Source organism: Bubalus kerabau, chromosome 2 (genome assembly GCF_029407905.1).
Source record: "Bubalus kerabau isolate K-KA32 ecotype Philippines breed swamp buffalo chromosome 2, PCC_UOA_SB_1v2, whole genome shotgun sequence".
Classification (NCBI taxonomy): domain Eukaryota; kingdom Metazoa; phylum Chordata; class Mammalia; order Artiodactyla; family Bovidae; genus Bubalus; species Bubalus kerabau.
In genome coordinates, this window is record NC_073625.1 from 31,685,013 (window position 1) to 32,838,445 (window position 1,153,433).

A 1,153,433-nucleotide genomic window follows, 5' to 3' on the forward strand; every position below is an offset into this window, starting at 1 on the left:
ACAATGTTTGGAGACATGCGAAAGTTACATGAAATTCACATTTCAGTGCCCACAAATAAAGTTTTATTGGGATATAGCCACTCCCATTTGTTTGTCTATCATCCTTGACCTTGTTCACACTGTAACTGCAGAGTTCAGTGGATACACAGATGTGACAGAGGCCAGGTGGCCCTCAGAGCCTGAAATATTTACTCACTGGTCCTTTCTAGGAAAAGTTTGTCAACCTCTACCTTATCTCTGGAAAAAAGAAAAATCCAGACAGTGATTCCTCCATCAGAGGATTCTTCGTGAGGATTAAACAAAGTGCTAGTGGTAAAGAATCCACCTGCCAATGCAGGAGACACAGGAGACATGGGTTTGATCCTTGGGTTGGGAAGATCCCCTGGAGGAGGAAATGCAATACGCTCCAGTATTCTTGCCTGGAATATTCCACGGGCAGAGGAACCTGGCAGGCTACAGTCCATGGGGTCGCAAAGAGTCAGACACGACTGAGCAACTGAACATACACACAGAGATAAAATATAGGACTGTGCTTGGAATATACAGGTGCTGAAAAATGATTTTTTTTTTCAGCCAAGCCTGACGCCTAAGCTCATCACATTCCCTAAAACAGTGACTTATGCTTACGAAGCACAGCACAATGACTTACGCTTATGAAGCAGAGCAGAGAGCATTGGCACAGTCAGATAAATGGACAAGCTCAATGTACTTTGTATTCTGTTTCGACATACCTTTCACTAATGAGCCCCCTCCAAGTGCTTCCCCCCATGAATTTGATAAGCCTGTAGCACACAGTATAGAAATTACACTGCTGTGCGTAATGATTTATCAGTGTTTTACAGGTAGCGACACAGTCGTTGGAAATGGCAAGTTTGCTCATAAAAGGTTCCCACAGACCCAGGATAGAGGAGCCTGGTGGGCTACAGTCCATGGGGTCGCTAAGAGTTGGATGGGACTGAGCGACTAACACTCCAGACCCAGGAGATGCAGACTGCATTAGACAGCATCTCTACCTTGCTGGTCCCAAGACCTCTCCCTAGTTCTCAATCATCCCCCGAAGTGCTTTCCAAGTGTCAGATAATTTTCTGTTCCTCTGGCCACTAGAGAGCACTTGGAGACTAGCAAACCTGGGTCTAAGCGCCCAGGCCTCCGTTTGAACCCTGCTCGCCTGCGATCGCGGGGTGTGTGGTTGGTCACCGCGCCATCTAGCTACCAGCGGCGACTTCCAAATGGCTATCCAGGCTGATGGATGCGTTGTGTGAAGTTTAGTGACCTGTGGTAGTGATAATGAAGTATTCTGAAGTCCAGATCACATTTGATTCTGTCACTATGGTTTTCTGCTTCTGGTGACATCACCTCATTTGAACTGCTTTACAGCGTATTTTCTAAGGCGAGCATTTTAGCCAGGGCCCCGGTTTCCTTATGGCTCCTTCTCTTTTCTGTCGGGTTGAATTTCTCTCAAAGAGAAAATACCTTTGGATATTGATTCCAGTGCACGAGATAATTTCGGGTTCTCACTCTGCAGTTCATCGAGAAGCCCTGCTTAAAATATCGAAGAGGTTTTTCCAAAGCTAAGAGGTGCAGTTCAAAAGAACAGTTCTTAAATGGGTTTAAAAGACCCTTGGCTACATTTTCTGATGTTTCATCAGCAGTTTGCACTGATACAGTTTCTATTGTTATTACAACTGAACCATATCACAGGGAGTTGTACCAGCAAGACCATCAAGTTTTCTCAAAAGCTTTAAAGCTTTGATGTTTTCTGGCCTATTTCTTACTGTGCTCTTAAAAATGTTTAGCTTCTGCTGAGCCAAATGTGCACCTCTAAAGGCAGACGCGGTGAAAAAACTCTTCAAGCGTCTCGGTTACTGCTGCAATCTCTGTATATACAGCAGGAGGATGCGATTCTGTTTGGGTGAAGCAAGCGGGGGAAGTGCTTTGTAGTCCGCATTGTGAATGAATAATGCCAACCATCAACTGGGCTTCAGCACATCAGCGCGGGGGTCTGGCTGTTAACATAGAAGAATGCACTTTCCTGACCACTGCTTATGAGCATTTCCCAAAGCCATTCCATCCTGTATTATGGTTTGCATCAAAGAGAAATCAAAGCCATCGGCTCTGGCCCCAGTTGCTAAACTGATCGAGGCGTTTATGGGGACTGTTTGCAGGGGATTCCTTTGATGTTTTCAGAAATCCCAAATAATTTCTCTGTCTTTTGAAGGACACTTGACTTTCAAGTAGAGAATTATGTCTGCATGTGAAATGTTGGTTCTGGCTAGTACTAACCGGCTTAATGTGCCACTAAAATCAGTGATAGAATTTGCCCCCATTTTTAGAAAATGAAGTTCTTTCCTCTGTCCCAGAGCCTGGCGTACTGCATCTGGCTGGAACAGTGGCAGGCTGTTACAAACAAAATGAATTGCTCCATAGTGAAATTACACTCTAAAACATAAACTTGCTATCTTACCTTTTGCCAGCACATAGCATTTGTGATATTGCATGAGAATAGCAAGGGAGTGAATAGGCTATTTACAAAGACTTTCAAGAAAGGGAATTCCTCTGGGTCTCACAGGGAGCCATGCATACGAAAACATAAAGGAGTGGAAGGCAAAGATAAGGAGTTTACATGGGGGTCTCTGCATTATTGTGGAGATATTGTTGGTTTCCAGCAGCCAGACTTAGTTTTTTAAGCTATCAGCCTCCAAGCCAGATCCAGGCATCTTCTCCAATCCGCGAGGGTGTGCTCCCTGCCTGCTCTTATTTATGTATTTCATACGATGCTTTTTATATAGGTGCAAAGATAGTGGGACTCTATCTAAAAAAGTAATGTTATCCCTGGGATTTCAACAAGGCTTGAATTAAATAGAACAAAGCGGAAAGGCCTTGTATATGTGTGTTGTATACTTATTTGTCTGAAAGTCCATGGTTCCGGAGGGAGGGGGCTGTGAATATGTTAGGGACATAGTAACATTTAATATTCAGTGAATACATACGAGGGCATGCAGGCTTCCTTGTCTGGGCTTAAGCACAGGTCTAGTGGCTCAGACTGGAAAGAATCTGCCTGCAATGCTGGAGAGCCGGGTTTGATTCCTGGGTCTGGACGATCCCCTGGAGAAGGGAGTGGCAACGCACTCCAGTATTCTTGCCTGGAGAATCCCATGGACAGAGGAGCCTGGCTGTCTGCAGTCCATAGGGTCACACAGAGTCCGACACAACTGAGCAACTCACACAGAAACATAAGACAATTCCCTGAAGTCAAGAAACACCTGGAGTAACAGGCAAATTTGGCCTTGGAATACGGAATGAAGCAGGGCAAAGACTAATAGAGTTTTGCCAAGAAAATGCACTGGTCATAACAAACACCCTCTTCCAACAACACAAGAGAAGACTCTATACATGGACATCACCAGATGGTCAACACCGAAATCAGATTGATTATATTCTTTGCAGCCAAAGATGGAGAAGCTCTATACAGTCAGCAAAAACAAGACCAGGAGCTGACTGTGGCTCAGACCATGAACTCCTTATTGCCAAATTCAGACTGAAATTGAAGAAAGTAGGGAAAACCACTAGACCATTCAGGTAGGACCTAAATCAAATCCCTTATACAGTGGAAGTGAGAAATAGATTTAAGGGCCTAGATCTGATAGAGTGCCTGAGGAACTATGGAATGAGGTTCGTGACATTGTACAGGAGACAGGGATCAAGACCATCCCCATGGAAAAGAAATGCAAAAAAGCAAAATGGCTGTCTGGGGAGGCCTTACAAATAGCTGTGAAAAGAAAAGAAGCGAAAAGCAAAGGAGAAAAGGAAAGATATAAACACCTGAATGCAGAGTTCCAAAGAATAGCAAGAAGAGATAAGAAAGCCTTCTTCAGCAATCAATGCAAAGAAATAGAGGAAAACAACAGAATGGAAAAGACTAGAGATCTCTTCAAGAAAATCAGAGATACCAAGGGAACATTTCATGCAAAGATGGGCTCAATAAAGGACCGAAATGGTATGGACCTAACAGAAGCAGAAGATATTAAGAAGAGGTGGCAAGAATACACAGAAGAACTGTACAAAAAAGATCTTCATGACCCAGATAATCACGATGGTGTGATCCCTGACCTAGAGCCAGACATCCTGGAATGTGAAGTCAAGTGGGCCTTAGGAAGCATCACTACGAACAAAGGTAGTGGAGATGATGGGATTCCAGTGGAGCTATTTCAAATCCTGAAAGATGATGCTGTGAAAGTGCTGCACTCAATATGCCAGCAAATATGGAAAACTCAGCAGTGGCCACAGGACTGGAAAAGGTCAGTTTCATTTCAATCCCAAAGAAAGGCAATGCCAAAGAATGCTCAAACTACCACACAATTGCACTCATCTCACACGCTAGTAAAGTAATGCTCAAAATTCTCCAAGCCAGGCTTCAGCAATATGTGAACCGTGAACTTCCAGATGTTCAAGCTGGTTTTAGAAAAGGCAGAGGAACCAGAGATCAAATTGCCAACATCTGCTGGATCATGGGAAAAGCAAGAGAGTTCCAGAAAAACATCTATTTCTGCTTTATTGCCTATGCCAAAGCCTTTGACTGTGTGCATCACAATAAACTGTGGAAAATTCTGCAAGAGATGGGAATCCCAGACCACCTGATCTGCCTCTTGAGAAATCTGTATGCAGGTCAGGAAGCAACAGTTAGAACTGGACATGGAACAACAGACTGGTTCCAAATAGGAAAAGGAGTACGTCAAGGCTGTATATTGTCACCCTGTTTATTTAACCTATATGCAGAGTACATCATGAGAAACAATGGACTGGAAGAAACACAAGCTGGAATCAAGATTGCCGGGAGAAATATCAATAACCTCAGATATGCAGATGACACCACGCTTATGGCAGAAAGTGAAGAGGAACTCAAGAGCCTCTTGATGAAAGTGAAAGTGGAGAGTGAAAAAGTTGGCTTAAAGCTCAACATTCAGAAAATGAAGATCATCGCATCTGGTCTGATTACTTCATGGGAAATAGATGGGGAAACAGTGGAAACAGTGTCAGACTTTATTTTTCTGGGCTCCAAAATCACTGCAGATGGTGACTGCAGCCATGAAATTAAAAGACGCTTACTCCTTGGAAGGAATGTTATGACCAACTTAGATAGCATATTGAAAAGCAGAGACATTACTTTGCCAACAAAGGTCCGTCTAGTCAAGGCTATGGTTTTTCCTGTGGTCATGTATGGATGTGAGAGTTGGACTGTGAAGGAAGCTGAGCGCCGAAGAATTGATGCTTTTGAACTGTGGTGTTGGAGAAGACTCTTGAGAGTCCCTTGGCCTGCAAGGAGATCCCACCAGTCCATTCTGAAGGAGATCAGCCCTGGGATTTCTTTGGAAGGAATGATGCTAAAGCTGACACTCCAGTACTTTGGCCACCTCATGCGAAGAGTTGACTCATTGGAAAAGACTCTGATGCTGGGAGGGATTGGGGACAGGAGGAGAAGGGGACGACAAAGGATGAGATGGGTAGATGGCATCACTGACTCGATGGACGTGAGTCTGAGTGAACTCCGGGAGTTGGTGATGGACAGGGAGGCCTGGCGTGCTTGGATTCATGGGGCTGCAGAGTCGGACACGACTGAGTGACTGATCTGATCTAAGATGGGATCTTGTCCCCAGGTTGTGAATGGCTACAATTAGGGCAACTTCTGGTACTGATGGTTGAGATGCGTGTGATCCTTATGTCTTGTGCAGGCTCTCGTCCTTTGCGTCTTGTGTATTTTGCACTTCTTCTGTAAAAGGAACTAGGTTATAAACAGAATATTGTATCTACTGGCAGTGATCACAAAGAGAGCAGGGGTAACTCTATGTCTATAAACGACTTTCTGGGTGGGCAGAAAAGGCTATTTTTCTGTAGAAGACATATACAACACATCATTTTCTACTCTGAACAGCTCATTCAAACTGTTTTTTTTTTTTTTTTTTCCCCTCTAGCCATGCTGTGCGGAATGTGGGATCTTAGTTTCCCTGACCAGGGATCAAATCTGTGCCTCCTGAATTAGGATGTGTAGCCGTAACCACTGGACCGCTGGGGAAGTCCCCTGGACACCTTTTTTATCGTCACCTTACATTGCAACCTAACCATCAAACATTGTCATGTGGTTTTACCTGTCATGTGGTTTTACCTTCTCTCAGGCGCAGAGTTGGGAGAAACTGATTCCGCTTTCTTTATGCTCCTGGAAGGCTGAACAGAGTGCCTTCCTTCGAGGCTCTAAATGAAGAGCTGTGTGCTTTTGTTCATAGGCTCTAACACTGGGGACGAGCCTTGTGATGCCTGGAGGAAATCTCACCAGGTCAGCTGGGAGAATGGGAGCAAGCCAAGTCATCTTTCTGGGCCACTATTTCCTCATCTGTAAAGAGAAGGGGCTGGACTCGGTGATTGTTGAGGTCACTTCCAGCTTTGTAAATTCTGTGCTTTTCAAAAAAAAAAAAAAAAAAAAAAACTTGGATCCTGAAAGAAGAGCATCTTCTTGAATTTGCGGACAAAAGAGCCCAGGTTGTATTTGTGCTTGACCTCCCTGCACATCCTGACTTCCTGCTCTAATGAATCCGAGTTTCTTCTTCAGTGACAGGGCTCGGCTCCAGGACCCCTTGGTGTGATTCTAACACTGCGGAGATATTGATTTTTCTAGCAGGCTAGTGGTTACTGTAACCACCAAACTATTAAATCTCTCCTGTTCTCGTAAGGATGATTTCACGAGGATCCTTCCACTCCTTTCGGTGGATTTTTAACTCAACCCAGGGCTAATTCGAAGATAGCATGACTAGCAGAGTGTCTCAGAATGCTCCATGGCTGGCACCGGGCATCATCTCTGGGCTGTCAGTCACACCCTGCAGCGGACAGAGGTTGATCCCAAAGGGGCGTGGACAGACTTTGGCCTTGTCATTGCCACGTTGTTCTCCATCAGCTCCTGTATCCAAGCTTAGAATTTCTTCCTGTGAACAGTGTCAGTAGTGACTCAGACAGGATAGGCTTCCTGCTTTCTTTTGCTTGTTCATGCCTGTAGAAGCTGACTTTTCACTTCATGGCCTTGACTGTTGATGTCATTAGCAAGACCACAGATGTTACCCTCACTGTACACATACAGAGGGAGCTGCAATGGGCTGCCCTGGTGGCTTAGAGGTAAACAATCCCCCTGCCAATGCGGGAGACTCAAGTTCGATCCCCGGGTGGGGAAGATCCTCTGGAGAAGGAAATGGCAACCCACTCCAGTATTCTTGCCTGGGAAATCCCATGGACAGAGGAGCCTGGTGGGCTACAGTCCTTGGGATGCCAAAAAGTGAGACATGAATTAGTGACTGAAGAACGACTACAGGTGAACTGCAGTACTAAAACATTAATTTGATTCTTGCTTTTTCATTTTAGGTGTTTATCCCTAGTGAGCGCTCTGGTGAGCTGATGGAAGGCACAACACTCCAAGCAGATTGTGATAGCCATTAACTTGCCAGTACAGTTTAACAGGGCTTCTCATTTATGCTGATTCTTGGGCACTCACCTTGTTACATCAGTTAAAAACACACTACAAAATGAGTGGTGACTTTGATGTCAGTAAAGATTTCTGTATCCAGAACTGTAATACCTTTTGCTTACCTTTCCATGGTGACCCCAGAGCAGAGAGGATCATTTAATGAGGTCATTAACATTTCTCCCAAACCAGCAATCTGCTAAATTCTCTTTTGGTAGGCAGGCATGTCTGCAGAACTAACATAAGTGACTGTTCCCCACGAAGCATTATCTTTTCTTGTACAACACTGAAAGCCTGTGTGCTGCTTGACAAATTTGAATTTTAAAAAGTAAGAATGATTGGCACTTGGTAACTTACACAGAAATATAAAGTGGTACAAGAAAATTGCCCATTTCTTTTAGATCTACATTTTCTATATATTTTTTTTTCTTTTAAGAAGTGATAAGACATGTAATTTGCATCAACTTCAACCAGTTATGTGTGAAAGAGGCTGCAAGTGCAGGTCTGTGAAGGAAAAGCAAGTTGTGGGGAGAACTGATATGCTACAGCCGGCCTCCCAGCTGCCTGCGGCTCTGGCCCTGGAGATGGCTGGTTACTTACAGGCCAAGACTCAGATTCTAAGACTGCTGCTGCTAAGTCGCTTCAGTCGTGTCCGACTCTGTGCGACCCCATAGACGGCAGGCCACCAGGCTCCCCCGTCCCTGGGATTCTCCAGGCAAGAACACTGGAGTGGGTTGCCATTTCCTTCTCCAATGCATGAAAGTGAAAAGTGAAAGTGAAGTCGCTCAGTCGTGTCCGACTCTTTGCAACCCCATGGACTGCAGTCTAGCAGGCTCCTCCGTCCATGGGATTTTCCAGGCAAAAGTACCTGAGTGGGGTGCCATGCCTTCTCCGAGATTCTAAGACTAAGATACTACAAATCTTGAAAACAACTCAACTCCCCCTTGGCTCCTCAGCCACTCGCTCCAGTGTCTTACTTATTAATGTTTTTCCAGGTCCATCAAGCACAAGGAGAAAAAGGAAGCAGATAGAGGCATATAATACAGTTTACAAAGGAAGACTTCCCCTTCTTTTTTTAAGCTACTAAACCTTCCTGTGCTCCCAGGGTTGCACCAAAACCCTTGTCATTTTCTTTCTTTCCTTTTAAAATATTTATTTATGTAGGCTGCACCGGGTCTTAGTTGCAACACGTGGGATCTTTAGTTGCAGCATGCGAATTCTGACTCGAGGCATGTGGGATCCAGTTCCCTGATCCGCAATCGAACTTGGGACCCCTGCATTGAGATCTTGGAGTCTTAGTCGCTGGACCTCCAGGGTAGTCTCAAGGAATACTTCTCTTGACACGTGGGATGGATGCTCCAAAAAATTTGGCATAAAGCAATTATTGCCTATTAATTCCTTTATTTAGGCTTCCCTAGTGGCTCAGTGGGCTTTCCTGGTAGCTCAGCTGGCAAAGAACCAGCCTGCAAAGCAGGAGACCCTGGTTCGATTCCTGGGTTGGGAAGATCTGCTGGAGAAGGGAAGGGATAGGCTACCCACTCCAGTATTCTTGGGCTTCCCTGGTGGCTCAGGTGGTAAAGAATCCACCTGCAATGTGGGAGACCTGGGTTTGATCCCTGGGTTGGGAAGATTCCCTGGAGAAGGGAACAGCTACCCACTCCGGCTCAGTGGCAAAGAATCTGCCTGCCAATGCAGGAGATGTGGGTTCGATCCCTGGGTGGGGAAGATCCCCTGGAGAATGAAATGGCAACCCACTCCAGTATTCTTGCCTGGAGAATCCCATGGACAGAGGAGCCTGACTACAGTCCAGGGGGTCGCAAAGAGTCGGACATGACTAAGTGACTAAACAAAAAACAAAATTCCTTTATTTAGTCCACAAACATTTAGTGATACACAAGAGCAAAGCACCCAGCTTTGTGCACATGACAAGTTAACACTTCTTCACTGATCTTTGTTATCATTTTGAAGCTCTGTCATGATAAAAATAATTGGGGACCTCAACTCATAAACCCACATCTTGTTTAGGAATCTTGAAGTCAATCTGCAGTCTGTCTGCCTTTCATTAACCATGAACAACCGACTTCCTGCTCTAACACATGTATACAAATGTATATATTGACAAGAGCATATAATTAATTTTAATTTCCTGTAATTTACATTGACTTCTCTTCTGGTCCACGCATCCCCTTACTTAAGGTTTAAACATCTCTCTCTAGTGGTCCTTTGTGTCTAAGGGTTGTGGTTGAGCTATGGAAAGAAGTTTTTGGTCCTGACAATGACTGGATAAAGAACAAAGATATTCCAATGGGCGTGTTACCTAATAATAGCATTTGTTGCATTAACTGAGCCAGCAATGAGGGTCATTTATTTAGTATTTATTTGGGGTGGGGGTAAGCTCTGTGAAGGCAAGAATGGGTTTATCTTGTTTGTCACTGAGATTCACAGCACTTAATGCACGGGCTTCCCTGATGGCTCAGCTGGTAAAGAATCTGCCTGCAATGCAGGAGACCCTGGTTTGATTCCTGGGTCGGGAAGATCCCCCAGAGAAGGGATAGGCTACCCACTCCAGTATTCTTGGGCTTTCCTGGTGGCTCAGCTGGTAAAGAATCTGCCTGCAGTGCGGGTGACCTGGGTTTGATCCCTGGGTTGGAAAAGTCCCCTGGAGAAGGGGAACAGCCACCCACTCCAGCACTCTGGGGAGAATTCCATGGACTGCATAGTCCAGGGGGTTGCAAAGAGTTGGACACGACTGAGTGATTTTCACTTCACCTAATGCATAGAGAATTACTTAAAAATGATCAAATGCATGAATGTTGTTGATTTTACAGATGAGGAAACAAAAGATTTTTGAAGATCACATGGTAAGAAGTGGAATTGGAGGTCACAGTCTCGTTAGACGCCAAGGCAGGTACCCTTTTCCCATGACAAACTTAATGCCCCTAGATCGGTGACTTTCCTCACTTCCTGCCTCTGTTTCTGGGTTGCGAATCACGTCCTTTTCTGGGTAGCTGAGAAGTGGTGAGCAGTGTCTTGATAGAGCCGACATCTATGAATGCCATCAAAGCCCCATCTGAGGCTGCCTTTTAACCTGGATCCGCCACCTTCAAGGTACTGAAATATATTCCAGGTTGTGCTACAGATCAGACATAGATAACCCGCAGGCCTGTAAATAGAGGCACCAAGCCAAAGCCCGTGACCATAATCCTTCAAACAGCTGATTGTGTTCACCCCATGTGAAACCTCACACTTGATGTGGCTGAAAATAGTGAGCCCCTGTGTCTGGGGTGGGTGGAGGAAGATCTTCAATTATAAACCAAAATGCGAGGTATTAACAGGAGAGCTTTAACACCTACAGTCACACTTGGAGTTACAGGGTGTTAATGAGCAAGATAATCAAGGAAGGCATTTTTTTCCTCCTGGGCTGCCTGGGTTCACTGTGTATATAGAATAATTGAAACCTCAGGTTGTGAAACCATGAATCAGGAGGGTTTCCTGTATTATGAATGATGTCATCTAATAAGATGAGAGACTTTCAGTGAAATGCGGGAACACTGAGGGTAATGTGTTTGCAGCAAGCAGGATCCTGAATTTATTGCAGAGGGGAGTGTGAGAGTTGACCAAAATGGAGAATGATGAGAAGTAACTAAATTATGTATGACAGTCTTTACAGAGCAGAGGAAGGAAGAAAGCTTAATGATGTTGTGGTTGAAAGACCAGCAGCAATGGGTGATGTATAGGTTGGAGGTTGGTAAGAAGAGAAATGGATCTATGAAGACGCAAAGACTATAGATGAGGGTGACACGGACCAAGCAGTGGATTTGGGAGAGGGGAGGGGAACCAGGAGCTCAGCATATAATATATTTTAGTGGCAACAAGACAGCCGAGTAAAGTTAACTTGACATTAAAAATCATCATCTTAATCTATGTAGCTCTTTCCAGCCTGAGTCTTATAAAAAAAAAAAATCTATAGTTAACGATGAAGTATTTTCCCCCTTTGCTTTCCCGGCATTCACTGAACGCAGTACATAATTTAATTATTGAATCTACAGGCTGGACCATGGAGATGAAGAATGATGTGTCTGCTGTAGTGAGAAATTAGATAGAACCAACTGTTTATTCTCATCATTCTTCCTCTGTGAGGCTAAATTAATATAGTTAACACGCTTTTGTTTGGATTAGAGGCTCAGATCTGGGAGGTGCTGATCAGAACTCATGATTAGTACACTAGCTGTTATTTATGGAGTTGACAGTGTCCTCAAGCCCCATATGTGAGACAGAAAGGGCTTCTTTTGTCATTCTCTGTGGTGGAACCAGTGTTCCACCAGACTTAGGGGCTGGATGTCTGAACAGAATACCAAAGTTAAAATCAGATTTAGTTCCTTGGAGCCTATGACTTCAGAAATGTCACCCAAGGGCTTTCCTATTGACCTGTACTGTGTGTTGCTGACCTTTTTAACAATTGTAACAGATTATGCACAATTTTATAGCCAGCAAACCTTTCATGGGGAATACCAGGAGGGGGTGTGCACAGGCCTGGGGGCCGGAAATGGGTAGCAGGCTAGTTCAGCACACGTGTCAGGCCCTTCCACAGAATTTGAGTAGGAACTGGAAGCTGGCCAAGCAAAGCACCTATGCAAATACAGCTTCGAGGCATTTGTGCCTCGAGGCAGAGCTTCTGTGCGCTGCCTCCGACGAACCCTTCCTGCCAGAAACCGAAGCTGCTACGGCGACACAGGAGGCCCGCTCCAGAGGCCAAAACCAGTTCTTCCTTCCTGCCCCTCTCGGTTTGATTGCTATAGACTCTTTCGGGTCTCTTACGCTCATAGTTTCTATCTATCACATTGCTTTATAGCGAGAGCTTTAAGTAGCTGACGGTAGATCCAAGCGGTGGTGGTGGTGGGGAAACACCCCAAACCTGCACCATCAACAACAAAAACTACCCTCAGATCCAGAGTTCCGAAAAAAAAGCAGCGGTTGTCTTGAAGTCGGAGCCCGCGGGGGGGGAGCGGCTGCCGGTGGTCCCTCGGGAGGACCCAGGGAGGCGGGGCGACCGCGCAGGTCGCAGCCACCGGATCAAAGTCACGGCGAACCCCAAACCACACCCCCCACAACAAAGTGGGGACATGGGCCCCGGGAGGGGTCGTTCCCGCGCCGGGCCCAGAGGCCGCGGCCGGACTTTCGGGTGGGCTGGCCGGGCTCCCAGCGTGCCGGGACGCGGAGGCGCCCGCGACCCCACCCGGGACCCCTCCCCGGCCGCGCGCCCGCCCAGGCCTCCGCCGCCTTCCGGCCGCGCGGCGGGCCCGCCCCCTCGGCCGACTTCCTCCCCGGGCGCGCGGCGGGACGGCGGCGGCGGCGGTGGCGGCGGGACGGCGGGGACGGGCGCTGGCCTGCAGGTCGCCGGCCGGGGCCGGAGGGGGCAGGAGGGGGCGCGGGGGCGGCGGTGCGGGCCACGTGGTGCGGCCGGGGCGCGCTGAGCCCCGGGGACGCCCCCTCCCGGTTACACCTGCTGCCGGGGGAACGCGTGCGGGGTCGGCGGCGCTCGGTGCTTTTCGCGGCGGGCCCCGCGGCCTCCGAGACGCCTTCTCCCTGCCGCGGGAGCCGAGGGCGCGCGCCGGGGAAATCTGGAAGTCACTTCCAGCGGCCACGTGTGCAGCGGGGCGGCGGGCTCCTGCCTGGAATTGGGGCGGGAGGAGGGCGGGTTGTGACCCTGCCGGTTGACCAGCGGCATCACCCCGGACCTGTGGTCCTCTTGTGCTTCTGCACCGGCGGCGAACGGTAGACCAAATCGGGGTATTAAGTTACCCTCTCCTTCACGTCTTCGTCTTCTTGTTTGGCAAGCACTCATCCCGGGGCCCCCGCAGCAAGTTTGGGTGCTAACCCTTAAACTTTGAATGAACCAGTTTGGGGACGTCCCCGGTGGCTCAGTGGTAAGGGGACGTCCCCGGTGGCTCAGTGGTAAGGAGTCCGCCTGCCAATGCAGGAGACACGGGTTCGATCCCTAGGTGGGGAAGGATCCCCTGGAGAAGGAAATGGCAAGCCGCTCCAGTATTCTTGCCTGGGAAATCCCATGGACAGAGGAGCCTGGAGCCCAGGAGCCCACGAGCCCACGAGGTTGCAAAGAGTCGGAGGTGACTGAGCGACTGGCGACTAAACAAATCGGATGGTTCCCAGTGGATGGTACCCAGTTGTAGGCACCCTCTGGCGCTGGTCCTAGCTGTAACGTCACAGCTGGATCCCGAAGCCGAGCTGCCGGGAAATGCTCACCTTTCTTAAGCCCAGATGCCTAGGCTTTCTCCAGACTCACTGAAGTCGGTTCCTGTGTTGCTCTGCTTCTTTGCTCTTGTTTTCTTCTCCCTTGAAAGGGCCCCTCCCCCTTACTGGCAGTTTTTGCTCACTTGAGGGGCTCTGTCCCCGTTGTAGAGACAGTTCCTTCCCCTGAGTGTAGTCCAGTGTTACTGAAATCTTGCCATAATCATAGCAAGAGTCTAAATAGTTTCTCTTCGTTTGAGTCACTGCTCTGGGTGGATAATTTCTGTCCCATCTGGGGAAACTAAGGGAAGGGAAAGGCGAGGGATACAGGAATATCACAGCTAGGACGGAGTCATGTGGAATCCTTCTGGCGTGGATAGTAATCCCACCTGATTTAGGGCAAGTTACATAAGTTCTTTGAGTCTCTGTTAGAGGGGTGTGAGTTACCTTAACTCAGAAGAAGCCTTCATTGAGTTGATGTGTACAACCTTTAAGAGTATCTGAAATAGATTAGGGTAGATCGGTCTTCCTGGGTGGCCCTATTGGTAAGAAATGCGCCTGCCAATGCAGGAGAGATAAGAGACATGGGTTCGATCCCTGAGTTGGGAAGATCCCCTGGAGAAGGAAATGATAACCCACTCCAGTGTTCTTGCCTAGAGAATCCCCATGGTCAGAGGAGCCTGGCGGGTTACAGTCCATAGTCACAAAGAGTTGGACACAACTGGAGTGACTTAGTGTGCAGGCAGGGTAGATTAGATGGTCAAAAAATGTTCTCTCTTCCCCTGCCCTCTTGTGCTGACATCATTTGATAAGGGAGAGAGGTGAAAGATGAGAATGATTTGTAGTTTAGGCATGTGTAGTAACTTCCAAAAAAAAAAAAAAACCTATGAGAAAGTAGTAAATAGATATAATATTTGGGAAGATGCAGCTGCACAGGCAAACTTTTGAAATAGTTAACTTAATTTTTTTTTTTCTTAAGACCACAGAATGTCCAGGGTTAATGTGCTCTGATGTCTGATTGATAAATGTCAATAGAAATTGTTTTAAGTTTGGAGAGCCAAAGCTGATGTGTGCTTGGGTCGAATTGGAAAGCAGATTGACCAAAATGTGTTTGTCGACTGCTGTTTTGTTGTGTGTTTGCCTTCTAGACCCAGCATGAGCGAAGTTCCCTGCAGAAAACGTGATGACTATCTTGAATGGCCTGAGTATTTCATGGCGGTGGCCTTCTTATCAGCACAGAGGAGCAAAGATCCAAATTCCCAGGTAAGCGATTTCTGCAGGAGAATGTTTGGACACTGGCAGACAGACACGGAGATGCCCACGAGTGAGCAAATTACAAAAGCAAGAGGCTCCGTGGACCCCTGCCAACTTAGAAAAGCAGGGTCAATCTACTGTCTTTTGCACAGCATTCCTGCCTGCTCACATTCTCCTGTGAGAGAGTAAATTGTCACACACCCCTGTTTACTGCCTCTCGTACCCCAAGGAGACAGAGCTCTCGGCCCCTCCAGAGGCCCCTGCCCATTCTGGAGCTCCGCAGGCCTCTGGTCTCATTTGCTGCCTCTGCAGTGGCAGACCGGCCCCTCGAAGTCATCAAGCCTTTGGGCCTGTTTCCCTGCAGGTCGGTGCCTGCATCGTGAATGCAGAAAACAAAATCGTGGGCATCGGATACAACGGGATGCCAAATGGGTGCAGTGATGACCTCTTGCCTTGGAGGAGGACAGCAGAGAACATCCTGGATACCAAGTACCCTTACGGTAGGGCACGTTGTGTGTTCTGTCCTGCTCGTGGCATGGCCTCGGTGAGGGCTTACCAGGGATGGTCAGAAAGCATCATCTTCCTTTCCAGTTAAGAAAACAAATCCTATTGAACTAGCCCAGCTTCCCACCCCCTTCCCTTAAATTCCAAAGGGAACCAAGGAGTGGAGGCGTGGCGGTGGCTAGGCTGGGCAGCGTTGCAGGTGGCGGGCGTCTCTGCAGAGTGCCGCAGCCCTGGGGGCGGCGACTGTGAAGTGGGCACGGTGGCCCCTGCCTTTTGTGTCTTGGCGACTCATGAACGGAGCCAGTTAACCAAGTACCAGCCTGGGCTTCGTTCTGATGAGGAGCAGCATGTATTTCTACCTACCGAGGACCTGTGGCTCAGGTTCACCTCTGGGAGGCAGGACACAAGCTGTGAGCTGGGCATTGGGCGAGGGAGGACGCGGTCACCTCCTCCTGTTCTCTGGGGCGCTGCGCTGCCAGGGTGGATGGGGGGTCAGACCACAAGCCAGATGCATGGAGCCGACCCTGGGCCTGGCCGTTTCTGGTTTTTATCGTTAAATTAGGGAAGGATGCTTGTGGCCCATCTGGGCCCCAGGGAGACTCCCTTCAGAGAGATAAGCTGGGAGGGCCCAGCAAAGCATCGTTTTCTTCCTTGAATTCCCTGGAGAATATGCAGCTAATGCTGGGAAGAGGTGCCTTGGGCTTCATATGCTGCTGAATTTCTTTTAAGGCGTGGACCTGTGTTTATGAACAGACCGCCTCTGCTGGGAGTAACGTAGATGGGGACCACCCGGATGGGAAAGATGTGCTTGCGGGAAACGAGTGCAGGCAGGCAGTGAGTTCAGGTGTGATGTGAGCCCTTTCTGTTAAAGTTGGCTCTTGCCTGTGAGGTTTTCCTCTGGAGTTTTTCCTCATGAAGAGCTCCAAGTCTCCGTTTAGCCGAATTTACGTATTTTTTACTAATGTTCCTGGACCTTAATCATGTTAAATACGCCCCATAATTTTCGTCTAAGCTGCTTCAGGGCAAGAAGAAAAACGTACCCGGAGGTGGAGAAGGAATTGAGGAATGAGACTGGGGAGAACTACGGAACACTCTGGGTTCTCAGGGAATCAGACACAGTTTGGTGCTGCAGGGGGTTTCATAGTCGGGTTAGTTCATTTCACTCCCACCCCCCTGGAGGAATAGAAAGGGCAGGGTCCCAGGGAAAAGAGGGTAAAACTGCCTTCTCTGCCTCAGCTGAGAGGAGTGAAGCGTGGGAAAGATGGGCCTACGTGTTTTAGAAACTTTTGGTCTTCTTGCTTGTCATTCTGTGTCTTTCAATAAGAAAGAAGGGAAATGGTTCGTTGTTTGTAGGCGCATGCAAAGGTGATTTCTCATGGGACAGTCCAAGGTCCCATATAAAGATCACAGAAATGAGTCAGTGAATTCAGAGTCCGTGCTGAAGGGTGTGAGTACCCCAGCCCTTATTCACTGAGTCGGGACAGTGCTGAATTCCCGATAGAGGGATTCTTGGGAGGTGTCTCTGGTGCTGAGGCTGGTTACACAAAGAGATGCTAGTGGTCGCATGGGAGTAGAGGGGTCCTCATGGGTTACTGAGCTCAGTTACTCATGAGCTCAGCTTACTCATAATAAGCTCAGTTACTTCCTAAAATGCAGATTCTTTTTTTCCATTTTATAACTTAAAAAAATTAATGACAAAGTAAGTGACCGTGTCTGGAATTGTGTGGGCTTGACCTGGTGGACAGACTGCTATTTCACGGAGGGTAGACAATGTGTTCATCCCTAAAAAGGAGCTGTAGAGATGATCTAGATTCTAGACCACTGATTTCCTACTTCTTCTGATTATGTAGTGAAGGACAGAGGAGCCTGGCATGCTGCAGTCCATGGGGTCACAAAGAGTCAGACACGACTCAGCAACTGAAGGACAACAACTGATTATATGGGACCCTCTTTTAAATGTCAAAAAAACTTCCAAGACCCCTTTATAATGCTAGTTACACTATGACTAACCTCATGGGTTACTCCCAGTGCGACCTGTGCCTCTTTCAATCACCGGGAGCCCCAGGCACATTTCTGGCAGTGACCTAGAAAGCCCAAGGCTTTGCAACACACTTACTGCCCCCTGCCCCCGACTCCCCACTTCCAGAACCTCTCCAGTAGCTGATTGTGTTTGTTCTGAGACACTTGCCTTTTGTCCAAGTTCAGAGCTCCTTTCCAGAAGGAATTGGAAAGAAAGAACCCATACAGGCATTTGTCCAGCTTCTCTGATTGCTTTTTATTGAATGCTTGCTGAGTTTCAGAGCACTGGTTGTCTGTCTGCATTATTTTTTACTATTCATGTGATACCTCTAGGTTTTCGAAGCTCTTTGCCCCTTACTTATCAATTATTCATTTGTACATGGAGCTGTGTTAGAATGTAGACCGTTTTCTTTCAGGAGAGTGAGCTTGTAATTCGATGTACCATAAAAGTCGGAGAAGGTATTAAATGGTTTTTAAGAGGCATTTAGTATTACTACCATCATAATACAGGCGGAGATGGACTTTAAGTCTAAATAACTATGGCTGGAAACCATACACTCAGTTCCCATCTTTTTAAGGGTTTTTGGGCCACAGAAAAGTAAATGTTTAGGTAGCCTTGGATGTAATAGAAATGCTTGGTGATAATTGACTAAACTGCAGATTCTTTTTTTGCATTTTATGACTGAAAAAAATTAATGACAAAATAAATGACAGTGTCTGAAATTGTGTGGGATTAACCTCGTAGACTGCTATTTCAGGAACGATAGACAATGTGTCCATCCCTGTAAAGGAGCTGTAGAGATGATCTAGATTCTAGACCACTGATTTCCTAGTTCTTCTGATTATGTAGTGAAGGACAGAGGAGCCTGGCATGCTGCAGTCCATGGGGTCACAAAGAGTCAGACACGACTCAGCAACTGAAGGACAACAACTGATTATATGGGACCCTCTTTTAAATGTCAAAAAAAAAAAAAAAAAAAAACCCCTTCCAAGACCCCTGTATAATGCTAGTTAAACTATTAGTATCTTTTTTAAAAAGTTGAGGTGTAATTGACATACACACTTACATTAGTGGCAGGTATATGACATGATGATTCATACATACCGATATTTGATAATGTTTACAGAAAACTGTTTTTTCATATGAGGACTTATAAGATCTCTTAGCAACTTTCAAGTGTGCAGTACAGTGGTATTAACTGCAGTCACCATGCTGTACACCACAGCCTCAGGACTTATTTTATAACTGAAAGTTTGTACCTTTGACCCCCTTTGCCTGTTTCTCTGCCCCACCTCCCGCCTCTGGCAACCATCCATCTGTGTACCTGTGACCTTGTTTTTATTTTTTCGATTCCACGTATAAGTGAGGTCATGCTTTTTGGTAGTATCTTTTGAGTCAGAAAATCCATGATGACAAAGAGTTGTTTATCAGTAATACTTTGCATTAATCTGAACGTTACTGCACAGCATTTGCACATGTTTGGGAAAAGTATACGTAAGTGCTGGATGCCTGTTTGCCAGTCTGTGGTCCTGTACCCCTGGAAGAACCTCACTGGTGCCTGGGGTTCATGCCCACAGGGTCTTAGCTGCCCACATCATTCATGGTTAGGAATCTGCAGGCCCAGAAACGTCAGGTAACTAATACAACGCCACACAGGTGGGTGACATCATCTAACGCTGGGGCTGGTGCTCTGTGTTCCCTGCAGGGAGGCACCGGAGTTCAGCTTTGCCGAAATGGGTGGATCGAGGCACGGCAGACCTCCCATTTTTGTCTTCTCTCTATGCACTTGAACAAACAGAGATTTCCATGAAACGACCTGCCAGAGGTGGAATGCTCAGGTGGTTGGTGGCCTGTGCCTAGGACGGGGTAGGAAGCCATATACACCTGGCCTGCCTTCACATTGCTGCAAAGGGGAGCTTGGGAATTGTGTGAGTTTAAGCTTACCAGTAAATTATACAACTTAGTAATTCTCCTTATTAATGCTGTAAATTTGGAAGTCACTAGTCTTGATTGCGGAGAAGGCAGTGGCACCCCACTCTAGTACTCTTGCCTGGAAAATCCCATGGATGGAGGAGCCTGGAAGGCTGCAGTCCATGGGGTCGCTGAGGGTCGGACATGACTGAGCGACTTCACTTTCACTTTTCACTTTCATGCATTGGAGAAGGAAATGGCAGCCCACTCCAGTGTTCTTGCCTGGAGAATCCCAGGGACGGGGGAGCCTGGTGGGCTGCCGTCTATGGGGTCGCACAGAGTCGGACATGACTGAAGTGACTTAGCAGTAGCAGCAGTCTTGATTGACACTTTGTGGACAGGAGGTAAGCACAGAATACATGTGTCAGAATAGGAAGACTGGGCTTCCTCTGGGCCAGGTCTCTGGAGAGGCATTTTTAAAGGGTGTTTCTGTTCTTCCAGGCTTAGGATCAAAACTTCAGGAAATGATTTGACGATAATGTAGTATTAATACGGAAAATGAAAATTCCCCCTGCCAAGGAAACTGCATTTTATCTCATCTCTTTCCCGAAAAATCCAAAAGATAGTATGATGTCAGTTAACTGTGTCAGGAAGAAATCAGCATTATTATAGTGACAACTTTTCACATGAATGACAATGGAAAAAAAACAAAAAAAACCCAGGAAGGAGCAGATTTATCTAATTTACCAGGTAAAAACCTTTGGAAGGCTTTGATTTTCATGAGGGGGTGGTTGCTAACCCCAGGATGAAGAATTCAGCTGACATTTTCCATTCGTTTCTCTTTGTGGAATTCATCAGAGTGAAGCACATTTAATCAAAATACCAATTTTATAAAATGGAGGTGAAATACTTGTGGTAATGCAGAGATCGCTCTTTCTGTGGGTTTTCATAAGCGATTTTGATGACATGGTTTACAGACCGAGTGTTGGCGTGAAATCAGCTTCTTTCTTTCTCAGGAGCTGTTGTTAAACTTCATGTTTGTAAAGGAGCTCCCCATGCACATCAAGCTTGCCTGGATTTTCCTGCCATGCTGGTTCCCATGGGAGAAGGGATTCATGGGGAAGCACATGCCTTTGCTTGGCCTCCTCTTCCCATCCCGGTCAGTCACGAAGCCAGGATTGCTTTGCCTGTTGCTTTGCCCTTTCATCATGGAAGGGACCATAGTCTTGATGTCCCAAGAGGGTGGGTAGCCTTGTTCTCTGATGCATCAGCTAAACATGGCGATGTGGGGCTTTTTCCAGAGTCAGTTCGTATTTCTGCAGAAAAACTCTAAAAAGGGTATAATGCTGGGAAGGAAAGTACTGGAATTAATTAAGGCAAGAGTTGAACATGGCAGCTTGAAACAGTTTTGCCAGTATGTGGCAGTTCTTTCAATTTTATATTTAAATGTAATCTTTATTTTTCAGATTTAGCATATTGTTAAGCATGCATAGATGTCATTTTCGTGATTTCCTTAGCCATTTACCTTACCCCCTTGAACACTGACATTTTCCTGACTGCCACGCATGTGATATATTTCTTTGACATCCAAAAGGTTAGTCTTGAGAAACTAATTTATCAAGAACTTAGGAGGCTGATCCTCCTTAAGCTGTGGCTTCCTCACAACTTGTAGGAGCTTCTTAGTAATTAAGATCAAATTTGTTCCCTCAGCTGGTTGAAACTGAATGCCCTCTGGTTCTGTTAGGCAGATCCATGGATTTGATGACTTGCTGTTTCTTTTCCTGCAGAATTCTAATTTCACTGGTGGCAGCCCCCAACCCCCTCTCCCCTGCCCTGGCCATCCGGCACTTGTATCCTGACAGTGGGTCTAATTAGGGACTTTATACAAAATAACTAGTGTAATCAATGGAAAACCTTGGAGCAAGTTTACAGTAAAGAAATAAAGGAGATCGTTTTTATGAAAAGAGAGGCAAACTTGGGTTTCAACCATGTACTGTCTTAGACAAACAGGGAAACACAACGGCTTATGTATGAGGCTCTCCCTGAAATTCAACCAGCTTAACATAAGTGTATTTCATTTTCAGGTATAAATGTTTATAAACATTTATAAACAGTCCTTAGGAAAGAACAAATCATGATTTTATTCATTTATTTGACTTTTATCTGTACACTTTTTAAAAGTTTTTTGATGTGGACCATTTTTAAAGTCTTTATTGAATTTGTTGCATACAATTTGTTACAATAGTGCTTCTGTTTTTATGTTTTTTTGTGAGATCTTAGCTTCTCAACTAGGGGTTGAACCTGCACTCCCTGCAGTGATAGGCTAAGTCTAAACCACAGGACTGCCAGGGAAGTCTCATTACCTATACATTTTAATCTATAGATTCAGAGCTAATTATTTTCAAAGAGCAGGAGATTACTATTTCACCATGAGTATCTAGAAAGGATGTGTAGTAACAATGCATACGAATACCTGGCTCTGTGGAGGCAATGTAGGAACAGCTCAAATGCTCATCTATGGGATCAAACCTACCCATGAAAATACACTTACTGGCCTTCGCTTATAAAGAGTCTGTTTACTTCATGGAAGTTTATAATAAAACTTAAAACAACTCAAGGTTAGTGATTTCCAAATTGATGACCAGGAAGCAGGCTAAAGTTTGTACTGTCTCTAAATAAAAGGTTTGCTGAGAGATTAATAGCCTCTGTAAAACTTCAGGGCCATGTTCAGCCTCGTTTAGGTTGTGTCAAGTGTGTCAGCCCATTAATTATCTGAATGATAAATATAACTTCTTTAATGCTACATTGATAAGCTTTTGCTTAGAAACTCTGTGTGACCAGGCAGTGTGCTGACAGAGAGCAGCTGACTCCGATGACCCTTGGGGTCTTTATCCATCTATTCTGTGTCAGTTATGCTGATTTCGTTTCCTCTGTTCTGAAACTGGCTTGAATTGTTAAGGTTTTGTTTTGAGTTTTTTTTCCATCCAGAGTCCATCTTTTGTAAGCTGTGTTAATGCTGTCACTGATACATATCTTCTCCCAGAAATACACACCAAAATTTGGTTCCTAGAGATTTTTGCAAATATTTATATTGTTTTTTGGCTTCTGCTTCTTAAGGGACTATGGTTTTATATTTGGATAGGACTGTGCAAACCTTGAATATGCATACTGGCTAAGAAAAGCTGCGCATGCTGAAGATGACAGTTATCAGGTTCACACGAGAGAATCCTCCTAGACTGACCGTCCAGAGCCTGGGCTCCGGGTGTGGTGTGTGTAAACCCCAGGGATTGTGGGGCTGTCAGATACACAACTTGACTTTCACATCCCAATATCTCTATGAAATAAGTGATTACTGAGGACTCCGCCAGTTCTAGACTTCTCCAGAAAAATTAAACAATATAGCTTTGATTGTGTTCAATCAGGGTACAGTTTCTCTGCTTAGGGTTTTTTTTTTTTTTTTTTTTTAAGGCATTCTGGAAGCATCTGGGGTGAGAGCTACTGCAAACGGCTGCCGATGGCAGCAACACAGAAGGAATATGCATCTGTGCGTGTGGACAAATTAATATAGAACAGGCTTTATACCTTCCCCTCCTTCCAGCGATTCAAATCTGCTCCAGTTCTGAGATGTATGAACCAGATGGAGATGGTACACACAGGCAGGAGGGGACAGTTGAAGAGTGTTTCATCCACAAACAGATGAGAAAAAGGTTGGCGGACAGCAATGAAGAAGACCCCACGTGGGCGTGCATGCTTGAGTTGCTCAGTCGTGTCCAGCTCTTTGTGACCCCATGGACAGTAGCCTGCCAGGCTCCTCTGTCCATGGAATTCTCCAGGCATGAACACTGGAGTGGGTTGCCCTTTCCTCCTCCAGCCCATCTGTAAGTACAAGGAAATATATGAAGAGAGGAGACATGCTTAGTCAAGAGGTGATTCTAAGACCAAACAGAAAGAAAGGACTGGGGAGTCCTCTGTGAGTCAGTCCATCTGGTGGTGTTTATTGAAACACGGATGCTGGCCCGGCTTCAGGAAATCCCATGATAAATGGAGAATTTGGGGATTAGAACGTGCCCGTCTTCTCCCTGCTCTGACCATCTGATGCACAGGTCCTGGCCAGTTAGTGGAGGTGTAAATTTCATCTCTGTGCTTCTTTCAAATGATAGATGCCATAGTAACTTTAAAATATTGAATAAGATAACCGAGCATGAATTTTTAAATTCTGCAATTAAAAGACTTTGTTCAAAATGCCATTAATTTTGAGTTTAGGTGGGAAAGAGAAGCAGAATTCCTCTGAGTCCTTTTTCCTTCTGCAAGTGAATTATAACTTTTTAGAAAGTGAAATAAATACTAATGAGCCCTGTATTCTTGTATCACTTTGGTCTGTTGCTGAGTTCTTGAGGCTTCTTGCTTCCTTTTTTAAAAATTGTAACTGTATTTTATAGTACATGATGTCTTCCCGGGTATGTTCACCTGTAGCTGTTCATTTACTCAGCAAATACTTACGGGAGATCTATGATACGTATTCTATGCTAGGCACTCAACAGCAGTAAATAATGACCATGGCCTCTGTGTTCAAGCAGCTTGCAGACTAGTAGTAGAGCAGGTAGCTTGGACTGGGATAAACAGATGTTGCTGAATGTTCTTTTTGAGGAAGTGAGTATTACCTGGAGATCTGAAGGATTCATTAGACCCCATCAGGTAAGGATGGGCGGGTGCTGGGGGATGGGAAGAGCTCTGGTCCCATGACCTAGGTCTGGGGTCAGAGCCAGGGAAATCTGGAGCGGTGAGGTTGGAGGCATCTGTGGGAGCTCCCACGGAGGGTGTGAGGTCTGTAGGCTGGGTATGAGAGCAGAGGGTGATGTCTGCGTGGCCTGTTGGCCTGGGGTGACTTCATGGGGATGGGTGAGGTGATGCAGGGAGAGCACGCAGAGGCCGGACCCTGGCCGCGTCCCCTGAGCGCCACGGGTGCAGAGGCTGATGGAAGCGGAAGGGGCTGCAGGGAAGGACTGTGACGTGAGGGAGCACGCGGAACAGTGTTTCCAGAAGGAGCAAGGGGTGGCCATGCCAAAGGCTGCCGAGAGGTCCAGGGAGGTGGGAAAATGCCCATTCGGTTCAGCACTGCGGGGTCATGCCCCCACTGCAGAGAGCAGCTCCAGGCAGCAGGGAGGGTTGAAGGTACACTGGAGGCAGGTGGAGGGCGCACAGCAGGTGAGGCAGTGGGCAGAGCGGATGGAGATTCTGGGAAGAGAGCAGGATGATGGCCATCTGTGGGACTGGGGCGCGGCAAGGGAGAGGTTTATGTTGTCCGACCAAGGGGAAGGTCTGGTGTCTGTCTGTCTGCTTTTGCAGCACATAGTTGCTTACAGATGGGAATACTCCAGGAGAGAGAGAGAGATTGATGAGGGATGTGAGAGGGCTGGTCCCCAAGCTCATCGCTTAGTCATGGGGGAGGATGTTGTGTGGGGACAGAGCCCATGACAGCCGACCTTCGGTTCCTGGAGTTACAGGTAGGGACTTAATTTTCTTGGGCTCCAAAATCACTGTGGACAGTAACTGCAGCCATGAAATTAAAAGATGCTTGCTCTTTGGAAGAAAACCTATGACTAACCTAGACAGTGTTAGAGACATCACTCTGCCAACAAAGGTCCATATAGTCCAGGCTATATTGTTTTTCCAGCAGCCATGTATGGATGTGAGAGTTGGACTATAAAGAGGGCTGAGTGCTGAAGAATTGATGCTTTTGAATTGTGGTGTTGGAAAAGACTCTTGAGAGTCCCTTGGACTGCAAGGAGATCAAACCAGTCCATCCTAAAGGAAATCAATCCTGAATATTCACTGGAAGGACTGATGTTGAAGCTGAAGCTTCAATCCTTTGGCCATCTTTGATGTGAAGAGCTGAGTCACTGGAAAAGACCCCAATTCTGGGAAAGACTGAAGGTGGGAGGAGAAGGGGAAGGAAGAGGATGAGATGGTTGGATGGCATCGCTGATTCAGTGACCATGAGTTTGCGTAAGCTCCAGGAGATAGTGAAGGACAGGGAAGTCTGGCTTGCTGCAGTCCATGGGGTCACAAAGAGTCGGACACGACTGAGCGACTGAACAACAACAGCAATGTGATCAATTGCCTATTTCGGTGAAGGATGGGGGAGGTCACAGCGGAAAGGGGAGGGAGGAGGCGCAGGAGTGGCATGGACACTGGGGAGGAGGAAGAGGCGTGGTTGTGTCGGGAGGGGGCTGAGAGCTGCCCGGGAAGTGTAGGGCAGGGACAGGAGCTTGGGTCTCACCCGGGAATCTCGAATTATCAGTTCAGCCCCCTTTCCTCCGGCCGAGTTGGGATCAGCATGTCGCCCGAGGAGGCATGCCTGATGGAGCTGGGGTCAGGTAGAACCCATGTCCTGACTCCCGGTCCAGTGCCCACTGGTCAGTCCCAGTTCACCCTTAAAAGCCGTTAACCCTGGAGGGGAGCGGGGGAGCTTGACTGTTCGCATCACGATGCTGTCCAATGGTGGTGCGCCTCCCCCTTTCAGCATCAGACGAGTCTGCGTCGCACGTGCACGGTGAGAAGGGAGCTGGGCACGGCTCACCCCGCGGTGAAGTGCAGTGTTTCCAGCTCCTCCTCCCTCTGACCTGATTGTGTGCCCTTAGCACACAGGGAGGCAGCGTAATTAGAGTTCCGGGGGCTGTGTTATCAGTAATGGAAACACCACAGTCAGAAGTCTCCTTAGCCCTAAGCACTACCATGGGGGCTAAGTGGCTCCCCTGGGTGCCTGAGCTGCTCGCCAGCAGCCTCAGCAAGAGGGTGGGGGCAGGGGACGGGGACCAGGGCAGGGGACGGAGGGGGAAGAGATGTTTCCCTTCCTGCCCACCCCGCTGAGCAGCTGGGGGCCGCAGGGTCTCAGGTGGGCAGCGACGGGTCTCGGGAGGGGTCAGCAGGCGCCGACGTTTACCAAGTCCACCTTTGGGGCTGCACACATTGCGTGCATGGCGGGTCTCAGAGGCAGGTCCCTTTCTTTCAGTTTCATAGGCCAGGAGGCTGAGCTTCACAGGATGCAGAGGGTCATAGAACTCGCAGGTTGTGGTGGGGGGAAGGGTCCCTGAGAAGGGGGCTCAGACGGTAAAGAATCTGCCTGTAGTGCAGGAGACCTGGGTTCGATGCCTGGATCGGGAAGATCCCCCTGGAGGAGGAAATGGCAACCCACTCCAATATTCTTGCCTGGAGAGTTCCATGGATAGAGGAGCCTGGGGGCTCCTATATTTCATGAGATCGTAGAGTTGGACACAACTGAGCGATCAACACTTTCTTATAAAGAAGTGATGTAACTGTGGGTTTCTAAGTTGGTTCTCCCTTTCCCCTATCCACCTTAACCTCCAGTCCATTAAAACTCTGATAACGAATCCAGTTGCTACTTCGCAGATGTGGGAACTTCTCGGACGGGAGATGAGACACAAGAGTGATGAGGAGTGATGTTGTTGAGAGCCAAATTGTAGCTATGTTTGCTGTGGATTTGGGGGATAATGGACAGTTTATAACCTTTGTGGGGGTGCCGGGGGTGGTCAGGCAGAGAGGGATTCACTTTTTGTTTTTGTTTTTTACTTTTTCTTTTGTATTGGAGTATAGCCGATTAACAATGTTGTAATGGTCTCAGGTGGACCGTGGCGGGCCTCAGCCTTGCATACACATGTATCCATTCTCCCCTAAACTCCCCTCCCATCCAGGCTGGCACATCGCATTGAGCAGAGTTCCCTGTGCTGTCCAGTAGGTCCTTGTTGGTGCCCCGTTTTAAATACAGCAGTGTGAACCTGTCCAAGGGAGGGCTTCACCTTGCAGGCTCCCCTACTGTTCAATTACTGACTTGAAGGACGGGTCCTTTGGAGGCTGGTGGTGATGGATGAAGCCCTGTCAGGATATCCTTCAATAATTAAGAAACAGGTAGTGGAAATTCCGTCTTAACTCCTGAAGCAGGGAAGCGGCCCCTGCATGGATCTGTTGGAGAAGTGGACACATGCCAACCCCTCAGCGGAAGCCCCCCGTCAGGTGTCCAAGGGGGTCAGCGGGTGCTTCTGCTCCAAGAGACGGACCCGGGTGAACCCCTCGCTTCCCTCTATGACTCCAGCAGTGAAAACACAGACCCTGCTTTCCAGAAGGAATGCCAAAAAAGCTCTGCCATCAGAAGAGAAGTGGAGTATCATGAAAGAATTAACACTGAGTTGTTTTTTTTTTTTAATACATGGATCAACCTTGAACTCCGGCACCCTGTTTTGTGTCAGTTATTAATTGCAGGGTGAAGCTTCCCACCTATTTCCGGCCCCGAGTGCACCCTTCTTGGCTCCGAGTCCTGACCCTCTGTCTCGGCAGCGAGACAGACTGTCCCTACTTTGATCCTGGGTGGCCTCACCACCCCCAAGAAATGTCACGGCCATCAGTCAGGGGCCCAGGAGTGTCCCCGGAGACGCCGAGACCTGTCCAATACAGCCTGGGGAGCGCTGGCAGAAGGTGGGGCGGGCCAGGCTGAGTTCAACAGGTGCCCTGCGTCTGGACTGTTCACTCGCCCGGACACTGCTTGCTCACCAGCCTGTCCCGCTTTCTAGGTCAGCCTCAGCAGAATAGCCCTCAGGCCCTCAAAAGTCATTTTCTTCAAGTAAAATCCTGTACTACTAACGAGAAGGAATCTTAAATAACCTGGAGAGTTTAACCAGAATAGAAACTTCATTTTCCTGACCCCAAATTATATCAGGCCCTGGTAGCTCCCCTCACGTCCTAGCAGCCACGTGATGATCAGTTTGGGCTAGAATCACATTATTAAATTATTTGTGCGGCAATTAGCAGTTGTTTAGCCTTTATTCTGAGGCTTCTTCTTTTTTTTTAAAAAACCTATTTAAGTAAACCTTAATAATGCTACTGTCTAAAATAGATATTGTATTAGTCTTACATCAAACGAGATGAAAGTTAAATCTAGAAAATGTTGAGTCTCTTAAATCTAACGAAGGATGGAATATATCCTGTTAATTTGTCAAACTTCCAGAGAAACGCCTACATGAGACAGTAAGGATTAATCAAGCCCTAGTAAGAGGGAATTTGAAAAATACAGTTTTCTAATTATACAGTCTCTTCTCAGTGGGCCAAGGTTAATGCGTTCTGAATTCTGACAGTCAGTAATATAAAAGAAAAAAGACCAAAGCATATGAATTGTCTTATAATTACCTGAAACAGAGGTTCTCCTTCTAGCAATCAAGAACTTTTGGAAGCATCAGTCTGTTATTTTCAGCATTGGATTCTTTTCCTTTTTAACAGTGTTGAGAATCAGTGAAGGTTTCTGTGTCACTGTTTGTGGTTAACAAATATACATATAGTATTTGGAGACTTCTTTTGCTTATTGCTCAGCCATAGGTGAGTAATTCTAGGTAAACAGAAAATGAGTCTTCTTGTGTGTAACAATTTAACTGTCTTCTGAATACTTCCTAGACATTGTGTCTCTTTGGAATACTTGGTCCTGATTCCCACAGTGAATGTGGAAACCAGGCTCCTCTTGAGATGAGTAACAGAACCATCCTCCTTGCTTGGTTTTTGTGCTCAGGCCTGTTTGTAGTTCCAGCTGAAGCTCTTCCTAAGCTACATCACAGAAACACTAACACTCAAAAAGATAAAGGCACCCTTTAACTTGGTGTCATCAGATACCTGCAGAGTGCTTATCATAGTGGACTCTGCCCCCCCACCCCCAAAGAAGAAGCCTGCGGAGAATATGGGAAATTGGGGTTAGAAATGTAGATTTCAGGGTTTTACAAATAGATCTGCTCTCTGAGAATCTATGAATGGATGAATTCTCAAAGTCGACCATTGTGGGAAGAAACCCAAAGAGCAGGATTGCATCCTTGGGAAATGCCCAGAAACCTGAGAGCAGGGCAGAGACCCACAGAGATAGGGTCTGGTGATGCTGAGAGGGCTGCTGGCGGGAGAGGGGTCGAGAATCAGGGGCCAGGAGAGCAGGGAACCCAGAGGTTGAAGCCAGAAAGGGACTGGATTCAGGTAAGGAGGAGGCTGCCTGGCGGGGTGTGGGCGCAGCCTCTTCTATGCATCTCTCCGCAATGATAATCACTTTGGGAGCTTGGAATTGGCCCCCAGGGAGTATTTCTAGCACAGAAATTGGCAGATTGAAGTTTCAGCTTCAGCGTCAGTCCTTCCAAAGAATATTCAGGACTGATTTCCTTTAGGATTGACTGGTTTGATCTCTTTGCAGTCCAAGGGACATGTATATAACCCTAGGGCTTAGCTTTTTTTTTTTTAATAGTTGGTTATATACATGTCCCTTGGACTGCAAAGAGATCAAACCAGTCAATCCTAAAGGAAATCAGTCCTGAATATTCTTTGGAAGGACTGACGCTGAAGCTGAAACTCCAATCACTTTGGCCACCTGATGCAAAGAACTGACTCATTTGAAAAGACCCTGATGCTGGGAAAGATTGAAGGCAGCAGGGAGAAGGGGACGACAGAGGATGAGTTGGTTGGATGGCATCACTGACTCAATGGACGTGAGTTTGAGCAAGCTCTGGGAGTTGGTGATGGACAGGGAAGCCTGGCGTGCTGCAGTCCATGGGCTGCAAAGAGTCGGACACAACTGAGCAACTGAACTGAACTGTATACATGCAGTGGCATGTTACAGAGGTCAACAGGTTTCCATGAACTAGTATTTCTTAAACTTTGTACATGGCGACCCAGCAAATAAAGGTTATACCCAGAACAGTTTTTAGGAGCTTACTTAACTTTGCCAGGGCAGTTTTGGAGGGGAAGTGAGGGTCAGGGCCACTGAGACTGGAGGCGGCAGAGCTAAGAGGTCAGCCAGGCTAGGGAGACTTTCAGACCCGGGGACCCAGGCTGATAGCACAGGGGGGCTGAGTGTCAGGCGCTTCCAGGGGCGGGGATGGGGGGCTTCTCCCCTCAACCTTCAGAGGCAGGCTTGAGACGCAGGTGTTAGAGTTCAGTGGCTGGGGCAGGTGTTGGATGCATCTGCAATTGGAGGGGTGCACGGGTTAGCAAGGGCAGCGAAGCGTGGGTGGGTTTCGCTTTTGTCTTGTCTGGTTTTGAACATGCAGGATGGTGGATTGTGACTTGTTCCTTTACTCACGTGTGCCCAGCGCTCAGCCGCTTAAATGCCTGGGAGACCTCTTGTTTCTCTAACAAGAAGCTCTGTATTCTCCATTCTGTGATTTTTGTAGTTAGGAGACAGGAAGTCTGTTTTATAGTCCTGTGTATTACTTCTATAAACTACCCTTGATACAGGGATGTCGGATGCCACCCAAGAGAATCTGTTTCATGTGATAATTTTCGTTAATGAGTCCAGACATAATGTTAAATTTTGCCCCAAACTGCCTCCAGTGAATTAGAGGAAGATAGTTTCAATGTGACTGTTTTTAAGAAAGGCAAAATAAGACTATATCCTAGTGTTTCCTAACAGATTCAGAAACTGCAGTTCTGAATATTAATACCAGCACCATCAAAAACCAGTCATTAGAGGGGAAAGCATATTTTTGATATTTGAATTTAAGAGGACCTTCTGTATTTTCCCCAATGTCCCCATCAATAATTGGAATCTGAATTCCCTCCTTTATTCATTCAGTAAATATTTAACACCCGTTATGTTCATGGCATAACACTGGGCTCTGGGGGAGTTACGGAGAACCTGAAAGGCTGGGCTCTGCCCTCAAGGGGGAAGTAAAAGAAACAATTACATCTAATTGTTTTTAACACTGAGCAGTGTTAATACCAGCTAGGGAACATCTTGGTCACCCAGGAGGGAAATGAGGCTAACGGGGCCCCTCCCAGGCCAGTGCCCTGAGAGCCCTGAGCGTCCCCCCACCCCGGGGTTTACAGCACAGAGCCTCGGGGAGCCAGGCTCCAGTCCCTCTGCAGTCAGCGAGGATTGTTCTCTGACTGGCTGTGATCTGATGAAACACAGCTTTTTTTTTCCCCTTTAGAATTTCTTAACAATGCCAGAGACTGTTCATTTCCACATGCGGCTAAATCGTGGTTATTCATAGGCTAAAATGAGGGCCCCTCAACATCTCCCGAGAGGCCCTTGGTCAGCTTTCTGCCTGCAGCCTGAGAGGCCCTTGGTCAGCTTTCTGCCCGCAGCATGGCAGAGCTGCTGCGGGGTTTGCAGGGACACAGCACGTCCCCCGAAAACTGGAGACCTGGGGAGGAAGTGGAGCAGGGTCTGTATCTTGTCTGAGCCAGAGTAAAAGTGCATTGATTAAAAAAAAAGTGCATTGACCAAGCGAGCATGCCCTGGCTCGAATACATGAGAGCCATGAGTTCAGGCCTCTCTTGTTTTAAGGCCTTGTAGACCGAGAGAAAAACAGAGATCATAAGAGCTCTTATTCAGAACTTATTCAGGGTCTTACTGAGGACTGTAGCCCAGGATTCAGCCTCTCAGGTCGGTCAGAGGAGCAGCTCAGAAGAGATAGTTAGGGAAGTCTGTGTATACATGATTTGCCTAAGGAGTTTGTGCCATCAATATAAGCCAGTCGCGAGAAACAGGTATCTCAGTTAATGAGTTTAGTGCTTTCCTAAGTCCTGAATATTTATTGGAAGGACTGATGCTGAAGCTGGAACTCCAATACTTTGGCCACTGAAAACGAAGAACCGACTCACTGGAAAAGACCCTGATGCTGGGAAAGATTGAAGGCAGGGGGAGAAGGGGATGACAGAGGATGAGATGGTTGGATGGCATCACCAATTCAATGGACATGAGTTTGAGTAAACTCCAGGAGTTGGTGATGGACAGGGAGGCCTGGCTGTGCTGCAGTCCATGGGGTTGCAAAGAGACGGACATGACTGAGTGACTGAACTGAACTGAACTGAAGATTCATGAATCCGGGTTCATCAAAATATTTTCTTGGAATCGGTACCTGATTTTTTCCTGAAAGATATCTCTAACTGTCTAAGGGCCTGTTCTGCCTGCTTTCCCAGAGCCCAGAGTGCCTGCGCCTGTGCTGTGTCCTGAATTCCTTTCAGGGTGCACAGCAGGTCAGGGACTGCAGTGGCTGCTGACCTGATCTTGTAGAACTGGTTGGTAAGCAGCATTTTTAGTTTTACAGCCTCAATGCTCCTGGAAGAAGGTGCTCAGGGTAGAAGGTGGATGAGTTGGAAACGGAGGGGGAGATCTTGGAAGGCCCTATATTAAGAATTAGGACTTTTGTATGATTTGGACCAGGGCCAGATGGTAATTCATTCAATAAACATTTATCTAGCACTGGTGTGCCTGGAATGTGTTAGCCCCCCCTGCAGATACGAGAGGATTCTATAAGGCAGTGTTTCCTCAATGTGTCTGCAGAGAGAATCTCAAAAATTCCAAAGCCCTGACCATACCCCAGCCCATCACAGTGTCCAGGTGTGGGACACAGACGTGGGTGTGTCCTCCCTGGGGGATTCCAACGGGGCAGACAAGTCTGCAAATCACAACCACAAGAACAATTTTAGATAATGCAGCCAGAGACTTAAGTGATGTTATTAGAAAGCAATACAGCAGCCTGACAAAACAGGTCTAGGACTCTGGCGTAGAGCCCAGTGGGGAAGGATTCTAGCTCCTTCCCAGGACTGCCCTGTGGGTTAGGTGATGGGAACAGCTCGCCAAGTAGCTGGGAAGATGGGTGGGCTGCAACAGGTGCAGGACAGGAAGGAGGGGGCCTCCTTAACCCTGGACTCAGTCAAGCCTGGGGATGCCCTTAGATCACCGACTGGGGTCACTGACCTGTATAGCAAGAACTCGACTTTCCATGGTCGTTAAGCGGATGGATGTTTTTCTCTCTGGTAACAAACTGCTGGTTATCCGCTGATCTTTTTCTTGGGGGTGTGTGAACTGAGAACCATATGGTGCAGCAGATCCCCGGGGACAGAAATGCTTAGCTTCACTTCCTGATTCTCTTGCTCTTAAAATTGCTCTCTGCCCTTTTAATGGCTAGGGCAAATATCCCCGCGTGTGCTTATCAACACACAAATGGTGCGCAGTTCCATCCCCAGGGTCTCGTGGAGCCGTGAGCTCTTGCTCTGTGTGGGGTGGGCGAAGACACTTGACCTTGGCCCCTCCTGGCTGCTCTAGGTGCCAACAGGCCCAGGGCTGCTGCAGTCAACAGTTTCGCTGCTCATCACCAACCCATCAGTCCAGGCAGCGCTTGTTTTTCAGTAGTTTCCATCTCTAATCAATTTTTGAAAAATCGAGTCTATCGTCTTCGTGATTTCAGAGGGGCAAGCGGAATGCCTCAACACTATCAGCAAATTCTTCACGAGCTTGCAGTCTTAAGGTTTTCTTTCTCCTTCAAATCTGCAGTGTGCCATGCCGAGCTGAATGCCATTATGAACAAAAACTCAGCAGACGTGAAAGGCTGTACCATGTACGTCGCCTTGTTCCCGTGTAATGAATGTGCTAAGCTCATCATCCAGGCAGGTAGGACCCGGGCCGTCCCATTTGTTGCGTTTGCATCTCTGCCTGCTCAATGCAGATGTGTTTGATCTTAAATCGCTATTGTTTAGATCTAAATTAATTGCACTATCAACTTTGCAAGGTATTTTCTGTGTTTTATTTTTGAACAGTGCCAGGTATTCTAAGACTAATTGCATCCTCTGTGATTCTTAGCATGTTTTTAATTTAGTTTGCAACTTCTTAAACTGCAAGCTGCCAAAAAAAACAACACAGGCGTTGCATATAATTACTGTCAAGTTACCATTTTCTGACATATTGTGCATAGATTAGAGGGGAGGGAGAGAAGTGAACTTCTGTCAGAAATAAGGTCAGCTGGGAGTCTCTATATGAAATTTTAATTTGTCTCTAATATATGGTAGATACTTGGGACATAAACATCTTTCTACATATAAACGTCGTTAAGGCTCAAATGGTCCAACTTCAGGTTTTTCTCACGTTACGGTTACCATAAATCTGCACCATTGTGTGCTGAATATTTCACCTTTTTCAAACTGTCACATCTCAGATTCAGCTACACTTTATCTCCATAAAGCTCTCGGCTTGAGATTTAAAGACTTACAATGTTAGCCAGATATGTGCTTTAACGGGGCTGTTTATCACAAGCCCATGGATCTCTGAGCAGAAGGGGTCTGGGGGGTTCAGGATCGAGAGTCTCCGTTAAGGAACGTCGTGGGCTTCCTCATTGGCGGCACACCATCCTCTGCGAGTTTTCCTCGCCATCCTCAAGCACAGAGGTGACGGCGGGTGTGTGGAAGAGCAGCTTCCGAGGCTGGTGGAGGAGTGGGTGACGTGTCACATGCCCTCCAGACTCTTGGCCCTCATGCTTGAACCGCCCAGTGAGACAGGGAAGGAAACCAGATGGGCCCTTTGTCTTGGACCGGTCTGCTGGCTTGAACTGGTCTGCAGAGTTTTTACTTGGCAGCACGCTGGCCCACGTCTTTGATGGTGCCAGCCTTCTCTACCACCCCCACTAGCTTCTTGAGTTAAGGAGTCATTGCCTTGTGAAAAAAAGAAGATTTGATTGCCTGCAGTAAAGAAAATTTGTTAATCGGATCAAGGCTTGACTATTTGACATGTTTCCACTTTGCATTTATTAAAAAAAAAATCCATAAAGACTGGAGGGCAGATGACATATCATCCGTCCGCTGCTGTGTTTGACAGCAGCAGACACAGGTGTCAGTAACTGGACGGCGTGTGCTGGTCCACTCAGGAAGCGCGACTCGTCAGACTCGCCCGGGGCTCCTGTCCGCATGCCTGTTGCAGAGTCTCTGCGTGCCCATAATGAGATTTCTTCCATCGTCGCCTTTTAAGGTATAAAAGAAGTTATCTTCATGTCTGATAAATACCACGACAGCAATGAGACAACAGCTGCGAGGCTCCTGTTTGAAATGGCCGGGGTCTCCTTCAGGTGAGTGGGAACCACTGGGGGAGAAGGCCTTGGGAAAAGCCTGATGAAGACTGCACGTTTGACCTTGTCTGCTGTTTGATTTCTGCCTGGGAGGCCTGACTGCCACACTTGGGAGCCTCTTTTATTTTTTTAATTGAAGCGTAGTTGACTTACAATGCTGTGCTAATTTCTGCTGTACAGCAAAGTGATTCAGTTATACATATATATATATATATACACACACACTTTTTTTTTTTAATATTCCTTTATGGTTTATCATAGGATACTCACTATGGTTCTCTGTGCTACACAGTAGGACCTTGTTGTTTATTCATTCCATACATGAAAGCTTACATCTGTGAACCCCAACCTCCCACTCCGTCTCTCCCCCAGCGCCATCGCCCTTGGCAACCACAAGACTGTGCTATATGTTTGTGAATCTGTTTCTCTTTCATAGATATCTGTGTCATATTTTAGGTTGCACATAGAAGTGATACCATATGGTATTTGTCTTTCTCTTTTCTGACTTCTGGCACATAGTTTGATCGTCTCTGGTTGCATCCGTGTGGCATCATTTCATTCTTTTCTATGGCCGAGTAGTACTCCACTGTGTATGTCTACCCCATCTTCTCTATTCGTTCACCTGTTGATGGACATTTAGGCTGCTTCCATGTGCTGCCTGCTGTGAATAGTCCTGCTGTGAACATAGGGGTATGTGTATCTTTTGGGGGTTAGAGTTTTGTCCAGATACAGGAAGCACCTTTCTAAATATGATGAGTTTCGGCTCTAAAGATTATCCTCAGGGTCGATTTTAATGGGTGGTGACAGAAGTATTGGAAGATGGTGTAATGATTACACTTTAATATTAATGGCTTCCCAGGGCTTGAACTAATTATTCTGGTAGTGACAAATTTTAAAATTCACACGTTTTATTATATTAACATTAAATCTTTCTAAATTTTGCAGATGTAACGTAACAACTCTGGCATAAAAAAAATTTAAGGTGCAAGTAACCTGCTAGGTTGGAACGCTGGGACTTCTTTTTACAGGAATAGTTTAAGTTGGGATTTAAAGTTGTTGATATTTGTATGCTTTTCTTTGCTATGCACATATTGGGAGGTACATGTTACTTGCAAGTCAGTCCAACCACCTTTGGTTTCTGGTAGAAACTTCTTTTAGACTGAAAACTCTTGAAGATGTTCCTTTATAGTATCTGTGGTCCACAACTGGGGTCCTTATAATTGGTAACATGGCTAACTTTTTGGATTCTTTAGGGATGTAGGTTATGTAATGAATCTCTTGGACTATTGTGCCTTATGAGAAACAAATTATTTACAAGTAGTAAAGAGTCTGTCTGGGTTGGGAAGATCCCCTGGAGGAGGGCATGGCAGCCCACTCCAGTATCTTGCCTGGAGAATGCCATGGACAGAGGAACCTGGCAGGCTATAATCCATGGGGTCGCACTGTAGGACATGGCTGAAGCACCTAAATAAGCAGCAGCAGCAGCAGCAGCAAAGAATCTGTCTGCCAATGCGGGAGACACAGGTTTGATCCCTAGGTTGAGAACATCCCCTGGAGAAGAAAATGGCAACCCTCTTCAGTATTCTTGCCTGGAGAATTCCTTGGACAGAGGAGCCTGGCCAGCTATAGTCCATGGGGTTGCAAAAGAATCAGATACGACTTAGCTACTAAACAACAATAATTAGATATTTACTGTTTACTGATGTTTTAAAGAATATGTTTAGTCCTCAAGTATGTTCTTTTTACCTTTTTGAGAAGATACATTAATGAGTAAAAAAAAAAAATCTTGAGTTTATTTTACTTCTGCATTTATAGAACATGATTTTTAAAATGACTCTTCATTAGAGCTGGCTGGCTTTGGCTATGCACAAGAGCAAAAGAAAATGTACTCTTTTTTTTTTTTTTTTTTTTTTGCTTTAGAGCAATTGCAGCTTGGCTGCAGAAATTTCCTAAGCAATAAGATAAATCTGGTGGGGAAACTAGTCATTGGATATCATGCCGTGCAGCTAAGTTGTTAGAAATCCTCTGATTCCCCAGTAATTCATGAACTCAGCCAGTTGACGAACACACAAACCAAGCCACCCCATGCCTCTTTTTTTGTCTTTAGTCTTTTCCTGTCCGTGTTTCTCTCGGTATGGTGCACTCTAATTGGCTCCTATAGAGACAAAATATCAAGTGAATCCCAAGGAATTTTTTTTTTCCCTCCCTGCAGAAAATGTAGGTTAAGCCAAAGTAAACAAATGGCTCTAACTCCTCACTGGATAATGTCTTTCTATGTTTTGTTTCTTAACTTTAGGAAATTCACACCAAAGTGCAGCCAGATTGTCATTGACTTTGATTCAATTAACAGCAGACCAAGTCAGAAGCTGCAGTGAGGGCCATCTCATTAAATCTCCCGAAGATTGGGATTATCCTCTTTTAAGAAGCTGCTAATGGTTCTCATCTTGAAGTTACACATAACTTTTTAATAGCCTGGACGGCCAAAGTCGACATCTAAAGAGTATAAACCTCAAGTCTTCCCGACTCCCTCTCCAGTCTCATGGAATCTGCATCTGTTGAAACTCTTGATTTAGGGTTTAAAGTAAAGGCGTCGCCCCCTCCGGTCTCCGGTCTCCGGTCTCCGGTCTCCGGTCTCCTCCGGTCTCTGGTCTCCTCCAGTCTCCGGTCTCCTCGGTCTCCGGTCTCCTGGTTCACCGGTGGCTCTGCAGAAGGGGGTCAGCCGTGTGTCATCCACTGTTTTACAGCCACTCTTCAACACCACGTGTGCTGGCAACAAACATAATTGTGGTTGTGTTCCTTCCGGGATGAGCAGACACCCTGAACTGAACATCTGGCCTCGGGGAGAAGAGAGAGACCCATAGGACAGTAGCATTTAGGCATTTGCTCTGGAGAGTTGAGGGACGCCCCCACCCACCCAGAAATCCTGCAGGGGGTGCACCTCCATCCTGACGGGTGATGAGCGTCACTGAGGCAGGGGGTTCTTTCTCCACTTCCGAGGTCCTGCCACCCCCGGGGTGGTGGCACCCTGTCCCTCTAGGGGCTGGGGACCCCTGTTGTTCCAGCTTCTCACTCTTGGTTTGTGGGGGATCCGGAGCTCTTACTTTAGCATCTCGGAGTAACGAGTTGCTCCCGGAGGAGGCAGCGTCTCCCTGCCTCGCCCCAGGTCCACACCCTGCTGGATGGTGGGTTGTATGGGTGGAAGGGTGGGCATGCACCTGCCGCCCCGCGTGCCACCAGGGTCCATTTCCAAGGCTGCCCTCTTCTTGCCTATCGGTGAAATGGGAGCAGGTTTCCGTTTCGTCCAGGTCTGTGGGTGACGCGAGCTCCCATGTGCGCCTGGCGCCCTGCCTTCATCATCGACATGAATCTCACCTTCCTAATCACCGCCGTTTGGGGAATGGGTCACAGTGCACCTTGTCTTTAATCTCATTTAATTATTATTAAGTGCGCTCAGTACCTTTGTTGAGAAAATGGTTTCTTTATCCTAAAGATTATGACCGTTTTAAAAGACTCTCCTCTTTTTATGAGTTTTTATTTTGTCTCTGAGGTTCTGCACTCCAGATTCTGGGGCATTTGTAATTTGGCTCCTTGCCAACATTATTAAAATCATATTAGAATCCACCACGCTGAGGTATGTTCATTTTTATATTATAATGATGTGATCGACTCTGTTTCTATCGTCTCCGGGTTGTCTGTGAAGCACACTGCATGTATTTTATTTTATTTATTTTTTTTTTTTCCATCTAGCATAACCTGGCAGACAACATAAAAACCTGACCATAATGCATTATCTGAACCCCAGGAAACTCTTGGGAGAAAACTCCCACAGGAGGTGGTGGTGGTGGTTTAGTCTCTAAGTCATGTCCAACTCTTGTGACCCCATGGACAGAGAAGCCTGCTTCTCTGTCCCTGGGATTCTCCAGGCAAGAATACTGGAGTGGGTTGCCATTTCCTTTTTCAGAGACACTGCATGTATTTTAATGCTCAGAGAACAGATTGAGGCACCGATGCTGTGTGCCTTCCCCGGGACTGATGGGTGATGCGTCTCCATGGACCAGAAACGAGATACGCAGGAAGGCTCTCTTCCCCCTCTGTCTCCCCAGCACGTCCTGCTCCCGTCTCAGGTGTGGCTGTCCGACAGGTCATCTCAGCAACCTGACCAGTCCCAGGCCCTCCTCCCTCCCAGAATCCTCCAGTCTCCAGTCTGGCTTTTCCTGCTGTTCTCCTATCGCATTCTTTCTCTAAACCTCCTTTACTCTCCTCAGTTTTTTTTCTCTATTATCTCCTCCAAACCCCCTACCCTCTGCTGTAAAATGCACAGAACAAAAAGTAGGTAGACAAAAAAAAATCAGTACAGATAGTTAAAGATGGACAATATAGGTTAAGATTTTTATGTTGCTGTAAATGAGTTGTGAGCCCTTTTGGCAAGGATGGCGCCAGTGGTAAAGAACCCGCCTGTCAATGCAAGGAGATGTAAGAGATGCGGGTTCGATCCCTGGGTTGGGAGGATCCCCTGGAGGAGGGCATGGCAACGCACTCCAGTATTCTTGCCTGGAGAATCTCATGGACAGAGGAGCCTGGCGGGCTACAGTCCATAGAGTCAGAGAGTCGGGCACGAGTGAAGCAACAGCACAGACATGTCATTGTTACGTCACATCTGTGAATACGCCTAGGGGTTAGTATCCTGTGCAGTCAGCCCTCGGTGATCACGGATTCCACATATGCAGGTTTAACCAATCTCAGATCAAAAATATTCGAGGAAAAAAAAATCCAGAAAGTTCTTAAAAGCAAAACTTGAATTTACCATGTCCATTTATTTCCAGGCAGATCTCTATTTACCGTGTTCTGCAGATACTGCGTTTCTTACATATGGAAGGTTTGTGGCAACCCTTGTTGGAGCAAGTCTATCAGCACCATTTTTTCAATGGCATCTGTTCACTTCATATTTCTGTGTCACATTTTGCTAATTCTCACAATATATTAAGCTTCTTTATTAATGTTTATTATGGGGATCTGTGATCTTTGAAGTTACTGTTGCAAAAAGAATATAACACTGAAGATTCTGATGATGGTTAGCATTTTTAGCAGTTAAGTATTCTTTGATTAAGGTATGTGCATTTTTTGACATAATGCTGTTGCACACTTAATAGACTGTAGTGTAGTGTAAACATAACTTTTGTATGCATATAGAAACCAAAAAATGCACATGACTTGATTTATTGTGATACTTGCTTTATTGCAGTGGTGTGGGACAAACCCTAAATACCTCTGAGGTCTTGCCTATCTGTAGGTTTATATTGTATTTACAACTATTTACTTAGGTATGATAAGTGATCTAGAGAGGACTTAAACTATACAGAGGATATTCATGGGTTATATGCAAATACTATGCCATTTTATTTAAGGGACTTGAGCACCCATGGATTTGGGTATCCACGGGGGTCCTGAGACCAATCCCCTAGGATACCAAGGAATGACTGTAGTGCATCTAATTTACTTAATTTTGATACTGTCATATTTTGTCCCATTTTATTTTTAGTGAAAATAATTTTCTTTTTTCATTGCCTTCCTGGGAGGAGGTTAACAGGAGGATCCTTGCTAGAAAGGAAGCACGTCTTTGATAGTCTGATGGGTTGTGTTTGTGGTGGTGATTGCCCATGGGTGGGCATATAAAGTGTCCACGTATAGACCACGTTGCTGAACTTCCTGGTGACTGGAGTGCACGTAATTCCCGTGTTAGTTTCCCGTATCACTGTAGGAGCAGTGGAATCTTCTGTCCAGAGAACTTGGTAGATATCAGCGTTCCAGTTAATAGAGGTTTGCTTTGAACTGTTGCCTTTGGGAACGGAGCTCCAGAAGGAAGGCGTTCTGGCGAGCCTTCTCTTGCCTTGCAGGCTAGGCTGGATAATTGTGAATGGAGGCTGATTCGGAGGCAGTGTTGCTGCCTGTCATGGGTAATAAATGACAATAGGAAAACCATCTTTCACGGAACCGTTGGTAGGAGAACTCCATTTAAAAGGCAAAATTTCTCAGGGAAATGATAGGAACTCCATTTCCCTGACACATTTTGTGCTCTCTCTTCCTTTTTCAAAGAGTCTGTCCTTAGAGACTTATGAAGTCCAACAAGATCCAGCAATGGAAGTGATCAGAGAGATTAGCCATTTCCTCCTTAATTAAAAATGAAGCAAAATAAGGAAACAAGCATAAAAAGAAAGGTTGAGAAGAGCTTGAATAAAAATGTAGGCTTGTATGACCGGTATCTACATTTCCTCTGTGCCTCTAGAGGAAGCAGGGGTTTGGGGGGTTTTTGTGGGGGGTTTTGAATATGCTTATTTCTTGCATTTAATTTTTTTTTTTTTGCCAAGCCATGCAGCGTGCAGGATCTTAGTTCCCCGACCAGGAATCAAACCTGCACCCTTTACAGTGGAAGCAGGGAGTCTTAACCACTGGACCACCAGGGAAGTCCCGAGGAGAAGTTTTGATCTACTATCCATATCCACCTGAGGATTAAAAATATTTAGATTGGAGAATTGACTGTTGTAATAGGAGAGCCCGAGAGTGCAGGCAGGTAGTTTTCCTCTTGGTGATGCTGGTGAGACGTTTTCACACTCATAGTTCACTTGTTGTTGTTGTTTTAAACTAAGGTTACTCTGAAAGTGGTAGATTCTGCGAGTCATCAGTCAGGAGGGTGGCCTTTAAGCTCTGTGGGAGGACCAGGCTCTCAATGAGAAGGTCTGTGCTCTGCTCAGTTCCGGGAACCATAGTGATGAGAGCTTAGCATTGGCAGAAGCTGGCAAAGCAACTCTGGGCCACAGTTCTTTTGGAGTTGGGATCACATTTATCCCATGAAGGGTGCCCAAGAGTTCTGGAAAGACTTGGAGCTGGTTCCATTTTTCAGAATTGTTCAGTCACTCAGTCATGTCCGACTCTTTGCGACCCCATGAACCTCAGCACGCCAGGCCTTCCTGTCCATCTCCAACTCCTGGAATCCACCCAAACCCATGTCCATCGAGTTGGTGATGCCATCCAACCATCTCATCCTCTGTCATCCCCTTCTCCTCCTGCCCTCAATCTTACCCAGCATCAGGGTCTTTTCCAATGAGTCAGCTCTTCACATCAGGTGGCTAAAGCATTGGAATTTCAGCTTCAGCATCAGTCCTTCCAATGAACACCCAGGACTGATCTCCTTTAGGATGGACTGATTGGATCTTCTTGCAGTCCAAGGGACTCTCAAGAGTCTTCAACACCACAGTTCAAAAACATCAATTCTTAGACACTCAGCTTTCTTCCCAGTCCAACTCTCACATTCATACATGATCACTGGAAAAACCATAGCCTTGACTAGACGGACCTTTTTTGGCAAAGTAATGTCTCTGCTTTTGAACATGCTATCTAGGTTGGTCATAACTTTCCTTCCAAGGAGTAAGCGTCTTTTAATTTCATGGCAATGAAATTAATTTAATTTTAATTTCATGCAATCACAATCTGCAGAATTTTTGGAGGGGGCTAAAAGCCATTGATTTGTGAGACTAGATCAATCTCCAAATCGTTATTGAGTGCCTAACCAAATATCAGGGCTTACCAGCTAGCTCAATTGTAAAGAATGCAGGAGACTCCTCAATGCAGGAGACTCAGGTTCAATCCCTGGGTCAGGAAGATCCCCTGGAGAAGTGCATGGCTACCCACTCCAGTATTCTTGCCTGGGAAATCCCATGGGCAGAGGAGACTGGCGGGCTGCAGTCCACGGGGTCTCAAAAGAGTTGATGTAACTGAGCCGGCAACCAAGTGCTCAGTGGGTTCTCCAGTGCTTCCTCTTTTAGAGTCAGAGAAGGTATAGACCTGTTAGAGGAAGCCCAGCTCTGCCGAGCTCAGGCTAAAGAACACTCCACCTGCCAGAGCCATGCGAACGCGACCTGCAGTTTATTTTTTCCGGATCAAACTGTCTGAAGTGTCCACATCCATGTGAGTAAGGCCAGTGGGGAGACGGCCGGGGTCACAAGTGTCTGCAGGTTCCTGGCTCGAACTGCACTTCCAAAGTCAGATATTTTAAAAGATTTTTAAGGTCCTTCATTAATTTAAATTGCGTTCAGTATTTCCAAAGAAAATTGGAGCAGAGTTCTGTACACCACCTGCTCCCTCTCAGCAAGGGGATTACTAGGTGGAAACCACAGCTCCAGGCCTGGACCCTGAAAAAGATGCTGCTCTTATTTTTGGAGGCCAGGAGCCAAGTAAATTCTTCCTACCTGCCCTGTACTCCCTCCTGAAGCCCAGGCTATATCATTACCTGCCAGCTGCTAGTCTTTTCCTTTTTAAAATACATTTTACAACGTAAAATATACATAACATAAAATTGACCATCTTAACCATTTTCAAGCATACAGTTCAGTGATAACTAAAAACATTCACATTTTTTAAGCGCCCTCACCACTATCCAGCCCCAGAAGCCTTTTTATTTACAAAACAGAAACTCGGGACTTCCCTGGTGGTCCAGTGGCTACGACTCTGCACTCCCAATGCAGGGGACCCGGGATCGATCCCTGGTCAAGGAACTAGATCCCACACGTTGCAGAGAAGATGGAAGATCCCTGGTGCTGCAATTAAGACCCGGTGCAGCCAAATAAAATATAGGTAATAAAAAAATCTGAAACTCCTGTGTCCACTGAATACTAACTCCCCATTCCCCTCTCTTCTCAGCCTCTGGCAACCAGGTAACCTCCTAGAAGTGGGATCATACAGAATTTCTTCCTTGTGACTGGCTTATTTTACTGAGTGTAGTATCCAAGGTTTATCCATACTGCAGAATGTGGCAGAACTTCCTTCCTCTTGAAAGCTGAATAATATACTCCATCGCACACTGCACTGTGTTTCTCTGTGTCTGTTGATGGACTCTTAGATTGTTCCCACCTTTTCTGCCATCTTCTTTTGAACGTCTAATGTTCCTCTACAACCTGGCATTGTCCACATGGGTCCTGGACTGCCTCCCTTCCTACACAGGTCGCCCAGATGTCCTGGAATATTCCTCATATATATATATCTATATAGATATATAGATATATATATATATATATTTTTTTTCCTATAGGCCAGCTTTTTTTTTTTTTTTTTTTGGCCACGTTGTGAGGCATGCTGGATCTTAATTCCGTGACCAGGGATCGAACCTGAGGCTCTCTGCAGTGGAAGCTCTTAAGTTTTAACCACAGTTCAGTTCAGTCGCTCAGTGGTGTCCGACTCTTTGCGACCCCATGAATCACAGCACGCCAGGCCTCCCTGTCCATCACCAACTCCTGGAGTTCACCCAGACTCACATCCATTGAGTCGGTGATGCCATCCAGTCATCTCACTCTCTGTCATCCCCTTCTCCTGCTGTCCCCAATCCCTCCCAGCATCACAGTCTTTTCCAGTGAGTCAACTCTGCATGAGGTGGCCAAAGTATTGGAGTTTCAGCCTCAGCATCAGTCCTTCCAATGAACACCCAGGACTGATCTCTTTTAGAATGGACTGGTTGGATCTCCTTGCAGTCCAAGGGACTCTCAAGAGTCTTCTCCAACACCACAGTTCAAAAGCATCAATTCTTCAGCGCTCAGCTTTCTTCACAGCCCAACTCTCACATCCATACATGACTACTGGAAAAACCATAGCCTTGATTAGATGGACCTTTGTTGGCAAAATAATGTCTCTGCTTTTGAATATGCTGTCTAGGTTGGTCATAACTTTCCTTCCAAGGAGTAAGGGTCTTTTAATTTCATGGCTGCAGTCACCATCTGCAGTGATTTTGGAGCCCCCAAAAATAAAGTCTGACACTGTTTCCACTGTTTCCCCATCTATTTGCCATGAAGTGATGGGACCGGACGCCATGATCTTAGTTTTCTGAATGTTGAGCTTTAAGTCAACTTTTTCACTCTCCTCTTTCACTTTCATCAAGAGGCTCTTGAGTTCCTCTCCACTTTCTGCCATAAGGGTGGTATCATCTGTATATCTGAGGTTATTGATATTTCTCCCAGCAATCTTGATTCCAGCTTGTGTTTCTTCCAGTCCAGCGTTTCTCATGATGTACTCTGCATGTAAGTTAAATAAACAGGGTGATAATATACAGCCTTGACGTACTCCTTTTCCTATTTGGAACCAGTCTGTTGTTCCATGTCCAGTTCTAACTGTTGCTTCCTGACCTGCATACAGATTTCTCAAGAGGCAGGTCAGGTGGTCTGGGATTCCCATCTTTTTCAGAATTTCCCACAGTTTATTGTGATCCACAATATACTGTTTATTAACATATAAAGATTATTTTAATAAATAAAGTTTATTGTGTCAAAGGCTTTGGCATAGTCAGTAAAGCAGAAGTAGATGTTTTTCTGGAATTCTCTTGCTTTTTCGATGATCTAGAGGATGTTGGCAATTTGATCTCTGGTTCCTCTGCCTTTTCTGTTTTAACCACCGGACCACCCTAAGCCAGCCTTTCTAAGAGGCTCTTATTGTGCATCCTCTGCCCACACACAACTTTCTATGTCTCTTTCAAGATGCACAGGAATCCTGCTCTGTCTGTAAAGTCTCCCCTGGCCTTCCCCAGCTGGGAGCGATCTGTGTCTTCTTTGCAATCCTACAGCACTTATTGTCAGCAACAATCTGGCAGTGAATCGTGCACTGTTTTATGACATCTCTTCTACTGTCTAGAACTGTTATTGAGACATTTCATTTAACTTTTCACAGTGATCTCTTCCTGTTCTAACTAGATGATTAACTCCACCGGAGCATGTCTTGTTTCTTTGTGTCCACTGCCTCCCGTCCCACCCACATTGTTGCATCGTACCTGACACTGCTATTTAATACACGTTTAACATTTCCATTTAAAAGTTACGACCCTGGTTGCACTTTAATTCAGTGAAGAAGCTGATCAGAAGCCAACTTCCTAAATTAGTTTTGCCATGCTGATTTCCTCATGAACATCTTGAAAAAATATGATCACACAGAATGCAAGAGAAAGAAATCTTCCTGTTAGCGTCCAGGGTTAATGGGCACATTTGTCTTTGAGAGAGAAGGGAGATAACAATTTAAATGTCTTATTTTTAACTTCTGTGTTTCAGTTAAAGCATTCTTATATATGGTTTTGGATTAGGAAGCTGGCAGTAATGTATGCTTTTGGCAGGACCTCAGAGATGATGTTTACATGTAAACCCATCTGATTAAAGGATGCCTTGACCTTATTGGGTCTTAAATCACTATAGGATCCTTACTGTTGAGGGATGCTTTATTTTACCTTTTGTTGATGAAGACTGTTACATCTTTGGTATTGTTAAAAATGCCATTTGGTCCAGGTTTTAGATGGGTGTTTTGGTATTGAATGGCTTCCTCTGCACACTGATGCATGGCATGCAGCCTTTTGTGTTTATTCTCCTGGTTTTCTCTCATTTTTCCTGAATAAGCAGGCATCAGTAATATACCAAGCTATAAGGGACAGACACCCGACTCTCAATGGCTTAAACAAATAATTTATTTTTCTCACGTAATAACTGTATCTGCTGGAGTGGATTCAGCTGCTCAAAGATCTGGGCTTTCTTCTTTATTTTTTACTTGGCTAACTTTAGCATTATGTCTTAGAGCTTGTTTTGTCAAGCTCCAAGCATCCCCATTAAGTACAAAATGAGAAGATGGGAGGGGGAGTGAACAAGAGACTTCTCCCCTCTTGCCTATCCTTTTTATCAGGAAAGCAGAAACTTCCCCTGAAGCTCCCAGCAGATACTCCCTTCTGTCTCACCGGCCACAAGTATGACTCAGGGCTCCCTTAGCACCAAGGGAGGCTGTCTGGGTACTTCCATTCCTGTTTTGTTATTGCCATTGATCCTTAAGAAATATAATGATACCACATTAAAAATTAAAACAAATTTAAAAAAAAATGTTTTAATTCATTTAAAATAAAGGGAGTCTGTCTGGGTCTTTCCACTCCTGTTTTGTTATTACCGTTGATCCTTTAGAAATATAATGATACCACATCAGAAATTAAAACAAATTTTAAGAATGTTTTAATTCATTTAAAATAACAACGATCTCTTTACATGCTAACATAAATAACATACTTTTGTGAAAATAACTCTTTTCCAGAACAACAAAAAGTATTTTGTGAAAAGACTTAACATGGTCTTACATTTTTGCAACTCTTTTAAAAAATATATTTTTGCAACTCTTTTAAATATCTGGCTTGATAGGAAACGGATTGTCAGTTCTGTGAGTGCTCTTTATTTGCTGTGATACTTTACTTTGGCGGAAATGTATGCAGGAAATCAGGCTACATGCAGGTAGTTAGTTAGAAAAGGGCAGGCAGACTTCCCTGGTGGTCCAGGGGTTAAGACTGTGCACTTCCAAAGCAGGGAGCATGGGTTTGATCCCTGGTTAGGGAACTAAGATCCCACTTGTTGCACAGTGAGGCCAAGTTTTTTTTTTTTTTTTTTTTTTTATTAAAAAAAGAAAAAGGAAGACTCTTTTAGTAGCCTTTTAAAAAAAAACTACCAGGGAGGAGCTAAGATGGTGGAGGAGTAGGACAGGGAGAACACTTTCTCCCCCACAAATTCATCAAAAGAACATTTAAACGCCAAGTAAATTCCACAAAACAACTTCTGAATGCCGGCAGAGGACATCAGGCACCCAGAAAAGCAACCCAAGTCTTCGAAAGGAGGTAGGAAAAAATATAAAAGACAAAAAAAGAGACAAAAGAGGGAGGGACGGAGTTCCGTCCTGGGAAGGGAGTCTTAAAAAGAGAGAAGTTGCCAAACACCAGGAAACCTTCTCACTGCCGAATCTGTGCGGAGCCTTGGAAGCACAGAGGGCAACATAACAGGGAGGAAAAATAAACAATTAAAACCCGCACATGGCGAGCCCTACGGTAACTCCCCCAGTGGAGAAGCAGCGCAGACGCCTGCATCTGCCATTAGCAAGCGGGGGCTGGGCAGGGAGGCGTAGCGCGGGCTGCATCGCAAGGATCTGGCCTGAAAACCCCGAGTGCTATCTGAGTGAAATAATTTGGGCTAGCAAACCAGACTGTAGGATATCTACCACGCGAAAAGCCAGCCCTAACCTAAGACACCGCCAGGCCCGCGCACGGAACAAAGGACTGAACAGAGATAGCCGGTTGCAGACCTTACCCCTCCGGTGACAGGCAGCCAGAGCCGGAAGGGGACAATTGCAGCCCCAGAGAGACATTATCTATAAAACTGTGAGCAGGCTTCTTTGCTAACTAAATCTTCTTGGGGGTCTGGACGGTCAACATCTGCCTGAGAAGGTGTGCCGGTGCACACCTAGGTAACCGAGTGGTGGGGAGGCAATAAGTCGCAGCATTGGCGCCCGCCAAACACCTCATCACCTGAGCTGCTCGGATCTGGGAAGGGCACAAAACGCAGGCCCAACCAAGAGTCTGCGCCTCTGAGGGCTGCCCGAGTGCCTGAACCTGAGTGGCTTGGACCTGGGAGGTCAGCCCAGGGCTGGCCACGGATGGTTCCCTGCGGAGCAACCTAGAGCCTGAGCAGCGTGGGCAGGGAGGCTACACGCACCGTGAACGGGGGGCAGACCCAGTGTGGCTGAGGCACTGCGAGCACACGCCAGTGTTATTTGTTTGCAGCATCCCTCCCTACCTCCCCTCAGTGAGACTGAACAAGTGAGCCTAAAAAAAAAAAAAGTGTCCTCCACCGTCCCCTTTGTGTCAGGGCAGAAACCAGACACTGAAGAGACCAGCAAACAGAAGAAGCTATAACAGAGGGAACCGCCTTGGAAGCTACAGGCAATAGATTAAAACCCTGTGGTTAGTACCAACTACATAGGAAGGGGCCTATAGATCTTGAGAAATATAAGTCGGACCAAGGAACTAGCCAAAAATGAACTGAATCTGCAATACTCACAACAAAACTGGAGAAAGTCCTAGATATATTTTTACTATTTTTACGATCATTCTTTCTTTCTTTTTTTTATTTAAAAAAAATTTTTTAAGTCCTCTATTATTCCTTTAATTTTCACTTTTACAACCAATTACTTTGCAAAAAAAAAAGACCCCATTTTTTTTTAAAGCAAACTTCATATATATATATTTTTTATAATTTTTTTGACCTTGTTTTTTTTTTTTTTTTTCCCCTTCTTTTCTTTAACATTGTATTTTTGAAATTCCAAACTCTACTCTAGATTGTTAATTTTAGCTTTTTGGTATTTGTTATCAATTTTGTACCTATAGTTTTTTTTTTATAATTTCTGTGACCCTTTTTTATTTTTAACTTTCTTTTTCTCTGTTTCTTTCTCTTCTTCTTTTAAATAACATTGTATATCTGAAATTACAAACTCTACTCTAGATTTTTAATTCATGCTTTTTGGTATTTGTTATCAATTTTGTACCTATAGTTTTTTTTTATATAATTTCTGTGACCCTTTTTTATTTTTAACTTTCTTTTTCTCTGTTTCTTTCTCTTCTTCTTTTAAATAACATTGTATATCTGAAATTCCAAACTCTACTCTAGATTTTTAATTTATGCTTTTTGGTATTTGTTATCAATTTTGTACCTGTATTTTCTTTATAATTTATGTGACTTTGTTTGTTCTTGTTTGTTTTTTTTTCTCTCTCTTTCTTTTTCTTCTTCTTTTTTTAACATTGTATTTTTGAAATTCCAAACTCTACTCTAGATTTTTAACTTTTGCTTTTTGGTATTAGTTATCAATTTTGTACCTATATTTTCTTTATAATTTTCACGACCTTGTTTGTTTTTGTTTGTTCTTTTTTTCTCTCTTTCTTTTCCTTCTTCTTTTCTTTAACATCATATTTTTGAAATTCCAAACTCTACTCTAGGTTTTTAATTTTTGCTTTTATGTATTTGTTACCAATTTTGTACCTTTAAGAACCCAATCTTCAGTACCCATTTTTCACTAGGGAGCGAGATTACTGGCTTGACTGCTCTCTCTCCCTTTGGATTCTCCTTTTTTTCCACCAGGTCGCCTGTGTCTCCTCCCTAACCCCTCTCTACTCTACCCAACTCTGTGAATTTCTGTGTGTTCCAGATGGTGGAGAACACTTTAGGGAACTGATTACTGGCTGGGTCTGTATCACTCCTTTTCATTCCCCCCTTTTATCCTCCTGGCCACCTCTGTCACCTTCCTCCTTCTTCTCTTCTCTGTATAACTCCGTGAACAACTCTGAGCAGTCCAGTTGTGGAGTGCACATAAGGAAGAGATTATTGGATAGCCCACGCTCTCCTCTATTGATTCCACCTCATCTCATTCGGGTCACCTCTAACTCCCTCCTCCCTCTTCTCTTCTCCATATAACGCTGTGAACCTCTCTGGGTGACCCTCACGATAGAGAAACTTTTCATCTTTAACGTAGATGTTTTATCAATGGTGCTGTATAGAAGGAGAAGCTCTGAAACTACTGTAAAAATAAGACCGATAACTGGAAGCAGGAGGCTTAAGTCCAAACCCTGACTCCAGGGAGCTCCTGACTCCAAGGAACATTAATTGACAGGAGCTCATCAAATGCCTCCATACCTGCACTGAAACCAAGCACCACACAAGGGCCAAGAAGTTTCAGGGCAAGACATACCAAGCAAATTCTCCAGCAATAAGGAACACAGCCCTGAGCTCCAAGACACAGGCAGCCCAAAGTCACCCCAAAACCATAGACATCTCATAACTCACTACTGGACATTTCATTGCACTCTAGAGAGAAGAAATACAGCTCCACCCACCAGAACACCGACACAAGCTTCCCTAACCAAGAAATCTTGACAACCCACCTGTGCAAACCCACACAGAGCAAGGAAACGCCACAATAAAGAGAACTCCACAAACTGCCAGAATACAGAAAGGACACCCCAAACTCAGCAATTTAAACAAGATGAAGAGACAGAGGAATACCCAGCAGATAAAGGAACAGGATAAATGCCCACCAAACCAAACAAAAGAGGAAGAGATAGGGAATCTACCTGATAAAGAATTCCAAATAATGATAGTGAAATTGATCCAAAATCTTGAAATCAAAATGGACTCACTGATAAATAGCCTGGAGACAAAGATTGAGAAGATGCAAGCAAGGTTTAACAAGGACCTCGAAGAAATAAAAGAGAGTCAATATATAATGAATAATGCAATAAATGAAATTAAAAACACTCTGGAGGCAACAAATAGTAGAATAACAGAGGCAGAAGATAGGATTAGTGAATTAGAAGATAGAATGGTAGAAATAAATGAATCAGAGAGGATAAAAGAAAAACGAATTAAAAGAAATGAGGACAATCTCAGAGACCTCCAGGACAATATTAAACGCTACAACATTCGAATCATAGGGGTCCCAGAAGAAGAAGACAAAAAGAAAGACCATGAGAAAATACTTGAGGAGATAATAGTTGAAAATTTCCCTAAAATGGGGAAGGAAATAATCACCCAAGTCCAAGAAACCCAGAGAGTCCCAAACAGGATCACCCCAAGGTGAAACACCCCAAGACACATATTAATCAAATTAACAAAGATCAAACACAAAGAACAAATATTAAAAGCAGCAAGGGAAAAACAACAAATAACACACAAGGGAATACCTATAAGGATAACAGCTGATCTTTCAATAGAAACTCTTCAAGCCAGGAGGGAATGGCAAGACATACTTAAAGTGATGAAAAAAAATAACCTACAGCCCAGATTATTGTACCCAGCAAGGATCTCATTCAAATATGAAGGAGAAATCAAAAGCTTTTCAGACAAGCAAAAGCTGAGAGAATTCAGCACCATCAAACCAGCTCTCCAACAAATACTAAAGGATATTCTCTAGACAGGAAACACAAAAATGGTGTATAAATTCGAACCCAAAACAATAAAGTAAATGGCAATGGGATCATACTTATCAGTAATTACCTTAAACGTAAATGGGTTGAATGCCCCAACCAAAAGACAAAGACTGGCTGAATGGATACAAAAACAAGACCCCTACATATGTTGTCTACAAGAGACCCACCTCAAAACAGGGGACACATACAGACTGAAAGTGAAGGGCTGGAAAAAGATTTTCCATGCAAATAGGGACCAAAAGAAAGCAGGAGTAGCAATACTCATATCAGATAAAATAGACTTTAAAACAAAGGCTGTGAAAAGAGACAAAGAAGGTCACTACATAATGATCAAAGGATCAATCCAAGAAGAAGATATAACAATTATAAATATATATGCACCCAACACGGGAGCACAGCAGTATGTAAGACAAATGCTAACAAGTATGAAAGGAGAAATTAACAATAACACAATAATAGTGGGAGACTTTAATATCCCACTCACACCTATAGATAGACCAACTAAACAGAAAATTAACAAGGAAACACAAACTTTAAACGATACAATAGACCAGTTAGACCTAATTGATATCTATAGGACATTTCATGCCAAAACAATGAATTTCACCTTTTTCTCAAGTGCACATGGAACCTTCTCCAGGATAGATCACATCCTGGGCCATAAAGCTAGCCTTGGTAAATTCAAAAAAATAGAAATCATTCCAAGCATCTTTTCTGACCACAATGCAGTAAGATTAGATCTCAATTACAGGAGAAAAACTATTAAAAATTCCAACATATGGAGGCTGAACAACACGCTGCTGAATAACCAACAAATCACAGAAGAAATCAAAAAAGAAATCAAAATTTGCATAGAAACGAATGAAAATGAAAACACAACAACCCAAAACCTATGGGACACTTTAAAAGCAGTCCTAAGGGGAAAGTTCATAGCAATACAGGCATACCTCAAGAAACAAGAAAAAAGTCAAATAAATAACCTAACCCTACACCTAAAGCAACTAGAAAAAGAAGAAATGAAGAACCCCAGGGTTAGTAGAAGGAAAGAAATCTTAAAAATTAGGGCAGAAATAAATGCAAAAGAAACAAAAGAGACCATAGCAAAAATCAACAAAGCCAAAAGCTGGTTTTTTGAAAGGATAAATAAAATTGACAAACCATTAGCCAGACTCATCAAGAAACAAAGGGAGAAAAATCAAATTAATAAAATTAGAAATGAAAATGGAGAGATCACAACAGACAACACAGAAATACAAAGGACCATAAGAGACTACTATCAACAATTATATGCCAATAAAATGGACAACGTGGAAGAAATGGACAAATCCTTAGAAAAGTACAACTTTCCAAAACTCGACCAGGAAGAAATAGAAAATCTTAACAGACCCATCACAAGCACGGAAATTGAAACCGTAAATCAAAAATCTTCCAGCAAACAAAAGCCCAGGTCCAGACGGCTTCACAGCTGAATTCTACCAAAAATTTAGAGAAGAGCTAACACCTATCCTGCTCAAATTCTTCTGGAAAATTGCAGAGGAAGGTAAACTTCCAAACTCATTCTATGAGGCCACCATCACCCTAATACCAAAACCTGACAAAGATCCCACAAAAAAAAAAAAAACAAAAACTACAGGCCAATATCACTGATGAACATAGATGCAAAAATCCTTAACAAAATTCTAGCAATCAGAATCCAACAACACATTAAAAAGATCATACACCATGACCAAGTGGGCTTTATGCCAGGGATGCAAGGATTCTTCAATATTCGCAAATCAATCAATGTAATACACCACATTAACAAATTGAAAAATAAAAACCATATGATTATCTCAATAGATGCAGAGAAAGCCTTTGACAAAATTCAACATCCATTTATGATCAAAACTCTCCAGAAAGCAGGAATAGAAGGAACATACCTCAACATAATCAAAGCTATATATGACAAACCCACAGCAAACATTATCCTCAATGGTGAAAAATTGAAAGCATTTCCTCTAAAGTCAGGAACAAGACAAGGGTGCCCACTTTCACCATTACTATTCAACATAGTTTTGGAAGTTTTGGCCACAGCAATCAGAGCAGAAAAAGAAATAAAAGGAATCCAAACTGGAAAAGAAGAAGTAAAACTCTCACTATTTGCAGATGACATGTTCCTCTACATAGAAAACCCTAAATACTCCACCAGAAAATTACTAGAACTAATCAATGATTATAGTAAAGTTGCAGGATATAAAATCAACACACAGAAATACCTTGCATTCCTATACACTAATAATGAGAAAACAGAAAGAGAAATTAAGGAAACAATTCCATTCACCATTGCAACAGAAAGAATAAAATACTTAGGAATATATCTACCTAAAGAAACTAAGACCTATATATAGAAAACTATAAAACACTGGTGAAAGAAATCAAAGAGGACACTAACAGATGGAGAAATATACCATGTTCATGGATTGGAAGAATCAATATAGTGAAAATGAGTATACTACCCAAAGCAATTTATAGATTCAATGCAATCCCCATCAAGCTACCAACGGTATTCTTCACAGAGCTAGAACAAATAATTTCACAATTTGTATGGAAATACAAAAAATCTCAAATAGCCAAAGCTATCTTGAGACAGAAGAAGGGAACTGGAGGAATCAACCAACCTGACTTCAGGCTCTACTACAAAGCCACAGTTATGAAGACAGTATGGTACTGGCACAAAGACAGAAATATTGATCAATGGAACAAAATAGAAAGCCCAGAGATAAATCCACGCACATATGGACACCTTATCTTTGACAAAGGAGGCAACAATATACAATGGATTAAAGACAATCTCTTTAACAAGTGGTGCTGGGAAAACTGGTCAACCACTTGTAAAAGAATGAAACTAGAACACTTTCTAACACCATACACAAAAATAAACTCAAAATGGATTAAAGATCTAACCGTAAGACCAGAAACTATAAAACTCCTAGAGGAGAACATAGGCAAAACACTCTCTGACATACATCACAGCAGGATCCTCTATGACCCACCTCCCAGAATATTGGAAATAAAAGCAAAAATAAACAAATGGGACCTAATTAAAAGCTTCTGCACATCAAAGGAAACTATTAGCAAGGTGAAAAGGCAGCCTTCAGAATGGGAGAAAATAATAGCAAATGAAGCAACTGACAAACAACTAATCTCAAAAATATACAAGCAACTCCTACAGCTCAACTCCAGAAAAATAAATGACCCAATCAAAAAATGGGCCAAAGAACTAAGACATTTCTCCAAAGAAGACATACAGATGGCTAACAAACACATGAAAAGATACTCAACATCACTCATTATCAGAGAAATGCAAATCAAAACCACTATGAGGTACCATTTCACACCAGTCAGAATGGCTGTGATCCAAAAGTCTACAAGCAATAAATGCTGGAGAGGGTGTGGAGAAAAGGGAACCTTCTTACACTGTTGGTGGGAATGCAAACTAGTACAGCCACTATGGAGAACAGTGTGGAGATTCCTTAAAAAACTGGAAATAGAACTGCCTTATGATCCAGCAATCCCACTGCTGGGCATACACACTGAGGAAACCAGAAGGGAAAGAGACACGTGTACCCCAATGTTCATCGCAGCACTGTTTATAATAGCCAGGACATGGAAGCAACCTAGATGCCCATCAGCAGATGAATGGATAAGAAAGCAGTGGTACATATACACAATGGAGTATTACTCAGCCATTAAAAAGAATACATTTGAATCAGTTCTAATGAGGTGGATGAAAGTGGAGCCTATTATACAGAGTGAAGTAAGCCAGAAAGAAAAACACCAATACAGTATACTAACGCATATATATGGAATTTAGAAAGATGGTAACAATAACCCTGTGTACGAGACAGCAAAAGAGACACTGATGTATAGATCAGTCTTATGGACTCTGTGGGAGAGGGAGAGGGTGGGGAGATTTGGGAGAATGGCATTGAAACATGTATAATATCATGTATGAAACGAGTCACCAGTCCAGGTTCGATGCACAATACTGGATGCTTGGGGCCGGTGCACTGGGACGACCCAGAGGGAGGGTATGGGGAGGGAGGAGGGAGGAGGGTTCAGGATGGGGAGCACGGGTATACCTGTGGTGGATTCATTTCGATGTTTGGCAAAACTAATACAATATTGTAAAGTTTAAAAATAAAATTAAAAAAAATAAAATTGAGAACAAAACAAAAAAAAAATTAAAAAATTAAAAAAACTACCAATACTCTTCTTTGATACTACACAACTTGATGAGTGATAGTTTCTTAAAGCATAGATTCTGTGTAAAATATGAAATCATAACAGTGACCATTTCCTGTCATCTTACATTGAAATCCATGGGTCTGTCTGGTACTTTGAATTGATGTTTTACTCATGTGTGCTGTTATAACATGCCTTGGTCACTGGGAAAACGCTGGTTCACTGAGTTATGAAGGTCTTCCACGTGTTGTCTCTATGATACAGTATCCAGAATCAAGTTTGTAAATATTACAACTGATCTCATAAGAAAGATCCTCTAAGTATTGGGAAGTTGTCAGACTCACAATGCCAGATAACAAGTTTTTGTTGTGTTCAGTGGCTCAGTCATGTCCAACTCTTTCCAACTCTTTGCGACCCCGTGGACTGCAGCACGCCAGGCTTCTCTATCCTTCCCCAACTCCTGGAGTTTGCTCAAACTCATGTGCATCAGGTTGGTGATGCCATCCAACCATCTCATCCTCTGTCGTCCCCTTCTCCTCCTGCCTTCAATCTTTCCCAGCATTAGGGTCTTTTCTAACGAGTCGCCTCTTTGAATCAGGTGGCCAAAGTATTGGAGCTTCAGCTTCAGCGTCAGTCCTTCCAATGAATATTCAGGGTTGATCTCCTTTAGGATGGACTGGATGGATCTTCTTGCAGTCCAAGGGACTCTCAAGAGGCTTCTCCAGCATCACAGTTCAAAAGCATCAGTTCTTCGGCTGAAACTTTTATCTTTTCATTTTCCTTGATGCCCTGAGTTCTAGTGACGACTGGAACCACCTTCTGGAAGCTTGTTTCTCACTTCCTTTTCACTGAGTGAGGACACGTGGTTCTGTCTAACCCCTGATCAGGCTGGCTGGCCATCTTCTTGGTGGAGCTGGTGCTTTTATTACCTGCAGCAGCCCTTGAGGAGGGGATCAGTGACAGGGCATCACCTCTTGAATAGCACATGTTGGCCGGCACTGACAGTCACGGCTGGTTAGAGCCAGGACTAATGAGGCCAAGGTCATGGACTCGGTCCTGAGGCCCAGGTAGCCGCGCCACCTCCAAACTGCCCCCCTCGGCCGGTCAGCTGCCTTGCAGATGCTCCCCGCCTTTTGGGTCGGGGCCAGGGAGGCGCCAGCCAGCAGCCAGCAAGGGCTCCTTTTGTTTAAAACCAAGCAAAATAAAAGCAGGGTCTCTAATGTACCACCCCCTGTGATCCCTCTCTAGGAATATCAGACTTAATTATTTACATTTAATTTGTTAGCCATTGGGTGGTTAATTTTTTAAAAACCCAATGATTTATTAGCATTCTGATAATAAGCAGCATTTAATATCTATTAATGAGAGTTCATATGGATCAGTGATTTAATTTTCTTAATAAAATGAATCAGGAAAGTATTGTTTAGGAGATACTCCATACTGTGAGCAGGCTCTCTGCGTGTGTTGTGACCTGGATTTGTTTTGTGAGCCAGAAATGGAGGGGAAGATGAAGCCGATTGCAGTACCTTTACCAGTTGGCTTCTAAGATTGAAGCCTGGTGGGGCGAGAGGACAGTTTTCACGTGGCTCACAAATATCACAGACTAATGCCATGGAAGCTTGCTGTGTCCCCTCACCTCTCTTTTCCACTCTATCCGGGGTGATGCTCAGGCTGACCCCACATCACACCAAGGACAAACAGGAGGAAGTTGCAAACTGGCTTCAGAAACATGCTCGACAAAAATGCACCCATAAATTAACACAGGGCTCGCCGGGTGGCTCAGTGATAAAGCATCAGCCTGCAAATGCTGGGTCGGGAAGATCCCTTGGAGAAGGAAATGGCTACCCATTCCACTATTCTTGCCTGGGGAATTTCATGGACAGCGGAGCCCAGTGGGCGACAGTCTGTGGGGTCGCAAAAGAGTCAGACACGACTGAGGGACTAAACAACAACAACAGACACGACCTTGTAAAGCAATTATTCTCCAATTAAAAGAAAAATCAGCACCTGTAAATAAATCCAGCACTTCCCTGCCAAATATAAGCGTCAGTCTTTACTGCATGCTTAGATTAAGCAGCTATCTGGAGGGAAAGTTCCACAATGCAGATCCAGCTTGTGAAATTCAGAGGTGTAGAGCAGCACTGTGACATGTGCCTGCCCCCCTACCACACTCCCCAAAAACCCAGGGAGCTCTTTACCCAACAGCAACAGTGCCCTGATTTAAAATCATCATCGCGTGTTCTCACTGAGTAATAGGTGCCTGGCACGATTAGGGTTCCACCGGGTGCGTCTCTCCCACCAGGAAACCTTTGGGTTTTGGTCTGTTGGGTCGTAGGCGGGGAGGAGCCACGGACGTGGAGGCCAGGGCATGAGCTCCGGTCTCTGTAGCCTGGACGCTGTATCAGGACAGTAGTCAGTCCCCGACCCCTCCATGCTGCCTGGGGAACCTACTTTAGTTGAGTCAAGTATTGGTTGACTCAGTCTCCCGCGGTGATGCGGGTAAACTTGGTGCTTCTGAATAGTGGACGTGCTTTGGCCCAATTAGGATGCCAGCCGGAGTCTCGTGCGCAGGCAGCTCTGGTCCGCGCCTTCTGGTGCTTTTCCAACTTGCTTCCGCGCGATCACACCGCTGAGCCGGGATGATGTTTCAATTTAGACTCCCGCTCAGTCAGGAACCCTTGTGAGCCTCATTGTTTGGGAGCGGGCGCCCTGCCTGCCCCTGCTCTCTCGTCCAGCCTGTCCTCTCTTGGACACGGCCGCGACATTGCTCACGGGCCAAGTGAGTTGTTAAGTGTCCTCGGGCTGCGGTTGGCACCCTTCCACTCTAGCAGGAGCCTCAGCGGCTTTCCAAAGGAAGAGCTCAGACTCTTGAAACGCCAGCGCGGTGCCCGTGTGCTTGGATCCCCAGGGCGCCCTGTGAATCTGCCTCCTGTGGGTTAGCAGCCTCCTACAGTTGTTGCTAAAGAACATTAGTGTTTACAGTCATCTGTTCTCCAACCGTCCACCTACCCGGGCTTCTGCAGCTTTAGAGGTAGACACCCGGGATGAGAATGCTGCTGCTGCTGCTGCTGCTAAGTCGCTTCAGTCGTGTCCGACTCTGTGCGACCCCATAGACGGCAGCCCACCAGGCTCCCCCGTCCCTGGGATTCTCCAGGCAAGAACACTGGAGTGGGTTGCCATTTCCTTCTCCAATGCATGAAAGTGAAAAGTGAAAGTGAAGTCGCTCAGTCGTGTCTGACTCCCAGCAACCCCATGGACTGCAGCCTACCAGGCTCCTCTGTCCATGGGATTTTCCAGGCAAGAGTACTGGAGTGGGTTGCCATTGCCTTCTCCGGATGAGAATGCAGGCTTCCCAAATGTAAAAACTGTAGACATTAATTCATAATCATTTATCAATATTGGATTATCATTTATAGCGAATGTCACACTAATGCATGATAATAGCTGAGTTGTGTGTGTGTGTGTGTGTGTGTGTGTGTGTGTATGTGTATGTTGTAAGGGGAGAGAATTTAACTATCCAGGGTAGTTAAAATAGAGACAGAAAATAGAATGGTGGTTGGAGGCTCAGATGGTAAAGAATCTGTCTGCAATGTGCGAGACCTGGGTTCGATCCCTGGGTTGGGAAGGTTCCCCTGGAGAAGGGCATGGCAACCCACTCCAGTATTCTTGCCTGGAGAATCCCCATGGACAGAGGAACCTATCTGGTGGGCTGCAGTCCATGGGATATGACTGAGTTGGTACACGACTGAGCGACTAAGCACATATATACTCAGGGGCTGAAGGCCTGGAGTGCAGGGAGGTTGTTCAGTGGACACAGAGTCTCGGTTTTGCAAGATGAAAAAGTTCTGGAGCACGCGGGCTGCATACCCGTGTGAACATACTTCACACTACTGAACTGTGCACTTAGCCAGATCAAGATGGTTAGTTTTATGGTACTCGTGTTTTACCATGATGAAAAATAAAAGCAAAACAGCTGCCACATCCCCGGAGTGCTCACCAGGGCCACATCGTGAATGTGCTCATCATTTGGGGTGAACTTCTGAGGTGCCTCCCGCCACCCACCACCTTGCGTCTCTCAGCAGGCACTTGGTGCCCAGCCATCCTTACTCTCAACTCAAGAATCCAAGGAAGCACATACTCAGCTTCCCGTTTTACATCTGGATTTCTCCGCCTGAGGGTCTCAGACTCTCTCAGGAGGACAATCCCGCTTCACCCAGCTCCCTAGGACCCTGCAACACAGAGCACCATCCCCGGGAACAACCCTTTCACTCCAGGCTCGGGCAGACTTCTCGCCCGTGTGACATAAATGCGATTTTAACACAACTGTGTGGGGGAACCTGGGCTTGCTCTGGACCACGTGTTCTCGAGAATTCGAGGCAGAGCCGAATTTCTATTATCACTCAGTAATTGGAGTTTCGCAGGCTCGGGATTACTGCTAATGGAAAGCAAATGGGCTAAGAATCAAGAAATAAGCACTTGAACAGCCAGTGCCACTCAGTATAAGCGAAGAGGCTATTATGGCACTTTATGTGGATAGAAATCGTCATTTGTAGCAAGATTTGCAAAACCCCTCACCACCCCAGAGACACGAAGCCCCACTAGGCAGTCCAGCGGCCCTCCCCTGCCCGCCAGGAGCAGCTGAGTGGCCGCCCAGGTGGGAAGCCCTCGTCTCCAGGGTGGCTGGCTGTCCAGGGCCAGGAGCGCCTCCTGGGAAGAGGAGAGATTTAATTTTGTCTTTGCTCTTTGTCTGGTACCCAAGCCAATGGGCTTCCCTTGTGGCTCAGCTGGTAAAGAATCTGCCTGCAGTGTGGGAGACCTGGGTTCGATCCCTGGGTTGGGAAGACCCCCTGGAGAAGGGAAAGGTTACCCAGTATTCTGGCCTGGAGAATTCCATGGAGGGTTGCAAAGAGTAGGACACAACGGAGCGGCTTTCCATCACTTGCTCTCTGTCTGGTACCCAAACCTCAGAGAAGCCCCAGGGCCCAGAGCCCTTGCGTGTGCCCTTCCCCAGGGTCCCTCAGCCTTGTTGCCCCTGCGGCCCAGAGAACAGGCAGTGACAGGCCTGGGATGGGGGTCCCGCGGCGAGGAGCCCTGAACGGTGGCTCTTGACCCCAGGAGAGGGAAATGGCTGTATGGAGTGACATTTCCCAGGGTGTGCTGACCCCTGGTCTCCGGGCTCGTCTTGCCCTTTCTCCTCCAGGGAGGAGTGTCAGCCCCGGCATCCATTGACACGAGGAGTCACTTCTCCGCAGATCACGGCCACCCTCTTCCCAGTTGCTAAAAGGCAATTTAATATGCAGAAGCTCTGCTAGAACGGCATTAGGTTGTGACATGAGGAGATGGAAAAAAAAAAAAAGCAACCTAAGCCCACACTCTGCCCTTCAGTCGTCCTCCTGAGCCCGCCCGGCCGTTGCCCAAGGACAGAGCGGCTGTGCCGGGGCTCCGCCAGCAGGAGGGACACAGGCCAGCTCAGCGGTCGGCCGAAGGCTGTCAGGGCTCGAGGGAGTTCTCAAGTCAAGTTGGTCCCAGGGCTTCAGGGGCCCAGGTTATCGCTCCCTGGAGCTGGCAGACACTGGGGCATTTCCAGACCACCTCTCGGAGGTTGTCCGTCAGCACCTCCACTCAGCGGTGACTTCCTCTCACTCAGCCATTAAATGTAATGGCAGCCCATTCTCACCAGGGACAGAATCTACATCTCACTGTTTAAAAAAAAAAAAAAAGGTGATGAAATGAAAGAAGTTGTGAAATGACATTTTTTTTTTCCAGCAGGTTTGTCATATCTCCTGCATGGAGGGAAATTGCTTTCTGTAAATCTTGGTCCAACAGAACAAAAACACCTATTTCTTTCCAGTTGGGGAGACAGCCATTCTCATTGGCATAATGAAGGTATTGTAAGCTGTGACTTTTACAAAATCTGGGGGAAACCAATCTGAAATCTTGACAGATATGATCTTTCCAGGATGCACCGTTCGTTGATGGACCACGAGAGACCTCAATTAATTTATGAGTGAGGACAGCAGGGTGCGACCCCTTGTGCGTCGTCTCGAGCTGTCCCTGTCTGCATTTATGTTCTGGTAATTTAAAAAGATTTATATTAAGCTTTTCTTTCATTTTGAGAGTAGATTAAAATTCTAATGGAAACCATTTGTATGCATTTGTTGAATTGAATAGTATTTATGGCTGTGTTAAAAAAAAAAAAACGCTGCAAAATTCTGCCGATAATAAAGTCAGTGAAGCAGGAATAAGTGTAAAAACAGGAAGGGAAGGCTGAATAGAAACCATACTGTATTATACAAGTATAATGAGGGAGGCAAGCCGGGCAGAACGGGCCAGAATTAGGCCCCCGAATGGGATAGGTTTCCTTATTTAGCGTAAGGTTTTTATAGCCCTTTTATGACTTAAAAGCAAATTTACATTTCGAAATGGGCCAAATCGGGTCCTCCCGGACCCCATGGCCACGTCGCCCTTTCCTATCGTTCTTGAACCCCTACGGTGTCCAGGACACACGGGCAGGAAGGAAAATCTAAGCAGTGACTCGGAGAAAAGATGCTGATTTAGGGAAAGAGGACACAGCGCGTGGGAGGCCTGAGGTTGGAGAGTAAGGGGGAAAATCTGAGTTCAAGAGCATCAGGCAGGTTGAAATAGCGCCCCCTCTCCCCAGCCCCTTCTGGGCAGGACCAGGGACGGGCCGGGGCGCGGACCTGTCCACGTGTGCCCCTGGCGTCCACGTTCGTCACTTTGGCCGCTTGACCCGGACGCGGAGCCGCTGCCGTCTCCTCCGCAGGGAAGAGCAGGGAGCACTCGGTGGCCGGAGAACCAGCGCCAGTGACGTGGGGCTCCGTGAGCACCCGCGTCCACTGAGGCTTTCTCGCGGGCACCTTCCCCAGAGGGCGGAAGAAGGGGCCTCCCGCCTGGCTGGGAGGGCAGAGAAAGTAGGCAGCCACCCTGTCAACATCCACCTCAGGGCCGAGAGTTCGTTTCAGAAACGGCATCTTCGAGCCAGGGAAACGCCAAGCGTGATGGTTAACGATTCTAAGCGAGGAGATAATGAAAATTTCCCGAGAGCACACACGGCTCTGTTCCTGGGCTGCTGTTGTTGTCTCCTCCTAGCTGTAAGCGTCTTCTTTAACAGAGCTGCACGGATGTCATCAAATGCCTTACAAAAGCATCAGAGTGGAGTTGTGCATTAGCGAATTTCACAGATGAGAAGCTGTGTTGCTGTCAACAGAAGCCTGCATGGAAAATCAGGGGCATCTTAAGAAAGGACTGTCTTCTTTCAAAATCATACCAAAGCCGAAAGGCAGACGTTCTGGGGCTAGGTGTTTTCTGAGGCAAAGAACATCCCCAAACCACCCGAAACACAGCCCTGTTCCAGCCCTGTGGGTCTCACTAGCCTCAGAGTCTGATCACTTCTTCTCTATTTAGTTCATGTGGCCTCTGTGAAGCTACAACATGGGTCTCTCTGGTCAACTGTGTACCCCTGGCATCCGGCACTGTTCCTCACACATAGAAGATGCTCGGTGCATCCTTGATGAGCTAAACATATATGTTCTAGGCCCTGTGAAAGATGCAACATTTGTGAGACAAGACTCCTGTTCCTCACGGGCTGGAAACCTCAGCCAGGGTAGGTGGTGACTACCCCCAGTAGACACCCAACTCACGTCCTCGGCTTCAGTTTCAGTGACTAGGGTCTTATCTGGGGGTCCAGTGGTTAAGACTCCATGCTCCCAATGCAGGGGGCCCGGGTTCCATCCCTGGTCAGGGAACTAGATCCTGCATGCTGCAACTAAAGATCCCACGTGCCGTAACTAAGACCTCGCATAGCCTGATAAATAAATATTTTAAAAAATATGATAGCAGAATTTCCTTTAAAAAAGTTTGTGACTCGTGACAAGTTTTCAACCTTTCAGTCAGTTCAGTTCAGTCATTCAGTCGTGTCCGACTCTTTGCGACCCCATGAATCTCAGCACGCCAGTCCTCCCTGTCTATCACCAACTCCTGGAGTTTACCCAAACTCATGTGCATTGAGTCAGTGATGCCATCCAGCCATCTCATCCTCTGTCGTCCCCTTCTCCCCCTGCCCCCAATCCCTCCCAGCATCAGGGTCTTTTCCAATGAGTCAACTCTTCGCATGAGGTGGCCAAAGTACTGGAGTTTCAGCTTTAGCATCAGTGCTTCCAATGAACACCCAGTACTGATCTCCTTTAGGATGGACTGGTTGGACCTCCTTGCAGTCCAAGGGACTCTCAAGAGTCTTCTCCAACACCACAGTTCAAAAGCATCAATTCTTCAGTGCTCAGCTTTCTTCACAGTCCAACTCTCACATCCATACATGACCATACATGACCAAATGGTTTTTCTATTAACTGCCCTTCACCCTCAGTATCAGAACACAACTTTATATAATTTAATAAAAACCCTTCAGCCAGTTGCTAGAAGCTGTTACATACTTTTGTCCTCCTTGGATTCCCAAGTTACTCCTGGGAAGCAGCTGATATCATCACCATCATCTCATTCACAAATGAGAAAATAGCCATGGGGAGATTTAAAAACTTGCCTGTTGTCATGTAACTGCCATGCAGGAGAGGGATTTGAGTTCACATTGGATTCCAAGCCCAGTGAGCAAGTATTGCCCGGACATTTGTGCCACGACCGTGCTGAGGAGGGTTGGGGGGAGGTCACAATACATTGCCTCTGCCCTCTAGAAGCTCATAAACTATTAGGCAAAGCCCACTGTAAGCAAAAAACAAAACAAAAAAAAGACTGAATAGGATTTTTTTCCCTATGGTATGAGATATACAGAAAGTCGCTTGGCCAGGGGAGGTGGTGGATAGACTTTCTAAGGTTTTCCAGAGGAGGATAATTTGACCTCGTTCTTGGAAAAAGAAATCTTTTTGCCAGGACAGCCACAGGAATGCCAAGGCAGGTCTAAGGTCTCTGCTCAAACATCACCTGACTCCCTCACATTGTTTTTCTGACTCCCCCATATTAAGAGCAAACTCACTCCCATTCATTCAGAGCAGCCTCGACCTGTTTTATTTCTTTTCCCACAGCACTCCATACACACAACACACCACATGCCATCAGGCTGAATACTGGTCCCCCTCAAATACCCACATTCTCATCCTCGGAAGCTGTGACTATCTTAGCTTACACGGCAAAAGGGTAGATATGATTATGTTAAAGATCCTGAGATAGGGGAGATTATCCTGCATTATCCAGTGGGACCTGATGGAATCACAAGTCTTTCTAAGAGGAGGGTGGGAGGTCGGAGGAGAGAAGATACTCCTCACCTCACCTTGAAGATGGAGGAAGCTTCTAGATCGTGGGAAGCCACAAATCACAATTAGATGCTGAAAAAGGCAACAACGTGAATTCTCCCCGGAGCCTCCGAGAGGAGCCAGTCTTGTTGACACCTCGGTTTTAGTCCTGAAGGTCTCATTCTGGATTTCTGACCTGCAGAACTGCAGGAGAATACATTGAATATATTTGTGCTGGTTCAACCCACTCAGTGTGTAGGAATTTGTTACAGCAGCAATAAATGGCAACCCACTCCAGAGTTCTTGCCTGGAGAATCCCAGGGACGGGGGAGCCTGGTGGGCTGTTGTCTATGGGGTCGCACAGAGTCAGACACGACTGAAGCAACTTAGCAGCAGCAGCAGCAGCAGCAGCAGCAGCAATAGGAAGCTAATACAGCACCTGGGTGTACTGGGTGTATGTTAATCACCTGCCTTCCTCCACTAGAAGATGAACTCCATGAGTCCCAGGGACTTTCTCTACCGTCTTCACTCTTGTATCCTTGCTGGCACAGAAGTTTTGTTGAATGGCCCCATAAGTATTTGTTGAATTAACCAAGACGGAGAGAGTCAGCACAGGAAGAGGGACAGCTGGTGGAGAGGGGTCTTAGGGAATGAAAGATCACGGTGTTCTCTAGAACAGCAGTTTGGTGCGGTTGATGAACTACAGGATGTGGGGAGGGGCAGGGTTTGGAGAGGCTGGAGGGAACTGATGCTGGAGCATTTGTTCTGTGAGTGAGGAAGATCTCTTGATGGGTTTTATGTAGAATGGAGGCATGATCATATTTGCTTATTGCTTTTTAAGTAATTTTAAAAAAATTTAAATAATTGTTAAGTAACCATTTCCCTGGTTTATTGTTAAAAATTGAGAATATATACAAACATGAGCTAAAACAACAAAAATCACTCATAATCTCATTTCCTAGAGACAGCCACTGTCACCATTTTAGTGGGAGTGTGTGTATTTCTCCTTGCAAAATTGGGGTTATACTTTATGTACTGCTTCGAAACTGGCTTTTCCCCCTTAATGTGGATTTCTCCATGTTGTTAACCATTCTTCTAAAACTGTGGTATTTAATGACTACATAGTATTCTATCATATTAATTACATAACTAAATTTACTTAACTAACCCTTCTAACCTGACAATTATTTTATCCCCTCAATACTTCATTTTCAAAAAGTAATAATAGCACTGCCAGGATGGGGCAGCCTGGTGGGCTGCCGTCTATGGGGTCGCACAGAGTCGGACACGACTGAAGCGACTCAGCAGCAGCAGCAGCAGCATATAGTAAGCATCAAGATTTGTGGAATAAGTAAATGAGTGAGTGATTCAGAGAACATTCCATGCATAAATCTTTCTGTGTATCTCTGATTGCTTCCTTAGGAAAATGATTCTTGTAAGTCACAGTGTTGGGTCAAAGGCTGTATTTTTTTTTAATGACTCTCAACACATATGGCCAAATTGCCTTTCAAAAAGATTGTAAAAATTATAACCCCACCAGCAATATGTGAGTGCATAATTTCACTGCATCAATGGTGGCACTGTAATTTTTTAAAACCCCTATTTGCATTTTAGAAAAGTTTCCATGGGGACTGGAAGGTAGGTGGTAAGGGGTCGTGTGAAGTTCAGGCAAACAATGGTAGGAACCTGAACTATAGCCACCGAGGCTAAATCAGAAAGAAAACAGATCTGAGCTATGTATGCAGGACAGAGAGGCTGTACAACTTGAATGCAGAGGTTAGAAGATCTGTTAGAACTGTTTCTGCGTTGGGTATTCATTAGGAGTCTTTGTTGCAAATGCCATAAGAAATAAGTCTGACTTGTTTAAGCAGGGCTTTGTTGTGAGGATACAGAGCAAATCAGAGTCAAAGTAGAGGGATCCCAGAACCACTCAGGAATCCAAGAGGCAGAAAGGAATTGAGGAGACTTCCCTAATGGTCCAGTGGTTAAGACTTCGCTTTCCAAAGCAGAGGACGTGGGTTCGATCTTGGGTCAGGAAGCTAAGATCCCACATGCCTCGAGGCCAAAAAGCAAAAACATAAAACAGAAACAATGCTGTAACAAATTCAATAAAGACTTAAAAAATGATCCACATTTTTAAAAAAAATCTTAAAAAAAAAAAAGGAATAGACATCACTTACTCCTGCTTCCTTTGATACCTGTATGCAGGTCAAGACGCAACAGTTAGAACCAGACATGGAACAATGGACTGGTTGAAAATTGGGAAAGGAGTATGTCAAGGCTGTATATTGTCATCCTGGTTACCTAACTTCTATGCAGAGTACATCATGTGAAATGCTGGGCTGGACGAAGCACAAGCTACAATCAAGATTGCTGGGAGAAATATCAATAACCTCAGATATGCAGATGACACCACCTTATGGCAGAAAGCAAAGAGGAACTCAAGAGCCTCTTGATGAAAGTTAAAGAGGAGGGTGGAAAAGTTGGCTTAAAACTCAACATTCAGAAAACTAAGATCATGGCATCTGGTCCCATCACTTCATGGCAAATAGATGGGGAAACAATGGAAACAGAGAGAGACTTGATTTTCTTGGGTTCCAAAATCACTGCAGGTGGCGACTGCAGCCACGAAATTAAACGACGCTTGCTCTTTGGAAGAAAAGCTATAACCAACCTTTGCTGCTGCGTCGCTTCAGTCATGTCCGACTCTGTGCGACCCCATAGACAGCAACCCACCAGGGTCCCATGTCCCTGGGATTCTCCAGGCAAGAACACTGGAGTGGGTTGCCATTTCCTTCTCCAATGCATGAAAGTGAAAAGTGAAAGTGAAGTCGCTCAGTCGTGTCCGACTGTTCACGACCCCATGGACTGCAGCCCACCAGGCTCCTCCGTCCATGGGATTTTCCAGGCAAGAGTACTGGAGTGGGGTGCCATTGCCTTCTCCGATAAACCAACCTAGACAGTGTATTAAAAAGCAGAGACATTACTTTGCCAACAAAGGTCAGTATAGTCAAAGCTATGGTTTTTCCAGTAGTCATGTGTCGATGTGAGAGTTGGACCAAAAAGAAGGCTGAGTGCCTAAGAATTGATGCTTTTGAACTGTGGTGTTGGAGAAGACTCTTGAGAGTCCCTTGGACTACAAGGGAATCCAACCAATCCATCCTAAAGGAAATCAATCCTGACTATTCATTAGAAGTGCTGATGCTGAAGCTGAAGTTACAATACTTTGGTCACTTGATGTGAAGAACCAAGTCATTAGAAAAGACTCTGATGCTGGGAAAGATTGAAGGCAGGAGGAGAAGGGGAAGACAGGATGACATGTTTGGATGGCATCACCGACTCAATGGACATGAGTTGAGCAAACTCCAGGAGATGGTGAAGGACAGAGAAGCCTGGCGTGCTGCAGTCCAGGGGTCGCAACAACCACCTGCTCAGGACCCCAGCCTCAGGGTCTGAGGCTCTGAAAAGGATTAATATGGTCTACTTTGGGTCAACAGTCCTTGCTGTTGCCAGAGGCAGTGGGAAGCCATTCGTGGGCAGTCCTATCAAGAAGAGTGAGGGGGGATTTCCCTGGCGGTCCAGCAGTTGAGACGGTACTTCCACTGCAGGGGAAGCAGTTTTCATCCCTGATCAGGGAACTAAGATCCTGCATGCTTCTCAGTGTGGTCAAAAAATAATTTTTTAACAAAAGAAGAGCGAGGGGGTTATACTGTTCCCTTCAGAAGACCTGGTGGTTTTCCTGGTGGCTCAGACAGTAAAGCGTCTGCCTACAATGCAGGAGACCCAGGTTCAATCCCTGGGTCAGGAAGATCCCCTGGAGAAGGAAATGGCAACCCATTCCAGTATTCTTGCCTGGAAAATCCCATGGATGGAGGAGCCTGGTAGGCTGCAGTCCCTGTGATCGCAAAGAGTTGGACATGACTGAGCAACTTCACCTCACTTCACGTCAGAAGACCACTTAAATTAATGCCAGGTGTGCAAGAACCAATGCCTGGCTTCTCCATGTGGGTAATTTAAAACATACCATTATTTGCCAGTAGAGACCAAAAGCTAATCAGATTGTGATAATTTCGAGGGGGGACTCTTCTAGTCCCCAGTCAATGAATCTCAGACCTCTTAACCCCCACTGTAAGAGCTCTGAGATCCTCTATACTCCCTGCTGCAAATCCTGGGCAGTCCTGGGGGACCCTGGACTCTGAAGCCCAGCGCAGACCCCCTGTGGAACAGATGTTCTGCTTGGTGGTGTGAGCAAGTCTTAGGTGCTCACCAAGGTCTGTGTGACCAATTCTGGACCAAAAACCTGGAAGGTTTCTGATAGAATAAAGAGGCATGCAGCACTGACAGGGAATTTCAAGTTTGTTGAAATACAAAATGGACTTTGCTGCTAACAAGCATGTGTATGTCATGTGTTAGTTGCTTAGGCATGTCCAGCTCTTTGCGACCCTATGGACTGCAGTCCGCCAGGCTCCTCCCATCCGTGGGATTTCCCAGGAGAGAGGACTGGAGTGGGTTACCAGTTCCTTCTCCAGGGTATCTTCCTGACCCAGGGATAGAACCTGGGTCTCCCACATTGCAGGCAGGGTCTTTACCATCTTAGTCCCCAGGGAAGCCCACGCTAATAAGCATCTGATTTTATTAGTTCTGTGGTCTGTTCTCTTGAGACAACACCTCCTGCTGCTTTCCTGGGGAAGGATTCCTCTATTTTATCATGAAGGAAGGGAAGAGCACTTTTCCATGGTGAACTTTTCCATCCTGCTACCTCTGGTGGGTCAGCAGCATTTTATAGACGGGGAGAATGGGGTGTGGAAAGGTTTATTAACTCTCCCTGGGCCGGAATTCAAACCCAGCCCTGACCTTCAAGTTCATGGTCTTTCCATCACTTCCCACGACCTTCAGAGAAAAACGACTTCCCCTTTTCCCCCTTGTCCAAGAAAAATGAGCTTCCCTTGTTTCCTCTGGGGGGAAATAGTGGGAATAAAATTACTCTGTGTTCATAGGTAATTCATGCTGCTGGCTGTACAGAATGATTTTGATAGGTCCAGGCTTTCTGACTTCCGGAGGCTCTTATTTATGGTTTATTTTCTGGCGCAAGTGAAGAGTGAAGTGTGTGTGCTTTGTTCCTGATTATCTCAGAGGTTGAACCTGGCAAAAGCTGAAGCGAGGCTGTGGAATGGGACTGGCTGGGTTAGAACACAGTGTAGTTGTGTGTGGTTGAGATTTTCATGAGAAATGTGGGGGGCTGGGATTCCAGGACCCCAGCCTATGTTGGAACATGGTGGGGCTGTGGCTTAGTCGCCAGCTTTGAGGCTGGTCTGTTCTGTAACTGCTGGAGGCTGCTCCTTCACTAAGGCCCAGAGGCTGGTCAGCAAGTCTGGGGGTGTCCTCAGCCTGACCCTGTTCCATTTCTCCAGTGTGGCCACTGCAACATGCTGTCACCAGAAACATGTGGGAAGTTTTAATGAAGGGGTTCTTAAACTTTTGGGGGCCAAGGACCCCTTTGGCCATCTATGGGTCCCTTTTCAGAGCAATATTTTTTAGTGCATAAAATAAGATACTGAGTTACCTAAGATACTAGTTACCATGGAAACTAGTTATATTGATATACAGTTATCAAAATATTTTTTAAAACTTGTGATAGAGAAAAATACATGCTTTTTAAATTAATGATTTACATAATGAGATCTAGCTGGGATTTAATAACCAGCATAATTTTGAGGTAGTGATAAGGGTAAATAATATTTCAAGATATTTGCAGCCCCTAGCACTGAGATATGAAAATATCTGTGATTTCTATTGGGAACAAACCATAGGAACTGTTAATACTGCCGTGGTTCAGTGCCCGCATTTTTATAATGAAAGGAAATGCTAAATTTCAGCTAGAGGTTAGTGAAAATGAAGATGTAATTGTTTTCTTATGCAACTTGAGGATCCCCTGAATTCACTGAACTCCTGGAAAAAAGCCTAGGTTTCTTCCCTCAAGACTTTTTAGAGAAATAACTAGTTTATTATTGTTGTTTCCCCCCCCCTCCTTTTTTTAAAATTCTTTTAATTTCCCAGTGTCTTGATTATTCTTGTTCATCCTCCCTGCATGCTCAGAATCCTTTCCTTGGTCTTTTGAACACCTTTACTTTCTTTTAAAAAAATCCTTATGTAAAGTTTAAAAATAAAATAAAATTAAAAATAAAAAAATAAAAAAAAAATAAAAAAAATCCTTTTATGATTCCCTCTCTGTCCTCTGAAGTCTGAGGTCCTCCCATCTCTGGAATCTGCGGTCCACCCTCCTCTAGATTTGAGGGTTTTCCCTCTCTGGAATCTGGGGTCCTCTTGCCCTCTTGTGCCCCTTACCTGTGAATCAGGCAGTGGCCTCAACCTTTTTGCCTGTATAGCCCCCTCAAAGAATTTTGAAACCCTGTGTATCCATTTTTAGGTAAACGGCTCAAAATTTTAATTATATGTTTAAATCATTTTAAAAGATTTATTTTCCTGCATATTTTGTATTGCCCACCTTCTTCAAACATATATTGTATTAAAATCTTGGAGCTGCAGATTTTAGCTTATCCAGTTCATGTGATGGAAATGACAAAACCAGTCTTTGCTCTCACATCAGTCAGTGAAATTAGACCTCTTTTGGTAGAAGATGTATCAGTTCCCAGGAGAAGGCAATGGCAACCCACTCCATTACTCTTGCCTAGAGAATCCCACGGATGGAGGAACCTGGTAGGCTGTGGTCCATGGGGTCTCAAAGAGTCGGACACCACTGAGCGACTTCACTTTCACTTTTCACTTTCACGCACTGGAGAAGGAAATGGCAACCCACTCCAGTGTTCTTGCCTGGAGAATCCCAGGGATGGTGGAGCCTGGTGGACTGCCGTCTATGGGGTCGCACAGAGTCGGACACGACTGAAGCGACTTAGCAGCAGCAGCAGTATCAGTTACCAGGTTGACCACCTCAGTTCTGAACCTGCATCCTGACATGGGCCTGGACGTGGCCTCAGCAGGAGACAGGTAGCTGGTGGGCACAGAGGTGGGTGGAAGGATGAGCTGATGCCTGGGTTCCTTGTCCAGATCAACTGCTCCCATCAAAGTCTGTCTGAAGCTCTCCATGCCTCATTCTCAGGGCCTCCTCAGCAACAATGCTTCCTGGAATTATCCCTTTTTTGGTGTCCTAGAGATGGAGGTGGCTCAGAGGGTAAAGAGTCTGCCTGTAATGCAGGCGACCTGGGTTTGATCCCTGGTTCGGGAAGATCCCCTGGAAGAGGAAATGGCAACCCACTCCTGTATTCTTGTCTGGAAAATCCCATGGATGGAGGAGCCTGGAGGGCCATTACAGTCCATGGGATCGCAGAGTCAGACACGACTGAGTCACTAACACTTTCAGAGATGGTCACACTCCAGAGCGACTCAGGATGAGTGACAGACAGTAAGGTCTTCCTTTTTCCTTCCTCCAGTTTCATTGAAATATAATTGACATCACAGCACTGTATACATTTAAGTTGTAGAGTGTAATGATTTGACTTGCATACATCATGAAATGATGACCACAATAAGGTTAGTGGACAGCCGTCCTCTCATACAGATACAGTATAAGGAAGGTCTTACTGAAAAGACAATTGCAGAAGAGGATGCAGTGGAGGATAAGCACCGCACAATGCTGGCATGTTTTTGGACCCATCAACTTTAGGCAGTTGAGAACCTGGAAATGGATTCCTGGAAAGCTACCCTGGTCGACTGAAAAGCCTGTGTGGGCTTTGGTTTCTTTGGAGACTCATGAAATAAAGGAAGTGGTTTATCATTTGCAGCAACATGGATGAAACATAGAGATTGTTATACTGAGTGAAGTAAGTCAGAGATGGAGAAATGTCGTATAACATCCCTTATACAACTAAGTGTGTGAGCATGCTCAGTTGTGTCCAACTCTTTGTGACCCCATGGACTGTAGCCCACCAGGCTCCTCCGTCCATGGGATCTCCCAGGCAAGAATACTGGAGTGGGTTGCCATTTCCTTCTCCAGGGGCTCTTCCCGACCCAGGGATCGAACCGGGGTTTCCTGCATTGCAGGCAGATTTTTTTACAACTAGTGCCACATGGGAAGGACAAGGCTTCCCTTTTAAATACACCCTGCCTTTTTTTTTTTTTTTCTTTTTACAGAGATAAGTGGAAATCCCACAGGTGGGACTGATCCTCTCCAGAAAGATAGGAGGGCCGGAATCTTGCCAAAGAGGTAGGGAGAGAGCTGACCAGGTAGCCAGTCACCGCCAGGGAGGTCCCTTAGGCCGTCGGTCAAGGACACAGGTACGTGGGGATGGCTGTGGGTCAGCTGGGTGGGGGTGGGGGGCGGGGGAGGTGTTGAGGATGCCTGGAAAGCTGTGTATTTGAATGGAAGGTCTCAGGGCACAAGCAGGGGCCATGGCTTTTGCCATTTTGTCTCATAAAGGCTGTCAGCTGGCACACAGCAGGCATCCTCTTTAACTTTGGGGTTGCTGCAACAGCTGCCTTTTGGATGAGGTGGAGGCTGAAAACTCGCCCGCTCCTGGTGGCCGAGCTCATCTGCCTGTGGCAGTCAGGGCTATGCTCTGCCAGAATGTGGTGCTTGCTCAGGGGCCTGGTGAGAGGCATCCTTTTACTGAAAGAGGCATTTGTTCTTCCTGTGGATCCGAGTTGCAGCGGAGCAGGCTGACCTCTGGGCGGCAGCCTGGCAGAGGTGGGCCACCTGCAATGTGTCAGCGAGGCCCCAGCACAGAGCTGGGGCAGGAGTGAGCCTGGCTGGGGAAGAGGGGTGGGCGGGGGCTCCTCCGCCTCTTGTCTGCCCTTGGTTGGTCCCTGGGGTGTGCCAGCATCTGGCGCTTTACCCAGGGCCCCAGGAGACAGGCAGGTCCTGAAATGAAACACTACCATGAAGCTCCCTTTGGCGCCACTCTCTTTGCTAATTTTTAAGGCTTAGACTAAACATCTCACCCCACACAGTGAAGAGTAGGTGCTCAATAATTCCTTGCTTGGGTTAGCAAATTGAAATAAATGACAATGTAGTATCAGTATGCTGGCCTTGGAGTCAGTGTCCCAGAAAATAAGGGCCATGGCTTTCTCATAGGCTCTGTGAGCCCCTGGCTTCCTGTAGTAGGGATCTGCTAGTACTTTTGATGGTGATTATTAATACTGTATCTGTGTTCTCTGATCTAAAAAATAATGGAGCTTGACAAGTTAGAATCATGTGTGTTTATAAGGAAAATTAGGACAGATAATTTGACATCAGGAGTACCCTGGAAAATATTGTTGTTGAGTTGTGTCCGACTCTTTTGTGACTCCATCGGCTGTCCATGGAATTTCCCAGGCAAGAATACTGGAATGAGTTGCTGTGCTGGGGCTCCACAGCATCTTTCCGACCCAGGGATCGAACCCTGAGTCTCTTATGTCTCGTGCATTGGCAGGCAGGTTCTTTACCACTAGAGCCACCTGGGAAGCCCTTCCAGGCATTTATTTGCTGTCAATTAATTAAGCCTCTAAATATGCATCAGTGCAAAGTGGAATAACCTGTGGTTGAGAGAGGGGGCAAATTGGTCCAACAAAACTCTCCATTCTGCCTCAGATTGGCTGCAGCCTGGTGTCGGGGACCTGGGATTTCTGCTTCTCCATGGTGACTATGGGCACACCTCTCTGCTCCCCTCTTGGGTCCTAATAGAGTCCCCAGGTGCGGTTCTGGGAGGAAGATGGGCCCGGTCCTGTCCTGCCAGCCACCTGCCCATCATAGGGCAGCCCCAGCCCAGAGCTTTTGTCCCTGCCTTGGCTTTTCCTTGCAGAACTTGGCACAGCAAAGCCAGTCCCGGAGGAGAACACTTTCCCAAGAGGAGGTTAAGCTTTTTTGTGTGCCATGCAACTTGTTTCACTCTTTGCAACCCCATTGACTGTAGCCCGCCAGGCTCCTCTGTCCATGGGGATTCTCTAGGCAAGAATACTGGAGTGGGTCGCCGTGCCTTCCTCCAGGGGATCTTCCACCTGGGAAGGCCAAGGCTTTTGTTTTAAATATGTCCTGCTTTACTTTTTTTTTCTTTTCACAGAGATAAGTGGAAATCCTACAGGTGGGACTCATCTTCTCCAGAAGGATAGGAGGGCCCAGACCTTGCCAAGGAGGCAGGGAGAGCTGACTAGGTAGCCAGTCACTGCCAGGGAGGTCCCCCGGGCCGTCGGTCAAGGACACAGGTACGTGGGGACGGCTGTGGGTCGGCTGGGTGGGGGGCGGGGGAGGTGCTGAGGACGCCTGGAAAGCTGTGTATTTGAACGGAAGGTCTCAGGACACAAGCAGGGGCCATAGCTTTTGCCATTTTGTCTCGTAAAGGCTGTCAGCTGGCACACAGCAGGCATCCTCTTTAACTTTGGGGTTGCTGCAACAGCTGCCTTTTGGATGAGGCGGAGGCTGAAAACTCGCCCGCTCCTGGTGGCCGAGCTCGTCTGCCTGTGGCAGTCAGGGCTATGCTCTGCCAGAATGCGGTGCTTGCCCCGGGGGCCTGGTGAGAGGCATCCTTTTACTGAAAGAAGCATTTGTTCTTCCTGTGGATCCGAGTTGCAGCGGAGCAGGCTGACCTCTGGGCGGCAGCCTGGCAGAGGTGGGCCACCTGCAATGTGTCAGCGAGGCCCCAGCACAGAGCTGGGGCAGGAGTGAGCCTGGCTGGGGAAGAGGGGTGGGCGGGGGCTCCTCCGCCTCTTGCCTGCCCTTGGTTGGTCCCTGGGGTGTGCTAGCATCTGGCGCTTTACCCAGGGCCCCAGGAGACAGGTCCTGAAATGAAACACTACCATGAAGCTCCCTTTGGCGCCACTCTCTTCGCTAATTTTTAAGGCTTGGACTAAACATCTCACTCCACACAGTAAAGAATGGGTGCTCAATAATTCCTTGCTTGGGTTAGCAAACTGAAATAAATGACAGCGTAGTATCAGTATGCTGGCCTTGGAGTCAGTGTCCCGGAAAAAAAGGGCCATGGCTTTCTCATAGGCTCTGTGAGCCCCTGGCTTCCTGCAGTAGGGATCTGCTAGTGCTTTTGATGGTGATTATTAATACTGTATCTGTGTTCTCTGATCTAAAAAATACTGGAGCTTGCAAAGTCTGAATCATGTGTATTTTTCAGGAAAATTGCAACAGAAAATTTGAAATTAGAGTATCCTAGAAAATGTTGTTGTTGCGTCCTTAAGTCATGTCTGACTCTTTTGTGACCCCATGGGCTGTCCATGGAATTTCCCAGGCAAGAATACTGGAGTGGGTTGCCAGTTACTTCTCCAGGGGTTCTTCCAGACTCAGAAATCAAACCTGTGGCTCCTGCCGCATCTTCTGCATTGCAGGTAGGTTCTTTACCACTGAGCCACTGCAGAAGTCCAATATACAAGCTCAATCTCATAGATCTTTCAACCTGAAGAGCCCCTATATGACATAGGATGTTTCTTTCTCACCCCCAGTTTATTTCTTTATAGCAAAAAAAAAAAGCTAGTCGGAATATCTGTTATTTTCCTAGGCTGCCATCATAGAATGCCACAGGTGGGGTGGGATGAGAGTGCAGTGGTTAAACAGCATGAATATATAAGCTCACAGGTGTCAGAAGTTTGAGTTTCTCGTTCCCCTGACCTCCAGTGGTTTGCTGGCCGTGGTGTTTCTTGGCTCGTAGAAGGTGTCAGCCAGGCTCTTCACGTGGCGTCCTCCCTCACACACATGGCGTGTGTGAGTCTGTGTTTCAATGTCTCCCTTTAAAAAACAATGCATTCTTGATTTTTGGCTGCGCTGGGCCTTCGTGGCTGCACACGGGCTTTCTCTAGCTGTGGTGCTCAGGCTTCTTGTTGCAGCGGCTTTGCTGGTCGTACTTCGGTAGTTGTGGCACACAGGCTCAGCTGCCCCATGGCATGTGGGAATCTTCCTGAACCAGGATTGAACCCACGTGCCCTGTATTGGCAGGCGGACTCTTAACCACTGGACCACGAGGGAAGTCCTAGATTTCTCTCTTTTATAAGAACAGCAGTCAGATTGGGCCAGCCCCACCACCCCCTCCCACGACCACCCAATATGACCATATATCAGCTGAACTCTTTCTGAGGATCTTATTTCCAAATGAGATCACATTCTGAGGTCCTGGGGGTTAGGACTTCATATAAACCTGGAGTTTATAACATATAAACATATAAACCCGGGAGTGGGGAATGGGGCACAATTCAGCTTACAAGAGAGCTTTTCCAGCCTCGAGAAAGGAAGAGAGAAACATCCAAGGGGCAACTGCCTGTGAAGAGGTGGGGAGGGAGGGAGGTGGGGAGGTGGGAAAGGAAGGGACGGCTGTGCAGAGCAGCAGCGTCAGAGTGGGCCCGCCTCCGCGTACTCTTTCATTCCTGAGACTCTGCTGTTGGCTGAGTGACATCCTAGATGGTAGCACGAATCCATTTTCTTCTACTTCACCTCGCGTATGTGGCTACTGAAATTAAATAAAATGGAAAAATTCAGTTCACCAGTCTCACTAGTTGGATCTCAAGGGTGGCCTGTGGTTATACCCCTTTTGAATATCGAGGCTACAGAACATTTCTAGCATCACAGAGAGTTCTGTTGGACAGAACCAGTCCAGAGGGTTGCACCAGAAAAATGTGGTTGATGAAGACAGAAATGGGGACTGGGAGACAGATGGAAATGGGTTGAAAGGAGGTGCAAGGGCCAAAGGTAGCCTTGAATTCCAGCGGTGTTCAAGCGGCATGTAGGGTTCAGAGATCTAGGAGGAAACCAAGGAGGCCTCAGAATGCTTGAGGTGGGCTGTACCCGCCAGGCTAAAGTGCTAGGTGGCAGACCAGGTGACCCTGGAGCTTATGTTCATCTCACAGCCCACTTCTGAGAAGCCGTTCACTCATCATGATGGGTGGTGCTTTGGAAATGTCCCCACATCTTCAGTTTGGGAAACACTGGCCCAGAGCAGAACGGTGGGGTGGGGTGGAGAGGAATGGCTCTGGCTGCTTATTGCTTCCTGGAGGCCCAGAAGAGCTGCTGTGAAGGGCCCTGGGTGAGGCTGGAGGAGCCGGGGATGCCCCCAGGCCCCTTCCTCATGCTCCTGCAAATGCCTCCAAATTGGCGAAGCTCAGAAGACAGAAGAGGAGTCCCCGCAATCTAGTTAAGTTTGATCTAGACAGACGTTTGATGAATAATAAGGTGTGTTTGAGTAATAACATGGATAACATGCTTCTAAGGGCTGAATACAAGGTATTTTATGCATATCCAGGTGGGAGTCAGCATAGCTGACAAAACCTCAGGGTTTACTGGGTCTCAGAGGCAGAAAGCAACGGCCAGCACCGCGCCAGTATTGACAGAGGGGCCGGGAGGGGCAGGGGGCAACCCAGTGTCACTGAGCAGACACAGCGGAGGTCAGGCGCGGTGACAGGCCTTCGCGCTGGGCTCTGCTCTCTGAATTTTAAAAGCAATAAAGTATAAAACTGCAGCAAATCAACAGCAGCGATAAGCAAAGGTTACAGAGGGGCTAGAAGCTGTTCCACTTGTAAAAAGAGAAATGTTAGGCACGCACAATACAGTCTTATTCTCAGGCACCCAAAGGAGCTGTGACAAGGACACTGGATCTCCTCCTGTAACAGGCCGGGGTGAGCTTTGTTCTTGCTGGAGCGGGCCTGTGTGCCGAAGGGCGCTGCCGATGGCTAATGTTTTCACTGATAAGTATTTCCTGGGGGGCGTTGATGCGGTAGACTCCCCAGGGGCAGGGGCCCCGGCAACAAATCTTTGAGCCCACACGTGATTGGATGCTCTCCACTTCTCTCACCAATACCTCACTCTCACCTTCCATCGCCTCTCACCTGGGTTGGCAGGACGCGTCTCCTCTGCAACTGATGTGTCCTTCCTTTTTGAGGAAGCTTGGTCCCCATAATCTCCTGGCCTCTCTCCACCTTTGACCCCCCTGGACCGCAGCACTGGTTGGCAGCTCTGGAAAGCTTGGACTGGGCGTGTTTGCTCAGCTTCGTCCTCTTCCTTTTGGGAGTACTACCGGCAAGGATGCTGATGCTACGAGGGCTACCAGCTCTTCTCTTCATGGGGTGCGGCAGTGGCCCACGGTCGGGGTAGGGGGGAGGAGTGTCAACATCAGGAAGCCCTCTGGGCTCTTATACCTAGTTTTCTCAACATTAAGGGCTTCCCTGGTGGTGCTAGTGGTAAAGAATCCACCTGCAAACGCAGGTGACTTGAGTTCCATCCCTGGATCAGGAAGATCCCCTGGAGGAGGAAATGACAACCCGCTATAGTAGTCTTGCTTCAGAAATCTCATGGACAGAGGAGACTGGCAGGATACAGTCTATGGGGCTGCAAAGAGTTGGACATGATTTAACTTTGAATAATGGTGTGTACTTGTTGACTCTCCTTTTGTTGACTCTCATTTATCCACTTTCTCCAACAGGGAGGTGCAGAGCCTTCCTTGTAGAGCAAGGATAGGGTTCTTCCCCTTTTGCTTCCTACCCTCAGTACCTGGGGGAGTAGTCACTCCATAAGTAATGTGAGCACTGAATGTAGGAGGGACGGGGCGTTGAGAAGCAGTGACACCCACAGGACCACCGTGCCAGGAGCCAAGAGAAACGGGGCTTCATGCCCGGCTCACCACTAGCAACTGTGTGCTTGCCACTTACCTCTGATTTTCCCCCTTCCTTCATCTCTCTAAAACAAGGAGGGTTCACTCTCTGCATTGGGAGCCTCTTGCAAAGGCCTGACATCCTTTTGGAGGAGTCTCTTGCTTCTTAGGAAATGCGTGTTTTCCTGGCCCCGGGGCTGTTACTATCTTTCCCCCTCCCTGCTCCTTTTAGTACTTAATGGCAGCCGCTGAATTATTTAACTGCGTGAGTGTTCGGGGGACCGCGTTTGAAGGGCAAATAAGATAACAAATGAAGCAACGCTGTGGCATCATTCTTTCTGCTGCCGGGGATTCGGGAGATTTTATTTTTCTTGAGCATCTTGACTTTCCCAACAGAGAGAGTAAAACAAATCACATACACAAATCACCACCCGCCCTCCCCGCCTGCCCCCCCAAGCCCTGCCGGAGCCGCTGCGGCCAAACGGGAGCGATTTTAAATGAGAAGATTATAGTCGCGGCTAATGGAGCAGGAGCGAGAAACACTTGTCCTGGGCTGGCGGCACCAAATACCGCTTATCACCTCGGAGAGCGTTATTATTTTAATGGTAAACGCGGTAGATTGCAAACTAGTCAAGTCACAGTCAGACCCCTCTGGTTGCCCGGTGACAGGCGTTTGCATTAATACGCTCGCCTTATTGTGAGGTTTCTCATCTGTCCGAGTCCTGTTCACAGCCTTTATCTCGTTTGGTACCTACCTTCCGTGGAACTATGCAATGAAGTCTCCCTTTTTAAAGTAAATGTGTTTCCCCCAACCCTATTCTTCCCGGGCTTTTATGACTCACAATTGACAAAGGCCTCACTAATGGAAATGCAAATTTCCTACCTGTCAAAGACTGAGAATGCCTTCCAAAACAGTGGCTGGTGGGGCAGAAAGTATATTAGCATCAGCACTTGCGGGTTGGGTGAGGGTGAGGGGGCAGGGAGAAGCCACTTCCCAGGAATTTGTGGGATAAAAGTGTTTGTTTGATGCTGGGATATAAATAAAACAGCTGTGGTCAGAGCTCCTGTGCATGCAGGACAATTCGGGAATTTCAAACTTTTGTATTCCTCTGGTTTCAGTCCATGTATTATTCAGATTCAAATCACCCCATACTGCTATTATGAAGTCTTTGATTTAGGGACCAGAAAGTTTGGGGGCCTTGATATCTCTTCCTGTTTTCCTGAGGAAGTCCCCTGATGTGAGGCTGTCTTGGGACCCTACACATCTGAAGCATTGTTCCTGCCCCTTCTCCTCATCTTCTTCTTTGTTATTATTTAACTGTGTGTGAGTGCATGCGCGCACATGCATGAACAAGAACAGTGATTGAAATATGGTCTTTGCCTGAAATTTTAGCGGAGAGCAGGGCTGACTTCCTGTATGAGCCTGCCAGGGCTTGTTGACTAGGGAAAAAAAAAAAAGCATAACCTAAAAGTTGAGAATTATGTTTTGTTCGGCAGACAAACTGAGGCCTGAAGCCTGGGGGTATGAACTAAAAGAAATACACAAGTTGAGAGAGGCGAGTTAAGTTTTGTTTGAGGCAAAATGAGGACTGCAGCCCGGGAGACAGCACCCGAGAGAGATCTGGGAGACTGCTCCAAAGAGGCAGCAGGTAGGGTCAATATATAAACTTTTGGTGAAGGGGGAGCTCAATACAATTAAGCACTCATTTTGCAAAAGAATTTTTGCTAGTTGAGCGGATCTGATGTCATCATGAAGGGATTTAGTGCGTTTCTAGACATGAGGAGGTGCAAGGATTGGGATCATAAAATCTGTTTTTTGGGGGAAAAAAAATCAACTATCTAATGACCTGGCCTACCAGATTCCCTGGAGCACAGAGTGCCTCACTCCACCCTGGACTTTGTGCAGGTGTTGAAGGTCAACAGCTGCAGCTGCACAGGGTTCAGTCTCCATAGAGGCAGGTGGCAAATGCCCTTGTTCAGTCCTTGACAATGCTCTTGGCAAGTGCCAATCTGTAGTTGACAGGGCTCCCTTGTGGTCATAAATTCAACCATAGTTGGGGAGCCTTTTCATGACCATTCTGTCCCGTGTTGCTAGGAAGACTCACTCCCAGTTCTGAAGGTTTTTTTTTTGCTGGTAGACCACTCAGTGTGCTATTACTGCACTGGGACTTGATAGTCAAAGATCTCTGGATACCGGTCTTGTAGTTATGGTTCAGGAAAATATTCCCTCTCATTGCATCTTCCCATATCTAGAGTTACACTATTACAATCATTGATCACATACATTTGATCAATAGCTTCAAGTCTAGTTATCATTGTTTTCTGCACATTCCGGGGAGAAGCTCATTTCATTGCAGGCTCAGTCATACACTTGGTAATAAAAGAGACAATAATCTTGTAAAACAGGCAATATGCAAATAATATAGCTAGTAACATGAGTGGAATTATAAGTTAATATTTCAGCCATGAGCCTCCCATACCATACCAGTTTTTTTGTTTTTGTTTTTGATAAAGATTGTCTAGACTATGGAATGGGTCACTTCAGGCAGAAATCTAATTTTTCATGTGGTCCATCAAATGTGTTATATTAGAGGATTCATCACGTATGAGGAAACATTCAGTGTGAATTATGGTGCAGCTGCTTCCCTGAGATGCTTTAAGGATGTCAAGGGCCGGGCAGTTTTGTAGCACCACCTTCCTCATCATAGAGACCTCAGAGTTCAGTAGACTAATAGCCTGGTTACTCTCATTTAAAGCTTATTGAGTGAAAGTTCTTAAGGCTTCAATATGACCAGTTACATGCTCCCATCCTATTGAAAGCACACACACACAAACATAGGTGCTAAATGGTCATACCAGTAGAATACAGATCTCTTGACTCATTGAGCTCACATCAACGTTAGATTGGCTCAAATTGCCTCTAATTTATTACGTATATGACCTTGAGTTCATGGGAATCCCAGGTTGCACCTTCCTATTCATCTTGCTAGAAGCTGAGCCATAAATTAGTACCATAAATCAGCTGAGTTTCATACCAATCACTCTCTAAGGGTAATAGTAAGCATAGTTCATAAGGCACCCAGCCTAGTTTTATAATATTACTAGGTTGATCATTTGGGCTCAGATCCACCTGCAATGTGGGAGACCTGAGTTCGATCTCTGGGTCGGGAAGATCCCCTGGAGGAGGGCATGGTAACCCACTCCAGTATTCTTGGCTGGAGAACCTCCATGGACAAAGGAACCTGGTGGGCCACAGTCCATGGGGTCACAAAGAGTTGGACATGACTGAGCGACTAAGCACATAGGTTGATTATTTTAGTATGATTTAATTGTTCCCAACATAGAGGAACTTTTAAACTTAAAAGACCATAACCTGATATTAACCATGGACTATAGATCCATCCCATAATTGTGAGAGTTTTCCTTTTAGTAGACAAGAGGTTACAGTTTTTGATTGAAACTTAGTTCATCACTCTGAGTTTGAGTGACCCTAAGAGTAAACTTAAATCTATTGCCAGGGTCAGAGCAGGTATTATTAATTATCCCATCTAGCAATATCATGAATAGACAGAAGAGGACTGAACTCTCTTATAAAATAAGCTTCCTGTGTTAGTTGCTCAATCACGTTCAACTCTTTTTGACCCCATGGTCTGTCCATGGAATTCTCTAGGCAAGAATACTGGAGTGGGAAAGTGCCATTCCCTTCTCCAAGGGGATCTTTCTGAACCAGGGATCGAACCCAGGTCTCCTGCATTGCAGGCAGATTCTTTACCATCTGAGCTACGAGGTAAGCCTTAATAAACTTCCTAAGGGGTATGCTGTCAGAGCCCTGAGGGGAGAAATCCACCAAGGTAACCCAGAAGTACTAGACATAGGTAATTGGCCACAAACCCAACAATTGGACTGAGTCTTAAACTAGCATAGGATCATGTCCATGATAGAAAACATTTGGTTAATGTGCAAAGGTCCAGGAAGTCAAGAAAGCATTATAAATGATCATATGAATCAGGTCTGGCATCTTGGGCAAGCTGTCTACTTCTGATATTGTCTGCTTCTCATCTTAGTGTAGTACAGTTTCCTCAGTTTGAACATTGTTTTAAGGTGAGTTTGAGGTCAGCAGTCGTCTCTATAGGCCAGTCTGGTATACAGGCCTATGGGAGTGGGAATTAATCCGAGAGTCTACTTCCCTGCAAATTCACTGTGCATGAGCTAGTAGTTAAGAGTACCTGATAAAAAGATCCTTCCATCTAGAATGGAGACAGTTCCTTAAATTACGTCTTTTTTCAGTCTTGGTTGCAGGTCATGAGGCATCTGATCTTTTTCCAAAGATAGATTACTGAGATAAGCTTCAGAAAGAAACTTTGAATGTCTTTTAATAATTCAATTAAATTTTACATTAACATAACAGCAAAGAACTATCCAGGAAATGAGTCTTAGTAGATACAGATCAGATCAGATCAGTCGCTCTGTCGTGTCCGACTCTTTGCGACCCCATGAATCGCAGCACGCCAGGCCTCCCTGTCCATCACCAACTCCCGGAGTTCACTCAGACTCAAGTCCATCCAATCAGTGATGCCATCCAGCCATCTCATACTCTGTCGTCCCCTTCTCCTCCTGCCCCCAATCCCTCCCAGCATCAGAATCTTTTCCAATGAGTCAACTCTTTGCATGAGGTGGCCAGAGTACTGGAGTTTCAGCTTTAGCATCATTCCTTCCAAAGAAATCCCAGGGCTGACCTCCTTCAGGATGGACTGGTTGGATCTCCTTGCAGTCCAAGGGACTCTCAAGAGTCTTCTCCAACACCACAGTTCAAAAGCATCAATTCTTCGGCGCTCAGCCTTCTTTACAGTCCAACTCTCACATCCATACATGACCACAGGAAAAACCATAGCCTTGACTAGACAGACGTCTATTAACAAACTGGGATTTAACATTCATTGAAACATCTTTTTCTCTCTAAAACTACCCTTGTTTTTACCAAATATAACCAAATTGAGACTGGTTTGTTTGTGAAATATTTCTAGTCTCAATAAACTTGGCATGATGATTTATTTAATCATAATTGATCATAGACTTTTTTGCTTTGCTGAAACTTTTATAGGGTCTCAGACTGAACTTTTAAAATAAAATCTTTCAGGGCGAGGAAAGTCATGCAAAAGGCTTACCACAGATTTTGCCTAACAGATCTAGGTGAATTCCTCCCTTCTCAAGGTCTCCAAAATTTCTTGCAATTTTTCTATCTGTTAGTGAGATAATGTTTCTAACTTACCTGATAAAGTTCCTGGAAATCTAAGAGTTTCCAATCTCTCGGGGGGTCAGAGAGAAAAGATAAATATTTCAGTTTGTTTGTAAAGTATATTCACCAAATTACTATCATAATTAGTTTGAGGGGAAGGTTTTCCTTACATCTGGAAAACACTGATTCAAACCAGTAATTTTTCAGTTAGAAACCATAAAAGTTGAAAGCATATTTGCCAGTTCATTCAGTCCTTTTGTTAACTTTTGTGAAGTAATCAGGTTTCCCATTAGAATTCTTTAATTTCTTCCAGTTCAGAAACTGGTATTTATCCCAAAGTCCTCTCTATAAATCTTCTCTCTCTCTCTCTTATTATTATTTTTTGGATTTATTTATTTTTAGTGGAAGGATAGAGCATTGCACTGGTTTCTGAAGTGAAGTGTTAGTCGCTCAGTGTCTGATTCTCTGTGACCCCGTGGACCGGGGCTCGCCAGGCTTTTCTGTCCATGGGATTCTCTAGGCAAGAATACTGGAGTGGGTTGCCATTTCCGTCTCCAGGAGATCTTACTGACCCAGGGATTGAGCCTGGCTCTCCTGCATTGAAGGCTGTCTCTTTACCGTTGGAGCCACCAGGGACGCTCTCTGGGAAACATCGGTTTCTATCAGTGGTCAGTAGGTTTACCATGCCTCCTTCCATTTGAACATCCCTCCCACTGCCTCCCCATCCAGCAAATTCCCATTGGCTATCTAGTTAAAAGTAAACTTAATTAAATTAGTTTTTAAACTTGGTCCTAACCATGTACAAAACTTTCCTCAGGGTTCACTTTCCACACACCTTCTAATCACTTTCTGTACCTGTTACTTTGTTCTCCCAACCTGGAACAGTCACCTGTAAGACCTTCTTCCTTTTCCCTTCATAAAATGTAATTCCTTTCCTCATATCTTCTTTATCACAAACACACATCCTGCTTTCCTTAAGCAACCAAGAGCTGACCTTTACATTAGCATTCTATAGACTGGTGAGCATAAAAACCAGTAATAATTCTGAACAAACTTTTTAAATAGAAAACATGTCAGGATGGCACCAAACATTATTCATTAATAGTCCAAAATCTCTGTAGTTTTTTTGTAAGAAGAAATTTGTTTTCAGTAGTCAGTGTTTCAGAATCTTATTTTATTTGGAAATGATCTAGCTGTTCTTAAACTTTCATCACTGAGTTTAGCATAACCCTAGAAATTCAGGCTACCAAAATCGGGAGAGAGTATTTTAGGCAGACATTCCTAAAGCATAATTACTCTTAATAGAATTTATCTAAAATCTCATATTTCATTTACATTTTTTTGGAAGTTTCTTAACTCGAGGAACTTTCCTTGCTGACAAACTTGTAAAAGATATAACAATATTTAATTTATGTTAAACCTAGGAACAATGAAAATATTCTGCTTAATATTAATGACTCTTGCTGCTAAGTCACTTCAGTCGTGTCCGACTCTGTGCGACCCCATAGACGGCAGCCCACCAGGCTCCCCCGTCCATGGGATTCTCTAGGCAAGAACACTGGAGTGGGTTGCCATTTCCTTCTCCAATGCATGAAAGTGAAAAAATAAAGTGAAGTCGCTCAGTCGTATCTGACTCCTAGTGACCCCATGGACTGCAGCCCACCAGGTCCCTCCGTCCATGGGATTTTCCAGGCAATGACTCTTAGACAAGTCTATATTTGTTAGATCAACAAACACACACTAATACCAGGTACTTAATATTGAATATTTCCCAGGTCAAGTGAACCTGAAATTCATTTAGGTTTATTCTCTTGTATTTAGAATTGTTTGATTTATAAGTACTTACTTTTCTTTGTGTTACTGTTGTTCAGTCCGTAAGTTGTGTCCGACTCTTTGGGATGCCATGGGCTTCCCTGTTCTTTACCATTTTCCAGAATTTGATTAAACTCATGTCCATTGAGTCAGTGATGCCATCCAACCATCTCACCCTCTGTTACCCCCTTCTCCTCCTGCCTTCAATCTTTCCCAGCATCAGGGTCTTTTCAAAGGAGTCAGTTCTTCGCATCAGGTGGACAAAGTATTGGAGCTTCAGCATCTGTCCTTACAATGAAATATTTAGGGTTGATTTCCTTTAGTATTGACTGGTTTAATCTCCTTGCAGTCCAAGGGATGTTCAAGAGTCTTCTGCAGTACCAGAAGCTTCAGTTCTTTGGTGCTCAGCCTTCTTTATACCAACTCTCACATCCATACATGACTACTAGAAAAACCATAGGTTGAACTAGACAGACCCTTTGTCCACAAAGTGATGTCTCTGCTTTTTAATACACTGTTTAGTTTTGTCTTAACTTTCCTTCCAAGGAGCAAGCATCTTTTAATTTTGTGGCTGCAGTCACTGTCCACAGTGATTTTGGAGCCCAAGAAAATAGTCTGTCACTGTTTCCACTTTTTCCCCATCTATTTGCCATGAAGTGATGGGACCAGATGACATAATCTTAGTTTTTTGAATGTTGAGTTTTAAGCCAGCTTTTTCACTCTCCTCTTTCACCTTCATAAAGAGATTCTTTAGTTCCTCTTCACTTTCTGCCATTAAAGTGGTATCATCTGCATGTCTGAAGTTGTTATTTCTCTCGGCAATCTTGATTCTAGCTTGTGAGTCATCCAGCCCAGAATTTTGTATGATGTCCTCTGCATAGGAATTAAATAAGCAGGTGACAATATACAGCCTTGATGTACTCCTTTCCCATTTTGGAACCAGTCCGTTGTCCATGTCCGGTTCTAACTGTTGCTTCTTGTCCTGCATACAGGTTTCTCAGGAGGCTGGTAACGTGGCCTGGTATTGCCATCTCTTTATTCCACAGTTTGTTATGATCCAAACAGCAAAGACTTTAGCATAGTCAATGAAGCAGAAGTAGATGTTTTTCTGGAATTCTCTTGCTTTTCCTATGGTCCAGCAGATGTTGTCAATTTGATCTCTGGTTCCTCTGTCTTTTTTAAATCCAGTTTGGACATCGGAAGTTCTCAGTTCACATACTGTTGAAGCCTTGCTTGAAGGATTTTGAGCATAATATTGCTAGGATGTGAAATGCGTGCAAGTTTATGGTAATTTGAACATTCTTTGGCATTGCCTTTCTTTGGGATTGGAATGAAAACTGACCTTTTCCAGTCCTGTGGCCACTGCTGAATTTTCCAAATTTGCTGGCACAATGAATGCAGCATTTAAACAGCATCATCTTTTAGGATTTGAAATAAAACAGCTAGAAACCCATCACCTCCACTAGCTTTGTTTATAGTAATGCTTCCTAAGGCCCACTTGACTTCACACTCCAGGACGTCTGGCTCTAGGTGAGTGACTACACCATCGTGGTTATTGGAGTCATTAAGGGTTTTTTTGGTCCAGTTCTTCTGTGTATTCTTGCTATCTCTTCTTAATCTCCTCTGCTTCTCTTAGGTCCTTTCCATTTTTGTCCTTTATTGTACCTATATTTGCATGAAGTGTTCCCTTGGTATCTCCAATTTTCTTAAAGAGATCTTTCCCACTTGATTGTTTTCCTCTATTTCTTTGCATTGGTCAGTTAAGAATGCTTTCTTATCTCTCCTTGCTATTCTCTGGAACTCTGCATTCAGATAGGTATCTATTTCCCTTTCTCCTTTGCCTTTCACTTCTCTTCTTAGCTATTTGTAAGGACTCCTCAGACAACCACTTTGCCTACTTGCATTTCTTTTTCATGGGGATGGTTTTGGTCACCACCTCCTGTACAGTGTTATGAATCTCTGTCCATAGTTTTTTGTGCACTCTGTCTACCAGATCTAGTCCTTTGAATCTATTAATCACCTCCCATAATCATATGGGATTTGATTTGGGTCATATCTGAATGGTCTAGTGGCTTTCCAAACTTTCTTCAATTTGAGCCTGAATTTTGTAATAAGGAGCTGATGATCTGAGCCACAGTCAGCTCCTGGTCTTATTTTTGCTGACTGTATAGAGTTTCTCCATCTTTGGCAGCAAAGAATATAATCAATTTGATTTTGGAATTGACTGTCTGGTGATGTCCATGTGTAGAGTCATCTCTTGTGTTGTTGGAAGAGGTTGTTTGCTATGACCAGTATATTCTCTTGGCAAAACTCTATTAGCCTTTTCCCTGCTTCATTTTGTACTCCAAGGCCAACAGGTATCTCTTGACTTCCTACTTTTGCATTCCAGTCCCCTATGGTGAAAAGGACATCTTTTTTTGTTGTTAGTTCTAGAAGGTCTTTATAGAAATGTTTAACTTCAACTTCTTCGGCATTAGTGGTTGGGGCATAGACTTGAATTACTGTGATATTGAATGGAAATGAACCAAGATCGTTCTGTCATTTTTGAGATCGCACCCAAGTACTGCATTTTGGACACTTTTAGAGCTCATTTACAAACCAGTCTCAGCAATCAGCAATATTATCCAAAGACACATACTGAGACATACATATATCTAAATAGACACACCAAGAGATCTCATAGCTTTGGTTTTCCAAACTTAGTTATGAATCAGATATCACAATACGAAAAACATCTACTTCTGCTTCATTGACTATGCTAAAGACTTTAACTGTATGGATTACAACAAACTGGAAAAGTCTTAAAGAGTGGGAATACCTGACCACCTTACCTGCTTCCTGTGAAACCTGTACGCAGGTCAAGAAGCAACAGAACTGGACATGGAACAATGGGCTGGTTCAAAATTGAGAAACATTTTGTGAACTGAGTAGAGGAAGCAAGAGTTTGTACAATGCAGATCAGAGTTGTCTGTCCATTCTGTAGATAAGGGAAATAGGCAAATAGAAAAGCTAAGGCAATGGACTACTTCATAGTAGCACCAGTCAGGGTCATATTTAAATCACCCAGTGTAAGCAGAGTTCAGTGAATTCCAAGAGCAAGGATGAGAGCAAAGAAGACAATAGTTATCTACATTTACCAGATCATTACTCTGTGGGCTTTCCTGGTGGCTCAGATGGTAAAGGATCTGCCTGCAATGGGGAAGACCTGGGATCGATCCCTGGGTTGGAAAGATCCCCTGGAGGAGGGTATGGCAATCTGCTCCAGTATTCTTGACTGGAGAATCCCCATGGACAGAGGTGCCTGGTGGGCTACAGTCCATGGGGTCATAAACAGTCGGACACGACTGAGCGACTATGCACAGAACAGCACAATATTACTCTGAGTGGATTGATTGCTGGGAAGCATAAAGAAGATAGTTGCTATGGGTACTTAGCTTAGGGTTTAAGAAGATTTTTGGCCTTTCTGAATAGCAGCTTCAGGTCTTCTGGAGGCTCACTCATCCACCTGGGATTTTCAGGCTGTCCTGGGTCCTCTGAGTCCTGTGGAGACCTGGAGGAGGGGGTGGATTCATAGGGATGGCCGGAAGGTGGGCCCTCAGGTTCCTGTGACTTATCAGTGGGGACAACTTTAAACCTGGATAGATGAACCCAGCTGGCGACCCCCTGGAGTTTGACTGCCCTCGGGGTGCTCAGAACTTGGTAAGAACCATTTGGGGAGCAGCTGGTTGCTGGGGGACTCATTCCTCCCGGCCTTTAAAAGTACCCAGTGTCCAGGTTTTGCTGCAGGATAAGGGGGACTGGCATCTGGAGAGGGCTGCACTCTGTTGCCATATTCTTGTATAGCTTTCTGGAACTGCCCCAGATTTATAATGTACACAAGACGAGCCTGGATTTCTGGGTTAGTTAGCATGTCCAGAGTAGTGAGGAATGGCCTTCCATATGTCATTTTGAAAGGGCTTAACTCAGTGGTTGTTTTAGGAGCTGCCCTGACCCTTAAGAGGGCTATTGGCGGCAGGCGATACCACGACTCTGATGTTTCCTGATAGAGTTTGCCCAAGGTTTTCTTTAGTGTATAATTAGCCTGTTCCACTTTCCCCAAGGACTGAGGTCTTCAGGATGAATAGAGATGGTATTTAATTCCTAAAGCCTGCGAACGTTGTCATGTGACACCTTTGCTACAAATGAAGGTCCATTGTTACTCTGAAGGTGGCAAGGCAATCTGAATCAAGGAGTGCCTCAGTACTTCAACTGGCTTCTCTGCTCTAGTAGGGAAGGCTTCTATTCATCCAGTAAAGGTATCTATAAAGACTAATAAATGGATCTATAAAGACTAATAACTGTTTGAAGCCCTGGAAGGGCATCTGAGTGAAATCTCTTTGCCAGTCCTCTCCTGGGTGAGTCCCTTGACGCTGGGCTGAGCGATCGAGAAGGGGAGGCTTGATGTTGCCTCCTGGGTTATGGGTGGTGCAAAGGGCACAGGCTCAAGTGACTCTTTTAATAGTGTCCGGGAGCCCTTTCCCTTGTAAAAAGTTGGAAAACTCTCATAGACCTTGCAGCTCTCTGCACATGCAGAGAATCAGGTAGCCCTTTAATAATGTTCCAGTGATCACAGAGAGGTATGAGCAATTTCTGATCTATGTGCCACCAGCCATCTGCTCCCTTCATTCCCCCTCTATCTCATGCCCAGTTCTCTTCGGAAGTTGAGTGCCTGGTAGTAAAAGGTTAGAAGGGGTAAGGGATGGGATTAGAGCCATTTCATTTCTGGCCATCTGGGCTGCTTTCTTAGCTTTCTGATCTGCTCTGTCATCTCTCTGGATAACTTGGGAAATTCCCTTTTGGTGTCCATGGCAGTGGATGACTGCTACCTCCTTTGGTTTTAGGAACACTTCTATGAGGTGTACAATTTCAGTCCCACACTTTATAGGAGAGGTTTGTTGGTTTTTTTTTGCATTTATAAGTCCTCTCTCCAAGGACTTCCCTGGTGGCTCAGATGATAAAGAATCTGCCTGTAATGTGGGAGACCTGGGTTCAATCCCTGGGTTGGGAAGATCCCCTGGAGAAGGGAATGGCAACCCACTCCAGTATTCTTGCCTGGAGAATTCCATGGACAGAGGAGCCTGGAGCCTGGTGGGCTACAATCCATGGGTCGCAAAGCATTGAACACGACTGAGCCATTAACATACACATGCGCTCTCTCTCCAGATAGCTGCGAGGGCAAGTAGAACAAGGAAGGCATATTTTGAGTCTGTGTATGAATTGGCAACCTTTCCTTCTCCTAGGATTAAGGCTCAGGTTAGAGCTAGCAGTTCAGCCTTTTGGGCTGAGGTGTTAGGTGGCAACGGTTTTGCTTCTCTGATGCCACGTGTGCTCACAATAGCCTACCCTGCCCTTCTGACTCTATATCTGACAAAACTACTTCCATCAGTAAACCATTACTCCTCAGGCTTTTCTATGGCTTGATTTGTTAGATCCGACCTACAGGAATAGACTTGGTCCAAGGTTTCAAGGCATGAATGTATTAGCTCTGGTTCCTCAGCAGGCGTCAATGTAGCTGGGTTCAGGGTGTGACAAGTTTTGAGAGTCCCTTCTGGAGAATCAAGAAGTAAAGCCTCATGTTTAGTAAGACAGCCTCCTGTTAGCCAGTGATGGCCTTTCATCTCTAGGATCCCTTGTACTTGATGAGGGGTCTCGACTTGAAGTGATGGCCCAAAGGTAAGCTTGTTAGCTTCTTTGACCAATTAAATGATGGCAGCTACTGGAGGCAGCCAGGCCGGCCTTGGCCATGGAGTCTAGTTGCTTGGAGAAGTAGCCTATGGGCTGGGGAACTTCCCCTAGCTTTTGTCCTAACCGCCAGGGCCATCCCTTGTTTTTCAGCTACTTACAAGAAGAAGGGCTTGTTTAAGTTGGCAAGACCCAGAGCAGGGGCTCCGGTTAGGGCCTGCTTGTTATTGCAAAAAGCCTTTTCCTGCTCCCCATTCCAGAGTAAAGGCTCTGTATCTGGGTCTTTGATGGCTTCATACAGGGGTTTGGGCACTAGTCCAAATCCAGGATTCTGTAGAATCCTGCCATGCCTAGAAAGGTACAGATGTTTCTTAGTCTTTGAGGGGTACATAGGCCCAATGTAGCTATTTTTCTCTCTGGAGATAGCTGTATACTCCCCAGGTTTATAATTTATCCCAGGTATTTAACCTGTTGCTTTGGAATCTGTGCCTTTTTCTGAGAGACTCTGTAAGCATGGGTTCCAAGGAAATTAAAGACTCCATGGGTATTTTGATCTGAGGCCTCCCTTGTGGGGCAACATATTAAGATATCATCCACATATTGTATAATAGCACCTTTTCTTAAGTATTTCCCTTAGCTCCTTTCCTAGGGCCTGGGCGAACAAGTGCAGGGTGTCCCAATATCCCCGAGGCAATACCATCCAGGTATGTCTGAGTCAGGGTCAGTCCACTCAAGTGCAAATAGATACTGTGATAAAGGATGAACTGGGGCATCCTTGGGATTGAAAACAGTAAACCCTTTAGCGTTTTCAGGGACCTGGGCAAGTATCTTGTAAGGATTGGCCACAAGGGGATGTGTAGGGATCACAGCCTTGTTTATCGCCCTAAGGTCTTGAGTCATCCTATATTCCCCATTTGGCTTAACAACTGGCAGGATAGGAGTTTTGTATGGAGACTGGCAGGACACCAAGAGGCCATGCCTTAGGAATTTATCCACGAGGGGTTGCAAACCCTTCTTGTGCTTCCAACTTTATAGGATAGTTTTTCTTTTTAGGATAAGAGGTTTCTAGTCTAAGGCTAATTCTCACTGGTTGGGCATTTATGGGCTTCCAGGGATTCCCTTGTCCCATGCTGAAGGGTCTACTGCTTGTAGAATATGGCTAAGCATTGAATCTTGCTCTTCTGGCTTGTCTGTCTTAGAGTTAAAATACGGGGCTCCCTGGGGCCTCCTAACTGGAGTATGGCCCCAAGGGAGCTCAAAAGGCCCCTCCCAGGGACAGAGGTAAGACACTGAGGCACAATTGGAAAGGCATGCGAAATCAACTGCCGCTCAAATTGGCCAGTGAAAGGCCCAGGGAAACAATGGACTTGAGATTTCCATTGACATCAGTCACAGTACAGCTTTTGGAAAAGTGAAGTCCCGCATGACAAATTAAGACCGAACAAATGGCTCTTATATCAGTTAAGAAATTGATTTTTTTGACCTGCCATGTCAAGGACTACCTGAAGTGCCTCGATGGAGATAGGCATCTTGTTGCAGGGAGCCACCAGAATCCCCTGGCCACCTGTCATCCAGCATGATGGCCATCTCGGGAACAGGAGCCCACCTCTTCCCCTTCAGGACTGAGGGCAGTCCCTCTTCCACTGACTTGTTTGTTTGCAGGCAAGACATGGCCTGGGGGACTCTTTCTGGTAATCTGGGGCCCAGTAGCCAGTTGACTTGCATTTGTAGCATTGCCCTTTGCTGGTCTTACCTCCAGACGGATAGCTGGATTTTCTTGGCCCCCTTGGGTTGTCCTGAGATCGCAAGGCATGGCTGACAGCAACGATTATCAGGTGTGCATGAGCCCTGGACTGCCTTTTCTCAGGCTGGGCTCTCTTTTCCTCCTGAGTTTGGTCTTGGTTATTAAAACACAAAGGCCACACCTAGGAGGTGGGCCATAGGCGTCTATGGGCCAAATTGTAACTTTTGGAGTTTCTGACTAATAGGGGGTGGATTGGCTAATAAAGTACTGTCCCAGCAGGGACTGATCTTCGGACACGGAGGGATCTATATTGGTATACTTCCTAAATACCTCCACAAGCTGCCTGTGAAAGAGGGCTGGATTGTCCTTTTCTTCCTGGGTCACTCTCTTAACCTTTTAATAGTTAACTGGCTTCTTGAGGCACTTTTTCATCCCTTCTAATACACATTGGACCATGTGCTTCCTGGCTCCCGTTCCCTCCTGGGTATTATAATTCCAAAAGAGTTCCTGCTTTGGGACTGCATCTCGGGGCTTCCCTGATGGGTTCAGATGATAAAGAGTCTGCCTGCAATGCAGAAGACCTAGGTTTGATCCCTGGGTCAAGAAGATACCCTGAAGAAGGAAATAGCAACCCACTCCAATATTCTTGTCTGGAAAATTGCGTGGACGGAGGAGCCTGGTGGGCTACAGTCCATGGGGTTGCAAAGAGTCAGACACAACTAAGTGACTTCACTCTCACTCGGTAGCTCAGCTGGTAAAGAATCTGCCTGCAATACAGGAGAACCTGGTTCAATTCCTGGGTCAGGAAGATCCTCTGGAGAAGGGATAGGCTACCCACTCCAGTATTCTTGAGCTTCCCTGGTGGCTCAGATGGTAAAACATCTACCTGCAATGTGAGAGACCTGGTTTCAATCCCTGGGTTGGGAAGATCCCCTGGAGGAGGGCATGGCAACCCACTCCAGTATTCTTGCCTGGAGAATCCCCATGGACAGAGGAGCCTGGTGGGCTACAGTCCATGGGGTCACAAAGAGTCGGACACGACTGAGTGACTAAGCACAGCTCCACCCATAGCATGATGTTTAGGTTGCTCAGCATGCCCCAGGCCACTAGATTCTCTGTTTTTCCTCAGAATTGCAGCAGGTAGATAGAACTATTTGCACATCCTTCCAAGTTAGATCAGAGACCAGAGTGAGGGCATGAACCCCTTCAAGAAACTTACTAGAGTCTTCAGAACGTTGGCCCAGTTTCTGTCTACAGTGGGCCAAGTCAGTTAAAGAGAAGGGCACTCGATGGTCCCTTCTCCATTTGCCACCTCCCTAAGAGGACATAACCTCTCTGGTTCTGAGTGATAGGAAGCTCCTACTGTGAGTTACCCCAGAGGGACTAGTCTCTGTTTCTTGGGATAACGGGAGCTCATGGAGGGGGATAGGAGGTGAAGTTTGGGATGGAGGAGAGAGACCGGGAGAAAGAGATGATTTGGGAGAAGTGGGTGACTCAGGAGAAGGTGGCTCGGGAATAGTAGGAATACTATCCAGAGCAGGGAGAGCTTAGTTTCCCCTCTGAGAGACGACAGAGCTTAGGAGGGGATCATCCAAAATGTCAGAAGAGTTTTCTGGTTTTCCAGGTTTTAAATTATGAGAGTCATATAGGGTGGGATTTTGGTAAAGGACCATGAAAGCCTCAAGATAGGGAATCTCCTTCCTCTTTTCTATTCTGCGGCAATAAAGATCCAATTGCAAAATGGTGTTATAATTTAGAGACCCGTTCTCAGGCCATTTTTCTCCATTTCCCAACTTATACAAAGGTCAGGCACTGCTGCAATATGACTTCAAGTTTTCTCCTTTTCTAACCCTTCGATTTTAAATAATTTCCAGTTCTTAAGTGTTTCTTCAGGCCTGGAAGGAGATCCTCCTACATTGAGTAACCTTCACTGCTGGATTTTGGCACTGGATGACTTCGGGCACACGCAGCAGTAAGCGGCAGCTGGAAGCAGGGTCTTAGTTTCCTGGACCGGGAGTCCTAACCACTGGACCACAGGAGCCAGCAGGTGGGGCTGAGGTCCCTAGTCTTGCCTGCCTAGTCAAGAATGAATTCAGGCAAGGAGGCAGAAGGTAAAGAGTAAAGTCAAAAGTTTATTGAAAGGAAAAGTACATGTGGAAAGGTGCATGGGTGAGCTCAGAGAGAGTCTCACCTTTGAGAAGTGTAAATCCTTTGTAAGGGGGCAGCTCTCTGGGTCTTTGTCTTCCCTCAGGCCAATGGCCTTGCTTTGCTCCCCCCTGGTTAATTTGTCTCGGTACCTTCCCCTGGGGTGTGGACACACACCTTAGCCACGATGGATCTCACAGTGAAGGCTTTGGGAGGAGCAAGACTCATTATGGCCTGGAATTATCCTCTGAATTTTGACTCCTTCCTGTTCATGCGTAGTGTCTCCCTTATCTTTTACTTGGACAGGGCTTTTTCTTCTCTTTGTCCTTGCCGTGATTATTCCCTTGAGGTGTTAACAAGCGACAAAGACTAGCTAGTTACTGTGTTTTTGTTGTTACTTCCAAATGTAAATGCAAATGGGGGGCTGGTTATAAAATCTTCAACTGGAGCCCACCTATTTCTTATCTCAGGAAATGCAAAGAAGAGGCTGGCTGATTGTAAATGTCCAACTTGGATAACAGAACCTTTTAGTTCTGATATTGTTTCAAGCTAAAAAAGGCTGCTATCACTGACTCTTCCAGGGTGCAGGTCTAGTGGAACTAGGAAGCCATGTTTGGTGACTTCCACATAGTTTGAAGAAATTTCTTGAAATTTGGTTTCCTGCAAAGGAGTTATTCTATTGTTTCCTCTAGAAGCTTCTAGATACCAATTAAAGTAAGCACGGCTTTCTAAAGGTGGGTGCAAAAATATCAATTTTGGAAAAGCAAAAGAGCCCCAATTTGGCTATTTTTGGTTGAGACCTCTTTTAGTATAACTTCCCCAATTCACTAGGTACTTGCAAGTATGAGTTCTGTACGTATTATATGGCTGGAGTGAGACATAGACAGAGGCTGGCTTTATGAAACCCCTCTGTTTCTATTTTTGAGATTCTGTTTCTCACTTTAAGTTGAATTTCACGGATAAAAATCACTAGTGAAATTGTGTGGTGGGCCTGTGTGCTGTTGTGAGCTGACCTCCTCCAGGAGTCACCCCAGAGTTTTTCAGCTTCTCTTACATGCCTTGGATTTTCCCTCCAGTAGTCTAAGACCAGCGTGGGTGCTCAGTGTGGGTGATTTTTTTCTCAACTGAGCCTCCTCCATTCCCAGCTGAATGGCCAGTTCTTATGTGCAACCCCTGGGCAAGCATTTATTTTAATTAATAAGTGAGTTTCCCCTATGGGGCCACTTCATGGCATGAAGACTAGGCCTCCACCACTTTCTTAAATTTCTCAGTCACATGAGAAAACTATACCTGGCCGGGAGGAGTCTTGTCCCTATTCTTTGGAGCAAAGCTCTCATATATTCTCCTCACTTTTATCTCAACAAAGTCTATAAAGGCAGTCGAACTGAGGAAAAGTATCAGATCAACCTCTTACCTAACCATTCCGCCAAGACCACTAAGTCCCCTACAACAGAGCGACCTCAGCATCTTTCAGTCGTCAGCATATTTCAGCCCCCAGTATTCCTCGATTTTTTTTCAATTGAGCCCCCTCCATTCCCAGTACATCTCCACTGGGTGGTATTCCATTGTAGCCCCTGAGCCAGTATCTTTCAACTAGGTGGGAATTTCTCTGTATCTTTCAACCGAGCCCCACTCAGTGTCTAGACCACGAGTAGGTGTGCCCTGTATATTTCACCTGGACACCACCCAGTATCTCTCCAACTGGGAAGGGGCAGATAACTTGCTCCACCACCAAATAAAACTCACAATCTCAGACGTTATGGGAGATGCGAGGGCCAGGAGAGACTCGCCCCAATTCCCCTGCATTCCCCACGGTGTCAGATGGGTGCAAGCGGCCACTGCTGGTACCAAAGTTCTGGTTCCTCGTGGAGTTCAGGTGAAGGAAGGAAGTGCACTCTGGTTTGCTTTGTTGGTTGCCGTAACTCTGGACTAAAAAAGATGCACAACTTGAGAGTTGAAAGTTAAGTTTTATTTGGGGGAAAATGAGGACTGCAGCCCGGGAGGAATCACCTCAGATAGCTCTGGGAGACTGCTCCAAAGAGGTAGTTGGAGAAGGTCAATATATAAGATTTTGGTGAAGGGGGAGTTCAATACAATTAAATCCTCATTTTACAAATGGTTTTCTGCTAGTCAAGAGGATCTGATGTCATTATGAAGATTTAGTGTTTTGCTAGATATGAGGAGATGCAAGGATTTGTTGTTGTTGTTAAGTTGCTCAATTGTGTCCAGCTCTTGCAACCCCATGGGCTGCAGCATGCCGGGCTTCCCTGTCCTTCACAATCTCTTGGAGTTTACTCAAATTCATGTCCAGTGAGTCAGTGATGCCATCTAACCATCTCATCCTCTGTCGTCCGCTTCTCCTTCTGCCCTCAAATTTCCCATAACCAGGGTCTTTTCCAACGAGTCACCTTTTGGCTTCAAGTAGCCAAAGTATTGGAGCTTACCTTTCAGTCAATATTAAGGATTTATTTTCTTTAGGATTGACTGGGTTGATTTCCTTACTGTCCAGGGAGTCTCGAGTCCTCTACAGTACCACTGTTCAAAAGCCTCAACACATGGATGCTCAGCCTTCTTTATGGTCCAATTCTCACATCCGTACATGACTACTGGAAAAATCATAGCTTGGACTAGATGGACCTTTGTCAGCAAAGTGATGTCTCTGCTTTTTAATATGCTGTCTAGGTTTGTCATAGCTTTTTTTTCCCCAAGGAGCAAGCATCTTTTAATTTCATGGCTGCAGTCACCATCTGCAATGATTTTGGAGCCCAAGAAAATAAAGGTCTGTCATTGTTTCTATTTTTCTCTCATCTATTTTCCATGAAGTGATGTGACCAGATCCATGATCTTAGTTTTTTGAATGCTGAGTTTTAAGCCAGCAATTCCACTCTCTTTCATCTTCATTAAGAAGCCCTTTAGTTCCTCTTTACTTTCTGCCATTAGGGTGGTGTCATCTGCATATCTGAGGTTGTTGATATATCTCCCAGCAATCTTGATTCTAGCTTGAGCTTCATTCAGCCCAGCATTTCACATGATGTACACTGCCTAGAAATTAAATAAGCAGGGTGACAATATACAGCCTTCAGGTACTCCTTTCCCAATTTGGGACCAGTCCATTGTTCCATGTCAGGTTCTAAATGTTGCTTCTTGATCTGCATACAGGTTTCTTAGGAGGCAGGTAAGGTGGTCTATAATTCCTATCTCTTTAATATTTTCCAGTTTATTGTGATTCACACAGTCAAAGGCTTTAGCCTAGTCAATGAAGCAGAAGTAGAATTTTTTTGTATTCCGTTGTTTTTCTATGATCCAACGGATGTTGGCAATTTGATCTCTGGTTCTTCTGTCTTTTCTAAATCCAGTTTGTATGTCTTGAAGTTCTTGGTTCGCGTACTGTTAAAGCCTACCCTGAAGGACTTCGAGAATGATCTTACTAGCATGTGAAATGAGTCAGTTAGCAGTAGTTTGAACATTCTTTGGCATTGCCCTTCTTTGGGATTGGAATGAAACCTGACCTTTTCCAGTCCTGTGGTCACTGTTGATGTTTTCAATATTGCTTTCATATTGAGTGTAGCACTTTAACAGTATCAACTTTTAGGATTTGAAATAAATCAGATGGAATTTCATCACCTCCACTAGCTTTGTTTGTAGTGATACTTCCTAAGGCCACTTGACTTTGCACTCCAAGATTTCTGGCTCTAGGTGAGTGATCACAGCATTGTGGTTATCCAGGTCATTAAGATCTTTTTTATAGTTCTTCTGTGTATTCTTGCCACCTCTTTTTAATATCTTCTGCTTCTGTTAGGTCCATACCATTTCTGTTCTTTATTGCTCTCTTTGCATGAAATGTTCCCTTGGTATCTCTAATTTTCTTGCAGAAATCTCTAGTCTTTCCTATTCTGTTGTTTTCCTCTATTTCTTTGCATTGTTCACTTATATAGTTTCAAGCAATTTATTGTTATTGATTTCCTGCACAGAAGTGACTATCGTTTTCTCTTTTAGAAGCTTCTAGATAACAATCAAAGTAAGCACGGCCGACCTTTTCTAAAGGTGGGCATAAAAGTATCAATTTGGGAATATCAGAAGAGCCCTAATTTGGTCATTTTTGGTTGAGCTATCTTTTAGTATAATTTCCGCAGTTCACTAGGTACTTGCAAGTATGATCTCTGAATGTATTGTACATGAATCTGGCTGGAGTGTTAGTCAGAAGTCGGCTTTCTGAAACTCCTGTTTCTGTTTTTGAGATTCTGTTTCTCACTTTAATTCCACTTGAATTTCTCAGGGATAAAAATCACTAGTGAAATTGTGTGGTGGGCCTATGTGCTGTTGTGAGCTGAACTCCTCCGGGAGTCACCCCAGAGTTGTTTCAGCTCCTCTTCATGCCTTGGGTTCTCCCTCCAGCAGCCTAAGACCACTGTGTGTGCTCAGGTCGCTGAAGGGCCAGTTCTTAGATGTGGCCTCAGAGGAGCAAGTCTTTTAATTACTGAGCGGGTTTCCCTATGGGACCGCTGCACAGCATGAGGACCAGGCCTCCACCACTCCTGAAATTGTCTCAGTCGCCTGAGAAAACCGTAACTGACTGGGTGGAGTCTTGTCCCTTCTCCTTGGAGCAAAGCTCTCATCGACTCTCCTCACGTTTATCTCGACAAATTCTATAAAGGCAGTCGAATTGAGGAAAAGTGTAGGATCGGCCTGTTACCTAACCACTCAGCCAAGACCACTCAGTCCCCTACGACAGAGCAACCTCAGCATCTTTCAGCCGAGATACCAGTATTTCTGGATTTTTTCAATATAACCCCCCCCCTCCCCAGTATCTTTCCACTGGGTGGGTATTCTCTGGCATCTTTCAGACAGCCCTCCACCCAGTATCTTTCACCTGGGTGGGAATTTCTTGGTATCTTTTAACTGAGGCCCACTCAGTGTCTAGACCATGAGTGGGTCTGTCCCTGATATTTCACCTGCCCACCCCCCCTCCCCAGTATCTTTCCACCTGGGAGGGGGCTGGTAACCTGCTCCACTTCTAAATCAAACTCAGACTCTCGACCAGTATTGGAGATTCGAGAGCCAGGAGAGACTTACCCAAACTCATCTGCACTCCCGGAGGAGGTGAGTGGCCGCTGCTGGTACCAAAGCTCTGGCTCCTTGTGGCGTTCAGGAGAAGGAAGGAAGTCCACTCTGGGCTGCTTTCTCGGTCATCATAACTCTGGGCTAAAAAAGATACACAACTTGAAAGTGTTGAGTTAACTTTCATTTGGGGTAAAATGAGGAGAGCAGCCTGGGAGAAGCACCTCAGACAGCTCTGAGAGACTGCTCCAGAGGCAGTGGGACAAGGTCAATATATAAGAGTTTGATGAAGAGGGAGTTCAGTAAAATTTAGCACTTATTTTACAAAAGTTTTTCTGCTAGTCAGGAGGATCTGATGTCATCTTAAAGGGGTTAGTAGATATGAGGAAATGCAAGGATTTGTTGTTGTTGTTCAGTCACTCAGTCAGAGTGACTGAGAGTGACAAAGAATCAGTCAGGTCTGACTCTTTTCAATCCCTAGACTGCAGCACGCCAGGATTCCCTGTCCATCACTGTCTCCTGGAGTTTGCTCAAACTCATGTCCATCGAGTCAGTGATGCCATCCAACCATCTCATCCTCTGTCCCCTTCTCCTCCTGCCCTCAATCCTTCCCAGATCAGGATCTTTTCCAAGGAGTCGGCTCTTTGAATCAGGTGGCCAAAGTATTGGAGCTTCAGCTTCAGCATCAGTCCTTCCAGTGAACATTCAGAGCTGATTTCCTTAAGTATTGACTGATTTGATCTCCTTGCAGTTCAAGGGACTCTCAGGAGTATTCTCTAGTACAATAGTTTGAAAACCTCAATTCTTGGCACTCAGCCTTCTTTATGATCCAAATCTCACATCCATACATGACCACTGGAAAAACAATAACTTGGACTATTTGGACCTTCGTTGGCAAAGTAATGTCTCTGCTTCTAATATGCTGTCTAGGTTTGTCATAGCTTTTCTTCCACGGAGCAAACGTCTTTTAATCTCATGACTGCAGCCACCATCTGCAGTGATTTTGGAGACCAATAAAATAATGTCTGTCATTGTTTTCACATATTTCCCATCTGTTTGCCATGAAGTGATGGGACTGGATGCCATGAGCTTAGTTTTTTGAATGTTCAGTTTTAACCCAGATTTTTCACTCTCCTCTTTCACACTCGTCAAGAGGCTCTTTAGTTTCTCTTCACTTTCTGCCATAATGGTGGTGTTATCTGCATATCTGAGGTTATTGATATTTCTCCCAGCCATCTTGATTCCAGCTTGAGCTTCATCCAGCCCAGCATTTCACATGATGTACTCTGCATAGAAGTTAAATAAGCAGGGTGACAATATCCAGCCTTGATGTTATCCTTTCCCAATTTTGAATCTGTGCATTGTTCTATGTCAGGTTCTAACTGTTGTTTCTTGACCTGCATACAGGTTTCTCAGGAGGCAGGTAAGATGGTCTGGTGTTCCCATCTCTTTAAGAAATTTTCAGTTTGTTTTGACCCACACAGTCAAAGGCTTTTGCGTAATTAATGAAGCAGAAGTAGATGTTTTTCTGGAATCCTTTTGTTTTTTCTATGATCTAACAGATGGTGGTAATTTGACCTCTGATCCTTTTGCCTTTTCTGTATCCAGCTTGTACATCTGGAATTTCTCGGTTCATGTACTGTCAAAGCCTAGCTTGAAGGATTTTGAGCATAATCTTGATAGCATGTGAAATGAGTGCAATTGTGTGGTAGTTTGAATATTTTGTGACATTGCCCTTCCTTGGGATTTGACTGAAAATGACCTTTTCCAGTCCTGTATCCACTGCTGAACTTTCCAAATTCACTGCCCTATTGAGTTCAGCACTTTGACAGCATCATCTTTTAGGATTGGAAATAGCTCAACTGGAATTCCATCTCCTCCACTAGCTTTGTTTGTAGTAATGCTTCCTAAGACCCACTTGACTTCACACTCCAGGATGTCTGACTCTAGGTGAGTGATCATACCATCCTGGTTGTGCAGGTCAGTAAGATATTTTTTGTATAGTTCTTCTCTGTATTCTTGTTCCTTTTCTTTAGCTCTTCTATTTCTGTTAGGTTCATACTGTTTCTGTCCTTTAATGTCAACAAAGGTTCGTCTAGTCAAGGCTATGGTTTTTCCTGTGGTCATGTATGGATGTGAGAGTTGGACTGTGAAGAAGGCTGAGCACCGAAGAATTGATGCTTTTGAACTGTGGTGTTGGAGAAGACTCTTGAGAGTCCCTTGGACTGCAAGGAGATCCAACCAGTCCATTCTGAAGGAGATCAGCCCTGGGATTTCTTTGGAAGGAATGATGCTGAGGCTGAAACTCCAGTACTTTGGCCACCTCAGGAGAAGAGTTGACTCATTGGAAAAGACTCTGATGCTGGGAGGGATTGGGGGCAAGAGGAGAAGGAGACAACGGAGGATGAGATGGCTGGATGGCATCACTGACTTGATGGATGTGAGTCTGGGTGAACTCCGGGGGTTGATGATGGACAGGAAGGCCTGGTGTGCTGTGATTCATGGGGTCACAAAGAGTCGGACACGACTGAGCTACTGAACTGAACTGAACTGAATGTCCCCATCTCTGCATGAAATATTCCCTTGGTATCTCTAGTTTTCTTGAAGAGATCTCTAGTCTTTCCCATTCTATCGTTTTCCTCTATTTCTTTGCATTGTTCACATTAGAACGGTTTCTTATCTCTCCTTGCTATTCTTTGGAACTCTGCATTTAGAAAGGTATATCTCTCTTTTTCTCCTTTGCCTTTCACTTCTTTTCTCAGCTATTTGTAACGCCTACTCTGCAAACCACTTGGCATTTCTTTCCCGGGGATGGTTTGGATCACTGCCTCTTGTACAATATCACGAACCTCTGTCCATAGTTCTTCAGGCATTCTATCAGATCTAATCTCTTGAATCTATTTGTCACTTCCACTGTTTAATCATAAGGGATTTGATATAGGTTATACCTGAATGGTCTAGTGGTTTTCCCTACTTTCTTCAATTTAAGTCTGAATTTTGCAATGAGGAGTTCATGATCTGAGCCACAGTCAGCTCCTGGTCTTATTTTTGCTGCCTGTATACAAAGCTTCTCCATCTTTGGCTGCAAAGAAATATAATCAATCTGATGTTAGTATTGACCATCTTGTGATGTCCACGTGTATAGTTATTTCTTGTGTTTTTGGAAGAGGGTGTTTGCTATGACCAGTGCATTCTCTTGGTAAAATTCTGGCCTTTGCCCTGCTTCATTTTGTACTCCAGGGCCAAACTTGCCTGTTACTCCAGGTACCTCTTTACTTCTTACTTTTGCCTTTCAGTCCTCTGTGATGAAAATGACATCCTTTTTGGTGTTAGTTCTAGAAGGTGTTGTAGATTTTCATAGAACAGTTCAACTTCAGCATCTTTGGCATGAGTGGTTGGGGCATAAAGTCAATTGCTGTAATGTTGAATGGTTGGTTTGCCTTAGAAACGAACAGAGACCATTCTGTCATTTTTGAGATTGTACCAAGTACTGCATTTTGGACTCTTCTGTTGACTGTGATGACTGTTCCATTTCTTCTAAGGGATTCTTGTCCATAATAGTAGATATAATTAATGGTCATCTGAATTAAATTCACCCATTCCTGTCCATTTTAGCTCAAGCAGTTTGTACCAGATATCCTCACACTCAAACCAAGTCAACAAAATGAAACCAAACCAGAACCTCATCAACTTGGAGTCAAGTTCCAGTTCAAACAAAAGGCAAAGTGATGCCCGGAAATCAAAATCCAAGTGGTGCCCCCAAAAGATGGCAAAGTGATGCCCAGAAAGTAAAAGCAAAATGGAACAAATGCCAAACGTGAATTCCCAGTCCCACTAGAACTGCTACCTGGTAGAATCAGTGCTAGCAGAATTTTTTAGTCCTGATATAGTTTCAGGCAATTTCTTGTTGGTTTCCTGCAAAAAAGTTACTTTATTGTTTCCTCTTTTAGAAGTTTCTAGATACCAATCAAAGTAAGCATGGCTGGCCTTTTCTAATCGTGCAAAAGTATCAATTTTGGACTATCAAAAGAGCCCCAATTTGGCCATTTTCATTTGAGATCTCTTTTAGTATAATTTCCACAGTTCACTGGGTACTTGCAAGTGTGAGCTCCATATGTATGGCACTTGAACCTGCCTGGAGTATTGTCAGAGTTTGGCTTCCTGATACCCCACTGTTTCTGTTTTTGAGATTCCATTTCCCACTTTAAGATGAATTCATCAGGGATAAAAATCACTCCTCCAGGAGTCACCCCAGATTCGTTTCATCTCCTATTCTGTGCCTCGGATTTTCCATCCGACAGTCTAAGGTTACCTTGGGTGCTCTGGTTGCTGAATGGCCAGTTCTTCTGTGTGACCCCTGGAGGAGCAAGGATTTTAAAATAATAAGTGGGTTTCCCTATGGGACCACTGCATGGTATAGGGACTAGGCCTCAACCACGTCCGTATATTTCTCAATCATATGAGACAATGGTAACTAGCCAGGAGGAGTCTTGTCCCTTTCCTTTGGAGCTAAGCTCTCATATATTCTCCACACTTTTATCCTGACAAATTCTGTAAAGGCAGTTGAACTGAGGAAAAGTGTCAGATCAGCCTCTTCAGTAACCACTCAGCCAAAGCCACTTAGACCCCTACATTGAACATTGAGGTGACCTTGGCATCTTTCACTGAGCCCTGGGTATTCCTCCATTGTTTTCAATTGAGCCCCCCACCCCACCCCCCATATCTTTTCATTGTGTGGGTATTCCCGGGCATCTTTCAGACATCCTCCCACCCAGTATCTTTTGACTGGGTAGGAATTTCTTGGTATCTTTCAACCGAGCCCCACTCAGTGTCTAGACCATGAGTAGGTGTGCCCTGGATATTTCATCTGTGCTGCCCGCCCTGTATGTTTTCAAGTGGGAGGGGGCAGGTAACCTGCTCCACTGCCAAATGAAACTCAGAATCTCAAGCAATACAGGAGATTTTGGGAACCAGGAGAGACTTACCCAAATTTGTCTGAACTCCCCGAAGAGGCGGAGGGCCGCTGCTGGTACCAAAGCTGTACTTCCTCGTGGAGTTCAACCAAAGGAGGGAAGTCCACTCTGGGTCACTTCATCTGTCACCGTAACTGTCAACTAAAAGAGAAGCACAGCTTGAGAGTGGCAAGTTAACATTTATTTGGAGCAAAAAGAGGACTTCAGCCTGGGAGATAGCACCTCAGATAGCTCTAAGAGACTGCTCCAAAAAGGCAGTCGGGAAGATCAATATGTAAGATTTTGGTGAAGGGGGATTTCAATACAATTAAGCACTCATTTTACAAAAGGCTTCTGCTAGTCAAGATGATCTGATGTCATCATCAGATCAGATCAGATCAGTTGCTCAGTTGTGTCCGACTCTTTGCGACCCCATGAATCGCAGCACGCCAGGCCTCCCTGTCCATCACCAACTCCCGGAGTTCACCGAGACTCATGTCCATCGAGTCAGTGATGCCATCCAGCCATCTCATCCTCTGTCATCCCCTTCTCCTCTTGCCCCCAATCCCTCCCAGCATCAGAGTCTTTTCCAATGAGTCAACTCTTCGCATGAGGTGGCCAAACTACTGGAGTTTCAGCTTTAGCATCATTCCTTCCAAAGAAATCCCAGGGCTGATCTCCTTCAGAATGGACTGGTTGGATCTCCTTGCAGTCCAAGGGACTCTCAAGAGTCTTCTCCAACACCACAGTTCAAAAGCATCAATTCTCCGGCGCTCAGCCTTCTTCACAGTCCAACTCTCACATCCATACATGACCACAGGAAAAACCATAGCCTTGACTAGACGAACCTTTGTTGGCAAAGTAATGTCTCTGCTTTTCAATATGCTACCTAGGTTGGTCATAACTTTCCTTCCAAGGAGTAAGCGTCTTTTAATTTCATGGCTGCAGTCACCATCTGCAGTGATTTTGGAGCCCAGAAAAATAAAGGCTGACACTGTTTCCACTGTTTCCCCATCTATTTCCCATGAAGTGATGGGACCGGATGCCATGATCTTCGTTTTCTGAATGTTGAGCTTTAAGCCAACTTTTTCACTCTCCACTTTCACTTTCATCAAGAGGCTTTTGAGTTCCTCTTCACTTTCTGCCATAAGGGTGGTGTCATCTGCATATCTGAGGTTATTGATATTTCTCCCGGCAATCTTGATTCCAGCTTGTGTTTCTTCCAGTCCAGCGTTTCTCATGATGTACCCTGCATAGAAGTTAAATAAGCAGGGTGACAATATACAGCCTTGACGTACTCTTTTTCCTATTTGGAACCAGTCTGTTGTTCCATGTCCAGTTCTAACTGTTGCTTCCTGACCTGCATACAGGTTTCTCAAGAGGCAGATCAGGTGGTCTGGTATTCCCATCTCTTTCAGAATTTTCCACAGTTTATTGTGCTCCACACAGTCAAAGGCTTTGGCATAGTCAATAAAGGAGAAATAGATGTTTTTCTGGAACTCTCTTGCTTTTTCCATGATCCAGCGGATGTTGGCAATTTGATCTCTGGTTCCTCCTCCTTTTCTAAAACCAGCTTGAACATCTGGAAGTTCACGGTTCACATATTGCTGAAGCCTGGCTTGGAGAATTTTGAGCATTACTTTATTAGTATGTGAGATGAGTGCAATTGTGCAGTAGTTTGAGCATTCTCTGGCATTGCCTTTCTTTGGGATTGGAATGAAAACTGACCTTTTCCAGTCCTGATGTCTTCATAAAGGGATTTAATGCTTTTCTAGATATGAGGAGGTGCAAGGATTGGGATCATAAAATCTGTTCCTGGAAATATCCAACTATCTAAAGACCTGTCCCACCAGATTCCCTGGAGCACCTCACTCCACCCTGAATATGCTATCTAGGATTGTTATAGCTTTCCTTCCAAACAGCAAGCATCTTTTAATTTCATGGCTGTGGTCACCATCCTCAGTGATTTTGGAGTCCAAGAAAATAAAGTCTGTCACTGATTCCATTTTTTCCCTATCTATTTACCATGATGTGATGGGACTAGATTCCATGACCTTAATTTTTTGAATATTGAGTTTTAAGCTAGCTTTTCCACTCTCCTCTTTCACCTTCATCAAGAGTCTCTTTATTTCCTCTTCACTTTCTGCCATAAGGGTGGTGTCATCTGCATATCTGAGGTTATTGATATTTCTCCCGGCAATCTTGATTCCAGCTTGTGCTTCATCCAGCCCGGCATTTCACATGATGTACTCTCCATATAAGTTAAATAAGTAGGGTGACAGAATACAGCTTTGATGTACTCCTTTCCCAGTTTGGAACCTATCTGTTTTTCCATGTCAGGTTCTAACTGTTGCTTCTTGACCTGCATAAAGCTTTCTCAGGAGGCAGGTAAGATGGTCAGGTATTCCCATCTCTTTAAGAATTTTTCATAGCTTGTTGAAATCCACACAGGAGTCACCCCAGAGTCCTTTCAGCTCTGACTCTCTCTCCAGTGGTCTAAGACTACCATGAACGCTCAGGTCTTGAATGGTCACTTCTATGTGTGACCCCTGAAAGTTCAAATATTTTAATTAATGAGTGGGTTTCTTTATGAGACCACTGCACAGTATGAGGACCAGGCCTCTACCACTGCTGTAAATTCCTGTCACCTGGCAAAACCATAACCAGCCAGGATGCGTCTTGTCCCTTTCCTTTGGAGCAAATCTCTCAGATATTCTCCCCACTTTCACCCTGACAAATTCTATAGAGGCAGTCGAATTGAGGAAAAGTGTCAGATCAGCCGCTTGCCTAACCACTCATCCAAGACCACTCAGATCACTGAGTTCCATACGTTGGAGTGACCGCAGAATTTTTCAGCTGAACCCCTGGTAATCATCGATTTTTTTCAATTGGGCCACCCCCCGCCAGTACCTTTACACTGGGTGGGTATTCCCTGGCATCTTTCAGGCAGCCCCCCACCCAGTTGTCTTTCACCTAGGTGGGAATTTCTTGGTATCTTTCAACCGAGCCCCACTGTCTAGACCATGAGTGGGTGTGCCCCGGGTATTTCACACAGGCCCCACCCCCAGTTTCTTTCCAACCGGGAGTGGGCAGGAACCTGCTCACCACCAAATGGAATCAAAATCTCAACCAATACGGGATATTCGAAAACCAGAAGAGACTTACCCAAATTTGTCTGCACTCCCTGAGGAGGCCACTGCTGGTACCAAAGCTCTGGTTCCTCGTGGAGTTCATGAGAAGGAGGTTAAGTCCACTGTGGGTCACTTCATTGGGTACCATGCTGCTGCTGCTGCTAAGTAGCTTCAGTCGTGTCCGACTCCTAGAGACCCCATGGACTGCAGCCTACCAGGCTCCTCTGTCCATGGGATTTGCCAGGCAAGAGTACTGGAGTGGGTTGCCATTGCCTTCTCCATTGGGCACCATAACTGTCTACTAAAAAGATGCACAACTTGAGAGTGGCAAGTTAAGTTTTATTTGGGGGCAAAATGAGGACTGTAGCCCTGGAGGCAGCACCTCAGATAGCTCTGGGAGACTGCTCCGAAGAGGCAGTGGGGGAAGGTCAATATATAAGATTTTGGTGAAGGGGGAGTTCAGTACCATTAAGCACTCATTTTACAAAACGTTTCCTTCTAGTCAAGAGGACCTGATGTCATCATGAAGAGAGGTATTGATTCTCTAGACATGAGAGATGCAAGGATTTGGAGTTTTTGTTCAGTCCTTCAGTCATGTCAACTCTTTGGGACCCCATGGACTGCAGCACAAGAGCTTCCCTGTCCTTCACTATCTCCTAGAGTTTGCGCAAATGAATGTCCATTGAATTGGTGATGTCATCCAACCATCTCATCCTCTGTCGACCCCTTCTCCTCCCACCCTCAATCTTTCCCAGCATCAGGATCTTTTCTATTTAGTTGGCTCTCTGCATTTGCAGGTACTCAAAGTATTGGAGCTTCAGCTTCATCATCAGTCCTTCCAATGAATATTCAGGGTTGATTTCATCTAATATTGACTAGTTTGATCTCCTTACTGTCCAAGGGACTCTCAAGAATCTCCTTCAGCACCACAGTTGGAAAGCACCAATTCTTCAGCCTTCAACCTTCTTTATGGTCCGGCTCTCACATCTGTACATGACTACTGGAAAAACCATAGCTTGAACTATACAGACCTTTGTAGGCTAAGTGACGTCTCTTTTAAAATATGCTGTCTAGGTTTGTCATAGCTTTCTTCCAAGGAGCAAGCATCTTTTAATTTCATGGCTGCAGTTACCATTCTCAGTGATTTTGGAGCCCTCAGAAATAAAGTCTGTCACTATTTTCTTTTTTTCCCATCTATTTGCCATAAAGGAATGGGACTGGATGCTATGATCATATTTTTTTTATACTGAGTTTTAAGCCAACTCTTTGACTCTCTTCTTTCATCTTCATCAAGAGGCTCTTTAGTTCCTCTTCACTTTCTGCCATTAGGGTGGTTTCCTGTGCATATCAGAGGTTATTGATATTTTCCTGGTAATCTTGATTTCAGCTTGAGCTTCATCCAGGCTGACATTTCACATATACATTTCGGATGTACTCTGCATATAAATTAAATAAGCAGGGTGACAATATACTTGACATACTGCTTTATCAGTTAGAGAGCAGTCTATTGCCTTCTCTCCGGTACAAAGTGTTGCTTCTTGACCTGCATACAGGTTTCTCAGGAGGCAGGTTAGGTGGTCTGGTATTCCCATCTCTTGAAGAATTTTCCAGTTTGTTGTAATCCACACAGTCAAAGAATTAGTGTAGTCAATGAAGCAGAAGTAGATGTTTTCCTGAAATCCTCTTGCTTTTTCTATGATCCAATGGATGTTGACATTTTGATCTCTGTTTCCTCTGCCTTTTCAAAATTCAACTTGTACATCTAAAAGTTCTTGGTTCACGTACTGTTGAAGCCTCGCTTGAAGGATTTTGAGCATTACCTTTCTAGCATGTGAGATGAGTGCAAGTGTGCTGTAGTTTGAGCATTCTTTGGCATTGCCTTTCTTTGGGATTGGAATGAAAACTGACCTCTTCCATTTCTGTGGCCACTGCTGAGTTTTCCAAATTTGCTGGCATATTGAGTACAGCAGTTTAATGGCATCATCTTAGGATTTGAAATACCTCAGCTGGAATTCCATCACCGCCACTAGCTTTGTTCATAGGAATTCTTCTTAAGGTCCACTTGACTTCACACTTCAGGATGTCTGGATCTAGGTGAGTGACCACACCATGTTGGTTATCTGGGTCATTAAGACATTTTTTTTTATAGTTCTGTTGTGCAAGGATTGGGATCATAAAATCTGTTCATGAAAATACCCAACTCTGCAAAGACCTGTCCCACCAGATTCCCTGGAGCCCGAGTGCCTCACTCCACCCTGAACTCCCTCCGGGGGTGTTGACGGTCAACAGCTGCAGAAGCACAGGGTCAATCTCCACAGAGGCAGGTGGCAAACGTCCTGTTGTTCAGTTGTTGGCAATGCTCTTGGCATGTGCCAATTTGTAGTTGGAGGACACAGCTCTCAGCTCTGAGGGACTATTCTGAAAAGTAAGGGGGCAGAAAGGATATATAGGAGTTTTGGCAAAACAAACAAACAAACAAACACCATAAATAAAAACTCCGATGGCCCCCCTTCCCCGCCATCCAAAACAAAACAAAACAAAAACCCAGGTAGAGGTAATATCAAAAGATTACTACTGATTAATGAAAACCAGATATCCCGAGTTAATGAATTTAGTGCGCTTCTATTTATGGGAAGATACAAGCATCTGGTCTTATTGGAGTTATCCTTTGATCTGCATCTTGACTATCAAGGACCAATATCATGTTTTTCTGCATCCTGAATCCCTCAGGGTGAACCCAGTGGAGGCGTGTGTGTGTGTTTGTGTGTGTGTGTGTGTGTCTGTCTGTCTGCAGTGGTTCATGGTTTAATGGCCACAACATCCTTTGTTTACTGAAATGGCAGGGGACGTTCCTTGTATACAGGCTGCTATAATAAACTACCCAGACTGGGTAGCTTAAACAACATATATTCATTGCCTCACAGTTTTAGAGGCTGGAAGTGAAAAACTCAAGGTACAGGGAGTGTTGATTCTTCCTGAGGGCTGAGTGGAAAAGATCTGCTCCTGACTTTTCTCTTTTAGCTGGCAAATGACCATCTTTTCCCTGTGTCTCTTCCCATCTATAAAGACACAGTCCTATTGGACTAAAGTCCACCCTTATGACTTCATTGTAACTTGATTGCCTCTGTGAACACCCTCTCTCCTAATCGGGTCACTTTCTAATTCTTGGGGGTTAGGACTTCAATATACAATTCTGAGGCCATAGGCAGAACACCATTTAGGCCAGTAACAGCTGTTGTTGTTGTTATTCAGTCACTCAGTTGTGTCCGACTCTTTGAGACCCCATGGACTTCCACATGCCAGGTTTCCATGTTCCTCACCATCTTCTGGAGTTTGCTCACACTCATGTCCGTTGAATCTATGAAGACATCCAACCATCTCATCCTTTGTTGTCCACTTAGCCTCCAGCCTTCAATCTTTCCCAGCAACTGGGCCTTTTCCAGTGAGTCAGCTCCTCACCTGAGGTGGCCAAAATATTGGAGTTTCAGTTTCAGCATCAGCATTTCAGTTTCAACATTAAGTTTCAGTTCTTACAATGTATATTCAGGATTGGTTTCCTTTAGGATTGACTACTTTAATCGCCTTGCTGTCCAAGGGACTGCCAAGCGTCTTCTCCAGCACCACAGTTCGAAAGCCTCGATTCTTTGGCTCTCAGCCTTCTTCATGGTCCAACTCTCACATCCATACATGACTACTGGTAAAACCATAGCTTGGACTATATGGATCTTTGTCAGCCAAGTGATGTTTTGCTTTTTAATACGCTGTCTAGGTTTGTCGTAGGTTTTCTTCCAAGGAGCAAGCGCCTTTTAATTTCATGGCTGCAGTCATCACAGTCCGCAGTGATTTTGGTGACCAAGGAAATAAAGTCTGTCACTGTCTCCATTTTTTCCCCATGTATTTGCCATGAAATGTTGGGACTGGAAGCCCTCATCTTAGTTTTTTCAATGTTGAGTTTTAAACCAGTCATTTTACTCTCTCACCTTCATCAGGAGTCTCTTTAGTTCCTCTTCCCTTCCTGCCATTAGGGTGGTGTCATCTGCATATCTGAGGTTATTGATATTCTCCTGGAAATCTTGATTCCAGCTTGAGCTTCATCCAGCCTGGCATTTTGCATGATGTATTCTGCATATAAGTTAAATAAGTAGGATAACAATATACAGCCTTGATGTACTCCTTTCCCAATTTGCAACCAGTTCGTTGTTCCGTGTGTGATTCTAACTGTTGCTTCTTGACCTGCATACATGTTTCTCAGGAGGCAGGTAACATGGTCTGGTAGTCCCATTTCTTTAAGAATTTTCCACAGTGATCCACACAGCCAAAGGCTTTAGTGTAGTCAATGAAGCAGAAGTAGATATTTATCTGGAATTCCTTTGCTTTTTCTATGATCCATTAGATGTTGGCAATTTGATCTCTGGTTCCTCCGCCTTTTCTAAATCCACCTTGTACATCTGGAAGTTCTCAGTTCATGTACTGTTGAAGCCTCACTTGAAGGATTTTGAGTATTACCTTTCTAGCATGTGAAATGAATGCAACTGTGCTGTAGTTTGAACATTCTTGGGCATTGCCCTTTTTTGGGGGGATTGGAATGAAAACTGACCTTTCCCAGTCCTGTGGCCACTGCTGAGTTTTCTAAATTTGCTGGCATATTGAGTGCAGCACTTTAACAGCATCATCTTTTAGGATTTGAAATAGCTCAACTGGAATTCCATCACCTCTACTAGCTTTATTCATAGTAATGCTTCCTAAGGCCCACTTGACTTCACTCTCTAGGATGTCTGGCTCTAGGTGAGTGCTCACACTATTGTGATTGTCCTGGTCATTAAGGCCTTTTTGTATAGTTCTTCTGTGTATTTTTGCCACCTCTTCTTAATGTTTCCTCCTTCTGTTAGGTCCATACCATTTCTGTACTTTATTGAGCCCATCTTTGCATGAAATGTTCCCTTGGTACATCCTTTTTTTCTTTAAGTGATCTCTTGTCTTTTCCATTCTGTTGTTTTCCTCAATTTCTTTACTCTGTTCCCCTCAGATGGCTTTCTTATCTCTCCTTTCTATTATAACTCTGCATTCAGATGGAATCATCTTTCCCTTTCTCCTTTGCCTTTCACTTCTTTTCTTCTCTCAGCTATTTGTTAGGCCTCCTCAGACAACCATTTGGCCTTTGTACTTTTTTTTCTCAGAGATGATTTTGAGCAACCCTTCCTGTTCAATGTTAGGAACCTCTGTCCATGGTTCTTCTGGTACTCTGTCTATCAGTTCTCATCCCTTGAATCTACTTGTCACTTCCACTGTATACTCATAAGGGATTTGGTTTAGGTCATACCGAATGGCCTAGTGGTTTTCCCTAATTTCTTCCATTTAGGTCTGAATTTTGCAATAATAAGTTCATAATCTGAGTCACAGTCAGCTGCCAGTCTTGTTTTTGCTGACTGTATAGAGCTTCTCCATCTTTGGCTACAATGAATGTAATCAGTCTGATTTCACTATTGACCATCTGGTGGTGTCCATGTGTGGAGTGTCTCCTGTGTTGTTGGAAGAGGGTGTTTTGCTATGACCAGTGCGTTCTCTTGGAAACACTCTGTTAGCCTTTGCCCTGCTTCATGTTGTTCTCCAAGGCCAAATTTGCCTGTTACTCCAGGTATCTCCTGACTTCCTTCTTTTGCATTCCAGTCCCCTATTATGAAGATGACATCTTTTTTTTTTTTTTTTTTGGTGTTGTTTCTAGAAGGTCTTGTGGGTCTTTATATGACTGTTGTATTTCTGTTGTTTCAGCATTGGTAGTCGGGGCTTTGGCTTGAGTTACTGTGACAATGAATGATTTGCCTTGGAAAGGATCCAAGGTCCTTCTGTCATTTTTGAGGTTACACCAAGTACGGCATTTCAGTCCTATGAGGGCTACTCCATTTCTTCTAAGGGATTCTTGCCCACAGTAGTAGATATAATGGTCATCTGAATTAAATTCTCCCATTCCTGTCCATTTTAGTTCACTGATTTCTACAATGTCAATGTTCAGTCTTGTCAGCTCCTGTTTGACCACTTCCAATTTACCTTGATTCCGGACCTAACATTCCAGGTTCCTATGCAATATTGTTCTTTACCATATGGGACTTGAATTTCACTACCAGATATATCCACAGCTGGGTGTCGTTTCTGCTTTGCTCAGCCTGTTGATTCCCTCTGGAGCTATCTCTCCGTTCTTCTCCAGTAGCATCTTGGACACCTACTGACCTGGGGGGTTCATCTTTCAGTGTCATATCTTTTTTCCTTCATACTGTTCATGGGGTTCTCAAAGCATGAGACATACTAAAACATACATATGTGAAAAAATGCACAGTAAGAGATCTCATAGCATTGTTTCCCAAACTTAGTTATGAATCAGATATCACAATATAAAACTCACCAATTGTAAATAACAGTTGGAATACGAAAATTTTAAAAAGGCTTTGTTCTCCCACACACACTTGTTTTCTTTTGGTTTCAGGAATTAGAGGTTGTCTAGATAATGTAAGTGATCCAGAGGCTGTGGTCTCAAGTCATTGGACGAGGAGTTATTTCCTCAGGGCAAGAATTCTGAAGAGATCTTTTTTTTTTTTTCCTTCCAACTTTCTCTGGAGTCTAAAGAATATTCTGACCACATTGTCAAAAATCATCTTTATTTTTCTGTGGTCATAGTTTTATAGCCATAATTTAGACCAGATAGTGCTCAAATTGGCTCTGATAACAAGGTCAGATTTGTCACAGCAGGGACTGTCCCTCTAGGGAAGTGGGGCCTTAGTTTGATCATCCCCAGGCTATTGATTAACAGGAGAAAGTCCTGGACATAAAGGAACTTCAGTCAATTTTCCTATTCTGTGTCAATATAAGATCTGATATTTTTAGGCCATTTTTCTTTTTGTTGGATCATAGCTATAGGCTGACCAGTCATTTAAAAAAATTTTTGAAGGGGTTCCCACCTGGGGTGTGGAACCTTAGAGGAAGGGCTTCCCACTTTAGCTCGAGCAGTATACCAGATGTCTGTGCGCTCAAACCGTGCCAACCAAACCAGAACCTCACCTGTGGGGAGCCACACTCCAAATCAAACAAAAGGCCAAGAGATGCCCAGAAGTCAAAAGGCAAGTGGCATAAACGCCAGACGTGACTTCCCAGTCCCACTAGACCTGCCGCCCGGCAGAGTCGGTGCTCGCAGCCTTTTTTAGTTCTGGTACATTTTCAAGCAATTTCTTGTTGATTTCCTGCAAAGAAGTTACTCTGTTGTTTTCTTTTTTGGAAGCTTCTAGATACCAATCATAGTAAGCATGCCCAGCCTTTTCTGGGAGCAAAAATACCAACTTTGGAATGTCAAAAGAGCTCCAACTTAGCCATATTAGGTTGAGATCTCTTAGTATAATTTCCCCAATGGACTAGGTACTTGCAGATATGAGCTCTGTACATAGTAGACATAAATCTAGCTGGAGTTGAGTCAGACGTTGGTGCTCTAATGCTCCTCTGTTTCTGAGATTCCATTTCCCACTTCCAGCTGAATTTCAGGGACAATAACCGCTAGTGAAATTGTGTGGTGGGCCTGTGTGCTGATTGTGAGCTGAACTCCTCCAGCAGTCACCCCAGAGTCATTCGGGCCCAGCTTACATGCCTTGGATTCTCCCTCTGGTGGTCTAAGACGACTGGGGGTGCTCAGGTTGCCAGTTGTTATGCGTGACCCCTGGATGAGCAAATATTTTAACTAATGAATGATTTTCCCTATGGGACTGTTCGCGGAAGACTGAGGGGGTCCAGCTGCTCGCTGCTCAAAAGCCAATAAACAGGCCAAGGTGGTGGAAAGGAAAATTTGCTTTATTTCAGATCTTGGCAACTGGGGGTGTGGATGGGAGGGTGATAGACATGTATCCAAAGGCCAACTCCCCCCGCCTTGACCACAAGCAGGAGTGAGAGCTTTTATAGATGGTGGGGGAGCTGCATGCAGAAACAGCACAACCATCTCTAACAATCAGCTTCAAACTGATCATCAGTGGTTTGATCACCATCATCTTGGTTAGGTACAGTTAATCTTCAGTTCCAGGGTCCATTTGATCCTGTATCTTTGTGGTCAATTCTCAGAATTGTGGCAGCTCATGTCCAGGATACAGTCTGGTCATCATGTAGGTAACTTCTCCCACCTGAGGTTTCAGTATCTCTAAGACAGCTCACAGGCTGTGATGCAGAATATTACTGTAGACCTTGAGAAGAAACTAAAGGTCCTTGACTATGCTTAAGGGCTACATTATTATTATTTGGTCTTCTTTGACTGTTTTCCTTTGTTATCACATGTTCTCATTTTTCTGATTATACATATTCTTTGTCTAAAGTTTTCCACAGACAAAAGGCGGGCACAGGTCATGGTGGGGGGCAGCGAGGACCAGAGTCTGCACCATTTCAGGACACTGCCCATGTGAGAACAAGACCTCCAGCACTCGTAAATGTCTCAGTCACCTGAGAAATCCATAACCTCCTTGGAGGGGTCTCTGTCCCTTTATTCGCAGCAAAGCTCTCATATATTCTCCTCACTTTTCTCTCAACAAATTCTATAAAGGCAGTCTAATTGAGAAAAAGTGTCAGATCAACCTCTTACCTAACCACTCAGCGAAGACCACTCAGTCCCCAACAACGGAGGAACTGCAGCATCTTTCAGCCAAGCCCTGGATATTCCTCCAGGTTTTCAGTTGAGCTCCACTGCCCAACCCCCCCATACCTTTCTATTGGGTGGGTATTCCCTGGCATCTTTCAGGCAGCCCCCGACCCAGTATCTTTCACCTGGGGGGGAATTTCTCAGTATCTTTCAATTAAGCCCCACTCAGTCTCTAGACCATGACTGGATATGCCCTGGATATTTCACGCCCCACCCCCAGCATCTTTCCAGTTGGGAAGGCGCAGGTAAATTGCATCACTGCCACATAAAACTCAGAATCACAATCAATATGGAGATTTGTGAACCAGGAGAGACTTTCTCAAATTCATCTGCACTCCCCAAGGAGGAAGACAGGTGCAAAGGCCGCTGCTGGTCCCAAAGCTCCGGGTCCTCCTGGTGTTCAGACGAAGGAAGAAAGTCCACTCTGGGTCGCTTCATCGATTGCCATCACGGTGGAGTAAAAAAGACGCACAACTTGAGAGAGGCGAGTTAAGTTTTATTTGGGGGCAAAATGAGGACTGCAGCCCAGGAGGCAGCACCTCAGATAGCTCTGGGACACTGCTCCAAAGAGGGAGTGGGGGAAGGTCAATATATAAGATTTTGGTGAAGGGGGAGTTCAGTACAATTAAGTACTCATTTTACAGAAGGTTTTCTGCTACTCCAGAGGACCCGATGTCACCATGAAGGGATGTAGTGCTGTTAGATATGAGGAGAAGCAAGGATTTGTTTTCATTGTTCAGTTGCTCAGTCATGTCTGACTCTTTGGGACCCCATGGACTGCAGCACAATAGGCCTTCCTGTCCATCACTGTCCTCTGGAGTTTGCTCAAACTCGTTTCCACTGAATCGGTGCTGCCATCCAACCAACTCATCCTCTGTTGTTCCCTTCTTCTCCTGCCTTCAGTCTTTCCCAGCGTCATCCTCTTTTCCAATGAGTCAGCTCTTCACATCAGGCAGCCAAAGTTTTGGAGCTTCAGCATCAGTCCTTCCAATGTATATTCAGGGCTGATTTCCTTTAGGATTGACTGGTTTGATCTCTTTGCTGTCTAAGGGACTCTCAAGAATCTTCTCCAGCATCACAGTTCAAAAACCTCAATTCTTTGGCGCTCAGCCTTCTTTATAGTACAACTCTCACATCCATAAGTGACTACTGGAAATACCATAGCTTGGAGTATACAGACTTTTCTTGGCAAAGTGACGTCTCTGCTTTTGAATATGCTCTCTAGGTTTGTCAGAGCTTTTCTTCCAAGGAGCAAGCGTCTTTTAATTTCATACCTCCAGTCACCATCCACAGTGATTTTGGAGCCGAAGAAAATGAAGTCTGTCATTGTTTTCATTTCCCTCCCTGTATTTTCCATGAAGTGATGGGACTGGATGCCAGTATATTAGTTTTCTGATTGTTCAGTTTTAAGCCAGCATTTCTATGCTTGTCTTTTACCTTCATCAGGACGCTCTTTAGTTCCTCTTCATTTTCTGCCATAAGGGTGGTGTCATCTGCATATCTGAGGTTATTGATATTTCTCCCGGCAATCTTGATTCCAGTTCGAGCTTCATCCAGCCAGGCAGTTCACATGATGTACTCTGCATAGAGGTTACATAAACAAGGTGACAATATACAGCCTTGACATACTCCTTTTCCAATTTGGAACCAGTTCCACACCATTTGCAACGGTTGCTTCTTGACTTGCACACCGGTTTCTCACGAGGCAGGCAAGACAGTCTGGTATTCCCATCTCTTTAAGAATTTTCCACAGTTTTTTGTGATCTACACAGTCAATGGCTTTAGCATAGTTAATGAAGCAGAAGTAGATGTTTTTCTGTATTCCCTTGCTTTTTCTATGATCCAGCAGATGTTGGCAATTTGTTCTCTTGTTCCTCTGCCTTTTCTAAATCCAGCTTGTACACCTGGAAGTTCTCAGTTCACATATTGTTGAAGCCTGGCTTGAAGAATTTTGAGCATTACCTTGCTAGCATGTGAAATGAATGTGGTAGTTTGAACATTCCTTGGCATATCCCTTTTTGGGATTGGAATGAAAACTGACTTTTTCCAGTCCTGTGGTCACTGCTGATTTTTTCACTGTGGCTGGCATGCTGAGTGCAGCGCTGTAACAGCATCATCTTTTAGGATTTGAAAGAGCTCAGCTGGAATTCTATCACCTCCACTAGCTTTGTTTATAGTAATGCTTCCTAATCCTGCTTGATGTCACACTCCAGGATATCTGCAGTCACCATTTGCAGTGATTTTGGAGCCTAAGAAAATAAAGTCTCTCACAGTTTCCATTGTTTCCCCATCTATTTGCCATCAAGATGGGACTGGATACCATGATCTTAATTTTTTGAATACTGAGTTTTAAGCCAGCTTTTCCAGTCTCCTTTCCTCCTTCATCAAAAGGCTCTTTAGTTCCTCTTCACTTTCTGCCATTAGGTGGTGTCATCTGCATATCTGAGGTTATTGATATTTCTCCTGGCAATCTTCATTCCAGCTTGATCTTCAGAAGCCTGGAATTTTGCATGATGTACTTTGCATATAAGTTAAATAGCAGGTGACAATATACAGCCTTGATGTACTCCTTTCCCAGTGTGGAACCAGTCTGTTGTTCCATGTCCATTTCCAGGTATTGCTTCTTGACCTGCATACAGATTTCTCAGGAGTCAGGTAATCTGGTCTGGTATTTCTGTCTCTTTAATAACTTTTCAAAGTTTGTTGTAATCCACACAGTCAAAGGCTTTAGCACAGTCAATGAAGCAGAAGGAGATGTTTTCCTGGAATTCTCTTCCTTTTTCTATGATACAACAGATGTTGGCAATTTGATCTCTGGTTTCTCTGCCTTTTCTAAATCCAGCTTGTACATCTTGAAGTTCTCAGTTCACATACTGTTGAAGCCTCACTTGAAGGATTTTGAGCATTACCTTGCTAGCTTGTGAATTGAGGGAAATTGTGCAGTAGTTTAAACATTCTTTGGCATATCCCTTTTTGGGATTGGAATGAAAACTGACTTTTTCCAGTCCTGTGGTCACTGCTGATTTTTTCAATGTTGCTGGCATACTGAGTGCAGCACTTTAACAGCATCATCTTTTAGGATTTGAAGTAGCTCAGCTGGAATTCCATCACCTCCACTAGCTTTGTTCGTAGTAATGCTTCCTAAGGCCCACTTAACTTCACACTCCAGGATGTCTGGCTCTAGGTCAGTGAGCACACCATTGTGGTTATCCAGGTCATTAAGACCTTATTTGTATAGTTCCTCTGTGTATTCTTGCCACCTCTTCTTAATATCTTCTGCTTCTGTTAGGTCCATACCATTTCTGTCCTTTATTATACCCATCTTTGCATGAAATGTTCCCTTGGTATCTTTAATTTTCTTGAAGAGATCTCTAGTCTTTCCCATTCTATTGTTTTCCTCTCTTTCTTTGCATTGTTCAAACTAATACAGTTATGTAAAGTTTAAAAATAAAATAAAATAAAATAAAATAAAAAAAAAAGAAAGCTTTCTTATCTTTCCTTGTTTTTCTCTGGAAGTCTGCATTCAGATGGGTATATCTTTCCTTTTCTCCTTTGCGTTTCACTTCTTTCCTCAGCTATTTGTAAGGCCTCCTCAGACAACTATTTTGCCTTTTTGCACTTCTTTTTCTTGGGGATGGTTTTGATCATCATCTCCTGTCCAATGTTATGAACCTCTGTCCATAGTTCTTCTGGCACCTGTCTGTCAGATCTAATCCCTTGAATCTATTTGTCACTTCACTATATAATTGTAGCTGATTTGATTTAGGTCATACCTGAATGGTCTAGTGGTTTCCCCTACTTTCTTCAATTTAAGTCTAAATTTTGCAATAAGGAGCTTATGATCTGAGCCACTGTCAACTCCTGGTCTTGTTTTGCTGACTGTATATTGCTTCTCCTTTGGCTGCAAAGAATATGATCTCTGATTTAGCTATTGACCATCTGGTGATGTCCTTATGTAGAGTCTTCTTTTGTGTTGTTGGAAGAGGGTGTTTGCTATGACCAATGCATTCTCTTGGCAACACTCTTTTAGCCTTTACCCTGCTTCATTTTGTATTCCAAGCCCAAACTTCCCTGTTACTCCCCGTCTCTTTTGACTTCCTTCTTTTGCATTCAGTTCCCTATGATGCAAACTACATCTTTTTTGGTGTTTGTTCTAGAAGGTCTTTAGGCCTTCATCAGATCAGATCAGATCAGAACAGTTGCTCAGTTGTGTCCGACTCTTTGCGACCCCATGAATCGCAGCACGCCAGGCCTCCCTGTAAATCACCAACTCCTGGAGTTCACTCAGACTCACGTCCATCGAGTCAGTGATGCCATCCAGCCATCTCATCCTCTGTAGTCCCCTTCTCCTCCTGCCCCCAATCCCTCCCAGAATCAGAGTCTTTTCCAATGAGTCAACTCTTCGCATGAGGTGGCCAAAGTACTGGAGTTTCAGCCTCAGCATCATTCCTTCCAAAGAAATCCCAGGGCTGATCTCCTTCAGAATGGACTGGTTGGATCTCCTTGCAGTCCAAGGGACTCTCAAGAGTCTTCTCCAACACCACAGTTCAAAAGTTCATCAATTCTTCAGCGCTCAGCCTTCTTCACAGTCCAACTCTCACATCCATACATGACCACAGGAAAAACCATAGCCTTGACTAGATGAACCTTTGTTGGCAAAGTAATGTCTCTGCTTTTCAACATGCTACCTTGGTTGGTCATAACTTTCCTTCCAAGGAGTAAGCGTCTTTTAATTTCATGGCTGCAGTCACCATCTATAGTGATTTTGGAGCCCAGAAAAATAAAGTCTGACACTGTTTCCACTGTTTCATTACCTATTTCCCATGAAGTGATGGGACCGGATGCCATGATCTTAGTTTTCTGAATGTTGAGCTTTAAGCCAACTTTTTCACTCTCGACTTTCACTTTCATCAAGAGGCTTTTGAGTTCCTCTGCACTTTCTGCCATAAGGGTGGTGTCATCTGCATATATGAGGTTATTGATATTTCTCCCGGCAATCTTGATTCCAGCTTGTGTTTCTTCCAGTCCAGCGTTTCTCATGATGTACTCTGCATATAAGTTAAATAAGCTGGGTGACAATATACAGCCTTGACGAACTCCTTTTCCTATTTGGAACCAGTCTGTTGTTCCATGTCCAGTTCTAACTGTTGCTTCCTGACCTGCATACAGATTTCTCAAGAGGCAGGTCAGGTGGTCTGGTATTCCCATCTCTTTCAGAATTTTCCACAGTTTATTGTGCTCCACACAGTCAAAGGCTTTGGCATAGTCAATAAAGCAGAAATAGATGTTTTTCTGGAACTCTCTTGCTTTTTCCATGATCCAGCGGATGTTGGCAATTTGATCTCTGGTTCCTCTGCCTTTTCTAAAACCGGCTTGAACATCAGGAAGTTCACGGTTCACATATTGCTGAAGCCTGGCTTGGAGAATTTTGAGTATTACTTTACTAGCATGTGAGATGAGTGCAATTGTGCAGTAGTTTGAGCATTCTTTGGCATTGCCTTTCTTTAGGATTGGAATGAAAACTGACCTTTTCCAGTCCTGTGGCCACTGCTGAGTTTTCCAAATTTGCTGGCATACTGAGTGCAGCACTTTCACAGCATCATCTTTCAGGATTTGGAATAGCTCAACTGGAATTCCATTACCTCCGCTAGCTTTGTTTGTAGTGATGCTTTCTAAGGCCCACTTGACTTCACATTCCAGGATGTCTGGCTCTAGGTCAGTGATCACACCATCGTGATTATCTGGGTCATGAAGATCTTTTTTGTACAGTTCTTCCGTGTATTCTTGCCACCTCTTCTTAATATCTTCTGCTTCTGTTAGGTCCATACTACTTCTGTCCTTTATCAAGCTCATCTTTGCATGAAATGTTCCTTTGGTATCTCTGATTTTCTTGACGAGATCCCTAGTCTTTCCCATTCTGTTGTTTTCCTCTATTTCTTTGCATTGATCGCTGAAGACGACTTTCTTATCTCTTCTCGCTATTCTTTGGAACTCTGCATTCAGATGTTTATATCTTCCCTTTTCTCCTTTGCTTTTTGCTTCTCTTCTTTTCACAGCTATTTGTAAGGCCTCCCCAGACAGCCATTTTGCTTTTTTGCATTTCTTTTCCATGGGAATGGTCTTGATCCCTGTCTCCTGTACAATGTCATGAACCTCATTCCATAGTTCATCAGGCACTCTATCTATCAGATCTAGGCCCTTAAATCTATTTCTCGCTTCCACTGTAAAATCATAAGGGATTTGATTTAGGTCATACCTGAATGGTCTAGTGGTTTTCCCTACTTTCTTCAATTTCAGTCTGAATTTGGCAATAAGGAGTTCATGGTCTGAGCCACAGTCAGCTCCTGGTCTTGTTTTTGCTGACTGTATAGAGCTTCTCCATCTTTGGCTGCAAAGAATATAATCAATCTGATTTTGGTGTTGACCATCTGGTGATGTCCATGTGTAGAGTCTTCTCTTGTGTTGTTGGAAGAGGGTGTTTGTTATGACCAGTGCATTTTCTTGGCAAAACTCTATTAGTCTTTGCCCTGCTTCATTCTGTATTCCAAGGCCAAATCTGCCTGTTACTCCAGGTGTTTCTTGACTTCCTACTTTTGCATTCCAGTCTCCTATAAGGAAAAGGACATCTTTTTTGGGTGTTAGTTCTAAAAGGTCTTGCAGGTCTTCATAGAACTGTTCAACTTCAGCTTCTTCAGCATTACTGGTTGGGGCGTAGACTTGGATTACTGTGATATTTAATGGTTTGCCTTGGAAACAGAGATCATTCTGTCGTTTTTGAGATTGCATCCAAGTACTGCATTTTGGACTCTTTTGTTGACCATGATGGCTACTCCATTTCTTCTGAGGGATTCCTGCCTGAATTGTTCAACTTCAACTTCTTCGGTATGAGTAGTTGGGGCATAGACTTCGATTATTGTGATACTGAATGGTTTGCCTTAGATACGAACCGAGATCATTCTGTTGTTTTTGAGATTGTACCCAAGTATTGCATTTCAGACTCTTGTTGACTATGAGGGCTACCCCATTTCTTCTAAGGCATTTTTGCCAAAGGTAGTAGATGTAATGGTTATCTGAATTAAATTTGCCCATTCCCATCCTTTTTAGTTCAGTGATTCCTAAAATGTCGATGTTCATTCTTGCTATCTCCTGTTTTCACCATTTCCAATTTACATTGATTTATGGACCTAACATTCCAGGTTACTACCCAACATTGTTCTTTACAGCATTGGGCTTTGCTCACCACCAGAGACATCCACTCGTGGGTAGTCAGTTCTGCTTTGGCTCAGCCTCCTCATTGCTTTTGGAGCAATTTCTCTGCTCTTCCCCAGTAGCATATTGAACATGTACTGACCTGGGGGTCTCTTTCACTGTCATACCCTTTTGCCTTTTCATCCTGTTCATGGGGTTCTCAAGGCAAGAATGCTGAAATGGTTTGCCATTCCCTTCTCCAGTGGACCACGTTTTGTGAGAACTCTCCCACCATGATCCATCCATCTTGGGTGGCCCTTCATGGCATGGCTCACACAAAGCTGTGATCCATTTGATCATTTTGGCTAAATCATTTGATCATTTGATCCATTTGATCATTTGTAGCAAAGATGGTGGAGTAGAAGGACGCACACTCATCTTTTCCTGTGAGGGTTTGGGAGTCTCTGGTGGAGGTGCCCATCGACAGTGGCCTGTCGTGGGGTCAGAGACCCTGATGGCAGCTGTCCTGGGAGGCGCAGCCTGCCGGCGTGAGTCCTTTTGGAGGAGGTTGCCATGACCCAAGTAAGAGTGATCGCCTGGAAAGGTGTGTGGTGCGCTGATCAGCAGAGCTCCTCTTCCGTAGAGAGTGGGTAGAGATGAGCAACTTGTGGGGCATCCCTGCCTTTGGGGGCCCGCTTTCTATCACTGAAGCTGCCACTAAGTGACTGAAGCTTTCCAAGGATTCATTTATGGCTTCTCCTGGGTGGACAGGCAGAAGTCCTAACGTTCACCACAACAGTTCAGCTACTTTTAAAATGTGCTCTAATCACGTAGACACAGTGCGGAGAGTCTGACCAGGTGACTTTCCCTGTGGAGGGCGTTCTCCTTGGAATTGGACTTTTCTCGGGGGAAGAGAGAGGGGGACCAAGCCGAAATGAGGACAAGAGATCTTCAGCCTCCTGGGGACAGCAGCGCATTTTGGATTTCTTCTCTTTGGCTTAAAGGTGGCAAAACAGTGGGACATGGCTCGAAGAGACGGGCTGGCTTTGGCCCAGGGCAGGCCCTGGCGTGCGACCCCAGGCCCTGTAGCATCCTGTGAGGCCGAGTGATTCATCAGAAATTTAGAGCAATGGAATAACTAGACGTTAAAAAGGAACTGTGTCTCATTCACTCAGCTGTTGCCTTACAAGTGGGAAAGCCACATCATCTCCTTCGCTCAGTTCTAGAGTTTCCCTGGGAAGGGTTATCAGATGTTGTTATTGTTATTATTGGCTTAAAAAAATGGAAATTGTCTCACGGTTCTGCAGTCTGGAAGTCTGAAATCAAGGTGTGGATAGGCCACGCTCCCTCCGAAACCTGTGGTGGCATCCTCTCTGGCCTCTTCCTAGTTTGGGGGGGGGTTGCCAGTCGTCTCTGGTGTTCCTTGCGTTGTAAATCCGATCCTTCTGTTGTTCTAAGCCGTCCACTACGTGATACTTTGTCTCTGCAGCCCTAGGAAGCCGGTATACCCCCCGAGGGCAGTGGGAAGCGAGGAAAGGACGTTCAGAAGCGGAGGGACTGGTTCTCTGATCTGGAAATTGTTAAAGAGCTACCAGGTGTGACTTAATACATCTACAGATTGCAGTATGATTACGACCTAGCACTAGTGAATGCCTCCATCGTGTCGGGAAGATCCCCTGGAGGAGGGCATCACAACGCATTTCAGTATTCTTGCCTGGGGAACCTTCCCATGGACAGAGGAGCCTGGCGGGCTACAGTCCTGGGGTCACACAGAGTAGGATGAGACTGAGCACTAAAGAGCAACAACAACAGCGCTGAAGTTTATCACACAATGTTGTCTGTCATCTTTCCACCCTGCATCCGATTTCTGGGTCTTCCTTATCTACTGGTTCCAAGTTTGTGCTCCCTAAACCATGTCTCCCCAGTTACCACCCTCCCCAGCCCCTGGTAACCACCATTCTACTCTCTGTTATTATAAGTTTGTTTTTAAGATTCCACATATAAATGAAATCATACAATACTTTGGCCACCTGATGCGAAGAGCTGACTCTTTGGAAAAGACCCTGATGCTGGGAAAGATTGAAGGCAGGAGGAGAAGGGGACGACAGAGGACAAGATGGTTGGATGGCATCAGTGACTCAATGGACATGGGTTTGGGTGGACTCCGGGAGTTGGTGATGGACAGGGAGGCCTGGTGTGCTGCGGTTCATGGGGTCGCAAAGAGTCGGACACGACTGAGTGACTGAACTGATACAGTATTTGTCTTTCTCTGTCTGATTTAGCTCACATTAGCATCATCCCTTCAATGGCCATCCATGTTGTGGCAAATGGTAGGATATTCTCCTTTCTCTTGAGCAAACCATATGCCATTGTATGTACATATCACATGCTCCTTATCCATTTAACCTGTCTGACTCTGATTTTCCTGGGACAAAAATTCTCCTTGATCTTACTAAGAAGAGAAGTTTCTGCATTTTCCAACTCCTAAAATGAAATCTCTTACCTTCCTCTCCTCTGAATCCCCTTGCTCACTCTTCCCGTGGTTGCCTTTAGTTTTGCTGTCCTGCCTTCTTTTCCTTAACTGTTAGTGCTTACTCAGTTAAAAGACTAAAGAATTGGATGGAGTTGGTCCCTGACCCTGGTCCGGTGCAGCCTTGCAAGAGAGGAGGGGCTGGAGATGAGACAGGAAGGATCAGGGCATTGCCATGACCGCTGGAGCCATCTGAATCTCCAGGGTCCCTGCTTGTGTAGCTATCGATTTCAGGTTATAACTGTCACTTAGGACGAATGCGGCTCTGGTGATGAACATGTTTTGAAGGGGAAACAAACAGGGGATGATTGACTTGCTACTGAAAAATAAAACTAGATTCCAGCAGAGAAGAAGAGAAAGATGTCAGAATAATTTAGCAGGGTGGTGAAGGAAAATCACAAGACACACGACTTAGCAGCATCTCTGGTCATCATCAGAAAGGAGAATCAACAGGTCCTTGTTCGGAATTTTCAGACAGAGCTGACTCGGGCTTCCGGACTCTCCTGGGTTCCTGAGATCCTCCTGAAAAGATCTGCCAGGATCAGATTTACCTCCTTCACTGGTGGCAGGGGTGGGTGGGGGGATAATGTTCCCTACCTTTTCCAAAATTAAAAGAAAAAACAAAACAACATGATTCCTCTGTGGCAACCCCCCCCCCCCCCCACCTGACATATTAGTGGAGGTTATTCTGCCCACTTCTCTACCCCGTAACAAAGTCTTTCCGAGGAAGAGCTGAAATGCAAAGTCATCTGAAACAAGATAAACATTTCTAATTTGGACTTGTCCTCTAGAGGTGATCTTTCAGAAGGCTCCAGGGCCTTTGATAAATTAGCTCTCTGGTTCTAATTCCAGGACTGATTGGAAGGGAGATTGAGAAAAAGTATTGAGAGAAGAGGAATTTGGAGAAATCTTCCTTTGTTAAGGCCAAGACTGCCAACCTTTCTGAGTGAGGGGCTGGCTTGCTCAGCCTGACCTCTGGGGGTGTATCCCAGGTGGAGGCCAAGGGGGCAGGGGCCCCTCCTTGGAAAGCTTGGAGTGTTCAAGTCCCATGGCCCTGGGGTCATTTCCACTTGACCCCTTCTGTGATATCCACCCTCTGGCATCTGACTTCACCTCTAAACCTTAGCTACTGCTTTATAAAATGGGAGTAATCATAGCATCCACTTCCCTAGTGGCTCGGTGGTAAAAAACCAGCCTGAAAATGCAGGAGATGTGAGCTCGATTCCTGGGCTGGGAAGATCCCCTGGAGAAGGAAATGGCAACCCACTCCAGTATTCTTGTCAGGGAAACCTCATGGACAGAGGAACCTGGCAGGCTACAGTCCATAGGGTCATAGAAGGGTCAGATAGGACTGAGCAATTAAACAACAACACAACAATTGTAGCGTGTACTTCACAGGCTTATAAATACTTTAAAAGAAATTTCACAGAATGCATTTGGCTCAGTGCATGGACAGAGGAGCCAGGTGGACAGAGGACAGTCCATAGCGTAGCAAAGAGGCTGATAGGACTGAACACACATGCACAGAGCCTGAAAGGTATAAAGTTTTAGTGAAGAGCATCCAGTGTGGTTTAATGAGGCCCCTTGCAGAGGCCCCGGGACCCACAGAGTCTTACGGGGTCTTAGGTGACCCTCAGCCCAGACTGCTGGCCATCCAAGGTGTGCCAGCCCCAGCAACTCTGCGTCTGCCCTCTCCTTGGAGGAGCCCACGGTGGCCGTGACTGTAGGTGGGTGGAGCCCTGGGAAGGAGCGTGTGTCTCCCTTAGCCGTGGATGGGACCTGAGTCTGGCTTTGCGGTTCCTCTGTTGCTGGACATTTTGGCCTCGGCGAGTAGCTCAGCTCATCCCCGTGAGCACAGTGGTGACAGAGCTCCGGAGACCCCCTTTTTTTTGCAGGCCCACAAAGGGGATGCTCCCTGCCTGGAGGCTGAGGCGCTGCAGGGCCTGCTCGATGCGCTGGGGGCCGCCCCCATCCCCCGCAATGTTAATCAGGCCGCCCGGGCTTCTCCCCCAGCGCGCTATATCTGTCTTCACTGAAGCATGCTCTCGGTAATTTCATTGTGGGGTTTTCCATTAAAAAGTTTGATTAATTCCATAAATATTAAAATAAGACAGATAATTAGAATCCAGGTACTCACTGTTACACGAAAACGGTCAAGTCGGCACTAAATTATTATTATTAATAATAAGCGCTCGCGCAGCCCTGATAATAAGTGCCGAGGAAAAGAAGGGCCCACAACCGCCGTTATTAACACCATTCCCGCAGGACGGTCTGAAGCACCGTCTCTGCGGCCGCAGGGAGCGATGCTCGTGGGGAGGAGGAGGCTGGGGGGCGCGGGGCGTCGGTAGGGGTGGGCTGTCCTTCAGCTGCGGGGCGGAGGACTCATCTTCTCACCGTTCTAGTAGTTTCCAGGTCTTCTGTCCCCGGAGACAGGGTCTCTCCCTCTCTCCTGACCCGATCCCTTGATACCCGGGCTGTTAGCGCTCCCTCCGCTCCTGAACTCAAGGGATGCTGGCGGTGATGCAGCAAGAGGCGCAGGACCTGCTTGAGCACCGAAGCTAAAGAATAGGTGTGTCTGAGCTTCAGTGTCAATCCCGTGGACAAGTTTGAGCTATGAGTCATTAAGGTAGAAGGAGAGGGTGGGTACATCTGATGATACCCAACCAAGCAGGGGCCTGGCACACTTTGGTCCAGGCCGGCCTTAGGTTCCAGTCGTCATTGTCTGAGTCAGATTTGATGGGGTGAATTCCCCTGGTGGCGACCTTACAGAATGAAAAAAAAAAAAAAAAAAAAGCTTGTTCTTGTTTTTAATCAGAGGAACAAGTCAACAAGTCAAGCATCCAGAACCTCTTTTCCCTTTTTTTTTTTTAAAGGCTTCTTGGCAGCTGATTGAGGAAATGGCCTGGTCTTTCCCTATCAGGCTTCAACACCTGGGTCTCAGGTGGGACTCTCTCACTCCCTGCTGGATGGGGCATCTTAGAACACACTCTGAGCATGGTCTTCAGTGCCAAGCAGATGTAACCACACTGAAGTGCCAGGCCCAAGTTTAACAAAGATTTGTGACCTTTTTTAGAGGGCAAGGGACCCTGCAGAGTAGCTGGATGAGGAACAGGAGAAGGGCAGAAACTTGATGAAGTTGGTGGGCAGTGCAGGGGGTAGTGGGCAGCCAGGATAACCCAGCCACTTATGGAAGGAGGGGGAGCGTTTAGACTTAATTCCTCAAGGACCCAGGAAGCCGAGTGAGGACCAGAGGTTAGACATCACAAGTATTGGGACTTCCCTGGTGGTCTACTGGTCGGGACACTGAGCTTCCAGGGCAGGGGGCCTGGATTTAATCTCTGGTTAGGGAACTAAGATCCCACATGGTGCATGGTGTGCCCCCAAAACGTAAATAAATAAAACAAATTTTAATAAAAATAGGAGTTACAAATATTTGGGGGGCCAATACAAGCCAGTTGTTCCTATCCAGTGGAACTGCCCAGCAGTGGACTAAGAGACCTCATGGGGTGGCGAGTTCCTTGTCACTGGGGCATCCAAGCAGGTACCTCACTGGGATGAGGAGAGGGGATCTCTGCATCTAAGGAGGTCTCTTGCAGTAGAATGCAGCTGGAATCCCATCAGCTGGCCCTGTCTTCAGAGGAGGTCTCCTTGAACCTTGGACCAAGAGTACCGGTTTCTGATTGCAGGCACAGGGGAGACATTCTGTGTTTCTCTTTCCTGGTAAACCAGGTAAGTCAGACAAGGAAACAGAAGATGATCAGAAATCTCACCTCTCTTTCTCCCTTCACATTCCCTTCTCTTCCCTCCTCCTTCCTTCATTTTATTTGCTTCTTATGTCAATGAACAAACTGTTCTAAAAGAACAGATATCTGACTCTGAAAAGGGAGGCTCTTTTACACATGGGTTTACATCTCTCCAATGAGAGAACTTTTGAGATTGAACATTCTGAGAATTTGGCTTTGGAGAAAGAGGGCGGGGCAATTTGGGGGTCTGAGCTGAGCTAACAGATTTGTAAGGAGGAAAATGAAGTTCTCTTTCATGTCAGGGGCTAAGGATTTAAAAACCCACAGCTTTGGAACTCAGATCTGGCACTTGGAGCAGGAGAGCCCGGCCAGGCTGAGTGTGCAGTAGTGCCTCTTCTTTGCCATCAACCCTGAAGGATTCAGGTGCTTTGAGAGCTGCAGGTGTGGCTCTAAAGTCATTGTCTAGCACAGAACCCTGGGCCATGAGCATGTTATTTCCCCCAAGTCAGAAAATCTGGGTGTCCTTGGTGTTTTTCTTGTTGTTCAGTTCCTCAGGCATGTCTGACTCTGCAACCGCATGAACTGAAGCATGCCAGGCTTCAATGTCCTTCACCATCTCCCAGAGACTACTCAAACTCATGTCCATTGAACTGGTGATGCCATCCAGCCATCTCATCCTCTGTCACCCCCTTCTCCTCCCGCCCTCAATCTTTCCAAGCACAAGGGTCTTTTCCAGTGAGTCGGCTCTTCCCATTAGGTGGGCAAAGTATTGGAGTGTCAGCATCAGCCCTTCTAATGAATATACAGAGTTGATTTCCTTTAGGATTGACTGGCAGAGAAGGAAAAGGCAACCCACTCCAGTATTCTTGCCTGGAGAATCCTGTGGACAGAGGAACCTGGTGGGCTGCTGTCCATGGGGTCGCTCAGAGTCGGACATGACTGCAGCAACTTAGCAGCAGCAGCAGGATTGACTGGTTTGATCTCCCTACTGTCCAAGGGACTCTCAAGAGTCTTCTCTAGCACCAAAGTTTGAAAGCATCAATTCTTCAGTGCTCAATCTTCTTTATGATCCAACTCTCACATCTGTATATGACTACTGGAAAAACCATAGCTTTGACTTGGTCAGCAAAGTGATGTCTGGGCTTTTTAATATACTGTCTAGGTTTGTCATAGCTCTCATGGCTGCAGTCACCATTCTCAGTGATTTTGCGCCCCCCCCCCCAAATTATTTATCATTGTTTTCACATTTCTTTCATCTATTTGCATGAAGTGATGGGACCGGATGCCATGATCTTAGTTTTTTGAATGTTAAGTTTTAAGCCAGCTTCTCCTTCACCTTCATCAAGAGGCTCTTTAGTTCCTCTTCTCTTTCTGCCATAAAGGTGGTGTCATCTGCATATCTGAGGTTATGAATTTCTCCCGGCAATCTTGATTCCAGATTGAGCTTCACCCAGCCCAGCATTTTGCAAGATGTACTTTGATTATAAGTTAAATAAGCAGGGTGACAATATACAGCCTTGATGTACTCCTTTCCCAATTTGGAACCAGTCTGTTGTTCCATATCTGGATCTAAGAGTTGCTTCTTGACCTGCATACAGGTTTCTCAGAAGGCAAGTAAGGTCATCTCGTATTCTTATCTCTAAGAATTTTCCACAGTTTGTTGTGATTCACTCAGTCAAAGGCTTTAGTGTAGTCAATGAAGCAGAAGTAGATGTTTTTCTGGAATTCTCTTGCTTTTTCTATGATCCAACGGATGTTGGCAATTTGATTTCTGGCTCCTCTGCCTTTTCTAAATCCAGCTTGTACATCTGCAAGTTCTCAGTTCATACTGTTGAAGCCTAGCTTGAAAGATTTTGAGCATTACCTTTTTAGCATGTGCAATGAGTACAGTTGTGTGGTAGTTTGAACATTCTTTGCCATTGCTCTTTGTTGGGATTGGAATGAAAACTGACCTTTTCCAGTCCTGTGGCCACGGCTGAGTTTTCCAAATTGGCTGGCATGTTCAGTGCAGCACTTTAACAGTATCACCTCTTAGAATTTGAAATAGTTCAGCTGGAATTCCATCACCTCCACTAGCTTTGTTTGTTTGTTGTAATGGTTCTTGGGGCCCACTTGACTTCACACTCCAGGATGTCTGCTTCTAGACAAGCACACTATCATGGTTATCAAGGTCATTAAGATGTTTTCTGTACAGTTCTTCTGTGTATTCCTGCCACCTCTTCTTAATATCCTCTGCTTCTGTTAGATCCATACCGTTTCTGTCCTTTATTGAGCCCATCTTTGCATGAAATGTTCCCTTGGTATCTCTGATTTTCTTGAAGAGATCTCTATTCTTGCCCATTCTGTTGTTTTCCTTTATTTCTTTTCATTGTTCACTCAAGCAGGCTTTCTTATCTGTCCCTGCTATTCTTTGGAACTCTGCATTTAGATGGGTGTATCTTTCCTTTTTTCCTTTGCCTTGCACTTCTCTTCTTTTCTCAGCTATTTGGAAGGCCTCCTCAGACAACTCTCTTTAATTTTTGCTTTTGTGGTTCTTGGGGATGGTCTTGATCACTGCCTCCTGTCCAATGTTACGAACCTCCATCCATAGCTCTTCTGGCACTCTATCGGATCTGCTCCCTTGAATCTATTTGTTACTTCCACTGTTTTGTCAGAAGGGATTTGATTTAGGTCATACCTGAATGGCCCAAATCCCTACTTTCTTCCATCGAAGTCTGAATTTTGCAATAAGGAGTTCGTGATCTGAGACACAGTCAGCTCCCAGTCTTGTTTTTGCCGACTAAGACCTTGGTGTGTACCCAGACTATGTATCCTCACCTGTAAATCGGAACTTATAAGAATACATCCCTTATAGGGCTGTTATGAGCATTAAGCAAGGAAGGGAGAATACAGTGCTTTAATACATCATGCGTCCCAGAAATAAGCTCAGAGGACTTCATATTGACTGTGAGCTTGTCGCCAGGGAGGTCATTTTAGGAGTTCTGTTAACCGCCACTAGGGGGAGTGCTGGCCCAGTTTCTGCCTCGCGGTCCTGGGGGTGTAGGGGTGGGGGGGGTAGGCACATTGTCCTCCCACAGAATGAATGACAATGAAGAGGAGCTTCAGGAGGAGAGGGTGGTGGTGGTGGATGCGATGCCCTGCGGATCCTGGACACTTGCAGACCCAGCTGGCAGCGACTGAGGGACTCATCTTGCAGGCATGTGGAGGGACAGCAGCCTCGCAGAGGAAGCCTCTTCTCTGGAGATGGGATTCCTCTGGGGTTTCTAAGCCTCTTCTGACCTGTTTCTCACACTTGAATGAGTAGGGTGCTCACAGTGGACACTAGAGATCGCAGGATGTTGCAGTGACCTCAGTCTACAGGTTTGATTTGAAATGCGGGTTTCCTATGATATATCTTTTTGGGTGAGGGCGTTTTGCAAGCCTTTGGCAGGAAGTACTCTGTTCTCTGGTGCATGATGCCAGACATCAGAATTTGAAGCTGTTGTCAACGCAGTGAATGCTCCAGGCATTTACCTCTGCCACCCTGAAGCCCAGCTTCCTGCTCTCAGCTCTGTGATGCTGGGGCTGGGACTTGGCAAGGGCCATTTCTCCTCTGCAGGCTGACTCCTGTTGTTTCAGCCCACAGGGTCAAGTCGGAGCAGGAGAGGGGACGGAGCTGAGAGAGGGACTTCCTGTTCCGTGGTTGTCTACTGTTCCTGTCATTGCAGCCCCCCTGGCCTGGTGGCAGCTGCTGGCTTCTGCCTCCATGCCCAGAACCAGCCTCATAGCGCTTTCTTGGAGGTACCAGCCTGCAGCATCAGAGGGCAGCTCGGAGGGCTGTGTCCCAGCATTGTGGGGGAAGGCCCTCTTTGGAGGTTCTAGCTTTGAATGCACCCGGCCCTTCCCATTGTCCTCCTTGCACTGGGAGTAGTATCTGTTTTCTGTTGTAATCATTTTTTGTATGTTGATGTCCCGTGCTTTCTTGCTAAGTTGCTTCAGTTGTGTCTGACTCTCTGCGACCCCATGGACAGTAGCCCCCCAGGCTCCTCTGTCCATGGGATTCTCCAGGCAAGAACTCTGGAGTGGGTTGCCATGCTCTCTTCCAGGGAATCTTCCTGATCCAGGGATAGAACCCACTTCTCTTAAGTCTCCTGCATTGGCAGGCGGATGCTTTATCACAAGTGCCCTGGGAAGTACCCTCTCACCCCGTTTGTTTTCTCTTTCAGCGTTCCATTCCCTATGTGACCAGCTCCCTCTGTTGGAATGACTGTTCCACGGGAGCTGCTGTGGCTTTGACTCTTGTACAGGGAAGCAGTTGATACCAGGGCTCCTGTCTGAAGGTTAGGAGGAGGTGTCAGGCATGTGGAGGATTGCAAAAGTGATGAGTGGACAGACCAGAGGAGCTTCTGTAGGGAGTGAAGTGCCACAGACAGGCTCTGTTTAGTTTTGTAATTCTGTCCAGAGGTAGAGAGTGAGTAAGTGGTGCAAATGCCCTAATTGGGATGCCAGGACCAATTTTAAAGATGGCACAACTCTATTTCCCAAAAATGATCATTATTTTCACATGAAGAAAAAGATGAAAATAAGTAAAAGAAAGAAGAGGAAGAGATGGAGATGTATAACATCAGTATCAATTCAGTTGCTCAGTCATGTCCAACTCTTTTCGACCCCATGGACTGTAGCATGCCAGGCTTCCCTGTCTATCACCAACTGCCAGAGCTTACTCAGACTTAGGTCCATTAAGCTGGTGATGCCATCCAACCATCTCATCCTCTGTCATCCCCTTCTCCTCCTGCCTTCAATCTTTCCCAGCATCAGGGTCTTTTCTAATGAGCCAATTCTTCACATCAGGTGGCCAAAGTATTGGAGTTTGAGCTTCAGCATCAGTCCTTCCAATGAATATTCAGGACTGATTTCCTTTAGAATGGACTGGTTGGATTTCCTTGCAGTCCAAGAGACTCTCAAGACTCTTCTCCAACATCACAGTTCAAAAGCATCAATTCTTCGGCACTCAGCTTTCTTTATAGTCCAACTCTCACATCCATACATGACTACTGGGAAAAGCATAGCTTTGACTAAATGGACCTTTGTTGGCAAAGTGATGTCTCTGCTTTTTAATATGCTGCTTAGATTTGTCATAGCTCTTCTTCCAAGGAGCAAGCGTCTTTTAATTTCAAGGCTGCAGTCGCCATCTGCAGTGATTTTGGAGCCCCCCAAAATAAAGTCTGTCACTGTTTCCCCATCTATTTTCCATGAAGTGATGGGACAAGCAAAGTCAAATTTTGGGATATGTCCTGGCTCAGGATCACCTTTAAGAGAAAGAGAGTTTTAAGAAAGGGAGAGAGGGACTTCCCCTGTAGTCCAGGGGTTAAGAATCTGCCTTCAGTGCAGGGAATGTGGGTTGAATCCCTGGTCTGGGAACAAAGCCCTTGAAAGGCAACTACGAAGCCCTTGCGCCTTAACAGAAAGTCTTGTGTGCCACAGCTAAGACCCAATGCAACCAAATATATAATAGACAAATTTTTTTTAAAAAGGGAGAGAAAGAAAAAGTAATTAGGGGTCATAGGCTCCGTGCAGGAGGCAGGTGGATGCTCGGGAGGGGAGTGGAAGCAGAGGGCAACACAGAGGCTCTGAATTCCTGAGAGGCAGAAGAAGGAGAAGGGCAAAGTTGGAGGAGGTCTGGATGTTGGGGAGGAAGACACCAAGAAAAACTTGACTTTGAAATTTTGCTAGGGTGTTACACTCTCCTTCTGGATCTAATAGATCTTTTTTTTTTTTTTTTAAATAAAGTTTTTAAGAAGTCCAGATGTAAACTAATTTCCACCATACATTTCCTGCTGTGCCCCATCAGTATTCCTCCATGACCACATGGCACCAGGGAAGGAGGGATGGCGCCTGCCTGCAGCCTTTCTGGGCTCTGCCCTGGGTGCTGGGCAGGCCATCTGCCTGAACAGCCCCGCTGAGGACAGTGGACTGGCTCTGGCTGGTGCACAGATGGCCTTCCCTTAAATGACACTTACTCGCTTCCTGTTCAGGGACATCCCGAAAGGGAAGCCAAGAAAGGAGAGCTAGTGGCTTTTCGTGTTAGTTTCGGGGGACCCTGTGCTCAGGAGCGGGGAGGTCAGGGCCTCGTGGGTCTACATCTTCTGGACTGAGTGCCCTTCTGCAGAGCCCAGAAATGCTCCATGTGTCGTGGAAAAGCCAAGCTAATTGCAGTCATTTGGGCAAATTGATTACCACTTAGGCCTAAGTGCCAACTGCACAGTCATGATTCTGCCGATCATTACACATGTGTCAGGTGAAGTTGGCTGCAAGGCTTTATTTGATGACAACAATAAATTCTCCTCTATCTCAGGCTTTGTAAACAGCCTTCAGTCACATGTTGCTCACATGGCTTGTCCTAGACGCCCGGAGAGGACCCGTGCAGAGGCTCGCTGAGAGACAGACCCAGAGCCGTCCCTCCCCCTCGCTCTCCCTCTCCTGTTTGCCTTCTTTCTGGGCACCTGTGATTTGGCATCTCCTTGACATCAGGCAATGCCATAGCTTCTCAGGTGGTGCTAGTGGTAAAGAACCTGCCTGCCAATGCAGGAGACATAAAAGACTCAGGTTCAATCCCTGGGTTGGGAAGATCCCTTGGAGAAGGAAATGGAAACCCACTCCAGTATTCTTGCCTGGAGATTCCCATGGACAGAGGAGCCTGTGGGGTCCTGGCAGAGTTCACGGGGTCGCAGAGAGTCAGACACGACTGAAGTGACTTAGCATGACATCAGACTATGCTAGCCCCCTTTGTGACATTGCTTCTCTTGGCCTGAGGATGGGGAACTTGGGAGTCTCAAGAGTGCTTCCGTTTCTTTTTGTAAACTATTATTTTATTTATTTTTGTCTGTGCTGGGTCTTCATTGCTGCACAGACTTTTTCATTAGTTGGAGAGAGTGGAGAATACTCTCTAGTCATGGTGTGCGGGCTTCTCATCTTGGTGGCTTCTCTTGTTGCTGAGCACAGGTTCTACATGGCCCGTGGGCTCAGCAGGTGTGGTTCCAGGGCTCTCGAGCATAGACTCTATAGTTGTGGCACACGGGCTCAGTTGCTCCGTGGCTTGTGGGATCTTCCCGGACCAGGGATCAAACGCGTGTTTCCTGCATTGGCAGGTGAATTCTTTACCACTGAGCCAGCTGGGAAGCCCAAGAATACTTCCATTTCTTTCTAGCAGACCCCCAAAGTTGCTTCTGTCCTTTGCCGGGGTCTATGTGTATATGTGTTGTGTTGTGTTGAGTTGCCCAGTCATGTCCAAGTCTTTGCGAACCCATGGACTGCAACACGCCAGGCCCCTCGGTCCATCGCCAACTCCCGGAGCATGCTCAAACTCAAGTCCATTGAGTTGGTGATGCCATACAACCATCTCATCCTCTGTCGTCCCTTCTCCTTCTGTCTTCAATCTTTCCCAGCATCAGGGTCTTTTCTAATGAGTCAGCTCTTCACATCAGGTGGCCAAAGTATTGGAGTTTCAGCTTCAACATCAGTCCTTCCAATGAATATTCACGACTGATTTCCTTTAGGATGGCTGGTTGGATCTCCTTGCAGTCCAAGGGATTCTCAAGAGTCCTCCCCAACACTGCAGTTCAAAAGCATCAGTTCTTCACTGCTTAGCTCTCTTTATGGTACAACTCTCACATCCATACATGACCACTGGAAAAACCATAGCTTGGAGTATATGGACCTTTGTCAGCATAGTGATGTCTTGCTTTTTAACATGCTATCTAGGTTGGTCATAGCTTTTCTTCCAAGGAGTAAGCGTCTTTTAATTTCATGGCTGCAGTCACTGTCCACAGTGATTTTGGAGCCCAAGAAAATAAAGTCTGTCACTGTTTCCATTGTTTCTCCATTTATTTTCTATGAAGATGAGACTGGATGCCATTATCTTCATTTTTTGAATGTTGAGTTTTAAGCCAGCTTTTTCACTCTCCTCTTTCACCTTCATCAAGAGGCTCTTTAGTTCCTCTTCACTTTCTGCCATAAGGGTGGTGTCATCTGCATATCTGAGGTTATTGATATTTCTCCCGGCAATTTTGATTCCAGCTTGTGCTTCTTCCAGCCCAGCATTTCTCATGATATTCTCTGTGTATAAGTTAAATAAGCAGGGTGACAATGTACAGCTGTGACGAATATACTCCTTTCCTTATTTTGAACCAGTCTATTGTTCCATGTCTGGTTCTAAAAGTTGCTTCTTGACCTGCATACAAGTTTCTCAGGAGGCAGGTAAGCTGGTCTGGTATTCCCATATCTTGAAGAATTTTTCACAGTTTGTTCTGATCCACACAGTCAAAGGCTATAGTGTAGTCAATGAAGCAGAAGTAGATGTTTTTCTGGAATTCCCTTGCTTTTTCTATGATCCAACAGATGTTGGTAATTTGATCTCTGGTTTCTCTGCCTTTTCTAACTCCAGTTTGTACATCCAGACATTCTCGGTTCGCATACTATTGAAGCCTAGCTTGGAGGATTTTGAGCATTACCTTGCTATTATGTGAAATGAGTGCAATTGTGTGGTTGTTTGAACATTTGTTGGGACTGGAATGAAAACTGACCTTTTCCAGTTTGTGGCCACTGCTGAGTTTTCCAAATTTGCTGGCCTATTGAGTTCAGCACTTTAACAGCATCGTCTTTTAGGATTTGAAATAGCTTAACTGGCATTCCATCACCTCCACTAGCTTTGTTTGTAGTGTGGCTTCCTAAGGTCCACTTGACTTCACATTCCAGGATGTCTGGCTCTAGGTGAATGATCACACCATTGTGGTTATCCAGGTCATTAAGACCTTATTTGTATAGTTCTGTGTATTCTTGCCACCTCTTCTTAATAACTTCTGCTTCTGTTAGGTCCATACCATTTTGTTCTTTATTGAGCCCATCTTTGCATGAAATGTTCCCTTGGTATCTCTAACTTTCTTGAAGAGATCTCTAGTCTTTCCCATTCTATTGTTTTCCTCTATTTCTTTGCATTGTTCACATAAGAAGGCTCTCTTATCTCTCCCTGCTATTCTTTGGAACTCTGCATTCAGATGGGTATATCTTTCCTTTTCTCCTTAGCCTTTCACTTCTCTTCTTTTCTCAGCTATTTGTAAGGTCTCCTGAGACAACCATTTTGCCTTTCATTTTCTTGGGGATGGTTTTGATCACTGCCTCCTGTACAGTGTTACAAACCTCCGTCCATAGTTCTTCTGGCATTCTATCAAGATTCTATCCCTTGAATCTATTTGTCACTTCCTCTGTATAATTGTAAGGGATTTGATTTAGTTCATACCAGAATGGCCTAGTGGTTTTCCCTGCTTACTTCCATTTAAAGTCTGAATTTTGCAATAAGGAGTTTATGATCTTAGCCACAGTCAGCTCCAAGTCTTGTTTTTGCTGACTGTATAAAGCTTCTCCATCTTCAGCTGCAAAGAATATAATCAATCTGATTTCACTACTGACCATCTGGTGATGTCTATGTGTAGAGTCGTCTCTTGTGTGGTTGGAAGAGGGTGTTTGCTACGACCAGTGCATTCTCTTGGCAACACTCTGTTAGCCTTTGCCCTGCTTCATTTTGTTCTCCAAGGCCAAACTTGCCTGTTACTAAAGTTATCTCTTGATTTCCTACTTTTGCATCCAGTCCCCTATGATGCAAAGGACATCTTTTCTTTTCTTTTTCTTTTTTTTTTGGTGTCAGTTAGGAGGTCAAGCCTAACAGAGTGTCGCCAAGAGAGCACATTGGTCATGGCAATATTGTTCTTGACTGCACGGGACTTTCCTTTCTCTACCAGACACATCCAGAACTGGGTGTCATTTCTGCTTTGGCTCAGCCTCTTCATTCCTTCTGGAGCTATTTCTCTGTTCTTCTCCAGTGGCATATCAGACACCTACTGACCTGGAGGGGTTCATCTTTCAGTGTCGTAACTTTTTGCCTTTTCATGCTGTTCATGTGGTTCTCAAGCCTAGAACGCTGAAGTGGTTTGCCTTTCTCTTTTCCAATGGACCATGTTCTGTCAGAACTCTCCACCATGACCCGTCCGTCTTGGTGGCCCCACATGGCATGGCTCATAGTTTCAGTGAGTTAGACAAGGCTGTAGTCCATGTGATCAGTTTGGTTAGTTTTCTGTAATTGTGGTTTACATTCTGCCTGCCCTCTGATGGATGAGGATCAGATGCTTGTGAAGCTTCCTGATCGGAGGGACTGGCTGTGGGAAAACCTGGATCTTCTTGCTCTGGTGGGCAAGGTATGTTGTATGTGTGTGTATATATGTGTGTGTGTGTCGGGGGGGGGGGTAGTTTTAATGCAACAAGTCAGAGACCACTCTGCACTCCGTCACGGTTTATCCTGGCCACCCAGACAATGGCCTCCTTCAGTATTAGGTGTCTGAAGTGAGGCCTTCATGCAGAAAGTCTCCACATAACGAGTGAAGCGTCTGTCAGCTCTGCAGACTGTGGATTTCCACTGCGCGGTCCAGGCCGGAACCCCAGGGCCAGAGCGGCCCTCGTGGAGGGCTGGGCACCCGGAGTGTGAGGAGGGCTCTCCCTTGGGTTCCCTCCCCTCCTGGGGAGATTCTGGGAGGCTCCTGGCAGCTCCATGGGGCTGGACCCCTTCTTCCTGGCAGGAGGGGCGTCTGCTCTGAGCCCGGCCCCGGGCTCTCAGGACGCACACCTTTCCCAGCCAGGGGGGGATCTTCCACCCCCCAAGGTGGTCCCGCCTCCTCTGCGGGTCTCAGCCTTTCCCAGGATCCGGCTCGCAGCTCCACCTGGGGCCCAGCACAGAATCCCCAACTCCGGGTTTCCTGGCAGCTGACAGGGTCGCTTTCGGCCTGTTTCTGGGGTCTGGTTGGGCACCCTTTCTGATTGGTTCTTTGCAGGAAGAGAGGGTAGGCAGCTTTGGCTCGAGGTAGCCCCTGTTGTGGGCTCAGTGAGCATGGACGTTTCCGGTCAGTGTCCCAGGTGGTTGGGATCTGAGAGTTTTCAGAGTTTCAGCACCGTGGGTGTGGCTGAAAGCAGAGTGGTGTCCCCGAAGTCATTTCCACCAGGGCTTCAGAGTGGGACCTTATTTGGCAAATAGAGTTCTTTGCAGAAATGATTGGATTAAGATGAGACTGTACTAGAGTTGGGAGGGGCTGGCCCTCCGATGACTGGTGTTCTTATAAGCAGAGGAGAGAGAGGCCAGAGACCCGCAGGGTAAACTCAGTGTGACGCTGAGGCAGAGGAGGGACAAGGGCCCCCAAGGACCCCAAGGTGGCTGGCAGCCCCCAGGAGCTGGAGGAAGCAGGGGTCCTGCCCGGGGGCCTTCAGAGGGCACGGCTCTGCCAACACCTTGAATTGGATTTCTAGCTTCCAGAATGTGATAAATGCCCATTGTTTCAGCCACCCTGTCCACCATACTATGTTCCTGCAGTCTTAGGATCCAATACACCCTCCACCCCACGCCCTGCCCCATGCCTATGTCCCCGCCCTGTGCTGAGGCATAAACACCATCAGACTTTCCCGTAGGTCAAGGTGGCCAGGTTTAGCACAAACAAAACCGAACAGGATGCCCACTTAAATTTGAATTTCAGATCAGCAACTGCTGCTGTCTGCCAAGTCGCTTCAGTCGTGTCCGACTCTGTGCGACCCCATGGACTGCAGCCTACCAGGCTTCCCCGTCCATGGGATTCTCCAGACAAGAACACTGGAGTGGGTTGCCATCGCCTTCTCCCAGATCAGCAACAAATACACCTTTTTAATATATGTTCCTAATATTAAATGGGACATAACATATTGACAAATGATTGACTGCTAAACTGAAGTTCAGTCTTAACTGGGAGTCCTGCCCCTTATCTGACATTCCTAGCCCCCAGCCCTTGACTCCCAGAGGGCCTGCTCTGACCCGTGTGTGGGGCCGGTCAGGGGGGCGGCCAGTAAGCCCGGCAGGGCAGCTCTAAGCCCCTCGTGCTCCCCCCCTCAGGGTTTCCTGAGCCCTGCCAGCAGCCTGCAGTCTGAACATCCTCTCCACCAGCTGGGTGAGAGTCTGGGAGGCTTGGAAGAGACAGGAGGAGGCTCAGAGGGGAGCCTGCTGCCTGCCTGGGGGTGGATGTTTGTGGGGAGGAGGAGGGCCCCTCGTGGTTCCTGCTGTGCACCCATCTCTGCACTTTGATTTGTTCTATTTTAAGCTGTCTGCAGTTTCTCTCCTGGGAAGGGAGAAGATAATGGGGAGGGGACTGGGGTGGGGTGTGTGGAGTGAATCAGGGGGACTCAGGAGCAGATAGGAGGCCAGTTGGCGGGGCTGTGCAGGATTCGAAGGCAAAGGCGAGGGAGAGAGCAAGCTGGCAGGCAACCTGGCCAGAGTGCAGGGCACCTGAACGGAGTTCCCTTTCCAGAATGCCACGCCGGGACGCTGGCTGTGGGCAGTATTCCAAAGGTGGTGGTAGTGTTCAGTTGTCAAGTCGTGTCTGACTCTTTGTGATCCCAGGACTGCAGCATGCCAGGCCTCCCTGTCCCTAACCATCTCCTAGAGTTTGCCCAAGTTGATGTCCATTGAACTGGTGATGCCATCCAACCATGTGTATTCCGTATTATTCAGTATTTTTCTGTATGTGATCACACATATTAACACTGACTAATTTCCATCACCTTAGGGTGAACGAGAGCCTGGGTGGAAAGGGGCTTCATTCTCAGCTCCTTCCTGAAGGTAAAGGGTTGGACCTCAGCAAAGGTGGCAGCCCCCTCCCCTCTGGGAAGGGAGCCCCCCCCCCTTTCCCTTTGGAGGTCCCTCCTAATGCAGCCTGGACAGAGAGATGTTGGAGGTTGTGTCTGGGTGAAAGTGTGAGTCACTCAGTTGTGTCTGACTCTTTGCGGATCCTATGGACTGTATACCCCACGAGGCTCCTCTGTCCATGGGATTTCCTAGGCAGGAACACTGGAGTGGGTTGCTGTGCCCTTCTGCAGGGGATCTTTCCAACCCAGAGATTGAACCCAGGTCCCCTGCGTTTCAGGCAGATTCTTTACCGTCTGAGCCAGTTGAAAGATGTCTGGGTAATAACCTTAAAATCACCGTGCTATGCTTGGTTGCTCAGTCGTGTCCAACTCTTTGAGATGTTATGGACTGCAGTCCACCAGGCTCCTCTGTCCTTGGGGATTCTCTAGGCAAGAATACTGGAGTGGGTTGCCGTGCCCTCCTCCAGGGGATCTTCCCAACCCAAGGATTAAACCCAGGTCTCCTGCATTGCAGTGGATTCTTTACTGACTGAGCCACGAGGGAACCCATAGGCTTTTACCCAAAGTAAAAAAAAAATTTACTTTTGCTTCGTCTCTGTCACACAGGCGTGTACACAGACACACACACACAGAGACACACACCCCTTTTGGGCAGGGGAGCCTGAGAAGGATCTGCTCAGGGGCAGAAGGCTGGGCCCATTTTAAGGATGGAGAAACTGAGGCACAGACACAGCAGGAGGTCAGGCAACTTGGGACTATCTGGTTCTTGTCTACTGCTCCAGGGCTCCCCCCAGCTCTGCTGCCCCCATCTGCCCCCACCCCAGCCAGGGCCTCGCTGAGTCTGAAGACCGAGAGCACTGACTGGCGAGGCTTCAGAAAGAGCCTGAGTTGCGGCGAGGCCTGCATCCTGATGCTGTTAAGAGCATCTTAACAAGCCACAGAGGACTGGGGAGGGGCCGCCATCCCAGAGTCCAGAGCTCTGGCTCTGACCTGTTCACTCCTGCAGGGTGGTGAGGGTTTGGGGTTGGGGAGCAGATGTATGAAACAGACTGGTCTCATCTGGATGGCTGGCAGTCTGCTGACGAGGTGAAGACTTGGGTTTTAGGACTCGTTTTTGAAGCAGCCACCAAAAATCCCCACGGGTGTCAGAGCAGGAAGGGGGTGCTTGATAAAGGCCCAGAGGGGTGAAGCCCTGTGGCTGGGGGCCATGCGGCTGCCTGCTTGGTTCCTGTGTGTGAGTGTTTGTGTGAGTGTATGCATGTGTGTGAGTGGGATCTCATGCCTGGTGGGCACTAGTGGGGAGACCGGGGCCTCATTGCCCCCCACCCTCATGGCGGGGGCCGCCCTGGGTCAGTACCAGCAGCCGAGTGCGGGTCTTCTTTCTCTACCTAGTTTCCGCATCCGTCTGGCTTTTCACGTGAAACTACATCCTCCGTCTTGGTCTTTATCTAAGGTGATCCTGTGGTTTTCACATGCCAGCTTTAATCGTCTTTCTCATTTCTGCCAGCACTGGGGTAGGGAAAAGAAAGTGTTGCTTATGCATTGGGTCCCCACAGGCCTCCAGGAATGACAATGGGCTCCAGCCGAGGACTGTTTCTGAAGCCAGGACACCAGTCCAGCCTGCTCTGTAAAAGCAGAATCCATCAGCTCCTCTGGGGGGGACAATGTGGGACAAGAAGGTTGAACCCTGGGTCCTCCCCCCCAGCGCTCACTGTGGGGCCGGCAGGTGGGGGAGGTGGATGGTCCACCCTGGGGGCGTCCAAGAGCACCGGGTGGGCCCAGCTCAGGCCACCCTTCCAGGCTGTCATTCCATGAGAGCCTGGCTCCCTCGGAAATAAAAACGCCACTCTGCATTTAAAGCATCTGTCCTTCTGGGAAATTCTTCAGAGCGACAGGACTGCTCGAACATGAAAAGTAAAAAGGAAACGATGTGATAGTTCAGAAACCACTGTTTTCGGGGGGCTGCAAAACTCAAACAGCCTGCGGACAATTCCTGGGAGGAAGGACCTTATTTTGATCTGCGAAGCGAGAGGAACATTGTTTGACAAAGTTTCTGCTTGACGGGAAGGGAAATCGTACGGGAGCGATTTTTTGCGAGGACCGGGCCTCAGTGAGGTGGTGCGTGAAGCAGAAGTAATCGTTTTATGTGTGAAACTCCGTGCGTACAGCAAAGATGGAAAAATAGAGGCTAATTGGAACTGGCCTCACCCTGGAGAGGGATCGGGCTGGTGGTTTTTGGTCCCCGCGACGCGCGCGGGCGTCCCTCCCGGTCCTCGTCTGAGATGCCCATCACTAGGGGGCGCTAGAAACCTTCTCCGAAAGTACCTGGGAGGAAGCCATCACCTGGAGGGTGGTCCGGGAAGAGCACTGGGGTCCCCAAGTCCTCCCTAACCTGGTCCTTCCTTGGGGTTTCAGGAGGAGGAGGAAGGGTCCTTGCTGAAGGGTCCTTGCCCATATGTTGGGGTGGCTTTCCATTCCTGCAGGACCAGAGCCCTGGTTTTGAAGGGAAGGCAAGAGGGCAAGGGAAGGGTGCCACATCCCTGTGAGCTGGGCCACCTGGACCAGCCTCTCCTCTTGCGTCATCTCCGCCTCTGCTCTCTGTTCTGCAGTGGTGCGTGTCCACGCTTGTCCCCAGAGCATACCCCCCCGGCCCCCCCCGCCCACCACCCCGGGCCTCCTGCTCTTTCTTTCTTTTTGCTGTAGGGCCGAGACTAGAAATCATGCCGTAGCTGAAGTGAGCAGATTTAAAAATCTGCTTGTTTATAACCTTTTGTAAGTAAGCTGGGGACAAAGAACTCTACTTTCCTGTGTGATATCCTGGGTTATTATTTAAAGTCCATCAGGTCTACTAAGGGAGACATATGGGTTTTCCTTCTAAGCCTTCTTTAGCCGTGTGGCTCAGATGGTAAAGAATCTGCCTTCAATGCAGGAGAGAGACCCAGGTTCAACCCCTGGGTTGGGAAGATCCCCCTGGAGAAGGGAATGGCAACGCACTTCAGTATTTTGCCTGGAGAATCCCATGGACAGAGGAGCCTGGTGGGCTACAGTCCATGGAGTCCCCCAGTTGGACATGAGTGAGCGACTAACACTTACTAAGCGTTAGAAAGATATCTCGTTAGATATAGCCTAAGTGGTTGCAGCTTAGACAGGTTCTACCAGGAGGTAAAGGGTAAATCCAGTGAATAAGAGAGAGACAGAGAAATGATGGGGAGAGGAAAAAAGAAGGGGAGGGGGAGGGGAGGAGGAGGAGAGAGAGAGAGATATTGCCTTCCCTGGAAGAGCATCATGGATGAGGCCCGGGGACGGTTTTCCTGGTGTTCTGTGGAGCAGCTATTCTAAAATCTCCCTCACATTCACTGTGGAGGAAAATTTGGGTAGGACTGTTTTTTCACCTCTGTGGTCATTAATCACTTCTGTGATAGAACTCCAGGTCCACCAGAGCCTTTGGTGTGTTCCTTATATTCGCCACTGTTCCATTTTCAGCCTTTCAGTCACATCAGAGAATGAGTCATTTTAACTCCTTGGGTATTTCTGCTCCCCTCACGGCTCACTGATAAAGTTAACATGTGAAAATTTTACAGAATTCACTGTGACCCTGTGGACGGTTCGTCAATCCTGTCAGTTCTAGGCAGCAAGTTAGGCTGGACAGAAAGAGCCATTGTGGATGGAATTCAGGAATTCTCTGCACACGTGTAAAAAGAAGGCAATTTCCCTTCCCAGTGCAGGCTGAACGCTGTGGTTAGGGCTCAGCTCACGATTCACCTTAGGAGCAGGAAGGCTAAAATGTTCCTCCACCGCCTTGCCCCAGAAATCACAATTTATGCTTCTAATTTTTAATTTTCCTTAGCTTAGGTCCCAGAAGGATTTATTAAATTCGCTTTGTGGAACCCATTAACTCTAAACTGAATAATGACGTTACTCTAGGCTTACGATCCGTTTATAGCAAATTTGCTACATACAAGACTCTAAGAATCTTCTATTCCTCCATGACGGAGTTTTAAGTCTGTGCATACATGAAAAGATTTACTCACTTTACTTAAAAGTGATTCGTAATTAACTGACATCAAGAGACCATGCTTGCAGAAGTGGTGAATAGCAAATGAGAACTCTGGAGAGAGAGGATGTTCATCACGTGGCTTAAATTACAAGGCAGGAAACTTGAATGGCTTATCACCGTGTCTTTGGGACTCTGGCTTAACTCTGTACTTCAAGTGGGTAATAGTGACTTATAACTAATTTTTAATTTTTCATTGCCTTGGTAGGATGACCAAAGCTGAATTTATAAATCACTTAGGGAAAACTTAGATAAATATTTAACGTGTGTGTGTATGCAAATCTATGGTCTTTCTTTTATAAATCTTTTTAGAAGTGAGGAAGTCATTAACACATTGCATGGCAGACTTTCTCATCGAAGGTGAGGCAGGCTGAGGAGCTGGAAATATTGGCAGGTGGTGGGGAACTCAAGACATGTGCCCTGTCGGAGGGTCTAGGGCATCTTTATATATTGAAAAATGCTTGTCAGGACTCTGAATTATGGCAGCTTTGGAAAGACTCATGCCCCGAGGGACTGGTGGTGGCAAGGCATGTCCCTTGCATTTCCTGGGTGGTATTACTGGGAGGGGGCTTCCAGGTGGCGCCAGTGGTAAATATGCGCCTGCCGATGCAGGAGACATGACACGGGTTTGATCCCTGAGTTGAGAAGATCCCTGGGAGGAGGGCGTGGCAACCCACTCCAGTATTCTTGCCTGGAGAATCCCGGGGGCAGAGGAGCCTGGAGGGTTATGGTCCACAGGGTTGCAAAGAGTCGGACACACCTGAAGCGACTGAGCACACACGTTACTGGGAGTCTGTGGGCTACAGTGGGGGGTACTAGCTGACAGGGCATCTCTGTTCACCTTGGTTTGAGCCACTTCTGTGAACCTGGGCAACTCGCTAACACGTCTCTAAGTGCCTTCCGGCTCCCACTTCTAGAATTTGATGCATTTCACAGGGTGCTGGAGTCAGCTCCCCTCTTGGAAGGAAAGTGGGGTGGAATCTGGGTACCAGAGGACTGGGAAGAGCTCTGTGGCCCTTCAAGGCTGTCCCTGGGTGGGCCGACTCCACTCCGCAGGAGTGCAGATAGCAACCCAGGCAGGCAGGGGGGCAGATTCTGGCCCAAGGGGACCTCCTTCTCCTTTGAACTCGGGCAAGCCTGCTGCTGTGGGTGCTGCCCAGGTGGCTTTGGCTGCAGACAGGGCGCGATGCAGACCAGCGCCCTCCCGCTGCCTCTTTTGGAGTCCTCCATTTCTAGAGCATCTCGCATAACAGATTTCCTGCTCAGCGGGTGAGAGAAGCAGCTTCATTTGGGAGCAGGCCAAGACAGAAGGAGAAGGAAACGGTGGCCCACAGAGAGGGTGGTGGGCTTGGTTAGGACGGCATCAAAGACAGAAACCTCCCATCATCTTTAAAGTGCTTGGGGACTGGTGTTTAGAGCAGGCATCATACATACTATGTGCGGGTCCGTCACTTAAAACCACATCCAGTGATTATGTCACGTGTGCAGCACGTTAACATCTGGAGGCGCATCTTACAGGAGGCGCAGCTGCGTATTCCGTGCCCAGACAATTCTGCTCCAAAGAAACAATTTTCACCTACATTTTCCTTTGCATTCGTTCAGACATGACCTCTGGGGAAAAGAGGTGTGGAAAATGAAAGTAGCAATTCGCATGTGTTTTTCTGCACCCCCCCACCCCCCATTTGAGGGTTAATCTCTAATAAGAGGAGAAAAAAGAAATAGACCCTTTGGCTGAGTGGAGTGACCTGATTCTTCCTGGATCAACATGTTATCAGGTTGAGGTTGTCACTACAAAGCAAGGATGATGAAGCCTGCCTTTTCAGACTAAAATCAAAGCCTTGGCCGGCCAGGCTGAAACTGCTGACCTAAGCATCCCCTAATCAGGCGGTCTATATGTAGATTTAGACAGCTCCAGGAGGCTAGGAGACTATCAGGCCCAAACTGATTATTCTAATCAAGTGTTTTAATTAAGCACTTACTGCCAGGATCACAGGAACGGGGCCTGCTCTCAAGGAGTAATGGGAAGCATCTTTTTCCTCCTTCTTCACGGTGATGAGGTTTGGCTTTGTAAAGGTACATTTAACATTTTTTCTAAAGTAGGCCATGGAAAGAGTTTTCTGTGAATGGCACAACGATGAACAGGCTGTCTGGCCAGCAGACACCACAATTAGAAAAGAAAAAAGAAAAGGTATGATCAACTGGGTTGCATACGAATCAATACCCCAACAACCGCATCTATTTGCATCTTCCACCCCCAAAACACAAAAGGAATCCTGGCTGGCCCAAGATATTTTTAAAAAATATATATAAAACACACACACATTGGGTTGGCTTTTATTGGAATGCCTAGATGCAATCTATAGTCATCAAGTTATGGAAAATTCAGGTCACATATAAAGTTAAGAAGGCAAATGAAAAGAACAATACAAATCAGACAAAATTTACATCTCAAAATATCATGAAAGCATTTTGACTGGCTTTGCCTAAAATACTTTGAATATCAATTTCTTTTTTGTAAGCTAATTCTTTTCATTATACAGCCCCCTTCCCACCCTCCCAACTCTTAGAAAAAGGTCTTTTGTTTACATATTCCCCAAGGTCACTATTTCTTGTAAAAGCATGTCCAGATCACAAGTCTTTTTAGAAAGAAATAGGCTCATTATACCCACTAACAAGACACTAATTGGGTTGATTTGACTTCACCTAAAATAAGCACCAGAAGACTCCAAATCTGTTATTTACTGGTGCCAGTGTGAAGGACCAGTCCACGTCAAGAGGAGGAGAAGGTTATGATTTTACTTCCGTCATGTGGTACAAGCTTTTTTCATGGTCAATACATCTGAAATATTTCTGAGAATGTAGACTCAGCCTATTTCAACCAAAAGTACTTACAGCATGCTAAATACAGCCCTGCAGAAATGCCATGGAACAGAACTGCAAACACCTAACAGTTAGAAAATCAAATGTAAAACAGAGCCATGTTTATGTGGTTTGAAATCTCAAGAGTTGTCTAAACTGGGGCTTCATAATACTCGCCAGAGGATTTCCAGGATAAAAAATATTACTGCTAATCTGTGCTTTCATTCTAATAAAATATCAGCATTCATTAGAAGATTAATTACTTCGGTATGCTCTACCAAATACACAAAGACAGTAATAGCACTGATACTGTAAATTCAGTAGCTATTTTGAAACTTTCCCAGCCCATCTGTTTAATAAACACGCCTACTGTGCAATTTAGAGTATGTGATACATACAAAGCAGTTAGAAAATTAATTTTCAATACATCACTTGAACCTTTATATTTACGACATGTTCACTTGCTATGTTTTATCACCATTATACATAGAGGAAAACAGTGTATACTATAGCTCAATGAACTGAGAAAGGTTTTCTAAAAATATTTTTGTGGCTGAATTTAGTGCTCACGAAAGAGACGTGCCAGAGTGGCTGAGCCGCAAGGAAGCGCAGATGCGTGGCGCGCCGGCACGCGGGCGGCAGGAGGGCACGGCTCTCAGTTCACTTCCAGCGGATCCGCCACCCCCAGCTTCCCCGAGACACAGCAGAGGCTGCCATTCAAACCAGCTCCGAGCTGGCTGGGTCGTTTGGGCTTACGGGAGCTTTTGATCTCCCCTTTATGTCCCTCTTTGTGACCTGAGGGTCCAAACTCGAGACTAGCTGAGTGAACCTGACCTTCCCTGTCTGGGTGTCTCACCGCTGCTCGGTTTCTGCTAGCTTGCCGAGATCTTAAGACATGTTTAAGGTGATGACTAACTACATTAGCTCCTTTCCCGCTCACAAAGCATCTGATGGGGGTCTTGCGCCTCCGTCATGAAAAGAGGCTTCAAGGAAGGTAACAGTAAAACCCTGGGATTAACGGTATCAACAACTCCCCCATAGACTTTTTTAGGAGCGGAGAGAGGGACAATGCCTCCTGCGCTGTTTTATGTATTTTGGGGTTTGTGTTTCGTGGCTTCCGTTACATTCCACCAGCCTTAGTTTTCTACCGTGCCTCTTAGCTGACAATGGTTGAGGACACTGGCCTGATGAAAAAGAGAAGGAAGAGAAAGGAGGTCTCTCTCTGATTAGCCACCCATGGAGGATCGCACAGTCTATCCATCTAGTGATAGAAAGTTGCACGTTTTTTTTTTGTTTGTTTTGTTTTGTTTTTCAACCTAATACAAAAATATTAACACTTCTGGACATTATAGGCATAAGTCGTTATATCTCTACAATATAATAATTTATACTGTACAGCTATAACAGATAGCAAAAGGTGCAATCCTTTTAAAAAAATCACACAGTTCACATGTTTTTATCGTTTTATTTTTTAAGTATAAACTTTTTAAACACTTTACATAAATTAACTCCTCTGAGACTAATATCTGATGTACAGTAAATTGTAATTCATATAAAAATCCATAAACAACTTGTCTCACATAATTTACAAAAAAAAATCAGGGTTTCCTTTGCTTATCAGTGACAAGGATTCTATTTGCCAGTTTTCTTCCCCCCAAGGCAAACCACATGAGCATTGTAAAATTCCTTAGAAATCCCCGCCCTGGCAGCAGAAGTCACGTGTGCCAATGTCCTTTTACAAACCAGCACAGGGAAAGCAGTTGGGTTGTCTAGAAACAGTAACTTTGCCCCACATTTTAAAATTAACAGATATATATCACATCCTATGCAGAGAGACTACTTCTTGTAAGCAAAGGTCGACAACGGTAATACCTGGAAACACTGTATGCCTTTCTACCTTCGTCAGATACAGTGCCTCAGAGAACAAGATGGCCCAGAAGCAAAAGGTTTGGGCCGCTTTCTTTAATGATCCGTTTTTCCTTGGAATACTTTCAGTCCAACTGAGTGCAGCGATATGCATATGTAAACATATTCTTTAAAGCCGATCACCTTTTAAGGTCATTCAGAAGGAAGTCTTTTCTTTCTTTTTTTTTTTTTTTTTTGTGTGGATTTTTTAAAATAGCAGTCTGGTTCTCCCGGAAGGCTCTTCGGTGCCGGAGAGTCCCCCTAGGATTGTGCTACAGACAGATCTGAGCAGGGGGGGGTGCTGGGGCTGGAGGGGCAAGCGGCACCCCACCGGCTCGGGTCCCCGCAGGGGTGGTGGCGGCGGTGCGCGCCTCCCTGCCGCCGGCCCGGGGGTTACCTCTTGCCGATCTCGCTCTGGCGGAGGAACTGGATGTTGTTGGCACTGTCGGCCAGCTCGGGGTACTGCTCCACCGAGAGTACGTAGTACCCGTCGTAGCCCTGCACCTTGCCGGCGCTCAGCAGCTGCCGCTTCTCGCCCTCCGTCCAGAGGCGCGCGCCCTCCTCGCCGTCGCGCACGCGCTGCTGCTCGCGCGCCCAGGCCCGGGCGAGCGCGCGCTGCCGCGCCTGCTCCAGGATGCGCGCCTTCTCCTCGTCCAGGGTCATGCCGTAGCGCACGTGCAGCGCCAGCGCGCCGAACTGCATCTCCACGTCGGCGAACCTGCGAGTCCTGCCGTTGACCACAGTGGTGGACTGCGACACGGTCACGTTGATGCCATTCTCCAGCGCCTTGCGGCCGCTGGTCAGCCGCAGAGTGCCCAGGTCGCTCTCCGGCGTGCTGGTCTTGATGAAGTAGTGCGTGTCCTTGCCCTCGATGGTGAAGTGCAGGTTTTCCAGGTAGAAGGCGTTGTTGAGCACGGCCGCCACCTTGATGCAGTCCTCGTTGGCGATGTTCAGCACATTGGTCTGCACGCGGCCCTGGCTCACGGCCAGCATGACGCCCTTGCCGATCAGTGACTTGACCGTGGCGAACCACAGCCACGACGGCGCGCCGCTGCCTTTGCGCCTGCTCACCTGCACCTCGGCCATCTTCCCCAGGGACAGGAAGGCCTTGGCCTGCCTCGCCACTTGCTGCTGGACTCCAAAAATGGGCTGCAGAGAGAAACAGACCCGCAGGATGGGTTAGAGAACAGTCGGGCTCTTCTGGCCCCAGGGAGCCAGGCTTCCGGGCGGTGCTCTGGTTCTGGGCATGAAATGCGGGGGAGTGGGGCGGGGGCGGGGGATTGCTGATTAAAACCTCAGTAATTTCTTTAGAAACGAAAAGGCTAAAAAACCCTGGGGGGAGGAATGCACTCAAGACCCCGCTCCCCTCAAGTTGATCCCAATACGTTTTGAAAGGTAAAAAGAGGTAACTCCATCATGTATTGTATGTGTTAAGAGCTTTATAGTTTCTAATGTGGGTGATGCTGGGAGGGATTGGGGGCAGGAGGAGAAGGGGATGACAGAGGATGAGATGGCTGAATGGCATCACTGACTCGATGGACGTGAGTCTGAGTGAACTCTGGGAGTTGGTGATGGACAGGGAGGCCTGGCCTGCTGCGATTCACGGGTTCGCAAAGAGTCGGACATGACTGAGCAACTGAACTGAACTGAATGTGGGTGAAATGGGCTTCCCTGGTGGCTCGGTGGTAAGGAATTCGCATGCAATGCAGGATTTGCAGGAGACTTGGGTTCAGTGTCAGACTTTATTTTTTGGGCTCCAAAATCACTGCAGATGGTGATTGCAGCCATGCAATTAAAAGACGCTTACTCCTTGGAAGGAAAGTTATGACCAACCTAGATAGCATATTCAAAAGCAGAGACATTACTTTGCCAACAAAGGTCCGTCTAGTCAAGGCTATGGTTTTTCCAGTAGTCATGTATGGATGTGCGAGTTGGGCTGTGAAGAAAGCTGAGCATCGAAGAATTGATGCTTTTGAACTGTGGTGTTGGAGAAGACTCTTGAGAGTCCCTTGGACTGCAAGGAGATCCAACCAGTCCATTCTGACGGAGATCAGTCCTGGGTGTTCTTTGGAAGGAATGATGTTGAAGCTGAAACTCCAGTACTTTGGCCACCTCATGCGAAGAGTGGACTCATTGGAAAAGACTCTGATGCTGGGAGGGATTGGGGGCAGGAGGAAGGGGACGACAGAGGATGAGATGGCTGGATGGCATCACCGACTCTATGGATGTGAGTTTGAGTGAACTCCGGGAGTTGGTGATGATGGACAGGGAGGCCTGGTGTGCTGCAATTCATGGGGTCGCAAAGAGTCAGACACAACTGAGCGACTGAACTGAACTGGGTTCAGATCCGTGTGCCAGGAAGATCCCCTGAAGGAGGGCATGGCAACCCACTCCAGTGTTCTTGCCTGGAGAATCCCATGGACAGAGGAACCTGGTGGGCTATAGTCCAAAAGGTCACAAAGCAGCCTTACAAGACTGAAGCGACTTAGTCCGTACACACGAAGGTAGGCGAAATATTCAGGTTTTTGCCTTTTCTCTTTCCGTATCTAGATATCCTTTTCCCAGGCTCACCCCATTTGGGGAACCAGCTTACCAGATGGTCCATCCCAACAGCTTTCTCCATGGGAGGCTGGTGAGAAAGCGCCAAAATGCAGAGGAAGGTTGGAAAGCCTGGGGGTGCTCCAGTTGGATCACCCAGTCCCACTTTAAGCTAAAGTCCCACTTTAAAGCACATGCCTTTAATTTACTTACAGGCGTGTGCTTTAATTTAGGTAAACTCTGTACTGTATCCTGGTGAACAGAGCTTTCAGCTGAATTTGACTGTAAAACTGACAGACTGAAATGGGCCAGGATGAGCGCACAGTGGGGACAGCTGTCAACGAGTGTTTATCACTTTAGGAAAACATTTATTTTTCGCAGACTGAGGGACAGTGGGCCTTCTGCATTCACAAGGGTTTTTAATTGGGAGCATCTTAACTCAGGCATCTCTTAGACTACCAGATGTTCGTCTGGCCAGCATTTTCCCCAATTGGAAGCATGTGTTTCGTTTGCAGCGGTGAAAGACACATTTGTTTTTCTGTTCTCCAGGCATCCTTGATGTCTTTGCTGGTGATTCCCTAAGCTGTCCTCATGGTGCACTTCTCATGACAGAGAACTGGAACTGTATGGAAAAGGCTGCCTAGGAAAAAAGTTGGCAAGTCCATTTGTACAGTATGACTTAAGTGTTTTCAGACATGTTGGAAAGTCATCTGCAATTATTATGTGCTCAAAGGCATTAGCAAACTTAGGGATGTCTTCATGGCACTTGATTAGTGCAGGTATATTTGCAATTAGAAATGTTAAAATGGCTCCCAGATCCTGTAAACTGAATGGGTTTTGCCTTTTAAATGAGAAGGCGACATCTGAGAAAGGAATTGCTTTTAAGTATGAAACATGTACCAGAAAGCAGAGGTATTGGCATTGTGTGTGTGTGTTTTAGCCAGGCTTGCCTTTTCTTTTTGAGTTCATTGAGATTATAGGAAATTGCTCAAGGGGGGGGAAATTAATCTTCCTAAGAAACACTGTGCTCTCTTCTTATCATTATGGGGTAACCCAGTTTCTTGATCTTTAATTATTTTTGCTTTAAGCTAGAAATTCTGATATTTTGTTGTTGCGTTCCTTTCTGATCTCTGAATGGTGGGAATTAAAAAGTGTCATTTTGTGAAATGGCAGCTTTGATTTCACAATTTTCCATTCTTTCTCCTTTTATTTCTCAGAACGGTTCCAGGCCTCCTGGTCTGTTAGTTTCAGGAAAATTCCATAAACACCTGGTGGTAGGTGGAGCTTTACCAGAGGCCGTTTTATTTTTAATCTTTTTCCCTTGAAAACATGGCTAACATTTTAAAGAAGTGGAACTTTGTGGCATTGTTTGTGAGCTGCTAATTTGTAACATGAATTCCCTGCCCTCCTGTTTATTGTATCTTTGCCTTAAGGTCCCAAATCTTATAAATGTGCATTCTTGGGGTTCTCTGTAGAAACCCTGCACTCAACAATGAGCTTTCATATTTTATTACTGTTTGATAATGTCTTTCTGTTTTTATTAGCATCACTAAAAGCAGACTGAAGCCTGTTTCACAGGCCCCTGGTCTGCCGAACAGAAATGCAAGAGAAGTGGTGCTTTCTTTCCTGAGTCAAAAAAAAAAAAAGGCCTTTGGTACCCAGGGAGTCTGATTAAACGGGACGGTAAGGCACAAGCAAGCCCTTCGTCACCTTTCACAGTTTTGCTTTTTGTCTCTTACCGGTGTATCATCCCACTGCTGACTCTTCACGAGTTCATAAGAAGGCTCCGTTAAATCAAATTTGGGGACAGGGAATCCAGGAATAGCATTGTGCAGATGGAAGCCAAAGGTCACCAGCCAGCTGTTAACATCTAGGAAAAGAAGGTCCAAAATGAAAGACTTCCGAGTTCACTTTGTGCTTTCCGACACTGAGAGCCTTACCTGAAAACCCCACCTTCACAAACGATAACCTGAGAAAGAGCTCCTGTTTGCCTCTGCCCTACAATTAAAAACACTATTTTCAGACACGGTAAAAATAACTTCAGTAGCAGAAGGAAGTGAGGCAAGGGCTACAGACAGTGTGGATAATAGAGACTCACTTAGATAGATGGGTACCCAGTCCCACCTGGGAAGTTGCAACCCGTGCTGGTAATAGTGTTTTAAAAAAAAAGTTGAATAACAATGCCTAGCAGCGTGAAAGAGACATGGTTGTTGAACACAAATGACATCTGTAGTTAGTGAAGGCTGGTCTTAACTAGAAGTCCTGTGTTATTAGCTTTCCAAAGTGGCTGCCCAAGGATATGCAAGTTTCCACCACCCATTTTCTATTAATAAAAACCCCACTTCGAGTGTATGAAAATCAACAGTCAACTCTTAATCAAAGACGGATGCCAAAAGCTGGCCAAGCTGGCCAGGGGCACGAAGTTCTGATTCCCATCAGTTCCGACTTCAAAGGCTCACTGCGCACAGGTGGAGACAAACTTTTGAGGGAGAGAAGCTGGAAACCTTTAAGATGGTATTTTAAAATATTGCCATGTGACTCCAAAAGCCATTACACTGAGAATAAAGCTTTTATTCTATTTTGGAGGTTATACTGTTACAGAACTACTCAGCAGGCTTGCAGCTTTATGAGTACAGTTGGGTGTAGATTATTTTATATATTACGCACATTGCTGGAAAATTTGAAATTGCATTTCACCTAATATATTTTATGCTGTTCCATCTCTCTTTTGATGTTTTGCAAAAAACGCTGCTGTGGCATTCCCTGGCGTCCATGTTGCCAGGAGAGGATGGATTCAGAAGCAGTGGGTTGCCGGCCTCTCGGGCAGCCACTGTCAACACCTCTTAAATAAGTGGGGGCCTGCTTATCGGAATGATGGAGGCCACTTGCTCTCCGATTCCTTCTCCAGGGCACCAACTCACACCTGTCAGGCTGGCAGGTCCCTTTCTGCAGGCATCATATAGGCTATAAACTTAGTGGTATGCTCCCTCTTTTTTTTTTTTTAATTAAAAAAAATATTTATTTGGCCAAGTCGGGTCCTAGTTGTGGCCCTCAAGATCCTTCACTGTGGCCTGAGCTGTCTAGTTATGGCAAGAGGACTTAGTTGTGCCATGGCATGTGGGATCCTGGTTCCCCGACCAGGGATCGAACCAGAGTCGCCTGCACTGCGAGGCAAATTCTAAACCGCTGAACCACTAGGGAAGTCCCATCCCTATTTTAAATGGAGGGCTGGTGGTGGTGGTGGAGGAGAGAGAAAAACCCCAAGTTCATTGCATAGGAGAGAAGTGATATATATGTGTGTGCACGCACGCACGTGCATAAGATTGGGGGGCGTGGTTTATGTTTTAGAGAAAATTTTTGAATGGGGGCAGAGGTACTCCTACTATGAACGATGTTGGTGAAGCAGTGAAAAATCAGAGGCTCTTAACATGTTGAAGATTACCGCCCAGATACTGGGACATGAATGCAGACGTGTCCTGGGGAACCCTGGAGGAGAATGCCCATTTGGGTGTTGCTGAGTCAGGACGCTGACAGCAGGGACTTGGAGCGGGTTTGTGTGGGAAGAAGCTGGGCGAAGCTGGAACAGTCTGCGGAAGCGGGAAGCAGATGTGAAATGAACAGGGGCAGTATTTTGAGAGCTGTACTGAGCGCTGAGAAGACAGAACATCCTGGCATGCTTCAAATATTGAACAAGGAGACAGACAGCCAGACGGAGCATCTAACACAAGGCAAAACAAAACAGAAAACCCCAAACCAAACACAGAAAAAGAAAACAGGGAATAACCTTCCTCTAGGAAGCATAAACAAGGGGGTTAATTATGGCAGTGTAACTCAGGAACAAAGTGGAAACAGAAGGGCTCAGCGTCCCTGGGGCCGAGGATGAGTGGAGATCTCTGCTCGCTAAAGGGAAGCTCCGTGGACTGTGGGTGGGAGCGTAAACTTGTGCGGCCACCAAGGAAAGCAGGATGGAGGCTCCTCACAAAGCTAAGAACAGAATTCCCATGTGATCCAGCAGTCTCTCTTCTGGCTAGTTATCCCCCAAATGCAAAAACACTAATTTGAAAAGATATATGCAACCCTGTGTTCACTGCAGCATTCTTACAATAGTCAAGGAAACGCCCTAAGTGCTTATCCACAGATGAATGGATAAGGAAGAATCAGTGTATATCTATACATACGTACACACACAATGGAATGTTAGTTGCAAAAAAATAAAATCTTGCCATTTGTAACAACATGGATGGATCTTGAGGATATTATGCAAAGTGAAGTCAGTCAGATGGAGAAAGACCAATACTGCATGATTTCACTCGTATAACAATTTTTTTTTGGCTGCATCACATGGTGGGTGGGATCTTAGTTTCCCGACCAAGGATTGAACCCCCGGGCCCCCAGCAGCGAAAGTGTAGCGTCTTCACCATTGGACCCCCAGGGTATTTCCCTAACTCCTCTGAAACAAATGATCAAACCAAGAATGCAGTAGAGACCAGAGGAGCAGTGGCTACCCGGGGGAAGGAGATGGGGGGAGGGACAAAGTGGATTAAGGGCATCAGCTCTCTGGTGACAGATGTTGACTAAGTTTTGGATGGTACACTGTAGTGTATACAGAAGTAGAAACATAATGTTGTACACATGAAACATACAATGTTATCAAGCAGTGTTACCTCAATAAAGAGTAATGAAGGTTATTACAGAGAACTACGGTTTTGCTTGGGCTTCCCTGGTGGCTCAGATGGTAAAGAATCTACCTGCAGTGCAGAAGACCTGGGTTTGATCCCTGGGTAGGGCAGATTCCCTGGAGAAGGGAATGGCTACCCACTCCAGTATTCTTGCCTGGAGAATCCCATAGACAGAGGACCCTGGTGGGCTACAGTCCATGGCGGTCCAAAGAGTCGGGCACCGTTGAGTGACTAACACTTTCACTTTTTCCCCACTGCTAATTAAAGCAGAATTGCATGTTATTGTATTTTATACCACAAAGTAGGATTGCTGTCCCCATTTTATTGTTACGGAAATACTCATAAAGTCATGTGACTTGTCTATAAAGCCACATGACCTGTTGTTGGAGAGGCATTCAGATTGGAACTCCGATTTGCGGGCTTCAAGTTCATGTTTTCTGCAACCCCCCGTGTCCCTTCCCTTCAAATGGCATGCCTAGATTCCATGTCATTTCAGAAAAACTGTGGTCTTGGGCACTGGCCGGCAGAATAGGAAGTAACAAACTATGCCCCAGTGTCCCTCTGTTGGTTTCTCCTTGGTTTCATTGAAAACATTAGACATTTGATTTTATTTTTTAAAGACATTTGATTTTGCAGGAGGAAGGCATCAAGTTAAACCCCCAACAGTTATTTTATGGATTCAATGATTAACTCAGTACTTGGAAAGGAGAAACAATTCTGCTTACCTGTGATGTAGTCTTTCACATCGTGGATTTTGCTTGCTGGGTTGTTATTCCTAAACATATACAGGTTAAAGGGAGCTGGGTCCTTCCCAATTCTTTTCCAGATTTCTATGTCAGGTGTTGTCCACCGTCCTGCCAAAATGTCATAATCCCTTTCTCCAAAATGGATTAATTTTGTGAGTGGGTCATACAAGCCACCGTGAAATCCAATTACCAGCTGGAAGTCAATATTGGAGTCAAAATAGATCTCACCATAGGCGGTGTACTGAATCTGCTTGAGCATAAGCCCGTTGCTACTGAAAACAGCCAGTGGTGTCCCTGTGTTGTCCGACGCAATGTAGAATTCATCCCCGCTGCTGATTTCCATGGCAAAGAGATGTCCTTGGAGATCGTAATAGAGGGAGGTGATCTCCGAACTCGAGTGGTTGTAGACGTGAGTAATTCTGGTGGGGTAAGTGAGGTCCGCATAGAAAAACTGCAGGTGCTGTCCCAGACTGGTCTTGCTGGACACGCGCCTCCCCAGGCCATCGTAACGATAGATCACCGTCCAGCCGCTGCCTTTACTGTAGACTCGGGTCAGAAGCCCCTTGGAGCTGTACTCGAAGATCTCGGTGCCTCTCTGGCGCAGGAAACCATCCTCATCCAACCGGTACTGGACGTCACCCAGCCGGGTGATCCTGTCTCGCAGGTCGTAGCGGAGCGGGGTCAGCCGCGCGCTGCTACTCGGGTTCAGTAAATGGAGATTCCCATTCAGGTCGTAGTTGTAACGCCACATGATTTTTTCATTCAGGTAGACCGTCTGGAGCTGTCCGTCGACGTCATACTCGTAAGCATACTTGGTGGTGTTGGCAAAGGGCCCTATTTTAATTTCTCTCTTGGTTACCCGACCCATGTTGTCATACTGAATTGTAATCCAGTACATGAGCGACCTGAATATCTCATACTGAATCTCCTTGATGCGGCCGTGGGCATCAAAGTGCTTCGTGTAAGTCATGACAGCTGTGGAAATGATCTGGTTAATATCGTAATAGATGACGCCAAATTTTCCAAACTGCTCCACTTTGCCCGAAATGTCATCGAACTGATAGAGGTCAATGGGCAGGGGAGTTTCATTGATGACACCCTGCATGCTGGTCACTCGAAAACTGTTGTCATAGCTGTAGTCGAATCTCGCGTTTACCATCCCATCTTCGCTAAAGCGGAAGATCTGCCTGTCAATCAGGGGGCCGATCTGCCTGTATCTAATGGTGCAAATGAAACCATCGCTCTGGAGGTTTACCGTTTTGAGGACTCCCGCCGTCTCATCGTAGGTGAAACTGACCCGTGTACTGTCGTATAAGATCTCTGAGAGCCTGGTCTGCCTTCGATACTTGAATAAGACCCTCCTGCTGGTCCCCAGGAAAGCCGTCTGCAGAAGCAGCCCCTCCTCGTTGTAGTCGGTGATGACCGAGGCGTTGCTCTCCGGGGGGTTGTATATGTTGCGGTAGTAGCCGATGGAGCGGATGGTCTGCATGGTGTGGCGAGCCACGCTGGGCATGGTGATGGCAGAGAGCTGGTCCCACATATCATATTCAAAGATGTACTGCCGCTGGCTATGGAGCAGAAGCACCATGGACTGTAAAGAGGGAGCATGCCATTAGCCGATATTTGCGAATGGGGTTGGGACGGGGGGAGTAAAAGTAGATGTAGTGACCACAAAGATGCAAAAATAGTCCGCCTGAGAAAATGATTTTCGTTTTAATTGAGTTCTCCTTGACCTTCCCTGTCCTTAACGATTTCCTGCCTAATTTGCCTGGATGCTTAATTGCCAGCGGTTTCTCACTGAGTGCCTCAACTCTCATAATGGGTTTCTTGTCAGGATCAGACTTTCTTTTTTTGTATCACAGGCATTCACAGCCAAGCAGCAGATTGTCAATGGATCTGGATAAGTCATAATACAAGCATGAACAAAGCTGCTTCAAAGACAATATTTCATGGGGAAAACAGCATATGGGAAGTGCAGTCCTGTCCATAATTAGCAATTATTTAGTAAGGTGGCTTTTCCCCAAACATTTCATGGAAGAGCCACTCAAATCATGCTTGAATTTCCAGTGCACTTGGAGGATGAGCAAAGCATTCAAAATATTTATTTTATAAAGAAGAGACATAAATTAGCCCCTAAAGGGATTGTGTGTACATAAAGCATCATCAGCAACACTGCTTGGTTAATTGCTTGGTGAATAAGAACTGTCAATGCTCTTATTAGGAATATGGATCCAGAGACGGTTTTTTGTTTGCAAATTCTTTACATGACGTCTGAAATGACAATGAAATCTTTTCGTAAGAACCAAATCTGATTGATTGTCCCTTAGGTGCAGTAAGGATGGTTTCTGGGCTATACACTGCTTGGGTGCTAAATTATGAGGTGAATAAATATATGACTCAAAGTAAGCTTGGCTTATTCTTCAAGTGATTTCAGAATGACAAAAGACAGTTTATTAGGCCAAGGGAGAGAAGGTCAACCTGGAGGCTGGTTTGGTAGCTCTGCAGTGGTACGGAATGCGGGCGGCTCTTTCCTCTGGGAGGCTCCCTCTAAACCCTGTTAGACCAAATGGAGTGATGGCCGAACTGGGTGGATGGTCAGATTAGGAGCTGATCCCCCCCGACCCCCCCCACTGGGATGTACTCTTTGCTTTTGACATAAGAGCGCATAACCCCTTGTCTAGGCTCACTGCTTCTATCGTCCGCTGTTTTACAAATGCAGTTTGTCTGACTCAGGCTTCTGCAGGATCTCCTCCATGGGCACATCTAGGGGCAATTTTTGTGTGCAGGTTGTGTGACCAGTGTCTTGAGACTTGTTGCTAATGGTCTGCGTTCTTCCAAGGAAGGCCTGGACTGTTGCTGAATTCACAGGGCCGTGCTTGCAGTCACTTAGAATCACGTATGGAGAATGCAATGGCACCCCACTCCAGTACTCTCGCCTGGAAAATCCCATGGATGGAGGAGCCTGGTAGGCTGCAGTCCATGGGGTCGCTAAGAGTTGGATACAACTGAGAGACTTCACTTTCACTTTTCACTTTCATGCACTGGAGAAGGAAATGGCAACCCACTCTAGTGTTCTTGCCCGGAGAATCCCAGGGCCAGGGGAGCCTGGTGGGCTGCTGTCTATGGGGTCGCACAGAGTTGGAACCAACTGAAGCGACTTAGCAGAATCATGTAGGTAGTAAAATATTACTTGCTTTGCCATGAATACACGTTGGCTTAGGGTGCCTGTCCTAGCGAGGAAATGGAAATAGTTTGGGTGGGTTTTAGGGATTTGGGAGAGATGCCGAGAATGTGCTCGTTGGCTTTTCTGACCCCTGTTGATACGTTAAGGTGATTTCTGTTACGGCTGGGTCATTTTGACAGCGGCCCTTATCGGTGGTATGCCCCTTGGCTCCCTTTAAAGACTTTTCAGTCACATTACACTCACTACTTTCAATGTTGGGGGTCTGGGAGTTTATTTTATTAAAATTTATTTTTGGCCAAGAGATCCTAGTTCCCTGACCAGGTCTTTAGGAAGAGGAGTCCATGTACAGTCCATCTAGAATTATCTGAGCTGACTTACATGCACGAGGCTGGTCCAGAGCACCTCTGGGGGGGAGAGCAAGATGGGGTGTGTGAGGGGGACAGCAATGCAGACGTGAGCGTGTGGAGGACAGAGGTCACTCCAAACAGTCAAGGAAGGGCAGACTGAGCTCACGAGCGGCACTTGTGCCTCAGCAACCCTGGGGCTGCTGGCGGAGAGGATCGTTGGGAGGCACCGAACTCAAAACCAGGGTGAACCTTCATCTCAAAGGGGAATGAAATGCCTCATGAAGATGCTCTCTGCAGGATTCTGTCTCTTTCAGAAAAGAATTACAAGGAGGTGGCCCTCCCCGTTCCTCTTGGTTTCATTCCCTTTTAACCCTGGTCACTACCTGAAACCTGGCGCTCTGCACACTTGTAACTGTATCTTTCTTGGTGGCATGTTATCTGTCTAAAGCATGGGTTCCCTTTCAGTGCAGACGAAAGGAGAGAGGGCCCGGAGGCCCGGAAATGTGGCTTGCTTAAAAAACGGCTTCTTTTGGTTACTGATGCGTAAATAGGATCTATGGGCTTTTTACCGTTATGTCGAAGCGCTGCCAGGAACGACACACACCTGACAGCTTTAACTGTGCGAACGTGTAAGGCGCTGTCTGAAACGAAAAAGCTCGCGCTGAGATGATTTACAAATGACTTACAAGCTCAGGGTCTAATGTGTGAATGTTGTCGACGGATGAGCTTGGCAGGTGGGCGGTGGTGGTGTTTGTTTACAGCATAAGTCATGTAAAAGGGTCTCAGAGAGCCGAACTTCACTAAGGAGAAACACCGTGGCTGATGCGCAGATTCCTCCGTGCTCTATGGCCGGGACTTACATATGGATGCTCGGAATAGTAAATGGAACTCAGTCAAGTACCGGTGGCCCCGCCCCCTGCCCCGCCCATCCCCACAGTGCGCCTGGGCAATTTGCACGCTTTCTGGCTGCAGCGTACCTTTTCCAAGTACGTGTAACTCCAGGTTTTACCGTCAGCAAAAACCCGGGACACAATCCTCCCCTGTCCGTCATAATCGACTTTCTCGCTGGTGGTTCCTCGCTGGATGCTGGCAATTTGACCCGTGGACGAATAGGTGACATTGACGGCCATCAGCTTGCTACTCGGCAGCCAGAGAGTTGGATGCCCTGACGTGTCATAGGCGATCCTCAGGAGAAATTTACGGTGGTCATCATAGATCTTCTCTGTCTTTGTTGTTCGATCAAAGTCAACTGAAAGGAGGTTTCTGCCATTAACCTGGTACAACACAAACAAGATGATAAAATAAATCACGCTGTTCCAATACCAGCCCCTTATTACTCTTCAGGGTCCCCGCTATTGTTTAAACACCATTTATGATGATTGATTCTCTTTGTCAGTAAATTAATTTAGCAACTTCTTGGGTACAAGTGCAAGGCAGTAGATTAACTGCTCTTTTAAAAGGTTTCATTAAGCAGAGAGACAGCCTGGCGTTTGTTCAAAACCCTTTCAATTAAATTTTGTAAACTTAAGCAACTGATAAGAAAAATGCCGAGATGTATTTGCTTTCAAGTTTGCTCAGAAGATAGGAAGGTGGTAAGCCTGACAGCGCTGCAAATTACTCAAAGCCCCGCCCTCCCAGAAGACACTGGGAAACAACTGTTCACTAGATTAATCATGGCTACATTAAATAAAACGGTGGTAAATGTGATTCTAGCCCTTTGAAGAACAGTTAAGTAGAAGCTGGAGTCCACATTACTGTAAATTATTAATCAGTTTAAATAGCAGGAGGTTACAAACATGATCCTCGCTTTGGGCTGAGTGCTGAAATGTCACAATTTTTTGGAATGCCTTTTTCTTTGATAACATCTGGTTAACTGGCAAGAACTTCAGATCCTTCACTCCCACATCTACACAGTCTGACCACCGTGCTTACTTTACAAATCGAGCCCCATGTTGTCCTAGGAACTCCGTGGGGCTCTGTGCCATGCCCAGAATCCACAACTACATCTGGTTGTTCCTGTCTGTGATCCAAGGTGCACACCAGCCGGCATTTGTTGCTATGGTGGACACGTGGCCTTGGTTAAATTCGGCTTTATAGACGGTCTACAGTGTTTGCAGAAGGCCAGGGCCAGTCCATTCTTTGATTTTCTTTTTTTTTTTTAATTTTATTTTTAAACTTTACATAATTGTATTAGTTTTGCCAAATATCAAAATGAATCCGCCACAGGTATACATGTGTTCCCCATCCTGAACCCTCCTCCCTCCCCATTCCATCCCTCTGGGTCGTCCCAGTGCAGCAGCCCCAAGCATCCAGTATCGTGCATCGAACCTGGACTGGCAACTCGTTTCATACATGATATTTTTACATGTTTCAATGCCATTCTCCCAAATCTTCCCACCCTCTCCCTCTCCCACAGAGTCCATAAGACTGTTCTATACATCAGTGTCTCTTTCGCTGTCTCGTACACAGGGTTATTGTTACCATCTTTCTAAATTCCATATATATGCGTTAGTATACTGTATTGGTGTTTTTCTTTCTGGCTTACTTCACTCTGTATAATAGGCTCCAGTTTCATCCACCTCATTAGAACTGATTCAAATGTATGAATGGATAAGAAAGCTATGGTACATATACACAATGGAGTATTACTCATTCTTTGATTTTCTACTGCCCCTTTGTGATAATGGTAGCTTCTCCTTAACAAAATGCTCCTCAACTGCTCAGACTGTTACAAGTTAAATGAGAAAATCTTAACCTTAATTGACCATGTCCTGGCTAGAACCTTCAAAATGGACAACTCCAGGTGATCACTTATACACACACACACACCCCATAGAGGGAAATGACAACCCACACCAATATTCTTACCTGGGAAATCCCATGGACAGAGGAGCCTGGTGGGCTACAGTCCATGGGGTCAAAAAGTTCACAACAAAGCAAATGAACAACACCACATACACACACCACACCAATACATGTAAATACATATTTATGTACCTATAAAATATACATGTATATTTATGTAAATCTGGGATAAACATTTGTGTCTTCTATCATGGCCATTAAACAAGACCCATGAAAAAACACTCCCTAAGCTTTTATTTGAACTCTTCCAATTAGCTCTTCAAGGGGAGTATTGTGAAGTCCACAGAGAGGTAAAGATACCAGCTGAAAAGAAGTTTATGCCTAAAGGCAAAGTTATTTTGGGAGGAAAATACCCAGAGAGATGATCCACAGCATATGAGAAAGCGGAGTCCGGATGAAGTTAGGAGATCTTAATTTTTCAGTTCTGTCATTGTAGATCCCTAGGTCAGGAAGATCCCCTGGAGGAGGGCATAGCGACTCCAGTATTCTGGAGAATCCCTTGGACAGAGGAGCCTGGTGGGCTACAGTCCCTAGGGTCACAGAGTCGGACACGATTGAAGCCACTTAGCACGCATGCATGATGTAGGAAAAAGAAAACAACTCTGGACCACAGAGCAACTGGTACGCGTTGGTGTGGGCATGTGTGTGCGTTGGAGGAGGAACCCAAGAATCTGAAAGCCCCATTTCCACACCCACAGGAGCTGCACAACTCTGGGCTCGTGGCCCTCAGAGTCTATTTCATCTCTCTGTAAATAAAGAGGTCGGAATGGAGTGTCAACTATAAATTAGTACTTGCCATGTGTATGTGTTAGTTGCTTGGTCACATCCAACTCATTGCAACCCCATGGACTGTAGCCCACCAGGCTCCTCTGTCCATGGGATTCTCCAGGCAAGAATACTGCAACAGCTTGCCATGCCCTTCTCCAGGGGATCTTCCCAGTCCAGAGATTGAACCTGGGTCTCCCACATTGCAGGCATACCCTTTATGGTCTGAGTCCCCAGGGAAACCCTGGGCATTTGCTATCTACCTCTTACAAGGATTGAATCATATGCTACTTCAGCTTCTGACCTTCAACATCTCCTGAAAGGAGTTCAGGGTGGAGAGCAGAAATGAGACACTGTGCTCTGGAAAATCTGGCAGGACAGGTCTTCAGAAAGATACTCTCAGGGGCTGATTTTATGAACCCAATTCTTGCATCTTCTCATATCTAGAAAAGCACTAAATTCCTTCATGGTGACTCCTGCTCCTTGTGACTAACAGAAACCTTCTGGAAAAATATGTGCTTGACTGCAGGTAATGTATTCCCCCTTCTCCAAAGTCACATATATACTGACCCTTCCCTTCTCTTTGGAACAGTTTCTCAGAGCTATCATTTTATATGATTCTGACCCACCAGCTGAAGGCTTTCTGGGCTTCCGTTTTCCCAAGTGGAAGTGTCTGCAGATTTAGTAGCTCAGCCCTCTGTGAATTCTCTGAGACTTTACAACTTTGTCTTGGAAAAAGCCGGATGAAGGCACCGCTTCCCGAATGCTTTGTGTACCCTGGAAGGAAGCTACTGGCTAATGTTGCAAAGATACATTTTGAAGTCTACAAATTTACAGATTTGATTTGATATCAGATTAGCTCAATACTGGACTGGCAGAATTCAGTTTTTATTTGCACACTTATGATGCCTGAGCTTCCCTCGTGGCTCAGATGGTAAAGAGTCTGCCTGCAATGCAGGAGGCTGGGAAGATCCCCTGGAGGAGGGCATGGCAACCCACTGCAGTATTCTTGCCTGGGAAATCCCCATGGACAGAGGAGCCTGGCAGGCTGCAGTCTATAGGATCATAAAGGGTCGGACGCGACTGAGCGACTGAGCACACAAGTGATGCCGGAAGAAGCGGCTTCACACAATTTAAACGGTTTCTGAGGGCTCTTGTGTTCCTCACATTGTGACTTGAGAGGGAAACATAAGCCCCAGAGCATTTAGGCTTGCCCTCCTTTGCCCTTCCTCGGGGTTATTCCAGGCTGCGAACAGCCGAGCAAGACCGCCCGTGTAGTGGGTGTCTGTGGACGGTGCGGCCCACAGCCTTGCCCCACCTTTTTGTGATTTCCTTGCATTCATCTTAATTTGTATCTCGGATCTTTTTCGCCTTCCTGATTCCTCCTTGTCTCCACAGTGTTCCCTCTGGATAGAGCATAACAGAACATCTGCCCTGCAGATCTGGTAGGACCGCTGGACTAGAAGGGCCTTTTGGTAGAAGGGCCTAAAGACAGGTCTGGGACCCATTCTTTGCAGGCCTGCACCCCGCTACGGGGCTTCTGATTCGTCTCCTTGGTTTGGGACTATGACTACACCACACTGAAGCATCTAGAATGTCTAACACGGCCATCCTGTGAGCCGCCACACCAAGCACATCACATACGGAAACACCTTGAAACACCACGAGACCAAACGTCTGGAAAGCACTTAACATTTTCCTCTTATCCTGACCAATGCCTTTCTTGGGTCCTCCAACTGAAGAAATGAGGAAAGAATTAGAATGTGGCTGTTTTTCTCCACACTCTGACACAAGCCAAGGTTTTCACTGTTCTTACTATTTCCAGACACCAACCACTGTTATTCAATATGTAACGTTTCAGAAGATACTAACAACAAACAAAGGATTAACTTCGAAAATATACAAACAGCTTATGGAGCTCAATATCAAAAAAGCAAACAACCCAATCAAAAAATGGGTGGAAGACCTAAATAGACATGTCTCTCCAAAGAAGACACACGGTCAAGAGGCGCATGAAAGATGCTCAACATCACTAATTATTAGAGAAATACGGGTCTCCGCCCCCTCCCCCAAGGCCTGAACGTTCTCCTTTGGCAGTTGCAGACACAGGGCGACACAATCCCACTTAACTACACCTGTATGAACCATGGCAATTCTGCAAACTTGTTTTGACAGTAATAAAGGGCTAGCATTGTTCCAGACCCCAGAGGCCTTTAATAAATAACATTAAAATACATCGTTACATCGTATACTTACACCTAAGATGAAAAGCCTATGTAGTTGTTTGAATACCTTCAGCTACATGAAAGTGAATCCAAATGTTGTGAATAGGTAAGAGGCCACCATGAATTCCTTTGTGATGTACAGCATTTCTTTGAGCTAAGCATAGAAAAATCTCCATTTTCAAAGATCAGGTCCAGCGTGGTGGCAGTTAATCACAATGTCCCTTTGATGTCAGGAGGGAGGGAGTTATGTTCCCTCCGGAAGGCTTGAAAAACTGAGGCTCAAACACGTGAAACAGTGTCTGTCTATCTGACAACACAGAGCACGATCAGACCATATGCGGGTACCTGCCATGTGGGTGACAGTATCTCGCCTCCCTGGGGTCCTTGTTAGAACGTCAACTGTCTGCAGATGGTTTTGTGTCCCCTCCACAGGTCAGAAGTGCCAACTTCTCTGCATGGCCCCCTCCAGGCCCCGCCACTCAGATTATACAGTGAGACACAAGGATGTCACACACACGTGACGGCACAGTAAGAGTTACATCACGGTCTTTGGAGCGATCACGTCTAGGCTTTCAAGTTTTGAGAATTTCTTTTTCAAACAATTCACTAAATGTTTTCCTTTAAGGATAAGAATTCTGGGGAAGTTTAGGTTCCTTTTTTTTTTTTGACATGGACCCTTTTTAAGGTCTACTGAATTTGTTACAACATTGTTTCTGCTTTATGTTTTGGTTTTCTGGCCATGAGGCATGTAGGATCTTACCTCCCAGACCAGGGATTGAACTAACAGCCCCTGCATTGAAAGGTGAAGTCTTAACCACTGGACCACCAGGGAAACCCCCTAGAAGGTGACTTTTCATTAATCAGATGCCATTATAATTTGGGGGAATTGATCAAAGGCTGATTCCAAGTTCAACCACTGACAAAAATCAGGACTATTAAAAACAAGCAACTATTATGCAGGTCTTTCTAAAAAAACAAATACGTAGGTACAAACAAGTGAGCTAAGGAATTGTCAAATCTTTGTTCTGTTTTCCATGATTTCCTCCGCTGGTTATTCCTATATCTCCAACCCCTTTTCCTCTTAATACAGTTTCACAGAAAATGCTTTTCACGTTGCTCATTTCTGTTATAATTTTTCCTTTTCTCCTCTTTGCCTTCTTTTTTTTTTTAAGCCACTGCATCCAGTGTTCTATCTATTATACCCATGTAATCTGTTCGATCTAGAGATAGGTTTGCTTCCTGCAGTCAGACGTTGGCAAGGAGGTGCTATTCCTACAGCTTCTCTCTCAGAAAGACCTAAAGGTGATAACATAATCCATATTTTAAGCCTGGCTCTTTCTCATTCTTTCATTTATTGAATAAATATTTGACTGCCACCCATGGGTCAGGCCCATAACTTCAAAACAAAAAGCACTTTCTGCTAGAAGATAAGGAAAGGTAAGAGAGGAGACGCCCTCCCGAGCGGCCCAAGTGGTAAAGAACCCACTTGCGCAGACTCCAGGTCAGGTCCTCCAATCAGATTTTCAGAGCATCTCTTTCTCCCTGGAATTCCTCTCTTAGGATCTACAGAGGGGTGGAATGACCAGGCATGGCTGGCACATCCAAGCTTATCTTGAAAATAAGAAACCTTCCCTTGTGATCTTGGTGCCGTCGCCACGTGAGCCATCACCCGGATCAGCTGGAAGTCTTTCAGTGTGACTGGACAGGCCGTTCTTAAATACTGGATTTTCTGAAATGGCCTGCCGAGGCACTGTCGTTCAGCTATTTAGAAAGAAACTAACACCCGTGCCTGTGTGCACTGGTCTCTTCCTTCCCAAAGGAAGATTCACTTGGAATCAGACTGAGAACCAGAGACTTATGATCAGATTTTTTCCTCTGCTCTTCTTATTTCTTTTTCTTAAAGGGAATTAAAAGGATGCACTTAGGCTAGCTTGTCTCAAAGAACAGTGGGCCATGTGTTATGTGGTCACTTTCAGGGCAAAGCATTTCCCTGGTTTTCCCTCTTTTGCAGCTGTGTCTTCCTCACAGCTCTTTGCTGTGCATCTGTCGTGTGGGTCTACATGCCCACTATTGTTGCCTGCGGCTCAGATTCCCTGGGTTAGGGTCACAGAATATGTAATCATGCCTTTTGTTTTCAAAGGACGTGCACATCATCTCACTTGATTCTGTAGCAATTGTGTGAGACTGTGGCAGGGTAAGGCAGTCAGTTATATTTATCCATAATACAGATCGTCTATACCATGTCTATGGGCTTCCCAGGTGGAGCAGTGGTAAAGAATCCACCTGCCAATGCAGGACATGCAAGAGACACGGGTTTCATCTCCAGGGTCAGGAAGATCCCTGGAGGAGGAAATGGCAACCCACTCCGGTATTCTTGCCTGGGAAATCCCAGGACAGAAGAGCCAGGTGGGCTACAGTCCGTGGGGTCACAAAGAGTTGGACACAACTGAATATATACACACCATGTCTACATCATCATGTTAGAATATCTGCATATTATAGTATTGCTATCATGATACAGATATTATCATATAGATAAAATGATGTTAGGTCTGTTAGATATCTGTTAGAATTTTCCTGTATAGTTTAGTAAGAAGTGGAGCCTAATCTAGAACTCATACTTTTTGAGCACAAATGTGAGCAGGACCTTTATGTCTTTCGATGAAGTAAGTCCTGTGTCTGAGTACAGGTGTGCCTCCGTTTGTGTGTGTGTGTGTGCGTGTGTGTATACAGGCACACCACGCCTGGCTTAGGGATGGCCAAATAAGACAAAGCCTGGGAACTAGCTTCCAGTGTGCAGCGGCCCAGGGAAGCAGGGGCTGGGGCAGTGGTCAGCGGCAGCATTAGACAGACACGCCGGCAGCTCGAGGCCTTGCTTCAGCGGAAAAAAATGCTGAAGCTGAAGCTGGCTCCGGCCACTGACCAAGGCCCTCTGCAAGTGACCCTGAAATGAGCCTGGGGCTGGTTTTCTTGCCCATCACGTTGTTGTTGCTGTTGAGTCACTAAGTCCTGCCCAAGTCTTCCACCCCATGGACGGCAGCACACCGGGCTCCTCTCCTCCACTGTCTCCCGGGGTTTGTTTGCTCAAACTCATGTCCAGTGAGTCAGTGATGCCATCTAACCATCTCATCCTCTGCACCCGCCTTCTCCTTTTGCCTTCAGTCACGTTACCCGCCTGCTAATCTTGTTCTTCTTTCTGATGTTCTGTTTTTTCTTCTTGCCTCTCTCTCAGGATAACCCTCGAGCCTCCCCAGCTTCTGTGCACCAGAGCTCTGGGTCTAGGGCCCTGGAGCTGGGGCATCCTGGGGGATGGTAAGATGGGACCACAGCTTTGGTTCTAGAAGATTATATATTTAGAGTCCCAAACTCCTGCCTTGCAATGGAAGTGGAACTGGAATATATAACCTGTGAGCTGAATAGCCTGTATCTGATCACTGATTCTTTTTTTACTTTATTCTATTTCTTGGAAATGGCCAATATGCATCAGCTGTTTCTTAACTGTGAGGTATTGGCCTGGTGAATAATGTTAGCCTGTTATACTAATAACTTAACCATTTTTTGGTGCCATTAATAGAACATGAATGGTACACTCCATGTTTTCTTCTCTCTCCTTGATTTTGAGTAACTTTTTTTTTTAAGGCAAGGGAAATAATTTCAGGAATGGTTATCTGCATTTATCTGATAAACAAAAATCTGTTCACTAACAGAAAAAATGAAGCAGGTTCAGTTTACAGTGGCCTGACGGGGGTTCCTTGTAACCTGTGTTTTAGTCCTTAGTCTATATTGTCTTTACTGAACAACTGCCATAAATCACAGCTTGCTTTCTATTTGTATCTGGCCCACAGCATGGAAAGGACGAATAAAAACACCTAACAAGGCAACACAGAGAACATTCTGCAAAGATCAATTTACCTTAGCAATCAGCGATGTCATCATGTGTCTCGTAGAAAAAAGATAATTCTGGGACTTCCCTGGTGGCTGTGTGGTTAAGAATGCGCTTGCCAGTGCAGGGGACATGGGTTCGATCCCTAATCCGGGAAGATCCTACATGTCACAGAGCAACTCAACCTGTGTACCACAGCTACTGAGCCTGTGCTCTTAGAGACTGCAAAGCACAACTGCTGAGCCCATACGCTGCCACTGCTAAAGCCTGAAGGCCTGTGCTCCGCAACAAGAAAAGCCCCCACAGTGGAAGTCTGTGCACTTTGACTAGAGAAAAGCCTGCACAGCAACAATGCTCCAGCACAGTCAAAAAGAAATAAATTTAAAAAAAAAAGGTAAGTTTGGGTTTTTCATCAATAGCGAGGAGGTAGGTTCTGACACTGGTTATCTCCTGTGTGCCCACATTACCCTTTTTTTTTTTTTTGATGTGGACCATTTTTAAAGTCTGTTGAATTTTTGTTACAATGTTGCCTCTGTTTTTATGTTTCGGTTTTTTGGCTGCAGGCATGTGGGATTTTAGCCTTCTGACCAGGGAAAGAACCCACATCGCCTGCATTGGAAGGCAAATTCCCAACAGCTCTACCACTAGAGAAGTCTCAAGCCCACATTGTACTTTAAAAATATTGTGAGTGCAAAGGCAGACTCCATCTTCCAAAGGCCAGCCCCTGTCTTTCAATATACATATTTAGGGTTTGGAATACTTGCAATGTTTCAGCCAATGCTTACTCATCCCTATGTCATTACGAAGTCACCTCTCCTGAGTGGGTGAAGGAAAAGCATAAGATTATTAAGGTAATATTAGTAAAACAAGAATCAGTTGTTATCCAGGCTATCTGGGACTGTCCTACATGAAAAATCTTCCCTGGTAGCTCAGATGGTAAAGAATCTGCCTGCAATGCAGGAGACTGGGGTTCAATCCCTGGGTCGGGAAGATCCCCTGGAGAAGGAAATGATGACCCACTCCAGTATCCTTGCTAGAGAATCTTGTGGACAGGGAGCCTGGAGGGCTATGGTTCATCGGGTCACAAAGAGTTGGACACGACTGAGTGACTCACACAATTTACATGCAAAATCCTAGTTTCCTAGGAAAGAACTGATTTTTAATCAAAGCTATATTGAGAGAACCCTTTTCTCAAATAGTTGGCTTTTACTATGAGCAATCTGATGGCTTGAGGGCTGGCTGTAAGGTAAGGTGTCCCCCTGAGCACTAGCAGGTGAGCCCCAGGCACGCCCTCGTGGACCAGCCATTGAATGATGCAGAGGACTGGCTGGGCATCACCACCCTCTGACACTGACTTACCCTGAGCTTTCGACCGAAGACATTGACTTTGCCTTGAGCCTGCTCCTTCCGGAATCTCCACTCCACCAAATTCTGACCATTTTCACCAGGCAGAGTCATGTTTCTTTTGGCAACTGTTGGGTTAGCAGTGCCGGCCAGAACGTGGGGCTCGGTCTGGTAATGCGAGTCCAGACCACTGGCATAGATGATACGAAGGGAGCCGTCATAACCAATTTGGTAGCTGTTCCTTAACTGATCTGGAAGAAAAAAAATTGCAGAAAACATGAACTATAGGTGTGGACTGAACACTTGGTTGGTTGTGGGGTTATATGCATGTCTAAAACACTGATGGGACTCCATTTATAAGGAATAAAAAGTACTTAATGATATTCTTGTAGAAAATAACAAACAACTTTGATTTCTGGCATCTCATGCTATAGTGCAGGGGTTCCCCAACCTCCAGGACCTAATGCCTGATGATCTGAGGTGGAGCTGATATAATAATAATAGGAATCAAGTGTACAATAAATGTAGTGCTCTTGAATCATCCCCAAACCATCCCTGGCCCCCAGTCTGGGGGAAAAAACTGTCTTCCATGAAACTTGTCCCTGATGCCAAAAAACCTGGGAACTCCTGATGTAACAGGTTTGGCTGAATATTAAAGGTAACCTTTAGGGGAAAATGTAAAATCCTTCTCCACTTTAACAGATTTCTTTTTCTCATGTGCCTGACAAAAAACAGATGATGGTTCAGCCTCTATGGAACGTGCAGTAAATGTTTTGCAAAGAACTGAATAATATGGGTTCTTTTATGAGTCTGTGTCTCACCTTCAGGGTCTTAAGAGACACCCCTTCCTACACCCATCTTTATATCCATCCTTTGTTAAAGACATTTTGAAAAGATTTAATATCTATACTTTCCACACCAAAAATATATAAGGAGCTATTTCCCCCGAAACTGACTTTAAAAAAGGCAGTCACCTTATATTTTGTATAAAACACCCTCTCATATTGTAGGTTATAGACTTAACTAAAGAATTTTAATACTATAGGACCATTTGGGGAAGCAATAAGTTCAAGCAACAGTAATTTTAGATGACTGTGGAGATTACCTGACAGAACTGGTTAAAAAAAATGAGTCAAAGAAGTTTAACTCAAACTCCCTGGTGGCCCAGTGGTTAGGACACTCTGTTTCCATTGCAAGGGGCTTGGGTTTGATCCCTGGTGGAGGAAGTAAGATCCTACAAGCCAGGAGGTGTGGCTAAAGAAAAAAACAGCAACAACACAAATCTATAAAATATTGTGTAAGTGTGTTAGTCGCTCAGTCATGTCCAAGTCTTTGTGACCCCCATGGACTGCAGCCCCCAGGCTCCTCTGTCCATGAGATTTTTCCAGGCAAGGATACTGGAGTGGGTTGCCATTTCCTTCTCCAGGGGAATCTTCCCAAGCTGGAAATAAATCTAGCCATAATCTGAAGTGTAACTCAGATTCAACAATTAGTTTTAGAGCAATGACTTCACAGTTGCAGTGGTCATTGTAAATGGGGTTCCTGAAGATTACATCAAAAAGGAATATGGTGGGAGGCTCTATCATGGAGATACTGGATGTTTATGCCTATATGAAAGTCATAAGTGTTAGTCACTCAGTTGTGTCTGACTCTGTGACCCCATGGACTGGAGCCCGCCAGGCTCCTCTGTCCATGGGATTCTCCAGGCAAGAATACTGGAGTGACTGGAGTGAGTTGCCATTCCCTTCTCCAGGGGATCCTCCTGACCCAGGGATTGAACTTGTGTCTCCTGCACTGAAGGCAGATTCTTTACCATCTGAGCCCCCAGGGAAGTCCATATACTGAATGAAAAAATGGAAAGCCCAGATATCACACAAATACTTGGAATTTGGTATAAATTTCCAGTGATGGCATGAGAAGTGGATTCAAAGACTGCATCACACATGGATTCAGAAAGTGCTTGGCCTTACGCTGCTGTCCTTCTATGGCCAGTGACACTGAAGTAAAAAGGGATTGATGAGAGAAGTAGAGAATGAGAATGAACTTATGAAGTGGGAAAGAAACAAGACTATTTCTAGGTCAACAGAAATATTTAGATATTATGTGATTTTAAATATGTATATATGTGCTCAATTGCGTCTGAATCTTTTAAATTAGATTTCTTAGTATGCTCCATGGACTCCTTGCAACCCTGTGGACTGACTGTAGCATATTGGGCACCTACTGACCTGGGGAGTTCATCTTTCAGTGTCCTATCTTTTTGCCTTTTCATACTGTTCATGGGGTTCTCAAGGCAAGAATACTGAAGTGGTTTGCCATTGCCTTCTCCAGTGGACCACATTCTGTCAGACCTCTCCACCATGACCCATCCATCTTGGCCCTACACGACATGGCTTAGTTTCATTGAGTTACAGAAGGCTGCGGATGGAGCCAAAGCAAAACCACCACCCAGCTGTAGATGTGACTGGTGATAGAAGAAAAGTCCGATGCTGTAAAGAGTAATATTGCATAGGAACCTGGAATGTTAGGTCCATGAATCAAAGCAAATTGGAAGTAGTCAAACAGGAGATGGCAAGAGTGAACATCAACATTCTAGGAATCAGCGAACTAAAATGGACTGGAATGGGTGAATTTAACTCAGATGACCATTATATCTACTACTGTGGGCAAGAATCCCTCAGAAGAAATGGAGTAGCCATCATGGTCAACAAAAGAGTCCAAAATGCAGTACTTGGATGCAATCTCAAAAATGACAGAATGATCTCTGTTCATTTCCAAGGCAAACCATTCAATATCACGGTAATCCAAGTCTATGCCCCAACCAGTAATGCTGAAGAAGCTGAAGTTGAAAGGTTCTATGAAGACCTGCAAGACCTTTTAGAACTAACACCCCCAAAAGATGTCTTTTTCATTATAGGGGACTGGAATGCAAAGTAGGAAGTCAAGAAACACCTGGAGTAACAGGCAAATTTGGCCTTGGAGTACAAAATGAAGCAGGGCAAATGCTAATAGAGTTTTGCCAAGAAAATGCACTGGTCATAGCAAACACCCTCTTCCAACAACACAAGAAAAGACTCTACACATGGACATCACCAGATGGCCAACACTGAAATCATATTGATTATATTCTTTGCAGCCAAAGATGGAGAAGCTATATACAGTCAGCAAAAACAAGACCAGGAGCTGACTGTGGCTCAGATCATGAACTCCTTATTGCCAAATTCAGACTGAAATTGAAGAAAGTAGGGAAAACCACTAGACCATTCAGGTATGAGCTAAATCAAATCCCTTATGATTACACAGTGTAAGTGAGAAATAGATTTAAGGGACTAGATCTGACAGACAGAATGCCTGATGAACTATGGACAGAGGTTCGTGACATTGTACAGGAGACAGGGAGCAAGACCATCCCCAAGAAAAAGAAATGCAAAAGAGCAAAATGGCTGTCTGAGTAGGCCTTACAAATAGCTGTGAAAAGAAGAGGTTCCAAAGAATAGCAAGGGGAGATAAGAAAGCCTTCTTCAGTGATCAGTGCAAAGAAATAGAGGAAAACAACAGAATAGGAAAGACTAGAGATCTCTTCAAGAAAATCAGAGATACCAAGGGAACATTTCATGCAAAGATGGGCTCAATAAAGTATGGAAATGATGGTATGGGCCTAACAGAAGCAGAAGATATTAAGAAGAGGTGGCAAGAATACACAGAAGAACTGTACAAAAAAGATCTTCATGACCCAGATAATCACGATGGTGTGATCACTGACCTAGAGCCAGACATCCTGGAATGTGAAGTCAAGTGGGCCTTAGGAAGCATCACTACAAACAAAACTAGTGGAGGTGATGGAATTCCAGTTGAGCTATTTCAAATCCTGAAAGATGATGCTGTGAAAGTGCTGCACTCAATATACCAGCAAATTTGGAAAACTCAGCAGTGGCCCTGGGACTGGACAAGGTCAGTTTTCATTCCAATCCTAAAGAAAGGCAATGGCAAAGAATGCTCAAACTACCGCACAATTGCACTCATCTCACACACTAGCAAAATAATGCTCAAAATTCTCTAAGCCAGGCTTCAGCAATATGTCAACTGTGAATCTCCAGATGTTCAAACTGGTTTTAGAAAAGACAGAGGAACCAGAGATCAAATTGCCAACATCCGCTGGATCATGGAAAAAGCAAGAGAGTTCCAGAAAAACATCTATTTCTGCTTTATTGACTATGCCAAAGCCCTTTACTGTGTGGATCACAGTAAACTGTGGAAAATTCTGAAAGAGAGGGGAATACCAGACCACCGGACCTGCCTCTTGAGAAACCTATATGCAGGTCAGGAAGCAACAGTTAGAACTGGGCATGGAACAACAGACTGGTTCCAAATAGGAAAAGGAGTACGTCAAGGCTGTATACTGTCACCCTGCTTATTTAACTTATATGCAGCGTACATCATGAGAAATGCTGGGCTGGAAGAAGCACAAGCTGGAATGAAGATTGCCGGGAGAAATATCAATAACCTCAGATATGCAGATGACACCACCCTTATGGCAGAAAGTGAAGAGGAACTAAAAGAGCCTCTTGATGAAAGTGAAAGAGGAGAGTGAAAAAGTTGGCTTAAAGCTCAACATTCAGAAAACGAAGATCATGGCATCTGGTCCCATCACTTCCTGGCAAATAGACAGGAAATGGTGTAAACAGTGGCTGACTTTATATTTTTGGCCTCCAAAATCACTATAGATGGTGACCGCAGCCATGAAATTAAAAGATGCTTACTCCTTGGAAGGAAAGTTATGACCAACCTAGATAGCATATTGAAAAGCAGAGACATTACTTTGCCAAAAAAGGGCCATCTAGTCAAGGCTATGGTTTTTCCAGCGGTCATGTATGGATGTGAGAATGGGACTATGAAGAAAGCTGAGCACCGAAGAATTGATGCTTTTGAACTGTGGTGTTGGAGAAGACTCTTGAGAGTCTCTTGGACTGCAAGGAGGTCCAACTAGTTCATCCTAAAGAAGATTAGTCCTGGGTGTTCATTGGAAGGACTGATTTGAAGCTGAAACTCCAATACTTTGGCCACCTGATGCGATGAGTTGACTCATTTGAAAAGACCCTGATGCTGGGAAAGATTGGGGGTAGGAGGAGAAGGGGACGACAGAGGAGGAGATGGTTGGATGGCATCACTGACTCAATGGACATGGGTTTGGGTGGACTCCAGTAGTTGGTGATGGTCAGGGAGGCCTGGTGTGCTGCGGTTCATGGGGTTGCAAAGAGTCGGACACAGCTGAGTAACTGAACTTGACTGACTGTAGCCCACCAGGCTCCGCTGTCCATGGGTTTTTCCAGGCAAGAATACTAGAGTGGGTTGCATTTCCTTCTCCAGGGGATCTTCCCAACCCAGGGATCGAACCTGGGTCTCTTGCATCCCTGCATTGGCAGGTGGGTTCTTTACCATCGCTCCATCTGGGAAGCCCTTATGTTGCTAAATAAACATTACATGTAGATATGAGGCTTCTCATCCTTATCTCTAGAGGTTTACATTTCCACCTTCCCTTCCTTAAGTTCATCTTAGAAACAGCGCGGGGAGGGAGGGGGATGGCCACATGCTACTTCCGTGCCAGTGGTGTTTTAAACAGGGCCGTTGAAAGCTGTGCTTTCATGCTTACCTTGAACCATGGTGTAGAACGAGTCAATGGAGGACAGATTTGAAGTGATGCTGACATCTTCTTCTCGGCTGGACGACTCAATGTCCACTGTGATCGCCTTGTCCATGTCTCCATGAAGGTTGGTGACCACGCCGGTTGGAAATGTCACGTTGGTCAGACGCCCTTCGCTGTCATAGCTGAATGAGAGAGGAATGAACTGGGTGGTAAACAGGCAGCTGCAGATTCTTCCTACCTACACGAGAGTTGGCGGCGGTATTAGCCGCACGCGTTTGGAAGCATATTTGTCTTTGTGCAGGAGCTGTGCTGAGTGAGGACTTCAAACATGCTTTGAAGTCATCAGAAGCCTGTTTAACATAGAAAAGCCATGCCGGTGAGAGGCAGAGTAAACAGCTCTCCACCTCAGCGCATTTTTCTTTGAAGTGTGACCAAAATCCTCCTGCACATCTAATTTGCTGTTTCAAAGGGAACATGTTTGGTGATATTAAATTTCTTAGTATTCCTCCATATTTTCTACAAAGTAGATTGAATTCGCTGTTATATCTTGTTTGAAGGTTTTACTAACTTACGCCCTCTATGGCAGTGCAATATGAAAAAATTATATCTATAACTTTGTAAAGCAGTATATATACATTCATGTTATATATTTGCATATGTAAAGATAGCCCTTCAGTATCTTGAGACATCTTCAACAAATTAGTATAATAAAGACTTTTAAAAAGACTTTATTTCTCAGTGATTGACATACTTCATAATGGTACACTGGGACTTAAATGTTGGCGGGGGTGGTGATAATGTAGTCTAGACTGACATTACAGGAATGGTGGTGTTTTGGATGATGATTTATTATGTTTACTGAAATGAGATGTAATACTTCCTGACATTTAATGACTATTTATTATACACGAACTCTGTCTTAGCATATATATAAGGAGGAACTTATAATTTAAATGTTAGGATGTACCTTAAAAAGCTATCCTTTAATCATAACTATGCATTAGAGATATAACATTTTACTAACATATTGGTTTTGGGAGGTGACTTTTGCACTGGTGGCAGCACCAGAGAAAATTTAAAAAAATGACAAAATGTGCTTTAAAGAAGCGGGGGGCGGGGGGGGGGAGTAGCGGATATTGAATGAGAAATCAGGGACTTCCCTGGGACAAAAATGCACTTAAGATAGGATTTCATATTTACACTAAAGTTGCTTCATTGACAAAAGATCTAAGAAATGGAGTGCTGAACCATGTCCTACCGAAAATAAGTCCGGATGCAGAAGTAGGAGATGAAAGAATCTTAATAGGGAAAGACAGAAGTCACCAGGAAAGGGGAAAAGTGAAGGTATAATAGTAAAAGGTGAAAACACGGGGCAACAAAGAGATGGGGGTAGAATAAAAAGTACTAGATGTTATTTTGGAATAAAAGGATAGCGGGCTTTGATAGTATCACTTAGAGAAATGTACTTGGGAATTAGGAGCAGCATCTAGGCATTTGAGGGAGAGAATTCCGCAAGGACAATGTCACGGTGGAGACAGGAAGGTGGAAAGTTGGGAGGAGAGAGAGGGATGTCCGTTCAGGCCCCATTAATTCAGTGGGGACAGTATCAGTTAGATCAGGGGTCTGACTGACTTGATCTGACAATCTGCCTTGCTGCTTCGCCAGCGGCAGGAACGGGCACTCAGGAGAGGAGGCGGGCCATGGAGAGACAGAAAGAAAATGCACCATTAAGTGTAATCATTGTTTGGACCCACAAAAGGCAGAGCTGAAAAAAAAAAGGAGAGTCCTTCTCTTCCCCAGCAACCCAAATGCCCCTGGCAGATTAAGGCATCAGTGAAAGAAACTCAACAGGCCTTATTGCTGTCGTCACTTATTTTTTTGAAGACATTATTACTTTTGAAGAAACAAACAAGCCTAGGTTTATAGAATTACTGACCATACCAGCCTAAAGTGCAGTGTTAACCAGGACATAATTCTTGCATTGCTTTATATTTCTCACAGGATAAGAGAGAGAAAAAGTTACTGTGTTTTTACAGAAATTAACACCCTAAGGTAAATAAGTACCAGGGATGCAACATACAACCAGATAAATACAATTAACACTGTTGTTTAGTTGCTAAGTCACGTCTGACTCTTTCGTGACACCATGGACTGTAGCCTGCCAGGCTCCTCTGTCTATGCAATTTCCTAAGCAAGAATACTGGAGTGGGTTGTCATTTCCTTCTCCAATAATTAAACTGCTGTATGTTATATATATAAAAGTTGTTAAGAGAGTACATCCCAAGAGTTCTCATCATAAGCAAAAATTTTCTATTTCTTTACTGTTTTATCTATAAGAGATACTGCTGTTGCTGCTAAGTCGCTTCAGTCGTGTCCGACTCTGTGCGACCCCATAGGGAGCCTACCAGGCTCCCCCATCCCTGGGATTCCCCAAGCAAGAACACTGGAGTGGGTTGCCATTTCCTTCTCCAATGCATGAAAGGGAAAAGTGAAAGTGAAAGTCGCTCAGTCGTGTCCGACTCTTTGCGACCCCCATGGACTGTAGCCTACCAGCCTCCTCCCTCCATGGGATTCTCCAGGCAAGAACACTGGAGTGGGTTGCCATTTCCTTCTCCAATGCATGAAAGGGAAAAGTGAAAGTGAAAGTCACTCAGTCGTGTCCGACTCTTAGCGACCCCATGGACTGCAGCCAACCAGGCTCCTCCGTCCATGGGATTTTCCAGGCAAGAGTACTGGAGTGGGGTGCCATTGCCTTCTTCAAGAGATGATGAATGTTCACCAAACTGTGATACTCATTTCATGACTTACCTAAGTCAAATCACTGTGCTGTACACCTTAAACAGTGCTGTCTGTCCATTATGTGTCAATAAAATGGGAAGAAAAAAGCCACAGAAAAATTTTAAAGAGAAATTGACATCCTTTTGCATCCTCCTATATAACAGGCAATTCAGTACTTCATCAACCCTTGCCTCCCTTCCCATTTTATAGACGGACAAATGAAAATCTGATGTGGTTAGGTGATTTGATCAGGCTCTCTCTCTGCATCTCACGATGGGCCCATGCCTGGAGATTCCAAGCACTGGACCCAGGTCCCCGAGCCCGTCTGTAAATCAAAGCACTTGACTTAGAGTGGAGAACGATAGCTTCATATAGATGATGCCACTTGCCAGCGCTCCACTGATGCATTCCCGCGGCTGTCACTCACCTGCCCTTTTCTGTCCCCTTTGCTGGTTTATGTTTTCTAGCTCCATTCAGTCTACAGCAGGCCCATCACCTTTCTCCCATGGAACGCATTTCTTCCATCCTTGCCACTGCTCTTTCACTGGCCAACCCCGCGGTTCCCGTCCTGCTGGGCAGGCATTTCCTATCACAGGATGCCGAGTGCGCCGCCTTCGAGCACGGGGCACTGAGTATTCAGACACTCACCTGTTTGCTTCCGGTTCTTTGGGAAATACAGCCACAAGTAGCTTTTGTAGGCAGTGCAGTTAGTATGACAGAGGCTTAAGCTGGCATCTTAGTGGCCCAGCTCCACAGTGTAGCCCCAGAAGTCCTGAGTTTGTGCTTTCAGACGAGGGGCTGCACGTAAAAAGTAAGGCACTCAGAGGGCTGAAGTGCTCACACAGGGCTGGCCAGGAAAGCTGCTATTTTCCAAAGGACCCTTAGGGCATCTACCCCGCTGGTCACCTACCAGTTTCTGAATAAGCTTGTAGGCAAGTTACAGCACGAGGGAACTGTAGGTACGAAGAGCATCGGAAGCCCGGTGGTCAAGAGCCCGCCGAGTGCAGGTGATGGTGTGAGGTCCTGCTGGGGTGGCAGGCAAGTGCCATGTCAAGGTGGGGACCTATGCTGGGCCTTGAAATAGATAAATATTTAGATGGGAAGATAAGGAAGGCACGGGACACAGACCAGTCAAGAAAACAGGCAGGGAGAGGGTGTGGAGGCATGAGGAAAGACAGGCTCTTAAGTCAAGGCGTAGAAGAGCCTGCTGAAGCAGAGGGTCCAGGTAGGGGCCGCTAGATGATGGAGGGAGGCCCTGGACAGGGGTCACCACTGGGGACTGTGATAGTTTTTAGGAGAAGCAAGGCTTTAATCAAGCTTAAAGGAGCCCAGGGGTGGGGTGACAGGTCACGCAGGGACTCCTTCCCAGACTCGCCGATTTCACAAACCAAGACAAAAAATAAGATTGGGAACCAACAGAGAGTTTTGAAAATTCTTCACCTGTTACCAGCATCCTTTCATAAAAAGAGGCCATTTAGCCATGCTGCAGGCAAAAAAGGACCTAACTTCAGGGGGCAGACCATTCTTGACAAGGAAAAAGTAAAGCTTTATGAACACATTCTCTCCATCATTATATATTTTTATTTTTTCCATTTCACTGTGGATCCATGAGAACTTTTGCACAGATTCACAGCTAGGACAACAGAAGTGAAACAAGATGGATGGCAGACATTAGAATTACCAGGGGACCCTGGATGAGGGAGGGAGGGAGAATGAGATGCCTGTCAGACAGGGCAGGTGATCCCATCTTTAGCAAAAGCAGAAAACCAATGCAACAGCCGATGTCCGGCCGTCCTCCGAAAAGCTTTGATCCCGGGTTCTAACGGGGCCTTCTCATCAAATACACACCTCTGGACACAGTCTCTGCCCCTGTGCAGCCTTGTGGCGCTCCGGAACGCTGCCTGGCCCTGCTTGTGAGAGCTAGCCTGCCTAGCTTGTAGATTTGAGACATGGTTTTCTTTTATGAGCTTTTGAATTCACAATGCTACAGGCTCCAGGGAATCTGACTGGAACATCACTTTCATGCCCCGCACCCCTTCCACTCATTTGGCCTCAACCTCGTAGCTTCAGATTCATCACACAGCACATTCCTTTTTGCTCCTGGTTGACCCCTCTTGACAACAGCCCCTCGCTGGAAAAGACAAACTCCCTCAGGCTCTCCATGACCTTCTGCTCCTTCACTGATGGGCTGCCCCGTGTTGAGGTTTCTCTATTTGTTCATCTTTAATTTTGATTGCGTTTTTGCCTAGACTTGCTGTTTTAGCCTTTGTGGTATATTTTAAAATCTCCTTTTAAGTTTCCTTAACAGCAGGATTCTCGACAAATGCCCTGGAAAGCCAGAGGCTCAGACCATCTCAGTTGAAAATGCTGATTTCCATCCTGATGTGAAATCCTCTCTCTCATACCCCCTTATAGACAAGAAGTTCCCGACACTCTCCTTTGCCTTCATAATGTCTCACATGTATCTTTCCACTCCCACAGCCGCCCTAGATTGCAAAGTTGGTTTGGCTGCCTCGCCCCACATCCACGGCTACCAAATCAATCTTCTAAGCCACGCCATGCCCCTACTCCCGAGGGTAACACTTCTCTGCTCAAACATCCCTAGCAGTTCCTCAGCTGAGACAGACATTGACTAAGACTGTCACCAACTAAGACCCATAGACTGTTAACACTGCATATACATTCAGGTGGAAACAAAGTTCTCAAAAACTTAAAAAAAAAAAAGAATTCAACAGCAAAAAACACAAAGAGGTGTGTGCGTGTGGAGGGGGAGGCAACTTCCTGGGTAATCCAGCTGTTAAGACTCTGTGCTTTGAATGCAAGGGTCAAGGGTTCAATCCCTGGTCAGGGAACTAAAATCTTGCATGCCCATGGCATGAAGCCCCATGAGAGCATGCTAGGTCGCCTCAGTTGTGTCCAACTGTTTGCAACCCTGTGGACTGTAGCCTGTCAGGCTCTTCTGTCCATGGGATTCTCCAGACAAGAATACTGCAGTGGGTAGCCATGCCCTCCTCCAGGGGATCTTCCTGACCCAGGGATCAAACCTGCATCTCCTGCATTGCAGGCGGATTCTTTGCCACTTGCTCAAAATTCTGAGCCACCAGTCACAGTAAGTACTCCCAAGAAAGATTTAATCAACCTGTCTTTTCCACTGTCCCCATGACACAGAGGGAGAATTTTTTCCTCCCATCTATCAGAGTTCCTTTGGTTTCAATTTCCTTTCATCATTTAACAGCCAGTAAAAAAAACAAAAAATCCCCCCAGTCTTGCCATCTGTATGGCAATTCTTTTCTCACAATGCTAATCTGTAATAACTTCTCTGTCACTGCAGTAAAGGAGAACACAGTTACCAACCGTATCATAACAAAAGCATATATACAAATCATTCCTGGATCTGCATTTCTGATGAAGGACATGGGCAAACAGCAAAACCAGAACCTGATTTAAACTGCTCACGGTGGACTGAATCCTAACAGCCATCGTGCGATTTATAACTTGCACATCCTGAAGAATTCATATTTCAGTATTCTGGGAATGAACCTGAGGTTTATATATCTTACCAATGATCTCACAGGCAAATGATAATTTCTTTGAATTCAAGAGCAAATGTTGTCGGTGAGCAATCCTCAAAAAATCAGATTTTGAAGAGAAGATGCAAAACGCTTCCATCATCACAGGAAGCAGAACAACCAACTAGTTTCTAAATCATGTGTTCGTCTGGTACTCAGTTGTCTACCTACCTATACGCATATTGCCAGAAATTACAGGGAAGATGCAAGATAAGAAAAAACACCAAAAGATATTCTTTCACATGAATTTTGTCTCAAGTGCTAACAGGATCATGTCTATAAATTCATATATATTCACACTTTTTCCTCCCTAACCAGATCTTCCCAGTGGGATTTCATTCACACTCGTGGCTCCATTTTCCCCACAGCTCCCATGCCCACATCTCTAGAACTGACTCACCCGGAGTTCCTTTTCTTTCTTTTTTATTTAGTTGGCTGCACTGGGTCTCAATTGAGCATGCAGGATCTAATTCCCTGCCCTGGGATCAAACCCGGGCCCCCTGTGTTGGGAGCGCAGAGTCCCAAGCCACTGGACCACCAGGGAAGTCCCTCACCCTGAGTTCTCACTAGCCATTTTTGACCACATGCAGGGTTGGACTATGGTCCCTCAAATCATAATGTCCAAATCAGAGCTCATCTTTCTCTACCATCCTGCATCTTCCCTGTATTTCCTACCCACTTGGTCACTAGGTTAGTGGATTCTCTTTTCCCTCCCCTCGTGCATTAAGTCCTCAAGCTGTATTTCATTTCCTGATGACTAGCCTACCTCTTTCTCTGAAATTTCCATGCCCAACTGTGGGTCAGACCTTCACTACTCAACTAGATTTACGGTCTCCTAACTCCCCTCTCCCCCTTTTCTCGCCTCCTACTTTTCTACATTCAGTCCATCCTTATGTTGTTGCCAGATGGAACACTGTGCTTCCCTGGGGAAAACTCCGTTATGGGAGCCCTGTCTAATTGCGATCGGCAGGTGGTTAGTATAAGCCCCGCCGCATCAGAACTATGATCTCCCTCTACTCATCTTCCTGCTTCCACACATACTCTATGCTCCTGTTATTCTGAGCTGCATGTTCTTTCTAAAGCCTGCCATGCTCTGCCTCCCGAGTAAATGTTTGACTCTGGCCTGGAACACCCCACCTTGGCTTGCTCACCTTGCTTCGTACCTCTGAAGGTCTCACTTTAAGTCGATGCCATGATCGGCTCCATGGACATGAGTTTGAGCAAACTCTGGGAGAGACTGAAGGACAGGGAAGCCTGGTGAGCTATAGTCCACGGGGTTGCAAAGAGTCAGACACAACTGAGCAACTGAACAACAACAACAACAACAACAACTTTAAGAACCACTAGACTGGCTGAATTTTGGGATGAACTGAGGTCTAGGAAATCTGTTTGGAAGTATGTGTGTTTTTAAGAGAGGGGTGATAAGAGGAGTCAGAGATGATGAAATCCTCAGTCATCTTATCTCCTTCCTAGGTCTCCCCCAACCCTGGGGCAGAGGACAGAAGAGAACAGTGACCATATTAGCTTGCTTTGAGGCCTCAAGACATTCTGAAACCAGGATCCTGGAACTCAGGCAAGGAGCCTCCTCTGGGAGGCTGAGAAGTGAGGGTAGCCAGGAGGGAGGGAGGCTGAAGTTGCTTTTATTTTGATATCCTCTGGATGAGTCAGAGACGAGATGCCAGACAGTCTCTGAAAAACACCAACTGCCCATCTTCAGTTCTGGGATTATAAAATAATAAACTTTCCTTTCACTGGTTGTCACTGCGTAGATTTCTTGCCCTGTTATCAAACAACCCTTTAAAATGGCTGGAGTATGTAACTTGGTCTCAGAGTAAATCACCTGAAGATCACCCTATAAGGGAAGTTGCTGACACACCCAGATAGGATGCTCTTGGATCATCCGGTTTAGACAGCTATGTAATTAGTTTAAGGAAGGAATTCGACACTTTGAGAAGCTGCATTTACCTGAACCATTATGGAGCAACTGAACATTAATTGCCTAGATAAAACACACCAAAAGAGTTGATGTAGGCTTGCCACTATTGACACACTGCAAATTATAGTGAGAAAATATGCAACATTTTCTATTATTATATATATTGTGAGATAGGCTGAAAATAATCTGACAGATTAATCTGTTTTTTAATTTTTCTGGGATTTTCTCAACCTGAATAACACACAATTTCTCCATTTCCCTTTCTGCTTTGAAACCTGGACAGAATGCATGATTTCTTAAAACTAGACTGCAGAAGACTAATACTAAATCAAGTATTAGTAAAAAGTACTGCCTTAGCAATAGTAGCATTTGGGTTAATGTTTGAAATGTACAAAGATTTAAAGGGTTAATGTTTGAAATGTACAAAAATGTACAAGTATTCAATTGTCTACACATTTTCTTTTTCCTTTTTTTACTGATGTCCCTGGGACTAACCATACTGGTTAAAAATTTAATGTAAAATTATTAAACAATTAAAATAGCAAAACAATGGAAATCAACCATAACATTTCCCCATGAATTTAAGTAATCTGCTGATTAAATCTCTTAAAATCACACTTAATGCAGTAAGTGCTTTTTTCCATGAGGAAAGTAAGAAAAAGGAAAATAAAGAAAAGGAATTGGGTAACATTTTTAGAGATGTGTTTGTAAAGTGGGCAGCTTGGTTGTTAATGCAGTTTTGGGCAGAAAGAGCAATGAAATGTGGTTTCAGTGTTTGAGTTTTCAGGGTTGGATGTCAGATGCCTACCAAGGGAAAGGTTATTCTCTCCATTTGTACAGACTGACACAGATGTCTGGCTATTTAGATGTGATTCACAGTCAATACTGGAGAAATATCAATAACCTCAGATACGCAGAGGACACCTCCCTTACGGCAGAAAGCAAAGGACTAAAGAGCCTCTCGATGAAAGTGAAAGAGGAGAGTCAAAGAACTGGCTTAAAACTCAACATTCAAAAATCCAGATCATGGCATCTGGTCCCATTGCTTCATGGCAAATAGATGGGGAAACAATGGAAACAGTTTACAGACTTTATTTTCTTGGGCTCCAAAATCCCTGTGGACAGTGACTGCAGCCATGAAATTAAGACGCTTGCTCCTTGGAAGAAAAGCTATGACCAACCTAGACAGCCTATTTAAAAGCAGAGACATTACTCTGCTGACAAAGGTTTGTCTAGTCAAAGCTGTAGTTTTTCCCATAGTTATGTATGGAGGCGAGAGTTGGACCATAAAGAAGGCTGAGCATCAAAGAATTGATGCTTTTGAATTATGGTGTTGGAGAAGACTCTTGAGAATCCCTTGGACTTCAAGGAGATCAAACCAGTCAATCCTAAAGGAAATCAGTCCTGAATATTCACTGGAAGGACCGATGCTGAAGCTGAAGCTCCAATACTTTGGCCACCTGATGTGAAGAGCCGACTCACTGGAAGAGACCCTGATGCTGGGAAAGACTGAAGGCAGGAGGAGAAGGGGACAAAAGAGGATGAGATGGTTGGATGGCATCACTGACTCAATGGAGATGAGTTTGAGCAAGCTCTGGGAGATGCTGCAGTCCATGGGGTCGCAAAGAGTCATACACAACTGAGTGACTGAACAACAACACTGTCAATGAGACTGGATTCATCTTTTCTGATCTGGAATAATCACCAGCAAGTTTTCCTAGGTTATCTGTGCTGTCTGCACACTATTTTGAACATGAAGTCCAGGTATTATTTACACTGCCCCTCTCTCCTCTGAGATTCCCTTTTCCATCTTCTCTGGGATGATCAGAACTGATGTCAGTGGCAGCTGTGGGTCTGCATGGGCACAGAGTTACGTTCATTATAAAGAAATGAACTGAGAAGCTCATTCTGAAATTGCTAAGCTTGAAAGGAGAACAATAAAGCAGAGACCCATATATACCTACATAAACGTGTAAGAATGGAAACTCATTTATTTGCTCCTTGAATCTGAATAGAACTCATGACAGACCACAGAGTCAACCCCTCATATATAAAGCTCCAAATATTCAAAGTCCCAAGACAGAAAACTGCCACCAACTCAGCAGTGTGCATGTACATATCAGCCAGAACTCAAGAGTTTTTTCCCCACATTGTCTTCTCTAACCTGACAGAGTGCCTCCAGATACACCCACCGGCTTTGTATTTTATGGGGTAAGCAAGCAGAGAGCTGTGAAATGCCATTAGCTATTAAATAATTTATTCTATTGCCCAACTCAATACACTGGGTCTGTTTTTGTGTGCATTCGAGTGTAAGAAGTGAGGTCTAGCTCTGGCTATGAACTTTTTAAATAATACATTTCCAGTAGGTAAGATCTTTTGGGTCTCCCTGGAATTACTCCAGCTAAGGAAATATAACATGGGATAATTGTTTTAAAATCATATGAAGAACAGCATAGAAGAATCCCGATTACTAAGTGAAGGGGGTAACCAGGCTTATCACAGGGTCATCAGACAAGGGGACCCCAAAGCTAGATGGACAGCAAGTCAACAGAAGAGGTGGTCTGAGGAAAGAGGGTTTATTCATCAGCAATGAAGAAGTCTTCTGTTCATGACATGTATTAGTCTAATTCAGGGATCTCAGAGCTGGATTATCAACGACCTGACACCTGCTGTTGTCTTCCTACCAGACCATCTGCGGTGTGTCTAAGAATGCTGGCCACTTCTTAAGGAATCACGGGAGGGATACAAAAAGAACAAATAACATGGAGAGAAACTGCTGCCCAGAAGAAGGTGGTGCCTCCAGTTTCTGAAATGAAAGTTCTTTTGCTTTGGAAATTCCCTGTGAACCCTAAAAAGTCACTCTGTTATACGGGTGAAGAATTTCAAGTTTAGAATTGGGTTTTGTTTTCCTGGAGCCATTCTTCCTGCTATCAGGGGCAGCAATATACTTTAACAGTATTTGGATGGGAAACGTTTTCTGTTTTCAACTCTTCACCCCCAACATTTCAGAAGAAAGTGCTATCAATATGGAGTCTTAATTTTTTGTTAATTATTTAATAACGAGGTCAACTGAGGAAGTCCTTATTTTATAAAACAAAAGACAGTAAACATGTAATAATAGGTAAGTACATTCTTAAAAAATTAACAACAAAAGCGAGAAGTGTTAATATTTTCAGCATTAACTATTGGTATGGAAAGGTCTGAACTGTTTCAGAAAGCAAATATTTACACGATAGTCTTCCAATGGGGGGCTTCCCAGTAGCATTAGTGGTAAAGAACCTGCCGCCAATGCGGGCGACTTAAGATGCAGGTTCCATCCCTGGGTCAGTAAGATTCCCTGGAAGAGGGCAGAGCAAACTACTCCAGTACTTTTGCCTGGAAAATCCCATGGACAGAGGAGTCCATGGGGTTGCAAAGAGTTGGACACCACTGAAGCAACTTAGCACGCATGCATGCACTTCCAATGGAGCCAGCTATAGGTTTTACCAGACTCTTCTCTATAAATAAGTGTTCACCAACCACATCTTTAACCACAGTTAGAACTGGACATGGAACAATGAACTATTTCCAAATTGGGAAAGGAGTACGTCAAGGTTGTATATTGTCACCCTGCTTATTTAAATTCTATGCAGAGTGCACCACATGAAATGCCGGGCTGGATGAAGCTCAAGCTGGAATCAAGGCTGCCGGGAGAAATATCAATAACCTCAGATATGGAGATGATACCACCCTTGTGGCAGAAAGTGAAGAGGAACTCAAGAGCCTCTTGATGAAGGTGAAAGATGAGAGTGGAAAAACTGGCTTAAAACTCAACATTCAAAAACCAAGATCATGCCATCTGGTCCCATCACTTCATGGTAAATAGATGGAGAAAAAAATGGAAACAATGACATTTGTTTTTTTTATTTTCTTGGACTCCAAAATCACTGTGGACAGTGACTGCAGCCATGAAATTAAAAGACGCTTGCTCCTTGGAAGAAAAACTATGACAAACCAAGTGTATTAAAAAGCACAGACATCACTTTGCTGACAAAAGTCTATATAGTCAAAGCCATGTTTTTTCCAGTAGTCATATATGGATGTGAGAGTTGGACCATAATGAAGGCTGAGAACCAAAGAACAGATGCTCTTGAACTGTGGTGCTGAAGAAGATTCTTGAGAATCCCTTCGACTGCAAGGAGATAAAACCAGTCAGTCCTAAAGGAAATCAACCCTGAATACTGATTGGGAGGACTGATGCTGAAGCTGAAGCTCCAAGATTTTAGCCATCTGATGTGAAGAGCTGACTCACTGGAAAAGACCCTGATGCTGGGCAAGACTGGGGGAAGGAGAAGAAGAGGGCAACAGAGGATGAAATGGTTGGATGGCATCACTGACCCAATGGACAGGAATTTAAGCAAGCTCCGGGAGATGGTGAAGGACAGAAAAGCCTGGTGTGTGCATGGGGTTGTAAAGAGTCAGACATGACTTAGCTACTGGACAACCACAACCCTTATAAGGTCTAAATTAGACTTGCGGTACTATCAGAATACGAGGGGAAGTATTACAGACATGAACTAGGATTCTGGGATCTGCCAGCTCACTATAATGACAAATACCAAGGAATCCTCCAAAATATTGGAGAAATGTGTTTTACAGTTTCTCTTACAGTTACACTTCAAAGGGTGGGCCCTTCCTCATTCACAGCTAAATTATAAGAGTATATCATTATGCTATGATTATATTATTATAATTATATATATTATAAGAAAAAGTCCTTTGTCATTCTGATATAATGGTTCTGAATTATTTAGGTTAAGTGCTCTGTTTTTTCTCCTGTCTTGTATGGTAATCCACTGTTTCGCAGAGTGCATAAATATTTCTTGAAAATGTTTTAATCATGTCTTTGCTGTAAACATCTAGAGGAAAATTAATAGAAACACTGCTTTTGATTTATTTTTTGGGATGCTGGTTTCCTGACCGGTGATCGAACCTACACACCCCCTACATTGGAAGTCTGAAGTCTGAACCACCGGACTTCCAAGGAAGTCCCTCCACATCTGTTTATCCTATCCCACATCAGCTCCACAAATGGAGTATACCCATTTCTCATCCTAGGTCATTAGTGAGCCCGTACATGTGTTGCAGAAGTTCAATCAGTAGTAACCCATGTGATGAACTTCTGTGCATTGTCAATTCCCAGGAACAAATAAGAACACATTCAAAAATGGCCCACAGAGCAGAGGTTGAGCCTTAGACTGTACTAAAAACTTATTTCTCTATTTTCCCCCTGCTTTTAACTAAACCGAAACCCTACCAATGCCACCATCATTTCCTGAAGATCTTATCATCAGAGCAGCTCTCCCGCCCAGTCTCATCAGATGGGGGCACTTTTACTGTACTCGTCTGTCGTCTCTTTGGCAATACAGCCTGCTATCACTTTGAAAACAGTGCAAAGGAAGTGCTTGCCATTAACTTCCAATTTATTCCTTTCCTATTGCGCTCCCAAAATGAGCAAAAGGAATGTTAAGAACAGAATTTTAATGTAATTCAATTGAAAAGGTTTGTTCCTCTGACAAAATCAGGCTGCTGGGGAACATTCATTTTATTAAAAGGGAATCTGTCAAAAAAGAAAAGCGATCCAAGCTACAGGAGAACTAAGCCTAATGTGCAGGTTCTATTCCAGAAAAGTTGCATGGAAAATATTTGTATATTGGGTCATTTTTTTCTACTGACTTTTATTATAATTTTAGAGGTGTGTTCCTACTGAAAGTACATTTGCTCCAGCATTTCATTGTAGAAGTCATACTAAGGATCTCGATATTCATTTCTAGGACTATTTTGCATTTGTCAACATGCCATCTCTGCACGTCTAATTTCCCCTTATGCTTTGTGCAATGTCAGTGGAATGAGCAAGTAATGGAAAGTGATTTTACACAGTCCATGAAATGTGTTCTTAGAGCACACTGGCTGGGCCTTTCTTCCACAAATTTAGTAGAATAGCCTGGCTGGATGCTCCTTTTACTTTTTCATATGCTTCCAGAATGACCAGCTATTTCTGATTTGCATTTAGTGGTAAGGTTCTTTTAAGTGGAGTTTAGATTCTCCAATAACCAATTATAAGAAGTTCAGCCTGTCTCAGTCTGAATGGAAGGGGTGTTTGGGGGAGAATGGATACATGTATATGTATAGCTGAATCCCTCTGCTGTTCACCAGATACTATCACAACAATGTTAATTGGCTATACCTCAATACAAAATAAAAAATTTAAAAAAAAGTTAAGCCTTTCTTTATGTGGTACTGATGGAATCAGCCAAGTTCATTGTAAATGTTTTTAATGTTTCCCTTCAAGGGAGTTTGGGAAGGTCATGTACACACTGCTACATTTAAAATGGATAACCAACAAGGACCTACTGTATAAGCACATGGAACTCTGCTCAATGTTATGCGCCAGCTTGGATGGGAGGGCAGTTTGGGGGAGAATGGATGAGCCTGGCGGGCTACAATCCATAGGGTCACGGAGTCAGACACAACTGAAGCGACTTAGCATGAATGCATGGATACATGTATATGTATGGCTGAGTCCCTTTGCTGTTCACTTGAAACTCCCATAACATTGTTAACGGCTATGAGGGAGTGAAAGTTGCTCAGTTGTGTCAGGCTCTTTGTGACTGCATGGACTACAGTCAATGGAATGCTCCAGGCCAGAATACTGGAGTGGGCAGCCTTTCCCTTCTCTAGGGGATCTTCCCAGCCCAGGGATCGAACCCAGGTCTCCTGCATTGCAGGCAGATTCTTCACTAGCTGAGCCACAAGGGAAGCCCAAGAATACCGAAGTGGGGAGCCTATCCCTGCTCTAGCAGATCTTCCCGGCCCAGGAATTGAACTGGGAATCTCCTGCATTGCAACTGAGCTATCAAGGAAGCCCTTACTCAACACAAAATGAAAAGTTAAAAGTTTGAAAAAAAAAAAAAAAAAAAAAGTTCTCCTTCAGTGACAGCTAACATAGCCAGCTTTAGCACATGGGTAAATATAAACCCCAAAAGTTTATGCCTAAAACCAAGACTGCAGTATGTTTCCATGAAAGTTTGCTGTTAATATAATATTAGGTCTATATGAAGCAAAATATTAATCTTTAAGCAGAGTTAGACTGACCTTGATGGTCATGAAATTTAAGCTTCAGGGCTCCCCACTTGCCTGGGTCCCTTCCAAGGCCCTGACCCTAATTTTGTCTTCTTTCTCCAGAAAAAGTGATACCCAACTTATAGAAGTTTCAGGTTCCCCCAAAAGCTGGATCTCACTTGCCCTTAAGATTATACTATTATTATACATACTACTATATATAAAACAGATAAACAGGGACCTACTGTATAGCACATGGAACTATATTTAGTATCTTGGAGTAACCTATAATGGAAAAGAATCTGAAAAGGAATATATGTGTGTATAATATATATATACAACTGAATCACTTTGCTCTGAAACACACGTTGTAAACCAACTATACTTCAATAAAAACCAAAAAAAAAAAGAGGCAGAAAAAGGATCATACTGTTATTATCTTATATTACATTATTATATCACAATATTTTATAATCAGAGTAGAATTTTGATATACTTACTCAAAAAATGTTGTCCATCCGGTTTCATCGCTTTTAGTGGCCAAAAGGCCACTGTTGCCATGGTAAGTAAACAAAACTAGTTCTAGTCCTTGAGCGGTCATGCTTTTCAAACATCCGTTTGTCCCTATGGTCAACCATATGACTTGGTTATCTGGGGACACCACTCGGACTGGCATGCGATTCGGGTCCCGTCTAATCCTAAGGGTGTTGCCGTTACTGTCGGTCACGGCGGTGATATCATTGTCGTTGCTGTAGCTAAAGTTGTACAGGTAATCACCAGTGACTAAGCTGACGGTGTACTGGTGGGTGCCATTGATGTCAAAGATGTAGAGTTCTTGATCAGTTGGAGAGGCAACTTCGTAGAAGTTCATCGAGTTAAGTAAAGGCTTGTTCTTTGACACCGCCCGGATCCGAATGTTCCCCAGGTCTGCGATGTACAGGGTGCCATCCGGGGAGGCGGCAAGGGAGGACGGAGCGCTCAGCTTGGCATCTTTGGCGTAGCCATCTCCGCTCTGGTAGCAGTCACAGTTGGCATCGTTTTTGCAGTCACACTCTGACGGTATCCCGGCGACCAGGGAGATCTCCCCATCGGTGGTGACTTGCCGAATCCGGTTGATTTTCTTTTCGTCGGTTTCGGTGATGTACAGGACCCCGCTGTAGGACACAGCGATGGCAGTGGCGGACTCCAGGGTCGTCTGCACTGCATGCTTGCCCGCGGAGTACTCCACCCCTGGCACCTGGCAATGCATGGGCCGCCCAGCGGCGATGCGCACCTGCCTGTTCTCAGTGATCTGTAAAACGACATTATTATCCAGCACGTAAATGGAGTTGTCCATTGGGTTAATGGCTAGGTCAGTGGGCCATTCCAGGCGTACCTGAGTTAAAAAAAAAACAGAAATGGTCTGGTTAGTCAGCTGCTGAGCTGCGGGTCATTTGCCAGAAGAGTAAATTAGACTGTTTAGGGAAATGACCGTTAATTTGATAAACCATTTTAAAATTTTTTTAAAACATATACAATGAAATAAATGTAAACGTTTGGAGTGGAGACAAATGGAAGAAATAAATTTTATTTAAAAATGCAGCTCACTGAAAGATTTTGCAGATTATAGCTAAGTAGCAAATGGACCTCTAAGTAGTGAGTTAATAGATATCAGTGAGATATGAACACAATTCCTTTCAGCGGCAACAATCACCAAATGCTGGGGCTTTCTAGGTTATGAATACATTAGAGTTCTCTTGTGTTTTCAATCAGGCCAATAGTAAAGTTTCTAATTCTAAACAGAAGTCCCTGAGGACTAATCTTACATGGGTTCTCTCTCCTACTTAAGGACCTCACGCAATCACAAGCTTAGAGATTTAAGCAGTTTTGTTCTTCTTGGAATATCTGCAGGCTGCTGCTTTAATGGTATTTTATTACAAATGATTAGCATTTCTTAGTGATAATTGTCCTGTATTTCATTGAATTCTTCAAATGCAGAACTGGAGAAGAAAATAACTCTGTATTAGCTCTGGAGACACATGTCAATGGAGGAACTTTATCACAAGGACGGCTGCCATGACACACGTGGTTTAAGATGGTGAGTTTACGGACACTGTAAATAAGTCACGCAGAAGAAAAACAGACACTTGGGGGCAGTGTTTTCGCTACCTGGCTGATGTGCATGCTACTGTCACAGGTTAAAGGTCTGGCTGAGGTCAGATCATTAGAGCCCAGGACAGTTGATATGATTCCATTCTGATCAACTTTTCGGATCATTGTTCCATCAACAAAGTAGATTAATCCATTTTTATCAATTGCCATTCCTGTATCCAAGAGAGTCCCTGTTAGTAACCTTTCAAAAATGATTTAATGAAATGCTCACAGCCATCGTTAAACTCAACATTTAACATCAATAACATGGGCAGTAGACAAGATTGCAGATTGCCAACACATTAGAAAGAAATCCAACACAGGCATTTTTTTTTTAACATTACAAATCAATGTAAAATGTAATAAAGAACCCACATTTGTAAGAATCTGTACTTAGCATGTGGATCATATGGGGAGTACGTGTGTGTAAAATATAAACACCGCATAGTGTTGCTGTCTATAAATTATAGAAACAGGTCAAATTCTGTTATGCTGAACTTAGAGTAACTCTATTCTAACAAAAATAGATCTAAGCCAAGGTTAGTGTTTTGTTGACCTTGTTACACTGAAATCTGCTAGGATGAATAATTCAGCACAACAAATACTTTTTTCCAGTCCGTGTTCACATAACAGTCTCTTGCTATAATGAAAAAAAAAAAAAAGGCTCAAATCGAAAAACACTGTAATGAATGGCATAATACATGAAGAAGGAGTCAGTTCCGACTGGTTTAAAAGCTAGAGGCCTCCGTCACATAGAATTTTTAGCCCCTGTTACCTCCAGAAATTCATTACAGCAAGCATTTTTTTCCCATGGCATAGAAACAAAAGTTTAGTAGCTCCAAACTGGGTGAGGGCTAATAGGGTCACTTAGTGATGGTTCTTAGGGAGGCCTGGGACTCATTCACGACAAAGAAATTCCAGGACAATGAAAGAATGTGGGCACGTCCCTGAAGCTGAAAAGGATGTGACCTGAATGATACTGAGTATTTGCTTGATTCCTTGAAAAGTTGAAAAAAAAATGGTATGATAATAAAAAATGCCAAGCACGTAAAATCAACCTACAGTTGATTTTACTGTAAAATCAACGTTAGGATTTTAGCCGTTTCACACTAAATGGCTTTTCAAAACACTAGATGTGAAACGGCTTTCCAGAACCCAGTTGAGAAGAAAATGTTAACTCAGCATTAAACACAATCAGGCACTAACTAGATTTTCCACCTTTTAATTTTTTAATGAAAAGAAATCCTCCAATTGGTAAATGCCGGTTGGTACCTTTGGGACTCATGAGTGTTGCTTCCACAGCCTTTCCGCCATCCCCACATCTGGCTTCATCGAAAGGAAGGCACTGCTCCCCTGTTCCTGCCACCACTTCAGCATTCTTAGTCAAGTCTTTTGCACCCGTAAGTGACTTTGGGCGATAAATCCTGCGGGTGTTAGTGTCAGAAACATACAAATCTCCCGTGACTGGATCAGTTGCAAGGTAGTACCTGTGAGCTGGGTTGCTGCTGTAAGAAAAGATCATACAGAAACATCACAAAAAAAGTTACTCCTAAAACACAGAAATTAAAAGCAAAATAAAACAGATGATGAGAAACTAATTACGAACTGAGACTCCTCATCAATGACTAGAAAATGAACAGCACTGCAAACAATGATTTAAAAGAACTGGTGCCAATCTCTGACATGACTCTTTTCCTTGTCTGTTGTTGAGGATGTAACAATTTATTAAACAGCCATCTTAAAAGTAATTACCTTTAGAAGGCGATATGCTTCCAACCTAAACGAAGAAGCAAGCTCTTGAAATATTTTTGGTTCAATGCAAAGCCATTAATACACACCCCTTGAGTGATCGGCTTAAGGATTATTCCAGGGAAAGGGGTCTCTAACAAACTCTCCAGTGAAGTGTAACATTCTAGTGATTCTACTTGCATCTCATTGTAGGGAAATCTCTGGTTTACTCTTGCAATCAAACCAAAAACACCTGGCTTCAAAAATGGAAAAAAAAAAAATTTTTTTTTTTTTCTTTTTTGTGGCATGTGGGATCCTAGTTCCTCAACCAGGGATCAAACCATTGCCCACTGCTTTGGGAGCTCAGAGTCTTAACCACCTCCAGAGAAGTCCTGATGCCTGAAATCTTAAATGCACTAAGACATACTGTGTTCCTTATTGTGGTAGTTTATTACTTTGTACTGAGGTGAAAAGTTACATATCATTATAATATTCAGAAAAATTTTGCAGAGGTTTTTTATTCCCTCCAATAATCAGTCTGGTATTGGCAGAGTCGCTCTTCCAGATATATATACACAGCTGTGACACAGTCGTAACTCAATCAAGCTGGGTCTATTTTGGAAGGCATGACATGGGAAAGATTCTCTAGTCTTTCCTATCTCCCTGATTATACACTAATTATGATACAGTTGGTTGTAAACATGTACACACACATTTTATCTTCCTGCCAGCTGTATATATATATGAGCATAACCTCTGGACCACGTTGCCCGTGTTTGAACATCAGCTTCATCACTAAACTGTGTGACCTTGAGCAAGCCAGCTAACTTTGCCTCAGCTTCCTTATCTGTAGACGTGATAATAATGCAGATCTCATAGGCTGTTGAGAGGGTTACATGAACTTGTGCAAGTAAAATCCTGACAACAGCGCTGATCACACAGTACGTACTCAATAAGCATTAGCTATTCTTAATACTGACTTGGGTCCTGTCTCCTCTTACACTGCACTGTCTTTGGCCTTGTGACTCAAGCCCGTGTAGAAGTGTAATAATTATTGTTAACTAAACTATAACTTGCCTTGTGAACATGTAAATCAGGAAAAAAGAATTCTCTAAACTTGAATAGGTTCAATTTGCTTCTTTAGTCCTGCTATTATTCTGTAATGTCAAAACTACCAAAACAATGCAGATCCTTCTTAAAATATCCAGTCTGAATTGTTTCTAATTGAATGATGCTAAAGGTAAATGAAGAATGCATACTTTTTCATGATGCCACTCATTTTGAGGAGAAAACAACAGATTTCTGAGATGCCTGCTTGAATAGCAGCGGTATACTCTTTAGCTATAGGGCATGAGTTTTCTTGGCCCAAAAATAATAGACATTCAGGTCATAAGCTTTGCATCTGTTGGCATCACTTTTATTTCAGTGGAATGGTAAAAAGACAAGGTCCAAAGTGATGCTTTATATTTTCTGTCCTGAAGCATCTCCTTCCTTGAAGACACAGAAATTTCTAAATCAAGCACTATCTGCCAATGGCTTTAAAAATGTCCATCAAGTGAAGGCTCTAATTTTGCACGGAAGTCTATTGTCCAGAAGAACAAATGTGGAGGCGTATGCAGCCCTGGAGAGGAGCATTCGCCTCTGGAAATATTCCCCGCAGAACAGCAGGAAATGAGAGCAAGCTCCTTTCCCTACAGTGCAGCCTGCCATGGCAAATTAGAGCTGCTTCTTGGGACCCAGTTTCCCTTAAATGAAAAAAAAAAAAAAAAAAAAAGGGATCTGTACTGAAACCCTCAAAGAACAAAAAAGTGAGTGTGGAAATTTTCAGTTGATAGACTGGTGGCAAGAAGCTCTGAGTAGCCTGTGTGATGTGTTTTGGATTCAAGGACACCTGATTTAAGCAAAGAGTTTTCTGAAGGGGGTGTTGGTTCTTGCCCTTCCAAGTTCCTGCAAAGCCAAAGCACTGGAGAGGCTGGGGTGGTGGTACAAATGGGTGATGGGCTTTTATATCAGTGATGTATCTCCTGTGAAAATGTGAGGCTATGATGACTGCCAACTGTCAGATGCTGGTAACTAGGGTGCAGGAAATTTACCAAGTGCACAGTTTGGGGGAATCTCTGTTCAGCAGAATTATATACAATAGCCTTCTTGGCTGACCAACTGATTTTTAGTTCAGAAAGGTTTATGATAACATTGAGACTTCGACCAATAGCATCAAAACCAAAGAAGCTGAGATCAAGTTAAGAACCTATGCTATACTATCCTGTGCCTGAACTCTTAACTCACCCTGAATTGTCTAGATCCAAGCTGTCTTCTCTAAGTCTTACTCAATTAGATTATAGATCTAGACAGATCCAGTGGTAAATGCAGACTAGGTTTCCTCATTTATTTTATCATAATTCAGCCTTCTTAGACTAGAGAAATATTTGCAAAGGACAAGCTGCATGTAGAATGTTAGTCTCTCAGTCGTGTCCAACTCTTTTGCAACCTCCATGGGCCTGCCAGGTTCCTCTGTCCATGGGATTCTCCAGCCAACAATACTAGTGTGGATAGCCATTCCCTTCTCCAGGAGATCTTCCTGACCCAAGGATCGAACCTGGGTCTCCTGCATTGCAGGCAGATTCTTTACCATTTGAGCCACCAGGGAAGCCCAAGCTATAGAATAGATATTATTAACACTTATAAAACTTTTCAGTTGGAAACTGTACCACAGCCCTTGGAATACAGAGTTTTTCTGAAGGTGTATAAATTATATTAATGCATAAAACTATGATTTTCTGGCTAACAAAAGACTGTTTATATTATTGCAAGCAAGGCTTTGGGTTTGGGATGTGATATTTTTGTGCTTGCTTAATTTTTAACTATGAAGTCAATGACAAGCGCTGAATCAAATTTTTAGAGTCTTCTACCTAAACTTTAATCTGTTCAATTTCACAGACCTGTGACTGACATTTCTTAGATCTTTTAATTGGTAATATGAAATTCACAAAGTTGATTTTTAGAATTACATGCTTAAATGCCCCTTGGCTGGTATTAGTTAATGAATTTAGTTTCCTTTGTTTCGGAATTTTAAAGAACTGGATCAGCAATGAGCTAACATTTACTACCTACAAAAGGGGTTTGTTAGCAAACATACTAGGAACATCATAGGGGGAAATGTTGAACATATATAAAAAAAACTTACTTTCTAAGCATTTTGGAAGCTCTCATTTATGTAAAAATTTAATATGTTGGGTAGTATTTATATCAATTAATTAAAGTATAGCTAGACAATTTGATTTGATACAATACCCTGACAAATACTTAAAACATTTGGTATGACAGAATACTCTGAATTTTAAAATATTAGGAATGCTTTTATATTTATTTTATTATTCAATATATTTATTATTTCCCCCATCAGTCCAATTAATGAGACTGTTGATATGCTATGAAGCATAGGAAGAGGAGAAGAAACATTCATTTTTCTTCTTTACTTCATCATTAACAACTAACTTCCCTGGTCATTTTTATATATTTAGACATATTTTTCTTTTTCTTTCTACCACCTTTCCTAAGTCTTTCATGACTTTTGTGCTAGCCAGGAAAGTGGGACTAAGGAGAAAGCCGGGTAGGATCCTTTTGTTGTTGTTCAGTCGCTTAGTCATGTCTGACTCTCTGCGACTCCAGGGACTGCAGCCTGCCAGGCTCCTCTGTCTGTGGGATTCTCCAGGCAAGAATACTGGAATGAGCTGCCATTTCCTTCTCTAGGGGGTCTTCCTGACCCAGGGATTGAACTCACGTCTCCTGCATGGACAGGTGGATTCTTTACTGCTGGGTCACCAGGGAAGCCCAGGTAGGATTCTATCATCTGATACAAGAACATGATACTGGAGGGTAAATAGGAAGAAGCATCTGTAAAGAATTTTCATTTTTTAAGCTAAATGAAGAAGCTCTAATGAGCTGAAATACCTTGGTTTTGTTAAATCAATTTTGATAAATTAGTTACTAAGCAAATGAATCCCTAATTTTTGTCAATGATTATTATCATCTGTTTGATGATGTGGACTTAAAAGCCTTATTTTTTTATTTTTCCTACATCTTTCTCTTTCTCATCACTCACACACTGTGTCCATTCTCTGCCTTCCTTTACCTCATCAGCTGATTCCTTCATGACTCCTAAGACTATTTCAGGTACCTAGCATCTCATGGTTTCACATAACAGCTTCCTAACTGATCTTCATGTCATTGTGGACACTGACACCAGATTCATCTTCCTAAAAGGCCACTCTGAGATGCTGCTATCTCGTTCAACATCAGACCACGGTTCCCCACTGTCTGCTACTCTGCAGGACCGGAGAGTAATTCCTTAGAGCCATCAAGGCCCTGAGCTCTCTGACCTTAACCTGCCTTCCTACTGATCTCTCATTACTACCAACACGGTCATTTTGATGTTATCATAATTTTGAACTGGATTGGGTTTCTCTTAGAACATGTCCCACTCATCTCTTCTGAGCAAGTAACTTGACTTGTTCTATATTCTTTCTTCATGACTGCTCTCCTTTCTCCTGGTTGTTCTGTGTCAGCAGATTTCATTTTAGACCTGTGTCAAATCAACATTCCAGGAAACTTTCCTTAAACACACTCCCATTTCCCCGTAATCTCTCCCTTCACAGAAAGTGAAAAAGTGTTAGTCGCTCAGTTGTATCTGACTCATTGAGACACTATGGACTGCCAGGCTCCTCTGTCCATGGGATTCTCTAGGCCAGAACACTGGATTGGCTTGCCATTCCCTTCTCCAGGGTATCTTCCTGACCCAGGGATCAAACCTGGGTCTCCCACATTGCAGGCAGATTCTTTACCATGTGAGCCACCAGAGAAGCTTCCACACATTTACTCTCGAAATACAAGCCATGTGATTAGGTGTTCAAGAGTGATATTGATGATGTTATTTAGTCTATTACATGTACATCTTGTTCTCCCTACCGGATTGTGAGTTCTGAGAGCATGGACTTTGTCTCAATACTACAATCTGTCCAAGAACCCAGCACATGGTAAGTGATCAGTCAACACAGATTTAATAAAGATGGATATCAGTTTAAAACCTAAACCATTGTATTTTACATGGATGGCACATAAAGCAAATGCAAGAGTCCATGTTTAGCAGGGATAATGTACAGAGAAGGATCATGAGAGAGGGATTACAATGAGCATCACTGCCAAATATCATGTGCTAATACAGAATGAGTTCATTGTACAAAGTATTGTTAATAATGTAGCTCTAATCTCACAGACTTTTTTCTAGAGAGATGACAGCTCTACGTAATTTATCAAATGATTGTGAAATAAATCTAGCTTTTTATAAATCCAGGGAATTAGCCTATAGAAACCTGGCCGCTTGGACAGATGAAAACTGACTATATGGTATAGTATAAATAAATTAAAAGACGCTTACTCCTTGGAAGGACAGTTATGACCAACCTAGACAGCATAGTAAAAAGCAGAGACATTACTTTGTCAACAAAGGTCCGTATAGTCAAGGCTATGGTTTTTCCAGTAGTCACGTATGGATGTGAGAGTTGGATTCTCAAGAAAGCTGAGCGCCGAAGAATTGATGCTTTTGAACTGTGGTGTTGGAGAAGACTCTTGAGAGTCTCTTGGACTGCAAGGAGATCCAACCAGTCCATCCTAAAGGAGATCAGTCCTGGGTGTTCATTGGAAGGACTGATGTTGAAGCTGACACTCCAATACTCTGGCCACCTGATGTGTTGAACTGACTCATTGGAAAAGACCCTGTTGCTGGGAAAGATTGAAGGTGGGAGGAGAAGGGGACGACAGAGGATGAGATGGTTGGATGGCATCACTGATTCAATGGACATGAGTTTGAGTAAACTCCCGGAGTTGGTGATGGACAGGGAGGCCTGGCGTGCTGCAGTCCATGGGGTTGCAAAGAGTAGGACATGACTGAGCAGCTGAACTGAACTGAACTGATGTGGTATAGTGTAAATAACACGCTTTTCAGACTGGTTCAAATCTCTGTTCCCTATTTGTTAGTTACGTATCTTGGGGGAAGAGGCATAACCTCCTTGAGCCTCTCTTAGTTCCTGTGTAACCTTGAAGGGCTGCTGTGTGGGTGTGCAACACTGTGCATCTGGCACTGTGCCTGGCCTGGAACAGCCCAGCCTGTTAAAAAGGTGGCTGTTTTGATCATTTTTTCTGTATCGTCTCTAGCGTTTCTGCATTTAGTTGGTGTACACACCAGCTTGTCTTCTCTTCTCCACAGTTACTAAAAAGACCAGGCCAGAACAATTTTGATATTCAGCTGTGGTTTCTAACAGCAGAGCTTTTCATGCTCAGAAGTCTGGAGAAATTCTGTGCTAGTTTCTGCACGTGGCTGGGCTATTAGCTGATAGCGTAAGATCAACAGGGGAGCTTTAGGTGAAGGTCTTGGGGCTGTGGATACAGGTCGTATGGGTATGTGGCAGCTACACATCTTTCAGCTGACATGTGCTTTTTATTTCCTAGCTGTCAATCTCTGCACAAAGGTTTAATTGAGACACATGCATTTATTCATCTCAAGGACTTCACGTTAACTATCACTAACTTTTCTATCCAATATCATTGTATTAGTTATTTTAATGGCCAAACTAGATTGAGCATGTCCAATATACCTTGCCTTTTTTTCTTTTTGCTAGCTTTCCTTTCAAACATATTCCGTCCCCCCCCCCTTTTTTTTTGCTGTCCTGAGGAAACCTTCTCAGTTAAAAGTGCCCATACAATTATACAAGCTTGTCCTGTACCTTCTCAGCTAAGTGTACAGAGCAAATAGAATCTGGAAAACTTTGGAGCCTATATATTTGCTTCAACGATATTCATTCTGAGCCCTGAAGAAAGTCTTTTCCTTCATAATAATGTCAGTGGAAACACTTCTTCTTAAAACTCAAATCTATTAATTCTCTCAACTTAGGGAAATATACAGTTTAAATGGGGTTTAAAGCCAGCAAATTTGGAAAACTCAGCAGTGGCCACAGGACTCAAAAGGGTCAGTTTTCATTCTAATCCCAAAGAAAGGCAATGCCAAAGAATGCTCAAACTACCATACAATTGCACTCATCTCACATGCTAGTAAAGTAATGTTCAAAATTCTGAAAGCCAGGCTTTAGCAATATGTGAACCGTGAACTTCCAGATGTTCAAGCTGGTTTTAGAAAAGGCAGAGGAACCAGAGATCAAATTACCAACATCCGCTGGATCGTCAAAAAAGCAAGAGAGTTTCAGGAAAACATCTATTTCTGCTTTATTGACTATACCAAAGCCTTTGACTGTGTGGATCACAATAAACTGTGCAAAATTCTTCAAGAGATGGGAATACCAGACCACCTGACCTGCCTCTTGAGAAACCTATATGCAGGTCAGGAAGCAACAGTTAGAACTGGACATGGACAACAGACTGGTTCCAAATAGGAAAAGGAGTACGTCAAGGCTGTATATTGTCACCCCGCTTATTATACTTATTTGCAGAGTACATCATGAGAAACACTGGGCTGGAAGAAGCACAAGCTGGAATCAAGATTGCCGGGAGAAATATCAATAACCTCAGAAATGCAGTTGACACCACCCTTATGGCAGAAAGTGAGGAGGAACTCAAAAGCCTCTTGATGAAAGTGAAACAGAAGAGAGAAAAAGTTGGCTTAAAGCTCAACTTTTAGAAAACGAAGATCATGGCATCTGGTCCCATCACTTCATGGGAAATAGATGGGGAAACATTGGAAACAGTGTCAGACTTTAGTTTGGGGGCTCCAAAATCACTGCAGATGGTGATTGCAGCCATGAAATTAAAAGACGCTTACTCCTTGGAAGGAAAGTTATGACCAACCTAGATAGCATATTCAAAAGCAGAGATATTACTTTGCCAACAAAGGTCGGTCTAGTCAAGGCTAGACTTTTCCAGTGGTCATGTATGGATGTGAGAGTTGGACTGTGAAGAAAGCTGAGCGCCAAAGAATTGATGCTTTTGAACTGTGGTGTTGGAGAAGACTCTTGAGAGTCCCTTGGACTGCAAGGAGATCCAACCCATCCATCCTAAAGGAGATCAGTCCTGGGTGTTCATTGGAAGGACTGATGCTGAAGCTGAAACTCCAATACTTTGGCCACCTCAGGCGAAGACTTGACTCATTGGAAAAGACTCTGATGCTGGGAGGGATTGGGGGCAGGAGGAAAAGGGGATGACAGAGGATGCGATGGCTGGATGGCATCACTGACTCGATGGATGTGAGTCTGAGTGAACTCTGGGAGTTGGTGATGGACAGGAAGGCCTGGCATGCTGTGATTCATGGGGTTGCAAAGAGTCAGACACGACTGAGTGACTGAACTGAAATACACAGTTTAAACTACAGCAGCAATGAATTTACCAGGAAGGCAGTAAAGCTTGACCTTTAGGGCTCCTCCACTTGTTCGAGTTCCTTCCAAGTCCAAGGGCCCCTGGCAGCATGTTCACGGGACCTTATGTTTTAAAAAATTCACCAAAGTAAACTATCTTTAGGTTCTTTTTCTTTAACCTAGGCCCCCTAATTGAATAAGCTTTGGGCCCCATAGAGCAGATCTGCCCTGGCTATTGGTCAAACTGAACGCTCCTCAAACTCTCCCAAGTGTGCTTCAAATGTTGTTCTGTTCAATATGGCTTACAGTCAGTACCTGAAATTTACAGGTTTATTTTTTGTTACACAGAGATGCTCATTATGATGGTTTTCTGTGACAAAATTTAATCTGTTAGCCAACTCAAAAATATTTTCAAATTATATTGCACAATATAGGCTTTGCAATATGCTGTATCATAATAGTTCATTTGTGCAGTTTTCATTCCTTAGAAGTTCTCTGCTGCTGAATTTCCTCTCTCGTGATAAAATGTTCTTAGAAAACAATGTCAGAGAGACAAGTTGACACATACAAAGGACATTCAAAAATACACAATAACCTTTAAGCAAGATGCTTACCTATGTCTAAAATCTTTATTTCTTGGTGGAAGCAGATAAAAAAGGTGGAGAAAAAAAGCATAGTTAGAAAAGGTTTCTATATAATGAACTGAATACTGAGATTTTAATTATTTTATGGAAAATTGCTAACTTAAGCAGAACTAACACTGGAATGAATTTTGTAGGTCAAGGCTTATCAAACAATTTATAGAACAGAATGATTTTGATAAACATGCTTAAATGAACAAAGCAAAAACAGCAATTTGTTACTTTAACTACTGGCATTATGGTTAATGAGTTAACCCAACTTGAAGATTTGATATTCCAGTTGAAAGTTATAGGCTTAGTTTGTTTACTGTTATGTCCTAATATTGTAGGAAAATATTTTATGCTTTAATTTCAACTAATGTGAAATAAAAGTGTAACAACTTATATCACAAGGTTTTTCTAAAGATAACTATAGAAATTTAAAACCCATAGTTCTAGCTTATTGGAGTATAGAAAATTCACTGGAATCGGTGAGATTTTTATATCCTAAGTTATTTTATACTCTTTCATACATTTATGGCACAATATACACGTGTTGGGCTTTTCCAAATTTGAACCAAGAATTTCACTGCTTTCTAAGGAGAATTTTAAACACTAGAAAGGTATGTTTAAGTAAATAAATTAGTACACCATATGCAACATTATTTTAAAATAAAAGCATGTTTCACTATGATCAAAACCCCCAAATAAGGAGAGACATACCTTAGTTCTAAAACACTTGTTACGTTTCCAGAAGGGAATATCCGCCGAACATAGTTGAAATCCCCCACGTACAGACTGCCGTCGATCCCACACGCCAAAGCCACTGGGGCCAAGAGTTTATTACCATCGGCTTGACCGTTGCAGCTCGGGCACGAGATGCTGCGCCTTCTTCCATTGCCCATGATACTGCTCACCACAGGGGGCTGCTGGGAGATAAACTGATTCTCCCCGTTTCCCTTGTACAGGATACCTGGACAAGATAAAATGCATTTTTCTTACGATAAAAGGAGTAAAGTTTAAAAGTTACCAGGTTCAGTACAGAAGCCACAGTTTGGTGCCTTTTCGATTTGGACTTGGAAAACTTTTATCTAAAGCTCTATCAGAAAAAGCTCCATTCAATGACCCACTGTAAAATATTATATAATAAGATATATGCTGCTGCTGCTGCTAAGTCGCTTCAGTCGTGTCCAACTCTGTGCGACCCCATAGATGGTAGCTCACCAGGCTCCCCCGTCCCTGGGATTCTCCAGGCAAGAACACTGGAGTGGGTTGCCATTTCCTTCTTCAACGCATGAAAGTGAGAAGTGAAAGTGAAGTCACTCAGTCGTGTCCAACTCTTAGCGACCCCATGGACTGCAGCCTACCAGGCTCCTCCGTCCATGGGATTTTCCAGGCAAGAGTACTGGAGTGGGGTGCCATTGCCTTCTCCGAATAAGATATATAGGAGAGAGCAAAAAATGCTATCCATTATGGGTTTAAAGAATGTCAGGTGAAAGAAACAAAGGCCTAACAAGAAAAATTAGAAACTGAGTTCTCGACACCAGTGATTCTCAAACTTGGCTACACGTTGGAACTGACAGGGAAGTTGTATAAATTACTCATGCTGGGATCTCACCCCGAGGGATTCTGATGTAATTGATCTGGGGTGCAGCCTTGGCATTGAGATTTTTAAAAACTCTCCAGATGATCTTAATGTGCACGCAGCCAAATTTGACAACCATTTCTACACAATGTTCTTTGAAAGTGAGAGTTGCTCAGTCCTGTCCGACTCTCTGTGACTCCATGGACTATACAGTCCATGGAATTCTCCAGGCCATAATACTGGAGTGGGTAGCCTTTTTCTTCTCCAGGGGATCTTCCCAACCCAGGGATTGAACCCAGGTCTCCCGCAATGTTCTTTAGGGTGCAGCAAGTTTGCCTAATTGTTAAATGATGTTGAAAACATTCCATATGAACCCAACTAATAAAAATATGTACCAACAATATGACTTTCTTCTTTAGGAGTTTATCACTGAGTTGTAAAAAATATTAAATACACTTTACAGAAAACAAAGCTAGAAAATATATATCAAACCTCTAACATATTACTATACCATGAAAGAGTATTTTTCTTGTTTATACTTCAACTTGATATGAAAATGCATGCACATGTAATTATTCAAAATTTCAGACATTACAAAATTGGGAAGGGCAGTTTATCATTTAAAGTGAATTTTGCTTTTAGACGTGAAAATACCAATAATTTTAAGGCAAGATGCCAGTCTGCTCCATTTTGGTCTTCAACAAAAAGCTGAGAAAAAAAATCCTAAATAAATATTTAGAAAGTGAGAAACTAGATGTGAGTGGAGATTCTGATTTTACTCATTTACCATTATTAAACATAGTTCACTGGTTGCATTTTGCTATGATGTAACTGGATGGTCAGCTGTTATTGTTCCACACGTTCAAGACACTTCGGTTATTACAGAATATAGATATGTTATAATACATAATACAGATATGTTATTATCTGTAAACCACCTGCTGTTTATACTTTTTTTTTAAACAGATATACTGTTAAAAGAATCAATCCCAAGAAAGTACCAACAGGAAGCTTGAGAAAGTGTTTTTTCTTCCCACTTGGGGATAATTTTATTTTATTTTTATTTATTTTATTTATTTTTTTACTTGGGGATAATTTTAAAGTGAAGAAGAAAGCAGAATAATGGTGTTCCTCTTAGAGCTCAGCACTTTTTAGGTGAATTCTGCCGTTACTTTTCTAATGCTCTGCCACATGGGTGATGTAATAATCATGGCGAATTTACATAAAGAAATCAGGACTGAAAAAACAAGTTTATTCAAATTTAGGGAAAATCATCTAAATAAGGCTTGATCATAAAAACAGACAAAAGGCATTTTGCCTTGAATATTCAAAGAATACATTAATGATCCCTAAGATCTTTCTGTGATTGCGTTATTCGACAGTGATGGAACTATAATTTCCTAGAACAGCCAGTTCTGTAATTTTCATCAGAAAATCCTACAAGTCAGCCTATGGCTCGCCTGCATCTGATTCATTCAGACATTACTTAGAATGATAGGTCTTTCATGATTCTCCTCTATTATGACAGAATAGAAAGATGAACATTAGAATATTTATTTCCATGTTCCAGGGTGCCTGCGCAAACACCTGTCACTGTCTATGTTTTTGCCTTCTCGTCTTCCTTACTGTATTTCCCTTGCTCGTCCACCTTGTCACGATTACAAATCACTTTGTTTATTCGATTAGACACACATCACTTTGAAAAGCCACGCTTGTCAAACTGCTCTGGGATAACATTTGAAATCACATTCAGTTCACTCTGTGAAGTAGGTTACCTCGCATTTTAAAATAATATATATTTTATCATTTAAAACTTTTTGGGGAGGATGGAATTTGGGGTCAGTTTTTACATCTGATCTGTTATTTTAATAAAATTTAACCATCTATTATTCTCTGGAAGAACGTGTGTGTGTATTTTTATTAAATGTATACATGCACAGAATATTTATGAGTTTCTTATTCTTCCTCAATATTACACTGAGTACTGAATATCATACATACGGGTTTTCCTGAAGCTCTTGGCTTGTAGTCTTTTTACTGGTTCATAATTTTGGGGTGAAATCCTGTGGCTAACTGGTTATGAACTTTACTCTAAAATCCTATAATAATGAAAACACGTGGTTTTTCTCTGGGTTTGTTTACAAAGAACTTCAGGAACCTTCCCTGGTGGCTCAGGTGGTGAAGAATCTGTCCTGCAATGCAGGAGACCTGGGTTCAATCCCTGGGTTGGGAAGGTCCCCTGGAGAAGGGAATGGGTACCCACTCCAGCAACCTTGTGTAGAGAATCCCATCGACAGGAGCCTGGTGGGCTACAGTCCATGGAGTTGCAAAGAATCAGACATGACTGAGCGACTTTCACAGCAACAGGAGGAATACAGCAATATGTCAAACCATGTGAAATATAATCGGAGAGACTATCAAAATGTATCCTTTATTTATTTCAATTTTTTGGCCATGCCACGTGGCATGTGGGATCTTAGTTCCCTGACAGGGACTGAACCCACATTCTCTGCATTGGCAGCACAGTCTTAACTGCTGGGCCACCAGGGAAGCCACAACTGTAGAGAATTTAATCACGAGTGGCCACTGGCATGGCTGGCACAAGGCTTTGCATTTTAAAAGACTGAGGTTAAGCCTTGTGTGGCTAACATCAGAGGTGGAAACCACCACTGCTTTGGACACTGCTAATGATCAGACAGGACATGTGGGACAATCTTTTTCTTACTATTGATTAACTCATTCAATTCTCTTCTGGAGAAGAGAATGTTCAAGTCCTGGATTTAGAAGTTTAAAATGTATCCTCTTCCAACTCCAACGAACATTTTTTTTAAAAACAAAAAGAACCAGTATCAAAGCAACATTAATTAGAAAAAGTAGCCATCAATCATAGTTAAATATTTATTTAGTTGTATTGGATGCTTGACTCAACATTCTGTACCTCTGAAAACTTCTGCTAAGACAAAAGCTAATTTTGATAAAACCGTGAAATCTTCTTTGGCTATTTGTAAGAGAAGAGCAGAGAGTTACTAGCACGGTAAGACTTAATTTCAGTTCAGCTCAGTTGCTCAGTCATATCTTACTCTTTGCGACCTCATGGACTGCAGCATATGCCAGACTTCCCTGTCCATCACCAACTCTGGGAGCTGGTTCAAACTCATGTCCATCAAGTCCATAATGCCATCCAGCCATCTCATTCTCTGTCATCCCCTTCTCCTCTTGCCTTCAATCTTTCCCAGCATCAGGGTCTTTTCCAATGAGTCAGTTCTTCGCATCAGATGGCCAAATATTGGAGCTTCAGCTTCAGCATCAGTCTTCCAATGAATATTCAGGATTGATTTCCATCAGGATTAACTGGTTTGATCTCCTTGCGGTCCAAGGAACTCTCAAGAGTCTTCTCCAACACCACGGTTCAAAAGCATCAGTTTTTTGATGCTTAGCTTTCTTTATGGTTCAACTCTCACATCCATACATGACTACTGGAAAAACCACAGCTTTGACTATACGGACCTTTGTTGGCAAAGTGCTGTCTCTGCTTTTTAATATGCTGACTAGGTTGGTCTTAGCTTTTCTTCCAAGAAGCAAGTGTCTTTTAATTTCATGGCTGCACTCACCATCTGCAGTGATTTTGGAACCCAAGAAAATAAAGTCTGTCACTGTTTCCATTGTTTCCCCATCTATTTGCCATCAAGATGGGACCAGATGCCATGATCTTTGGTTTTTGAATGTTGAATTTTAAGCCAGCTTTTTCACTCTCCTCTTTCACTTTCATCAAGAGGCTCTTTAGTTCTTCGCTTTCTGCCATAAGAGTGGTGTCATCTGCATATCTGAGGTTACTGGTATTTCTCCTGACAATCTTGATTCCAGCTTGTGCTTCACTCAGCCCAGCATTTCTCATGATGTACTGTGCATACATCCGACTCAATGGATATGAGTCTGAGTAAACTCCAGGAGTTGGTGATGGACAGGGAAGCCTGGCGTGCTGCAGTCCATGGGGTCGCAAACAGTTGGCCATGACTCAGTGACTGAACTGAACTGAGCATTTAAGTTAAATAAGCAGGGTTACAATAGACAGCCTTGACGTACTCCTTTCCTAATTTGGAACCAGTCTACTGTTCCATGTCTGGATCTAACTGTTTTGACCTGCATACAGATTTCTCAGGAGGCAGGTCAGGTGGTCTGGTATTCCCATCGCTAAGCATTTTCCACAATTTGTTGTGATCTATACAGTCAAAGGTTTTGGCATAGTCAATGAAGCAGAAATAGATGTTTTTCTGGAACTCTCTTGCTTTTTCTATGATCCAATGGATGTTGGCAATTTGATCTCTGGTTCCTCTTTTCTAAATCCAGCTTGAACATCTGGAAGTTCTCGGTTCACATTCTGTTGAAGCCTGGCTTGGAGAATTTTGAGCGTTACTTTGTTTGCATGAGATGAGTGCAATTGTGTAGTAGTTTGAACATTCTTTGGCATTGCCTTTCTTTTGGACTGGAATGAAAACTGACCTTTTCCATGTCTCGTGGCCACTGCTGAATTTTCCAAATTTGCTGGCATATTGAGGGCAGCACTTTCACAGCATCATCTTTTAGGATTTGAAACAGCTCAACTGGAATTCCATCACCTCCACTAGCATTGTTTGTAGTGATGCTTCCTAAAGCCCACTTGACTTCCCATTCCAGGATGTATGGCTCTAGGTGAGTGATCACACCATCATGGTTATCTAGGTCATTAAGATCTTTTTTGTATGGTCATTAAGTTCTTCTGTGTATTCACGCCATCTCTTCTTAATGTCTTCTGCTTCTGTTAGGTCCATATCATTTCTGTCCTTTATTGTGCCCATCTTTGGATGAAATGTTCCCTTGGTATCTCTTATTTTAGAGTAAGTTACCTTAGGGTTCTGCCTTTCTAGCAAAGTTGTTGAGTCGCTAAGTTGTATGTGACTTTGCAAACCTGTGGACTGTAGCCCACCAGGCTCCTCTCTCTATGGGAATGTATATTATCTGAGATGTAGCCAAAGAAAGTAAAAGTGATAGTTGCTCAGTTGTGTCTGACTCTGCAACCCCATGGACTATGCTGTCTATGGAATTCTTCAGGTCAGAATACTGGAGTGGGTAGCCTTTCCCTTCTCCAGGGGATCTTCCCAACCCAGGGGTCAACCCAGGTCTCCTGCGTTACAGGTGGATTCTTTACCAGCTGAGCTACCAGGGGAGCTAGCCAGGATGTGGGCAAATGTTAGAAATACAGCAAAGACAACATAATTTGTTTAATGTAATTAATGTTCTTTATGACATGAAGTTGGTCACATTTTGCAAGTAATTTATATCTCTTGGTTTATGAGATCTGACATGTGTTTCTCCAAGCATATTTATCTATCAGATCTACAACAATTAATACTCTTTGATTCTTGCTTTCCTTTTTCCAGAGTATTTTTTCCTAATATTTGTAAAGTCGAAAAACAGTATATGTAACCCAGTTTGAGTGGGAGAAGTTTTTCTTTCCCTCAAATGCAATCTAAGAAGAACTGAAAAAATTCTAGATAGTGAGAACAGGCTACTTTTTTAAAGATTAAGATCTATTAGAGCAATGGCATCCCACTCCAGTACTCTTGCCTGGAAAATCCCATGGATGGAGGAGTCTTGTGGGCTGCAGTCCATGGGGTCGCTAAAAGTCGAATATGACTTCACTTTTACGCATTGGAGAAGGAAATGGCAACCCACTCCAGTGTTCTTGCCTGGAGAATCTCAGGGACGGGGGAGCCTGGTGGGCTGCCGTCTAAGGGGTCACACAGAGTTGGATACGACTGAAGCGACTTGGCGGCAGCAGCAGCAGAAATATTTTTGTAAAGCCACTTGGAATTTTAGTTTTTTATTTACTTAAAAAATCCCCCTCCCTCCATTTTTCATAAACCTACCTAAAGCACTCTGGATCAACTCAACTACTTTCTAGGAAAACTATGTTGGTGATGAGACTATGAACACTGTGAAGCTTATTACATAGTTTCCATTTTAAGCTTTTATAGTCTTTATCTATTTATTATTTTGGTCATACAATGTGGCATGTGGGAACTTTGTTTCCCAACCAAGGATCAAACCCATGTCCCCTGCAGTGGAAGCATGGAATCTAGACCTCTGGGCCACCAGGGAATTCCCTGAAGTCTTTAAAAATATACTTTTTGTCCCCCTGCTAATTCTGATCCTATAGCATGCATGGGATAAAATGTTGCTCCAATTTAACTGGTTTGAAAATGAATGATATTAACTATCTGTGGACAAGCTCTTACCATTCTGAACATCCAACACATGATGCTTATTTAATGTCCAACCGCCCATATTGGAAGCATCCAGTTCGTAGCCTTGCAAAATGGCAGTCCTCTTCTCCCACAGAGTCAGGTCCAAACACGACTCATATTCATATCCCACTGACACTGGAATCAGAATAAATCATGGTTCATCTTCCCAGCCACAGGCAGAAATGCAATTTATTTTATTATCTTGATAAAACTGCTTTTTTCACAGATGTGCTCTGGAGACCATATTTCCACTTATTTGTGAACAGAGTCTATTTTTTATATGAGAAGATTTGATCATATAAAAGGTGGTTTTTGAAAAAAAAAATGATCTCCAAATATTATTTTTGTATTGACTTAATAGAAAACTAGTATTTTTCCCTACACCACTTTTTCACAAAGGGTCCATAGTACAAAATGAAGCTCAGGCTGAGCAACTGGGGAAGTCATTAGTTAGATCGATAAATCAGCCCCAAATGGTGATCAGACAATAACAACAAAAAGCACTATTTACTATCTGAATAATCAGAGATGCTTAGTCTCCAAGAGTATTAAGCTATGGAAAATATTTATGCTAAGTAAGATTTAATAGAGCAAACAAAGATAGCCAGGTTACAACATTATATTCAAATGCTCTTATCAGGAATAAACAATAAAATTAGCAGCCGATTAATAGGAACAAGTCTCAAAAGGAAAACTTCAGAGTTCACAATGAAGCATGGATTTTATTTATTTATTTTTTTTCAGTGTCTGGGGTTTTTATTTATTTTATTTTTTATTTTTATTTTTTTTTTTAATTTTATTTTTAAACTTTACATAATTGTATTAGTTTTGCCAAACATCAAAATGAATCCGCCACAGGTATACATGTGTTCCCCACCCTGAACCCTCCTCCCTCCTCCCTCCCCATACCATCCCTCTGGGTCCTCCCAGTGCACCAGCCCCAAGCATCCAGTTTTGTGCATCGAACCTGGACTGGCAACTCGTTTCATACATGATATTTTACATGTTTCAATGCCATTCTCCCAAATCTTCCCACCCTCTCCCTCTCCCACAGAGTCCATAAGACTGTTCTATACATCAGTGTCTCTTTTGCTGTCTCGTACACAGGGTTATTGTTACCATCTTTCTAAATTCCATATATATGCGTTAGTATACTGTATTGGTGTTTTTCTTTCTGGCTTACTTCACTCTGTATAATAGGCTCCAGTTTCATCCACCTCATTAGAACTGATTCAAATGAATTTAGAACAAAGCGAAGGAAGAAGAGGCAATTATCTGATCTGAACAAATTCCAGTCCAAATTACATATTAATTTCAAGATAAAATGCCTACTGTATTTTCAGGTAACATGTTTTCCTTTAGTTTTTGGTATTCTGAGCCTGAGCCTGGAGCCACAGTATGCATATCTCAACAGATCAAACTCTGATTGCATTGTCCCCTCAAGCGGTGAAACAATTGGTTTGACAGTTCATGAATATCATCCTGCTGAAGTGACTGGTCCTTCCAGTCAGAAGAGTTGAAATAATTTTTGGACACAAATGTTGTCTGATGTCATGTTAAAATATCATTATGACTTGAAACTACATGTTGTTAGATACTGAAAATGTAAAAAGGGTTAATGAAAATTGAGATAAAATTACAAAGGAAAGAAGAAAATGAAAAAAGGAAGGGACATGATGAGGAAGAAAAACATGAAAAAAAGGATATGAAAACCTGAAGTTTCACATTCCCTTTCATCATATGGAATACACTTCTTTTTCCTATGGTAAACCAACCATTTCCAACCTTTCTAGGCAACCTTACTGGCATCCTCTCTGCTTATCCACGGATTTCCTTGGATTGTAATGAATTTCATGTTAATTCTGAGTTCAAGACAGTATATTTTGGTAAATATAATACATTTACAAGGGACTTACCAACAGCTTCAGACAGACCATAGACCTTTTGATTATATGCATCTGTTTTATCCCATATAAACGTATAGGCCAAGTTCGGTGATGCAGGAAACCACTTTTGAAAGAGTCTTCCTACGACAGCCACCATCAGATGCACCTTCATTAAATTAAATGGGATAACAGACTGGGTCATGGTGATCTTAAGTACTGACTTATACCCGGCAGCCCTGGAACTCAGGTAGGAAAGTTTCAAGTCTGTTCCCGGAATTGTGGTTTCTTCGTGGAGGACCTAGGTTTAAAAAGAAAGCAGAAGTTGCAAACGGGGATCATGTATGACTATTAGGTAAAATACATTGAAAAGAATGCAGCAAAGCAATTAACAATAAGATAAGATCCTAAAGAGTCACTGTCCACAGAGACACATTTGAGACGTTATCTTATTCAATAATTAAAAATAACGCTGCTGCCAGCTCAATTTTTCTCCTCCTAAAAGCTTCCTGTCATTTATCTTGAATTAATCACAGTTCAGGTGTTACTTCTAATACAGGAAATTTTGTGACTGCTCCATCAGGCTGACATGCACTGACTTGTTAGTTTATAGTCACCGTGGATTCTCACTAACCCGTCTTTCACCCCCGTTGCCCTGGAGAATTAGAGCAGACGTTTGTAAGATGGTTCACTCAGCACAGAAATATGGCCCAGGCCAAAGATCTGGCCCACGCCAGCTGGCTCATTTCGGGGTTAAACCTACGTCTACAGCCTCATCAGCTGACTGGTCACAGCCCAGAAAGACAGGAATGGTAACAAAACAGACCAATTCACTTGGGATAAACTGTAGCAAACTCCATATTCATGTTGGAAGGTAATATAACAACAGCACACTCCCATAATTAGTTAAACATTGAGCTTGGACTCATCGCTGATTTTTGATATAATGGTACATGAACTAATATTTTCAAGTTGCATAAATTTCCCCCCAGAGAACAATTAACGTATGTTGAATGTCTGCAAAAGACGCTCGATATACACTGCTTGAATTGAAATGAGTGTAAAGAGTTAATATAATTACCTGCATAAAAATTATCTGTTACAAATTTTAAAAATCATATTCCTAACCCCACAATGTACCCATCAGTGTGACTTGCTCAATGAATGCCAATAAATGTATCCTGACATATGCAAAAATACATTATGCGGAAACAGGATTTCAATATTTTGAAAAAAATCTGTTATGTTGTATATAAAATAAGTCCAAATAATTCAGATTCTACTTGCTAATAGTGCTCCTATTAGTTTGGTTAATAATAATAGCTCTTCTTAGGGTCAGGCTTCCCTGGTGGCTCAGATGGTAAAGAATCCACCTATAATGCAGGAGACCTGGGTTTGATTCCTGTGTCAGGAAGATCCCCTGGAGAAGGGAATGGCTATCCACTCCAGCATTCTTGCCTAGAAAATCCCATGGACAGAGGAGCCTGGTGGGATACAGTTCACAGGGTCGCAAAGAGTCGGACATGACTGAGAGACTAACGCTTTCACTTTCACTTGGGCTTACTACCTCTTGTGTAATGCACAAGGCTATCTACGCTTAAGAATACATTCCAGGAGCTTATCACCTTCTCTACTAAGAATTAAATAGCATTCTCAAAGGTTTCCTCAGATTGCCCTAGGAATATTCATTGCTGCTGCTGCAGCTGCTAAGTCGCTTCAGTCGCGTCCGACTCTGTGCGACCCCATAGACAGCCCACCAGGGTCCCCCGTCCCTGGGATTCTCCAGGCAAGAACACTGGAGTGGGTTACCATTTCCTTCTCCAAGGAATATCCACTACTCAGACTTAAAGGACTACCTTTTTGTGTTGGAAAAGTCTTAAAATAGCGATTCAGTGTTCAGTCGTGTTTCTCTTCCTCCCAACTCCTCTCACATGAAACAGGAATGATGTATGTCTGTCATACAAATGTTAATAACTTAAGTAGGACCCTTTGGTTCAGGGTGAATCATCTTAACAGAACTCACTGTTCTGTATCATTGGGGGTGCAACACTGGTGCCTTAGTTTGAAAAACAGATTCTGTGACTTGGATGGCCCTGAAAATGTAAGTGATTATAACTTAAAGCATATCATTTATTTCCTCTTAATTTATTTTCAAAATAATTTCACATAAATTTGATAGGTTTCCTATAGATACCTTCATGAATATATACTGTGATCTCCCAGGAGTTAATATCTCTATTTCAAAATATCATGTTATTCCTAATTTTAATAACTGATTTCTGTCTTTGTCATCATTAGCTTACTTCACTGGAACAAATAATCTGTAATTTAACTCATTAAAACGTGTTTATCCGAGGTAATTTAATTTGACCAACTATTTTGCACTAGTGGAAAAGCTAATCAAGCCAGAGTGGAAAAACCAACCATTAAGCTGATGGTATGGTTCTTACCGCTTCTTACCCCCAGTCACCTTTATCCAAGACACCATCATTTCTCCTACTACTGAGACTGCCTTCTGACTGGTCTCTTGGTTTCAACCCTTGCCCTAAATAGAATATTCTCAGCACAGCAACTGCAATGATCTTTTAAAGAAGCAAATAAGAAACTGTACTTGGTCTGCCTAAAATCCTCTCACAGCTTCTAATTACTCAGTGATCACAGGAAAAGTCCGCATCCTTGCCATGGTCTTCAGTGATCTGAGACATCATCTCCTTCATTTGAGCTGCACCTGCCAGCTTCTCTGCCGTTCTGTGAACAGGCCCAGTTCTTGTTCTTCCCCTTCTGTTTGTTCAGTTGCTAAGCTGTATCTGACTCTTTCTGGACCCCATGGACTACAAAGCCCGCTAGGCTACTCTGTCCATGGGATTTCCCAGGCAAGAACACTGAAGTGGGTTGGCATTTCCTCGAATATTGAATCTTCCCAGCCCAGGGATCAAACCCATGTCTCCTGCACTGCAGGCGGATTCTTTACACTGAGGCACCAGGGAAGCCTGTTCTTCCCTTGGAGCTTTTGAACTTGCTCTTTGCTCTGCTTGGAATGACCTTCTATTTTCCAGGTTTATTCTTTCTCTTCTCAAAGTTTCTGCTGAAATGTAATCTTATCAAAGAGATCTTCTGGGACCATGCTATATAAAACTGCAATTCCATCCCCTTTACCCTGCTTTATTATTTTAATTAAGTCTTATTCACAACTTGACATATATTTATTTGTTTTCAGTCTCTCTGTGTAGATTGGCAGACTTCTTGGAAGCAGGTACTTCATCTGATTGGTATACTGCTTTGTTTCTTTATAAGAGCGCCTGGTGCAGAACAGGTATTTCAGTAAATATTTGAAGAATAAACGCGGCCAAGCTGTTCAGTGCTGTTGTATTTTAAAGTGTTTTTACTCAGCTGTTTACACGTGAAGTCCATTATTGCTGTACTTAATGTCCTGCCTTTAAGATCTGAAAGTTATTTCTAATTGGAAACACACAGGAAGGAAAACAATCCCCCGATATTTCAGCAGACAAAAATGAATAGTGCAAACATGGTTTAAAACTTATATAATTTTTTCCCTGTGAAAAATATGGCTTTATGAACTACATCATTAACCCTATATTATTAGGGTTTAAGACATGATACCGTGTTTTAAAAATATTGTGAGAAAATCAATGAACATTTTTTATGGAGATTCATCTGTTCTAACGTATCTTCTGCTTACAATAATAATTAAACAGTAAAACATTGAGAATAATGACCACGTACAGTAGCACTTGGTATAATGTCAGTTAGGAGGTCAGATACATGGCAGGCACTAAAAGTCTTTTCCAATGAATGAATCAATGAGCAAAGACATTACTAGTTGTTGCACTTAAAGCTGTTTTCCCATCTGGCTACAGCTAATAAATAGACACAGATGAATCTTGAAGAAGAAGTATTTTGAACAGATCTTTAAGAAACAGATATCCTAATATAATAACTCTTATTTACTACACACACACATACACACCCCACATTCTACATGTCATTCCAGAGAATTACTTAGGCTAGCACTGAAATTCTGTAATCCTTTAAAAAAAATTCTTTGGAAACCACGTGATCTGAAAATGGTTTACTGCAAAGCACTGCCGGCTAGAATAGTCTACCTGTGTCTCGGGAATAATGGGACTGTCTTCAGGAGATGATCTAAAAAAGGTGGATAAAGGCGAGGACACGATGATAGGATTGGGCCTCACAAAGCCACTCAGATCACAGCTGGGAATGTCGTTTTCTTCTTTCTTCATGACGAGGGTATCCATCACATAAAAGACATTCCATGGGATCCACACAGTGTGATACTGGGTGAGGAACGGGGATCGTTCAAACACCAACGTCAGAGAAGCTCCGCCATTTGCCACCAAGTCAAACCTAGGAAAACACAAGACATATTTAGTGAATTACCTGGATCTTGTGTAACTCGCAACACTCGCCTCCTTAAATCAATATGCTTTATAAGAAAGACCTTTTTCTCTCAACTTTTACATGAAATAGTTTAAAATCTATGAGAATATTAAAAGAATTATACAATGACCATCCATATATCCTTCAGTTCAGTTCAGTCACTCAGTCGTGCCCAACTCTTTGTGACCCCATGGACTGCAGCATGCCAGGCTTCCCTGTCCATCACCAATTCTTGGAGTTTACTGCAACTCACGCATATATCCTTAACCTAGATTAACTAACTTATTAACATTTGTACAAGCTTGCTTTATCTATCCACTCCTTTTCTAGAACCATCTGAACTTAGGTTGTAGATATTACAAAGTCTCACTCTCAAATATTTCAACATGGGGGCTTCCCTGGCAGTCCAGTGGTTAAGACTCTGCCTTCCAAAGCAGGGGGGCACTTGTTCAATCTCTGGTCTGGGAACAAAGGTCCTATGTGCTGTGGGGTGTGACCAAAAATTAAAAAAAATTTTTTTCAAAATGAATCTTCTGAGACAAAGAAAGAACATTCTCCTATAAAACCATAATACTTTTATTATGCCTTAGAAAATGAGATCAACTTTTAAAACCTATATGAATATATAACTTTAAATTTTTGCCACCATGTACTGTCACAGATCTCTGGTCTAAAAATTTTCAAACTAAAAGGGACATTAAGGCATTATGCCTGGTAATTAAAAAAAAAAAAGCCTAGTCTTTATACTCTTTATACTTAAAATACTTCGAAGAAATATAGGGTGCTGGAACTAACTTACATTCCGTCCTGGCGGGTAATAGTATATCCGTACTCTGGGTAATGGAAAAATGAGACATTCACTCCAATAAGTGGAGTTCCATCAGCAGTCAGCACTTGGCCTCTGATGACGGACGCTAGGCTGTGAGAAAAGTAGAAGAATTAGACTGAACATTTATCTCCTCAGACAAACATTATCATGATGTAGAGATAATTCAACCTAAGGATAAAATAACAGTATCATAAGGCACTTGTATTCATAAAAACCAGACTGGAAACACTCCCAAGACGGTGTTCCTTATAATTCACTGCAATCCACATTCTTGAAATACCTGGTGTTTACCCTGGGTTTTAATTCACTGCAATCTGGGTTTTGGAGAGTTATCAAGACCAATAATTTAGAGATGAATTTTTTAAATTATAAACTGTGCATTTTTTCGTAAGTCATATATCTGGTGCTTGCATGAAGGAAAGTATACTTTCCAATTAATTCCAAGGCAATCCGGAAACCCGCAGGGACCGAGAAGTACAAGATTTAAGGGGGCAATGAGGAACATTTGTGCAACAACTTTTAATCAACTGCTGGGTCTAACTGCATTAATGCTGTTAAATTGCTGCAGACCCAGGAGTTCTGGTGTAAATCATCTTCTTTTGCTCAGTGAGACACAAGACACCTGCTTTCACTTACTGGTTTATTTTCAAGTCATTACTGCTCTGCAAAGCACCAGGCCAACAGCTCATGCAATCTTACTGCCATGCTGTTAGCAGTTCCATTACATTAATTCATAATTTATATTATTTAGTGAGCTCAGCTTAAAAAAAGGTGCACTCCTGTTTTGCCTTTTGGGGTCTTTTCATTGCTTCTTTTGAAACACTTCCAACTGTGCTAAGAAAATCAACCAGTTAAATGAGGATTTATTGACTCCTTAATGGGATGTCCTGTTATGCTTCCGGTACTGAAATTGACAAAGTATGTGAACTGTGTCAAAAATGCTTGAAACATGAAGTTTGGTGAAGGATGTGCCGAACGATGAAAAACTACATTTTAAAAAAGGCACTTTGCTCAAATTTGCAGTCATCAGCATTTTATATTAAGGGCTTATAACTGTTGATAATATCATTACGAATCTATGTAAGGAAAAGTGTATTAACCTCTTATTGAAAGGACTTTCTCCAGGTATGACATGGGTGCTATCAGATCCTATGAGAAAACTGATGCGGTCGTAGAAGGATTTGGCAGCTTGCTGAGATGGTGACTGTAAGCTTTGGCTAATGATATCTTGGGGGTCGGGCAGTCCCCGACAGTAAGGCTGATTTTGGCAGGAACTCTGTAAACAGCAATCAGGATCCATGCAGTCAATGAGTCCATCTGTAGAGAGAGAGGAGTAAACCGGTTAGAAAATTCCTCTTTTTCGGCCATGATGCAGAATAAGTTTTGTTTGTTGACTGGCTATTTTTTTTCACATCCAACCATTTGTTCCTCCTATCTAACAGTAATTTCTGGCATCCTTTTTGAAATCAAATACAATAGCTACAGTTGCTTTCATAGACAGTAAATGTTTGCATTGGAGATGACTGAAAAGAATTATCTAATGTTGGTTCTGAATAAAAAATAAAAAATGACTGTTTAGAACAATGTATTACAGGCAGATCTCATTTTATTGCCCTTTGCAGATGTTGAGTTTTTTCTTTTTTAACAAATCAGAGGTTTGTGGCAACACTGCATGGAGCAAGTCTATGGTGCCATTTTTTCAAACAGCATCTGCTCACTTTGTGTCTCTGTTACATTCTGGTAATTCTTGTGATTTTCCACTTTTGCATTATTATTGTATTTGTGATGGTGATCAGTGAACTCTGGTGTTACTGTTGTAATTGTTTTAAGGTGCCACGAACTGCGCCAGAATACGCCGCACTTGGAAAACTACTGTGTGTGTAGACCGCTCCACTGGCTGACAACTACGTGTGTGTGCAAACCATTCCATCGACTGATAATACTGTGTGTGTGCAAACCATGCCACTGACTGATAATACTGTGTGTGTGCAGACCGCTCCACTGGCTGTTCTCCCACCTAAAATTTGGGAAAAGGTCCGAAAATGGAAGTCTGTGAAATACTAATACAAATTAACATATAATAGATGAGATGAGCCAGTCACCTTTCAAGGAAATCATTTTCCCAAGGGTGGTAAACATTAGTTGCTCAGTTGTACCCTACTCTTGGTGACCCCATGGACTGTATCCTGCCAGACTCTTCTGTCCATGGGGATTCTCGAGGCAAGAATTACTGGAGTGGTAGCCATTTCCTTTTCCAGGGGATCTTCCTGACCCAGGGATCGAACCTGGGTCTCTTGCATTGCAGGTAGATTCTTTACTGTCTGAGCCACCATGGAAGCCCAAGGATGGTAAAGTATATTTCAATATAATTAAGTCATTTCTCAAAATTTAAACTGCAACCTGAGGTCTATTAATATGCCTCCTCTAAAATGAAGATGTTAATAAAAATATGGGTAATGTAAATAAGCTATAATATTGAAAATGATAAGAAATGTATCACTCAAAATTGATCTACAGGTGTTGGTGACATAAAAAGAATAAAGGTTAGAATCTTCCCGAGCGTTCTCCAGGAACATCAAAAGGAAACTATATTCAATGGGCCATGTAAGAATTTTGTTTGAAACATATAAACCATCCCATTAGCAGATAAGAGTGTTAGGATAATGGTTTCATGACATTATTCTTTAAGGTCATTTTTCAGTGACCAGTTGATATGTGAATTTTGATCCATTTGGCTGCTACATTTCTCAGTACAGATTAATAAAAACAGTTTCTGCAGACTTTAATCACCATTGGGAGAATGGACAAAATAATTGCTGCTGCTGCTGCTAAGTCGCTTCAGTTGTGTCCGACTCTGTGAGACCCCATAGACGGCAGCCCACCAGGCTCCCCTGTCCCTGGGATTCTCTAGGCAAGAACACTGGAGTGGGTTGCCATTTCCTTCTTCAATGCATGGAAGTGAAAAGTGAAAGTGAAGTCGCTCAGTCGTGTCCGACTCTTAGCGACCCCATGGACTGCAGCCCACCAGGCTTCTCCGTCCATGGGATTTTCCGGGCAAGAGTACTGGAGTGGGGTGCCATTGTCTTCTCTGGGACAAAATCATTAGAAAATCTTAAAACCTAAGTTTCAGGTCTCAGCATGACCTTATTATGGCAAACTCAGCTGAAAATATCTGGTTGACCAATGTTTTATTTACACAGGTGTTTTGAAAACATTTATTAAAAAAAAAATACACTAGTTTGTTTTTCTTTTTTGCTTTAGGCTACTCTTATTAATAGAACATATGCTTGCCCATTCATTATCTGAAAGCAAACTGAGACAAAATAAAACAGACTAAGTTGAATCATGCTGCCCAGTCTATAAGTAGGTCAACAACAACACAGATAAGGTAAGAAACAGATGAGTGGCCTGGCTCAGTGTCCTTCAGTCATTTTGCCCACCTGAAAAAGAATGCTGTGAACACCTGTGGTTTCTCCTAACACTCATTCTCCTTTCTTTGGAGCTACTCTGAATTTTCATTTGGATAGCCAGTCCTCCTCAACTTTCGGTCTATGTGCTTATCTCCCTTTGTGTTTGGTTCAGAAATGGACATGGGACCTAATCTGTCAAACTGGACTGAACTTCAGGAACTATCTAAAAAGCCATCCCTCCCCACCCCCATCCCTCCAGGCTTGGAGCTGTCAGGCTGTGAGGTTGGGGTTATCCCATCTCCCCGGCTGCCACTACATTAGAACCTGTCTCGGAAAGGAGCCTTCCCAGAAGAGTCAAGGTGAAGAGCTGGAGAGAAAAAACTAAAATGTCACAGTGACATCTTTGGGGCTTTTGCAATAAGCTGCATCTGACCTGGGCTTCATGGGGTCGGATACGACTGAGCAACTGAACTGAACTGACTTGACCTGACCTGACCTGACCTGGGCTTTTCAGTTCTAGAAGTCAAAGTGCTGCCTTCTTTCTTAAGCCTGTTTGGGCTGGCTTTTCTGTCACTTAAAACTGAAAGAGATGTAGCTTATCCAGAGACATTAACTAAAAATTTCACTATTTCCCATATAGTTGAAAAAAAGAGCTTAATAAGTATTAGAATTAAATGTATGATGCTGAACTCTTTTGCATGACTATTTTAACTTTTTGACACCGTAATTTTTATACACATGAAAATGTATGAGTCTGAATTTCTGATAAGCAGATCTTATAGTTTCTTTATTATAGCTACATTTTCATGTGTATGTCTGTTACAGTTCTAAAAAATGGATTGTTAATTATTTGAAAGCACATATCTATTCTGTGACAAAAATTCAAAATCATGTTTTAAGAAAATCAAATGAAACTGAGCTTTGAAATTTCAGAGAAATTTATCAAAATATTGCTTTTTTAACCAAAAGGCCACAAAGATGAAAAATGTCTAAATATTTCTCAATATTTCTAGTGGAAGAAAGATGAAACTATGCTAGAGGCTTATTTTTCATGAGGATATGTTATAACATGCAATATACTGCATTTTTTCTCCATCTGTCTCAAAGCGTAAGTTATTAAGACTCAGATTTTTAAAGTAGCAGATGATTGACCTATTGCACCCAAATAATTTTAGCTTCAAAAGAACAATTAAAAAATTCTTTTAGTAACAATTCATGATTTATAATCTCAACCTCATGAAGGTTGAGACTTCATGAGGAATCTTTAGTATGTTTTATAATTTAAGCTTCCCTGGTGGCTCAGCTAGTAAAGAAACCATTTGCCAATGAAGGAGACACAAGAGACATGGGTTCAGGCACCGAGTTGGGAAGATCCCTTGGAGAAGGAAATGCAAACCCACTCCAGTATTCTTGCCCGGAAAATTCCACGGACAGAGGAACCTGGTGGTCTACAGTGCATGGGGTCGCAAAGAGTTGGACACGACTGAGCACGCACACACACGTGTATATGTGTATATATATGTATATGTATATATATATACACACGTGTGTGTGTGTGTGTGTGTGTGTGTGTGTATTTAAGAGTTCTTACTCCATGGATTTAGAATGAGTATGCTTGGGAGAGTAATTCCATATAAATATTTGATATTCTTGCAAGTTTTTCCCTTACATTCATTTTTTAAGCATAACTAGAAAGTGAAACCTCCAAAGGTTACATTTTATCTCCATTAACCTGGTAAATTAAGGGTTAAATTCCCCCCTCCTTCGGTCCCCCGTAATACTCCCTGAATGCCTTCCTTTAGGCACTATATGGTACAGTTGCCAAACAGGAATGCTCAAATCTCATCATTCATCTTTGTTAGTTTATAAAAACCAAATGTGCATCTGGCATGTGGTCTGCAGGTCATAAAACTGCATGAGATTGACACCTTCTGAACTAATCAGTTGGAAATGCATTTTTACAAGCCTCTCTGCTAACATCAATCAGAGACAGAATCTCATTTTCAACAGCCAAGATGCAGGGACGCATGGTTTGTTATTTTTCTGCAGAGTTTATCAGTAACTTGCCCAAGCAAGTGACGGATGCTTATGAATCTGGCTTCCTATAACTTGAGAAAACATTTTTCATTCTTTGCCTATATTCACATAGCTAGGGCTATCTAGTACCACTAAAGTTGATTATCCACTTGCCCAAATGTCTATTGTAGCAAAATTGACTTCGTAGATGAGCTTCTTAAAATCATCGACATTCCATTTTAGTCTCAGGAATATGAGGTTGGCTTAAATTGGTATTGGCGTAGAAGCCGTATCTAATAGAATTAATCATAAAAAAGACCTAAAGAAACTCAGTAATGTTCAAAACCCACTGAATAACAACTTCAATGATCAGTTAAGAGCCTTTTGTTCTCCAGGTTAGGCTTTGCAATATAAGTGGTATTTTGATATAAAGTAGACAATATACTTTATGCTTCCTTCCACTTAATCCTCAGTATTATTGCTCTAGTTATTTAAAAATATGCTCTCATCTTTCCTAGGACTTTCATTGGTTTGTAACAGTGGTTGGCAAACTTACTTTGTAAAGGACCAGATAAAAAATATTTCAGGTTTTATGGGCCATATAATCCCTGCTACAAGTATTTAACTCTGCCTTGATGAACTGACAGCTCTAAAGCAGCCAGAGACAATATGTAAATTAGTGGGTGTGACTATGTCTCAATAAAACTTTATTTACAAAAACAAGCTTTGGCCCAGAGGTCATAATTTGTCAACCTTTAGTCTTGCTTTTAAGTTTCTACCCTGCCCTGTTTCCTTTGTCTTTAAATCATTTTTTTTTTCTGGTAAAGTTAAACAATGCACATTTTACTAGATTATTAAAACGTCTGACTCCATCATTTCCTAATTTACACTCTGTGCTGACTTTGACCTGCTTGTCAAAACTCTCACTTTTGTCTTTTAAGCAGCTATGGATAGTTTAACATTTTTTTCAAAACCTTGATATACTAACTGGATAAAAAGTCATGAATTTCCTTTGAATGAATTTTCATCTTCATTCTAAAGGTAATTAAAGCTCTTACCTACAGTATTTAGAAGTCTTTCTCCCTCATTCCAAGCTGGAGGTAGAGGTAGAAATTTTTTTAAAAATTAAAAAAAATATATATTTAATTTTATTTTATTTTTAAAAAGTGTCACGGCTGCTCGGCTGTCAGACTTTTTGTGATCCCATGCACTGCTGCCTACCAGGCTCCTCTGTCCATGGAATTTTTCAGGCAAGAATACTGGAGTGGTTGCCATTTCCTTCTCCGGGGGATCCCTTCTTCCGGACCCAGAGATCAAACCCGCATCTCCTGTGTTTCCAGCACTGGCGGGTGGACTCTTTACCACAGGCACTACCTGGGAAGCGCTCCCCCTCCCCCAAATATATCTTTACGTTTCTTCTTGGCTGCACAGCGTGGTTTGTGGGATCTTAGTTCCCTGAACAGGTATGGAACCTCAGCCCCCTGCAGTGGAAGCACAGTCCTGGACCACCAGGGAACTCCCAAGGTAGGATACCTGATGCAGTATTTTATCTGTGGATTTTAGAATCTTCAAAGGGCACGGGTATACTTTTTGTTTCTCTTTTGGGTCACCATTCTGTAACATACATGAAATTCATTTGCTTATTCCTGAATCTGGATCATGTTTGGTTTTGCGTATCTTCCTGGTTTGTCTGATTAACAGACTTTTCCTCCTGGTTTGCATCATTTCAATCGTAATGACCCCAGGCTGTTTATTCTCCTGAATTCCCAATCCACAACCTGCCTTCTAGATATTTCCACTTGGATATTACACAGGCATCGAAAACTTAACATGTGGAAAAGGCAACATACACGATCTTCTCTGAAAAGACCACTTTCTCTGCATTTCTTACTTCAATGAACGTCTCCGCTATCCACTCACCCAGGTTCTCAAAGTAGAAACCTGAGCGTTGTCCTTCACTCCTCTCCTCCCTTTTTCTCTGCACCTAATCAATGGCCAGCTCCTCCTTTTCCATACCCCAAACATGTCCTAAGTCAGCTTTCTTTTTATTTCACTGAAAAGACCCTTCAGGCCACCATGGTCACCTCTTGACAAGATCTCAACAAGAGCTTGGTTTCCCAGGCTCCAGTCTTGTCCCAGCTATTCATTCTCGACACTTCTGTCAGAGTACTCTTGGCAGAAATCAAATGTGATTATTTCACTTCTCTAGGTAAAATGCTTCCTTTAATTGGTCCCTGCTGCTTTCTGAGTAGTTAGAAGTCCTTAACATGGCTTATGAGACCTTTGTGATTATTATTTCCTCTGCTGGAGACCTCTCACTGCTCTTATCCCGGCTCCCTCCCCAGTTCCTTTAGCAATCAGCTCAGACACTGGTCTCACCAAGTTCCTTGAGGGCCAATCTAGTCCACTGTTGTAGCTCTCAGAATTTAGGACATATTCTTTTTGGCACTAAGCACGCATACAAAAATTTTGCTGAACAAAGTGAAGAATAAATTCAGTTCCTAGAGATTATGAGATTGAAACAGGCCAAATTTGTCTTAAAAGCACAGCAGATTTTTAGGTGTGTGTGTGTTTTTTTTTTTTTTTTTTTTCTTTCAGGAACCACCATACTGTCCTCCTCCATTGTGGCTGGGCCAATCTACAATCCCTTCAGTGTAGGAGGGTTCCCTTCTCTCCACACCCTCTCCAGCATCTATTGCTTGGAGATTTTTTGATGATGGCCATTCTTTACAACAGATAACCAACAAGGACCCACTGTATAGCACAGGAAACTCTGCTCCGTGTTATGTGGCAGCCTGGGAGTTTGGGGGTGAATGAACAGACGTATATGTATGGCTGGGTCGCTTTGTTATACATCTGAAACTATAACAACATTGTTCATCGGCTATACTCTAACATAAAATAAAAAGTTGAAAAAACTTTTTCTACAACAGAGACACACACTGCTTTCTTTCATCACCATTTTCCTGTCCTCAGATACCATGCTAATCCTTGAATTCCTTTTTCTTTTTTACTCTAATAGGTGCTTTTACATGTTCTTGATAAGTTGGACATTAGGCAATCCATACAATTGTAAAAAGTATTAAAAGAAATTATATGAAATACTACATATAATCTAAAAAGCGCAAGGCTTTATGTACTCATAAAGACAGATAATCCCAAATTCAGGAAGGAAAAGTTAAACCTTATAAACATTTGCCTTGTAAAAGCTTATCATCTGAAAACTTCTGCATGATGAAAGATGCCATAAACAAGGTTAAAAGATAATGAAAACTTGAGGTAAATTATCTACAACACACTTCATAAACAGCTGATAAGTAGAATATATTAAAAAAAAATCCTTAAAATTAAAAAGGAAAAGTCAAAAAACTCCATAGAAAAAAAATGGTCAAGAGAAATAAATAAGCAACCAGCAAAAGAAGAAACACAGTCAAGGAACATATACAAAGATCATCAATCTAACTCGTAATTAGGGAAATGCAAATGAAAACAATAAAAATGGAATCATTTCCACCCAGCAGACAAAATTCATATTTTTCATTTTGTTGGACAATTTTGTTTATGTACAATGGTTATGTACAGACTATGAACATGGGGAAAATAAACACGCTCCTACCCATGACGTGTACAGTGGTGAAACTTAGTGTGAGGCAATTTGGCAGTAGCTACCGGAATTAAATTTAAAGCACCCTGTGACCCAGCAATTTCATTTCTACAAATCTGTTCCAAAGAAATATGTGTACATTTACACAAAGATTTATATGCAGATAAACACACATACACCCACACACAGATTCCCTACAGATCTGCCTTTATACCAAGAGCAAAAAAAAAAGAAACAACTAAATGATTATTAATGGAGTAGTGGTAGAATTAATCAGGACATCTGTGCTTCTGTTATAAAGTAGGAGACAGACCTACACGTACTGACATGAAAAAATCTCTTTGGCAGAATCAAATTTAGAACAGTACCTATCCTGTTCTCGTTTAAAGACATAAGTGCGTGTCTAAGCTCACTGAGGAGGCGTAGAGACATGCACTCTGAGTTGTTGACAGTGGTGATCTTGACAATTTGTTGTTGTTCAGCTGCTAAGTGACGCCCGACTCTTGTGACCCCAAGGTCTGTCTGCAGCACACCAGGCTTTCCTGTCTTCACCATCTGCTGGAGCTTGCTCAAACTCATGTCCATTGAGTCAGTGATGTTATCCAACCGTCTTGTCCTCTGTCACCCCTTTCTCCTCCTGTCCTCAATCTTTCCCAGCACTGTGCATGGCTGCTAGTAATAATCCTGCCCAAGAATGCAGAGGTTCTTAACCTGGAGAAAGGGGACACTGTCTAAAGAGGTTCTGGGCAATGCCCTTTGTTGTTCTAAAGCTTGCAGTGGCAGCGAATGGTAAAGGGTATAAAATATAGGGAAGACTGTTAGTTTCAGCCTGTGTGAATATTTTTCCTCTCCGAAAACTCATTCAAAAACAGTGGTCAAACCCCATGCTTCTGAAAGCAAAGGTGGACTTCTCTTTTCTAGAATGGGATGCTCCTGGGATCTAAAACTTCTGTGAATAATAAAAGGGTTCAGTTCAGTTCAGTTGCTCAGTCGTGTCCAACTCTTTGCGACCCCATGAATCGCAGCACGCCAGGCCTTCCTGTCCATCACCATCTCCCGGAGTTCACTCAAACTCATGTCCATTGAATCAGTGATGCCATCCAGCCATCTCATCCTCTGTCATCCCCTTTTCCTCCCCCAATCCCTCCCAGCATCAGAATCTTTTCCAATGAGTCAACTCTCCGCATGAGGTGGCCAAAGTACTGGAGTTTCAGCTTTAGCATCATTCCTTCCAAAGAAATCCCAGGGCTGATCTTCAGAATGGACTGATTGGATCTCCTTGCAGCCCAAGGGACTCACAAGAGTCTTCTCCAACACCACAGTTCAAAAGCATCAATTCTTTGGCGCTCAGGGTTCAGAGTAACCTAAATCTCTCCCCTGAATGTATGCTAACTCGCTTCAGTCGTGTCTGACTCTTTACGACCCTATGGACTAGTCCTCCAGGCTCCTCTGCCCATGTGATTCTTCAGGCAAGAATACTGGAATGGATTGCCATGCCCTCCTCCAGGGGATCTTCCTGACCCAGGGATCGAACCCGTGTCTCCTGCACTGCAGGGGAATTCTTTACTGCTGAGCCACCTGGGAAGCCCCTCTCCTCTGCAGTAGGATCTCACGGAGTCTTTCAAAAAAAAAGTAATTTCTCCCCAAATCATCTGCCAGGATAATATATTTCAAGGCTCTGATACTGAGTGCCACTCTTCATTCTGACATCTGGATTCTTTTTAAGAAGTACCCAGGAACTCTTATGGGCTTACCTTGTGGCTCAGCTGGTAAACAATCTGACTGCAATGAGGGAGACCTGGGTTCGATCCCTGGGTTGGGAAGATCCCCTGGAAAAGGGAAAGGCTACCCACTCTAGTATTCTGGCCTGGAGAATTCCATTTGACTGTATAGTCCATGTGGTCACAAAGAGTCAGATACGACTGAGCGAGTTTCACTTTCAGAACTCATAATTTCCTTCCTTCTCTTCCTCCTTCCTTCCCTCTCTTCCTTCCTTTTTTTGTTCTTTTTTAAACCATTCCCCTTCTGATTTTTTTTCTATTTTATTTAACTTTTTTTTTTAATATATTCTGGAGAACACAACCATCTCATCCTCCTGCTAGAACTTTTTATAAATGTATTTTCAAATGTTTCCTTATTTTCATTTGGGAATCTCCAAACTTAGACTGCCTCTGTCCATTCATCACATTCATTCTGATGCTTACGTTAAAATATCATTCATCATTTCCCTCTTCTTTGTCATTTCTAGCACACACACCTGCTTGCTTCTGCAGTTTGAATCTTCTATTTGTATTCTTCTTCCTCCCTCTCTCAGTACTGTTTTTTAATTTCTAAATAACCTCAGTTGAATTGTGCTTCTTTTTTCTACTATGATCAGACTCTGCTGCTGCTGCTGCTAAGTCGCTTCAGTCGTGTCCGACTCTGTGTGACCCCAGAGACGGCAGCCCACCAGGCTCCCCTGTCCCTGGGATTCTCCAGGCAAGAACACTGCAGTGGGCTGCCATTTCCTTCTCCAATGCATGAAAGTAAAAAGTGAAAGTGAAGTCGCTCAGTTGTGACCCCATAGACTGCAGCCTACCAGGCTCCTCTGTCCATGGGATTTTCCAGGCTCTAAAGGTATTAAAAAAAACCTGTTTGAGGTATATCTTCCTGGCATATCCCCACAAAGTAATATTAATAACTCTGAAGGACAAAGAATAACTCCATGTACTTAAAAGTAAGAGGCATCATTCCTGGCAGGATTTATATTCTGACATTCTACCATCTTGCACAGAATTTAGGAAGAGGTTTAAGTCATTCTTGGGCCTTTCACCATCCAATCTGCAGAAGAAGACTTGCCTCTTATGCCTCAGGTATCCACAGGGGAGCTGTCTATTTGAGGACCGGACAGGAAAGCAAGATGTCAAAGGGAGCTCTGACCACATGTCTCTAATGAGAAGAACGATAGGAACATGGCAGCCACTGCCACAGATTACGTATTTTGGAGAAATCAGCTCATTCATGAGTATCTACCTTGAGTTTCTATAAAGGTAAGAGTTGTCTCTGGCAAGCTGTTGCATTTTGATGCTCGCACTGTGGGACCACCATATGGGGAGCTATTGAAAGTCAAGACACTCCCTATCCAATGCGAGTCTTAGCAGCGTGACCAGGCGAAAGCAATGGTGCTTTCTGAAGTGTTGGGGGGACTGGAGAGCTGCCTTGTCAGGCTGGGGCGTGGAAAGCAGGCCAGAGACTCCAGCACTGACTTTCCTGTCCTCAAGTAAGAGAGGAGCAAGCTCCTGGAGGCAGAAAAGGTGGGCTACAGTCCATGGGGTCGCAGAGAGTTGAACACAAGTTAGCGGCTGAACAACAACAAAGTAAGAGGGCTGGAATTTGGAGGGAAGGAAGGAGAGAGAATAGAAGATTCCCCGGGAAAGTAACAGAACTCTACTAGCCATATGAAATGGTTATAGTAAAACGAAATGCTATTGATGGCTATTCATATTCTGATAGAATAATCTGTTTTTCTGCCCACCCACCATCCTTGAAAAAAAAAAAAAGTGAAAGTAAAAGTGTTAGTCACTCAGTTGTGTTCAATTCTTTGCGATCTGTCCAGACCCTCCAGGCTCCTCTGTCCATGGAATTCTCCAGGCCAGAACACTGGAGTGGGTAGCCATTTCCTTCTTCAGGGGATCTTCCCTACCTGGGCATCAAACCTGGGTCTCCTGCATTGCAGGCAGATTCTTTACCATCTGAGAGACCACGGAAGCTTCTATCATTCTTACCCGGAGATAGAACTTTTCTGCCACTAGTAAGCAACTTTCTCTCTCTCTCTCTCTCTCTTTCTCTCTCTTTGTGTGCATGTGTTGTCTGTAAAGTTCTTTGAGTTGTGCTCTACAAATTTGCTCAGACTAGACGATGATGCATTTAACTTTTCATTCAAATCAAATCAACCTCTTCATCTTCTCCTTTTTTAGTTGTTTAATGTGTTAAACACAGCTTATTTAACTTATATGCAGAGTACATCATGAGAAATGCTGGGCTGGAAGAAGCACAAGCTGGAATCAAGATTTCCAGGAGAAATATCAATAACCTCAGATATGCAGATGACACCACCTTTATGGCAGAAAATGAAGAGGAACTAAAAAGCCTCTTGATGAAGTGAAAGAGGAGAGTGAAAAAGTTGGCTTAAAGCTCAACATTCAGAAAACGAAGATCATGGCATCTGGTCCCATCACTTCATGGGAAATAGATGGGGAAACAGTGGAAACAGTGTCAGACTTTATTTTTGGGGGCTCCAAAATCACTGCAGATGGTGACTGCAGCCATGAAATTAAAAGACGCTTACTCCTTGGAAGGAAGGTTATGACCAACCTAGATAGCATATTCAAAAGCAGAGACATTACTTTGCCAACAAAGATCCGTCTAGTCAAGGCTATGGTTTTTCCAGTGGTCATGTATGGATGTGAGAGTTGGACTGTGAAGAAAGCTGAGCACCGAAGAATTGATGCTTTTGAACTGTGGTGTTGGAGAAGACTCTTGAGAGTCCCTTGAACTGCAAGGAGATCCAGCCAGTCCATTTTGAAGGAGATCAGCCCTGGGATTTCTTTGGAAGGAATGATGCTAAAGCTGAAACTCCAGTACTTTGGCCACCTCATGCGAAGAGTTGACTCATTGGAAAAGACTCTGATGCTGGGAGGGATTGGGGGCAGGAGGAGAAGGGGACGACAGAGGATGAGATGGCTGGATGGCATCGCTGACTCGATGGACGTGAGTCTGAGTGAACTCCGGGAGTTGGTGATGGACAGGAAGGCCTGGCGTGCTGGGATTCATGGGGTCTCAAAGAGTTGGACATGACTGAGGGACTGAACTGAACTGAACTGAATGTGTTAAATGAAACTACTTAGCAACTTTCTGGCTAATTCACCATTTTTGTCACCAAATGTAGACAATGTATCTATTATGGCACAGCTCCCACATGTCATAGAATTTCAACTATAGTCCTTATTTTAAATGTTCTGTTTTACTGTCCTCATCTAATGGTAATGGTAATAATATCCTTAATCACCAGATTGTGTGTCTTAAGTTGGTGTTTAGTGTGAAAAATATTGTCTGTATACATATAACCCATGCTTAAGTTCAAGGAATCCTCTAGCTTGGGTTATAAGGCACCCAGGTTACAATCTTAGGGTGTAACAAAGCTGGTACTGAGGTTCCTTCTCAGAAGATGAGAAAAATTAGGTTAGGGACAAGGAATACAAATTATATAAGATAAGCAGAGAAGCCACAGGAGGTCTTCTATCAGGTCCAGTTTCCCCTTGGAGAGGGAAGTCTAGAGATAGCAGAGCTTCATGCTAATAAGAATAAACAAAGCGGGAACGAGGCCAATTCACAGCTGATAAATTTTGAGGAAAGAGAGAAACCGCCTTAGCCGATAAGGACACTAAAGAGTCGATCAGCCCCTAAATTACTCTGCAGGCTCTGCAGACTGGGCCCTGCAGTTTGCTTCTCTCTGCCAGAGGTGTAACCTCCTCAGTGTAATCTCTTAGAACACGAGGGTGAAACATCTGATCTAGGAGGAAGGCAAGCTAGCCTTCTTCCCAGGGGCAGGGGCTTCCTGGGAGGGAGGGGAAACCTGCTGTATGGGTGTGCAGAGGACTGATGCTACGGTTTCTACAACAGCACCCGGGGCACAGGGAGGCGAGAGAGGCAACTGTGTATTATCAGGCAGAAAAAGCTTCGAGGGCCGAGGACCAAACACCTACACCCATCAGGACAGACAGCAGAGTGCAGAATTTGTGGCTAAAGTTTCTTGACAGTCCACGTTAAAGGAGCACAGGGAAAAGAGTAAACAGTTAGGCAGGAACGAAAGAGTGGACAGATAGCTGGGAATGAACGGGGAGAACTGCAACTCGTAGTCAGGAAGATGAGAAACAAGTAACATTTGGTTTGAGAATGACTCTGTGTGTTGTTGTTGTTGTTGTTGTGTGTGTGTGTGTGTGTGTGTGTGTGTGTGTGTGTGTGTTGGGGGCAAGGAGGAGAGCTGAGACTTGGTTCTGACCACCCCGCTTCCTAGAGAACAGTACAGGGCAGGCCTTGTTTTACTGTGCTTCCCTTTACTGTGGGGAAGATGTTGCATTTTTCACAATTCCAAGATGTGTGGCAACTCGAAGTGGAGCAAGCCCAACGTGCCATTTTCCCAACACCACTTGCTTACCATGTGTCTCTGTCTCATGTTTTAGTAATTCTTGCAATATTTCAAGGGTTTTCATTATTATTATATTTCTGATGGTGCTCTGTGACCTTTCATGTTACTACTACAACTTGCTTAAGGTGCAGATGACGGTTAACATTTTTTAGCAATAAAGTATTTTTATATTAAGGTATATATGTTGTTTTTAGACACAATGCTACCACACACTTTAACAGGCTACCGTATAGGGTAATTTAACAGTATCCAATAGGCATAACTTTTATATGCACTGGGAACCCACACCCCCCACATTCACATGACTTGCTTTTTCATGACATTTGCTTTACTGTGGGCATCTGTCTGATGTTATGTCTGCTCTATTTGGAAAGGAAAGGGCCAATTCAACCTTCTCTGACAACCTTTTATGAAGTCCACCTAGTTAAGGTGAGCACTTTGAAAGCGAAAGAAGGAAAACTGGATAATGAGAGCTGCTCCTTACAATGTAACATAGCCCTGGCAATTCACAAACATTCTTTCAATGCTTCCACAAACTCCTTTATGCCTATTTTACATGTGAAACACGTCAAGTTTAACACAGTCAGGATCTTGTCTACGGTCATATCAGCACTACGAGGTGGAGTCATGCATGTGTGCTCAGTACTACGTCATGCCTGACTCTTTGCGACCCCATGGACTGTAGTCCACCAGGCTCCTGTGTCCATGGGATTTTCCAGACAAGAATACTGGAGTGTGTTGCCATTTCCTGGTGGAGTGAAGACCTGACTCCAAACCTGCACTCGTAACCATCACCAAACTGCCTACGTGGACACTCCCAGAAGGGCAGGCTCAATGAAGGTGGAGGAAGGGAAACACACACAGGGCAGGTCACACGTGGAGCAGGTGACCAGAGAGGTCTAGACAGAAACTACAATAATTCCTTCTGAAAAACTCAGTCCAGTGAACAGCTCCATCGCTGGAGACGCAGACACTCACTTTCACTCTCTATTCTCTGAGATCAAAACATACCAGCACAGAGGATGGGCACAACGGGAAAAAAATAATTATTTCTTCACTCTGGGCTTACATGGGGTGGAATATCATAATCCTTTTCACAGGCTGTAAAGTTAAGGATAAAAAGACCCTGGAAGTACAGCTTCAAGGGGATTGCTTTCTCTTCCTGGCCTTTCAACAGAAGAGCTTGGGAACTACCTTGCATCTTTTGGACTGTTCCATTATTAACATACTGCTCTTGAGCTCCCAGTTCACAGGGCCCTAAAAACTGCATCAAGGAGAATCATCACCTGGAGATTAGGACAAGAAATGGAGAATAATGTACATTATACAGTAGCTTGGTTACCTTGCCTTTTCCCTGAATGATAATAATCTTGCATTTGTTTCAGGGAAAACAGGGAGCAAAATCATGCCATCAGCACTCATACATTTTTCAATCAATCTAACCTGTGGGGATCAAATTTTTTTTTTGGCAACAGATAACCATGGATCCACGGGAACTTATAAACTGCGTTCTGGCACAGGCTCGCTTTCCGCTCCGCATCTCTTACCTCCCTCATTGTCCTTGCTGTCAGTACAGAGGGTCTCCATGGCTACGTCGCATCCTGCTCCTCGCCACCCAGGCTGGCAAACACAGTGCCAGCCGTTTTGGTCCAGCGTGCACCTTCCATTGCTGTTGCACAGACCGGGGCATCCCTCTGTCAAAAGAGACAAAGAAGGACAACACAAGTGATTTGAGTATTTAATGTTTTTGCACTTCAAATAAACAGATGAGGGACACTTAGTGGGAACAGGCCTTTCGAAACAGCACAAATACTGTAATTGCACATGGATAGAAAGAGCAACGTAATCTAAGGAATCTGATTCTTATCCAAGTGGCATCTTTGATTGGCCTGACCCTTGAGACACCACTTACCTGTGCAGGACAGAAATGTTTGCAATGACCCACTAAAATTGCTGCAGGCCAGACAAAATTAACTTAAATTTTTTTTCCTTTACCAAAGCAACAAGGTTGATCATTAAAGTGTGAAAAAAGCGTCACAGCGAGATCATTTCAGAAGCCCTAGAATAGATTTTTAGTCTGCTGTAAACATTACTGGTCATTGGTTAGGACACGTCTTCTTAAAAGTGCCTTGTTGCTTTCAAAAATTCCCTCTAAATTTAAAAGCATGAACGCGTGGGTACGTGGCTATGAAGGACGTTCAAAAGAGAACGTTAATTTCATCTGGCCTCAGAGTTGCCATATATTCATGTGAAATTACAGTGCATTAAATAATTGCACAAAGTATAGGCCAGTGTCAATGACTATACTTTATGCCGAGAGTACATTCCTTTTCACAGAATAAGCAAAGCCCAGGAAATAGTGAAGCAGCTTAGCATCTATTCTAACAAACATTAGGATTCAGGCTGCATACGGATGGGACGGGACTGACAGGATTTCCAACTAAATGTAATAGCTGTGCATATCTGATTACTCAGGACGGACGAAATGAAATACCATAAGGACCACAGTAAAACATCGAGAGACTGAACAAAAACACGGTAGTGACGTGCTTCAAGACAGAGCGCAAAAGAGTGATAGTTTGTGACAATCTCCCTAGAGCTTTTATGCTGTTACCTTTATATCCTATCTTGTCTGCTTTTATGGGCAAGGAGGGAAAATTTGGGAAACAATGAAAATAATTTAATATATCCGAAATCTATAATTGTTTCAGTCTAACATGACATTAAAAAAAAAAAAAAAAAAAACAAATTCTGCCACTTCCTACGGATGGTAACTGGCATGCAGCCAACATGATCTGTTTATGAGCATGACACTAGGGTAGGTTCTGGTGCTCTTCTCTATGAGTGTGACATGGCACTGACAGAAACGAGGGTATAAACGCTCTAAGATGGCAAGGATAATGGGCTCTTAACCAGATCTCTTTGGAAAGAATTGATTTATAATTTGGTATAAAGTATATATGTATATTAGTTAACGTCTGCTCTAGCAGTTGGGGGTTTGTTCTAGCTTCTTATAACTAGAATGCTTGTTTCGGTGACCAAATTTAAGGGAACCATCTCTTTAAGGATGTTTCTTTTAGGTCTGTATTAAAAGAATTATTCATATAACTGGCTTTCCCTCCTTCACTGTGGAACTTGAAAAGATCTCAAAGAGACTTTCTGTCTCTTCAGATTAGAGTTAACAGAAAGAAGACTGTTTTGACAGTCCCTTGCGGCAGGGTATGATGAAATTAGACTTACGGACGCCATCAAGTCAGGAGAATATTAATTTTGCTGCTTCTTTTCTTTCAGACAATTACCGTCTGTTTTTATGGATTATTCAATGCCTAAAAGGTAAATTTTCCTTATGGATGTCTCTGTTTTGTTTTTAATCAAAAAAAAAAAAAAAAGGTTTAATTGCCCCAGTGACCAAGGGGCGCAGCAGTTGACTGTGTGCACACAGGAAGTTATTACATGAAAGCCTGGGTACTGCCATGAATAATTTCATATTCCAATGAAAAGCACAAACAAGGAATTAAAAAAGGTAATCTGAGGAGCGAGGGAAAGGGACTCTTTTCTGAAAGATATGGTTTTCACTTATTTCTATGATAACTGAAGACAAAGAATCTGCTGTTTTCTGCTGAGCAGAGTTATCATTTTTGTTCTCTAGAATGCATAGTATTTTGTAGTTTTTTTTTTTTTTAAAGAAAATCACAAAACATAAATTATGAGATCACATATATTTTGAAACACTGAGATAAAGCCAAAGAAGTTTCCATATGAGGATAAATGAGATTTCTCTCAACATATGTTAACCAGAATCTTCTTTAGATTGACAATTTCTTATTCTGTGATAAGAGTGAGCGTTCGTGATTCTTTGATTTAGAATTTAAAGCTCATGAGCTGAATTGCCAACAATGAAGATCTTAAAACCAAAAAAAAAAAAAAAAAAGAAACCCAAAAAAACTCCATAAACAAAAAACAGCAAATATACTGTTATCTTCAGTTTTTGGTTCCAGTGAAGACTAATGCTTTTACATAGGAATGAAATCTGTGATAACCCAAAATTATAAAAATGAGACACAGACACTGAAGTCTCAATACTTTAAATCCAAAGGATTTCACATAATGTAGGCCTGATTTATCATTTACAAAAATATGCAGGAAAACAATCTATTTTCATACCTACTACAAGCTAAACATGGTTATATAGAGATATATATGGAGATATGTCAACAAAGAGCAAGTATACAGTACCTTTAACTATCTTATCCAAATAGTGAGCTTGAGAAATTAAAAAGGAAAAAAGAACAGACAGACATTTCAGAAGTGTCACATGGGACAAGGAAATTTTCAGAATTTACATGCAAATTGAGCAGCTGCAGCTGACATCAGACATCACACGACAGAGATGCACTTCATATCTTCTACAAATGCAGTATATTCCCATTTTAGCAAATGTAGTCACGATTCCAGGAAATATTCAGCACTTTAAGGGAAAGTGTGCAGGTAAACTAACACTTCCTTTTGCAGATAATTTGGGACGGACCCACTCTGATTCTTCCTAACATTATACCTTCATAACTAAGTAGAACGAATGGAATCAATTTTTGTCATTAGAGAAATTTTGGAAATTTATAAAACCATGAGATTTACAAATATCAAACTTTTGGAGGGGGTGAGAAAGTAATTGTCTTTCAGTTTGTTTTGAACAAAGTAGTTTCATAAGGGTTAAATGGTGGAAGGGCAGAAAGAACACACAGCAGCCCTGGGGGAACCCTGATACATTTTCAGATGCTTTCTTTAATCTGTGACATACACCCGCAGAAATTCTACTTCATTCACCTTGTCTCGAGTCGTTTGCATATTTACAAAAGATCAAACTTTAATTGTTAATAATAAAACAAAAAAGCAAATGTAATATAGTATTATGAAAAAGGCATGCATTAAATTCTATATGATTTACCCAGCAGCCCTTGACTACTTGTCGGATGGACAATGATGTAACCCGTATGTAGCCCATTAGGAAATACAGACTGTTCTAAGATCTTGTTTCCTTTCAGGATTCATACAGGAATAGGCTCTGTTTCTCACAAAAGCTTTGCAGGAAGAGTCAGGATGAAGACTGAAGTCTCTTACTGTACCTGTCCATTTAATCTTTCATGAGGTTACAATTAGCCTACACCTTTCCTCTTGAACAGAAGCATAAAAATCCCTCTCTCTTCACTCAACAGAGAGACCTAATATATTCTTAATAAGCCTCAGATCTTCTTGCTTTGTCAAAATTCATGCATCTTTAATGATCTAAAATTGCTTTTCAAAGACGCTTATGTTGATTATTTTTCATTACTGACATATGCAAGTGGTCGCGGAACTCTTAACAGAATGATTTAAACTATAACTTTCAGTTGAGCGACTAAAGCCTGGCAGTTCTGTCACGTGCATAAACAAAACCATAAATGGTTCAGACCCATCTGCACCGTTTATATGAAAGGATGCTTCGCTTTGCCACAGGATTCCATTAGAGGCTTCTGAACTGCATTTAAAAATAAGCATGTTTATAGCTAATTGACAATATATTGTGGGGGAAGTGAAGGTGGGGTTCGGGAAACAGTGTCAGGCACTAACCTGCAATTATAATTTCATAAAATAATTGTTTTTCAAGCATTAAAATAAAACTGTATTACTGTATAACATCATTCATATAATTTCTTAATAATTCCTTCCAAGCATTATATAATCCAGTAGAGTCCCATGAGTGCTCATTTGATATGGAGGATACACAAAGTGCCTTAAAACATTCTGGAGTTTCTGGTTCAGCCAGGTTCTAGGGAATTATTAGTATCACTTATCAGAGTTGGAGAATAAGCTTTTGGCTTTTACATCAGGTCCACTTCAATTAACACACACCAATAAGGAATTAATCCTGATCTGGATTAGAAGTTCTAAAGGAAGAATAAATCAGAATCCAGCCAATCCTATTACTTTCACAAACAATCAATTATGCAAAACAAGGAATTACAGGTAAAGGAAGGTTTGTTATTGGACCAAGAGAATGTCAAAAGTGGAGCTGAAATTAGAAAACAGATTTAAAGTACACAGCAGGTCAAATTTTACATGAAGACTTAAATATTAAAAATGTTTAAGACACATTTTACAAACCGACCATAAGAAAAGTATCTGCACTGAGGAAAAAATACCAAGATTTGTCATTTGCATTTTATATCATAGGGAATAGTTGTTAGGCTGATAGCTTAAAACTAAGAGAGGAAGGAGGTAAAAAAATAACAACCACTTTCTACATTTTGGCCTTGAAGAGTAAAATTTCCAACAGTACCACAAGAGCCTGGCTCTAAATAATGAAGTTAAAAGAAGATGTCCATATATGAGGTTCAAAGAATTATTAAAAGTAATAATTGCAACAATGAAAACATCATTATATAAGTCAATACAGGAAATTATCAGAAAAATGCAGGCATGTTGTAAAAAGCCATTAGGAACAATAATCATAAAAAATAATACAGTATATTTAAAAATTAATACACCTAATAATTGCTGAACTGCACATTAAGTTGCAAAAAAAAAAATCACTTTGAAAATGAGTAAGTATATTCTGACACTGAAGGAAAGTTGTTCCTGTTAGATCTACTAAGAAGTTTTAAATTTGTTTTATAGAAGAAAACTCTATTTATAAATATGAGTGCTTGACATATAAAATGGAGCCCTTGGAAAAAAACTGTTCCCTGGTAAAATGTTGTATTCATAAAACACTTTCCCTCGAGTTTTGATTATTTATCTTTTTTTTTTTTTAACATTTCACATCATTTATTAATGCAGGACACATTAGATCCAAAATCTGCATTTTCTAAGCATACTGTGTTTGGATCTTTTGGATTCTTCTGCAGGTTTAGGTTATTTATATTTATCTTTTAAGAAGACCAAATGGGGCATAAGTGGATGAGTATTACCATATTTTCCATAAGACAGTGGTTTTTAATCTTTTCACGGTCTCAGTTCTCTGAGAAAAGTGCTGGGAGTTACGGATTCTCCATAATCTCTGGTTTCTCTCCCTGCCCCCTGAAAAAATGCACAAGTGCTCACAAAGTGCTGCTTATGACTTGAGCATTTCTGGAGCCCTGGTCTCATAACTGGCAAATTATGAATACCTGGCTGATGTATTAATGATGCCCGAATTTCTAGCTCTAAGCACTTCATCATTCTCTCATTCAATCTCCACCACAACCCTAGGATGTAAATACAGCTGATACAGTAAATACAGATGAAGAAAGGAAGAGTGAGCAGTCTGTGTGAGGTCACAGGCTAGCCGGCCAGGTTGCCTGGCTCTGCAAGGTGCTCTTAACCACTGTCTCAATGCCTCTTCTTAGACATTTCAGTTCAGTCACTCAGTCGTGTCTGACTCTTTGCGACCTCATGGACCTCAGCACATCAGGCCTCCCTGTCCATCACCAACTCCCGGAGTTTACTCAAACTCATGTCCATTGAGTCCGTAATGCCATCCAGCCATCTCATCCTCTGTCATCCCCTTTTCCTCCCGGCTTCAATCTTTCCTAGCATCAGAGTCTTTTCTAATGAGTTGGCTCTTTGCATCAGGTGGCCAAAGTATTAGAGCTTCAGCTTCAGCATCAGTCCTTCCAATGAATATTCAGGATTGATTTCCTTTAGGATTGACTGGTTTGATCTCCCTGCAGTCTTAGACATTTATAAACTAACAAAAATTTTTTCTTCAGTAGAAGAAATGGATGAAAGAAGCTCAGAAGTACTGTGCAATCTTTCCGGACCTCACGTGAATCTCAGCAGATAATTGTTTCCCAAAGTCACAGGGTGGTACTCCCATGTTTTTGACATCTATGTGGCTTACTTGGCAAAGTGCACAAAACAGGTGAAAGTGAAAGTGTTAGTTGCTTAGTCGTGTCCGACTCTTTGTGACCCCATGGACTGTAGCCTGCCAGGATCCTCTGTCCATGGACTTCTCCAGGCAAAAATACTGGAATGGGTAGCTATTCCCTTCTCCTGACCCAGGGATCAAACTCAGGTCTCCTGCATCGCATTGCAGGCAGAGTCTTTACCATCTGAGCCACCAGGGAAGAATGCAGGTGAGTGCTGGACATTTAAAAATGGAGCCCTTGATCTCCAGATGCCTTGGCTCATCATGGTCTAAACTGTCTCTCTTTCAAAATCCATTCAGATACACAGTCATCCCAGAATATAACAAATGAAACCACCGCTCTGGTTTCAAACCCATGCATGGGTAGTCCTTGTCTACTTACTGGTACAGGTGGGCAAGGGCTCAGTGAAATCTGAGACTTTGGAGAAAGGTGTGCTCAGCAAAAGAATTGTTATTATACGATTAGCTCATAAACCTCCAGCATCACCAAATCAAATGATTAGCACACTCCCCTTGAGGCGCTTCTTTTTAAAAAGAATGCTTTCTCTTTTCAAGGTCCCTGTTTACCATATTTCTCCCTTTACTTTTGGGGAGGTGGGGTGGGGTTGAACACAAAATGATTTGCTCTTGTCTGTACCACTTAGCAAAGGACATGGATTCCACAGACCCCTGGGAAGAAGCCTGCTCTCAGTCTTGTACCATTTTGCATTCCCAACATGGAGAGTAAGGGAGAACAGCACCTTTTAAGAAATTCTGCCTACATGTTGTTGCCCCATTTGCTTATCTGTCAAAATTATGTGGACTTCCCTGGTAGTCCAGTGGTTAAGACTCTGTGCTTCCCATGAGGGAGCGTGGGTTCGATCCTTGGTTGGGGAACTAAGATCTTACACGCTGCATGGTGTGGCCCCTCGCAAAAATATAAAAAATCATGGGCAGACCTCCTCCCTCCATTTCCTCTAGCTAACTGATTGTTCTTATCTCCCCTTCGAATATGTCTCATGGATGAAGTCTAGGAGTACAAACAGCAGGCTAAATGTAAAAGGAGAAGAGAAAATATCCAGAGATCAATTCATGTCAGTTCAGACAGTCCAGGAAATCATAAGGCTTTAATGATACATAGACATATGCGAACTGATCTGTAAACCTTTCCCATTAGAAATACAAACTCTATGGCCATGCTAATCACTGTACTCCCATTGCTCATAAGGGATTCTTAATATCCGCTGAGTAAAATGATTAAATGTCCTTATTATGGTATTCCTACTCTGTCCTACATGTGTCTGCAGCTTTTGAAGAAATTCTCTGAATAATACAAAGACTACCTTTTGTGAAAGAAGCATATGTGAACAATATCTCATTTTACATCCTTCCCCTCTCCTTCATCCATCTGCTCCTCTCCCCTTGCCCAATCCATCCATCCTAATTGTGTACAGCACTATTAACAATCACTAGCCTTGGCTGACTGTTCCTATGTGCTGAAAACTATGCTAAGCATTTAACACGAATTGGCTCATTTAATTTTCACCACCTCTTTATTATCTTCCCTATTTCTCAAATGAGGAAACTGAGACACGGGAAATTAAATAACTTCCTCCAGGTCAAAATGCTAGCAAGTGGCCAAAATTTCCAAGTCCATAACACTTAACAAAGAAGCTCTATGTAGAACTCGGCATACGGAGAACCGTGTACCTGGGTAAGGCAGACCATAAGCACATCTGTTTTTGGATTATCAGTGAACTCACTTGAATGAACAAATAAGATGAAAAAAATGTGGAAATCCTCAATTCAACATCGACAATCAAAAGGAGAAATGGGCAAGTTAGATTAAAATCCAAACAACTTGAAATGTTCATTTGTGAACATAGTCTCATACGTGAGGGTACTTTATGTAGTTAAGACACCTTTATAATGAGAACTGTTATAACCTGTTCTAAAAATCCCAAGTTTGGGCAACCGACTGGCAGGTTATTAAAACTGAGAGATAAACCAGGGAAAATGAAAACAAATGAGTTTGAAAAATTAAAGAACAGAAGCAGTTCGGTGGATGCCTGCTGTATAAAAAAAAAGCAGCTGAGTGATAGCTGCAAAGAAGACTGCTCTTTTAAAAAAGACGTCAGCGGAGTGTACGTGCCTGTTTGTGGGGGAACTGGGATATCTGGAGGTCTTCCTGGAATAAGATTGATTCCAACTTTGTTTTCCCCTCACCATCAAACTGATTCTTCAAAACACAGGGAAGAAACAAAGGGAAACCAAGTTGCTGATATATCTCTATTAGGCAGTTCACAAGGGAAAAATACACAGAGTGTGTGTATTTGTATTTGTTGCTGATGTGTGTAGTTATGATCCATTCAGTGTTTCTGCTGTCAACCATGTGCCCAGTTGGAGCATATTAAACAAGACAGTATTTTCACTGGGCTATTGAATTCACTCCTGTGGATAGCCTAGGTATAGGGAAAGAACACAGAATCTAGAATGCTGGAACTATTTCTCAGCTTAATTACAACACTAAAGGCTTAGAAGCCCATCTCTGAAAGAGGGTAATTCAATCAATGAATCCATAATAAAACACAGACATATCCTTTACTATGGTGAATACTGCAAAGGCCTCGGAGTCAAGGACAGATGTTTATCTAGCATTGTGTGTTTTGCAATACTTAAAAAATAGTCTTAAACAGTAATTCACATTAGTATGTCATTAAAAGTTGTACGTAGGTATCATTCTTTTAGATTACTCATATACCAGTTTCTGTAGGATGCCAGAAAAGCTACAGTTTGCAAATAAGTACATATTAAATCCATTTATTCCAATCAGCAACTGTTTAAATCAGCGTGCAACCTGCATACCCATTGATTTGATGTTCCTTAATTGGTACCCACCGCACTCTTTTATTACTGATTACCCCGTCATAAAGAATTACAACACTGACATAATTTTAAACACTGCAAAACAATTTACTCAGGCTCCTTAAAAACACGTGTTCCCTCACCATTGAACTCTCATTCTAAGATTGCGATAAAACATTGCAAATACTTTATTCTATTTAGGAGCATCAATTAGTTTGAATTTTAACAACTAGCAAAGTGAGTTTCAACAACTAGGTTGTGCCAGTAGAGAAAAACAGTTTGTGCGTGTGTGAGCACATACATGTGAGCACACACACACGTGCACGTGTTCTTGAAAGAGCTTTTGCTCCTCTAAAATTGGCTGCATATTTCTGAAAACCTGCTTTAAGTAAATTGTCTTTGAAAGTTTGCATATTTCATTCTTTTTATAGATTGGAAACTTGGTGAAACAATTACCTGTACAATACAGTGCTTCTTGCACGCACCTACCTAAGCAAAACACCGTTCTTCAGTTAGGAACACTATTTATGCCAAGACATTCCAAGAAAGTGAAATGATATTTTTCCTGATTTAAGTCTGCCCAGGAAAAAAAAAAATCTAGATTCTATGGAAAAGGTGCTTTGAGATAAACCAAAATTTTCAAGTCAGCACTGCTGAAAAAGTGCCAAGACAAGCTGCAGAATTTTGTACAGACAACTGGGAGAATACTATTTGGTATCTTCCTTCAGTTTAGAGCTTCATGTCTTACCGTAGAGTACATCTACACAACGGAAGTCACAGAGAAGCAGGCACAGCACAGACAGCGCCGCTCATGCTGGCACCGCACCGACTACGAGAGACATGACTGCTGCTTGGCGTGTGATTCGGGATTTCTGGTGCAGTCTTTACACACGGCATGATTTCATCTACTGGACCACATACATAAACATGGAGTAACACATGTCTCCTTCAGATTTTTACTCCTTGTTTGACTTCAGTGAATGAAATAAGCAAACCCACATTTCCTTATGATTTCCTAGATTTAAAAAAATCAGGTATATTTTAGTACCTTGATTTGGAAACTAAGCTATGCAGAAAGGTTCTTCATGTTAATATATGAAAATTAGAATACAAATGTATTGTACACTAAATAAATATTTGGATCTCTAACATCCTGTCACAATTAACTTGGTTATTGCAATTACCAGGTGTTAGTCACTCTGTGCCTCTTTGTTACCCCATGGGCTGTAGCCCACCAGGCTCCTCTGTCCATGGGATCCTCCAGGCAAGAATACTGGAGTGGGTTGCCATTTCCTTCTCCAGGGGATCTTACCAACCCAGGGATCAAACTTGGGTCTCCTGCATTGCAGGTAGATTCTTTTTTTTTTTTAATTTAAATTTATTTATTTTAATTGGAGGCTAATTACTTTACAATATTGTATTGGTTTTGCCATATATCAAGATGCATCCGCCACGGGTGTACACGTGTTCCCCATCCTGAACCCCCCTCCCACCTCCCTCCCTATACCATCCCTCTGGGTCATCCCAGTGCACCAGCCCCAAGCATCCTGTATCCTGCATCGAACCTGGACTGGCGATTCACTTCTTATATGATATTATACATGCTTCAATGCCATTCTCCCAAATCATCCCCCGCTCCCTCTCCCATAGAGTCCAAAAGACTGTTCTATACATCTGTGTCTCTTTTGCTGTTCTTTACCATCTCAGCCACCAGGGAAGCTCTTACTGTAATTACCAAAGTGATGTCTTGCTGGTAGTTCCAAGTCTTGTGGCAGGAAAACCAAGAAAATCATCTACTGATTTGGTCAATATCAATGAGTTTTAATTTCTTATCTACCATTATTACTTTTGCCTACTATAAAATTTAATATTTAAGAAAATTTATAAAGTGTAAATGAGTATGTAAAATAACTAGGTCTTTCTCTTGTCAATTTTTAAAACTATGTCAGGAAAAAAACAAAGCTGGATAATCCGTTTAATTTGCTGAAGATAAACAAACTTATTTGGAGAAAACTGTGGATAAATGGCTCTTTTCAAATGTGATTTACAGGGAGCGTATTTTTTCTTCATCTGTAGCTGTGACAGAGTGTGCACAGATTTTACCACTTGTACTTTGGGTATTAAACTTTTCTGAGACCTTTTTCATGAGCTGATACTGGTTACACAAGTCATCTATTCACTCTGTATGAGTGTTTTTCAGTGGTCAAAGTCTATACATAGTATTCAGTCTACTGAAAAATAGGAAATAAATTTAACTTTTAAAAGGAAGTGTGTAGAGGGAGTTCCCTGGTGGTCCTCTGGTTGAGACTGCCTTCCAATGAAGGGGCCTCGCTCCCCAGTCAGGGAGCTACTCCAAAACATAAAACAGACGCAATACTGTAACAAATTCAATACAGACTTAAAAATACTAAAACCTTAAAAAAAGGAAGAGTGCTGTGTTTTCAGTAAATAGTTTACAACTTTCTTAAATCCTCTACAGTATAAATTGATTTTACCTAAAGTGTTTTTTTTTGTTGCAGGGATTGTTATTTTTATTTTGGCAAGCTATGGATCCTATTACCAGTTATAATTTTCTGAATAGAAAGTGACATTTTATTATTAACACATTACTGACATTGTTATCACTGCATCTGTTTCTATGACAATTCAATCTTATGTGATAGGTACATAGATAATAATGTATCTTTATCACAAAAAAAAGTTCACTTTCACCTATTCTGCTATATAACATACAAGGTAAAACAAACAGTAATTTAGGAGACAGCATAGTCTAGTGCTTAAGAGGATGGGCTTGGGAATGCTTCGTGTGGATTTGGGTTCTGGTTCTATTACTTACTAGCTGCGCATCCACAGAAAAGTTTTAGAACCTCTCTGAGCCTGGGTTTTGTCCATGGAGATTTGAATAGCTTCTACTTAATAAGATAAGATAATGTACACTGAGAACTTTACACTGTGCCTTATTGCTGCTGCTACTGCTAAGTTGCTTCAGTCGCGTCCAACTCTGTGCGACCCCATAGATGGCAGCCCACCAGGCTCCCCCGTCCCTGGGATTCTCCAGGCAAGAACACTGGAGTGGGTTGCCATTTCCTTCTCCAATGCATGAAGGTGAAAAGCGAAAGTGAGGTCGCTCAGTCGTGTCCGACTCTTAGCGACCCCATGGACTGCAGCCCTCCAGGCTCCTCCGTCCGTGGGATTTTCCAGGCAACAGTACTGGAGTTCGGGGTGCCATTGCCTTCTCCGACACTGTGCCTTAGCACACAGTAAACACTTGATACGTAATAGGTACTATTAGTCAATCTTTTAACTAAAGAATATAAAAAGGACAAAATTATGAAGTGACTGGTATCTTTTAAGAGACACCAGAAAGAAAGGAACCTGACTTTAAGCAAAGCACCTCAGGACCGCCAATGATCTATTTTCATAAACCAGGAAGTCTACTCTGCCCCAATAATGTCAGGATCGGATCGGCTGCTGCATGTTCCACCTCCTCATGACATACTCCCTTTAATGGGACCATCCTCCATATGAACAGGCTAGATCCCAAAGTGCAGACAACCCTACTTTTATATTAACAAGTTTTCTTACTGTCTCACATAACCCTCAGATGGTACAGATGCACAGTTCCTAACCAAATTCCAAATCAGCTTTTTGGAATAAAGAACACATCACCACTTGTCCTTATATATTTTGTGTTCCCTCATTAGTGACTTGAGCAACGTACATTAATATTTTCTACAGGGCTATAAATCTTCGTATAATCTGCTCATAAATTCGGAAATGCAAGTCACTTTTACGGTAACTATTTGGGAAGTAAGACATCTAGATATTCTATTTTACATGCATATCACAATCCCCAGACTACAATTTTGCTGAAAAATTTTCATTCTGTTCTTCATTATGGGATGTACTGAGCAGGCCTGACAGACTATACCTGGCTAACTTTTGAAACAGAATGATCTGAGTTTGTGTATCACCATTCCTACAAACAGGAGGAAATTCACTGTCACTTGGCTGAGAAAAGCGTTCCCAATAGCTTGTGGTAGTTATCATGGGCGCTATGCTGGTACACCCAATTGAAATGGCCCGTCTAGACTTTTACTATGTGGCTTGAACCTACACTGGTCACAGATCAGAGAATAAAGCTTTTGGCGGCATGAAAGAGTTAGGGTATGTGCAGTAACCACATGGAGAGTTTTCTCTTTGCTTTTTATGATTTTTTTTTTTTTTATGTATGGTGAGTTTTTTCCCCTGCATATGCCAATGTATTTGGAGTGGGTTTCTCGCATGCATAATAATCACTACTGGGGACTCATCTTAAAAGCCAAGAGCGGAAGTGTATGTGAAAAGCATTATTTTACACTTCATTGTTCATGTGGGGACTAATTAATGAATACCTAACGCCATTAATTCACAATTAGATCACTTATGTTTTACCGCATGCTTTTCTGTGCATATATATATAAATATTAATTTTGGATAGAACGATAATCATTCAGCTTCATAACAATTAAACAGCTGTAACCTGTCTCGTGTGTTAAGTCATGGAGCTACAGGCAAGCTCCAGAAGCAGATGGTCTTACCCACCCATGCTTAATGTTACAGACTTTTTAAAAAAAGAGGTGTTGACAAATCAGAACAAGGAGGCATAGTTTTAATGCAAATCGGCCCATTTGCAATGGAGATTACCCTAAAAACTAATTTGGTGTATAGGAAAAAAATTAAGCTCTGTTTTAAAGGAAGACATTATATTCCATTTGGATATAACAGATTCCCCACCAACATAATTATTTACTAATTTCATTCAACCAACAGCGTTTAATGGAAAAGCAGCTGGCAAAGTATTCATATTTATGGACCTCCTCTGACTGCTCCTTAATTTATCCAAGGCACATGTCTGTTAAACCCCAGAAATAATAGCCATATTTCAGGCAGCTGTTTTCCAGCACCACTAAAGAGTACTCAAAGAAGAGAGGGTCAATGAACCCATCATGAAGAAGAGCAATAGAAAAAAACTGGCTCGAGTCACACGGTAATCTGTGAAAATAATACGTTAAATATGAAAAGGGAGAAAGGCCATGGCTTTTGCACCGACTAACACCGTAACTGAACTTGTATTTGAAAACCAGGTAGGTGGAAAAGGAATGGTTTCAAGACAAAAAGAGGCTATTTTCAATTTGTCACATTCAAGAAACGACAGAGAGAAATTCCATCATTCAAAGGACACTGAGGTATCATTGCAGGAAGAAATAATCACGTCCCTTAAAATTGTGGGCTTAATGTTTCCACCCTTACATGACACTAAATGCAAAGTTCTGATTTTTTGTTTACTCCATTAAGGCAATAGAATTTTTGTAGATAACGAGAATTACTTAAAATTTACACGAACACTTCATTAGGTGACTGGTAGTCTATGGTTATCTGTCTTCAGTTTACTGAAGATGGTGACATGTTCATAATCTGGCTCTACTGTAATCTTTCTCTTCCTCGCGAATACTATGAAAATATCAACTGATAACATATTATTTTGCACTTGGTTTCACTCCCAAATGCCTTGGAACTAAACTTCTCAATAAAAGCTTCTGATGAAGAATTTAAAGGAGCATCTTTCGTCTTTATTTCTGGTTAAAGGGTATATCCAGTCAATGGTGCTTTCAAGCTTCCTCTACTCTAGATGTGGTGGGAATTAAGGTATTAGATGATTTTTAAAAGATGCAAATTGACACAGTGTTCCAAACCAAAAAAGATGCTTTAGTATATTAGTGAAGGAACACAATGGCATAATAAAACATTATGATATACATTTGATGTGCTACTTAAGTGGTTTTTATCCTGATATCCTATCTCTTCATAAACTTTTAAAACTATAGCATACAACATTTTAATTCAAATGGACAGATTAAACATCTTCTTTGCGATAAAAATTATAATTTATAAATTGTTTCCCTAAGACACAGAGCACTTACACAATAACTTATTTTGAGAGACCTAAAAAAAGTAGCTGGAAAAACCTCTAAGTTCATAGTGGGAATAAACACAAAATGGTAAGAAAGGAGGGAACTGGTTTGTCAAGGTGTATTTCATGGTCTGTCAGGTTATTTCAATGACACCTAAGTGATCATAATACAGTACAAATAATCACTATTTTCTTCTACTGCTCTTATTAGAGAAAAAGAGCAATGGATTTAACCCTCCATTTTTTTTTCCCCCGAACACACACTATCTCTAAAGCCTGAGGGCCTCACAGTAAGCTGAGTAGGAGTAAGGTTAATTTACAGCAGCTCTTGGGACTCAAGCTACACCACAGGAAACAGACTGGAGGAAAATTTGTGTACAAATAACCACCACAGAACAGAATTCTTTATCATACAGTCGACTCTAAAGGATGTCAAGCATATTTCTTCTAAAGAACTCAAAACTCTCATCCTTAAAGGCTACGTGTAAATCATCTAAATGGAAAGATCTATGTTAAATCCAGATACACTCAACCACAATTATCTACATTCAGAGTTGACTTTTAGAAGTCCTAAAAATGCCCCTTTTCTAAAGTGTAGAAATACATGCAACATTTCCCAAAACGATGCTGCTGTCACTGGGATTTACATCTGAGCAGCACGGCTGCCGTGTGAGTAGAGTCTCAGCTTCAGGCTGCTGCCTCTGAGGGTAAACACAGCAAGAAGGACCCGACAGAGGAGCCTGTGCTCAGTTGCTCAGTCAAGTCTAACTCTTTGTGACCTCATGGACTGCAGCCCGCCAGGCTCCTCTGTCCATGAGATTCTCCAGGCAAGAATACTGCAGTGGGTTGCCATTTCCTTCTCCAGGGGATCTTCTCGAACCAGGGATTGAACCTGCATCTCCTACATCTCCTGCATTGGCAGGCAGACCATTTACAGCTGAGCCACCTGGGAAGCCCCAGACAGAGAACAGTGGAACTCAGATATCTGAGGTTCATAGCAAAGGGTGTGAAGGGTGTGAAGTTAAGTGGGCCTCAGGAAGCATCACTATGAACAAAGCTAGTGGAGGTGATGGAATTCCAGATGTGCTATTTCAAATCCTAAAAGACGATGCTGTGAAAGTGCTACACTCCATATGCCAGCAAATTTGGAAAACTCAGCAGTGGCCACAGGACTGGAAAAGGTCGGTTTTTATTCTAATCCCAAAGAAGAGCAATGCCAAAGAATGCTCAAACTACTGCACAATTGCACTCATTTCATATGCTAGAAAGATAATGCTCAAAATCCTTCAATCTAGGCTTCAACAGTACATAAACCGAGAACTTCCAGATGTACAAGCTGGATTTAGAAAAGGCAGAGGAACCAGAGATCAAATTGCCAACATCTATTGGATCATAGAAAAAGCAAAGAATTCCAGAAAAACATCTACTTCTGTTTCACTGACTATGTTAAAGCCTCTGTGTGTGTTACCATAACAAACTGTGGAAAATTCTTCAAGAGATAGGAATACCAGACCACCTTACCCTCCTCCTGAGAAACTTGGATGCAGGTCAAGAAGTAACAGTTAGAACCAGACATGGAACAGTAGACTGGTTCCAAATTGGAAAAGGAGTACAACAAAGCTATATATTGTCACCCTGCTTATTTAACTTATATGCAGAGTACATCATAAGAAATGCAGGGCTGGATGAAGCTCAAGCTGGAATTAAAATTGCGGGAGAAATATCAATAACCTCAGATATGCAGATGACACCACCATAATGGCAGAAAGTGATGGGGGACTAAAGAGCTTCATGATAAAAGTGAAAGAGGAGAGTGAAAAAGCTGGCTTAAAGCTCAACATTCAAAAAACTCAGATCATGGCATCGGTCCCATCATTTCATGGCAAATAGATGAGGAAAAAATGGAAACAGTGACAGACTTTATTTTCCTGGGTTCCAAAATCACCACGGATGGTGGCTGCAGCCATGAAATTCAAAAACACTTGCTCTTTGGAAGAAAAGTTTTGATGAGTCTAGACAGTGTATTAAAAAGCAAAGACACTACTTCACCGATAAAGGTCCATTTAGTCAAAGCTGTGGTTTTTCCAGTAGTCATGCACAGATGTGAGAGCTGGACCATAAAGAAAGCTGAGTGCTGAAGAACTGATGCTTTCAAACTGTGGTTTTGGAGAAGACTCTTGAGAGTCCCTTGGGCAGCAAGATCAACCCAGTCAACCCTAAAGGAAATCAGTCCTGAATATTCACTGGACGGACTGATGCTGAAGCTGAAGGTGTACTACTTTAGCCACTGATGTGAAGAGCTGACTCATTGGAAAAGACCCTGATGCTGGGAAAGACTGAAGACAGGAGAAGAAGGGGACGACAGAGGCTGAGATGGTTGGATAACATCACTGACTCAATGGACATGAGCTTGGGTAAACTCTGGGAGATAGTGAAGGACAGGGAAGCCTGGCATGCTGCAGTCCATGGGATCACAAAGACTCTGACACGACTGAGTGAGTGACTGAGCAACATAGCAAAGGGTGGTTAGGTACACTGACTCCTATTCTTAGGGGTAAATAAACTGATGCTGGGGGAAATAAATTGTCACAACAATGAATGAACATTTATCATGATGGCTCTGGGGACTGTGGATTTTACTGATGGTCACCCAGCAAATCAGGAGCAAAGTTATATGAAGATTCTAATCCAGACTTTCCCCAGCATTTGTCTGATTTGAGGGTGTAATTCTCCTGATGGTCTTGAGACCTGATATTACTTGTGCAGGCAGGTTGACAAGTTAAGGGAGTTAACAAATTAAGGAGTTGAGGTTAACATGTTAAGGATGCTCAAAGTTAAGGTTGCAAGGCAGTTCCCAGAAAGAAGAGTCAACACTGAAAACCACTCTGAAGCTTTAGAAGATACAGATTGTCAAAGTTGTTAGAGATTCAGAGTGATCAAAAAATCTAGACATACCACCTTATGCCTAATATATGATGGAAGCACAGGGCTTCCCAGGTGGTTCGGTGGGTAAAGAATCTGCCCACAGTGCAGGAGATGTGGGTTCAATCCATGGGTCGGGAAGATCCCTGGAGGAGGGCCTGGCAATCCTCTCCAGTATTCCTGCCTGGGGAATACCATGGACAGAGGAGCCTGGTGGGCTACAGTCCACTGGGTTGCAAAGAGTTGGACACGACTGAAGTGACTGAGCGTGCATGCACACACACACAACAGAAACACAGACTTAACTAAAGCTTCAAATTTAAGACAGTGAACTTTTTTTTGTTGGTTAATTCCTCTCTTCCTCAAAGGTTACTGAACAGTGAATGAGATGACTAATTTAGCTTTAAGTACAGATCTGCCACATTGCTGGCCATGCTGGCTTCAGTTAAATGGAACCCTGGCTTCATTCACGTCCTTTGAGGCTGAAATTGGTACAAATAAAGAAAAACAGACCGATAGAAAAGAACAACTTACACAGTGAAGAGAAAAAGCACTTAAAGGAGAGTTGAATTAAAACTTCAGAATGGATAGCGAGTGACCATTATCTTCAATAACGTCTCTGATTATCCAAGCATTTCTTCACAAAAAATGAAAATAAGTGGAATACGGTGACACTGACTAGTGAGACAAACACGATCTCTGTGATGGTTTAAAAATACTGAAACTATGTAGAGAGAGGGCTGACAACCTAGCAAAATGGGACCTCCATTATTCAGAAAGGTCCGAGAAACTAGTTTTGCATTTTTCAGAAGAGAGGAGATTAAGCGACCTCATTAAAAATAAAAAAAAACCAATTCTGAGGGGATTACAGAGGATCAAGCACTGTATATAAAACTGTTAACTGAATAAATCAGACTCAGAGAAAGAAAATAATAGCGAGAGGCCCCCGATGGATGCGACTGTTATCTCAAAGGAAGAAACAGACATCGAAAAAACCAGCCTGGTTTTCAGGACATGGGTGATTCTCAGTGAGTTGTGAAGCAGGCTTTCCAGGGTTCTCTTAGGAATTGCCAGGCTCTCGGTCACACGAAATTACTTACGAGTCACTGAGACTGCAGGGCAGGAAGAAACTTAAGGTCTCCTTTTCTGCACATTCCATAGGACACTTTTTAACCTGTCTGGATTTTTACTGCCAACCAAGGGGAATCTCCTCCCCTCAACTCCACACCTGGTATGTCCCGATGGTCCACCTCCACCCTACACGACAGATCACCAAGCATCTCTGCCCACACCACCAGTGCGCTGCAAACTGCAGGGGAGAGGTCGTTCTTGGAACCAGCATGCTATAGGTTCATGCTTTAAAAATACAAGCATCCTGATCAATTCCTCAAAAAAGAAATAATCATCGGGGACTCTCTCGGCAGTCCAGTGGTTGGAATACCATGCTTCCACTGCAGGAGGTACAGGTTGGGAACTAAGATCCGGAATGCTGCACAGCGAAAACAAAACAAAAAAACAAAAAACAACCATTGAAAGTGAAAATTAGGGCAAGTTTATAACTGTGTAAGTTCCACCATCAAACATGTTGCTGACAAGAGAAAATGTCTGTTTCGATTGGGCGTTTTGTAACTTATCTGATGACAGGAAGGATTTTTTTTTTATAGATGAGCTTTGGTTTCCATACATTTCAAACCTTATTTCTGCTCTACTACTTACTTCCCTGGGCTTCCCAGGTGGCTCAGTGGTAAAGAATCCTCCTTCCAGTGCAGGAGACCAGGCCTCAATCCTTGGGTCAGGAAGACCCCCTGCAGAAGGAAATGGCTACCCACCCCAGTGTTCTTGTCTGGGAAATCCCATGGACAGAGGAGCCTGGTGGGCTACATTCCATGGGGTCGCAAAGAGTCAGACACAACTGAGTGACTAAACAACCACCACCACCACCACCTATTTTTGGGGCCGTAGTTCGGGGTCCACGGGACAGATTTGTTTCTTCCTTTAACCTTTGACTGTGTTACTCTGATGTCCCTAGGCGAGTCAGTGGGTGGGAGGAATATTCCCAATGGCTAGCACTAAGAATCACAGATGGAGATGACTTCATGTCTCAGGAGAATATCCAATTAAATGGAAACTAGGCTCAAATTCTCCTTAGCTGAATCCTCAAAGTGCCCACAGCCACTCCAATGCAACGGAAAAGTGTGATGGAGAAGTTGGGAGTGGAAAGAGACCAAGGTCCTAACTGATCTGCAACATGTGACCATATAAATCCACGGTCCCCTTGTAAGATCCTAGAAGGGGCCCATGCACGTGAGGGGTCCTGATGCTTGAGCTTCACCAGCTTCACAGCAAGGATGTCTGGCCCCATCAGAGACCCCTTTCTTTTTTTTTTTTTTAAATTTTATTTTATTTTTAAACTTTACATAACTGTATTAGTTTTTCCAAATATCAAAATGAATCCGCCACAGGTATACATGTGTTCCCCATCCTGAACCCTCCTCCCTCCTCCCTCCCCATTCCATCCCTCTGGGTCGTCCCAGTGCACCAGCCCCAAGCATCCAGTATCGTGCATCGAACCTGGACTGGCAACTCATTTCATACATGATATTTTACATGTTTCAATGCCATTCTCCCAAATCTTCCCACCCTCTCCCTCTCCCACAGAGTCCATAAGACTGTTCTATACATCAGTGTCTCTTTTGCTGTCTCCCTTTCTTAACATGATGCTGGTAGATGTGAAGCCTGGTCTCAGAGCAATCATTTGCTGGTGTAATGTGGTCCTTACAACCACTTGTTAAGGGAGAAATCATAGTTTAAAATATGAAAAGATAGTTTTAGAATTTCCATATTTCATGCCATTATGAACGTGATTCTCAATTTGGGAGAGTTCACAAAAGCCACAGAGAATATTGGTCTTGTCATCTCAGTGAAGTATCTATCAGCGAGGTAATTTTGTTTTCAAATCTGTCACCTAAATGTTCTAATTTAACAACTAGAACACTATTCTTTCACCGTTATCCTGAGATGAGAATTAGAGTACCAAGCCTAAGCCACGCCCATACATGGTACAGTTCCGCTCTTTCCTTTACCCCCATACTGTTTCACAGATAACTCCCCAGCTGTGTATATTTCATTTTCAATTTCTAATCTCCAGCACCCCTAAGCCCAGAGCACTGGGGTATTTATTAGAGGTGTGCTGAGTACTCTACAACTAAGTTTTGCCTGAACAAACAAAGCATGTCTTTGTGATGGTTAATGATCTTGTTTCCCAAAGTGCTAAAGAATTAGAATAAAAACAAATAGCCAGTCTTTTGTAGTTTAAAGGAATTAGGATTTCCCCTAGGCTAAATTTCCATTTGAATTGCCTGAAAGTACATGAAAATCAATGTAGCTCAATAAACAGCTCTGTGTTTGAGACATAACTAGAAGAAAAATAACACATTAGACTCGGTCTTTCATCACTGTGATTTAAAAAAAGCAACACCTCCCTAACTCCCATCACAAACTTATTAACTTCTTAAGCCATATCCAGTTTGAGACTAGGTCACACTTTATAACAATGAAATGGAAATTGTATTAACTCATTAGAGCAAATTTGCTGGATAGCCATTTGTTTTATCTTTTAAAACAATTTTAGCACTCAAAATGTTGTCTGCATTATACTTTGACTCATTTATACTTAACAGTGAAATAAAAAACTCTAGTTTGGTAAACATTGCTAGGCACTTTAATAAGTGATTTACATTCTGGTATTTCATATGATTCAACGACCCTATGAGATAAATAAAATTCATGGTGAAAACATACTCAGAGAAGTTATATGATTTGCCCAAAGTCACAGAGCAAGCAAATGATGTAGCAAAGATTCAAATTCCAAAAGCTCTTAAACATCAGACACTCTGCTTCAAAATCTCATATAATAGGACCATTATAGCCACTTCACATTTGCAAAAAAAAACCCAAAACCCAATGGAGGCTAAGAACAGTTAAGTCAGTGAATAAATCACAGGATTGGTTGGGAAACATCATTTTTAAAATTTCAAAGCCCATGCCTTTTCTTATTATATTACACTGACTTTCATTAAGAAATAGTATTCAATTATCACAGATGAGCTGATCGATAATTGCTTAATGGATAAAAATGCATAAATTAACAAATGAAATGTAATTGAGGCACACAAATGCCACAAGAAAAATGAAAATGGAAGTTAAATGAAATTGAGAATAAAAAGGGAACCGTGTGCTTAAAACTAGCAATTTTTCAAATTAAGCAGAAATTATCAATACATTCCCGAATATCAAGAGCCCCCAATGGGATACTGTTCAAGAGACTACAAAGAAATTAAAAAACACTTTTCTAAAACACTCCTCTATCTAACAAACAGATGAAAACCAAAATGTCCAAAGTTTCACACCTAAATAATTATGGTATTGTTAATGCTTATTGGAATGGAGATTCAGAAATTTGCTTGGAATCTTGTTCCAGGATTTAAATAAGTTTCCAACCTTCATTAAGTCTAATCACTTTTTAAGCAATTTAAGCCCATTTTCTCCATTTGTGTCTGTGGAGAAATCAGCATCCAGTAGGGGATCTGCCATGGACAGACAGAGATCTGAGCCTTCCTCACCTTCATAACAACCTTCCGCTGGATAACTATCAGTTGCATCATTCAATCTCCCTCCTCCTCACCCTTCAGGTCACAGTCTCATCTACAGCCTCCAATGCTCTCAGATATAAATGAATGGCTCTAGGGGCAAATTTCTTGCAGCCATTGCTGAAAAGAATATTTCTTGGGGGAAAGCACAGGTTAATAATACTTAAAATTCAGTACTTAGGATTTATCATTGACCAAGATAGTTAGCTAGTGTTGACACTTTTATGGATTCCGCCTCCAAACGTCTGTTCAGTAGAGGCTGTAGTGGTATTTGTGCTGCTTCTACGCCCCCTTCACTCCAACCATAGGCCAATCGGGTAACTAGCCTCTTTCCTAAGCAAGAAGAAAAGAGAGAGCCAACCAAGCTGCTTCTGCATAGTTACAGATTCTGGTTCCAATTAAACACATTACAAATACTGAGCCTACCGAGTTAGGCCAAGTATCTTCCAGTTCACAGATCTCACACTACAGAACTGTTTTAAGTTTTGTCATATAGAAATAGTTATAATAATATTCTAATTCTGTCAACTATTACTTACAGACCACGTAGTTATATTTAATATTTTTAGATTAATTTCTGTATCCTCTAGTTATCTTTCCAATCTTATGAAAAACAAAGATAGAAACATGAGTATGATAATCTTTTGACCAATTATGGAATGTTTGCTTACAAAGGAAGACATGATGGTAGCCGAATCTCTACCAGTGCTATGAGTAGTAAACTATGCCAGTAATCATTGCTGGTGCTTCTTTGATGTGATTCAGTCATATAACTCTTAATTTATGAAAGGGTCCAACAATCTTAAATGGTTTTGAGGGGAGGAAGGGAGATATATTCATTTTAATCATAGTATTTCTAAAAGTAGATATCTGTTTCATTTTTTTTTAATCTGGATACATCACTAATCAAAGTCTAACCCAAGAAAGGAGAAGGACTTGGGACAACAAACCTGAGGATGACTTTGCTGAATACATGATTCATAATGAGAGCAAAGTGTGAACACACTAATAAAAATATCAGAATGCAATCAATCCCTTCAGGTAGTTGGGTGTTCTGCGAATACTCTAAATTCATAACCTATTTTACTCTCAAAATGCCTATGGTTTTATGGAAGCATGAAGAGTTTATGAAGACAGTAAGATGACTAATGAAGAATATTCTTTGCTTTCTATTGGGAACTTTTGTTTGCTTCTAACTGTTTAATTTCTCCTCCATCTCTCTTTCAATTAACCTCCCTGTTTGTATTCAGTGAGATGGCACATAATATGGAGAAAGGAAAAAAAATCTCGCTGATTTATGAGTCTTCTTTCATAAAGTGAAAGCTCCTTTCAGCCAGACGCCTAAGTGTTGAAATCGAGAGGAAATGAACAGAACAGTAACTCTTCTGAATGAGAAAACATACTGTAGTTTCCTGGGCTGTTTAATCAGTGGCTCACAAAGGCCTCCTTTTAAAGGACCCCTGAGACTTCACTTTGGGCATATACACAAGGTAGGAAGTAGACAGGGAAAAGCAATTGGATCTTTGTATGCAAAACTTTGGAATAACTACTTCTGAGAGTATAAAAGAGTAAAACAATGAATTAAAGGTTCTCTACATCTTTAAAAAGGTTCATTTCAAAGATTTATTTTTAAATGAATCAGATCCTTTCCTTCTACACTGTCACTCATACAGAGTATAAAAGCAACAAAACAAAATGAAACAATAGAAAGTGGAATTGTTAACCACTGCAGGACACATTAAATTATAATAAAAAGACCTGCTACTAACAAAAATCCCCTTTCTTCCCAGACATGGAGAAAGTTGTTCAAGAACAGGTCCTCTGTGGGAAACTAACCATATAATATTACCAAGGTCAGTAAGGATACCCAGAGAATGATTTGTTTGGTGGCTGTTGGTTGACAAGTTAAAATTGCCCGTGGATAACTTTACAGCACAGTTCCTCATAGTCCAAGCTATATATACATGTGTTGGTTGCACTTCCCAGGATACAAATAGTCCAGTATATAACATTTTCCTTCAGCTAGATTCAACTCACTTACGATGGGGGTGGTGGGGTCAAAAAATACAATGGAGCAGGATCAGAAGCACACTCTTCCTGCCCTGCTTCTAGTGTGCACCCATTCTGGGACTGGGGCATGGAGCTGCCTGATCACAGGGATACTACACTGTCTCTTGTACATCCTCAGAAAAGATGCAAATCATGGTTGTCAACTATTTTCTGCCTTGCTGTAGCTCTCAAGTGGGGCTCGCGTGAGCAACAGGCAGCCCCTTCCCTGTGGAGCCTCCCTTAAAGCGTACAGGAGGGCAGAGCCTCATGAGGGAAGGATGTTAGGGGTGAGCTCTCTGCAAGGGTCCTGCACGTGCACGTTGGCAGTTTACCCCAGTAAGACTACAGGCTCCCCAGTTGTTGGCAGGAGCTCACCTTTAACAGGTGACCCTGTAAGGCCTGATCTTCAGACAAACACCATTTCTCAAATTACAAAATTTTTGTAGGATCATGCCATTTATAATTAATATTGTACACTTTCACTGAAGTGAGGCAGAAATGTATTACTTAACTTCTGTTGCATTTTCTTTAAATAAATGTTTTACTTTCAGTGATTAAAACAGTAAAGGCAAAGGCACTTAACACCCTGAAAATCTAGAACCAGTATATGTATTCTGGGTACTTTTGTATCCAGGCTAAATAGCACTTACATACCAACATTTTGATCTTAAACACCTATTTGATTGTCTTATTTAACCAACACATGTGCCAGAACCTCATCATATTTTAAGAAGTGTGAAGCATATAAATATAAGAAAAACTAGAATTGTGCATTTTACTCTACTTTCTCACAGTACTACAATATAAAGTCATAAAAACTCAAATTTCTTTTTTAGAGACTCAAATAGATGGACAAGTGCTAAGATGTGAGATTCTGGACTCTATGGGAGTCCAAAAGGCTATATACTGGGAATCTTTTTTTCAAGTAAAAAATACTGCTTTTCCACAGTGGCAATATGTAACAGACAAAGGAATATTCAATAAGAGTTGGTTTATAAGAAATTAAATCCTCCTTCTGAGTCAATTTTGGTGGCCATCCCCCAAAACAATGAATAAAATATGCTTATACTTCACACTTGATACAGCGGTTTTAAAAAGAACTGGATTATAACAAATTCATTTCTCTGTACAGCAGAAACTGACAGAACACTGTAAAGCAATTATATTCCAGTAAGAACTTTAAAACATTAGAAAAATAAAAACAACTGGATTGCAATTGGAAAATGAGGACCTTATTTTAAAATGAAGTTATTCCTTTGGAAGAAAGAGGAGGACAAATTATCAATAATTAGAAGAGTTTTTCCAAGGTGAAACGCAGCACCTTGTGAGCTGTTAGGGTACTCGGGGCAGGGGGCGGGGCCGGGGCAGGGGGCGGGCCTACCGATGGTGCAGTGCTCTCCGTTCCAGCCCTGGCTGCATTCACACTTGCCATCCTTGCACGTCCCATGCTCGGCGCAACGCGGGTGGCAGGCTCTCTGATTGCAGGCTGGGCCCGTCCAGCCTTCTTCACAGCGACAGGACCCCCCCATGCAAACACCGTGTGAGCCACAGTCCACGGAACAGATTTCTAGATGTAAAACAGAGGAAGCAGGTCAAGAGAGAAGAGTAGAGGGGAGTGAGAAGGGGAGTTAATAAGCAGTGCTTCGTCTTCAGCTCTAACCTGTGACAGTGAAAAGCAAAATCCATGAACATAAGCACGAAAGTATTTACCTACTAAGTCATTTTACCTACTAAGTAAATTTCAGTATCGGCGGCTAAGAATGATAAACGTAGTTTTACTTTTTTAAATTTTACATTCTGCCATATCGGGGATAAAATGCACATAATAATTATGCTATAAACAATTTCCTATATTTATATATGTGTGTACACACACATTACTAACAAAACAGAACATATGATTCATAATGAGAAGAAAATATGTGCACACACACTTATATGTTTCTCAGAGGAAGTTTTTGGCAGCTAGGAACACATGTACATATACATCAAATTGATATAAAATTTATGAAATAAATTTGTATGTGTCTATGTATGTCAGGTATTTAACAGGAGTTGGGTTTCACCAGGGTAGCAAAAATTGAAAAGGAGTTATTTTTAATCTTATAGTTCACATTTTTAAAATATTTAGAAACTTTCATTAGAAAGAATGTTATTAAAAAAAGTAAAAAAAAAAAAAGAATCTATTATAGTATGCATATTAGCTTGGGTCCGACACACAAACAAACTGCTTAAATAAAATAAACTGTTGTTTTTTTTCTAGACAGTGTATTTGTACTGCTGACAGAAGTTGCTGAGCAAAACAATAATAGAAAACCAGTTTAATAATATATATAACCATGAACTCTAACATTTGAAAAGCAAGGTTTTCCAATTACTACAATTACTGAAAAGAGCACAAGTCACCAAAGGACTTTTAAAACGGTAACAAGAAGTTAGGTCATTAAAACAGAATTCAGGCATCTGACCTAAGTTTTTTCTTAAAAAGTTTTCTTAAAAGTTTTTTTTTTGACGAGATCCAGTTAAGAGAGACAGACAGACAGACAGAACTCTGAGGGTATTTTATTTTTTACTTTTTACATATAAAGTTAAATAAAATGAACTATTTTTTTTCTTAAGATTGGAAGACTATTGTTTAGTTTTGTTTTTTTTTCCCAACAATAAACATAATGAATAAAAACCTAAGATCATTTCTAACAAACAGGAAATGGACTAGATGAATTTTAAAATAAAAAATAGCCAGTCCCTGTTTAGGTAGTCACATGCATGATCCCAGAGTTCCCCAGTCATTGGCCAGATAATATTTCTCAGACAGTGGACTTCACAGGGCTGCAGAATTTTTAAAAACTTGATCCAGACTCTGTGACCGTGGTGAACATTCCTTATAAACAACAGTCAGGGATATGAGCTGGAGGAGAGTGGCATGTGGTTTTTCACGCCACATTTTCTAACTCCTTTGAATTAAATTTTTGATTAAAGGATCCAAGATGTTTTGATTAACTTCAGAGGAACAGAATGCCACCTGAGCTTCAGAAGAGCGAGGTTTCTTTCTGAGGTTCCCTTTTTTATTCAATCTAATCAATTTTTCATTAGGGTGAAGGTGTTTATCAGCGTTCAGCACACTTGCTTTGAGCAAGGTGCGTCAATCTTTGTAATGAACTTATTAATTAGAGTTAATTTAATTGAAGTGGAATTGAAGGGCTAATTAATGGACAAACTGCTGCTGGAGAGAGAGGAGAGCTCTGTTGCTTTCAAACCTATAAACTTTCTGATGGAAATAATTCATTTCTTCTCTTTTAGCAGCTTAACCAAATGTTTCTTCAGGTGTAAAACCTACTCTCATATTGAATTTAGATCTCTGAAGGTCATTTCCACAACAACAATAGAGGCAGCTGGTAGTGTTTTGCTTTAGAATTCAATAGGTTAGAAATGCAAAATGCTACTGCTTTTAAATCACGAATGTAGATTAACAAAGATGTTTTCCTAAACTTTCAATGAGAACTGTGCGATATGCAGACTAATTGGAGGCACATGAATCCAGATGTTTTCACAGGATAGCCCTATGTGTGTTTGAGATCTTTACTAACAATTCTAAGTAAGTTTTCTGTCTTTCGGCAGCTAATAGTAAAGTTTAATAAAGTTTTGTTCTGTGCTTAACTACTTTTTCCCAAAGAAGTATATTGCGTTTATTAGTCAACTCTCTATATTGAGAATTTAATAAGTGTGCATTTTGCATTGAGGATTTAAAGATGAACAGGATGAAGACCTTCACTCATTATGTCTAAACAGTCAGATATACAAGTAAAATTAGATTTTAAGCTAGCAAAATAGTAACAGCAGTATGAAAAAAATCAGTCTAAATATGTAAAATAATGATACGTAATTTTGGCAGTCAGTTTAATTTTTTAACTAACACTGATATCTTTTTGGCTATTCATAACAATACCATTTTTACCATTTTATGAAGAAGATCAAATTACTTTTTGAGCTATTTAATATCAATTACAAACCATCCTTTATAAAATAATCCTGGTAATGTATTAAATAAGTTTACATGAAACAAAAATGGAGCCATTGTTTTGTTCTTTTCCAACTTGGAAAACTGTGGGAAACAAATTAGAATGACAATATTTCAAATAAATATTATTTTATAACTAGTATTATTATGCCTATTTCACCAATGGAGGCAGAGAGGCCTGAATCAAGTAGCTTTATACAAGTAATTTTATCTATAAACTTTAATTGGATTTTTACATTTTTTAGTATAGAAGCTGAAAATGTAAATAAAAACCCTAAAGAAAGAGCTAAATGCCTATATTGCTCTTGTAATTATATTTTTTTAAAGTGGAGGACAAAATGAGCTAACATGTTTTTGAAAATAATGCCATGCATCCATGCTTTGATAAACCTTGGTTGGTGATGATTTTTTAAAACTCATTACTGAGACATTCAAGGTCCTCTGCAAGTCAGCCCCCAATTTAGGTTTTTTCACTCTTATTTATCCTATACACCTTGCCCGCTCTGACAGTCATGAATCTTCTAACCAAATTCTTTGGCTCACCAAGCTCTCTGAATCAACTCGCGTGTCTATGAGGCAGTGACGGGCATATTATAGACACTGTCTGTCTTCACAAGACTAGGGAAGCAGAGGACAAGGAGGGAAGGAAGACTGAAGGAAGGAAAGGAGAGGGGAAGGGAAAGGGGAAGAAAAGAAAGAAGGAAAAAGAAAGAGAGAGCAAGAAAGAAAATTCCTAAGTTGCTCCTTTAACTAGGATATCTACTTATGAGTTCAACAGAAGTTTTCCATCAATACCACAAATTAACCTATATAAGACTTTCTCTAGTTTGGGCTTCTGATAGTCAATTTGTAACAGGTGAAGAGTGGTCGGTGAATCTTTCATGCCAATATTGACTCCTAGGGCAGCAGACACGTTACCCAAGTTCCTCAAAAATGCCAGGAAAGAGAGAGTTCAGAGCTCATGCTCTTAAGTACTTTCTACTACTGTTCCCCTAGTCAAAAAATATTCCCTCAACCTCCACACTAACTGCAATCTTGAAAATAAGGAAAGAAATATTAAAAATCTTGTAAACTTTCAATATGCATCAAAAGTGAAAGTGAAGTCACTCAGTTGTGTCTGACTCTTCGCGACCCCATGGACTGCAGCCCACCAGGGCCCTCCTAATATGCATCAAGGCAGGATCTAAATATTGACTGAATTTAGTGCATTAGTCCATGTAACACTCAATAGAATATTAAACTGGAGCGTATTGGTTTCTAAGTATTTCATGTGTGTTTATCTTATCTCCCCAATGAAACTATAATCTTCATTCCAGTATTCTTGCCTGGAAAATTCCCTGGACGGAGAAGCTGGGTGGGCTACGGTCCATGGGATTGCAGAGAGTCAGACAGTACTGAGGGACTGAGCACACAGATTAGAATAGCTTCTATCCATACTGTGTGACTAGCGAATGGTCACAGAATTAATTCATGGGTTGCAAACGGCAATAAAAAAGAACAGACTTGAGAGAAAGTATCACTATACATCACTTTGTAAAGCTCTCATTTCAGTGATGTGAGTAAATGCACACAAAGGTATATGAGCTCACAATGTAAAAATACATTTAAGACCACAGGTCATTTAGGTCATGGTCAAAACCTTGAAAGCCACTATTCTAGAGGGCAGGAATGATTGATTATTCTTTAATCCCTTTGAGGCCTGTCTCAAAGCCATGCACAGAGTTGGTGCATAAAAACATGACTGACTGAATAAAATTACTACTTGCCATTTCTATTATAATCATACAGTGGCAATTAAAAACTCAGTGTTGAACTATTATGTACACCATAATATCTATATGTGTATACTCTTTATTGTGATCATATTAAAAGTCTTCTGTTGTCACATAATTTTTTAATTGAGGTTTTTCTGTTTATGAGATAATGTACGTTAATCTCCAAGTTGTACATAGGCCTTCAGAGTTGAGAAGAAAGAGGGCTTTATTGAACTGAAATATTTCTTCTTTACAATAATACTAAAGGAGAACTTTTTTTAATACTAAAGGAGAAATTTTAATGACAAATGATGAAGCCTCTTTCTTTCCATATTAAAAGAGAACAAATCTCATTACTTTTAACATTTCTTTCTATAAATGGTCACTTTAATAAAATCTATATTAAGAGTAATAAGAGTGTTTTAAAAATTATTGGGCTGGTCAAAAAGTTACTTTGGGTTTTTCTGTAAGACACTATGGAAAAATCCCAATGTACTTTTCGGCCAACCTAATAAAATATGGTAACCTTTGTGTGTGTGTGCTCAGTCATGTCTGACTCTTTGCAACTCCATGGACCAGCCTCCTCTGTTCCTGGGATTTTTCAGGCAAGCAAGTGGAGTGGGTTGCCATTTCCTCCTCCAGGGGATCTTCCCAACTAAGGGATCGAACTCTTGTCTCTTGGGTCCCCTGCATCGGCAGGCGGATTCTCTAACACTGCATCACCTGGGAAGCCATGGTAAACGTTAGCTAAACAATACTAAGCGCTCAAATGCATGAGCCTCACCGTTGGAGCAGTCTGGGCCAGTCCAATTACGGTCACAAGTACAGGAGCCACTTTCTTGAAGATACGTTCCATGGCCAGAGCACTGGTCTGGACACATGGTCTTGAGAATTTCACAGTTGTTACCACCCCATCCAGGATTGCAGTGACATTCCCCATGGATACACACACCGTGATTAGAACATCCAGGGTCTAGACAGTCAGCTAGTGGAAAGAAAAGAGAACCAATTTACCATTAAATCTAGAACATATACCCAGTACATACAGAACAAAGAATTAAATCCCAATTTACCTGAACATTTTGGCTACTCAGATATTTACCTACCATTTGTAAGAACTTGTTTCTGAAAATGCAGAGAATTTATGCAATAAAGCCTTAAGAGACATGCCATTTAGGTAATGGAGACTCTCACAAAGATTTGTAATTCTCACTTCTGCTTTTGAGACGACTGCTTTCCATTCTGCCCAATCAGAAAGTAATAAGTATTGGCTTCACTATAACAAAATCTGAATCAGCTGGCCTAATCCATAACCACTGAATACGGACAGCTGTGTGGGACCCTCACATGTTTGAGAAATAAATGAGTTGCATACCCTCTATCCTTCTTAATTCACTTTAATGTGCTTTAGATGACGAGATTTAATTTAGCAATTTGACTCAATAAAACTTTACACTTGTAGGGTCAATGGCCTGAAAATTTAATTTCAGAGATTTAATTGCATTACTTTGTGTGTGCAGATCAATAAAATCAATTTGATTGAAGAACGGAAATGGTGCTTTTCTGCTTTTTGAAAAAACTAGCTCAAATGCACTTTATAGTATAGTATCTTAACTATCATCATTATATACAGTTATGGAGCAAACCCATGATGTATCTTTTCCCATCAGTCTATTATATTCAATATTCATCTTTCTAGAGATACCAAATGCTAACAAATTTAGGGGCTGGCATCAAGGTGAAAAATGTCAAAAAATAAATAAACAGTCTACTGTTGGTTCCAAGACACAAGTTTTCTCTTATTTTCTCAGAGTGAAAAAAAAAAATTATTCACAACAATTGAGAAAGAGCAAAGGGACTCCTTGGTATTTTTTCTTTTTATTAGGTAAAATGTTCATGAAGCAACGCCTCCATGAATATGGAAATCAAAATTACCTTCAGAAGGAGGCATATAAAAAGATTCATTGCTAAACTAAAGGTTACACATATCACCTGTTTTTTCTTTATGAATAGCTAAGAACAGACTTCGGCAAATATTGACATGTTTACCTTCTTCGCAATTTTCTCCTTTGTATCCGGAGTTGCAAGCACAAGAGCCCATGATGCAAATCCCACGGCCCCCGCACTGCGGGTCGATGCATTGCGTCGTGGGCACATCGCATTCTGTGCCCTTCCAGCCGCTGAAACACAGGCAACGGCCCTTGGAGTACTGGCCGTTGCCGCTACACAGCACCGGACAGGCTGCTGCGAAATAAAACAGGGCAGGGGAATCATCAGCCGCGTTTCCCATCGAGATTCGCTCAAAGCAGCAGCATGTCGTTAGAACAAGCAGTATGCCATTTCTCCACCCCTCCACCCCCCACCTTCTTTCCTGTCTTGGGAGTTTCCTGAATGACTCGTGTTTCTACAGCTTATTTATCTTGGCTTAAGAAAAGAATCTATGTCGCATACCTCTTGAACAATCCGGACCCAGAAATCCTGGAAAACAATGGCAGGTTCCAGAAACGCACTCTCCATTTCCATGGCAATTTCTGGGACATTCCACCACAGACTCTGAAGAAAAGAAATAGAAGTGATCCTTGCTGTGCACCCTGCCTCCTGTGCAAGGCAAACGGTGTCACTTTGATCATTTTAGCTACATCTTGAAGGAAGTATGGATGGCTGGCTCCATAACCCCAGAAAGGATTCATTTATACCAGACTGTGTATGTGCTAGGTCGCTTCAGTCGTGTCTGACTCTTTGTGACCCCATGGACTGTAGCCTGCCAGGCTCCTCTGTCCATGGGATTCTCTAGGCAAGAGGACTGGAGTGGGTTGCTGTGGGGAAAGAGCACGTAGCCAAGATGGCGAAAGTCGAGCTCTCAGGCCCTCTCGCCCCGCATCCTGTAAAGAATGACTTTGTATGGTTATGTAATAGCTGAGATCACTTATAGCACTGAGCATGCATATCACATTGCACCTGCTTGGCCATGGGCCACTTTGGTTCTATAAATGTATACAAGCCCCACCTGAGAAACCCCTTTTGCTGCTGCATCATTCTGGAGAGAATAAACATGTCTGCAGTTCCTACAGCTCCTGGAGTTTTCTTCCAGCTTCTCTGCTTTGTGCCTTACCTACCCTGGGTTCAGCAAACAGTGTGGGAAGTGAGACAGTTGCCATTTCCTACTCCAGGGGATCTTCCTGACCCAGGGACTGAACCTGTGTCTCCTCCACTGGTAGGCACATTCTTGACAACTAAGCCACCTGCGTCTCTGATGTCTCCTTCAGTGGCAGGCAAGTTATCACCAGCGCCACGTGGGAAGCCCCTAATACCAGATTATTCGAACAGTAAAGCAAAACACTGCTAATTTCAAACACAGGTGTTTTTAACTGTTTTTGTGATACACTCTCCTCCTCCAAGCTACTTTTGAATAACACTCTTTCAGTGCTTCATGGTTTGTCATATATTCATAAACAAACAATTTAAAAAATAACTTCTCATAATTACTTCAGGCTCTAACATCCCAGGACTCACTCAGGACTGGTGAAGGTAATTTAGTTTCTATTTAACACAGCGTTGAGGCCGGACGCCTGGAAGTGATACCTGGAAGATGGTCCTTACCTATCACTATGGTGTTGAAGGACACCTGCTCTGCATTCTTCCCATCATTATAAAAAGCCAGATGCCAGATTCCGGAATCCAAGTACTGGATAAAGCCGGCCTCGTGGAGACTGACGGACCTTGCCTGCCGCCCAGCTCTTTCGGACTCCAGCAGGTTCCGCTGCTCTCTTGCGATCAACCTGCTGCCATCTAGGAGCTCCACAAAGTCATACTGAGGACGAGGACAAGGAAGACTGTTTAGCAGTTGGAAATACTGCAATGGCAGGAAAACATTCCTGATGGACAGGTCTTATAGGTATCGTATTTACAGGGGTGATGGAGATTACCGCCTGCATACGGTTGTTCTATTTAACATCACGGACCATTTCTTCCCTTAATTCTATTTAATTCTTCCGACTGCTGAAAAGTTTGTGAGTGTAAGCTATAGAGAACAGACCTGGGGTTTGCCAAGGGGCAGGGTAGGGGAGGGATGGAGTGGGCGTTTGGGACTGCCGGGTGCAAACCATTGTATGTAGGATGGATAAATAAGGTTTTACTGTATAGCACAGGGAAATAATACTCACCATCCCACAATAACATGGAAAAGAATGTATGTATAACTGAATCCTTTTGCTGTACAGCAGAAATTAATACAGTGTTGTTTAATCAACTATACTTCAATAAACTATAAATTTTTTTTTTTTTTTTACAAAATTTGTGAGTCTAGGCAATTTGGGGCTACAACCATAAACCTCCATCATTTTTACTTAGACATAAGATGATCTCTTAAGGTTTTCTCCTTATTAATACTTAAGTAGTAACCACTGCTACTGAATACTTATTCTGTGCCAGGATTATTTTTGATCATCATTAACAACATTTCTAGGAAGACGTTATTGTTTACACTTTAAAGATGAGGGAAACTGAAACCCGAGAAGCCTGAGCAGGGTCAGATAGCTGGTCCGTGGTCCAGGTGGTTTGTGAACTGCAATGAGCTTTGCTCCAAAGCTTGGGCTGTTTCTACTACCTGACTCCACACCTCTCTGTGACCCTGATATGACCACTGCAAGCACCATGGACAAAGCCAGCGTGGAGTTTTACTTAGTTGCAGTTAGATTAAAAACATATAATAAGATGCCTTTACATCTTTGATGGGCTCTTCTGTCCATGGAATTTTCCTGGCAAGAATACTGGAGTGGGTTGCCACTTCCTTTTCCAGAGGGGTTCTGAAAGGATGAGCCAATTATTATCATGAAGTCAATCATCATTAAACAATATTTATTCTAGTAAGATTAATCATGAACACTGGGCAGCTGGAAGAATTTAACCAGAGAATTCAAAGGTAATTTTTAAAAAATGTGATGTGGCTGGTAATAGTGGGATAATATTTTGTAGTCAGAGATAATTCAGCGAATTTGGAAGACACTGCGAAGACTTTTCCAACACAGTTTTAATAAACTTGTTCAACAATAGTTTCTTAAAAGTAATTATTCAGTGTCTATAGACTTTTACCCAGTTTCACTTTATTCCTGAGGTATGTATTGATGGTGAAAAGTACACTGCAGCACTATCTTTAATCATTAATGTCAGGGCACTGCACGTGTGAATCATTAATATTCTACTTTCTGATAGATTTCTTAAATGGAATTTCATCAGAGGTCTATTTAAGGAAAACTTATTTATAATGAATCCCTTAATACAATCAAATTGGAAAAAAAAATCAGTTGTTGGGATTCAGAGAATCACAGTTTAATGTGTTGCCACTGTACGTCGACCTTTTCCTGTTACTACTGGACAGAATTTAGAATATCTAATTCAGCTTCCAACATACTAAATATTAAATTTAAGTATAAAAGCATTTTTTTGTTATTTTTTTGTGCAGTCGAACTATACTATAACATCATTCAGCTGTGAGGAATGTAGAAAAAGCAATAATGTGATTAGCATTCAAACTTTTTTTTTTTTTGTCTTACAAGAATGAAGATAATGACTGGTGTGGACACTTGAACTACAAAATTTCACTGGAATTATATTCCAAAATTATCAGAGGAAATTAACTCAGCAGTTCTGAATGGTGCCTCTGTCTCAAATAAACCATTCATTTTCTTATCAGTTTTAAATAGTTGCATGAGCATGGCAAAAAGGCCAGAAAAAGTTTCTTTTGATGGTCCCACTGCATATAAACATTTTTCTCCCCTAGCATAAACACAGTCCCTGAAAAAGTGAAAAGGAGGAAATTTTGAATTTTAGTAGGTCTTTCAAGCCCTGTGAAGTGTCACCTTTCATCACAGAAATCATTTTGCATCACACTTTGAACAGTAAACTAAGGCTGGAGTGGTAAGCATGATGCTTGTGCTGAGGAGTAGCTGATAGTTGTGGAGTAAGTATCTACCCAGCTCTAGGCTCTTTCCTGGGGACGTTTCACACACAACTTCAGGAGGATATTCAAATACCTAAAGATAGGTTCCCTATTTAATACTACAGTCATTGCTACAAAAAAGAAGCAAGTTATATGGAATAGAAATTTAGTAACCTTTGTTCTTTGGGTGTACTGTAATGACTTAAGGGCAAACCTGAGTTTTGTTCTGTAATACCTATTCATAAGATTCTTATGGATTTTTTGTGCAGCAAGTCTTAGAATCCTGTTATTTTTAGGACAAAATTCAGTCTCACCACATTGGGGGAGCGATCATGAGACAAAGCTTATACTGAAGGTATTTTGATGGTTCATTTCTGAACAGATTATCCTTATTCTTAACACAGTTCAGCTACTAAAATCATGAGAACTCAGAATCTATGAATACCTAACTGTGCTCTCAACTTTTTGATGGTGCTTTAGTCTCACTGTAAACACAGAGGAGGAAGCGATTTTAGAGATCACCTGATTCAACTCATTCATTTTACAGACAGACAGTGAGTCACCAGGAAGTTAGATCTGTTCAAGATCACAAGGTCAAAAAGTGGCGACCCAGGTTTCTGACTCCCATTCTAAAACAGCTTCATGCAAATGCACTCAAAGGATACAGTATGCTATTAACTGTATAAAGCGTTAAATTGCTTCCTTAGGCTTCTAACTGTCCAGGAGAATGAATCGGGCATCAGGGGGAAGAAAGTCAATTGATTCCTTGGCAACAGTCACATGGACAGTTTTATAACGGGTCACAAAGACTTTCAAAACTCAAGTGATTATTCTGAATGGTTGGCCAATTTTAATTATTTCGGGCTGATTTATTTAACGTTCCCCAGAAACAGAGAAATGTTCAATTTGGGCTGCTTTATAGCATATTTCATGTTTAAACACTGAACTCAGAAACAGCTGTTTGCTCTGCTGATCCTGAATAAACCGGAGGAAGGAACTCTAATAACTGTGGAGCTTAAGAAAATGCATAACCTACTTAAACACATACATTGTGGTAGAAAAGAAAAGTGAATATCACGTATATTGTGTTTAAATACCAGAAGAATTATGAGAAAACCTGAACTACACCTTTTATTCCCTAGTCTTTTATGGTATATATAACTTGCAAAAAGTCAATTCTAAATCTTTAAATAAACCTTTAAAGTGCTCAATGCATTAATTTTTTCCTTGAAATTAATCTTTGGAATTTACAGGTTACAAGCTTGCTATTGTACTTAGAGGTATGTTTCTTGAGTTACAAAAATAATTTAATCACACGTGATTCCAATGGAAAAAAGTTTTTTTTTTTTTTTTCTATTTCACTGGAATATTGTTTACTAAATGTAATCTATCTGCTATAACTGAAGTCATGGAGAGCCACTTCTACTTAAGAAAAGGTTGTCATTACATCCTAGTTAGTATCACCTGTAACATGAACTATAGTCAGATGTAACTATAATCTAAAATTTATAATTGGACCCTACCTAGTACATAATAAGAGGTATTTCGATATGAGAGCATTAAAGGCATTAGTTTAACAATGTAGATATGAAAAATGTTAACTCAGAAAAATGAATACACCAAAGTATGGCATTCAAAAAATTCAGTTGTATGAATTATATATGTATATGAAACTTTTTTAATCCAGGACATTAGAGAAAGCATGTTGAAATTTTTCTTACTCATCTTTTTTTAAAAACTGTTTTTATTAGTATATGGATCAATTTTTCTTATAGTTTATATTCTGAGATTATAGAAAAAGCATTTCTCACAAATTTACATAATATAAAGCATCTGGTCTTCATTTAATACATCAAATTAGTCAGCATGAAATTCCATGGGCAAATAACTGATTTTCAGGCATAGCTTTAAGTTCATCTAATTGCCCATTTTAATTAACCATCTATCACATTTTTGGAATTCCTGTTTTTGGAAAAAGTCTAGGCTCCAGTTTTGTGGTAGGTAATTTACATAATTTCTGAGACGTAATGGAATATCTTTAAACCACAATTTCCAATTTACATTCCATGAGTCAGTACTGGATCATGAAAAGGTCTACAGGATTATTAATCTGCGATAGTTGTGAAATGATTTTCATGAAAGCAAACTGACTTTAAAGTTCTTTGCACCTATGATATAGGAGTATTTGAGTTGTTTTAAATAATGTGATCATCCTTGATGATCTATGAAAGCCCTTTTGCCTCTGTATTTTAGTGTTTATCATATATAGATGAGGAATTGTGGCTTAGTTGATAAAAGTTCATATTATATAACTGTTTATGGTCCCATAATTTCTTTACAAAGAGTAAATCTGACAAAGTAAAAACTATGTATTTTCAACAGAATGAACACATGTTTGGGATGAAAATGTCATGTATTTATTACATGAAAGTTGTGTGATCTTTGGAAATGATCACAGAATTGTTCTAAAACACTTGGAAAATCCATGATGTTTTACTACCTAGATGATGTTCAGTATTCATCAGGTTACTCACAAATTCTGTACATTTTAATCAATCAATAGTGATTAAAGCGAATCAGAAAGAAAGAGCTGTTCTTCATACTAATTCAAAAGTCTCAAGGTAAGTGTCACCTACAGTCAAAACTCTTTGCTGTAACACATCAATACAAAAGTGGTCAAAGAGTTAAACAGGTGCCCTTAAGAAATGGAATGGCTTTAAAAATGCAAACTAGCGGTTTTCAATTTATTGGTAATAGAACCTACCTGAGTGTGGGAGGGTGGTAAGCCTTTTCGGCCATATACTCCAATCAAGGCATCTTTCTGAAGAGAGATGTTGAATTTAAGAAACTGTGGCTGATCTATAAAGAGTTGTGATCTCCAGAAGATACCAGGAGGAACCTCTTGAATTGCTCTTCGGCCAATATCAAGTTCTCCAGAATCTATGGTATTATTTTCCTGTGTAAATCCACCTAATTTTCCTGAATGTAAGAGATTCATTGAAAAAGAAGGGAAAATTAAAAAGAAACAGAACCAAAACTAAAACAGCCTTCTGACTTTCCAAAAATTTTTTTCACTGAAATGCTCAGAAATTTCATTTCCTTCTGATAAATGAAATGCTCTTCTTTATTTCTAATTTTCCCTTGAAAAGGTTTTTCTCTGTTAAGATATTCTTCAGGTAATCCTGATTTAGCATGTTCTTTAAGATATTTAAGTCAAAATCCTTTTACTTTCCCCCAAGGTACACCTATTACTGCAACTGTTTTCGCACTTACAGTCTTTTTTGATCATTTGAAACGTAATTATCTTACAAATTATATGTGGTGTTGTTTCTTGGGAGAGATTAAGTCTGGTACTTATCAGTCATTCTAAACATACCATAACCCTGCAAAGTGTAAATTAAGGCAGAATGGATTATGAAGATTTCCAAATCAATCAAATTCAAAATTCAGATAACTGCAAGTAGTCGTAAATTATTTTAATGACAGAAGAGAGTCTTCTATCTACAAAGAACTCTTAATTTAACATTGAGTTCATTTTGGAGCATTTACTAGGGACACAGAATTGCAGGTATTAAGAAGAAACATAAACTAGAAAACAGATTCTTAGAGATTATGGACTTTGGCTTTGATGGCTTCTGTCATCAAGCAAGTAATTACCTGGTTGGAAAGACGACACCTACAAACTAATGCATGACTATCTTAAGCAACGCATGGTTAAGGGTCAGAGCAAAGTGATATCACGGAAGGCTGGAGCTGGAAAGATGCCACAGAGGGGCGGGCACTGAGCTCGACTTCGTAGGACAAGTAGGATAAGGTTTCTGAGTAGAGGTAAACTTTGTAATTAAAAACATGCAATGGAACTGAACATGTGTTAGGACAATGGTAAGCAGAGCGATCCATTTGGCTAGAAAAGAAGCCTAGAAAACTGGTCCTGGAGTCAGACAAACTGGAGTCTGAACCCTGACTCTACTGGCCAACTAGCTGTGTGACCTGAAGGTGTATACTAAGCTTCTGATACTAAATCTCATCTGTAAAAGTAACCATGCAATCACAGGACTCCTCTAAGCTGTACATGAGGTATTCTATATAAAGCACTTGGCTCTCAGAAGATATCAAATGAATGGAAGACATCAATGGATTTGTCATGGGAGAAATAGAAAATAAAACTGGAAAAGCAAAAATGGTATCAGATGGTGGAGGCCCCTGAATGCCAGGTTAAAGAATTTGGTCTTCTCATATTCATGGATTTTTTATTTTCAGTTCTATCAAATGGCATTATTATATCCCTTTTTCAGAAGTAGATATATATGTGTTGTGTGTGTGTGTGTGTGTGTGTGCAAGGAGATCAAATCAGTCAATCCTGAATATTCATTGGAAGGACTGGTGCTGAAAATGAAGCTCCAATACTTTGGCCACATGATGCGAAGAGCTGACTCATTAGAGAAGGCTCTGATTCTGGGAAAGATCTGAAGGCAGGAGGAGGAGGGGACAGAGGGCGAGATGGTTGGATGGCATCACTGACTCAATGGACATGAGTTTGAGCAAGCTCTGGGAGATGGTGAGGAACAGGGAAGCCTGGTGTGCTGCAGTCCATGTGGTTGCAAAGAGTCAGACATGAGGGAGCGACTGAACAACAACAATGTGTGTGTGTGTATATATATATAAAGCATAATTCATGGTACATTTTAAAAATAGACACTGGTAGAGCACAGGGAACTCTGCTCAATGTTATGTAGCAGCCTGGATGAAGGGGAGTTTGGGGGAGAATGGATATATACATATCCAAAAAAAAAAAGTATACATATAAAAAAAAGTCAGTATTTTCATGTCAAAAAATTTCAAAAAAACCCAGATACTTGAAATCAGAGAAGGCAATGTCACCCCACTCCAGTACTCTTGCCTGAAGAATCCCATGGACGGGGGAGCCTGGTAGGCTGCAGTCCATGGGGTCACTAAGAGTCAGACACGACTGAGCAACTTGGAGAAGGAAATGGCAATCCACTCCAGTGTTCTTGCCTGGAGAATCCCAGGGGTGGGGGAGCCTGGTGGGCTGCCGTCTATGGGGTCACACAGAGTCGGACAGGACTGAAGTGACTTAGCAGCAGCAGCAGCAGCATGTACTTGAAATAGATTTAATATGGGTAAATTACACTTCCATGACACAAAGGCAGATTTTTGTTCCTATGTTTTGTGTATGTGTGTGTGTGTGTGCGTGTGCGCGTATGAGACCAGGAGAAACTGAATTCAAGATTAGTCATGAAGGCACCTTTCTACCACAAAAGTTTTAGGTAGATATCTAGATCATGGCCATTAGGGTCTAGAGTAACAACAAATTACACTTATGGACGAGCATGAAGTCTGAGGGAAAGTGTGTTACTAGTAAGTGCTGGGATTCTTTTCTACCTAGACTACTGCATCCTACAATGACACATGACCGTCAGGTCAAAGGACAGCTACAGCTAAACAGAGATCCATGGGAGGTTCTGAAAAGGTGAAAGGTGACACGAAGTCATTATCTCAAGGCATTAAAGCGCAGTCGTGTGGGAAGCCTAGAAGTGGAGAAATGATGAGAATACAGTTGTAATAACCCAGGTAGGTTGCAGGAGGGGGCTGTACAAGAAAGCTTTACAAAAAGTCATTATTAACAGTCTCACTTCCCCTCTTTTTTTTCCCTGATGTCCATACTCATGGCAATTAACAGTCCTTCACCTGCCAGGTCTATTTTTGTTGAACTAATTTACCAATATAAAATGCTCTTGAAAATAAAAGTTCAAAATTGGGTTACAGTAATCACTGTAATTTTTCATGTATCAACTCACAGACTATCAACTGTGCATCACTTACTGAATTTTAAAATATTTATCTTATGCTATTAATATTCATTTTAGCAAAACTAGAATATATAGATAAAAGGATAAAAAATATAGCCCTACACCCAGTGATTATTTTTGCTTGCTAGCAAACCAAACATCCTTATTTATAGAAATTTTTAAATACCTGAGATCAATGTCTGCTTTTCATTTTGGAAGCTTTTGCACAAGAATCTACCTTTGTCATAAAGTAGTTTTTACTGAAAAGATTAAGGAGGGGGGAAGAGGGAATTAACCTTTAGTGAGAATCTACAACATGCTAGGTGGTTTCATCTATATCATGTGTTTTAAATTTCAAAACAACTCTGTGAGATTGATACTATTTTGAGATGAGGAATTTAAGGCTCAGAGAAGTAAATTATAACCCAAAGGGAGGGTTGAGTCAAGTTTCAAATAGAAGTCTGCATAATTCCTAAACTATGTGTCTTATAGAATCACCTATATAACCCATGCTTTTTATTAAAAACAAATACTTATTTCAAGTTATTAGGTTTTAAATTTATCTGTCTATTCCATATAAAATCAGGTATGTTAGCCCACTAAAAGACACCAGAGAAACTGCTTAGCTTTCAGTTTTAGGACATAAAATTGTACTTATTTTTATTGGGAGGGAATGATAGGCTTTGTGTGCCATGGTTACTATGACCTAATATTCTTCATATAATATGTGTTAGTTGCTCAGTCATGTCTAACTCTTTGCGACCCTATGGACTGTAGCCTGCCAGGCTCCTCTGTCCTCTGTAAGTTTTCCAAAAATTAAGACAGTAATCCTTTTGAATATCTAGTATTAATGATAATACTACAATCTATTAAGTCCTTAAAGGGAAACATCACATACACCCACACACAGAGAATAAAAATTTATGACTTTTTATCAACCTGCACACACATATTCACTTTTAATTTAGTCAACTTTTCTTCACTTCTAACATGTTAAATACAACTTATTGTATACTTATTACATGCCAGACACTGTTCTAAGTTTTTGACATCTACTCTTTTATTCACTGTTGATAAAGTGAAAGTGAAGTCGCTCAGTCGTGTCCGACTCTTTGTGACCCCGTGGACTGTAGCCCACCAGGCTCCTCTGTCCATGGGATTTTCCAGGCAGGAATACTGGAGTGGGTTGCCACTCCCTTCTCCGGGGAATCTTCCAGACCTAGGGATTGAACCTGGGTCTCCTGCATTGGAGGAGGCATATTCTTTACCGCCTGAACCACCAGGGAAAATTCTTTGTATTATAATTTATTATAAATTGCTAATAAGTTTTGGTTGATTTCTACATATACTATTTTTTAAAATATTGAGTAGAGTAGTAGTCCTTTATCCCACTAAGATCTGTTAGTACACATATTTATACATGAGATCATTCATATTTAGACTCATTCATTATGTTCATAGATTTCTAACTCTATTATTATACATTATTGCCATTAACAAGTTCTATTGTTACTATCTGAAGCTTATGTGATTTAATCTGTTCTCTGGTCTCGATCCTATCTACTGCTGCTAGAAATGGCTTGTAGATGTTTTAACAGTGTACCCATGCTTTGAGAGTTGGTCAGCATTAGCTGGTGCTAATCCCAGAACTGTTTTCCAAAACATCATCTTTGCCCAAGGGCATTAGCTTTGGAAACAGTAACCAAGTTTTGATTTCTAGGGTTTCAGGTTTTGCTTTATTGCTTTCTCTATATCCTGATTTTGAGGTGTTAAAATCTTTCTCACTGCAATGATATGTGTACCCACTTCTGGGTCGAGAAGTGTATCTACTTATACAGTTAGCCCCATAGTTAATTTAACAGGTGGCTCTTTTTCAGAACGAAGGTTATTTTTAATTGTAATACAAAAGAACCAAGGTTGAGTGGATGTGCTTGAATGGGGGCAACAGTAGCTCTGATCACTGTTTCTTTTTTGTCTACCCGTAATGGAAAATCTTCCTAGAATCTCAGAGTTTCAGTGCCCTTGGAGGTTATTTGGTCCAGGATTCTTCAAACAAGAGTAGTTCATACCCCTATGGAACACGAGGAGTTTTCAATGTAGGAAAAAGGGGTACATTATTTTGTGGTAATTAATTTCTAAAACCTTAACAATTCCCATATTTAGACTGCCATTACAACAGACAGGCATACTTCTCACATATCCAGAATCTTTCTTTGATACACTCTCTTAGAACATAAAGTTTCCAGTGTGTCAAACAGACAAAATAGAAAGTATTTTTGTTGATAAACATTCTTTAACCAAGACAGCATAAACCCAAGGAAGGGCTCTTTTGTTTTTCCTGCCATACATATATTTCTAGCAAAGGCAAAATGCAATGAAGTTAAGAAATGGACTATTTAAGACTGCTGGCAAGTTTTAAAATCTGATGCATCAAGAGGGAGAGAGAAATCTTCGTTTTGCGCCCCTGTCACCCACTCACCCACTGTCTATGAATGCTTTTCATCTGCAGAAGAGTTTCATGATTGCAAAGAGAACTTCAATAAAGTAAGAAGTATTCAAGGCAATGATGCCTTATTTAATCCAATTGTCAAACTCCTGGCAAGGCTCTGGGTTTTATCCATCTCTCTACTGCCTGACTAGCATAGGAATTCTGAGCTGAGATGGTTGTGACAAAATTTATATTAATTTATTTGAACTGAAAAAAACAAGCCAGACTTTTTATGGAAGAAAGTTAAGTTTGATTTTATTGAAAACTAGCTCTACCAGTAAATTAAATAGTGAGTATTTTCCATATATTTGATTAGCTCATATTTGATGAGCTAATTAGAGATACTGATAGTATATGATAAAAGCATTCAAAAGAAATTATAACAAAGGTAAATGGAAATGAACAATGGTTCCATTTTCCACTCCATTCTGTATATATCAGATAAAATAAAGTGCCACTAAGTAAAAGAATAAGAGATATAATTAGTGGTAAGCCTTGGTGAAGCCTTCTCTGGTGTACTCCAAGAAAATTGAGAAACTGGATTGATTTGGAAAACTGCATAAAGAATCTTTTTGAAATTAGGTAGCTGCCAATTCTTTGCTTTCAATAAAACCGAAGAAGAAATGCGGTGGAATTGACACTTGTAGACCACTAAATCTGAGAAGGCGATGGCACCCCACTCCAGTACTCTTGCCTGGGAAATCCCATGGATGGAGGAGCCTGGTAGGCTGCAGGCCATGGGGTCGCTAAGGGTCGGACATGACTGAGTGACTTCCCTTTCACTTTTCACTTTCATGCATTGGAGAAGGAAATGGCAACCCACTCCTGTGTTCTTGCCTGGAGAATCCCAGGGACGGGGGAGCCTGGTGGGCTGCTGTCTATGGGGTCGTACAGAGTCGGACATGACTGAAGTGACTTGGCAGCTTAGCAGCAGACCACTAAATATACTCTTTGGAAATAGATCACTATGTGATTTTTAACAAAGGACTAACAAGGGCTTTGAATAATTGAATGAGACATCTTCCTAAAACTATTCTTCCATTTCCATCTGCTTATTTTGTAGGGAGAGTTCTTATGTTTATACTTATAAAAAAGGAAAAACAGGAATAGAATTGATATTGAAACTTGCTTTGCTCTTGTAATAAGTAATATTCATCAGTGAATACATAAACTGTCTGAAAAGTTTCCATCTCATTCAGAGAGGTATTTTCTAATACATTTTCACTTTTTATATTTAATAATTATCAAAATGCTTAACATTATGTATATAATAATTAGGTTAATTTCAGCCAAATGTGTACAATGGATAAATGGAAACAAAATTCAGTATAGAATGAAACAGATTTTTAAAAAAACACTCAAGAGTACTATAGTTGCAGGAAATACAACTCAAATTAGTGTACATATTTTAGACGTATAGAACAAAATAGTTTTAAGATCACTGATCTAGCTTATCCTATGAAATGTGTTCATTTTTAAGTGCCTATCCATGTCTATCTGCTTTAAATTATTACACTATTTAGAATCTAGGATTTATTTTGAATTGAGATCTCAAAATGTCTCTTTCCTAAAAGGTAGATGACGACCTGACCCTCTCACTATAATCAGTGATGCACAGAGAAAAGGACATCACAGATTTCTCTCTGCTTAAATCCATGGAACTGGCCGCTAATATTAGTACAACATTCCTGCTAAAAAGCCTCTATCTGAATATCAGGAGACTAGAGTTTTGTGAAGGTGCTTTGTCTTTTTAAATTCTGCACTGTTGCTTTTCAAGTCATGGCCCTCCTCTCATTCGGCCAGGTCAAGCATGGTCATTGCTGCTAACATTTTCAAATGCTCTTTATTGATTGTAAACACACCTGGAAGTCAGCGTGCCATTGACACCGTTTGATAAACTGGTAAATACTTGGACAACCTTTTCCTCTGAAGCTCGTCAGTCCTCCCAGATAAAAGCCTGGAAACAGATGTCTTTCATCATGTCCTGAATTCCAGAAAACTTTGGCTTCAGAGGAAATGAAAGGAGGGCTGGTTTTAGTGCTCACCATCCTCCCTTACTGAGATCACTCCATCCTTAAGCCCCCAGAGTCTGAACCTGGGAACGATCACAGGAAATACTAAGGCGGTCTGTAGGTTTTACCAAGAGAAAAAGGAGGAAAGATGGAGGAAAAAAAACAGACAGGGCAACAGACTGCCCTGTAGTTCTTCTAAACTCAAAGCGTGTGGGTTAGGAATCAAACCAATTAAAGCCTTCACAGTTAGAGTGAGATGTACCACATCTTCAAACACAATAAAGTATCATCTTGAAGGTTTTCCCCCCCATCCTGTCCTGTTGTGCCTCAATGTGGGAGCCACTAGCTGTCTTTTCACCTGCTAACTGCGATTTTTCCTTTCATCAGAAAGTGTGTGTCCCAACAGTTTTAATGTCTTAAAATACGGTTGTCAGAGTGTGAAAACATAAAGAGGCTGAGTGCACATAGCTATTGTTATTCCTCTCCTTCTTATGTGATTCCCAGTTTACATAGAAACACATCAGTAAAGTGGCATTTCTCAGATAACTCCATTAAATAAAGGACTTTGTACTCTGAGATATTTTATGAATAATAGCTTATATCCCCCAGATATCATAAGGACAAAACAGAGTAGTACTTAAAAATCCTATCGGTAATTTAGGGGGTTTGGTATCTGTTTGAGAATTTACTCTATGACATCAGAAAACCACTCAGAGTTAAAAAATACTACTCTTTGGGGTCATAGATATCATGAGCTTGCTGCCTGCACATCATGTGAGTGAACTGGCCTATACTGATTAAAATGAAAAGCAGAAAATACATCCAACTCTGAAGGTCTAACAATTGTCAAGGAAGGTAAATGATAATAAATATCATCTTAGGTCCCACAGAGGCACTAATAATTAAGGCATCAGGAAGCAAGGTTGGGCATTTATAGACAATCAATAGCCCACCCTCCAATTCTATGACCTAACCTTGGATTTATACTCTGACTTTGAGATCTCTGAGAGAAAATATCTTTTTATAAACAACCACATGCCATAACTTAACATTATGTATACAGAGTGTTACATCACAAGCTAAGTGAATTAAAACTTTACCTTGCAAATGTAGTTTAATGGACAAAATCAATGTAGCATCTAATTAAGGAGCTATTACACAATGCAACAACATAAATACTATATGCAATATTGAATAAAACTCAATACTCTTGAAGCACTGTTAGCCCCATTTCTTCAATTCATAGGCAATTTTTAACTTGCTCTAAAATCTAATTCTCTGAAATTGGCTTGTATTTGAGAAAATTCATACATGACGAACAATAATGTAAAATTTGAAAGCAACCTGAACCTTTTTTTGTTTAAAGAGGATGAATCACATAGTTTTTCGATTTGTCCTCATACAAAAGGGGTTTTTAATTATTTGCTGACATATAATTGACATGCAACATTATATTAGTTTCTGATGTATAACGACTTGATAACTATATATATTGTAAAACAATTGCCACAATATGTCTAACATAGATAGTCACAATTTTTTCTGTATTTAAGATCTACTTTTTCACAACTTTCAAATATATGAGACAAGTGGAGGAAGGGAAGGTAGCCACCCATCTGGGGATTGACCCCAGAGTCTCACTTCCCCCAGAGGTTAGGGGGTAATGCCTGGGCACAGCCTCCCATGTGCCCCTCTGTGCCTGCTTGTGTGAATATACACACTATGCCTCCATTGCTGAGTCGGTCAGTTCCTGGCAGGGCCCCTACTCAACAGCACCGTGCGGGATGGGGCAGGAGGGCTGGGCTAAGGAGACCCTGAGAAGGAAGCCCCAGCTATGGGACTGCAGGAAGGAAAGAGTGGGGGCCCCCCACCTCATCCTCATGGTGACTAACTAAAGTCACCATGTTGTATATATATCCCATGACTTATTTATTTTAAAACTGGAAGTTTCTATAAAAGAGTTTCTTTTACTTGGAGAAGTCATTTGCCAGAGCTACACTAACCAAAACTGATGGCCTTCATTTTGTCTTATATTAATGTGCTGTGCTCAGACACTCGGTCATGTCCGACTCTGTGTGACCCCATGGACTGTAGCCCGCCAGGCTCCTCTGTCCATGGGATTCTCCAGGCAAGAATACTGGAGTGGGTTGCCATTTCCTTCTCCAGGGGATCTTCCTGATCCAAGGATCAAATTTGCATCTCCTGCTTTGGCAGGCAGATTCTTTACTGCCAAGCCATTGGGGGAAGCCCAATAAAATGTTAGGATGTATAAACAAATAAACAAAATGTATACAATAAGCATTTTTCTTATTCTTACATTTCTTATGTAGGGTCTGTAAAAAGTACCCTACATGTGTGGTTAACAAGTGCTATTTGATCATTCACAGGAACCATCCACTTTAAGAGACAGTCTAAATTTCAATCTATATAAACCCAAAATAAATACTTTTAATTTCTGTATAGTTACTGGATCTGTTCATATGTGTGTTATCAGTGCATTAAAGATTAAACAGTTGTTTAAAGTAATTATATTTCACTTAATTGAAACTTCCCACCAACAGTTTTAATTAGGCCAGCTTTTCTTCACTCCTCTTTAATCCACTGTGTGCTAATTTCCACTCTCACTGTCATCAACCACTAGATTATAGTTTATTTGAAACATATAGCTCTTGGTATCAAACGCTCTGCACAGGGGCAGCGGTGGTGGTATTATTATTACTGTGAAAATCGAACATTTAGAAACGTCTTCTAAAATCCCTCAGCCTCCCTAAGAAAGAAGAGGGGTGAATATACAGCACTTGGTATTAAACACTCTATACAGGGGCAGGAGTGGTGGTATTTATTATTACTGTGAAAATCTAACATCTTCTAAAATCCATCAGCCTTCCTAAGAAAGAAGAGGGGTGTCATGAAGTATCATTATTAAAACAGAAGATGGAAAAGCAAAGAACAAAAAAATATGGTAAAAGCACTAGTCACAGCCAGTGGGTACATGTAAAGTAGCAGCATATATAAAATACAAATAAATATACTATATAGATATATAATAGCTTCTTTTCAGTTTTGCAAAGAAATCAGCCACAGGAGGATGAAAATAACTGATGCCAAAGCAGAAGAAAAATATTCTAGATTAGAAACAAAGAGGAAGGAGAGCCAGGGAAATGCTGAAAGGCAAAGAGCCTGTTTCTCTTGTGATGGAAAAAGGTGTCTTTATCCAGTTGCTTTGAGATATAAAGTACTATGACATTTTGCAAAAAGTCAGAGAATGCCAAATGCCAAACATAAATACAAGCATGTACACACACATAATAAAAATAGGTGCATAATATACATATACTTACATGTGTACATATTTTGCTGGGTGTTTATATTGAAAAAAATGAAATACAGCATTCTCTAACCTCTTAAATACCCATTTTAAAACTCGGAACCAATTGATTTGAAAGCCTGTTAGCTTAAAGTGTAAACTTTTGAAAGTTTAGAGAAAGGGCAAGCTGAGGAAAGGTCAATAAACGATAATCCTTTAATGTGTTTTGTATGTAAAAGCTTCTAAAACAAAATGAAGATAGTATTCCAACTTCCCATACTAGCTGAATGAAGAAAGCTCAATAAACCCAAGGTGATATAAGAGATGATACACTGAATTAGAAGCTATTTACAGACTAAAAATAAAACAAAATGCACACTTTTGAAGGAAAGGCAGAAAACCCTAGCCATTGACTGAGAAGGCAGAACACGGTATTATTCCTATAATAAAAATGTGAATGTTCAATGCTTCAAGTAACTGAATGAAAGCCACTCATTCAAATATTTGTAATTCTAGAACCTCCTCCTTCTCCCATACACAACTGGCTCTAACATGGGTAAAAATAAATTTATGGAAAAGAAAAGTTAAAAGAAAAACACAGGACACGTGACTCTCTCTTACCATTGTCGCCAGAAGGTAACGATACAGTGTGTGTTGGCATGGTATCAGAATTCACTTTTCCATTCTCAAATGTGTCATTTTCGGTCTGCTGTAACTGCCAATTGAGGCCAAAGAGATGCATTGCTGGGGGTAAAAAACACACGGTGTTTAAAGGTCTGCTGCTTCCAGCTACAACAGCAAATGGTACATCTGTTCATAACAAGAGTCACATGTAAAGTTAGAATTACCACGTTCTGAATAGCAAGAGTCACATGTAAAGTTAGACTGTCCATACTCTGAGTAACAAGAATCACATGTAAAGTGAAAATTTCCATGTTCTGAAATGCCAAGGATTAATCGCCTAATAAAAATAAGAAAACAGTTCCTCACGCAACGGCAATTCAGGCAGCAGTGCTAGGCAACCCGGCAGCACTTTAATAAAGATTTGATATTACTCGGCTAATGAGCACCGGGAAACTCTTAGAATGAACCACTGTGTGCTCGCTCTGCTTTGTTCCAATTCTACCACTCACCATCATCTGAGTGAGTGGCAGGACAGGACCACAGCCCCCTTGCACACGTGCAATACTTGGTTGTAACGTTTATAGGTTCTTAAGAGTTGGCGATGGACGGGGAGGCCTGGTGCGCTGCAGTCCACGGGGTGGCAAAGAGTTGGACATGACTGAGCGAATGAACTGAACTGAATTGAAGAGACACGGCGCTCTTCACTTGGACTAAGGTTAACAAGTGGTCTCACAGATCAATATGGTACATGAAATGGTCAACATGGATTCAGATGTATAACATAACAGTAATATTTGAATATTCTTAATTTAAGATGAATAATCTTCAAATCTTTGACTTACAATTCAGCACTAGCACAGATCAAGCAACATGCATATATGTCAGATTCAGTTCAATTCAGTTCAGTCACTCAATCTTGTCTGACTCTTTGCAATCCCATGGACTGCAGCACGCCAGGCCTCCCTGTCCATCACCAACTCTCAGAGTTTACTCAAACTCATGTCCATCGAGTCGGTGATGCCATCCAACCATCTCATCCTCTGTTGTCCCCTTCTCCTCCTGCCTCCAATCTTTCCCAGCATCAGGGTCTTTTCCAAAGTGTTAGGTAACTTCACATAAAGTTTTTGATGTAGGATTGATAATCTTATAAATTTATGTATAAATTCATACATAAATTTTATATGTTTACTAATTTTCTTTATGTAAAAATCTTAGCAAATAGCTAACTAGAAGACCAAGTAATTAGAAAGAGAAAGGTAATATAATTTATTATTTTACATATTTTTATTTTATTCTTTAAAAATATTTAGAATAATACTCACTGTCACATTAACCATTAACAATGAATGTTCATTTGTGCTCCATAAAATAGAGTTTAGGAATTAATCCTGAAGGCTAAATATCCATGGGGAAATCTGGTGACTGTCATATTACTATGTCATGAAGGAGAATTTTTCAACATTATTTGACAGTATATATTCATTATACATATTGGAATTTACCAAAGAGAGATGTAGAAAGTACTGTTAGAGACAGTGTGATAATGACTACTGTTAAAAAGCCCTTATTAAATATCGAATATATATGAACAAAACTACGCTGTTACAGTGCAAAGAGCAATTAGTTAGACGTGGGTTCAATTTCAGTCTAGACTTTGTTGTTGTTGTTTAGTCACTAAGTTGTGTCTGACTCTTTTGCGACCCCATGGGCTATATAGCCCATCAGGTGCCTCTGTCCATGGGATTTCCCAGCAAGAATACTGGAGTGGGTTGCCATTTCCTTCTCCAAGGGATCTTTCTGACCCAGGGATCCAACCTGTGTCTCTTGTGTCTCCTGTATTGGCAGGCAGACTTTTTAGCACCAGGGAAGCCCAATCTAGAATTTAAGTTTGGACAAATGATGTAATATTAAACATTAGGTTTACTTACAAATGAGGCTGGTTAAACCAACCTTAAATGATGTGAATTTTCTAGACCATGTATATGAAGAATGAGTGTGTGTTAGTCACTCAGTCGTGTCCAACTCTTGTGACCCCATGGACTGTAGCCCTCCAGGCTCCTCTGTCCATGGGATTCTCCAGGTAAGAATACTGGAGTGGGTTGCCATGCCCTTCTCCAGGAATTTTCTAGACCATATATATGAAGGATAGCTGGCACCTACTGGGACAGCCCATAGTATGTAGCTCTTTCATTTACTTATTCTGTACTCCAGGATATTGAACCATTTGTAGTCACCTGACCAGACCATAGAGTCTCAATAAACATCCCCCTCAGCCCCCACATCTGCAGTGCTCTCTACCCACTGCAAAATACCTATTCTTCCCTCCGATGGTTGGTGTCAGCTTCTTGGGGAGACCTCCCTGACTGAGGGAAGTATCTCCCAAGATTGTCTTAGATCATTCACGTATCTCACTTGCCTCATACACTGTCTGCTACTGACCACATCACAGTAAGCATCTGTCAAAGAAATAAACTCTATTTTCTGAAGTTTTAAAATCTCAGACAACACTTTTGTGGACACAAGTATAGCAATTTAATGCAAAATTAATAAATACCAAATAAAAATATAAATGGCTAAGAATGGAGTGTTACATTATTAATGATGAATTAATGATTGGTCTTAGCATAATGCTATAGGAAAACTATAATAGCTGAATGAAAGTCCATTAGCACTGTATATAATTGATCAATTTTTTAAAAAAGATCCAACAGTTTGGGGACATTCTATTACCAGTCTCGCATTGTTTTGTTAACAATTTCTTATATAAAAATCATCCTTTAGTAAAGAAAAACACCAAACATAGACAGGAACATAGCCGCATCCACCCTGGACAATTTGTAACAAACATATAGGCTCATACTCCCTGTTTAAATGATAGTTTTTCAGCAATTTCCTTTAAAGACTAATTTTTTCAAGGATTAAGATACAGGTTTACAATTCTCCAATATATAAACTGTCAAGTCATAAAGAAGCATAATTTCATATCATTTTGCATTAAAGTATGTAGTTTTTGTGGCAAAATATCAGAAGCTTTCTCAACATTTATCACTTCATACATTTTTCAAGGTTTCAGATAGTTCCACAATGTGTGAATAAAATGCTGTAGTTCTGAGTACAGTAAAAGTTTTGACAGACATACTCTGGCTTAGCAATAATATTCCAAAAGAGCCATAGTTTCTACACAAAATAATGTATCATCATTGTGAGCTTTTATGTAACATAAAAAGCCTTCTTGAATGATAGATTTGCTTATATTACTGGTTTTAACAGACTCTGAAGAGGAGGAACAGTCCCTGGGTCATGCACAGATATCAAATGTTAAAAAGCAGTGTTATATTTGTGTTTGGAGAACTATTTTACTTTTTGCCAGATGGGCCACAGCTTTATTACATATATTTTTTATTATAGAAAATCTCGGTAAAATGGGATTTTGGTTCTACTTAAGATGTCATATAATGAGAAACATACCAAATGGTACTGTATCTTGTTAAACTCTGCTTTGAAAACAGACACCAAACAGTTGTTTGATCTTAGGACGTTACATACTTTGAAAATGTTGGTGTTTGGTATTGAGTGAAGTTCTCGACACTGATGTGTAACGAAAGAGTTTTATGCAAATATAGAGACTGATTCCAAAGTTAATGAGAGACAGAGACACACAGAGAGAGGGACAGAGAGAGAGAGATACAAAGAGAGAGTGAGAAAAAGGAGGCAACAAACTCAAAGTCAGAATGCTACTGAAATTACTGAGCACTGGTGTAAGGAGCTATCTTGGCAGACAAATAAAGGGAGAATTAGAGAAATAAAATACATCTATAAAGAAAGGAGAATGATCCTAATTCTTTAATGCCCAGGCTGGAAAGCAGAGTTGATCCCATGAGAAGGCAATTGCTGCCACTCTTCATGATGTTGTGATGGGTCCTGGTTTGCCCGGGACCTGACGGAGGGCATGGGAAGGGTGCCAGAGAAGAGATTGGCAGCTCTGTGCTCCGCGGGGCCCTTGACCCCTGGGTGGACAGCTTAGCTAATGAGAACGGCTTAGGCGAGGTGGCACAGACTGGCAGCAGCACCAGGCATTCTCTCAGCTGCAGACAGGGTCCTCTGCGTTGGTGTGGGAACATGGGGATGCAATATTTTTAAAAAATAAAATGTTCACCGAACACTTAACTATGTGTCAAGTGTTGTGCTTGTGCTTCAGCTTATCATCTCATTTAATCTTTCCAAAGACTCCATTAGGTAGGTACTGTTTTTGTTTTTTTTTTTTTTTTTACCTGTAAATCTGTGAAAATGAAGACTTTCTGAGTATAAGGTTCCAAACAAGTAAGTTGTGGACCGTGACCTCAGACGCAGCCCTTCTGATGATAAAGGGCACACACACCACCTATAACCTACCCGAGGGCGGCGGAGTGTGAAAATCCGCACAGAAGGGAGCTGAGTGTAACTTCTGTGAGGGTTGTAGGCTACAGACATGATTCTGCACTACATCTAGGAAACTGAAGGCAGAGACAGAGTTTGGAGGGGAGGGAAGGGAAAAACAGTAACCGGTAACACTTGTGCACTCTAGGCACCGTCCTGCCACACAAATACTTTTCCATCGCAGTATATTGTTGCAAAAGGAAAGCTCTACAGTAATGTTATGACGGTGATTAAATTAATAACAGGCTGTTTTAACTCCAAGAGTCTTAAAAACAATTTAAAAAATATGCAAGTAAACAGCGGTGTGTGTTTTAAAGTCGTATATAGATATAATCAGTTCAGTGTGGTTTTTTTTGCATTTTAAAATACTTTGATATCTATCATCTCCTAATAAATGCAGTGTGTGACAGGATCGTTACCCCTGATGTAGGAGGATGTGACACGGGCAGAGAGGGGGTCAGTGATTTACCCAGTCAGTGCATGAAGAGAACTCATGATGTGTATCTCTGTGTGTATCTGTGTGTGTGTGTCTCTCTGTCTCTCTGTAACTTTGGGCTCAGTCTCTGTATTTGCATAGAGATCTTAAGTTACACATATTAAGTGTCAAGAGCTTCACTCAACACCAAACACCATTTTCAAAGTCCATAACAGACCTCCTGATGCTACTTCAGGATTCCTTTTTCTGCACTGTGCTGTTTTCCTACTTATCTGAATCAAAACTGAGCATTCACCTCAAAGGAATTATAAAAAGTCTAACACAAATTGTTAATTCATCTCTCTTTTGAGTAGCAGACATACTCAGAAGTTGCCATTTCTTAAAATTGAGTTGTAAATACAAGATGTTTACCAACTATAAATAGTTGTATTTTTGCAAGATCATTTAAAGGTTGCTTGTTGGGAATTAGAATATATTTTCTCCTTATTAAAAAATCTTAGATACAGTGGGTAAGTCCCCATAGATGTACAAAATTCTGCCTGCATATCCAATAGAAACATGTATCCACACAGCACCAAAAGGCATGAACAAGAATGTTTACGGAAATATTTGTTATAGCCCCAAACTGGAAAGAACTCAGATGTCTGCCTGCAGCAGGATGGATAAACAAATTATAGGATTGTCATACAATGGAATTCCACACAGCAATGTGAATGAGTGAGCCACCTCCAGATGCCACAATATGGAAAACCTTCACAAATACAATACCGAGCAAGGGAACCCATTCACAAAAGACGTGAATTCTGTCTTAAGTCCATGTGCATAACATTCAAAGCAGGTGAAAGTCCCCAGAATGACTCTCTGCAGGGAGAAGCGGGGAGGTGATGACTGGGAAAGCCCATGGGGGCTTCTGGAGAGCGGGTAATATTCTATTTTTCTGCCTGGGAAGTGGTTCCACTGGGTCGTTCACTTAGTTCTGTATACTTTTCTAACTACATACTAAACTTAACTACTTTATTTAAAGTAGTGCATCTGACACAGAGCATAGCTAAAGAATGTCTGTTTTACCTTCCCTGAACCTTTGCTGCAGGTGCTTTTCTCTGCAAAGCTCCCAGGCCTTCCTGCCCATAAGGCTGCGGGTGAGACAATGAGGACAGCCTGTTATAGCAACACCACCCCGACCTCCGGCCCCGCTGAGATAAATAGAATAAATGCACACACAGGGCAAAGACCCAGGGTAGAAGGATGGTAAGTGACTCCATCCAGTAAGAGGAAAAGGGAAGAGTGAGACAACAGTCAAGACACAGAAGAAACCCACATGTCCACTGATGAATGGATAAAGAAAATGCCATATACATATGTTGTTGTTTAGTTGCTAAGTCATATCTGACTCTTAGTGACCCCATGGACTGTAGCTTTCCAGGCTCCTCTGTCCATGAGATTTCCCAGGCAAGAATACTGGAGTGGGTTGCCAATCCAGGGATTAAACTTGTATCTCCTGCATTGGCAGGTAGGTTATTTATACTACTGAGCCACAAGAGAAGCCCGTTATATAAATACACAGGACAAATACTGCTTGATTCACTTATATGGGCATCTAAAATAGACCCAAAGAAGCGAACAGTTGAATGGTGGTAAGGGCTGGAATGGGGGGATATAGGGAGTTGTTTAGTGAATAGAGAGTTTCTATTTTGCAAGATGAGAAAGTTCTAGAGCTCTGTTGTATAACAAGGTGAATACAACACAGACCCCATGAGCTGGCCAGATTTGCCTGTCTACCATAGTGCCCTTAATTATTCTGCTTCCATGAAATTGTTCCTTATAATTTCTAGTTTCTGGGGTGCCTTCCCCAAACTCTGCCTGATGAAATCTCACCAACACCCTAACATCTAGTCCACATAACATTTCTTCATGAAGTCTTCCTAGAATTAATTTGTACTCTATACTGCCATCAGTTCAGTTCAGTTCAGTTGCTCAGTCGTGTCCGACTCTTTGCGACCCCATGAATCGCAGCATGCCAGACCTCCCTGTCCATCACCAACTCCCGGAGCCTACCCAAACTCATGTCCATTGAGTCAGTGATGCCATCGAGCCATCTCATCCTCTGTCGTCCCCTTCTCCTCCTGCCCCCAGTCCCTCCCAGCATCAGGGTCTTTTCCAATGAGTCAACTCTTCGCATGAGGTGGCCAAAGTTTTGGAGTTTCAGCTTTAGCATCAGTCCTTCCAATGAACACCCAGGACTGACCTCCTTTAGAATGGACTGGTTGGATCTCCCTGCAGTTCAAGGGACTCTTAAGAGTCTTCTCCAACACCACAGTTCAAAAGCATCAATTCTTCGGCGCTCAGCTTTCTTCACAGTCCAATATCACAGTCAGTGATGCCATCCAGCCATCTCATCCTCTGTCGTTCCCTTCTCCTCCTGCCCCCAATCCCTCCCAGCATCAGAGTCTTTTCCAATGAGTCAGTTCTTCTCATGGGTGGCCAAAGTACTGGAGTTTCAGTTTTAGCATCATTCCTTCCAAAGAAATCCCAGGGCTGATCTCCTTCAGAATGGACTGTTTAGATCTCCTTGCAGTCCAAGGGACTCTCAAGAGTCTTCTCCAACACCACACTTCAAAAGCATCAATTCTTCCGCACTCAGCTTTCTTCACAGTCCAACTGTCACATCCATACATGACCACAGGAAAAACCATAGCCTTGACTAGACGGACCTTTGTTGGCAAAGTAATGTCTCTGCTTTTGAATATGCTATCTTGGTTGGTCATAACTTTCCTTCTAAGGTTTAAGCGTCTTTTAATTTCCTTGCTGCAATCACCATCTGCAGTGATTTTGGAGTCCAAAAAAATAGTCTGACACTGTTTCCACTGTTTCCCCATCTATTTGCCATGAATTGATGGGACCGGATGCCATGATCTTCGTTTTGTGAATGTTGAGCTTTAAGCCAACTTTTTCATTCTCATCAAGAGGCTTTTTAGTTCCTCTTCACTTTCTGCCATAAGGGTGGTGTCATCTGCATATATAAGGTTATTGATATTTCTCCCAGCAATCTTGATTCCAGCTTGTGCTTCCTCCAGCCCAGTGTTTCTCATGCTGCATTCTGCATATAAGTTAAATAAGCAGGGTGACAATATACAGCCTTGACGTACTCCTTTTCCTATTTGGAACCAGTCTGTTGTTCCATGTCCATATACTGCCATAGCAATTTATATTATTTTATCTTGAACAGCCCACCTTATATTTGAATACATTTTTAACTGTCTCTTGTGTGAGAAGTAGGGGGGTTCATAGGAGAATCACAAATGGATCTTTGCAGATAGGGGGTTAAAAATAGGTACTCTGATGGAAAATGATGAGTTTGGGGTGGGGTAAGGGAATAATGTATAGGATGTTAGCTATGGAAAAATGGGAGAGGATAGTTACAGGAAAAATTTAATATGTAATTCAGTTTTTTCAATATTTTGCTTAGAGTTGATCTTAGAGGGCTTGCTCTCCATAGCTTGGTTCCTGAGAAATAAGGATGATAATACAGAATCTGAGGCTGGTAACAGTCAGAAGCAGTCTTAACATATTATCGATTGGAGATGCATAAACACCACAGATGTTAGTTTCTGCAAAAATGCCCCAGTCAATAATGTGTTAGAAAGTACCTAGTATAATTCCTGTTTTTGCACAGCGGGAGAATACAGATTTTCAAGATGATTCCCAGTCAGAACTCTTTTAAATTAGTTGTAGTATCTGACATTTGTCATTTACAAAATTAATGAGCATACTTTTTATACAACCACCCAAGTCAGTGATAAAAAAATTACAAAGATATCAACTCTAGAAATAACTCAGTGCTAAACTGTCAATCACTTTTGCAATCTATGTTACTTATAGCCCAATAGTCTACCCTAAACTACATTTTAAGGGTTTTGCCTGGTATTCTTAGATTGTAGCCGAATTCAAGATGCTTAAATTAAAATATTTCTTGTGTCACTCAAGAAATATTCTATAATTTCTTAATTTTTTTCTTTCTAGAAATGCCAAGAAAAAAAATCTCATTAACTGAGAGTATTTTGAGACAATATGCTGGTGAAAATCTACCAGTGAAATTTTATGAAGAAATTTTCAGGCTCTGAAATACCACTGAAGTGAGAGAAATTATAGCATCCGCTCCCTTTATTTTTCAAGGCTGATGGAGATGAATGGAATGTGTGGTATTATATTTATTTCACCTCCTCCCCATAAAAAAATGGGCATGCCATTGTTTTTAACCGATATATGCTGGTTTGATATTTAAAAGCCAGCATGTAGAAGACTTGAAACCAAAATGTGTCATTAAGGAAAATTATATGCCACCGAGGAGCAAATGCAGTGCCATTTTTAGTTCCATGTTGAGAGAAATGGTGCCAAATTTTGATCTTGTCTCTGGGGAACATGCCACCGAAGTTGTTATCACAGCTACTATTATTTCTACTGGCGTGCCTGTGTTCTCAGATACTGCCAAACAGGGACGGGAAGGAGGGGTGGCGACAGCTGGTGACATGGTCCAGCAATCTGCCAGAACCTTAGAGTAAATTACAGGCGATGTTGTGAAGCGAACACAGAAGCGAGCACCCTTGCCATCAGAAACCTGAACCCAGCTTATGTCACCAGAACCCTGAAGAGTACGCTCTGAGGTTCTGGCAACTTAAAATCTAGTTCTTCGCATGCCTGGCATTATTGGCTAAATGCTGTTTAATATTACAAGATCAAGCATGCATTCTCACAAAGACAAAAAAAGTATGAGATAATATGAGAACCAGATTCTGGTAAAAACAAACAAAGACAAAAAAAGTATGAGGTAATATGAGAACCAGATTCTGGTAAAACAAACAAACAAACAAAAAACTAAGCTAAAAGATATCCTGAAGGTATTTGCAATTCAGTTGGATTTAGCCTCCAAAACTTTCCAAGTTCATCTCAGCAAGCTAAGGTTGAATGCTTTCCTATATTGAAATTCACCTCACATCCACATATGTTTTCCCCCAAAATAATCTTTCTGAGAAAGAATCATTAAGAACATGTTATCAGAAGTTGCAGGAAAAGCAAATCAGAATCTGATCATTTATAGGTATGAATGCAGTTTTCAGCACAGGCTGTGTGGCATCTCGTGGAGCCCTCAGTTTACATTTAAAGAGACCTGGGTCCAAGTCTCAATTCTGGCTCTATCGAGTTCTGGAACCTTGGCAAGTCCCTGGGCCTCTCTGAGGCTTAGATATCTTATTTATGTAAAAATCTGAAGAACTGCACTCACTGATCTTTAAGGTTTCTTCCAGATTTATATTCTATGGTATGTCAATATAATGTTTTAAAATATAAATATTTAGGCTAAATCATTGAGCCTAAGGGAAAAAAAAACATCTGGCATCAATAAAATATCAACATATTAGAATACCAGTGTTGTGGTTCCTTTGTCTTCATTTTAAAATAAAGTAAAATTGCATGGGCTCAAACTATCATTTTATGCATACTATTCCTTGGGTATCTTGGGTTTTGAAAGCAAAATTTCTTCATTTTGTGTTTAAATTTCATGAATACATAAATATACATGATGCACATGTGCAATGATTAGATTTTACAGAGGAAATGAGAAGAATACTCTTAAATATAGGGCAATGATTTGATTTGATTCATGTTTCCAGAATGCAACCAAGTTTTCAATGCAAAATGAAAGTATCTCATGTAAAGATTGCAGTTTGTAACTTGGACCCCTACTGGTCTAAACTGTCATTAGGAATACATAGTTTTCCATAAATTAGCTTTTGTTTTGGATTTCCTGCTGTGTTCATATACATGTTGACGGAATGTGTTGGGCAATATTTTGGCATTCAAATCCATTATTATTTGTTATTAACTTTTAAGGCTAACGTTATTTCAAAAGTTTATACCTTGCTGACCCAAATATGGTTATTTGAAAATCAGTATTTCTTTTGAAAGCTTAAATATTAGCATGTGCTCAAATTGCCATTAAAAAGATATTTTGATATTCAAAGGAATTAACACTTGATGTAGCAAAGTTCTCTGAGCATTATAATCTACTGGAAATTACAAGCTTTACCAACAAATAGTTTTGAAGGGGAGAAGGGGAGGGAAGTAAGGAACGACTGCTGATATTTTATATTTCTATACATGTATTTTTCCTTTCTATCCTTTCTTGGCCTGTGTCATTAATGGGCATGTAAAACTATGGCTATGATTCAGCTCTGTAGGTTTGTTTCTGCCAGAATATTAGACACCTGTTCTTTTAGAAATAATATTAAAAATTCTACTTTTAAATTTCTTTTTTTCTTTCTCCAGTATGGAGATTCAGTATACTACGTTGGAGGATACTGCTTAGTAAAATAGCAATTTCAACTGCCCACTGACAGCCAGGGCTGAAGCTGACAGAGGCGTATGAAAATCAAGCTGTTGTTTCTGCCACCAAGAGAATTAAGTTGGGATTTCTACAACAGATTGTTTTCCTAGTGTTTCATTAGTTTTTCTCTTGTTTCCAGGTTCTGTTCTAGAAATGAAAGCAGCATTCCTTCTCCAACCAAATAGAAAGACTGAAAGTGTTCACCCTCATGATTGACTGCCCAGAGGGGCCAGTCATTATCAATAAGCCAGAGAATCTTTGAAGTAACACTTGTCAGCGTTAAAGAATATGGTATGAGGACCCATTCCAAGAACATTCAAAACACAGAACGAAATCATTTACATGATTTATAGACTATGCCTTGCTTGCCAAAATACTGAGTTTGCTGTTATCATGAAATGTTTGTGACAGAGGATTCATTGCTAACAGTTATTAGTAGCCTCACCATTGAAATCCCATGGATCTACTCATTATTCAAAGGCTTACTGTACTGATTCAATTTTAGAAATAATAATATTAAAAGGAATCTGGATTCCTTTCTCCTCAAAACATTATTTAAGACGTACATCCTACTTTTATGCAAATAAATGTGTATAGATGTTAGTGACCTACTTAAGCACATAATATTTCCTTGGCTTGTTTTAGCTTTTTGGAAGAAGAGTGCAATAGACCTGAAAATGATAATTCTTTGAAATTTTAAGACACTTTAATCATCATTATTACAAGATCTAACTATTAGGGATATGGAGATTCTTAGAGGAAGGTTGGTAGATTAAAATATGGCAAAATCCAACAGGTACATGTATGGCTGAGGTCCCATCACTATTCACAAGACACTAAAACAATATTGTTAATTGGCTATACCCCAATACAAAATAAAAAGTTAAAAAAAAACCACAACCCTCTGTATAGGCCAAACTATTTATCTGGTGGTGTCAGTGTGAAATACTTAAATGAGTATATTTTTAAGACCTTTCCAGTTTAAAAATTTAGGTTTCTACTGTTCATTTTAAAATGCCAACTTAGGAATACTGTGATGTAGGACATACTTATTGCATACATTGGAAAGAACATCTCTTACTGTACTATTGTTCCAGGAACACATAAAAGTATTCTTTGTCTTCCTTTAGGCGGCTTGTTTCTCCAACACTTCATTTGCTTTTAGAAAGATCTACATTTCTGCTCCAATGAATCAATAAAGAATAGTTAATGTGAAAAAATTTAAAAAGGTAAAATCCAGAAAAATATCCCCTTCAAAATGTCCCTTTCATAATACTAATTATGAAATAATGAGTCCACTTCTTCCCTGAGAAGTTACATTTGAGAGAAAGAACATGATTTGTGAGTGTGTGTGTGTGGATGTCAAGTGATAAATTCTATTAATAACAAAATCAAAGACCCTTCAGGAACACAGGCACAAGCAGCTCAAGTAGTTTGTTGTTTGGGATTCATTTGTCAACAAAGATTTAGTCAGTGTCTCCCTCACCAAGTTCTGTCGCCTATTAAAGCTGGATGACGCAGAGACCACGTCACCACTTCAGGCACCTCGTAGGTAACTGTAAATTCAACACATCCCATCAGTCTGCCTTGACCTCTCACGTCACCTCATCAAGCAGGGCTGAAAAACAGCGTGGGAAGCCAGTTTTCCAGCTGTTCCCCATTCATTTGGGCTCACGTGGAGAGCAGCTTTCCTCAGTTATGAACTTAACTCTAATTAATGATATTTATGAAGCTTTTGTGGGAATTTTTTTTCAAAGCAAAACACCGAGGAAGTCGTCTTTGATACCCTGGAGATGGCTCTCGCTGTCCACCTGCTTCTGTATTCGGTGGTCTCAGGCTCCTTTCCTAAAAATAAATGACCCACTTTTCCACTTTCAACATGCAGCGCTTCTCTCTATGTGATTCTCTTCTGAGATCATAAGGAATATCTTTGAAGAAGTAAAATGCATCTAAAAACAGCTTTAGTCTTAAAATAGAAAATAATGGTAAAATCTGTGATGACTTGAAATGACTGAAACAATATGGTTAGGTTTTATGTATAAATTCTGTGTAACTCAGTGTCTCAGGAACTACATCATGAAGCTAGCTTGTAAAAACGACAAGTGGAGATAAGGAACAGATGAAGCATCCAGAACAAAATTAAAAGATCCCATGGGAAAGAGCCACAGCATTTTCGGTCCCCTCAGCCGTGGTCCCTGTACGTTTCTTTAATATGCTCTTCACCTTTATCATATAATTGTGGACCTTCTATGGTATTGTTATTTTATATATATTTTTATATTTAATTCAGTTTTTCCTTGCCATTACTGGCAAAATTTTAAACACATTTTTAATTTGTTTTATAACAAATTGCAATTTTTAAGTAAATTCTTAAGTCTTAGGAGAAACAATGCCCTCTGATATAGTGGAATAAAGTTCTGGACTCAAAATAAGACGACCTAGATAATGCACTTATCATGCTCATTCCCTAAGTCATGTCTGACTCTTTGAGACCTCACGGTCTCAAAGCAGACTATAGCCTGCCTGGGTCTTCTCTTCCATGGGATTTCCCTTGAAACAATACTGGAGAGGGTTGCCACTTAAACACTGACTGGCTTTAATGCTGGACAAGTCACTGATTCTCTGGGCCAAAGATTTTTCTTTCTAAAAAATTGTGGATACTGATATTTTATTCACTAGGTTGTGAAATAATAGCAGCTAAAATTAATTCAGCACTTACATTTTATAGGCACGGTGATTATTATTTTTCTTTTTATCATTAAAATTGAAATATAATTAATTTACAGCATTGCATTAGTTTCGATTGTAAAGGAAAGGGATTCAGTTAAACACATATGCATATCTATTCTTGTTTAGATTATTTTCTACTATAAAAAATAACCTATTTTTCTATAGGTTATTACAAGATATTAAACATAGTTCCCTGTGCAATATAGTAGGTCTTTTAATAATTATTTTATGAAATATTCCAAAGATCTCTACTATTACTAATCCTGTTTACAATGACGAGGAAACCCAGGTTTATGGAGGTTAACTGCCCTGCTCAAGATGACATAGCTGATAAGTGACAGAGGTGGGATTACAAATTCAAATTTTACTGCTTTGAGGCTCTGTGCTTATAAACAGCATTCTAAAAATACACTGTAATGTGGTATTCAAAATTGACACATTTTCCCACATAAGATCACTGTTGTAAAGGTTATGCCTTACTGTGAACTCAGTGGTTAGGAAGGATATTCAATACTTGGTAAATTTAAGGGGATTAAATTGGTTGTGATCTTGGAAATAATTAAAAGGAAATGCCTGGGAAAAACAAATAAACATGTCCAAGATGAAGAAGTACTGTATCATTTTTTTTTTTCCCTCAGAGGAAAGGGCCTCATATCCTAGCTTCGCATACAGTAACATGTTAGGTAGCCTTGAGTGTCCTTCTACAACCATGGAAAACCACAGGAAATGTAGGATGATATGCAGAAGGCTTCCTCTCTCTTAGGGGCAGAGCAATAAAGGGGAGAAAGAGCTCACTAGTGGAGGAGACTGAAAGGGTCAGGCTGTGGCCATAATATTAGGGAGAAAAGACAATTCTAGCAGAGTCCACCAACACCAAGTCAGGATGGCTGATGGGAAAAGCTACAAGGATGATCCTCTTGTTTTTTGAGGTTTTTTTGGATGTAGGCCATTTTATTTTTTTATTTATTTTTTATTTTTTTAAATTTTATTTTATTTTTAAATTTTACATAATTGTATTAGTTTTGCCAAATAAAGTCTTTACTGAATATGGTTCTATTTTGCTTCTGTTTCATGGGTGGGGGGAAGGGGAATTTGTTTTGTTTTTTGGCTGCGAGGCATGTGGGATCCTACCTCCCCAAACAGGGATCAAACCTACGCCCTGGGCACTGCCTCTGGAAGGTGAAGTCTTAATTATTAAACAGCCAGGGCGGTCCCAAGATGAGCCTCTCTGGAAGCCTGGATAAGTCACCAGTGATGAAACGCAACAGTTCAAGAAGAGACTGGAAGTTCTTATCTTCAAAAATGCTGAGTATTTTCTCCCCAAACAAGTTAGTACTACACAAAATTGGCTCTAGCTAAAAAAATGTAATTGTTCTTTGATTCAGTGTATATGTGCTTAAAATGCACCATGGAAGAGTCTCAAGGTAATGTTCTTTCCCCTTCTAGGCCCAACTCAAGAATGGAAATTGGACAGGTCGATCTCTTTGGTTCTCAAATGCAGAACAATGATCTCTATCTCCAAACAACTTTTGAAATACAGGAAACACATGTTTTAGAAATATCTTCAAAATAGGTTAATATAGAACTCATGAATGCTTGCAAAAGAATGCAGAAATATGATTTAACAGCTTTTAAAACTATTTTCTGGGTATACTCGATAAAGAAAATTCTTAAAGCATAAAAGTGTGTTATCTAAAATTAAAGGAAAGAAACAAGCAGAAACAGACTATAAATTCTCATGGAAATTTTAAATCTAGTTACCCCAAATCTCCAAACAAAGATTTCTTTTGACTTCTAGATATTAACTACAAAGAGGATTCTAGCTAAACTAACTCAACAAAGAAAATAAAAAATATCATAACTTTTTCCCCCTCAGACACTTCCAAATTTATTTTTATTATATCAGAATGCATTGGTTTTAATATTCCTGAGAATCGATTTTTGGGGCCACATTTAGGTTTATGTGGTAACGCTTAAAATTTGTCCTTATTTCAGCATTTGTCAAAACACATACTACTACTTATTATTCTGGTTTTAGCAGGAAAACCTTTCTCTAATGCTCAGATTCGGTAAACACTGCATTTTATGCACTGCTCTAGTCTTCCACATTTTATTTCTCCTTTTAAAATAGACATCCTGATTAAAACTAGCCGCTCAGTGTTCACCGTCTCTAGGACATAATCTCTAAGAGGGCAAGGACTGTGTAAGGTTGCTCACTGCACTATCTGTGATAATGTCTCAATAAATAAATGTCCAAAGAATGATAGATGGATGGACGAATGAGCGGTCACTTCCTTTTCTGATGTTATTTTATTAGGCCACTAAAGAAACGGTGGTATCGTATTGCTAAGGAAGGACAAGATGTGTGTAGTCTGAAGACATTCTAAGACGACACAGGAACAATAAACTAAGAAGAGTCGCTACACATGTGCATTTTCTTTGATCTGTTTTATTTAAGTGTGAAATCTTTGTTGGAACATAGATTCAATGGAAATAGAGGTTTTCTGCTGAATTCATTCCTAAGATTCCTAGCAATCCATCAAGCTCTTTTTTTTAACCTCATATATGCCAGTTACTTTTCCTTTCACTCCTCTCTATGTAGATATTTCTCTCGGTACACACGGCTCTCAGTAGCACTAACGTTAAAGCAAATGACATATGCAACACCGATTAAATATTTATGCAATGCAGCACTGAAATGGTAAATATTGTATTATGCTTTCCACTTGTCATTAGTCAGGAGTTGTTGCTACATTCTGCAAAAATGATAGCCTAAAACAAAGAAGACAGCCCTGTATTTCACAGGCAAAATATTTATCTATAGCGCAAACTGGAGTTTAGATGACTTTAAAGGTATTTCTTATTGCTGTTGTCCTTGGACATTTTTCAAGTCAGGGAGAGTCTTATATTTGAATGGTAAAAACAGTCTGCTTATACTATTTCCCATATATTATTTACTTTGAAAAGTTAAAGTGTTAGTCACTCAGTTGTGCCTGACTCTTCGCGATCCCATGGGCTGTAGCCCGCCAGGCTCTTCTGTCCATGGGATTCTCCAGGCAAGAATGATGGAGTAGATAGCCATTCGCTTCTCCGGGGGATCTTCCTGACCCAGGGATCGAACCTGCATCTCCTGCTTTGTAGGCAGGTTCTTTGCCATCTAAGCCACAAGGGAAGCCCACCAAACTAAGAGTAAATAAATACTTTTTGGTGAGGAGAGGAAGAACATACTTTCTGCATATGTATTTCTGCATTTCTGTACCTGATTTTGGTAGTAACCTCTTTTTTCTTTAGAGTGATACCAGAATCAACCTAAAACTAAACACTTTTATGTTTTGCTAATAAATAGCAACAAAAAATCCGTAACATCAAAAAACTCTAAGTGTACAATATATTGATTTTTCCCCACTATAGATTCAATTCAGAAGTCACTGAAATGATTATACAGAGGTGGCTAGAGAAAGAACTGAATTTTAAGTGATCTCTCGATCTTTTCTAGGTTTCTAAATGATATGCTAGATCATGTAGAAGATAAATGAGATAAAATACTGATCTATTGATTTAAAATTTTCAGTTTACAATTTTCAACCCACTAAAATATGAGCAATACAATTTTTTAATTTTTTTTGAAAACCCTTTACTTTGCTTTATTTTTTTTCCCCCTAAGAAACTAGATTTTTTTTTTAATTTTATTTTATTTAACTTTACAATATTGTATTGGTTTTGCCATATATCAAAATGAATCTGCCACAGGTATACATGTGTTCCCCATCCTGAACCCTCCTCCCTCCCCATACCATCCCTCTGGGTCGTCCCAGTGCACCAGCCCCACGCATCCAGTATCGTGCATGGAACCTGGACTGGTGACTCGTTTCATATATGATATTATACATATTTCAATGCCATTCTCCCAAATTACAATTTTTTTTCTTATATTGTGGTGACACCACATTAGTATTAAAAATGCCACCATTCCATCTCAGACAAAATGCATTTTACTGAGTGTAATACAACTAAGAGCTAAGGGAAGAAGCCATTGTGAAAAACGGTATATAATTCATCATTCAGCTGTGTTCAAGAACCTAATAAAACAGCACTTTTATGACAAGGACACGTCGAAGAAGAAAAAAAGAATGTCACAACACATTTTATTTTGCCATCTATATTTAAGTGGTTGATTTTTTCACAAAGCCTAAAGGGCTGGCTTATTTTTCCTCCTGATCCTGAGTTGCATATATATAGCTAGTACCGTAATCAATTTCAAGGTACACAGAGAGGTAAAGATATTCATAAAATGCAAATAGACCCAGAAGTAGGACAGATAACTGCTAAGGAATCATCACTACCATGAACCTGGATCCGACAGGTTATGTTTTGCTTGATCTAGGGAATGCTTATGTTGTTAAACAGCCTTTTTAGCAGATGTATGACAACATCTATTTTAGGAATCAGTTGGTAGCAGCTGTTCAAAGGAAATAAATAACTACATAGTATTTTTTCCTAAATGAAAAGGAATATTGAAAATGTGAGTAGTTCTTTGGTTAGCAGCCTATGTCAGAAGTTCATGAGAAAAACAATGTTGAGTTATTTGTCGTTGGAAACGAGTCCATAAACCAGCCCCTTACAAATTCAGAGTTTCATGGGGAAAAAAAAGATTACTGAATGTTTGGAAGGCAACAGGAAGTATCTATTTAGGGATACAGGGCTGTTTTTTTGTGTGGGTGATAGAAGTACTCTAGAATTGGTTGTGGTGACGACCGCTGTATGAATATACGAATCCCCACTGAAGTGTGCGCTTTAAGTGGGTGAACTATATGGTATTTGAATTATATCTTAACAAACTGTTATAATGGACTTCCCAGGTGGCGCTAGTTGCAAAGAATCCACCTGCCAATGCAGGAGACACAAGGGATATCAGTGCGATCCCCGGGTGGGGAAGATCCCCTGAAGTAGGAAACGGCAACCCACTCCAGTATTCTTATCTGGAAAATCCCACGGACAGAGGAGCCTGGTGGGCTACAGACCATGAGATCGCAAACACTCGGACACAACTGAGCACAAAGTCAATACTTCTAAGCTGTTATAAAAAAAATTAGTTATGGGGATTAGTGGGTTGTGATAAACTTGGCCTAAAGGGCCAAAAATTGAGAAACTATGCTAACATATGTAGTTTTTTGAAAATAATTTTTGATGTAGACCATTTTTAAAGCATTAATGGAATCTGTTATAATATTACCTCTGTTTTATGGTTTGGTTTTTTTGTCCACAAGCCATGTGGAGTCTTAGCTCCCGATCAAGGACTGAACCCACACCCTCTGACTGAAAGGTGGAGTCTTAACCACTGGACAACTAGGGAAGTCCCAAGCATAATGTATTTTTGATAAGATTTTTGTTTTCTCGAGTTTCCCTTAAGTTTAAATTATATGTGCAAACTCTTTTGGTGCTACTCTACATGGAATTTCCCATGATAATTCTGTGAATTTTCAGACTCTGCCTAGCAGTATATGGTCACGTTAATGAGGTTGTGTCCATAATGGTGCTATTTGAAGTTTGGCTTGATTTGTTGCAGTTTTCACTGGTGTTAACATAGTAATTTCAACATATTTTGACCAGTGTTTCCTAACGTTTCAATGATGTTTACACTTTATGGTAAGATTTGTGGGCATATTTCAATGTGTAGAAAGTCAAAATTTCAGGGTATCTCCCACCTAGGAAAAAGAGCCTTCTGTGAGTAAAGAACAATAATCAAGATGCCTACTCATCCCATAACTGTGAGCAGAAGCAGAAGCAATAGTAACCAAAAGACTATCTCCTTTCTATTCATTCTCTGGTGAACAACTGCTGACTACTGCCCATCTTCATAATTTTCAGATTTTAGAAAAACAGTTCAGTTCAGTTCAGCTGCTCAGTTGCATCTGACTCTTTGCGACCCCATGGACTAGCACGTCAGGATCCCCTGTCCATCACCAACTCCTGGAGTTTGCTCAAACTCATGTCCACCGAGTCAGTGATGCCATCCAACCATCTCATCCTCTGTTATCCCTGTCTCCTTCTGCCTTTAATCTTTGCCAGTATCGGAGTCTTTTCCAGTGAGTCAGTTCTTTGCATCAGGTGGTCAAAGTATTGGCGTTTCAGCTTCAGCCATCAGTCCTTCCAATGAATATTCAGGGTTGATTTCCTTTAGGATGGACTGGTTTGATCTCCTTGCAGTCCAAGGGACTCTCAAGAGTCTTCTCCAACACCACAGTTCAAAAGCATCAGTTCTTCAGCACTCAGCTTTCTTTACTGTCCAATATCCATACATGACTACTGGAAAAACCATAGCTTTGACTAGACGGAACTTTGTTGGCAAAGTAATGTCACTACAAAATGGAGTAAATTAGGGCCCAGAAAAAGTGGGACAGCTATTTTTTTTGGATAGGGCTGTATCACTAACCACTATCATTGAACCTAAAGTTTATGTTTAGTAATCAGGAGAATTTTCACTGTGGAAAAAAAAACAACTTAAAGATAATGCATCAGAGAAGGATCTTAAAAGGGAGCTCAGTGATCTAAAGAAAACCACATGTGACTCTGTTGAAAAGAGGTCTGCCATATGTATAGACCTGGACATTTGATTTTCAAGAACTGGGATATGATAAATCATGGCCCATCTCTTCTATTGTGAATCAGCTTCATCATAGTTTTTCAGTTCTTCATGGTTTCTCAATTCTGCTCCCTTCTCTGTCACAACATGGCTTCATGATCTCCCACTTAGACTAGTTTTCTAACAGCGTTGTCTACCTTTGTACCGTCCAAACGGCAGCCACCAGTCAAACATGTAGCTGTTTGAGTTCAGATTATTTGAGTGCATGAGTGTGTGCTCAGTCACTTAGCTGTGTCTGACTCTTTGCGACCTCCTGAACTGTAGCTTGCCAGGCTCTTCTGTCCATGGGATTTTCTAGGATAGCAGACTGGAGTGGGTTGCCATTTCCTACTCCAGAGGATCTTTCCCACCCAGGGATCAAACCTGCATCTCTTGTGTCTCTTGCACTGGCAGGCAGATTCTTTACCATTGTGCCACTTAGGAAGCCCCTCATATTAATTAACAATAATAAAATCTAAACTCCAGGCTCTTAGTTACACCAGCCACTTTTCAAGGGCTCTCTAGTCATGTGCGTCTAGTGGCTATGAACTGGACACTGTAGAAATGTTTCCTTCATCAAGTACCACATCTGACTGTGCTGCAGTGGACCACAATGTCACCAGGGAGCCTGTCTGAAACACAGACTCAGTTCTCACACTGGATCTGCTGAATCAGAATGTGCATGTTAACAAGATCCCCAGGTGATTCCTAGGAGCTGTTAAGTCTGAAAAGCCCAAGTTCGGACTTTCTGTCTTAGAATTGCATATTTTGGAATGCCGCGAGAGCAATTTTTCAAAACATAAATGTGATGCTTTTTCATTACAATGCTTCCATTTCTTCAGTTTCTTCCCTCTTACCAGTTCTTCAAAAACCTTATGGGAGGCCCGTAGATAGTGTTCTGGGATCCTTGGCGGTTTCCAGTCCAGCTTCCATCATTTACTGGCCCGTGTGACTTTAAGGTGAAGTGCCTTTCTAAGACTATCCTATTTGTTAAACAGAGAGAACTCACGGGGCTGCTGGGAAAATGAAGGGAGGAAATTCGTACGCAGCTTCGAACACAGCAGTGCCGCATCGTGAGCCTCTACAGGCACCGTTCTGGATAGCTCTTGCTTCTTCCTTCCCCGCCTCAGACAACCTTGTCTCATGGTGATCTCCCACCAACTATTCTGACGTCAAGCCCAGAGAAATGAACTCCTCTGCATCTCTCAAACATCACCTGCTATTCCTACATCAAGTCTTTCCCCAACATCTTCAGCCAGGGGCAGGCGTTTCCTTCTTTCCTTTTCCTTCTCTCTCTCTCTCTCTTTTTCTCATTTGGAAAAAGTTGTTATGAAAGCATGTTCTGTTAAAAGTGTACAGTATACATACATTTGCACACATCTTTATCACTTGACTGGGAGCTTCTAGAAGTAAGGGCTAATTTGAACCTCTAATGCAGAGTGGAGTGATGAGAAAAATGCTGAGCTAAAAATGGTTACTAAAAAGCCATAGAAGTACCAGAAGAAAATTTTTAAGTGACTTTAAAAAAATAATACTTGGAGTAAATAAGAATTTTATAGGTATAACATGAACACTAGAAATGACAAGAAAAAATTGATAACTTTGATTACTTAAAAAATTCCATATAGTATATGGCAAGATAACCAAAAACAAAGTTCAGAATAAATTGGAAGAATATATAACATATGACAAATGATTCATATCCTTAATCAACATGTACAATTGCCCCCTAAAAAAAGAATAAAAACCCCAAAAGAAAAATGGAGGAATCTAGGCTATTAAAACACGTACAGGAAAATTACAAATGGTCAATAAGCATTTGAAAAGATATTCAGCCCTACTAGTAAAAAATGAAAATGACAATAAAATATTTTTACCTAAGAGATTGCTAAGAATTAAAAATATTGATTATATGTAGCACTGATAGCTGTATGAACTGAGGGTAACTTGGACCTGGCTTGATAATTTTAAGACATGCCTATGCTTTGGCACAGAAAATTTCTTTCAAAGAATTTATTCTGATCAAAAATTTCATCAACGGAAGACACCCTGCAAACACAAACACACACACAAATGCATAAAAAAATGGTCATGCATTTTTGGAAATTGTTTAATTAAAAATAGGTGCTAAATGATAGTTTGTGTGTGTGTGTGTTAGTCACTCAGACATGTCTGACTCTTTGCGACCTTACGGATTGTAGTCCACTAGGCTCCTCTGTCCATGGAATTGTCCAGGCAAGAATACTGGAGTGGGTTGCCATTCCCTTCTCCAAAATGATATGTTAGTGAATGAGAAAAATCTGGTACAAAATGCATTAAAAATATGGACTTCTAGGTGTATATGTGTATGTTAGTTGCTCAGCCGTGTCTGACTCTTTGCGACGCCATGGACTGTAACCCGCCAGGCTCCTCTGTCCATGGGATTTTCCAGGCAAGAATACTGGAGTAGGTTGCTATTTCCTTCTCCAGGGGATCTTCCTGACCCAGAGATTGAACTTGGGTCTCCTGCATTGCAGGCAGATTCTTTACCATCTGAACTACCAGGGAAGCCTAGGTGTACACGTGCATGGACAAATATCTGAAACGGTGGACACCAGAAAGTTAACAGCAGTTACCTATGCAAAGATATTTCTTTGCATTGATCACTGAGGAAGGCTTTCTTATCTCTTCTTGCTATTCTTTGGAACTCTGCATTCAGATGCTTATAGTTTTCCTTTTCTCCTTTGCTTTTCGCTTCTCTTCTTTTCACAGCTATTTGTAAGGCCTCCCCAGACAGCCATTTTGCTTTTCTGCATTTCTTTTCCATGGGGATGGTCTTGATCCCTGTCTCCAGTACAATGTCACGAACCTCAGTCCATAGTTTTATCAGGCACTCTATCTATCAGATCGCTTCAAGAAAATTAGAGATACCAAGGGAATATTTCATGCAAAGATGGGCTGGATAAAGAACAGATATGGTATGGACCTAACAGAAGCAGAAGATATTAAGAAGAGGTGGCAAGAATACACAGAAGAACTGTACAAAAAAGATCTTCATGACCCAGATAATCACGATGGTGTGACCACTGACCTAGAGCCAGACATCCTGGAATGTGAAGTCAAGTGGGCCTTAGAAAGCATCACTACAAACAAAGCTAGTGGAGGTGATATAATTCCAGTTGAGCTATTTCAAATCCTGAAAGATGATGCTGTGAAAGTGTTGCACTCAATATGCCAGAAAATTTGGAAAACTCAGCAGTGGCTACAGGACTGGAAAAGGTCAGTTTTCATTCCAATCCCAAAGAAAGGCAAGGCCAAAGAATGCTCAAACTACCACACAATGGCACTCATCTCACACACTAGTAAAGCAATGCTCAAAATTCTCCAAGCCAGGCTTCAGCAATACGTGAACCGTGAACTTCCTGATGTTCAAGCTGGTTTTAGAAAAGGCAGAGGAACCAGAGATCAAATTGCCAACATCCGCTGGATCATAGAAAAAACAAGAGAGTTCCAGAAAAACATCTATTTCTGCTTTATTGACTATGCCAAAGCCTTTGACTGTGTGGATCACAATAAGCTGTGGAAAAATATGAAAGAGATGGGAATACCAGACCACTTGATCTGCCTCTTAAGAAATCTGTATGCAGGTCAGGAAGCAACAGTTAGAACTGGACATGGAACAACAGACTGGTTCCAAATAGGAAAAGGAGTTCGTCAAGGCTGTATATTGTCACCCTGCTTATTTAACTTCTATGCAGAGTACATCATGAGAAACCCTGGACTGGAAGAAACACAAACTGGAATCAAGATTGCCGGGAGAAATATCAATAACCTCAGATATGCAGATGACACCACCCTTATGGCAGAAAGTGAAGAGGAACTCAAAAGCCTCTTGATGAAAGTGAAAGTCGAGAGTGAAAAAGTTGGCTTAAAGCTCAACATTCAGAAAACTAAGATCATGGCATCTGGTCCCATCACTTCATGGGAAATAGATGGGGAAACAGTGGAAACAGTGTCAGCCTTTATTTTTCTGGGCTCCAAAATCACTGCAGATGGTGACTGCTGCCATGAAATTAAAAGACGTTTACTCCTTGGAAGGAAAGTTATGACCAACCTAGATAGCATGTTCAAAAGCAGAGACATTACTTTGCCAACAGAGGTCCAGCTAATCAAGGCTATGGTTTTTCCTGTGGTCATGTATGGATGTGAGAGTTGGATTGTGAAGAAGGCTGAGCGCTGAAGAATTGATACTTTTGAACTGTGGTGTTGGAGAAGACTCTTGAGAGTCCCTTGGACTGCAAGGAGATCCAACCAGTCCATTCTGAAGGAGATCAGCCCTGGGATTTCTTTGGAGGGAATGATGCTGAAGCTGAAACTCCAGTACTTTAGCCACCTCATGCGAAGAGTTGACTCATTGGAAAAGACTCTGATGCTGGGAGGGATTGGGGGCAGGAGGAGAAGGGGACGACAGAGGATGAGATGGCTGGATGGCATCACTGACTCGATGGACGTGAGTCTGGGTGAACTCCGGGAGTTGGTGATGGACAGGGAGGCCTGGCGTGCTACGATTCATGGGGTCGCAAAGAGTCGGACATGACTGAGTGACTGAACTGAACTGAACTGATGCAAAGATATTGGAGAAGGCAATGGCACCCCACTCCAGTACTCTTCCCTGGAAAATCCCATGGATGGAGGAGCCTGGTAGGCTGCAGTCCATGAGGTTGTTAAGAGTTAGACACGACTGAGCAACTTCACTTTCACTTTTCACTTTCATGCATTGGAGAAGGAAATGGCAACCCACTCCAGTGTTCTTGCCTGGAGAATCCCAGGGACATTGGAGGCTGGTGGGCTGCTGTCTATGGGGTCGCACAGAGTCGGACACAACTGAAGCGACTTAGCAGCAGCAGCAGCATGCAAAGATATAACACTGACCTATGGGGATTAATTTTCACTTTCTTTTCGGCTTCTGTCTCTGAAATTTTGGTTAGGAATAGGAATCTGAATGTAACGCAGGAAACCCGGATCTGATCCCTGGGTTAGGAAGATCCCCTGGAGAAGGAAATAGGAACCCACTCCAGTTTCTTGCCTGGGAAATCCCATGGACAGAGGAGCCTGGCAAGCTACAGTCCATAGAGTCATAATGAGTTGGACATGAGTGATTGACTTTCACTTTTTCCCTGAGATAGGAAAAACCACCAAACACAAAGCCTGTCTCCTCTCTCCCCTCCTTTCTGACTGTTCTGAGATAATTCTACCTTAGAGAAGAGACTGGTAAATGCTATATTCTCATAACTTCTCTTGACCTTACTGGAAGGTGAGAAAATTCTAGGAGACAAATAATCCCTCAGGCCCTTTATTTCTTTAAGGCTTTGACTTTATATTGACAGTCAATACGAGGGAAGGGGACCTCGAAGGGAATGGAAACAATTTAAGGATGGCTGCGCCTTTGTGAAAGGCGGTAAGGTCAACCTGATGATGACATTGGTCTCCCCATTGATTCTAGGGTTTATCAGGCTGATCTGCCTGGACAAATCTCCCTCCCGGCTCTACACCACTCAATAGAAAAGGACCCCCTCCCGGAGAGCCAAGTGTCCTCCTCTGTTTTTCAAGGGTAAAGGCAGTATCTTCACTCTCAAGAAGATTTATCATGCTAACTGATGAAGAAGTGAAATTCTTTACCTGACCTAAACAACAGCAAAGAAATCACTGTGTTAAGAATGTGAGTTATTTAAGCACAGAAAGACCAGTGAAAATTCCAAGTATATTTGTGTGCCTAAGTAAAGCAATAAAAGGATGGCTTAATTCTTTGATGATAAAAGTAATTTTTCTAGATTCCATATATATGGTGCTGATGATCCTTTTGCAGGGCAGGGATAGAGACGCAGACATAGAGAATGGATTTGTGGACACGGAGGTTGGAAGGAGAGGGTGGGACGAATTGGGGGAGGAGCACTGATAAACATACACTACTATGTATAAAACAGATAGCTAGAGGGAACCTGCCGTCTAGCACAGGGAGCTCAGACTGGTGCTCTGTGATAGTCTAGGTGGGTGGGATGGGGGTGGGGAGGGAGGGAGGCTCAAGAGGGAGGGAATATATGCACATATATACATACATGTGTATATATATACACAGCTGATTCGCTTCATTGTACAGCAGAAACTAATACAACACTGTAAAGCAATTATACTCCAAGGGAAAAAAAAAAAGTAATTTTGTCAGATAACACTTGGATTGTATCACCTTAATTTCCAGCACAGTAACTAAATCACAACAAATGTTCAACAAATTATCTGTTGAACTGACAAGAGTACGTGAATATTTTTAAAATATTCCATGCAGATAAAGATAAAATCAAAGGGAGATGTTTAAAGTAGGATGCTAACCATGAAACAGTAAAAACTGGTAATTTGAAAAAAAGGAACATTTGAGTTTTTATTTAGGAGTCTGATATTCAATTATATTCATTGACGGATCCTTAAAAGGAGGAAAGGCTCACAAATAATAGTGAGTGATCTGATCTCACATTAAAATGCTATTTTTCTTCCTAATCACACAGTGTAAATAAAATTAAATGGTAGCAGAGCTGATATTCAAAACATTTAACAACCTATTAAATAAATATTTAATAGGACACAGGCACTTAAGATCAGAAACGATGTCCAACAACACATCAACAATACAGACACTGAACTCCAACCCTGTGTAGTACTTATTTGTCAGTTTAGCATGTACTGCAGTTAAAAAAAAAAAAATCCCCTACTAATATGCTTAATTTACTACATCCCAATTATGACTGTTACATTTGAGAAACCCTTTAAAATTATCTAGCAGCACATTGTTGACGTACACAAATAACGAACAAATAGTTAACCAGAAGAGACGCTCTTCAAGGCTGGGTATTTTCTAGCTAAACACTAGGAATCTGTTTGCTTGTTGTGACATTCCTGTGTACCACGAGTGTTACAAAACAGCACAGCGATGTATCATTGGTGTGATCTCAGAGCGCGACAACTCTTTCAGTACCTGGTTTGACCACCTTCACAAGGAGCGAGTTAACTTAGACGATTGAAAAATGACAGAAAGGCCTCATCTTGTTTTCACCTCCGATGGACAGTGGCCTGTGAGGAGGATGATCAGGCTGTGTGCAGGTTTAGTGGGAAGGGCGCCAGGCTCATGAATGACGTTGCCATGGTCACAGAATCGGAAGTCACAGTGGGTAACGTGCCACCGCATTACTCCCCCCAACTCAACTATCTCTCAAGTTCCTTCAGGCTCTAAAATTCTACTTTGCTCTTCAATGACGTGGCTCAAGATGGTCACTTCACTTCCTAAGGACATAATTCATAGTTAAGGAGTATTATAGCTAAAGACAGAAACCGGTTTACCACAAAAGGCTCCTACTATTCCACAGACAGCCCCGTGACACTTAATTCACTTATGGAATTTCACCAGGCATCACCAATAGCTCTGCAAACCTGAGGAGGCTTCACTGGCTGTTCTTGGCGAAACACATAACCTGTGATTTATCTCAGTGAACATGATTTGCTTTTCGATGACGTATGCCTTTCTGTACACACTTAGATCAAGATTGGATATGGTCATTTCTGACATTTGAATAAGCCATTTGCCAATAGCTTGAATGCTCATCTATGTTCTGAAATAGTTAAAGAAAAGACACATTTGCAACTTCTCTTAGCAGCTCCAATCAGTCAGGTGACAAAAAACCACGATCAATATTCCATCCAAAAAGGTGGAAAACCCACAGAGAGGGACGTGTACATCATCCAGCCCTTGTTTTATGGATGCACAGCTCTCTGGAGAGAAGTTCCTGAGTGCACAAGCATGGCTCTGAGTGATGGGTTTTACATTTAGACCACAGGCTTGGCTGAAAGACGGGCAACATCACGAGGACAAGCAGAGAGCTCCCTATTGACGCCGCACTGAAGGGGATTCCTACACAGGGCCCATTCCTGCAAGCGCATGAATTACTTCCTGGACATGAAATGTCACAGAAGTGAACACACTCACGAGGGACAAACGCAACACAGATGGATGCTCTAGTGAGTGTCCAAGGCAGACCTCGCACTTCATGCAAACACAGCTTCTCCATTCATCTACATAATGAGAATGACCATTTATCATATATCAGGACCAACTTCTCGCCCATGATGTATAATCTCTGAATACAAGCCCTGTCCAAATAAACACATAAAACCAACTGAACAATCAGGCAACGTCCCAATGTATAGACAAAAGAGTTCTAGAAACGGGCTCTTACCTATAAAATACGACAGCAGTATTGCCAGGAGCACTGAGACCCCTACAGCGCACAGGGCGGTACATTTCCAGCTACAGTACTTTGAAGACTTCTTGAATTTAAAAGCACTTCTTGATAGGGTGTTTCTAGGTAGTGGCCGAGTAGGTGGCGAGTAAACAGAGCCAGAGGCCATCGTGTATCCTGGGGTGGCAGTGCTGAACAGTGGCGTGGTCCCTGTTCCTGTTTTGAATAGGAAATGCCTGCAGGACAGAAGAAAATCATTGTAAGATACAAATACACTGTGATCGGAGAGACAGAGACAGCGAGGCATGAGCTCACCTCTCGTTCTGTCTCTCTCTGGCTTTAAAATCGTTTACTACATAGAATTAAAAAAAAATGAGACATTAAGAAAATATTTTAACCTAAAAACCCAACTCGGAAACATATGACTTTGAAGAGACTGACTTATAATGAACAGAGGAGGAGGAGTTACACACACAAATGACTCCTGTCCCTTCCAGTAGGTGTCTGGAGAAACTGGAGAGGAGTTCTAGTCACACCATTTTCCTGCACAAAACCATTCTGGAAGTTCCTGTTATGAACTGCCTTCAGAACACCTTCACATTTCATGGAAGGAAAGCAATGACATGACTTTACAGCTGCGTGTGGCTTTGCTCCATGTGAGGATATGTACGCCTACATACACAAGCACGCACGATCACGTAGAACAGGCTGCTTTCTTTCCTGGACGTGCTTGGAAAATCCTCACCTGTCCCCCACCTCCCACCACCCATATTGAGTACTGCCAAGCTTGGCCACAGGTGGCTGGCTAGTTGTCAAGGGAGGCAAACTAATTTTAATCTTTTGCTTATGTCAAACATAACCAGCAAAGTGAGTCTAGTGGGGTGAGGGATGGAGAAAGGGAAGGAAACACAGAACACTTTCTAAAACCAGCCTCAATGAATGAAGAGGCTAGTGAAGCAAGTTTTTAGATCAGCTTCCCAGGTGGTGTAATGGTAAAGAATCTGCCTGCCAATGCAGGGGATGCAAGAGATTCAGGTTCGATCCCTGGAGTAGGAAATGGCAACCCACTCCAGTATTCTTGTCTGAAAAAATCCCATGGGCAAAGGAGCCTGGAGGGCTAGAGTCCACACAGTTGCAAAGAGACACGACTGAGCGGTTGAGGACACACAGGCACACACACGAAGAGATTCCCTAATGGTTTGAGCTGAACAACAGTGGCACAAACTGCCTCTGAAAGTTCTCTGCTCTCTTGAAAATGTCTAAGCAGAAATTGAGTGATCACACGAAAGGAGTGACAGGTAATTCTTTCTAAAAGACGACTAGTTTTAAGATTCCTATGAACATTAAATGTCCTCAAATTGAGACAAAAGCATCATGTTTTTCACGTTTGAAATTTCATAGCATGTGAGTATGTTACTGTGTTTTTACTTTGTGTCCTAACCTTTTCTATTATTTTCCCTAATAACATGTTGAGTGAGGTCAACAGACTCTGCTCTCTTTCCTATGCAGGAGACTATAGGAAATAATCTAGAGTGTTCCATCATGGTACAAAACAGTCTGCATGCAAGATGATTTTAGATGGGATACAGCTGGATATTTTAAATTGTAATACAAAGGAATTTGTTTTAATGGCTATTAGAAAATAGACTGAGTATATCAAACAAGTTAAGGGGGTTAAAGGGGCTTCCCAGGTGGTACTAAAGTGGTAAAGAACCTGCTTGCCAAGGCCGGAGACAAAAGAGACAGAGGTTCAATCCCTGGGTCAGGAACATCCCCTGGGGGAGGCATGGCAACCCACTCCAGTATTCCGGCCTGGAGAATCCCATGGATGGAGGAGCCAGGTGCATACAGAGTCGGACATGACTGAAGCGACTCAGCATGAACAAGGGGTTAAAGGACAGAACCTAGAAGGCCGATTGCTGAGGTTCAAATCCTGGTTTACTACACTAGGTATGTGTCCTTGGGGAAGGTATTTACCCCCTCTCTGTGTTTTGGTTTCTCAACATGGAAAACAAGAATAGTATCTATCTGTCAGAGTTGTTATTAGGCTTAAATGAGTTAATGTTCTTACTGTAAAGTACCTGGAATACAGTGAGCACAATGTGGGGCTTCCCAGGTGCCCCAGTGGTAAAGAATCCACCTGCCAATGCAGGAGACGTGGGTTGTATCCCTGGGTCAGGAAGAGCCCCTGGAGAAGGAAATGACGACCCACTCAAGTATTCTTGCCTAGGAAATCCCATGGACAGAGGAGCCTGGTGGGCAATAGTCCATGGGGTGCAAAAGAGTTAGCCAGGGCTTAGTGACTAAACAACAACCACCACCAGCAAAAGTAAGTGTTGAGAAATGAAAGAAGAAAACAAGCTTATGATTTAACAACATATTATTGCTTAGGCAAGGCTAACCAGGGATTTAAGTTACAAAGAACCCATTTCCAGAAAAATTATTAAGCGGATAAATGTGTAGCTGATGTACAGATATGGTAAAAGTCATGAAAATTTGCCTCACGGGTATAGTGGAAAGAATTCTAGCTTAGAAATCAGAAGATTTAGGTTTAAGTTCCTGATCTAACATTTCCTAAATTTAGGGTCCTGTTTTCATGTGTAAAATGAAGCTAATGACTTACTTACCTTACAAAGCTGTAAAGAAGTTAATGCATCTAAAAAGGCTTTGTCAACCACAAAATTAGAACACATGCAGATGACAAGTAACTACTTCTATAAATTATGCTAATGACCATATTATGAGGTCCATTTCCCCCCAGAGAACTACTTTACAAAGCAAACTTTAAAGTTTATAACCTGAATTAAACAGTATGTTGGAAGCAGTGTTTTGGCACCTGCTGCCATATTGATATTCAGCCTAATTATTAAGAATGTGGGCTCTGGAGCCAGACTGAAGGTGAACATGTTAGCTCAGTTGTGTCTGGCTCTCTGAGACCCCATGGACTGTAGACTGCCAGGCTCCTCTGTCCATGGGATTTCCTAAGCAAGAATACTGGAGTGGGTTGCCATTCCCTTCTCCAGGGGATCTTCCTGACCCAGGGATCGAACCCAGGTCTCCTGCACTGTAGGCAGATTCTTTACTATCTGAACCACCAGGGAAGCCCATGCCTGGGTTCAAATCCAGACTTCACCTATAATTAGCTGGATCATGTTTCTAAATTACTCAAATTTTCTGTGTGTTGGTTTTATCACCTATAAAATGGCAATAAAACATTACCTATTATGAAGGCATGTTATGAGGATTAAATGAGTAATGTATATGACATGTTCACAACCAGCACCAGGTTAAGTGTTCAATACACACTGAAGAGACCCTCCTGAGAGTCCTGCAGCTCAGCGCAGTTTGTGGGAAGCAGAATGACTTCTGTGGCTTCTCGGGCAGCAGAAAAAAGAGAGGGTGTGTTGCTGTCACTGCAAAGAGGCCGTGCAGACAGGGATGCAGGCCGCCACAGCAGTGACACTGGGACTGATGCTGAGGGGACAGACAGAAGACCAGCATCTGGGTGAACACTCCAAGCATGAGGGGCAGCTTGCTGTGCTCACAGCATGTCAGGGGTCAGGGGTGGGGGAAAGACCCAAATTACCCAGGTGAAGTTCCTAGGGTTGAGTTTCAAATAAAATATAGACAGAAATATTTTTAAAAAAGGTCATTTTTCTGGCATATGAATGTGGATGGATACACATGGTATATCCATGGCGTAAGTCTGCAGTCTGTCTTCTCTGGTTAGAATGTAAACTCCGCAAAGTCTCATTCGCCTCTGTCTTTTCAGGACTTACAGAGTTCCTGGCACAGACTTGTTGCTCCACAAATATTGTGAAATAAAGAAAACGGTGACTACTGTGCCAATGTGGAAAGTGAGTCTCATAGAAAAAAGTACCTGGGACAAAGACTCATGGCTAATAAACAAATGACAAAAAGTAAATAAAAGTTGGAAATTATCACAAACCTCAACCTGGAAAATGTGTTAAAGGTTTATTCAAAGTGGTTGGGTCATTTCTGAATAGGAAATGGGATTTGACTCTGAGCCTTTAACACTGAAAACATGGATCAAGACAAGGAGTTAGACACATGCTGACTTCAAATTAGACACCTCTGTTTCAGCTTCTGAAGTTTGTGGTATCAGTACATGATGTCTACCTGCTCTGCTGATCCTGGAAAAGAATTCTTTCAAGATCCAGGCTTGAGCCACTATGAAATTATTATTTTTCTTAGAGTAAAATGTAACTTTGAGACATTGTTGAAAACAAAAATATATTACTCAAAAATATATTGTTTATCAATGTGAGTGGAACTGAAGACTCTTAACTTTCAAAGAGTTTCTAAGTTATTTAATACATAAGTTTACTTTTGTTTCTGCAAGAGAAAATAGAATTTTTATGTATTTATTGCCACTGTCTTTAAACCTCAGAAGTGCATTCCCTCTTCCTCTGTGTAAATGACTTTCTATGTCAGGGGGTCCTCAAATTAGTACGTTAGAGATTTGCATAGTAAATAAAGAAACATTATAAAAACATTGAAAGAGAAATCAAATCACCCATGAATTTTATTCTAGAATCACTGGTCTTCAATAGTTTTGGATGGCTTGTTAGTATGTAAGTACACAAAGAATTCGTAAAGACTGCTTAAACGGATGCATTTTGAAAGCATTTACAAATGGTATTGTTCATGCGAGGATGATTCCTTTAGGAATCTTTAAGGCTTCAAAACAGGTTAAAACACACATGCAAAAACCTCTTAGACATTAACTAGACTAGTAGAAAAGTTCTGTGTCGACATACTTTCTATAGAGAACATTTGGTTTCAGATTTGGTAGGAATCTGTCCACTTTTAGGCTCAGACAGGATGCCGTCTCTCCCAAGTCAGCAGTGTCCTTTCCACTGCAATACAGAAAACACGGAAGACCGACGAGTGGATTGTGCGACTTTAAGCCCAGGACTTTTAACAAAACTGTTTCAAGGTCGAACACAATGCTTAGTTTATGTCTGGAGCTCCACAAATACCTAAGAAATGAACTACATGAAAAGTACACAAGGAGTTTCCAGAAAATTCTTTCATCACCTAATTCTAAGGCACCTACTCCTGTGTATGTCATGACAGTCTTTCCCACCCTGTGACACTTTGCCAGGTCATACAGCCTTGGGAACATGCTTCTCATATATCAAAAATTCTGCAAAAATTACTATCAAAAGCATATGCTTCGGATCCGGCATCCACACAAGGTTTGGAGAATAAAGGGAGAGATGCTGTTTCCTTCTCAGACGGTATTTGGGAATGAAACCAGCGGATCTGGGGAGAATGTTCCCCCATTGTATTCGGCAATAAAATAGAAGCAGCAGCAGCAGCCTCTTTGTAACACAGAGCACACCAGAGCCGGCTGATTTTTTTCTGATGTTTCTAATGATGCCCGGCGTGGTGCCTGCCTCCAGCTCCTCTGCTATTTGTGCCACCGTTTTCACTCTGGTGATGAACTAGAGATGCACACTTGAAGAGAGACTATCAGAGACTGGGATGAGGAAAATCAATTTCAAAGCCCCAAAGACAGCCGGTACAGAAGGTCACCGAACATTTTACGTTGCTTTGTGGCTTTGGAATCTTGAGGGGGATTCTATTAACAACAACAAACAGCCTCATGGAACTGCGAGGCATCATTAACTGTAAGGCCGCGGAGCAGCGAAAACACACGTGGGGAGGGTCACCTGGTATTAAGCACAATTAATAGCTGCTCGTTTTTTTTTTCTGAAGTTCAAAAATCTGTTTCTTTGTTGATCTGCCTTCAGACCAACCTTTTCATTTCAGCTTTCTGCCTTTGGTTCTAGCTTCTAATTTCTGATTCTGTGATGGGGCTTTCCCTGGGACATGTCACAAATTAAAAATTACTATCTAAAAAAGGATACAAACAAACTTATTGACAAAACAGGAAAAGACTCACAGACTTAGAAAACAAACTTAGGGTTACCAAAGGGGAAAGGTGGGGCAGGGAGGGATAAATCAGGAGGTTGGGATTAATGCACACTCAGAACTATATATACAATAGACCATCAATAAGGACCTACTGTATAGCACAGGGAACTCTGCTCAGTTCTCTGTAATAACTTTTCTGGGAAAAGAATATGAAAAAGAATAGATATAGGTATATGTATAATTGAATCACTTTACTGCATACCTGAAATGAACACAATATTGTCCATTAACTATACTCCAGTATAAAATAAAAACTGAGAAAATTAATCAGGACAGAGGCTGAATCTCTTGTTTTTTGTTGCTGCCCCCATTCCCACCTTTTCGTCACTGTTGGTACCTCTGTCCTTAACGCCTAACTGACAGACGGAGAGCTCATTTTCAATTACTCTTTTCTGCCTGCCCCCTCCTCTCACTAGTATTCAACTGTCAGAGAATCTTGTACTCTTTCCTTCACCGCATTTCTCCCTTGCTTTTGTTCTCCGTTTCATTCATTTTGCTTCATTGCCAGGGTGGAGCAGCTCTTCTGAGTTCTTGCAGCTCAACGTCCTCATTTTAATTTGGCTAAAGCCAAGAACGGGCACAAGTAACATTTTCATTTCAAATTTTCTTCTACTCTCGAGTGAAATGCCATGTTTTTAATACTGAACCCTCACAATACATCTACAGTGGTTACTACAATCACCTCCGTATGCCCACTCATTATGTCCATCTACCCTTACCTCAGGCCACTTACAGCTGCTTCCAATCATTTATTTCACTCTTTTACTCAATCTCTCAGCAGGTATGTTTTGTTCCTTGCTAACTCTTCACTTTTGATGGAGTTAGTCTTTCAAAGTAATTACTTTGACTTTTGATGGAGTTAGTCTTTCAAAGTAATTACTTTGAAAAAACTTGACTATCATTAAAATTTTTAGTGAAGAAATAATAGGGCTTTTTGAGTTATTTTAAATATGCCTTTCTATATTATATGTAATATCAACTCATTCAGCGCTCATTTTATAAGATCCTAACATCACGTACAAAACTGAACAAGTTATAAGATATAATTAAACTGTAATTGTACAAGCGTCACCAGGAAATAAACAGGTTAAGACCAGTCTTTTGTTCAGGAGGTTAATATAATCGTGATGTTCCTCTAAAATCAAAGAACATGGCTTAGTAAATCGGAAATTATAGGGACCAGACGGGGAGAAGCACCCCAGAAAACTGTGTTACAGTATCATTTAAAGCTGTGTGAGTGATTTCCTCAGGGGGCCACTGGGATGGAAGATAAAAGTCAACAAGAAAGTGTAACCACTGAATGAAATTTTAATAGATTAACTTCATAATTGGTTATCTTCACAGAAAAATAGTTTTTCCCCCCTTTCAATGCTTTATACAGTGTTAAAAACCTTTTGAGAGATGAGCAAACAAAGCAAATGATTAGAATGAAAAACAGAATAATAGCCAGTGTTCAGTTTCAATCCCTAAGGCACAGCTGAAACCTTCACTGGTGAGATACAGGCATCTGGAGAAACATTTCTATTGTCCACAGCCTGTTCCATCTAACTGGGAGAAAGGCTCTATTGCGTAGGAATTATTGATACTTTCTTCCTCTTCTTGCAGTCTCTGTTGAACAGAGAGAGTAATTTACATCAAGCTAAATGTGAACTGTTTAAATGTCTTGATGCCTTGCTTTTTATGTTTCTAGGCAAATCAATAAAAAAAAAAACTTACCCAGAATATAGATTGCTTGCTTCAAATTGGATGCTCTGATTTCAAAGACAATGCGCTGGTAAGAAGAAAGATTGGCTCTATTTGGCCAAATTTACAGCCTTTTCAGAATCCAAAGTTCTCACTTAAGAGCTCAAGAAATTTGAAGGTATAGGTTCTTTTTCCTTCTGGCAAAATATAACTTTCTAGATTTAAGAGGCTTATTAAAGGTCTCATAAGATTCCCTCAACTTCAAACGACTCTTCTGAAATGACATTTTCAGATTTAAAGCAAATGAATCCCATACTTGTGGATTAAATTTACGTGGTAATATAAGAAAGCTAAAATTAACTACTGAGTTCAGATAGTTTTAGTCACTTGATAATGCCGAAACAATGGATGGTTTCCCTGGAATTCATCTTAAGACAAAATATTAAAAAAAAATTTTTTTTAATATAAAAAATTTAATTACTGTATGTTGTCTTCCATATTGCCAATTACCCCTGACTTAATTACTTGTGGTCTATCATGGAGAGTATATATATTAAACATCGCACGAGTTAAAATAGCCCCAAATATTTGCCAGTATGTAAGAAATGATAAAACTGAAAGATGATATGAACTATTACCTAAGAACTTTGAACCTTAAAACCTGTGCTTCATTATTGAGCATTTTCACTATCAAATTCTGATTTTTCAATCTCAAGGCCAATTGGATTATCTGCTAAATATATTTTTAGCAATGTGTTTGTGACTGATTAAAAGACCTAAAAAAGCCGTTTATTGAAGTGATGGGCTTCAGGATAATGATCCAAGCAAATATAAATTTTGGGGGCCGCTATTAAACAGAAATCTAAAGAAAGCAAGTCCATTTAGAAAATTAGCTATCTCTATTCAAGGCTGGGTTCCTGTTAGTTTTCCTTACCTTTCAGGGACTGATGCTCAATAGATACCCAGAGATACCTGGGGAATTACTTACTGTTCTTAAATACCTAACTGTTTGGAAAGAATATCCATCAGTTGAGGATGAGGGCACTCAGGAGTTCTGTGAAGATTCCAGAACTAAGAGATTGTAGACGCTGCTATGAATTTTCATGGAGTAGCCCACCCACACTAACATCTGCATAAGACTGCATAGAGTATTCTGCAGTCACCCATCTTTCTCATGGAGCCTTCCATCAGATTGATTTTGGACTCACAGGTTTTGGTAGAACCTTGAGAATTTACATAGTCAAGGCTTAGGCCACCAACAGGTGCAGAAATGTGCTTTGAGACTATTACATACATCAAAGCAGTGGTTCTCAAACTTCAGCTTGCACCAGAATCCCTTGGAAGGCTTGTTAAGACATAGAAGGTCTGGGGTGGAACCCCAGCAGCTCATGCTTCTGGGTCCAGGGACCATACTTTTGAGAACCACTGCAGTAAAGGAACTGGTGTGTTAGTTTCTTAGCTTTGGTTTAGCTTCAAGACTCCCATCCAGGTTGTATAACAAAACAGAAAATCAACACAAAGACTCTTGCTTAAACAGTCACTGCTGCTAGCTCTCTTCAAGTAGTTTAGAGCAAATGGAATGTGTAGGACATGAGGCCTGATCCATCCGACCTCAGGATCCAAAGGCCTAACCATTTTTCACCGTATTATGTCATCTCACTCTTTATTTTTTACTTGCAACAACCTTTCCTTTACTGTTCTTCCCCTTCGATTTGACCTGTTTGTTAAGAAACTGGTTCCTGCGTCCTTTCTAATTTCATTGCCACTTTTAAATGCCTACCACGTTTATTGACTCTTACTTATCTCTAAATGAGACACTGGGGTCCATTCTACCCTGGTTCTTCTTTGTTACCCAGAGTATCTATATTATGTGCTTATCAGACATTCACCAACAAACCACCTTATTCCATTAGGACCTCTTTTTTAGAGAGTTCTTTCCTTTTTTCATTGAACTTAGTACTTGGATTTGTCAGTCATGTAGAAGGCTACCTGATAATCCATCTTGGGTATCTACAACTTCCCAAAAGGTTTCACTACTTTTGTTCATACAGATAATGCTATTTCTCCACTCGTAACCTTTCTGTCTTTATATATTCTCCTTTTTCCTCTAAATATTTTGCTTCCATGTTATTACCTGAATTAAAAGAAAGAGTTATCTCTACTCATTCTCTATTAGGAAATACTTCTGGAAAAATCAATTCTAAACATTTTAAAAGCACTGGATACACACACACACATACACACACACAAATCTAATCTCCTTACCTCCTTACACATCTGTCACTATGAGGCAAAAGAAACAAATGAGTATTTTCCTGTAGAACATTAGTTCTCCCTGACTTTTCCCCTTTGAAGCAGCTTAGGACCAAGCAGTGACAATCGGGGTGACTTTCCCAGCACTGACCATGGTGTGTGCACTACCACACATATCCTGACAAAGGTTGCAGAACTAGGAGCTTCTGAACCACGAAAACTACACAGTGAAAAAAAAATTCTCTCACTGAGGTTCAGAGGGAGCAGAATTCTAGTATATTTGAAAAAAAATCCTACATTGAATCCTCATTATTACAGTTGAAGATTTTTCTTTCATCCTTTAGATATTATTTTAGAACATGTTTTCAATGGTGAGTAAGAGAACCAGTGAAGAGTTATTTAACTGGTAGGAGGAAAGTAAAAAGTATTTGGAGAACTAGTTTTTAATTAACTTCTTCAACAACCACTGTGCTGAAGCAGCACTTGCCAAAAGGTAAAACAAAGAATAAAAAATTATCAAATGGGATATTAAAACTGAATAGGCTTGTCTCAAGGATTGATGAAAAGGTGAAACAGTTGAGAAAAAACAAAATTTGCCTACAGTGAATCAACGACAAACCTCAATATTTTTCACTTTGCATTTTGATAATTTAATTTTTGCTAATTTTGGGGACTTCTGGAGGTCCAGTGGCTAAGACTTTATGCTTCCGATACAGGGGGCCCGGGTTTGATGCCTGGTCAGGGAACCAGATCCCACATGCTGCAAATGAGAGTCTGCAAGCCACAACCAAAGAACCCAGTGCAGCGAAATGAATTAAAAGAATTGATTTCTGCTCATTTCTAAACAGAAGGAGTCTAGAAAAGGTGATGTGTGTTGGGTGTGTGGATAAATTTTCTAAGAACTGGTCAGGGCTTGTTCAAAATAGATGAATTATTTTGCTTCCGATGTAAAGGTATTATCACTATAAACAACTGAAAATATTTTATATTAAGTAATATATTGTGCAAAAAAGGAAATATTTTAAACTCCTACTAATTAAAATGCCTGTTCTTGTATTACCTTTAAATTAATTGTGGTATGCATTTAAAAAATATTTTAAATAAGAAAATTAAACCTCCTCCACGGGAGTAATCAGCATTAGAATGTAAATTACATATTTTGACATGAAAACAAAAGAACAAATGTGTCACGAGTCTAGCTGTGACACAGTGAGATAGTGAGACTGATAAACTACTTCATGCTGATAGCATGTTGTGGCCTCAAATCTATTACACTTTTGAATTGATGTGCTATTATCTTTGGACAGCTTTCACACTAGGAGGTGTTCCCAACAAGAAAAATGTCTTAAATGAAAAGTTTATAAACAAGATATATTTCGCTGCTATTACCTGAATTAATATGCACCATTAGCGGTTGACAAAAAGAGGATTGAGAGAAAAAATTGTTTTATGATATTTTACCAAAAAATTGCAATATGAATGTATTGATAACTGTACATTTTGGCAACTGCCCTTGTATCATCTGTAGTCATACTGAGTACACAAACATGTACTTGGTAAATACAGCATCATGTGTTAATTGATCTTTGAAAACCGGGAGGCAAAATTCTGGACAGTATGAAGGTGATTTGCGGGAAATGTACTTTAGTAACCTTTTTACTGTCTTACATTTACTTTTCAGTTTTAAATAAGGAGAGACATACAATGTAAACTTTAAGTATAATCACATTTGTAAAAAATACATAAGGCTATAATGGGAAGAAAAATATTTTTACTATGACTTGTTTTAACTTAAACATGTCTATAATCAAGTAACAAATCATCCTGCAGAGTTTGCTTGGGAGCACTAAGAACTGAACAACTAGATTAAATATGCACAATTTTTAAAACTATTATCAAAATGGCTAAAATAGCTTCTTAGTCTTTGATACATTTTAGCTGTTTTAATTGTGTAGCCATGATATCAAAGACCCAAACCTACATTAGATAGTTTCCTACATGTTTTAAGATATCAATTATACTACTGTTGGGAGTTATTACATACTAAATATATTAAAATTAAAATAGAAACAAAAAAGGAGATCTTAAAATTCCTATGTGCTATTTGAACAAGATTTAATCTATTTTATTAATTCATTTAATTATTGATGCCTTAAAATTGTTCAGCAAAGCTCTTTCTATAAATTTGAGAAGGAAGCGTGATCTATGAAAACAATAATTTCAGGTGTTGATGTAAGCTGATGAAGAATAAAAACGTTCCAGGGTTTTAAGAGATGTGGAAGGTATCCTCGTCAATCAAATGTGTGATGGAGAGCAAGAAGTATTTAATAAAACAGAACGGAAAGCGATCAGCCCAAAGAGTGGTGAGTGTTCTAAGGAAAGCTTATTGAGGCCCTATTGAAAGTGTGTAGGGTAAACATTATGTTATTTAAACTTCATAAAGTCCCCACTCCGTGTGTATTGTAAAATCTACTCTTTTTTTTGAGGCTGCATTGTGCAACCTGTGGGATCTTAGTTCCCCAAACAGGGATTGAACCCATGCCCCTGTGTTGGGAGTATGGAGTTTTAACCACTGGACTGCCAGGGAATTCCTAGGTAGTAGTATTTTAAGTGGCTCGGAATATGAGGTGAGATACTAAGAACTCATAAAGAGGGTCACAGCAGAATCAGAGGGGCTACCAAATAGAATGTATTAAACTTATTTGGCTAACTGTATGTTCAAGATTTTAATCTTACGGGCTAAAAAGAAAGCATTCTGAGAATGGGGTAACAGGACAACAGACTCAGGCTTGAAACGAGAGGAGAAGGAAATAAAATAGGCAAAAGTCAGTCAAGCCAAAATGAAGAAACACAGGAAAAGAAAAGCAATTGTCTTTGACAGGGCATTGTTCATTGGTGATGAAACCAGAGGATGAAACTTTAGAGAGAAAAAATCGTTTTAATTTTGGACAATGTATTCTAGAAAAAGATAAAATCAACATGAAGTGATGATGCTAAGTAGAGATAACACACACAGGTACATACTCTCGCAATCAAGGAAAGAGGACTGAAACATGTTTTCACAGACAATCTCAGTGAAGAGTAAAAGAATCTTTTAAAAAAAACTTCCAAAAACAGTTGCTGAGGAAGAAGAGAGGCACCTTACAATGAATAGGTCAAATACAGAAAAAAGGTAATGCCAAAATCACAGTCATTAGCTGTGACCAGAGTAACCGCACAGGTGACCTTTTACTTTGATCATGCTCAGAGAAGCGACTAGAAATGTGTTAGGAGTAATTAAGAATTCATTTCCCTAGGTATCGTGGAAATTAAGGTTATCATATATGAATATTTTATACAGATTGCTGGTTATCCAAAACCAGACATTATCAGAGTACACAGTATTTGCAATTGGAGGGAATTATGCTTTCAAAAAGTCATTTAAAGCCTTTAGCAAATGATTAATGCATACGTTCTTGGTATCTTAATTGCTATTAAAAAAAACTGGTTCACCTCAATTAAACAAAATAACACTCCTACTCTATTGTACAGTAACTTCATCATACTCAAAAGATACCTAAAGCTTTAAAAGCCTTAAAACACAACTGGGGTCTCGCTTCTGACTGATGTGAAGACAATGCATCTATCAAGGTTTTTATGGATTCATTCCAAACATTTATTACTTTAGTTAATTAAACGTTTCAGGGATATGAATAGTTGCCTTTCATTATAATTTGAAGATTTCTTTTTTCTTCTCAAGAACAAAATGAACAGACTTGGGGTTCCTATCTGCATAAATTTACCTTCTTTTTGCTGAATGACAGGAATAGTGAAAAACACAAGAGATTTTATTCTGGTAAAACTATGGTTTAGGCTTAGACTACCTCACACATAAAGATAAATTAGACATAAATACTCCAGTTAAAACATACGTTTCTCGTTTTTGGAGAGAAGAGAGCTACTTAATGATAAAAGATATCTGCTCAACTCTTAACCAATTAGGTTATCTTATCCTATGCAATGGTTGTTATTATCTGGTCAAATTAAAAAACATTTATGAAGCACCTATTATGTTCTAGAGGCTTTGCTTACATTATTTCATTTAATACAACATTTTTGAGGTGATATTATTATTGCATCGGAAACTGACCTCAGATTTAAATAATTTGTAGATTATTATATAGCTAGTTTAAATGATGGATCTAGGATTAAAAATCAGGTCTAACTGCAAAGCTTGTGTTTGTCTCATGATGCTAAACTGTGTTTTTATATATCTACTAGATCTTAAGGAATATATATCAATACGGCCTCCTGAGAGTCAAAATTTTAGAGTATGATTAGTCCACAGCCTACTTTCTCATTTTAATTATTGGCATGATGCCTGTTAAACAACCTAGTTGGGGCTATAGCATTACAACTGGTTAGTAGTAATTTCACATTTAAAAATTATGCTTTCACTTTCACTTATCTTAGTAATCATCTGTGAATCTTTATCTCATATTTTAGAATGAGGTCTCCTTTAATATAACAGAATGGTTTCAGAAACCAAATTATAATGCTACTGGAGAGACACAGAGGCCCATTGTTTGAGTAAATTCAGGATCAAATTTTCTCTTCAATATTTTTAGTTAATATGATTTACCTCTAACATCTGACATTTAAGAAATTAAATTTGAACTTTTTGGATAAAAAAGCCATTCAATACACCGATTTAATACGTGCCCCCTCTTGTTCTCTGGATATTGCAAGAAGAAAAGAAAGATGACTATTTTACATGTCATTCTAGGAATTACATATTTTGGAGGCCAACGGCAGTTTTTTTCTGGGAAGGGTTAAATATTTGCTACAAATTGGCAATAAAAACTAGAAAATCTCAAAGTAGGAATCACACATGTATTCAACTAATGGCTGCCTTCCTACTGCCTCTTTTACTTCCTCTCTGTGTTATTATTTACCTTATGTGTAAAATAATTTGAACTTAAAAAGGAACTTTACTCTTGGGAATAAAACTTCGTTGGGGTACCTATGCCTCTTTGCCAAGAACAGCCTCAGTTTATGCCTGTAGTTCCTGTGTCTCCTGTCGCTCTCACGCTGTCCTGGTTGGACGATAAATTATATGGTTATGATAGAACACAGGCATTGAGCTAAGAGTATAGCAGCTTCTGGAATTATCCTCCTCTCACTGAGATACATTTTTAAGCTACAAATGGATGAAATGTCCCAGGTCCTCAGCCTGCCTTTGTCTGTGGAAAAACTTTAGCCAAAGAATAAATTTAATCAGAGAAGTGAGAACATGCAGAAACAAAGGAAAACAGCCAAAGGAGACCAAATAATAACAGTTTAGTCATTAAACATAGTCAAGGACCTTTAGTTCCTCCTCGAGGGCTATAGATTATATGCGGAGCCATATCCTGTGAGCTGTCTTACAGATGCTGAAACCCTAACCATATGGAGAAGGTAATTACATGATGACCAGGCAGTAACCATGACATAAGCTGCCACAATTCTGAGAACTGGCTTCAAGGAAATGGAAACAAACCGCCCATGGAACTGAAGACTAACTGTACCTAAAATAATCAAGATGACGCTGACCAGCCCACTGATGACCAGCATCCAGATGCCTTTCAGAGATGACTCTGCTATTTCTGCATGCAGCCCCTCCCTCAGCCTGTAAAAGCTCTTGCCCATTGATGGTCAGGAGGAGGGGGACTTTGGACAGGAGACTGCCCTCCCCTCGGTGGCTGGCATCCAAAATAAAGCAAACTTTCCTTTCCACTAACCTGGCCTCTTCAATGGCTTTTGAATTGTGAGCAGCCAGACCCCACTTCTGGTTACATCGAGACAAGTCTTAAATACAAACACCTCCTAGCAAGCCTTCTTGTATCACACCTCGGTCCTCCCCTGTCTTTCTATGACTCTTACAACTGGACACACATATCCCTCTATGGGCCTTTTAGCAAATAACAAAAGTTATTAAAGACAAAGTATCTCAAGAGATCTTGGAATCCCTTTGATTTTGACTATTCACTAACATGCAATTTTAGATGAGTTTACAGGGTGTTTGTAAAAACAAACAAAACAAAAGAAAAATGGAGACAGTGAGACTCTCAAAAAATTTCTTAGCTGAGGCCCACATCCGATTTTGAAGTTTATGTTCTGGAACCTGAGCTTTTTCATTGTTACTTCTTGTTACCATATTTTGTGGTTTCCTCTTTTCCCACAGGTGTTCTTGGGTTTCCTCAAAATATATTGAACAGTTATACTCCAATAAAATATAGGATTAGAAAGGAAACAAAAAACTGCAATTAAAAAAAGGATATGGCATCAATTAGTAAAGTAAGTCAGTGGATCACCTTTCCAGTGAAATTTCACTTAAAGCTGTGTCTTTAATGAAGCAGGATCTTACTACTTACTACCTTGCTAAAGGTAGCTGGTTATCAGCTTGTAGGTGGAAGTACAATTTTTCAACTGGGAAGGCTTTCCCCTGGCACTGAACAGCCAGTACGTGTGTTGCTGCCTAGATTTCTAATAGCCAAGGCCAACTCAGACCTGGTTGTCTTTCCTTTTCCTTAGAACCATTTAAAGTAAAGACAAAAGGGGGGGGGGAAGGAAAATATCTTACTTTAGTACATCATACATCTGTTTACATATTTTTTAAAAAAGATATACCCATTGATTTCCCATTAAAGCAGCCTAAGATATCTCAATATTTAAATTAAAATTGCAGTAATAAAAAGGTAACTGAATATGCGTTTTCATACATTAATAATTAGCAAAACATTACTGAGCTACAAAGTAAAAAGCTATGGGAACATAACTAACGAGCTATCCATGCCAAAGTAGACTTCATAATAAAACAAGACTTTAATAAATCTTTTATTAAATAGCTACCTATGAGCCACTTGGTTAACATCTAATAGGTAACTACTAAGCTACTTAATTCACATATATAAATGAGGAACTTGCAGGCAATTAACTTTACAATTGCTGAGGGTCAGGCTTCTCAGGGAGTGTCTCTGTACCGCACCTTTAAGTACCACTGCTATCCGGAGTCCAGTGCAAGCTTTTCTTCAGCTGCTCTATATTCTGGTAGCAGCTATTATTATGTACTGAGGCAGCTGAAGTACAAAATAAACAAAGGATGAGCTACAGGCTATCAGATGCCCTAAAAATGAATTATATAAAAGACAAGAAATACTGAGCTCCAAGGAAAAGAGTCGTCAGAAAAATTCTAAGCAAGTATTGGTGTTCTATCCACGCCCAGATTGTTATTTCTAGGTGATGATAACATAAGAAGAATATACTCATAAATGGCAAATAATTGTTTGCATCTTGATATGACTCTATATCTGAAAACTCACTGGAGATGGGAGACCAGAGCTATTCTGTTTATTGGGTAGAAATGTACAGGACCCAATACTATTGATTGTCCCCAGCAGCAGCAAATGTTAAATTCATTAGCAAAAGGAAAGAAACACTTTTACAGAAGCAAGAATCTGCTGGTGGGAAAAAATACTTTTTAATAAATCAACATGAAAGCTATACTGAAACAGACAGGACATATCTTTTATGTCTTCTGTATCAAGTTTAGATGTGAATTACTGAGATTTTAATGGATTATTACATGCCACTTGTTGCCAACTATTATCACGATATGCTGAAAGGAGAAAAGGGGAAGAGACAAAGAGAAAAAAATAGAGGTTCTTAATCTACACAGAACTGAATTTTAATCTTTATAGCTAATATCTTTTAAATGACAGTTTCAGGAAAATGACAATCAGTAAGATAAGTCTTACTTATCATAAGTAGCAATAATTGCCAAAGATGAAACTCTACACTAGATTTTAAAATAGTTAAAGGCAGACACAAGTCTGGATGAAGTTGTTAATATAGTTGAAACTGAGAATCATACTCAATAGGGAACCTTAACTAAAAAAGGAAAAATCAATGATAAATAAGCCTGGTTCTTCACCTCAAGAGTTCCAACCAAGTGAGACTATTAAAGAAACCACAGTGGCACTGTGGCAGCATGGTGTGAAATTTCCTCACCACTGCTTAGGCTGATTCACCGAGTGCCTGCAAGTGGAAATGCCATTTCTTTTGATCAGTAATATTATAAGGTGTGAACATTGGAAAAGGAGAAAGGAGAAACGAACAAAACTCTACCACAGATTAAAATAGTTTAGCATGATGTACAGTGTCTAGATTCATTATACTTTCTATATATATGTGTGAGAATATCAACTAGCAGATTTTCTTCCTTTGTCAATTCATAAAACTATAAAATGTAATTCCGTTGATGGTTCATGAGTAGTACTGCTTTGAAATGGAATTTCAAATGGCACAGCTTTGAAATTGCTCTGAGAGTGATTTCTTATATGGTCTGAATTTGGAGAAATCAGTTACAATTTCACATATAGTCACCATGGGTTCTCTTCTAAAGAGCCACTTTCTTTGCTCACTCACCAACAACAAATATTCATTAGCACAATATGAGGAATAACAAGAACACGCCGTACATTTCCCTCCAATGATCCCAAATATCTGCACTTCAAATTAAGCCTTCAGGACTTCCCTGGAGGTCAGGGATTAAGAGCCTGTCTGCCAATGCAAGGGACATGGGTTCAGTCCCTCATCCAGGGAGATCTCACATGCCACACAGCAACTAAGCCCGCGCGTTGCAACTGCTGAGCCGGTGCTCTCGAGCCCAGGAGCTGCAATGACTGAGGCTCATGCTCCAGAGGCTGTGCTCTGCAACAAGAGAAGCCACAGCAACTGAGACGCTCACGCACTACAACTGGAAAAAGCCCGAGCACAGCAACCAAGTACAGCGTAGCCAAAAATAAACTAATTAACTGAAAAAAAAAAAAAAAAGGATATGGCTTCAAGGAATACCATCTTTCCTATCACCAGTTTTTGAGGCTTTTGTGCTAACTACCACATCCCCCCCAATTAAATGCATTTCTGATGACCTAACTTGGCACATTTCATAAATATTTGTCAAGACACTTATTGTCAACTACATTGCAATTATCCATATTCAATTTGATGTCTCAGCTGGAAAATTACTTTTTTCCTAATACATTTTTTTTTCCAAATGACAACATTGATTAGTTGTTTAGTGTGTGCTAATTAATGACACTGGGTAAATTTAAATGACACTGTGCTAATAAACTCAGGAAGAAAAAAATCTGTGCACATGACTCTTTGTCTTTAAGTGAAGAAATCTGCTGCTTGCCTACTTCTTCTGTACTCTCTCTTCCTAATTGCTCCAAGAACAGTGCTCAATAATACAAAATAAATAATAAAACCCAGTTACTCTTGGCTGACACTATAGACAAAAAGGGTTCTTCTTAACCTGTTCTTAGTTCAAGAGTAAAAAGAAAAAAAAACCAGAAAGATTTGTATTGTTGACAACTACCTGTGAGCACCTCCTGCTTACTCATCCTCAGGGTAGAACTGCTTTAGGTCACACAATTAATGGCAAAAAACAGCAGTTTATTCACTGAGACCCACTTTTTCATTCAGGACCTAATGTAAATGCTGACTTTTAGCACTTCCCTGGTAGTCCAGTGGCTAAGAATCTGCATGCCAACGCAGGGGACACAGGTTCATCCCCGCTCCGGGAAGATCCCACATGCCTCGGAGCAACTGAGCCTGAGAGACACGACTATTGAGCATCGACTATTGAGCTGATGCTCGAGAGCCCAGGAGCCACAGCTATTTAACCCACATGCAGCAACTCCTGAAGCCCACACGCCCTGGAGCCAGTGTTCTGCAACAAGAGATGCCACTGCGATGAGGAGCCCGGGCACCACAACTAGAGAAAGCCCTGGGACAACAACCAGTTTCCAGTGTGAACAAATAAATAAGTAAATAACTATTTGTTTGTTTTTTAAAGCTGACTTTAGCCAGGGTCTCCACAGGGCAGGGCACTTAGGGGAACATTCTCCCAGGAGGTTCAGCATCCTCTGGTTTCTGGCTTTATGTGGAGATGAATCTTTTTCTCTGAAGCTACGAGAAGCTTCAGGGAAGGCAGGGAAGAAATAAACACTAGCAGGAGTTTTAGGGGAACGGTGCTGCAAAGCCGCCAGTAGGAGACCCATGAGGTAGGACACCACAGCCTTGCTTTGCGATACATAGCTCTAAGGAGATGCTGGCTGTTGAGGTCCAGACCAAAGGAAGAAGATAAGGTTTTCTGTATTTGGAGATATTTAAAAATGAAATGGATTAGCTCAAAATAGCTCTGGCTGGTCTATATTCTTGTGTGAGCAGGTTGCTAACTGCGGGCCAAGCTGTGCTAGAACTCGTAATTGTTAAGAACCTCAGGGAAACATCAGCATGTGCTAGAGAAAAAGCACCAAGCTGGCGAAGCTTCTGGAAGGGGAGACTGAGAGGGGCCCCCGGGCCATGGTGTAGAGATGGGGCAAAACGGCTTTGTGGAATTACACATTCCCAACTGCACGATGACTACCAGAGGAAGGGAGTTTCAGGAACAGAAGTTCAGTTCATCATAAGGAAGCTTTTCCTAATAGCATGGTCTAGGCATGAATCGGAGAAGGCAATGGCACCCCACTCCAGTACTCTTGCCTGGAAAATCCCATGGATGGAGGAGCCTAGTAGGCTGCAGTCCATGGGGTCGCTAACAGTCAGACACGACTGAGCAACTTCACTTTCACTTTTCACTTTCATGCATTGGAGAAGGAAATGGCAACCCACTCCAGTGTTCTTGTCTGGAGAATCCCAGGGACGGGGGAGCCTGGTGGGCTTCCATCTATGGGGTCGCACAGAGTCGGACACGACTGAAGCGACTTAGCAGCAGCAGCAGCAGGCATGAATGGAAATAAAGCTGGAAGGAACTTGAAACCTCCCTCACATTGCAAAAAACTAAAATATCCGTAGCAAATGGTCATCTGACTTATGCTGAATTATCATCTGTGAGAGTCCACGATGATTTTAGGATGCAATAGACAAAATGGAGCCTGTGAGAATCAGAGGCATCTAGATCCCAGCAGATGCACAATATAATCACTGCATTCTGGGACTGAGAATAATCACCCTTATATCTCTATCCCTTTTTTCCCATATGCCTGAGAATCTGAAGATAAGAAAATTAATGGTAGCAAGGAGAAGTTTCACTGAAGCCCTTTTTACTTATCTCTCATAGACTACAAAGTGTGAAAAGGATGGCCAAGTGTATTGCCCCACCAACCAAAAGAGCACCAATAATGTGGCCCTGTTTCTAAGAGAAGACCAACAGTGTGGAGAAAAGGAAACCCTCCTACACTGTTGGTAAACTGGTATAGCCACTATGGAAAACCAGTATGGAGGCTCCTTAACAAACTAAATATAGAACTACCATATGATCCAGCAATCCCACTACGGGGCATATACCCTGAGAAGACCATAACTCTGTAATGATGCACGCTGGTGTTCACTGCAGTGCTATTTATAATAGCCACCTAAATGTCCACTGACAGATGAATGGATAAAGAAGATGTGGTACATACATAAAAAGGAATATTACTCAGCCATAGAAAGGAATGCAATTGGGTATTTGTAGTGATGTAGCTGGACCTAGAGTATGTCATACAGAGTGAAGTCTGAAAGAGAAAAGCAAATATCGTATATTAACTCATATATGCAGAATCTAGAAAAATGGTACAGATGATCCTACCCACAGAGCAGGTACAGAGAGGCGGACACAGAGAATGGATATGGACGTAATGGGGGAAGACAAGGGAGGGATGAATTGGGACATCAGGACTGACATATATACACTACCGTGTGTAAACCAGACAGCAAGTGGGAACCTGCTCTGTAGCACAGGGAGCTCAGCTTGGTGCTCCGTGGTGGCCTAGCGGGCTGGGTGGGGGTGGGCAGCAGGAAGGCTCAACAGGGAGGGGATATATACATACACACATACATATGCCTGAGGTACTTCACTCAGCAGAAGCTAACACAACAGTGTAAAGCAACTGTACCCCAATTTTTTTAAAAAAGTAAATCTCTCTTACTGAGGAAAGGGTTGGACCAGCGTATCTTTCCATTTCAAATGCTAAAAAAAATACAGTTTGTTGACTGCTGTCAAACATGCGTTCTCCACGAAGGTACACTGTGTGGTCCTAACAGTCAAATCCTCCACAAGCCTCCCCTTCAGGACTCACCTGCTTTCCAGTGGTACATTACTGCCAAGGACCCAGCTGTCCTGCAGCTGGACGGACTCGGGTGTGGTTTGCAGCTCGGCGGGCAAAGCAGCCGGCGGGGCCGGGCTCTGGTTCCTTCTATTGGTCAGGGAGTTCCTATTGAGAGAAGTGATGGATGGATGATGCTGTGCGGAGTGCTGCTTATGGGAAGGTGGCAAAGGCTGTAGGGTGGACTGGCCTTGGTTGTTTGCAGGTTGCTCTGAAAAAAAGAAAAGGAAACTCATTATATATAAGTGTATGTGTACATACACATTTATACACACTACCAATTTCTTGGGGATCCACCACAGATCCATTAGCATTAAAAACGGCATAGAAATCCATTACCTAATATATTTGCATATTATTCTATTAGGCGGGTGTTCAGTGACATTCTCTAAGAGCAAGTTTACCCTTGATACGCAAAGTTCTAATTAATCTACAACAGATGGTAAAATTGCTTTTGGTTTTAATTTGTTTCAGATTTTTTTTTCATCTGGTTTTATTAACACCTACAGAAAACAGCATCTGACAGCTCCCCTAATGCGCCTTTACATTTAAGCTTTTTTTTTTTTTTTAACAAACCAACCCTGAAATGAAATGGGTAATTTCAGTAGAACACAAAGGTTTTGGAAATGCATATAATCCCTATAATTATTTAATGGAGTTTTTTTAAGCTTTATTTAACTGCAATAAATTATTACAAGCTCGTTGCTAAACAGTAGTCGACTACTGTAGTTTAGTGCATTTCAAATAAGGCAGATCTGCACTGTGATCTACTAATAGACGCTAAGTATTCTTTAGCAGAAGGTCACTCTGTGAAGCAGATGTTGTTTCATGGATATTTAACAGACTGAATCACAGCTGATTACAACGTCAGAAGACTCATATACTTAATGACCGTTACATCCATTAGAACACACACAGAACAGATTTTCCAATTTCACAGTGTGCAGTAGAAGTACATTTTGGAGTAAGTCATAGGTGACCACAGTGACTCATGTCACTATGTCAGGGGTACGAATATTTTGTTTCGAACCAGAATCCTAGTGGATCCAGAGGCTTAAGTCCCTCAAGCTAATAAGCCATAAGTTAAAATGCACAAATGAATGCAACATCTGAGACCCATGTCTCAATCTCATTACCTAGCTTTGGACATGCCAGAATTCACAAACACTACATTTCAGCCAACAGACAGATGACTCCTTAATTTAATGCTAAACTTATTATGGTTCCGCGCACACAAGATGTCAATTTTTGACTAAATGCAGTTCAAAGTGCAATATAATTTTGAAGTGATGTATTAAATCATGCTATTAATATAAATGCATGTATTAAAAGAGAATAGGAAACGCAGGGACTATCTTTCATCTACAATGTGAACTCCAGCAGTGATTGCTAAGCCAAATAACACAGTCAAACATTATAATTCTGGTTGCATGGAATGAATACATGACATGTTAATAGTGTGAATATATATTATCAAACCTCTTTACAGGGTATGCAATTAAAATAACTCCTCCCATAGTATATAATATTAGTAATCACTGCATGTTTCCAGTGGTCCCTAATAATCATACCCCAATATCATACCATTTAACAACTAATAATTTCTTACTCTTGAAATGAAGGACAGAAATCACACCTAAATCCATGAAACAGAGCTGCTTCCTCGCAGTCTTCTTGAAGATTCCCACACTAGCAACTACAGAAATCTTACTTGGCCCATTGGTGTGCTGCTCATGAAAAACTATGGGTGTTCAAATATCAGTTAAAGTGAATCAGCCTTTGAAGGAATGGCAGGGTTACAATACAAATATGGTTGTAATCAGGTGAGAAAAAGAAACGGACATTTTAAAATTCATGACGATTTACCATTCAGGTAGGTGGTGCTAGTGGTAAGGAACCCGCCTGCCAATGCGGGAGATGTAAAAGAGACCTGGGTTTGATCCCTGGGTCAGGAAGATCCCCTGGAGCAGGGTACAGCAACCCACTGCAGTCTTCTTGCCTGAAGAATCCCATGGATAGAGGAGCCTGGCGGGCTACGGTCCATGGGGTCACAGAGAGTTGGACATGACTGAAGGGACTTAGCATGCCCGTAAGCAGTCATTTAATTAATTAGCTTTGCTGTTACTAGATAGGTGTGTATGATCAGAATGGCTACAGAGGTCTTCAAGGAACATTTCAAGAAAATGCTTATAGGATGATATAATAAGCTACAGTTATGAGGGCCTAAACTAGGTTGGCCTCGTAATGAAAAGAGAAAAAAGAAACATCTTGAAAAGAAAAATATTAAGATTGTGCCTAAAAAGAAGTAGAGGAATGAGGCAAATGACTCCATGTTTTTAAGTACAGCTTCACGAAAGAATGGAATTATATTATAGATGGGTTACACAGAATAAATGATACATCAGCTATTATACTATGCTGAGAAAGAGCTATGTAGTAGAGGTCAGGATAACAAAGTGACTTCCTAACTCTGTCAGGTGTCGTGATAGTGAGTCTCCGTCTCCTCATCTGTATTGTGGGAAATAATACTGCCCCACCTCAGATATGCAGATGACACCACTCGTACGGAAGAAAGTGAAGAGGAACTAAAAAGCCTCTTGATGAAAGTGAAAGTGGAGAGTGAAAAAGTTGGCTTAAAGCTCAACATTCAGAAAACGAAGATCATGGCATCTGGTTCCATCACTTCATGGGAAGTAGATGGGGAAACAGTGGAAACAGTGGCAGATTTTATTTTTGGGGGTTCCAAAATCACTGCAGATGGTGACTGTAGCCATGAAATTAAAGGATGTTTACTCCTTGGGAGGAAAGTTATGACCAACCTAGATAGCATATTCAAAAGCAGAGACATTACTTTGCCAACAAAGGTCCATCTAGTCAAGGCTATGGTTTTTCCAGTGGTCATGTATGGATGTGAGAGTTGGACTGTGAAGAAAGCTGAGGGCTGAAGAATTGATGCTTTTGAACTGTGGTGTTGGAGAAGACTCTTGAGAGTCCCTTGGACTGCAAGGAGGTCCAACCAGTTCATCCTAAAGGAGATCAGCCCTGGGATTTCTTTGGAAGGACTGACGCTAAAGTTGAAACTCCAGTACTTTGCCATCTCATGCGAAGAGTTGACTTATTGGAAAAGACCCTGATGCTGGGAGGGATTGGGGGCAGGAGGAGAAGGGGATGACAGAGGATGAGATGGCTGGATGGCATCACCGACTCAATGGACGTGAGTTTGAGTGAACTCCGGGAGTTGGTGATGGACAGGGAGGCCTGGCGTGCTGCAATTTGTGGGGTCGCAAAGAGTCAGACACGACTGAGCGACTGAACTGAACTGAACTGAACCGAGGTATTAGTACCATCTAAGAATTCAGTTAAATGCACGTATTCGTCCACTTATGCACACACTTAGTCATTCATCCCACAGACATTTATCAAGCTTTTATATTTCAAGGATCTGCTAAACCAGTAACAGGTAAAAGCACTGTGTGAATGGTAAATTATCATAAATATTGTTATTGAAACATGAAAAGATTTAAGATCTATTATCATCATATATTTCAATATGTTGAATTTAACATTCTTATTCTTTTTTAATTTGAAAAGAATTTTAAATTTTTCATAGAAGTATTGTTGAGTTACAATATTATGTTAGTTTCTAGAGGCTTAATATACTTAAAAAATATACTTAATATACTTAAATAAAATATATTTAGTATGCTTAATATACTTAAATAAAAATACAAACAGTGGGTGCTCACTAGGCTCCTCTGTCCATGGAGTTCTCAAGGCAAGGATACTAGAGTGGATTGCCATTTCCTTTCCTAGGGGATCTTCCCAACACAGGGATTGAACCCACGTCTCCTGCACTGGCAGGCGGATTCTTAACCACTGAGCCACCACGGAATCCTCACTACCAGTGAAGCAAACCCAGATAATGAAAGCTAGGTTCAACTTAAAATCTGATGGAACAGAGTAAGTGCACAGTCTAAGCGAGATGGAATGGATGGCCAGACATTTAAATTCTGCAGCAGATCACAAACAGAAGCAAAATCTGAGGATGCAACTGGAGGTCAATGCTAGTTCTAAAGATTCCAGCTTACAGGACGTGAGAAGTAGCTGGAGCACGTATTTATCTATGCCAACTTCTTTTAGATCGATTATGTTTATAAAGCATAACAGGATAAAAGAAAATTTAACACTGTCAGAGAAGACAACAGAATAAAGGAAAACTGAAAATAGGCAAGATAAAGCCAAATACGAGATGAGTGGATGAATTCCTTCTCTATGGTTTTACACAGTTTTTTTTTTTTTAGTTTTTAAAAGGATCTTTCTTTTCTTTTCTTTTTAAAAGTATTTATTTATTTGGCTGTGCCAGGTCTTCATGTGGCATGCAGGATCTTCTGCTGGGTGTGTCGGCTTTTCTCTGGGTGTGGCACGTGGGCTCAGTTGCCCCACTGCGTGTGGGATCTTACTGCCCGGATCAAGGACTGAACTCTTGTCCCTGCAATGGAAGGCAGATTCTGAACCACTGGACCATCAGGGAAGTCCCTACACATTTTTAAAGCAGGGTATAAATCTGGCTCTAAATTACCTTGTTGCAAGCACAAAGAGGGAAACATGATCAATTACATGATTTGGGGTGTTTTTAAGCTCAAAAAACTTGCTTAAGAAAAGTATTGAGTTCAGAGAGAACATTCTCATTTACCCTCATAGGAAGACATATGAACATCCAGGGCAAAGTTTTATAACCAAGGTTTGAAGTGGGCACAAGGGTTTAGACTTGGAGATCAACAATAAGAATCTAAGTGGGCAGGTCCACACGAGAACAGCCAAAACATCTACTATAGACTTTGCTTTAAGCTAATCCACTGATACAGGCTTTACATAGACGTGAGAAAAAGTTTTAGATGGGACCTCACAGAGTCACTAAGTTCAATGTTCCTGAAACATAGCTCTGAACACATCATTTTATTTCTGGAAAACCCAAATGGCTTCCAAGGGCCTATAAAACTTATAATGAACTCTAAAGGTCAATGTGATCCTTGTCCACGATAGTCCCCCAGATATTTCTGAAATGTTTCTTTCATGAATTCTCTTGATGTATCCTTGTCCTAGTCAAGCTTGCTGTACCCAGTACACCCCCCACACCTTTTGATTTCTGTACAGTGGCTTCTATCTGAAAGACATTTTCCTCCACCTTTCTGTATCCAAACCCTGTGTATTTCTAGCTCTAAGGATGATGACATGACCCTACTTCAGTATTCTTCAAACAGAAATCAGTTATTTCTTCCCTGAATCTTCTTAGGTTTTTTAATCTCTCTTTCCCATGGCCCTTCTCCTTTTCCTCTCTGTATTACAACTAATTTTGGAGGTCTCATGTTCCCCGTTAGATTCTCTACGTGGAGAATCCCTAAGGACCACACGATGATAAATACTCAATGGATACTTGTTGAATGAATGATTATTCATGAAGAAGTCAATGAAGGGTGAGTTGAAGTAAAAGTGGAGGCTTCTCACATTGCCTTCTGTTTTCATTACTGCAGTATAGTTGATATCAGTGCTATGTTAGTCTCAGGCGTACAGCACAATAATTCAGTTATACATCTTGTATTGCCTTTAATTGTAAGGCAATTTGCAAACATGTCTTGTTTCCCCAACTAAATTCTTAGATCCTGAAAGGCAGGACTCCAACTTAAAGTCCTCTGGCTTTATCAGTACCTTTACTAAGCCTTCCCTGGTGGCTCAGATGGTCAAGTGTCTGCCTATAATGCGGGAGACCTGGGTTCAATCCCTGGGTCGGAAAGATCTCCTGGAGAAAGAAATGGCAACCCACTCCAATATTCTTGCCTGGAAAATCCCATGGATGGAGGAGCCTGGTGGGCTACAGTCCAAAGGGTTGCAAAGAGTCGGACACGACTGAGCGACTTCACTTCACTTACTAAGCCTTATTCAAAGACTCCTAAAAACATGTTGGATGGTTGGTGATACTTACGCATTAAAAGGACCTTGGCAGGTGGTAGGGGGTGGGGGTTGGGGGTTGTGATCTCATCCAAGCAGGGTAGCATGCAACTCGCTCCAAAAATTGGATTTCTGGAATATTTTTTTTGAAACATGGCAGATATTCCAATATTTAAAATCTACCTTTTAAGATGTACAAATAATGGAACAATTACATAAAATATATAAGAATATATGATATGAGCAATACATAAAATATATATTATAGCTTGCCAAATATAATGTTTTCCTTACATTTTAAAGTTTATGATTAGAAATGCTCCAAATTAGATATTTTAGAAAAGATGTAGGTTAATTTTTCTAAACAGTCTTCCCTACTTTTTTTAAAAAATAAAATTTTTGGCACTGTGCTTCTAGAAATTATATACTATACCTAACTAGTGTTGCTTCTTTCAGCCCATCTTTCTTTGTCCAAGTTCATACAGGTCATATATCTTTCATGGTAGCCTAACGGCTTCTGATTTTTATTTGATAAACTGAACACAGATGATAGCCAATATCTGTTCAAATTCACATGAATAAATATTAGATAGACTTCGCTAATTTTGCTCAGCTCCTTGCCACCAGAGAAGTCAGGTCTTTGACAGAGGATTGAAGGCTGTCCCATTAAATCTATCAGCCTGGGGTAAGACACACAGAAAGGTGGAAGATCCAGTAAGGCAGTAAGGCGTGCAGACTATTAGACCACAAAAAGCTATTTGACAGTGGAGTAGATTCCAGTTTAATCAACCTCTAAAACCCAATTCCAAGCAAATGTAAGGCATAGTCCCTGAGCTCCAGAGGAGGAAGAAAAGAAACTTGCCAACTTTTCTGAACAGCAACTCTGCTTCATGAACCATTGAGGTGGAAGGGCCATGGCACATGGGAGAGACACAAGATAATTTACTTTTCATGGGATATTTTCTTGAATAAGTTATATTTCTTCATTTATTTTATAGTGCCTATTTGAGGGAACCTAAAAGATACAGTGCCTGACATACACAGGAAGAGCTAAAAGGCAACTTATTAATGGAAGAAATATCCAGCTTCAGGGCAGAACATCTTGAGGGAAAACAAAGGAACGCAACAGCCTTGCCGGCAGCTAATACTATTATCACAAGAAGGAAGAACGTGCTATCCAATATCTCTGAAGAGGAAACGCTTTTCCTTTCACAGCAACAAAGCAAGACTCAGAAATGTCACAGGAGGAATCAAAAATAAACTACAGCCTCGGCGGTTCCCAGAGAAGAGGGAATCTGATCTCTTACTCGTGAAGTGCGGCAGCGTTTCTTTTTCCCATCTACTATGACCAGACCATCGTGTCAAGAATTATAAAAAAAAAGAACATTTTTTTTTTTTAGCCTATTTGGGCATATTTGCTATTTGTTTTTTGTTTGTTTGTTTTTTTAATTAAAAGCCACTGCAGACAACTTCCAGACAGTAAAGTGCAGTTCAGTCTAGCTCGCTCTGGTTCACAGCCTTGGGCTGTGGTCTCCGCGGACCCGAGTGGAAATGGACTTTCAAACAGGAAAGTGGGGAGAGAAAAGACTAGCTCCTGGGAGACAGAAATACCTCTGTGTGGCTGTCTGTCCACAGGTGTGCCCTGCCCAGGTGGGAGAGGCAGAAAGGCGGGGTTGATGGGAGAGGTGAGGAGAAAGACCTTGCTTTGACCGGCTGCCCCTAGGGCTGGGCCCCACTGTGTTCCTTCCCTATTCTGTCCTCTTCTTCCTCCCCAGCAACTCGGAGTAGCGTGCTCGCTGCAAGGACCTCCAGGGAAGAAACCCTCTATCTTCGAAGAGACTTAGAAGCTAGGGGTTGATAGCCATGCTGCTTTCAAATAACTTTGCAGTCTGAGTGGAGTCTGTTAACAAAGGACAGATGGGGTGATGAGGATGAAGGAATGAAGAGGGGGAGGTGGAGGGGGAAGGAAGCAGAGCAATGAACGGGAGGGGTTAAGGCTGGGGCAAGGGGACAGAAACGTGGAACACTACTGGAGAACCAGAGAAGCAGCCTTCTTCTATGGCTTGAGACCTCTCAAAGACAGCAACTTGAATATATGAATAAACTCTGCTTCTACCCCGCTCCTATTTCCCAGAGTTTACAAAAAGATATACTGACCATGCTGACCTGGACACGCATTTAGGAGGGCCCATGTCCATTTACTGGGGGTTAGCACTGGTGAGGTTAAAGCCTTTGTTTCTTTACCTCAAAATTCGTTCATTCTCACTTTCTGCCAGCTGTCTCAAACAAAACTGAAGTTTTCTGCAAAACTGACCTCTTTCTTAAAACAGATCACCAAAGCACACAAAATACTTTGATATTATATATCTTATTATCCAATTAATTTTTGATTATAGTTGATTTACAATATTGCATTAGTTCAGGTATACAGAACAATGATTCAGGTTTTTTTTTTCCACATAGTATTACAAGTTATTACAAGATATTGGGTACAATAAAACCTTGTTTCATATCTATTTTATGTGTAGTAGCTTATATCTTAATTTGTCTCTTCTTTCTTCCCCCTCCCCTTTGGTAACTGTAAGTTTGTTTTCTATGTTTGCAACTGTTTCTATTTTGTATTCAGATTCATTCATTGGGAAAGACTGAAGGCAACAGGAGAACTGGGTGGAAGAGGATGAGGTCAGATAGCATCACTGACTCAATGGACATGAATTTGAGCAAACTCTGGGAGACAGTTATGACCAACCTAGATAGCATATTCAAAAGCAGAGACATTACTTTGCCAACAAAGGTCCGTCTAGTCAAGGCTATGGTTTTTCCTGTGGTCATGTATGGATGTGAGAGTTGGACTGTGAAGAAAGCTGAGGGCCGAAGAATTGACGCTTTTGAACTGTGGTGCTGGAGAAGACTTGTGAGAGTCCCTTGGACTGCAAGGAGATCCAACCAGTCCATTCTGAAGGAGATCAGCCCTGGGATTTCTTTGGAAGGAATGATGCTAAAGCTGAAACTCCAATACTTTGGCCACCTCATGCAAAGAGTTGACTCATTGGAAAAGACTCTGATGCTGGGAGGGATTGGGGGCAGGAGGAGAAGGGGACGACAGAGGATGAGATGGCTGGATGGCATCACCGACTCGATGGGCGTGAGTTTGAGTGAACTCTGGGAGTTGGTGATGGACAGGGAGGCCTGGTGTGCTGTGATTCATGGGGTCACAAAGAGTCAGACACGACTGAGAGACTGAACTGAACTGAACTGGGAGACAGTGGAGGACAGAAGAGTCTGGCGTGCTACAGTCCATGGGGGTCACAAAGAGTTGGACACAACTTAGGGACTGAACAACAGCAACAATATAGATTCATTTGCATGAATTATTTTTAGACTTTCCACATAGAAATGATATCATATAGTATTCATCTTTCTTTGTGACACAGTTCACTAAACGTAAAATTCTCTAGATCCATCCATGTTGCTGCAGATGGCAATAGTTCATTCTTTTTGAAGGCTGAGTAATATTCCACTGTCAATATATATCACATATTCTTAAACCAATCAGCTGTCAGTGAACACTTAGGTTGTTTCGAGGCCTTGGCTACTGTAAATAGGGCTGCTAGTGACCAGAGTTTGGAGTGGATGATCTAAGTGTATGGATTGAATCACAATTAGCTTTTGTGTTTGAAATTCTAATGCAATTCTTGGATTTAGCTTAATCTTTTGTTGCATCGTCAACTAGCTCAGTGGCCTTATGGAAGTTGCTTTTCCTTGATTTTCTAATGGTAAGCTTAGGAAACAATACCTCCCTCATCTGACTACATTTCAGGACCTATTGGCAAAGGTATATTACAAAGTATTTTATGACCCTAAAAATAATAAATCATATTTAAAAATATCTCCGTTGCTTAGAAAATATCATACATATTGTAGACATTTAATTGACATTACTTCCCTATGAAGATAAAAATTAAGTAGCAAGAATTTTCCTTATAAATGGGAAAAATTTGAGTCAATAAAATATGTGTTCTTAGACACACCACAATTCAATGGAGTCCAAATTAAACAAAAATATTTACACATTCAAAGTGCTTTCTTCTCCTCTCCTTTCCCACCCTGCAGATAATACCCTACTTTTAATGAATTTACAGTCTAAAATTACTTAACATAAGTGAAAACAATTTACCTTGGATCAAATTCTATAAACAAAAAGCAAGAATTTTTCTCCCCCAAACTTCAGATAATGCAGCCATTAGATAAAGTGACAAGCATGTTTAGAATGTTTACAGATTTAAAAGGAATTAAGAACATATGAATAAGACATCATGAAAAAAGAAGAGGTGTTATAAAAAAAAGTTATATAAAAAATGGTACAATGGGTATGCAGACACTGAAGTTAGAAACTCATTGGGCAGTTCAAACAATATATTAGGTAACTGTAGAGAGTACCAGTGAGTTGGAAAAGAGATCTGGGAAAATCACCCAGATGCATCAGAAAGACAGACTGTCTAAGTATAAAAGAGTAATTCACAGACAAAAAACAGAACGAAAGAAAGATCAATATACATTCAGTGAGAGTTCCAGAAAGCGGGAATAGAGTTTTATTTGGAGATACATAAACTGCTTTCTATACAGTTCCTAATACCATACTCATCAATCAGTTCGGTTGCTCAGTCATGTTTGACTCTTTGCGACCCCATGGACTGCAGCACACCAGGCTTCCCTGTCCATCACCAATTCTCAGAGCTTGCTCAAATTCATGTCCATCGAGTCAGTGATGCCATCCAACCATCTCATCCTCTGTCGTCCCCTTCTCCTCTTGCCTTCAATCTTTCCCAGCATCAAGGTCTTTTTCAGTGAGTCAGTTCTTCACATCAGGTGGCCAAAGGATTAGAGCTTCAGCTTCAGCATCAGTCCCTTCAATGAATATTCAGGACTGATTTCCTTTAGGATGGACTGGTTTGATCTCCTTGCAGTCCAAGGGACTCTCAAGAGTCTTCTCCAACACCACAGTTCAAAAGCATCAGTGTTTTGGCATTAGGCTTTCTTTACTGTCCAATATCCATACATGACTACTGGAAAAACCATAGCTTTGACTAGATGGGACCTGGTTGGCAAGTAATGTCTATGCTTTTTAATATGCTGTCTAGGTTTCTCATAGCTTTTCTTCCAAGGAGTAAGCGACATAGCTGTCAAATTATACAGAATTTAAACTTCTTCATCTCCTGTTAATTTTGTATGAATTATCTCTACTATTCTCTTTTTTGTTATTGGAAAGCAGCCTTTGGGGGTGCTGTTTCATTTTAAAGGTAAGTTCTCTTGAATGGCAAAAACTTCTCTTTGAAGATATTCTGGCTTCTATGCTGCTCAAAAGTGTGTACTGAATTTAAAATGTCAAGCACTCTATCTCAGTACTTGGAAACAATACCTTCCACTTGTTAAAGTAGTTCCTCTTTCAATATACGTAATAGTAGGGCTTCCCTCATAACTCAGTCGACAAAGAATCTGCCTACAATGCAGGAGACCTGGGTTTGATCCCTGGGTCGGGAACATCCCCTGGAGAAGGAAATGGCAACCCACTCTAGTATTCTTGTCCATGGGAGAATCCCATGGACAGAGGAGTCTGGCAGGCTGTTACAGTCCACGGGGTTTACAAGAGTTGGACACGACTTAGCAACTAAACCACCAATAATGCCACCAACACATTATCCTCTACAGAATTCTTTGTTTTCCATAATCATTGTTTACAGGAAAGTACTTAAAACTTACACATGAGTAGAAAAATGGATCTAAGTATCTTGTAAATGTCTCAGTATACATTTCAGGATATTCTTCTGCCCATTTAAAAATAATTTACCTGAGACAGCAAGCAAAAAAGGAAGAACCTGTCCCAATTGTGACAAGGAAGAACTGCTGACATACAATCAATAATCGCTTTTCTCTCCTCTCTGATTTCCTAATGGGCATTTGATTTTAGTGCAGTTAAATTTTATTGACCTTAAATGGAATATATGATATGATATAAATAAAGCACATATTTGTAATATGGATAAGAACAGGCTGGAAGGCAACTAAAAGCTATAACTATGTGATAAGTGGCTTATAAAGAATAAAAAAAGCAAATTGAATATTCCAAATAACACAGAACTTATTATGCTTTTCAGACAACATATTCTCTATCTCAAAGAAAGTGTCTGGTATAGAAGAAAAAGTACTAGAAGAGGAAACAGGAAATATACAGTTGAGTACTTACTTTACTTAACTAAATATAATCACACATAAACCAACTAACTTCTGGGCCTCAGGTTTTTCTCCTCTGTCAAAGAATAGTTGTGGTTGCGGGGTATAGTGGGGTCATACAATAAATTCTAAAGTGTTTTAGCTTTAAAATTCTCCTTATTTCATGTACTTTACAATATTTTCTTGAAATATATTGGTGTATGTTACAGTCGTGTCTGACTGTTTGCAATCCTATGGACTGTAGCTCTCCAGGCTCCTCCATCCATGGGATTTTCCAGCCAAGAATACTGGAGTGGGTTGCCATTTCTTTCACCAGGGAATCTTCCAGACTCAGGGATCAAACTGTCCTCTCTTGCGTCTCCTGCATTGCAGGTGGAATCTTTACCTCTGAGCCATCGGCTTCCCTTATTAAGAACTTAAGGTAATTTAAAAATCTTATCCTAGTATCTCAAGTTATACCTATAAATGTTTATGGGACATATAGTTTTAAAAAAACTACTTCAAATATAAATATTATGAAAGTGCTACTAAATTAATTCATATAAAAAATTAATTCATATCATAACTACTCTACCACACATCTTATGCTATAAATATTAAAAACAGTATTTATTTTCTAAATAAACCACTCTATGTTGCCTAATGTTGTAACTAGTGACATCTTAAGGTACATGCGGTAAAAATTGTGTGTGTTCAGTCACTCAGTCGTGAGCCCATGGACTGTAGCCCACCAGACTCCTCTGTCCATGGGATTTCCCAGGCAAGAATACTGGAGTGGGAATTCCCTTCTCCAGGGGATCTTCCCAACCCAGGGATCGAACTCAGGTCTCCCATATTGCAGGCTGATTCTTTACCAGCTGAGCCACAGATGCAGAGCCCTCTTCCAAAAGCTGCCTTATGATGAGAAAGTGAAAATCGATTCAGTCATGTCCGACTGTTTGCAATCCCATGGACTGTAACCTGCCAGGCTCCTCTGTCCATGGGATTTCCCAGGCAAGAATACTGGAGTGGGTTGCCATTTCCTTCTCCAGGGGATCTTCTCAACTCAGGGATCAAACCCACATCTCCTGTGGCTCCTGCACTGGCAGGTGGATTCTTGACCACTGAGCCACCTGGGAAGCCCACTAGTAAACAAACATGATGTCATATAATATGCTAAGGAAAAAGATCAATGGCAGAGTTAATATTTGGAGAGAACCAGATGAGCAGGGTGGGTGTATACTTTCTATGTATTCTCTAATCACCTATTTTTTTCTACCATTCTTGAAATTTTTTAAAAGATGGAAATTAGAAAAAGGTTCAGATAAAATAGGCTGGGTGTCTTTTCCCTAAAATTGATTAACTAGCTGTAATTTTTTGAATGCGCTATAACTGTCTTCCTAACTTTTAAAAAACAGGTCAGTTTTATTTAAGTTTGAAAGTTCTTTTCTGGCTTTTATGTAGCTGTTTTCACGAGCAAGTTTACCTACTGAAATCGGAAGTAAATTTAAATTTGATATAAAGTTATTTTATATGAACATATTATTTGATACCATACTTGTTATCTGCAGCTTGAGTCTGCATTGTCTGCCAATGTTTTACATTAAAATAGAATCAAATTTTTAGTTTCCTTCCAATCACATCATGGCCTCTAAACAGAGACGGTGTCATCACAAACATTAAGTATCACACAGATGCAACACAGACTCCATCGAGCCCACTGTCCCCATCCCATTCTTGGCATTTGCAATGAGGGTGATCTGTTACGTGGAAACCAAGTTATGATGTTCTTTGATTAAAAAGGAAATAGAGTCACAGTTTACGCTGACACATGCATGTTTGCTGGACTCCCTTCTCTGTCATTATTAATTAGAGTATAATGTGTGTGTGTGTGTATGTCAACACTAAATGCCTCTTTCCAACATATGTTTTTCTGTTGCCTCAATGCCTGAACACCAATGAAGAGCAGGACGATACAGTGAAAAGAACACTAAATATGGAAGATATTATGAAGACCAGTATCAAAATAAGATCATGCATAGGAAAGTATTTCATAAACTGTAAAGTACTATAGAAAAGTGAGGTGCTGTTACCATTTGGGAGATTAATGATAGGTATCTTCTGAGTCTTGGCTGCGCCTTTTAAAATGGTTAGCATGATTTGCTGAGGCTGGAAGCCTGCATCTTTTCACAGGATGCTAATTGCCTTTAGAAGCCTTCCTCTCAAAATAGAGGTTCAAAAAGAAGCCGGTGACTGAGGTATTCTCGCCCAGATTGTCTAAACTTTTATTTCAGGAATCTAAAAATATTTTAATGCCAGTTGATTAAAATTTTCCATAGAAGAGGGAAATAAACACTAGATTTATGGCAGAGAAGAAAAAGGAAGACCTGGAATATTAGTTTTGCTCCAGCTGCTGTATGAAAAACTACACATGAGTTGATCTAAGTAACAAGAAATAACCTTCAGTCAGGCAGAGTCAGTTTCCAGCACGGGTTCTCCACCCGGGCTGAGGTAGCTATCTTCTCCCTGAGTCCTTGCAGGGCCCAGTAGAGTTCTCTGGGGTCTCTCCAGATCTGAACACTAATCCTATCAGACAAGGCCTCACACTTATGATTTCATTTAACCTTAATTACCTTCATTAGAGGTCCTAGCTCCAAATATAGTCATGTGAGGATTTAGGGTTCGGGAAATACGAATCTGGGGTTCAAGCTCCCTGTCTGAAATCTAGTAACTGTGGAACTTCAAGCAAATCAACGTCATATTCTAAATTCTCTGAATAATCCTCATCTGTAAAATGTGGGTAAAATGTGAGGATTAAAAGAGATAATGTGTAAATCAGGATTTTTGTAAACTATGATGTGCTATTTTAATATGAGGTCTTAATTTTTAGACTTTTCCCATTTACTCAAATCAATAATTTGCAGGGGTCGGGGGTGACTAGAGAAGATGTTCGGTTTGAGTATGCCCATAAGGTAATTTCTTTCTACAGGTATGTCTTTGAAAACATTTCTCTTCTCATATCTAAATTTATAAAGGCAAATATACATCTAATTATTTTTCAAAAGTGTCTCTTACTATCATTTAATTAAACTGTTTACCTAGGATAATATATCAGTAGCATAAAAGACAGATAGAAATGTACATTATTAGAGAAATAATTCCCTGAGTTTACAGGGTGGCTGGTTAAAATGCATTTCAATCCTCCAGACTGAATTCACACTTTAAGTACTGAATTGTATTCTTTGCATTTAGGGCAACACACTAGGAAATGATGTTCCCACCGAAACATGTGAAAATGTAAAGATGAATGGAACAACTTTATGTTTTATGGCATTTACTTTGAAAATCTGATTAAGATGGATGTCTTTAGCTCATAATTCTTCAATGTCACGTTGTCATAGTTCCCATCAGCAAGATGTTTTAAAGGGTTTCGATTAATATTGCATGCCAGAACTGAAATTACATCCTTTGTCGTTTAGTTCTTAATGGTGCAAGTGATATCTATCAAGTAGTGTTATATGAAGCATTTGTGATTTTTATTGCAGGCTGTTTTCACAAATCTTTTTCAGGTTTCACAAAGACTGCTTTGGGTTTACCATAAATATGTCCTTCTGTTGAAAATCTGAATGATTCTTAAAAGTGAGGTTAAACGTAGATGATTAAAATTTACTTGTAGGTACAAGAAACTTCTACTTGAATCTGGTGTATTGCCGTTTGCACCTAATCTTGAATATATTTTCTTTCACACAAGTCTTTTAGTAAATCATTGTTATAACATATGCAAAATATATGCCAAATACACATAGCTCACAAAACCTTCATCAGTAAGCAAATACATTATCTGCCTAATAAGGAAAACATGGTTGTAGGTACTAAAGAGCTATAGTATACAATAATTACTGAATGTTGACTGAGTTTGTGCTGCAAAAGTGTGTGTTTTATTTTTTTAAATATAATTACTGATTACTGACTCTCAGTTCAGCTGAGTCGCTCAGTCGTGTCCGACTCTTTGCAACCCCATGAATCGCAGCACGCCAGGCCTCCCTGTCCATCACCAACTCCCAGAGTTCACTCAGATTACTGACTCTAGTGTCCTGAAAAATAATTTAAAACTTCTGAAATTCAAGCACATCAAAGACAAGTCAATTTCATTTATTAAATACCCAGACTCATGATAGAATCTTACTTATATGTAGATTATAAGGATATAGATAAAAATCTTCTATCATATATATATATATATATATGTATATGAATAGTGTATGTGGTGTGTACATATACACACAGAGTTGCTAAAGTCTTGATGCTGTTATACTTTACCACTTGGAGTTTTACAAAATACAGATCTACTCAAGATAAAACAACTCATCTAAAACATTACAAAGGACAATAGTGAGGGGCTTATTCTGGGATGTGTCTTCCTCGGGCAGTTGGTGTAAGAATGAGCTGGCTACATCTCTCCCGAGTGAGCTGCGGTCTTTAGGGATCTCACAGACATGGCTTTTGCCAACTATATGTCTTTACAAAGGAGAATGGAAACATTCCTGTTAAGATGGGCATTCTTATCCAGCAGCGCCCAGCACATTCATCTCGTTTGGATACTGTGCATCTAAAGTTAGTCTCCTTATCTGGTTCCAGACATGAGGGGAAAATGCTCATGCGGAAAAGTGTTTTCAAATTCTGATTCCCCATGGAAGACCACTGCACCTCTCATTAATTCTGTAAGGAAGAGCTCGCCTCTTCTACAATGTTTACTTGAATTTTTTCTGCTGTATGTGGTTGACTGAAGGAATGGAAACAGCCCACTTTGAAAATATTCCCTCCATTAGCTAGGATCGATTTTTTAAAGCATTCCAACACATCCATATATACCCTATAACAATTCCTTTACAGCTGATACTCAAAAATCCTGTGTGCTCAAAAGATAATGCTCTCCATGTTAAGAAAAGAAACTATTTTTTTTTTTTTGCTAGCTACAAGTAAATTAGGTTTACCCAATAATTCCAAGAAGGAGTTACTAAAATTCTAGGTTCAAATTTGGCAAAACTAATACAATTATGTAAAGTTTAAAAATAAAATAAAATTAAAAAAAAAATGCTAACACCTTTAAAAAAAAAAGTAAATTTATAGATCTTAAATGCAAAAGAGGGGTTGTACACTGAAGAGGAAAATCCACAAAGGAAATTTACACTCAGTAAAGCTTATTAAAACCCATTATGCTATGAGTTCAATAGAAATTATTTCCTTTAATCTCATAGCCACCTTAAACTGTCAGTAGGTATTAATATTTCACAAGATGGGGGGAAAAAGTTTTGAGAAACTGAGAACTCTGGCAACGGTCACAGAGTATGATTCCAAAGCTTTCCACCCTAATTTACATGGGAATAATCATTTTTGTCAGTTTTGTTTCAGGCATGTTGTCAGGAGGAAAATGAAGAATGAAGAGGAAACATGAGCTTTAAGAGAGGCCTGTAGAAATTCAACTTTAGATGGAAGAAACATTTGCTTTGAGTGTGGGGTTGGAATGCCATCTAGTAAAGGCCAGCGTGGAGATCAAAACCTAGCAGCAAAAAGAGAAGCATTTTTTTCTCTCTTTTTTTTTTTTGGCCGCACCGTGCGTGGCATGGCAACTTCCCCGACCACGGATCAAACCGCGCCCCTGCAGTGGAAGCTCAGAGCCTCAACTGCTGGATTGCCAGGGAAGCCCAGAAGCATTCTTTTTAAATAAGAAAACGATGCTGCATAACATTTTGTAGTAGGCAGGCAATGTTTTGTCTCATTTTTAAACTTTCTGAAGCCAGTTTCTTTCTTTCTCATGCTAAGAAAGAAAAATATATTAGGTTTAAAAACATCTCTAAAAGAAGTGATTTAAACACATACAAGATCCTAGATACCACTTCCCCCCCTCCCCATCCTTATACTATATCTTGGGATTGCCAGGTTATTTTTACAATCTCACAATAGTTGCTAATGTAAGCATAAACTATTTTTTTCTAATGTTCTTAAGGGATTATTAGAATTATCAAATCAAACAGAACTACAAAGCACAATCCCATAAGCTTGTCTTTGATTATCACCACAATTTACAGACAAATATTTGAGACAGCATTATTAAAAGTTAATGGCTCTCTTGTTTTTAAAGAAATGTTAACTCTTTAATTCCTTACTTTGATCATATACTTCCATGTCTATATTTTTGCGAGGGCATTAGAGTAGGGTCAAACAGCTTCCAATGTTATCCTCAAAACAAAATAATATCTGCTTCCATTAAAACTTCCTACTTCTTCCCTGTTACTTTAAAATAATGGATAATTTCAATTTTTTTCACAGAAGGCATTCTATATAAACCGAGTATTAGACTAGAATAAAAGTATAATTTACATGAACACGCTTAGTAAGCAGCTTTTCGCATGTCAATGCAATTAAGGTAGCATGCTCAAAATACGTAATTTGACTTCATAAGCACCCACCAAAATCAAGTGAGACAGATACAATTAAATGATGACTCGAGCAAAGAAGCAGGTATTCTGGCAAAGAATACTAATTAACTTTCAAACAATGAGTAGTGTGAAATTCCAGCTTTACATTGCATGGTACTGCACATGTAAGAATGGAAAGTGACTTCAGAGTCACTCTTTAAGTTCAAAAATGTACCACCCATAATTAGCCATCAAAGCAGAATCATCAGGTTTGGTGACAAACATTTTGCCCCGGCGCTGGGTTGAGGCAGGAGAGTTGGTGGAAGAGACTATGGTGTCTGCCATGCCTCCCTTCATGCTTGCTGCTCACTGAAAACAAGCAGAAGGAAAACACTTTCTGATTTCAAGGCAAGTCAGAAATATGAAGATTTATAAGTGGGCAGCTCTAATGGAGCTGTCAAAAAGGGAAGTTACACTCACAATGAGAGGCTCACATCATGATCTAGTTTTCATCCTAATCGGGGGGAAAAAAAAAGTTCTTTGTGAAGAAGCCTGCAAATGTTGTTGTGAAAAGAGGCTCACGAAAAAGGGGAAGAAAAAAAAAAAAGAGAGCTTGGGAGGGTTATTTCTTCAAAGAATTATAGCTGAGGTCCCAGATAATATGGTGCACGAGGAGACCGTGAACTTAGGATAGCACCTTCCTGTAAGGGCTTTATTCCTCTTTCATTGAGAAGAGAGAAAAGAGTCAGAGCAAGACAAAAGACAAGGAAAGAACCAAACTTCCAAAATAGCATTACACTACATTATTAATAGTGTCACACGAAGAGAAATGACAGTTCTCAAAAGAGTACTTTTGTCTCTGCTTACTTTAATTAAACTCCCTAAGCCTTAAAGTGAAGTGGGATCTCTAGTTTTTTTAAACAGAAAAATACATCCAGGCTGATTAAGATTTGATTTCTGTCCTCTAATGGCCTTCAAGCATAGTTAGGTCCTATTGAAAGCAATAGAAACAGTCACAGCAAAAACAAACCTCAACAGCATGCAATTTTCTCAAAAGAACCAAGATTTCATCCTCTGCCCCTGTCTTTTCACAGGTAAATTATCTCCCAGTGTGTCTCTTCCTTTGCAGCAGGCACTGATTCATTAAATTTGAAATGAGAGTTACAACAAAATTATACTAGTATGAATGTTTCAATTATCTTTCTTTATAGCAGAGTTCCATAACAACCTTGCTTTTATAAACTAATGTGATTTTAAAAGACCAGTGTGAAGTACGATCTTTGAAAATTAGTCTCGATGTCACATTTGTATTGCGAGAAAAAGTTCTCAAATCAAAAATCCATTGTAACCAATGTAACGTCATTACTCTTATTCCAAAACATCTTAAAGGGAAACCTATTTCTTTAATTTTTAAACTTTTTATTTTATAATGGAGTATTGTTGATTAACAATGCTGTGTTAGCTTCAGGTGTACAGCAAAGTGATTCAGGGGTACATAGACACCTATCTATTCTTCAAATTCTTGGGATAGACATGTACACACTGCTATATTTTAAATGGATAACCTGGACCTCCCTGGTGGGCCAATGGTTAAGACTTTGCCTTCCAATGCAGTGCAGGCGGGGCAGGTTTGACGAACAAAGGTCTCACATGCCTCCTGGCCAAAATACCAAAACATGAAACCGAAACAATACTGCCACGAATTCAATAAAGACTTTAAAAATGGTTCACATAAAAAAAAAAATCTCATTAAAAAACTTTACAACAGATAACCAACAAGGATCTATTGTATAGCACAGGGAACTCTGCTCAGTGTTATATAACAACCTAAATAGGAAAAGAATTTGAATTTGGAAAACCTATTTCTTGCCTTCTCAATATGCATTGTCATCTGTGCAAAACTAAGTTCATCCTTCTACATACCTTGCCCAACCCAAATCCTCATTCTCAACCTTTTCATTCTTCCACTGAAATCACCATTTTCTCCTTAAAAATGTGGTGATATTTTTGACTCTTACTTTATACTTAATCGTCAAGTTGGTCGTTAGTTCATTCAAAATGTACCTTGGTTTTGTATTTTTCCCGGAAATGCCACTGTATCACTCTGCTGCTGCTGCTGCTAAGTCACTTCAGTCGTGTCCGACTCTGTGCGACCCCATAGACGGCAGCCCACCAGGCCCTGCCGTCCCTGGGATTCTCCAGGCAAGAACACTGGAGCGGGTTGCCATTTCCTCCTCCAATGCATGAAAGTGAAAAGTCAAAGTGAAGTCGCTCAGTCGTGTCCTACTCTTAGCGACCCCATGTACTGCAGCCTACCAGGCTCCTCCGTCCATGGGATTTTCCAGGCAAGAGTACTGGAGTGGGGTGCCATTGCCTTCTCCGCTGTATCACCCTACCTAGACCATTACTACCGTTCCTTCTTACCTCTCAATTATTCAATAACAATCCTTGCCTATAGACTAGGTATAGGCCCTTGAAAAGCTATGTGCTGACATCTTTGCATATTGACTCTCTACTCCAATCCCTTCTACATACAACTGACAGCTTCATTTTTATACATTCATTTTCCTTCTTGAACCAAGACTGCTTTGCTGTTGCCAAGTTACAAGCCCACATTTTATTTCCCCAATAATGTTTGAGAACTGTGGAGATACAGAAGGAGAAGACAAGTTTATTGGCCTAAAGGAGGTTGAGGCATCTTTTTGGAGCTGAAACTTGCATACCAGATGCAGCAAGAACACAAATCTCAGACAAGTGCAAAAAAAAGAAACAAACAAACACATTCAAATTATGAGGAAAGGGAAGAAGAAAACAATTGCTTCCTACAGGAGTTAGTTTTGAAGGCTTCATGTGAAGGCTCAGCTTTAGCTAAACTTGAAGGGAGAAGCAAACATTTAGGAAAGTCAAGGCGGAGATCACGTGGGGCCAAGTGATGACTTTAAACTCTAAGTGGGAGAATTTGTACTTGATTTGGGAGGCCATGCAGAGGTCCCTAGGAAGGGATTTATTATGAGAAAACAGGTTGGAGGAAGAGTAACCTGGATGTTCTTATAAGGTACAAGGACCTTGTCGCAGCATAGTGCCTGTGAAGTAATGGCCCTCTTTTTATGTCTGGAGCTGACTATACTCATGGTAATGCTCCATTCATTCATGCCACACATATTATTGAGCACCTCCCACTGCATGAGGGATATATCAGTTAAAATATAATGAATTAGGTTTTAGCCATGTTGATAATGGTTTAGAGACATTTACAGGTTAGAATATTTTGGTGAGATATCTTGCAGATTGTTGAGGAACTGAAAAAAATAAGTGCTATTATTTATGTGCATGATAATCATATCTATTGAAGTTGATGCAAAATATTAATCCCCAAGAAGGGAAAGGCTATCCATTTCAGTATTCTGGCCTGGAAAATTCCATGGACTGTATAGTCCATGGCGTTGCAAAGAGTCGGACATGACTGAGAGAATTTCACTTTCAAGTTTATATATTCTCTTCCAAATTCACTAAATTTTCTATGTTTTTAACATAATAGAGGGCTTCCCAGGTGGCGCCAGTGGTAAAGAATCCACTTGCCAATGCAGGAGATCACTGGGTTTGATCCCTGGGTCAGGCGATCCCCTGGAGAAGGAAATGGCAACCAGCTCCTGTATTCTTGTCTGGGAGAATCTCATGGACAGAGGAGCCTGGTGGACTATAATTCATGGGGTCACAAGAGAGTTGGACACGACTGAGTGACTGAACACACACACACAACATAACAGATCCACTTGACAATGACTCCACTGTTATTTCTGAAATTAACTCCTATCGTTTCCTATGTAACTCAGTGAATGGTTAAGAATTCCCTTTAGATAGTCATTCCTTCAATTCAGCAACACTCCAGCAGGGGTTTACACCCTTAATATCTTTAGAAATGTGTCTTGGACTATTTTCTCACCCAGTTTCAAACAGTACGACATAGTCACCTCCTTCCTTCTCTCCTTCCCTCTCTCTTTCCCTACTTTTACACATATACAATAAACAAGTCTTGCAACATTTCAGGTACCTCCCTGGTACTAGGAATTCAATGATGCGTTAAGTACTTTTCAGTCCTTTTGAAGCTTCCACTGTGTCTGATTCCAACGTTTTCTTTCCTACTACCTTGTACTGCCCTCCAACTCTTAAGTACACAAACATTCAAAGAGATCAAATGTCATCTGGTAAATAAGAGATGAAATACACTCAATTCTGACAGGGTCACACAATGCTTTTCTGATAACATGCTTGAGTTGTCCTGAGAAATGCAAATTTCAGGCAAAGAAGCATAAAAGAAAACTGGGAAAGATGCAAATGCATGGAGGTGAGAAGAAGCAAAAGGTAGTATTCCTTCAGACTGGCTAGAGCATCAAGGGTGTGAGTGGATGCTGGGATCAAGCTGGAGAACGGCAAATGAGACAGAAAATGAAGTGGGAAAGTAGGGAGGAAAAAGGTTTTGATGGGCTTTGCCTTCTATACTGACTTCAGAAATTTGCATATTGTTGTATTAGAAATAGGGAGCTGCTGAACGGTTTTAAGCAAATGAATGACAAGGACAGAGATGAATTTATGAAGATTACTCTGGCAGCAGCTTGGAGGGAAGATGTGATAGTGTGTGTGTGTGTGTGTGTGTGGTGTGTTGGATGAGTGACAGGAGATGAGAGTTAGCAGGGATCTGCAGTAAATATTTGTATGGAGTACATAAATGAAACCCCTGGAAATACGGATAAAGATGCTGGGTCAGACTCAAGAGATAATTAAGAGGTGAATAAATTGATTACCTTCAGTAACACATTAAATGAACGGCAAGATAAACAAGAGGGATGTGCATAACATTTTTAGAATATTTTGAGCGATATCTTTCATCTTTTAAAATTGCTTAAAAATCACAAGATCTCATCATATTAACCGTATTTGGTTCTAACCACTCTAATCGTTCTGGAAATCTACACAGGAGTGGCTTATGTTTCTGTTAAACTGTGGTTACGGAAACATTTCTTTTCTACACACCAGGGCAGGGTAGTGCTTGTGTTAATATTATTGTCTGTCTCTGAAACACTCCACAGCGCTGAGTGAAACTTAATACACCTGTCTTTCTAAAGCCGATTCTTTTTTTTTTTTTTAATCCCACATTCAAAGTATTTTTTTTTTCACACAAGCTACCCACATTAAAAACAGATGAAGAGGCAGAAGGAAAAAGAAACAGACTGGGAGAAAGAAATTTGGTATGTGGGGAAACTGAACCTGAATGCGTAAAACTACACTCAGGATATGACCTGACCGGGAGAAAGCAAAGCTAACCCAAAACCCTACTGAGCAAATACATCTACTGAACAAATACCCCGCACAGTGGATTTTCTTAACAGTGTCTGAAACATGAGCCTGAGAGGACTCTTAATTCCACTTACAGTAACACCTTATCACACGCTGAAAGGGAGGGTAATCAGACACAGCCCAAACTCTTCCAGAGGAAGTTCAACTCTTGGCCACAAGGGATAAACACAAGAGAAAGTCAAGAAAATGACGATTTTTCAGCTTAAGAATTTTACTCTTTTAACTGATTACTATTCATGGTTAGAGGTAAGGATTTCAGGGGGAAAACTCTCAGTTTTTCCTTTCTTATAGCGCTTGGTCTAAGAAGAATTTCTTACTTTCTTATTTTGTTTTCCCAATATTGAGAAACATGAAACCAAAGCCATGCTTGTAGGATATTTAAAATAAATGAAAGTGTATATGTATACTTTACAGATACATACTTGCACAATTAAAGAAAATTACAAAGAGATTAGCTGCAAATTACAGCATTATAAAAAAGAAACTCACAGACAGAGAAAACAGACTAGTGGTTACCAGTGGGGAGAGTGAAGACACAGGTACTAGATTAAGAGGTACCACTACTGTGTATAAAATAAATAGGCAACAAGGATATATTGTACAACACAGGGAAATACAGCCATTATTTTGTTATAACTTTAAACAGAGTACAATCTATAAAAATACTCAATCACTATGATGTACGCATACTAATTTGCAAAGAAACTAGACTTCAATAAAAGAAAAGTAATAATTAATAAATATATAATTAGCATTTGTTACCATTTTTTCCCTGGAAGGGAGTAGCGGATAAAATATTAAAAGCAAAAGCTAATGTCTCTTTAAACCAGAGATCAGTAAATAGCAAGTCTGCAGAGTCTGCTTCTATAAATAGTTTCAAAGGAACACAGCCATACCCATTCCTTTGTATTCAATGGCTTTTTTACTATAACAACGGATCTCAGCAGCTGCCACCTCCAGTCCCCCTAAAGGCCTAAAATATTTGCCAAGCCCCCTTTAAAAAAAGTTTTTCAACCAGTTTTTTGTTTTTTTGGTAAGTGAAAATTTTACTGAGACAATTACAGATTCTCATGCAGTTTCAAGAAATAGTACAGAGAGGATCCAAGTACCCTTTACTCAGTTTCCCCCAATGACGACATCTCGATAAACTAATACATCCACCTTTCTTTTTCAGACTTGCCAGGTTTTACCTTTTATTTCTGGTTTTGTGTATGTGAGTGTATGTGTATTTGTTCAGTATGATTTTAGCAAATGTCTATGTTGATTAGTTTTAAACATAAACTCGTTAATTATTTCCTTAATAACGAGGGCTTTTTCTTCTCATTTGTTTAGAAGGTAAAAATTGCAGTTCTAAAACCAAATATCATAAAGTTCACATTAACTTCAAGTTCAGCAGAAGTTGGGGAGATTACCTGGGGTAAAGACAGCCAGATTTAGGGCCTATCTGTAAAGTCATTTTTAAAAAGGAACCATATGCTTTATGTCTGTGAAAAGAATAAACAGTTTTACCATCTGCAATTGCATTGTGAAGATTTTTCTTTTTGAAATAAGATTTATTGAAAAGTTTACTTTCTTACGACCAAATGTTGTGGAAAGGGAGGGTTATCAGGGCAATAAGAGGGGGGAGAAAGAGAAAAAGGAACAAAAATGCAACCAAATTTAGGTGGATCAACAGTTATTTGTCACAAAACTCTATCTGTATGAGTCATTTGAAATTAGTATCAGAAAGGCAAAATATATATATATATATATTTTTTTTTTACTGTGTGTTTGAGTTAAAATAAAGAAGAGATAGCACCTATAAATGGCTCAATGAAATGGTTTAGCATTTTAAATAATTCTTTATAGAGTGGCTTGGGAGAATTCACTCTTTTAAAGATGCTTCCTTCATTTCTAAAGCAAGGAACTAACTAAATAAACTAAACTAATAAAACAAAAGTTTCATAAATACAATTTAGTAGAGAAAGCAATAAATAAATGCATGAAGTAATGCATATCAAATGAAAACAATCCTTAAGTAAACCCTTCCTGTGAGTATCCTTTCTGGAATAAAGTGGAGAATAAATTAATAAATAAATAATAAATAATAAAGCTGTGGCAAATGGCAATTCTGATAAGAGTAGAAATCTACATGTTACGGGAATCAATTTGACATGACGAGTCACTTTGAAAGATTGATAAAAGGCATATAAAAGAATGTAAATTTCTAACCTAAGATAACCAAACTGAACTGTCAAGTTTGTTGTAATAAAAAATATGAGACTTTGGATAAATTGTGAGAAAGTATTTCAAGCCATGCATAGAGAAGGATGTTCAAGAAGTCTTTTTGTAAATTAAAATATTTTTATGTGCTTGAAATAAAATGGAAAATACATTGACTTAAAAGTCCTTAAGGAGAATTCATTTTAGTTGTTGATATTTTATTATAGCTAGTCTATTTTTATTCCCGAAAAACAAGATGCTTTCAGCTCTAAAAAATAAGGAGTAATAAGTAATGACAAATGTGAAAAGAATTACTGCTTAAGTACAATCATTGCAATGATGTGTGAAATATGAATCTCAAAATTTTTCCTTATTAATAAATAAAACATTATAACATTTGGGACTATCTGGAAATAAGTTATAAATAAACTTTCTTTTAAATATTAAATCACACAAACAATTCAACTCAGCACTCTTTTTTCCTATAGCTGTTTCTCTAGTTTCCATCTCAAATCCTTTAGAAAAATCTTCAGAAATTTTAACAAATCTACTGGGTTGAAGTCATATTTATGGCATTCATTCGATACAGGAAACTAGGCTAAAACACACATTTACTGGATTTTCACTATCTCTTTTCTCTTTTATTATATCTCTGTTTCTTTTTATAAGCAATTGTTTCCAACGGTGTCAAACAAAATTTCATGATTGTTTATTGTGATTTTCTCCTAAAAATATGATCAACTTGATTCCCACATCAAGAAAACCTACTTAAATGTTTATTTGAAGGCATACAGTTGAAAACTTGTCAAAACACTTACAAGAAATGTCTTCAAAACTAGTATTTCAAATTGATTCGATACAATTTTGTTGTAAATATCAGAACTAAGTATTTAGTTCTCGTTGGTATAACACACATTATTGGCTATCCAGCTGACTCTTGAACAACAGGGCTTTGGACTGTGTGGTCCATTTATTCGCATATACTTTTCAGTAGTCAATACTACAGTACTGCGTGGTCAGTGGCTGCTGACTCCCCGGATGGGGAGGAACCTCGGATACACTGGGCCAACTATAAATCATAATCATACTCGAATGAACCCTTACCTTGTTCAAAAGGAAAGGAAAGTGAAGTTGCTCGGTCGTGTCTGACTCTGCAACCTCACAGACTATAGCCTACCAGGCTCCTCCATCCATGGAATTTTCCAGGCAAGAATACTGGAGTGGGTTGCTATTACCTTCTCCAGGGGATCTTCCCAACCCAGGGATTGAACCTGGATCTCCTGCACTGCACTCACTTTACCATCTGATCTACAAGGGTCAACTGTATTCCAACATGTCTCATTATTCAAGTGAGTCTTCCTACTCAATACTAAGATACAAAAACTAAGCAATGTCTTTGGAGTCTAGTCAAGTTGGATTTGAATCTCTGAGTCTCATTTTTCTAACGGAGAAAATGTGGATAATAGTTACTACCTCTGGAGTTTCAAGAAGAATGAAATTCAATGAAATAATACCTGGCACAATCTGTAATTGATAGTTGCTTTTTTTTTTTGCCTTTTTTTTTTTTTTCTAATGACTGACTTAGGAAGAATCAGCAAAGCCATGCCTTAGAACAGAGATGGACTATACGCATCCCTCAATACTTTCCTTCTTATCCCCTTATGCCTACCCTATGTCTATGATCTTAACAGCTATTATTAATGTATACAGCACTCTTGGCCACCAATAAGGTCCTACAAATTTCTGAAATCCCTGAATCAGGCAGTTACCAACAATGCATTTAAGTTAGTACATGAATATAAGCCTCTGGATCAAACCTGCTGCTGCTGCTGCTGCTGCTGCTGCTGCTGCTGCTAAGTCGCTTCAGTCGTGTCCGACTCTGTGTGACCCCACAGACGGCAGCCCACCAGGCTCCCCTGTCCCTGGGATTCTCCAGGCAAGAACACTGGAGTGGTTGCCATTTCCTTCTCCAACGCATGAAAGTGAAAAGTGAAAGTGAAGTCGCTCAGTCGTGTCCAACTCTTAGTGACCCCATGGACTGCAGCCCACAAGGCTCCTCCGTCCATGGGATTTTCCAGGCAAGAGAATTGGAGTGGGGTGCCATTGCCTTCTCCCTGGATCAAACCTAGGGGCAACTATTTCTACCATCTTATAAGTCACTGAGAGAAGTTCCTTTAAACTGAGTACTTCTAATTTTGTTTTTTCTACTTAACTCTAAATAGAAGTGACAGAAATATGAGTTTAATGAAATTTAGGAGGAGACAGGTCACTGCAAATAGATACACTCATCTGCAAATAAGTAGGGTTTCTCAACAATGATAGTGTCACTAAGGTCAGTTCTACTGTTGGATTTATTCATGGCATTGTGATTCTGAAGATACTATGAATTTACTAATTGAATATAGACCTGTGCCTAAGATTACCTATAGAGGGCTGTGATAAGTGACTTAGTACACATTCTATTGTTATCTTTCACATTTAAAATATATGTTCCTCTAGACTGAGCTACTCATGTGTGTCTGAAAAGGCCAATTTGATAGATAAGCAAACTGTCTTTACAACAAAGTTCTCCTTTTAAGACTACCCTTTGGTTTGTGGCTGTTTATAAAATGTGCTGCTGTGTGCAAATCTGACGCTCACTTCAGAGTCAGTTAAGTCTTTGTTTTAAAACAGGTCATATCATTTCTAGTTGCTGTGTGCCAGAGGCCTCTTTGGTTTTTGATTCATAGCAATTTATAATGATATCATACTGTTTGAAATTTTGCAGTCTTGTGTGTTAATTACACACACAGGAAGAAAAGACTTAATTCTTAAAATGTTCATACCAATGATTTCTTACATAGTTACTTTTCAATGGAAATTTATATTGTCGGAAACATAGATCATATTATCAAAATGTATTATCAGGAAAATCCAACCTGAATAAGTAGAATTCTCAGTTAACTGGAACTTTCCCCTATCCTTCAAATTTTAAAAGAGAAGACAATAAAAAGAAAAAGTGCGATTTATAAATATTAAAAAAAATCATAGGGCTTATCCTTGTTATAACACTTATAACATTTAACACTTATTATAACCCTTATAATATTTACCCTCACAGTCTTTATACCTCTCAGACGAGAAACAAAACAAGAGTTATTACTTACTGAGTGTTTACAAGAGGCACTGCCATTTACACATACTTATTTGGAACTGTTGGTACAAAGTGGTCCATATTTTGTGATCATACACTTAAGAATCATTACTCACCCCTCTCAAAATGAGTCCTGCCATTTCTGATTATTGTATTCCTGGCTGGTCCGTCAGTTCTTATAGCACACTATAATTATATATACAGCATTCTTGACATGTGACTGAGAGCAAGCGCTCCCGTCACTACTTACAGAACCCAAACTATCATTTGCTCACTGGCCCTTCCCAAAGTTTTAAATCATTTCAAACCATCACTGGTGTAGGTTTAAATTCTAGTTCTAATATTTTGTAGCTGACTGCCCCTTGATCAAGTTAATAACCCCTCTGGGTCTTAATTTCTTATACGTTTGCAGACATTAAAATCAAGTGCCCAAAACTCAAGATGTGGTAGTACCCTCTTTTTTTCCTAAACCCCTTACAAATCTGTTTCTTTTTTCCTGTGTTTTTCTCTAAGGAAGTATTACTATCAATACATGGTATCCAATCTCAACCCATATTATCCAAGTTAGAAATCTTAGAACATTCTCTGATGTGGCTCACTCCATAATCCTTGCCCTGCCAAATATAACACTCCACCAGGCCAGTCAACTGTGTTCTAAGAAACAGCTCTTGAATTTTAATGCTCCTTTTCTTTCCTGCCACTGTGCTAGTCCAGGCCTTCATTATTTTTTGCTTCAGTTATGGCAATTAGTTTAACTCCTCTTCACGCTTTAAGGCCAGCACTGTCCAAAGAAATATAATGTGAGCTATAGAGAATTAAAAGTTTTCTAGTAATCAAATTCAAGAAAGTGAAAAGAAACAAGTGGAGTTAATTCCAATAGTACATTCTGTTCAACCCAATATATTCTACCTGCACTTTCTCTGTCTACTAAATTCCCAATTTACCCTTTGAGGCAAAGTTCAAACCTCACCTCTCCTGAGAAGACTGTCAGAAAGACGCAAATACCCTAGGCTCCAATTTTCTCCCTGACTTCCTAACTGGCAGTTATCAAATGTATTCTCCCTTCATCATAAAATCATGTTGACTGCTTCCACGGTGGCATGGTCACACTGTCTGCTGCAGCCTGGCCCTCTCTCTTGCGCACTCAGACTTTTGTTTTATCTTTTCATTTCCCGTCACATTCCTTAACGTAGCTGCTCTAAGCTCCTTCTAATCTTCCACTCAAATCACTCATGCATCAAGCTCAGGAAATGACTGAAGTGTTTTACTTTTCTAAGGTTTGAGTCAATGCGTTTGAGTTCTTGCATTTTCCTTCCTGTTTATCTCAAGAGTCTCATAATATATGCTCAGACATCGTTATTAGGTATGTTTTAATTGAGGCATAGTTAATATATAATAAAGTACATAGGTCTTAAGTGTTCCGTTTGATGAATTTGGCGATCAATCGTATACACCCATCTAAACAGGACCCAAAATAAGATACATATTTTTAAGTGTGTGATTTTTTTTTTTTTTTGGTGGGGAGTAAACAACAGAACTTTATTTCTTCATAGTTAAAGAGGCTAGATGGAGAAGGGAATGGCTACTCACTCTACTACTCTTGCCTGGAGAATTCCATGGACAGAGGAGCCTGGTGGGTTACAGTCCATGGATAGCAAAGAGCAGGACATGACTGAGTGACTCACACACACACACACACACACAGGCTAGAAGAAGTCCAAGATCAAGGTGTCCGAGGACTGATTTCTTCTGAGGGCCATTCTCCTTGGCTTGGCTTATAGTTGGCCATCTTTTTCTCAGTGCAAAATAAGATATTAGGCATTTGGGTTACCTCTGTGAACAAAACCGAGTAAATCTCTGTCTTTTTGAGGATTCCAGTCTTTTGGCGGAAAACAGTAAATAATGTAATTACAAAGGAAAGCATATGGTAACTCAACAGGCAATACATGCTTTAGGGAAATAAAGGAGGGTAGGGTAGAGATGCTGGGGTGAGCCTCTTTGAGCAAAGACTGAATGAAGGAGACGAGAGCATCCAACAGGGAGAAGTCTGGTTGTAGAGTGTTTCAGGGAAGGTCAGACTAGCACAAAGGCACACCTGGTATCCTCCAGGAACAGGAAGGGGGTCAAGGTGCTTGGAGGGATACAACCACGGGGGAAGGGGAACAGGGGAGGAGGTCAGCGATAGCAGGAGCCAGACCACATGAGACCTCGTAAGCCACGATCTAGACAAGACTTTACCTGGAGTGGACTGGGGAGCCGGTAGAACGTTCTGAGGAGCTAAGTGACCTAACCCAAGTTATATTTTAATAGAAGCACACAGGCTACTATGTTGATTACTGATAGGGAGCACGTGTCAAGGGTGAAAGCAGACGGCACAGACAGGAATCTTCTGCAGAATCCAGGCTGTGGTGACCCAAGGACGAAAGAGCAGATAAAACCAAGGAGGGTCTTGGAATTTTTAGGAACAGAAAGACCAGACCCTTATCGTCCTTCCCTCCTCCATGTTGTAACTATTAATGGAACAGTACAACCTGTCTCCCCTCTGACCCCAGAGGGAGAAGGTGCTTTCCCTACTCTTCCCTCATCCAGTTTATGTGCCTCATCCAATCAGCAAATGACCCGTAAGACCCCTATCCTACTCCTTGCACCCTGGCTATAAAACTGGACTAAGGACCCCCGGTCAACATTAGTTCTCCCTTGAGCCGGCCTGCTGTTCTAACAGTGTCTCCCACTCTAATAAACTTTATTTCCCTTTCATTCTGTCTCATGTCTAGAAATTCTTTTCCAACCTGCGCCCAGACCACGACACAGGTAAGAGATGGTGGTGGCTAACACATCAGCAGCAGAGCTGATAGGAGATTACTGGATTCTCATCCTGTTTTGACCATAGAGACAATCTACTCAAAATTTTAATTTACAAGTCATTCCATCACACAAAAAGGGACAAAAAGAATCTTTAAAAGAAACCTCCACTTGGAGCTCTACTACCCAGTATTAGATTTGAATGGTATAGACTAGATTGTGTCTCTTATATTTACCTCTTTATTTAACAGTCATTTTTTATTTCTCTTCCTACAAACTCTTTGTGGTATGGAGTAATTTATGCTTCATTTCTTTTATACCTCTTTAGAGGGAAAAAAGAAAAAAAACCTTTCATCACAGTAAAGAATATGGTCTTTTTAAGTCTTAAAACATGTCACTGTATATACCAATAAATTTAATCTTGAAAGTAGCAAAATACGATAGAAAACAACAGTGTCCAGGTAAGCAGTTTATTGTGCATCTGATATAAAGAAAGTTTAAAAAATTTTTGACATTCACTATTTCAGAAAAACAGCTTTAGATCCAAAATCTGATAGCTGTGCAGACATGAGAACATATTCCAGACAGAATATGTCATCCTTGTCAATCTACATTTACAGTCAATGGACAAGCCACCTACAAATGGAGAGCACCCACTTGGCAAAATTCAAGAGCTCACGGGCTCCCTAAAATTGGAAAATAGTCTGCCAATTTGATACAGTCCATTCTGGTCTAGGGGAAATAAACAATATACACAACGGCAGCATGGTAATTTAGTGTTGTGATCTACTTGGAAGTAGTCAAGATTTGACTTTCATCCTCAATCATTCATACAATGTTTCCTGTGGAAGGGCCAATGTTCCCTGCGTTGGCTTCGTTTGGTTCATTTCCTGAGCTGGGTGTTATGCAAGGTTAAGCCTTTATTCCATGGTTACAAAAAGCCAGGAAGCACAACAACAATGGGAAAACCTTCCACATAATTAAAGCCTTTGATTGGGAGGCACAACTCGGAGCAAATCATGTTTCAGACAGAGAAAATCAGTTTGCTTCTCTGAATTTGTTTTCCACTGACTCCAGATATCGTATGGACACTGAAACGTCTTTGACTCAGCAATGTAAGTGACAAAAGCAGATACGTACTAAGACCAATGGAAAGAGGCCCTGGGGGAATCTTAGCACCCACCCCAGTAACACATAATTGGCAGCAGAGGTTATTCTCAGAAGCATGATGAAATCAGAGAAAGACCCCATCTGACCTCTCACAGAACATTTCAGAAGCACAACAATCAAATGAGGAATGCTTTCAATAACAATGGTGTACAAAGTGAAGGAGTTCCTTTGATCAGAGTGGTGGAAACTAGGTAACTGAATCCTCCACAAGCGACTGAAAATATGCAATAATTAAGGGGCCCTTCAAGTTTACTTCAACAGCTGGTCTTAAGTTGAAAAAGAAGACAGAATTCAATCCCACATACTAGTGATTATTTAACAGATGTGAAAATCCCTCTATTCTCTCTCTTCCTTCCTTCTTAAATAACACCAAGAAGAATTTTCTTTAAGCAGAATACTCTAGATGTTTAATCCATTTTCATCTGCAAGCAGGAAATGTGTTTTCTCAGTGTTTTATTTGAGAGAGTCATCTTGGATGCCCAAAAGGGCATTATAAAACTGGACACTGATTTAAGACAGAAAGCATGAAAACAAACTAATAATGACAATTGGTATGAGGGAAACTGATATCAAAGGTGTATAATAATTTAAAACACTTTTCTCAGACATTTGACTTTTTTTTTCTTTTAAAAATCCTGTTGTTGAATAACCAACATAGTTGCCAGACTCCATGAAGTATTTACGGAGAATCTGAAATGGCTGCCTCTGAACTGTAATTGTAAGAAATTCAATGGCACAAAATTCTTCATTGTTTGCAATAACTGGGTGTGGATAGGAATTAAAGTCACATATAATTGATAGTTTGTAGCTTTAATCTTCACAGCCAATACACCTTTTACAGGGAAGAAATTAACTGACATTACTTTCTCAGCTTTTTTTTTTTTTTTGGTTTTATCATCCCAGAGGTTAAAAAACAGTCTAGACAGTAGGATAAACAAATAAAAGTAGGTAGTAATCAAGACTGATTTCATCAGGAATGTCTCTTTTAATTCTAGTCTACTCCTTTAGCATGCGCACTTACTTTATAAATTGTGTAATTGAGTATCCTTACTAATGCTATAACTGAACATATTAATAAAGCCTTATTGCTTCATCTTAGTGATGGACTAGTTATATCTGAACACTAATGAATACCGTAACTTTTCGCACACTGTGGGGAAAAACAAACTGAACGGAAAATGTTTACAGCACAGGAGATAAGTAAGATGGCACATATTCATTGAAGACATTTATACTGTAACGCTGGAGTGTGCTGCTCAAAAACAACAGATACAAAAGCAAAGAGAGGGAATAAGCTTATAGAGTTAAAAATTACCCTGGCAGAGGCTTATTTGACATTTCTGTGAAGCTAAAAGAGGAGAGAAACAGATGTTTCATCATTGCAGGAGTTACTACAGATCACCTACCAGATGGAGGGTATGTATTGATGCCTTCCTTTACAGATTATGAAACTGGAACCAAAGCAATACTGTAACGATGGGGCATTTTAACCATTCGTTAACTCAGGACACAAAGAGGTGTCGGCTGCTTACTGTGTGTCAAGAACTGCCATCATCTCAGGGACAAAGGAACAGATAAAACCAGGAAGGAACTGGGGACGACCAGCCTGGTGAAGAGGAGGATTGAGGCGGGAAGACAGACGTTCTTATTTTTGTGTTAAGACTGTCATTTAAAAGAAGGAATGGACTCATTAACGGAAGTTAAAGGCAGGCATTCAGTAAAGCAATAAGGAACTTTTCAGCACTTTCAGGGAAAGTGTTAGTCCTGTCTGACTCTTTGCAACCCCATGTTCTGTAGTCCCCCAGGCTTCTCTCTCCATGGAATTCTCCAAGAATTCTCCTCTCTCCAAGAATTCTCCAATTCTCCAAGAATATTGGAGTGGGTAGTCATTCCCTTCTCCAGGGGATCTTCTAGACCCAGGGATCAAACCTAGGTCTCCTGCATTGCAGGCAGATTCTTTACCATCTGAGCCACGAGGAAGCCCTTTACAGCATTTTATGCTTGCCAAAAATAAGACAAGCTGCTTTGTGAAGTAGTTAATCCCTTATCCTACAGTTCAAGGAAAGGTTGGAAAATCATATGCCAGAGATCCCTCAGAAGAGATTCCTGAGCTCTGAGCAGCTCTTGCAATTCTAAGGCCCTTATGATTATATGATCTAAGCAATGTTTTACTAAAATTAATTGGTGTTAAGAATGTACTGTAGCAGGAATGAAGAGCAGCTGGGAAGGACAAGGTAGTCATTGAAATATGAAGCCATGAAGACCAGAATGAAGGAGAGACCTCTAGAAAGCAAAGGATGGACTCAAGATTTTCAGTGGGAAAGTCCTTCAAAAAGTAAGCCTGGCAATGCTTAATTAATAAGGGTTTAGAGCAACACTAGGCATTATTGCAACGTTTTGATAGTTTCCTCTCCAGCATATGCCTTACATGCTGAAGATGCTCATTACATGCTTGTCTCCCATTTTTCTTACTTGTCCAAGATCAAAGATACTTTTCATTTGTGTGAATGACTTCATTTCTTTATCTATTAAAACGGGCAAACAGTAACTACCTTGGCTTCATCATGGTACTAAACTGAAGATCATTTGGCATGAAACTGATGGAAGTGGTTAATATTTTTATTTAGAAGGGATCATTATTATTTTTTAAAATTATAAAATTAAATAAAGCTATTGCTTTCTCTTCTCTAATACTAGCTTCCCTGGTGGCTCAGAGGTTAAAGCATCTGCCTGGAATGCAGGAGACCCGGGTTTGATCCCTGGGTCGGGAAGATCCCCTGGAGAAGGAAATGGCAACCCACTCCAGTACTCTTGCCTGGAGAATCCCATGGAGGGAGGAGGCTGGTAGGCTACAGTCCATGGGGTCACGAAGAGTCGGACACAACTGAGTGACTTCATGACACGGCTTCATCATGGTACTAAACTGAAGGTCATTTGGAATGAAACTGATGGAAGTGGTTAATATTTTTATTTAAAAGGGATTATTATTATTTTTTAAAATTATAGAATTAAAGAAAGCTATTCCTTTCTCTTCTCTAATACTAAATTCTGAAGATAACCAGTTGTATACCAGAGTCATATTTTGAAATATTAATCAAGGCTTCTAACCATTACCCCCATTGTCTTTTCTCTTGTATCTTTTTCCATATTCTATTAGTTCACAGTACCTTGGGAAAAAGCTGCTAACACAGAAGTAAAGCATAAACAAATAAACGCTCAATCTTTGAGTTTCAACAGCTTAAACTTATACAAGAAGCAGAAAGGTTCCAGAAGAATTCCTGAGTATTCAGAGCAGTTTTTCTAGCACCCTCCCCGCGCACCCACCATGGCACTGCCAACTGATGACTCATTGGAGGAGAAGAAAATCCAGGCAAAGACTTGCTTGTGTGAGAAGACACTTTGCTCAATGCTGCCCCCTACCAACTGGATTGCTGTTTGGTTGCTAGGTTTTGTAACCCCATGGACTGTAGCCTGCCAGGCTCCTCTGTCCATGGGATTTTCCAGGCAAATATACTGGAGTGGGTTGCCATTTCCTTCTCCAGGGGATCACCCTGACCCAGAGACTGAACCAAAGTCTCCCGCTTCGCATGCAGATTCCTTCGCACTGAGCCACCAGGGAAGCCCACTGACTGGATACAAGAACAGAAAAAGTGAACCCAAAAGCAGCAAAATTTTACCCTTTTCCCAGCATGGTGAAGTAGGATAAGACTAAGGATGCATGGGGGGAGGGTGTTTAGGCAGATGGGACTGATACCCCTTTGAAGAAGCAACAGATTCAGATCTCCAATCCCCATAGCACCCAGGGTGTCTTACGTGGCAGCCATACGCTCTCAGTAAATCAAAGGGTCACAAAAATCACTGAAAGAGGACTAGAATTTTAAAGGTCTGTGGTTAGTACGGACTTATGAGGCCACAGTGATTGTAACAAACTCATAAATAAAGATACTCATAGGTTTCCAGGGGCAAAGCAAGAAAGAAGACCAGATGTTTTTTGTATTGGTCAACTCAGACTGTTGTAACAAAATATCACAGACTGGGTTAGCTTAAACATTTAATAGACATTTGTTTCAGTTCTAGAGGCTGGAAGTCCAAGGCGAAGGTGCCAGTCAATTTGGTTCCTGATGAAGTCCTTCTTCCTGGCTTAGAGGCGATCACCTTCTCTCTGTGTTCCTACATGGTGGAAAAGGTGTCCAAGTTTTGATTGTTTTTTGCCCAATAATTCATTTCTCAATTCATCACCCTCTTTCCTCTGAGTACTGAGAAAAAACCCAGCTGATACTTCAACACTTTGCTTAGAAGTCTCCTTAGTTAGATATCCAGCTTTATCATTCAGAAGATCTACCTTCCACAAAACACGAGAATACAGTTCTGCCCAGCCTCTGCCACTCCGTAACAAGGATCACCTCCCCCCAGTTGCCACAGACACGTTTCTCACTTCCACGTGAGACCGTCCTACGATTGACTTCAGCATTCATATTTCTGGCATGAAACTCAAAACTCTGCCAGCTTCTACCCAACACTCATGCCAAAGCTGCTTCCTCACGTTTAGATGTTTGTTACAACCTGCACCCTATCTCTTGAGACCAAAATGTCTACTGGGTTGTTACAACAAAACACCATAGATTGGGTGGCTGAATGACAGAGGGTTGTTTCTCATGGTTCTGGAGGCCAGGAAGTCCAAGATCAAAGTGCCAGCTGCCTGGGATTTTGGTGAGGACCCTCCTCCTGGCCTGTCTTGCAGACAGCTGTGTCTCCACAATGGCAGACGGAGTTCTAGTGTTTCTCTTTCTCCTTATTCTTATAAGGGCACTGATATGATCAAGAGAGTGCTACCCTCACAAGCCTGTCTAACCTAATATCTCTCCAAAGCTTCATCTCCAAATGCCATCGCACTGGGATGTATTGGTCTCCAATACATGGGATTTTGAGGGAGTAATTCAATCCATAGCACTCACACATAATATGCTATTAATATAATCATATTCCTAGAATGAGATTAGGAAATTGATAGAAGACCCTGATTTGACTAAATCCATCTGAAGACTTTCTACTGCCTGGTGAAATGGGGGCTCCAAATGAAAAGAATAAAGACAGTTATAAATGTATATATGTTTGCACAGACACGCACACATACATTTTTAGCGAATGAAATCAATCTTCCTATATAGTTTGGCAAAGTACTTTTTTATCCACTTCACAACAGAGCATAGGTGTCTTTTCAAGCTAGTGTGTATGTATCTATATACATGTGCGTGTCCACACACATACATATACACTCTTGTTTATATACATATATACACAATATACCTTAGGTATACTTTTAAAGTAATAACTGAATGGTACTGTCACATAGTATAAATTCCCTTCTGATGGGCATTTACTTTGCTTCTAATGTCCACTGATACTTTAAGTATCAGTACTTCCAAAGTACTGATACTTTCAGTCACTTATATAACTTTCTACAGAAGCCATCCAGAAAAATGAGATACTGAGTCACAGCTCATCCACATAAGCAATTTTGAAACATACTAACCAAAACTTTTATCATGAAAAATTTTAATTCTTTCATCATAAAAATGCATGTAACTGTATAAAAGTTGAGAAAAACAGAACTGCAGAAAAAATAAAGAAAACTAGAAAAAAGAGAAAACCCAAACTATTCATAATTCATATACCCAGGGGAATTTTGGTTTCTTTCTTTCCTGGCTTTTTTTTTTTAATACAAATCTAGTCACACTTTAGATCATACTGTATTGCCTTATTTTGCTATTTTTCATGTATTATCATGTCATGAACATTCTCCTATGTCATTAGATACCTGGAAGAAATTTTTTAAACTGTAAAGAACTAGGAAGATACTAGCTATATTTTAAATACCCTTATTTAGGTATCTTATAAAGTTTATCATTTTGAAATCTGGATTCATATATTCAACAATTTTTTAGGAAATCTACAGAATTTTACATCTATCAGCCAATCCAGTGTTAGAACACTTACATTAATGCCATATCAAATGGAGAGAGTTTAGGTGTGATATTCTATACTGCTTAAAAAAATATATATGTACATGCACGCACACAGACACACACACACACACATCTCAATACTCAGATTTTATTCCAAATGGAGAGACAAGTTGCATCTTTGCCCATTTCTTTTTCCTCTGCAATGCTGTTTTTCATATGGAGGTAATGGGATATTTTCTTTTCCCCTCTCCCTCGAACAGGCTATGTTCGTTTATGAGGCCCTACCGCCTGGTCTCCTCGTGGTACCATGAGAACTGCCGCTATATATGTGCTGTGAGCCCTGGGGAACTGGGGAAGCAGCAGGAAACAGATGTGATACTTGTCAGTTTGATTCCTGCTGCTCCAGAGAAGCAACTCCTTTGTTCAAGAACAGAGCAGGCATGACCACCCACTGATGGCATTAACCGGTAGGAAAGAACAAGCGAAACTACCCCGGCTTGCCTCGAACATCTCTCTTCCCCAGCAGAAGGACAGCATTAGCCTCACTCTGCTGCTTCTCCTGGAATTGCTAGGAGATCATCCTCTGCAGGAGAAGCAGCAAAGGGAGGAGCTCTAGGGAACAACCAAAGTTTTGAAATTATTAAATAGTTGAATCACCCTCACCGGGTATCCATTTTCAACTGAAGGTTAAAAGAAAAAAATCTAACAAAAAATTGTGTCATATGTATTATTACTCCAATTACCCTTTCTGTTTTTCTTTTTTTTAACTGTTTCTCTTTTGGTTTTTAATGAATAGAAGTGTGTGTCTATAATTGCGAGTGTTTGCATTACAATACTTTGGAAATTTTAATTCTAATAACTTACTGTTGTGCACTGCAATGTTGCCAGAATAATGCTGTGTGTGTGTGTGTGTGTGTTTCTACAGTACAATACATTGTACTGTACTGCATTGTGGGGATAGTTTCTCTTGATAGAAGGTACAAGCATTCCCAATCTTACCTCTTACAAATTAAATTTCAGTGAAAGCATGGGCTTTCAAGTCATTCTGAATAAAATCAAGCTTACAGTGACCAGTGTGGAGTGAGAAAAAAAATGTATGAAATGAATATGGCAAAGCTGGGACATTAAAAAAAAAATCAATAGAAAATCTTTAAGTTTTATTATAGGCTTCTCGCATACAGAACACATTTTTCTTCTCAATTCAGGCTATCGTGTTGCCAGTTTCTGGCTTTGCTATTACAAAGTAATCCTAGAAAGGCAGGTAAATCTGTTCAAGAGAACAAAAGTTTGAATTCTAAATAGAACAAAGGATCTTTTGATTAGTGGTTACTATTTTATTGTAATTAAACAAAAGTAGCGAGATCTGAGTGAGGACCAGAGAACAAGGAACTCCTCATTTCTATGGCAACAAGGAAAATTACTCCTTTCAGAGGTTTTAGGGAACTCTTTGCATTATACCACTTTTGACAAATTTAGTTCAAATAATTCAATTCTGTGTACTGTATTATTCTCAGGATTAATTGATATATGGAAACTGCTTTAGGATATTATTAAATGTAAGTACCACAAAATCATTTTACAGGATTGACATAAGGAGGGGTAAAGATTTTCAAAAAACAAAAATAAGATATGAAGGGAAGGAGAGAGAAAAGAAAGAGAATAAATTAGAAAATGCCAAGAATAATGTTAAATAAAGAATAATCTAACTTGATTGGAGACTCAGTGGTCACAGCTGACACTGTGGAGAATTACAACGCCAACTGAATTGCCTTAAGTTCCAAGCCTTGTTGATTATGCCTTCAGTAACCATAATGATGGATCAGCATTGGACACGTGGATTATTCTTATTATAATTTTGGATATGATTTTCTCTAGCGAAACCATCAACTTTACCCTCCTCAGAATTAGAACGTCTCAAAAAAGGAAATATTAGGTTTTAAAACTTCCCCGGAAGAAGCATGAACACTGATTTACATGTAAAAAATCCAGACAAGGGGTCTGAGAGTTCATGCTACAGAAACACAGAGCTATTGTTTACTTTAGGGAAATACTTCAATTTCAGTGTGCCATTCTGCACTGCACTACAATCAGATTAAAACTGTTCACTTAGGCGTTTTGTGTGCACTGATGAGATTCACATCAACGGTCTTAACTGAAGAACTAACAAGGCTACAGTGGCTTTTCAAGCATTTCCATCTGCAATCCACTTCCGCTTTCTCAACTGATGTACAGTATCTGTTAAGAAACAACATCTTTCAGCTATGCCATTTTTATCACCTTCATCTCGGGTGCCTGCTGGCAAGTCAGCAGCGTGTCAGAAACGGGTGAGGAACATGAAGATATACAAGTGTGAATTGCACGAGGCCGGATGCTCCTTCCATGTCATATATTTTTGGCCAGTAAAACACTGTAAGTACTTAGCTTCAACACCCCCTATTGCGCGTCTCATCCCAGGAGCAATCACAGTTAGAGTCCAGCTGTAAAAACCTGATGGAGTTGCTGTGCAGATTCAAAGAAGCACAGGCACACTTCATTAGCAGTGTTCCCCTTGTTTCCTGTGTTTTTGCTATGGGCATGCACTGACCCGGTAGGCCACTGCCACTCCTCTCTCGTCTGCGTGCCACTGAGGCCAAACTACTGAAAAGTAACCCAGAAACTCAAGACTGCCTCATGTGCCTTCTAATCTCCCTTAATAAATCAGATCCCTCCTCAATACGTTAAGCTATGAGGGCTTCCCTGAGAGCTCAGTTGGTAAAGAATCCGTCTACAATGCAGAAGATCCCAGTTCAATTCCTGGATCGGAAAGATCTGCTGGAGAAGGGATAGGCTACCCGTTCCAGTATTCTTGGGCTTCCCTGGGGGCTCCGCTGGTAAAGAATCTGCCTGCAATGAGGGAGACCTGGGTTTGATCCCTGGGTTGGGAAGATCCCTTGGAGAAGGGAAAGGCTACCCACTCCAGTGTTCTGGCCTGGAGAATTCCACGGACTGTATAGTCCATGGGGTCGCAAAGAGTCAGACACGATCGAACGACTTGCACTTCACTAATACGTTAAAGCGAAGTCAGACTGTGGCCATGGATGAAAGCGGGGCGAGGTAAAGAGGATACACCTAGGAAACCCATTGGTAAGTTCCCTCTCTTTCTAGTTATTTACTCTGAAGAAATGGAATCGGTCCCAGGGCAAGAAGGAATCCAGGACTGCAACTGAGCAACTGGCAGGTAACTCTACCAGAAACTTTGATAGTTACCTATGTTTATCCAGAAAGAAATGAGGGAAGCTATGTACGAATGGTACAGCACCTGGGTAAAAGGGTTTCTGATGTCCATGGAGCCTGTTTGTGCCCCAGCACATGTGAGGGACACCATTAGTTCAGAAGTGACTTCACTTCTCAGCAGGGTGGTAAGCATGGTGATGGTGTACCAGCTGGAGGCTGGTAGGGAGAATAGAGGTGGGCGCAGAGGCGGGAAAGAGTGAGTTTGCATCTCTCTGCCCCTGGGTGTGATCAGAATCTGCTGCTAAGTCGCTTCAGTCGTGTCCGACTCTGTGTGACGCCATAGACGGCAGCCCACCACACTCCCCCATCCCTGGGATTCTCCAGGCAAAAACACTGGAGTGGGCTGCCATTTCCTCCTCCAATGCATGAAAGTGAAAAGTCAAACTGAAGTCACTCAGTCGTGTCTGCCTCTTTGCGACGCCATGGACTGCAGCCTACCAGGCTCCTCCTTCCATGGGATTTTCCAGGCAAGAGAAAATCTAGAGGGTAGGAAATGGGAGACTGCAGTTTGAACTACAAGTCTCATAACACTGTGTCCAATGGCTTCTCTTCGAGTATCACTGGCCGGAGACTGCAAGGAGATTAAATAGAGCAGGGGGCCAATCCATCAGTGAGGAAGACTGTTAACACACGGACTAATAAATTAAGCCCCTCGCTTCAGATTCACTGTGAATGAAGGCTCATTTGTTAGCTTAAATAAGACGCCAGTCCTTTATTAAAAGAAATGAGTATTTGAAAACGTTGGTTAAGAGCTGATCCCTGACTTACATAACGGAAATGTGAAAAATAGACAGACACGCAGAATTCAAATACATATTATAATTTACTCATAGACAATAATTTTAATGAAGCTCAGAGTGCCAAGGACACAAAAACAAGAGACCAGAGTTGGCAAGTGAACAGTAAATAGACTCCCCATTAATAAGTGTGGTAGTCATTGTGTACAGTTTTGATAGGATCTGACTAATACAGGCTGCTGCTGCTGCTGCTGCTAAGTCGCTTCAGTCGTGTGTGACCCCGTAGATGGCAGCCCACCAGGCTCCCCCGTCCCTGGGATTCTCCAGGCAAGAACACTGGAGTGGGTTGCTATTTCCTTCTCCAATGCATGAAAGTGAAAAGTGAAAGTGAAGTCGCTCAGTTGTGTCCGACCCTTAGCGACCCCATGGACTGCAGCCCACCAGGCTCCTCTGTCCATGGGATTTTCCAGGCTCGACCTAATACAATCGATTTATAAACAGATAATTAGAATGTTGAGTGGAAATGAGAAAAGTCATTTCACTTTACGTTTTAGGCGAAATGTTATAATTTTAAGATTCTCCCCCTAAAACCCACAGAAAAAGATACAGACCTAGGAATCCTGTAAAAAGGAGATAATGTCTGGTAATCATATGCAGTAACTCATTCTTAGCATATATTACATGTGGGATAAAATCTGGCTATAGGAATGAATGAATTATTGATTCATTGATTCATTCATACAGTTTCCAGGTTGAGGTAACAGTCAGCCCTCTAGTCTTTGCCTACTTCCAGGGACTCTGATGAAGTAAAGAAACACAATTTTACTTAGCTCAGCATGAGTCAGGATAACTAAACGTTTTTGTCTGTCTCCCAGTTACATCATACTCTGCCTGTATAATAACAAGGGGCTGCAGTGACCACCACTTCAACCTGGAGCAGCGCTTCATCCTCGCTTCAGTGTTTGCCTGTGATGCAATATGCATGCTTATGATTCTCCAAACTAATTCAGTGAAGGCTAGAGGGAGTGAGAAGGGAAAAGAGATATATTTGTAAATGGAGGACCTTGAACCTCAGTACTTGAGTATGGAAAAACTTTTAGAGGTACACTGTCGCTCTCTAAATAGAAAGTGATTCTTTGGAAAAGAAAAACTCTCCTTTTTAAATAGGACAATTCAAGCTTATGAATTCTAATGACCGAATGATTTCACTAATTACTTTGCTGCATTCAATTTGGAATAGTTTGCATAGTTGAGTTTGTAATGCAATAAACTATGCCTGAATGGTCTGTTTACTCCGCTGCACGTTACAAGGAACACTCTTTTTCCTTAAAGGATTTGTCTCTTTGAAATGCACAAAATGGCAAGAAGCCAGGGGAAGCTGGTGCTTAAGCAACCAAGACTGAGCAGTGCCTGTGTGCATTTCAATCTCAGCCAACCGAAGTAAATGTTATTGGAGCTTTTGTGCTGTAAAATTGCTGCTTTCATGCCCACTGCATCCAACAATAGGAATCCTTGGTCTACTAGGAAGGAGGGAGGCTGCTGTGCCTTCTAGCCAGATTTTTACATTGCTAAGAAGAGGGTGAAGTGGGGTAAAGCTGCTGCTGCTCCTAATGGACTGGGGACAAGGACACTCGAGTTGGTGGTGGGTGCCTCTGGCTGGAGAAAGAGACTCAACAGAAAAAACCCACATTGCTATTATTTTTGGCATGAAGCACTCGGACCTGGAAAGTTATTCTGAACAACTTTTCAGCATTTGTAAAAAAAAAAAAAAATTTAACTTGGGAGAGTACTGGACTTATGAATTACATTTTAAAATTTAGTTTTCAGAAAATTATAAAATATTATTCTTCATATGTCCTAAAATCAAGACCAATAAATATGTTCTTGAATTTTGCAGGGTAACAATTTAAAATTCATGTAATGCATGTAAGCTAGTGTCCGCATTTGTGCTTTTTTGAGACACTGAATTTTCCTTGACATGTTCTCTATTTGCATGCCTGTTGAGTTTATATCAAGTTTATTTATTAGGACATTCATTCAAGGCTCATTTTTTGAGCACCTAGTATGAATCAGCCATGGAATTGCATTTCTAATGCTGCCCTTTGAAGTGCATTTTAAGTCCCAAATCTATGTTTAGGCTCCAAGTCATACAGAAAATTCTTTCCTTAAAATGACTGAAAATAGTTTTTAAAAAGCTTCTATTGCTACTATTGCTGCTACCAGGAAACTAAATTCTTCTTTTCAGAATTATACTAACGACAGGTCTACTACACAAGCATGACATTTTAAACGAGTACTATGCTCTGTGGTGACCTAAACGGAAGGAAATCCAAAAATGAAGGGACATATGTGTATGTATAGCTGATTCACTCTGCTGTACAGCAGAAACTAACGTAACATCATATACTATACTAACGTAACGTCGTATACTATATTAACGTAACGTCGTATACTATACTAACATAACATCATATACTATACTAACATAACGTCGTATAACTATACCCCACGAAAAATTAAACAACAACAGAAAACAGCATTACAAGTTAATGGGGGGAACAAGAGTCAAGCTATATTTCTTGATTAAAAAAACTTTATGATAGGTTGTCGGTGGTTACAACACACAGTTAAGCTTACATATGACATCAAAAAAGAACTGTAGTCAAAAAATGAATTGCAGTGAATAATACACAATGCTTTGGTATTCCTTGCCTCATTTAGACAGAAACTATTTCTGTTAGGATAGTTTATTAAGTTACTCACACGCTTACTTCATATTAACTATACATTTTCAGCATGCATTCACGTGGTCATTATAGTGAACTAAGTAAGTAACTACGTTCGCTGCTTTTTTGGAAAGACTGGGGATATTACAGCATCCATCATATGCTTGAGGCATAAAAATAAAGAGACCACAACAGTTCCGCCTCTCTATTCTCTCTGTTCCTTAACCTTTTAAAGCTGTTCACTGCTTTGGCTTTCAAAAAAAATGAAGAGAACGAGAAATGGAAATCAAGAGAGAGGGAAAAGGAAGCTTACAAGGAAAAGCAGACAAGAGGAAACAGAATTCAGGCTACAAAAAAAGGCAAATTAGATCCCATTCTGTCCCCCAAGTACTCATGATAAGATGAACAGGGCTTTGTTTCAAAATTCTTTTGATGACTTTTTTCTCCATGGCTTTTAGATAGATCTGCATTTTAACTTCCACTTAATAATCCTATGACCTTGGGCAAGTTTTTAACTTCAGATTCTTCATCTGTAAAACAGGGTTAATGATACCAGCTCCTCAGGGCTGTGAACATTAAATTAAAAACATACACACACATACACATAAATTATCTGGCATCCTGGCTTTCTCATAGCAGGTACCCAATAAATGTTAAAGACATCTATACACACAGGCACACATATAAAATAGCAAGTGTTCCATTTCTCAAGTCAATAATGTTTTTTTAAATAATCTTATTTGAAAGACTCAAGAAACATGTTTTCGGGTTAGATGAAAAATTAAGCTGGTCTTCCTGATGATCTCTCTAATACTGGAGGTTTCTGAATTATACTTTTCCTGCATGTGATTTTTTAAACTGCACATTTCAGAATAGCATAAATAAAACATGACTGGGCAAGAACAGTACAGATAGATATGCATTTAACTTCAACTGTCCATGTAAAGCTATCTGAGGCCAAGTTACTAGATACTAACCCAGTTTCCTGGTGGTTCAGTGGTAAAGAATTTGCCTGCCAATGCAGGAGATGCAGCTTTAATACCTGAGTTGGAAAGATGCTCTGGAGATGGAAATAGCAACCCAGTATTCTCGCCTGGAAAATCCCATAGCCAGAGGAGCCTGGTGGGCTACAGTGCATGGGGTTGCAAAGAGTCAGACACAACTGAGCATGAGACAATGAAAGAGAATCTAGTTTATATGCAGAGACCGTTTTGTCCTTTGGTTTAAAGTGTTGCTTTTTGGAATTTTGAGTGGACATCATGTCTACTATAGAATCAATGATGGCCTTTCCAGATTCTGTTGGATCTCACATTTTCTTATCCTAGGTCATTGGGACTATTGTTCAGTTGCTAAGTCACGCCCGACTCTGCAACCCCATGGACTGGAACACACCAGGCTTCTCTGTCCTTCACTATCTCCTGGAGTTTGCTCAAACTCATGCACATTCAATCAGTGATGCCATCCAACAATCTCATCTTCTGTTGCCCACTTCTTCTCCTGCCCTCAGTCTTTCCCAGCAACAGGGAACTCTTTTCCAATGAGTCAGTTCTTCGCATCAGGTGGCCAAAGTATTGGAGCTTCAGCTTCAGCATCAGTCCTTCCAATGAATATTCAGGGTTGACTTTCTTTAGGATTGACTGGTTTGATCTCCTTGCAGTCCAAGGGACTCTCAAAAGTCTTCTCCAACACCATAGTTCAAAAGCATCAATTCTTCAGCACTCAGCCCTCTTTATAGTGCAACTCTCACATCCGTACATGACTACTGGAAAAACCATAGCTTTGACTAGATGGATCTTTGTCAGCAGAGCGATGTCTCTGCTTCTGAATATGCTGTCTAGGTTTGGCATAGCTTTTCTTCCAAGGAACAAGGGTCTTTTAATTTTGTGGCTGCAGTCACCATCTGCAGTGATTTTGGAGCCCAAGAAAATAAAATCTGTCACTGTTTCCTGTCTATAGCATGTTATACTTTCTGCGGTTGGCCCATTCTGGGAGAAAGTCTCCCTGTGGAAGGAATCATTTGTCTTTCCAAACCTCTTGATCTGTGAGTAGGCTGAAACCATTTTTTTTAAATGAAAGATATGCAGTTAATGTTAAAGATGTAGAGGATATTTTTCCCTGAAAGTGGAGAAGCCCACATTCAGAGGGGACATAACTGGTCCTGTCTCAATCATTAAGAAAAAAAAAAAAAACTAGAAAACGATAATTCTTGGAAGAAATGTGAATAACAAGAATAAGGTGGTTCAACTAATTGTGCCACTATGCCATAAAAATGGTCAATGGTTAGATGTGGTGAGTACAGTAATTACCTTTTGGCAAAAACAGGAATACTTAAAGTGAGCAAAAGTAAATTTTTTTGCATGTTAGAAGAATAGTACAAGTGGCTTTGGCATTGCAACTAAGGAATAAAAATACAAAAGGTTAATTAAATCAGAGATCAAGTGCGTAAAATAAATGGCCAGTCACCAGAAAACCTTTGTTATGTTTAAAATGTTTCCCTGCTCACCCAAAGCATGAAGGAAAAAAAATGAATAGTTTTTGACTTAAGGGATATTCACTTTCCCAGGCTAATCTTTTGGTTGGGCACACAGAGGCACATATACATATACTCATGCCTAAGACTGGCTGCAAGTAACATGATACAGATGGTTTTCACCGGGACAAAACAGAAATACCTTCCTAATCATATTACTGAATACTAGACTTCAGGGCCTGTATGGTAAGACAGCTGACATGAAACTGTTGTTTGGCAAAGAGAAAAGATTGAGTTAAGGGGTCTTGTGCTTTGAGATACCTGAAATGAAGGGATTTAAAAATCAGAGACTTTGAAACAAAACAGGGACTTCCCTGGTGGTTCAGTGGTTTAAGACACCATGCTTCCAAAGCCAGGGGTGCAGGTTTGATCTCTGGTGGGGAACTAAGATCCCACATGTCTCACAGCACAGCCAAAAAGTAAAATAAATAAATAAACTAACAGTAAGAATAATAAAATGATTTCAAAAATAAAAAAAATTAAAGAGCAATCATTAAAAGGATCAATATTCTACCCTTAAGTTTAGTCACAGTAAAAAGAATTTCAGTTTTCTAAATGATTTGTTAAGATAATAAAAATGAATCACGATAGACTTCTTATTAAGGGCTGCCCTTGCTGGGAACATTTGTTTTTTGTTGATTCAATGTCATGTACATCCTGCGATCAGGTGCTGGCTTTCTCTCAAGTCCTACAAGTTTCTGAAATATGATGGAGAATGTTGAACCTTCTTCTGTAGTTTTCTAAATGATTTGTTAAGATACTTTAAAATTTGTCTGGATTATGTTCATTAATAGGATCCATATTAAAATAATTTGCACGAGTGAGCTCAGTCGAGAAGTCGTGTCCTATTCTTTTGCAATCCCATGGGCTGTAGCCCACCAGGCTCCTCTGTCCATGGGATTTCCCAGGCAAGAATACTGGAGTGGGTTGCCATTTCCTTCTCTAGGGGATCTTCCTGACCCAAGGATGGAACCTGAGTCTCCTGCATTGGCAGGCATGTTCTTCACGACTGAGCCATCTGGGAAACCCCCATTAAAATAACCCACTTGGTCTTAAACCTTCAAGTCTAACCTAAATACTATCTCATTCTATAGTTTAATCCACTTCTTTTCTCCCATTTTTGGCTAACACTAGAACCAGATGGTCACCATCCATTACATCGTCAAAACAATTAATACATCTCCCTTTAGCTTTCTCTCCTCTCTGCTAAATAATTCAATTCTTGAGTTTTTTTGTTTCACAAGAGTCTCATTTTCTATGCTTCTAATTAGCATGGTGGCTCTCAGAACACTCTTCAAGTTTCAGAATGGTGCAGAAAATCTGAATTTTGGTAAAGATCCAAAACAATGCAAAAATCAAATAGTTCAAATATCACATAGCTAGTCTGAGCAATCCCTCGTACATCTTTGTAGTATTTGAAACATACTAGGTATTCAAAAATTGATGAATTAATGGATCAGCAATCATGAGAACTCAGAATGTGTCACCCACTACTGAAAAATGAATCAAGAGTTATCTTTTTGTTGTTATTTTTGCAAAATGGTGGGGGAAAGGAAAAATGCTAATGCTGGAAAACTTTCTGCCAAGACGCAAGCAGATGAACAGTCTTGTCCCTCCCAAATGTCATATATTGTTTAACTTTAAACACAGTCAAGGATGCAACCTTAGAATAACGCTGTGCTTTTACCAAATTTTACTAGTCTGCATAAAGAACAGGGGGGTCACATCAAGTCAGATACAAGAGTGACGTTATTTTGAATGAGTCATTAAATTATATTTATATTATTAATTTTACCCTTACAGTAGGAATATTATTCCCTTCCTTCCGTATACTTTATAATGAGTTCAATGCACTCTATCAGTACCATTTCTAATCACTGGAGTTTGAAAAGTTATTTCTTCATGAAAACTCACTTAAGGACTTCCCTGGAGGGCCAGTGGTTAAGACTCCATGCTCCCAACGTGGGGGGTGCAGGTTCGATCCCTGGTCAGGGAACTAAGATCCCACAAGCCACACAGCAGGGCCAAAAAAAAAAAATCACTTAGCTGAGTTTATATCTGTATAGTTCATGGAGTTACCCTGTAACCTTTACTCTTACATTTTTATACAAATGATTCTTCAAATGAACAGCTTACCATCTTTGTCTTACAGAGAGGGAGGGAGGTACAATTATATATAAAGATTTTTTTTTTAACAGAAACTCCTTTAATCAATTCCCCCAACTGGCTTACTCTCTGAAATACTGCTCAATCCCTGCAGTAAATGTTGAAATAAACATCTCTCCTTCCCAGTCGCAGGCCCTCAGGACATTTTCAGCCCACAAACACTTTACTCAGTAACTACTCTATGGTAAGCCCTGTATTAGGTATTGGAGCTACACAAAATAGACACAATTTATCTTAACTTCTAATGGTTCACAAGAAGGGAGGGAGGGTTTATAGAAATATAAGAGCCACCATCTACTCTAGTGTTGCTGCTGCTGCTGCTGCTAAGTCGCTTCAGTCGTGTCCGACTCTGTGCGACCCCATAGACGGCAGCCCACCAGGCTCCGCCCTCCCTGGGATTCTCCAGGCAAGAACACTGGAGTGGGTTGCCATTTCCTTCTCCAATGCATGAAAGTGAAAAGTGAAAGTGAAGTCGTTCAGTCGTGTCCGACTCTTCAGGACCCCATGGACTGCAGCCTACCAGGCTCCTCCGTCCATGGGATTTTCCAGGCAAGAGTACTGGAGTGGGGTGCCATTGCCATAGTGTTAGGGGGTATTAATAACTTACTTCCAGTGATGAAAATCCAGGGACTCTAAACATTTTAAGCAAGCAAGCAAGCCTTCAGAGGCAAGCAATTAAAGCTAGAATAAGGTTTCACAGAGCAAAATAAAAAACAAATCTGCCAGATGTTGAAATTATTAGCATCTGCAAAAGATCCTCCCATCAGAGAGAAACGACACAGATTAATTAGTGCAGGAGAGATTAAGAAACTCGAAATTATTTCAGGGACTGTGACCCCACTGTTTTAGCTTCAGCAAATAATGAAGCTATTGTTTAGCAATATATAATTCTGGGGATTAGTTGTCAATACACAGGCCTGGAGATACAGCTACTTTTTGTTTATTTATGGATCAAAGTATACTCAAATTCTCAAACTCTCTTTAAATTTTATAAACCCATTTTCATACATACATACATAGGACCACTTGAGCTGTTCTAGGCATTCCTATTTTCTGCTATAAATCCCACGTTTACAGCTTATGTCAACTTCGTTTAAAATTAAAATCTCTAAATCATTTTATGGTCTTCTTGGATAATTTTCAAGTTATTCTTTGTAAACTAATAAGTGTTGGATTTGAGTAGAATTTTTATAAGATCTTTAATTGTTTTCATATACAAGTCAGACTTCAATACACAATTACAGCCCCAAAGAAGGATTCCCACTATTTCCCACCATATCTATAAAAAAAGAAATTGCAATTCCTAAATGCACCCCACATTTCTTATTTTCTCCACCTAGGTAGATTTCACTACAGTCAGACTAAATTAAAAGGAAGAGGAAAGCAGACTTTTAATTAGACCACAAAGCTGCTTCTTTTTCAACCCTCATTCTATCTGTTCTTAATGCCCTAAGGTTTTCAGCCATACTTGACAGATTACAAGTATCCCATGTTTCTTTATAGTCTCTGAAAGACTAATTCTCCTCAAGAAGAATGCATGATATTTTAAAAAGAAAATACTTCTGAAAGGACCTCAAAGGTGAAAATGAAGCAAAGAAAACACTTCAAAAGCTCACTAGTCAGTGAAAAGTGCTGAGTTCTGGAAGCGTGACTCAAACTATGATGGGGCTGCTTCTGTGCTTCTGAGATGCTGACAAGCCTAACATTTGCCTTCCAATTCTCTGCAAGAGCTCACCTAACACATACCTCTAATCCGAAAGACACTAGAAGCTAAGCACTTAAAGAGTCCTGAAATCCCACAAGATGAGCTGGAAAACTCAAACAACACACTCTTCCTTATCCAAAGGGATTTTTATGCTATTGCAGACTTCATCTTAGAATGGTAACTATGATACTCCATCCATCTTTTATTGGAAAAGAACGAAAGGAAAAGGCTTTATTTTTTAAATGCCAGTTTCCAATTCATGAACCTGCCTTTGAGCAGAATAAATTCTTCAAAGTGACTTTTTTTTGGTCTACAATTATTATGCTGATATTTTAATTGATTATGACTTACACACACATATACAGTTCCCATTTTTTCTCTCTCTCACACACACAAACACAAACAAGCATACACACTTACATACATATGCACACACACAAACCAGGATAATACATAGTTCTGGGAGAATTAAAATTTTCTGCAATTAGAATTGCACACTAGATGCATTCGAACTGTATCTGGGGCAGATTTATTAAACTTCCACCTGACCTTTACCTACTCTGCTGCTCATTTAGGTAAGTGATTGCTGGGTTAACATGTAAAAAAGGGGGGGGGAAATCACATCATCTCTGTCTTTCATTTTGTAAAAGCAGATGACAGGTCCCTTAGAAAATACCATAAAGCCATCATGAAAATAGGAGTCTAGTTGTCATGGTGGGGACGGACAATGGTGGTGTGAAAAGAGGAGACAGAAGAATAACTTAGAAGGATTTCAGGGACTCCTGATGCTTCCTTTTTAAAATAAGGTTGGCAACTGCCGTGTTAAGAAAAATTCCAAGCCCGCCTAGGGAAGACTACCATGATCTGTGACTGGTATATGCTAAAAGCATTAGAGGTTGGGAGTGTTAACAATCATGCCACACATCTTCCACCTCTGGAGGAGAACCAGGATCAAGAGGCCACCTGCTGAGGGCTTGAGTGTCCCTCCTCCAGGAGAGAGACAGAAGCCTAGAAGTCCCTGTGCTTCATGTTCTCCACTCCAAAGTACCAGCGACCTGCGCTAGAGTTGTGAAGAGTCTGTTATACATATGGACATTCTTTTTATTTTTTTATGAGGAAAAGAAAGTACTGTAATGGCATGCTAAACAAGTTAAATTATTGATACAAATAATAATCCAGTGAAGATCTTTTTACAATGGGCAATATGGCAATAATTATTAATCTGCACTAAATTTTATCAAATATTCATCTAAAATTGGATTATAGTAGGTAATATTTGAGAACACAGCATCTTGACAGTCATCTATTTTAGTGACACCCATGAAAATTTAAACATGCATAATTCAAGTTGTACTAAGCCCTGCAGTTTTCTTATGCACAGTAATTGTTCATTAATAGTTTCAAGGCTTAGTAGATAAAACAGAAATAATTGGGGAATAATTCTACTTTTCCAGTATACCAACTTTTGTATACATATGGACATTCTTTACTTTCCTAAAACTCATGTGTCTACTGTGAATATTTTACAACTGAAAGCATCTCATATTTTCCTAAAACAAGAAGAAAATCTGGGTTTGGCATAGAGGAATTCTAGATGCTGAGTCAACATTGGTATGTTTTTCTATTTCAATCAGATACAGGAAGGAAACTTTTTTTTGGAAGGAGATGGCAAATGACTTAGATGTTCTACTCCAGAGACGGGTTAAAAAAACCTGCTTCTGTGGCTCCTATCAGGCATTTATTTCTTCTCAGACCCTTAACATCTGTAACTACAAAATATATCTAGGAAATTGGATATAAAGAGATATCAAGTAACACTTTAAAATAAGATTTTGGTTCCTTACATGATGTGAAAAACACAGAATTGAGTGAAACTATCAACAAGCTGTCATCTTCTTCCATGGAGTGGAATTCCAATGCAAGCCATGCCAGTCCACGTTAGATAGGGGTGGTCATGTACTCAGTATTGGCATCAAAACGGCCTGGATAAAACCAGCACTTAGCAACCACCTCTGGTTGTCATGGAGATTGGATACTGGAGGAGGGGAATGTATATGGTTAATAACTGATGGGCCAGATAAAGAAGATGACATGTAAGGAACTAGGTGAAAAGAAAAACGAAAACACTAAAATAGGGGCTAGGAGACTGCATCAGGGAAAGTGTGCAGCTCACCATGTTATTCTGAAGGAATGTTACTCATTAACAATAAAGAGTAACAGAATCACATTTGTAGGAACATAGAAACAAGTTATTAAACAGTTAAAGAGCACAAGGAGAAAAAGTAACTATAACATAGCTTAGAAATAAATCTGCAACACTGTACTTCACTTTCTATCAATGGCAAACCCAAGAAAACCTAAAATTAAGAAGGAAATTCAAAACAGAGGGGATGCACATATAGGTACAGCTGATTCACGCTGCTGTGCAGCAGAAACTCACACCACACTGTAGAGCAGTTATACTCCCATCATTTGTTTTTTTAATGGATGAAATGTTAGTTCACAAGTTAAAAAAAAAATCCCTTATCATTTTCCCAAAACAAGCAGATTCTGGACCAAGGAATAAGAGGTGTCTGCAAAGCAAACGCAAATACCTGCCCCCTCCCTCTGCTTTCCTATCATTCTCTGCTCTGTTAAACAAATAGGCAGATAAAAGTAGCTACCGGTCAAGATCTCTGCTTGCTCATGAGAATTAATCACATTACATAGACCAGGGAATGGAAAAGATGTTTGTTTTATAAAACCACGCACAGTCAAGATCTGGAAAACTCACACACAGGATTAATTCAGCAGAGATCATACAGACCAGATTTTACAAATGTAAACATGCTGCACATTTACAAAGACTTTAAATCATAAAATCACATGTATTCAGATACGTATTTAGTCATACGCACTCAGATTCCAATATGAATACCTTTTGAGGTGATCACTGCTAAGTAGGGGGAAAGGCATGTATAGAACCTTCTCAAAAACAGACACCTCTTGGACATTCTTTTGATTGTCGGTCAGTAAGGCATCCGTTCTCTGGATGATGCGTGGACAAATTACGTCTCTAGTAGGCTTCCCTATTTCTTTGTACATTTCCACACCCTCTATTTCAGCTGCCTGGGTGGTGTAGGTTTTCAGAGATTAAAAACTTAAGTAACTGAAGCAAAATGCAAACAGGAAGGTCAGTGTTTGATTTGTTCAAGGATTCAACAAATACTTGTAAGGCATCCACTGTGTTCCCGACATGGTACCCAGTGTTTAGTGTACAGTAGTGAATGAAACAGATGTGGCCTCTGCTAGCAGAAGCTTTCAATTTTTATAGAAAGAAAAACAAATGAAAAAAAAAATTAATGTAATTGTTACAAAAAGAAACAACCCTGACAAAGAAGAGGACTGAAGGAGGGATAGGGTGGTGAGGGAGGGTTACTCTGTGGAGCTGAGATCCATACAGAGGATAAGACTTAATGGCAAGCCAGAGGGCAGTCTTCCAGGGAGAGGGAGCCAACTGTGCAACAGAGCCTGGGAAGCTTTAAAATCAAAGGGAGAGCAGAGGGTGGGGGCAGAAGCAGAACAAGACAAGACAGGAAGGCAGGCAGAGGCCAGCTCATGCAGGGCCTGGTAGACCATGGGAGCTTCTGAGCAATAGAGAACCAGGAAGTAACTTCGGATTTTAAACATACCTTGTGCTCTAGAAACCAAGCCAGGAGGCAACTGCAGCGGTACAGACAAGGAGACAGCGAGAGGCTCAGATCTGCGTGGGGCTGAAGACGATCTGGTAGCTCTGAGATGTGCTACCAGAGATGCTAGCAGTGCATTGTTGAGGTCTTACCTTCAAAAAATATGCGTCTAGGCTGGACAAGGAACAACAGACTGGTTCCAAATAGGAAAAGAAGTACGTCAAGGCTGTACATTGTCACCCTGCTTATTTAACTTATATGCAGAGTACATCATGAGAAACACTGGGCTGGAAGAAGCACAAGCTGGAATCAAGATTACCGGGAAAAATATCAATAACCTCAGATATGTAGATGACACCGCCCTTATGGCAGAAAGTGAAGAGGAACTAAAAAGCCTCTTGATGAAAGTGAAAGAGGAGAGTGAAAAAGTTGGCTTAAAGCTCAACATTCAGAAAACGAAGATCATGGCATCTGGTCCCATCACTTCATGGCAAATAGATAGGGAAGCAGTGGAAACAGTGTCAGACTTTATTTTGGGGGGCTCCCAAATCACTGCAGATGGTGACTGCAGCCAGGAAATTAAAAGACGCTTACTCCTTGGAAAGAAAGGTATGACCAACCTAGATAGCATGTTAAAAAGCAGAGACATTACTTTGTCAACTAAGGTCTGTCTAGTCAAGGCTATGGTTTTTCCAGTGGTCATGTATGGATGTGAGAGTTGGACTGTGAAGAAAGCTGAACACCGAAGAATTGATGCTTTTGAACTGTGGTGTTGGAGAAAGTCCCTTGGACTGCAAGGAGATCCAACCAGTCCATTCTAAAGGAGATTAGTCCTGGGTGTTCTTTGGAAGGAATGATGCTAAAGCTGAAACTCCAGTACTTTGGCCACCTCATGCGAAGAGTTGACTCATTGGAAAAGACTCTGATGCTGGGAGGGATTGGGGGCAGGAGGAGAAGGGGACGACAGAGGATGAGATGGCTGGATGGCATCACCGACTCAATGGATGTGAGTTTGAGTGAATTCTGGGAGTTGGTGATGGACAGGGAGGCCTGGCGTGCTGTGATTCATGGGGTCGCAAATAGTCGTACATGACTGAGCGACTGAACTGAACTGAGGCTTCCCTGGTGGTCCAGTGAACTAAAATCTGCCTTACAATGCAGAGGGCAAAGGTTTGACCCCTGGTCAGGGAAGATCGCACATGCCACAAAACAACTAAGCCCATGCATCATGACTACAGAGCCTGTGCTCTAGAGCCCATACACTGGACTACTGCAGCCCACGAACCCCAGAGCCTGTATCCTGCAACAAGAGAAGCTATTGCAGTGAGAAGCCTGTACATCACCACTAGGAGTAGTCTGTGCTCTCTACAACTAAAGAAAGACCGTGTGCAGCAACAAAGACCCAGTGTAGCAAAAAACCACTTTTTAAAAAAAATATGCATCTATTAATGAATTGAGGGCTTCCCTGGTAGCTCAGTGGTAAAGAATCTGTCTGCAATGCAGGAGACACAGGAGACTTGGGTTCTATCCCTGGGTCAGGAAGATCCCCTGGAGGAGGGCATGGCAACCCACTCCAGTATTCGTGCCTGGAGAATCCCATGGACAGAGGAGCCTGGGGGGCTACAGTCCATAGGGTGGCAAAGAGTCAGACACGACTGAAGTGACTGAGCACAGCACATTAATAAATTACCACAAACCCCAATGGGGTATTTCCATGCAAACCACAGGCACATAAAATAACTAAACTGATATTTTTGGTTGCTGTTGTATTCATGTGATTTTCTCAATTTTGAATCATATGATAGAATCACAGCTCAGTAAGTGTAAAACCCAACTGGATGGCATCTTAGATATCATCTTGGCTAAAAACCACACCTATTTTATGAGAAGCAACAACTTTCCATTACTTTTTATTTCTTCAGAGATTGCGAAGCAAGTATGAATCTTTGAGGGGAACTCAGTCAAAAGAACGCTGGAGGGTTACGTTTTCAGCATCTCCTGTCAGAGGCTGATGTCCTTGTTCAGGGTTCATGATCTACTCTAACTCTTGTTCAAGTAAGAAAATTGATGCCAAGATGTTTAGAGATTTGCTGACAACTACCCAGAGAAGAACTAATCATATGCTAATCAAAAGCAATCTCATCTGTGCCCACAGTGTCACTGACCATCTACATAACAATCACTTTAAAACTTGTATCTATACCCCTGACATTCTTCTTGAGCTACTCAGTGATGCATCTAACTGCTCACTTGATATCTCTGCTCGGATACTGCTGCTGCTGCTGCTGCTAAGTCACTTCAGTCGTGTCGAACTCTGTGCGACCCCATAGATGGGAGCCCACCAGGCCCCGCCGTCCCTGGGATTCTCCAGGCAAGAACACTGGAGTGGGTTGCCATTTCCTTCACCAATGCATGAAAGTGAAAAGTGAAAGTGAAGTCGCCCAGTCATGTCTGACTCTTCGCGACCCCATGGACCGCAGCCCACCAGGCCCCTCTGTCCATGGGATTTTCCAGGCAAGAGTACTGGAGTGGGGTGCCATTGCCTTCTCCGTCAGATACTGCAAACCTCCTCAAACTTGGGATGTTCCCAACAAAACTCATGACCTTCCCGCACCCCCATATATCATGCTCTCCTAGCGTACTCCATGTCAGGAGATACCACCGCCACCCATCCTTCCATGTTAATCATTAATGTAGGCATCATCCTGCAAACCTCCTGTCCCTCAGTATGTTCAATCTGCGCTGATATAGTCTCATCAATATCTTCCAAACTCCACCTACTTTCTTCATCTCCACTACTACCTCCGGGCAGTCTCCAATTTGTTCTTCTACATGAGAGTTAGATTAATATATTGTGCTCATAAGAAGTCGTTTCAGTCTTGTCTGACTCTTTGCGACCCCATGGGCTGTAGTCCGCCAGGCTCCTCTGTCCATGAGATTCTCTAGGCAAGAAAATTGGAGTGGGTTGCCATTTCCTTCTCCAGGTTATCTTCCCAACCCAGGGATGGAACCCAGGTCTCCTGTGGCTTCTGCACTGAAGGCAGATTCTTTACCCACTGAGCCACCAGGAAAGCCCAAAGTAACATATAATAACTGTCAAAAAGATGCCCATATGGTCATATCCTTCTGAGTCTGAGCAGGCTTTTTGCTCTTTAGCTACAAGAGCAAGTCCTTACACCCAGCTCACCATTGCCTTACACTCTTTGCTGTGTTGCAGTCACAACGATTGCTTCTCAGTCCCTCAAATATGTCATATTCCCCCCTTTTACCATCACATTTGCTCTATGCCAGTGGTCTCCAACTTTTTTGGCACCAGAGACCAGTTTTCTGGAAGACAACTTTTTCCACGGACCGGGGGAGAGATGGTTTCAGAGAGATTCAAGTGCATTCTGTGTATTGCGCACTTTATTCTTATTATATCAGTTCTACCTTGGCTTCCTGGGTGGCACAGTGGTAAAGAACCTACCTGCCAGTGCAGGAGACATGGACTTGATTCCTGGATCAGGAAGATCCCCTGGAGGAGGGCACGGCAACCCACTCCAGTATTCTTTGCCAGGATAATCCCATGGACAGGCGACAGCCCATGGCATCCCAAAGAGTAGGACACAACTCAGCATGCATACACACATGCCCACACAGCTCTACCTTGGAGCATCAGGCATGACATCCCGGAGGCTGGGGACCCCTGTTCTACTCCTTACTTGTAATCGCCTTCTTTCTCCCCCTCCTCCATCCCCATCTGTATGCCACCCGCCCTTCAAATCTCAGTGTGGGTAAGGGTTCCTGGGTGAGCTTGATCTCAGTGGGTACATTATTTGTGTGACCATCTCACCGGCATGCTCTGTTAGACTGGAAGCTCCTCATGGCATGAGACCCCTGTTTAGATTAGCTAAGTTCTGTCTTCTCAGCACTTAGAAATATGCTTCATGCTTCTAGACACTCAAGAAAACACTTATTAATAAAATGGTTTCATCAAACTCTTCCTGAGTCAATCTTTGGCCAAACAGCAGTATTCTTGCCCCTTCCTGCCCACTGCTCCAACCTGCCTAGTGATAAATATACACCTGCCTGTCTGTCAAGTGAATTAAAAAAAATATTATCGAGAAATTTATATTGAACCAATTAGTTTTATATTGCCTTGGAGATATTGTGAGTTTGGTTCCAGAGCCCCTCAATAAAGCGCATACTGCAATAAAAATTAAAATAAATAAAAAATATTAAAAAGCCAACCCACAGTGCATAGGTAAGCCACTGGGAAGATGGCAAAGACGGCTGTTTTTTTCCCAAAACCAGTGGTCGATGAGCAGCAAGATGAGTCCTCCCTTCCACCACAAATATGTCGGGTTGCATCTGCTCACATTCAAACTCTGCCAGATACCAGGAGACTGAAGATAAGAGTCAGCAAACAGCCCAGCAGAGAGAGGTATACAGTGAGACATACAGATGCCACACAACATCAACGTTAAGGAACAAAGTCTAGTGATACAATTAAACACAAGTGGGAAGCTTAGAATGGATGGAGGCAATGGGCTTACGCAGACACAGCCTCATAGGGAAGAAAAGTTTTGAACAAAGGCAAAAAAGTGGTCTCACGCTGAGAAGAAGGGAAGGCATTCAGCCTGTGAGTGGAAAGGGCTGGCGAGTGCAAGGCCAAGAGAGAGGAGAAAGCCAAGTGCCTGAGTAGGAAATGGCAATAAATGGTTGACTTGCCCAAAGCTGAGACTCTGGCTTGGAGCAGGAAAGGACCATGAAAGCAGAAAGATACGGTGGCTGGTGCAAGAATGGGTGAAAGGCTTCAACGTGAGTATTAGAAGATGAAGCTAGAGGAGAGAGAGTCTTACACAGAAGAGACAGAAGCCAGGGATGTTTACACGGTGAGAACTCACATCTCGCAATTACAGGTGTTGGCTCACAGTGAAGTGCATGGATGGTCCTTTTGAAAACTGATGTAAGAAACCACCTCTGACACGCTGCGCTTTACGTACGAGTTCCACATGATGCTGAGAGAATGAAGGATGAGACGGAGAAGGTCCAGAAATAAATCAGGGCACTTTAAAAGAAGTGGCGGCTAGGGATCGGAGCTTCTGTATCAGTTTATCCACGCTGTGCTGTCTCATAATCCTATTTCTTTTCTTTTCCTTTTTTTGGCTGAGCAGCATGGCATGTGGGATCTTAGCTTCCCGACCAGGGACTGACCCTATGCCCTGTCCCCCTGCAGTGAAAGCTCAGAGTCTTAAACCCTGGACTGCAGGAGAAGCCCCTCATAATTCTGCTTCTTTCCAATCAAAACACCCTGTTAACTATATTTATATCTTTCATTTTCCTGAACACTCCTTCACAGTATCCAGCACACTGAAACCTTGCCAAATCTCAGGCTTTCAGTGAATAATCATTGAATGCATAAAAAGTAAACAAGCAGGGAAAAAAAGAGGGTCCCTGACAGTGAAAACATAGTTAAGACATCCCACCGAACAAGCAAAAGAAATAGCTAATAGTTACAAGAGCTAAACTTCAGCGTTCTGAGACCAGGGCAGGTAACAGTGAAATTTTCAAACACCTGCGATAAGAAGCGGTGGCTGTACAGAAACTTTCCACTGTGAGCTCACAGAGCTGAGAGGGGCTCTGCGCTAAGGGACAATGCTTAACATTACAGGAAAAAAGCTTATGTGCACAGAAGGGTCTTCGAAGTCAGATGACTTGCAGAAGAGCAGTTATTTCCGCTTATTTCTTCAGCAAGTGGTTGTTGTTTTCTTTCCTCGGCAGAAGGAAAGAATATAAAAGCGTATGCTTGCCCCGGCAGCCAAGATTTGATCCTCTGACCCACTTGTGAGCTGCCATCAGCCACTAGGAAACCATGCCCGATTTCTAGTTGGAATTTCACTGACGCTGAAAAAGCATGGCGTGCGTATTGGCAGCTCTTTTGTTCAGCTGCCCAGTTGAGGCCTTAGCTGTGACGGTGCTCTTCACTGGCCTCGGCCGTCTGCCTAGCAGGGCCAGAGGGCCAGAAGAAAGACTCGAGAAGCTATTGGGATGTTAATTTTGTAAGAATGGCTTGTAAACCTCAACCAATTTTTCCCTGGACAGTGCCACTTGACACTATTGCCCCAGCATAATTACAAGTTACAAATTTGATCTGGCCAGCAGAAAAGCTTGGTGTCAATAAGAAATGTTGGTAGAAATACTAATGATAGAAACAACAGCTGACACATGCAAATCTAATGTCAACAAAAATACGCTGTGTGTGTGCAGCATTTATCTACATATTGGACAGAATATCTCATTGCTGTGAAGTCTACCTGCTGTTTTGGAAAAAATGATAAAATAATAAATACTTGTATAGCGCGGTGGTTGGTACAGCCACTATTTCAAGTGTTTCACACACAGTAACCTATTTTAACTCATTTAATTCTCACATTAGTTCTGACAGGTAGGTACTATTATTAACATATAATAATATGTAACATAATTAATTGTGGATCAAATACCACCAGAAAAGAAGTTCTTGTTAAAAAAAATGTCTTATTAAAAAAAAAGATTTGTAAGCATTAATCTTTGGCCTTATATATTTGAAGAATATCTCCTAAAATAAAATAGAAACAATGACAAATGGCAGTAACTTGAGAGAATGTTGAAATGGGATACGTTTCTTCCTGCTGTCCCAATTCTAGCCTTAGAAGTATTCTCTCTTTGCTATAGAGTCTATGAGAAGAATATAATAATCATAATATTATTATAATAAGAAGCTTGCACACCCTTGTCCTTCTCCAACTCCCAGTTTTACTCTGAGTTTTTACTGTTCCTTCCTGCCTTCCACATAAGTGGAACTCATGTTCAATCCCGCCTTGTGCAAGGAATAAATATCTGGAATAGTTGCTCAACCACTTACTTGGTATTCCTGCACAAATTATTCAGTCTCTCTGCGTATTTGTGTTCTGGCATCTTGTAGAATTGAATTCTATCTCCCTTGCTTATTTTCTCTGCATCCTTGGGTAATTTACTTAATATTTCTAAGCAATAGGTATTTCATCTATAAAATGGCAGGAAATAACAGCAGCTCCCTCATGGGTTTTGAGGGGGGGAGAATGTATAATGAACTGCAGTAACCAACCGTCAATCACGTGGAATACTACCTACAGCACGTGCATACAGTAGCTTCCTCTCTCTAATTAGGTTTAAAACCTCAGCAAATTTAAACCATAGTCTATCACTGATCTCCCTATTTTCAGCCTTCCTTGTTTCTTTCCATGTGACATTCAGCAAAACAAATCACTGCAGTACCACCAGCCCTCTGCCCCTCATCACTTCCCTTTCCCTCAACTTCGTGCCCTTATACTGTTCTCTCTGGGGGAAAAGCTCATTGCTCTTAGATGACTCCTGTTCAAGCTGTAAGATTCTGCCTTCATCTTCTGCAGGTAATTTTCCCAGATTCCTTCCAAGCTGGGTTAGGTCCCGCTCACTGACCTCCTTGAGTAGCTGGGTATACTGCTGTTACTGCAATTTTATGGGTGCAATAGTATTTGAATACAATGTTATCGTTAATCATATCCTCAACCCAACTTCAAGTTCTTTGTTGCTTTTTCTTCGTCTTTGTATTCTTAGAGTACAAAGCACACAGCTGGCTCAGTGAGTATCTATTGAATAAATGGCTGAGTGAGCCAGTCATACGGTACTTTCGTATCACTCAAAGCACTTAACATAATGTTACACGTACAGTGACGACCCAGTAAATACTTAGCGGCTCATGGATTACAGACTGCAACACATCAGTGAGAAGACAGCCTGTTATGTGAAAAAACTAGTACTTCAGGAGGCAAGTAATTTTTCCAAGTGAGTGGTAATGATTTTTCCAGTCTATCTGGAAAAATATTTGAGTTAGAGATGCAATTTTAGGGAACTGATTGCAGGTGCCTGTTCATCAGAAAGCAAGGGTGACTCCTGAATAATTAAACGCTGTATCAGAATGAATGGTAAAAACGCATCCACAGGGGACAGATAATGTATACATTATAGAAAGGCAGGATTCCTGCCCATGCAAAAGCTTACCTGCTACAGTACAATACTACGAGGCAGAATTCTCTTCAGGGCTCACACCCTTAGGGAGACACATTAATATGACTGCCTGGTACTCAGATCATAATCAGGGAGTCGCTGGTGCCCCTGGAAAATGATGCTCTTCTCGTGCACTAAGATGTATTTATTATCCCCACCAGATTTATTTTCTATATTATATAGTGAACACCAATACCTTAATCCCCCTTAGAAAGCTTAGTGAACTCACTCTACTTTTCATTAAGCTTATATACCGCCTATTAAAAATAACTAACTCTATCTAATATTTTATTTTTAAAGAAAATGACAATTATAGGAAGGGAAACATTTAATACAATGGGACAGATCTGACAGTCAGAAGGCGGTAAACCGCTCAGTCTGTCGATGCATTATTAACTCTTTCTGGTCACTTGGGTAACATTTTGGGCACCATGCTAAAAGAGGTAATTTACTAAATGGTACCCGAATGGCCAGAAAGAGTTAATGTGGTAATCAAAAATGAGCAATTTACTTCTCATCAACTAATCAAGCTCACTAAAATTTTTATTAAAATGCCTCTGATACTGTTCAACTGAAATTTTAATTGAAAAACTGAAAGCCATTTAGCTGAAAATACGGTAGGGTGGATATTACAATCGATTAATCCAAGAAAAGTAATGGCACATCTAACCACCAAAAGACAATAATAAAGCAACAGCTATTACTGCAATTATTAACACCAATGCCAATGCCACCCCCTATTTTTGAATGTCTCATGTGCCAGTCACTATTCCAGAAGTTGTATTATATATATTTCATGGAATCTTTGAAATGGTAGGTTTTATGACCAGAAACGGAGGTTTTCAGAGGAAATAAGTAGCTGAGTCTTGACCAAAAGCCAGGTTTTTCAGATCTCACAGTCTATGATTATTTTATTATATGCTAGACTGCCTCCCAATACACAGAGACAACATTTTTAGCTTACTAGCTAGCCAAATGACCTGGAATATGTTGGAAAGAGTTTATTAATCAAATAGCCATTCCAGAGAAACTCTAACTAGTCTCAGTGCCAACAACACTTTCATTTTTCCTGGGCATTGGCCTGTGTACAAAAAAAGAGTTAACACAGCAGGCCTGAGAGGGCTCTCCTTAGAAAGGCATGCTGGCAGGACTGGCCTTTGGCTGGCATTTGGGAGCTCAGATTTTGGGCGAGTTCCCATCATTCCCCAAACTGATAAAAGTGGTTCACCACGCTCACAGTCTTTCATATCAATTGTGTACACTTTCCGTCTGTGAGTCTGGAGTTTTGGCACATGCAAGGCAGAGAACGATTTCATAATCAGCCTGCAGGTGAAAAACTCTGCATGCTGAGTCTCTCATGAATTTCCCCGTTAGACAGTACTTCACATGTGTGGTCATCACTCATTCCCAGGACTTTAGGTTGGCCCTGCGTGACTCCACTAGCTGGGGAGTCTAGGGGAGTCTGCCTTCTCCCCAGCTGATCTTGCTTTGGGTCCTTTCACTGAAAGAAATCTTAGTAAGACTATATACTGAGTCCTGCGAGTCCTCGCAGCAGCTCCTCTAACCCAGGGGTGGTCTTGAGGACCCTGATATGGTCCATTTTACTTTGTGGTCACTGTGAATATAAATAACTAATACCACCTTTCATAAAGGGTGTTAGCATGTTTAGCACGTTGGCATTTTAACATCGTTTCATATCCATTTTATGTCTCTGCTACTTACTTTTTATTTGCTTTGGGGCCTAATTTTTGGGTAACTAAAAATGATTTGTTATTTATAATAATAAAATAATGGTCAAGAATCTGCCTGCCAATGCAGGAGAGGCAGGCTAGATCCTTGGGTTGGGAAAATCCCCTGGAGGAGGAAACGGCAACTCACTCCAGTATTCTTGCCTGGAGGATCCCATGGACAGAGGAGCCTGGCGGGCTACGGTTCATGGGGCCGCAAAGAGTCAGACATGACTTAGTGACTGAACAACAATAATAAAATAATTGCTAGCATTTTGTACTGAGTATCTCAGAAGCCTTTGACTCTAGTACATATTCCTCCGTATACTTTCCTCCCTGGGTTTCCCTGACACCACAGACCCCTGGTTTTCTTCTCGCCCCATCTCCTTCACCCATCAGCCCTCCTCTGACCACTCAGAGCTTGACTGCGAGATCACCGTTTCCTCCTCTATCTACACTTTCTCCATGGTGTTCTCATATAGTCCATCTTTATATACCTGGAAGTGCATCCCATTCATGCATAACATACAAAATACGCCATGAGATAGTCTTTTTAAGACCAAGTGATATTGAGACTTGGGTTCCCTTCTAGAACAGCAACCTTCCCGGTGCTTACTTCCATCTCTCCCGACCCCTTTCAAGTTCAGTTACTTTACTGACCCCAATACGTCAAATGCTTCTTCCCCCTTCCACATGATGATACCAGAAGCTAGAATCTACCCTGAAATTGCTTCAGAATTACAGGAATAGAAATCGGCAAGCTCAGGAGCCAAGGTGAGTTTTAGTTACAAGCACAGCAATCACAAAAATTTGTCACTGAAGCTAAACACGGATGCCGTTGAACAGCGCATGACCAGGCACAGAGGGTACTTAGGGTACAGAGTGAAGGTCAGTGCTGACTGCTATGACCAAGGTAGAAGACTGGAAGCGATCAGAACTCACCATCTGAGTCATTCATAGCGCTATAAAATTGGTTGGCTTTAGAACACACCAATTCTTTTAAGCTTTTTACTGTACATTGGAGCACAGGTGGTTAACAACGTGGTGAGAGTTCCAGCCATCCAGCAGCGTGACTTGGCCATACATACACGTGTGTCCCTTCTCCCCCCAGCTCCCCTCCCATCCAGGCTGCCACCTAACACATAATTTAACATAATAAACCACTACTGTAATAAAAGAAACATTTTGGTCTGAATACATGGAGCCCCGATTTGTTCTTAGCCTCTGGGTAATGGTCTTTGCTGATAAATAGTTCTTTTTTCCCTAGATACAAAAAAGGACCAGAGAAAAAGTCTTATTTTCTTCAGAATTTTGTGATTTCTTGAAAAGACTACCATTTCTGTAATTTCCTTTATTGAAACAATTTCAGGAGATGGCACTGGAGAAATCCTTGCAGGCTACAAATAACGTGACATTAGAAGAGTACTAGGAGTTTTAGATCTTGCTAAGCTGACACCTCCCTTATGGCAGAAACTGAAGAGGAACTAAAAAGCCTCTTAATGAAAGTGAAAGTGAAAAAGTTGGCTTAAAGCTCAACATTCAGAAAACGAAGATCATGGCATCTGGTCCCATCACGTCATGGGAAATAGATGGGGAAACAGTAGAAACAGTGACAGACTTTTATTTTTTGGGGCTCCAAAATCACTGCAGATGGTGACTGCAGCCATGAAATTAAAAGATGCTTACTCCTTAGAAGAAAAGTTATGACCAACCTAGACAGCATATTCAAAAGCAGAGACATTACTTTGCCAACTAAGGTCCGTCTAGTCAAGGCTATGGTTTTTCCTGTGGTCATATATGGATGTGAGAGTTGGCCTGTGAAGAAAGCTGAGTGCAGAAGAATTGATGCTTTTGAACTGTGGTGTTGGAGAAGACTCTTGAGAGTCCCTTGGACTGCAAGGAGATCCAACCAGTCCATTCTGAAGGAGATCAGCCCTGGGATTTCTTTGGAAGGACTGATGCTAAAGCTGAAACTCCAGTACTTTGGCCACCTCATGAGAAGAACTGACTCATTGGAAAAGACTCTGATGCTGGGAGGGATTGGGGGCAGGAGGAGAAGGGGATGACAGAGGATGAGATGGCTGGATGGCATCACTGACTCGATGGACGTGAGTCTGAGTGAACTCCGGGAGTGATGGACAGGGAGGCCTGGCGTGCTGCGATTCATGGGGTCGCAAAGAGAGGTGAAGATAAAAACGGTGAAGTTGAAGATAAACTTAGAGAAGTTAAATGATCTATCCAAATTCACACAGCAACTATATTTCCTCTTATGTATGATATCGTGGATTTTAACATCAACCTTCCATTTTAATTACTTCCTGTATGGGGTAAAAATTGATGTTAAATGTTCACAATTTCTTGTTGTTGCTTGCTTGTTTTAATACCAACAGGTATTAATTCTCCTTGATCCATACAATTATATAGATTTTTTTTTTTTTTTTTTTTGCATTGGTAACAAGGTCACAAACCTCATTTGAAGTCTAATGAATCGCTTTTGATCATTCGTAATTAGGCAGAGCATCATGGTGACAACCATATTACCATTTACTTCTCCATCCAACAGGAAGCAGGTTTCTTTTGACACCAATTAAAAAATACATTCAAATTTCAGAAAGTTAAAACAGAAGTATGTTTCAAGATTGAAGGAAAAAATGTAGGTAATGAAAAAACATATGGCCAGAGCCCATTTCTTGACTTTCTATTCCACTGGATCACCTCTTTTGACTGTTGGCTACGTTTGATGCTTTTAATTGAAAGCCTTGGTTTCAAATCTAACACTACAAACAACACACGCTATCTCTAAAGAAAAACAATATAATTATCCAAATTTCATTTGTCAGAATGTATTATACACACCAGGAAATTTCAGATATTATTAACTTCCCTGGTGGTTCAGACGGTAAAGCGTCTACCTACAATGCGGGAGACCCGGCTTCAATCCCTGGGTTGGGAAGATCTCCTGGAGAAGGGAATGAGTATTAGGAGCTCAGAAAAAGTCCAAGAACTTAAGGAGGGAGAGGTGCTAATAATTAGTGTCAAAAAACTACAAGACAGACGAGTGACCACTTTAACATCACACACAGTTGTAATGATCAAGTTAGGATGCTCATCAGATCGATTCACAGTCTGAAGGTGAATTAAACGTAGTTGGAGTCAGCACAAGAATGGTAACTACTTCGTATGTAATAAAGATGTGCTGCCCTGGTGAAGGTTTGACAGTAAAATGGCTAAGACAGCTACCGGAGCTTCCAAGCAAATGAGTGCCATTCATGTATTATTTCATTCATTCGTGTTCACTGTTTGAGGCTCTGGGGATAGAGAGTGAATGAGACCGTGAGAGTTCTGCCTTCACAGAGTTAATATCCTAGAGAGGATGCAGACACAAAACAAATGATAACCATTCTTCCCGCTATTTCCTTTACCTTATTTCCTATAACCTGAATGCATTAACAACCATGCCAGCTATGTAGCTCTACTCAAGGAAGAAGAGTTATGTTTTGATTTGGGCAAAAAGAAAGTGGAAAGAGAAGGGAGAATGCCCAAAAACTAAATTAAAAGTAGTGAGCTGCTGGGAGGATTCTAAACACAGAGGAAGAGGCAGGGGTAGTTCATGCTGAAAGGGATAGTCAGAGATTCCCTCTGCCTAGGGTAGAGATGGCCCAGAAGGAAGGAAATATGCTAGAAAAAGCAGTGTCAGGCACCAAAAATAGTAAAAAGTAAACCAAATCAATTGTGATCAATTAGTGGTTTTCCTCATTATGTCCCCTTCCTTGGTTCTTATCAAAATGATTTTCGTTTATCTGGAAATCTTCCTGGCTTCATTTTGAACATGGCATGCCAGCCAAGCAAACAATTAACACTGCTAACTGACCAAGAGTTGAGTGCTTTTAGACCTTTGCACTTTGTTATTAATTTTTATTGGAGTATAGCTGCTTTACAATGTTGAGTTAGTCTCTACTGTACAGCGACATGAGTCAGCTATCCTTACACATCTATCCTGTCATCTGGATTTCCTTCCCAAATAGGTCGCCACCGAGCACGGAGCAGAGTTTCCTGTGCTACACAGAAGGCTCTCAGTAGTTATTTTATACATGGGGTGGTTTAGTCACTAAGTGTGACTGACTCTTGCAACCCCATGGACTGTAGCCTGCCAGGCTCCTCTGTCCATGGGATTTCCAACTCAAGAATGCTGGAGTGGGTTGCCACTTCCGTTTTTAGGGGTCTTTGTGACCCAGGCATCAAACCTGCGTCTCCTGCATTGTAGGATTGATTCCTGACTGGATTTTTGACAGTGGATTCTTGACTGCTGAACCACCAGAGAAGTAGAAGTCCCCATTCTACACACAGTAGCGTATACATGTCCATCCCAATCTCCCAATCCATCTTACTGTCCCTTCCCCACTGTGGATCCATACGTTGTTCTCTACATCTGTGTCTCTACTTCTGCTTTGCAAATAAGATCATTTGCACCATTTTTCTAGATTCCACATATAAGCAATATTATACAATATTTTTTTTTCTCTTCTGACTTACTGTACTGTGTGGGAGTTTCTAGGGCCATCTACCATCTATGTCTCTGAATAGCACAATTTTGTTCCTTCCTATTACACCTATACACTTTTGAAGGATGACGTGAAGGACAGTGAATTATAAGCACGGAGGCGTAGGAGACTCAGATGAAGTGGAACTCTTATGGGTAACAGAAATTCCTTAATATAACTCTGATACAAGGTGGACATACGTGGGATGGGTGGACACAGATACAGTTCAAGAATATTAATACTCTATAGCAGCATTCATTCTTATTCAAACAGATATGTTTTACTTCATAAGAAATTGATTTTGCGTTCAAAGTATAAAGTACAAAGGAGAGAAAGCATAGTGTAATGGAAAGCGATTGGTGTTTGAAGTCAGACCAGCTGTGACTTCTACGTTTTGGCAGCTATTATTATCTGACCTTGAACAAATCATCTAACTAACCTCTCCAAGTCTCCATATTTTAATTTGTAACACTGGACATAACAATGAATACCCAACAGCATGGTTGTAAAGATTAACTTTGTGTCTGAAACTAGTTTCTATTTTTGTTTTCAATTTGAAAATTACATCTTCAATATACTCTACGGGAGGCTGCTTTGTAAAGCAACCCTGTGGTCAGGTTTTTGGTAAATTTTCACAACCATTATATTTTTCTTTACTCAAAATTCAGAAGCAGAGTAGAGCAGCGGAAGGCAGGGTCAGGATCCAAAAGCTAGGATCCAAAACTCATGGCCACTAATACCTAACTACTATATGGTTATGTAAACTATAGAACCTCTCCTAGTCCTTGTTTTGTTTTGTTTGCATATAATTTGATTCCCTCTCATTTAAAAAAAGCAATGACTCTAAGTCTGGATTCACAAAGCTGGTCAAGTTTTAAGAGTTTCACTAATATGGAGGTACATTAAGTCAATTATTCTGAGTGAGCTGACAGATGTTATTTTGGTTCTCAATGCAAGATTTTGAACATGTCACCTTTTGAAATGACAACACATTCAAGTATTTGGCAAAGTAATAAATTTCATAATGTTTTGTGTCCCTGCTGTGAACATATTTTCTTTCTTCTTGTTCAAATAAACCTAACTATTGCCTCTTAGTCAACTGGATTTGTAAATGTAAGAAGTTGAAAGCTTCATCCCAGTTATAGGAAAGTGATGGATAGCAAAAGTAGGAGAAGGAAAGGATATGGAATGAACTGTAGGCAAGCCCTTTTATTTCCATGGCAAATCCTTTCCTCTAACCTGGATACTTGCCTTTGTAGTATGGTATCATACATATGAGCTAAGTAAATACCCTACAGAATACATGTAGGATATCATAAAGTAGAGTAATAAAGTAGAATGCTTTGTTTCTATTGTCTCCATTATTCAACTTGTCTCTCACTCTTAAAAATTATTTTTAAATGAAAAAGGAGAGTGGGTTGGCCCATATCCAACCCTTTCTAATCCAAATGGGCTGTATATAACTTTTGACTGAAAACCAAAGCCAATCATTAGAGACATCAGAAGACATGCTCTTAATAAACACAAACATTTTCAGACGGTCCCAAACTTCCTCTTGGGGAATAACATTTGCCATAATTCGAAATACTTTAGTTAAGAAACAGTAGATTATGTTAAGTTCAAGTTACACTATGGCACGGCAATTATGTTCCCTTCTCAGTACCTGCTAATTTACTATGAAAACAGGGCATGGAAGGCTGTCCCACCCACATTATTGTGCGTAAAGAAACCCTACCTGTTCCAAAAAGGTTATAGTTGGTTCAGATAACTGAAGACAAAGCAGAAGTAATTACCTGGATGACATGGTGAAAGCAGAAAGGGAAAATAGTGAGCCCTGATCAGAATTACAACCTTGAGGCTAGAGCATTCTTTCTGTGATCCAAGTGTGCGTGGTCTGGATTAAGGCTGGAAATTGCAATTATGTCTTACTCAAAATGCACGTTAAAGCGGGACAAAAAAGGGTCCATGAATAAATAATACAGAATTATTTCAACTTCATTTTCCACCTTTATGTATAAAATATTCCTAGCTGCTGGTTCTTGATAGTTAGAACTTCATAAGAGACTCTCTTCTGAGTCATTTTCCTAGACAATAAGTAAAACAATCCTTCGCTTTGTTATAAGCCACTTTGCAAGAAAAATTCTTTTCTGAACACAGAAGGACAATCCTGATTCAAATCTATTAGAGAAATGACAGGAAAAGATGAACTACTGGATCAGAGCTTTCATGTTTAAGACTTCACACTATCCAGTTGAGAAAACAAACCATGTGTTGAAATTTTTTTTTTTTTAAGTTCCTTGAAATTATGCAATTTGCAGAGATGTGGCTGGATCTAGAGACTGTTATACAAGTGAAGCAAGTCATAAAGACAAAAACAAATATCATATAATATCGCTTATATGTGGAATCAAGAAAAATGATACAGAGGAACCTACTTGCAAAGCAGAAATAGAGACACAGATGTACAGAACAGATGTATTTATACCAAGAGGGGAAGGCAGGGTGGGATGGGCTTGGAGGCTGGGATTGACATACATGTACTAGTATGTACGAAATAGATCACTAATGAGAACCCACTGCACAGCACAGGGAGCTCTACTCAGTGCTCTGTGGGGACCTGAATGGGAGACAAATCCAAAACAAGGGATACACATATACATATAGTGGATTCACTTCACTATACATATACAGCAAAAGCTAACACAACATTGCAAGGCAACTCTACTCCAATAAAAATGAATAAAATTTGTTTTGAAAATGAAAAAAAAAGAAGTGCCTACTGGGGCAGGAATGTTCATAGTCCTTTAAGAGGCATTAAAAGGAATAAGAAATGATTAAAAAATAAGTGAATGCATTTAAAATATTTTTATATTATTCATTCAATTAGAAAGAAGTGACTGTTATGCCTTTAATTATAGCCTAATTTCATGTTTCCGACCCCCCATTTGCTACCCAACCTGCTAGACTTGGCAGCAGCGTTTCTCTCGCTGCTGGAGTCTGTAGCCTTCTGCAGCCAACCTGTGGTGACAGTTATCTCTTAATTAAAACTCTCCATGCAAATATAGCGGTATTAAAAAGTGCCGTGGCAAAAGCACACACAAAGCATGGTAATTTATAACCAGACAATCCTTTTCATCTAATGTTTTAATACCGACGACAAGTACTCGAGTCAGTGGGAAACTTTCCCCAAGGAAAAGTCTGCAAAGCCTCTCCTTTACACATATATTAAAGGGTAAGGCTGTATAGATCTTTCTATTGGCATGTCACTTCTCTAAAGAAGGATGGTGACTTGTGTTTCCCCGCAAGAGATAACACTTTGAAATATGTGAAACATTCTACACAGGGCGTGATCCTTCTTTTCATAACTGATGATGACCCACTTAACCTTGAATTGTGAAATATATTTTTGAAGTTTTAGATACTTCAAGTGCTAATGAACTGTCATTACTTTTTTGATGCAAATCTGAAATAAAAAATGAAAGCCACCTTTAACAGGCCCCTCTCCAGTTATTATTTATGTAGAGAAGAAGTACATCACTTTGACATATATTTGAACTTGGGAGATTTTCTATTATTCCCAAGAAAGCTAAGAGAAAAAAAAATTCTATAAAGCTGTAACAGCAAGGGAATTCACCTGGTTATCAATTACCATTAGAAAAAATAATTAGAACTATGGCCCAGGAGAGAAGGCAAGAGCTGATGTATGAATTCATGGTACAATAATTATTTTTCTTTTAAGCCATTTTGTTACAAAATAATAAATCACATACTCTCTAGAAGATATAAGCCTTTACACTAACTTGTTCAAAACTGATTCATAAAGAAAGAAATTCACTCCTAGGGAAAAAACTGTGTTTATTTTTGAAATGCCAACATCTGTTGGGCAATAAAAAGCAGCAGCAAACTCTCCTACCGGCTCATACATTGAGCAGGAATAATTTAATGTGTAACTTTTTCATGTTTGCTTTTTGAAAAAGCTAGGATGTGAAATAAGCAACTCTCAGCTAAATTCAGAAATGAATGCTCAAACTTAGCAGTATATATTCTGGAATTAAAACAACATGAAATGTTTCCATTTAAGGGGAAAATATCCCAAATACACACCTCTGGTATTATTCACATACCAAAGAACTGTATCTACCTGTGGTGAAAATACCCTGCTGGTCCACAGGCTGGATTTACTACTACGACTGACTGTCTTCTTAATTTCATTTTCAGATTGTTTGTTGCCAGACTATGGAAATACAATCGATTTTTGTATATTAGTCTTGTGTCTTGCTCAATTCTTATTCTAGAAATCTTTTTTTAAGATATTCCTTAAGATTTTCTATACATAAGATCATATACTCTGCTAAGTTTTAATTTCTTTCCTTCTTGTGTGTCTATCATTTCTTTTTCTTGTGCACGTCATTTAAAAAGAACCCTCTCTAAAGCAGTTTATTTCAGTTCAGTTCAGTCGTATCTGACTCTTTGTGACCCCATGGACTGCAGCACGCCAGGCTTCCCTGTCCATCACCAACTCCAGGAGCTTACTCAAACCCATGTCCATCGAGTTGGTGATGCCATCCAACCATCTCATCCTCTGTCATCCCCTTCTCCTCCCACCTTCGATCTTCCCCAGTTTATTTACTCAATTCTATACACACCTAGTAATAGATGTTACCATTAGTAGCTGAAAACAACTGCACCCACCATCCTCTGCCCATCTATATCTCTTGAATATGCTCAGTTGCTCAGTTGTGTCCAACTCTGCGACCCCATGGATTATAGCCCACCAGGCTCCTCTGTCCAGGGGATTTCCCAGGCAAGGATACTGGAATGGGTTGCCATTTCCTCCTCCACGGGATCTTCCCGACCCAGGGAATGAACCTGCATCTCCTGTGGCTCCTGCATTGTCAGGCAGATTATTCTTTATCACTAGTGCTACCTGGGAAATCCATACCTCTTGAATATATTCTAGAAAAAAAATTTACCACCAACCCTGTAAACATTTTGGTAACTACTTAGAAATTACAAAAAAAACAAAAACAAAAACTTCCATAATAATGTAAAATTTCAGGCCTTGCTGAGTTTTCTTTCTGTGTTTAATACTTTCTGTAATACAATACTGAGTCATCTTTTTTTTCTGTAAAGATTTTTCAGGAGAGGTATTGTGGTATGTGTAGAAGAATGTAGGTTTTAGAGGACGATTTGGAGCCAGAAAGACATGGGGTCAGCTCGTTCACATAACAAATGTGACATCTCAGGTAAACACTTTAAGCTCATTGGGCTGTCTTTCTCTTGCCCTGTAATTGTTTCTTGATATCATGGAATAAACAGCGGAGGGAAAGAAAAATTTATGGCTTAAAAATAACAGAAAGGAAGTACATAAAAAAACAAACAACGGTAATTTCTGGGTAGTGGAATGGAATTTTTTTATTCTTTCTTATCTTTCAACTTCTCCTCCGTCCAAAGACACATGTGAGCCTCATATATAATTTTAATGTTTTAGTAATCACATTTAAAAAAGGAAAAAGAAACAGGTTGAATGTACTTAACAATAGTTAATTCAGTATAATGTAGCCATGAAAATAAAAGATGTTTACTCCTTGGAAGGAAAGTTATGAACAACCTAGATAGCATATTCAAAAGCAGAGACATTACTTTGCCAACAAAGGTCCATCTAGTCAAGGCTATGGTTTTTCCAGTGGTCATGTATGGTTTTGAGTTAGACTGTGAAGAAAGCTGAGCGTCAAAGAATTGATGCCTTTGAACTGTGGTGTTGGAGAAGACTCTTGAGAGTCCCTTGAATTGCAAGGAGATCCAACCAGTCCATTCCAAAGGAGATCAGTCCTGGGTGTTCATTGGAAGGACTGATGCTGAAGCTGAAACTCCAGTACTTTGGCCACCTCATGCGAAGAGTTGACTCATTGGAAAAGACCCTGATGCTGGGAGGGATTGGGGGCAGGAGGAGAAGGGGACGACAGAGGATGAGATGGATGGATGGCATCACCGACTCGATGGACATGAGTTTGGGTAAACTCCAGGAGTTGGTGATGGACAGGGAGGCCTGGTGTGCTGCGATTCATGGGGTCGCAAAGAGTAGGACACGACCGAGCGACTGAACTGAACTGATCCAAAAAATATCATATCATCATGGAATCGATATATAAATCATAGATTTTATGTTCTTTTCTTTTGGCACTACAGCTTTAGAATCCACTGTTTATTCACAGTGCAGTTTATGTCGGTTCAGCCCAGCCACATTGCAAGTGCTCTGCTAACAAACATGATGCATGGACACCACACTGGGCAGGGAGTGCTTCTCTGAATCGGTATGGGATGCCCGTGCAGTCTTTGATTTTCCTGTGTTCCTACATTAGTTTTCTGTTGCTGAGTAATACTTTTCCTGTTAATCTAAGCTGTTTACAACAACAAATTTATTATGTCACAGTTTCTATGGATCAGGAAGGTCTGGGCTCATGTTAACTGGGTTCTCTGCTCAGGATCTCATCAGGTTGAAATCTAGGTGTCAGCCAAGCAGCTGCTTTCATCAGGAGCTCAATCGAGGTGTCTATTCCAACTCATCTAGGTTGGTGGCATGACTTAGCTCCCTGCAGTTACAGGCCCCAGGTGAACTTCCCTGGTGGCTCAGTCAGTAAAGAGTCCGCCTGCAATGCAGAAGACGTGGGTTCAATCCCCGGGTTGGGAGGATCCCCTGGAGAAATGGCAACCCACTCCAGTATTCTTGCCTAGGAAATTCCATGGACAGAAGAGCCTGGTGGGCTACAGTCCCTGGGGTTGCAAAGAGTCAGACACGACTGAGTGACTAAGCACAACACAATACACGACTAATTGGTGGTGGTATAGTCACTAAGTTGTATCTGATTCTTGTGACCCTATGGACTCAAGACCGCCAGGCTCCTTTGTCCATGGGATTTCTAAATTAGGAACCTTAGCTACATCTGCAAAATCCCTTTTGATCTTCAAAATTCCCATCCCTTGGTGTACACGCATAAGCTCTGTATCAACTCCTCCCGAGTGTGCATGAGATCTGTGATTAGAATGGATTAGCATTCCTGTGATATCCTACATTATAAGGAAATTTCCAGGTTGCAAAGAGCAGGAGACGAATGAGCAACCAATACACACAGAGAACAGCATCGTGTTAATTTTTGCGTCCACAAGCTTTACTTCTTGAGTCAACAACAATCAACATTTTGGTCCTGCAGGACCACGGTGAGCCTCTGAATTGGAGACTAACACAGTGTGCAAGAGTGATCACTACAGAACTGCTTCTTAAAACTGTGTGTGGAATCATGAATTTTTTTTAATGAGGACAAATTTATTTAGCAGCTTCTAGTGAAAACTTTTTAACCAATATTAGATTGGACTTTTACTGGAACACAGATAAGATCACAAACTCACAGAATTGTAAACCAGTAGTAATTTACCATTTCTTCTAGGTGAATCATCCAAAATATGTATTAATAACATGTGTTTCAGAAAATGGACCTAATCTCCATTAAACCTCATTCCTAGGCTTAACAAAGCTTATATGCATTAATTCTCTCCAAACCAATTTACATTTAAGAAATTACATATATATTATTAATAAAATATATACATGTGTATATTTGTGTATGCATGTATATTCAAGTACATATTAATTTAACCAGATTATTTTTCATCTTTCTTAACCCGGGGCCCTATTTATTAGATGATTCTTGCTATTAGTTTCTAGGCTGTCCATTTCCAAGTGAAAAAATTCAGTGGTTGTAATTTTAATTGTTTCTATTATTTTTCCACTTATTGGTCACTTTCACCTATTTCCTCTTAACTCTTTAAATTCTCTTTTCAAAAAAAGTCAGCAAACATTGATTCGGTCTTTAACATGTATCCTTAGCAAACACAACAGCCTGTTTCAAGGAATTTGCTTGAATGCTTTTTCTACCCCTCCTAGTTACTGTCATTTAGAAAGACAGACATCTTTACATCTTTTCTTCTTTAAAGAACTCTCTGAAAAATAAGTAGAATGTTCTTTGCTTCTCTTCATTTACCTTCCATTCATTTTTCCAGCCACTGCAGCCTACTCATCTACCTTCTTACCTACTCTTCATTTACCACCCATGACAGCTTCGATTATGAATCCAGTCTTGTTACTCTTCCTATTATTTGATATCATCAGTATCTGTGATTACTGCCCACCTGTAAAGTCTTCCCTTCTTGGTTTCTCATCATTGGTGATTCTACCACTAAGATTTACTATTCTTTCCCAGCAAAAGCTGACTCCCCTTCCTCGATCCACTTTAACATTTTTAAATGTGTGGTATTCTACAGAGTTATAATCTGGGAAATGTTGTTACTCTCCACCCTTGTCCTTAGAAAACGTCCCACAGCTTCAGCTAATATCAGTATATTTAAGATGTTAAAATCTTTTCAGTCTGTTTTTTTTTATGGCCCAGACCAGAGTTTTCCAAAGGATGGCCTGTAACTCTGTAGCAGTTCATGAATTCAATTGAGTGGATTACAACTCACATTTAAAAATGAAACACAATGGATAGCAGAGACAGAAACTCTCAGGGAGCATCACAAAAGAGAGGGGTATTGTTCTGTGAAATAAACTGTATTCATCTCAGCAGATGTAGAGAAGGGACTTGTGTGTGGGGGAGAGAGGAGTGAGACGAATGGAGAAAGTGGCATCAGCATACGTACACTATTGTGTGTAAAGTGGACAGCTGGTGAGAAGCTGCTGTATGACACAGGGAGCCCAGTCTGGTGCTCTGTGATGACCAAGAGTGGTGGGATGGGGAGAAGGGAGGAAGGCCTAAGGGGGAGGGGATAGATGTATAATTATAACTGATTCGTGCTGTTGTATGGCAGACATCAATACAACACTGTAAAAATTAAAAGAACAAAATAATAAAAGAACAAATAAACTGTAACATTACAGAAAAGAAAATTTCTGTATAGGGTGTATAGGGTCATGTATAGGGTCAAATGTAAAATATATATGATACTGTGGGTCATGGTGATAAAAGATACAAAACCACTATTCAGGACACATCTTTATTACTGCCTCCTAGATATTTCTATGTGGATGTCCTTCAGGACCCTAAACTCTACCAAAAAAAAGGAGAGACATTATTTTACCAACAAAGGTTCATTAGTCAAAGCTATGGTTTTTCCAGTAGTCATGTATGGATGTGCGAGTTGGACTTAAAGAAAGCTGAGTGCTGGAGAATTGATGCTTTTGAACTGTGGTGTTGGAGAAGACTCAAGAGTCCCTTGAACTGCAAAGAGATCCAACCAGTCAATCCTAAGGGAAATCAGTCCTGAATATTCATTGGAAGAACTGATACTGAAGCTCCCATACTTTGGCCACCTGATGCAGAGAGCTGATTCATTTGAAAAAACCCTGATGCTGGGAAAGATTGAAGGCAGGAGGAGAAGGGGACGATAGAGGATGAGATGGTTGGATGGCATCACCGACTTGATGGACATGAGTTTGAGTAAGCTCCAGAAGTTGGTGATGGACAGGGAGGCCTGGTATGCTGCAGTCCATGGGGTCACAAAAAGTTGGACACGACTGAGTGACTGAACTGAACTTGACTGAAACCCTACAAGCTCCAAACCAGAGATGCTTCTTTCCCCTCAAAGCCTCTTCTAGTTTATCACTTTCCACAGCATCATTACGCTAGAGATCTGTCAGTAATCACCTGCTCCCCACATCCGTTTATCCCCACATAATGTCACCATCAAAACCTGTAACTCTGCCCCACAAATAGTTCATCAGTACCACCTTTCTAGATTCCACGACTATGCATTAATATATGATACTTCTATTTCTGACTTACTTCACTCTGTATGATTGACTTAAGGTTCATCCATATCACTGCAAACCTATTTGTGGGGCAGAAGTAGACACACGGACATGGAGAATGGACTTGTGGACACGGGGGCAAGGAGAGGGTGAGACGGAGAGAGGAGCACTACCATGTGTAACACAGCTAGACAGCGAGTGGGAAGCACTAGAGTCCAGTTCCGGGCTCTGTGATGATCTAGCGGGGTGAGACTGGGGGAGCAGGAGGCAGGCTCAAGAGGGAGGGGATATATACACACACACACGTAGCTGATTCACCTGCTGTACATCAGAAACTAACACAACCTTGTAAAGCAATTATACTCCAATTAAAAATAAATAATATTTTTAAAAAGCCCTGTCATTCTGACACCTAAACATCGCTCCATCTTTTTCTTTGTCCTCACTTTCACTGCTTTCATTTAGGTCCACAACTTCTTGTTCTAAAATACAGAATACTAACAGAAAAGCTGACTTATGGTAAGGCCAACAGATCCCAGTTCCCAGGAGGAGGGGGCGGCCGCGCCATGCAGGGCCCCCTCCTCATCCCCCCAAGGAAGCATCGGGTGGGTCAGGAGGCAGGAGAGCTGTGAGTGAGGGCCTCTCCTGTGGTTTCTGCAGGAGGGAGGGGGCGAAGCAGGCAAACAGACTTCTGACTGTCTAGTTTGAATAACTGCGGTAGGCTCCTGGTACAGGGCTTGTCCCTAGTTGTATGGGGTCTGGCCTGGGGGTGATTAGGGCTTGTGGATAATGACCCAGAGAGGCTCTGGATTGGTTGGTTTGCTTCTGAAAGAACATCCTCCTGAAAGTGAAAGTGAAGTTGCTCAGTCGTGTCTGACTCTTTGCAACCCCATGGACTGTAGCCTACCATGCTCCTCCATCCATGAGATTTTCCAGGCAAGAGTACTGCAGTCAGTTGCCATTTCCTTCTCCAGAGGATCTTCCCAAGCCAGGGATCAAACCTGGGCCTCCCACATTGTAGACAGATGCTTTACCATCTGAGCCACCAGGGAAGTCCTCCTGAGCCAGTTATTTCTAATCTCCAGAAACTGGCCAACCCTGGGAGGAGCCATCTCTCTGGGGTAAGCAAGGACCCAGATGTGAAAGCATCAGAAAAGAGAAAGACACGGTTAATTCACATTTGCCCGACCATCACCTGAACTGTTGCAGAAACTGTATGACCCATCTCCCGATTACCACATTCTCCCACCACAAATCATCTTTCTAAAAACTAGATTCAATCATAGATCTGTATAATAATGTGACATGATGCATACCCACCTGGTACCCACAGAATGAAATACAAAGGTGCTTTTTTCCATTCAACAGCCTTAAATAGCTAGTCCCATACATTCTTTTCTAGACTCCTCTCCCATCTCACCATGTAAATCAATTGAAAAGGAAAAAAAGTTATTCTATGGTTCTATCACTAACGTAGCAAAAACGTTTTGCACTTCCTGTGCATGTTCCCTTCTAAGGCTTTTCTAAGTGGAAATTTCATTTTTCAATAATTTTCATATAGTTTCATTTCTGTTTCCGTTAGTTATCTAGCATAAACTTGCATGATATTAATGTGGTTTACGCTACCTTTTATTTATGTATGTACTTATTAATTGTGCATTAATTGTGGTATAATTGACATAATGCTAATGCTAGTTTCAAGGGCACAATGTAATTATTTGATGTTTATGTACATTGCAGAATGATCACTACCATTATTCCAGTTACATCCACCATCAAACATAGTCACAACTATTTTTTCTCTCCGAACTACTTTCTAATACACAATACAGTACTATTAACTATAGTCACCAGGAGTTATTTACCTTTTAAAAGCAGGAAAACTGCACCACACTTCACCAAGTCACTCAGTTACAGCTGGACACACAGACTATCTTCAAAGACTGAAATACGGCTTCTGCAACCCTATCCAATCTCATCTCTTCTTTTACTTGGATTATTCATAAATAATGCCGCATGTTAATACTGGGCCAACTAGAATAGATACATTTATGGCTTTTGACTCAAAGTGCTTTCTAAAAGGATATCATGTTCTCTTCCATCAGAAATTCATTCAATATATATTGACACACCCTATGTGCTACAACAGGGCTAATATAGACACACAGATAAACTGGACACTATTTCTGTCCTCGAGGACTGCATACGGTCAGTAAAGAAATGTGAGAGTAACCCTAAAGGGGTTGGACTGTTTCATTTTACTGACTAGGGAACTGGGGTTCATAGAAATTCAATTACTTGCCCAATTAATATTTATTTTTATTTGTTTGACTGTACCAGGTCTTAGCTGCAGCATGTGGGATCTAGTTCCCTGACCAGGGACTGAACCCAGGCCCCCTGCACTGGGAGCATGGAGCTGTAGCCACTCGACCCCCAGGGAAGTCCCCTACTTGCCCAGTTAAAAAAAGCAGTTCACTCACCAGGTGATAACCAACTATTACACCACACCACTCCTAACATATTCGTATTTTCAGAGCTTTTTCTTTTTATAAGGGTAACATTAATAACAATATCTGCTCTTTCACATTTGCAAGGTAATAATAAAATATTTTAGAAGCCCACCTCCCAAAAAATGCCATCATGGTTTAATCAAATATTTAAACATATTTGAGTGCTCTTAAAGGTGATATACTACCGCACAATTGCACTCATCTCACGCGCTCAAAATTCTCCAAGCCAGGCTTCAGCAATACGTAAACTGTTAACTTTCAGATGTTCAAGCTGGCTTTAGCAAGGCAGAGGAACCGGAGATCAAATTGCCAACATCCGCTGGATCATAGAAAAAGCAAGAGACTTCCAGAAAATCATCTATTTCTGCTTTATTGACTATGCCAAAGCCTTTGACTGTGTGGATCACAATAAACTGGAAAATTCTGAAAGAGATGGTACTCCCAGACCACCTGAACTGCCTCTTGTGAAACCTATATGCAGGTCAGGAAGCAACAGTTCGAACTGGACATGCAACAACAGACTGGTTCCAAATAGGAAAAGGAGTACGTCAAGGCCGTATATTGTCACCCTACTTATTTAACTTATATGCAGAGTATATCATGAGAAACGCTGGGCTGGAAGAAGCACAAGCTGGAATCAAGATTGCCGGGAGAAATATCAATAACCTCAGATATGCAGATGACACCACCCTTATGGCAGAAAGTGAAGAGGAACTCAAAAGCCTCTTGATGAAAGTGAAAGTGGAGAGTGAAAAAGTTGGCTTAAAGCTCAACATTCAGAAAACGAAGATCATGGCATCTGGTCCCATCACGTCATGGGAAATAGATGGGGAAACAGTAGAAACAGTGTCAGACTTTTATTTTGGGGGGCTCCCAAATCACTGCAGATGGTGACTGCAGCCATGAAATTAAAAGATGCTTACTCCTTAGAAGAAAAGTTATGACCAACCTAGACAGCATATTCAAAAGCAGAGGCATTACTTTGCCAACTAAGGTCCGTCTAGTCAAGGCTATGGTTTTTCTAGTGGTCATGTATGGATGTGAGAGTTGGCCTGTGAAGAAAGCTGAGTGCGGAAGAATTGATGTTTTTGAATTGTGGTGTTGGAGAAGACTCTTGAGAGTCCCTTGGACTGCAAGGAGGTCCAATCAGTTCATCCTAAAGAACATCAGTCCTGAGTGTTCTTTGGAAGGACTGATGCTGAAGCTGAAACTCCAGTACTTTGGCCACCTCATGCGAAGAGTTGACTCATTGGAAAAGACCCTGATGCTGGGAGGGATTGGGGGCAGGAGGACCAGGGGACGACAGAGGATGAGATGGCTGGATGGCATCACTGACTCGATGGACATGAGTTTGAGTGAACTCTGGGAGTTGGTGATGGACAGGGAGGCCTGGCGTGCTGTGATTCATGGGGTCACAAAGAGTCGGACATGACTGAGCAACTGAACTGAACTGAACTGAAAGGTGATATTCTGGTCATTTCCACCCAAATTACTAAGGTAATGGGAGCTGCTGTAGTAAGATAAACTTGAAATATTAGTGCTGTCACATAATAAAAGCTTTTCTTTTTCGTTCTAGTATCAGCCCACTGCTGGTGCTCAGAGGGGTGTCTTCTGCATGATGTCTCATATACCTGGACTCCTTCCACTCCTTGCTATGATCCTTGAAGTCCTTTGCTTTTAGCAAGTAGATGGAGAGAGATCCTGCAGGAGGCACACTTGTGGCTGGTCTATCATCTCTGCTCACATTCCACTGTAGAGAGAGAACTACCCATGGGTTCATGCCTAGATGCAAGGGGGTGGAGGAGGGCTGGGAAATGTAGTCTTCTTCCCTGGAGGATGGAAAATAGGTTCTGGTGGGCACACGGCCATCTCTCCGTATCTTCCTTTAACTATCCCTGGACACGCGAGTTCATGGATAAGTGCCTTTGGTGTAAATGGCTCACCCGTCTGGGTAGGAGTCATGTTTTGCCAGGCACTTGGGCTGATTCCCTAATGTTACTTAGTCTCCTTTTCTAATAGTCTAGTTTCTCCCTCAATAATACTTAACTCTTAGATAATTGGGAGATTTAATGATATAATGCGTGTAAAGCAGTTTCAAAGGACCTGACACTTGCTAACTGATCAATAAATATTAACTTTTTTCTACCCAAATACTTCAGCGGTCATATGTCATTGATTCCTAAGCTCATAATTTCCTTTTATCTCTTAAGGCTGGAGTTAAAAAAAAAAACTCTAACAATTTAGAAACATATGTTACTGCTTCTGGTCCACACAGAGGTGCTGCGTTCTCAACAAGAATAAAAATTAAAGGAAGGAAAAAAGAAGAAAGAGGATAAAATGAGGCAGAGCACAGAGCTGAGGTAGACAGCTAAATAAAACTGCTAATTCTATACAGAAGTGCTCTTCAGAAACCTCCCCACAGGAAAGCTGAAGTGAAACGTATTCTCTACTCATTTTTTTAGTTGAAGCAGAAAAGTCAAGCCATTTTAATAGCTTGAGGATTCTCAATATAATTCTACGAAACAACCAACTGAATCATTGTTAACGGCTGCCATGATTTTATGAAAGGTAAGTTCTCCCAAGCATAGTTGGTATATTTACTTACATCTAATTACACGATCAGCATGTTTATAGGACAGTGCTAAGCACAGTGGGTTGGTCTTAAAGCCTCAAAACACATCCTTTATATGAATGGATGGAACAGTTTCTACGAAGCATGGTTTGGTCTAGGATTTTGTTTTATGTGGATGAGTACCTCGTAAGTTAGCTTGTTGCTGTCAAGAGCACTGGTAAAGACATGAGACTCCCGGGTCAGAGGCAAAATACTTCACGGCTTACAGCTCAGCAAGCAGCATGCGCGTTGGTATATGTGCTGGTTCCCTAGGCCCCCAAGTCCCAGGGGCCTGGATGGACGCGGGGTACACAGTGGGTGAGCATCACCACTGAGGAACACTGAGCTGCGGAAGCCACTGGTCTCAGTAACCCGTGAGCAAGCCTGCTCCTGCTTGACATTTCATCCCTCAAGGTTTCTTGCCATAAACACAAGCCTGAGAAATGTTCTGGGTGAAGAGCAGTCAGGACTAGGCAAGGCTGCTTAGCGCCCGCGGAAGATAACCTCTTCCCACAAGGCTTTGGAGAAGGAAACGGCAACTCACTCCAGTATTTCTGCCTGGAAAATCTCATGGACAGAGAGGAGCCTCGTGGGTTGCAAAAGCATGAGGCTGCAAAAGAATCAGACACGACTTAGCCACTAAACAACAAGGGTTTACAATGGCTTACAAGAAGACAGACTATATAAGAAGATTAAAAAATGAGAAGAAAGCATTTCAAAAGAGAAGGAGCAGAGTGAAGAGAATGCTGTAGGAAAGTTAGTATGCAGGAATGGATAACAAAGATTCTCCGCAACAACTAAAGATCAGCCAGTAATCCAGCCCCGAGCTGCCTAGTGGTAAGAACAAATAAGGAAATGCCATTGACGGTAAGACACATTATTCATAAGTTAAATTAAATACAATAATTAAATGCTAAATGGATGCAACGTGTGCGAGAGAACTTAAGAGGATAGGATTAGCAACGAGAGTTGGAATAATCAGAAAAGCAATCGGTCCTCAATGCTGATCTTTAAAGTATAAGGAGCATTTCAAAATTGAGGATTATGGCAAAATCTGATCATCTTTTAGGCAAGTGGGATGTGACATAACCATACTGGGAACAGGGTGAGCTGACTCAAAGGAGTTTGTCTTCAGAGTAAAGAAAACAAGGTTGGAGAGCAGGAGAGGAGCTGCTGAATCAAGAAAATTTTGGACTGACGGAATTGTTTAGTAATGATGGTGAAGAAGAGGCCACTTTGGTGATTTTCTGTGACAGTGAATGATAAAGCAATATTTAGTCTAGATTAATGTGAACTCTTTACTAGCAAACATTAAAAATAAGCCAATGAAAGAGACTGGACTTTGGAGATGGCAGTGACCTAGAGATTAAAAGATGGCTGGGAGAGATAATTCCAAGAAAATTTAACAGGGTTTGGCAAAAACACAACCAAGACTTTACTGGCCTACTTGTGTTTTTGTATCAAATGTTTATGGTTTCTGATTCAGGTGCAGAAATGATCTTAGATCTGAAGTACAGCCTATATTTCTGTACCTAAGTATTTTCCACCTACTCATTGATTTAATTGTATCCTTCTTGTTTTTAGGCATGGTATTCATTCAACAAAGACACTCAATTTTTCTGATAGTAATTACTGAAAGGAATTATATATGTGAAAATAAAATTCTATGTAACATTCTCCTCAAGGTATCTTAGAAAAAGGGTATAATTATTTACAAGTGTGGTCTGCCTCTTATCACCAGAGCATGAAATAATGCGCAAAAAGAAAGCTAATGAAGAAATATCCATGAAACAAAGCAAGTAGTATATAGTAGTTATTGTATTATTCTCTGAGATGAAACAGAAGCAGGCCTTGGACCTCCCACAAGAATCTATAACTAGAAAGTACAAGCTCCCCCCAAAAGGTGGAAACATGGAAATGGAGTTTAACACATCTGAGAATATAGTGATGATTCCTTGAACTGAATGCCTGGCTTGCTGTGAATCAAGGTAATTTTCATTAAATTCAGTGAGCAATACATTTGTACCGGACTGCAGGATGGATACCCACATGCTTCAATGGAACACAAAGGATCCCTGCTAGAATATCAATCACTTTCATCCACGTGCACGAGAGTGCATATGTTAAATAACTGATAATTCTGTCCAATTTAGTCACATCACAATTTACATGCACATTAGAAGCCAACATTAGGGAATTAACAATAAATAATTATTGACTCTTATTTCACACTGCCACTTTTTTTACAAGCAAAAAGAAAATTTACTAGACGTTGATGTCTCATTATAGCTGGCATGTAATTTATTTCTCTGTTGGAGTTGAGTTTATCAACTGTTTCTGTCCATGCAGAGAAAATGTTCCTACCTAAGAAACCAATACAAGAACACAGGTAGGAAGCTGGAGAGCTTAATTGAAAGTCTAAGTTAGGTTGTCACTTTGATTCCAAGAAGAAAGGAAATAATCCTGGTTCATCATTTCTTATTTACCTGCACAAAACTGGACGGCTGATTGTACACTGATTAGTACACAGTATATCAGAATATACTAATGTGCAATATATTAGAAGAAAAGGATCTCATTTATTATTATTTCTCTGTGATATCTTGAGCTTCCCAGGTGGCGCTAGTAGTAAATAATCTTGTCTGCCAACGCAGGAGACCAGGTTCAATCCCTGGGTTGGAAAGATATCCTGGAGAAGGAAGTGGCAACCCACTCCAGTATTCTTGCCTGCAGAATCTCATGGACAGAGGAGCCTGACAGGCTACAGTGCATGGCGTTGCAAAAGAGTCAGACATGACTGAGCATCTGAGCTCACACACTCTGTGATATCTATAACTACAGTGATTAGCTATAGAAAAGATTCAAAATTTCATGAAGTTCGAATAATAATGATAGTGCTAATTTTTACAAAATATTCTTTCAGCAGCTGCTGACAGCATGTCAGAGTTCAGGTAGCTATGATTACTCTCTGACTAGCATATTTAGTGCTTAATTGCCAAACGAGATTTCTATCACCAAAATCACACTGAAGAAAACTCTTAGAGGAATTTTTTTTTTCCAAAATGCTATTTATTTACTGAAGTATAGCTGATTTACACAGTGTTGTGCCAATCTCTGCTGTACAGCAAAGTGACTCAGTTATACACATATAGACATTTTTATTCATTTTTATTATTTTTTCTTGGCCACACTCAGGGCATGCAGAACTTCCCCAACCAGGAATCGAACTCATGCCCCTGCAGTGGAAGCGTGGTCTTAACTACTGGACCACTAGGGAAATCTTATATTCCTCTCTAAAATATTCTTTTCCATTATGGTTTATCGAGGAATTGCTATTTTAATGAAATCTATATACTAGTTTGAAAATCCCTAAATCAAAGAAACCATTCCTTGTAAATATCTGAAACCAAGGTCTATGGTTCCTACCCTACAAAATATTTATAACCTAGAAAATGCAAACTAGTCCTTCAAAGGCCACCCACAATAACCACCTCAGTGATTTATTGCTGCCATTTATTGCACATTTACTGTGAGCTAGCCAATGGCACCCCACTCCAGTACTCTTGCCTGGCAAATCCCATGGACGGAGGAGCCTGGTAGGCTGCAGTCCAGAATCAGGATTCTAGAGCCTGAATATTACCACTCTGTGGAAAGGAACCACCTGGTCTAGGACACAGGAAAGCACAAGTGTCTGTGACCGATCTGGAATTTAAGACCCAAATTATATTCACAATTTAAGTATATGAAGCAACCCATGGACAACATATAAGAAGATAACATAAATATATTAATACTAAAGCTTTATGCTTCCAAGAAAAATTTCTCATATTTCTATTTGCCATCATCAGCCAAAGAAAAAGACAATAACTATCCAGAAAATATTTAAACAAATAGGTTTGCAGGTACTATATTTCTGAGAAAATTTCTCAGGTACTTGTTTAAATGTTTTGTAAAGAATCTCCTTCTCAAAACTGAAAATTTATTAACCTTTGTTTCCAAACTTCTCCCATAAAAAGAGTACCTATTGGTAATTCACTCTGTTCTTCTTATGGAAAAATATTCTCTTGTCACGCTTTGGTAGCTTTCTGGACAAGACTGAATTAAGAAAACCCACTGCTTACACATTGATTTATAGAAAAAGCTGATGCAACTACCTATGAAAGAATGACCTCTGAAAAATCAAACCAAAGAGTTGATTCTGTTCTGAAATATTTAAGTCCACAGTAACTGACTTTTAAAGATCCTTACTTGGCAATGAGTTTCTGGAACAGAGAAAAGGCCCAACTTCCAGGACTCAGAAGAAACAACAGCATGGCAAAGCGGACCAGCTCTCAGAGCTCTGAGGGTTGCTACCCAGATTAACTGCAATTTTTAGACATAATGATAGAAGGGAGAAAAGACAAAAGAAAACTTTTTAGCGTAAATTCTTCAGTTCTTTACATTTTGAATGAGTCAGTTTTCCTTTATTTCATCTAATTTTAGTATGATTTTTTTTCTTAGTGGTAACCTAAAAACTTAATACAGATGGAGAATAGCTTTTCAATTTCAGATGTTGATTCCAGTGTGTCTCTTAGGACTGTGACCTAGTTTCGAGCTCTACTTTTTGCAATATGCAACCTTCAAAAGGGGTTTTATGGAACCTGAATGTGACAGATAAAGATGTTCCATAGCATTTGCCTACGAAGATTAAACACACATAACCTTAACCAGGCCATGGTCTCTACTATCAGGATAAAAACGGCCAGCCATCTTTAAGGGGCAAAGAACCATCCAACTGACTGATTAAATACTGTCAAACGCAGTTGAGGAAATTCAAAAATATGTCTTGGGGCTCTTCTGGGGAAGCTCTGGAATGAAGCTTCTAACTTACTTCCCTCCATACTTCCTAAAAACTGCAATCATTTTTTACTTTAATCTTTTATGTACAAAGGTATCAGTTCATTTAATAAAATCTACTTTGTAAACGCACTTGGAGTACCTGCACTTATTTTATGGTCCAACCAGAATTTAAAATATTTGAGACCAGAAATTTAGCTTTTGATTATTTTTCATTTTAATGCAGCATATAAGACAGAGATGTGCAGAACACACATACGCTCACACACACACAATCAGACAAACCTTATTAAATAATAAAGAAGGCAGAGAGGAAACAGCCTAACATTTTTAAGCACTCACCATGTGTCAAACCAGTGCTTAAATCTTTTGAATCTTTACATGCATTGTTTCTACTTGTCACTATTTATCTCTGTTATTACTAAATCCATTCTACAGATGGGGAAATTTAGCCTAAAGTGAAGACAAGATTATACTCCAGGTTTTCTGACTCCCAAACATGCATTCTTTCAACCCCACTGTCTGACCTCTAAACACTGAAAGCATTTCAGATGTAGCAGGTACCTAAATGCAAAACAACTGAAGGCCTTAGAGGTGATCAACACAGTTTCAGGATCATATGCCTGTACTTCAGGCTGAAGTCAAGCAAATGCTAACTATCAAGTGATGTGGTAAGAAAACTCAATCAGGAATTTTCCGCGTCTCTGTCCTCCAGAGGCCTCCAGCAGTTCCTGCCCCTTCCTAGACCAGAGAGCTATGCCATTATCATCAGCAACCATTTCAAGTTCCTTTCGTTTGTAAAACCCTGGGCTTTTACAATGGGAGACATCATCTTTCTGGTTCATTTCATACTCAACATGTACCTCTTCCAAGAGAAACGTGATGCTTTGGTTTAAGAAGAAACCCGAAAGCTGCCTTCTTCTGCCGTGTTAGGTAGGCATGTTTCAGTAAGCACGGGGTGACAGGCCGACAAAGGAATGATTTATGTAGAGTCAGAGATGATGTCATGAGGAACTGGAGTATAAAAATGAAGCACAAGAAGCAGTAAGAGGTACAGCCATAAGGTAAAGAGATTTTCTGGAAAAGGCTCACCTTATAATAATTTAGATATTTAAACAATTATTTTCCTTCCAAAGTAAATGCTCTGGAATGCTATCAGGGATATATGAGATCTGCATCGTATGATTTTAGACGTGATATAGATTTTCATTTTTGCAGCATGGATTCTCTTTTTGGAAATAAACACACTATTTGGAGTTACAAAAATGCTACAGAACGCAGGTGTTCATACTGAGTTGAACATCGACTCGTTAGAGATAAGAGGCTAGAAGATAATAGCAAGACTTAAAATATGGCCTTTAAGCTAACTCTAAAGGTAATGCTATGGGAGGAGTTGCAAAATGTTTTACCCTATATTGATGATATTGATGTAAGTTTATGGTTCCCGTGACAGTCAACAAATGAGTATTATGATGTTACCAAAAGAGCTGAAAAAAGTTTCATCAATCTCACCTATGAGTAACAGGAAAAAGATCACCGTCACACTATCACTATGCTAGACTGGAAAAGAATATACACCAGCACAAAACCCAAATATCTGTTGTACTCTGACCCAGGCTGGGGAGATTACAAGCAGGGAGGGCGGAAAACAGTGCAGGAGCCATTCACTGAAACAGAGTCAGAAGCAACGATGGGTAACGGATGGGGAGTACTGCAGCCGACAGACGGGCTGGCCGTCCGCTGCTGGCGCTGGAGCTGCTTTTTGCCTTTAGAAGGTTAGAAGGCATGCCAAAAACAGCAAACAGGTCCTCTGAATACAAATTCCCAATGTCATATGCACTGAGTGTAAAAACGCTCACGATCAGACACAGGCCTCTTCATTCACACCTGTGCAAGAACAAATCTACTTTCAAGTAGGCTGACTATCCTATCGTGTTATTATTTTTTTTAAATGAAGAACAAATAAGATTAAAGCTGTTATTAAAGTCTGGCATCAAAAACCAAACCAGACCTTGTCATAGTTATTTTGTTAAGCAATTTACTTACGATAGCATTTAGAGAGGACATCACTTTGTGTGACTTTCACTTAAAAAAAATCCCCAAACTATCAAATAAATATGAATGCAGAGAGGACATGTTTAGGTATGTAAGGATTCAGAAAATTTGCTTTCCTGTCCTGAGTCTTAGGACCATAAGAACCTGCTCTAGTGAAGGAAAAAAAAAATAGAGCGCTGTACAGGAGAATATAATTCTATTACAATCTATGGTCCCACAGTTAACAGTATATACTTGTATGTATGACCTGTATATGTATGAATGCATTTAAAAAAGTCATATAACTATATTGGAAGAATGGAGGAAAAAATAAGTAGACAAACTGCAATAAAGATGGATCCTCACGTTGTAAGACATCAGTAGATAACATCTAAAATTAAGAAAAAAAGGTATATTCTTTAGTAACATGGACTTAACCACAAAAAAACACCTCAAAGCATCAAGAGTAGCTACGTCCCCAGGAATTTTCCTGGTGGTCCAGTGGTTAAGACTCTGTACTTCCACTGTGGGGGCATAGGTTCAATCCCTGGTTGGGGAACTAAAACCCCACATGCCATGGGGTACAAGCAAAAAAAAAGAAAAGAGTAGCTGCTTCTGGATATGGAAATGGGGTGGAGTGAGATGAGGGACTGCCATTATTCATGATGGCTCAATACTGTTGAATTTTTAACTATGTACCTAAATTAGTTAAAAAATAATTTATGAAAGAACAAATACTCTAATATACAACTCAAATCCCTCTTGCAAATGTCCCATTAATAATATTAATATTACCTACTGGATATTTATAAAGTTTGGGTAAATCACCCTGCTAATGTGCCTAAGATACCACATAATTAGATAAACTGCAAAGATTAATTATATATGACGTTCAATAGCAATTCTTTACCTGTAGATGTAGTTTTAAATTCAATTTTTTTAAATCTCAGTATCACTTTCAAACTGAAATTTCTCTCCTCATTTTCCTTTTCCTTCAGTCTATTTATTGACTGATTTAATGCTGATTATCAGCGTGGCTGTGCTAGGCATTTTACTAACTGTAGCAGGTAACACTCTTGAACTAAAGAAGTCTGTTACTTGGCTCTTGTTACCCAAGCAAGAAAATATTTGCTTGGCATAATTTTTTTGAGATGATAAGAATGGATTAAATCATTTTTAGGTCAGTGCCTCATGGCTTTCTCTTTACTTTTTTGCATATAAAACAGTGATGTTCATCATTCCAAAGAAGTTAGAACAGTCAAGGAAATGAAAAGACAAAATGAATATATATAAAATCTTTCCAACTCTCTCCACCCAGAAATATATATGACTATCATTTAGGGTATACTATTTCAGGCTTTTCTCATTCACATATACACTGTATATATACATTAAAGAGCAACATATTATTTGTGCTCTTCTATAAACTATTTTTTCCTCCCTAATACAGCATAAATTCTTTCAATAATCATTAGAGGTAATCTAGTTCTAAATCCAAATACTTTCGAAGGCTATGAGATGTTAAACTGTACTTTAAGCAATTCCCTGTTTTTGGCCATTGAGGGTTTTTTCTTTTTTGACACTGCAAACAAGGCTGATAAATCTTCTTACACACACACACATGCTTTTCTAAATTATTCACTTAGATTTTCAAATATAAATGATATTTACTTTCAAAAATTTTAATAAAAATTGCTAACTGTGCTCCTTAAACAGTTCACCAGGAAACACTCCCACCAGAAGTCTGCGACAGTGACATGAGTAAGCTTTTAAAATTTTACCAATGTGAGAAATGAGACATGATGTCTCAGTGCTGCTTTATTTCGACTTCAATGATCATTAATAATGTTGAATATTTTCTACAGTTCTTAGCTATCCATATGTCACCTTGTATAAATTTCCCATTTTTCTATTGTCTCTTTTACAAATTGATTTGTAAAAGCTCTTTGTATGTTAAGATTATCAACCCTCTGTCATATTTATAAATCATTAACTCATTTATTTGCATCTTTCTATGCACTGGAGAAGGAAATGGCAACCCACTCCAGTGTTCTTGCCTGGAGAATCCCAGGGACAGGGGAGCCTGGTGGGCTGCCGTCTGTGGGGTCGCACGGAGTCGGACACGACTGAAGCGACAGCAGCAGCAGCAGAGCTTCTTTTCACATTCAGTCTCTGGATGGGCAGTGGGTGACGAAAATTGAATGCCTTCTTGTCAGTACACAAAGCTATTCTGAATAGTGTAAAGTTAGGTACTATTGACTGGTGCCTTTGATGATTAGCAAGTGAAACATACAACTGAGCATGGCTGTTATATAACGGAGGTCTGCTGATGTGTCTGTATTAAGGTGCCAGGAAGACATCAGTCAGTTACAATCAGTTCTCTGCCATTGGATGCCCATTTTTCCCTAGTTGACAAACATATTTGGCCCAAGATTTTCAGCATAAATCATAAAATTAGGGATCAGAAGGGGAAAATGAAAAAAAGAAGTAAACACTCAATCTAGCTTGAGGAGTAAAAATGAAAAATAATAGTCAGGACTGACACAATAAGAATTATTTAAGCTTGTACTAACTTACTCCTTGGCATCCAGGTTAAAAAAAAAAGGTACAGATGTAATTGAGGGGAAGGAGAGATGGATCATAAGAAAGGAAGGGTCAAAATAATGCATGCCACATTTATAGTATAAATAAGATGAAAATAAGTTATAATCACATAAAAATCTCCTTTAACATTTAATACAATTGGTTTTATATATATATGTATGTATATCTAAGATGGGCTTTGGAATATGTTACCTAATAATTATTTGTAATAATTCAAGAATTCATTGATAAACTCCAGACACTTACTTGGGTTCACTTTATTAATGTTCAGTTCCTTGAGTATTTACTTCCTGAATTCCAAGCTTCAGACATAGACCAGAACTATTTCTGACACTTAGGAACAATATTTTGATGGTTATGTAAACCAGAAGTCACATAACTACCTTATTTAAAAATTACTTTTCACTCTTTTGGAATCTGGCCCTGTTGTTATTTCAGAGGTACGTGGTGGAAAGACCTTTTCTCACACTCCCTTTTAAAAACACATAGATACTTTACAATGACATTTGTCACCCAAGGTTTATGTATCCTGCACTATTATAGTCGGTAAAAGTTTTAAAGAAGAAAATAATATACCTTGGGAGAAGGGAGGCAGAGATTTTTAGTAGTTGGGAGTCTGGCCTATGGTTGGGTTTATACAATTCTCAGTTATTAAGTCCTATTAAATTATATATCCTGCCATCACAAGCTTATTTCTTTGGTACCTAGGCAGTATGATCAATAAGAGTTCTAGAACTTCGTAACAGTGGAGGCTTAAGGGGTTGTCTTGAAAATGCATCTGCATTGCAAACCTATTTTTTCTTTCCTTGCTGCTGCTGCTGCTGCTAAGTCACTTCAGTCGTGTCCGACTCTGTGCAACCCCAGAGACGGCAGCCCACCAGGCTCCCCCGTCCCTGGGATTCTCCAGGCAAGAACACTGGAGTGGGTTGCCATTTCCTTCTCCAATGCATGAAAGTGAAAAGTGAAAGTGAAGTCGCTCAGTCGTGTCTGACTCTTAGCGACCCCATGGACTGCAGCCCACCAGGCTCCTCTGTCCATGGGATTTTCCAGGTAAGTGTACTGGAGTGGGGTGCCATTGCTTTCTCCTTAGGCTTATTTATTAGTCATTAATTGGGGATAGGTAAGAAAGATTACGGGAGAAGAATATGGCGATGAGCTGTGATGAGAGGATCAACAAAAAGGAAACAGAAGGAGAGAGAGGAGGGGCAGGGTTCTCTTTCTCAGTATTCTTTGTGTTCATACTGACAACCCAGGCTATGGGCCACAGCCTACGGTAGGCAGCTTTTCACTGAAAGACCTTGGAGTGACATACATCTGAGTTCAAATACCAGTCTCTTAATTAGTTCTGTAATGTTGGGAAAATTGTTTAACCTCTGTGAGACTCAGTTATACCATCTGAAAAGTGGGATCAACATCTCAGAGGCTAGTTGTGAAAACTGCCTACCACGGTCTCTTTTTCAGCTGAGGCTCTAATGCATGTTCTTCTTTATTACATGTTAGCAGTGAGCTCTTTAAGCTCCAACTTTCAGTGGCACTCTTCAGATCATCTTTGTTTAAGTAAACGCAGTTGTCTGTACACTTCTTCGTCACCAGATGAATGATTTTAGTTTCAGGTCAAGTCATTTCAGATACTTGGCACTGTTTATGTACCCTGAGTGACCACGGACTCTGAACTTCCATTGTCAAGCTTCTATAAGAACTATACCATTCAATACAAAGCACCTACACATTCTGGTAAATGTTTAATGTTACCTAAGGCAAAACCACTTAGTTCTTTGAGGAAACTTGCCTATGGCAAAGTTTATATTTGTTGTTGTTGAGTCACTAAGCTGTGTCGGACTTTTTGCGATCCCATGGGCTATAGACTGCCGGGTTCCTCTGTCCGTGTGATTTCCCAGGCAAGAATACTGGAGTGGATTGCCATTTCCTTCTTCAGGGGAACTTCCTGACCTGGGGATTGAACCCATGTCTCCTGCATTGGCAGGTGGGTTCTTTACTACGGAGACACCAGGGAAGCCCAACGTTTATATACATACTGCTTGATAACCCATCCTATGTATTTTTAAAATTTTTTAGAATTAAAAAAAAGTCTTTTAATAAAGTCCCAGAATGATTTTTAATAGAACATGAGAAAGCATATGAAGCTACTGAAAAAGCTAATGGGAGAGAAGTTTCAGTGAGATTTTGCCCAATTTGATGCCATCTCAGTGAAACACAATTAGAGTGCTCAGAGGAACCATGACACTGTGAACGGAGCATGAAGAACGGCATGAATATTCCACAATGTATAAGAATTTCCCAAGAAGTGGGGATAAATGATGGAGAGCAGCATTCTTAACAGCCCTTAATTTCTGAGCTAAATTTAATGTGTTGATTATTATTATCAACGTCAAAGACACTTACATCTGGCACTTTTCTAGATATTGCAGAAAGAGACTCCATGAGTGAGCATCTTCCTTAAGAAGCTGATGTATTAAGATATATTTGGTCCCATGAACTCTGGACTGAGAACCTCAATTTTTATGACTATAATATGTCATGTTCTAATGAGGACAAAACATACCAACAGCCACCTAAACCTCTATTTAACTTTGAACAGGAAAAGCATTATATGACTCAAGCCTAAAATGGCTTCAAACCATCCCTTCTTTTCTTTACGTGATACTGAGTTTTTGTGACTCAACTATTGTTATACACTGTCATTACCACGATTCTTCTTCTGGAAAAGTTTCAGCTGTATGGCCCTTTGAAATTTCTGCCTTATCTGTACACAAATATGCTTAAATGTCTACCTCTGTTTTTTAGGAAGAAGAATAAAACTTGACTGCTAATGGACTGATAGAACTGGTAACTGTGTCTAATTGTAGCAGAAGCATAAAATTGCTGCCTGTTTTTTTAAAGTTAGGTTGCCTATGGTTAGTCCTCTAATATTAGAAATGTAATTCCAGAGTTCAGTATCTGTTTGAATTGATTAGGAAAATTGCCACTTGTACGAACATTCAATTTCATACCTTAAACTACTAAACTGCTCTGTGAGACTCCATATTTACCCTATTTTTAAGATATTAGCTTTAAAAACATATTAAAAGATACACCTAAATTCAAAGTATTTTCACTGCATTATTTAGTATCCCACCAATAATTTCTAGAATTTAGTATGGTAGAAAATACTTAAAACAGCTGTAAATACACTACTCCTGGTATACTTCCATATAACATGGAGTTACTTTTGGGAAATCCACAGCACTTGCTAATTCTTTACTGTCACTAAGTCTTTTTTTTTTTTCTTGATTCTGTTGTATTCGACAATACATCTCATCAGAAAATCCAGAACACATTCAGGACATGTTTTGGTCATTACCTATTAATGATCTTAGCTACTTGTTTGCATAACAAAAATCTCTTCTAGTTATCCCAGGAGTGGCTTCAGATGCCGACACACACAGTCCCAATTGTTGTATCTTACAAGCTTTTACGATAAATCATAAAGCACGCTCAGCAGGAACTGTTCTGTGAAAATAGTCAGGTTTACATTTTTAAGGGTTTCAACTATAATAGTCAGATTTTTAATGAAGCCATGATTGAGAAAGAAAATAAAGTAAATAAAAGCAAGTCGCTACGCATGCACTAAAATTTACAATAACAAGCAGAAATCAATCAGATCTCTCGCTAGAACAATCTCTGTTTTCTTACAAAGCACAGAAATCACTTGAGCTGAACAGACAACAAATACTGAATACACACGTAGCAACTAATTAAAGGCTGATTTTCCACAACAGGAAAAAACAATTCCTGTTTATAGGTGTCTAAAGGCATCTTTTCCCCTCTGAGAAAAACACCCTTTCTGTGGCTTGAACAAATTCTTGTGCATCATTTGTATAAAAGGGGGGAAGGGGGAAGCAGACAAAAAGAGTATTCCTGGTCCCTAAATAAATTAGCTCTGTTTAAAAGGGCAAGACTAATTCATTGCATTTATGGTGGCTTCCATTAAGCTGGAATAATAATGTTAAAACCACTTCAAACTACTGGCAGAATAGGAGTAAACCAAGAACAATGTGACTGGCCCCTTAAAAAAAGGGGTCTGGACATACACACAAACTTTAATTCCATCATGCAGTAAGAAAATGTTGAATAAATTAACTTTTTCAAAGAGTCATTATACCTTAGTTCCTCATTACAGATCTCATTACAGACTGTCTTTATAATGCTCACCTGACAATATCATGTAAAATGCTTAGCTTTTAAGGTCAGCCTAAATAAGAGAACAATTCTCCTACTTATAGCAAAGGATGAACTTTTCTCATTTAGATGTTTAAGCAGCTAACCCCGGAGTTTAATGTAATTAGGGAAGGGATATTCAATTTACAGTATCCACAAGTAATGATAATTAAATTGATCCAAAAAAGCTGTTGGTAAGCATAAGATACCTTTGTAATTACATCCTGTTTTCAAAATGACTTTACTACTGTGAACTTCAAGCATTCCCGCAAATGAAGGCCAATACACATAAAACGAAACCTACAGTAGCTTATGAGCTCTGCTGTTTAACATAATGAGCAGGACGACCAGAGGGAAATCGCGGGAACGTTCTATAACTCACCACGACAGCCTATGCTTTCTCCTTTCCTCTCACAAACATCCATTAAAAATATGCAAGATTGTCTTCATTTTTCACCAGATTCTTCATTAACAGTCAAATTTTTTTTTTTTTTCACTTTTAAAGGAAACTAAAGAACCCGTTCTCCTATTTTTTTCTCTTATTTAAAGTGGCTGGTCATCAGCTCCGGTTCTGTGCTTATTTGAGAGCCCAGATGAAGAGCTATGAATATGAAACCATTCTCCCCGTGAGTCCTCAAGATTAGCTGGGTCAGCATTCCACCAGGACCAAGGTGAAAAATAAACAAATAACCACGTTCGCGGCAGCTGCAGCGATCACTCTTTGGAAAATTATTCAGGCATTATGAGAAAGACGATATTAAACGCTGCCACTTGCAGCTTCACGGCTCTCTGAATATTCACATCAGAGAAGGGCTGAGCACTTAAGGGGTATCATCCGAGAGCTTGCCCATCTGAGCATCTTCCATTAAGTTTCTGTCTTAAAGGAAGAAGGCGGGTACCTCTGCCTGACAGGCAAAAGGCTTGTCATAATCCATTAATATCCTAGCTTTGCTCAGGTTTCCTTCAATGAGCCAGGCAAGAAGCCTACGAAAAAGTGCTGAGCACACAACTTTGCCGAACGAGCTGCTGCAATGGACTTGGTACCACTTGGTCCTCCCGCGCTAGAGGCTAAAGACCTTCCACAGTACCTCCCAGGAGAAAGGAGATTACAGAAACACCATCCCAGGACTGCACAAGCCAATCATTTCTAGATCAAATTTCAAAAGCAAAGGGGAAAGAAATATTTCAAATATCCTCAAAGCAGGAAAGTTTAAAAGTTCCCAGTAGTACTGCAGTTTCCTTTTAGTAAAACATAAATGTATGAAGTTAAGGAAAAGATTACTGGTCTTAAAAAACAAGAAATTGGAAAGAACAGAAATTCTCCATTTTGCCTTGTCTCTTGACTGAACTGTTTCAACGGACTGTAAAGAAATATCAACCCTACATCATTTCCATTAAATGAACAATTTAAGGTAAAATGACTTTATAACAAAACCATGTAGTATTATCCATCTGTGTTTCTAGAACTGAGTACCAAATATCAGTGTCTTTTCATTTTCCTTCTACATTTTGCCACTTAACACACTGAAGAACCACATCTGGCTAAGTATTTACTCTTTGTTTTCATTTACACAGCAGAAAGGAGGAAATTTGAAAATGGAAGAGCAATAGACATATTTGTAAATCAGTAGACAGTAGTAAAACTAGTTATAAAAATGACAGTAGTAAAAGAAGAATATTATTAAGACCCCCATTCTAGTTTTATTAATTTTATTTTATTAATTTACAAATGAATGAAAAGTTATCTGTTTATACTATTTAGCAAATAATACACTGAAGATGGACGGTTATAAATTTTTAAATATCATTTTTATAATTCTAGTAGACATGATCTTGGATAGTGAACGAATTATGGTATTTCTTTCTCATTACTATTATTATTTTAATTTTATTTTAAGCTCTAACTTTAAATATGATAATATCTATTAGTTAAAGTACATGAAATGAAGACATAGCATTAATATATATAATGATCATAAAAGGAAGGTACAATCTGACTGACTGAACAGAAATCAATAATGGAATTTAATGACTTCATGAGGAAAATAAATGACCCTCGCACCCTTAATGGATTAATGTCAGTTATGAGCAACACAACATCGCATAATGCTGACACAGTCTCACTCAAAGTGGGATCACTTTTCATGTGAGTGCCTTAAAGCCTTATCAAAGGAAATTGTGTTTTAATGCTATTTCGGATGTCATTTTTTGAGAGGATTTTTACAATCCCATTTCAGAAAGCATAAAGCATGCTCTGAATTGTTACAAGGAGCTTTTGTCATTGGCACATGTACTAGGTCACCCTCTGAGCTTTTCAACGTGCTACCCTAAAATGAAAAGGATAACAACTTACAGTGCTACTCAAACAACTAGTTTATTGTAGCGTGTCTTATTTGAGTACTTATTCCTCCAATGTTACTCTAGAAAGTTCTCTTTTTCTCCCTAGACAAGGAAAGAAGACTATGCTACATATATGCACTGCAGCCGATTCCACAACATAAAACACACAGCCTCACCTACACGTACAAACAGCTTGATGATCAAAGCATGCACAAAAGAAGGCTCACCCAAAACTTGACATGCAGCTGTTCATTCGTAAAGTCTTTACATTTTCTAGGAAGTTTATACAAAGATTGATTTTCTTTTCTCCGATCATGTCCTGCTTATGAAGGAAGGATGTCACAGCTCTTCTCATTATGACATAAAATTACAGGAAAATATAAACCACTTCTTGTCACCTCTTTACAAGATGCTAAAACAGTCTTATAATATCATTTGCAGAGAGTTTGGCTTTTGCTTGTTAAAAAATGCTGACCACTCTGAAACAAAGATGTAATAAACATGTAACATTCTGGATTTTTATTTTCTCCTGAGTACTTGAAACCACTAGCAGTAGGAATAACCAACAGCAACAGGACTTTTATTTTCTATTGCGTATTTGAAACCCAGAGCCATCAGAATATCTTGATGCTGTAACTCGGGTTATTATTATCTTTTCCAGGATAATTTAAAATTCATTTTTGGCTGATTCAGCAGTCACCGAGCAAAATTTCCAGTAGCCTCTCTGAAGATTCGGCACTGATAAGAAGTTGAGAATAGGAACAAAGGAGCAATGATGTACAGCAGCTACTACAGTTATTTCTAAAAATAGTGGTTTCAGGCTTTCAATGGCTGAGGTTTCTCACGACACGAAACGAAACTGAAAAATTCTCAAGATAGAAGCAGGAAGCTGCAGCTAGAGATTCCTGACTGACATGAATCTTACTTCCTTCATCCCAAAGGATATAATAACTTCTCAAGCAAATGTAGCATCATAATTAGTTATAATTGACTTTGTCTTTTAATTTTTAAGGCAATCTATAAAGTATGGATTGTTGTGTCAACTGGAAGACAGTTCTTGACACCATACCGTATATCTCATTATTGTCATCCAAACCAAGTTCCTTATCAGGATAACTTCCCCGTCTGCTAGATTTTAAAATCATTTCAGTAAATGCCAGCTTTATATTACTGAACCGTACTGCACAATGTTAACATATGCTGTCATAATTCTAATGTGGTTTTCAATCTACAAAAATTCCCAGTAACATTAGGAATTACGGGAGGATGATTAGAAATACAGCTTTTGAGGCGATGTCCCACACATCATGTCATTCACTTCGACAACCACGCTAGCTGGGCTGCCTCTTTTCACCTGCATGCGGTTTTCCCGATTCATCGTCTTGCTTCAGCCCATCACACCTGCGGGGAGGATGCAGTCTGCTGGCACGCCTCTGAGACTAATGGGATGCTAGCGTGTACCTGTTCCCAGCCACTCAGCAGGCACACTTTACCTGGAACATTGGCAACCAGTGAAGCAACTGAAAGGGGAGGATTTATTCCTCTCTTTCTAATTACTGTTCTGCATCCCAATCCCTTCCTTCTTACTTTTCACCAATGTCCATGGCAGCACCTGCTGACAGGGTAATGCAATAGTACTGAAAACTTCCCCTCGTCAAAAGCGGATTCTGTAGGTGTCCTGTGTTAACATCTATGGTAAACGACTCCAGCCTACTCAAAGTACTCCCCCGAGATTTCTTATAATCAACTAAATATAATTCACTTAAAAAAAAAAAAAAGATTGGGGAGGGGGGGAGATAACACAGTTTTCCCTAGCATGTTTCACAAATTTCAGTGGAATCCTTGAACAATTTGAAAACACTAACTACCACTTTAACATGAACAGAATACACTGATGCGAAATATATATAAATAATCTACATACCAAAACCTAACAGAGTATCATGTTGTATGAATTAATTTTAAAAGAAATGCAAATTTCAGATTAGATTAGAGGCATGTACCAGGGTGTGAAAAAGAATCAAACTAAGAGAGAAAAATATCAGGTCAAGGGCTTACAGTTATATCAAGTGCTTACAGTTATATATGAAATAATTTTTCATATATATATGGAATATACATATATATATAAATTGCTCTGCAAATTTTTAATGCTATGAAATGAGGCAGATAGTGTTCTTTAACTATATTTGGTGACACACACATAGTGAAATTCATTCACTCATCTGACAAACATCCTATGTGTCCCAAACTGAACTATGATAAAGAAATATCTCCCAGGGACTGCCCAGTGGTTAAGCCTTCACTTTCCAATGCAGGGGGTATGGATTTGATTCCAGGTGGGGGAATTAAGATCCCACATGCCTTGCAGCCAGAAGTCCGAAACATAAAACAGAAGCAATGCGGTAACAAATTCATTAAAGACTTAAAAAAAAAATGGCCCACATTAAAAAAAAAATCTTAAAAAGAAGAATGAAGAAATACTCCCAAAGCTGACATCCAAATAGTTGATCTGTAATTATTTTTGAAGGTAGTTCTCTGCCTTAGAGTGTACTTCATTAGAGGCTTCCCTGATGGCTCAATGGGTAAAGAATCTGCCTGCAATGCAGGATACAGAGGAGACGCAGCTTCAGTCCCTGGGTCAGGAGGATCCCCTTGAGAAGGAAATGACAACCCACTCCTTTACTCTTGCCTGGAAAATTCCAAGGACAGAGGAGCTTGGCGGGCTGCAGTCCATAGTGTTGCAGAGTCGAACACGACTAAGCATGAGCTTAGCATGGTTACTTCATTAATTTAAAAACCATACTGACCACATCTCATTCAAAGAAAATCCTCATTATAAGTCTTTCTTCGTGCAACAGTAAAAACCCAGAGCAGGCTTCCTAGTCTCACAGGTGAGGTCAGGAGAATGAAAAGTTCTTGTGGATTCACCAGAGTGTTTTGAAATAGTAAATACAAAGTTCCCTATATGTCTGTATATGTTAAATTCTGTCTCTTTTTTTCTTCAGAATTGTTGAAGTGTCTCTTTTGTGCACTGTATCTCCAGGAAAGGTGAGAAAAAGACAAGTAGGAATAAAGCTGAGACCATAGTGGGTGGAAAAGGTTCAGGAAAATATACGATAAAGTTCAGCAATTTTCAGTGTTGCTGCTGCAAGGTTAATGGCTAGCAAGTTCAAGCTTAATGGGAGGCCCAGGACAACACCAGAGCTGCCAAGGAGTCCTTCCATTTGGTACTAAATGTGCCTTGGAACAATCTCAGACACCCCATCATTCACAAAATCACTTTCAATGTACTTTTTGAGCAACTCTTTGGTATAACTAAAATATATAATAGAGATGTTTAACCCCATAGAATGTTCTCAGACCAACCATCCATCCCATTTACCTTTCCATGAAATCAAAAAGTATAACCCCTTAGAGTACAACAGTTTTCCCTGTAATCTGACATCTTTAGACACCAACTACAGTATGACTTATCGTTTGGGGAGCTCTTTTTTTAGTTGTTACTTTTTGGGTTTCACCAAAAAACCAATGAGTCGTGTAGGATCTTAGTTCCCTGACCAGGGATCAAACCCATGTCCCCTGCTGCACGGGAAGTGTGGAGTCCTAACCTCTGGACTGCCAGGGAAGTTCCTGGGGGGCTCTTGACTCACAAAGCTCAGGAGAGGACAGTACAGAGGATGCTGTTATTCAGCACCATCCCTCCCCAGTGCAAAAAAAAGATAAGAGGACAGCATTTGAAAGATAATACAAGGCACCTTATAGGGGTAAAGATGCAGAAATGAACCAGAGTATCTGAAGCAACTCTTATCAATATCAGGTGGTAATCAGGGTTATTTAAACATGACAAAAATCAAGATACATTTTTAATGAATGCGTGTATTAATGAAATATTTGAATATTTATAACTATTCAAAAGGTCAACTATTTTATATAACATTATAATAAAGACCCCTAGATATTAACAGTGTATAATAACTGCTCTGTGAATCTGATGGTCAGAAATTTCTAATGGGATAGAATGAGAATTAAAGGAATGTATGGGAGATGGTGGCTTCAGTTCACTTGTAAGAACAGAAGTTGACAAATGGTTTACCTGTTTCTAGGTGAAACAGGAGAGGGTGATGGTGAGTAACCTCCAAATAGAATGAGAACCAAAAGCAAAACCAAACAACCCCAGAACATTACATTCTGACACGAGTACTTGGGTTAATGAGCATCTTATATAGATCCTCCTAGGTAATATAAATAGGGAAAAAAAGAGAAATGTTATAGTAGAGGAAAATTATTGTGTCCAATATCGTGTACTCTGTAGTGAGAAAAAAAAAAAACATTTGGACTTTCTGCCCAGGTAGCATCATAGATTTTTTGTCCAACAAATAAGGACATAAAAACTTGGGGGAAAAGGCAATAAAGATACTCATCTGCTAATGCTGTCTGCAGACTGTCTACATAAACTAACTTCTTAAATTAATGAATGAATTTAAAGGCCTTGTACCTTAAAAATATTCCTGGTATTTACTGCATTAAAAATCATAGGGTTTTTAAAATAATGGGGAAGTTTGAAAGCAGCTAATTAACTTTCATATTTCATGGATGTTAAAGACAAAGCAAACCAAGACCCAAGGCAACAGAGCTCGTCAGTGGCAAAGTTAGCTGACCATCACCTCTACCCCTACCTAGTATGTTTTATACATATCTAGTCACAGCTACGGTTTTTCCAGTGGTCATGTATGGATGTGAGAGTTGGACCATAGAGAAAGCTGAGAGCTGAAGAATTGATGCTTTTAAACTGTGGTGTTGGAGAAGACTCTTGAGAGTCCTAGGACTGCAAGGAGATCAAAACACTCAATCCTAAAAGAAATCAGTTCTGAATATTCATTGGAAGGACTGATGCTGAAGCTGAAGCTTTGGCCACCTGATGGAAAGAACTAACTCATTAGAAAAGACACTGATGCTGGCAAAGATTGAAGGCGGGAAGAGAAGGGGACGACAGAGGATGAGATGGTTGGATGGCATCACTGACTCAATGGACATGAGTTTGAGCAAGCTCTGGGAGTTGGTGATGGACAGGGAAGCCTGATGTGCTGCAGTGCATGGGGTCGCAGAGAGTTGGACATGACTGAGCAACCGAACTGAACTGATCCCAAACTAACTAGATGTACTGCCACAATTTAATTTCTTCAATGGCATCATGCTAACAAGAAAGTGCAAATTCTTGATTCTGAGTTCAAGATCCTCTACGATCTGGTCCCAAAGTCACTTTCCACTAAGTCCAAGTCCAATGGAGCTACTCACTAGCTCCCTGACAATATCTCATTTTTGGAATAGCCTTCTCCTTTTCTTGACTTCCTAGTAGCTCAGATGATAAAGAATCTACCTACAATGCAGGAGACCTGGGTTCGATCCCTGGGTTGGGAAGATCCCCTGGAGAAGGAAATAGCAACCCACTCCTGTACTGTTGCCTTGAAAATCCCATGGATGGAGGAGCCTGGTAGGCTACAGTCCATGGGGTCACAAAGAGTCAAACATGACTGAGTGACTTCACTTTCTTTCTCCTTTTCTTGAGGTCCATATCATTCAACCGTTGAAGCATGTCTCCTCTGAAATCTTTCCTGACCTTCCTAGCTAAGCCTGCTGCTGTCTCAAACAGCATTTGGTCTTTACCTCTCAGAGAATTTACCATTTTCTACATTGTATTATATTACATACATGTTTTGTGCTTCCTTATTACTATTCTGTTAAGGTAATATCTATTTAATCTCAACCCATCAGTCAGGGTGATCTTTTATATATATATACACATATATATATATACATATATATATATATATATATATATATATATAGTCTCATACCTTATCATTCCCTGTTTAAACCCAAAGCGTTTACAAAAGTTTCACAGCCCACGTGATCTTCTGAGTTTCCTACCTGGCTCCACCCCATCCTCTGCCTCTCTCACTACTCTGCAGCCTCACTGGCCTCCTCGCCCATCTTTCTGACTCTAGACTTTCCTGCATGTTTCTCCCTCCTGCTCTGAACGCCCTTCCCCAGGTATCGATATGGCTGGTCTAAGCTCACCTCTCAGGTGTCACATCCTCACAGAGGCATTCCCCGACCGCCCCATCCTGAGATGACTCTTTCGGTTTTTCTATGGCATCATTTGGTCAATGTCTTCATTGTCTCGTGCCTCCATGGAGTATTACTTCTATGATATCTAACTGTAGAACTGCAATACCAGTTCCATTACGGCAGGAATTTACCCTGTCTGGTTCAACGATAACTCACCATAACCAGTACAGGCACTCAGAGAGTGTGTGCTGAATCAGTGAATTAATGAATTTTTCTCATCATCTCTCACCACTCTTAGTGCTGTGTTTCATATATATCAGTGCCCAAAATATTTGTAAAAGGATAGAAGGGAGGAAGACAAAGGAAGAAGTGAGTCAATCGCTCTAGTTTACTAACCTTCTATTACAGTCAATTTTCTATTGTGTAGTCTCTTTTCTAACAAAATGCTTAATCACTGAAAATATTTATCAAATTGTATTTAAACTTTTTTTTTATTTAAAGAATACAAAATTAAAAAAAATATTGAACTCCAAAAGCAGAAGGAAAGGAAGGAAGGGTGAATTGGGTGAGGCAGTGTTTTCCCTTAGGGAGCATAAACTCTTATCTTTACTGCAAAAGAATTGTGGATAATTTGTAAGTGGTAAGCAAAGGTTTCGTGGAATTATGTTAGTCCCTTTCATGTGACAAGAAAACCATCAATCATTTCAACAGCGTAGTGTTCTTACTCACACTTAACTCAATAAAGTTTGGTTTTTCTTTCTATTAAAGTCAAAATTTTTTACACATGCCTACTATGAGACTTGGCATGTTCTTCCCACACAGTGAATCCATACAAATCCTGAAAGCTCGGTTTACTACTAAAATAACCAAAGGCGATTTCATAGCTCAGAAAAGACACAATATGGATTTGGAAATTTCTATTTCACACCACTTTAAGTCGTAATACATATCTGGTAAAAATAATCCTGAAACTATAGCTTTGGAGATCATGGAAGCACAAACAGAGAATGGATTAAATTATTCTATAAGGATACATTCTCCCTCTATGTTTTAGAACACATTATAAAATGCACTAACTTTGGTTAAGCCTGCACTCTTTCAAAATAAAATTGCAGCTCCAAAATATGTTTTGGAGTCTTTTTTAACTTAAAGGTGGAATTCTTTCCATTATACAAAACAGATGTGTGTATCTGAAACTGGGAACTACTAATAATTGAATCATCATTACCCACATGTGTGGATCATCCACAGATCTGTTTATCATCACAGGGAATGGACTGGTCATTATTATTTTTATGCCCTTCCTTTTCCATTTTATCCCCCAAACTCGCACCTCCTCCGCATCTGTACAAATCTCTACCTCTACTCCCCTCAAGACCCAGGTTTACTCAGTTCTCTGTAATGAGCTCTATGGGAACAGAACCTAAAAAAGAGTGGATATATGTATATGTATGACTAATTCACCTTGCTGTACACCTAAAGCTAACACAACCCTGTAAATCAACTACACTCCAATAAAAAATTATTTTAAAAATGACCTAGCTTCAAAGTCATCACTACCATATATAATTTCCTATTTCAATCTATTATATTCTAGAATTCCTGTTCTATTTTGTCCAACAAATTTCAAGGCGCTGCTTGCTACAATAAATTACACCACTGCACTTAATAAATATTATGGAACCTGCTATATGTATCTACTATTACCTGAGAACAAATATTTGAATAATTCCCTGAATTTTATTTAGGTCTCAGATAAAAAAAGTACCTCGAGCCTTTCCTATGTGAGTATGTTACCTATATTAACAACTTGAGGCCATAGGAAATGGTATTTCACATTTTGTAAAAACATATGTCCAGCCAGCTTAAATATGATTTCCTCCAGCGAGGCTTGATCGAGCCCTATGAAGCCCACCTTCTGCATTCCCAAGGATCTTGTATTGAACAGTGTCATAACTCATGTCACTTTCTGAAAAGTCCCTGTTTACCTGACCATATTTAAGAACAGGTGTGAAGACCCTGAGAGCAGGAATTCTGTCTTCTTCAGCAATATACCCAGTGGCTCACACAGCACCTCCCACCAGTGGTTACTCAATAAATATTTAATATGCTAAAATACTGTTAGTTAAGTTTATTTCCAGAAAATAACACATCAAACTGTATCTCACTGTTTGGCCTCTTATGTTCACTGTTTACCTCTAGAGCCAATGATCAAATATTGAAAACTTTGGTAAGATTCCAGTGCAATCTTTATTTGTAGTTAATTTGGTTAAATTCATTGAGTGCTTGGTTAGGACTGAAATTGGGTATGATTGCATATGCTATTGGACAGATTTTCTGGATTTATGCATGCTAATTTTTGGTTGTTTCAAAGTATTGAAGAAAAACAATTTCTTTGAAGTTGACTGAAATGTTCATTTCCAAAGAGGTGCCAATAAGGCATAAGGACCTCTATCACTCTCATTTTAAAAATTAACCAGTGAATACTATTGAGGATACAAATGAAGCATGAAGAAATACCTCTTACAAGTTCAATATTAGTAGCTTTGGTGATATATCTGTAATTAAGGAAAAGCAGTATTAAAAAGTAGAGACATCACTTTGCCAACAAGGCTTTGTAGAGTCAAAGCTACAGTTTTTCCAATAGTCATGTACATATGTGAGATTTGAACCATAAAGAAGGCTGAGCGCTGAAGAACTGATGCTTTCAAACTGTGATGCTCGAGAAGACCCTTGAGAGTCCCTTGGACTACAAGGAGATCAAACCAGTGAATCCCAGAGGAAATCAACCCTGGATATTCATTGGAAGGACTGATGTTAAAGCTGAAGCTCCAACACTTTGGCCACCTGGTGCGAAGAGCTGACACATTGGAAAAGTTCTCAATGCTGGGAAAGATTGAAGGCAGGAGGAGAAAGGGGCAACAGAGCATGAGACGGTTGGATGGCATCATCGACTCAATGGACATGAGTTTGAGCAAGCTCTGGAAGACGGCAAAGGACAGGGAAGCCTGGAATGCTGCAGTTCACAGGGTCTCAAAGAGTCAGACACAACTTAGATTCTGAACAACCACAATGGTATTTATACTTATGTTGCTCCTAAAAAGTAAGTGTGAACAGTGCTGTGAAAGCTATTTGCATATCCATTACCAGAAAATACTGATCACCATTTCAACATTTGTTTTGAGCTTGAAAGGAAAATAGTTACACTTTTATTTATAACACATGTAAAATAAAATACATTCTTGCAAGTATATGAATTACTAGTATAGAGCACTAAGAAAAAGCAGAGTATTTAAAATAAAGGTATTACTTATCTAAGTTAAAATGAAACATAACTTCTAATTTATGTCTAAAAATGGGCTATCTGTGGCAGTTAGATAACTTTATCACTACATATTATTAAATGACAATAACTGGACCAGTATCAATTGTACTGAAGAAAAAGTCAATTCTGTCTTGTAATTTCTTAAAATAAGTATTTCAAAAATAATACAAACTCTAGTAGCTTTCAATATCATTAACACTAGATAGCACAATTACCTATAACTCTACTAAGAAATTTGCAAATTTTTAAATACATTGTTAAATGACTAACATACCCCAAAATAATACATGATAATTTTAATTTATCATCATTTCCTTTTAAAAATTGGTATTTTCTAAATCTTCATGATCTAAAACATTTTTAACAAACATTTTCATACATAGGTACACAATCAGTTAAATTAAATTCTATTCAAACATTAACTTATACCAACGAATTTCTAAAATGTTTATTCTCTATGCGTGAAAAATAATCATGTAAAAAAATAAGGTAAAATATTATATCATCAGTCGTGTGAAAGGAAAAACAAGCAAACAAAGCCTTTAAGTGTAAGGCATAAGGAAAGACGTGAGAGCAGAAGCCCTTCCTTAAACCACACTGCCTGGGTTCCAGTTCCAGCTCCACGACTGACTGGCGGTGTGGCTTTACACCAGTTACTTAATCTCTTTGTACCTTAGTTTCCTATCAAATAGGTGATGAAAATAATACCTTTACAGAGTTGATGTAAAGATTAAACATATTCATCTTTGGAGAGTACTTAGAACTGGCACATAATATATTTCCCATTATCACCCTTATTTTCTACTATATCTCAGGCATTGTGCTAAATGCTAGAAATAAATTGCAAGCAATTGCAACCCTCTCTAAGTTCTCAACAGGCACACGAATGGGTACATGGCCATCTTTCTTACGGTGCTGCGCTGTTCTAGGCAGATGGGAGGTGACTGAGAAGGGCATATGACACACTGCTCCCTTGGTTACTAGTAATTCAATCTTTAATTCTAGAAACAATGGTCCTCTCACCTCTGTGAGTAATAAGGGGTCCAAACAACCTTAATATCAAAGAAGCTGAGTTGCTCGATCCCTCAGACTTCTTACATTATATATTTGGCTATAAACTGGCCTCAAGTGGCTGGTTTGCAATTGCTTTCAGTATGGAATAAAGTGCTGGTATTTAATAAGAGCTCTGAAAAGTCACACTGTTTTACACACGCACACACTGCAGTCTACTTCTACTATTCATTCCTACCATGTGTTTCTACTGCCAAGACATACCTCTAATGCTTCATGGACACCACCACAATACTGTTACTCCACTTAAAAATGTCACTGCTCCATAACACAAGTAAACAATTTCATAGTTTGGGGAATTCATATATAAAACATTCATTTATGAGTCTTGCTTTGAAGCCTGAATATGAAATTATGGTGAGGTATACATATTCCCAGGTGGCTCAGTGGTAAAGAATCCACCTGCAATGTAGGAGATGTGGGTTAGATCCCTGGGTTGGGAAGATTCCCTGGAGAAGGAAATGGCAACCCACTCCAGTATTCTTGCCTGGGAAATCCCTTGGACAAAGGAGCCTGGTGGGCTACAGTCAGTCCATGGAGTCACAAACAAGTGGGACATGACTTAACAATTAAAAACAACAAAAACAACAATACTCAATCATAAAGAAAAATTATCTGAAGGACAAATAAGTACCTTTTCTTCTGCATGTATTCTTAATTATGAATTTGGATATTATTAGCTTCAATGAACACTTAAAGTATATGACAACGTGAAAGTATTAGTCACTTAGTCATGTCCAACTCTTTGTGACCCCATGGACTGTAGCCAGCCAGGCTCCTCTGTCTACGGAACTCTTCGGGCAAGAATACTGGAGTGGGTTGCCATGCCCTTCTCTGGGGATGTTCCTGACCCAGGAATCAAACCTGAGTTTCTCGCATTGCAGGCAGATTCTTTACCATCTGAGCCACCAGGAAGCTAAGCATATGATAAGTAGGAAGCTAAAACAAATGTAAAATCTCGACTTTAGAGGTGACTCTTGAATCCCAATATAATTCATCTGTTGAAAGTCTGCACTATCTGCTTCCTCGGATCCTTTTTATTTCAATATAATGACCTCTTTTAAGTACATTGTAATATGTTACAAAGAAGGTATCCTATGGGAGAAGATCTATAAAAATAGATCATATTCCTGTGTAATAACTACTTGTGGTTTCTGAAAGGAACTGACATGAACATGCACTTCTCAAATAATGCAAATCTCTCTGAGGCAATGCTATCTTGCCACGTACCAGATAATGGCCTATATGTAGGTATTTTCACAGGTTAGCAATGAAAATCATACTAAAATTGCAAAAGGTTAAGAAAGAAAGAAGCTTTATTTTCTCTTTTGTAATCTAAAATGCAGTGAAGAGTCTATTCTGCCATGCCAACATTTAATCATACTAATATATTCAACAGTCATAGCTGCAGGATTAGATCTAAGGGTAATATTTGTTAAAATTATAGTTAGTGATGCAACTTTCACAGTATATTCTGTTCATGCCACTGGAAGGAAAATAAAATCAATCTGTATTATTAGGGTCATAGGAATATAGAATAAATCCACAATATGGATTTAAGCCTATTAATAATTACTTTATCATTATTTTGAAAGAAAAGAAACTATAAACTCAAAGGCATCAGTGTAACAAAAAATGTGCCTTTATCTTAAAACAAAAATTGTCCTCCTAATGTATTTTTCAATGAATGTTCAAGAAAATTTGCTTCTTTGGCATCCTGTGTTTTGCTTCTCATCAAAATAACCAGGGAGGAAAGACAATGAACCACAAAAGCAAATATTACCTCTTAAATTTTGCTATAAAATTATAAAAAATGACTGAATGATTGTTAGAAGTAAATTATACTTACATTTAAAAACAGAATGAACTGTCATTTTAAAATATTCAACATAAGTACAAAGATGAGGATTTACAAAGTATAATGAACCATTAGCTCAATCTTTAATGAATCTTTAGCTCAATCAATCTTTAATAAGAAAAGGAAATTTTCTAACTACTTGTGCCTTTCAAAATCAACAAAATGGCTCAGCATACATCTCTAAATTACTCTATATTCAGTTCTCCCCTCTCTGAAATAATTACATAAAAAAAAGATGTCAGCTGAGATTTGACATATTAAAACCATAGTTTAGTCACTGATTAAAAATTCATTTTGCATCTAGAAATCAACCACACAAACCTAGAGTTAAGATAAGATGCATAAGAAAACTTCACAAAATATGCATGTCCCTTTTTTTTAATTTGAAAGAAAAATTAAAATGACACAATTCATTGTTCATTATTCTATAAATGTTTTTCAAAATTACAAATTTCCAAATACAATTAGAATCCACATTTTAACTTTTCATCGGTACTAACACAGCCTTTTAAATTAAGAAATAATTTCAAAGTTAATTCATTACTATATTAGTTAAATTTTTTTAAGATCTGCAAATAAACTCCAAGACTGCATTGCAAAAATGCTTCTCTCACACTTTGACAGAAGGGAATTTGCAATTTTGAAAAATACCATTAGGAAAGTAGCCTGCTATACTTTCAGGAAATTTCAGCAAACAATTAACTGTGCCAACAGCCTCCTATAACTTCCTTGGTGAAAAGCTTCATTTTAAGAGACTGGGAGAGTGAAACTTAGGATGATGGTTAAATTACTGTAAAACTCAGGAATCCACTTAAGATTTGTGAAATTAAATTCTTATTGGGTTTTGTTTTATTTTTAGTACCAATTTCACAAACAAGTTTAGCGTGACCAAAACAAGTGAATTTTCTACACAGCTTAGAGAGAATAAAAATGTGATGGCTTGAAAAAAAATTCTGCAGTAAAAATTCTGCAGTAATACTTAGCATAATTTCTCAAAGCAATATATTGTTGACACAAAATCTGAAATTATACTGAAATATTTCCTGTTACTGTAAATCACATACAAAGAAGAGTGCAATATAGATTCCATTAAACAAATCACTATTCCTCTTCTTTTATCTTCTGTCTTTATTTTGTAAACATGTATGTAAAACTTCAGGGGAAAAGACTTCTTTATAATTCAATCTACTTATTCATCCGTAAACAATGGATATCAATGCCATCATAAAACAGTTCTTCATGTATTGGAAATCCTAAATCAATATATTGATATTTCCATCAGAGGAAAGTGATACCCCATTTAGAGATCAAAAACATCTACTTCTCATTTTGAAGTTATACAGAATTCTCCATAGAATGAAAAATGACAGAAAGCAATTTATCAGCAGACACATAAAGTAAACCTATTTCTTTCAGGCACTAACTTCTGTTTATTTATACAGAATGAGGGTACTGTAAAAATAATATTTTCAACACCACAAATGAGGATTATTATCTCAATTTCTAAGGAAATGCCTCCCTCAATGCTTTTCTCAAACATTCAAATCCCAGCTTAATAAAAACAAATGGCATTCCTCATTTCTTCAAAATTGCACATTCAATATTATAAGCTTTGCTTTTTCAACAAGACACTAACGCTCTCCAAGTCAGTAATTAAGTATTCATAAGCCTGAGTTTAGGCTGAAGGGTTCTGGGGGTGATGGGCTGACTATGATAAATATATTTATAACTTTCAAACTAATGAATTTAGATACACAAAATAAATGAGAAGGTAAGTCAAAATAATATAAAAGCATAGGCTGACTAACCCTTAAAAGTGGTCTTTGGCATTTCATCACGGGACTAAATAAATCATAAATGTGTGCAGTGCCACTGGAGAACTTTAACATTTATTTCACTCAGTAATTCTATCTACTTCTAAACTAGGAAAGCAGTAACAGTCAAAATTACAGAGACATTAAGCTTCTCAAGCTAAAAGAGTACATTTTCGTGTCTAACAAGAAACTAAACTGGACACTTACTGTATTAAGTTATTGAAAAATGTGGGTATGTACTGAGCTCCAAATGATTTTACATATGAAACCTTTTACTTTCTACTTCCAATTTCCAATAAAATTGGAAAACACCTTATTAGACAAATATTCCCTGGAGGAAAATATGCTGGTAAATAAAATGTGTCAAATAAAAATCTATCCAATAAAATTTAGTCAACAGCCATCAATCACAAAGATTTTTCAATCCCAAGAATAAACCTCAACATTAATAAAACAAAAGAGCATTTTAATCCATAAATTCCTCAGACTCTACATGATTAAATAACATTTTATCTAGATTCATAACTAATTTATTACCACTGACAAAAAAGGGAAGATTTTAAATTACAATCTATGAAGATATGAAGGTAAGTTCTTTTTCAGATTGGTGCACTTCTTTTCTGGCTTAAAAGCAGACATCTAGATAACTTCTGGGGGTTGATAATCTAGAACAGTGGTACAAAAGCTTAAAAAAATGCTACAATGACGTTTATTAACATCAATTTTTTTACTGCCCTCTAGTGGCCAAGAGTCACGTCACTATATGAAAGATTGCATGATGGGGGTTACAAAAACATCCTGAAAAACAGAACTAAAATTTTATGCCATATGTCATACTTTTTCCAGGAGATTAAATTCTTAAACAAAAGAAAACTCTATATGCGAAAGTCATATTTTATTTGCTAAACAAAATTAGAATTATAGGAGCTGCACGAACAATACATCAACCATTAAATAGAGTCAGTGTTTAAATGGCACTAAAATAGCAGTTTAAAAAACTTTTAGTCAGTAAATTTCTTCCACATGACATTATAGACAATTTTTGGCTAATTTCTTAATTTTACTGGATTTGTTCCTTTCAGAAAGAGGCAAGTTCACAAAAGTTATTTTTAATGTTCTCTAAAATTATAAACTTTCAACAAATAAAAATGTACTTAAATTTCACAAAACGAAGTAAGCTAAGTTAACATTCAGATATGTTCATTAAAGACATTTTGCAACAGCAAATTTTTAGAAACAGCTCTTATGTATACTGGCATAATATAAAATATAATATATAATAAATACTGGATTAATACAAGAGTTAAGTGTGTGGATGTGCGTGCTTAGTTGCTCAGTCGTGTCTGACTCTTTGCGACCTCTGTGATTGCAGCTTTCCAGGCTCCTCTGTGCATGGAATTCTCCAGGCAAGAATACTGGAGTGGGTTGCCATTCCCTTTTCCAGGGGATCTTTCCAATCCAGGGACTGAACCTGGGTTTCCAGCATTGCAGGCAGATTCTTTACCATCTGAGCCACCAGGGAAGCCCAGTATAAATATATATATAATGTCAAAGTAAATTAATTTTTCATCCTTTTTCTTTTTACTAAACTAGATCTTTCCAAGTATTTTCCAGAGCATCTCCATAATTTTATTCATTATTTTGCTTCAATTTTCAATATTCATTTCCTTTACCAGAAATAATAATTTTAGGAGGATATAAAACACTTCATTTATGATCATTAAAAATAAGTAATGAAAAATAAAGTGGATGAACTCTGATCTTTTGTATCTAAGGTATAAAATTTACTAAACAGCTTTGCTGTATTTAGGAAATGTACATAGATTACTCACATAACTCGTCTTAAAGGAAAATCATAGAATGCAACAGAGGAATTACTCAATAAAGGGAAAAAATTCTAAACCTTGATAAAAGGCAACTCAGTCATGTCCGACTCTGCGACCCCGTGGACCATAGCCCGCCAGGCTCCTCTGTCCATGGGATTCTCCAGGCAAGAATACTGGAGTGGGTTGCCATTTCCTTCTCCAGGGAGATCACTCACATAACTCGTCTTAAAGGAAAATCATAGAATGCAACAGAGGAATTACTCAATAAAGGGAAAAAATTCTAAACCTTGATAAAAGGCAACTATAGGAGAGAGATGAGGCAGGCAGGAAAGACCCTATGCAATGCCGCCTTCTTCTCAGTTGCTAACTTTTAGGAACCCTGTGACCACGGGAAATAAATTACAGGCTTGGTCATTTTTATTTGCTTTCCAGGGTGTAATCAGCACCTGCAAACCATGGCCACCACACACTTCTTTCTAGGGAACTCAATACCTGTGGAGGACTGATTATGTCAAAAGGCAGAAGGAAACTATGGGTCCAAACACATAAAGTCAGCTAGGATGTTCTCTAAGCTCTTTCTACCCACAAGATGGCCCAGTCCTTACACAGCTAGTAATTTCAGAAGTTCAAGAGTATTTAAAGGTTTTCATCAAATGGAAGATTCTGAATGAGAAAGAACATTCTGAAAGCCCTGCCCTTAGCAATGCCACTGATAAACACAAGCAGATAAGGACAATACTAAAATTTTGTAAAGAATATTAACTATATGGCACGATCCTTGCAATAGATATAAAAAATATCTCACAGAAATTTTTTTGTCTCATCTCCATGTCGCATTTATGCTCTGGTGTAGGGAACTTTCTGAAAGCTTAATACAGAATCATCCCGTTTAGACACATGGTTAGAGATGGAACAAAACTGTTTCCAAAAAAACAGATTATTCTCTGGTTGCCAAGGTCTCTAAGAAGTTTGCCAGAATTAAGAAATGACAGTTCTACAGCAACTGAGTTATTTACAATTTGTCTTTGAGAAGAAACATCAGAAATGGTTGTTAATCAAATCCAGACAGCAAAGAAAGCAAAGAAAGGGCGGATGGCATCATCAACTCGACGGACGTTGAGTCTGAGCAAGCTCCAGGAGCTGGTGATGGACAGAGAAGCCTGGCGTGCTGCAGTCCATGGGGTCACAAAGAGTTGGACATGACTGACCGACTGAACTGAACTGAACTGAAAGAAAGACTAATGACAAAAAAAAAAAAAAGAAATTAAGAATAAGTATCTGAAAGAACAAAGACACATCAATGACAATTTTGCTCTCTTTACATAAATTGTGGCAAAATAATATAACTTCAACCCTTAAGGTCTCTTTCTAAGACGAGTCTATATCAAATTTTAAAAGAATTTAAGAGTGAGGAAGAAAAGTGAGTGTTCAAACTATCACGGAGATGGGTTAATTGGCCTAAGAGGCCTTCAGTGGGCCTCAGAATCAGAAACTAAAAAAATTGTATAAATTTATATATAAATTTTGCTTATATATTTCCCCCTAAATCTTACACTAATTAAATGCATGAACTCATAGATGTGATATTTGAAGAAACGTGGCTTGAAAGAGTGTCTATCTGGGAGCTTAAACTTTAAGAAGGGGATGTCAGTAACCTTTCTGAAGACTCAAGCAAGCGGCAGGACCAGCGTCATTTGTGCCCTCCTGGGAGCAGAGCTGGTATTCTGTAGCTTCTCCTTTCAACAGGACATTCTTATAACATTTAAAACATCTGATCTTCAAGTCCACGCACTCCATCCTGGGAAGTGTCAGGCCTGAAAGTTCACTTCTGCGGTTGTGATAGAGGAATTACTTAAAGCATGAGTAACTCTGGAGTTTTAAATCAGAACAGTGAACACTTAAGAAATTAATTCGAAATACACACATACGTGCCATGTGTGTAGTTTAAAAATCTTGAAGGAATACAACGAGCTGCTAAAATTTTATGCCCTGATCAACGTACCATTCTTCACCTGAAAAATCAACATTTTCTAGCTTAAAAAGATTTATTCCGAAAAACATACACTCTTCCAGCATCAAAGAAATCAGCAAGCCACTCTTAAAGACTTTATTTCTTCACCCTCTTTTCCTCCTCACGAGGCCCAAATAAACTTAAAAGCATACCCACGAACCACCACCACATCATTTATTTTGTTTTTACTGAAAGATCGAAAGAAGAAATAAACCTATTTTCTAAATTGGAAAATAGGGAGAAAGTAAAGGTTTGGTAAAGACTAAAATGGCTTTAGATAAAAATATTCATTTTAAACACCCACTGAAAATCTCTGAGGAGTTCCAGTTATTAGATGACACTTTACTTATCAAGAACAGGTCACTTTGAAATGAGTCAAGTGATACCACCAGGGACTTTTTCTGGAATGGTAAATGCCATTTTTAGAAAGCAAAGAGGTTACACTTAGGGCTTCCCCACAAGATCTAAGTAACTTAAAGAAAAAAGAATTGCCATGAATTGCACTTACGCTGGAATCTATTCAAATACAGAAGAGACAGGAACATAGAGTGCAAATGTTGAACGGGACAGTGCCTACAGATCTTGAATCCTCTTTTGGAATCCAATTATCATAGTCACTTGAGGGATGATGAATTATTATTTACCCAGGAAAGATGGAGATGGACACATCTGAGTGACTCAATAGAGACAGATATGAAAACCATCTGTGACTACAGAACAAAAGGTAAAACGTCTGATGAATTAACTCGTGAAGATGAAATCCCAGAGTGTGGGCTTGCTACCACCTGTCATTTACACAAGTTGAATTTATGAACAGAATGAATAAGTATGGAGAAGAGAGGTAAGGGTTTCTAACAATTTAAGGCACTAAAGTATCAATTTTTTAAGAACCGCAAAATAGTTTCTAAATTTCCTCTTAAGGCATTTCTGTCTAATGTTAAACATATTCTCCATCATAAATGCCATTTGTTCTCTAACACTTCGGTTGTGTCATTTCATTGAATATTGAAACTTTCTTCTTTTTTTTTAGATTTAAAAGCATTTAATGACATCGCATATATTTAACAGATAGGGCAAAAGTTGAGAGAGGTACAGGTCATACGACTGAGCACCGGGCCTGAGTGACCAACCTCCCTGTCAGGCCCAGCCTCTGGAGTTCATTCCTGTCAATGCCATTGTGATTGTGCAGTAAGGTGAAAATTTGTCATTATAATCGTTACAGTGACAGAGAAATGCACACTATGTATCAAAGAGCAAGGTAATGAAGCAAATTATAACACAGTGTGGTAACGCACAAGCAAGTAACCATTACAGTAACATGACTTTATCCAGTAAAAGTCTCGGTTCCACTTGTACACTTACCAATGATTTAAAGGGTTTCTTATACATCTAGTTTTATTATACTTTGTACTAGAATTATCTGAAAAAAAATTGAAATTACACATTATTTAAAACAGTATCAGTTTTCAATTCCTTTTTGTATCCCGACTTTCTTAACTGCTGTCCAGGTTGATGCAGAAAAGCTGCATGTCGTGTGTTAGTAAGCGATGCCAGGTACAAGTGGCTTGGTGTGTAGAGTTAACAGTGGGGCTGCACTGTGGCTGCAGCGAGATCATCACACACAATCTGTTTAATCCAGGTTAGACCCATCATGGGCGCTTCTAATAGTCAAACCACTGGGAGTAAATGGGAGAGAATGGTGTCGGGACATCGGTACGTTTCATCTGTGGTGCGCACGGGACATATTGTTTAAGCACCGCAGCCTTGCATACCAACAGCACTAGAGGCGGGTTATTTCCAACACAGCCTCACAACATTGAGGAACAGTTTAAATACTGAGATCTAATCTATATAATTTCATTAAAAAAAAAAATCTGGTCTTCCCTCTGCACCTCAAACTTTTGTTAACTTTCCTAGTGAAGTGAAAGTCGTGCAGTCGTGTCTGACTCTGTGACCCCATGGACTATACAGCCCATGGATTTCTCCAGGCCAGAATACTGGAGTGGGTAGCCTTTCCCTTCTCCAGGAGATCTTCCCAACTCAGGGATTGAACTCAGGTCTCCCACACTGCAGGCAGATTCTTTACCAGCTGAAGCACCAGGGAAACCCAGAGCAAAACTGAGCTAGTTTTTAAAACGCAATATACATAAATAGTAGATAAATATATTCTCAGTCCCGTGAGCCAGGATTTTGTAGTTACACAATTTGAAAATCACCGATACAGTTTTCAAAAGAATATAATCTGTAAGTTAACTCTGGAATAAAATGGTAACTTAAGCATAGGTATCTGCCTCTCCCTCTCCTAACAAGAACTGAAGTGATCAAAGGATGTCAAACCAGGAGATAACACGGCTGGTTATAAGGAACCCATCCCATTATAAAAGGAGCCCATCCCATTCTAAAGGCACAGTAGGAATTCCAGCTGGCTCCAGGTAACTGTGACCGGAAAAGGGAGAAACTTACAAGGAAATTTCACTGGCCATCTTGAGATTTCTACAAAATCACAGGACTTATTTATGGAAATCGTCATGAAACATGGCTTACATCAACTTTTGTGAAGAGCTGAGGTGTGTAGATGGGGGTAGTAGGTTTAGGAGAAACGAGACAACGTGACTTGCAACCCACTATGTACAGGGTGATCAACAGTATCAGGAAGCAGATCCAATGGAAAGATTAAATGTAAAGCTACAGGTACAGATAAACTGGGAAAGTTTGACTGGAAAGCAAGTAGGGGACACAATATTAATATGAGAAAAGGTAGTATTTATGATACAAAAAGGTTACCCTCATGGCTCAGTTAGTTAAGAATCCATCTGCAATGCAGGAGACATGGGCCCAATCCCTGGATTGGGAAGGTCTCCTGGAGAAGGAAATGGTGACCCCCTCCAGTATTCATGACTGGGAAATCCCATGAACAGAGGAACCTGGTGGGCCACAGTTCCGTGGGGTAGCAAGAGTCAGACATGACTTAGCAACTAAACTACCTCCATGAAATAAAAGTGCATCAATGTGGATGAAAATTGGTCTATTAAGACTGCAGTCTACAATGAAGATACAGGAGGCAGGAACTCTTATCATATTTAAAAAATGGTAAGAAACTTATTTAAAAAAAGAATAGAAACAATAGAAGTCTTTAAAATTTAACAGGTCCTTAAAATACATGAAAAAGCCAAGAGGCTTAGAAAGGATAGCGGAGATTTCAATCAGTGATCCTCAATCAGGGACAAACCTAACTTGCCTGAGAACATCTGGAAACGGGGTACAGAGAGAGAAGGTGTTTGAGTTTTCACCAAGTCTGTTGACTAAGGACAAGAGTCAGGAATACTAGGTATTCCAAAACACAGGTCCCTGCCCTAGATGAATTATACTCAGTCATCTATAAAAAATCAATAACTTTGAATTTGGGTTAATATATACAGAGCAAATGCTGATATTGACAAAATATTCTTTTAAAGAAATACTCATGATCATAAAAATGTGTCATGTGCTCAACAAGTGGTCTCCAAGTTGTGGTATGTGTCATTCTGGGAAAAAGAAAAAAAATATCTCCAAAGGATATGCATGCCTGAATATTTGCAAAGGAATCAATTTTATGCCTTGAAAATGACTTGCCTGAGGAAGTATCTGCAGAGAAGATTTTCCTTTCTGACTTCTGATCTAAAAAAGAAAGAGAACTATCCGTGGGGCACCATCCCAACACAAACAATGTAGGGCGGCAAACCAAAGAGCTGTGAACAAATTCTTCCTCAATAAGAGACGACAAGCACTACCCCACTGCATTTCACTAAGATATGTGTTTCCAATGGAATTTTATTTTTTATGGTCAATAACTTTTTAATTAGAATGTACATATTTAGTTTTGGATCAAGTGTGTACTGATTTTTATAACTTTATTAAAAACTCAAAGCAGAAATTTTGTTAATAGCTCTAAGAATCTTGCAGCCATAGAAAATGTTTTTAATTAAATTTTTTATTTATATATGACTGAATAAAAGGACTTTCAAGAAGAAAGGTAAATGGCATGAAAATGAAATACTCTTGGGAAAGCGAAATGAAAATACAAGTCTCAGGGAACAGGAAATAAGGCAAAATATTCAATCGTGAGAAAGTTTTAAATTTGTAAATAAATGATTTTAAGTATAAAATTGTCTATTCTGAAGGAAAGATCTTTGGGGAGCATATTAGATATGTTAAGGTCAGAAGAGCAATGGCCCCTCAAATGGCTCACAATTAAACAAACTGGCAGCCAGAATCTCTTTACAAAGGAGAGGAACACTTGGATAATCAACATGTCCTGGGGGGTCCCTTGGATCAAGGCGTCCAATTCTAATTTCCACTACAGGAGCCCCAGAGAAAGAAATGACAAACTACTCCAGTATTCCTGCCTGAAGAATTTCATGGACAGAGGCATCTGGCAGGCTAAGGTCCATGGGATCGCAAAAGAGTCGTACACAACTGAATGACTAACACTTACAAGCATAAAATTACTCAGACATCTACCATTTATTGTTATTAACAGATATTTAAATAACTGTGATTCAACAGTTTTATTCAAAATGTCAATATTTGTTATACACGGGAAATGAATCCTCTGCAACTATTTTTACTTGTGATGAAAAATTAAGATTTCAACTAAAAAATGTGTGAGGGAATACCATTATCAAAATTCTTTTAACGGGAATGTAAGCAAAGAGTTTAAAGACCACTAAAAAAGGCAAAGAAAATCCCAATAAATCCTTGAAAAGCTAATATTCTTCAGGTTAAAAAATTATATATTAATGGATTAAACCTAGAAACATAAATTCTGCAGCCAAAAACTGTACACAAAAGAATATTAAGGAAAGAATACCCACATATGGAATGGGGACAAAGCTGTAATCAGCAGCATATTAATAGTCATGATTATGTCCAGGAATGACAAGCAAAGGGGCGTTAATTAGAATAGAGACTGCTAATCAGAAGAGAGAGTAAAGAAAAAAAAATGAGGTAAGGTTTGAAAAGACACATAACACAGAGACTTATTGCTAGTTTAATCAAGGAAAAAAAAAGACAACACAAATATAGAAACTTGAGGATAAGAAAAAGGCAGTTATAGCTACTTTTAGGCAGAATAATATAAAGAGTTCAAGGTGCTAGACAGAATGGAGAACTTGGTAATAGCTTCCACTCTATAATTTAGTACACAGCAAAAATAAATAAATAAATAAAATGTACCTTGAAATTCCTAAAATTAGAAAGTCTACTCAAGAAATCCACTCCTCACTCCCATCTTGGAGATCTTTAGTAATTAAAATGAAGCATTCTTTTAACTGTTAGAAAAAGTTTAATTGAAAATAGTGATAGTCCCCCTTGGTAACCATAAGTTTGTTTTCTATGTCTGTGAGTCTAAGATCATGGCATCTGGTCCCATCACTTCATGGGAAATAGATGGGGAAACAGTGGCAACAGTGGCAGACTTTATTTTTCTGGGCTCCAAAATCACTGAAGATGGTGACTGCAGCCAGGAAATTAAAAGATGCTTACTCCTTGGAAGGAAAGTTATGACCAACCTAGACAGCATATTCAAAAGCAGAGACATTACTTTGCCAACAAAGGTCCATCTAGTCAAGGCTATGGTTTTTCCAGTAACCATGTATAGATGTGAGAGATGGACTGTGAAGAAGGCTGAGCGCCGAAGAATTGATGCTTTTGAACTGTGGAGTTGGAGAAGATTCTTGAGAATCCCCTGGACTGCAAGGAGATCCAACCAGTCCATTCTGACGATCAGCCCTGGGTGTTCTTTGGAAGGAATGATGCTAAAGCTGAAACTCCAGTACTTTGGCCACCTCATGCGAAGAGTTGACTCACTGGAAAAGACTCTGATTCTGGGAGGGATTGGGGGCAGGAGGAGAAGGGGCCGACAGAGGATGAGATGGCTGGATGGCATCACCGATTCGATGGACGTGAGTTTGAGTGAACTCCGGGAGTTGGTGATGGACAGGGAGGCCTGGCATGCTGTGATTCATGGGGTCACAAAGAGTCGGACACAAATGAGCAACTGAACTGAGCTGAACTGAGTCTATTTCTAATTTGTAAATAAGTTCATCGTATAAGTGATACTCGTTCTGCTTAAATATCTATTCATGTGACTATTTCAATTATGAATACATTTTTACTTCTTGTATGTGTGCTCTGTCATGTCTGACTCTGCAAACCCCATGGACTATAGCCCTCCAGGCTCCTCTGTCCATGGGATTTCCCAGACAAGAATACCAGTACCAGAGTTGGTAACCATTTCCTTCTCCAGGGGATTGTCCTGACCTAGGAATTGAACTCGCATCTTCTGTGTTGCAGACAGATTCTTTACCATCGAACCACCAAGGGAGCCCTAGATAATATTATAATATACTCACTTTCATGTATATGAGAAAGATCATCATATAGATATAATATATATTAATAGCAGCACATTTACTCTCCTAACAGTGGAAGGCCACTTTAAAATGTTTTTAGATAATATGAATGTTCTTGCATTATCCCTATTAGTGTTAAGTTTTTATTAGACTGAGGATAATTAAGCATGTTTAGATTACCTTTATTTTCTTCCCCCTGGCCGTCCAGCTTTTGGTCATTTCACTGCTCATTAAAATTTCCACAAGAAAATCGTCAGGGAAACAAATGCAAATAAAACTCAAGGCAAGTATAATTTTATTCTTATTGACAGATATGATAAGTTCTGTTACTGGAGGATTTCTGTACTAGAAAAACAATGCCAATTTTCACTATAATTCCTTAAAATAGTGTTCCAAATCTAATTTATTTAAAACCCTGTAATTGTTTTGTTTGAATGGAAAAATGCTATACAACGTGTTGCAATTTAGCTGGGGATCATAGGAAATATTGCTTTTTTCTCATGACCTGCAAGCTTCACAAAGTCTCAGAACTGACCCATTTCAGTGGACAATACATGCTGTATAATGGATAACACACACCTGAGCAAACCTCTAACCTCTGGGAAACACCAGCCTGGTGTTTGCAGAAGCTCCAAAGCATGGTAGTCCTGACCAATGTATTTTATTTTCACTTCTGGCAAAGAGTAACTGAGGATCAATTTCCTAAGTTTCTTTTCCCTCCTCTCAGCAGCCAGTAAGGTTTACTGTTCCCTTTCCTTTTCCCATTTTGAAATCATCTATACACATTATTCCATAAGCTTCCCTGGTGGCTCAGATGGTAAAGAATCTGCCTGCAATGCGGGAGGCCTGGGTTCAATCCCTGGGTTGGGAAGATATCCTGGGGGAGGGCATGACAATCCTCTCCAGTATTCTTGCCTGGAGAATTCCATGGACAGAGGAGCCTGGGGGCCTACAGTCTATGGGGTCACAAAGAGTCGGACAAGACTGAGCTAGGAGCACATACATACACGTTATCCTATAGTAGTGTAGGAAGTGGTAAGATTGGAGTCCAGAAACTTAACCAAAGAGCTGTCTTCCTGGTGTTCAGAACTGAGAATGAGTGTTATGAGTATCATTCTTCTTATGCTAAACTGAATTCAACAAAATTGTGTGGATTACCTCGGGAAACTAAGCCAAGGTGAGGAAATGCTTTTTGAGTTTCAAGCAGACTCTTAAAATACAGATTTACATAAATGCGAGGGGCCTTTATCTGTTTCCTTAAAATAATTTTTGATCACCAAATTTATAACACAGCTTTTACATATTATTCTCAGTAGTTAATAAAAACCTCACTTAAGATGGTATAGTCATATAAATGACTTCAGGGATCCAGCACAAAGCTAGTTCCAACAGCCTATGAACAACTTCCATACTTTTTAACGATGACCTTACCCAAGAGGTAAGTTAGTATCCGCGGCCACTCGAGACGCTTTCCAGCTCTATGATTTTATTATTCACTTCTGAAAGTGGCCCAGTCCCAGGTGGATATTTTGTAATTAAAAAATTTAAATTTATAGGAACTCTCCCAAATGTTCTGGAATATGTGACATAACAGAAGAAAAAAACACTAAAGTCATTTCCTTATATTTATGTCCTAAAGCAGCATTTTGCATATATATTACACAGACTAAAAAGATAGCTGTTTTATTTTCTCCACAGCAGATGTCATTATTTTAACAAAATATTAGTATAATGGAGAGGATACTGGGTAGGAATTCAGCACTGGCTTCTAGCTCTCTTTCTATCAATACTTACATACGAACACAGTCAAATTGCTTAAATTCTTGGGGTCTTGCTTTCCTCGTGATCTCTCAAGGCCTTTACTCTCTAAAGTTATAAAATTCTTTTGAACTTTACCATATGAAATGTGAATTAGGTGAGCTGAAAATAAGGCAAGTAAGGCTTTAGCTTTATTTTACTACTGTAAAATTATGAAACTGGGGCATATGGTAGTTGAGCTTAATACTACACAAAAGAGAGATACGAAATGTCAGCTTGTTTCTTTATTCTGGTTTTGACAATCCATTTATGCAGACACTCAGATGCTTATCAACAATATTCAAGAATAAAAATTACTTATTAGAAACAGTGCTCCCATTAGAAATCTGTAAAGATAAACATAAACTGTTAAAAATCAGTTGATGGCTCTTTTAGCTATGTCAAAGATAACTAAAATCTTCTCATCATCATTGATAGAGTGATCTTTGTTTTAAATCACTTACTGGAGAGATCCATATTGATATTACCTTTTTTAACCTCAAAATAATTGGCCAATAGTTTTAAACAGAGATAAATTAGTGACTACTATTACTGGAAACAAAGAAGACAAAAATGTTAACAGGCTAAATAAAACGCACGCACACACTTGATTTTTTTTTCCAGTTTACCTTTCCCAGGTGGTACTAGTGGTAAAGAGCCCGCTTGCCAGTGCAAGAGACAGAAGAGACGCAGGTTCGATCCCTGGGTTGGAAAGATCCCCTGGAGAAGGAAGTGGCAGAATACTGAAACCCACTCCAGTATTCTTGCATGGAGAATCCTATGGACAGAGGAGCCTGGCAGGCTACACAGTCCATGGGGTCGCAAAGAGTCGGACATGACTGAAGTGACTTAGCATGCAAAGGCCCTGGGATGTAATTAAAGAACTTGAGGGTACAGAGCTTAATAAAGTATTGGAAGGGGGATCTACTAAAAATAATATGCCAAGTTGGGTTATTTAGTCATAAATCAAGATAACTAAAAAAAGCTGGTCATAAAAAAGGAATGTTCGTTTTATCAGGAAAATTTCCATGTAGGTAGAGACAGAGAACACAGTTCTGGTCAATGATGATGTACACTTGAAAAGACACGTTATGTGTCAGTTTAAAAAAAAATATATGATGGAGGAATTTCAGAGAATTTCAAGTCTTTGGCGTCATTATCAGGACTTTATTACCCAACTCAAGTCAGGTGGTTGGCAGCATATCAAAGAGTAGCACCCACATCTCTGACACCCAAAGCAGTAAATAGGCTGTGTGTCATCATGCTCCACGGCCCCAGATAAAGCAGAAATCTGACTACTGTCAAATACACTGGGGACCTAAATTCTGTAGGAAAACAAGTGAACAAAGTAACTGGTGTTTTCGAAACAAGTATGAGAAACTAGGTATTTAATAAACAGATGACCATGAAACATCTGTACGCCTTGTATCTGTTGCATCTGAGCTTAAAATATTTTATTTATTTTTATTTTAGTTTGATTTATTTGACTGCTCCAGGTTGTAGTTGGGGCAAGCAGGATCTTTAGTTGCATGGTCTAGTTCTCTGACCAGGGATCAAACTCAAGTCCCCTGCACTAGAAGAAAGGAGTCTTAACTATTGGACCATCAGGGAAGTCCCTTAAAATACTTTAAAACTAGCAAACATTTTTAAAAATAAATTTAATGATTATGAATGGTATTAGGAATTTAAACCCATCTTCTTTCTCCTGGGTGATCTGAGGAATTCCAGAGCTAAGACTTGGGTCTCCCTGTTGTCCTTAGAAAGCAGCATACTTCAAGTTCATTTCAAGTGAAAATGGTATAAATTCACAGAACAGAGGAAGCAAACCGGGGGCAGAGGTGAGAAAGGAGCAACCAACCCAAATTCTCCCAGGCTGGTCATTTTTAGAATATTTTGCATGGAAAAATATTCTGTGATAAGATTCAGAAAAACTTTCATATAATAAAATATACTCTTTTTGGAAGATCTAGCAGATATTTGTTCAAAATGCATATTTTTAATTGAAATCCATTATAATTGTGAATGGCATGTAAACAAGAAGGAAAATGTTTGTAATTTAAAATATATCCCTCTCCTCTAACGAGGCCCTGGACTGAAATTGTGGATAAATGACATGTGGGAGAACACATACTCAGAAGGGTGGTGGGTGAGACGCCTGCTTTCTTCATGTGGCAAAAATATCCCACCAGTTGAAGAGATGCCTGGATGATGATCCAAAAGTATAAGTGGATATTCTCTTATGTCTGACTGAGAAATCTGAGTAAGAATAACTGAAAGTCACTTAGTCATGTCTGACTCTTTGTGACTCCATGGACTACAGCCCGCCAGGCTCCTCTGTCCGGGGGATTTCCCAGGCAATACTACTAGAGTGGGTTACCATTTCCTTCTCCGTGTGATCTTCCTGACCCAGGGATAGAACCCGAGTCTTCTGCATTGCAGGCAGATTGTTTTACCATCTGAGCCACCAGGGCAGCCCCTGAGGAGGAGACCCCCACCTATAAACCCTGTAAAATATATAACTGGTAGAAAGTCCCAGATTTAGAACCCCTTCCCATGTGAGAGATGGTCCATAAAGAAGGCTGAGCACCCAGGAATGGATGCTTTTGAACTGTGGTGTTGGAGAAGACTCTTGAGAGTCCCCTGGACTGCCAGGAGATAAAACCAGTCATCCCTGAAGGAAATCAACCCTCAACAGTCATTGGAAGGACCGATGCTGAAGCTGAAGCTCCAATACCTTGGCCACCTGGCATGAAGAGCCAACTCATTGGAAAACACCCTGATTCTGGGAAAGACTGAGGGCCGAAGAAGAGGGCAGCAGAGGATGTGATGGTTGGATGGGATCACCAACTCAATGGTCATGAATCTCAGTAAACTCGGGAAGATACTGAAGGACAGGGAAGCCTTGTGTGCTGCAGTCCATGGGGTCATAAAGCATCAGACACAACTGAGCAACTGAATAACAACAAACCATTCTCTAGCCCCTAAACCCAAAAGGGCACAAATTGTCCTCACACTCTAATCGTAAGATTAAATATTTACAAGGTGGATGCTCAGGAGACAGGTTTACACTGTTTCGTAGTATTCTATTCCACATAGAAAATCTCTTCCTGCAGTGTTGACCCAGAGCAGAATGAAGAGTCAGTACTGTCTGAGCACTGAGCTTTCTCCCTTGTCTGCAGCCTACCTGCACTGCCCAGAAAAGACCGTTCCCACATCTAATTAACCAATAGCTGCTCTCAGGAAAGGATCTCATCCATCACTCCCTGGGAATTTAATACTTTATACTTCAGTGCATCATTTATTGTCTTGAAAGATGAAGACAAACCTCTAGAAATTCCTGACCTAGATATCCATTCATTCTCACAGAATGGTATTTCACGTGTTTATTAAAAAAATAGTTGACTTTTAGAAACTATTTTCTGGTATGTATGGATATTTCAATTTGGCAACTTAAATAGAAAGTCAAGGGTAATTTTTAAAATAAATTACAAATAAGCTTTTTGAGAATCACACAGTTCATTTATCAAATTGCTTCTTTTCTCATTAAAAAATAGCTTCTAAGTTTTAAATGTATAGGGAAATTGAGAGCCAACAGACCATACCCACGTAAAGCTTATCAACCAATGACTACAGGATCTTGTAAGACATTTAATTTACAAGTATAACGTTTGTAACGATATCCCCAGAGTGCTATACCTATAGTATGGCAGTCACAATCATTTTCTTGTTGCTGTTTCTTTCTAGTTTTTAAAATTCTGAAAATAAAAACAGAAATATAAAAACTAAATTTTGATTTCCCCTCATGCAGCTGCTGCTGCTAAGTCGCTTCAGTCGCGTCCGACTCCATGCGACATCATAGACGGCAGCCCACCAGGCCCTGCCGTCCCTGGGATTCTCCAGGCAAGAACACTGGAGTGGGTTGCCATTTCCTTTTCCAATGCATGAAAGTGAAAAGTGAAAGTGAAGTCGCTCAGTCATGTCCGACTCTTAGCGACCCCATGGACTGCAGCCTACCAGGCTCCTCCATCCACGGGATTCCCCTTATGACTGACTAGCAAACATTCAAAATTCCAGGGCTCTCTCACTGGCATTTACAGTAATGTAAGACTCAGTAGAAAAGAAGTATCAGTCAGTTTTGGGAGAGAAGATATCTTCAAAGGAATCAGAGTGTGAAGGTATGAGCACTCCATTCTAACTTACCCAAACCCATGAAGGAATGGGAAAGCAAAAAGCTAAGGACAGCGAAGAAAATCATTTTTTACCTCCTTCTTCTATGCTCCTCTCCTTTTCCTCTATAGTGGGTTAAATAGAGTCTGCAAAATTCATGTTTACCTGCAACCTCAGAATGTGACCTTATTTGGAAATTAGGTCTTTGCAGATAAAATTAGTTAATATGAGGTCATACTGGATTAGGGTGGGCCTAAATTCAATGATTGATGCCCTTATATAAGAACCATAAATAATAAGATGAGGAAACGATATGCAGGGATATCGAGGAAAGACTGCCAGATGAAGATGACAGGGATCGGGTACCAGCCAAAGGATGCCTGGGCCATCGGAAGCTGGGAGAGACACAGAAGCACCTGTCATCGGTGCCTACAGATGAAGTACGGCTCGCCCACATTTTGATTTAGGACTTCTAGCCTCCAAAATTATGAGACAATATATTTCTGTTGTTTTCAGTCACTCAGTCTGCAATAACTTTTCTTAGTAGCCCTAGGAAATTAATTCATCCTCAAATGCCTAAAAACACAGCTAATGAAGAATTACTTCTTTCTTGGGCTAGTGCTTTGTTTTCTTCTCTTCTTTGGTGATTTACATTAAAATATGAACTAAGCCATCAGCCCAGCAGCCTAATACCACTATTCAAAGATAGTATTATATTTTGGATCCAACCTTCAACAATGATTTAGCTTTGTCTCTGTTTAGTAAAGTTTAATACAGATTGAGACCTGGATCTAACTTTGGCCTCTAATATGAGAAACAGAAAATTTAAAACAAACAAAAAAATTGTTTTAAAATGAACAATTTTAAAAGGAACAATATTTTAAAAGGTCAATATTTATTGAAGTGTTATAAGCACTAAAGTGTTACAAGAACTATTTACTGTTTTATTTATTTTCTTTCCATCCTGCATATTTATTATTAGTGAGCTTTTGGCATTTTATATTAATAAGTCACTGATGTCCAACACAGTTTTTACTAAATACATATGTATTTACTAAATATACATTTAGTAAACTAAGCTAAATACTCTAGCAGGGTACTGTTACAATTAAAAAGCTAGAAGAGCAATGTCCCATTCTCTAAGATTTCAGCAAATATTTATTTGCTCCCAAAACATTTCAGTGCCTTACTTTAGTAATTTGTATAAAACCACTGCGAACGTTTATTTCACTCTGCTCAAGCTCTTTCCTTAAGAAAGACTTAATTATTATAAAATAACTTTAATGGCTTATGTAGATCATTTTACTCAACTCTCCTAAGACTTATGAATCAATACGCCCTTCCCCTGCCCCAACCCCCAAAAAAACCTCAGTGACATTATCTCAGAAAGTCTGTCTCTAAAATCTGTCAAAGGACTTTCAAAGACTAACCCCTAGTTAATTCAGAGAGTAAAAAAAAATTCAGAGAGTAATTCAGAGAATAAACACATCCAGGCAGGTAATATTGAGCATTGAGAGGAGGAGAAGGATATTCAAAAAGCGACATCAACAAACAAAAATACAAATATATTAATCTTATTTACATGCAAAATAACATGAAGTGGTTACAAGGTAATAAGATTATAAGATAACAACTAATAAATACCATATAGACTTACAGTTCTCTCAGAAAACCTATCTCAAAGCACACATTTCCCCTAAAATCATCTTTCAGTAGCATAAAAAGCCTGAGTGTTTTCACTCTGGAATTTTTCAACTTTAAAAATTCTAAATTAATACATTGTAGAACTACATATTACTGCCATATTCAGTATAAGCCTGTTCATATTTTAGTAGTTTTAATTCGTTTTTGAAATGAATTGTGAAATATTCTCCAGAAAGTTTTAAATCTGGAAAGTTACATAATTTCAGGATAACTTTGAATCATAATGAATACTCCACATTTTGGAGAAACTCACATTTCACGAGTACAGTATTCCTACCTTCTTTCCTCTCAACTGTGAGGGAAACATCTCTATATCTAAAGGTTAATGATTCACTGACAATTATATATGTTTATAAAAGTGCGGCAATTTCTTGGTCTATTTAAGAACATTTATCCCTTAACATTTTATTAATCATAGTAAGAGCCTCTATTACACTTAATGAGTAACACTTTTTTTCAGGGAAAGACATTATAGCAAAGTACTTACACAAGTAAGAGATACTTAGACTAAAGTACTCCACCAATTATACTATTCTCCTAAAATAAAGCAATACACTGACTACAGAGAAAATGACTTTTCAATATTACTGAGTAAAAGTCAGGCAGTAATAGTGGGCCTTCTCATTAGTCTTTACAAAGCTTTCATACAATACTTCTCTTTTTGTGGCATCTTATTTCAAGGTGGTCTCACAGAATCAGACAGTGAATTTTTTCAAGTTGCAAAATGATAAACTAGTTATTTAAATTCACAAGACTATGGCTTTGAGTGGAGAGCAAGAAAATCCTTAAAAATTTCACTTCACTACTTGCTTCAACTATTAACAAAACATCCAGCAAATTTTAAGTGGCCCTTTTCCAATATGACAAAAATAATTTCAACTGTATGCTTGTAACTTCTCAATAACTTGCACTAAAAGACAGATGTGAAGGTTGGTTAGTCAGTCATCAAGCTTCCAAGATCAGAAAAAGGTGTTCTGAGTACAAGTGTTCTGGGAGAGGAGGGCTGCTGGAAAATACAACAAGGAAACAAATAAAACCCTGCAAGGAAGACATGGGTCTCTTACCTTGAGTTTACCATCCAAAATAAAAAAGCAGTAGAATAAACAATTTAACCAATTATATCTGATGAAAGTAACATATTAGAGCTCTGTGAAGGCTGTAATGGGTATGTAAGAGATGAGATACCCTGCAACCATTTGCTGGAATAAAGGAGTAGACAAGGAAGAAAGAAGGTATGCTGGTGGAAATGACCTGTAGGACACCCTCACATCTCACAGTCATAGGAACACCAGTCTGGAAATCAGCTGCAATTTTCAATTCTGGGTCTGTCACGATTGATTATCTGTGTAAATGCAAACAAGTCACTTAATCTTTTTGGATCCTGGTGTTCTCGTTTATTCAAACCGACAAGTATTCGCTGAGCACTGCCAAGTGCCAGGCACTGTTCTCACTTGAGGATACCAACTTCAACAGAAGCTCCTGCCTTTGTGAAGCTTATATTGAGTAAAATTTAAGAGGCAGTCAAGAATTAAAAACAGCAACAAGAAAAGTTCATGGTTGGTTTCTTTCTTCCTACTACCTCCCTTTTACAATTTATCCACCAGAGGGATCTCCCAAATATACTGCACAGGTGTTCTATGCCAAATTCCCAACAGATCCCAAATGAACATTGAAATAAACCCTTTCCTCTAAGATTCAAGGTCCTCCATATCCTGGCTTCATCCAACTTCTCTAGCCTTATCTTCCAAATGTCTCTTTCATGAACTTCATGCTCCAAGTAGGTTATTATTTTATCAAATATACGTCCAACTTTTACAGCTCTGCCCACCTGCCTCCTTCAGCCTGCAATGTCTTCTCTCTGACATTCCTTCCATCAGGCTCAAATATTTTCTCGATACAACACTGTGATTTTCTGAGTGGGAGAGAAATAAGATCAAGTTGATCCCCAAGAAAGATGATTTGCTTTGGGGGGACTGAAGAGGAAAGTTAACAGTCAGGGAGGCTAGTGAGAAGTATACTATCAAATACGATTGAGTGCAATCATATTTGCATGCATGCATGCTAAGTCTCTTCAGTTATGTCCGACTCTGTGCTACCTCATAGACGGCAGCCCACCAGGCTCCTCTGTCCCTGGGATTCTCCAGGCAAGAATACAGGAGTGGGTTGCCATTTCCTTCTCCAATGCATGCACGCATGCTAAGTTGCTTCAGTCGTGTCCGACTCCATGCAACCCTATGGACAGTAGCCCACCAGGCTCCTCTGTCCACAGGATTCTCTAGGCAAGAATAGTGGAGTGGGTTGCCATTTCCTTCTCTAGGGGATCTTCCCAACCCAGGAATTGAACCCAGGTCTCCTGCATTGCAGGTGGATTCTTTACCAACTGAGCTATGAGGGAAATGTGACCGAGGTGGCTGTAAACCCCTCAAGCTCTCCTCCCATCCTTCTCCTCCCTCTCCCTTCCTCCGGCCCCTAAGCAACCACTGATGTGTATGTGATACACGTCCTTCTCAGGCACAGAACTTCAGTGTTTTCCTGTGTATTTCAGCTTGCCACCTCAAATAGTTTGGCCAGGCAATGGCAACCCACTCCAGTACTCTTGCCTGGAAAATCCCATGGATGGAGGAGCCTGGTAGGCTACAGTCCATGGGGTCGCTAAGAGTCAGACACGACTGAGTGACTTCACTTTCACTTTTCACTTTCATGCATTGGAGGAGGAAATGGCAACCCACTCCAGTGTTCTTGCCTGGAGAATCCCAGGTACGGCAGGGCCTGGTGGGCTGCCGTCTATGGGGTTGCACAGAGTCGGACATGACTGAAGCAACTTAGCAGCAGCAGCAGCAGCAAAGTTAAAGCAGGCTGATTTTCATGGTTGACATATATTTTGACAATGTGCATCTGACTCTCAGATACTGTCTTTAATTGGCTTATGAGTTACCAAACTGTCAAAAAATACATGTAACAGAAGAATTTTCCTAAATGGAACAGCTTAATATATACAGAATTTTACTCTTGGTGAATATAAGAACAGAGAAATAATTTTGTCTCAAATTTAACTTTACTCAGTTTTAAGGTTCTCTGTACTAGGGTCACGGTGGTTTTATCAGACCTTAGAACTAGGTATCTCTGTTTCAGAGTGTTTCCATTTCCACACTACAGAGATTAATAAAATCTTCAAGTGGTCTCCTTCCATTGAGGCATCTCATTAAGAGTCTAAACTAGACCCCAGGCACTTACAGGTAGATATCTTGTTATTGTTAACTGAGATATTCTCAGAAATAGGGGCTGGAGATGCATTTTATAAAATACATACAAGTAGATGCTTTTTATATGCAAAGATACTACCAACTTACTTTCTCCATAGATACACTGTAAAAATGTTTAGTATTAACTTTATCCATGTTCTGCCTTCACTGAGGTGGAAAGATACTGTACATTTACAATTCTAATGCCTAGTCTTGAGAAACTGAGGCATATTGAAATAAATAAATATTATAAATCAGCATTTAAATAAACCAGGTGTTTTTATATTGATATCTGAGCATGAAAGTAAATAATCTTTTTTCAGTTTATGAAAGACCTGGCACCTTGAGTCCCCATTTCTAACTGGAAGCATAAAAGTAAAGATTGAGTTTAGCTTTCTGTATGAGAAGTAATATGCATGAAATTTAAATATACTTTAAAGAAATCAAACTTATTATCACATATTTATAGGCCTTAGTAGTTTAAAAAAGTCTAAGAACTGTTTAAAATAAACAGTTATACATTAGAAACAACTATAAAGTTTTAGTTTCTCAATTTCTATATTTAATTGTTCTGCCCATTAAAGGTTCAGTTCTTTATCTTGAATGCAATGCCACTCAAATCTTAAAAAATACTAGAATTTATCCACATGAAAATCATTGCCTTATACAGGCCACCTCAGGCTTTACCACCTTTTTCAGCGAGTGCAATCATATCTCAATATAACGTTGATATTCCTCCTTTGAAAAGGGCTCATGGAATATATTTATCTCTAGTAAATACTCTTTCTGAGATCTAATATTATGAAATAGCCAAACTTTGGTTTGTCAAGCCCGTGAAGAAAGGTAAACAGTGAAACTAGCTAAGTTGATATTTGGTCAAAATGAGACATGCCTGTATAACAAGAACTATTTTTGTCTGTGCCTTGCAAATAAACTCAATTTCAAGAATAGCTCCAAAAAAGTTTTGGTCACGGTACTATGATGAAACTTGAGAACAGTAATTATCTATTCATAATGAGCACAACCACCTTCATTTTCAGAATCTCTATCACCACCAAAGATAGGTGTAGCAGGCATACATGCTCCACAGCACAAGCCCCGTTTCCCTGGAAGCTGGTGAGAAAGGATCCTCCTTTCTCAGATTAGCTCTGCAGGGGACGTCTTTTCTTCCTATTCCTTAGGCAAGTCAAATTAACAAAAAAGCCAGCATAAAGCCCCAACTTCCCTCACCAAAGACACCCTCACAGAAATCCAAATATTCGCATAGAAGCAGGACAAATATATGAAAATAAGCTAACTCATGAGCACACAATGCAAATATTTATTGTATATTTTACTGTACATGATGTGTTTTATTACCATTTGTCTGATTTTCTTTTTTTTAAAGAATGTTGAATCAACTGAAGAAATTCTACAGGACTTTGGCAACAATCCACACCGCTTGAAGCCCCTGATCTGGTTTATTTCCCTCTTTTCACAACTTTTCCAAGGTCATACCACCAGATAATGGTTTCAATGCTAATTTATCTGACTTCCTAAGCAGAAGTTCTTAGCAGATCAAAACTTAAAAAAAAAAGAAAGAAAGAAAAGAAAAAAAAAACCCACCAGCGTATCCTTGGGCACAAATAAATCAACACAAACATAATTTATCATTTTGCCAGGTTCAATAATTACCATTTTGATGTGTTAATAGCCTTTAAGAGTAAAGGCATTAGTCATCAATTAAATAAACCATTAAATGGGGAGTAGAATTGTCAATAAAGTCATTATCTACTAATTTTCTAATCAATGATGCTAATCATTGCTGGATATTAACCAAGGTGTGAACATTACCTATATCACAGATGATCATCTATGATCATGGTTCACTAAAAAAAAAACTAAGGAAGATTAAAAATAGTACAACACTAAACACATACTCTTTCAATACGTACTTGCTGATAAATTACATGATTTGCCTTGAACAGATATGGAAATAGTAACATTCAATGGTGACCATATTTAGGAACCATTGTACAGTGGCAAAATTCTATTCTATAACAGTGAAAGAAGCTACATATAAAGCAAAGTTAGGATCAAAGTCATAACAAAATCTAATTTGACATTTAAAGTGAAGGCAGAATTCAGTAATAAAGGATGATATAAAATTTGAGATTAGGAGCAACCTGCTGTTATTCTTCAGTAGCTGAATAACCTTATGCAAATCACTTAATCTCTTTAAGCCTCAATTTTCTCATCTATAAAATAGGGAGTAAGAATATTTATTGGGGCTTTCCTGGTGGCTCAGTGATAAAGAATCTGCCTGCCAATGCAGGAGATGTGGGTTCAAATCCTGGGTCAGGAAAAGCCCCTGGAGAAGGAAATGGCATCCTACTCCAGTATTCTTGCCTGGAAAACCCCATGGACAGAGGAGCCTGGTGGGCTACAGTCTACAGGGTCTCAAGAGTCAGACATGACTGAGGGACTGAGCATGCAAGAATATTAATACTTCATAAGCCATCTTCTATATTTCAGGTGTTCTGAGGTGTTATAACAATTTGTCTTAATGCCAGAGTGGACTGAAAGGATTCTGGGTTCCACTTCCTTCCAATGGAGGGATGGGGCAATCATCCTCAAGGGGGAGCAGGAGCTCCTAGTAGGCACATGCACCACGTCTAACTGTCGTTGTCGTTCAGTTGCTATGTTGTGTCCGACTCTTTGTGACCCCATGGACCGCAGCACACCAGGCTTCCCTGTCCTCCAGTCTCCTGAAGTTTGCTCAAGTTCATGTCCACTGAGTTGGTGATGCTATCTAACCGTTTCATCCTCTGCCGCCCTCTTCTCCTTTCACCTGTAATCTTTCCCAGCATCAAGGGCTAGCAATGTACATAACTCCTCTAGGCCTCAAGTTTCCCCTCTTTGAAATGGAGCTTGTAAGAGCGTTTAACTCTCATTCTGAAGGTGAGATAAAAAGAACATCCACAGAAAAGGTTTAGCACAGAGATGAGGACAAAGTACACAAGAAATCAAATATTAGACTTGCTTCTCCACTTATAAAATATGTAGTCCAGATTAGGTAATCTTGAAGATTCTCTTCAGTTCCCAAAATTTCTAATTCTGTTCAATTTCACAGGAGGAGTTAGTAAAAAAAAATTTTTTTAATTCTATGAGGGTTTTTTTGTTGTTGTTATTCTTAAGGTCAATTAAGATGGGGTGAAAGAGTAGAAATATGGAGTCTCTTTTTGGTCCTTCTGGCATGCCTTACCTGTTAACTTTTTGGTAACAAAAACATTAAAGTGTGTACTAGCTATTGCTCCAAATATATATTCCAAAGGATATATCTTCCTTGCTTTACCCATCCAAAAGAGAGTGCCACCAGATATGTTTACCAGTTTAAAAAATCAGAATCACAAATATTTTATCAGTGAGTTTAAGTTCCACATGTATCCATGCATGAAATGTTAGCAAAATTTTTTCCTTACTTTAATTCAGTGTACTGGCTTTCTTAAAAGTCCTTAACTATGGAAATTAATATTCTGCTTCACTCAAACACCTAATACCTAATTGGAATTTAGCTACCCCAAATTCTCATCTGACCAGAAATGCAGAGAAATGGAGGCATTAGACCAAAAAGGCTTCTGAAAGGCCAAAACTCATAAAGCTAATAAAATTAGCTCTGAGAATAGTCTTGGCTCAGAACCTTTCCATTGCTATTTTATGCAAAAATTATAACAACAGAATAACTTTGGCCGTTTCTTGACAGAGTAAAAGTCAAAGTCACTCAGTTGTGTCCGACTCTTTGCGACCCCATTGACTATACAGTCCATGGGATTCTCCAGGCCAGGATACTGGAGTGGGTAGCTGTTCTCTTCTCCAGGGGATCTTCCTAACCCGGGGATCGAACCCAGGTCTCCTGCACTGAAGGCAAATTCTTTACCAGCTGAGCCACAAGAAACAAAAGCTGACCGCATGACAAGGGAAGAAAATGAAAAACCTATCTAAAAACTTATACTTGAACGACACAGGTCATTAAAAATTCTCAGCAGTGTAATATCTAGACTAGGTCTGCAATCACAGAGCTCACACAGTCCTACGTTCAGATCTCTGTTTTTGTTTCACCATTTTTGACCTGTGTAATGCTGAATTTATTTAACTTTTCTATGTAAGAATCTGCCCATCAGTACAATGCAGAAATCCCTTCGAAGAGGGATTTTGTGAGAATGAAATGATATGTATAAAGCATCTTGCATAGATTAAGGACTCAAAAATGATAGCTAAAAGTAATAGCAAACACTGTCCAAGTGGGGCTTTAGACTATGGATACTTAACCCTCACCAACTTCAGACAAAACCATTACGCTTACAGAGAACAAGATAATTGATGTGCATAATGATGACCTTCCATTACCAAGAAGTGAAGTTGTATTTAAAATACTCGTTCAATAAGCATTCAACAACATTTATTGGATGACTACTATTTTCTCAGCTTCCAGCTGCAGGCGGGTATCGATGAGTGAGACACAGTTGTGACCTGAAAGAACAAGTCCCCCTAGTGGAGGAGACAGAGCTGTAAACAATTACAGCATAATGTGTATGTAGTAACAGAAACCTGTCCCGGGTGCGCGGAAATCTACAAGCAGCAGCCAGCTCTACCTGGGGCAAAGAGCAGAGGCTTCAGAGAAGACATGCCCAGCAAGTAGGATCTTGAAAGATCCATGAGAAGGCAGGAAAAGGTGTAAGTGGCACTGACCAAGTGAAACTGTTGAAGCATGGATGGAAAGGTACAAGTGGAAAAGGCAGAGGGAGGGATGACGAGAAAGGCCTGATTAAATATACTAAGGAAATTTGGATCCAACCCGAAGGGCATAACAAAGATTTTTAGGCAGGGATGTGCCAGGCTTGGAAGTATGACTCAAACTGACAACTCTGATCATAGTGTGGAGGTTGGATTAAGAGAGAGAAGGCAGGGAAACCAGGTTAGAAGGCTGATGAAAAAGTCTACACATGAGAGGAAAAGAGCCTGAATTCAGGTCCTGACTGTGAGATCAAAGTAAAGAGAAGTGTGCGGTGGGGGGGTTCATTTTAAACATATTTCAATTCAGCATGTTCGTTTTCAAAATTTAAAAAATCCTTAAAGACATAATCCTTTGCGATCAAGAAAATGTGACTTGCCTGATGGTACTATTTTTGGTGATTTTTAGTGTTACATAATTTATAGCATGATGGTAGGGTGATACCTCTAACCAAGTTTGAAATAGTATTCTAGGAATTTTGCTAATGGGCCCACCTTTTTCTTTTTTATGATAAGATTTATACTTAGTTCTGATTAACTTAATAAACAGCAAAAAGTAAAGCATGAACTCCAATCGGTATGTTTGAGGGCTTTGCTTAGGAAAACAATCTTCTGTGCTGCACTTAATTGCTTTAACTGGCATTTCCAGAAATGTTAGATCTTGTACTGCATTTAATAAAACTCTTCTATTAGTGAACAATACTTGTTCAAATATTGATGCTAGAATTCCATTTTAATGGAGTTGACATAAAAGACATCACAAGGAAAATCTTCGCCATAAAGTGAACAAATCTAAACTATAAATCTTCCGGTTTGGTCTTGCCTTTTTTAAGGGAAGTGATGAGTCTAGAACAGCAGCAACAGAACTATTAAAACCTGAAGACGGATCAAGTCAACATACTTAGGCACTTGTTAAAACAAACATGATTCCCACTGCTAAAATTGAGGTTGGCAAGTCTCTCCTTTTAATAGCTGAGAAACAGTTTTAAAGTCGCAGAATGGCAGCTTCTTTGCAAAGAGACTAATCATCACCATTAAAAGATCCTTAAAAGCAAATACAGAACGGTCAGTCAGCTCGATCACCTTAATTTTTAATGAAGGAATATCTCCATACCTATCAACAGATGAGATGAACATACGAAGGAAAATCTACTATCAATAAAAAAGAAGTGAATCTTTAATAGTCCCCTTCCCTTGGACTGCCCATGATGAGAGGAAACACTATTTGAAAAAACAAAGAAGGAAAAGGAAAAGTGGGATGTGACGACGTGTCAGTGATAAACCAAGCAGAGGCGGCAGTCATAAAAAAGCCAATGGCTTTTTCTCCCTCCATCAAGGTCACTCTACTGATGGTGGGCTCAATAAGATGATAATGCATTTAACCGCTTTCCTTGCATCTGACTTCGAGCTCACAAATCCAAATGGCCTTGTTTAACTACCCTGGCCTTTCAGCATTTCCCTGAACAAAGATAATTAAGGAGATGGTACTACCCCCTACTACTACAAGAACTGAAAGACAAACTTTTAAGAACACTGCCAGGTGTCGACTTCACTAATGTACAATTTTTAAGCGGGAGGTAAAATGAAATAATGGTTAAATAATTAGAAAAGGTTAACAGTGATAAGTTTGTTATGTACAGAAGTTTTGCTTTATTTCACATAAAAAGCTTAAAAAGAGTTCCAGGCTCTATCTTACAGGTCTCAAGAAGCGGATTCCCTCTCTCCCCTCCGGAAAGTTTAAGATTATGGAAAAAAGGAGCTGTGCTCCTTTTTCCATGACAAAGTGTCATGGAAACATCCACACATTATTTTAATTTTTTAAAATTTCAGATCAAGATGTCTGAATAGAAAAAATGCAAACACTGCTCTATATCAGCTTTTGTTAGTCATTTTGGAATACTCTGTAATACATCCTGGCTTCTAAATGTACAAAACAAGACTTTTATGTGAAACTATTTAAGAGAGGGGAATAATAACATTTAATAGGGAAACTTTTTAAAATAGCATAGCATCTGGTTTCCCAAACTCAACTATTATTTAAACGTGATGAGCCCTCAAATATTTGTGTACACTTTTCAATTATTATTCTTCCCTTGGGAAATAAATTTCCCATCAGTAATATCCATGCATAAATGGTTTCTGTGATACCAAAGATGTCGCTGTTTCCATCCTTTTGTAGTAAAAAGTAAGAGTAGATAATTCAAAACTTACATATACAGGATTGGTAACTAAGCAGCTAGGTTTCTAACTAAATCAACATATAAACACTAATTTTCAAACAAGTGGTTTCTTCTAAATCTTAACATATGTATAATTTCAAGGTTTACTAAAAATATACATAACCTAATCATTTCAACACATCAAAATGTTGATCTCTACAGGGGAAAACCAATTTTGACATGTCAAAAAACAAATACCACCTACCAAATACCTAAACTGAGATTTCATGTTGAAAGGCCTGAAACATAAATATTTTAATAAATTTTCATTTTAGAGAAAACTACAACAAAAGTCATACAAATCTCATCTATTTTATATTATATATTACTACAGAAATCTGTAATGCCAAGCAAGTTGATAAAACTAAATTATCATGAGTATTTACTATAAAACACCTCTTTTAGAAAACAGAATCAAGTGTCATTTTGGCTTTAAAATATTCAGTATTTGAGGATATGGAATCATTTTATATATAATCACTTAAGATGGATAACAATGTCTATGTTTATATGCTTTGAAAGAAAGAAAGAAAAGAAAGATAGTGAAGTCGCTCAGTCGTATCTGACTCTTTGCGACCCCGTGGACTGTAGCCCACCAGGGTCCTCTGCCCACGGATTCTCCAGGCAAGAATACTGGAGTGGGTTGCCATTGCCTTCTCCAGGGGATCTTCCTGATCAGGGATTGAACCCAGGTCTCCCGCATTGCGGGCAGACACTTTAACCTCTGAGCCACCAGGGAAGTCCATGGATTTGTCCAAATCAATGTGAGAGCAAAAAACTTGCTGATAACCCTAATCTAAGCCTTTGGGAACCCCTGGCTCATCTCTCCCATTCCTCTAACAGCCCTTATCCATCAAATCCTTTTGGAGAAGTTCCTCAACTTGTATTTATGATTGCTATTGGAATCAGCTAAGAACCAGGTCACTGGAAGACCTAACTCATTAAACACTCCAATAGTTGTGGCTTAGCTCTAACTGTGTAGAAGCTGTGGGCTAACCGAGAAGGGTACAGCTAACATTATGCTTAGAAAAAAAAATCCTACCGCCCTTGATTTACTTACTTACGTTCTCACTTCGACATATCACTCTGTCTCCTTCATAGTACCAAATGCACAATATCTAAATATTTTATTTCTCAAGTGTTTGGTGCGAAAGCACTCATATCTAGGATAAGATCAAATAATTCCACTTATACTTTAAACTACACAGGTACGTACTCATGTGTGTGTGCATATACATATTTGCCCAAAGAGTAAGAAATCCAGAGTAAAGCAGTAGTATACCATACGAGCGTAAAATATAAACTTTTATAAAAAGAGGGAAAAGTTAATAAAAACTACTGTTAGACAAAAATTTAAAAGAAATATACTGCTCTACATTTAGCATTTAGGTTTAGATTGTCCAAAAGGTGGTTTGTTAAAAATAAAGACCACATATGGATAAAGATTTTTATCCATAATTGTTTAAAGTTTAGAAGATAGAATAAATGATAAAGGGGCTGATGCTCCAAAGCCCAATCTCTTAATTGCTGATCAGAACTGAAAATAGATCTTTTTTCCTCCACTAATTGAATGAGTCTGGTTAAACCTTTTGAAATACACTTTAGAAAATGCAAGAATACAGCTTAGAACAGGTTTTTTAATTTGGGTCATTTTCTGTTACTTGCAATAGTGATGGGTGCTTAGCAACGCTGTTCTGGTGGCCCTTTTAAGGAAATGAATACCTGGAATACAGCATCTTAATCTATTTTATGGCATTAATTATCAAGATCACTGCATGTAGACAAGCCTCCTTTGCCACTTCCCTACATTATGAAAGAAAGGAATCCTGTGATAAATTGAATATGTTATTTCAGATGACAGAAGATCCTGTGCACATCCCTTAGCAAGTAAAAATACATAAGGACATAAAAACTAACAGTAAAGAGAAGTCACAGAAAGGGTGAGTTGAAATGTTTAGACAAGGATCCTACACTGAAAATCAGTGTTCAGACATCTGCAAAGGTCCATATAAAGTTGAGTTCCTCTTTCTCGATCTTTGAGGAAAATTAAATTCTATTATGCCACACACTAGGCCACTGAAATGTGATGCGACACAACGGAAATGTAGCTAAGATTTTATTTGATAGAGATTTGCTGAGTCTTTTAAATACTGATTTTATAAAAAGAGGACTCTAACATGAGACATGTTCACAAAGAACATCATTTAAATCATGACCAAGTTATTCACATCCTATTTATTTTAACATGCTCAAAGGATTAACAATCGAGAAGACAAGGAAATCAGATAAAATCCAGACTTACCAAGTATTTTTAAGAAATCAAACTGCCAGGTTACGCTCTGTAAATACGCCCATTCACATCTTATTAACAATCACCAAAATAGGTTTAAGAAGGTAGTAATTAAAAACACTTGGAATACGATTTTCTACTTTTTTTTTTCCCAGATCTCAATTATCATTGTTAAAAGTACAACTCTTCTAACTTTTTCCTCATAATTACACAATTCATTTCAGATTTCTTATCCTAAAGAAGGAAGGTATCAATATTATATACCACCATCCTGTTCAATCGTTACAGCTAGTAAGACAGCAAGTGACTCTCTCTTTGTCTACAATGTATCCTAATTTCAGTCTTCAGTAGTCAATTTTTAAAAGCTTTTAACACTTAGCCTCCAAAGCTGAGAAAGGAACCTGTTTAATAACCTGTGATCATATTTTGTAAGTTTCATTCTAACCGTTAATCAGCTTCCTTTCAAATGAAACATACTTCACACGTGATTTCAAATTTATCATCCAACTGTGTAAACCCACAGCATATAATGGGATAACACCAACTTTCTCAAGTTTTTTTAACCTCTTAAAACTGCCAGACTCTTACTTGGGGTTTGGGGGTTTTGAACAGTGCAGTTGCCTCTTAACGCCTGGGAACCCGCAGAAAGAAGAAAATGTGTGGCACAATATAGGCTGCACTAAAATAGTCTCCTACCAGGAGGGAGGCTCAGTAAGTGAGCTGTATTTCTCAATTGCCTTCTCTGGATAATTTCAATCCGTTTCTTAAGGGCTACTTTAACAATTAGCACACAGAGGTCTTTGGATGGCTTTCTGAAACACTGAAAAACCAGAGAACAAAAGGTTTATTTTAAAAATGAAAACCTTGGCTTGTACAACTCCAGACGTGAATCTGCTTTCAATTACTGAAAGTATTTCCACTTCAGTGGAAGGGGATCAAATCTTCAACTACACCATCTTAAGGCACTGAATTTGATTACACTAGGCTTTCATAAGACAGAATGAGTTTGTGACCCAGGCACACATTTCTGTACATATCCTTTAGGAGATATCCCAGAGGGGGCAAAGATACCAGCACAGGGCAAGGCTGGAAATCCGACTTATCATTCTGAAAGCTGCCACAGATCTTTGTTTTATTCCAGTAAAACACATACATAAATGGGGCAATGAATTTTACTTCAACAGATAGTGCGCAAGCTTTCTCCCCCGCCCCCTACCCCACCAGAAATCATTCCCCACTAATTCTTCCACGGGAGTAACCTGCACTGAAGCACGACGGTAAAGTTGGATTTGTTTTAAAGGCTGCCCTGCAAAAACCCTCTCGTGGCAAAATTCACACGCTATTTCGCAGAAGAAAAACTGCTCTTTTCATTACTAGCCGGATGATTTTGTGCCTTTCCACCCCTCCCATGAAACCACTGGCATGATGGATTTTAGTTCAGGAAACCAAAGGACTGACTGATTTCGGCTCAATGCAGATTTAAAAACCCAACAGACATAAATTATCCAAAACCACTCGAGCTCAAGATGCGCGCCCCCACGAATTCAACACCGCACACCGCAAAAGTCACCGAAGGCAGGAAAAACGCCAGCTTCCCCTCCCGGGTGAGCGCGGGATACTACTCATAAAACAGCCACCTAATTAAAAATCCCCGGGAACAAAAGACTCCATGCTCCCCGCGGCTATACCTGCAACCGCTCCGAGTGCTCAGGAGTCCGGGAGAAAGTTCAGCCTCCACCTCCTCTCGCCACCCCCCCAAAAGGTGGCCCCTCAGGGGTTAAAATGCCACCTCATTTCTGATGCTAATGTGGCCTCGGCCCCGATTCCCACCCTCGCGGAGAGCCTCCTCCCCTCTCGACCCCACCGCGGAGGAGACCGCGGCCGCCTCTACGGCCGCCGCCGCCGCCGCGGTCTCCGGGCGCTAACAAGCGATCGAGCCGAGCCGAGCGATCCAGCCGCGCGAGGAGCCGCCCAGGCCGCCGGGCCGCCTGGCCGCCGCTCACCCACCTTGCCGCGGCGCGCCCTCGCTGTGGCCGTGCGGAGCCGAGCCCAGCGTTGCCAAGTTGCCTCGGTCTGGAGCGTATCATGTTACAGCGCCGGGCTCGGGGCTCCGGCTGCGAGCGGCAGCCAGACATGATAGGCTGAGGCTCCTCTGTTTACACCCGGCCGCCGAGGGGGCGGCGGCGGCGCTTAACCCCTTCGCGCCGGGCCGGGCCAGGCCGGGCCGCCGCCGCCGCCCCGCTGGCCCCGCGCCCCGCCGCCAGCGTTCCCGGTTGCCGCCCCCTGACCCTCCCCTTCTACACACACACAGACACACGCATGCACGCATGCATGCATGCACGCGGCCCGGGCCATCTCCACGGCCATGCCCCACGCCGTGTGAAAACTGCATCCCAAACTGGTTCCGGGCATGCTCTTAAGACCCCGATTGGAGGTATTCCACACACATACACGCGCGCGCGCGCGTACACACACACACACACACACACACACACACACACACACACACGGACACGCAGACTCTCAAACATCAATATTCCCTCCTGGGCTTTTGCAGGTTGCAGTAGATTTTTTTCCAAATCGGATTTTCTCCAGAAGCGCGACTTTGCTGTGCTTACAAAAGAACCTCTTTCCCCAGCACAGGAATGAATCTCGACCCCCCTGAGTAGCCACCCGGTAAACCTCACACGGCGGCAGCGTGGACTTCATCCGGATGCGAGCGGTGGCCACGTGCCCCCCTCGTCGCGGCCAAACTAAGTCCTGGAGCTGGCGGGACGCGCTGCTCGGGGAAGGTGGGCGGCGGGGGTCCAGGTGGCGGGAGGGGTCGCCAGCAGGGCCCGGAGTCCAGCGGCGGCGGCGGGCGCGGCTTGTGTGTGCATGTGTGTGTCGCTTGGGAACTGCAGCGGGGACCGACTCGGCCCGGATCGCCCCTCGGCCTGGGCTGCTGGCGCTTGGCCACTCAGGTCGGCCCTGGGGCCCCCGGGAGGGCGGCAGGGCTGCTGCGCGAGCCTATGGTGCTCTCCAGGGCCTCGGACCCCATCCACGCCAGCCAGGGGGCCCCGGGGAGGGGAGGAGGTCCCCGGGGTTGGAAGCTGTGCTCAAGTGGCCTGAGCTAACTCTGAATGATGCACCAGGGCTGGACAACCCGTATCTGGAATACCTAATGTGGCTTCCTTTACTTTTAAATGCAAAACACTTGATACTGCAAGATCTTACATTTTAATTTTTTTTAATTGCCTTTTTCTCCCTTTAGAGCCACTTTTATCATGATTTTTGCATTGCCTCTGGGACAGCGTCCCTCGTCCCTTTAATTTCTCTTTCTTCTAGAACATTCCATCCCCTTCAGCCTCTTCCTCAATTTAACCAAGAAGGGGATGACTGAATGTCCAGAGATTCACCCGTGTTTTCTTCCAGTCCCTCCAAATCCCTCAAGTATTATTATGGATAAAGAAACAACACAAGCAGTATTTACAATACCAGGATCAATCAACATAACCGTTACCTCATTAGCTGTCATTCCACATTTTAGCTCTCATCTAAAAATAGTACATCAAAAAAAGGACTACTTAAGAAAGCATCTGTGTTTTTCCTTCATTTGTGAATAAGACCCAAGAAAGATTATATTCTTTCCTCATCTCCATGATCCAACAACTGTAATTTCTTTTCCCTCTTTAGGTTTTCTTTACCTTAACTCTGGTCGCTTTTTAAAGGTAAAGCTACAGCCATGTGACTACAGCTCACCTACCTCTTACTGGACGCCTTTCCTGTCCAGGTTTCGTTACCATCTAACGTCGTCCATTGTCACTCATGGAAATGCCTGATGTTTCTCAGTGTCAAGCAAGGTCTCTGCACCTCAGTGTTCTTCTCTTTCAGTAACAATGACTCTTCTCTAATCGCAGCTCACAAACACATTGTATTATGCGATTATTGCAAGTGTACTGCTTATTCTTTCCTGAGTGATCAATATCTCCACTCTTTAACGAGGACATCATTAAGATATCAGAGAAAGTATTTTAACATTCCTTTGGCACAGTCTAAATTTCAAACTTATTTCAAGGTTTTGAAATTCTCCTTAGTAAAATTGGGTCAAAAAATAGAACAATAGGTATTTTGTGGGGCACTGAAAGACTTCTAAGTTCTTAAGCAAATATCTTCCTAAGTCATAATATTTTGAAAAGGATCCTTACACGAATGACTGTACTGTGTGTGATTCTTGGTGGCAGGGGGGTGGGGATTGCCTCAAGTAATTGCAAATAAATACTGTAGAACAGTTATAGGTCCTGTAATATGAAGAAAACGCATTCAATTGGAATCTAAGAAGAATTAAATAGGTACAACATTGCACCTTTAGAATTTCCCCAGACCCCTGGGCTTGTGAATGCTTCAGATATATACCCCCTGTGTTTTTGATGCCACCAATGATCAGATCTGGATTTGAACTAGAACATTAGGAGACAGGAAGATAAACACTCTAACTGAGGAATGAAAGGTTTTCAAATCTTAAATCACCGCTTGGGTCAAGATGAATCTCAAGAAGACTGATATTTGGCATGCTCATTTCCCTAGATAAATGCTATGTAAATTGGTCACTGATGGATAGCATTTATTAAAATTCCAATTTAACATGCTAATTAAGCCATGCCCATCTACAAATATCAGATACAGGTTAGGTAAATTTTTATATAGGACTACATTGGAATCTTCTACATGTATATCTAATTCTACCTTTTCTGAATACAAAACTAATTATTTTCAAATTGGACCAAGACATTATCCCCTGAGAATGATCAAGGGCTGACTTGGAACACAGCTGAGCAGCAGCAGCAGCCCATGGGGAAGGAAAGGGAGAGATGGGATTTTAAACAGTTTCTATTGCTAAAAAGTGAAGGACTGTTTCCATATATATCTTCCCAAGAAAAGATACAAGGTTTTCTGGCCACACCCATGCCTGCATTAAATCACTGCCATCTTTTCAATATTGGGCTCCACTGAAGAAGCACATACCCAGACACATAATAAGGCACACATTAAACGTGAATTTTCATTTCCTATTGTTTGCCATATTGCTGCTGTCAGGAATAATTAGCCTTATGGATATTGCCTTCTATAACTTAAGCATTTCTTGTCTGAGATCTGCAGAATTCCCCGCAGTTCCATGAGCAGACACTATCAAATATGTTGAATTATGTGGCTATTTTATGTTGTAAATAAATAACCACATGGAATGATACTTGTGCTGTTAAACGAATTTTACTTATAACTGAATTTAGTTCTTTAGGCATAAAAGCCTAATGACTGCACACCACGAAAAAGATTTTTAAAAATGCATGAACCAAATCAAATCAAAGCAAATTGTGTTTTAGGAAAAAAAATCCACGCGTGAGCTGTTACTTCAAATTGGCACCAACTTAGCTTTAATATTAAGAGTTCTTCTGACCTTTTGCTACATAGGCCCAAAGCCTTGAAGAAAAAGTAGAGCTTAACCAAAACTGGGATGATTATCTTCTTGCTAATGGTTAAGCACCAAATCCATATTTTCAGAGATGCTCATAAAAAATCATAGTCAAACACTTTTAGCTGTGTTATATATGTGACTGTGATAAAAACTAACATTGAGCACTTTGTGTGACTGTCACTAGACTGAACATTTGACATATACCATTTTTATTAATTTTCTTAAGCCCCAGTGAGAAAGTAATATTATTATCCCATTTTATAAATGAGGAAATCTGAGCTCAAAGAGCCCACATGGAGTGTCAGAGACTAAACCCAGCCCCAGGTCCTCAACTTAACTCATTTCACTAAACACTTAGTATCGACTCATTAGTAAAAACTGGCATTAGGAGTGTAGTTCACTTTCAAAATAAGATTCGTCAGGATAATCCACACCAAAGAGTTGAAAACATGATAGTCAATTTTAAAAACTGATCATTTGTGGATTTGGGAAGGGGAAAAAAGAAGAGGCACCACATCTGATTTCTCCTATGTTTTGAAGCTGCTTTTGGCGTTAAGGGAACAAGTAATATGGGCTTCCCTGGTGGCTCAGTGGCTCTCCTGTCTGTCAATGCAGGAGACGCAGGTTCAGTCCCTGGGGTGGGAAGATACCCTGGAAAAGGAACTGGCAACCCACTTCAGTATTCTTGGAAAATTCCATGAACAGAGGAGACTGGCAGGCTATAGTCCATGGAGTCGCAAAGAGCTGGACATGACTGAGCAACTAAACAACAACAATAGGTAAATGAGTATCTGTCAATCTAAAATTTAGTTTCTTTAAGCAGGCTTGGTTAAAAATTATACAATTGATTATGAAACTAAACTCAGCGTTGTATTCTGTTAGTAATGCATATATGAAATGTGATATTTCATTTTTTGTCTCTGCTGTAAATAAATATTTTCAACAATTGTTCTGAAAAACTTGTCAGGTTACTTCCACTTTTACTGATATTTCTGTTAATATAGACTTCCCAGGTGGCACAGTGGTAAGGAATCCGCCTGCAATGCAGGAGATTTTGGAGGCGTGGGTTTGATCCCTGGGTTGGGAAGATCCCCTGGAGGAGGAAATGGCAACCCACTCCAGTATTTTTGCCTGGAAAATCCCATGGACAGAGGAGCCTGGCGGGCTACAGTCCATGGGTTCTCAAAGCCTCAGACACAACTTGGTGACTGAGCATGCACGCATACACTTACATGTAATTGTTCCTTTTAAAATAACCAATATATCAAAGAAACTGTTTATGTCACCGAAATTACAGAGCACTGGCACCAATTGGTACATAATAATTGTACAATTACTTTAGTTACATGCTGTAAATAAAATTTTAGACTTTATCTTCTGTTTTGTAAAGTGTTATTTTGTCAGGAGCACAAAAATCCCGAACAGCTGTGTGGACTCTGTTATAAGCTGACATAAACTTTATTTTAAAATCATATTTCCGGGTCCTTTTTCCAGTAAAGTTCACTTATCATTTACACTGGAACAGAAATAAAGGTTTGAAAAAAAAAGACATAATAAAGGCCAATTCATAATTTTTCACAGATGTCTACAGTAAATCTAAAAGGCTAGTATACTATGTAGGTGATCCTTTGATCCAAACTACAGAAAATCTACCCACAATATAGCTCTTTATTTCACAACTGTTTGAAATGACCCACATCCAAATTCATTTCTAAAAGATAAGTTTTCTTCTTTATTTTTAGAAGCCTTATGTTATTTCACCAAAAACACAAGTAGCTTCTGAAATCTGACCCATGATGAAGACTTATGACACTTCATCTCCAATCAGTCACATGTATGGTGTGTCCAAAGCACTGGGTCTGATTTCTGTCTTAAGGCAGATGACCTTGGGTGGAGGATGACCTTGGGCAGGAGCATGCTGGGTCCTCCACAGCCCAGTCAGGCAGAGAGGAGGGGAATAGGATGTGGTGTGTGGAATGAGGTCTGGACGCCTTGCAGGGGGGCAATCAAGCAATACACTATCCAGAAGGCTTAGCAGGCTTCAGTCCTGTGCCAGCAGATACCCAAGTGGGAGGGACGTGGGTAAGGAAGAGAGATCATTCCTCTCTATGGGTGAGAGCAGGACCGGCCCAGGAGCACAGAGCTTTGACAGAAATCCAGACAGCCAGCAAGAGGTCGGATGACGATGGCCCACACCCTTGTCTGTGGAGTGTGTTTCTCTCTGAATAAATCCACGTCTTACCTATCACTTTGTCTCTCACTGAATTCTTTCTGCAATGAGATATCAAGAACCTGAGCTTCATTAGGTCCTCTAACCAGAAGCGATTCAATCATGCAGGGCAGGACATGGTGATCTGAGACTCAGAGATGCTGCCATGTCCAGTGGAGAGAGACTCAGAACACTGGAGATTCATGAACAATACTGAAACCCCAGCAAATGGAAGAAGCTAGCGTTCTTCATTCCAGAGAAGATCACAATGTGATAATCTCAAGAAGCTCATCAAGAGACCACTTGAGGCCAGATTAAAAAGTGCAGGCCCTGCACACACCCTGATCCTTGCTCTAAACTCCTCACCAAATCCCACTGGCTTGGGACACAATTGTGAGGTCATTAGCCCCACTGTGTATGACAAAGCAATAAAACTATTCTTTTCTATCACTCCATACCCCGCTCCCCCAAAAAAAGAGTCAGATGTGGGTAGGGATGCCAGGAACTGGGTACATAGCAAGAGCTGAGGGCCCAATCAAGCCACCAAATGTCCTAAGGCAATGTTACAAGTGCGTGCGTAGCAGTGTGTGGAACCCTAGTTCTATGTGAGTCAACCTCCACATGGAGGTGCACAGGAGTGGCCAAGAAAGAGGGAGTGCCACTCATCCTTGGCAGGTTGGACACAAGGTCCCAAAACAGCAAGACGAATTCCCAGGCTCACCCGGGGATGGCAGTGTTTGTCCATGCTGGCAACTTATTGAGGTTCAACTTATTTGTAGGTTTTGACAATAAGAACACATTGGGGGAGGTGCTTTGAAAGTACATGGGTATGTGATAAATAAAAATGATTGAACTGTTTTAAATTCTTCAATCTGGACTATTTGTTTCCAGCCATCATTCCACTCACTTAACTCCAAAGCATATTTTTGTGTTAGTTCTCAAAAACTGACAACTAACTCAGATGTCCAAAAGCTAGGCCATAGATCTTTGAAATTAAATATACATAAACAATTTGTTTTCTTTGTTCAGATGCTAAAATTTAGTCATTCATTGATGGCTAGTGATGAAATGATGTGGTCAGGTGGGTAGTTGTCTATAAAGGCACTAGCTACCTGCAGGTCAAATCCCTCTTGCAGTGGAGAGAAGACAGAAATCACACAAACTCCTCGTGCTCAGTCACTCAGTCCCTTTGCGACCCCATGGACTGTAGCCTGCCAGGCTCCTCTGTTCATGGGATTTCCCAGGCAAAAATACTGGAGTGGGTTGCCATTTCCTCCTCCAGGGGATCTTCACAATCCAGGGATCAAACCCACATCTTTTGCATCTCCTGCATTGGCAGGTGGGTTCTTTCCCACTGTGCCATCTGGGAAGCCCTACTGGTTAAACTTCTAGAGTCACTCTTCAAAATTTATAATATCAAAAAAATTTACAAAGAACCCATAGGTATTAAGATCATTTTTTGCAAATAGGTATTAAGGTCTTTATTGACAAACAAATCTGGATAATCATTAATTTTAAAAAGTTTTAATTAAAAATTTTTTTGTAAATTTTTTGCTCAGGAAAGTAGATTTTTTTTCCCCTGCTAGTTACAAGGATAATTAAATTTCACCCTCACCAGAGGGGCGGGACAGTTCTGTCTTTGGCTGTAAAGGTGGCAGGGATTCTAATTTACTATTGACAGTGCTTCTTTCACTTTGATAGATGTGAATTCAACTTCATTTATTGAATGCCTATTATGTGCCTGAAACACCTTAGATACTTTGGCTTGAAATGCCATTTTTAAACCTCACAGGGCAAGACTAGTTTAAAATTAATGTAGAAAATTTCCATTGTTTAAAGTACTCTGTAGGGGAAAATGCACTGTAGGCAAATTTCTACCTGGTATCTGTCTTGGTTCATTAAAAACAAACAAACAAACAAGTGTGCTTAGGGTCCTGCTGGGGGCAAGGTAGGAGTTTACAGGGAACCATACAAAGGTACACCTTAGGTACCACATGAGAAGAAATGAATTCTCTAGAAATGGGGAGGTGAGGGAGAGTAAAGAGAAAAACAGGTAGAGACAGAGGCTGACAGGTGAGGAAAACTCCAGTGACTGTATATCTAGTCCTGTTGGCTTTCAGTTTCTGGGTGACAGCAAGCTTCAGGGGCTCTTTCTTCTAGACTTGGCACAAAGGGAATTAGGTCTTTCAAAAGATGAGAGGAATTGAAAGGCAAAGTAAGGGCATCTATTTATTTGATGCAAACCAAGGTGACTTTAACCCCCCAAGGCCGTCCCACCGCAGTCTGAAGATCCTGACCCATTAAGGCAAGTGTCCAGGTGAAGAGTTTGACTCAAGACTGCACAGGTGTTTCGTCTACCTTCCTTGATGGCACTTTGACTCCAAAATAGAAACCACTGTGAAAATATGTAGAACTCTGTGTTATTTTTGGCCAAAGGCCTTTGCAAGATCTTCCAAAAAAGATTTGCACAATGTGGTTTCCTTCACATGAATTTTAAAGATTAGGGCAGAACAAGTTAGAGTATTTTTGAATTATTTTCATAATATTACTCATTAGATCAATATATCACAGTGTCACTTTAACTACAGAGTCCAATATAGCTTTCAACCAGATAATATAGGTGTCTAGAATTAGTAGAAAGGCTCTAATATTTAGGTGCAAGTCTAGGTTGAATAACTGTGCCCTTCTTGTTTGTGTTGTAGAATCGATGTTGGGTAAATTTCCCGTCAAGAAATGTCTGGTAGTGTTTCAGAAGGATAGTTATAATGAGGACTTTTCTAACTGGAAAAAAAGTAGTTAGATTAGTTGTGATTAACAACAATTTATGATTAGTGAGCAAGGTCCTAAATTATAGCAACATATTCACTCCATAAAAAGCTTATTCCATTGCTTGCTGATTTTTTCTAGCAATTTTAATTTAAAAAAATGTAGTGTCATAATCAGCAATAGGAAAATCCGTGGCTGTGATTCAGATAAGCAGGCATCTTTTTGCCCACGCCTTAGGTGATGTGAAGAGACACCACTGAAATGGATGATAAAATGGGCTCAGTGCAAAAGAAAAGAACCTATACAGAACAAAGCAGCTTTGATAGTTTGCAGACTGAAACCAGTGAAAACACATCACAGTCCACCCTTCAGGGATTTCTCCACTTGTCTACAATTTCTCTGAGAATTGGGAAATTCAGGTTCTGGACATAGCTCTTCTGATGGGCTGTGTAATCTTGCTAAATCTTAGTTTATCTGGGCTTCAATTTTTCCCTCTAAAAAGGGGAATATCTCTCGGGCCTTCTGAATCCCTTAAATGGCTGTGCAAGAGTTTCTTCCTACTCCTTTAATGTTCTAGGATAAGAGTTTTCAGTTCATAGGTATTTCTATTCATTTCTCATTTTCTTCATGTTTTTCTTTTATCCATCCTGACTTTCCACTGGCCTGATTGTTTGTTTGTCTGTCCCTCCACTCACAGTATAAAGATCAAATTTTATTTTGAAGAATGAGTAAAGAGTAAAGAAAGAGTAAAAGGGGTCAGTCATTTCCATATGTTGACATTTTAAGGCAGATGTGATTTAGAAAACAGCTGTTCTCAGCTTTATTCCACTCCATATTTTAACCTTCCATGTGTTGCGATACCAGCCTCAATCTATTGTCTGTAAGAGGTGAGAGGTTCTCCATTTCATAAGGACAGCACTGATGATTAATGAAGCCAAGAGAAGCAGTAAGGTATGCATGAGCCCTATTATTATGTGTTGTTATCATATTGTTATCACATGGTTTGTTATTATATCGTTGGTGGCAATCACATCTATTTATTCTTCTCAGCTAAGACTTACATCTCTTGCAAGGAAGGTCTCTTGTCTTTCATTGCCTGTGTATCCTATCAACAACTTCAAGTAAGGTGGGCCACAAAGAGGAGGCTCTGGGTGTAAGTATAGTTTAGAGCAGGGGTCCCCTACCTCTGGGATCTAATGCTTGATGATCTGAGGTGGAGCTGATATAATAAAAATAATCCTAGAGATAAAGTACACAATTAAAGACCCTGATGCTGGGAAAGATTGAGGGCAGGAGAGAAAGGGGGCAAGCGAGGATGACATGGTTGGATGGCATCACCTACAATGGACATGAGTTTGAGCAAACTCTGGGAGATAGTGCAGGACAGGGAAGCCTGGTGTGCTGCAGTCCAGGGGGGTCACAAAGAGACAGATACCACTGAACAACTGAACAGCAACAATAAAAGTACACAATAAAAGTAACGTGGCTGAATCATCCCGAAACCGTGCTCCACCCCAGTCAGTGAAAAAATTATCCTCCGTGAAAACGGTCCGTGGTGCCAAAAAGGTTGGGGACCACCGATTGAAAGCACACCACTGGTTTCCTGCCTTCAAGAGATCACAGAGTATCACCACACGTTAGGACCCGAAAGAAACTTACAGCTCCTTGTGGAGCCCTCTTGCCTTCTTACAGCGAAGCCAGTGAGTATGACCCCAAAGACAAACATCTCCTCTATTTACTAGTGATTCTAAATATCCCTAACATGACCGCCTCCTCATATTTCCTTAAGCAAAAAAGTAGAGAGAGGCGTTATAATTTGCCTAAAGGCATCTATCAAACCGAAAGAACCGCTGTCAATAGAAAATTAGAATGCCCTCAACCTTCACAGTCAAACACTACTGCCCCGCCCCCTCTGATGAATGTGAAATTTAATTAATTATCATTGTAACTAGCAGGAAAAAAACAATCTACTTTTCCTGAGCCTATAATCAGAACGTTTATAATTTTCTATTTCCTTTTTTTTCTATTTCAAAAGGGTTGAGAAGATTTGTCAAAGAGTTAAATATATATCCATATCCAATTTCCCTCCAATTATGAAGAAATAAACCAACTTCAGGGCTTTCTAATACCTGTTCGATTGTGACTTTTGGTGCCTTTCGGGTCCAAAGGCAGAAAGTATGAGAGACTATGTAAAGATGACCTTTCTCTGCTGAGACAGTATCTACTCATGCCTAAAAAGATTTGAAAATTCTTAAATACTCTCTTCTGCCTTTTTCCCTATCCTATTTCAAATCAATTTCCTATTTTTTTCACATTCCTCCCGGCTGGCAGCTGCCCCTTCTGGGCCTTTATCTGGCAGGAGGAAGACAGGCAGGCAAGCAGTTGCCTGTTCACTTGATGTCGGTCCTGTTCCCGGGCTGGAGACAGAATGTCTGATCTCCATATTGTTAGCAGCTTCCAATTGCCTCATCTTCAAAAGCAGTTTAATACTTGGGTCCACAGGCTGGGGTCCCCTGTCTTTCTTTTCAGTGGGAATTAAAACCTTTCTGTTCTTTGAAAGAAGACTTCTGGAAAAAAGAGAAACAGTCATAATAACCAACCCATAAGTCAGGTCACTAAAGGAAAAAAAAAAATTCACCTGCAGTGTAAACACAGAGGATGGAAGAAGTCACGTAATAAACACTGTATTTGTCGACTGTCCGAAGCAATACAGTTGAAGAGAAATAGCTTTCAGTCTTGCAGGGACTCTCCCAAACAAGACCAGAACTTCCATAAAACCACGGAACTGATGAGGACCACCGGCAAAAACCATGAAAAGACCTCCCCTCGCTCCCCAGCACAGACAGCTACTTGAGCGAAAATGGCATTTAGCCTTCTTGATGTGTTTGACTTTGCATCAGATGCTTCTTGGTATATAGCCAGAATTATATTTTTATAGACTTCAGAGATGCCAACGAAAGAACAACTTGTGTCCCAGAGCTTCCCATAGAAACGCCCCACATCTTTCCTCTATCCATTGTTGTACTGACTCCTGAGGAACTGATGTGCTCAGACCTTCTGTTCAGCTCCTGTGGCTGCTCTCACCACCCCCTTCTTCCCCTGCCCCACAGTGGTCCAGCCCAGCTAGGACGAAGGACTGTCACTCTTGGTAAGGATTACTGAGTTCTCTCATTTGACTTTCTTTCCAAATGGATTTCTAAGTCCTTTTTATTTTTTCTTGTAGTGCACAGGAAAAGAAAAATATCATCTGGTCTAATCTCTGGAATAGAGTCTTATAAGCTCCAGGAAAACAGGGGAAAAAGGCAAGCTTAAAAATAAAATATACGGATACCCTATTCTTCTATTTTTAATTCTAAGAAGTATGATCATTAAGTTCTAAATAACATACAAGATACACATTTCTGGAAACCAGATCCCTCTTCTGATTTCTCTCTCTCTCTCTTTTTTTTTTAAACTCCAAGTTGTTACCATTTGAATAGTCATCTCCTGTCCCTGGGTCAGAAGTAGTGGGAAGACTTCTGTTTTCAGAAGTACCTCCTGCATCCATGCTTTTTCTTTAAATTTCCAAAAAATCCTACCCAATTTCTCAATCTCTTCACATCTACCCTAGATGCATCGACAGCCTGCGCCACGGTCCTTGCATCCCTACTCCAGTCCACATTTGGGTCAGACCTTCCAATGACTTATTAGCAAATGCTCCTCCCACGCTCAAAGCCTCACTGGTTCCCTATTGACTACAGAATAAACCCCATCACCAACCATTATCCAGGAGAACCATCTTAGTCTTATCTTGCACTTGACATAGGCTTTTTGTCACATACACCTCTCCCCCTTTCCTGTCACTTTATCACATCACTCCCTCTGCCTAGATGATCTTCTTCGGTCGCTCCCCACCACTTACTCCATTCTTCCTTTCTCTCTCTCTCTGTACCCCCAACCTGCCTTTTATTTCTCTCTGATTTCCATAACCACTGCCACCTCGCAAGGCCTGATTGACCAGTAATGAAAGTGCCAGTCGCTCAGTCATGTCTGACTCTTGGCGACCCCATGGACTGTAGCCCACCAGGCTCCTCCACTTGTGGGATTTTCCAAGCAAGAATATTGGATGCTGTTCCTTTAATTCCAATTGCCTACCAGGCTCATAGCCAATCACTCAATGGCTTCAATAGGATGTCTACGGGCATCTAAAATGCAACATGTTCAAAGCTAATACAATCATCTTTGGGGAATTTCCTGGTGGTCCAGTGGTTAGGACTCCACACTTTTACTGCTGAGGGCCCAGGTTCAAGACCTGGTCAGGGAACTAAGATCCTGCAAGCTGCCCAATGCAGCCAAAAAAATAAAATAATATAAAAATAAAGACCTCATCATAGTTGAACCAAAACCCTGACTTTGAGTAGTTCTCCTTTAAAAAAAATGAAATGAAATAAAATAAAATAATCATCTGCCACAAGCTTCCATCTCTTCCTGGGTTCCTGGAGTCAGTGAACAAAAAAATCTGTGTCCATCCAAATGCTCAAGAAACTTGGAAGCTGTTTCTTTTATTGGCACCGCCTTCCCCATTCCCTACATTGAATCAACCCATAGGCCCTCCACCATTTTCACAATTTTCATCTCTACCATGTCTACCTCTGTTGATGCAACCATCATTTTTCACTTGGATGTAATATCATACCTGCCTCTATTCTTACCTTCCTCTCACAGTCTTCATACTCCATTCAGAAAAATCTTTCAAAAAGACGCAAATCATCATACCAATTTCCTGACAGAAAAATTTTGAATGACTCCCCACTGCCATTGTGATAAATATCCCAATTCCTAAGTAGACCTGATGAGACACTCTGTGACTTCACATCTCCTTGAACTTTCAATCACAGTGACAATTTCTGGCACCGTGCATAGGATATGCCTAATCTTTGGACTAGCATCCATCTTCTCTTAGCTAAGTCCTATTTTTCCTTCAGTCTCATCTTAGATGTCTCCTCTTCCTGACCTGAAAGCTTTCCTGTCCCCTGGTGGCTGCTGCTGCTGCTAAGTCACTTCAGTCATGTCCGACTCTGTGCGACCCCATAGATGGCAGCCCACCAGGCCCCGCCATCCCTGGGATTCTCCAGGCAAGAACACTGGAGTGGGTTGCCATTTCCTTCTCCAATGCATGAAAGTGAAAAGTCAAAGTGAAGTCGCTCAGTCGTGTCCGACTCTTAGAGACCCCATGGACTGCAGCCTAGATGTCAGTAATCGATCAATAATATGCTTGATTATTGCATAGTCATCAAATTAAGAAAACATAAAAATCACACTTATTGCATTCTACATATTGCCTTAAAACTAGAGAATTGGAGAAGAACACAGAAACAGAGGCAGCATTATTATTTCTGACAGGCACTGGTGGCATGTTAATTTGCAAAAATTCTTGTGAGTCTGGAAGATGCAAAGATTATCCTCCCGTTTGTGGAATATGAACAGTCATAAAGTCCTCAAGTACATTCATACCTGAGTTCAAATTCCGTCTCCTGGGACTTCCCTGGGGGTCCAGTGGTTGAGATTTTGTGCTCCCAGTGCAGAGGGCAGGGGTTTGATCCCTGGTTGGGGAGCTAAGATCTTGCAAGCCACACATTGAGGAAAAAAAAAATCCTGCCTCTTCCACTTACTAGGTGTGTGATCTTGAGTAAACCACTTGCCATTTTTGAGCCTTGTGTATGTATGTAAATTAAAAATAATATAATACCTGTGTCACTGGATTTTTGTTAAAATTAAATGAGATAATCTATGAAACATATTTATCATAGGACTTAAATATACTAGAAATTCAAAAGCAGGGTTCATATTTCATTCAACATTCAATCTCTCACAGTATTAACTATGTGTAGACACTGAATAAAGTTGGTCTACCTGAACTGAATTTGAACTATTGGATTAATTACCAACTGTAGCTGTTAGATAATTACTTGATCCTACAGTAATAAAGGTTTATAAATTTGCAAAATGTCAAGGGCAATCATTTGAATTTGATCTGTATTGGTAAGGCAAAACAGTTCTACTCCTTGGCACTAACAGAAATGTTAATTCAATTAATCACTGTAGGCAATAAATTATTTAAAAAACTAATACTGGATCTAAAGAATTTAAACTGTAGGTGTGATATAAGTTAAAACAAGTATTTAAGCATTTCTATTTTTATCATACTCATTTATATCACATGAAGAAATTGCTTATGCAATTTATATATGTAGCACTCAATCACTGAGTTAAAAGCTAAAATTAAACAATTTTCATGGACACAAATAAAAATTAGAGTAGGTTATTAATGTCCAACAATGCCAAGCAATGCTTAACAGTCCTATGATATTATGGAATTGGAGTAGAATTTAGAAACAGAGGCAGTGTTATTGTTTCTGAGATGCATTTGGTTGTATGTTAACTGGCAAAAACTCTGAGTCTGGAAGATGCAAAGATTAGCCTCCTGTTTCTGGAATATCAACAGTCACAAAATCCCCAAATATATTTCACCAAAAAAAAAAAAATGGAGTTGGTTAGAGTCTTTGGAAGAAGTTGTCTCAGGATCTATTGGGTCAAAAGATAGAATATATTTCCTAGCACTGGGAAATATTAGACTTTACTCCCTGTGTGCCAGACATATTTGCACCCAGACTAAACAGTATTTATCCACTGTGCTTACTGGAACAGGGAAGCACTTATATCAGTCCAATGCCCTTCATAAGAATTAGTTTCCATCAGAGTCAGGAAAACTAATGATACAAATCATTCCCCTTATTATTTTCTTTAGTATTATGTACTTCCTCTTGGAGAAATTAAAATATTCTGCTTGGAAAATTTAGCAGAGTAAAATACTTTTTAAAGGCATCATATATTAAAAAAAATCTTTGTTATTTTAATGTATGCATTTATGATAAAATATATGGGCTGCACAAGTCACACAAAGCTTTCCAAAGATCCCTGTTTTTGGCTTCATGGCATCATTCCTGGAACTCTGTCTGCAAGTGATTGATGGAATTAAAAGCTGACCCAAAGAAAACCAACTATTGGCAGGGCCAGCATCCAGTAAATGTCTGTCAGGATTGCTCTGACCAACAGGGGCTGCACTCTGTACTAGATGGAGACTAGAATCCATTGATCAGATCCTGTTTTGGAGAAGCTGGGTCTGCAGATAAAATGGGGGAACATCAACCAGCAGTGGTGTGAGAAGCAGAAGCAGAGAACACGTAACCTAACCAGATAACCATACTGGGTAGCGATGGGTATTTCTCAGTGCTCCCTCCACTCCCATAAAACCTTGCTCAACCGTTGCTCATGTGTCATGATTGACATTTGTTTCTTCCAGGCCTATGGACACGGGTTTCTGTGTTTTTCTTTCTTTGCCAAGTTTCTTGATCATACTTCCTTACCGCCTAGGTAACCTGAGTACCTCTAAATCTTTATATTCCAAAAGCACCCACTGCAGTATCCACCAGCATTCTCTCTCCAGGCTGGTTTTCTCCATAACAATGGTTAGTTAATATTTACTCACAAAAACTGAGCTCGTAAGAAATGTCTCTTTAAAAATGTGTTGTATTTAGAGCAAATACATTAGCATGCTTTTTTTTTTATTGCCAAAATGTTTTGAATAATCATCTGTCAATCACATTTCCCTTTTGTGGGAAGAGAAAGGTCAGCAAGTTGGCAAAAAAAAAAAAAGTGACGGCTCTGGATAGGGTTTTGGTAGGTGGGGATAAAAGTCACTTCTCATGTACACAGCTGCGTGTAATGAATGCAACATGTTTGAGGCCTATTCTTGGATCAGTTCCCCTACATTTTAAACTCAACTTTTCTTGGCAAGATTTCTGGGGCCATACTGTGTATGTGTCTGAATTCCTTCAGCCAAAATCTCTTAATATGAAAATTCAGCAGTATTGCAGTCTGTGTAGATGTCATGACTCAAAATCCAGTCTGTTTTATGTACCCTGTGACTCCGGACTGACCTCTTTATTACTATGGGCTTATTTTTAGCACAAAGTGATATTTATCTATGTCATTTTCTAAGGCCATATATAAAGATGGGTATATATATTATCCTGTAGACTTATAGTTTACAAGGAATATGTATGGAAGGAAAGCATTTTTTAAGTGAATTAACAGAAAACACATATAACCCAAACCACAGCCTGGCTTTTACCTTAATGAGTAACAATTCCATTGCTGAAAAGGGAGCCAAGCAAGTTCCATCCTGGGGAACCCGGCTTCCTTTCTCTCCCAAAGGAGAAGTTCCTCTCAAAATATGGCCACCCCTCCCTCAAAGCAAACGGAAACTCCCTTTTGCATGTTTAAGGTTTCACTTCTATATTCTGGAATTAAGGCTATATTTAAAAAAAATAATTTTTCAGAAATGTGATCTCCATCACAAATACATCTGAATGTGCAAACGTCAAAACAAAACAAAAGTTATAACACAGATTCTGTTCAACGAGTATAAGTAAAAAGTGGAATATTCTCCCAGGTGAAAAAAACCCACGATGATGTTTTTAAAAATTTATGAATCTGAAAAGTCTTATTGACTGGGTCCCTAGAAGTCATTCAGCACATAAAGAATTTAAATATCAAATCTGAACAGTAACACAAAAAGATTTTGAAAATAAGCTAGAAATCATGAACAGATGCCTCAGCATGAAAGAAATTAGAAATACAAATATGCAAAACTGAAAGGCAAATATTTTGGAAACATGTTTGGAAATTCAATATTTTTCAACAGATAATGAACATGGGGGTATTTTATTTTCTGTTTAGAAGATTGTGAATTATTCTATAAATTTAACAATTAATCTTAATATTTTAAATTATATTTGTCAAAGTATTAAGCCTAGGTTCAAAATCACATAAAGTTTTAAAATACTTGTCGGATCAAGTAATGAGATAATAACAGGTTTTTGTTTCATATTAAAGAAAGTGATCTGGGCCCAAAAGATATTAAGATATTGAAATAAGGTCTAAATATTCTGAAATACAATTAGTTTACCACAAAGGACATTAATGACTAAATTAATCTCTATTTTATTTTAACTTCTGGTAAAAGTAGGGTTCTAGTTGTACAAAGGAAATTGACAACACAATGAAAATGATGAAAAAAGCATCCACTCATGTTTTTCTTCATATTTCTGAAAAGAGATTTACCTAAGTGTCAATGGTGGTGTGACAGTCCTTCATCATTACCTTGGTAGTTGTATTAACTATCTTCAGGTCACTTCTTTGATTTAAAAATTTTTCTAGGGCAGTGTATCTGCTTTCATTAGTTTTTTTTAAGTCAAAGATTAAAAACTAGATAAAATACTGCATTCTCTGTGGTTCTCCAATATTGGAATGTGGAAGGAGCTAAGCTACCCATGCAACCAATTACTTTCTCCGGTAAATCCATTATTTGTCAGAATACTGCAAAACATCCATGAGAACTGAACTGATGGTCCATATATAAATACTGGCACTGCTTAAAGTAAAAGAGACATTTACTCCCAAACCAAATTACATTTGGAACATTTTGGAAAGAAATGCATAATAAACCATTGCAGAAATCCTAACACGTTCAATTTCCACTTTGAGTGTTTTTGATTCAACTCTTTTGTGGCCAACTCAGTTGAGTTCATTCAGCAAAAGAAAGCAATATATTTTGATAGAAAGAATGGAAGCAAGAGGTTTCAGAGATTAACCAGGGATCAATCTGGTCTTGACTAACCATCCTTGTGGGCACTTTGAAACATCTGTGTTTCATCAGACACTCCTGAAAATGCAGGGCATACCACCATGGAAAAATTTCCTCCAAACTCTCTGCCTTTCTAATGGAATGTTTTACCAAGATTTGTTTTATATGTTTGACAGAAAATAAATTACTAAGATATAGGAGATTGTCTGAAGATTTGTGATCCTTACAGAGTAGGTTAATATGAGTTAGACAAGATCAGCCTTTAGGATATGTAAGAAATACAAATGTTTTCAGTAGTTGTCTTAGGCAAGCGGAATAATATGGATTGCTTGATCCTTTTTTTTTTAAAGAAATTTAAAACAATAAAAAACAATTCCTTGATCACTCCAGAGACTGTAATTCAGTTCACATAATCGCCTAAATTATATAAAATTTATTTTCTGAAGCCATTACTTAAAAGTACAATGGCTAGTCTGGAAAGAAAAATAAAGAGTTAATGAGTCAAGTGTTTATTTCCTTAGATGATTATCTTCATTATTAAAAGCAAAATAATGTAGCAAGTGGATACTCTCAAAAAAGTCTAAAAATAAGGATCAATGTACAAGCACTCAATTTTGATATAACATCTCAGATATCTTTCCTATCTATGTTATGCCATATCATCAAAATGATATAGTTTTTACATAATGTATTTTTCTTAACACAGTATACCTTATTTTACTGTTCTGTTGATTGTTTCAAGTTAAGAAAATGATGGATAAAATGTTAATAATACAGATTAAAGTAAAAACTCTATTGTGCCAGTAACCATTACCTTGTGAATAACATACAATTCTTGAGTAAATAAATTTCCAGTATTTTTATTTTTAAAACTTTTTATTTTCTATTGGGGTCATTAGTCATTCAGTCATGTCCAACTCTTTGCAACCCCATGGACTGTATCCTGCCAGGCTTCTCTGTCTATAGGATTCTCCAGGCAAGAATACTGGAGTGGATTGCCATTCCCTTCTCCAGATATCGGGGTATAGTTGATTAACAATGTTGTATTGGTTTCAGGTGTACAGCGAAGTGATTAGTTATGCATGTATCTGCTCTTTCATTTAAGTCATTACTGGTGAGGTTAGATATAATTTTAGGAGATAATGTCAGCAAAACTTTAACTCATAAAAATGGCACTCTTCTCTATATTATTATTCTTTCCTTTTAAATTCCTCTTAACCTTGATTGTTAAAAAAAACCAACAAACAAAAAAAAGCAAGTCTGTGGTTGGAGAGAGGAGAATATTGATAGCTGATGCTGCCCCTAGCAAATGTACTCACTTCTCTATGGAACTAAATTAAAAACAGGTCAATTTAGCTCATTTTAAGCAGATTATATTAATTTTATCCATTTATTATTTCTTTTAAGGGTAGTAACATGGCAAAATTTGTGCAAAATCCTCAAATTAAACACTTATTTTGAACATTCTTATATTGAAAATTTTGGGTCATGTACATTTTTAAAAATTCAGCCTAAATCAGAGACAACAGCAATTAAACAGTCAAAATGAACAAAATTGTGTAAAAAATATAAACCAACAGGGAAAATAAAGTGCTAGAGAAAAAGACTTTAACTGAAAGCTTCAAATCTGAGAAATGAAAATGCAAATTGCCATTAAAGATTTATTAAGATATTTTTACACTGAAATTTATAAGAAATATTCCATTTACATTTTTGCTTTTTGTACTTTTTCAGAAAGTGCTGCTAGTTAAATTGCCACTTTTAATGTTTCCAGAAATTTTTAACTTTTTCTATTTAGCTGTAGACTATTACCAATTGCAAACAAAAAAAGTAGGAAAAATTGGACCAGTTGACAATTTAAAATATAACTGAATGACAATTCTTAGCTTATTTACTGTAGGGTTTCTTTTTCATACACTTCATTTTAATTCTCATATACTTTTACAAGTAAAAATGCTTTTTCAAGAATATATTTGTGGAACACTGATAATCCTGCCTTAATTTTCCTTGAGTAACACAACACAGTAAGATAAAGTAATAGAACTGCTAAGTATCTTTTTTCCACTAACTATAATATGGGTAAAGAATGACTAAAGTTAATGTAAAGTATAGGTTTAATAGTCACTGAATTTAAGTGAAAGTCAAGAAACATCTAAATGTTCTTCTTCATGCCTTATAAGTAGCTCATTAGAATATATTAAAACTATTTTAATCTTAAAGTATGGCTTATTAGCAACTGCCAAAAACATTCTCTCAAAATTAAACATCTTATTGTTATGGTTGATGATAAACAGGTGTTTCTTATTTTAAAAATAAATTGGCCATCTTGGAATTTGAAGTATTAACATATGAAGCTTTGCATACATTTTAGAAAACATGAGTGCTTTGTAGTGGTATTGTTCCCTTGCTCACTGCTGATTTTTAACTTTCAGTTTATTTCACTGAACTTCATTAACTCCATTTTTAAAGCCTTTGGAGTGAGCAGTTTTTCAGAACACTGTCTCCTTAACACTGGACATTGCCAAGCAGTCTGAAAGAATAATGCAGCCATATTGACCACAGCTGTGAAAACTTTCACATTATGGATTTCATATTCAGAGCTATTTGGGACTAAACTTTAACTTCTGCAAATAAAAGGTGATCTGGAAGAAAGGGTTTTAAGGATGTGAAGAAATAACTAATATCTTCTTTATAACCCTCTCCCCACCTCTTCTTCTGTAAATACTTCATACAACCCGACCAGAACTCTGAAAATAAAATGACAGTAAAGAAAAATTTTAAATTCATATGCACATGAACAAAGGGAAGAGGAAATGCAATGACAGCAGAAAAGGATGCTGACAAATTTTGGAAGATGGAAAACAAACAAAATGGTGATAATGGTGAAGCAGAGGGAAGGGGTTAAAGCCCAAGGGCCATCAGAAATGAAAACCCACCAAGCGCAAGCTGATTCTTTCCTTCAGACCTTAGAAAGTCTTGGGAAACGGATGACTGGTGTTCCTGAAGTCTGATGTGTGGAAAATTAATCTTTAAAGTAATCTTATTCAGCACACCTTAGAAACTATTTACTGCCTACTTTGTACATTTAATAAAGGAGAGTTCAGGAACTGAGGAGAAGGCAATGGCACCCCACTCCAGTACTCTTGCCTGGAAAATCCCATGGACGGAGGAGCCTGGTAGGCTGCAGTCCATGAGGTCGCTAAGAGTGGGACACGACTGAGCAACTTCTTCCACTTTTCACTTTTCACTTTCATGCATTGGAGAAGGAAATGGCAACCCACTCCAGTATTCTTGCCTGGAGAATCCCAGGGACGGGGGAGCCTGGTGGACTGCCGTCTATGGGGTTGCACAGAGTCGGACACAACTTAGCAGCAGCAGTAGCAGCAGGAACTGAGCCAAATTGTTAAGGCAGCATAATTTTGAAACTGGGAGCAAGGACTATGGAGCAAGACTGTCTGACACTAGCTCTATGACCTCCGCATCTTTTACTTTCTGAGCCTCAGTTGCATCATCTGTAAAATGGGGCACCAATGCCACCTACCTCATAGAGGTGCTGTTAAGTATTAAATGAGTTAGTATGTACGTGGCTTGCTGAGAATTGTGCTTGGCAGTTGTAAGTGATTATTTTTTCAATAAGGAATTGTACTATGAGAGGCAAAATTAAAAAATTTGTTCGCATACATTTAGCACATTTTTTCCCCAAGAAAGTTCAGCCCAATACACAGTGAACCTGAATGGCAAGTCGATTCTAAGATTCTAATTTCAAGTGATTCCTCCAGAAGGGATGATTTCCAGGTCTCCACCAAATCCAGAGAGAATTCTTAAATTGGTTCCTTGGGATCTTTCTTGCTCAGTGATGCCCTAATTTACACTTCATAATTTGCAGCCTGCACGTGAGGCATTGTTGAACAGTCTGAACTGAAAAGAAATTCTTATCATAATTAATTTTTAAGGCAGCAGGGACTTGATTATGAGGTTACCCGAAGCCAACAACAGAAGCGGCGATGTCGATGTGACAATAGGTCAAAGTAACGCAGGGCCGCCTTCCAGGCCACCACAGAATTCATGTGTTTTGGTTTCAAAAGATGCAACTTCACTTCATGATGCCATTGCAAAGAACTACAGCCCACTGCTTACTTGGCCTTAGCAGCTTCTAATGTTACAGCTTACACTCCTGTAAAAGGGATTTTTAAAAAAGTATAGCTACCCATTGATAAATAGGCACCTTTACTGCATTTAAAGAATTTTGCATGGCTTCAGAAGTGTTTTATGACAGAGGGCTGCATTTGCATTACAAATAGTTTTTATATAGATAAAAAAAGAGAAGACTGAGCTTGGAGATGAGGGATATTTTACCAGGATGTATTTAGGAAGTTATCTTAAGACAGTTTCCTCTTAACCGCAGTGGGATTCATCTCCCAGGGCAATTGCCTAAGAAGAAAATTGCAAAGCTGGCATTTAAATCCGACCTTCAACCAATGGTAATCCAGGATGACGAACTTCAGCGGGAACCTGGGAATTCTGAAGGGCCATTACAGCCTCTGAAGTCATGGTCGGGAGGACCTTGGCTAGCTGATTCAGATCTCCATAAGCTCCAAATCAAGAATATGAATATTCCCTGCTGATTAGAAACAGCTTTGAGTGTTTCTTTTCTTCATAGCTCATTTCATTTTATTTTCTTTTGTTTTAAAAGAATCCTAATAAGCATAAATATAGAACAGATCCATATGAATGCGAGAGCAGACATCTCAGTTCTCTTTGATTCTCACATTTCGCTTTCTTGCTCATCCTTACTGCTCTGAATCTGAAGATAGTTATGGCCAGAGGTTAAACAATGACTAACAGAAGTTCTCTCTTCTGGAGTCTTTTGGGAATTCTCAGGAGAGCACCCAGCAACAAATGGGAATTAAGACAATACACCTCCTATTTATTTTATCTTTCAAAGTCATACATACAGTATGTAATAAGGGGAGAAACTCTGATCTAGAAGGATGAGTGTATTGTGCCAGGGCTTAAGTTTATTCCTCGCTTGGCCACTGGCTTAGGGAAGTGACACTGCATAATCATTAGTGTCTCTAAGCTGTCACTTACTTTGGGGATGGTATCTTTTCTATCGCCTTTTTCTCAGCGTGACTGGCAGTGAGAGGACCAGAAGATAACAAAGGATGATGATAATAGACGTGAAGATGAAGATGGGTAAGGGTGATGAAGATATATATACAAGGGCCCACAGAAATTTGGGTTTCAACTAGTCTAATAGGGAAAGTTTATTTTTCCTCCCCAAATTGGAGTATAGTTGATTTACAATGTTATGTTAGTTTCTATGACACAAATGAACTTATCTACAAAACAGAAACAGACTAACAGGGAAGGTTTTATTCCAAAATGTCACTTCTCGGATGACACTCCACGCATTTCAGAATTACCTTCCCAAGCTGTTCTGCAAGCTGTCCAGTGATGAAACCTCGCTAGTCCCTGGAAGAACTAGATTTATTTCTATGGCACTCAACTTTTTTCCCTTGCACTTATGTCAACTCCTGGTCATCCAGACAATGTATATGCTAGAAGCAAGTGGCTTCCAAAATGGAGAAGTACATAGGACATAAGAAAACTTGCCTCTCCACTTTGAGATGTGACTTCTAAGGGAGTTAAATAAAACCCAGAATGCCAAACTGTTGATTTATTATTGGTTTGCTATCATGGCTCCAACCTAGAATATCTTCATAACAACCATTACTTTAGACATACCTATAGTTTGGTATATATCCATTTACCAATCCTAATATGAATGTTCATGATATACAATCATATTCAAAAGGTTTCACTGCCAAAGAGACCATAGTTAAACTTAAATTTTCCTTTAATTTCTATGAAAAACTGTACCTATGCTCCACTTTTAAATTTTATAAGGGCTCTAGAAACTTCCAGACAAACCTCATCATTTCACAGAAGAATCCCAGGGGCCATACCTCTCAAATTATCAGCCATACGTGGGAATAATAAATACTCACCAGGATAGTACAGTATGTGCGTGTGTGTGTGTGTGTGTGTGTGTGTGTGTGTGTGTGTGTTTGAGAGAGAGACAAAAAGCGAGAGATGCACAATAGATTATTCTCTATGGGTGACTGGGACCAATCATGTAGTAATCTAAGTGACAGTGCTTGAGCCAAGTCAGCTGTTCAGCATTAATTCATTTCGTAACTACAAATAGATTAATTTAAAGCAAGACTTCATCCACCTTAGAACTGCACAATATTTGCCTCCTGAAACACATCTATATTTGTGAGAGTCAGAAATTCATTCAAAATATAAGGTTGCCTGCAAATTGGGCAACATTATAAAAATCAGAGAGATTTGCTCAAATCCCACTTCTACCACTTACTGGATTCAATCAGACACATTTCTTAACTTTTCTTAACCTCAGTTTCCTCATCTGAAAAGTGGGGATAATAATACGATTTACTTTATAGGGTTTATATAAAAAGTTAAATAAGATCATGAGTAACATACGTTTAGCAAAGAGGCAGCACAATATGCTCAGGAAGCACTTGTTATGGTGATTAATAATTAAAATCTTTAAATGAATAAATAAATAGAAGATCCTGGCAACTCACAATTGTCAGCATTGATCTGAAGATTAATTCTCCAAAACTATTTTAAAAATCACCTTCTATATATAATCTCCTTGTGACTTCTATGTCTTCTACATATAATCTCCTGTGACTCTCATGCATAACCCCAAAGGCAGAATGTGAATCAGGAGACAGGGACTGGCCACATCACTCTAAGGGCTTTCATCTCTTACGTTCTTGGTTCCTGTCTCCCCCACAGGTCCCAGTTCTGTATCCGTGAACCCCTAGTAGACCCAGAAACCCTCTTTCCACGTAAGTAAAGCACATTATGAATTCTGCAGGTAAACACACGTTGCTCCTGAAGAACCTGCTGGATATGTTCTTTGTCTCTGACTTGTTTCCTTGACTTGTTATCTGAAAATAAAAGTGAAGTCGTACCTAACAGGACTGTCCAGCTTCTCCAGCAGCATCGCTGTCTACCGCAGTCTGACACACTATACCTTTCAGTTGAAATATTCTACTTTTCTGGACTGATTTTCTTTGTTCACCAATATTTTCAAAAATATTTGTTCCCAAGGCAAATCATAGAGCATCTACATATATAAATACTTTGGAAATAATAATATAATAATCCATTTTATATTTTAATTTAAGGCCAAATTAGAGTTTTTTTTTTCAAAATTAGGGATATTAAAAAACCAAATACCTGTAACATGTCTTTATGTATAAATTCAAATTTTGAAATGTAAATCTTCCTTTTGGAGAGATGTGTAGATATCAAACATTTAGTTAAAACATGAAAAATGTCCTTTATCATCTATATTTTCAATGAGTATGTTAGAAACATAAATCATCAAAATGATGGACTCTTCTTGGCTTTTTTTCTTTTTTGTTTTTGGCTCTGTCCTAAGAACATGGATTTTTAACTCTTTGCCAAATTTACATGAAATATAACTATCATTTAGAAAAATATAAATCTCTTCTTTGTCCTGATACCTATTTTTGTCTTTACTTCTTGACACTTGAATTTGGCAATGTAATACTTATTTTTCCCCCTCAAAGTGATTTTTAAGCTTTTATTGGATAATAAGTCATTTCTGGCATTGGCTATTTTTAGCTTTAGGAGACTATATTTTATGAATACTTTTTCTGTCATTGTTTTATACATTGATGTTAGCAACCAATAAAACATGAATGCAAGCAAAATGTAAAAGAATATGCAAGATAGGGGTATACTGTGCACAAAGTAAAAAGGTTGGATAATTTTTTGCATTGGTGATAATGATTTTTATATTTGATTATTGAGAAACTAATAAACATTAAAATCTTACATAGCACAGATCAATGAGAAACAAAATTGAAGATTTATTCCCTATTATTGTTTTCCATTTTGCATATTAGATTGGAAATGGAATTCACTACCTTAGAATTAAGTATTTTGTCATTCATATTTACTCACAATATACTGAATGACCCAATTGTGATGAAGACACAGAAAGGAAGCAGACAGTAATGCAGACATTACTGTAAGAATTCGTAAAGCTGCTGTAAAGACCCTGTAAGATACCATAAAACCCTGCATTGCAGGCTTAGTTTTTTTTTTTTTTTGATCAGTAAGATCATTTCCATGTTATTAATAGGGAAGACCACTTATTAGAGTATGGGCTGTATAACTGTATAGACAGATTTTTTATCTCACAACAAATTCTATCTAGGAATAATATTATTACAGTTACTTTGGGAAATCAGTTGTAACCCTAAGAAAAGTCACATGCATATGACCTGATTTAACTCATGAGTTATTAACCTCAGCTGAACTCAGGAATAAAATCTCATAAATACCTTGAAAAAATGTAGTGTATCAGAAGAAATGTTAAACTGAAATAAAAACAATCAGGAGACAGCCAGATCATGAAAAATTGCTTGATTTGAAGAACTTTTAAAGGTTAGAGCTCTGTAAGAGGTTTAAAAGACAGAAAGCAATATGAGAGGGAAAATACAAGGAAGGAAAAGATTAATATGCTCCCTGCCTACTTTTTGTTTTATGATGCTCATTTTTTTTTTTCTAAGAAGTTACCATTTTTGCAGCTGGTCAGAAATATCACATTCCTTGATGTCTCAAAAGGTTTTATATGACTAAGCTTCACCATACTTTAACTTATATAACATATTAAGCAGCTGTTGAAAATAAAAAGGCATTATAGATATTTGAAAAAAGACACCAATGAGAAAAAAGCAACTCCTCCTGGGGTGTGCATTAAGACTACTTATTTCCTATAATATTCAAATTTTCACCAGTATTATAGCAACTAACCTTAGGGATTCTAAAATATAGGCTCCAGGTGCTTTTTACTTGAGACGATTTCTTGGTGCTTTTACAAGTACAGTTAAAAGTTTTATTTTTAATTAATTAAACATATGGTATGTTGGGGAGGTGGGGATTGGATTTATTATAAAGTGTCTCAGGATGATATGCATGCCAAACAACTCCTTTTAAATGACTATAAGTAGCATAGTATAAATGCACTTTATGATGTGAAGAAGAAAAAAAAAGCATATCAGATCACGACTAAAAAAATCTATATTTAAATTAGGTCAATTTTCACTTCGAGATCATTGTTTAAAATTTTAATAAGCATTTATTTTATGTTGATGTATTTTAAGTTTTCCTGTTTTTAGATTGGCAACTTCGGATAATTAAAATACTTGCACACAGTTGTTTATTCACTGTCATATATGCAAGAGGGTAAATGATACCTCTCTGCTAATGAACCTTACTTTATATTAACTTAACATTTCTATATGCAACTTTTTTGCTTCCATCTTGCCTGTTTCTCTTTTCATGCCAAGTGAATAAATGAATATATGAAAGTTGATTTCTAGTAAAGAGAAATGTTCAAACCTGGCTCCCAGTCAAAGGGCCCATGTATAACATAATAGATGTATATTAGTTCTTTCCAATTTCAGAGCAAAATAATTTCAGAGTACTAATTTTGGTTATAACATTATATATTTCTTAAAGACACGAAAGTTAAACTGACTTCTTTTCTGCTGCCAAAAAATCTATAGCACATTTCCGACATTTGAAATGCTACATTCTCTTTTGGAATCAAAGACAACAGTGACAGAATGATGAGACCATTCAAATATGTCATGAGGCTTGAAAATCTTTGTGGTCAGAAAACACAGTTACAGAAGCAAGGAAAAGTTGGCCTGCCTTCTCTCTCCTGTGAGGATTCCAGCTGAAATCCATAGGCTCATGGAAAAAACGGACTTAACAGACATTTAAATATTTTGAAATGGTATGTCGATGAATAGTGTGCCACCAATTAGTATTCAAAACAAGAAAATTATCTACTGGTTTAGCCAACATCATAGGTTGAGATCTAGTGAAGTGGCACAAATGAAATTACTGGAAAGCCGAAAATTGTTTTACTCTTTCAGTTACAGTAATAGTAGATTTTTAAAAAATAAATGCAAACCTGACATCTATTTTGTCTAAGTGATTTTGGTCTCTATCTATGTGTGCTCTGAACAATTATTTCATATATGATGTAAACAGCAAAGTTTTTTTTTAAATCTCTTTATCTCACTGCACAGCATGTGGGATCTTATCTCCTCAACTAGGGATAGAATCCGTGCCCCCTGAATGTGCAGTCTTAACTACTGGATTGCCAGGGAAGTCTCAACAGGAAAGCTTTTACACAGTCCCATAATAATAATTCTCTGGGAAATTTTATAAGGATTTATTTTGCACATTTCTTCAGGTTAGTTCAGTATTATACATGTTCTGAGTGAACCACATTTCTAGGCAAGTGCAGAATCAGAATTCCTATTTTAAAGAGTTACTTCGAACCCAAAGGGCCAAGGTAGATTTTGGAAATGTAGTTGATGCTTTTAAAAAAGAAAGTTCATTTGTCTTTTTTCATGCAGACACATCATAAAATAACTAGATTGGTAAAAAACTAATTTTTCTTAAACCATAGTATTTTGTCATATTGGTTATAAAAATGGTTGATTTCACTTAACTCTTCTTTTAAAAGAAATTAATGTCAGTATACATTTCTGAATAGTTTTCAAGTACTTTACAAAATTAAGTAACATCCACAATAGGGATAAATTTTGACAGAACAACCAGGAGCAGAGATCATGAACTATTAGGGAAATAAACCCTGGTTTGGTCTGATCTGATATCAAAAAAAGTCCAACCACCACAAATAGGCACAAAACTTGACTGTAGTTTCTTAGCAACTATAACAAAAATGAAAATGTTAAGTTACATAGTTTCCACTTGCTGAAAGAAGAAATCAAATCTATTTGCAAAAAAAAATTTTTCCAGGAACTAAACTCAGGAAGGAATATAGTATATAAGACAACGAACAAAATCTTCAACTATGATCTTACAACTTCTATAACTGTCTCACTGTGCCAATATATTCCAACCTTAGGACAATTTCGTGCTACTGGATTAAGTTATGTTCTCGTTGATATTATGTCCTCTTGATTTAAGAGATTTACTATAATTAGTGTTGACAGGATTGAGTTCTCATGTTGGTTGAAAGCTCCTCCAAGGGCAGAAACTGTCTTAGATCTACACTTGAAAGTGTTTATTAAATGAGTGATTATTTACCTCCTTCCATTAGGAACTTGAATGAAATACTCTGAATGACAGTTTAGTTGGAAATAGAAATCACTTATTTTTCCTCTGCACATCAAAAGCATTTTGAAAAAAATCTTTTGTTTTCTGTTTATACTCTTAGAAGACTTCTGTTTGAAAGGTGATTCCCTGGAGGTAAACTCTCTGTTCTCTCAGGTTACTTTAGCATTTTTCTCTCTATTCTTAACATTTCAAATTTTCTTATCAAAAGTATCTTTTTCCCTGCTCTGCACATGTCATCCTTCAGTTCTGGAAAATCCTTAGTTCTAATCTCTTTGAATGCTGCTTTTCTCTATTTCTTTCTTTCTCTTTCTGATATTCTCCAAACTTGTAAGTTGTAGGCGATTAATTTATTCTCCATATTTCTTATTTGTTCATCCATATTTTTTTTCAATCTCTATTTCTTTATGCTCTCTTTGAATTTCTTAAACCTAACTTCCAGTTCACTATTTTTCTCCAACTACGTTGAATCTAGAGATTATATTATGTTTTTTCGGGCCATATTTTTCAGAATTTTTAACAGCACTTTTTCACATACTTTGCTTTCCTCTGTTGAATTTGTTTTCATAGTTTCTTATTCTTTACAAATGCTCTCCCTTCCCTTGTCGCTTTGAGGATAACTAACATGCTTATTTAAAACTAATTATTTTTACTTCATATGCAGTAAATTCATCTCCCAAACACTGTTTTTACTGAGTTGCTTAGCATTAATGTTACTTATCTATCTTGGGATTTTGATTTGCATATTCATTTTGAATAGTAGTCCATATATATTCTCTCTTTCTTCATTCATATCTCCCTGTTTTGAAGCATTTTGCTGCCTTCACCCAGCCCCCTGCAACCCGAGTCCAGAACCAGATCAGTAGCTTGGAGCTCTTGTTCTGTCACAGAGCTGGCAATATTACACATCCAAATTCCAAGTCAGGGAGTATGTGGGCTCAGGTCTTGGCTAGGAGGCTGAGTCTGCTTCATCCGACCACCTCCCATACTCAGTTTTCTAGGGAGACCTTTTTTCCCAGCTTCCTTTTGCTACTCTGCAGTCCCTGGTTTCAAGCTCAGAGACTGGCTCAGGTCCAAGCCTTTGATGGATCACTGTTCGCCCTGGGCATCCAGCCGGAGACAGATTCCTGCCTGCTCCTGACTGCTTTCCTACCAAACTTCAGTAGGTCCTCACTTCCGGTTCACTTAACTGGTTTATTTCTGTTTCATTTTTCAGCCACAGAGATATTTATCTTGCTTCTTTTCTATTACTTTAATATCTTATCAGCTTTGGTATTTAGAGCCAAGGAGGTAGGAAGGGGGTGTCTGTGTGTGGACAGGGTGGAGGTGAAGGTGTAAGCACACGATGCCATGTTCACAGGGAATCTTCACTGTTTTCTCAACTACATTGCCAGCCTATGAACATAACACACCCAAGGGATGACATCTTCTCTCAGAACCTGAATTTAGGAGAAGAGACAGCTCTGTGGTACTTCCGCTACCCCAGCAGCTAAACCAAGCACCCCAGAGTACTTGAATTAGACTCATCTGAAACCCTCATTTAAAATGCACATTCTTGGGCCTCTCTCCAGATTTACCATGTGGGAATATCTGAGGTTGGGAGCCCAGGAGTTTGCATTTTTGACTGCACTTGAGCCCGTTTTCTGCAACAAGTCTAAAGAATCAGCGCCTCCCCTCCTAGTTGTCAGATCCTGCTTCTGAGACTCTCCCAGGTTCTCTCTCCTGTGATCCCAGGAGGAACAGTGAAGGCTTTGAACATAACCAGCAACTTCAGACACTCTACAGGAAACACTTGTCGTCCAAAGCCCTCCAGGAAGTATCTGAAAAGCAAGAAAGCATGCAAAAAGCATCTTGCTAGTTACCACCAAGAGACAAGTTCAAGCCATCTCAAAGCTCAGAAGTGAAGAAAGCAATGAGGGACAGGCTTTAGATAACTGCCCTTGACCACTGGGCAAGGCTTACGGATAAGTCCACGTATCGAACCATCACAGCTGATGGGGCATCACAGCAGGGTAATGTCTGGTTTGAACTCTCTCCTAGACCCCCCTTCAAGCAGACTGAAGCAATGACAAGGGAAGAAACGTGAGTCAAATAACAAAAAATGATAACAAATGCTTCTCCCACGCACATTAATGGACAAGGAGAATGCATCTTAAGGGGAAAAAAAGGAGAAAATATTCAAAATATACTTTAGTTCAAATAGAGCGAATGAAAAAAAAATGCTTTCATCTCTCCCATTAGCAATGCAAAATGGTAAATCAAAACTAAAGGGCGACGCTTCTGCCCAAATATTTCCATAACCTGGGAAAACTTTTCTTCTTTTCTTTTTGTTCATGTGCTCACCGTTTGTAGTCCTTAGTTTGAAGACAATTTCTCATCTTTGTCCTTGCTTTGCTGTTTAGCCCTGCCTCACCGCTTCTTAATTTCCATGTGGCACTGAGGCTTCTTGAGCATCCAAGTAGAAAGCAAGTCCCATTAATTATAGCTATGTGTTGTAACTGCAGAGTCGCAAAATTATTTTACATGGGGAAAAAAAAAAACACCATTAAAAAATATTAGCTGAGAGTGAATCATTAGCAAGGCCCAGCAAAAGGAATTACTGTGCTTCTCTAAAGACAGAGGGGACGCTGACTCTTGCATCTTAAGGTTCCGTGGCCTTCTCTCCCACCTACTATGACATCCAGATATGAGCACTGTCGAGACCACACACACTGCTGGGTTAAAAGTCCTTCTGAGTGTGCTACACCATTTCCAGAACAAGAAAATCAGAATGTCGCCTGATGAATGATTATACACATGACTACATCATCATAATCGTCTTCTTTATTACTGACATTTCCCCAGCGTATCTGACTTTCATGTTCTGGATTACACACTGTTGTTGTTTTGTTAGGATTTTAAATAGAAGGACATGATTCTTGTGAACTTAAAATTATAAAATGTAATCCAGTAATCATGGGCCTCCCAGGTGGTGCTAGGGGTAAAGAACCTGCCTGCCAATGCAGGAGATGTTAGAGACACAGGTTTGATCCCTGGATTGGGAAGATCCCCTGGAGGAAAGCATGGCAACCCACTCCGATATTCTTGCCTGGAGAATCCCATGGACAGAGGAGCCTAGTGGGCTGTAGTCCATGGGGTTGCAGAGTCCGACTCAACTGAAGCAACTTAGCATATCATTGCAATATGGTAATCATACAGATTTTTTTAAGACCTGCCAATACCCAAAGGGGAGAAGGCAATGGCACCCCACTCCTGTCCTCTTATCCCATGGAAAGAGGAGCCTGGTAGGCTGCAGTCCATGGGGTCCCTAAGAGTCGGACATGACTGAGTGACTTCACTTTCACTTTTCCTTTCATGCATTGGAGAAGGAAATGGCAACCCACTCCAGTGTTCTTGCCTGGAGAGTCCCAGGGTCGGCGGAGCCTGGTGGGCTGCCGTCTGTGGGGTCGGACAGAGTCGGACACGACTGAAGCGACTTAGCAGCAGCAGCACTAGCAGCAATACCCAAAGAAAATGTCTTTTTGTGTGTGTGCTCATATCACTAAGGTATGGTCCTCAGGATGGATTTAAGTATATTATATAAGACAAACAAGCACTCTGCAGGTTAACGTCTATTGGACAAATAACCCACGTGAGTGGACGTAAGCTGTAGAGTCCTTATCACCCAGTTCTGAAGGACTAGAAGTGGAGGGAGCAGGGTTGGGGGAGAGCCCACAGCCGTGCACCTGTGGGAAGGTGCCATTTCTGTGTTGGGGAACACCCAGCTCCAGCTCTGGGTCTGTGCCCAGAAGGGAAAACAGTGCATCAGAGCGCATGGGGCTGGTTCACTTAATATGAGACCAAGGGGCCTTTGCTCAGGCTGCTGGGATGAAAGGAGACATGCGCCTTGTAACTCAAACAGGAATAGGAACTGTATTTCTCATAGAAATTGCGATATAACAGAGCTATGGCATTTTATCTTCCTAGGACCCTGCTGCCAGAGAGATGCCGGCTGCCCCAATCAGATAAACGCCTGCTTTGTGGCTGGGAGGCAAGACCAAAAATGTCCACTGGGGCAATCTGGCGCGGCCCTTCCCTGGTTAGAAAGGGTCTCTAGAAACCTCCCTGCAATGCTGAAAGGGCATGTTGCTAGGAGTCGCATGTATTTGCCCTGACTCTTCAGTTACTCTTTCTCTCATCTGGGGTGTTTACCTCATTTGTCAGAGTGTCATGGCACAGACAAAGCAAGTAATTTGAAACCTCTGCCCGCCATGTTTATCTGAATCCTTGACTGGCCTCAGTTATCTGGGAAAACAAGCCTGAGGTTTCCCATCTTTAAATAATGCCCATTCCGCTAACTTAACAGGAGAGAGGTTGCTGAAAGATCCGCAGACTACCTCAAGCGATCCTCTGGTGAATATTTCATCATGAATAACACTGGGCAGAAGTCCTGGTTTCTTGAGGAACAATGCTTCCTGAATGGATGCATAAATTCTATTTCATCCACATTGAATCCACTGAACTTTAATGGGAAAAAAGTGCAATATAAAAGATGACTTTTTATTTTAGACTTTTCAACTAGGCAAGTTCAATTTGATTTTTAAAAAAGGGCCATAGTGTTCAGTGATGTTAACCAACCATAGCTGGTGGCCTTATCTCTAATTCCTTGCTGTCCCACCTCCGTAGCACACTCAAGTCAAGAATTCTTTTTGTTTTCTCCTTTTCAAGATCGGGGCCCTTTTAGTCCACAGAGGGCTTCCCTGGTAGCTAAGTTGTTAAAGAATCTACCTGCAATGCCGGAGACACGGGTTTGGGTCTGGGTCCAGAAGGTCCTCTGCAGGAGGAAATGGCAACCCACTCTGGTATTCCTGCCTGGAAAATCCCATGGACAGAGGAGCCTGGTGGGCAACAGTCCACGGGGTCACAAACAGTTGGACACAACTGAATGACTAACCAGGCTAGTCCACAGAAGATAAATATTTGCAATTGATCCTAAGGTTTTCTCTGGAAGAACATGATCTTTCCAACCCTTACCCCATTTTCCAGGAATCCAATTTATATTTCTTCCTGCATTTTATTTAGCTTTTATTGTTACAGAAGGAAATGTCTATTAAAGGAATTTGGATGCAAGAACCTCAGAGAGGAATGGTTGATAAATTGGTGTCTTTTTTTTTTTTTTGTGGAATCTGGGAGAAAAGGTTTAAATACAACTAAGTTAATACTTATCTCTATTCTTAATGATTTACCAACAAGAGGATCTGAAAAAAGAAACTCTCGGGTCAATCGTATCTCTCCCAGTGCACACTGGGGTGTTAGCTTACTGCCCTGATGTTTTTTCCTGTGGTGAGTTATGATCATACGTCTAGATGACTCTTACAGAGATAGAGAGCCAAGATTCAAGGTGAGCTCATCTCTGAAGCAAGAAATGAAAGGGACATTTGTACTCAGTAGTTCAGGTTTATAAAAATGGGCAGGAGTGTGCTATAAATGCTTGAAAAAAATATCAAGGTTACTTGTAACAATTTTGTGTACATCAATTCTGAAAGAGATTTTTAATGCTTTGGCATTCCAGTGCTTGCTAATAATTTTTTAAATTAATTTTTAATTGGAGTGTAGTTGCTTGACCATGTTGTGTTAGTTTTGCTGTACCAGCAAAGTGAATCAGCTGTATGTTTACATAAATCCCCTCTTTTTTGGATTTCCTTCCCATTTAGGTTACCACAGAGCACTGAGTAGAGTTCCTGGTGCTATACAGTAGGTTCTTATTAGTGATCTATGTTATACATAGTATTATTAGTGTATAAAAGGAAGATCTGGGGCTGAACACTGAATTCCTTAAGACAGCATAAAGCAGCAAAGGTATTAAGGGAAACCCAGTCATTGGCTAACGATCTAACAGGATGTCTTTTTTAAATGATGCAATATATTTTGAACAAATGTCAATTTCATTATTGAGACTTTTAAAATTCAGAGTCATTCTTTATAGCTTTAATATGTTCAGCCCCAGGTTTTTCTTCTTATTGAAGGTCAGTATATAACAACATTCACTCCCTCATTCACTCAGCAAATGCGTAAGGTCCCAGGTCCCAACACCCATGTCATTCAGGTTACGATGTTATAAAAAGTAACAAACAGTGTGACATTTCCTTTCCTGTTGGAATGACATTATTTAAAAGATCGGAACTACTTACTACTAGCTTTTCTTCATAGAGGTTTTGAGGGTCACTCTTACCTATAATACGTTATTTTGACATATTTTGATAAATTTAGCTGCTGTGAAATGAGGGAGCTGACCCTGAGGATCTCTATTTATCTTTAAATGAGTAGATCTTGGCTGTATTAAAATTCAACCTAAATGGCTAAGATCCCACCTAGAAGTAAAAACATTAGTTTTCTAAATTGATAAGCAAAAGTTTATTCCTTCTTACATTATTGAACTTATTTCATGTGAGATTGGTTTTTATGTTTGAACTCTGCCCACCAGAACTAGATTGAAATATTCAGGGAATGAGTATAAAGCAATAAAACTGACTTCCAGACGCCACACATCAAAAACCAATCCTCTTATTTCAGTTACACCATGGACACAAAGTTCTTCAAATCACCTCTTTATAATTCTAATCAGTACACATGGAAAGAAAGCAAACAGCATTCTTGATGTAAAGGTGATTGTTCTTTTGCTTCGCTCTGTATATCTAAGTTTGTTTCATCGCCTTCCTTGTGCTAAAATTTTAACGACGGCAAATCTTCTTGTCACGTACAGAATGGAAATTAAAGGTTTGAAATGTAATTAATCAAACATCACTTCAGTCTATTTTTGTTAGTGGAAATGGAGGCAAAAATTAAAACGTGCTTTTGCAAATTTACTTTTTAACATTGAAACACCATCTGACATTCTTGCCTCCACAGGCTCTTAAGGAAGTTACAGAGCATCTGATATTCAGAAAACAAGAGCAAGTAACCATGAAAGCATCACTTTAAGAGTAAGAGTGGCCCTTATTAAAGATTTGAAAATGTTTACAGGTGAAGAAACTGAGGAACGATAATCACGACCTAGGACAGCTTCCACCGCTGGTGTGTGTCAAGTTCCTTGTGTGTGTGGGGATGGGGGAGAGGTGCTGTTTTCCTTTGCCATCACATTAAGTGTCCAGCATGGTACCATGAACTCAACGTGCTTTCACTATATCCCTGCTAATCACACGACTTCCAGATACATCAGGATCCAAGGGGAGGGTGAGGAGGGAGGTGAGGATGCTGGGTCTGCTCCTGTCACCTTAGCTATCCAACATCAAGTCTGAGCATAAAAGGAGACATTCCGGGGAACCAAGTGGAGTGTAGGGGGAGCACGGGGGAATGCGCCATGAGGGAGACTTATGGGGGGGTCAGGTGACGTCAGCAGGGAATGCAGGTAGAGGGAATCTTTGGGTGGGAAGTAGTGGGGAATATGCCTACCACCTTTTTAGGGCTGGGTGCTGGGTTTGACTCTTCATTGCTGTTGTTTAGTCACTAAGCCATGTCCGACTCTTTGTGACCCCTTTAACTTAACCTGATAGGCTCCTCTGTCCATGGGATTCTTCAGGCAAGAATACTGGAGTGGGTTGCCATTTACTTCTCCAAGGGATCTTCCTGATTCAGGGATCAAACCTGCATCTCCTGCACTGGCAGGCTGATTCTTTACCACTGAGCCTCTTGGGAAGCCCCTTGATTCCTCAAACATCTACCAAAAAGCCAGGCCGGAAGTTCGTGACCAGAGTGGCACCTTAAAGCATGTCAGCTGCCTTCCTGATGGCCCCTATGCATTTAGGAAGAGACCTGCCTTCCATGGGAAAGGGTGAGTCCTGGTGTTGGAGAGTGTTCAAGGACAGTCAGCGACGAGGCACCTCACCTTGGCCTTGTCCTCAGCTCACGGCACGAGGTTATGTTTCTCAGGCTCCCTTGATGGGGGCTTTATACCCACAATAGGCTTATACTGATGGGATTTCCTAAGTGTCATCCTGTTATAGAACACAGTAATTAATAAGCATGCTTTATTGACACGCTGCGGCTTGGGGTCTCTAGAACTCAGAATTCTTTAGGAGAGGCACGCGCCTCACGCGAGCACAGACTTGACATTTTTAATCAGCCCAACTGCACTGCCTGAGCACACGAGGTGTCAACACGAGAGAGTGAAAATACTGTCTCGGCAGCTTCCAGTTCTCCGCGCTCTGATTAGGCATACACTGTCAGCTCCATTTGTACTTGATCCATAAAAAGAGTTGCATCGTGATATTCTCTTCAAATTCTGGCAAGCTTTATTGATGGCTTACATGTCTGAGTTCATTTGGCTTCTATTAAAAACTCAAATTTATTTTTCTGAAAGTGATGAATGACTTCACTTTGCAGGTGTAGTTTTTCATATTCCAAAATAATATTTCTAACCTTGGGAAAGATGTAGATTGAATATTCTTTGCTCACCATCCATCGATTTTCACTTTTAGGTTACACACTGAAAAACTATTAAGAACTTTAATAGGCCTTATGACATCTTACTGCACAGAATAATGTAAGGGTTCTGGTTATTCATATTTTACTGAAGTAGGCGGGGAAGCAAAATTTTAGGATTTTAAAAACATCAGACTGTACTGATGGTGACTGCAAAAATGAATCAGTAACTTCTGATGCACAATGATAAGCCGAAGTTTTTATTACCATTGAGGAAAATAATCACGATGCAGAAAGAACCTGCTACTAAACTGCATCCTGCTTTGCAAAGGTATCCTATGGTCCCATGGGGGTCAGAATATGCCTGTCTTGGCAAAGACCTAGTACCACGTCTAGAGAAGTAGATGAAAACTAATCTTCTCTGAAGAACAGATACTATTTAAACTTAACTTAATCAGATGTCCCAACCCTCTTTTACTCTCCCAGTCATCAGACAGTATGCCTGTAACTGCCTAAAATCCTTCAAGACAACATGTAATCTGGGGTATATATTATTCTTGTATTTATACTCAAAGTTAAGGGCATCATGCCTGCAGCAAGTTACAAGAGACATCAGAAGTCTTCTAAAACAGATGCACAGTCTTTTACTTATTACAGACCTTTTTATTGTTACAGCTGTACCATCATTATATTTCAAAACAATTACTTATGCTCTGTTTGTTTGAACAATGAAAGGATAGTCACTGTGGCCTTGTAATAGTATCTTACTGGAGAAATCTTATTCTTGATCAACCTTAGGACTTTAAGTACATTTCACTTGACTGAACTGCCATCTTTGCCAAACTCTATCTGAATGATAGGAATATTGAACAGCCTAGCTTTGGAAATGCTTGGGCTGACACTTCAGTCCTATTTTAGACACAAAATATGTAAGTGACCAAAGAAAGAATCTAAAAATATTTTGAAATAATTAAACTGTGAACAAAGATATCTAAGAGAAAAAAACCCAGCTCTGGTACCTAAACACATTTCCATCATAGTTTTATCTTTCCTTTTATTCTCCAGTTGACTTTGTCAGAGAAAAGACTAAAAAAAATCCTTCCACTGAAGAAGAAGTTATATCTTAAATAAGTTTTATTCTTTGAAACGATCGATATTCAAGTATTATATAGAGTATGTGCTCAGCCGTGTCCGACTCTATGCGACCCCGTGGATACCAGGCTCCTCCGTCCATGGGATTTTCTAGGCAAGAATACTGGAGTGGGTTGCCATTTCCTTCTCCAGGGAATCTTCCCGACTCAGGGATCGAACCCAGGTCTCCCGCATTGTAGACAGACGCTTTACCGTCTGAGCCACCAAGGAAGTCAAGTATTATATAGTTTACAACATTTGAGCTGTCTGATGAAACACTCACTCGGCCTACCAAAACTTATCGATGTGATTTCTCTGCTACTTCTTTCTTCACATCATAATTATGGGATAAGAAAATCCTAGCAAACAGCAAGTTTTACCCACATAAAAATTCCGATGAAAACCAAAACCAAACCCTCATGCCCCGCACCCCCTCTCCACCCGAAGAGGTGAAGTATATTAAATTTTCTTCTAAGCTCACTGGAAAATTTCCATTATGTCCACTGTGATTTATTTTGGGCCATGGATGTGCACATGTTTGTTTTTATGGCTGGTTATGTCTATGTTGGCCCAGAAAGCAGACTACTGAACTAACGTCAGTGTGGAAGCACAGTGCTTTGAAGAGCTGCTCCAACTCTGATTTTACTGGAAGAGCAGCCAGTTATAAGGCTAGGAGGCATGTGGAGCAGCTGCAAGGAAACACTGTATGCTGACAGGGCACACATTTCTGTAAGATGGTATTTTGCCCAGTAACAATGAAAATAAAGATCTTTCCCCCTATAGTTTTTAATGAAATGTTCAAGAATAGCAAAGGAAAGGATTCCTGTGTTTTTTTATTTCAATAAAATGAGTGAAGGGAGCAGCTACTAAGTTCAGAGCTAGAGACTGGCCCATCACCTGAACCAAGGGCAGTCCTGGAACTGCCCTTGACGGAAGGTAGGAAATGCTAACAGGTATATTGAGAACCAGGCTTCCACACCATTACATGGTTCCGGCACCTCTTTTGTTTATGACCTCTGACATTTGTCTTTGTTAATCAATGTCTGTAAACCTTGTTTAGCACAGATAAGAAGAGCTTTAGTGTAAATCAAAAGGATATATAGACCCCTAGGTTCTTAGCAGCACTATTCACAAAAATCAAGATATGGTAACAACCTAATGTCCATTGACTGATGAATGGATAAAGAAGATGTAACATGTATATACAGTGGAATACTACTCAGCCATAAAAAGAATGAAACAATGCCACTGCAACTTGGATGGACCTAGAGATGATCATACTAAGTGAAGTAAGTCAGAAAGAGAACGACAAACACCATATGATATCACTTAATATGTGGAATCTAAAATAGGACACAAATGAACTTACCTTGAAACAGACTCACAGACTGGGGATAGGATGGACTATGAGTCTGGGGTTAGCAGATACATGCTATTATATAGAGAACAGATAAACAGAAAGGTTCTGCTGTATAGCACAGGGTACTACACTCAATATCCTGTGATAAACCATAATGGAAAAGAATATGAAAAAGAACATATATATATATACATATATATATATATGCATAACTGAACCATTTTGCTATATAGCAGAAATCAACACAAGACTGTCGGAGAAGGTGATGGCACCCTACTCCAGTACTCTCGCCTGCAAAATCCCATGGACGGAGGAACCTGGTAGGCTGCAGCTCATGAGGTTGCGAAGAGTCGGACACAACTGAGTGACTTCCCTTTCACTTTTCACTTTCATGCACTGGAGAAGGAAATGGCAGCCCACTCCAGTGTTCTTGCCTGGAGAATCCCAGGGATGGTGGAGCCTGGTGGGCTGCCGTCTATGGGGTCACACAGAGTCGGACACGACTGAAGCGACTTAGCAGCAGCAGCAGCAGCAACACAACACTGTAACTCAACTATACTTCAAGAAAAGAAAGGAAAATAGGAAGAGGTATAGTGAAGTTGTTGGTAAATAGATAAAGGAACGTCTCTAAGTGGGAAGAGTGGAAATGGAGCATGCCATCCAGTTTCCATTCACTCCCTCATCTCTTCCTTAATATATTTTCATCTCCATTTGGAACTATAAAAGATCAGGAAACGGATAAAGAATAAAGAACATTAAGAAAAGGTTAATCCCCAAATATCAGAGAAACCAACTCTGCTATGCTCGTCAATGAAGGAGGTCTTGAGGTCTGTGGTCATTTATAAAAGACAAGTGCAAGAGAAATTCATATTATATAGTAAAAAAGTGTGTGACTCAGTGTCTCACTTAATATTCTTACTCATCTGTGGTCCTGAAAAGAAATGGAAAACCATTTTGATAAAACAGATGTTAAATGGTCTCAGTGGAAAATGATTGAAGGCTTGTACCATGTAATTATTATAAAATACCACACATCTGGTACAAAGTTTGGCCTTAAATCAAAAGTCATTTAGGACAAAATGAGCAAGGAGACTTCCGGCCTCTTGAAAAGTCTGAGCTTGGTGTTTATAGGATGATTTCAATTTAAAATTCTCTTTACTGAATATTATTTATTTCTTGACTGTACAGCAAGTTTCTCCAAACCACCAACCAAATAATTAGGACATTAAAAGTGAACTATGAGCTACTATTTCAAAGAAAATACAGTAATGTAAAATTACACAAAGCAGTCTGGTTCCATGGGTGGGGGGGGAATGAAAGAATGTAGAGCATTTACAAATGACCTTTTCATTCATGAAAAGCTAAGGTCTCAAAGGAATGTTGGAATAACTCGCATATGAGTTTATCACTAATCCATCATCAGGGAAAAAACTCTAAGCTGAGAGAGGACCCCGCTAATGTATTCTGAGTCCACTGGAGCAGAAGCAGGAATGTTCTGGCTGTAATTTTTCTCTCCATCGCTACAGCCATCTGCCCGTCATGGGTCACATTCACTACATACCATCAGCAGAGAGCTGCTCCGCATTTATATTTATCAAAAGTCAAATCTTGAAGCTGGCAATGCCTTGCTTTCTGTCTACCTTGAAAGTGCAATGTGAGTCCTAAATTAATCTGATAAATAGAAATAACAGGATATTATCGTATAACCCCTTCTAAGTCAACAACTCTCAGAGGGAGCTGTGACTTTATGGAAGAAAAAGGAAAAACTTTCAGTAATGAAATAATGCTAGGAAGAATGAATCTGAAGATGCTTGGAGCTCCCTTAATTAGAAAAACAGGTCCCTTAAAAAATGTTTGTATTGTGAATTTTTCCAAGATTCATTTCAAATACATGATTTTGCTATTTATTATACTTTGTTAGACTGCTAAATTGTTACAAGTTTATCCATCTTCTGAATTTTATTTTTCTCATCCACAAAGATGTTATATTTTAAAAATAACTTTAATGTTATATGTAATATGCTAGCTTTACAATCAACAGTACTTGGAAATAAATGAAATGTGCCTTATTTAGCCAACATACAGTGTTTTATCGATATACAAACAGAAAAATGTCATGTAATGAGATGATTAAGAAAAACATGAGCTTTGTGTCTTAAAGGTTATCCATTTTAGGTTACAGTAATTGATCCCAGTCACTTCAAATGTTTAAAACATTCCAAACCCTCAGCCAAATGTTGAAGAAATAACTCTGCCAGAATTTCAGTAGAGAAAATTTTAGAAGGCTGTTCAAATCCAAAGAAAAGGAAAAATATATATTATTGCTGAAAGTTGTACGTGTGTTCTGCTTTCCAATGAAAACCATAGCCAAATAAGCTTTCATTAAATTGGAACAAGATGACAAATACGAAAACTGAAATGCATACAGTAAATTGAAACATTAAACATTACATAAGGTCTCTAATGTGTAACAAAAAAAATTTCGAGACAGAAAATAAAAGAAAATATTTTCAATATCTTAACAGCTGTCTCCTCTTTCCCCCAAGACACACAAGTAAAATAGGTAATGCCCTTTGAAATCAAACTTCGGTTTTTAAAACAGCAAAGAAGGAACGCTGGTTAATTCAGACATTTTGCTACCAAGATGTTACTCATGGAGGAATATTTACAGTAGCTGCAAACACAGACTATCTGCAGACCCTTTTACCGCAGTCAGGTGAAGTGACAGACTGTCAGAGACTCACTCGCCATAAACTTCACCTTCATGACAATAACACGTTGTATATAAAACTGCAAACTGGCAGGCGAGCCATGATCTTATTGCAGAGCAGTTTGGGGTGCATTTTCCATCTTCTATGAAGGTTATAACAAAAACTGAACAAGTAGTGCGTTTTACAGCTCAAATGGACCATGGTGTAATACAGAGATTGTGGGGGAAAAACTTGTTTTGTCATAGTCTGTAGGAGCAAGCAGATCTGCCAATTTTTCTTCTGACCAGGTAGTTGAAATATCACCAATCGCTGATGCCAAGAAAATGCATAGCTAATTTTCACATGCAAAAATATATCCTTGTGAGCAAATTGTACCACTTATGGGAGCACCCCGCTGACTGTCACAGGAAAATGCTAATTCAAAGGGAACCACTGCTAACAGCTTCTGCCCTGTTGCTTTCATGCTCAGGAAATGCTTAATGTGTTGAGAATTCAGTTAGGAGGTTCTCCAAGGAAACAAAGTCCTGACTAATTTAAAGACAGAAAAAAACAAAACAAAAAAAACCCACCAGCTTAAGTATTCTGAAATGGTGTCTCTACCCTTTCCCATTCAAAATATTTTACCCAAAACATTTATTCATATAACTCGCATTTTAACCAGGGTGTGACTTTGGTGTTTTAGGTCTACTCATTCCTTTTAGGTAGGCTTCCCTGGTGGCTCAGCTGGTAAAGAATCCGCCTGCAATGCGGGAGACCTAGGTTTGATCCCTGGGTTGGGAAGATGCCCTGGAGAAGGCACTCCAGTATTCTGGCCTGGAGAATCCCAAGGACTGTATAATCCTTGGGGTCGCAAACAGTCAGACATGAGTGAGCGACTTTCACTAGCTATTACAGGTTGAACGCAATGTTTTATAAACTTATTAGTCAACTCATGCGAACTCTGAGATGGTCTTCCTAAAGCACGCCAGCCTGCAAGGGCCTGTTTTTTCCTATCAGAAACCAAGTCCAAGGCTGTGCATGGTGTAAACATAAGTGCATGCATGCTCAGTCGTGTCCAGCTCTCTGTGACCCCATGGACTGTAGCCTGCCAGGCTCCTCTGTCCATAGGGTTCTCCAGACAAGAATACTGAAGTGGAGGGGGTTGCCATTCAGATTCTTAACCACTGAGCCACCTCAGAAGCCCCCGTAAACATAAGTAGGCAATCAATAAATGCTGGATGATGCTAAGGGAACTGAACTGAAGTGTGGGCAACTCTCCATTTTAACTCCCAAACGAGAAACCAAGTCTTTGGACTTTGTATAAGACCCAAGGTGTTGCCATGTCCTGAGAAGAACTTCCTGATGCTAATGTAATGATGTCTTCCTACCCTAAAGAAAGCAAGCCAGCTCTCCCCATAGATGTATCAGTTATTAGCTAAATACAAACTGAAAATGTAACATTTTACCTTTGCTCCAACTTTCCATGGCTTTGATAACCACATTTCAGGTCCCCACCAACCGAGTATGCGGACTTTATTAACTCCTCTTTGCATGTGCTTCACTACCAGGAGTTTAGGACAGTGAGACGTAACTGTGTATAAGACAAATTTCACTTTCCTTCGCTCCTTCCCCTCTCACAGTCAGTCAAGTTTAAGTCACCTAATACTAACTGGGTAGGTAGTCAACAACCACTAAATTTCTATTATGCCCGGTATATATGATAGCACCACTGAGAGAGAGGAATACAAAGGTCACGTCAGGTCACGTCAATAACCCAGGAAAGGTGTGTGTGTGAGACTCCTTACTCTGCCTTCCTCCTCTCCAGAACAATGAGCATCTGACCCAGAGCCTATTACCTGCCCAAGATTTAGAATCAATCTCACTGTTAGCAAAAAAGAGAAACCAACACCCCCCCACCAACCTCAATGTACTCTAGTCTCATACCTAGAGGATTCAGGGACAAGTGACCCCACTGCCACGCCAACCTTGTGTTTCATTTTATGGCACAGGTGGATCTTGTTTTATTGCACTTCACTTTATTGCATTTTTCATAAATGGAAGGTTTGTGGCAACCCTGCATGAAGCAACTCTTTTGGTGCCATTTTTCCGACAGCATTAGCTTACTGCATCTCTCTGTCACATTGTGATAATTCTCGCAATGTTTCAAACTTTTTCATTATTACATTTGTTATGGTGATCTGTGATCAGTGACCTTTGATGTTACAATTGTCGTAGTTTGGGCATTTTCAGTAATACTGTATTTTTAAATTAAGGTATGTACATTTTTTTTAGACATAAAGCTATATACTGCACACTTAATAGACTACAGTGCAGTAGAAACGTAACTTTTATAAGCAGGGCACCCAAAGCTGGTGCTCTGGGACAACCTGGAGGGGTGGGGTGGGGAGGGAGGTTGGAAGGAGGTTCAGGATGGAGGGGACACATGCATACCTATGGCCGATTCGTACTGATGTATGGCAAAACCCATCACAATATTTTATAGTAATTATCCTCCAATTAAAATAAATAAAATCTTCATATAAGTACTGTGAAAAAAAAATTCGGCTGACTTGCTTCATTGCCATACTCATTTTATGTAGTGGTCTTGGAACTGAACCCATAATATCTTCGAGGTCTGCCTGTAAATGGGCTTGCACCTTGTTCCTGAGACAAAGGTCCTTGCAATCGGAATCACTATAGATACAGAAATAGAAATCAGATTTCTGTTTTCACAGACTGTCCATTGCTTTAGCTTTTTAGTTTCTCCAGGACTAAAAGTCCTCCTCCATTATTGAATCTCACGCTTCCTAAAGCCTGGACACATGGGTAACCAGACATAAGCACCTAAATGAAATCCCAGGTGGGCCTGGTGTGCAGTTCCACCTGATAATTACTAACCTGCAGAGGAAGTCGAGTACAAGCCTGCAACAATGGTTCTCAAAGAGTGGTTCTCAGGGGAGCAGCAGCCAGTGCTCCAGCCCCAGCTTAGACCTACTGAATTGAGGCTGGGCAGCGAGGGTTGGGGTGCACACAGCCTTAACATCCCTCCAGGGGCTTCACAGGCTCACTGAAGTTTGAGAACATTGTTTAGGGAAAGATTTTGCCAGTGTTTGATCTCTAGCCTCAACACTTGCTACTATATTACCTTGGGCAAGCACTCTTCTAAAATCTTTCTGTAGCCTTGGGTAAGTCATCTAAGAAGAGGAGATAAAATATACATCTTAGGGTTAGAACAAGTGCTTCATGTGGTCCCCGGGACACAGTGGGCGCTCAACTGTGCCGTCCACTCCTAGACTCTCTGCTCATTAACTTATTCTGCTCGCCCCTCATCACCTCTTCTTTAAAATTTTTAATGTCAAAACGACTTGCTGTCTGTCTTCACAGTCTGCTCATGTTTTTCTCTCAGATTGAGTCAGGGTCTCAGTGGGGTCCCGCTTTCAGTCCAGATCCATCTAGGTTTTCCTGTTCCTTACATAGTTAACTGTCTTTAATTCCTAAAACACAATGAATGATGTGTACAGTTGTATCTGACTTTACATGTGATTTCAGGATTTTTTTATTATTCATCTCATGGTTTTTCATTTCTATATTGACTTGAAGGATTTACTTCATTTATAAAATCCAACTTAAAGTAGGTTGGATCCAAAAGAAGTCATCGTTGTTTAGTTGCTAAGTCGTGTCCGACTCTTTGCAACCCTGTGGACTATGGCCCACCAGGCTCCTCTGTCCATGGGATTTCCCAGGCAGGAATACTGGAGTGGGTTGCCATTTCCTCCTCCAGGGGATCTTCCTGACCCAAGTATTGAATCTGCATCTCCTGCCTTCGCAGGAGGGTTCTTTACTGCTGAGACATAGACAAATATAAAATCTTTCTGTTAAAAAATCTAAATGAAGGATTTTTGTAGCAAATCCATAATCAATCTGAAACTATTTATGTTAACTAAAAACTGCATAGTAATTATGGTGATCCCTAATTTTGCTGGCTTACCTGGTGCCAGCCACTGTTATTTTATTTAAGAATCACAGCTAACCTGTGAAATAGATATTGTTAGTCCCATTTAAGGGGTAAAGAAACAGAGGCACAGAGGATATTAATAAGCAGATGCAAGTCTCATAGCCATAAGTGGCAGAGATAGAATTCAAACTCAGGGTTGTCTGACTCTAAAGACTATATACTTTTACTGCTTCTAAAAGAAGGCCTAATCAGAACAGTGAAATTTCACTTCGACCCTCATGCTCCACAAAGATGTGGATAAATTGGATGGGAGCCAGAGATAAATCCAGGTGATGAAAGGCATAGAATGAATGAGTTATGAGAAAATGAGAAAAATTCCAAATGTGCTTAGGTTGAAGAAAAAAGTGAAATATGACATAACTGTTTATGGAGCAATATGGAATTATTATAATGGCTTAAAATAGCATAATCCAAGGAGAGAGAAATGAGCTAGTTCTATGGAAAGAAAATTTTAGGCAAAATCTTTCCTAACCACTCCAAAACAATTTTACCCTGAAGAACTTCTGGGTTTTAGTAACTTCAGAAAGGAATGAAAAATTATCACCTGGGGGCATTTCAGACAATCTGGACAAATGTGAAATAAAATAATTCTGCACAGGCAGAGAGAAAGTGAATGACCTCTTGGTTTTTGTCAAACTTTAATTTTTATGTTTTATAAATAAAACATTTTATTTTTAAAATGTATATGCATTTATTCTTTAAGCCTTTTGGGTCTCCCGGCTAAGCAACACATTTGGAAACTTTACTATTTTTATTTCCCTTTTAAATGGGTTTAGTAAGTAAGCAATGCCTGTAATGCATAAAGAAAACAACAAACTAAATATCTAAGCATACTATTTCAGACTAAACAGAGGTTTGACTATTCTTGGTCTAATTAGACTTATTAGACAGTGCATTGATTTAGTACTTCTATTCTGCATATTTAGCCATGAGGGCGATTTTTATTTTTTAATCCTCTTTAATTAATACTCCCCCCACAGGATTATGAATCTTTTAAATTTTACTTTTCTTTTTGTGGTAACGAACATTGGTTGTTATAATGGGTTGCAAGTTTCTAGCCAAATCTGCTAATGGGTTAATTTTCTGAAAGAAAACCAGACTGTATAGGAAGCTCAGTGTTATTCTTAAGATGCTTAGGATATCTATTTGTTTCAGAAATGTCATATCAGGGACAAATCAATGTGTTAAAAGTGTCTGATAATATTGTTGAGGGATTAATCTCACAGACTAGATCATCAGCACGATTATCTTTGGCATTCTGTGTGCACCCAGTTCCATTTTAAGCATGACAAACCTTCTAATGCCAAACTATGAGAGCCTGTGTATTGAATGATCTGCCACCATTCAATATTTAATCCTGCAATTGAAGCCACTAAAGGGATATAGAAAAGTAACAAGATGAATGAATCGTGACCTCAAACTTGCAAAAAGACAACCCAAACAATTTATCTTTCTGGCCTGTATGGCATTTTTTTTTTAATCCAATATTCCTATCACTTCTCCTCAGTCTGGGAATTGTAGATTGATCAATGCCACATTAGCAAATACTTGAAATGAGAGCTGGGAATTTAGGCAATCTGTTGTTTATGCTTTAAGAATATTCTGGTTCAATTTAGTTTATCTGAAGTCTAAAATCAAGAACTTGTGATTACAAATCAATTTAATTCTCTAGACTACATTTTCAAGCAACTGTGGGAAGGATGACAGAAAATAATCCAGTGTCTATGAAAAATGAAAGAGATAAACGATGAAAACAGAAAACGTAGAACTTCACGCCTCAGAGCTCACATAGAATTCTTTGAAATTATACAGCTCTCAAATGCAATAAAACTGGACTTCAGTTATTAAGAGAATAAATTCCACCCCAATTCATTGGTTCATTGATCACTACCACATCACTTTGGCATGTGATCTTATGTTTTCCCCAAGCTAAGTGGAGTCAACTTGATGTATATGTGGTTAGGGCTCAAGTTTTCCCTGGTGGCTCAGTGGTAAAGAATCTGCCTGTTAAGAGATGTAGGACTCATGGGTTCTATCCGTGGGTTGGGAAGATTCCCTGAAGAAGGAATTGGCAACCCACTCCAGTATTCTTGCCTGGAAGACCCCATGGAAAGAGGAGCCCGGTCTACAGTCCATGGGGTCGCAGAGTCAGATAGGACTTAGTGATTGAACAACAATTTCTTCTATACATACATACGTTTCAATTGTACAAGAATAATTTTGTTTTTATACTCAAGTGGTGGAAGGAAGTAGAGACAGGATAGATAAATGTACTCTTCTCTGCTGCTAATAAAGTTCAGTTCAGTTCAGTCACTCAGTTGTGTCTGCCTCTTTGCAACCTCATGGACTGCAGCACGCCAGGCTCCCTGTCCATCACCAACTCAGAGCTTGCTCAAACTCATGTTCATCCAGTTGGTGATGCCATCCAACCATCCTATCCTCTGTTGTCCCCTTCTCCTCCTGCTAATAAAACCTCCCTGTAATAAAAAAGCATACTCATGGGGTGGGAGGTGGGAGCAAGGTTCAAGAGGGAGGGGACATATACATACTTATGGCTGATTCATGTTAATGTCTGGCAGAAACCAACACAATATTGGAAAGCAAGTATCTTCCAATTGAAAATAGATTAATTAATTTAAAAAAGCATACTCAGATTTCTTTATCAGAGAAACAAATATAAACTAGACAGCAGGAGAAACCAATGAGTTGTTTCATAAGAAGTTACAGGTCAAGCATGGCTCTTGGAGACATCCTGGGTGTCCTGGTGACTTTCCCAAGTAACTACACTGCAGGTTTTCAAATAGCCCAAGGGTGGCATTTATTTTATTCTACTAGCTAAATTTTGTTTTGAATCACCATGTGCTATCTACAAAAGGTTCTCCCCTGGGTTTGCAGCAAAAAAAACCTGTAAATATTCTCTGCCCTACCGTGTGGTTTCTGGTCAGTGAATAAGAATTCTAAATGACTGTTGTGTCATAGTATCAAGCTGGCTACCTTTCAGTTGGTATCTATTAAAGCCAATGGTTTTGAGATATGGAAGGAAATTGTTAATGCATATGAGAAGTATCATTATTATTATGAACATGCCAGCGATCCTCTGTGATAAAGTGCCATTGACTTCCTGCCAACTCTCATGGATTGGTGACATTTTGTTAACCAGTCTACTGAAAAAAATCTATAGCAGGATATTAGATGGTATTTAAAAATAATATTAAGCAAGGGCTCAAGTGAAAGGAATCCTGTATCTTAAAAAATGATAACTGTAAAGTCCATTAGCTATGTTTATCAATGTCTACACTGTATAATTTAATTATTGTGTTTATTATGAAATTGTGAAATAAGATAAAAAAGTATCTTCTGGGCAGTGTACATATGTTAAATAAATTAGACTTGTAAGATGATCGTGTCTATATTTTGAATATATAATATTTGCATACATTCCTAACCACCTCATTTTCTTTAACTCCAGTTTTCTATGCTATTATTTTCTTGTATTATTTTCTTGTTTTTCATTTTACTTTTATGTATGTCTAAAGATGCTTATATTTATGGCTTGTGAATACAGGCAGGACCATTCATAGCATTTTGCTTCTTTGTTTTTAAAATAGTATTAATCCATCAAGTTTTTCCTGAAGCACTAGAACTCTTTTAGATGACAGGTAATATTGAAGTAAACACTCTCTTTCCTAATGACTTGTCAACAAGTGCAGGAAAATAAGTAGCAACGGGATTCAGATGTAAGGACTTAAGTATAGTAACGTGTCGCTTAAAAAGACATTTCCTGTTAGTTATTTTTAATGATGAGCTGTGTAGAGATGGTGATGGAAATGGATCTCATTAAGAGGAAAAATACTCTGATGGTATCTTTTATCCCACAAAGACAAACTGCCATTTATTATTCTTTACTGTCTCTTTCCCCATTGGATCTTTAACTTCAGGTTACACAGACACAAATCTCATCAATCCCTAAAATAAATACCCATCCTTATTTAGTTCCTCTCCTTTCGATTTTGTACCCCTAGATAGCTCTTCTCATTTACTATTAAACTTCATTTAAAAATAGCCAAGACAGCTTGTTCTGGCTTCTCACTGCTTCCTTGCTTACCTCCTGCATTTGGAAGGCCCACTTCCTCAAGAAATTAACGTCTCCCTTAATTGGTGTAATGACATGCTCTCTCTAGTCTGTCCCCTTTTCTCTGCTCTTCCTCACTTGTCTTGTCTGTTTCCACTCCCATCTCCACATGTAGGTCTCGCTCTAGAGTTGATGGCTTTCTCCTCCGTCTCCTTCTCTAGCCTCGTTGTACTCCCCACAGATCGATAACTCATGGCTTCATGTCTTCATCCACCCCCCCAGGTCTGCATTTCCCATCCCCACCTCTGTGCTAAGCACCAGCTCTTCTTTCCCCCCAGAAATGCTGGTTATGGATGAGTGGCTTGACCATGTAGCCAAACACATATTTCCAGAGACATGTAATTAAATCTATGAAAGTTACACTAGGGTGTGAGCATACCATTTATTTCATCTCATGGAAATGATCTCAAGTTGGGTGGTACAGCGAAAGATGGTGACTGCATCAACATTTACTGCTTCACAGTTAAAGCTGTTCCACAGATTTCAGTTTTTCCCTCTCCCCAGCGATACCAGACGTGTTAATGCCTCTTATTAATTACCGCAACTCTGTATGGGAGAGCAGGTGGCCATGATGACGACAGAGAACAACCTTGAGGAAGAATTACCCTTAACTATTGAAATCCCAGAGCCCTTTTGCTGAAAATGTGATTTTTTAGAAACTTGAGCTGGAAGAACATAATAGTAAAATAGTCATTCAAATTTGGTATATCAGTAACTTGAGAATACTTGTGGTTGAATTATGAGTGAAGTGAACGAAAAAGCAGGGAGAAATGCTAGTCAGATCCTAGTCTCTGGAGCATCTGTTTTAAAATTGAGGGACAAAATGTTTAAGCAATGTGTTCAACTTATGCCTGAAACTGCTTTAAACTAAATAGTATGCCATTTATTCCCACTTCATTTCAAAAGTTAGTTTTTATTCAATTTTGCAGAGGAAGAAGCCAATTATAAGAAAGGATAAGTCCAGAAACATAGAGGACATTCCTACTGCATTAGCCAACAAACATTTATTAGGTGCCAACTGTATGCAGAATGGTGCCAATCATTTCTTTAATGTGGAGAGTTTCCTATTCATTAATCCCTTTAATTTATAAACAGAGTAAGTGGGGAATACAGTACATTAGAATGGATCTCTAAATAAAAGATGCTACAAGCTAAATAATCATTAACGCCAATATATTTATTGAATCTGCTCAGTTACAGAAAATGAATGCTGCTTTTTAATTGTGCATCAGTCTGAGTAGTGAGAAAACATGGCTGCACCATCATTCCTAACAGCTCTGCGGCTATGTTATCATGATGGAGGCCTCCCGAGGGCAGAAGCTAGTGTCTTGTTTGACTGTAACTACAGGCCATGACAGCGGGCACCCAACAACCATCTGATGAGAAAAATGTATGAGCAGAGCGAGTCCTATTGGAATTGTTAGGACATCTGAATTTGATTTTAACTTCTGAGATTTAACAGATGTGCAACTTTGTACAAGTTAATTAACTTCTCCAGGACTTGGTTCCTAATCTATAGAGGAGGACTCTCCCCTTCCTTACTCATAGGCGTGGTCACAACTTCATGGGATGCTCAGATTATATACATGAAAATCTCTGAAAATGGAGGAACAGCTCAGAGAGGCAGATATGATTTTTATTATTAGTTTAACATGAAAGTCTCTCAGATGCTGAAGAATCCGCCTGCAATGCAGGAGACCTGGGTTCAATCCCTAGGTTGGGAGGATCCCTTGGAGAAGGGAATGGCAACCTACTCCAGTATTTTTGCCTGGAGAATCCCATGGATAGAGAGCCTGGTAGGCTGCAGTCCATGGGGTCACAAAGAGTCAGACATGACTAAACGACCAACACTATTGCTTTTAACACTAACGTCTCTAAAAGTTATTTATTTTGACAGAGGTTCAGATGGTTGGATGGCATCACTGACTCAATGGACATGAGTTTGAGCACACTCTGGGAAATAGCGAAGGACAGGGAAGCCTGGAGTACTGCAGCCCACGGGGTCTCAATGAGTTGGACACAACTGAGTGACTGAATAACAACAATGCTAAAATAAGTTTCACAAGCATTGGTAAAGCATAACACACAATTAGAAAAGGGACAAGAAACATGGGAAAGGATTGGGGCACAGAATTAAAAACTATTCTCTAAAACTGTATTCAGTGGATAAGCGTCTACCATAGGCAGGATACTGCACTGGGCTGGACAGGAATTACCAAGATAATATGGCCACAGAGACCGTGGCCTTTCGGCCCAGTACTGGGCAAAAGCTAACAGTCATCCTCATGTAAAGTAGGATCTGCAAGTGTTGTAAACAAGTCAAAGAAGGCCAAGGTGAGAGCCATTTTGAAGAGGATCAATAAAAGTGACTGGTAACAAAGCCATTTTTGAGAGCAGCTATAAACATGGACAACTGTAAGAATTCTGCAAGAACCTATATGGGAAAAGAATCTGAAAAACAGTGGAGATGTGTATGTGTGTGTATAAAACTGAATCACTTAGCCGTACACCTGAAACTAACACAACATGGCAAATCAACGGTACTCTACTATAAAATAAAAATTAATAAAACAAAACATGGCCAAGGTTCTGAAGAAGTAGAGGCGTGGGGACAGCAGGGTGCTTTGGGCTGAGAGGATCCCGCGAGGGAAGGCACACAGCTGAGATGGCATGATGTCGCTGGCGCATCCAGACAATTCAGGAATGCCTCAGAACACGCTGCGGCCACGTCACTGTCATTACACTGCGGACTCTCTCACAGATCAGGGTACTTTGTCGGCAACCTCAGCCCCGACGTGGCAGTCCCACTTCCCAGAGCTGATTGTTTTCTGCCGCCGTCCACCCAGGTAAACCAACAGGAGCCCTCTGAGGGGTCGTCAGCAACAACCTCAATAACAAAGAGGCCCTGGCTGTCTTCGAGAATGGGCTTCTGCAAAATTCTTCCGATTTATCATCTTCTGGGACTCAACTCAGCATCACACAGATAAAGCCCAGAGGAAATGTAGCAGTTAATAAATTATTAAGCTGCTTTCCTTTAAAAACATCAGGACTGGGCAGTACAAAGACATGCCAGGTCTGTCAAATGCAAACGGATCTGTAAATCTCAAAAAGAAGAATTATCTGAGCTAAGGAACAGCTGGCCCCGCAGATCCCATGGCCCACCTGGGATCCTCCGACTGCAGCCTGTCATTCTTAAAGAGTTCAATGCTAATACAGTCAATGAAACATAAAACCCGACCGAGGGAGGTGGGCTCCGGGCGCCCTCGAAGGAATTATCTTATGCTTCATAAAGTGACCTTTAAAGAGTCATCTACTAAAACGTGGCTTTGAAAGTGCAGCCTTATGCTTGCCCAGAAATAATAATTGATGTTGGCGACTTGTTTAGAATATGATGCACAGTTGCAGAAATCTCTGCTTTGCACAGTCTTTGTTAAATAGCTACATTTCAGATTTCTTTACTTGGGTCAGAACCACTGAGCTAAAATCACTCATTTTTAAAATGACTACACATCATTTTTTTTTTCCCCCAACAGGTAAAATGGCTGCAAAATTCCTTTTGCTCCATTTTGAAGCCTAATTTCTCTGGCCTGGGCGTAGTTCCTTAATCTCTTTATTTCCTCCATGAAACCCAAATTGGCTCACTTGGCAGAAATGGCTACAACAGGGGTCTGGTTTTGATAAGTTGTTTGAACGTGTAATTTCTGAGCAGAGTTGGTGGGGCAGGTGGGAAGGCCAGCTGGCTGGGGGGATCAGATGAGTAGAAACACAAAACTAATACTTTCATCTGAGCCTCCCTCGCTTCCCGACACAGGCAACTAGACTCACAGTCAAGATGAAAAGTTGGAAAACATCCCAGTTTCATTTAAATGGGAAGGACGTTTGACATGTTAATGATGTGGGATGTATGGAGAACAGCATCTTCCTTTTTCCCTCCTTTATGACTTTAGACATTTCTATAGGGACCGTACCATATAATTGATGTTTAAAGTTCCAGTTATGAAAGGGACCAGACTTGAAACCCTGACTAGGGAAAGCAGTACAAAAGAAGGGCTTCAGCAGCTTCTGCCCACAGCATCACCCCTTCACCTGTCTGCATGCTGGTTATCAGCCTCTTGTCTTGGAGTAGGGTCAGCTCCTTTTGGTCATTGGCCCCTGACCCTTTCAAAATGGTTCTTGGGTTCGTAAATACAGATAAACATTTTCAAGAAACTGGGATAGCTAGAGAGTCTCACATTCAATTTCATTTAACAACTAAACTTCAGATGCAAAAGCAAGATAATGCAACAAAATAGCAGTCAATTTCCAGATGTTCCATGAAGTTAACCTTCTACCAAATGTTTCAGAGAAAAAATTACATTGGAAACAAGAAGGTGCCTGGAAGTCAGGCAGAATATTTTACATTTGCAGGGTGAGAGGACAAGGAATGGGTTTAAGTTGCTGAGGAAGCCCCAGCAAAGTACCTAAATGCTTAAGCCTCAAACTGTTATCTATTAAACATGGTTAATACTCAAACACACCTTGTAAGCTTGCCTTGAAGATTAAATGAGAAAACGTATCAAAAGATCAAACAAAGTTTAGTGTGTAGGACCACTCAATAAATATTTAGTACATTATTAGTGTTATTATCATCATCACCAGAAGTTTGCTTTTCAGCAAAATGACATAAAAGAAACGGTGTTTGGGAAGCTCGCCTTAGTCATGGCAGAGGGTGGAGAGGGAAGATTGACAAGTTAGGGGGAGCAGGTAGGAGGTGAATCCTAGAGAAGTGGTGATGGATCTCTGAGCTAGGATGGGAACAACTGGAATGAAGAAGAGAGCGCCACCGAGAAAAGAAAAGCAACCCGCAATATCCAGATGGTTGAAAAAAAAGCATAATTCCCAAGAGTTCTTAAGCTCTTCATAATTTGTGAAAGCCCATTCTCCATTCAAGGGAACAGATGTATGCTTACATATTTACTTACCCACATGGAGAAGAGCAATCCCAAAGCAAGACTAAATAATTTTTTAAAATTTCTAATTACTATCCCTTAGAATTTAAGAATTTTATTTTGTATATTATTCTTTGTCTTCAAAGCACAAACACTTTCAAAAATATATAATGTTAAAAATCCTTCTGAGTTATTAGTCCCCAAACTTTCTTGAGAGGTTCTCTTTTGTAAGAACCCACTCTTGGGATAAATTACTGACTGTTCACAGTTTTTAGGGTTCCTAATCATGCTGTGATGTGTTTACTAAAATGTTTAAGCCAAAGCCACAAAGATTCTTTTGTGAATTCTGATTGATTGGACGATTGATTTTCTCCAAACAGTGACTCACTATTCTGTTCAGGATTCACCTTCTCTTTCTTACATTTAAAGTCAGTAAGTAGTGAGACTCTGCCACTTATGACATAATAACGTGATGTTCATTTATAATATCCTCAGTAGAGTTTTCATCTTTGTAAGGTAAACATTACTTTTCCTAGGTACAGGATCAAAGGTGACACAATTTTTAAAATTCAATTTAGGTGTCCATCTAGTTCCTTTATAAGAATGCTATTGAAAAATAATATGAACGATAACTGATTCTGTAAACACTGGGTCTCTTGAAAGAATTAAAATACATACACCTGTCATCTTCTAACCACTTAAAGAAACTCTCAGTTTATATCAGTTGCTTGTTGAAATAATTTATCTTTAGGGGCAGAAAAAAGGATAAACAGACCATAAAAATTCCCTTTTTTTAAAAAAAAATTTCACTTTCCAGTCATTTTATTTTTACCTATTTAAAAAATAACTTTTCACAGATAAGTTATTCTACCCAATAAGTACCAAGTATTGTGACGAATCTTTGTGGGACAGAGTCCTGGTAACCTGTTATACAAGACATACAGTAAGAGGTCCACTTGCCAGATCTACCTTATAAGATCCCTTGCGTGTACAGACACATTCACGCTCACACTTCTCTTGATTTAATGTCTGGATGAAGTCTGAATTTGACTTTGACAAGCAGAAGGAGGTTTCTTTTTGGGATATGTGATGATGCATTTGTGGTAAAACATTTCATATACGGAAAAATGAGTCAAGAGCTGAAGAACACTTTGCTAATCTGTCTCACGAAGCTCTTCTTTGGGGGGCTGTCGATCTAGCTTTTAAATCCCTGTGCACTGAGGCCAGGAGAATGCTATTTTCAATAGAAAATCCATACAGTTGTTTTGTGGAAGATGGTGCTTATTATTCAGCCTTGAGACTCAATACAAGTCTTTGGCACTTGTAGCCAAATAAAGCCGGGGGTGGAAAAGAAGTGTGGAATGCAGGCAAGAGGGAATAAAGGAGAACATTAAAAGAGTCATGAAAAGACTCTGAAAAAAGGAAGAGTAATTAGAGGAGGGAGTAAGCAGGAAACTGTGGAGACAAGGGGAAGGCCAGTGTGAAGGTTCAAGTTGCCAGAAGAAGAGAGTTGCATTTTTGGAGAACCTTGAGTATCCGCTCTGCCAGCCAAGCAAACACAAATATTTCAATATTGGTGGCATTTTGAAAAGCCAATGGAAAGGAGCCAAAACAGCCCATTCACCGTACTAATTTTCTAACTTGTTCAAGGGCTACTTAAGTACAAATTTTGGGGAAGGTGAAGGCCATTAATATACCAAATCCCTTTCTTTGTTTGTACTCTTGGTTTCTCAACATGCACAACCAGAAAACTCTTCAGTGACTCCTACCTGCCTTCACTGTACAGTCTTCTCTCTAAGTCCTGGTACTAAATGAAGAACAGTTGATACTTTCAAGAAAAAATAAACTGAACGGCACAAGACGTTTAGAAAGAAAACTTGGCCAATTGCTCTGAGTATAAACACATGAACTCCCTTCCCTTATAATTTTGGCTCTGAATAAAATGTCACATGTGAGTCGCATGTATTTCTTCATTTGATCAAATCTACTTTGCAGGGTAGGTGTGAAAGATTGGAGCATTGTTACAGAGCCATCTTCCCAGGCTCTCCTCGAATCCCAGGATCTGCCTTGAGTGAAAGCTTCAGGCCAGATTTCCCAGCCCGATGTGGGTGGCAGAAGGGAGGAGACAAAGATGACCTTCTCCTGAACAGCACAGGGAGCTCAGCTCCGTGGTGACCTAGATGGGTGGCAAGGGGGGCTGGTGGGATTGTGAAGGGGATCCAAAAGGGAGGGGATATCTGCGTGCATACAGATGATTCGTGTTGCTTTACAGCAGAACTAACACAGCATTGTAAAGCAATTGTACCCCAATTTTAAAAAATGACCCTCTGTCTGAGGATGCCTGTGGTGAAATGAGTTTGAACGCAAGCACTGTCTGTCCCTGGAAACAGTCCTGCCACTGGTACAGCCATAAAGACCTGACTTTTTATACAAGGTTTTAGGATAAAACTGGTGCTTTTCATACTGACAAACGCTCTCTCCTTGACCATTTTTTTTTAACCCTAACTTTCTCTTGTACTTATCTCTTTTTATTTAGATATAATGGACATACAGCACTATATTCACTTCAGAGGTACAACACAATGATTTGGTATTTGTATACATGCAAAATGACCACCACTGTTAAGTCGAGTTAATATCCATCACTAGGCGGCTCAGAAGTAAAGGATCTGCCTTCCAGGCAGGAGATGCGGGTTCAGGCCCTGGTTGGGAAGATCCCCTGGAGAAGGAAATGGCAACCCGCTCCAGTATTTCTGCTTGGGAAATCCCAAGGACAGAGGAGCCTGGCGGGTACAGTCCATGGGGTCACAAAAGAGTCAGACACGACTGAATGACTGAACAACAACAATATATGGTAACAATTTTATTTTTTCTTGTGAAGAGGACTTTTAACAACTTTTAAATATTATTGTTTGTTGTTCAGTCACTTAGTCGTGTCTGACTCTTTTGTGACCCTGGGGACTGCAGCCTGCCAGGCTCCTCTGTCCATGGGATTTTTCAGGCAAGAACACTGGAGTGGGTTGCTGTTCCCTTCTCCAGGGGACCTTCCCAACCCAGGGATCAAATCTGCCTCTCCTGCATCTCCTGCATTGCCAGGCGGGTTCTCTACCATTGAGCCACCAAGGAAGAAACTTTCAAATAAACATTACTGCATAACACACTCTTCTGAGAGCTCAGCCCCTCCTGTGGGGCCGGCACAGCCCGGTTTTAACAAGACTCCGGCCACATGTGTCCAGAGAGAATCCCTCTCCCTCCACAACTGAATATATCCTCACTCCCCCACCTTTGCTGCATAAGACCTTGGCCTGCCTTCAACAAGAACTGTCCGTTTAAGTCAGTTTCACAAGAACTCCGCCACGCCTGACATCCCCTCGTGATACTGCTATATCCATGAATCCCCCCAGCCTACTCCCTGGTGTTAAGTCCCCCACCTACTCGATCGTTCAGCTCTAGTAACACTACAATCATCGGGCACCGCTGCCAGCTGTCCTGAGTGAAGCCTTCTTACTGTTTCAACAAGCGTCACATCAGTTGTTTTTTAGGAGGGTCGGTTGTGTGTGGTCCCAGCCTGTGGGTTTCAGATAAGGATCTGGGACGATGAGAAGCATACAGGGTGACAGGCATGGGGGAAGCCGTGACCTGAACATCAGGGGGTCAAGATGCCACCTGGGCCCGGCATCAGGTGCCCTGAATCACATGAGCTCACAAGCCGGAAGTGGGATGAAGACAACGGGCTCATGAAAAGAGGTTTTTAAAGGTCAGATGAACTGGGGGCTTGTGGCCCCACCCTGGGCCTGTCTTTTGAGCTCAGAGTGGATCTGGCTGAAGATCAGGCCAGTGTCTAGGGTCATGGGGGGCTGGAATTCGAGCGGCAGTCTTAGCGCCAAAGACTTGAAATCTAAGAAGAAAACAGCATCAAGGAGAGTGTACCCTGATGATGAGTTTGGAAAATGAATATATTACAAGAGAAGGAAAGTCGCTCTTAATGCTTCCTGCCCAAGTCCTTCACTCGCACGGTGAATGAGACAGGGGCTGAGCCTGGCTGGGAATGACGCTGCTCAGCTGTCATTGTGAATGTGAGACATGCGACAAAATGTCTGCGTACAATTTGAAAACATCCAAAAAATACGAAGCAGTGAAAAAACGTCAGACAATCTAAGTCAATTCAATTAATCAGCCATCTAGTTTACTGTGATTAAAAGCAAGACAAAGGCCTAATGCACAGCTTCTTTGAGAATCATCTCCTTTCTTCTTATACAAGATGAGAAAAATGGTCTAAGCAAATAAGAACTGATCATTCTCTACCTGCTTGCATCTCAATATGATCTTATCTTTAGCAACAGGATTCTTTGGCACGCTTAAGTGACTATAGATAGTCAATTAAATCCACATTTTAGCTAATTATCATACAATTCCCTCTTCAATACATTGTATGAGCATATTATCCCAGGAGGCTTCTCTGTCACTGGAATCCAAAGCAAAACACATATTCTAATCTTGTGATGTCAAAAATATTTACTCAACACCTTTACTTTGTGGCAAAAAATGAGCCAATGCTGAATAAGAACCCTTCTTCCCTTTGGATAAATAATACTCAGCTCTTCATTAAGAAAACCATAACCACAAACTCTTGCATGGGATTTTCTATCTCTCTTCAAATCTCCAGCCCTAAAAAAGGTCAACTCTTCTTCCCCCATATCATTCCTTTTCCTTTAATGCCTACAGATCTGTTTTTATTCCAGTACCTAACCCAGCCTGGAGTCCTGCCTCTTTCGTCCATATCCCCCGGGCCCCTCATCCTTACACGTTGACACAGATATAATTGCAGAGGACAGGAAACTAGGAAGACACACTAGGGATCAATTTATCTTTGGCAAGGGAATTGACTAATAGGTTTTCTCCTGTCTCTAATTTCTCTGATTCCCCTTTGTCAGGGGGATCCTCAGACCAATTCTTTCCTAGCTGTCAAAAGCACCTGTTCTCACGCCTGGGTTCAACGTCGGTCAGGTCCCCGTTCAGCTGTCCATCTCATCCCTGATCGGAGCACACACCTCCCACCAGGACCAGGTCAGCGGAAAAGCTCCAGCACAGGGAGGTTTCCGGTGCACGTGGGTCCTCGGCTGAACCCAGAGGCAGTGAGAGCAGTCGTCCATCCCACAAACTCATCCACTTCCCCCACACATGGGGTGGGGGGCCCAACAAGAGGAGCTTCCAGGTCAGGAAGGCAGAGAGGGCACGTGGCAGAGACTTTCAAGAAGATGTCCCTAGATTATTCTGGGATGTCAGCCAAAGCCTGGGTTAACCTCAGTTGCGTCACCAGTGAACCAATCGCCCGCCTGCTGAATTGGCAAAGTGAGACGTGGCCTTGGTTAAATTTCTGGAAATTGGTGAGTTTTGCGAGCTAACATAAACCCTCACAGTTGGGAGACATTTGAAATAATAAATGTTGAGTATCTCTCCCTCTGTTAGCTTATTTTTTTATGTGGAGTTCAAGATGTTTGTCTTGATATTATCAAAACGGATCCATATCATCAGCAGCATATGCATATGCTACCCACGAACAAAACGGATCCACAGCAGAACACATGCATTTATTGAGCACATCGTGGGTGAGTTCAGTTCAAATCCACGTATATCACACGCGTCCTCCACGCCAGGCCCCAGGCGAGCCATGGGGGGATGTGATGGGAAGCCAAGTGGTTGTGGCTCCTTCTCTTACGGAGTTTCTGGTCAAACGTGGTGATTTGTCCTTGCACTCCATCCCTTAACTTTTCCTTTCCTTTCACTCTAGCTGAATCTTAACTAGCTCCTGCAGGAGTTCCTGCACCAGTTCTTTTTCTGAAGTAGTGAACAGGCACTGAGTACTGATTTTAAGTCAAGCGCCCTGGGAACTCTCTACAATGATCATCTAATTTACTCTGTTCAACAGCATTGTGAAGTTGGTGCTATTATTATTATTTTTGAGAACCACTTTATTCTGAGTAGTATAAACATAACTCCATTCATAACATAAACCTTCCATCAATTTCTTCACAGTCAGCCCAAAGAATAAAACCTCTGACTTAATTAGAATTTACATTTGGCCTTAAATATTTTAAAAATCATCCATGTCAACTATGGAATTTTAATCCTGCCTGCTACTATGAAATAGGGCAAACCTTGATCGATGGTAATTTCTAATTTTTGCTGTTCAGCCATTTTTCTTGACCTTGTTTTTTGACTATGTACATTCTAGAGTGTTCAATAGATTTGTAATAAACTTCCATGATGAAGGGAAATTTCTTGCTCATTGTTTGCCTGAAATCTTGGCTAGTGTTCACCTTTTCAAACAAAAAAAAATGTGCTCCAAAATGGTCCACAAATTCAGCTACTAAACTGCCTTTAAAAATCTTCTTTGCAGTGGTTCCAGAGCACGGGCCATCAGATACGAAGCAACATCTTGGAGCAACCCCCACAGTGTGGGGCAGATGGCAGGCAGGCCATGGCAGCAATCTTCACCACTATGATTAACCCCGCTTAAACTTGAGGAAATGGAGACACCAAGAGATGAAGCAAACTATCTAAGGCCACAGAACTAGTTGGTGGTGTAACTTGAACATGGGATCAGGCAGTCTAACTCTAGAGCCAGTCTTGATACTCTGGATATAGGAGTGGGTATACATAGGTACTGGGCTTCCCCAGTGGCTCAGCAGTAAAGAATCCTTCTGCAAGGCGAGAGACAGGTTCAGTCCCTAGATGGGCTAGATCTCCTGGAGGAGGACATGGCAACCCACTCCAGTATTCTCACTGGGATAATCCCATGGACAGAGGAGCCTGGTAGGCTGCAGTCCATGGGGTCACAAAGAGTTGGACAGGATAGAGCTTATATACATATACATATGTGTGTGTGTGTGTGTGTGTGTATATACACAGAAATATTTTTAATGTTTATTTTAAAAATTATTTTTGGTCTCATGGCATGGCTTGCAGGATCTTAGATCCTCCACTAGAGACTGAACCTATCCCAGGACAGAGAAAGTGCCGATTCCTAACTACTGGACCACCAGGGAATTCCCTCATTTTAAAAAATTTATTTTATTTTTAAAAAATTTATTTCATTAAAGTCTAGTTGATTTACAATGTTGTGTTAATTTCTACTATACAGCCAAGTGATTCAGTTATACAAATTCTTTTTCATTATGGTATTATTTTTAAAGCGCAGCTCTAGTCATATTATTTGACTCAGATACCTACCCTGACTCTTTGATAATTCCTGAATTATATACAAAGATCACAGAGTCCCAGACAAGCCCCATTCAGTCTTTCTTCAACCAACCTTTGCAATTCCCTGTGCACATCCCCCAGGGGTGGCACATGTCAGTGGAGGTGAACTATTTACTTTTCCATGGGTTCCGTGTCTGCTCCATTTTATGTTCTTTCCTTTTCCTGAACCTTTAGCATCCAGACATATGCCACCTCCTCCTCCCTTGGACTTTAAAACTAAAGTCCCAGTGGATGTGACTTCTCCTTGCTTAGAATCACCACATGCTTTGTGGGTGCCTCTCTATGCATGCACCTTCTGCCACATTCTCAGTCACTGTCAAGTCTCTGGGGAAATGGTGTGTTAGAATGTGGGGTGGGGCTCTGAGATCAGCTTGGCCTGAGACTGATTCCAGCTCTTGGAATTTTTAGCTCTGGGATATTGGGCAAATTGGATCACATCTCTCCCTTTCATGGCTTCCCACTGCAATTTGGGGCTGGGGACAGACTTGTGGGGCCCAACATATATTTGCTGCAAGTTCATGTGCCTTTAAAAACCAAGCTCTGCCAAGCCCAGCTTTCTTGACCAGCCTTATTTCATAAGTCACACCCGCCTTGATGGTTAAGTTACCCTTTAGTGTTCTGCCTTCAGGTTCTCAAATGCTCCTGCAAGCTCTTGCATTCCTTAGGCCTTCGCGGAGCTTTCTTTCTACCTGTAACCTCTCCCACTGCCTCTCTTGACCCACTCATTCTGATCTTTAAAGTCTCAGGATTAAACTTGTCACATTTCAGGAAAGACTTCCTTGACCCCCTGATTCAAAGACCTCCATCCCTCATCCACCCCGAAACTAGCTAAGTCCACCTAAGCTAGCTCCTTTCCTTAGATGTGGAGTGATTTTATGAGCTTGTGGAAGCTCTGTTTCTCTCACTAGACTTGCAAATCCCCATGAGGACAGGATGTATCTGTCTGGTTCACCACCATGGCATAAGGAGATGCTCAAGACAGACAAAGAGATAAATCTCTCTATTCCTCACTTTCCTCATTTATAAAATAGGAGTAACAATAACCTACCCTCACTGCCTTTGAGAAGCTGAGCACAGTCTGCAGGGAGAAGCTGACTGCTAATTGGGAGCCGTCCACTTCCACTTCTGAGCCACAATCCCCTCAAGGAAGCTGCCTTCTCTCTGCTCAGCCCACAGCTGAGCACAGGGCTTTGGGCATCGCGGGTACCCGTCAATGTTTGCTTTACCTGAGTTCAGCTATGCCATCTGAAACCACAACTTCTCATTTTTGCCAAATGTGCTGATTTGACTCACATACAGAGATGTCCCTTTCCATGATCACATGATAAAATATCCCCTCGAATGTTGTTGCAATGAAGTTAATTGAGAACACACATAAGCGTGTACAATAGGTTAGCATCACCAGGCCTTCCTGCATTCATACACTGTGAAGACTCCTCCTTGGAAAATTTTCTTCCAAATTAAAAATGTTAAATCATATGCATATCATCATATATTTATATGCTGTGTTTTATATACATGTTGTATCACTGACAAGCACACGATGAAAATGTTAGGATTAAAAAATACACCATGCTCATATCCACAGTCAAAATTTAATTGTTGAACAGTATTTGACTGTTGAACAAAGAGTCTGAGTTTTTGCAAAATAGGTCAAATGTAGAATTCCTGAGTAGGAACACAATCGTTGCAATCTAACTGGACAGGTCATTAGCAAGCCGTCTGGGAAATAAAAGAAGTGCTAAACTAAAAATGTGTTACAGGTTGAGTGACCATTTAATTTAATGACCAAATCAAGACATGTGTAAGAGTGAAAGGAGACAGTATTGATTATATTGGAACAACAGAGAAACCCGAATTGTCCCAGGGATGCTGTCTTGCGTTCTGGATTAGAAAAAGGTTCAATTCTAACCATATGGCACCACCAGCAGTAAAGTTTTCCCCTCTTTCCCACCAATGCACCTGTGTCTAGCATGTTCAACTGTTATTGCCTTTAGATTTGATAATATGTAGGATATCATTTAGCATAATAGTGTCATAATCTGATCCACCCAGATGAGGATCACAGAAAAGACAAAAAAAAAAAAAAGTAACAGACCAAAAAGCAAGCTGAACCCAGTGAAGGAGAGGGTCTGATGTCCACTGTCTAAGCAGGAGCCCTGACTGGTCCAGCCAGTCCCCTGCTCTACCACCAGGCTGTTCCGATGCTCTGGGCCTCCCAACATGACTGTCTTTACTGTCTACCCAACAAATCTGCACTCACGTCTGAATTTGTATTTTCAAAACATGTCGGCTCATTACATTTACTGCATTCTAAATGATATTTAAAATTGAGGTAAATAATTTAAAGAGAAAATACCAAGAGCTTGAAATGAATATCTTTAAATATAATGCAATCAGGTAGATATTTTTACGATGTTTGGTGACATTACTGTGGTAATACTGAGTAACTGCTGACAATTAGTCAGAAGATGGAGCAGAGGTCTTGTAAGGAAATTACTCCCAGATGACAAAATATTGAAAATTCAATTATACTCTGTTTATTATAGGCTTACATTAGCAACTATATTCCTAATAAAGACTTTGATAATACACAAATTAATGGGAACACAGGGGAATACTTTTGGAAATATTTTTTTCTCCTTATAGGATTCTATGATATTGATTTCTAAAGTGCTCCAAATGACAGTGTAAAGCTTGCTAGAAAAAATTCCTAACATAAATTATATGCATAAGAACATATGATCTATTAAAGTACTCAAGATTATAAAAATAATTTTAATGTATAATGACAATGTGCAATAAATTCAATGCTTAAAATTTCAAGTTATGCAAGTGTATAAATCATTTAGGAAAGAAAATCCAGTGAATGCAAATAAGAAGAAACCATAATAAGGGCTGCACAAATGGTCTGAATTCTAATTAAAACCGTATGTCATGGAAGCCAATGCATTCATTCTCCTTTTCACAAATGTAGTTTTAAAAACACTTCCACAATATAAAGCTCTTTATAACATATTTTTGTAGGTTGGAGTATACAAATATCTATTTCCCCACCAAGAAGACCAAAATGTTCATCTACAAAGAACTAAGTTTTTCTCTTTCTTCCTCCCACAAACTTTCTGACATTATGCGTAGTTCAATGAACATTTCTTCATTTGGTTGTTGAAAAATTTAACTGGGCACCTGTTTGGGGTGTAGCTCTTCTGTTCTTTTGCTTTTAAGGCCTAGCACCTCTTTTCTAGGCTTTTAAGATAGAGGGGAGAGAAAAAGATAGATACATAGATAAATTCAATATAATGTAGAAAACCCTGAATATTCATTGGAAGGACTGTTGCTGAAGCTGCAATACTTTGACCTCCTGATGCAAAAAGCTGATTCATTAGAAAAGATGCTGATGCTGGGAAAGATTGAAGGCAAAAGGAGAAGGGGGCAGCAGAAAATCAGATGGTTAGATAGCATCACCCATTCAATAGACATGAATTAGAGTAAACTCCAGGAGAGAGTGGAAGACAGGAGCCTGGAGTGCTACAGTCCAAGGGGTCACAAAGAGTTGGACACAACTTAGCGACTGAACAACAACAATGCAGTAAATGCTAAATGTCACGGAAGAACTAGAGTGAAAGACACCATGGGAATTTGGCGGTAGGTCAGCTAGTTGCACTTTGGAACAATAAAAATGAAGATGTACTTAAGTGAAGCCACAAAAGCTGGCAGGATTACCCATGAACAGTAGCTAGGAAGGTAAGGCAGATTGCCAGCTTAGCATGATCAAGCCAAGTGTCAAGAAAGTATGTGGTTTATTCACAGAATGGCAGCCAATAAAAATAGTCCATTATGATGTCTTCAGAGGAATCTCAGGTAAAGAAAGGAAGATAAGATTATTTGGTGTTTAAATAACAAGAAAGATAAGCTGGAAAGTGAAAGTGAAGTTGCTCAGTAATGTCTGACTCTTTGCAACCCCACAGACTGTAGCCTACCAGCCTCCTCCATCCATGGGATTTTTCAGGCAAGAATACTGGAGTGGGTTGCCATTTCCTTCTCCAGGGGATCTTCCTGACCCAAGGATCGAACCTGGGCCTCCTGCATTGCAAGCAGACGCTTTACTGTCTAAGAGACCAGGGAAAGATAAGCTTAGAGGATTGAAATCTTCCTAAGAAGATTGATTCAACTTCTTTCTTGTTTTTGGTGAACAGACATTTTATGGAGCCAGGAATCAAGAGAATTGGAGGAAAGAAATAAAAATTTCTAGATGTAAGGAAAGGAGACAAAAGAAATGCAGAAATGTGAATGAAGTAATATATATGTTCCCTGTATTCTAGGGACAAGAGTAGCATTGAAATAAATAAATAGGTTGAATTTGATGAAACTATAGAGCAGTGAAAAGATTTCAAGTAGGAAAGTAAGACAAAGTATTCAATAATCATGTTGAAATTTTGGAAGTGATTTTGAAATGTTAAGTGGGAATAAAAAGTAGAAAATTGAGTTCCACTTTGGCAAATAGTTTTGACTGCCATGGTGAAAAATATATAATATAAGTCATGCGAGTTCATTTTTTGACAAAATGTTATAGCAGTTTATGTTTGGAAAATTTCTTTAAAAAATAACCAGTGTGAAAGAGACTCATTTTACAGCTTTTGATGGCAATATGATTTTAAGTAGGAAGAAGAATGGAAATCAAAGAAACATCAGGAGGCTAACAAAGAAAAAGCAGAATTCAAAATCAAACATAACTTAGATGCAGTCCAGGAAACAAAAAAGATTTGGTGACTTGATTAGTAAAAGGATCACTTTGCTAAAGGGCTAACCTTTAGAGGCAAAAAGGGACAGATGAATGCTGTAGTGCCCAAAATAACAAGAAATTAATGCAAAAATAATGAAAGAAACAAAAATGTGATGAAGAGCTCTGAAATTACAAGTATCTGGAGCTCTATTAGAGTTATTACTAAGCTTCTTCACTACCAACCCTGGAAGGTCTTGGCTTTCAGCTTTGCAGCCCCTGAAGAGAAAGATGCAACACCGTGGCTATGTTTGTTGAATGAATAATTGCAAAACAAAGTAAGGAAAAACCTTTTTGTTGTTGTTCAGTCGTTCAGTTGTGTTTGACTTTTTGTGACCCCATGGATTGTAGCACACCAGGCTTCCCTGTCCATCACCAACTCCCAGAGCTTGCTCAATCTCATGTCCATTGAGTCAGTGATGCCATCCAATCATCTCAGCCTCTGTCATCCCCTTCTCCTCCTGCCTTCAGTCTTTCCCAGCATCAGGGTCTTTTCTAATGAAGCAGTTCTTCCCATTAGGTGGCCAAAGGATTGGAGCTTCAGCTTCAGCATCAGTCCTTCCAATGAATATTCTAATTGATTACCTTTAGGATTGACTGGATTGATCTCCTTGGAGTCCAAGGAACTCTCAAGAGTCCTCTTCAACACCACAATTCAAAATCATCAATCCTTTGGCACTCAGCCTTCTTTATGGTCCAACTCTTACATCCATTCATGACTACTGGAAAAACCATAGCTTTGACTATAGGGACTTTTGTTGGCAAAGTAATGTCTCTGCTTTTTAATATGCTGTCCAGATTTCTCATAGCTTTTCTTCCAAGGAGCAAGTGTCTTTTAATTTCATGGCTGCAATCACTGTCCACACTGAATTTTGGAGCCCAAGAAAATAAAGTCCGTCACCGTTTCCATTGTTTCCCCATCTATTTCCCGCGAAGTGATGGGACCAGATGCCATGATCTTTGTTTTTTGAATGTTGAGTTTTAAGCCAGCTTTTTCACTCTCTTCTTTCATCAAGAGACTCTTTAGTTCCTTTTCACTTTCTGCCATAAGGATGGGGTCATCTGCATATCTGAGGTTATTGCTATTTCTTCCCAGCAATCTTGATTCCAGCTTGTGCTTCATGCAGCCCAGCATTTCACATGATGTACTCTGCATATGAGTCAAATAAGCAGGGTGATAATATACAGCTCTGACGTACTCCTTTCCCTATTTGGAACTAGTCCATTGTTCCATGTCTGATTCTAACTGTTGCTTCTTGACTTGCATAAAGGTTTCTCAGGAGGCAGGTAAGGTGATCTGATATTCCCATTTCTTGAAGAATTTTCCACAGTGTGTTGTGATTCACACAGTCAAAGGTTTTAGCATAAGTATATATTTTTCTGAAATTCTTTTTCTATGATCCAATGGATGTTGGCAATTTGATCTCTGGTTCCTCTGCCTTTTCTAAATCCAGCCTGAACACCTGGAAGTTCTTGGTTCATACACTGTTGAAGCCTAGCTTGGAGAATTTTGAGCATTACTAATGTTATTTTCTTAAAATGAAGGAATCTGAGATAAACTTTGTTACAGAAGTGGAAAGAGAAAATCAAAGGGAGAAGTTTAGAACACATCATCTCAATGGGGAAGTCGTGAAGGCAAGAGTTCCCCAAAATGAGTCCAGGGAGAGGCAGATAGATAAACTTGTCCAGAAAGACAGAGGTCAAATAAAAGCTGTAATGGGCTTGTCTGTTGAGCCCTCTCCATAACCCAGCAGGAGCTGTTCTGTCTTAATTTTGAGGAAGCAAAGGAAAATAAAAACTTCTTTCCAGGAAGCAATGGAAGCTACTGAAAGTAAGAAACAGAGATATTATGTTCTTTTATGGGGTGTGGTGGTCTAGAGGTGATAGGCATGTGACGTTGCCAGGACAGTCAAATTGGAAAGTTGTGTTTTGCAGGCTAATTTAATAATTAATGAAGCAAGTTAATTAGAGATTTGGTGCACGTGAATGTTCCTTCCAAATGGATTATTATTTCTTTGGCCTGAGGACAGATTATCACTACTTATTACACAAGCAAAAATTTGAGGTCCTTGTATTTTTATTCTTATAACATGACCCATTTTAAAATGAATGCTTACAGTCTTTTGTATCTCTTATATATTTTACCACTTTAAAAAAAACACTATCTGTTTTATGGATCAAATATCTGTTTGCAAACAAAACTCTCTCTGAAGAATATATTTTCCAGGTGTATTATAGAAGAAATAGAAGTAATTAAAATACATTTAAAGCATAAGGAAACAATATGAAGTTATTAATGACGAAGTCGGTGCTGTTGAGTATTCCTTAAAAATTGGTGAAAGTATCAGTGTCAAGCTTAACATAGAAAATATGCAAAGTATAGTTAAAAGGAACAGACTACTGGTTTATGTTTTTCATAACATAACGAATCTTTTGACAGTACGTATATTGCTGTTATTTATAATCCCATGGTGACAAGAAAATGTCACCAATTACCAGCTACAATGACAGAACACAATTTATTTCTAATGATTTATATCCATTAGGAAAAAAAAAAAAAAGCAGGTTACTAAAAGACAGCTACCATTCTGTTCCCCAACAGCAGTTTTTTTTTTTTTTTTAAACTGGAAGTGTGTTTGCAAAGGATAAGTTATTTTTGTTAATGAGAGTTTGCATAATTTACCTATATAACACCGTAAGTGACAGTCTAAAATAAGATACTTACTCTAAGGTATATTTTTAAAACAGAAATAACTGAAATACCACATTTGTAGGGCAGGCTTTCACAACTAACATATTGTATTCCCTTTTAAATGCAGATCTCTTTAAAGCCTCATGGACTTTTAGAGGGTAGGAAATAAGAATTGAATGGGTAGTAAGTCAGCCTTTCGAGTAGACATTTACTGCTCATCCTGGCTTATTAAGAACTGTAGGTTGGAAGAAACATGTATTTGAGTATTCCAGTTGCAAACAAATTTATAGGGATGACATGAAGGGAGAGAAAAAGGGGTAGAGGGCCTGATAATTAACAAGCAGGATAGTGAACTAAACATTACAATATAACTGGACAAAATTAGTAGGATAAAAGGATGTGAGAAGAGAGCCACACGAAAATTCTGGTCTCCTAATCTATGGGAGGAAATATGATCTGGGAAATAAGAGTTTTTTATGAAAGATTCTAAAGAAATCCAAGGTTAAAATTACAAAGAAATTTAGAAAAAACAAGAGGAAGGGAAAAGTAACAAGCAAAGAATCTTTTGAATGGTTCTAGTAACGTCACACAGATCAGAATTGAATTCAAGAGCCATAAAGGAGAATTTAACCATTGAAAACATATTTTGAGGACAGACGCCATGCTTTTAAACATACTGCTGATATATGTTGTAGGCACTAAAGATAATTTTGAGCAGAAATGTGATATTACTATCATTAAAATGGCAAGAGAAAGTGCATGTGTGTGTGTGTGTTTTGAGGTTCCCAGAAACTAAGGAGACATAATGAATTGGGAAGATGCTCAGTGAATAATGAATATGATTAGGTCTAGGAGGTAGGATGAATTTATCAAAGAATGACTATTGAGCCTAATTAGCTTTGAGAAAAGAAAGATAAGTCTTGCTACTCAAGTATAGGAAGGATTATGACATGAAGATGAGGACCAAAATTGCTCCATTTCATGCCAAGAACTTAGGATAGAAGTCATGTAAAAATTTCTAATTAAACACAGACACAGGCAAACTCAGAAGAATCACGGTATCTAGTTCAGTTGTGTCTCCTAACAGAGTGTGAAACTGGTATCTCTCAGGGTCTCCATCAGACTTACTTTAGCCACACAAAGCTAAAGAATTGATTCCTAGAGATCATTTCCTCTAGAAACAAGCTGATGATCACATGAATGTTCTTTCAGTGAAATAATAACCTGAACCAGATTGTGTTTTGAGAGGCTGCACTATTTCAAGAAAGACAGAGATAACAATACATGGGGAAGTTTGGAGTAGAAATGATTCATGTATGGAAATCAAGTATTACCACGGTCAAAACAAAACACTAAGTTCCACATGAAATCTTTCTTTGCCAAGTGCATGAAAGAGGATGAGGCAGTGTCACAGTTTTTCATTTGTGGAAACTGGCTTGATCATCTTTTTTAAAAAGATTGAAATATGCAAGTAATGTCAGTTATTTTTGTCTTTTAATTGAAGTATAGTTGATTTACAATATTATATTAGCTTCAGATGTATGACATAGTGATTTGATATTTTTATAGATTACATAACATACAAAGTTATTAAAATATCATTGACTATGTTCCCTGTGCTGTATATTATTACCAGTTATAAAATAAATATGTGACTTACTTATTTTATCCCACAGGAAATAGGTCGTTTCTACCTGCGTCACCATCCCCCACCCCCTCCCCTCTGGCAGCGACTAGTTTGTTCTCTGAATCTGTGAGTCTGTTTCTGTTTTGTTTGTTCTTTTGTTTTGTTTTTATATTCCACAAAGAAGTGAAAATATACAGTGTTTTTGAAGATGTAGAGAAAAGGGAAGCTTCCTGCACTGTTGTAGGACTGTAAATTGGAGCAGTCACTGTGGAAAACAGGATGGAGGGTCCTCAAAACACTGGGGGCTCAGACGGTGAAGCGTCTGCTTACAATGCGGGAGACCTGGGTTCGATCCCTGGGTTGGGAAGATCCCCTGGCGAAGGAAATGGCAACCCACTCCTGTACTCTTGCCTGGAAAATCCCATGGACGGAGGAGCCTGGGAGGCTGCAGTCTTTGGGGTTGCAAAGAGTCGGACACGACTGAGCAACTTCACTTTCACTTTAAAAAAACTGAAAATAGAATTATCATGTGATCTAGCAATCCCACCCCCTGGGTATTAATCTGAAGAAAATAAAAACACTAATTCAAAAAGATTCATGCATCCCTATGTTCACTAAAGCATTATTTATAATAGCCAAGATACGGAAGAAACTAAGTGTCCACTGACAGATGAGTGGAAATAATGTTTCACACACACACACTCACACACACTCACAGGCATATTAGTGGGAAAAAAAAAAAAGCCTGAGATCTTGTCATTTGTGACAACATGCATGAACCTACAGAGTATTTGGCTAAGTGAAGCAAGTCAGACAAAAAGTTATTTTTTTTATTCATCTGTTAAACATTCAGGACCTACTTGCCAAATATGGCAAACTAGTCACTCAAAATCTCTTCCTGAATATCACTAAAAGCAAATTTCCTAAACTTATATAATGAAATACCACACAATACTCAATGTTTACATAGATAAAACGTCTGGCACTGAAAAAATTTATATTAGGAATCTGAAATGACTGGGGAACATAGAAATATTAGTGAAAACAAAAGATAACAAAATTTTGTAGGCAATAACATATCTTGAATTCATTTAAGGATCATAGTTCCATTCCTTATCAATGTATTACTGGACATACACAAAAGCAAAGGAAACTTGGATTATACTTGATTGATGCAAATAATGAGTCTAATTTTTCTTGCTACTTTAGGTAGTTTATTAGATTCTCTCTTCACTTTGATGGACTTATCCTAACCCAGTGTGACCTTCCTCCTTTGAGGTAAATCCTCAAGAAAAAAAAACTTTTCAATATTAGCCGTGGAAGGTTAACCAAAAATATAAACATGCATATTCTTTAAAATGGTTTAATAAGTAGGTACCGTTTGAAAGAATTCAGACACAAAGACATTGGGTGAATGATCCAAGATAAACAAGTTAATGATAGAACCATCATAAAGAACCCAGATCTTTCCATTTATAATCAAGTGTCCCTAGCACTGTGCCAGATAAACTGTTTTCTTAAAACAGGAGGATTATATCTTAGACTAAGAAGTATGAAACAAATACAACTACATAGAAACTCAAGGTGACATGGAAGACATTTAAATTCACAAGGCTTGTTCCTTCTCTTTGAAAAGCAGGTGATTTGAGGGGACATGCGCTATACTGTTCCCCAGGTACCAGGAGATCCCATGCAAGAGTAGGCGGTGTAGTACAGTGGGATTTATTTATTTTTTATTATTATTATTATTTTTTACTCATTGATTTATTATTTTTTTTTAAACTTTACAATATTGTATTGGTTTTGCCATACATCAACATGGGTATACACGTCTTCCCCATCCTGAAGCCCCCTCCCTCCTCCCTCCCCATAGAATCGGATAATGGGTTTGGGAATTACACAGTGGCTTTCAATCCTGGCCTTGTCATTTGGCACCAGTGGAACCATATCAAGATATTTAGATTCTTTCAGCCTTAATTTTCTTTTCTTGGTTAAATAGGGATAATATTACTAAATCTCAGAAGGTAGCAGATTGAATACAATAGGTACTCAATACAATACGAATATCTAACTCTGTTTCTGCCTCTATCTCTGTCAACTTCTACTCTGCCATTTGGATTTTCATACAATGATTTTTCTAAAGAACAATAACAACGTTCACATCCAAAATCCTTATGAGTTATCATTGTTACAAAGGAACTATTTTCAAAATCCTGCTGCAGAGCAGTGACACTTTCCATGGGATGCCAAAGGATTTTGAAAGAATCTTGAAAGGATTTTGGAAAGAATACAAACTGTTCCATAAAGGAATGATGTCATCACAGCAGAATCAGAATTGGTTGGAGTAAGGGGATTTGTGTGTGTAAAATTTCCTAGTTAAGATAGGATAAGAAATATATCTCATGTGAAAGGTCAGTCTAAGTACTGAGCCTTCCTAGTATTTCTTCAGAAAGCAAAATCTTGCCTGACAGCTGTCAACTATTAATGAGCTATATACTTAGTACAAATCACTTGAAACATGGCGGAAGTAACTCATGGTTATATATGGCAATATTCACATATGGGTAGATATGGCAATATTCTTATCCCTTAAAGGACAAACTTTTCACCACCAAATAGATCCCTTTCATCCTTTGTATCCCTTTAGCAATAGGAATAGACAGGTAAAATTACTGCAATACTTTAAAGAAACACTGCTCCTATTCTGACCCTCTGCACTGATCTCTTAAGATTTTGAGATAGAGAATAATAATCACACTCAATGTACTAATGGTGAAACCAAAAAGTTTACACCTAGACCCTGAGAAATGCAAATATGGACCATAAGAGCTACTGGAATTTAAATCCTTTGTCTTTAGAGCATTGAAGAGCCCACTGGCCCAGTGTTAGGGCACGCCCTTGCCTTCATCAAGCCATCTACAGAATTCAATCGCACTTATATAAAATCTTAGTCAGGATTGAGACCCACTGGTGGAAATGGAATAAGATTTACTATTAATAATTTTGCAGCCTCCCTCCTTGTACCATCATGGTTTTTCTGGTGGTTCCCATGGAAAATACATTAGTTGCAAAATGCTCATTATTGCCATGGCGAAGATAAGTACAAAGTCAAGAGCACAGGAAATCTATTTTATGTAGTGATTGCTTTGAGATCTGTCAGGACACAACTAAAATGTATGGGAATAAGATATTCTCGGACTCTGCCTTTCAATCACTGAGGCTCTTATTCTAGTAACAAATTAGTGCACCGGGATAGAATAGATAGGATTCTTACTGATATTGTATGATAACTAAGTGTCTTGTTCTAAGGGATCTTTTAGAAAAAAAAAAATTGGAGAAATAAGCACCTCTTTTGAGTCTGTATTAGATCTGCTATTATTCACTGTCCATCTTGTTTTTGAATAAAATCATTGTATATTCCCTTAAATCCACATCTATTTTTAGTTTTTGACCAACATCTTTTTCATACTGTTTACTGCTTCATAAACTGCAATATGCACTCTTCTGCACGATGGCTTTATGTAATTGTGCGGATGACAGTCTATTTCAACTCTCTTTCTGGGGCCTTTCGTTATTTATTTTCCCACTGCAGCCACATTTTTCCAGGTTCTGCACTCATCTTTAACTCCTGTCTTTCTCACATGACAAAGTCCTGAAAATCCTACTACACCTGTCCTCTCGATTCAGCATAACGCCTTTCTATCTATAGTATATGGAACTGCGGCTCATCCATTCCAAGTTGGCCTTCATACAGCTCATTCATCGCGTTTCTACTGTTTTAAGAGGGGGACTGGACAGACATGGCCTGCAGAAACAATCTTAGCTCTTTCATCATGACATTGACAGTTCTTCACAAGTGGATTCCACTTAACTGTCAACTTTAGCTTCCAGTATTCCCCAAGAGGATTCTTCCAGAATCTAAGGGTGACCTAAGGAGGCTACCATTGTTTCCCTTGGTGCTTCCAAGCATTTCTTCAAGTTTTTCCAACTGTAAGCATGTACTGCTTTTCTGCAAATATTTCAACATATTATACTACCTTCAACATCTTGCTGGTATTCTATGAATTCTTCAAAATCTTTCCTTTTCTAAACCTCTATTACTTTTTTCTTTCCAGTGTGCAATTTAGCCATGTTGCTAAACCATTTCATCCAGTTGCTTTGTCTTGTAATTGTTTTCTGTTTGTAATGCCCTGTATCTTCAAGTCTGTAGGCCTGAGAGCAAAAGGTCCAATCTTATTCTTTAAAAATATCTGTCAAATTATTTAAGGCAAGGAGGTCCACAAAATAAGTGCATAATGCAACCTGACTTTTGCAGGTTTCATGCTTTATTTTTTAATAAAAAACAGATCTCATAACTGCTGCTGATATTTTATGTAATGTCCACAAACCTATGTGAGTCTGTTTTTCTACTGTATTTTTTGCAATGCCTAAGAGTTATATTATACTGTTACTGGTTAATTGTGCATTCCTGAAAATGTTTACTTTTAGTTAATATTCTAGATCTCTCAGAAACCACCAAACCTGAATTTAGTATCCACTACTATTGTATAAGATATATGATAAATCTTACCCCATTTCTTTTGCAAAGAATTAATAGCACTAATTTTTATTGATGTCTTATTGCCAAAATTTAAGTAGATTAGCATGTATTCATTGGACATTATGAAGCAATCCCTAATTAAATTAAATGACATTTAAAAAAGCAAACTGTGTGAAGGAAATCAATTTAAATTTGTACACCACTCAACCCAACCCAGGGATTGAACCCAGGTCTCCTGCATTGCAGGTGGATTCTTTACCAGCTGAGCCACCAGGGAAGCCCTCGTACACCACAGACTATATCTAAAATTCAGATAGATTAAATGTAAAAAAAAAAAAAAACAAACCGAAAGTGAAGAAAATAAAACTGATTATTTGTTCTAGGGGTAAAGTCAACATTTCTAGGCATAAAAAAGCCACAAGGAAAATAATAATTGATAACTATATTTTAAAGTTTCTAAAAAATTCTTTCAAAAATGAAATGATTCAAGCCCACTCAGGGATGCCAAATAAATGAACAAATACAAAATTAAACCGAGGAAAGCACTTATGGTATATTTAGATATTTTAAAAGAGACAAGGGGTTATTAAGATTCTTGCTTCATGAAACCTATGCAATTCAATAAGAAAAAAAAAATGTATATGTACATGTGTAACTATATCTCTGTATCTTTTCCAACAGCCTATTGATTGATGGAAAGAGATTTACCTCCCACTGTTACTATCACCTGCTTTAAGTTTTTCATTTATTTAATAAGGATACAGAAACTTTGTGGAAATGAACTTGCTCCTCCAAGCTGGAGTCAATACAGATTTTCTTGGCACCTAGAATCTCTAATAAGGAGTGTGCAGCTGTTTAAGCAAGGTGGAATCCTGATAGAGTGGAGGACGTTACATCTGTGCTGTGCCCCAGCTCTTTCATAGCTGGAGTTCGTGTCATTATTCATCACTACTGGGGAACTACACATATGTCTATAAGCAGAAGGCCTGCATTTAAGGAGACGTTTATTTTTATCAGGTCCTCCTGCAACCAAACCCTTCTCATCAAGGCCAGATGTACATAAGGTGGAAAAAAGCAGAGTCAGTGTCCCAGTGTCCTTGAATGCTGTCTCCTCCTTCAGTTTCCTGATTTCTGGAAGACCCATTTCTCCACCCCGAATAGAATAATGTGCAAAGGGCATAAACTGACAATTCACAAAAGAAATACAAAGAGTACACACACCTATATGAGACTATATTTAACCTATTACTCAAATGAATATACAACAGTGAGATACCATGTTTCCATCTAGTTGCCAAAATTTTAAGCATGGCAACATTCCTTGTCAATGGCTTATGGGAAAAGATACTTATTACTATTTCTAGTCAGAGTGTAAATTGATACAACTTTTTTTTTTTTCAGGGCATTTTGACAGGGTCTATCAACTGCTTTAAACTGTACATACCCTTCATACCCTCTGCCTCTGATATTCCATTTCCAAGAATTTATCCTAAGGTATTAAGGGATACAGAATTAGAGACAAAGATTTATCCACTAGAATTGTTATCACAACGCAATTTATGAAACTGAAAATTCAAACAACCTAGCTGTCTAAAAGTAGTGGATATGTTAAAACAAATTATGGAAGAGTCTAATAATGTAGAGAAACTTAGCTCAAAACAGAAATTTCAATTTTTTTTTTTTTTTTTTTTTTTTTGCCACACACGAGGCTTGTAGGATTTCAGTTCCCTAATCATTTGAACCTAGGCCACAGCAGTGAAAGCACTGAACTCTAGCCACTAGACCATGATGGAACTCCCAGAAATTCCAATTTAATAAAAAAATACACACAGAGATAAAAATAAAAGCGTAAATACCAAAATAGGAACTAGTGAATATTATCCACATACTCCTCTGTATCTTCCAATGATATGTAATGCTAAGTAACTAAAATAAATTCAGGGCATGAATTTGTTTTATATAAACACTTATAATATTTTATACTTAAAATTGGTTTAAAGTTCCATTTTTATTATTTCTATCATCACCTATCATTTTACTTGTTAGTGATACAATACAAATAATGATTAAATGCTTAAAAAATTCTAATGATTATCTGAAGTCTTTAAACTTCCTAAATAGGTTCATTTAAACAATTTAAGTTACCTTTGAGCACATTTTGTACAATCTAGACAATGGTGCTCCACTCACAGGAAATGAGACACAGTCCATTATATGGGAATGTTTTATACTTGTTTTCTGTAGCAACTGACATTTCATTCAAACACTTTCCAGTCCCCCAGGAATCTCCAGCTGCTGTATGTCAAAATTTTAAGATTTCTCTTTGTGAACTTTAACACTTCTATAAAAACCAGTTGGAAGAGCAAGTCTACTTCCAACTGATTACTTTGATATTAACCAGTTAAAGCAAATCAATTATTCAGTTTAGTCTAAATAATCATTTCACAAAGTCACAGTTTTCCATACGCAAACATGCATAAGCAAATAATAACTACCATTCTGGCTTTTTATAGCCTATTTCTATTTCTCAGACATGTCACCTGTGGTCTGTTTTTCACTCTCTTTTGTGTATTTTTATAAAATGAATGTTGGGTAATTCCTCGAGCATTTGCTAATAATCAAATCTGGTTGTATAATTTTATGTTGGTAAATATGCATTTTGTTTTTATGCAAAAAGACAGTTAGCTAGTACAAAACCATGCAGGAGTTACTAAGGCGCAAAGACTTATTCTTTAATTTTTTTGGCCACACTGCCCGACCTATGGGATCTTACTTCTTCAATGATGTCTCAAACTTGTGCTCCCTGTGGTAGAAGCTTGGATTCTTAATCACTGAACTGCCAGGGAAATCCCAAGACTTATTTTTAAGCTAGTAATTTAAACCATGGGGCAAAGATTATACAAACACACTTATGTATGTATATAGGTGTGTGTATGATCCATATATAAATATACATCTATTTTTTATTTATCATATCTACTTTTATATATTGGGCTTCACTGGTGACTCACCTGGTAAAGAATCTGCCTGCAATGTAATGTGGGAGACCTGGGTTTGATCCCTGGGTTGGGAAGACCCCCTGGGGAAGGGATCTACCTACTCCAGTATTCTGGCCTGGAGAATTCCATGAATTGTATAGTACATGGGGTCACAAAGAGTCAGACATGACTGAGCGACTTTTACTTTCATTTTATGTATCTATATGTCTATTTTATTATATATCTATATATTTTATATAGATCATATACACACACATACAAATCAATGATCAAGGAAAGGATTTAAGAAGTTATCTATGTGTCTGTATGGGGAATCCTGTACTGAGAGCAATCCTGTTATTTCAAGATCCAGAATTGATAATTATCTGTTTTTCATTGAACTCTAGGTGCGCTATATTTAATAGTTTTATAAAGCTATTTTAAACAAAATATCAATTTTGAATAAAAATGTACTTTCCCCCAAACCTTTTGATGACATGAACTTTTAACTCCATTGAATATCATCAATTTTTCCTACACTGCCTGGATATTTGCTATGACTTTAATTAGTGTAGATACAAATGTACCTTGTATTTATTTTTTAAGTTTTTTATTGATGTGGATCATTTGTAAAGTCTTCATTAAACTTGTTACAAAATTGCTGCTGCTTCTTCTATTTTAGTATTTTGGTTCAGGAGGCACATGGTATTTAGCTCACTGGCCAGGGATCCAACCCACACCCCCATTGGAAGGTGAAATCTTAACCATTGGGCCACCAGGGAAGTCCCAGAAAGATACCTTTTAAACGTATATCTCTCCTACAGCAAACTCCAAGCTACTGATGTACACAAAATTGTAAGATGAAAAGTACCTTAGAAGATAAAAAGTATCGAGGAATTCAGTTACCTAAGTTTCTATTCCAAGATCTCTCTGCTCCTGACCTCTCCGAGGCCAGACCTCATTGCCCCTTTAATCTTCACTTCGATCTTCTTGTTATAATATCACCCTGTCCATTTCCTAGGAAAGATCCTGAAATGTCCTCCAATATAAAAATATCCCTGCCCTTGTGTTCCCCAGGAGTTACACCCAACTCTTTCCTTAGTTCAGGTTTGGAAAGAAAAATCTGTACTTGCTGGTGCCATGGTTTCCGTTCATCTCTCCACCCACTGCCACTTGGTGACCACACGCACTACTCAGTAATTCATATCCTCTGTGCAGTCCACAGGCTATCACTTCTGTGCTTGTAGACCTTCACTTACTACACTTCTGGAAATGTCTGACTGCTAATCATTTCCTGCCTCTGTGGTCTTCGTGAACGGCCACTTCCTTTTGTCTCTATGGAAAGTCCCTCTTTGTTTCTTTCATTGGTGCTTCTTCTATAACTTTATGTTAAATGTTGGTGACCTCAGTATTATACCTTCATTCCTCTTCTTTTCTCATTTTATCTGCTTTTGGGGAAAGGTTTGATTATGCCCCATGGCTTTCACTGCAATTGTACAGATCATAAGGTAAATATTTCTGAACAAAATCTAACTGAATTTTATATATATGAAAAGTGAAGATATTAGTCACTTAGTCGTATCCAACTCTTTGCGACCACATGGCCTATAGCCTGCCAGACTCCTCTGTCCATGGAATTCTCCAGGCAAGAATACTGCAATGGGTAGCCATGCCCTCCTCCAGAGGATCTTCCTGACCCTGGAAATGAACCCTGCATCTCCTGCATCGACAGGCAGATTCTTCACCATCTGAGCTACCAGCAAAGTACATAGATATATACAATTGCTTAATCTATTCTGAATTTTGATGTTCCACAGACCCCTCAAATACAACCTGGCCTTGTCTGAATTACTGACTTTATTAAACAATAAGCTTTAAGCTCCCACTTGGATTTACACCATCACTTCCATGTTAGAGAGTCTTTTAAATGTCTTCTTCTTCCCTAACCCCAATGCAGAGTTAATCAAGTTTTCATTCTGTCGAATTTTAATGTCTCCCTTTCCTTTCCAATTCTTGGTTCAAACATTTGTATTTTCTCACTTTGCTAATTATAACACTACCTGATTGGCTAGTTTCCTCTCAAGTTTGACCTCCAATCATGGAGCTGTTCAGCCACAGCTCTGGCTCCAGGATCAGGCACTGCATGAGGGAGCACAGAGACGCAAGGGTGAACAGGGCCATGGCCCTACAGAGCTTACTCCCTTTGTGGGAAAGACAGCCAACTCCCTATACTGCTCTCAAGGTGCTCTGTAAATGGTAAATATGCCTGTAATATTCCTTTGCATGAAAAATTTTCAGAGACTCCCATTACCTACAGAAAATGTACAAATTCCTGAGCATGGCCATTGAAGGTGTTTTGCAGTTTGGTCTGGGGCTATCTGTAGACCAAATACTCATCACTCATCCACACGCAACCTGTGTTCCAGGCACCAAACAGCCTGCAACTGTTGCAACAGATCATGGGGATTTTACACCCTCTCCTTCGTTGCTTTGTCTACATCTTGCATTTTTGCACATCCTTTGAGCCCGTGTACCAGTATTTTGGTCATCTGATGCCAACAGCCGACTCACTGGAAAAGTCCCTGAGGCTGGGAAAGATAGAGGGCAGAAGGAGAAGAGCGTGTCAGAGGAGGAGACGGCTGGACGGCATTATGGATGCAATGGACATGAACTTGCGTCGACTTCAGGAGATGGTGAGGGACAGGGAGGCCTGGGGTGCTGCAGTCCATGGGGTCGCAGAGTTGGACGACTGAACTGGGTGGCAACCACAACAATAACCAATGCTGCTTCCTTCCTCCTTTATGAAAACATTTTTCCTCTGCTGCCTCTCCTGTCTCTGTGGCAAGAATCTGCTCTATGCTGACATCAATTCTGCACTCTGTGTTGTAGTATTACTTAGCACATTAAAATTACAATGCAATATTTACTTCCCTATTTGCCCAACCAGCCTGTGAATTTTTACAATCAGAGACTATATCTTACTCATTTTTTCCCCCCAGCCCCTGGTACAATACCTAACATTGACTACTCATTGAATGAAAATGTAGTTGCTATACTAAGAAATCAATTCAAAAAGTCATGTCCCAACTTTATTCAGTTTTCGGCTTCTGTGTGACTTCACGTTTACAGTCAAGGTACAATTCATAATGGGATTTTCCAGGCAAGAGTACTGGAGTGGGGTGCCATTGCCTTCTTCCAAGACATTTTAAATTGTTCCTTTCTCAAGTTTATATGCATTTGTATCCATTTTAATATGAATTCAAAAAGCTTTTACATTTAGTTTATAATCTAATCATTATGGAAAACTATCTCAAGTCAAATGGTAAAGAGAAGAAAATTCCAATACAGTGAAACCCTCATTCAAGCTATTTAGTAAATAATGTAGATTTTTCACATTTAAACTTGTATGTGGATGTGATGCTCATTAACAGGATTATTATGACCTGAGAAGAATATTCTATAAATAACACACCCCCCAAATCAGTTAGTTCCTCTTCAAACACTTGAATACCCTTGAAATGGCAAATAAACTAAGGTTCTATGGCTTTAACACTTATCTTTTCTATTTCAGTGATAATTACATCAATAAACCTGATTCAGCATTTGCTGCTATTCAATTCATTAATTAAAACAATTTTACTGCTACTGCTGTGATTTTTCAAGGATATCAAAACACATTCAAAAATTAAAACAGCATACATCATCAGTTTTGATATGTGTTGGTATGCTTTCTTTTGATTTCAACTCCACAATTAAAAGAACATTAGGCTTTTAAACAGAAAAAGCATATATTCTATATACTTTGAACAAAAATACTTAAAATGCAAGTTGTTTTGTAGAAATGGCAATGTTTGTGTAAAGAAGAGCAAACTGTGAAGAATTCCAAAAATCCTCTTAGAATAGAAAATATAAATGTATGTAAATACTTAAGTGATAACAACCATGGTTGTGGACTTTATGGTATTCTTAATTCTAGTTTCATAGTACTAAATTTTAAAAAAATTTTATTTAAATCATCACTTACTGTGCTTAAGTGACTTGTAACATATCCATGAAGTGAATATATTTCATCCCAAATGAAATATAGAAGCTTTTGCTTTAAGAATGGTATGAGTTGCTATTTAAACTATAAACATACATACATCACGGTGATGTAATTATTTTTATATATTGGAAACTATTTGTACTTTGCAAAGCTGCACTTTCATTCTGACCTTGATTTAGTAAGCATGCAACATATTACTTTTGCTATTTTTGACATCCCAGAGCACCTAAAACATAAAATATAATTTACAACAGTAGAACATGCCAGAATTGACCATTACATGCCAGAAGAGGGCCCAAGATGGAATTTATATTCAAGTTATGGTTCAGTATGTGTGGTAGAATCTCATGAAATTTATTTCTCACAGCAGTGGAATTCCACCTTCATTCTTACAATCAATTTTCAAAGTAGGCTGAGAGTTGATAAAGATCAAGTTGAAGGAATGAAATTAGGCTAGTTAGGTGAAATTATTACACCTCTCTTCAAATTATTTGTGGAAAACTGAAATATTCTCCTTTTGCAAAAAGAGCCAGGAGAGAAATGGCACCTGTGTGGTGGCTAGAAGCATTACAAGTATACGACATACCAGGGTACTCCAAGGTCACTAGCAGTTTCTCCCAAACTAGTCTAGATCTTAATTGGTGACAGAAGAGTTACAAATCCTTCCATTTCTCTTCTCTCACATTTATTCAGTTGCCCAGAGGAAATAACCTCCTTGCCCACTTTTTTGGGGATATTCCCGGGGACTCTGCCTGCCAGTGCAGGTTCGAGTCCTGGGTCTAGAAGATCCCCGGAAGAAGGGACTGGTAACCCACTCCAGGTATTCTTGCCTGGAAAATCCCATGGACAGCGGAGCCTGTGGGCTGCAGTCCATGGGGTCACAAAAGAGTTGGACACAACTGAGTGATACACAACAACAACAAACACTTTTTCTGAGAACATATTTTTCCCAACAACATAATTTGGATTGCAAAATAAAGTACTCTGTTGTGAGAGTGATGTAAACATCATTACAATAGTTTGTCAAATTGGTTTAAGGGGTATATCTTTTTTTTTTTTTTAAGTACAGTAGCTCAACTTTTAGAATCTATCTATCCATAAAGATGGTGCAATGGTAATGGATGGTAAAGGAAATGTGAGTTCCATCCCTGGGTCAAGAAGATACCCTGGAGGAGGAAATTGCAACATACTCCAGTATTCTTGCCTAGATAATTCATGGACATAGGAGCCTGGTGGGCTACAGTCCATGGGAACACATAGAGTTGGACACGACTGACCACACACACACATCCATATAGAAAGCAGACTTTAAAAATACTATTTCAAAGCACAAGTACCTTGGTTTTTAAAAGTGTTTTAGTCCAGCAAATCAAGTCTCTATTTCCCCTAAAAAAATTGCACAATAATGCTCTACCCTTATTATTAGCCACATCATTCCTGGATACTTTAGTAACTGCACAATCACTGTGGCAAAAGTGAGGTCCTACCACAGGTATATTGCTAAGATCCCAGGTGAGAAATAAAGTCTTCCAGTAATGATTTACTTTATTATGTGAACTGATGAGCATCACTTGAATCGCCTTTTAATTGACTGGCTGTCTAAGTGACATGCCTTGGAGGGAAGCACCACTTTTGAAATTTCCTTTGACCAGGAGGGGAAGGAACAGGCTGGTCTCTTTGAAGTCTACAGCCATCAGACTAATTATCAGCCCCACTTAACGTTCGTTCATTTAATTACAGGGAATTAAAAAGTATGTGGGATTTTAGAGAAAAATAAAAGAGTCAATAAATGGTGACAGAGATTCCAGGCTATGCAAATTGGCAGTGCCCCTTCTGGAGGAGACCATTCTTTCTCCCTCATTTCATCAAATGCACAGATACTTGACTAATGCAGACAAAGGGAGGATGGCAAAGAGGGAGGGGACATTGACTGTGGGCCCAAACTGTGTCGGTACTTGATACTGTTTACCTAACTTAATCTCCACACTTAATAAGGAGATATAATTTCCCACTATTTACAATTAACAGAAAGAGTATCCCCTCACCCCTTATTTGGAACTCACTGGACACCAGGCACTGTCATTCTTAGCACTGCCTATTCCAGAGTCCATTTAATCCTCACAGCAGCCCTGTAAGGACTGTATGTCATTGGTGATTTCCATATACTACAGAAAGGTTAAGTCACTTGCCCAAAGTCACACAGCTGGGAGATAGTAGAGCCAATACCAACCCAGGAAGTCTGCCCTCAATAACACCTCCTCATCTGTTGCTCTCAGCGAAGGCTCTCAAGTTTCCCAGCCACAACAAGACAGAAGAAGAGAGCCAGCTCCTCTTGGTCTGCCTGATGTCAAGGGTCATCGCTTTCCAAGAGGCATAAGAGGCTGTGGAGACAGGCAGAAGGAGTCAGGTAGAGACCTCTACATCTCTGGTGCCAGCCATACAGCTGACCAAGCGGCCAGGCAGAGACCGGGGAAGTTGGGAGCTAGAGCTCTGGATGTCTCAAGAGCAAGCCATCTTAGAGGCTCAATGAGAGGATTAACACCCTGTGCACCGTGCTTTTGAATCGAGGCATTTTTCACAGTACTGAGCTGCTGGCTGACAAAGGATAATAACACTGAATGCATGCTAGTCTTCTTCTGGGAAAAGATGCACAAATAAAACACGTTTAAAGCTTAAAGCTTGATGTTTTGGGAGGAAAAAAGTCCTTTGTTCCTGACATTTAAATAGATATTTGGAGTTTAAATCAGATTACTTGCAAGGCTACAGAGTGGGCATTCAGTCAGGGGTCTTTTAACAATCCATCAGAGACAGGGAAAGATGCCTCGAACCATCGAGAACATACTGGCAATTTTCCCTTTGATTCCAGCATCTCATCACATTTATTTTGTAACCTCTCAACAGCTTACTAGAACCACTGCTTATAGGTGGTCACAAACCACTGACCCTCCAGTATTTGCCCTGGAGCAAGGCAGTTGACTCAGAAAGTTGTCAATGCCTGTTAAGAAAGGTCTTCTCCCATGTCCTTAATTCAGAACAATATTAACATTTGGAATTTGATATGAAATTCAATCTACTCTAACAATTTTTTTTTCTCAAAATGCTTTTTAACTTCAACTCCTCATGGTTGGTGAAGAGTTAGCTTTGCAAAAGAATCTGTTTTATCACTTGTTTAGAATCTCTGCTAACATGGAGACATGTGACATAGTCCGAGTGTTCCTTGACTCCCGTGGGATGCTCAGGCCATCAAAATTTCATTAGCCTCACAGCAGTCCCAGCGCCTTCTTAACTTGAACTGTTGGCCTATTTATCAATAAATAAATGAAATCTAGTCACTTTTAGTGACTAGACTTTTCTTTGAAGTTATAACTAGAACATTAGTCAATTGGCTTACATGATTTTACAAATGTTGAATACTATTTTGTTTTCTGGGGAAAATAGCCTTATTCACAGTTAATCTCAAATGATGAAAACAGTCAACTGAAACTCCCCTTCTAAACTGAGGGGAGAAATAAGACAGTGTATGGTTTCTAAGTTAGTTTCACTTTGGTGAGTTATTTTATGCACATCCTTCTTGTTTCAACTTTTAGTGATATAACAGGGCTTCTTAGGACACACTGCAAGCTCACACACAAGTGAATACAACTAGAAAATTTAAATAATTGGAAGTCAAAGGAAAATACAGCTGGAAAATCAATAACCTTTCAGAGTGAGAGCAACTAAGAATGCCAAAATGAATTATTTTAGAAAGTCTATGTTAGAAATATTTGACTCTTTGTGACCCCATGGACTGTAGCCCTCCCGGTTCCTCTGTCCATGGGGATTCTACAGGCAAGGATACTGGAGTGGGTTGCCAGGCCCTCCTCCAGGGGATCTTCCCAACCCTGGTATCAAACCTAGGTCTCCAGCATTGCAGGCAGAGTCTTTACCATCGGAGCCACCAGGGAAGTCCAATATTTGACTAAAAGTAGTAATAATAGTAAAAATTGGTAAAAGTTTTGAGGATATTGTTTAAAAAGATGTTAGAAGACCCTGGGTAATAACAAAAAGCTTTTTTATATCAGAAAAAAAAGCCTCGATATTCTCATTTAATTCCACAATTCCAAATGATAAGGAATGTAAATATCAGAAGATTATGTTCCCCAGACCTTAATGTAATGGATCTCAATGCAATCTTGCTCTTTCTGATCAATCACTGAAAATTCAGAATAAATGATCTGAAATGTTCCTACAGAACACATATGAAATCTATGAAAGATCCAGTGTTCAATAAGAGGTCTGCTGCTGCTGCTAAGTCACTTCAGTTGTGCCCGACTCTGTGCAACCTCATAGATGGCAGCCCACCAGGTTCCCCCGTCCCTGGGATTCTCCAGGAAGAATACTGGAGTGGGTTGCCATTTCCTTCTCCAATGCATGAAAGTGAAAAGTGAAAGTGAAGTTACTCAGTCCTGTCCCACTCTTCGCGACCCCATGGACTGCAGCCTACCAGGCTCTTCCGTCCATGGGATTTTCCAGGCAAGAGTACTGGAGTGGGTGCCATTGCCTTCTCCGCAATAAGAGGTCATATCTATTTTATTTCTTCTTTTATTTCCTTTCCCGAGCTGACTCACTGGGAGTTCTTAGACCGTCAAAATGTTGTTTAAAAAAACAACCCCAGCCAAACCTTGGGGAAAAAGTAAACAAGTTGAAGTCATCACTTGCCCAGCTCAACAAACATTGTTTTTGACACTTTATACTTTTGACTGACCTATTTACTCTCAACAAATGCTACCATATGTTCTGAATCTCAAGGCAAGGCCCTTGACACCCTGTCCGTGTCTCTCTTCATTCTGGTTCAGAATGACCACATGGAGAAACAGATCAGTCTAAGTGTTCATTCTTGCCTTTATATCATGAAAGGGACAAGGAGATTCCTGGGGCAACAAGTTCCTCCCCTAGTTCAAAATAATCCGTGCAGAGAGAGGGGGCAGTGATGTGGGAAACTCAACAGGCTTCCCGCCTCCAATCATTTGAATAATAGACACTGTTAGTTAACTAAAGGTGGAAAAATTTCTAAGTTTTATGTTTTCTGAAAAGAACAAAATGGTGTGTGTTTGGGAATTCATTGTAAGACCATTTTAGCAGACATACAATTTAAAAAATAATAAAAATTAAATTATCTTTTAGCAATACAGACACAATAACAAGATATACTTGTTATAAGAGAGAGAGATGCCTCACAGGTTGTGTGTGGCAAGCTGACCCAATGTGGGACAATACTTAATGGATATGCAGATGAACGGCCCATGATGCAGCAAATCAGAACTGATTTGCATTGTCCTCCTGCATTCTCCTCTGCTCTCTTCCGAAACCATCACAAAATTTTACACATATTTTAGGAAAATCAAACATCAAATCATGTATTTGAATATAACCATAGTACCTAAAATTGCTTGAAGAGGGTTATGTAAAGATATAGATGGACAGGAAGCAAAGTTTATGCCAAATCTTACTTACTTAAGGTGAGTGACTTCTGAATCCACAGTGAAAAGTGGTAGAAACCCAGGTTTCACTGAGGTGGACAGTTTGGTTCAGGAAAACGCCACAGTCAGATTCTAAGACTCGTTGTGTCAGGCAGAACTGTCCTTGTTTCCTGTTTTGGGTTGGGATGAAGCTAGCCTCCACCAATAACTCACAACTCTGTATGAGTTTCTATTATTAATCGATTATGACTTTGTTTTAATGCACTAAAATAGTCTCCATGAGATATTGTTTTCATTGGTTTAAAACAGATTTTTTTTTTCTAATAGTAAGAAAACAAGCAACAAGCAGTATGACGCACTATCTACCCCTTCATTCAGTGACCTGGCTGAGATTGAACGCTGACAATGGACCTGTTTTCCTATCGCAAAGCAAAGCTGACAAAGTTGCTCCATAAAGAATAAAAATAAAATGCCATTGGTAAAACACCATCTTTCTTTTCACAAGTCACACAATTCTTCCATTTTAATTTTCTCTTGGCTTTTGATGCATCATATACACACAGCATTAATAACCGGGTTAAAGCAGCAAGTGCACTGTTCATATTAAACGCTAAAGAAGAAATGCCATTTTGTTGTCTGGTACATTGGTGCTGATACTCCAATTTTTCCTAGAAACTGCGCTAACTAAAAATTAAACTTCCTTTTAAATCTATTATTGCATATACACTAACTGCTTCTTTATCATTTTGCATTGGCGATAGGGAAAGATCAAAATAATTTATAAAGATATTTTTCTTAAAGTATGTAAAACTGCTATTTGGATACCCGAAAAATCCAATTTTTGTGCAAGGATTTAATTACAGGGTAATCCAGTCTCCAAAGCACATCAAAGACCACACTCCCTTCTCTTTATCAAGATTTCAATTGCTTTCATCAACCAGTAAGTTAAAAGCATGATCAAATTTGTTCTTCAATCACTTGAGCCCTGTTAATAAACCATTCTGTGTGCTCACTCATCCATTCTGAGATTCTGGAACTTCTTTGAGATATTTTTAAGAGGAATCTACAAAGACATCTCTGATTACAAGCTGGCTCTGGGGTAAATTTTATCACTACTTGTTCTGCTACTCCATGGAGGATAACAGGTGACATGGTTCAAGATAAGTCAAAGCCAACCTTTTTTTTTTCTGTACATGATTAGACTGTTCTTCAAAACTATAGCTAACACAACAGAGAATGCTTGCATAACACAACTTAACACTCTGATGTTGAATGTTGACTTTTTTTTCCCTAGGAAAAATAATGCAATATTGAAGGACATTTTTTGAGTGCTACTGTGTTGCAATGCAAAGAAAGGAAGAAGAAAAAAAGAGAAGGAAAGAGGAGAAGAAGGAAGAAAGCCATTCCTCCAGAGTCAACCAAAACAGAGGAAGCACCGAATGCCAATGTTATAAAGCCACAAACAAAAAGGACCTTACCGGTTTCACTGTCGGATTTGTTTTCATGCTCCGTATCTGTCAGGGTGAGTGCTGAGTTGGACCGGCTTGACAGGCAGGAGCTGCGGCCTGACTTGACCCCCCGGCCCCACAGTCTCATGGCATGCTCTGGGGACATCACTGCTTCGTTCTCAGTATCGGCGTCTGACCCTGCACTGATCGAGTAACCTCTGTGGGGGAGCCCCATTTCCGCACAAAATGCCAGTCCTCTTCGAGTTGCTGGTTCACAAACGCCTAACTGCCTTAGGGTAAAATTTTGTCCTAATTAGAGGGGAAAAAAAGATAACAACCAGTGAGTATACATTTCGTTTAAGATTTTATTTTCTTAAAAAAATAAACACTTAAGCATCCAGATTTTTGAGTTCTCAGCACTAGGTATTGGCATTAGCTTCACATGACATGTGATCTAGTAAGGTCTAGTTAGGGGAGGGGTGGGTGTGAGGGGGGTCCACCTCTGACTTTCCACCCACCCCAGCTCAGAGCTCCTTATTTCAACCCATAAGCACCTCCAGAATGCTGGGCAGGAAAAGTGGTCCAGACCATGAAAACTCAACCCAGAGAAAGCCTTAGTTATCATTGATAGAAACTGTCAGAAGTATTTCCCTGGTCCTAGCTCTTATCCCAAACATTAGGATTTTTCAACCCGGAAGTCACCCCTTAGGAAGAGAAAAAATTGCCCTCTAAAATAAGCTACCTGCTAATTAGAAACAGGGGTTTGGGCAGTCTTTATTATAGTTTTCCACTTAACAACCAATAAAAATATTGTGCTTTTGTGTACAAACATACACTAACTTTTGGAGTGTAAAGTCTTGAAAATGTGCAGACATCTGACTTCTGCTTTAATAAACACCTAGAACCATCTGTATCGATCGAAGTAAACCAATTTGTGCAAATAAAGTGCACTCTAAAAAATAAAGTAGGAGTATTATGTATTTAAAAATTAATGATAAAATCAAGTTCCCTGAAAAATAAATGGTTGTGAACCCTGAAGGTTTTCACTAATAAATTGAGCATAATAAAACTCATGACACTGCAATAACTTAAAGCAAAGTGTTTAAATTAGGTGACACTTTCAAATGACTGCCATTATTAATGGCTTTTCCAATCCTATGTTTACTCTTGAAATTTCACCTATGTTTTATGATACCAGGGGTGAGAAGAGCGAGAAAACTGTTTGCTTAGAGGATGCATACATATGGGCCTTCTATTGCCTGTCTCATTGGCATGGTAGAATCTGAGATTTAGATACCAACTAGAATCAAAATACAGGAAAAAGAATAATAGTATACCAAGACTGATTTCAATCCTACCCTATAATACCAACCTTTTAAGAATATTAAGCATATATTTTACTCATCCTTTTCATTTTCCTACTTCCCTCTCTTACCTATCCACAAACACTTTAAAGTTAATTGGCTGGTATGAGAAATAACATACATTACATTTTTTAAAAGAGTGTGTCATAAATTATTTGTAATAAAATAATGTCTTGACTCTTGTAGGAAATGAATCAAATGTAATGCACACGATAGTAAATATTTGGTTGTAAAAATATTAGCGGCCTCCAGCACTCAGCCCATTTTAACCAGAGTGGTTCACTGCGTTATGGCCACGGTCAGATCAGGAGGAGGACTCTGCCTCATCTCGGTCAGACTTCCAGATGGATTCTGACAATGACACTCATAAATAATGAAAATCTGTTGCTACAATTAGCTACAAATTATCTCAGAGAGACATGAACATGCATCTGCACCAAAAGGTATGTCAAAAAGAAAACAGCAAAAATAAAGAGGAGGGAATAAGAACCCATCGAACAGTGAGAAAGTGGGCAAGCTTAATGAGGTAAGACACAGTATGGCCAGTATTTTTCAAAGAGTTAGTGTGGACTGTACTTATGAAAGTAAATCCAAAACAAGGTCAATGTCATGGAGAGTTAAAGGAATGTAATGGATGGTTAATGTGAAAGAGCTTATCCGTTCCTATTATATCACCTTTAAAATGGAGAGGGAGGAAAGGGTGTATAAGACAGTTAAACATCACCATCAAACATGTTGAGTTTCCAAAATAATTTTTCAAGTGTGAGAATGAATGATAAGATCCTGTGCATCTTTCTGGTGGGAGGTTCCCACATTGGAGAATAAAAATCAGAGACAAGTTAAAAGGCAGTGAGAACTCCGTTTCTAATCTCTGAAATGTAACTTGAAAAATTCCCCACATTATTGACTTTTCACACTATTGCCATCTTGATGCAAAAATCTATGGAGTGAAGGAAAGCAGAAAATGGCAATCTTGATTATTTGTTATCTGGGTATACAAACACAGTTCACTTTGCAGATAAATATCTAGGGCATCATCCCTATGAATTGATATGTGCATCCCAAACTCCTTAAACATCCAACCCTTTGAAACCAATGTCTAGCAATGATTCAAATTCTTAAGGGCTGTTTCTGAAATGCAAGTTAGAAAGTAAGGTGTTAGATTCCTTACTAAATTAAGTCTGCTTTTGCTTTCTCGGGAAAGAACACTAAACTTGAAATCCAATGAACCTAAGTTTAAGCCACTTAAGGACTTAATCATTTACCACTCCATTTCTTCACCTTTCAGGGCTGTCATGACTTGGTTTAAAGATGCTTTTTACGCTTTTGTTGAGCAAAGGAATCCATCCACCAAAAAAAGACAACCTAATGAATGGGAGAAGTTCCTTGCAAATGATATGACCAATAAGGAACTAATTTCCAACATATATAAACAGCTCATAACAATTTGGCATCAAAAAAAAAAAAAAAAACAAAAACCAACCTGATTTAAAAATGGCTAGAACTGAATAGTCATTTTTTACAACGAGGAAATGCACATGACCAAAGATGTTTAACCTTGCTAAACGTCAGGGAAATGCAAAGCAAAACCACAATGAGATACCGCCTCACACCTGTCAGAACGGCTGTCATCACAAATAACACAAATAACAAATGTCAGGGTGTAGGAGGGGAAAAAAGCCTCTCCTATATTGTTGGGGGGAATGTAAATTGGCCAGCCACTGTGGAAAATAATACAGAGATTTCTCAAAAAACAACAAATAGAACTCCATATGACCCAGCAATTCTACTCCTGGGTATATACCAAGAAAAAATACCAATTCAAAAATATACATGCATCTCAATGTTCATAGCAACGTATTTACAATTGCCAAAGTATGAAGCAACCTAAGTGTCCATTAACAGATCAATGATTAAAGAAGCTGCAGTATATAAGCTTTCTCATATATATATAGACACTTATTCATATGTATGCAATGGAATAATATTCAATCATAAAAAAGAATTAAATTTTGCCATATGCAGCGACATGGACGGACTCGAAGGGCATTACGCTAAATGAAATCAGTCAAACAGAGAAAGACAAATACTGTATGATATCACACGTGGAATCTACAAAATTCAACAAACTGGTGAATAAAGCAAAAAAGCAGCAGATTCATCACTATAGAATACAAACTAGTGGTTACCAGTGGGGAGAGGGAAAGAGGGGAGGGACAACATAAGTAAAAGGGGACAAAAAAAGGGTTATTATGGAATTATATATGTGAATCTTTTGAAAAATTGCCAAGCATTACAGAATTAAAGAATTTTTCAATGTAAAAAATTCTAAAAATTAAAAATTTTAAATATTTAAAAGTGATGCTTTACATAAATGAGACCAGCATAAAGGGGAGCATAATGAAAAATGACAAAAAATAAACATCTGGACAAATGTAATAATGACAGAAAAATGTATAATTTGAGGGGAGGGAGAGGATTGCTTTCAAATAATTTTAGAAGAGCCACATCACCACCAAAGTTGACTTTTCCTTCAATCAAAGCTCTTTGTACCCAGTGCTTCAAATTCCATTATTGTTGATTCTCCTTTAGGTTAAGGAGTCTTGCTTGTAGGATCCCTCATTTTAATGCAAACATATCTGGGGAGTTCTAGTTATTAAATCAGAATAAATTAAGCTATTATATTTTTTTCCTACAGGTGAGCAATGTTTAGCAAGATGGGATATACTAATGGAAAGCACAGCCACTTTTGACAAATGAAGGAAGATGGAGGAAAAGAAGGATTCCTGACCGGGAGAAGAGGCAGTTGGCTGAGGTACCATGGAGCTGGGAGTTTGGGGCTTGGGTGCAGTTGTTCAGGCAAGACTTTCAGTGAATGCGGAGAAATGGAAAGAGACAGGCAGAGAAAGGCAGCAAAGATGCTCTGGAACCAGACTAAAAACATGACCATCTTGCTTAAAGTCATCTTTGGCTTCAAATAACCTAAAAGAAACGAGGATACCTTTATTCTTATTTTCCATGCTTTTTTGTTTTTTCAGATTGTGTTCTTTGCAGTGGTTCTAATGCCATTACTTTAATTTCTTTCTTTGCCCTCTGAGTCTTTATATTAATTCTTTTTGGCTGAGTCTGATGAAATCAGTATTTATCTCCTGCACATTGAATTTTGATAACCTTGATCAGCAAGGCCAACCACAGAGTTTCCCATTACAATTTGAAACAGTCCCAAAATAATAAATTGCAGCAAGAATAAAGTGTACCTGAGGATGAAATTTCTTGTGATTAAAAGGCAAGGTTAGCTTGGACTAGATTAGGTATTTTTGTTTTATGACACTCATAAATTTGAAAAATCTATAAAAGAAAAACTGAATAAACAGTCCAGGCAAGTTGCATCATTAAAAAAAAAAAAAGTTCACATTTTGAAAAATAAGTGAGGGCATGTGACAAAGTAGAAGGGACTATGTGAAAACAAAGTCCTTCTATGAGGCTGGCGCCAAGCAGAGGCATCTCTGTAATAAAGGAACAGGGGCTTGCAAAATGGCCTTTCTCTTACATGGTGTCTATAACCTAATCTGAGCAAGAAGGGGTTTTTCTTTTTTTAAAAAATTTATTCATTTATTTATCTATTTTTGACTATGCTGGGTTTTCACTGCGAAGCGGGCTTTTCTCTAGTTGTGGTGAGTGAAGGCCCCTCTCTAGTTGCGGTGCGCAGCTGGCTTCTCTTGTTGCCGAGCCCACGCTCTAGGCATCCAGGCGTTAGCAGTTGCAGCCCCTGGACTCTAGTGCACAGGCTCAATAGTTGCGATGCATGGGCTTAATTGTTCTGTGGCATGTGGGATCTTCCTGGGCCAGGGATCGAACCCATGTTTCTTGCATTGGCAGGCAGAGTCTTTACCACTGAGCCACCAGGGAAGCCCAAGAAGGGATGTTTCAAAGCTGCAATGCGGGGATGGTCATCAATAGCTAAGACATCTGCTGGGTCTGAGTGGGTTGACAAGAAAACAACTCTACATGAGGAGCTAGCCTCAGTCATCTGCGGTGACTGCAGAACCTGGGGGAGGGGGGCCTAACTTGGGAACTTGTGTATTCTCTCCCTGCTTATGTCTAGATGCTCCAATGTCTAGAATTGTCCCTTTTCTCTTTCATCTGCTTGTTCTTTTTTCCAAAACTGCTTTATTGAGATACTAACTCACAAACTGTACAATGAACCTACGTAAAGTGTACAAGTCAACAGTTTTCAGTAAGCACGTGGCGGCGTGCAACTATCATCACGATCCATTTTATAATATTTTTATCACCCTTTGTACCAATTATCGGTCACCTATTTCTCCTCTTACCCCACCACTCCCTCCAACCCCAGGCAAGTACTAAAACACTTTCTCTTACTACAGAAGTGCTATTCTGGGCATTTCAAAGAAAAGGGGCCCTATAATACGTAGACTTTAGCAACTGGCTGTTTTCATTTGACATAGTATTTTCAAGATCCACACATATCATAGCATGTGTCAGTACTCACTTCTTATGGTCAAACAATATTCCATTGTATGGATACAGCACATTTTCTCTCTCTGTTTGACAGTGAATGGAGATTTGAGTTTTTCCTTTTTTTTTTTTTTTTTTTTGGCTATTATGAAAATGCTACTATGGAATACCATGTTTTCATTTCTCTTGTGTATACACCTGAGAGGCATTGCTGGTCATCTTGCATGTAGTTCTATGTTTAACCTTTTCAGGAACTTCTAGACTGCTTTCCACAGTGGCAGCACCATGCTCCTGTCCCAGCACCAGTGTGTAAGGGCTCCGGTCTCTATATAACTTCACCAACTCTTGTTACTATCTGTTGGTTTTCTTTTACACCATACTGCAAGTGTGTACACCATACAGCAAATGTGCAGTGAGGAGATGGACTACAGGTCATTGGTAATAAAATTTGTATTGGAGCCAAGCAGCGTGTTGTCTTAGAAAGCCGTGGATTCTGTAGGTCTGCTACACAAATTCGTTATTACTTTATCCTATTATTTTTTTCTTTGTCTTCTAATATACTGCTTTAATTTTCAAATGTATTTTTCTATTAAAATACTCTTTAGCTCATAAAGTCTACCTTTGAGACTATATCCTAGAGAAATAAAATCAGCTAATCTTAAACATATATGTACAAATAATTTTCTTTATGATGTTGTTGCCAAAATTAAAATAACTGGAATATTTACCACAAAGGGAATGGCTAAATAAGTTATATATTCCTTTCATGGAAGACTACATGGCTAGCAGAAAGAGCGGGTTTGGACCTATATCTTCTGTTCTGGGAGGGAAGCCTATTATATATATTTTAAGTAAAAAAGTACAAGTTGCAAAGTAGTGTGCATAAATATGATCCCATTTTTGGAAACTAAGAAAGAGAATCAACAAATTAAATAAATGTGTATGGTTTGGAGCATGAATGAAGGTGAGAAGGGCTGTATAACTTTGATGTTGGATGATACAGAAAGACCTGTGAAGGAAATCAGTAATTTTCTATTTTATAGTTTTGAATTTTTACTTCCCCTGATAATTTGTATTAACTACAAGAAAGAAAAATGAAAGTATTTTCTTAAAAAAGACATATTTTCTTGATTTCCTGTTTAACAGCTCTTATTCAATAATTAGAAATTAATCAGCTTCTTCTTGGAGAAGCTGGGTTTTAAAAATCCTTGCTCATTTACTGTAAAGAAATGAAGCTGTGTAAGAAATATGGGAGCAATGTTTTTCTTTTATTTCAGTGCTTCCCTTCATCATAGATGGGCTTTTTTTTTTTAAAGGAGAATGAGCATCTATTTTTTTTTCTGTAGTAACAAGCCCCAAAACTGAGCATAGGAAATGGAGAGAAGAATCAATATAAATGTAATACACAGGGATACAATAACCTATAACTGTCTTTAAGCATTTTCCTTGGTTGTCAGTTTGGACAGAATTATCCGTTCTCAGATATGGAGCGACCATCCTCAGAGTGGAGCCATAACACAGATCTACAAATTGGACAGACATTTCTCATTTGAAACAGGTGGGCTTGTGTCACTATCTTATCTGGAGTTCCCTTGCTGTGTTTGTAAACTGGTAAGATCACAGAATAAAACAAACGCATGGAACTTTTTTCCCTTTGAGTTCTAATGCATATTTTATGGGACACTCCAAACTTCCTTATGTTAAATTTGTCACTATTTGAACAGAATACCCATCCTTGAACATGCAATAGAGATTTCAATGAGGGTATAAACCTTTATGTACAAAACCCTACCCAAAACTATTAATACATTTGAAAAATTAACTTAAAGTCCCACTAAATATCTTAACTTTCTCTCCCCATTTTACTGACTATAAAACATAAATATCTTCAATGGTATTCATCACTTTCTCAATTTACCTATTCATGACATTAACATCTAGAACATGTAATGATAGTCTCGAATTTCTAGGGGACAGAGGAAATGACCACGACACAGCCTGTTTATAACTCAGAACACGGGTCTAATGGAAGCCCTGGCAGGCTACTCCGTCAGTGTTCATCCACAACTCAGCTGTGGACGGCATCTCTGTCACTGGAAGTGTGCGGTTGAGACTGGACAGGGAACTTGATGAGACGCTGAGAAGGGAAAACCCCTAGCATACTTGCAAGCAGGGAAAAGCAGGATTAGCATGAAGGGCCCCAGAGAATACACAGTTTCTTGAAGATAAGATTTGTGAAGCCTCCAGGGGAAGACAAACATATGGATGGTGAAGAGAAGGTTTAGTGGCTCAAAGGAGAAAAGTTAGGTTGTGTGTCTGCTGACTTACAAAGAAAGAGCATCTTAGCAGGTCCCATGAAGGATTTAGATTCCCAGTGCAAAACAGTTCAATTCTGACATTAGCAACCATTTGGAATGAGGTCGATAACTGTAAACTTAATTTTTTTTCTCAAAAGTGTTCTGAAAATGAATTTGGTTTTTATTTTTCACTTAGTAATTATTTCTTTAGAACAACTCAAGACCCAACAATGAATGAAAATATGCCTACAACATATCTGCTAGTATCTGATAATCAGATTGCCGTAGGTGCTGGTATAAATATGTGTGCGGTTTGGCGTGAAGCAGCAGGTGTTTAATAATTGTGACTGAAGCGGCACCATGTTGACTCACAATGTGGATCCAAAATTGGCAACATGGCAAGGAACCGGATACAAGTTTAGCAGTAATCTGGGGCTCAGGACATCAGACCAATAAAGGCTGAGGCAGGGGGAGAGGATTACCCCCACTGTGTCCGGAGGAGGGCTATAAGCTATGTCTATCTACTCACACCTTCTGGCAGGTAATCTACAAAGCAGGTTGGTTGCCAAGCCTGAAAGAGGCACTTACCTACTTAATAGCCAAAATTAGTTAACAATCAGTTAGGCAGGGGAGCTAAAGGAGGGAACTAAAGAGGAAAACATTCGCATGAAACAATGATAAACTAGAGCTATTTAACTCATGTCTTTAAGTACAGAAATTTAAGGTTGAGTAAACATGGCCATCTAAATCCTTTAATCCCACCGCTGACATTTGTAGTGACTGAGAAGGATTAATCATGTTGATCTCTAAACGAATCATTTTAAGGAGTTCATATTTAAAAGGAATAAAAAACCTTGGAGACGCAGTAATTAGCCTAGGGGATCTGATGAATGTTTCAGGTTTTTGTCTTTCTTTATGAAACCCTACTCTCAGAAAGAAAAGGTTTTTCTCAGCACCAGGAAGTATTTCAGAAAACGTGAAAAAGGGTTTCAGATTCCTTTCGTTTTTGTAAGATGACAGAGGTGAGGGGGAACACTGGGGAAATGAAAAGTTGGGGTAGAACTGGAAATTCATAGCAGCATTAAGTGCTGAATGGTAAGACCATATGGTCATATTTCTTTTGAAGTCTAGGATCAGTTCCCATTATTCACTATAATGGCATCCAAGACTAAACGAAATCTCAGTCTTTAAAAGTGTTTTGCTCTTGGCTCTCAAATTCTCCTCTTTCACAATTTCCAACATGCTTGACTGTTTAACTGATTTTCAAAATGCAAAAAATGCAAATAAACAAAATAAAAATAAGAAGAGTAAGAAAAAATGGATGTATTTCCTTTCACTTTGAGAGCAGGATAAAATAGTCCAGAGAGAGACACAATTAGTATTGCAATCAACAGGGTTATTAATACTGCTTTTACATGCTATTCAGATCAGATCAGTCAGTGATATTCTAAAATAATATGTGCATCTTCCATGACCTACATTGAAGAAATATGAATTTAATTCTTTTGACCTATCTGGAACACACAATATAGGGAAATACTTTTAAATTATTTATCATTTTAGTGAATTCCAACAATAAAACTGTCCAAAAATGCAATCTATATCCAAGAACTAAAGTTGGGCTTTTTTTTTTTTTCTATTTAGACATGGATGAAAATATTTGAAAGGCATGGTTCTAACCATGTGCTACCAGCTCTTCATTTCCTCCCTCAGCACAGTCCTGGATAGGTTAGTGTGTTACAGATTAGTGTTAGTCGCTCAGTCCTATCTGGCTCTTTGCAACCCTGTGGGCAACAGCCCACTAGGCTCCTCTGTCCCTGGGGTTCTCCAGGCAAGAATACTGGAGTGGGTTGCCATTTCCTTCTCCAGGAGATTTTCCAAACCCAGGGATCAAACCTGAGTCTTCTGCACTGGCAGGTGGGTTCTTTACCGATTGAGCTACCAGGGAAGCCTGGATAGGCTGGGAATGCTATAATCTTAATGATAAAATGTCTGTATTCAGCGAAACACTGCAGTAGATTGGCAGCAGAGGTGGTTTTAAGAGGACTGTGGTTGTGGTTCAGTGGAGACAATACGACAGTCCCGGATCAAAGGAGATGGCGGAAGCAGGAGGAAAGAGAAGGCAAACCCCAGACTTTCCATATTCAACTACAGCTGTTTGAAATGTCTAGTTTTGGGGTTTTGAGATTGAAGGCAAAAGGAGAAGAGAGTGGCAGAGGATGAGATGGCTGGATAGCATCACCCGTTCAATGGAATGAACTTGGGGAACCCCAGGAGATAGTGAGGGACAGGGAGGCCTGGAGTGCTATAGTCCATGTGGTCGCAAAGAGTTGGAGAAGACTTAGCTACTGAACAACAACAACAATTTAAAAATTGTCACTGCTTAGGTAAATTCTACATGCAGTGAAATACACAAATTGCAAATGGACACTTCAGTGAGTTTTAACAGATATCTGCCATGAACCCAAACCAAATATGGCACATCTCCCTCACGCCCAAAATGTTCCTTCCTGTATCCCATACAGTCAATCCCATCTTCACAGGCAACCACTGTTCTGATTTCTTTTTGCTACAGATGAGGTGTTTTTTTTTTTTTTGTTCTTACTCTTAATATAAACAGAGTCATGCAGTATCTGCTCTGAATCCTTTCACTTAATGGAATATTTTTGAGTTCTTCCTCACTGTTGCTTGTACCAGTAATTCATTTTTGTTATTACCAAGCTGTGTCCTATTGCATGTAAAAGTAGCTTAGTCATGTCCAATGCTGCAATCCCATGGATTATACAGTCCATGGAATTCTCCAGGCCAGAATACTGGAGTGGGTAGCCTTTCCCTTCTCCAGGGGATCTTCCCAACCCAGGGATGGAACCCAGGTCTCCCACATTGCAGGTGGTCCCTTACCAGCTGAGTCACAAGGGAAGCCCAAGAATAAGGTAGCTTATCCCTTCTCCAGTGGATCGTCCCAACCCAGGAATCAAACTGGGGTCTCCTGTGTTGCAGGCAGATTCTTTACCAGCTGAAATACCAGGAAGATCCATCTATTGCATGAATATACTACAATTTGTTACATAATTTCACTTGGTCATTCTAGTTTGGGCCCATTATGAATAAAGTCACTATGAAAATAAAGTTTCATTTGTTTTATGTAAATACTTAGGAAATCAATTGCTAGGAAAAAGGGAAGATGTTATTTTCAACTTTACATAAGAAATTGCCAGTTTCTAAACAAATCTTGCCATTTTACATTTTATACTCTCATCAACAATGTATGAGAATTCATTTGTTCCACATCTTCACTGATATTTAGTGCTGTGAATGTTTTTAATTTTAGTTTCTAGTGGGTGAGTGGTAGTATTTCACTGTACTTTTAATTTTCAGTTCCCTGATGGCTTAATGACGTTGAGCACTTTTTCATGTGTTCATTAGACATTTGTGTATCATCCACATAGTTTCTGTTATAAGAATTTTGTCCATTTTTAAATTGCATTGATAGTCTTGTTACTGATTTATAGGAGCTCTTTATATATTCTAGATATGAGTCATTTGACATATACAACATATATATATATATATATATATATATGGGCATATATGTATGCATATGTCAAATATACATATATATATAATGGTACATATACTTGTCACATGCATACATACATAAATATGCAAAAATATGTAAAATGCAGCTTGCCTTTTCATTTTCTGAAAGGTATTTTTTCATAAGTAAAAGCTTTGATTTTGATGAAATTCAATTTTTTTTCTTTTATGTTTTGTCCTTTTTATGACCTCTCTAACCTATCTACGTTTACTTCAAGGTTTCAAGCATATTCAAGGCTTTTATTATGGTTTTCTTAGGATGGTTTGGTTTAGTCATGGAAGCTAGAAGGTGAAAGAGTAGAGTAGAAAAATGACAGGCTTTGACTCTATTTCTTGCAAAACAGAAAGGGTAAGGCTAGAGATCTCTCTAAGGAAATTGGGAATGTCAAAGGAATATTTCTTCCAAAGATGGGCACAATAAAGGACAGAAATGGTAAAGAACCTAATAGATGCAGGTGCCAAAGTGATCAAGAAGAGATGGAAAGGATACACAGAAGAACTGTACAGAAAAGATCTGAGTGACCTGGATAACCACAACGGTGTAGTCTCTCACTCAGAGCCAGACACTGCGGAGGATGAAGTCAAGTGGGTCTTAGGAAGCACTGCTGCCAATAAAGCTAGTGAGAGGACAGGATTCCAGCAGAGCTATTTCAGATCCCCAAAGATGATGCTGTTAAAGTACTACATTCAATCTGTTAACAAATTTGGAAAACTCAGCAGTGACCACAGGACCAGAAAAGGTCAATCCTCGTCCCAGTTCCCAAGAAAGGCAGTATTAAAGAATGTTCAAACCACAAGACAATTGCACTCATCTCCCATGCTAGTAAGTAAAAACTTCCAAGCTAGGCTTCAGTATTATGTGAATCGATAACTTCCAGACATTCAAGTGGATTTTAAAAAGGCAGAGGAACCAGAGATCAAATTTCCAACATTCAATTGATCATAAAGAAAGCAAGAGAATTCCAGAAAAACATCTATCTCTCTTTCATTGACTATGCTAGAGCTTCTATGTGGATCATAAAAAACTGTGGAAAAGAGATGGGAATACCAGACCATCTTACCAGTCTCCTGAGAAACCTGTATGTGCATCAAGAAGCAACAGTTACAACACTGTATGGAACAACTGACTGGTTCATGATTGAGAAAGGAGTACAACAGGCTGTTTATTGTCACCCTGTTTATTTAACTTATACACAGAGCACATCATGTGAAACACCAGGGTGGATGAGTTACAAGCTGGAATCAAGATTGCTGGGAGAAGTATCAATAACCTCAGATATGCAGATGATACCACACTAATGGCAGAAAGTGAAGAGGAACTAAAGAGCCTCTTGATGAGGGTAGAGGAGGAGAGTGAAAAAGCTGGCTTAAAACTCAATATTAAAAAAACAGATCATGGCATCCTCTCCCTTCACTTCATGCAAATAGAAGGGGAAAAGGTAGAAGCAGTGACAGATATCCTCTACTTGAGCTCTAAAATCACTGTGGATGGTGACCGCAGATGTGAAATTAGAAGATGATTGCTTCTTGGAAGGAGAGCTGTGACATACCTAGACAGTGTGTTAAAAAGCAGGGACATCACTCTGTCAACAAAGGTCCATGTAGTCAAGTCTACGGTCTTTCCAGTACTCAGCTATGGATGTGAGAGCTGAACAATAAAGAAGGCAGAGCACTGAAGAACTGATGCTTTCAAACTGTGGTGCTGGAGAAGACTCTTGAGAGTCCCTTGGAAAGCAAGGAGATCGAACCAGTCAATCTTAAAGGAAATCAACCCTGAATACTCCTTGAAAGGACTGATGCTGTAGCTGAAGCTCCAATACTTTGGCCACCTGATGTGAAGAGCTGACTCATTAGAAAAAACTGTGATGCTGGGAAAGATTGAAGACATAAGGGGTGACAGAGGGTGAGATGGTTGGATGGCATCACCAATTCAACGGACAGGAACTTGGGCAAACTCCGGGAGATGGTGAGGAACAGGGAAGCCTGGTGACGTGGGTTCGCAAAGAGTCAGACACGACTTGGTGACTGAACGACAACAATTTCTGGCTCTGGAACTCACCAGCTGTTGACTGAGAGAGCATTTTCACAAGCCTAGATGTCTGTCTTCCTCATTTATAAAATGGATTTGGAGGATCTCAGAAATCTCCCAACCATAAGGTTACACAGAGGCAGAAAGAAGGCAATGCAGTGGTCTATGAAACAAAGCTGAGAACAACAGTGTCACGAGTCCAAGAAGGAGGAAAAGGAAGAGTTAGACCTTAGTAAAAGTATGGGTGTATGTTTGTTGCTAGCTCAGTCGTGTTCGACTCTTCATGACCCCACGGACCCCTGTAGCCCGCCAGGCTCCTCTGTCCATGGGGTTCTCTAGGCAAGAATACCGGAGTGGATTGTCATTTCCTTCTCCAAGGGATCTTCCCAAGCCAGGGATTGAACCTGGGTCTCCAGCATTACAGGCAGATTCTTTACATCTGGGCCACCAGGGAAACCCCCCAAAAAAGTATGGGTCACAGGGTTAAAATTTCCTTTAGCACCAGGAAATCTGGTTTATATTTCATCCCTAAACTAAATCAGAAACACTGTGCCATGCTCCTATTATGCCTGGAATTCATCCTGAATTGAAAACCAACCATCAGGAGAGAATGAACATAAGCAACAGTGTCTGCCTATCTAGGAAGGTGCTTTTCCCTCTCCACACCTATGGTTCCAAGACAAGGATGATCTTTGGCTTTGATCTTTGATGATTTAAAACTGGCAGGTTTCCTTTCATAACCCCACTGAAATACAAACTCTAATTTTTTTTTTTTTTACTTTCTTCCTAAGCCAAAACTTCAGTTGTACAGCACGTTCTTGGTTTAGGAATCAATGTATTGTGTTCAGAAGTTGATAATGGATCAGTATATACTTTTCCATGAAAACAATACGGAGGAAGCCCAGGTAAAACATGCAAGTATATTAAGTCATCTGGATGGAAGAACACTCTAGTGTGTGACTTCAGTGTACAAGCCTACCTTTTTGAAAAAAACAATGTGTTCAGAATTCCAAATAGGAACACCCGTCACTACAGTTGCTCCTCCCATTCATTTTCTACTTACCAAGCTAGGAGGAACGTCCTGAGCAAATCAGTGGTGGGCACCTGGTTCATGAATGCTCGATGAGTGGAGCTAGGCCACGAACTGTGCAGGGGGATGTGGGATGAGCTACTGCCCTTCTCAGACTAATAGGAAAACTGATGACCTCTTCATACGTTCACTGACCACTGGAATTTGCTCTTCTGTGAATTGTCTATTCAAGCCATTTCCCCTTGGGTTGTCTTTCTGTTTTCAATTGCAAAGTTACTCTTCATTTATTATATATACGTGTATATACATTTTATCTGTCACATGGATTAAAAATATATTTCCCAACATGATAATTTTGTTCCTGGAATTTTTACTTTTATTTATCTTTTATATGCAAGACTTTAAATAAAAAATAATCATATAAGGCTTTTCTTTCTGGACTTTTAATTTCTATTAGAACAGTCTCCTCTATCCTCGGAATGTACACAAAGTCCCTGGGGTGGGCTGTATAGATTCACAACCACTTTTTCCTTGCCTGCCTCTGTTATAGAAGCTGGAAGGCAAAAATAGTAAATGTTCCCTCTTCTCATGCAGCTAAGTGTAGCCAAGTATAACAAGTTCTGAAAAAAGAGATGCGGGAAGATGTCTTTGGGGAGTAAAAAGAAATAGTCCAATGGAGAGAAGTGCTTCTCATCTTGGCTTTTTTTCTATTTCAACAGGAATATGAAAATGCAGCAAACATCTGGGGATCCATGGGACAAAGGCCACATGCTAAGGATGACTGAGCAAAAAAAAAAAAAGCAGAAATAATCTGGGTCCTTGACGGCATCTTTGAACCCTGGACAATCTACCTCTGGACTTCTTGCTTTGTTAGAAAATCATTCTGTTAGGTGTTTAAATGATTGTTTTTGGAGCTTTCTGCTACTAATGGATCAAGTAATTCCTACTTTATTCAGTCTCTCAAATGAACTTCTAGAATTCTTACTGCTTTATTTTTTACATTTGTCTCTAATCCATCTTAATTTATTTTTGAATATGCTGAAAGATATGGGTCCAATTTTATATTCTTCCAGATGGATAGCCAGTTGTGCCAGCACCATTTATCAAATTACACTGAATAGAAAAGCCATTTTTTTGTTTTATGCTAAAGTTCCCTATATACTAGGATCTATTTCTGAAATGTTAGTCTACTTCACTGATCAACTTGTTTTCATTTATGCCAGTGTCTTATAGATGTGATTACATGACTTCCTAGAATTTTTTTAAATGTATGGTAAGGGCATTTTATTCTCACTGTTGAATATATTTTTGGCTATTTTTGACATTTATTTTTCCACACAAATTTTAAGATCACATTTTCAAATTAAACATAAGCCTTGACTTCTATGCATTTATTTTGGTAGAACTGATATTTTTATGATGTCTGTCTTCCCATCTGAAAACACTGACTCTCTTTCCATTTAGTCAGATCTTGTTTTATGTCTCACAATAGTATTTATGGGTCTGTTCTTATTAGGTCCCATACAGCTCTTGTAAAATTTACTCCAAAGAACTTTATAGTGTTTGCTGACATTGTGGTAAGATATTTTTTCTGACTTCCAAATTTAGCCAATGATTGTTTAATAAATATTTAGAAGTGGTATATAACATGCATCAGGCAATTGTTCTATTAATAAGTAGTTTATATATATTAACTCATTTCATCCTCAATAAGCTTGAAAGCTAAAGCACAATGTGCATAGAAGAAAACTGAAGTACAGAGAAATTAAGTAATTCATTCAAGCAAGTTACCTGGCCAAAATCGGGTAACTTGCCATGCAATTAATGAGTGAAAGATGTGGGTCTGAAACCCATATCATCTACATCCAGAGTCTATGCTCTTCACTATTGTGCTACATACACTACCAGTGGGGTCTCTATGTTTACCTTCTATTTACCCAAGTACCGATTTGCTTCAAATATTTAATGTTTTTTATTTCAAATGGTTTTTGCACATACAAAGTCAATCATGTGTTCAACAGAAGTGCGAGTTTCAATGTTTCCCCAAATATACATCAATTGTTTCCTTTTCTTTTTTTTTTTTTGTTTCATTTTCTTTTCTTATACAATTGCTAGAAAGTCTAAACAATTTTGCATAGTAATTGTGAGGGTAGATGAGCCTTTCTTGTGTTACTGACTTGAATGGAAATGGTCCTAGAATCTTACCCTTTAAAATGCTGTTCAATTTTTTTGATAGATTATCTTATACAACATATTTATGTGTTTTTCCTTCTTGTTTTACTTAGTGAGCTTTATTTTAAGAAGGAATAGCTTTAAAATTTTTACCCCAAACCACTTCATCATCTAGTGATAAGATCATGCTTTTCTACATTGATTTATTAATTTAATTATGTTAATAGATTTCCTACCACTGAAAAAAATCCTTGCATCACCACCAAGGATTAGTAACCACTTGGTTAACCTAGTCCAGACTATTATCCTTTTATTCATTTCTAGATTCTTACATACAAAGATTTAGAATTTTTATGTACATATTGAGAAGCAATTTTGGTCTAGATATTCTTTTTTTTTTTAATTTTATTTTATTTTTAAACTTTACATAATTGTATTAGTTTTGCCAAATTCTTTTTATATTAAGTTAATCAAGTTTTGTTATTAAGGTTTGTCAATATCACAATATGATTCTAAGTGCTTTCCATCTTTTTTTTCTTTCTTTTTTGAATAGCTTTCTTAACTTTGCACTTGCCTGCTGGTAAAAGTGAGTCACTCAGTTGAATCCGACTCTTTGTGACCCCCTGGACAATAGCCAACTAGGCTCCTCTGTCCATGGAATTCTCCAGGCAAGAATACTAGAGTGGGTTGCCATTTCCTTCTCCAGGGGGTCTTCTCGACCCAGGGATTGAACCCAGGTCTCCGGCATTGCAGGCAGACTCTTTACCGACTGAGACACCAGGGAAGCCACAGGAAGCTATCTGGTACTTTTTAATGATGTCCCTTTTAATCACCTTTCTAATCTCTTCTGAGATGATCGATCCTGACGAGTTTTCTCCCTGTTTTGAAATAACCTGGGGTTGATCATATTTTATTAAGAAAAAATAAATTTCTCTAGATTAAAAAAAATGCGTTGTTTGGAGCAGATCCTTTTAGTTATTACAATGTCTTCAGTGTCTCTCCTTATTTTTGATCTTGTTATTCTGTAACCAGGACCATCAGATGCTTTCTGGTTTCTTTGCCTTTTTAAATAATCAACTTTTTGTGTGTCTCTAATTTATCATGATCATCTACTTCCCATTTTCTTTTGGTTTCTTTGTTTTCCAGGTATCTTACATCTTCCTAAGGTACATAGTAAAGAAACATAGTAAGTTTCTTTTCGCTGGTCTTTTTAGATCTGTTTCTGAAGAAGGTGAACTATAATATTCCACAGTAAGTATATTTAATAACCTTCTTTCTCCCAAAAGCTTTTGCTTTGTAAATTTAGCTACTATGTTGTTTAATGTATGCATTTAAGAATGTTCATCCTCTTGTCTCTTATCTTTTACTTACTGGTCCTCTTTATCCTGTTTAGTCTTCTTAATTGTCAATTCCACCTTTCCCGATATTAATACTGCTGTTCCTACTTTATTTGTTTGTATTTACCTAATATCTCTTTATATGTATCTCTTCATTCTCAACCACTTTTTACCTACCCTCTCAAGTCTGTTTCATATAAGTACCAGTAACACTTATAAATCAACTGGATATTTTCTGTAAAAATTCAGTGTATTTTCATTTCATGTAATATCTCATATATAAAGTTCCCTTTTTCCATCTTGTTTTATGGTTTTTCCTGATTTTACTCATTTCCTCTTTTTCCTTGGAGCTGTTTTTGCTAAAGTGATCAGACTGCTATTCATTCCTTTCCTCCCCTGCTAATTAGGTAAGTCTATTGTGCTTTTCTTCATTTCACTAATGACTATCTTCCCTTTCCTGACATTCATATTCAAATACTTATTTTTCATTATTACATGAATGCAAGACAGCATTCTTGAATGAACACAAGAATGCAAATTATTTCCTCCACTAAAGCTCTATTCTGTAACTGTTTCTCCCCTCTCTCTTTGGATGAGATTTTTGGACCACTTAATTTCCGTACTAGTTTCTTCCAGCTATTGGATTTTGCTGATAGGAAAGGAGTTTTATTTCTAGTCTTTTTTAAAGGCTTCCCTTATAGTGATTCTTGTACATTTCACATTTGCTGTATCATCATCATTTGGGACCTGAAAGGGGGGGACTCAGGACGGGCTACTGCCTTTCTCAGACTAATAAGAAAACTGATGACTTCTTCATATGTTCACTGACCACTTGAATTTGCTCCTCTGTGAATTGTCTCTTCAAGCCATTTCCCATTGGGTTGTCTTTCTGCTCTCAATTTGTTGAAATTGCTGCACCCCCTTCGGAGCTTTCATCTGGCCCCGCAAGGAAAGCACCTGCATCAGCTCTGACCATCAGGACCTGAAGAAGGTACTAGACCTCATCTGCACCCATATCACTGCTCAGCTCAGGGGAGGTAAAGAGTTGGCTGGAGATGGGAGGATGAGGCACCATTCAAGCCACCCTTATTCCAGAATCCTGGATGCACATTTACAGGGGGACTCACACTGCTTCTCTAAACGTCCTTTTGTTTCACAGAAGAGAGTTCTGTGGTAATAGAAGGGGCTAGCATCTGGAATCTTGTATAAAAGAAGGACTGGGACTCAGGATGCAACCCTCTAAGGAAGGGCAGTGGGAGGCTTCGGGGCTTGTGGGACCTACCTACTGGCCTTGGACCAGCCATGTTTCGAGGTGAGAAGTCATGTTCGTGGGAGCCAGGGACTGCTGACGATGAGCAGGAAGAGAAGGCAAATCCCAGAGCGGCAGTGAGGAGAGTGGAAAGTTTCCGGGACCAGAAGCAAGTGGTCAGGAAAGCATGTGAGCCACTCTCGGAAGTCAGAGAGTGTTGGCCTGTCCATCCTTCCCTTCCCTACACTATAAGTGGATTCTCTATTTTGATTTCAGGTGTGGTACAAACACAGACATAATGCTGTCTGCTTTTCAGATGTAAGAACAGATAGACTTCCTTCCCACTGACATTGTATAACAGAAAAGTAAATGGTAATCTTTTCATTTTAAAATCCTGAGATTCACAACCTCAAACTCAATGGCTGACTAACAGATAAATACTTTGGGTTAAGATTATCTCAGAGGTGTTTTTCTTTTTCTTTTTTTCAGGCTTATAGTTCTGTGGAACAAAAGTGTTCCCATTTCCAGATGTCACCTCATTTCAAAATTCACCTTCAGGGCCAACATTCTGTGTTGGATTGATGAGGTTTCTCGTGTGGTCAAGAACATTACAGGCAATGTACATAGTGCCGAAAAGAAGATATTTTATCACTTCTCTAAAAACTGGGGATGATCTTATGCAGCTGTTTCATAAGAAATCTGTCTCACATCTGATGGGATAAATTCCCTTCAAAAATGAATCAAAGAAAGTAGTGTCCAAGATGCCAAAGAACCCACTATTAGCCAAACTCCAACACACCTACAGTGAGATCCACAGGTGCTAAAAGACAACTCTTTCCATCACCCAATAAACCACAAGGAGAGATTTAAAAGGAGAGACAGAAAGAGATCTGTGTAAGATCCAGTCAAATTACACTTCACTGTAAAAAGGAAGCCATCCTCAGCTTTACAGTATCTAAATAGAACATATAACTTAAAATAGTCACCTACCAGTCAGTAAAGCCATAAAAATGATTAAAACCAAGTTTGAGAATTGACCATAAAATTGGTTGATAAAAATAAGGAAATTGTATTTCTGTGTTTTTTTAATAGTTGATTAAAATTACTATATTTCTAGATTTGATTTTTCTATGTAATTGAATTAATGGGTTGTTGTTGTCTCATTGCTAAGTCATATCTGACTCTTTGTGACCCCAAAGGCTGTAGCCTACCAGGCTCCTCTGTCCATGGATTTCCCAGGATGTGAATGGAGTGAGTTGCCATTTCCTTCTCCAGGGGGTCTTCCCAACCCAAGGATCTAACCTGCATCTCCTGCATTGGCAAGACGAGTTCTTTACCACTGAGCCTCTGGGGGTAGGGGTGGGTTCTCTCTTTATCCCTTCCTCCAGCTGAAGGCACATTTTCTCGTGTCATTCAAAGAAGTGGGTTTGGACTGACAAGGTGTGGACAAGCTCAATTAGCATAATTCTTTGGAAGGGATTCAATGATCTTTGGCTACTATTAATATTTTTTATCTTTCATTTTTATTATGTATATGATGTCAAGAGCTGTGGCAGGAAGCACATTTTGTCAATTAAATAATTAATCCCACAGCATAATAGTCAGGGAGGAAAAACTGACATTTGTCAGGTTCAAAGAAAATGAAGGCTGGGGAGGAGGTTTCATTACTCTTGCTCAGGAAACACATAATCTGAGAGCAGATTTGACTTGTTCCCTTCCTCACCTACCGCTCCTGCTACAAGCATTCCCTGTATCAAACCACAAGGAAGAAAAAGCATTTGCAATAGTTCTCTCCCCGACCCCATCCTCATCCACCCAATCACAAAATCACGTTAGTTTTATTTTTTACATATGTCTTCAGTCTCCTCCTTTCAGTACCATCAAAGCTGGCTAAAATTGACTGCACAAAACTGCAGGGCAAGGATGACACTAAATTGCCTGCTTTCTGCTTTAGCAAACGCACAGAGGTTAGAAGCCTGAGCACTGGAGGTAGATGGCCCCGGGTTCAAGTCCCTGTGGGGCCCTCACTGACCATGGGATCTCAGGCCTCCAGGCTTGACTGTCTCAACTTGCGAAAGGATCCTGCTCTCGGGCCCCACCTCCCAAGGTGCTGGGAGACTTCAGTGATGGTGCACACACCTCCCAGCACATAGACGGCAGCGAGGTGAGGAGTCAGCACGCCTCGGCTATAAATAGCGGTGCATTCCATCTACGTTTTTAATATGATCTGATTTATGAACATGTCGAGTGCGCTGTAGCACCAGCACACACGCTGCACTTTCGCTTTTCCTTTCACTTCTGCTCTTCATCCTCCTCGCACTATTCCCCTCAGTCTCTCCTGACAGGAGGCCTCTGTCAGCGGCCTGGCTCTCTGTCTCTTTCCTCCGGCCCCTTCCCGCTCTAGTCCTTGGCTGGCAAGGAGCCGGGTAATAGGACTGCCTGGTCCCCTAAGTCTAAGGTTCCAGGGTTTCCACAGATGGTCTCGCCATGTCATCAACAACAGTCTGCACTGGATTAACGCTGCCTGGGAGGTGAAAATTTCAGCTCGCTATTTTTAACCTGTTAAGCATCCTTCTCTGTGCCAAAACTAAACGGTTGCTTGGGGTGGGGATGTGTTTCCTGGGTGCATCATGCCACATTTGCAGCTTTTTTCTCTAATAGTGTTCCACAAGGTATTTTTTTCCCCAATAGGTCACTACACAGTTATTTTTGTTATAAAAGGCAAGACTTCACCAGGCTCCCATTGCCTGCATGTCTACAGTGCCTCCTATTTTTGCAATTGGTGAAAAATATACTCTGATAATCTACACTAGCTGCATAGACAACATGAAACAAAAAATCGGGTTTAGAATGATCGCCCATTGGACAACAGGGGCTTCCCTGGTGGCTCAGAGGTTAAAGCGTCTGGCTCCAATGCGGGAGACCTGGGTTCGATCCTTGGATCAGGAAGATCCCCTGGAGAGGGAAATAGTAACCCACTCCAGTTTTCTTGCCTGGAGAATCCCTGGAGAAGCCTGGTAGGCTACAGTCCATGGGGTTGCAAAGAGTTGGACACGACTGAGTGACTTCACTTTCACTTTCACTTTTCATTGGACAACAAGCTCAAGACCTTTAATTTAGCAAGAGTACCTGTCTCAAATATGTGCTCCATATTTCCTCTAAAAACTGGATTAAAACTGTTAAACAATTTTGTCCTCTTTCATGCAATTTGATACATGTAATTAGTAAGGCAGGTGGGGGAAGGAAAAAACTTAGGCAGTAAGTGGGGGGAAAAATCTCCCTTTGGTAAATCAGATAAGTCTTCTTGACATAAACTGGTTTTAGGTGAGGGAACACTATTTCAATCTAGTTAGGATGGCTCTTTTCACAACGAAGAGAAGGAAAAAAACGTGGAAAATTTTTCAAATTTTTGAATGATTTATTGCATTATTACTTTTTCTGAAATTTGTTCCTGCTCAGGATCAAACTGAGTCACATTTTCTGTAAGGTGACTAGAAAAGAATGAATATATTCTTTATTTTGAAGTTTATTTTTCCTCATTTCTTGATGCAATTTGCTAAGTGAGGCTAAGCTATGGGTAAGTGTACAATGCAGGAGCAAGGAGATTTTATTAGTGGTAATGTTGCACGTATCGCAAGACTATGTTAGAAGAAACAAAATGTCTCTATGTACACTCCCCAGGCTCAGATGGTAAAGAATCTGCCTGCAATGCAGGAGACCCTGGTTTGTTCCATAGGTCATGAAGATTTCCCTGTTCGGAAATGGCAGCCCACTCCAATATTCTTGCCTGGAGAATTCCATGGACAGAGGACCCTGGTGGGCTACAGTTCATGGGGTCGCACAGAGTCAGACACAACTGAGCAACTAACACTTATGCTAACTTTAAAGAAGCTACTGTCTTTAATGGGTGGATATCAGAAGGGTTAGGATTGTGAGGTCAAGTTACAGCAGTCACTGCTTCACTGGTTGAACACGCAGGCAGAAAACAAGAGTGTAAAAATGTTCCACAAATAAATGTGAATGATCAAACCATAACAGATTATATTATGGGAAACTAGGATGTTTTAACCTTAATGCCCTAGATTGCCTTTGAGTGAGAAAATGGAACTCTTCTGAAGCAGGTTCTCCTATAAACAAACACTCAGAAGCAGCTGGGCTGTATGGATCAGGAGATGATCCAGAGGAAGAATAAAGATGGTTTCCTTACCGACAGTTCTGTTCTCCTTACACCAATTCTAACTAGAAAAACACTGTCTGTGAGCATCTTCCTGAGCCTGTGAGGTGCCCAGATAGTTTATGCTCCAACACTCTGACTGTGTGCAGGAAGGACTTGTGTCTGGGGCTCCATATGACCATAGGTGGCTTTCCACCTCTAACGTGGAAGACTCTGGGATCACCTAACATCTCAAAGTCTGAATCAGACGCTAGAACATCAATCTAAGAAAATAATCATGGCATCCTGACAACAGCAAGTTAGTGCGAACTAAGCGTGCCCACCGTTTCACTTGGACAAGGACCTACCTACCTTGTCTGGAGAACTCATCCGCTTCTCTGTGAACCAAATCCTTTACTCTGTTTCCGTAAAGCAGCCGTGAGGAATCGTGATCAAAGGCTTTCAGGGTTTCGCTGGAGCTATAAGACTTCTGCGTGGGAACACGGCACTCCTCGTTGTCTGCCGAGGAGTTCGTATAGCGCCGCTCCTTCTCCCGGCGGTTCTTGGTCAGCGAGCAGTAGGGCCGCCGTTCCTTCACATCCATACTTCATTCCTTCCGGGGGCACATCAGTCCTGGCTGTGGCCGGGTCGGCTCAGGGGTCCATCCTCAGTGGTCTGCCTGTGGAGATAAAAGGTGGCATGATGTTAGCATCAGTTCAGTTCAGTTCAGTCACTCAGTCGTGTCGGACTCTTTGCGACCCCATGGACTGCAGTACACCAGGCTTCCCTGTCCATCACCAACTGCCAGAGCTTACACAAACTCATGTCCATTGAGTTGGTGATGCCATCCAACCATCTCATCCTCTGTCAGCATTATGTTCATCTAAAACCCGATGGCCTCCTTAACCTGGAGAATGGTGGGAGGGAAGGGTATTATTGCATATGGTGGAAACTCACTTTCCCCAAGAAATGAACACTGGTGAAATCAGTTTAAGGTGTCCTGTCTCATCAGGAGGTGAGGCGTACCTTCTGGTAATGAGTGTTATGAGTCCCTGTTGAAGCTACTACATCGAATCTTCACCTTAATGATGATCTAGTTGCTAAGTCGTATCTGACTCTTCTGACCCCATGGATAGCAGCCCACCAGGCTCCTCTGTCCATGGGATTCTCTGAGCAAGAATACTGGAGTGGGTTGCCATTTCCTTCTCCATCACCTTAATACACACACACACACACAAAATAAGCTCAAGGTCAAATCTTGATCCAGAAGCTAGCTAAAAACTGGCCTCAATGTTTTCTAAATTTTCCACAATGGAAAAGGTTTCTCCTGCCGCATTTTCTTTATTCACAAAAAAATTTTCTTTAAAAAAAAACAAAAAAACTTTTATTTCTTTAATCTTTTTTTTAAAGAACAAGAGAAAATTGGGAGCTTCTTAGAAGTGCAACTTTGTTAAGTGCACCAAACATTTATTTTATTTTATTTTACAGACATTTCCTTCAGAGGGCACAGGTATCATGTGTTAAGGACCTCAATGTCTTGACTGGTGGCAAAGTGGATCCTTCTCTCCTATTCCTCTCCTTCAAAAGCATTTCCTCTTGAGAAAATGCATTGAAGCAGCACTATCTTGATATTTAAGGCAATTTGAGTAGCTAATTTGATGGGGTAGTTTCTTGCAAGGGCCAGTAGCAAGAATGAGTCAGAAGAAGCAAGGTGAATGAATAGTGTTTCTTTGCCTACCTACTCTTTTTCTTGAATTTCCTGACAGGGGTTAAGGTGGGCAGAAAAGCCTCTGTCCCTGAAGATGCGAGCCCAGGAGAGGGAGAGTGGCCCAGGGCTGATCCACATTTTAATTGGTCCTCCTTTGTCTTTATTCTTTCTCATTTTGTCTCTCCTTTTAATCTGAAGGTCCCCAAAGGCCTTGTCTTCAGCTCTCAGGCCTTTCCCTACCCCCACTCCTTTCCTAAACTCACTTTTTACTTGACTAATTCCATGATCAACTTGAAACAGTTGAGTCCCAGTGGCCCCTGGTCTTTCTCTGGGGTTCCACGTCCTTAGTGCTAAAGCCCTTCTCCCAAGCAGTCTCTCCCTGTCTCTTCAAGCTCAGCCGCCAGGATGTACATTACCCTGCTCTTTCTTGTGCTTCCAACATGGAGTCTCATAGCTAACTCTGATTCACTGACAGTGGCTCAGCTGACATCTGTGCCGACTGTCAACAAGTCTCAATTCTTTCTGAGCAAAATTACAGCTCCTAATACTTTTCACTTTCTCACTTCTGCCTTCTATCCAGTGATGAGGAGATGGGGAAAACTCTAAGCTGGAATGACCCCAGAGTTCCAGAGCCTCTGCGTGAAAAATTTGGATATTCCTTCTGCCATCTCTCCAACTGAACAAAATCCCAGCCTCCCATACTGACAGCTACCCCACATGGGCTTTCATGTGTCTCTGCTATGATTTGAGCTGGGCGCTTAAAAGGAGCTGCTAATATTTTAGCTTGGTTGTTGAAATGTATCTTGAAATCCCTACCTTTGTCTTCTTTTTGATGAATCCTATTTTAAAAAGATGAATTTTTTCACTGACCCCTTCTGATTTAAAAAGACGAATGTTTTTCACTGACCCCTGCTGATTCATTAACGCCATTTTTCTCTTTACCAATCCTTCCAATAGCTTTTAATAGAAATTGGATTTCCCTTAATGTAGCTTTCCTTTCTATTTAAGACAATAAATAATTTCAAGGTATGGTGACAGGAGTATTTTTATACCATAGGAATAAACCAGGAACCCACCAACTCACTCTTGTTATTCCAACAAACAAAAGTTACTTTAGATAAATATTTATTGAATGACTAATATGCTGAGAACATACCACTGAATCAAACAATGTCCCTGCCCTCAGGGAACACATGCATAGTGAGGGAAACAAATACATTTTTTTTGTAATGCAGTGAATAAATATCCCTGAGTTAAAGGAAAATCTTGTTTCCAAAACAGTCTTGCTCTCTTTGGAGGAAAGGTTTATGTAGACTCTCATAACTGTACGATCATCAAAAAGCATTTCATTGACCAAAAAAATTGTAATTTAAGCATCTTTGGTAATAGAATTTGGGGATTTGAGGTCATCATAAAGGTTCCATCTCTCACCGTAAATTGACAGCTTTTTAAAAATAAGTATCGCCATATATAGGACTTCCCACATGGTGCAGTGCTAAAGAATCTGCCTGCCAATGCAGGAGATGCAGGTTTGATCCTGGGGTTAGGAAGATCTCCTGGAGTAGGAAATGACAACCCACTCCAATATTCTTGCTGGAGAATTCCATGGACAGAGGAAATCTGGTGGGCTACAGTCCATGGGGACACAAAAGGTAAGCACAACTGAGTGACTGAGCATGTATACACATTGCTATTTATACAAATATATATGCATTTTTATACTTTAAAAATAAACTGACTAATGCCAGGGAAAACTAGTTTCTTTCTCTGCTGCAGTTTTGTTTCAATTAGTTAGACGAGGCATTGGAAAACTAGTCCCTTGACCAAATCTGACCCATGACCTGTTTTTGTAAATAAAGTTTTACTGGAACGCAGCACATATGTTTGTTTATGTATTCTCCTGGACTGTGTTCCTGCTGAAAAGACATAATTGAGTGATTGCAACAGAGACTGTAGTGAATTAAATTGCAGTTACCCCAAAATATATGCTCAAGTCCTAGCCCCTGGTACCTGTGAATGTGACCTTATCTAGAAATATAGTCTTTGTATTAATAGTTACAATAGAGTTAGAATGAGGTCATGCTAAATTCGCATGGGCTCCAACTTCAATGACTGGTTTCTTTATACAGAGAGAAGAGGGGCACTTGGATACAAAGAATTACAAACAAACGAGAAAGGAGGCCAGGTGAGGATGGAGGCAGAGATTGAAATAAGCCTAGTGATGCCAAAGGCTGCCAGCAACCAGCAGAAGCCAGACAGATGCATGGAACAGATTCTCCCTAGAATCTCAGAGGGAGCATGGCCCTTCTAACACCTCAATTCCATACTTCTTGCCTCTAGAATCAAAAGAATGAATTTCTGTTGGTTTAAGCCACCAAATTTGGGATATTTTGTTACTGGAACCCTAGGAAACTAACACAGAGATCTGATGACCCCATAAAGTCTAAAGTATTTGCTGTCTGGCCCTTTTAGAGAAAAATTGCGAACGTCTAAGTTAGACCGTACATGTTTCCATTCTATCTTTTTCTTTGTCCCTTTGGATCTTTGAATGTAAAAGTATTTTCTTTACTATATAGTTCATGATACAATTTTTTTTTCAGTCTCCCAAATCAGATAAATCAAAAATTGGTAAGTTCTTCAAAGTAGTAATATGAACATTTATCAACAGTGGCAAAGATGCATCCTTGTAGCAATGCTACCCGTGTTATAAATCAATTCTAATTAAACATTAATAAATTAGTACTAGATAATTTTAGGTATTCTTGAGTTTTATAGAATATCTCTAGCACTAAATATCTGACTTTTCTCTATTTGTGAAGTGATTCTAGAGCACCATGAAAAATCAAGATAGAGTATTCAAATACACATCAAAGACAAAGACATTTCGAGCTTAGGGATTCCAAGCAATAAGAAATCCTTAGCATCTGGCTTTCCAGTGTTGCAAATGGCTCAGACTCTTCAAGGATTTAATTTACACTGTAACGTTTGCAACTACTGATACGCTTCTGATGGAAGTCAGTGAGTTCAATATAACTTCAAAAGGCAGTTTTCTGCATTATCTCCAGCACTCAAAGCTGAAGATGAGAAGGTTAAAAAAATGCCGCTACTTAAGTGGCGCTAAATTGTTAAAGCACTTTGATGGCAATTGCACAGTCTTACCCAAGGAAGAGGGTCGCTGTGCGCATAGTCAGCATAAAGAGGTTAATGAACAGGACCTGTGCTTCATCAGTGGGTGGGAGCTTTGAAAATGTAGGAAAACTATTAGAGAGAAAGGGGACCAAAATTTTTTGGTTGAACTGGCTATATACTGGCAAGTATATGACAATATCAAACTGATCTGGTTAATTTTCATGAGCGCCTTGAAAAACCACTCAGTTACTACACATAGCACTGCTCTGAAAAACACAGCTGGCCTTAAGCAAATATCATTACTTGGCTATTTGTTTTTCCTCAATATCTTGCAAAGTATTTGAAAGATTCAATCAATGGGCAGGTAGTCCTGATTTAGGGACTCTAGGTATCAAATCTTCTATTTTAGATACATTATTTCAACATTATTTGAAACTTGGCCACAGAACTCAGGACATTATCACATTGTAACATTATGTGTTCCTAACTCCAAAGAAATATTGTAAAATTGTATCTTTAGGAAGTAATCTGATTGTAACTGGACTGCCTATATTTTTGAAACCCTTGCTGCCAATGATTAGAATCTCTCAGGCTGCTGACAAAATCATCTGTTCCTCTAAAATTCTGTAAGCTTGTATGTTGATACAGCAACTGAAATAGAAACAAATGTCCAAACCCAAAGGATTAAGCAACCTTTTGGTCAAACTCACTCTTGCTTCCATTGTTATTTATTATCTGCAAGGAATACAAATTCCTGAATATTTCCCTGGATATCTTCTGCATAGACTGCCTCCTCAACTTAATAATAGTTTGGAGAAGCTCCGCCAAAGGGATGAGCAGATTTTAGAGAAATGCTCATTTACCCCAGCACATTTGAGGTTAATGATACAAATTAAATTATTTGTACACAATACCAAGAAGATTTTGCCTTTTATTATTCATGACTCATATTTCCCCTAATAAGCTAGTATTTATGATTTATTACCAGTTATCTTAATCCAACAGTAAATACAACTTTGCATACCACAAGAACTTCAAAATGTTTCCTTTATTGAATAACTAGATTACTGTTAATTGAACACAAGATGAAATCAATGGATATTGTTCATTTCAGAGAAAATTTTGCTTCCTGAGACAAATTTATAAATCAAAGAATTGGAATAATTAAGTACAAAAATAAAATCATGTTACGGTGATTTTTAAAATAATGTTCGATTCAAGTACAACTAAAATGTGAGCTTACAGTTTCAAATAGAAGAACACAAGTGAATCTCATGTTTGAGACACAAAATTAAAACAGAAACCAAACTGAAAAATATAGGGAATGGAGAGTGTATCGTGAGTAACAAAAGTGGTGCTTACTGAGAAGATACAGAAATAAATATAGCGCATAATTAGTGGTTGACAAGATTAGAAACAAGAAAAGTCGCTTTCTTGACCCAAGACAGGAGAGAAAGAGAATATTTGATAGTGATAATAAATAAGAAGTCAACTTCTGCTTCCAGCCAATATGGAGTAACTAGAACTAGATTTACCCTCCTGTCTAAAACAGCAACAGGGGCTACCCTTGCAGTCTAGTGGTTAAGACTCCATGCTCCCAAAGCAAGGGGCCTAGGTTCATCCCCTGATGGGAGAACTAAGATCCCACATGCCACAACATAAAATAGCATGGCCTAAACATAAAATAGCAACAACAATAAAGTACACAAAATACATGAAACAAAGCTTTCAAGATACGGACATGAAGAAGTGAAGGATGGTGAACTTTGAGAAAGGGAGACAAACAGGTGAGCCCTTGATGACCCTTGCTCACTGCCTTGAGAGAGTTTCTAGGCTGTAGCACAGGAAGGAGGTGCCCAGGAAGAGCTTAGCTGACTCCCTAAGCTACAGAGACAGTGCTGAGCGACTTCTGTAGTGGTGCAGCAGTTAAGACTCTGGGCTTCCAGTGCAGGGGCCCAGTTCCATTCCCAGCTGGGAAACTGAGATCCCATATGCAGCAAGGTGTGGCCAAAAAGAGAGTGAGAGAGAAAGCGAGAGCTGAAATTTGGTAGAACAGATGGTAAGAATTTGCAGGACAAAGTATTGAAGAAAAGGAGTTGCATGAGGAAAAAAAAATCTGTAGGGGGTCCTTCTTGAGAATTCAGCAGAGTACTGACCAGCACATGCATGTGAGGGGACCACTGGAGGCCAGGGAAGGAATGATTTGGAAGGGTTATAGCAGAGTTGCTCAACCTTGGCATTACTGACATTTTAGATGGAAAAATTCCTTTTTGTTGGGGGCTATCCTAGGTCATTTAACAGCATTCCTAGCCTCTGTCCACTAAATACCAGTAGCACCCCTAGCTATGACAATAAAAAAAGTCCTCAGACATTACCAAATGTCTCCCTGGGGCAAACTGCTCCTCTAAAGGACCACTGAATTATAGGAAACAGTACCCAGAGCTCCAACAGGGCCAAGAATAGTGTATAGTTTTGCCAGACTAGAAAAAGCTCATAATTTATTAGGCAATGTACTCACAAAAAAGGCTTGCTCAGTCGTGGGGAATAATTAGCACTAGACTAAACATAGCTCTGGTCTCAGTAAAAAAAATTCTTAAAAGCAAGACCAGAAAGGATCAAAGTGTTTCCAAGCAGCTTAACTGTCCCATAACAAAGCTTAAGAATATTAAAGGAATAGAAAAATAACCCGCACTCAACAAAGTAAAAATTCACAATGTCTGTCATTCGATCAAAGAGTACCTGGCATGCAAAGGAACGGGAAAATAATGAGAAAAATCAAGCAATTGAAACCGACCCAGAAATGACATAGATGTTAGAATGAAAAGATAAGGACATGAAAACAGTTATTAGAACTGTATTCCATATGTTTAAAAAATTATATGGAGACACAAAAGATAAATTAAAAAAAAAATAACCAAATCAAACTTCTAGAGATGGAGCTGCCATGTCTGAGGTGCAACATACACTGGATAAGATGGATAGCAGATTAGATATTGTGGAAGAAAAGATTAATGAACTAAAGTTATAGTAATAGAAACTATATGAAATGAAGCACTGAGAAAGAGTAAAAAAAATAAGTAATCATCAGTAAGATGTGAGACTACTTCAAAAGGCCAATATATCAGTAGATGTAATTGGAATCCATGAAGGAGGAGAGAGGAAAAAACAGAAAAAATCCTGAAGAAATAGCAATCCAACAATTCCCAAACTTGGCAAATGCTATAAAAACCCACAGATCCCAGAAACTCAATGAAGCCCAAGCACAAGAAAAAAAAAAAATATGCCAACACATCTGATTTAAATTTTTCAAACTCAATAATAAGAAATAAGTCTGAAAGCAGACACAGGAAAAAGGCACATTCAATGCAGAGTTTCCCATGGAAATAATGTAAGCAAGAAGACATTAGAGAAATATTTTAAAGTACTGAAAAGGAAAAACAAAAAACAAAAAACCTGTCATTGTAGAATTCTATAAGCCATGAAAATATCTCTTAAAAATGAAGGCAGAATAACTACTTTTTCAGACATATTAAAGTTAATCACTAGTAAGACTCTCATTACAAGAAATATAATGGAAGTCCTCCAGGCCGAAAGTGACATCAGACAGAAATATAGATCTACAAAAGGAATAAATAGCCCTTGGAAAGGTCGTTATATGGTTAAATACGCAAGATATTTTCTTATTAAATCTCTTTAAAAAAATAGATGACTAAACAAAAATCATAAAGTATTGCGGATTTTATAACGTGTGTAAGTCAAATTTATTGCAACAGTAGCACAGAGGAAGGAGTGAATAAACAGGAGTATAATATTGCAAGTTTTTTATACTATATGTGAAGCAACATAATCCAACCTCAAGGTAGGCTGTTATACTCAAGATGTATTCTTTAAACCCCAGTGTAACCACTAAACAAAACTGAGAACCATAGCCAATAAGTTAACAAAAGAAATAATGGAATCGTAAGAAAGGGAAGCATTCTTTACAAAGAAAGAAGAGGAACAGGGAACACGTGGGGCAAATGGAATACAAGTAGCAAGATGACAGACTTAAACCTAACTAAGCCAATAATCACATTAGATGTAAATGATCTAAACACTCCACACAAGGCAGAGATTTTCAGATTGGAATAATATAAAAAAAGGTAAACAAAGAGCAGACCACAAATCAGGTAGGATCTCAGCCAGGGTGGAATATACTTTAAAACAATCCACTTTGAGAAAGAAACCATTCATAATAGATTATATCAGTTCATTAAAGTGAAATGTCCAGATTAAGCAAATCTATAGAGTCCAAAAGAAAGCAGACTAGTGGTTGCTTAAGGCTGGGGCTTGAGGAGAAATGGGAAGTGAATGCTAACGGGTTAAGGGTTTCTTTTGGGGATGATGGAAATATTCTCAAATTGACTGTGGTGATGGTTGCACAACTCGGCAGATATGCTAAAAACTGCCGAATTTTGTACTTTAAATGGGCGAGTTGTATGGTATGTGCATCACACCTCAATAAAGCTGTTGTACTTTTCTTTTAAAAATTAAGAAATAAGACCCAGTATAATAGGCTCCAGTTTCATCCACCTCATTAGAACTGATTCAAATGTATTCTTTTTAATGGCTGAGTAATACTCCATTGTGTATATGTACCACTGCTTTCTTATCCATTCATCTGCTGATGGACATCTAGGTTGCTTCCATGTCCTGGCTATTATAAACAGTGCTGCGATGAACATTGGGGTACTCGTGTCTCCTTCCCTTCTGGTTTCCTCAGTGTGTATGCCCAGCAGTGGGATTGCTGGATCATAAGGCAGGTCTATTTCCAGTTTTTTAAGGAATCTCCACACTGTTCTCCATAGTGGCTGTACTAGTTTGCATTCCCACCAACAGTGGAAGAGGGTTCCCTTTTCTCCACACCCTCTCCAGCATTTATTACTTGTAGACTTTTGGATCGCAGCCATTCTGACTGGTGTGAAATGGTACCTCATAGTGGTTTTGATTTGCATTTCTCTGATAATGAGTGATGTTGAGCACCTTTTCATGTGTTTGTTAGCCATCTGTATGTCTTCTTTGGAGAAATGTCTATTTAGTTCTTTGGCCCATATTTTGATTGGGTCATTTATTTTTCTGGAATAGAGCTGTAGGAGTTGCTTGTATATTTTTGAGATTAGTTGTTTGTCAGTTGCTTCATTTGCTATTATTTTCTCCCATTCTGAAGGTTGTCTAAGCCAGAAAGAAAAACACCAATACAGTATACTAATGCATATATACGGAATTTAGAAAGATGGTAACAATAACCCTGTATACGAGACAGCAAAAGAGACACTGATGTATAGAACAGTCTTGTGGACTCTGTGGGAAAGGGAGAGGGTGGGAAGATTTGGGAGAATGACATTGAAACATGTATAATATCATGTATGAAATGAGTCGCCAGTCCAGGTTCGATGCACGATGCTGGATGCTTGGGGCTGGTGCACTGGGACGACCCAGAGGGATGGTATGGGGAGGGAGGAGGGAGGGGAGTTCAGAATGGGGAGCACATGTATACCTGTGGTGGATTCATTTTGCTATTTGGCAAAACCAATACAATATTGTAAAGTTTAAAAATAAAATAAAATTAAAAAAAATAAAAGGAAAAAATAAATAAATAAGAAAAAAAAGAAATAAGACCCAATTACATGGTGCTTCCAAGAAATATACTTAAATATAAAGATACAAATAGGTTAAGAGTAAATGGAAGGAAAAGAGAAAACTAACCATATCAATAATTGCATTAAACACAAATATAAATGATCAAAACAATTAAAAGGCTGCTGCTGCTGCTAAGTCGCTTCAGTCATGTCCAACTCTGTGTGACCCCATAGACGGCAGCCCACCAGGCTCCACCGCCCCGGGAGTCTCCAGGCAAGAACACTGGAGTGGCTTGCCATTTCCTTCTCCAATGCAGAAAGTGAAAAGTGAAAGTGAAGTCGCTCAGTAGTGTCTGACTCTTAGCGACCCCATGGACTGCAGCCTACCAGGCTCCTCTGTTCATGGGATTACAAAAAGGCAGAGACAGTCAGATTGGATGAAAGAGCAAGACAAGACCAGCTGGAGAAACACTCAGCAGCAATTGACAAGAATGCAATGGATCTGTTTACATGCATTGACGTGGAACTATGCCCAAGGCAGTATGGCAAGTATAGGTGTTAGTTGCTCAGTCCTGTCCAACTCTTTGCAACCCCATGGACTGTAGCCCACTAGGCTCCTCTGTCCATGAAATTCTCCAGGCAAGAATACTGGAGTAGGTTGCCATTTCCTTCTCTCAGGGATCTTCCTGACCCAGGAATCGAACCTATGTCTCCTGCATTGCAGGTGGATTCTTTACCGCTGAGCCACCAGGGAAGCAGAGTATTCATTATTTTTTTTATTCATTCACCGAGCATGTCAGGCATGACAATAGGTTCTGGGAATGGAGAGATAAACAAAGCCTAGTCTCTACTCTCTTTTGTTCTGAAAGAGGGGATGGAATTTAAATGATGCCACACAAGTAAATCTACAACTGAAAATGTAGCAAATGCTGCAAAAAATTGCAAGTTGCTAAGAGAGAGAATAGAAGGTAGGATTGGATGGAGACTGAGAGACAAGAGAAGGAGAGATCTTACGTGACATTTAGGCTAAGAGCCATTGCAGAAAGGGTTTAGCCTGATCACAAGTATGTGACTCAGAAAAGAGGTAGAACAGACCAGGCGGAGAGAACGTATTCCAACAATACATGGAGGGAGGGGCTGGTGGACAAACACCAGCAGGACTGGGGCAGAAAGAGAGGAGAGGCGTGAGATGAGTCCAGAGGGCAGCGGGGCCCAGAGGCAGAGCTTCGCAGGACTGACTCTGTGCTTTCACCCCCATATCACCAATAATGGGTGACCACTGGAGAGCCATACATGGCACGTTTGACATGATCCATCAAACTGACAGTATGGAAAGATCCCTCAGGCCAAAGCATAGAGCACAGGAAAAACGGAGGTCTGGAGCAGAGACAGGAAGACTTGCTGGTAGATTTTTGCAGAAGTCCAGGCAAGACGTCGAGTGCTTAGACGATGGGCCTTTTGACGGTAGCGGGCGTTTAGAGAGGTGGATGGATGGGAGAGAGAGACAGAGCACCAGAAGACAGTGATGGGCTGAAATGAGGGTGAGGACAAGGAAAGCATTGGGGATGACCCCCAGGCTGCTGGCTGGAGCAGACTGGGGAGGAGGGACATCTATCAGGACAGAGTGGGCAGGGGGAAACCCCACAAAACCATTTAGCACACACTCCCAGTTCTTTTCTTTAATTTAAAACAGACACCATTAGGCAGTAATCTTTATTCCTTGTAGAAACTAGAAAATACAGAAAAGAGCAAAAAAAAAAAAATTATTGCTCGCTTAATATTTTAGTTGCACCTTTTCAGATTTTTATATGCATGTGTGTTTATAAATATATGTGTAAAATATAATTTATAATTTAATATAAATGATCTTGAAACCCATTTCTACTTGACATTTTATGAACAGCTTCATTGAAGTAGATATATTTATGTTGTTATTTTAAAAATGATAAATTGGAAGCTTGTTCATTTAAAATTGAAAATTATTCTTAAGGCATAGATAGCAAATACACAAACTTAGAAAATGAAACAAATAGGAGCAATATACTAAAATAGCTACTGAATAAGTGTGAATACTGGAAAATTTTTAATTGGAAAATATATAGAACAGTGCCTGGGGCTATAAGAAAAGTGGCTTGAGTCTGATCAAATCATTAAAAATTCTTTCAAAATTTTTTATGTGTAGAAAGAAACAGAAACTTGGAAATTATCAAAAAAGAAAAAAATACAGATAATGAGGCTAATTTACCCAGTAATGTAAAATAGGGATATACTACCTGTGATTTAAAAACAAATAGAGCAATTCACTTGCACAACTTGAAATTAAAAGTGATTCTATCTTTCCTAATAAAAATAGTGACAATAGTAATATAATAGTAAAATCTATTAATACAGTTATGTGGGCTACAGCTGCAAAGGCTTGAAAAACTGCAAGAAAATGTCATAATCTCCACACTTGGAATAATTTGGGAAAAGGCCCTCTAGAATCCAACATGGCTAAGCCAAATGCAGTTTTCCTATCTCCCAGACCTTTAGGGTGAAGTGTAAATCATCTCAATTTGCCTGCCTGCCTGGATCAACCAATATCTATCATATATATTTAAACATTTTTATGATGGTTTAAGCCAGAACCCTGAATCTAGAGGCCACCACTTTATTCACCCATGTTTCAAAATGCAATGCCTTTGAAAACATTGATAGTAATGCTATCAGAGTCAGAGGAAAAATTAAACTGTTATGAGACTGTCATCAGACTGTGTTATCCAAATAGCCTCTAATATACACTAGTTTGGTTTTTTTTAAGTTGCTCAGTCGTGTCTGACTCTTTGTGACCCCATGGACTATACGGTCCATGGAATTCTCCAGGCCAGAATACTGGAATGGGTAGCCATTCCCTTCTCCAGGGGATCTTCCCAACCCAGGGATTGAACCCAGGTCACCTGCATTGCAGGTGGATTCTTTACCAGCTGAGCTACTAGGGAAGCCCACACTAGATATAAAGCAACCAAATCGACAGCTTTTTTTTTTTTTTTTTAAGTCCTTGGCTTCTTCTCATTTTATTTTTTTTATTATTATTTTTTAAATTTTATTTTATTTTTAAACTTTACAATATTGTATTGGTTTTGCCAAATCGCTCCATGTATTGTTCTGATTGAACTGGGTCATCGACTATCCTTCAAACATATGTGTCTACCCCGGTGGACATGCCAGCCACCCACAGTCAAATACATAACCATAACAATAACCTCCACTCTTTAAACACTTTTTCATGCTAGGTTGCACATAGCATTATAATTCCTAACAAGAGCTCATCAAGTTTTTGATATTTGCCAGTTTTACAGGTAAGGAAATATGAGGAATTGATACAAAAAATTGAAGTCAGACACACAGTGAGTGGCCAGGCTGGGAATCACATGGCCACACAGTATTCTCTCATTTAAGTCTCTAAACAGTTGCCAAGCTATAAGGCCTGTGGGACATCGACTCAAAATTCAAACCTCTAGCCATAATGTGAGAAAAGAAGCAAGCCTTTTGCATGGCTGAAAAACACCTACAGCTTCTGTATCAGAAAAGTGACCTGTGGGTATTACTGACCTGGTGACAGTTGGGGACCCGCATGCCACTGGAGGAGCTTCTTAAATGAAGAGCTTGGACTATTTCCCTAAGTGCTGGGCATATTCCTCTCTTGAAGAGTGGACATAAAAGCTCCTTGATGAATTATTAATTTCAATCTTGATTATTTATTGAGTGCTTAAAATAAGCCAGGTGCTTTACATATATGACCTCACTTAATCCTCACAGCAAGCTTGCAAGGTAAGAATTATGAATTCCATTTTCACGGGAGAGAACGAAGACCCGGAAAGATGAATGGATTCATCCAAGGACACAGAGTCAGGAAGTAGCTGAGTGGAATTTGAACACATTTCAGTTAATTCCAAATCTGTCCTCGTAACATTAGCTCTCCTTTCCAACCTTAGAACAAGAGGGGATTTAAGCCATAAACAAAAACAAAGTCAAGCCATTTTTTTTTTTTTTAATTGCTGCCCCACTCAGCATGTAGAATCTTAGTTTCCCCATAAGGGATCGAACCCATATACCCTGCACTGGAAGCAGAGTCTTAATCACTGGACAGCCAGGAAGTCCCTCAAGCAAATTTTTTGTTAAAGCGGGGAGGGGTGGAGAGGGAGGGGCAGCAGCAAAGAGTTTGATAAACTGCGCCAGGACATCAATGGCTCCAGCAAATGAAGGTTGTCACATTGAAAATACCACAAAAATTAAATTTGCAGAGATCATGGTACTAGGGATGCAAAAGGAAGAGCAAGGTAAAATTCACCTGGGGAGTAAGAAAGGTGGAAAATTTAAGACCCAGTTAAAAAGGCCAAATATATTGGGAGTATTTCCAAGCTTCTTCTTTGAGGAAAAGACAATTTAGGAAGAAACGATACCACATTCTGATATTACATGTTTCAGAGGAGAACCCAGTCATAATTCCCTTTGCTTTGCCTCCCCTCCCATGTGGTTTAGTTACTAGAAGAGAAAGTCTTTCATACATCACAGCCAGTGTGGTCGTGCTGCTGCTGCTGCTGCTAAGTCGCTTCGATTGTGTCCGACTCTTTGCAACCCTATGGATAGACGGTAACCCGCCAGGCTCCTCTGTCCATGGGATTCTCCAGGCAAGAATACTGGAGAGGGTAGCCGTGCCCTCATCTAGGGAATCTTCCCGACCCAGGGATCAAACCCGCATGTCTTCTGTCTCCTGCTTTGGCAGGCAGGTTATTTACCACTAGCGCCACCTGGGAAGCCCCATTGAGGTCACAGGAGGTTTTTCTTTTTCTTTTTTTTGTATGCCCCGTATTTCCCTTAATAAATGCTCCTCTACCCCTTGAACAGGCGGTTCATATAGAACAGACCCTCATCCTAGGGTCAAGGAATTGCCTGCACAGAATCTCAGTGATTGGCTCAGGAACGGACATGTGATCTAACTCTGACCAATAAGATCAGCTCCAGGATATGTGACAAAGCTGCTGGGAATGTGCATACTCAAAACCAGCCAATGTAGAGTTGCTAATCTGAGAAGATGAAGACCTAAATCTTGTTTACATTTTCACCACTATGTGAAGAAGGCCTGCCTGCCACTGGAGTATAAATAGAAGAAAAGAGACCTCAGAAAGAGAACTGACAAGTTCTCACTCTACTTTTTCAAGTTAAAAAAAAAAAAAAATCTAATACAACTGGGGTGGAAAATCAGGTTTTGATCAGACAGATGATGCCAAAAGCCCAGCTCTGCTATTTACAATTTATGTGGCTTATAACCTGGGACAAGTTATTTAAACTCCCTGAGATTTGGTTTCCTACTTTTCATTTTCTAAAATGCTTCCAACAATATCTTTCTTATAGAGGTATAGAGATATCATAGAGATATTATGCTGATTAGATGAGATACAGTTTTAACAGCATTTTTGCCCAGTGATTGGCATATAACCTAATGTTGACTTGATAAGGACCAGTTACTATAATTAAATTCAAAAACATTGTTCAGTATCCAAAAATAACATCCAGTATCATTGGACTTATCTGAGGAAGCTGGGATGGAGAAAAATGTCTAAAAACTCAGTTCTACAAGGTTGAGAGTCAGAGCTTCTACATCTGTAGTGAAACATTTTGCTAAAATGTTTGAATGGGATTTGGGGTTTGAATTTTTACAAGCTTATTCAGAAATACTATGTTATCAAGAAAAGAAACAAATAGTCCCCACACTGATAATTTCAAAATGATTTCATCTCTAATGATATCCAAATATGTATGTCTTGGTAGAAAAAGCGAAGTCAGCAAACAACAGGAAAAAACTTTGAGGAGAAGCAATGAAACTGATTAAGAGTCTCTAGATTGAAAGGATTATGTGAGGTTTTATTTTAGTAACAACTAGGTGGAGACCTGATAACTACCCACAAGAACGTGGAGAATAAAGATAACTGCAGTTTTTCATGCCTCTCTAACCCACAGCAAAATTACTATAATAAACATATCCTCTGTCTCCTGCCCACCAGATAGTTTTCATCTCAGTCTGAAAAGTACCAAACCACCCAAATGGCACCTTCTTTACAGACCCCCGGAGCTCAGGAAATGCTGGTTCCGTGCTGGAGGTGAGGGTCTTGTTCAACTCGTGTCTTCCTGCAGAGCCGTGGACAGAGCGATTCCCAAACTGCGCTTCTCCTTGAAGCGGTGAAGCCCAGGAGACAGAGCCATTCCAGAGCTGCTTTAGGGCTTCAAAGTGCCTTTGGTTCAGTCCTAAAGAACTATGGAAACTCTCTTATGGACTACCTCCAACCCTTTGGCTGTGGACTCAGTCTCTGTGAGTGTGGGGAAAAGGACCAACATCTTTATCACCAGACTGGCAAGTAAATTGTCAACTTCATCAGGAGGATTCAGTTCTCTCTACTATTTCTCTTCTCTGGTATTTATTGTTTGTTTTTAAGTAAATTTTCATCCAGCTCCATCAGGACACATAAAGACGCTTGCCTCGGTCGAGGCTCATACAGGAATACACTGTTTTGATATCTCAAGTTTAATCATACACCTTAAAGTACATATGTATAACAGACTCAAATATTATGACTTTGTATAAACACAGCCAAATCGTCAAGCAAAAATAGGAAAAGTATATCCAGTTAGTCAACCTTTCTAGATTTCCTGAATGCTTTCTATCATAAGGACAAATACATACGTAATTTATAATGTTTGTAAAAAATGGTATGAGTTGGGGACATACGGCCTGACCCAAGCTGACCTTGTCAGGGGCACCTGCTGAGGGGCAAAGAAGGGGTTGCCATCCAGTGATGGAGCTTTTTCTGCTTCAGGAGGGCCCCTTTCAATAACTGGCACAAAGGCCCTGGTATAAGCAGTCCAATCAAAAAAATGTGTTTTTTTTTTTGCTGTTACTGTGAGTCAAGGCACAGGATGAAAATGCATCTATGAAGCAGATGAGATTGTTGCTTTCTCAGATATCTGCTGAACAGGAGTCTTTCAACTCTCTTCCCGACCACGAAAGGGCAGTGCAAGCGAAAGTGCTCCAACAGGCACAGGGATGAGAAATTGTGTTTCCTTGGTTTCCTGTTGACTGCCTGCCAAGCAGAGAAGCTGGACTTCTGCCACTGTGCTTCATACCTTGATGATGTATTCCAGACAATTGCAAAAAAAACACACTTTCAGGGTAAGCCAGCAAATTGTGGCTACTCAATAAATATTAAGCCGCCACAACAATTTGGAGTAAGTCCATTTGCTCTGTGCTTCTTGAAAGAAAGGCATGACTAAAACGTGATAGTCACTGTTGAGAAAATATGATCTAATTTTGACTACTAATGCTTTCTTTGCTTTAAAATTATTGAGCTTGCTATTCATCTCATTACAAAAGAGTTAAGATATCAGTTAATAGTTATAGTTCTAATCTATATGCCAGGAGGAGTTTAAAATTAATCTAGACGGAGAATGAAGGAAAGGACTCTCTTTTGAGGAAACACCTTCCCAAGGTGAGTCTACTGGTCCATCACCTTCCTACCTGGGCCTTGGTGTTTCTGTCCTACTGCAGGGGCAGCATTTCCACAACCAGAAAGTGGATTATTTCAACACTCATTTAATTTCTGATCCTTCTGCTTCTAACTCTCAATAGGGGGGCCAATTAGCACTGCTAACAATAATTATTTTCCATAATGGACACCTGTTACCTAGCCTACTAACCTGACTTCATGTGAGTGACCAAGCAGTAATGACTACTAGTTATCATTAGTCTAGATTTGCATTTATCAGCACCCTCAACCTTTTCTCGCTTCACAACTGCCATTCCCCTCTGAGCATATGAAATGGTGAGACCGCTTTGAAGAGAAGAAATCAGGAACAGAAAGATTTCCATGATTATTTTTGGCAAATAGCCGCATTTCATTGGATTGCCTCTACAGTCTATGGTAGTAAACATGTAATGTGGAATATATTTTAATTGCTGTGATGTAAATGAGACTTTGGGGTCATGTTACAGAGTGTTAACTGAAAGATCCAGCTAGGACTTTAGCATGCCTGCAGGCCTTTTAAATTGTTATGGGAAATTGCAGCATTCAATTGAGTAGTTTCAACACTGAGCTCCCCTAAGGCTTATTACAGTTTGGCAACATGATGCCAATTTCAACTAATGTACATAATGCTTTTTTCCTCTCATACTTTATCTACAGAACCTCTCCAGTATATACAACTCAAAAACCATGAAACCCGAGGCAGATGAAGAGCTACCTAATTGAGGCAATTTACTGCTACGTTAGTGGCAAAAGGTCTCAGGTACAAAGGACCTGACTCAGATGGGGTCCAGAAAACCATGAGTATCAAAATATTGGCCCAATAATAATAAATAGAAATACACAGAAGATGCCCAAATTATTAGAATTTAATTTCCCATTAAAATTTTAAAAATAATACATAAGAAATGCATCCAGATAACTCAATCCAAGAACGATTCAGGTGGTAAATATATAGAAGATCAACTTGAGATGCTAGGATGCTTAGAAAATGTTTTACAATTTATAAACGTTTTCATATATGCTCTGATAGTTAAGTTGGCTGTGAAAACCTGGTAACTTAAGTCTGAGCCACTAAAAAGACAAAGTGAAAGTGATAAGGTTAGTCGCTCAGTGTGTCTGACTCTTTTGCAACACTATGGACTACACTGTGCCAGGCTCCTCTGTCCATGGGAATTCCCAGGCAAGAATACTGAAGTGGGTTGCCATTCCCTTCTCCAGGAGGTCTTTCCAACCCAAAGATCGAATAGTTGGTAAAGAATCTGCCTGCAATGCAGAAGACCCTGGTTTGATTCCTGGGTCAGGAAGATCTGCTGGAGAAGGGATAGGCTGCCCTCTCCAGTATTCTTGGGCTTCCCTGGTGGCTCTCCTGCCTGCAATGCAGGAGACCTGGGTTTGATTCCTGGTTTGGGAAGATCCCCTGGAGAAGGGAATGGTTACCCAGTCCACTATTCTGGTCTGGAGAATTCTATGAACTGTATAGTCCATGGGGTCGCAAAGAGTCAGACACTACTGAGCGACTTTCACTTTCACTTTACCATCTGAGCCACCAGAGAAACCCCCCAAAGACAGAATATATCTTAGATGTAAGTATGGCTTACTGTCATACAAGGGAGTAGACCAGAGGATCCTGTTTTTTCTTCCTGGCACGTGAAGTACCAATCTATATAACTTCCTGGGGCTGAAAATAAGAAGGTGGACCAGTTTCTCCACTGCCTGACTAGCCTGAGTCTGACACAGGCTCCCACCCCACCCCTGTCCCGCCACCCCCACCCACCCCCTTCTCAGGAGGTTTCTGAGCAAGACAACGCAGAATCCATCACCAAGAGGGCAACAGATATGCCCAAGGTTGTCACTGGCTTTGCTTTAGATCTCCCAGATGGCTGGGTAATAGCCATTTCAGTTGGATCTGCAGAACGTGGGGAGTGAATCACAATGTTATAAGAATATCTTCCCAGCTACCATTATTGAACTGCAGAACATCTTGGAAAACAAACACTTCCTTTGAAGCCCAGCAACAAAAGACATGAAGTAGTCTCTGCGACAGGGATTCCCTGGTAGCTCAAATGGTAGAGTCTGCCTGCAATGCACAAGACCCGGGTTTGATCCCTGGGTCAGGAAGATCCTCTAGAGAAGGAAATGACAACCGACCCCAGTACTCTTGCCTGGAGAAACCCATGGACGAAGAAGCCTGGCAGGCTACAGTCCATGGGGGTGCAAAGAGTCAGACACGACTGAGTGACTTCACTTTCTTTTCAGTCTCTGTGACCTAAACGCTACTTATCAGCCTGGCACTGGGTGTTTCATACCAGGCCATACACACCATGGCTCACTGTGGACAATGAGTACTCTGATGAGAATTACCCTTCCATCTCAAGCCAAGGCAGAGAGGCAGAAAAGGGCAGCTTCTGCAGAAGCAAAAGAGTACAACCAGGGCACAGATCTGAACTATCTCGTTAAGAAATTGTAGGAAAAGAGGCTAAAATATGGTTAAAATAACCATAAGCAGAATACTGTTAGAATATAGATTCTGAATAATCACGTTCTTCCACATCCTCACAGATGGCTCACATTTTGAAACCATTTTACCAGTCTGATCACACCTAATTTTTTAGTTCAGCAAATTCTCCACAACACTATTCATGGTATACTTTGAAATATTACCTGTTTTGGTGGCTTATTGAAAAGAATAAAAGACGCAAAACAACACTGGAAAATCATCCACAATCATAATGCAATTATTTCTGTAGTAAATCAATGCTTACAGTCTCAGTTAAGGAATCAAGCATTCCTGGTTAATCACACTCTTCACCCCCTGGCCCTTCAGGACTTCTTCTTTGCTAATGTTTTGGAATAGAGCTCTGTTTATTGCCCTGACCACATCCTCTTCTGTACTTTCAGGGCAGAATGCTTACATGCTTCAGGAAAAATGTAATACTTTCTGGATCTGGCCTGAAAAAGTAATATACAGCACTGGTCAGGTGTGCCATTCTCACAAACCAGCGCAGCTCAACTTTCTAGATGTTAGACACAGTCCACCGGTGTCTTCTTGGTGCAACGCCCTCCCCCCCCAAAAAAAAAATCTTGACAAATTGATCTCCATTTGGTGGTACCTCTTATTTACTGGCAGCACACAAATAAGTCAAAGGAAAGTGGCTGAAAATTGCAGAATGATAAAAGCTCTATACAATAACACGTTCTCTGGTTTGTGTCCATGCAAACCAGTTTTGAGGTATATAATTCTTGCTCCAGATTGAATACTATTTTGGTTACAACTGCTGAGAAGGGGAAGGGCACCAATTTTCACAGAAATTCAACTGTACTTTCATTTTCTGTTTAACCATTCTGCACACGGTGACTGCAGCCATGAAACTAAAAGACGCTTACTCCTTGGAAGAAAAGTTATGACCAACCTAGATAGCATATTCAAAAGCAGAGACATTACTTTGCCAACAAAGGTTCATCTAGTCAAGGCTATAGTTTTTCTTATGGTCATGTATGGATGTGAGAGTTGGACTGTGAAGAAGGCTGAACGCCGAAGAATTGATGTTTTTGAACTGTGGTGTTGGAAAAGACTCCCGAGAGTCCCTTGGACTGCAAGGAGATCCAACCAGTCCTTTCTAAAGGAGATCAGCCCTGGGTGTTCTTTGGAAGAAATGATGCTGAAGCTGAAACTCCAGTACTTTGGCTACCTCATGCGAAGAGTTGACTCATTGGAAAAGACTCTGATGCTGGGAGGGATTGGGGGCAGGAGGAAAAGGGTACGACAGAGGATGAGATGGCTGGATGGCATCACCGACTTGATGGACATGAGTTTGAGTAAACTCCGGGAGTTGGTGATGGACAGGGAAGCCTGGCGTGCTGCGATTCATGGGGTCGCAAAGGGTCGGACATGACTGAGCGACTGAACTGAACATGCTTCTCAACTTCAAAATTCATATCACCCCTAAGTGTCCATTGGCAGACAAATGAATAAAGGAGATGTGGTACATATACACAGTGGAATATTACTCGGCCATAAAAAAGAATAAAACAATGCCATTTGTAGCAACACGGATGGATCCAGAGATTATCATACTAAGTGAAGTAAATCAGACAAAGACAAATATATATCACTTGTATGTGGAATCTAAAGTATGATCCAAATGAACTTATTTACAAAACAGAAACAAACTCACAGACTTATAAAACAAACTTATGATTACCAAAGGGGAAAGGTGGGGGAGGTGAATTAGGAGGTTGGGATTAATACACACTAATATTTATATATAACAATCAACAAAGACCTACTGTATAGCACCAGGAACTCTACTCAATATTCCATAATAATTAATATAGGAAAATAATCTGAAAAAGCATAGGTATATGTATATGTATATATAACTGAATTGCTTTGCTTTACATCTGAAATAAAGGATTGCAAATCAACTATATAAAATAGAAACATTTTTAAAAAGGAAAAAAAAAGTAGCGCCCTTTTCTCAGGGCAAATGTCTTTATGCAATGCATAACATAAAAAAAAAAAAGAAAATTCACAGTGACCCCATCTGAAAGACTCCTTCTGATGTCACCCACCTTTGTGTCTCACACCCAGTAAGTCTTCAATAGTTTCCTGATTCATGTGAATGTGGTGTCCCCCAAAACCCAAGTGAGACAACAGAACTGGGTGTAATAGAAACATAAATTACCTCAAAAGAGAAAAGATAATATAATACTGTCTTCAGGGCATTTCTCACGTGCCACTACCAGATCTAGTTCATTTGCTTTTGTGTAATTTTTTCACTATCCCCTATAGAGTCTTCATACTCTATTTAAAACCTTCCTCTTGAATAATAGGAACGTGATCATCTAGCAAGGAAGCTATTATAACAAAATCATGCCAAACATTCAAATGTCTTCATGAGTCTTAATATGGTAAAATTTATATCTCAAAAAATAATGGTTGTGTGGAATATTCGCATTATAATCGTGCAACATTAAAACAAAGGGAAGACCCTCAAACTAAAAAAATCAAACCATTATAAATGACGATATACAGTGAATCTGAGGATTCTACAGCCCTGATATGCCCAAAAAGTTGCCAAATAGAGACTAAAAGAAGTTAACATACACAGCTAACATTTATTTATCTCATTTCATTTCTACAACATACACATGAGGTAGGTTCTTTGATTAAACGGTCTTTTACTGATAAGGAAACCTAGGCTGAGGGAAATTGGGTAACTCACTCAGGGTCACACAGTTGCTAAGTAGCAGAGCTAGGACTCCAACCCAGATTTTCGTGACATAAAATTGGTGCACTGAACCACGACACTGATCATTAGCGCAGATATAGCAGTCAACATTAGGTAAAAATAAGACGGTGGGTAATACTAATTCTTGCGTCTCACTGTGAAAGCTTTTAAGGAAGAAATGTTCATCTACAGAAGTAACAGAAATATTACTATCATGTCATAATATTGTTCAGTGGGGTTTTGGGAAAACCCTGACGCCTGATAATGTCTGGTGGAGCACAGACTGACCGACTGATTAGTCACTGGTGTGTCCTGGCATAGTAACCGACGTGTAACATCACAGAATCGCAAAGGCCAGTGCTCAAACATTAGTGCCAATAATACTTCAGCTATTAATTTTCACACTACGTAATGATGAAAAGTACATACACTAATTTCCTCAAGGTATGTTCATTTTTTTTTTTAAACTTTACATAACTGTATTAGTTTTGCCAAATATCAAAATGAATTGTATGTTCAAATGAGAAACAAACCCTACCCATGGTTTATGGCAGAGTTTATGAGAGAAGCAGGCTTCATGAGTGAAATTAAGATAGGTTCCCATCACCAAGAATGCCACAGTTCACATAACTAATCACCCATAAAACCTATTACAAACAAACACCAAGAAAAACTCAAAAAGCATAGAAGAGTGATGAAATTTCCACCTCAATGACTGATAAAGTGAGATATATCAAAAATCAACTGAGCTGGAAAAATGACACCCTGTGAAGAGGTGCTTACAATGATATGTGCTCAGGATCCTCCATTAGTCAAAGTGATGACTCTCAATACATGGATATTTCAGGTCCTCATACCTGGAAGCTCAGGTCTTAATGATACAAGTCTGTCTTCTCACATAGAAATTAGAAAGAATGCTTCCAAATGCAGCACTCTCAAGGAAAATGACTTGTCAGATGAACAGCTCTCCATCTGAATCTTAAGAAAGCCATGGCTAGCCTTCCATTTTAGAATTAGATAAAGTGCACATTTATCACACGCTCTTTAAATATTGTTTGCAGCACCAGTTTCTTGGCTTCAAGTTTCAGAGCTTCTTTAACCACTGCCTTGAACCAAACGTAATTAATGAGTTTCCCATTTAACTTTTTAAGGAAAAGACATCCAGCCTTGTTAATGGGAGAACAGTGCAGAGATAAAAGGGAAACTAGGGGTCACAGATGATCAAGCATCCTATCCTACGTATCTTACTTTTAAAAACAGTTACATCGTCAACTCTCAGAAAACTCTCAGCAGAACCGCCACGCTAACGGTGACATGTGCTCCATAAACGTTTGGTGAATAATGCGTGAGTGACCCTGCAAAGAGTGACCCACAGGGAGCGACCACTTTCATGTCTGGATCACACACACGTTTTTAACACAACAGCCACCATCCACAGGCCTCAACATGGAACTAAAATGCTACCTCTCATTTTATAAAGGGAAGAGTATTCAAATATCACACATGCCAAGATAGGAAGGGGGTGAGGCATGAACACGAGAAAAGTGCAAGGGAAACAGGCTGTGGAAGGACTTTTTAATGGACATTCTTCTTTGCTGAATTTTGGGCAAAATAAGAAAAAAAAATTTTTTTTCCAGTAAAAGTAATTCAATGGTTTGGGCAGTCTGAGATACTAGGAGAGCAGTATTGACAAAACCCCTTCTTTCCCATGTCTGTGGAAGCCCAGAAGGTCCATTATTGTGCCTTAACGAAATCCACTGATTTTGAAGCTTACACAGTGAGGCAGAGCTGTACCTTCTGGCTGTTTATCTTTCTCAGTATAGACCCAACACCACTCAGCCTTTACAGCTGTTCGCTACACTTACTCCAGATGCTCCTGTGCAGTCAGGTTGTCACTGGAAAAGGCAAATTGAATTTTATGGCTGTATCTGCTCAACTTCCTGTTCCCAGTGTATCATTCTGTCACTTCAAAAAAAGCATTTTTACCAAAAAAAAAGAGAAAAAACAACAACAACAAAAAGCTATGGCATCTGCCAAAAGCTAGTGGGACGTCCTATGGTTGAGTGCCACAAGGACAACTCTCCTCTGATGCTTCCCAAAGTGGGGATTTTCAAGATGCTCTTAAATGTACATTTATTTTTCATTTCATTGATTATTCATGAGTTAAAAATAATTAAAGGAGAAAAATCTGAAATTGACAGTAATATTTTTCTTGCTAACCTCAATTAACTTCAGCCTCTCTTCTTCATCTCATCATGCTACCTGTCAGAACGGTACTTGGTGCTGAACTGGGGGAAAGGGTTGCTAGAGAAATCATGAGAAATAGATTCGAAATATCTGTTTTAAATAGCTATTATTTTAAAAATGAAAGCCGCTTTATACAGACCAAGCCCGGACCAATTCTTAGTTTGGTTGCAATTCTACAAAAAGGAAGAGAGAAAGCTGGAGGACCCACAGGGCGTGGTATGTGCCTCCGCTGCACATGACTGAACCCCACATGATGGAGAAGTTCCTGTCAAAGTGAAGAACCTTAGAAACACGAGAGACAGTGACGGGAAACACGCACGGGGCTGATTAATCCTCCTTGCCCCTGTGGTTTAATACGCACAGGATGTGTCCTCTTCATTTGTCTTTCAAATGTCTGTTTTCTTTTTCTTCATCAGGGGTAGCTTTGTAACTTCAAAAGCAGCACACAACTAATAAAGGGAATGCTTCTTTTCTCTGGGAAACAGAGCTGGGCTAGAAATGCCAGGCTAAGAGCGATCCAAGGTCGTCTCAGCACAAACGGGAGTCAATTGTTTGGGGATCCACCATTAAATTGAATTGTTTTAGAAAAGGAGAGTCTGTTGTCATGTTTCTATCCTTTTTAAGAATTTCACTGTTTTGCAGAAGTCTGGGGAGAGCCTGTGGATCACAGAGAAGCTTCAGCTTTTCAGAATGGAAGCTCTAGAATTCAAGATGGCAAATACAACAAGTCAGCTGGAGAATTCTATTGTATAAAAAGACGACATAAAGTGAAAGATCAGGATTCCCTTTGGGTAGGTGTACTCACGGCCCCTCGCCTGATTAAAAAGCTATAAAGTTAATGATATAATGTACCTATGTACAGACAGCAAATGCAAGATGGGAAAGCTGGTCCTCACCTCCCATCTCTGAGACCAAAGGTAGGCTCTAGCCTTCACTACGTGCGCACATCACCATCCATATTAAAATTTCCAAGGTGTACAATTTTACTGTCTGATCCATGACCTGGTAATAAAGACCGAACATTTACTATGTTTATTTGTTCAAATGTGGGGCGTCAGATACCATAATTCAAACTACAGGAAAAAAAAAAAAAAGATCCAGTTAAGGTAACTTCTCTCCCCTCTTCAACCACATGAGCCTGGAGTCAATGGACACTTTCTTTTAGCAGAGGTTTCTCCTTCCTCCCTCACCACCCCTGTCTCCATTCCTCCAACCTCACCCCACTTATTTTCTTTCCTCCCTTCCTCCCTTCTTTCAGAAAGGAAAGAAACTATTTCGGTAAACAACGGCCCAAGGCCCACTTGAATACAGCAAGTCTTCTCCTGGGTCCATACTTACATGGTGGAGAATCACACTGCTGGTGGTGTGGGGGAGACACTCCCCGAGAGTACCCTGCAGTCTGCCTTTCCACAACCCACCCGGCACCCCAGCCCCCTCTGCATCCTCAGTCATCAGTCATTTCTCAGTCATGTGACCTCAGCAGGTAACTTAATTTCCTTGTCTCTTCCCTGAAATAGGGGATAATAACATCTTTTCCTTTCTGGAAGTAAAGGGTTGGTTGAAATTATCCCGAGGTTCCTGCTAACTCAAAGATCTATAATTTAGAGATTTCTCAGAGTGCTCCTTCCTAATTTCCATGACCTTGAGACACAGTAAAATGTCAACCTTCCTTGTAACGTGAGCAAAGATAAGCAGCCTTATGTGTCATCATCCATTTTCCCCTTAAAACATTTTTTATTGTCTCCTTATCTCATACTTTAAAATAATTACAAACCTGAGCACTTCTTCAATCAGAATAACCCAGGCTTCCTCTTCCTCCCCACCCCTCCTCAGTTCTACATTGATCTCATGAAGTTGAAAGAAGTAAAACTGTTCGTCAGCATTTCAGGAGTCGATAAAGAAGATGCTTTTGAGTTTCAAATCTAGTCTTACAAAGAGATGTTCAAATGCCCTTGCTTGAATCATTTTCATTTTTCAACCAAGTGGTTGTTAATAATGAGAACCTAGTTTAGTTGAAAATCTGCACAGATTATTAGATAATCCAGGGTTACTAATGCCCTGTTACCCTTTTAGTCCTGAATAATCGCCGGCCAGGGTTTTCCTTCCCAGCTTCACTTCTTAAACTCCAAAAGTCTACCCTGCAGTCGGCCACTCCACTGCCTTTTTCTTTGATGTGCTTCAATCACTGGGGCTTATTTTTTCCACTCTTCACTTTGATATATCTCCCTTTCAATTCTTTGATTCCCACATGTCTTTCTCCCTTGAGATTTAATTCTAAGCCAACACTTGCCTGAACAATCTCTAAATCTCTCTCTCTCTGAGGTCCATTTTCATCTCCTGTTTCACTGAAAATTTTGTTTCTGTGTACTATCAACTTCCTCCTAACAGCGGAGTCAAAGCTAACACGTGACAGCACACATCCTAGCTTCAGGGACAGAAGTGCCGCAACAGAAAGACACGTGATCCCACAAATGAGCGAGAGGCACTAACAGAGTTCCAGGGTCTGCATCTGGAGACAGAATCCACTGGACTGAAGCCTGGGGTGCTTGCCATGGTGTCATAGCACTTCTGATGAGTTTCTTGCTGCTTCATATATTTACTCATTCAACAACGATGTTTCAAGGACTAGCACTGTGCTAGGTACCAGGGCTAGGATGAGACGGCGCAGATCCTGGGTCCTCATGGAGCTTTTAGTCCAGTGGGGGACACAAACAAATAAACAAGCCAATAACAATTACAGATTGCAGTGGGTGCTATGAAGACATCAGATTCCTGAGATGGAGAAGAATGAGCTGAGTGTGTGTGGCAGAGGAGGGTCATCCTCTCAGATGGAGGTGATGTTTAACCTGAGAGGTACAGAGGAGGTGCTCTGTGGAAGAAAGCTGAGTGATCTAGAGGCCCAGGGAAAAGCTGTCACACCAGCCCCATGCGCCAGCAGCCTGGGCGGCAGATATAGAGAAGGCCCAAGAGAGCCCTTCACTGTGAGAAGGAAGGAGATGAAGGTGCAGAGGGAGGGTGACTTAAACTGGTCCTGAGTCCCAGGCCCGGATGCGTAATGCCTTCCAGGTATCTGGGAAATGCACAAAGGACCTCCTAGCTTTCTCTGAGGCCTGGCAGTCCTGTGCCTGGTTTTCTTTACCCCCTGGCATCACATAACAAGCCACAATTAATGAGACAATCTGGCCCTATCTGAATTTGCTGCCTAAAAGAACCTAAATGATGCAAATAGAGAACTTTAACACTACAAGGAGCTATTGTTGGAGAAGGTTAATATGCAGTCTTGGGAATTCACAGGCTGCTATACTTAATCCAAAGCAGCCTGGGGGGGGGGGGGGCGGCTGGGACACTGAGGACTAGGGAGGCTTTGGGTCTTTTTATGGAAGAGATAATGAAGAAGAATTCAGAAACCATAGGATGTTGAACTACTATTTTTATCCTGTATTGTGGAAAGGAAGTACAGAAATAAAATAATCCATTCATGTAAAAGCAGAACCTTTACTTCAAAGATTAAGACAGTTCAGAAAAAGAATTTATCTATATTATCTGTATGACTTGAATGGTTGTATAAATTCTGTGTTTCGGGATTGGGTCAAATCACAGGGAACTGCCAATATTCTATTGTTTTTTGATGTATAATGATGGCAATGCCATATAGTTTGACAAAGAGTTATGCCAGAAAACTAACAGCCCGTCTTTGATAAACATGATGTGGTTTTGGTTTCTGCTCTACGTGGATTCTCTAAATTTGAGCTTCTCACCAGGAGAAATAAAGTGTTAGCCACTCAGTCATGTCCAACTCTTTGCGACCCCATGGACTGTAGCCCGACAGGCTTCTCTGTCCATGGAATTCTTCAGGCAAGAATACTGGAGTGGGTAGCCATTCCCTTCTACACCCAAGGATAGAACCCAGGTCTCCTGCACTTTTTTAACATATATATATGGCATATACATATATCACATATAATTTGTATAATATCTCCTGCATTTTATAATATATATTATTATACTTTATATAACATTTTATTATATTGTAGGCAGATTTTTTTTACCATCTGAGCCACCAGGGAAGCCCAGGGAAGAATATAGATCCTCAAAATTTGAGTTTTTCACCAGGAGAGAGGAGAATAAAAAGAAATCTAGAGTGTATGGACTGTCACCACCTGTCATACCTGATGTTATAAGCGCACCACACACCATTTTATTTATGCCTCATAAAGAGGTGAACAGCTGAGATATTACTTTGGTGACAAAGGTCCGTCTAGTCAAAGCTATGGTTTTCCCAGTTTTCCCATGACTATGTATGGATGTGAGAGTTGGACTGTGAAGAAAGCTGAGTGCCGAAGAATTGGTGCTTTTGAACTGTGGTGTTGGAGAAGACTCTTGAGAGTCCCTTGGACTGCAAGGAGATCCAACCAGTCCATTTTAAAGGAGATCAGTCCTGGGTGTTCTTTGGAAGAAATGATGCTGAAGCTGAAGCTCCAATACTTTGGATACCTGATGTGAAGAACTGACTCATTTGAAAAGACCCTGATGATGGGAAAGATTGAAGACAGGAGAAGAAGAGGACAACAGAAGATGAGATGGTTGGGTGGCATCACTGACTCAATGGACATGAGTTTGAACAAGCTCCGGGAGTTGGTGATAGACAGTGAGTCCTGGTGTGGTGCAGTCCATGTGTTGCAAAGAGTTGGACATGGCTGAGAGACTGAACTGACTGAACTGAAACAAAGAAATACTGCATAAGAAATTAAGAGCAAATTAGCACAAGCAATCTCTGTCTAAAAAATGAGATCTTTTGTCTTAATCCCATAATGTTTTTAAGAAATATTTTTGGTACAGACTGAGTAAGACATCATCATCAAAGGCAGCAATTTATATATGTAGACTCCTTGGGTGCCCAGAAGTGCCAAGGACATGAAGTGATCCAGAACAGGAGGTGTGGACATGAATGGTAAGTTATGTAATCCAGAAACGCTGTGTCTCCTTCTCCTCTGAAAAACACTACTTACAGACAGTGAGCATTCAGCCAATCTAATAGATGAAAGATCGCTCTGACTACAAACATCTGTGCCTCAGAAATTCCTTGCATGTTATATAGCTTGCAGATAAACCGAAATAACCTGTAGGCTTTAAGTACAATTGGAAAAAAATAATCCCTTAATGATTTGCGTGCGTGCTCAGTCATGTGCAACTCTTTTGCAACTCCATGGACTGTAGCCTGTCAGGCTCCTCTGTCCACGAAGTTTTCCAGGCAAGAATATTGGAGTGGGTTGCCATTTCCTTCTCCAATGATTTATTTGCATCTTTATCAGGAAAATTCAACTTTTATTCCATACTCTAAAATAGCTAACATGCATGGACACAACCTAAATGTCCATTAAAGATGAATGAAGAATATGTGGTATACAAATACAGTGGAATATTGCTCAGTCATAAAAAAGAACAAAACAATGCCATTTGCAGCAAGATGGATGGATTTAGAAATGATCATACTAAGAGAAGGTAGAGAAAGACAAACACCATATTATCCTATTTATATGTGAGATCTAAAATATGACACCAGAGAACTTATCTATGAAATAGAAACAGATTCATAGACAGAGATCAGAGACGTATGGCTACCAAAGGGGAGAGGGAGAGAGAGGGGTAAATTGTTTGCGGTTAACAGATACACATTACTATATAGATAACAGATAAACTACAAGAACATACTATACAGCACAGAGAATGGTATTCAATATCTTGTAATAATCTATAATGGAAAAGAATCTGAAAAAGAATATATATGTGTACAACTGAATCACTTTGCTGTACACCTGGAACTAACACAACATTGTGAACAAATTATATGTCAAAATAAAATTAAAAGGAGCTGTCATGTATTTAACAGTAAACAAATATTTGGGGGTGAAATAAAAATATAATAGGCTAGCAATAATTCCATACTAATTTAAAAAAATATATTTTATGTAGGCATGAACCCAAATCACTTGTCATATAGCTCTATTTAGTTTTCCTAGCTGGTCAGTTCTCCCACTTTAATTTTCAGGCCCTGATAGCTAAACTATCCACAGGAAAACAACAGTTCTGTCCTCCCATGTGAATGCCTTGTCCAGATGTCATACTTATTCCTTCCACGAAGCAAAACATAAAGATAAAAACTCAAACAGTATGAGAAATGAAAAATAATCGGATGAGAGGTTTAATCACATTTTTTACTGCTTCCCATTGTATTATTTGTGTTTGTTTTGCTCTTGCATGTAAGCTCTGATTTTTGAAGCCTTACTATATTAATAGGGCTGTTTTTGCAGCCAGAGTTACAATAAGTTACAATAAGAGCCAGGAAAGGACACTCCCCACTGTCTCCACATGCATTCCTGAGTGAATCCAACATTATTTTTCATATCATCAGTAAAAAACAGCATTTTTCATTATCATTCCAGGAAATTTAATTAATTTAAATATTACAGGAATGTATGCAAAATCAGTTGGCACTCACATGAGAATAATTCTGTTACTCCATCACTCTGTTACACATTACTCAATACAGAATGAAAATGCCAATTCTTGGCTAACAATATCAAACTGTAGCCCCTGCCCCCAGCTCACCTCAACCTGTTGAAAATATGGGAACTTCTACTGTTGCTGTTTAGTTGCTAAGTTGTGCCCAACTCTTTTGCAACCCCATGGACTATAGCCCACCAGGCTCTTTCGTCTATGGGATTTCCCAGGCAAGAATACTGGAGTGGGTTGCCATTTCCTCCTCCAGGGGATCTTCCCAACCAAGGGATGGAACCCAACTCTCCTGAATTGGCAGGCAGATTCTTTACCACTGAGCCACCAGGGAAGGCCCACAAGACCTTTAAATACATTCAAAAATAAGAAAAGAGGCAAAAGTATGAAGAAGCATAGGAAAATTACAGCAAAAATAAGTATTGCCTCAAGAAGAGATCTTGAGCAAAATGATCAATAATGAGCATATAAGTTATGTTGGTCCATATTCTTATTTTCAGGAATGCTGAATCATATCTTAAAAAAAAGAACAGGCCATACATTTTAAGGTTGCATATATACATGGGAATCCAAAGTTTTCTGGGAAGTGATCACAGCATTTGGCAGTTCTGGACAAAGAAGGCCAGTGGTCAGTCATATGGCTTTGGGGTTGGTCTCCCAGAGCATTTTTGTAATTTGGATCTTGCTGGAATGCACTACGTCATTTAAGCTCGAGGGCATTAGAAAACAAAATGCCCTTTATCTCTCTTTACAGAGAATGGCATAGTCAGACATGACCGAGGGGACTTTCAAAGTTGCTTCTAACCCAGAGTCCCTCCTGTTCTAGTCAACTTCAGCCTCATGTCAATTCAGAGCTGGAACACAAATGCTTTTGTCTCTCCCATTTGAAAAAGCAGAATCCGTTCCTGGATTTAAAATTAGGGTAAAAAAACAGAGTGAACGTTGACTGTTTCAGGATGACCATGGTGGCTGCTGTGCGTGTGTGTGTGTGTGGCTGGGGGGGTGCTGTCTAGAAATCTTATTTTGCCTCTAGAAATCCTTAGACCTTTTGAACTGTGGTATTGGAGAAGACTCTTGAGAGTCCCTTGGACTGCAAGGAAATCAAACCAGTCAATCCTAAAGGAAATCAACCCTGAATATTCATTGGAAGGACTGATGCTGAAGCTGAAGCTCCAATACTTTGGCCAGCTAATGCAAAGAACTGACTCATTGGAAAAGACCCTGATGCTGGGAAGGATTGAAGGCAGGAGGAGAAGGGGATGACAGAGGATGAGATGGTTGGATGGCATCATTGACTCAATGGACATGAGTTTGAGCAAGCTCTGTGCCATGGTGAAGGATGAGGAAACCTGGCACACTGCAGCCCATGGGGTCGAGAAGAGTTGGACACGACTTGGTACCGAACAACAACAAATATCCTTAGAACTTCTCTGCTTCAGGAGTCAAAGGCTGGTCCTAAGAAAAGAAAGCACTTCACAACCAGGACTGAAGCTTTGTAGTATTAGTAGAAACCCTCTTCTTAAGTGATGATATTTTTTTAAACTTCACCACCTGTCAAAGGCAGAGAGGGTGGTACACACAGGGGGAGTGTATGAAATACTGCCTCCCAATCTTTGAACTCCTTGGTGGAGGGAATTCTGAGCTAACCCAGGACACCGAGGGCCCAGAAAGCAGGGAGCCCAGGAAAGCCCCAAGCCTCCCAGATATCTCCCCATGTCTTCCACTAATTGTCAGAGGCATCTGGGTTAACAAGCTCTTCTTTTAAAATGCAAATGCCCCCGGGAGGGTTAAGCCTCATTCATACCTCTGTGTGAATTAGTTTAATTAGATAATCAGATCTAATTAATTGAGGGCTCAGGGAAAGAGAGTTTTGATTGAGGTGGGCCGAAGGGAGGAGACTTTTGGAAGGGACGGGGGTGGAGGCCTCTGAAGAACTCTAAGGCGAAGGGAGGGCAGTGGGTTACCGGGGTGATGGAGTCCAGGAGGAGAGGGGCGAGGCTGCCAAAGGCAAACTGTGGCTCTTCTTCCGCTTAGCCTGGAGTCTTAGGGCACCAGAAATGCCACAGCAAATCACCCCCGTTCTTGCCCCATGGTTAATAAAGTCATCAGGATGCATTCAAAGGCTGTAAACCTTGTCCAGTTGGAACAGATTGGGTCTGGCCAACTTTCAGATCTCAAGAAAGGACAAAAAAGAGTAGGAGGAAGAGAAAGAGGAAGAGAGAGGTGAATTTTCACCCCTCTTTGGGTCCCAAACCACAGTCTCCAAATATCCTTGGATGGAAGAGACCTTTCACCCACCTAGCTCCCACAACCACACGCACCCTGACACACGGCCCACTATCCTCACTGCTGCCACTGTTTACCAAGTCTGACTTGGCCAGAGGTTGCTGCTGAATCCTCCAGGACTGATCCCCTCAAAGATGCCCACGAGGAAGTCCAGTGGTTAACAAATCCAATTCACGTCCTGACCATGGACTCTGCTTGTGACGAGATGCTAAGAAAATTACTCAGGTTCTAAGGAACCCATAGGCTTCATGAGCTAGGGGCTTCAATGGCACTTCTTTGGGAAACTTGAGAGCAATACCCCCAAGCCCTTCTGGGCCTGGACAAGCGCTCTTAGCATGTGCTGCTTGAGTGCTGGTAAGCCATTCCTTCATCTGTATCCTCAGGTTCACTGTCGGCTCTTTAAGGGCAGAGAGCAAATCACCTGTGCAGTTCATCCCTCACACCTAGCTCAGAGCACACGCTCAATATCTATTTTTGGAGACAGAGAAAGGGAGAAAGGATCAAAGCCCGAAGCAGTTACCCACAGGGCCGAGCAGATCTGTGATCTCCAAGGCGCTGTGACAGAAACATGTCTGTTTGAATCGGTGGCTGATGTAGATACAATCCTTTTCTAACAATACGGATAATAGCCACAGAATGCTAACATTTTGTAACACTGGAAAAATATAACAAAAAAATATTTTAGGAAAACATCTCCACTACTTGGCTGGATCTGGAGGGACCAAAATGTAGCTCCGTGGGACACGCGGTTCTATTACCAAGATGTGCACTTTTCACTTTTTAAAGGTGAATTTTACATAGAAAATATTCCCAAACACATCTAAGAATGGAATACTACGGACAGACAGCAGGCTTCTACAAAACCAAGCTGAAACCCCGGGCCTCTTGGAAGTGGTTTTGGTTTTGTTTTTCGATCAGCTTAGTTGCAGGTATCAATATGACCCTCCTCTCCTTCTAATAGCCTTTATTTTTATAAAAAATCTTTAGAGCCTCATATTTTTCTCATTAAAAGAAACTGAACAGTGCCAAATTGTTCTTTAGCATTGTAGTTTGTTCCATAAACAACAGAAGGCACTCAGATGGCAAAAACAGCTTTTTCATGGGCTGAAAAAGGAAAAGAGCAGAAAAAGTGTTTGGGGAAAAAATTTTTTTTTCATGGGCCCTTATCTGAGACGTCCAAGTTTTAATAAGACTACTAAGAAAATCATTCTAGGGAAGAATAATGTAAATGTGACTCACAGAATAAATTTAGAGTCTCCTCACATCTTCGGAGCCTCGTATAAACAGTTGAGTTTGGGACTAAAAGGAGCCTGGCGAGAATGTTCCATGTGAACACGGCAGCTGTGCGGGGCACCGTCTCCACGTCCTACGCTCTCCTCCTGGGTTTCCTGGTCTGTGTTCATCCATCAACGTCTTCAGGGAAGACCCCGTGATGAGGGAAGGATCTAAGTTCTCAAGTCAAGACTGGCCCCGTTTTCAATAATGATTTGGGGAATTAATTAGCTGTGTGGCCTGGGGCAGGTTATACAAACACCCTAAGGCTGCTTTCCCCAACAGGAAGACGGGGTGAGGGAGGTGATGATGTGACCAGGTCTCAAAGGAGCCTGTGCCTTGATCTCCCAATACAACCAGGCTCTTTCGTGCTTTGTCTCCTGGCCTCGGAGTTCTTCTTGGAGTTCTGCTACTGGAAGGTTCTGTAAGGTCAGCTGGAGATGGGGGCAAGTGGTATTTAGGACACACCCTACTCGTGTTCACCCAGCGGAGCCTGTCAGAGAGGGAGGCAGTGTGTGGGAAGAGACCTCAGAGAGTCCACGTGCTCATGGACTCATCTTGATTATAGGTATAAATATACAATTCACCCTGATAATACTTACTGACCAGTCAAAGCTCCTGTGAAGGGAAATTCCTCTTCAGGAGGCTTTTCTGGATTTAAAACTAGAAAAAAAAAATTTTTTTTTTTCTAATTTTAGTTTGGACTCATGAAGGCTATCCATTTCAGTATTCTGGCTTGGAAAATTCCATGGACTGTATAGTCCATGAGGTCGCCAAGAGTTGGACATGACTAAGCAACTTTCACTACACTACATGATATAATATTGCTTCTAGTAGTGGTTCTGGGAATTTTAAAGACAAATGAATGGCTGGGTTGTCCCAAGGGTGTGAATATTAAAGCATCTGTCCTACATTTCAGGATTCAGAAATCCAGCTCTGCTGCTACAGCCAGTTTTCTGGAGCTGCTCTGGAAAGCAATAGCTAGTTGCTCATTCATTCATTCAACAAGAATCCGTGGATCTGGGAGTCCACAGGTGAATAAGACGCCGTCCTTCCTGTTTAGTTCACGATCAATGCAGGGAGATACATACACGATTTGCATGTGTGCTCAAGTCAAATCCATCTCTTTTGTGATGCTATGGACTGTAGCCCACCAGGCTCCTTTGTCTGTGGGATTCTCCAGGCAAGAGTAGTGAGTGGCTTGCCACTTCCTACTCCAGGGGTTCTTCCCCACCCAGGGATCAAACTGGTGTCTCTTGCATCTCCTGCACTGGCAGGCAGACTCTACCACTGAGCCACCTGGGAAGCCCAAACACGTGGTTAGCTGTGGGGAAAGACACCTGCCTTTCAGTTCAGAGATCCCTAAAGGGAGGGTCTCTGAGGCCACCTGCCAGTCAGAAGAGCTTAGACAGGGTCTGGGTGAGCACCTGAAGGCAGATGGATTGCCCATATCAGAGGACCAGGCTAGGGTGGGCGGCCAGCAAAGCCTGGGAAGTCTCCTGCCTCAGGGAGACCATCAACTGTCAGCTGCTCTTAGCAAAAGAAAGACCAAAACTCCTCTAAGAAGATAAGGAATTTCACCCATTTCAGAAAAACTCAAGAGAGCAAAGGAGAATTTACTAAATTTTAATCTCTGCAAATTGGTACTGAAAAGCCCTTAAAAAAAAAAAAAATGGTGAGTGGCTGTGGCCCAGCCTTGGCCTGGGAACATCATCTTCTCTGAGAACAGAGGCGGAGCTTCCCTGGAGGGTCCATGTTCACATCCCTTCAAATTCCACGTTATGCCCAGGCTGTGTGTGTCACTGGTCTTCATCTGAACCTCCCCATTCTCCAAAAACAGGTCTGCTGCTTCTCTTAATGCAGCTTTTCCCAACTGCTCTGGCTTAACATGATTCATTCCCCGCTTAATCTCTCAGAACTTGTATATTCTGTAACTCATCTCCCTGTGATCACATGTTGCTTTAAAACGTGGCTGATAACTTTTAAGAACCTGGTCTTAAATGGTCACTCAGGTACCTCAGTGTGCCAGGCACAGTGCAAATCCTCAATAAATATATATGGAATATAAGTGCTGAACATTTATGTCTTTGCAAAATATATATATATATATATATATACACACCAACTAAATAAGAAACATACACAGAAAAAAAATATGGTGAAAATTGATACAAAGATTAATTCCTTGAGCCCATTTCTATCATGAATACATAAGCTCACCAAACTTCGCAAATATTTACAAACGTGTGTTAACCTAGGTTAATTGATGCTTCCAAGCTGTGGCACTGGAGATGACTCTTGACAGTCCCTTGTACTGCAAGGAGATCAAACCAGTCAATCCTAAAGGAAATCAACCCTGAATATTCAGCTGAAGCTGAAGCTCCAATACTGTGGCCACCTGATGTGAAGAACTGACTTATTGGAAAAGACCCTGATGCTGGGAAAGATTGAAGGCGGGAAGAGAAGAGGGTGGCAGAGAGTGAGATGGTTAGATAGCATCACCGACTCCATGGACATGAATTTGAGCACGCTCTGGGAGATAGTGGAGGACAGAGGAGCCTGGCGTGCTGCTGTCCATGGGGTCACAAATTGTGTCCATGGACAATTTATTGATTAAACAACAACAAATAACCTAAGTAAAATTAATTTTCCTCTAATTAACAATCAAACATTATATATGCTTAACTCAAAGCCTGTATTTAAAATATAAGGAAGAGATACAACAATATTGGAGAAATAGAAACTAGGGACCCAAAACTAACCCCTAACACTGATATGAAAATAACAGTGTGACTAATTCTTTAGAACCCCCCAAATTAAATATATATTAATATATGTTGCAGCAGCAGTTGACAAATTAGGAACCTGAGGTTTAAGATGAGAAAAATACCTATCATTTCCTGAGTATCTCTTTCATTAAAAAATAAGTTATTATATCAGCAATAATTTAGTAAACATCCATCATCTCATATAGATACAACATTAAAGAAATAAAAAATTTTTCTTTGTGATGAGAACTCAGGATTTACTCTCTTAACAACTTTCATATATAACATCCAGCAGTGTTGATTCTATTTATCATATTGTCATTATATCCCCAGGACTTATTTGTCTTATAACTGGAACTCTGTACCTTTGGACTGCACTCATCCGCTTCTCCCTACCCCTACCCTCCAGCTCACTTCATGATGTATGTAGGTCAGAGCATTCTGTTGTACACCTGAAACTTACATAGTGCTGTCAGTTATGTCTCAATAAAACTGGAGGAAAAAATAAGTCACTATATTCAAATCTATGGAAGTTATTTAAAGACTGGGAGTCCTATTTGGATCTGCTAAGTGTGAAGTTCAAACACTATTTTCTCAGAAAACTCTTTATAATCCCTGATCATATTTTCTGTCTGATATAAAAATGGTCTAAATTATATGGTTCAGAGGATTCAGAGGAGACTTTTTCCCCACTTGGTTAGAGGGTTTTCTTTACCACAAACAAGTGGTAACCTTAGTTTGAAACTCAACCTTGTTGGAATCTGATATATAAAATGATGACAAGTACCTGGTGAATCCAGAGAATGAGGGGGAAACTATCATCGAAATGGATGAAAACAGTGATCAAGATTATTTTGTAAGGAATGGTTTGATCTGTTTTTCTACTATGAAACACTATCATTTTCAACCTCTTTCATTCATCCCAATAAAAGGACTCTCTAGAAAGAAAGACACATAGTTCAAAATAGTCTCTGTACCAAAAAACACACAATTCTAAATTTAGAAGAGAATTTGGAACATAGGGCATCATCTGGTTTATTTAAATTCTTATTCTGATTATTATTGGTAGACATATAAGATTCAGGACCAAGCCAAGTGATAGTTGTTTTGGCAGTACTGAGGCAATGCATAAATATTTTAGCCATTTATTTCATATGTAAAATTATTTTTTGACATTATAAGCCAATCTTTATAAAAAGCATTAAAATAGAAAAAAATGACATTTTCTAATATCTAGTAAATATTATTAAAATGTCTTTCTTCAAGTTTGACATTTAAAAGTAATTCTGATGTTAAATTTTAATTCCATATACAGGCACCACACAGTTCCTTAAATATGTCATGGAAATTTCAAAATGCCATCAATATTATTATGATTTTTCAAGAGAAAAATATAAATATTTTTCAGTTTGGAGAGAAAAATCCAAAAGGCACTATAAAATAACTCCTAAAAAATACGACTTAAGCTCATAATGTTAAAAATCCATGGCAAACTTTAAAATAAAATCAGAACTAAATATTATAACTAGTTTTCAATAAAGGTACCACCCCACATTCTAGGTACATGAATAAATCTGACAAAGGCAAACCAGTTTTTATCTGAAATTGCTAGAAATGTAAAATGACTATTATCTTACAAATCTCATTTTTAAAATTGCAATTAATAACTAGGTGGTGAACACTTTCAGCTCTAAAATCTTATTCAACCAGTTATTAATAAGATAAGATCATTTACATAAAACGTGCGACCCCCTCGGAGTTCAGAGGTTCTGCTCTGTCACGTGGGGACTGGCTCCTTAGACAGTTACCTGCTGAAACAGCAAATCCGCTCCCTAGAGTGTCTTTGTTCTTTTACTCTTTATTTCCAAAAATCTACGCTAAATATTAACTTGTGCTTCTTTGACCCAGATTCCCAAAAACCTATCAAACAGGCGAAGGAATTCTTCATGGGGTCCATGCCATCCAAATTCCCAAAGATGGTTTTAAGGAAAGATTCCTTTGATGTTTAATAGAATCAGACATTTGGACTAAAACAGTCTCGTCTCTCTCCTCTATTGCTGCCACCACTGCTAACAATTATAAGCTTTCAGTGCTCTGAATAATTCACAATCTCATCTGTTCTACTCAGTGTAAAGACAATGTTGAGAGTACAAGGTCACTTTTTTTTCTCTTTCCAACTACTGGCTTTTCCAACCCGACACCAGTCTGATTGCATGATCCACCTAGTGTTTGACATGCTTCCCCTGACAGCTTCTTAACAGCCGTTAGTCTATTTAGCTTAGGGTATGAAAAATAATAAGGATGCAATGGGGTGTCAGATTTCTTTCACAGCAGTAAACACAGGTTCAGTGTTTTCCCCTTCATTTTACTTCAAGACACTTGAAACAACCTAGCATAACCTTTTATGGTGATGTTGACCAATATCAATTCACAAACATATACGATACCAGGCTCTCTAGATATTTAATGGTGTTTTACATATAATACATACTTTTTAAAAAAATCCAAACCATCATAAACTGTTTATGAGAGATCAACATCTGTGAATATGCCCCTCTGGGGTCATCTGGAAAATCTTGCAAACTTAGAGTCATCAACTTAGAATAGTGGAGAAGAGCAACAAGCTGGCAATACTCAAATTTCATTCATTCATTTTTATCTGAAAGTGATACCAGCCAGGAGAGAGGCATGTGTTTGTAACCCTGAAATACATCTCTAATCTTAAGTGTTCAATTTTGTTTTTTTACTTTAATTAAACTCTCATGTCTTATAAATTCAATCTTTATAAAGAAGAAATATGTTTAAAGTTTTTAAAGGGTAAAAGTCTTATAAAAAACTATTCCTTAGGCAGAAAAATCGTACTATTACAAAGTAATGTTGAGGTAAGGCACATAGCTCATTTCAAGGCTGTAGTTTCACCAATTCTGTCAAAAGATCTATGTTCAAAGAAGTCTCTGAGTTACTACTTCTTATATTGCTTAAAAATAACTCCTGTTTTCTTTTTTATTGTGAAAAGTTTTAAACATACAAACAGGAAAAAATAGGACAATAACCATTTAACCATCACCTATGTTCAAAAATTATTTTCCCATTTTTCTGAATTATTTCAGAGCAAATCTCAGTCTTTCATTTTACCCCCTGTACCCCAGCATCAAAGCATTCATTTGCTTTTCTTCAATCTTGTACATTTTGGAAAATCCAAATTGGCTAAGGAAATTTCTTATTCCAAAGCATCCGTAAATTAGAAGGAACATCTCCAGATTAGTTCTAATCTTTCATTTTGGGAGCAAACCAGAAATGTTTACTCCTTTAATTTTTTTTCTCTTTCCAACTATTGGCTTTTCCAACCCGACACTAAAAACAGTAAAATGTTTAATCTTTTTCCTGAAAAGTCTATTGAGAATTAAGGATGATTTGATAAAGGCCAACCACATCTAAATTAATTCAAAAAATTTGTTCATACAGTACAGCCTCGACTATTTTCATGTCATCTGGCTTGAGACAACAAAGAGTGAGTAAAATTAGGTCATTCATAACAACATAACAATGACAAATAACTGCAACAGAGGAGGGTATGTATGACATGGGGAAAAAGCCCCCCTTTATTAATCACCACCTTAAATCCATTCAACTTAATATATAGCACATTAAAATAAAATTAAAACTCAATTAAAAGTGCAGATCAAATAATGTGATTCATTTACATTATTTATAAGAATGGATTTGTAAAATTATTATGCAATTAAAATAAAAACTTTAAAAAAGAAAAAGATTTGCTGTTGCTATTTAATTCCTTAAAACACAATATCCAAACCTATCAAAATTGGAAACCTACCACTTTCTTATATATCTAAATACCAGACAGCATCTTCATTGTTATAAACTGTCAGCAGACTGTCAAAGTGGAAGCAATTCTACTGTATTCTTTGTTTAAAATAATAGTTCATGAAACATATTACTGGGGTAAGCATATGCTAGGAGACATTTGACTATGAATTTTTACCCAGCTTCTTTTATAGTTTCATGACAAAAACTTCAGGTTGCAGACAAAGAAAGGAACACTGGTGCTCCACACCTACTTTCTCTTCCTGATGACAGATAAGCACTTTCGATTGTCATATTTACATGCTATTAACACACTGAAACTACTCTTGAAAAAAAATGCAAACCTCAGAAAAGAAGGATAATGAAAATTTTATCTTTGCCTTTTAATACAGCACAAGAAGACAAAGAACATACTAATATAATGGAGAAGTCAGATAACTCAATATGAAAATACAAATCCTAGAGAAGGAAATGGCAACCCAGTCCAGTATTCTTGCCCGGAAAATTCCATGGACAGAGGAGCCTGGTGGATCTTCAAGATTCAGTGATATGACGTAGTTTGTATTAAACTCATATTAAAAAAAAAAAAAACTAATCCTGAAGACTCCTTGAAATAATTTTGCAGCAACCTTGAAAATGCCTCTCTCCCCTAAACAGTTCAGAAATGGACATGCCCATTGGAAGGACACTGCGTTGAAAACCTCTCAACTTCTTATCCCAGTATACAGATACCCAAATTATTTGAAGCATTTTATACATGTTGCTTTAAAAGTCATATTTTCTGTCAAATTTTTAAAAGCTGAAAATAATAAAAACTTGGTTGCTGAATAATAATGAATATATTCCCAATAAGAATTAATTTTCAGTGACAATATATTATTATAGCATTTTGGAAATTTGGCACATCAGACTTATAATTACATATGCTAGATTCTGTATCTGTGTAGGAAAATATTTTAAGGTGAAAGGAGAATCTAATAGTATTTTTTCCGTTTAATGTTGGGCTACATTCAATCTAATATTAAAGGAGTTTATAATGGTAAGATCTTTGGGGAAAAAAAAGGAAGTCTTATTTTTGTTCATGTGCACTTTATGGGAATATCTTTAAATATATCTGTTATTAAAATGACAATTACATAGACAAATGGTAACAAAATGCATCTTATTATAGTATTAAATATTTCTAAATTGCAAGAAACCCTACCAAAACTGTCCCATTTAATCACTAAAGACAGGGTGACCATATGTGCCAATTTGCCTAAGATGGTCCCTATTAAAGAAATAAATGAGAGTTTTGTAACTTAAAGATATAAAGAGACTCAGAGTCAATCTCACACTCAATGAATTTTTTCACTTTATTAAAAAGGAACAGGAAGAGTATGTGGGAGAAATTACCCAAGGGAGATGAGCAGCTGGCAATCATCAGATGGTGATGCCTACTTTCTCCCAGAACCATCTAAGTTTAGACGCAAAAGAGGTATCTTGGCCTAGTGGTTCATAAATTCTGCTCCTTGGGTTCCCTGGAGGATTTCTTGGAGGTACCTTAGAAGCTACTGTGTAAAGAGGAAGGGCTTTCACTCCCACATAAGAAATCCTCTCCATTCTCATCTCTTTAGGGCTTTTCTGATGGTTCATTGGATAAAGAATCCATTGCAACGCAGGAGACGTGGGTTCAATCTCTGAGTCAGGAAGATCCCCTGGAAGAGGAAATGGCAACCCACTCCATTATTCTTGCCTGGAAAATCCCATGGACAGAGGAGCCTGGAGTCCATGGGGGTCGCAGAGTTGGACACAACTGAGCAACTACATACACTCACGTGTTTTACATCGTTTCCAATACACTTTAGAATACTAAATGTATATTTTATATATTAGTACGAGATAACACTAATATACAAAATATGAATATATAAAATTAATTGACTGGGAAAGTGACTAGGAAAAATTCTGCCCGTGGGTCCTTGGTCTGGGCGTAGAGGTGCTCAGGTCTCAGGTCTTGGAAGAGGGCAGAACCTGAGGTTTCTGCCATACGCGGGGGTCAAGGTGACATTATTTCAACCTTGTGAATGTGGGCTGGGAGATTAAATAAAAACAGACATGACACCCGTAGGGCCCAGCAGAGGGAAAGCATTCCACAGGGACACTGCAGGCAGACTGGAGTGCGTGGGCTCCAGCCGAAGATGTGTTCCCAGCAAACAATTATAAAGCGTGTGGGGAAAATGACGGCTCAGAGGATCCGTGATGGGCAGAAATCACACTCTGAGAGTTACAGAAAAATAGAAGCATCTCAAAGAGAATAAAGAAGAGTGAAAGAAAGAAAACAGAGACTATGTAAATGGCTCATAAACATCACATACGTCCTATTTTCTGCTCTCCTCTTTCTTGTATTTAATATTTACGTAAACATGAGTATCTGTCTAAAGACAGCTGGTTTTTTGAAGCAAGTCTTCAATGATGGCTTATTCATTTATCTAGTCTCATGGCACAATATCCTGCATTGCATGTAGGGAAACAAGCAAAGACATCAAAGTATCATATAATGTGTTTGATTGCATTTCTAGGGTATGAAGATGATACTACTACTAATAATAATCTCAACTCTCACGTTGCAAGCAATAACACTCTCCTTCTCTCACTATATCTATCTACGTGTATATACACACGTATGTATAATGTTATGCTCAACCCAGAAAAAAACAACCTCCCAAAAAAGAGATGTGGCTCTGATGAAAGAACTGAAGCAAACAAGGAAACTGTAAATCATTAAAGACAAGGCAGTAATTTTAGTTACTGATGTGGGTTTTCTTAGCTCAGCTAAGCATCTCTAAACTGTTGGTCTGTGCAATGCGGCGAGTGATGCTCTCTTGTTCTGAGGTCTTGTATGAGATCCGAGCATCGCCCCTCTCCCCCACCCTCCAGCCCCCATTCGATGTCCCTTCTTCAAGCCCAGTCCTCTGTACTTGGTGACCTTGGGGCTTGTTCACAGCTCCCCCATCCCACCCCTGGGGTACTTCCCGAACAACAGTGCTGTTCGTTTCAGCACAAAACGCGGAGCACACAGGGCATGACACAGGGGTTTGTCTTAAATCTCTTTTTATCCCCCAAACCTACGCCAGTCCGGGCTGCAGTCAGTCAACGCTCTACCAGTTTCATCCCTGTTGATGACATGCCAGGTCTGCTGAAGGAGCTTGTTGCATTAAATTAATCAAATCATGAAATGTCACAGAGGGACGCAGCTTATACCTGGCTCCCTCTTTTTTGCACGCTAGGGGCCTCGGCACCGGCAGGGGTTGCGCAATAATCCATCCGGCTGCAGAATTAGGCCCCCAGCTTCATCATCTTTTCCGACATCGTCATCATAACAAAAGCTAACATTTACACCTCAACCCCAAGAGATGCTTCTTAGCAGGATTCCCATGTTACCAACGAGGAAACAGAAACTCAAAGAGGTTAAGTTGCACAGTCACCCGGCTAGTACGAGTTTCTCATGGGCGATTAATTATTCCTCAGTTCTGGTCTGCGTGGAAAAAAATATCAGTGGCAGAAAAAAAATATCAGAATAAAAATATCAGACATAAATGAACATAAAAGAGAATGAACGAGATGGCCAGGCGGAAAGGAGACACGGTAACAGAGGCGGAGGCAGACGGGGTCCTGCCGGCTACCTGCATGTCCTCTCCCTAAGGTGTAAACATCATTTAAGTAATTTTGCACTACTGTTTAAAGAGACGGCTTTGGTGAGAAATTTCCTCAGGTGCCTAGAATTTAAAATGGCCTGCTGAGTAGCATTTATTGATAGAGCTGAGCCACTTGGTAAAAGGAAGAAAAAAATAGTGATTTTACTGGCAACTGGATCAAGTGTTCCCTTCAGTGGTTGGCTGAGTTATAAAACTGGCCCTTTACCCTATTCTGTCCTCCCTTCATAAGGCAATGTCCTACTGTTTTGAGAACTCCTTTGTCCCCCAGGACACATCTAGCCAAGTGACTCAGCCAAAAGGGTCTGTACTATTATGAGTGAAAAGAAGCTATAAAAATAAACAATAACAACAACACTCCTTTTTCCTGAACAGGAAGTTTATTATTCTGTCTACCTTTAAGCCACCCACAACCCAAAATGTAATGTGTAATTTTGCTTTTTAACAGCTGTCATATTAAAGAGTGCTCAAAAATACCCGATTTTCCTGCAACAGATGGAAAAGAAAACAATAAAAAAAATTAAAGAAAAAAAAACAACAAAAAACCCTCTCTACCTCTAAGAACATACTTGCCTAACATAAGGTTTCTCTGAAATGAGATATTTTCACCCCAGGAAAATCTGTGGATTTGGTTAACATTGCTATCTAATCTTGCTCTGAATATTCAACATAAACTTATTCCACCAAATTCGATCTTCTTTTGACCACATTGCAGAATTCCTAAATCTATTATTGCCTGGTTTATGCTTTCTCTTTAAACATTGCCAAGTAATAGCCTCTGACCTCACAGAAAAGCCATGTTTTAATATTTCCATTTTATTTTCAAGTCAGGTCATTTTGTTCAGACATAGACGTAAAAGGCTACCACCAAGTGAATCTGTGATAAGCGTTTCTTGCTCCTTCCAGATTATTCTTCATAATAATGAAAATGAAATGAACACAACTCTTTTTGTTTAATAAGGTGGTGCTGTAAACAACACAGAATTTCATTCATTTCACTGTATTTAGGAGATATTAGACATAGCAGAGAGTGATCAAAATTTACCAAGTGGTAGGGCTATACATACATTGACCACACTAATAAATAGTCACTTCGAAAAATAATAAGATAAACAGTGGAATGTCAGATAACCTAAGAAAATTTAGCTGACAATTTTCACTGAAGCATTATTTTCTCTAAGCAATAACATAGCTAAATGCTATCCATTATTTAAAATAATTGGACAGCAGTGTTTAAAAAGATGGCAATGATTAACTCACTTTTGTGGGAAAATACCTTTGATGATTTTATTGAAAAAATGTTTATAATAATATTTTCTGATTCTTGGCATTTAAACAATTGAGACACGGCCTGTCCTGTTCTGGTGAAAGGACTTTCAAAACCTTATGCTCTTTTAAAACACACTTATCACAAATGTTTATCTTAGAGAGTGCTGGAGGGGCAAATACCCCGAAGAATGTTCTACCCTTTTAAACACTAAAACAAGATGTCATGTATGGTTACCTGATAACTATTTAAGTTTACCTGAATGCAACTCTTTTCACTTGATAAAAGGTCAGCGAAGTGCATCTGGTTTTGACCATAAAGGGCAAACCAGCCTCATGTCCTGTGCTTAAACAGAAAAGGATGCGTCCACCTGATGACAAGGGCTTTTCTGTTCCAGGAGCTCAACATAGGCGTTCTCTCTGGGGGTCTGTGCACCCTGCCTGGAAGCGTGCAGCATGCGCATGTGCATGCTTGGTTGTGTCCAACTCTTTGCGAGCCCATGGACTGTAGCCCGCCAGGCTCCTCTGTCCATGGAATTCTCCAGGCAAGAATACTGGAGTGGGTTCCTGTTTTCTATTTCAAGGGATCTTCCTGACCCAGGGATCGAAACTGAGTCTCCTGCACTGGCAGTTGGATTCTTTACAACTGAGTCACCTGGGAAGCCCTTTGGCTCCCTCCCAAAAAACCCCTGCATGGCTGGAGACTTGTGAGACTTCGGTTGGCCAACCAATTTAAGTAGCTTCCTTATTACCTAACACATATCACCTTTTCAAAAATAGCTTTAAATTATCTTGTCCTCTTATCTGTTCACCTCTTTATTACATGCATGAAATTTAAGTTTCATTGGGATAAGAACCTTATTGCTACTTTATTTCTATGGGTTTAGAACATTTTGCTATCCTGTAGATGGGCCGTCAAAATCTGTGAATGAAAACATGGATGACGTTGAAAGTCTGGTAATAGTCCCACAGACCTTGGGTGGGGGATGCAATTGCAATATAGCAAGTGCAGTCTCTGTCCCCTCACACCAGGTTCCAGGCAGGTGGCACCTAGGGGGAACTCTTTGCCATTACACACGGTGACAATGGGAAGCAACTAATCAACCAGCCGAACTAATCAACAATCAAATAAACAGAAAACAAAGAACACTCCAATAATGGACCACTTGACTTCAACTCTGAAATAGTCCTTTAATCTCAAGATAGCTTGCAAAGTACATGTTCTCTAAAAGAAGTCATTGTTTTGAAAGTTTCAGAACCCAAGTACAAGGTCAAAAATATGTTGCCTCTATGGATCAAAGTCGATCTACATTTCAAAATCAAAGGTTCCATGCATGAAATGCTCCAGTTAAGCAGGCCTGCCTTAAGTGACCTGGGAGGTAAGAGAATAAAAGACCCCAGTCAAACTCATTCTCCTAACTTGTCTTCTTTCTCTCCCCAAACAGGTCCTCTCTGCACCTCACCGCTACATCATCATCACTGAAGGTGGCCCATCTGCTGAGATCGCCTTCTTGGTTGGATATCATGGAGGAAATCACTTCGTTTTTAGGGATAAGTATATGTAGGGATTCTAGATTCTCAGGATTGACTCCTTTCTCCTTTCTGAGGAGGTCTTGGGTGCAAATGACGCCTCTGGTCCTCACCCCTAGATGCTTTCTTTATAATATGGAATAAAAGTAAGTAGATTACAACTTAAAAACCAAGTCTTCACACACCTTGGGTGAATTTTCAATAAAGGAGGCAGGAATATGTAATGGAGAAAAAAGACAGTTTCTTTAGCAAGGGGTGCTCAGAAAGCTGGGCAGCGCATGTAAATCAATGAAGTTAGAACACATCCTCACATAATAAACAACAGTAAACTCAAAATGGCTTAAAGGCTTAAATGTGAGACACAACATCATAAAACTTCTAGAAGGAACAGAGGCCAAACATTGTCTGACATAAATCATAGCAACATTCTCTTAGGTCAGTCTCCCAAGGAAATGGAAATAAAGGCAAAAATAAACAAATGGGACCTATTCAAATCTATAAGCTTCTGCAGAGAAAAGGAAACCATAAACAAACAAAAAAGACAACCTACAGACTGCGACAAAGTATTGCACATGTTGCGACCAACAAGGACTTAATTTCCTAAATTTACCAAGAGCTTGTTTGACTTAATCTCAAAACAATAAACAACCTAATCAGAAAATGGGCAGAAGATCTAAACGACCATTTTCTGTTGGTTATACAGATGGCTGACAGGCACATGAAAAGACATTCAACATCACTAATTATTAGATAAATGAAAATCAAAACTACAATGAGGTATCACCCTTCACCAGTCAGAATGGCCATCATCAAAAAGTTTACAAGTAACAAATACTGTTATTTGTGGAGAAAAGAGAATCAGCCCCACATAGTTGCTGCTGCTACTAAGTCGCTTCAGTCGTGTCCGACACTTCGCAACACATTGTTGATGGGGATATAAATTGGTGCGGCCACAAGGGAGAACAGTATGGAGGTTCCATAAAACACTAGAGTTACCATGTGATCCAGCAATCCCATTCCTGGGCATATATCCAGAAAGAGGAAAACACTAATTCAAAAAGATGCAAGCACCTCAGTGTTCACAGCAGCACTATTTATAACAACCACGACATGGAAGCAAACTATATGTAACGCACACACACACACACACACACACACAATGGAATATTCAGATCAGATCAGTCGCTCAGTCGTGTCCGACTCTTTGCGACCCCATGAATCACAGCACGCCAGGCCTCCCTGTCCATCACCAACTCCCGGAGTTCACTGAGACTCACGTCCATCGAGTCAGTGATGCCATCCAGCCATCTCATCCTCTCTCGTCCCCTTCTCCTCCTGCCCCCAATCCCTCCCAGCATCAGAGTCTTTTCCAATGAGTCAACTCTTCACATGAGGTGGCCAAAGTACTGGAGTTTCAGACTTAGCATCATTCCTTCCAAAGAAATCCCAGGGCTGATCTCCTTCAAAATGGACTGGTTGGATCTCCTTGCAGTCCAAGGGACTCTCAAGAGTCTTCTCCAACACCACAGTTCAAATGGAATATTACTCAGCCTCAAAACACAATGAAATAATGCTATTTGTAGCAATATGGATGGATCTAGAGATGATCACACTAAGTGAAGTAAGTGAAGTCAGACAAAGACAAATATCATGATATCATTTGTATGTGGAATTTAAAAAAATCATACACATGAAATTACTTATTTATAAAACAGAAACAGACTTACAGATACAGAAAACAATCTGATGGTTACCAAAGAGGGAAGGGGGGATAAATTGGGAGTATGGGATTAACAGATACACACTACTATATATAAAATGGGGGCTTCCCTGGTGGCTCAGAGGTTAAAGCGTCTGCCTGCAATGCAGGCGACCTGGGTTCGATCCCTGGGTCGGGAAGATCCCCTGGAGAAGGAAATGGCACCCCACTCGAGTATTCTTGCCTGGGGAATCCCATGGATGGAGGAGTCTGTTGGGCTACAGTCCATGGGGTCGCAAAGAGTCGGACACGACTGAGCAACTTCACTTCACTCACTATATATAAAATAGACAAAGAGTGAAGACCTATCTATATAACACAAGGAACTATATTCAATACCTTGCAATAACCTATAATGGAACAGAATCTGAAAAATCATATGTATGTATGTATGTATACTTATGGGCTTCCCTGGTGGCTCTGCGGTAATCCCTGGGTTGGGAAGACTGAACTGGAGATTCAATCTCCAAGATTCCCCTGGAGGAGGAGTTGGCAACCCACTCCAGTATCCTTGCCTGGGAAATCCCATGGACAGAGGGACCTGGGGGGCTACAGTTCATGGAGTCACAAAAGAGCTGGACGTGACTTAGAAACTAAACAGCGACAATGTGCACATATGTATATAAATGAGTCATTTGCTGTATGCTTGCAACTAACACTATACTGTAAATCAACTGTACTTCAATTAAAAAGATTAAAAAATATAGACACCAAGTGTTGCTATGTGAATTACATACCCACCAACTCAAAACATTCTCTTAGTCCAGCTTTCCCCAGAAATTTCTTCTCATGCTTCTAACATTATTATGTTAGCATTTTCTACTTTCTTTGGGGCTTGTTTCTATACATTTTCCCCTTCAGATTGTCCTTCTCTCTCCTTCTGGCCTCTGGCAGGTGTTTCCGATAAACTTGTTTCCACCATGCTGCCTTTTCACTTGCTCGAACAGGTCCATCTTTGAAGGAAAGAACACCTGTATGTATACCTGAGAAGATGCTATTCTTCCTTAAAGCATTAATAGGAGAAACATCCTTCCTGGAAAGATAACTACTTTTATGCTTTCATCTTTAGACTACAAAGCTCCTTAATTAAATTTAAGCCAAAATATTTTTGTAAAGCTCAAATTTCCTAAATGGCATTTCTTCACATTTCTCAATTTACACAGTTGCTTTGTCACTGGAAAACAGGCTATTCACTGCTTTAAATTGCCTTGTGTTAAATGTGGCCTCCTCCTCGAGTCTGAATGGGGTAAGCCAAGCTCTTGGAGTGCTTTTGTCCCAAATTTTCTTTAATTGTTTTGCACCTGCCTTCTAACAGAATGTACACATTTTTTCCTCCTTACAATCAACATGCACTATTGAAATGCGGTACAATCAATAACACTCTCCTGGAAGATGTTTAAGAGAATAAAGATATTTAATTTAAAGGAAACACAGCCAGGGCTTGTACCCGCATCATGTTATTGATTCCCTCACAAGAGTAAAGAATGGTGCTCTCTGGTTGGACTTCTTGGGGCTAATTCTTCTGACTGAATTGTCTATTTTCAAAAAAGTCTGCCAGGTGGAGTTGGGAAATGGGAAATGCTCATTTTCTGAAAATTATATCATGTCTAAAAACGTGAACTCTGGAGCAAATCAGCTCTGCTCCAAGACCCAGCTATATCATGTATTAGCAGTGAGACCCCGGGTGGAAATCTGAACCTCCCTCAGCTACGTCTTCCTGACTGCTTGATGGGATGATGATGGTGGGGCTTCTCTCTCTTAGGGTGCATGGGATGGACAGGGGACAGGGTCCTGGCACATGCTCCATGCTCGGGGGGGCTTCAGTTCAGCTGCTCTTATTGTCAGAAAGACTGCTTGCTCTGTTTTCATCAGGATACTGAACTCCAGCTCCACCCTGCTTAACCTGCTCCACCCTCTCTCACCTCAACCCTCCCAGCTCACAATTAATCCTTTTTTTACAAGTTTAAATCAGACCTGGTCCCTCCCCAGTTTAAAAACCTTTCCAGCCCCCATGGGAGCTGACTGCTGCCCCTGAATTCATTCTCCCCACCCCCTCCTTACTCCTTGGGGACAAACCTCCCAGCGAGCCTCCCTCCAGGTGCGGTTCCTGGCATGGCTGGCTCCATCCCACCCTTCATCACAAGACACTTTCAACCCTTGCATCTGAAAGGACACCCCCTAGTCATTCTCTGTTGATCTCACCCCCAGCCCTTATCTCAGACTGAAATCATTTGCTAATGCACATTCTTTTATACTGACCTTTCTCCTCTCTAGACTACAAACCCCATGAGGGCAGGGTCTATTGTCTTATTCACTGTCACAGTCCCAGGGGTTCAACAAATATTCACCAAATAAATGTTCAGGTTTGCCATTATAACAGTAATCATTAAAGTAGTTATCGTGCAGTGTTGTCCTGAAAGATTACATGTGTGTGTGCTCAGTCGCTAAGTCGCCTCTGACTCTTTTGCCACCCCATGATCTACAGCCAGCCAGGTCTCTGTCCATTGGATTATCCAGGTAAGAATACTACACACAGCATTTAAATGGCTTGTTTGTGTAGGAGACTATTGGTCTAAGACCGACAAGATTTTTGAGTTTTTAATGTGTATATTAGAGTTCTTGTTTCTGCCCTTGAGCTGCAAGGGTCGGCTGTGGAGTTCTGTGTGCTGCTCTTTGGCAGCTTTGCCCTCGTCTCATTTTACCTGGTTCTTTACCTGTGAATCTGGTGCAAGTCTATTATCACCACGTCTTAGCCCTGTGGTAAATCAACTTTGCAGAGTTTTTTTAATGAGCAGCGCACATCGACAAGGCATTCTTGGGTTATGGAATTTGGGAAAATATTTTTAGACTGCTGGGACTTTGCTTTTGCTAATTTCCTGACTCTTGGCTGAATTACAGTGTTGAATTCTGAGATTAATGGCCTACAGATAAATGAATTGTTATTATGGGAAAGAATGTGAATTAAATATCTTAGTCTGACCAATCTTTGCAAAACAATGAGTCTATTCAATAAATAATAATCTTACACCTTGACTGGATTTATGTGGCCATGGGTAGACCAACATTTTTGGTTATATTCACCATGTAATAATTCATCCCATATTTTTATATCTTTGTTGACAGGATTCTGTGAAAACTCACTACATTTAATCAGCTTAAATTTGGTCAGATGGTCACAAAGACACAGCCAGGACAGAGCTGCCTTCCACATTCACATACCCTTGGTGAATTTACCTGATAAATCCCCACTGCATCTGCTCCTACAGGAAAAAAAATTAAAAATAAAAAAGCATCTCGGAGCTGAGATTAGACTTCTAGACCCTCCTGAGCGGTAATCCCTCCTCCGACATTGACTTTCTTTGTGGGGTTTGGCAAATCAGTTTTCTCCTCTATAATACAGGGATAATAATGCTTTAGTCAAATGGATGCTGTGAGAATTAATTACTGTTATACAATTTATTGAAGATGAGAAGTCCCGTAAAAATATTGCTACTGCTTATAGGATTGAGGTGCAAAGACAAAGGTATCATGTGTACCAAGGAAATCAAAACATCTCCAATCCCTACTGTTTCCCCCTCTCCCAGCGTCTTCCTTCTTAAACTCAGGTGAAAAGTAGGCAAGACAATTTTCAAGGACATGTCCCGTTCTTCTGTGATGAGAACTGAAATGCACCGGTGGACCCACCTGTGCCTCCCCCAGCTCACGGTGGGCAGATGGGAAGGGCTTATTTACAAGAACTGCACGGGGGAAGAAGGAGGGCTTTGGTTTCCTATGCACTTCTTTTGACCTTGAACCAGGATCTCGGTGAATCAATGGATGCCCTAAAGACTAAATTTCAGAGAAAGAGCTTTCTTGCAGCACCGAGGAAGGGGCTGGTTAGACTTTGAACTGTCAAGAAAAAAAGAACCAGCCTTGCTGTAAGGTGATAACTAACTGGTTTTAAAGATTGAGGCTTGTTTTAAGGAAACCTGATCAGTTTTAATAAACACTAACAGCCCGTAAGATGCTGGCTGCCTTAGCATGAGGACTTTCTATAGGTTGAATTAGTTTCCAAATGACCAGAGATAGAGAGATAAGGCCTTGTAGGGATTAAGGGAGGTAGGGACATGATTTTGTCCCTAAAGCAAAATAAAGCAACAGAATGCAAAACTACGATGTGTGTTTGTGTGAAGTTTATTTATTTTTTTACTGAGATTCCAGTCAACCCAATTTTCAGAGGGGTTTCATAGAGGGCAGTTTTGAAGTGGCCTCTAAGAACACGAAGAATCACGACTGTTCAGAGTATAGAATCTCTGTTTTAGAGGATCCAGATGGTAAGCAGGACTGAACTTAACAGATTGGACTCCATACGAATATTTTCTGAGTGGGAGACTTTTGCTACTGAGGGTGTCCTTTTACCCTGGTCCTCCAGGTCAGTCTTTCATTCTTCCAGCAATTTATTTATTTAAACCTAATTAGGACAGTCTGGACGGTCTTTTCCTTAGAGAAATGGTATGGATTAGATAATCTTCGAGATTTCCCTTCAACTTTATTTTTCAAGATTCAGTCTCCCTTAGTTTTATACCTTAGGTAGTGAAAAAGCAGAAGACAAACAGGAGCTGGTGAGACTCCTGTTTCAGAGGCAAAAGGCCCGAACTTGCAGATGTCCTGGTAGCCCTGCTGACAATTTCCCTCAGTGAACCTCAACTTCATTCACTTACTCATTCCTTCAATCATTTAACAGCATTATTTTTTTAAAGTTTTTTTGATGTGTATAATTTTTTAAAAGTCTTTATTGAATAGGTTACAATATTGCTTCTGTTTTATGGTTTGGTTTTTTAGCCACGAGGCATGTGGGGTCTTAGCTCCCTGACTGGGGATCGAACCCACACCCCCTGCATTGGAAGGTGACATCTTAACCACTGGACCTCCAGGGAAGTCCCTCAACAGCATGTAGAAGGGTTACTGCCAGGCACCAATTTTCTTCAATTTTCCTGTGTCAACTGTCCCAGTTGACTTTCCCATTTATACTTTGTGAAAATAGCTCATTTCCTTCCACTTCCCCTTCCTCCACATTTTTTTCTTTCCTGGCCCATCCTCATGTGTGAGCCCTCTTCAGGATTTAGGGGTCACCACTATGACATGCCAATTCCATGGGGCTCAGCAATGCTCTGACCACTTACTCACAGAAAAACACAGATACTTCCCTATACTCACACACATATGAGGGTAATATTAACCTCTCAAGCCTATAAAAACAATGAGCATCACCAAACTGTGTCTATTTCAAGACCTCCACATTGATACTGTGAATTCTTTGAATTAAAAAGAAAAGGATAGTAATGTCTGAGTATATGCACTGTCTCTTCAGAGTTAAGTAAACAGCTCATGACATTTTAATAGAATTTTCTAATTAAACATTAGTTCATTTAGTATCATTTAGTTATTAAAAATTCCATGTAGCCATGAGTTTGTCAGGTATGGCATTTAATTGCTATAAAAATGCAATTCTTCATTATTTATCTTCACACATATCCATCATCCGGAAGCAGGGTGTTGGTGCCTACTCCCTTATTTTACAAAGAATGTACTGATTCCAAAATAACAGCAGGTGATTGGATTGTTATGTTGGCAGTTTTTATTCAGAAAAAAAAATGTAGTGATTGGAGCAATTTGGGGATCCTCAAAATCAGCTGTGGAGGTTTTCAGTGGAGCCTTATCTCTGGCTTTGATGGAGGGCTGGCTGAAACAACCCACCATGATCAGGAAGTGTGCATGTAGGAGAGTTAGAATATGTGATATGATTGATGAATGCTTGTGTGCTCAGTCGCTCAGTTGTTCCGACTCTTTTATGACCTCATAGACTATAGCCCACCAGGCTCCTCTGTCCATTGGATTTTCCAGGCAAGAATACTGGAGTGGGCTGTCATTTCCTCCTCCAGGGGATTTTCCCGACCCAGGGATTGAGCCCACGTCTCCTGCGTCTTCTACACTGAGAGGCAGATTCTTTATTGCTTTGCCAACTATACTTCAATAAAGATAAAAAAAATAATAAATACAAGAAAGCCTATGCACTTATCTTCCCTTATATGTAAAATACAAGTCAGATGAAACTAATCTATGATACTGAAAATCAAGAAAACAGTGACTTTGAACATGAGAGACACTGACTGAAAGGAGCATACAGGGCTTGAAATGCTCATACGATCTACTTCTGGGTCTCAGAGCTGGTTAGTTTGAGTACGTCTCAGTATGTTTAGTTTGAGAAAATCCAATGAATAGGAAACTCATGATAGATGGACATTAATGCAGGCATATTGTAATTCAATTAGCTTTTTTTTAATGAGTAAAAGGTTTAGAAAAAAGTAAAAAAAATTTTATTAAAAGATACTTTTCGTAACCAATTATCTTCAGAAAAAAATTATAAAGATACTTTTCATAGCCAATTATTTTCAGAAAAAATTATTTTCTTACATGAAAATAAAGATGACAAGATCAAAAGAAGTAAATGTGTTGTCTGAAAAACCTAAAAGTTTAGAGTTAAAATTAAGACAATGTCTAACTGAAAACGCTGAGATGCAAACGTGGGTGATTACACCCATTCGAGGGGGTTCTGCATGTCACCTGGCTGTGACAGAGAAGATTGCTGGAACAGCCTGCACCTCCCAAAGGTGATGATTCTCAGAAAGGCAACACTTATTTCCGTGCTGGAGTTCTAGAAGGTTTTGTTTGAAAAATACTCAGATTTTTACAGTACAACTCACTAGCTTACAATACTGTATATCCAGATCAGTGCCTAAAACTTTGGTACAGACTTGGATACATTTATTCATTCATTATTGAATAAGTGACTGTTTTAAAAATACATGAATTAAGCTCTAGATAACACATTTTATTCACTATTTCCCGGCATCAGGATAACCATTATGATCCAGTAACTGATAATTTTTTAGGGTTATCAATATTATATTTTGAGTTCAGCATCTTGATTTGCTTTTCTGTGTTATAGATAATATGTAAGAATAATTTGCTCATTTGTTAGTGTGAAAGCTACACTCAAAGAGCAGCCCTGTGGATAACAAATAACATTTATTTGAAAAGTAGGTGATTTTTTTTTTTTAACAGAGCTGTTTCAGAGTTGGGGATGAATTTAAAAAACAACCAACCAAGCAAAATACTTTTAAATAGCTGTTATTACAGACAGTTGTCCCAATTACAGGATTCCCACAGTATCTTAACATTCTTTGCTGCTGCTAAGTCGCTTCAGTCGTGTCCGACTTTGTGCGACCCCAGAGACGGCAGCCCACCAGGCTCCCCCGTCCCTGGGATTCTCCAGGCAAGAACACTGGAGTGGGTTGCCATTTCCTTCTCCAATGCATGAAAGTGAAAAGTGAAAGTGAAGTCGCTCAGTCGTGTCTGAATCCTAGCCATCCCATGGACTGCAGCCGACCAGGCTCCTCCATCCATGGGATTTTCCAGGCAAGAGTACTGGAGTGAGGTGCCATTGTCTTCTCCGAACACTCTTTAGTAGGCTATATAATTTATTACATCGGGATATGAGATTGACTCTGTGAAGCTGCTTCTTTTAACACTGCTTTACCTGCTTTTTTCATGTTACCAGTCAACGTAGTAGGTAAAGGGGAACTCTCCAAAAATAACTTTCTTTAAGTATTCATAAAAGTAACTTCTGAAAATTTGGAAGTAGCTCCCTGAAATGTTCCGTAAATTATCCGTAGAAGCAAGTATCATAGGTCTGATGACCTCATCCTATAGCCAGGATCTCCAGAATCTGAGCATACACATCCTCCGCATAGGCAGCTCTGCTGTTAATGAGCTTTATTCTTCTCAAATGTTTCTTTGCCAGCTTCTAGTATAGAGTGCTAATGAAATGCATATAATATAACTAGCTTTATACACAAAGATATCTGCCTTATCTAAATACTAAGACATTTCAAAGCTGTTTGCTATTCTCCAAAACAAATCCAAAGCCAACTAAACAAAACCCACAACCCTGTGAAAACAGCTTCTTCAATACAACTGTGAAGTTATCGAATGTTTCAGCCCTGAGCTTCTGGAGTCCTTTCCAGACAACCCAAAGCTTTGTCCCTCGCCCGTTGACATTTATGTCACAAACACTCAGTCTTAAGAGGTGAGGGATGGGCATCTCTGTTAGAACAACCTCTCCAGAATCTTGACATTAGTTTAATAGGTTGTCGGTTGCTATATGGTCTTTCACAAAAAAAGATATTGTAAGATGGTTGTAAAATTCAAACATGGGCTTTTTCCATGGTGGGACTAAAGTTTGTAACACATGTACAGTTACAAGGAACAAGCTGAAAATCAAAAAGCAATGAAATATCTTATTCTATCTTCTTACATAACAATACCCTTTTCTTTGAATTGCAAATTAGCCCTTGGCCAGTTTTTCTCTCTTCCCTCTATTTTTAAGGGGAAAATGACTTTCTCACACACACTAAGCCATTGAAAGTATGTGGTCACTGGGTATGTAGATGAAACGGGCCAAGAGCATTTGTACTGGCACTGATCTTCTCACATAGTTGTGAGATAGGAAAGTTAAATTAGTTTTCCCCATGAGAATTCCTATTGGATACAAGTTATTAATTGTCTAATGAAGTTCATATAAATCACTTAAAATATTTCATATAAAGTACTTGGTGAGCTTTAGCAACCAACAAATTCACCATTAAATTCAGTAATAAGCTCAGAAACCAGAATAACACATGGAGAATTTTGCTTAAAAAATACACACATGCGCACATGTTTGTTTATGCACAGAAATGACTGGAAGCATATACTACACTCTATATACATTATTCTCTATAGTTTATACATTTGTTTATAGACTATATCTTTTATATATATAATATATATTAAACTATATCAGAAAGCAATGAAAATATCTTTAAGGTATTATAATATTTATAGTTTTATATATATTATATACTGCATCTATATATAGTTTATATATATCTTATATAACTGTATCTTTTATACATAATATAGATATGTTTAGTTCAGTTGTTCAGTCATGTCCAACTCTTTGCGACCACATGAATTGCAGCACGCCAGGCCTCCCTGTCCATCACCAACTCCTGGAGTTCACTCAAACTCACATCCATCGAGTCGGTGATGCCATTCAGCCATCTCATCCTCTGTCATCCCCTTCTCCTCCTGCCCCTAATCCCTCGCATCAGAGTCTTTTCCAATGAGTCAACTCTTTGCATGAGGTAGCCAAAGTATTGGAGTTTCAGCTTCAGCATCATTCCTTCCAAAGAACACCCAGGACTCATCTCCTTTAGAATGGACTGATTGGATCTCCTTGCAGTCCAAGGGACTCTCTAGAGTCTTCTCCAACACCACAGTTCAAAAGCATCAATTCTTCGGTGCTCAGCTTTCTTCATAGTCCAACTCTCACATCCATACATGACCATTGGAAAAACCATAGCCTTGACTAGATGGACTTTTGTTATATCTATATATAAGTATATGAATGTACTATATAGGGCTTCCCAGGTAGCTCAGTAATAAAGGATCTGCCTGCAATGAAGGAAACGAGTTCAATCCAATTGAACGGGAAGGTCCCCTGGAGTAGGAAATGGCAACCCACTCCAGTATTCTTGCCTGGGAAATCCCGTGGACAGAGGAGCCTGGTGGGCTACAGTCTATGGGGTTGCAAGAGTTGGACACGACTTAGTGACTAAACAACAACAATGTATGATATACCATGTAATGTATTCTTTATACATTTATATGTTTATACTATATACTCCTGAATTCTGCAAATATTTTACAGTCAGGATATATTAGGTTGCTCATGTAGGGAAAACAATAAAATTAAGTTGGCAATAAAATTTATTGCTGGTTGGGGGGATGGAATACCATATACTTGGTAAAGGCTTGTTTTTTGTCCATTAAATGTGGCATCGTATAAAGAGGAGTAGGTTGGGCACCAGATGAATAGTTCTGCATCTCATTTCTATTACATAATTGTCTTATGATTGTATGCAATTATGCACTTTCTTGGAATCTCAATTTCTCCTGAGTATAATGAGAGTAGTAACACCCATCTCCAAGCACTGCAGTTAGATCAGAATTCACTGGAAATCAACCCTGCTCCTTTTTGTCCTGCTGGCTGGACATCCTTTCTTCACCAATCACAGCTCAATCTGTGTTTCTGCAAGTCAGTAAAAGCCACAGAAACGTGCCCTTGGCCAGCATCACTGGGTAGTACACCGGGTTCTCTTGATGCTCCCACTTTCGGGACCTCAGAGAGCAGGTTCTCTGAATTGGCTTTCATCAATTCGCTTTTTCCCAACAGGCTACTTGACTCACAGACATTACTGGCATGGCCCCTTCCCAACGGTCATCTGCAGCATCCTCTAAAGTTTGGAAGACGATCATGATAAAACCCATGGGTGTGTCTTATGCTGAGCACACACACACACACACACACATTGTATTTAAATGTAGACATTACTCCCAGACATAGGGAAAGACAAGGAAGCCTGGTGTGCTGCAGTCCTTGGGGACACAATAGTTGGACACAACTGAGTGATCAAATAACAACAATTACATCTTGAAAAAGGCTCAACATCGCAAGGGAACGTGTTAGAAATCAAATTCTTGAGCCCCAGTCCCCACCAACCAATCAGGGTCTGAGGTGGGACCCAATTTTCTCAACCAGCCCTTCCGGTCATTCTGCTGTTGACTAAGGTTTGAGAGCTGCTGCCAAATATAGTAGCCAAGACACTGATGGAAGGTACAGACTCTGCAAGTAACCCCTAAATATATAATACATTCCAAACCTATTTTGACACCATTTCTACTCTAAGGGAGTTCTGTGTGAAGCAGAGAGAAGAAAATGGTACTGGGGTGGGCAGCTTTTATATATATATATATATACACACACACACACACACACATACATAAAAGAAGAGAGTAAGCTAAAAATAACAATCCAACAGAATTTGGCCTACAACTATTTCCATTTCATTTGGCTCTCTATTGGGCTATATTATAAATGGAAATGTTCCAATCACCACTAAAATCATATTTTATATGGAAACAAGAATATCAAAATTCATAAGATTTTTAAAATAAACATCTGAAATAAAGTCTATCGTTGCAGTGCTGTGGTCTTTCCTCAGACAAGTGAATTAAAGGTCAGAGGCCACTTTACAAGACAGAAGTCAGAAAACAAAATGATAGGCGATTATGCTGCTAACCAGTAAATACGGGTGCTGAAAAAACACATAGATACAGAAACTATAGCGGTGACCTGAAAGGGGCATAGGGTGGGGCAGGAGAATGGGTCAACTGTACGCTGGCAGGTAGAAACTAAATTCTTAGTGGTAAGCATACAGTAGTGTAAACAGAAGTAGAAATATAATTTGTACATATGAAACTTACATACTGTTATAAACCAATGTTACCTTTAAAAAAAAAATGGTGTTGAAGTTCTTCATAGAAGCAAGAGAGTTCCAGAAAAACATCTATTTCTGCTTTATTGACTATGCCAAAGCCTTTGACTGTGTGGATCACAATAAACTGTGGAAAATTCTGAAAGAGATGGGAATCCCAGACCACCTGATCTGCCTCTTGAGAAATTTGTATGCAGGTCAGGAAGCAACAGTTAGAACTGGACATGGAACAACAGACTGGTTCCAAATAGGAAAAGGAATATGTCAGGGCTGTATATTGTCACCCTGTTTATTTAACTTACATGCAGAGTACATCATGAGAAACGCTGGACTGGAAGAAACACAAGCTGGAATCAAGATTGCCGGGAGAAATATCAATCACCTCAGATATGCAGATGACACCACCCTTATGGCAGAAAGTGAAGAGGAACTAAAAAGCCTCCTGATGAAAGTGAAAGTGGAGAGTGAAAAAGTTGGCTTAAAGCTCAACATTCAGAAAATGAAGATCATGACATCCGGTCCCATCACTTCATGGGAAATAGATGGGGAAACAGTGTCAGACTTTATTTTTTTGGGCTCCAAAATCACTGCAGATGGTGACTGCAGCCATGAAATTGAAAGACGCTTACTCCTTGGAAGGAAAGTTATGACCAACCTAGATAGCATATTCAAAAGCAGAGACATTACTTTGCCAACAAAGGTTCGTCTAGTCAAGGCTATGGTTTTTCCTGTGGTCATGTATGGATGTGAGAGTTGGACTGTGAAGAAGGCTGAGCGCTGAAGAATTGATGCTTTTGAACTGTGGTGTTGGAGAAGACTCTAGAGAGTCCCTTGGACTGCAAGGAGATCCAACCAGTCCATTCTGAAGGAGATCAGCCCTGGGATTTCTTTGGAAGGAATGATGCTAAAGTTGAAACTCCAGTACTTTGGCCACCTCATGTGAAGAGTTGACTCATTGGAAAAGACTCTGATGCTGGGAGGGATTTGGGGCAGGAGGAGAAGGGGACGACAGAGGATGAGATGGCTGGATGGCATCACTGACTCGATGGACATGAGTCTGAGTGAACTCCGGGAGTTGGTGATGGACAGGGAGGCCTGGCGTGCTGCGATTCATTGGGTCGCAAAGAGTCGGACACGACTGAGCAACTGATTTGATCTGAAGAAGATGAATGCATTTTCATTTTGAAGTTTAATCTACAGGATATAGCAACAAAAGTACACTCAAAAATGTTTAACTTTAATATATATAGTTTACCATGTGGTCACCAGCTTCAGTACATGATTGGGCAGGTGTGTGTGTGTGTTAGTCACTCAGTCGTGTCCGACTCTCTGTGACCCCATGGACTGCAGCCCACCAGGCCCCTCTGTCCATGGAATTCTCCAGGCAAGAATACTGGAGTGGGTTGCCATTTCCTTCTCCAGATTGGGCATGTAGTCTTTCTTAATTCATTACACTGTTCCTGAATAGGACATCCTGTGCCACTCACACCTAATGTGAAAATAGCCCCAAACTTAAGACAAGCTGAAATGGAACCCATAATATATTCTATATCTGTATTGATCAATTCATCTTTACAGCTATGGCCAAAGGGGAAAAGGACAGTTATCTGGTGAGCTTTATTCTTATAACTTTCGGGGCTGGAATAATTTATAGTCATCAGAGTAACCTGGAGAAGCCCCTACAAGGGAAGAAACACTGGTTTCCTCAAGATTTACGAGAAAGCTGCAACTGACACCTTTGTCCACGTCATGTGCAGAGTGGCCAGAGCCCTGGGGTGGTGCCCAGGAGCACTCCGTATGCCTTTGGGGGACTGCGTGACCCCCCAAAAAAACTCACAAGCTCTAATGGAATCAATTAAGTAATAGAATGGTGCAGAAGCAACAGAGAAGAGGAACACATAAAGGACTTCAGAGGATGTTGGAGTTGAGACATGCTGTAGTGCAGGTTAAATGAAGCTGCCTTTTTAGAATAAAACCGTGCAATACTTCAGTCTTATCAGTTGGGGTTTAACAGTAGTAACAAACAAACAAAACCCAGATTTTAGAACTGGCAGTGAAAGAACAAGTCTGATCAGTCCAGTTCTCTGGGCCCATCCTCTTCCACAAGCACAGAAGCCCAGTTTGGGGAGGCCCTGCCAGCTCCAAGGGAAGTCCCTCTGGCTACCGCTCCTTGTTCTCAGGACACACTCACTGCTGTCCCTTAAAAAACTTGCTTTCTGGGGTGACACGAGAACTCCCCACTAATCCCTGACTCAGACCCAGACCTGCCAAAAGCCAGGCACTCTCCAAAGACATTTGCCTGAGATGCAGGCAATTCTGGATGGCGAGTGAAAAGTATAAAATACACCACTCTCTGCACGCTTTGATTTAATTTCTTTTCCAGTACTGTATAATGCCAGGTGAGTGACATAAAGATGGGACAGGTCCTTGTGTAGGTCCAAGGAGGTTAATTACCTTATAATGATAAGCTGTTTTCTTTCCCTGTTGATCAGAGTTCTTCCTAAATAAAGCTAATGACCTCTTCTATGAAATGTCTGAAGATGTTTACATGGTTTGTGCTTTGGGGATGCTCTGTGATAGAGGGCTGACAGAGCTCCTACAGATGCAAACTGTCTTAGGAGACCTTCCCAACAAAAGGCACACAGATCTGGGCGACACACAGATGGGGAAAGCAACAGAGTCCCAGAGGACTGTCATTCTTGACAAACGACACAAAAATTAAGCTCTCCTATAAATTACATACAACTCTCAAAGCGTAGGGTGAAAACTGGTTCCTTTGCCCTGCATTAAAATTTTGAGATACATGTGTTCCCCATCCTGAACCCTCTTCCCTCCTCCCTCCCCATTCCATCCCTCGTATACCTGTGGTGGATTCATTTTGATATTTGGCAAATCTAATACAGTTATGTAAAGTTTAAAAATAAAATAAAATTTAAAATTTAAAAAAAAAAAAATAAATAAAAGAAAATTTTGAGATAGTTTTCAGTCTTCAGAAAGTACTCAATCTTCCGTTCAGTGAGTACTGATTGAATTGCCTCAGAGACAAACTGTGTCTCTGTACAAACTGAAATATACATAGACAGTGTGAAAACAACCCCCAAGCTCATAGCTCACTGATTTTTTTCTGACTGTAACAGCCTCACTCTTATATCATCATAGCAATGGGTACTGGTGTTTTTGGTATATTATCTTCACTACTGGTTGGATATTTTCCTTACGTACAGTCTTGGGAAATCTGAAATGGAGGACCCAATCACGAGATGATAACTGAAATCCAAAAGTTCAAGAAAATAACACGTTGTGACCAAAGAAATAAAAGCTTTTTTACACACATCTGAATTTCTCCAGTTTAACATGTTTAAATGAAAAAAAATTTGCACTTCAAACGGGGGATGACTTGCAGTGGAACATCTCCTGAAATAAAGGAGATTCTGCTGTTAACCAAAGCTTCTTGCTGCTTATAAAGACCCAAAACGATTAGAAATATCCAAGCCTTCTTGAAGGCATCCACACTCCAAGAGCACCAAACACTGAAAGAATGACTTTCCAATTCAGTTTTTAAGTCAGCTGACAGTCTTGTGAAAATTCGTATCTCACTCTTTCAAAAAATTTAAATGAGAATTTCTTTTTTTTTTTTTTTTAAGTGACCCCATGGTCACTACAGTCCATGTGACCCCATGGACTGTAGCCTGCCCAGATCCTCTGTCCAAGGAATTCTCCAGGCAAGAATCCTGAAGTAGGTTGCCATTTCCTTCTCCAGGGGATCTTCCTGACCCAGGGATTGAACCTGTGACTCCTGCATTGCAGGCAGACTCTTTACCAACTGAGCCACCAGGGAAGCTTCAATTGAAGAAAAAAAAAATGGTTCTCAAAGGAGAGAGAAACATGGAAAAGCTGAGGGTGGCGTGACTCAGAGCAGTTACAAGCCCTCCAAAATCTAGCATTGTCTCTATTCAGCCTGCAAAGGCTTGATTTTTTTTTTTTTTTTTAAGCACAATCCTTTGTTTCACAATATACATGTAAACTTTACATAAAGGCATTAAGTCTTGGGTTTTTTATCTCATCGAGAAAACATGCTACACCACGAGGAACAGAGTTCGGCCTTAAAAAACTGATATCCACCACAACCCGATAATGCACACCAGTTTTTTTCAGATAAGATCAGAATGAGAGAGAACAGTTCAAAAAAGAGTAACGGCAGCGGGAGGGTGGGGTTCATAGCAAAGAGATCGTAGTCGGACTCATGGAAACAGAGGTAAATGGACTAGAAGCAAAGATAAATGTACAAACTTTCATACATCTGCATGAAAGTTAGCCAAGTGAACTGTCGTATCAATAAAAATGTTTGATTTTTTTTTCAGAAAAGTTTACTCTTTGCTAAGAATTATATATATATATATATATTTAAAAAGCCAGTGACTCGGTTTATGACGTCTACTATCTCAATTTTGAGGCAAATGTCATTTCATTTTTACTCCATCTTGTATTAACTCTGTTCAAGCAAAATAGATTAGATAACAGTGACTAATCTTAAAAAATTAAGAGCTTGCTTCAATTGAAAAAGATAATATCATTTACTTTTCAGAGAGCCTGAAGGTGGCGGGGAGAAGAGAAGGGAAGGTAACTTAAGAAAACAAACATTCCAAGGAGAACCTCGAGATTTTTTATTACAAATAAAACATGCCTTTGTCTAAGATACTGGAATTATGCTTTCAACATGGAGTGGTCTGCTGTGCCTGAAACATGGGAAATCCATGAACTTCTCTGTATCGCTGTAACTGGGAATAATGGGTCCACAAGAAGATAGTGTTTGGGGCTGTCCACAGGCTGTATTAAAACATACAGTAATATATGTGTTACAAGAAAGATCAAAGGCTTTACCTATTAAAAAAAAGATCATTTTATCTTTCCTAGGGTGATGCAGTGTCTGGAGGCAGTGTTGATCATGGAATAGAGCCAAGGCTTTTGATGCATGGAATCCGGGTCCAAATTCTTAGCCTCTCAGTTCTGTGACTTGGGGCAGACATCTAACCTACAAGAACCTGGGCTTCCTTGTCTTTCAAACAAAACATCAACCATTGTTCCCAGTTGAAAGGACCTTTGCAGTGTGGTTAAATGCAACACAGAGTAAAGCTCCTGGCACTCAACAGGTGCTGAATAAATGCCATCTTGCTTCTCTTTATTAGCCAGGTGTAATTTTATGGATAAAATGTCTCAACTAAAGGACTCAGCCCAAAGCTATCCCAGAGCCTCTTTATGGTAATTATGTCTATTTAAATATGCAGGTGAATGAGTAGCATAAGCCTCTACCTAACAGTGAACTTGAAAAATAACAATAGAAGGAGCTCTGAAGCTTTATGAAGAAAGTGTTAGTGGAAAAATATCTTATTTAAAAGTCAGCTGCTGGATAAATAGAAAGTCAGTAGTCCTGTTTACTGCATTCTTTATTTTAATATTCATAGATCTTAAGTATGCTGATTTGCCAACTGCACACTAAATCACATCGTTATTTAAATTTTTTTTCCTTTCCAAATTTCCATGAAAGCAATTTCTACTTTCACAGCAGTATATATCTGATGGGATGGAGAGATTTTAGAGGTCTTAAAAGCTTTGCACTTCATATTTGACTTACAAGGAGCATAATAAAGGCAAGTTGTGTCTATACTTAAAGAATTAAGGGCAGTGGACCCATCTGGGTATGTGACAATATCAGCAATCACATATTTTAATTCAAAGGTGATCACATATTTTAATTCAAAGACAGGTATTCAGATTAAGGGACTGATATGAGCAAAGTAAGTCACTGTAATTGCTAGATCTCATTCACAGTGACCAAGAATTTTATGTTCAGTACACATGCTAACTCAACGTTTGAAAGAGCATCTTTACATGTGAGATACAAACAATGTTGGCATATATCATGAACAGAAACAGAGTTCTGCCATTAAGGAAGATAAAACTTATGCCTTGGAAGGGAAATTGAATTCTAGTGACTACCAAACAATCAACTATCGTATTGTATTTTAAACTTTTTATTTCATATTGAAGTACAGCTGATTAAGAATGTTATGATAGTTTTGGGTGGATAGCAAAGGGAATCAGCCATACATATACATGTATCCATTCTCCCCCAAACTCTGCTCCTATCCAGGCTGCCACATAACATTGAACAGAGTTCCCTGTGCCATAAAGTAGGTCCTCATTGTCAAGCATCTTGTTTTCATATTTTCAATTCAGAGTGATAAAAACGTGACTCTATCCAGAAAGGCAGGTCCACATAGGATAGGAAGGGCTTCCCAGGTGGCTCAGTGGTAGAGAATCCACCTGCCAATGCAGGAGAAGGTGCTCTACAGTCCATGGTGTCACAAAGGTTTTACTTTACTAGCTAGCTGGTAATCCCTCCCAGACAAGACTTTTTTTCAAATTCAATAGAGTCACTTTGATTGTCCAAACCTGAACTAAATTCATCAGCAATTTCCCTACCAAGAGGCAGCATATGGAATTGGACAGTGGGGTTTGGAAAAGGAAAACCTAGGTTTAAAAACCCGACTCTATCCTTTAAGAGTTGTGTCATCTCGGGCTTCCCTAGTGGCTCAGACTCTAAAGAAGCTACCTGCAATGCAGAAGACCCAGGTTCAATCCCTGGGTTGTGATGATCCCTTGGAGAAGAGAATGGCTACCCACTCCAGTATTCCTGCCTGAAGAATTTCATGGAGAAGCCTAATGGGCTACCATCCATGGGGTCACAAAAGAGTCAGTCACATTGAGCGACTAACACTGTTACTGTCAGGCAAGTTATGCAACTTTTCCACTCTTCTTTCAACTCCATTTCCTCCTCTGTAAAATGGGGATGATAAAGCCAACACGGTTGGATAAAATAATAGATGTAACAGTTAAAAGGGACCAGAGCACCCAGGCACACAGCAGTCTGCAAATTATTTCTAAGAGCTAACTAAAAAAGGATCACAGTTGCTCAAAATACTTGCAACTCTTTTCTATCAGACTCATCTTCCAGGGCCCCTCTTTGGTGCTGTCACAGGGGGAGGTGGACACTTCTTGCCCCGTTGGTTTCATGACTTGCTTTGGCCAAGATGTGAGCAGAAGTGGCGCAGTCTGTGTCCAAGGGGAAGCTTTGGGAGCCATGGCATGGCCCACCATTACTCTTTCCAGCTGGCATAAGAGCAGCCATGCCAGAGATAATGGTTTCTCCTTCAGGCCTGAAGACAACAGAGAGAAGAGCCACAGCCATCCACAGCAATTTATGCTATGTGAGTAAAATCATAAAACTTTGTGGTTGTAAGCCACAAGATGGTGGTGGTGTTTGTTATCACAGCATAACTCACCAAAAGCTCACTAATTAATACAACAATGTTATGGCTTGGTGCCAGGCAGCTGCAGCATGCTGAGAAAAGCACAGCCTTGAATTCAGAAAACCAAGATTCAACTTCCATATGGCTGTGTGACCCAGGCACAGCACATGTCCTCACCTCTCCCATTCCCTGGCCACAGTATAGGGAGGTAGTCAGGGCACAGAATCCACCCATGACTAGGTGTGTAGTTATAGGCTAGTGACATCATCTCTCTGGGTCTCAATGTCTTCATCTGCAAAATGGGGATGGTAATACTGACTTCACAGGTGGTTAGAAACATCAAAGGGGTTAATGCACGTCAGGTCTTTAGAGGAGTGTCTGGCACATGGTAAACAGTATGCATTAATCACATTACTGTATTACTATTATTTCATTGTAACTCTCCACAAGCTTTTTTTTTTTTTTTGCGGTGGGGAAGCTTAAAGGTAATATGGTTTGTGAAGACACCTGCTGCTGCTAAGTCGCTTCAGTCATGTCTGACTCTGTGCAACCCTAGAGATGGCAGCCCACCAGGCTCCCCCGTCCCTGGGATTCTCCAGGCAAGAACACTGGAGTGGGTTGCCATTTCCTTCTCCAATGCATGAACGTGAAAAGTGAAAGTGAAGTCGCTCAGTCGTGTCTGACTCTTCGTGACCCCACGGACTGCAGCCCACCAGGCTCCTCCGCCCATGGGATTTTCCAGGCCTAGTCAACTATAACGTGCCAATAGCTACCTATGATCATAATAAATAACTCATTCATTATCTCATTTGCAACCTAGAGTAGTCACAAGGGATTCTGTAAGGGCAGAGACGTTTATCTGCTGTGTTCTCTGTTCTATATGAAGCCCTCAAGCTCTACCTGCCCCAGGCACCACAATTTCCTTTGTAATCATTGGATGCAGATACTATTTTTAAATTATATTCTTACTGGTTGGGTCTCAGTCACTTTTATAAATCCAGGTTTTGTATACCTAAGCTTATTTCAGGGCCTGAGTATATTTAACTGTCTACTTAAACGGTCCAACTTACTAGATCTATGTTAAATAAAAATATCACATGTCATCACTTCTCAGCAGATATCAGAAAGATTGGGGCTACAATTTAGAAGAATTTTCTTAAATTAAAAATTATACTCTAATAATGTCTTTGGTCAATGTATAGTCGAGTTATAAGTTGACATTTTTTATACCCTGAATTATGAAACCCACCTAAGAATTTCAAGTTTTTTTTTTCTTGACATTAAGGCTCAGACTATGAAAATTATACTTTTTAAAAAAAGAGGTGACAGTAAATTTAAAAGCCAATCTCAACTGAAATAAGAAAATACTGAAATTTGTTTCATATGTGCTTGAAAGTCTAAAGGAAATTAGAAATGATACATTTCAGATCAACTTTCAAAACCCCACATGGGAAGTCCAGAAAAATTCCCTGTAAGTTAAACAGAAAGATCCCCTGTAAGTTAAATATTTTCTTTATTATTACCAAACAGCAGTGGTGTTAACTACTACTGGTTTAGGAATCACGGGGGTATTTGTAACAGGTAGCTTTAAGGGCTGAAAGAGCAATAATGCATTTGCAACAGTTTGAGAAGTTATTTTTAAGGCTTTTCACCAAAGTTAACAATATTTGTCCCAAATAAAGAAAAAAAATTTTAGTATTGAAAATCATTGTGATTTTATTCATGCCACAGAGTTATAAAATTCTAGAATTAGGTTATGTTCCTAGAGGTCACCTATATAAATCCTTGGACCCATTCTGCTGCATTTTATTCATTCTTTTAGTAGATATGTGCTAAGTACCACCTGCCAGGTGCTGTGCTAGAGTAATGATGCCAAATAACAGTCTCCAACCTTGAAAATCGTCTCTCTGGTCCTGCCTGACAATGCTGTGTGACTGAACGCTAACAGCTTTGGGAAGCTACTTGTTTCACTTCTGGACAAGATTGCTGGTTAAGGTCCTTCCTTCTAAGTGCTGCGGGTTCTGCCTTACAATGGCGTCCACCCCATGGCCCAAGGCTCTACTCCCCTAAGCCCTCATTGCTCAAAATAATTATCTCCCAGTTCCATTTGCTATTTCTATATGGCTTTAAAAACCTGTCACCATTTTTGTGTTCAGCTTTCTGTGTCAATTCTCACGGAACTGCTTCAGTTCTGATCAGCACACAGTGACATGCCCCGTCCTTCCTCTTTTTCCAACACCATATCTAACCATAGTCTCCCTATTCACTAGATTCCAGCTGATACTTTTCTCTCGTAAAACACTGTTTTTTTTTTTTAAGTTAGTGTCTTAACATTTGTCCATCTCTGTGTCTTCTCATAGCCACTTGAATATCTAGTTCCTTCTCATCCATCAATCTTCAATCTACAAATCAACCTCTCTGAGAGGCAACCCTCATGATCCTAACTAAATTGATTTCTCCTCTCCTTCCAGTCACTATCTTATATCTCTGTTTTATTTTCAGTTTCACACCAGTATCTGAACTTATGCTGCTTATTTAATTACTTACTTGTTGGCGGTTTCCTCCCTAGAAAGTAAGCTCATTCTTACATTCTTAGAGCCTAGACCCGGGCATGGCAAATGGAAGGAAGAAAGAGCAGGTGGGAACGGTCCTTGTTTTGTATGCTACATGGATCTGCACCACGTCTTTTTTTGCATATGGATGAGACATATTCTTACATGATATGATTTTGCGGAATCTCAGAAGGAGGACTGGGATCTCTGGATTCAGCCAACACTTCTAGCTCGATTCTGATCCTAATTATCCAGCACTGTTCTCTTTACCTATCTCTTGTTAATAAGGACTTTGGTAATCACACCACAAATGTCCTGGAAAACAAATGCATTTCCACCTCATGTACTCTTTCACAAGCTGGGCGTGTACTGTGTCAACTTCTGTTGACAAAGATTAATTATATCCAACATGGTATTCTAAGTTCCTCCCAGGTGGCTCTAGAGGTAACAATAGATGAGGATTTGATCCCTGGGTCGAGAAGATCCCTGAAGGAGGAATGGGCAACCCTCTCCAGTATTCTTGCCTGGGAAATCCCATGGACAGAGGAGCCTGGCAGGCTACAATCCATGTGATCACAAAGAATCAGAGATGACTGAGCATGCATGCACATACACATACACACAACATATATTATCCTAGGGAGTTAAGATGGGTTATAACTTGAGTCTGATCCAGAAGTGCTGTTTTGCTTTTCTCTATCTTTCATTTCCCTTTCCCTGTGCCCCGTCCACCCCCTTCCTCTTCCTACTCCTTCCCTAATTCTTTCTCTTCCTATGCGTTAGGGCTGCCCCTGGTGGGGATGATCCTGGGGTTAAATAATTTGCTGACACCTAGATTTCTGTGCCTTGTGTTGATGAGACAACTTCTCAAAACCTCACTTCAGGCCGTTGATGAAAAACACAGGCCCACGGGTGCTGCCTCTGCCACAGCAATCAGTGCCTCTGTCTGCTCAACATGAGACAAGTTAGCTCTCATGATATTTACTGGAGAACCAGGGAGGGCACACACAGAAAGGAGTCATTTTCTGCTAACTACAACACAGTGAATACCCAGCAGGTGTTCCTACCATAAATGTTATACTGGTACTAAACATAAATTAGAAATCGCTTTCCCCAAATTATTGGATTTATGAATTATCACAAGCCCATAAAAATCAGTGAGGACAGTTATTATTTTACTGGTTCTATTGATCAACAACAGAAACATTAAGAAACCAGCTCATGGACTTCCCCAGCAGTCCAATGGTTAGGACTTCGCCTTCCAATGCAAAGGGTGCTGGTTTGAACCCCAGTCTGAAAGCTGGGATCTTACATGCCTCAGAGCCAAAAACCAAGACATAAAACAGGCAATACTGTAACAAATTCAAAAGAAGATATGGGACATATACGCAATGGAATATTACTCAGCCATTAAAAAGAATGAAATAAGGCCATTTGCAGAAATATGGATGGACCTAGAGATTGTCATACTGAGTGAACTAAGTCAAATAGAGAAGGAGAAATATTATATGACATCCCTTATATGTGGAATCTAAAAAGAAATTATACAAATGAACTTACTTACAAAACAGAAAGAGAGTCACAGACTTCAAAAACAAACTTATAGTTGCAGGGGTGGGGTGGGGAAGGGATAGTTAGGGACTTTGGGAAGGTCATGTACACACTTCTATCTTTAAAATGAATAACCAACAAGGACCTACTGTATAGCACATGGAACTCTACTCAATATTATGTGGCAGCCTGGATGGGAGTGGGGTTGGGGGGAGAATGGATACATGTATATGTATGGCTGAGTCCCTTTGCTGTTCATCTGAAACTATCACAACATTGTTAATTGGCTATATCCCAAAACAAAATGTTTTTGGTGTTAAAATACAAATAAACTTAAAAAGTTACATTTAGAAAAAAAAAAAAGACTTTAAAAATGGTCCCAATCAAAAACAAAGAAAGAAAGAAACCATCCCGGAGCCCTAAAGCCAGTTCAGCATTGACATCTCAACAGCAGCCTCCTGCATCCTGTCTCCGGTGCCTGGTTGGCCCCCGAATACTGTGCTTCCTGCCCTATGACTGTGTCACATACCCACGTGCTTGGATACCTGCTTCTGACATATTCTAGCAGGGATCGAAGCTGCCACATTCATCTAAAAGTCTAAATAGCATCTTCATGGCCACAGTTTGAAAAACCACACTTGCTAAACAAAGAAAGAAAGTGGGACACTCCCGCTTTCCTTTAGAAGGTGCGACAGAACGTAAAGTACTGCTGGAGAGCAACAGAAAATCAAAACAAAATTTACAACCTTGATAAAACCGTGATTTATGCGCTGGACCATCTGAAAAGCAACGTGTGACACGAACAATGACAAAGGAAGGAAGACTAGATCGATTCCTCCCCACGGCTCTTTCACTTTTCTGAATGAAGCTGGAAGACGTTCTATCACTTGAGGTGGAGCAGAGTCACCAGGGCATCATTTTTCAAGGGAACTCTGCTGCTGGAAACAATTGCACCGGTTCCTTGAAACCGTTTTTAGAAATAAAGTCCACAGATTAAGTAATCTCATCCCATGATCCATTTCTGGGTAAAAAGAGAAGGATTTCAGCATGTCTCAGACTGTCAATATCCTCAGAGCAATTGACCTGTGCTCATCAAATGAACAATAGTGTAAAAGCTGATGGCTTATTTTATTTCTTTTTAATGGTTCTGAAGCCTTTCCCTGATTTCTCAAACTCGAGAGTATCATATCATGTAAGGGGATTAAAGACATTTGTGGATTATACAAGGTTGACATTAAAATAGAAAGATTCTGGAAATTTAATTTTGTGAAGAAAAGCAAGATGCTCGTTAATTTAATCAAAACATAAATGACAGCAAGCACAGTTAATAAAGTTCAATATGACTTGATTTGCAAGGAGGTATGTTAATGTGAGAAGTAAAGTGATATTTACAACCTTTCAGAAAACTGTGAAGTAGTAAAGTTTTCCTAAACAGTTTATATATCGTTAGGCTACACCGAAATTGGTCTTCTCTGCATATGTTAGCACCATGGGAGTTATTAAGATCCACTACCACTCCAGTGCTCTTGCCTACAGAATCCCATGGACGGAGGAGCCTGATAGGCTATGGTCCATGGGGTCGCTAAGAGTCGGACACAACTGAGCGACTTCACTTTCACTTTTCACTTTCATGCATGGGAGAAGGAAATGGCAACCCACTCCAGTGTTCTTGCCTGGAGAATCCCAGGGACAGAGGAGCCTGTTGGGCAGCCGTCTATGGGGTCGCACAGAGTCGGACACAACTGACGTGACTTAGCAGCAGCAGCACAGGGCCCATAGGTTCCTGGACCACTGGAGGGAGGAGCCATGTGATCTGAGGATTCCAGCAGACATTGTCTCCCTCTCCACATCATCCTTTCTCCATCAGTCTGGGAGCCAGGCCAGTGCCCAAAGCTTACATATTTTACAATCACAAAACAGCAAGCACATGAAAATAAGCTAACTTAGAGGCCATGTAAATAAAAGGCATCTACATGTAAAGTATACTGGCTTGCATGCTGCCTAAACTCCAGTAAAGCCCTTATAATGAGGAGCTGTGAACTGTTCCGACATGTACAGCTGATCCAAGCAATTCCATCAGTCAAGATCATACAATTTAAAAAATTTTAAAGTTAAGTCAGCCCAAAGTAAACCAATTCAAATCAGGCTTTGATTGTCTTGATCACCACAATTCTGTAATGCTCGTGGTTATGTATTACAGTAGCCGTATGATTTCCTTCCTGAAGTGGTTTTTTAGTTTGCATGTGGAAGAAGATAGTCAGCCATAAGTGGCCTGCCTTTCTCTGATTTCTTTATTTAAGTTCTGGAACCTGAGTAATAAAAATAAACACAATATTTGAAGTCAAAAGGCATATATTTTAAATTATTTGGCTGATGTAAGTATCAACTTTACATTTTTACATCAGGGAATACTATGACCTGCTGAAGTAGTCAACAATACTTTGGATGTGTCCTCCATTTTAAACCATCCTGAACCATTGTTTTCCTTGGTTTCCAAGCCCCCATACAACCCACCTTTGATTACTTCTCAGTCTCCTTTTGAGCTTTGTCTCACCCTCCTGGCATTCCAGTTTCCAAGGCTCAATCCTCCTCTCTTCTCATCCTCTCCTCTACTCTGGACTGTCTCGTCCACGTCTTCAGTGCCCATCTCTGTACAGATGCCTTGGCAATTAGATTTATCCTTAGTTCAAGATGCTCCTCCTAACTGCAGATCTAGCTAAGGGCCTTCTTGACATATAGTCCTGATCACTTCCAAGAAATCTCAAACTCAGCATATGTTGACGTGAATTCACGGTAGTCTTCCTTCACATAATCTACTTGGAATATTTCCTGTCTCACTGAGATACCATCACCCAGTTATGCACGTCAGAAACCCAAGGGGCTACCTTGTGTCATCTCTCTCTCTTCACTTCTAATACATAATCAACTCTAGTCAATTTTATCACCCGAATAGTTCTTCAACCAGCCACTCTTCTCCATTCTTGATAACTTCTACCCCCAGTACAAGCCACTGTCATCGCTCACCCAGATGACGGGTGGGAAGATCCAGGGTAGGATTCAGAGAGAGTGTTCATACAGGAGAACCAAGAAAGTTGCCAGAAGGTAAACTGATGGAACGAGCAAGTGGCCAACAATGGGAAAACAAAACAAAACAAAACCATTAGATTAGGGCTGAAAAGAGACCGCCATGTTTAGAAAGTGGGAAGTTACTGTTGACCTTTGAGAGTCATTTCAGTAGAGGTGGAGGTGTGGTTTTAAAGGGATCACCCAGTAATGAAGTGTATACTATTCTTTCTAGAATGCTGCTGTAAAGAGAACGAGACTATTGCTTCAGGGGGAGGCACTGTTGAAGGCGTATTTTTAAAAGAATGGTTGATTTGGTTTGTCGCATGCCAATTATTACATTTAGAATGGATAAACAACAAAATCCTACTGGATAGCACAAGGAACTATCCAGTCTCCTGAGATAAACCATATGGAAAATGATATTTAAAAAAATGTACCTGTGTGTCTCGCTGTATTTTGATGACTCCACCAATTGTCTCGCTGTTCACACTGTTTGCTGAACCCAGGGTAGGTAAGGTGCGAGTGGGGAAGCTTAAGAAAACTTGAGCCATGGGAATGGCAGACGTATTTATTCTTTCTGGGCTGGTGAAGCAGCCGACTCTAATGGCTGATGCAGCAGCAAGGACGGCAACTCGACTCAACACACCTTGACTCGCCTGGACTCAATTCCAGTTGCCCCTAAGAGCATTTCAGGTGGTGCTTATAGAGGACATTACACCTGTGCAGTGCTATAAACAGTCTCAGCTGTTACATAACCATGTATTTACCTAACTTGGGGCAAGAGGCCTGGGGCGAGAGGGCCTGACCACCGTCATCTTGGCTAATTTGCTCTCTCCCCACATTGTATATATGTGTAAAACCAAGTCTCTTTACTGCACAAGAGATTGGCACAGCACTGTAAATCAACTGAACGTCAATTAAAAAAAAAATAAAGATGGTTGAGATTTGTGCACTTTATAACTTGACCAGGACAACAAAGGGAAAAGGAAATTCCTGAAGATATGAGAGTGGAGGTAGGATTGACCAAGCAAAGATCTAGAGGAAGGAAAAGGAATCCCATGCAGGGCAGAGGAAGATGGAGCCTCATTAAACAGAAAAACAGGTGAAGGTACTTCCTTTTGGTAAAGAAGAAAGCAGAATTCAGGTGTGATGAATCTCGCATTTCTTAGTGAATTAGAAGGAAGCATTATCAGAAATGGAAAAGACAGCTGTTAAAAGAGATCAAAATGTTTGGATACTTAATTGATTCAACAAATATTTATTGAATGTCTCCTATGAGCGGGCACCGAAAATCCAGTAGTCAATTAGAAAGAAGCCACCGCAGGTCTCATAAAGATTCCAAGCCTCCACGGATGAGATTTCAGCTTCCGTATTGAATCGCCAAGGATAGCAAAAAATTAAGGGAACCACATGGAAAGGAAATCTTCAAACCAAATGCCCAAAGCCTCAAAGAATGCAAGGGGATGATCTAGAGGGTGGTAAATGATGATGGCAAGTGGGCTTCAATGGAGAAAACATTGAATGAAAGCTCATAGAATAATAGTGTAAAAGGGCAGTAAAAATGCAATCCTATTTACAGGGCCCTGGGGGCCAAATCTGAGGGGATATAAACGAGTCTGGTTTCAAAGACATGGAACGTGGTACCCATATGACTAACAGGCAAACTATTAGGTGCTCGAGTTGCATTAAATACAGTATTTATTGCACCTCCACTCCAGGCTCTGTTCCTATAGAGGGAAACCCCTCCCGCTGTCTCCAGGGGAATGGCACAAAGGGAGAGCCCTGGCTCCACCCCGCTGCTGGATCTGCTGGTAATCACCCACCTGTTCCGAGTTCGCATGAGCTAACTCGGAGAAAAGTGAAGGCATTTTCACCCTGAGATCAGTATGCTGATGATACACGGTCTCCATCTCCCCTTTTATCTCTAATCCTGACACCACAATTTCACAATTTATTCAGCATTGGAGGGGCCCCATCGGGCATGGGGATCAAAGTGAGCCAGAAAAGGATTAATCCAGATAAGACAGAGGTTATGATGAGAGTATGGAGCAAATATTTAAGGAATGTGGCGAGCGTGCGTCTGTGTCTCTCGTAGGAACATAGCTTTTAATCCATGGTTACTTCTGGCATCTCGGCTGATCCCAGTTGATGTCCATGACAGGACAGGCCCAGAACCAGAGGGCTATGTATAGTTCCAAGCTTAGAGTCGGTGACTGTATACCAAGTGCCTCTCACTTTGGAATTTTGTGGTGGCTGTCCCCAGCCAGGGTCTTTTTTCTTTTTTTAATTTTATTTTATTTTTAAACTTTACAAAATGTGTTAGTTTTGCCAAATATCAAAATGAATCCGCCACAGGTATACCTGTGTTCCCCATCCTGAACCCTCCTCCCTCCTCCCTCCCCATACCCTCCCTCTGGGTCATCCCAGTGCACCAGCCCCAAGCATCCAGTATCGTGCATCGAACCTGGACTGGCAACTCGTTTCATACATGATATTATACATGTTTCAATGCCATTCTCCCAAATCTCCCCACCTTCTCCCTCTCCCACAGAGTCCATAAGACTGATCTATACATCAGTGTCTCTTTTGCTGTCTTGTACACAGGGTAATTGTTACCATCTGTCTAAATTCCATATATATGCATTAGTCTACTGTATTGGTGTTTTTCTTTCTGGCTTACTTCACTCTGTATAATAGGCTTCAGTTTCATCCACCTCATTAGAACTGATTCAAATGTATTCTTTTTAATGGCTGAGTAATACTCCATTGTGTATATGTACCACTGCTTTCTTATCCATTCATCTGCTGATGGGCATCTAGGTTGCTTCCATGTCCTGGCTATTATAAACAGTGCTGCGATGAATATTGGGGTACACGTGTCTCTTTCCCTTCTGGTTTCCTCAGTGTGTATGCCCAGCAGTGGGATTGCTGGATCATAAGGCAGTTCTATTTCCAGTTTTTTAAGGAATCTCCACACTGTTCTCCATAGTGGTTGTACTAGTTTGCATTCCCACCAACAGTGTAAGAGGGTTCCCTTTTCTCCACACCCTCTGCAGCATTTATTGCTTGTAGACTTTTGGATCGCAGCCATTCTGACTGGTGTGAAATGGTACCTCATAGTGGTTTTGATTTGCATTTCTCTGATAATGAGTGATGTTGAGCATCTTTTCATGTGTTTGTTAGCCATCTGTATGTCTTCTTTGGAGAAATATCTGTTTAGTTCTTTGGCCCATTTTTTGATTGGGTCATTTATTTTTCTGGAGTTGAGCTGTAGGAGTTGCTTGTATATTTTTGAGATTAGTTGTTTGTCAGTTGCTTCATTTGCTATTATTTTCTCCCATTCTGAAGGCTGCCTTTTCACCTTGCTAATAGTTTCCTTTGTTGTGCAGAAGCTTTTAAGTTTCATTAGGTCCCATTTGTTTATTTTTGCTTTTATTTCCAATATTCTGGGAGGTGGGTCATAGAGGATCCTGCTGTGATGTATGTCGGAGAGTGTTTTGCCTATGTTCTCCTCTAGGAGTTTTATAGTTTCTGGTCTTACGTTGAGATCTTTAATCCATTTTGAGTTTATTTTTGTGTATGGTGTTAGAAAGTGTTCTAGTTTCATTCTTTTACAAGTGGTTGACCAGTTTTCCCAGCACCACTTGTTAAAGAGATTGTCTTTAATCCATTGTATATTCTTACCTCCTTTGTCAAAATAATGGTGTTTAAGGCAGAGGCCAGTATCCTTTTTCTTTTCTCTATGAACTTTCTCTCAATGAAGTTATCAGCAGAGCAGGAAATGCTACCCTAGTTTTCTTTAGTTGCATTTCCCCCAACTGTTATTACCCTATTGTTCCCACCCCACCCCCAAACATTTCAATTAATGTTATTTTGTGAAATTTCTTCTGAGCCTATTTTTCTGAGAAGTTTCACTTCAGAAAGCCCAAATGTGTCAAGCAATCTAAAAATAGGGCAACTGATTTTAGATTGACTGAACTATTCATCAATTGGGGAGGGGGTTCTTTATAATCAGCTATATGGAATTACATTTTCTATTGAAGCCATTCTGTAGTTATTTATAATATTACTATAAGCAACAAACAAAAAATTAGTCATGATTTTCCTTCTTTATTTAGTGTCAGCCATGCTGTTTTTTTCCTCTCTTGTCTCTGTCTCTATTTTTATTTGGTTTTAAATCTTTTCAATCTAATTTTCAACTAGATCTCTTTCCAGGAGAAAACTCCAAAAAGTCAATCATATTTTTTTTTCTCCCAGCTAAACTTAACTCTTGAGGAAACCACTTATTTGTATGACACAGATATCAAAGATTTTGCTAAATGTTAGCCTGTAGTATTATAATATGCCTTTGCTGATTTTTACAAACTAACAAAATATAATTTACTAATAATGGAAAGAATTCAACAAATTGTATGCTGAAAGGAGCAACAGTTTTAATATTACACAAAACTATAATCAAGACTTTTAAAATGACATATATCTTACACTATTCTCAGAGATTTTTTTTTCCAGAGAGAGTGTTTTTTCTAGAAGAAAGAGCTGCTCAAAAATTATCTCAGCCCTTTATCTCAATCTCTCTTTTCTCTTGTTTGTTTCTGGCATAAAAAGGCTCAGATGTTAGTGTGAGCCACTAGAGGAGGTAAGCAAATAAAAAAGAGAAGAAAAATTACATGTATGTGCATTAAAATTTTTAAAAAATAATTTTCCTAAGACTGTCATCCCTATTGTCTAAAATTATAATAGTTGTAAGTGACAAAGAGATGAATCAGTCCTTACACATCGGTCAGGTCTCTTATGTGTCAACAATAATGGAAATATTCACTTGTTTATTGATTCACTTCTACACAGGGGGACTTACTGACAATTGGTCACTGTCCTAGGGCCTAATGGATTCTGGAGAGAATAGAAGGTACTGGCCCCAAAGGAGCTCACGCTGGAGAGGGGCTCAGATCGACATGGAGTGAACACACAAGAAGCCCAGAGAGCCACAAGGGAAGGGGGCACTGGCTGGTGGCCTGGTGTGGGGGAGCCCTGAGGATTGCATCTGAGCTGAGACCTAAGAGATGACCAGGAGCCCAGTAGGAGAAATTGGGGTGGGGGCAACATTCTAGCCAGAGGGAAGAGTAATCAAAGACTTTGACTTGTTCCAGTTCTTAAAATTTGTCCGTTTAAGAGAACTCAGCTACTGGAAAACTTTTGGGAAGCTGTTCTGATATAGAATGCTTATATGGCTGGAGGATCCAGGGCTCATCTGACCCCCAGTGGCTCAGAAGGTTTAGGCTCTGCCTGCAATGCAAGAGACCCGCGTTCGATTCCTGAGTTGGGAAGATTCCATAGAGAAGGGAATGGCTACCCACTCCAGTATTCTTACCTGGAGAATTTCATGGACAGAGGAAACTGAAGGGCTACAGTCCAGGGGTTTGCAAAGAGTCGGCTGCAACTGAGTGACTAACACACACATTTGCCCCTAGACTCTCATTTGAGGATAAAGCAGCTAAGAAAGAAGAGATGGGTGTTTATAACTTGGGGGTCTTGTGGACTGTTCCTTCATTTCCTCCTTCATTAATTTATTTCCCCAACTCATTTAAAAGGAAAGTCATCCAGAGTCTTACAGTAAACAAAAGAAACCTGTATACTCTAATTGTGGTTACCTAGTATTTCCAGACATATTTGCCATTTCTTCATCTGAATACCAGAGGCTGGACTTGGGAAATCTCCAAAACTCCTTTGGGATTTGATTACAGGTCCACAATCTCTTATCTATATTCTACACCCTGCAAAGTTATGAAGACAGAATAAAGGAAACTTATTTGATAGCAAAACAACCTCTGTTGCCTTGTACTCTATTTATCTCACTACATTTGAATATTCATGAGTTTTGTGGAAGAAACATTAAAAGGTTTAATTGTCAACATGGCCCTAGACTTCATGAATTGTGTTATATAAGAGACAACACATCCACCATACTACCTTTCTAAAATATACAAATCCTGAATGAGTTTTGGCTAAAGGATTCCTTAAGAAGCTACTGGGCTTAATGTCATATCCAGAATTCTCAGCAAGGTCTGGTGGGCATCGCCACTGCTTTACTGATGACTATTAAAATTATATGGCTTCATGTTTGGAGACCTATGGTCATCTGTTACCATTTCAAACTCTTCTGGACCCCACGCTTTACTTCATCAAAAAGGTTTCTCACTTCATCCCAAACTGACTTTGTTAAACCATTTTCACAGATAAATGATTTAACACATAAACATTTCACATGTAAATATCAGATAAAATGATTTAAGAGCTATGCTGTGAGGAAAAAAATTTTGTAAAGTCCATTATAAAATCACATGAAAGAGAAGTAACTGCCTATGAATAACCATATCATGAAGGCCGATCAGGCGTTTCACATGGCTGAAGTAACTGTTTATGAGAATTAATGTCCATATTATGAACAGGCAGATGGTCTATTTAACCAAACATATTCTAGTTTGTCATTCCTTATCAACTGAACTGATTTGGGAGTAAGAAGAGTAACTGCAGGCAGATTTGCAGGCAAGTGTCCATCAGGAGTGTTCCTTAAACAAGCTATTCCAGCAGTGTTAATTTCAGAAATATGACATCTTACGCAGTGTAAAGCTTGGAAGCTTTAGATCATTATACATCACTCGCTCGGCATCTTTAAACAACAGCTAAAAAATCTCAGGAAATTTTTGTTCTCAGAGAAAGCAGTAGATAACATGTGGAAGCTTATAGGTTGGCTAAAGTGCTAGATTAAAAGGGATACTGCTGCTGTTTTCTCCATTCTGTCTACTCACAAACGATCCTGCCCCAAGATTTATTAATACAATGGCCCAAGGCAAATTCGAATTTGGTCATGTCACTTCCCTCTATCAAACCACTGATGCTTCTCTTTGCCTTTGGGATAAGTCCCCCTAATAGGTAAGCTCTGGGAGGATACGGATTCTTTTAGAGTGTTTCTATTCACTGCTCTGTCCTTAGGGACTACAGCAGTGCTTGCTTGCACATTCAACAATTATTCTAGAAGGGTCAGTCCATGACACAGCCCATGTGTAGCCCTTGCCACCTGTCCCCCTGCCTGGTGGTGGGGTCCTGATTGTCTCTCTCTGCCTAGAACAACTTTCTTCCAGCCTATTTCCTTTTTGCTCCATCTTTGTCTCCGTACTAGTCACTGAGGTCTTCCTTGAAACCCCAAACCAGGTTAACTTTCGGTGTTACCGTTTTTTGCTCTGTTCTATAACTTCCCTTCTGAAACGTTCATGTCACTTGCATTGACTTATTCAATATCTGACTTCCCTACAAAACTGTAAGTTTAATGAGGACAGGACCACAGCGAACTTGTCGTCTTCTGTCTCTCAGCACGTCGTTGTTGTTTAGCTGCTCAGTTGTGTCTGACTCTTTTGCGATCCCATGGACTGTAGCCTGCCAAGCTCCTCTGTCCATGGGATTTCCCAGGATAGAATAGTAGAATGGGCTGCCATTTCCTTCTCCAGGGCACCTTAGGACCTTGATAAACAAGTGACGACTAAATGAAGCATGGATAAGCCTCGTTCTCATTTTCCAGGGCCAGGATTCGTGTCCCTCCCTGGAAGAAGCGTTCTTTCTGTTTGCCCACGAGAGACGGCTCCTGGCGACACGCCTGCTTAGTTTCAGGGCAGCCACGCTCTCTCTGCAAGTTTGCTCTTTATTACTGTTACCCCAAACCCTGGGGCACATTGAAGCCAGTTTTTCTCTCTTTAGAAATTGCAAAAAGCACAGCATCTGCATCTTTGTCCGAATCACCAGACAACCTGTCTGCATGAACACTGGCAATTAACACGTAACAGTCTCCCACAAGAACCACCGTGAGGGAGGCAGGTTCTGGCTGCGAGATCCTTATAGAGATCATGCATAACCACATCCATGTTGAGATATTTGAGATCACAGACATGGAGAACATTTTTAACCTATTATTATTTTTCTCCTATAAATGCCCATATGCTTTTAATCCCGGATTATTACTATATCCCAGAAGCATTTTAGAGTCATAATAAGCACAGGTGTTTGTGTGCCAAGGAGTGTGGTACCTGCCCCAGGGATATTCATAAAACGAGGGCCACTGGCCTCCAGTGAGGTCATGAAATAGGGGGTTGAGGAGGAGGAGGAGGGGGCAAGCAAGGAGAGGTTTTGTGAATCCGCCACTGAATTGTCTTCATCATTCTCCACACCAGTGCCTTGATGCATTCTCCGCTTTGCACATCATGACTTTTGGGCTTGGAGGAATGTCCTTCCTGTGCCTGATTTTCATGCATCCTTTGAAAGTCAGCACAGGCTAAGTTCATCTTCTCCAGGAAGCCTTCCTGTTCCCATCTTCCTGCAAACTAGCTTCTCCTACTCAGTTCCCACGACCCTCTGGTTTGTAAGCCTGTCAGTACTCTTAGGAGACTTTATTACAACGATATCTCTTGTTCACATGCTCTTGAAAACACAGACCGTGTCTGATTTGTATTTCTGACTCCAGCATTTAGCATGGTATGTGGCAGGAGGTTTGGTGGTGGAAAGAAGGAGCAAATTTTCTTGCTAAATTTCCTTCTCAGGAAAATAACTGCTAGCACTGAGGCAAGGGGCAGGGGTCGTGCTGAAGGTCAGGGGAGAACTGTGCTCTCAGGGTGTTCCCTTATCAGAGGTGGGCCACTCTCTCCAAGTGGGCGGACAGGCCTTTGTGAGCCTGGCTTCTCTACATCTAAGAAGGAGGTCGGAGAGAGACTGAATTGGGAAGTCCAAGGCTGTTAGCGCAGAAAGCAGTGGCAGGTCTTATGAAGAAAGAGGGAGTCCTTCCCAGTGAACTCGGACATTTCTGCCTTTGTCAGAAACCCTGAGTCAGGACTCCCCGGGATGTGCATGCATGGTAAGTTGCTTCAGTCGTGTCCGACTCTTTACAACCCGAATGAATGTAGCCTGCCAGACCTCTGTCCATGGGATTCTCCAGGCAAGAATACTGGAGTCGGTTGCCATGCCCTCCTCCAGGGGATCTTCTTGACCCAGGGATCGAATCCTCATAAGTCTCCTGCATCGGGAAGCAGGTTCTTTTACTGCTAGTGCCACCTGGGAAGCCCCTATGACAACTCAGACTAGTCAAAGGAATCAACCACCCATGGCAGAGATTCCCAAGTGAAAAGGGTAACAGGGATGACAAAAATCAGAAGCCTGGAAAGCTAGAAGAGTTGAAAAGTTTAAAGAACAACTGAACCAAGATGAAACGATCCCAGATATGTGCAGTAAAAGCCTGCGCTTCCCCGTCCCAGACCTCGTGTGACATTTCTACCATGTGACTGGTTGCTGCAGCTTTTTCTGAAGAAGAAGATGATGGTCCCTCTTAAAGAGATTCTTTGCTCCATGGGGGCAAAAAAAAATTGGAAGTATCTTGTCACCTAGAATATTATCCTTTGGCCAAAGAATTTACCAAAACCCATCTTGGGGAATGGGGAAGATGGCATTCCTGGAATATCTCTGGGGTAAAAAATAAAATCTGCGATGCTGATCTGTCTCTGTGTCCAACACAAAGCCAAAGAATAGATGAAATCTATGCTAGAGAGCGAATCCAACATCTTGTGAATTTTAAGCAGTTTCCAGAATGTCCTCTTCCATAAGAAGCATACAATTTCCAAAGTGTGTCACACTGCCAAAAAGTGTTAAATACAGGCAGTCCATAACTTAACGAACGGCTGTATTTCGGGAGTTTGTTTCTGAGGCAGTCGTGTGAGAACCTGCAGTGTGCATTTCCCACTGAAACCACCCCATACAGCTCAGTCCCCTTCCCGAGCGCAGAGAAGCCCCAGTGCACTCAGAGTGGGGTGTGAGCAGTGAGCCTGGGACCAGCCAGGCCAGAACCCTGCCGCCGTGGGGTGCAGCTGTGGGTCCCCCACTAGGATGCTCACATTTCCTCCTGCTAAAAATCTTGTGGAGGCATCAGGGGATTTCCTTGCTTCTGCTTGGGGTCCAGTTTCTCTTGATTTCTCCTGTTTTGGCCAAGGAGTAAAAGTAGGGATGCCAAATAATAAGCCATTTTGTTTTGGTAGCTAGTGCTTAAATAGTATTCTGTGCAGAGTTTCTATAATTGAGAAACAATTGTAATGTTGCTATCCTGCCAATGGGAGCAGGAGGAAATTACCTTCCCAGCTTCCATGAGGTGAACCCAACATAACACATGAAAACAAGTAAAATATAAAACGGAAATATAAAAATTAACCTGAGTAAATGGAGATTTCTTTGGGTTTTTTAAGACCATTGAGAAAAGTGCAGTATAAAATAAAATCTTGTTTCCCTAAAAAAAAAAAGTAGGGATGCCTCACCTCGGGCTGCTGAAGCCATCTCTAGGAGCTGTAATTGTGGCATAAGGAGATGCCCCCCTTCTGTACATTTCTGAGAGTATACTGCCCATGTGCTGTGGGGCTAAGTCGCTTCAGTTGTGTCCGACTCTTTGCAACCCTATGGACTGTAGCCCGCCAGTCTCCTCTGTCCATGGGATTCCCCAGACAAGAATACTGGAGTGGGTTGCCATGCCCTCCTCCAAGGGATCTTCTCGACCCAGGGATTGAGAGTCCTTACATCTCCTGCACTGGCAGGCAGGTTCTTTACCACTAGTACCACCTGGGAAGCCCATTCTGTTTATACAAGACTTTAATGACTGACCAGCAGGAGTTTACTAGATGAAAAGAACAGGCACACACCAGACTATTTATTATGCTTATTCTTTGTTTTCTTTTTTGGCAGCTCTGAGTGGCATGTGGGTTCTGAGTTCCCTAACTAGGGATTTAGCCCATACCCCCTGCAATGGAAGCTTGGAGTCTTAACCACTGGACTGCCAAGGAAGTCCCCAGATTGTTGGTTAGTATTCCTATCTGGTCTGATAATGGTGGTGGCAGGTTCTGGGGTAATTTTTTTCTTCCCTTTCCTCCTTGACTTTCTTAGCCTGTAATGAAGAGGGCCTCTCTCCCTAGAACCAACACTGGGGCCAGCTAAGAAGACAGATCTAGGGTTCTGAATGAAAGTAGAATTCTAGGCTCTTTCAACCATATAAGTAGGGCAGAAGAGTCAGGAAGTCCATCTGGAATGGACATTTGCATGTAAATTACCGTTAATTTCTGGAAGACCTCAGACCAACAAGAACAGCTATGACAATAAAACTCCAGAGATGCCCGTAGTGTGGGAAATGAAAATCCTGAATTCTCCAGAAGACTTAGTGGAAAGTTGAGGAAAGTGATTTTAAATGCATATCACAGACACACACAAAAAAATATGCAAACCAGGCAGGACTCTGGCCAATTTAATCTCTAAGGTGCTTTCCAGTTACTATTTTTTTCTCTTGCAGATTCATCTCACACCCAGATCTTTAGAAACTGTGGGGGGAGGCTGAGTATCACTCAGTAATTCTCAGAGAGTCTGCTGGTGCCCTGAGGCCCAGGGCACCCCGGGCTTGGAATGTCGGTGATGTGCAATCGGACCAGCTGTCCCAGAAGTGCAGTCCGGGTAAAAAGAACACGAGGCTGGTGGCAACCTGGCTGCTATTCTAGGAGAAGAGCCCCTCTTGTGACAGCTGAGAGGTCCTCACGGAGTGAGAGCCAGGAACATTCCTGCCCTGGGCACCACCCTTTGGCCAGAATGTCCTTGCCCTGCTCGGCCCTAGTTCTCTCTACTTTAAGGTTGCAAGCAGCTGCCCTTGAAACATAAAGCTGAGCAACTGGACACGGAGGTCCAGAGCTGAAGGTACTCAAGTGAAAGCAGATCATGAAGGCAGGTCACAGAGTTGAGCTGATCATATTTAATCACAGGCATTTGATCCCAGGGTTGGGAAGATCCCTTGGAGAAGGAAATGACAACCCTCTCCAGTATTCTTGGCTGGAGAATCCCATGGATAGAGGAGCCTGGGGGGCTACAGTTCATGGGGTTGGAAAGTCGGACACAACTTAGCAACTAAACAACAAAAACAACAATAGGAACATGAAAAGAGCTTGTGGGGCCCAAGCGAACTTCCCCCTGTGGTCTATCCTTTTCCCCCAGGGGTCATCTCAGTGGAGCATCTGGTCTGACTTTGTAAGTGAATACACTGCGGGTCAGTAAGGACATGACCAGAACAGGTCTAGCCTTCTCTTTGGGCAATGGCCTGGAGACACACACATTCAGTGAGTGAGACAACACTGAGAACAAAGAAAGGGGATGGAGGTTAAATCAGAAAGACATTTCTGGGATCTTCTGGGGAGAAAGAAGTATAAGAAGGAAACAGGAAGAGATTCAGGGGTTCTTTGTCCCTGTAACACAAGGAGTCCCTGGTAGCCAGCCCTTGCCCCTCTCCCCTTCCTCCAGCACAGGACAGTGTTGGGTCTGGCAGATGGCAGCCAGTGACTGTGATGGACTCCCTGGTCTGGTCCAGCAAAGACACTGGTTGGTCAGGGCCTCATAAGGCAGGACGGCCCCCTCCCCTTGGCTGGCAACGTTGTCTCGTCACTTGCCACCGTGATGAGATTGCAGGAGGCAGAGCAGGGATGTCTAGTCTGAGAAACCATGTTTCATCTAGCTGGTGTTTGCATAACACACATTTTACAAATTAAAATAATACAAACGACAGAAAATAAAGCTCAAAAATATTTCCCTCTCTGATAAGGCTATGCTGAAAACAGGATGGAAAAGAAAAGCCTTCGTTAAAGAGGGTGGGATACCCCCAAAAGTGGAGGCTGGGTGTGGAGAGAAGTGTTAAAGCTATAAGTAGAACGGAGCTCAGTGCAAATCATCTTTCCTGGAACGCCAGCTCCTTCTGCAAGAGACTATGTGTTTGGGTCACTGTTCTGTTGCAAAGAAAGAGCTTGCTGCATAGTGGGTATTATAATCAATGTTTTCCTAATCCAGAGGTGACTCGGGGTTCAGAAGGAAGTCCTGTGAATGATGGAACAAATGTTGCCACACACACCCCCACCCCCGGTCCTTGGTTCACCTGCGGCATGGCTAGATGTGGTCACCCAGGGTACAGAAGGATGGTGACTGAGGTTTCCTCTGACCTAGAACTCTTTGCCCACCTGGTCTGAGGAGCTGGACAGAGGATGTACACGGGGATGTGGTACACTCCGTGGGGATGTGCTTGGAGCTGGAGCCATGCCTCTGAACAGCAGTTAGAGATCAGGTACATTGTGTTCTTTATCTCAGTTTCTGGGAAGAATTTTTTTTTTTTTTAGAAGCTCCAAGCAAGCAGGGGACATAAAATTTCTCTGTCTGCTTATATCTAATTAACTTTCAGTGTGTCTCTGGCTATTTAAAATAGGAAAATAATGCATATTTATTCACACATGCTTTGAGATCTGTGGATAAAAATGCTGTATTACTAGTAACCACAATGAATGCACACACTTTAAATATAATCATCAATTACCAGCTACCACCTGTTGAGAGAACTAACTGCAGTGCCTTTAAACACCATCCTTTCAAATTTTAGAACTGGAAACATTCTTCAGTGTTCTGTGTACTACAGTCAACCAATTCATTAAGGAAATTCTTTGTTACCCAGATTATGACTTATGTGTCAGCAGGAGAAATGGAAATTAAGCTATACGAATTCCTAAAGTGTCTGAGGACCTATAGTTAAGGTCTGATCTTCTTACAAAGTCATCTTTTAAAACTCTTTGAAGATGCCCTTAATGGTATTCACATAGTCTAAGGTCATATTGCTGCTCTTTAAAATCAAAATTTTGCCCTCTTGGCAAATCAAATATTAAATGGTTAAGATGCATACAAAGTGAGATGCATTTTCATAAATACAAAGCCCCTTGTGCAATTCAGTTCATAAACCATGCATAAATAGAAGGTATTATGTTACTCTTTCACCACTCGGGAACGTGGTTTGCAGCCGAAACCATAAGACTCTGCTTATAGATGGGCAATTATTACCAGGTTTTTATTCTTCAAAAGCTATTAACATTTTTATAGCGTAAGCAAAGTTATTACAAACAACCTCTAAAATGTGAAGAATGATTTTCCTGAAACTCCTCCCAAATCCTCACCTCAACATAAGGCACTGTATTTGTTTACCGAAAAGAAAAGAAAAAAAAAAAAGTGACTAGGTTAAAGCTGAAATAAAAATGCTGCTGGCGTAATGTCAAGGAAGTCTCAATGAAATTCCATCAAGCTGCTCTGCTCAGCGTATTTTCTGAAGCACAAGGCAACAATAGAAGAAGGCAAAGAGACGTGGGTGTTGAAGTCATCATCAACGTTACGAGAAACTTCTTTACACAGCCTGCCCCATGGAGTGGCAAGTCTCAAGCTAGTCGGAGCTCAGGACAGTGAGGGTTACCCCCACGTCCACCTGAGCACAGCTCAGTTGTGATCTCTGAACGTGCACCACTGTGATGTGTCCCTGCAACAAAACTGGAAGCCTCTAAACTACAAAGGAGGAGCGATGAATGCCTTCTTGCTCAAATCGACAAAGGCATTTCACCTCACAGAATAAGACAAAGATAGGAACCCTACCACAATGCGATGTGTCTGAAATCTGCTCCTATGCCTCTAAAGCTTGAGAGTGCCTCCTAAAAGTACATGCCTGTGCACGAGTATAAGAACACGTCCCCTATGTGTCCGTTAATGAATGTTCTTCATGCTGGGTTGTCGCCTAGTGAAGAGACGCCTGGTAACTAGATAATGTATCTGTAGAAGACACCAATTAGCGGTGACAAGGCTGACTCCATCGCTCTCGCTCATCTTGGAGACGCTAGGACCTGGCTGGTCATTGCAGAGTCACCAGGAAAGAAATCAGTAGAAAGGGACGTGAATGGAAATCTCTAATCTTAAAGACTCAGTCGTCCAATTTTGACCTCGCAAACTTTGAGTTAAAGATTTTAGAGCAGCGATGGGTCTTAAACAACATCATGTCCATCCTCATTTTATTCATGAGAAAACCTAAATGCAGTGTTGCAAGTAAAGTGATTTTCTCAAAGTTAGAAGGTCCCTTTTTGCTTCTCTGCTTATTCTTCCAGGGTACTGGGATATTCCCCTTCCTCTTAATATGCTTTCCTTTAAAAAACATTTTGAAGGCTTCAAACCTCAGGGCTAATGTAACAAGAAAAAGTAGATTTCAAAGTGCTGAAAAAAGTTTCTGTCCACAGGAGTGGTCTGGATGCATGATTTTTTTTCTTTGCCCTGAAGCCATGAAACAAGGACTATTTTGAAAGGACAACAAAACTGGGGAAGAAAAAAAAAAAGATAAAATAAAAAAATAAAAAACTGCACACACATGCACAAAGGAAAAAAGTTAGATTGAAGCTAGATTTCTGAGTAGTTAGTTTCACAGAAACCACTGCTTCTCACTCAAAGATCAAGTGCTAAGAGCATGAACTGGAGGGATCAGAGACACTTTCAGGAAGGGGTCTAATTGTGGCCCACAACGATGATCCCTGCAATCAGGGAAGGGCCTCAGGCCTTGAAAGCTGTGGACAGGATGCTGTGGTCACATGACTCTAAGTGGGCCTCCAGGGCCTCAGGACAAGGCAGACCTGCACTCTCAGACCAGGAAAGGGCTGCCCTGAGAAACCAGAGGGAAAACTGGACAAGGACTGCCCTGCCCGCCCTTCGAGGCTGCAGGAGTGAAATCAAGCTCATCAGATGCAAAGTGGGGAAGTTTAAAGAAAAAGTCATTATGTCCCTATTACATAGAAAAAAGGGTCTACCACTTGAGCCCTCTAGTGCAATACTCGAATGTACAAATTCAAAGATCGATAGAAAAGAACAGCAGTAGCAAGAATTATGGTTGAAAGGATGAGTTAAGACAGAAAGCTTTAAACTACCATGAAGTAACTGCAGTAAGATGCTAGTAACTTGCAGAGATACATTATGATCACAGCCTGCACCCAGTCACTGCATTAGAGCAAGCTAGCACAGAATCAAGGTGGACTGGGGCTCTGCTCAAGGGAGAAGGCTGGAGACTCAGCCTGTCCACCCTTTAGTCACCAAATAGGGCTTGACAGTTCTCAAGATCCACAGCTGCATTTTTATATAAAGCAGTTACTTACACATATATGTCTAAGCTTGCTCAGAATCAGTGGCTTGATTCCAGTGATTTTCATGTTACCTTTATTTTCCTGAACTAATACTTTTGTTCTTGATGAACGAAGTTAAAAGGAGCCTATTTGGGCATTGTTGAAATAGAAACAGATTAAATTGTATTAGTCATCTTTCTTTGGTGCCTAGATTGAGGCAATCAAGAATGAAATAGATCTGCCCTTGGACTCACTGCCCTAGGGCTTCCTTGGTGGCTCAGAGGGTAAAGCGTCTGCTTGCATTGCGGGAGACCTGAGTTCGATCCCTGGGTCGGGAAGATCCCCTGGAGAAGGAAATGGCAACCCACTCCAGTACTCTTGCCTGGAAAATCCCATGGACAGAGAAGCCTGGTAGGCTACAGTCCATGGGGTCACAAAGAGTCGGACACTTCACTTCACTTGGACTCACGACTCCTTCAAGGGCTGGGTCTCTGTGTATTCCTCTCATCCTTAGCCAAGTCTCCCAGAAACTTGGTCTTATTATCTCTTCCTTTCTAGGTCTCTACCTTCTCCACTTTTCCAATTTCCTGTCTCTTGGCCCAGTTTTAGAGTAAGACGTTCCACCTAGGTTTTGTCTTTGTTGTCTCTGAAAATAGGCACATGTCTTTGTTCATGTAAGGATTGTACTCATCAACAAGGGAAGGGATGAAACAGCAAACCCCACCAACAGGAGGAAGTTATAAAGGTTCTAGTGTATTACAGAGTACTCAGTGTAATTGTCCTTGGTCTGTATTTCCTGAAAGTCCCTTCCTTGGAAGATATTCGAGGTCTCTGTTAAGTGGTGCCTGTTACTGAGCTGAGCTGGTTGAGGTCTGTGATGGTGATTAGAAGTCACCACCGCTGCAAACTAGCGAATGCTGTGCCCTGTGAGACACTGTGCTCTAACCTTCACTCCAGACAGTCCACCCGTTTGTCAGACGCATGGATGTCAGAGGCAAGAAAGCCATTCTCTTTCCTGACCCCTAGAGCTTTTTCCTTGAGGCACAAGCAGCTCTTCATTGACTCTGGAGAAACATCTCATACCTCCCTAGTTGGTCCTTTTAAATCCAGTGATTATCCATGTTCCTTCTTTGTAGAAGGACAATCTTCCCTTCAAAGGACCATCCCAAGATTCCTTTCCTGGGCCTTGTGTTAATCTCTACAAGGCATCCACTCCACTCTTCTCTGACTTTCTATGGTTCCATCCCCAGCAGGTTCTAACGGTCCACATACCATAGCCCCAGCTCCCTGGTTAGCGCATAATTCACCTTTGAAAAGTTCGGGGACCAGTTATGAGGGCAGGTTCACTCAGTGAAGCTTGGCTGTTTTGCCTGTGGTCCTCTGTGGACTTCCTGATCACTCTGTCTTGAAAGCAAACTTCTAACAGCCTTCAGCTCACATTCCAGCATCCAGAGACGAAGCCACATCTCATCTCCCCAGAACACTGTGCTTTCCCAGTGTTTATTAGCCCCTATCTCCATGCCATATCCAAGTAAAACCCATTCTCAGGGTCTGTTTCAAAACTTAAATGCTAGATACATCCTGAGACCAAAAATAACCATAACTGATGTCACTAAGTATGGAAAGAGGATGTACAAGGCATGGGGATCCATGATATTCAGAGTGTGTTTCAGTTAATCCCCAAGACATTTATTGATGGATTGGATTAAATGATGGATGGTTCATTTAAATCCATCAAGACATCTTCATTTAACCTAAGAAGGAAATCAGGATAGACAGGTAAAACAACTTGCCCAAGGTCTCAAAACTAGTAAGCCTGTCTGCCTCCAAAATTTTTAATTTTTGTGCTCTGATGGCTTCCTACAGAAATAAACATGCCTGGCAGGATGTGGCTTATTATGACCTGTGTACATAGCTTCTAATATCTCCCCTTGTCTCACCTGGGCCAGGAAGTTGTGTTGTGTATATGCCCAATTATATAATATAAAAATGTAATATATATATTTTCAACAAAAAATATTTAAAAATTGAAAAAATAAAATGTAAAAATTGATATCCATAATTTTCACCTTTGAAAGGAGAGGATTATTTCACTGGGAAAACTACCTTGGACAGAGTTTTCCAGGCTACAAGGTATATAAACAACTGTTACACAATTCATGCCAGGAAAAAAACATTTTTTTTTCTCCCATTTGAGGATTCCAGCCAGAAATATAGGATCTGGCTACTCTCCCTGATAAAACTAGCAAGCCAGGAGTTCCTTTTCCATACGTTGTCTAATTTTGCTGCTTTTATTCTTGTTCAGGAGAATATTCAGCAAGAAAAAGAACAGATTCACTACTTAAAGGATCTCACGGGTCTATCAGAAATAAAAACTGTGAGAAATGGTTGCCTCATTTTTCAGTTAAAACATTAAAGAAATTTACTTAACTGAAAAATTAAAGTCTTTCAGAAAGCAGCTTCGTTTATGAGTTGATCATTTTTATATTGTGAAGTACATAAAAGAAGTCATGGTATCCTCAGTTTTCAGATGGAAATCAATGTTTTAGGTTTGAAAAGAGGATAATCTTGGAAGGATGCATTCGCCATCTTTCTTTCATTGTCTCCAGTCAAATATACTCACAACAGATCATCTTAATTGGATTGAAAAGATCTGTTAGACATTCGACTGCTTATATTAACACACTGAGGGTAATCCCTTAGCTGCCAAGTTGTATACAGAAGTCCTAATAATTTACCAGTTGATTCAATTTCTTTCTTTTACCAATGTCTCTCCATTTGTGGCCAGGTTCTATGATTATATTCACATGCACGTGCCCAAGCACACACACTCAATATACAGAAACACCTAGTACAAAGGCAACGATGAAGATTTATTCATGGCACTTAACCTCTCTGAACCTCAGTTTTCTCATTTATATAATGGAGATAATACTTGCTGACTTCTTAAAAGGGCTTTTTGATTTGAGGAACCATTGCAGTCCTGCCAGGTATGCTAAAGCATGTTATAAAGTGAAAGGTGTGAGCATGTTATAAAACATATTATTATTAAACTGGTCTCAATCCTTTTTTCTATGCCAGCATAGGTGGGCCTAGCAGAGAAGCATCATTAACAGTACTATGTAATTTAAAAATCTCTAACATATGTTGGTTGTTTAGAATATAATCTAGTACTGATTTTTTTTTTGCATACATTTAATGTCTTGTGCTATACTTCTCTTTCCCAAATCAACTCTGAGAAAAAAAGATGAAAGTCAATGAAGAAGACAAGAGCAGAATCATATATTGGCAGGAAAAAGAATGTTGTTTATAGCTCAGTCATGCCTGACTCTTCTGCGACCCCATGGACTGTAGTCTGCCAGGCTCCCCTGTCTGTGGGACTCTCCAGGCAAGAATGCTGCAGTGGGCTGCCATTCTTCTGCAAGGGATGGAATCTGAGTCTCTTGCATTGCAGGCAGATTCTTTATCCCATTTACTAACAAGCCAGGCATTACATCCTTTCCATCTTATCTTTCCCTACTATTCGCTCAAAAGCATTTTTTCCCATCTTTCTTTCTCTTTTTCTCTTTCCTGTTGATTGCCAAGGTGCTGAATGCACAGAAAAACCACCCAAAGAGTCCAAATTCCTTCCCCATTTCTGGAGACCAAGCTGTTTTGGATCAACCAGTGAGAGGAGGTCTGGAAGATAAATAAGGCTGGACCCTCTCCAGAGCATGGCTTTCCAAAAGCTCTCTCAGGGGTGGGCTTGAGGTCACAGCAGGCTAGATGAGGACCAGGCCCTTTAATCATAACTCGAAAGAAACCCAAGTCCGTGCTTTCATTTCAAGAAATTTCTCTACAGTGGTTGTAGAAACTGTGGAAGATGTTCCTTCTACCACGCCCCCCACTATAAATTTAAAACCACTAATTTAAAAAGTAAAGAACTAAACATTAGAACAATGGGAAAAACTTAGAAACTTTTCATAAATGTAAAATATGTAACCTGCTCCTTAAAATGAAACCTCATCATGACATGTGATTCCTTTTCTCTTTAGAGGAAACAAACTCACTTTGCAAAGATGAAATACCATTTGAGGTACAATACTAGTTTCCTTTATTCATCCACTGGAGCACGTGTCTGTGTTCACAACGTATATAAATGCATTCCTCCCCAGTGTCACCATATTTCCATATATATAGGACTGAGAGAAGGAAAGACAAAGCCACAAGCAAAAAGCAAAATACACATACAAGCCACAGACACACAGATACACTAACCAATTCATTTCCTGGCTACGAATTTTGTTGTCGGTTTGAAATGCAGAGAGGAAGGAGTTAAAGGAGGTTTGTGGAAAGCCTATGTGCAGATAATCTTGTACATTTTGATGAGTTTTAAAGACCCCCATGCTTCAGCGACTATTGTTAAAAAACATACTGAATTGGTTATGACAACCTGTGGGTTTGTTTACACCACAGTCTTAAAATTGGGAAATGCAGTTTGGAAATTTGATCAATATTCATGCCATCTCATATCATAATTCAATTGGCAAAAATGCAGTAGAAAACTCCCCAGGGCAATCCTGAAGAACAACTTACATGCTGGTGCTTTAACATGTATAAACCTCCTGCTTGGAATCACTGATGGGGGCTGGTGGAAGCCTTGAACTTTAACAAGGGCTTTCAGGTGACTTAAATGAGGGGTTAACTGTGATGGAACAGAAATGAGAGCATTAAAATGAATATGCCAAGGCGAAAAATCAAGATTTTTTTTTTAAACTCTCCAGGAGCACTCTCCCCAAAAAGCATAAAGAACTGTCAAAATAGGATCTTGCTTAAAACACAAAAGGTATTTTCAAAGCGAGGATGACATTTGCATACAATATGTGCTGACAACCGATGATATGCCGAAAATGTCTTACTTGTAGATTGAGTCTATATGACATCAAACGCCAGGAAAAAAAAAAAAAAGATTGAAAATTTTATATCTAAAAATATTTCTTGATATCTTTCTCTAATTAATTTAAACATTTACCTATTAGCAAATTCCAGAATTTTAAGTTTATATAGGATTATGACCTCTGAGCAAGAATGGAGCATGTATAGGATAGTAACTGCACCATTCTTTGCTAATTACACAGCCTACGTTGGAAATATAGCTACTAATATAGTTTCCGCTGTTAGGTTGCTAGAATCTTTATGAATTTAGTCCTGGTATTTTTATTCTACAATGTTCTCCCATGTGGCCCACCACCAGATTTTGGGTTATGGCCACCTTCTATTAATTCCAAGATTATTTCTTCATTTTGGGGACAGAAACATGGTTCGAAGCCCACTTTGCTAAAGTTCAATTTCAATAAAATATCTGGTCTTTAAAAAATAAATGTCATGGCAAATCCTTTAAAAGATCAAATATTCTAATATTATTCACCTGATTCTCTGAGCTTAAAGTTGGCTAACTTTTAGTAGGGAACAGAAAAAATTAAAATTTGTTCTTGAAAAAGAAAATTTAAAGAGAAAATTGCTTGTTTACCACATGGAACAAAGGCATAGTGTCCTTCCCCCATTCCACCTTATTTTGATAAAGATCTGTGCAAATGAAATCAAGAACAGTTTAAAAATGTTAACATTTTTCTGCAGCAGTGTAACTGGATTTGAGCTAAGGTACTTAGGTACAGAACAACTGTGCCTTTCACTGAGAATTCTAAGTAACTTGACACCCGTAAATCTTCATTATTTTTGATTAAGTGAAGGGGTAAAACAAAACTCTGCCAAAAGATATGCAGAGAGAGCGAGGCTAATTCACTCTGAAGCACTGTCATTCTGATGGTTCTGGGAGATAAAATCCACTGATATAATTTTTCTATTCACTAATGAGAGGTCTCTCCCAGTCTCTCACATGGGAGCTCAAAACTTATCCTAAATAACACCATATAAGAATAATTTCCCAAGAATAAAAAGAAGAAAAACATTCTTCATGTGATACCCCACATAGAGCCACAGATTACTATTTTCTATCACACACTATTCATTACCAGCTACTTAAAGGAAAACTAAAAATGGGGGAAATTATGGTCTCAGTATACTCATAGAATGTACACTGCACCATCTGCTAGCTATTAGGTAATTACAAAAAATATCACATAATGTGATCATAAAGCTACGATTTTTACCTAACCTTTTGACTTGAAGTAAACGTTTCTACCTGTCAAACGGTCTCTGGCTAGCAGCTAGCGTGAACCTTTTCCGACGCACAATTTACTGTCCATCTAAGCAGGCTCTGGCTTCAGGGCAATATTCCCACATTGGGACACTGCTTGGAATGGCTGTGCTCTGAGTGATCCCAGAAGAGACTGCAGGAAGAAGGGAAGAGCAAGGAAAAGATCCAGCTGTCAGAGCCCTGAACAGTTCCAACAGCAGATAGCTGAGCCCAGCCACTGCTCTTCTCTATCAAGCAGACTTTTCACAAGCCACCAAAATGAAAGACGCTCCTAAAGGCCAGCAGACGTGGGTTCTGAGTCCTTGTTTTCATTTAATCCAGCCACATTGCAACTCGAGCTCTCTAAAATGTGTTCCAGGAAATAGAACAACCCAGTCTGTCCAGAGGTATATTGAGTATTCCATTTAAAGTACCAAAAATCTTGACAAATAATACAAAAGAGATTTTCCAAATGAGGGGTTTCTTTTTCTTTTCTTTCTCTCTTTTTTTTTTTTTTTTTTTTTTAGGAGAGTGAGCAGACTTTACCACTAGACTGAGTGACAGTGGAACTTGATAAATGTCAATTTGCATGAGTTTGCAATGTAAACTGAAACAATTATTTTAAACCATCACTTGGATATTTTAAAACTGGATTTTGGAGAAGCACAATCATATGTGTTTTCTTAGGTTGGATTTCAACTGCCACCATTCGAAGCTTTCACAATGTGGTTTTGACAAATGCATTTGTTGACAATATTCAGATTAATAGAAATGAATTCTGTTTCCTCATTCTAAACTACTTAATTTTTATTCAAAATATATCTTAGTTTAAAAAAATACAATGCCAGATAGTACACATGAATGAAGAAAATGAATTTTAACATAACCTACACTAATCAAGGCACTGTTACTGTCAAGTTTTCATGTTTATTTTTTTCTTACGCACAGTGACTAACAACACTGTGTTTGCAAACACATTAGGTGTTCCCTCGATGCATTTAACAATCAGAAGTACAAAAGGGTTAAATCAAATATCATTCACTAGTTAGATTGTGCAATGTGAAATTGCCAATAGCGGACCATTGTTTGACCTACCAAAATGGCTTAATCTATTTTGGTAGAATACTCTCTGTGGGGCAGCAGAAGTCAAGGGCTTTGAAGTCACCTACTGCCTGACTTTGAACAATTTATCCTCTCTAAGCCGCAATTCTCTCCTTTAGAAAATAGGAATAATAATAATACTTACTCATTAGGGTCAGCAGGCAGTTTAAGTGAGATAATGTATGAATTTGCACAATGACCTACACCCAGGAAGCTATCAGAAATTACTGCAAAACCTGGAAGTGCTGTAGTAGCTTATATAACACATTCAATCAGAATTTCAGTTAAAACATCTTTCAAAGACTAAAGGGTTCATCTGAACACCAAACACATTCTTTCTTCCATATATCCAAGATGATAGCCATAATCAGAGGATATTGTTTGAAACAGATTTGGGCGTCAGATTTACTTGGATTGGGACCCCTACTCTGTTTCTTTTAATATACGTAACTTTGTGCAAGTAAGTTGGTCGTCCATAAAACAAGACTGAATCAACGTAAGAAAATGCAACGAGAGCACTTGGAACGTTGCTGTCCGTATAGAATTCATCCCACAAATGCTACACGTTATGCGCTGTTATTGTTATTATGATGGTTCTTACTCAAGTTCTTTATTTTTTGTCTCAACTCCAAGGAAACAATTTTATCACTCCTGACATGCTTTCCATATTTAATTAAAAATATTTTTCTTAGGCAGAATACCTTTTTCTTTACGGGACTTTTAATACCTGTCACATTATTATTTAATTTTTTTCTGCCAAAAATTAAAAAGAATGATTTAAAAGGGCTATTCCAAATAATATCAGAAAATAATAGCGACTTATATTGTGCACTGAATAAAAGCACAAAAATTAACCCAGACTATAGCGCTGGACTGGAAGAAACACAAGCTGGAATCAAGATTGCCAGGAGAAATATCAATCACCTCAGATATGCAGATGACACCACCCTTATGGCAGAAAGTGAAGAGGAACTAAAAAGCTTCTTGATGAAAGTGATACAGGAGAGTGAAAAAGTTGGCTTAAAGCTCAACATTCAGAAAACGAAGATCATGGTATCTGGTCTCATCACTTGATGGGAAATAGATGGGGAAACAGTGGAAACAGTGTCAGACTTTATTTTTTTGGGCTCCAAAATCACTGCAGATGGTGACTGCAGCCATGAAATTAAAAGACGCTTACTCCTTGGAAGGAGAGTTATGACCAACCTGGATAGCATATTCAAAAGCAGAGACATTACTTTGCCAACAAAGGTTTGTCTAGTCAAGGCTATGGTTTTTCCTGTGGTCATGTATGGATGTGAGAGTTGGACTTTGAAGAAGGCTGAGCACCGAAGAATTGATGCTTTTGAACTGTGGTGTTGGAGAAGCCTCTTGAGAGTCCCTTGGACTGCAAGGAGATCCAACCAGTCCATTCTGAAGGAGATCAGTCCTGGGATTTCTTTGGAAGGAATGATGCTAAAGCTGAAGCTCCAGTACTCTGGCCACCTGATGTGAAGAGTTGACTCACTGGAAAAGACTCTGATGCTGGGAGGGATTGGGGGCAGGAGGAGAAGGGGACGACAGAGGATGAGATGGCTGGATGGCATCTGCGATTCATGGGGTCGCAAAGAGTCGGACACAACTGAGCGACTGATCTGAGCCTGATAGGGGACTGGAATGTAGAAGTAGGAAGTTAAGATACACCTGGAGTAACAGGCAAATTTGGCCTTGGAGTATGGAATGAAGCAGGCCAAAGGCTAATAGAGTTTTGCCAAGAGAATGCACTGGTCATAGCAAACACCCTCTTCCAACAACACAGGAGAAGACTACACATGGACATCACCAGATGGTCAACAATGAAATCAGATTGATTATATTCTTTGCAGCCAAAGATGGAGAAGCTCTATGCTGCTGCTGCTGCTGCTAAGTCACTTCAGTCGTGTCCGACTCTGTGCAACCCCATAGACGTCTGGCAGCCCACCAGGTTCCCCTGTCCCTGGGATTCTCCAGGCAAGAACACTGGAGTGGGTTGCCATTTCCTTCTCCAGTGCATGAAAGTGAAAAGTGAAAGTGAAGTCGCTCAGTCGTGTCCGACTCTCAGCGACCCCATGGACTGCAGCCTACCAGGCTCCTCCATCCATGGGATTTTCCAGGCAAGAGTACTGGAGTGGGGTGCCATTGCCTTCTCTGGGAGAAGCTCTATACAGTCAGCAAAAAAAAGACCGGGAGCTGACTGTGGCTCAGATCATGAACTCCTTATTGCCAAATTCAGACTAAAATTGAAAAAGTAGGGAAAACCACTAGACCGTTCAGGTATGACCTAAATCAAATCCCTTATGATTATACAGTGGAAGTAAGAAATAGATTTAAGGGCCCAGATCTGATAGATAGAGTGCCTGATGTACAATGGAATGAGGTTCGTGACATAGTGCAGGAGACAGGGATCAAGACCATTCCCATGGAAAAGAAATGCAGAAAAGCAAGATGGCTGTCTGAGGAGGCCTTACAAATAGCTGTGAAAAGAGAAGTGAAAAGCAAAGGAGAAAAGGAAAAATAGAAGCATCTGAATGCAGAGTTCCAAAGAATAGCAAGGAGAGATAAGAAAGCCTTCCTCAGCGATCAACACAAAGAAATAAAGGAAAACAACAGAATGGGAAAGATTAGAGATCTCTTCAAGAAAATTAGAGATACCAAGGGAACATTTCATGCAAAGATGGGCTCAATAAAGGACAGAAATGATATGGACCTAACAGAAGCAGAGGATATTAAGAAGAGGTGGCAAGAATACACCAAAAAACTGTACAAAAAGATCTTCACAACCCAGATAATCACGATGGTGTGATCACTCACCTAGAGCCAAACATCCTGGTATGTGAAGTCAAATAGGCCTTAGAAAGCATCACTACGAACAAAGCTAGTGGAGGTGATGGAATTCCAGTTGAGCTGTTTCAAATCCTGAAAGATTATGCTGTGAAAGTGCTGCACTCAATATGCCAGCAAATTTGGAAAACTCAGCAGTGGCCACAGGACTGGAAAAGGGCAGTTTTCATTCCAATCCCAAGGAAAGGCAATGCCAAAGAATGCTCAAACTACCGCACAATTGCACTCATCTCACATGCTAGTAAAGTAATGCTCAAAATTCTCCAAGCCAGGCTTCAGCAATACATGAAGCATGAACTTCCAGATTTTCAAGCAGGTTTTAGAAAAGGCAGAGGAACCAGAGATCAAATTGCCAACATCCGCTGGATCATGGAAAAAGCAAGAGAGTTCCAGAAAAACACCTATTTCTGCTTTATTGACTATGCCAAAGCCTTTGACTGTGTGGATCACAATAAACTGTGGAAAATTCTGAAAGAGATGGGAATACCAGACCACCTGATCTGCCTCTTGAGAAATTTGTATGCAGGTCAGGAAGCAACAGTTAGAACTGGACATGGAACAACAGACTGCTTCCAAGTAGGAAAAGGAGTACTTCAAGGCTGTACATTGTCACCCTGCTTATTTAACTTATATGCAGAGTACATCATGAGAAACACTGGGCTGGAAGAAGCACAAGCTGGAATCAAGATTGCCTGGAGAAATATCAATCACCTCAGATATGCAGATGACACCACCCTTATGGCAGAAAGTGAAGAGGAACTAAAAAGCCTCTTGATGAAAGTGATATAGGAGAGTGAAAAAGTTGGCTTAAAGCTCAACATTCAGAAAATGAAGATCATGGCATCTGGTCCTATTACTTCATAGGAAATAGATGCGGAAACAGTGGAAACAGTGTCAGACTTCTCTCTTTTGGGCTCCAAAATCACTGCAGATGGTGATCGCAGCCATGAAATTAAAAGATGCTTACTCCTTGGAAGGAAAGTTATGACCAACCTAGATAGCATATTGAAAAGCAGAGATATTACATTTGCCAACAAAGGTCCATCTAGTCAAGACTATGGTTTTTCCAGTGGTCATGTATGGATGTGAGAGTTGGACTTTGAAGAAGGCTGAGCACCGAAGAATTGATGCTTTTGAACTGTGGTGTTGGAGAAGACTCTTGAGGGTCACTTGGACTGCAAGGAGATCCAACCAGTCCATCCTAAAGGAGATCAGTCCTGGGTGTTTATTGGAAGGACTGATGCTCAAGCTGAAACTCCAATACTTTGGCCACCTCATGCGAAGAGTTGAGTCATTGGAAAAGACTCTGATGCTGGGAGGGATTGGGGGCAGGAGGAGAAGGGGACGACAGAGGATGAGATGGCTGGATGGCATACTGACTCGATGGAGATGAGTTTGGTAATATCCGGGAGTTGGTGATGGACAGGGAAGCCTGGCGTGCTGCGATTCATGGGGTCGCAAAGAGTCGGACACGACTGAGCGACTGAACTGAACTGAACTGATCTGTATCTAAGTCTCAGTCCTACCATATCTTGCCTCTGTAGCCTTGGGGAAATTATTTAATATCTCTGAGCCCCAGATTCCTCATCTGTAAAATGGGTATAATAATGTCACCTGTCTTATAGGAGGATTATAAAGTTTAAAGAGTTAATGCATGTAAAATGCTTTGAACAAGTACCTAACACATAGTAAGCCCAGTAAGTTAGACAATCACATTAAATATGTCACTTTGAGAATACCAAGACATGTGCCATAATCTTACTTTATGGTACTTTATCTTATATGATGAATCTCGCACAGGCCACTGTCTTTGCTTTGGCAATGATATTCAGATAATCACTTTGCAGAAAAGTTATGTATTGAGATGACAATGAAATTTAAAAATACACTGAAACATCGATTATGTATATACACAAAAAAATAGGTGTTTGAACCACACCCATTTTCATTGCAAAAGGACTTTGGCTACAAAGATGGTCAGTGGAGTTCTTTAATGGGATGCAAGTCTGTCATTGTTCTGGAAAAGCCCTGGATTGTTTCCAGGAATTAAAGTATGGCAGCACTGTCTGAACAAGGTGGCTGAATGCTATTAACAGGAATCATCACCTAGTTCAACATTTATTGAACCCCAACTACAACCAGAAGCTCAGAACTCAACAGTAAGAGAAAAAGAAAAAACTGGGGGAAAAAATCAAAGAAGGGATTTTCAGCAGAGAATAGAAGCTCTTCATAGACTCAGACCACCCAAGGGCTTGAAGGGATTGAGGCTGCATCCTCGTCTCCAGCTCTAGCTTTCCTTTCCCTCATTCACAATTAAGTGTTCATTTCCAATGAACGTTTTATTACTTTCAAAGGTGAGTTTCCAGAGGGGATTTCTGAAGAGAGACCCCAGTCTTAGAAGAGTATCTAGAGATCAATGGAATCTGAGATCTGACTGAGAGTCAGAAGCAAAAAGTGAACTAGTGTCCTGTGCAGTCAAGATCACCCTGTTGTGTATTCATGATATGAATAACAAGACCTGCTTGTGAAAAACAATATCCTTGAGAATCAAGGAAAAGCTACTTTTGTACCTTAAACCTATAGAATCCATAGATTTCTGCGACCCTACCGTCTACAGACAACTTGATTCAAATTTTCTACTCCATGACTCTGCTACCATTATAAAAAGAATATACAATGATCTTTTTGATACATTTTGATTGGCTCTAGGAAATTGGGAAACTCTCTTTTTTTAATCACATAGATTAAAACACAGCACCTTTTTTTAAAAAGCAAAACGCTAACATAGGGAGGACTCAACAAAAATCTCTGTCTGACCTTTTTTTTTTTTTTCTGCATCTTTTTAAAAAAGCTAGACAAGTGGTCATTTAGTGAAGATGGAGCTTGCCACAATTTAACTTCTCATTTTGGAGGCATCATATTTTCTTTTTTACATTAATAAAGATTGAGTCAGTCACTTGTATCACACTTTGCTTTAATGACATTTGTTCTCAGAAGTCAACCAGACTAAGTGCCTGTTCTTGTCGACTAGGAAAGCTCTTGAAAATACCATTTACAACCCCACTGCCCACGTGACAAGGCAAGCTCTTTGCACTTCATTTGCACTCTAGTTCAGAGCTACTTCTTCACAAGTTTCTGATGTGTCCTTTCACCAGCAGAGTTTCACGCCTGCTATCAAGATAACTGATTACACTCCTGCAGACACCTTCCTTATCTCTAGCTGGAATTTCATCTGTGTACCATGATTTAGTGAAAGGGTGATATAAAAGAAAATTAACGTATTTGTTTTGTTCTCAAGAATGTGGATAACTTAGAAAAATCTACAATGCATTCTTACAGACTGATGACATCTACAACCCTCCTTACCCTCAAATCTCTAACTCTACAGATCAAGTTAATTGTAAGTAAGACTGCCCTTTATTCATAAACATTATGATGTGAACAATACAATCACGGTCCAAGTTTAAGCACCTTGTTTATGCTATTTCTGCTACACTTTATATACATTTAGAGAAGACTACCTAGAGTTTGTGAGGGGTGTTTTAAAAAATAAATATGATAAATAGAGTTTAAGCTCCTAAAATGAATGTTTATTATGGATACCCCAAAACACAGTAGTAAATACATGTTTCTCACCAAGAAGGGAATGAGATTAAATCTTCCTATATTATGGCATATTTACGCCATAGCTTCCTTATCTGTAAAGTGGGAAAGACAATGCTGTTGATAGCTTCTCTAATGATTGAATGAGATCATATGATTAAAGAGATCATATTTAAAGATCTTCATATATTACAATATGATATCAGTTCAGTTCTTCAAATTTTCAAAGGATACGGCTAAACTACAGACCAGATGTTGGGCCAAAGAAATCTACTGGTTATACCATAGTTAAATTTATTTCACTTTCTTTGGTCACCTGATGCAAAGAGCTGACTCATCTGAAAAGACACTGATGCTGGGAAAGATTGAAGGCAGGAGGAGAAGGGGACGACAGAGGATGAGATGGTTGGATGGCGTCACTGACTCAATGGACATGAGTTTGAGCAGACTCCGGGAGTTGGTGATGGACAGGGAGGTCTGGTGTGCTGTGGTCCACGGGGTCGTGAAGAGTCAGACATGACTGAGCGACTGAACTGAACTGAACTGGGGACCCCAGAATAAGCACATATCTAAGAAACACTAGGAGTTGAGAAACAAGAATTATATCTCTTATTTCCAACAAGTGATCTACTATGCTTCCCTGCTGCTGCTGCTGCTGCTCCTGTCACTTCAGTCGTGTCCGACTCTGTGCGACCCCAGAGACGGCAGCCCACCAGGCTCCCCCGTCCCTGGGATTCTCCAGGCAAGAACACTGGAGTGGGTTGCCATTTCCTCCTCCAACGCATGAATGTGAAAAGTGAAAGTGAAGTCACTCAGTTGTGTCCGACCCTCAGTGACCCCATGGACTGTAGCCTTCCAGGCTCCTCTGTCCATGGGATTTTTCAGGCAAGAGTGCTGGAGTGGGGTGCCATTGCCTTCTCCGACTATGCTTCCCTAATACACTCAAATTTCCATGTGGATTTAAACCCTAGTTACCTAAATAGCACATATTTCTCCCTCTCATTTAAGAAAAGCTACATTTCTTCTCTCTAGACATTAGCCAAAAAATATATATAGAGATTAATTTTTAAATGCTATTATCATAGTGGGGTTTGTTTGCTGATTAGAATTTTTGGCATGCAAGTAGAGTTTAAGAAGCAGTGTTTCTATTACTGAGATGACATTAAATATGCCTTCATATGGATTGTACTGTATCGTTTAGTAACTCTTCCTAATGAGACATTCACAAACAGCTCTCAGAAGGCAATAAATCAGCATTGTATTGAATTGAATCGAGATAATAATTAAGCCCATTCAAAACAACCATGTTCGTTATGAATTATGAAAAGCCTATCTTAATTTCTTTATACTTTTTGGGGTATAATAGCTTCATTCTGAGGATAGAAATAGTTGTAGCCAAATCTTTAACAGTATAATTAGGGAAAAAGATGACTAAATGGCTCTGGAATGTATTAGTGGGTGGTATGGTAATTCATGTCATTTTTTGTTTTTTTCAGTTTGCTTTTTATCCCATGTTTTATCACTTCCATGTAACATTTGAACTGACTCATAGGTTATATGATATTCTGAAATATGGTGCAACTATAGTACTGAATGCACTCTGCTTTATTCAATTACTTAATAAGTTCTTAGAAGTTCTTTAGAAGCTTAACAGAATAGCCACTTACAATAGGACTGCCAATTACAGGGAAGGTCTAGTTTTCCTGGAGTAGGAAACAGTTCTCCAACTAAACTTACAGACAAATGCTTTTAACTGCTAATCAATGTGTAAATCCTCTAGTGGAATGCCTGTGTGCTTCAAATCTGTAACATCAAGCAAAAAGACAAGGAATCATAGGATGGATAGGGTTCTGATGTTCATGGTGTGGTCTCCACATCAGATTTTATGTCTTTCATTTTTTAAGTAAAGAAAAACCCCCGCCTCCTACGGTCGGCACTGCATCTCGCCCGTCCAGCATCTCCAGTCACCCAGGACCACGATCAAGAACATCTATTTGTGACTGATGATCTTTTGCACCACTAGGTCTATCTTTAGGAAGTCGAAATTGATTTTCTTCCGCTTGTCACACTGAAATCTCAACTCTGTCCTTTTGGTTACACTCTCCATGAGTTCAGTGGTACAGGGATCAAAGGATTAGGCAGCAGCAGCTTTAAGGGGAGTTGGCAGTGTGAGAAGACAGTGGAGGCAATCTATTTCAGCTTCAGAGGGAGCACTGGCTAAGTGGGTGAACAACATGTAAAGTGCTCACTTGACATAAGTTTTTTTTTTTTTTTCCAAATAGTTGAGATAAAGAGAGTCTCAGATGGCTGACCTTTTATTATTACTCAGAGCCCTAGACACTTGAGCAGAGGGGCCACGGGGCGCCTGCAGAGACCCCAAGCATGCTCTTAGCTGCTGTGTAACATTTGCAGCTGCCATCCCCTTCCACTTGTGTGTTCCACTTGCCTCCTGATGTGCCTGGTGTCTGATTTCCAGCTCTGGAAACCATGTGGAGGCCCTGAAGGGGAGGTGGGGGTCAAGTCTGGATTTTAACTGCAAAGGAGCACATCACAGTGGGCTCCCAGGGAGCCAGGCACTACTCACTATGCATCTCAGCTTTGCTTGAAAAACGTAAAAACCTTGTATAAACCTTATGAAAGAGATAAGGGAATCCCTATGCATTTACATCTCCCATTCCATGTCTAAAAGTAGTCTGATAATGAGAAGAAAAGAATATGTATTCATAGCAGTTGAGAGACATGGATTGTACATTTTAATCAACTTAATAAATAGACATTAACACAACCATTTGCTGTATTTCATATGTGCCAGGAGCTGTGCTACATGTCTGACATATTAGACCCCTTTTAATCCTAGTGACAAGCCTGCCAGGAATTATAATGTCTCTGATTTACAGATGAATGAAATAAGGGCCCTGCAAGGATTGAGGAATCTGTGCAAAGTCACATGATAAGTAAAGCAGCAATTTTCAAAGAATTAAAAACCACAACAAAACATATTTAAAATACATTTTCTTTGGTAAATCACAAAGTATTTCAGTAGTGTGAAACACAGTAGGCCTCACTGTGAGGAGATTCAATGCTGAAAGCATTGAAAAAAATTAATTTCAGCATATTTTCCTGATGCAAGGATTTAGGACCCTTTGAACAAATTAATAAGCTGAACAATTTGATTATGATTTTTTATAGGTAGCAGTAGACTTAATATCTGAATAATCTACCAAGTCTTAAGTGGTTAATACTGGGGATTTCTTTTCATGTACACACCAAATTTCTTTTCAAATTCAGAATCAGAATATAGCCTATATTTCTGACATATTTCTTTATGTAATTAAGTGATTTTCAAATAGAAAAGGGAGACACAGCATAAATGTAAGACATACTGGAGTGGTTAATATTTAATTATGGCATAAGTAATCATAGGAACTCATATGAATCTCATTTACGTGTGTTCTCCCCCAAAATGCCATCTTTAATTTCAACCAGAAAAAAAGACAAAAGTAAAATAAACAATTTGGGCACTGTATTTATAATTCTTGTAAACAAGCACCACTTCCTTTGTTCATGAGTTTGAGCTTGATGAGGATTATCTTTAGTTTTCAAAAGAATTCTGGTTCTAGTCCTTGTTCCAGGGAGAAACAAACTTTGAAAGGGGGCCTGCTACTATGCCTTGTGTCTCATTTTGACATATCCTCTGAGGATAGGATTATAAATCCAAGAGAGATGATGAGGGGCAGTGATAGTGGCAGGGCCTGTGATGACTGGTTGGTCCTGATTCACCCCATATCACCCCACTTCTCAGAGGTCACCTATGGAGGAAGGGAAAGGATTAAAGACAACGGGTGATGGCATTCCTGGAGTCTTGTGTGCTCAGTTGCTCAGTTGCTCAGTTGAGTTCAGCTCTTAAAACCCCATGGACTGTAGCCTTGGGATTTCCCAGGCAAGAATACTGAAGTGGGTTGCCATTTCCTACTCCAGGGGATCTTCCTGACCCAGGGATCCAACCCCCACCTATGTCTCTTGTGTCTCCTGCATGGCCAGGTGGATTTCTTTACCATTAGCGCCACCTGGGAAGCCCTATTCCTGAGATCACGTAGAGTTCAATAAACATTTACACCCTAGGGCTTCCCTGGTGGCTCAGACAGTCAAGAATCCGCCTACAGTGCAGGAGACCTGGGTTCAGTCCATAAGTTGGGAAGATCCCCTGGAGGAGGAAATGGCAACCCACTCCAGTATTCTTGCCTGAAGAACCCCCATGAACAGAGGAGCCTGGCGGGCTGCAGTCCATGGGGTCGCAAAGAGTCGGACATGACTGAGTGACTAAGAACACATGCATGAGACATCCTAGGTGAAAACTCAGGTCTTCTCTCTTAGGAAGGTCACCATTTCTGCTAGGAACCATCTATGGAGGGAGGGTATCCAGACTGAGGAAAGAGCATGAGTGACATCAGAGGCGTGGGGTAAGTGCAGGATACAGGAGGGGACGAGTCAGAAGATCTGCTCGGTAGAATAAAGAGTGCAGGAAATAAGCTTAAAAACAGGTTCTGTTACCAACCGGCTAGTAGGGAGCCTTAGTAGGCCTGAGAGCTCGATGAACCAGGAGTTTTAAGAAGGGTGTGACAACCATACACAAAATAAAGCTGGAGAAGAAATTGGAAGAAGCGAGACTACTTTAAAAAATTGTGTACACACCCACCACGTCATAGGAGCTGGATGAACCTCACGATTATACAATAAACACATACGGGAATACAAGTAAAATAATTAAAATAACAATAAAATATCTGAAGGACTGGGATACTGGACAGTGAAAGGGGAATAAGGAGTGATTACAAGGCTTGTAGCTTTGAGATGGGCTCATAGGAAAGCAGCTGAATAAAATGGGTTCAGAGAAATGGATGAAGAGAAGCCTATTTGGAAGGGACTTTTTATTTTCAATTTTGATAAGTCGAATTAGATAACTGCTGGGAATCCAAGTGAAGTTAATTGGTTGGCATCTCAGACCACTGAGAATGAGAGGGTTTTTATTTTTTTTTTTGAGCGTGAACGGTCGGGGCTGCAGTTGTAGACATAGCAGTCAATTCAAAAGGTGAGCCCTGAGGGCAGGCACAGGGTGGACGCGCACAGGTCAGAGGAGCTGGCAGCCAGAAGGCAGCGGGCAGACACAGACGAGGGTAGGTGGCACCTACAGGGTGGTCCTGGGAAGGGGGAGACGCCCCAAGGGAACAGGAGGGTTGCTGGCGGAGGGTGGAGGCGAGCGAAGTCAGGGTGCCGTGGGCACAGCAGCTGCTGAACAACCTCACGCTTGGTCTCAGGGCAGCGGGGCTGTGGAGCAGGTACAGATGGAGACGCAAGTCAGCCACTTCTCCCCACCTGCTCCTCAGGTGACCTCACCCACCCAGTGTCTCACCCATGAGAAACAGAGCCCTAGCTTGGAGCTCCCAATCTTCTAAGTACTTAACACCCACGAGTATAGGCAGGGTGATTCGTTCGCATGTGCAGAACCTTCAAGCCCGCTCACAGCCAGAGATTCCTGCCCCAGGTAAGGACCTATTTACCTCCTGGACTCCTAAGTCCAGTTAATACCCCCTTCTGATGGTATAAGGTGAAGTTGCAAAATGACTAACAGCATCTGAAGAAATTATCTACTGGACCAGGTAATGATTCTTTCTAGGACCTTCCCTAGATATACCAGGAACAGTATGAACAAAGTGAAGGTATTTGGGGAACAGGAGCTGCCAGTAGTGACAAATGACAGGTAGGCGTTTAAGATAACAAAGACTGAGGATCTGAAAGAGTATCATGGCAATCTGGGGGGTGTACCCTGGATAGATGGTGAGAACAAGAACAAAACTGTAGCAGGATGTGGAAGCATGGCGGTGGTGGAGGCAATGGGGCACATTTGAAGAGCCTGACTTTGAAGCAGGTAATGGGGGTGGGTAGTGGGAGTAGAGCAGAGGCAAAATAATGTTTACTTTTAAAAGCAGGGAGCTGAGGCTATCTGAAGGCTGAAGGGAAAAAGTCCAGGAAAGTGCTGGATTTCCTAAAGAAAGGGGATACACTTTGCCAGCTAAATCAAGTTTGTAAGAACAGCAGGGTAAGGCTAATCAGACAAGCTTAAGAATATGCAGGAAGCCCCAAGAACCTACTCATCTAATAAACCAACTCTGTGATGTGATATCAGATGGCCCCAAGCCCACACTTGAAGAAAATCCAATAAGAGAGGCACACTACCATCTTGCAAAAAAATACCTGTAGAAGTTTGGTTTCTTTCTTATTGAGCACCCATCGACTATCCTTGATCTAGATTCTTGACCCACAAAGCCTAAAATATTTAGTATTTGTCCCTTTACAGAATCAGTCTGTTGATTCCTGCCTTGGCATCTTGATTAAGAAGTAACTTTTATTGCCCAGACCAGAGAACCACAGGCAGATTCACAGAAAATGGTGTGTTCGGGTACATCCAGATTTGGCATCTGACTTCTAAATGATGTGATTGCTGCAAGATGGTCCAATGCCTTTTTATTTTGAACAGGCAAGTTCCTTTACACCTCACAAATATTTAACATCATAAAGCATTTATAAAGTACAAAGTCTGTTGCTAGAAAAGGCATGTTAGACATTAACTCTGTGCTTAAGCAGCTTGCATTATTAAAAAAAATACCTCCAGTAGACAAGGAAAGGACAACTTTCTTTTGTATCACTTACATTTTTAAAGCTGGTGAAACTGACTGCAATGTTTGGGGAAAGACACTAATCTCCTACGACACAGGTATTTTCTTCCCAACCATGTCAGCATCAGCATCTTTAACCAGATGAACATTTAGGAAGAGCGTAAGAGCAACACTGATACTGTTGGGGAGGGATTTCAACCACTGCCGTGATGCCTCTGACACAGAAAGGAGGTACCAAAGGCAAAGCTTTGGGTCGACCACAATACGAACGCCTGGGCTTTAGAAAACTGGCATATATATGTATGCTATGCTATGCTAAGTCACTTCAGTCGTGTCCGACTCTGTGTGACCCCAGAGACGGCAGCCTACCAGGCTCCCCTGTCCCTGGGATTCTCCAGGCAAGAACACTGGAGTGGGTTGCCATTTCCTTCTCCAACGCATGAAAGTGAAAAGTGAAAGTGAAGTCGCTCAGTCGTGTCCGACTCTTAGCGACCCCATGGACTGCAGCCTACCAGGCTCCTCCGTCCATGGGATTTTCCAGGCAAGAGTACTGGAGTGGGGTGCCATTGCCTTCTCCACATATATATGTAAGGAGCCTACAGTTCATTTACTTAAAGGATTTCTGATCATATTTTCCAATCTTTAACATAAAGGGAAACTTTGCAGACACCCCCGACATCTGCTTTAACAGTGGTCCTTGAAAAAGCTTCTTCCTTGTTATTTTTTGTGAGATGTGTAAGTTACTTATGTGGCAGCTTCAATTTGTAATATGGACTTTCTGAATAAGCATCAGAAACATCAGCTACACTTATCAAGATAGCTCTGCATAGATCTTTTTATACAGGTTGGGAGAGATGGTCACCTTGAACAGATAGCACACGTGTTGGAGTACTCTTTATATAAGGTACTTAATTTTAAAAATGAAGTAAACAGCTTCATTTGTAAGTAGAAAACGGTCCCAGCTTAGTTATGACACACCAAGTGAAGCTTGAGCTGCTTAAATAAGTGTTTTCCAGCAGGCTGAACTATGAAAAGAACAAGGGGACATTCTACCCCCCGCCCCTTGAATAAAGATAATCATTTTTATTGTCACCAGGTCAAAGATCCAGATTCCATGCAGCAACCTCTGGCTAAAGAACAGTGAGTCCTTTCAGGTCAGAAGGACCAAGATGAAGTCCCCTCAGAAGATAGCATAATAGTCCTAAAATAATAAGCAAACACGTAGCTTTCTTAATTTGCCCGGCTGGATTCCTGTAATAAGTACTTAACAACTGTAGGCTCTGAGCCGCTCAGCAGACATCAACAAGACCATTTGCCAGATGATTTAGCAAACAAATTTCTGAGAAGCTCACATGTAGGTTGAATGCATCACATAAGAAAACATGCAGAGAGTTAGAGATAATAATAGTACAGTGGTGTTTTAAGAATTTTTTTTTAAAGGATTGAGAATTTTGAGCTCTAGAAAATTCAGACAGCTATGCCAAATTCTTTTTCTAAACAAAAACTCCCCAAATTTGAATCCTCAGCCACTCCTGCTAATTTTTTATTCCTTGAGCAAATAACCTGAAATTGACTTCTTGGGAAGGGGAGGCAGGACAAAAGAATCTGGAATTGAGTTGCAAGGAAGGAAGAAAAGAGCAGAAATCACTAGGTTTGGGAGCAACTGACATTTAGCAAGGATGGAAAATGAAAGGTTCTCAACAAATATTTGTTGGATGAATGAATCCAAGTCCATGACACATATGGGAAACAGAGCCATCATAAAGAATGTTGGCCGAATTCTCAAAAAATAGCAGGGGTTAGGAACAGGAGAGAGACATTCATAAAGGAATCGCTCACTAGTGTTAAGAACTGCAGCCTTGAACATGGGAAGAGGGAGACATTCTCTCGAATCACAGGTAATAAGCAGTCCCCTGGCTTTCTTCTCACAGGGCGCGATTGAATTTGAGATGCTTCTAAGTGGGGAAAATCAGGGTGGCAGTAGCATTTACCATTTTAAGAATGAGAGCAGTCCTGAGCTTCTGTGAGGCAAGCCATCCATGGAAAAGGAGAAACACCAGACTTATAGTGGAGCACGGGCTCAGAAAGCCTATTCTGAGGATGGAGGGTAATTACTCATTACTTTACCTTATAATTAATCTGTGTTCTATTTTCTGAAGTCTCCTTTCTAAACAGGAATGTAGACATTTTATTTGAAAGCGTAATACATACTTTATTGATTTATTTATATCTTTTGGCCACTGGACATGGGGGTTCCTAGTTCCCTGACCAGGAATTGAACCCATGCTCCCTGGTGGCATCGGAGGTAAAGAACCCACCTGCCAATGCAGGAGACATAAGAGATGCTGAATCAATCCCTGGGTGGGGAAGATCCCCTAGAGAAGGGAATGGCAACCCACTCCAGTATTCTTGCCTGGAAAATCCCATACAAAGAGGAGCCTGGCAGGTACAGTTCATGGGGTCGCAAAGAGTCAGACACGACTGAGGCGAGTTAGCACACTTCCAGTATCGGAAGCACAGGGTCATAACCACTGGGCCACCAGGGAAGGCTCTGGAGTGTGGACATTTTAAATGAGGAAAAAGCAAAGCGACAATTTTTATTTGATGCTAAAATTAGTTTAGCTGACTTTGTGTTTTCATTTTAAATATTCCTTCTTTCGGCAAACTGTCTAAATTACCCAGTTGCTTTTACATCCTTTGGCCTGCCTGGGAGGACAGAGTACCCAGTGGTGGAGGAGAGGCCCATCCACATTTCGAAGCTGAGAAGCGTGACTTCTCAGAATTAATCGCCAGTTTGCTGAAAGTTTTCATATTCTGCCTAATCCACTTGAAGGGTGTGCAGAGCAAGAAGGGGGCTTTGGAACCTGATGTGAGTGGAAAGCAGCCACATTGACTCCTTGCAGATGCTCCCCTGAGCTTCCGAGAAAGAAATTTACACAGGGGGAAGACAGCAGTCGAGTGTGAGAAGAGGAACCTGCAAATAAATAAATACTCAAATAAATAAAAGGTTCACGGCGTCATCTATAGGAAAAGGACGCGCAAAGGGCACAATGAAAGAAAGTGAAGCTTTAGAATGAGCTAGGCTGCCAGATGTTGCCTGCTGATTTTGCGGGAGTAAGTGGGGTGCACCCACGAGGGAAAAGAGTGGGTGTAAGTCAGTCATAGAAATACTCCACTGTAGCTGGGAGGAAATTTATTCCGGGGGAATCCTGGGTGCCAGGGTGCCAGGGTCCTGGGGCCGGCCCCACCGAGAGGCAGGGTCTATCAGAGGCACATGTGACAGGTGTTACGTGGGCCGCAGGACCGGAAGAGGCCCATTAGCCTTTCGGAGGTCCGCGTTTCTATACGTGATGATGCAAAGAGCTCAGTTTAGGATTCGATGATTTGTTAATTACACGTAAAGGACTATTTTGCTGAGGTGAATTGTTTTAGTTAGGAGAGCGATATGCACAAAGAGAAGCAGAGTTGTGAAAACGACAGGATTGGAAGGAGGGCGTGAGCCAAAAAGGAGTGAGACAGTTAACACTTGTATTTTTACGCCACGGCCAAATTGTGTTTTCAGAGTCACCACTGCAGTGGGAATTAAATGACCCAATGAGTGTTAAGAGAATTATTTGCAGACTGTATTTTGCTGTAGACGGGATGATTTTCAATTCAAGAAAGCTAGAGAGAATGAACAAGAGGGGGAATCTTATTGGAGAAAGAAGCTGAAATTGGCAAGTCCCAAAGCTTCCTGGGGAGCGGGAACCACCCAGACTCAGTGTTCCTGAAGAACTTATGTGAAAATGTATTTTATAGACACATCTCTCACCAGATCATTTAACGCAAACATCTCTCTTTGTACCAAGGAGGAGAAAGGCAGTAATTTTAATTGAACGGAAAAATGTGCTTCTTTAAAAAAAATACTTTCTATTTGCATTTAAATATTATTTTCTATGAAACTGAATTTAACACTGGACTTCTGTATAAGCCTTGTAGGAGAATGTTTTCAGGAATCTGCCAGAGCCATTTCCTGCGTCTCATTAAAATAATGACCAGGAAAGTAAATGCGTGAATGGAAAGATTGTAGTGTGTTGATTATGTGGAGTCGTTGAGCAGAACAGAGCCTGTGACACAATGATTAAGATAACCTGACTTGAATAGAAATGGTGAATTGCAAACGGAGCTGTGTGCAGAGCATCTAACAGACTCCTGTGAGGAAACTCAAATGTGTGTGATCACTTATTTATTTCAAGTGTATTTTCAAGATATACTCATTATGAACTATTCACTCTTTCAAAAAAAATATAAATAAATATGAAGGAAGAAGGAAAAGCCTATTGTAAATTAGTTTGGACCAAACGTTTTTACACATTTTCAATTTACTATACCACACACACTTAAAATAATGTTCTTACATATTCTGAAAATATTTGAACTCTTGTGTGTGTGCACACTTAGTCACTCAGTTGTGTCTGACTCTGCGACCCTGTGGACTGTAGCCTGCCAGGCTCCTCTGTCCATGGGATTCTCCAGGATTCTCCAGACAAGAGTACTGGAGTGGGTTGCCATTTCCTTCTCCAGGGGATCTTCCGCACTCAGGGATGGAACCCTAGTTTCTTGCATTAGCAGGCAGATTCTTTACCACTGAGTCAACTGGGGAGCCCATTTGAACTCTTACTTGGGCGTAAAGGTAACACCCTGACAGTCGGCATAAGAATAACACTACGTGAAATCTGTATCGGAATGAACCCCTTGTCACTCTCAGACTCTATCCAGCTGTCTCTGTATGCCTTAGTTTTTTGGAATCCTGAGGCTCAAAACCTCATCTCTGACTCTTTTATTTCCCTTGTCCCCCACAGCCCACTAATTACTGAGTCCAGCTGACTTTCTTTCATATCTCTGCTCCCCTCCCATCACCGTTAAGGCTCTGACGCTTCAGTATCTCTGCCCTCTACTCATCACTATCAGGGCTCCGATGCCTCATTAGTGTTTAACTCGGATAGCAATGGCTTCTGGACCACCTCCCTGAATCCACTTTGCACCGTGGATGAAATTCATTTTCTTGAAACATGGCTCTTTTTTTTTTCCCCCTGTCATTCCTGGGCTCTAAAACTTTTCCTGACCTCAGGAGGTCTTCTGGGCTTCCACCGTGTTGGGGAGGGGGACTGCAGGCCATATGCCTGGGCAATGGTGAAATTGAGCAGCAGATGTCCTTCTGGATGGGCTGTTGGCTGTGCCCAGGATGGGAGGCCACCTGCCAAAGAAGCTCCACTGGAACAAGAACTGCAGCAGATTCCTCCAGTGCAGCCATCGAAGCCCCTGCTCTCGGGCTGGGGAGGGGGTGGCTGGAAAGAGGGGAGGGGGCTAGAGCAGAGCTGCAGAGTGTGGGTGCAGATCCAAGTCTCTTGGCTCCAAGGCCTGGCCCCGGGAACAGGAGCTCGAGTCTCCCAACCCCCCTTGTCATTTATCGCAGACCTTAAGACAGTGCTTGGGCCTCAAGAAACCACGAGGCGTTCTTTACCCTCTTTTCTTCAGGAAATTTCCTTACAATGTCTTTTTTTTAAAAAAGTCTTTATTGAGTTTTTTTTACAATATTGTTTCCGTTCCATATTTTGGTTTTTTTGTCCATGAGGCATATGGGATCTGAGCTCCCTGACCAGGGATGGGACCCGCACCCCTGGCGTTGGAAGGGGAATCCAACCAGTGACTGCCAGGGAAGTTCCCTTCCAATGACTTTTCTCCTACCAGTGTTCAAGGTTGGGAGAGCGGCTGGAGGAAGCACGCAGCATCTCTTTATCTTCAACACCCTGAACACGAACCACGCACAGGGGAAGCTACCTCTCATCTTGAACTTGAGGTGTGAGTCGATGTTATGTGATGGCTGAGTGAGAGGAGGAGAAGGGATCAGATCTTATATTTGGTCCCACTTTAATAATGATACCACCGTCTCCCTTGTCTTAGGACAGTCATGCAGGCTTTCTAGCCACCCTCTTCATCACACCATCTTGGCCTTTGACCTCACTGCCCGGTTCCATTGGCCTCGACTCCCTGAATCTGCCCCCTGGGCTTCCTGTTCACCTGCTTGGCTGTGAGTTTGACTGAGGCCATCAACAGTCTCTCCCAGGCACAGTCAGCCTCCGTGTCCCAATCCCCGACAGGGTTCAGGGCCCTGAGAAGGAACACCTGGGCCCCTGGATTTTTTTTAGAAAAGTAAACAGCATACACTTTGGTTGGGCATCCAAAATGTCACCAAGAACTCCCAGTCCCTTTTAAAAAAAGTGAGTTGCTTCAGGTATGCAGGTTGCCATCCGATGGAGCTGCAAAGGTGCCATGCTGTCAAATTCCACTGAATCCTTTAGTTAGAACAGGCTCTGCATCTGATTTCACTTTTGACCACCACCTTTAGCACTGGCACAAGCAGCAACGACTGCTTCATTTGACGAACGAATGAATCACTTCCACACAAATCAAGTGTCTTTGTTTACCTTTGTAAGCAGTGATACAATTTATTTTCTATGATTGTACCAGAGCATTGGAGACAGTGCAGATAGAATATTTCAGGGTGGCGTTTCGGCCAAAATACCTTTAAATGCATAGTTATTATTCAATTTCCTAAATGACCCTTGAGTACTTCCTTCCACAGAATTTTACTACTTAAATTAATAAGACAGTATGCCTAATGCTGAAAACCCTAATTCCATGTTTGGTGGTTTGAGGCAGTGAAATAAGCCCCTTATAAAGGGCCCTAGGATGAGACCGGTTACCTCTTTGTTTCTATCATGGAGGAGGCTTTCAGGGCACTGTGTTCCCCTCCAGACCTCCGACCCTCCCTTGCATGATAGACACTCTCCCGCTGCTGGACTTCACCAGCCCCCTGTTTCAGCTGTACAGCACTTGTCCCTGACCCCGGCCCCTTTGTCCTCCTTTAGACAAGCATCTCTGATTGACCTCAGCCCTCTCTGTTGTCCACAGTCCTGGAATATTTACCCTCCTCTCAAGGATCCCATTCTGTCAAACAGCATCAGTCATGCTCACATCTCGGGAACGTCAATCTTCATTGAAAATCTGTCAGTTTTGCTAACATAAACCCTGAGATAGCTTAATTCAGCTCCACTCTTATCAGCTGTTTGTTTTTCCTCAGAAAATGGAGATGCTTTTTTTTATGAAAAAAAAAAAAATGTAGTAAGTATAGATTGACGATGTCCTGGAGTAAGAAAGTAACACCTCCAAATAAAGGATCTTGGGAGACACCTTTTCTAAGGTACTGTTTGGTTGTTTCAAATTGCTATTGTCACTTCTTTAAACATAAAAAAGAACTCTGGTTTCTAAGGTTGCTCTTCCCCCGGTTTCAGTTCGCACTGACTGCTCATTACATAACTATCCACATAACCACAAGGAAGTCAGGATACGGAGGGGAGACTGCGCATTTTTAATTGTTCTTTATCAGTCTGTCTGTATCCTTCTAATCTCCCACAGCAGGACCAAATTTTCTATAATATGTGCTCTTCCTTATAGGCTAAGCGTAGGTGCAGAAAAAAAGAGCATCCTTCTGCAGAGAATAACTTAGCCAAGGACACTGTGCTCCATCTTTATGATGAAATACATATTTCCCATTAAAAGGCAAATCTGTCATTTTAAAAGGTTGAATTGGATGTACTTTAAAAATAATTCCAGCTGGTTAAAATGAGAGCATTGGGGGGAAAAAAAAGCTCAATAAGAATGTTCTCTTGGTCTGTAGTATTTTCATTTTCCTCAAGTGTGAATTGGATATATTTTCTTTTACTTTAAGCCCTTTATTCTCAGTGTTTGATTCGGAGTTAGTGGAATAAGTTTTCAAGATGAATGGAGCTCAATAATACTATTTCTAATACTTAAAGTTTCTATTTCTGTACTCTGTATTTCCAGCCAAAAAAAAAATTGGTCCATTTGAACTGACCCTTTTTCTATGATTACACAAGACATGTTGATATTTTCTTACGTTGTTCTGTTCCATATGTACCATTTCTGGACCTTTTATAACTCTTCCTGTGAAACCTTTGTCCAGTTAATGTGATTTTTTTTCATAAACTAAATGACTCATTGCCTCCTGGTAAAACACAAGCAAGAGATATGTTAAAATATGCAGTGTTATTCTATAAAAGCCGTCTCTGTATGCGGGTACACAGACACTAGTATTACACATCCAGTAATTTGAGATTTGCACCAGGACTTTCACACCTGTAGTAAATGTGGATACTAAGCTATTATTGGTATTTTTACAAAGAAACAAACAAATATAATCACACACTAACACTTCTACATCAGTCGGTTTTGAACTCAATTAAAATTTTGTCCTTGCAAGTTTAATTTTCCTCACTATCCACCAGTTACTTTTGCTTCTAAGATTTTGAATGATGAAATGTGCAAATGCAAAGCTTTGTGTTTTTTTTAACACACTCCACTGCCTGTGGGATCTTGGCTCCCCCACCAGATATCAAACCTTTGTCCTCTGCAGTGGAGGTGCAGAGTCTTAACCACTGGACCACCAGGGAAGACCCTGAAATGCTTCTTCATACACAGCCCTGGTCGACCACCGTCGTTAAACTCACTGGCTCTGCCTGGGTTTACAGCCACGTTTCTACCGCCTGGCTTTCTGCTGTGTGTCCCCAGCAGTCTCTGAACTATACACTTCCATTTTTGTACGAATCTTAGTGATAAATACTTTCATATAGTTTGCGGAACGAGATGAAAGCAGAAGTGGACAAGGCCCGTCACCTTCCTTTATATGTTAAATACTTTCTGTGGTCACAGTTTGCTTTGGCTTCTTCCCGTTGGATCTTACCCCATCGAGTTCCTCGCCTACTCCCATTTCTGACTTTCCAGATCACAGTTGTGGATCTCAACTGACACTTTTATCACTATTCCTTTCTTCCCGTTTCTCTGTCCCTCGTCGTGGAGTCTTCAGTCTCCAGGCAGCCAGCCTTGACCCCCCATCTGACCCACGCCACCTGACCCCTGCCTGCCTTTGTTGCCTGCACCCTTTCCCACCACGCTGACTTTGCTTGCTGGCTTTATTCGAACTGCCCCCCATGCATGACCACCAGCCGTTTAAGGCTTGTGCTACCTGTCCTTTCTCCTCTCACCAAAGTGGCACGCTGCCAGCAACATTCCATGAGGTCCACCTCAGTGTCTAAAAGGACCGCTTGGGTCTTAGCAGCAACCCAGGGCCTGCGTGGCAGCCTCTCTGACTCTGGCGCTCCACCCAGGGGTGCCACCATCCTACTGCCCCGAGTCCCCATAGCCTCTCACCTCACCTCACCTTCAGTCTACATGTCTCTTCCCTCAGCAACAGTAATCCGATTTCCTGAGGAAAGCAGTACACGCTGAAGTGTAAATGAATGACAACTAAGAGATGGGAACTTGAGAAGTTCATTAGTGCAAATGAATCCCTCATCTGTAGACTTGTTATGGAACACGGTAAGAGTCCTGGGTCAGGAATCTACTCTAGGCCTTCCCAGTGAGTTTTTATCTCCTTGTCAAACAGGAGATGGAGAAGGCAATGGCACCCCACTCCAGTACTCTTGCCTGGAGAATCCCATGGACGGAGAAGCCTGGTGGGCTGCAGTCCATGGGGTTGCTAAGAGTCGGGCACGACTGAGTGACTTCACTTTCACTTTTCACTTTCATGCATCGGAGAAGGAAATGGCAACCCACTCCAGTATTCTTGCCTATCCCAGGGACAGAGGATCCTAGTGGACTGCCATCTATGGGGTCGCACAGAATCGGACACGACTGAAGTGACTTAGCAGCAGCAGTAGCAGCAGCAAACAGGAGAGCAAGCTTAACAAACCAGCAACGCGTTTCTGAGCGGCTCTGAATCCCTATTCAAAGGCCACTCCAGGTTATGCACAAGGAAGCATCTGCTCTAAATCTCTTGGATTAAATTTATTGTCACTATATTTCAACCATTTATAAGCAAAAGATGCTTACCCTCACCATAGTACATGTTTATGGCATTTTATACATTTTTTTTTGTATTACTGAGCTACAACTTCTTATTTCCCTAAATTATACCATAGTGAAATACTTGTTTATTGAATTTTTATTAAGCCATCAAAGCAGTGGTTAGGAACTTTTTTATCCTATGGATTATCCTTTGGTGAAATTAACCCTCAGAGGGAAGAACAGAACTACACTTGTTGAACTGAGAAAGTAGCCCCCAGGATAAAATGGGTTATTCCCTGCGCCAGGCTCCCCGCCGTGATGGAGAAGGTCATGGTGGCACCATTTTTAACCCACTGCTAGGAGATATGGAGTAGTGAGGGGATTAACCACAGGCCTAGACTTCAGATGTGAACAATTAGGGAAACCAACCTGACAAATGTGAAACACTGAATGTCTACTTCTTCAGTGTAATTCTATTTAAAAAGACTTGTAGGAGACTAGGATAATCTCCTCAAATATCTAAAAATAGAACTACCATATAATCCATCAATTTCACTGCTAGGTATATATCCAAAGAAAATGAAAGCACTAATTGAAAAAGATACATGCAAACTCCAAGTTCACAGCAGTAGTATTTACAATAGCCAAGACATGGAAGCAATCCAAGTGCCCATTAACAGATGAATGGATAAAGAAGATGTGGTACATATATACAATGAAATATTACTGTCATGAAAAAGAATAAAGTTCTCCCATTTGTAGCAATATAGAAGGACCTAGAGGGTATTATACTTAGTGAAATAAGTCAAAGGAATAAGTCAAAGGAATAAATAAGTCAAACTGGAAATCTTCTGCTGAAGCAGGGACAGGCCCTCTATTCCTTAAGTGAAAAACTAACACTCTATGTTATCACTTACATGTGAAATCTAAAAACAAAGTAATACAGTGTTTCAGGTTTAAAAATTAAATTAAATTAAAGACCTTAAAAAAATAAAAACAAAACAAAGGAATGTATATAACAAAAGAGAAACAAACTCACAGATATAGAGAACAAACTAGTAGCTACCAGTGGGGAGATGGAGAGAGGGAGGGACAAGATAGGAATAGAGGATTGAGATGTACAAGCTACTAGGTCTAAAATAAATAAGCAGCAAGGATGGACTGTACAGCACAGGGAAATACAGCCATTATTTTGTAAATAACTTTAGAGTATAATCTATACAAATATTGAATCTCTAGGTTATATACCTGAAGCTAATATAATATTATAAATCAACTATACATCAGTAACTGAGAAGGAAATGGCAACCCACTTCAATATTCTTGCCTGGAGAATTTCATGGACAGAAGAGCTTGGCGGGCTACAGTCCATGGATCGCAAAGAGTTGGACACAACTGAGCGACTAACACTTACACATCAATAAAAAAGAATCAAGACAATGAGATTCAAAACATAACTAAAAGTTTTAAATGGGGCTTGCCATGTGTATAGGAAATAGATTCACCAATAAAGTAATAGTAGGTAGAAATAGAATGCTGCTGGGAGGAGCTTATATTGTTAAATTATAATAGGTCAATAAAGTTACAGTAGGGGTTCTGAGGATGGAAAAGAAAGTGAAGGAAGGTTAAAAAAGGAATTCTTATGAGTTAGGTGTTGGGTCCCTTTGCCACTGTCAGAACGACCAGACCGATAAATAGCATTTCACAGGGAGAGAAGGGGATGGACAAAGGCCCGGGGCAAGTATGGTACCCTGTCTGAAAGCAGAGCTGCTCTACAGGTCTTTGATTTGGGTACAGAGTGAGGCTAGCAAGGTATGTCTTAAAACTTCCTCACATGCTCCCCTGAAATGTGTACAAAATGATACAACAGAGAAAAAGAGAAAAAAAAAATGTCTTCAATGATCAGAACTTTCCTTACAAAAGTGATGCTACAGCTAAAAGAACAACTGGAAATCTTCCGCTGAAGCAGGGACAGGCCATCTATTCCTTTTCCACCATCAGCTCCTGAGAACTCGAGTCCACTTGTAGCTTTCCACCAGGACAGCGTGGTGGCAATGAATAGAGATGAAGGCCAAGAAGCCGGCGTCAAGGGCCAGGTTCACCTCCTGCCACCCCAGAACTTGCTCAGATTGATCCTTGAGAAGAGGATCCTTTTTCCTATGTGGTGTATTTCATCTGGCCATGGGGAGTTGCTGACCTTCATAATCGGCAATTCCACACTGATCTCCTGGATGCTCTATTGCCAATGCATTCTGCCCTGAGACATGTGACAATTCATCCTCAACCACTTAAGTGTTACTTCCAGTAAATCAGAGGATCTATAGGAACTCCTTTCATAAAGCTCTGTTCCTTGGTTTTGGCTTGGGAAAACAGTGGCATGGCTCTAGTTAAGCTAGTTAGAGCCGTGCTTGAGCTCAGTCGTGTCCAACTCTTTGCGACCCTGTGGACTGTAGCCCACCAGGCTCCTCAGTCCATGGAATTCTCCAGCAAGAATACTGGAGTGAATTGCCATTTCCTCCTCCAGGGTATCTTCCCCACCCACAGACTGAACCCACATCTCTTGTGTCTCTTGTGTCTCCTGCGTTGGCAGGCAGATTCTTTACCAGTAGCGCCACCAACTAGCACAGTCCAAGTAAATTCCCTCCTCCTGGGCACTAGGACCTAGGGGATGGCATTGGAGTGAAAGTGCTGAAATTCAGGGACAGTTCTTAGAAGACTCCAAGCAGACAGACAACAGCAAGTAGAACCCAAAGAGGATTGTTAGCTCTTTCCTGGAGTTCAATCCAAGATAAGCTCTCTTTCCAGGGCAGTTAATCTTGGCCCTGAAAAGAAGTTGCCAGAAGGGTTATTGATTTTGAAGCGACAAGCTGCTTGCAGGAGTTGAGGTCTAGCCAGGGCCTCGGGTAGGTTTTCAAGGTTAGAGTTGTGTTTTTTTTTTTCTTCTTCTGAGACTCTAATGGAGAGCTGTGGTTTCCTTCATAAAAAGTCATAATGAGTGCTTGAAGTTATCTTGAGTTAACGTTTACAATGGAGGCAAATCTTTTATTTTTGTGACATTTGCATTTCGTTTTAAATGTCTTGTACAGCATATTGACATGATAATTTAGGGTTATGGTTAGTAATTAAAATTCAAAATTCGTATTAGTGTAATTGATATCCAGTATGATTATGAGTTCATATTCAGAATGTAGGAAGGCTGTGTTTTGGGCTTCCCAGGTGGTGCAGTGGCAAAGAATCCGCCTGCAATGCAGGAGATGCAGGAGACAAGAGTTCGATCCCTGGGATGGGAAGATCCCCTGGAGGAGGGCATGTCAAGCTGCCCTAGTATTCTTGCATGGGAAATCCCATGGACAGAGGAGCACGGCAGGCTATAATCCATGGGGTCGCAAAAAGCTGGACACAACTGAGTGACTGAGCACACAATAGGCTGTATTTATGCTCTTATTTTAAGAGTTTTAAAAGATATATTTGAAAAGCTACCTCTTGGTGTGGCATTGTACTTTAAAACAGCACTCTCCAAACTTTTTGATACAAGGAACCAGTTTGATGGCAGACAATTTTTTTCACGGACTGGTTTCGGGGGATTGGGGGGAGGGGGGTTGGGGATGGTTCAATGCATTACATCTATTGTGCACTTTATCAATTATTATTACATCAGCTCCACCTTAGATCATCAGGCATTAGATCCTGGAGGTCGGGGACCCGTGCCTTAAAATACTCTCTGTTATCCACTTCAAAAGGAGAGCCTGACCAGCTGACCCTCGCTGGTAATCAAACCCCCATCACAGAGGGGAGATACCTCAGGTGTGGTGGTGTGAAGGAAAAACACTTTCTATGGGATTTTCTTGGAAATCAAACCCCTCTAAGAGATGGGAAATATCATAAAGGGAACACAGCATACATTGCTCTCGTTATGCTGAGCCCCTCAAAAGGGGACAAAATTTCTCCTTACACAGCTTGAGTGAAACAATTATAAAGAAGTCCTTCTGAATATATAAATGTGTGTGTCTACAACTGTATTAGTTACATTTTATTTCATCTGCCTTGCAGTTATAACCAGTCTGAAGTAATCCTATCTGTTATGTCTGAATACTTCCAGGGTGAAAAAAAAAAAAATTCATCACAACAGAAAACTTTTAGAAAAAAAAACCATGAAGAACCAGTCCAACCTTTAAAGGTCACTCAGAAACTAAAATCTTTATTTGAATTCATTATGAAATCAATGGAACCTTTGGTTAAGATTCATGTAATTATAAATAACACAGACCACGAGGAGAACAAAATGTTTAAGTCATAAATCTTTCATAACTTCTGAAACTTCACTTTTCACTCTCACATGCTTGCATTTTCCACACCCAAGAAAGACTATTGTACCATTGTGGATTATTTAGTCTGGCTAGTTGGCATACTGCCTAAGCTTTTAGGAGTTAAAAAAAGATTATATAATCTGTCTTTTGATATTTCGGTTCATGTTTTTCAGCATGCTTGTATCTTTGCCAAGAAATGCATATTGAGTGAAAATCCACTTCTTAACATGCACCGGGGAAGAAGTCATAGGTAAACGAAAAGCATGCTGAAAAGATATAGCAAGTCCTGGTTTCAGAATATATTCCAGTAAGTCTACAAATTCCATTAGTGTAAATACCAATGGCTTGGCAATGCTGCTTGCATCAGAATATATCAGCAGGCATGCCACAGTGATTTTCAGTGGTGTTCCGTTTAGTTACCAATCAGAAGCATCACTTAACAATTCTGTTCAGAAACGACGAGGACAAAAAGCAGCTCGGATCAAGGGTACCGTTTGATTTGCCTGCACTAATAAGGGCCATAAATTATTTACAGGACTTCAAAGTCTTGAAACTGGTGAAGTACACCAGGGCAAAAGTAGAATTTGTTTGTTTATTATCAATTATTTACACAGTATGTTTTACAACATCAGATGTGTAAAAGAGGCATAATCCTGAGGAATGGCAAACAATAAGAAGCATATTATGTTAATTCTGTAAAAGCTTAACATGAGCCATCAAGACGTGGAGGCCATCTGATGCAGTATTTATAAATATTTCAACAACAATCTCAATAATCATAAACTCTAAAAAGCATTCCGAAATACAAACCAATTTATAATTTCTAGGTTACTGAAAATCCAGGCACACGCAATCTCCTGCTTAATTGTAACGAGGGACTTCAATCTCTGATCAAATGTGGAAACTTCCAAAAAAAAAAAAAAGGGGTCTTGTTCAACTAATAAAATATTTGTAATACAGGGTCACACCCAATAGAGAAATCAAATCCACATCTACCCAAAGAGGTCAGCTAAAAAATAAACATGTCAATCTTTTTAATCAAGCTGGCCACTTCAAATCTAATGTAGTAATTATAGATAAAAATGTTGCTGAGATTAAGAGCTACACCCCCGGGACGGGTGGCACGTATGTTCGGACTCGATTGTTTTTTAATATGCCTCCAGTCAAATGTGGTAAACTTCACACTTTTTAACCAGTGTGTTTGTAATAGATTGAATGAAACAGGTCTACAAAAGAATCAATAAATGTAAAGACTAGAAAGAATTAGAGAGGCTGGCAGGCTTGTACCTATTGTCTGGGGGAATTAGATGTCAGTTTGAGTATTATAACTCTGACAAAGATTTCTGAGCTTTAATTTACTAGAACATATAATGGGCCAAGGAGAGGCTGGGAAACATAGTTAGACTGAATACATTATTTAACAAACACTTTAATGAATGCTACACACTTTTTTTTTTACACTCCTGACATTTTTTCCCCATTCATTTTTCAGACCCTTGTTTATCAATGAAATGCACTTCTCTAAAAGAGTCTTCTCATAGGGTCCTTAAACCTCAAACCTGTGATGGTGCCCTTAATGCTGAATAATACTCTAACAGGAACCAACAATGCTTACCTTCAAGTCAGGATGAAAGAAGCATCGGAAACCCCATCGCTAACGTTCAGCAAGCAAACAAAATATGATAATGATAGAAGGATTAGGTGAGTAATTCCCGGTTCAGCACATATGCCGAAATAGAACAAGATTTCACAGGACTTTGGTCTTTATTTTTCCAGCGACAGTGAAAAGTTTTAGGAGAGCTCTGAGGCTGGCATAAAGAAAAAAGAGCCAGTGATTTTTGTTTATTTACTTATTTTTTAAAACCTAAATCCATGGACTTAACTGTGCTTAGCTCACAAAGGAGTTGTCCAGCCCTTATCCACACACCAGATGCAATTTAGATAGGTTGCACTCCCCACCTCACTTATCTTGGGAAAGGAGAAAACATTCCATTAATCAAAAACTAATGCAGAAACACCCTTGGGAATAAATGGAAACCACATTGTAAAGGGAGAACTCGTGTTTTCTGTAAAACATGAAAGAACGACATGTCAGGAAACGGGCCGAAGTAGCCAAATAATAATCAACACGTAGCTGGCCAAAAATGACTGGAGTCTCTGCTGACTTTCGCTGCGTGCCAGTCACTAATGAAAGGCACAAATCTTACTGATGTAAATCACCCTGTCTGCTCTTTCACGATGCTCTAACCCGATTTCCGGCAAATAGCAACAAACCAAACAGTAAACAAATATTTAGAGAAGTGCCAAAGAGCCATACATTTGGAGGGTGAGGAGGAGACACAAAGATGGACTTTGTCTTTAAAGAGCTGACTATCTCTACAAAAAATATGTTTTCCGCTACTCTCAAATAAAGTTGAAAAACATCTTCTGTAAAGAGCCAGATGGGAATTAGGCTCTGGGGGCGGTCACATGTCCTAGGCACAACTGTCTAACTCTGTCATCAGGACACAGAGCAGCCACCAGCGGGATGTAAATGAGTCCAGGAGGCTGAGTTCCAATACAATTATTAATGGACACCAAAGACAGGACATTTCACATAATTGAAATGTCCCATGTCATTCAATATTCTTATCATTTCTTTTCATCTACTTAAAAATGTAAAAAAAAAAAAAAAAAAAAAATTCTTAGAACTCAGGCCAAACAAAACAGATAGGGGGCCCTGACTTGATTTGTGGGCCAGTTTGCTAAATCTTCCTCTAAAATAATTATGTAATAATGACTATAATAATTTCTACTCATACAATCAGGAAGCGCAAACTGTAACCAATCAGGGATGCCAAAGTAGACTAGAGTTTCCAATTTAAAACAGAATTCTAATCTATTTGAAAACAATACAATTATTCTAGTGGCAATGTTGGAAGGAAATCCTGATACAAAAAAAAGGCCTCGGGTCTCTGATGTATAGCAGAATCCCTGGAGTAAGAGTATTCAGGACAAACTTCAGTCCAGGAGCCCAGAAATCCATGTTAGTTTCAACCAAAATGGTGAGGCATTTATTGGTAAATGGGATATAAGGGGAAACTAGCAGACACTGTTCCTAATATCTAGGACCTAATGATCCTAAAAGGTTAAACAGACATTCATTGCAAGAATTCTAGATAAAACCAACTGCACTGAGTTTCCCAAGTGTGATATAACATGTGGTGGGGAAGGAGAATTTCCAATGGAATGATCTGTCATGATGCTTTAAGAGAGGCAGCCTTTGGGATGGTTTTCTAATCTCAGGCATGCACTTGAGTGAAAATGGCAAAAAGGGGACATTCGAAGATGAGGACAGAGCTTGGGAGAGGGGAAAGAGTGGGAAGCATACAATTTCCAGAGGTCAAGGAGACTTCAGGAAACCTCAGAGGGATGAAGGGGTAGCAGAAAAGAAATAAGGATGGAGTCATATTAAAGAGGGCTTTGAACGCTAGCCTGAAAAATTGGGACTCAATTTTTATGCAGATGAAGGCCAAGAATTTCAAGCTCTTATTATACAAATGAAATTTTAGCAAAGCTGAAATCTTCTTTATAACCCAAGTTCAATAATACTCTAATCACAAAATGAAAATTTTCATAAAATAATTTCAGACCTTACATTTCTTTCTAAGATCCTTCTGCCACTGCTCTGAATAAAAATCAACGTTACTTTTATAACATGGGGTTAAAATGGCTGCACAGGATAGAGCCCCACTCAGAGCAGGAGCTCAATAAATAGGTAAATAATTGTATGTTACCTTGTGGATCTATGCCAATGTCAGATAATGAAATCAAGTCAGATTCTGAAGTTAAAACAACACTAAAGGAATTTTTTTTCTTCAGTATTATATGAAAACTTGGAAGCTTCCAATACATTCTCCCACTCCCCTTTTCAACATATTATTTGTGGGGGCAAAACTGGAATTATACTAGGGTTATATCACTGATGATAAATTTTTTTCAATAGAAAGTTTTAGTTTGTAAGACATGGCACATGAGAAAAAAATAAAAAACAATCCTGACATTTAAACTTGACACCTCCAGGTAAATTCAGTTCTCAAATATCCACTGGGATGCTAATTTTCATCAGGGTATAGTTATAAATGGACAGTTGGCTTCAAGTGTCCTATGAACCTTGGCACAGCAAGGTGCTATTACAAACCACAGGAAATGAGGTACTTTAGAGGATGTCCAATTGTAATGCCATCAAATGAGGGGCTAGAAAATCTCCTTGTGTCCAGGTGTTTGAGCAAGCTTTCAGAGGTCAGGTGCATGTACAGAACGATGAATGTTTCTTTGAATATTTGTGTGATTTTTCACAGTGTTTTCTGTAGTTATCTAAATTCCTGACATAGTCAGAGCCATACCAGAAATACTTAAGAATGTCTGTACTGTTGGAGCAAATTAATTTAGAAAGTATTTGTTCAGCTCATTCTAAGGGTCCATGGAATTAATGTTTAGGGGAAAAATTTTAAGTAACCAAACGAGGAAATGATAAATTTATTTTTCTTTAAATTTGCAACTACACTCAATTTTTATTAATAAAAGCATATGCATATAATGATGTATTTATAGAAAACAAATGTGCTATAAAACTCAGAATACTTGTTAATCTTCCCAACTCATTAGTCATTTTTAATTTTTAGTTTTAGTCATTTTAGATTTTTCAAAAGGGAAACCACAAAACAGCTCTAAGAATAATTAAAGTCCTTAAAAAAAAAAAGAAAGTATTCTAATGGTAAGATTCAGCAAATTGTACTCAAACATACAGATACCTGCCTTCCCCACCCAGGAATCTGGCTCTAAGCAGATGAGATGATTCTAGACATAGAGGACTTTAGCACAAATCAGTAAGTCCCTCTTATGGCCAACATATATGTAGGCTATCTGTGGACACTCGTGCAGGCTGGCACAAACACACACACGTGCTTACTGATTTATAGGCAAGACTAATTATGCTTCTTCACAAACTGCAGTCCACACCCTTTTGGAAATATTCCAGACCACCAAATGCAACAACTTTTGGGACACATGGGGGTGAACTGAAACCATGTTTACCCAGATGTACGCCTGGAAATCCTCCAGAATGAACCTGGGACAGGCCCGAGACTACATGCCACCCACAAAATCAGTCTTCTCATCTCAAGGGGACATGCTACATGGTTTCCAGGTCTGGTTTCCTAAAGGGTCTTTTGTCCAACTTTGAACTTTCTGATATATATACATTAATACATCTAAGTCTGGTTGTGCCGTAATGAGTAGACTAGAGTTAAAATCTCCCACTCATTACCGAGTTCATGCATCATAGAATTTTATTTTGGTATGAGACCCAAGTGCAAAGGATGGATGAAGGGGTGCCATTTGATTGATCTTGCCCAAGTAATCCAGAAAAGTTGTCTCACTGAGCTCAAGTTACACTGTCTTCCAGCACAGGGATAAAGAGGGCCACCAAGAATCAGACCTCAAAGTCACCTGTCACACTCTACCATGTGACACACAAGAGGAACAACACTGATATCTCACCATAAATTTCAGTGGGTGTACACTTCCATAACAGAACTGGATTCATTTTAATATTCTGCTTTTTTTTAATTTTGAAAAATTATCCACTTAACTTTCATTCCTTCCATGTTTTATAGCTCTCCCTGAAGTAGGCTTTACCATATAAATATTTAACATAATCCTTTCTCAACTCTAGCACACAGGTTTTTAAAAGATGCTGAATTATAAGCAATGAAGTTGAAGTTTCACACTGAAGGGACATAGAGATTGTGACCGCCAAGGTAGACATGAGTCCATCAGCAAACATTCATTGCACATCTAGAGCGCTCGGTAGATCAGGATTCTTTGGGAAAGGTTGCTGGCCTGGCTCCAAGGGACTCCAATTATTAGAGGAATCATGCTTCCCTCTTTGCAATTACTTAGAGCTTTGACACCCTGACCATTTGATCCCGTCAAGCCTTATCCTTCATTCCTTGTCAGTTTTGTTTGTCTTCATTCATTTAATTATATGCAAAAGCACAGTAGCTCACCAAGTCATACTCAATCCAGTTCAAAAAAAGGACCTCTGGCCACTCTTTGCAGCCCAGAAGTAAGACCCACTAACATTAGGTTTCACACCGGTAGGGAACATCACACAGCTTTTGCTAGGGCTGAGCGATCTGGAGCCACTTCTGGGGGTTCAACTTAATGTCAGGATGATCTGAGGACTAAAGGATCATGAGATGTCCTGAGAGTTTTAAAAGAGGTATCCGATCTCATCTACAAACAGGGAAACTGAGGCTGGTGAGTTTAGTGGGCTTAGCTAAAAATCACACATTCAATGACAATTCTGAGTTAGAATGCAATTTTACTCACTCTCAGAAAGTACTCATTTCATTTATCTAAATTTGAAAATACCTATAACAAATAATGTGCCACAGAATGAAAAATATATATACATATACATATAATATACACAATCAACATACATTTAGTTATATTTGGTCATATCTCATTTTACCTTCTCCAAATTATTGAGATTTTTCACAGTTATATTTTGAAGCAAACTTTCAGAGTTAAATATTAAAGGACTGTATCAGTATTACAGTACAAAAAAGTCTTGGAAACACAAGCTTCATATTTGGTGCTGTTTCACATAGATTGTTGTTAACATGCCACAAGCTGTAGACACTTAAAAATACTGTTTAATTTTCTTTAATCCATTTCGTTTTATGGATCTAAAATGGCCATCAGACAATAATACAGCAGTTTCCATAAGGAATAAATTGTTAGTGCTTGACAAAAAACTCTTTTTATGCCAGAAGAGGGAAATATAAAAATGTCTTTTCCATATAATTATATTAAAAAATGTGTTCGTATGTTCTCTCATATTACAGCTGTTAGAATCTTTTTTTTTTTTTTTAATGCACTGACTTAAGAGCTTTCCTTTTCATCCCCATTTTTTCCTAATTAATTTCTGTTCAACCAAAGAACTCTTTCCTTTAATGGCTTCTGCTACCAGAGTAAAGCCTTCATGCAATGAGCAAGCCCATTTCTGAGCTCTGCTCTTCAAAAAATAGGGGCAGGAAAGATAAAAATGTTTCTAAAAAGGGTACTTTCCCATTTAGGTGTTATTCTTCATTTAAGGAGAGTTGACAGATAATTACTAGTCTCCACAAAAATTTAAATCTTCTGCTACTCAAAGATGGCGAGTGTACATAAACAGAGAAATATAACCTTTAAAAGATATTCACAGTTTCACAAACTTGGTCCCACAGGGAATCATCTGCAGTTAATTTACTAATGAATTCTGATAATAGTCTTGCTTTTGTTTATCTTTATTTTTTAAAGTGTTTTTTTTAAAAAAAGAACTAGAATGAATTTCACGTGTTTTTCTTCAGAATATTTCTCTTCTTATATTTTTCTCATATCTATTTTTGATTTTGTTTATATTTTAAATATCCAGAATTAATGAGGTTTCCTTATATACTTTGGAAAATTTAAAGGCCATTATTTTTAATCTCTTTTTTTTCTCTTTATGCTTTGAATATCTGCTTTTATTTTGAAAGAATGAGGGAGGAAAGTCTGTTTAATTAAATAATATAGTCAAACAACTGCTCTTTTTTACACTGCAATTGCTTCACTATTAAAAAGAAAAGGCAAGGCATAAAACTCAACTAATTACATTTATTAAAGATCTGAAGATCAACTAGTATCTCTGCCAATACCTCCTACTTCCACCCTCATGCCAACTGCCTGAATATTAGAAAATCTGGAGAAATGAGATGCCTAACACAAATTATTCAACAAAATAGAATTATATACAAATATATATAATATTTATAAGATACGTTAGTATATTTCTTACCCAAGCTATTTGAGTTCATATAAACATATTTAAAAAAAAATCATGTCACTGCCATAAATTAGTACTCAGTTAAGACAAATGCAGTCATCAGTATCAATCAAGAAGTCAAAAAATCGGCTCTTTTGGAATCTATTCATTCTGTGCATGTAGATGTGGCTTAACATTACTCCCCACTCAAGAATATGTAATAAACGTAACAAGTTCCAGTGAAATAAGTAATCTGTTATTAAAAACAAGCAAGGGGGCTTCTGTTATTAAAAACATAAATCCATTTTCCTTCAGTATAAATTCAATGGCATTGATCAATAAATATCAGAAGTTATCTTTGACACAGGTAAATTTTGTAAGAGGAATAATTTAAACAGTTACGCATTTCAGAAGTGATTACATACCAATTTCATCCAAATATTATCTCTTGCACTCATAAATCTAACTTTCCCTACCTTTTGATACTGACAAAAAATTAATATGGACGTTTCCTCTCCCATGGACATCTACACATGCACACACACACGCACAAACATGGGTGTGCACACACATGTAGGAAATCGATCATCATAATATTTGAGGTCAAACATACCCACTTAAAAAAGAGAGGCTTTTTTTTTTTCTTTTAATTAATTGCGCCATTTTCCTTTTTCAGCTTCCATATATAAAGAAAGCTTAACTGTGTGCTTACAATGATAATTCAGGCTAGAATCCATTACTTTAATTATCTTACAATGAGCAGAAACATCTAATGTGTGGTAAATGTAGCTGTCTTAATAGAAAAGCAGATTTTTAAAGACATGCTCATTTTCGAAATAAGCTGGACACACTACAGTCAGGTTCCTGTGTTTTCTATATACAACTGGTATTTCATTTTGAATTACTTGAGCACATTGCAAAGTGTATGCACTCTAACAAGAGGTCAAGCTTCACTCAGTGAATCGATTCAATATGAGAAGCAGAAATTTCCACAGAGGGAAGGAAATTGCCTTAAAGTCAGTTGGCATCGTTTTGTTTCAGCTCCCTGCTTTGAGTGCTGAGTCCAAATGCCTACAGTGCTCTGTGCTGTTCTGCACTACTTTGAAGAGCAGAAGGCTTGAAGGGCTGTTAGAAAGAGTAACGATGGAATTATAACTGACTAGCTCTCTGTCTGGTGAGACTACTCAGAAAAGACTAACAAGATAGCAATGGCTAAAAGGCCTTTGTTGTCTAGGTAAGAATGAAAGGGTTTTTTTTTTTTTTTTTTTTCCCTTGAAGAACTCAAAAGTTCTTCACTCCAATATTGACCTCAAATTCAGAAAAGTCAAAGATTCAGTATGACTCACACTGGCTTTGATCAGGTTTCCAATATAGTCGAAATAACAGATCACTGTAAAGAATATGTAAAACAGTCTCTGTTCAATCAGTGATAAGTGTTTGAAAAGAACTCTGTTTATGCTACGGTGCCATCAACAGAGAACTTTGTTCAACAGCTGATTAGAAGCCAACAATGGCACTGAACTTAGTGGAAATGAGAAAACAGGTTATATTGCTTGGATGATTAAAGTGACATAATAAAGGGCCAATGAAATGATTTTAGGACTGATGGGTGATACCCAAACCATACTGAGAACTTGCATTGGACAGCTTCTGTGCTATTACCCAAACTCTGTATAAAATAGATGACTTTCATGGGATTATAACAAAACACTTTAAATCAAGAAGGAAGAGATCCATCTTTCCATTCACAAGACCACACACCATTTCATCTCTGTGAGGATTAGACAGGTATTTAGTCTGTCTGTTTAGTCTTGGTTTTTTACCCCAAATAAGACCAGGAATACTGAGTTATATGTGACAACTAACAGAAATAGACTGGCTCTCTTTATTTTGAAAACGTTTGTTAAAATTTTAAAAACACACTTCAATTCTTTCAGAAACTAAAAGTTTGCATCCAAGCCAAGGGAAATCCACTCCTTATCTAAAAAATAATTAGGCATCCCTTTATAGTTGCAATTGTATTTTCAGCATCATGAAGTATATTTTATTAAGTGGTTAAGTCTTTTGAGACAATGGTTATTTTAGAGATTTGGTTATGATTATAATTTTATCTTGCTTCTTCATCTAATTGTAAACTCTTTAAGGAAAGAAACATCCTGTGTAACGCCCCAGAGGCTGAGGAAAGTGATCCGCACACTCAGTCAAAGGATTTGATTAACTTCTATCCCAGAAATTTCAGTCTTAGAAACCTAGAGATCTGCTGGGAATGAATGTAATAACCTCTTCATATAGGCTGTTTAAAAATCTTTGTTGCACCAAAATATTCTGCTTGTCTAACCTGAAGCACTCTTGTTGTCATTTCAAATCATTTCTTATAATATTGAACTTTTTGAAGTTGAGGGAACAAACTGCTGGTCAGCATTTTACAAAATACATGAAACATTTACTTTGGAATAATAAAGTAGAACTACTACTCTCCATATCAAGGTTGAATTTTATATAAATGTAGTAAACTACATTCTTAAATGTAATATGGAATATATTTTCAACTTTACTAAATTAGGTACTGGAAGAAACATTTCTCCACTAAAGATCAAGTAAGTTAGAATATTTGAATGAGAAAAAATAGAAAACAAACATGTAAAATAAATGCATGTTGTGTTAATATAATATGATCTAGATAAGGTTTGCTGCTTTTTCAGAAATAACTCCTACAATCTTGGTGTGCTTCTACTCAGGACAGTTTGATAAATATGCACATGGTTCAGGACATGGTAAAAATGAAAATGCTGATAAAAAATGGACATATGTTATCTGGTCTCTCACTATGTTAAACTTCAGCTAAAATAACTAGAAAAGAAGGCAAGGAAATTATCCTTTCCCAATCCATTCCTTATCATTCTTAGAGACTTCCCTTGAGTTCATGTGAGTAGAAATTATTTCTACCAAAGTTATCCTTGGTTCTGTAACTGCATATTAATGAACTAAAATCAAGGTCCTTTCCACAAGCAAGAAATAAGGACAAAACCTCTATCTCAATTCTTTTTGAGCATGAAAGCTTAAAAAAGCTTAAAAGATCGGTTAGAAACAAGGCAGGCTTCCCAGGCAGCACTAGTGGTAAAGAACCTGCCTGCCAATGCAGTAGACATAAGAGACGTGGGTTTGATCCCTGGATCAGGAAGATCCCCTAGAGGAGGGCATAGCAGCCCACTCTAGTACTCTTGCCTGGAGAAACCCATGGACAGAAGAGCCTGGCAGGCTACAGTCCACAGGGTCACAAAGAGTCGGACAAGACTGAAGCAACTGAACACGCACTTGCTAAAAACAACGCACTATCTGCTAGGTGGGTTTGTGGTGACGGAGGTAGCTTTCAGTATTTCCCAGAAACCTCGAAACTCTGGTTCTCATCTTTGAAAAACTTAATTTCACCCTTAATTTTCTGCAATTCCATATTTTTTCCCTTGTTACTATGTTAATTGTTCAAGTCTCATCTAATATTCTCATCAAACTGATGCATACTCATTTTAATTGGAATGAAGATTCAGAATAAATCATGTTTTATTCATTTTATCTCATTTTCCCAAATACAACAAAAATTAACCATCCAAGTTTTAGTCGAAATTCCACAGCTTTTTGACATTTCCACTATAGCAATTACTACTATTTCTTTGTTAGGCTCTTGACATAGACAAACATTTTGGAGAAAACAGTAAGTCAAACATCAAGAAGTAAATTGCTTCTAGCAGGGTTTTGGTTAAATATGTCCAGTTTAGAAATTTGACTGTGCCACTAATTTCTTTTCTTAAACTAGTCATTTAACCCCTCAAAATGTATATAATGATACTTAGATGAACAATTAGGGAAGAAAATAGATTCTAACTAATAAAAATGAAGAAGTCAGCATCTACTTCTGCAATGAATCCTGATCTATACGGGAGTAAGAAAACTGCTACAAACTGAAACAAAGTTAACTAAACAGTAACCTCTGGTTAGAAACTCCCAGAGGGCTGAAACCAGAGAGCTAGTTTATCCATTAAGATATTCTGAAATCTAATATTTCAGCATAATGTATCACAATATATGACTGTGATTTTAAGTTATTTTGCTTTGAATCACACTTATTTGATTTCTTTTTTAATCTTTTTTTTCCTAATTAGAATAATTTGATGAAAAAGGGTGACAAGGGATTTGTCCTATGTCTTCCTTAGCTAATCATAACAGATTAGTGGTATGTTGGGTTTTGATTATAAATTGCTTGCTTGTTTGCAACATTTGGATACTTTTAAAAGTCAGTGATTTAAAATAACAAACCATGAGCCAGTGGGTTCTTTTTATACATTCAATCTTACCACCTCATCCTCCCAAAAATTCTAGCAGGGAAGAATTTTACCAAAGAGGAGACCAAAGCTCACAGTAGTTACCTGCCTGAGAATACACACTAGTAAATAGTAGAGCTGAGCTTAGAATCAGGAGTTCGGGGTCAGAGTCATGCTCCCGGACATCACTGCTTCAGTAGCTGAGCTCATAACATTGCCATTTGGAAGAACGAGATTACCAAGAGATGTATATAACCCTGCCAGTGTGGAAATGCACTGTGCCTGACGCATTTCAAGGGCTTCACATATTATAGTTTTCTATTAGAGCAATCCAGAGGCCATTTACTTTTCCATCTAGAACCCTTCTCCCGCCTCCTGGAACTTCTGCACCAACGCCAGGAAATCTGTGCTATCACGTTTGTACTTCATCACTCTGAATTTGTTCTCTCCTTCACATAGGACGAATTTGGATATGGAAAAGTTCAAGCTTAGAAATAAGTGACCAGAAGTTATGAGATATAAATGACCAGGAGATATTAACATTTTAATAGGGAGTAGTTCATTCATGCAAAATAGAAATGAAATATGATTGGGATCATTTAGGCATCGCAGAATAATGGAAGTGATCCTTGAAGCAAGGGCTTGCCCTTTAGTGATATGACATCCAAAACAACCTGCCCTTTGTTAGAACCAAGTCTAAAAATTTCCTACACTTTTTCATCAATGACCTAAGGGGGTTAAAAGTATCCGATTAGATGGTGTGGTTATTTTCCATCAGCAATGATTCATCAAAGGGAGAAAATTAATTTTACACATTTATATTAGGATTTCCTTATATCAGTCAGATAAGAGTTCACATGTGACCATACAGAGTTGTGACCACTGATTTATGTTTTAAAGTCAAAGGACATACTATCTATTAAATCTTTTTTAAAAAATTCTTTTTACAATCAAGTTAAACAAGCAAGCAAAACATCAGCCAAAAGCATAATGGGATACTTACAACTGATTCATTTTTAATGAAATATTATTGGTGATTGATAATGCATCCCACTATCTTTTTACACTTGCCAAATGGGATATGAAAGTAAAGCAACACTGAATATAAATAATCTGACACAATCTGATACAAATCTTATCAACAGTTGACTTGGATTTATAAAGCAGATCTACATGTAAATGAAGTAACCCTTTTATCTCAACTGACCAATTGGCTTCGGTGAAAAAAATCATTTGGTTTTTTTTTTTTTTTTTTCTTTAAGTAAACACCTGCTACAGGGTCAAATTGCTAGAACTTTATACTCTGGAATTTCCTTTCAGAATATTACATTCTGCTACTTTACATTTTTTTCTTAACAGGTTTGATTAACTTTATAAAAAGATGGTCAAATACTGACCACATTAGAGGTTTGGTTTTGATCTCCTCACTAATACTGGTTTTGTTAAGCTTAGCTCTGTGGCTCCTGCAGAGAAAAAAGGGGAAAACAATTAAAGACTCCCTCAGGAGGCCCCATCTTTCAGCAAAAGATTTGGGGGAACACTCATTCACATCCAGTCATAGTCAGATGCCTTTTAAGGGTGTTAGTGAGCCATAGCAAGGCTTTGGTTTTCTATTATTTCCTATTGTTAGGTTCAAGGTTCAAGGGGGATAGAAAAGGAACAAATGAAACAGTCCTGATGAGTTTATGTATTTAGACTACTTGATTGCAATTCCGGAGCAAGTTGTTTCATTCTTTCAAAATCTTAATTGTCTTGTTGCTTTATTTAGTTGCTGGGTTTTGATTTGTTTTAAACATCACAGAGCTGGCTCATTCATATAGCCATTAACAAAAAAATGAACTCATCTCTGCTAAAAATTTCAGAATTTCATTAAGAAGTCTTATGGGGCCAGATGATAGCCAGAAACAATAATAATAATCATCTAATAAATGAAATAAAATTAAAATGAATGAATGAATGTGATTTGTGAAGGGAAAGAACAATGAGATACTATTAAAGCTAAATGAAGTGTTATTTAACAAATATGGTTCCCAATAAAAATACTGTTACCAAGAAACAAATGACTTTTTATTTTTAGCATAATAAAAATAATTTATAGGTTACATACATACTGAATAGTATTGAAATAGAAAAGGCCTAGCCATTTATTCACATAGAATGACTTTCTGAAACTTACCCAACTTAAAGAATAAAAAAAAAAAAAATGCTCTCTTTACTATACAGCATCTGGAGATGCTATAAAGGAAGATGAGATTTAATCACTGCATAAATATATGCTAAAGAAAGATGTCAAAGTAGGATTTCAAAAAGATAGGAAAGTGTAACAGCAGATAAACATCACATTAACTCTGCTCTAGGGGAGAAACACAGAAGCAAGCGATGCAGACACAGGGGGAGATTAGCATCCTCTATAAATATGTAACTAAACATCAACATTTTCAAGCTCAAGTCATTTGGTAAAAGCCAAGGAAAAACAAGCATTACAATGTTGCAAATGAAAATAAACTTCTCAAAGCAGCTTTCTCCTAATTCAAAGTTCACATTATTTTAAGAAGAAAATCCTTCAAAAAAATTTTTTTTTACTCTGAAAGCAGGCTTTATTTATATTTCTGGTGTGCGTGCAACTGCAACTATTAAGGCCCTCAGTCTCCCCAATACTTAGGTAAATACTTAAAACAGGCTGCAATTTAGTGAAGTGGATCCCTGCCCGTAATACAAAGCTGATACCATCTAACCTTCTGGAGAAAGAACACAAAAGTGGATTTGAATGTGAGGTCTGAACAAAATGACAAAGGTTGAAGCTTTTTTTAAACTAAGCTCCTAACATATTCAAAATTCATGTCAAAGTCTAATATTAAAGAAGCATCTTATCCCATAACATTACATTTGACTTATTGTATTTAAAAAATAATATTTAGAAGACAAAAGTTACATGAAAAAATCTTCATATTCCACACAGCCACATCCACACACCAAGATGCTTTTTGAATTTGAAAGTTGAATCAAAGGATTAAGGAAATGTATTTTGTGCAAAAGAAGTGATGGTGTCAGAACAGAGATTACTCTGAGGTTTGCAATATATATGTTCTGTTGTACTGTATATAAGTTCTAACACTTTATAGTACTGAAGGGTTTAATAATAGACACTGAGTTTTAAAAATTCCTGTTCTAGTATGTATTGAGATAAAGCATCCAGGGTTTATTCTAAAACTGAGATATATAGCAGTTGAATTAAGAAACGCCTCCACGGTAACTATTTTTTTTTTTCCATTCCAGCTTTGGAAGAGAGAAATATTTTAAAATTAATTCAATGAAAAAGCAAGACCATGCGCTGCTGACCCACTCTGGTTTGGGTTCATCCTGGCCACACATTCCAAGTGAGTTTAAATGAACAGGCATTATGTAAATAGGCATCTTGAAATAAAAGGCAGCTCTCGTGTATTAATCCAAAGCCTGGGGTGCTTTTAGAGCAGCCTGGAGACAATCCCAGACACCTGGCTTTTGAAAGACCACCACGAGAATGAGTAACAGGGGTCCTTAAAAGCGTTTCAGAATTAAATCTAACTTAAATGTGAGATTTAGATAACGTTTTTGCTTGGCAAGTTTAAAAGTTTATTTTGATTACTTAATAAAAAAAATTCTCACCTTGAAGACACAAAACCAATCAGTGAATAGTTAAGAGTTAAAATCATGGAAAGGACTAAAAACAAATGATTTCACTTCCTGCTCTAAAATACAGACTCTGGTTTCCTTCATTCCAATACTGACTTTTGCTTTGAAATATTTGGATTGAAAATTCACAGGGCTGTAGAGATGAAGTCTAATAACCACATCACCTGTTTAAGAAGCTGATATAAAGGAATTAACTAGAAAAAATTTTTTAGAAAGCTTAATTGGTCCCAGGGTAAAATACAGAATGATAATTGTTTGGGAAAAGTTGGAAGCCTCACAGATACTATAGGAAAATGATTATGAAGTTGTTTTATTTTTTCCCTAAGAAATAATTAAGTAATGAGTTCAACTTGTTAATTTTTAAAACCATTTAACTAAAATATTCCACAGCTAACAAAATTTGCTGTTCCATTTTGAAGGGAAACACATATTATGAGAAATCATAAGGCCTTAAAAAAAGAGAATTCCTGAACATGTAAGACATGGATTTTATGGGGAGTTAGTATGTATATTTGCAGGTTCATCTCTCTTGAATTCTATTAAACTCCTCCTTGGGGGACGTCTTCTGTCACATTGTTTGAATCACGACAAAAGCCACGAAGAAGATCAACAGTGCTGTGAAGGCAACGATCTTTCTCTAGCCTCTCAGGAGCTGGTTGTAAAATTTATAAGGAAAGTTCTATCCTTGGCCTACATAATTTTTTGGTGAGGCAGTAGAAATTGATGCCATCTATCTAAAAGAATAAAAGTGGGCAATTTAGTTATCTGAATGTTCTCAGCTGCCACAAATCTTGGAGACATCCGGGGTTATTAAAGGCACAGAAGTTTAAGTTACGGATGTACAATGCAATCATCTATCTTTTGACTCGGTGAAAGGTTTAAATGTGATGCTCTGGTTTGTAGGATGTAACAGAATTACAAAACACCATTCCTGCCCTTGGGGTGCTTAGATTCTACTAAGGAGATACAAACATTCTGCATACATCAAACACACAGTGTCGGAACAGGAGCTAACTCTTTTGGGAGCAAAAACTTCATGTCAAAATGTATGAAACGTTGTACAGACATCTGTAACTTTTGCTCAGAGATTACATCCTATGACTTCTCTCGAGCAGTTTAACTGTGGGCTCATCTGAACCTCGAAACTTTCAATAAGCAACCTGCATTTCAGTAGTTTTGAGAGTAGAACAAAAGAAAACATGTGTGTCCAATATTTGATCATTTAAAAATATTTTTGATTATTATTTTTGGCTATGCTGGGTCTTGGCTGCTGTGTTGGCGTTTCTCTAGTTGACACAAGCCGGGCTCCTCTCTAGCTGCAGTCACAGGCTTCTCATTGCCGTGGCTTGGCTTGTGACGGACGGGCTCCAGGCCATGGGCGCGGCGGCTGCGGCGCCCGGCTCTGGAGCACAGGTGCAACAGCTGTGGCACAGGGGCTTAAGTGCTCCGTGGCACGTGGGGTCTTCCCGCGTCAGTGATTGAATCCACATCTCCTGCATTGGCAGGCACATTCTTTACCACTGAGCCACCAGGGAAGCCCTGATAATTTAAATGGAACAAAATTCTTTTTTAATTCCATCTAGATTCCAAGATGGTTCTGTAACCACCTCATATGGGAATTTTCAGAGTGGTTTCATAGCAGAAATTTCCCCCAAATAGTGTGATTCAGGAGCATCAGCTTGATGAATCCAAAGGACCATAGATGGTCCAGGGCCTGGACACATGGTTCTTGTGAAGGGCTTCGAGTGTGACGCTGACAAGGAAGTCCAGGTATTTTTCAGGTTGAGAGAATTTAAGTGTTCAGGAGTACTTCATCTGGCTCAATGTCGGATCATCCCGACCACTCATTAAAAAGGATTTAGCTTGTGATTGTGTCTCTGATGATGACAATTTGATGATGAATGGTAAATATGAGGCAAAGGGAAATTAGGATCCTTTATTAAGTGCTGCCTGACTACCAGCAATGGCCATCCAGGCCTCATGTCACTCATCACTGACTCATAGGTCATCTTGTCTTAAGGGTCACCTCAAACCAACCATCTCTAAAATTCCACCATCTCTCCTGCCCATCTCCTAAGGCTTGAACAAAAACAGTGTATCAAATCTTAAAGATCTACATGAAAACAGTCCTGCCAACTTTAAAACATTATTTAAATGTCAGGGATTATTTTAAAAAATAATTGCAGCAGCTTACTTTAGAATTTGTGATTCTAGAAGACTATTTAATTCCAAACTAAAGGATATCCTATGAGTTCACTTATTGAATACTGTTACTAATAAAAGACACTTCAGCTGAGTGCTAATTATGTGTCAGGCGTGAGTCTAATATCTTTACTTGAGTCTTCAGCCTCACTACAAACATATGAGGAACATGTTACTATTATCTTCACTTTGAAGATGATAACATTGAACCACAGAGAGATCAGTTCAGTTCAGTCAGTCAGTCATGTCTGACTGTTTGCGACCCCGTGGACTGCAGCACACCAGGCTTCCCTGTTCATCACTAACTTCCGGAGCTTACTCAGACTCACATGCACTGAGTCAGTGATGCCATCCAACTTACTTATCTAGAGAGTAGATAATTTGCCCCAAATCACAAGGCAGTACGTGGTAGAGCCAGAAGTCAACAAGGTAGTTTCATTTTGAAGCCCACACTCTTAACCACTATGCTAGATTGTCTTCTGTGTCATTTAAGTAATCCTCCATTGTCTGAATGTGATCTGCTACATGCCAGCTGGAAACCAGTTCTGCTAATCATCATGTCTATCGTGTCTGAAGCTGCTGGTCTCTACATGGATGCAGAGAATATTTATTCTGTACCTTTCATAAGACCTAGCTCATTCACTAAGATATTTAAATTGTTCAAGGCATAGTTTGCTGCTGCTGCTAAGTCGTGTCAGTCGAGTCTGACTCTGTGCAACCCCATAGATGGCAGCCCAACAGGCTCCTCTGTCCCTGGGATTCTCCAGGCAAGAACACTGGAGTGGGTTGCCATTTCCTTCTCCAATGCCTGAAAGTGAAAAGTAAAAATGAAGTCACTCAGTCGTGTCCAACTCTTAGCGACACCATGGACGGTAGCCTACCAGGCTCCTCCATCCATGGGACTCTCCAGGCAAGAGTACTGGAGTGGGGTGCCATTGCCTTCTCCGCAAGGCATGGTTAGGTTTGATCAAATAAGTCATTCACCACACAACACAAAATGGTTGAATTTACCATACAGCAGTTCATTCACGGTCGGACAGTGGGTCATTTCAACTGTGTAGACCAATCTCTACTCCCAGAGCCACAGAGGCATCACCTCAGCGTTCCATAAACACCCATGGGACCCCACGTGCATAAAGCAGGCAAAAGCATGTGGGCTTGATTTGAAAGTGGATGGGGTATTTCCCAAATGTGCTGGCTTTTTCCTACACCGCCAGGAAGACAGACTGGGCAAGGAATCATTTCCGGAGGACACACTGCTCCGGCATCGCCCGTCCTCAAGCCAGGAGGGAGTGACACAGACACAGCCACGAGCCTCCCGCGCTGCCCCCGTCTCTGTGGCAGAGGAAAAAAGCAGGAGGGTCTTCTTTAAGTTATTTTCAGATGTTTTAAATAGGCCACACTCCTCTGGGCCTCTATTCTGGTGGCTCTTCTGTGCCTTCACTCAGAGGAATTTTGTCTTGATTTTAGAATTATGCAGAGGAGTAATGAAAAGAAAGACATAAAAACTGTGAAGTATTTCTGTGTTCACTAACACGCAGACTTTGTGTTCTGCAAATACTTGATACGTATATTTATTAATATATTTATATTTAAATTAGGAGGGCCAGAGGCCTGAGGTAATACAGGTAAACGAGAAACGGCCCAAAATGTGAGCATCAGTCACTCAGTACAGCATCAGGGTTTAGCCAGCTGCCAATGATGTTCTTTAAAAAAAAAAAAAGTAGGTTGTGAGGAATCACTAATAAAATTAATTTATAACATGATAAAAAGATAAAATATATATAATCATGTATCTGCTTTAACATGTACTTCCTGAAACATTGTCACATGCCAGGTTCTTCCTGGACAGGTGGATTCCTCACACCCTGCAAACTCAGAGAATAGACTTCATGTTCATTAAACTGTCTGCTGTCTTTCAAGAGGTTTTTCTTTTCCTACTTACCAACAGTGTGTAACAAATTAAATATCCAATTGAAATAATGAAAATGTCAATACTTGTAATAAAACTTTTCAAAAAAAAAAAGAAATTAAAAATTGAAAATGAGTGGAATGAAAATGTTTTTCTTTTTTTCCCCTCCCTTTAGACATTCTTCCAATTAGAAAGGAGACCAAACTTAAATTATAGCTACCAATTAATTTTTCTGCTCTGGCAAGTGAAATAAGCATCTTTCATTAAATTGGATATTAAAGCTCATTGATTATACAAGGAACCTCCAGATTAATGGACTAGAGTTCTCCAGTTTCAATTATTTTCTCTACTTCCTAATATTAGTTCAACTGCCCCTCTTTCCCTGGTGGGGCTTAATCTGACTCCTACTCCCCCAAAGTATTTAACTGACTTCTTCCACTATCGTGGGTTACTCAGTTAATCTGATCTTGACGGTTCAACCTCCTTGTTAAAATATGTATGTGTATGTATGTGTGCGTGTGTGTGAGTGTGCGTGTGAGTGTGAGAATTAGTACTAAGAAGGCTTTCTTCAGATGAAATCAGTAGCAGCAGAGGAGGAAAAAAAAACACAAAAACAATGCCAGCTATGAAATGAAAACAGGCAATTATCCAGAGCTGCTTTGCAGCCACAGACACTTACATATGTGTTTCCAGAATCCCCAAAGAATAAGGAGGAAAAATAAGGAATCAATTCTGACTTTATATTGTATGTAAATTAAATTCCTAATGGATGATGTATGTTTGCTTTTATTTACATGAAACTATTAATTTAGGAAACAATTCTTAGTCTAACCAATCTAACTCCTAGCATCAAAATTTATTTAGTTAATGGATAAAGAGAAATTTCCTGAGACAACATACTTGGACCATCAAGCTAAATTAGATACCTAAATCACAATCTTTGAGTAAATGAATCTTAACTTCTGGAAAAAAAATGATTTAGTAATCATTTTACATAAGTCTGTTTTTTGAATGATGGTTTACAATTTACAAAAAAGTAACTATATTCTTAATGCTATATATTATAACATAGTCTTAATAAAAAAAATAGCAACTTTTTCTGTTTGATACCAACAAAGAAGTAATCCCAAAGTCCACATTTCTAAGGTATGTTAAAAATATTTGTCAGATACAGCTGAGAAGGACTTACATGGGAAAGGCATTGGTCTAATCCTCAACCACAGATTATTTTTAAACCTCCTGTAGGAATTCCTCTTGTAGGCACCTTCCTTTCACTGTTAGATTTGTGTAACACATTGTATATTTCCCATATTCCAGGTCTCTTTTCCCACCACCATGTCCTTGAGTCTACAGGCAAATGATACTCATCTCCTCCTAATCAATTTTGGCTCTCCTTCAAACGTCATTCTTCAGAGTCTTTCCATATTATCTTCCACTCTTTCTTCCTTGAAACTGCTGGTCACACCAGCCAATGTCTGTGCACATGGCCTTGACAATTTTACAAACTCCCTAATGGTAACTTCCATTTCCAGGACTGGTTTCTGATCATCTTATTGCTCCCATATTGAAGACTTTACTAAATCGGAGGCCTTTGACCCTCCCTCTTCCAAGTATTTCCAGAAAGAAAGAAAGTTAGTTGCTTAGTCAAGTCTGACTGTTTGTGACCCCATGAACTGTAGCCCACCAGGCTCATCTGTGGGATTCTCGAAGCAAGAATACTGGAGTGGGTTGCCATTTCCTTCTCCAGGGGATCTTCCCAACCCGGGAATGAAACCCAGGTCTCCTGCATTGCAGGCAGACTCTTTACCAACTGAGCCACCAGGGAAGCCAGTATTTCCAGAGACAACTTTATCGTTGGGGTTTAAATGCATGTCACTGAATGCATATTTCCCCCAGCCTTTTGCCCTGAATTCTCAACTCCTACTGAATTTTTCCTCTGCTGTTCCACTGCCACCGTCTGCATATGAGGGCAGGAGCCAGGTCAGCCCTGACGCCTCAAGGCTGTTTCTTAGGTGCTGAATTCTTAGCTCAGGGCACATCATAAAGATTTGTTGACTAAATATATATTTTAAAAACTGCTCCAGAAAAAGAGTGGATATATATATATGTGTATATATATATATACATATATATGTATGTATATACATATAGCTGATTCACACTGCTGTATAGTAAAAACTAACACATTGTAAAACAACTATATTCAGATAAAAAATTAAAAACAAAACCAAACCTGATTGTCATTCTCCACTCTCTCTTGATAGAATCATAAGAGTTAGAGAGTCAGACTGGAAACAGAAATGGCTGTTTTTTTTTTGTTTTGTTTTGTTTTTGTTTTTTTTTTAAAAAACATTTACTCTCAAGACCCAGGACAAAAAAAAATGTAAGAATCTTCTTCGGATTCTTATTTTCATTCATATTCACGTGGTTACAATGTCAACTCTTGGTGTTTATTCACATGGGTACACAGAGCAGAATTTTAAAATACGCTGCACATCAGGCACATCCGTTTTATAATATCACAGAAAGGATTCTCCAAGTTCTGGCATGGTTCAGGTAAGATATTTACTAAGACATCAGGTTTATTACTTTGAGTCTGGACTCTACAGATATATCTTAATACTCTGCATGTTTGTAGATGGCAGCAGCCACCAAGGTATTCCATTTCTCACTGAACTTAACATGGATCTTCGCACATTGTAGGAATCAACCAGTAGCTTATTGAACTGATGAAGGAATAAATTTTAAATTTACCCAGTAACTTTATGACTAGAGTTTTTACAGTTGTTTTGGGTGCTCTGATTGCCAGTTCTCAAGGTAATCAATAAAAACATTTTGGACACAGGGTTATTCCCCAATATAAATTAGTAAACAGATCATGGATTTATTAAGGATGACCTTGTGTATTTGGTTCCACAGCCAGAGAAGGGAGGAAGTCAAATTTCTATAAGGTTGATTACCAAGCTAAGAATGGATGGTACCTCCACTGAGAAATAGCCTCAAGCAACAATCCAACTTCATCTTTTATTAAATCCCTCTCACTTGGCACCTGATTATATAATATTTTATACTGCCTAACTTCAATGAGCATGTATCTCACACTGAAGACTGTCTGGGGCGTCTCCTCTTAGCATTCTTTCTATCCCCCCTCAGTTCTGTGTTGTTCACCAACTGTGTGTGTGTTAGTTGCTCAGTCGTGTCTGACTCTTGCGACCTCATAGACTGAGCCTGCCATGGACAGCCTCCTCTGTCCATGGAATTCTCCAGGCAAGAACACTGGAGTGGGCTGTCATTTCCCCTTCCAGGGTGTTCACCTACCAGGTCTGCCTTAAATACTTCTTGTATAAAGACTCAGCATTAATGCCGCAAGAGCATGTGTTCAGATAAATTCAACTTAAATAAATATAAAATCAAATTAAAAAAAACTGAAATGATATCCTATGTAAAACGTGTACATCATGACAGACATTTTGCAATGATCTAAATAAATATTTATAATGGTGTACTGTAAAGCCAATTTAGATGTCTCCGTTAATATTTTTAATTATGTCAGTTCATGAATATTTTATTTCAAATCACTTCTTTCTCCTTGCCAAATGGAAATGATCATAAGACCTCTTTTGAAGTCAAAATAGACCCTTTACTAATAAAGTAGAATGAAGAAGAAAGAAATATTATCAAAGAAATAGAAAATTTTTTTTCCACACACTTGTAGTAAACCTTAGATCTGTCTATAAATATCAGTTAGTAAGCTATAAAAATTCATTTAAAACTATATAATAGCCTTTTGATACCAACTCAGCCACTTGTACAGAGGTGGCACTCTTCACAATACACGCTATTTATTGAATTTCTCATCTTTAAGCTAAACATTTTAAATTCAAACAGATTAACAATGAGACACATGATCTTTGATGTGGAAAACACACTTGGTACTGAACTGCATTGTGGATTACAACAGATTTATCTGGGTTGTAAATTTTAAAAGTAACAATAAATTTGCAGGAAAAAAAAGGTTTTAAATATAATTAAAAAATTGAAATGAGATGGTACTTGGATCCTATATGAAAAAACAGTGCTCCTATTGGAGAAAGGGATTGAAAAAGGTAAGAAAATGGCAAAAGTAAATATTATTGGCCTCCATTTAGTCTTTGCTACAAATAGATCAGTTAAATGTAATACTACCTATGTAATTCAGAGAGACATTACATTTTTAACTTTATTTAACTTATTAACTTAAAAAGTTTGTGAAGATTTATTTAAATAGTGTACTTTTGTGTAATTATTTTGTCCACTGCAAACTACTTTGTATCCTGTTGAAAGTAGGAAATACGTACAAGTAAAATTGGGACTATTTGTCAGAACTCAATGAATTAAAGATGATTTTCAAGTTTTCTAATAAAAGTTCCTTGATTTGTAAAGCCTGGCAATCATAATACTATAGTTTTTACATGAATAATATTAAATTCTGTTATATAAAATTATAGGTAATGCATTTTAAAAATTAAGAAACATCAAAAGTCACATTAGATTGCTTTATGTTTAATAAGACAAAAAATTCATTTTAAAATATTTTATGTACTAGCTCAGCATGATACATGTATGTCATCACCAAAATTTTACGTTGCCAGTTAACATTGTCCATAATTTGTCTAATGAAATTAGCTAATGTGATTTCATTATTGCTATTTCTGTTATAAATCGGGGTTTTTTTTCCCTTAACTTGGAAAAAGATCAAAATGCTTGCAGATTTCAGATTGCTATTAGATGTAATAATTATACACTAAACTAATTACCACTAAACCAAAACCTGACTTACAACTAATTAAATTTTATTACATCAACATAGAGTATAGACTTTCAATTTAACACAGGCTGCAACTATAAACACAAAAGTCCATCAGCCGATGTATTTTTTTCAAGGAAAATGTCTAGGTCACATTTATAAAGCTTGAACTTGGCAGGGTTTGTAGACTAATTTGTCAGTTTCACAAATCTCCTAATTTGCCTACTTCTACGAAAAGGGAAAGGGGCTACTTGCAAAGTGAACATACTGGATTATGCCACTCTCATCATGGCTAAATGTATACTGTATAACTATTACTATGTAATGGGAAAAATCAGGGAATGCTGAGAAGAAATCATTTAAGTTTAGCAATGTCTTTTATTTGTGGCATCAGTTTTTCTGAGATCACTGACATAATCTCAGAAACACTGCTGAGTCTTGGTTTCTTTTGTGTAAAATGGAAAGAAGAAAAACATGCATGCTATCTTAGAGGAACCCAAGTAGCATGAAACAGGCTTTTTAGCTGAAGTACCCATTTGTTTACTGTTTAAGGAGCTAATGCAGATGAAAGTGCAACATTAACTGCAATCCAGTATTCATCTCAAAATAGTGGATATGGAATCTCCATTCATTTTTCCAGAAACTACATTGAAATGTGTCACTCACAATTGGAAAGTATAAGAGATTTACTTTATAAACTTTAATTTTATAAAAAAAAAGTTTACTTTCTACCAGATGGTAAGATTAAATTACATAAACACTGTCAGCAAGTTGAATCCTCAGATGTATTCATTCCCACCACAGAAGCTTCAAAACCTGTCTATAATTTTGTTACTGATGTTTAGAAACAGCTGTAGCTGACATAGCTACATGTTATATATGTCAGCTTTAAAGGATTAAATATTCTTAACCCCCAACAGAGAGGTCTTTTGCTGTTAACAAACCTATAGTAAATTACACTGGAAGTGATTATTCCATCAGAGATATCTCACACTAGACATTTGGTAAACAAAATGGTCCAAAATCATAAGTTTTTCATCATTACTGGAAATTCTATTTGATTTGGGCAAAAGAAAAGTTTTAAGTATACAGCATTTTCTGATACTAAATATAGGATAAAATCTCTTCTAAAAACCCTCACATATTTCTTCATCAATATTTTAGATGGTAGTAAATTATATATTTTTTTCTTCAGAAGAATCAAGTCTGTCTCAAGAGACCTTTTTTTTTCCTGGTACAGATTTGAACTGCACCCAGGTTTGAATTTTGGGGACAGTCCTCATGTTGCCTCCATTAGACTTTAAAATGATCTTTACAATAAATGTCTAAAGCTGATGATAGAATCGGCAGGGTCTTCTGAAATGCTGCATTGCAAATTTTGTATTCAGTTAATCTATCTGAGGGGACAGAATTAACCAACCTCACTAGCTAGACTTCAGGCTTCAATCATTTGATTTATGAATTAATCTAATCTAATTAATCTTCAAGAAGCATTGATTAATAGTAGTCAAATGTACAGACATTTGGAGGTGAAATCCATCAACACAAAAGTATGTATATGTGTGTACATATACATATATGTACATATATGCTACATACTTATATAGTATGAATATGTACATATATAATATGTACACACATATATACACATATATATTTATTAAAGTATTTATATATTATAAATATATATATAGTATATTATACATATAAATACATATGTATTTCCCCCATAGAATTCTCATTTTAAACCATAATCGTTATGAACTATATGAATAATTTTTAAGCTTGTGAATATACACACAAAGAAATTTTTTTAAATTAGACAAATGTCATAAGTAATTGTACATAGTGTATTCTTTCTTGAGAACACATAATAAATGGAAAATTGTCCACACGAAAAGATAAAATCAGAAGACTGATTGAGGCACTAAAAGGCATCAGCTTAGATTAGAGAAGAAAATTCAACACAAATCACCCAAATGAGAACAAGCTTGTATACATACAATCTGTGTTACATTTAAAGCTACATTCTAAACTCGTATATATGGCATACTGCCTTTATGAAGATGACTTTATTTAGGGGAGAGGGCGGTGGTCAGTCACAACAATATGCTCACAACAGTGACTTACAAATACTGAAAGAGAACAGTAAGATGATGCTGTGGTTAATTTCATGTGCAGCTTCTGAATCTAGTCTCTTTAATTGATAATTATCTATAACTCACCTAGCTATGAAGGGTATAAAGTATGAGTGGAAATTCAAGCTTGTCCACTTTAGTAAATATCATTATATTATTATCCAAATTTAATGCACGTACTGATAGCCTATATCATAAAACAAGTGTGGCTCTACAAGGGAAGCAATGAGTCGTTTCCTTAGGTTAGCACAAGCATTCTTTCTTCTCAATGTGTCACTCCATTCTTTATCAGATTCTATCCCTGTGATATACTTCCTGAAGCTAATTATGCACTTAGATTGTGAATTAGCATAATCAATATATCGAGGCAAGCTATTTAACAGAGAAATAAAGTTAAACTCTCATTTTATCCAAGACAAACCACGTATTTCAACTTCCCGTTATTCATTCAACTTTCTCCTAATTATGTGAAATCTATACTTCTAAGCATAATTGGAAGAAACAAACTTTCTGTAGTTTTCAAGAGGAAAAAAGGCATCCTTTCTGATAAATGCCTTCATTTTGTGCTACCAGATGTCTTTCTGTATCCTCTCCTGCTTTCTGATTTTATTTTTATAAGTGTGAGAACAGTGAAAATGCCAGCCATTGTAGTCAGTCAGCTTGAGCCCCAGCAAAGATGACACAGTGAGATGTTATCTTGGTGGTTTTACATAAATACTGAACTTGAAGTCCACTTAGCTTCTGTGGATCCATCGCTAAGCATAGAGAGCATCCCAAAACCCACATTTGATTAGCTCCATTTTATAGATAATTCATTTTAAATCCCATACTAAAGCCAACATGGAATGCCATCCACTAAACCAACTTAGTTCAAAATGTGCTTCTCTCTACCTTGTTGATATTTTGTCTTAAATTAGCAATTAAATAAATAATGATACCTCTGTAAACATCTGGGTTTTTTTTTTAAGGGCAGCAGTAATTAGAAATAAATTTCAAAGTTCCCAGAAAACTACTCAAAATATTACTTCCATAGTCTGGGCAGTTTTACTAACTGTTTTATGGTTTGGGGGTGAATTGCCACTTAGGAAGCTGCAAAACGATGGCAAAATTGGCTCCATGGGATAATGCCCCTAAAAAGGATGCTTTGAGATTCACTGGTGCTGAAAGGCTGTTGACTCTGGGGTCTCTTCCCTCTACCTTCAGTTCTAACAGCAGCACCAAAGCTCAAGAGAACAAGTTTAAGAAAAGGTGCTGTAAGTTATCTGCCTTTTTAGTTTCCTGTAGAAAGTTGCTGCTGAACCTGAAGAAGCTGTGTTTTAAAAACCTGCTATTGTATTATGCCTGTGGGAAAACATCCTTGCAAAACAGCGGTGCTATATGTAAGATCCTTTAACAGTGCTAAATGCGGGGTCAATGGAGTCACCAGGTTAATGACCACAGGCATACATGTAAGAATTTGCCTTTCCATGTGCCCCTGCCCCACCCACAAAGGATGAGAGAAAGATGACTCACTCAGCCTGCTTTTAGGCTTCTATTCAACTTGCTGCACGCTGCAAACACAGAATAGAATCGAGCAGCTGTAAGAACATTTCCTAAAGGTCTCGGAGATCCTGATGGAAAGCTGGTGTCCTAAGTAGTTTAAGCAGATATCTGCTTAGCTCGCTCCTCCAAAATGAACATGGACCACGTGTATCTGGGCCTCAGTTGACCACATGACTCAAAACAGCTGACCAGAGGCTCAGGACTCAGATGGAATTCGTAAGAAAACTTGCTGTCATGTCCAGTCACAGCGGCAGCCACAAATCCCAGATCAGTTTAGAGAGACTGATCTTGCTTATGACTCCTAAGTCTTTTTGCAAAATGACAAGTGCACAGGGGTCAAATAAAAGGAAATTATAAAGTAACTTCTCCCACATCAGATGCTTCCTAAATATAATACATAATCTCAGCCTCATGTAGGAAGAGAAATCCTAAAATAGTTAAGTCTTGACCATTTAATTGCTCCACTACATGCTAGTAAGTCTTTAGAAAAAAATCAGAGACCCCTGTTTCCCTGGAGGAGATCGTGTTTGAGATGGAACTTGAAGGCTGAATAGATTTAAATCAATGATTTCCCAATCCTGACTGGGCTTTAGAGACACCTGGGAAACTCTTTAAACTTACTGATTATGACCAGGTCCCAACTCTATAGAGTCTCATTAATCAGTCTGGGGTGAAATCCTGGCACTGGTGTGTTTTGAGAGCTCCCCAGCTGATTCTTGGGTGTAGTTATGGTTAAAAATTACTGAATAAACACAGGGTAGACAGAAAGGTTCCATTTTCCAAAATGAGAAAGAATAAAATAGTAAATAATGGAATGACCCAGCCTTCACATTCAAGATGGTTAAAATCTTCAGGGGGAAAAGAATATAGAGACTCGAGAACTAGCAGTCTGAAGTCAGGTTTTAGAATGCTGTGTATTTCATTCATCCATCCACTTAAGGGGTAAGGGTTTATCAAGGACTGCATATGACGTGCCATGTCATGTTACTGATAAAACAGAGGACAGCAAACCAGCAAGGTCCCCAGCTTTATGGGCTTCACAATCAAGTGGGAAAGAAAGACATAATGAGGGCTGTATTATGTGTTGTCTTAAGCAAGGGATGAGAGCATCCTTTCTGCATACTTAAAAGTTCGCTCTGGCTGTGATGTAGACAGTGAGTTGGAGAGGGGTCCAGACTGTCAACGAACCAATCAGGAAGCTACTGAAAGGCTCCCATCCAGATGTCACAGGACCCCAGATTAGCAAGGCGGTGGAGACTAAAGAAGCCTATGGTTTCATGAAGCATTTAGAAAGTCACATAAGAATAAACTAGACACTGTGATGAACCGGAATAGAGAGCGTAGTGAAGGAAATGGCCAAGGTTTCTGCTCTGATAACTAGGCAGACAGTCGTATCATCCCCTGCATTTGGGGTCAGTGGGAGAGGCTGAGGTTTTCAGGGAAAGACCCCAAGTTCAGCTCTCATGTTAGTTTTAGGAGCCCTTGATACACTTAAGAGCCTATGCCAAGTGGTTCCATGTGCCCAGCATGACCGACGGATGGATGTGCTGGCCCAGGACTACCTCAGCGTGTGCTCGCTATGCTGGTATCTTACCATTTCCAGCCCACTTTCACTCTCAAATTATCCACGTTCAGATGATAAATTATAAGGTCCCCTAGACACATAGATCTTTGGCTAGGAGATGTTTTGAGTGGAATCACTGTTAACCGTCTTCCTATGGGTCGGCACTGCAACCATGGGAATCAATGGTATCATGGTGGTTGGGGGAACCGATACAGTGGGAAAGCAGGGCTAAGGGCTAGTGTCTGGGGAATCCGGTATTTGCGGGCCAACTAGAAGAGGCCAGGACTCTACTGCAGCAGAGAAGGAGCAGCTAAGATGCAGAAAGAGGTAGGGGAAGGTGTCACAGGGCAAAGGGAAGCCAGCCCTTCATGGAGGATGCTGCTGAGATCAAGTGCAAGGATGACTAAAAGGCATGCATGGCGAGTCTACGCTGTGCTCAGGCACTTCAGTCATGTCTGACTCTATGCGGACCCATGGCCTGTTGCCCACCAGGCTCCTCTGTCCATGGGATTCTCCAGGCAAGGATACTGGAGTGGGTTGCCATTCCCTTCTCCAGGGGGTCTTCCTGATCCTCCTCAGGGATTGGAACTGAGTATCCTGCATTGCAGGTGGACTCTTAACCACTGAGCCTTGATTTTGTCCCATTTTAAAATAAGATGCTTCCCTGTATGATCTTTACATTCCTTCCTTAGAACTTTCAATCTAATAAACTGAAAGTGCAGAATGAGGTAAATGATAAATAGCATTTACCTACAAATGCTATACTATAGGGGCAGATAAAGAGAGAGACGAACCAGGAATTCTGCTGACAGTCATGGGACAATTTCACAGAGAATGTTTCACCTGGTACCTAGAGAAGAGGGAAGGCTTGTCCTGTGCTTGGGAAAAGAGTAAGCAGACCCACTAGGAGGTGGGGTCAGCAGGGTCCTGGCCACACCATGCAGAATATACCCCAAGGACCATGCTGAGAAATCTGGGCTTCCTCCTGCAGGTAAAGAGGAGCCAGTGTGAGTTCGAGAGAGTGATACGCTTAGATCAGAAGATTAGGGAGAATCCTCTCTGGGGCAATCTAGGAAAATGGACTAGAGACATGAGAGACCTGATGGCGGGAAGCCCAGCTAGAAGACACCTATCTGCACTATCAAGACGAGGAACGATGAGAGCCGAACGAGGGAGCTGGTGGGGAGGAGGGAAAGCAGGGAGCGGCTTCAGAAACCCAGAGGAGTGAGCATCGGCAGGCAGGCGCTGCTGACGGATGGCACATGCGCGGTGAAGAACAGGGTTGTCAGGAGATGGTTCTTACACGTATGCACCTGTGCTCAAGAGGGCGCAAATACAGCAGGGGCAGCCTGGCTCCTCGAGCCTGAGATCAGGAATACTGTCTCGGAAATGATGGAGTTGAGGTGACATGGAACTAACCCCACCCTCCGTGTTGCTCTCTGTTTCTGTGTTCCTGTGGAGTATAGAGATTGTGTTACATCTTCCAAGTGAATACAGCTCCACGTTGTTAGTACTACTGCCTAATTATTTATTCATTCCTTTGGGACTCCTAAAATACATGCCTTCTATATTTTTGCACTCTTTTCTCACAGAGCCTAAACTGACACTGGACTTGTAGAGATGCTTAATAAATAGAACTCAATGAAGAGACTAAGAGCTGAAGAAGGACATGAGAGGCTCAGCTCGCTGAGCAGGGATCGAACCCACACCCCCTGCAGTGGAAGGTGCAGCCCTAACCGTTACTGGACCCCCAGGGAAGTCCCGCTGGCCACCAAATTCCAAGGACAAATTTCCTGGAATCTTCACGTTTGTGGGTAACATAGTATATACTTAGGTCATTCCAACGGTAAGGTGGAAAAAAGGTGAGCACATAGTTCCACTTAAAAAAAAAAAATGAACCAAAATATACTTAAAACGCTGACCCTGTCAAGACAGAGCTATTTTCCACCATAAAATATCCCCGTTGTCTGCCATTATGAGATGTGTAAATTTTAAAGATGGACCTTACACTCCTTGAAATGTCAAAAATCTTTTCACCTGAATCCCTAAGTATTTGCGAAATGTGTCCCACGCACTGTCCCATTGTCTTCTCTAAGTGATTCTGGACCACTCTCTCATCAGTGCTGAGCGTGTCATCCCTGGGTGAGACATGGCATGCTGTTACTTTTCTGGGTATCCACAGGTCAGCGCCTCCTCTTAAACACACAACATCGCATCAGCAACTTGGCAGACCAGAGAATCACCACCATCGAGAGTTATTCATTAATTCAAAGTAGTATTCTAGGGGCCGGCCCAAGTAAACAGAAGCAGCCCCGTGACTGCTTTTGTTGTTATTTTTTACCTAATTTAGAGCTAACGATGGCCCAGTCTGGCTGCTGGAGAAGGGTGTGGCCCTCTCCTGAGACACACACACACTCACACAGGCTATTTAGGGCTCGCAACATATCAGACACCGCGTGAGCCCTCTCCATGCCTGGTCTCACTTCATCCTCACAACCAGCCTTCATGCGGGGATGTTGTTAGCATCTCAGCTTCATAAAGGTGAAACTAATCAAGCAGTACAGTTGGGGCTTGAATTGTGGTCTCCAAATCGAGCTCCAAAACCTACCTGAAGCTATCCTAGTGAGTTCAGTGTTCCTTCTAAGGTTCTACTAACAGCCACTCCAATGACTGAAGTCCTTACCGCCTGGCATGGTCTGAGTGCAGGGCACCTGCCAGGCTCCTTACGATGGCAATGTCACCAGCCTTCTTAGAAACCTGTTGTTCAGGTGGGGACGTGAAGCTCAGATATGGAGGGGAGGGAGCCAAGATCACAGAGCAAATAAATGACAAAAAAGGGATCTAAGCAAATCACTTAGGGCCAGAGCCCAACTCAGAAACCACAAGACAATGAAAAACACCATGCCATAGGAATCTTAAGTGTTCTTTTTATTCAGTGAAGATCATGGGCACGACCTAACCCAAGATACCATACTAACTTTGGATTTTCCTTTTCCTGTAGATTTTAGAATCTGGATTCAGACCATATTCAAATTTCATACAAAAAATGACATTAGCTATTTCCTTTAGGATTAGCTAATCAGGGTTGATTTCCCCTAGGATTACCTTTACGATCAATCCTAGAGGAAATCAACTCTGAATATTCATTGGAAGGACTGATACTGAAGCTCTAATACTTTGGCCACCTGATGCAAAGGGGCAACTCATTGGAAAAGACCCTGATGCTGGGAAAGATTGAGGGCAGAAGGAAAAGAAGGTGACAGAGGATGAGATAGTTGGATGGCATCACTGACTCAATGGACATGAGTTTAAGCAAACTCTGGGAGATAGTAAAGGACAGGTGAGTCTGGAGTGCTGCAGTCCACGGGGTCGCAAAGAGTCGGACATGACTGAGTGACTGAACACCACATTAGCTACAGCTGGCTCCTGGAGTTCTCCCCGAAGTATAGGTGTGTTAAGGGTGTCAAGACCTAGTCTATCCAGTCCCTGGTGGGAAGAAGACTAGATGCAGGAGAGAAGGGTGTGAAGTAGTGGGTCAGAAGGGTCCAAGTCTAACTTGTTCCTGTCACTTAACCCTTTGCTGCCTCGGCACGAGAAACACTTCCAGAAGGCTTGCTGGCAGCCCCGGTTTCTGTTTTAAAGCAGGGAAAAGTATACTGCAAACTGAAAACGTGTTCTTCTCCAAAGTGGGGAGAAGTGGATGACATTTAAGATAATCCACAATCTGGACCCAAGCTCTCTCTCCAAACTCATGGCAGATTTCTCCACGGGGAGACCCTCTGCTTACCCGTGCACCCCGCCCCCACCGAATACATATGCAGAGTGCTGCCTCTACATCACAGGTTGTGAAATCGTGGCCAACTGTCAAATCCAGCCTCAGCCATGCTGTGTTTTATCTGTGTGTTTTGTGGTTTATTGTTTTTTTTTTCTTTTTTTATGAGCCAGCATTCAAAAATCTAGAGACTGCATATAATTCATATTCTAGCATTTCCTGAAAAATCTCACAATCTGGCAACATTGATTCACCTCCACACAGCAGCAGTGATGAGTCGAGAGGTACAACGGGGTGTCCCCTCTCCAATGAAGCCCAGGCTCTGCAGCACACCGAGTCCGTCACTCCCCACGTCTCTGACTCTGGGGCTGTGTCAATGCCATTTATTATCAAACTCACTCCCTTGCTTTTTCTCATACCAATGAAACATTCCTCTCTCCCTCCATCTCTTTGCAAAGTGGAAAAACAAAAAAACACAGAGAACTACATACACTAAGGAATATGAGAGCCTACTCAAAGGAATCTGTGGAGACCTGAAAATGTAACATGCAAATAACCCGGCCAATCGCTCTCATCCCGGTTACCTGCGGCACTGCCGGCACCTGTTCAAGAAGTCACCGGGGAGTGTTGATGTCTTGATCTCCCTTTGCTATTCTGGTTCCCTCTCCTGGAGTCCCCTGACTTCTTCTGTACATCAACTCCTGTCTTTTTCTGGAGTTCTACAGGCCGCAGCCACTTTTCCTGTTCCCAGCTCAAGGCTGACCCCTCTTCGTTGGCACTATAGGTTTAACGGGAATCGCAGGCAATCTGAAAATAACAGAATCATGCACTTTTGGGACTTGAGTGGTCCCAGATAAGGGCGACCTGAGTTTAGAGGCCACAAGCTTTTCGGGAAAGGGAGTGATTCGCTAGTGAGGACATTTGACACTGATGTGGAGTGAGGGCAGATTTCAATCCCGTATCAATTATTTACTGAGGGCCTCCTCGGGGCGGGCGCTGTTCTCCAAGCTGTGGCTGTGCTGAGCCCAGGAGAGGGGGGTCTCTGTCTTCACGGGGTTGGTGTGGGCAAGTGCGCGACAAACAATTTGCCAGATGATTCCACTGGGAAGGCAGCAGATGGCCAACCTCTGCTGTTCCCAGGTCACTGGCTCCCGAAGCCCCCTCTTTTGGGGCGTCGGTGGCCGTGCGTGTGTGGGGTGGAGAAGGTTTCTGTTGTGATTCACTCATCTGTCTAGTCCTTTCAGAATCTGTGAGCTCCTTGGCACTTCTGATGTGTGTTAGTGGTTATCTCCCAGGGTCCTTTCTAATGTCCCATAGAGTTTCAAGGTACTGCTAAGGTCTGTATGGTGTTTCCATTGCTAGAAACTCTAAGTTTCGGTATTCCCTTAAGTTCTCTGGCATTTCAAAGTTTCATGGGCTATTAGAGTGCAATTTCACCACAGTAATCATCTTTTCATCACTTTCTTTGGCTTTCTTAACAACCTTAATGACTGTCGGTTACCTTTTATATCATGCCCAACCAGAAGTGAAAACTTCCTAGGATCTAAGTTCATGTCTTATGTCCTTTAATCTCCCCTAGAACACAGTTGCTTGGACATAGAACACTCACAAATCACATGGGGTTTGATTTAAATGGCAGTGGAAATTGCCCCTGCGAATCAGGGTACATGCTGATTTTGTAACTGTGTATATACACAACATCTTTGTAGATAGTGACCTCAATGATTTTCTACACTTTTCTAATCTCAGTAAGTACCTGTACATATTCCTAGAGATCAGCCAATCCTGTTTTACTCAGAGATGGGAAATAATTCTGATATTATATAACAGAGAGATTACAGATAAAGACAGCCTGTTCTCTAAAAATGATAAATTTAACATGACTTAAGGCTATATATAGCTACAGTTTCCAATTTTTTTCTATAAATAATATTAATGCAAGCAAATATGTTGAATTTTCTTTCAAAAAGCACTCTCTCTAATATCTACACAGGTAAATCACTGTACATTTGTTAAGTGCTCATGTGACATCGATCATTCCCCAACTGGGTACATAAAAATAAATGCAAGAGATTAATAAATTTCTTTCCACAATGTCATATTTTTATTGGTTTTAATGGGTTTTTAAAAAGTGAAAAAGAACTATAGTGATTTGCTTAAATTGTGACCATCACTTTAGAAAAATGCCCTGTGGAAATGTGTAACCACTTGATTTAGTGGCATATAAGTCAATAAAAACGTACTTGTTCTGGAGAAATTATTAAATTTTCAGTGATTTTTGTTTTTCAGTATCAGTGAAGTCAAAGTTGTTGTGTTTTAATTCTTGCAATTCTTCCTAATAACCGCTGACATAATGATCTGAAAAGGAACAGAATCATCCATGGACCTACACACACCACTGTCCTACTCTCTTTATCCACACTGATAGGAAGTGAGGTGCACAAAACACATGCATTTGTAATTACATTTGCAAAAAAAAAAAAAAATCCTCAAACAGCTGTGGAGACAGCAAAGATTAGAATCTGATAGTGGCTTAGAATAATGAAGAAGGGGATTGTCAGGGTTCAGCTACAGAGCTGATGAAAGATAGAAAGAAAGCCTGCTCTTTAAAATCCTTAATCTGTACTACTTTATACGCAAAATGAAAACAGAAATACTCTGTAAGAATCAGAAATGGTAAACGTGATGATTCTTTTTAAAACAGGTTATTAATTTAAAAATATTAAACCTGTGTCTTACTGATAACAAACTGGACAGGTGGACAATATTTATATAAAATAGTTTATAGTTTTATTTAAATTCTTGTTCTTCTAAAAATATTATTAATTGAAACTTCCTTACCTCTTGCTAGTTTTAGGTAGTATTTATTTTTTAACATCATATTTATTCCAATTATAAAAATCTAGAATCTTTTATAAAGGCTTGAAAAAGCAATTGTCATACTAAAGTGATCATGAAAGATAATTTTTAAAGTAGTTTCCTTACAAATACTTTCAATTTAATATCTAAAAATAGAAAATATTTGAGTCATATATCTTTCAGAATGGATATATACTTATCTATACATAAAATCTTTCAAGGGTAATAACTCAGAATAGGATATGAACATTATAAAGTCATCTGAAATTTATACCATAATGTTTCAATGAATAAGAATAGAAAAAACAGAATTATTTTAATTGTTAAAAAAAAGTTATTTCTTCACTTTTCAATTTTTACAGAAACTTTGCTACTCTTATTAAATGTTTAGAAGCTATAAGGCTCAGAAATATGAACCCATTTATTAAGGTAAATTAATTGTCTATAATAAATTGTGCCTTTTTGGTGGCATCACTTATGTTTTACAATGAAAATGTATTAACTCATATTTGATTCTTGAACAGGATGAAATGGTCTTCTATGATTGACACTGAGAAAAAACTGATACAAATATAAATACAATTAATTGTCCTGCCTGATTACTCAATTTAATGTATTCTTTGACCAAAAAAGGTCTCCTTTGAACATGACACCCTTCCCTCACAATTTTCTTTAGAATTGTTCATTCTAAATAGGAATATAATAAAATAAGAGGATAATTCTTTCTTTAGAAAAAAATCTCTGACCAAAACATGCTCACTTTTTACATAAACATTCAGAGAAAATTAACTATAACCTTTGTAATATGTGACAGCTTCATTTTTATATGCTTTTACTTCTTTCTCAAGTTGCCCTCATTATTACTTACAAGGAGAAAGCTTACAAAGAACTTCAATCTGGTCACGGACCCAGAAAACTTCACTGAGTAGGCAAACCACTTAAAGGACTGAGAACCAGGCAGTAATCAGTTCACTGGTCATCTGGTAGAAGGGAAAAGTATCTTCCCAAACTTCTCGGGCTTCATTATCTTGCATCAAATTATGAACCTTTGGATTTTAGGAGTTGAATCTGTCAATGCCTAAAACACATGTTTAGACTACAGTTCTACATAAATATTAGATTTAGGAAAGGAACCAATTAACTTTTTAAAGGAAATGAAATGCTGGCCAGGCTAGTCTAGTGCTACTTGATAAAACCACTGTGTAATAGACTATGGGATCACAGAATTAGGGGAGAATGTATAATCCTTCATCAAAGAATGGCAGCTTATCCACAAAGCTTCCTCTTCCTGATGGGATATTCTTTTAAAAGTAATAACGAGGACTTAAAAACTATGTAACACTCCTCAACCAAAATTAGCCATTTATACCAATGAACCTTAATCCTAAAAGAACCAAAACTTCACCCAGAACACATTGAGATACTTTAAAGCCTAACATGTACAGATAATTTATATCTATTTCTAAATAAAACATGCTTACGTGTCACTGTTAAAATTAAATAAGAAATACCCTAGAAGGAATGACATGACTGTTTTTTAAAAAAAGAAAAACAAAACAATAAACAATAAAACAGTCCCCCAAAGGTATAAGTAACAATCTCCAAGACTAAGAGCTAATATTTTGCTTTTTGTCAACATTTAAAATTTCCAAAGTGAGTTATAGACTTTGCAAAGCTCAAGTGGTAATTATGCAACTAATTCATATACCTTAAATGTGATAAATACATTTAAGATGCGATACATTAATGATCTGTTTTAAGTAACTCACGTTATCCTTTGCTAATAGCTAAATAGGAAATTCACCAACCTTGATCTGTGACAATTCCTATCTGAAACACAATGCAGTTTTTAAAAGCTACTTTCATCAGACGATGTGAGGAGAATTAATTGATGGCCCCTTACAAAACAAGTACTTGTCCTCCCCTTTATCTCTTTCTTTCGTTCGTCAAAGATATCAAACACTGGCATGGTGGAGCGGAACTATTTTGTTGGAAGGTGCAGATTTTATGCAAAACTTAAAGAAAAAGAGATTAGACTTCTGTACTGGCTATACTGATTCAAGGTTGACCCAACTTGCTGACATCACACTTAAATGAAATGCAAGATTATATGAATCTTACGACTTGAAACCAGAATATCAGTAAATGATGTATCTTAAAATGTACCATTTATTCTACAAATTCATGCTGAGCAACTGAAGGACAATAGTACAAATACATCAATCATCTTTCATTTTTGTAATAAGTAACTTTTTTCATTATCTGTGTGGACATTGCACACATACGTATTAACAAATAGTCTTCAAGTGTCTAGATTATGTAAAATGAGGTATTTGCTAACTCAAAGTATTTTAATGATTTCGTGAACACCAGATTTGTCTAGTCATCTTAATTCCTTTTAGGTTTCTTTAAAAACTTAGTCTGGAGCTAGTGAAGGTTTTGATTCCTAATATTTTAAAATTTCTTACTTATAGACTACAGAGCATACACAAATCTGAGGTTCTGATTAGTGGAAACATATAAAAGATAAAAGCCATAAGTTTAGTTTAAATTTAAGGTTCATTTACACACACATACATTAGTAAAACAATATCTGAATTTGAAAAAGTATAAAATGAGGACTTTTCTGTTTGAGGCTGTATTTTAAACTGCAATTTATTTTACTTCAAATCTTTACATAAATAACTTTTAAAATAAATCTAATTGTAAAATTTCATTGTTTGCAATATTTCCCTTGAAAGTAATAACACTATACATACACTTCATCACCTAATATTATACAAATTAGAATAATATAAAAAATTATATCACCATCAAAATACAGGACAGTAAATATTAAAGTATTTTAATCTTTAGCAAAGTATTGATTTAAAATCCCTGCCACATGTGTAGTTTTTAAAATTGGTTACAAAGAAAAAGGGTTTTGTTGGCAAATCAACAAGCCAACACTGTTGACAAAATTTTTGTGATGCCAGAATCTTCTCATTCAGAGACTGAACATTTCTCTTGTGGGGCAAAAGCAATCACTAAATAAGAAGTTTGCTCTATTTTATTTTTTAATCACAGGAAATATAGAACAGGCTATTCTATGCATATTTGGCCAGAAAAAGTTAAGTGGAAATATAAAAGTTACTCCAAGTGAGGGCTGAATTCTGGTCAGACAGGTTCATGACTTAGTGATTAAACAACAACTGACAGGTATATCTTACCGATGTGTCAGAACTTTCATTTTTGTTTAAATGAAAATTTAAATGTGAAATATACTAGCAGCTTCACGGGAGAAAGACATGTTGAAAATGAACTCAAAGTAGAAATATAAACATAGAAATATATTACAGATGGAAAATGTCTGTTCTAATTTGAATAATAATATCAGGCAAGAAGTTCACTTCAGCCTTCACCCCTTGCTGAACCCAAAGTCATCAACAGATTTGTAAGGTAACTAACATATTCTATTTTTACTAGAAGGTATGGTTATTTTCAAAAGCATTGTAATTCTTTAGGGATATTTCTTCAAGTATTAGTGAAGATGATAAGGGTTAACCTTTTAGTTATATCAAATTTTTCTCCAACTACTACTGATGCTATTGTAAAATTTAGCAACATCCCTGTAAGAAGAATGCCTTAAATTTGTGCCAATCAAGAGACAAAATATGGTTGGTTACACTATAGCTTTTATTCCTTTATGATATTAGAGTGAGTCACTTTTCTCCATTTATTTGAATTACTAGATTAGTTACTATTTGCAGTTTTTTTCCTACCTTTATTATTCTGGTTATTATACAAAATGCAAGAGGAAAGAGTTTACATTTTCAAACATTCATTTCATTTTTTGCTTATAAAAATGTAATAATGCTGTTCAAGATAGTTTTTTTGTTCTTCGGAGGGAAAAAAGAGTCACGTTCGTTCTTCTAGAACTATAGGACTGTCAGCTTTCTTTAGCTGGAAGTTATTATAAATTCTGAAGAAATAAAATTTACATCTGTCTTCTCCTGGTTTTCATAATTCTTTTAAATGACAAGCCCTGTGCCAGCCTTTTTTTTTTTTTTTTGGCCTATTTAAAAGTACCAGTTCCTCGCCAATTTTTCCCACTTCCATGTTGACAAATTCCAAATTCTCTGATACAAGTATTAGCAGAGATGTTATACTTCAAAAGAGCATTTGGCAGATGAGAATAAACCATAAGTATAGTTTTCAATAGGTTCACTATGATAATTACTGAAATAAACACATCCCAACATGAACGTATCTACATGTGCTTCCTGCCAATACATTAAAATACTTCATGAATTTCATGTTGCATGAAAAATTAAAACTTAAATGAAAGTCATTTCAATCTTGTCCTATGACTGTCTGTAGAACATACCTTCCAGTGTGTGACCCAAGTCCATGAGCTGTCCTAAGATACCTCTCCAGCAGAGAAGCCAAATGCTGAGCACAGCGCAGGTGCTAACACGCTCTTGAGGAAAGAAGGACCTCTTCTTTAGAAACGCCCCTGTTATCAAGATACTGCACCCCCCTCGCACCAATAGGGGTCCACAGTTCTAATCATAAAAGATTCGTCAAGCTTAACTTGAGGTGAAATCATCCATTCTAATAAGAGAATAGCTTTTCTCTTTTTTTCCTGGGCGAAGCAGGGACCACAAATTCACATCACCCCACTATTCAGAAGTGCTTAGAATCGGACTGAAGGCAGACAGTCGTCACCACGCTGTTATTTCTGTCTAAATTATGGCCATCTCAAGAGGAATTATCACAACAATTCTGGCAAGTGTAACTGATCACCGAAGAAATGGCAGTATGATGGAAATGTATTGGTTACAAGCCTGATCTTCAAAGATAAGTGATCTCATTAGTTACCTCCTAAATGAGCCTTTAAAATAATTGGAATGTTTCTTATACATCTCTACATAAAATTTATAATTATTAAATTATAAGTTACTGATAAGTCCCATATACAAAGAAAGTATCCTTATAAAACAGAGCTGTTAATATGCTTCCTTTCCTCAACAATATGAAGAACCATATACAATATTTAGAATTTATTGAATTATTTTTTTAAAAAAGACAATGAAGTTCAAATTCCCATGCAGGGACTTAAAATGCACATACTTAAAAAGTGAAAAAAAAAAAAAAACTAGAAGTTAATTTTCTCTTGTACTTACCCAATTAACTTAAATGACCAAATATGCCCTTTATAGACTGCTTTTCCTGTCAAATATGCTGCTAAACACAGACAGTGCTCAAAAGACCATCACTTTTTGTAACAGATTTTCATAATCATATTGCCTCCTCTTCCTCTCCTCCCCTCTCCCTTTCTCCCGCCCTCCCCCCTCAATTCCCCTTTCTTTTTTCCTCTGGTCTCTTTCTGCATATTCTTTTGGTTTTGAGGCAGAGATCCAGTAGACCCATAATAATTATAAAATTATTATTATGAAACAATGTGATAATATGATTACTATTAAGTAATATGATTCTCTCCCCTGGAAACCCAAATCACACCTTCCCCCCTTCTCTCCAGTGTCTCTAATAGAAGTAAAAAGTATTGTACCATACTTGAAGATACTTTGTCAGTAAACAGCATCTCACACTAACTTTTCTATAATTCAACATGTATATCCAAGTGGGAATATATGCACCTATTTTTCTCAAAACACCTCATTTTCAAAAAGGATGCTCACTGTTTTGCATGCCCTAGGGTAAGTCAGAGGACTACAAACACAAAGAAAAGGACTTTTAAACTGCCACATCCCCACAAGCTGTTATCAACTCCTAATCTACAATAAAGAACACAACTATTGTACAGTTTGATAGAAGGATACATTTCATCCTACACATGCTCTTTATTGCATTAGAACCATCTATTATTTCACTGAAGTCATGGAACTCAGTTAAGACTGCCACCTATCACAGATTTGTTTGAAAAGTCAGAAGTAGCCCTTTCAAGACTGCAAAAGTATCAACAGGGCAGTAAAAGTCTCTTCGTCAACATCATCATTATCATCATCTGATATCTGATACGGTTTCAGTTCTTTATTCACATGGTTTATGAGTACATTCTATGATACTGACATTATTTGTATAGAGATTTATTTAAAGTAGAAACAAACAGGTTTGAATGGATGCTGTCTTTTATGAGACTACTATGTAGCTTGTTCTAGCTAGCCAGTCATCAGTTATTGAATCAAAACTAGCAAAAGAATTTCAACAAAATTCTTTCAGTGAATGAATCCTATTGTGGTTTTGCTAAATGAAACATCTATACATCTTACAGCATGTTTCTGCATTTTGATAGTCTATGTTCTAATGACTGGCTAGAAGAATGCTTTGAAAATGGCTATATAAGGGCATTAGTTTAGTGTTAAAATTGTTTTTAATGAATGTTCGTAACTGGAAAAACACTGATGCAATGTAAATAATCCATTAATACAGAGAAGAAAATGAAAACACAACAAACACATTTCCTACAAAGTCTTTTTTCCCTGAAAACCAAGGACAATGCCACTATGGAACTTCATATGAACCTATAAAGCAGTTCCACCTTTATTTAAAAGTCCTGCACACTCTGGCTATATTAGAATACTTATCGGTGTTAATCTTAGAGTCTATGCTTTTAATATTTTATTTTATTGAGACTACAAGCATGTAGCACAGTAAGCAATGTAATATGGACCAAAGCCCAAGAAAATCTTCATGTGGTCTTTCAGAAAAGAATGAAAAGCTGATAAAGCTGAGACTGGCTAGACACAACTAAGAAACAGATGCAAATATCACAGTAGGGACAATACCATTCACCATTTTTCCAGGTTTCCAAAGAGGATAAAGAATTACCTCCACATGCATTACCTTTCATTGTCAGGATTATACCTACCGCCTTGTGAAATAAGTTATAATACATGCATGAGATGTAGATCTATAATTCTAAGAAATCCTTCAAAAACTCAACTAGAATGTTGATAATAAACAAAAAAGGAAATAACCTAAATGTATGTTTGCCACTTACACCCCAAAAGTGATAAAACCTTTTGATGAGCAAGAAAACACACCTTGAGGCCTACTGTATTGGGGAGAGGCTATTTTATCTGAAAACATATTAATGAATTGCATCTTCATGCTTTATCTAGTTCTTAGAGAAAGTTCAAATTAGGTCCCTCAAAGGATGTTTTAATTATGAAAAGCAGTATTTTGAGACTTGTACAAGCCATCACACTTGTTTGGAAACAAATGACTTCTCAGGATATAGAAGTATTACTATCAATCACCAACAAGTTAATTCTATATAATAAGGCAGGTCTGGATGCAAACTGATCCACTGTGGAATGCTGTATCTAAAATTGATTACCACAGCACTCAAAATGAATGCAGCCCTCCAAACCACTTCTTTGCTCAGAAACATTAATCTCAATTAGAAGGAGAGCTTCATAATGGTAATGCTTGGTATAAAAAAGTATGAAATAAATCAGTTTTTATAAGACACAACAATTAATCAGTTTTGAAAGTAAGAATTTTTTTTTTCTTTTGTTACTCACAAAAGTTCCATCAGGACTCTTAAAACAGCTGGTATCACCAAAATCAGGTTCTGAACGTGTCCTCAAAGAAGCTTCCATGAGATAATTTCTAAGACTCAGTTGCTGAAACTTTTCAGTAGCATGGTATTATTATACTGGCTTTGTAGTGCACTTCTTTATTCTGAATGCATGTTAAATTCCTCTCAACTCTCATCCCACTTTATAAAACAAATATAACTTTAATGGAAAATTCAAAGGAATGTATAATTGGTTGCAGATCAGAGTAAAAGTTTGATAGCAAATTACTGTATTCTTTCCGGCTATTCTCCATCTACGTGTGTTGTCCTGAGAGTCAAAACAGACATTTGACTATCAAAACACTGGTAGATAAGTAATGCATAACTGAACATGCTTAATAGATTTCTACAGCACAACTTCAATAAAAGGGCAGATTATTCATTAATGCTGCTGAAGACACTGATTCACATAAGTGCAATACCTGGATGACATTCCTCAGCCACCCAGAGACCAGGTCTTTTTAAGTGAAAAATAAAGCTTAACAGAAAGGAGGTAAATATATTTATACAACCAATATTAGTAAACTAATAAAGTTGTCTTTCTAGTGGTTTTCTATCAGACTTTGATCATTCTCAGGACTTATTTGCCAGTACTGTCATTAAAAGGATAAACTTCAGCATTTACAAGCACACTTTCACAGCTACTGCAAAAATATAATTTCTTGTACATGCAGCTGAAAGTTGATCAGGTATTTCTGGTAGCTCATTCAACTCACAATGATAGGAACACACTTTCGTCTGGATTCTTATTTGCTCGACTCTTTTACAAAGAGAATAATTATTCTTGGCTCCCAGAAGCAAAGATAAGAAGGACCAGCTTGAACTTGCTAACTGGATTATTATTGTTTAGCTAGGTTCTCTTTCCAAATAAATTTACAACTTTTCACTCTATTTAAGTGCTTTCATCTATTCAGAGGTAAGCATCCTTATCTTTCTTTGTCTTCAGCCTAATAAAGCAGGTTCTCTTTTCTAACCCAACAGACTCATGACACGCCTCCAAGATCACAGTATGAAAAGCCTCTATAATTTACATAAAACATGTCTTTCTAGAAAATAAACACAGCCATGCAAAATGATTCAATTTCAAAAAATAAGTAGTCAGAATTCTACTATAAATTCGTCTGGGTTATCTCAGATACCCAAGCAGTCCTCATCGGGGTCGATGTTCACTATCTATGGGCTGCTAACACGGATGCTCTTAGCACAGGATGCTAACAGATTTTCCAAATATATGAGCACTACTATAGATATTAGTATATAAGTTCATTTTTCATGAAAATTGTGTAGTATGTGTATAATAAATTTGTCTTACTCAAAGAAACTACTTCCCTCATAATACGTTGTTTAAAATTAAAAATACTTTCTCCTAACAAAAAATAGTACTTGGGAGTAAGAGAAATACTAAAATTCATGTAAGGAAAGAGAAAAGATTGTTAAGAAAAATGCAACAGCAAAGAGAGATACAAGTAATCCTGAAATACACAATAGAATAACTAACTCATTATAACCCCACCCCCCCTTAAAGAATTTAGGAATAATTTGTGAATGCGGTGACATTTTAAAGTGGGATTAGCAAGTCTTATTACTGAACTAACCCCTCACTCTTAGAGCAAGAATTAAATATTTGCTCTGCATTTAGAATCACAAATCGAAAGTTTCAAGGCTCTTCCAAGAATTTCATATACTAAGAAATACAAGCTAAAAGTTTTAGATGATTAAGAATGTATTAAGGAATGCACAAAGCAAGGCTGTTGGCATATTTGCGAAATCTTTTGTTTCAACTGAAATATGAAAATCTATCATGAATTTTAATCACACAGTCTTAATTCTAAACTCTGTTCCTAATACACTAAAAAGTACTTCTCCAGGTAGGCAACTGGCCTGTGGGGTGTGTGTGTGCATGGTATTTTAAACAAACTCCCAAAAGAAATCAAATCACCAAGTTCTGCTCGGTTGCAATACCATCTTTTGGGATACTCTTCTAAGCTCTCCAAAGATGCCAGTCCTGTCTTTTTTTTTTTTTCCTTATGACAACAGAAGGGAAAGGTAATTCCAGAACATATTTCTATTTCAGTGAAAAGACCACCCAGTGGATTCTGCCAGAGCCTGCAAATGTTTGACAAATACATTGTCAGAAGATAAGAAATAGAGTATTATGAAGAGACAGTCCTGTCCTCGGTATCTCGGCTGTCTGGGGCCCTGTAAAAGTGTTTGGACAGCGCTCCCTCTTCACTTCCACTGCACTTACCCCAAAGTCCCCCGGAAACTTTCCTCTAGCTTTAAATTACAATGACTTCAGTAAACAAAAAAGTATTTGCTGGATAACAGGGTAAAATTACTCCTTACCCTTCCTCCGCAATAAGAATTAGTAGCAGGTTATCACTGCAACCACCTTAAAGGTGAGGCAGTCACGGAATTCAAACTGCATAAGGTGTTCAGCAGAGATCGGACGAACACGAACCCACCTCCATCTAAGATAGTTGAAGCTGTTGTAAAAATATTTCACTCTGTTGTGAAACACGATACCAAGTTGCAGACTCAGGAATTTGTGCTCGTTATGCCCGGTTCGGGATATTTGCTTGTTTGCCTGCAGCCTCACCCGGAGTTTCAAACAGCTCAAGTTGCAGTCTAGACCCACCGTTCCCTACACGATCCCAGCCGCTTTCTGCCTCCAGTCCTTCCCAACTTGGCTCCCCGAGATTTGGAGAAGCCAATTTTCCACTTCCCCGGAAGAGAGGTCACATCCCAGGCTCCCCACTCGCTGGAAGCCCCACAGGATCTTGCGAGACTCCTTCCTACTCACACAGAGGACCTGGGGCCGCACCACGAAACTGGGGATCGCCCCGACTAGAGCCGGGCGGGCTGGGCTCCCTGCCCCCACCGAGCGCCCCGGCCCGGCTGCCTTTCCCGGGGAATCAGGCAGCCCGGGGCTCCCCGATCTAGGGGGGCGCGGCGCCCAGATCCTCGGGCGAGAAGCAACCCGCGAAGTTCCCACCTGAGCTGACAGCCCGAGGTGTCAGGCGCGAGGGGAGGGGCGGGCACGGGGAGGCCGGGACCCGGGAGGCCAGCCCCGGGGAGAGCCTGCCCGCCGCCGAGATGCTCTGGGGGCCCCGGGGCTGGCCAACTTGGCGGCGCCACCCAGCGCGGCTCGGAGAACCGCGCCGCAGCCGGGCCGGCCTCCCGCCCGCCTTCCCTCCGGCTTGGGCGCCACGGCCCGGGCACTAGGACCCCCGAAAGAAAGAGGGCGCGCCGGCGGCGGCGCCGCACTTACCGCGCTCGGCTTGCCGCGCCGCCCGCTCGCTGCCCGGCCGCCGCCGCCGCCGCCGCGTCCACCCGAGCAGCGCGCGCGCGCGCACACACACACACACACACTCACACACACACTCACACACCCCGCACTTGGCCAAATTCAAAGGAGCCGGACGCGGGGGAGGGGGCCCCGCCGGGAGAGCGGGGCGGGGGAGGGGGTGCGGGGAGGGGGTCTCGGCAAGTGTTACAACTTCCTTCCCTGCGCACCGCCTGGCCGCGGCGGACGAGGGACGCGGCGAGGGGAGGGCAGCGCGCGCGGAGCGCCAATGAGTTCACTTTCTTTTTCTCCCCCGCGCTCTCCCTCTCTCCCTTCCCGCCGGCCCCTTCCAGCCTCCTCCTCCTCGGCCGGCGAGGCCCGGGCCGGAGTTTTTCGGTCCCCGGCCCCCCCGGGGGAGCCGGAGAACGGAGAAGCGGGTGAGATGAGCCCGCAAGCCGGGCGGGCGCAGGGCCCAGGAGGGGTACCCGGGACCTGAACGGGGTGACGTGGGAGACGCGCCGGGCCGAGAGTGCCTGGGCCCCAGGCGCGTACACGTGTCCGTGTGTGTGTGTGTGTGTGTGTGTGTGTGTGTGCGAGAGAGAGAGTGCAAGAGCCGAACCGAGGAGCCTACCATGCTCTTCCCCCGTGCGGATTCGCGGGAGAGCCCAATCGCGGGGCGAGCTGGACCGGCCTCGATCATTTATAATCCCGGACTCCTCCGCGCCGCCACTTGTCAAGATGACAGGTACTTTATTTCTTCTCCTTCTCCTTTATTCGGAAAGAGAGATTCCCAGTTTACTGCCTTTTTCTGTCAAATGGGATTTGCCGGACTGAACCACGATCGCCGCCCCTCCCTTCCTCCCGCCCTCCTCCCGGCCGCGTCGGGTTCGGTAAAGCACCGAGGCTCCCATGCTGCGACCAATCAGGGCATCTACTACTCCGGCCGTGATTTAGGGGTCATCCATGAATAACACTTCACGCTGATGAATGGCTCTGGCCGCCTCTGCGGCTCCAACGAGGGGTCTGCCCGCCGCTGATTGCAAACACTAACGAACTTAAACAGCGCCCACTGAAATTCACACGCGCCAGCAAATTGCTTGGGGTACGCGCGTCGAGGCGGGCGGGGGGGGGGGTCTGTCATTCTCCTCCCCGTGGGGCCTGGAGGAGGAGCAGGGGGAGGGGGCGGTAATTGCTTTGGACCTAAGTGTAAACGCTTCTCTGTGTAATCAAACCTTTAACCTTCTTCCAAAACTACTTTTCTTGATCTTCCGTAGGGTGGGCATTTCAGGTCAGCTGAGTCACCCGAGGAGGTGGGAGTGCAAGACACTGCCGGAAAGATAGATTTCGAGGCAGAAGGGTGTAATTAAGGATTTCCACCCCCCGGTAGGCGGCCCGTCCGTCACAGAGCCTCTGAAAATGACCCGCGCCTTCCCTTCCAGAGTGACCTCTCGTCCGAGGCTGAGAAGTGTAAATGACCTTCGAACAGGGAAAGTCTGAGTCTCTGAACACTCAGGCTTCATCAGCAGCCCCGACGCGGCGCTGCCGGAGAACAAGTGTCCGCCCTGGGGTTTCAGCTCCAGGACTGCTGCAAACGCGCCCCGGTCCGGGCACAGATTCTGGAGTCCCCCAGAGGCTGCACACTCCGCATTCTCTCTTCTCTCTCTCTCTCCCTCCCTGTTCTCCCCTCAAATTAGCAACCGAAGGCCACCCCTGCCTAGACGATGCTTGCTCTGGGAAGAAATAAAAAAGTTTACTGCTGTGCACTAGGCACTGTCACTTTTTACTCACTCAAGTTCCCCGGGAAACTCCGGGCTTTTCCGCCCCAGTCCACCCTAGCAGGTCTTCACAGGGCTCCTTCCCGGGGTAGCTTTAAGTTTAGTCTGCTCCGGAGTTTTGGAACAGCCAGCCCGAGACCTTAGCAGAGCAGACCGCATGCTCTTCGGCCCCGCGGCGGGCACCTTTCGGTGCCGGGACCAGCGGAGGCAGAATCTGGACGTGTTCGCTCCGGGAAGACAGGAGCGCGCATGGCTCCTCTTGGGGCGCCCTAGCGTATTGGGGGTGGGGGGCGAGGTGCTGCTGAGGAATAGTGTCCCGCGCCACCCAGACATGTTCTTGGAAACGTGGCAGAGGGGCCCCCGGAGCCTTCTCCTTCCACCTCCGCGTTCAACTTCAGAACAGATGATTCCACCGACCTGCGTCCAGCCCTACTTGGGCCGGAGGAAACATACTTGGCTTTTGTAAGCAGGTGCAGAATCAGACACTGACTAAGCCCTCGGAAAACAAGAACAATGCCTCCGAGAAAAGCCTGAACCTTTAGGATAGAGTTTCGCCAAAGTTTGGGGATCGAAATGACAAGAATATGTGAACTTAAATTAGTGTATCGAGTCCCCCAGTCTGAGTTCCCAAAGTTGCTAAGTGACTAAGCGCACTGCCACGCATTGCGTTAAGAAGTAGCAATCATACTTGAGCAACCGGACTGGCTCCCCGGCCTCCTGGGGCACCAGTGATGCTAAGCACCACAAACATATCTTTGAGGGAAGAATCTACAGTCGCCCTGGGGGTGGATCAGCCTCCTTCCTGCCACGTGTATTTCACATTGGAAAAAACAAAACAGCAACAACAAGGTGGTGGGAGCAGATTACTAGCCTCCTTTCATTCTCGCCATTCTCATTTTCTTAAGAAAACTTGTCAGTTAGGAAGGTACACTGGAGATGTGACTGACAACCACACAAACACAAAATTTGCATCCTTGACAAGATCAGAAAGAAACTGGAAAGTTGATTCATAAATCACTGTTTGTAGTCCAGTTCCCACGAAAACATATTAAGTGTTCAAAACTTTCCTAGGGTATCCAGGTAACACCCTGCCCTGGTTCTTTCATGCCTTGTTATCTGGGGATACACACACACACACACAGAACAGACACAGACATGGAAAAGACACTTGGACCCATCCCAAAGGGGTTAGAAGAGCTAAATTACTGGTAGAACAGGTGGGAGCTGGGGTGAGTGTTTCTCCTTTTCAGCTCCCCCCTCCCAGAACCCTCATTAGAGCTAATGCTGGTAATAAGCATAAGAAACAATAGAACTTATAAAATTTAGAAATGGTAATAAATCTTGGAGCCTGTCTGGAGTCCAGCTCTCTGATACAGGATATTCAAAGTTTTTCAGTAGGTGATGCTGAACATTCACACTAATTGGATGCAGACAGAAGACTCTAGAACTCATTAATACGGGCCCCTTGCACTCTCTGCCAGGAGTCGCTGGTGGACAAAGCAGGCAGGTGTCTTGAGCAACGAATTCAAGCCTGAGGAAGCTCAGCCTGCAATCCAGCATGTTAAGTTTCGGGCTTAGCCTTTTCTTCCTTTATTTTTCCCTCCCTAACAAAGAATTTCCATCATTTGAGGCCCTTAGGAAAAGCTGGTGTTGTGCGGTGCCAAACTCCAGCGCACGCTTTCTCCTCCAAATGAATCCCTGGAAAGCAGGCAGCTTGCTACGTGACCATCAGGCGTTTTGCCTCGCTGAGCGGTTGTCGCGGGAGGGCCAGGACGGGGGCCCCTGCTCACGCGGTGCCCTCGGCTGCAATAAAAACTCTAGCGAGCAAGGAGAAATGCAAGACGGCGCTGTCTGTTTTGCAAACCTCTGGCCGCTCACTGCAAACTCTGGCGGGCTGCTGCGGGTGACTTTGCCGGTTTAACGCAGCCGATCCTGCGGGGGGATAAATAAGAGGGAGCTGGCGGCATCGCCCTCCCGTGGGGCCCCCTTGTCACACTGATACGCAGCTCTCCGGGAAAAAAAAAATGCTGCCACGCTCCCCTCCTCATAGCCCCTACTGTGTCCCCTGGAAATGTAGGCCTTCAGCCCTTGCAAGCTTCTGAAGAGAGCTGGGGGAGGAAGCCAGTGGGCAGACCCTCCAGCTCATTTTTCCATTAGGAAGGGTCTGACCGTGCCCTGGGGTCTGGGAAGGGGTGTGGGGGGGGGCGTGTCTTGCCCCTCCGCTGAGGCAGGGCTGCCAGCACCTGCTCTGAGCCTCCAACCACTTCCCACCTGAAGGTGATGCTTGTCCATCATAATAAGCTTCACAGAGCCTTCCCAGGAGGGAGGCTGTTGTTTGGGGGCTGTCAGTTTTCTCCTTCTGTCCTAAAGCTCCAGCCTGGAGTGTAGGGCCTGGGTGGCAGCTGTTCCTGCCTCCCTCCCGTGGGGAGCAGACGGTCCCCCCCCCCCGCAGCCACTTCCTCCTTTGACAGGGGGGCTTTCAGGCGTGCAGAAGGAGAGCGCTGGACAGGCAGGTAGGAGGCTCTCCACCGAGGCTTGTGAACACCACTGGACTTTGGAGGTATTCTGTGGACTTACTACACCTGCTCTAAGGAGCTGAGGCTGAAGAGGCCTGCTCAGGGCACTCAGATTGGGGAGTTGCCTGGGCTGCATTCTCTCTCACTGATCAGACTCCAGAGGATGATGAGAAGGGGAGGAAATGCACCTGACCTCCCAGCTCCTCCTTTGAAAAGATCAGGAAAGCCAATAATGCATAGGAAGGAGGTTAGGTCTCAACTGGGGCTTCCCCTGGTGGCTCAGAGGGTAGAGAATCTGCCTGCAATGCAGGAGACCCAGCTTCCATCCCTGGGTCGGGAAGATCCCTTGGAAGAGGAAATGACAACCCACTCCCGTATTCTTGCCTGGAGAATCTCATGGACAGAGGAGCCTGGTGGGCTGCAGTCCATGGGGTCCCAAGAGTTGGACACAACTGAGTGGCTAACACACTTCACATGTCTCAACTGAGAACAAATAAGTGATGAGTCCCTTGAAACAGAGGCTGGGGCTGCTAGTCAGTGAGGAAGGCAAATCACTTTGCATGTAGCAAGCAATTAATCTGGAACAATCTACATCGCCAGGACTGGACTTGCACACAGAATGTCAGGGAGTGCTAATGTTCTCATCAGGCGTTCTGTTTCCCCCCTCTTTGCAAAAATAAGTGACCTGTTTCTCTTGATTGTTGGGTTGAGGGAAACCACAGCACAAATACTCTGACTTGATCACTGACAAAGTAGTAAAATTAAATGACTGTTTGTAGTGGAAAATATGCTCATTACCTTTCATTTAAGCAAGATAGGGCTCTCTTAAGGCACACGCCTTTTGGAGCCACTGAGTGACCTGGTGATCAGACAAACCAAACTTTAAATGGGACCCTGTTTTTCTGGGACATTACTTTCTGTTCCTTTGCATAAACCAAGCCTGCAAGTGCCTCTGATCTTCGGTGGGAACACAGCTGTGGAATGTAACCCAACTGCTGACTTGGTTTTGCTTGAGCCACCTAAAAGACCTGGTTCTATGAAGGACTTGGAACACAGAGGCATATTTTCACACTTTGGGTTAACTCCATATATGGGTTTAGAACCTGCTACATTATTATTCCACAGGCTTCCCTGGTAGCTCAGATGGTAAAGAATCTGCCTGCATCACAGGAGACCCCGGTTCAATCCCTGGTCAGGAAGAGCCCCTGGAGGAGGGCATGGCAACCAACTCCAGTATTCTTGCCTGGAGAATCCTATGGACAGAGGAGCCTGGTGGGCTACAGTTCATGGGGTCGCAGAGTCGGACACAACTGAGTAACTTGAGCATGCACATCATTCCACACTAAAAGATGTGTTCTTTATCATTAATAGTTATCCTGGAGTGCCTTGTAAAATTTGTCATGTTTTCTATAAACTTTTTATTAAGTTGTATATGTACTGTATTTAAGGTATACATATAGTATATAGTGTATTCTAGATATAAGTATATAGGGTATTTAAGGTAGGCTGTAGCAAGATTTATCACAAATTAGTGACACAGGATAATTTTGTTCATGATACAATGTTCATTAGCTATTTCAGAATCCAGTCTGTGAGTTAACTTGTAAGCATAGGTTAAAAAGGGCTTCCCTGGTAGCTCAGCTGGTCAAGAATCTACCTGCAAGGTAGGAGACCCTGGTTTGATTCCTGAGTTGGGAAGATGCCCTGGAGAAGGAATAGGCCACCCATTCCAGGATTCCGGCTTGGAGAGTTCCATGGGGTTGCAAAGAGTCAGACATGACTGAGCGACTTTCACTTTCACTTTTTCATAGGTTATCAAAAAAATTAGGAATCACATGGTTATAATTCAGTATAAGATTCACTGGAAATCTCCTCATTTTCCAGTAGTATCCTCCCCTCTCCTCCCTTTGCTGACTTTCTACTCTGGAATGTTCTGCACTTTCAGCCCGCTTTCTACTTATGAAAGTTGAAAGCACCCGTTAATGATCTTCCTCGGTATTTTCTGTGTGTAATAAGTGATGGCCCTGTCCTTTGCTAAGGGCCTTTCCCAGTAGTGGAGGGCTCCTGGAGCATCAATCATGGACTTTATTCCTCTTTAAACCCACAGGGTCCAGCACAAAGCACTGTCATGTGGAAGATGCTCAAGAAATGGTTGTTGAATGAATGAGTGAGCGCATGGATAAAGTATTTTCCTTGTGTTCAGTCATCCTGACTTTCTTTAAAAAAAAATGTCCAATAAAAAATTGACTTTGAAAATATATTTATTAAGTATGCTTGTCTATTTTCTTGCCCATCTGTTTTGTAATGGCACATAGTTTAACCATTTGAATCATGAGAGCAAGCCACATGATTTTAGCTCTGGACTTAATGGACTTAGCTCAGAAACATTAGTGGTAGTAAAGACAAAAATAATAGGAAAAGGCAGAGGCCAATTTGATTTTCCTCTTATTCAGTAAGATGCAATATTGAAATGTGGGGAACAACGTAGTAAGAACCTATTATATGCAGATGCTCTTAAGAATTTTCTATCAAACGAGGCACGATGTATGAAACCTTTTTTGTCTTCTGAATTTCCTTTGGATTTTTACTGGTAAGAAGTGAGGAGCCTGAGATGACTGCTTCTCATTTCTTCAAGACAAGGGTTCAGCTGGTATTGGGGAAACAATCTCTGTTTGTTCCTGTCTTCTCAGGGGGAGTGTTTCTAATTGATCTGGCATGGAATTTAGTTGGAGATGTATATGTTGCAACTGAAGCAGAGATCCTGTATGCTTTGTAAACTGATAACCATACAGGCCTTATTTGAAACATTTGAGGATTTTCAACATTACCCTGGGTTAAATTGAGCTATAAATTCTACTCAAATGTATATGTCTTGACAAATTCATCATCACTTGAAGAGAGATTCAATCCATGCTCCCCTCAGATTAATAAAGATGATGACCGCTTATCACAAATGCAAAGGTTCGTGGTGATAAAGTGCCATAATGTTGTACTTTGCACTGTTTAAATGCAAATTACCCATATTAAGCAGACATTTTCTACTGTTATCACTTGCAGTCGAATGGAAATGTTTAAAAATGATCTCTGGGTAAAGAAAAGGATATAGAGGCAAATCTATTTCCTCTTACCTCTTTTCAAGTGCACTTCGCTCTCATCGGGGAGATTTAATTAAGCAAGCTCAGCTAAGCTAAAAAGCAAAGCGGCTGGAAGTTACTTCTTACGGAAACAGATTCAGGACTTTTACAAAATAATTTATTTACTGGTCTTCCTTTAGGGATCTGAGCCATCGCAGAAGGTTAAAAACACAACAGAACTCTAAGGCTTCCCCTTGCCTCCTTCTGAATATCAAATTTACAGCTTCCACTTTGTTACAGATAATAGTACCAAGTTACAGATGTTGATGGTCCTTCCCTAACTGCTTTAAATTGCCTTGAAAAAGATACAGTTTCTTTAATTAAAAAAGCTGCACAGAACTAATCCCTGTAGCTGAAAAAAGAAAAGTTTTAAGCAATCTCTTTCTGCTCGGAGAGAGAAAGGCAGACAATACCATAACAGATCAGAAACATAAGCTATAGTGTGCAGCGAGGGGCACAGCAGGGAACTGAATTCTGCTCCGACTGTGTCATTTTTTAATCCCCCATCCCAGTTTTCCCCTGCCTGACCTCATGCTGAGATGAAGTTATCACAGAAGACAGCTTTACTCTTACCAATGAATCCAACCCTGGATCTGTATTATCCTTAGCAGATCAAAACACCGCTTTCATCAAATAGCATTATCTGCATAAAAGGCATGCAATTGCCCGATAATTTCACCCAAACTATGCTATTCATTTAAAGGACAAGAAGAGAAATGTAATTCATTCTTTTTGGGTGGGTGGGGGGAGCGGGAGCCAAGAGTGAAGCAGAGGCAGAGCCTGGACAAGCTAACTTACCCCCTTCACCCATGGGAACTTTTCTGTTTTTAAACACAAAATCCCAAGAAGGGGTCCATTTAAAAGTCCCCCTACTCCTGCGCTTTAAGATTAATTGTTGGAGCAATTTGGTGCAGTTTGACTGACAATAAGTGTAAGTTGTGTAGAAAACTGGCAGTGAGAAATTACAAAGCTTGCTGATGCCATTAGCCATGCTTCCCTGAACCCCAATAAAAACATCATATCCAGTAAAATTGGAGAAGCATAAGAATGAGCTGAGCAGTTGGATGGAGTTTAACACAGCCTTGCAACACTGGGGGAGGTGATCCTCCTGGAAGATCTTTCTCTGCATTATGAGAAGTTTGAATCTGGAGGCTGGGAAGACAGAGATGTATCCCACAATTTTGAGTGGATACTTGGAAGCATATTTAAGAAACCTGAGGAGTGAAGTCTAGGCTCTTTCTGATTTAGAAAATACTTTAGCCTCCTTCAGATTTTTCATTTTATGTTGAAACAGTGTTCTCATTTGCACTGTAGATTGTATAAAATGTTATAATGGGGTTCTCTTTAATAATGGATTTTAATTCCTTATTGAATGACATCAGTGGTTTTGCTCAAGGTATCGTGATAGGTTACAGCAGTCAGACAAAATCATTTGTGTCAAGTAAATGGAATTTTCTTTACTTTACTAAAAAGGACTAAAACTCCTGTGTGGGTGACATGTTAGGTACATGTTAATATCCTTTATAATATGTATTACTCACCATATAATTTGAATGATGTAGCTTAAAAATGTAAACCTTCTGCTCAGCCCTTTTAGAATTTACTCTGTAAACTGACCCTGTAAGAAGTCCAGCTTAATGCCTACCCCTCCATCACCCAGAAAACATCTACACACAAAAACGTGTAGGACAAACAATCAGAACTGCTTGGGGAAAAAACAACAAACAACAATAACGCCGTTCATATTGGAGACTAGGAATGTTCCTAGGAACTCAGGAGACAGGTGAAAGGGTAAGAGTTTTCCCCTTGAAAGAAACAGTGTTTCTATAAGAAATTAATCATGGTATGTTTGTCATCACTGGCATTTTAATTACATGTGTGTATTCTCTAAAGCGTTGAAATATAATTAATAATTAGGTTTTTTTTTTTTTTTTATACCAACTTCCTGAAACTACAACTCAGTACCGAAGTGCTCTGAGTCTAACATATGTGTAGATCCATGGTCTGTTGAGTACTGAAGTTCAAATTCATGTTTCCAAAATAGCACTTCATGACATACAAATTATCTTAAATTTAATGTGATTAAGCATTAAACGATGGTATTTCCTTGAATTTAATGACAGTACTATTTTTATGTCAAACTTGATTACAAGAACCAGGTTTCAGAACGAACTGTTTAAAATCCCAAATCATTAACAGATCATTTAGGGTTCAGTCACAGAAAACTTCTTGTCTGTGAAATATCAACTAAAGACAGGGAGGCAGAGGGGGGATTTCAAATCTTGCCCACAAGTGTGTGTGGTATATGTGAGGCTGATTTGAGAAGAAGTCAAAATTTTGTCTGCAAATGCCAGAACAGCTGTTTACATCAACAAGACCATCACGATCAACACATGCATGCCATTCTGGTTCTAATTCATGCTCATATACTATTTCCTCAAAATAGCCAAGCACATCACAGGACCATTGCACCCATCTGAAATGGAGATGGTGAGAAAACTGACTTCCTCAAGACTTTAGAAAATTTCAAAGCCATGCAGGATTTTGATCTTTTACTCTGTACTTTCACTCCAAGCCTGTGTTTGATTCCAGCTGACTTCTCTCTGAAACTGGATCATTCATAAATCTGGATTTCAGAGGTAAATTCAATCACAGTCACATGAGCTTTTTCTGAGAGGCTCAACCATCATCTTCATGGGCTGTGGAATAGTTCGTTTTCAACAGTGCTAGTCTCAGAGTACAAGCTGCCCAAGCGGGACACGGAAAGGTATTTCTAACATCTTAGGTATTCTCTTGACTGAAACTCTTGTGCACCTTGCCTCACTGTATGAGGACTGCAGAGCCTGGCTTGCCCTGGACGGCAATAAATTCCTAAGAGAGGAGAGTGGTAAAGGAAGGCCATGAAAAGACTAAAGGACTCAGGTTGGAATCAAGCAACTTCTGACAGGCTACATGATCTAAGTTTTCATTTCTCTGATGAAGATGGAGCTCTGAGTTCTGTTGGGTTTTAGGAGAAAATGGAAGAAGCCTGGCATTTCTAGAGAAGATTAGGAGAAAGAAGAATCTGGCCTGGGCAGAGTAAATGTCCTATCTACTGGTCACTTCTTTGCTAGCCCTTGCCTCCAAATCCAGTGCTTTTATCCCCCAAATCTATGAAAGACCAAGATGTGTCTTTCCCTTCCTTTATCCTTGGATAAGATATCTAGGAAGAAAAAAAGTAGGTCATGAGAAGACTATGAGCTAAGAGTCTATAAAGAGAGAGGAAATTGGCAGAGGGAGAATCCGAGTTAGGGGAAAGAGAAGGAACAATGAGCTTAAACTGAAGATAAACTTGGAGGATGCTGGGAGGAAGAGACAACTATATTCAACATCTTGTGATTAAACCATAATGGAAAATAATATGAAAAAGAATATATATATTGATCACTTAGCTATATAAAAGAAATTGACACAACATTGCACATCAACTATACTTCAATAAAATTCTTTTTAAAAAGAAATCAACCTTTACAGTATTTCAAAGACTTTGATAATAAACAGGTTCCATATTAAAATTTGATGATTATCTTGATACCAAACAGGTTGACAAAATCAGTAGTAGCCCTAGACCAATGTTTTTTCTGATCGTGACCTCTAGACCACCTGTATCAGAATCACCTGGGAGTTCTTAATAAAATGTACATTCCTGAGCCCTGTCTTAGCTCCATGGAATCAGAATCTCCAAGGATGGAACCAATATATTAGCGTTTTTAATAAGACTTCCAGAGCATTCCGGTGCACAGGGATGTCTGAAAAGTGTAGCCCTGGGCTAAATACTTTACATAACGCAGCTAGGTGTTTCAGTTTTTATCATTAGCCTATTCAAGAGAGGAGAAGGAAATGGTAACCAGTATTCTTGCCTGGAAAATCCCATGGACAGAGGAGTGTGGCAGGCTTACAGTCGATGGGGTACAGAAGATTTGGACACAACTGAGAGGCTTCACTCGTCAAGAGAAGTTATTGCAAATAAATCTAGTGGAAGTAGTTTCAAAAATGACACATTCCTGTTTAAGGAACAAACCCAAATTCACTAAATGAAGAAGGTGAGAATGTCTGAAGACATTCCAGGTGAAAATTCAGTAACACATCAAAGTTGGATTTTGAATCATTTTTTAAGAGTAGTAAAGTCAGTAAGTTATAAATTAAGAAAACGTTTTCTATGTATGTTAATAGTTGGATTACTGAGTACAAATTTTGGCTGAACACATTGTTTGATAGTACACATATGATTCTAAAATTATATAGAGTTTGAATGAACCTTTAAATATGTATTAGTTCAATTTATTATCAAAAATTAAAGAATTCTTTGTGTGAGATGGAATGGGACTCATTCAACATGTATACTTTTAACAGAAATCAAGAGTAAATATATCCAAAAAATTACGAGCTGTCTTTGGAAGCCAGTCATTTTACAGATCAGCATCCCAGGCTATTTCCAGGATAATGGTTTTTCAGAAGTAGCACTTAAGTCAAAAGCCCTTAAATTTTTAACATAAATCATTCTCTTTACCCTACCATCACTTCCTTCTTTTGCAATTACTTGTCTCTGAGGGATGTGACTTTCAACAAAGTACTATTGTTATACTAAGGATGTGATCTTGTCTTCTCTTACCTTTCATATTTAAAGTCCTTATTGTGAATAGTGGGGGAAACATTCAAATAACTGTTTTTATATTGTCTTAACTACTGGCTGGCTCAAATTGAGTATACCTGGCTCAAATTCAGCCCTTCCTCCTACCCCTTACCCCTCCCACCCCCTTCACCTTGCCTACATAACTTCTTTCTTGCAGATAATGTACCTAACATGCATTATATCCTATAATCATGGTTAATAACTTCAAAAATAATTACTGTTATTTCTCCTATTTTAAAGATGAGTTCACTGAAAAGTAAGTCATTTGTCCAAGGTAAGCGGAAGAGCCAGGATTGATAACTCTGATTCCAAAGCCCGAACACTTAACGATGACACATGTTTCCTCCTTACTAGAAACAGGAGGAATAGAACCATAAGTTAGTTTAGCTTTTATACACACAGACAAAATCATGTACACACAAAAATACAAAGTAAAGCTTAGTGAAAGAAATGTCTCTTAAAAGAGAGACAACCTGAATGAGAATGCCACAAAGAAAACACCTCTTTCTTTTGCTTTATTCTGTTTTTTTTGCAAAAAGTTAAGTATTTTACGATTTAAAAAAAATGAACTTGACAAGACTTTCTGAGTCCTGTTCCAAAATAAGGTTATTCATCTTTCCTTGTGTATAAACAGATTTACAATAAAAATTGCCCCCAATATAACATATTTTATAATGTCATTCCTTTATCTGAGTTAAAGTTACTGGGACCATTGGCACATATTACTCTATTAAAATAATGGCTTAAGGGACATCCTTGATGGTCCAGTAGCTCAGCCTCCATGCTCCCAATGCATGGGGCCTGGGTTCGATCCCTGGTCAAGGAACTAGATCCCACATGCCACAATTAAATATCCCTTGTGTTCTTGTGTTGAAACCAACACCTGGCGCAGCCAAATAAATAAATAAAAATAAATATTTAAAAAAAAAGATGGCTTAAGGTTACACTTACAGAAGATTTCAGTTCCAGAATGATGATTCTCTCTTCAATAAATAATCTCTGCAGGGTAGAGTTAAGTCACTAGTCTAAGGTTTAGATATAATAAACATTTTGAATGATAAACATTTGTGACTCTGATGAAAAATTTCCAGGAAGGCTGTAACTGTTCCAATGGCCTTCAGCTTGTAGAAGTTGGTAATTCTCTTTAGAGGACCAGGAAAGTTAAGCCAGGCAAGTTGTAAGCTTGCTGCTACTTAAAATTACAAATCATTGAAAACTTGTCCATGAGAACACCTTAGGGAGTAAATGTGGATAATAATGGTTTATGTGTGGTTGCAAAACAATAATGAACCTGTCTAATCGATTGTTCTGAATAGCAGTAGATCACAGTGGAAGGAAGAAATACATATCCTTATCGACTCTTTGTGTGTCCTGTAACTTTTCACTCTTGGGATTTTTGAATGGTTTTATCTTAATTTTAAACATTTGTTTAATACCATCTGCACAGATCCAAAGATGAAAGAAAGGTATACAGGATTGCTTAAGTGGTTCTCTTTTGTTGCAGCAATACATTATATTGAACCCATTCAATAACTACTTCTAAATAGTGAAGAAAATGTGCAAATTAACCAAATTCACTGTTTCAGATGGGGGAAGCAGATTTCTCAAAAAGTGCCCTCTGAGGTGGTTGATGTAAAGCCTTAATTTATTACACTGCTACTCAAACCCATGGTGGAACAATTTGGTGACTGTCAACACCCTCGTAGTTCAGTTGGTAAAGAATCTGCCTGCAATACGGGTGACCTGGGTTCAACCCCTGAGTTGGGAAGATCCCTTGGAGAAGGAAATGGCCACCCACTCCAGTACTCTTGCCTGGAGAATCCCATGAACAGAGAAGCCTGGTGGGCAACAGTCCATGGCGTCACAGAGTAGGACGCAACTGATCGACTAAACCACCAAACACTATGTGACTGAGGATTAATCAGTTATAAAAAGAAATGTGATTTGTATGTGTATGAGTTTGATCCATTTCATCTTACTAGTGTTGATTTTCTATAATTATCTTTTTCTGATATAAAATTTTTGTGAAAATACCACTAGTGGAATTATGTTTATCTAGACGAACTGATTTTTAGGTTAGTATTTCAATTCAGTTAAACTTTTATCTGGAAGGGTCATCGATTCTTTAATCTTGATAACTTACATTGGACCCAAATATAAAATCCTAGATTTCAATTAAATTGTATGTTATTTTTATAATCATGATTTCATAGACTACTCTTTCTCTCTGAATCATATTTAAGAAAAAAGCATACATACATTTGCTCTGCCTAAATTTAGAAAAATAACACAATCTAATTTGGAGTGGTGAGCTATTTTGATTATGGTTCTGTTCCTTTGCAATATTATAACTAGATTAGAAACTTTACAGTAGGAAAATTATTAGCTAACTCAATATAGAGTTGTATATTTGGAGATCCCCACAGGTATATCTGCATATTGGTGTGTGTGTTTACTTATGTATATGGATGAATAGATAGATGATAGATAGATGTCTACATTTTATATCTAAATTTCTTATTATAGCTTTATAGTTTGCCTTTGTTTTAAAATAAACTAAGTTAACACAGTCACTTGGCAGCAAACACTGTTGGATGATTAAAAAATGATACAAATAAGAATTTACCTTAGTTTTCTTAATTTACTATTTTCTTAATACATGTTTATACCTATAAAAGAATCAGTGCATCATAGAAAACTTTCAGTCTGATTTATTTACAAATCTCAGTTGTCAAAAGGTTTATTTCAGCAGTATAAAGTATAATACCATTCTTTATGTGGGATTCATTCTCTGATTACCCTTTTCTGATTATCTTTTTATACCTAGAGCCCCGCCTTTTTTTCTGAGTTTTCCCTAATTGGTGACACATTGTACTCTTTCAAATGAAGTGGTCCTGCTAATGCATTTGACAATTTCAGTTACTTTATTTTGTAACTTTTTGATCATAAACACTATACCTCAAAAATTTTTAATACTTCTTTAGGAAGCAAGAATTTTGAAGGGTGAATTCTGATTAAAATTGGATGATATAAGTTTGTCTATATGTAAAAATACCTATGTGCATATTTTCCTTTGCTTTGTCTAATATTGCACATTATGGAATAGAAGTAGATTTTGACATCTGTAATACAAATATTCTAAGCTCAGCATATTTAGGTGCTAGCTCATATTATATATGCTTAACACAATTTACCTACTACTTACTGCTTTTTAAAAACTATTTGCCTTAGCAACTTTCCTGTTCACTTGGTATTTGTTATGTGAACTAAAAATGACTTGATGGTGATATACTCTGTGGAATGCTAGCTCTCACTTGGGAATGCAACTCTTATTCTCATTTTTTTCCACATGCTTTGTTGCCACAGATCTTTCTGTGTAACCTTAAATTAAGGCGTTTTCCTCCCTCATGACCTGGTGTAATTTTTTTGTAATATGAATAATCATGATGACAGAATTAATTTGAATATGAAAATATGAGGGAAAAAGTCATTACATTTAAATTCAAATTAATTGTTAGTTTTGTGGAAGTGATAACGAGCAGACTGAAATTTAGAATGTCAAATAAAAGCTACTTTCTTGAGTTGATTTTTTAATTTTTCAAGGGCTTAATTTAGTATAAGGGATGAATTAAAAAGTAACAATTATTATATGATGATAAATTGAAAGAACAGATATTTAATTCAAAGCTTATATATACTTTAAATGAAGATTTCCAAAATTCTAAAATTTACAGAGTAAATTCTAATTGTTATACCATAGGGTGATGTTTCATTTTTGGATATATAGAAAGATAAATATAAGTTAATACTGAGTTCTTCTCCTTAAAGAAAATGTGAATTTCAAGTTTCTTTTAATAGGGAGAAAGGAGCAATTAAATGGATATTTTAAATTGTTGAAAAAAAAAAGTACACTAAAACTCAAATTTTATTAATAGTTCTTTTGCTAATAGCATAACTACAGACTACACTAAAAAGTTTCTGCACAGAAAAAAAAGTATTAAAAGGCAACATCTATTATAACAGAGAAATGAATTACCACATAAAATAGGGCTTTTGAGTTTTTCTTCAGATTTTATTCTGTGGCTCTTTTGATCCAAAATGAGAAAGTAGAGCACTATAACAATAGTATTTGGTAATGCAGACTGATGAACTATTTAGAAAAGTCTACTATAATTACTAAACAAACCTATAATTCCTTATACTGTATATTATTAGCTTCAAGTCACCATAATATATATAAACTAAATTTCTGCTTAAAGCAGCTTAAACTTTCTAAAAGCAAATTAATTTTTTCACCCAAAGCAAATATTCATTTAATAACTTATATTTGATTTATAATACATACCTGGCCTAATTTTTATTCAATTTCCTTAATATTCAAATTTGATCACAATAAAATATACTTCAGCAAAAGAAATTTGACAAAGATACATAAGAGAACTGCAATTTTTCCTCATCCCAAGTTAATATCCTTTTCTAAATATCCTAGTTTGCATGCTATACAGACTAAGTAAAATTTAAAACAAAAATTTAAAAGGATTGCTTACTTGCTGACTTCGTTTTTGAAAAAAGAGTGTTTCAGTAAACTTTGTCTTGCTTCAAGAGAACAGAGCGCCTTTTAAAAATGCAGCAAATAGTTTCAGCATGATCTTTTCCTTTATGTTTTATTTAAAATGTTAATGGAGTAAATCCACAATTCACATAATTTATTTGGAAACACTTTTGTTCAGAATAATGCATTGTAAGAACAGTGATATACAGGCAAGTCCCCTTAAAGAACATGCATCAATTCAGCTCCCTTTTGAAGCATATTGCAAATGCCCTCTAACAGGGCACAGCAACATTACATAAATCATCTTATATGAAAAATTAACATGACATCAAATATTTATAAATATTAATGTGTATGTTAATATAACCAAAGCTGTAACAAACAATCATAACCTTGCCAAGTTTCCTAGGACAGGCGCTGCTGATAATGATATCCATTATCTCTGGAGGAACGCACAATTATGAAAGTTATACACAGGATGCTATGTTCTTAGCTGCTTTTAAATTTATCCATTAAACATCTACCTTATATATGATACTAACCCTTTACGCACACATCCTTAAGAAACAGAAAGGCAGTTTGTGTGATCAAATATTTTAAAAATCATTTTTATTTAATCATTTATATGGTAAGTCCCTGATTTTTCATGACTTTAAGTATAATTGGAGCATATGGTGTCCTACAAATAAATTCACTTGGATTCATCCTATCAACATGCATTTAAGTCCACATGTGCGTTTAAACGTATGTATGCTACTCCTTGTCTAAAAAGCCACCCTTTGCAAAGATGGATTTGGACTCTGAAATTTAATATGCCATGCTGTCTCTACTCTGCCCAGGAAAAAGTTCTCTTTCAGAGTGTCTGAGCTGAGAATAAGGTGCATGCATGCTAAGTTGCTACAGTCGTGTCTGATTCTTTGGAACCCTGTGAACTGCCGTCCTCCAGGTCCTTTGTCAGTGGGGTTCTCAGGCAAGAATACTGGAGTGGGTTGCCATTTCTTTCTCCAGGGGATCTTCCCAACCCAAGGAGTGAACCTGTGTCTCTTAGGTCTCCTGCATTGGCAAGCAGGTTCTTTACCATGAGTGCCACCTGGGAAGCCACAAAATAAGGTGAGAGTTGGTAATTCTTGGCTTTGTCTGAACTTGGGGGTGTTGAGTCCTGAGGTAGAGCTTCTGCTCTTATGCCATGGGATCCATGGGATCCATGGGTCATAGGCATGGTCCTCCAGCAAAGTTTTATTTGGAGTTCTTTTTTCAGATTTAGCACCATCAGCAGGTATGGTTAATTCAGTCAACAAAAACTAAAACAACATAATTTCAGATGACAGGGGGAAGGGTCACCATTTTATATAAGTGCATATTGCTGCAGGCTCAGTTGAATCAGATTTGGAATTCAACAGGTTATCAAGGGTAAAGCAAGAAGATAACTTTGTGCCAAGTTGTGTCCTACTCCTTGCACCCTATGGACCACAGCCTGCCAGGATCCTCTGACCATAGGATTTCCCAGGCAAGAACCCTGGAGTGGATTTCCATTTCCTTCTCCAGGGGTAGATAACTTTGAGGACAAACATATTTTTGGGCTAAAGATGCTTTGCTTCCCTGTCAGAGAGCTTAATAAGAACCTTCTTGAATCTACCTGCCTAAGTCTGCTCCCAGCTAGCACATTCTTCACTGTAGACCACTCAGTTTTGATTTACAATCTGACTCACCAGTGTTACAAATAGACCCTGCTTTTGTGGTGCTGGCCTCTGGAGAGAACCTGTTCTTTGTCACTTACGGTGAGTATGGGTTTAACTGAGGGTGGTGGGGAAGAGGTATGAACCGTGTTTCTACTTTATAAAGACTTTTGTCCATTTCTTGGATCTAGGATTCTGTTTGGGCATTTTTTTTTTTTTTTTTTGGATAATAATACTAATTCGACTTATTTTGTTCTCTGAGAAAGAAAATATGTAATAAGTAAGGTCTCAAGTAGTTAAATAAGTAGGGTGGCAATATACAGCCTTGACTTACTCCTTTTCCTATTTGGAACCAATCTGTTGTTCCATGTCCAGTTCTAACTGTTGCTTCCTGACCTGCATACAGATTTCTTAGGAGGCAGGTTGGGTGGTCTGGTATTCCCATCTCTTGAAGAATTTCCCACAGTTTATTGTGATCCACACAGTCAAAGGCTTTGGCATAGTCAATAAACCAGAAATAGATGTTTTTCTGGAACTCTCTTGCTTTTTCCATGATCCAGCGGATGTTGGCAATTTGATCTCTGGTTCCTCTGCCTTTTCTAAAACCAGCTTGAACATCTGGAAATTCACGGTTCACGTATTGCTGAAGCCTGGCTTGGAGAATTTTGAGCATTACTTTACTAGTGTGTGAGATGAACACAATTGTGTGGTAGTTTGAGCATTCTTTGGCATTGCCTTTCTTTGGGATTGGAATGAAAACTGACCTTTTCCAGTCCTGTGGCCACTGCTGAGTTTTCCAAATTTGCTGGCATATTGAGTGCAGCACTTTCACAGCATCATCTTTCAGGATTTGAAACAGCTCAACTGGAATTCCATCACCTCCACTAGCTTTGTTCATAGTGATGCTTCCTAAGGCCCACTTGACTTCACATTCCAGGATGTCTGGCTCTAGGTGAGTGATCACAACATCATGATTATCTGGGTCATGAAGATCCTGATCTAGGTGAGTGATCTTGAAGATCTTGAAGATCTAGGTGAGTGATCACACCATCATTATTATATGGGTCATGAAGAATACACAGTTCTACTGTGTATTCTTGCCACCTCTTCTTAATATCTTCTGCTTCTGTTAGGTCCCTACCATTTTTGTCCTTTATTGAGCCCATCTTTACATAAAATGTTCCCTTAGTATATCTAATTTTCTTGAAGAGATCTCTAGTCTTTCCCATTCTATTGTTTTCCTCTATTTCTTTGCATTGATCCATGAGGAAGGCTTTCTTTTCTCCCCTTGCTATTCTTTGGAACTCTGCATTCAAATGGGTATATCTTTCCTTTTCCCCTTTGCTTTTCACTTCCCTTCTTTTCACAGCTATTTGTAAGGCCTCCTCAGAAAGCCATTGTGCTTTTTTGCATTTCTTTTTCTTGGGGATGGTCTTGATTCCTGTCTGCTGTACAATGTCACGAACCTCCGTCCAGGGTTTCGTAATAACCCTACTTATTTAACTTATATGCAGAGTACATCATGATAAACGCTGGGCTGGAGGAAGCACAAGCTGGAATCAAGATTGCTGGGAGAAATATCAATAACCTCAGATATGCAGATGACACCACCCTTATGACAGAAAGTGAAGAGGAACTAAAAAGCCTCTTGATGAAAGTGAAATAAGAGAGTGAAAAAGTTGGCTTAATGCTCAACATTCAGAAAACTAAGATCATGGTGTCAGGTCCCATCACTTCATGGCAAAATAGATGGGGAAACAGTGGAAACAGTGGCTGACTTTATTTTTCTGGGCTCCAAAATCACTGCAGATGGTGATTGCAGCCATGAAATTAAAAGACACTTACTCCTTGGAAGGAAAGTTATGACCCACCTAGATAGCATATTGAAAAGCAGAGATATTACTTTGCTAACAAAGGTCCGTCTAGTCAAGCCTATGGTTTTTCCAGTGGTCATGTATGGATATGAGAGTTGGATTATAAAGAAAGCTGAGAACCGAAGAATTGATGCTTTTGAACTGTGGTGTTGGAGAAGACTCTTGAGAGTCCCTTGGACTGCAAGGGGATCCAACCAGTCCATCCTAAAGGAGATCAGTCCTGGGTGTTCATTGGAAGGACTGATGTTGAAGCTGAAACTCCAATACTTTGGCCACCTGATGCGAAGAGCTGACTCATTGGAAAAGACCCTGATGCTGGGAAAGATTGAGGGCAGGAGGAGAAGGGGACGACAAAGGATGAGATGGTTGCATGGCATCACCGACTCAATGGACATGGGTTTGGGTGGACTCCCGGAGTTGGTGATGGACAGGGAAGCCTGGCGTGCTGTGGTTCATGGGGTCGCAAAGAGTCGGACATGACTGAGCAACTGAACTGAACTTAACAAGTGGTTAAAAAAAAAAAGAAAAAAAGTCATCCAACATACCTCCAGTTAGAGATTCATTTTATTGCAAATCTTTGGTATATAATTGACTTTAGATAGGATGTTAAACCTAATACATAGGCTAGTACGAGTTACTTTAATCAGATAAGACATCAAGACTAGCCTGTATCATTGTACAGTGGGTCAGAATTTTGAATGGCATGCAAAAGGGTGAATTTACAGACTAGATATTACTTTGTTACTTGTTAATTTACATATGTATTTTATACATGGCCTTTCAAATCCCTCTAAAATATGTTATCACATTTGCTATCAATAATTTTACTCTCTCATCTATATTATCACACTGGTTATTCTTTTTGGCCATTATCCCAAACACATAGCTATTTCTTTCATCTTAAAAAAAAAAGAGAGAGAGCGAGAAAGAGAAAGCTTTATCTTAACTTCTCTGCCATCTGCTGCCTCTTTTAATTTAATTAATTATTTTTACCTTCCCTGCAGAAAAAAATCCTTAAAGGATCACCTATACTTGATGTATTCAAATGCTCTACTCCCATCTTCCTTAAATCTAATCAAGCTTTCATCCACAGAAACCACTCTTGTCAAGGCAGCCCAAGATCTCTCCGTGTTGCTAAATCCCAAGGTCCATCTCAGTCTTCATTTCACTTGTTTCCAGCAGCATCATTTGACACAGTGATCACTTCCTCCTCCCTGAAACCCTTTCCTTCACTTGGCTTTCAGGACACTGTATTCTGATTTTCCTCCTACTTTACTCACCACTCCTTTTCTGGTCCTTCACGGATTCTTATCCCCAACCTTTTGATTACGGAGGACCCAAGGGCCCAGTCCTTTTTCCTCTTTCTCTTTCTGGATTCATCCTTTGGTGAACTCTCCAGTCTCAAAACTTCAGTACTATTTATGTGCTGGCATTTTCCATATTTATATTTCCATCTCAGATCTCTTTTTTCTCACTCCTTAAATTCAGATTCATATAGGAAATAATCTATTTGACATTTCTACATGACTGTCTAAAGAGACAATTTTAAATAAATATGTGTGACCCAGCGCTTCTGAATTCTAAATTCCTTCTGCCATCTTTTCCATCTCAGTCAATGGTGGCGTCAACGCTTTCAGTTCCTGTAGCCAAAATCCATGGTGGTCATATTTGACCCCTCTCTTTCTCTCATGCCTGTCTTCTGATCTATCAGAAGATACTATTCTTTAGCTCTAGCTTAAAGATACATCCAGATTCTGACCTTTTCTCCACTTTAATTGCTCTTGTGTTGAGCTACAACCATCTTTTGCTGTATTATTGCAATAGCCTCCCAGCTATGCTCTTCATCTGCACTCATCTATATGAGCTCAGTCGCTTCAGCTGTCTCTTTGCAACCCCATGAACTGTAGCCTGCCAGGCTCCTCTGTCCATGGGATTCTCCAGACAAGAATACTGGAGTGGGTAGCCATGCCCTCCTCCAGGGGATCTTCCTGACCCAGGGATGGAGCCTGGGTCTCCTGTATTGCAGGCAGATTCTTTACTGCTGAGCCATCAGATCTGCACTCATCCACCCTTAACTGTGTATTCCCAACCCAGCAGCCAAACTGAACCTTTCAAAATACAAGTTAGATAATATCATGCCTTTGCTGGAAATCCTTCAATAGTTCTACCTGTCACTCAGCACAAGAGCCATGGTCCCTATAATGATTTCTGAGGTCCTGCAGGATCTGAACCTCTGTTATGTGTTTGACCTCAACTTCTGGAATCCTCCCTTTTCATCCCACTCTGCAAACTTCTTGCTGTTCCTTAAATACACCAGATAAATTTACTTTAAGTCTTCATTCAAATTTCTTTTTCTCAGTGAGGTTTCATTTGATAGACTTATTTAAAATTGCAAATGAGGGACTCCCCTGGTGGTCCAGTGGCTGAGACTCTGTGCTCCCAATGCAGGGGCAGGGTTGCTAGGGTTCCATCCCTTGTCAGGGAACTAGATCCCACATGCTGCAACTAAAGATCTGGTACAGCCAAATAAATAAAACCCAAAATGACTCTTTCCCCATCCACTGTAACCTCTGATCTCCTTTACCCTGCTCTATCGTATACTCTATTCTATATATTCTTTTCAAAATTAGGTGTAAGTCTACATAAATATTAACAAAATCTGTGTGTATAGGAGGGGAAGTTCTAAACTGGTGAAAGACTATAAATAAACACTAAATGAATAAATGGAGAGACAATCCATGCTGATACACAGGAAGACTCAGTGTCAAGATGTCAGTTCTCAACGTGATCTATAGATTCAGAACAATCTCAATCAAAATCCCAACAAGTTATTTGTGGATATTGATGAACTGTTTCTAGAGTTTATGTGGAGAAGCAAAAGGCCCCAAATACCCAACATGATATTGAGGAGAAGAACAAAGCTGGAGGACAAACACCACCCAACTTCAACACTTACCATAAAGCTACAGCCATCAACACAGTGTGGCTTTAGAAAAAGAACAGAGAAATTACTCAAAGGGACAGAATAGAGAGTTCAGAAATAAGTCCACGTAAATGTAGTTAACTGATCCTCAACAAAGGAGCAAAGGCAATACAAGAAATCAAAGACAGTCATTTCACAAACTGGTGCTGGAGCAACTGAACATGCACCTGCAAAAATGTGAATACAGATACAGTCCTTATACTTTTCCCAAAAATCATGTTCTCAAAACTGACCATAGATCTAAATGCAAAACACAGAACTACAAAAGTCCTAAAAGGTAACATCGCAACAAACCTAATATTCTAGGATGTAGTGGTGACTTTTTAGATACAACAAAACCATAATCTATGAAGGGAGTAAATGAAATGAAAAACTTCCACTTTGTGAAAGACGATGTCAAGAAAATGAGAAGTGCAGCAACGGACTTGAATAAAACATTTGAAAAACATAAGTCTAAAAAAAAAAACAAACCTGTCATTTAAAATATACAAAGAAAACTTAAAACTCAATAATGTGAAAATTAACCACCAGATTAAAAAATGGGCAAAAACCTGAACAGACATCTCACCAAAGAAAATACACAGGTGGAAAGCAAATATATGAAGGGATGTTTCAAATCATGTCATTAAGGAACGTAAACTAAAACCAGATATGACTGCACACTCATTTGAATGATCAAAATCCAAAGTGCTGACAATACCAAATGCAGGTGACGAGGTGACGCAACAGGAGCTCTCATTTATTCTCATTCTCACCGTTATTTATTTTACTTACTAGAAAATGTTTTTATACAACAGTTACACACTATACATGTATATATAGAAATACCTTTTTCAAGGGAAATTATTTTATATATGCACATATTATGCAAGCAATCTTCAGTCAGATTTCTCAATTCCATCCTTAATTTACACCTTCTTATATGGAATTCAGTGGTATGGCCATTTTTGACTATGATCAAGAAAAGAATGGAAAGAGAAAAAAGAAAAAAAGAGGAATTGTTTTGACAGCTGTAAATAACTAATCAGAAGTCCTCAGGCTAAAGTCTACCCATTTGACTTGTAGGGATGTCTAAGTTCTTTCTCAGCAAATTTTACTTTGTATATAATTCTAACAAACTTGACTATATGGCTTTGAAATGTGTAGTGGTTTAGACACAGAATATCAGAGTCTATCTGTAGGCATGAAAAGCAAAATGCTGACTGAAAAAAATATTAAAAGTAGAGAGAGGTACTCAAAGAAGCCAGGTTGTCTGGCTTCAGTTGATATAAAGGGGAAGTAGGGTGTGACCACTCACCTAGAGCCAGACATCCTGGAATGTGAAGTCAAGTGGGCCTTAGGAAGCATCACCATGGACAAAGCTAGTGGATGTGATGGAATTCCAGTTGAGCTGTTTCAAATCCTAAAAAATGGCGCTGTGAAAGTGCTGCACTCAATATGCCAGCAAATTTGGAAAACTCAGCACAGGACTGGAAAAGGTCAGTTTTCATTCCAATCCCAAAGAAAGGCAATGCCAAAGAAGGTTCAAACTACTGCACAATTGCACTCATCTCACACCCTAGCAAAGAAATGCTCAAAATTCTCCAAGCCAGGCTTCAACAATACATGAACTGTGAACTTCCAAATGTTAAAACTGGATTTAGAAAAGGCAGAGGAACCAGAGATCAAATTGCCAACATCCATTGGATCGCCAAAAAAGCAAAAGAATTCCAGAAAAAATATCTACTTATGCTTTATTGACTAAGCCAAAGCCTTTGACTGCGTGGATCACCACAAACTGGAAAATTCTTCAAGAAATGGGAATACCAGACCACCTTATCTGCCTCTTGAGAAATCTGTTTGAAGGTCAAGAAGCAACAGTTAGAATTGGATGTGGAACAACAGACTGGTTCCAAATTGGGAAAGGAGTATGTCAAGGCTGTATATTGTCACCCTGCTTATTTAACTTATATGCAGAGTACATCGTGTGAAATGCCAGACTAGATTGAAGCACAAGCTGGAATCAATATTGCCAGGAGAAATATCAATAATCTCAGATGTGAAGAAGATGAAGAAGAACTAAAGAGCTTCCTGATGAAAGTGAAAGAGGAGAGTGAAAATGAAAAAGTTGGCTTAAAATTCAACATTCAGAAAACTAAGATGATCCCATCACTTCATGGCAAATAGATGGGGAAACAATGGAAACAGTGACAGACTTTTTTTGTGGGGGGAAGCTCCAAAATCACTGCAGATGGTGACTGTAGCCATGAAATTAAAAGATGCTTGCTCCTTGGAAGAAAAGCTATGACCAAACTAGACAGCATATTAAAAAGCAGAGACATTACTTTGCCAACAAAGTCCGGTTAGCCAAAGCTATGGTTTCACCAGTAGTCATGTATGGATGTGAGAGTTGGATCATAAAGAAGGATGAGCACTGAAAAATGGATGCTTTTAAACTATGGTGTTGGAGAAGACTCTTGAGAGTCCCTTGGACTGCGAGGAGATCCAACCAGTCCATCCTAAAGGAGATCAGTCCTGAATATTCATTGGAAGGACTGATGCTGAAGCTGAAGTTCCAATAGTTTGGCCACCTGATGCGAAGAACTGACTCATTTCAAAAGACCCTGATGCTGGGAAAGATTAAAGGTGGGAGGAGAAGGTGACGACAGAGGATGAAATGGTTGAAAAGCATCAGCGACACAATGGACATGGTTTGAGTAAGCTCCGGGAGTAGTGATGGACAGAGAAGCCTGGTGTGCTGCAGTCCATGAGGTTGCAAAGAGTTGGACATGACTGAGCGACTGAAATGAACTAGCTGAACTGAACTGATGGTCTAAGAAAGTCACCGTGCAATAGTTATAATGATGGACCTGCATCATTAGGAGAAGGGTAAATTATGTGTATATCCTCAACATATTCTGGTTAAGAAATCTGGAAACAGTTCATTCAGGTAATACTTCACCAACATGGTTAAAAGTAACAAGAGTGAATCACTTCTTGATGTTTCCATTCATTCTATCCCTCCTGCCCTCCCTCCTTTCCCTTAAACACACACACACACACACACATACACACACACACACACACACACACACGATTTTATTTGTAATACTTCTTTGGTGTCTGATTTGTTTCAGACTAACTTTGCTAACAATGGTGGGCTTATATTTAAGAAAATGCAGATACAAACAGATGTTAGTTCCTTAAAAGTAATCTAACATTTTCTTAGATATATTAAAAGATGCACTGGGTGTATATTCATTATTCATTTAAGTCCAGTCAACTCTCAATTATCTTTGGTAATAGAGAGTAAGGACAGAATGAACATATGAAATCTATCCCTAGTCCCAAAACACAACTTATAATCTCTACTCTCTGAGTTATTTACAAGAAAGCAATGCTTCCTTTACCCTTCTTTGTAGGCTCATTTCCATTGTGGAATGACCTTAAGAAAAATAACCCAGGAGAGAGTAAAAAAAAGCAAAGCACAGGATGATCTTAAATCCTCTGCTAAAACTAAGATAACAGATAAAAATCTCTAATGACTTATCAATGAAAGCAAACTGGATCATTTTTCAAATATTGTCTCTGCAAGTGTGGGTCACTTACATAAAAGTCGATTGTCCTTTATTAAACTGCACCGACTATTTTGCACATCATTTAATCATTTTTATGACTTTTTAAAGATAAGCATACATATGTCTTAAACTTCATAAGAGCAGTTAGATTTTAAAATCTGAATATCTTTACACATTTTATCTTACACATTTCCCCTGCAGATGAGGAAGACAAGCAAGGCTTTATTTCACAACACTGTTAAATACAGAATTAACAAAGTCTTGCAAACATGTTATGTCAGATTGGATACAGATTCTCAGCGTCAGAACAGGCTTCCTAGGCGTTCCTTAACTAGCAATAATATTGACCTTTTTACTAAGTGTGAATAGCATTTATTCAACAAGAAATCAATATTGAACTGAAACTCCAAGGTCTTACCAGCTACTTCTAAAGAACTCATTGAGTGGAGATTCTGGGATGTTGATTAGCATAAATGCAAAAATGAAAAGATTATGTAAACAAATGTGTTCAAATCCATATACAGTTTATACTTGATATTTATTGAACACTGAAAAAAGTGGGAACCAGAACGTGAAGGCTGATTTTTTTCTCCCCTTCAAAAAGAGTAAAATTAAATCCTTTCAGACACACAACAGTACCCTATAATCTAACACCTATTGTGCTGCAGGATGTCAATAGTCATTGATTACTTTTTTTGAAGACCCAATGAAATCCTAAAAACTAACATTCACTTTGATGCTACAAAGGGTCAGAATATTTTAAAACACTATTACTGATGTGGCTATTTTTTTTTTTAATTCATCTGAAGAACCTTGTCAGATGCACGTTATGTACAAAAATCTGTGATCCCCACATGGTGATGAAGGAGGGAAGAGGGATCAGGTGATGAATATGGTCCAAGAAGCTGCTCCAGAAGAGGCTAAAGCAGCTTTTCTGGGATGAGTTCAATTGACAGTCATGTTAATGATGGTCAGTTATTTGGAAGGAAGGCGAAAAAGACAGCAGTTTTATTAGTGTAAGACTAGAAGAAGGAAAAAGAAGTATGGCATTGTATATGATAGCTAGGATTTTTCTAAATTTATAGACAGAACTCTGAGCATCGAGACAATGTGTGTTACTTGTGGCCCAGCCTGGGGTCTATGTGCTCTGGAAGATAAGCTGAATTAAATGTTAATTCTATCGACAGTAGTTTTTTCAACTGGTCCTTCCTCTATGACTCCAGCCTTCCTGGGGCTGTTTGTCATAACAAAGAGAACTTGGATATTCTGCCCTGTCCTAAGTTATGCCATGATATTTTCCCCAGGATATTTTCCACTGGGAACATTTCCAGACTCATTTTCTAAGGCCTGCATTATCCTGATATCAACACCAGATAAAGACAGTACAAGAAAACAAAACTATAGGCCAATATTCCTGATAAATATAAATGTAAAAATTCTCAATAAAATACTAGCAAACATAATTCAACAGCACATTAAAAGGTCTGTATGCCATGATCATCCACCTGTGATGCAAGGATGGTTCAACATATACAAGTCAATAAATGTGATACATAAATGTGAAACACTAATGGAATGAATTATTAAAATTATATGACTATCTCAATAGATGCAGAAAAAGAATTTGACAAAATTCAACATCCTTTTATTATAAAAACTCTCAAATTGGCTATAGGATCATACCTCAACATAATAAAGACCAGATATGATAAGCCCACAACTAACATATTCAATGAAGAAAAGTTGAAAAGCTTTTTTCTGAGGAACAAAACAAGGGTGTCCACTCTCATCACTCCTGTTCCATATAGTTGGAATTTGTAGCCAGGGAAGTTAGCCAAGAAAAATAAATAAAAAGCATCCAGGTCTGAACTTCTATATAATCCAGCAATTCTACTTCTGGGTAAGGAAATAAAAACATTAAACCCCAAATGTATATGCACCCCTGTGTTCATTACAGCATTTTTTATGATGGTCAAGATATGGAAACACCCTGTGTCCTTCAATGAATGAATAGTAAGGAAAATATGACAAAAATACACAATGGAATATTATGCAGCCATTAAAAGGAAGAAAATCTTGCCATTTGTGAAAGCCTGGGCATTAGGCTAAGTGAAAGAAGTCAGACAGAGAAATGTAAATACATCACGCTGATGTATGATCTCACTCATATGTGGACTCTTAAAAACACTTAACTCATAGAAATAGAGAGTAGACTGGTGGTTGCCAGGAGGGAAGGGGAAATGGGTGACTGTGATCTAAGCATACACTCTTCTAGTTACAAGGTGACTAAGTGTTCAAAATGCGATGTACAACGTAGTGATGATAGGTTACAATACTGTATTATATACTTGAAAATTCCTAAGAGATCTTAAAAGTTCTCACCACACACACACACACACACACACACACACACACAATTACGTGAGGTGATGGATAAAGAGAGGTGTTAACTAACCTTACTGTGATAAATTATACATACAAGTCGTCACACTATACACCATAAAACTGTACAATTTTATATGTCAATTATATGTCAAGAAAAGGTGGGAAAACAACAACAACAAAACATCTTCTATCAAAGGAAGAAAATTAATCTGCAGTTGCCTCCTTGAAATGTGGAAACTGCCTTTAGGAGATGAATAGTGGATTCTCAAAGGTATGTTAGGAAAAAGCTCCTTTGTCATCCACAGAAGCATAGCAAACTAGGGGTCAACATTCAATTCAAAGTGTATTTGAAGTGAATCTATTACACATAAACACTTGATCTCTCTTCTTGAATGTGAATATTCTTATTCAATTGAGTAGATGCCCTCTGAAAAGGTGTTCTGCATTTGGCTTGCAAGAATCAGGCCATTCTAGACAAGAGGGCACCAGAGGAGTTCTTATGATTTATCACGTCTATGATCCATGAATTAAAAGGCCTTGGTGAGTGAGACCATTATGGTTTATTGCTTCTGGGAGTGAATACTACAGTGTATGTGAAGAGAAGCTGGCATTAGCGTCTGAGCAATAAAAGTCCCTAAATGCTGATTTACCTGACAGACTAAACTACCTCTGAAAGAATGCTAATTACAAAAAGAAAACTTGTAAATAAAGATTGAGTCCTTTTATCCCAAACATCTTAATAAAAGTCTAAATCATATTCATATGAAACTATGAGGAAAATTATACATAACCATTTGTGTTCCCTTATGGGTTGACATCTTTTGGTTTAGATTACAAAGACATTGAGAATACCCACAAAAAAATGATGCGGAAGCTTTCAAAATGCTAACAATATCACTTTTGCTTCTTGGCTGGTTCAAGGGCCCTGAAATTGGATAATACGTTGTCACAAAATCATAGTCTAAAAGTTGCTTACTCTAAAAAAGTTATAATGGCCTTAGAGTTGCTCTCTTCTGGATGATCTATCTTGTCCTCAGATTCAGCCCCATCTCTTCAAGCAAGACGAAATCTAAATTATGCCGAATTGCCGAGTGTCTGTTCAATCTTTTTACGTCTGTAGAGAATTTCAGTATTTTAGCTTGAAAGCACATCAGGTGTCATAGTGCCATCACATATGGGAAGAGTTTTCTTATGACTATCAACCCCCCTGCCAAAACTGAAAACCCTGTTCCCTAATTCTGGATTAGGCTTTCAAGATCCTTAAAAGAGCAGCCCAAATACCTATATTCTTGAACAGGGACCGGCAAATATTTTCTCTAAAGCACCAGATAGTAAACATTTTTGGCTTTGCAGGCCATGGGATCTCTATAGCGAAGATTCAGCTCTGCCATAGGGGCATGAAAGCTGTTACAGATCAGATATAAATGAGTGAACATAGCTGTGTTCCAACAAAATTTTATTCACGGACACTGAAATTTGAATTTCCTCTAACTGTTACAGGTCAGGAAATATCTTTTTCCTCCACCATTTAAACATGTAGAATCCATTCTTAATCTCATGGACTGTACAAAAAACAGGCAGCAGGCTGCATTTAGCACACAAGCCCTAGTTTGCCAACCTCTGTTCTGGAAGATGCTGTTGTAAGGATGCTTCATCCACCTATATTATTATAGGGGAGAGAGTTCATTTTAGTTCACTTTCTTTCATCAATCAGCAACACATTTCATAAGATACTTTCTGTAACCAGGCCCAGAGGACAAAGAAAAGGAAAACCAGGTATCCGTATGGCATCCTAGCTTCAGTCACAAAACCAGGATAGCTGAGATGTGTAGATAGGAGTTGTTCTGGATGGCACTGCTGTAGACATACCTGGGAAGCAATGGTGTGTCTTGCTCACCTTGTCTTTATGCTGAAATGCATTGATTTTCTTATAAGTTCTTTTTTCGAACATTTTAATCACTTTGGTTGTTCTCTGTGTAAAGTTAAGTGTAATATTTTTCTTCCTGTCATGGTGAGAATGAATCAGTATCTGAAACTATTTGTCTGTATTATCTAACTCTCACTGATTCTATATAGAGTATAGCATAATCACAATATTTGCATGAACCTGATATAAGGTACTTTTTATCAAAACATTGGTGTAATCATACAAAATTCTCTTTTCTAAATAGGTAGGTTGTAGAATTGGGGCCTAATATGTTGGCTATGTAAATTAACTTCAGATTCTAAAGTTAATATAATTGGCATGCTAATGATTTAGAAATCTTAGTAGACAATAAGGGGCTTCCCAGGTGGCGCTAGTGGTGAAGAATCTGCCTGCCAATGCAGAAGATGCAGGAGACGGAGGTTCGACCCTTGGGTTGGGAAGATCCCCTGGATTAGGAAGTGGCAACCAATCCAGTATTCTTGCCTGGAAAATTCTATGGGCAGAGGAGTCCTGTGGTCTACAGTCCGTGAGGCTGCAAAGAGTTGCACATGACAGAGCAACTGAGCACAGTAGACAGTAAGATACTTCAGGCATAAGAAGTCGAGTTAAACAGCACTATTAATAGGCTTTTTTTGATGATAAATTTTCTATTTTATCATGCCACTATAAAACCAAAGTAAGAATATGCCTTAGTTTAAATAATTAATAATGGAAGTCCCAAGTTGCTTAATAAGGAGAACATAAACAGTAAGACCTTGGAGATAATCTTCTGAGTTATAATTTCCACCCTGTGTGCTTTCCTGGTTTTCTCTTTAACTCACTTATATAGCAATTGTCCAATACCTTTGGAATTATTTGCAACCATGATCCCACCACTCTACCCCATATTAGCATCCGAGTGCTTAGAAATGAGGGAATGTGTCCTGTTCATTTCATACTCCCCAGACTGAGCAAAATGCCTACTATAGTCATGTAAATGCTTAACACATTTTTGTAGAATGAGTGCATTGCATTATCTTGTGAATCAACTTGTTTGGATTAATTACAAAAAGATATCTCATGTTTCCCTATTCTATCTTTATAGACAGGAAATGGTGATTCTGTTTCAGTTGCCTTGGCCTGAGAGCTTCCAGGAAACAAAGGGAAAAAATCTCATATATCTGAAGTTCCCTTATTAGAGCCTTACCATCAAGACTTCATAATGCAGATGTTTTAAAAATCTAAATGTGGATTGCCACAGCCTTAGATATTTTAACAGCAGATAAGAGAGATTTTCTGTGACTTCTTATGAGCCTGTGAAAGTGAAAGTCGTGTCCGACTCTTTGAGACCTCATGGGCTATACAGTCCATGAAATTCTCCAGGCCAGAATACTGGAGTGGGTAACTGGTCCTTTCTCCAGGGGATCTTCCCAACCCAGGGATCAAACCCAGGTCTCCTGCATTGCAGGCAGGTTCTTTACCAGCTGAGTTACAAGGTAAGTCCAAGAATATTGGAGTGGGTAACCTATTACTTCTCCAGCAGATCTTCCTGACCCAGGAATCGAACTGGAGTCTCCTGCACTGCAGGCGGATTCTTTACCAGCTGAGCTATGAGGGAAGCCCTGGGTAAGGGCAAAGAGGCGCATGGCTGAGGGCTTGGGGAATGATAGTGTTACCCGCGCAGGCTGGACATTTGCTGATGCTACAAACTGAAGTGTGCACCAGCAGGTCTGAATGGAGATTCAAGCTATTGTAGGGGTTAAATCAGGGCGTATAAGGTATGTCATTTGTTTTATTAATACTATATATGTGGCGCTTCTCTGATTGTGACAAAGTACAGAAAATGTCAAAACAAACTTAGAGTGATTTTAAGAACCTTGATTTATGCTCCTTGAAAATGCTAAGCATTTTATTGTATTGCACTTACCTATCTAAAAAATGGGTAAAGTAATGACTTAAATATTCTAAGGACTGTGAAACTATTTGGAAATAAGTCCTTTAGATATCCAGTGGCTCTAACTGAACCTGTCTCTTGAAGTTAAGCATCCTAAGAAAGAAAATTGAAGCCTGAGTACTCAGCAAATCAAGCAGCTTCCGATCAGATTTTCATCAACTTACTCAGAAAGTGTCATTAATGAAAAAAAAAAAAGGGAAAATTTTTGGTGCCTGCCCTCCTTTACAAGGCTGTGAGATTGCTGACTCCATGGGTGGGTTTTAGCCTTCATTGGAATATAAGCTGCATGTTTGCAAAGGGACAGTGATGCTTCAACAGGGATAGATACAGACAACTGGATGTAGCATGTATTTCAGACAACTGCAGACTAGATGGAGTGGGGCAAGAATTGGAAGTGAGCTAAGAAAGACGGTCCGAGTCGCTGCTCAATGCGAGCAAATCTCACCATACTGAGACTATATCACAGCAGGGACCTCCGTTCTAGCTTTTCCTTACTCTCAGCTTTCATCTCGGGGTGTTATCTCACCCTTGGTGTCACTTGAGCTGGGTTATGGTACTGGTTTTATTTCCACATATGGTAGGCCAACTCTGGCAGTTTTGTACAGCTAGTGCTAATACTTACAATACTAATATTAGCAAACTTTTACATAGCACTCATTGCCAAGTGTCAAGGTGTTCAGTATTGGGTCAATTTACACCACAGAAATAGGCTCATTATTCAAACGAGGTCCCAGCCCCACTGGTTGTTAAGTATTTGCCAGCACTTCACTGGTGCCAGCCTGGGCTGGTGCCAAAGGGAGATGGTGATATTTTCTCATCCTTTTATTGTACCTGCATTGACTGAGAGACCTGTGATTGACATTCAAAAACCTGGATCTGACTCCAGAAGAATGCAGAGTGTAGCATCTGCAAACAAAACAAAAAGGACATCTGCTACCATAAAGGTCATTTGCATATCTGTGTCAATCTGTGAAAGACAGGGTTCATCTTAATTTTATGAGTGCCATTACAGAAAACTTGGAAGGGGTCATCTGGAGACCAAGTATTATTTGTCACCCTGTATTCACATAACCATTATGAGAATGGTACATCTATACTGGTTTAAAAAGAGCCATAACAGTCAGGCTTTGGTTTCAAAACAGGGGGTTTTTCCGAAGTTGACTGAAGAGAATTCCTTTTCTTTGGTTTTGCTGTCAGTGAAAAAAGGGAGCATGACAAGTGACGGGGAGCTCTGGATGGCAGCTCTTTGTGAGCTGGGATTCATCTAATAGTGAAGATGTGAGCAAGCCATGTGTTGTACATTCGCTGGCATTCCATTCTACTTTATCTTTCATTGTAATTTAAAAATTTGAGTTAAGAAATTTCATTATTGGGTAAGTTGATTGAATTCAAACTAATGCTGTCAGAAAATGTAAAATGGGTCTTTTTTTGCACTTAATTATTAAAATCTTACAGGTGAAATGAATGAAAACTGGTTTCTGCCTTTATTCTTAACAGATTTTCGTATTTAAAATATTTATTCAGTGTCTTGGGCATTATTAGAAGTGTGTCTTAGTTGGGTTAACTTTTTAATTCTCTAGAATGAAGTCACTAGGTATATGTCCAGAGACTTTTTAGATGATGAGTCTACTTTTTATAAACTGTTCAGATTAATATACATAGAAATTTAATAAATATCAGTTTAGTATAATTCTGTGTAAGCCTCTCATCTATGGTGAAACATTTTTTGAAGGGGGTCAACTTTTAGACTAGTAAAAAGAAGATTTATTTTGGAAATTCTCTATTTTTAACTGAAAGAACAAAAATGGTCACAATTTCTCATAAAGCTAATTCACTTTAATACTGTTTTCTTAAATCAACTCGGCTAATAGGGTTTTCTGGTTCAGAAGATAATGCAGTTGAGAGGTGAAGGAACATTTATTGAGCATTTACTGAGTGCCAGAGGCTCTTCTAACTACTTGATGTACTTTATCTCATTTAATCCTCCACTATCCCTAGAAGATAAGCACAAATCTGATCCTAGTTTGCAGATAAGAAGACTTGCAGTTTAAAAGGGCTAAGAAACTGACCAAGGTCAACAGATTCTAAGAGGCAGAGGCAGGGCCAACCTATATGGTCTCTTACCGAAAGGCTGTGCTCCTTAACTCTCTTCCTATTTGGTCTTAAGATTTCAGACAAGACACAGCAAGGAATGATCCCAGAATTGATTCACCATATACACATGATTCTGAAATAATTGTAGCACAATTTGAGGGTTTCCTGGGAGAGAACTGTTTTGTATCACTTGATAAAATGAGATTAAATTCCTAAAAAGAGCATTTTGAGTCTTGGCTATGGTGTTGAAAGGAATCCCAAATACTCAAACTATCAAGCTTTGCCTACTAATCACTGTTGCTTAGGAGGGGCTTCCCTGGTGTTGAAGTGGTAGAGAATCCACCTGGAATGCAGGAGCCACAGGAGACTTGGGTTTGATCCCTGCGTCAGGAAGATCCCCTGAGTAGGGACTTGAGTGGGGAGATACAAGAAGAAATGGATGTTTAGATCATTTAAACTGAGGTGGTAACATCTCCTCTCCGGTAAAAGCATTGGAATAGAAAAGATGACTTATGATTTTACATTTTAGAGAATTTGTAAGCATTTCATTAAGCTCTGCAATCATGAGCTCAAGTCATTTGTTGCTGTTGCTGGTCATGGCGGAAGATTAAGGGGAACCTGGGGTCAGAGAAGAGAATTAAAGCCAAACTGTGTGTTATACCCTTTCAGGTTAGCAGAAACAGAGCTGTGCTCTACTTATACCCAGGTGACTGGGTATTTATCACATGGAAACAAAGAAATAAGGCAGAACACTAACTGAGACAGTGAACCACTGTCGAACGAGCGTAGAACAGGTCTCACGGGACAAGCATTGGAAGTGCCGTGTGTTCCTCTAAAATCACGGTATCTCAGTCACTCTTGCTTTGTCTCCTGCTTCTACAACCCCCAGGCAGCCTGCCTCTGCTCTCTTCAACTCACAGCTTCTGTTTGCTCATGGATTCCACTGCCTTGGGGCTTTGGATTACTGCTGTTTTCTCCTTTCTCTCTTTAAGTTCACTCATTTCTTCTCTAGCTCAGAAGTCACTCAACTTTTTCTCTAAATGGCTGGATAGTATATATTTTAAGCTTTGTAGGCAATATAGTCGCTGCTGCTACTATTGTAGGCTATATAGATAGTCTCTGCTGCCTTGGAGAAGGCAATGGCAACCCACTCCAGTACTCTTGCCTGGAGAATCCCATGGATGGAGGAGCCTGGTGGGCTAGTCTATGGGGTTGCAAAGAGTTGGACACGACTGAGCGATGCTTTGCTTTCGCTACTATTCAGTTCTGCCACTGTAGCACAAAAACAACCATGTGAAGTGAAGGTCACTCAGTCGTATCTGACTCTTTGTGACCCCATGGACTGTACAGTCCATGGAATTCTCCAGGCCAGAATACTGGAGTGGGTAGCCTTTCCCTTCTCCAGGGGATCTTCCCAACCCAGGAATCTTCCCGCATTGCAGGCACATTCTTTACCAGCTGAGCCACCAGGGAAGTCTAAACATAGACAATGTATAAATGGAAGGTTGTGACTTTGTGCCAATAAAACTTTATTAATGAAAATGGAAATGTGAGTTTCATATAAATTTCACATGTCACAAAGTATTATCCTACTTTTTTCTAACCATTTAAAAATGTAAAAGATATTTTTTGTTTTGGGGCCATGTGAAAATAGATGGTGTGGCTGGATGGGGCCTGAAGGCTGTCTGTCCATCCTTGATCTGGATCCTTCTCTTAATTCACATTCATATTTTCCAACAGAGAGGAAATGTATTGGTCTAGCTAGTTGTTATGCTTAGGGTCTTGGGCCCTGACACTGAATGGCTTGAGTTTAAATTCAAGATTCCAGCACTTATAAGTGGCATAAACTGAAGCAAGTATATGTTGAATGAATCTATAGACCCTTATGTAGGGGTTTCCTGGTGGCTGAGCCGGTAAACAATTTTCCTGCAATGCAGGAGATCTGGGTTGAATCCCTTGGTTGGGAAGATCCCTTGGATAAGGAAATGGCTACCCACTCCAGTATTCTGGCCTGGAGAATTCCATGGACTATATAGCCCATGGGGTTGCAAAGAGCTGGACAGGACTGAGTAACTTTCACTTTCACAGACCCTTAGCTTTATCACCTGTGGGTGGGATTAGATGAAAACCACATGACAAAGCATAGTGACCTAGATATAAGGAATTCCAGGTTTTTGCTCACTCAGAAGGGGTATGTGGGCAGGGCAAGCTGTCAAATCACCATGTCCTGGTCTGTAATCATGACTAATACTCATTGATCATCTACTATAACAAGGAAGAAAGAAAAAACAAGTCAGAGGATGGAGCCTAGGGAGGCTTAGAGGCAAGGACAATGAGATAAACAAGTTGTTTCAGGAAGAGAAGTAACAGGGACACAGAAAGCTGTTCTCTGGGCTTGTTAGATTTCAAATCTTTTCATTGTAAAGTAAACCAGAGACACAGAAAACATACAAATCAAATGTGTGGCTCAGTAAGTTGTTATAAGGCAAACACCACCCAGGTCAGGAAAGAGAACACTGTCTAACAGATGCCACTTCCCCTGACCCATCACAGGCATAACCCCCTCCCTCTGGTCGTAACTATTATCCTGACTTTTAGAGTAATCTCTTCTTTGAGTTTTTCTTGCATTCCTAAAAATGGTAGCTTAGTTATGCCCATTAAAAAATAAATGATATGTTTTTAAAGTCCCTTTTAATCTGTAGATTTCTCCCAGATCCCTTTCATTTCTTTACATTTTACTGAAGAGCTTGGGTAGTTTCACCGTACTGTAGCTTTTCCGATCGTCTGTATCCTGCAAACGTGATGCTCTCAGTGCAGATCAATATGTTCCCCTGTCTTTTGAATTTCCTGCAAAGTGACAGCTGAATCCAAAGACTGGATCCAATCCAGGTTTGATCCCTTTGCAGACACGCAAGTTGTCTTTATATAACCTAGTGTTCCTCCTAGTTTAGTCATCATTTCCATAATGCTTTTTGGCATTGGCAGGACTATTTGAAGCACACAGTATCTTGTTCTCTCACTTTCTGTGATCTTACCAGCCACTGATACAAAATGCCCACATTTACTCATTCATGAAGAAAACAGTGATGCTCTAATTGTTTCCTTTTTACATATTAGGTGAAATACTTATATGGGTATGGCAACCTATTCCAGTATTTCTGGAGAATCCCCATAGACAGAGGAGCCTTGTGGGCCACAGTCCATGGGGTCACAAAGAGTGAGACATGACTGAGCGACTAAGCACAGTGTCTCATTCTCTCATTTTCTGTGATCTTACCAGCCACTGATACAAAATGCCCACATCTACTCATTCATGAAGGCTGCAAAAACAGTGATGTTCTAATTCTGTTGTTTCCTTTTTACATATTAGGTGAAATACTTATATAAATAGACATCTACTTCATCTACTAATTGGCTCCTCAGTGGATTCGTTATTTTCCATTCTTGGAGATAGTGAATTGATTCATTATCTTGTGATGGTCATCAATACTTATTTAAAAAACAATATCATTATGAACTCATGAACTTAAACAAATTGTCTGGGTTTAACCTATAAGAGTCGGACACGACTGAGTGACTGAACTGAACTGAACCTATTGCAATGATTATCATTATGGAGCTGGATTTGTCCAGTCTTTGGCTGCTAGAGTCTCTTTGCTGGCTACTGAATCGTTTTGACATGATGTGACCTTACTTTTTGATAGCTTCTTTGCCACATTCTATTATAATATAAGATGTTCCAGATTCCTCTTGCATACTTTTTGCCCTAGAAATAGAATTAGCCATTTCTCCCAGAAATTCTTGTTTCTTTTAGTGAGAAAAAAGGTTGGTCATTGTTTCTAGCCCTTTTAAATGCACAAAGCTCAGAAATATATACATGCATTTAAAGATAAAATATTTCATGAATTCCTATTTATATTCTAATTCAAGTTTGAGATTATAAAACCTTTTACTTAATTTCTCTATTTCATCACTATCTCTTCCAGCTTTCCATAGTTCCATCTCTATTATACCTTATCCCCCCTACTTTTTAAAACACTGAATTTTAATTCTTAAGGAACAAAAATGATAAAATAAGAAATTCCCATAATGACACATCTATTTTTATCTCATATCATACAAACATCAGTCTCATAATAAAAGTACAAATATTACTACCAATATGATAACTGAAAACTTTCAAAAAAAGCTTTTTATATATGTTCTCCCCCTTCTCCTCATTTTTTAAATAGTTATAACTCCATTGTCAGAGCTGATAACCATTACATAACATACTCTCTGCCATTTAACCCTCATTTCCTCTTACTTTTACAGATAAATATACATTTAATTTATTAAACCAGTCCTTATTTATTATTACCAGTCCTTAATGTATTAAACCAGTCCTTAATTTATTATTTCCAGTCCTTACCTTAATGTCTTTCTAGGCATAAACTCAGTCTCTACTAGGAAGGGTTCATGGGAACAATATTCTTAATGTTGATAACAGTTTACCTGTTCCCCCTACTCTTGAAAGTCAGTTTTGTTAGACAGCAAATCCTGGGCTAACATTTTCTATATGTTTGCTACTCTACTTTCTTTTGGCATAAAGCACAGCTGTTGAAAAGTCTGATGATAATCAAACTTCTTTTTTCTTAGAGGTCATGGATTTTTTTCTTAAGATGCTCCCCAACTTTTCCTTTATATTTAGAGTCCAGTAATTTTTAGTAGTCTTGATGCTCATTGCTCTGGATTCTCAAGAATGCAGTGCACACTTTCAATTTGTAGCTCTAAATCCTTAGTTCAGGGAACTCAGAATTTTGAGTTATTGTTCTGAGTATTTAGTCTGTTCTCTTATTTGGATTTTCATCAGCAGCAACTCCTATTCATCATTGGTTTGATTTCCTTTTCTTTCCTTCAATATTGATCGTTTTCTCTCGAATCCCTTTCGCCCATTTCTTCATTTCTTTTGGATGTTTAAAAATTCCTCCTTTTTGCTTTCTATTTCACTTGAGACATTACCTACTGTGTCTATAAGTGCTGGTATTCCTTCTGGTTTAGTCTTCACTGCTAAAGTGATTTTTTACTTTAAATAAAGTGATTTTTAATTTATTCTTTAAATTATTCTTTCCTGAAGTTTGTCACTTTGCCTCTGAGATTTTCTAACAGATTTATGTTGCACTTTCAGGTATTGTATCATTTTCTTAATATTTTCCTTAATGTTTCTCAGCTTGTTTTAATAGCAGGCTGGTGGTTTGATCTTTTTTGAGGACACATCTTTCTGGTGTGCTTTCATTGTCTGTTGGGATGTTATTCTTCTACTTGGTTTCTTCTTTTTCTCATCATAACATTGTCTGGATTTGACCTCAATACTTTTCTGTTGTTCCTTTCTATATGAAATTAGTTTTCTTGAACTTTAAGGATGAGGCTGGATTCTGGGTAGCTTTTCTAATTTCACAGGGCTCCCTCTTCTGTTGCTTTTTGTAAAAGTGCAGTGACTTGCTTTCCTGGATTTCCTGGCTGTCTTCCTCTTTCGCTGACTCTGGACTTCCCCTTGACTTTGTCACTGTTGTCCCCATCGTCCTGCTCATGGTTGCTTCCACTCCCAGCTGTTTCCACTCTGCAGGGACCCCAGGCTATGTCATGGCATCTGTGAGTCCTAGGCTCTTGAGGGTCCCTTCCTCCATTCAAAATGTTAAAAATTATACTTTATGACTATGTTGATATTAAAATGAATATATTAAGACATTTTCCTTGACCTAATTTTTTCCTTCTGACTTCAGAAGAAATGCAAGCATTCCATGGGTCCCCCAAAGACAGCGAGCCCCAGGTTATATGTCCAGGGATAGCTTTGCCCTGGAGGGGCCCCATCCTGGAAGAGTGCCCCTGGGGTCATTTGTGAACATCTTAGTGGCTCCACTGCTCCAACCCTTTCCAGACACTGTGGGCTTCTCACACTCCCTGGGTACCATCTTCCTACACAAACATGGATACTGTGTGACTCTTTGGCTACCAGTGGCTCATCTCCACCTGCTTGTGTTTTGGTGTGCATGGGATAATATGCCATCCACCTTTGTTGTAAATACTGTCCAGGGAGTTTCGGTCTTGCTATCTATGAGTTCTGTCTGTTTTTATGTGTGGATTTAGAAACAGAAAAACTGTGCTGCTGTGGCTGCCATCTTTCTTTCTCTGGGCTTTTAATACACTTCCATACTCAGTAATTTAGGAGAGCCTCCTCACTTGCCAGAAAAATCCAAAGTGAGATTCTATTGCTCCCCAACATTCTCTTCTTCCTAAACTTCTAACAGTAGAGGATTGATTTAGAGAAGACCAGCACTGTTTAAGATAGAAGTTATCTTTGAAATGGTTACAGGAGAGTGAGTAGCTATTCATACATTGGAATGAATGGTTTTCAGAGAACTTGGCTTTCCATACAGTGGCATTAAGAGATGAGGTGGAGATGAGAGGTGATTTTGAAGCTGGGATATCTGAAGGAGATCCAGTTTTCGAGTATACAATGGACAAAGCGGGACTCTTAGGAAGGCTTGAATGAACCAGACGTCGTAAATTTTGAATTTGGCCAAACTTCAGAGTATCCTACATACTTGAAAAGCCTTCGTGTCAACCAACGGGTTTCCACTTTAACCTTGAGTTGAAGTGAATTGTATTTTATACTGAATAAAGATTGCATTTCTGCCCCTGGGAGTTGGAAGGGTGGTTGCCTAAAACATCCAGTGGGCAGATAAAGTCTCATGATGTGCAGATGCCAGCTGATTCTTGACATTCTTGTGTATCCTCAAAAATGCGGTCAACTGTTTTACTCTAACCACTGCCAGGCCAAACGACAGATGCAGAACTGGAAACATCCTATGACCTGTCTTTTGAAGAACAAAATCAGGTCTCGACAAGCTATTTCAGGCGTAACGGTGCTTTGGTTATTTACGTTTGTCTCTAGGTTTCCAGTTCATCCTGCTGCAGTCTGCTTCACACAGCTAGAGCTGGGAGACTGCAAACTACATTCCCCACACTCCTTTACATGTGGCATCTTGTAACATCCTGCACATGGTAGACAACTGGAAGGCAGGAAGAAGGAAAATAAAAGCTTAATTTTTGTTCCAAGATCCTGTTGACACTACTCCAATAGAAGAAGAGAATTACGTGCCAGCCTACACTGGAAGCTAGCACTGTCAGCACCAGCTACGCCATGCCCCTCAGCTACCATCACCAGACATCATGCCCTGTCTGATGATGCCCCCAAACACCATCAAAGCACCATGCACTGTTGACCTCAGAGGCTTCAGTACCAACTATGCAGGGACCCTCCTTCCCGCTCGCAGGCTGAAGAAATCTCAGCTCTACTCCCCTGATGTAGGGCTGCAAGCTACTTTCTACAGTTACTGTTATAACACCTGGGTGACCACAGCCCTAGGGGTTGGAGGTGTTTCTAGCGATTACTAATACTTAGGTTATGTCTGCATCCCTTTCTTTACTTCTTTACTCTTTCATCCTTGCAACTAATGCCTGATATGAAGTTTGTTCCATTCTATATATATATATATATATATATATATATAGTTTTTGTTTTTTTGATTCATTATTTGAACTTGTTTTGGAAGTTCTACTTATTTTTCAGCTGCTTTTGTCAAGTTGATCTGCTCCACATTTTTTTAAGTGAATGTATGCTGGTATGTCAGCTTTAAGGGAGGGCACATGCCTTTCCTTTTTTTTTCCAGTGGGAATTATGGTTTTCATTTTCACATATACTGGAACTTGGTCAACTGATATGTACTTAATGAACATATTTAAATACCTATATCTGAATACTAAATTTATTATTATAAGGGAAAATTATTAATTCCTCTTGTAATAACTCAATATTGTTAAACCATCAATTGTACTCAAACCATTATGATAGGAAAATTAGATTTACGGTAACAGTGATATTTTAGAAGTAGGACAAAGAGATTGGAAGATACAACCTAAGAAGGCAGATTGAGTAAACTGTTATTTCTCTAAGGAGGCCAGAAAGGATGTTTAATACAAAAATTATGAATGATTTTATGGAAGATAATAAATAGCTATTCTAATACCCATTTTGGGATGACACATGACTATGTTTCTGCCACTGAATGCAGAATAGAGGCTGGATAACAATAGATTCTTTGCAGAGAAGGTTTTTAGTAAAATCAGTTAATAAGAAATAATAGGAATCTTATTCTTTATATACATACAAACACACTAGATATACACATACATGCATAAATGTAGATATACTGAAAAATGTATATATATATTTCTTGTCTTCCTAGGATGAGTTATTGGAGTCCTGCCAAGGGCATGGTATGACCTACTAACCCCAATACATTTTTTTTTTGCTTTTAGAACTCTACTTCGAAGAATTTATGATCTTCTTAGCTTTATTCACTCCTAGCTCTTGTTTTCTTGTTGAAAAGCATACCCAGGGATCTTTATTCAGTTGGAGGGACTGCTAATTGATTTAAAAAAATGCATTTTGTCCCTGGTCATTAATTGACTGATGGAACAGCTGTTGGTCTGACAAAAACCAGGCTGAAAAGCAGTTCCCATTATGGGGTGGTCTGTTGCTAAACATTATTGCTTTTGCTTGTCCTTCGCAAAAGTACATCCTACATATTCCCAGATATCGAGGGAATGTTTTATTTAAAAAGTATTTCTTCATTGTCTTTAAAATAATGTCACCTTGAGCAATCAAGAGGTACAGCTCAGTTAACCTTAGATGTTATATAGAGAATTTAGAGTTTGTTATCACTGAGTGGTTCTGAGTTTAAAAGCATGAGGCTGATCATCAAAGAAATAATTCTCCAGATACTTTAAAGTCTTAAAGTCTAATGAGATTTCAGTTGGTTAATAATGAAAATGATTTTTTGCTTTGTTTTGTTTTTGGAGCACAGAACCAGTTGGACTGAGTCAATATTGCCTTAATGAATATGGTAGTGTATTAAATGTATTAAACTATGCTGTGAAATAATAAACCATATCTTTTCCTCAAAGATATTTATAACTAATACTATATAGTATAATTTATATTTAGTGGCATTGGCTAAAAACTCTTAGCAATTAGCATGCTGCTGCTGGTGCTAAGTCGCTTCAGTTGTGTCTGACTCTGTGCGACCCCACAGACGATAAATAGGTAAGTGTAATACAGATTTTTGAAAGTAAAACCTCATATAAAAGTAACATGAAATTGAAGGGCTCAGTTACAAATTAAGCAAATATGTGTATTTGGGATATCATGGGGATGAACTAAAACCAGGATCTTAGCACCCCAAAGTAAACAAATCATTATGTTTATTTTTTAGTAGCCATGTAGGTAACACGCAGAGAAATTTTTGTCTTCTGCAGTAGGAAAGAGAGTCTGCTAGTTTTTAAAAGTCAATAAAGCCTCACCAGGCATTAGCCTCTTGCAAATTATTGTGACTAGTGGGGAGTGTAGGTCAATGTTAGTGTCTTAGTTGATTGTTGGTTGATTTTCAAGTCCTTTTGACTTCCTGTGGTTGCTGCTGTAGAGATCCATGTTGGGGTGACCCAGACTAATCTATTTTCCTCTTTCCATTTTTCTGTTACCCATGTAAACTGTGACTGCAGTGGGAGTCAGCAGACCTGGTTTCTGGTCATGACTCATGAATGTACTCCATAGTTATGTGATATGACCTTGACAAAGATCTCTGTGCCTAAGCTTTCCTGTTTGCAAAAAAGTTCTTTTTCACTCTTTTTTTTTTATGCTAAAGATTAGTAGCTGTAGTTTTTTTTGCAAAGCATGTTGTTCAAACGTGTTCTCACAGAGAAGCCCAAGGTATTACTGTAATAAACACACAGAAGTGAACTTTTCTGTTGAAGGGATGGGGTGGTCTGTGTCCCTTTATCAGCCATCCTGCCTATTGTTAGCACTTAGGGTACTTGAAGAAACCCTTGGGTGACAAGGGATACGCTTTGAACACCATAAGGTCAGATGACCTATATGCTGCTACTTTCCAATTATAAGATAGTTTTAACCTCCAGTTCTTTTACAATCCAGAAAACCCTATGATTCTTTTCATATTTATAACAAAACAGTCTGTAAAAATAAGGCTTAAAGTATTCAATATCAACTCACTATGAAAAAATTTGCTATAAGTTTTATCTGGATTCACTGGTGTAAAATTATTTTCAGAAATATATATGTACATCTATATCTTCAGGTATGTTTCTATAACTATAACAGGGGGATGGAAAGGTGATAATAAGATCATGGGAAACAGTTCAGAATCTGATAATACAATTCAATTCAGTTTCACTGAGTGTTTATGGAGCACCTACTGTGTGGAGGTCACGGTGCCAAACTGTCTCGAAGGCTCCCAAGAGTTCCAGACATGAATGACAAACTCTTCCCTCAATTTATTCTTGAAGTCTTCCCTGTCAGAGATTGTAACTTTTTAATACATTTGAAGTGTAAGAAATGTAAACTACCTAAGGAAAAATTGGCTTGAAGCACAAAGATAAAGTAAATCAATAAACAAATGTCACCAAATAGGTCAAACATCTTGCAGCCATATATGGGCAGGGTGGACCATGGGTCATGCAGAACTGTCCCTGGATGGAGAGCTATTTGGTCCTTCTTGTTTATTAATGTAGATCCATCTATACTAATGGATTTAGCATGAAAGGAAGTGAGGTGGGGGTCGGGAAGTGGAAGTCCCTAGGTCTCAGACTTCCACCCTTCATTAATATTAATGCGGTCTTCAACCAGCGCATGTTGGCACGACACAGCCTGAAAGCTTAATAGAAGAGAAATAGTTTGGATGGTTCCTTATCATATATTCATTGACATCATGCACCAAATGGTCTCATATTATGTCATGTGCCTTCACTTTTATCCAATGAAGAGGAATTTCCTTTCAGAGTTGTTCAATCATGATTTCATGTGTTTCCCTCAAAAGTATACTTTTTAATTTTTTTTTTTTGGTGATGAAACCTAAAATTTATTTTTTCCAGTTATATTGAGATATAATTGAATATTAACATTGTGTAAGTTTAAGGTATACATATTGATTTGATGTACTTAATACTGAAAAATGATTACCACCATATTGGTAGTTAAGACTTGCCTTATATCACATATTTCCATTTCCTTTTTGTGATAAGAGCATTTAAGACCTACTGTCATAGCAATTTGAAATGAATAGTATAGTATTAAAAGTATATGCTTTTAATTTTTAAGCATCTTTTCACATCTATGGACCTGCAATAACCCTGAATGAAAACAACTTAGCTTGTAGGAATGAACTTATTGTGTAAATCTGCATAAAATAAGCATTTCTTTTAATTAGTACATTTTAATTTGTATTCTCTGAGTTCAATTATGGGAACCATAAACCCATGAGCACTGGGCAGCCCGTGGACTTGAAGAAATAGTCTGTTATGAATTTCTTTGTGAAACACAAGTTAAAGAAAAAATATGTGCTGTATTTCTTCTTTGTAGTGAATACACTTTGGGAGAACTCAAAATAGTCACTGATGGTGTTAGAATAATCTTAGAAATAAGAAATTGAGGCCCACAGAGGTTATATGACTTGTTAAAAAATACTCAGTGAGTAACTGGCAACATTGGTACCTTCTAAGTCCTCTGCCTCACAGTGTAGGATTGTTTATATTGTTTCAATTCCCCAGAGCCATAATCTGTGATTTAGAGACCCATTTTTTATCTTGGAGCGTGCTCAACCCCACAACAAAACAAAAGAGGATAGAGGTTTTCACAACCATGACCTAATTTCACTGCAGTCTACTGCTGCATCTTACCCTTAATCTACCATTCAATCTTTCTCACTCCAAAGCAAACTCCAACATAGCTGATGCCAAAAATAAAGCCAAAAAATGAAGAGAAAACACTTTCCTATAAAAAGCCCACAAAATGAATTTGAAAGAAAACTAACACATCTATTTCAGAGCTCTCTCTTCTCTTCCTCAGCCATAGTTCGCTGCCCTGTCTCTCATGTAATATTCAAGGCCTGTGCACCATGGCGGTAGAGGGATGTGGCAAGAGGTGGACAGACACATGGAAGGTAGACAAGTTTTCTTTCTTTTTTTAGTAGTAAGAGATTTTTAGAATTTGCAAATGCTAATCCTTGCTCAGTGGTGTTTTCACTAGCTTCTTGCAGGGCTGAGGCTCTGAGGATGGAGTGTTAATTTCTGCCATACCTGGGAGATGGCCCACCTGGGTGTGTCACAATTTGAAAGAAACTCCAGAGTGGGCTTCGCTGAAAGGCATGAGCCAGAATGAGGCCAGGAGCTGGGAGACAAAAGCTCTAAGTCCCATTTATATGGTCTAATATTTATGTCTAAATGTTTCCCAAAAAATAAAAAAGTCCCACAACAACCCTAACATTAATGCCAACCCGTTACAAAGGAAGAACAATTATTGCTACTCTACTTATGCTATTAAAATTTACAAGCTATGCTTGAGATTACACATTTCAACTTCTAGCAATCCTCAAAGTTAAAGAGAAAAGTTTGCTAAAAGTGACAGGTTAGAAAGAGTTGGCAGATGATTTTCAAAATTCATATTTCTTTTTACATTTAGGGGATATAAGCGAGCAAATCCTTACAAGAGAAATGGTTTTTAATACTGAGTAGAAAAATGCAATATATACATACAAAATAGATACTTCATTTGAGTTAGTATTTACATGTTTAGTGAGCCCAAATAATATATGATTTTCATTACTTTAGTAAAATTAAAGAATGGGCATTCAGCGATCTTTAAATTTTCATACTGCTCATGCTCATTTAGGCATGCCAGATCACTTTGGTATAATAAATTCCGACATGAGCATTGCACGGATACTAAAAGACACTATAATATTTTTCTCTTAAATGTGAATTGAAGAACAAATATTAATAGATAACTCCATTTTTATGTTAGTCGTTATTAGAATTTACTAATGAGAAATCTGACATGCTGTTTCCTATGGCTTTAATATGTTTTATACTATAAAATCTTTGCTGTGTTCTGGGTGTTAATTGCATAATATGAAAAACAATTCTTGGCAATTTTGTGAGATTTATGGTCCTGCCACTGGTGATGAGGTGTGGGAGAACTTTGGCTTCTGTTGACTTGTAGGGGAGAGACTGTGTAGAAAGTTGACGAAGCCCAATTAGAGACATACGCTGAGAAAAATTTTTTAAAATCTATCCTGCTGAGAGGTAGGCATTTTTTCGGGATGACAAATGTCTGGAGTTCTCAGTTTTACAAAAAAAAGAGAGTGCTCACCCCTGGCCTCTCCGCCTTTTGTCATGTAGGTAACCTAAGCTGTGAAAAAAAAGAGACCATCTGGAACGAATGCTGTGATTTCCCAGAGACCGCATTATTCTCTGCCCCTTCCTCTTCCTCTCTATTTATGGATGGCAAACTGTTCAGATGACAGATTTGGGAAAACTGTCTCAGGAGATAAATCTTCAGGCAGTTCCAGCGTGTTGGTGATTTGGAGGTTTCTGTGCATTTTGTTACATGGTTAAGGAGGCGGATAGGCTTTTGGTGAATTGCCGAGACAAAGAAGTTTTAATTGAGGAATTGATGGAACTCTGCCACCTCAAAAGGTAAGTTAGATGTAAAATGCCTTGTGATTTATATGTGGACAGTTTTTTCATTGTGTATTGACATGAATCTTATGAGCACACTATACTTCTCAGCTATTACAGTCAACTGAAGAAATTCTTTACCAGTTTCCTATGTAAGGAAGGAAATAAGCGCATTCTTCATAATTTTTATGACATTATGTACCTATACTTTATTATGATATCCCGTCACTAGACTTGACCCCTTATATGGCATCCTGTTCCTTGTCTTAGGTGAAAGAACAAGGTGTTAATAAGGAGAAACAGAGAAAAAGTGAAGATTACATTTATCCTAGAAGAGAGACACTATTTCAGCCAGCTAACGGGAGTGGAAAAACCATCTTGAGAAAGAAATCTACGAGGGAATGCTACTAATTTTAAAAGGCATCGTCTTGACAAGAACCAAATGAACACTATCTTTAAAAATCTGATCTGATGGCAAAACAGATTTGTTAGTGTGATTATTAAAACAATTGTCACCTTCTGGTGTAAAGTGATGTCAACAGGAAACAATCAAGTCTCTCGTTTGGGTACAGTCAAGCACTCAAAGCTACCGTGAAATAGGATTGGACGGGACCTTTCATTTCATATGAGAATTAATTCTCTAAATGCAGAGGAGAGGAGGCAGCCTATTTTTTTCCCCCCCAGCAAGCAGCTAGAAACAAGTCTGCAGGAGGCCATATTTCTTCTCATTCATTTCTTAGTGTGTGCATGTCTATGTTACCAAGTATTCCAGCAATTAATTTACTCTTTACATGTAGTTTCATCAGAAAAGAAAAAAAAAATGGCAGAATTTCCCCAAAGGTTTTATGACTTTAGAAATCATTTTAGTTCTACATCTAAGTTGTATATGAAGGAGTGAATTAAAAGGCTCCATTTCTTTCATTGCACACAAGTTTTCCAGCTGCTTTGGCATTTTCTTTATGAGATTGTAGATCCATTCTGGGCTTACCCCAGAAAGAGTTATCCATGTGTAATTTGTGGCAGACCTCAGTTCTGAAGCCTTTCTACTCTTCTCAACACAGTTAAGTTGATAACCATACAAGAAAGAAATGTCACATATATTCAAGTGTCGAATACCTGGCACTACGAGTTAGAAGTATTTTGAAAGAAATTCTACAGCATGGTATCTGGAATTTAACAACTCATTGACCTTAAGTGAATTCAAAGCAGAGATACAAATATTAATTGTGTGACCTTATATGTAAAATTTGTCTTTTGCATCTCATGAAATTGTCCTTTGTATAAAATCTGTTTACATTGTCTTTACTTTTTAAAATTCTGTATGTTTATCACTTGAGCTTCTATAGTTGATAAAGCAAATATGAGTTAAAAAAAATCAAAGATGAGGTAATTGTTTCTTCTCCATAAGATTATCTTTCCCATGTATAAAATTCCTGTTTGATTTCTCAATTATTCAAAATGTCAGAATGATAGATACAAGAGACTAACCAACTAACCAGGGAAATCTCTGCCTAATAATATACAAGATAAAGATTCAGAATGATGCTTCATGATGGATTAACCTTTCCCCTGTTCTGTCTCATTAGGGTTCTCCCAATTTGACCCAATCCAAACCTATTACTTAATATATATCTAACAGTAAAATTGCATAAATGTTCACTAGCACAATAGAAACTAAATGAGCAGTTTCAGATAATTTAATTAAGTTGTAGGTCTTCTCATATAATTCCGTAAGTATGTGAACTTTTAACTTGTGTTAACTCAATTTCCTTATGCTTTCATTTACCATTTGTTGGGGACATTACAGTGATTAGCCAAAGTCCTTCCAGCTCCTAATGTTCTCCATAAATTTTGATTTAAATTGAATGTCACTTTCTCACTATAATAAAGTAGATATCTGACATCTCAAAAAAGAGAGCTGGTCTAGCATATTATGTTGTCAAGAACATAATATGCTATGTTATGGCAGATGATTTTTAAGATTCATATTTCTTTTTACATTTAGGGGATATAAGCGAGCAAAGCCTTATAAAAAATAAGAGGGAATTCTTCTTTTTTTTTTCCTCTATCACATAAAATCCACATAAGATACACCTTTAAAAAGACTGTTAAGGTTACACAGAATGAAGTGGGTTGAGCATTGAATATTCACAGACATGTTTATGCTGTAGAATTTCTTGTAAAGGTCAGCTTCTGTGTGCCCTCGGTATTGAAAATACACATGATGTCATGTTCCCATCTAATCGCTGTGTATTTGGTGGATCTTAATGTGTAGTTCCCAGGTAGTGTTAGAGATAAAGAACCTTCCTGCAGGAAACTTAAGAGAAGTAGGATCCATCCTACCCAGGGATCTTCCCATCCCTGGGTTGAGAAGATCCCCTGCAGGAGGGCACGGCAAACCACTCCAGTGTTCTTGCCTAGAGGACCCCATGGACAAGAGGAGCCTGGTGGCCCATGGGGTCACAAAGAATCAGACACCTCTGAAGTGATTTAACACAGCACAGCACAATGTGTATTTAATGAGTTAGTTGGTATTTGGGAGCCTGCAGTAGGAATATAGGCAAGTAACTACTGTTATACTTCAAAGAGGTCAAAGATAAGACTCAGCCAAATAGGCTAAACCCAGATGCATCTCCTGTGTGTGCATGCGTGCTAAGCCACTTCAGTCATGGCCAACTCTTTGCAACCCCATGGACTGTACCCCACCAGGCTCCTCTGTCCAAGGGATTCTCCAGGCAAGAATACTGGAGTGGGTTGCCATTTCTTCCTCCAGGGATCCTGACCCAGGGATTGAACCCACGGCTCTTAGGACTCCTGCATTGGCAGGTGAGCTCTTTACCACTAGCACCATCTGGGAAGACTGATGCATCTCCTATACTTTCTCAACTAAAGGGGGTAAGTTGTATAATTGTGCTTTTAAATTTTTCAATTAAAAAAAATGAGTACATTTGTTTTTGAACACAGTTCCCCAAAACGTAAAATTTTCTCCCCAGGAATACACAGTTATCCCAAATTCTCTTTAATGCTGATAAAATGGTGCTGTCAAAAATGTTTTGTTACTGCCATCACTGTCCTTGAAGAAGTCTAGACAGTCTAGAAATAGAGGCCTCAGTTTAGTGTCTGGAGTGACCTTAAAAACACTGGAATGGTATCAATCTGTTCCTCAGGTTCAGTGCTGGGATTTCTGCACTTGATAGACTGGGAATCCACAGGCAGCCAGAGCTACTTAAAAATATCACGGAGACTGCAAGATAATTGCATACAAGGGGCAAGGAGTGTCAGGCCCTGTGGCTCGCAGTTTCACAGAAACCGCTGCACTCACAATCTGTTTGGTTATCAGTCACTGGAAATTACTCTGTTTAAAGCACTTTTTGTCCAAAAAATGTAATGCTCCAATGTTGAACCTTCTTGGCACCTATTGAAGACTGGTATAAGGTTGAGTACAGTAACAGTAAGATTAGCTAATGTATATTGGGAACTTACTATATGCGAAACAATTCATAGATATGTTTTTCATCTATTTGTATGACTCTAAAGTTAGCAACTATTAGATCCCCATTTTATAAAGGGGACTCCAAGGCACAATGTGATTCATAAAATGTCCAAAGGTGGCAAGCAAGGCTGCTCAATTTTTGGAGTTAATGTTCTCAGCCAGGATGCTCAACTGGCCTTGTTAGACCTGACACACTAAAGTGGCCTGTTTCCCCACTGGATGGCATAATAGTGAGATACCCATGCATACTGATGAGTATTGACTGCTAGATTTTAAGACCTTAAGATAGATGTAACACAAGTAGTGGATAACTGTAAACAATTTAGATGATAAAAATAATCCAAAAGAATAAAATAAAAGGTGTTACTAATTTACATACAGAAGTGTGTTTCTGTTAATCCTAAACTCCTAATTTATGTCTCCTTGCCCTGGTTTCCCCTTTGGTAACTGTAAGTTTGTTTTGTATACCTGTGAGTCTATTTCTGTTTTGTAGGTAAGTTCATTGTACCTTTGTTTTTTTTTTTTTGATTCCACATATAAGTGATATATGATATTTGTCTTTGACTTAACTTAATATGAAATAGGTAAACAGCAAAAACCTACTGTATAGCACAGGAAATTTATTATCTTGCAATCACCTATGATGGGTAAGAATCTGAAAAATACATATATCTATATACAGGAGGGTAACCGAACAATTTTGCTTTATACTTGAAACTAACACAATGTGATAAAAAAGGAATAATAGTAAAAAATTGCTACTAATTTCACTACCTAGTGATGACTACTTTTAAGATGTTCTTTATAGTCTTTATAGTCATTTTTCTATACCTGTTTGAAGAATAAGAATTCACTTCTATTGAGCATGTTCTTTTATAACAAATATTTGATCTAACAATTCGTCATAAACATCTTTCAGAGTCTTACAATGCATTTCTATAATATCTCTTTGAATGGGTGCATACTTGAATATTTTGAGAGAAATTCTGAGAGAAGTCAAGGTACAACATTTCACAGTACCCAGGTCTCTATCTGAATTTCACATCTTATCTCAGGTGGAACAATTGCCACAGATTTATTTCTAGAGGGTTTTAAAGTGGGGGTTATGCAAAGGTGAAAGGTCATCAGGGTTATATATAATAACAAGAACATAGGTAGCACATGCACACATGGAGACTCACTCTTTATGCTGTCTTTTTCTCTTCAGAATCTTTGCATGGTAAAGACAAGCAAATATACATACAATAGTTTTGTAAATAGGTGCCCCCAGGTAAAGGGGTAAAATAATTGGTTAACAGTGAGGTTAGTGTGAAGCCTTAGGAGCAAGGGGTAAAGGATTCTTGACCTTTAGTGGAGAGCCTTGGTCACCCAAGTTTCTTTTGCTTTCCTCCCTGACTTGCCCGAAGGTAAAATGTGAAGTGACATCTTTACCGAGGTCTCCCTGGTCAGATGCAATCAGATTGACTGACAGCTTTCAGAGAACTAACACAATTCTCCTACCTGGGCCGCCCACGATGGCCAGAGAAATGACTGATGAAGAGTCACTCTGAGCTGGGACTGGGCAACACTTTCAACATCTCATTTAAAACTTCAGTGAGTGAAGGTGGTTTTTGAATTATGCATTAAGTTCAGCTTCCAAATATATAATAGTTTGGGTTGAGTATTTCAGCTAAATATCTCTGAAACATCAACATCCACAAATCATGGCTCTTGTTCACTTATTTGCCAGGTCTGGTTGTCATTTCCTATTATGTTTTATTCTGGACCAGTGTGTGCTGGTGCCCAATATTGAACTGTCAATATTAAACCACCCTCCACCTCCTTAGTCTTCCCTCTCTGTCTTGAGCTGTGAAGGCTGCCAAGATCGCTAATTTTCCTCAAAGTCCACAAACTCTGTCTGCAATTTTGATGAAAGCACAAATTGGCACCCATTTTCCAGTGGAGAACACTTAACTCTGTCACTCCTTCTCCAGGATCAAACTCAGTTATATTCTCACTAATAATCAGTAATGGAAGCTGTGGTCCTCATGGCAATCTTCAGAGTCATCAGGATCAGCATTCAAAACACTCCCTCAGGATGCTGCTCCTGGTGCCAAGAGTTGGGCTTGGTGTCTGAATTTCTTTTTAAACCCCTCCCTTCCTCAGGTACAATTTTCCCATTCTTCCCCACTCCCATCCTTTCTTTCATTCATTTCTACAACAAATACTATCAACTGAGAATTGGAAGGACTGATGTTGAAGCCGAAACTCCAATATTTTGGCCACCTGATGTGAAAAGCTGACTCATTTGAAAAGACCTTGATGCTGGGAAAGATTGAGGGCAGATTGACAGAGGATGAGATGGCTGGATGGCATCACCAACTCAATGGACATGAGTTTGGGTAAACTCCAGGAGTTGGTGATGGACAGGGAGGCCTGGCGTGCTGTGGTTCATGGGATCTCAAAGAGTCAGACACGAGTGAGTGACTGAATTGAACTGAGCCCTCTTAAAGCTGCCTCCTGAATACCAACAGAATCTAGTTCTCTCTCTCCATGTCTACTGCTCCCTACCCCCTGGGTGAGGGTGTGCTTACTTATGATTTGATTTCTGCGTTAGCATAGCCACTGGCCTCCTCCCCTTGACATGGTTCCTCCTCAAATCAGGTATTCGCTGTAATCAAAGTTTTCTTTTAAAAAAGTGGTGGTGTAGTCAGGGAAGAAGTTTATGTGGCCTGTAAGTAGGCTATTCATACAATCTGGCTTTCTGGGACAGCCAGTTTCTGCTTGTTGTAATGATTAATAATGCTCCTGTCACTCTCAAAAGTGTTCTGTACTAAAGAAAAAAACTTACATGGTCATGTTACCTTTTCTCAACTGGCCCCATCTATCTCTGTAGCCAGATCTTTCCTGTCATTGCAGTTCCTGGGATGTGTCATGTTCTCTCCCACCTAGGATCTTTGTTTATGCTTTTCCTCTTTCCCAGATATACTTTTTTTTTAAAAAAATCTTCTTTTCCTTCTATCTAATTTCTATCCATTCTGCAGATCCCACTAGAAAACAAATTCTATGAAGGCAGGATTTCTGTCTGTTTAGATCATGGCTGCATTTCAAGCTCAGAATTGTGTCTGACACATAATAGGCACTGAATAAATATTGGTTGAATAAGTGAATCTTTTTTTTTAACCATTAAAAAAATTAAGTATAGTGATGTACTATACTATATAAGTTATAGGTGTACAACATAGCAATTCACAATCACTATAAACATTATACTCCATTTATAGTTATTATAAAATACTGACTATATACCCTGTATTGTAAAATATATCTTTGTAGCTTATTTTATACATAATAGTTTGAATAAGTGAACTTTGACTCAAAAATTACTTCCTCAGGGAAGATGTCCCTGTCCTTCTCCCCCTGACTTTTCTCCAGAATTTGTTCTTTATGAAATGTTGGTATAAAACCATGAATCTCTTTCAGAGCATTTGTCTTAATTTTGGATCATACAATCATTGGTTCAATAGACTTTGTCTTCAATGGGAGCAAGAACCCTTTCCATTCTGTTTATTTCTGAGTCTGCATCACATACCATACGGATCTAAAATAGGCATTGATTAAGTGTATAATGCCAATAACAACATGTTAGGCCTTTTAGCAATTCTAAAGAAAAATTAGGTATGTCTTATTTTCTAGAAGCTTGTGCTTTATCAGAAGGAAAGAAAAGGCCAGAATATACAAGCAGGTGGCAGTACAAGATGATGGATTGACTCAGAGTTTGAGAACAAAGAAGCCTAGAAATTATATAGATCAACCCTAACTCAGCAGAGCAGCGTTAAGTGACCATCACGCAGTGATGGCGACAGTCCCGTGAGGTGTCTGGATAACAGGCACTTACGGAAGTTCAGAGGTGAAAGATACTGCTGTGTCCTTGAGTGTCAAGGAGAGATGATGGAAGAAGGAAACTGGAATTGAGTTTTGAAGAATTCATTCTCTAACAAATATTTGTTAACTATTTATTATAAAATAAAAAGAATAAGGCAGTCCTTGCACATGCAGATTGAGGGTTGGCAAGCTATAACCCTCAGGCCAAAGTTGGCATGTGGTTTTGAAAATAAAGCTTTGTGGGAACATAGTCAACCCCATTTATTTACGTTTTGTTTATAGCTGTTTTATTCTTTTTTTTTTTTTTTTTTTTTTACTACAACAGCACAGCTGAGTAGTTACAACAGAGATCATATGCAAAATATTTATTATTTGGCCTTCTACAGAAAAGGTTTGCTAATTGTTGAGTTAAACTCTCAGGCTTGAGTGGGGGAGACAGCCATAAAACACCCAAATTTCACAATATATGGGCTTAGAAAAGACATGTTGGAAGCGTCATGGAAGAGCTGAGAAAGAGGAAGTGCTCAATTAGTCAGGAAAGGGAGCCCAGAAGAAAGGACATGTGAGCGATGCCTTGAAGGACCAGATGACCAGGAAGAATCTGATCATAAAGAAATATAAAAAGGAAAAAGAGGATACATAAAAAACTAAGGTAAGAATGCAGGAATGTGCAAATCTTATTTGGGGGAAAATATACAGAACTTCTGGGGGCTTCCCAGGTGGTGCTGGTGGTAAAGAACCCACTTCCTAATGCTTGAGTCTTAAGAGACCCAGGTTTGATCCCTGAGTCGGGAAGATCCCCTGGAGGAGGGCATGGCAACCCACTCCAGTATTCTTGCCTAGAGAATCCCATGGTCAGAGGAGCCTGGTGGGCTACAGTCTATAAAGTCACAAAGAATCAGTCACGACTAAAGTGACTTGGCTCTCAAGCAGACAGAACTTCCAGTTGGAACCACAGATTCCCACTGAGGAGCACAGGGTGAAAACTTGATTGAATGAAGCCACGGGAACTATACAGAGAGCCTTGAACATAAGGCTGAGACATTCAGAATTCACCATGGAGGCTATGGGAAGACTTGGAAGGCTCTTGTACAAGAGAAAAACCATGAAAAAGGGCATTGGTGTGTAGACACTGAGCCTGATGGCTTGGAACCACAGAGAATCTGGGGAACAACTAAGGCAGTCTGTTGAGGAGGGTAGAAGAAATTGGAGATCTGAGAGAAAATTTAGCCCACAGAAAAGTCTTTCTTTGTCCACGTGGTATTTGAACATCTCAAAAAATTAGCTGTTTACATTTATGAAAGGATATTTTGCATAAGAATCTAAATTGCTTTGGTTTCTTTAAAAATCAGAGTGTCTGGCTATCCTGGCTTTGCATTCTTACTTGCTAGTGGTGGATCGGGGCTGAGCTCTGTTGTGTGGCCTTGGTTGGGATAGGCGGAATTTAATCACGCAACATAATCTCTGTGTCCATGGGAATTTGTGGCCTATGATGCCATCCTCTGGACTTAAAGTTTGAAAGAGTCTTTAATTGGGATGCAGCCGATACAATCACCTTTCTTCTCCTGCCCTGAACCTATATCTACTGATTGTTCTTTCTGAAGCTTTCTGAAGATCCACCTGTTTCCTTTTTGAACACTGGAGATGGTGTGTGTGTCTGTGTGCTTTACACTTTTAATTAGAGTATTATAGATCTCATAGGTGAACCTCTGCTTTGGGGTTAAGACCTCTGATTAAATTCCCTCGTGGCATGTCTTTCTCTTTTCTCCCTCAATAACTTCTCAGAGCCCACGTCTTACCTGCAAAGCAAACATCCTGACCCCCCAGTCCCATTTCCTAATATTATAGTTTCCATCTATTCCTTCTTACTTCAAGAACCACAACAGCTTTGGTTGGGGCTTTTGACTCAAGTTTTATTTTTAATTCTTCCTCAAACCAAAGCTGTTTCTCCCAAGAAAGTTTTTTTTTTTTTTTTTTTTTTTTTTTAAGGGTAGCTTGTATTACAGTCCCAAGAGGGTTCTTTAAAATCCTTCATACAATGCTTTTCTAGTTTTGCCTAGATGTTAAAAATAGGCTACAATGCATTTCAATGTAACTCCTGATAATATGTGGTTCCAAGAGAGAGAAATGCTATATATGGCAGTTAATCTGTTAGCACTCCTGCTGAGCTGGGGTGCCTCCCCATTGCCCCTCCCCAGGACTCTGAACACAGTGTTGATGCCCTGCTCCATATGTAGGGAGCAGACCCATCCGGGATTCTGCTGAGCAAGTGTTGTCAATACACGTCCATGTCTACAGCCTGGTTTTGATCTGGTTACATGTGTTTTATGTTTTGAGAGGAATGATTTGGTCCTTGAAAAGGAGTTTAGGCCAGAAATCTGTGTCAAAATCAGGCTGTAACATCTGGGATCCTGCCAGAAGACTTAATAACTAATTTTTTAGTATTTTCTAAGAAATGCATAGGATAGCATGTCTATGCTATTAAATATCAGAAATGTAAGACAAGGTCTTATCCTAGTTGGAAAAGGCCAGCCACAAACCTAATTCCATGACCTTCACTTCCCCTCTGCCTAAGGAAAGAGGTTAGAATAGATGATCCTTAGGTGCTTCTGTGCTGACCTGTGTGTTAAGAGATGGCTGGTGCAGCCATGCCTGCCCATCGGGAAGCTAGGTTTTCATGATGCTCAAGCCAAATTGCATGGACCAAGAAGGTGCTGAAAGCCCCGATTTCTCCCTGGGGTAAGGACTGAGAAGGGGCAAGACTGAGTGCTTATATACAGAAAGCCTGTGTGATGAAGGGGAAAAGTGTGGACTTTGACTTCAGACAGACTAAGATCCCCATTTGAGTTCTTCAACCTCATATTATTTACTCAATTCCTCTGCCTTTAGGTTTCCTCTTCTACTAAAGAGGCTGGTACCTACTTTATTTGTTTGCTTGGACTGCCCAAACCAAAGTCACAGATTGGGAGAGCTTAACACACAGCAGTTTATATTCTAATGGTCCTGAAGTCTGGAAGTGCAAGATCAAGGTACCATCAGGGTTGGTTTCTAGTGAGGCCTTCCTATTTGGCTTGGAGATGACCACTTTCTCAATGTGTCCCTCATGTGAACTTTCCTCTGGTGTCTCTTCTTCTTCCTATAAGGACACCAGTATTATGGGGTTAGCTCCCCAACCTTATGACTTCATTTAAACTTAATGATCTGCCTAAAACTCTCAGCTTTAAACATAGTCACACTGGGGGTTTTGGTTTCAACATATGAATTTTGGAGAGCACAATTCAGTCTGTAACATCTCCTTTAAAAGGCTGTTGTGAAGAAGAAACAGAATGAAATGAAATGACAAAGCAAAACACTGACAAAAAGCTCGAGGCCCACTTCAGAGCTCCATCTGGATCCACATTTGCAACCCAAAGAGTGGATTCCCTTAAGAAAGACTCCTTACTTGTCATATAGTCTCTTAAGGAAAGGATTATGCAGTAATTGATAAATATGACGTTTGCTCTGTAAAAGAGTTGATTGTGCCTACAGTAGAGTGTATATTTCTTTAAATATTGTTTCAAATCATTTACTTCTTTATTATCAATAAGTAGAAATTTATTTGGATTCTAGACTTCCTTTGCTTTTCTAGGTCAAGCAAAATTGATTGGGTGGAGTTGAAATGGAGCAGGACCCTATGGTCCTTCCCGCCATGTCCTCCACCTGCCTTTTGTCTGTAGAAAACCTATAGCCAAAGATTAAGTTTAATCAGAGAAGTGAGAAATGCAGAAGTAAGGCAAGTAGTCAAACAGAGAAAAATAATAATAGTTTAGTTATAAAGTAAAATTGAAGACTTTTAGTTCCTTTTCAAGGGCTATAGAAAATATTCTGAGCTATATCCTGTGTGCAGTCTTGTAGATACTGAAACCCCTACTGGGTGGAGAATGTGATGACCACAGGCTGTAGCCATGACATAAGCCATCCCAATTCCAAGAGCTGAGCTCAGAGAAATGGGAACAAACTGATCCATTTTGGAACTGAAGATTAACTGTACTTAATACAATCAAGGTGACACTGTCAGGCAAATAATGACCAATTGAAGATGACTGTCAGAGCCGACGGTGCTGTTTCTGCATGGACCCCCTCCCTCCGCCTGTGTACCCCTGAAACTTACCTTTAAAGGTGTCTGCCTGCTGCTTGTCAGTGGGGAGTTGGCCTCTGGACATGAGTCTGTCCCCTGACCCCGGTTGTCAGCCTCCAAAATAAAGCAAACTTTCCTTTCCACCAACCTGGCCTCTGGAGTCCTGGCTTCCCAGTGGCGAGCAGCTGGATCCCACTTGGGGTAACAGAGGATGCTGCCCAGTGGTACCCCTTCTTGATGGGCTGCATCTGCTCTATAGCTCATGCTCCACAGGCAGCTTCCGACCCATAGCTATGCACAGCATTGCAAAGTGTAGAGCTCATCTGAGGCCTAGTAACTGATTTGATGAGCAATGTCTGTGCTATTGTATTCTGGGAGAAATATTAGCAATATAGGTGTATATATATACATACATCCTGGAGGAGGGCACAGCAACCCACTCCAGTATTCTTGCCTGGAGAATCCCCAGTGGTTGAGAGTCAGACACAACAGAGCAACTAAGCACATATATACATACATATATTGGATATATTTAAATTGCTTACATATACTTCTATTATATATGTATATAAATATACTGCATATCAGCATATATCTATGGCTACATCTACAGCTACATCTACATTGATACTAACACCTATACCTGTATCTATATAAAGAGAAACAGATAGAAAGACTGAAAGAGACCGAGACAGACTGAGATCTGTTGAAAATAGATAAAATACCCCAAGGAAATATCTTCGCAGAAAGAAGACAGGACAACTGGGTGGCCAGAAACATCCTTGAGTTGTATATGGATAATCAGACATTGATAACATTATCTATCATTTTTGCTGAAATCAGTTACCAATGAGTAAGAAAGCGTTCCTATGATTTGACACTGGCTCAAACATTAGTATTCTTTTGGCTTCTAATTAATTATGATTTTTTTAATTACAAAAACTTAAGGTTTAATTACAAAAACTTAAGGTTTTTATAGCTATGAAAGCACATTTGAAAAGGCCTGAAATATGACACCTGTCTAAAAAAGAGAAATGATTAAGAAGAAACATCAGGGGTGTTCACTATTTAAGTCTTGAATAACAGGAATGGACAGACCAAAGATCTAGGCACACTCTTATGATTAGGCGGGACTCAGAGCTTCCCTGGTGGCTCAGCTGATAAAAAAATCTTCCTGCAATGTGGGAGACCTGAGTTCAATCTCTGGATTGGGAAGATCCTCTGGAGAAGGGAACGGTTACCCACTCCAGTATTCTGGCCTGGAGAATTCCATGGACTGTATAGTCCATGGGGTTGCAAAGAGTCGGACATCACTGAGCAACTTTCACACTTTCAGGCAGTAGCTAAGCAGTGAGTGAGTGAAATTCGATCAGTCATGTCCAACTCTTTGAGACCACATGGACTATACAGTCCATGGAATTCTCTAGGCCAGAAAACTGGAGTAGGTAGCCTTTCCTTTCTCCAGGGATATTCCCAACCCAGGGATCAAACTCAGGTTTCCTGCATAGCAGGCGGATTCTTTACCAGCTGAGCCACAAGGGAAGCCTGTGGCTAGGTCGGTATTAGACAAAATACAATTGTTCACCTTTGGAGATACCTGGAGCTTTTCCTGAAATGATTCAAAACCACCAATGTTCAGAGTAGATTGATTAGTGCCAATCAATGTGTCTGGCACTGGTTAAAAGAAGAACATGTTTTGAGGGTAAAACAGCCACATACGTTAATATATCGAGACTCTTTGAATAGAATACTCTCCCTGAATTTATATTTCTACAGGCTTTTTATTCTGTCGGGAGAAAGCCATCAATGCTTTTCCCAGTTGATGTGTCAGTAGTAGACTTTGAAAATGGGTCCTGAGGATTCTGGTTTCACCACCAAGGGAAAGTCAGAGCATGAATTGGAATGAAAGGGAAAGGAGGTTTGAGGTTCAAATTCTTGGAAGAATCAGAGAGCAAACCATTCCAGCAGAACCAAAGGTTACGGGATTGTCTCAAAGGAACCCAGAGCAGTTGGGGGAGGTGCTGAATAGAAACAGTGGAAAGGTACCCTCCAGTCATAGAAGGGGAGCTTATTGTGGGAGTGTATTCTCAGTCCATGACCACAGTTGATCTTTTGGGGAGCACCTTCCACAATTATTGGAATCAGGAGAAATAAGTACCATCTCTCTTGGTAGCTCAGCTGATAAAGAATCCACCTGCAATGCAGAATACCTAAGTTAAATCCCTGGGTCAGCAAGATCCCCTGGAGAAATGATAGGTCACTCACTCAAGTATTCTTGGGCTTCCCTGGTGGCTCAGATGGTAAAGAATCCACCTGCAATGCAGGAGACATGGGTTTGATCCCTGGATTGGGAAGATCCCCTGAAGAAGGGAATGGCTACCTACTCCAGTATTCTGGCCTGGAGAATCCATGGACTGTATAGTCCATGGGGTCGCAAAGAGTTCGACAAGACTGAGAGACTTTCACTTTCACTCAGAAGTAACTGAATACCAACTGTACTTTATTAATCTTGATTCTTCTCCATCCTTGGGTCTTAGATTTTTGTATGACTGACATCTTTCACTGCTTTAAAGTATTTTCCTCATTCTATGTTTTTAGCCTGTATATGTATATTCTTGATCTTCAATTCAATTCCTTCTGTTTTGTAAGGCATTATCTGAGACTGCAGAGCTCTGCAGAAACAAATAGGATGTTATGTTTATGCAAAAAGCATTTAGAGTCAAGGGAGGAATGGCTATGAGCATAAGTAATAACAGTAGACTTTCCCTGCCCACAGCTGCAGCCTGCACTCGGCAGCACCTTTATACAGAATGCCTTGCAGTCCATGATATAATGGCCATGTCATGTTTCTGTATCTCCACACAGTCTGAAACCTCTGTGTGGAAACACTCCTGGCTTCTTCCTTGTCTTAATAAACTCTTACTTAACACTCACCTCAAGTATAACTTCTGGGAACCCTTCACTGACATCCTAGTTGGATGTCAGTGATCTCAACTCTCATTCTGTATTATTATCATGCCTTGCATTCCAATGGTCTGTTTAACTGGCTGTCTTCAACATAAAGAAGGGCCAGAAACTCGGTCTTTATCTGCAGTCCTAGTGTCTATAGATACTAGAGCCTCTCAAGTTGGGAGGTCTTTCAAGTTTTCTGAACAGCGGGAGGGCTGTCATGATCTGATTCTCTCATCTTGTAAGTGTCAGTGTCATGTGTGTGTGTCTGTGTGTGTTTGTTGTTTACATGCATGCCATATGTATTTCCCTGAGGATGTCCCAGGTTTGGGAAATAGGAAGAAATAATTAACATCTATCTGGTGTATAAGACACCTGGAAAATCTTGAATATAAAGTTTACACACTGGACTAAGTCTGGTAAAAGGACAAATAAACAAATACAAGGTGAATATTCAAGTTCAGAGCCCCAAAAGGAGGCATCAGTGATATAAGACAGAAGAGAGCCGGGAGGAATTCCTGGAGCTTTGGTTTAATCAGGTCTTTCCTGAGTCTCCTCCAATTATAATGAGCAAGCAAAAGGCCCGAGAAAGAATGTACTGAAAATGGTTGAATTCATTTTATGATGTTATGATACAAAGCAGTGTAATATAATATCAAAATCCTGTACAATGGGATGCTGGTATTTTAATGTCATAAATGAAATTGGAATATTCGGCTCCCTGTGAAACAAATTATAGTTCTGCAGCCTCATTTATTATTCTCTTTTTTCAGAGTTACCTCTACAAAGTCTTTAAATCCATTTTTTACTTTGCTGCCTATTACTGGGTCTCTTACTGACACGGAACTTCATCTTCACTTCGTCACCTTTAACCCCACTCTCAAAGCACTTTTGTTTCTTCCTCTTGCACTGAATTACAAGTTTAGAAGATTTTCTAATTCTGTATTTTGTTTTATTTTGTCTTGCTTTTTTCCTCTCATAGTCTTCTAATCTTTAAATCCATTTTCCATGAGGAGGTTTGTATAAAATCTAACACCTATTAATTTGTGCTGATTTATAACATTTATTTCAGTATACTGGAAAATGTTCATTTTTAATATTTGTACTCATAGATAATGCATATCATAAAGTTTTAATGTAAATCACAAATACATTTTTTCATCTTTAACTACCAAAGTTCTTCATATTTATAGATCATTAGTCAAATGTTTTGCAGGATTCATTAACACACATCACAAGCAATGTGTTTTTATTTATACCACAACCATGCATGTGTGTAGGTAGGAAAGACCTAGTACCAAAATATTTTAGGAAAACTTAGAATAAAAAGAAAAGGTTCATAGGCCTATTCAAAAGTTAATTAAGTATTCATTTGAGAATATAATATTTGAAGCTCTTTTCATCAAGTACAGAAATATATTACATTTCTGGGTTTTTTTTTTCCCCCATTTATCAGTTGCATTTAGACCGTTTAATTGCTAAAATGAAAAATTTCCTTAATTCTCATTCTAGGGACCAAAAGGTGTTTATTGCATGGTATAAGCAATCTAGGTTTAAAAAAAGTGTGGATGGTAATGAAACTCCACATAGAGGTAGTGTTTCTTTTCTAATTTTTTAAAGATAAATATTCTCTATTCTCATTATTTTCAAGAATGAGAAGCTTTTTACCAAGTCGCACAGTCTTTCTCAACTCTTTATTTTTCAGACCTTTACAAGTGGGTAAAAACAAATATGGACGTCTCTGCCCAGCTGGTTCTCACAGCAAGTCCTTTAGAAACGTGTTCCTGTTCTACTGCACAGAGTGTGGTAGAAAGAACAGAGGCTCGTGTGAGACAGAGGTCCCTTCATAACCCCACTCATCTACCCACTGACTACAGAGCTACGGGGACTATCTGAGCCTTAGCGTTCATGTAAAGTGGGGGTGATGGCACTGCCAATCTCAAGGACTTGTCTCAGGAACAATGTACTCAGCATGGTGTCACACAGAAGGTGTCCCAGAAACTTCTGGCTCCCTTCCCTGGCAGAGAGCACTTCACAATGCCATGGAGAAGACCCTGGGAGTCCCTTGGACTACAAGGATATCAAACCAGTCTGTCCTAAAGGAAATCAACCCTGAATATTCATTGGAAGGGCTGATGTTGAAGCTGAAGCTCTAATACTTTGGCTACCTAATCAAAGAGCCAACTTATTGGAAAATACCCTGATGCTAGGAAAGACTGAGGGCAGGAAGAGCAGAGGGTGACAGAGGATGAGATGGTTGGATGGCATCACCAACTCAATGGACATGAGTTTGAGTAAACTCTGGGAGATAGCGAAGGGCAGGGCAGCCTGGAGTGCTGCAGTCCATGGGGTCGCAAAGAGTCAGACACAACATAGTGACTGAACAACAACAAATGCCATGTATATAATGATGGCTAAAATCATGGTAAAAATAACCCTAAAAAGCAGTCCTAGATAGAGAAATCAGACTGTCAGTTAATGGAAGCACAAACTTTTAAAACATAATTAAACCATGTTTGAAAGTAAGTAGATTAAACTTGTCCTATACTGCAGAGACCAGCCACGGTGGGTCCCTAAGCAAAGTGAGGGAATCTCACTCCATTGGCAGGGCCTTGGAGAAATCACCAAGATTCCAAAACAGAGCTGGCTCCATCTCAGGAGGAGTTTTTCCAGGTAACTCAGAGCTCTTAAAAGCCCACCAGGGGTTTCCTCTATCCTCTGCAACTCCTGGGATTGAATACAGACAGGAAGATTCTTTTTTAATTATTGCTTTGGGTTGTATCTTCTAAAACTTTGGTCAAGTGCATTGTAAGTCAGTGATACAGCCATTATGGCTTTTATTTCAGCCTCACACTCACACTAAATCCATGCAATCATGTCTTTGTAGCCTTTCCTAGGAGGGGAAGGGGAAGGACTCATTTGTGGCCATGAATCAGCTGCTGAAGTCCAAGCCAGCCAGCATCATCTGGCCCTTTAATGAACACTCCATTCATCTAAGACAGTTCTCTGCCACAGATGTCATATCTAGTTTCTGCAGTTGTATTTCAGCATCACTCAGCAATGAACAGATAAGGTTGATATCTCTGAAAGCTCCTAGATGGAAGGCTGCCAGACACTCATCTCTGGACTCTTACTCTCCTTTCAGGTCTGAAGGGCTGCAGATGTGAAGGCGGGATGGACGTCAGAGGAAGAAAGACAGAAAGGAACCTTGCATGGATTGGAGATAAGGAGGCTCCCAGGGCAGAGATAGCCATAGCAGGTCCCAGCGGAGCCTTGATCCATGAAAGGGGGGCTTCCACAGTGCCACTGAAAAATGTGTCTGGCTCTGTGAAAGTGTCCTCTGTATTCAAGCTTATATTTTTACTATAATATTTATTTTGATGTGTGCAAAAGTTGACAAAATTTAAAAGAGCCCACGTCAGGGAGTCAGGACTTTTCTCTCTTTTCCTATATTTATTTCCTAATGGACTTGGCTAAAGTCACAAACCTTGGCTGTGATGTAACCTACAGTAAAATACAAATCTCTTTATTATTATTGTTATTGTTGCTATTATTAACCTTGTTATTACTAGTTGCTATTTATAGACTACTGCTATTTACAGAAGGCTGAGCACGGAAGAATTGATGCTTTCAAATTGTGGTGCTGGAGAAGACTTTGAGAGTCTGTTGGACAGCAAGGAGATCAAACCAGTCAATCCTAAAGGAAATCAACCCTGAATATTCATTGGAAGGACTGATGCTGAAGCTGAAGCTCCAGTATATCAGCCACCTGATGCTGAGAGCTGACATATTGGAAAAGACCCTGATGCTGAGAAAGACTGAAGGCAAAAGGAGAACGGGAAGACAAAAGATGAGACGGTTAGATAGCACCGCTAACTCAATGGATATGAAATTGAGCAAACTTCCAGAGAGAGTGGAGAACAGAGCAGTCTGTTGTGCTGCAGGCCATGGGGTCACAAAGAGTCAGACACGACTTAGCGACTGAATAACAACAATTTATAAACTGCTTATTGTTTTCCTTTGCAGTATGTTTAGTATTTTGTATACATAAAACTATTTGACTTAACTTTAATAGATATTTCCCCGAAGAGGATATACAAATGGCCAAGAAGCACTGGAAAGGTGCTCACCGCCACTAGTTATTAAGAAAATGCAAATAAAAACCATAGTGAGAAATCAGCTTACAACCACTACAGTGGCTATAATACAAAAAATGGGGGAAAGATGTATTGGCGTGGATTTGAAGAAATTGAAACCCTGGTGCATCACTGGTGGGAGTATAAAATGGTATACACCCCTGTGAGAGACAGTCTAGCTGCTCCCCAACAAGTTAAATGTAGAATTAATCTATGACTCAGTGATTCTATTCCTAAATATAATAGCCTCCCCAAATTGAAACAAGTACTGAAACACATACTTGTACACAAATATTCATAGTGGTGTTATTCTCAAACAACCTGAACGCTTATTAACAGATGACGTATAAACAAAATATGGTATATACATTCAATAGAATATTATTTAGTCATAAAAGGACTGAAACACTGACGCGTGCTACAACTGGATGGAGTTCAGAAACATTATGCTAAGTGAAAGAAGGTGGACGCAAGGATCACATAATGTGTGATTTATATAAAATAACCAGGATAGCTCAATTCATAGAAATGGAAAATTGATTTTAGGCTACCAGTGGCTAGGGGAGGGAGGAATGGAGATTGATGCCTCACTGGAGACTGAGTTCTCTTTTAGGCTTGTGAAAATGTTTTGGAACTAGATAGAAGTGGTGATTGTATGTTGTGAATGTCCCAAGTGACATTGATCTGTTCATTTTAAAATGGTTATTGTTATGTTACTATGAATTTTATCTCAATTACAATCTACTTGGAATCATTTAATCTCTGTGATAAACCTGGGATGTGGGCATGGTTTCCCCCATTTTTCAGATGATTCAGGCATCATTTCCATTGAGGTAGATATTATTAGCAGAAGAAATGTGGTATTATATTCAGAATGGAACTTTATAAATGATGGAATATCTAGGAATGTACCTTTTGAGGAAGGCATAAAATGACCAACACACGTTGGTTGGATTTAGCTGGCAGATACTTGCTACCAAGAACCCTTTGCCATTAGCATATCGGATGGATCACAGTCCTAATCAACAGAGCTTGAGACTACCTGCTTATCAGTCTATAGCGAATTAGCCAGTAAGAAAAATGATTTGGTAACAGAGTGGGCAAAACAGCTAAGATCTGTTGCTTCATCCTTCTCTGAGTTATAGAATCTTCCATCAGTATTCAGTTTCAGAGGGATGTTGGGTGTGAGAAATAAAGGGAAAAAACCCAGGGAAGGAAACTGGAGGGAAATTTCTGAACAAATGGGTGTGAGAAGCTCAACTCCCACTAGCTTTCCCCACCTCTTCTCATCTGAAAACATGTATCTCAAAAAAGGCACACCAGCAAAGTACAATTTTTCTGCAGTGATTGCTACATTGATAATAGGCAGAGCAAGCCTTTGGTGAGTAGATTTCTTCTTAAGGAGTTCTCTCTAATCCAATCCACAATGCATGATTTTTTTCCCCAAATACTCTTGTTCCAACCCCACTCCCACACCCTACATCAGAACCACCTCACTTCGCATCTAGAATAGCTTCTCTTTTCCAGTCTTCCCCCCCACCACCACTTCAGGCAAAAAAACTGCAGCCAGACTCATCACTAGGGTTTCTAAATACTGCTTTCATGATGTCTCCTCCCTATTATAATTTTTTTGAATGGGTTGCTAATAGATGGTGATCCAATGAAGTCAAATTTTAGACATATTTCTCATGATATCTCTTTGTGAGGCCAAATTTGACTCTTTTCTACCTAATAAAGTTAATACTTTTAGCTAAAGCTAACATTTACTAAAGGATTATTACATATTTATTGAAGGCTCAATGCTAAGTGCTCTATATACATTATCTCATTTATATTTGATAGTGCCCAACAAGCCAGGTTCAGGCTTCCCAGGTAGCTCAGTGGTAAAGAATCCACCACCAATGCAGGAGACAAAGGAGATGCAAGTTCAATCCCTGGGTTGGTTTGATCCCCTGGAGAGGGAAATGGCAACACACTCCAGTGTTCTTGCCTGGAGAATCCCACAGACAGAGGAGCCTGGTGGGCTACAGTCCACGGAGTCACAAGAATTAGACACTGCTGAGCATGCACACATGGACACAAACAGCCAGGTACTGTGTGAGAAAAATAAGCTGGAGAGAGTCCATCAATCATACAACCGATGAAGGTCAGAACCGGGATTTGAATCCAGGTGTGTTCAGTGTCCAAGCCCCTGGTTTTCGGTCTTGAGTCTACTTTCTGCTTTTGTGTTTTCCTATGCTTCCTGTGTTGGATTCCTATATTCTATCCCTAATGCAAACTCCACTCTCTTCTGTTGCTTTTCTCCAATGTTCCTGACTCTCAGGGCTGGAAGGGTCCTTGTTTGCATTTGAACTCACACAGGACAGCAAACATTTTCTGTCTGTTGCTTTTTCTGTTATGTTTATTTTCATTGTTCTAATGTGACAGTGCTAAGGAGGGTAGGGACCAGGTTTAATACTTGTATCTGACTTTGTCTAGCACAATGCCTTGTTCACAATGGGTATTCAATAACTATTTATTTGTTCAATAATTCTCATAGATTACCTGCCAGGTAAATATTTTTATGGAATTGTTTGTTAAAAGTTTTTCATAAAATTGGATTTTACCTCTTCACTCTTTTACAAAAATGTAATTTTTTTTGATATTTTGGGAATGCCAAATAAATAGAGTGAGCATTAGTAAAGTACTCCTAATTTTAACATATGACTAAAGTGCTTAAAATATTAAGTGCTAAAACTTATTTTTATCCAAGTGCTTACTTGAACCAACATTGAGACTAAAGGGAAAAGAAATTACTCTTTGTAAATCTGTTACTTTAAACCTCTTATTCTCCTGAGTTTCATGATAGGTCCATATAGAGAAATTAATTTATAGAAGTAGTCAGCATAACCGTTAAAAAATGCAAGCCTAAAACTACTATGCAGTTTTTCCTTTGTGTGACTTCTGCATATTTCAATATTCAGTTCATCACCTTTAAGGTGTTCAAATTCACCAGCTGTAAGAACACTTATCAGGTTAGAATGCAGCACTAAACATAAACTGATGTTATTGAAAATAAATGAATCAGCACATTCTTAGCAGAATTGTTTTCTCATGTGACTCATACTACTTAACTAATTTTTTCTTTGTGATTGTTCATTTATCATATCAAAAGTTTCTTTGGACATCTGCTTCTTTGAGTACAAAAGCACAGGCTTGATGAAAATGTTCAGTAGAAAAAGAAAATAGCTCTCTGGTCTGGATTTATAAAAGCAGGATATTAATGGGGCCAGTTACCATGGGCTTAGCTAAAGATTTTCTTCTTCTTCTTTTTTTTTGGTTATAAAGAACATTATGGAATTTTAAACATTGGTGTAGTCTGATTACCAATAAAATTTCATCTATATGGAGCTGATGGTACTAAATTTCAAAAAGCCTTTCTGCCTAGTTTGGACCAGAGGATATTCTTGATAGAGCTCATCTCAGAATCACTTGGAGTCCCATGTGTCTATGCAAAACCATTAATCTCAAAATGTGTCTAAACACCAACTTTGAGACAGGCTGCAATTTACTGTTCTCTGTGACAGACAAATAGCTAGGGGAGAGCTGTCATTTAACCCCAATGCTTTCTTTGGTAGTCAGGGAAAGAAAGGTTTTTTTATACTGCCTTGTCATAAAACGACTACAAAATCCATCAATGCGGTATAACTTTACATATAAAAGTAATACTATGCATAGATATTTTAGTCATCGTGTGAAAAATAAACAAGACAGCCTGTAAATCAATGTCATTCCCAAGGAATCATCATGGACATGTATTGACTGATTTTATAGCTAAAATAGAAAATAGATGTAAATTTGACGGTTCTGTTTTGACAGAGATGCTTTTGGCCATACCACCAACCTGTGTACACAAACACCAAATTGGGAAGGAGTCTCATTTACAAAAGCTGAGCTTGTTCTCTTTATAGGTATTCAGATATCATTAGGTTAGATTAAGTTCTTGATTATCTGATATGTATTTTGCAAAATGCAAGTTAACCTTAAAGCCTGGCATAAATTAGGACACAAAAGCAAATACATGCTGAGAGTCTCAGTGAAGTGAATTGAAACAGTAACTCCATAATTGTGAACTCAGGGATATGTATCCTTTTTAGAAATTGGCTAACAAATTAAAATCTCCAACATTGCAAATATTTTTAAAAATTTTATTCTATTATAGTTAGAACACTTATCATGAGATCTACCTTCTTAGCAAATTGTACCATATTGTGTATACTACCGCACAATACTGTATACAATTGTATTGTATACCATATAATGTGCAGTCTAGTATACCACACAGTATTGTTGATTAGTTATAGTAAACTATGTAAATTTTATTATTATTTTTTTTTACTTTAAAGGTATGTAATGGGGAAACAGTGGAAACAGTGTCAGACTTTATTTTTTTGGGCTCCAAAATCACTGCAGATGGTGACAGCAGCCATGAAATTGAAAGACGCTTACTCTTTGGAAGGAAAGTTATGACCAACCTAGATAGCATATTCAAAAGCAGAGACATTACTTTGCCAACAAAGATCCGTCTAGTCAAGGCTATGGTTTTTCCAGTGGTCATGTATGGATGTGAGAGTTGGACTGTGAGGAAAGCTGAGTGCCGAAGAATTGATGCTTTTGAAGTGTGGTGTTGGAGAAGACCCTTGAGAGCCCCTTGGACTGCAAGGAGATCCAACCAGTCCATTCTGAAGGAGATCAGCCCTGGGATTTCTTTGGAAGGAATGATGCTAAAGCTGAAACTCCAGTACTTTGGCCACCTCATGCGAAGAGTTGACTCATTGGAAAAACTCTGATGCTGGGAGGGATTGGGGGCAGGAGGAGAAGGGGACGACAGAGGATGAGATGGCTGGATGGCATCACTGACTCGATGGACGTGAGTCTGGGTGAACTCCGGGAGTTGGTGATGGACAGGGAGGCCTGGCGTGCTGCGATTCATGAGGTCGCAAAGAGTCAGACACGACTGAGCGACTGAACTGAACTGAACTGAAGAATGTAAGTAAGAGGCTGGTTTTAAAGATTTCACATAATCCTATGCCAATTACTAAATAAATAGAACCATGGATTGGGATTGACATATATACACTAGTGATACTATGGATAAACGAGATAACTAAATGCAAACCTATTGTATAGCACAGGAAACTCAACTCAGTGCTCTGTGGTGACCTAAATGGGAAGGAAATCCAAAAAAGAGGGAATATATGTATAAGTGTAACTGTTTCACTTAGCTGTACAGTACAAACTAACACAAAACTGTAATGCAACCATACTGTAATAAAAATAAAAAAAAATACAAGTATAAAATACAAGTATTTTAAAAATACAATTTAAACATACTCATCAAGAATGGCGATATGACTTATCAACATATAGTATAGTATGGAGGGTAATTGAAACTGATATGTGAAATTCACACAAGGTCTAAAGCAATAGCCTGAGAAAGAAAAAGAACCCAACAACTTAGAAATTTTTAAATAACTTTGCTGTTTTTTTTTCTTTTTTTTAAATTTCAGATGATGGAAGGCAGAAGTGCACCAAGATGGAAAAGTGAGCAGCCAGATGCCTGAGTATCCCTAGCCCATCGCTGTCTCTGCCACCAAAGTCGTGCACATCACCCAAAAGGACCGTCATTCACCACTTAGCCATCGCTTCTCATCAGGAACCCAGTTCCCCATCAGTAGTGATCTGAAAGCTGTGTAAGGAACTAGGGGTGACCAAGATAAATCAAAGGACAAAAATCAGCTCCAATACCATCTCCAACAGCTGCCCTGCTCTTTCCCTGAAAGAGCTCTGGTCTGCAACTCAGAGCAACCCAAATATAGGCATTTTGTAGAAAATGACTCTTTTATTGGATTATGCAAGTGAAATCCTGATTTGGTGAGTTTCACCTCAGAAACATATTTTGAACTATATCCTGAGCTTCCAGAGTTGGAACACGGATATTTGACCCTCAGCTAGTGAGTTAACATGCATTTCAATGCCATAAATTGCAGGTGTCACAAGCAGAGGTAATGCATATATGTGTCAATGCAGCAGATGCTTCTTAATGTCTAGGTATATATGACCTCTAATATTTCAAGGTCATTTCTGAAAATTTTAATTCCATAGCAAGTGAGCTTCAGCAACATTTGGTTGACTGACATCAGAAATTTTAGCTGTATGATATCTTAAAATTCATCTTTAGTTTCTCTGTGTGTGTAGCAAGTTGAACTTTGAAAACATGGGATTTGGTATAGAAAATGTATTTAGGTGATGGTTCTGGGCAACCCATTTGTCATTGTTGTTTAGTCTCTCAGTCCTGTCTGACTCTTTGTGACCCTATGGACTGTAGCCCGCCAGGCTCCTCTGTTTGTGGAATTTTTCCAGGCAAGAATACTGGAGTGGGTTTTCATTTCCTTCTCCATGGTATCTTCCCAACCCAGGGATCAAATCAGCATTTCCTGCATTGGCAGGTGATTCTTTACTGCTGAGCCACCAGGGAAGCCCAGGTAACCCATAGGCTACTCCTAAAAAATACCATAGTATTGTATTGGGAATATTTTCTTCAAAATGAATAGATGCACTTCTGTGTAGTAACTTATACTTTCAGTTGAACTTACCTTCCACTTGGATGCCAAAACCTTTGTTCTTCTTTATGTAAAATTAACTCAATATCTGTTTCAGAAATGTTACCGAAATAAAAAAGCAACCTCAGCAAAAAAAAAAAAAAAAAAAAAAAAAAAAGTGATTCCTCATGTGCATTCTGGTAAAACTGGTTAGGAATTTTGACATGAACTTCCTTTTGGTGATACAGTTCTTCTCAAATACTGTAATAATTCAAAATTTTTGGGTAAGGGCAGAACAAAGCTTACAGAAATCAATATGGTAAAAAGTATAATCAAGTTTGTTGTTCTTAAAAATCAAGGAGATCATAAATTGAAGTCATACTAGATAAAATTGCATCTGTAGCATGAAGAGCACATTGAGTTGCTTATAAAATGGACTAAATTTTCCATTTTCATCCTACTTCTTTGCAATTCTTTTTGCCTTAATCTTGCCCCAGACACTCAGCATCTGATTCTGTATACCATTTCTGATCTATTTTCACTAGCTGACTCTAGCTTCCAAAAAAAAGGCAAGGAAGTGCTATAACTTCTTCCTCAAAATTTTTGTTTTTTGCAAATATCATGTATATATGCACATATATGGAATCTAGAAAGATGAGTATTGATGAACCTATTTATAGGGCAGCAGTGGAGACAGAAACATAGAGAAGCAACTTGTGGACACTGTGGGGGAAGGAGAGGGAGGGATGAACTGAGAGAGTAGCATGGATATATATAAATTACTATATGTAAAATAGAGAGCCAGTGGGAATTTGCTGTATGACGCAGGGGGCTCAGACTGGTGCTCTGTAACATCCTAGAGGGGTGGAATGGAGTGGGAGATGGGAGGGAGGTTCATGAGGGAGGGAATATATGTATACCTATGGCCAACTCATGTTGATGTATGGCAGAAATCAATACAATATTGTAAAACAGTTATCCTCCAATTAAAAATAAATACATTTGTTTTTGCTCCTTCAAAGCTGGGAAAAAATGATTTCAAATTTCTATCATCTGCTTTTTATCACAAAATCATTTTGCTTCTTCAAAGATTAAAATGTTGTCCTTCATAAATGGAAAGGAAAATTTTAATAATCAAAGATTAGGAACTTTAGTTTCTTAGAGAATGAAAACACCAACTCAACTGGACTGATTTATTTCTTAGAGGTTTAGGCATAATTGAAGAGTTGAATCACAATTATAAAAAAGATACTAGAAGTAGGATATATTTGTCATTTTTACTATAGTGCTCTCTTTATAAAATAATACAAGAGCACATTTGCTAGTGACCAATTTACTTAATATTCAAAATATAGTGACTTTTTTCCTCTATCTGGGGCCAGTTTTACTGTATTCCTAGCAAGTCTCTCAAAAACCAAATCTGAATTTCATTAAATATATTCAGTAAGTTGCTAAATTGAGTAAAATCAAGTACAGTCAATATAAGACCTAAAATCTTATTGGCTTTTCGACCCTTTTCTAATTCAGTTTTTGCATTTCAAAAAATGCAGTTTGTATTTCACTAAATACAGCAAATAGCTCTAGACTGGAAATACACCATACCTTGCTTTTCACATGCAATTAACTGGTAACCACACAACTATCTACAACCCTAGAACTCACCCTATTTGGAGATAAAATCAAATGTATTCCAATGGAATCGTGTTCTTACTTAAAAATAAAACAAAACCCATCTTACCATATTATCAAAAGACCCATGGAGCTAACTTTTAAGATATTACTCTCCCACTAAATTAAGAATTCGCATAGTCTGAAGTCCTTATAACCTGTTCTATGACTTTATTATGCATGCAATCCATCCTGCGCTTTAGTTAAGACGGCTCTTTTAAATATTTAACATAGTCAGTGACATTCGTATCTTTAAAAACGGATTTTTAAAAAACGATTAATCTGCACTATCCCATAAAACTTGAGGCCTTTATCTGGGATACAAAGGTGCTAAGTTTCTCAGCAGAAATTCTTCAAGAGGATTTGCAGCTTGTCCTGGAATCCTTTGAGGTGATGAGTTCTTCTAATTATATTGTCTTGTATTGTCCAACTATCTGATTACCTAATGAATCTAGCTGGTGTACAGGTAGGGAGAGGGCCACGGGATCAACCAGAGGTCCAAAGGAGAGATGTGGGCTCAGGTGGACAGAATCTATTTCCTTTCTTTCTGCAGCTCCTCTCACTATCTCTCCACACCCTGGATAAATTTTTCGACTTTAACCTTAAAATATTTGATTCCTCCCATGTCTGTTCACAGCCCCTGAGGTTCATGCTTTATCCTCCTTCAGGATCCATTCCTCCTCTAAACACTTATCATCCAATGTATTGTGTAAAGAGAATTCCCAGCAGTGGATTTTAAAATGAAAGAGAAAGCAACAAGCATCTGAGTGTTCTCAGGTGTTGGAGTCAGTACCAGGATGCCTCCTGTTGACAAGGATGGCCATGATGGGGGCACCTGAGATCTCTCTATTCTGAGCAGTCTTCAGAAATCAGCCAAATATGATTGTTCTTTCTAATCAAAGAAAATAGGAAGACAAAGTAAGCTGAGCATATTCTTTTACTCTGCACTTTGTTGTTAAAAGAGGGAGGGATCTCACTAGGACCCCTAACTCACTTTTAGATATTACCAAACTTCTGTAAGAATTTCTATTCTTCCTCCCAGCCCTTCTTCCCCCTCCCCTCTCTGTCAGTTCACTGATTGGGGTGAACAAAATTTCTCTGCTCTTGCAAGATTGCGCTATGCTGCTAAAAATTAACTGTGAATAACACCGTGGAGGGGCACAGACAAATGAAAGACAAGGACATTTGCTGTTTTGAGAGGATGTGGCATGCAGCTACCTGCATTTAGCTCAGAGAAGGATCATGTCCCTTTCTTCAAAAGAATATTTGCAAACTTTCCAATGTCACTCTTGGGGCTCATGTTGTGGGGTGTTTTCAAGGCTGATTATATAATGTGAAATGCAAAACACTTTGATTTGCAACCAGAGGTGGGCAGGTAAGAAGGATGCCAGCCTAAGCCAGGCTGTTTTACTAGGAACAACTTCTGTTCCTGATAAATGATCTTCTGGAGACAGAAGATGTGGCAAAGTGCCTGCCATTGAAAACAGCAAGGAAAATAACAGTGTAGTTGGCACGATTCTTAAAATGTATTTCTTGTTGGACACAGGAAGTAATTTTCCCTCAGATTGGAACGTGACATAATGCAACGTGTCAAAGACATTGTTAAAAAACAAACACATTGGAATTGAGCTGCGTACAGTTAGTCTTAGATCTCTCGGTCAGCTTCGCACATTAAGACGGTCGAACATGCAGAGCTTATAAATTCTCCTGTTGGAGAGGTTTTTGGAGAATTTCACAAAACTCAGTGGGAGCTTGGTGGGGAGACTGACATTTACCACTGAGTTCTTTAATGACAGCTAAACAAGAGAATACCACTCCTAATTTACTCAAGTAGAATTCAATATCATAACAAGGCAATTGCAGAACACTGTGCTTTTATGAAACCAATTTTCATGCTATGGTTTTTAACTCTTTTAGTTACCAGTAACTTCAAATGGCTTCACAAAGCCTGCATTCTTATCCTGTGCAGGAATTTTTTAACACATTTGTTTTATTTGTCTTCCTTCAATACTTTCTGCTTTCATTAACCACATATATTATATACACACATTTCTGCATTCCAATTTAGATCATATGGGTTTATAACCCTTGCCCACACACCCCTAGAATTATGTTCTTTTGATTACCAGAGTGGCAAATGGCTTATCACTTTTCAATTCTATAAGACATCCCAGTATTATGTCATTTCCTACTTGACCAAGACAGTTGGCCAAATGACAAGGCAATTAGGACTGTTGTCTGTGAAAGAACAGAGTATGGATCATGTTACTTGCCAGCCCCACGAAGAAAGTTCTTCAGCCTCTGTTGAGTATTGAGCTTCCATTCTATCGAATCAGCTTTGAGAATATTAATGTGTGTGGCAAAGTGGACAGAAAGTGGTGAGGGTCATCGTGGCTCTGCCAGGGGGGCTTTTAGTGTGAATTTGACATGCATGCTGCCCTCGGGGATGGAAGGGGTGAGACAAATGAAAGTAGACATATCACAAGGGAAGAACAGACACAGTCCATTGGAATTCAAGGAAGGAAGTGCTATTTCCACCTGAAAGCTAGAGTGGGCAGCTTGGTGGTGGGAAAATAGCCCACCTCTTCAGGCTGTTCATGGAAACATCCTGAAAGGTGGAGTTTTCCCCACCTCGGAGTCATATTTGCTGCCTTTTGCTCTTTCCTAGCTCTCAGCTTGAATGGCATCCCTCAGAGAGTTGCCCGTGATTCTAAGGATCTCTTGTTATTTTTGTCATAGGATCCTGTGAATGTCCTTCCTAACAATACATCACACTTTTTAAGTATTTAATTAATTAATGTGTTTCATGTAAGCTGCTACTGAAGCATTTAAACTCCATAAGTGACCTTGACTCTTGATCAGTTCTGTATGCCCAGAATTGTGTCTATTGCTTGACACATAGTAGATACATAATAAATATTTGTTGAGCAGGAGAGTGAATGAATCAGACAGAGTGGGTTATATAGGGATGGCTGGGGAGGTGGGGAAGGAGGAGAGAAAGGATGGGATGGATGGATGCAGGAGGGAGGGAGAGAGAGAGACAGGCTATTTCTGGGAAAGCAAATGGTAAGAGTTTCTTACAAAGAGTTATGAAAATGGTTCAGCTTGGCTTGAAGCACTTGGAAGATGAAGATGAGTATTGAGAGAAAAATTGAACAGGTAAATTTTAGGATCAGAATACTGGGCTATAGACTTTGCACTTTACTCTTTAGTTAACACTGTTTTTCGAGCAGGAGATCAATGTAACTGCCGCTAGATCATCTTGTATCTTCAGCCCACAAATTTTGAAGGAAGAGCATGTCTTTGTTTAACAGCCTCTATTGTCAAAGCTATGATCTTTTGACCAGACCTACGGACCTCAGAGAGAGTTGCTTCGAGCTGTCAGAGGGCTTGGATTTCAACCAAAATCAGTTCCAATGACCTGCTGAGTCCTACAGTGTGAAAGTTCACATCGGGCCAAGCCCAGCCTCCAAGATCAATTCAAGTCAACAGATTAAATGCCCCTAGGGTGTGCTCAGCCCAGTGGTGGGACACAAAATAAATCAAAGGCAGGGTCCACCTGCCTTGAAGAGCAGGAGAGCTGTCTCTGATGGAATTGCTCTTAAACAACCTCCCCACTTGAAGGTGTGCAAGGCAATCGGGCAAAACTCAGGTATACAGAACCACTTCTTAAAGAGTGCTCTCTATGAACTGACTTGGTCACTCTGGAATCCAGGAAACAGTTTTTCCCCCTTGTAGATACCATGATTGTGTGTCTGTCCTGGTCGAGACAGGTCCAGAGATGTCGCGTGAAAGAGCCCCAGATGAGGACTCAGCTGCCCAGGGCTCTGGATCCATCACTAAGAAACCGTGACTCATGGGCAAAGTCATTTTAATGATCTGAATGTTTTATCATTTTCAAAAACTTTGGACATTCATTAATTTATCAGCTCTGTTGTACATCCTTTCAATGCCAGGCTCTGCAAGGAAAGAGCCCCAACTTTCCTGGGCTCATGTGAGAAACAAATGAGATAATGAGAGGGAAATGCGTTCTTCATCATAAATCCCTTTACCTTTTCTGTTGGTAGGAGAGCCCATAATATTGCCTGAGGCGGCCTGGGAGTGTTTTGTATCATGTGGTCATAGGAAATCTCATTAAAATGCCATCTTTATTTTATTTTTTGGCTGCACCATGTGGCTTGAGGAATCTTAATTCCGCAACCAGAGATCAAACCTGGGTGGGTGCCTGGCAGTGAGAGCACAATGTCCCAACCCTGCACCACCAAGGAATTCTATAAAATGCCACCTTTAAACCCAGTCTTTGAGACTTAAAAATACAATGAAATATACAAACACAAAGGTTCATTTAGATTTTCAGGATACTTTATAAAAGTCTATTTGTGTCATAATGTCCTAATGCACAGAGTCGGACACAACTGAACCAACTTAGCATGCACGCACGCACACAAGTCCTAGTGGAACTAGAGTCTGATCACCATGAATACAAACAAGGGCGTGGGAAAACATCCCCATCCTTAGTTTAAGATAATAAGACCTGTGACCATATTGTGACTCAGTAGCCCATAGCAGAGATCTTGGCTGGGAGAAGGCCAAGCAGGGTGGGAAATATGGTGCATGGGGCCTTGGGGTCAGGACCAATGGGGAGACCTCAGAGCATAGACTCTGGGGTGAAGGTCTGAATGAAAGCATGGAGTGTCAAAGAAGCATGCTTGGCAGCTTCGAAAAGAAGACAATCTCCGTCTTCGCTGCAAATGAACAGGCAGCAATGGGTGGCGAGCCACTACCAGCATAGCTGCCCCTTGAGAAATGATGCTTCGAATGCAGCTCTCATGTGGGTGCTGATGTCTGGAAGCCCACATCCAACCGGCTGACTGGGGTCTCAGCTTGCCCACTTCTCCAGCCAGTGAGGTCTGCCTTCTGGTTTATCTCCTCCTTCTCCCCTCCAACTTTTGGGACAATTTTCTCTTGCTTCCAATGACATGATTGAAATCTAGCCAGGTCCCCCTGGTTATCTTTCTGGGGTGCTTGTTCCTTTATAGGGGGTAGATGAATATCAGGCCTCTCTATGCAGAACATTCATCATTTATGGGGTTTGAAATTAATGATTTAAGGAGAAGTTAAGTCAGGGTTTTTTAACCTTGGTAGTATTGACATTTGAGCCTGGCTAATTTGTGATCCTACAAGGCTGTCCTATGCATTGAAAAATGTTTAGCAACATCCCTGGCCTCTACCCATTAAATGCCAGTATCACCCTCCCCACCCCATCCCCCCAGGCTGTGACACCCAAAAATGGATCCTGAAATTATCAGCTGTCTCCAGAGGGGCAAAACTGTCTCCACTGGGTACCACTGACCTGAGCGAATAAACAGGATGACATTTAGGATAACCCTTGGTGCTTTACCTCTGACATGACTTTGTGAAGAGGTAACTGAATTATTCCAATAATCTTCAGTACTCAAAGTGTGAAGCTTTAAAATCTTAAATGATCAAATTGTACTATTCAGGTTGATCTTTATTACAACTATAAATTATTTGCCTAGACAATAACATATTTATTTGACATGTCTCAGAAGTAGGTACTTTAGAAAATACTTGAGTGAATAAATGACTTTTTAAAAATAAATATTTGTATCTTTAAACTTTATAATACATTTTATATGATATTATAATATATAGTAATGATATAATTTATATTATCACACGATTAGCAATTTTTTTACTATTATCAAATATGTATTCAGTGTTCAAATTTCCCTAATTGTTTGTTTAAAAAAAAAATTGGAGCATAGTTGATTCACAATGTTGTGTTAGTTTCAGGTGTATAAGCAAAGTGAATAAGTTATATATACACACACACACACACACACACACACACACACATATATCCACACTTTTTATAAAAGATTCTTTTCCCATATAGACCAAAGTAGAATTCTGTGGGCTTTACAGGAGGTTCTTATTACTTATCTATTTTATATATGAAAAGAAAGTGAAAGTATTGGTTGCTCAGTCATGTCTGTCTTTTTGCAACCCCATGGACTGTAGCCCACCAGGCTCCTCTGTCAATGGGATTTCCCAGGGAAGAATATTGGAGGGGGTTGCCATGCCCTCCTCCAGGGGATCTTCCTGACCCAGGGATCGAACCTGGGTTTACAGAATTGCAGGTAGACTTTTTACCATATGAGGCATCAAGGAAGCCCCCATTATGTATATAATTGTGTGTATAAGGCAGTCTCAACCTCCCAATTTATTCCCGCCTGCCTCTAATCCCCTAGTAACTATGTTTGCTTTTACATCTGTGACTCTGCTTCTGTATTGTAAACAAGTTCATCTGTACCCTTTTTTTTAGATTCCATATATAAGCAATATCATATGATTTGTCTTTTTGTGTCTGACTACTCTCTAGGCCCATCTAGGTTGCTGCAAATGGCATTTTAAAAAAATTGCTGAGTATACAGATGGGGAAACAATGGAAATAGTGACAGACTTTATTTTCTTGGGCTCCAAAATCACTGCAGAAGGTGACTGCTGCCATGGAATTAAAAGACACTTGCTCCTTGGAAGAAAAGCTATGACCAACCTAGACAGCATATTAGAAAGCAGAGACGTTACTTTACCAACAAAGGTTCATGTAGTCAAAACTATGGTTTTTCCAGTAGTCATGTATGGATGTGAGAGTTGGACTATAAAGAAAGCTGGGTGCCGAAGAATTGATGCTTTTGAACTATGGTGATGGAGAAGAGTCTTTAGAGTCCCTTGGACTGCAAGGTGATCAAACCAGTCCATCCTAACAGAGATCAGTCCTTAATATTCATTAGAAGCACTGATGCTGGAGTTGAGGCTCCAATACTTTGGCCACCTGTTAGGAAGAACCAACTCATTTGAAAAGACCATGATGTTGGGAAAGATTGAGGGCAGCAGGAGAAGAGGACGACAGAGGATAAGATGGTTGATGGCATCATTAACTTGGTGGACATGAGTTTGAGCAAGCTCTGGGAGTTGATGATGAACAGGGAGGTCTGGTGTGCTGCAGTCCATGCTGTCTCAAAGAGTTGGACACGACTGAGTGACTGAACTGAAATGATAAATTGTATGTATGTACGACATCTTCTTTATCCATGTATCTACTGATGGGCATTTAGGTTGCTTCCATGCCCTGGTTATTACAAAGAGTACTGCAATGAACACTGGAGTACATGTATCTTTTGGAATTATGGTTTTCTCTAAATGATGCTTTTTAAGAACAGAAAAAATGCTTCATTTGCTTTTAACAGTTGCCTCATGAGTCTTCGAAAATACCTCTCTCTGTGACACCAATTGGCATACCAAGTGCAGACATGAACTAAGCCCACAACAAAATGTGGGCATTTTAGGTCCCTCCACCAGCCACTGTAACCTCCAGTGGCTGAAAGTCATCTCTGCAGACCATTTGAACATCTCTGTGGCAAATGCTTTCAACAACAGAACTTTCTTTCTGCACTAATCTCCCTCTTCCTCTTAATTCCCATGTCATGTCAGGTGAACCTCTACTGTGTCAATGAATCACTGTATTTGGCATATTTTGCTTATGACTTACTTCCCTTAACAGACTGAAAGCTCTTGGCAGGTCAGGTTGGATATGTGTTTGATGCATTTTCTGTATCCCTTCAAGGACATAGGGCAATGCCATAGGACAATAAATCAACTTACTTTTAAGGGTGTGCCCTAGCCTTTCAGGGCTCAATTTCTCCTTTAAGCCAATTTTCTCAAAAGCAGGCCAGACAAAACCTTCACTCTGGGATGGGTGAGGGAAATATTGAGAATTTGGGATTAGAAGATGCAAACTATTATATCTAACATGGATAAACAACAAGGTCCTACTGTTTAGCACTGAGAAATATATTCAGTATCCTATGATAAACCATAATGGAAAAGAACATGGAAACAATATGTATATATGTAACTGAATCACTTTGCTGTATAGCAGAAATTAACAGAATATTGTAATCAATTAATTTTTTATAAAAACACTACTCTCTTCAATGTCTGAGTTTTAACATTATTAGTCTAAAAGGATCAATACCATTTCTCTATTGTCCCCTGATCTAGTCATGCTACTCCCCCAGAGATATTTATATATACTCACCTATCTCACACACAGAGGAAAGATAAATAAACACCATTCAAACTAAGATGCAGTCACCTCTTACTGACACTCAAATCCTTCTCAGAGTTCCCTTTTTTCTCTTAAGTAGTCATCAGATTTCTCTCTGAGTGCCACTCTACCTTGATTTTGAGATGTGGCATTTAATATAATTGTGACCTTAAACATCCATCAAGAGCAGGCATACAACTCACATACGTAAGATACTTTGTACGCTCGCACTTTGCATGCTGAACTTCCTGGCTGAATCTGATGGGTGGTGTTGGAACAGGAGTGAAGGATGACGGGGACGATTCCAAGAAGCACTGGGGCTGCTGACCGCTCCAAGGAGAATAGCCAGAGCTCTTTCTCTGCTCGCCTCCCTCCCATGGTCCCTTTCCAGGAGAGAGGAAAGAAGCTCTTCAAACTGGCTACAAACTATATCAAGGTAGGTCTCGAGGTCAAAGTCTGATACAGAAGATAGAGTGCTGATCCAGGGTTCTCTTTACACACCTTATTCTTCAGATAAAGGGCTATTGCACTTTGTATAAATCTAGTCTAAGATCATGCTCGCACCAAAGAACTTTTGTTCGAGAAGTGTGTCGATGGTGAGTAATTGAATAGAGAGAGTGGATGATGGGTAGATCTATAGCTGGACTTTTAAATAGACGCACACAGAGGCCGGCATACAAATTGCCAGTCCCCACTGCCCAAGTCTCCTTGAGTGACTGTGAGAAAGACCAGCTGATGGCTGACTCCCCCATGCTAAGTAGGTCAGGAGGAATGAGAACCCAATTATATAAAAAAAAAAAAAGTCACAGCAAAAGTCCCCCTAGTTGGTCCTAAGGAGTTATATAAAGCTCCCCTAATTGACCACATCAGAGAAGGGTTTGAACTGCTTGCATGAAAACAACTTACCATGCCTGGTGATCACACCACTGACAATGAGGTTTTACTTGAGGTGTTCAAGAATAATAGAAACAGTATTTTTAAATAAACGTGTTGCAACATGCAGGCAGTACTTTCAAAAGCATCACCTGCTCCTCTTTTAGAATGGTAGGTTGCTGGCACTGTTGGAAAAATGAGATTGGCTCTCATGAAATTTTTTCTTCAATAAACAGTGTCTGAGAGGGATTTTTTTTCCTTCGGTGCTTAAATGATATATGTGTGAAAAGATAAAAGCTCCCTTTATAGAGGTACAAAAAATATCTTTTACCCTGAACATGTTTTTCAACTGAAGTCACCTTTGTTAATTCAACTGAGTTTTATTATGTTCACAAGTCAGAGTTTTTTTTTGACATCTGACTCTTATATAAAATTGCTGTAGTGAAACAATTTATCAATATTAGTATCATTTAGATATTGCAGATCAACAAGGAAGGTGATTGATTATCTGATGTATTTGAATAAAGCAAACATCACAAAATCTGGAACTAGGGAAATACTATTCTCAGGGGAATGAACAAAACGAAAAAAAGAAGGTATAGAAATAGGTAGACATTTACGACATCGGTATTGTTCTTTGATTATTCACCTATACTTGTAATAGTTCCTAGTTAAAAATATTTTGATATTGGGTAACAATCCCTTTCTGAAACAATCATATTTTATCACTGTTTAATAGTTATTACCATTTAAACTCTTTAATATCTAAATTTGTACAATAAAAAGTCACTAAAATTGGGGGAACATCTATGAGAAGTTACTTTTAGCTTATAACATTCAACATGATTAAATAAATTCTGATATGAGAAACTTTTGGTGAATTATAAGGTGCTTTGAAGAAGTTTATTTATGTCAAATCTGAGTGGCAACCACAATCTCACATAAACTATTCCTTAGGGCCACTGCTGGCTGCATGGATCACTGGAATCATTGCTATGACATTTCTTTTTTTTTTTGCTATGACATTTCTTATGTGGTCAGGCTCACAAATTAAGAAATACATTAGCTATGGAAAACTACCCCTTATAAATAACTTCATAGTTGTAAAGGACATCCATCGAAAGATCTCCAAGTAGATTTATTCTAATCCGGCTCAGTCTGGAGATAGACACACACAGCAGGAACATGGAGAGCAAAGGCACTAATAGTCATAGTCAAAGTGTGCTGAGTGGCTGTGTCCAAAGTTAGAAATACACTCATGAATAGTCAAGATCAAAACATGCTGAGTGGATGTTTCCACATAGGTTAGAACTACGTTGTGACCGTTGGAAGTCATCTCTGAACTCCTAGAAGAGAGACCACCTAGAATATTATTTTCCAGGAAAATCGCTCATTTATTCATCCATTCAACATGTACTTATGGAACCTTCACTGTGTATTGACACAGAGTATTTGGCCAGCGTCAGGGACAGAGCAGCATGCAGAATGACACCCGCCTTTTTTCGTGGTGGAGTTCTCTGAAGCTAGACACGGACACTTAGGTTCTAACACTCCTCTTTGTTAAGCTTATTTACTTCTGGTAATCTTCCATACAGCAAGCCTTCTGTTTAGAACCTAACAAGAAAGATATGCCCAGAGTGAACACTGGCAATTGGCTACACTTCCTGAGGCAAAACCTTCAACATTCATTGCTGCTACTGCTGCTCCTGCTAAGTCGCTTCAGTCGTGTCTGACTCTGTGCGACCCCATAGACGGCAGCCCACCAGGCTCCCCCGTCCCTGGGATTCTCCAGGCAAGAACACTGGAGTGGGTTGCCATTTCCTCCTCCAATGCATAAAAGTGAAAAGTGAAAGTGAAGTTGCTCAGTCGTGTCCAACTTGTAGCGACCTCATGGACTGCAGCCCACCAGGCTCCTCTGTCCACGGGATTCTCCAGGCAAGAGTACTGGAGTGGGGTGCTTGCACCTCCCTAAATCTTCCCTTTGCAGTCTGATTCGAGAGGTGGGATGAGGCTTGCCTGAATGTGGCTGCTCTAGTAAAAAAAATATTCTCAGCATTGCCTATTTCTATTCTTTCTTCTACTTGTTAAGTTTAGATTTCATTTCTTCTCTGTCAATAAATATGATAAAAATATGAGAAGGTCGAAAATATCTGCACTCTATCCCTTAACTAATGGATCTTAGAAGAGGAAGTTCAAAACAGAAACTTGTTCTAGAACACGTGGCTTTTGTAAACTAATTACCTTAAATAATAATAACAGATAACTTATTGAACATTTCATGTATATATATATATAATATATATATATATATATATTATATATATATATAGGTACTACCTTGATATATTAGCCACATTTTCTCTTCATAAAATAAGTTACTCGCTCGCTCTCAGTCACTCAGTTGAGTCTGACTCTGCTTACCCATGGACTGTAGCCCACCAGGCTCTCTGTCCATGGGATTTCCCAGGCAAGAACACTGGAGTGGGTTGCCATTTCCTCCTCTTGGGATCTTCCCGACCCAGGGATTGACTCTGTGTCTCCTGCACTGGCAGGTGGATTCTTTACCACTGAGCCACCTGGGAGGCCCAAAACTAACAGTAGAGGGGTTTATTATTTCCCTTTTACAGATTAAGCAACTGCAAAGTGAATTTTCACTGCCAAGTTTTCAAGGTCAGAAGGAATAGATTAAAAACTTAAGCCTAAGTTAATCAGTTCCAAGGTCTATCATTACATCAAACTACATCCTCTGTAGCATTGTATTTATTTATTTTTCCTGTTTGGAAAACTGAAGGCAAATCAGTACCACCTATTAGCAAAACAATATCTATGTAATCCCTGGGGAGATACTTTCTGATTCCTGAGTCAATAAACAGAAGATTTGCTCCTCTGCAAATCTGTTATCTGGCTTGGCCTCCCTCCTAAGTGTTGTCTATTGATGGCATTTTAAAGATCAGTTTCTTAGGTGGGTCCCTGTGGGTTGGTCCACAAGCTGTAATGTGAGTGGTCTGGTCTCAGCAGAGGGTCATTGCTTCATACGAGGCTGTGCATTTCCACAACCATGGCTTTACCACAGACAGAAGATACTCACAATCCTATAGGGCCAAGACTTTGGTGGTAGGAGAAATTGGGACAAGAATAAACCCTCTTGGGGATGAAGACTTGTTTCAGCCTGGACACAGACACCCCCTGGTGTTCTCCAAGGATCTAACATTCTGTTGTGCTGTGTGGTCTTAGTTGCTCAGCCATGTCCAACTCTTTGTGACCCCATGGACTGTAGCCTGCCAGACTCCTCTGTCCATGCGGATTCTCCAGGCAAGAATACTGGAGTGGGGTTGCCATGTCCTCCTCCAGGGGATCTTCCCAACCCTGGGATAGAACCCTGCTCTCCTGCATTGCAGGCAGATTCTTTACCATCTGAGACACCAGGGAAACCCTGTTGGTGCAAACCTCTGTAAACGCCAACTCGTGACACAATGACCAGGCCACACACTTGTGGAGAAAGTGATGTGTGACATCAGCGTACCTTATGGCTCCTATCCAGGTACAAAAATAATTACACTGTGATATATATATAAGGGGCCCTGAAACATCCAGCAACTTTAACTTTGTGAGAGCAATGCTTTATAACTGATATAGGATGAAACTGAAATAATCAATTTCAGACGTGCTCTCTAGCCAGTGTTCAAGTGAGTCTGCCAATGTATTTTCTTTATTAGCTATTTTTGCTGTTTTTTCACTAGCCCTGGGACAGCCCCCCAAAACCTGATTTTGCTCATTCCCTGTAATAGAATAACTTACTATTCAATTTTAATTCATAGTTTAAAAAAAATAGTGACTTAGGTCACTAAAAAATGGAAATTTTTTCCCTAATCACTTTGTCTTTTGTTCTTATTCTCCCATAGGTTATATATTTTAACAAGAAAATTTGTTTATGCCCTCCCTCCTCTTTTAGACTGAAGCCAAGTGTCACCTTGGCAATATCACAGAAGACACACGGATATTTTACTTAGCATATATAAAGTCAGACGCAAACACAAATGGTCAAAGCACTCAATAAGCCTGAATGCTCCCTTGGGTACAGACTTGCCCAGATTTTCAAATCAGACTGGCAGCTTCAGAAAGGTCTATCACTCTTTCCCAAGTCTTGGGGCAAACAGGACACCTTGAACCACACTGCTTAGGTCCAGACTCCAGGATAAGCCTTCTTATGCAGGAGCAAGGGACCAAGAAGCATGGCGAAAAGTTACCAGTATCTCACAAATTTTAAGCCCTAACATTTCTCTTGCATCAAACGCTGTGTCTGCAAAATACCAAACCACCCAGACGAAAAGTAAAACCTGCAGTCAGCCATGATGACCTTTGATTCCAAAAAACAATGAGCATAAATGATATTTAAAATGATACTTAAAATCATTGAAAAGGCTTACGATGATTTTTTTTTGACATTGTTAATTTATGCTGTTTCTTTCATTCCATTGAATTCTTAGATTATCTGCCAAATGGTCATATAATCTGAGTCTCATCCCAGTTGGGACAGTGATGGAATATTTAGTTTGACTACTATGTGGGTTCTCGGTTTTTCCCCATTCTCTTTTGGTCAATATTGATCGAGCACAAAAAAATTATAATAAAAACTTTATACAAGTCCAAGGTTTTAGAATTTTGAGTTCAGTTTTCTAAAGCCATGGAAAAGGGTGGAGTTTACTGCCTAAAAAATGATAAGCTTTGGCTTATCAATTGGATTCCAGTTTTTTTATGATATGCCTTGTCTCCACTTCTAAAATGGACTACTTAACATCTTACATGTTTTCCATCCTTCTTACCAACTTTTAAATAATAGCATGATTCTACATGGGGAAATTATGTGATATTTATGTGTCCTCTTTTTGCAAAACATTGCTTTTTAATTTTTTAAATTTAGGAAATGTTTATGTATCTTTGTTGGGTTTCATAAAAAATATCTGGAGAACCTAAGGACATTTGAGTACATTTACAACCACACTGAAAAATATTAGCTGAAGTCTATGCCCTAAAGCATAGTCATGATATCTTGTCTAAATCAGAACAGTAAAACTCTTTCTGATGAATATAGTTTAGACAGACTCTTTTAGAACTGTTTTGTTTTGGTTTGGTTGGGGTGTCTTTCCCAGGTTAGAAAATAGGTAGTTGGTTGCCTGATTTAGGGAGATTTTGGGGGTATGTGCAAGACACCTTTTGTTTCTTCATCAAGATACATGCTTATACATGTGTTTTTACGGCAACGGCCTATCTGCATAGCAGCAACTATCGCCTATGAAAAGTTATCATTCATTGTGAATCTCGGAGGAGCACTAAACATTGGAGTTTATACGTTAGCTACTGAAGACTAAATGGTTGTCATTGAGAACCTCCTGAAATGGAAAAAGTGCTTTACATGAAGTAAGAGAAGGGTTTGAAGAGAGGGTACTTACAAGACAAGGGGAGGTTGACCTGCTTTATGATAGAGGCATCCATAGAAAGAGCTTTTTCTAGGGTGAAATGCGGAAGATCCGAAGGAATCTCATCGATGGTGGGTTTCAGAGAACCAAGTATGGCTTTTGCCCTGAATATTGAGTTATCTTTTTATCGGAAAAGATACATAGATGATTACATTTCAGCTTAAGGTGTCTGAAACTAAGTGTGTAGCTCCCATTCATAATGAGAGCTAGGCACCTAATTCCAGAATAATTCCATGACAACTTGTCCTAAAAACGTAATTTACTAGAAGTCTATTATCAAACTGCGGGGGTAAGTTTTTCACAGCCTTTGTCATGGTTCACATGTGAATGAAAAGTCAGGAGGGAAATTTGAGGAAAATATCAGCAAAGCAACTTAGATAAAACACTTCTCATCTAATCTGTCTGTCTCTCTATCTATCGCACATATATTCCAAGGGTCTTTGATTTCATGGATTGTGCAAAATATATTGCTAAAATTCTTAGAGAGAATCTTAACAGCTACTGAGGAAAATGCATGATGCAAAATTATGTCTATTTTATATTATTAGACATATAAATTATTTTGTATTAGACATATAAATATGTCCATTTATTTTGCATTAGACATATAAATATGTCTATTTTATCTTAACAGAGGAATCTCACCACTATTTAAACTGAGATCAAGGGAGAAAATTATCCTGCATGCAAGAGGTGGAATACAACAGCTATTCACTCCAGAGTTTTATTTCCCCTTTGGTTAATTACTGAGTATGTAAGGAAGTCTATGTGTGTCCACAAGAACTTTTATTAAAGGACTCTTGTGGCACCGTTCTTTGAGACACCCTTACCCAAAAAGCAAAAAAATAAGTGCCTGAAAGGAACATTAAAAGAAAACAAGAGTATTTGCTACTATTATATGCAACACATATAACTAATTAGACCATAACTTCATTGTTAAAAAATATCCCTTCTGTTTTTCTATTTGCCCTTCTCTAGCTGAAAAGAAAAAAACCTCTTCTGTGAGTACTAAATTTGTGTCAGTTTTAATGGAGGGGAAAAAAACAGATTGCTTGTTTTGGGTATAAAATCAATTCAAATCTAGCAACCTAGATATAAAATTATCAGTGACACAACTGTAGCTACTGTCATAGATTCAAGATGTAGGCACTTCACCTCTAATTTTTTTCAATGATTCTTTTTTCATTTTAAAAAAGAACATATACTGTTGTTGACTGAAGAGAGTATCAAAAAGAAATATGTGCAAGTAATTCAAGTTTTCCCATGTAAATATGTTGTCATTCTTATAAATTTGTGTTTCATAATTATTTCATAATCTGGAAAATCCCTTTCTCCAGAGGAAAATTTTACTGAGGTTTGTATTAAAAGAAGAAACAAGCCATTAATCAAGTGAAGTCAAAGATACTCAAAGAACTCAACCCAGTAAGCCAAACAGTCAGGCACTTTTTGAATGATTTACTCTAGGAAACCGGATCTTTTAGGCATGCTACTCTATACACATCCTGAGTAGGACACTTATCAGGTTTTCTATTGTAAATTCTTTTATAGCTTTCTAGTAGAAAACACTTTTCATTTTGAGGAAATCCCTCAGAATATGGTTTTAAATGAAACTGTTCGCAAGGTTCAAAAGCTTTAAATTACTCGACCATGGTTACCATTGAGAAAACGCACTGAGCTATATCCAGAAGAGAACAAAAATAACCAGGTACAAGTTTAATTCTCTAAGGTTGCCATGTAAGTGCTGCTCAGAAAGGATTAAGACTTTCTGAGAACAAGAGAGCTTCCAAATCACTTACAAAGTGGGGAAACACACACATTCTATAATCCATTGTGTTTGGTCTATTCCATTCTGGGAGGAAATTCTAGTTAAAAAAGCAGAGAGTCTATATATTTTAGCATGTCCTCATCCAGCTAATTAAAAAAAAAAAAAAAACCTGTAGAAATGCCATTGCTTTCATTTAATCAGAAACAGCATAAAAACTAGCTTAACTCCACTTTTTGGAATCATTGCTGACAGTGAATTTATGGAGGTTAACAGCATTAGTAATGTGCTTCCAAGTACACATTACTTGGTGCTTTTGAACTGTGGTGCTGGAGAAGACTCTTGAGAGTCCCTGGACTGTAAGGAGATCAAACCAGTCAATCCAAAAGGAAACCAATTCTGAATACTCACTGGGAGGACTGGTGCTGAAGCTCCAATACTCTGGCCACTGGAAAAGACCTTGATGCTCAGAAAGATTGAAGGCAAAAGGTGTGGGGGGCAGCAGAGGATGAGACGGTTGGATGGCATCACCGACTCAATGCACATCGATTTGAGCAAGCTCCAGGAGATGGTGATGGCCAGGGAAGCCTGGGGTGCTGCAGTCCATGGAGTCTCAGAGAGACAGACAAGACTGAGCGACTGAACAACAACCACCACCAAGTACACTGCAGCTTGGCCCAGGTGTCATATTTTATCAAGACGAACAAGTTATATATTTTAAGAAGCCCTTTTTGTCTTATTTGATAGATCTGGAGACAGTTTTGTTCCCAGGACTTACCTTTTCTTTGGAGAGTTCCTCAGTTTTCTTGGATGCACAGAAGTTTGAAATCACTTTGTCTTAGAAGAGTAGCAACCCTAAAACAAAATAAGTGATATATGTAAACTGGAAAAAAAACTTGATCTGATATTTTTTGTGCGTGATTTTAATTCTGAAACTCTAAAGATATTGAGATGCACCGAGCAAAGGGATTACTGTTAATCTAAAACAATTACATGGAAAAAAAAAATCTTAATGATCGTTAAAGTCTACCCCAGCAGTGTGTTAAGCTGAACTTTATTTGACGAGTCCACTTAGAGTTTTTGAGTCAGACACAACTGAAGTGACTTAGCAGCAGCAGCAGCAGCAGCTAGTAGCAAAAGCAAAAAAATTATATTCATCTTTATGAAGAGTGAAACGTTTGTGAATTTATCTAAGACTTGCCATCTTTCTGTCTTGTTTAAAGCTCCTTCCACTTGTTCCCTGTTGCTAATTCCAGGATCACAAATGATAATTAGATTAAGGTTAGGACAAACTTAGGCCACACCATATTCCCAGAGCCCAAAATTATGTTTACCATTGTGTGAATTTACAAATACTTGTTTTTGGTTCTGTTGAAGGGGAAAAAATGCATGGGTTCTTTTTTTTTTTTTTTTTTTTGCATTTTACTTAGTAATTTTAAGCAGCAATCACAGCCATTAATCAAATGAATCCATTCCTTGAGTTTTAGCATTTAGCTTTCATTGTAGCACTATAACCTTTGCAATGGTTTCCAAGTGTCAAACAATGAGTCTGATTCTCTCTGTCCCTCCCTTTTCTTCTTTTTTTTTTTCTTACCAAAAAATGAAAATAAAAAAGAAACAAAAATACATGGAGGATATAAGGTAGACAAAGATAGATCAGAGATCACTTTTAGGCTTTGAACCTGGTTGACTAAGAGATAATTGATATAATTATCAGAAAAAGGAAAGTGAAGGGAAAGAAAGCTATTGCATTTGTTCTCAAGGGGCCAGATCAAGGTCTATTGAAAGAATTGAGTTACAGTGTGGGAGTCAAGGAATGGATGTCATTCTCTAAGAGATATAGAGAAGCTGGTCTATACTGGAGCAAATATGTATGCACAGAGTGTTGGGGAATAAAAAGTAATTCAGGGACTTCCCTGGTGGTTCGGTGGTGAAGACTGAGCTCCTGGGGTGGGGGTCCAGGTTGGATGCCTGGTCAGGGAACTATTAATAGATCCCACATGCCACAACTAAGAGTTTGCATGCTGCAACTAAGACTCGGTGTAGCCAAATCAATAAAATAAATATATATATATATTAAAAAAAATAATTCAACTGTGCTATGTGGAAATCTATGCCCACAGATCAGTATTTCTTTACTAAAAGAAAAAAAATCATTTTTTAACCAAAAGAATAAGATTTGAACATCTGATAGACTCTGCATGGGAGCCACTGTGCACTGAAGAGCAAATGAGTGGTGGGGTGAATGCTTGGGGCTCTGAAGTTCAGGGAACAGTCCCCCACTCCAGATGAGCTATCAAAGGGGCCAGGGGACTTCAATGAGAGGGTGCTCCAGAGCTCCTTGAAAGCTGGATTTGAATTTCATCTTGTAAAATGCATATTTCAGTTTCTTTGAGGAGATATTTGAGGAGCTTATAGCTCTGCTTTGGCTTTGAACTCTAGTTTGTGTGGATCTTCTATATGTAATTGTCGATGGGTGAGCCCCGCAACAGCACGTTACAGGTTCAGGGAAGACCCAGGCTGGGCTCAGAGCGTAGCTCTGACAGGAACCCTCCACGCTGCCACAGCACCCTTAGGGTTACTGTTCCGGTTGCGGTTACTTGCGCTATCCACATTTATAAGATGCTGAAAGGGCAGGTTTTGAAGCCCAGCTGCCTGTGAATGAACTCCAGCTACACCACGTAACAGCTGTGTCTGTGTAACCTTGAGGGAGACGCACAGTCTCTCTGTGCTTTAATCACTTCGCCTTTAAAAAGGTGAGAAGAAAATGAAACCTTCCCACACATTTATCAGGATGACATGACTTAATATTTTCAAGCACTTAGAGCACTAGCTAATACTTTAAAATGCTGTTTAACTCTAAATTATAATTATTATTTATATGTATACATTACTCTGGTGGCTCAGACAGTAAAGAATCTGCCTGCAATGCAGGAGACCCAGGTTCAATCCCCGAGTCAGGAAGATCCCCTGGAGAAGGGAAGGGTAACCCACTCCAGTATCCTTGCCTGGAGAATCCCAGGGACAGAGGAGCCTAGTGGGCTCCAGTCCATGGGGTCGCAAAGAGTTGGACACGACTGAAAGCCTAACATTATGGCTGATTCGCTTCATTATACAGCAGAAACTAACACAACATTGTGGAGCAATTATACCCCAATTAAAAAAATAAATAAATAGATGTTTTTCAAGGGATGTTGGATTGATTGGTTTTAGAAAGAAAATAATGACATTCTTCTAGAATCAACTAACTTTTCAATTAGTATCGACCACCCTGAAACAACAAATACAGGAGGGAACGACTGCGGAACATGCTTATGTAAAATCAGGGAAAGCAGAGAAAGCATAGTGATAATTGTCTGTCATTGGATTTCATCTTTTAGGGTGATTAAAATTTTCCTAAATCCTCAGTGTGTTTCTGTATGAATATATCCTATACTCCCCACCAAGTTTCAATTTTATCTGGAAACAAAGCACAGTGTGCAAAACAATAAGATGCAGATTCTTTCTGTGTAAATTGATTAGGTTAACACCATAGGAAAAAAAATGGATGCCAACAAAATTTAAATATGCCAATGAAAACAGACAAACAACATCATTCAAAAAAAGTTACTGCCTTGATCTTGAGGTGGCAGTTGACTCATGTGGAAAGATTATTAAACCCAATTTTGCTGATACCAGGCAATTACCTACTATGAAAATACAATTGATAGAAAAGTTTGGTAATAGAGTCCACAGAAGAAGGTACAGATTAGAGTCAAATTTGGAGATGAAGATAATTTGAATTATTTACAATTATTAATTATAATTATTTACAATTCAACAGAAGCAGAGTATAGATATATAGAACCCTATTATGCTTTATTTTTATATCCTATAATTACATATAAATATCATAAAGACTTAATGAAAATACATAATGTACAAGAAGAGGAGGCATTTTAGGAGAGGAGAGTGGTTTTTAACACAACAAGAGATAAGCTGACAACAAGAGATAAGCTGACAACAATAGAGAGAGGTCTGTGGATGTCGAAATCATTTCAAAAAGCAAATGGAGCTTGTTATGAAGAATCTCAGCATGAAAAACTAGTTCTATAAAGTTATAGCTGAGAAATATCTAAGCAATTTTTTTCTAGTCAGCAAAATTAATAGCATTTTTGGGGTCTCACTTGCCATTTTTATATTAGAAACCCATGAGAAAAGCAAGAGTAGTGGTTTCTCTACAAAGAACTTAAAAAATTCATTCTAGTTGTCTTTGCGTGATGAGAAGATAAACTAGCTAATGGGAACACCAGCTTCTTAGTTATATGTATATTCATTTGCTCAACAAATATAATTATGTGCATATTATGATTATGCATCAGGCATTGTTAAGGTTTTAGGGATAAAGATGAGCAAAGACAGAGTCAGCCTTTGTCCTCATGCAGCTGGGACAGATATTAATCAAATTATTACACAAACAAAGCTGTACACATTGGACAATGGTAAGCACCTCAAGACCGCACACAGAAAGACCTGAGAGGCCTGGAGCAGGCTCTTTGACGAAGACGATGTGATTTATCTGAGCCCAGTGGAGCAAGCATGAGACATAGGAGTGGAGAAGCTTCCAGACTGAGGGAAGATCTTGGCCAGAGGCCCTGGGGTGGAAGGGAGACTGGTGAACTTGAAGACTTGAGAGCCACCAGGGGCTCAGAATCCTGGGCACGGGCTCAGGTGGTGTAGAGGAGCCTGGGTGGTCAGGAAGGGACCGGCCTGCACAGTGCACAGTGGAGCGTGTTAAGGATTTTAACAGTTATTCTGAGGCCAAGGGAAAGCTTCAAAGGGATTCAAGCAGGAGACATGGAGTGGTCATGTTTTGTGAGTTGAGTACTGTGACTAGAGCTCAGAGACTCATCAGGAACTATGTTAATAGGTGTAGCAGAAGCAAGAGACACACCACTGAGAGACACCCAGGTAGCTGAAGAACATTCAAAGGATTCGAGTGAGATTTAGGAGGGTATGCTGCGGTCCATGGGGTCACAAAGGGTTGGATGTGACTTAGTATCTGAACAACAACAAATGATAGTATTAGTCAATAGAAAATGTCATAATCATGACATTTCAGGGCTCGGCAAATTCTACTGCTGGTGAGTTCCAGAGTTCATGTTCTCATAAAAATTCTAAAGTTTCAAATACATAAGTTTTCTGCCTGTCCTGAGGGTCTTTTAGTACTAAAATGGAAAGCAAGACCAAAAACATGCTACTGATTTTGCTGATCAAAATAACATGACTTACATACTTCTCAGTCATGACTTCGTTAAACTAACTCCTTTATCGTTTTTTTTTTTTTGATAACAAGCTCAATCCACTCATTTGAGTTGTTGTTACATACTTTCAATTGCATGAAAGCAGCAGTAATGCAATTTCAACTTTGGACTCAACATGCAAAATGAAATAATATAAATAACAAACTTTGAGTGACTTCTGATAGAAACAGCTCTTCAGTTCTTTTGATAGTGGAGACTTTGGAAAATATCATTATAGAATATCTCATGATGTCACAAGATGTATTTGAAAGGTGTTTTCTGCCAAATATGAAGTTGAAATTTAAACTGTGTGGGGAGTCTGTGAACCAACTTCCTCCAATCTGAATATTTATCCAATAAAAAGGATGTGAGAGGTTGGATATTATGAACAATCCAACTAAATCTCAATATTCTATGACTCATCTTTGCAATTCTCTTAGTTTATTTGAATTTCAAAACTTAAAAATATCCAAGTGCAATATATTTTCTTTTTACAGGTCTCCTTTTCATATCAATATAAGGATAATATGAAGACTATTTAAATGGTCCATATGCATCTCACAGATTTGCTAATATAAATAACAGTCCATTTTATAAATTTAACTGCCTTACATCAAGATTCAGCCACCTTAAATAATTTTTGAAAGAAGTTAGAGTATCAGTGAATACTACATGTGTAAATATATCATAAACAAACAACCATCAGGATCCACCCCACATACCCAACAGGTAGTAAACATTTTATACTTTTATAATCTACATAAATTGCTATAGCATTTTGGTTTCACTCTCTTTCCCTCCAACCCCACTATTCAACTCTTGATGGATGGATGCATTTAGTATAGACATTTAGAAAAGTCCACGTTCTTATAATCAAAACAAATACAAAATACAACAATACCTGCCTTAGTTATTAATGCTTATTTTTGTAAAGAAGTGTTGTAGCTATTTAAGGAAAAATGTTACTCTTAGAATCCTGCCTCTGCTTTTTCTTTCTGACCAATAGTTAATCTTCTGAATGCTGCTCTCCCCCCTCAATCCATATTTTATTTTCAATATTTTTGCATTAGTAACACACATTTAAAAAATGAAATGTATAATCATGAGTGCATTATTATAATATGTTCTTACAGTGGAATAAAATAACTTGACAGTACAATGGCAGTAAGGAATTGGTCCCTCTATAGAAAGTGCCTATGTTTTAAATGCATGTAGCTCTATGACCTTTACAGGGCCTGGATTGCTTCTAAATTATTTTATCATTTATGCATCATGGGCTTGAGAGTATGACAACCAATGCATTGCAATTACAGTGGATTTGTAAATTATTTATTTATTTATTTTGGGCTGGCTGAATCTTCTTTGCTGTGCCCAGGCTTTTATCTAGTTACGGTAAGCGGAGGCTACTCTATAGTTGTGGTGCGAGGGTTTCTCTTTGGCTCTAGGACGCCTGGGCTTCAGCAGTTGCAGCTCCTGGGCTCTAGAGCATGGGCTCCATTATTAAGGCACAGGGGCTTAGTTGCTCTGCAGCATGTGGGATCTTCCAGGGTTAAGGATAGAACTCATGTCTCCTGCATTGGTGGGTGGATTCCTCATCACTGAGCCACCAGGAAAGCCCATACAGTAGATTTTTGCAGAGGCAATATCTTATACTAATACTACAAATTTTATAAATGAGAAGAAACATTTCTTTGATCTTTAAAAATAAGCTTCCTTTGTGTGCATATTGTCCACAAAATTCTCTCCTGTCAGGAAATGTTTAAAATAAACACAGAAACAAATGAACAGCCTTTTCACCAGGTTCGAGGCAGAGCCTGCTGGGATACAATTTTTCCCCACACAGGTGTCCAGTGATGGGTGGCACACACTTAAATTCACTGGTGCCATAAACCAGAAAAGACCAGTCAGAAATTCCTCCCTGTGATATAATCTATGTTTAAACCTTGTCTGATAATCATGGTAGGTCTGTATCTTTTTTGGTGAAACCCCCAAATGTGTCTGTATACAAGAGCGAAAGAGAAACCTATTATAATTCTTACTGAGATAAACTCAAAAGCCATATTTCCCCTCTACACATATTCTCAGATTCATCAAGTTTTAACAAATATAAAAGATCTAAAAGTAAACAATAGCAAACCCAAACCCCAAGTGTTTAAAATAACCAAGCTGATGAATATCTTCAAATGCCTTTGTGATGTGTGCAGTGGATTGTTGTTATTGGTAAGTGGAAAGTAGGAGGAAAAAGTTTAAAGAGGAGCGTTTTCTTATTTAAATAAATAGAAGGAGAGAAGAACTTTTTTGCCATGCTTTCAGTGCCATTTCAAAGCTCCCAATAAGCTAAAACAAATAAACCACTCCCTCATTTTGACCTAGATTACTATTTAAACAAAGGTGCACATTCTTAATTTACATGAAAAGCAATTAGACCTGCCGTTGACAGCACTGTGAAAAATGTATCTGCTTAGGACAAATTTTTTATTTGAAGGAAAAAAAAAAGAGGCTGGAGGTGTCTTTATATTTAATTAAAGAAAAAACAAAACAAAACAAAACAAAACTGGAAGAGGTTCTCCCTACCCAAATCTTACTCACTATCCACTTTGGGACAGAAATGCTATAAAAGTTTTAAACTGGTTGAGACAAGCGTTATTGTTATTAGTATACATACTTAAAGGGTGTTTAAAATTATTTTCTTTTTTTTTTTAATTTTATTTTATTTTTAAACTTTACATAATTGTATTAGTTTTGCCAAATATAAAAATGAATCCGCCACAGGTATACATGTGTTCCCCATCCTGAACCCTCCTCCCTCCTCCCTCCCCATACCATCCCTCTGGGTTGTCCCAGTGCACTAGCCCCAAGCATCCATGATTCAGACTTTGAGCCCAAATTTAGACATTTTAGGATGATATTTAAGAAATGGCTAGAAAGTGATATAATTTTTTTCCTTCTTTGGAATGCTTTGTGAATAAGCTAGACACTGAAATACAAAGGAAAAAAATGAATTGAGAAAACCATGGTAGAAAGTATATTCATATTTACATTTATTCATATTTGTTAAAATATGAATTCATTAACAGAAATGAATTCTTAGAGTATTTTTATTTTTCTTGGAGTCAAGATTTTATCAAATCAGTAAATGGCTCTTTCTTTTTTTCTTTCTTTTCCTTTTGGAAATTTTGTTTTTCCAGGTTAGAAAGATAGTACACATTCTTTTCAATAAGTAAACATTTAAAGGAGAAAGTAAGAGCTTGACTACTCTTGACATTTTAAAATAACATTTTCCCACTTACATTTATTTATTCAGCAAATATTCATTGTTCAACTTTTGCCTAGTTGAATATTCCTAGATAATAACAGACACAGTGGTTAACAAAGCAAGCTCCACTCTTGCCCTCATAGGGTAAGAAGTCTAGAAGACCTTTACACAAGTGATAAGTACATTATCATTACAAATTAGACAAGTTTTTAAAAAAATATTTTAAAATTAATTATAGTTTATCTACAATGTTGTATTAATTTCTGTTATATAGCAAAATCACTCAGTTATATATATATACATATGCATGCTGCTGCTGCTGATTTGCTTCAGTCATATCTAACTCTGTGCAACCCTACAGACTGTAGCCTTCCAGGCTCCCTCTGTCCATGGGATTTTCCAGGCAAGAATACTGGAGTGGGTTGCTGATATATATATACACATATATGTTTATATATATATTCTTTTTTATATTCTTTTCCATTGTAGTTTATTACCAGATATTAAGTATAGTTTCCTATGTATACAATAGGATATTGCTATTTATTTTATATTTAATAGTTTGCATTTGCTAATCCCAAATTCCTAATTTATCTTTCCTCCACCTCCCCTCTTACCCTTTAGTAACCATACTTTTTATTCCCTATGTTGGTGAGTCTGTTTCTGTTGTTGATAAATTGTTTTATTGAAAAAAAAAAAAAAAAAGAAGGTATTTTGGAAGAATACATTAGAGGGTCAATCTTTTTTTTTTTTTTTTTAATTTCTTAATAGTAGGTCAATTCTAGCCTCGGGTATATGTTAAAGCTTTCCTGTAGGAAACAGGACAAATAGTAGAGGTACTAGGTGGAGTGGGAAACAGAAGAAGGAGAGGAAAGGATGTGCAAAAGCTTGGGGAGGCTGGCTGCTGGGGGTCAAGACACAGCAGGACTGACTGCCAGGAAGGACATGGTGCCAGGTGGGGCAGCAGAGCAGGGCAGCAGAGCAGGGCAGCAACTGGAGCCCACAGTGCCTGAAACCCACTGCCAAGACTATTTGTGTTTATCAGTGATGGAGAACCACTAGAGGATTTTTAAGTTGGGAAGTGACATGATTCAATTCAAATAGTCTCTTTCAATGATTACTTTTAAAGCACATTAAGATATTCCTAAAGTGTCAGGAGATATACCTTTAATGGCCAGTGGAAGCGATGGATAGTCCTAAAATGGAGCTGGCTAGAGAGTCTTGGCTCCGTGCAGTGATAAAAACAGAGCAATTTGTTGGCTTCCTTTAGTCTGCTGAGCCTTACATAACAAAACAGAAAAAGCTCAACTCAAATCTTTTTTTCTAGCATAACATTTCCAAGAGAAATGAGGTCAAGACTACAGGTCAGTTTTGGTTGGGAGGTAAAATGTCTAGTCTGTTTGAAGTCTTACTTTGGTTTTATCCTTTCATATTAGCATTGGTACACACAAACAAGACCATTCAGCAAAAAATACCGTGCAAACGAATCTAGGTAGCTGAATCGGGGAAGGGCAGACATGATGTGTACACACGAGGAACGGCTGCTGGTCCACAATATCTCATCTCAATCCTCAGGTGGGACATGCGAGAAGCAGAGGACCAGAGGGAGCTTGGCCAGAGGTGCTGAAACCAGGTCATGTGAGGCAGCAGGGTACGGCTTTTATGACTCAGTGCGCACGCATGCTGCCACTTCAGTTGTGTCTGGCTCTTTGCAATCCCAAGGACTGTAGCCCACCAGGCTCCTCTGTCCATGGGATTCCCCAGGCAAGATTACTGGAGTGGGTTGCCATTCCCCTCTCCAGGGGATCTTCCCAACCCAGGGATCGAACCACGTCTCTTATGTCTCCTGCGTTGGCAGAGGGGTTCTTTACCACTAGCACCACCTGGGAGGAGATTTGCAATTTTTACTTCAGTTCCACCCCAATGTGGAGAGAGGGAGGGCAGATCTCCACAAACTTGGAGGAGAGATTGCTCCCAGCATGCTGGGCAGCCAAGAAACACCAAATATTCACTAAAGGGATTACATTTTAACCAGGTAATATGCTCAGGCAAGAAGACAACTGAATTCTGCTTTGGGGGTTCCATGAGCTAGTTTCATGTATATGTCAATGGGATATGACTTTCATATGGCTTGCTTCCGGTAATTTTGGGAAGCTGTAGATGTTTGTACCATGGTCTGGACACTCCCACTTTATTATTTTTAAGCAGTCTTTTATTAATATTTTCTTTTTAAACTTTTGGCTGCTCTAGGTCTTTGTTGCAGCTTTCTCTAGCTGTGGTGCGCAGGCTTAGTTGTCCCATGGCATGGGGGAACTTAATTCCCAGACCAGGGATTGAACCCATGTCCCCAGTATTGGCTGGTAGATTCTTAACCACTGAAGTAGACTTTTACAATAGTAGTCTTCTATGAAATGGGAAGAAAATGTTGCACAGGATTACTCTTGAATTAAATGAGATAATGTACAATGTCTGATGCAAGGTGACTGCTTACAAATATTATTTATTATTGTATTTCAAAGTCTGTGGTAAAATGCAATTTCTCTGTTGTGTTTTTTTTTTTTTTTTTGGTTGATACATGTATGTATTAATAATAGGAAGCACAGACTGTTAAATAGGGGCTTCCCAGGTGGCATTAGTGGTAAAGAACCCACTTGTCAATGCAGGAGACATAAGAGACACAGGTTCAGTCCCTGGGTCGGGAAGGTCCCCTGGAGGAGGAAATGGCAACCCACTCCGGTATTCTTGCCCGGAGAATCCCATGGACAGAAGAACCTGGTAGACTACAGTCCATACAGCCACACAGAGCTGGATGTGACTGAAGTGACTTAGCAAGCATGCACAACTGTTAAATGACTCATATTTGTGAAGCATGCAGAATCTTAAAGGGAATATCACTTTATCAATGTGAAGGATTCTGAAAAATGCAATGGAAGATTTTATCTAAGCTAGATAAATATTATTATCCTCATTATATAAAGGTCAGAGGGATGCAGGGAACTAAAGTAACTTGTCAAGGAATGTCAGTGTTTGAGATTACGATTCTGGCTCTCCTAGCTCCTATGAAAACTGTTAGACAAAGGTTATCTGAAGCAAAAAAAATCCCCATATATTTAAATCATTTCAGCCATTCCAAATGATGATAACTCAGCCATTTCTTTTTTTGTTGTTGGTTTTCTCCCTTCAGGTCACATCTCCAAATTAAGTAAATAGTTAAAGAAAAAAACAAACACACACACACAAGTTTGTGCTATTCTGGCATTGGCTAATCAGGGCAAATGGCTGCAGAGAAGGAAAGGCTGAGAATTCTCTTGCAGAAATTTACAAGACAACCAGGAGGAAGTTAACAATTCAATCTCAATGAATTAACATTGAAAACCAAAAGAGGGACTTCACCAGTAGTCCAATGGTTAATTTACTGCTTATTTAACTTATATGCAGAGTACATCATGTGATATGTTGGGATGCTTGAAACTCAAGCTGGAATCAAGATTGCTGGGAGAAATATCAATAACCTCAGATATGCAGATGACACCACCCTATTGGCAGAAAGGAAGGAGGAACTAAAGAGCCTCTTGATGAGGGTGAAAGAGAGTGAAAAAGCTGGTTTAAAACTCAACATTCAGAAAACTAAGGTCATGGCATCCGGTCCCATCACTTCATGGCAAACAGATGGAGAAACAATGGAAACAGTGATAGACTTTATTTTCTTGGGCTCCAAAATTGCTGTGAACATTGACTGCAGCCATGAAATTAAAAGATGTCAACTCCTTGGAAGAAAAGCTATGACAAACCCAGACAGTGTATTAAAAAGCACAGACATCACTTTGCCAACAAAGGTCTGTATATAGTCAAAGCTATGGACTTTTTTGCAGTAGTCAAGTAAGGGTGTGAGAGTGGGACCATAAAGAAGGCTGAGTGCCAAAGAATTGATGCTTTGGAACTGTGGTCCTGGAGAAGATCATAAGAGTCCCTTGGACAACAAGGAGATCAAACCAGTCAATCCTAAAGAATATCAACCCTGAATATTCATTGGAAGGATTGATGCTGAAGCTGAAGCTCTGATACTTTGGCCACCTGACGTGAAGAGTTGATTCATTGGAAAAGATCCTGATGCTGGGAAAGATTGAAGGCAAAAGGAGAAGGGGACAGCAGAGTATGAGATGGTTGATGGCATCACCGATTTCTGGACTTTAGTGTGAGCAGGCTCTGGGAAATAGTGAAGGACAGGGAAGCCTGGCATGCTGCAGTCCATGGGGTTGCAAAGAGTCAGACATGACTGAAGCAACTGAACACCAAACAACTAGTGGTTAAGACTCTGTGCTTTTATTGCAGGAGGGCACAGATTTGATCCTTGATTGGGGAACTAAGATCCCACATGCCATGGGCAGAGCCAAACAAAAACAACAAAAAAAAACCAAACCAAAAAAAAAAAAAAAAACCCCACCCCAAACCATTCATTACTCCCATAGAAATAAACAGTAATTTATCTAGGGGTACAAACAAAATAACTACACATTCAGAATTAGATGTTCCCTAACTCCAAATACCCACAACATTTCCAGCTCTAGGCAAACATGCAACATATTTTCCTCCCTTACCATAAACTTCTTGTGGTTTGCCCTATCATTTAATATAATATCATAAGCTCCTTACATTGCTCAGAAGCTTTAAGACGTCTATTCTCTTTATTTTTCCTCTAAAGACCTCACAAATAAATCATAAAGTGATCCCTTAAGTTTGTAAAAGAGCAAGAGAACATCATCTTAGTCAATCTCTCTGAACGTGTTCATGAGCTCACAACACGCTCCATTTGTAGGTAGTGATGTAAGCTTGGCATGCAAATTAATGCTATGACAATTTATAGGAGTCTATCATCCTATCATATGGTCCTCATGTAAGACATGTAATAACTAGAAGGAAAAAATGTTTAAAAGCTAGAAGGAAGAAATGTTTAAAAAGCACGTATCATTATTTTACCCCACGGTACTATATTTCTTAGGTTTGTAAACAAATGAATTGTATGTATGTGTCTGTGTATTTATTTTTAATTGAAGAATAATTGCTTTACAATATTGTGTTGGTTTCAGCCATACATCAGCATGAATCAGCCATAGGTATACATATGGCCCCTCCCTCTTGAAACTCCCTCCTACCTCCCATGTGTGTCTGAATTTTATAATGTTGACACAATTAAACTTATTAATAAAGAGTTTGTAGGGGAAAAGTGATTCTCAAAAATCATTTTTCTTTCAAAGTAAAATAGGCTAAATACTGCAAAGTGAAAGAGGAGAGTGAAAAATTGGCTTAAAGCTCAACATTCAGAAAACGAAGATCATGGCATCTGGTCCCATCACTTCATGGCAGATAGAGGGGGAAACAGTGTCAGACTTTGTTTTTTGGGGCTCCCAAATCACTGCAGCCATGAAATTAAAAGATGCTTACTTCTTGGGAGAAAAGTTATGACCAACCTAGATAGCATATTCAAGAGTAGAGACATTACTTTGCCAACAAAGGTCCATCTAGTCAAGGCTATGGTTTCTCCAGTGGTCATGTATGGATGTGAGAGTTGGACTGTGAAGAAAGCTGAGCGCTGAAGAACTGATGCTTTTGAACTGTGGTGTTGGAGAAGACTCTTGAGAGTCCCTTGGACTTCAAGGAGATCCAACCAGTTCATTCTTCAGAATGGAGATCAGCTCTGGGATTTCTTTGGAAGGACTGATGCTAAAGCTGAAACTCCAGTACTTTGGCCACCTCATGTGAAGAGCTGACTCATTGGAAAAGACTCTGATGCGGGAAGGTATTGGGGGCAGGAGGAGAAGAGGATGACAGAGGATGAGATGGCTGGATGGCATCACTGACTCGATGGATGTGAGTCTGGGTGAACTCCAGGAGTTGGTGATGGACAGGGAGGCCTGGCGTGCTGTGATTCATGGGGTTGCAAAGAGTCGGACATGACTGAGCAACTGAACTGAACTGAACTGAAGGATAAACAATGATGCCTCTTTCACCACAATGCTAATCTTAATGACTGCAAAACTCAGTGAACCTATCTGTAGGGATGGAATGGAGACTCAGATGCAGAGAATGGACTTGTGGACACAGTGGGGGAAGGACAGTGGGGCAATGGAGACAGTAACATCAACATATAAACACTGTCATGAGTAAAGTGGATAGCTGGCGAGAGTTGCTGTATTTGTCAGTTAATTCATATGTTGATATTAGAAGTGGTTGTCACTATTATTTTGTGAAAGTGAACATGTTAGTCACTCAGTTGGTCTGACTCTTTGCAACCCTATGGGCTGTAGCATGCCAGGCTCCTCTGTCCATGGGATTTCCCAGGCAAGGATACTGGAGTGAATAGCTATTCCCTTCTCCAGGGGATCTTCTTTCCTGACCCAGGGACTGAACCCAGCTCTCCTGCATTGCAGGCAGATTCTTTACCATCTGAGCCACCAGGGAAGCCCCTTATTATTTTGTACATAAAACTAATCAATGCTGGAAAAAATCTAAAATGCATAACAAATTTCAAAAAATTACAAAAAAACCCAGAAAATATCTAAATTGTATATGTTAATGGTCTATGTTCATTGGCAAAGAAATAATTTTTAGTTCATGATGTGAATATCTAATGATATTATGAGTATATATTGAACCTAAGCACATATTTCCAATACTCTGTTAAGCAAATATATTTTGCCTGTGGATAATGTTAGAGACATAGCTTGGCCAATGGATCATATCACATTTTCTATTTACATTTTAATTCTGTAATTGCTCTGCACTCAGAGGTCCCATAGAAGCCAAGGGTTTTCTCAGAGACCTTCGTGGGGGACATCTGTGGAGATGAGGACAAAGCAGTTGTGAAACCTGCTTTTACAAGTAAGCTGTTAGGTAAAAACCTAAAACCAAAACCACGTCATGCTAACAAGGAAGTGAAAGCAAACTGTGTTCCTACTTGAGATTTAGAATTAAGCATATTTTTGTAAATGGGGCAAAAAGTTTCACTGCTTGGAAAACTTTTGTGGGTCAGATAACCTCAAGTGCCTTGATAGCACCAAAAACTTGAGAAATTCAAGGTTATAAAGAAAGAAAAATAGAAAAATGGATATAATACAATTTTGCTTTATTGAGCACATTTCTGCAAAGTGCTTTATTTATCTCAGTCATCTGTGTAATACCACCTTGAAGGATAAATGTCTCTGAAGCAGGAAAAAGAACCACTCACCCCACATTAAATTGAATCATCAGAGTCGGATCTTTAATCACTTTGGTATTTTAAGTGGCTGAAAATATCAGGTCTCCAAAATAACCAGTAAAGATGGATTGATTTATGAAAGTTCATTGATACAAGCCTAGAAAGACCTAAAATTTTTCAAGAACAAACTGTGTTTCTAAGATAATGAAGGTTATCTCTAATACACTGGAGACAAAGTGTGATTAAAATGGTCACCTTGAAATTGGAAAATTATGAATTAAGAGCCATGAAACAATGAAATTACTGGGGTTTTTGAACACCTGCAGAAGAAATGACTGTATTTGGTGATAGCTGCCGTTTTATGAAATCTAGAAGGAAGTCCAAATGGAGAAAAACAAAGATGTTCAGGGCGCTATTTTTAAGTGTGACTTTTCTCTTCTCCCTGCTAAGAACATTCTAACAAGAGGAAGGGGATTTAAGGACTTGCAAGACCACCTGGCTCCCATTATGCAGAGCTGAGGCCTCAGCCATCCTTACCAATGAAATGGCCTTTGCAGAAGGGTGGGAGCAGCGGTGGGTGGTCTTGGAGGAGGCCTGGCCTCTCACTGAAGCCCCTGGACAGCAGCTGGCACCAGCTACCACTGGAAAGTTGGCTCAGAACACTGCTTGTCGTGACAAAGTAGAGGGAAAAAGTAGAGTGCAGTTTAATTCCCTTGGGAAAATGGGTTACATCTTATGTCCTTTAAATTAAAACCCCACGTCTCATCTTGATTATTTATAAGAATAGTTATTTCCACTCAAGCTAGACTTTGTTTTTATAGCTAATACAGCTGGGATTGGCTTAATTGACTTAATGAACTTTACCATTGATTAAAGATTCTGTTCATCTCTGTATGCATCAGTTGAAAAGGTTGACCCTTTGAGATGGGTCTATGTCCCCCAGGTCTGCTTTCAAGAGCTCAGAGATTTCTGCCAGGATTGCCACCACAGTGTACCTCATTAGGACCGGTTGCCTGGAGTTTAGTGAGGCTGAATACTGTCCCGTATCCCATCTGTCCTTGCTGCAACTTATTTGTTTTATTTCTCATCTCAGGATCAGCTTGCCTGTGCCTTCCAACATGACAGTTAACTAACTCCATCAATCTGATTTAGTCTCATGCTGCTGTGAGCAGACTTGAGGAGTGTCCTGGGGTTACCTCTAGGTTCTTTCTTTCTCCTGCTGGCATCCTCTGTTCCTCATGAGATCTCAATTTTCATAATAAATTTCTGGATAAAATGGGCTCTGTTCTGTTTCTGAAATGGTACATAAATCATATTTTCTGAGTCAACTTAGACGGTTGGTGTTGGCTGCTTCCATGGCTCTTGGTGAGGATAGGGAAGTCTACTCTAGGTTTGTGGGAAAGGGTTTATGATTGATTAGTGATGTTCCCCACTCCCTCCCGCCCTGGGTCAAAAATGGCCCCATATATGCTGCTGCTGCTAAATCACTTCAGTCGTGTCCGACTCTGTATGACCCCATAGATGGCAGCCCACCAGGCTCCCCTGTCCCTGGGATTCTCCAGGCAAGAACACTGGAGTGGGTTGCCATTTCCCTCTCCAATGTATGAAAGTGAAAAGTGAAAGTGAAGTCGCTCAGTCGTGCCCGACTCTATGCGACCCCATAGATGGCAGCCCACTAGGCTCCCCCGTCCCCGGGATTCTCCAGGCAAGAACACATATTTGCTGACTTTCCCTCTATTTCATAGAGCAGGATCTTAATGGTAGGTAGCTGCCTATTGGTCTTTGCTGGTGGCTCAGATGATAAAGAATTCGCCTACAATGTGGGAGACCTGGGTTTGATCCTTGGGTTGGGAATAAACCCTGGAGGAGGGCATGGCAACCAGTATTCTTGCCTGGAGAATCCCCAGTGGACAGAGGAGCCTGGCGGGCTACAACGTGTGGTGTCGGAAAGAGTCGTACAGGACTGAACGACTAGGCACAACAGGGCACAGCAGCCTGTGGTGAGTGTATATACATTTTACTAACTTTATGGTAACCAAAATTGTCAAAATTATACATAGAATACTCACAGAGAAAGCTTAAGTCTTTCATTAAAATGAAAATATAATTTGGGGCAAAATTTGACCTTATCCTGGTCAAATTCAGAGTATCCTTGGCATTCTTAGATACTGATTCAACAGTATAGCTTTTCTTTCCAGAGGAGTTTCCTCAGCTCTAGACTGGTCCCTATGATTTCTTGAGCTGCTGACTTTAGCAATAGAAGAAAGAGAGGCACAAAGTAAAGTGGGATCAAGGGGAAATAGTAGGAAAGAAAAATATGCTGGCACAAGGAAAAGTGGCCAGTGGACCCAAAGTAATGAAACTGGTATTTTTCTTTGATGAGAAGGTCCTCTCTGATGGCCACTGCGACTCACATTGAATCAGGGTAAACAGGGCTGATAAGACAGGGGCCTCTCAAGGGAACTAGTTTAGAGGAGCACACTTGTTTGATTGTATAAACTAGTGTATCTACTCAAGTAATTGAAAAAAGAAATCAAAATCTGCAAACTGTATATCTGAAAAGACATACAGATCATGGCCAATAGGTATATGAAAATGCTCAATGTCACTGATCATCAGAGAAACACACGCCAAAACTACAGTGAGATATTACCTCACACCTGTCAGAATGGCCATTGTCAAAAAGACAAGAGATAATAAGTGCTGGCCAGGATGTGGAGAATACAGAAGCCCTGTGCACTCTTGCTGGGAATGTAAATTGGTGCAGCCACCATGGAAACAAGTGTGGAGGTTCCTCAAAAAATTAAAAATAGAGCCACCGTATGATGCAGCAATTCCTCTTCTGGGTATTTATCTGAAGAAAATGAAACACTAACTCAAAAGACAAATGGATCCTTGTGTTCATTGCAGGATTATTTACAATAGCAGAGGTGTGGAAACAACCTAAGTGTTTACTGATGGATGAATGGTTATAAGAGAGGCTGTGTATTTACCAACAGAATATTACTCAGGCATAAAAAAGAATGAAATCTTGCCATTTGTAACAACATGGATGTACCTTGAAAGCATTATGCTAAATGAAGTAAATTAGAGAAATACCATATGATCTCATCCTACCATAGAATCTAAAAAAAACAAAAACAAAAATCCCAAACTCATAGATTTAGAGAACATGTTGGTAGTTGCCAGAGGTGGGAGATGTGGGGTAGAAGAAATGGGTGAAGGAGTCAAAATGTGATACAAACTTCCAGTTGTAAAATAAGTAAGTCATGAGGATATAATGTACAGCACTATGACTAAAGTTAATAATAATGTAATGCATATTTGAAAGATCTGGAAGTTCTCATCACAAGGATAAAAACATAACAATGTATTGTGATGAATGTTAAATGGACTTGTGGTGAACATTTCATAATATATACAAGCAGTGAATCGTGATGTTGTATACTTGAAATTAATATAATGCTATATGTCAATTTTACCTCAATAAAAAAAGAAATAAAAACTAAACAAAACAAACCCCAAAGCTCCATTTTCATAACCGCAATAACCTGTAATAAGACAAACTGCTGGGCTCAAACTGAGACAGTGTCTTTGGATGCAGTTTCAAGATCAAACATACCCATTTGTCTCTTTGCTTGCCTACCCTTCATTTAAAAAAAAAAAAAAAAAGTGGAGAGTTTATGATATAACAAACCAGTAAATTGGTGGGAGGGTTATTTGAGAGGCTGGAATGCCTAAAATATCATAAAGGTATAAGGGCAAAGTGCTCTGATGAATTATTGGCCCTGAAAGAAGAAACTGTGCATACTTCTGGAAACATTTGTGAAAGCAAAACTAGGGCTAAAACAGACTTTCTAGAAATTACATAAAAACTTTTAAAGTGGTCCTGTGTCTCCTCACACTTTATTCCCAATTTTCTTTAGAACTAACACGGCTCTGCCATGTTCTGTCATCCTAGTAGAATATTCCCTAGACTGTGGTGAGAGAAACACAGTTGTAGCCATTTTGACAGTAGTTATTCTAACCTTGACCTGGAGTGAGTGAGAATTTCTTACCAAGAGCTAAGAAATTACTAAAAACTTAAAAATGATTGAAAATGTGTTATCCTGCACATAATACTGGGCATGAAATATGGGTTGACTTCCTTCTTCTTTTTTGTAGATTTTAGTAAACTTTTTAGCTTCCAGGATGCCTGAGGCCATGTGTCTGATGGCCATGACAAGTCAGATAATTCCACCCTTCTTTCCTTTGGTACAGGATACATGGGCTTCTGGTCATGTATTCTTAATAACTATACTGCCCTTTGCTGAAATATGATCTAATTTTTGAAGGATAAGGAAAAATTAATTATTGACTCGTTAGTGAAGATTTGTGTAGAAAAGGAGAGGAAAAGTTAAAAACAGGAGATGGTCTCTAAGAGCAAGGGCCTGAAAAAGGCCAGGGTGACGGTTCTGATTAATTCTGTAAAACAAATCACCCCGTAAGTTGACAGCATAAAACCACCATTGGCTACTCAGATTCAAAGGGTCAAGAATTTGGACAGGACACAGCGTGGGTGGCTTGTCTCTGCTCCATGTGCTCTGGGGATCTGACTGGTAAATATAAAGGCTAGAGGCTGGAATAGTCAGAAGGCCGGTCATTCATATGCTATTGGTTGAGGGCCTCGGTTCATCCCTATCCAGGCCTCTCCACCAGGTCTCTTTAGATAAGTGAGGTGCGGACTTCCTCACAACTTTATGGTTCATTTTCCAAAGTAGGACTATCTGAGCAAGGAGCCAGGTGGGAGCTATATTCCTTTAAAATGTCCGGAACTCAGAAGTCACACAGCATCACTTCTGCTTTAATCTATTGGTTATAGCAATCATCAACGTGCTTGAGTTCAAAGGATAGATGAATAGACTCCATTTCTTGATGGAAAATGGTAAACAGTGAAATTCTAGAACAGCATGAGTCTAGAGATAGAAGTGTGGCTATTTCAGGAAAATACAATGCCGCAGTAATTGAAGTGCAGGAACCAGTGAGAAAAATGGCTCAAAATGAAGGTGGTGAGGTAGGCAGGGATCAAGCCTATTCATAATATTATATGTTACATTAAGAATATTGGTCCTTCACAGACTTAGAGAACAAACTTACAGTTGCCAGTGGGGAAGAGCAGGGGGACGAGATAGGAAGTTTGGGATGGACATGTACACCCTGCTATATTTACAATGGATAACCAACAAGGACCTACTGGATAGCACAGAGAACTCTGCTCAATGTTGTGGGGCAGCCTGGATGGGAGGGGAGTTTGGGGGAGACTGGATATATGTATATGTATGGCTGAGTCCCTTTACTGTCCACCTGAAACTATCACAATATTAATTGGCTACACTCCAATATAAAATAAAAAGTTAGAAAAAGACTATTGGTCTTTTTTCCCCCTAAAGCAAATGAGAAGTCATCAAGAAGTTTACATATGGGAATAGGACACTTTGGTTTGCTACAGCACAGAGAATGGACTGGAAAGTAGCAACATTAGATGTGAAGAGTCTAATTAGGAAACTAGGGTGATAAGCAAAGCAGGATGTAGGTGGGTTTGGCAAGAGATAGAGAGACATGAACGGATGTAAGAAATACATGAGGTAAAATCAAATGGACCTGCATATGAAGAGTGAGAGAGGCTGGTATGAAAAATGACTCCATTTTTCTGCTCCAAAATGTCTGCTGTGCAGCTGTGAGTACAGGGGTGTCTATCATCCCGGTAGGGAGCACCAGAAGATCATCAGGGTTTGGGGGGAAGAGCCTGAGCTCAGTTTTGAGCTTCAGAGAGAGATATGACTGGGCATGTTCCAGTGGGCAGTGGGAATCATAGGCTGGGTGTCCAAGGAGAGGCCAGGCTGGAGATCTGGATTTGAGTCGTCTAAGCACAGGTAGTAGCTATACCTGCTATCAGAGATAGGATTTTCTTGGGAGGATACAAACACTTGATACAGAATGTTGATTGAAAATAGAAAGGCAGTTCTGCAAAATGGCTAGGGAAGGTGCTGCAGAGAAATTAGAGGGAAACTGAAGAGAGTGGTCTCTTAGGAGCCAAAAGAAAAGACCCATAGTTACTAATTGCATAGAATACTTCTAAGAGTTTATATCAGATGAGGTCTAAACATGCTCATTCTGGATAAGACAACTTCTTAGCATGAGATATAGGACCTTGCTTAATGAACTAAAAAGTTGTTGTTGTTTATAATTTTTTAATATTTCACACTAAAAATATAAAGGGGGTATGCATTTCATAAAACATAATATAATACTATACATAATACTCTACATATAATACTCTACATAATATAATACTCTACAAAACATAATATAATACTCATAATACTCTACACAAAGTACAATATTACTTATTTCACTAAAGGCATCAGAAAATAAGAGAGAGAATAATGTTGAGTTGAATATCAAAGCTTTCCTCAGGAACATATTCCATATTAATACTACTTTTTTCTTTAAAAAGTCAAATTTTAATTATTTTACTCTCACCTATAGCACTTTTTATAACACATAAGCTGAAAATTATTTCCAAACTAGAAATTCCTGTAGGTATTGGAATATGCATGCTTAAAATACATGAACATATAAAGCATTCTTCAACCATATTCTGATTATTTCTCTAAAGCATATTTCCATGTCCAGTTGGTCAATTTTTAAGACATTTACATATATATGGGTATGCATGTATTTTCGTATGCATGCAGAGAGACTATTAAGCATTACATGAATGTTTTCCTTTTCAGAATGAAATTGAATTCAATGATTCTAAATTAAAGGGAACAAAGTAATACTTCATTATACTTTTATAAAGAGCTCTATTTATCAAGACTAGAATATTTTTAACATAAGCCAACCACAATATGGTTACAAATCCAATATTCCTCATATCTATTTACTTGCAAAATGAATGTGCTTCTCCACTGGCCTTAAAATAATGAGAGTAAGAAAATAGGTTAAGTCTTAAAAGGTCTGATTTATTTTTTTCAATATTCATGAATGGATTGACTAAATGAAACCATATGTTATATTTAAAATGCTTAATGGAACGGCAAACACATGCACTGAGAAATATTTTTCCAAGTCAAAGACCTATAAGGCTAAAGTAGTTTCAAAAGAATTGCATGCACATGGCCAAGAAAGGGTGTAGGATTATAAATCTAATCACTGCTTTATAAAAAGTTGGGGCAGTTGGCAAATGTAGTGACTGACAAATATTAGTGGGATACAATTGCCCTTATCAACCTCAAGGATGCAATGGACTAAATAACAAGAAAACAAACTCAGCATGTCATTGTGCATATAACAGTAATATGTCAACTCCCAAAGAAAAATTTAAAAAAAATCAAATCATTATGGGAAAACCAAATTTTATTATTTCAAATGTATTCTTATAATTAAACATGTTACTTTGTCAAAATGATTAATATGTATATATGTTTAGTGAGTTTTAAGCCAGCGACCCATGAGTATAATATATTAGGTCTAATTTTATCTCCAAGCCTTTATACTGAATTGTCTAACTTCAGGAGCACTGGGAGGCAGGGCAGGTTGTATGCTTAGATCATTGTATTGGGAACTACAAGGAAATGGTGGTAGCTCACCTGCTTACACTGACTTGTACGTAGTATTCTCTTCTAAGAATCCTGATAAGATGGGCATGAAATATACTTGTAATTAGCGAGATGCTGAACTACCAGAAAGTAAACGTGGGTACTTAGTAATCAAGAATACCTGCTGATCCTCAGGTAGAGTTTGTATTTAACTTACCTGAATGCTGTGCTTCTACCATTTGTATTTCCAAAAATACCCATTATTCAAATCACTAGTGGCCATCCAATTAAAAAAAAAATAACCCATGTATCTCACTTTAACACGTATAATATGTCAACTGATCCAGTGACAAAGTTTAAATTAAAAAAAAAGGAGTCTACTGATATTGGTATCAGGCTTAATAAGTCTAGGACATAAGTCAGATGTCAGGGCCAATATGACATAAGTCATAGGTGTAGGACATAAGTCAGATGTCAGGGCCAATATGATCTTTTGGAAGAAGGCTAATTAGGAGATGATAGTAAAGTCAAGTTTCAGTTGCTTTAAGGAAAAGCATATAAGAGCATAGATGCAGGGGTATGTCCTTGGAAAGAACCAGTGGCCTGAGACCCATAGATATGAAGAGTGAAAAGCACCAATTCAAGGACCATTAGAACTGGACATGGAACAACAGACTGGTTCCAAATAGGAAAAGGAGTACATCAAGGCTGTATATTGTCACCCTGCTTATTTAACTTATATGCAGAGTACATCATGAGAAATGCTGGACTGGAAGAAGCACAAGCTGGAATCAAGATTGCTTGGAGAAATATCAATAACCTCAGATATGTAGATGGCTCTAATGGCAGAAAGTGAACAAGAACTAAAGAGCCTCTTGATGAAAGTGAAATAGGAGAGTGAAAAAGTTGGCTTAAAGCTCAACATTCAGAAAACTAAGATCACGGTGTCAGGTCCCATCACTTCATGGCAAATAGATGGGGAAACAGTGGAAACAGTGGCTGACTTTATTTTTCTGGGCTCCAAAATCATTTCAGATGGTGATTGCAGCCATGAAATTAAAAGACACTTGCTCCTTGGAAGGAAAATTATGACCAAGCTAGATAGCATATTAAAAAGCAGAGACATTACTTTGCCAACAAAGGTCCATCTAGTCAAGGTTATGGTTTTTCCAGTAGTCTTGTATGGATGTGAGAGTCGGGCTATAAAGAAAGCTGAGTGCTGAAGAATTGATGCTTTTGAACTATAGTGTTGGAGAAGACTGTTGAGAGTCTCTTGGACTGCAAGGAGATCCAACCAGTCCATCCTAAAGATCAGCCCTGGGTGTTCATTGGAAGGACTGATAAAGCTGAAACTCCAATACTTTGTCTACCTCTTGTGAAGAGTTGACTCATTGGAAAAGACCCTGATGCTGGGAGGGATTGAGAGCCAGAGGAGAAGGGGACGACAGAGGATGAGATGGTTGGATGGCATCACTGACTCAATGGACATGGGTTTGGGTGGACTCCGGGAGTTGGTGATGGACAGGGAGGCCTGGCATGCTGTGGTTCACGGGGTCACAAAGAGTCGGACATGACTGAGCAACTGAACTGAACTGAACTACTGATAGTGAGGTCAGTAAACCCCAAACCAAGACAAAGACAATAAGTTCAACTGGAATTTGGGAAAATATTAGTGACACTTAAAAGTCTATTTGAAAACTTCCTCTACTGGTATAGGTTGTTAACTCAGAGTTCTGGGCTGAATGATTTATGGAATTTACAAGGTTACAATCATGAAGCCAATTGGCTTGATCTAAGTAGTCTCTTTTTCACCTTCGAGACACCCTCCAGGTCCTGCATATAGAATAAAATCCACCCAAATGGTCTTTTTTAAATGGCTGCTTTTCTTTCTCTGAATTTTGACATGTTGCTTCTCTCCCTGAATTTTTAATGAATATAAATATACATGCTAACATTCTTTTAAGGAACTCAGTGCACTTTAGAGACACACAGCTGCATTCTCTAAGTGCCTAGGGAGCACCATGGTGAAAATATTTTTGTTCAAAGGAGGCAAATGGCAAAAATTGTAGTTGATGGAGCTCTAATTTACCAAGTGTTATTCCATTGGTTTGAAAGAAAAATTCTAGCTCCTAAAAGAATCAATCTTCTCATAGGAGTTTTGGCTTCTTATCCTGTATGGTTCGTTTCTGAGAAGTAACTTGGTGTGACAGACTGCGTTCAAGCCAAGGTGGCTTCTGGGTAGTAGACAGAGAAACAGAAGCCCAGAGAAGTTCACTTCCATTCAGAGTTGGGATATATTTAGAGCAAGAAACAGAGGCCACTTCTTGGCCACTTCTTATGCCAAGATAAATGATAGTTTCAAAAGACCACCCATACTTGCTGTGTTATTTTGCTTCTTCTCTGTGCAGCCAATTTAATAGTTTAAAAACAATATATATTTAAATACACCATTAAGCTAGGGAACAGATCTTATATTTGAACTACCTAATGCTGAACTGGTTGACCACAAATAGGTTACATAACAGGATGAAAGCGAGACATTTCAGACAGAAGTTTAAATTAAAATAACTTGGTGGGTGGTGGTGGTGATGGTAGTTCTGGAGCTTTAGAACAAATAAGAGTTTCTGGTTGGTTCTTCTGCAGGGATTATTTTAAAAAATAAAAAGGAAGGAAGAGTGGAAGCTCCCCTCCTCTGCTTTGGTCAGTGCTCAGACTACTTTTAATTAATTCTTCAAAACATTCCTGACGATGCTCATTTTTTTTTCAACTTGTTTAAACTCCCATTTTCAAAATTATTACTTTAGGCTTTCTAGTTACACAGTAACCCTTCAACTTCTTTTCCCTAATTGAGTCAAAACAGTGGTCTTTTGGACTTAATAGCTAGCTCTAGCAGAGTCTAACTTTTGCTGATTTTCCTTTATATTTTTTCCCCCAGTACAGCAAATGAAAACCTTTCCACTCTTCCCAAATTGGCTGTATACTCTCTTTGATGAAGCAAGAAATACTTCAGACTTTTAGAATATATTGCTTCTTATGTATTTATTCTAATGCCTCATTTGTACTGGTTTAGACATTTTAAGAACGGCCTATGATCAAGCAGACACTAGTGCCTTAGACCTTACTGGTTCATCATAAATAACCCATAGAACCCAATACTTTTGACAGCAATCACACTGCAAAAGCAAGAGCAAACACTTGATAATGTGAATGAGATAAGTAGAGACTGCCTTATGAACACCAGGCAGAGTCATACTAAGGGAATATTCTCCAGGAAGGTGATTTTTTACCACATGAGCACACTTTCCTTTCTAAGGACAGGTTCTCAATTCTTAGGGAGAACTGATTTTCGGCCAGACAAGGGCTGTGGTGATCAAGGCAGTCTCGGTGGTATAATTTTAGCTTTTGCAGAATTTTCCATTGCTTATTTTCAGCACTACTGCTATTTCATCATTTCCATGATTGCTCCCCCAGCACTGACTGACGATTTTATTGGATGCAGAACGGGCTGAGTTGGATTATATTTCACTGAACAGCTACACCACCTGTGTAAAAGTCTTTGGAAATGAAATAATCCCATCTAATTGAAGAGAAACAACACAGCCACTGGACAGCCCACAACCAGAGCACAGACTAGATTTTCAACAAATTAATATCCCTGATGTTTATAGGCAATAATTTCCATCAAATGGATGAAACTAACTATGGATTATTGCAGGTTCGGAAGGTATGGCATTTCTTATTATTTTATATTTAACATAAAGGTTAAACTCATTAATTACTTAATAAGTGGAAAGTTTCTAGGAGTTAATGAACTGCTGCTCTTTTCCATAATGAATTTATGTCAAATTGGACGAGCCAGTTTGAGGTTGAAAATGAATCCCTCATTATGTCCTGTCCTGAATAAAGCATTGTTCTACGAGTGTTTCTATAATAACAAAACATCTTTTTAGATTTTCTTGTCATCTGGAAGGCTTCCCTGGCGGCTCAGTGGTAAAGAGTCTACCTGCCAACGCAGGAGACGCAGGAGACGTGTGTTCAATTCCTGGTCTGGGAAGACTCTCTGGAGAAGGAAATGGCTACCCATTCCAGTATTTTCACCTGGGAAATCCTATGGGCAGAGGAACCTGTCAGGCTACAGTCCATGAGTCGCAAAGAGTCAGACATGACTTAATGACTAACAATAACAATAAGAAGTATGAATGGCTTGTAATTTGAAGAGGGACATAAGCTATCTTTATACTGAAGAACTCTGGAGGTTTCTTTCTCATTCTGCTTCTGAGGTTCTGTATGACATTTGGTTGGTAGCTTATGCCATACTGTCACTTTCACATGCTAATAATGGAAACTCATTTCAGAAATGTTACGTCACTGACTGTATTCCATGCAAACACCATGTTCTCATTGCTTCACAAGTTGTGCACACATGTAACATTCTTTATCATCTTTGCAGAGTCACCTGAAGACTCACTGGTGAAGGAACTGTCTTCATCCAGGAGGTAGATGGACCAAGTAAATCAGCAAATAGTACATTAGGCTGACTTCAGAACTTTGCCTGTCTGTTCTGGCTCCTTTGTCCCATCTACCTATTGGACACTCCAGAACAACCTGCCATGGTGCCCTGAAGTACCTTCCTAGTCTTTAAATTCTGATTTTTCTTTTCATGCTCATCCCAGCAATTGTAAAGTCTCTTTTCAGTAGAAGGGAACTACAAAATATTCAATGAAACCAATCCTATCCTGTAACAAGACGAGAAATAAGATTGATGGTGCTAGGAAAATTTGGCCAGTGTTATAGGGGCTCAAAATTTGGGGTTAAAGGGAAGGACTCAGGAAATCAAAATGAAGTCCCTAGTTATGGTTGCAGAGGGGGAGGGATGGTTATAGAGTTCAGGATGGTTATGTACATACTGTATTTAAAATGGATAACCAATAAGGACCTGCAGTATAGCATAGGGATCTCTGCTCAGTATTATGTGGCAGCCTGGATGGAGGGGGTTTGGGGGGAAATGGATACATGTATATGTATGGCTGAGTCCCTTCGCTGTTCACCTGAAACTATCACAACATTGTTAATTGACTATACCCCAATACAAAATAAAAAGTTCAAAACATAAATAAATAAAGTTCATCCTCACACACACACATTCACACATCATGCTCAAAGAACTGAAATAGCAATAGGAATGAACTATGAAGTGAGAGGTCTGCTAGCTGTTTTCCACAGAGTATTTCTAATTCTTCCAGAAGTGAACGAAGGATAGTTTTTGTGACTATTTCACATTTGATAAAACTGAAGTTTAGAGAGTCTCTATTATATCTTCCCCAAGCTCATAGAACTAGTGATTTTTGGAGCTAGGAATCTAAGTCAATCTGATCAACAAGCCTATATTCTAAGCAGTATGTTATGCTGCTTCTAGATACCTCTAGACACCACCCTTATGGCAGAAAGTGAAGAGGAACTCAAAAGCCTCTTGATGAAAGTGAAAGTGGAGAGTGAAAAAGTTGGCTTAAAGCTCAACATTCAGAAAACGAAGATCATGGCATCCGGTCCCACCACTTCATGGGAAATAGATGGGGAAACAGTGGAAGCAGTGTCAGACTTTATTTTTCTGGGCTCCAAAATCACTGCAGATGGTGACTGCAGCCATGAAATTAAAAGACGCTTACTCCTTGGAAGGAAAGTTATGACCAACCTAGATAGCATATTCAAAAGTAGAGACATTACTTTGCCAACAAAGGTTCGTCTAGTCAAGGCTATGGTTTTTCCTGTGGTCATGTATGGATGTGAGAGTTGGACTGTGAAGAAGGCTGAGCACCGAAGAATTGATGCTTTTGAACTGTGGTGTTGGAGAAGACTCTTGAGAGTCCCTTGGACTGCAAGGAGATCCAACCAGTCCATTCTGAAGGAGATCAGTCCTGTGTGTTCTTTGGAAGGACTGATGCTAAAGCTGAAACTCCAGTACTTTGGCCACCTCATGCGAAGAGTTGACTCATTGGAAAAGACTCTGATGCTGGGAGGGATTGGGGGCAGGAGGAGAAGGGGATGACAGAGGATGAGATGGCTGGATGGCATCACTGACTCGATGGACGTGAGTCTGGGTGAACTCTGGGAGTTGGTGATGGACAGGGAGGCCTGGCGTGCTGCAGTTCATGGGGTTGCAAAGAGTCGGACATGACTGAGCGACTGATCTGATCTGATCTGAGAGGGCCTAAGACTTTTGCACAACAAAGAAGGCAAAAATATAGTTATGTGGAATGAGGGTAGGAAGTTCTAACACCAGGCAGTTAATCATGAGGGAGGGTCTGGTGAGTTCTGAGTGAGTCCCCTGAGATTATGTTGTGGAATGGGTCTCACCACAAGGTGGAGTTGGGTCACCAGGTCTGGCTTAAAATAATCTCCCAGAACCTTGGCAGTGGAGGAATTACTGAGGATGGAACCAGTCAGCTTATCACACATGATTAAGAGAAAGACTATCCAGTTAAGCTCTTTAGGTATGGTTTAGTCTCAATTTCTGGCTAGGATATGGGGAAAATCATGTGTCTCTCTTGGATATTTTGGGGTCAGGAATGGATTCAGGTACAGGTGAGAACAAGGCCTACCTTCTCAGCTTTTTGAGCTTCCTACTCTAATTCTTTCAATTTGTTCAATACTGGCTTCTGCAGATGATGTTAATATAAATCCTACCTGTAACAGTGATCCCTTGTAGGTTGGCAAAGTTATCGCCAGCAGAGCACAAGTCACTCCCAATTAACACATGGGTCAGTAGGCAATCATCAGCTAATAAAAACTTTTGCATTTTGTGCATGATTTTAGAAAGGGCCATAAATTTGGAAATGACAGTGACTCTCATCAGATGTTCGTAAGAAAAGAAAACGATATGTTCCAGAGCACTTCAGTGATTTAAAGCATTTTAGTGGCAAATAGCAATACTTAAAAAACTGTTGTAGAAACCAGTTGTCTGTTATTTTGGCTATCAATTCCTTTAACTGTGAGAATATATACAAATCTTCTTGCCCTGATGAGACTGTGAAATCTTACATAACTTTTCAAGTAAAAGGCAAAGAAGAATTCCTATGAAAATTAATCTGTTTAAACCAGATTATAAACCTTTTTCTTTTTTAAAAAATATATTAGTTTGAAATTTCTTTTTAGCCACACCACACGGCATGTGGGATCTTATTTCTCCAACCAGGGGGTAGAACCAACACCCCCTCCAATGTATTGGAAACACAGGGTCCTAACTGCTGGACCATCAGGGAAGTCCCTAAACCTGATTCTTGCAGCAATAAAAGGGGTTTTAGTTTAACCTCTTAAAAAATAATCGGAATATAGTTGGGTTAGTTTCTGCTGTGCAAAGAAGTGAATCAGCCATATGCATACATTTATCTCCTTCCCCTTGAACCTCTTTCCCACCCCACACCTGTCCCACCCCTTTAGGTCATCACAGAGTACAGATACACTCGAAATATATTAGTTTCTTTTAGTTAGCTAGTTTTAAATATGAATTCCTATGACTTAGTCACAGAGTCAGATATGACTGAGCAACTGAACAGCAAAACAACAGGGCAGTCTTAATGTTTCCATTTTACAGATACACAAACTGAGCGACTTGGAGGTCATGACTTACATTGTATCACTTACTACATCTCCACTGTAGCTGGTACCAAAATCCCCAGTAATGCCTTCTTTGGGCTGTGGGTTATCTCGGGGAGCTGCTCTGTCACTGACTTTACCTCCATACTCTTGGCAAACATGCATCAATTCTACTTATCTTCTGCCTGGCATTTTGACATGGCCTTCCCTGAAATGAGAGAGATCCTCCACAGAGACTCCTAGGCATCTCTGCTCTCCTTCAGGGAACAAAAGGCCAGGAATAATCTCATGATAGTAACCAGAAATTTTCATCTTGATAGCACTCCAGGAACAGTAAGCAAGTCCCTGCACGCACACACTCGCCCACTTCATTTGCATAGTCCATGCTTCTTGTCTCACTGGAAAGGCATCACCTTTGCACAGGCAATCTGCAACTCACCTACTGAGGTCTGAATTACAAAATAACCCATCAAGATGAAATAGCCAGTGGTCCCTTTGCTCCACGGGACATCAATAAAAGCCAGCTATTTAAAAATCAGATGGAGATGTTAGACAATTCATGTTGTTTGAAGAAAACAAGCAAAAACAATTGGAAAAGAATGGCAAGGTTGATGTACATAGCAAATGTGACTCACCCAACATTTTCTTTGGCCTTTCCCCCAAATTGCTATGCTATAGTTTTTACTTTGCAATCATAATGGTTAAAATCTATCAAAAATTATTTTTGTGTATCAAAACTTTCTGGTTGCAAAGGAGACTTCCAGATCATTAGTCATCCACTCACTGTGTGTTACCCTGTCCACAGAAGAGCCAGTCCAGACTGGCCCCTTCCCAAGTCTTGTCTCTGTCAATACCACCTTCAGAACCCTGTTTCTCAGACTACAAACCTAGTGGCCACGTTTGATTCCTTACCCAGTGCAGTCTCAAATACTGCTGAGCCCTGTTTATTCTTCCCCTGGGCTTCCCTGGTGGCTAAGGGCATCCACCTGCAATTCAGGAGATGCAGGAGACTCAGATTCGATCCCTGGGTTGAGAAGATACCTTGGAGGAGGAAATGGCAACCAATGTCAGTATTTCTTGCCTGGATAATCCCATGGACAGAGGAGCCTGGTGGGCTATAGTGCATGGGGTTGAAAAAGATTCAGACACGACTTAGCGACTAAACAGCAATTCCTCCCCCTAAAACATTCAGACCTGAACACTTCTCCTAGGTACCATTGCAATAAACTTAAAGTCATAATTGTTTCTCAGCTTGACTTCTGTCTCTTCCATCCCTTTCTGAACCATGTGCCCTTACAGTCCTTCTCCACTCAGCAGACAGAATGATGGGGAAGAAAAGTGAATCCAATCAAGTCAGCATCTCTTTCCTAAAAAATGCTCCCATGGTGACCAGGGCTCCTCTCCCCACCAGGTTCCCTCTACTTTTCTCCTTTCCCTCTCTGCTTCAGCTACACTGGTGATAAGCTCTTCTGCCTCTTAGAATCTCTGTGCTTGATGCTTTCAGCTTGTAAGCCCCTCCCTGAATCCTAGAAGATGTCTCTCTCCATCACTCAGTCTCAGCTCTACCTCAACTTTTTGGGAGGCTTTCCCTAACTCTATCAGCTAACCTGGATTTCCTGCTTCTCCTGGGACTCTCTCTATCCCCACCAGTCACCTCGCCCTTTTCTTTTCAGCATAATTCTGAGCACTCACTGTCAGCTTGTTTGTTTCTGTCCATGTCTTTCTTTCCATGAGAGAAGGTAAACTTGAAGACAGGACTTTCTGTTGTAACACAGTGTTTTCTCCAGTGGAAGCTGGTATATGGTAAGCAGATGTTCTACAGTAAGGAGCTGTTCCATAAACAGTGCTCATCCACCGTCACAGTGCTTTCCTCTAAACACCCAGCTATGGTCAGCTGCTCTGGATGACAGAGCTCAGCTGATGAAGAAGGGAGCCCACTTTTGGGTGAGCCCTCCTTCTTAAGGGAGGAGAGGAAGGTATAATGAAGTGTCAGGGTGGGGACCAAAAACTGTATGTGTCCACAGAGTCATCTGAGACCTGCCAGAAGAGACAGTGGCTTCCTCTTAGAATCCTACTTATTTCAAAGTCTGGGTAATATCTGAGTTAAGGATGAAGAATATGGTTTTGAATCCTGAAATAGATGACAATTTCTTCATCTGTAAAATGGGTGTGATTATGCTATCTCACAGGATTGTAAATGGGTAGAAAAGCTATGACAACCTAGAAAGCATATTAAAAAGCAGAGATATCACTTTGCTGACAAAGGTCCATCTAGTCAAAGCTATGGTTTTTCTAGTAGTCATGTATGGATGTGAGAGCTGGATCATAAAGAAGGCTGAGCACTAAAGAATTGATGCTTTTGAACTGTGGTGCTGGAGAAGACTTTGAGAGTCCCTTGGACAGCAAGGAGATAAAACCAGTCAATCCTAAAGGAAACCAACTCTGAATATTCATTGGAAGGACTGATGCTGAAGCTGAAGCTCCAATACTTTGGCCATCTGATGCAAAGAGTCAACTCATTGGAAAAGACCCTGATGCTGGGAAAGATTGAAAGCAAAGAGAGAAGGGGGTGACAGAGGATGAGATGGTTGGATGGCATAATGGACTCAATGGACTTGATTTTGAGCAAACTCTGGGAGATGGTGAAGGACAGGGAAGCCTGGTATGCTGCAGTCCATGGGGTGGTAAAGAGTGTGACATGATTGAGCGACTGAACAACAACAGCAATAGAATACTCAGTACAGAGGCTAATTTCTAGCATGTCCTCAATTAAGAAACTCCTATACTCTTTCCCCGTCCCCATCTCACACACAGGTGATTGCTTTTGAATTCAATTATATTCAGGGTTAATTAAGCTCAGAACCACCATTTAAAATAGTTTCTATAGGAAACTATATACCTAAACATCCGACTTCCATATAAATGCCTTTTGGAATACAACCTGGTTGCACTTTGAGAATTACTTGTCATGAAGTATTTGTGCTTACGTTTTGTTACCAGGCTGCTTCTATGTATACATTTTCTCAGGGTCCTATTTTTCCAGCACTCATCCCATTGTTAAGGAACAATTGACTTGGAGTGTATGTTCACTGTACAAATGGGACAAAGGCAGATGTGTAATTTATTCTATTTTTCTTAGAAACAAGAAACTAAATATAAACAAGAGTAATTCAATTCTGATGAATAATAATCACTATGCTTTATAATACAACAGAGACAAAAGGGAATACAGAAGAACTTGTTACATTCAAATTGTATCTGAAAGGCTTATGTGATAGGCTGTGAAGGACCATTACATCCTCATTTATTCTACTTTCTGTTATTGACTCTGTTTTTTGTTAGTGAGACATTCTTCCCTGTGAAAGCTGCTTTAATCTTGGAGACAAACAGTTAAAAAGGACAAAACATGCAATTGAATTTTTCCTTTTTACGATTTTGATTTCTTAATTATTTCTTTTAGTTACATGAAAACGTTCAAAGCATAGATCTTATCAATACAACTATTGGCTGCCTCAAGAAAACAATTCAAGACCAATAGAGTACAAATTGAGTTTACCAAAAGACAAAGCAAAAATGAAAACAAAAATCCTAACAGAAGGTTAGGATTCTATTTTGAAGGTTAGAATCAGGAAGAGTCTATTTTGTCATACTATTCAGAAAGCATGTCTTTTTACTGACATGTATGTGAATAAATATGTTTTTTTAATATTGAGAATAAAATGCCTACCATATGACATTTAAAATAATAATGTTTTAACAAAATTTTTATTGTATTTCCTTCTTATTCAGAGTAACTGAATAATTTAAATTCTAGTCCCTTGATGAACTCTTCTATCACCCAGCTTACACTCTTTACATGGGAGATTTCCTGAAAGAAACTTATCTGAACTAACCTAATAATTATTTATGGCTTACTGTAACACAGTGTACTTTTGATTTGAAATAAATCCTATGATTTTATTACAATCTTACAATTGTCCAATTATAGGGTTTTGCATAGTTTATTTCATGATGACAGCAAAAACTTATTAAAAAATTGAAACATAAGCTAAGAACGGAAATGATCATGTGACTATAATGAGTCTCTTTCATGATATAAATACATATCAAACTTGGAGTTAAATCTATTTATCAAATGGAGAAAAAAAACAAACCTGCTATAAATATTTCTAAGTTCTCTAATTTCACCTGGGAACTCTGCTGAACCTTCTAAATTACTTATATTAAAAAAAAATTCTGTCCTCTGAGAGCCAACAGACAAAATTTTTAATTATATGTTTTGCTCTTTGCATATAGGTAATTAGTTTTCTTTATAGGAGTTCAGTTAGAAAATTTTAAGTAAGTAATTAGTTTTCTTTATAGGAGTTCAGTTAGAAAATTTTAAGATAAGTAATAACAAGAAAATTATTATACTAGATCAACTTTAAATAAATGTCTTCAAAATTTGTGGTGTGAGACACAATGAGATACAGGAAATAAAAGAGTTTCTTATTTTTAATGCCTCCTGGCTCAAATGCAAGACACAGGTATAGATTCATGGTAATTCTTATGACTGTTTTGAGGAGTCATAAAAGGCTGTGTTTCTGAAATCAGTTCATTATTTTATCTAATTTATTATGTCCATTCAGAAATGCCTTGCCACAGCAGAAACAGCAAAGCTGTTTTTTCATATTTAACTACTAATTAATTAGCGAGAATTCGAGTTGCTCACTAGTACTAGAACAGCAATATAGTTTTTATGTTCAGTAAGCTACATTATCTAATATTTAGAAGAAAGATGCTATTTAAGTGGGTAAGTCCAAGCTTATCACAAAGTAAACTGACCCTTTAACAGGAACATAATGAGCGAAGTTAGCATCTGTACCTCCAGAATAAAAATGTAACATCAACATGCCTATTAACAAAATGAGAAAAAATCTAATTAAAGCAAATTAGCCTAATGTGCACAGGCTGGATAAGACAGATTACTTCTAAAAATCCGAGAAGATAATGGTACCCATATGGGATATGTTTTTGGCATTTTTCATATAAATTGGACAGTTTTAGAGGATAAATATGGTACAAAAGTCCTTACAGGCAATTATGTCTTTACAATGCTGGTGGCTGACATCATAAAAGTATAATTTTAATTGCTATTAATTGCATTAAGTCTAGTCTTATTGAATACTTAATGCCATTTCTGACAGTACTGCTAATTTATATACTTTAATGAAGCTTCATGGTAGAAGTTTGGAATTATAGAGCTACTTAAACTATGTCTTAAATAGTACATTTTATCTGTCAAGAAGTTCTAGATATAAAAACATTCACTGGATATTTTTCCTTTAAAAACAGGTTTGCATCTCCCCTGCTTTTTTTGTGTGTGAGTGATAAAGTGATGTTGCCAGTTTTTTGTTTTTTTTTCCTGTAATTTTTGAAAAAAATGCTATTAGTAATGTTCACTACACATTTAAAACAGCTGCTGGCTCTCCAACGTGTCAGGTATTGAAACACATTTGATTTTTAAAAAATTCAAAATTATTAGCTTGCAAAATTTAGCTTCCATCATTCTAGGTACCTAATCTGCTTCAGAAGAAAGTAGTCATTTATAGCATATAAGAGGTAAAGAGACACAGAGTAAATAATAAATATCATAAAAGGCAGGAGCATTTTTGAATAAAGCAACAAGATAAATAGCTCTATCAACATTACATTTATCAGTTGGCATTTGTAGTAATTCTTCTAGCACTACTAGTTACCGGAGGTCTCTGCTGTTAGTGTGATTTGCATTATTAAATTATGAGAAATTCATTCATCTCAATCAGTGCTAGTTTCAATATTTGTGAATTAGTAATCTGCCTGGATGCCCTAATGGAAGAATGCATCCATTATTGCCGTTTCAATTTGTTTTCATGTTCGTTGACTAAAAACACACCATTTGAAATGGTAAAAATACCATACAGGAGGGCAATTGAGTGCAAGAGAAATCTTTGCTCTCAGATACTGAGACTTTTGGTAAACTCTAAAACCTGTTATAAAACCTGTTATTTCTGCTCATAAAGGCATGGTTAATAAAGTGAATGAGCACAAATGTCAGGTAAAATATGCCATGTGCTTTTATATGCCCTATTGATTTTTCCTATAATTAAAGTGATAAGCACACACTGTTTGGTAATAATGAAGCTAGATCTCCTTTTGAGAATTTTTTAAAGGTTTAGCAAAGTCAGTTTCAGCCTGTCGCCTTTTGGTAAAATATCTTTGCTCAGATCTCCCTAGAGATATCTAAGTAAAAGGCAGGATTGTGAGGGGAAAAGGCTGAGAATTTTAGAAGTACACAAAAGTTTCGATTTCCTTAGGTGCGGCATCCATTGTCTGTGAAAATAGAGGTTGGGCTAAGATTTCTGGAAACAGACATCTGTCTTTCTGTTATAGCATCATGGCTGCCAACAGTCATGCCTTCAACACCGCCCTGTCCCTTGCCATCCTTGGCCTAACTTTGAAGGCTATTCTAGAGTTCAGTCTCTTTATTCACCCTTTCACGCTGAGAATGTCAACCAATTAGTGCTACTTTATGTAATGCTTTTCATGAGACTGACACTGGTCCATAAGGAATTAGACTGAGACCACCAACCCATTTCGCATGGGCCAATGAGTAGCCATTGGATGGTGACAACTTTTGATCACAACCTGCGTTTGGGTTCAAACCAATTACTTAACTGCGACAGCTTCCATACCACCCGATTAGGCCTGTGTGTCATTCAGGGACCCCGGTTAATTAAAACAACAACTAGGCGGAAACCTTTTACATAACTTATTTCCACTGCTCTGCTCACCGTGATCACTGAAATGGAAAAAGCAAGCTAGGGGAATCAATATTGAAGCCGAGAGTCAACACTCCTGTTTTCTAGGAAAAGAGGAAAAGGATCAGTCTACACTGAAAGACAGGAAGAAAATAGCATCTCAATTTTTTTAAAGAAGAAATTAGAGCAGGAGCTTTTTTTTTCTTATGTGAAAAAAAATTGTTGAATAGTTCATTCAATATATGTCCTTTTGCCTTAAAATTATTTCTTAATCATAAAAGCAACTCATGCTAAATGCTGCATTCTTAGAAATTACAGAGAAGTCTCCCTAATAATTTATAATCCTACCACAGGGATAATAAACTACTGTTAACAGTCAGCTGAATACCCTTTTTGTTTATTTATATGCACTTCTACCTCATGGAATCAGTCACTTTCTATTGCTCTGTTGTCTGCTTAGAAAATATTTTGTGAACCTGTTTTCTTTCAATAATGCTATGCCATAATTCAGATATTTTGCTTTCTTTCCTTCTGTTCTTTCAAACTGTCTGATTGGCTCTCTATGGCAAGGAGGAGGGGAGTGCCATGGCTTAATATTGATGTTTATTTATTATTATGAGTTTTTAATTTTCAGGTTCCTTTAGTTGTAAACTTCAGGGAGTAGGCTGTGGGTGGCCTTCTGTGAGCAGTAGCAATCTATTCATAATGGCCCCTTGCCTGCTGCTTATGATTATACAAAGGGGAAACCCAGTTCAGTGGGATTTTACACGCAATTCTCCCCTGTGGCTTTAGAGTGGCTCTGCGTCACTCCTGTAGAATCAAATATCTTGACTTTAGAACAGTAATCTTTCAGGTTCAAAGACATATGGCTCTGGTTTCTGTAAATCTGTTGGCTGGAATATGCCGTTCATCTGTGAGACCTGATTGAGGATACTGGATTGCTATTTAAGGAATTAAAAAAAAAATAACTTAAGTCAGGGAAACTCAGAATGACATACACAGTCTAAGAGTATTTCTAAGATTTTTAAGAATTCTAAGATATATAAGTATACTTATTAAATGGTTGTAATACATGTGGTTTATTCATGGTCACTCTGAATTTGCTTACTGGTATTGTGCCAGTGGGCCCATGGCTGTACATCTAAGAATCTGTAGGTTTCTTTATTATTTATCATGTATGATGAGGTTGGATGAAGTCTAAAGAATATACTTTAAAAGTATCTTTAATAGAATATACACTATCATAGAGGAAATGTGTACAAGCTTAGAAGAATCTGCCTTTTTGCGGTTGTTTACCACTGTTTACTTCATACGAAAGAAGATATTTGCATGTGGAATAAGTAGAGGTTACCCCTGATTAGACTGAAAATATTGATAATCTGGCAATGAATTATTTTTATATATATAGTAAAGCAGAAATATTTCTACATATGGCTCAGCTAGCCTAGTTTTAGCAAGTGCACTACTATAACCGAAACTAATAATGTTTCATAAATAATGTTTATCTCTGTATCACATTACATCTAATTCAGTCCAACCTGCTCCTCAATTATTCCAATCACTTATTTGTTGATTTTTTTTTTCCAGATGTATGCATTACAAGATAAATCTTGGTGGGACAGATCCATTGTCTCAGAACACTCTGGCAGTTTAACACCAATAGCTGAATTCAAGTAGACTGATAACTGCTAATAAGCAGAGTAAGCGAACATAAACTGATAGATGGTGTGGTAGTCCTCTAATGTAATGTGCACAGACAACCAGTTTGACTCAACATTAATCTATTTATGTCAACAATCATCTAAAACTTAGTAAGGGGAAATTAAAAGGAAGTTGATTAAAGTGAGATGTCATAAGTGATTTTAAGATTTACACATACTACTGGCATATTGGAATCATCCTTTTGAAAACTCTTAGTCTAGGTGGCTTCATAGATATGTTAGAGAAAAATTCTGAAGATTTTCCAGCAGCTTGTAAACCAGCATTTATAAACCAGCTTGTAACCAATCCACACTTGCTAATAGGTACTGCATTCTTACTACTTCACTCTTTATGCCTAGGCTGAGAGGTACATCTTTTGGCCAACAGCTGAAGCAAACTCTCTTCCAAATGTAGTTTCATGAAAATGCCATCTGCACTCTCCTTGCATTTCTTTTTGTGCCTTAGGACACAGAGCTGTTTTCTCTGGGTTTCAGGACAGTTGCCTTTCCTTGGAAATTGTCCTCTTGGTGCAGTGCCCCCCCGCCCCCCCCTCAGTGGTCTACTTCACTCTAATCTCCTTGAGGGCATGGTCATAATCTAGGCAAGTAGGCACATGGACCAGGACATAAATAGCTTCCAGTAAATTCTATGAAATTACTAAACAAATGAGTGAGATCCATGATTTTTAGGTCAGGACTTGGATTTAAAATCTCAAAAAAAGAAAGTAAAGCAAAGATGTCCTAATCACTAAAGGTGGGGCTTCATTGGAGGCAGACGCATCTGCCTCCGATGCAGGAGACCCGGGTTCGATCCCTGGGTCGGGGAGATCCCCTGGAGAAGGAAATGGCAACCCACTCCAGTATTCTTGCCTGGAGAATCCCATGGACAGAGAAGCCTGGTAGGCTACAGTCCATGGGGTTGCAAAGAGTTGGACATGACTGAGCGACTTCACTGCACTGCACTGGGGCTTCATTGGGCAGGAAGTGATGACACGTGATATGTCCAGTCCTAGGACACTGATACACTGGGGCATGGAGAGGTGTCTCCGGTACTTTGATTTAGTACTGATCGACTTACGCCAAATTCCCCAAGAGAGGGCACTAAAAAAAATAGGAGCAGGCTCCCTTTTTATAGTAATAAAAACTGAGTTGTGTGACCTTGGGCAAGTTAGTTAACTCATCTGTATTTCAGTTTCTTCATTAGCTGGGAGTAATTAGGATACTATTTTAGAAGGAGATTCTGAGGTTTAAGTGAATATCTAATACATTATGCAAAATATCTAGAAGAGAGCCTGGTACTTAATCAGATTTGATTAGTGTTCGATACTATTATCATTATTCCACCACCACCACCACCACCACCATCATTATCATCATCATCAACTGTAAGAGAAATGGTGGCCATGAAGACAATTGCATTGGTCCTGGCTTGCATCTTTACCAACTGGTCGTTGCAGACAGCATTAAGCAAAGTCAGAGGGCAGCAGAAAGGCTGTTGACATTGAATTAAAGCCCCAAATGGGTGAATAACTGCAGCTTAGTGGAGGATTAGCAAAAGTGATAGGAAAGGGGTTAGTTACTAGGAGAGGATGATGATTAAAAATGGAAGGATTAAAGATGATATGTTATATTGTGTGAAGAGAACTAGGCTATCATAATGATGGCACAGCAGGACATATGATACAGGCAAAATAAAATAAAGCAAAAGGAATTAGAGAACATTAGGAAGTTCAAGAAGTAAAAAGATATGATAGTGAAGGAAGGCATTTGATGAAATGAGATAGGAAGGCTGCAGAGATACCCGGGGCATGAGGACAAGAAGCAAGGGAGAGATCCTATTTCTTTTGGAAATTGGGCTGGGAGTTTTAATTTCTTTTGACTCTCATTTTTTAAAAATCCATTTCCTTGTTTAACCCCCTACCCCATTTAATTACTAACCTACTCATGTTTCCATTTCTAGCTCTCCCCTTTGTCTTCCTCCTGCTCAGCATCCTTCTCTAGTCTCTCCAATGATATCACTCTGCTCTCCTCCCACATTTGGGTATCAATGCCTTAACCCAAGAGCTCCTCCTCCTTATTACATTTGCTTGAACACTGTCACTCATCCCGAGGGAAATATATATATATATATATTTTTTTTTTAAATATATAAACATATATATATATTTTGCTCAGCACCATTAAGCCAAAGGGAAGTGGAAATGTATACTTCAGCTATGACATTTTCCTTATGCTGTTGTCTGACAGAAATTTAGAAAAATAACTAAACCAAAAGGTGATTCTGCCAGAGTTCTGCATTTTAAATGGCAAGCTGAAGGACAGCGCACTGGATGCATATTTATAGAGTGGGTTTCTAGTTCTTCAGGTTTCAGGTGCAGCCAGGGACCAAGTGGATCCAGTGAATAATGGTCAAAGCTGTGTAAAAGGATTTTCAACCAGAGAAACTGGGAAGCACGGTTTCTTTGAATTTGTATCAAACTGAGAAAAAGATTGTTTAGCCCCACAGTCAGGTGTAGTGCACGATGCGGAGGGGGAGCACCCTTGCATGTCTTCCTCAGGGGCTCTTGTTTTTTCTTTTTTTCTCTCATCAGATTCCCTTACACAATTGCAAAGGAAGCTTTGTTCATGTTTCCTGATTGCCAGGGGCTTGGGACGTTGCAAAGAGCAGGACATTTGGAGTCACACAGCCTAGATTCCATTCCTATCTTGCCACTTACTAATTCTACGACCTTGGAAAGATGGGGACATGGTCAGAGGAGCAGATTGAGGTCAAGTGGAAAACAGTCAACACTAGAAGGGAGCCAGGTTTTGGCCAGAACATGATAAGTTTTGTTTTGAGATGAGTTGGTTTTGAAATTCTGTTGGGACCTCAAGGAAGATGTGTTATAATCAGAGACATGAATTTAGAGAATTTATGAGAATTGCAAAAACTTTGGAAGAAAATGACATATATTCATTTTCTCATCATTGCACCATAACTGCTTTTCATATTTTAATGAATATCTTTATAGCATCTATTCAATATTTCCCACTAAATAATATGTAATGAACACATTTTTGTGTCTACAGATATATCAGTATATCTATGCTTTCATTTAATGATTGCATATACCTCATGTTCTCTATTAATCCTTCAGTGAGTCTGATTCCCAAGGAAACAAATGGAGGGAGGACACGTGTGATAGGAGAAAGGAGAGGGGCTACGGGAGAGGGTGGGAAGAAGAGGTGTTTGCAACAAGATGGGAAAGTGAACGTCCCATGGTGTTTGTTGTAGTTTTGACAAATGGAAGCTTGGGATTATTGGGACTTATATCATAGAAAACCTCCACAGGATTCTGAGATGAGGGTGTTTCCCAGGAAACAGATGAGGTTGGGGCTGGGAACAAATGAGCTCCTAAAATGTTGGCAAGTCCCAAAACAGAGCTGAAACTCTTGGAAGAGACGAAACTTGCTAGAGAAGAGGGATATGGATGAAGCAACATAGTGGGGTTGCAGGATGAAGTAGGGTGGAAGATGAAATAGAAAAGTTGGCCTCTGGAAGCACTGGGGACATTCTGTCCTTTGAGAGAGAAAGGAAGGAGAAGTGAGCTGAAACAATTTTTGAAGTGCAACCTCTGTTGCAAGATGAAGGAAATCTGCTGCCTTTATCTTGTCAGTGGACAGAAGAGGCTGACAGAGATTGGCTGAGTGGAAGAGCCACATTGGAAAACGTTTTAGGCAATCAACAGAAATCCAAACCAGTGGTCATCCAGCCAATCAGAGTCCATATAGGATGATGTGAATTTGTAGCCCATCTAATTGGTGAATTCTGGCTTTGGTTAGAGGGCCGATCCCTTGGAGGAGGAAATGGCAACCCACTCTAGTATTCTTGCCTGGAAAGTTCCATGGATAGAGGAGCCTGGTGGGCTGCAGTCCATGGGGTCACAAAGAGTATGACATGACTAAGTGACTGAGTGTGCAGTGCACATGTGTGCATACACACTCACACACAAACACACACATACACAGAGTGGCTTTTGCCAAGTATTTGGATAGCGTCAGGACTATGGGCTTTGCCCTAGATTGAGGCATATGAAAAACGCATACAGGAGGAAAGCAGGTAATTAGAGATAGGTGAGGAAAGAGAAAAGGTGACCTTAACAAGAAAAACAATAAAAGTATTGAATTATAGGATGCATTTGCTTTAAAAGCAACCATGATATCACACTCAAAAGGTGTAAAACAGATAAATGATGGATTATTATTCACATTGAGCTTCCCAGGTGGCTCAGTGGTAAAGATCCCACCTGCCAATGTAGGAGATGTGGTTGGATCACTGAGTCAGGAAGATCTTCTGGAGAAGGAAACGACAACCCACTCCAGTATTCTTGCCTGGGAAATCCCACAGAGGAGGGCTACAGTCCATGAGGTCACAAAGAGTCGGACACTACTTAGTGACTGAGCATGCATGCACACATGTGTGTTATTTGCATCACAGAATAAAAAGATTCTTTGTGTTATGAAAAAATCTAACCCTGTTTTCTCTCTTACCCTCATTGTTTATTTAAAATAAAATACAATTGTCTGGAAAAAAAATTTCAATTTGCAAGCATTTTTTCTGAGACAGACCTATTATCCAAAGTGAGGTTTACTCCTATTGTTCTGTTTATGTAGAAATTAAAGCAAGAGTGTATCATGCATACATTTAGGACTTAGTTGATCATCGGTTTCTCTGCCAGCTCTGCACATGTAGTTTTCTGTGAGCTGTTTAAACCTTGATCTATTCTCCTCATTCATAAAACCAAGAGAATAATCTGTGCTTATTTCAGAGATGGAGATTATTTTACCTAGTGATGATTAATGACCTGATATTGGTAAATCAGTCTCAGCTTCCTGCAGATGAAAAGTACGTGTCCTGAGATTCCTATATTAGTGCATTGTTTTTCCTCCATGGGAACCTTAGCTGATTTGCTCCAATAAAAGCTTGGGATGTTTCCAGGGGGTATGTGATATACTAGGGGCATGGAATTTTATAATGTGCTTGATTTTTTTTCTTTTATGAATGCTACCATGTAAAATGATGCAATTATAAAGATTCTTTTACTGTAGTGAAAAAATTTTCAAAGCAGCAAAGTACATGTTTCATGTATTAAGATATTGCTACACTTGTGAAAGAATGAGCCACAATATGAGTGAAAAATTAAGACACATAAGAATGAATGAGCATTTCCCCTTTCTTTTCTTTCTTTCCTTTTATTTTTGTAAAGATTGTATCTGATGTCTTCCCATAAGCAGCACTTACTATTGGCCAGTGCAACAATTACTGAGTGATCATTTCTTTTTTTTCCCCCAGAATAATTCTATTTCTCTGTTCTGTTTATAAAGCTTTTCCTGAATCGTCTCTCTAGTGAATTATTTTTACTTTCACACAGCAGTGTACACATTTAAAGTCAAAATTATTTCTTTGCTTTAAAGGCACCCACACACCACTTTTTATTAAAAAAAAACAAAACAAAACAGAAAGCAAGCCATAAAAAGCCTATAAGATTTTGGCATTTCTTTTAAATTTATGCCTCAGTGTATTAATATAATAGTGATGCTAAATATTGTTACTCCACAATTTATTAGAGATTACTTGGCTATAGGACATGCTACTCTGAGCCTTTTGGCTTTAGGTTAATGGGCAAATAATATACAGTTCATAATTCTTTGCAAAAGGTTCTTTTTCTATTCAAATACACAATAAACTGGAACACATGTATATACACAATGTGAACAAATAACTGAATTCATGAGTCAAAGCAAGCTAGAACAACTCAAGAATTTCAGAGAGGAAAAAGGAAGTCACTTTTTCTTTTTGGATACAAATTTCTAAAAATCCATAAAACAGAAAATAACAGCATCCCTGCCCTTATTTACTTTTAAGGGTTATTATAGGCATACGTTTCCTATAAATTGCTTTGGATTTCATGGCCAAAGGAACATGCAAATATGATTTGGGCTCCAATAATTTTGGTGCATACATTTATTTACTTGTGTTTGTATTAAATACAACATGTGAGCCACAGAGTGAGTCCAAATGAGAGAATGGTGGCCCAGGGGCTGTCAGGAGTGAAGTGGTGCTGTGTAACTGTTCTGAGATCAGAGGAAAATGCAAAGAACCGAGGAGGATTAAAGACACTCCAGGAAGCTTTAGGAGTCCCTTAGAAAAGAGGGAGAGAGAGAGAAGTGGGGGTGAGAAGAATGAAAGTAGCAATGGGAAGCATTATTCCATTGCCAAAAAGACAGAATCCCACTCACAATATATGTAAGAATTTATTCTCATAAGGACGATGATAATCAGAGTGAAAAAATGATTTCTCTTTTCAAGAGGGAGAAGTCAAGAGCGCGTCTTATCACATTTTAGAAACACTTTGTTGTCTTTTTCTTTTTTTGACTGCACAGATACAGAGTACAAAGATTTAGGATTTTAAGAGTTCATTATGTTAAAACTGAATTCAACTGTGTTGTATTTCTGTGTAACATTTTATTTTAAAGTAGATTTAAAGAATCAACATTATCTTAGCTGGAAAAAAATCAATCCCAGTGGATATAAGACTAGTACGTGGAAACAGAATATTGTCTAGGAAATATAGTTGACATAACAGAAAATGGTTAAAAAAATGGAATCTTCTAACATTATCTCTGCTTATATTCATAACTGTACTTAGTAAGTCTTTTGAAAAGATCTAATAAACTTTGACCTAAATAGGGAGCCAAAATTTAATATGAACTTATATATATATATATATATAAATATGGAAAATTTATATGACTTAGCAACCCCAGAGATTTTAGGCAAATGGATACGATATTAATAAAGATGACTACACATTTCTGTTGTGGAGACAGAAGATGTTGATTGTGGATATAACCATTTGAGATATATAAGCAATTATATACTAAACCTTAGATTTCAGTCATTCTGGGAAAGGATATGATTATCCTGGCAGTTAGAACTATCTTCCATGTGTATCCTATACAATCTCAAATTCTATCATTGTTTATTAGTATCCCTGCCTGTAGGTCTTAAGATCTTTTCATGTGCGAGTTCCCTCTCTATAATGTACTGTCCACGGTGCTGAGGATGTAACATTCAGAAGGAATAAAAAAAAAAAAAAAATGAATACCTACTCAGATGCTTCTGTCGACATTAGAGTATTCCTGAACATGTATACTGACACACTAGCTGAAAATAATTTGGCATTGATTCGTGTGTGAATGTCTTCCTATTCTTCTATTCTTCATTAAACAGTACTGTTCGAAAGTGTTCTGGCATGCCGAGAGGTAAAATACAAACATTCATACAAATCTACAGCATGACCTATTCCAGAGATGAAATAAAGACTGATTTCCAAATCTACAAGTTTCTCGCTATCACTCCAACCCTATAACCCCCAAACCTTTGGGTAACAAAGGTGAAATTAAAATAAAGTCGTTTGCTTTGGCAAATCAAAGGATCTCAGTTTATTTCCTGCAAACATCTTTTCTTTCAGGACCTGGAAAACAGATTACCAAAGGAAAATGCGGCAGTAGGTGCATATTTTTTTAAATGAAAGAAATTGTTCCCCAGAACTTTTCAATAAGAGAAAGCATGTGACCTCCTTTCTGGGAGACCCGCAGTACAGTAAACAATTGAATCCATATTCAGCCAGATGCTTCCAGTGTGTAAATTACTCCCAGGGTAAATGTTAGGCACTTCTGGAGCCGCGTTAACTCTTTCAGGCTTCAAGTATGCAATTTACTAAATTACTGCTGCCTGTACTTAATGGTGCTCTGGGGACCGAAAAAGATTAATGTAGTTCTAGAAGTGCCAAAGTTCCTCTTGGGGAGAGCATCTGACTGAAGGGAAGGGCTTGCATCTAATCCTTCTTTGTAAAAGGAGGTATTCTTTGAAATTCTTTAAAGTTACCTTCCTTTTCAATATTGCACATTCCGTCCCCAAAATGTACAGTATATGCTAAGAACCTGGGATTCTTTTTTCTTCTCTATTGGAGAAAAGGTTTATTTTTGGAAAAGTTTTCACTGACTCTTTTCTCTGAGAAAAAAAAAAAAATCACAGTAACTATTAGTTCTTGTTTAACGTGGGCTTTTTGTTATGTTGGAGCAATTGACTTCATTCTGCTTAATCGCTTCTCTTAAGTCATCCCTTAACTGCTTTTCCTATTACTTCTCTGATAGCTGCAGTCTTTCATTCCTATTGTTTTCCCCGTCTGCTCCCATTGACGTGACATCTACATGACCACAGGGCTTGATCGATCTCTCCCAGTTCATGTCTCCTGTGGGTATGACCTCCAGACAGCCGGCCACCTCCCTCTTTATACCACCTCAAATTTGATCCCAGTCTATAGGTTATCTGAAGTGGGGTGTCTCACCACCAGTTTGGGACATAATGATGCCAGCCCATCTCCTGGATCAACTCATGACATCTTTTCTTCTCCAGCCACAGGGCATCAATCAGCAGCCTCTAGTAGCTACCATTCTGATAATAATATGAAAACTTTCCATTCCTCATAAAGTCAGTGGGTCTATGATGCATTCCTTTTTTCCCCGTCTTTTTCTCTTTGCCTATCTTTGTGATAGTCTCTTGTGAACGCTCCTGCTCCTTTTTATTCTGTGTCATTATGGGCTATTTTTATTAACTCTCCCTTTATGCTTGATGATAAATTCTTATTTTGCTTACCCATTTTTCCAAAAACCTATCAAAGTCCAAATTCCACCTGACTACATGAAAGTCAGTTAGTACTTCTTTTCTTTTTAGATGAAAAACTTCTCTACACAACTACTCAGAAAACACACACAGACACACACATATACATATATTTAATATTTACTTATTTATTTGGCTGCCTTGAGTCTTAATTGCGGCATGACGGATCTTTCTTTGGGGCATGGGCTCAGTACTTACAGAGATCAGGCTTAGTTGCTCTGAGGTGTGTGGGGTCCTAGTTCCCTGTCAAGAGATTGAACCCATGCCCCCAGTACTGGAAGGCATATTCTTAACCACTGGACCATCTGGGAAGTCCCCAGAAATATATTTTAAAAAAATCAAATATAATATTCATATAGTCTACCTATGGCCTTTTGTTTTTAATACTTGTATGTTTTGGTATTGATTTGAATAGTCATGTTGACCAGTATTATGCAAAATTTTAAGGTACAGAGATGATATCTACTACATTTTGATAATGCTGCTATTGTATAATTGCTAAATAACTCCTTGGTGACCCCATGGAATGTAGTCTGCCAGGCTCCTCTGTCCACGGAATTTCCCTGGCAAAAATACTGGAGTGGGTTGCTATTTTCCTTCTCCAGGGGATCTTTCTGACCAAGAACTGAACCTATGTCTCCTGCATTGGAGGCGGATTCTTTACCTCTGAGCAACTGGGGAAGCCCATTAGGGGCAGTAGAGTGCCTAAAGCAGTTACTTTACCTGGGGAAGAAGCTGGTACTAAACTGTATATGGAGACTTTGAGGACGACAGCACAGTGTACCAGCTCTAGTAATAAAATAACATTTCATGAAGAGATTTGGGACTTATGAGTGAGATTTGGATGGGCAGTAGAGATCATTAAAGGAGACAAGAGCAGTCTGAGGAGGAAAGGAATGGAGTGAAATTAGTCTTGCACATCCCAGAGCACTGGGGCTATGGGTTTCCTCTATACAATGATGAAACATGCTCAGCACCTGTCAATTCTTCTCTTGTTTCTCCATGTTTCTTGAAATAACTATCTAATGCTTAGTTCAATGGATTTCTCTTGAGTATATATAATTCCTTAGAGGAGAAATAATTTTGAAAGAAAACAGATAAGGGTAAGTTTCAGGATTTTTTGAAGAAGAGAGCCCAAATCCAGTGTTGCCTTATATCACAGTGAAGGAATTACCCTACTTAGTTCAATGTCAACATGTTCATTTGTTAATTCAATGTCAACATGTTTGTGTTCTAGTTATTGTTAAATGGCTAGTGGGTATTTTGGATTTAAAAATTAGAAATTTGATATCTGGACAAAGAGCTGTGATTTTTAAGATTACAAGACAATGTAAATAAGGTGATTTGGCCCAACTTTACCATTTATTAAACATCCTACATGAGATTATGGTGCATGGAGTTATTAGGCTAAACATATGAAATTGCCATAATTCAACCATTTTTGATCTCCTCCAAACTGCAATTTCATATGGTTCAGCCTAACCATTTCAAATAAACATGTTGGATATGAAACATTTTATAGCTGCAACTTTCTTTCAGCTTTGGCCTGGGCTGCCTTTCCGGACCCCATTTCCCAGGTGATCTAGGACCTTGGAGGAGGAAGTTTCCATGTGAGAGAGAGATGAGTTATCCAGGACACAACCACAGCTTTCGAGGAGGTATGCATGCCCCTGGAGAAGACCACCATCTATCTGAGAGAGAACCTGACCAACATACACAGATACCAAGCTATCCTGGAGATTAAAACATTGCCTTTTATGTTGGGAAACTGATACCCCCGCCCCATCCCCCGTCGTTAAATGCAAGACTTTGTTCTTAAAGCCAAAAAATTGGCCACCTTAGAGTGAAGCTAGTAAGTCAGACCTGGGACCTCCAGGAAAAATGCTTTCTAGCTTCTGTTTGTGGCCAAGCAACTTTCTTCAAGAAGAAGCTTTCAATCTACCCGACTTTTTTGGTAACTAGTGGACTGGCTATCCCCACAGGGGGCTTCCCAGGTGGCTCGGTGGTAAAGAATTTGCCTGCAATACAGATCAGGCAGGACATGCAAGAGACGAGGGTTTGGTCCCTGTGTTGAGAAGATCCCCTGGAGTAGGAAATGGCAACCCATTACAGTATTTTTACCTGGGAAATTCCATGGACAGAAGAACTTGGCTAGCTACAGTCCATGGTGTCACAAAGAGTTGGGCACTATGGAGCGCACCCACCCACCCACACACACATTCCCAGAGAACCTCAAGCTTACCTATCAGTAAACTCATCATGTGGTCTGTGTCCAAAATGGAAAAAGAAAAGAGAAAAAGGAGACATTGACCCTTTCAGTTTGAATTCTGCATCAATCATGTTTAGCCACATGATACAGAACAAGTCAGGGTTTCTCTGGTGGTTCAGATGGTAAAGAATCCCCCTGCAATGCAGGAGACCTGGGTTTGATCCCTAGGTTGGGAAGATTCCCCTGGAGAAGGAAATAGCAACCCGCTCCAATATTCTTGCCTGGTGAATTCCACAGACAGAGGAGCCTGGCTACGATAATCCATGGAGTCGCAAAGAGTTGGATAAGACTGAGTGAGTAAACACATGTATATGCACATAAGTCAGCTGACTTTGCTGAGCCTGTTTTCTTAGAAGGTACCATCCATCATGTCTGTCTCGCAGGTTGCAGGGCTGAGTGAGAGCAAAGGAGTGAGTGCTCTGTGTGCACTGTACATTGTTTGGGGGCTGTGCCAATGCTGACCATCATTACATGGCCAAGAGCCTGAGAAACAACACTGGTCCCCACACAAGCATCTCTAGTCCCTCCAAACCTCTCTGGACTCTGAGACTCTGGACTCTGAGAGAGCTACCTGGTTAGGATAGAGCTTTTACCACCCTGCTCAGATTTCCACTCTCTATATACTTTACTTTTTCCTGTCTATAAAGGGTTTTACTTCAGCCATAATTTTTTTCTACTTTAGAAAGCCAATAAGAATTAATCAATCAATAATTGCATTGATGGGGAAAAAACTAATAAAAGTAGAACCATAACAGGACTTGAACTTAATAACTTTGAAATATAAAGGTGAGGCTTTATCCATGGGAATTTACAGATATTATTTGGTCACCAGATGGCTTTCATATTTCTTCATTACTGCAATACAAACATAAGAAATACGGAGGAAAAAACTCTATATAAGTGCTATAAATTTCATGCTGAATTCCCTAGTCCCTACCATGGTAGACATCCAAGGAATCTTTTTTATAAAATCAGGCTTAATTTAGTGTATATTTTGCTTCTTCAACAAAAAATGTGGGATAGTTAAGTTTAAGAAAATATTTGCACTATTTCTCTTTTTGCAAATAAGATAACTATCATATGTCTTTTTTTTTTAACTTGCTGAAGTAATCTACAGTTTTCAAAGTCTCCCCACTGCCAAATATTAAATTTTGTAACCCTTCACTCATGGTGTTCTTCTCATAGGTGATAGGTCCTTTTACACAGAAAGAGGGAACAAAGTTCATGCTTCCCTCTGCTATTTCTCGTCCTTTATTTCCTACTTTTCTATGTTCAGATAGGAAGGGTCCTTTTGCTTTTAATTCCCACTGGACCCCTCCATAGGCTTTCCATTCTTTCTTCTCTTTTAAAAAGACAAAGTGGTCAGTAAATTTCCTTTCCCTCTTTAAAAACACCTGTCAAAATTGATCCTTCATTTCTGATCTAGCTCTTTCAAACCCTGGTTCTGCCAATAACTCGTTGGGAGAACTTGGGTGTGTCGTTGGACTTCTTTAGCCTTGGTTTCCTTCTTGTATTGAAACAATTCAAGGAGATAATGCCACAGGGCCCTTCCAGCCCTAAACGTTTATGAGTCTATTTTCATTGGTTTCATTTTCTCTTTCAGCTGCTCTAAAAAGACTCACGGCCTCCACTTCTCCTGACTACTCCTCCAGCCTTCACTGCTGTCATCCGTGCTCACAGATCTTGTGCTGACTACTTGATTCTCTTTGCTTTACTGCAACTTTCTTTAGAATATTTTGGTCTCCCCGACATCACCGGGAAAGAGCGCTCCCTCATGGGCACTTGCCGTCCTTGAGTTCCCTTGTGCCTTCGATACCTAGTGTTCTTTGTTTCAGTCCTCTCCAGTCAGGTCCTTGAGGGTATTGTTGCTGTTGTTTGGTCCTTAAGTTGTGTCCCACTCTTTGAGACCTCATGGACAGTAGCATGCCAGGCTCCTCCATCCTCCACTATCTCCCAGAGTTTGCTCAAATTTATGTCCATTGAGTTGGTGATGCTATCTAACCATCTCATCCTCTGTTGCCCCCTTCTCTTCCTGCCCTCAATCTTTCCCAGCATCAGGTTCTTTTCCAATGAGCCGGCTCTCTGCATGAGGTGACCAAAGTATTGGAGCTTCAGCTTCAGCATCAGTCCTTCCAATGAATATTCAGGGTTGATTTCTTTTAGGACTGAGTAGTTTGATCTCCTTGCTATCCAAGGGACTCAAGAGTCTTCTCCAGCATCACAGTTTGAAAGCATCAATTCTTTGGTGCTCAGTCTCCTTTATGGTCCATCTGTAGTGACTACTGGTGAAACCATAGCTTTGATTACATGGAGCTTTGTTGGCAAAGTGCTGTCTTTCCTTTTTAATGTTGTTTAGGTCTGTCATAGCTTTCCTTCCAAGGAGCAAGTGTCTTTTTAATTTCATGGCTGCAGTCTTATGGACATTATACTGTCCTAATTCTGATCACTTATTTCAGTGTGAACTTTAAACAGATATTCCTGGGCATCCTACTCTTGATGGCAAGAGTCCAGAAGGAAAAGATCAGGCCTAGGAGAGACAGGAGAGAAAGAAAATCCTTTCTCTTCTTAGTTTCCCTGGAACATTTATATCAAGTACTTTCTTTTCTGAGAAATAGACCCTAATAAAGCCAGCCTTTCCCACCCTAGACCCAGGTGCCTCAGGCCCTCTGAGGATTCTCTTGTATTTTTTTCACAGTTAGATGACACTTTATCCTCTCAAAACTTCATTTCCTATTTAGTAAAACATATTTAATGCAGCCTTTCAAAACTGTCTCTCCATGTTTTCCAAATGATCAATTCCTCTAATTGAATTAATTAATCTGTGCTAATGATCAGGAAAGAGTCACATTCACTGCGATCTGATAGAAAGAGGATGGGCTTTGAATGCAGAACATCTTGGGTTCAAATCCTCTATCTTCTGGAGAAGTGTGACTTGTAGCCAGTTTACTGAATTAACAGGTAAGGTTAGAGTGTTTATTATCTACCAAGGTTCTCACTGAACCTGAAAAATAATTCGTTAACTTTTTTTTAAGAGTCTTAATTTATCTAACCCTTATAACCATCCTAGGGACAGATACTTCTGCCATTTAACAGCTGAGTAATCTGAGGAACAGAGAAGCAGAATTCCTGTTGGAGATTTCAGAGCTATTTAAGAAGCAGAATGGGAATTCAAAGCCAGACACTGCAGTTCATGCCCTAAAGCAAGGGTCCCTAACCTCTGGGGTCTAATGCCTGATGAGCTGAGGCAGAGCTGATAATAATAGAGACAAAGTGCACAATACATGGAATGCGCTTGAATCATCCTGAAACCATCCCCTGACTCTGTATGTGGAAAAACTGCCTTCCACAAAACAGGTCCCTGATGCCAAGAAGGTTGGAGACCACTGTTCTAAAGCACAATCCCATTCTGCTAAAAGTAATTCTCTCTGAGCTTGAGCTGGATAATCGGCCCAAGTGCGGATGACACTTTCTTTGTAGTGTTGTTGTAGGAATTAGAGATAATATGTCTACAACGTGGAGCACAGTGTCTGTTCCCTAGTCAGCTTCCAATCCATGGCAAACCATAGCGCCCATGTTTACTTTTTCGGCTCAACGCTTCTCATTCATCTTTGCTAATTCCTTCTTTTCTCTCCTCTTCAGACTTTGAAGCGCCAGAGGACTTGGTCCCTAGCCCAGCCTTCATCTTGCCCAGGATCATGACTTTCAATCCTATCCACTGGTATAGGGATGACTCCAAAATACATCTCTAGCCCAGCCTTGTCTCCTGAGCTTTGCTTCATATTGATATAATTGCCTCCTTGACATTACCACTCGATTTCTAATAAACATCTCCAACTGACTTTATCCAAATCCGTTCTGCCCACAGCCTCTCCCTTCTCAATCAATAGTAATTCCAGCTTTTCAGTTATTTCGTATAAAACTCTTGAATTTATCCTCTGTTACAGTAGAAGTGTGTCTTCCGTCCAACCCCCACTGAAACTGAAGTCCTAATTCCTAGTACCCATGCGTGTGACCTTCTTTGGATGTAAGCTCTCCAAAGATGATCAAGTTAAAATGAGGCCACTGGAATGAGTCCTAATCTGACATGCCTGGCATCCTCATGAAAATGGAAATTTGGACCCAGAGTGACATGAGCAGAGGGAAGATGGTGTGGAGACGCCGGTGCACAGGTAGGGTGCCATCTGCAAGCCCAGGAAAGCCCGAGGCCCCCAGAAGCCACGAGAGTGCTGCAAAACAGACTCTCTGGCATGGCCAGCAGAAGGGACCAATGAACACCTTGATTTCAGACTCTCAGCCTTCAAAGCTATAGGGTGCCCAGTTGGCTGCTGTTTGTGATGGCAGCCCTCGGAAAGGAGCACAGCCTTGGTCTTCCCTCTGTCTTAATTCCACGGACAATCTCACAGCACATCTCCTTGGTTCTACCTTCCCCACGTATCCACAACTGCACCTCTCACCACCTCCTTTGCTACCAGTGCCTGGCCCCTCTCACCTTTCCTGGAGTCCCTGCAATAGCCTCTTACCTAATCTCCCTGCTCTTATCCCATCCCTTTCCTACCAGTCTTCTCTATGGGAGCCAGAGTGATGCTCTCAAAATAGAAGTGAACTCATGTCATTTGTTGTTCAGTCTTGAAATCTCTTCTGACTCTTTGTAACTCCATGGACTGAAGCACACCAGGCTTCCCTGTCCTTCACCATCTCGCAAACTTTGTTGAAACTAGTCGGTGATGCTATATAACCATCTCATTCTCTGCCACCCCCTTCTCCTTTTGCCTTCAATCTTTCCTAGCATCAGTCTTTTTCCCAGTAAGTCAGCTTTTTGCATCAGGAGGCCAAGTATTGGAGCTTCAGCATCAGTATTGCCAACGAATATTCGGGGCTGACTTCCTTTAGGATTGGCTGCTTCGATCTCCTTGCTGTCCAAGGGAGTCTTCTCGAGCACCACAATTCAAAAGCATCAATTATTTGGTGCTCAGTGTTCTTTATGGTCCAACTCTCCATGTCACTTACTTCTGCTCAAAACCACTCAGTGTTTTCCACTCATTAATTTATTCCACTCAGAGTAAAATGCTGAAGCCCTTACAATAACTCAGGAGACCCTAGATGATCTGGCTCTGTCGTGTATCTGATCCCCCTTCTCACTCACTCTGCTGTAGTCCCAGCAACTCCTGTTCATCATGTGCACACACCACATATGCCGTTCGCCCTTCAAAAGAACCTGGCTCCCAGCTCCCAGCTGTGTCTTACACTCCCACCCAGTAAAGGAGTGTGCAAGGCAGGTGTGTTCAAGCTAGGCATCTTTTTTTCTACATCTTTTTTTTTTTTTTTAGGCTGTGCTGCATGGCAAGCAGGATCTTAGTTCCCTAACCAGGGATGGAGCTGAGTTCCTTGCAGTAGAAACGCAGTGTCTTAACCTCTGGACTGCCAGGGAAGTCCCTCCTTCTGTGTCTCAACTCCTCCCATGAGAGGTTTTCCTCATGGGCTTCCCACGAGTCTGTCTGAAACTTGCTCAGATGTGCAGGACAGTGTGAGGCTCTTGTGAACCAATCCTTCCCTGTCTCCTTTCACAGGAATCAGGTCAGCACTGTGATCTGAAGTCTTCCCTCCTCCTCCTGCCTGTGTGTGTGTCAGTCACTCAGTCATGTCTGACTCTTTGCAACCTCATAAACTGTAGCCCACCAGGCTCCTCTGTCCATGGGATTCTCCAGGCAAGAATACCACAGTGGGTTTCCATTTCCTTCTCTGAGGGATCGTCCCACCCCAGGGATCGAAGCCACATCTCTTGTGTCTCCTGCATCGGCAGGTGGATTCTTTACCACTGCACCACCTGGCTTCACTTCTATTCTCCACAGGCATTTCTCCTTTTGTTCTTGCTCTTTCCTGCTCCCAGAATGCTTGTCCTCCAGGTACCCACTAGGCTGACTCCATCCTCATCTTCACATCTTTGTTTACATGTCACTTTCTTGGTGAAGCTCCTGACCTCCACTGAAACAGCATTCTGCCTCCATCATCCTTGTTCTGATCCTGTAATTCCATTCTGCTTGTAATTTTTTCCCACTTGTTGCTTTCTAACTTGTTATGATTTACTTATTTCTTATGTTTATGATTTGTTTGCTATACCTTCCAGGATAATGTGGAAAATTTCTTCTTCTTCTTTTTTTTTTTGTTGCTGATGTGTCCCTGTGCCTAGACCCATGCTGGCAAGTTAACAACATTTTTAAATTGGTATATTCCAGTGATTTGCGCATATGTTTAGAACACTACTGCAAATGCTGTAGGAGGAGGGATCTAAAAATAAATTGCTATTTTATCAGTTATGTCAGGCTCTTAATTTTGATGTTGCACCATTACTATTGATATTGCAACACATAACAGCCTACACTGCCTTTCTTATAGTCCATTTATAGCTTTTGATTACAGTTTGGTCCATAAAAATGTTAGTCCACTTGGGTCACTAATGGGCTGGATCTGTACCTTATGGTCTACTTAACACATCCCATCCAGTCAGAGAAGCTTTTTAGCAGAACCAACTTCTCTTGTTTTGTAGAGAGCAGGTGAATCAGTCAATGTGTATGATCATGTGCAATGAATATAAATCAATCCACAAACTCCGTAGAGCATAGGAAACTGCATTTCCTTGTTTCTGCACATCAGACTAATTCTGAATTCAAAATGTGCTATCCCTGTGGTCAGGGGATTCTATCTCAATCAAGATTGTGTTGAAACCTGGGGTCAAAGTATAGCAAGAAGGTTCTGGGGAACCCACCACTGGGTACATGTCTACGATATAACCCCAGGCCACATGGTCTTAGGTTTCAGGTCTCTGTGATATGGAGTTTGAGAATTTTTAGGGAGATTGGAGTTCATTGTTAGAAGATCTTCCAGACCCAGTGATTGAACACGGATCTCCTGCATTGCAGGCAGATTCTTTACCCTCTGAACCACCAGGGAAGCCCACAAAGTAATATTTCAATGTTGACATTTCAATAATTGATTCTCCTTCTAAAGATGGAGTAATGAGTTTCTTTATTACAGACAGGAGAGATGCTGCTGTTTTCTCTCTCTGCTAAGTCTCTAGGAAGTACTTCCCCATACCTTTTATCTCCATTTCCTCTGCAGCATGAAGAGAAAAAATAATGATGCTAGTTTGCTAAGTGATCTTTCTGAATGGAACCATAAGTCATTTACCCATATGGTAGCAGAGAAGTTGCTGCTATGGCCATGATCAAACTAATCCAATTAGATACAGCTTACATGCTTCTCAGCAGCTAGGTCAGCTCCTCCGATCTGTGCACTATTCAGAGGGCAGGTCCTTTTCCTTGTGAGCTGCTCATTTTAAGTTAGTACATTCCAGCTCTCTCGTTGAACATTACCAACCTCGTTTTCATCTACCTTTTTGTTAAAAAGACTATACTAAAGGGAGACACAAGGTCTGTTTTAATAAAGGGATATGGCTAAAACTTAAGAAACCAAACTTAGTTTAAAAACCAGTATAATACAGTTTCTCTACAGCAGGTACTGGGGGTGGGGGGTGGAGCAGAACTTGGGAGACATCACGGGCCTGTTGCGGAAGCAGAGATGGAGAAATAATTCTGAGTGAGGAATGCTGAGGGGTCTCTCTGTGGTTCCTGGCTCACAGGAGATGGCTTGAAGAAGAAGAAGAGGTGAGAGAGGGAAACTGGTGGGGGCTGGGGCATCTTGAATGCCAGCCAGAGACGCTCGTGCTGATTCATAGGCCATAAGAAAGCCCTGTACATGCCAGGGGAGGAAAAGGGTACGTGACTGTCATTGAGCTTTCAGAAGGCTGACCCTGCACTGAGGCGGGCTGTGCTCGGGGTTGGCGCAAGCCTGACAACCAACTGGTGGGTGACTACAATTAATCCAGGTGAGAGTGAGCACCGCTTGAAGATAAAGGGTGGATCAGAGATCCACGAGCAGAGTAAAACAGGACATAAAAGAAAAGAGATGAGCATACGCAACAAGGAGGGCCAGGCAGGAGAAAGGAGGGCGCCCAAACAGAGATATGAAGAGCAGCATGTGGTGATCACTCTGTCAGAGAAGCAGCCCCTACAGATGTGCACGTGGGGCTTGTTGTTATTAATGTTGGTCTGTGATCAAAGATTTTCTGATTTAAGCCGACAAAATTATACACCAGGAGTTAGTGTAAAAAGTGAAAAAACGACACCACTGGAAGTACCAGCAGGGCCTCTGCTCTGCCCACCTTTTGGGCACTCGCTGTTTTCTGTGGTTTCTCACGTCACCTGCCCCTCCCCGTTCGCCCGAGGCGGGTGCCTGGCTGGAGAAGTGAGGCAGGAAAAATGGCCGGACAGGCCCAAAATACCACGGAGCTGACGCACCTGGGGAAGCCTGGGCCAGTGACAGAGGGGAAGTGGTGGACAAGCACTCCAGCTTCCTTGCCTCTTGGATGAGAATGACTCTGGACTGTTCCATGCAGTCTCTCAGAGGTGGGATTCCATGGAAGGCTCTGAAGGTCCACAAGCTAACACCTCTTTATTGAACTTTCTGTTTCCTTCTTCCTTTCTGCTTCACTTTTTCCACTCTCTCAAAGGTCTTTCCAGCAGCCCCTTTCCAATTAAACCCTTTAAAGCTTGCCTCAGGGACTATTTCTAGGGAAACCCAAACCAAAAGACACCAGATTTCAAACATCACACACAGTACTTGTAACAAGCAGATTCCATTGGCCTGGAGTCTGCCTTGCTGCACCTCTCCCAGTCATGCCCCACATCTTCTGCCTTCCGAGACAGTAGCCCCAGAAGGTCTTAAACCAGTGTTCCCTAAACCATCTCATGTTTACATCTGAGATGCCACTTATCCTAGTAGTGATTGCTTTTGTTTTTGGTTGTAGGATCAATCATTTCAGTTCAGTTCAGTTGCTCAGTCGTGTCCAACTCTTTGTAACCCCATGGACAGCAGCATGCCAGGCCTCCCTGTCCATCACAAACTCCCGGAGTTCACTCAAACTCATGTCCATTGAGTTGGTGATGCCATCCAACTATCTCATCCTCTGTTGTCCCCATCTCCTTCTGCCTTCAATCTTTCCCAGCATCACAGTCTTTTCCAATGAGTCAGTTCTTCACAACAGGTGGCCAAAGTATTGGAATTTCAGCTTCAACATCAGTCCTTCCAATGAATATTCAGGACTGATTTCCTTTAGGATGGACTGGTTGGATCTCCTTGCAGTCCAAGGGACTGCAGGTCAATCAGTCAGTTCAGTTCAGTCACTCAGTCATATCCAACTCTTTGCAACCCCATGAACTGCAGCATGCCAGGCCTCCCTGTCCATCACCAACTCCTGGAGTTCACCCAAACTCTTGTCCATCGAGTTGGTGATGCCATCCAGCCATCTCATCCTCTGTCGTCCCCTTCTCCTCCTGCCCCCAATCCCTCTCAGCATCAGAGTCTTTTCCAAGAGTCAACTCTTCACATGAGGTGGCCAAAGTATTGGAGTTTCAGCTTTAGCATCAGTCCTTCCAAAGAACACACAGGACTGATCTCCTTTAGGATGGACCGGTTGGATCTCCTTGCAGTCCAAGGGACTCTCAAGAGTCTTCTCCAACACCACAGTTCAAAAGCATCAATTCTTTGGCACTCAGCTTTCTTCACAGTCCAACTCTCACATCCATACATGACCACTGGAAAAACCATAGCCTTGACTAGATGGACCTTTGTTGGCAAAGTAATGTCTCTGCTTTTGAATATGCTATCTAGGTTGGTCATAACTTTCCTTCCAAGGAGTAAGCGTCTTTTAATTTCCTGGCTGCAATCACCATCTGCAGTGACTTTGGAGGCCCCCAAAATAAAGTCTGACACTGTTTCCACTGACCTAATCCCCTAAAATATTTACTTCCAGTTTTAAAATTAAGGAAGCCTGGTAACCACTACTTTGTTCCCTGTATCAGTGAGTCTGTTTTTCTTTTGTTGTATTTATTCCTGTGTTTTATTTTTTAGATTTCACCTATATGTGAAAATATCTGGTACTTATTTCATTAAGTGTGAGGGGATTAAGAGGTACAGACTAGTAGGTAAAAAACTACTGCTACTGCTACTAGGGTGTGTTCCCAGACACCTCCTGTCCCGGTGACTTTCACAGTTGAATTTTATATTGGGGTTCTGCCAGGTAAGTCACTTCTTCCTTCTTGGTTTTAGGATTTCTGCATGGGACCTTGCTTGGTAGAGATATTAGGTTGGCTGGAAACAGTGAATCACACAATAGGCGGACATGTGTGTGTGCTAAGTTGCTTCAGTCGTGCCCGACTCTTTGCATCCCTATGGAATGTAGCCCCCCAGGATCCTTTGTCCTTGGGATTCTCTAGGAAATAATGGAGTGGGTTGCCATGCCCTTTTCCAGGGGATCTTCCTGACTCAAGGATTGAACCCACGTCTCCTACACTGGCAGGCAGGTTCCTTACCACTAGCTCCACCCGAGGAGCCCGAGGAGGACATGGTGATGATGCAATTATTAATTATGTTGAAAAAATAAAATCCCATCTGCTGTTTTCCTTAACCTCTGCTAAGACCACCAGATATTTATGACCATAATTGATGCAAACAGCCTTGAATTCTTCCGGATTGGCTGCCTCATGACTTTGGATGAGGATAATATTTTCTGATTTTCTTGCTATTTCTCACTCTCTCCTCTTCCTCCCCTCATCCCTATGTATTTATTTATTTAATCAATATATTTTGAGTGCCTATTACATGCCAGGAACTGTGCTAGGTAGAGGGAACAAAGCTGCAAACAGAACAGACCTAATTCCTGTCCTTACAGGGCTTGATTTTTTTCTTTGCAATTCCATTCCTGATCTAAAGATACTACCTGCTATTGTGCATAATAAATGCTTATTCTATGACAATTATTTTAGGCTTTTTAAAAATGACCAAGATTGAAACTGTGGCATAAAAAAAAAACAAACTTTAATACCTCACCTTACCAGCCCAATTTTTTTAAGCATTTCTTTGAGGTATATATTTGTAGCTAACAACAAATAGAGTTTATTTTTATTTACTTTAAATTCTCCAAGTACCATGGCATAGAGCAAACCCAGAGCTCTTCTTTTGGTCAGAGGCATGCTGGCAAACCATGATTTGAGCTGCCAGCAGCAGACAAGGCCTAGAAATGCTGAGACAAAATGCAAGTGGGGAGCAGATAAAGGCAACCCACAGGGCCTCTGTGACTGTGATTAAGTGGGCCCCTGAAATAACTTTAAAATGTAGACTTTAAAAGATATATCATACGACCACATAAAGGAGGTGGTTACGAATCACTGATGGTGGAAAAAAAATTCTCAAGGAGAGTTCTAAAAACTGCTTGATGTTAAGCAGATGCATTATCTTTTGGTTTGAACCCTAGGAAGTGAAAGTTTTAAGATGATAGACAAAAGGGTATTTTTTTTTTCTTTTATCTTGATAGTTGGGATAAAGTTTCTGTCAAAAAATTCTAAGGTGAGCAATGATGAAAATAATTTTAGGTAGTTCAAAAGCTTAATTATACTGTTGTGTAGCCTTCTAATAAATATGTCACAGACAGTGACATGCATTCCCATTCATTATAATTTGGTTTTACATATATTGGAAATCTTACATATAGCAATTATTTATACACACATTTTAATGCTCATTATTATTTAAATGACTACTGGTAATTTAGATTTTAGAATCAAAGAGAGTCAGAATAGATGTCTAGAAGAATATTACTTTGTTATTATAATAAGCAAGTGTTTGAGATAAAGGTGTTAACTGAAAGCTATCAATTGTAACTCAGAGATATGCTTTCTGAAATTATTCTAAGTGGAACAAATGAAGAACTGTTTTTGAAAGTTATTTTATAATTAAAATCAGGCACAAAGAAGCTCAATTCTATTTATTTCTCTAAACCTTGTTTACTTGAATCTTGCTAATAAATAAAGAACACAGCTTAATTTATCTTTCATTTAAATCAGGTAACAAATTAACAAATTAAGCACTGAGTTTCTTAATTGTTTCTTGTCAGGTGGTATTCAAACTTGCAAAATGTTTACCCACCTGGGTGAGATTTCTGCAAAGTGAGAAATAGACCTTCCATTTTAATGTAGTTACTGAAATAATAGCACCTTATTTAGTTTGGTGCTTACAAATTCATTGTGTATTTTAGAACAATAGATCACAATATCTTTGTTGTGAAACACTGGTAGATTTAACAGAAAATATTACTTATTTTACATACCTAAGTATCCTGAATTTATTTGCATTCTAAAGTCTTATATGAGAGTGACAAGATAGCTATTATTGCTAATCCTCATGGTATGTGTCATACATGAAAAAAATGTCATATGTCATGCTTTTTACCTGGCAAGAAGTTGAGAAAGACTGATAAAACCACCTTATACTACTATGTTAGTGGTCAATATATATCAACATCCCAATTTTAAAGAGCAACTCAGAACCATTAAATAATTTGACTCAGGTCATATGACATAGAAAGGAGTAAACCAGAATTTTCCAACCTTAACTATGAGAGCTTTCAAAGAATCAAATATTAGCAAGAATTGTTATAAAACATAAAGGAATTTGCTGATTTTTATTAGTAATCAAGGTATAGTTTCCAATAAATTATCAATAAATATAAATTTTAGCCAATGCTTATAATATTAGCAGAGGAAAAATACGTGTAATGGATTTTCTGGATGTGTAACTTATTCCTTGTTTTGAAGTTAGAAATATATAAGCTAATATCAAGTTTTATAAAGAAATATATATGCATGTGTGTGTGTTTGTGTTGTGTGTATATGTAATGATTCTAAACTTTTTTTTAAATTGCAGTAAGAATAGTTATCAGGAGATCTACCCTCTTAACAAATTTGTAAGTGTATATAATACAGTATTCTTAACTATAGGCACAAACTTTTACAGCAGATTCTAGGACTTACCATTATACGTATCTGAAATTTTACACTTGATGAATTGAAAAAAATTATTCTGAAGTAGTAACTTCAGATTACCTCTGGGTGGTGTGATTATTAGCCATTTTTCCTTTCATTAAAACATAATTTCTGTATTATCTGTGGTTTTCTTTTTGGTTAAACTGCACTATTAACAGTCTAGATGTTTTTCATCACTGAGCTTTTGTTGCATAAGCTAAGATAAAAATACTTGAAGCAAAGCGAAGAAGAAAGGAAAGAGAGATGCTCTGTCTTTGCTTCTTGCCATTGGCAGAGGAGCCTTCTTGGATTAAGAGGTTCCTTAGAGGTATCTACTGCTGCTGCTGCTGCTGCTAAGTCGCTTCAGTCGTGTCCGACTCTGTGCGACCCCATAGACAGCAGCCCACCAGGCTCCACCACCCCTGGGATTCTCCAGGCAAGAACTCTGGAGTGGGTTGCCATTTCCTTCTCCATTAGAGGTATCTACCATACCTCAACTTGACCTTCACCTGTGGCAATAGCCAAGACAAACCCAGGTATGATTGGACAGGACCTACTGGGGAGGGCCAAGCCTGGTACTTGCCAGCCAAGAAGGGTGGTGCAGGCTCTGGGCAACCACTTTTACTTGCAGATAGGTGCCAAAGGACATTTTAGCCCAGGAGATATCTCTCCAAAGTATGGCAGCAAGAGGTATCCATCTAAGTGAACAAACACACAAGGGGGGGTGAGGTGGCTGGATATCCTCCAACCATTCTTATGGCCTGAAAGGCAGAAGGACCAGAGTGGTCCTCTGGTACCCAGAATACCGGGGCCTGAAGGGGATCTGTCAGCATGTCAGATCAGATCAGATCAGTCGCTCAGTTGTGTCCGACTCTTTGCGACCCCATGAATCGCAGCACGCCAGGCCTCCCTGTCCATCACCAACTCCTGGAGTTCACCCAGACTCACATCCATCGAGTCGGTGATGCCATCCAGCCATCTCATCCTCTGTCATCCCCTTCTCCTCCTGCCCCCAATCCCTCCCAGCATCAGAGTCTTTTCCAATGAGTCAACTCTTCGCATGAGGTGGCCAAAGGACTGGAGTTTCAGCTTTAGCATCATTCCTTCCAAAGAAATCCCAGGGCTGATCTCCTTCAGAATGGACTGGTTGGATCTTCTTGCAGTCCAAGGGACTCTCAAGAGTCTTCTCCAACACCACAGTTCAAAAGCATCGATTCTTCGGCGCTCAGCCTTCTTCACAGTCCAACTCTCACATCCATACATGACCACAGGAAAAACCATAGCCTTGACTAGACGAACCTTTGTTGGCAAAGTAATGTCTCTGCTTTTGAACATGCTATCTAGGTTGGTCATAACTTTCCTTCCAAGGAGTAAGCGTCTTTTAATTTCCTGGCTGCAGTCACCATCTGCAGTGATTTTGGAGCCCCCCAAAATAAAGTCTGACACTGTTTCCACTGTTTCCCCATCTATTTCCCATGAAGTGGTGGGACCGGATGCCATGATCTTCGTTTTCTGAATGTTGAGCTTTAAGCCAACTTTTTCACTCTCCACTTTCACTTTCATCAAGAGGCTTTTGAGTTCCTCTTCACTTTCTGCCATAAGGGTGGTGTCATCTGCATATCTGAGGTTATTGATATTTCTCCCAGCAATCTTGATTCCAGTTTGTGTTTCTTCCAGTCCAGCGTTTCTCATGATGTACTCTGTCAGTATGTAGCAAGGCACAAATCAAGGGACTAGCGCTAAGGAGCAGAGTCCCGGTCCTCGTGAAAGGACAGGAGAGGATAAGGTAGAGTCCCTGTCTTTGGAAAGGATGAATCTGGGCTTTAAAATAAGGCAAAATTTCACTTACATCAAGGGACATGCTAGGACTCAGGCAGGCTGGCAGCCTAAAATGGTTAAATCATGATGGTCTTAGTCCAGAGTTGAGCAGGCTTAGGCTTTTCAACACCTCTGGGTAGGTGCTGCTGCTGCTGCTGCTAAGTCACCTCAGTCATGTCCGACTCTGTGTGACCCCATAGACGGCAGCCCACCAGACTTCTCCATCCCTGGGATTCTCCAGTCAAGAAGGCTGGAGTGGGTTGTCATTTCCTTCTCCAATGCATGAAAATGAAAAGTGAAAGTGAAGTCACTCAGTCATGTCCTACTCTTCGTGACCCCATGGACTGCAACCTACCAGGCTTCTCCATCCATGGGACTTTCCAGGCAAGAGTACTGGAGTGGGGTGCCATCACCTTTTCCGAGGCAGAGTGCTACCTCCCCTTATTTACTGAGCAGCAATGAAGTGTTTCTCAGGTTTGCGTTTGTGCTATATTGCAGGAGAATTTAACCTGGCTCTCTTATTCCTCTTAGGGAGAAGTCATGAGCGTGTGACAGGGTCCAAGGCAGCAGGAAAAGGGATGATGAGCAGGCAGATGCCCGTATTCCTGGAAAGTGAGCGTGGAGAAGGCAGAGGGTCCCGTTTAAAGATTAGATTTTCTTTATGGTGAAAAGAAACTTGATAGGTTTTTAATTGGTTCTATAAATGGAACATTCTCTAAAAGTAATAGTAACTAATATCTATGGAAAAACTAAGAGCTGGACATGACTTAGAGACTGAATATCAGAAACCAACATCTGTTGCGTATCCTCCACACTCTAGGCACTGCTCTAGGTACAGCATATACAGTATTGAGAGCCCCCACAATCACCCTGAAAAGCAAATATTATCACCTCAATCTTATAGAAAAGGAAACTGGGTAAGGCCCATGACTGGCAGGTGGCCGGCTGGACCTGTATTGAAAACTCACTCTTCCTGTTTCCAAAGCTTACGCTGCCTGTTGCTATGCTTGTAGTATCTCAAATGAGATCCCAAAGTTAGGAAGAGCATGGTATGCCCAGATATCCAAATCACCTCTGTAATTGTAACTACTGGACAAACCAGGTATGGAAGGAAGTTTCTCATCCCAAGTGTCTGCTACTGAAACAGCTGCATTAAAAACATTTTAAAACAGTTGGTGTGGGGACTTCTTTGGCAGCCCAGTGGTTAAGACTTTGCTTTTCAAGGCAGGGGGGGTGTGAGTTGGATCCCTGATCTGGGAGCTAAGATACCATATGCCTCGTGGCCAAAAGAAACCACAAGCATAAAAAAGCAGAAGCAGTATTGTAACAAATTCAATAAAGATTTTCTGAAAAATGGTCCATATCAAAAAAATCTTTAAGAAAAACCACAATCCTTAAAAAAAAAAAAAAAAAAAGTTGGTGTGGCAAGGGAACATGAGCTGGAGGAGAAGAAATGATGGAGGGAGGGAGGGAGAGAGAAGAAAGAAATTCAGTCTTCACAGTCAGTTCTGCAGGAGCCAGAGAAACAATTCTGTGTTCCTCAAATACTCAAAGAGGTGACAGGGGTGGGTCAGAGAAGAGCCTCCCTCAGTCAGCTCAAAATAATGCTCTTCCACTTTTGTGTCTCCAGGCACAGTGGGACTGAGAGTCAATTTCCTCACCTTTGTGGAGAAGATGCACCTTTCAAAAATGGACTTGTTTTTATTTTCTCAGGGATGAGGTTGGTGTGGGTTCACAATGCCTTCAAATTATGTCTGTAATGGGCATTTCCTTCTCTGAGCATTTACTAATTCTTTGGAGGACCTTCCCTTTGCCCTCCAGCCTTTTGAGAGACAACCTTATTTCAGTTCCCTTTTTAGTCTCCTGGATCAGCTCGATTTGGACAAGACAGAAGACATCAAGTAAAATCTTGATGGATTTTTCAGGCTCTGCCTGCTTGACTTTTGTGTAAAGTGAGAACTCTGCTCAACGTCAGCTGGGGCCTTCTGAGAGAATCAAACAGAGAAGAGCTGTGAAAGGCTTGGCCCACAGCTTTATAATATTATGTAAAGAAACCCCACCACATGGCCCTCTGCCAACTGTCTAGACGACAGATTCATGACTGGGGCATCATTTTTTCCTGTCCCCACCACCCAGAATTGAATGACACAGAGATCATTTTTGGTATCTATTGAAGAAATCCCCTTGCCTAACTCACTCTCCTTAACATCTGGTCTCAACCCTTCTGATGATTGTGTGCTATGACCCCTCATGAGGTCTCTGCCTTCATTTGGGAGAAAGAGTAACTGTAGTCTGTGTTGTTAACTTTGGAAAGAGTGACACGACTGCTGGTTTACAGTCAAATTGACATGCAGGTGTTTTAGTGAAAAAGAGTGATAGATTCAAAAGGACACTATTCTGTCACCCCTAAGGGAATAATATTTCTAGGCAATGATGATCTCAGGATACTAAGACTTTAGGTGAAAGGACAGGGAACTTTAAAAGGGAGGGACCAGACTTAGCACTGAACGACAACAAGGCAGATAATACCTGAACCCACCAACCAGTCTTAGCATCACAGAGACAAGGGACCAGATGCCATAGAGATTATGTAGCAACATCTGTATGGATTTCTTGCCTTTAAAAAAAAAGTTTTGGATCTCACCAACAAATAAAAGGGAAGGAGATTATTATAGGATACACAAGATAGAGAAGAACAAAACTGCTTAACTTTTGTTTGGATCCTGACTTAAACTATAGTAAAAACATTTTTGAGACTGTTAGATACATTTCACTATGGATTGAATGTTAGCTGATATTAGGCATGTATTTTGTGTGAGGTGTGATAATGGCATGGTGGTATTATAAAAACAAACAAGTAATAAGTCCTTAACACTTTATTTAAAAGTATATGTGGATGGGATTACTTGCTTTTGAAGTTCTTTAGCAATAACTACATAACAAATAATGCAGAGGGAATAAATGAAATGAGATGGGCAAAATGTACTCACTACTTTTGTTTATACCTGAGAATGTCTATAATAAACTTTAAACCATTCATGCCTTTTATTGTCTCGTTCAAAGTACCTACCCCTCTAAGTAAGAAGTCCTGGGGCCTCTTATCCATGGAGAGAAGAGGGAAGACAAAGGATCAAGTGATCAGAATGTGACTTCTGTGATTGCTTTTTTCTCTTTTTTAGTAAAAACTACATTTCACTTTTTACTCCAACTGCAAGCAATGATTATGACCTGTTTCTACCTTTGTAAGTGAATTTATTTTCATAGTTTCATAATTACATTTTTAAAAAACCAAATTGTATCAGGAAATATTTAAAATATTTAACAGAAGAGGTAAGCTTTTTAAGTTTGAGAATTTTACTCTTAACTTTATGCTCTGACTATAAATCTTCTAAGACCTCTTCATATGTTGCATTGGCTTATAGACTTCAGACTGTCAAGAAAAACAAAAACAAAAACCCAAATGCCATTTATATAAACACCACATTGAACTTTTTTATGAAAGAGGTCCTGCTTTCCAGAGACTCCTCAAACTCAACCAATCAAGGTAAATCTTATTCCACATCCTCTTTCCCTTTCCATTTTAATTATCATGTTTGTTTTCTGCAATGTTTGCCCCTGTATCAGTGTTTACTCTCTCACCTGTGGCAAATGCATGTTTTCTAGTTGAGTTCCTGCTGGTACTTGTCATATGTTGATAATATTCAGCAGTGTGTGCAATAAACAAATAACATCAGATAGAGAAGGAGAAACTAACTCCATCTACATACTCACAATTTGGTATCTGAATGATGCTTTTTTTTTTTTTTTTCCTAGCCACATTAAGAAACTTAGAGTGCTGGGGGGCTTTGGGGAGAGATGATGAAAGGAAGAACAGAATCAAGGAGGGATGGGCAGCATTGGGACAAAGCAGGGCTACAGTCCTGTACAGACACATGAATGACAAAAGGAAAGAACACAGCAAGACTGCTCTTCAAACAGAATGTGTATGAAAAAGCCCATTCAAGCTAGAGTCATCTGACACACGCACAAAAGTTGCTGCCACAGGGTAGATACTGTAGCTTACCGGAGATGGAGGTTCTGAAAGCTTTGCAAAACTAGCCCTCATCTTTCTGACAGCCCAAGTCCATGTCTTACTTGCTGGTGACTCCATCATTTCCTGAGAGACTGTGGCCGGGTGCCACGGAGCAAATGCCTCTGTGGCCACCATTTAAGGCAAGAGAGACTTCGGTTTCCTGAAACCATCTGGCCAAAGGCCCTAAACAGTCTCATCAGTCTATCCCCCCACCCCCAGCCCAAGGTACATATCCTACCCTTCAATCTTTGGAGGCCTTTTAGGAGAGACATCATGAAGTCAAAAGGTCATTGCTTTAATCTGAATCAATTCAATACAAAATTTCTAGAGATCAGAGCTCTTGGATTTTCCCTGGCTGTCTTAGATGTAGTGTTTTTCTCTTACATTGACTGTAAAACACCCTATAAAACATAACAGAAGAGAGAGTCAGGCATTTAGCATTGACCCGTGTCTTTTAGGGGTCATCTTCCTAGTGTTAACGATCCAAAATGAATTACTCATGACACATAGAACTCTTTATAAATTCCTTGTGAATACCTAAAGTGATCATTTTTCTTTGCACCTACTCATACAACAGGCACCCATTAAGTTTTAATTATCTCTTCTAACCAAGCCTTTCATCTTTGTGTTCTGCCCACTGCCAGGGGCCTTGGAAGACAGAGAGTCAGATTTAATATACACAGTTGATTGAAGGACTTACTTTGAGCCATACACATTCAGAACTTGCTGACTGAAGCTATGAGGCAAACGTACTCTTTTTACATGCAAAAATTCCAATTCTCTCTGAATTCCAATTGTTATATTGTCTTAGGGAAGCAGAGCCACATTTGGTCTGCAGTGTCCATATACCTTCTAGAAGGGGAACTTGATGACATGAAAGCTTAAAAACAGCTTTCTTTGTTCTGAACAAATTCAGCTTTGAAATTTAACAACAACAAAAAAATATTGCCTTATGCAGGCACTGGCTCTAAAGGATTATACAACAGACAGAGAGAGAGAGAGAGAATGAGAGCAAGAGGGAAGTTCAGAAAACAAAATATGCAATTAGAATCTTCTTTATATTCAACTAGTCATTGATTTATTTTAATGTATTACTTGTCTTCCTGAAATATAGCATTGTTTAGAATTTTATTTGTTTAGAGCTATTGAAGAATTGAGCTCCCCGTCTGTTTGAGACAGCTCTTGTACAACTGCTATGGCCAAATCTGATTATTCCTCTTGCTACAGTGGTAATACGCTGTATCTTCAGAAGAAATCGATTCTAAAACGTATTCAAAGAAACCAGCTCACAATCCACGTTGAAGCATTCAATAAAATAAAGTTCCCTGTCTAGAAAGTCTTGAGATACATTTGAAATCAAGGGTTGAGATTAAAAAGGTAGAAATGCACTCATTGGAGTAAACATTACAGTTCAATATCAAAGAAAATCACTAATCACTCCATAGATAGGTGTAGATTCATTTAAAAATCTGTATATGCCCTTTATTTAGTTTTATTTCATTTCCTTTAGTCTATGGGTTGATCAGGAAATTGGTATTTGAACACTGGCATTTGAATTTTGAGATGCTAAAAACCTGGCAAGAAAAAAAGTGCCTCTTATTTTAAGCATCTTTTGAGTATATTCTATACCGTTAGCTGTGACTGTAAGCTTTATGTTGAAGGTAGAGAGCAAGCAGCTAGTTGTATGTGTGTGTATGTGTGTGTGTGTTTAAAGGCAATCATGCTATACAACTTAGGCTGGTTTGTTTTATCACATGTAAGATAATGGGCTCTTAGGCTGTACAGCTGGATATTGTTTGGCACGGATACAACTTATTTTATCTAAACAACATTCCTTTCCTTAATTCCTTCAGTTGGGGAACAGACTTTCCTGCATGCTGTCCACTACAAGGAACACATACAACAATCCCCAATCACTCAACAGGCTGCCACCTATTGGATGTGATCGCATAATGTAGTTAAGGCGGATACAAAGTCACAGTATAAAGAGTAGGGGCATCAGCTCTGCTTACCCATCTTACAAGTATTTTACTCAATTATCTGCTGTTAAGAAAATTCTGGAATTCGGATTTTGGCTGACATTTTCAAACTTCATTTATATGATTAAAATGATTTGGATGCATTAAAATTAGAGTGGGAGAGGCAATTAGAATAACTTAAAATACAGTACGAGTATTTTAGGTGCCTTGCTTGTGTCTAATTTATGTTAGCTATATATATATATAGATTGGAGTACCACCTTAATATAGTTTAACCTGCCTCTAAACTGAGTGATAATATAGTTATTGTGAAAATTATACTCTGACCATGTCAGTAAACTAGTATCTTTCTTCCTTTCTTGTATTCTTACTTTTTGTATTGAAGTATAATTACAATGTAGTGTTGGTCTTAAGTGTACAGCAAGGGGATTCAGTTATACATATATATATATATTTTTCAGGTTCTTTTATATTTTAGGTTATTAAAAGATACTGAATATACTTCCCTGTGCTGAACAGTAGGACCTTACTGTTTACCTATTTTACACACAGTAGTGTGTATCTGTTAACTCCAAATTCCTCATTTATCTCCACTTTCACCTCCACTGCTCTCTATTTTTTCCTTCTTTATTCTCTTCCTCAATCTCACTGTCTCTCTCTTAATCTGTTCTGGGCTTTAATTTTTTTTTTTTTTAAATAAGGATTTTGGCTTAAAATTTAAATTTTATCTTTCCACACCAATATTCATAGGTCATCATTTAATATACCAGCAGGAGGCCAAGAATGGAGCAAGCAAGATTTTTACTCTTTCAAAGTTGTATGAACCAATCTTTTGAAATATCCCAAATAATGGATTTTACAAAAGAAAATCCTGGAGAAAATAAGATTTTTTTTTAGAAAATCATGGTTCAAATACCTGAAAAACAATTTTTTAAAAAAAATTATGTTTGAAAACTTGAAAAACTAATTATTTTTTCTCCATCCAAATTTGAGTGCAATGATCCAATAAATGGTAAAAATAATAAAATACACTGTGCTTTGTGACAGCCTAAAGGAGTGAGATGGGGTGGGAGTGGGTGGAGGTTCAGGACGGAGGGGACATACATGTACTTGTTGCTGATTATGACAAATAGATGGGGAAGCAATGGAAACAGTGACAGGTTTTATTTTCTTCGGCTCCAAAATCACTGCAAATAGTGACTGCAGCCATGAAATTAAAAGATGCTTGTTCCTTGGAAGGAAAGCTATGACAAACCTACACAGTGTATTAGAAAGCAGACCTTTGCTGACAAAGGTCCATCTAGTCAAAGCTATGGTTTTTACAGTAGTCATGTACGAATGTGAGAGTTGGACCATAAAGAAGACTGAGCGCCAAAGAATTGATGCTTTCCGGAAGTCATGTATGGATGTGAGAGTTAGACTATAAAGAAAGCTGAGTGCCAAAGAATTGATGCTTTTGAACTGTGGTGTTGGAGACGATTCTCGAGAGTCTCTTGGACAGCAAGGAGACCAAACCAGTCAATTCTAAAGGAAATCAACCCTGAATATTCATTGGAAGGACTGTAGCTAAAACTCCAATACTTTGGCCACCTGCTGCAAAGAGCTGACTTATTCAAAAAGACCCTGATGCTGGGAAAGATTGAGGGCAGGAGGAGAAGGGGATGACAGAGGATGAGATGGTTGGATGGCATCATCAACTCAGTGGACCATGAATCTGAGCAAACTCTGGGAGATAATAAAGGACGGGGAAGTCTGGGGTGCTGCAGTCCATGAGGTCGTAAAGAGTGGGACACAACTTAGTGACTGGACAACAACAGTGGCAGAAGCTAACACATCATCATAAAGCAATTATCCTCCAACTAAATTTTTTTTTTTTTAAATGTGCTGAAAATAAGTCGTATATTCCCATGGATGTCTGGCTTACACACCTGGTGGTGCTTTACCTCTTCTGGATTTTGCTCAGTGCCAGCACAGAAGCAAGGATAGAAGTTGACAGCAAACATCAGGCAGCTTTGAGCAATGGACACAGTGGTTCCAATTATTTTAAGGTAATATGTGCCCATGGATAATTGGTTACACATTTACTTATTCCTAATTTGGGTCTCACTGTTCCTAAGTAGCTTCATCATACCTCTCTAAGCAGGCCCTTTGCACCCCTGGGCTAAATCAAGCATCCAAAGTCATCTATTCAAGTATGGGCTGTTACCATTAGCAATATGCAAAGGCTGTCACAGAGCTCTGTGATCAGCAGGGGGTATTCTGCATGACCAGGGTTGCTGGAGAGATAACGCCAAAATAACCTTTTGGGAGAAATAAAAGAAAATATTTAATGAAATCAGTACTCTTAAAAAAAAAATATGTGTTCAAGTCAGCTTAAAAGCCCATTTATTATACTTCTAGCCTAAAAAGTATATATAATCATTTTATGAGCAGTTGATGACTTGAAACCAAGGCTGTCTGTTATAGTTACAGTATACACAAAATTATAGATGCTGGGAGATTTCTCCATTGTTCTATCAGAAGTTGATAACAACCCTCTTTATTTAAAGGCCAGTATATCCCCAGGCAAATTGAGTTTCCATGCTCAGTTGATTCAGGGCCTATTTCAAGCAACGGCTGCCAACTATGTCAAAATGTATAGCGATTTTGTGATATGCATAGTTTTCCAAAGGGGAGAGTGAGATCACCAGTCTCAATCCATTTGTGACTTGACTTAGATTTAAAATTGCCCTCGAGAAATAGCTAGCTGGTATATAAGGGTACTGAAATATTTTCCATTGAGATTGCTTTCTCCTTATCCTTCAGTTTTTTTTTTTTTTTCCAATCATGAGTCACTAAAATTATCTTGAAAAATTGGGAAAAAATATGTCCTGTTATTGACAGAATTCATTACATTAGAATAAGGCAAAACAGCCTACTTATAATCAACAGTACCATTTTGAGTAATTTGTTCTTTTTGACATTTTCTGAAAGAATAGCTTTCCCTACATTAATGCTAAATAGAGGGAAAAAATATTAAGTACAAGAATATACACAAATTGCATTTTAATTCCTATTTTTCTTTAAAAAATATGTCAAAGATAAATCTAACTGTGGTTTAAATACACACTTTTCTTCAAATGTTTAGGAAATGATGCTTAACACAGAGAAAAATAAAGCCATTAATTTTCCATTTGCATAACTTGCCCTTGAACTTTATTTGATACTTCTTATTTGCTTTTGCAATATAAAGTCCAAGATTCCAGTTTAAAGGATATAAGCAATAGCTTTTATTTTTGTTTTTGCATTTTTAAGAGCTAGGCATTTATTATTCTTAATGCCTACTTTATACAGACAGTTTCAGTGCCAATTTAAGTTGTATGGGGCTCACATCTATTACCTACACAAATTCCATATATTTAAAATTCTGAAGCCTTTTAAGCAATTCTATTTGGATTATTTCACATGAGAATATATTATCAAGGATACAAAATCTGTAATATGTATTTTTTTTTCCTTTCCACTTTTTCATGGTATGTAAGTTACCCACACTAACACATAAAAAGAGAGAAAAGGAAGAAGAAAATCATGAGAGGAGGCTCATATACAGGTGATGTACTAAAAAAGCTGGATGCCCTTTGTTGCTTGGATTTATTGTTTATTAACTGAACTTAAAAGTAAGCACTTACTTTTATTCCTTTCTCTCTCCCTTGTTGCTCTCTCCCTTATCTTCTTTCCTTTCTTTTTTCAAAGATATTGAGCAGCTCCTGTTGTAACAGGGACTGTCTCAGAAGTTGGACCTTGGGGTTATTAACACAGAGTCTGTCCCCACCTTCGGGAACTAGTCATTCAGTGAGAAAGATCGGTGCTCAACAGATACAAATTCTCATCATTACCTAGGGTGGTAAGATAAGAGCCAAGACAAAACCCATTAGGACCAGGAGTGAGTACACTGGGAAACAATTTAGATGAAGACTCAAGGAAAGTCTTCTTTGAAGAAGAGACGTTTGTTTTTAGTTTAGTGTATGATTATCACCAGGGGCTTCCCTGGTGGTGCAGTGGTAAAGAATCTGCCTGCTAATACAGGAGATATAAGAGACACGGGTTTGGTCCCTGGGTTGGGAAGATCACCTGGAGTTGGAAATGGCAACGCACTCTATTATTCTTGCCTGGAAAATCCCATGGACAGAGGAGCCTGGAGGGCTACACTCCATGGGGCTACAAACAATCAGACACAACTGAGTGACTAAGGAACAACAATTACCAAGGCTAACCCTGGTGGCTCAGTGGTAAAGAATCTGTCTGCCATTGTAGGAGACCTGGGTTTGATTCCTGGGTTGGGAAGGGGCCCTGGAGAAGGAAACAGCAACCCATACTATTTTTGCCTGGGAAATCCCATGGACAGAGGCTTTCAGGCTGCAGTCTATGTGGTTGCAAAAAGAGCCAGATGCAGCTTAGTGACTAAACATCAACGACAATGATTACCAAACAACAACAGGGACACTTTTTTTGGAAGATATGATATGTGGAGGATTCTATGCTTGGTTCTGAAGTGAAAATTGATAACCATAACCAAAAAACAAAATAAAACCTCAAATCCGAAAACAAAGCAAAACATCCACAGCTTCGATTCTTATCCCAAAGGATCCTTATACTTATATGCTGCTGCTAAGTCGCTTCAGTCGTGTCCGACTCTGTGCGACCCCACAGACGGCAGCCCACCAGGCTCCCCCGTCCCTGGGATTCTCCAGGCAAGAACACTGGAGTGGGTTGCCATTTCCTTCTCCAATGCATGAAAGTGAAAAGTGAAAGTGAAGTCGCTCGGTCGCGTCCGACTCTTAGCGACCCCATGGACTGCAGCCCACCAGGCTCCTCCGTCCATGGGATTTTCCAGGCAAGAGTACTGGAGTGGGGTGCCGTAGTGTATTTTTAATACTGGTTAAACTTTTGTACGGAGAAGGCAATGGCACCCCCACTCCAGTACTCTTGCCTGGAAAATCCCATGGACGGAGGAGCCTGGTGGGCTGCAGTCCATGGGGTCGCTAAGAGTCGGACGCGACCGAGCGACTTCACTTTCACTTTTCACTTTCATGCATTGGAGAAGGAAATGGCAACCCACTCCAGTGTTCTTGCCTGGAGAATCCCAGGGACGGGGGAGCCTGGTGGGCTGCCGTCTGTGGGGTCGCACAGAGTCGGACACGACTGAAGCGACTTAGCAGCAGCAGCAGCAAACTTTTGTAGTTGTGCATTAATGAATTTAATGCACTGTTTCTATAAACAAACACCTACATATACATTCTTCTAGTTAATCATATATTAACTTTGTGCCCTGCCTAGGTAATTCTTTTGTTTAATAAATATTGATTGATTTTCTTCTCTGTGTCATAACATGTATTTTGCTAGTTTCTGGGAATATGATATTGAAGGGGCATCTGTTGCTGGCTTCTGTAACACACAATCTAGTAGACACACAAGGAGGATGACTATCTCTGTGCTAAATTTTCTCTTGAGGGTAAACTCAGGGTGGTTTGGCACACAAGGGAGGGCCATGCAGTCTTGGCTTGAGGTCAGCAGAGGTGTACAGTGAAGACAGTTACTAGCACACTTAATCCTCACGAGCAGAAACTTAAGCCGATAAATGCTAAAACACTTTCCCAACTTCAAAAAAGTAGAAAATTTCACCAAATTATTTAAAAATCATATTTGAAGCAGAAAAGAATGAGTTTATTTATTTAGATCATTATTGTATTATTGATCTAATTAATCCAACCTTAATTTAGAATAATATTTATGTTCCAAACAGTTTACCTAGTTTTACAAACAACCCACCAGCTAGAAAGACTAATGCCTATTGCTTGATGACAGAGCCCTAAAAAATAAAAACAAGCAGAAAGACCTGTAGAACTGTCATTTAATTTATCTTTGAACTATTTTCACACTCAACTTTCTCTGCAGGGGTACTTAATCATCCTTGCAGCTACTCATATTGGGAAAGATAGACTCAGACCAGAAAAGATTATGAGACCATATTCAGGAAGGAAAGAAGACAACTTTCATCATAATGTTCTTATTTTAAGTGCAGTCTTTAAGTACAACTTACCTTTTCTAATAGTCTAAAAGAAAGTTTGAAATATACTTTAGCTCAGCGTAACTTACTTATGAGTTCCAACAAAGAAAACTAGTTTCTTCTAAAGGACTTCATAGTATGATAGGAAAAATTATCAGGAGACAATTAAGAAAAAAATGGCATCATAGCCTGGGAAGAAAAGCACATCTTACAGGAGATCTGGAAATTCAGCACAATCTTATCTAGAGTTTGAATCCCAGTAAGGACTGGAATTTTTGCAGTGCATTAAAACTGGAATGATTAGAGCACTGAGCCACAAGGCTGACTTCCTTGATCATTCTTTATCAAAATCCACATTTTTAAATAACAGTACACCACTGGACTTAAATTCAATGGTTTCCCAGAGACCAATTTTTACTGTCAGATGCTAATAAACTAGCGTCAGCATAGTTAGATGATTTAGATGTGCTTGGATTGTTAGGATGTTGAGAGTGGTTCATCACCACTGTAAACGACAGTAGTTCACAGCAATGATAAATGTTTCCCATCTGCTGATCTATGGGCACATTTAAATTATGTTGCATTACTATACCGTCTCTTTAAACAAGAAGGAAATTAAGCTTCAAGTTTAATTAAACATTATTTTAAAAATTGGGTTTTGGTATATAAAATTCACCCTGTGATTCTTCCAAGTTCTTTTCCTTGAGAAAATAGATTGCACATTTCATTGGGATTTGACCTTAATTAATCCTGTACTTTGTGATCCACCCCCTTGCTGAAATAGTCTTATCAAAAGGAATGCAAGCTATGGGCTAAGATAACAATCGGTCATTAACTTCTGTGTGTGATGCTGGCCGTGGTCCACAGGCATGGAATTCAAAACCCATTGTACACAGTAATGTCTAGAGCTTAGCGCTCTACAGCCGAGAGACAAAATAAACTATGCAGAACAGCATCTTTACACAGTCTACATGGATTCACACTAGAGCAAACGATCTGAAACATTCATAATGCAGTGTGGACGTTGGCATCCAGAACTGCCGTGTCAGATTACATAGGAGGTTGCTCATTCCAGCAATGTCAACTGAAGCCAGTAAGCAAAAAAAATATCACTTTCAAATACCAGTATTTTAGTAAGAATGATTTACAGAGTTACACAAACACTTAACAGTTAAAAGAAACTCACCATCTCTATCTCTGTTTTAGATACTATCCTAGAGCAGTAGCTCTCCTTACTGACACAACTTGACTTGCTTTCTTCAAACAAGAAAATGTTTAAATTAATAAACATTTGTGGCCTGTTGATTTGAAATGTATGTGGTCCAGATAAATACAACACATCTGTGGGACTATTTGTAAAGCAAAGGGCTGGAACATCTGAAATCTATTATGCAATATGGCTTTTTGTTTGTTTCGATTTATTTTTTTTTTTTGCTTGGACATTAGGCACTACCTCAGTATGTTTTTAACTTTGGGAACCTGAGGAATGCCACGTGATGATTTCTTCGGATGTGTATAAATGATCTACGAAACATCCTATAACCCTCTGACACAGTGATGAAGATTCTATAGTTTTTAGTATCCTTTTTTGATTCCAGATGAATCTTCTGAATATTTTCATTCATCTAACATTTCCTGAATACCTACTATGTGCTTTGTATTCTTCTAGATATTTGGAATGTAACAGTGAACCAAATTAAACAAACAAACAAACAAAAAAAAACCCTGCCCTCATGGACCATACATTAGAAAGATATAGATACACATGAGAGATGGGCATACAAACTTTGTCATGGGTGTCCATTGAAGAAGACATGTGGGATATTATGATAATTATGAACAGCTTTTATATTTTACTTACCAAGGGATACAGATGCTGAATGTATATATTGGGTTGACCAGTAAGTTCATTTGGGTTTTCCATAAGATATAACAGAAAAACGGAAACACACTTTTTGGGCAACCCAATAACACCACCTTGTTTGATTCCTTTCATTTTGTCTCTATGGAGACCATTTTATTCTGCATTACTGTCATAATCTCCTGAGGTGGTACCACCTAACTCTTGACTCAAATTCACTTTGAAAATTAACTTAATTAAGAATTAATTGTTGAGTGGTGAACATAGGTAAGATAACTTTGAATTACTCTCCTTAAAATACCCTTCCTATCATGCTGGCTCTTAGTTAAGTGGTTCTCACTGCTTACCAATTTAAGCTAGTCTGCTGAGTCTAGTCGGAGAAGGCAATAGCACCCCACTCCAGTACTCTTGCCTGGAAAATCCTGTGGATGGAGGAGTCTGATAGGCTGCAGTCCATGGGGTCGCTAAGAGTTGGACATGACTGAGTGACTTCACTTTCGCTTTTCACTTTCAGGCATTGGAGAAGGAAATGGCAACCCACTCCAGTGTTCTTGCCTGGAGAATCCCAGGGACTGGGGAGCCTGCCGTCTATGGGGTCGCACAGAGTCGGACACGACTTAAGAGACTTAGCAGCAGCAGCAGCAGCAGCAGCTGAGTCTAGTAGTCAAGCTCCTTCATAATCTGCCCCTACAGGGTCTTTCCAAACATTTGTTCTTTCTTTCCCCATGTCCTGTTTTATACACAGACAGTCCTTTAGGTCATCAGCCTCTTTCTGTCAGGCTTAGTCCCACCTCTATTAATCACATGGCAGAAACCCTCTGAGGCTGATAAGAGGACTTTCTGTTCTTCTGCCTGGGACTGGGTCTTCCAGATAATTTCCAGGCTCATTCTCTCCTTTTAAATGTGGACCCAAATGTCACTTGTTCAGAGAGGACTCAGCATCAGGCTCAATCAGTTCAATAGCTACAACCTCTGTGATAGGGGTGCACAGAAGAAAGTGAGAAGAGAAAGTAGAAATGCTTGCCAAGTCCTTGCTAAATTCTGCCCTCCCCTCCCCAGTGAGATAATCAGTAGAAATCTGCTTATCTGGAAATGTGGATAATAAGAATTCCTCCTAATCTTGTACTTATTAATGTCCTAAGATAAGAAAATGGTGGTGGTTTTTGAGTTTAGCCTACTCAAAACCTATGAGATAAATTTCTTGGTTAATGGTTAAAGAGATTAAAAAACAAAAATCTTGTCCAATATTTATGTGTGATGTTTACCTAAAAATATCAGCCTAAGAAATAGAACTGGAATAGCATTGAACTATGTATAATATCATATATGAAACGAGTCGCCAGTCCAGATTCGATGCACGATACTAGATGCTTGGGGCTGGTGCACTGGGACGACCCAGAGGGATGGTATGGGGAGGGAGGAGGGAGGAGGGTTCAGGATGGGGAACACATGTATGCCTGTGGCGGATTCATTTCGATATATGGCAGAACCAATACAATATTGTAAAGTTTAAAAATAAAATAAAATTAAAAAAAAAAAAGAAATAGAACTATACATAAGCGGTCAATTGATTTTCGAAAAGGTGCCTAGATAATTCAAGAGGGAAAGAATACTGTTTTTAATAGGATGCTAGAAAAACTATATATTCATATGGAAAATAAAATGTTCTGAATGCTAGCCAGGACTATAAAGAAAAATTAACTCAAAACAGACTACATAAATACAAAAATTCAAAGTATAAAACTTCTGGAAGAAAACATAGAAAATCCTCATTACTTTGGCATAGGTAGATATTTCTTAGGACAGAAAAAGAAGAAAGTATAAAAGAAACTGAACTTTATCAAAACAAACATTTGTCAAAACTAACCATTAAGAAAATGAAAGTGAAGTCACTGGCCAAGGATTAGTATTTAAGATAGTAATTAATGCTTTTAACTCACAAATAAAAGACAAACAACAAAAAAGGGAAAAATAACATATGAAGGGACTCTTGCAAATTAAGATAAATGGCCAATAAGCACATGAGATTGCTCAATATCATTAGCAATCAGTGAAGAGCAAATTAAAGCCATAGTAAATATCACTGCATACTTATTTCAATGTCTAAATTAAAAATATTAACCATATCAAGTATTGGTGAGGATGTAGAACAATTAGAATTCTCATCAATTGCTACCAGAAAGATAAAGTGGTACAACCTCTTCAAAAAAACTGTTTTCTAGTTTTTTACATAAAACTTCCATATGCTTACCATACAACTCAAAAATTTCCTCTCTAGGTATTTGTCCCAAAGAAATGAAAACATATGTCCTTACTGGGACTTGTACACAAGTGATCAAAGCAACTCACAGTAGCTTAAGTTGGATAAAAGTGATATACCCACTAACAAGTAAAGGGATAAACAAACTTTTTAATAGGATGCATGCATTCAGTGGAATGTATATGTATTCAGTGGAATACTACTCAGTAATAAAATGGTACATGCTACTGACATATGCAACCACATGGACACAAAAGTGTACATACAGTATAAGTCTATTTACATAATATTCTAGAAAAGGCTATTTTAATCTCTTCTGACAGAATGCAGATCACTGGTTGCCTTGGAGAATGGTTGGGTAGGACTAACTGGGAAGGCTTACAAGAAAACTTTTTGGGCTGATGAAAATGTTCTCTACCTTGATTGTGATAGTGGTTAAATGATGTATAAACTGTCAAAATTCACTGAAATATACACTTGAATGAATTGACTGTAGGTAAATCACACCTCAATAACCTTGGATAAAAAGTTCAAAAAGGTACAAAGTTGAGTTTATACTGTCATTCATGGTTTATAAAATTCCTTCATGTATACTATTTTCTACCTTACGCATGCAGGTCTAAGTATAAATAGGTATGACTTTGTTGGTTATTTCACCATATCCATGGACCTGGGAGGACAGCCTGGGCAAGAAGTTATAATAATGGTGGGGGAGGTGTGTGTGTGTGTTTGTGTATGTGTATGTTTGCACATGCATGCATGATCATACATGTATATGAGGAGTGTGGGTATAAAATATCTTCATTCTGTGTTCAGGTGCTTATGTATGGTAACTTGACCTTTGCAAAAGTTGTCATCATCATCATTTTCATCACCATCCAAACCACACAGAATAGCATCCACTTCTTGGGGTTACATTGAGAATGAAATTGGATAGCATATGGAACGTGCTTAGGACAGTACCTACCAATTAGCCAATACACAATATATGGTATTACCATTATCGATCCAACATTACCGATTGTATTTCACATAAATTTATGCGTAAAATCAAGATTAAAACAAAGTCTACCTTTCAAGATCACTGTGTGAGTCAAATGAATTCAATTGAGCTGTTTATGTGAAATCAGGAGCATGAGGAGCTCCATCAAGCCATGGCCAGTGTAAACAAATGCAACTGTAGCCCAGGACAAAAAGACCTTTCCCGAAGGCTCTAGAGTGCTGATGAGCTGAGAGGTCCAAGAAAAGACCCTAACTGCTCTGAACTGCCCTGCCTGGCTGACTGCTCACTTTCTGCAAACTCCTGAGTTCCAAACTTCAGGTCCTTCTTTAGGAAAACCTACAAAACCGCGTCCGCACATGTATATCTTGATCTTAAGTATCCTGTGTACTGTGTGTTGGCTGAGTTGGAAGTACCCCAAAGCGGAAACAACTTAAGCCAAGTCTGAGTCGTTATTTCTTTTTAGTCCTTTGCAGGATTAGCTCAAAGCCTAGTGAAATGTCTGCTTTCTTCCCTTCCTGATATTAATGCACATCATTTTACATCATTTTCTCTCCTCATTCTCTGCCTGTAAAGAGCTTCCTCTCTGGAACATGAGAACATAATTTAATTGCTGCTGCTTTGCATTTTCTTTACTTAATGTGTTGTACAGTAATTCAATTACCAGTGTCAGACAGGTAGAAGATGTCCTCAGTCTATTCATTCAATTAGAAGAGAAAGAAGAAACTGAATTTCTAAGTCCACCAAAAATGGAGTGTGACTTATGCAACAGTTTTCAGATAAGGCTCTTATTCATCACACAAACAAAGAAAGTACAACCTCTACAATTTAGAAGATGAGGAGGAAGAAGAAGGAAATCCCAATTTAGAAACACATAGTAATTCAGTTCCCAAAGAAAGGCAACACAAATAGCTTTATAACAATATAAAAGTATTTCCACTGATCACATCCCTAATTACATTTATGAGCTTAAAAGCTTGCTTTACGCACAATAGGCACCATGACAAGGAAGGAATAAATCACAGTTGTTTTTTTTTTTAAATAAAATCTAATTCTGTAATTATAACACCATGCAATATAATAGGGTAATATTGTAGACTTGTAAATATGTATCTTTAAAAACATGGAGTATAAAGATAATTTCCTACTCCTTGAACTCTTTTAACATAGTGTTCAGGTTTCTGTTATAATTCTCTGAACTACTAAAATTATAATGGGTATCCTCTCTTGTTTTGGCTACCTTTTTTCTCTGAGTTCCTCTCTTTTATTTTCTGTTATACATGAGTATAATTAACTAAAGTACATAAAAGTTTGATGATTAAATGTATTTTTTATTACCACTAAGAACCAAATGCAGTTAGGAGTGACTAGTTAATAGATAGCCAGTTTAAGCTGAAATGTGTCCGTCTTCGTGCTCTGCAAACCAGAGAGAGACTGGGTTCTACAGCACAATCAACAATGCTTTAGGCTGCCACTGTGCTGGAGTGCAGCTTTCAAATATGGACTTTGTCATTCCTCCTTTATTTTGACTGAAGAATGCACTGCAAGTCTTAATGCCAGCTGACAACTACACGGTACTCACCCACCAAGTGTCAGCCTCTGTCAACATGTCACACACACAACCTGGTAGGCTGCATAAGTCAAGTCTGTACATTCCTGCTAAAGATCCTGTTTCCAGCACTTCTGATTATGCTATGTAAGATACGGGTTCTTTTCTCTTTGCAGCTCTGATTCTGAACTTGTCCAGGGTTAACAAAAACAAAGAAAAGAGGCCATCAGCTATATGTAGTTTTTTGTTCCATGAACTTAGAATGGAAAAAAAAAAAATGCATGTGGGCTTCCAGTAAGATATTGAAGAATGAAAGGCATTGAGTACTTATGGATATTTTCAAGCATCCATGTGAAGCTGAAATCCAAAATCTGAAAAAGGAGTGTTACTCAAATTAGGGTACCCAAAGCTGACCTATGGCTTTATTTTCTTGCATAACCTCTTACGCAGCATAGAGGAATTTTCAGAGGCTTAAAAAAAAAACAAAACTTAGTTTATTGTCTATTAGTAACTGAGAATGAATATAATGTCTTCTTAATTAACACGACAACATACAGCTTTATTTCCTCAAGAAATTTCTGTTGAGTGTCTATTGTGTTTGGGGCATTGTTGGGGGTGCTGAGTCAATAGTGGAAACCCAGATGATGCTCCCTCATGTAGCTTACATTCAACTGAGATCAGACAGTTGCAGACAGATACATTAACAAATTTGTGCATATTATGGTGATATATCCTATGGGGCAGAATAAGACAGAGGAAGGCAGAGGAGGAAATGGGGATGGAGGTGGCTATTTCATATAGGATGGTCAAGGAGACGGTGAGTAGAAAGACTTTGAGTCCAGAGATGACCTGGCATGTCTCTAGAACCCCAAGGAGGCAGCGCCACTTGAGAGATGTGGTTAAGAAGGAAGGCTGAAAGATGGGAGGTTCAGAGAGAGATGAGTGTCCACCTTCAGGAACACTGTAAGGCTTTCACTCTGAATGAGACAGTCAGCCATTGACATAAGCAGATAAGGATAACCTTTGTCTTTCATATTAAAAGGGATATTCTGGCCTTCACATGATGGGTTAGGGTCCAAGTTATGGTTATTATTGTAATCAGAGTGAGATATATGTTGCCCTGGACTGATGTGGTTGAGGCATAGGTGAAGAAAAGTGTTCTATCAATTTGTTTTAAGGAAAATGTCAGGATTTTGATGGATTGGAAATGGGTGATGTGACAAAGAGAGAAGACAGGGATAATCCTAGATCTTTGGTTTTGTTCATTGGTCAAATCTTAAACAGCTGTTCGTTCTTTGATGTTTCATCTTCTACCTTAAAGGCAAGTGTGGGGTTGGGGGGGAAGAGCTAGAAAGCCTAAACCTCTTGCAGTTGTTCTGTTAAGAAGATGATGGACAGGGTATATCTACTGTGTAGAAACAAATACAGTTTGTATTTAATTCATTTGAGAAATTGTTCATGAACAGTTACCCTTATATACATTCTACGTGTGATGCTGACAAGTTCAATTTCTACTTGGGTTAATGACCACATAAATGTCTTTTACACGAGTTAAGGTTGCTTGGAGGCAGGAATGATTTCTAATTTTTTTTCCCCCTTTGTTTAGCATTACTCGATAGGTTTTTTTCAAACTTGCTGTTTAAGGTCTAGCCTCCCCTTCATACTGGTGGGTAAATCTAATTAACAATAATGAGAGTTCTGTGCACATATTGACAGGATAATAGACCTTTTAGGATGGTTCCTCCCTTCTTGCACTACCACTCCCCCACCTCATACTAGCTGATTATTTCATTAGGCGGCAATATAAACCCAGGCAGGGGAACACACACTTTGTGGAAATCAACTGGAAAAATCTGCATTCATCCACACTTTCACTTACATTACGGTGGTGGGCAGGGGGTGGAGGGTGGGATTACATCATAGCCATCAGAGAATCCAGTTGTCTTCAGAGAAGAGCTTTTATAAAGGTAGTTTTCCCAGTCTATTCAGAGTTATGTGCTTACCTATGGTTGTTTAAAAAAACTGATGGTGTTCATTATATCTCATTCTAATTTTCACTGTAAGCAAGTCAGTAGAGAACTGAAGGGCATATCAATAAGACTGGGGTGACTTCTTAGGCTTTGCAGTTACAATTAAGAAAGGAATGAGACGGATGACAAATCCGTGAAGCAGCTACTGGAATTATATAGGCAGTCGTGTAAGCTCTAGAAATAAAACTTGAGTCTGAGATTTGTTTTTTTAAGATCTTACATCAGCTGATAAATGTGTCTAAGCATTTCTTTAGTCTTAAGGCTACAAGAAATTGAATTCACTTTATCCTTGTTTATCCTATTAAAATGTTCTGCATATGATTAATAGAAGCACTAAGGTCTCTATTTCTTTTTTTTCCCCTGTGAATAAAATTTGGCAAAGGGAGAACTTCATATATTCCTTGCAAATTAAGCATATGTTAGAGCATTCCTAGAAGTTGGAATAAATTGTTCTATTGTGGAAGGCAGATTAGTGGTACTGGTTATATTAAATATTGTTCAAACTTTGGTTACCTAATAAAATTGTGCCTGCCTGAACTGATCGGTATTATGAGAGTAAGTGCTCACTTTCTTTTAATAAGTCTGGCTCCGCAGAGAAGTTGCAAGTGTGAATTTATTTACTTATTTTTCTTTCCAAAACTTGAGAGGTTGTGAGTCTTGTGGGAAAAAGTGTGATATAGTAGAGATACTGAAAGCTGGCAGGTTTGTCTGAATCTAAACTTTTCATCTTTTGGGTGGCATCAGTTAAATCCATCAGTTAAGAGAGCTTGACCCATTTAGCCATGCAACAGCTAAACCCTTAATCCTCACAGATTCATTTTACAGTTCAGATTTTGCCACCGATACTGCACTAATTCAGACTCAAAGGTCAACATGTTAGAGTGAAAAGGGCATTTTTTTTCCCTTGAGAACTTTAAAAGCAAAGACTTCCCTAATAAAATGGGTACAAATATCTCTCAGATCTCCTTCTCTCTTTTTTTGTTAACTTTGTATTATTGTAACTTTATAAATAAAATTTTCCAAATACACAGGGAGATGTCAAATATATAAAGAAGAAAATGGTAATATGATGTACCATTTTTATTGCTGTATCAACAGTCTTTAAAAACAGGAATGACTTAATTAAAAAAGTAAATGGCACCAATACAAACAGATTGTAGAAGTATCTGTGCTCATATAGGTATCTGAACCAAAAACACTCATGGAAAATACCTAGTTTGTGAATTGTAAAATTTGGTTAGTAAAACAAAAAGAAAAATTTTGTCTTTTCTAGCATGGAACAACAGACTGGTTCCAAATCGGGAAAGGAATGCATCAAGGCTGTATATTGTCACCCTGTTTATTTAACTTATATGCAGAGTACATCATGAGAAACGCTGGACTGGATGAAGCACAAGCTGGAATCAAGATTGCCAGGAGAAATATCAATAGCCTCAAATATGCAGGTGACAAGAACTTACGGCAGAAAGTGAAGAACAGCTAAAGAGCCTCTTGATAAAAGTGAAAGAGGAGTAAAAAAGTTGGCTTAAAACTCCACATTCAGAAAACTAAGATCACGCATCTTGTCCCGTCACTTTATGGCAAATAGATGTGGAAACAGTGACAGACTTTATTTTCTTGGGCTCCAAAATCACTGCAGATGTTGACTGCAGCCATGAAATTAAAAGACACTTGCTACTTGGAAGAAAAGTTATGACCAACCTAGACAGCATATTAAAAAGCAGAGCTATTACTTTGCCAACAAAGGTCCATCTAGTCAAAGCTATGTTTTTCCAGTAGTCATGTATGGATGTCAAAGTTGGACTATAAAGAAAGCTGAACGCCAAAAATTTGATGCTTTTGAACTGTGGTGTTGGAGAAGACTCTTGAGAGTCCCTTGGACTGCAAAGAGATTCAACCAGTCCATCCTAAAGGAAATCAGTCCTGAATATTCATTGGAAGGACTAATGCTGAAGCTGAAACTCCAATACTTTGGCCATCTGATGCAAAGAAATGACTCATTTGAAAAGATCCTGATGCTGGGAAAGATTGAAGGCGGGAGGAGAAGGGGATGACAAAGGATGAGATGGTTGGATGGCATCACAGCCTCAATGGACATGAATTTGAGTAAACTCCTGGAGTTGGTGATGGACAGGGAGGCCTGGCATGATGCCCTCCATGGGGTCACACAGAGTCGGACATGACTGAGCGACTGAACTGAACTGAGTGGAATACAATTTTTCAATAAAAACATGTATTTAATTCTTTATTTTTAAGATGCACAAACAAACTACCACAAATATATAAGAATACTTCCCTATGTGTATACATCAATTTATTATTTTATCTGAAAATGAATATATATATATGAGTACATATATATATATATATGCAGTGAATCAGTTAGCTGTACACCTGAAGCTAATGCAACGTTGTAAATCAACTATCAAAACATGAAAGTGTTAGTCACTTACTTGTGTCTGACTCTTTGCTACCCTGTGGACTGTAGCCCACCAAGCTCCTCTGTCCATGGAATTCTCCAGGCAAGAGTACTGGAGTGGATAGCCATTCCCTTCTCCAGGGGATCTTCCCAACCTAGGGATTAAACCCTGGTCTCCTGTATTGCAGGCAGATTTTTTTTTTTTTTTTTTATCTCTGAGCCACCAGGGAAGCCAATAAATCAACTATACTTCAATTAAAAAATTAAATTTATTATTCTAAAAGCATAGTCACATACACTGTTTCATATAATTCCCACAATGTGTTCATATTTATTTCCTCTGTACCTGACTTTACTAGGTGTAGACAACTAGTAAAAATTGTGAAAATAAATTATTCTGCAGGTAGCACAGCTATGATTAAGCCCATTTTAATGTAATGTAATGTGTACATGCTTAGTTGTGTCTGACTCTTTGTGACTCCATGAACCGTAGCCCGCCAAGCTCCTCTCTCTGTCCATGGGATTTGACAGGCAAGAATACTGGAGCGAGTTGCCATTTCCTTCTCCAGAGGATCTTCCTGACCCAGGGATTCAAACTGCATCTCCTGTGTCTCCTGTGTTGGCAGGCGGATTCTTTACCACTGAGCCACCTGGAAAGCTTAGACAACTAGTAACAATTGTGAAAATAAATAATTATCTTGCAGGTAGCACAGCTATGATCAAACCCATTTTAGAGATGAGGAAATTGGACACTTGGCAGGCCTAGTATATCAGCCATCAGCTTGGCCTTTCATAGGGCAGAACTGATGAGTGATGAGATACCCCCTATTCCTAGAGAGGGCACAGCCAGTGGACAGAACTGGACAAAGTTCTCTGTGTTGGGGCTTATTAGTGGGCATAAGAGAGGTCCAACTTGAGACTCTCAGAAACTTGGGGAGCACTGTACAGGAGGCTGAGGTTCTGCGAGATGAGAATGAGGAAGGAGCTCTAATTTGAGTCACTATGGTTGTCATTATTTCATACATAGCCACAGGCTGTGGGCCCTGGAGAAACTTGCTATACCAAATAATTGAATCATTGGGGTGATGGCTCTTGCAGAGTGTCAGTTGATCAGGCTACCATGAAGCTGAACCACAGATAACTATCAATTACAAAGCCCTTACATAACTTGTTCAGCTTTTTCCTACATGCTATGAAACAGCAGATTTCAACATTTCACTCCAGGTCCTGGCAGGCAAAGAGTTAATGCACAGACTCTCCAGAATCTGTTTATGCACCAAAGAAATAGATTAATTAAATAGGTTTAATTAATAATGGCTTGCAAATGCCACTACTTTTCAAATATATATTGAATTTGCACTGAAGTAAAAATTTACCCATCATAATTACTGAATTCATAGCAAATTTCCATCCCTGATTGTTTTTATATACAGTTAATGCTAGAAGAATAATCTTCAGAGTCAGGCAATTTCTGAATAAACCCAACCTTCTGATCTAATGCTGAGGGCTGGAAATCACTGAAGAGCAGGAACGATTTAGGACAGATTAAAATGAAAAATTCCTATCTTTCCTGAGGTTTGATTAACAAACAAAATTGTAATATATTTGAAGTGTACAACATGGTGATTTGATATACATACACATTGTGAAATGATTTTCACAAAGTTGATAACAATTAACACATCTATCACCGTGTGTGTGTGTGTGTGTGTGTGTGCGTGTGTGTGTGCGTGTGTGTGTGTGTGTGAATGCTTAAGATCTACTCTCGGCAAATTTCAAGTACACAATACAGATATACTATATATTAGATTCTCAGAGCTTACAACTGAAATTTTGTACAGGACAAGCGTTTTTTTTTTAACGGATTTCTAAGGCAAGGCAAACCCAGTGCCCACCTCTAGGTATCACCAAGAACGCTGGCATTAACCTTTAAAGCATCTGTCCTATACATATAGGGTTTTACAGTTTCCTCAGGATCCAGGTACTACACAACTTTCTGTATGTAGAAGAGCCTACCCACCAAAATCTTTACTTTGCCCTACAAATTATATTTGTTGACATTAAACAAAAATTTATCTGAGATATTTTTCTCCCAAATTGCTTGACAGTTCTTACAAGTACAATCCATGTGATTCTTTGAACATATTAAAACTGCCTTTATAATTTCTAAAAAAAAAAAAATTTAGCACCACTATCAACATTATTAACCTATTTTCAAAAGTCTGGACTTAATAACTTTTTTATTGTGATTAAATTTTGAAGTGCCTGAACTAATTAAAATGCAAGCAACTATAATCCTAAATACCTTTATAATTGTGTATTTCATTTTACATCAGAATAAGTCCATGAAATTGGCTTTCATACTTAAAATAGTTTTTAATTTTTCCCATTCTGTCTTATTTCAAGAAACAAAGCAATCAAATAGACTTGAAGATAGTTCCATGTAGTTTTGAATAATTTAATGACCAAATATTTTTCCAAGTCTTCTATCCCTTGGAGTACTGTTTTTCCTTTGAGCTCATTATCTAATTGCTAAAAATGACAATATGAATTATGTGTAGAGAACAATGAAAACATTCAGTTATATGCTATTTGATATTTGCTGATACACACCCATTTAGTTGTACTGATGGCTGAAATACTAAAAGTTTTAGGGGATGAGTTAATAGTTAACCATCACCCTGTTCCCTCCCCAGGATGTAAGGCTTCTGCACGATCTAGAAACTAAGGGGTATATTATACACTAATGCTTGACACATTTAGGAGGCCTGAAGGACCTTATGTGTCCTACAGACTGTTAAATATCACCACTGACTGCATGAATCCTATTTAGTGACTTCTAACTCCAAACAGATAGGAATTCTGGAGAAAAAATAAGAAGAAATTTTTAAAAGACACCACATTAACATAGAACTCGAGGGGCTACCCTGGTGGCTCAACGGTAAAGAATCTGCCTGCCAATGCTGGAGACACAGGTTCAATCCCTGGGGCGGGAAGATCCCATATGTCACGGAGCAACTAAACCCGTGTGCCATAACCATTTAGCCTGTGCTCTAGAGCCCGGCAGCCACAGCTGCTGAAGACCACTCCCTAGAGCCCATGCTCTGCAGCAAGAGAGGCCACTGCCAGAAGTGTGAGCACTGCAGCAAGAGAGTAGCCTCCACTCAACGCGACTTGAGAAGGAGCCATGCAGTAGCAAAGACCCAGCATGGCCGAAAATAAATTTAAAAATTAAAAAAAATATATCGAAAAACAAAAAAAACATGGAGCTCAAAATAAAGAATAGAGGATCGCTAGACAAAAGAAACAAACAGAACCGATGCCAAAGTCCTCTGGGGAGTTTTGAACACAGATGGGTACCTAGAGATGAAGAAGTGACTGTCCATTGAAGGACACAAATCTATGTGGTCCATGTCCTCACACAGCAAGGGGAAGGGAGCCAAAGGCACAGCCTAAAGCAGATCACTGGAAGGACTGCACCTTTGTGAAAAAGAGCCCAGAAAAATGTTGCACACTCTCCAGGAAAGAGGCAAGGAAGTCTGTTGTCTTTTTGCTGCTCTCATGGAAAAGGCTGCAGTGAGAAATTCTTAACTCTGAGCCTCCTCAAAGGGCAGGTGTGGAGGTTTAAGATGTTTACTCAGGGAACAGAAATTCCAACACTCATCTCAGACCTGTGAAGCCACCAGAGCCTTCAGTTAAACAAAGGCCAACCAAATCTGTAGAATCATTTCAACAATCCGGGCGCTGGGGATATCTGTCTTTTTTATAACCTCATAGCAGTAGCAAAAACCTAGAAATGACCAAAGGGAATCACTCACAGTGAGCAGGAGTAAGCCGATATAAGGAAAAGAAGAATCAGCACCTCAAGTAATCAAGAGAATGGAATGCAAAGAAAGGAATTAGAAAATAATTTTGCTTAAAATAGCCATCATAATAACAAATAGTAGAAAGAACACACCAATTCAGAAAAGAGTGCTTGGATCTAAAACACCAAATAAAATCTAAGTTAAAATTATAGTCATTGATGTAAAAACTAAATGAATTTAATATTAGATCAGGCAACAGGTGGAGAGAACTGTAATTTAAAAGATATATTTAATGAAATTTAAAAGATGTATTTAATGAAATGATGCTCAAAACACAGCATAGAGAATTAAAAAGAGATAAAAGATGAAATAGAGCTTAATAGATACAGAAAATTCTAATAAAAGTTCTGGGGGAGGAAAAAAAGAGGAGAGAATAGGGAATAGGTAGATGAGTCATAATGGTTACAGATACCCCAGAATTGAATCGAACATATTCTTGGATCACAGGAGTTAACACTGATGCAAGGATACACACAAGGCACAGTCTCACGCATGCCTGGTGGGCGTGTAAATTTTTTTGAATCCCTTTGAGAGGTTATTTGCAACATCTAAATTTCTGATTCTGCCTCCCACTCCCAATCATGTAGTTTTTTGAATCTCAGGCAATGGTAACTCCATTGTCCTAGTTTTAGGCCAATAACTATTAAGTCATAGTTGATTTCTCTCTTTCTCAAACCTCATATCCAATCCATGTGGAAATTTGAATGGGTCTGTTTTCAAAATACCTCCAGACTTTGACCTCTTCCAACAGAAACACTGCTATTTCCCCTGTTTTAAGACTCCCATCAACTCTTGCCTGGGTTATGGTAATACTTTCATCATAGATTCTACCTTATTTTCAATACAAGCAGCTCAAATGAATATTTTAAAATAAGATCCCCCTTCTCCAGGGGATCTTCCTAACCCAGGGATAGAACTCAGGTCTCCTGCATTGCAGGCAGATACTTTACCATCTGAGTCACTAGGGAAGCCCCTATACTTTCCTATAATTTGCCTTATTTTTCTATAGTGCCTATCAAATTTAAAAATACTATACAGTTCATTATGATTATTATTTATTATCTGTCTTTCCCTATCAGAATATATGCTGTACTGGATAGAAATTTTTTTTGTTCAGGAAAGCAGGATTCAGTATATAATAAACACTCAAAAGATAACTGATTGAATCAATAATTCCAGAAAAGCTAACTATGTGCTCATGAAATGAGCTAGTTGAGAGAATCTGTATTTTCCCATATATTTGAAATAGTTCATTAGGAAAGCTAATTTAAATTTCGTAAGTTAAAAAAAATCATTAATGCTCAGGTTATGATTAAGAGAGGGACTGACACCATTTATTTTATGTTCTTATAAAGAACAAACTCTATATTATTAAAAAATTGTATATTCAGGGGTATTATATTTTAACTGTATTTCAAAATTATTATAATTTTTATACTTTATTGGTGGCTTCTTTTCAAAAGAGTGCAACAAAAATCTCTAGGAAATTTAAGCTAGAACTTAAAGAATATCTGCGTAAGATACTCTGCTCTGCTTCAATTACTAACAATAATCTATGCTTATCTACCTGGTCAATTGCTTACTATTTTGTTTTGAAAGCTTTTATTATTAAGGTCAAGGCAAAATGAAGGAATATTTAGAATATAGCTTAGATCACTGAAGTGAAATACTGGTTGTTGAAGAATATTACATGAATAAATTAATAAAATAAAACCAAGACTCTCCAAAATCCACCACTGAGGAAGCAGCAGGTACCCCTCTGCCTCCGGGTTCTCTAATTAAGCTGAGGTCTCCACTCACACCAGAATTCCAGCCCTCACATATCTGGCCCGAGAACAGATATCAGCCCCCTCCTCTTAGCTTAGCTGAGATGGCTGGGGCTCTTATATACCAGTGAAAGAAAATGGGGGACATAAACGGAACACGTAACAAGTGCAAAACGATTTTGCTGTTAGAGTGCAAGTTTCCAGTCTTTCCATTTTAACTCTCTTCTTGGCTTACAGGCAGCCGAGACTATACTCTGGGCTGAAAGATTGCTCTGGGACTCTTACGTCTTCCTGGCTTGCTCTCCACGGAGGATATCACTTCAAAACCTCCAGGAGGTTTTCCTAGAATCCTGCTATGTTTTTGGTGAACCGACTGGCTTCATGCCTATTCTAGAGCACACTCAAGTGGCTGATACCAGAAATGATCTCCCTGGACCCCCATCCAGTGAGACATGACTTCACTACAGCAGGACTAGGACTGAAACCGTATCTTAGAAAGTTCATAAAGCAATAAAAATAAGGAGAGAGGTTTTTCTTCCATGGGCAGAAACAAATTTTTGTTTTGTTTTGTATTTTAAATGTGAAAATGCATAAGGCTGTTAGTATAATTATTTCTGTTATCTTCATTTGCTCCACACTCTCTCTCTTTCTGATGCCATTATTAACCCCTAGAATACAGAGTTGTCTGTAGGGCATATTCCAGAAATGCAGGCTGAGGCAAAAGAAATTTTGTTCTTTAGCGCTAACATACAATTTTCAGCAAAAAACTAGGACAACGTACCATTTATGTTTTCTATTGCAGCAGGGCTTCAGCCTTTTCCAACAGCCCTTTCACAAAATTGATAGATTATTCTTCCTATTAAAAGAGTCTTTTATTCTGGGTGCCAGACCTGGTGCTTAGAGTTGAAATATTGCTTTAGCTTTGTGTGTGTGTTTGTTACCACAGTGGCATTTCACTGCTGAATAAAATTACAAATTGTGTACCTGAATCTTCAGGGCACAGAAAAGTCAAAGGGCCTAAAGTGGGCATGAGGGGGATATATTTGTTTGTTATTTCTCATTATTCCTGATGAGAATCCATGGACCCATGAAAATTTTTATCAGGTTGTACACTGTGTAGAGAAAGATCATTAAGTAGGGAAACATGAATTCTAGGCTCCTATTGGCTACTAAGAGGCCCTGTCTCTTTAGCCATGGACAAGAGAAAATGAATATATTAAAATAGATACTATTTATCAAATGTTTATGTGTTTTATGTACATTTGTTCTAACCCCTGAAATGATTCTGCAAAATAGAAATTATTATCCCTTTTTAAAAATGAGGACTTTAAAAGAATATACAGAGATTAATTAATTTGCTCAGCTAAAGAGATATGGTTAGAATTAGACTCCAGATTTTTCTGGTTCCAAAGGTTATGATTTTTTGAAGTAGCATAGTATCCTTCCAATTATTTTAATTTTCTATATCTTTGTTTTCCCATCTATATAATGAAGGCAATAGTTAACATGACCTTCTAGCTATAAAATGTCTAGCTAGGAAGTCTAGAATACAAGCACAGCTTCGTGTAGCAGCACAAAAGGAAAGCTAGCTTAGTTCCACATCAGAAGTCACTTAGATTTTCTTATTTATACAACCAGGTTCAAAGCATGGTAGGAACTGAAAGTTAACAAGGCAAGACTGTGCATGCAGCCCAGATGCTGTTCTCGGCTGCTGCATAACACAGGAAGGGTTTGGAGGAGACCTGGATGGAATACAGAGGAGATAATTCAAAGGCACTCTTCACACTCACCTGAGGAACATGTCTTAAGTGGGGTCATGGTCTTTTTACTGGGATGGAGGCACGTTGAAGAGGTGCCTTTATATTTCCACTTTGGGAGAAAGGGGACTGGGATAACTGAGAAGTCAGGCTCAAGACTGAAGTTCACATTGAGATTGATCCAAGTTTACATCCTTTTCCTTCAAGATTGTTTTAAGGTCTTAAGAGCTAAATATATAATAAAGAATCCAAGAAACTTCTCTGTTCTGTAGTAGAGCCATGATATAAGAGAAATGACTCCAAATCCACAGAAAAAGACCCAGGAGGATGGAATTAGCAGAAAGGACTTCACACAATAGCGACCATTCCTGCCCTTATGTTCTTTATTCCTCTTTCCGTAGTCCCCACATCTAATCCACACATCTCGTTTCACTGTTTTTCTAAGAGATTTCTTTCTCTCTGATCTCCACCAGACCTACCCTGGCCTAAGTCACCATCACCCTGAATATCCTGTTTCTGTTCTTTCCAGCCTAGCAACCATCTTCCTGCAGAAAGTAAAGTACCTCTTTAAGATATAAATTGGGTCACACCACGCTCTTGCTTATAGACCATGAGTGGCTGCCCAGTGCACTTAGAATGAAAAGCAAACTCTTTCTCTTGGCTTACGAGGCCCACTGTAGTGTGGGGAGTCCACCATGGTGACCTCTTATCACGCCATTTTTTTCCAGCCATGGAGACTTTTCTTTCTGTTCTTTGCATAGTCCAAGTTCTTTCCACCCGCAGAGCTCTGCACAGGCTGGCCCCTCTGTGTCTAATGCTGCCAAGTCTGCTTCCTTCTCATCCTACAGATCTCGTGTTAAATGGTACCTCCTTGGAAAGGTAAGTTCCAGCCACCCTATTTAATTAGATGCCATTGCCTCCACAGGTTACATTTTTATAACAACTGCTTGCTCTCTGCATAGTACTGCTCCCAGATTGTTTTATTTATGAGCTCTACTAGGGCAGGGAACTTTTTTACCTCTCTTCTCTCTGTATCCAAAGCCCAGCAAAGTCCCCAGTAATGATACTGGCTTGCCAACCTTCCCTTCTGCTGGGTTCACCCTGGGCTTGGGTCTTGGTTTAAAATTTTCGTCTTCAGGGAGCTCTTCTGTGACCCCCAGCCTAAGTCAGACTCCCTGTTCTTTGTTTCCATAACCCTCTACACAATCCCTGCTGTAACACCTTCACACCTCACGGTACTGATTGCCTGTGCTTGGCCTCCCTGTTATTCTCTAAGACTCTTACTGGTTGTGAGATTTGCTGTCTTGTTCACCCTGACATCACGGGCACCAACATCATGTATGACATGTAGTAAGAAATCAGGCAATGGTTAATAGAGAGAAATAGTCATTGAGAAAGAATGTGGGGTGGGCAAAAGAGATAAAGTGTTCACAACTTTTATAGAGTAATTGACTAACTGACAGATGAATGAATTAATTCATATATTACCTGTTGATGGTCACTTCACAACCCGATGCTTAGTCGTGGAAGATACAGCACCTACCATGAGCAGCTTTCACTTAGTCATGCAAAAATATCTTACACTCATTTATTGAGAACCTTCTGTGCACCAGGCCTGAGTTACATGCTGAGGACATGAATAAGGATATGATACAACAGAAGAGAGGAGGCAGATTTATGAGTGTTTATGCTAGGAGGCAACAGGGTAAGTGGCATATGAATGTTAAAAAAGAAATGTATTTAGAACCCAGACTTGGGCAGATGTGGAAAGGGGACTGTCCTCAGTCTTGAAGGATGGGGAGGACAATGTAAAGGTACCAGGGCAGAGGAAGGAAAAGCTGAGCTGAGCAGTGAGCACTGGCTGGGATGTGGGAGTTTTGCAGCTCCCTGGGAGATAAGAGAGGAGGGGAAGGTGATGGGCCCAGAGTTTGGGGTTCCCCGCATGGACATGAGGTGAGAATGTGGGGTTGTATTCAATGGAGAGGAATCTTTTAGCAGGTTTGAGGTTGAGGGGTGGCCTGATTATGGGGGCTTTAGCAGACAAATACAGGAGAGGTACCTTGAAGCTGGGTAGGGAGAGAGACTGGATTGCCTTTGAGAAGCTTAATATTCAGGCATGAGGTCTCCAGAGCAAACTTGAGAAAGAAGCAATCAGAATGGAAAAGAAAGAAAGAATAAAAGAGACTGTGCAAGAAAGAAGTGGAAGACTAGGGTGGTGGATAACTCTTGGGACAGAGCTCCGAGCTAGAGGGAATGATAAAATGAGTGCACCACGAATACATGACGTGTGTAGGGCAGCATGCTCCATGTGCTTTCCTACCTGACTCTATTTGACTTTTGCTAACTTTACAAGGTAGGTACTCTTATTACCCTCACTTATACTGATAGGGAAGCCACACTGCTTTCTTTTTAAATTTTTATTTATGTATTTATTGGCCACACTGTGCGGTATTCAGGACTTAGTTTCCCATCCTGGTGCCCCCTGAGGTGAAAACTTGGAGTCTTAGTCACTGGACCACCAGGGAAGTCCCCACACTGCTTTCTAATTATGCATTTGCTAGTAAGAAAGTGTGGTATCATCTGATGATACCACTCTAAAGGCAGAAAGTGAAGAGGAACTAAAGAGCCTCTTGATAAGGGTGAAAGAGAAGAGTGAAAAAGCTGGCTTTAAACTCAACATTCAAAAAACTAAGATCATGATATCTGGTCCCATCATTTCATGGCAAATAGAAGGCGAAAAAGTAGAAACAGTGACAGATTTTATTTTCTTGGCCTCTAAAATCACTGCAGATGGTGATTGCAGCCATGAAATTAAAAGATGCTTGCTCCTTGGAAGGAAAGTTATGACAAATCTAAACAGTGTATTCAAAAGCAGAAACATCACTTTACTGACAAAGGTGCATACAGTCAAAGTTATGGTTTTTCCCACAGTCATGTATGGATATGAGAGTTGGACCATAAAGCAGACTGAGTGCTGAAGAATTGATGCTTTCCAACCAATAGTGGTGCTGGAGAAGACTCTTGAGAGTCCCTTGGGCAGCAAGGAGATCAGATCAAACCAGTCAATCCTAAAGGAGATCAACCTTGAATATTCATTGGAAGAACTGACGCTGAAGCTGAAACTCAATATTTTGGCTATGTGATGCGAAGAACTGACTCACTGGAAAGACCCTGATGCTGGGAAAGATTGAGGGCAGGAGGAGAAGGGGACAACAGAGGATAAGATGCTTGGAGGACATCAATGACTCGATGGACATCAATTTGAGCAAACTCAAATGGACATCAATTTGAGCAAACTCTAGGAGATAGTGAAGGACAGGGAAGCCTGGTGTGCTGCAGTCCATGGGATTGCCAAAGAGTTGGACACGACAGTGACTGAACAACAACAGTGAAAAAGTGTGGTGTAAACTGTGTTTTTTCTTTTTTATAGTACTTATAGACCACAGAGGGAAGTCATAATATTTCTGTCACTACTTATTTATAAAACAACACTTATAATTTTACAAATTTCTGGTAATTAAAAAATTATAAATGCTTATATTAATAATTCCACAGAGATAAAGGTGTTGTTATTAATAAATTGTCTTTTCTACTTTATTTTCCAGGTCTTAAAAATCCCCATGAAACAAATAGGAAATAAAATGTCAATAAAGTGCCTGTGAGTCTCTTAATTCACTAAGTAAAACTCATGTGTAATTCAGAAGTTTTCCCCAAAGATAAGTGAAGACCTTTCACAGATTTCAGAGAAAGGAGGCATTATCCAAGCAAGCCTTTTCTGCTTGATCAAAATGCAGAGTATAAGCAAATTAAATTGATTTAAGCTAGCATGACATCAACCTAAAACAAATGGGTTTTAACATTTAAGAAAAATCAACCTATTATTTCTGATTATCTTTCTTCTTAGTAAAATTTTCTTTTTCTAAAGAACAAAGAACTCTTTTTTCTTTACTATGTTAGTAAAATAAACATGAATTAAAATGTAAAATTGAATCCCTTCTGTTCTGACACTTGAACAGTGAGATCTTAATAATTTTTGAAAATAAAAATCCAACTAGCTTGATAACATTAGAGGCTACCTTTCTTCTGTACCTTTAAAGTTTAAATGAAAAAGAAGGATAAGGAAGAATTTGCCTTATGTAACCTCTTTGGAATAAATTCATTTAAAATTTGAAGATATGCTAAAAAAATCATTTTAAACCTTGATCCATCTTTTATTTACTGTGTTTTATAGTTGACAAGTCATTTATTTTTTCGTTCCATTGCCATCGATAACAATAATTTAAAACCAGCTAATAAACATTATGGTTTGTTAGAACTGCTACCGATTAAATCTTAAGTGTCTTATACATACAAATATAAACAGAATGTAATTAGATCTATTTAAAGAACCCATTTTTAACTTAGATTAACCATACTTTCCATTTGCTGAGGATAAACACTCATAAATGAAAACCATTGCTGAGCAAGAAGCAATTACTTCAGTTTAAAATATTAATATGCACAGCCTTTTTAAAAGCCATGGAAAATCATTTATGGACTGTGTCGCATAGACTCAAGTCATACCCAAAAGGAAGAATGGGGCAACATCCTGCGTCCTAATTGAGAAGCAATCAACTGGGGCATGGCATGTCCTTACCTTTAGGAGCCCATTAAACTCTTGGCTTCAATTAGCATAGATTTCCAACATGATAGTCCTATATATGTTCAAAGGGTGATTTAAAACCACACATACATGCACTTAGAAAGAAAGGAGAATTTTACTGTTGAAAAATCAACTTCATCAACCTCTTTCTAGGAAAAATTGAAACCCACTTATAATCTAACCTAATAACTGATCTGAGCATACAGTCTGGAAGAGAAGGAAACATAGCCCACACATCATAATTGCACATTTCTTGCCTAAAATATACACAAAAATATATACTGAGTCAATTGAACACAACTAGCTAATTAATTCCACAGTACTTTTTGGTGACATTAGTAGGCTGAGTAAAACCTTGGTTTGGGCTAGAATTGTACTCTCTGGTTAAATGCGTGCTACTATGAGTTAACCACAGGTCACATCCAGTTACAATGAGCATCATTATCACAAAAGGCTTCCAAGCTGGTCCTGGAAGTTCTCAGAATGGGGCTTTGTTGATTTCATCACAATGATACCACTAATGTAACAGCCCAGACAGACATTAACCCTTGTGTGCCTGAAATGGCCACAATGTTTCAGATCTTTGGTTAGGTCTCTGAATATAAAATGATTCTGGGTGGGGACGTGGTTATTTTCAACATCACAAGACAAAAATCCAGGGACTAAACTTGTCCCATTAACAGTTCATGTCTGCCTATGGCTGAAAGTAAAATTGGGGTAGTATTTTGAAAGGGGACCCATTTTATTCATGACAACCAAGTTTCAATGCAGATAAATTTAGTAGATGATTGACAGTTATGGTGATGTGCCTTGAATTATAAGTGAAATTTATATGTATATGACTTTATCTTTTGATCCCATTTACAAAGTTATAATCAATTATTTTTATTCTGAATTATGGAAGGCTTCATTTTCATTAAAGGTAAGGAAGTAAAATAGCTTCAAGGGCTGAGATGAAAAAAAATCTTAGCAGGGTGATTTTATGGTTGGCCTTAGGCAAAACTTACCCAGCAAGGGATGTTTGTCTTGGATGCCAGTACCAGTTCTTTTCAGTGATCTTCTATCCTATCCTGGCCACTGAAGCTTCCCAGGGCCCTTTGGGTGCTTGAATATATATTCCCTCCCCTCCCTTCATTCCCATACATACTCTTTTTTTGTTATTTTGTCCAGGCTCTAGTCTTCAACATAATTTATTATTATTACTCTTCTTTTCTTTTCCCAATTTAGTATTTTCTTAGTCCCTTCTTCTGCCTGATACTATCTCATTTAAAAAATAAAGTCCTATGAATTCAATAATAAGGACCAAAGGTTAATGCTTCATCTGTGCCACATAGTATATGTTCATTTACAGAAGGTTTCTGGATAAATGCCTAATCCAAAGTATTGTCTTTAATGGTAGAAATTTCTGGTTCATTTAGAGGTATTGAAATTTGAAGAACTTTCAAAATACACCGTACGGGTGGCTGCATGCTCTATATAATGTTTAGAGCCAGTCATGTGTCTTTCATTAACTATCTTTAAGAAAAAGGGCCAGGTCATGTGTCTTTGGTTTATAATTACCTTGTGCCATCACAAAGCTTTTAAAAAAACTTTCAACCAAAATTCAAAACTGTGATTTTACTAAACTACCACATTATCTTTCCCGAACCTCAGAAACACAAAGCATTCCACTGATTGGATTGTTCACTATTCAACTTACTGAATCTCCTAACTTGGAGATTATGAGGTGAGTATCCTGTGCATCTCCCCAGTGCCAGCCACCCCAAAACACAAGTAGGTGGTAACTATGTTGCTTTGTTAAATAGAATGTGACCCAGATTGCTACCAAGATTAATTTGAAACAGAGACTTATTACTGTTAGCACATCAAGGAGTGACTAAGTTGTGTTCCATAACTTTATAAAATTTTATAACTCATCAACTAAATAGCCTGAATTAGTTGACTTTATTGTTTGGTAAATGCTTGATAGCCAATAGATTTAATACATTGTTAATTATCTTATTCTCCTTAAAATAGTATTTTCACTTTTATAACCAAGAATATTAGAGGCTAATTAGAAATACAGTAGTGTGAATTGTAAATTATGTGTAATTACAATAAAACTACTGAAGAATAATACACATTATTTATAAATTGTGACACTGTGATAAATTAAAGCAATTACAGGTAAACCAATAATGTTCTTTAATTAAGTACTTATGAATGAAAATTTGTGCTTTGCATTTACAATAACCTATAAGGTTGGGGATTGCATTTATAGCTTGTGTGGAAATCGATTGCACTCTGCCGTGATACTTTGCTAAGAATAACTTCCAAGTTCATTACTGTCATTCTGCCATTATCATGTAAAAACACCCAGGATTGTTAAATGTAAAGTGTGCTGACAGCCAATCAACCATGCTTCTTAATATAATTATAATTATGTCACTATCTCTTATTATGCCTTTATGAATCTGAGAAAAAGTTCATATTTCCACAAGTCTTCAATATTGGTTGCAAAGGAATAGAAGATGCTTTGTCACAAGTTTATTGAAAATACTATTGTATTTGACATTAGTAAGACTATTCATCCTCATAATTATCTTACTGCAGCCTGCCATTTAAAGATGATAACAATAGTTTATGTGTTGCTATATCTGTTTATTATATGCTATATTGTTATAATGTTGAGGTTATTCTTTGACATATCCAGGTTACAATCAATGTCACAAAATTGACATAGGACACATCAAAAGACCACCTTCCTGCCCTTAATTCAAATTGTGTGTGTTTGTGCAGATGCATGCAAACAGGTTTCTGGAGTAGAAAGAGAAGTAGTAAAAGTGGGTGAGATGGGGAAGAATTGGAAGGTTCAGATGACAGGAACTTGCTGACCTGAATTTAAAATATCTTGAAACTTATCATAAAGATAAGTATATAAAGATGAGTACTAAAAAAAAAAAAACCCAAGAAAAGTATTCTGACTTATCCAGGAATATACATTATTAATTTGTCTTGAGGCATTTGAAAGAGGAAAGTGAAAAAGTTGGCTTAAAGCTCAACATTCAGAAAATGAAGATCATGGCATCTGGTCCCATCACTTCATGGCAAATAGATGAGGAAACAGTGGAAACAGTGGCTGACTTTATTTTTCTGGGCTCCAAAATCACTGCAGATAGTGATTGCAGCCATGAAATTAAAAGACGCTTGCTCCTTGGAAGGAAAGTTGTAACCAACCTAGACAGCATATTAAAAAGCAGACATTACTTTGCCAACAAAGGTCCGTCTAGTCAAGGCTATGGTTCTTCCAGTGGTCATGTATGGATGTGAGAGTTGGACTATAAAAAGCTGAGTGCCGAAGAAGTGATGCTTTTGAACTGTGGTGTTGGAGAAGACTCTTGAGAATCCCTTGGACTGCAAGGAGATTCAACCAGTCCATCCTAAAGGAGATCAGTCCTGGGTGTTCATTGGAAGGACTGATGTTGAAGCTGAAACTCCAATACTTTGGGCACCTCATGCGAAGAGCTGACTCATTTGAAAAGACCCTGATGCTGGGAATGATTGAAGGCAGGAGGAGAAGGGAACAACAGAGGATGAGATGGTTGGATGGCATCACCGACTCGATGGACACGGGTTTGGGTGGACTCTGGGAGCTGGTGATGGACAGGGAGGTCTGGCGTGCTGTGGTTCATGGGGTCGCAAAGAGTCAGACAAGACTGAGCAACTGAACTAACTAACTTGAAGCATTAACAATTAAAGTTCTCTAAAAATTAAGGAATGCCTATACTAGTAACAAAACAGCATGTCAAATGTTCATGTGTGATCATCTGTGTCCAACTCTTTGTGACCCCAAAGACTATAGCCCTCCAGGTTCCTCTGTCTATGGGATTTCCTAGGCAAGAATACTGGAGTGGGTTGCCATTTCATATTCCAGGGTATCTTCCTGACCCAGGGATTGACCCATGTCTCTTGCATCTCCTGCATTGGCAGGGGGATTCTTTACCACCTGGGAAGCCATGTGAAATATAGTACAGAGAATACCCTCGAAGGGAAAGCTATGTACTAGGTAGAGGTTACACATGTTAGTCATGATTATCAGGTCACAGATCTTATCTGCCTTGCAAACTAAGTTAGCCTGTTAATTTTCATGAAAGCTGGCAGAAATCATAAGACTCTTAGGTCAGAGGCAAAGGACTTTGTCACTCAAAGCACAACAAGCAGCATGAGCATCATCCGTGTGTGTGTGTGTGTTGGTTTCCCTCATCCTTGAATGGGAGTGATACAGAAGGGCACAGATGGTTGCTATACACATGGTGGGTTCACCCTGCAGCTGAGGAACATTGAACTTGAGGAGTCCACTGTTTTTATAGCAAGCACTGAGCAAATCTGCCTTTGTTTCAGAGGTAGACATAACATCATCTCTCAAAGTTGCTCTCTGTCAACATGACCCTGAGGAATGGTCCCAGTAAAGAGCAGTCACAGCTCTGCAGTCTTGACAAACCTAGCAAGACACGAAGAAGTCCATGAGACCTGCAGATTTTCTTTCCCAACATGCAGTATAAGCATCTTCAGGAGTATGGTGTACAATGAGATAAAAAGATGACCTTTGTCCATTGGCTTCAAGTTCAAAACTCTTCCCACGACCATGCTTACCACTGTATGTTTAGTTAAATCTTATTAAAAATGGCATAAGAAACTTCTGGGGACAGTTTCCCTTTGATAGCTTCTCTGTGAATGCAATCCATTTAGATTGTAATCCATTCACTCTGCAAATGATCTGGTTCTAGTCTGTCACTTCCATTGAACTATTTAATCATGTCAGTTCCTTTCCTGTCTTCAGTTCACCTGACCTTATTAATTTCACTTAAGAAGTACTGAAATGGTAGCTTCACCTGTTTGTTCACATCTTGACTTACTTGATATAAGTATATTGTAAGGTAGAGGGATTGTAGAGGCTCCTAATTATCATCTCCAGCTTATCATTGGGCTTCCCTGCTGGCTCAGTGGTAAAAATTAAGCCTGCCAATGCAGGAGACTCAGGTTGGATCCCTGAGTTGGGAAGATCCCTTGGAGAATGGAATGGCAACCCACTTCAGTATTCTTGTCTGGAGTATCCCAAGGACAGAGGAACCTTATGGGCTATAGTCCATGGGGTCACAAAAGAGTCAGACACACCTTAGCTACTAAGCAACAACAAGCTTATCATTAATTAGGCAGAGTGATCCATTGACATCTTTAGGCCACGCGGCCACCATTTGATGTGGCCAGAGCCTTCATAATGTCCAAACTCAAATTCTATATATAATCAGTGCCCAACTCTTTTCCAACCCTTTCACCTCTTTGATGAAAATTTTGTTGTCCTTCTGCAAGGCACACTGATTTCTTTGCTTTGAATTGATTTTCTATGCTCAGGATGAGCAGCTGTGGTGGTCCCTTGCACCAAATTGGATACTATGTAACTTCATCGGGAAGGACCCCTAAAGAAAACAGGTTTATTATATCCCTCTCCTGCCGTCTTTCAACCTACTTTCAATAAACTGTGCTTCTAGGCTGCGGGGTAGGATCTCAAGTCATCTTCTATAATGACTCTCAGGTTAAAAAAATTAGGTGTGGCTTTAAAAGGTGAATTCAGTGTAAAACCAAAACTTCACATCTAACTTATTCTTTCCAACACACTGGTGTGTGTACATGTGTGTACACACACACACACACACACACATGCATACACACACACTAGGGACTATTTTAAACCGGAAAAGCTAAGGTGGTAAAGAAGTATGATGGAGCTCCTTGCTCCATCTTGCTCAGCATCTGTCTCCCCACTCCTAGCTGGCTGGGAAGGTCTTCTCTGATGGGTAGGCAGCGCATTCCCAATTCAGCTATTTTCTCCTTGGGTTGGCCTACTGGTTGGACACTCTCACTGCCCTTTGGTTTTGGACTTCTCAAAAAAGTCAGACAGCGTTTTCTGGATTACTCAACCACCAGGAGAGACATGCTGAAGTTTTAGGTGGCTGTCTTGAAGTTCTCCTCAATTGCATAATGTGTATGGAAAATACACTCCTCCCCAGTGTCATAGTACCACGGTCATCAAGTTCCCAAAAGAAAGCTACCTTCTCTAACCTGATCAATCTTCAATTTCCCTTTTATACCCTGGAGGTGGTTGGGCACCTATATCATTGATTTTAGTGTGTTTTTTTTTGGTTTATTTATTTTTGATACTTTTTTGGATGGGAGGTGTCTCATCTGAAACTTTGATATAAGCAGTAGAAACAGTTTCTAATCCTATGAAAAATGTCTTATTGTATTTAATTATTTTTGAAAGTTTATAAATTTTTTTCTTACTATGTTACAAGCTTTTTGAGAAAGTAGGGACCACTTATACTCCTTTTTTTTTTTTGATCAGTGGATTGGAGTTATCAATTTACACACCCTCAGGACAGAGGGGTGATAGGATTATAGTAACAAGTAATACAAATAGAAATAAGGAATATTGAGGTTCCTTTTCCTTCTTTATTTTTTAAAAAGAAGCCAGAAGTCTCAAATTTTATGCAACTGATAGATTTATTAACTGAAGGCATAAAGATACATTAAAATCATATCTGCACAAAACCAAAATAAACAGCACATTTATTTTAGCATGAAAAAAAATCACTCCATGAATAGGAATATGGGAATATGCCTATTTAATAATTAATATTAATAATTAATCTTTCTAAATAATTAGATGTTTCACTTTTGCATTTGTTGTGGTTAAGCTTTAATTGATTTAAATAACTGGAATCTACTTAACAAATTGCTTTTTTCAGCTGAAAAAATAGTCTTTTGGTGGACTACCTTAATGAAGGGGTTAATTTATTCTTTTATTACTGTTTAACTTATGAAAAAAATTAAAATATGTTTACCTTGTTTCAAGAAAATCAGTTTCTAAGTAAACAGTGCTCAACAGTTTGAATTGTCCCAACTGTTCTCTAAAAGTTGAAGAAAGGCTATTAAATATTTATCATCTTATATTGTGTTATTTACTGTTATGATGAATATGCAAATTTTATTAATGTTATTCAGAAAGCCATGAAAAAATTATAATTCATGAATGAAAAATTAAACGTTAACAAGCTAGTTATTTGGAAAAAAATTTAATCCACAAATAAAATACATTGTCCGTGAATAAATAACACCATACTAGATTTTAGAGAGAAGGAACTGAGGAATGCAATAAATAGAAGCTTAGGAAAAGATTTAGTATTTTCAGGATGACAAAATAAAGGAGTCTTTCAAAAGTGTGAGAAAAGATGCTAAAAGTAGGGACTTGCTGGGGGCTCTTCCTTTCCTAAGGGCAGGGGAGGGGCAGGCAGAGGTGTTGGTGCCAGATTCCTCATCTCCAAAGCCCTCCCTCCCAACCCCCAGCACTGACAAAGAAGCTATCTTCCTATTGCCACAGGAATGCTATGGGAATTCGAAAGTTAGGGCTTTCTCCCTAACTGAAGATTTTAGCTCCAGGATATAGATTAAAAAAAAAAAAAGAAGAACAATTATAATTCACGTAAAGCTTCTGGGTTTCATTAAAAGTAAAAAAAAAAAAGAAAACGTTTTAAAAATTATTACATGCTACAGATAACTGGTCTAGTACCAGTTGGGCCATTTCTACTGATGTCCTCTTACCCTGATTTACTTTTCCATTTCCCATACATATCAGCTTCAAATATATGATATAACATACTGGTATATACTGTTTACTTATCATTTTCTGGAAAATAATGTAGTCTCTATGAATGTAGGGAATCTTTGCTTTCCCACATGCTCATCAAGTACCCAGAAGAGTGCCTGGTATATAGTGGGTGCTCAATAAATATTTGTAGAATGTCCTCCAAAGAATATGTAGGAAAAAAGTGACTGCAATATTGAAAGATATTGTAGAAGACTTGAGAAAAGACTGCTTCAAAATCAGGGGAAATAATCAAACCATTAAATATATTTTATGAAGACTCTCAAATTACTTAGACATAACCCATCCAATAAATCTCCAGACCTGTTGCTTCTACTCTTCAAACATCTCTTAACCATATCTCTCATTTTCTATTAGCATCACATCTCTAGTAACCCTTTTCCTAGATATTTAAAAAATGTCCTTGTCTTTTCATTTCTAGTCTTTTACATCAAATAAATCATCTCCAATAATTCATAGCCATGAACCATTTAATGTATTACTTTTTTGGTGTGTGTTAGATATGCGGGTTTTACATGGTTCCTGCTTTCACAGCATTTATAATTTAATTTTGGATACAGGCATTAAACAAGCTGTGATATAACTGATGAAGAACTAAAGAGCCTCTCGATGAAGGTGAAAGAGGAGAGTGAAAATTTTGGCTTAAAACTCAACATTCAGAAAACTAAGATCATGGCATCTGGTCACATCACTTCATGGGAAATAGATGGGAAAACAGTGGAAACAGTGACAGACTTTATTTTCTTGGGCTCCAAACTCACTGCAGATGCTGACTGCAGCCATGAAATTAAAAGATGCTTGCTCCTTGGAAGAAAAGTTATGACCAACCTGGACAGCATATTAAAAAGCAGAGCCATTACTTTGCCAACAAAGGTCCGTCTAGTCAAGGCTATGGTTTTTCCAGTAGTCATTTATGGATGTGACTACAAAGAAAGCTGAATGCTGAAGAATTGATGCTTTTGCACTGTGGTGTTTGAGAAGACCCTTGAGAGTCCCTTGGACTGCAAGGAGATCCAACCAGTCCATCCTAAAGGAAATGAATCCTGAACATTCATTGGAAGGACTGATGCTGAAGTTGAAACTCCAATACTTTGGCCACCTGATGCGAAGAACTGACTCATTTGAAAAGACTGTGATGTTGGGAAAGATGAAGGCAGGAGGAGAAGGGGACGACAGAGGATGAGACGGTTGGATGGCATCACTGACTCAATGGATATGAGTTTGAGTAAACTCCGGGAATTGATGATGGACAGGGAGGCCTGGCATGCTGCAGTCCATGGGGTCGCAAAGAGTCGGACACGACTGAGTGACTGAATTGAACTGATATAACTACTTGTTTAATACTGCTCGTAATTCTCTCTCTATAGAATTACAATTGAAATTTGATGTTGGAAAAGATAGTTTGCCCTGAACTATAACTAAGGCAATGAATGTTGTCTAGAATCTTAGAGAAGAATCTCTTCTAAGAAAGTGATGTGTAAGATGAGATTTGAAAGAGAGTGAGAGTCAGGCATTCTCAATGGAAGAGGTAGTGAGAATCATTGAAAGGAAACAGAATATGCTAAAATCCAGAGGCAGGAGGACTAGAGAGGCATGCGTTATAACTAGGTGGAGACAAGATGATGTATGACTAGAGAGGGGAAGGGGGGATAAATTGGGAGACTGGGATTGACATACATACACCAGTATGCATAAAATAGATAATTAATAAGAACCTACTGTATAGCATAGGTGAAAAAAAAGATAACTTTGTAACTAGATGACCTTGATACAGAAATGCCCCCCTCCATCTATTCTGTCTCTTTACAGTACTAAGTTGTTCCATTTGGGAGACAGTATCTTTGGTGTGTGATCCCAAAAACTGAGGTACAATGACTCTATCCTTTTGGGGTTTTAGCAAAATGCCTTATTCTTGGAGGATCATAAACATTGATATTTGCTAAGTGACTACCAGCCTATCTAATCTGATTGATTTCTATGCCACTGGCATGTGTGCATTTTAATATATGTAATTGTTGAACCATTAGCCAGTTTTTTCTCCCCCTTTTAGTGGCTCATTACCTGTTATAGCATGCTATATCCTGGTTTATACAAGAACAGCTGTGTCTAATATACTCCTGTAAATCACCCATGTTCATTTTCATACAGGTATTAGACTCAGCAAATATGTGTCATGTGGATTTTTATGTGCGAGCCTCTGAACATCACAAAAACTTCCCAGAGCCAGAGATAACTGCACTGAATCAGCTGTTCCCAAGTTTACTTTTAACCATTGCTCAAATTAGATATCTATGAGCTCCCCTCAGAGTCCAATCCCAGGCTGCCAGCTGCTCCAGATGTAAGAAGCTTTTATAGCTTTCAAACACATTTTATCTGTCATCATTTTCATCAACAGGAATATCTTTCTCTTTATTCTCTTTTAGAGAACCTGGTAAACAAGGAAAGAGAAAAGCTTGTCTTTATTGTAACTCCAAAGAGCTCAGTCTGTGTGTGTGTGGGAAACCCCAGCATGTCTTTCTTTGCATCTCTTTCTATGTAGTTCTTCAAAGGTTTATCAACCACCACCTTAATCCATTTGCTGAAGATACTCAATTTTCCAAATGTCCTTTTCTTTGAAATTCATATAAAATTCAGCTTGAGGTGACAGAAAGAGATGAAGAATGCAAGGAGGTATACATTCTAATTTTGTCTCTACACTTATGAATCAAGTGTTCTGAATGAATTCCCCATTTTTTCTCATCTGTAAAATGGGCAGTGATTTTGAGAAGGTTAGAGAAAGATGAAAGATGAAAAATGATTATAAGGAATCTTTTAAAACAAGTTATGAATGAACTCATGTACATTTTGATCTCAATCACAGAGCTAAGGGTATACTCAAATAAGTTGGTACGGATAGAAATATTTATAAAGTCAAGTTCACTGCAGCGTTGTTCTTAGTAGCAAACTGAAAAAAAATGAAAGGAGTCTATTAACAGCGTGTTGAAATGTAAATTATGAAATATCCATATAATGGAATAATACGGAGTCACTTAAAAAGTCACATAGTTTTGCATAACTCATAAAGAAATAAATATATCCAAGAAGTAGCATTAAGAGTAAAAATGGAGAGAATCCTTATGCAGTACATTTACATGGTGTAAATTAAAAAAGAAAACATATACATGTAGCTGGTATACACATCAGCATTTTGGACTGAAACAAAAAAGCTGATAAAATGATCAATTTTGAGTAAAATAATTGAGGATGGTGTCATCACTATGTGTTATACTTCTCTACTCCTGTCCATGTTTTCTTTTCTTTGTAAAATAACAGTCAATGTTACATGAACAGTATAATATTGGAACTTTTTGATTTTCTTTTGTATATGATTGTTAAAGAAACAAATGCCTATTATCTAAAAATAAATTATAAAAAATAATAAAATTCCAGTGGTCTTATTGATATAAAATATTGTTTTATCACACAAAGGATATAAAAATTCAGTAGCAGACTCAAATAAATTAAGTTTAGGAGATATGCTGCTTTCAGGAGTGTGGCATTGACCAGGTTAATGCCATTAACTGTAAGTGGGGGGAGTATTTTTACAACTCCTTTTTACTGAGCACCTACTTTCCTCCCTCTTTGTTCTCACATGCCTAGTTTTCAGCCACAAAAAGGTTTAGAAGGCATCTCATTGTTCACTGCATTTTGTTACTTTTTAAAATCTGAAAATCACTACTAGGTGTTGGAGTGTATTACGGGAATATTCTCTCCAGCTGGGCTGACATATTCATGAAATGCAGAGTAACTGGAACAGAGTCGGAGGACTCTGGGACCTGAAGGAGGCCTCTGCGTCTGCCCCTGGAGTTGTCTGTTACTGTGGCTAGACCCAGGGCATTTCAGTGATTTCTCCAGGCTGACCTAGATGGACTGAGCACTGATTGTGTGTCTGATTGACCCAGTGCAGTGTGATGTCTTGTCTGTAGCAGTCTATGTTCTGTGGTCAAGCAGACTCACCAGCAGATTTTTGAGAAGTTAAGCTTTGAGTTGCATCATTAAAGAAGGTATCAACCTTAATGACCTATGATATGAATTATGCGTTTGCTGTTATGATGTTATTAATACCTATCTGGTTCAGTTCCTGCAGTAACTATATATATATACACACACACACTATATATAATATATGGTATTACAAATAATGATACTGAAACTCAGAGATTAAATCATTTGCACAAAGATACAATTTATATATAGCAGAAATGGAATTTAAATTCATATCTGACTCATCCCATTATTCATAATCTCAATAATAGGAGCAAAGATCCTTAAGTGGGCGTTAATAAGGTGTATATAGGAAACGACCAGTTGAAAGCTTGTGGAGGCAGTTGAAATCAAGTCTTCTAGGTATTAGTAGTAAGATAGTAGCAAACAAATTCAGAAAGGAAAGGCAGAAACTGAGTTGAAAAGTACTAAGATAAAATTTTTCCACATACTCTACTGAGCAAGCCCGTACGCATTATGTTCAAATATTCTAATAGTAGTAGTACTAACCAAACAGTGGGAGTATTAATACAAACCTCTACACCTTGCTTGAACCTTCCCTACGTATCAACGCTGTGATCCACTTTAAGGTTAATTGCTCTGTCTTTGAGGTGTACTTAGTTTGCTCACCTTTTAAGGGTCATACACATAACTGTGATAACCTAATTTATCACCTATACTGTGTAACACTCTTTTATTCTAACCTGAAAATTAAACTCTCCGCAAACCCCATAAAATGCATATTAAAACATCATGCGCAGGATGCAAAACATTTTTGCACAATGACAGGTTTAATTTTGTTTAGCCTGTTAGCATCTACTCTTGAAAACGAGGTTCTGAGATTTCCTATTTATGCTCCTAAATTCAGAATAGTCCAAAATGTAATTTTTATTATTCCTTATATCAGAGGCCTTAAAATTAAAAACATCCATCAGAAAATGGCTGTCTTCAAAATATATTGCCCAATATGGAATGTAAATATTAAGTTTAAATATTTTAAAATTAAATTATTATTTAATTTATAATTGCATGAGCATAGTATAGTTGGGCTACGGGGTGAATAGATCTGTTCACAGGCAGAAATATGTGTTCTCATATCACTTTAAAAGCCACAAACCCCCAAACCTTCAGCAATCAGACTGAGGATAGGAAAGGTGCTGAAAACCAGGGCAAAACTATCATTTCTGAACATTTCAAATCAGTTCTTAATCCCTGAAAGTAACTTTCAAAAATATGGACACATTGAATTTTCAAAGCTGCCTCCGTGTCACCAAAAAAATGAGAATCAACTGATACTATTTTTAAATACAAAAAAAAACCTGTAAATAAATCAAGGAAGAAAGGAATAAGGCAAATGTAGTCTCTTTCACCCCAGGTATAAAATATAAACACATGACAATTTTATTTAAAAAGAGAACTTGTATGGCTTAATGCCCCAGTCTTAAAATACAGTTAAAATTAAGAACCTGAAAATACATGTTACCATTATAAGATGATCACAGAAACATTCCGGGCAAGAATTTGATTTTATATAAATTGTTTCATGCGATGTCAGTTCTAATAGTAGTGAAGAAAAATATTTAAATGTGTAGCATGCCTCATGCTTTCCAGAGCATTACATGGAATTCATTATTTATCTGTACTTCACAACACAGATGCAAGTACCTTTCCACTTTGGTGTAGGAAGTATCTCTTTACACAAAGCAGCTTTCAGAGTCTGCTCAAATTTCACTTTTCTGTGATTCCTTCTGTGACTGCCCCAGATGGGAGTAATTCCCCTTTTTCTGAAAGCTTATGGGGTTAATTATCTCATATGGCAATGGCATTGCCTCGTGTGAGGTTTTCCTTCCTTTTAGGATGTATCTCTGAGCTGTATCTTCCTTCATCCCCTCTCCTCTTCCCTGACCCACCTTTCACCCCTCAACTATGACACCTGGCATAGAACTTTGGTCAGGATTTACAAGGATGGCTGTGGTCCGAACATCTCTTAAAGACACGTTTTGTGTGGTTCCTAGTGCTTGACAATGCTTGTTGTTCAGCTGCTAAGTTTTGTCTGACTCTCCTTGCGACCCCATGGACTGCAGCATGCCAGGCTCCCCTGTCCTCACTGCCTCCTGGAGTTTGCTCAAACTCATGTCCATTGAGTTGGTGATACCATCCAACCACCTCATCCTCTGCCAAGCCTTGATGCTGGAAAAGACTGAGGGTAGGAGGAGAAGGGGAATGACAGTGTTTACCTAACATTTAAAACTTCGGGAAATTTCACTTAAAACTTTGAATTTCTAGTTTCTTTAGATGAACTAGAAGATCTAATGACTCTGGATTCATACTCCTTTGTGGCAACAGTTGGCTGGGGTCGAGAGTGGCTTCTCATTTTAGGATGTGTGCAGGTGCACCAATGGGAGCTGTCCTGCTCTCTGATGTACTTCTTCTTTGAAGCATCATCAGGAATTCATGACTGAGGCTTTTTTTTTTTTAGCTTTTTGGCTGTATCACATGTCATGTGGGATCTTAGTCCCCGACCAGGGATCAAACTCATGCCTCCTGCAGTGGAATCAACCACTGGGTCACCAGGGAAGTCCCTTGACTGACTTTTTTTTTTTTTTTTTAATGGCAGACAACTATCTATCTGTACCCAGATCTCTATCAAAAGTGAGTTGACAAAAGAAAGCAAGGAGGACATTGAATGGCTTCCACCCTGTAACCCTGATTCTCATATGGATTGGCCTTTGCAGACATTTGAGTTTAGACTTCCAGGGGGAGTATGAAACTTAAGAGCACATCGTCTGTGCAGCCTTGGGAAGCCTTGAGATTTGATCCCTGCTTTGTCACTTATTAACTGTGAAGCCCATACTTTTGATCTCTTATCTCAAAAGTGGAAGTAATCCCAGATAGTTTTCTTATGAGGATTAAGAAAAGTAAATAAATAATAAATACTTAGCACATTATCTGCTACATAGTGAGCCCATAGTAAATGATAAATATTATTACTATCCTTCCCATGTTTAAAGTTAAGAAATTCTTTTGAACTGAGCTCTCACATATGATGGCCTTAGTGGCTCAGGTTGGATTTGCCCAGCTGGGTGGAAGGTATGAATGAAAACTGCAAGTCATTTACTTAATACATATTTATTAGACACCTACTCTGTACCTGGCACTATTCTTAATATTTGGTATTTATAATGCAAACAAAGCAAACCTAGTTCTTTGCTCTAATGGAGTTTACATACTAGTGGAGGAAACAAATAAATACTAAAAAAATAAATGTACAATGTTATTTCGGGGATGATATATGTGACAAGGCTAGGCAAAGGGCTCAAGAAAAACTGGAAGCATGTGCTACTTTATATATGGTAGAGTAAAGTAATGGTATTCAAGGAGGAGCTTGAATGAAGTGAGAGAGAGAGAGCTAAGAAAGCTCATGATGGGAGAGAATTGCTGGTAGCATGGGTGGGCCCTGCAGGGGAGCTTGCCAGTGCTCTGATAAGTGGCCAAGGATTCCAATGAGGGATGGCAACCCGCTCCAGTATTCTTGCCTGGAGAATCCCATGGATAGAGGAGCCTGGTGGCCTACAGTCTATGGGGTTACAAGTACTTAGTGACTAAACCACCACCACCACCACCACCAGTGAGGGGAGATGGAGAAGGGGAGAGTTTACCAGGGGGAGGTCACACCGTGCTGGGCCTTGGAGGCCATCTGTGAGCACTTAGGTCTCTGATGTAATCAGAAAATCCTAGAATATTTTAATCACATAATTTACATGATCTCCTTTGTCCTGAAAGGCTGCTCTGTAGAACAGAGGCCAGGCAAGCACGAGACTCATCAGGAGGGTGTTGCCGTTGACCATGTGAGGGACTAGAGTTGGTGGCAGTGGACGGGGTGAGAAGGTCACGTTACTAGAGCAGCAGGCTTTGCTGGTGGGTGTGGGGTGTATGCAAATGAGAAGAGCAAACGATGACTCTCAGGTTTTGACCAAAGAAGCTGGCTGGATAGTGGCAAGATTGGATGAGTGTCAAGAGCTTGGAGGGAGGGTGGGAATGGATAGCAAGAGTTCAGTTCTAGACATGGGAAGTTTTAGATGCTCAAAAAGCATTGTGAGGACATGTTGAATAGACAGTTATGTGTAAGTCTAGCCCCTGGAGGAGGAAATAGCAACCTATTCCAGTGTTCTTGCCTGGAGAATTCTGTGGACAAATGTGCCTGGCAGGCTACAGTCCATGGGGTTGCAAAGAGTCAGACAGACTGAGCGCAGTGCACAGCAGCACATGTAAGTCTCATGTTCAAGCCATTGATTGTGACTGGAGATGACAATTTGGAAATCCTTATGGCTCAATGGTAAAGAATCCACCTGCAGTGCAGGAGCCACAGGAGACACAGATTCAATCTCTGGGTCAGGAAGATGCCCTGGAGGGGGAAATGGCAACCCACTCTAGTATTCTTGCCCATGGACAGGGGAGCCTGGGGGGCTACAGTCCTTGGGGGTCACAAAGAGTTGGACATGACTGAAGCAACTTAACACGTACATCTTATAGACATGGCATTTAAGATCAAGGAATTGGTTGAAATCATCAAGGGCTTGAGTACAGAATGAAAAAACACAGGGGTTGGGGGGTGGGCATGAGTCTTTAGCAAGGGAAGAAAGAGTGGCAGGAGCAGAAGGAAGAAAACCTATAGTGTGGCCATCAGGCCAAGGATTGTGTTCACATCCTCATAGGCGAGGAAGGCCCCTTGTTCTCTGAGGTTATGCATTTTCAGATCAATAGTGTTTTAGGTGCTCTGCTTGTTCTCAGTAAGAAACCACTAATGGGATAAAGCAACCAAACTGAAAAGACATGGAACTTTTCCAAGAATTTCAAATTGAGAAGTTACATTCATGCAGGTGAGGCTAAGATTAATACCTACTGTAAAACAAAATGCTCTTAAATAGTCTATATGAATGATGACTTTTAATTAATCTTCATTCTATCACACCATATCATGTGAAGACTCCTCTGTCCTCTTGGAGCACATGCTTTAAGTCCCTAAATGCAAGTGTACCTGAATAATACAGCAAGGGCACTGGGCTTGGAAGCCAAAGACATTGACAGAAACTGAGGATGGCTACATTTGAGGATCATTTTTTAATAATTAATAATCACTATTTTATTTTCTTTTTTCTTTTTTTTTCCCGTCCTCCCCCGCCTCTTCTTTCCTTTTTAATTTTTTTTTTATTTTTTGGCACAACTGCTTTTTAAAGTCCATTCACATTGTAGTTATGACTCACAGGGACCACTTCTGTTTCACAGTGGACAGTGACTTGATGCATGTGGTCATGAAAATCTACATTAGTCCCTAAACATCAAGCAGATCTAAGCTGTCAAAAATGAAGGAAGAAGTGAAACATTTGGGACTTTAAGAAATGACAGCATATTCAAATTAAATATATATGTGTGTGTTGTGCGCATATGTGTACACACACACACACTCACTCACATAGGCACATACATGCATTTACCTCTTTATCTAGAACATATGGACTTGCAGATTTTTATGCCAAGCCATACGTTTCTGTCTGGCATCATATGGCTCACATCTGATGAAAACTATCCAGTCCTGTGGTGTGCTTCTTTGTTACATATCATCTAACTCCTATGAGTGAGAATTCCATTAGCTCAAGGAGGAAAAAAAGAAATGCTATAATTATCCCCTTGCAGTTTGTTTTGGGGGCGTGAAAGATACGAAAAATTGGTGGAAACATACAAAAATTCACATCATAGTAATAATTGGATGGCTCTGACATAACCAGTATTTTTGGTGGTGTTTTATATTTTAATTCATGACTTAACACTAAACAAGATCCCAAAGTGGGAAAACATTGTGGTAAAATTCCTTGATTTTAAATATAGCGGGCAGCTGGAAAGAGAGTGCAAATGTGTGTGCTGACGTGAGGGGTGTGTGAGGAGCATTCAGCTGTGAGTATTTTTGCTATCTGCAAACCGTATAGTGCGCATACCGTGGGAGACAGACCATGAAGCTGTAGGCTCTCACCACCTAATGGGTGAATTTCATGGGGAATCTCAAAAATAATTCTCATAGACAGCACGGGCGGCTCATCTAAAGAACTGTTTTGGCTAACACTGATTCCTCTTCCTTTCATTCGGGAAATCAAATATTGAACTTAGCCTCAAAAGTAGATCATATTCTGGGTGGCCCCAGGGGAAAAGCTGAAGAGGTTTTTGTTTGTTTGTTTGTTTGTTTCCATTTTATTTTCTTGGCAGTGAAGGAATTCTAAAATTTTTTCCCAGATTCTTAGTAGGATGGTGTCCATGGCAGATGGGGGTCACTTAATGAGTAAGCTCACCAGGTCACTGCAGCCCAGGCATTCTGTCCCATCTCACAATTTTGAGTTATTGTTACAGGGAGTTTTACATATTTTTGGCACAGAGGGGGAGTATATGGTGACCTGTCACAACAGTACAAGTTTCTTGATTAAAGAAGGGCTGTGATTTGAAGGGAAGCTGAGTGTCAAATAGCTTCCTCTCCTTGTCATGGTTGGGAAGGTATGTATGCTTCAACTCAGCGTCCCCGGTCCTCTCTGTACTCAGACGAGAGTTGTTGCCCAGTTCTCTTGAGCTTCCCTGGTGGCTCAGAGGTTAAAGCGTCTGCCTGGAATGTGGGAAACCTGGGTTTGATCCCTGGGTCGGGAAGATCCCCTGGAGAAGGAAATGGCAACCCACTCCAGTACTCTTGCCTGGAGAATCCCATGGAGGGAGGAGCCTGGTGGGCTATAGTCCATGGGGCCCCGAAGAGTCGGACATGTGGAGCGACTTCACTTTTACTTTCTCCTGGCAAAGCCTCCCTCCCTGAGCAGTGTCAGTGCCCAAAAGGCAATGCCTTGGTCATGAGCAACCTGTCCACCATTTTGGAATATTATCAGAATCAAAACCTATTTACATTTCAAGTGAATATTCCGAGTTGCACTCAACAAAGTGGAATATAAAAGATTCTATTGGCACTGTGCATTTTATATACCCAAAATAATGCCATGCCACGTGTGCATGCTTAATCGTGTCTGACTCTTTGTGACCCTATGGACTGTAGCCCACCAGGCTCCTCTATCCATGGAATTTTCCAGGCAAGAATACTGGAGTGGGTTGCCATTTCCTCCTTGAAGGGATCTTTCTGATCCAGGGATCCAACCCACGTCTCCTACATCTCTCGAATTGGCAGTGAGATTCTTTACCACTGAGCCACCCAGAAGCCCCTAAATAAAAACATGGGCAAAAGTGATATAGTCATGGCAAGCTTAACTCAAATCGGTTTTCTACGATGCTACTGAGCAATAATAATACATAGAAAACATCTTAATTTTCAGGCTGTAAGAATGTCAACCCTAGTATTGCTTTGAGGGCATCTGATACTTTTAATTTTTACTCTTTTTTCTTCTTTAGTCCAACTAGTCATTGTATATAGAGTGTTTGTTTGTGGGTTGTTTTTCCAAATTATTGAAAGTTACTTTTCATTGTGCTGATATATTAGGAAAGTGTTTTGTTTAATTTTTTTTTTTCTTATTGAAGCATAGCTGATTTACAAGTTTGTGTTAGTTTCAGGTATAGAGAATGGTGATTCAGTTATGCATATATTTGCTTTGGAGTTCTTTTCCCTTGTAGATTATTACAAAAGATTGAGTAGAGTTCCCTGTGCTATACAGTAGGTCTTTTTTGGTTATCTATTTTGTATATAGTAGTTTGTATGTATTAATCCCAACCTGTGAGGAGAGTGCTTTGAATGAATCTTCATGACCAGAGAAATGAAAAATATCTGGTGAACTAAAAGAAAAGAACTATTTGAAAGACCATTTTCTAAAAGCCCACTTGCCTTGGAGTATCTGACGAAACAACCATGTATGTGTATACAGGGGCAGGTGCACAAAAACTCAGGCAGAAAGAGATGCGCACTCAGGGAGGTGATTTGCCACTTGAAAGAGAATAAGAAAAGCTAGCGACATCCAGTGATACCACTGGCAGCTTTGGTTCTCCAGGGGAAAAAAAGGGAGCACACCTCTCGTGAGCTGAAATACTGGAGGAGAAGGACTGAAGCTGATTCCTGGCTGTGCTTCACACTGAGTGCTTTACACAGAGCAGAAGCCCAATTAATGCCTGTGGAATTGAATTTATTGAATTGCACTGAAGGGAAAAGAGGACTCAAGGGACTTGGAGCCTTCAAGAGTATATTGCAAGAGCTTTGGTTTCAAGCAGAGACTAAAATTTTAATCTCTGGATTTGTCTGTTGGGCAATGGAGATACATATCTTGAATGAGAAACAAATAACAAATACACCTATTGGAACTGCTGAACATATGGTTTGTTCAGTGAAATACCATGAACCATTTATATACAATGTTTGAAATAAAATGCTAGTTTCTAACCATGACACTATTATAACACACCTTGGGCTCAAATTTATTTTCCTTTAGATTTTTATGAATTTTGGAAAGATGAGAACTAGGAAAAATGATAGAAAATGGTATATATTTTTAATCAATTATGACTCCTAAAGGGAAAATATTATCCAATAAATTTAAATTTGAATTAATTTAAAATGTCCAAATAATTTTGCATTGGTAAAATAGAGGCTTCTTTAAAATGTTCTCATAAATCAATGATGATTAGAATCTTTCTCAAATTTTGAAGATAAACATATTTAGGTTGTGATAAAATGTGAAAAATTTCTACATGATAGTTGTTATTTTCATAAAACTGTGAGTGTATAAGGACATCTCTTAGATAAATTAATTATAGGAATAAATAATATAACAAATATAAAATGAAATGTTGGAAAACTTGTTCTAAATGTTTTAAAAGGTCAGTGGGGAAAAATAAGGTTTTATTCTAACAAAATATGCAGGGCCATTGATGAAATACCATTAAAATCCTACATACAAAGAAAACGAATTGAGTAAAATTTGTTTAAAGAATTTTGTTATTTTTCTCTTATACACTATATTTTTCTTTATGTATTTCTCTAATTCTGATAGTTATTAAATGCTCTTTTTTAGAATCTGTAAGCAAATGACTACTAAAGGGAAAATAGAATTTCTCTACCTGTTTTAAAGACACATATATGTTCCTCAATACCTAATTTCTCACTGTTCAGATATCACGCAGACCTAGGATTAGTCTTCTAATAAGTCTAGTAATTTCAGTTCAAACAAAATAAAAATTTGGAAAGCACAAACCTGTCATTACTAAACAACATGCTATTAAAAACAAACCATGGATCAATGAGAAATCAAAGAGGAAATCATAAGTAAATGAAATAAATGAAAATGGAAACATAGCTGTCTAAAATCTACCCAGAGGGATGGAATGGGAGGGAGGAGGGAGGAGGGTTCAGGATGGGGAACACATGTATACCTGTGGCGGATTCATTTTGATATTTGGCAAATCTAATACAGTTATGTAAAGTTTAAAAATAAAATAAAATTAAAAAAAAAAAAAGAAGTATAAAGTAGGAGAAAATAATAAAAAAAAAATAAATAAATAAAATCTACAGGATACAGCAAAAGTGATTCAGAAAGGGAAGTTTTTAGTGATACAGTCCTACCTTGAGAAAGGAGAAAAATCTCAAATAAACAACTCAACCTACCATCTAAGGGAATTAGAAAAACAAGAATAAACAGAGTCCAAAGCCAACAGAAGGAAGGGAACAATAGAAATCACAGAGGAAATATATAAAATCGAGGATCCCTCCCCCAAAACAATAGAATAAAGATCAATGAAACTAATACCTGGTTTTTAAAAAAGATAAACAAAATTCATAAACCTTTAGTCAGGCTTATCAAAAATAAAAGGGAAAGGATCCAATTAAATAGAATAATAAATAAAATAGGAGAAATAACAACTGATACCACAGAGATACAAATAATCATAAGAAAATACTACCAACAGTTATATGCCTACAGACTGAACCACCTAGAAGAAATGAACAAATTTATAGAAAGATACAACCTACCAAGACTGAATCAAGAAGAAACAGGCAATTTGAACAGACTGATTGCTAGTAGTAAAATTGAATTTGTAATAAAAGTACTCCTAGGAAACAAAAAGCCTGGGACCAGTTGCGATAACATGGATGAGCTTAAAGTACTATGCTTAGTGAAGTAAGTCATACAGAAAGACAAGTAGTCTATGTTATCATTATATGCAAAATCAAAAAAATAAAAAAAGGGAATGTATATTATAAAACAGAAACAGACCTATAGATACTGAGAAAAAATTAGTGGTTACCAGTAGGGAGAGGGAGGGAGGAGGGGCAAGAGAGGGCTAGCAAAGTAAGACATACAAACTACTACATATAGAATTAATAAGCTATAAGGATATATTGTACAGCACAGGGAAATATATCCATTATTTGTAATAACTGGAGAATAATCACTAAAATATTAAATCACTATGTAAGACAGCTGAAACTAATATAGTATTGTAAATCAACTATATTTCAATTAATCAAAAATAATAAAAATTATGAGATGAATATAAACAGTATAAAAAGTAACTTATGAAAATTTCACAGATTTCTAATTATTTTCTCAAAAAACAATAGCCCCATAACTTCCATTATTTTTATATCAAATCTTTGAAACTATTCAGCATAGATATTTAAACATGTAGAAAACCAAGTCTCACAATAAATAATACTGTGAAAGTAATAAGTTGCTACATCACTTTTTTGGCAATGTGACCTCACAGAAGAGATTTCTTTTTGATTAAGGAATAAAAATTAAATGACACATTAAAGAGCGTCTGATCACTTAGTGACTACTTCATCTTTTCAGCTGAATGTTCATTCCTTTGAATCCGTAAACAACAAAATAAGTCTTTTCAGGTGACTTCAAAACACTACTTGTATTGAACATATGCAAATAAAATATATTTAGTGGTGACTATTTTGAAACATTATTATAAGCCAAGTTTGGGCACTTGGAACTGTATACACAGGACCTATGAAAAATATTAAAGTAGGATTACCATGAAGAGTTGGCTTCCTTGATGGCTCAGTCCGAAAAGAATCCACCTGCAATGCGGGAGACCCAGGTTTGATCCCTGGGTTGGGAAAATCCCCTGGAGGAGGGCATGGCAACCCACTCCAGTATTTTTGCCTGGAGAATCCCCATGGTCAGAGGAGCCTGGTGGGCTGCAGTCCATAAGGTCACAAAGAGTCAGACATGACTGAGCAACTAAACACAGCACAGCTGCACCACAAAGAATATTTATTTCCCCAATAGAAATTTAGTAATAAGTCTGTTCTGACATCATTTGGGTTATATGAAAACCTTTAGACATCTCCATTAAGAAAGAAGATTGCCAACAAGTTGAATGAGTTGGAAGAGTTTTGAGTCTCCTGATTGGAACCTATAGCAAGATAGATTTCTATGGAACTAGAAAATATTTTACCGATTATGAAGACTTGTGTAAGAAAAGATGATATGTCATAGACCTTTCCCCTTCTTTTCTTGTTAATACAAAGAAGAAGTTTAATGGGTGGAAAAAAATAAAATATCAACAGGCTTTAGATAAAATTAGGGATTCCCTGGTGGCTCAGATGGTAAAGCATCTGCCCACAATGTGGGAGACCCAGGTTCGATCCCTGGGTCGGGAAGATCCCCTGGGGAAGGAAATGGCAACCCACTCCAGTACTCTTGCCTAGAAAATTCCATGGATGAAGGAGCCTGGTGGGCTACAGTCCATGGGGTTTCAAAGAGTCAGACATGACTGAGCGACTTCACTTTCTTTCTTTTCTTTAGATAAAATATTGCAGAGATGAGAAAAATGTGAGAAAAATGTAAAAAAAATGTAAAACCTCAATTGAGGCATTGGAATTGGGTAGCAATTATATTAGCCACTGATAAAACTGCCACATAAAACTGCATGTATGTATGTGTGTGTATGAGTGTGTGGGTTTAACCATAGACAAATTGGCTTATCTACCGTTGCTTTTTCAAGGATTATATTTAAAAACAAGTGATGCTGTATTACTGAATATTTTTCATACAAACTTCCTTTTCCATTTTCTCTTTTCAGTGAAGTTGGATTGCATGAAGAAAATGAAGTTGCTTTACTTGATTTTATCAGCTGAAAGCAGAGGAAGGACAAATTTCTAATGGGTCCTTAGTCATTGACCGCACTTTTAGAGAAATAGAATTGGTGGTGAGTCATAAGGCCACTAAGTTGCTCTAATATAATGATAATTTTGGTAAGTATTTTGACAGTTAGAAGTGTGTGCAAGGTCAGGGAAAGTCTTGTAAGCCCTTTTTTGATGAAAGTATAACCATATGCTTATTGACTAAGGTAAGATAAAAGATGAAAGTTGGGGAAAGAATGAATAAATTTCGTTATTGGGATAATGCTGAAAGCACTAGAGTGTCCCAGGTGGTTGAGTGGTAAAGACTCCACTTGCTAATGAAGGAGATGCGGGAGACATGGTTTTGATCCCTGGGTCAGGAAGATCCCCTGGAGGAGGAAATGGTATCCTGCTCCAGTATTCTTGCCTGGGAAATCCCATGGACAGAGTAGCCTGGTGGGCTATAGTCCATGGGGTCATGAAAGAGTTGGACATGACTGAGCATGCACACATTAAAACATTAGAATATACCAACATCAATATGGTTACTAAATATGTTCTCTACAAAAATGTAGTGATATGTGTGTAGCATAGAAGTGTGGCCAATATTTGACTAGCACAGAAGTTTTTCTTGTCCAGTAGTGCTTCTTCAAACTTGAAAGAAGGTCATACTCAATGTCTCCAGTGACCTTGCCATTTTCAGATTTAGATGGTCAACTCTAAGAATCAAAGTCCTCAAAGTTATGAATTTTGTTCTAGAAGCACAAGCGAAGCCATGAGAAAACTAAGATGCTTCTGAATTTTAACACAGAATCAGTATCATAGGAATGCTAATTTTAAACATGGATGTGATATATGTTTGGTTGCTATGAAATTAGCTCAGAAGAGACTAATAAGACATAGTTGCTTATAAGTATGTTCCTGGATTCGCTTAGCCAAGAGTAATGATGGAGGAGCTCTTCTTTTGACTAATAATGCATCCCCTGTTCTTTAGTATCTTACTACTAATACTTTGGCCACCTGATGTGAAGAACTGACTCATTGGAAAAGATCCTGATGTTGGGAAAGATTGAGGGCAGGAGGAGAAAGGGACGATAGAGGATGAGATGGTTGGATGGCATTACTGACTCAATGGACTTGAGTTTGAGCAAGCTCTGGGCGTTGGTGATGGACAGGGAAGCCTGGCGTGCTGCAGTCCATGGGGTTGCAAAGAGTCAGATATGACTGAGTGACTGAACTGAACTGAACTAATATTTGTGTCAAAGCTGAAGCAGAGATCTATGGGAAAAATGGGGAGCATATCGGGAGACGCTGGGAAGAACCATTCCACTTAAACATTTCATGTGTGTCAAAATAATTTGTTTGAAATGCTGAATTCTGTACATTGAAATCCTAGGCTACAGATGAGGGGACAGAACTAGTTAAAAATAGTTTACCAGCTTTGACACTGGCAGGCTGCAAGAGAGAAGGAACTATGAGCTTAAAGTGAAACCCTCTGGAGGAATGAGAACTTTTCAGGAGGAGGATACTAGGGTGAAAAAAGGAGTCCTAGAATAGAACAAAAGCTGCCCAAGGTGGGTTAGCAGGAATTTGCATTTCTGAAGGATTACTTCTAGGAAGAGTGTTTCCCCCATTATGGACATGGACGTGGGGTCTCTTATGCTAGTGTTTAATAGTTGTAACTCATCATCCAACAGGTCTGTGACCCACAAATTATTACCACCAGGCAGGGTCCTTTGGCATGGAGGAGAGTAGACGTACCATGCAGGCTGAATCTAGCAGAGGACCTGATCAGATGGTGTCTGTTTAGAGACCACACTCCTCTAGAAAATAAAACTCAGCTGCTGGGGCAGCAAAGAACAGGAGCTGGAAACCATAAATCTTAGTCTTCCACTCATTTCAGCATCCAGTTAACTTGTTCACTTTGAAAGAGGCAACCCAGGCCTCTCTGACCTTTGAAAGGACCTTCACGTGTGTATTTCGCATGCTCCAGGGCTCCAGAATGTTCACAGAATATTTTCCCATCTGGTTCTGGGATATGTCTGGGGCAAAGTTGGAACTTGCCTTTTTTTTGAGATGAAAAACAGAAGCTAAATTTTAATTATCAGAAATATCAGGGTGTTTTTGAGAACACTGTTCTCCATGTCAGTGAAACTTTTCTGTTCTTTTAAAAATCCTTGTGTGATAGTTCAGAAAGATGAATTTTAATTTTAAAAGGGATCACAATGAGCTTATTCAATACTTTCATTTTATAGGCAATGAAATCGAGGTCTAGAGGGATTAAGTGACTTGCCTTAGGTCATTTTCATAAAAGTGGAAAAAAAAAAGTCCTGAACTAATTCTCTAGATTTTAGATTGAGTGAAATTAAAAAAAAAAAAAAAAAAAAGACTAGTTTTTTAAAATTCACTTTCTAACAAATCACTCACTTCATCTCCCCAAGTTCAAAGCTTGCTGTCTTTCCTGCTCAATATTCCCTTGATCCAGAATTTGGCTCTAAGTATAAGAGGGAGGGGAGTCTAGTGAAGAGTATACTCCTTTCCATGCTGCTTACATTTTCAACACAGCAGGAATAATAACAGAAATACAGTTTTGCAGTGAGAAGGTCAAGGAGTGAGCTTATGAAGAAAAACCACCTTTAAACAAGCCAAAGAAAACAGGGGTATGTAACTGATTTTGCTAATGGGGTCATAATTAAATAAATGAGAGTTTGAAGTAGGCATAGAAACACACACACACACAGCCCGCCCACGAGAGCAAATATAAAGAATATAGTCTGATAGGGAATGTCACATAGGCAGGAACAAAATACTGGGAAGATGAGTGTGTAGTAAATGATGTTGTTTAGACTTTGCTGCATGGCTGTGTGTGCTGAGTTGATATTTCCAAGTAGAATAGCTAATAATAAATTAATTAATTGGGATCCTATTTATAGTTTGATTCAGAAAAGACATTTATTATTTTCTTTCAGGAATGACTTAAACCTCTTTAAATGTCAAAATTTGTAAAAATGCTCATTTTGTTTACACTCTCCCTGAAGGTCACAGAGTAGCCAGATCGACAGCCACTTGCAAAATGCATCCACCATATTTCCACTGACTCCACTGGCAGGGAATGAAATCTAACACAGTTAATAAGCACTTATTAATTTAACGGCTCTTGTTACTATGTGAAGCCTAACCTCCCACTTATTAGGATGAAATGAGTGTGTTATTAGAAATTACACTATAGGTCAAGCAGAAGAGAGCCCCATACAATATTCTCATTGAGTAAATAAGTATTTGTGATTGACTTTCTAAAGGAGATATCAATTGAAACAAGTGATTAAAGTTGACAATGGAATTGTACAAATGACCCTAATGAGTGAATTTTCTAATTGGTTTCATGTTTGTGGACATCAGCCCTGTTTGCAACTGAGGGTATAAAGATGCATGACTTACAAACGAGAGATGCCTGTAATTAGATGCAATGATCCTCAGTTACCTAGTTTTTGGCATCTGTGAATTCTGACAGATCATTCTGTCTTCAACTGGGGAAAGTTCTAATTTTCCTCTTTTTTTAAAAACTGCCACTGACTTGGTGACTGTTGACTTGGCAAAGCTCCTAACCAGATCCCAGATAAAAACCACCCATTTACGAAACATCAAATCTTCTTCTGCAGCTTTGGATTAAGGATTTTAACCTTAAAAAAAAGTTCTACTTCCAAACCCCCTTCTCTTTGTAAATACGATAAACCCATGACTATTTGGCTCATACTCTCTGACAGGAGTAAGATAATGTCACTCTTCAAATAAGTTCTTACTTATTGGTTACCTTTTGATGGGTTTATCGGCTGCCAGCAAATAGCGGATAACTATTTTGGTGAAGCCAGTCATGCCAGGCCTGTAAATGAACATCTGCCTGTGTGGAGCCTGAGCATGTCACAGGGAGGTCTCCATGGCACTGACATTTGACAAAATTAGAGCCACCCCAATGCTTTTGTCAGGACTTAGCTCCTGAACAACAATGTTTTGTCTGCCTCCTCAGCCCTTACATATTTAGGATGCGATGTGAAGTAATTAAGAAGAATTAAGAAATAATTAAGATTACTTCTTAATCTGATGACCAGTCCATTTATAAGCTTAAAGGGTGATGTTACTATGTTGTTAGGAGCTTTGACATTGGTAATGAGACTGATGCTCATGTTTGATTAATGGAGATCATCTCATTAGCCAAACATGTTAGACATCTATAGTTGGTGGCATTTTCTTTGTAGGGTCTCCAGTTTAAAAACTTTCTTGCAATCTGCTAAAATCTATTGTTTTAACTTCTCAAAAATGTATGCAGGATTAATGAGTCTTTTTTCCTTCCTACATTTAAAATGTTATATTTTATGCTTCTTTATTGGCATTTTATAAGCAATAAACATGCTTTCCTCTATGCATATTACATATTTTTAAAGGGGTAAAAAAATGATAAAGTATTTCAAAAGTTTTAATGATACATCAGGGAGAGGTTTGTATTATGTGGGACTGACTTGTGTTGCTATTTTAACCTATAGCCTGCTTTCTTATTCTGATTAAGCATTTATCAAATGCTTAATACAAATCAATTATAGAAGTTAGACCAAATATGAACCAAAGCTTTTTCCTTTTGTCTTCACAAAACCACTTCATGTAGGATTATCAGTTTCATAAAATCACAAATATAAATGTCAATGAATTTTATATAATGTAGATTGTGGGCTTCCCAGGTGGCTCAGTGGTAAAGAATCTGCCTGCCAATGCAGGAGTTACAGGAGACACAGGTGCGATACCTGGGTTGGGAAGATCCCCTGGAGTAGGAAATGACAACCCACTCCAGTGTTTTTGCCTGGAAAATTTCATGGACAGAATAGCCCAGTGGGCTACAGTCCATGGTGTTGCAAAGAGTTGGATACAACTGAAAACACACACACAGAAATGAAATTGCTAGTGGCAAAAGTTTTTGCATTCATTGGCACTTAATTTGGAGCCTCCAAATAACTGATGGGTCCTAAGAGGTAAACAATGTCTGCTTTCGTATTTTTCCAAATGTGTTCTAGATGTCTAAAATTCATTAGCTATATTATTGTGGGGAAATGTTCAAGTCCGTTCTACAGGTATACAATTGCTGGGGACAGAAAAACACAAAATGAGTTCAAAGTGTGAATTAATCAGTAGGATTAGAGGTGCTGTATGTATTTACTTTGAGTTACATGAGAATGTAGACATTGATTCTTACATTTATGGAACATCTTTTTTATGTCATTTGAAATTCATTTTTATTCAACCTTTTTCATTTTAGCATGCTTCAATGTATTTATAATAAATGAGAGTACATATAAACCTTCCAGAACATCTCTGGGAATACGGAATTATATTAATAACACTCTTAATGTCATTTATTTGACATGGGATCTGATTATGCCATTAAAGATCTAGTTCCTCTGATACTCACACAGGGATTAGAAATAACTGAATTGGGGAAACATCCCAGAAATGAGGAATAGTTATTTTTAAATTCAATGGTAGAATTCACACTTTTTAAATGGTACAATTCACAGTTCCTCCTCTTCAGGAATGTTAAATCTTGTTTGAGAGGAAATTCATATATTCATGATAAATTAGAAAACAATTTGGAAGCAATCTATATAATTTATTGAGAGCTGAAGGATGTAGGTGTCATTCTGAGGCAATTTGGAACCTGAGCAAAATCGTTGCAGGCTGGTGTTGGTTCAGGCAAACTCCATGGAGGGGGTAAATCTTGTGAGTGTTAAGGATGAGTAGGATTGTCGTTAGTAGAGACAGGAGGAAGAAGACCAGAAGTCAAGATAAAAGTCAGCTTATCAGGGGTCAAAACTGGCCATGAGTGTCGAGCAGAAGCAAGATGCTCTCAGTTGAAAATGTAAAATGGAGTCTATGCATACAGGTCCTTGAGGTTGGATGCTCTGCTCAGCTCAGTGTTGTCCTACTCTTTGCAATCCAGTGGACTGTAGCCCACCAGGCTCCTCACGGGATTTCCCAGGCGAGAATATTAGAGTGGGCTGCCTTTTCCTCCCTACCCAGGGATTGAGCCCTCATCTCCTACATTGGCAAGTGGATTCTTTACCACTGAGCCATTCGAGAAGCCCTGAGCCTGGATGAGGGGTTTTAAATTTGTTCCAGATGTAAAAAGAAGCCAATATAGATTGTTAACAAAGAGAATACATATTACTAGTAAACAGGACTGTATTTAGAACCTGGACACCAGCATGAGATAAAATGGTGACCTTCAGGAACCAGGTGGTCAAATGTTAAAAATGAGAAATGAAGTGGTGATGGTCCAAAGTTTTTTTGTTTGTTGGTAGCAGCTTTATTTTCAACAGTGAAAACCCAGAAAGAACCTAAACACTCAGAAAAAAGATGAATAAATAAACTAAATGTGGTACATCCGAAGATAAGAGATGAGTTACTTCTATGCATCACTGATGAATCTTAATTATTAACAAAAGAAGTCAAAAGAAAAAACAGTGAACAGTAAATTCAAGGAAATGCAAAAGTCGAGTGGTGCTCATATGATGTGGGAACAGAGAAACCTATAGGACCTTTATGGAGAATGCATATTAGGTCTTAGTAGCTAAACGGGTGTGGGGCTAGAAAGAGATGCAATAGAGGGGACTGCAAATGATGCCACTCAGGGAAGCAGGGTAACATGGGAGCTAGGAACAGAAATGAGAAGCTGACCAGGGACTCATTTCTGAAGGTCACATACTCTCAAGCTTGACTTCACAAACCTGACCACCTCATTGGACACATTCTGTGAATAACTGGAAATAAGGGTAAAAGTTTGAGTAGAAACTGCAGGTTTTATAATGAGCACATAAGTGACCACTGAAATGGCAAGAATAGCTGATCAGTCTAAGAAATTGGATAAAGAAAGAAGACTATAACCTTTAGGAATTCTACAGTAGATACAGAATGGGTAAACAACAGGTCCTGCTGTATGACATAGGGAACTATATTCAATATCCTATGATAAACCATAATGGAAAAGAATATTTAAAAATAAAGCTGAATCACCCTGTTGTACAGTAGTAATTAACACAGAATTGTAAATCAACTATACTTCAATAAAATAAATCATGTATACCTGTGGCGGATTCATTTTGATATTTGGCAAATCTAATACAGTTATGTTAAGTTTAAAAATAAAATAAAATTAAAAAAAAAAAATAAATCAGAAGAAAAAAAAGAGAGAACTAGTAGAAAGACAAGCAAAATTGGAGATAAAGAGAAAAATAAGAAAGATATTTGAAGAGCTAAGGGGTGCCAAGGAAGAGATAGCTAAGAACAAGATGGTTATTTTGTCAGAAGTTGTAAGGATGGGGAATATAAAGAAATGCTGTCTGGATTTAAGTTTCCCTATTTGTCCTTGAGAGATTGTAAAAAAAAAAAAAAACCAAATGGCTTAAAAGGGTTGATTGTGGAAGGGATCATTTAGGATGGCAAGGTTTCAATTTATATTTTCAATGCATTTTTCTCCTATTAGGGAAATGAGTAAACCAACTCACGTCTCAGTTTGTTTCTTACTGGAATTTAGCAGTACGGCTGAACTAATTTAAGTTTTTGAGCTTATGAACAGCTGCAACCTTGTATTTAAATTTCATCTGCTCTCTGTCCTACTTAATGTTCCAGTAACAATCCATCTTACTTTCAAGTCTGACAATTTCATAAGGGTATTGACCACCCACAGAGAGTATGCCTTCAAAAGGGAAAGCCCTTTAAAAGCTGTGTTGAGTGAAGCAAAAATGCTTAGATTGTAGTCAATACTATTAGAACTGAACTGGGATAAGGGTGCAGTGATTCAGAAGTATTAGTTCCATTATTTTTACTGATGCTTCAGGAAAGCAATAGCATCCAGGAAAACAATAGAATTGAGAGCTTTGTGATGGTCATTGGGATACTGAGCTCTGTAGTCTTCACTATAGAATTTCACTGAAAATGCAGTTAAACACATATAACTGAAAACCACACCAACTCTTTAGACACTGAAGATTTTCCAGATAAATGGTTCAGGTTCCTTTAAGTAAGAATAATGGGCAGGACTATATTCTACTTGGTTTATAGTAGAGACTTTTGAAAAAATATATATATATTTCCTAATAATAGACTAGAACATGGGTTAGTATTACACATTAGAATAAATGGCTGGAGTTTAACAAACTTAAATGCAAAGCTGCAAAAGCAAAACACCCTGCATTGAATATGACATTTAGAAACCTCTCAATATCAATATATACTCTATATATAAGAGACTGAGATTGCATCTGATTTTTTTTTTCTTATTGCCACTGAACAGTTTTGTATTTAAGTGGTGTTTCTATTTTCTTTGAAAATCTGATTCCCATCCATAAAGATTTCTAAAATCAGGAGAGTGTGCCTTTAAATTAAGTCTGTTCCTGAAGTGACCCATATCTGGCCATCGGGTAACCTGTATCAGGTAGTACCACATGTTCACAATCAACCCCAGCATGCACCCTTTGGGCTGATCACTAAAATGTGACAATTCTGATAATTAAACCACCTAAAGCCAGCGGCTGATGTCTTGCATTAATTCAAAACAGCATAAGGTGAATCTTAGCACACTATCCAATTACAAGTGACATGGCTGTAGACGCTCTCAACCATGTGGTGTGGCTTTCCTTAGATACGCTAAACCTGATGACTGACAAAAACTGTAATTTAAACAAATAAAGGGGGGTAGCAAATGGATCCTAGCCTGTTTAATCTAACGAAGAGTCCCTCTGAGGTCTTCCCTTGATTAGCAAGGCTGAGAAGGTCAGAGGATGACATTTTACAATCAACCTAACATTCGAGGAGAAATTATATTTTCCTGTATCATTCATTAAGAGCCACTGGAGTTCAGATTTCTAGTTTATATGGAAAATCCCAATTAATTAAAATAATGAAGAAGAAAAATAAAAGTAAATTACTATCATTACCAGAGTGTAATTTTAACATTTGTATGCATAGATTCCATTGGAGTAAAAGAAGTGAAGGATTTTAGTGTCCTTCCAAAGTGCAGCCAGAAAATATGACAATGGGGATCACAGCCTCAAAAGTGATAGCTTTATGTGTCTTTGTTGTTCAATAGCTGGCAGAGTCAAGGGCAACATCACTAATTTTAGGATAACTTTCCAATTATTACCTATTCAAATCAATTGTGCATATCTGTTCTCACTACCACCATGATTAAATAGCATTGATTGGATGCTAAGTTAAAGTGAAACTGAAGTTGCTCAGTCATGTCTGACTCTTTGCGACCCCATGGACTGTAGCCTATCAGGGTCCTCTGTCCATGGGATTCTCCAGGCAAGAATACTGGAGTGGGTTGCCATTTCCTTCTCCAGGGGATCTTCCCAGCCCAGGGATCGAACCCAGGTCTCCTGCATTGCAAGCAGACACTTTGCTAGCAAATGCCCCCAATACATACCATGTAAAGACAATGAATTTGATTTGATTTGAACTTGTTCCTTTTACGGGTTATCTATCGAAATATCTGACAAGCCTGGGCTCTGTCAGAGAGAAGACTAAAAAATGACAAACTAAAGTTAAACCTTGGCTGTTTAGGATTATTGTGTGATTTTGATGCCTTGCCTTTTCCTCGCATGTACTGATGTAGTGTATATATCACAGGCATGAAATAGCTTAAAGTCAGATCCCTGAGGGCCTCCATTCAACGGATGGTGCTCGATAGTTTAAAAGAGAAAGAATGACTTGAATTCAGGACTTCTGTACCATGTGGTAGCCTATTTCAGGTTGTTCCCAACTTTGAAGTGGCATCTGATCTTCAGAAAGTCAAGGAGTATAAAACCGAATGCACCCTAGAGTCTGAGAGGATGATCAGAGAGTGGGCAAAATGGACACCTCATTCTGGGTATTAAGCACTGGACTTGGAATTTGGGAGTGAAGTATACTGGAGGAAAGCAAATATTCTTAGAAATATTTTAAGCCATTGCAGGCATGATTTAAAGCAGGATTCAAGGAAATTTCCTTTCCAGTGCAGATTTGATAGAAGGGCATAGAATGAGAAGGGGAAAGAAGAAAAGTAAAATAAAAAAAGAGAGAGCCTGTACAGAAGTAGGGTAGATATGTATCTATCTAGATTAAAGGGTATATTAAGGGTAATGATGAGAAATTGAAAATACTCATTAGAAACATAATGTGTTTTGTTGAGTCTATTACTATGCTTAGGTTAACAACCTTGTGAACCATACTTAGTTATTAATCCATCTTGTATATTTTAAGTTCTTTTTTCTGGCTGTAAAATGTTCTGTGTTTTTTTAAGTCACTTAGATACATGTAAAGATAGTTATTTAAATTGGGTAGACCAGACCATAACTGAGGCTTAGAGTCTAGTGTCCAGAACAGACATTATAACTGAGTCTATTAGACTGGCATTGGGGTAAATAAGGTGAGCAGAAAGAAAAACTTTTTAAGTACTGTATAAGGACTGATGAAATAAAGCAGGGAAGTATTTCAAGTATTTTCTGGATTCTTACATGCCAAATTTCTTTAAGGTAGCTATTTTCTCTACCTACCAGATTTTATTTATGTTGGCTCAATGGAAAACTTTCCTCATGGTAAAGGACATTCAAGCAGGTGTCAGGCACTAAGAATAATGTCAGATATTAATTACCCAATTTAGAAATATCACTGAATTAAAACTGAATTAAAACTGATCACCAACCAAAAGTTTATTAGCAAGGTGTAATATCAAAATTAAGCCAGTAATAATGTAAGATTTTTAAGCCAGATTTTTTTATTATGCTAAAGATTTAATTTGAATATGAAACTAAGGAAATCAGATAATACACCTAAAGAGATTCCTTAGCAATGGTAATGGATAGCTAAATATTATGTTAAGTACATGTTCATAATGTACTTTATTTGTATCATATATATTAGTTAGATATATAGATCACATAGAAACTAAAGTATTACTCCTGTAAATGAAAAAATCCAGGAAAAATCCAAGAATCCAGAAATAAATCCAAGGATTTAAATACTTTAAATGTATTCAATTAATGCATTTTCATGTATATTAGACTAATAATTCTTTCAAAAGTTTGCTTCAAAGTTAGAATACATTTGTACTTAATTTACTATCTAGTTACTTCCAAAATTATTGGCAAACCATAATGAGGCCAAAGTTATAGGAGGAAGATAGAGCAAGAGATTTCCCCAGCAGATTTCTCTATCCACTGAAGAATTCAGGTTAAAGAAGACTTGGCTCAAAAATATATAAAAGGAATTTCAAATCCATATTTAGAACAATAAGCTAGTCTTTAATAAGTCTGGTCTTCAAATATTTTATCTCTAAGAAGGATTCAGTGAAAATATATATCACATAAGTATGCTAGCATGCTATAAAATATACATATACCTAAGAAGAAAAATATTTCACAGGCTGTATTTGATTTTTTAATTTGGATTCAATGTGTTTTTTTCCTCTTTCTTTTCTATTTTTTTAAATTATGGAAGTATGATAATACATTTACAGAATACTTGGAAAATATAGAACAAAGTTACATATAGTTCCTCAGTGTGCATTTTATAGTTGCAACTTGGTTAATCATTGCTATTTGATATGTCTTGGTCCCTATGAATTAGTTTTACAAGATGCAGATAAAACAGGGGCATAGCTATAGGACTGAATTTTTCTTTTTTTTTCATGCCCATGTTGAGGTTGTATTGCTTAAATTTTAATCAATGGTTTAAAAATCTTGAACTTCCAGGTTCTTTGTACTTTGTAGAGTTTCTTCTTAGACTGTAGGAATGAGACAGAAGCATTCAATGTCCAAAACAAGCAGACATTCTTGGGGAGAAAGTACTTATCCAGTTCAAGGGGGAAAGAAATACAACCTATGATACACTGCCTATAAATTATACAGGGCCCTCCTGATGGATCAGCAGTAAAGAATACTCCTGCAATGCAGGAGTCCAGGGCTTGATCCCTGGGTCGGGAAGATCACCTGAAGGAGGAAATGGCAACCCATTCTGGTATTCTTGGCTGAAAAACCCCACGACAGAGGAGCCTAATGGGCTACAGTCCAAAGGGTCACAAAGAGTGGAACACGACTGAGCAGGCATGCATGCTTGCATGGGTATAAATTATACAAAGGGCAACATAAAAACGTTTGCTAATACTGACTGAAGAAGAGTACTAAGAAAAACGTCACATAGAACACCTCTGATACAAAGATCTAGAAATTTTGAAATTTTTCAAAATAAGCAAATAAAACTAGGATTTAAAATTTTGTCCACGAAAAACTATAGAGAGATATTCTTGCAATAGAATATCCGAGTCTGTGATATGGTGATATAACAAGAAATATGGATTTGGTTTTGGTCCCTAGTTCTGGGCACCGAATTTCTAAAACCTTTGTAATTTCCTGAGTGATGAGGGTGAGAGGAACATCTTTTGTGATTTATAATAAGTCCATTCAACTTTCTGTAAGTTTATGTGATTTATAATAAGTCCATTCAACTTTCTGTAAGTTAATGAGGTGACTGGTTGCTGAAAGTCCCTGGATAGCTTCAGGATGGGAGCTGGTTGCCAGAGGAACCAACCATGTAAATAAAGGATTGGAATTTTGAGGTCTAACCCTTGACCTCTAGGGAGAGGATTGGGGGCAGGAGATTGAGTTAATCACCAACAGCCAATGATTTTATCAATCACACCTATGTAATGGAACCTCCATAAAACCCCAAAACAGTGGGGTTCAGAGAACTCCCAGGTTGGTGAAGTATACATGTGTTGGAAGGGCGGCACACCCTAAACACACCAGGGATGGAGGTTCCTGCACTTAGGACTCTCCTGGATCTCACCTGATTAACATCTTCATCTTGTTGTTCACTTGTGTCCTTTATAATATCCTTAATAATAAACTGATAATAGTAAGTAAAGTTTTACCCTGAGTTCTGTGAGTCTTGGCAGCAAATTATCAAATCTGAGAAAAAGGTTATGGGAAACCCTGATTTGTAGATGTGTGGGTAACCTGGGGACCCATTGGCATCTGAAATGGAGGGATATCTATGGAACTGAACTCTTAACTTGTGGGATCTGTACTATAATTCTAGGTAGGTAGTATCAGAATTGAATTAAATTGTAGGACACGCTGCTGGTGTCTGCAGAGATATAGAGAACTGCTTGGCATGGAAAACCCACACATGTGGTGCCATAAATGTTGTAAGTAGAAAAACAATATTTTCTTTTAAAGCCAAAATATAATAGAGAATTAATGTTAATTAAAGCTGTAACCAACCAGGATCCTATGGGGCCTTCCTGGGACAGGCCTTCCCCCATATCCTCTGCTTTAGCTCCTCTCAGAAGTACCTAGATAATAGTATTTGATACATACTTCCTAAGTTGTTTTGCAGATGGGAAACCACCGCCCTCCAATGGACGATGTTAGCTACTTGAGGACCCTGAGCATACAGCCCCAGGCCTCCTGGAGCCTAAGGACTGATAACATTAACCCCTGCGATACCACCTTGTCCCAAAAGATTAATTGATATTTTAGAATTTGCTAGTATTTTGAGAACTCAGAGAATGGTCAAAAAACTCTTAAGATAAATGAAAATGTAAAATTATATTTTAAAAAGGAAAATATACAATGAAATATTATTCAGCTGAAAAGAAATGAAATTCTATTATGATATGTCATATAACATGGTTGAACCTTGAAAAAATTATAAGTTAAATAAGCTTGATGCAAACGAACAAATATCACATGATTCCATTTATATGAGGTACACAGAATAGGGAATTCATAGAGAAGGAAAGTAGAATACAGGTTAGTGGAGTGGGGGGAGGGGGAAGGAGGCAGTGGGAATTACAGTTTAATGGGTACAGAGTTTCTTTGGGGATGATGAAAAAATTCTCGCAATAGTAATGATGGTTAGAATGCTGTGAAAGCACTTAATGCCATTTATTGCACACTTTAAAATGGTTAACATGGTATGTTTTGCATTATGTAAAGAGCAATATTGCATAGGAACCTGGAATGTTAGGTCCATGAATCAAGGCAAATTGGAAGTGGTTAAACGACATTTTAGGAATCAGCGAACTAAGATGGACTGGAATGGGTGAATTTAACTCAAATGACCATTACATCTACTACTGTGGGCAGGAATCCCTTAGAAGAAATTCAATAGCCATCATAGTAAAAAAAAAAGAGTCCGAAATGCAGTATTTGGATGCAATCTCAAAAACGATAGAATGATCTCTGTTCATTACCAAGGCAAACCATTCAAATCACAGTAATCCAAGTCTATGCCCTGACCAGTAATGCTGAAGAAGCTGAAGTTACGGTTCTACGAAGACCTCAAGCCTTTTAGAACTAACACCCCAAAAAGATGTCCTTTTCATTATAAGGGACTGGAGTGCAAAAGTAGGAAGTCAAGAAACACCTGGAGTAACAGGCCAATTTCACCGCGGAGTGCAGAATGAAGCAGGGCAAAGGCTAATAGAGTTTCGCCAAGAGAACGCACTGGTCATAGCAAACAACTTCTTCCAACAACACAAGAGAAGACTCTACACGTGGACATTACCAGAAGGCCAACATGGAAATCAAATTGATTATATTCTTTGCAGCCAAAGATGGAGAAGCTCTATACAGTCAGCAAAGACAAGTACTGGGAGCTGACTGTGGCTCAGATCATGAACTCCTTATTGCCAAATTCAGACTTAAATTGAAGAAAGTAGGGAAAACCACTAGACCATTCAGGTATGACCTAAATCAAATCCCTTATGATTATACAGTGGAAGTAAGAAATAGATTTAAGGGACTAGATCTGATAGACAGAGTACCTGATGAACTATGGATGGAGGTTTGTGACACTGTACAGGAGACAGGGATCAAGACCATTCCCAAGATAAAGAAATGCAAAAAAGCAAAATGGCTGTCTGAGGAGGCCTTACAAATAGCTGTGAAAAGAAGAGAAGCCAAAAGCAAAGGAGAAAAGGAAAGATATAAGCATCTGACTGCAGAGTTCCAAAGAATAGCAAGGAGAGATAAGAAAGCCTCCCTCAGTGATCAATGCAAAGAAATAGAGGAAAACAACAGAATGGTAAAGACTAGAGATCTCTTCAAGAAAATAAGAAATACCAAGGGAACATTTCATGCAAAGATGGGCTCGATAAAGGACAGAAATGGTATGGACCTAACAGAAGCAGAAGACATTAAAAAGAGGTGGCAAGAATATACAGAAGAACTGTATAAAAAAGATTTTCACAACCCTTATAATCACGATGGTGTGATCACTCACCTAGAGCCAGACATCCTGGAATGTGAAGTTAAGTGGGCCTTAGGAAGCATCACTATGAACAAAGCTAGTGGAGGTGATGGAATTCCAGTTGAGCTATTTCAAATCCTGAAAGATGATGTTGTGAAAATGCTGCACTTGATATGCCAGCAAATCTGGAAAACTCATCAGTGGCCACAGGACTGGAAAAGGTCAGTTTTCATTCCAATCCCAAAGCAAGGCAATGCCAAAGAATGCTCAAACTACCGCATAATTGCACTCATCTCATACGCTAGTAAAGTAATGCTTAAATTCTCCAAGCCAGGCTTCAGCAATATGTGAACTGTGAAATTCCAGATGTTCAAGCTAGATTTAGAAAAGGCAGAGGAACCAGAGATCATGCCGACATCCGCTGGGTCATCGAAAAAGCAAGAGAGTTCCAGAAAAACATCTATTTCTGCTTTATTGACTATGCCAAAGCCTTTACTGTGTGGATCACAATAAACTGTGGAAAATTCTGAAAGAGATGGGAATATCAGACCATCTGACCTGCCTCTTGAGAAATCTGTATGCAGGTCAGGAAGCAACAGTTAGAACTGGACCCATGTCCAGTTCTAACAACACACTGGTTCCAAATAGGAAAAGGAGTACATCAAGGCTGTATATTGTCACCCTGCTTATTTAAATTATATACAGAGTACATCATGAGAAATGCTGGGCTGGATGAAGCAGAAGCTGGAATTAAATTGCCTGGAGAAATATCAATAACCTCAGATACGCAGATGATACCACCCTTGTGGCAGAAAGCGAAGAACTAAAGAGCCTCTTGATGAAAGTGAAAGAGGAGAGTGAAAAAGTTGGCTTAAAGCTTAACATTCAGAAAACTAAGATCATGGTATCTGGTCCCATCATTTCATGGCAATTAGATGGGGAAACAGTGAAAACAGTGGCTGATTTTATTTTTGGGGGCTCTAAAATCACTGCACATGATGATTGCAGTCATGAAATTAAAAGACACTTACTCCTTGGAAAGAATGTTATGACCAACCTAGACAGTGTATTAAAAAGCAGAGACATTACTTTGCCAGCAAAGGTCCGTCTAGTCAAGGCTAGTCAAGTTTTTACAGTAGTCATGTATGGATGTGAGAGTTGGACTATAAAGAAAGCTGAGTGTTTTCTTTATATAAAGAATTTATATATAGATTTATGTAAAGAATTGATGCTTTTGACCTGTAGTGTTGGGTAAGACTCTTGAGAGTCCCTTGGACTGCAAGGAGATCCAACCAGTCCATCCTAAAGGAGATCAGTCCTGGGTGTTCACTATAAGGACTGATGTTGAAGCTGTAACTCCAATACTTTGGCCACCTGATGCAAAGAACTGACTCATTTGAAAAGACCCTGATGCTGGGCAAGATTGAGGGCAGGAGGAGAATGGGACGACAGAGGATGAGATGGTTGGTAGGCATCGCTGACTCAATGGACATGAGTTTGGGTAAACTCCGGGAGTTGGTGATGGACAGGGAGGCCTGGCGTACTGAGGTTCATGGGGTTGCAAAGAGTCAGATACGACTAAGCGACTGAACTGAACTGAACCATAATCAAAAATACATTGTTAAATAAAAGAAAGGGAAAACTGAGTCAGTAAGTTTAACCTTGTCCTTCCTATATTCAAGTTAAAGGAGACTTTGAATTAACCACGGTAGCCTAGTAACTAGTTGGTTATCTGGGAAGCAAAGTTTCTTATGAAGTCCAATTGGTAGATCAACCTATCAGAATTTATTTATGAAAAATAAATTCATTTGGAATTCAGTATAAATAATGAGAAGAGTTCCACAGGATTTTGTCTGGAGAATACAATTGTTTAATGTGTTTATCAAAATGTGTTATTTCCCCTGAGGGACCTGCATGCTTCCTTCTAACCATTAGTGAGAACCTGATAACTGAACATGTTTCTATTTATTTCCTCTGGCTACCAGAATTCTCAAAGAAAATACAATGCTCAGCAACTAGATTCATCTTCTGAATGCATATTTATGTCCTTGTCCCTACTAATCTATCTCTATAGTTTAATTATTTCTCTATAGGTTTTAAGAAAAATTGAATAGTGTCTCAAATTCTTTATAAAAAAATCACAATGTAAAAATATTTTGATCAATGGCATGGAATCCAGTATTGGAGGTGTGCTCATTAAATTTTCAGAACATGCTAAACGTGAATGATTTGGGTGAACTGATGAACCTTGCTTCCACTCAATGAAACAGACACACATATTCTTAGCATAAAGTTCTACCTCTGGGGAACTTACAATCTGATTAGAGAAACAGGCTTTTTACCCACCATTTGAAATGTTAGATGAGCTACAAGTGCAATAAACAAAAAGACTAGTTGCAAAAAAAAGAATACAATAAGCACAATAGCTTATAAATACAAATGAAACACAACATGAGCCATAAACCTTGAACAGGGTCAAAATCCCCAGGAATGTGTGTGCATATATATATTAAAATAAATATTAATAAATATATACATATTTACATGTATTAATAAATATATACATCTATATATATTTAAAGATCTAAGATCAAAGTTTAAAATTTGTTAACAATTTACAAGGTGGTTGATTTGACAAGGGTGGTTGTTTTGAACCCTTTCTCTGTTTGTTTACCCTTTCTCTGTTTCACTTAATCATTTTGTTTGAGAGCTCATTCATTTTGATATTTTAAGTAATCAGCTCTATGCTTACCACATCTGCCATTTTCAACTTTCACCTACCTATCAGACCAGTTTGGAAGAAAGTGTTGGACGAGGTGAGTGAATTTCTAAATTATCTCTAAGTCTTTTCCAACAACAGAAATCTATAATAACCTATAATAAAATTTTCAGAGTGGAGGAGAATTTAGAAATAATTGGCTCTAAACCTCCAGTTTTGTAAATGAGGTCTCTGATGTTACGTGTCCCAAGTGATAATAATTATCTAGAGCCAATGTCAGGTTTAAAACCCAGGTGTTTCCCCCCCACCTTTGTTTTCTCACCTGGACAATGATATTCTTGAGAATGAACACCATAGTAAATTGATCTTCAAACTCCAATTCCAAGAAGAGGGCCATATGTGACAGACTATGTCCTGGTCCCAGTGTTAGGAATAGCTCTCTGTTCTGGAAAACTTACACTGAAATTCCAACTCTGACCAAAAAAAAAAAAGCTCCCTCCTTTCATTTCTCATTTAACATTTCTTTTCTGCAGAAGCCCAAGAGCACACAAGGCGATGAGGAACAAACGTAATGAATGAATTCCCAGGTCCCACGTAGAGGAATAATTAATCCATTTGCTTCTCATTTTGATTCTGTCCCTCCCTTAAAATGTATTATTAGCATTGAGCAGATGCCCTTTACAAAGGGTTTTCCTCCTAATGAAGTCGGAGCCTGGAGAGCCAGGGTGTCGCAGCCTCAACTCTGCGGGTGAATAGGGGGGACTGTGGAAGTCCTTGAAACATATGTTCTTCCAATGAAAACCTTGAACTTCCAGAATTAACTCAAAATTACATGAGGGTATTTTTACCCTGCAATTTTTGACTTTCTGTCCTGTGTGCCTATTTCCCTCTCAAGCAAAATTCTACAGAATCATAGAAGTTACATGAATGTGAAGAATCATTTGAAAGATAATCATTCTAATTGGGAAGTATATCATTAAGAGTCTGAAGCTAAAAAATGAGGCTAATTTTATGGTCCAGATGCCCGTCAAGGAGAGAAATATATTGGTCATTTGGTTCATATGTTACAGTTCCCGCAAGCACTTCATTTGGCTAAAGTTAGAAAACCTAGGCAGCCCAAAGGTGGACATCTGATAATAAGTTTTTGGCATTGTCTGGACTGTAGCTCTAAGAGTTTCCAGGATACACAGTTTTGTTCTGTTTCATTGACTTGGGGCCATCTTAGTATGTGCTACTAATGCTAATACGAGAAGTAAAAATTTAAGACCAAGTGGATATATTCAGGACCTAGAATGATGCTTCATACATTGTATGTAATCAATAATATTGCCCTCTTTTTCTGGTTTCCAATCTTACTTTTCCCTGGAATGATATATTTATTTGTGTCCCTCTTGACTGCCTTCTGAACTAATGTATTTAAACTTAGTCTGTTAAAATACCCCTTTCCCTTAACTTTCCTCTGTTAATTACTTCCACTAAGTCTCCTTGATCTTACTGATGTCCAAGTTGGAAAGCTTTTGAGAAATAACATAACCAATTGGATCATTATACCTGCCTCTATGATTGAGTTTTTAGCTTTCATTTCCCAAAACAATATTCTAAATTGTGCTACCTTTTTAAAGCAGTGGTCAGGAAATAGCTCCTTCTGGAAATATGGAGCAGAAGTAGTCAGATTGTTCCTAAACTGGAAGAGTATGGATGAGAATTTACACACATAGGATTTCCCCTAGAATCCTAACTTCTAGTTCAAGGTGATTTTTATCATGTGCTAGTTCCCTGGTAGCTCAGCTGTAAAGAATCCACCTGCAATGCAGGAGACGCTGGTTGGATTTCTGAGCTGGGAAGATCCCCTGGAGAAGGGATAGGCTATCCACTCCAGTATTCTTGGGCTTCCCTGGTGGCTCAGATGGTAAAGAATCTGCCTGCAATGCAGGAAATCTGGGTTTGATCTCTGGGTTGGGAAGATCCCCTGGAGAAGGGAATGGCTACCCACTCCAGTGTTCTGGTCTGGAGAATTCCATGGACAGAGGAACCTGGCAGGCTACAGTCCACGGGTTCCCAAAGAGCTGGACTCAGCTGAGTGGCTTTCACTTTTCACTTCAGCTCAATGAGTTATTCTCATTACAACCCAACTTAGCCTGAATAAAACAACAGAATGATAAGATGAAATAAAATATGTCTCATATTTTAGGGACTGACGTATTGACCTGACTCTAGTTTTTATAATCTCATTTAGGCTGGCACTGGAATTTGTCCATAGTAGGAGATGTACACAATGCTTTATAGATTTTACTGATTTTGTCCAAAAATACAGAGCTTATCATTTTACCTGGCAAACTAGAACTCTTTTCTGAGTTTATATGAAACTTTACTAAAGCAAGAGAAATTTTTTTTTTTCCATAATCTGCTTTCAAAGTCTAGAATTAGATCTCACTAAATACATTTTTCCTGGAGAAGGAAATGGCAACCCACTCCAGTACTCTTGCCTGGAGAATCCCATGGATGGAGGAGCCTGGTGGGCTACAGTCCATGGGGTCGCAAAGGGTCAGACACGACTGAGCGACTTCCCTTCTCTTCCCTAAATACATTTTTACTTAGCATCTACTAAGTGCCAGGCACTGATCTAGTTGCTGACGATGTCCCTGACATTCAATGACCTTGTATCATTCCTTTTTCCCCTTCCTTTTTCACTCCTTATTATAAATTGGATATTAAACTTGAATACGGGAAGTTGTCTTTTTATTTTTAAATAATTTTTCATGCCTATCAGAATGATAAATTTTACTGATAAAATTATGACATTTTAATTATCCAGTATCTTTTGTTGTTTGTATACACATTTTCAGTAACAATTTTTATTATTTGTGTGAAATTTGAAATTTTAAATCATTTCAATCGATCTACCACCTATTTCTAAGAAGCCAGGAACTTCACCTCCATTTTATAAACAAATAAGTCCAGAATCATCAGTGTAGGTTACACTTGCATATCAAACTTGCTAACTTCCTTTGTTGGAAAGGAGAGCAGGAGAGGAAGGTGCCTTTGGCTGGTATAGGTCAGGAATCAACAGGAGGCAACGTTTAACGTTTCAATTATGAAGTGAATGAATAATATTATCAAGTCTCATGAAAATTATAATAAATTATTTCAGAGAAGAGGAAGGGCAATGCAAATGAAAATCCCATCCTATTTATCCCCTCCCCATTGACTATGCTAGAGTTGAATTTGAAAAATTAACTTAGACACATTAAAAAGCAGTTCACCTATTTTATTTTTAAAATCCAATCTGAACATGAAAAAAAAAAACAAAACATATTTTTTCCCCTTAACTTTAGAATGTGCATGAAGACACGTTGCAGGTGCCGATAATTGACAGATTACTTTGGAATGTGCAATCAACCAAGTGCCACAAGTGAGTCTACTAATTTTATAAGAGGGATTAAAACTAAAAGGCCTCTGCTAAATATCACCAGAATCACATCTGAGTTTCTACACAGTGATCTCTGATGCCAAATGAATTAAATGAGCATATTGTTGTTGTTTACTTGGTAAGTCAAGTCTGACTCTTTTCCCACAAGGCTCCTCTGTCCATGGGATTTCCCAGGCAAGAATACTGGAGTGGGTTGCCATTTCCTCCTCCAGGGGATCTTCCTGACCCAGGGATCAAATCCACATCTTCTGCATTTGCAGGCAGATTCTTTACCACCCAGCCACCTGGGAATCCCTATAGATGAGCATAGATATTTTAAAGAAAAATCAAAGTGTGTCTTCTTAACTATTGTTATTTCTATACACTGAAATTTAAAAATAATGTCTTCACAAGTGTAAATGGTACTGCAGATATTATTATAAATGTGTTCCCATGAGAACAGATTACAAACTGTTTCGGTCATTCAGCATCTTGTTTTCTAAGTTGGCAGCAGATTTTCTTTACTACTGCTCTACCTTCCTTTGATTCTACCTAATTTCTAGAAGACTGTCTTATTGCTGGGAGAAATGGGGAATTTACATTCCAAGACGGTAGATATTGCAAGAGAGCATCAGAGGGCAAACGCACTGAAACCATACTCACAGAAAACTAGTCAATCTAATCACACTAGGACCACAGCCTTGTCTAACTCAATGAAACTAAGCCATGCCCATGGGGCAACCCAAGATGGGCAGGTCATGGTGGAGAGATCTGACAGAATGTGGTTCACTGCAAAAGGGAATGGCAAACCACTTCAGTATTCTTGCCTTGAGAACCCCATGAACAGTATGAAAAGGCAAAATGATAGGATACTGAAAGAGGAACTCCCCAGGTCAGTAGGTGCCCAATATGCTACTGGAGATCAGTGGAGAAATAACTCCAAAAGGAATGAAGGGATGGAGCCAAAGCAAAAAGAATACTCAGCTGTGGATGTGACTGGTGATAGAAGCAAGGTCTGATGCTGTAAAGAGCAATATTGCATAGGAACCTGGAATGTCAGGTCCATGAATCAAGGCAAATTGGAAGTGGTCAAACAAGAGATGGCAAGAGTGAATGTCAACATTCTGGGAATCAGCGAACTGAAATGGACTGGAATGGGTGAATTTAATACAGATGACCATTATATCTACTACTGCAGGCAGGAATCCCTCAGAAGAAATGGAGTAGCCATCATGGTCAACAAAAGAGTCCAAAATGCAGTACTTGGATGCAATCTCAAAAATGACAGAATGATCTCTGTTCGTTTCCAAGGCAAACCATTCAATATCACAGTAATCCAAGTCTATGCCCCAACCAGTAATGCTGAAGAAGCTAAAGTTGAATGGTTCTATGAAGACCTACAAGACCTTTTAGAACTAACACCCAAAAAAGATGTCCTTTTCATTATAGGGGACTGGAATGCAAAAGTAGGAAGTCAAGAAACACCTGGAGTAACAGGCAAATTTGGCCTTGGAATACAGAATGAAGCAGGGCAAAGACTAATAGAGTTTTGCCAAGAACATGCACTGGTCATAACAAACACCCTCTTCCAACAACACAAGAGAAGACTCTATACATGGACATCACCAGATGGTCAACACCGAAATCAGATTGATTATATTCTTTGCAGCCAAAGATGGAGAAGCTCTATACAGTCAGCAAAAACAAGACCGGGAGCAGACTGTGGCTCAGACCATGAACTCCTTATAGCCAAATTCAGACTTAAATTGAAGAAAGTAGGGAAAACCACTAGACCATTCAGGTATGACCTAAATCAAATCCCTTATGATTTTACAGTGGAAGTGAGAAATAGATTTAAGGGCCTAGATCTGATAGAGTGCCTAATGAACTATGGAATGAGGTTTGTGACATTGTACAGGAGACAGGGATCAAGACCATCCCCATGGAAAAGAAATGCAAAAAAGCAAAATGGCTGCCTGGGGGGCCTTACAAATAGCTGTGAAAAGAAGAGAAGTGAAAAGCAAAGGAGAAAAGGAAAGATATAAACATCTGAATGCAGAGTTCCAAAGAATAGCAAGAAGAGATAAGAAAGCCTTCTTCAGTGATCAATGCAAAGAAATAGAGGAAAACAACAGAATGGGAAAGACTAGAGATCTCTTCAAGAAAATCAGAGATACCAAAGGAAAATTTCATGCAAAGATGGGCTCGATAAAGGACAGAAATGGTATGGACCTAACAGAAGCAGAAGATATTAAGAAGAGGTGGCAAGAATACACAGAAGAACTGTACAAAAAAGATCTTCACGACCCAGATAATCACGATGGTGTGATCACTGACCTAGAGCCAGACATCCTGGAATGTGAAGTCAAGTGGGCCTTAGAAAGCATTACTAGGAACAAAGCTAGTGGAGGTGATGGAATTCCAGTTGAGCTATTCCAAATCCTGAAAGATGATGCTGTGAAAGTGCTGCACTCAATATGCCAGCAAATCTGGAAAACTCAGCAGTGGCCACAGGACTGGAAAAGGTCAGTTTTCATTCCAATCCCAAAGAAAGGCAATGCCAAAGAATGCTCAAACTACTGCACAATTGCACTCATCTCACACGCTAGTAAAGTAATGCTCAAAATTCTCCAAGCCAGGCTTCAGCAATATGTGAACCGTGAACTTCCTGATGTTCAAGCTGGTTTTAGAAAAGGCAGAGGAACCAGAGATCAAATTGCCAACATCCGCTGGATCATGGAAAAAGCAAGAGAGTTCCAGAAAAACATCTATTTCTGCTTTATTGACTATGCCAAAGCCTTTGACTGTGTGGATCACAATAAACTGTGGAAAATTCTTCAAGAGATGGGAATACCAGACCACCTGACCTGCCTCTTGAGAAATCTGTATGCAGGTCAGGAAGCAACAGTTAGAACTGGACATGGAACAACAGACTGGTTCCAAATAGGAAAAGGAGTACGTCACAGCTGTATATTGTCACCCGGTTTATTTAACTTATATGCAGAGTACATCATGAGAAACGCTGGATGGAAGAAACACAAGCTGGAATCAAGACTGCCGGGAGAAATATCAATAACCTCAGATATGCAAATGACACCACCCTTATGGCAGAAAGTGAAGAGGAACTAAAAAGCCTCTTGCTGAAAGTGATATAGGAGAGTGAAAAAGTTGGCTTAAAGCTCAACATGCAGAAAACGAAGATCATGGCATCCGGTCCCATCACTTCATGGGAAATAGATGGGGAAACAGTGGAAACAGTGTCAGACTTTATTTTTCTGGACTCCAAAATCACTATAGATGGTGACTGTGGCCATGAAATTAAAAGACACTTACTCCTTGGAAGGAAAGTTATGACCAACCTAAATAGCTTATTCAAAAGCAGAGACATTACTTTGCCAACAAAGGTCCGTCTAGTCAAGTCTATGGTTTTTCTGTGGTCATGTATAGATGTAAGAGTTGGACTGTGAAGAAGGCTGAGCACCGAAGAATTGATGCTTTTGAACTGTGGTGTTGGAGAAGACTCTTGAGAGTCCCTTGGACTGCAAGGAGATCCAACCAGTCCATTCTGAAGGAGATCAGCCCTGGGATTTCTTTGGAAGGACTGATGCTAAAGCTGAAACTCCAGTACTTTGGCCACCTCATGTGAAGAGTTGACTCATTGGAAAAGACTCTGATGCTGGGAGGGATTGGGGGCAGGAGGAGAAGGGGACGACAGAGGATGAGATGGCTGGATGGCATCACTGACTCGCTGGATGTGAGTCTGAGTGAACTCCGGGAGTTGGTGATGGACAGGGAGGCCTGGCGTGCTGCGATTCATGGGGTCGCAAAGAGTCGGACATGACTGAGCGACTGATCTGATCTGATCTGATACACAGTATCACAAAGCTTCCCAATACACCTGTCCTATTTTCATCTAAGATTATGTGAGAAGCTGACTCTTAACTGTGCTAAGGCAGTAAACTTCCACCCGATGGGAAAGATGGCCTGCAGATGACAGAGGCAACACTGGAGGTGACTTAGAAGGCAGACTCAGAGGAGGAAGCACTCAGAAGAGACATGTGGATAGAGCTACTCTCTCATAAGAAATACATCAGGATATTGACATAGAAGAAAAAAGCTTCCTCAGGACTATAATTGAAGTACACTCCCCACATTTATAAATGTGGAAATAAAGAATCATCTGCAAATAAAAATAAGGATCTTAAAACAGTACCCCAGAGCAGAAAGTCCTGAAGCACAAAGAAGATGACCCACAGAATGGGTCAATACAGACAGATGTATATTTTGGTTAGACTAGACTATCCTTGTTGCTATTTAGTCACTAAGTTGTGTCTGACTCTCTGCAACCCTATAGACTGTAGTTTGCTAGGCTCCTCTGTCCATGGAATTCTCTAGGCAAGAATACTAGAGTGGGTAGCCATTTCCTTCTCCAGGGGATCTTCCTGACCCATTGATTGAACCCACATCTCCTGCACTGGCAGGTAGATTCTTTATCGCAGAGCCACCAGGAAAGCCCAGACTATCCTTAGAATATGTCTAAGAATTCTCTTCAATTCATTAGTTTAGTTTTGCTCCTCTCCTCTTCTCCCCATATCTCTCCAGCCTCATCAGTTTCTTTCCTCCTTTTAGTTTTCTGTCAGTCTAATGACACAACCTGTTACGTGTATACATCCCCATCCATCTATCCATCCATCCATTCAATATGATGACACACACACACGCTTGCAAATATTAACCACACAGCCAGAGATTCATCACTTTCATTCTAGGTTTAGACATTTTTGATGAAGTTTTTCATGATCTTCATGTAATTGGCAACCAGCACTGGGGGTGCCTAGAATATCAGCCCAGTAAATGATATCCCTTATGTAAGGAAGTGATGTTAGGCTCATTTCAACTTAGTAATATCACAATTTTGCACCATGGACATGAAAAAATGTTTAGTAGGAATGACAGAAACTGATATTAGCCTATCCTAGTCTTTGATGTCTCCTTCCTCTCTATAACAATCACATAACAAAACCAAAAAAAGTCCCTAACTGTAGTCTAGGAAGTCATGTTAACTGCATTTCCTAAATTCTTTACGGTAGATTTGCTTATTTGACTACATTTTGGCCACTGATATATAAGCAAAGTGAAGTGTGATGCTTCCTTGAATTCTCTTTAAAGGAAGGGTTGGCATTTTTTAATCCTTTCCACTCTTTGGCCTGGAAGAGGGAAGTGATGGTTGGAACTCCAGCAGCTCTATTGGACCTGATTGAACACCACAGGGGTGGAATAGTGAATGATGAGGAAAACCCCTAATGACTATTATGGAGTTGTCATAATCTTTGGCTTGTTTTAAGTGAGAAAATATCTTTCTCTGTGTGTGTGTGTGTGTGTGTATCTCACATTTTTTGGGCAATTTCTTACTTTCAGGTGAACATAAACACTGACTGATGTGCATGCTAAGGTGCTGCAGTTGTGTCCAAATCTTTGCCGACCCATGGACTAGCCTGCCAGGCTCCTCTGTCCACGGAATTCTCCAGGCAAGTATCCTGGAGTGGGTTGCCATGCTCTTCTCCAGGGGATCTTTCCAACCCAGGGATCGAACCGTGTCTTCCTGTGGCTCCTGCATTGCAGGCAGATTACTTCTGAGCCACCAGGGAAGCCCAGGCAAAAGCAAAAATGAAAAACTAAATAAAATACAAATTAACACAAAGTTTCAGAACTTCTGTTTTTATCAATAAGCTTGAAACCAAAGAAATCTATTTAAAAAAATCATCTCTTCTGACTAGCTGATATCATATTTTCACTATTTTTTCATATTCAATATAAGTTGCTGAGGTTTAATAAAAACATGTTGTATTTAAATCTGTTAGCATTCAATAATATTTTCATCATGAATTACTATTAGGCATTACTTCCATTCTTTAACTCAAATCCCACTTCAGCCATGATGTCTTAGAGGAAGGAAAAACAATTTATACTCTTCTAAATCCCTATACCACTTAAGTCTACTACTCCTCTGGTATGCTTTATTTTTACTTATTTATCTAGATTACAAGCTCATGGAAGACCAGATCTTTGTATTTCATGCAGCTCACAGGCAAGTGATTTATACACAATGGGTTTTGAGTATTTATTGTTATTTATGGTCATTTATATATCCTATGTAGATTGCCGGAAAATATCAATAATCTCAGATATGCAGATGACACCACCCTTATGGCAGAAAGTGAAGAGGAACTAAAACGCCTCTTGATGAAAGTGAAAGTGGAGAGTGAAAAAGTTGGCTTAAAGCTCAACATTCAGAAAATGAAGATCATGGCATCTGGTCCCATCACTTCATGGGAAATAGATGGGGAAACAGTGGAAACAGTGTCAGACTTTATTTTTTTGGGGCTCCAAAATCACTGCAGATGGTGACTGCAGCCATGAAATTAAAAGACGCTTACTCATTGGAAGGAAAGTTATGACCAATCTAGATAGCGTATTGAAAAGCAGAGACTTTACTTTGCCAACAGAGGTCTGTCTAGTTAAGACTATGCTTTTTCCAGTGGTCATGTATGGATGTGAGAGTTGGACTGTGAAGAAAGCTGAGCGCTGAAGAATTGATGCTTTTGAACAATGGTGTTGGAGAAGACTCTTGAGAGTCCCTTGGATTGCAAGGAGATCCAACCAGTCCATTCTAAAGGAGATCAGCCCTGGGTGTTCTTTGGAAGGAATGATGTTAAAGCTGAAACTCCAGTTCTTTGGGCACCTCATGTGAAGAGTTGACTCATTGGAAAAGACTCTGAGGCTGGGAGGGATTGAGGGCAGGAGGAGAAGGGGACGACAGAGGATGAGATGGCTGGATGGCATCACTGACTCGACGGACATGAGTTTGGGTAAACTCTGGGAGTTGGTGATGGACAGGGAGACCTGGCGTGATGCGATTCATGGGGTCACTAAGAGTCGGACACGAGTGAGCGACTGAACTGAACTGACTGATATAGCCTATGTAAAATATGTTTTTCCATTAAATCTTAGAAAGGATAGTAGTCTTTCAAATAATGCCATTCTTTTTCTTTCTGTTATCATTTTCCTTCACAATTCCAATGATTTCCAAAAGGAGAAATAGAAAGGTCAAAATACATGTCCTTGTAAATCAAGGAGAATCAAATCTAGGAATATCTGAAATCCTAAAACTTTTAAATGCTATTAATAAAGACATCAAAATTCTGTTTAAGATACTTTGCATCTCTAATGTTGTTAACAAAACATGCATTTCAAGCAGAAGTTTTAAGGGTTTTAAATCACAGATTTTCACAGCATTTCCTTCCGGCAGCTGATGAAAATTGGATAATATACAATCAGAACACTTTTTTTCTACACATTTTAAATTGATTGAAAAATAGAAGCAGATTTAACATTCACAAAAAAAAAAAAAACAAACTCCACATTTGCGACTGTTATATAAAAATGGTCTGATCTGATTTAGAAGATACTAGGTATAGAAACTTAGAGCTGACAGCATTCTTTGGGATGTTTTAAAACAGAAGAAACGTATTACAGCCCCCAAGCTGCTATTCTCTCAAAATTAGTACCTCTGACTAACAATTTGAATCTTCTGTAAGGACTATCATAAAAGAAAACCTTCTACTTAATGAAAGGTGTTCTCCGTATTTCATTGTAGGTTCAAGTCTGACATTAAGTAGGTTATGAATAATTTTCAGTATGAAAACCTAAAAATAATAAATTGTTGAACAGGAGATAGATGGAAATACAATGTATTTGCATAAGACTTGAAAGTTCAACACATTACTGTCTTCAACAGGATATACCACTGGGTGATTGAAAAATAACTGAGTAACTATTCAAGTTGTCAGTTTGCATTAACTAGGTGTACATTCAAAGGAAATAAATAATAAACAAGTGGATCTGCCTTACATTATGTTTACTAAATAACCAAGGCATTGACTACATGTCCTGAAATAATATTCAGAGAACACAATGCCCTTAAATTAGCAGTGTCATATTGATGGCCAGAGATATATCATATACTCTCAAATACTGTTTTCCTTAGGGAACTCGTGCTTTTCCAAATGTAAGGAAATTTAGGACATTTTTATCTGAATAAATAGTTTTTTCTAAAGGGTGTTTTTTGGAAGGTCATGATAGCTAAAATGTGCATGGCTGTCAGAGGAACTAAGAGAGCTTCAAGACCTAAGAACATGTCTTAACTCCTCCTCCAAATCATACATCAGTGCCTCTGTCCATCACCACACTTGTAGCAAGCCAGGACTCTGGTCGCAGAGTCCATGGAGTTAATTCAACCAACCATGAGAGCAATTTGCTGTTTTTGACAATTAAAAAGAAAAATCTTTTAAGCAAAGAGCAATCTGTGAATAAATAGGATAATTTTTTCCTATATGAGAAATATCCTAATGAAAGTCTAGTCTATGTTATGCAGCTCATTTCTTAAATCACATTATGACCCCATTCAAACTTATTTCAAAGCACTAGCAAACGTAGAGGTTGGTTGTATGCAGACTTACATAATAACATAATAAAATAACATAATTAAATGTTATTACTGAAAAGAAATAAAGATATTGAGTTTGGAAAGTGCAAAATTAATGCTAAAAATTATCATGTAATGATTACATTGGATTATATAGGATTCTCCCACCAAAAATCATTATTATTAATATGTATAAATAGGGCAGCCAGGCAAATTATTTCCAAAACTAGAATTTTTTATTTTTTTTAATGGACATGTAGTTGATTTATGATGATGTGTAAAAACTAGAAGGTTTTTGAAGGTGAAATGAGAAGCTATCAATAATAGGTATTAACTGGCACTATGCTAGAGAAACCAGGGATGTGTTCACTTCATAAGAGACTGGGGTATATTTTATTTATCTAGCTTGAAGATGATGGCATGTCCTTCAATTCTATTAATACCAAAAATGAAAACATAGATTCATTGCAATTATTTTGCTGTCATTAAACATTATGGCAAATCAGAAAATCTTCCACATGTGGCCAAGGGAATAACTGGAAATATCCAGGCTCTCCCACCATTAGCAATGATAAATCTGAACAGAATATCTGAGACAATTGGAGACACTTTTGATTTTCACAGTGGAGGTAGGTGTGGGGTGTCAGAGGCAACTAGTTGGTAGAAGCCAAAGGTGCTGCCAAACATGCTATGATGCACAGGAAAGTCCTCACAGCAAAGAATTACATGGCTTGAGATATAAAAAAGTGTTAAGCTGACATCTTGATATGAAAGAATAACAATACGAATGATGGCTTATTTCCCATCAGAAACAATGGAGCCCAGGAGACAATTAAGTGGCACTTTCAAAGTGATGGGGAAAAAAATTTATCAAGCCAAAGTTCTGTGTCCAGTATAAAATATCCTTTAAATAGACCTTAAGTAAAGATTTTCAGATAAATAAAAGCTGAGAAAATTTGTCACTAGCAAACCTACAGTGCCAGAAATGCTACAAAAATATCTTCAGGCTGAAGGGAAATGATACCAGATGGAAACTTGATCTATGGGAAGGAATGAATAACATGGGAAATTGTAAATATACAGGGATATATATAAACTCCTCCTGCCCTTTTCTTAGTATTATGGGTTGAACTGTGTCTCCCAAAATTCATATGTTCATTCAGTCACTCGATTGTGTCTGACTCTTCGTGACCCCATGAACTGTAGCCCACCAGGCTCCTCTGTCCATGGGGATTCTCCGAGCAAGAATATTGAAGTGGGTTGCCATTTCCTTCTCCAAAATTCATACGGTCAAGTCCTAATCCTCAGGATCTGTGGATGTGACCTTATTTGGAAACAGTTTCTGTGCCGATGCCGTCATGTTAGGATGAGATCATCTGGTGGATCCTAATTGAGTATGCTCAATGTCCTTATAAAAAAGGGGATATTTGGACACAGAGACATGTATACAGGAAGAATGCTATATGAAAACTGGAGTTATGCTGTCAGAAGCCAAGGAATCATGAGAAGTTAGGAGACAAGCCCAGATCAGAGCTTTCTTTAGCATCTACTACAGAGGGGGCATAACTTGCTGACATCTTGGTCTGGGACTTCAGATCTCTAGAACTGTGAGAAAATAAATTTCCATTTATTAAGCCACTCAGTGGGCTTCTTAGGTGGCACTAGTGGTAAAGAACCCACCTTAAAGACCCTGTCTGCCAATGGAGGAGACATAAGATATGCAGGTTTAATCCCTGGGTTGGGAAGATCTCCTGGAGGAATGCATGGCAACCCACTCCAGTATTCTTGTCTGGAGAATTCCATGGACAGAGAAGCCTGGTGGGCTTCAGTTCATAGGTTGCGCAGAGTCTGCCATGACTGAAGAGACTTAGCACACACATGATCCACTCAGCAAGTACTTTGTTACAGCAATAGTGGCAAACTAATATACTCAGTTTTCTCTTTTTAGTGACTGTTTAAAGAAACATAATACTATCATATTTCAGTGTCTTAATATAGAATTAAAATATATGATAAAATTAGCACAGGAAAGAGGGAACAAATATAATTTATACTCATATATGGTTTTAAAATATTATGGGACACATAGTAAATTGTGATAAGAATTCATACTGTAACCATTACATTAGGAAACCTATATGCAGGTCAGGAAGCAATAGTTAGAACTGGACATGGAACAACAGACTGGTTCCAAATAGGAAAAGGAGTACATCAAGGCTGTATATTGTCACCCTGCTTATTTAACTTATATGCAGAGTACATCATGAGAAACGCTGGGCTGGAAGAAGCACAAGCTGGAATCAAGATTGCCAGGAGAAATATCAATAACCTCAGATATGCAGATGACACCGCCTTTATGGCAGAAAGTGAAGAGGAACTCAAAAGCCTCTTGATGAAAGTGAAAGAGGAGAGTGAAAAAGTTGGCTTAAAGCTCAACATGCAGAAAACGAAGATCATGGCATCTGGTCCCATCATTTCATGGGAAATAGATGGGGAAACAGTGGAAACAGTATCATACTTTATTTTTCTGGACTCCAAAATCACTGCAGATGGTCACTGCAGCCATGAAATTAAAAGACGCTTACTCCTTGGAGGGAAAGTTATGACCAACCTAGACAGCATATTCAAAAGCAGAGACATTACTTTGCCAACAAACATCCATCTAGTCAAGGCTATGGTTTTTCCTGTGGTCATGTATGGATGTGAGAGTTGGACTGTGAAGAAGGCTGAGTGCTGAAGAATTGATGCTTTTGAACTATGGTGTTGGAGAAGACTCTTGAGAGTCCCTTGGATTGCAAGGAGATCCAACCAGTCCATTCTAAAGATCAGTCCTGGGTGTTCATTGGAAGGACTGATGTTAAGGCTAAAACTCCAGTACTTTGCCCACCTCATGTGAAGAGTTGACTCATTGGAAAAGACTCTGATGCTGGGAGGGATTGGGGGCAGGAGGAGAAGGGGACAACAGAGGATGAGATGACTGGATGGCATCACTGACTCGACGGACATGAGTTTGGGCAAACTCTGGGGGTTGGTGATGGACAGGGAGGCCTGGCGTGCTGCAATTCATGGGGTCGCAAAGAGTCGGACCACTGAGCGACTGAAATGAACTGAACTGAATTGAAAGAGACTGAATGGAAGAATTAGCATGTATATTGAAACCAAATTTGATGAACCCCAAAACAAAGCAGGAAAGGGAAAATAGAGGAATCAAATCAAATCCAATAAATATCAAACTTACAGACTTCAACTGCAATATTAATCCTATTAAATGCAATGAGCTAAAAATTCTGATTGTAAGGAAGACGGGAAAAAATTGAATAACTAAATATACACTGTCTCAAGAAATTCACCTTCATCATGAAATACAGGCATACTGAAAGCAGAAGACTATAAAATGATATACAATGAAAACAAAAGGTGAAAGTTGGGTCATGTGATGCTGTTAACATCAGACAAGGCAGATATGAAGACAAGGATTCTTGCTAGATTAAAAGAGGAACATCTCACAATGATAAAGTGGTTATTTCATTAGGAATTTATGTTAACTCTAACAGAGGTATATGTGTATGTACCTACCTAATAACAGAAATTGAAAAATACATAATGCAAATATTGACAGAACAAATGAATGTGACACAACCACGTACAGCTTGAGACTTTTAACACGTCTCTTTCAGTGTTTTGTAAAATTCGTAGATAAAAAATTGTTAGGATATAGAAAGTTTCAATGACATGATTAACCAAATTGAATAAATTAATATTTGTATAATACCACATCCAATAATTTCACAGTATACATTTTTTTCCAAAGCATTTGGAACATTCACCAAAATAGATCTGCTGATGCTGGACGAAAAAATAAAATGTCTCAATAAATTTCAAAAAATAGAAATCTCACAAAATATGTCTCTAATGACAGTGGAATTAAATTAGAAATCAATAAGAATAAGAGATTTAGAAAAATTCTCATGTATCTGGAATTACAGCAGTATATGCCTACACCTCTAAATAATTCAATGTAAAAGAATAAATCATAATTTATTTTCAGGTAAACTAGAAAATATTTTCAAGTACATTACAATGAAAATGTGAATGAAAATTTGAGAAATGCAACTAAAGCAGTGATTCAAGGAAAATTTGTAGTAATAAAAATACTTGGGAAAGAAGAACATTTTAAATTTAATAATCTATGTTACTGCTTTAAGTATCTTAAAAAAGAAGATCAAATTAAAACTGAAGAAAGAAGAAAAGAAATAGTGAAAAATAAGACCAAAATTCAAATTAGAAACAGATAAAAAATGCAGGATAAAAAGGCAATTCAAAAGTTAGTACTATGAAAAGACTAATAAAAGTAGTGAACCTTAGCAAAAATGATCAAGAAAATTAAAAACACAAATTGCCAATTAAGAATTCACAGAGAGGATATGACCATAGTTCATACAGAAATTTAAAGGATAATAAAGAAACATTATGAACATTTATGTGAAAACGCTTGCCAACTCAGATGAAATAAATATGTTGAAGAATTCAATTTACCAGAATTAACATAAAAAAAAATGAAAAAAAAAATAGTGAATAACTCTCTTTAAAAATTGAATTCGTAATTAAAAACTCCCAACCAAGAAATGTCCAAGCCAAGATGGAGTCTCTGGTGAATTCCATCAAAAGTTTATAGATACATAAATCTACACAGTTATTTAAGAAAAGAAAGGAGGAAGAAACATTTTTCAGCTCATTTAAAGATGCCAGCAATATCCTGATAATAAAATTTTTAATAGAAGAAAGTCAGAGACCAGTGTTACTCCAGAATATAGACTTAAGTAAGTTTCATTAAGAAAATATTATCAAGTCAAATCCAGGATTACATAAAATGGTCATACATTACAACCGAATGGGGATTTATCCCAGGAATGAAAGATAGGTTTAGCACTTAAAAGATCAACTTAATCCATCAAATTATCAGAAAAGGAAGAAAAACCATATAATCATTTCAATACGGGCAGGAAGAAAAGCTTTTGACAAAATTCAACACCTATTCGTTATTAAAGAAAAAAACAAAAACCTACTTAAACCAGGAATAGACAAAACTTCCTTAGTTTGAAAGACATCTACAAAACACCTAGAGTTAACATCAATTTAATGATAAAACAGTGAACACTTTCTTCTGAGATTAGGAACAAAGCAAAATATCTGTTCCCACCACTTCTATTCCACATTGATCAGGTAGTCCAAGTTTGTACAATAGGAAAGAGATACAGAAAAGGCATAAAAATGGGAAAAGATGAAGTGAAATTCTATATTCATAGACAAAAATTACCATTTGCATAAAAATTCAAAGGAACCTATGGAAAGAAAAAAAGTCATAGAAATAGTAAGTATATCTGATACAAGGTCAATGTTTTAAATATCTATTGTATTTCTACTACTGGCAGCAAACTATGAAATGGGAAATTGATAAATTTTCATTCATTTTATAATAGCATAAAAATTAGAATAAGCTTAATTGATGTACAAAAGCTCTACATTGAAAAGGAAAAAATATAGGGAAAAAAAATCTAAATGAAAGGAGAAAGCTCTCATGTTCATGGACTGGAAGACTCAAAACTGTTAAAACAGTCATTTTCCTTCAAATTCAGCTACAGACACAGTGCCATCTCAATCAAAATCCCAACAGGATTTTTTTTTTTTCCTGGTAGAAATTGACTAGTGAATTCTAAAATATGTATGGAAATATAAAGGATCCGAACTAGCTAAAACGATAATGAAAAAGAGCACAGATCAAGGATTTTCATTATCTGATTTCAAGACTACCATAGCCGGGCTAGACTGGTACTGGTATAGGGATAATAAAATAGATCCATGAAATGGAAAAAAAGCAGTTTAGGAATAGATCTACAAGAGCAATTATTTTCACTAATATGCCAAAGCAACACAACTTAGAAAGAAATCATTTTCCAATAAATTGTGGTAGAATAATTGCATAAAATGTGAAGAAAATGTATCTCAATCCTGACATCAAACCATGTACAAAAATTCATTCCAGATCATAATAGAGCCAAATGCAAAAATCAAAACTATAGACGTTTTCATACTTGTTGTTGGCAAATATTTCTTACAGAGGACACTGAAAACATTAACCATAAAAGAAAAACCAACCAATTAGAGTTCATCAGAATAAAAGCACTGGTTTAACAAAAGACATAGTTAAAATAAACAAGCCACAGACTAAACTAAAATATTCATAAGCCATAAAATCTGACAAAGATCTTACATCCAAAATATATTTTGAAAGCTCCCACAAACATCAGGCAAACATGCTTAACGGGCAAACAACTTAAATCAACACCTTCAAAAAAAGGAGATATGTGAATGGTACAAGAAAATATTCTTGAATCATTAATCATAAGGGTTCAATTCAGTTCAGTTCAGTCACTCAGTCGTGTCCGACTCTTTGCAACCCCATGAATAGCAACACGCCAGGCCTCCCTGTCCATCACCAACTCCCAGAGTTTACCCAAACTCACGTCCATCGAGTCGGTGATGCCATCCAGCCATCTCATCCTCTGCTGTCCCCTTCTCCTCCTGCCCCCAACCCCTACCAGCATCAGAGTCTTTTCCAATGAGTCAACTCTTTGCATCAGGTGGCCAAAGTATTGGAGTTTCAGCTTTAGCATCAGTCTTTCCAATGAACACCCAGGACTGATCTCCTTTAGGATGGAACTGTTGGACCTCCTTGTGGTCCAAGGGACTCTCAAGAGTCTTCTCCAACACCACAGTTCAAAAGCATCAATTCTTTGGCGCACAGCTTTCTTTACCGTCCAACTCTCAATACATGACCACTGGAAAAACCATAGCCTTGACTAGATGGACCTTTGTTGGCAGAGTAATGTCTCTGTTTTTTAATATGCTATTTAGGTTGGTCATAACTTTTCTTCCAAGGAGTAAGCATCTTTTAAACATAAGGGTAATGCCAGTTAAAGCCACAGAGAGGTCATAAGAAAACCTAAAACCCAGGAGAGTAGTAACATCAAATGCTGGCTAAGATTTGGGAAAAATGGAACATTCATACATTTCTGGTTTGAGTTAAAGTAATCACAGACTCTGAAACAATGTTGATTTGTTACAAGGTTAATTTCTGTTGTACTCAAGAATAGGATGAGACTCAAAAACATTATATTGAATGAGTAAAGCCAGAAACAAAATGGAAACACTGCATTTAAGGAGCTCTTTTAAATGAAGTGCAAGGATAAGTAAAACAAATCACTGTAGTAGAAATTAGAACAGTGGTTGTCTCTTATATAAGGGGCAGGGGGTCATTAGGGGTTGACACTGTTTGTTATAGAAAAAAAATCCTTGTTTGTCACACTGACTCATATTAATAATGGAATGGAATATATTCCAAGTAGCTATTTTGTAATTCCCAACATTTGAAAGAAGTGGAATATTGTTGAATTATATGTTTTAATATGAATTTTAATCTTCCAATTCAGTAAATGCTTTAAAACATCATATTCTTTACAATAAATAGAATCCCACTGAGTAGTTTTAAATATAACTTGATTAGGAAATATTACTTTAAGTATTTTCCTTGTATATAAAATTCACATAATTAAAGATGACTGAATGCAAGTTCAGGAACATATCGGAGTGATGCAATATATAGAGAGGGCTGTGGGTCTCTAAACTGGATTGTATCCTAAAATTTAGGAGTTAAGTCAAGAAGTTTCTCTAGGTAATAGATGAATAATAACGGACAAGATTAGATAAAATATTACCCTGTGATTTGCAGATCATTAACTACACTAGATGTAAAGAGATGATTTGGATGAAAGAAGTTATTGTTAACAAAGGCACCAATTGTCTCAAAATGAAAATTAAGAAAGTAGGGTGAGAAGTCATAACATTTAATAATAGTATAAAAGGAGTTGGGCAGCAACAATTATTTTGGAAATTGAGAATAAATAGAAACTCTAATATCTTTCTCCCCAGGATCTTGATCAATAAGATACTATCTGAATCATTAAGTGGGCATTTGAAGTGTAAGGGCTTAATTGCAATTTCTTGGGAAGATGCCTAAAAATTAACAGAAATTAGGAAGCTCTTAGTAAGGCTTTCTCTGGAATAGATAACTGGATAGTTTCATCTTGAAATAAAGAAATGTGATCCCTTTACTCATTTACTATGCTAAATACAATAAAGCCTCTAACAAATGTGTTATTAAGCCTTACCTGATTTATGTGTACCCGTATCTATTTTCTTGTTTTTTTTTTGAGAAACCATGCAAAATTTTCATCTTATGTTAATTACCAACTTAATCAGTCAATGCTAAAAGAAAATCTTTTGCTCTAATTATAATAGATAGTTGCTATAAACATTTGACATGATGAATACCTTTTCTGATCTTGGGCAGGCTATCATTTATTAGGCACAAAAATGAGGGGGAAAAATCCAAGTCTAGTGCTTAATCAGCAGTGACCTCCAATTAAAACAGGTGATATTTGCTGGGTTTAAGACTACAAAAAATACGACTCCAATTAGCTGTCAAATTATCTGGCAAAACAGCTGTTACATAAATAGAACATCACTTGGTTTTCCCGTTCACTTTTCCAAGTTTGTCTTTAGTCTAAAGCCATTTAAAAAGATAGTCCCTCCATTCACATAAAACTTGAAAGTAGGGGAAACTAATTTGTAGTTTTGAAGGTCATTGCTGTAACTGATATTGATGGGGAGGGAGTGGGACTAGATGGGGCACAGCAGGTGGGGGACAGAGTAGGGGGACTGGTAATACTTTGTTTCTTAACTGGGTCCCAGTTACATAAGTGTGCTCACTCAGTGAAAAGTGAATTGAGCTCTGTGCAGTTAAAACTTACACATTTTCCTAAATGTTATATTCAATCAAATGTACACAAAATATAAATTTATTTGAGAAACATAGACAACCACCTCAGCATTGTGTCCAAATGGAAAGGTTTCATGCTAGTGTCTTTAAGAAATAATCATTTCCTTGAAAACTTCTTTCCATCTACTCCCTCTAATCTCTAAGAAAACACAGTAGGACATCAAAAAAAAAAAAAAAAAGGAAATAGGGCTTGAAACAAAATGGAGACTTTTTGATTACAATCAGATTTAAAAATGTACATGCAACTTACCAAAAAGCTGTCTTCTCCCTCAATTTTGTGGCAGTTTGTGCTTTAGAGTTGTCAAGTGAAGCTATTGGTTGTGGTCCAAGCCTGGAGAAACAGTACAAAATAGAAAAATTGTTTTACAGTGAAAATTGTTTTATTGTATTTATTTTACTATAACTGTGTATATTCACTATACTATGATGCATTTATCTACATAATTATAAAATGATTACATTCACTTAATCCTTCACATAACAAACAATTGCTAAGTATCCTTGCATGTACCAGGTGGTACAGGAGATAGGTAATGTATAATGCACTACATTTTCCCTAAGGAAATTAGGTAAGTAAAAAAGTGTAATAAACATCCCAAATTGGTGAGTGCCATGGAAGAGGTGTAGATCAAATATTATGGGAATCAGGAGGTGGGTTACTTTGAACAAGAAGACTGGGTGAAGCTTTATGGGCGAGGTTGGACTTCAGGTGAGAATGAAGAGTATGATTTCTTAAAAATGTTGGGTGGGATGCAGAGGGTGATCCAGGTAAATGCAACAAGTGACCAAAGTACAAACATTGAACACAGTGGAAACAGGAAGGAGGGCGATGGATACATTTCAGTTTCATTGTAGAACAGTTTCAGAGGATTTGGAATTCAGGTACAACCTGTGGGCTAGAAGTTGAGTCACTTGCAAATTTTCCCAGCTCTATGCTAGACCCAGGGACTCAGCACTGAATAAGGAAAACAGGAGCTCAGCCCTCATGAAGTTCCCAGTTTATCAGGACAAACCAATACAAAAGGTCATATTAATCCAAGATAAGGAGCAGACTTTACTCTGGGGATCTGTAGCAGAAAAACCCATCTGGTCCAAGGATCAAAGGCAAAAGAAGCTAGAGTCTGTGAGACATGATGATTTTAAAGCAACGGAGTCAGATGAGATGGCCAAGGGAGCAAGTGTGGAATATAAACAGGGAGGGACGGGGGTCAGCCTCACAGTCACGGGAAAGGGAAAAGCAAGCGAAGGAGTAGGTGAGAGAGGAGGAAGGAGGCTCAGAAGAATCTGGGGAAAGACAAGAGAGAAAAGGTATATGGAGGAGGCTGTGATCAAGAGTGGAGTCTGTTGAAATTCAAGTAGGGTTAGTAGAAAAGTGTTATTTGTTTGTTGACTTAGATGCAAAGATGATGACAGAAAAATTTTTGGGATGGTGGAGTTAACCTGATATCTGTCCATCACACATGACCATCAGCACGGATTTTTACAGCCAGCATCTGTATCTGTGCCTGTGCACAGACTGGCAGTTAGATATTTTGCAAGTCACCTTGGATGAGGGGAATGGGAACCCCTTTTGGTTGACTCTGAGAAACATACTTTCTGTACCAGACCACCATGCTGCCTCTTCAGATACAAGGATTCTCGTCTGCAGCTCTGCATAAAACTTTTTGCAGCCTTGAGTACTCTTCTGTTACCTCTGTCAGCTTTCTTTCTCATCAAGATTCTTTCATTATTCCCAATGAGTATCATTGGATCTTTATAATTAATGGCCAGTACCACCATATGGCCAATGATGTCATTGGCCAATCATGTTTGAAGAAGATTTTACTGTTTGTAGTTGCTATAACCTCTGGGGGATATGAACACATATATTTTAATATTAATTATGATTGTCATCAAAGTTTTCAATTGGTTATTTTTAATTAATCAAACACCACAATAGAGAATTATCAGTTCAGAGGCCTGCCAATATCAAAGTAAACACAATAGCTTTTGATTGTAATTGTTTAGCCCTGATATAATGATAACAACTGTCCTTCATTGCTCATAATTATATGCCTTTAGAGAATATACTTGGAGAAGGCAATGGCACCCCACTCCAGTACTCTTGCCTTGAAAATCCCATGGACGGAGGAGCCTGTTAGGCTACAGTCCATGGGGTCGCAAAGAGTCAGACACGACTGAGCGACTTCACTTTCACTTTCATGCATTGGAGAAGGAAATGGCAACCCACTCCAGTGTTCTTGCCTGGAGAATCCCAGGGATGGGGGAGCCTGGTGGGCTGCTGTCTATGGGGTCGCACAGAGTTGGACATGACTGAAGCGACTTAGCAGCAGCAGCAGCAGAGAATATACTAAATATTTGCTTAAAAATTCATAGCACTTAATGTCCCTGGTGAACTATTTCTGCTTCCTAAAAAGCAGCCCTCTATCTGAGAGATCTTTAATATTAAGCAATGATTCAAGACTCAACCTTCCTGGGTGTCCTACATTAGAGTAAATCATTAGAACAATAATCCTTCCTAAAGTTATCAGTTGTAAACTGACTTTGTTGTCAGTGACTTCTCATTCTTTCAAAACTGTAGGACTTTTATTAAAATGTAATTCTATGCCAACAAAACAACCCAAGGCAGCATCTATAGAAGATAAACACCCCAAAAGTAAAGAATTTCGTCTGATTGTTCAGTCCATCCTAACTATGACTTAGACTGCCACACAGCTGATCACCTTATAGTTAACCAGAGCATGTTAGAAACTTCTAGAATGACTGTGAGTTTGGCAATCTAGCTATAGTTTATAGCTTGATTTCTCGAAAATTACAGAAGAGGGAAATAGCATGTTAATTTATAGAAAGTAATTACTTGAGGGGGCTACTGAGTTTAGCCATGCAATCAACATTATGTTTTCCAAATACTAAGTGAATTAAAATAATCATTTACTATTAACTTCACTCTTGCAAAAACTATTTCCAGCTTGGGGTAATGTGATACTTCTTGGAAATATTTAGAAAATAACTAAGATTTACAGAAAATGGATATAGTGTATAACAGCAATTTATATTCTTTATGAATATAAATTCAAGGTTTATGAACAGTGGTAACTGATCATCTAAAATGGCCTTACACTGAGGAATTTCTATGTTTATAGATAAATATGTCTCTACAATTTTGAGGTTTCTCCAATCAAGTCTCCTTAAAGATGTATTTAGGAGGATTCTGATAAGAATCATAATACAAATGAAAGAAGAGTGAAGTGACTAGATTTCTAAAGCTCAACAAACCCAGGGACACGTATCGTATCTGAAGATCAGAGGAAAAAAGCATTTGATGGAAATAGACAGAGTGGAAAAAAAGGAGTTATTTCTGTCAGTGCTAAAAAGCTTAGAGAGTCACTGATTAAGGTCACTGCCAATTTTATCAATGAGGAAAGTGCTTTAGCAAGGCTTCAACCCCTCATTTTTACCATCCTCTGTGTAGGCATGTGGATGACCCCACTGTCAGGGTGTCCATGATCAAACACAAAGAGCACTGAAGGTCAACCAGACTAGAATTTTTATCAGAAAATCTAGTGTCTAAAACCAACGGTGAAAAATGCATTTTATGTCTTCCTGCCTGCTTGTCTCCTTCAGGATGACCAGCGTCATCAAAGAGAGCCACAGAAGAAAATAAGAAAGAAGGAAAGAAAATAATTAGTAATCACATTCCCACCTGTCCTTGGCTTCCCTTGAAAGACCATCTAAATGGTTCAGGACAAAGCTTTTCCTTGAAGTATTTATCAACGGAATAACAGTTAACTCCCCACAATGGCTAGTAAGATCTAAGTCCCGTGGTCCAAGCAGATACCTAAACAGCTCATCACTAGTCAACAGACGGAAGAGTCCATCTCATTGCTCAGTGAAGTTAATGCAATCATTCTTATCTATAAGCACCACTTATAGCACCACCATTCAAAGTCTTGGAAAAATGGAGGATGTCCCTTGGAAAACACTGACTGAGGTGGGTGAGAGCCATTTAATCACAGAAAGCTCCACTTAAGGGATTTCTGAGCATTGAGGATTCCCCAATATTCCAATATTCCTCCTTTTCCCCATGACTTTGAATTATCAATGTCACATTAGTGGGCAGCATCTTCCATTTATTTCCACCACTTGCTCTGCAGCAAGTCAATTCTATGACTCAGTTAGGGCTCTGATAACATCTACTTATCTGAACATGTCAAACCATTTGTGCAAAGTAATTGGAATAGTGGGCTTCCGTGGTGGCTCAGTTGGTAACGAATCTGCGTGCCATGCGAGAGACCTGGGTTTGATCCCTGGGTTGGGAAGATCCCCTGGAGGAGGGCATGGCAACTTACTCCAGCATTCTTGCCTGGAGAATACCATGGACAGAGGAGCCTGGTGGGCTTTACAGTCGAAAAGGTTGCAAAGAATCGCACAAGACTGAAGTGACTTAGCACGCACACACACGCACACACAAGGGCCTGATTAAAAGGTGCTTTTTTGCAAGGTCAGACAGATCTCTGAAACTTACTGAGATATAACTCTCTCTCTTTTTCTTTTTTTCTTGGTAGCCTGGGGTTTTCAACTTTATAGTCATTAGCACCCAAAAGAACCAGGGCGAAAATGTAATTTCTATCTGGGAACAGCCTCAGACCCTATCAGCTCATTATCAGTGAGCTGTGCTGGGTCCCTACGGCTCAAAGCATGCCCTATGGACTTCTGTGGAACTTCCAAGTTCAGTCTGATGGACAGAAAACTCATCTTTGACTCTTACAGTTGAATAATATGCAATTTCTAGAGGTTAATAGATACTCACTAGTATTTGCTGAGTAGCTAGAAGGTGCTATTCATAAACTAATATTAGCATGTTACCAGAATTAACTGAAAACTCTAAATCGGTATTCTACAAAGACATCTGACAGCCACTCAATGCTTGGGAGCTTTGCAATGCTCCTGCTATTCAGATTCACATGGAAATTGTTAGAATTCCTGAAATCTGGGGAAGGGCACATGGTTATTATTGCTGCTTTGAATTGATCATGCTTGCAGCTAAATGTATATAAATGAATATATCTGTAACATTACTATTAGATTTTATAATTGTTCACTGCTCAGCTTAGTGTATAATTGCTGTGTTGCTGCTGTTACTGCTGCTAAGTTGCTTCAGTCGTGTCCGACTCTGTGCAACCCCAGAGTTGGCAGCCCACCAGGCTCCCCCATCCCTGGGATTCTCCAGGCAAGAACACTGGAGTGGGTTGCCATTTCCTTCTTCAATGCATGAAAGTGAAAAGTGAAAGTGAAGTCACTCAGTCATGTCCAACTTTAGCAATCCCATGGACTGTAGCTTACCAGGCTTCTCTGTCAATGGTATTTTCCAGGCAAGAGTACTGGAGTGGGGTGCCATCACCTCCTCCCAGAATTGCTGTGTTAGTGATACTTTAATTAGTATTTTGTTCTTCCTCAAGAATTTTTTATTAAATATCATTGGGTCTTTTTCAACTGGAAAGGAAAAATAGATTGGGATATATAAATCCTTAAGAGAAGCATGATAAAGTGGTTTGAGAACCTTTGCCATTAAAGAATGGAAGTCAGGAAAGAAAAGATTTTGTGAGTAGGAACCTAAAATAACAACTCTTGTCTGTGGCCAGGTACTCAGAGATGCCTGGATCCAGGAGAAAGGCTCTGGGGGGCTAGGTATCTAGGGAACAACGTCAAGAATAGGCAGTCACTTCACAGTCTTGCTTAGGGTCAGCCTTGTTTGTATATCACGGAGAATCCAAATTTGTTTCAATTTTGCCTTTTTATCCAGGTATCATGAGAACCATTCACTTTTTTTTGCCCATAATTTGTTTTTTGCCTAACATTACTAGAAATTCATTTTCTACTCAGACTGTAAATTACATTTCCTATTTGTCCTCAAACCAATGTAGCATTTCTTTATGCTTTTTATGCATGATATTTACTGTCTTTGACATTTTTATCTAGTAGTCAGTATTAATAAATCTTCCTGAAAGTAACAGTCATTCTGATTTTGTTAAAAATGCATTGCTTAGAGTTCTTTGAAGTATGAATGTTCAGCTAAAAAGAATCAAATAGAGGAACAAACACTGTCATAGCAGCACTCTAATTCATCTTTGTATTGCTTAAATTAACATATTTAGCTGAACTGTTAACTTTCTTCCGACCTCCATTCTTTTCAGGTTCCTAAATTATTAAACTAGGCTTACAGTAGTATATTTTAAAAAGTCATATAGGTGAGAATATATACAAATCAGCCCATAGGCACAATTTTACAATTTTGTATAAAGATTTCAGAAACTTGCCAACATTTTTCATATTTCTGAAACACATTATTCACATGAAATTCTTCCTAATGTCTGAGCTTAAATTTGTATTGATTGTACCTCTACTTATTGCCAGTGATAACTTCAGTTATCCCAACTCAGTGGGACCTGAGATCATCTTTACTTCTAATGGGATATACTATTTTACAAACAAAATAAATCTATTTGATGTTTTCATATATTTTATTCCTCTGGACACAGAGATCTATTGATCCAAACTGGATACGACTGTTCAGTCATCAAAATCATCAAGTAACAAAAATAAAGGAAACACACTACAGTTTTACATATAATATAATGAAGTAACAATTAATAAAAAACATATTTTTTATTCCATTTAAATTGAGGAAACACGTAAAAAGGAAGCTATCTACTACTGTGCCTGGAACATAATAAGTCCTGAAAAACTCATTTTGCCATCATTTTTACTGTGACAAGGAGGCTTGGCATATATATATATATATATATATATATATATATATATTTATATATATATGGCACATAACATCTTCTGTAGGATGTTATGGAAAAGCCTGAATGAATATTTTGGCCAATCTAATATATACTTGTATGTATAGTATTTTTTTCTTAAAGGAAGGCATTTATAAAGTTTAAAAAAAGCTTAGATTGAAATAAAAAGAAACCAGTGATATTGGTAAAAGGTGATGGAAAAGGGAAATTGAAAATATGTTTTAGTACATCATCTGATAAATGGAAATGATATACTGTACATTTAAATGTTTTACTGGACTTCATAAGAAATATAGTAAGTAAGTAAGTGTTAGTCACTCAGTTATGCCCGACTCTTTGCGACCCCATGGACTGCAGCCCACCAGGCTCCTCTGTCCATGAGATTTTCCAGGCAAGGACACTGGATTGGGTTGCCGTTTTCTTCTCCAGGGGATCTTCCCAATCCAGGGATCAAACCCAGGTCTCCTGCACTGCAGGCAGATTCTTAACTGACTGAGCTACAAGGGAATCCAGTATAGGGCAAAATGGTATGTTTGTGGTCTTCTATGATTCTAAGCTCTTTTATTCTAGCAACCCATACAGAAATTCCACTGATAAAACTGTACAAATTTGTCATCTTACTGACAATGAAATTCGTCTCTACTAATCAGATGTTAACAAAGAAACTCATTGAAAGGTTGATTTCTCAATAGAGCCTCTGCTTTATTAAACTGATAGGGGGAGGCAGGCAAAAAGGAAAAGAGGAGAAATAGAAGTAAAAGGAAATGATTCATGGCACAAATATATTCTTCAATTAAACTGTTGTTAAGCTAACCAAACGAAATTATTTGTGATGTTAAATGCTTCAGTAAATTTAGTCATGTAAGTATACTACAAAGGAAAGATATTTTGACAAGTCACAGACTTAGGAAGTATTAACAATATGCGGGAAAAAGACAGAAAAATCTGAATAAATAAATAGTGACTGAAACACTCAGCAAGTTCCAGCTCTGCTTGGAATATTGTCCACATAATGAATATTTCAGGTGCATCTTGAGATCCTTATATTTTTCAAAGACAAGAAGGCAAGATGCATTTTACATCTGTTAAAGACTTCTGATTGGCATCTATGTTGAAAGCCTGCCTCAGGATTGAAAGGCAGAATGTTCCTCAAAAGCCGCAGGTATGAAATATTTATTCTACCTTTTCTCATAGACAAGAATGAGTTGACTCTGTGATATAAATCTTTACTAATAATACCAAAAAAATAACACTTCTTCTGGTAAGTGATTATTCTTAGAAGGTGACCCAGGCCTTGTTTGTTGTAGTTGATCAGAGCAGAATAATGCAAGCATTGCTTACAGTATTCTTGGAAAACCTAATAATGTATTTTCAAGCATTATAGCACGGGAGACCTAAGGGTTGCTAAAATTTCCTTAAGAAAGATGATGCCGGATGAATTTTTTCTGGGATTGTTTTATTTATTTTTAATTTCAAAATTACATTTTTGTCAATATTAACCTCTGTTTGCAAGGACATTTTGTATATAAAAATGTTGTACCTATACCGTTGAGTATTCTTTTTATTAAGCAAGGCAAAGACTTGTGTGTCTCCAAATATTGCTTAAATCTCCAAAGCCAGCTGAATAAATAAACATTATGTGATCTGTAGTCCAAAAGTCTGCAAATGACTCCATAGGATGTAAAAAAAAAAAAGAAAGAAAGAAAACAAAAACTATAATTCGTTCTAAGTATTTCTTGGAGCCAATGATCAGCAGTTTTGTTTAAGTTCTGAGACCCCTGAGTCGCCATAAAAATAACTTTGAAATATTATATTATGTGTGAAAATTTTACACACATGCACATTTATAATGAGCAGGCAAGCCCCCTGCCCTCCTCAACCTGATAATCAACCATAGTGCCTACTCAAACATGGAAAAAATAGAAGATTCAGAACTCTAAAGCACATAATCTCAGTGCCATTTAGAACCATGTGCATTTCTGAAATCCTCTATTACTGCAAATCTCTTGGTTGTATTTTCTACTGAATTGTCTGTTTCTCATTATCAAAGTCTAAAAGAAATTTGATACAGTCATGTAACACTTGGAGAAGGAGCATTAGAAAAATGCATTCCAAAGTGTTCAGCTTATCTTTTCTTTCCAAAGCAGTAACTACTGTCTGACTTTCCTCCTCTAGAGAAGCCAGTTGGGAGGGTGAAGGAAAAAAATCAAACCAAAGTAAATTAAACAATGGCCCTGTGCCTGAATCAATCACAGACATCAGCTTTTCAACACTGAATTGTAGTTAACAGGCTAGGGCAACATTAACATGGAGAATTCTTACTCTGCAAAGCTGCCTTTTGCTTGTAGAATGGAGACAACACTATGCTTCGAACCATGTTTGCCAGAATAAGATGACGTGGGCAAAGCTGGAGATTGGCAATACTGGTAACTGTGATAGTCAGATCGCTACTATCCTCGATAAATCAGGATATGAAATCCTAGAGATGGACTATGGTACATTTTATTCTTAGCATGGCCAGAATTCAGGTGTGACATGTCTTCCTCCCTCAAGAGTGAAGATGCTAGAGAAAAGAAAATCTGGAGGAAAAATTGTAAAATATGAACCTTGAAGAAAGCATGTGTTATTCCAACAGGTGTTTCTGTCTGTTCCTGTAAGTCAGCTGGGTTATTCAGATATTACACAGATAGTGTTCAGACAACTCTCGATGCACATCTGATCAATTAAGATAGAATTTTGTTTTTGCAATTCAAGCTTTTAAGAAGCATTGCAGTTAAAATACATAGCACAGGCATGCTGGGATAATTGGTTGTCAAAGTACATTGGTACCACTGAGTAGTCTTAAAATAGCAGGAAATACAACTGAATACTGGAAAGGAAAACACTATTTCACTTTTTCAAATAAAACATATTGCACCTCTGAGTTCACAATGGGATATTTGCTGAGATCCTGTAATTAACTCATAATGATGAGAACCACAGTAATAAACATTTCCTTAGCAAAACATTCCCTTGTTTTCATTATTTCCTACTTTTTCACTATTTCCCTGTGACTTTTTAAGTTAGCTTGTCACAATTAATCTGGAAGGGAATGGAGAAAAGGGCAAATAATTTTTCAAGATGCGGAATATTCATTTTAATGATCCAGAAAGCATACTTCTGGATAAAACCAGCACATCATTAGAGAGTGCAAACGTCTAAGCAAAAATGAGGGGACTTTACTACCTATTAGTAAAGTTATTTTAGTTTGAAAACTCAGAACCAAGGAAACCAAAATGTGGCTCAATAGCAGATCACCTATATCAGCTGCTTTTAGATTGACCTCCCTCCCCACTCACAGCTGTCAAATTAATCTTCCCAAATACCTTTTCATCATGTCACTCCTTTGCTCAAAATCCTTCAATAGCTGCTCAATACCAACAGCACAGAGTCCACATTCCTTGGCCCAGGCATTAAGCCCTCTCTACAATCTGGTTGCAATTTTCTTTTCTTGATTCATTTTCCACTCTTCTCTTAAAACACAGTGGTCCCTGTGAATTCTCTGCTCCAGTCTACGCAATGCCTTTGAAAAGACTACCTGCTTTCTTCTTTTCTTGTTTTTTTCTCAAGCTGTTCACTGGCAGGGGTGTTCCGCCATTCCTTGGCTCTACTCAGACACAACCTGAAGCACTTCTTTGGATCACAGCATACATGGCTAGGTAGGGCTACCTGTTCAGCAAATGCAACTTGGCTCTGTGTGAGAGTGCGAGCTCCACGCAAGCAGTGCATGCATGCTAATTCGCCTCAGTTGTGTCTGCCTCTTTGTGACCCCATGAACTGTAGCCCACCAGGCTCCTCTGTCCATAGGATTCTCCTTGCAAGAATAAATAATTCTCATATATGTAAATAATAAATAATAATTTAATTGCTTTAGATATGCAAACACAGCTGAATGTAGGATGCAGTCAGAATTACTGAGTCCAGTTATGACCCAGCTCTTGGTGTGATGCCTTGGCTGAGGGAAAGGACTCTAGTTACACCTGCCTGACTGGGTTCATCGCTTCCTCTTCTTTTCTGCCAGCAATTCTTCTCCCAGTGGACTGAACAATAGCTCTCTAATGAAAATCAGATCAGGTCCCTCCTCTGCTTCAACCTTGCCTATGTCTTCCCCATCACATCTGAATAAAGTGCACTATCTTTTCATGATTTATAAGGTCTATTGCTTGAATTCATCCTCCATGGTCTCCCCTCACCCGCCACCCTCCAGCTGCCCTGGTCTTCCTCCTGGTCCTCTGTCTTGCATTTACTGTTTCTCCAGCCCAAACACTTCACCTTTGATCTGTGCCTGGCAGGCATCTTACAACCATTCTCAAATACTGGTCCTCAGTTAGATCCTTCTTGTGACCACATCTAAATTCAGTAGTTCCCCCTCCCTCACCATAATCTCTATCACATCACCTTATTAAAAGACATGTATACCTGTGGCAGATTCATTTCTATATTTGGCAAAACTAATACAATATTGTAAAGTTTAAAAATAAAATTAAAACAAAACAAAACAGCCCCTGCTGCTGCTGCTGCTGCTAAGTCACTTCAGTTGTGTCTACTGGGATCTGAAATAATCTTCTTTAGTTAGTTGTTTACTTGCCTTATGTCTATCTCCTTTCCCTGGCAGTATATACCATTCAGCCCAGGATCTTGTCTGTTTTGATCACTGTTATATTACTGTCATCAGAAAACTGCTTGGTATAGAGCATGTGATCAATAAATATTTGTCAAATTAATAAACTTGCCTAAAGTTACATAGCTAGGAAGTGATAGAACTAGCCCTGAGACCCAAGTACGTCCATCTCTGAGACCAGTATGGTGCCACCACCCACCCTGTCCAGGACTGATGGTGCCACAAGCTTCTGTGTTCACCATCCTGGGGCTGATCCAGCAGCTACACACAAGGAGTCTTAGATCCAAGATGAAGACACCATCGAGAGTCAATAGACCTGTCTATCCAGGGAGTGTAGCCTGTCACTCAGACCTCATCCTACATGGGGAAATGAGTTGCAGAAGAATCAGCTGGAGGGACAATCGCATCTTATTGATGGGGGCACAGATACATTTGTTAGATACAACTCAGCATTTATGCCCAACATGTAAGGCATGGAGAATGAAGGGAATGTCTGGAAAGGGAAACAGCTACATGTGGTTCACTATAGAAACTGATTAACAATATGCACTCATTTCTTAGATATTGAAGACAGCAAGAAAGGCAACAGTAAATTCATAAAGCAGGTTGATTTGGGAATGGTGGAGTAGGTCTTTAGGGTTAGCAGATGCAAACTATTATATATAGAATAGATAACAAGATCCTACTGTATAGCACAGGGAACTATATTTAATACCCTATGACAGACCATAATGGAAATGAATATAAGAAAAAAAGAATGTTTATATATGTATAACTGAATCACTTTGCTGTACAGAAGAAGTTAATACATTGTAAAGCAACTATACTTAAACTGAAAAATAAATTTAAAATATCCAGTCTTGTGTATAATAGTGAAAGTGAAAGTCGCTCAGTTGTGTCTGACTCTTTGTGACCCCATGGACTATACAGTCCATGGAATTCTCCAGGCCAGAATACTGGAGTGGGTAGCCTTTCCCTTCTCCAAGGGATCTTCCCAACCCAGGGATCGAAGCCAGGTCTCCTGTATTTGCAGGCAGATTCTTCACCAGCTGAGCCACCAGGGAAGCCCAAGAATACCAAAGTGGGTAGCCCATCCCTTCTCCAGCGGATCTTCCCAACCTCAAACCAGGGTCTCCTGCATTGCAGGTGGATTCTTTACCGACTGAGCTATCAGTGAAGTCTTGTCTACATTCAAATCAAATCTCCATTCTTCTAAAAGTATAGTCTATAGCCTATGTTTATCTGGGAAAGCAGTCTTTTTGGGACAAAGTTTTCCTTGTATAAGTGCATCATCAGCTAGCATTGACATTTACTCATCTTGTAATCCTTGATGAATGATGACTAACCTAAAAATTAGAGAAATATTATATAATAAGACAACAGGGATTGATTCATTGGGTCCCACCGATTTAAAATTACATGTATTGGAAAAAGAATAACAGAAAAATACTGACTCAGACAAAGGCATGCAAAGGATGTTTCCTGTTACAGAGATTGTTTTAAAAGATGCAAATGCCTATTGTGTCATGATTCTGCAACAATTTATTTGCAATTTAACAGCATAGTAAAGTCAAACATTACCACTTATTGCCAATTGGAAAGAAGGAAAAAAACGGGAAGCTCTGTGTCTGGGGAGGGATTCTGTAGTTTGGCACATTTGCTGGTTCTTAAACTGCTTTTCTGAATGAGTTTGTCTCTGAGTATGTAGTGGTCCAACGTTCTCCTGACTAATTTGGATTGCTTGTGGCCATGGAACCAGTGAGGGGGCTCCATTCATAAACAGCCCACGATGCATGATAATGCTTTAAGGCTCATAGCAGGAAGTTCGCTGAGAAGAACTGTAATATACCAGAGGGGGTTTGGAGAAAATTTCCATCCAGACTACAAATTGTAGACATTGATTTGAAATAAATTGTGACTGATGATCAGTCGATGATGATTTCCATAATCATTACGCTGTCTGTAATTTATCAAGGTAATGATATTTGTGTCCCCGATGTCACATTCATCCTATACTGAGGGACTGAAGAGCATGCTGTGATTTTTAAAAGCCCTTATTAAGAACTGACTGGTTTTGTTATACTTCCAGCCGTAATCAGTGGGATGGCTGAAAGTGAATAAAACATTGAAACAATCCTGCTAGGTTTGTAATAAAATTCTTTTGACAAAATCTTCTATAGCACGAAGGCAAAGATTTTATGCTTACAGCATTTTAATTAAATCCTTCTTATCAAGATTGTTCAGTGTAGTTTGCCAATATGCTTTGGAAAGAGATTTTACAGCACACTGGGCAAAAAAAAATCTGCCAAAGAACCTCCCCTTAACCCTTCTGGACCATTTTCCCCTGGAATACTTGGTTTCCCTTTTAGATCACAGTTACTTATTTATGACCATGATTTTCAGCTTGTGTATGGTCAACAGGTATATTCACATCCTGCCCTTCTTCCCATTAGACACAAAATTGATGAACAATATTCTCATCCTAAGTCAGAAAAAAAAGCTAATGACATTAAACACTAAATGTCATAAGTATCTCTTCACCAAACGTGAAAGTGAGCTTAGAAAGTCAACGACAGTGATATAATTAACAAAATTAACAAATGTGTTTTGAGATTGCCATTATAAAACGAATTACGATTAGATTGCAAATGCTATAGCATCACTTATATTTTCTTAGAACAAGGTTTAAATACATATAACCAAATACAGTTGAAAGAATTTCACAAATAATTCTAGCTTGGCATCTTGAGATTCTAACAAAGTTAAGATAAAGCAAAGTACTTTGATTAGAATCAGAAACAGAATATTTCAGATATTTGTTTCATGTAGCTAAAACTATAATTGTTATCTACAAACTTCCATTTGCTTTTGAAGTAATCCTGTCTTACTAGTCTAGCTGCTGCTGCTGCTGCTAAGTCGCTTCAGTTGTGTCCAAATCTGTGGGATCCCAGAGATGGCAGCCCACCAGGCTCCCCGCTCAATTATCTCAACTCATGCTGTATTTGTACTGTCTAATCTGGGTTCTTGGCTTCATTACCTTATTATTGATTTCTTTTTACTGTGAAAATAAAATACACTGTGTTGACCATTTTTAAGTGTATAATAGCATTCAGTGAATTCATAATGTTCTTCAACCCTTGCCATTATGCCCAGTTTCATTACTTGTAAGCTGTTTCTTATTTACTATCTGTCACCTATAAAAGAAAAAAGGTGATAATTACAGTAGCAACTTCATATTGTTTTTGTTAGAAATAAATGAGATGCTATGATATTTGCAAAGCCTGCCTGGTGCATTTGAAGTGCTAAACTACATACTCCATGCTTGAACTGTTTCATTCTGATGTTGACATTAACTCTTTTGAAGGCAAAAATCCTTACCAGAACCACACAATAGAATAACTTATATTGATTTTTTGATAAATTCTAGTGTTACAAATGCTTCCACAAATATCACCCCAGAACCTCATCATAAAACCTCAGGTAACAAATAAAACCAGGTTCTGTCTTCTGATTGTACAGATGAGAACAGTGAATCTCTGAAAGCTTATTAAGTCATTTACCCCAGGTCCCACAGTCAAAGAGTGGCATTAGAAACTGAACATAGCACTTAGTGCTCAGGAGCTATGCAATTGTAAATATCTGTAAATAAATGGATGAATTAAAATAACAGAATTTTGACTTCAAGTTCTCCACTCCTCCAAATACAGAACAGGGACTGCTTTGTCACCTGACTTGCTTATCTCCAGCCTTTATTCAGCATTCCTGTTTGCTAAGATCCACCAGGACTGACTGTGGGCTCTTGCTTCTTTTAATTCTTTGAGATTCACATTTTCTCTTTGGGAAAGGGAAAAACGCTATCCCATGCTCTCAAGGCACATTTCCGGATGGGATAACTTGGACTTTGGGACGTGACCACTGTGGTTGATTGTGTTCTGTGGGTTGCACTGCTGGGTGTTGGGAGGGTGTACAGCATGAATGTTAAAGTGAGTTAGACTCACTGGATAGTAGGGGGCATTAGAATGTCACATTACGGTAGTTTGTAAAAGAAGTACTTAAAAATTATTTTAATTGGAGGCTAATTACAATATTGCGGTGGTTTTTGCCATACATCGAGAGGAGAGTTGATCTAAGGGAACCCTTGAAGTGGGGAAGGAGGCTGACACTTGGGTCTCACCTGTGTCTCTTTAAGTGGTCCAGGATCATCTCAGTGGTCCATGGATCACTGGCACCAGAATGAGGCAAGACTGGAAATACAGTTTGCCTTACTTCTAGTAGTAGTTCTGACTTTGGGTTCAGCCTGTCTCTTCTCTCCAGCTAAACAGGCCATTTGAAATGAAACTGCTTCACTTCCAGTGGCAATATAATTTGGAAACTAAATAATTTTGGCTGTGTGGAATGGAGTGAAGGAGAAAATTGAAAATAACAGGCAATAAATTTAATATACTCAAAAATTGTATCAAAAGAAAGGTAACCTGGGCTATTCTTACACACATTAAAAAACAAAGGATTTTTTTTAGTGTAATAGGGAAAATGTTCCAAGAAAAATATTTCACCTGTTGTATTTTTGAATATTTTGATATTAACATTTAAGATGTAGAATATATAATATATTTCACAAAAGCAGCAGTAACTTACCTATTAAAAAATTAGGTAGAGTATATGTATTCATGCAAATAATATATAAAAAATAACAGCAATATGATTTACAGATTGGTAAGCATTATAATTTTTAAAAATATCTTACTATAACAAGTATAACTAAACTGTAGAAATACGGATTTTTGTTAAACTTTGAAAACAAATTTTGAGAAATGTAAGCTTCCTATGTAGCTTTTCAAACAAATGCCATTTAAAAATATTTTAAATGTCACTTGAAAAAAGTAAATATCAAAATTTATTTCTAGACACATTTGATGCAAAAATGTATCAAGTTTCTATCAAAAGCATGTAAGATGATTTAGTCTGTGCTATTAAAAAAAATTCTCTTTTTAATCAAGCCATACTGACTAGCATAATACAGTTAAAGCTGTTAGAAACATTTATAATTTCTACTTAGATGAGGAAAGGATTACTGAGGAGAAAGACACAATGAGAATCAGGACTAAGAAGGGAATGCAAAAAAGTTAAAAATAAAGATGAGAAGAGGTCATAAAGACAGGAAAAAAAAGCCAAAAAAGGGAAATATGGAAAGGAGAAGGCAAGGGAGGGGAGAGGGAGGGGGAGGGAGAGAAAAAGACATTAAAGGAGAAATGGGAGTGAAATTTGAGAACGTACACTTCATTAATGAAATAAGAGAGGGAGAGGGACAGGTACTTTTAATTTCAAAATGCAAGCAAACCAAAACCAGCAGTTATGTCTTGCTAATATACTTTCTTCTTAAATAGGTGTAACATTATTTCAGTTTTCTGCAAGTCATGGCAAAATTTATAGGGATTATCTTTGTGTCTGTCAACAGATCACAATGGGTATTTCAGAATTTTCAAAGATAATTCAGAAAAATTCCAATAATGTCTGCATAATGTCACACAAAAGGACCTGGGTAAACTCAACAGACATCAACTTGAAGGATGACACCATATTCCATTAGCTTGCTTTTGCTTTGACTTTTTAAGTGGCTTTTAAAAACATTTTTGAATTTTTAAACACATTAAAGAAACACTATAATGCTTTTTAGTGTGTTGAGTATGTAAAGTACATTTTTTCCTGCAGCATAATTGAAATCTAATTAATCATTTTCTCTAGAGATTTATGTTTTTAAAGACAACTATTGTGACAACAATAGAGACATGACTTTGCTTGTCACCACTGAAAATATTTCAGTTAAGGCAACAGTATAATTTTGTGAAAATGTGTACACACTTTGATTAGTTCTGTTCTCAAAATTTACAAAAGAAATTAACAGCCCAACGGAGATGTTTGTGAACTCTCACATCTTTAAGATAGCATTGTGTTTTCATCTTTTAAAATAAGAAATTGATTTATCAGTAATTTCAATTATATTCATTTGTTTTCCATTCATGGATTAGGGGAATAATGTGTCCCCTTTAGTTATGGACTCAGATATTAACCTATTTTTCCCTCTCATTATAGTTTTAGTGCTGATTTATTAATAATTAGCTCAGAGGCCTCCCCTTGTTGTAGCTGAAATGTGAATGCCTGGTTGCACAGTTTATGAGTGAAATGTAAATTTTAGTGCCAAAGGGTTATTTTCTGCTTCTCCATCTGGAGCTCACACAACTAGATGTGTGTGTTGTTCTATATGTTCCAATCCATTGGCTATAGGGAATCTGCAGTCGTACTCTTGGAATTGTCTCATTAGCTCACAGGATCCCTAATGACAGCCCTACTCTCTACTGCCATTCTTGTATCCAAGACAGTCAGGATCCCTTGTGTTATTTAAGGTCCTGGAAGCCATTGTTTTGCATATGTAAATATCATCTATCTACATATCTATCTGTCTATCTATATATATATATGACCAACCTAGACAGCATATTAAATATCAGAGACATCCAGTAGTCATGTATGGATGTGAGAGTCAGACTATAAAGAAAGCTGAGCGCTGAAGAATTGATGCTTTTGAACTGCGGCGCTGGAGAAGACTCTTGAGAGTCCCTTGGACTGCAAGGAGATCAAACCAGTCAATTCTAATGGAGATCAGTCCTGAATATTCATTGGAAGGACTGATGCTGAAGCTGAAGCTCCAATACTTTGGCCACCTGATGCAAAGAGCTGACTCATTGGAAAAAACCTTGATGCTGGGGAAGATTGAAGGCAGGAAGGGAAGGGGATGGCAGAGGATGAGATGGTTGGATGGCATCACTGACTCAATAGACATGAGTTTGAGCATGCTCTGGGAGTTGGTGATTGACAGGGAAGCCTAGTGTGCTGCAGTCCATGGGGTTGCAAAGAGTCAGACACGATTGAGTGACTGAACTGAACCGATATATATATGTATGAAAGTGAGAGTGATAGTTGTTCAGTCATGTCTGACTCTTTATGACCCCATGGACTGTAGCCCATTATGCCCCTCTGTCCATGGGATTCTCCAGGCAAGAATACTGGAGTGGTTTGCCATGCCCTCCTCATACATATGTATACAAATATACATATAGTGTAATATCAGTATATTTATCAAAAATACTTATCTTGTTAGTATATGTTATATAGTCAGTATATAGCCATATATACAACTTGTTTACATGTTTATCTTCTATATATGCATAGGCATACCTCATTTTATTGTGATTTTCTTTATTACACTTCACAGATACTATGTTTTTTACAGACCGGAGGCTTGTAGCAACTCTGCATCAAGCAAGTCTATCGGTGCCATTTTTCCAATAGCGTGTGTTGACTTTGTGTCTGTGATCTTTGAAGTTACTACTGCAAAAAGATTAAGACTTGCTAAAGGCTCAAATGATGATGATCATTTTCACCAATAAAGTAATTAAATAAATTTTTAAATTAAGGTATAAACTTTTTTTTAGACATAATGCTATTGCACACTCGATAGACTAGTGTAGTATAAGCATAAGCATGTAGTATATGCACTGGGAAAGCCAAAAAGCCATGTGATTTGCTTTTTTGTGATATTGCTTTATTATGATGGTCTTTCAGAATTGAACCCATGATATCTCTGAGGTCTGCCTATAATATATTAATGTATATGCCATAATCAATACTAATGAATTAATTCAACCAAAAAAGAGGGGAGAAGATAAGAAACAAATACAAAGATGTTGGTTACTAAGGATATTTAGCTTTTTATTAAAAAAAAAAAAGTATGGGTCACATAATGCCAGTGTGAAGGGTAGGGTTGGGGACAGATTCAAGACAGACTAGTGCAAATAATAGCTACTCAGATTATCCCTTAACCTTTCATTTGATGATGGCACAATGCCCATTTTTGCTTAAAAGGAGATACTGAACCTCAATAACAAGGCAGGTTTACTTTTTTATAAATGTAACCAGTGAAAATTACCTTAATGCTAAAGGTTTAGGTATGTAAAGCTTTGAAATTACTAATTTGCTTGTATTCTCTGTTATAATGCCTTCCATATGGATAGGATTTTCATATCTAAAAGAGATCCATATGGAAATTCTGGAGCCATGACTTTCCTCCCAATGTAGCCACTAAGCTTCCAGCTGCTGGTGTTCTGAAAGCAGCCTTGTCTTACCACAGGACAGCAAGGACACTGCAAACCCCACTTGGGCTGCACCTTGGGACACAGGACCTATGGGAGGGGAGGGCGGCGACTGTTTATACTGCTGTGAACAAAACAATTTTCATTTTAGCTGTCATTTTGGTTCATATAGTGACTGTTCTTTAAAGGATTTATTCATTCATTGCACAACTGACCAGTTCTATACTTAACTGGCATTGTACACTATCATACTGTTTGCTAATATGTGGTTCATGTTCCATAAGGATCACTGTCACCTGTGGTGGTGGTTGTAAAGAGATTCCTGGGCTCCAAGCTATGCTGAAAGCAGAGACCTTGTGTGAGGTTTTCCCTTGTCATGTCCACAGCATCTGGTCTGAGTCTTAAACACAGTGGTCAGTCAATAAATATTTGTTCAGAGGAAAAATTAATGAACACTAGAAAATAAGATCCATTACTCTGGAATAAAAGGGAAAAACTACTGGAAAAAATGCAAGCCCAGGTAAAACAGTCCTGCTATTATTAGTCATCTTCAAAACACTGGACTAAAATAATTCAAAGGAAATTCCTAATAAATCTTTAAGCTGAGTCAATGGGAAAATTAAATTTATTTGATAGTAATGTGTCCTGGAGACAGTCTTACAAAGATATATTCTGTTAAACAATCTAGAAGTTTTTTCTGCAATGTTCCCACAGAAAAGTTTAAATTTTTAGCCATATTCTATAACTTCCCAAAGCTAGATTAAAAAAAAAAGTTGAAAGCATTTAAATTAAAAAAATTTTTTTGGATATATGGTTATTTTTTACTTTTTTATAGATGAACTCCAAGTGACTCAGGAATTTTGTACAATAAGTAGTTCTAACATGTTAAAATTAACTATAGAAAATCACATAGGGAAACAGTAAAAACAGGAAAGAGAAACTGAAATGTAGTAAAAATAATATAGAAAACTGATGTCAAATGCCCCAAAATAAAAAGCACAGTGGTGAAAGAGAGCATGCATATAAGGTACAGAGTTTATGAGGATTTTTCAGAAATGATAGAAAGCCTTACTATGAATAGTAATCAGCAGACTCTAAAAGTTTGTAAGCAAGGAAAGGAAGAAAGCTACAGTATGCCAGGAGGACAGACCAAGAGACTCTGGCCACTAAATAATTCTTCCCTGAGTGAAGATTTGTCCTTTTCTAGTGATTAGGGATCAAGAATACAGAATGAAACCTGTAGTAATGATTAATGTGTCTTTGCAGTAAACTCAGGGAATGGCTTGTCATTAATGTGGAGCTAACACAATTTCTTGCTGAAACAAGTCCTATTTTTAGGGATAGAGTATTAATAAATGCATGAATCTAGGCAGGTCTTGGTCCTAAGACTAAGTTACAGTTACAGATTCTATAACTAGATCTATGTACCCTTCCACATACTTGATACAGAAGAATGGCAAGTTAAGTGTGCTGGACAGGAATATTTCTCAAACACTTGGTGTTATGTTAAAACATTGTATTTATTTCTGTATTTATATATATATATATATATATATATATATATGTATATATAACAAGTAGTAATATATGATCGATATTCTATTCTCTATCCACTAGCATTGTAGTCTAACAAATACAGAGATTTATCTAGCCAATTTTACATTCCAACATTTAAGACAAGCACTAGAATGAAAAGGAAATATAAAGTATATGTGTTCTATGGATTTCCTGATTAATAGCAAAATTTGGACCAAATTAGCTAACTCTCATCACTAGCATTTCATAATTCAAAAGCAAATTATATTTTATTACTAAGAGCTTAATGCAGCCATTCAAATACTTGTGTTAATATACTTAAAAATTCTGCTACTCAAATAGTCATAAGTTTTGAAAAAATAGTCATAAGTTTTGAAAAGGATAGGCTACATTTCTTAGAAAACAACTCTCAAAACAAATTCAATGCGATAATGTATTTAATTGATTTACTGCTTAATCATACAAATTTATAAACTGTGTAAAAGACTTATTGATCCCCAATACTTAAGTATCACATTGCATGAATAACAAATGACATAAAATATGCAAAATAATAGCACATTAGCCTAAATAACACTAATAAATTGCAAAGCTTAGCATGAAATGGAAAATCACTAATGGAGCACAATGCAGTTTGTCTATGCAACAAGCAAATACTCATACATAATGAAAGAGTACAAATATCAGCAGCAGGCTCAGAGAGGGCAATTGAAATGTGTTTTTATGGACAGGATGGATTGATCAGGAAAGTGGTTCCTGAGAAAGATTCCACTAACTCTGAAGAGCATCTTGGGAGATGGTCATGATTTTCCATCTGCTTCTAAAACTTGTTTAGATAACCTGTATTCCTTACACATATTGTTTAGATAACCTGTATTCTTTATTCTTTATGAGTTAAAAAAATAAAATTATTTTGAGGAGTTTCTATGAAATCACTAGAACAACGGTCATTTGATCTGGAATTTTCTTGTGTGGCATATTTCTATTTGGTATTCAAGCTCTAAGTGCTATAATTAAAAATCCCTTCCTTCATGCTATAGATAGCACCTGTAATGTAATGAAGGCTAAAAATATTGTAAAATATGAGACTTAAGTTCTTAGTATACTGGAGCGCCATCCTGACAAGATTGAATATCATCCAGAAGCTAGTATGTGGCAGGGGCATCTTGGATTCCATCCAAGGGAAATAAGTCATGAACACATTAGAAGGAACTTGTTAGGACTATGTTCCAACCAAAAGTTGGTCCCCAGGCATAGAGATTGATGATAACATTATTAAGTAAAGCTCAGGTGTTTTCTACTTTCATTTCTACCTTAATATCACCTCTAGATTTAATTGGTATTTCAAAAGAGAATATAGTTTGAATTTGAACATTTTGTATCTAAAGGTGAGTGTAAGGATGAGAGTTTGAAGGTGATATGAAGTTGTCAAAAGTCATAAAGCTGCTACTAATTTTGAGATAAAAATAAATTGTGCTACTGAAGGAAAAGCTTAGCTAATACAATAGGGAATAGAATAACGAGTTCATCTAATATAGTCCCTAAAAGTGAAGAGAAGATTTTAGTCAAAGGAACTTAGAGAAGATGGAATCTGTTTGTAACAGAACACTCTGGGGATGTAGAGTGAGTAAAAATAGAGTTTTGTCCTTCACTCATTTCTATCCTCATTGGTTCATTTATGAGCTTCCTTTTGAATTCTGATCCCATCGGCTCACTCAGGAAAAATACAACCGGTATTCCATGTCCATCCATCATATTGCCCATGATACATTAGTGATCAGTACCATCAATATAAACAATTTTAATGTTAACATTTCCTCAAAAAAGAGAATTTGAAGCACACTTAATACTATATACCATGCGATTCACCTTGGAGATGTCTGGACTTGGTGTGTCATAAAACAATTGTGATAATGCTCAGGTGACCTCTTAATATCTTAGACTAATTGAACAAACTATGGGATGCTCAGTCAGAGCACACCTGCTTCATGCATATGATTTGCTGCTGCTGCTAAGTCGCTTCAGTTGTTTCCGACTCTGTGCGACCCCATAGACAGCAGCCCACCAGGCTCCTCTGTCCATGGGATTCTCCAGGCAAGAACACTGGAGTGGGTATATGATTTGCTACTGAGCATTAAGTGGTAAATGGATTAGCCAAGAGGGAGTTGCAGAGAAATATTTATGATGTGGTACAAATATTTTGTTTCAGAGATTATTATAAAATTCATATACGAGGAATTGGTTAATTATGCACTTAAGTCCTATTGATCAGAAAACTTATTATAAAAATAAAACAACAGAATGGGTTAAACGGATTGATGGAGAATTAGATGCTTAAAATAGAATTGAGGCTTAGGATAAAATAGAAATTAATGAAATAAAAGTATAATATGACCACTGATAAACAGGTAAAAGTAGCTTGTTTCTGATTTGATTTTTATAGGTAATAAACAAAAAAATAATACTTAAAATTCATTTCCATTGTCTTTCTATTGTAGTAGATAACAAATTTTACCAAGCTTATTATCTCCTATCTGATTACTTTTGTAATTTTTAAATTATTACATTTGACAAGGTTTTTTATTTATTTAGTAACAAATTTTTATAAATGTTATTCAGCAGAACATAGTCTCTTAATGTCGTTTGTAATCAAGAGTCTCCAACTGAGAAAAAAAAAAGTTACAGAGATTAGTAAACATATATTTAGATATGAAAAATGAAGAAAAAATTCACACATGTGACTAAATTTGTATTTAATGCCTTGAAAGTCAATGTTACTTTACAGCAATTCTCTTAAAGTTGATTTTGAACCTTAGATTTCAACAGTTAATAAATGCTGATTGTCTGCTGCTAACATTCAAGAACCTCTATTTTTATAGATGTCAACTTTTTTTATTTTTTTCTTTGGTGAGTGGTATATAAACTTAACTGATGTATTGATAGAGTTTTTTGGCTCTCTAAAGAAGGAAGTCTCCAAATTAGCTTTATGTTACGTTTTCTGTATATGCAAAACAAATGGACAGAGGAAATGTCAGTATATTATTATTGCTTTAAATAGCACTTAAGAACTCAATTTCAGATGAAATAGTATTAAAGAATACTTAAAAAACAAAAAATATAAAAGAATTGAAATAGCATAGAAATACTCTACTGTGTGGGATGAATGTAAGTGCTAGAAAAACAAATACATAAAACCAAATCTGTCTTTCTAAAATAAACATTATTTTTCTGGAGTTGAGCTGTAGGAGTTGCTTGTATATTCTCGAGATTAGTTGTTTGTCAGTTGCTTCATTTGCTATTATCTTCTCCCATTCTGAAGGCTGTCTTTTCACCTTGCTAATAGTTTCCTTTGATGTGCAGAAGCTTTTAAGGTTAATTAGGTCTTATTTATTTATTTTTGCTTTTATTTCCAATATTCTGGGAGGTGGGTCATAGAGGATCGAGTTGTCAGTCCAGGTTCGATGCACGATACTGGATGCTTGGGGCTGGTGCACTGGGACGACCCAGAGGGATGGAATGGGGAGGGAGGAGGGAGGAGGGTTCAGGATGGCGAACACATGTATACCTGTGGCGGATTCATTTTGATATTTGGCAAAACTAATACAGTTATGTAAAGTTTAAAAATAAAATAAAATAAAAAAAATACATAGTGTAATTTTAAAAGGATAATAAATTTAAGTTAAATATTTCATGTGCAAAATAAATCTGCATTCACAAAACTAAAAAAAAAATAAAATAAAATAAACATCAGCATGTGATTTTCAAACTCTTTGATATATGAGAATTATGAGCACTCTTTATTTGAAAATGGAGATTATTGGTATTACTAAAGGGATTCTGATTCAGCAGGTCTGAGGAGGGGCCTAAAAATACATATTTTCAATTACCTTTTCTAGATGCCCTGTTGCAGCTGACCCTTGAACACAGTTTGAGAAATGCAATTTCAAAATGTGAATTTATACACTTTTTAAAAAGTTATTGCAAGTTCCTGCCACTTGAATTTTAACTTGTTTTTAAGGTACACAATATTCTTGCTCACTAGTAGCAAAAAGAATCTCCCTTTTTAAGACATACAGTGTCAAATTGCTGAAAGTAATTATAGAGACAAAGACACTAACCTGAAAATACATAGTATCCAGCTGTTAAGTAAACAGGTCCATATAACAGACAAATAATCTACTCTAATTCTAGTCTTATTTAAAGGTTCTCCACATTTATATAAAAAATAGTTTGCCATCCAGAAAGTAAAAACAATAAACAAATACAAGGAAAATAAGACATCACAAGCAAGAGTCAGTAGAAGCAACAGCAGTAAATCTATCAAATGTTCAGATACTAGAATTATCAGCCTCAGAATATAAAATATGTATGCCTAAAATGTCTCAAGAAATCAAAAAGAAAACTATGAAGAAAGAACTCAATATCAAACATACAATAACTGAAATGAAAAATTCAGTTGATGAGTTTAACAATTGTAAATGAAGACTGCCAAATGTATGTACATTTTAAAACTCCATCTCTAAAACACATAGCAAAAATATGAAAAAAATATCATAACAGTTTCACTCATGAACATAGCTGCAAGAGAAATCCAGTAATGCATAGAAATATAACTCTTAGGACAGAGTTATGTGGCTTCAGAAATGCAAGTGTAGCAGAGGCTCCTAATGGACCCTCATTTCAGAATCTCCACTTCTGTTGGGCACGTGGCAGAGTTTCATCTCTCCACATCCATATAAGTAGTTCAGGCGAAAGGGCTGTGGATAGAAGAGACACGAGCCACTTCTGGGTTAGAGCATTTCACTGCCCAAGAAAGGCTTTTTGAGGCTCTGTTCCTGTGTTACATGATCATGAAAGCATGCATTCAGATGATTCATCCATTAGCTCAGGTCCTGGAGTGACTAAAATAAGCATAAGTCCCTTGCTGGACATGTAACAATTATTGGTTTTAACTGAGATTTGAGGGCATGCTTATTAATTCAGCACAGCTTAACCTACACTGACTAATAACATGGTTTTAAAATTAGAAAAATCTTTAAATGCAGTTTGCCGCATTCATGGATTAAGGAGAAAAATAAACTCAATAGATGTGAAAATAGATGTGATAAAATATAATATACATTCATGATAAAAACTCTTAAAATTTTGAAATATTAATTGAAGTACATTTTAAAAAGGAAATTATCATACAAATTAGTGAAACATTAAAGATACTCTTTCTAAGATCACTCTTTAAGGGTGGCTGCTAATACGACCTCTATTCAACATTATTTTAGAAGCTGTAGACAGTCCAATAAGACAAGAGAGAAACTAGTTTAAAAATTGGAAAGCAACAAACAAAACTGTTCCTATTAATAAATATTATGCCAGTCTATATATCTTTCAATATAAAGATAAACTATTAGAATTAGCAAGAGATTTTGGTAAGGTTCTCAGAAAGTTAATTATTACATAAGATAATTTGCATTTTTATGCTATAGTATCAGAAGATAAATTTAAAATATGCCACTCACAGCAGCATCCAAAACCTCCTGTTGTAAACAAAATGTGTGCAAGATTGTTATGAAAAAATTATAAAACTTTGTTGACATTGAAATTGTCCTCAGTGAAGGTAGAGATAGATCATATTTATAGATTAGTAAAATCAGTGACTTAAAAGATGTCAATTTTCCTTTAAGTTGGACTATGGATTTAGTTTAAACTCCCTTTTCCCGAAGAAGGACATATAAAAAAAATTTTATAACTCGATGGACCAAATCCAAATGTATATGGAACAACAAATTCCAAGAATAGCTAAGAAATCTTACAAAAAAACAGGTGGGGCACTGGCTTTACCAGATATTAGATATCATGAGCTGGAGTATTGATATATTTTGATATTTGCACACGCTGGACAATACAACACAATTATATCCATGAATCAGAGCCATGTGTAGATGAACAACAGATAAATGTCAAGGTGATATTGGAAATGAATGAGACAAGGATGGACTTTTCAGTAAGTGATGCCATGATGAAGCACTCATATGATTTTATGGAAAAAAGAATTGAACTCATCACTTAGACACAGCAGACACGCATCCTAGATTGTTGAAAGACCTAAGTGCATAAATGACATATATTATTTTAAAAATTTAAATTCCTGTGGTGCATAATAACAGGCCTTGAACTATGGAAGAAGTGAGGAATGGTTTATATGTGTAAAATTATAAATGGCTACTAGTTCATTTTATAAATAGATAAGTATGTCAAGATAACAACAACATATCAAGCCAGCCAATAAGAATATGAGTACTGTAGACTAGAATTAACATTAAAGGAATTTTTAAATTTATTTAAATTTATTTTTAACTGGAAGATAATTGCATTACAATATTCTGTTGGTTTCTGCCACAAACAAGGTGAATCAGCCATAAGTATACATGTGTCCCCTCCCTCTTACTCAGATAATTTTTAAAGAGGAGGTAGGGTATGTGTGTATGAAAACAGTGTAACAAACATTACTTGGAAAAGACTCTGGGAAGAAAAAGATGAATGAGAATCAATTTTGTCCTCAAGGAGTTCACCGTCCATCAGATAATATTCATGGGACTTAATTGCTTATTTTTGCCATCACTGCTTTCCCACAGTTGAAAGCAATATAGAAAGGGTTCCAGAGAAAGTCAACTACAGATACAAAGGTCAAAAAGACAAAGGATTTGGGATCACCTAGAATATATTCCGGAGAAGGCAATGGCAACCCACTCCAGTACTCTTGCCTGGAAAATCCCATGGATGGAGGAGCCTGGTAGGCTGCAGTCCACGGGGTTGCTAAGAGTCAGGCATGACTGAGCGACTTCACTTTCACTTTTCACTTTCATGCACTGGGGAGGGAAATGGCAACCCACTCCAGTGTTCTTGCCTGGAGACTCCCAGGGACAGAGGAGCCTGTTGGGCTGCCGTCTGTGGGGTCGTACAGAGTGGGACACGACTGAAGTAACTTAGCAGCAGCAGCAGCAGCAGCAGAATACATCTCTGAAGATAGAACTTCACATGGCACCACTTTTGATGCAAATAATGGTATCCATTGTTCTGAATTCTTAATCAGACAATTAACCACGTCTGGCTACTTAAGATAACTTGTGACATTTATATTAATTACATACACATCCTTTTAATTCTTTTAATTATGTACCTTAATGGTTTTACTACTGATAACTAGAAAATAATAAGGTTTAGTAAACATGCAAGCCTCATCACGTTCTTCGTTAAGTAAGTGGAGAATTAGATCTGTCAAATTTTAGGTGAATAAACAATATACTTTCCTGAATTACAGGAAAACATCTTTAAACTCATGCTAAGCAACCTGGAACTGATTACACTGGTCGCCAATAGTGGTTGACTTTGTCCATCACGTATAATAAGTCATCTCTCTCTGATCACCTGAGCTTCATTATTCACATAATTACTGTAATCATTATGACACTAATGACTGTTGAAGTCTAAATGTGTGCAATTAATTCACTAACAACTGTAAATATACATCCATGAAAGGACAGTATAGAAAATGGAAAATGAAACTGGTTCTCTGTTAAAAATAGGAAATTAGTACCTAGATTAGAATATCAGTAGAGTACATGCATGAGCAGTGACTATAACCATACTGTGACCATTGTTAGATAAATTTAGTTATAATTAACCATATAGAAGTGAATATGTAGACTACATGTAATTTTTATCTTATGAACTAAATTGGAAAATCTAGTTCAGTTTCTTGAGTCTAAAATAAATTAATTCATAAAGGTGACCTAATAGTTGACACATTTTAGAATTTGAGGGTGACCCTGATGGTGACAAGCCACCCCACTGATCACCAGTGTTTTTTTTAAACTGATCTTACTGGCTTGCTGGGTGTCCCCTTTCTCCCTTGCAGTTCTGTATCTGTCCTTCCCAAAGCAGAGTGCTCGGTCAAAAAGGACACTTATTATTTTTTTTTTTTTATAAAGTTAAAGAACTTTCTACATTGATTTCTATTTAGGTACATGCCAAATTTTTAGTTTATCTGAACATTCTAGAATTGAAAAGTGACACTGGAAAAGTAATAAAAGGAATAAGAAATCCTTTGTTTTAGAGATCTTATTTTGAAAAACAATCCAGTTCAAACCAACCTCCCAAATCTGTCCCCAGCAGGCTACCTGAGGGAGGGCATGTGCCTTTTTTCTCTGATGGAAAGATAACCACCTGTCTGACACTTTAGTCCACCTCACAAAGAGTGGTTGGTGCCCGAATGCCTGACAAGATCACTCACAAGTTGGCTACAGGGCCAGCTATTCCCCCACCCATGCCAAGGCCAAGGGCAGGAACTTGAGCTTGTCCTGGGGAGCCTGCATCCCAGGTGCAGGTGCATGCCAGCTGGAGGCTGCTCGAAAGCCAGTTGGTGCCTCCGAGCCCAGATCCACACTTGCTGAGATTCTGAACCTTCCTGCATCCCAACTCCCTGATGTGGCAAGCCCCCTGCAATACTGGTGATTAGGTCCATATTTAAAACGGTCTGTGACTGACAGGACAGGAAGCAATGCATTTGAAATAGCAGCAGATTTAGTCGAATGAGTTGGGCATCTCTCTTTATTCTACAACAAATAAACATGACACAGGGATATGTTATTGAAAATGCCATATGTCTGAGTGGAGAATAAAAGGTTTGATTCAATAAGAATTTGTTGAGCAGTGACTAGGAGTGAGGCAGTAGGGGCAGATGCTACGGGCAATCAAAATCCCCTTCCCTGCTTCCTCCATTTGTTTTAGCAAATTTATTTTTTCTTATGAGTTTAGTTTTGTTTCTCCAGCCTGCATGACTCTAAGTGCAATTGGCTTGCAGATTTCAAAGCAGACTTTCAAAAAAATTCCTGTACTTGAATACGCTCCAAGTTGGAGTTGCCTTAATTAATGAGTTAACTTTAAAACCAAGATTTAATAAGTTCTCAACCAGGCGCCAAGTGCTGTGTTTGGAGTCAGATAGAGAGGGATGCCCCTTGCCCTTGAGAAGCAACAGCCTAGAGAGGAAGAGGCATCTAACCAGGTGATTCCAATCTAATTTAATCCACAGGTCAGTGCTAGTTGTTAAGAACATCACTGAATGTGTCATGGTAAAGAAAGTTTCCAGAAGCAGTAGATGGGCAAAGAAGAACAGCAAGCAGAGAGAAATGAAATGTGTGGAGGTGTAAAAGCAAAGATTTCCCCTCCCTGTTCAACGTGTGAATGCATCACACTTGAATGTGACAGAGACGAGAGAGCTGGGGAAGCGGGGCCATCCCTGAAGGACCTGGCAAGCGTGCCGATGAGTTCGGATTTAACCCCGAAGAACAACGAGCGATGGTTCCAAGGTTCAGATCTGGGTTTTATTCCAGTAAGATAACTCCACATTTTAGGGTGATGTGGGGAGATTGGAGGCAGAGTGCAGTTGGAAGTCAAAACAGCAGCCCAGCTGAACAATAATAATACATGGAAACCTGAGTGAAAGCAGCAGCTGTGGAGAGGAAGAGCCACCGGGGGATGGAGGAGCCACCGGGGGATGGAGAGGAAAGGGACTTCGCATTTGAATGGACAGAGCTAGTGATGCGGGGCTCAAAGCATGAGGGGCAAGGGGAGTTGGGAGAAAACAGCAGTCAACGGATCACTTCCCTGTTGCCATTTTGCTGAACCAACTCATTTTCTCATGCTTCAGACTTGTTAGAGTTACAATTGCTGTCACGAAGGAACCACATCTTTGCATACTATATTCTCATGAACACAATGATGTCAGATTTCTTTCCTTTTTTAAGCAAAGACCATATTGTAAGTCTCCTATTTCATTACTTCAGGTTCTTTACAGATATATTTTAATCTGCCACACACTCAGCACTCTGACACCCACTCCTGAGAACATAAATGAAGGAGAAACGCATTGGTCTACTCTGAGTTCATAGTGTAGTCTGGAAGACAAGAAGCACACGCAATATACCCTCTAGACTTTTGCAAACAATGCAGGACAGCTCATGGCTGTTCAGAGAGGGACAGGCTTAGTGAAGTGGGACTGACCTTGGAGACACTGGTCAGTGAAGTGGGACTGACCTTGGAGACACTGGATTTCCAGTGGAGGGAGGGAGAGAAACAAGAGGCATATTATGCTTTTGAGGCAGTTAGAAGGTTGGCTTATCTGAAGCATTGTCTGGCACCTGGGGGTGGGAGGGTGCATCAGAAATAAAGTTGAGGGTTCTGACAGCCAGGCAGAGAGGTTAAGGCATTGTGTACTCTCTGTACTCCAGAGAGTACAGGAAAGGCACACAAAGTCTTCTGCAAAATTGTCAATTGTTTCCTATTATTTCACCAAAGTCCTCCATACCATGAATGGCCCAAGAGCAGGTATGTGTCGGTCACCTTTATTTATATCTGAACATTAATATATATCACTCATGCTTCATACAGAGTCAGTATAGAGCATGCTGAATCCACCCTGGAAATCCTTTGAACTCTTAGTTTCTTGCTTCCAGTCAGTAACTTCTCACCCACTGCAATATCCTTTGAGTAGCCCCTATTTTGGGTATCCCAGGTGGCGCAGTGGTAAAGAACCTGCCTGCCAAAGCAGGAGCTGCAGGACATGTAGGTTTGATCCCTGGGTCAGGAAGCCAAAGCCTGGAGAAGGAAATGGCAACCCACTCCAGTATTCTTGACTGGAGAATTCCACAGACAGATGAACCTGGGGTGGGGGTCACAGAGAGTCGGACTGGACTGAGGTCACACACACAACCTCTATTTTATCCCTTGTGTAATTGATTAAATATTGGCTGGTTTCAAGCCTCCTTGATAAATTAACCAACATCATGGAATCTGTTCTTTACAAGCTTTGTTCTTCCTTCCCCAATATTCTGTGATTGATGTGCTTGAAAGCAGATTTTATGACATTTCCACATAGTTTGAAAAAATATGGAAATTAAGATAAGTGATCTTTGAAAATGACTGGGCTATCTTATTTTAGTTTTTTATATTTTACAGTAGAAACAATATTCCTTTATGTCTGGTCTTTTTCAAATCTCAAAAATTAGCTTACTGCACATTAAACATATGTAATCAAAATTATGGGTTAATGTTTTAAGGGTCAAATAACTGCTGCTGCTGCTGCTAAGTCACTTCAGTCGTGTCCGATTCTGTGCAACCCCATAGATGGCAGCTCACCAGGCTCCCCCGTCCCTGGAATTCTCTAGGCAAGAACACTGGAGTGGGTTGCCATTTCCTTTTCCAATTCGTGAAAGTGAAAAGTGAAGTTGCTCAGTCGTGTCCGACTCTTAGCTACCCCATGGACTGCAGCTTACCAGGCCCCTCCATCCATGGGGTTTTCTAGGCAAAAGTACTAGAGTGTCCTGCCATTGCCTTCTCCGAAATAACTGATGGAACAATATTAAATAATACACCATTTGGCTTTTCTAATTTGCATAGCAGAAAATCAAACTCCAGAAATAACTATCAAAGATGGACCTACTAAAGTTACACCTACAGATTACAAAATGACCTTTTAATTTTTGCCACCCTTTAGTTAAGTTGGAAAAAAAGTAGAGATTTTTAATCATAAATATTTTAAATTTATGGAGAGCAAGGGATAAGAAAGAGAATTATCTTTAGGTCACAATCTACTTTTAAATATGAAAAAGGAAAATGTTTATTGTTTATCTTTATGGCATATATATTGGGTTGGTTAACAATTTTGTTCGGGTTTTTCTATAACATGGAAAAGGTGAATGAACTTTTTGGCCAATGTAATATTTAATCAGAAAAAACAAATGTTTTCATAGATTATGAAAAATCAGTTTGGGGGAGGAAGAGGAATTAAAAAAAAATTTAAGTCTTTATTGAATGTGTTACAATATTACTTCTGTTGTTTATGTTCTGTTTTGGCCATGAAGCATGTGGGATCCCTGACCAGGGATTGAACCCACACCCGCTGCACTGGAAGGCAATCTTAACCCCTGGACCACCAGGGAAGTCCAGCGGAACATTTTTAAGATGATTTTTTAAAATAGTTTTTATTCAAATGAGGCTGATGTCTAATTGAGATTATATGTGTATGAGAAGTTAAACAAAATAGTCCCCCAGAATTTAGGCATTTAGGGAACTATCATTCTGAAACTGAAAATAGTAACAATTCCAATTAGTGAACTATCCAAGCTTAACATCTGCAGGAGTGGCCTTGCCTGGGGCTAGGTTATAGGGTCACATTTCCCAGGAATCTTTCCAGGACTATAAAATATGTAGAGATTTGAGTCCATTTGGGAAGGGTATAGTTATTAAACATTTGTTACGTGTTTACTATGTGCCAGGTACTATGCAAGGCAATTTATATAACGTGATTTAATCTCATCCTCAGTCTTCCCAGGTGGCTCGGTGGTAAAGAATCTACCTGTAATGCACAAGATGTGGGTTCAATTCACGGGTTGGGAAGATCCCCTGGAGAAGGAAATGGCAACCCTCTCCAATATTCTTGTCTGGGAAATCCCATGGACAGAGGAGCCTGTCAGGCGACAGTCCATGGGGTCACAAAGAGTTGGACACGATTTAGTGACTTAACAACAATAACAATCCCATCCTTATCTCTTTTCTTTAAGGCAATGTTATTTTCCATAATTTATAGGTGAAAGAACTGAGGTGAGAGAGAATGAGAGAATAAGATGTAAGCTAGATGCCACTGTTCCTATAGAAAATATCTATAATGAAGAAACCCACTATGTAAGTGTAGACTCTTGGAAAGTTCATATAAACAGCATTCTCCGAAGACCAAGATGCTATTCAACATCAAATAGGACCCTCTGCTCACATGTGTGAGATCTTGTCCCTGGCATCTAAATTATCTGGGTGCTTTTCTCTTTCCCACTAGGTCCCTGAAGGAAAAGACTCTGTCTTGGCCCCCTTAAAGCACACCTTAAGACAATAATTCAAGTTTAAGTGCATTACATGGGAGATGAAAGAATCATCAGAGAGAAAGGAAGAGAATACGAGCAGTACAGGCATGTTATCAAACCAGCTATCACCACAAGTGCCCAGAGCTTACTCACACTGGGGTAACTCTGGGAGCCAAAGTCTTCACTGGGATCTCTTGAGGATTCATGCAAATAGTGTGCTTTAACATTCAAAAAACTAAGATCATGGCATCTGATCTAATCACTTCATGCCTAATAGATGGGGGAAAAGTGAAAACAGTGGCAGACTTGATTTTCTTAGGTTCCAAAATCACTGCAAAGAGAGACTGCAGCCATGAAATTAAAAGACACTTGCTCCTTGGAAGAAAAGCTATGACAAACCTAGACAGCATGTTAACCAGCAGAAATATAACTTTGCAGACAAAGTTCCGTCCAGTCAAAGTTATGGTTTCTCCAGTAGTCATGTATGAAAGTGAACATAAGACCATAAAGAAAGCTGAGTGCCAAAGAAATGATGCTTTCAAATTGTGGTGTTGGAGAAGACTGTTAACAGAGTTTCTTGGACAACAAGGAGATCAAACCAGTCAATCCTAAAGAAATCAACCCTGAATATTTATTGGAAGGGCTGATGCTGAAGCTGAAACTCCAATTGTTTGGCCACCTGATGTGAAGAGCTGACTCATAGGGAAAGACCCTAATGCTGGGAAAGATTGAAGGCAGGAGGAGAAGGGGACGACAGAGGATGAGATGGTTGGATGGCATCACTGACTCAATGGACATGAGTTTGAGCAAACTCTAGGAGTTGGTTATGGACAAGGAAGCGTAGTGTGCTACAGTCCATGGGGTCACAAAGAATCATACATGACTTAGTGACTGGACAACAACAACACAAAAGTGCTATTCAAATACCATTAGTATTGGAAGACATAGTATGGATGCCATTGAATATCCTCAGGATACCAAAACCTAATGGGCTTCCCTGGTGCAGGAGCCTCTGGCCTGGACCATCCAGGAAGTCCCTTCATCACAATGGGTGGACAGGACTGCAAATCAGGGATTTATTAAAAGAGCACATCAAAGATCATGTGATGTCAGGAGCAGTCTACCTTTCACTTTCTCTCTGGAAACCAAGGAGACTGTAAAGATTCAGTTTAGTGAGACAAATGGCCCTGCCCCTTTTCCTCCATAGAAAAGTTTAAGGCAGAGACCTAGGTTCCTAAAAGCAAGTAGTATTCTCCTGGAAGCCTAACTGGAGGCATCAAGACCACAGCAAATATCCTTTCCAGGGAAGTCAGAGGAAGAGGTCTCATCATTATTTCAAAACAAGCTGGTTCTAATTACTGTTCCAGATGTCAGCATCATCTTTCTCTTTTCCCTGTGTTTGTGCCTGAGAAAAACCAACGTGAAAACGGCTGGTCTACTCTGTGACCACTCTCAAATTTCCTCTCTCTGCAAAAGACTTTATTGCCTTGGTAGGCCTTGTCCTGCTCTTGAATTGTTTTATTGGGGTTGCTCTTATTTCCTGGATAGGATTTCCCCACCCCTGGGGTGAGACGCTGGACCTCGGGGGTCCCTCCTTCAGCCACAGAGCCCAGCCTGGTATGGGTTACCCTCGAAGTCCTCTCTAAATAGCTGAGAATGGGAGTGACCTTCTGTGTATGGACAGTGACTGTTAGAGACACAAGAGCTTTGGGAAGCACTGCTTGATCTGCTGGGGTATTCTCTGTGGAGGAGGGAGCATCATCAGAGCCTTGGTTGTGCTAAGTGAACATCTTACAGGGAAAAAGTGCTATTCCAGTGCCAGAGACGCCTCTGGGCGAGATAGTTTTTGACACCTCTAGATGTACGGGGAGCAGTGTTTGCGTCTGTCTCTGCTGAGACCTCCCAGCTGTTTGCAGAGAAGGATGGAGCTGAACTTGAACTCGACACACTTTCTTTCTCTTTTGTAAACAAGTGTGTGCTGAATTAATAGGCAGAGGGTGAGAAGACGTGGTAAAATACTGTATTTCAAGAGTCACTACTACTGACTTTCCAGGGTTATCCTGGTCTTCCTGGGTCCTAATATACCTGCCAATTAGAGCCATTGATGGCTGAAGTGATATTCTATTTGCAAGGACCAACTAGGCATGGCCAGCCTGGTACGCTAATCACAGCTGTGCCATTTCCTCGGGCTTTCTTCGACATGACCTTGTCTTGTTTAGTTCTGCCCCAAATCCTGGAAGGTAAGACAGAGAGGCGTCACTATGATTCCTCTCTTTACAGGACTCGTCTGTCCAATGTTAATTACTTAGCCAGAAAATGACAGATGAGAGATCAGAGCCAGGTCTCCTGATTGCAAATTTTATGCCATTTTGACATCACACGTCCGTCCTGGGAGAGATGAAGATTGTCTAAGAGTGGCTGGAGTCCTCCATTTTCTGTTGGGGTGAACATGGGAATTTGTGAATTTTATCTTCCTTTAGGGCAGTGGTTCTTAACCCTGGTTGCACATTAAAATCATCTGGGGAGCTTTTAAGCAATATCTTTTCTGGGACTTTACCCCAAGCCAATTAAATCTAAGTCTCTTGGAGTGGACCTAGGCATCTGTATTTTTCAAAAGCTCCCTGGGTGATTCTAATGTGTGGCTAGGGTTAAAATTCACTGCCTTAGAGTAATAATCCACAAAACACTGATTGCATTTTTCCACTTTTAAACCACTTTGGGAGTGTAATAATGAAAAATCCTAATAGCAACTTGGCTGGCAGCTTTGGAAGAGAGGCCCTGGCCTTGGTCCTTAGTGGAAATTCGTGTTTATCTAGAGATTGACTGGCAGATGAGATGGTAAAGAAACACTTCTACTGCCTGGATCTGTACAGCAGAGCTGTCAATCTAGACATTTTGTAAGGTAAATAAATTACATTCTGATCCCTTCACACCTTTTAATTATGTTACCTTAATCATTTTACTATTGATGACCAGCAAATTAACATGTATCTTTGCTAGTGCTATCAACACGTAACCACTGATTTCCTTCATTAAATAGCTAGTGGTTGGTTTTCCCCTGCTTCTTTTTTTTTTTTTTTTCCCAAATAATTATGGATAGCTTTATTCATTTCAAGGTTAACTTAGTAATTAGCTTTTACATATATCCCATTTATTGGGGGAATTATTTAGTTACACTTTGATAGGAATAAGTATACTAAGTGGAATGCTTTTATATTTCTTTCTTTCTTTCTTTTTTTTTTTAGCTATTAGTTTTATTTTTTTTTTTAATTTTATTTTATTTTTAAACTTTACATAATTGTATTAGTTTTGCCAAATATCAAAATGAATCCGCCACAGGTATACATGTGTTCCCCATCCTGAACCCTCCTCCCTCCTCCCTCCCCATTCCACCCCTCTGGGTCGTCCCAGTGCACCAGCCCCAAGCATCCAGTATCGTGCATCGAACCTGGACTAGCAACTCGTTTCATACATGATATTTTACATGTTTCAATGCCATTCTCCCAAATCTTCCCGCCCTCTCCCTCTCCAACAGAGTCCATAAGACTGTTCTATGCATCCGTGTCTCTTTTGCTGTCTCGTACACAGGGCTATTGTTACCATCTTTCTAAATTCCATATATATGCATTAGTATACTGTATTGGTGTTTTTCTTTCTGGCTTACTTCACTCTGTATAATAGGCTCCAGTTTCATCCACCTCATTAGAACTGATTCAAATGTATTCTTTTTAATGGCTGAGTAATACTCCATTGTGTATATGTACCACAGCTTGCTTATCCATTCATCTGCTGATGGACATCTAGGTTGCTTCCATGTCCTGGCTATTATAAACAGTGCTGCGATGAACATTGGGGTACACGTGTCTCTTTCCCTTCTGGTTTCCTCAGTGTGTATGCCCAGCAGTGGGATTGCTGGATCATAAGGCAGGTCTATTTCCAGTTTTTTAAGGAATCTCCACACTGTTCTCCATAGTGGCTGTACTAGTTTGCATTCCCACCAACAGTGTAAGAGGGTTCCCTTTTCTCCACACCCTCTCCAGCATTTATTGCTTGTAGACTTTTGGATCGCAGCCATTCTGACTGGTGTGAAATGGTACCTCATGGTGGTTTTGATTTGCATTTCTCTGATAATGAGTGATGTTGAGCATCTTTTCATGTGTTTGTTAGCCATCTGTATGTCTTCTTTGGAGAAATGTCTATTTAGTTCTTTGGCCCATTTTTTGATTGGGTCATTTATTTTTCTGGAGTTGAGCTGTAGGAGTTGCTTGTATATTCTCGAGATTAGTTGTTTGTCAGTTGCTTCATTTGCTATTATCTTCTCCCATTCTGAAGGCTGTCTTTTCACCTTGCTAATAGTTTCCTTTGATGTGCAGAAGCTTTTAAGGTTAATTAGGTCCCATTTGTTTATTTTTGCTTTTATTTCCAATATTCTGGGAGGTGGCTCATAGAGGATCCTGCTGTGATGTATGTCAGAGAGTGTTTTGCCTATGTTCTCCTCTAGGAGTTTTATAGTTTCTGGTCTTACATTTAGATCTTTAATCCATTTTGAGTTTATTTTTGTGTATGATGTTAGAAAGTGTTCTAGTTTCATTCTTTTATAAGTGGTTGACCAGATTTCCCAGCACCACTTGTTAAAGAGATTGTCTTTAATCCATTGTATATTCTTGCCTCCTTTGTCAAAGATAAGGTGTCCATATGTGCGTGGATTTATCTCTGGGCTTTCTATTTTGTTCCATTGATCTATATTTCTGTCTTTGTGCCAGTACCATACTGTCTTGAGAACTGTGGCTTTGTAGTAGAGCCTGAAGTCAGGTAGGTTGATTCCTCCAGTTCCATTCTTCTTTCTCAAGATCGCTTTGGCTATTCGAGGTTTTTTGTATTTCCATACAAATTGTGAAATTATTTGTTCTAGCTCTGTGAAGAATGCTGTTGGTAGCTTGATAGGGACTGCATTGAATCTATAGATTGCTTTGGGTAGTATACTCATTTTCACTATATTGATTCTTCCAATCCATGAACATGGTATATTTCTCCATCTGTTAGTGTCCTCTTTGATTTCTTTCACCAGTGTTTTATAGTTTTCTATATATAGGTCTTTAGTTTCTTTAGGTAGATATATTCCTAAGTATTTTATTCTTTCCGTTGCAATGGTGAATGGAATTGTTTCCTTAATTTCTCTTTCTGTTTTCTCATTATTAGTGTATAGGAATGCAAGTGTTTTCTGTGTGTTGATTTTATATCCTGCAACTTTACTATAGTCATTGATTAGTTCTAGTAATTTTCTGGTGGAGTCTTTAGGGTTTTCTATGTAGAGGATCATGTCATCTGCAAACAGTGAGAGTTTTACTTCTTCTTTTCCAATTTGGATTCCTTTTATTTCTTTTTCTGCTCTGATTGCTGTGGCCAAAACTTCCAAAACTATGTTGAATAGTAATGGTGAAAGTGGGCACCCTTGTCTTGTTCCTGACTTTAGAGGAAATGCTTTCAATTTTTCACCGTTGAGGATAATGTTTGCTGTGGGTTTGTCATATATAGCTTTGATTATGTTGAGGTATGTTCCTTCTATTCCTGCTTTCTGGAGAGTTTTGATCATAAATGGATGTTGAATTTTGTCAAAGGCTTTCTCTGCATCTATTGAGATAATCATATGGTTTTTATTTTTCAATTTGTTAATGTGGTGTATTACATTGATTGATTTGCGGATATTGAAGAATCCTTGCATCCCTGGGATAAAGCCCACTTGGTCATGGTGTATGATCTTTTTAATGTGTTGTTGGATTCTGATTGCTAGAATTTTGTTAAGGATTTTTGCATCTATGTTTATCAGTGATATTGGCCTGTAGTTTTCTTTTTTTGTGGGATCTTTGTCAGGTTTTGGTATTAGGGTGATGGTGGCCTCTTAGTATTTAGATTAAAAATTCCCTAACAATACCTTGTTTTTCTTGTATGGAACTCTTTAAAATATGTGTTAATTGGCAAGCTTACCTCTGTGCCAATCTCTGTGCTTGGTTTTGGAATCAAAGATAGGCATATGCTGTGGACCCTTCTTTATGAGAAAAACTATGGTACAGATATAAAAAGGTAGGAGAGAAGAAGACAGACTTCAAGGAGGAAATTTTTTTTTTTTTAATTGAGTCTGTTTAAAACATTTCTTAGTAAAAAATACATTGGTCTTGAGTTTCCAAATCACCATATTCACTGAGTTCTAAGGCATATGTTTTCCACATTTCATGCAAAAAAATAAAGTGGAATTTCATGAATCATTTTGGATTTTTTTGAAAGCACTTATTATGTTAACTGTATGTTTTGTAATTGGGGATATTTTACTATCAATAAAATATGATATTACATTTGCTGAATTAGATTTCTTTTCTGAAGTTTACCAAATATCTCAACTCAAATAATCCCTCTTCCAGTTTTTTCACTTGATTATTTTACTACAACTTCAAATGCCTTTTCACAACCCTGTGTATCAATTTATGTACCAGTGAAATGGTGGATAGATAGCTGATAGAGCTTTTCCCACTATATTCTGAAGGAAAAATGTAAGTATTAACTATCCTGGATCTGGTTTTTTTTTGATAGTAGCTTCCTATTGCTAGTAGAAACCACAGATTCTTATGCTGCTAACACACAGGAGCATATACTATTAAGGCCTTTAGAGTCCTTTCCGAGAACTGAATTAAAAATGTGACAGGTAGCCCATAAATTCACATAATTATCAATTAAATGGACTCTATATGCTCAGTGACTCAGTTTGTCCTCAAATGTCAATTAACGCCCAGTGGTCTTAGCATGTTGTAACCTAGTAGCCTGAAATAACTAATTTACCTCTCTTATCCATCTACTTCCTGTCAGAGCATGGTTAGGGCACTGAGCATAAGAGAGTTCAGTGAGTTAGAGGATCACTTTCAGTAATTTTGATTCATTTCCAATTGTTACAAGTGCCTTGAATATTAAGACTTGCCCTGATCAGCAACTCACGCTGTTATGATATAGCTACTTTTCACTTTTCCCCTCATGACATATAAAAATGGAAAGCCAGAATGCAGAAGTATATATCCTTTTCTAGTTTTAGAAACAGACTGTTAGGGTTGTTATTTTATATTGTGCTTGATAGTACCCCAAAAACGTTGGCTGAGAGAACTCTCTTAGCAGTGTGCATACTGGGCTAATAAATTTGCAGCACTATTAATAGATTATGTTATCAGGAAAAAAAAAAAAAGGTGAAAAAGTCCCAGACAGAAGTCCCTTTGTAATAAAGACTAAGCAGTATGCTCAGCAGGAACTCTGTTTTTAAATGTTTTCATACATCTGTATCCGTTTAAGATGCAACTGTCTTCACAATGAGGTTGCTTCCCCCTGTACGCAGAAGCCATCTCTTCAAAAGCCTTTGATTAATTTGAACACAATGAAGGGCGGACTAGATCACTGCCATTTAGTGAGCCAAAACAATCCAATGCCAACTGCAATAAACTCTGAAGCTGTCATCGAGTCAAGCTGTGAGGGAGACAACTGCGATTACAAGCAATAGTTTCCTTCAGTGGCTTCATAATTTCAATTTTTTTTGTTATATTTCCAGATTTCCAATAGTTACAGTAAGAATGCTTTCATAGAGAAATCTTTTCCCCAGGGGTTACTCTCAACAACTTAGTGTATTGGTTTTTTTCCCCATCATTGATTCAAAGATAGAAGCTCATCAGGCAAGAAATATTGTGATTACAAGTCATATATAAATTATTTGGAGGGGTTCAGCCAATCAAAACAGAGATCTAAGTGACTATTTTCCTCTTGATGCCTTTGTAACTCCTACTCAAAAAGCAAATATCTGATTGATAGAATATTTTTGAAGTTACTTCAAAAAGGCCATGCTTTTGGATGGGAGGAGGATCTCAATATGAATGGTTCACATACTTGAACAATAACTCTTTTATGACAACTTTACAGAGGAGAGGCAGAGAAAAACACCAAAATAACAACAAACAGAGGAGTAAGGAAGCTGATGGGAGACGATGACAGAAGATAAGACAGATAATTAAGGTCTGTCCTGGAAAGAAGATTCATAAATTTGATGCTTCCTACTTATTCCAGCTCTGGCTAAAGAGAATAATTACTGTTGAATAATTTGTTACCCAAACACTCTCATTTCATAGACAGTTTGCTCATGCCTTCCAATGGGAGCACTTAGCTCCCTGTCAAGGAGACAGAGTTGCCATCTTGCTTGGATTCAGACTTTGAATATCACATATAAGAAACAAAATGTGAATCCCTTCTCATCTGCTTCAGAGAATTTTTACACTGCATTTTGAAAATTTTCTCTTTTTTTTTTTTCTATTTTCTTAGATGGTATGCCTTTTACTTACTCTTGACATATATGTCATCTCTTTAATGAAAGCTAATAATCGTAGAATAACTCATTTTAGATAGAATTCTGGAAAATATATTTTCTTGAATTACGTAGGACTGTTACAACTCAGTTGCTCAGACGTGTCCGACTCTTTGCGACCCCATGGACTGTAGCCCACCGGGCTCCTCTGACCCTGGAAGTTTCTAGGCAAGAATACTGGAGTGGGTTGCCAGGACAGCTAGTTCAGTTCAGTTTAGTCGCTCAGTTGTGTCTGACTCTTTGTGATCCCATGGGCTGCAGCACACCAGGCTTCCCTGTCCATCACCAACTCCCAGAGCTTGTTCAAACTCATGTCTATCGAGTTGGTGATGCCACCCAACCATTTCATCCTCTGTCATCCCCTTTGCCTCCTGCCTTCAATCTTTCCCAGCATCAGGGTCTTTTTCAATGAGTCGGCTCTTTGCATCAGGTGGTCAAAGTATTGGAGTTTCAGCTTCAGCATCAGTCCTTCCAATGAATATTAAGGATTGATTTCCTTTAGGATTGACTGGTTGGACCTCCTTGCAGTCCAAGAGACTCTCAAGAATCTTCTCCAACACCACAGGTCAAAAGCATCAATTCTTTGGTACTCAGCTTTCTTCATGGTTCAGCTCTCACACCCATAAATGACTACTGGAAAAACCATAGCTTTGACTAAACAGACATTGTTGGCAAACTAATGTCTCTGCCTTTTAATATGCTGTCTAGGTTGGTCGTAGCTTTTCTTCCAAGGAGCAAGCATCTTTTAATTTCATGGCTGCAGTCACCATCTGCAATGATTTTGGAGCACCCCCCCCCAAATAAAATCTCTCACTGTTTCCACTGTTTATCCATCTATTTGCCATGAAGTGATGGGACTGGATGCCATGATCTTAGTTTCCTGAATGTTGAGTTTTAAGCCAGCTTTTTCACTCTCCTCTTTCATTTTCATCAAGAGGCTCTTTAGGTCTTCTTCACTTTCTGCCATAAGAGTGGTGTCATCTGCATATCTGAGGTTATTGATATTTCTCCTAGCAATCTTGATTCCAGTTTGTGCTTCACCCAGCCTGGCATTTAGCATGATGTACTCTGCATATAAGTTAAATAATCAGGGTGACAATATACAGTCTTGATGTACTCCTTTCCCAATTTGGAACCAGTGCATTGTTCCATGTCTGGTTCTAACTCCTGCTTCTTGAACTGCATACAGATTTCTCAGGAGGCATGTCAGGTGGTCTGGTATTCCCATCTCTTTAAGAATTTTCCATAGTTTGTTGTGATCCACACAGTCAAAGACTTTGACACAGTCAATACATGACAGACACACTGTGCTTTGAAATTACAAAAATATAAAGATTACAAATATTAGTGATGATCTCTTCCTTTAAATAAATCCCTTCCCTTTAAAATTTAAGAGTGTAACATCCTCCATTTTTTTGGTCTCTAAATTCAAATACCGTTTTCAAAAAGAGATAAAGAAAGAAGTCCAATCAATTATGCAGTCTCTATTGCAAAGTTTGAGGATTTTTAAGGTATTAAAGAAAACGAAGAGGTAATAAACTCACTGTTAAGGCATTTAAATTGGCAAGTGATTTATCTCTTTTTCTTTATCTGTTTAGGGTTTTTATTTCACTATGTGAGCAAATTTTTACTGACAAGTCATTTTTGGAGAACAGCCAGAAGTAAGGGCTGTGGGGGAGGCAGAAAGATCTCCTAAGATATCAAAGACCTGGGAAAAAAACCTAACGGAGTGACATTTGTGGTTTCAAAAATAATACACCTTCTCTAGTTTCCTGTTCATTTACCAAAGTAAAGCTCTCTTGGTTTTCAGCTCTCATTATATAGAGATGTATAGAGAATTCTAACCAAAATAATTTTCATTAAAATGTATAAAAAGAATTCTGAACAAACATTTCACTTCAATGGTAAAAACATTATCTGTTATTACCCTCTGCTTTCAAAAATATTCCTGATCATAGCACTGCTGTGTAACTGAGTATGGAGAGAATCAGAAAAGATCTGCAGGTCAGAGTAGCCTGTGTGGAAACTGGGAAGGACTATCCATGTGTGAGTTATGATCATTATCTGTTGGTGCTTGGACCAAATCTTCTGAGTAATCTACACCTAGTAGGCCCTCAAGAGATTCATTTCATTAAGTTGATTTCTTCCTGCAGTCTCTATGAGTTATTTTTATGGCAACCTACATCTGCTACTCCATTTAAACCCTTCGTGCAGCAGCTGTATAAACATCTCTCATGCTGTAACCAGTTCTTGGCAAATTCAACAAGACTGCTGCAAACAGGTAAATGGAGCTACAGATGTATTTATTCGTTTGATTTGTAAATATTTACTCTGTGTTCCTTGGTACTGAGCACTGTGCTAGGTGCTATGGCATGTTAAGGACTAATTAAGACAGAGTTGTGTCTTCAAGGAATCTAATTACAGACAGAGGGTTCTAAGGTAGAAAATAAAATGAGAACTGGGCCAAGATGCCAGAGTGGATTCAAAGGGAGGGGAGATGATTTCTTCCTTGAGGAACTTGAAGAGTTCTGAGGAGTGAGTGGCATTTCAGCCAGGCTGGAAGGATGGAAGAGGAAGAGGAATGCTCAGATATCAGCTAGTTGAGATGTGCTGAGTAAATACACTGAAGGGAGAAAGCACAGAACTTGCTCAAAGAATAGAAGGATGCCCATGAGGCCCATCTGTGAAACGAGAGAAAGGAAGTTGTCAGATGAGGCTCTCTCCAGCACCCTGAGCACTGCCACCTATAAGTGGCTGGAGTGGGTCTATCCTGGCATCCTCCAGGACTATTCTACATATACTGAGCAGAGAACAGTTTATTGCAAAGCCAGGCAGGATGGGTGGTTTGTATCCTAAAAAGCCCTGAGCTCCCCAAAGGGTATTAGCAAAGCATTTTAAAAAGCCAGGTGAGGGAGGGAGGGTCACAGGGTACAGGATCAGATCATGAACAATTCTCTGATTGCCTAATAATGAGGGAACAAGGTGGTGAACTAGCAGTTAACTTTATCAATCCTTGGGTTCCAGGACTGCAAGGAGATCAAACCAGTCAATCCTAAAGGAAATCAACCCTGAATATTCATTGGAAGAAGTGATGCTGAAGCTCCAATACTTTGACCACCTGGTATGAAGAGCCAACTCACTGGAAAAGACTCTGAGGCTGGGAAAGATTGAAGGCAAAAGGAGAAGGGGGTGGAAGAGAATGAGATGGTTAGATAGCATTACCAACTCAAAGGCCATGAACTTGAGCAAACTCCTGGAGATAGTGAAAGACAGGGAGCCTGGCATGCTGCAGTCCATAGGGTCACAAAGAGTAGACACGCCTTAGCAACTGAACAACAAGGTTCCAGGAAGCCTGTGGCTACGTGCTCATGGTAACCAAAGAGTTACCATCTTCCATTGGTGGAGGTTTTCAGGTCTGCAAAACAACTCAAGAAATTTGCATCAAATACTATTATCCAGGTACTTCAGAGAGAATATGGGGGAAGGCCTGTCTATTTTATATGATTAATAGCACTGCCCAAGCAGGAAACCTGAAACAAAATGACAGTGCAATGGCTATTTATATTCTATTTTTCTTAAAAGTTTTAAAATATGCACTTATATCTGACCACCTTTGAAATTTAGGTTGTGTTGAATAGGTATGAAATTCGACAGGAGGGGAGAGTCAAAAAAAAGCAATGATATAAAATACTTAAGGGAAAAACATGATCCACTGAACCACATGTGCTGACACTGGCATTCAAGAAAAAGCTAAACCAATAAAAAAGGTCCAAACCCCCTGTTTCCTATCTCTGGTACATAAGAAAGGGATATTGTTTTGTTGAACAAGACCCCAAGGTCCCCATTAGAACATGAAAATATTTATAGCAGTGGTGTTTTCACTATGGGATTGCTAGATTTTTCTTGCAAATATTTGACTTATGCTTTTGTGAGCAATGGCACCTGGTTTAAAGAAAACAGTATGATTAAGGCTGATATTGAGGGGTACATTGTCCCAAGTTACTGTTTTTATTTATTTTTTTGTTTTGTTTTTTCTTTTTCTTTTTTTAAATTTTATTTTATTTTTAAACTTTACATAATTGTATTAGTTTTGCCAAATATCAAAATGAATCCGCCACAGGTATACATGTGTTCCCCATCCTGAACCCTCCTCCGTCCTCCCTCCCCATACCATTCCTCTGGGTCATCCCAGTGCACTAGCCCCAAGCTAAATGTGTCTATTATCCCTAGTTATGGTGACAAAGGAGACTTTTCTTTTTTTAATATTTAGTCTAATGTGAAAGTGCAGGCTGAAATAAAAATATCCCAAATTATTGGAGTTATTTGCTTCTTAATGAGTAAAATTTGTTTTTCCTGTTAGTAAAACATATATATATATATATATATTGAATTGTTCTAGGATATAAATTACTTGACCAGTGTGGGAGACTCTGCCCTAACTATTCTATCAAGAAAGCATAGTCAAGGGCAGTGATTTCAGACTTAGGAGCTGTCTCAGCCTTCTTCACTAGATGGCTCTCATTCATACAACTCAGCAACAAAACCAAACAACCCAATCAAAAGATGGGCAAAAGACCTAAACAGGCATTTCTCCAAAGAAGAAACACAAAGGGCCAATAGGGATATGAAAAGATGCTCAATACTGCTAATTAGCAGTGATATGCAAATCAAAACTACAACGAGATACCACCTTATAGTGTTCAGAATGGACATCATTAAAAGCTCTCTAGTCATGCCCATCTCTTTGCGACCACATGGACTGTAGTCCCCTAGGCTCCTCTGTCTATGGGATTCTCCAGGCAAGAATAGTGGAGTGGGTTGCTATTTCCTCCTCCCAGGGATCTTCCCGACTCAGGGATCAAACCCTCGTCTCTTGAGTCTCCTGTATTGGCAGGCGGGTGCTTTACCACTAGCACCACCTGGGAAACCCTTAAAAACTCTACAAATAACAAATGCTGGAGAGGACATGGAGAAAAGGAACCCTCCTGCACTGTTGGTGGGAATGTAAGTTGGTGCAGCCACTATGGAAAATAGTATGAAAGTTCCTCAGAAAACTAAAAGTAGAATTATCATATGATCCACCAATCACATTCCTGGGCATATATCCAAATGAAACTTAACCTAAAAAGATACATGCACCCCTATGTTCATAGCAGCACTATTCACAATAGCCAAGATACGAAAAAATCTAAATATTCATTGACAGATGAATGGATAAAGAAGATATGGTACATACACACAATAGAATACTGCTGCCGCTAAGTCACATCAGTCATGTCCGACTCTGTGCGACCCCATAGGCTGCAGCCCACCAGGCTCCCCCGTCCCTGGGATTCTCCAGGCAAGAATACTGGAGTGGGTTGCCATTTCCTTCTCCAATGCATGAAAGTGAAAAGTGAAAGGGAAGTTGCTCAGTTGTGTCCAACTCTTCACAACCCCATGGACTGTAGCCCACCATGCTCCTCCATCCAATAGAATACTACTCAGTCATAAAAAGGATGAAATAATGCCATCTACAGCAATATGGATGGACCTAAAGATTATCATACTAAGTGAAGTCAGAGAAAGACAAATACCATATGGTATCACTTATATGTGAAATCTAAAATATTACACAAATAAACCTATCTATAAAACAAGAAACAGAGTCATAGACACAGAGAATAGACTTGTGGGTGCCAAGGGGAAGGGAGTTGGGGGAGAGGAGGAGTGGGAGGTTGGGGTTAGCAGCTATAAGCTTTTATACAAAGAATGAATAAACAAGATTCTACTTTATAGTATAGGAAGCTATACTCAGTATCCTACAATAAACCACAATGGAAAAGAATATAAAAAAGAATACATATATAATATATATATAACTGAATCACTTTGCTGTATAGCAGAAATTAACATAACATTGTAGATCAACTATACTTCAATAAAAATATTTCTGATAAAATGTGATCTCAAAACAACCTGCTGAGGAACAGGCTTCATAACCTATTATTTCTTAGATGAGGAAACTGAGACTCAGAGAGACTAAGTGGATTATTCAAGAGCACAAAGACATACACAGTGGAGGCTTGCTTTGAATCCAAATCTAAATAAAAGAGGATTTAAAAAAGAAAATTCCAGTGTGACAAGTGGCAAATGAGTGGAGGGATAAGGGTTTGCTTTTGGTGATTTATCTGTGTAGGGTCTGACCCGATGTTGGGGAGGGTGGAGCTTCCAGCAGGGTTCTGAGGATGGGACCAACCAACTGCTCTGAAAAGTCAGGACATACAATATGGATCAGCAAGTCTCCTGCCAGTGCAAATGTTTTATAGATCGTTACCCACACGAACAAAGGGGCTGAGAGAGACTTGAAACAAAAATATTAACAGGCATTGCCAATTCAAAAAAAAAAAATTTGCAATGAAAATAAGTCATCTGTGAAATGATAATGCAAATCAATGGAAAGATATGAATGAACAAATTTTGATTTACCCATAACTTTTTAGAAACACATTTACTGAGACACATTTTATCTCGGAACATTGATGTTATTTCCTTCCAATAGCAATGTAAAGCATGCTGTTCCGAGGAAGAGCTCTGAAAAGGCTGGGTTTTCACAGGTTTGTTTTTCACAGTTGTAATGTTTCTCAAGACTTAATTTTGGCCGTGAGACACATATTCAAAAGTGCACTCAAGAGACAAATTTGGTTTTCAATGTAGATGTTCTAAATCTGAATTTCTGAAAATTTCATTTAAGCATCTCCCACTGTATCTCTAGTTCCTGGGAGAAAAACAGCCTTTGGTATCTCAGGCATGGGGTCAGAGAAGCTCTCTGTCCTGGAGAGAGCTGGAGTTTTAAGACTTCAAGTCCATCTTCAAAAAAGAGGTGGATTATATTTCTAATAATCTTCTGTATTCTTCTAATATCTTCACTTTCAAGTGGACTGCATTTTGGGGAGGTTAGATAAGTAACTTTCATTTTGCTAGTATATTATTCGTTTCCCCTATGCTTTCATATTACTGCCGTAGTAGAATTTGCATTCTTTAACGTTATTTGAGGGGTTTCCTGGTGGCTCAGTGGTAAAGAATCTGCCTGCCAATGGAGGAGATGGAGGTTTGATCTCTGGATATGGACAATCCCCTGGAGAAGGAAATGGCAACCTGCTCCAGTATTCCAGCCTGGGAAATCCTGTGGACAGAGGAGCCTGGTGGGCTACAGTCCATGGGGTCGCCAAACAGTCAGATACAACTTAGTGACTAAACAACAAGGACAAAACAACAATATTGTTTTAATCCCGTCCCTTCTGCATCCCTGGTTGTGCCTCAATAATATTTAACCTTCAACAGATATGTTTCTCTCTCTTTCTTTCCTTATTTTCCTTAATCAGATTCTTGAGGAATTTCTCTATTTTATGGGTATTTTCAAGATTTAAGATACTTTTTAATTCCTTTTGTTTCATATTTCTAGCATCAGTTTTTAACTTTGCTAAATTTCCTTATATTGTTTTTTTCTTGGTACTTTGGTCCTTTCTAAATTTTTGTATTCTGTCTATCTTTAATTCTTCCTCTCTACCTTCTTTCTTTTCTGTCCCTTCCTTTCTGCATTTATCCTTCCCCACTCTTTCTTTCCTTTCTTTTCTTTTTCTCTGATTATCAATGCTACTAAATCTCAAATGTTTCATATGGGAAAAGGGCCAATTTTTTTTGGGGGGGGGGAGTGTCATCTTTAATAAATTGTCTTATAATTCTATTTATGACCAGAGAAAATATCCTACAAAATCCTAACTCTAAAAAAAGTGTTAAGGTATTTTCTGCTTAGTACTTTTTCTCAAATAAAGTATGCACATTTCAAATTGTTTTATGTGTGTATGTGTGTGTGTGTATATTCCAATTTAAAATGTATATGTAAAAATCTGTGTATATATATTTCATAGTTCTCTCTCACACTGATTTCCTTTTCCTTTTTTGAAACACTGGCATTTGATCTTCTGGATCTCACATTCCACTATTATCTTTTTTCTCATGTTTTCATGTATGTATGTTGGATTTGCACTCATTTCACACACTAGTAAAGTAATGCTCAAAATTCTCCAAGCCAGGCTTCAGCAATACGTGAACCATGAACTTTCAGATGTTCAAGCTGGTTTTAGAAAAGGCAGGGGAAACAGAGATCAAATTGCCAACATCCACTGGATCATCAAAAAAGCAAGAGAGTTCCAAAAAACATCTATTTCTGCTTTATTGACTATGCCAAAACCTTTGACTGTGTGGATCACAATAAACTGTGGAAAATTCTGAAAGAGATGGGAATACCAGACCACCTTACCTGCCTTCTGAGAAATCTGTATGCAGGTCAAGAAGCAACGGTTAGAAATGGACATGGAACAACAGACTGGTTCCAAATCAGGAAAGAAGCACGTCAAGGCTGTATATTGTCACCCTGCTTATTTAACTTACGTGCAGAGTACATCATGCGAAATGCCAGGCTGGATGAAGCACAAGCTGAAATCAAGATTGCCTGGAGAAATATCAATAACCTCAGATATGCACATGACACCATCCTTATGGCAGAAAGCAAGAAGAACTAAAGAGCTTCTTGATGAAAGTGAAAGAGGAGAGTGAAAAAGCTGGCTTAAAACTCAACCTTCAGAAAACTAAGATCATGGCATCCGGTCCCATCACTTAATGGCAAATAGATGGGGAAACAGTGGAAACAGTGAGAGATTTTATTTTTGGGGGGCTCCAAAATGTCAATGGCACCCCACTCCAGTACTCTTGCCTGGAAAATCCCATGGACGGAGGAGCCTGGTGGGCTGCAGTCCATGGGATAGCTAAGAGTTGGACACGACTGAGCGACTTCACTTTCACTTTTCACTTTCATGCATTGGAGAAGGAAATGGCAACCCACTCCAGTGTTCTTGCCTGGAGAATCCCAGGGATGGGGGAGCCTGGTGGGCTGCCGTCTATGGGGTCGCACAGAGTTGAACATGACTGAAGCGACTTAGCAGCAGCAGCAGCAAAATCACTGCAGATGGTGACTGGAATCATTAAATTAAAAGACACTTGCTCCTTAGAAGAAAAGTTATGACCAATCTAGACAGCATATTAAAATGCATATTACTTTGCCAACAAAGGTCAGTCTAGTCAAGGATATGGTTTTTCCAGGTCATGTATGGATGTGAGAGTTGGACTATAAAGAAAGCTGAGCACCAAAGAATTGATGCTTTTGAACTGTGGTGTTGGAGAAGACTCTTGAGAGTCCCTTGGACTGCAAGAAGATTCAACCAGTCAACCCTAAAGGAAATCAGTCCTGAATATTCATTGGAAGGACTGATGTTGAAGCTGAAACTCCAACACTTTAGCCACTTGATGCGAAGAACTGACTCATTTGAAAAGACCCTGATGCTGGGAAAAATTGAATGCAGGAAAAGGACGATAGAGGATGAGATGGTTGGATGGCATCACTGACTCAATGGACATGAATTTGAGCAGACTCTGGGAGTTGGTGATGGACAAGGAAGCCTGGCATGCTGCAGTCTATGGGATTGCAAAGAGTCAGAAACCACTGAGTGACTGAACTGAACTGAACTCATGTTGGATTTGGGTTTAAAATAAAAAAGTTGAGATCTAGTTTAGACCTCAAGGCTGCCTATCTTCAATCAACCTGCTAGTTTTGTAAGGCACAAAATTCATGTGTGTTTACTGTTAAGTTTTATCATCAGTTTGTCTGGTGTTTTGGGTACTGTGCTTGATTTCGTGATTATTCATGTTTTTCTTAAGTTCTTAAGTTGTGGTCTGTCTCCTCCAAGATCTTTGTTTTCCTAGACATTTATGGAGGCTTGTTGCTTTCCTTGGCTGCATGTGCCCCACTGTCTCCAATAGACAGAGTACGTGATTAATATTTTAATTTGTCAGTTTGATGTGACTCGGTAGTGACTGTCCTGCAAGAGATGGAAGTGGGAGCATTCTCTATCATGGTGGGCTTGGAGCAGTCTCTATTCCCATGCTAGTTTTATTTCCTTGCCTTGGGAGGGTGCAGTGGTCACTTCGTTGGTTTGTTGGGATCAGGAAGACTATTTAATGTGGCTTGTCTATGTCAATGCTCACCATAGTGAGTCAAGCTCCTCTGCATGCCCCTGTTCTGATCTGTGCTAAAGGCACACTGACAGTGGTATGCAGCCTCTGACCTGACCTTTGTGGAAGAAGACTCCAGCTGCACCCTCATCTGGAGACACAAGCCTTAATGACACCCATGTGTCTATAAGCCCACAATCTGCTGGACACAGCAAAGACAGAGAAACTGGCATTCAGAGTAGAGAGAAAGTGAAAAGTTACTACCTCCCAGAGTCCATTCTACATCATGCTTTTTAAAACATGCACAAAAGTTTCATCTTTCAAAAGGAACTTATGTTTGGGTTGATCTCTCTGTAACTATAAATTACCAATACAACTATGCTTTACCGTATATGTCCTGAAGTAGTATTAGGTAGCTATAAATTATGACAATTTTTTTCCCTAGCGTTAAAAGCAGCAATTCTGAAAAAAAAAAAAAAAAAAACAAACTCATAAGATAGATAATATTATATTCGTGTTAGTTTTCTCATTCCTAGAACAATGACCTGAAATTATTTATAAATATTGAAAAGATGTTGGCAAAAAATGGTTAGCATTTCTACAGTTTTTATGATATCTCAAAGCTTTAAAAAAAAAAAGCCAACAATTCTATGAAGAAATTTTTAGGACACTTATTTAGCCAAACTGGCTGGTCTGCTTTGTATCATTTTGACTTAGGTCTCTTAGTTCCTAGTGGCTAGAATGAATAGGAAAAAAGAAACAAACAAATAATATGTTCACTCAGCAAAAGATAAATAAATATTTTTAAGGGCAGAGGAATCAACCATCATTTAAAGGCAATATTTACCTTCAACATTAAACATTTGTATGCAAACACTCTTAATCTAATTTTCTGAGGATCAGGAAATTCACAGATATTCAGGACAATAAAATCCACACTATTTTGCAGGTCTACTTAACTCATAACTCATTTTCTTGATGTGGAAAGTACTTTCATAATTCTTGCATAAGTTTATTCCAAAAGAGCTTTTTGGCTAAAATGTTGGAACCAGTGTATCTAGAAAGAGCCTTAATTATCACTTCTGTGGGCATAATTGAGAACTATATGATGAATTTTTCAGTGCTGAAACAGGTATATACACCAAATGTAATAGTAAAATCTTCTGAAATATTCACAAGAGACATAAATAAGAATAGTTACAGAAGAAGGTATTCAACTCTTTGGGTAGAAAAATAGCCTGTCAAGTGATTTTTTCAATTTTGAAGGCTGTTATCTTAAAATATTCTGTAGTGCATATTCATATGGTTATAGGAAGGACATTTGGTTTGGCAGACAAATAGCTTGAGTCAAAATAATTCAACCTACTCCAGATTCTTCACTGCTTGCTGCATATCCCCATATGGTGTTTCTGCCAGCCTCCCCAAATCCAATCATCCAAATTTGGACACATTTTCTTCTATCTTCTCTTTCCTCATAACTCATCCTTCCTCTAGCAGTCTCTCTGGCGATATTTCTATCTGGTCATTTAAGCTGAGAAAACTGGAGATGCGCCTTGACTTCCTAAATTCCTTAATTCCAACCACATGGGACTATTTGCCTGATCCTGGAATAGCCTAGGTTCCTAGATTTGCATATTTTGTTCCTTTCATCTGAGACCTTTCCAAATACATTTACTTGAGGAAATATTGCTCCTTTTTCAAAGCTTACTTCCAATGCTCCTGGGTTGGTATCCTTGAGTTCCCTAATCAGAATCAATAATTCTGCCCTCTGTGCTTTCATGGAGTCTCAGTTACATGTTATATCACTTTATTACTATGTCTTGTTCATTTACATGTACATATTTGTCTTATGGGTTCATAAGCTGTAGTGTCTGGGGGTTTTCCTCTCAATGATCTCATTATTGTCAAGGTCTAAATGCAGGGTCTTCTATGACTAATATAATAATCAACAAAAATATGTGTTGATTCCAAATCTATTATAATAGCAAATTTTTTTCCTTCCTGAAATCCAGAATCTTTGAGTGAGAAGGCTGATAGTTCTGGATTTTTAAAATAGAGTGGTAGTCCTGTTGCTAAGACTCCTCACTCATAATGCAGGGGGCCCAGGTTTGATCCCTGGTCAAGGAATTAAATCCCACATGCCACAACTAAAGATCCCTGTGTGCCACAACTAAGACCCAGAACAGCCAAAAAAATATAGAGTGGGAAGAAGACTTAAATTTGCTCATATTTACAAAGTGCCAGACGTGCCAGAAATCTCCTCTGCTGCTGTTTTACAATACTCTTGCTTGCACAGCTGTCATTGCCGCCACTTCATAGTTGCAGATACTGAGTTTTGGAGGTTAACTCACCAAAGGTCAAATAACAGTAAGCAAGGAAAGTGATTTTTGAACTCACTCCCTGGGTTGGGAAGATCGCCTGGAGAAGGGAATGGTAACCCACTCCAGTACTCTTGCCTGGAGAATCCCATGGACAGAGAAGCCTGGTAGGCTACAGTTCATGGGGTCACAGAGTCAGACACGACTGAGCGACTTCACCTTCACCTTCTGTTTGATTTTAAAGCACATTGCTTTTCTCCCAGGAATCCTATGTTTGTTTCCTTGTATATGAATTATCATATTATTTCTCTCCTTAGAAGGGGTTAGGAATCCCTGTGACTCACTTATTAACATTTTCTTCATCCCTCTTTGTGTTAGTTTTCTATTGTTGCTGTAACCAATTACCATTACTTTAGTGGCTGAAAATAACACCCATTTGCCCACTTATAGAACTAAAGGTCAGAAGTCCAAATGGAGTTCTAAGGGGCTAAAACCAAGGTGTCAGCAAGGCCGGCTCCTTCTGGAGGCTCCAAGGGATATTCTGTTCCTTCCTCCTCCAGGTCCTGGAGGCTCATGGCCACATCACTTGAGTCTTTCCTCTGTCATCATAGTGCCTCCCTGCCTTTGACTTTCTTGTTTCCCTCTTGTAAGAACCCTTGTGATTACATTGTGCCCACCCAGATAATCCAGGAAAGTCTCCTCATCTCTATATTCTTAATTGAACCATGTCTGCAAAGGTGCTTTTTCCATATAAGATAACAGTTATAGATCCCAGGGAATGAAAGAATTGACACCTCTGGGGGTCATTTTTCACTCTACCAGATCTTTATAACTGAAATAGGTATTAGGAAAATAAGATCTTTCTTCAGTGTAACAGTGCAGGAAGTTAATTGGTCAATGATGGGGTTGAACCAGGAATTTCCAACTCTGGAGGGAGCACAGTGTAGCACAACTGAACCAACTGGTCACAAATACAGACACAAGCAGATTCCTAAACACTAACAGACACTTGAACCCTGGATAACTGTGAAACTTGTATCTAAGTACTATGGACTGTAAAAAATCAAAACCAACCTAAGGTTACACATGGCATATAATTGGTTAAAAAAAAAACAAGCTGTTTTGCTTTAGAAAATAAAATGTATGTTATTTAATCACCTTGGGGCTTCCCTGGTGGCTCAGTAGTAAAGAATGCACTTTCCAGTGCAGAATACCTGGGTTTGATTCCTGGATCGGGAAGATTCCACATGCCATGGAGCAACTAAGCCCATGAGCCACAACTACTGATGCCTGTGTGCTCCAGAGCCTGTGCTCTGCAACAGGAGAAGCCACTGCAATGGGAAACCTATGCACGGAAACTAGAGAGGAGCCCTCGCTCACCGCAACTAGAGAAAAGCCTCTATGGCAGTGAAGACCCAGCACAGCCAAAAGAAAAAAAAAAAAAAATCCACTTTGCTGTGTAGTGGTACTTTTGAATTTAAATAAATGTCCTATGGTCAAAATTCCCCACTTAAAATCTCACCTTTCTTATAAGTACATGTATTGTGTTTCTAACTTTGTCTCTGAGCCATATGAATGGCAAACTGGCTCTTTAACGTTCCTTGCTAGCTTCTTCAACTCAACTAATCACTAGAGCCATCCTGTGATGGACAGGCAGTTAAAAGACTCAAACGTCAAGATGTTTTTGTCAGTCACATCAACAGTAACTTTCAGATCGAATAGTTCTCCGCTGTATGTCAAATCTTTGGCGTGGATTCTTTTTCTTCCTCCATAACGTAGAAATTGCTTACATGCTTGTACAAACTCCCTGGTCTGTGTTCACACATCTCATCAGAATATCCTTCCCCTGTTAGTGAAGAAAGATGATGGGACATGTTATCCTGTTGCTGATGAGCAATCATCAGCCTGAGAAGCAAATACACCCACTTGTGCATATCTGGTAGGTGACTATAATAGAATTCCATTTTGCCGTTTGTGGGAAAAGAAGTGCTTTTGAGCCCATCTATGTGTGTTTTCAAATTTCATACCAATATACATTCAGCTTCCTAGCTGCTCACTTGCTTGCTGGTATGTATCCCATTTCCACATGCAATTTCTGTATGAATTGAAGGGAAGATGTAGGCAGGCATCTAGCTGTTTAAGAAAATAAATTTATATATTTTGAGCATATGCCTTGCTGTGGACACAGGGCAAAATGTATAGGTAGGCATTTCAGACTATCAGTGAGGCATTATTGCTAAAGATAAATTATAGGAAGTAATATTCTGCTGTATGCCTCCCAATCTGAATACTTCTGTATACAGCTGTATTTAAATACAGCTCTGCTCCATAATCAGCAATATAATAACCTATCTAAAATGCCATACGTCATCAAACTATTGGGCAGTGCAAACTTATTTGAGACCCATTATTTAGTGGCAGCCATTTATACCTGAATGAATACACTTCATTATCTATGTGCTCAAATCCATGTGAATGAAGAGATGGAGCCTATTAATTTTTGCTATCGTCCTTTGCTGCCATGTAGGTGGCGTTACAGCAGCTTACAATTTCAATGGCCTGCTGCAGTTTAGAAATAAAAAAATCGTTATCTGGAAATCTCTCAAACCAACAAAAATGTAATCAATTTTTTATCTGTGGTTAGGCCCTGGAAGTCAGTGTTGGATTTTCAGTCCTCAATGCTCCAGTTCTCTTGTTAAAATAGTTCAGGAGCTCCCATGGGAAATAACTATACCTGGATTGCACCTGTTTACATTCGGAAATGAAAAATCGGCTCTTTGCATCCTGCTAGCCACAGAGCATCCGTCTCATAGAGTCACTGCCCCTGGGGGATTATGGGATATAGCTCCCCTCTCTTTCCTGGACATCCTTCTCCCACATGACTCAATTCATAGGGACCTACGACTTCAAACTTGAATAGTACTTGAATTCGAATTTGATATCAATCAGTAATCCCAACAATGTTGTTTGGCTGATTAAGAATGAAAACATTTCTTTACTGGAAAATATAATAGGAGTGTTCCCAGGATTGATGACATGTCTTAAGTAAGGAACTGTTACATTTGACAAGTTAATTTACTTTTCCTTTTGCTTATTCAATCATCCACATTTATTGAGGATTTGCTATTGTTTAAACATAGTTGAGGTAGTATGAAGACGAAGGAGTGATATTCTGTCCTGATGGGGACTTCATGGTTTATCAAGAGGGAGTGACATCCCACAGATAACTATAATGCTAACGCAGGGCAGAAAATAGCAAATCATTAATAAAGAAATATCAGTTATCTGAGATGGGATAACGTCAGTGAAAGACATGGAATCAGAGAAGATGTCACAATGGAGGGATGTTTTTTATGAAATAAGTAAACACTCAATAATTGTTGACTAAGTACCTATATTATCTGTTCGGCAGTAGTGGACAAGAGAGTCCAGCAGGGTAGAAAGGATTTTATACTAAAATCAGTGAAATATAGGTATGAGGGCTCCCCTGGGAGCTTAGTGGTAAAGGACCTGCCTGGCAATGCAGGAGATTCGAATTTGATTGGGAAGATCCCTGGAGAAGGAAATGGTAACCCACTCCAGTATTCTTGCCTGGGAAATCCCATGGACAGAGGAGCCTAGTAGGCTGCAGTCCATAGGGTCACAAAGAGTTGGACACGACTAGCAACTAAACACCACCAACAAAAAATGGTGTCTATGAAGAAGCACAGGGTTGATGAATCCTAATATAAGGATTCTCTAAGTATGTGTTAGTATTGGGTGCTGAGATAGCTGTAGGAAAAAAGAGGTTGGTGGTGGAGGAGGGGAGGAAAAGATGGGCAGATTAGGATCCAGTTTGTCCCAAAACACATGGACAGATATGACTGCCATGATCACCATAAACCCAGCTCTCTGGCGCTTTGCTGAATCATGGGATTCATGACTAGCCACAGGAGTGCACACCTCTGGAAGGCTGGTTAGAAAAGGGGAAAATGAACGGGCTACCAGCTACGGGCCAGGTCTTATATCAGGTTCTTGACACACATTACCTCATTTAATCTACAATGGTGTTACTTTACAGATGAAGGAAATAAGGATTTAAAAAGTTGAATGATGTCCTGAAAACTATACTGCAGGTATGCAATGGTTCCACTGGAAACATTAGAGGTGGGTTGTGGGAGGAATCTAAATCTGGGTGGGGTCTGAAAACAGAGCTGTAAAGAGATTAGGCTATTTTTCCCCCCAAAATGAAGAGCTAGATAGGTATAGAGTCAGTAGTAGAAATTTTATTCAGATAATTTTACATCATTGCAAATGTCATCAGTGAAAACTGGAGAAGGGAAATCAGATGTGAGAGGATTTAAAAATGGAAATTTCTGACTCCATATTGCTTGAGAATTAAGCCCCAGTTCCATCAACCTCCATAGCAGGGCTTCCCCAAGGGTCTGCTTTGATGGATTACATCTGCACAATGAGATATTTATCCTTGCAGCCCTCAGAGTGGGAGGTTCACACACACACACACACACAGAAAGTGTTTCTTTGTTCGCAAGGATCAATTAAATCCTCAGAGCATAGAACCTCTGAAGGGAACCATAGACCCAGAGACAGTCTGGGATCAGAGAAATCTTCCATGTGGACGTGACCTTTCAGTCAACATTTGAATGAAGGTTGAGGAATGGAAGGTTGTGGGGGAGGGCTACAGAGGAGACTTCCAGGCTGGGGACTGTAAGTAGGGTAAAATCTGTGTCAAGAGGCTTCCATTTCAGGCAAGTAAAGTGGCCAGTGTGGTCTGCCCTTTAAGAGTAGAACACAGCATGTTGAGTTGAGGGTGGTGGTGAGGTGGGGAACAGAAGATTTGTGTGGAGGATGAATGGATTTAGGTCTTTATCTTAAGAGCAAGGGAAAACCATTGAGTCAATGATGGTTTTTATGGGGTGGGAGAACAGGAGTTGATATGATCAGTAGTTTGTTTGCAGATAACTATGGAGAAGGAGTCCTCCTAGGTGACTCAGTGGTAAAGAATCCACCTGCCAATGCAGGAGACATGGATTTGATCCCTGGGTCAGGAAGATCCCCTGGAGGAGGAAATGGCAACACACTCCAGAATTCTTGCCTGGGGAATTCCAAGGACAGAGGAGCCTGGTGGGCTGCAATCCTTTAGGTCGCAAAGAGTCTGTCACAACTCAGCACGCACGCACATATGAACATGGAGAAAGTAGGAACACAGGAAGAACTTGTAGCTCCTGCAGGTCCAGGTTTAGGCTGAATGATGGCAGCAGAATTGGAAGCATCCTTTGGATGTTACATAAGACACTGGGTGGAAGAGTGTAAGCTCATAAGTAAAGGACAAAATTCCAGCCAAGGGTAGTGGTAATTGGGGAGGGGTGAGAAAAATCTTTCCAGAATCATTGTCACCAGCTTCCTGAATACAGCCTGGCATTCATCTTTCACTTCTCTTACCTCAAAGAGCAGTTAACCTGGTCTTAATTTGTTGCAACTACACCCAACATTCTCCATGTCTCCAGCTTTCCTGTATTTGTTTCAACTCCCCTGGAATTGCCTTTCCCTTGATATCTGCAATTAAAATTTTATTAAGTCGCAGATCAAGTGTCACTTCCACCATGATATCTCATGTAATTTGAAATAATTTCTCCCTTCCTCTGTTCATTACACCTACTTCAATTTTCATTAGTTTGGGACACTTGCCTATGAAATCTCTTCTGAATTTAACAAAGTCTAATCAACAAAATTGTGCTAATTACTTTAACCTGATTTGGTTATGTGTCTGAGGTAAAATTTGTCAAATATTCAATTTAAGGTCATTATTTGAATGGGGTGTCTTTTAGGAAAGAGAGGGAGGCACATGGGCAGAAATCTTATTGGATGTCTTTGTCCTTAGTCTACATGTCAATTTCCAATATAAAGAAATATGTGAGGAAGAACAGAGGCTGAAGAAGTTTTTGATTCAATTAGCACAGGTTGCTTTGTAATTTTTTGGATATCTGTAGTAAGCGTGAAGGAGACAGTTGGATTCTGACTGGCGGAGTTTGTCTTACAGACAATTTGGTTGAGTAGAGTTAGCATGGATTACACACCTGGTATTGTTTAGCAGTTGGAATCTGGTGCCAGAGCATACATTCACTGGTTTTAGTGATGGGAACTTGACAGTTTGGAATTTTTCCTAACACATATCTGTAACGAGGAAATAAGGACGCAACACTCTTAATTTCTTATGCGCCAGTGCTATAAAAGCACCTCGCTTTCAATGACATGTTCATCCAAATGGCTGGAATGTAATACCACCCACTGTTGGATAAGAAAAGTAAAAATATAACTCCCCAAAATGAAGTAAACTACCAGAAGGCATTAAAGTAATTTATTTGACATTGCTATGTATTAAGCACATTTGCCTCTGTTAAAAGATAAACTGAAGCATCAAAATTTTCAGAGTTAACTTGGGCAAAAATAGATTCAGATCAGGTGGGGCCAAATTGGAAGTGGTTAGGAGGGCTCTGTCCACAGGACATAGGGGCAAAGTCTTTTAAAGAGCAGGTTTGAAAGTAAAGCAAGGAAATTACTTGACTGGCTGTGGATGAAGTGTTTGCCTTATTTGGAAAAGCTGTAGTTGGCTCTTTGTGATGAGTTATCCTTAGGCTTTGGTTTCTTAACCTTGAGGCATCTCAGCCTGAGGTTTATATTTGATTACTAGTCTGCTGAAGTATTTGAACCACTTTCATCCAATGACCTCCTTGTTTAACTAACTTAATACCATATGATCCTGTAATGCCACTCACTCCTGGGCATATACTTGGAGAAAAGCCTAATTCAAAAAGATACGTGTACGCCAACGTTCATTGCAGCACTAGCAGCCAAGACATGGAAGGAATGTAAGTGTCCATCAACAGATGAATGGATAAGATGTAATAAATACACACACACACACACACACACATATATATACAAGGGAACATTATTCAGTCTTAGAAAGAATGAAATAATGTGATTCACAGCAACATGGGTAAACCTAGGGATTATCATCCTAAGGGAAGTAAGCCATACAGAGAAAGACAAATTTCCTATGATATCATTTATATGTGTAATCTAAAAAAAATGATACAAATGAACATACTTAGAAAACAGAAATACACTCACAGACAAAACAAATTTATGTGTACCAAAGAGGAAGAGGAGAGGGACAAATCAGGAATTTGGGGTTAAAATACACATACTACTATTCTCTGGTGGCTCAGATGGTAAAAAATCTGCTTGCAATGCAGGAGACCTGGGTTTGATCCCTGGGTTGGGAAGATTCCCTGGAGGAGGGCATGGAAACACACTCCAGTTTTCTTGTTGGAGAATCGCCACGGACAAAGGAGCCTGGCGGTCTATAGTCCATGGGGTTGCAAAGAGTCCGACATGACTGAGTGACTAAGAAAACATATATGAATAGATAATCTACATGGAACTACTATATAGCACAGAGAAATATGTTCAGTATATTATAATAACTTGCAATGGAAAAAAATGCAAAAAGAAGAATACATACATATATAATATATATATATATTTATATATGTAAAACTGTATACCTGAAACAAATACATTACAAATCAATTATATTTCAATAAAAAAAATAATACCTCCATTTTCCCTGCATATGGAATTTGAGGTTTATATATTATATTTTTGAATCCTTAGGGAACTTGGTGTTTTCTCACAACAGAACTGTTGAGAGTTCAAATGATAAAAACATAACTAAATCACTTGACTACTCACAAAGGTAGAAACAGACAGTTAAACCTGAAAGATGAAAAGGATCAACAAAGTGTCAGTGCTTTACCGACATCGCAGACTCCTGGGGGGAAAATGAATCAAGATGGGGGTCTCAAAAAATGTCCAGAGTTAGTCTCATGGTTTTAATCATGGAAAAGTTGAAATGCACTTTCGAACTCAAACCTAGTTATTCAAAAAGAAGCCATTCCAACTTCTAATCTCACGACCTCATTTTCTCCCTCTTCTCAGACTCTATTTCTTGGCTTTGAAAACCAGGATCATGATAAGAAGTATTCTGTTACAAAGAGTCTTCCGCGGGTACAACAGGTTTTATGGGCTAGAGGGGATTCCAGGCAGTGCAAAGTTATGGAAAATCTTTATATCCTGTGAGGTTATATAATTCTTTCCGTAATGTCCTAGCTTCAGACATTTATATAACTTGTCCAGCTTCAGCTTCATCCCAGGGTTCATCTGGAAGAAACACAATGGCCATAATAGTACCCATTATAGTTGCCATTCTTCTCAATTGTAAAGGCACAGTGAAATTGTTGGGATAAAGCTGTGCCTTGATTGGCTGTTAAATTGCGATCAATGAAAAGTATTTGTGCTATAATTTTACAGCCAAGCAAGAACTGGCCATCCTGGTGGCAAGTCAGCATGTACATACCATCAAAACTAGTGTCTAACTTGGATAACTGAACTGAATTTTCTTTAAGACAACAGGGTACAAAAGAAGTCATGTTAAAAACAAACAAACAAAAAAAAACTGGGCATTTTTCTGCCACCTGGTTAAAGAGAAATAACATATATGAACAAGGACAAAGTCCAGATAAAAAGGGTGACTTGTTGGTAAATTATAGCCTTCGTAATTCAAATTATAAAGGAAAACCAACACTCCTCTTCCATTTTTCATCTAATAGTAGGTGGAAATGACTAAGGGCCAGATAGTAAATATTTTAGGTTTTATGGGCCTTCTATGGTCTCTGTTGCATATTTCTTTTTTCTTTTACAATCTTTTAAAAATGGAAAAACCAGTCCCACAGAAACAGGCTGTGGGCTGGCCTCCTGGCTTCAGGCTGCAGGCCCCTGGTTTATATGAATGCTTACAATTGTGAATTTTAATAAAAGTCTCTCTGAGCTCCTGTACACCAGCTTCCCCATCCACCTGGAACAGCGATCTGAAGGGGATCACTAGTCTGTAGACCAATGCTTGAGAACAGTAGCCAGAGCTCTGTGTGTAAAGCATGGCTGGAAAGTGAATAGAAGCAAGAGAACTTTTCCTTTTGTGCACAACTGCAGACTTCACTGGCTTTGCAGCATCTGTCTCTATTTATCTCTGTCTCTCAGTCTCATAAAGGGTCTTAGAGAAAACCAACAGAAAAAAAAAAGATCTTTTCCCAAAAGATCAGAAAAAAGCTGAAGACACTTCCAGACATACATACATACACAACTTGATCATTTCCCACGATTGCATGTCAAGTCAGCCTACTATGATAATTACCTTTGTGTCAAAAAAATAAAAAAAAGATTATTAGAACTGTGCTTCATTGTAACCTTGAAATATTTCTTCTACCCTCTGAACTGCTTCCCATCTCTCCATAACACAATGGCTAGGATATCTTGCTATTATTTTCCCTTGGGAACAGTTACATTGCAAGAGGCTTCTCAATGAATTGCCACATTCTGGAAACACCATCTTGCATTTAACATTCCAGGAACATGCCTCCATTCTATGCATAATGGTAAGAGCATTCACAGGTGGCATTTATTGAGAACCTACTATATGTCAGGCATTGTTCTAAGCACTTGATAGAAGTAACTCACTTAATCCTCACAATGGCCTAAAAGGTAGGTGCTACAAGTATTTCCTTTTGACAGAAAAAAAAAAAAAAAAAAAACAGAATGATCACAGTTACCTGAATTGTTCCCTGTATGCCATATTGTAGTCAACCAACTTTAAGTTCAAAGAAATATTTTATTTCACCCAAGTCCAAACCCTACTATGGTTGGGCTGGTGTTTTTGTCTGATTGCTTCCAAAATGGTTTTGGCCATAAATTGTTCAACTGTGATCATGAAAAGGCTACATGGAATATATAGATACCCTGTGTCTATCACTGTAGGGTCCTGCAAACAGGTGGTTCTGCACAGGTATTATTGTTGTTTTGTGGTTTTTAATAACTTAGTTGCCAGCAATGAAAAATATGTGTATCTCACAGGGAAATCTTAATCTCTAGCTCTTCTGGGAACGTTAGATCTGGCAATCCTGCACTTGCGTTCTAGCACAACAATAATTGACTCCATCAGCTGACCCCCCTTTTTTTCTTTTGCTGCACTGCTCAGTGTATGGGATCTTAGTTCCGCCACCAGGGATAGAACCCCCTGCGCCCCCTGCATTGGAAGCACAGAGTCTTAATCACTGGACCACCAGGGAAGGCCCCCATCAGCTGTCTTTAAAATCCTGGGCAAGTGCTTTCCTGTTTGCCTGTCCCTACTCCACTCAGTGGCCTTATCTGCCAGCTCCTGAGGGCTTGCAAATTTTCAAACTCCTGATAGACATGCTGCTTCTGATTCATTCACCCAGATAGAGTGCATTCAGTTTTCTTCTGGAAAATCTATAGACCTAGTCAAAGCATGCCATGTTAGAGACTTATATCCTAGCAGTAAAATTTAATAACCTCCCCAAGCTTTCCTTTTTACTCATCTGTGATTATCCCAGGCATTTACCAGCTAAGGAACCATTTGGCAGTGTCTTAATGTGCTAAACTCTATCTGTTCCTTTGCTGCTCTGAATAGCTGTGTCAGCTTTTCTTTGCTGCTTACATGATTTAACTAATATGTGTCTGCGGATATTTCCTGGTATATTTCATGAAAGTTTATAAAAGTAATTGTCAGAAATGATCATGCTTTGATTAAATAAATATGCTATTGAGGAGTTAGGTACACAATTTAAATACTGCATGAATAATTTGTGAGCTTATCTGTCAACCTATTTCAATCGTTTTAAATTGTAGATACATTTGTGGAAGTACCATCCTATTTTGCAAACTTGACAGCAATAGCTGTTTCCTGAGTGCATTCGACATTAGTTTCTACATTGTTTTATGCCAATCACATTTATTGCAAACTGCTTATTACTTTATTGCTGATCATGGCAACATATATTTATTTAGCTTTTTATTTTAGAATCAGCAGGCTATCACTTGCTTTATTAATCAGATCCAACCTTGAGGATTATAGCCACTGGTTTTAAGTTTATCTAATTGCTGCTGCTCCAAAACTGAGAAATAAGTAATGCAGTTATACAGTCTCCCTTGAGGAATTATTGTTCCTAAGGATGTTACACTTGCTACTGGGAAAAGAGTCTTCCAATATATATATTTCTATTGAAAATAGTGCCTAAGTGGCTTTCTAAATTGGTTTAGGGGGTTGGAAAAAGTGAAAGTGAAAGTGTTAGTCGCTCAGTTGTGTCTGACTCTTTGCAACCCCATGGATTGTAGTCCACCAGGCTCCTCTGTCCATGGAATCCTCCAGCCAAGAACACTAGAGTGGGGAGCAAGTGGGGAGCCATTTGCTCCTCCAGGGGATCTTCCTGACACAGGGATCGAACCAGGTCTCTTGCATTGCAGGCAGATTCTTTACCATCTAAGACATCAAGGAAGACCTTTTAGGGGTTTACTACTACTACGACCACGACTACGACTACGACTACGTCGCTTCAGTCGTGTCCGACTCTGTGCAACCCCAGAGACGGCAGCCCACCAGGCTCCGTCCCTGGGATTCTCCAGGCAAGAACACTGGAATGGGTTGCCATTTCCTTCTCCAATTCGTGAAGGTGCAAAGTGAAAGTGAAGTCGCTCAGTTGTGTCTGACTCCTAGCAACCCCATGGACTACGGCCTACCAGGCTTCTCCATCCGTGGGATTTGCCAGGCAAGAGTACTGGAGTGGGGTGCCATTGCCTTCTCCGTTTAGGGTTTACCCCTGTGCAAAGAAACAAGCTGATCCTTCTGCATTCTATCTTTTTTTGATTCTTACAATTTAGAAAGGTTTTCTTTTCTTATATTTCCAGGGATCTTCTCAGCATGCACTGTTACATTTGTTATAAAATTAAAATTACATGTGTTAACTCACATACCATAGTTTTAATTAGCCCAAGAGAAAAGTCAATATTTCTAATCTGTTGCCTCTGGATTTATGCCAGTTTTGATGTCTAATAACAGCCCAACAAAGCAACATAATACACACTAACCTGAATCTGTAAGAAGGGAAACAGAAGCAAAAAAATAATAATTTAAAAATGTCTTGGGATCCAGAATGTGAAGCAATCAAACAACAGAGCTGCATCAGCTTGAATTGATTCTTGACCTTGAGAAAGGATTACACCTCAAAACGTTTAGAATTCAGAAGAGAAGGTGGGTGTTTAAGTCTTTTTACCCTGTGTGACTCACAAGGGTCTTTCCCAAACCCCATGACACTTATTCAGTGCTGGGAGAAGCCCAATACACAGCCACCATGAGCTTCCAACTCAGTCTCAGCTCTGATCAGATACAAGTTCCTTCTCTTTGCTGTGTCTCAGTTTCCTCTTTTGTAAAATGAGGAGTTGGTTAAGTCTTTGCTCTTGTACTATCTCTGCCTAAGTTCTAGAATTCTGATTCTTAACAGAAAACAAAACTCTGTACAGACTCCTCAGCTTGATATATGCTTTAACATATTCTTTTCAAGAGGGGAAGGAAAATGAAAAAGAAAGAGAATAAATAGCAGTAAAAGATGAAACAGTGAGAATTGCTGCAAAATGGAGATATTATCATTTATTTCCCCTATTTTCTTTGTGAACCATAAAAGTCTCCCAGAGAAAATACAGAGAAAATGCTGGTTCCAAATTTATCCTCACGGTCACAAAACATAGATAGGGTTATTGCCTCATAGTTTTGCTTCTTATCAAAATATTATCAAGGCTACCCTATGGTTATGCCAGAGAGAAGCTCCGACATTAGCAAACAATGTATGGCAACAGCAAAACATTCACTTGCATTTTCACTTGTACTAGTGTTACTTCATTAAAAATAAATGGTCACTGGAAAGCCTACGGCTATGAGTTGAAAACACATATTCAGACACTTCAGATACAGTGTGTCTTCTTTCTTTCTTGTTCCCAGTTTCTTTTGCAGAGTTTACTTGTGAATGCCTAGGAACTAAATTCAAGGCCACAACTTGCTATGTATACTATGATGGGAGAAACTCAGTTCAGTTCAGTTCAGTCGCTCAGTCGTGTCCAACTCTTTGCGACCCCATGAATTGCAGCATGCCAGGCCTCCCTGTCCATCACCATTTCCCGGAGTTCACTCAAACTCACGTCCATCGAGTCAGTGATGCCATCCAGCCATCTCATCCTCTGTCGTCCCCTTCTCCTCCTGCCCTCAATCCCTCCCAGCATCAGAGTCTTTTCCAATGAGTCAACTCTTCGCATGAGGTGGCCAAAGTACTAGAGTTTCAGCTTTAGTATCATTCCTTCCAAAGAACACCCAGGACTGATCTCCTTTAGAATAGTGAGTATCATATGTCGCTGGACTTGTAGGTTGTCTCCATGTCCTGGCTATTGTAAAGAGTGCTGTGATGAATTGAGTCATTTGAAGATATGTGGATGGACCTCGAGTCTGTCATACAGAGTGAAGTAAGTCAGAAAGAAAAACAAATATCATCTATTAACACAAATATGTGAAATCTAAAAAAATGGTCCAGATGAACCTATTTCCAGGGCAGGAATAGAGACTCATTTGCAGAAAACAGACCTGTGGACAAAAGCAGGGGAGAAGAAGGCAAAGCAAATGGGTGACTGGGATGAACATATGTTAACTCTCAAGTGTAAATTAGATAGCTAGTGGGACCTGCTCTAAAGCACAGGAATCTCAGCTGGAGGCTCTGTGGTGACTAGATGAGTGGGATGGAGGCGGGAGGCTCAAGAGGGAGGGGATATATGTGTATAGACAGCTGATTCACACTGTTGCACGGCAGACACGAATACAACATTGTGAAGCAATTATACACCAGTAAAAACTTAAACTAAAAATGCATATCCTTATCTGTATATATTTTACTGAAGGGCTGAATCAGTCAGGTCAATTCCGAGTCTCACACACTGAGACAGAAATCACAAACAATGGGAGGAAAGGAGAGGAAGGACAGGTGGGCTGGCATGGATGAGAGGGCTGGAGACGTTGGCCTTCAGAGCAGGGTCTGGAGTCTGGACGACTCTGTTCCCCTGGGGCGTCCTTGTCTCCCCAGGTGCTCAGCCCTTCCATCTTTCCTGCAGTTCAGCACTGTGAAAGGAACGTTTACCATGGAGAGCATGGGGTCACCTCCACAGCCAGCAAGCTCCATAGAATTCTTTTAGGATTAGGAGGAAGGGAGTAACAAAAAAAAAAAAAAAAAAAAAAAGATAAAAACGGAATCTTACAAAGAACAGGGGAGGGGATGGAATTTGAGATCATAAAAGCCTGTTGGCCTGGGTGCTCTGTGGGTCCTGGGAGGGTGGGGCTCACGCAGGCAGACAGCTGAGGGGGGCAGTGCTCCAGCGGTGCCCAGGATGGAGCAGTGGCCCCGTGGGACTCCTCCTTCCCACATCTCCCTACAATAAACCAACCCCCCAAGTACGACAGCATAACTTCCAAAATGACTTAGCAAGAATACAAAGGGTGGTATTTGTATTGTATTATATCCATTCTTGCCCTTATAGATGTGAAAGGCTCTTAAGATTTAAAAGTGATTCCTCTCTCTAGCTAAGACTTGATGGAAAGGTTCTGCAACAATGAAGGATAAACACAGCAAGTCCCCTACACGCAAGCCTTCAAGTTGCAAACTTTCAAAGATGCAAACAACTTCAGGTGTGAGTGAAACTGCAGCTCCTCTGTCTCCTATTGCTGATGATCCTTCAGCTCTACCATCTCCCACCACCTCTGCCTCCTCCGGTCAATAACTCTTCTTGCTTGTTCACTTGATGCCAGCCCCAGTACGCCAGCTGTTATACTGTAGTACTATACTTTTCAGGGTACTGCATCGTAAGATTAAAAATGTCTTTTTTGTTGTTGCTGTACTTTTCATGTCCCAGGTGGCTCAGATGGTAAAAAAATTTGCCTCCCAGTGCAGGATAGATACACAGGTTTGATCCCTGGGTCAGGAAGTTTCTTTGGAGAAGGAAATGCCAACCCACTCCAGCATTCTTGCTTAGAAGATTCCATGGATCTTGGAGGGCTACACAGTCCATGAGGTTGCAAAGAGTTGGACATGACTTAGTGACTAAACAACAATTATTTGTCTGAAAAGTATTATAAAGCTATTACAGTACTTTACTATATAGCTAGTTATTAGCCTGGGCTAACTTTGTTGAACTTACGAACAAATTGGATCTACACACACTCTCTCGGACGGAACTTGTTTGTAGGTATGGGACTTGCTGCACCTGCATCACAGCTGTGGTTGTCAACTTACACCCAACATCACTGGTTTAGAAAGATCCCAAACTGCTCACAGTCTTGTTTTCAAATGTGTTCCCACTGTGCATCCAGATGGTATCCTTTTGGGACCTGTTTCTTGCCCCTCCTGGACAAGTATAAGAATTAGGTAATCCTGTTGATTTACTGCTACTCATGTCACCCCACACTCCTAATGTGTGAGTCCATTTCCTTCCTCCAAGCTCATTACAATAGCCATCTGTACTGTTCCCTCTGCCCAGAAGTTCCTCAGGCTCATCTCCACTTGTCAAAGTTCTATATAAGCTCTGAGGACCTCCTCAAATATCATCTTATCCATTATTCCTGTTGAACTCCCAGTGGAAAGTAACCAGGCTTCCTCTGACCTCTCCACATCTTCCTTTGTGTCTTTCCTGCAGTGTTTATTTCTTTGTACCTTGCACTGTGGTATGTGTGAAAGTGCCCTCTAGTGAGGAGAAGACACTTGTCTATTTCAGGTGTTGTATCTCCTTTGCTTGAGTCCTGGACCTTGTGACTGTCTAATCCACTTTTGATGTATTCAGAAAGGTATACATTTCTATGAGGCATAATTATAGAAATGATTGACTATAAGGAGCATATGTGACAATAAGAACTTGGAAGTAACTCCTGTTTTTAATAGTAACACACTCCTACTTCTTGATTCTTTCTCTGTTGTTGACATCTGCATCTCTCTATCACCCATGATGACAGTAAACCATTTCTGACGTCTCTGTCTCTTTCATAGACTATATCCAGTCCAATGTGAAATATTCCCAATTGCACTTTACTCCTTTTTCTCCCTACATTTAGACTTCCATGGTCTCTCATCTCAGTACGACAATGGCCTCCTGCTGGGTCTTCCAGCTTCTATGCTTTCTTCATTGAATCCACCCTCTGCACAGGTACCAAAGTGATCTATCTGAAACAGACACTTAACCTGTGTCATATCCAGGTTATGTTTTTCTGTGATTTCTTATCATCTAAAGTTATCTTTTACATGACATTTAATACCTCTTCAACAGGCATCTTATCTGTCTCTCCAGGTTCACTTCCAATTTCTATTCTTTTTCTGTGTGCTATGCTGTTTTGTACCTTGACACTTTCTCAAATGTTCCTCTCTGTTTTGAATACCTGAAATAATACATGGCCTACTTGTGGATAACTTCTATTCACTCCTTAAGATTCTTCCCTTCTATAAAGCTATTCCTGCATATTTTCTCTTCTCTACCCTTTCAGATTCTAAACTCTCATAAGGTCCCCCAGCAGGACCTCCCTGTACATGTCTTCATTTAGCCCATTTGTTGTAACTATCTGCCTAGAAGTCTGTCTCTGGGATCTTTGAGGATACACTCATGCCTTTAAGACTTTGTGCAGTGCCTATTACACGATAAGTGCTCAGTAAAGCTTTGCTGCATGATTGTTAATACAACAGTAGATGAATATAAGCTGTCTAAAAGGAAGAAGGAAATAACAACCCATTCCAGCCTGGAAAATCCCATGGACAGAGGAACCTGGCAGGCTACCATCCATGGGGTCACAAATAGTTGGTCCATGACTTAGCAACTTAAAGAAGCAAAACACAGTGGCGATAAAACCTGATTTTCACTGCTGGGAGCCAGCAAAAGTGAATAAGCCTAATCTACTTACTCTGGGTCATATCAGCCTCCTTGAGGTTGTTTGAGTTTAAAGTATGTATGGAGCAGCAGGTGGACAGGGAGAGTGAAGACGGAAAAGGTAGATGGGGAATAGGTTGTGGTCACCAAAGGAGTTAAACAGGAAATGACATGGTAGGTTGGCATTAAATTCAGATTGTTCTGGTGCCAATTTGGAAGATGAATCTAAAGGGGAAAGAGAACTTCCCTGGTGGTACTCTGGTTATGACTCTGTCCTTCCACTGCAGGGGGCAGGGGTTCAATCCCTGGTTGGAGAACTAAGATACTGAAAGCTGCACAGCCAAATAAATAAAATAAATAAATAAATAAAGGGGAAAGGCTAGGCACATAAAGACCTGCTGGGAAATGGAAGCAGCATCAAGCAGTGATGAATGCCTTGATGAGAGTAGTTATGGTCAGGACAGGTTTGAGAAATATTTAGGAGTAAATGTGACAGGAATTGATGATTGGAAAAATGTAATATTTACTTAGTTGTCTATCTCTTTGTTTATTATATGTCTTCTGACTTATCAGTTGATGTGACACTGGTTTTCAACATCGACATGACCAAGATGCATCAACAACTCGGAGATGACTCAATAACTCAGCCACTTGCATCAGATGCCACCCTCCCACCCCAATCCCCCTGAGAGTCTGGATCCAACACATCACACGTATTCTCATTTGGGCCGAAGTGAACAATGAAGGATAAGAAACCAACAGAGAGAATGCAAGTAATGATTCTCTGCCTACAGAAACTACCAGAGTAACCAATTATACAAGGACTTACAGGTTACTGTTTGTTTAGGTATTAACTTTGGAACAATTTGCCAACTCCAATTCTTTTGCAAACTGGTGATTGAGTTTCTTCTGTGAATCCCTGTGTAATGTACTTGAGATTGGGGGTAGGGATAAGAACCACAGCCTGTGAAGAGTTGTTCTGAAAAGCCTTGAATTGCCACTTGCAAATCATTGAACACGATTTTAGGTTTCAGTTCCTAAGTGGAACTTTCTTGTATCAACTAAGCTTTCTTTATTTTTCCACTATGCTAAACAGAACTAGAACATTCTTCAAAATAACACATGAATAAGGAAGGAAGGTCCCACTTTGGCATTCATATGGAGGACAGCTAAACACATTGATTCACAATGTGTCATATACAGAGGCAAGGGGGTGTGGGATGCTAAAGATGTCGCTAAGTTTATTTCTGATGCTGTTTTTACACTTCCATGAAAATAAAATCAAACATTTTGGATGTTGCCAGGTGCTATTAGTGTGGAAATACGAAAACAATAGGAGGTATATAAAGTAATAAAAAAGGACTATGGGACCAGTTCTAATCATAATCTAAATAATGGGAAATACAATAAAACAAATGAATTGAAAACGTGGAAGATACTCAACAGCATTTCAATTGAAAGAGGCAAGTATTACATTTTCTGAAATGATGTGTGCTTTTTCTGATTCAGATCCTAATGCAAGCACAGCATTTTCTTCTTTGTATGTATGGGAAAGCCAGCCCTTTTGAGAGTTAGAATAGCTTTCAAGACTCCTGATTTAAATTTCAAACTCTTGATCATAGCTGGGGAGCAAAGGTTTTTATATTGGAATTGGAAATTGAGTTCTTTAGCTCTATACCAAGTGATAATATTAAGCATTTTGTTGTATCCACCATGCAGGCCAAGTTCCCCACTGTGCCTTCAAAGCCACAGTGAATGAACCATATTTGGATTTGCTTATCAGGAAGAGACATTTAGAAAGACAATGCACTTGTCCTGCAAGGCTGAGATTCCTGATGCTTTTAGATAGGCCTGTGGAGAGCTGCAAAATGGGCCCTAAAATCAGGCTGACATGGTTGCTTAACAAGCTTCAGCGTGCTCTGTGGGCTCAGCGAGTCTGTGGTGTCCCCCACAGGGCTGCTGATGGCAGCCATCATAATTAGGACACATGAATCAAAAACACCAGGTGAAGATTTCGCCTCAGAAGAAAGAAAAGGCAGATGGAGGGAATTACCATGCCCTTTGACTGTTAAGCTCTTTCATGCAGCTGGATGGCTGGCCAGCCCTGGCTATGAATGGGTCTGTAGGGCAGTTGACAAAAGTCTAGCCCTTCCTACAGTCAAGCTTCAAAAAATCTCTCTTGTCCTTTCACCGTAAAACCTCCATCTTTCTCTCAATATTTGGTAAAACAGGTAACAGTGTTGTTTTACTTTTTTTTTTTTAAGTGGGGAAAAGGAACTCAGCGATCTTTTCAACAGGAAGAAAAACTCCATAACCTTAAGGGACATGACCTTGAAAGAGATTTGCTGAACTTTAATATGACTGGATTTTTTTTTCCAACCTTGATGGGCTCTTGATTTTAAAATCTGCCTAACAAAAGCTCTGCCAGGAAAGCTGTTATTATAAAGATGCTTCTCAATAGAGAGAAGTGGGTTAATTGCAAGCTCTCCAGTCAAATAAAGGAGGGTTTTGAAAACAAGTGCAAAATTAACAAAATGTAGCACATTGCTCTTATGGAAAAAAACGATGAGGGAGAAACATTTGAAATGGAAAAATGTCTCACATAAATAGATGTTATAAAACTTGTTGGAAGAGACTATAAGAGATTTCAGATTACTCATAAACAATTGCCCATATGACCTTGATATGAATACAGAAATCCATTAGCGATCAAATTTTCTAACATAATTGTACACTAAAAAAAATATGTATTTTCCCCCTATCAATTTATGTTGACAGGATCTAGTTTAATAACACAATCTAGCCTTATTTATGTTTTTATCTTCTTTTTCACTGTATTGCTTCTGAGATTTAGTAAACATAATTTACAATGAAGAGCTGAACGCTAAACTGTGAATTTGTTGGGAGGATTTCATTTTGGCATTACATGTCTTCAGTGGAAATTTAAGTTCCATTTGGGGTCCAAAATAAAAGCCCCAAAATACACAAGAATTTTTGTTTCCCTGTTTATAAGCAGTGGCAATATTTTTCTTCTAACAAAAGGTCAATCTTAAGGGCAGTCCCCTGACCTTCACGATTTTAAGAGAAAACTCACATTATAGTGTTGTATCTACGACTTATGTGATAACATCATTTAATGTAAAATTGTGTGAGTGATTTCAGATTATTTTGAAAGCATGATTTTACCTGTGAATGTGTTTAATATTTGTAAATCACAACGCAGTAGGCAACACTGCCCAGAAACATGGTTATCATGTAGACTAATAAAGACCTTTACTAGATCCATCTACAAAATTACAGAGAAAATTGCATTTCTGTTCACCTGCCCTAAGATTGGCAGTCCCTGAAGGACACATACTTTAATTTGGCCTATTAAGTAAATGAATATTCTTGAGAATCCACAGAGTCAAGCAAAAACACAACACTGCCCATTGCCCACTTTTATTTTAGTACTAGTCGGATTAGACATTTCTCTGTCTGATTTGGGCTTCATTTGGAAGCAATTAACTATTTTGTATTAGATATAATAAGGGTCTCTAGTGCATGGACCACATTTGCCTGCATCAGTTGTTTAAGGCTTAATTGAGTAAAATTGCATTCACACTCAACATAGCTCCAAAAGATAACTAATTCCTTACTTCTCTCATTTCTTAAAGTGCACTGGGCAGGACAAAGAGTGTTGGGGGTAAAAGGCAGGCCAAAGTTCTTAATTACTCTTATTTTTATTTTACTATCCTGATATTTATATTTGAACACCAAAAGTCATGTAAGTAAAATACTCAACACATTGTTTAAAACACCAGCTCAGATGCCCAAATTTATCTTCATGTTTTTAATTTTTTTTTTAATCATGTTTCTAACTTACTGTTTGTAATGCATTTTTGTTATTATGGACACAATTTTTTTTTTCACTTGCAGTTTATTTATCTAATGCCCAAGATTTAAAATCTGGTCATTTTAGGTTGACTCTCCTCCTGGGCAAACTGACTTACTCCCTTATCAGGAGTTCCAGGTATTCTGTACATGCCCCTCTTAAAGCAGTTATCATGTGGCTGTGCAAGCATCTTTTACATAGTTGTGCCCACAATTAGTCTTTTAGTTGCTGGAGGACAGGAACTTGTTTTTATTTTTCTTTTTAGCCACTTATTTATTTTATGGGGCTATAACTGACATATAATATTGTGTACATATAAGGTGTCCAACAGTAAGCAAGTAAGTGGCTGCGAAGATACCAAGGGAACATTTCATGCAAAGGTGGGCTCAATAAAGGACAGAAATGGTATGGACCTAACAGAAGCAGAAGATATTAAGAAGAGATGGCAAGAATACACAGAAGAACTGTACAAAAAAGATCTTCACGACCCAGATAATCACGATGATGTGATCACTGACCTAGAGCCAGACATCCTGGAATGTGAAGTCAAATGGGGCTTAGAAAGCATCACTACGAACAAAGCTAGTGGAGGTGATAGGATTTCAGTTGATCTATTTCAAATCCTGAAAGATGATGCTGTGAAAGTGCTGCATTCAATATGCCAGCAAATTTGGAAAACTCAGCAGTGGCCACAGGACTGGAAAAAGTCAGTTTCCATTCCAATCCCAAAGAAAGGCAATGCCAAAGAATGCTCAAACTACCACACAATTGCACTTATCTCACATGCTAGTAAAGTAATGCTCAAAATTCTCCAAGCCAGGTTTCAGCAATACGTGAACTGTGAACTTCCTGATGTTCAAGCTGGTTTTAGAAAAGGCAGAGCAACCAGAGATCAAATTGCCAACATCCGCTGGATCATGGAAAAAGCAAGAGAGTTCCAGAAAAACATCTATTTCTGCTTTATTGACTATGCCAAAGCCTTTGACTGTGTGGATCACAATAAACTGTGGAAAATTCTGAAAGAGATGGGAATACCAGACCACCTGACCTGCCTCTTGAGAAATCTGTATGCAGGTCAGGAAGCAACAGTTAGAACTGGACATGGAACAACAGACTGGTTCCAAATAGGAAAAGGAGTACGTCAAGGCTGTATATTGTCACCCTGCTTATTTAACTTATATGCCGAGTACATCATGAGAAACGCTGGGCTGGAAGAAACACTAACTGGAATCAAGATTGCTGGGAGAAGTATCAATAACCTCAGATATGCAGATGACACCACCCTTATGGCAGAAAGTGAAGAGGAACTCAAAAGCCTCTTGATGAAAGTGAAAGTGGAGAGTGAAAAAGTTGGCTTAAAGCTCAACATTCAGAAAACGAAGATCATGGCCTCCGGTCCCATCACTTCATGGGAAATAGATGGGGAAACAGTGGCAACAGTGGCAGACTTTATTTCTGGGGGCTCCAAAATCACTGCAGATGGTGACTGTAGCCATGAAATTAAAAGACGCTTACTCCTTGGAAGGAAAGTTATGACCAACCTAGGTAGCGTATTCAAAAGCAGAGACATTACTTTGCCAACAAAGGTCCGTCTAGTCAAGGCTATGGTTTTTCCAGTAGTCATGTATGGATGTGAAAGTTGGACTGTGAAGAAGGCTGAGTGCCGAAGAATTGATGCTTTTGAACTGTGGTGTTGGAGAAGACTCTTGAGAGTCCCTTGGACTGCAAGGAGATCCAACCAGTCCATTCTGAAGGAGATCAGCCCTGGGATTTCTTTGGAAGGAATGATGCTAAAGCTGAAACTCCTTTGGCCACTTCATGCGAAGAGTTGACTCATTGGAAAAGACTCTGATGCTGGGAGGGATTGGGGGCGGGAGGAGAAGGGGACGACAGAGGATGAGATGGCTGGATGGCATCACTGACTCGATGGACGTGAGTTTGAGTGAACTCTGGGAGTTGGTGATGGACAGGGAGGCCTGGTGTGCTGCGATTCATGGGGTCGCAAAGAGTTGGACATGACTGAGCGACTGAACTGAACTGAACTGAAGTTGTCCAACATAATTATTTAATACATTTATGTATTAAAATATGATTAACATTTGCTAACACTTCTATCACAAAGGAGTCTGGTTTTATTCATAGTTGAACCTCAGGACTGACTAAAGAATCTGATACAAGGAAACAGGAAAAGGAACTTGCCTCTAAATATCACTAGAAACTTCCATTTAGGAAGTTTCCATTCTCAATGAGAGCTGAAGATGGCTTCCTTTTTCCCACCCCTTGAGCATACATTAAGAAGGGTACAGTCTAGTCTAGGACCCTGTCTTGATTCTGGAAGCCTCTGAATGTTTAATTGTCTTTGCCTAAAAATGTTAAGAATGAATTAGGAAATGAGAATAGTCTCCTGAACCTATTCTGAAATGTTTGTGATGGGATGATGAGATTACTTTCATTGTCTTTGCTTCACTGTTAAAAGAGATTTCTTGTTTGTTCCTCCTCATAAGCTGTGGATTTTCCCTTTATATTTTCTTACTCATCCTTGAAGACAGGAGTCATACTTTGTAACTTCCACTGTCTTGACTCCAAACATGGAAGAAACTAATAAATAACAGTAAGTGATAAAACACATGGTGCAATTAATTGTTGTAAGAATTTGCTTCTAAAAAGCACCATATTAAAGATACAATCTTGAGAGACTTCCTTGGTGGTTCAGTGGTTACGACTTTGCCTCCTAGTGCAGGGGGTACAGGTTCGATCCCTAGTCAGGGAGCTAAAATCCCACATGTCTTGTGGACAAAAAACCAAGACATAAAACAGAAGTAATGCTGCAACCAACTCAATAAAGTCTTAAAAAAATGGTCCATATTAAAAAAAAAATCTTAAAAAAAGATGCAATCTCGAAAACATTCTTAGGAAAAACTTTCCATTTAATGCTTAGCAAGTCAGACTGTTTTCTGAGTGGAAAAGAGTGAGTCATATTATAGATCACACCGGCCACATTCTGGCAGTGTTCAGGCCTTGCCTAAACACTGCCGTTAACAATAACTGGAATTTGCCAGAGGTGGAGCTAGTAGCTTTCATTTTGCTCTGTAGCAAGCCAATACGTCTGTGTGCTCAGTTGTGTCTTATTCGTCGCGACCTCATGGACTGTAGCTCGCCAGACTCCTCTGTCCATGGATTTTCCAGGGAGGAATCCTGGAGTGAATTGCCATTTCCTCCTCCAAGGATTGAACGTGTGTCTCCTGTGTTGCAGGTGGGTTGGTTACTGCTGAGCCACCAGAGAAGCCCAGCAAGCAGATAGGATATGGTCAAAATGAAAGGCTCAGAAACATGTTCTACATGGTACCAAGAGATAGTGATGTAGCCAGAAGGCATCCTTTTGGGTCTTGGCTCTTCCTCTTCCTCAGTGTGTTTCCTTGGGGAAATTTCCTATTCATAAAATTGGTATATTACATAAGGAGACATGTAAAGTGCTTGGACTGGTCCTTGGCATCTAGCAAGTGCTCCTTAAGTGGTTGCTTTAATGATAATGAAGAAAACAAAAGATCTACCATTCAATAAGAATGTATCTGCCAATACTATGCTAACTACTTAACATATTAATAAAAATAACTGCCCAAGATCAGAGGAGACTAAGGCGACAGTGAAGATTCAGATTCAGATCTATACAGACTCCTCATCAGGTCTTTCTTTAAAGGTGATGCAAGAGCTTCCCATGTGGTAAAGGTAATTCTTATTTGTTATATGTTCCTCAAAACCTAGGAAGCTCTTCTTGGTCAATGGGCAGCTGAAAGCAGGTTTATCTGTATGCAATATTGTGTTAGTTTATGGTTCTCACAAAGCACAGTGGCTATTGGTATCACATGGCTGTGCAAAGCAGGCAATTCTGTAGATAACTGCTTGAAGTCTGTTCAGTTCAGTTGCTCAGTCATGTCTGACTCTTTGCGACCCCATGGACTGCAGCACACCCTAGGCCTCCCTGTCCATCACCAACTCCCGGAGTTTACCCAAACCCATGTCCATTGAGTCAGTGATGCCATGCAACCATCTCATCCTCTTCATACCCTTCTCCTCTTGCCTTCAATCTTTCCCAACATCAGGGTCTTTTCAAATGAGTCAGTTCTTCACATCAAAGTATTGGAATTTCAGCTTCAACATCATTCCAATGAACACCCAGGACCGATTTCCTTTAGGATGGACTGGTTGCATCTTGCAGTCCAAGGGACTCTCAAGAGTCTTCTCCAACACCACAGTTCAAAAGCATCAATTCTTTGGCACTCAGCTTTCTCTATAGTCCAACTCTCACATCCATACATGATCACTGGAAAAACTATAGCCTTCACTAGATGGACCTTTGTTGGCAAAGTAATGTAGGTATCAATTAACATTAATAATTATTACAAGATTTTTTTTCTTTCAGAACAGAGATTTCTCTGAGAATTCAATGAGTGTATGAGTTTTACTCTCATCTTCTCATGATTTGTTCTAACTATAGAATCACAAAAATGATGTGATAATATCAGATCGAGTTTTTCTTTTTCCTTTTCTTCCTTTTTAATGACCATTTCTTAAGGTTTGACTTAAGCATGGACTCACAAAGGGGATATAATGATCTCAGATATAGTAGTTTTCCTGATACTGAGGAGGGCTTCATAACCCTCATGGCATCAGTTTGTATTCCTGCATTGTTCTATTTCTATATGGTGACTCTTAAGTCAAGCTTGTTAATGCAAATTGCTCCCGCACCCCCACAGTAAGAGACTGTGAGACTTATTCCACTTGCCTCAAAAACAGAACATGTGTGCGTGCATGTTACACATGCACATATTTGTACATATTCATTATGATAATATATGTAAATTGAAGACCATATTTGAGCCAAGCTGCCTAGGTATGCCACATTGGCTTACCTCTTTATGGATCCTGAACAAAGCCCAGGGAACATCAGGAGACTGAAAATAGCTGTGACATGTGGGGATCTCGACGATAGCCACTGTCATAGGATTGCTGTACCATGCTTTCTGGTTTCATTAATTGAGTTTTTAAAAATGTCTCCTTTAGCTTCAGATATACTAATTTATATATTATCAACCACCCATAGATCTGTTTATTGTTGTTTACCTGCCTATTCACATACCGTTTAAATACTATCTCACTTTGTGTGTATCTCCTAATTCAATATTCAGCTCAGAGCTCCTCTACTCTTAGGCATTTTCTGACTAATTCCTTTTAACTTTTGTCACTCAGCACTTGGGCACATCCTCTGTGCATTTCCATACTCATTTTATGCTTAATCATGAAGTGTTATGAATACATTTATTTGTGCTTTCATTAAATTATTCCAGGAGTACATGTTGTTACTCCATATTTTAAGTTTCTAAAGGCCAGATGATGTCTTTCACGTCTATCATAAAACAATTTATTTCCTGCACCTTCGATCCCATTATGATACTCCTTGCATACTCAGCAGTAAGCACTAGTTGAATCAACTTAAAAATGGCTAAGGGGCAATGAAATAGCCCATATATGTTTTCTAATCATGGTTTATCACATTGGGATGGTTGTCTCTTGGCCTGATGATAAAATCCCACATTAGAAATCAGCAGAACTATAACCCAGAATTTAAAAAAAGAAAGGAAAAGTCCTTCTCATAAAAAATTATTTTGAGAGACTGAAAAATTCAAAAACAATGAATTTGATGCCCTGGAATTCACAGGAGGAAACATTGGGAAGGGACAGAACATAAATAATTGGAAAGCTTTCCAACTCATTTGACAAGGCTAGAATAACTGTAAAACAAAAACATGACAGAGAGAAAAATAAACCTAAAAACATTCACCAATGTCACTTGTGAATGTTAAATTGAGAAACTATAAACAAAATATTAGCAAATTGAATTAACAATATAAGGAAGAAAAGGTTATGGTAGAATAAGTCTTATTGCGAGAACACAGAAAAATGTAAATTAAGGTATTTGTTTAATATAACTTATTGAGGAGTTAATAAGAATGAAATTTTGCCATTGGCAAGAACATGGAGGACTTGGAGGGTAATATGCTAAGTCAGACAGAGAAAGACAAAAGCTGTATGATATCATTTACATGCAGAATCTAAAACATACAACAAATCAGTGCATATAACAAAAAAGAAGCAGACTCACAGACATAAAGAAGAAAGTCGTGGTTACCAGTGGATCTGCTTGGCTTCAGGGCTGGCTATTCCTCAAGTACCCCACCTCTCCCTCAACCAGGAAGGACAGAAGCCCTATAGAAATCTGTTTTACCATCACCCTTGCAGTTGTTCCTCCTCCCTGATTGAACCCTGTCTCATGCACCTAGTAAAAACATCCACCAACCTAAGGGTGGGAAGCCTGTGAGGAACTCTTGAATGAAAACAGAAAAGGCTACAGAAACAGGGGTAATTTTATTCAGAGAATCGGATGCTGCTTACATGAACTGGCTTTCTTTTTACATTTCTTTTTGAAAGGAGAAGAGTGAGCTAAACCTCAAGATCCAACTCAGAGCAAAGATTCTGAGGACGCTTTCTTGCCTTTTGCCAAGGATGTCTGAGCAGAGGATGAAAAGACTTATTTCTGGATCAAATTCTGACTTTCAAGTCAAAACTGACTAATGAAGTGGAAGCAATGAAAGTCTGACCAGCCCATCATAAAGCCCCTGAGTCATGCCAAAGGAAACAGGGCAGGATCAGATACGGAGCCTAAATGGCAGGAACACATTTTATTTTTAATCAGGTAAAAGGTCGATAAGCTTTTTTGTTCTGCGTTTGAAAGGGAAGACAGATCAAAGAAGAGGAAACTTTCCAAAAACGGAATTCTTATAATAAAATCACCAATACTATACATTTCTTACCAAAGAATTACTAATGCAAATATATGTGTCTATATATTAGTGAATATTGACTTTAAGAATAAGAAAAATGCATTAGGTAGGTGATATGATTAGAAAGCACTAAATTTGAGGTCATTCTTTCTTTTTTTTACCCTGCCTTTGAAGTATCATGGAATTTTTAGACGATTTTTACTTAATTTCAAGGAAACTCAGAGTCTACATCTATGAATAAGAATATGTCTGTGTAGTTGAAATTTTATCAACATTGGGTTATGTAATTTATGTGAAAACACTTTAAAATTGTGTGGTAAGCTCTATAAACAGGTACTATTAAAGCAGGTACTATGCTAAACAGGGGATATGAGTTATAACAAGAGATATTTTTGTGGGTTTTTATCCGTTTCTATGAAAAAAATGAAATGCAGTTCCCAAAATAGTACCTGATATAAAAATTTAATATATATTATTGAGCAAACTTTTTTCTCTTTTGGTTTGGCTCCTGTGCAGAAAAGCATTGCTTTAGAGTGAACATAGTTCTAGCTTAAGTGAAGATAAAGTAAAAGGAAGTTTAACTGTGTTATATGAAGAGCAAAGTCTTCTGTCCCAAGCTGTGTTTTAGGGTATAAGATAAATTGCCATAAAAAAATGAAATTCTGCCATTTGCAACAATGTAGATGGAACTAGAGAGTATTATGCTTAGTGAAATAAGTCAGACAGAGAAACACAAACACTCTGTTATCACTTATATGGGGAATCTAAAAAAAAATAAAACAAATGAGTGTACATAGCAATAGAAACAGACTCACAGATATAGAGAGCAAGCTAGTGGTTACCAGTGGGGAGGGGAGAAAGGCGATGGGCAAGAAACAAGGACATATTGTACAGCACAGGGAAATATAGTCATTATCTTACAATAATTTTAAATGGAGTATAAGCTATAAAACTATTGAAACACTATGGTGTACATCTGAAACTAAAGTGATATTGTAAATCAACTCTGCTGCTAAGTTGCTTCAGTCATGTCTGACTCTGTGCGACCCCATCGACAGCAGCCCATCAGGCTCTGCCATCCCTGGGATTCTCCAGGCAAGAACATTGGAGTGGGTTGCCATTTCCTTCTCCATTGCGTGAAAGTGAAAAGTGAAAGTGAAGTCGCTCAGTTGCGTCCGACTGGTAGCGACCCCATGGACTGAAGCCTACCAGGCTCCTCCATCCATGGGATTTTCTAGGCAAGGGTACTGGAGTGGCTTGCCATTTACTTCAATAATAAATGCCTAACTAGGGAAAGTCATCCTGAGAACCTCTGAGGAACCATGGGGGATAAGACAGATGCTGGATGAGGTAGAATGGAGCAACTGTTATGATTTTCAACAATGAAAAGAAGGATGGGCTTCCTGAGTGGCTCAGTGGTAAAGCATCCACCTGCCAATGCAGGAGACATGGGTTTGAACCCTGGTCCAGTAAGATCCCACATGCCATAGGCAATTAAGCCCATATGCCACAATTACTGAGCCTGTGCTCTAAAGCCCCAGAGCCGCAACTACTGAAGTCCACATGATCAAGGGCCTGTATTCTGCAACAAGAGAAGCCACCACCGCAATGAGAAGCCCATGCATAACAAAGAGCATTCCCCTATTGCTGCAGCTAGAGAAAGCCTGCATGGGAAACGAAGACCAAGCATACCCAAAAATAAACAAATGAATTTATTTTTTTTAAATGGGAAGGAGGAGGATATCATAATTTACAGATATCATTTTGACATGTATCCAACATTTTCTATATGGTGTTATTAAAGTGTATTCAGTGATTTCTAAAGAATGAAAGCAATTGATAATAGGAATCAGCATAGGTTCACTAACATAATCACGGAGATACCAGGGGCAGAAACTTGTCAATTAAAAAAAAAAAATCAAGGTATCTGGCAAAGCCTAGAAAAATTATCTTGGTGACTATACGGAGGAAATGAAGATTGGGCAAAAATATGGTGAAGGTGAACTTGAAATTGTGCAAATGACCAAACTCCAAACCAGGGTTTAGTGATGGTTCAGTATGCATGTATGGGGAGGAATGCACAGCCAGTTGATGGCTTTTGTCTTCAGCCCTTCCTGTTTGATGGTTTATCAAGAACTTAGTTCACATGCTTATTCAATTTCCTTCAACCACAAAAATGGCTATCCATGGGAAGCAGGAGAAAATCATTCCTGAAAAGAATTTAAAGAGTTTTGTGGAGGAAAAACCAGAGGTTTAAGTAAACAGTACAGTTAACATCATCACGGTGATGTGTCTGCCACAGATGCTCCTGCGACCTTCACTGTTCTGATTGAAGCTCAGTGTCAAGAGTGAGGCAAGTCATGGTCCTACATGTGAAGCTAATGCTCCTCCCACAGTTGACAGGACTTAGTCTAGAGGAGGGAGGGACATATGGGGATTATGACCTCAGCTGAAGGACTTGTGGATTTTCAGCACATAGTAGGTGCCTATAAGGGCTTCCCAGGTGGCTCAGTGGGTCAAGAATCCACCTGCAATGCAGAAGATGAAGCAGACGTGGGTTCGATTCCCAGGTCGGGAAATCCCCTGGAGGAGTAAATGACAATCAACTCCCGTATTCTTGCATGGAGAATCCCATGGAAAGAGGAACCTGGTAGGCTACAGTCCATAAGGTTGCAAGGAGCTGGATGCGACTGTAACAATATAGCATGCACGCATGCATGCAGGTACTTATAAACAAAGTCACAGGAAGCCTCTGAGAGTAAAATGAGCAAGTTATAGTTAAGTGGAGACAGGTTTCGATTTAACTTAGATAATTTTATTAAGACTTAGAACTGTCCTAAATTCTCATGAACCACTGAGTTTCACACCAAGGAAAGAGAGGTTCAATCACAGTTTATTTGTTGATGATACAGCAGAGGAGATTTAAGCTGGGCTTTGGGTAGGATACACTCCAAGAGCCCCTTCATACTGAACATTTTAGTTGTCATCCAGGGTCGTGATTCTTCCAAGTACTTTGGAAAGTTAAAGATGTAGCAGTTATAATCAAGATCGAAAATGATAGCAATACAATCCACTAGTAACCATACACTAATATTAACACAAGACTTCATTTTACCAATGTATAGACATCTTTGCTTCAGGGTCACAGCTAACTATAAATCACACATTCAGTACTGGTAGGTTAGAGAAATGAGCAATTTCAAGTTAATACATCTAATCTCAACATTCTAAACTCGTGTGACCTAGAATAGGAAGTAGTTTCAATTTGTGAGGCTTCTCATACAGCATTTATATATGAGAAGGGTGGATCAGATGGCCTTTAAGGTTGATTTCAACTCTCAGTTCTATAAATTTATAAATAGGCATGTCCTAAACGATAGCTGAATTCTTTGATAACCACGGTAGCAAATACTAATAGGATTCTGGGATGGAAACTGGAGCATATTCCACAAAGCAATGACTTGCACTGTGCTGTTATTGGCTATGTCCTTAAGAGTTTCATGATTGATTCTGGACTGTACTACGTAAAGTGAACTACATAATTTTGAGGCTATCTGATGTTGAAACAGAAAAAGGAAATACTCCTTGGGCTCAGGAGTTTTTGAGGAAAGGTTGAGGAGCTGAGATTTAAGCTGAGGAAGCAAAGTCTGGGTGAGTGCTTTACACCAATAACCAGGCACTCACAGAAGATCATGCGGGTGCTGGTGAGCAGATGTTTTCTGTGTTGGATGAGAGCAGAACAAAAGAAAAGGATTTAGAGTAAAGTGGAAGCAATTTTTTTTTGGATGCCCTATGTATGTCCCTAAGTGTCTTTGAGATAATGAAATATGTTACCAGGGAATGTTGACTAATCTATTTATTGGAGGGTTTTAAGAAAAATTGCAGGGCAGCCTGTGCCAGATGCAAGTACAGTGCTAGATGACCTTATGATATTTTCTACCGTAGTAACATAATATGGTGAAAATTCAAATACTATCTGGAATCCAAAGTAGGTTCGTCTTGAAAAACAACTAAGGTTCGTGGGACACTGGCTAATGTTGCTGTCATTTCATTTGGTTTTTCAGAAATATATTCTTCAGGACATTCATTATCTAATTCTAGCATCTGAGAAATGATTTGCTGCCCTTAACGTTAGAACTGAGTATATTTTCACTGAGGTCGAAAGCCCAGCAATTATAGTGATGCGATAGAATTCCTCAGTGAATTTACACTGCATAAAGTTGCTTCTGCATGAATTTATACACTAAGAACTTTTTAAAAATCAAAGTATTATGTCATTCTCCTTGGATATTTAGTAAAGGACCTTCAGTGATATCACTTTCTTTGTTTCCTATTAGTTCATATGGTTTAAAACAAGTTTTCCTATTTTTAAAATTATTTGGCACAGTCATATCATAAATTACCTTCTTTGCGTAATAGCTGTTGCCCAGTAGGCATTATGCCATTTACTTAATTAATGTGATCCTGAAAGAAACTTAGTGCCTATGTAAAAATGTCCACTACATTTGAATGTTAGCTTTACTTCCTTGCCTTAAAGAACACAAAGAAATTGTTTCAGAACAATGTTTTGGGCAGAACAGATGTTTTGAGCAGGAACAGGTTTTGACTAAGGCACGTGAAGCATCTTTCCAGTTTGAGAGAACAGTTAGGTAAGCAATTCTTCCTGCTGTGTACTAAAGCTTTCTGTTGCAAAATGGGCAGCTTGGGTGGGGCCAGGACCCAGTGAAACAAAATCAACATTTAAAAAGTGTTGATTAAAAAAATCAACAATTGCTTGGTATGCATATTTAAGTTTTTTAGAAGCATCACGATGAAAGGTTCTTAGGAGCAGAAGAGAGTTGTTTCCCAAAGAAGGGCAGAGATTCAGAGTGTGTCTGCAGGGCATTTGTGCTGAGGAGAAGTCAGGCTCTATTTATACATCTGAGGGATTGATATCTTCCCATCACTGACATTGGTTTCTTCTGATAGTGAGTCTCAAGAAAGTGAAATCACTTAGTTGTGTCCGATTCTTTGCGACCCCAAGGACTGTAGCCCGCCAGTCTCCTCCGTCCATTGGATTTTCCCGGCAAGAATACTGGAGTGGGTTGCCATTTCCTTCTCCAGGGGATCTTCCTGACCCAGGGATTGAACTTGGGTCTCCCGCATTGCAGGCAGACTCTACTGTTTGAGTTACCAGGAATCTCAGCAGGCAGCCTCTATTGTACTTAGGATACACCTTGACCAAACTGTCTTCACTTCTTGGGAATCACTGGCCTCCCTCAAGAATATCATTTAAATTACATATAACATAAAATAGGATGCTTGTGCTAGCTCAGTTGTGTCCATCCATTTGAGACCCCATGGACTGTCACCCAGACAGAATACTGGAATGGGTTGCTTGCCATTTCCTTCTCCAAGGCATCTTTCCCGACCTTTACCTCTGCACCACCTGGGAAGCCCATATTAATATTTAATGATTAAATTTCCAGTTGCATAACCTATTACTTTTTGACTATCTTCCTCTCATCCATATACCCTTATTCCTACAAGATCACTCAACATTTTCTGCATTTCTCATCTGTGTGCCTTGCTCGTGAATTTTCTCATCATGGGATTCCTTTCTTTCTCTTTGTTTCTGTAGAGATTCTTCACATCTTTAAAGTCACATGTTAAAGTGGATTGCCACCACAGAACCCTTCCTAATCAGAATTGGTTGCACCCTACCAGGCATTCCCCTGGTAGCGTAATGTACTGTTTTCTGCCTGTGCAGTGTTTACTAGCTGAGCTGTGAAATTCCATGCTCCTGGATTGAGCCCTTACTCTTTCCCTACTGGTTCACTGATGTTGGCTAAGATTCTCAATCAGATCCTTAATTTCATCATCTATTAAATAGGAATAACAATACTATCTTCTTCATAGGATTACCATGAGGATTAAGAGAGAGAATGCTTTTAAACTGGTAATACAATGTTTCAGTTCAGAACAATCACTCAGTTCAGTTCAGTTCAGTTGCTCAGTCATGTCCAACTGTTTGAGACCCCATGAATAGCAACACGCCAGGCCTCCCTGTCCATCACCAACTCCTGGAGTTCACTCAGACTCAGGTCCATCGAGTCAGTGATGCCATCCAGCCATCTCATCCTCTGTTGTCCCCTTCTCTTCTTGCCCCCAATCCCTCCCAGCATCAGAGTCTTTTCCAATGAGTCAACTCTTTGCATGAGGTGGCCAAAGTATTGGAGTTTCAGCTTTAGCATCAGTCCTTCCAAAGAAATCCCAGGGCTGATCTCCTTCAGAATGGACTGGTTGGATCTCCTTGCAATCCAAGGGACTCTCAAGAGTCTTCTCCAACACCACAGTTCATAAGCATCAATTCTTCAGCACTCAGCTTTCTTCACAGTCTAAGTCTCACATCCATACATGACTACTGGAAAAACCATAGTCTTGACTAGACGGATCTTTGTTGGCAAAGTAATGTCTCTGCTTTTGAATATGCTGTCTAGGTTGGTCATAATTTTCCTTCCAAGGAGTAAACGCCTTTTAATTTCATGGCTGCAGTCACCATCTGCAATGATTTTGGAGCCCAGAAAAATAAAATCAGCCACTGTTTCCCCATCTATTTCCCATGAAGGGATGGGACCGGATGCCATGATCTTCGTTTTCTGAATGTTGAGCTTTAAGCCAACTATTTCACTCTCCTCTTTCACTTTCATCAAGAGGCTTTTTAGTTCCTCTTCACTTTCTGCCATAAGGGTGGTGTCATCTGCATATCTGAGGTTATTGATATTTCTCCCAGCAATCTTGATTCCAGCTTGTGTTTCTTCCAGTCCAGCATTTCTCATAATGTACTCTGCATATAAGTTAAATAAGCAGGGTGACAATATATAGCCTTGATGTACTCCTTTTCCTATTTGGAACCAGTGTGTTGTTCCATGTCCAGTTCTAACTGTTGCTTCCTGACCTGCATATAGGTTTCTCAAGAGGCAGGTCAGGTGGTCTGGTATTCCTATCTCTTGAAGAATTTTCCACAGTTTATTGTGATCCACACAGTCAAAGGCTTTGGCATAGTCAATAAAACAGAAATAGATGTTTTTCTGGAACTCTCTTGCTTTTTCAATAATCCAGCAGATGTTGGCAATTTGATCTCTGGTTCCTCTGCTTTTTCTAAAACCAGCTTGAACATCTGGAAGTTCACGGTTCACATATTGCTGAAGCCTGACTTGGAGAATTTTGAGCATTACTTTACTAGCATGTGAGATGAGTGCAATTGTGCAGTAGTTTGAGCATTCTTTGGCATTGCTTTTCTTTGGGATTGGAATGGAAACTGACCTTTTCCAGTCCTGTGGCCACTGCTGAGTTTTCCAGATTCGCTGGCATATTGAGTGCAGCACTTTCACAGCATCATCTTTCAGGATTTGAAATAGCTCAACTGAAATTCCATTACCTCCACTAGCTTTGTTCATAGTGATGCTTTCTAAGGCCCACTTGACTTCACATTCCAGGATGTCTGGCTCTAGGTCAGTGATCACACCATCGTGATTATCTGGGTCATGAAGATCTTTTTTGTACAGTTCTTCTGTGTATTCTTGCCATCTCTTCTTAATATCTTCTGCTTCTGTTAGGTCCCTACCATCTCTGTCCTTTATTGAGCCCATCTTTGCATGAAATATTCCCTTGGTATCTCTAATTTTCTTGAAGAGATCTCTCGTCTTTCCCATTCTGTTGGTTCAATCACTCAGTGGTGTCTAACTGTTTGGAACCCCCATGGATTGCACCATACCACACCTCCCTATCCATAACCACCTCCTGGAGCTTGCTCAAACTCATATCCATTGAGTCAGTGATGCCACCCAACCATCTCATCCTCTGTCATGCCCTTCTCCTCCTGCCTTCAATCTTTCCCAGCATCAGGGTCTTTTCAAATGAGTCAGTTCTTCGCATCAGGTGGCCAAAGTATTGGAGCTTCAGCTTCAGCATCAGTCCTTCCAATGAATCTTCGGGGCTGATCTTTTTTAGGATTGACTAGTTTGATTTTTTGGAATCCAAAGAACTATCAAGAGTCTTATCCAACATGACAGTTCAAAAGCATCATTTCTTAGGCAGTCAGCCTTCTTTATGGTCACATCCATACATGACTCTCACATCCATGCATACTACTGGAAACACCATAGCTTTGACTAGACGGACCTTTGTTGGCAAACTAATGTCTCTGCTTTTTAATATGCTGTCTAGGTTGGTCATAGCTTTTTTCCCAAGGAGCAAGCATCTTTTAATTTCATGGCTGTAGTCACTGTCTGCAGTGATGCTGGAGCCCAAGAAAATAGTCTGTCACTGTTTCCATTGTTTACTCTTCTATTTGCCATGAAGTGATGGGACCAGATGCCATAATTTTCATTGAATTTTAAGTCAACTTTTTCACTCTCCTCTTTCACTTTTATCAAGAGGCTCTTTAGTTCTTCTTCACTTTCTGCCATAAGGGTGGTGTCCTCTGCATATCTGAGGTTATTGATACTCCTCCCTGCAATTTTGATTCCGGCTTGTGCTTCATCCAGTCCAGCATTTCACATGTGCTTGGCAAATAGTAAGTTCTTAAGATAGTTGCTAGTAATTGTAATAATAGTCTGAAAAGCTAATGCACTGAAAGAGAGTGTTTCTGGGGATATGTGTATATATTTTCCATCATACTAGATTATACAGTTCTTGAATATGATGATGAGAACATATCTATCTTTGTACTTCCTCATTCTTAAGATAGTTCTGAAAAGTGTTAGTCTTATCACAGTTAATTGCATCAAATCACAGTTTTTTTCCCCAATCATAATGCAAGCCAATTTATTTTTTCTTTGAAACATTATGAATAGTCACCATTCTCTGTAAGGTATTTTTTAGTTTATACAACCTCTCAATCTTCTCTTCTACATAGTAATTCTATAAACCTTTTTCTGAAACATCTTTTCTGTAAATATAATGATCATGTTTATGGATCTTCTCTCCAAGATCTCGTCAGACCCCTAAGTTGCAAATCCAAGAATTAGATTTTATCTAATCTCACTCTCTTTGGACACTACCACTAAGGGGTCCGATGTGTTTTATGAATACTTAAGGTGATTTAATTTTTATTTCCCTAAATTGTACCATTTTGCTGACTCACAAATAAATGGCATGTTTTCCCTTAATTTTAGGCTCTATAAATTTAATCGATATTGGCTAACTCAAGAATTATGAATAAACTCTTCAAGAAATGGATATAGTAGATGATGAAACAAGAAACAGAAATATACACCTTGTTCCCTAAATCCTATCTGTGAATAATAGTACATGTTGACTATATTTCTTTGCCCCAAACAATTAATAATTAAAAAAAAAGTCTAATGAATTAGATATTAGAGGCCATACAGAAATGCTATGAGCCAATTCAACTATTTAAACCTGAATATGAATATATCTGGAAGGTTTATGTCAATATTTAACATTTTAATCTGTTGAATTATTAGATTTTAAACTCAGAAAATGCTTTAATAATAATTAAAAATAAATTTCATGAAATGCTAAAGAGTCAAGTGTTTAGCCCTGTGAGGGAGAAGATATTGCTATAATTTCCATTTTTCAGTTGGTAACAGAGAGGTTTTGGCATAGTCAATAAAGCAGAATGATGTTTTTCTGATCTACTTCTGCTTTATTGACTATGCCAAAGCCTTTGACTGTGTGGGTCATAATAAACTGTGGAAAATTCTGAAAGAGACGGGAATACCAGACCACCTGACCTGCCTTTTGAGAAATCTGTATGCAGGTCAGGAAGCAACAGTTAGAACTGGACATGGAACAAGAGACTGGTTCTAAATAGGGAAAGGAGAACATCAAGGCTGTATATTGTCACCCTGCTTATTTAACTTATATGCAGAGTACATCATGAGAAATGCTGGGCTGGATGAAGTACAAACTGGAATCAAGATTGCTGGGAGAAATATCAACAACCTCAGATATGCAGATGACACCCCCATTATGTCAGAAAGTGAAGAAGAACTAAAGAGCCTCTTAATGAAAGTGAAAGAGGAGAGTGAAAAAGGTGGCTTAAAACTCAACCTTCAGAAAACAAAGATCATAGCATCTGGTCCCATCATTTCAAGGCAAATAGATGTGGAAACAGTGGAAACAGTGACAGACTTTATTTTTGGGGGCTCCAAAATCACTGCAGATGGTCACTGCAGCCATGAAATTAAAAGACACTTGCTTCTTGGAAGGAAAGTTATGACCAACCTAGACAGCATATTAAAAAGCAGAGACATTACTTTGCCAACAAAGGTCCGTCTAGTCAAAGCTATGGTTTTTCCAGTGGTCATGTATGGATGTGCGAGTTGGACTATACAGAAAGCTGAGAGCCAAAGAATTGATGCTTCTGAACTGTGGTGTTGGAGAAGACTCTTGAGAGTCCCTTGAACTGCAAGGAGATCCAACCAGTCCATCCTAAAGATCAGTCCTGAATATTCATTGGAAGGACTGATGTTTAAGCTGAAACTCCAATACTTTGGCCACCTGATGCAAAGATGTGACTCAGTGGAAAAGACCCTGATGCTGGGAAAGATTGAAGGCAGGAGGTAAAAGGGATGACAGAGGATGAGATGGTTGGATGGCATCACTGACTCGATGGACATGAGTTTGGGTAATTTCCAGGAGTTGGTTGATGGTCAGGGAGGCCTGGCGTGCTATAGTCCATGGGGTTGCAAAGGGTCGGACACGACTGAATGACTGAACTGTACACAGAAGTTTAGAGAAGTATAACACATGTATACCTGTGGCGGATTCATTTTGATATTTGGCAAAACTAATACAATTATGTAAAGTTTAAAAATAAAATAAAATTAAAAAAAAAAAAATAGAAAGCACCCACAGTCCTAGTGGTTTAGCCAGGATAAAACCTAGATGATGTAAGTCTGAAGTTTATATTTAAATTTTTAAATACAGCAATTTCTCCTTTGTATGTGAAAACTTAAACCCAAAGTATTTAATACCCAAGTTTATATAATTTCTTAGTAATAGACTAAGGGCTTCCATGTTGACTCAGATGGTAAAGAATCTGCAATGCAAGAGGTCCAAGTTTGATCCCTGGGTCAGGAAGACCCCCCTGGAGAAGGGGATGGCTATCCACTCCAGTATTCTTGTCTGGAGAATTTTATGGACGGAGCAGTTAGGTGAATTTTATGGACAGAGAAGCTAGGTCCATGGGGTTGCAAAGAGTTGGACACGGACGAGTCACTAGCACTTTTTTTCACTTTTTAAGGCTTAATTTAAGTCTCATGACTACCAGCTGTATGCTTTTTCCAGGAAATTCTTCATAAAAATTGAGTTAGATTGTTTGCATTAATATCTTTTAAAGATAATGAGCAAACTGACTTAAATGAACTCCTTAAAATGGTGGCCATTCTATAAGATACAAACTTCTATCAATTTCATAATGAAATTCATATATCAAAATTCTTAAACAGCCCATGTTAAAAGAGGAAAAAGCACTTGAAAAACATGAACTAAGTTATAATGAATGTCATTTCTTAAAAGCTTTCAAACACTCACGACAAAACAAAATTTCTAAGCCACATTTTTTTTTTTTTAAAGGAAAGGAAATGGAAATAAAGCAAATGAGACAGATGGCAAGGTGGGTCCTGTCTTCTTTAGACATTTTATGTTTTCATGTTATTTTTCTATTTTAATTGCCCATAAGATTGTGAATACATCTATGTCCATAAATATTTTATGTCTAATGCTATGTTATCAGATCATAATAAATCATTTGATATTTGTGTTTTTGATAGGGATGCTGCCTATATAATAAAAGCATACTTATGAATATCTTTTGGTTTGATGGAAAAAAGACATGCCATTTTGTAATATAAATTGCTAGTGTTATTGTAACATAGCATAATGATAATGAACTAAAAAATCTAAAAACTCTGGGAAATTTATCTAGAGTTTTGATTCATTCAGAAAGTTCATCTTATTGCTAAATAATACAATTTTGCCTTTAAAGCATTAGAAATATTTTTCCTTCAAAACTTATGAGTAAAGAGTCTGAATGTTTTAGACCAGATTGTTATAACAAATAATTATTCAAATAAAACTGTGAAGCACTGTTTCTCATCCTCAGCACTACTGACATTTCAGGCTGGATAATTCCTTGCTGAGGAGCTATTTGTGAATCCTAGGACATGTAGCCCTGTGTGAATTCCAGGCATTGGGTATACCCTTAGGGCACATAATTACCTCTTTTGGGGAATTACTGCTTTAAAGAAATATCCTAAAATAATTGCACTTTATGTTCTTTATCCAAACTTGGTTAATGATCTTCAAATTGAGTAGTTTTTGATATTCAAGAGTATATGTTAATACAACAAAGTTTCAATTACCTTTTCTAGAGTTTTCAATTGAATAAACATTTGTCACCTGTATTGAGGCTGAAATGGTTGTCAACATGCATTAATTTACATTTATATTCTGTATACATATAGATTTTCCTTAAGTCTAAGGATGTGTAATCATTTTCATGGATGTTCTTCATATGCAATTATTTCTATCTCCCTAACCAAATCAATATGATCTTCTCATATAAGTCAGTAGGATACATAGAAATGTCTTGAAGGTAAGCATTTTTGGAATTACCCCAAAATCATAGTTCTCTTGAAAAATGAATGCCTAACCTAGTGCATCTCAAAAGTATAGTCCAAGAATTTGATCTCAGGTGGCCTCAGCCTGCAGTGGCTTGAAGCAGGGCTTCACTTGCTAGCCAGAGACGGAGGTCAGGCTATGGCAATGAGAGAGTGGAATCCTAGCCACTGGACCACCAGGGACAGAAAAGAATTTCCACAAAGATGGAAAGTAGTGAAACTAGTAAAATGTTTACTGGAGGAAAAAGAGTACAGAATGCGTGGATAAACACAGGGGTGGACTTAGAGAGACAGAGTCGTGCCCTTGCGGTAGTTTAAATCACTTATAGGGGCATAATTTAACACTTTACAAATCCCCAACCCAGGTATGTATGCAAAATGTTCATTAGCGCCTCTTCTACAGTGGATCACCTCTTTATTTTTAAAATTAATATATTTATTTTAATTGGAGGATAATTAAAATATTGTGATGGTTTTTTGCCATACATCAACCTGAATTGGCCAAGGAAATGGCAACCCACTCCAGTGTTCTTGCCTGGAGAATCCCAGGGATGGGGGAGCCTGATGGGTTGCCGTCTATGGGGTCGCACAGAGTCGGACACGACTGAAGTGACTTAGCAGCAGCAGCATACATGTAGCAATCATTTGGGGAAAAAGAGGTTTGCTTCTTCTTGTATCAACATTTGTTAAGTCACCTTAAACAATGCTATTCTATAGGTAGCAACCTACTGAATTTTTCTTACTTATCTTTCATTCAGGGTTGGAGATTCATGAAAGTTTCTCTAGTGATGATTGATCTCAATGTGGTAATTTTCTGAATGGCTATTTTTCTTTCTAATGAGTAAGAAATAAGTGATTTTTATGAAGTAAGAAACAATCCTATCTTTTCATCATCATATTTAAAGGATCTTACATCATGGATCCTGCTTGTTATGTTTAAACATGTGTCTCCTTTATACATAATGCATACTAAACTTTGACAAGAGATGAGCCCTCACAATCAAATTTAAAAAACCTGTATAAATTAGAATTTACACAACAAAATAAACATTTATTGGAAAAAACATAGCACTCAGGAACATTTTTCTGAATCAAATAATACAGGATAAATTTTTTTAATTGCTAATCCCATTTTTCCTTAAAAGGAAATGTGAGTTATTAAATTGGCAAACTGTTTTTAAGAGACATGAAGTTTATGGATAATGTCCAAAGTCACATGTTTGTAGTCATTCTCTAATAATTTATAAAGATTTTTGATAAACATATAAAATAACCATCTGCTTAGGGAATAGTTGCTGAAAAATAATTCTTACAATTATATGGAGATGGTGACTAAATTACAGTGGATTTACCAACCACATTATCCATCAAATGACCAAAGTACTGACTTTAAAATAAGCTTACACATTCTAAAATTAGTTGGTTTCTTAGTTGCTGTTGAATGAAACCATTGAAAATTGCTATTGCTCACAATTCCATAGTATGCTATTTTATGTCACAAAAATATATTTTTAAAAGGAAATAACATGCAAATAAATAGAAGCACATAAATCAAGGAAGGGTATAAAAAGGCCTTCAGAGATTATTCATTTTACAATGTTTGTAAATGTTAAAGAAAAAATCCCCTTTTTTCATGTATATCCTTCTTAGTTTATGTTTTATAATTATTAGGACATTTTAAATTTGTTAATATAATATTTTATCTTCTGTTAAAAAAAAGACATGACAAATGAAACCTTAATTAGAATTTTCCATTTGAAAAATCTTTCTTTCTGAAGAGCAGAATGTTATAATGCAGCCCTGAGTCAAATCAGAATTGTTCTACTACATGTATACTATTCTATAAGCAAGAAAATCAAATAAGAGCAATTATTCATTTGTATTTTTCAGCAGGACAAATCAGTTCTAGGCAACAAAGTCTGGCTTTGTAGAAAGTCATAATCAAAATGATCTATAACAGTTCTGCCAATGTGGATGTCAACGTACTCTCTAAGTTCATACATGCTTCCACGAGCCAAAATTAAAGATTCCTAGAATAGATTGTAATATGATTTTGCCAAATAATTTCGACTCTGGTTTCAAATTGAGTTGCTGTTAAATGGGATGTTAATCATCTAGGAAGGGGTTGTCAAACTTGTTCTGAACAGGCCAGACTGTAAATATTTTAGGTTTTGCAGAGCACACACTTTCTGTTCTAACCACTCAGCTCTGAAGGTGCAGTTAACAGAGCCGCTGCAGACCATGTAAGCAGTAAGTGTGGCTGCATTCCAGTTAAACTTTATTTAGGGACAATGAAATTTGAATTCTGTGTACTTCTTACATGTCACAAATTTTACTTTTTTTTTAGTTTTTTCAATCATATAAAAATGTAAAAAAAAAATTCTTAGCTCATGAGCTACATAAAACAGGAAATGGGCAGGTTTGACCTGGGGGTTGTAGTTTGCTGACTCCTTATCTAGGAAATTATGCTAATTATTTTATGAGTATTTGATAAATATTATGTTTATTATGGTGATGAAGAGAAACGGGATTAAAATGATGATTGTGATAATGACTGAGAAAGTAACTGGAGAGAACATTCGAATCAATCCAATGCATTTATAATTTACCATACCAAGTTCAAATTACTTGACTTCATGCTAGAATTTCCTGATTTGTTGTTGTTGTTGTTGTTATGGTACTTTAATTCTCCATAGAACTCTACCTTTTCCTTAGATAAAAGAGGACATTACTATTTTTGTATTAAATAGAAACAATCACCATCACTCACAGTCATCTTCTATCCACTTGTCAAGATATTGCAACAGAAATTATTTTATATGTCATATTTGTTCCACAAGTTTTCAATCATAATTTTTCTATTCAGTGAATTCTTTTCCACTGAAATTCAAATACGAATTGTTAATAAATATAATTAATTACATTTTCTAAGCTGCCACTGTTTCTAATATATACGTTGTCATGCTCAGTTGCTCATTGTATCTGACGCTGCGAACTTATGGGCCATAGCCAGCCAAGCTCCTCTGTCCATGGGATTTTCCAGGCAAGAATACTGGAATGGGTGGTCATTTCCTCCTCCAGAGGATCTTCCCAACCCAAGGAACAAACCCATGTGTCCTGGGTCTCCTGCATTGGCAGGCAGATTCTTTACCACTGAACCACCCTCTATATATTGCGATAATCACAATATCTGTGATTATGCCTTAAATTCCTACAAGTAACAATATCTTCCCTGTTGTTGTCATTCAGTTCTTTGCAACCCCATGAACTGAAGCATGCCAGGCTTCCATGACCTTCACTCTCACTCAGGGTTTGCTCAAATTCGTATCTATTGAGTCAGTGATGCCATCTAGCCATCTCATCCTCTGTTGCCCCCTTCTCCTCTTGTCCAACCCTACTTTGATTCAAACACCATGGGAGAATTAAAAGCTACCCAAGAATTTGGCACCATTTCCAGCCATGTCTGTTCTCCAGCTTCTGTCCTTTATCAGTAACTGTTTCAATTTGCAAAACCCACTAGTAAAGAAAAAGTTTTAATGATGGGGTGAAAATGCAGATAGTTTTGCAATAGTAACCTGATGAGTTTTTATGCTGTGGAAAAAGACACAAGGGTCTTTGTTCCCCCTTTGCGTCTCACTTCAGAATTAAGGAAGCTGGATTTCAGCTCAAGTTGAACTCTTAGCTCTGTCATTAGCTGGACCTAAAGTAAAGCTGACCTGCTTGCCTAAGGCAAAACAGTCCTCCCAAATCAACTGCCACTAGGATGGAGTCTGCAAACCATGGCAGATTTGACTCAAGCTGACCCTTCCAAATGGAGAGAATGATGCATTAAACATCAATGCCCCAAGAAACAATCTGGAACATGGAGAGAAGGAGCGAAGGAAATCCAGGTGATGTTGAAATGAATACATGTATACTCAAGACACTTTGAATCACTCTTAATACATTCAAACACTCATCCTGTGCTGTAATATGCTTGGTAGTGAAGGAGAGAGCGTTTAGGATCACAGAGTCTAATTCTGCTACTAACCACCCATTAGACCAGAAGATATTTCACTTTCACATCACTTCAGAATGACCTCGGAGGAATTTTCAAACTGTGTGCTCTCACAGGATGATGAAAAAAACCGCACAGTGACCTCTGATACTAACTGGCAGGGCCTGTATGTCTCACGTGTGCTGGGAAACAATACTTTCTTACGAGAATTCAAGATTATCCAATGATCCCAAGTAGATCACTTGGGATCCCAAGGCCACTAACAAAGTGGCCACTAGAACTTAACTAGAACTCTGTTAACAATGAAATTAAGATATTATTCAGAAGAATCATAATACCCTAGAAGTATTTCTTGAATTGATATTTAAGGTGATGGATGACATATTCTAAATGTCACCAATATATTGGACAGTTAGACTCAGGTTTTAAATATAAACCCTACGTGCTAGAGAACATATTATGCATTTTAAAATAGACAATCTCCAACCATCCCGCCAAACCTAGAAACACAGCATATATACCAATGCTTAGGAATACTTGACAGGAGGCAGCATGCAATTGAAAATATTTTGAGAAATCATTTATAGACTGTGAGGATTTTCTCAAGCATAATTGGGAGTGAAGGGTATCGTAAAATTGCCATAATATGGTTTGGGTATTAAAAACAGTTTTTTAGATGTTATCTTAGAATTATGTATATATTTTCAGACATACAAAGTTAGTGGAATATGGATGTGGGAAGAAGAAGACTACTTTAAAATCAGGCTTCCAAATGATCACTTTTTTTTCCTGATAATCCATTATTAATGATAGATAAAGTAAATTTCTCTGTTTTGTTTCCACAGTGAATTGTGGCATGCAAATGACCAGTGCTTACCCCATCGTGCAGGAAACCAGTGACCTAACTGCCCATGCGTGGCTGCACATTTGTTTATGTTGGACCTCACTCCTAAATGTCATGACTCCAGCTTGCCTTTTACTTTACATGGCAGTCAGGAGAGATGATTCATCTCCCTGCATGAACACATTTTTTATTTTAGCCATCAATAACCATGACAATGATAATATACTGTGAGACCAATAACGATGAGGTTTGCTTCCAACTAGCTTAGTATAATTGAGAGTAAAAATGTAAAGATCAATAAAACTGTGAACTCTTGCCTTGACTAAGCAACTGATAATATAGAAATGTTTAGAGTGATTTGGTTAAATTAGGGACAACTAAATTAATTATGAATGATACAGAGAAGAATTATTAATACCTAAATGGTTATTCAGTGTGTGTATATATTTATACATAAATACATATCTATCTATAGGTACACACACACACATATATATTTACATATAGAAATATAATGGAAGAAAAAAATCAAAGAATGTATAATAATCAACGTGGTTCAAAACTTCTGGTAAAGAAGGTAGTAAAATGTCAGACAAGATAATCATCTCAGCAACCACATGGTGGATCATCACACACTGGTGAATCATAAGAAATAACAGCTCATTGGTCAAATTTGCCATATCCTACTTATCATCAAACTTCTTGGTAGTGACTAGGAAGCTTCACTTCCTTCCTTGCAGCTATAAAATGACTTCTGAAATTGAACTGATTAAAAATTTTAGGGCACACATCCTACTATCATAACCATAATGGATCCAACTTAGGAGAAATTGAACTACAAATAATATATACTTCCAAAGGTATAAAATTAATTCTCTGTTAACAGTGGGAAATTATCCAGTTGCGGTCTATTAAATTCAACATAGATATACCTAAGTGACTAGATTAATAGAAATAAAGGGAATTAGGGAGAATATTTAGAAATTTTATTAGCAATTTAAAAACAATAACATGGTGAGTGAAAAGTGTCATGTATTAAGATGAATAATTATGGCATATTTAATTGCTAAATTATTTTTAATCTTAGTTTGGGGATCCTTTTGTTTCCATCCAGTAATTAATTATAATAGGTTTCTAAGTGTACAGGTAGAGATTTTTGAGGGGAGGAAAGGGAGACCTTTTGTTGGTGGCTCTTGACTTTTCAGCATAATTACGGAATTATGCTCAGAAAATATTGACTATAGGTCTCTATGTTTTGGAATTTGTTTGTCTTGATTAGTTCATGAGTAGTTTGACATTTTTTCCATGGAATAAGAAAAAAACATATTCTCTGTAGGCAGGGTGATATCTAAGAGTTTTCAGACCACAGACCCTAGAGCCAGACCAGCTGGGTTAGGTCTGGTTCTATTATTCTCTGTTAGGTAGCCCTCAACAAGCTACCTGTCCAATCAGTGCCTCAGTTTCCTCATTGTTAGAAGATTATGAGGACTGTATGAATTAATATGTCAAACTCTGGAATAATACCCAGCATACAGGAAACATGATATGATAGTTTATTGAATATCTATAATTTTGCCCATCTGTTATCTATACACACACAAATCTGCTGACTATATTATACAAATCCTTGCTTTACTTCACTCAATTTAATGACAGCGCTCAGAATTTTACACAGCAAGTCGCCATTATCATTTGGTTTTATCCAACTGTACTTCTGGGACAGTTTGCATTATGCATGCCACAGCTATGTTGCTTGGTACAAACATGTTTACAATTCTTCACCTTCTTGTGAATAGAAAGTTTTCTACTTCCATAATATTCCATTTGTTCTGTTTAATGATTATAACACTGAATTTCACTTTAGACGATATTGATAAAGCACTCCCACTTTTTTTTTTTTTTTACATTTACTAGGCTCATCTTATGATAATATTTTCATACATTACAAAATTATTTTAGATGTGCTTTTTACAAGCAGTTGGACTTCATCTTTCATTCCGACCCAGAAGTCTCTGGCTCTCCATTGGAACATTAACACTACCATTTATTATTACATGACTAATTTGATCCCATTCCTTTCTTGAGTCAACTATTAAGTAATATTATACATTACTTGGTTTTCTCATTCGCTTCATTCTTTATTTTTCAAGGTTCATCAACTTTCTTTTAATTGATTTTGTATTCTCTACCTGCCTACCCTAAGAAATGAAAATTCTACAAGGCACCTTAATATGCCGTGGACTCTAAATAGTTAAACTGTACTGTGAATATTTAAAAGTTGCTAATAGAGTATTTTATATCAAAGAAAGAAATTTAAACAATTTGTTGCAACTTGCAAACAATTGTTGCAAGTTTTGAGCTTTTTTTTCCTTTAATGTGTTTCCTAAAATAGATATTTGGTAGAAAACATTTTTTTTGATTGTTTGTTTTCTTCCTCTTCTTCTTCAAGAGGTGGCTCAGCTGTGTTTGACTCTTTGCAACCCCATGGACTGTAGCATGCCAGGCCTCCTTGTCCATCACCAACTCCCAGAGTCCACCCAAACTCATGTCCATTGAGTCAGTGATGTTATCCAACCTTTGGATATCTCATCCTTTGTCGTCCCCTTCTCCTCCCACCTTCAATCTTTCCCAGGATCAGGGTCTTTTCTAATGAGTCAGTTCTTTGCATAAGGTGGCCAAAGTATTGGAGTTTCAGCTTCAACATCAGTCCTTTCAATGAACACCCAGGACTGATCTCCTTTAGGATGGACTGGTTGGATCTCCTTGCAGTCCAAGCGACTCTCAAGAGTCTTCTCTAACACCACAGTTCAAAAGCATCAATTCTTCAGCACTCAGCTTTCTTTATAGTCCAACTCTCATATCCATACATGACTACTGGAAAAACCATAGTCTTGACTAGACGGACCTCTGCTAGCAAAGTAAGGTCTCTGCTTTTTAATATGTTGTCTAGGTGGGTCATAACTTTCCTTCCTTCCAAGACTCTTACTCCTTTGAATTGATAAAGAATCTGCCTGCCGATTCAGAAGACACAGGAGATGTGCCAATGCAGGAGACCCAGGGAAGATACCCTGGAGTAGGAAATGGCAACTCACTCCAGTATTCTTGCCTGGAACATTTCATGGAGAGGAGCCTACATTCCATGGGGTTGCTAAGAGTTGGACACGACCTAGCAACTGAACTGTGCTGTGCTGTGATTAGTCAAGCTCAGCTGTGTCCAACCCTTGGCGATCCCATGGACTCTAGCCTACGAGGCTCCTCTGTCCATTGGGATTCTCCAGGCAAGAATACAGGAGTGGGTAGCCATTTCCTTCTCCACGGGATCTTCCTGACCCAGGAATAGAACCAGGGTCTCATGCATTGCAGGCAGATTCTTTACCAGCTGAGCTACCAGGGAACACCATAGCGACTGAGCACACATACACAAAGCAGGTATTTGTTGCTTTTGTCACTGTTTAAATTTACTTCTTTAAGAGTGAAATCCCAGAGAGGGGCATTTTTTCACAAAACACTAACAGGAAGAAACAGAACTTTACATCCCTAAATGCAATCCGCTGAGACCAGAGCTAGGTACTGGCTTTTAGTAACTTTTCTGACTAATGACATCACATGAGGCAGGCCGGCTGTCATATATTTACACGGCTGCACTTAGCTCAAATTTGGGCATACAAAACTTGTAGTGATTCTTTTATTTATTTATCTATTCTGTTTCGTTAGGTGCAATTATCCAGTAAACACACCATCTTAACGAGCTCAAGAAGCTAATTAGTATAGGCCCTTTGGAAAAACTCACACAGTTTGGTCCTTCTGGTGATTCTAGGAGGTTGCTGCTCTACTAAAAGTTCCCAGGCTAAGGTATTGGAAATCTTTCCAAAAATTCATAAATGGCTCTGATTCGCATTTTCTCTTCACATTATCTGTGGACTGTGTGACCCTGTGGACTGGTCCATGGAATTCTCCAGGCCAGAATACTGGAGTGGGGAGCCATCCCCTTCTCCAGGGGATCTTCCTAACCCTGTGATTGAACCCAGGTCTGCATTGCAGGTGGATTCTTTACCAGCTGAGCCACCAGGGAAGCCCAGATACATTTAAGAAGTTAAGTACTTAGTGGATAGAGATCCTTGTTAAGCTAGGAAGACTCCTGCCCCCACCCAAAAGAGATACAAAAATCCTTAAAGTGTCCTCACATTTCTGGGTCTTCTATATTTTAATCCAATATAATGCCCCCAAGGAGCTCATTGGGAGGTAAATGAATGCAACAGATTCTCACTAGGTATTTTTATTAAAGTCCATCTACTGTCAGTGCTGAAGAACACTCGAGAAGTGAGCTGTGGAGCAGCAGTGAAAACAGTAGAGAGCTGTCAGTGGCATAGTTTGTCATTGTTTCACCAAGAAAAGGCAGACTATCACAATAAACAGCATTTATTCCTTTCCTATTTGTGGCTAAGGGCTGGCAAAGGGGAGGTGTCACTGGTCGTAATTGTAGAACACATAAATAATAATAGTAGCTTGCAAATCATAGATCAAAGCAAATAGAGGGAGTTGGCAGTGATGAAGGCAAGAAAATAGATGCTTCCAGCACCAGCTAATTTACTACTCTTTTAAAAAACAGTTTCTCCTTCCTCACAGTAAAAGTGGAATGATTTTGTTTGCCTCTTCAAAGGCTTCAGGTTAAGGAAGATGAAACTTCTAAATCATAGATCTTATGAATTAATTTAGGTATATAAGTATGTGGTGATTTTTTTTCCTTCAAGAGGTAAATATTTTATACCAAGGGGGGAAGGAGGGATAAACTGGGAGATTGGGACTGACACATACACACTACTACACATAAAAGAGATAACTGTATAGCTATTATATAGCACAGAGAACTCTACTCAATATTCTGTAATGACCTGGGAGTGAAGTGCTAGCTGCTCAGTCATGTCCAACTCTTCGTTACCCCATGGTCTGTCCATGGAATTCTCCAGGCAAGAATACTGGACTGGGTAGCCATTCCCTTCTCCAGGGGATCTTCCCAACCCAGGGATTGAAGCCCAGTCTCCTGCATTGCAGGTAGATTATTTATCATCTGAGCTACCAGGGAAGCCCAATGGGTAAGAATCTAAAAAACAGTGGATATATATATATATATATGTGTGTGTGTGTGTGTGTGTGTATAACTGATTCACTTTGCTACTCATCTGAAATGAACATGGCATTGTAAATCAACTAGATTCCCATAAAAAGTAATTTAAAATTCATATCATAACTTTTACTAACTGGATGTAAGAGGTAAGCCTTTTGCTTAACTCTAAGCCTTCTTGTTCTGAGATCACTAGCTTGTAAAGCACTCATGGAGTCTATTGAGGTTTCTCAGAGAGGATAATTGATGTTAGGAACTAAGAATTCCTGGTTTATATCACAGCTGGACCATCTGATCTCAGCAGAGGTAAGATGCCCAGCACCTTGCAAATTGCAGACTCAGATGACACCTTTTCTATTGGACTCCCACAACATGAGAAATATGACAGGATGCAATGTTAAAATTGAGCTTGTGTGTTAGAGACCCTGTGGGCCACCTTCTCAGCCCTCCAACCTATGGAAACTCAATAGGAGAATTCCCGGAGGATGATAGAGGCTGAGAACCTCTCCCCATGTTATTACAATGTGGAAAGGTTTCTCATTTGCTGCTGGTGCAAAGTGTCTACTGTGGCTTCTAATAAAAACCTGTGAAGCCACATGGGTGTAAAGTAATTTTTTTTTTTTCTCCAGCTTTTCAAGAAACTGGTGACAATGCTAAGTTCACTGTTTCTGCTTCGGGTGTGAAGTATTGCACCCTATTTGTGATGGCGGGTTTACATCTGTGTTGTAACCTATTCTTCCAGCTATGTAATTGGAACTAGATTTAACACATGGACGGGCTTTTTTCTTCTTGGATGGCAGACAACTGCACCAAACATGAAACATGATAAACTCCATATGTGTGGCTTATGTGCTAGTCTATGAGTATGAGCATTTCCATGTGGGTCATGCAAGGATGAGTGAGTGCTTTCCCAAGGAAGATAGGCTTTGTTATAATATGGAAATTGACCAGAGCATAGGAGCACAGGAAGAGCTGGCAGTCCTAAGCATGAGAGTGGAAAACCCCAGGCGGGAACTATAACCTGGAGTTTACTGTGAAGACATCGTGGCCATCAGCATTTGAGTCATCAGGTTGCAAACTTTGCTGGTTGTTATCCCCAACGTTTGCTTCTGGACAGCAGTTTTGACAGTTGCACTGCTCACAGCAAACTGCCACCGTCGTTTGTTCTGCTTCAGTGCCACTCGACTGTCACAGTCTGTCATGAGGCAAGAAAGCTCCAGACCTAACCCCATCTGACAGGGTTTAATCATTCCTGTTACTCCTGTTGCCTGCACAGGCCACCTTGAAACACACAGCAGGCAATTTTACCCTTTCTACAGCACTTGCTTCTTAGGCTTCCATTGTTTTTTTTTTTTTTTTTTTTTTTTTTAGAGAGTGATGAACTATGTATGTATATTCTTTTTTTAAATAAAATCAGAGTATTTTATCTATTTGCTGAAGAATTAATCCTGAAATATATCATTTAGGAACCAAATCCAAATGAAACTGTCTTTCCCTTTCCCTCTTCAAACTGGAGCTGCTTTCCTCCTTATTTATGCTTCTGGAAAGAAGACAGGGAGGATGTCTTTTGTTTCACCAGAAGAACTGGGCAGAAGAAAACTGGTTTTTGTGTTTTTTTTTAAATGTTATTGTTGTATAGTTGCTTTACAGTATTGTATTAGTCTCTGCTACAGCATAAGCAAAATGAATCAGCTATATGTTTACATACATCTCTCCTTTTTTTGGATTTCCTTCTCATTTAAGTCACTACAGAGCATTGAGCAGAGTTCCCCATGCTTTACAGTAGGTTCTCATTAGTTATCTGTTTTATACACATAATAGTGTATATATTTTAATCCCCATTTCCCAGTTCAGCCCACCTTTCCATCCTCCCCTTGGTATCCATACGTTTGTTCTCTTACATCTGTCTCTATTTCTGCTTTGCAGATAGGTTCATCTATATCATTTTTCTACATTCCACATATATGAATTATTATATGATGCCTATTTTCCTCTTTCTGACTTATTTCACTGTTGACTGGAGAAAGCATAGGGGGAAAGCTATTAGTTACTCCTTCCCCAACCTCGCCTTCGTTTGGGAGACCCTTAGGTCCATCGGCTCTCTTTTCCTGATCTAAGCTCCTTGCCTTGATCGGGGGCCGATTCCTGGGGCACAGAAGCACTCGCTGAGGAGTAGCTAGATATTTGGTGTGTCACCGTGTATTTCCCAAGAAAGGTCTCAACTGCAGCTGGTGGGCTGATAAACACCAGAGATGACAACTGGTCTGCTTTTCACTCAGTCAAGTAAGAGCTTGCAAAATATTTCTCCACCACAAAGGAAAGAAATCCAGGCAGTCATGCCAACACTACTAGCCTAAGAGTCATCCATCAGACCTGGATTGACCACGTGCTTTCAGATTCTGCAGTCTATCCTCATAACAGTGCTCAGGGGACCAGTGGGGCCGGGGAGAACCTCACAAGGTTAGGGTGACAGGTTTGGGTGCTGATGTCACTGGGCCGCAGATGCTGGAGTATCTCTTTTGGAATACACATTTGGATTAAAAGTTGTTGGATTTTGGCCACATATGCTGATAATGATTGTAAATATTTGATCTGATTTCTGATATGGCCACTTCAACTTTTTATGTTTAGATTCAAGCCATCTGGCATTGTCTATGTTCTCAATTTTTTTTTTTTTTAATTGGCTGTCTCAAACTTCTTACTATTCAACAACATGATTGATGACCAGAACAATCTGAGTTCCTTTCCTAGAATCATGTTATACTGGGAAAATCACTTCTTCATTTATATTTTATTGACTTTTCTACAGAAAATGATGAAAAGGAAAGAATCTTCATGAAACTAATATTTTCAAAATCGTAAGAAAGGTCACAATAAAACAAACTAATGAGCTGAATGCAAATAACTGCAAAGAAGTAGGCATAAGATTAGGATGAACTGGTTTTTTTCTCCCTTTTAATTAGCATCAGAATAAAAAGCAAAGAACATAACCTGTTGTCTGGGATGTGGGGAAATGCCAAGGACATCATCACCCTAATTTACGGGCACCTGAACAATAGAATTTTCCAAACAACTGTCAGTGAGCTACACCTGGAATCTGAGGCAGGAGAAACCAGGAAGCACACACTGGCAACCAGAGGAAACTCCAGGTTGCACCTGAGAATGGACTTTCTAAAATCTAATAAAATATACAACCATGACAGTCCCTTTGGAAAAGTAACAAACATCAGGAGTAGGGTAATCCTTTGGGCCATATACATTAACATGTCAGTTTTCTGGGATTGCAAATAAGATTAATGAAAAGTCTTAGCTAATAATGGGAGAAACGCATCAGCCCTGGATTGCTATGGGACAAGTAGAAATTCTTTACAATTATCCAATTATGAAATAAAATCTTGACTGTAATCATGTTTGCCTACCATCCATGGTCATGCAGAATCTGGTCCTGCTTACCTTTCCATCTTTTACTTTAACCATCTCTCAATCACAAGACTCATGGTCTACCCAGATTGGAGACTGGCTTAGTAATTATTAAACTCATTTGATAAATTCCCATGGTGATTCCTTTGTTAACCACTTCCTTTTGGAATGTCCCTCCCTTCCTTATTACTTGAAATGTTATTCATCATCTTTTGATGGTAGATTTCACAATCTTTCTTATCCATGAAATGTTTTTTCCTTTCTCTACCCAAATATGTTCTCTCTTTACTGAACTTTCTAAAGCTTGTTATTTGTACTTTTCTTACAAAATTGGCTTACTTTGCATAAATCTTCTATTGTATTATAAGCAAACTGAGAGCAAGACTATGGTTTTTACATGTGTGTGCATGATTATCTCAATATACATATATGCAAATTATTGAATCTACAGAACACACTACTTGCAAATGGTAAGCATTCAATAAATAATAAAATGCTATCCCTTGTATTTTGTTAAAGATAGCACAGATAACTTAAGTTTGCTCTTGTCAAATATACTATTGTGATTGTTGGTCATTGGATTGAAGATTTGTGATCAGTAAACTGATTTATAGCTTTAAGGATAGCTTCAACATCTGCCACCATAACTACGTCTATAAAAAGTGTTTTACAAGGAATATGCTTGTCAATTTTATATGGCTGCTTCCTTTTCTCACATTGTTTCACTACATAAATGAATCAAGCCTCATTAAATCCCCAAATTCCATTAGCTGAAGAGCATTCCTGGGTGTTGCCTGCTGGCCAAGGAGCCCCGGGCCATTATTTTGATGAACATGTACATAACACAAGCCCCAGCAAAACAGCAGATGGCGACTGCTACACCCAAAACAGATGTCCTTTTCATTATAGGGATGCAAAAGTAGGAAGTAATGAAATACCTGGAGTAACAGGCAAATTTGGCCTTGGAGTAGATAATGAAGCAGGGCAAAGGCTAATAGAGTTTTGCCAAGAGAATGCACTGGTCATAGCAAATACCCTCTTCCAATAAGACAAGAGAAGACTCTACACATGGCCATCACCAGAAGGTCAATACTGAAATCAGGTTGATAATATTCTTTGCAGCCAAAGATAGAGAAGCTCTATACAGTCAGCAAAAACAAGACTGGGAGCTGACTGTGGCTTAGATCATAAACTCCTTAATGCCAAATACAGACTTAAATTGAACAAAGTAGGGAAAACCACTAGACCATTCAGGTATGACCTAATCAAATCCCTTATGATTATACAGTGGAAGTGAGAAATAGATTCAAGGGATTAGATCTGATAGCCTGAAGAACTATGGACAGAGGTTTGTGATATTGTATAGGAGACAGGGATCAAGACCATCCCCAAGAAAAGGCAATGCAAAAAGGTAAAATGGTTGTTTGATGAGGCCTTACAAATAGTTATGAAAAGAAGAGAAGCAAAAGGCAAAGGAGAAAAGGAAAGATATACCCATTTAAATGCACAGTTCCAAAGAATACTAAGGAGAGATAAGAAAGCCTTCCCCAGTGATCAATGCAAAGAAATAGAGGAAAACAATAGAATGGGAAAGACTAGAGATCTCTTCAAGAAAATTAGTGATACCAAGGGAACACTTCATGCAAAGATGGGTATAATAAAGGACAGAAATGGTATGGACCTAACAGAAGCAGAGGACATTAAGAAGAGGTGGCAAGAATACACAGAACTATACAAAAAATATCTTCAGGACCCAGATAATCACTAAGGTGTGATCACTCACCTAGAGCCAGACATCCTGGAATGTGAAGTCAAGTGGGCCTTAGGAAGCATCACTAGGATCAAAGCTAGTGGAGGTGATGGAATTCCAGTTGAACTATTTCAAATCCTGAAAGATGATGCTGTGAAAGTGCTGCACTCAATATGCCAGCGAATCTGGAAAACTCAGCAGTGGCCACAGGACTGGAAAAGGTCAGTTTTCAATCCAATCCCAAAGAAAGGCAATGCCAAAGAATGCTCAAACTACTGCACAATTGCACTCATCTCACACGCTAGTAAAGTAATGCTCAAAATTCTCCAAGCCAGGCTTCAACATAAACGATGAACTTCCAGATGTTCAAGCTGGATTTAGAAAAGGCAGGGGAACCAGAGATCAAATTGCCAACATCTCTGGATCATCGAAAAAGCAAAAGAGTTCCAGAAAAACATCTATTTCTGCTTTATTAACTCTGCCAAAGCCTTTGTGTGGATCTCAACAAACTGTGGAAAATTCTGAAAGAGAAGGGAATACCAGACCACCTGACATGCATCCTGAGAAATTGGTATGCAGGTCAGGAAGCAACAGTTAGAATTGGACATGGAACAACAGACTGATTCCAAATTGGGAAAGGAGTACATCAAGGCTGTATATGTCACCCTGCTTATTTAACTTATATGAAGAGTACATCATGAGAAACGCTGGGCTGGATGAAGCACAAGCTGGAATCCAGATTGCTGGGAGAAATATCAACAACCTCAGATATGCAGATGACATCCCCATTATGTCAGAAAGTGAAGAACTAAAGAGCCTCTTGATGAAAGTGAAAGAGGAGAGTGAAAAAGGTGGCTTAAAACTCAACATTCAGGAAACAAAGATCATGGCATCTGGTCCCATCACTTCATGGCAAATCGATGGGGAAGCAATGGAAACAGTGACAGACTTTATTTTTTGGGGCTCCAAATCATTGCAGATGGTGACAGCAACCATGAAATTAAAAGATGCTTGCTCCTTGGAAGAAAAGTTGTGACCAACCTAGACAATATACTAAAAAGCAGAGACATTACTTTGCCAACAAAGACCTATCTACTCAAAGCTATGGTTTTTCCAGTAGTCATGTATCAATGTGACATTTGGACTATTAAGAAAGCTGAGTGCCAAAGAGCTGATGCTTTTGAACTGTGGTGTTGGAGAAGACTCTTGAGAGTCCCTTGGACTGCAAGGAGATCCAACCAGTCCACCCTAAAGGAAATCAGTCCTGACCATTCATTGGAAGGACTGATGCTGAAGCTGAAACTCCAATACTTTGGCCACCTGATAGGAAGAACTGGCTCAGTGGAAAAGACCCTGATGCTGGGAAAGATTGAAGGCGGGAGGAGAAGGGGACGACAGAAGATAAGATGGTTGGATGGCATCACGATTCAATGGACGTGGATTTGAGTAAACTCTGAGAGTTGGTGATGGACAGGGAGGCTTGGTGTACTTCATTCCATGGGGTCACAGAGTCTGACAGGATTGAGCAACTGATGTGAGCTGAACTGATACATAACACAGTGCCCCCTTGCTACCTTGCAATTGTATGACAGGCAAGGGTATTCCTAAATCTCTCCACCCTCCGCCTGTTCAAGGTCAAAAACAAAACTCCATGAAAATAATAACTAGTGCCTAGAACGTTTCTTTCCGGGACATACGATTGTGGAATATGCCACTTATAGTATGACCCACAGTATCATTTCAACAGAGTCTGTTTGCTGCCGATTGCAAAGGAAGTCAGCCTGAGTCATCCACAAGCTGTCTGTAGGTAAAAAAAAATGGCTTCCACCCAAGCCCCAACCTGTACAAATATTTTTATATATGAACTCAGGATAAATCCATATTTTTTCTCATTTTTGTAAAACAACTGTGGGTATTATCCAAAAATAGCTGACTGTTAACTAGACAACTGGCCAGATCTATAACGCTCCATGTGGACTCTGGCTGTTGCCTCTCCATCTGTACAGCCTGCTGCCTGCCTGTTTTGAATTATGGAGAGTTGGGAGAGGAATCCAAGAGAGAAGGAGTCGGTGGCAGAGGTTGCCTCTGCTCTCACTTTCATGGGGGAGATATTGTTCTCTTTTTTGCTTTGACAGTGGCCTCTTATATAGGGTTCCAATCACTCCTCACTTTCAAAGGAGCCCTGTGTGAAGCACACCCAGCCTAGAGTTTGCAGAGGGCCAGGTGCACGTGCTTACCTTCAGGTGTCCCAGCGCTGGTTGTACAAAGATATATTTTAGTTATTTTCTGTCCTTTGTGTCTTATTTTCTTACACTTCAAAACTTGGGGATTCTTATTTCCTTTCAACAGATAGTGTAACGTTATTAAGCAGAAAAATGCACTTACAGATGAATTGGATCACATACTTCCGCATCAGATGTTAGCTTTCTGCTCTGAACTCTCAATCTCGATCATGTGAGTGGCAGCAGGTAAAGGTTTTAAACTCTTTCCAGCAGATGGAATGAGTCATGACAGTTATTAAATTACCACTGAGCTATTTTTAGTTTCTTATTTTTTAGTACTCTTTTTTTTAAACTTGGTTATATATTGCATTTGACAATTTTTAAAAGATATGTTTTTCTTCCTTCTATTTTGGAAGCAAAAACAAATTTCTAGCAACTGTTGACTTTACTTTTTTCATAATTTTACTCTCTGTTCTAGGCTGTCTATACAGCAGGGGTTTGAGAAGATAAAACTGGGGTGTGTTGCTCATAATTCTTGCTCCAAAAAAATAAAACGATGTCATTGTAGTGTGAGATAATAAGTATTATTTTCTGTACTTTGGTCTTGATTGGTACCTACATTTCATTTTAAATCCAAATGTAGTAACAAGGAATTCAACAACTTATATGATGAATGACCTTGTCAGAAATGAGGACTTGTGTCTGCTGAGCTGCTACAATGGAGTGAATTATAGTTGGGTACAGGCTGAGATTGGGAATATCAAAACCAACTGTCTAAATAGGAAAGAAATTAGGAATATGAGTCCAGGCTGCTGCTTTTAACCCAAAGACTTTAAAAACAGCAACTTTGGTGAAACAAATTGAAACAAAAAGCAGGAAAATCATGTTTGGAATGATACAGGAGTCAAGTTGATGGATTACAAAAAACATATAGACATACCTAAACAGATACACTAACAGTTGAACATGAATGCTATGGTGCTAACTTTGGGTCTTCTTTTCTATCTAACCTTTATTTACAGGTCAGTATTTTTGTATTTTTTATCCCAAATGATCATGACAGTAGTACTGAATCAAAACTCTCACCCCCATTGCAGCACACAGTGTGTGACACTAATTAATTTAATGGAAGGAAACCAAACTTGGGTGAAGGACAAAGTAGGATCTTGCTCCGTGGCTGTGATCATGGGGTCCTTTCTGAGAACTGACTGTCAGTCTTTGATGTGACAAGGCTGGTGCTCATGGTTGTTACTTACCGAGAGCTTATTTCTGCTGTTATGCTTTTGAATATGTGTAATGGATTCTGGAGCAGAATGGAAGTTCATAACAATATATAAGGAGAAAGTTCTAAGAATGGAAAATGGAAGAAACTTAATAGTCCTGATCATAGACTGGGAAAATGTCAGATTTTTTAAGAAGAGCTTTGTGATGACTAAATTCCATATTTAAAAAAAATATTCTGACTCTTAAGTTCTGCAGAAGACACTATGATTCATTGAAAATAATATTTTTTCAAATCATGGTCTTGTGTTAGAAGATTGGACCCACCTCTTACTTACTGAGGATCTCTATAAACCTGTATTTCTTAATCCAGAAATTAGCATCAATCCTGCAGAGTTTTTGTTAATATTGATAGAATTATGTTGAATATTCAGTATCAATCTTTCCACAAAATTCATGCTAATAATTTATCCTAACAAACATAAGCCTATAAAAAGCTGTTTTTATCTATTGAGTGATATGACCAGTTAACACTTAGGCATGGCTGGGCTTCCCAGGTGACGCTAGTGGTAAGGAACCTGCCTGCCAACGTTGGAGACGTGAGAAATGCTGACTCAATCCCTGGGTCAGGAAGATTCTTTGAAAGAGGAAATGGCAACCCACTCCAGTATTCTTGCCTGGAGAATCCCAGAGACAGAGGAGCCTGCTGGATATAGTCCATAGGGCTGCAAAGAGTCAGACACGACTGAAGTGACTTAGCACATGTCCACATAGACCTAACCAACAACCAACCTGTGAAATGATTTCTTTTACAACTTATTACATTCTAAAATATCTTAAAGTAATTATGTCTCTGTAGAAGTTAATAGGACCTAAATCAAGGACATATTAGTATAAAAATTAAAAAAAAGTAACTGATAATCCTTTTCTAAAAATGCATGGATGCTTTTTATTTAGCCTTGTTACATACTGACCTTGTTCCAAGCTAACAGCATACTTTTATATCATGGTTTTCTAAGGACAATTCTATAAGTTTTTGTTAAACTTTCTAAAAATTACCTGTCATGTGGGTTGTCCAAAACTGACACAATAAATCTTGGAGAAGAAGTCAAAGAGAGTTATAGTCTCCCACTCCCTAAGAATTTTGGAGTAAAATCCTACTGCACTATAAGTCCAGAAAAGGATCTGTTGGGAGACACTGAGTAGAAAAGTCAACCATGCCTAATTCAGTGAAACAGAAACAAGTAGAGAGTGCTAAAAATTGGTTTTCTTTAGTTGTTGTGGTAGACCCATGGATCTAATACAAGTTATAGAATGGGTAAATCCATTAAGTATTAAAAAATAAATTTTCCTTGGTTTTCCCTACATTTTTCATCATTTAAGACACATATTAGTCACCAAATAAGACATGATTCATTCTTGCATAAAGAACTCATCATTCTCCCTTTTCTGAGTTCTTCTAACCTCTGCCCATGAAACTTGTGTGTTTTCAAATGACCTTTCAGTAGCTAAGGACTGTCATAATAACATCTAGCTCAAGTTTCAGGGCTGGAAACTTTTTCATATGCATAAAACTCTTTCGTTCTTTTGTCTCATTTCATCCCTGTTTTCTGTTATGAATGAGAGTATATCTATAGCCTAAATCTATCACTTCAGCAAAGAGACCAACTGATGTATTAATACCTGATAACTGGATTCTGTGTCACTGACTTGGGAGAGGTTTATTTTTAGTAAGGGAATATTCAGCACCAAAACACTAATCCAGAATTGTAAATAATTAATGGTCTTATTATAAGACATTGAGACATATTTTGGGCAGGTGGGTGTTTCTATAGATCTTTTAAATATATTTTATACTTGATCTGTTGTGTTAAGTTCTCTTTGGTTCCTCCACTTCTAGAAAGAGGTCAAATTTGGTGACAAAATGTATTAATTTGAAGGAGACCCTGAGACAAAATTAATGGCCCAAGGTTGTAACTTTTATCTTGTGATATTCACAAAAGAAGTCAAACTTGTTAATACATCGCCACCTTAAAAGTATACAATCTTGGCAATGAAAGCACAAAACTATAATAACTTTAAAAAGAAATCATCTTTTGAAACACTGCTAGTCAGAGTGCTCTGCAGATGAAAAGCAAGTAGACTTTCTCTTTATTACAATCACATACTCGCCCTCAAACATTTTCCTTTTGAATGGGCAAAAATGAGTTTTCCTTTTTTTTTTTTTAAAAAAAAAGCAGTATTTCAAACAATGTGTTTTCTTGTGATAAGAGATCTATTTTAATGTCTTTACAAAAGAGGACTTTCAAAATGGTACATTATGGGGGGAAAGTGTTAGGATTACAAATCCCACTGATTTGAAAAGGACACAAAATTCTGTAAAATTGTTCCACTCTTTGCCAAGTTCTTTCAGGAAGATACATGTTTTTCTGGAGGGTTTCTGTTAAGAGTTATTTGTTAGTTAGCATTTCTTTGTGAAGAAAAAATAAAGCCTAAAAGGACTCCTCTTAAAATTTCTCAAAATTTAGCTCTGACCACTTTTCCCTAATCATAGGGAGAAAAGTCAATGTATCATCTTCCCAGGAATCTCCTATATAAAAATACTGGTTAGAGAGTAATCAACTATGAAGATAACTTCGCTCTCTTTTGCTGCTATATTTTTACCCCCAAATAAATGCTTTCTGTTAGGCTTTTGATCTTTCAGTATTGTAGTTGAGGTCCTGTTAACACAGAATTTAAGAAATATATCCAACCTACATTTCTCATTTTGCCAAGTTATTTGAAAAATATTTTAGAATATATTCTACAATGTTCTAGGTTTAAATTACAGTGTAATAATTTGTGCATGGTGTATGCAGTGACACCTGGCCCTCGGCCTTTTGTCTAACAATACAGTAGACAAGAATTATTACTCCATAATTCACACCCTGTCATGTCTTATTGCTTAATTAAAGCACAACCTTCCTCTACATGACAAGCAATTGGACTGTTAACATTATAGATGATTATCCAACCTAGCATATTTTATTTTTACAACTTACTCATTTTATGAAATAAGGATGCTCACTTTAGGTACACCTACCTCTGAAAATATGAAAAATCTGTTTCTTTACTTCCCTTTTGGCTCTTGAACAAATTGCCATTCACAAAAACATAGGCAAAATATCAGATGTTTTGAATTAGCAATTTAAATATTGAAATAGTCCAATATCTATCAAGCAAATTAATGAATGAATTTGATGGCTTCTGAGTATAATAGTTTCTTTTCTCTGTTCTATTTTTTTTTTTTCTTTTTGGCCACCCCTCACAGCATGAGGAATCTTAGTTCTCTGACCAGGGATCAAACCTGTACCACAGAACCCTAAACACTGGACTGCCAGAGAATTCCCTGTTATTCTATTATTGATCAAGAAAACACAAGGGATGATGCATATGTGCATGTACTTATAAAAGAAATAATGTGTAGGGCCTATATAAGAAACTGTAAAATTCTGCTGAAGACTTCAGAAGAGAGTAAGCAAATGATAAAGCCTAGTAAGCATGTGAATAAGAATATTGTATAGTAGTATAAAGGTGTGAATTTTCCTGAAATCTATGAAGCTGACAGTAACTCAACAAAAACTTAAAAATCAACTGGAATTTTTTAACATGATAAAATGATAATAAAGTTTTTTAGGTTAATGACTACGTATTCACAAATTGGTAGAAGAATCCTCAGGAAGGAGCAATGAACATCACCTGATGGTATCACATATCGTATTGTAATACATATCCCAAGTGCTACTATAACTAAAAGAGCTTGGTACTGGAGAAGATATGATAAGCAAGACCACAAATCTGGAAACAAACATAAATGCATAAACTCATCTGCCCTCCTGAGTTTGATATTCCCCTGGCAAAATCCTAACCACTGTTACACAAACACTGCCTACTCTATACAGGTATTTGTACAACCAAATATAGTAAACAAAAACATGCACCCTACACACTGGTCTTACCCTAAATTTCTGACCACTAACCTCATTTTGCAGCCTTCATCCTTCATGGTTCTTGTGTTATTTTCACACTCCATTCACACTCCAGTCCATCACAATTTCACACACTCTCCTTATATCTTCAGACCTTGACCATACTTAGTGTCAGATGATGCCCTTGCTTCTAAAACAGAGCACCTAGAAGAGATCTTCCACCAGCTCTCGCCTCATCTTGCCACCTTTCTGCATTTGCACTTGTTGATGCCAGTTTCTCTCTGCTGGCTCCTCCCTCTCTGTTTGCATAAAGCCTGATATTCTCTCACTTATATATGCAGAACTCCAGCACATCTTTCTTGCATCATCAATTTCCCCCTATCAATTGAGTCATTCTTAATAGCTATAAACTGTTAGTGCTTTTATCTCAAACAAAATAAAACTTTCTTCCTCCTTCTAACTAAATGCATTCATGCTCAGTCGCTCAGTTGTGTCCGACTCTTTGCGACTGTGTGGACTATAGCTGGCCAGGCTCCTCTGTCCATGAGATTCTCCAGACAAGAATACTAGAGTGGGTTGCTATTTCCTCCTCCAGGGGATCTTCCTGACCCAGGAACTGAACCTGTGGCTGCTTCACTGGCAGTCCATCATGCAAATGCAGTCCATCAGACCTCATGCAAATTCTGTCAGTGCCACCTTCAGAATATAGTAGGAATGTAAAACCACATGTTGGCACTGCCTCCTCCACCACCCTGGTCCAAACTGCCATCATCTCTCATCTGAATTACTATAGTTGTCTCATAACTACTGTCCCTGCTTCTGCCCTTTCTTTTATTGAGTCTCTTTTCAACAGAGCAACCAGGGATGTCCTTTCAAAACATACATCAGGATCACCTTATCTCTCTGCTCAAAATCATCCAATATTCCACTTCCAGAAAAACAAAATCACTTAAAAGCTTCCCATGTTACACAGATTAAAAGCTAA

General features: G+C 40.0%; 3 protein-coding genes, 6 long non-coding RNA genes, 1 other non-coding gene and 1 pseudogene across 18 annotated transcripts; 8 read left to right on the top strand and 3 right to left on the bottom strand.

The window, feature by feature from the left end:
• Positions 1-12,798: 12,798 nt before the first annotated feature.
• On the top strand, positions 12,799-38,938 carry DCTD (dCMP deaminase). Of its 2 annotated transcripts, XM_055567453.1 has the most exons (6): positions 12,799-12,894; positions 14,899-15,013; positions 15,369-15,504; positions 33,757-33,873; positions 35,221-35,317; positions 37,614-38,938. In XM_055567453.1, exons 2-6 carry the CDS (start codon positions 14,906-14,908, stop codon positions 37,690-37,692), a joined length of 537 nt encoding a protein of 178 aa, XP_055423428.1. In that variant the 5' UTR covers positions 12,799-12,894; positions 14,899-14,905; the 3' UTR covers positions 37,693-38,938. The 2 variants fall into 2 exon arrangements, with proteins under 2 accessions (XP_055423428.1, XP_055423427.1); XM_055567452.1 differs by lacking the exons at positions 33,757-33,873; positions 35,221-35,317; positions 37,614-38,938 and adding an exon at positions 27,396-27,736.
• LOC129643194 (uncharacterized) lies at positions 20,470-23,795 on the top strand. Its single transcript, XR_008710135.1, has 2 exons — positions 20,470-20,598; positions 22,908-23,795. It is a non-coding gene; the product is annotated as an uncharacterized LOC129643194 (long non-coding RNA).
• Positions 38,939-73,767: 34,829 nt separating the features above from the next.
• On the top strand, positions 73,768-181,964 carry LOC129643199 (uncharacterized). Of its 6 annotated transcripts, none has more exons than XR_008710138.1 (4): positions 73,768-73,891; positions 75,652-75,793; positions 174,788-175,219; positions 181,837-181,962. It is a non-coding gene; the product is annotated as an uncharacterized LOC129643199 (long non-coding RNA). The 6 variants fall into 6 exon arrangements; XR_008710141.1 differs by lacking the exon at positions 73,768-73,891 and adding an exon at positions 73,946-74,300 and having other exon boundaries at positions 181,837-181,964; XR_008710142.1 differs by lacking the exon at positions 73,768-73,891 and adding an exon at positions 74,342-74,569 and having other exon boundaries at positions 181,837-181,964.
• Positions 76,267-80,220, bottom strand: LOC129643198 (uncharacterized). The gene is made up of 2 exons (XR_008710136.1): positions 79,409-80,220; positions 76,267-78,036 (listed from the first exon to the last, which is right to left on the bottom strand). It is a non-coding gene; the product is annotated as an uncharacterized LOC129643198 (long non-coding RNA).
• Positions 131,229-157,665, top strand: LOC129643201 (uncharacterized). The gene is made up of 3 exons (XR_008710144.1): positions 131,229-131,286; positions 131,945-132,074; positions 156,681-157,665. It is a non-coding gene; the product is annotated as an uncharacterized LOC129643201 (long non-coding RNA).
• TENM3 (teneurin transmembrane protein 3) lies at positions 152,973-685,116 on the bottom strand. 3 transcript variants are annotated; one of them, XM_055567454.1, is made up of 30 exons: positions 682,545-685,116; positions 606,175-606,481; positions 582,126-582,404; positions 343,396-343,633; positions 326,131-326,229; positions 321,347-321,585; positions 292,500-292,622; positions 281,026-281,240; positions 275,924-276,134; positions 274,775-274,876; positions 274,373-274,567; positions 273,108-273,308; positions 267,933-268,118; positions 241,797-241,943; positions 226,133-226,349; positions 225,003-225,122; positions 223,909-224,170; positions 219,818-220,085; positions 217,893-218,036; positions 210,756-211,005; positions 210,027-210,047; positions 200,600-200,832; positions 199,346-199,500; positions 197,698-198,572; positions 181,820-181,995; positions 176,185-176,420; positions 166,065-166,361; positions 161,536-163,147; positions 157,871-158,001; positions 152,973-154,742 (listed from the first exon to the last, which is right to left on the bottom strand). In XM_055567454.1, the coding sequence occupies exons 2-30, from the start codon at positions 606,404-606,406 to the stop codon at positions 153,987-153,989; spliced, it is 8,220 nt and encodes a 2,739-aa protein (XP_055423429.1). In that variant the 5' UTR covers positions 606,407-606,481; positions 682,545-685,116; the 3' UTR covers positions 152,973-153,986. The 3 variants fall into 3 exon arrangements, with proteins under 3 accessions (XP_055423429.1, XP_055423430.1, XP_055423431.1); XM_055567455.1 differs by lacking the exon at positions 210,027-210,047 and having other exon boundaries at positions 152,974-154,742; XM_055567456.1 differs by lacking the exons at positions 210,027-210,047; positions 326,131-326,229 and having other exon boundaries at positions 152,976-154,742; positions 682,545-685,110.
• On the top strand, positions 491,628-495,448 carry LOC129643200 (uncharacterized). The gene is made up of 3 exons (XR_008710143.1): positions 491,628-491,694; positions 491,899-492,052; positions 495,331-495,448. It is a non-coding gene; the product is annotated as an uncharacterized LOC129643200 (long non-coding RNA).
• On the top strand, positions 503,921-503,993 carry TRNAK-UUU (transfer RNA lysine (anticodon UUU)). The gene has a single exon. It is a non-coding gene; the product is annotated as a tRNA-Lys (tRNA).
• On the bottom strand, positions 553,440-553,684 carry LOC129643196 (protein CEBPZOS-like; annotated as a pseudogene).
• Positions 685,117-781,155: 96,039 nt separating the features above from the next.
• LOC129643209 (uncharacterized) lies at positions 781,156-781,973 on the top strand. The gene is made up of 2 exons (XR_008710151.1): positions 781,156-781,309; positions 781,482-781,973. It is a non-coding gene; the product is annotated as an uncharacterized LOC129643209 (long non-coding RNA).
• A 237,670-nt stretch (positions 781,974-1,019,643) lies between these two features.
• LOC129643202 (uncharacterized) lies at positions 1,019,644-1,020,324 on the top strand (the record flags this gene model as incomplete). The annotated part of the gene is made up of 1 exon (XM_055567458.1): positions 1,019,644-1,020,324. A coding segment is annotated over exon 1 (681 nt), but the record flags the coding sequence as incomplete, so codon positions are not given.
• Positions 1,020,325-1,153,433: the final 133,109 nt, after the last annotated feature.

Bases quoted from the DNA above. Each gene is read 5' to 3' on its own strand.
- TENM3 (XM_055567454.1), bottom strand. From the start codon at position 606,406: ATGGATGTGAAGGAACGGCGGCCCTACTGCTCGCTGACCAAGAACCGC. The intron at 225,123-226,132 runs GTTAATACACTT...CTTTTCTCACAG, and splicing joins GAAAGTCCTTTCAATAAGAG to CCTAGCGTCCGTCATCAGAG. The intron at 158,002-161,535 runs GTAAGCAGAATT...TTCTTTTCCTAG, and splicing joins TGTGAAAGACTACATCACAG to ATGTTAACAGCTGGCTGGTG.
- DCTD (XM_055567452.1), top strand. From the start codon at position 14,906: ATGAGCGAAGTTCCCTGCAGAAAACGTGATGACTATCTTGAATGGCCT. The intron at 15,014-15,368 runs GTAAGCGATTTC...GTTTCCCTGCAG, and splicing joins GCAAAGATCCAAATTCCCAG to GTCGGTGCCTGCATCGTGAA. The intron at 15,505-27,395 runs GTAGGGCACGTT...TAACTCCTGAAG, and splicing joins GGATACCAAGTACCCTTACG to CAGGGAAGCGGCCCCTGCAT.